This window comes from Prionailurus viverrinus, chromosome A2, assembly GCF_022837055.1.
Source record: "Prionailurus viverrinus isolate Anna chromosome A2, UM_Priviv_1.0, whole genome shotgun sequence".
NCBI lineage: Eukaryota > Metazoa > Chordata > Mammalia > Carnivora > Felidae > Prionailurus > Prionailurus viverrinus.
In genome coordinates, this window is record NC_062562.1 from 22,991,335 (window position 1) to 24,061,506 (window position 1,070,172).

At 40.5% G+C, this 1,070,172-nt stretch overlaps 2 protein-coding genes, 1 long non-coding RNA gene and 1 pseudogene across 8 annotated transcripts; 2 read left to right on the plus strand and 2 right to left on the minus strand.

The window, feature by feature from the left end:
* Positions 1-23,347: 23,347 nt before the first annotated feature.
* WNT5A (Wnt family member 5A) lies at positions 23,348-46,346 on the minus strand. Of its 6 annotated transcripts, XM_047849769.1 has the most exons (6): positions 44,980-46,346; positions 38,861-38,994; positions 37,383-37,633; positions 32,715-33,007; positions 27,893-28,221; positions 23,348-25,723 (listed from the first exon to the last, which is right to left on the minus strand). In XM_047849769.1, the coding sequence occupies exons 1-6, from the start codon at positions 44,983-44,985 to the stop codon at positions 25,654-25,656; spliced, it is 1,083 nt and encodes a 360-aa protein (XP_047705725.1). In that variant the 5' UTR covers positions 44,986-46,346; the 3' UTR covers positions 23,348-25,653. The 6 variants fall into 6 exon arrangements, with proteins under 6 accessions (XP_047705725.1, XP_047705721.1, XP_047705726.1 ...); XM_047849765.1 differs by having other exon boundaries at positions 23,348-28,221; XM_047849770.1 differs by lacking the exon at positions 44,980-46,346 and adding an exon at positions 44,288-44,444 and having other exon boundaries at positions 23,348-28,221.
* A 20,406-nt stretch (positions 46,347-66,752) lies between these two features.
* Positions 66,753-953,914, minus strand: ERC2 (ELKS/RAB6-interacting/CAST family member 2). The gene is made up of 16 exons (XM_047850845.1): positions 953,258-953,914; positions 817,156-817,572; positions 701,708-701,782; positions 678,164-678,319; positions 663,813-663,980; positions 605,508-605,675; positions 555,772-555,909; positions 547,152-547,292; positions 543,883-544,023; positions 529,284-529,477; positions 523,420-523,431; positions 488,613-488,748; positions 429,443-429,603; positions 286,048-286,195; positions 251,674-251,808; positions 66,753-69,742 (listed from the first exon to the last, which is right to left on the minus strand). Exons 1-16 carry the CDS (start codon positions 953,912-953,914, stop codon positions 69,500-69,502), a joined length of 3,090 nt encoding a protein of 1,029 aa, XP_047706801.1. The 3' UTR covers positions 66,753-69,499.
* LOC125161186 (uncharacterized) lies at positions 426,821-427,908 on the plus strand. Its single transcript, XR_007150499.1, has 2 exons — positions 426,821-426,930; positions 427,269-427,908. It is a non-coding gene; the product is annotated as an uncharacterized LOC125161186 (long non-coding RNA).
* LOC125161185 (small ubiquitin-related modifier 1-like) lies at positions 782,808-783,090 on the plus strand (annotated as a pseudogene).
* Positions 953,915-1,070,172: the final 116,258 nt, after the last annotated feature.

Sequence of the window (1,070,172 nt, forward strand, 5' to 3'; positions counted from 1 at the left end):
CTGCATTCTTTCAGGCTGTGAGGACCTCCCCAACTCAGTTTTATAGAAGTGTTTACCAGCTCCCAAGGTCCAGGGCAGATCGAAAGCATTAAATCCCCACCCCCAACTCCACAGCATTCAGTGAAGACATTCCAAGTACCAGTAAAACCTTCAAGTGGTGGTCCTGACAAAATTCAAGGTTCTATTTACTGCCGTGGAAACACCAACTGGCTCAAAATGAGAAGCTGGGGTTCTTGTCTTGCTTCTTCTATCAGCTGGCCATTTGGGTACAGAGTGGCCCTTCTCAGGCACCTCACTCATGTGTAACAGAAAGGAACGTATTCCCTACTTCAGAGACACTTGATGAGCATCTGGACCTGGGGATACAGACATCAGCAGGCAGGTATCTGCCCTCAAGGAGACTAGAGCTTAAGTCGCATCCTTGCTCAAGGTGGCATGGGCACAAAAATCACAGCCATGGACAGCAGTTTGCATGGCACGCTTGGTACTCTCGGTGCTAAGTATTACACGACTGACCTCGTTTCACTCAGCAATCCTATGAAGGAGGCATTCCACCACCCCGTTTTAACAGATGGGAATCTGTGGGCTGGAGAGTGAACGACTTGTTGACCAAGGTCACATACACAGCAAGTAAGAGGTAAAGCCGGGACTCAGTCCCAAGCAGGCAAATTCCGGTGAGCTTGCCCTTTGACACCTGAAAGTCTCCTTGGTCAGGTACAGCTTCCCAGAGGGGGTTCACCTTGGTATTCTGGCGCCTACCCCAGAGGGTAGGATAGGATGAGCATCCCCTCTGGTGGGTGAAGAATTTGCCCATAACAACAGTTAAGCCCTGTAACTGCATCTATAACTCACCGGATCCCTACAATAATCATATCAGGCAGATACTAGTATTGCTTCTGTTACAGGAATGATTGAACTAAGTCACAGAGAGGTCGAGTAACCGATCCCAGGTCCCACAGGTAGTTTGGGGCCCAGGCCAACAGGCTCCAAGCAGTGCAGCCTAAGGTAGTCCAAAAAGATAAACTGACCGACCCACAAGATACAGAACCAGGCTCAGGACCCAGCCTGTGATGTTAACAACACAGCACGCTGGGTTTAGTGCTCAGAGTCAACTGATCTGATGGACACACTGTACCGGAGGGTAAATGCTTTCCCAATCTCCCCAGCTTTTCCTACAGCACCCTTCTCATTCCCACTAAAGTGCCTCTTGCCTCCAGACCTGTGAGCCTCCCTGTCCTTAAGCCTGGTACACACATACCTTCCCCTGTGCCCGGATCACCCCTACTTACCCTGAGACTGAACTGAACCTTTCCTGAACGCTTGACTTTCCACATCTGACTTTCATGCACACATATCAAGCCCAACTCCTTCCCCCATCTCTGCAAGTATCCCAGTAATGTAGGTGGGGATAGGCATATGCTGTCCCCTTCCAGACTGCCAGCTACAAGAGGGAAGAGATAACTCAGCACTCGGCATGTCACAGCACTTCAGTTGTCAGTGACAAGGATTTAAGAGGGAGTTGGAACTTGTCGCTATCCCACTATACCCTAGGCAGGGGATTCATGCAGTCTTCTTTCATCTCCTCTAGGGTACCATGCTCTCCCTCACCACCGGACCTTTGCACATGCTTTGCCTAGGTCTCAAATATTCTCTGATGTCCTCCTTTTTTTATCCAGTCTCCTGTCCCTTATCTTAGGTCAGGTTGACTTGTTTTAAGCTCCCCTAGCCCCATGTACATTTCCTTTCAAGAAGTACTTCCCCAATTGTGATCACTGGACCCCTGGGAGGTCCCCAAGACCCTTTCAGGGAGTCTGTGAGATCAAAGCTATTTTTGTAAATCACTAATCATTAAGAAACACAGTACCACTGAAACTATTATGCTACATGTCAATTATATCTTAATTAGAAAAGCAAATACAAAGCAAATCACAGCAGGTGCTCAATAAATATTCAGAAAATGAGCAAACCAAAGCCCTACTAAAGGGTCCGAGCGTCAAAGTGCGTGCCTGAGACAAAACCCACCATGCCAACGACAGTTCTAAAGGCCACATTTGGGAAGCGGCTGTGGAAGGCCCTTCTGGAGGGAGATAGGAGAGGACAAGGAATACAGGCGGCCCCTCCCCTGGAACAGGGGGCCCAATGGTCAAAATCTTCAGGCACAACACGATGCTATAAATGTGTAACCTCCCACTTGGCTCTGCGTTTTTCCCATCTTTTGCAAATGCATCTGGAACATATTAGAAAGGGGTCAGACTGGTTTGGAAAATGTTTGGGTAACTCTGGACATGGGAGGGGGGGCTGGAACCTGTAGGGAAGAACATGACCCCTAGACAGAGTTTACGGTTATGGCCACAGAGCTGCTAGCCTGCCAGTCCAGGACAAGCGCCCTGGGCCTCCCCGACTCTTGCCCTGCCCTTCTAGAGGCCTCTGGCTCCACCCCCTCAAAGATCCCATTTCCTACTTGCTTTGGTAAGGAGACATCCCTCCACACCCCCTACCACTATCCTTCTCCTCTTGCCTCTCCTGACCCAAACCACAAACTCAACCCAGGCCCTGCTCCATGAATAATAATAGCAATGACAGTAACAGTAACCCACAAATTATTTCCAATCTACTGAGCCCTCGTGTCCCAGGTAAAGAGCTTTACACACATTCTTTCATTTTATCCTTTGAAGAAACTCTCAAATCATATGTATTCCCGTTCCTACTTCACAGATGAACTGAGGGGCAGAAAGGTGACCCAACTCTCCCGTGGTCATAAAGCTTAAAATCAAACCCAGAATTATCCAGCACCAAAGCTTGTTTTGTAACACACACAACATCCACAGCACAGCGAAATTCCAGGAGCATAAGGGAATAGTGTAGAAGCCGATTCCTTTTCTTCCAAATCAAGGAGATGCAGAGCAGCTAAGAGAAGGAGCCGGAAAGCACAGGCGAAGTTCCCATCCTTGGCACCTGCCACCTGTACCAACGAGCTCCTGCCTTAAATTCACTCTCCTCTACCCTCAGCTGTAGCTCCCAAATCAATCTACTGGCCGAATTAAATGCCCAGCACTGTCCTCACGAGCTAGCACAACGTGAGCAGCTACAATGGACTCAGAAACCCCCTTGCTCAGCAATGCCCCGCCCACCTTCACTCCTCAGAAGACAGGATTATTCAGAACAGAGAGAAGTTAATTTTTTTTTTGATTTTCAACATATTTTTATATTAAATATAATTTATTGTCAAATTGGTTTCCATACAACACCCAGCGCTCATCCCAACAGGTGCCTCCTCCATGCCATCACCCACTTTTCCCTCTCCCCTACCCCCCATCAATCCTGTTTGTTCTCAGTATTAAAGTCTCTTGTGGTCTTATGGGAGTCTCTGTAACTCCCTCCCCCCTTCCCCTCCACCATGGTCTTCTGTTGAGTTTCTCAGGATCCACATAAGTGAAAACATATGGTAACTGTCTTTCTCTGCCTGACTTACTTCACTTTAGCCTAATACCCTCCAGTTCCATCCGCATTGCTACAAATGGCCACATTTCATCCTTTCTCGTTGCCAAGTAGTATTCCATTGTATATATAAACCACATCTTCTTGATGCACAGGGGCACTTGCACCCCAATGTTTATAGCAGCACTTTCAACAATAGCCAAATTATGGAAAAAGCCTAAACGTCCATCAACTGACAAATGGATAGAGAAGTTAATTTCCTAAAACACTTCTTTCATTCGCTCGGGCTATCCCTGAGAAATCCAGGGTTAATGTTTAACTCCGGGCTTGCAGTGGAGACCAGCCCCCAGGCTCAGCAGAGCATAGAGGAAGGAGGCCAGCCAGGGCACTTCCCCTGCCCACGGCTCACCGTCAAAGGACCCCACTGCCCTCCAGTTGGTGGCCACCCCTCCAGTGGCAGTTGAAAAGGGAACAGAATGGAAACCTGGGGAAAAGACACAACTGCAATCAACTTCACACAAACCTGTTCCAGGTCCAGAGTTTCACTGTCCCATAGGAGCCACCTGACAAGGCAAATCAAGACTTCCTGCGTGGGATACACTCTGGACTTAGCACAAACGCAAACTGTCTCAACAATGTTCATAATGACTTTGCGTGAAAATGACCAATAGTTTTGATATATTGGGTTAAATATATTATCAGAATTAATTCCATTTCCTTCCTTCTGTTTTTATCAGGCTATTAGTCAATCTTAAATGACACAGGTGGTTGGCATTACATTCTGTTTGACAGCAATGCCCTGGACAGAGGCCCTGGATACAACTGTTCCTGCTGCTTCTTCCTCTCCCTCCCACCATGATGGCTCAGTCACCAGCTGGACCTTCCTCCCCTTTAAGCCTGCCCCTCCCTTGCTTCAGCGCTCCCCAGGGCTCCCCATTACAGGTCACATCAACCCTCAGCCACTCTCCCCAGCCCTCCAGGCAGCCCTGGTGCATTCACTGGCCCTGTGCTGACCTTAGCTAGTGACCCTGGAAGCCATCTCCACCCTCCTTCGTCTCTTCTGCCCTCCTGGCATGCTGTCTGAGCAGGGTAAAGAACAACCCCCTCCTGCCCCCACTCCTCACGGTCTTTTACCTTCAGAAGTTTGCACATAATTACTCCTTCCCCTCCTCTTTAATGAGCTCCTGGCTCCCGGGGTGCAGGAACATGGGCCCAGACTTGCCCTTCTTCTGGGGCTGGTTGCTGCCTGGCCACACCCACCTCACCCTATTGCTAATGCCCAGCAGGTGGGGGCCCCTGGAGCTCAGCCTCTCTCGCCTGAGCTGCACACCTGTCAGGCACTGACACCCAGGTGGGATGACCCTGCTCCCACAGCTTCTCCTCAGGAGCTCCTTTACTGGCGACCATCTCCCCACCTGCCATTCCTTCAAGTGTTCAGGCTCTTACTCTGCCAGGAGCCCTCTCCCCAGGCTTTCAGCTCAGCAACACCCACACTTCCACTCTCAGCAACTCCTAAAGCACCCACCCCTGGAGCAGAAAGAAACCCCCACTGTCTGCCCTCAGATATTCACCAAGCACCCTCACCTATAGCATTTAATCCTTGCTGCTATCCCATGTGACAACAATCATGCCCATTTAATAGACGAGTAAATTGAGGCTTGGAGTGACAATTTGCTCAGGATCAGGCTGAGCCACACTCTGAAGGAAATTGCTCAGGATCAGGCTGAGCCACACTATGAAGACAAGTCAGTCTGTAAACTTCAGCACTCACTAGTGTTGTCAGGAGAGCACAGGTGGACCAAGGTTTGAACCCCAACAGTATCACTTTTCAGGGCTGCAGTTTTATGCAAGCTTCTTAGTCCCTCTCTGCCTCTGTTTCCTCGAGCAGGGATTGCATTTAAAACAATACCTAGATGGGGCACCTGGGTGGCTCAGTCAGTTAAGCATCTGACTCTTTGTTTAGGCTCAGGTCATGATCTCATGGTTTGTGAGTTCGAGCCCCACATAGGGCTCTGTGCTGACAGCGAGGAGCCTGCTTGGGATTCTCTGTCTCCCTCTCTATCTGCCCCTCCCCGACTCATGCTGTCTCTGTCTCTCTCAAAAGCAAAATAAATGAAGTTTAAAAATAAATAAATAAAACAGAACAATGCCTAGAAAAGGGTCAGCGGCAGTGCAAGCAAGGTCAAAGTGACATCCTTGCCGAAAGAGGAGGTGAGCCAAGGAACACAGACTACCCGTAGAAGTGGAAGGAGAAGGAAGGGATTCTCCCCAAGAGCCCCAGAAGGGATGCAACCCTACCACCTTCGACTTGAGCCCATGAGACCCACTGACAGAATTCTGTTCTGCAGAACTGTAAGAGAATACAGTTCGAGTTGTTTTAAAACAGTGCCTACAAGTGCCATGTAGTAAAGGGCTCAATAAGCTTCAGCTGTTGGTCCTAGCGAGCCTCCAGTCTTGTTCTGCACTCGGCTGGGAGCTCCGGGAGTATGTGAGATGTGCCCTGGGCCACTCTTGGCCTCCCTGCCCTAGTCTACAGTGAGGGTCTTGAGGGTACCATGATGATGAGGGTGAGACGGAGGGGGCCAGGGGAACACAGATGTTGTGGACTGAATGTTTGTTCCCTCCATCCTTATGTTGAAACCTTAACCCCCAACGTGATTGGATTAGATGGGAGCATGCAGCTGGGGCCCTCTTGATGGGATTAGTGGGTCTCCAGTTCCCTTCCCTCTCCCCCTCCACCCTGTCAGGTGAGGACACAGTGAGAAGGTGGCCCTCTGCAAGTCAGGAAGAGAGCCCTCACCAGAACCTGACCGTCCGACACCCTGATCTCACACTTCCAGCCTCCAGAATGATGAGAAAATAAACTTCTGTGGTTCAAGCCACCAGTCTCTGGTATTTCACTGTGGCAGCCTGAGCAGGCTGAGACAGGAGGTCAGTCTTGTCTAGAAAAGCCCAGAAAACAAGGAATGAATGGCACAGCCCAACCTTACAGGAATCTCCAGACCTCAGTGCTCCTTGGCACAGAGGCCCTAATAGCTAGCACAGGAAGACAGTCTCCACACCTCACGGACCTTGTAACCAACATAATAATCGAGTTGGAGCAGGCTGTGTGTGAAAAACAAGCCCAGGGGCCCTCATCTAGACACCAACCCGGTGGGACTTCACATCCTGGGGTCCAGACCACACTTTAAAAATCCACCACCACCACACTATTCCTTTTCCTGATTCCAAAAGGAGGAGGGCACACTGAAGAAATGTTTTTAAGAATAAAAAAGAAAATGCATGTCAATCCTACCATCCAGAGAAAACATGCTGTTAATATTTTGTGCATTTCCCTCAGTTTTTTAAAAATATTTTGTAATGTTTTTATTTATTTTTGAGAGAGAGAAAGTGTGAGCGAGGGAGGGGCAGAGAGAGAAGGAGACACAGAATCTGAAGTGGGATCCAGGCTCTGAGCTGTCAGCACAGAGCCCGACGCAGGTCTTGAACCCAGGAACCGTGAGATCATGACCTGTCCTGAAGGTGGACTCTTAACTGACGGAGCCACTTAGGCGCCCCTCCCCCATCTTTTTAGAAATAGAAAGACTTCTAAGATTCTTCCATAGCTGAGCTCAGGCTAGATACTCCTCCATTGCCTGCCTTTCCCCTTCAAGATTCTATCACAACAATTTTTCCCTGTCACTAACGTTTCTTTGTAAACCACATTTTAAGAGTAAAATAACATTTCATCATCTGGTTGTCCCATAATTTAACCATTTCCCTTATTGTTAAACATTAAGGTGGTTTCTAATAGCACACTGCCATAAATAATGCCACGAGGAATGTGATGCTACATAAATTTTTATTCACCTACCTACCCCTGATCATCTCCATATGATGGATTGCTGGATTCAGGATTACTGTGATTGCCTACATGCTGTTTTATGACTCATGACCCTCACAGAGCGGCACAGGTATGACAGCATCTGTCTCACGACATCCTCACCAGCATTGAGTATTATTTCTTTTCAGTATTTTGATAATGTATTATAATATTTGTTTGCATATTTCTTTAAATGTTTATGAGAAAGAATTGGCACAGATTTTGATAATTTGGCTCTGGAAAAAAAAAAACAGGTCAGAGAAATATTCCACTGAATTTGACACCAGCTGAAATTAGACATTTGTTTTCAAGAAATGCAGTATTATTATATTTAAGTCAGCTGAACTTTGTGATTCTAACTTGTGGGCAGCAAAATAAATAATGCAGAGGTTTGAACAGCCTAGCTTTGGGAACAAACACATAAGCAAAAGAGGAGGCAAGTATCAATATTTATTGAGTGGTTCCCAGTAACCTGTTCTTAACATGCAAAGCCATATTAAACCTTAAATTCTGTAAGATAAAGTTATTTCTAGCTCTATGGAGAGGGAGAGACTGAGATCCAGAGAGCATCTGTAAGGGACCCAGATGACTCGAGCAGGAGCTGTGCACTGGGATTCCAGCACAAGTCTGTCTGCCCCAGAGAGCACGTTCTTTCTACTCCCTAACTCAGGCTGCAGTGCAACCAGTGGGTGGAAATAAAGGTGGCCTAGTCTGAAGGTGGGCTCTCGTATAGGATGAAATACCCCATGCCATCTGCTATGTTCCTAGATTCTTCAGCAAACTGTGTCCCATAGACTAGAAGGGAAAACCTCATCCATCAGTCACCTAATTTATCATCTACTGAAAACAGCAATGAATCACAAACAACCTTATACATTTGCACGTGTCGCATTCCTCAAAATGTATATGAAAGTTAAATGTTAAAAAAAAAAGGTTCCACAAAGAAGGAATATGTCTTACCAAGGAATTATATTCACACAGAGCTAAAAACAAAACAAAACCCCGTAGTTTTGGGTTGTTAGTGGCTTATGAAATCTCTGGTTGCTCTAGGACACGGGCGTGATTATTTATAAGACACCAACACATACGAAACACTAGCTCACAGGAAATAAAAATTCATTTCTCTGAAATAATTAGGTACTGCACGTCTGAGTTCGCTCGAGCGTTTCGCAGTTGCACTCAGAGATGGAAAGCTGTGATTCTAGCATCAGGAAGAGGGGCTTGTTGGTAGTTTCCTACGAGGGGCCAGTGCAGACCCCAGTGAAGACCGGAACGGAGTCTGCTGGCACTAATTTAATGCTTTTTACCCACTCTTTTGAAAAGAATTGGTTATCCATCTTTCTCCCCTTGATAAAGTGAGCTTTCTCAAGCTATGTCCCTTTTAAGAGTACCAGTCAGGGAGCTTAGATATATTCCTGGCTGCAAACTGTTAGCTGGGGCAGGGAGACTTTGAAAGCATGTACCTTGTGTTTCAGGCTGGGTCTTGCCTTTTCCTTGTGAACCAGGCCTGTTTGTCTATCTGACTTTTCTCCTTCCTTCCTTCTCTCCTCCCTTCAACTTCTCTACTATAAATTACAAAGAGAAATTCAGCATTTTGGTAGAAAGGTCCAAATCTTCAACACAATATACAAATTCTTCATGAGCCTCCAACTGACCTTCCCAGCTCAGCTGGCCACCATCGATCACCTCATTTGTGGCCATGTAGTCATATGGGCCATCTTTGAGGTTCTCAGAGATGCTATTGTACCACAGGGCTTTTGCATGTGCATTTTCTTGTTCCTGGAATGCTCTCCCTGACTCCACTCCTCTCATCCCTGCCTTTGCCAAGGTACCTCCTACTTACCAAGCCTCAGTTGAGCCTTAAGCTCAATTTCCATTTCTTTGAAGGAAACCTTCTCTTGTTCCCCAGATTGGGTTGAGCTCGATGTTATAAACTCTCAGAGCGGCATGAGTGTGCTGTGTGTCAGTCACCAACTGCACTTCCACATTTGTGTGATGGTTTGATGGTCTGTTTTCCCAATTATCTGGTTAACCCCACAAGACAGAGTCTACACTGGCTCATCCCTGATTCCTCCGTATCTAGCTCTGAGCTTGGCTATGTAAATTTTGCAAGTACAAGGAATGGATAAATAATTGTAACTTTATATTCAGGAAAACCTCCATTCAAGATTGAGGGTCAAAATGAAGACATTTTCAATAAAACAAAAACTGAGGCAATTCTCAGCAACTCACTTAAGGAATTTCTAAAGGCTGTACTTGAGTCAGTGAGGAAAATGAGTTCAGATCACAGAAGGTCTAAGTGACAAGATGTTAGCAAATATGTTAGAAAATACACACACACATTTACTGTGTAAAATAATAACTTTGACGTCTACTTTCGGGTACTAAACAACCAATATACTGGTCAAATAAGAGCATATACATTGGGAGAAAGGCAAGTGGAAATAAAATAATCCAAGAACCTCTTACTTTTTTGAGAAGAGGATGGATGTACTGATTAATATTAGGCTCTACTAAGTATAAATGTTTAGGTATCTAGGGTATCCACATTGAAAAATCAGATGGAAAATAGAGCTTCTAAAACAAAAAGGAGGAAAAATGGAACGAGGAAAAGGAAGCAAAAATCGTCCAAAAGAACAGAAAGGAAGATAAAAGAAACAAAAAGTAGGGCAAACACAAAGTTCAAAACATATCAACGATCAGAAGCAATATAATGAATGAAACTTTCCAGTTAAAAGATCAAGATTTAAAAAGATTAAAACAATTAAAGACGAGGGGTGCCTGGGTGGCTCAGTTGGTTAAACGTCCTACTCTCGATTTCTGCTCAGGTCATGATCTCACTGTTCACGGGTTCAAGCCCCGTGTTGGGTTTGTGTGGACAGTGCAGAGCCTGTTTGGGATTCTCTCTCCTTCTCTCTCTCCTCCTCCCTCACTCTTGCAAGCTGTCCCTTTCTCAAAATAAATCAATAAACTTAAAAAAAGTAAAGACAAAAAAATCCAACTCTGGATATTTAAAAGAAACTCTTATGACCTAAAGACAGAGTAGTTGCATAGAAGCACTGAAAGAGACAAATACCAACCGAAAAAAGACAACAGCAACCATATTGGTGCCCAACCAATAGACATGAGGTGCAAAGCATTGCTAGCTTTAAAGTTACTGTATAATAGTAGAAGCTTCCTTTCAGCCAGAAAGATATCAAGTGAAGAAATGGGTATGAGGCCACCAACTCATTTACATCTTCAAGTCATTAGGAAAACATACTCATAGAAAGGGAGCACCCTGTCAAAACCAAGGGAGAACTCACCCATCGGCTGAGCATGCATCACCTTGCTAGGGACGTGCGAAGGCCCTCTACCACCTGCCTCAAGCAGAGACACCTCCCCAAGCTCAGCATGGCTTTATCTCCCTCCACTGCTGGCCACATAGTCTGACTTCTGCTACCATCTGGCACAGTTCCTCGAGTGCCCCGCTCAATGCCACATAACTTGCTTACATGTCAGTGGTCCCTTGTTCTTCCAGACCCAGGTCAGAAACTCAACAGGACTTAAATGCTCTGTGTCATATAACTCCCCTCTTCCCCAAACCTTACTGCATAAGTCCGAGTTAAATTCTTTCTTCTTTCATTCACTCATCCGACACTTTTGCAGAGGTACCAGGTGCCGGGCACCGTCTGGGGTACACAGGAAAAACTCCTTGAGAGTCCCCAGTCTGACTCAGTAGCTAGCCTGGAAAATCCTGCTCCTGTCACCTCCTGGGGAGGGTGGTACGTGATACCAACTGCGAAACTGTGGGGCAGCGTTCCCTCGGAAACCACAACCCTCCCAGCTTCAAGCGCATGTTACCCCCGCCCCCCGCCCCGCGCCGATATCCTTTGCCACAGTTCACTAGAGGTCATTCCAAACATGTTGCCCATCCTTGCTTCACTTACCCATTTTTATATTTAAAAGTGACGTAAATTATTGCCAAAAATTAATGTTCATCACAGAAAAATTAGAACCTAAAGATTAATACATTTTAAATCCCGATTCTGCCACTTAGAGATAATGACTATGAATTATCTTTCGTGTACTCTATTCACACTGTTTTCACACACACACACACACACACACACACACACACACAAATATTTTTGCCCACTTATTTCCATTTTGAAGGAATATTTTGTCTGAGGGCAAAAAGGGGGTGAAGGGGCGCCTGGGTGGCGCAGTCGGTTAAGCGTCCGACTTCAGCCAGGTCACGATCTCGCGGTCCGTGAGTTCGAGCCCCGCGTCGGGCTCTGGGCTGATGGCTCGGAGCCTGGAGCCTGTTTCCGATTCTGTGTCTCCCTCTCTCTCTCTGCCCCTCCCCCGTTCATGCTCTGTCTCTCTCTGTCCCAAAAATAAATTAAAAACGTTGAAAAAAAAATTAAAAAAAAAAAAAAGGGGGTGAAGCCCCTTGCGGGTCAGCAAGCCAGGCACTTGGAGCCACTGCTCACAAATCACACATCCCCAGGATCGAGTACAAGTTTTCCAGTGACAATTTGCAAAACCAACAGCACACCAAACAGTAAGAGAAATACCTTTAAGTAGTCTCCCCCACAAAAAGAAAATCTAGTCCTTTGTATTAGTTTTCTATAAACCCATGACAGCGAGCCTTACCGCCCGCTAGGCACCACAAGATAAAGCACTGAAAATGCATTGCCCTTGTAGCACGTGTGTCTGTGCTCTCCGAACACCTCATCAAAATTCTCTCCTCTCTTTTTGAAAACTGTGGAAAGAACACTTAACGTGAGATTTGCCCTCTTAACAATTTTTTGAGTGCACGGTGCGGTATTGTTAACTACGGGCACAACGTTGTACAACAGAGCTCTAGAATGTATTCCTCCTGCACGACTGAAACTTTACACTGGTTGAACAGCCCCCCACCTCCCCCTCCCTCCATCCTCTGGCAACCACTCTTCAACTCTTTGTTCCTATGAATCTGACCATTCTGGATACCGCGTGTAAGTAAAATCGCACGGTATCCGTCCTTCTGTGACTGGCTTATTCCACTTAGTATAATACCCTCCATTTTCACCCTTATTTGTCACAAATGGCAAGATTTCCTTTTTTAAAGGCTGAATAATATTCCATTATAGGTATTTGCCACATTTTCCTTATCCATTCTTCTGTGGATGGACACTTAGGTTGTTTCCCTGTCTTGGCTCTTATGAATGAAAGCCGTAAACAGGGGAGTGCAGATATCTCTTGAGATCTCAATTGTGTTAGATACACACCCAGAAATAGGTTTGCTGGATCATACGGCAATTCTAGGAACCCTGCGAGTCAGGCTTGCGTGAGGCAGTCGAACAACGGGCTGACAGGTGGGCCGATCAGATCTTTTGGCTCCAAACCCAGCACCCAATCTGACAGCCAGGTTACTAGCAAGACAGATCTGGAGAGCTGGTTTCCAGCTGGCTTCTCAGTGTCACTTGAGGCACCTAGAAAAATACAGCTTCCCAGGACTCACCCCAAGCATAATGAATCTGATATCCAAGGGCGGACCCTAGAACCTGTTATGAATATCCTAGCTGATGCTGGAGCTCTGTCACATTTGAAAAGCATAGCAGAAAGCAAATTCACAACTCTTTGATCACCCTGATGGCTCAACTCTTTCTTAAGATAGCAGGAGACACCTCAACACCTTCCAACAAGTTTCTGTTGTGGTGTTGGATTCTGCGATTGCACTATTCTAACTGACACAGTCCGGAAGCCTTGGCACTCTTAGCACCTGCCACATTACAGCCCTCCATCCTGCCTTTTGCATCTATGTCTCTATGGCGTATGTACCCACAGGGGCGCATCGACCCATTTGGGCATTATACATACAAGAATAAAGGTCCACAGAACAAGGTGGCTGACCTGTGAGTTACAAACTCTAAATTCTAGGGAAACTGTTCTCTGTAGGGTAATTTGTCTGATTTAAATCAATTCCCTGTTGGCTGCAGGTGCCTGTGCTATAGTGAAAGACTGTGGAGGCCACTCTGTCTCCTGTAGGGCCATCCTGAGCCTCTGGTGGGTACAGGCATGGTTCTGGGCCAGTGCTTCTAGAAGAACTTTCCTCCATAGGGGGAGGGGAAGGGAAGTCCCACAGCTGCACTGTCATCTTGGGTATGTGGCTACTGAGCACTTCAAATGTGGCTAGTGCAACTGAGGAACTGGATAATTTTACTTGAATTAATTTAAACTTAAATAGCCATAGGCAGCTAACAGCTCCTGTATTATTGGGCAGTGAGTGCACATCATGCAAGGCAGGAAACACCAGCTTAGTTTTACAGATTGATATTCAGAGAAGGAAAATGACATGCCTGAGGTCACCGAGTGAGGCAGGGCAAGGATTCAAACCCAAATTCACTCCATGATACGTTAACTGCTTCACACACACACACACACACACACACACACACACACCAGATTCACTCCACGATACGTTAACTGCTTGCCACACACACGATGTGTGTAAAACATTGATAGGGGATCAAATAAAACTGAACATCCCATTTCTGAGATATCAATTCTGTTTTAGTTACAAAGCCAAAACAGAAAGGAAAGCCACGAAGCAGGACACGCACTATCAATTCTGCCTCACCATGTAGACAGCCCGGCCAAGGGACTTGGCTTCCTCCTCCGACAGTCCTGGCTCGAGAGGGGCCTTGTGGTCGAGCGTGTTTTATTGCATGCCCAAAACTCCAAGATAGCTCGGCCTCCGAGAACAAAAGTGATTGCGGGGTGAAGAGGGAAGGGGGCCAAGAGGCTGTCCCCGCATCTCCCAGGGTGGACATAACGTCTGGCCAGTCACATTCGGGCCACCGCACTGATGGGGACAGGGCCCCAGCGCCCTGGGAAGCGTCCCCGGCTGCCTCCTCGGCTCACCGCGTCCCGGGAAAACTCGGTTCTAGCAGTTACGGTCAGCCATTTAAATCGCATTACCCTGTAAGTGGATATACAAATTGTCAGCCCTAATGAAATTTAGGAGGAAGCGGTGGGAGAGGTGAAAACACTCAGAACTGGTTTCTTGGTTTTCGGGCCCCGGATTCAAGTGGTTTACCCTGCTCGCTGAGAACGTGCTTGAAGTGTGGTTTTTCTGCCAGCTCTTGCAGGCTCCCCGGGGAAGGCACGGTCGAGGCTTCTTCCCGCCGCTCACCCTGAGACTGGCCCGTGGCGCGGACCCCGGGGCAGACAGGGCGCTGCTCCGGCAAGACAGGGTCGTTTCTGCGCCCCACCAAAGGCCTGGCGCTCGGAGGCATCCGGGAAATGCGGGATGAAAGAGTCAAAGCAGACAGCCCCCATGCACGGGTGAGTCGCGAAAGTCTGAGAGGCCCTAGGACAGGAAATCCACGGGCGACGCCAGAAATCCCTCCGCAGAGACTGCGGGGGCGGGAGGGTGGGGAGGTGGCCCCCTCTCCCGGTCTTTGCTCGGAAAACTCCGACTCCTGAGACCCCGCGCTGATGGCGCGGCGGATTAACTATCGCGTCATCTGCCACTAAATAATTGATCAGGCTTCTCTCTCTCTCCAGGGCACACGGAAGGGCTTGCGGATTAAGTTAATAATCTAATGGCTTCCGTTTATTGAGTGGTCATCATTGCCTGTCACCGTGCCCTTTGCCCCGTAGCCCTCCTCCCCAAACCACCCCCCCCCCCCCCCCCAGTGGATATGGTTTGCCCCTTTACAGACAAGGAAATGAAAGCTCTAGAGGTCAAGAAACCTGCCTCCGACTGTGCAGGTGTTTCTGATTCCAAAGCTCAGGGTTTTCTTAGCCTCGCGGCACGCCATGCAGGGTGAGGCGCCCACCTGGTCGTGGTGGATGTGTGGGTGTGTGGCGGAGGAGGAAGTGCCAAAGAGATGCTTTCCCTACATCACAGTACGGCTGGGCCCAGCAGCCAAGGCCAGCTTTCATTTGCATTCCCTTTAGTCCCAAATTATCAAGCCTTGAAGTGCTGCTCTCCGTCTTGGTAAAGCATCCACTTCCTGGGACATGCTACTGCTCCGCAGGAACACGAACTCACTCACGTGACCCCAGCCAAAGCACTGTGCACCTGCCAGGGAGTGAGGCCCAGAGGCGGAAAGGAATGTGCCCAAAGTCACACAGCAAAGTGGTGGCTAGGGTGGGACTGGAGCCCAGACCATGAAAAGTCCTGTTGGGACCCTTCATAAAGCTGGGGTCCAGGATGCTCCCAGCCCTGGTTCACGTGCAGAGGGAAACTTTGCCTAACACACACTGGGGCAGTCTGAGAGCACAAGAATGAGAACTTCGAGGTGGCCTCAACTTGAAAACTAGCACAAGTGACTCTGGGTCAGGAATGACATGTTGGGTATCTAGCATTAGGAGCTTTCCATCTTTTTGTGCCCAGCAACCCCGAGACCCTACCGTCTAGTGGATGAAGACAAGGGCTGTATAGTCAGAGGGACCTGGCTCTGCTTCCTACCGGCTCTGTAGTTTAGGAAACATACTTAATCTTCTGAGGCTTCTCTTGCTTCTGTAAAATAGAGACAGTAACTCTTCTTCTTGTCAGATGCTGTGAGATCAGACAAAATAATATAAGTAAAAATACCTTTAAAAAACCATATGTGTGCTTAATAAATGGGAGCAGTTGCTAGTAAATCTGTGCCATGAATTACACAAATCTTATTTCCACTTTGTGGACAAGAAGACCGAGGCGCGGAGGAACCTTAGTGGCTTTTTCAAGGGGGTACAGTTTGCTACCCCCAGGAAGCAAAGTGGGGTACGGGAAGGGTGTGCCTAGGATTCAGGAGTCCGGGCTGGTCTTCCCAGCCTCAGAATCTTGCTCCGTAAAGACGAGGTAAGTCCCCACCCTGATCATGTCATGGGTCTCTCCTCAGACATGGGAACGCATTCTGCAGAGTTTCCCATGGATGGGGGAGGACTCGGCATGTCTGAGCTGAGGCTGAGCCCATCCTCTGTCTCCCCACCCTCCGCTTCCCCAGCCCGAACCTGATCAAGAACCTTCAGGAGCCCCCTCCCAGTGCCTTGAAGGGAGCGCCCTGCAATTTGCTGAATCAGGGAGCTCATGAGTCATGGAAAGCCAGCGATGGAATGCAGGTGGTTTCTCCCCATGCCAGTGAGCACCACGTCTGCCGTCATCATCCCTACCACTGCTTGAGTGCCTTCTTGGGGCCAGGCTCTTTACTTACATGGTTGGCTATTTTGGCCAACACTGTGTAACATCACCATACCTTCATGTTACACATATGAATCCTGACTGAAGCTCAGGGAGGTAAGTAGTGGCTAAAGGGCACGCAGTTAATAAAAGCAAACCTTGAGGCCAGGCTTTCTTAACTCTACCTTCTTTGTCCTCTCCTCTGCACCATGCTGCTGCTGGGTTTCTAGGGCTGAGAGAAGGGTACCTGTCCCACTGCAGGTGCTGTCACAGGAGAGAGGGGAGGTAGACCCACACTCAGACACTCTGGAATCTTGACCCGTGGAAGAGATTGTTTGCAAAGCTGCTGTAGCAACTTCTCCCACCCTGTATGGATCCCCTTTGCAGGGTGACCTTGCCACTGCTCTCATCCAGGGCGGGAGTCTGTTTCTCTACCTCGTTGAATCTGGGCTGTCCTTGGGATGCTCTGACAGATAGAATGAAGCAGAAGTGATGCAGTGTAACTTCTGAATTCAGGCCTCAAGGAGACTAGAAGCTTCTAAGTTTCACCTTCATGGAATGTGGTACCACAATGTGAGGAAGCCCAGGCTGGCCTCCCTGAAGCTAAGAGACCACATCGAGAGAAAAGCCCAGGCAGTAGCCAGTATCAACCGCTGACTTGTGAGTGAGGCCATGTAGGATCATTCAGCCCCTAGCCGACCTGCCAGGCCCCACATAAGAGCAGCAGAACCCCAGCTCACCCAGTCCAAACTGTTGACCCACAAGATCATAAGCAAATACAATCGGTATTGTTTTAAGCCACTAAGTTTTGGTATGATCGCTGTGTGTCATTCAACAATAAACTGATAAAGGGAGTGACTTAATTTCTCCCGGCCTCAGTTTTCTCATCTGTAAAATGGGGATAACGGTCATATCCACATTTGACGAGCTTGTCATGAAGAGTGAACGAACTGAAGCCTGTGAATCAAATCATGCACTGAGTCAAGTCTGCACGGAGTTGGCAGCATCACTGTCGAGGGGTCACGACTGGTGCGTGCAGCTCTCGTTCTGGCATCTGAGGCAAGCGACTTGAGGAGAGCCCTTCGGTGGGCGGGGGGGAGTGGGTATGCAGAGGGCAGCCCTGGGACAAGAGAGCAAGGTCACACAAGTGGAACAAAAGTGGGCAAGCATGTGGCTAGAATCTTCTCAGGTGCAGGGACTTAAGGCCATACCAAGTTGGGCCAGAAGCCAAGGATTGCAGGTTTTGAGCCAAGGCAATGTGACGCCAAAATATCCCCACAATCACGAAATCCTTCAGGGTCCAAGATCTAAGGGGCTGAGGAGGCAGATGTCTCCACAGGGTCATTAAACGTCAGTCGGAACACGCCCCACCCATGCCGGAGACCTTCCCATGGTTTCCCATCCTCCTAAAGAAGATGTGAGCTGCAGAGCACCCCACCCCCACCCCCACCCCCACCACTCCCCTTCCTCTTCACAAGCTGCCGTACCTCTCCATGCATACATAGTTCTTGGATGGACCACATCTTCTCCTACCTCCCGGCCTTTGCACAAGCAGTGCCCTATTTCTTGAATGCTGTTAACCCACCTTTCTCCCACTCAACCTAGATAGCGTCTACTTGTCTTTAAAAAGCCCAGCTAATGGCAAAGATGTGGAGAAACGGGAACCCTCTTGCACTGTTGGTGGGAATGCAAACTGGTGCAGCTGCTCTGGAAAACAGTGTGGAGGTTCCTCAAAAAATTAAAAATAGATCTACCCTATGACCCAGCAACAGCACTGCTAGGAATTTACCCAGGGGATACAGGAGTGCTGATGCATAGGGGCACTTGGACCCCAATGTTTATAGCAGCACTTTCAACAATAGCCAAATTATGGAAAGACCCTAAATGTCCATCAACTGATGAATGGATAAAGAAATTGTGGTTCATATACACAATGGAATACTACGTGGCCATGAGAAAGAATGAAATATGGCTTCTTGTCGCAACGTGGATGGAACTGGAGAGTGTTATGCTAAGTGAAATAAGTCATACAGAGAAAAACAGATACCATATGTGTTCACTCTTATGTGGATCCTGAGAAACTTAAGACCATGGGGGAGGGGAAGAAAAACAAACAAAAAAAAAGAGGTTAGCGAGGGAGGGAGCCAAAACATAAGAGACTCTTAAAAACTGAGAATAAACTGAGGGTTGATGGGGGGTGGGAGGGAGGGGAAAGTGGGTGATGGGCATTGAGGAGGGCACCTGTTGGGGTGAGCACTGGGTGTTGTTTGGAAACCAATTTGACAATAAATTTCATATTTACAAAAAATAAAAAAGTAGAAAATAAAAATAAAAAGCCCAGCTAAAATGTCACTTTCTCTAGGGAGCACCCTTGATATCCAAGTCTGGGATTGGCTCTCTGGGCCCCCTATGGCAGCCCATCCTTCCTTGGTCTCCTATCACTGTGACTGCTGGTTACTCAGGGAGGGCTGGACCACACTTGCTTTGCTCACCGCTGTTAATGCATCGCCTACATCAGTGCCCAGCATACAGTAAGTGTTCATTAAATACCCCTTCCTACTGAGTAAATGATGAGACAACGCACAAGTTGGAAGTGTCCTGAGAGGAAAAAGCAACAGCAAAAGGGAAATCAGAGGCTCCGCAAGGGGAAGAGATTTGCCCCAAATCACACTGGAGCTATGTCAGAAGCAGGAAGAGGCTCCGCCTTTACTGAACGAGGCCTATTTTCTTAGATGGCTGGGAGGGACCCCAGTTGATGGAGGGAGGAGCCCTCTTTGATAATGAATGTGGATGAGTCAGGACATGTCTGAAATTGAGTCCCCCAGGTGAAACTGCTTGCTTCTCTGGGCCAGCGTCCACCTGGGTGGGGGTGGGGGGGGTGGGGGGGTATAGGAAGACTTGCAAGGGATCTTCTGAATCTGTGACTGTTCCACCGAGGGACCCCCACTGTGTCCAGGGACTCAGTGACAGACCTGAGTCCCGACTACAGGAGCATGACAGGTGGACCGAAACCCCAGTAGTGTGCTGGGTAGAATAACTACTTATATCAAACTCCAAAATGTCTGTCACTTGATAGAAGTTTATGATTCATCCCATGACCATCTAAGGAGGGAATTTCTGGTCAGTGCATGGCTTTCCTCCATGTGGGGGGTCAAGGACGCGGATTTCTTTCATGCCATGGCTCCCTCAGCCCCTAGAACTTCAGAGCCCTCTGCTCCCAACTGGTGGAAAGAAAAGAACCCAGGGAGAACTGATACCAGTTTCTCAAAGACTCCGAGCTCCAAAATCGACACATGCCACCTCTGTTCACTGTCCATTGTTCAAAACTAGCCTCTGGGCCATATCTAGTTGCAAAGGGGATTGGGAAATGTAGTCTTTGGTTAGGCAGCCCTCTTGGAGGACCAATTCCACATCGATAAAGGAGGAGCATGAATTTTTGGTGGACATATTGACTCTTGGGTCAGCTTTAAGTTCTCCATACTTTCATTTCTTCATCTATAAAATGAAGGTAACGGCATTATCTCAGAATATTCTTGAAAATCCTACTTAAATGAATGAAAGATAAAGCCCTTAGCAAGTACCAGGTACAGAATAAATGCTTGTCAAATGTTCCTTTCCTACACCACTTTTTAATTATTAGAAATGAAATTTGTCAGGGCGCCTGGGTGGCTCCGTCGGTTAAGCGTCCGACTTCAGCTCAGGTCACGATCTCATGGTCCGTGAGTTCGAGCCCCGCATCAGGCTCTGGGCTGATGGCTCAGAGCCTGGAGCCTGCTTCCCATTCTGTGTCTCCCTCTCTCTCTGACCCTCCCCATTCATGCTCTGTCTCTCTCTGTCTCAAAAATAAATAAACGTTAAAAAAAAAATTTTTTTTTTAAAGAAATGAAATTTGTCCAAATAAACATTTAAAAAGAAGGGGGGGCACGTGGGTGGCTCAGTCGGTTAAGTTTCCGACTTCGGCTCAGGTCACGATCTCACTGCTCGGGAGTTCGAGCCCCACATCGCGGGCTCTGTGCTAACAGCTCAGAGCCTGGAGCCTGCTTCGGATTCTGTGTGTCCCTCTCTCTGCCCCTCACCCACTCACACTCTGTCTCTGTCTCTCAAAAATAAATAAATGCTGAACAAAAAAAGAAATGAGATTTGTCCAAAGGTAATGGTCAGAGGACATCTGGATCCCCTCTTGGCTTCCTTCACCTCCTCTGCTTTTTACACCTTCCTCTTTCCCTCTTTCTGCTCTTTTCTGTTTCCCTTCCTTTCTTCCTCTTCCTCACCTTTGCGGTCTCTCGGTGTCCCTGGACTTCCCTCGTCTCCTGAGCAGATTCTTCCCCTCCTAGTGAACCAGGCTGCAGAAATAGATGAGCTGCCCCTCGGAGCCAGCCTCCACTGGCCAGAGGAACAGATAGATAACAGCTCTCCAGACATGACACAAGGTAGCACGCCCTCCCCTGGGCAGCCACGGACAGCAAGCCAGGCAGCTCTGGATTCAATGGAAGGAGTCCTCGCAGCACCTGCCAGAGACAGGGGCACTCAACCCCAGTGCTTCCCAGCTTGCCCACAGGATAAGCACAGGTGCTAAATGAGCAGAGTCCAAATCTCCGACCAGCTCTGAGTCAGGCAGCAAGTTTCTTTCCTGCTGTTTGGTTTTCACACAGCCAATACGCCAATGAACATCATACATCTCTCAGTGGGCAGAAATCCATCATCTGTCACTTCCCAAACTTGTTTGGTTGTGGCATGCCTTCTGTTGAGCATCTCCTGGGCCTATGAGTGATAGAAACCTCTTTAGAAATTACAGCTCAATATCAAAAATCAAAGGGCAGAGTACACATCTGTTAAGCTCCTGGGGGCAGGCTGGTTAGGAAAATTTAGCTGATAATTTATTGTCTTTGTTTTTGATACTAATCTCCCCTCTTCAGTTGCAACTATTTTTTAGGCTTTAGCGGTGGCTTTTTGCAGGTTATATCATGTAATTTAAGTATCAAACCTAATTGCTCTTGTCCCTGTGTTTCAGGTGAGGACACTAATATCAGAGAGATTCAAGAATATGGGTAGAGCTGAAACCTGAAAATGGATGTGGTTTTAACTCATTAAATATTTAGAGTTCCTGTGATGTGCCAGACATTTCTTTACACCAAGAGATTAATCCTTTTTATTTCTGTTTTAACCTCATTGGCTAACTCATAAATACAGATCTTTTTGGTTTAGACCAATGAGTTTTCATGAGGGTGATTTTACCCATCTCCACGCCCCCTCCATTCCACAACATTCAACAATATCTGGAGACATATTTCGTTGTCACCAATAGGAAGGTGCTATTGGCATCTCATGGAGAGAGGCCTTGGGATGCCACTAATCATCCTATAATGCATAAGACAGTCCCTCACAGCCAAGAATTATCTGACCCCAAATGTCATAATGATAAGGTTGAGAAACTCTGATTTAGAGGGAAAACACTTTTAAAAGCCATCACAAGTGCAAGAACCTACAGGGGTCAGGTAGGTCACATAAATGGCTGGCGAATTGGACATGCCCAACCCCAGCTCAAAGGGGCAGTGGCTGCTCAGATATAGTTGACTGTCGCTGCAGGGGGCCTGTGACATCATGTGTCCAGGTGGCCAGCTCTTCCCATTTTTCAAGCCAGAAATCCTAGTCTGAATATGCAACTACTCATCTTTAAATGGTGGCAACTAATTTGAGCATTTTTTAATGCTTTGCTAGTCAAACAAAGCACATCTGAAAACGTGATGTAGACAGTGGGCCCCAAGTTTGCAACCTCTTCAAACAACAAGGGTGACTTCCTAGCATCGAGCAGACCATGGCTGGGAATATTAAACAGGACTGGCTTCCACATCTTGGGTTTAGTCAGACTTATTCTATCCTTCCTAGCAAATGTTTAGTGAGCACTTGCTATGTACTAGAACCTGCTCTAAGGACCCCAAACATGTTAACTCATTTCATCTTTAGAACAACTCTAAGAGGTAGGTATAATGCTGTCTCTCATTTTTAAGACAAGGGTTCAGGGGCACAGAGAGGTTTAGAACTTTCCCAATGTAACACAGCAAATGTCAGTTCTGGGATTTGAATCCAAACAATCTATGTTCTGAATTGCTAAGCCAAGCTGCCCTATGGAAGCTGCCGCATCTCCATTTTCTACACAGGAACACTGAAAAAGGACTTTTCTAGCTCATTAGCTAACTTAGGCAAGTAACAGTCCCCCCCTTGTACTTAGCCTGTATTCCTCAAGTGCTCAATCCCTCAGTCCCTCCACTGGAAGCTGTGGTTCTCAACTGGGGGTGATTTTGCTCCCCGGGGCACATTCTGCAATGTCTTGGGAGACATTTTTGTTGTCACGAAGGGGGGGGGGGTACCGCTGGCATCTAGTGGTTAGAGGCCAGGGGTGCTGCCAAACCTCAAACACACGGGAGAAACTCCCACAATAAAGAATTATCCAGACCCAAAAGCCAACCTTGCTGAGGCTCAGAAACCCGGTTTTAAACACCTGGCTGGCAGCCGTGCAACATGCAAAAAGCAACCAGCAGAATATTTCGGATGATCCAGTCTGTTTATCTTGAACATTTTCTCTCTCTCCTCAAATCCTTCTCTTTCCTCTCTTGCCCTGTAATTTTATCATAATCCCATGTCACTGTGCTAAATTCCTACACTGAATAATAATCTCCTACTATGACTCTTAATACATTAGCAGCAGCGGAACAGATAAGAAATAAAGATGAACATCAGGCATAAAATACAAAGGAAACACTCAAAATTGGACCAAAGTCTCACACACCTGCCTGAAGTGTAGTTTTCTTTCTTCTGGTTGCCCTAAGCCATCATCGCGCTCTGCACCCCCATCAAACTTTGACGGCCATGAACGCCACCTCCGCTAAACACACACACGACTGCACCAATTTCATAAAATGATTTTAATAGAAAAGTACAAGGTCTGAACAAAAATAAATAATCTTTATCTCATTTCTAGCCCAGCAAATTGTACACTGCATATAAAACTGATCTAGGAGGCAATGTTCCTCATTTCCGTTTGCTTCTGAAATACTGAGACATTAAATCTTTGAAATTCAAACTGATACACTTTTGCTTTAAAAAAAAATCACACCAACCTTTAATCATTCCATATCCATTGTCTCAAGTTGACTAACAAGATGATGTTTCACTAAAATAAAGTATTATCCAAACATTAGGTTGAAGCGTAAAGTTTGTGCGAACAGGTAGACGATCCGCTTCCTAGGTTTTTATTCCTAACATTGCCAAATGTGTCCTATGTTATTAAAAACTCATTTCTTCGTCTTACTTTCAAAACATGGCATCTAGTTTTCCCCATTCCAAAGAGAGAGGAGAGACTAAAAAATACCTTTTTTAAAAAAATAAATATTTTAAAAGTATACTTTACAGAGATAATGCAGTACTCTAGACCAATGCCTTGGTGAGTATTTGCATTACGTATATTCTTCAAGTTGTAAGTACCTTTTCTATCTGTCTCTGTTTCTATAATACACCACTCAGTCTTTGGGGACTGCTTTTGCCAAGGATCTCTTGGACTCAGCCAGTACCAGTTTCTTATTCGGAGTACGTATAGAACGTCATATTTGATAACTCCACCGGCTTGAATAATGTTTTGCAAAAACAAAGTGAAAACTGGTTTTGGCAACATTGTCTGAGAAAAGGGTTTGGGTCGGCTACTAAAACATACACACGGTGTCAGTCCCAGGAGTTCAAGCTTGAAGAACTGAACAGATAAACTGGACCAAAACTTAAAACGGTCTTCCTTCTACTTTAGCCCATAATTACTATTTTGAACATGACTCTGTTTGCCACTGCCTACATACAAATTTTTTGTTAATTTTCCTGTATTGGGAAGATCTTGAATGCACTCCAGGATGAAAAGAAAAAAATATGCTGACAGTCCTAAATGGAGTATATGTTTTTGCAATAAAGAACACTGGTCAATATACAACTGAGGAAAAACTGAAACAGATGTGAGTCCTAGAACCACAAGCGTTTGAATTTGCCCAGAAATGCTATTTTAAACACTCTATATGTTGGTCTACTGTTTTTTTGTGGAATAATGCATTCTTGGCATCCTTAAAAGGTTTCAATACGTTACAAGGTTATCCGGAAAGAAAAAAAAAAAAAAAAGCAAAGGGCTAACGTATCAATCTGTGTGGCACTGGCCAGATTTCCGTGTAAGTTTTCAGAAAGCACAAGAACTCATATTAATTGCACTTAACACAACGAACCTTCAGTTTCCAATGAGTTTCATTCTCTGCAGACTGAGGTTTGCTTTTCGTAGAACTACTTCCAGAGGGGTATAAGAGACCATCCGTCCATGGTAACTTCCAACAGAGAGGTACGACAGATGCAGTGGTAAACACAAATATACTTTTGGACAAAAATACTGGTCATGGATAAAAGCGTGTGCCTTTTCAGTTCTTCTCCTAGATGTTACAACAGCAACACGCTCTAAAACAATTAAGTTACATGCATAATGCTAAAAGAATGTGAGCAATCCTACAACCAGCTTTAAGCCATCTGCTTGATTTCTTTTCTTTTTTTTTTTTTTTTTTTTTTTTTTGAGGAACATATAGAGGAAAAGAGAATTCCCCTTTTGTTCCATTACATATAGAAATCTTTTGAAGCTTCCAAAGTTTGGTTTTGGTAAAAGTCTCCACTCTTCTATTATTCTGACGCGTAGTCACCCTAAACTATCCCTCATGGTTTCTCAAAAAAAAAAAAAAAAAAACCTCCACATGAAGTATCTGAAGGACACTTGAAACCACTTACCAATATACAAGTAACGTTTTATTTTATATTCTATCTTCCATTTGGCATAAGCCTTTCAATGTTTGTTTTTTAAACCAGTGAAATATACAAATCACGCAAGACAGAAATATGTACATTAAAAGTACAGAATAAAGGCCATAGAAGATATACATAATATCTGAATGACAAGTAGAATATTTTACATTAAATAGTTTCTTTTAAAAACTAGGATTGTTAAACTCAACTCTCTTCATAAACATGAATCACTAAAAAGGAACAAAATCTGGTTTAGCAAATAAAAAAAATTACTTCATGGTTTTTGTATAATAAAAACCAAAAAAGTGACATTTTGAACTAATTAGTGCTTTTTAATTTCAAGATCTTTTGCTTGCAATTCACTGCAACTGAGGGGAAGTGAATATCCTTGTGCAATAAATTAAGAGCCACAGGTGGTGGAGGTGATTATGAAGACCACCAAGCCTAGGACGGTTGTAGGAGATGTGTATCTTTCCAAACTTTTAGAACAGCGTTAAGTCTGAGATAAGAACACATTTGATGGCATTTTTAGGAAAAAGGTGTCCTTGCTTTAAAAAAAAAAAAAAATCTCTCTAACTAGCTATGTATGTCGTAAGCTCAGTTTTCCTTGGACTCAAACAGGTACCTCCAGGTCTAACAGGCACCGGTTTTCACTCTGCAAAATGAACCAAGGGAACAGACGCATTGACAAAGCTTCCGAGTTTTGAAACTCTCTTCATTTCCACCTCTATGACAAAGGAGTAATGCCCTTTCTGGAAAGTGTACAGAAATGGAGGTTGGAGAAAGGGGGTGGCACAGGGATGATAAAAGAAGTCTTCAAACCAACATGCATATCAGGTAAGACCTTCCAGATTCCTCAGAAACCAGGCTGCTTCGTGATGCTTAAGATGTGATCACATCAGGGCCACAGCCCAGGCTCAACCCAGAAACCTTTTGGAAAAATCCCAATTGGATTGCAATGAAGGATAACAATGCTCTAGACCGAGAAATAACCCCAGAGTAAACTAGAAATCACTGGCTGCACTGAGATATAATTATATTTATATTTATATATAGATGTGTGTGTGTGTGTATATATATATATGTTATTTACAAAAGACTTTGAGATATGAGGCACCATTAAACCGTATCCCCCCCTTATAAATGCAACTGTTCAAGTACACTAGAACAGTCTTGGGGCACACCTGCAGTATAATAGGAAAAGCTTGAGTGGAAAGTCTCTACACAGGATCACAACAGTGAACGCAGCAGCACCTCTGGGAACTCCATTAGCCATGTTAACGTCATTAAAACATACAAAAACTGGTGCTCCTCCAAATAAAAGTTTTAGGGAAAAAAAAATCCCTAAGTAGTGGACTGTTTCCCAAGTGGAGCTTGTAATACTTCATTTCCTGTCCCACAATCAAAGGGGACCCAGTTGAACTGCTGCCTTTCGCAACGTGGCCAGCATCACATCACAGCAAAGCAAGGAGGAATCAGAGAGGTCCTGGGGTCAAGTAGGAGGACCGATTTCACTCTTTCCCCTCAAACAGGTTTTCTGCTCTGGTGCAACGCTGACCTGCACACCTTGTCGTCTGGGCTGAGGATCTGTGAATGGATTCATTTACTATTTTTCATTAATGTTATTTATTAACCAAGTATCCCTAAGAAAATTACAGTATATTTTTCTTCATATTCAAGCCAACCTCCCACCTCTCTCCAAACAAAAAGTCTAGTACCCAGAACCACATGGGAATCCTTTTCCAATCTGATAACCTAATTCCTGTTAACAGCTTCAAGTCAGTATCTTGATACCTGTGTTTCTCAGGTCTTCAACTACCGGGATTTTCCTCCCTGCTCCCCAAGTTTCAGTAGCTACTAGTGTAAGACCATCTGCAGATAGAATGTTTGAGAAAACAGACACAAATAATGTACCTTCTTCCTTTGAAGGATAGGAGATTCTGGCTGTTACCTCTTAAATTACCATTTTGAAACTGTTTCAGGTTGGCAGTCCCTAGGGAAGGGGGGTGGGGGGGACCTCATTTTTTGTTGGTTTCTCAAGACCTCTCCACCCTCCCAAGAGCATTCACAATTCACTTTGATCACAGAAGCTGGGTCCTGCATAGATCTGTACCACCCCCTTCCAGTTGGATGCTACCTGTTCCATATCTGACCCCTTAGTTGAGAAAAAGAAAACATTTTTCTCTTCTAGATGTGCACACAACTAAGGGTACATGTAATTCCCCCTCATCCTGTACCGTCAAAAGAAGTTTTGTCTTACCTTTTCAAAGATGCACAAAATAAATATTTTTTTCTTGGTTCCCACCCCCCATTATTGCCAAATAATAATTAAAATATTAATAATAAACCACAGAGTTTTTAGATGGGAACAGAAAAAAATGGTTCCGGTTGTAATTCTCAGGGGAAAATAAAACAATATTAAAAAAAAAAAAAACAGAATCACTGTACTTTCTATAAATAAGTGGGTCCTGGGAGCGGGGCAGGGTGACAGGCAGGCGTCGAGCGCCTGCTATTTGCACACGAACTGGTCCACGATCTCCGTGCACTTCTTGCACTTGACGTAGCAGCACCAGTGGAACTTGCAGTGGCAACGCTCCGTCTGCACGGTCTTGAACTGGTCGTAGCCGCGGCCACAGCACATGAGCTCGCAGCCGTCCATGCCCTCGGACGTCTTGTTGCACAGGCGGCCCTGCGTGCCCAGCGAGCCCGTGCTCTCGTTGCGCACGCAGTAGTCGGGGCTGGGGTCGATGTAGACCAGGTCCTGTGTGGTGGGCGAGTTGAAGCGGCTGTTGACCTGCACCAGCTTGCCCCGGCTGTTGAGCCGCATGGCGGCCGCGCTGTCGTACTTCTCCTTCAGGGCGTCGCCCACCTTGCGGAAGTCAGCCAGCTGCAGCCAGCAGGTCTTGAGGCTACAGGAGCCCGACACCCCGTGGCACTTGCAGGCCACATCAGCCAGGTTGTACACCGTCTGTGAGGAGACAGCACAGTCAGTGTATGCACTCCCGGACGAGCCCCGGACAGCCGGTGGACGGGATGTTAGCAAAGCTCCCGTCCACCTTCTACATGGAGCCATGGTCACCGGCTAAACCCGGGCCTGGGCGCTTTCCTCCTCATCCTGCGCCACCAGAAGTCTTGCGCCGCCGTCTTCAAAATAAACATGCTCTTAGCTCCTCATCACCATATTCTCACACATCACTGTAACAAACAGCCAGCTTTGAACTGAGAACAGGGAGAGACCACTCAAGTTGCTTCCTTTTTTTACAGGAAAACATTACAGCAACTACTACATCTTGAACGCTCATCCCAGAGCTTATTTACCATTCCTCGCCCTCATTACCTGGATTAATCCCCACAGCCAGCCTATAAGGGAAGTGCTAGTATCGTGCCCATTTCACAGAGAAGGAAAGTGAGGCCCATACAGTTGAGTTACTTGCCCGGCCACTGGGAGGTAAGGGTGCCAGGATTTCAACTCAGCCAGTTGGGCTCTCAGCTTGTGCTCAGTGACTTGCTCATGGGCAACCCAGCTGGTAAGTAGGAGGGTTGGGAGGGGTCTAGCTCAGGTGGGATCAGGGTTCAAATCTTCATCACTATTATTATTGCTGTGTGCCAGGCACTGTAATAAGAGCCTTTATGCTGTTTATCTCATTTAATCCTCCCAAACAACATTATAACACAGGGCGGGTTAAACGATGGCACAGTGACGCAGAGAGAGAAAGTGGTCTGCACAGGCCACACAGCTAGAATGCGGAGGAACAGGGCCTGGACCTCAGGTTGTCACTCCCGCTTCCGGCACAGCCCCTAACCCTACTCCACAATGCCTAAGCTAAGAGCACCCACGCCAGACCTAGGCAGATGGGAGTTTTGTCCTAACTGTGCCCCTGAATTCAGGCAACTGGATTCACCTCTCAGAGCCTCCTTTTTCTATCTGTAAAGGGGAACTGTAATGGTACCAACCTCAAAACATTGTTGTAAGGATAAAATTAGGACATGCAAGGAAAGTGCTCAGCATACATTCTGATGCAATCAGTAAATCTGGTCTTTCCCAGGGTGATGAGTGCATGGCATGCAGGCGGGTGCCAGTCCTACGCTCTCGCCTGGTCACCTTGGCCTCCGGGCAGCAGCGCCCACTGGCCTGGCCTCGCAGCACTGTGCCCAGTGGTCCGGGAGGTGGCGGGTGCCTATTTCCGGTTCCTACTACCCACAGTTCCTCTGCCAGTCACCCACCCGCCTGCTCCCCACCCCAGAGTCAGAGTGGTGCTGGCAAGCTGCAGAGAACCTGTCAGGAACCTGGAGGCTGGAGTGAGCTAGAAGGCTCCTTCCACCCAGAACAGCTCCCTTCTTCCTATAAAGACTCATAAGGGGCGCTATTTTTGTAAAAGGGGTGGGGTGGGGGGGTAGCAGAATGTACTTCCTTGGCATAAAGGGTTTCAGGCACTCAGCTAATGTGCAGAAGGGTTTTGCAGATGTATTTAACCTTTGCTCCCCTTTGACTAAAATAAAAAGCTAATGCCCCGAGGAGATTCTAGTATGATTTCCTGGCACAGTGTTCACAGATTTCCTCCTCCCTTCCCCCACTGTCCTGGAGAAAAACTGTCTTCCGTATAACCTCATCTGCCAGAATTCAATTTAGCTCACAGCTCAAATTATAAAACTTACAAGAAGAATTCACTCACTATTTAAAAATGTGGATGTTATGGATGTCTGGGTGGCTCAGTCAGTTAAGCTTCCGACTTTGGCTCAGGTCATGATCTCACAGTTTGTGGGTTCAAGCCCCACGTCAGGCTCTCTGCTGACAGCTCAGAGCCTGGAGCCTGCTTCGGATTCTGTGTCTCCCTCTCTCTCTGCCCCTCCCCTGCTCACAGTCTTTCTTGCTCTCCCTCTCTCTCCTTCTCTCTCTCTCTCAAAAATAAACAAACGTTAAAAAATGTAGATGTTAGGGGCGCCTGGGTGGCACAGTCGGTTAAGCGTCCGACTTCAGCCAGGTCACAATCTTGCGGTCCGTGAGTTCGAGCCCCGCGTCAGGCTCTGGGCTGATGGCTCGGAGCCTGGAGCCTGTTTCCGATTCTGTGTCTCCCTCTCTCTCTGCCCTTCCCCCATTCATGCTCTGTCTCTCTCTGTCCCAAAAATAAATAAACGTTGAAAAAAAAAATTGGAAAAAAAAATGTAGATGTTAAATGAAATTCTAATATTAAAGGTGCTTTTTCCAACTCTCCAAAACCCCCTCTCTCTACTTGGAAATTCCTTGACCTTCTCTCCTTGGTTGCTAAGCCCCTGATAATTTCTCTTCATGAGAGAAGTCAAAGAAATCCCCTAAATGGATGAAAGTACCAAATATGGGCACAATGAGGCCCAGAGAGTCAACCACATCTCTGTCCTGAAGGCACTTCTGGTCTGAGGCACCGGGCACACTGTATGCACAGGGTAATGTGATGTGTCCCCTGTGAGGACAGGGGCAAGCTTTATGGGCTCCCACAGAGAGTGGGGCTGACATGCACATTCTGTGGCCTTGGTCGGCTGCAGTGGGGGAGACAGAGTCCACCACAGCAACAGGAGGCTTAAGAAAGGAGAGGCCACAACTGCCCCCGCCCCGCCCCGAGCAATAATCTGACCCCTCAGGGCACCACAGGTAAAAATCTACAGTTTAGTCCTTCCCCAACACCTCCAAATGTATAACATCAATTAAAAAAAAACAAAAAAACAAAAAAAAAACAACTTTTTTTTTAATCTTTTTTTTTTTTTTTCCGAGAGAGACAGAGTATGAGCAGGGGAGAGGCAGAGAGAGAGGGAGACACAGAATCTGAAGCAGGCTCCAGGCTCTGAGCTGTCAGCACAGAGCCCGACGTGGGGCTCGAACCCATGAAAGTTCATGACCCATGAGTTCATGACCTGAGCCGAAGTCGGACACTTAACCAACTGAGCCACCCAGGCTCCCTTAACATCAATTTAAGAAGAAGCTAGGTTAGCTGGAACTATCTAGATCATCTTTGACTTCTCTGCTCTCAGCTTATGTCCAACAATTATGATTTATCAAGCACTTACACTGACGTTAAGCTCAGCCCTTGGATTGAACCACGAGAAACCGTTATTTAATTGGTCAGAGGTAGTCAAGTATTGGTAACTTCATCTGGATCCACCTACTATATGATCCTGGTTAGTCCTCACATAACGCTAAGTGATAGTTTGTGCCATGGCCATCCAACAGATGTAGAAATGTAGAAACTGAGGCTCATACACAGAAAGGAACAGAACTGGAATTTAGCCTATAGCCCTTTACCCTGAGCTGTGACGCAGGCGTTTAATAAAAACACGCCTGGGTTTGTATTGCAATCCATCAATTTTCCTCCATGGCCATGAAGTGGTTCTCTAGGGCCTCAGTTTCCCGAGCTTTAAAAATGAGGGTGTGCGGTTAGAGGGCTCTAAGGCTCCTCCCAGTCTTCTGTATTTTACTCTGTGATTATCTTCCCTTTTCCTCACCCCAAAATACAGAAGAGTGAAATCTCTGACCAGAAAGTTCCTGGCACCTACCTTGGGTTCTGTGAAAAAATAATGGCCCTGGTTTTCAATGCTGCCAAAGTTAAGAAAAGTTTCACCCCTTCATTTTAAAGCAGCCATAAAGTGCCATGTGTTTAACCACAGGAAAAAAGGGTCTTTTTAACTATTGTGGAGAAGCTTCCCACCAGGAGAAGGGAAGAGTGGACCCAGAAGGCTGGTGAGGGCTTGCAAAGCTGGTCTCCCTGGGCACTTCTGAGTGGCTCCCCCTTCTATCCAGAGCCACCCTCGATTGGCCTGATGGTCAGACCTATAAAATTCCACACTGCTAAAAATGCTGTAGTTTTCCTAGAAGAACTCTTAAAACAAAACAAAACCCTCAATCCCTCAGGCCTGCTATCTAAGGACACAAGGGGAGGCAAGCAGAAAGCAAGTAAGGGAAAAGGTAAGTTCTGGAAGCTGAGGTGAGGGCTTTCTCCACTGGGCACCTACTGGGATAAATAGCTCCCTCTCCCAAATTTAAGCCCAACCACAAACATGTTCCAGGGAGGAGGGCGAATGTTATTCACATTTTTACTTCTGAGCTGAGCTGGGCTGGCCAATTGCACCGGGGACTAATTAAAAAAGGCAAAAAAAGCTCTTTCTCAGGCAACTGCAGGAGCACCTTTGCTGGAGGGGGCCCGGGAGGGATGATTCACCTTCAGGAGGCCTTTCTGGGGCGTGCACCCCCCTTCAGAGAGGCCCATGTGTAGGTGGGGCGGGGAGGAAGGGAAGCAGAGAGAGGAGGAGAGAGCTAGACGGGGAGGCAGAGAGAGGGGGAAAGCGACCGGAGACAGAGCCAGAGTCAGACAGGGAAGGAAGTAGACAGACGCAGAGACGGAGGGACAGGTACACACGGAGGGGCGGCACAGGGCAGGACCGAGCTAAGGAGCCGGGGCACCCGAGAAGGGCGCGGGGCGGGGCGGGACTCACCCTGCGGCCGGCCTCGTTGTTGTGCAAGTTCATGAGGATGCGCGCGCTCTCGTACGAGCCCTTGGCGTGGATGCGCTCCCGCTCGCGCGCGTCCACGAACTCCTTGGCGAAGCGGTAGCCGTAGTCGATGTTGTCGCCGCAGCCGCCCCACAGCCAGTCCCGCGGCAGGTCCTTGGGGCGCGCGGCGCGGCTGCAGCCGCACGTGGACAGCTCGCCCTCGCGGCACGCGCGGCTCATGGCGTTCACCACCCCCGCGGCGCTCACCGCGTACGTGAAGGCCGTCTCGCGGCTGCCTGTGGGCGGGACGCGGGGGTCACCGGGCGCCTGCCCGCGGCCCCGCGGGGAGCGCATCGGGAGCCCCCCAGCGGCCCCGGGCGGGGGCAGGGGCGCCCCAGCCCTAGCACCCCTCCGACCCGGCCCAGCCCCCCCCCGCCCCCACCGGCCCCGGGGAAGCCAGGAGAGCCGCCCCGACACGCAGCAGCAGCAAGTGACGCGAGCGGCAGCCCCCTGACGTCTTTGCTCTCACCCTGAAGGGCCCGACAGCGGACTCTTCCGCTGTTGTGGTTTTCCCTACAACTCCTGAAAATCCTGGAGACTGACTTCCCAAAAGGCACACGAAACAAGTCATGGAGGGCGAAGAGAATGTGGGGAGACTTCCTTACACTTAATTTTAACGTTTGGTATCTTCTGAAAATCTCAGGCCCTAGAACGCGAAGGCTGCAGCAGCCACACGCTTGTGGCCCGGCTCCCCTTCCTCCATCATGCAGCCTGGTGCCTGTCTCAGGCCAGGACTTCCCCAGAGGACATTTCTAAACCTGTTCCTACAGTACTGTAGTGAACCGTGCCTCTTCTTAAATCCCAAACCGGGTTAGCCTGGTAACTTCTCCTTCAGGAAGATGGAGGTCTACTTTCACAACAGCCTGCTGTCTCTGATGCTACTTCCGCAACCCCCTTCCCTACCCCATAGCCTCTGCCTCAAAGTGTTGGAATAACAGCAAGAAGAGAAAAAGCACAATCTCAGGGGAGAAGAAACAAAAAAAAAGGTCTTCTCTTTCCCCCTCTTTCTTGTAAAGAATACTTCCCTGTAAGACACTGATAGAGGAGCCCTGCCAGGAGGAAAATGGAGGCAATCACAGACTACCTTAATTTTCACTTGTACATGGAGACATTTCTGTAACAAGAAGCCACTGAAAATAAAAACGTCGTGCTATGAGAAAGGGTTAACACCCTGCCAGCTGAAGCTGGGCCTGAGGGGTATACTAGGGGTGGGGGGGGGGTCATTTCCCTCAACTATAAAATAGGGGTATTGAACTAGGTGCCTAGGTTAAAAAAAAAAAAAAAAAAAAGCCCCTTCTGGCCCTGAAATCCCTGTACATGAATAAGTTGCTCCTACACTTAAAAAGCTTGCTAACCATTTTTTTTTTTTTTTTTTTTGTTTGGGGGGATGCAGCAGCAGAACAGCTGACAACAGGACTCAGCCCCAACCAGTCTGAGGAGGAGGGCTGTACCAATTCCAGGGCCCATGGGCTGCCGTTCTCTTGCACTTCAGCTCTACATTTCAATCCACAGCCATTTGTGATTCCTCCTTCCAGGAATGGTGAAGATTCCCTTTTACCACAGACCTTCCCTCCCACGATTTTAAAATATGAATAACCTGAGGAGTGTGCTGGTGGTTGACAGGAGGATCCAGAAAGTTCCTCAGGGGTGTTACATCTATCTAGCTCAAATCAGAGAGCCAGAGAACATCAGGGGATGGAGTGAAATGAGGTGGGCAGGCGGATTCTAGGGAGTTATTTGAAGATTAACACTGATAGCACAGAAAATATTGTGGCCCTGGATGGGACACTTGTAGAATAAGGCAGCAGCTAGCCAAAGACATAAAAAAAATCCTCTGGAGACAGAAGAAAATAAGACACTGTCCTGTGAGTAGATAGAGCATAAAAGGGCTTTTATACAAAAGACAATAATGCCGCTTTTTTTCATGAGTCTACCTTGAGCATTTCCTTTCTTGCCCTGGAACACAAACTGGTAGAAATCTCCAAGCTAATTGGTCACTGCAGGGAAAACGTCAGTTTGAAAAGTGCTCTTTGGCTAATAGCCTGTGGACACAGTCCTCCTGGATGGAATACTACTGGTTCAGTTAGGCTTCCTGCCCTGTGAAATCTACATCTATTTGGACCCTCAGGCCCCTTCAAAATGGAGCCTTTCTTACATATCTTTTCACAGTGTGGAGACAAAGAAGAGACGGAGACAAAAGCTGGAGGAAAGCGTAGGGTGATGAAAAATGAGAAAGTTTCCAAAATGAAGAGTGGGCCCTTCACGGAGGCAATTGTATACAGAGCCTCCCAGGCAACTGGCACCCTAGAAAAATGAGTTGAAGAGGGATGGAAATGGCAGCCTGAGTTTCTCAGACAAGGGCCCCATCACAGGGTCAGATTCTCATGGACAGGAATTGCTCTTCACATCCCTGGTGTACTGAGTGCTTTGGAGGGGGTGATGCACGCGTGCACACACACACCTTTCAGCATCAAAGTTGTTTTAAATTTTCCCTTAGCTCATTCTCTTCAAACAGACTCATAAATAGAAAAGTGAAAGCCAAGTAAATTTCCCACTATTGGGGTTGGGTCCATGTTCCTCTTCCACAAAAATCTATTCTGTTTTTTCTTCTCTCCATCTCTTTAAATAAATAGAAGAGAAGGCCCCATCAGCCTTTCCACTGCAAACCACCCAGCAGCAGCTTCCTGTGCTGTGGCACCTGGGGGACTTTTGGCAAAGGAGAATGTGTTCTCAGATGCCCAGGACATCAGCTAACTTGACAGTGGTATCTAGCAAGGCTCCCTTGGAGGCTGCCAGGAGGGACCTGGGACCCACTTACTACCAACCCAGATGGGAATACCACACAGCTGAGGACCAGAGAGAGTATCTGCAAGGGACAATTAAATATAAGCCTTTGTGCCAAAGGTTCTGCTTGTTCCCTGAGGAAGCAGGCCCTTTGAATCTTGGACCACATTTTAAATAAATCTTCAGCAGAACTCAAATCCACTTAGCAAATGATAGATTATTCTGAACATTTTGGCCCAAAACAGGCTACATATGAAGACAAGAAGAGATCCTTAAATCAAAGCTGTGTTCGAGGGACTACACAGAGAACCTTTCCAATTGCTGTCTTGCTTCCTGGTTACCATTAAAAATGTATTGATTTTTGCTAACTCATATACCTGTGAAAACATGCCCCCATTATTTTGAGAGGAAGGCAGTTTAGGGGGAAGGCAAAGGTGAGAATAGAAAGCTGACAACTTACCATTCTGATACAGCTAAAAAAAAAAAAAAAAAAAAAAGAGGTTTTGAACTTACTCACAATTTCAAAATGCAGAATGGAATCTCCACCACATCCCCAATTAACTACACAGGGCACCCCATATTCAGGGAAAGCTCCTGTGTTCCTGACGCTGAACTCCTAGATTCAGATCCCAGTATATACATTAGCACTTTTTAATCATTAACAGGAAGGACAAAGCCCTATGAAACTGCAGGCTGAGGCTGCAGACCATTTTCCCATTCAATTAAAGGAATGGCTTCCAGTCCTGTATTATTTTAGTATATGAAGTCGCTTGGCTCAAACATCCACTGACAACTCTTTTTTGTTCTCAATGAATGCACTTTTCAGGGTTTTTAAAAAAGCATTTTATCCACCCGTGACGGATATTAAGCCAACTTTTTTTTTTTTATCTTCAGTCAGTCTAAACAGTTAATTGCTTTGATAAATGGCTTCTTATTTTAGGAATCACTGCAGTCATATTAATTATAAGGGCTTGTTTGCATAAAACTAAATGGACCTAAAATACTCACACTAGAAAACACACATAGGATCACATCTGTCAGATAGCATCCTATGCTATTAAAGCAAACCAGAGGCAAACTGATTTTCTAAATGCTTCGCCTTTAGCCCAATTTTAAGGCCACCTCCTCCCTGCAGGGAATAAGTTCAATGATACATTTAATATACAGAATCTGAATGTGAGCAATACATTTAAGATTTTTTTTAAGTTTCTAGGTTGAGATCTGAAGCATGTGCTTTTACATCAATTGCCAAAATCACAATGTAAATTGGATCACTTCTAATTAAAATTCTTTTTGGTACTAAAAATAAAGCTTTTTAACATATATATCTCTATAGCCTCAGGAAATATCTATATTAGGAAAATTAAAACCTTATTCACTTCCAACATATCCAGCATCTGAAAGAGGACAGTATTTAGTTTGATGCTTGGGCCATTTGAATTGTGGCTTACGAGACTTCTAACAGTTACAAGAGTTTTGAAGTTTAAAAGGATATAAATGACTCAGCTTTCCTCATCCACTTTTGAGAAACCAAAATAAGTGTTCTGCTTCTATTTTAAACAAAATGCTTTTTAGAAAAAATCAAGTGTTCAGAAAACACGGAGGCGTCTTTGATGCTTCCCTTCTGATTTGGTTTAAAAAAAGCCCAAAACTTATAATCAGGTGTGGGGACAGCAATGAAGGCAAGCAGAAATAAAGACAAAACTTCCCCAGCCAGCACCCTGCTGGAAAGATTCCCCTCCTTATCAAGCCGGTCAGTAAACCCTAAAGCCTTTTTCCAGGAGAATAATTGACCTATATTTGAAAATATGTGAAATGGTTTCCTACCTATCTGCATAACCCTGCCAAAAACAGAGGTGTTATCCACGGTACTGCAATTCCACCTTCGATGTCGGAATTGATACTGGCATTCTTTGATGCCTGTCTTCGCGCCTTCTCCGATGTACTGCATGTGGTCCTGATACAAGTGGCACAGTTTCTTCTGTCCTTGAGAAAGTCCTGCCAGTTGGCTGCAGAGAGGCTGTGCTCCTATGATATATACTTCTGACATCTGAACAGGGTTATTCATACCTAGCGACCTAAAAAGGAGGGGGGGGGGGGAGATGTGCATTCAAGATTTACGTGAACTCTCGAGGTAGGCCCCCTGAAAGCATGTCAGCAATACATGGTTTTAAGCACACAGATGCTTTTTCTCTCCTGCTTGTCCTCATGACAAAGTATGAGAAGGGCTTCATAAAACTTCTCTGTTTAAACTGCACTCAGAAAACGGAGGTATTGTAGTCCCCACCCCGCCATCTGGCTCCTCAGCTAGGTTTTCACTCCCTTCCTTGCCCTCCTTGCCATATACCTGAACCAATATTTCCGAAATGCGCTCAGAAAAGGGGGAAATGGCGGTTTTGGGGATGGGCCTCTGACATTAGAGAAAGTGACTCACTTTGCCCCACAAATTGGACCGATCTGCCTTTGCAAATGTATGAATGCCGAAAGTAGACACAATTAGACACGGGGAGGAGATAGAGGTTCCTTCTGACTGATGGAAGGATGCTGAGGCAAATATAGAGACTGGAGAAAATTCACCGTGTTCTGGACATTTTAAAAGGGCTCCTTATGTGATTGTGAAAGACCCAAGACAGGGTATCCAGTGAGTACAAGTCATGTTTGACAGTCAGAAAAACGCTGTTCATTTACAGGGAAAAAATATCCAGAAGGCCGTCAGAAATAATCCCCTGGATATACTGCAGTCGATCTACAAGGCCCCTAACCAGAAAGAAACCCTCATTTAGGGACATTTGACTACTTCAAGTTAACTTCCTTTTGATCAAATTTCCAGCGCAAATACTTCCCCACTTGGAGTTTAGCTGTCTTCCTACAACTCTGCCTGCTTCAGACCCTGAAGGTTAATAACCTCAAGTGACAGAAAATAAAAGCTGGAACTCACTTTTACTACCCAGAGGTGGCAAAAAGTAAATTTTATAGATGGGCTTACAATTATTAGAGAAGTGAATTTTGGTTCCCTTTTATTACGTGATGTACTACAAGCATACATCTGAACAAGGGCCTCATAGAGAAAAGCGAAGATTTATAGGTTCCCATTCCCTATGGAGCTAAAGATAAGCTTGACAATATTAACAAGTTAAAAGAAAATTCTGATTTCCAGATATATAAGGTAAAATATATTATATACATATGCATTAGATAAATGGACTCAAATTCACGATTCAGCTCTGAAAACTGCAGCATCATACAAATGAATCTTTTAAAAAAATTAAAATAAAATAAAGAATATGTACTTAAAAGGAACTTACCACCAAGAATTGGCTTCTATTACAACCTGGGCGAAGGAGAAAAATATGGCCAAAGCCATTAGGAAGAACTTGGAAGACATTGCACTTCCAGCCATCCCCAAAGCAACTCCTGGGCTTAATATTCCAATCGCCTTCTGGAGAGGGAAGAAAGGAGCAGATGTTTATTGCCTCTCAGATAATTTTCAAGCATACAAGTTTAAACAACGGAAGCATCCGGGGTCTCTTAAGTTTACTGTTGATTGACTGCGCTTCTCCTCCGTGAGTTTTTTGATGGCAAGATATAGGCAGTTTCTTTTTCCAAATTAATCCACCCACGCAACCTCACCAGGAAATCTGATTTCGCTGGGATCCTGCGCGCGGGGCACGCCAGCGATTACAAACATGTCTCAATGCTGTTGAGTCAAAGCCCCGGTGCCAAGCGCTGCCTCTTTCCTGCTTGTTCGCTTCCCGCACCCCCTCGCTCCCCTCTAGTCCGCGCTGTGCTGGGTCCTTCCTCGGAAGGAATTCACTCGGGAACCCGCCGCCACCCTCGTCCGCTCCCCAACCTGGGCCGAGCAACAAGTGGAGCCGGAATTAATTCCATGGGCGAGAGCAGCGCGAAGGCGAGTGGAGCGCGCCACCGGCGGCTGCGGAGGAGGCGGGGTGGCCGGCTCAGGGGTGGGGGAGTGGGGGTTGGACGCGGGAGGGAAGGGCAGGGGGTGGGGGGCGAGGCCCCGGGGAGCTGCGTGCGCGAGAGTGCCCAGCTGGGAAATGCAGCTCGGAATTAACAGCGTATGTTTCATAATCAGTTTACAGGCCGCTTTGGGGGAAGCCACTTCCAGAGGGGGAAGGGCAACCGGGGTTTCCTTAGGATACTCTTCAGCCAGACTGGAGTGGGGAGAAGGCGATGGGGGGGGGGCACTAGGGATAACGGGGAGAGAGATCGGCTCTCTCAACCAAGGAAACCGGAAAACAGTGCCCCCTCCCTTGCCTGCGGGCTCCTCCTCGGACTCAGTGTACCCCAGAGAAGGGATAGCACCCCCGAGGAAAGAAGGGGGTCCGGGTCCCACTGTCCTAGGTGAGGATCCCTTCTTGCCTTCCCACAAGTTCTGATTTTTCATTTCACTCTCCCTCCCGCTCCCCTCCCCCTTCTGTCCCCACTCCTGACAGCTGCCACGGAGAAAGAGGAAAGGAAGCCAAGGGCGACTCCAGTTTCCTCCGGTTATGGTCTGGTGTTGTCGGCCACTTCGCCATCGCGCCACAGTGAGCCTGCCCTTAGAACACCCCCACCCCACCTTCCAGCCCAATTCAGACTCGGTTCGGTAAGTCCCGGACGTTGAGGGTGCAGGGCGAGGCCAGAGCCGGTTCGAGTGAGCCCTAGGCGGGGCCAGAGATGCGCCGGCTTCCGCGGCGGCTGAGCCCCTGGATTGCAGGGCACAGAGGGCCCAGACGGTGAAGGTTCCCGTCGTGAAGCATTTCGGGGGCGGGGGGCGGCCTTGAAAGATTTCGCTGCCGTTCCTCCCCACTGGTGACTTCTCCACCTGTAGGCGGCGGCGGCGCGAGACAGTGGCGGGTGCGGGTGGGAGGAGCGGGTTTCCAAAATCCCCTTGTACATTTCTGATTAGGGTAGCTCGCTGCACCGCCCGCAGCCCCCAGGGAGCCCTTTCCTCGGGAAAGGAAAGGTGAGCCGCCTTGGGCAGCAGAAGATCCTGGAACGTGCGCCGTCAAAGGGGCAGAGAGGACCTAGGCGGCCTTAGAAACGCTTAGGGGCCCAGGAGCGTGCCAAGGCTTTTCCCAGCCCGCCGTCCTTTAGACCAGGACAGCTCGGGGCTTCTCCGAGAGGAAATGTTTATGTGGTCCCCAGTGCCCGCTAGCCAGAGCTCTGACCCCTTGGCCCACTTGTTCTCCAAACACCGCAAAGCGAGGGGCGCATCCCGGAGAATAGAAACCTGGGATTTCCCCAGCCTAGGAGAGAGAAGGCTCGGTCTCCCTCCCCACCCCCGCCCGAAGTGTCAAGTTTCTTCTAGGGGAGGGGGTGGGCTGCGAGGTCTGCCTTCGCGCGCGGCCCAGGCTGCAAAATCGACTCTCCCCCCTCGGCGGACAAGGCCGCGCGCGCACACACACACAACACACTCATGCACATTCACACAAACACATGCACAGACACACGCACCGGCGTGCTTCCGAGACACCGGCGGAGAAGACTGCTGGCCGCGCGCACTTTCCGAGCTTCCCGACGGGCGGGGCGCGCGGGGCGGGGCGCGCGGGCAGCGGAGAAATTGATAACAGATTCGGCGGATTACAGCGGATCTCTTTGTTAGAGGCGAAGCCACACAAACCGAACCGACTTTGGGCCGGAAGACCCCGGGGAGAGTCCGCCCGTTCCCAGCTAGGAGTGGGCCATTGGGTCTACGAGACTCGGTCTCCCCAGCTCCATACTGGGAATAGGCCAGCTGTGTCCCAAAGGGGATCGGGCAGGAGAGCCCCGCGAGTCGCGTCTCCACTTAACCCCGCGCGCTTGCCCGGAAACACCTTGGCCTTCCTCCCGCTCCAATCCCCATGCAACCCCCAAAAAAGGCCCCACAAGTTTGAAGCACTGAAAGAACCCACAGCGAAGTAATAAATACATCGACTTTGTAGGGTAAACACCCCTGCCTGTTTACCAAGATATCTGATCCGAAAAGACCGTACGAAACGAGACCTCTCTGGACACTGTCACACCAGGGCTAAAACAAAAGTTCTGCGCAGAGACTGAGTTTACCAAAGAACGGGCTGAATGTTTTCGGACACTTCCAGGGCCCGGCGAAACTCACTAATGTACGGATCCTCAGAATCTGTTCCTAGCGTGTGATGGGGAGGAGGATTTTGGGTGCTTGAGAGGTTCTAGCGCAAGGGAGGGGTGAGGTGGGGGTAGGGCGTTCCTGCGCCCTTGTTTCCAAAGTCAGAGCAGCTCAACGCAGTGGTGCTTACTCGATATCTCCTCCAAAGCCTTAGCATTGGATTGGGGTGTGCCTAAACCTTCTTTATCAACTGGGTGCAGGCTTGGTGGGGGGGGACGGGGGTGAAGAGGGGTGAGAGAGGGGAAACCATCACTCTGGTTAGAAGAGGTTCCTGGGTCACAGAAAGCTTCCCTACCACGCGAAGCACCCAAATCCTCGGCCCCACCGCCCCTAAAGAGAAATTCCGCAAAGGCAGGGAGAAGATTCTCGACCCTTGGCCACTGGAGCTACCTCACTCGGTCTGGGCATGCCCTTCCACTAGGCTTTTTGCGTCCAGAGTGCCCCCCCACCGCCCCAGCCCGCCCAAGTCTGTGAAAATGGAAATGATGAGGGAGACCAGCGAGGAGTCTGAAATGTATGACCTGGGCTCACGGTGGCTAAAAGGATAGGACACTCCAAGAATGCCAGCTCTTGGTGGGAAATAAACTTTGTCTTCCCCACTGTGATCTCTCCTTGAAGGAGAGAAACAGAAAATTGCGGAAGATAAAAGGCATCAACCACAGCATTGGGACGCCCTGCTCCAGGAAATGCAGAAAGAAGCGGAGCGGATAAGGATGAGCAAGCCCAGGCGGACAGGAGATCTGCTTTGGGGGAGCAGGCAAGGAGGGAGCAATCCCTCACTCCCCTAGCCTGGGCGCCGGGTGTCCCAGGCCGCCCCTCGCCGCTGCCAAAGAACGGTGTCTACTGCGCTCCAAGTGTGTGGTGTGTGTAGGGGATGGGGGGTGTAGGGAAGCCAGACAGAGAAGGTGGTGGGAGCTCCTTGCGCCCAAATCAGTGCAAGGATTGCCCAGGCTCAGGACTGAACCGCAGGTCCCATAACAAGGACTCTCCAGAGGCAGAATTGTGGCCAAGCCCGGCTCTGTTCCCTGTCTCCCCACTTCCATCCCCTGGACAAGTCTCTCCAGATTTCAAGACTTTCTCTTTCTCCTCGCACACACGTATCACTTCCACCTTCTCACACAGGTTGTCTAACTCCTAGCACAGGTTCTCAACTCTATCCAGAAGAACATAGTGTCCAGTGGAAGGAGAAAAAACTAAAGATCAGTTCAACCCCTATCCTTCAGAGGCAGTTTGAACTCCACTTTTTAATAGACGAAGAAATTGAGGCCGAGAAAGAGAAAGCAACACTTGTCACCTCCCACTGACGGCACTGGTGAGAGCGCAGAAGCCGGACCCTAGGCCTCCTAGGGCGACGCTCCCGTTCCTTCACCCTGGTGAGGAGGTAAACCCTTCCTCCACACGCCCCAGCCCGGTTTGCTGGATCGGACCTCTGGCCCCTTCCGTACGGCGGCGGCCGCGCATTGCAGCTTGTCCTCTGGGAGTCTCGGAGAGGCCCTACTGGGAAGGGAGAACCTGGTGGTCGGGAAGGACCAACGGAGCCAGAGGTGGGAGGGAGAGGAGAGCGGCTGCCTGCCGGCCCCAAAGAACAGACTCCCAGGTGTCCTACCTCAAGGCAGCCAACAGGGGGCAGTCGGCACCGCACGGCGAGGATGAAAAGGCAGCGGGACAAGCAGAACTCCGCGCGCACGGTGCTAATAACCCCTTGTGCACCGAGGCGCTCCGGTGAGGGAAGGGAAAGAACTAGGGACTCTCGGGCCAGTCCTCCTGGGGAGGGTCCTCCTTTGTGGGGCCGGGCGGGACTAAGGCTAGTAAGCCCAAGACCCGAGAACAACTGACCCTTTACTCCCCCCACACGCAAGGCACGGATCTACACACTCGGGACAGAATTTCCGCGGCCTCTCCATCGCTTGCGCGCACTCAGCATTGCCCCCTCGGAACTCCCCTGGCAGAGGCTTTCTAGAAACGAAATCTCCATTATCAGGCTGGAGCAGCCTGAATATTGGCGGGAGGGCAGGGTCTGTAGGTGTGATCCCAACCCAGCCTCCAACTGACTTCCCAAACATCGAGTTGTCCATTTAAAGACGCAAGAGGAGAAGGCGCCCCGATGCCAAACTGGAATTGTAAAGTAAAACAAGGCCGCGGGGTCTCCAGGTTTCGGGTTCTTTTTAAACTTTTTTTTGGTGGGGGATGGAGGAGGGATTTGTTTGTTTTCGAAAATATCTTCTAATTCCAACCTTATTTTCAAGAAAAGTAAAACAGATCAAGAAAAGTGGAAATAAGGATCGAAGCTTGGAGGACAGGGATAGGAGAAGTTGTTTGCAAAATAGCAAGTTATATTGCAGGAAGAAATGTTAACTTTTCGCAAAAGTGAACTCCCGGTGACCCTCAGAGTGTGTGACTCGGCTTTAACATACAACTGACAATTAAAACAAACAAGAGTTCACAAACTGCCTCCCGCCCGCTCTCCCAACGCGGAGGCCCAAATGTTTCCAAAGGACAGGGCAGATTCCGCGCAGGGGGCCGGGTGCGCTCTCCCAGCGGACGGGATTAGAGCCACCACTGCCAGCACTCCCCGCCCCCATCACCGCGGCAAAGTGCCTGAGCTCACCCAGTGGCGGCTAATAATGCTAATAACGCGACCCAGCTCCCGCGCCGGGGTGCGCGCTGGCCCCCCACCAGGCACTCTTAAAGGCACACGGCCTGCAGCTCTAGGATTCCCTGGCCGCGACGAGGCTGCAACCTGGCCTCCGGCAGCAGAGGACGAGAGAAGAGGGGGCGGTGCACGGCTCTGGGGTGTCGGCTCCTAGTCCTGCTGCCCAGTCTCCCGACCAAGGAATCCTCCTCCCCTTTCCGAGCCCCGGCCACACACCCTCTCCGTGCCCGCGCAGTGGGCGCTCCGTAAATATTTGTTGAATTGAATCATTATCCTGTTACTGAAATATACATAGTAAATTACACTGGTGTTTCTCAAGGCAAAAGGAAAGTCATCTGTGAACCGCTTTTTTCTGTCCTGGCTCATCCTCACTTTTTTCCCCCCCAAAGTCTAAATGGTTTGCAGAACTTTTGGTGGGACAAGAAGTCTCCTGGGAGATAGGCAGTGCGCGAAGGGGTTGGGGCGTGGGCGAAGGGGTAGAGGTCCCTGCCAGCTACGCAGGAGTTCCAGCTTCTAGAGGCAGCAGGAGAAATGGAGGGATAAGGAAGAGGTGGGGGGGGGGGGGGAAGGGGGGTCAGTTAACTTCCAAAAGAAAAAAAGTAAAGAAAAAAAAAGTGGCGAGCGTCGGCAGCGCACAGAACACCTACCTTCATGGCGAGGGGGAGGGGACGCGGCTGCGGGGAGGAAGTCGCCACTAGAGCGAGGGCAGCCGAGGAATCCGAGCGGAGCGGCCGGGTTAAGCCTGGGGGGACGATCCCGCGCAGAGCTTCGGGCTCCTCCTGGGCGCGTCCGGCAGGCGCAGGAAATCACAGGCGAAGCGGTCACTGGCGCCCAAGTCTGGGGGCCCGAGCCGGAGCAGCGCCGAGATGCGCCAGGGAACCGAGGGGGCGCCGAAGCCCGTCGGCCGGTAGCAAAGGCAAAGCCGGGCCGGCGCGCAACAAGGGAGCCGCGGGTCCGGCGAGGGCGTGCAGGCGACTGTTCCGCGGCGAGGCGCTCCCTCTCCAACGTCCATCAGCGACGGCGGTAATTAGGGCTTTCCAACCCCAAATGTGGGCGTGATTGTGCAAAAGACTTTACAACAAATAATAAAAAAAAAAAAAAATTCTTCACAAGAGGGTGAAAAAAAAAATGCCCCCACTACTCAACTCTGGCCCGAGGCGGGGGCGGGGGCGATCCGCGCGCCCAGGTGCCCCCAGTTCATTCACACCACGGATTCTGCAAACTCCTGGCGGCTCACGCCTCCCGATCTCCAGCTCCTCCTCTCCAAGTCTGTGGCCGAAACGTCTGCTTCCAGGCGCTGATCCTGCGGCCGCGAGTGAGTGTGTGGACGTCTGTGTACACACACAGACACACACCCACACACCCCCACCCCCCCACACGCACACACTGAATCTTTGGGGCCACAGAACAATCAGGCGCGCAGGGCTTTTTCTCCAGGAGATGCCGCTGAAAATGCACAAGTCGCCATCGGAGCTACAAGAGTCAGCGCCAACTTTTGTCCTTTCATTTTACGGTTTGGCAAAAAGGGGGCGCAAAATGGGTAAAAGTCGTCCCCCGAAAGTTCTGCGCGCGGTGGGATCGGGGGGCGATGGGCGATTGCCCCAGGGGAGATACTGGCTCCCCCCCCTCCCCACTCCCTTCTTTCTTCGGGTTAATCCCCGTCTTTTCCCCGCCTTTCCCGGGCGAAGGGCGAAGAGGGGCGAGGGCACCGCGGGCGTGGGGCTGGGGAGGGGCGAGGGCCAGGGGCTCCGCGGCGGCTGTTCAGTTCTGGCGGTCCATGGCCGGCGCGGCTGCCCACCTCGTTTGGCGCCGGGGCCCCAGGGGCGGGCGAGCTTGCAAGCGGGCGGCGGGCGGTCGGGGGCACGGCGCGGCGGCGGCGGCGGCGGCGGGAGGAGCTCGCTCGGCGGCGGCCGCACCGAACCGGACTCTGGGCGGCGGAGGCGGCGCCTTGGAGCTTGCAGCAGCCTTCCACGCGATCCTGTGCCCCGCAGACTGACTGACCGCAGGGACCGTGTCCCCCCCGCCCCCCCACCCCCTGGCCCTCCTCGCCAACTGCCTCACGCTCTCTCTCCCTCTCTCCGGACTCCTCTTTCCCCTGCAGTTTTCAGAGGGGGGAAAAAAAAGAATTTTTTTTTTTTTTTTTTTTTTTTTTTTTAAGTTGCAGAACCAAAGGCGGCTGGAAAGAGAGAGGGAAGGGGGGAGAAAAGAAAGAAAAAAAAAAAAAAAACCTCAACTTCGCCTTTGCGCATGCGTGGTGAGACCGGCCTATGACAAACTCCGCAGGATTTTAAAGCCGTACCAAGGCTGGGGTGCAGGGGGGGCGGAATATGCTCCCTGATCGAGCCCCCTTCCCTGGGCTCCCCATCCCCCAGGCATCTGCCGAAAGAGAGAGATTCATTCCGCAGCCGCTGCCTGCCCGCCTCCTGGCCGTCTGCTCTCTTCCAAAGCCTCTGACCCTTGGGAGGCTGAACCCCAACTTCCTGGTCTGGACCCCTTGGCTCGCCTGTCCCAGGCCGCTCCCACTGGGGCTGCAGGGGGCCTGCTGCCCCGGCACAGAACCTCTGGGAGGACCTCCTCCCCATTCTTATCCCTGGGGGAGGGTCCCCTAAGCCCCGGGGCTGGAGACTAGGGTAGACGCACACATCCTGCGTCGCTCCAGTGTAGTAGATTTGGGCACTGGGGTGTTCGATTGGGCCTCTGGCTGAGACCCAGGGCACCCAGACGCTGGGTGTAGTGCTGCCTGGTGAATCTAGGTGGGTGCCCTCAGGTGAGAAGCCGCCGAAGTTCCGCAAAACAGAGTTCCAAGCACTGGAGCTTCTAGACACTTGCAGACACCTGTGGGTGTCCCCCCCACCCCGGACAGGGTTGGTGGATGTGTGCCCCCCACGTCCAGCATGCCAGGAGCGCCACCACCAAACCATGCCTCACAGTGGAGCACAATTCTTATTCTGAGTCCTCCCCATCCTCTAGACACCCGAGGAGGTAGACGATACACCACACACACACACACACACACACACACACACACACACACGGATTCAATTTCTGACAACCAGCAGCATGCACTTGACCTTAAAGCAAAAACTCCATAGCCTGGGTACTTCTGGGTGGTGACTGTTTTGTTTCTTCCATCCCCCACTCCCACCCTTGGCTGACCACCCCAGGTCGCGCTGGGAGAGGGTCCAGAGACGCTGTCCCACCCTTCCTGGTCCCTTCCTGAACCTTACTCCTCTCAGCTGATGGGACTCCTTCCCAGCGCTGGCCTCCTTTTGCTAGGCAGCAGAATGGCAGTATGGGCTTCCCACAAACTGAAAGAGATGCCCTCTCTCCCTCTGGGCTTGCTTTCTTTAGCCAAGGGTGCAGGAAGCCTTGATGAGGGGGAGCCCAAGGTCATCAAAGCTCCTCTTGAGACACCTCCCATTCATCTCCTGGGTCCCCTTTCCCCTCACTTTTAGGCCTTGGCCACATAACAATGACCTATGGGTGGTTTCCAGTTTTCCATCTGTTCTGAGATGTGCCAGTTCCAGGGGAGAGTCTAAACAAGAGGGATCTGTGCCTGGAAAACCTCCCCTGGGCAGCTCCCCTCCCCATTTCCCCCTCTCCCTTCTGGGTTTTAACCAGTAACTGCAGTTTGGGAGTCTCCTGGCCAAAGGAGGCAGGCAACCCGGCCATGCCCAGAGGCACCAGTTCAGGGACCCAGTTCACATGTGGAGGCACTGGGAAGTGGCAGGAAGTGACTTGTTGAAGAAGGAAGCTCTCCTGGGATGCTGAAGCCACTCCATGCCTGAGTGTCCCTGAGTCCACATAGATGAACTTACTGCTACAAGAGAAAGGCTACTAACTTGTTCTACCCCTACAGCCTGTCCAGAAACTCTGGCTATCTAACACAGACCTTTTTCTAAAATTTGCTATATTCTCAATTATCTGGATTATTGCTTTTCTCCAGTTGCCTTTGCTTGTGTAGACACAGCCCTGGTAGTTTTCACTGCCTGCTTTGCTGTCTTTCCTCTAGAGGACAGTAGTGTTAGGCAGTGGTTGAGTGCAGACTCTGAAGTTGCAACCCTCCTAGGCTACTTTCTAGCTGTCAAGTCTCACACAAACTATTTAGCCTTTCAGTGCCTCAAAATCCCCTTAAACACACATATAAACACATAAACAAAACACAGAGAAATATAAGGACCTGTGGCAGGGGTGCAGTGAAAAGGAAATGGATGACCTTGAAAATCAGGGACATGGCAAGAATGGACGGTGAGGGTCATGGAGTACCCCGCATGGGTCACTTACCAGACGCTCCATACCTGCTCTTCAGAAAGCAGAACTGGACCTCATTTGACAAGACCGTTTATAATCTTGATTTATTCCAGTTACAGTGAATGGCCACACTTTTCACTGAAGAAATGGGAACAGCATTGAGTTATTGGGTACTTCCCCAGATTTCACTGGGGCCTTCCGCAAATTAAATAATTATATGCCCCCATTTTATCATTCAAAAAAATTCCAAAATTTTCTGACACACTGATCTGGCCTCAAGACTTCAGATACAGGATTGTGAGTTTCATCTGAAGATACTAATGATGTGTGTGCTGAGACTACACCCCACAAGGGTGCTGGAAGCTCTGTAACAGTATCTTCCATGGCTAGAACGGTGGTGCTCAGAACAGTGCCTGGCACCTAGTAGGTGCCCAAAAATATTTGTTGAATGACCAAACGAATGCATGAATGGATGAAAGTGTTATTTCCAGAGAACGACGTCAAAGGGAACCAACTGGAAATCCATTTTAAGCCTTCAGTCCACAGGGTGCTTCTCTGGAAAACCAGGCTCGGTTCTAAGAGCCAGTCCATTTCTGGGTGTTGGTGGACTTGCCTAGGGGGTGAGCAGACGGTTGAAAGAAGGGAAACCAATGTCTCTCCATCCCCACCTTCAAAGGTTCTTGTTCAATCCACCTCCAATTTGTGGAACTCCCTGTTTCCCCTTGCAAACCCCATGTGCATTTGGGTGTGCGCACTCAGATTGAGTCATCTGCAGGCACAATAGCAAGGCATCACCATGCTCCACTCATTAAAAATGCTTTTGAGTCTGTGGAACAAATAAATCAGTAGTTTTGGCTGCTCTCCCAACAGGGTTATTTCACCAAAACGGAGCGCAAGATAAGGAATTTACGAACGATCGCATCCCCTGTGCTGCCTTCCCCAGAGTGGGAGAAAGCAGCGCCTGGGTTGTCATTCTGGGAAAATCGACCCCCCTTTTATGCCCAGCAAATAATATTTTATGGCCCTGGGTTTATGGTGGTGTTTTAATGATCCACTGTAGAAAGGGGTTTTCTCTCCAGTCACTAGAATTTGTTAAGAAGGGCTGGAGGCCATAAAAGAGGGGTGGGCCCCAGGGACAAACAGACTCCATCTTCTGAAATAAACTAATAAAGCACCCCAAGATGTTTACTCCTTCGCCTCAGAGTCAAGACCAGCCGGGCTGCCTGCGAGGGGCCCACAGATGGAGCACTAAACAGAACAAAGAGGCCGGAAGGGGGTCGGGGCTTCCTCACCACCACATGGCCACAGTCAAAGTAATACCGTCGCATTGTGATGCCACCAGCCCCTGGGCTGCGGAGGACAGGGACCGCCTTGAGGTTGGAGGACAGTTTTGGACACCGGCCTGACTCAAGCTCTCCTTGTACTGTGTTCCCCTCACTGAGAGCCCTCTTTATTTTTATCATCAATGGTGCTTTACAGGAGGGCGGTGGGAGGAGGGGGGGTCTGAATGGATATTTTCGGCTTTTTTTTTTCTTTTAATTTTAAGGGGCATCAGGGCCAAACAAACCTGAGTCTGGATCCCAGCTCTGCCTCTCGCTGAGTGGTCACTTCCCCTTCTGCACCTCAATTTCCTCCCCTGTAGAATGGGATATATTAGAGATGTTCTAACAATTGATGTTCCAAAGGCCCCTGTAGATAGCTGTTGTGATTATTTCAACACTAGGAATGTCTGTCCCGGGGGCCCTGGGTAAAATCTGGAGACAAAAAAGTTGCCTCAGGAGGGGTGGGGGAGGGGTCCCGGAAAAGAGGAGAAATGTGAGAGGCAGTTATAGGATTATCTGCAGTGTCTGCATGATAGAATCCAATAAGTATGAGGCTGATAAGATAATAATGACTAATGAATAATGGTGACAATTGCTGGGGACATTGTTTGAGCTCTTACTATGCACCAGATGCCGCCTGTTTGAGCTCTTTATATTCATTGATGTGTTTTATCCTTATTACTTCATGAGATAAATCCTATTATTATCTGCATGATATGGAGAAAAGGAAAGGTTTAAAGAGGTCACAATTTCTATAAACTCAAGCTGTTTTAGTGTCCAAAGCCCAGGGTATGAACCCTGGCAATCTGACTCTAAATAACAGAGACTTAACGACCACACTTCATCTACCTATAGAGACAAAACTCGTTTTTAAAAGGCGTCTTCCTGGTTCCCCAAGTATGCCCACACTTTCTCCTTGGGCCTCTCCCATATAAAGCTTACTTTCAGTGGAAAGAGTCTCTCCTGAAAGCTTCTGATTCACTCCCATAAGCACTAAACAAGAATACCGGCAGAATCAGCCACACCAACCGGCCTGTGGAAGATTTGTCCTCTCTTCGTTAATCAGCTTACTATGAAGTCCTGACTTTCCGCCCTCATTCTACCACTACCATCAGGAACCACAGCATCCATACTGGGCAATCCGCCTTAAATTCTGACCTCATGTGGAGCAGCATCCCGTGAATTCCCCATTATCTGGAACTAGTTTGGTCTGGTGTTCCTCCTGTGTTATCCCTGAAGCATGGGTGAGGACGTGAGGTCTCTCTCACCAGGGCAGCTCAGAGTATATCATTCCCCTGTTTAAAGTCCTTCAAGGACTCGCCAGTTTATCGGATAAAGTCAAAACCAGTCCCCACCTGCCTGCAAGGCTCATCAGAATGCATCTTCTGCATTTGCTGTTCCCTCTGCCTGAAAAGCTGTTCCTTTGATCTGGGTACTTCACACTATTCAGGTCGCCACCTCAGCATGCATATTAACTTAACGTAGCCCCTGCTCCCCCTGCCGATGATCCTCTGTATGATTTTCTTCTTTCATCCTGACCTGAAATTCTCTGACTTCTTTTGCATGAATGTTTATTTATTTTCTGTCTCCCCTCACTAGAACGTCAGCTCCAGGAGAGCAGGGATCTTGTCTGTCTTGTTCAAACCTATAACCTCTAGTAATTGGCACAGAGAAAGTGCTCAGAATAAATGAATAAATGAATGAATGAATGATCATACCCATAGCCCTCTAACTGCTAAGCAAGAGCTTGAAGCCTGGTAATCTGACTCTAAATAGCAGGGGCTTAACCACCATAATGTATTTGCCTATAAAGAAAGGAAAACTGTTTTTTGAAAGGTGTCTCCCTAGTTCCCTAAATGTGCCCACACTTTTTCCTCTGGCCTCCTCCACACAAGGCTTACCTTAAGTGGAAGGAGTCTGATAAGAGAAATAGTTTTCCTCTGAAGAAAGACAGTATTCTATTACTCTCCCTTCTTGTCATACTGTTTCTTTTGAAAAGTTTTCTCTTAACTGGCATTTTCTCATAAAAGACAGCTGAGATGCTCAATCTTGTTATCCATCCCGTGTTCTATGTGGGCCAGTGGGCATCTAGATACTGGGTTTAGAACGCACATTAACCATTTCTGGGGGGACACAAGTCCATTTAGTAACATAGAAAGAAGTTGACTTTCTCATCTGAGAGATAGGAGAAAATGCTGGAATTTTTATTTTGCCTTATTTTATTTATTTATTGTCCACAATTTTCAATATTGCGTGCCTAAATCTGTGTGTTGGGATTTGGAAATCTGATTTAGTAGTTTCATTATTACTTTTGCTCCCAAACAACGCATTATCCAGCCACACTCCTGGGTATAAGCTCTTCAGCCAAGTTCCTTTCTCTGGAAGAGGAATCTAGAGAAGTATAATATTTTTCAAATTTCTCGGACTTAGACATGCTGTGAAGCTGACTGGCAGAAAAATAAAATCTCATTAGACAGCATCTAGATAATGAGCAGATTTGGTTCTAACTAGAGTCTAATATAGATCAAACCTATCCTTTCTAGATAAGAAGCAATGAAGAGTCTTTCTTTTTTTTTTTTTTTTTTAAGAGTCTTCCTTTCATGACCACCTACTAGGAGGGCACATTTGGATGAGTGTTAAAATAAATTTTTCCCAAAGAAGAAAAGTATATCAGGGCATCTCAAAACTACTTAAGAATATGAAAATCTAGGGGCACCTGTGTAGCTCATTCGGTTAAGGGTTCAACTCCAGCTCAGGTCATGATCTTGTGTTTTGTGAGTTCAAGCCCTGCATCAGGCTCTGTGCTGACATCTCAGAACCTGGACCCTGCTTCAGATTCTGTGTCTTCCTCTCTCTCTCTCTCTCTCTCTCTCTGTTCCTCCCCCACCTGTGCTCTCTCCCTCTCTCTCTCTCTCTGTCTCAAAAATAAATAAAAAGAATATGAACATCTTTGTTAATTTCAGCTATGTAATAATTTTTTATATCAAACTAATGATGGAGAAAAATTTTAAGACATACATAATAGCAAAATATCGAAATAAAACAAGACAAGAGTTTCACCATTTGGTCAATTACTTGGTCTTCCTGACATCAAGCTGTGCACAAACCATCTAGGAAGCTGAGGGCATTTTTTTACTTTTCAAGAATGTTCTGACTGATCATAGCACTTACACATCTTACTGAATTTTAACTGGAGCGACTCTAATATGATTTTTTTTCTTCTGTGCAAATATTCTCAACCTCCTTAAAAGAGACTGCAAATAATTCTAAATAGCCGAATTAAATCCCAAGTCCTTTTAATTTTGTATACTTTGCTGTTATAATCTTCAATGCTTAATAAAGTGACACTGTTATGACTTCCCAAATCTGTCTCAATAAATCAGCGAATTTCAGATAAAAGCTTCTTACTCAGTTTAATCCTTAATTCAGTGATCTATAAGTGTCCATTAAGGTCAAGTGACAATTCATTGACTTTGAAAAACATGAGAAACACTCCCAGGGCATAAAAGATCCCAATGTCGCTGAATGTATTTAAAGTAAGTGGTTTTGACTTAAGCAAAGATTTCTACTTAACCCAGAAGAAAAGCAGTCACTCCTTGGAAATACCACAGAATTCAGGGACATGAAATGAATAATGGCAAAGGATTAAATTTACCTATTCCAGCCTGTACATATATCTACTGAGTATATACAGGAACATGATGGCTCCACTCACGTGTTGCTCATGGACAACCCTGTTCTTCTCAGCTCAGGAGCAAAATCCTCTCAGTCATGTAGATATGTCATAACAGAGATTAGTGGGTACACAAGCACCATCCCTCCCTGGTTCTGCGTGTTCAATTTGAGGATGTTTTCAAACATCTCTTTGCTATTTGAAAACAGCATTCAATCCATAGTGATAGCAGTATCTATTTCAAAATTCAACAACAGAAAATTAAAAAAAAATCATACATTTAGGGTCAGTTTGTCAGGAGTAAATAACAGCTACAGAAAATAAATCAAAGAGCAGTTTAACACATACAGAAAGTAATAGCCATAGGCATGACTGATAAGGTATTCATTCATTCATTCATTCATTCTATTGGTTTCTCATTCAAATGTATGCATGGATTGTCTACTGTGGGTCATCAATTATTCATTCAACAAGCATTTATGGCATACCCATTCATTCATATCAAATTGGTATTGTATGTGCCAGATTATGTTGCTTTGTCCAGTACAGCCAACAGATAATTATTGAGCACTTACTAAGTGCTAGACCTTAACAGGTTCTAGAACAAAGGCTCCAATGAATGGGTGAGATGCAAACCCCCAAAATGTGTTTGTAAACATATCCTGGATGTTATTGCTACTTAGGTGACGTCATTGGGCCTGTGGCTTCTGAGTGTGTTTGGAACAGGGCTTAAAAGGCTTAAGAACCAAGTTCAACATTAGGAATTCTTCTTTGTGCTAGTTGGCCACCCTGGAAGTCCCAAGGGGGTCCAGCAGGAGAGAGGGGTTGATTCTGATCCAGTGGGTCACCCTTTGGAGACACCCCCTGTAGCCATGTCATTGCTGGGGCTCCCAAACATTGTCATCTGATAGGAAGCCTAGCAGAGGCACTTTGGCCTCTGTTTGAAGAGGCTGGTTTGAAACTGGGTGAACTTGTAGCCAAAAGTCTCTTTTCCACACTCTTGACTACCTCACAGAAATGGAATCTGCCCCCACTTCCCTCCTGAAGCAGTCACTCTAGTTTGTGCTGAGCATTTTACAATACCTAATATCATCGGACTTGACCTGAAGAGTAAGGGCTGTTATCCTGATGTCACAGATGGGGAAGTAAGCTTGCAGAGGTGACATCACTTGCCTTGGGATGCATAGCCAGGATTTAAACTCAAGCCCTGATTCCTAAGGGCAAAAGCGGAGGGTAGAGCTAGGAAAAGAAGAGGCAAGAAGGAGGGAGGAAAGCAGAGGAGAGGGATGGAAGGAAAGAAGAGGGGGAAGAGGGAGGTGGGAAGGATGAAAGACGGGGATAGAGAAGGAAATGAGGCAAAAAAGGTGCTGAGACCATTCTCCCAGGAGAGCAGTGAGAAAAGATTGTATCTGCTCTCTCCTCTTTGTCTAGAGAGGATTAGCCTACAGGATATCCCACACCCATGTTTAAATCAAAATTGTAATCAATGCATGTTGCCAGAGACCCGATGAAGTTTTCACAAGGCCAAAATTAGATTGCTTCTTTTTCTGAGCAACCTCATAATGGTACATTCTTCAGTTTGCTTCCAAAGGTCACCGTCCACGGTAGAGAGTTTTTGCTCAGGCCGTGAACCAATGTCTGTATCTTTGAACAGTGTCCCCCAACCAGGGATTTGATTCCCAGGTTGTTCATCTTTCTCTTCCTTTTTTGGTGAACTTTCCCCAATTATCTACTGTGTGCCAGGAATTATGCTAACCATTGGCTATGCAGAAATGAATGAGCCGTGGTCTCTGCCCTCAAGAGCTCACAACGAAGCAGGATATCCAGGCGCATGCAATAATGATGAGGAGTGTAATGCTTATTCACGCTACACAATAAGGTATGTGGGAGACAGAGCAAGGGAAAAAAGCAGGCTCAATACTAAAGAAAGGAGACAAAGGATTATGTCCAGAGATAGGGCATCAGTCTGGCTGTTCAGAGCTTTTGCCTGTCCAGCATTGATTCCTCCTTCCCTGGGTAAGAACACCTAATTCTCCCTTGAAGACTCACCTGTATTCTTCTTCCGGGTCAGATGACTCCACCCTCTTATTCAAGGTGTGGACCTGTGACCCACGCATGGAGTCACATGACTTTTCTCTGATTAGACCAATGAGAGGTGGTGTTGGGATCGTGTCTTGGCGGCAGCGCAGTAGGGGAACCCACCTCCCCCGGAGGTTGCTAACCTGGTTGGCTGTAAGTGTAGTCTCTGGGTGAGGGGTTGGGAAGTACCATGTGACCTAAGTGGCATGGAAAATGAAGACAGCCTAGAAGTAAGCAGAGCCCAGAAATGGAGGAAGAAGTAAGACATTAGCCTGACCGTGTTGGAGCCCTTGGATCCAGCTGTGTCTGAGGTCCACTTTACCCTCCTCACCTATCCTTCATGAAATCAGTTTGAGTTGGGTTTTATCACTTGCAATTCAAAAGGTTCTGACAATACAATACTATTTGGTTGTTTTAGGGAAATTCACATTTAAGCACAAAAGGCAAGGTCAGCTTTACAACTTAAACAGTAAATACCTGTTCCATTCCCTGCTGGGTTTGGATCAGCCCTCCAGAGTCTAAAGGAGATTTGACCTGACACCATCCTCAGGCTCCCTGGAGACAGAGCCCCTTGTCAGCTAAGAAAAACCATGGGGAATCACCATTAACGTATGGGTGGCGTGGAGTACGAGGTGAACCGATATATAAGCCAGGTGGGAATCTTGGGAGCGCTTTGAAGATAAGCCAGTGAGGTCCAAGCCAGGAAGAGAGTACGTGAGGGGCTTTTCTTAGAGACAAAACGCTCTGTGGCTAAGTGATGGATGCTGCAGCCTGTGACCTATACCTACATCTATAGGACATCTGGCTTTGACATACTTGGGACAATGAATGGGAAAATCAGCAACTGTCTTTTAAAGTTGACTCTTGATTTTTCTGGTCTCTCTGATCCTACTTCATTTGGAAACATAAATTAACTGGTTTAAGTAAGCTAAATCCATTGGGGTTTGATTTTGGGTCTTAAAATCCAAATGTGCGGGTGTAGAAAGGAATTTAGATTCCCTATGTTCATTAGGAATAATATTTTAAATACCTACTTTCTCTACGTGGATTCATTAATATATTCCACACAAAAATGCTTTCTGCAAGCCTCCTGTGTACCTGCCACTGTGCTACAGGCAGGACTACTGAGGTGGGCAAAATTTAGATAAAGTTCTAACCCTCAGAGAGCCTATATATCTTCCCTGCGTAAGAGACCATCTTCTAAGTGAATACATTCAGTCAGTCAGTCACTTACTGGTTTCTTCCTTGTACCAGCTTGTATAATTATGCATATTATATATGATGAAAATAAAGGTCAGATAGCAGGGTGTTCCAGAAAAGAGCTATTCTTTGAGGGTGAATTAACTGATGAACAGAGAATACAAAAAGTAGCATGTTAAACTCCTGCTACATTTCTAAACCTCCCCCCCCCCTTTTTTTTACCTTTGTTCAAACTGGAAAATCTATGATTTTCTTCCTCAGTTAATATAGTTGGATAAATCTGGTTAATACAGTCTCCTAAGACTCAGGCATGGTGGTCCAGTGGTTAGAGCTATACTGTCCAGTACAGTGATCACGAGTCGGATGTGACCACTGAACACCTGAAATGTGGCTCATCCAAATTAAGACAGGCTGTAAGTGCAAAATATAAACTGACTTTGAAAGCCTTAGTATGAAAACAGAGAAAGATGGTAAAGTCTTTAATTAATAATCTCTATATTGACTAGGTTGAAATGGTAGTGTTTTTGGATATTTTGGATTAAACACATATTTCTAAGATTAATTTCTCCTACTTCTTTTTCCTTTTTTAAAAAATATGGCTACTAGCAAATTTAAAATTAGGTACATGGCTCACATTATTTTCTGCCAGACATCACTGAGTTAAAACAGGACTCAGGAGTGAGAGTGAAGATTGAAATCTGGCTTCTCTATTTAATAGCTGTGTTCCACTGGATAACCTAGCCTCACTGAGCCTCACTTTCCCCCTCTGTAAAAGGGATCATTAACAGTCCCTACCTTTTTGGGCTGTTGTGGCTATTACATGAGAAAGTCTATTCATAGTGTTAGCACAATGCCTGGCATGTAGTTCCTTTTTAGTAAATGTTGGTTATCCAGTGTTGCCCCTGGAAAGTCAAGAGACTGAGCTAGAGCGGGTAACAACAGAAAAATATGCTATGGGAATTTGCAATAATCTCTGACACAGAGTTGTTTCCTTTTGATTTGCCATTTTCCTAAATCTGAAGTGCTCCCAACATGAGTATACTGTTAATGGATAGCCATGGCCAACCAGTCTCTTGTTTGGGCTAGGTGAGGACTGTATCTTGTCGTCATTCTTTGTGGAATGTTTTGGAAAGTACACGCAGTTACTATTACACATACTATGAATGTAGGTAGTGTTTCCTGAAAGCTGCCCATGTGTCAGACCTTGTGCTAAGCATTTTATCTACAGGTTGGGCACCCAATGGCCCAGAATCACAGGAGGGCCAAGAGATTTGCTTAGGGTCCCCCGGCCAGAAATCGGCAGAGACAGGACTCAACCCAAGTCCGTCTGACCCCAAAAGTCAATCTATGTATTGATTGAAGCAGAAATATTCTGGGTAATTCCCTGTGATCATGAAATCCTAGTGCCTTCCTCAGAGTTCCATGGACTGTTTAGACAGAGGAGGAAATCTGGCTTACCACAGGAGTTCCACATTGTTGCACCAACAAAATAGAATCAGAGATTTTACAGTAATGAAAAGTTCTGCTTTCAAAAGGTGCCCATTCTTTAGTTAGAAGGAAGCAGAGACCCCGTTCGATGCAATCCTTCCCATCTATGGCTCTAAAATACTACCAGCCAGAAACAAAAAGAGTGGCAGAACTTTCTCTCTGGAGAATTTTCCAGGACCTTACAAATATGACCCCATTAATCCACTCAATACCCGGATGAGATAGGTAGCTGCAAGTTATTATTATTCTCGTTTTCGAGATAGAAAACCCGAAGCCAAGAGAGATTAAGCAATTAGTCCAAGGTCAAGTGGTGAGCTAGACCGACCTGGAAATGAAACAATTATCTTCTGAAATTCCACTCAAATACACAAACTGATTGGCTTGTTACCACCATGTGCTGATACCCACTTCGATGCCCTCCACACGAAATGACTGGCTTTTAAATGAGATTTCCGCAGCTGCCTTTGACTGAATTTGTATGGATTGGTTTAATATCACTGTCCAAACTGACAACAGATTTTTTCCAAAATATCGGCTGAAGGAAAATACAGTTCTTTGCTCCAAATGTGGTATCCATTTTACCTAGCTCTGTTACATTTAATCATACCTACACCGTTCTTGGAGCATAAAGGGAGAATTGTTCCACAAAGAAAACCCTGCTTGTGTTTTCTTTTTCTTTAGATATAATCTGTAGCCCATAAAAAGGTTCAGGGGCATCTGCAATTTTTCTGTGATGTTTAGATTGAGAAACGATGAGCATAAATTGTCTCAGAATTGTACAAAACCCAGAATCTAATTGCTCACCTTTGAGCTTACTATCACTCTTCAGTCAAATACCCTTTACTCTTTTCAGCTGCACTCCTTTGACAGTAGGTAAAGTTATGTGAACCGAAGTCATAGGCTGGGAAAAGAGAAGACTTCCAGGCAAGCCAGGAAGAATCTTTGCTTTGAGCTGACAGTTGCAAAGGCATATGCACAGAAAATTGGTCCACTGGAGAAAGTGCTGCTAGTGGTCCCTCTTTGCCAAAGGCTCTGCCCCTCTGAATGTAATTTAAAATCAACTATTCTGTTATCAGTTTTGACTGGCTTGGGGCAACATGAGATATCAATGAAACCGTTGTTGTCAGAAGGAAAATAAGGTTCCGTTTCATTAACTTGGGAGGAGGGCATCTACTCTTTTAGAAATGGCCACGTGCCACGCTCTGAGCTTGTTGTTTAAGAATTCACAGTGGTCACTTTTGGATTTGTTGAATATCAGTTTCTTTGACAAATCAAATGATGCTCTTGGAGAAATTCTTCTTCCATGCCTCCATAATTTCTGGAAGTCCAGGAGACGTGGGACTGGTCATCCTAAGAGATTCCAATTCTGTTCCCTCTCACTGTTCAACTTGCTCAGCCTTTCACGACCCCTTTGGTCCTGTGCTGATGTGGACAGCTCCTTCCAGAAGCACAAACTCAACCTAAGCCTACTTGCTATCTTGCTAATAATGCACAGACATGGGGGGGGGGGGGGAGGGGAGGGGGCGGGGCGCGAAAAGAGTAAGCTTACTCATATTCTTCTTTCCAGAAATCAAGCACTGGGGGAATGCAATGGCAAGGCAATCCTTTCCCTGAAACCCACATCCACCTCCTCATGGACTGAAAACATGACACTCAGAAATGAAAGCATCTTTAACTAGTGTTGGGGGCCCAAGTCCAACATCTCCCAAAGGATTATCTTGAGCATTTCCAAAAGGAGTTATGATGTCTTAGGATTTCCAGAAGTCCTAGTATGTTGCTGTCTTGGGATATTTCCATGGATCCCACTAAACTACCTTGTCTGAAGGGTGTTGAACAGCATAGCATCATTTGCATACAACTGTGCTGTAAAATGATCTAAGAAAGGCACTGCATTACCAAAGGAATGCTAAAAACCAAGGCCATAGATTTTGGCCAGAGGCAAAGGTACTGATTCCCAACCAACCCACGACTAATCCTGAAGCCTTAATTCTTCTTCCAGATGTGAGCAGTACTGGGCAGGGAAAGAGAAATGGTCCTGTCCAGTAGTGCTTTGCTCCGCTGCAAGTCGTCCTTGTTCTGTTTTTCCAACCAGGTGCACATTTCTTATCATATAAGCTGGGCAGATCTTTTCTGTATTTTAAAAACCCAGTGTTTTATTGTCCCAAACCCTCACTCTTGACTTGAGTTCATGTGTTTTGTGGAAGTACAAGTGGTAATTACACAAGTCTTTCCTTCCCTGTCATTGGCAACAGTCACCAGGAAAATTTACAGCCCCCAATATCCAGATCTGGAAACTGGTTATTAAACATGGTCGAAGAAAACCCTGACGTGGCAAAATGGGATCTGAACAAGGGCCAGCCCAGCAGCAATTCTTGTGGGAGAATGGCTGGGAGTCAGCAAGGGACCACTGGTTTTATTTCATTAAATATTTTTATTGTTTATGACAATATTACTACTACTACCAGTTATCATTTCCATTTGTACAGAAACTATTATGTGGCTGGTATTGTGCTAAGTGCCCATTTGATCCTTGTTAAGGGAAAAAAAAAAAAGAACAACCCTCTGGGAATGTACTATAATTTTAGGATGAGGAAATAGGGAGGCTGCAAACTCAAATATGTCCAGGGGCCAAGCAGGTAATGCGCTGGGGTACAGGTGGCCGGGTGTAGCCTCTCAGAGAGAAATGAGGACAACAGAGGTACAAGCCACCACTGCCCTGTCAGAACATTCTAAGACACAGCACTGGCCAGACAAGAAAGATTCAAAGCCTGAATTCATTCCACAGGCATTAATTTTCTAGCTTCTGTAATTTGAATCTGGATTAATGCTTAATGACATTAAACATTTTTAGGATAAACTTTTAAAGTAAGACATAAATACAGACAGAAAAGTACACAAATCCTATCACTTGATGAATTTTCACAAATTGAACATAACCATGTTAACCAACTTTCAGGCCAAGAATCAGAATGTTACCAGCATCCCCAAACCACTTTTTTGTGCCCTTACAGTTGTGAACTCCCAAAGGTTAGCCAATTATCCTGACTCCTAACCCTCTAGATTAATTTTGTCTGTTTCTGAGCTTTATCTGAATGAAGTCACACAGTATGTTTGCTTGTATCTGTCTGCTTTCACCGCATATTACGTGAAATCCATCTGTGTTGTGGCACGTAGGGATAGTTCCTTCCCAATGGCTTTTGTTCTCAAATCTATTACTTGGTATGTTCCCCCGAATACCTTCCAACTATGCAACTAAGGAGGGCGACCTCCTTCTCCGAATACAGGTTCTAAACGTTGAAACAAGCCACTCAAAGACGTAGAGTTATGAAGAGAGTTGTATTGTTAAAATGTTCTTTCCAAACATTTTTCATGTCTTGTCTCATTTCCTGTTCTCACATCCCATGTCGGGTAGCTGAGAGACAATCTCATTAATGAGATTCAGAAGCAGAGGGTGCACACAGTTTCATGATTGCCTGTGAGCCTGGTGACTGAGATTTGGTTGAGATGCCTAGGTTGCCTGTCTCATGCTGAACACACATCTTGATGCTCCCCTCTGGGCCAAAGCTCTATGCAAATTAAACCAGTCTCCAAGGTCATTTTGCTGGGGGTCCTGTTGCTGTGCGCATCTGATGTTTGCCTCCTTTCTTATTTGAAAATTTGCATTCCCCTCGTGACGAACAGCACATGACTCCTCCCCCAGAGACAGGGATTTAGGGCCGAGGGTCTCACTTGCAACCTCAAAAGTGCTCCAGAATGGATGAATATCAAGAAAACAAAACCAAGAAACGGATGGCAAGAAGTTATTTGAGCCCTGGGACAAGCCACATCTGAAACCCACTGCCTTTAAACTGTTTATTGCATGAAGCAATATGCATGTATGTGCATGTATATATTTATTTTTGCTCACGTTATCTCGTGTTAGTTTTGTTTCTTTTATTCTTTTTTTGGCAGGGTGGGGTATGTGCAAAAGAAAAAAAAATCCTAACCGATTCCCTTATTCAAATACTTATATTTCTCCCCTCAAATTCAAACAGTCTGTAATGTCTTTATCCAGTGAGTTGCAGTTATGTAGGCATGGAGGTTTTGTCTTGAATTTATGCAAGGTTTTCTCCTGAGCCCTAAGTGAAGTCACAGTGGTTGGCACAGACAACATCTATTTTTAAACTATAGAAATTCTTGCTTTGCCCTGAGCTTGGGAAAGGGTCTCCTCTACCCACATTGATCATTTCTGCCATTGATGCATAAGTAATCCGAGAGAGGAAGGCGAGGTTAGAGGGGGTAAAAGGATTTTCAAAAAGAAGGAAAATCCAGTCCAAATGGTAAAGCTGTTGTTTCAACAATCTTGGTCCAAAATGCTTTCAGAACTGTTTTCTTCTTTAGCCAGTGTGTCCTCTGCACTGCCAGAAGAATATTCCGAGACAGAGATCTGCACTTTGAAAGTCTATCACAAAGAGGGGGATAAAGAGTAACTACAGTGGAGAAACCTAATAAATACGACCTCAGCCAGGTGATCAAGGTCAACATCAATAGTGAGAAGCCATGTTGATTGTGGGTACCCTTGAGATGCTGTGGTGAGAATAGCATTGAACCTCCATGGTCCTCCTCCTCAAACCCATATCCCTAGTCTGATCATGTGGAAAAAATCCCAGGATAGGGGCAACCCAGAATATATCTGACCCATACTCCCCAAAGCTGTCAAGGTCTTTATCAAAAATAGGGATAGTGTGAGCAAATTACAGCCAAGAGGTGCTTAAGGAGGCCTGACAACTAAATGTAATAAGGTATCTGGATAAGATCCTTGAATAGGAGAATGGCATTAGGTAAAAACTAGGGAAATCTTAATGAAGCATAGACTTTAGTTACTAGAATGAAGTAGGGATATTTAGTTAATAACAACGTATTAGTGTTGGTTCAATTAGTGGCAAATGTACTGTACTGATGTAATATGTTAATAATAGAAGAAACTATGTTTGTGGGAAGGAAGTTTATAGGGGAGCTCACTGTACTATCTGCTCAATTTTTCTGTACATCTAAGACTGTTCTAAAAAATAAAGTGTTAAAATAAACTGTATTCAAAAATTCATCACTGGATTTCTGTTGCTGCAGGAGGGTTTCCTAAAATTCAGAGCTCAAAAGGGTCCTTGAAATGATTAGAGTGATCCTTCTGGACATCTTAAGTAACTGTGAGCCACACTGTTAAATATGCCTTCATTGATTATTTTTCAATCCTTCTGATTCAGTAACAAAGCAAAATTCTTGGTTTGGCCCCAGAAACACTTCTCTAACTTTTGCTGGTCTCCCTTTTTAACAAAGAAGGAGAAAGCCTCAGGCTCAGAACTCTGTTTTCATTATTTTTACTGTTCTTCTAGCTGGTGATGCCTATGAATAGAAAACAATCCTACTTTCTCCTTTATGATAGTGGCATTTTTCCCTTACACTTATTTATTTATTAAAAAAAATTTTTTAATGTTTTTATTTATTTTTGAGCCAGAGAGAGACAGAGCATGTGCAGGGGAGGGGCAGAGAGAGAGGGAGACACAGAATCTGAAGCAGGCTCCAGGCTCCGAGCAGTCAGCACAGAGCCCGACGTGGAGTTCGAACCCACGAACCGTGAGATCATGACCTGAGCTGAAGTCAGACGCTTAACCGACTGAGCCACCCAGGCACCCCCTTTTACACTTATTTAAATAAAAAAGTGAGCCCATTCAATTTTTTTAAATTGCTTAACTAAGACTACATATTGTCTTCAGCTATAGCAAGAGTCAGGAAAGCAGCATTTAAATTACTGAGGTTAAGAGCCAGTGTATTAGGTCTATACCCTTCAGCATGGCACTCAAAGCCCTCTCCCACCTGGGGATTCTGTCCAGTGTCTTGTCACCAGATGTTTCACCCTGCAAACCCCAAACACCTAGGTCAGAGGTGCTGATGCGCAGACACTGGGGACTTAGAAGAAATAGAGAGGCCCATGGATAGCAGGTTTAAATCCAATGTCCTGTCAGAGCTCTCTTTTCATGTGTGGCTTGATTTCCCCTGGATCCATGACCTTGCTGCCTGGCAATCCATTTTCTCATAGTATTGGTCAACTGTGGCATTCTTGAAGCAACCAATTGCTTCAGGTCTCTGTGAGCTGAATGGCCATGTTGGAGCCCAAACTTGCAACGTGGAAGCACTGCAAGGTGGAAACAAATGGGATCCTCATCCCAGCCCCTACATCCCTAGGGCTGACTGAGTATTGAGTTCAAAGCCCAGCTCCACCACATAGAATCCGGGGGACGGTGGGTGAGGTGTGTAATCTCCTCGGGCCTCCCCTTCCTTGTCTGAGGAGAACGAGAATTCCCGCCTCACGAGATTATTGTGAGGCTAAGTTCATGTAAGCGCAGCATTTAGCACAACGCCAGCACCAGATGCATGTCCTGTAAACGTATGCTGGTCATCTCCGCTGGCCTAGAGTTTCCCTCACTACAAAGTGTGGATCACGACAGTGCCTACCTCACGAGACTGTTGTCGGGGACAAACAAGTTCATGTATGTTGGCTTTAGCACCACGGCTTGGTTCCTAGAAAATAATAATGTCCAATGATTTTTTATCTGCATTCAGTTATTAGTATAATTATCATTGTGGATTAGCACTTCTAAGAATTAGAACAGCTCTCCAATTTTTTTGTGAGAGCAGTTCCCAGATACTAGCAATTAGTCGAGGCAGATTCCTAATTTCAAAACCTCGGGTATACCAAAATCCAGTCCATGTGCTTCGCTGGGACTGACGTATGGATGAACTTGCAGATGAGTCCAGCAGTGTGTGGGCTGGTACCTTTCCTAACAAAAGGAGTGGTTTGTGAGTAAAAGAAGCAGGGGCTCCATCTGGCCAGCTGGGTTTACATAATCAGGCTTGAATGCGAGCCGGCTGCCTCAGGAAGTCCTATGAGGTAAGAAATTCTTGTCCAACAGAAGTTCTTTTTCTACAAAAAGGCAACATAATGAGAAGGGCATACTACTGCAGGTTGCCCCCCAATGTGCCGGACTGTGAGAGAATTGCACACACAGTGGCTGTGAGTCCATAAAGCAAATGATATGTCCCCAGTGTCGTCAAGGGCCATCTAGGGGGAAGATTTTATCCCACCCTCTCCTCCCCAGAGAGTCTTCAGGGATATGTATTTCTGTTTCAGGAGCTCTGGGGACAGTCTCGGACTTGCAGTGAACTTACCATATGTGCTCGAATCAGTCACTTCTAACTGGGCCTCAGTTTCTCCATCTGTCAAAAGAGAATATTGGACACATGGCATCTGACATACTTTCCAGCTTTGATAATCAATTACTCTTTGCTTGCAATAACGGGGAAGATGTGGTAGTTCATTTCTTGAAGTACAACTCAAACCTTTAAAGAAACCAGGAGCTGTTCCCCACCACGATCCACAGTTGGGCTGTGAAGGCTGGTGAGCCCTTGCACGGATGATTTTGTGTGTTTTTCTGGATGATTTTGTGTGTGTAACCAAGTGTATCCAGGGCTAGCTATTATTCCTGCCTGCCCGGCTTTCTTGTCCCTCTCTTCTAGAATAAAGCCCATTTTTTCCCTTTGGAACCTGCCCCTCCCACATCAGTGAGGCTGTCAATCACAGGGTCTCACCCTCCCAACTCCCTTGAATAAGGTAATTGGATGCATGATCCAAAAAGGACCAGTGAGTCCCTTTAGGGGGCTGATATGGATGCTTGGAGGGAGAGGGTCCCTCCTCTTAAATCCTAGCATACTCAAAGCTGTTGGGAATTATCTTTACCACCAAGTGAAAAGAACCCAGCAGTGACTGATGTCAACCCCACAGAAAGTACAGAGGAAACAAGGGGGAGAAGCAGAAGGGAGGGAGGGAGAGGAAGAAGTGGGAGGAGAGAAAAGGTGGGAAGGAGGAAAAGAGGGAGGGAGGGGCGCCTGGGTGGCTCAGTCAGTGAAGCATCTGACTTCCTCTCAGGTCATGGTCTCACAACTCATGAGTCTGAGTGCCACATTGGGCTCTGCACTGTCAGCTCAGAGCCTGGATCCTGCTTCAGATTCCGTGTCTCCCTCCCTCCCTGCCCCTCCCCCGCTCATGCTCTGTCTCTGTCTCTCTCTCTCTCTCAAAAATAAATAAACATTAATTTGTTTTTTTGTTTTTTAAGAGGGGAGGCATAGAAGAGAGAGAGAAGCAGGGGGAGATTGAGAGAAAGAGAAAGACAAAGGGACGGGAAAGCGGGAAGCAAGGAAGAAGGGAGACCCCTTCAATGACTTAATTCCTTAATATGAACCTCTGCAACCAGCTATGTGTAAAGGGAAATTTATGCCTTGACGACTTCAGTAAAGGGAGTATACACCTTCCCTTTGTCTTTCCTTTTTCTTCAAGTTGTTAGGTTCCTCAAGTGAAGATCCATGACCCGAAAAAGATTAGAAACCACCACAAAGGAGCATTTATTAGAGATGGAATGAACTCACTTCAGAAAGAAACAAAGTTTATTTGATGAATATAAATAAGGCGATCAGCACAAAGTACTTCTCATACACATGATAACAAATTTATGAACTGTACATACCTTGTATGTTGTTCTACTAGACACGAGGTTACGATGACTGGCTAATACATGCCCACTGGTAGTTTCTGAGGGTTCCTTAGTTTTATTTATTGTTTTCATATCGAAGTCCATAATCACATGGTCAATATTCACAACCCACATGCCACTCACTTGAAGAAAAATTACAAGAAGCACTATCAAACGAGGGTCTCTGGGAATTAGATACACTGACCCCTGGCAGCATTCAAACGCCACTCTACACAAAAACATCTCAGATAGAGCTTATGACAACACGTTGGAGGTCTCATCAGAAACACTGTTTAAAAAGTAAATGGAAACCCACTTTCAAATGAAAGTTGACACGCTGTTAACGTGCATACCGGATACACAAAAATCATTAAATACAAAATTGAGACTGTACATCAAAATCAAATGGGGTATAAGGTACAAGCCTGCTTTTGCACAGAGAGAAGACCAACTTCTCCTAAATGTCAGCCTCAACTTTTTTTTCAACTTCGTTATGATTAGAGGGCTGCCTGCTAACGTTTGCGCAAAGGAAATATCTTCCCGACATCACAGTGTTTGTTGTAAACCCAGAGACTATTTTTAAGATGTGAAAAGGAAATTTTTTTGGTAACCCTCCCCCCAACATCGGAGAATAGTACATGACATGGGAAAAGACGCTATGTTCGATGGGATTCAATTTTTAGGGGACTAAAGAAGATGCCCCCTAATGGTAAGGTTGGTAATACTTTAATCCAACAAAAGTGGGGCAAAAAAATGATCCCCCAAAACAACAGCTGTGACAGAATTGGCACGTACTTAGAAATCACTAACTATACACGGTTGGTTGCTTTTTCTGCTTTGAGGACCCTAATTTCCCTTGTGGATCTCCTACTTCCTACTTCAAGTATTCAGTTGCAGAGTTCAGGTGAGGATCCCGCTGTAGGAGGCAGTGGGGGCCGCCTACCTGAGGACATCCAAATTGTTCACGGGGACGCACTTGCGGCCTGGGTTTGCAGTGCGACCTGATGTCGAAATGTGCTGTATGTGCTTGCAAAGAACTCTGCTCATTTCTCCAATGGAAACCTAAGTCCCTTTGATAGTTAAAGGACAAACTTTTAAAACGTGAATGTATTTGGATTGTTTATGCAACACAAAAGCTTTACATAGTTCGCTATACTTACTGACGACAAGAACAAAGCCAGAAGCGAGAAACCTGCTTGAATATATTACTCCTAATGCACCAAGGATGAACAGTGCAAGTCAGACACAGATTCATGTTCCCCGACAAGTAAGGTGTCTGTCTTTTAAATACCTCTATGGCTCACGGGAGAGGTCCAGAGTTAATTGCACCAACACTTGGAAAAGTAATAATAACGACTGAATGCAATGCAAGACTTCAGGAACACCTGTGTAGAATCCTTTCCACAGCAGCAAAGAAAGACAACTGTATTTATTAAGGCCACTCATGCTTAACTTCACTGTTTATCCTTTTAAGAATGCAGATTTTCATTTCCCACTTGCATACATGTGGAAGGGTTTCTTCCATTGACGAGAAAGTGGATCGATACGAGAGTTGCACATATTTGCCAGACTGGTCATGAGTTTTATGAAGTTATAACAACTTTAGTTATTTTTTAATCTTCAGAGGAAGCAGTAGGAGTTAAATTCTCCTTAGTACCATGTCACTGTATGTAAAAGACCTTAAAATTTGGTCTCTTTCCCTGGCATGTGCTTTAAATAATGACGCTGTACCCACAGACATGTTGTGTAGAGCTATATACAGATACACAGCGTTTGTGATTATTCCTCATTCATCAATGCTTTCATGTTGGATGCTGAAAATGCTTTGGAATCCACGTTGGAGACATTTTTTAAAAAATGAGAAATGACCCTTCAAGCTTACACTGTTTGCACAGCATTTGGATCTTGAAATGTGAATGAGTCCCAGCTTCTTCATGGAGACCTGTATGTACGGGAATGGGAAGAGTCTGAGGCTTGGGCTCATCCCAGCCATGGAGATGTGTGGAACACACGGAATAGAAATATGTAGGTGCCTCAGGCTTTTGCCACTCTCCGGTACAAAACCGGGGCAGATAAAATTACGAAAGATCAATTTAGATGTGCCATGCATTGTCAAAGACACACACCATGTTCTCGTAAGGCGATTTCTTGGCAAGTATTAGTGGTTTAAAAAATTGATTTCATTTCCAACCTGGCCCAGAGGTAACTACTGGTTACACCATCAAAATGCGGTTCTTCAAACAGCGGATTAAAGAAATAGAGGAGGGTAAAGGCTCGCCGTTTTTGGTGTTTTGCTTTCTTTGTCAAACGCTCCATGCATCTTGGTATACAAACACTGCCAACACCACTCACGCACAGGATTTACACTTTTTGATAATCTAACGCATTAGGAATGACCACTTAAGCGGAACCAGCAGAAATACTGGAGGTGAAGCTAGTTGTCCAACAGAAGCAGACTCCACAGCTAAAATCCCATGGAGCTCAAATGTATTCAACGATGTTTAAGTAACATAAATAAAATTTATCAAATAATGACCTTCAGAAGAGATGATCATGTTTTAAATGCCCAAATCCTGACAAAAAGGAGGGTCTGTCATGTTTCTCCTCCTCCTCTTTCTTCCTGTCCAACATATCTGAATCCATGAGGAATGACATGAGATGATGTAGGAAATATCAAGTCGAACAGAACTGTGCGCCATAATGGAAATGAAAGCTCCTCTTCCAGGCCTGATGAGCGTTCCAGGTGGTGATGGCCAGTGACGTGAGCCACGCTGCAGTAGATTATCAGAATGTTGCTGCAGAGCTGCGTTTCCCCTTTAGTCTGCTCTTCTGATAGCTGCAACAAGAAAGCACACAATTTAGCAGGGGAAGCAACTGCCATTGACTCAGGAGAGAATCCTGGCCGGCGTTCCCATACTCACCCCTGCGCTGACCCTCCACCACTCTCTTTGGTTGCGGTTGGTTGGGATGAGGAAGAGGGCGATGAGGAGGAAGCACAGAGGAAGGGCAAAGTGAACATGAAGTTAAATTATGTCCTGGAAACATATCTGAGAGGAGGCCTCTTTCAAAATATGTCACATCCAGGTATAGATGTCTCTTGATAGGCAAAAAGAAACTGAAATTGAAAGGAAATATACCAAAATGTTCCAGTGATGATTTCTATGTGATCAGACCATGTGTTCATTTTTTTTCTCCCCACACTTTTCTATAATGAGTATGGTTCTTAAACTATTTTTAGCTCGACTTTACAGAGACAAGAGAGTTAAAGATGGTCAAGACACCAGAAAACTTAACATTTGCTTACAAACCGTTTAAGAGCAATGATTTAAACACATACTGGCACTGGCAATCCCACTCCTGGGTATGAATGCAGAAGAATGGAAAACAGGGACTCAAACAAATACCTGGATCCAAATGCTCGCCGCAGCATTGTTCACAACAAACAGGGAGAAACAACTCCCAAGTGTCTATCAGCAAATGGATGGATAAGCAAATGTGGTGCATACAGTGGAACAGTAGTACACAGCCCTAAAAAGAAATGAAGTTCTGATTCATGCCACAATATGAATGACATTGGGAGACACCATGGCAGTGAAATAAGTGAATAAGCCAGACACCAAAGGACAAATACTGCATGATTCCACTTATGTGAAATATCTGGAATAGACAAATTCACAGAAGCATAAAATAGACTAGAGGCTTGCCAGGGGCTGGAGGGAAGGGGAGGGGGGAGTTACTGTTTTGTGGGTACAATTAAGCAATCGTTTGGGATAGTGAGAAAATTCTAGAAAGGGACAGTAGTGGTTGTACAACTCCGTGTATGTACTAAATGCCTCTGAATTACATTTAACTTATACATTTACGTTGGTTAAAATGGTACATTTTAGTGTATGTTTTACCAAAATAAAAACATACTTTAAAAAGGACATTGATATCTCATTAAAGAGAGAACAAAACAAAGCTGGCCTTCATCCCAGCATGCAATGGCATGTGTATGTGTGTGTGTGTGTGTGTGTGTGTGTGTGTGAGTGTGTGTACTCGACCCCAAGCATAGATGTAACGGTCATCCGTCTGCATACTTCATGCCCTGGGGAACAGATATGCAGAAGCACCCCAAATGTTCTCACTGCCCCAGTAAGAGGCCCTGGTGTGGAATACAAGTGTAGCCTGGGAAAGTCAGCAAAATGGGTGGGAAGAGAGGACCAGCCCATATGACCCTTCAAATGCTGATTTTCTTCCCTGCTGATGCTCATTATCATTCACATATGGCCTGCGAATGCTTCGGGAGTTTCCGGGCACTTGGTAATAGTGCAGCTATCTGGGGAATATGGTGGGGAGGGGAAAGATCAAACGCACACACGCATACACATACTCACACATGTGTGAGCCGCTTTTTATATACAGCCTGAGCTGTCTGATTTGGTGGCTGATGCACAGAATTTCTCAAGCCACACTGACTAATGAGTGCGCCAAAGATCCCAGTGTCTGCACAGGTAGGCAGTTATTTCCAGCCATCGTTAAACAGTGCAAATGAAATATGTGGCTTGGATGAACTCTGCTAATTCATACTCTGAGGAGTTTGGTGTAACCCTTCTGGTTAAGAAACTTGAATCGGGGCAAAAAAATGACTTTTGCAGAGCCAGAAAGCTAGGGAGTTCCTAGAGGAGATCATATTACTCATTCTGGCACATAAAATCTCTGCAAACTTTGTATGAAAATTGTAAGTCAGAGCACGCTTTCTGCTCCGTGAGCTGTGCATTGCTCTAATTCTTTTGTGCATTAAGCATTTCTTAATCATCCTTTTAAAGGGCTGACCAATATATTAAAAGGCCACATGATTAAAAGGTAAAGAGAAACCCAAAGTAGTACTAAAATGCACCGGTCATATTTTACAGATGGAGAAACGAGTGAAAAATAATTACAGTGAATGTCTGATGTCCTTGATGTTTTTCCAAGATAAAGTAGCAAAGAACAATCATTTATTCAGTTGAGAGAAAGATTTCCAGCTGGGTAGCAGGTCACTAGGCAGATACAGTGCCTCACAACGGCACTGCACGAGATGTGTGTGCTAGATGAGGTGTGCTCTGAGGAAGAGAGAACACTCCGAAAGGGCTGCTGCTCCTTCAACCAGACAATCCATTCACGGGAAGGCCTAAAAGGCTTTGAGAGAAAGACTCAGATGACATTGCCAGCAGTTAGAAATGCAGATGATCCCTTGCTGGGGGGCAAATAAGCCTCTGCTTTAAAAAAAATAAAAAGGAATCTTAGCTTTCAGCAATGAGGCAATCCGGGCAACCACCCACCGTGGGATAATCTCTGGCTAGTCCTGCCTTACCTGGATGGTCACAGCAGGCCCACTCTGTCCCCACGCCTCTTCTCCCGAAGCACCCAACTCAGTGTTCTCATGTGCCTATTCCTTAGCGCTATTTCCATAACGACATCTATTCCATCTTGTGTTTCCTGTGTACAACCTGAATTTACAATCCCATTGCCCTCAGGATGGAGAGGAGACTCTGGCCACGCTGGCCTCTCTCTCTCCAGCCCCACACTTCACGTCCCACCTGTGCTGGGCTTGATTCTGCAATACGAAGCCTTCTTTTCTCCTGTCTCACACACTTGTCTGACCCGCGTTTACATCAGCCCTTGACCTGACCAGTGCCTACTTCCTCTTTGGTCTCAGTTTAGATGTCACTTCCTCCCTAGAAGACTTGCCTGACCCTCCTGAATGTGGGATACAGCGAGGAGTCTCACACATACTTCACTCTCCCCTTCTGGTGATTTGTCTGACTTTTACTATCCATATTGGTAGCCACTACCCACGTGTGGCTATTCACTTGAAATATGGCTGGTCCAAATTGAGATGTGCTGTAAGTGAAAATACACAGCAGATTTTGAAGCTTTAGTATGGATTTATTTTTTATATTGATTTTGAATGAATATAAATTAATATATTGAATTTTAGATTTAGTATGAATTTAGTTTTCTCATTTTATCGTTTCTTTTTCCTCTGAATTTTTACATTTTTCTTTAAATTCCAGCTAGTTCACACACCATGCACTATTAGTTACTATGAATTTAGTTTTTTAATATTGATTTTGTGTTAAAATAATATTTTGGACATATGGGATCAAGTTAATATAGTATTACAGTTAATTTCAGTTTCAGTTGGTTTCTTCTTATTTTTAATGTGGCTACGAGAAAACTGAAAACCATTGGCTGGTATTATGTTTCTACCTGAATAATACTGGTCTAGGCTATAAGATCTATAAGGGCAGGGGCCAGGCCAGTCTTGCTCACCTAGCATCCCCTGAGCCTTGCACAGTTCATGGAACAAACTGATTCACTCCTTCATGCCACAGGTATTAGGGAGCATTCAGAATAGGCAGAACCCACCCCCTCCCCAGCAATATTTCTTGCTCTGATCCTGGAGACCGAGACTGCGAACATCTCACACCACGATTATGCTACCTTACAGATGTAAGGGAGGTCGCTAATCCACTGACTTTAAGTTAATCAAGAGGGTTGACCTGAGCAGACCTAATTTAATCACAGGAACTTTGAATAGCACAGGCTCTTCTCTCGTTAGTAGCAGGAGAGAAAGGGAAATCTGAAACACAAGAGGGATTTGCTGTGCTGAGATGGAGGGAATCATGGGGCAAGGACCCGAGAGCGTCCTGCACAGTCCATGTGCAGACCCGAGCTAACAGCCAGCGAGAAAACTGGGCCCTTAGTCCTACAACCACAAGGAACTGAATTCTGCTAACAACTTGAATGAGCCCAGAGGTGGGTGCTTCCCAAGAGCCTCCAGGTTAAAGTCCAGCCTGGTCAACACCTTGACTTTGGCCTTAGGAGACCCTAAGACAAGGACCCAGTGGTGTGTGACTTGGCTTCTGACCTATAGAAACTGTGACTTAATAAATGAGTGTTGTTTTAGTCACTAAGTTTGTGTTAACTTGTTATGCAGTGATAGCAAACTAATACAGCTCCTCTGTATCAGGCAGTGTGCTTGGTGCTGGGGGTACAGTGGTAAAAAAGACAGGGGCACCTGGGTGGCTCAGTCAGTTAAGCATCTGACTTCATCTCAGGTTATGATCTGGTGGTTCATGAGTTCAAGCCTCACATCGGGCTTTGTGCTGACAGCTCCGAGCCTGGACCTGTTTTAGATTGTGTGTCTCCCTCTCTCTCTCTCTCTGCCCCTCCCCTGCTAGTGCTTTATGGCTCGCGCTCTCTCTCTCTCTCTCTCTCTCTCTCAAAAACAAAAACAAACCACATTAAACAGGACAGACAAAATCTGTACCCTCATGAAACCTGTATTTTTAGGAGCAAGACAGACAAATAGATACACAAATAAGAGAATGAGGATTTTAAAAAATTTGTGCCTCAAAGGAAATGAACAGGCGTCTGTGACAGGCATGTTTAAGATCTGACTATATGACAATCAGAACATATATATTTTTTTTAATATGGAGAGATGTCCACAAATTTCCAGTGTTCAGACCACAATTCTGTATGTGCAGCTCAACCACATTCTTGCTGCAACACACGCATAAACATAAACACCTGCAAATGCATATACCAGAATATCATTAATAGTTATTTCTGGGCAGTGTTTAAAAATTTTCTTCCTTGGAATTTTCCTTGTTCTTGGACTTTTTAAACCAAAGAATGTGTAACTGGTATCACAGAAGAATAGAAGGCTGTTCCCATTGCGAAAAGTCTCGGCTGGGTTCTTGGGGAAGGAACCACCCCTGCGCTTGGTGTGCAGGGGGTAAGGGGTGGCTGTGGGGGTGGGGCGAGCGGGCTGATCACCGCGGTAAGATTCTGCCCCAGGACAAGCGCCCCCAGGGGAGCAGGCTATAAACGTGTGGTGTCTCACAAATATTCCTTCAGACTGTTTTTCTTTGGAATAAAGACACCTGCCCGATTATGACTTTCTTCTCCTGCCCTTTCAGTAGTGATTTGCAGAAACTGGCTGGGAGAAAGGGGTCTTTGGTAAACACGGAGGGGTTAAAGGGGAAACTGTTTAATAACAGTAGTAAAACGCAGGCTATTTTTGACATCTGGGTTAATGTCCATTACGCTCCATGTGCTTTCCAAATGTGTGCTGTGCCCCCAGGTACAAAAACAGACACCCATTCACGTCGGCTTTGGATGCCCCTGACATTGCACATGGTGCCCACAGAACAGCAAGCCCCTGATAGACTAATTAACAACTGCCTAAGAGAAGAGCTGCTCCTTCTGGAGGGGAGGCAGGCATCCTGCAGCATAACTTCACTAAGTGATTCTGCTCACAGGAAAACCCAATAGAGTCGTTTCTGCTAAAAAAAAAAAGAGAGAGAGAGAGAGACAGAGAGAGAAATCTATAACTACATCTGTGTTATTACTTAACATCTTTTAAAACTGGGCGGAATGGGTTTCCCGTTTTCCTCACGAAGATTTATTTATTATTGTTGTGATCAAAGTGGCAACAAATTATGTTAAATCATTTAATTTTCTTGATAGGAGCAACCACCTTGAAGCCATAATTCAAAAATATGAGTGGAGAGCAACATTTTACCTTGTGAGTGGCCTCCTACAGCTCCACAGGGCAATAAAATGTAACACTTGAGAGCCCAAAGGGCTGTGGATGGGGGGTGGGGTGGGCCCAGCAAACCGTCGGCTCAGAATTGCAAACTGCTGTTAGGGAGGTGGAGCTTTCTGGCCAGGGCACCTAGAGAACTCCGGATTTGGATTTCGACTTTGGTTTCTGTGCACTGGGTGCAACTTACCCACACTGTTTTAAATCAAGGAAATCAGATGAATGGCAGCATACACTGCTGTCTCCTTAGGATTTATTTCTGTAGTTATTAGTGTAGTCATTTATTCATAGCTAATGTTCGGTGCTCGCCATCCGCCACGGTGCTCCGTGCTATTGCAGAAATTATCTCAGACAAGCTGGAGAGCACCATGGTTCTAATCGGGTTGATCAGCCCCTGACACAGATGAGGAGACTGAGGCTTCCAGGGACTGAATGCTTTAGGTCAAATTCCCACCTTTCTGGGGCCTGATCTGAACCCACATCTTCTGGCTTCTAGAGCCCATTCTCTTTACTATGATGGCAGAATTTTCTAAATCTTGATCTTTTGTGTTCCACCTTCCCAATTTTTGTAATCTCTTCATAAACACCTGTCACAATTAATATTTTTCTTTAAAAGTATTTTCTAAAAACTTAAATTTTCTTTTTAAGAAAGATTTATTTTTATGTAAGTGCTTGTTTGCCTAACTCTAAAAATTAGGGCCTATGCTCAAAGAAAAAAAAGATTTATTTTAATGCCATAATGGAGCCAGTATTTGTCTAACACACATTATAATAATTGCATAGCTATTAAAATAAAAGTGTCCACGGAACACTAAAGCTATCTTCTTGTGGACATGCAGGGCCCTGCCTGCCCCCAGCCCTGTCTTGGAGATCATTCCCACTTCCCGGCAGTGGCCTTAAGCAAGGAGCACCTGGAGTGGGTCACTGGGCTTGCACATTCCCATACTCAGGCCACGAACCGTCCCCAGCACTGCCTCAGTTGACATTTTAGGCCAGGCTGCTATAGCCCAGCTTTTCTCTTCTCAAGGACAGACAGCAGCAGGAGTGAAAGTCAGAAATCTGCCACTCAGTATCAGTGTCGGGCACTCTGTGTAATTCTTAAAACACTGGTTGAAAAGAAATGTGCTTTTAGTTGTAAGTTTTCTTGAGATAATAGTTTCTTTAGCCTGAGAGACTGTCCAGAGGCCAAAGGCCCTTGCCACTCAACCCCAGGATTTCTTGATTTGATGCTGTGGACACTTGGGGCTGGGTCACTCATTGTTGTGGGGATGCTCACCGTTAATAGGATGCGTAGCAACATCCCTGGCCTCTGCCCACTAGATGCCAGTAGCATCACCCACTCTCCTGGCCATGACAATCAAAAATGTCTCCCAATATTGCCAAATATCATCTAGGGGGCAAATCCCCCTACTTGAGAATCACTGGCCTAATCTGTTGTTTTTGTATTTAAAATTTTTAAAAATGTTTTATTTATTTTGAGAGAGACAGAGACAGAATGCGAGTGGGTTAGGGGCAGAGAGAGAGAGGGAGACACAGAATCTGAAACAGGCTCCAGGCTCTGAGCTGTCAGCACAGAGCCCGACGCGGTGCTCGAACCCACGAACCGTGAGATCATGACCTGAGCTGAAGTCCGACACTCAACTAACTGAGCCACCCAGGCACCCCTGTTGTTTTTGTATTTAAATGGTTGACTGTGCCGTTTTAAATATCATATTTTTGTTAAAGTACGTATTGCATACCTGCATCTACCAAGCTATATAAGGCATGAACAATTTCGCAGAAATAAACATCTATTCTAAGCTGCCATCATATTATTTTGGACACGGCTGCATAGATTTAAAAGTCCTGTGGAAATAGGTACAACCCAAGTAATAAAAATAATGAAAATGTACAACTTCTCTGACATAGAGTAGAAATGCCACAATCCTGAGATAGCAAGACACCTAAGACACTTGCTGAGCTAAGTGAAAAGGTAAAATCTAGTTTAAATTTATAGCATTCTTCCAGTGTCCCTCTAGGAGTTTGGCATTTTGCCAGGGCTCCTTGTTAAAAATTTGTTAAACGTGTTTGGCATTAATGCAAACACAAAGTGGTCATTTGTTACAAATTCTATTGGAATGCATTCATTTAAGGCAATGAAGTAGTTACTAGAGAAGAAAAAAAATGTTCATTAAGTACATTTTAAAACTACAATGATGTATGCAGTGTGTGACTCTGGCGCCCTGGTGGCTGTATAAACCGCTGACAGAATAACCACACATTGTGTTTAGTTTGAAATTGGAATCTTTTAAACATAAGTGATAGAACAAAAACTGGTTTTGTTTGTTGTCAAAACCGATGTTAGTCTTTCTTTTCTGAACTAGTTAGAATAACCAGAAGTTTGGCATGCAATGTCTAACATCTCAAATCAGTGAAACGTATAGGTTAAAATAATGCTTTGGGAATCTTCGGGGGTGCTGAGAGTGACGCTGGAGACAGGGACCGTTTCAACAAACAGAACACCCGTGCCCCGGAGAGAGGGGGAAATGCCCGAGTCGCCCCGGAGAACCCCCACGCAGCGAGGGCCACTACCACCGCTCCTGATGGTTGTCTGAGGTTATTAGGTTACCTGGAGGGGAAAAACCGTCCGCTTTCATCACGGAGACGATGGAATCCTATGAACAAACATCCTAAGCCTTGTGTATAGAACTTCCACCCTGAACTGTTCTCACAAAGGAATTATTGCTGAGTAATGGTGACTCCCTAGCTCCCCGACGAAACGGTTCTGGAGCTCCGCTTTGGGAGACAGAGGGGCCGTTTGTCGTGACATGACGTTTGGGCCCTGTAACATAGCTCCTTGTGGATGTTAGCATAGACCATACCGTCTCACAGTCCCTAAATGCTTGCTAAAGCTGGTCCTGAAGGTGAATAGGAAACTCACACTTCACAGGAGTATTCACACATTATTCACTGCTTTTTCCTTCTCTCTCTCTCAGTCTGACATATTTATTGCCATGGAAGTGTCCATAGAATAGAATCGAATCCCAGTGGTCTGGAGAGTCACAAGCTCAAATCCCCAGGTCCCCCAAATCTCCCTTTAGGTTGGCCTCTTTTGCCATCTGAGTTGGGTATTATCCAGTCTGCCCTTGACATGGATCCAGGGTACCTCGGCCCCAAGTTCTTGAAACATTCCTAGATCAAGCATAAACTTAGACAAAACCTAGCATTCTGCACGCGGCCTAAGAAGTTTGCCTTTCTCTTCACAAGTGCCCCAAAGGACCAAGAACGAGTAAGTCTAAGAGCAGGGAGAAAATACTTCCAGAAGTAACAAGAGTACATGATACAAAAGATAAAGAAACACATTCCAGGTACTATCCCAGAGCACATTTGGTTCTATCCCCTTTGGTGGGCCCTCTTATAGACGAAGAATAGACAAACAGTTGACTCGTCCACATCATTAGGGCCTCTCTGAGGGTCTTGGAAAAAGTCTGTGCACTTGAGGGGGCCCAAAGCTTCAGCCCCATTAGCTTCACGATAAATTCCTCAGCCTGCCATTACAGTTTATTTTTGAGATGGCATTTTCAAATTTAATTGAGGATAAAGTAAAACATGTTTTTGAATCCCTTCCTGACAAGAACTCAGTTTTAGTATGAGCTTGCCACAGCATAGAGCAGCGACAGGGAAACATCTCTCTAGCCTGGTGCTAAGAAAGCAGTCATGTGCACCCTCCTAGAGAGAGGAGCCGGCAAGGTATTTTGCAGAATTTGAAACATGAAGGAACAATTTGATATCTCCAGTCTGCCGACCAAAAGTGGCTCAGATGACAAGTGTTTACAACAGGATCTTCATAGAGCCAATAATGGCAATTAGTCCCCAGAACTGGAAGGCGCCCTTCCCGCCTCACTGAGGTAGAATGCCATTTACTCTTGGGCTGGCGACTAATTAGGGGTCTCTTTTGAAGATCAAGGTTTTGTGATCCCTGCTTCTTAATAACATGGTTTGCCTGTCGGCCACCTGGGTCCAGGCGAGACCTCCCTTTCCCCCCCCCCCAAACAGCAGGCACTGCCTTAGGCCAGGAGCAAGTGTGGGCAGGAAAACACAGATCCAGCCTGTTGAGCGATTTAACCTCTTCACCACCAAGGTCCTGTAGCCCAGTGCTCGACTGGGCTGCTTAGAATTGGAGACAGTGGACTTCATTTTGCAGACAGGGCGGAAAGCCTGAGTGTAATGCGAGGAACCCCCCTTCGTGGTGCACACTCTGTGCAGCATGCTTTCTTGTGCAGGAAGAGAGGCAGGAAGACTCCACTTTTCCAAATGAGTGGCAAATCAAGAGGCCCTTTGCATCTGCTTCAGGCTGGGCTATTTCCAGAACGGATTTTAGAAGTGACTGGAATAAAGAAGGCTGGAGGTCGAGGGGAAGGACGGTCAAGTACACCTTCTGGAGCTCTAATCCCACCGGTCATCAGGCCCAAGAGGCTGAGATGCCTGCATCTACAGAGCTCTTGCGAGGGTCCCCAAGGCCTGGCTACATGACGCTGGGCTGGCTGCTGCGCTCTTTAGTTAGTGCCGGAGAGGCCAAAACAGCAGGAAAAGTAAGCTGCAAAGAATTAAACTTGTAACAACTTGGGCAAAGCACAAACAGCAAGCGAGGCTGGTCCTTGGGCTGTTGACACACTCTGGCCTGGGTCGGCTGTGGTCACTAAACCCATTAGCGTTCCGATGTGGCAACAGCTAATGCAGCAAGTTCAATGTGTTTTTGTTTCATTTCTAAATGCTGGTTGCACGCCGGCAACGATGGCCGCTGAAGGCAGTCAACCCCACTGCCATAAACACAGTCATCATTGTCGGTGATCTGAAATTCATATTTTAAACTATTTATTTTTGGCAGATAGGGGCTGAATGGAGTTTTGCATTTGATTAACTGTGCTTTAATTTCAGCTTGCTTCAAACTTTTCTGTGTTTTCTAAGCAACTGCCAAATCAGAGTTTCCTGCAACAAAAGGTACTAGCCTTCTTGGGGGTGGGGAAGACCACTTTGGTATGTGGAAAGGGAAAAAGGAAATGTAGGAACACAAGCCAGCAACCAGCTGAGTGAAGGCAGGCCTTTTAGAGATATTCAGGGTCTCTGAGCCCTCTGAGCCCTAATCCACACCCACCTGTAAATAGGGGACTAGGAAAAAAGTGACCTCAATTTGGTCTGAGAGTTGAAAGGGATATGGGGTCTTAAATGAGACTCAAAGGCAGATTCAGCTTGCATTTGATATTGTCTTCAAGTTATGCTTATGAAAAGTAAGAGAATCCTTTCTTCCCTTCATTCCTCCATTCCTTCCTTCCTTCCTTCCTTCCTTCCTTCCTTCCTTCCTTCCCTCCTCCCCTCCCTCCCACTCTCCCTCCCACAATTTTTAACACATCTATCAGGAACCAAGCTAAGTCCTGGGGACATGTGGCTGAATGAGACAGACACTGACTTCATGGAAGGCACATCTAGTGAGCATGTCAGACATTACATTCCACAAGTAATTAAAATGAGCATATGATTTACTAATTAAAATTTCAGTAAGTACCAAGGAGGAGAATGATGCCCCCAAATTCACTGAGCACAGACATTTTGCTTTACGCCATCCAGTCCTGACATGCTGAAGGGGTTGCTGTTATTAACCCATTACACTGCTCCAGAAACAGGAGCAGAGACTAAAGTTGCATGCTAAACATCACAGCTAGGGGGGGCCCACAGATAGGTGGGGCCATGGTGTAATCTTGCACACCGGGACATCAAAACCCAACTTGCAGGAGCACATCGGGGCCCTGACCTGCTGTGGCAGGAGGGCTGAAAACGCCTTCCAAGGAAGTAACCTCTCTGGTGGTTACATGCGCTTACTGGAAGGGAATGGCTCCTTCTTCTCCTTCTTCCTCGTCTTCTTTCTCACTGTGCTAATAGAAAAGTAAGTCCATGCATTTCTGTGCATTCCTAGGGTTTTGTCCAGACTCTCTGTCCTTTCAAATAGATTTTCTGTTGGTGCTTTTTGTCTCTCAACAAGGGCTCACCTACAGGCTCCTTCAAAAGCCTCCACTGCAGCGTATCAAGGTCCATACTTCCTCCTTCCCCTCCAAGAGTTTGCTTCCCGGCCTTCCAGCTTCACAGCATTGGGGATGATTAATCACTTTTAAATATGAAAAAAATTAACATGTCTGAAGCATTCTTCTCCACTGTCAAATGTTTTGTTTTAACATAGATCCAGAATGGCTCCCTTTCCCAGTGGTGCCAAAGCAATACATTTTCAGTTGGAAATTCAACTGCAGAAATCCCATCCAGAAGCCCCAAGCCATATATCTTAACATCTTAATTTCATTTAGGAGGAATGCAATGATTGATCATTTATCATTCTGAGATTGAGTGAACTATCTGGGGGATTCCAATCTATTGCTTCTACACAACTGATGGGATATTCACATGTCTTCTGGCTACACGAGGGCTTTGGGGTCCAAGTGGTCTTTGAAGGAGTGGAATGCTAAAAAGATTATTGAGGGAGGGTCTGCCTTTACCGGCAAAGTATAACTCCAAGGCTTTACTTGCTCCAAATTAGAGCCTCCCTCAGTGATGGCCAGGATGTCTGCTGCTGAATTACTCCCTCTCTTCCACCCCCACACAGGGGATCTTGCCTTCCTGACCTTATTATCCTTTGATAGGTAACTTTGAAAGGCCTGGGGAAAACCTTCACATGAAATCCATTGGAATTGGTGGGACTTGACTTCTTATCCATGAGATTTCTATTTAACCTAAGCTGCTTTGTCACAAAGGAATTTTTACTGCAGTATAAACAAAATGGCACCTTCCTGGGACATCTGGGCCAGGCCACTGGCATCATAGCTACCATTCTGGTTTCCACTCAGGATATCATTATAATCTCTTCATGTTGAGTAGAGATGCTTGGTCCACAGGAAAATGGCCAGAACGTTATAGAACGATATTTCTGGAGGGTCTATAGTACCGCTGATCTTGTGCTAGATGTATGGGTGGGAGCAGGCAATGAAAACATGGTCCTTAAGTCCAAATATGTGTTCTATAATGGTGGGTTCCAACTCAGAACCCACTATGAGTTTCACACGGTATAGGTTTTAAGCAACACGTAGAGAACAAGATGCCTCCAAAATTGCAATCCATCTCTGCAAACACACACGTGCAAGGTTTGCTCAGGAAGCCCATTGCTCAATGGACCACCTTCAAAGGAAATGATGATGTCTCCCACAAAGAAGAACAACATAGAAGGAGGAGCTAGAAGGAAGCAGGGGCTATTTCTGAGGAAATCCCAGGTCGGTCACATTTGCACAGCACTTAAAAGGAGACATACTCCCAGGCCTGAATTTACATTTTAAAGTGGCTGTCTGCTCTTACAGGCCCAGGGCTGCAGCCTTCAGTGTTCCTTCCCCTGCAGCTCCTGCTCAGGGATTAAGTGAACTCTGTAATGTCACTGGGGCTGATGGCCTCTGAGGGTGATTGAGAAATAGTTAACCACGGGCCCCTCAGGCAGACCCATTCTCTCATCTGTCATGAGGCTTCTGGCTACCACAAATGTTTCCAACTTAGATGTGGAGGTGCCCTGAGAGGGGATTCCTGTGCTGCTTTTGTTGCTGGTCACTTTGAAGACTGAAGAGGGAAAAAACGCATTCTCATAATTTAGGAACTGGCTGGAAGTTTGCCTATTAAATCCTAAGGTCCTGCCAGGCAGAGGCTGGGTTTAATTCTTCCAAGACAGGCCTGGCAGCCGAGTGAGGGAGGGCTAGGAAATGCCTGGAGGGAGAACTAGGCCAGAGATTAAGGAGCTGGGGCATTAACAAGTGGCCAGCTGATGGATGACACCAGTGGCATCTTTGGAGCCGTTTCCAAAGACCAGTACAGTACATCTCCAAACCACTCCAGCAGTCCCTGTGTGCCCCGGGGGTACGCCAGAGGCCTTGGCTTTGCCGCAGAGAACTGCCTTGGGATCCAGTCCCATGTGATGCCGCAAACCTCTGCAAAGGCACACACAATTCCCAACTGGCAGTGTGGAGAGTCCCATGCACAAGGAGGCACACAGCTGGGTTCCCCTTCAGGGCCTTTGCACACACAGTTCCCTCCTCCTGGAGCACCGACCCATCGCGCCTTGCTGCCTTCTGCTTGTCCTTAAATGTCTGCTGAAATTCCACTTCTTCAGGGGGGACTTCCCTGACTACTGTTTCTGGTCAAATCCCCCCCTGACAAACACGCCCTTAGCACTCCGTCCTCCGCCCCAGCGTGCTCCTGCTCGGAATGACCCTGCATCAGCACTGATGCCAGCATCTGACTGATGTCAGCCTCCTCTGCCTCCACGAGGGCAGGCTGTGTATGTCTTGCTCACTGCTGTATTTTGTATATGCCTGCCACATGGTGGGTGTTCAATAAATATTTAAGTGGATTAAGGGGAGAGGGGAAGCTGTCGATGGTAACAAACATGGATCGAATGCTTCCATGTGCCAGGAATATTCCTAACTGCTTTACAGCAGGGGTTTTCCACTTTGGCACTACTGGCATTTTGGATCAGATGACTCTGTGCTGTGGGGGCCATCCTGTGCTTTGTAGGACGTCTAGCAGCATCCTGGGCCCCCACCCGCTAGATGCCAGTGGCACATGCACCCCTCCCCAAGTCACGACAATCAAAAATGTTTCCAGACTTTCCAGACACCTCCAGGGAGGGCAACCCCACCCTTGGTCCCTGTTGAGAATAACCGATGTACACATACTGACCCACTTAATGTGCATAATCACCCCAGGAACTGGGAACTATTCTTTTCCTCGTGTCACAGTTAAGAAAACTGAGGCCCAGGGTGGCTAAGTGACTCGCCCTTAATCCCATCACTAGCAGGAAGCTAAGCCAGGATTCAGGCGGTTCAGTTTCTCAATGTGAAGAGGTGCTGGAATTAAAACGGGCTGGCTCAAGGCCACCCAGGTAAATAGGTGGCCCGTGTGGGACTGAGACCTGGCCTCTCTCATCTTCACCCAGTGAGCTTCCTGGCCATGACCCTGGGCTGCATTTTCAGACTGTCTCAAACCACGGCCCTTTACTGGAGCTGGGCTGGGTTTCTGGAAGGACTCCGTACAGATCAGAAGTGACTGCACTCTTCTCTTCACTGAAGCTTCCCTTTCCTGAGTCAGTGGCCAGTGATACCCAAGACCCTCTGGAAACAAGGCTGTCAGAAACTAGCCGGGTGAGGTCAAGTGCACTGCACTCTTAGACATGCAGGAGGGCTCAGTGCAATGTTACAGGGAAGCCAAGACTCAGATCCGGATTTGCCTGCATCTCAGCATGGTGGGTCCATAAGGCCCATACTGCAGTTCAGTCAAACTTGGAAGCAATCCAAATTTGGGGACCATCTACCTTTCTGCCCCTGCTCAAGTGACTCTATTTGTGGACCCTTGGTCTGTCATCCAGGGATGGATACGAGGGATGGCACTATTCACCTCAGAGGGTCACCATGAACCAGGGCCTAACAGAAGCTCTACACATGTGAAAGACCTATCACTTCTTCCCCTTTCTGGTTTGGCTGCCCTCAGGCAAATCACTTGACCTCTCTGAGCCTCAGTTCTTTTCATCTACAAGGCGATGATAATAATTCTACCTTCTCCAGGTGGTTGAGAGTATAAAATGAGTTTTCTTATAAAGCCCCCACACTAGTCCCTGACATGTGATAGGTGTCCAATTACCACTACTGCTTCTCACCTCCTCCTCTACACTAACCCATACAGAGTAGAGAGATGGGCATCAGGACCAGCTTGATCCAGAGTTCAAAAGTTCCAGTGTGGGATATTCATGCCTAGGTTATTCATGGGCTGGGCCAGGGCCTGGTCATCTTCATGAAAGGAAGGAGGCGGAACAAAGAGGGAGCATATCGCAAGGGCCCGGAAGGAAAAGCGGTAGAAGGAACCCAGAGCTTTCCTCAAACTACAAATTCCATGCCTCCCACCTGTGGCACCCTGGGCGGCCAGCCTCACTGGCAGCCTTACCCTTTCTCCTTGGGCCCTTCCTGTTGGCACAGCCGGCATGCTTTACAAAGCTTCGGTATGGCTTTTTCCATGACTCCAGCTGTGAGATAAACTTTCAAGGGTATTTCTGTGGCAGGTACAAACCTGGACAGGAAGCCTCAGGAAGAAATCCTAAATTAATTATATGTCAACATTTAAGCCACAAGAAGGAGCAGTTGTCATAAATTTTTGGGAGGTTAGAATCCAATTTTAGTTGTAAATGCGAGCAAGTTCACTGACTCACTTGTGAACTGGTGCCAACAAAATGATATATTTCACATTCTTTCACAGCTTGTTTTGGCTAAACACAATGAAGAAAAGGGGAGTGGATTACAGTTTTTATTCTTCACTGGGCAGATATGGTCAATCATGCAAAAGAACTATATTACACATGTGCCAAAGCAGAAGAAATTAGCTCAGTTTACCCACTTTTTCTGCCGCCTTCCACCCTCACTGAAAAAGGAGGTGAGACTGAAAATTCAAAAGAAGGTCTTAGGCACTATGGTCACCTTTAGTATGGCCCAAGGCTGGACATCCTGACAACGAAGCAAGATTCTCCCAGGAGTCTTGCCCAATTTCTTAAGTCCTGACCGCACCCTGGTATATAATAATGGCTTCTGAAACATCATTTCTCTGAGCACTGGTCACTGGTTGAAGCTGGTGTCAGGCAGTCACTGGGAGAAAAGGCAGAAAAGTCTCTAGTTTTCATGAGATTAAGAAGGTGGGAGCTTCCAGGTGGGCGATGACGTAAAGATTTGGGGAGAGTGGTGTGTCTGGAGAGGGCATGGGAGCACCCAGCCTTTTCCTTATACCTAGCTGTACACATCTCTTCCATCTGGCTGTTTTTGAGTTATTTCCTTTTATCATACCCTGGTCGTCTACTCTGAGAAGCCGAAGGAAGAGGAGGAGGAAGAGGAGGAGGAAGCGGCCGCCAGGCTACTTGTCACTGGTTTTACTTTCTGCTGACTTTCTCATCCATTCGTTCCATCGATTATTCAAGAAGCATTTATTTCTGCTGAGCTAGGACTGGGGATAGGATACAGTGAGGAGTAAGACACAGACACTGATCTTAAAATCTGACAGCCAAGGCAGAGCCACAGGTAAGGAGACAACGGCAATACAACGTGATGTGCGAGCTAACACGGGGGGACAGGAGGGGTGCCAAGGGAGCCCTGGAAGGACCCGTACAGTCTCAAAAAGGGTCCACAGGGAACCCTGTAGGAGATGACTTCCAGGGTGAGACGTGAGAAGTAATAAGTAGGAGGAAGTCAGAGAAAGAGGATAGAAAGGGACTTTCTGATGACAGCAGAAGGATATGTAAAGGCCTAGTATAAAGCCAGACTAAGGTCCACTCAGACTTGCAAAGCACCAAGGACAGCTGAACACAGAACATGAGGGGAGAAGGGGTGGATACAGGGTAGTGAGAAAAGCAGGGCCAACCACACAGGACACTAGGCTACATTGAGGAGATGGGATGCTTCTCTGAGGGCAGTGGGATAAAGGACAAACAGCCCCATGAGTATGGTGTGGGTGCAACTGTGTCCTCTAAAAGGATATGTTCAAGTTGTAACCCCTAGTACCTGTGGCTGTGACCTTATTTAGTAATAGAGTCATTGAAGAAGTAATCAAATTAAGTTGAGGTTATACTGGACTAGGGTGGGCCTTAGTCCAGTGATGGGTGTCTTTAGAAGAAGATGGAAATGTGGACACAGAGACACAGAAAACACACATAGAGAGAAGACCATGTGAGGATGGAGGCAGGGATTGGAAGGATGCATCTACAAATTAAAGAACACCAAAGATCACCAGCAACCACCAGAAGCCAGGAAGAGACAAGGAAGGATCCTCCCCTAGAGCCTTCAAAAAGAGCATGGTCATGCCAACACCTTGATTTTGGACTTCTAGACCCTTTTCTTTTTTAAAAAAATGTTTATTTTTGAGAGAGAGAGAGAGAGAGAGAGAGAGAGAGAGAGCGCGTGCAGATAGAGCATGAGCAGGGCAGGGGTAGAGAGAGAGGGAGACACAGAATCTGAAGCAGGCTCCAGGTTCTGAGTAGTCAGTACAGAGCCTGACACGGGGCTCGAACCCATGAACTGGATGGAGATCATGACCTGAGCCAAAGTCGGATACTTAACCGACTGAACCACCCAGGTACTCCTGGACTTCTAGATTCTTCCACTGTGAGAGAATATGTTTCTGTTGTCTTAAGCCAGCCAATCCATGGCACTTTGTTACAGCAGCTCTAGTAAACTAATGCAGGAATCATGGTGGAGTCTCGCCATACTGCTCCCAATAATACTGAAACCTCACACTGTTTGTGTGCTGAGATGCCAGGGTCTATTTGGGAGAAGGTGATCTAAGATCCAAGAGGCATCTACTCTTGACACTGGCTCCCTTTGACCCCGTTGAGCAAGCAGAGCTTGATGGCCCGTGATGGGCCTCTCCCAAGGGTGGCCATCTGTGAGAGAGTTAGCACCAAAAGTCAATATTTGTCCCCAGGCAATAGTTGTGTTTGCGCTATGAAAGCCCCACCAGGTTTTTTCAGAGATTTCAATCCGTGTGGTCTTTAGGCCATGAAGTAACCTTGTCCTGAGGAAACCCCTGAAGATGAGCCAGGAGGGATGCAAGTCCCAAACAGTGGGCTTTGGCAGGAGTAGCTCAGGAAACATGATGGGACTGGTCCCAGGGCCCAGGGCTTCAGGGGGGCTCTGCGGACAATTTCTGTGCTTGTGCTACTGGCAGGCTGGACTTTCTTTCGTGGCTCAGTCGAGCCTCCCCGGGCCCTCCCTTAGTGCTGATCAGCTGTTCCCAGCTGGAAGCGGTAATGTCATCCGCTTCCCAGGGACACCAGCTGACACAGCTGATGGGACTGTGGGCCTGGCTGGCAGGAGGACACATGTCCCCACACCTCCTGCAGGAGGAGGAGGGGCCTTGCTTCCCTGGTTCTCCCTGGGTAGGGTTGGAGGCTGGGAAGCAGCCACACAGCCACTCAGTGCCTAGTACTGTGCCTGGCACTAGGAGGTTCTTAAATGGATCTGTTAATGGATGAAGAGCATAGGCTTTTTGATCCAACAGAATCTGAGTTCAATCCTGGCCTGGCCCAGGGTCAGCTGTGCAACCGTGAGCAAGGAATTATATTCTGGGCCTCAACGGCCTCATCTGTGAGATGGGGACACTAAAAATACAGAGGTGTGGAGAGGATTAAACGAGATCATGCATTTGAGTGCTCAGTAGAGAGCCTGACAGTAATGAGGGCTCATAAATATTAGCTATCATACTATTTTTCTTCATGGCATCACAGGCCAATGTAACACGAGTGTTGATACTTGCCAGTTTAAGACTTCAGGGAAAAGGTGGGGGGAGAGAAAAGAGGGTAGAAAAGTCTTCATGAGAATTCCCTTTGCAAATTCCTTCTAGTGCTTTGATCACTATTGGCTGTCATGACAGCTCTGTGACATAGGTCAAGAGTTGTCATCTCCACTTCTGATAAAAGAATCTGAAGTTCATGGCAGTTAAGTAACTCAGGCAAAGGCTTTCCAGTGATAAGTGACAGAGCAAGAACTGAGTCCACAAGTTTTCCCACCACATCCTGACAGGGCACAGAGGCACTCTCTCACCCCTGCCTGAATAAATGAGTGAATGAATGAATGAATGAGAGATCCAACTGTAAAATGATCCAAAGGACCTGTGGGGAAATAAGGGCAGAAATGACTAAGATGGAAGCATCAGGAGATCTTTCTGGGCACCACTTCCTGTGTGGATTTGGGCAGTCACCTCTCCTCCTCTGACCTCTGTCCCTAAATCCCTGCCAATTCTCAAACGCTAGGAGGGGTCAGAAGGAGGGATCAGAAGCTACTGACTAGCAGTCATTTAATTTCCCAAGCCTCAGTTTCCCCATACCTCCAATGGAGATGATAGCACCCCCACAGTCTTGTTCTGAGGCTCAGGTGATACATACATGAAAGGGCTCCATAAGCAGCACTGATACTTGAAAGGATGAAGGAAACTACGATGGCAGATTGGAAAAGAGAACCGGAAGGAAATGGCCCAACATAAAAATGCATTAATATTAACCAACAGGTTCCTTCAGAACAACAAGGCAATAAAACAATAATTTTAGAGAAACAAAACCCAGCCGAGGAAAAGTCTGCCAGAGGGAGCGGAAATGAAGGCACAACCAAGTGGCCCTTGGCTTACCTATCTGGAAAACACAAGATGAAAAAGATTCTTTGTAAACCAATATTTGTAAAAGCCCCACTGGGCTTTCTGCCTGCACAGACTGCCTATTATCTTGGCAAGGGATGAAAACAAGTGAATTCTTATTTAAAATGAGCATGAATCAAATTCAGGTTCACGTTATCAGTCTCACGGTGAGCGATCATTTACTGAATACCTACTATGCGCTGGGCACTATGCCAGGAACTGTTGTCTAGAGACTATCTTCAGTAAACAAATGTGTAGCACTCTTACAAAGCAGGCATAATATTCAATCATTCATATATTCACATATCTGCACAAGTTTATTGGTTGAATAGATATTTCTGGAGTGTCCATCATGTGCCAGATACAATACTGTCTGCTTTAAATACAAAGATAAACAGGGTCTAGTACCCTCCTGTAAGATAAGGTTCCTCAACGCCATCACTTTTGACTTTTTGGGCCAATATTTCTTTGTTTGATAATTCTTTGCTGCACGGGCTGTCCTGTGAATTGTAGGGTGTTTAGCAGCATCCCTGGCCTCTACCCACATAGACACCGGTTTAACAGAAACATGTCCAAAATCTGCCAAATTTCCCTTAGTGGGTGGGGAGTAGGATTGTTCCCAGGTTTGAACCATTGCCTTAAAAAAATGATGGAGTGAATCCAGTGATGCTAAGTCCAAGATTGCACTTCTGGTAAGAGAGTTGTATTAAGCAGAAGTCAGAGCTGATCTTTGATGACATGACTTTGTTTCTGCATGTTGAGATCCTGGAGGTGGGGGTTCCCAGGCCAGAGCTGCTGTGATCTTGTCCTGTTTACTATCATTGCATATCTACTCTACCTGTGGATTATTTGGCTTTTCTCTCCCCATTTGCCAAATCATATCAGTCACAGACTTTTAATTCTTGAACATTGGAGGAGACTCTAGGTGATCCACATTCTGAACCCAACACATCCCTGAGCATTGCTACAAACAAAGTCAGTTCTCCAATGAGCCCCTGGATGGCCCTTTGGAGCAAAGTTCACGTTTCGGCTCCTTAAATGGTAACTCAGTGGGGTGTATGGAAAATCTTAGAAGAAAGAGAATTGGGATTATTATATTCCCAAAATATCTTGAGATTTTTAAACTTCAAAGTTGTATTTTAGTTTCAAGAGTAGCCTAACCTTTGCAAAGGTTACTCTGCAAATATATGCAAGATAAAGAATTCCCTGGGAGAATGTCTGCCAGGTCCTAAGCCTACATTCATATCTAATTTATAATCACACTGAAAAAAAAAACGGGTTTCTTTTTCAAGGAGCTCACATTACCTCTTGTTTGGCATGGTGCAGAGGAGTGACAGGTGCAATTTATGTGAATAATCACTGCAATCAGCCACATTTAAGAAGGAACCAGGGACGTACTCTGCAGAGAGAGAAACTGCTGAGTCACATAGTCCACCATTGCTCCCCCAAATGGTGTCAGAACCATTGGTTACAACTGACCAAATTCAAAGGACATGGCAGAAGTAATAGTCCTCTATTGTGATCCAAGTTCCCTGGCCTGGGCAACTGCAGCTCCAGTTCCAACTCTGCCAGTAACTCATCATTTCACATGGAACACTGAGCCTCAGTTGCCTCATCTGTAAAATTACGCCATTGGACTGCATGAGAACAAAGGATTCCTCTTGCTTTATCAGTCAATAATTTTCTTTTCCACAGTAGTTGTAGCCTGTATGCAGCCTGGGAGTTCCTCTGGGGAGGTGCCAAGAGATGACGCCTTTGATAATAATAGCTCCCAGCAAGTATCCCTTGAATGAATGACTCAGTGAATGAGTGTGGGTGTGGTTTTCCTGCAGCTGAAGCCTTGAGCTGTCTCCACTATCATATGTGATCTCAAACCAAGGATAACTTACTCTGGGACATAAGCGATTTACAGGTTTATGAAAGCCATGGTGTAGACCAGGGGTTGGCGAGACAGTAAAGGGATAGAGTCCATACTTTAGGTCTTGTGGATCTTATGGTCTCTGTCACAACTACTTAATTCCACAAGCGTGGCATGAGAGTAGCCATAGACAATCAGTAAATGAATGGGTGTGGCTGTGATCCAATAAAACAAATATAGGTGGCGGGCTGGATTTGGCCGTGGGCTGTAGTTGGCCCCTGATGTGGCCAACCATCTCACATATGTCCACTCTATCTTGATCAGCCTCTGGTACTCTGGGCCTGGAGAGCAGCACGGCCACTTCCTGAAATATCTGCAAGAATAACAGCCCATCTCTCCCTTGGCTCATCTGCCTATAGTCAGAGCCTACAAAAATGTCCTTGCAAGAGCCAAGTTTTCAGCTGAGGAGCAAAGATCTCCCAGATTATTGGCATCAAAGCCACACTGTCTCCCTGCATTAGGCTGGGGCCTCAAGAGCAGGGAAATCAGACGGAAGGGATGGTTGGAAATGGAGCACCCATGCATGGGAACTTGGCTTGTCTTCCCTGGAAAATCAAATCCGAGTGTTAAAAGAGTTACGATGCCCAATTATTGCAGGCAGCAGTTGGAGGAGGAGTGGGCTTTGCTCCCACCAGAACACCTTTCCGGCTCACACATGAGCACAATTTGGATTCTAACAGGACTATGGAGGAATAGTTTGATCGTGAGGTCATCACATGGGGCTCCAGAGCCCAAGTGACCTTTTGAAGTCTGCTCAGGGAACCTCATTATGTTGCATTTTTGAGTGATCCCTTCTCTGATTTTTCCAAGTCCCTTTGCCCCTGCATTCCTTTGATTAGATTTTTGCCTCGATAGAGAGGCACAGGATGAGGGGAGGGAGAGCTATGGAGGGAACCAGGAGGAAAGACCTGATTATTAAGTGAATAATCTACCCTGGGGGCCTTGGCCGGCTACTCTTTGGGCTGGGCTTGCTGGCGAGGATATCTTTAAGGAGCAGTAATTCTCCAGAAGGCAAGACTCCCATCGCTTACCAACACAATTTGGAATGAATTGATGCAACCCTCGAGTGGCAAGCTGGAACTCTTGCCAAAGCAAGCACAAAGTTTCCCGACTTGTAAAGCAGTCATTGGGAGTAGCTTCCAGAGAAAGGAAGCCGATCCCTCCACAGGACAAGCCACCCCTCCTTTGCCCCTTGAACATTAATGTGTTTGCTCAGCCCACTGTCTGCCCCTGATGTGCATTTGTGTCCTTGCTGCCATTTTTCATAGTAATGACTCTCGACTTCCTGCTAGCAGAATGTCAGAGCACAGAGAGGTCCCCAAAGACTCTCAGTTCCCTTTAAAAAGATGATAAAGGGTGGCTTGGTGTATAACCACATGCACAAATCACTGATACTCATGATCTAGTCAGGAAAGGAGGTAATTCTCCCCCTGATTTCAACCTGCTGATGGGAACTCTCAGCCAGGCCCAGGCTCCCAACTCAGTGATGGAAACTGCCTCCCAGGCCCGGCTGCCTTTCTTAGAAAGCTGGGCTTTCCCGGGACCACCACTGGCAATGAGAGGACACGCTCCCCCTCTTCTCCCTCTCTCTCCAGCTTCAGCATATTTGAAGAATTTTAAGCCACAGAGCAAACCTGGGGAGCTTCTCTCACTTGTTTGAATGAGAGGCCTGGAAATTTCACAGTCATTAATCACGGTTGTAAAAAGGTCAGCAAATACAGCCCAGGGAACTCCCCTCCAGGCTTCAGCCTTTCTGTGTGGACACTCCATATCCACTGCTGCTTCATTACAAGACTCCAGGGCCATTCAAGATCTTTGCTTGAGCCACATCATCCCCTCCTTAGGAGTCCAGATAGTTTTCATGGTTTAAAGGTAGTGAGGGCCATTTCAAAGTAACTGTGACTCGAAAAAGCCTCACATGAATGGAAGGACCACAGGGCTAACTTGTGGTCCTGCCTGAACCTGTGTCCTCGTCCCAGTTTCAACACTAGCACATAGGGTGACCTGGATTAAGTGGCTCAACTTTTCAATGCTTTGGTCAGAGCCCCTGCAGCTGCAGAGGTCTCTTCCTCTGACCTAAGGACCAACATGGGATGATTACTTTCCCTTTATCAACACAAACATCACCAGCAATAGGGGCTCCTGTCTTGTGCTTGGCATGGGGAGTACTGGGGCACAAAGCTCGGTCACACTCATCCCTGCCCTCAAACAATCAAGCAAACAAACCTCTCTGTCTAATATGTCAAGTGTATAATCGTGAGGACGATACTTACTGAACATGAGCCAGGTGTCAAGGGTAGTTTCTAAGGCTCATTGTATATATTAACCCAGCAATTCTCCCCAAGTGCCTTTTAAGTACATACTCTTTTCATCCTAGTTTGAGAGATGATAACACCAAGGATCTAACAGGTCAAGACAACTGGTCAGGGTCACACAGGTACTAAGTGAAAGGGACAGGACAAACCCAGCCTGATGGAAGGGCCCTCTCAAGCTACATGCCCACTGCAAGGACATGGCAGTGGTGTGGGGTTCCTTCCTCAGTTCCTCACTGCGCTCCCAGTTAATCAATTCACCTTTTCATTTATTCCAAAACATTTTGTTTTTCAAGTCTATTTATTTATTTTGAGACAGAGAGAGAGCAAGTGGGGCAGAGGCAGAGAGAGAGGAGAGGGGGAGAGAGAATCTCAAGCAGGCTCTGCACTGTCAGCACAGAGCCCGATGCAGGGCTCAATTTCACCAACTGTGGGATCATGACCTGAGCCAAAATCAAGAGCTGGACACTTAACCGACTGAGCCACCCAGGTGTCCCTATTCCAAAATATTTTAATGAGCCTCTTGGAGGAGCCTGACCCAATGCCAGGTGGGGGGATTGTGGCAGCAGCTGAGAAAGACAGGGTCCCTGCTGTCATGGGATCACAGGGGAGCAGGAGAGACCTCCCCCAACCACCTAAAATCTTTCCTTACTGGTGACGACCCTTAGTCCCTAGAACCCTGGGCCACAAGTCACAAAATGCCTTCCCAGCTGACAGAACTCTATAAACTGCAAAGACAGAGTTACTGCTGGGAGGAGTTCAAGGGAAGACCCCCTTTTCTCAAAGTACATTTGTCACCTAAAAGGGCATTTTCTCAGTCAGCAAAAGATGTATCAAGGGACAGAGTGAGGCCTGGCAGGGGCGTCGCAGACAGGAGCAGCCCAGGTGACACTGAAGCTTCCTGGGCACGGAGGCTGAGCACATGGCGGGTTCTCTGTACTTCAGTGATTCTGGAGGCAGAAGCGTGAGGGGTGGGGCAGAGGCAGGAGCACGAGACTGGAGATTATCACCAGGGCTCACGACTCCTCCAAGGTCCCCTCATCTCCATCTCCCTTCTGTGTCCTTAATGATAATGGCAATGTCCATATTCGTCCTATTAGGACCCACTACTTGGCGAGTGCCCTGTGCTGGACATGGGGCTGAGTGCATGATTTGTACTTAGGCATTTCGTCCGCACTGCCCCCCTGTACAGTGGGTGACAATATCCCATCCCACAGTGGGTGACAATATCCCCGTCCCAATGCCTCACTTCCTCCTGTACAGTGGGTGACAATATCCCGTCCCAATGCCGGTCCTACTCACTGTGTGGCCATTATCTCAGACAAGAGGAGACAGAGGCGCCAAAGAGTCCAAGATGGCAAAGAAAGGAAGAGGGGAGGTGAGACAGGGGGGAGTGAGGGGAGAAGACGGAGGCCCAGAGGGAGTTTCTACTCTTTGAGCTGATGTGCAGAGGTCAGGATTACAGCTAACAGAGCATGTGAGCCCCTCCTGGGCCTCTCTCTGCTTCCCCCTGACCCTCACATACCCACACTTCATCACCACAGCCCTGCATTTTCTCTCTTCTGTATTATGAGGCTCCTTACATGATTTCCTAAAGGTTCCCTATCATTCTGACGATGTGGAGAAAACGAAGCCTGGAGAGGTCCCCCAGCAGGTGAGTGATGGCACAATAAGCTGGTTAGGAACACAGCCTCTACAGTGGGAGCTGTGGGGTTTGAAACCCAGCTCTGCCACTTACTGGTGTGGTGGCCTGGGCAAGATTTATCACCTTCCAAGGCCCAGTTCCCTCCCGTGTTAAAGGAAAAGAAGAAGTCCTCACTGGCTGCATGGAAGGATTTGCTGAGAACATGTATTAAAGAACCTGTCATTGGGGCTCCTGGGTGGCTCAGTCAGTTAAGCATCTGACTTTGGCTCAGGTTATGATCTCACAGTTCATAGGTTCAAGCCTGGGATCAGGCTCTGTGCTGACAACTCAGAGCCTGGAGTCTGCTTCAGATTCTGTGTCTTCCTCTCTCTTTGCTCCTCTCCCACTTGTTCTCTCTCTCTCTCTCTGTCTCTCAACAACAAATAAACATTAAAAAAATCTTAAAAAAAAACAACAACAAATCTGTCACTAGGCCTGACACAAAGTAGTAGCTGAATAAACAGTAGCAAGTTTTATTTTTAGTTTCCTTCAAATTCTGACTCTTATTCTTGGACTCAGGCAAGTTAGCACCAATTAATGACACGAGGTTTCCCCAGTCACTTTAGAACCAGGACGCAGACAGAACGGTGTGGTCCCCGTGGCTTTGGAGAGAAAACAGGTAAGTAACACAGTCAGTGGAAGACAAGGGTGGATAGGTGTGGTGCCCCCAAGAATCCAGTGACTGGAGTCTAGCACCTGAAACAGCCTGGGGGCATTTGTGGCCGTACTCACCCCAGGTGCATCCAGACCACAGTATTTCATCGCATGTGACATCAGCGTGTTATTTCAGTGACTCAGAGCTTCATTTCCTGAGTTTCTGAGTGGGGCTGACACACTTTCCCTCTCATCTTGCCTGACTTGGTATTTCACTAGACCCCTCGTCTAAATGACATAGGAAGTATCTCCCGGAATATCCGAAAGCAGGAAACTATTTTACAAAAATAAATGGGTATCTTACACCAGCCTGTGGGATTCTACTACACGACAGCCTTCCAGATTCAAGATGGACAACAGTGTGTGTGTGCTCCTGCAGGCCAGGGAATGCTCTGTTTAGGAAGAAAGTCTGGGAGCAGGGGGAGGATAAAGTGGAAGTCTAACCTAAGCCACAATGGAGCTAAAGACTTACACCGAGGATGTAAGTGTTTGGGGAAACTGAGGACCTGGTGACTGATGTGAGCCAGATGACAGTAGGAAGGGAGGGATTAAAATAGATGCAAGACTCACACACACAAATGGGGCTATTTATACCCACTCTCTGCCTCAGGAGCTGGGAAAGGGGGTGGGATCATCTCCCCCATCCAACATGGACCCTCTTCCATCCCTAGTTACTAAAACAAAACAGTGAACAACTAAGACATAAAAGTGACTAAGGCTCTCCCTTGTGCAAGAGCCTCAGGAATTCCCCCTTTGCTTTCAGGAGAAAGGTTCGTGACCATTCACCCTCTCCTGGCTTCCTTCTTTGTCCCAGATGCTGCCACCCTCCAATGTAGCTCCCTGCCTTCCTGTTACCTCACAAACTCAAACTCATCCTTCAGGTCTCAGGCTAGACAGCAGCTCCTCCTCCAGGAAGCCTTCTCTGAAGCCCTGGTCTGAGTCAGAGGACCCTTGCCCTTGCTCCCAAGGCCTCCATCCCGGCAGGCTCCTTCCTTCCTGGCACTTCCCCCACATATCTGCCTGGTCTTTCCAGCTACACCGCGAGCTGCGTGGGGATGGGGACCCTGTGCCCGAGCACTGTGCCCAACACACAGTATGTGCCCAGTCGATTTTTGTTGATCCACTGGGCCGATCTGATGTTGGGCTTGGAGGAGGGTCTTACCGAATCCAAATTTATCAGTCTCTCGAGTTGAAGTCATAAACTGACATATTGTGAAATGTAAAAATTAAAACTCCAACAGTTTGGCAGTAATGAATCTTAACTTCCTGCCTCCCACGGAGGGGCCACCCTAAACACAGGGGTGTGGACAATGGCTGCACAGGGGGAGGCCCCTACCATCCTATTCAGTCAAGAGCTCCGGCTAGAAGTGGGGGCAGGCCTAGGGTGCTGTCACTGACATGCTGAAGGCCCCCCAGCCCTGCTCCCGATGCCCCAGCTTTGCCCTTCAGGGAGGGACTGTGAAGCCTCAAGCTTTTGTCTTGAAATTAGAGGCATCTAAACCTGTAGCTGAAGAACTGTTGCCACATATAATTATTGACCTGAGACATCAGTCACCTTCAAAAACTCTGCGTTGACAGAGGGCAAAAGAAAAGCGTCTAGAATATCAAAAGGTAAAGGGTCCAGATTAAAAAGGGAGATGCAAGGAGGGCTTTTCCCAAGTTGTAGCCTTTAATTGACTCCAGTCTCTGCCAAGCACCCTGGCCTCCTTTGTCAGCATGCTGAGAGGTGGGGTGGGTTCCCCTGACACCGGGAATGTGCTGCCCCAGTACGGCCAGCAGTCATATTTCCCAGAGGAATCTCCCCTGTGGCTACCAGACTGGGTGCCACAAGCAATCAATGTCTGAAAGGGACAAGTCTGCTGAAAGAACAGTCTCAGAAGCCAGGCTTGGTGCGCAGAGGTGGAGGACGCTTCTGTTCCCCCCACCCCCCTTCAAAGGGATGGACTCCAGAAAACCTCTAGAATATCAAAGGGTGAGATGCCAGGCCTGAGACTTGACAAAGTCTGGCCAAAGGCAGGCAGGCTGGCTGGCGTTTTTAATTCAAAGGTCAGCAGAGCAAAGTTCATAGTCAGCTCATTCCTTTGGGTCCTAGCTTACCAATCTGTGAAGTGGTTCTAGAAAACTTCCTGTGCCTCTGCCCCCAACTCCCAACTGAGAGCAGAGGTACGTTTTTTAATAAAACAAGTCTCCCCTCTTGCCACAAAGGATGCATGTGTCAGCTCTAGCTGAATATGAATGCAGCCGTGCACCGTTTCCGATAAAAAGAAATGCAGGCTGCCTTGGAAAGAAGCTAAAAGACAAACCAGAATAATTCACACAGAAACCTTGAGAAACCAAAGTCCTGCTTATTCTGCATGGAGAACACAGGGAATGGGGACACATATTTCAACAGCTTTTTTTTTTCATGTTTCATTAGCATTTTACTTCTCTGCAAAGAAGTCCAGAAATGAACCAAAGGGCTTTTGCACCACCAAGGAAAGCTGTGCCTACTAGCCGATCAGAACACTGCACACCCCCACCCCCGCCAAACCGCGGACAAACCCCACCACCTTCGATCTGTTTCTCTGGTAGGCGTGTGGGAGGCAGGAAGGAGGAGATGCTCCGTATGACTGGCCTGTCAAATCCTTTGAGTTCATTTAGGATAAAAACTGGTATCAAAAGGAATGTCAAGCAGACAAATCTAAATATTTAAAATCTGTTTAGTGGCTATAGACAGACCATCATCTCTTTCTCTTTGGGTTTCTGTCCTTAGCTTTTTCTTTATCTCTAAATTCCCTACCAACCCGTGGGACTTTGCTGGGTAAAACCCAGCTCTCCTCTGGTTGCCGGGCTGTGCTTTATTAAATGTGGATGAATGTCAATGTCACCCAGCTCATTAATAATTGATTTCCAGCCCTGTCTCTATTTGCAGAGCAGAAGCCACTTACAGAGTCTATTATTCCAACTCTGTGTGTGGGTCACAGGGCCAAAGAGGTTCCAGCAGGGCTAACCTTTGTTGACAGCAATCACCATGGCAACTCCACACATCTCCAGCCTCAACTCAGATGCCCAGGAAGGTGCGGAGTCCTGCCCTGCACTGGGGACCCGGCTGGAGTTTGCTGAGCTCAATGGCTATATGAGCAACTCTGCTGGCAAAATGGGATTTTTCCGTTTTAATTTTTGGTCTTTGTCAGGCAGCATGGAGTTCTTTAACCACCCCTTTTGGAATCCGGCACGGAAAAGGGCATTTTCAAAATTTAAAAAACAAAACCCTGTTTTTCTTTCTGTCTCCTCAGGCAAAAAATAAAGACCAAGTAAATCTCCTCTGGCTGCTTTCAGGTCATTTTAAGTCAATGAAACCTATATAATCCCAGAATAGCTGATTGTTTCTTTTCCACCCAACCAAAGACTGCAAGCTTAGACCAGAAGAATTACTGTTTTGCTTTTAACCACCTATTAATATTTTGTCCTACCAGCCACGCTTCCTCTATCCCTCTCCCCCTTCTTTGAAGATTTCCCCCCACTAAATTAATGTTTAACAATTAAATGAAGCCAACGGAAAGTTTTGAAAGATCCACACAATTACGGATTGGGTGGGCATGCAGAGTCTTTAATTTAAGTGGGAAATGTTTCCCAAATTATGGCCTGAGACCTCACAGCTAATTACATAATTTTCTGCATCTGAAAAAACATAAGCTGAGAAAATGCAAACAGAATCGCACTGATAATGAGAGAGAAAAACCTGGAAGTGGGTCCATCTATTATTTTAGAAAACAGAGCTACTAGGTGTATCAAGGAAGAGTATGTAAAAGAAGCACAAAGTTAGAACTGCACGTGGTTTGGGAGGTCATCTGTCCTGTGTTTGTCAAGTGGAGGCAGGGTGCTCGATTCAACAAGACTGCTGTGGCCAAATGGGTTTGAGAAATAGTGTATGTTTCATCTGTGCTTGGGGATTTTTCTAAGGCACGTTTTCATACCGAAGGCTCTGCTGAGTCCTGAAGTGAAACTACATACTTAATTTTGTTTTGTCCAGAATTGGCCAAATTCATGTGATTTTCTAAAAGAATCCTTACTTAAGTAACGTTTATTGAAGTAAATGAAAGATATTTAAAAAGCCATTTTAAATAAATAATACTGATTTACTACATCCTTTGGGGAATTTTTTTTTTTTTTAATAAATGTTTTATGGTCCCATGACCCTGCGTTTCTCAGAACATACTTTGGGAAATGCTAATCGAATTCCATACCTCATAAACAAAGATATTGAGTCCCAGGAAGAGGAAAGGATTTGCTCAAAATCCCAAAGGCATCTTAGGGGTTTCTCGGAAGAAGAGGACAGTGAGTTACTGCATTCACAGGCTAATGCCCTGTGGATTAAACCTCATGTGTGCCCTACCTGAGAGGGAAGAATATGGCATTGAGACACAGACTGGATGGCCTTCGAGTTCATGATCAGGGTAAGCCCATGCACCTCTCTGTGACATCTTCAAAGAATCATGCTTTTAGGTGAGGACATGGAACGCACTTGGGGAACCACAGTAAAGTGCCTTGGGAAGACCGGGGTACTTCTTCATCAGAGGTGTCCAATGAGCATTCATGTGAATCACTTCACACTTTGCTCTACCGCTCTGGCTGATGATAGCTTGGTATAGTAGGAATGTTCCAGACTGTGAGCTAGGAGACTAGGCTGGTCCTATTTCAGGCTGATCCTTACTACAAAATATGGACACTGAGGTGACTGGGGGTAGAGGTAAGAGGTAGCCTGTCCTCACTTGGGAGAAGAAAATCGAAGATTTCACAAAAGCTTGGTCACTGACTTCATGTTTGAACTCAGGACATGCCTTCTTATCTGAGGTCTTAGAATCCCCTTCTGTAAAAAAAGGGAGGTGAACCCCAGTAGTATCCTGAAGGCCCCTCCCAGCTTTTACATTCTTTATCCTACTCTCCCGGGAGGGAGTGACACTCAAAGCCACATTCACACAATGACTCTATCATGAATAGCCGCTTTTAAAGTCAAAATCCTCTTCTCTGGGAAAGAATCTTCTTTGTTCTTTCAAAGAGCAAGGTCAGTTCAGACCAGCACCCCACAGAACAAATGCTTATGCAAAGCTTGTGCCATTTCTGGGAGGCACCTGGGGTAGGTCCTGTAAGGGCTGACCATTCTCACTCCCCAGGGACTGCAAGATTCTCAGATAACAGTTTCTCTTGTCTGGCTCCCACTCCCTAAGAAGAAAGCAGGAAGTACAGATGTGCAGAAGCCAACAAATATACATATATATATATATATATATATATATATATATATATATGAAGTTATATATATAAGTTTCCTTTGGAAGGGAATTTCAGAAACTCAGAAAGTTAGGCCCTGAGTTTGGGTTCAGCTCAGGTCTTCCTCCTGATCAAAAGTCTCCATTCCTGAAATGCTATCTGAGAGAAAACAACTTCATTCAGGACATCAAGCCGTGAAGTCATCAAGTTTTGAAAAAGATCAACCTCCCAGACCACCATCTGTTAGGCAAGCTATATGCAATGCACACAGTTGCTAATTTTTTTGGCCAGAACTTCAAATTCCATGCTCTTAAAAATTGGGATGACAAACAACTTACTTTTACAAAGACCTTGAGCCAGCCAAAAACAGTCCGGCTCCCCCCTCAGGTCCCAGAAAAACACAGCTTTGACAAGTGGTCTCAGGATGCCAAGTCATGCCAACAGGGTTTGCTGGGGTTTGGACCCTGTATTGTAGCTGACAAGAGCCCTGGTGATAGGGTCCTAGAAGAAAAGTCATTGACTTTCCACTGTAAATAAAAGCTAGGAATGGCCATTCCCATTCTTGACTCTTATCTGGCTTGTGCATCTGATTATCTCTCGTAAGGAAAGTTCACAGGACAGTTTAATGATTTATTGAGAGCAGCTTTCACAATCTTTATGTTGCCTTCTCCAACATAAAAACTGGCCATTTCTCAGCACATAACATCCACAGAATCCAAAAATTATGCAGCGAAGTGTCTACACAAAGTGGGTTATCTAGAAAGGCAGATGAAGACTGTCATTACATTCTAGATAATAGTCCAAACAGGAATGTTTTTGTGCTGGTTAGGTTCAGAGATGTGGAAAATAGTCAAGTCAATGTGCTAGTGTGCTAAGTCAACGTTGTTTGCATCAATTCAGCCCCAAACAAATGAAGTTGGGTGAACAGATTTCACTCAGAATTCAGGATTTCCTCAATTTTCAAGCGACCCTTTATTGAACATTTATTATTTTCCAAGCACTGTGAAAAGCAATGGCACATAATAATACCATCTTCAATCCTCAAAGTAATCCTGCACGATTAATAGTATGAGACCCATTTGTAGATGGGGAAAATTGAGGCAGAAAACCTAACAATTTATCCAAGATCATAGAGTTTGTATATGATGAAGACAGAGTTTGAATTGAAGTTTGCAAAGCTAGGTTTCTTCCCACATATCCTGTAGAAGATGTCAATTCCGGTTCTTCTCAGTACAGCTATAGGGGTGATCACCTTTCCCTTTGCCACCCTAATTCAAAGACAATGTGAGACTGTACCAAAAAGAGAACATTGCCCAAGATGGCAAATAGGTTTCACCTAGAGGGTGAATTGAGATGGGGGGCTCTGGCTGCCTGGAAAGTGGCATTTACTAAGGACCCATGCAAAGAAAGCTGGGAAGTACCACTGATTCCAGCCATGGGAGAGGAGAGGTATGGAATTTGTATTATATATTTTCTGACTCTGAACAGTGAGATACTATCTATCATGGCCAAAATTCACCTCTGTCTCTGTCTCTGTATTTCTTTTTCTGCCCCCACCCCTTGCTTTCTTTCTCTCCTGCTTTGAAAAAGCAACACCCAGTGACTCCATGCCACATGCCACCAAATTTCAGTTCCCGAGGGACTTAGTTTAGCAGTGAAATATCCAAGAACAAAAAAACGAAGATGGCGCACACCTCCTTTTGTGGAAAAATGAAGGGTCCTGAGTGTCCCCCAAATCATTTCCCCTTTTGCCCCTTCTCATTAACAGAACTCTGGGAACCTTCTTCATCCAAATTTTTGTCTGCTTCAAGGTGACCCACAGTGAGCCTAATAGCAGACCAGATAGTTCTTGCCTGACATCAAAAGGAATGCTCAAAGACTTCTCCAATCTTCTAATAGATTGTATTGTGGCTAGTATTTATATTCCTTTGGCCTCTTATTTCCACTCAGAAAAGCATCTGGTCTTCCTACAAAATCATATATCGTTACTCTCAGCTTCCACCCCTTAGGGGAGGAAAACCTCTGTAGAGATGACTCCTGGGCTTTGGTTGCTGGGGTGGTGTCCTAGGTCCCATATCTGCTCAAAGCTTCCACAGCCCCAGTCTTCCTCTGCAAGCTCCAGATCATCCCTTCTCCTGGCCTGCCTTCCTGCGCCTGCTGTGTTTAATCTGTCCTTCCATCCATCCCTGAACTCCACTGGACCTCTTCTCTGGGAGGAATGGAGGAGTAAGGCTGAAAAAACAACAGGGGCTGTTGAGGAGTTGTCTGGGAGGGGAGCGGCAGCGATGGGCTGTCCACGCGTAAGCAGTCAAATATCTGAACTTGGAGGGAGAGCTTCGGGGAGACAGGGCTTCTATCAGCCAGTAATATCAAGGGCCAGAGCTTAGACTAATAGGAAGAAATAAAAAATGGGAATGTTTCGGCTGGACATCAAGAAAAACATCCTGATGAAAAGGGAAGGCTCCCACGTGGGGGATGTTCTCATAAAGATGAGTGAGCGGCCAGGTCACTGCTGTGCTCTTCCAGCTCGGCTCCAGCATGGTTATAAACAAGGCCTTGCTGCCTCCGGTGGGCTGGAGCCTGGCCTCCTTCCAGGTTCCCTTCCCTTGGAGAAGACCACGGAGGTGGGGCATGTAGATGATGCAGCATTCGGTCAACCTCAGTTGTAAGAATCAAGGAGGCACTGAAGTTACATCATCAGAATGTGAGTTTGGGGAAGTAGTTAGCTGGCCCAGAGGACCTGGAAAAGTGTCAGGAAATGGGACAGCTTGAAACTCCTCTCTCCTGCTTGTGTTGTCTCTGTGTGCCATTCCATCCTCCCTGCTGACCTTCTTCCTCTGGTTCCTCACCATTTCTCTGTCCTTGTCACCTCAGTTTGCATGTCCTGGCTGGCCTGGCCTCTCTCACCTTGCCAGCCTTGCAGCCTTACCACTCTCAGCTAACCAATACTCCCTCTCCATGTTCCTCAATTCAGATTCCCAAGGATAAGAACCAGTGACTGGCCCATCTCATCAGTTCCTGAAAGGCCAGGTCACAGGTCACCATCTGGGTGACAAGGGTGGCTGTCACTGGTTCAGATGCCCAGTCTTCATCTGGTCAGTGGCGGCTGGGGCAGGGCTGAGTGGGCAGTGGGGGCCTTCACGTGGCCATCTCTGCAGTAGGACCCAAGGGCTGAGGGAGGTTTCTTTAAAAGTGAGGTGAGGGGCGCCTGGGTGGCGCAGTCGGTTGAGCATCCGACTTCAGCCAGGTCACGATCTCGCGGTCCGTGAGTTCGAGCCCCGTGTCGGGCTCTGGGCTGATGGCTCAGAGCCTGGAGCCTGTTTCCGATTCTGTGTCTCCCTCTCTCTCTGCCCCTCGCCCATTCATGCTCTGTCTCTCTCTGTCCCAAAAATAAATAAACATTGAAAAAAAAATTTTAAAAGTGAGGTGAGTCCTAGACCTGTCTGGGACTTTCCCTCTCCCCTCTGTCAAGCACATAACTCAGTCTTGCAAGCTCCATGTTTCAGCCTCCCCTTTAGAGCTTGACCCCCTCCTGAGCCCCAAGTGTCTCCTGCTTGGGCTGGCAGAGTGCTCAGCAGATGGAAAAAAGACCACCTTCCCATTCACACATATGGCCCAGTGACTGGCTATGAGGTTTATTGGGCCTCAACAAGAGTCTTTTATCAGTGACTGATGTGCCATTTGTTCCCCACCCCCCCTGCCCCATCTACCACATCCACCCCCTCTGCTTCTCGCTGTGAAGAGGCCAATCTCTCCCCACCTACGATATCCCCCACTTCCCCTTCCCCCATATCAACAGAGTGGGGGGAGAGAGGGGCATCCTTCTAGGAATTGTCCCCTAGGAGGGTACTTGCTTTCCTCTCACTTATCAGCTTCATTCAGGAGAAATCTGAATTCCTAAATGTTTGCCAAATGCTGGCTCCTTGCTTGCTACTCCTTGGACTTGTTAAAGAATTCAGCCTGATATGGGGCAGCTTCAAGTCAAGGAGCCACTTCTGAGACCCCTGCCAGGCCCGGGGCGGAGTGGGCTGGAGACGACAATCCAAGAATCACCGCTATTCAACACAAAAATCTATAAACCTCATAGTGTGGTAGACACTGTGCTACGGCTGTCACCTCACCGGCTCCCCACAGCCCTGTGAGATAGGACTCATTACTATCTCCATTCAACAGCTGAAGAAGCATGTTTAACCACTGTGCCCCAGGCCTTGTGACCAGTGCCAGACAGGAGACGACTGGACATCCACTGACCGAGAGACTAGTTTACTAAAGGGATAGCCTTTTGTGGTTGTCACGGTAACGTTACTGCCACTTAGTGGAGAAGAGTCCTTGTTTTTCTCATCTGCTGCGGTTCACCCTCGTCACCCTCAACGGTATTGTTGGTTACCATTTGTACTGCTGTGAGTGCTTCCTCCAAAGGACTTCTTTCCCACTTAGGCACCAAGCCCTGCTGCTTTTATCCTTAGGATGTTGCTGGGAGATGGCGCCTGTTTCCCATCCTCACTGCTGCTGCAGCCACATCTCTCTCCCAGATGCCTGCTCCTGCCAGGGGCTCCCTGCCTTCAGTCCCGGCACCTCCCCGCCCACACCCCAAACTCCAAATGGCAGCCAAAGGGCTCCTTTTAAGAGGCCACTGGGGAGGGACTCGAAGGGTGTCCCACTGAATTTCTGCAGAGCTGTGGAAGGCTCTGGGCCAACGTGTGTGGGATCAGGTGGATGGGTCACAGACTACATGAGGCCTGAGCATCCGAGGAGCAGTTCACCTTCTCAGGGGGACTCCTGGGGACAACCTGCTTCAGTGGCAACTTTCTTCCCCGAGGAACACTCAGTAGCAGCAAATCTCTGCCCTCCAAGAAAGAGTTTCCATATGTGTCACGTGCAGCAGAAGCAGTGCAGAACTAGATGAAGAGAGGGAGTCAGAAGAAGAAGCAACAGGATGGGAGGCAAGCCGGGCCCACACCTGCTGTTCAGAGGCTGGGCCCCTGGGCTGGGGCCCCCCTGCAGGGGCCGGGGGGCGGGGCGGAGACCAGAGTTCTGGGGCGTGGTTCAGAGCGTGGCTGGACAGCCGGGGGGCCCCCACTGTTCCTGGAGGAATTCGAGGGGCAGGGGAGTTAGAGAACCCCATTTAGGGGACCCTGAGTCCCACCACCTGCCTTCAGTGCCTTCTTCAGAGTCTCTTGAGCATTCACTGGCTCCTGGCTCACGCACACAGTGCTCAGTAATTATTTCAGAAGTGAGTAGACAGAAGGAGGGTAGAGCAGGAAGTGAGGACCCAGTGGCCAGGTGCCAGGCAGTGTCACCACCTAAGCAGGAAAGGGGTAGGTTAAGAAAAGCTTCAGATAGGTGTGGGGGGTCCAGACCCCTGGCTCCATTGCTAATTAATAGAATGAAAACAAGGATCACCTGGGAGCCAGGTGCTGTGCAAGGCACTTTATAGTTGTCTCCATTCCAGACACCCTGACCTCACTGCTGTTGCTTCAGGCCAGCCTTATCCCCCCTCAGGGCTTTGTGCTCCTGTGTCCTCCACCAGGAGCACTCTTCCTCATCCCTGTCAAGTTGTTGCTCTAAGTCCGTTCCAGTGAGACCTTCCTTGGTCACCCTATTAACCCGGTTCTTCACCCCACTCTCTACCCCTCTGGGCTGCATTTTCTCCAAGCTATTTATATCATCTTTTTAAAAAAGTTGTTTTTTTTTTTTTTAATTTGAGAGAGGGAGAGAGAGAGTGTGTGTGTGCATGCACGCTCAGCATGGAGCCTGATGTGGGGCTCGATCTCATAACCTGGGGATCATGACCTAATCCAAAACCAAGAGTTGGATGCTCAACTAACTGAGCCACCAGGTTCCTCGATTTACATCATCTTCTGACACATGGCCTCATTTCCTTATTTATTATATTTATTGTCTGTCTCTTCCACTGGAATCCAGGCCCCCATAGGGCAGGGATTTTAGTCTATTTTGTTCACTGTTGTGTCTCTAAGGCCAAGCATGGTGCCTGGCACATGGAAGGTGCTCAATAAAACATTTGCCGAATGACTCTTAACCAACACAATGCTGCTAATCAAAACCAGGTGTCACAGCTCTTCGGTTTCATAGATGAACAAACTGAGGCTTAGTGAATGTGGGGAACTAAGTGCAAGCAGCCAGTAATGGGTGAGGGAGGAAGAGGTGTGTGTGCTTGGGTCTCTCTGATACTGAGAGCGGTTTCCTTCCCACCCAACCACTATCACTTCCAACACAGACGCAAAATAAGGAGTCTTTGCTTGATGATTTCCGAAACTCTCTCTCTCCTGAGGTCTGAAAGTCAGTTTGAGTCCATAACCATCATCTCACAGGAGGTGGAGCCTCAGGGGCTTGGAGCAGTCTCTTTGGAATAAGACTCTGAGTACAGTTTTCCCCCACTCAGCCCTGGGACCTTGGGACACTTCTCAGCATCTCTGAGCCTCTGCTTTCTCAGCTGCAAAATGGGAGCAATGACAGTGCAGATCTGAGGGGAGTCAGCGAGATGGCTGATGTGTTTAAAGGTCTCCCTCGTGCCTGGCACAGCGTGAATGCTAGCTGTTCTCATTGTAGCCATTCCACCGATGCCCAGGACCCTTTCCCCGTTCACCCCAGCCCTCTTCTGTCCAGGTCCCCCACCAGTGAATCTCCTGGCTGGGGAAGCTTGCTGACCGGTGTTATCTTCTAGATCAGCCAGGACCGATGGTTCCGCCTCTGAGAGGCGGGGTAGGGCCCAGCGGGCCATGTTTGCAGCCCAGCAAATGTTCCCGGAGCCTTGTTTTTTGTTCTGTTGCTGGGCCATTTGTTTTTATAGCTTATCGTTTCTGCAGGGGGGCTTTGAAAGGCTGCCATTGCTCCAATGGATGTTTCCGGTTCGCCTCCATCAAGCCACATTTAATGAAAACCAGTTTAAGGTCTTCTTTCTCATAAAATGTCTCATTGTTGCTCCGGCAGCTCCTCTTTGGAAATAATGAAGATGAACGCTCCCTCCGTGGGGTAGCACACAAAACCCTCGGCCGCAGGAGAGCTCTGCTCAGTCCCCAGGAAGTTTCAGAGACTGGAAGAGAAAAACAAGCCAGTGCAGCCTCTGCTAGGGAGGAGGAGAAGCCGAGGCCTGGGAATCCTGAATGCTGCAGATGCAGGAAAAGGAACTTGGGTTCCTCAGTCCCCTCTAAAGAGGTTGTCAACCAAAGAAGTTTTGCTGCAGAAGGAGGTGTTCTAGAAGTCCCTCAACAAAAGCCTGCAGCCCAGAGAAGAGAAAGACTTTTCTGCCAGGGGACCGCCTCCTTCAGGCTGGCCAGGTGTAGGCCAGGGTCAGGGGTGCTTGATGAAGAGCTGATGGGTCTGCAATAGGGGCCGGGGGAGTAGCTCGTGGCCAGTGTCACAGACAACAGGAGGCCTCCTCTGAATACAAAACACACAGATTTTAGATGCTTGTGCTTGACCGCCCAGGCCCTCGGTGGTCATCGGCGGACATCAATGCCCCTGGTCCTCTCCAAATGTGCCACACAGGACAGTCCCTACACAGCAAAGCAATGCTCTCCTCCGAAGATACAGCTGTTTTTCTCCTTTCAGGTTACCTTTGTGGTAATCAATCATTTTGGAACTATTCTACCAATTGATTATTTTGCCGAATGTTGCAGGAGAGAAAAGGGTTAAATACAGCCGACTGATTTGGGTTCTTTGCGCAAGCAACAGGGACTTTTCTCCCCTAAACGTGTCTACATGCTTACTCTTCATTGACGCGTCACTCCATCTGCCACATGTGCTCTCATTGAAGCCCTTTTCCTCTGGGCAGGGCAGGAAGAACAAAGCAGAAATGGCCATGTGGGAGCTTTTCTTGTGGATCTGGCTGACCTGACTCAGCAAGGAGGTGAGGTGGGACCAGGAGTGAGAAGGGCAGCCAATCCTCTCTCGCTGCCAATGCTGGTCCCCAAAAGCTGTGTGTCCTTTGATAGGGTCATCCAGCGTCTCTGGAACTCAGTTCTCCCACTTGTAAACGAGGAGGCTGGCTTTGATTAGGGGTCACAACCTGAGGTGTTTCCTTGGGCACCGGGTGGGCGGCAAGCCCCACAGGAGGAGCGGAGGGCAGGGCAGCAAACTGGGGGAGTCCCTGCACCAACCCTCCACTCCAGCCGGTGTTGTCTTCCAGAAATGGACATCCTTAGCAGCCGGATTCCCCATTCCTCAAGAGAAACTAAAACCCTAGATTTTTATGTGAACCACCAAATTCTTAAACCTTGGCAACAAAATCAGATGCTTAAGGCGGTGTGCATGCAAGTAAAAAAAAAAAAAAATCTATTTGTTGATCCTTAAAGTAACCCCTGGTTTAAAACTCTATGATCCATACTTATTTATGACAGAAAAGTGGAGTGTGTGTAAAACACAGAACTGACTGCCTGCCCAAGACAGGAGCTGGGGTCCTGGATGCAGGGCTTACTCAGGGCACCAAGCACCTCCTGCGTTCCCTCCCTTTATCTACGACTGGGGAGGCAATACCAGTGCAGTGTGAGGATTCAGTGGGGTCTCTTTTGCAAAGGGGTAGACTGAGGGAGGGTAGAGTGCCATGCCCTGGTTATTCTCATCATGTAAAAATTCTTCTCACCACTGGGGACCCTGAGGCCTAAACCTGGAGCTAAGCTGTCTCGCGTCTCGAAGCTGCTCTCCCGAAGCAAATGCCTGAGACGATATGGAAACCAGATGCGGAGCAAACACTGCCTTACCTTTTTTTTCCCCCCTCAGTGCTTTTGTAACTTTTCAAAGTCATTCCATGTTCACGAGCTCTGATATCACTAAACTGACAGCTGCCAGGCAAGGCTATTAAATCAGGTATTCTTATGTTCCAGATGGGGAAACCGAGGCTCATAGAGAAGAATGATGGGACCAAGGTCCCAGAGAATGTAAGTGGCATGAGATGGAGGCCCTGTGGGCTGCTGCCTGCTGGCAATCCTTTCTGGGTGGCCAGCTGCTAGCAAAGCACATACCTTTCTAAATACAAGCTTAATGCATAGGGCCCTGCCCTCAGCCAGCGTTAAGACAGCTGAAGCATCTTGGGAAATATCATTCTCGGTGGCAGTACTAACAAGGGAAGTAGCACTTCAAGTACTAATGAATAGAAGCAGCTGTTTCCAGCCTCTATCACTCCTGCCTGGAGAATGGCTGCAGCTGCCCACTGGGCCCCGTCTGCAGCTTCCCCCCCACCCCCCACTAAACCTTAGAGTCCATGGTCATCTTTTTTTAAGGCAAAGTAGGCTGACCCTCTGAAACACACACACACACACACACACACACACACACACACACACACACACACTATATTAACAGAAACCTTCCCATGGCTTTTTACTGCCCATTATGGTCTGGACCATATGTGGTCCCCATGCACCCGGGCCTCTGCAACCTTCCCTGGCCTCATGGTGCTTCCTCTAAGCAGGCCTTCTTGCAGTAACACTTGCCTCTTCCCTCTCTCTTCAAGGCCAGTGCACTACCTGTTGTCCCTCCTCAGCACAAGCATCACTGCCTCCGGGGTGCCTTCCCTGAAGCTCCCTTTCCAGCTCACATTCCTTTGCTCTCAGGGAATCATGGTTCATTACTTCAAAGTCTTGATCCCTGTTTGCGATTACACATTCAGGAGTGTGATGATCTCATTTAGTTCCATCTCCTCCACTGAAATCTGCTCCAGGGCAGACTCAGCTCTTTGCATTTAACATCCTAACTCCAACACCAGAGGTGGTAAACTCTAAGTATTTGTTCAGTCAGTGCCCACATAGATATGTGAATTAGGTTCTACCCACTATTTCATGTAATTCTCTCTAAACTCCACCAAGTAAATGTTATGAGTATAACAACTCCCTTGTTGTACGTGTGGAGACTGAGAATCTGACACTGTCGGCAACTCAGCCAAGGTCACACAGCCAGTAAGAGATGGAGGTGGGATTCAGCCACAGGTCTGCCTCATTTCCAAACTTCCAAACACACACTAAGAAAATAATATAGTGAACCTCCTTATTAGTAAAGGTTCTCCAGAGAAACAGAACCAACAGGTGTGTGTGTGTGTGTGTGTGTGTGTGTGTGTGTGTGTGTATGATGTGTATGGAATGAGAAAGAGAGGGGGAGAGGGAGAGTGGTTGATTTTAAGGAATTGGCTCACTCAATTCTGGAAGTTTGGTAATTTTAAAATCTGATGGGAGAGGCCAGGAGGCTGGAGATTCAGGAAGGAGTTGCAGTTCAAGTCCAAAGGCACACAGTGTGCTGGCAGAATTCCTTCTTGTTCAGTGGAGGTCAGTCTTGGTTCCATTAAGGCCTTCAACCGATTAGATGAGGCCCACCCACATTATGGAGGGCAAGTTCCTTTACTTGAATTCTCCAGATTTAACTGTTAATCTCATTCAAAAAATACCTTCACAAAAACATCCATTAATAATGTTTGAAAATACCTGGGCACTATGGCCCATCCAAGTTGACACATAAAATTAAGTGTCACCACCTCCATATGCCCATCACTCAGGTTCAACAATGATCAACAAGTTGCTACATTTGCTTTAGCTAACCTTCTTTCTTCTTTTTCTTTCTGTTGGTGAAGTGCTTTTATATTTTTATATGCCAACATACTTTTGAACTCAAGCCTACCCAACCACAATACATGCCCTTAGTTTCCCGTACTTCTAAAAGCAGGCTCCTATCCCCAACTTGGAGGAACGTGGTCTTTCGAAATGCAGACAGGAGGCTTCTAGTGCTCAGGGCCCAGACTCTGCTGCTTGAAAGGGGAAGTGTGATTTGTGGGACAACTTTCACGGTCTCAGTGAGACATTTCCTCTGTGCTCCAGCAAGTCAGCACATAAGGTGACCTTGGCCGGGGGTGGGGGTGGGGCAGGTGGCAAGGCTTGCACCTTCTACTCCAGAAAATCACTCTCCATTTTCCACAGCCATACATTTGTTTTCATTTTCATGTTGTGCCTGCCTGCTCCCCATCTGTTTATTGCTTTCTCCTCCCTCTTCCTCCTCAGCCTCCTCCCCTTCATTCTCCTCCTCTGCCTTTGAGGGGTCTGGACTTTTGCATGCTAGAGAAAGGGACCCATTTAATCTACCATATTTACAAGCTTCGTAAACTAGGTACAGTGAGTGAATCATGGAAAAAATGCATTTTATGTGAAAAAGTTCATTATATGACTTTGTTCTATTAAAATTGCCTCACCCCACCCTGTGCATTTGGAGAAAGAGAGAGAGAGAGAGAGGGAGAAATGGAAGGGCCTCTGAAAATGCCCCCTGTTGGCATATATGTCCCATAATTTCATATCAACATTCATATCATTTCTGCTGTTTAAAAACACTTGGGAGTTTTCCTGTAGGCAGAAGATACAGGGACTCATTTTATGTGGGGTTCTAATAATTTCTCCTTAAAAATTATTTTTTTAATTGTCCAAATGGATTTAGGAACTAGGATTTAAAAACTGACCGAGTGAATTCTTTTCTTGAGTGGTTCAATCATTTGTAATCATTCTTCTACTTTAGCGTCATTTTGTTTGGCTTTTGTAACTTAATAATTTTGTGTTGTTATGATTGTGGGGCTTCCAGGTTTTTCTATTTTTCTTAGGATGATAACAACAGCAAGTTATTAAAATGCACCAAGCACTCTGCTGAACGCCCTAGATTAATAATTTCATTGGATTCTCACAAGAGCCCCATGAGGACACGGACGCTTCACAGCATTAAGTGACTGGTCCCAGGTTACTGCAAGGAAATGACTCAAACCTCACAGCCAAACCTCAGCAACACTTAAAGTCTAATTTTCTAAGTTAAAAAAAAAGAGGCCAGGAGACCAAGACATGCTAATAGCAATATAATTGTCTTTGACAGGTAGGGCTATCAGTGACTTTTAATTTCTTCTTTAAACTTTATTAAAATTTTCAGATTTCCTCTAACGAATCATGGAATAGTGCTTATTTAACTATTCTGTGGGGGAAGTAATGTAATCCTGCCTAGGCTTATCTAAGGAAGACTGAGTGTCTTTTATAAAGTGTTTAAAATACATCTGAGAGTGTCTGCATACAAAATTTGCCTGATTCTTTGTATATTGAGATAGAATGCAGTATCCCAGGGTTCAGAGGACCTGGGCTGTGCCGGCTCATCTGCAGTTATGTGGGTAAGCTCCTTCCTTTCCCCGGCCTTATATGTCTCATTTGTAAAATGGGCCTAGTAGATTGAAATGCTGAAAACTCCTATGACCCCTTTAATTGCTTAGAAGATAATCTAGATGGCCTCTTCGTCACCAAATATTCAAAGACACTGCTTTATAGGAGCTCATGATATCCTTCAAAGGACTCTTGGGGACAGGGGGCATATTCTGTCCCTTTATCATGGCTTTCAAGATGCAGGTGCAGAGAAGGTCCGAAGGGATTAGTAGCCAGACTACAGCCAGCCTCTTAGGGACTATGACAGGAGACACAGGCTTGTTTTCAGAACATACCAAATGGATGACACCCTCTCCTAGGATATGAAGTGTCTCAGGCTGTTATGACCGGCCTTTCCTTTTTCCGCTCTTGAAGGCAGAGCCTTGGAATCAGTATCAATGACAAAACAAAGCCACCTGCAAATTGCATGGTTGTGATTTTTCTCTGCGTTTTCCCAGGGGCTGGGTTTCCACGCATGTGCCCCATGCTACAGGCTACCCTAGTCTTAAACCAAGAGTTAGGGCTGAGACCTGGGGCCTGGCCAGCCTCATCTCTGAGCACCTGGGTTCTCAAGGCAGGCAAACTTCTCTCGGCCCAGGCCTCTAGAGAGGCCACAGCTGCTTTGTCTGTTTTAAGCCTTCAGCTCACACCCGCCCCTAGAAAGGAAGGAAGGGAGCCTTGGGCTACATGGAGGTAAAGCCTAAAGCCAGCCCAGAGCCCTGGGTCCCAGACAGAAACTTCACCGGTGATTCTGAGGATTCCATTCCCCACAACCACATCTAGCCACTGTAGGGAAGTCAGCACCGGGCACTGTGGAAAAAAAAAAAAAATCAAAATGCAGGCACAAATAATAGGAATAATCCTAATAATCTGAGACCTGCTGCCCTTGCTAACAGGATCATAAAGGGCATTTGTTTCTAATTAAACACCAAAACCCTAAACCTTTCAACTCTGCATCCACAACTACTGTAAATGTTTATGAAAAACGGGAAATTCTCGTTTAATTCAAACCATGCCAGAAATGCGTTTTCGTTGTCTCAACTGGTGAAGAAATCCTATCGGCCCCAGCTTGAGCACATCTGAGCTTTAAATTAAGAAAGGCAACAGTCCTAGGAGCACAGCTAAATCCTGGGGAGGACTTGTGTGAAGCAGCAGCATCTCTTCATCACAGCCAGATTTCAGAGAGCAAAAGCCAAAGTGTCTTCCAGAAAGAGAAACGGGTACCAGAGGTGCTAACATTTTGCAGGGGAGGGTCACAGACACAGATTAGGCAGCCCAGAAAAAAATGGTTATAAGCAGAAGTTCTAAAACCAGACAACCTAAGTCAACTTCTTACCACCTGGGTGCCCCTGGGCAAAGCTCTTCACAGATCACTGTGATAATTAAATGAGATGAAGCTCTAGGCAGGGCAGCTAGCAAATCTGGCATGGTCCCTGCCGTCGGGAGGCTGATGGACCAGGCAGAGAAGAGGCATGAATCAGGAACTCATGCCCAGCTCTGGGGTATCTCTGGGCAGTGCTCTGTACCCTTGTCAGTAAATACATTTAGAGTTGCTGAAATCATACCCCTTACTGAGGAAGTGTGTCAGAGAGGAAAGGTTTTAGCAAGAGAGAGCAGCCTTTGCAACAATCCCAACGTGACTGTGCCCCAGGACCCATGGAGCCTCTCGAATGCCTCTCCCCCAGATCCCATGCTGGAGATCACGGCACCCACACGGATAACCCTGAGGGGCTGAAGAAATTCTCAGAACAGGAGGAATCTCTGCCTTCTTAATCAGAGGATGAACGTCCTCCCTTGGAGACAAACATTTCATTTTGGCTGAGTGAGAGCAGGAAAGAAGCCTCAGGGACCCGCTTAACTGCATTTCCTAACGCTTCATCCAGCCTTAAAAACTGGGGGATTTCCTTTGCAGGTCTTTGGGGAGAAGGGTTAGGACCTAAAATCTGGGGCTGAATCATCCTTTCTCTCACTGTGGATATTCTCACTCTGACAATGTCAGCAGTGGCCTTTCAAAAGCAGGGAGGTCCACCCCCACCCCACATTACTGCCCTTTAGGCAGAATACAGGGGGCATGGGGTGTTGCTCCATAGCATCCAGCTACCCTACCTCCAGGAATGTGGCCCAAATTCCCACCTCCTCCACTACTGTCCACAGGGCCCACCCAAGGCTCCACCATAGACCACGTGACTCAACTTGGACAGTCACACCATCATTCCCTGGCCCACATGGTATCAGTCAGATCCAGTGAGTTTTGCTGAATTGTTGGAGGAAAGGCACCTTCTCTTTGCAAATGGACCAGAACCTGGAAGAATGACAGATGGTAGCCCTCACGTTATCAAGTGGAGCCTGAGGCAGTAACCAATCCCCAGAAAAGTACAGGGACTGGGTAGAGAGAAATCAGGTCTTGACCATATGTATCATTTGTTGAGCCCCTGGGTCCCACCATGCTTGAAGGTGGCATCTCAACCTTCCAATTCCACAAGCCAATACATTCTCTCATTTGCTTTTTGAGCTGGGTTGTCTTTCACTCACAACAGAGAGCTGGAAACGAGAAGAGCTGAATATTTGACAGAGAGGATGGCAAAGCCTCTCAGCAGCATCCAGCAAGGACTTCCTGACAGCCCACAGTGTGCCCAGCTCTGTGCTGGGGACGCGACAGGATACGAGAACCACAACACACACAGAGGTCTGGGACGGACAGTCCTTTAGGAGAGATGACACACGCACTTGAGAGATGGTAAGAGTAAAAAGAAAAAAAGTGACAAATGCTGCAAAAGGGGACACAAAATTCTGCTGACACACGAGGAGTGACAGCCTTCTTCAGGCCAAGGGCCAGGGGAAGGTCTGTGGAGGTAGCATTTTAGCACCATTCTGAAGAGAGTTGTGCTGACAAGCAGAGTTTGGGGAGGAATGTGGCAGATGGTGCCCCTGGTAGAGGGGACAGTGTGGGCCAAGTTGTGGGACACATATTTTAGAATGAAGGACAGGGACCAGGGAAAACACTAGGCAGATGGCAGGAAATTCTGTGGGGGTGCGGCCAGGACCTCCCCTCTTCTCAGTGCCCCTCTGGTGTCTTTGCACCACTCTGCATGAAGCTCTGTCATCTCAGGCTGCTGGCAGCCAGTCTGTGTACCAGATCTCAGCCTGCAAGGAACCTAGCTTTGGCTTATTCGGGCCACCTCTGGAGGGAACCCTTTATGTATTGAGTAGTTGCCATGTGAGCTCTGCAATCTCTGAGAGCTAGCCAGTTCACTGTGCACTCCCCAAAGGCTGCTTCCAGCATCAAGCCATGCAACGTGGGCACGAAACCCACTTGGAAGGAGCCTGGGAGGCACACCCTGGTCAATGCCTTGCCTGGTCTGGCCATTGCCAACCTCTTCTCACACCACCATGCCTTTTGCTTTCTGCATTCCCCAGGGCCTCGGCCACAGAGCCTTTGCATGTGCTATGCCCTCTGCCCAGAACACCATCCCTCTACCTAATCAACTCCATTATCCTTTAGATCACGACACAATGGCCACTTCATCATAAAAACACTCCTGGATGTCCAGGGCTCTACTCTTCCTCGTGTAGTAATGGATTAGGGGCCAGCATTCCTGAGTCAAAATGTATGGGTTTGAATTTGGCTTCAGTGCTTCCTAAGTGTGTGACATTTTCATGTGTCTGTTTTCTCATCTGTAATATTGACATAATAAGAGAGAGGCTCAATAATGGCAATAATGTTAGCCATAAAAACACCAAGCACACATAAGTCATTGTCCTATGACTTAAGAGTATCACATCCTTCTGCTTCTCTGCCTTTTCTCAGATGTAATTTAATATATTCATGTGATCCTTTGATTGGCATCTGTGTTTGCCAATTGACCAAAAACCCCATGAGGCATGGGTGATGTCTAGTTTTGCCCATTGTTATATCTCTAGCACTTAGCACATTGCCTGACACATAGTAAGTACTTCATAAATATTTTGGGAATGCGGGTGTGAATAAAAGAAGATAGGCAGGAAAAAGTTAGACCTAAATATTCTCATCATTTGCAGACTCTGATCTCAAGATGTCCATCCAAGTAACTCAGGAGCAAGATCTTGAAGTTGCAAACATCTGTGGTTTCAAAGATGAAGAAAACAGATTCCAGAAGATGCTCCAGCCACTGAATTCCCGTTAGCAATTCATTTCCTCCTTAAAGAAGGATACAAAGCTCAGAGTAAACGTGGCCAGCCAACCAGATGCAACATTCTGTAGTCAGCAAAAGTCTGTCTGATGTGCATCAAATGACTATAATTCCTCTTCTAGCATCCCTAACAGTTCCAGGGAAGTTTCCGCATTTGTGACCTTTGGCCCGGATTTTAAATAATATTATGCTTTGCTCTGAAATGCTATTGTCTGAGAGTTTACATATTTGGGGTATGTTTTTAATATGTGTCTCATACCATATAATGGGCCAAATTCTCCTCTGAGATCCATGCTATATCTCCAAAGTATGGAATACGTTATAGATTGAGGGGTAAACAGCAGTTTCCATGCCAAACTTTTGATCCCTCATTTTCCTGTGGTCCTCCAGAAAGGACGGCGTGGATGCGAATGACCGAAAGAAAGTGGGCTTGGGGTTTGCAGTGGGGACATTAGCAGTTCCCGCTGCAAAATTCCTCCAATTAGTCCTACAGAAAGGTTGAGAGAGGCAGATGTGAGGGCTGAGCATGGATGGGGAATGGAGGGAGGACTGCCAGCGACCAGAGCCGCACCTCTGGATTGAGCAAGGCCTGCAGCTCTATCTGGGCGTGGGTCTCCCTCCTGATGCCCCCCTCCCCTCATCCCACTCGCCTGAGCCAGCCTGGCGGCATTCACGTGACATGTTTCCCAATTGGTCTGAACCACAGAGATGTTTTCCTTCCTGGATTGTTCAGCCTTCTGAAAGTTTTTCTGCATTCCCCTTCTCCAACTCGGAGGTTCTGATTCCATGAAGCATCTTATGGGGTGTAGTTCTGAGCCACAACCCTCCCCTCAAAATGGCTTCTTACAAAGAAGAAAGTGCTAGAGGAATAAGAGATGCACGCATGACGCCCAAAACCCACACCCCTCACTCATACTGGGACTGAAGCCACACTGATAAAATCTGCCCCCCTGCCCCCACCATATCCTAGAAATCTGAACTCCCACCCTTCTGGGGTCTTACCTCATTATCTCATTTTAGGTCTCAATATCTACCTGTTTAGCAACTAAGTTGCTGGAAATCAATGCTAGAAATCAAACTCGCCTCCTCTGATAACACCTGTGTCCTTGAGAGACCCAGCCTGTGAAATGAGGCTCAGTAGAACCCTCTGATGGATGGGGCCTGGGCACTGCGGTGGGCTAGGTTTTCAGGGTACAACCTAGATCCCCGTGAAACTTCACCCAAAGGGGCCTCAGAGGACAACACCCTCAGTCTATCCATCAATGTCCTCCTTGCCCTTGGCCTCTCTCCATTGGAGATGGTGAACAAAGAGAGAACAAGAGAGATTAATTTCTTTTTAATCCTTCCCTTTGAGCAGGGGCCTGACCCTGGGCTTTGGCCTGTTTCAGCTCCATCCCAGGCAAGGCCATATTTCACACCAAATCATTAGTTTCTAGCGGAACAAGGCACCACCCATGGGGTATGGATGGCTTCCTATCTTGCAGGAGCCCACAGAGGCTGCTCAGACATGATCTCATCCATCCCCACCCTCCGGAGCAAGGTGGGGGCAAGGAGCATTATCTTGGCTGTGCTGCTGAAGGAACTTCAGCCCAGAGTTGAGGCGCCTCTCTCCAGTCGTTCAGTCCCAGGGATGCCAAACCAGCCCTCCTTAGCTCCAGCCAAACCCTCAGCAGCCCAGCTCTTCCTGGGCAGCCTGAGGACAGCACGGTGGTGAGAGACTCTGTACCACAGAGCAAGTATAGGTAACTGAATGGGTCTGACTGTGTTCCAATAAAACTTGATTTCCCGAAGCAAGCAGTGTTTGGTCTACAGGGCACAGTTTGCCAACCTCTGTCTTAGTATAAGGCCAGACAAAATTTCCTGCTCAACACATGATCTTAGAATGTCAGATTGGAGCAGGGTTTGTCAACCTCAGAACTACTGACACTTTGGGCTTCATAAATATTCTGGGGGGTGCTGTCCTGTGCACTGTGCAGCAGCATCCCTGGCCTCCAGCCATTAGATGCGAGTTGCACATCCCCTGAAGTCATGACCATCAAAACTGTCTCAAGGCATTGCCAAATATCCTCTGAGCAGGAAAGTGCCGGGTTGGAGACACCTTAAAGAGACCGTGACATTTGTGTCCCTTGGACTGTTGTCCTTGCCCAGGAGTACCAGCCTCAGTTTGCATGCCTGCAGGCAGAGGGATACCTGATGTTCTCACTTGGAACAACCGCTCTACCTGGATTCAGATCACAGGAAGGGGCACCACGGCTCCTGCTTACTGAGCACCTCCTAAGAGCCGCACTCTTGGCTGCGGGCTTTGCATGCATCACTGCAGCAACACTGTGAAGTGGGTACTGCTTTGCCCCCACATTAGAGCAAAGCTAGGTGGGCCCTAGATCACACAGCCAACAAGTTCAGAGGCCAGGACTCAAATCTACAGCCCATCTGCCCTTGCCCTTAGCCCCTGAATCACTCTGATGCTGACGTCAGCTCCGACTTTCAGACACTGGTTGGAGGAGGGCCGGTCCTTTGCACCTCAAGTCTGGCCTGTCTGCCCACAATGGAGACTTGCCTCCCCTGTGTCTGCGCAGGGCAGTGTACAGACAAGACCTAGGCTCCTCCAGGTCCACATTTAGCTGGCTGACTCAGACCCAGTGTCCCATCCTCCTGCAGCCTCATGTTCCTCGTCAGTGAAGTGGGGATGACAATAGTACTGCCATCAAAAGGCCCCTGAAAGGCGGGAAAGATAACACAGAGTAAAGGCTCCGCAAACTGTGAAGTTCTAAAGAAACGCCGGTGTCGTTACTGTGACTGGGGCCAATGGTTCCTTTGCATAGGGTGGCCACTACTTCCGGACTGTCTCTCTCTCGCTTCCTTCTAAGTCTGCAGGTTTCATTTTGGGCTCTGGGCCACAAGTCCTTCTCTGAGGTTCTCTCAGTACCCTTCAGAGCATAGCAATTAGCCAGATCCCAGATCCCCTTGCCCCACTCTCTTCACCCAGAGCACCTCTGCTTTTATCTTTTGTAAATACTGAACCTCAACTTGAGATTCCTTCTGTAAAATGGGCTCAGCTGCTAAACAGAGCTGACCCCCATCACTTGAGGGCTGTGTTCTCTAAGCGTGGTCCTGGAACCAGCACATCAGCAGCAAGCTTCACCTGGTAGATCACCAGATATGCAGATTGTCAGGTCTTATCCCAGACCTACTGTCTCAGAATTGGCATTTTCACCAGGCCCCCCAGAGGAACATATGCCAGGTAAGTCTGAGCAGCCCTGCTTTATGTTCACATTATTGTACCTCCTTGGGAGCCCTTGCACTGGAAAAGGGGCATAGCCTTTACTAAGTCTATCCAAAGTTGCAGTTGGGAAGTCCTTTGGGAATGCAGAGATGTCTGCAAACTGCAACAGGGGGTTGAGTCGACAGTGTATTACTATATGGAGTGAAGATGGCCTTCAGAAGCGAGTCCAGTTTTCCACCCCTTGCATCTGCTCTGACCAGTGGGGGGCATGGTGGAAGTGGTGGTATGGCCCAGCCTCTGCAAAGACTAGCAGCTTCTGACTTGGTCTCCTGGAGCCCTAAACCACCATGTAAGGAACCAGTCTACCCAGAGGGGGACCACACAGGAAAGGCTCTGAGAGTATGTGCAGAAGAGCGGCCCAGCCAAGCCCAACCTACAGCCCCATCCACCAAAGCATGTGACTGAGGCCTTCTTGGACTTCTCAGGCCAGCCTGGCCCCGCCCAGCCCAGCCACCAGCTGAATATTATCAGGTCAGAGGGACCAAACTGCCTAGCTTATTTCTGATAGAATTCCTGACCTACAGAATTGTGAGATATAAGAAAATGATTGTTTAGCCACTAGGTTTTAGTGTAGCCAGCCATACAACAAGCAACAACTGGAGTAACTGCACAGGAAAACGAGGAAAATCTATCATTTTGGTCAAAAGTCTTACCAACACAGGTTAGAAATATGATCAAATGGGAGTCAAATGATCAGAAACCCACTGTTGTGGCAGAATATTTAGGTCACTGTCTTGGCAGACTGTCAGCCCATTAGCCCCTCACCTCCCTCTTCTAAGTGCACCGAATCTTATCTCCCAGCAAGGCTCATGTGCCAAGGGAGGGAGGGTGATCCATGCAAACCTGACAGATTGGCTCATCCACATATCAGTGGCTACAGGCAAATGTGGTTTCATCAGAAGGTTTAGATGATGTCAGCACGCTCCCAGTAGAAAGTTCTCCAAGCTATTGCTTCTTCACTTAAAAAAAAAAAGAGAGATGGGACGCCTGGATGGCTCAGTCAGTTAAGCGTCTGACTCTTGATTTTGGCTCAGGTCATGAACTCACGGTTCATGAGATTGAGCCCCGCATTGGGGCTCCACACTGACAGCATGGAGCCTGCTTGAGATTCTCTCCTCCCCCCTCTCTGAAAAATAAATAAATACACTTAAAAATAAATTAAAAAATTAGAGAAGAACACCTTTGGGCTAGAAATTAGTCACCCTGGGATTTGGAACCATCTCTGTTACGTTGAACCATCTCTGAAAGGTGGTGACAAGCTTTGCAGCCTTGGGTAAAATCCTCTGCATTCCTAGTTTTTAATTTTTCCATATGCCCATTAGAGTTCTGTACAAAGTTTTCACATATAGTTTCTTAGAAGTTCATGGAAGATCCTCAGTGACTCAGTGTATCTATGAGGTTAGAAGGTAAGAGAGAGAAAACTCAGCAACCTGAGCTCTGGGTCCTCCAGCTAAACTTCAACCAAAGGAATTTACTGACATTTAGCAGAATTCTTAATTTCAAAATGAAAGCTAAAAACACTCCTGAACGCCACTAGGTGTTTGTAAGAGACCTTCTAGAATGCTTATTTCTGAATTCTCTTCTCCTAATCTTGAGGGAGAGTGGGTGTGGCAGTCTGTGCATCCATTTCCCCCACTGCTATTTCAGAAAAGTAGGCATGGTGGGTCACTTTTCTTTTTTCCTGCAGGGTATCACCCCCTTTTTTAATAATAGCACCTCAAATTTCCTTTGGGAAATTACCCCTCCTCCACTCTCAGTCTATGCCCCATGAAAGTGGGAGCACATGACCAGACATGCTCAGTTAAGATGCAGAGTCCTCTTGGCCATGAAATATTGTTCAGTAATGTGATGGGCACAGGTCCCAAACCAGTCCAATGAGAGTCCATTGTGGACTTCCACTGAAACTGTCAGAAAAGGGGCCATCTCTTCATGGAGTTGTAGAATGACAAGTGGGATTGACAGCAGCTATCTTGCCACCTTACTGTGAAAGCCAACCTAAGAATGAATCTAAGCCAGAGGAGAGCAGAGCCAAGAGAAGGAGAGAGACAGTACCTTGATGCTATCATATAAGCTTCTGGATCCAGCTGTACCTGAAGTCAATAGGCCCTTGGACCTTCTAGTTATTTAAGCTCCTTCCCCCCTTCGTTTTTAATTAAGCCAATTTGAGTTGGATATTTGTCTCTGAAACAAAGAGTTTCAGCTAACAGAACAAGTGTAAATATAGCTTAATTGAATCTGGAGATGTAACATGAGAAAAATCTAAGTGTTTTGCATACCCAGACTGCAGAGAAAGTAACCTCCCAGTTTACTGGCCTGAGAGCTTGGTGAACACCAAAGAACACCAAGCTTGCCTAGCGCAGTCACCCTCCCCTCCCTTTTTGTATTTCTTTCCAGCTGTACCTTCTTTTACGGAGCTTATATTTCTCCAGCCAAGACATCCAAAATGACATGCTATTTGAAGACATTCCTGTCTATGCTAATACCTGTGTTTAAATTTTTTTGTTGTGGTTTAAAAAAAAATGATCATGATGTGATAGCAAATGAATGTTGGCAAATTACCAACTGACAGGCGTAAAATTTTATGAACATGCACATTCCAAAGGAATGTGGAAATAAGCCATCCACTGTAGTCCAGTTTGGCAGAAATATTACAAAAATAGAAGTTTGGCATATATTGTAATTCATTTAAAGATGCTTAAAAACCCATCCATCAACCTTGCACGGAAGGTCAAAGCAACACATGAATCCCAAATAAACAATAACTGATGTACAAGGAAAAGACCTGAATATCTGCCCCAAATACCAGAGAGAATGCACACATGTGGAAAAGATGGTGGTGAGGTTTGAAAGACTGATCTTCTAAAACCTTCATCAATGTTTAAAAAAATAATAATCGCTTCTTGCAATAAGTAAGGTGTGCTGTTTCCCATGAATGGCTGTCTCAATTTTGCTCCTCAAAGGAGATTTTGCTAATGGACTGATGGCTATGCATCCTTAAGACCTTTCTATTTTTTTACTTCAAGGACCGCGTCTAAAAGGAGAAAAAAGTGCACAATAGATCGCTCGTGCATATCTGGCATCCAGACCCTCTCTACATCATCAGGAACCTGGAGGGGCTGACCTGCTCCTTCCCAATTCTCAAATGGGCTCCTGACTTGGACCTGAGCAAGCAGATTATCCATGGTCACAGTGATTGGTTCAAGGGTGGCAAGTTCCCCATCTGAGTCTCCTATGAGAGAGAGAGAGAGAGAGAGAGAGAGAGAGAGAGAGAGACCATTTTCCTCCAGGATCCTGAGGAGAAAGGACTAGGAGATGTAAAGAAATTGCTACTTTTCCCCCAGTCTTTTGTAGGAGAAGGGAATGAGGCTAACAGGCAGAAAGAAGCAGAGAAGAGAGATAGATGCAACAGGGGTGGGAGAGATAGACACATAGGTAGATATGGATGGATAGGTAGGTAGTAGGTAGACAGATAGATATGGATGGATAGATAGATAGGAAGACAGAGGCAGAGAGATCTGAGATCCAGCTGTGCTTGCAAGCTGAACCACCACCCCTGCCTGGGCTTCTCAGCAATCTCGACCAATAAAACTTCTTTTCTGCTTCAGCCAGTTTGACCGGGGCTCTGCCACTTGGAACTGAACTGATTTTGGCTGATCCAGTTACCCACAATATTTGCAGCACGATCAAGACTATAAGAGAAGTTGGATAAAGGAGAAGGATGACATGGTTATTACTTCAAAGAAGCTCACAGTTTAATTGTGTTCAGTTTGGTAAAGGTTCGCTAAAAATCTATTCTGTTCTAAAGCCTATATGAGGGGCTGAGTGACCTAAGATGATGACTGTGACACAGGCCTCATCCTAACGGATCTCCCTGCTAAGTCAAGCAGTGGCTTTCTTCTTCGTATTTTGGAGATGGGGGATGTGTAGCTATTTGGAACCAGGAAGGCATCATTCTGGACTTGATGAAGGTGGGCAAAATCTAGAGGAAGAAGGAAAGCTTGTAGGATATGGACTTGAAGGTCCTTTTCTAGTGTTTTGGTACAGTGGAAAATTACGAAAGGAAGATGCTTCCCTGATGTCCTCTAAGCCCCCTATTCTAAGGGGCCTATTTTTTTTTCATATTTTAACTACTTGTGAAACTGGGGTGTGGCTTATAAACTGCTTAAGAGCTTGAGATTCAGCTTTCCCAATTATCATGTGGTAGTAATATCTAAGTTGAAGATTCCTGTAACAGAAATATTGCTAGTTGTCTATCATACTTTTTGTTTGCCATTCTTCTTAGTCATAGGATCTCTGACTTTAATTTTTTTTTAATACTTATTTTTAAGAGAGAGAGAGACAGAGAGAGGGACAGAGCACGAGTGGGGGAGGGGCAGAGAGAGAGGGAGACACAGAATCTGAAGCAGGCTCCAGGCTCTGAGCTGTCAGCACAGAGTCTGACGTGGGGCTCGAACTCACGAACTGTGAAATCATGACCTAAGCCAAGGTCAGATGCTTAACCGACTCAGCCACCCAGGTGCCACGATCTCTGACTTTTAAATAAATGCATGGCTACTGGAATGACTATATTTCTAAGCCTCTCTTGCAGTTGTGTGTGACCATTTGCCTAAGTTCTGACCGATGAAATATAAGCAGAAGGGTTACATGCAATTTCTAGGATATGTCCATGAAGTTTGAAAAGGGTCCTTCTTGGATCCTTTTTCATTCTTGCTGCCTAGAATTTAGCCACGAAGGCTGGAGCATCAGCAGCCATTTTGAACTAGAAGGCAGAAACCATGTCCTAGGACAGGGATCAGCAAATGTTTTCCTTTCAGGGTCAGATAGTATTTTTGGCTTTGCAGCCTGTATGTTCTCTGTGGCAGCCACTCAACTCTGGTGGTGCAAAAGCAGGCACAGACAACATGTAAATGAATGAGTATGGCTGTGTTCCAATAGCACTCTATTTGCAAAACCAGGTGGTGGGCTGTGGGCCACAGTTTGCTAGGACAGAAGAGCAGCAAGTTAAGAAAAAACAGGGTTTCTGATGACATCACGGCACCCCTTCCCTGAACATGGACTGCCTCTTCCCAGACATATTTTATATGAGAAAAAAATACATTTCATGGTTTTTTAAAGAATTTGTCATTCTAGGCCAAACTTAATTCCAACTACAATTGTTTATGGAATTAATAAAGGGTGCATGTGAACTACCCAGAATACATATTAAAACAAGTGGATACAGAATAGAATGGGTATTTTATAATAATAATCAGATAGCTGTACTTAAGAAAGCTTTAGCTACCTCCAGGTTGAGGAGCTGGTGGCCAACACATTTGAAGTCGGCAGGGGAGAGGAAAGGAGCCTGCTCCACAGGGAGAGTGTACAGTTTAACCCTTTCTGCCCTCCGCCATGCACCTCTGCTCTGCACGGGGTCAGGGGTTCCACTCTCCACCTGTGACTGGCCTTGTCTTCTACTGTGCTGGTATTCCTTCCCACCCCTGAGATGCTCCCATCAGGACAACAATAAAACACTCAGAAATGAAAACATACTAACCTTTACTGAATATAATAAAAAAGATGTGACGGCCTAGGCCCACGTAAGCCCACTTGGGTTAGAGCGCCCAGGCTTGGCCATAAGTCACCCTCTGGCAACCGAAACCACATGAAGCACAGTGTTGAAAACTTGCTAAATCATTTGTCACTCAAAGGCTTTTAAAATAAAATACTTTCAGAAATAATCATTTGATTTCAGCCTTCAAACTGTGGGCAGCACTGAGCTGGATGTAAATACTTTCTCTTCACAGGCACATTCAATAGCAACTGAAATCAAGGCCAGTCAAAAGTCTTTGCTGTCAAGTTTCAAATCCAAACTTCTCTCAAATTCTGAATTTCTTCTTCCTTATGCCTCAAATGAAATTATTACATACAGTGGGGAGGCAAAGGTCTCTCACCCTGGGGAAAAAAACATCCTGGCTACTGAGTTTTCTAGTTCTGGATTTAAGTAGATTTGACTTTCATGCTATGATATCCATTCATTGAACATCCTACTGTGTGTCAAGGGCCTCTGCTCTATCTGATTGTGTGGGTTCAAATCCTGGCTTCACCACTTATCAACTGTAAGACTTTGGGCAAATGTAGAATCTCTCATCTGCAAATTCATTCATTTGTTATGAAAAAAAGTTTTGAGTACCTACTATGTGCCAGAGACTGTTAGATGTGCAGGAAACAAAGTAGACAAATGCCATGCATGCTTTATGCCTGCTGCAAAGTAATTATTCAATGAATGCTCATTGTTATTATGTTGATCATCATTCATTCATTCATTCATTCATATAAACAATATGTATGTATGGATATTAGACCACATTCCAGGTGCTGGAAATCCAGAAGGAAATGAGAGTCCATCTTCTCTTAGCACTTGTATATATTTGTGGAGAAGGCAGGCAATATGTAAATACACAAAGAAGATTTTTTTCCTATAGTTATAACTGCCATGAAAACAACCAGCTGGGGTTATATGATGGAGAGGAATCAATGATGATGTGGACAGGGGAGGTCAGGGGAAGATTGCCTGAACCACCATATGCATATCTGGGAAAAAGCTTTACAGGCAGGAAGGTGGGCCTATGCAAAGGCCCTGAGGCCAAAAGGGCTTGATATGAGTGAGAAATAGATAGAAGACCAATTAAGCAAGGGAAAAGTGGTTTATACCACTCTGTACTTTATAGTACAGTTGGAGAGGTGGGCAAGTCTCTCATTATTTGGGACTTGGAACTCCTGATAAGTTTTTTGGATTTTATCCAAATGAAACAAAATCCTACTGGAGGGTTTTAAGGGAGAGATTAATCTAATTTTCATTTTAAAACCTGATACTTATGAATGTATAGAGACCAGGGTGGAAGTAGGATGACCGGCTAGGAGGCTGCTGTGGTCCAGCCAGGATGATGGACTGGGTAGTAACTGGTCATGGTAAGAAACGGACATGGCAGGGCCACCATGCTGGGTGCAGGAGGTGAGAGAAAAGGAAGAGGTGACAATGATTCCCAGGTTTTTAAGAAGGTGGACTAGAACTGGAAGGAGGGTGGAAAGACACTGAAAAGATTTCCCACTGGGGATAGAGAGAGCAGTCTGGGGGCCTGCTTCGGGCCTTAGACTCATCACCCATGGATGGAAGATGAAGCCAGAGGGATGGATGAGGTCACCCCAGTGATTAGTGGAGCAACAGACAGCAGCCTGGAAAATTTCCTTCCGGCCTTTTCCCTCACAACTGTTTTATTGCTATCTGGTGAGTTTCACTCCTGGTGATGGCTTCCCTCTTTGGGCCCTTCTAATCTGTTTCCTTTTAGAAGGTGGCTGTGTTCAGTGGTTTTTCATTTCTTTCTCTGGGCTAATTTTATTGCTCATAGCCTTCTCTTCAGCTGCTTTGGCAGGGAGATGCTGTATATTAAAATAGTTATTATTTTATTTTATAGCTTGGTTGAATCTATATTCAGCTCATTATAAGTGTATGGGTCCCACTAGCCAAATACATTTCATAATGGTAAGCTCTTATTGAGAGAGAAATCTTACGTTCTCCTGGTATCTCCCAGAAGGCTACCTCCTAAATTGTGATGAATCATAAGTGGGTCCAAGAAGCCCACAGTTTCAGTCAGTGCTAGTTAAACCATTGTCCTGGTTCAATTTGGCAATGTTTATAAAGCTGGGACCCATGTGATCTAAGCAGAGTGGCAAGGAGGCAGGAGAAGAATTATCTGGCATCTCAAAGTTAACATTTTCCAAACCTAGCTCCTAATCATTATCAATTAATCCCCTTCTGTAATCTTCTCTATTCCGGATGGTGGCACTCCTCTCTTCCAGCTTCTCAGGCTTAAATGTTGGCTATCTTTGACTTCTGTCTTTCACACTCCGCATCCAACCTTTCAGCAAATACTGTCATTCTTCCTTCAAACCCTATCAAAAATCCAACCACTCCCTTTCACCTACACCTAACCACCTTGGTCCAAATCCTCAACATCTCTTTTCTGGATATTTTTTTCCAGCCTTCAGTGCCCTTGCCCCCTCCTGTCTATTCTCAATGGGACAGAGAATTCTCATCAAAATAAAGTCAGATCATGATAAACTAATTTACCCAAAACCTTCCAATGACTTCCCTTCTCACTCACAGCAGAGCTAAGTCTTTACTGGCCTGGGAGGCCTTACATGGTTTCTCCGACTCATCCCCTGCTGCTTTCCCAGTGCTCACCATACTCATGTCAAGTGTCATGAACACATGTCACACACATTCCACCTCAATGCCTTTGCATGTACTGTTCCAACAAGCAGGAATGCCTTTCCCCCAGAGATAAGCAAAGCTCACTACCTTACCTCCTTTAGAACTTCAGTCAAGTATGACATCTTCACTGAGGCCTCCCCAAGCATCCTTATCTAAAATTTCAACCGTCCCAGGGGCGCCTGGGTGGCTCAGTCGGTTGAGCGTCCGACTTCAGCTCAGGTCACGATCTCGCGGTTCGTGAGTTCGAGCCCCGCGTCGGGCTCTGGGCTGAATGCTCAGAGCCTGGAGCCTGCTTCCGATTCTGTGTCTCCCTCTCTCTCTGCCCCTCCCCCATTCATGCTCTGTCTCTCTCTGTCTCAAAAATAAATAAACATTAAAAAATTTTTTTTTTAATTTCAACCATCCCAAAACTTCCATACATAGCCTCTTCTTTTCTTGCTCCATTCTTCTTAACAATACGAATCAGAGGTACTTCTCATCAACAAACAGTTTACGTATTTGCTTTTTTCAAATAATCTCTCTCCCTGAACTAGAATATAAACTTGCTGAGGGCAGGGATTTTTGTTTTGTTCATTGCTATATCTCCAGTATTTCATCTAGTGCCTGGCATACATTATAGATGCTCAATAAACATTTATTGAATTAATTAATTAATTAGAAGACTCTATTTAAAAATTTTTTATTGGATTGTCTTTACCACTACAAAGGGCATTGATCACATATCAGCCAGGATATACCAAGTTGTACAGCAGGAACAAGAAAACTGAGATTTCAGTGGCTTTACACAGCAAAAAGTTTATTCTTTTCTCATGCCAAGTGTCTGCTGTGGGTCAGCAAGGGGTCCTGCTTGCTGTGGTTACTTGGGCTTCATCTCAGCACATGCTCCCACAGTCAGAAAGGCAGGAAGAGAGAACAAGGTAAGGGACACGTGGCTCTAGAAGCTTCTGCCCAGAAGTAACACACATTACCTCTGTTCATATTTCATTATCCAGAGCAAGACACGAGGTCGAGTCTGACTTCAGGAGGAGAGGAGGTAAAATCCTACCTTATGTCCAGACTGAGATTGGTGAAGGGCCCAAATGGCTACCCCAGTCCAGAAGAACACAGTAAACCCCTCTTCATCTGTACATACTTCTCTCCTTCCCTGCAGCCTTCCGAGTTCTTCCTATCCCATCATTTCCTAAAGCCCCTTCAACACAATTCTCCTTTCTTCAAGGAATGCCCCTCTCCAGCCCTACCTCTTCCCTCAACACACATACTTATCATTCGCTGGATTTTGCATCATGGAAGCCAAGGGCCCGGTTCTGCAAAGCTGGCCTCCACGGAGGGTTGGTGGGGGTAACTAGGCTGGCAAAGAGAGAACCTTGTCAGCAGGCTGACTGAAGGGCCAGGCTAGAAAAGCTTATAAGTTATGAAGCTTTGTCCAGTAGCACAGGCACATGGCATCCTGCCCACCAGATAGAGCACAGTGCTGGCTGATTTCCATGTGGCTGAGACCAAGATTTTAGTGATCAGAGGAAGATCCAGCCCTTTGGCATTCTGTTTCTTAAAAAAAAAAAAAAAGTTAGATTTAGACTATTTTTCAAAATGTATGGAATCTGTAATAGCTAACAAGACTATTTGGCTAGCAGTCCCTGACTACTCCTTTTACTAGAGATTTATTATGTCCATAATTTTGTGAATACTTACATCTTCATTCACCATACTAGTAAATTTGTACTGAGTATCTACTATATGTCAGGTACATAGCAAACAAGACAAAGATCCTTGCCCTCGAGGAGGTTAAATTCTATGAGGGGCAACGGTGAGTGAGATAAATGAGTAGATGCCATGGTGTTGGAAGGTGCAAGTGACACAGGACAAGCGGAGGCAGAGCAGAGGAAGGGGGCCCTGGAACGTGGCTGTAGGCTGATCTGTTGTTCCAGGACTTGGCAAACAAAGTCACCGTGCAGGAAGGTGATGTGAGAGTCTGGTAAGCTGTCGGGTCATCTGTAGCCCCGGCAAGCGGAACGGAGAGCTAGTGTCGCAGGGACGCTGTGGGTGGCTCTCATCACCCCCTGGCCTGGGGACCACTGCTTCTTTTTATCCTCTTCTTTTTAGAGTGATGAAAATAGAATGGGTTCTCCATTTTCCTCACCTTTCACTCATCTCTCACTGGGACCATTCCAGGAACTTCTGGGTAATGTGAGGGAGAGGAGCTAAAAGTTGCCTCTGGACCCACTTCAAGGAAATGTCACTGAAACCCCAGAATTCATCCCACTTCAGTGAGCAGGTACCCCTGTCTCCAAGGAGCTGAGCAGGCAGCAACTTTCCAACCTATCTGATTAAACAAATACAAGAGAAGACCACATTTGGCAGCAACAAAGGATTAAAAATCCCTCCATGATTATCTTGGGCCAAATCTAAAGAAGGAATCTGCATTCATCCCGATAACACGTTAAAGTTCAGTGGCTGAAAAATCTGCAGAACAAGTTGGGTCTCGGTGTGGAAGGGGCAGGGAAGGAGCATGCATTCGCTCTGCCAACGAGGAGGAAAAAAATTTTAACGAGGGCAAGATAAGAGCCAGACGTGTGGAAATATTTCTCTTTGAGGATATTCTTTGTACCAATTACTCTTCAAAGATATCACGTTAGCATTTTTGGCACAACTTGACAATTAAATTAGACGAATGGTTTTCAATGTTTTTGCATTTGATGTGCCTGAAACTCTTCTTAATGCTAACATTTTCAGCCCGTCACACACATTCTTAAAACTCTGGCAAGTTGCATAAACACTGATTTCAATTAAGTCGAGAATTTAAAAACATTTCACTATTCATGTCTTTTTTTAAAATGGCATGACAAATAATTAATTGGGCTTGAGCATCACTTTGTGGTGCCCAAAGTTTGGGGATAGAAAGAAACAAGAGCTAATAAATTTCTACTTTTAGACGATGACTTCCAAGATGGCTTCACGACTTGTATTCAGTGACTCTCCTTTCCTCCCACGTATCGATGGTGCCTTGAATGACCCCTTCCGCCTTTCAATTTCATGCTCCCAAATGGTCCTTGTCCTGGTCTGTTGTCACTGTTGGTTGCCCAGGAGAGGAGGAGAATGCTGTGCCGGACATTGGAAAGGAGCAGTAATAACAGTGTGGTCAGAATGTGAACCTCAGCCAGGGGAGAAGCAAATTCCAGTTCTAATATCTAGGGTTATAGTTTCCCACTTGCTGATGTGACAATGTAACTTGACGAGATAATGACTTCCAGGTTGGTTCCAAATGGTCTGGGATTGGAAGGTGAATGTAGATGGAGGGCCAGGTGGAGTTGCAGCAGCCAGATGACGCATACATTGGAAGAGGTGGCTATTCTGCAGGACAGCTCTCCCAGGAGTTCAAAGAGTACTGACGATATTCTCTAGCTCACCACTGACATCCCAGGAGAAGAACAGATGGTTGATGGTCAGACAGGCCCTTGAGACTGGCATGTGATAAGGAAGTTCAAGGAAAACTCTGAAACCTTGGAGCTTCCCGTTTCTTCTCTGCCCTTCCCTTACTTCCGGTCTTTCCTCTCGTACGGGTCATTTTCTTTTCACTTTTGACATGTTCCAATTTTTAACCGGTTTAGAAGATTTTGATCAACATCAGTAATGAGAAGTGATGTTCACGCTCCATACCCATTCTCTGTGCAGAGGGCTCTTTCAGGCCATCAGCGCTACTTACTTATGAAATTTCCCACAGAAATCTACTCGTTTTTTAATCTCTCAACTCATTTGATACCAATCAGTAATCTGATGTCCTCTTCCTTGCTGGATTGAAAATTCTATGAGAACAGGGATCAGGTCAGTTTTGTGCACGATGTACCCCCAAACCCTAGCTGTATCCAACATGTCTTTTTATTCTGATGTTTTACATCAGGGTCCTTACTGACCCTAGGGTGACTGATCACCTGAGGGTCAGCTAGTTCTCAGAAATAATACATGACTTGGTGGCTTTCATATACAAACCAACTACCTTAACTACCCATGTCCCCTAACTACCTCCTTTATGGGGCACTCACAAGACTCTCAACACTCTAGGCTAATATTCTCTGCCCTAATCTACCCAGGGCCAGGTACCTCTACTACCCAGTGACTGCCAAAGTTGCTCAAACTAGCCAATCCTAAGCCTGTTTACCCTGCCTTCTCTTTCTTTTCCAATGGAAACCACAATAAAGGCTCTTGCCCACCTTCCCCTAATCCCCTCTGCCTCCTGACTGACCCTGGTGCATCCCTGTGTGGCCCTGTGTGGCATGGCCTGCCTCCTCTCCCTTGGAACTGTGAGTAGCAAACTATCTTTCCAATGAAAGTTGTCTCCTGATCTCTTGGCCTCACCATACCTGAAAAATAATAAAACCTGTATTTTAAAACCCTAGCATATTACCCAGCAGACAGTAGGTGCTCGACTACTATCTGCAGGAGACTGGCTGACTGAATAAGTAGAGGGGTCTTCCAGCCCTGCCTCGAAACTTAAAAGTCCCCCCAGATTCCCTGTCCATTGTTTCCTTGGGCTTCTTCCTTCTTCATACCAGGCCACCACCTTGGCCAAAATTCAGGTGGTCCCTCCCAAACCCAGGGGGTGCTGTTCTTCCTGCCACCTGCAGGGTTTGTGTGGCCCAGGAAGGCGAGCCTGGTGGCGTTGCTGAAGGGAGAGGGTGTTGGGACATGGAAGGGGCTTTTCTTGGCTGCCTGTCATCATGAGACATTCCAGCCAGCAAGGAGAACAAAGACAACAGCCAGGGAGCCTCGCCTTTTATGGTTCCGTCCTGGCAGCACTTCAGGAACAGCCAGAAAGTAGACTGGGGGCCAGGCAGGCCTTGTCGCCTCACTTATGTGCATCCTGGCTGCGGGTCCTCCAGCTAGAGGAACACTGCTGCAAGGGGCACAACGGTCTGAAAGTGAGAGTGTGGCTATTGAAGGGACACCATTCCTGGCATTAGCTTTCCTCATGCCCATCTCTGGCATCTCCCATAAACATCTGGGCAGGCATCAGAAAGAAATGAAGCACTTCCAGGCTGAAATGACACCAATGACCACTTTTTTTTTTTTTTTTTTTTTTGTCCCCTGGGGATATTTGGAATCTTCTACAAAATAATACATCATGTTTATTGAGCAGTTACTATGTGCCAGGCACCATTCTGGGCACTTTGTGTGTGTGAGGTCACAATAACACTACAGTGGGGTATCACTATCCCCATTTTCACGGGGTTTGACTGGGGTAAAGGGACTTGCCCAAGTTCACATGGTGAGGATAGGGCCAGGTTTAAACTTGAGATACCTAGCTTCAAAATCTTTCCACCACTCCACATGGCCTCCCTCTAACAGCGAAATTCTGTTAAGCATTCAAAAACCTCAGCTGGGTGGCCTTGTAGGGCCTCAGTTTCCCTCTCTCTACTGTAAAGAGGTTGCCCCAGATAATCTCACTAAAAATCTTTTTATGTTTTATTATTTTGACTCAATAAGTGACACTTATTTTTTTAAATTTTTTAAATGTTTATTTATTTTTTAGAGAGAGACAGAATGTGAGTGGGGTAGGAGCAGAGAAAGAGGGAGACACAGAATCCGAAGCAGGCTCCAGGCTCTGAGCCATCAGCACAGAGCCCGATGCGGGGCTTGAACCCACAGACCGTGAGATCATGACCTGAGCCAAAGTCAGACGCTTACCAACTGAGCCACCCAGGTGCCCCAATAAGTGACACTTCTAAGCACTGCAGATTTCCTCTGGGAGCTAAAGAAGCTGCAGGGCATTTGAAGCCACTATCACCAGCTTTGTGACTTTGAGCAAGTGGCTCAACTTCTCTGAGACATAGAGAAGGGAACAAAGTAGTCTTGAAGCAGGTTTGACTCCAAAACCCCAAGCTCTTTTTTGAAGAATTCTCTACCTGTACCACTTCCTTCCTCACCAGTATTCCTGTCTCAAAGTAAATATTTCTGGAATGTGATAGAATTACAGGATCCAACACATAAAAGTGTGGGTAAGGAATGGGCTTTGATGTTAGACAGCCTGAATTTTACCTCCACCACTTACTAGGAAGTATTTAGCTTTCTCTGTGACTCAATTCTCTTATCTGCAAAATGGTCACTGACAATAGTCATTGTTCCATAGATTTCCCTGAGAATCGCCCGAGATGATGTATTTCGCATGGAGCTGGGCGGCAGGAGCACTTAGTAAATGTTAGTCATTAATATGATTGTTGAACTTTATGATTTACTCTCTTCTTTGCATGCCTCCCACATCTGGAATGATGATGTGAAGAGAGCAACAGATGGGAGGGCAATCAGGGCAGCCGGGTCCACAGCAGCCATCTGGTAGCGAGCTGGAAGGCGGCACCAAGAGGCAATGTCACGGCTAGTTGGAGGCAGGCTGTAAAAGGGAAGACTGGGGTAGCTAGAATGACCCATTGGGCTACCCCTTGTGTGATCCCTCACAATTATTACTTCCTCCATTTGCACAGCTAATGTCTGTCAGTCCCTCGGTCCTCTGCTTGCCCAAGTCAGCTGCCTGCACCTTCTTGAGCCCCTGGGTCCCTGCCCCATCTTTACTCTGCGTGCATGCAGTTCAAGCATCCAGGAAGCCTGCCACAGGCCATCAGCCTCGGTAACAGTTGGTTCTGTCCACAAACTATGAATTTCCACAGTCTTAACATGCATAATTTTCCTACCTTTAAGGTTTTCTAAAAGGAGAATACAGTTTACATTTGCATTTACTACTTTTTAGCCCTATGGATAGAGCTCTGGAGAGTAGGTTCTGTTATTCCCATCGGACCAATGAGGAAACAGGTCCATACAGGTGAAATGACTTACCCAAGGCTTGAATGCCAAAGGGCCTTAATTGAAACCCACGCCCAAAGGACTCCCAAACTCTTCCTGTTTTATGTACAACATTTGGTAGTGTTTCTCTCTCAAATCCCCTATGAAATCTTTGATAGGACCTTCTTTGCCAAAGTTGCTTGAGGAAATAGTGCAATAAAACAACATTTTCTCTCCTAAGTCATCTGGCCAATGCATGAACCTAAATAAAAGGATGCAGAGAATAGGCCATCCCATGGGTGACGAGCTTTCTGCTACTAGGTATGTCCAAGAGGAGAATGATGCCCCATGACGGGGGTATCAAGGAAAATTCCTGTGGCTTTGGGTCTGTCACCCACAAGCCCATGACCTGGGGTGAATCACTGTGCCTCTCTGAACCTCCACTGGCTTCATATTCTGTATTATATGAAATGAGGGTAAGAGGCTTATAGAGTTGAGGATTCAAGATGTCTGCTGGGTGACACTCACAAGAGAGCTCAAGTGACGGTGGCCTTGTTACCATGACTGTGATCATCGTGTCTGCTCCCTCAAGCCCCAAAGTCCCATAACTTCTCTTGAGAGAGTCAGAGACAGATGAACTATCACCAGTCCCCATCAGACACAGGTCAGAATGGGCCCTGTGTTTCCACAGACCAGTTCAAAGGCCCTGGCTAGTTCCCTGTGCCACACAAACACCCCCTTCTCCATGATAGAAAAACCACACACCAAAGGAGTGGTAACTTTTGGTTCCCTCTTCTGAGCTATTGGCTCATAAACAGTTGTTAATAAAAGAAAGGGCATTTCGGCATTGCAAAAGTACACTGATTTATTCCTCAAAAATGTGTACACTTAAAATCCTTCAAGGGAGATAGATCTACATCGATATTTAGATATCTAATTTTACAGATGAGGAAACTGAGGCCCAGAGAGGTGAAGGGATGTGCCCAAGGGCGATGATGCAGCAGGACCTGAATCTAGGTCTGCTGGGCTCCAAGTACTTGCCCCTTGGCATTCTGTATGTCACCAACCTGAGGCTTCTTCCTAGCTCTAGAGCAGAAGCAGGAGATGGGCTTTCTCTTTTTAACTCTCAGCCAAGACGACAGGTAGTTAACCAGCTCTGAAGCAGGCCCATCTTGTGGGCCTTCCCACTGGCTGACATCCCTTTCAGTCACCTTATAGCTTCCGCGGATGATCTCTTCCTGGTTTCCTGTCCTACCGAACCATGCTGTAAAAGTACAGCTCCCAAGTGGTGACAAGCACAGTGACACAGCATCATGAGATGCTTGAGGGAGAATCTTCTAGGGGGTGATATCACACCCTCAGGGCCCCCTGGCCTTTTCTGAGCCCTATTTAGAGTCCCTAGACCATGGCTCTGCTCTCTCTGTCCAGAGGAGGGACTTGTCACACTTGGTCCTAGACAGTTCAGGTGATAAAAGATCAAAAGGCAAGCCGAAGCCTGTGGCTTGCCAACAGGCTATTGTCTGCCCTGTCTCCAGAGCCGCCTTCCTTCCAGCCTTGGAGGCCAGCAAGCAGCCCCTCTTGCTTGAGGGTCACCTTCTCTTTCACAACTGATTTAAAAAAAATCCCCTCCTGCTCTTAATTGCACGCTGTGTGTTCAGATTTCCTGAAGTTCATGAACTGCTGTGAAATTTAAGACAAGTCTGCATTCCCACTGCATTGCTACTTTTTAATTCTAAATTCCACCCACCTCCCTAGGAAAAAAAGGAAAAAAAAAAAGCCAAGCTGAGTCAAAGAAAATTTATGCCAGTTGAAAGGAGAAGGCCAGCCCCAAATAATTCTACTAATAAAAGGGCAGTGAGAAACAGGGTAAAAATAATAAGGTTATATCCTCATAAAGTTCCTTTATTTGTGATTCCCAAGGTACTTGGGGAATACTAGCTCATCAGGGCAGGGTCCCAAATGTAGCATCTGCTCCCAGTGGTTGCCTCCATCGCTCCGGGGATTCTATAAACACAGGATTGTAGCACTTGAGAGCCTTCGAGGTGGGTTGGTGGGAAGTGCAGACCAGAGGATTTTATAGCAGGAGAAAGAGGTGCCAAAAACCCTAAAGACTTCCCCATGGTCACCTGATGAGTCAGGCTGAACCCCAAACAGAGCCCAGGCACGGACTGCACTCTAGGCCTTGGAGAAGAACCCACTTTGCGGTGGCCACAGGCCATTAAGAGATGCTTTGTAATAAAAAGACCATGTCCTGGAGCACTTCATGGGGCCTCCACAGTCCTATGAAAGAGGCAGAGCGCCCCTCCCAAGCCACGGAGTGAAAGGAAACGGAGGAGATTGGACAGAACATCAAGCATGAGTTAGGATGAAAACTTCAGAGCAGAGCTTTCCTAGGGCAAGCACTTGCTCAGGCCCCTGTTTGTCTGAGGCATTGGAGACGAAGGGGGACAAAGGAGACAGGGCCCACCTCAGGGAGCTTATCATCATCCAGGGGAAGCTTGTGGGTGAACAGCAGGCTCGAAACAAGTAAGACTGTGGTGAGTGCTGCAGTGGGCAGGAAGGGGGTCTGCCCACATAGGGCCAGCTCCTCTGAGCCGCGTCTCCCCCACCTGACCTCTGCGGTAGCGGTGGACCAGCTGATTTCCTGCAGTTCCTCTCGCACCACACGACCGCCAGAGGGTGAGAACAACACAGTCACTCCCCTGTATCAGAGCCCTCTGCTGGGGCGCCTGCATGGCTCAGTCATTAAGGCTCTGACTCTTGATTTCAGTTCAGGTCATGATCTCGCGATTCATGAGTTCGAGCCCCACATCAGGCTCTGTGCTTACAGCTTGGTAGAGCCTGCTTGAGATTCTCTCTTTCCTCTCTCTGCCCCTCCCTCTCTCTCTCTCTCTTTCATTCTCTGTCTCTCAAAAATAAATAAGTAAACATTAAAAAAAAGAAAAGAAAAGAAAAGCCCTCTGTGGTTGCTCCCAGCATGTATACCAACATCCAAACTCCAGAGTCTGGCCCCTGCCTCTCTTCCAGACCTCTTCTCCTGCCATTTCCTTCCTACTTCATTATTCCAAGAACCCTGACCTGTGGCCTTCATACATGCTTCTCTCTGTACCAGGAAAGTTCTTGCCTCAGCTCTTTCCACAGTCTGCATCCTCTCCATCATTCAGGGGTCTGCTCACCTGTCTCCTCAGAAAGGCCTTCTTCATCTAGCTTCTTCTACAAAGTAGCCCTTGCAAGTCCCTCCCTATCACGTGACCCTGTTTTCTTTCCTTCAAGGCAGTTGTCCCTTTCTGAAATACCCTCCTGTATTTGTTCACTTACACATCACCAATCTCCCTGTATTAGTTAGCTATTTAACAAACTGCCCCAAAACTCAGTGGCTTAAAATAGCAACCATTTATTATTGCTCATGTGTCTACAGGTCAACTGGATAATTCATTCGGTCCTGGCTGGGCTCATCCGTGTGTCTACAGGGGTTTATTAGATAGCTCTGCTGATCTTAGCTGGGCTGTTTCACATGTTTGGGGGTTGGCTGACTGTGACCTAGTATAGGGTGGTCTTGACTGGGACAACTCTGCTCTCCTCTAAATGGCCCCTGATCTACCACCAGGCTAGCATGGGCTTGTTTTCATGTGGCTAGGCAGAGTTCTGAGAGAGAGAGGGAGAGAGAGAGAGAGAGAGAGAGAGAGAGAGAGAAGACACTCACAAGGCCTCTGAAGCCTTAGGCTCAGAACCGGCATATCATCATTTCTACCACACTTTGATGGCTAAAGAAAGTCTCAAGATGAGTCCAGATTCAAGAGGAGGTGCAACAGAATTCCACCTGTGTTTGGGAGGGGCTGCAAAACCACATTGCAGAGGGTACAGATATGTGGGTCCTGAAGAATGGGGACATTCTGGCAGTCGACCTACCATATTCTCCTTCTACAGTGTAAGTTCCACGAGACAAAGGGCCTCAGTGAGCACCTACCATGCACTATGCACAGATTTAACCATCCTCTTACAGCGTATACATAGTTCACAATCTGGGTTTGGTGGGTTCATCGATTTTTTTAAAAAGTGGCACATACCCCCTTATGACACTGGATTCTGGGACAAGGTTGTGTTCTGGGCTAGACAAGTTACAACAGGCGTCTGCTGTATGGAGCTGTTCTACACTGGGAGACATATCTGCCCCATGGGATACCAAAATCCACGTAATAACAGGTCATGTTATAATGAGGTTTCACTGCACATGCTTGCTCTCCATTTAAAAGACAGCAGGCCCTGCCAGCTCTTCCTCCAGCTGCTGGCTTCAGACCTCTCTTTCCAGAAGGATAAGAACTACCTGTCAAAACGCAAAGCTCTAACAATGAAATATACAGCGCATGCTGTGGGAAAGCCCTCGCTTTACTTCCACAGGCCGCAGCTGGTGTGCACGGCTGAAATGATTCATTCCTCCATCCAGCAAAACAAGTCCGTTTACAGGGTCTCCTAAACAGAACACATCCTCAACCTTTCACATGCTCTGCATTCGGCTCATGATTTAACCTCCTTGTCGTTGAAGAGCGGCAGACTCAGCGCTGGAACAGGAGACTTCTTCCTGCATTGCTCTCTGCTCCAAGGCAATATACTGTTACATTTCTAGGAAATCGGAATGTCTCTTAACCCCTGCTTCAAGTACCTACACATTCCATGCTGCGGTGCTACATATAGTATCTCCACAGCAGTGGTCAGGGTTTCAAACAATACAGCCCACAGCCGCAGGGACACTGGAAGAAAAGTCAAAAGGTGATACAGTTTGGAGATGATTGTGCGTTTGAGAGGAGGCAAAAGGACCAAAGCAAGAAAGGTTTTTGCCACAAGTGCCAAGAGTGAATGTAAATGCCACTTGATAGCAAACCTAAGGGCACCTTTCTCTGGGGCAGCTTGAATCCTAGAGGGTTCCATTTGGGGAAGGGGCAGTGCTGCTAGAGGCAAATAAGAAGGCTATCACTGGGCTGAGAACCCAAAGGCAAGAGACCTATTTCAGTCACAGAAAGAGCAACAGCTTTTCAATGTCACGGGAATCTGGAAGAAAAGACGGAGGATGGAGACCAAAAGAGGCTGAATTAATTTCCTTTGGAAATCACTGCTTGGTTCAGGGGTCCTCAGACTGTTACTTATTCCCATGAGAGCCATCATTTCTCCAAATCAAAGGTGTTAGTTGCTTTCATAAGGGCGCTGGCTGGAGCAGAATCCAAGAGCTTGGGGAGTGTGATTTTCTCATTTCTCTGGGCCTGAGCAATGCTTCAGTTCCTGAAGGTAAGCATCTTGACTGACTCTATATAGTTCTGATCCCTGAGATGCTTGTCCGCCTCAAACCTGCCCAGGGCATTACTGGTCCATTGGTTCATTACATACAGATTGAATACCCCTAATATATGCCATGTACTGTTCTAGGCAGAATGAACAAAACAACCCATATGCTTGCCTGCCTGGGGCTTATAAACAAAAACTAGTGAAATACAACAGTATGTCTGATGATGATGAGTACCAGATAAAACAGGGAAGGGGGTGGAGTTTATTTTTAAATTGGGTGGTCAGATGAGGCCTCATTAAGTAGGTGACATCTGAATAAGGACTGGAATGAGGTGGTTGAGTGAGCCATGTGGTCATCTGGGGGAAGAGAATTACAGGCAGAGAGAATAAGCAGTGCAAAGGCCCTGGGGCAGTAGATGCCTGGCTTGTTTGAGAAGTCTCTCTGAGGTCAATGGTGAAAGGGAGGATGGGGATGGGAAAGAGGACACATTGTAGAGGGACCTTGTGAGACACCAATTTAAGGATGTGCTCCTCTAACGAGGAGGCAGGGCTGAGTGATTCCTATCAACCCTCAAAGAAGTCAACTTCAGGATGAACAGTATAGAGGGGAAACAAAGGTACTATCAATCTTTCTCTTTTCAAATACTTGAGCCATCGTTTTCCCACTGCCCCTTCCTTTAAAAAGAAAGGTAAGTGTGTGAGAGAAAACAGAGTCTATAAAAATAGACATGCAATAATATCATTTAGTCCTGCCATGGGGCAAAAAGGTGAGATGTTTAGGGGTCATTCATCAGGGTGAGTTTATAGACTGTGTAACTTTGGTAAGACAGTAATTACACTGAAGGGTTGTTAACCCAGGGAAGTCACCCAGAGGTGGGGCTTTTAGACGTGTAAGCATAAGTCCTGCATGGCAGGAAAGGTGGCAAGGCGTGAACAGAAGGCATTCAATGCTTGTGTCCAGCACTGTTTCCAAGTGAAAGTCAAGGTGACAGCAGACACAGCAGGGTTCCTGGCCAGTGCTCCCTGCATCCTCACTCCACGGGCTTCAGATAGTGCCTGTGGCCCTTCTGAGATGGTATACAACATTTCCTATGTGCTGCATGCTTTTTCCTTGGAAAAGGGTCCAGAGCTTACCAGAAAATTTCATGACCTCCTCCAAAATAAAGAACCACTGACTTTGCATACAGCAATCTCTGTTCTTACTTCTAGGTCAGCAGATGACTCCCTGTGATCAGGGAGAGCATAGCCAACATCTTCATATTACAGGGGTCTTTATTCAGGGTCATGAGATGCACCATTTTAACCCAATACCCAAGAACTTGGATTGCCACATGCATGCTGTCCCCTCCTTTCTCCCAAATCCAACTAGCCCCAAGCATTGTCCAGTCATCCAACTGAACACAAACTCTTATTCACCTCCTGGCTGCACAATGCTGTTCCTGTTGCTTAGAACACTCTTCCATGCTTTTCATATAGCTGTCACACTTCACTCAAGTCTTAGCTAAAACAACATCTCCTGTAGGAGGCAATTAGACTAGGTTATGAACCCTGATAGCATCCTACATGTCCTTTGTCATATCCCATCAGAGTTTATCCTGAGCTCTGATTTCACAGAACCCTTCCCTGCTAGAATGTAAGCTCTGTGAGGGCAGGAAGTTGGACTCTCTCCCTCGGTACAGAACCTTGGATCTAGTAGGCACCCAATAGGTATTTCTAGATGAGTGGATGGATAGGTATGCTGATCAATTACTCTTCTCAGAGAGGCCAGTTCTTCTGGACACCAACCTGCTCCCCTCCCCAACCAGTGGCCAGGCTCCACAGAATGGTCTACTACAATCTACAAAAGGTTGTTCTTACAGACCTGGGTAGTTACACCCAGAAGATGGCTATCAATCTTTTGTGGTAGAATATTGTTTTTAATTTTTTTAGTGGTTTTTTTTTAATTTTTGAAGAGATAGAGAGACAGAATGTCAGCAGGGGAGGTGCAGAGAGAGAGGGAGACATGGAAACCGAAGCAGGCTCCAGGCTCTGAGCTGTCAGCACAGAGCCCGACATGGGGCTCGAACTCACAGACTGCGAGATCATGACCTGAGCCAAAGTCGGACGCTAACTGACTGAGCTACCCAGGTGCCCCGGTAGAATCTTTTTTAAAAAAATGATTGATCTACCTCAAAAACTGAATTTTGCACAGTTGATTGATTCCCATTTCAGGTGAGTTTTTAAGCAAGCCCAAACTACTGGCTGCCTTTGGACCGTATCAGTCTTCACAACTCTATACGGCGGTCCTTCTGTAGGACTGCTAGCCCAGCCTTCCCATGCTGGAAGGAATAAATGCCGAGCATAATCTTGAGAGCATTTGTTAAAACAGACAGGATGACACAGGTGGCCTGAGTCCAAATGTAGACTCTGTTACAAACCAGCTAAGGGCCTTGGAAGAACATCTAGCATCTCTGAGCCTGTTTCCCTGGACTTAATTGACTCAATGTACCTCATGGGGGATAAGATTAGGGGCCTTCAGAAGCAAAGTCCTGAGTTTGAATTCTAACTCAACACCTGCCAGCTGAGTGGTCTTTCACAGGTTACGTAATCTTGTGAGCTTCAGTTTTATCATCTGGCAAGGTGGGACTAATAAAGGTTTATTGCAAAAATATCAACTGAGACTGAATAGAGTAAGTAATAACTAGTTATTGTACCAGTATCATTATTGGGATATCCTCAGAGTTGTTGTTATGCTATGTAGACCAGTACATGATGGTACAGCTATTCTGCAAGCTAAGCCAGAGAGAGAGAACTTGAGTCCTTTCCTTTAGGTTACCCAGTCTTTAGAGTCAAAGCAAAATAACATTCTTACCCACCCAAAACCGTCCTTTAGTCTCTTTGCATTAGTGAGTATGAATCTAGAGAAATCACATGGGAAATGTTAACTCCTGGCTAGTTTCCAATGTGGAAGCACTCATTCATTCATTCATTCATTCACTCACTCAGGGAAGACGACGAGAAGGCACTGGGCGATACCAGCTTCCCTAATAGTTTACCGAGTGCAATTCCAAGTCAGCTACTATCAGACACATGGGCTGGTGGAAACTGGGGGCCATGAGAAATCTGGGCTCTTCTGAGTATCCAAGGGCTCACTGAGCTACTTCTCCCACTGTGGTCCTCAAATGGCAGCAGAGGGCCACGCGGGAGTCCTTGCCAGCAAGTCTGACCATACTTCAGTCTCTACCCCACTTCCCCAACACGGGCACAGGGCTCAGGAGTCCAACTTCCCAAGACTTCCTGGGATAGAATTTCAACTCCTCCACATATGAGTTATGCAACTCTAAGTAAGTCACCCAACTTCCCCAAGCCTTAGTTTTCTTAGAGAATGTAGAGAAAGCGTCTCTTTAACTGTGCCTCGCACAGGGAAAGCACTTAGTAGACAGCCATTATTGGTAGCAGTAATGGGAGCTTCAGAGGCCCCACCATGTAGCCTACCGATAAGAGCTCAAGCTCTGGAACCAGGTGACCTGGGTTTTAAGTTTAGGCCTGCTACCTTGTTGTGTGCCTAGTTGTGGGCCACCCGGGGCAAGGTACACTTAACCTCCCACAGACTCAGCTTCCACATCTGCAAAATGGAACCAATGACAGCACCCACCCCCTGGAGTTCTGATAAGGACTCAGTGAGTTAACAGTAGGAAGCCCTCAGAACCAAGCCTGCTTTATATCGATGCTCTCTAAAGATGGTTAGGATTACTACTAGCCATTCATGCCAGGTGTGGCCTTGGTTCTTGGCTCTACCCCTGCCTCACTGAGACTCAGAGGAAAGGCAATTCCCCTCAATTAGATGAGGGCTTTGAAACCACACATTTCTTTCCTTCCCACTCACTCCATTTAATATGGAGACTTGGAGGCACTGGGTGGACTTTGCATAGGCCAAAGACTACCCTCTCGCTTCCACATGTCATTTAAATGGGCTATTTATGACCTTGCTCTTTACAGCTGTGCATCCCGCTCTGGTGAGGAGAAGCAGCCATGGCCTACATCCCTCTGCTAAGGCTGCCTTTTTCAGGAGACCCCCAAAGCAGAGTGTGTAGAGAAGGATGTACGTGGGAAGGATAACATAAAACAGAGAGGGGCAGTTCTTTACTGAACTAGGAAGATTGGCAGGGGATCTCCACCTGCAAACTGGAATCACCCAGGTAACGTTCAGGCATCCCCACCCAGAGAGGTTGGTGTCCAAATGAATGGCTTGTCTCAAACTGAGCAGAGGCCCTGGTTTTATTGCCAAGTCAGTGGACAACGAGAACCAGACTTGCCTGCAAAATGCCCGGGGTGTTACAAATCCAAATACGGTCTTGTCTTTGCTGTTTAGGGAGCCTGATGTATGTCAGTCCACTTGGCGGGGAGGAGCTCAGGCAGAAACTGGGGCCTTCCGTGCTGACTCCTACTCCTGCTGGGGTGCCTGAGATTTGGTTATTTGAGTTCCCCTGTTTATTCTGAAATTTAAGTGCCGCTGTCTATTCAGCTCAGGTTCTCTGGTTTGTTCTGAAATAAACAGCCACCACTATGGTCTATTTGTGCTGTCAACCAGGCAGCACTTGGCAAGATGAGGTAACAGTTTTAGGACTACATTTCTAAAAGGGGCCTTCATGGGGTCTCCTGTTTCTCCTGTGTTAAGGCTCAGGGTTTTTGCAAAAGAAAACTGTCCTCGGGTATCAAGTGACCCCTTCAATGGCTAGGCTTTACTGCCGCTGACCTGGGGCTTCATTCAGTCAAATGCTCTTCCAGCAAAGCAGCTCGACAGTTGTAACCTCAGGGAGCTGATAGGCCCGTAATCATCCAACCAAAGGTCCTAAATTTTGAAGACAATTCCCGTATACCCCCCTTACTCCTATAACCGCTAGATCTCATTTAAAAAATGAGATCTTTGTCATAGGGTATTGCTTAAGATAATAAGTAAGATTTCCACTTGAATTCTCTTGTTAGAGCTCACTGGGGACTTCACCCTGGAAGATAACAAAACACCAAACCGTATCAGTATGTTTAATTGTTATTCCCAGTCATCCGGGCCAAGGGTAGGGCTACTGAGGGGTCTCTGTGGGTTTGCGGTTTTTCTGACCCCAGTCTTTCCTTTGTGGCCATGTGAACCACCTTCTTGATTATTAAGAACACAGAATGACCTAGAAAAATCCGCAGGTTTCATGGAAATGAAAGATCCACAAACAAACACAGCTGGTTTCAGCTTTGATGCTGATAAACAAAGCAAGGCAGAGCAGAACCGCAGAACGAAAATCAAAAAACCAGACTGAAAACAAGAAAAGAAAATCCTTCTTCTCAGCCTGTAGACGTGGGAGGGAGGCTCAAGGAAGCTTTGGAAAGGGCAGCGTTTGAGAGCAGGGCTTCCCGAAGGGGAGTCTGGGAGCCCCCAGGCTGTGCCTGGTTCACACAGAGGAGCTGGCAGCAGGCCTGACATCCAGGGCACTGGTGCACCCAAGACGACCCTGGGCCAGAGAAAGAACAGTGATTATGGGGGTGGGGGGAGGAGTCGGTAGGGCAAGAACCAAGACAAAACTAAGTGGCAGAGAGGGCTGACACTTCCCAAAAGAGAGCAGATTCAGTGGATGGGACCCTATTCTAAAACAGGAGAATAACATGTTTATAAGAGGAGAAGAGCAGACACCCACAAACTTTCCTCAGATGGAGGAGGATGATGTTGGCATTTAAATGCCCCAAAGAAGCTCTGGAGAGCCAGGGAAAACAATATGTGCAGTGGCTTTTGGACTGGGGGTCTTCCCCTGCATTTTCAACGTTAATTCCAAACCATCGTAGACCAGCATGAAGGTGAATTCCAGCCATGATGCCTGGAGAAACACTATTCATAGGTCCCATGGTACTCTGGGAAAAGATTTATAACTAAAGTGTAAGCTTATGTTACTGCATTTGACCATCACAGCCAAAAAATGCAACTATTATGAAAAGCATCTTACCTGGTGGACATTTCCTCACTCTGCATTCACAAACAGAGTTGGTGACTGAGTCGGTGACCTATTTAGCCATTATTAATTTTTTAAAAAGTGCATTTAAAACTAATACTAGTTCTAACTGTTCTCAAAAAAAGATTGTATATTTTTAATCAAAATTGAAAATTATATTTAAAACATTTATATGCCCACCATCTAGTAGAATAAATAAATCTTAACATTTTGCCATATTCCATTCAAATCATTTCCTTTAATTTAAGCCCCCATCCTTGATTTCCTAGTGTGACTGAAGTAAACACTGAACTGAAGTTGGAGAGTGTTATTTTGGTGCGTGTTTGTTAAATGTTTAATACTGTTGTGCTCTACATATTCATTCACTAATAAATGTAGAATAAATCTCAAGTCTGAATATTTTAAATGTTATCATACCACATTTATCACTATTAAACATGCTTCTTTCAGTCAACATTATGTTTTTGCAATTTATCCATGTCAATGTAATTGGTTCAAGTGCATTGTACTGCTATGATGTATGCTATTGCATAATATACCAGAACGCCTATTGATGAATATTTGGATTGTATCCAGCTTTTTGCCATTACAAAGCTTCAAGGATGCTAACTGCACATGTTCTCTCGTACACAGATTCAAGCAGTTCCCTGGGGTGTATATCTAGAGGTCGAATTGCTATGTCATGGTGAATATCTAACTTAAACTTGACTAGATATTGCCGAGTTGCACTCCAAAGTGGTTGTAAAATCCACACCAGCAGTCAGGGCAACGCACTTTCCCTGTGGTGTAGAGTGTTACTTATCTTGTCTGCTGAGCTGCTGATAATACTGTTCAGTGGTTTCTATTGCCAGGCGTTGGGCTAAGCTATTCACAGATATTATTCCATTAATTGTCCCATGTAATACTAGCACTGACCTTATAAAACAGGTTTTATCAATCCCATTTCACAGATAGGAATCCGGGCCTGGAGAGGGAAACGACTGAGGGTCAACCTGACAGCAAGTGATAGGTTGGTAATAGCAACCAGCTGTGCCTGGCTCCAGAGTTCTTAAAAAGTCAATATCATTGCCTTCAAAACTACAAAAACATCTTTTTTCACTGACCAGACACATGATTTGAAGTCACAGAGAAGGTACCCAAGTGACTAAAAAACTGGTACACATCCCTAGGCTGAACCCAGAGCACCTGACTCCTTACTCACAACCTGAGGCTGGTGCAAATGTCAAGGCTGTTTCCTTGGCCGTTTTCCCCAAGGAATCAGCAGAAGGTTCCAAGCTGGGTGGCGTCAAGGGCAGACATCCTTGCTTCCGGGCCCAGCTGTAATGGTATTCACAGACCCTAGCCCCTCCTTCCAGGAACAGTCCTCCAGCCAGGGCCTCCTCCCCATCAATCAGGGTGCTGTGGAGTGCATCAGTCATGCAAGCCATTTGGAGCATTTTTCCAAGAGAGGGAACAACCTCATAAAGTCTCAGCAATTGAATCTGAACAAATGGATCTTAAAGATGGCTTTCGACTCAGGCCCCAGTAAGCCGACGGAATGTTAAAAAGACACATGAACCTCAGAAGTGAAAGCAGAGAGCACGAGCGAAATCCCCTTGGCCTGATGAATCAATTCCAGAAAAACCCTTTCACCTGGTCCCCATCCATCAGCACCAGACTCAGAAGATGGGAAATGGTGGCTCTCGCTCTTAGCACCTCTGTGTTACAGTTACCCATACTGTACTTTGAGTGTGGTCAAAGAAAACCGATCCTGGGACAGAGATCAGGGAACCCTGACTTGGGAAAAGCGTACAGCAAAAAAGTGGGATTCTCCCTTCCCACATGAGATCCAGGGATGTTGACTTTCTGATCAGATTCCTATGGAGCAGGAGCTGTTCTCTGATGCTTTGGTTTTAGTTCACAGAAAGACACTGCTGGATAATGAGGGTCCCTTGGGTAGTTTCAAGTTCCTCCTGGATGCAGGAGTACTGCCTATTGGCCACACAGCCCTCCCAGAATGTTTTAGGAAGACCATGGTGGACAGGCTAACTGAACCCAGAGGTTGTACCATAACCTGGGGTACTCTGGAGGACCCTTTGGGGGTAACTGGATCCCAACACAGAGGAAGAGCAGTGCAAAAGTTAAGCGAGGGCTTTGGGGTCAGCTGGACCTGAGTTTGAATTCACGTACTACTAGCTATGTGACTTGAGCAAGCAACTTAACCTCTCTGAGACTCAGTTTCCACAGCTTTAAAGGTGGGGGACAGTATCACCAATCTCATCAGGCTATTGGAATGATTAAAAAAAATAATGTGAGGTGACCGGGTGGTTCAGTGGGTTAAGCGTCTGACTTCAGCTCAGGTCATAATCTCATGGTTTGTGAGTTCGAGCCCCATGTCAGGCTCTGTGCTGACAGCTCAGAGCCTGGAGCCTGCTTTGGATTCTCTGTCTCCCTCTCTCTCTGCCCCTCCTCAGCTCTCTCTCTCTCTCTCTCAAAATTTAATAATAAAACATTAAAGAAAAATAATGAGTTCAGAGCACATAGCACAATGCCTGGCACATGGTTAAGCCTCTGCTTGCAATTATGGTGATTGTATATTATACCTAAGATTCTATTTTACAAATTACTTAAAAAAGCACCCTTCTTCAAGATACTTGACTGCCTTCTGATAAAAATACTTCTGCAAATCTACAATGACTATGCAATGAATGGTGCCCCCAGAGTTGTGTAATGGGCAACTTGCGCGACACCATAAGCATTGGCATTGCAAATGATAACTCCTCAATAAACAGTAACTAATACTTTATCAGTAAGAATAAAAATACCATTACCAAAGAACTCCATGAGGAATCTTTCAGATAGCACTGAAGCAGGTTATACATGAGTTCCCAGGCCCCCGGGAAGTGTGCAGAGCTCATGGGTGGAGGATTTGGGAGGGGTAGTGTGTGGAGGGCATTGGAAGGTTGTCAGGCAACAGTCTCAGCAGGAGACAGGCAAGCAGAATTCTCAGGTCAAGCCCAAGAGGCAAGCCTCATCAGTCAGGGGCAAGTTGAAGGTCTGACAGCCAGAAGGTCATCCAGAGCACAGACTACCTCCCGGAACTACACTGGGAGCATATGGGGGCAATAATACATGTGAGAGAAAATGCCCGTGAACTGCACAGAACACAGAAGGAGTTATACTAGCTGCCACTCACCCATCTCCTCTCCTCTCTGGGAGAACGAAGCCCTTGTTCTCCCAACAGCCTTGGGAAGTCTTACATTTTCAGAGGACCTTATAAAAAATCACTTTATTGGCTTGTTCGATTATTTACTAATTACAATTTTAAGGCAATATTTTTTAAAGATGACAATTTCACTCAAAAAACGGGCCAAGGATACAAATGGGCAATTCTCAAGACAAAAATGACCAATGAACAAATGGAAATAAACTAAATCTAAGAGAAAAAATTTAAAACTGAGACGATTTTCCACTCATCAGACTGGGGAAAAGAGGCTGATAATATCCAAAGCTGGTAAGATTATGAGGAAATGGATGCTTTCCTCATGGGTTTATAGGGTCCTGTCAAACATTGTGGAAGCCAATCTGGAAGGCTTTATTAAAATTTAAAGAGGGTATACCCTCTGACTCAGAAGTCACACTTCGAGAAGTTGATTCTGCAGAAATAAAAGCACAGGAAGAGACAGCAGTTTATGCAGTATGTTTGCTGCAGTCTTCTTGGTAGCACCAACCCACCCCCCACTCAAAACAAAACATAACTAGAAACAACCTATTGCCCATCAGAATACAGTTTTTCTTTTTCCTTTCTTGTTTTTTTTAAATTTTTTTTAATGTTTATTTATTTTTGAGACAGAGAGAGACAGAGCATGAATGGGGGAGGGGCAGGGAGAGAGGGAGACACAGAATCGAAAGCAGGCTCCAGGCTCCGAGCCATCAGCCCAGAGCCTGACGCAGGGCTCGAACTCACGAACCGTGAGATCGTGACCTGAGCTGAAGTCGGACGCTCAACCGACTGAGCCACCCAGGCGCCCCTTTCCTTTCTTGTTTTTAAAGTTTATTTATTTTGAGAGAGAAAGCAGAAGGGGCAGAGAGAGAGAGAGAGAGAGAGAGAGAGAGAGAGAATCCCAGGTAGGCTCCGCACTGTTAGCGCAGAGCCCAACACAACCCAGAAACCATGAGATCATGACCCGAGCCAAAACTGAGAGTCAGATGCTTAACCGTCTGAGCCACTCAGGTGCCCCTAACTATGGCTTTTCTATGTTGTGAACAATAGAACAATGTAGTGAACAATGCAAATGGTGCATTAAACACAGAAGATAGATTTATTTATACTGACCTGCGAGGATGCGCTTGATATAGTATTAAACAAACTGCAATGACCCCAAAATGCAAATTGCAGGCCACAATTCTACAAAATTTACATACATATGCATGTATCCATGTAAATAGGAATATGTGTTATAAGCTCAGGGGAAAAAATAGGAAGGACATACACCAAACTGTCAACATCTGGGGGGTGTGATGAAACTGCCAAAAGTAAGTGGATGCAGAACACTGACTTCCTACTTTGCATCGTTAAGCGGTAGCATTGTGGTTGATTTTCACGTGCACATAATTAATTCTGGAGTAGTTGGGAAACATGAACAAGAATGTTTTTTTCATTATCTCACGTATGACCTCACAGTTCCATCTTTGTGGGACCCAGCACTGTGAGTGGGAGGGGGAGTCTCTGGTACAGAAAGCTTAGTAGAGAGTTTGCAGACACCAAGGCTGGAATGGCACCCCAAAGCTGGTTCAAATTAATCAGAATCCAGTTTGCACCCTTTGTTTTCCAGGTGCGGACATGAAGACCCAGAGCGCAAGCAGGGCCTGGAAGACGTTGTTACTCACACAGGCCAGGAGCTATTTACAAAGAGAATGAGCACTCAAAACATAAGCATGTGTGTGGTTCTGTTTGAAAAAGCAACCGACCAAGGCCCAAACCAAACATCCACGACAGGAAATAAGCACAAGTCTTGGGGCCTAGGGGTCTCTCCAACCAAGTTCACTGCCCACCACTGACTTTTTTCTCTTTCCCAGACCCTCTTATCAAGCATCTAATCTCCATTACCTTCATCCTTACCACACCCTGTGAGGCAAGTCTGATTTACCCCACTTTACTAACCAGGAAACTGAGGCTCAGAAAACTCAGTTGCATGAGGTCACACAATGTGCAAGTGGCTGAGGCAGATTTTAAACCCAATCATGTCTGTCTAATGCTCTGACACATAGCTCTTAAAGAAAAACAACTTCCCTGTCTCAAAAGGCTTTTTGTAAGAAACATTTGTGGAAAAGAGCAGTGCCCCCAAAGATGCCAGCCAAAAGTGGGATTTGTGATGGACATCGTTTCAATCATGCCAGGCTGTATGCCAAAGGATAGCTGGTGAGAGTTTCCTGGGCTGTTCCAATGTGCGGGCAGGGCAGGAAGTTGGGATTCTATGTGACCTAGAGAAATGGGAAGGGCTACCAGACCAGATGCAGCCTTCCTGGAGCAAAGAGAACAAAAGCCGCTCTTGCTGACTCAGTAGCTCAGGCCACTGCGGGCATGTCCCCAAGCCCAGGCACAAGCTTTGCTCATTCCATTTTTCTCATCTGTTGAAAAGTACATGATCAGTAAGCTTTTGTTTTGAAAATAAACACCCTCTTGGATTCCACACTCTCTAGGCCAATCCCTTCAGCCTTTATTGATGATTCCATCTCCTCCATCTGCCCTCTCCTTCTGAAGAGATATTTTTCTTTTAGTCTTTTGGGATTTGGCTGACAATTGATTTCTTCATGGTGGTGGAGTCCTGGGGAAAGGTAGAGAAAGATCTTATTTGTGTGTGTGTGATAGGGGGAGGGTAGAAAGAGTGGGTTGAGAAGGAGGCTCTGCTTCTTTATTTAGAACTATTTTCACCTCTCTTTGCCTTTGTGGAACCTTAGCTTCTTTTCTGTAATGACAAAGTGTGTGTGTGTGTGTGTGTGTGTGTGTGTGTGTGTGTACATATATATACACACACATATACATATGTATATATGTATATATATATGTATATGTGTGTATATATATGTACACACACACACACAAATATATATATATATATATATTTAACAGCAAGAATGAAAAATGACCTTGGACCAGATTACTGAAGAGATAGGAGCTAATTTTCTATAAGCCAAACCAATAGATGTCAACATGAAAGTAGTTAAATCTCCGCAATTCTCGAAAGCCTCCACCCAGCTCTGCTGAAAGTATTTTGTTTCACCTGCCTACCAGTAGTAGCTGACATTCTATTATTAGAGAGTCATTCTTGGGGCATTTTGCTTGTTAAAATGCACATCAAAATAACAGCCCCTCATATTTGAACAGGGTGATGGGATGTTTGAAGATCTTTCATATCTTCATCCATTAACCTAGTCAAATAAATTCTATAAGCCCCTACTGTAGGCCAGGTGCTAGATAACATGCTGCTGTTGCAATGGCAGGCAAGAATGACATGACATTCTGTGCTATAGAAGGGCATAATAGCAGGTAAATCAACTAGACCTGGAACCACATGCCATGCCTTTGACTCCTGATTCTGCATTCCTTCCATTTGACTACCTGTCACACTAATTCCTGGATGGAATGAGGCATTACACCTTTGCAATCTTCCTTACCTTGGTGCAAATCAGTCCCTTGGTTCATTTCTATGTGATAATCATCTGGGGGCAGGGCTGGGCATGGGAAGAGGCAAAGGGAGGACCCCACTGTGAGGAGTGGGAGCATCAAGGGCCACCCTTGGGATTCCAGGATGCTTACAGTCCACAGAAGATCCCAGGGACAGAAACCAGGGTGAGAAGAGGATGGTAAGATCCAGAATCACACAACTCCTCCCCTCCATGGGGCTCCTTGGCAAGTTTTTATAATTATCACCGGTTGACTTCTTATTCTACTTCAGACAGTGTTACTTTTTAAACTCTCTCCCCAGAAATTCATGCCTGTAAACATCTCTCACTCTCTTCGAGACCTTACCTTCTTTAAGAGAAAGTCAAGGTCATTCAACAGATATGTCACAGGTTATACTTTTTCTCACCTAGTGATATCCCCTGTCTGCTCACGGGGGATGTGGCAGATGGTTTTATGGACCAGTGAACTCCTGCTCCTACCTCTCCCATTTCCTGCAGGACAAAATACCTGAATCCTCCTGCTTTTACATCTTCATGCTCAGCTTCCTCTGGATCCCTCCTCTTGGGTCTACAAATAGGCCTGATTCTCTCCTACCTAAAAAAAAGTCTTTCCACTGTGCAACGTCCTCTGTGTTTCTTCCATTTCTATGGTCTCCACCTCCTTATCTCTAAGATATTCCTTTACTTTTCTTCTTTCACCATCCCAGTGATTTTGTGTCCAATGCCAACTTCCAGTGTCAAAAGAAATGGTTTTGCCCAGCCTTCCTCATCCTCACCATTTCTCTGATATTAAAACATATGTTCCTTTTCCCTCAACCTGGAACTGTCCCTACTCTCTGCTCCTGTGACACTACACTCATATTCTGTCCCAATCTCACTATAGGCCCTTCATACTCCTGCACCACCTTCTCTGAGTTCCACACTCAGGTATCCAAATGACCACAGAAAGAGAAGTTGGCAAAGAGATGACAGAGAAATGTTCAAGGAGACTGAAAAAGAACTCCAAAATATCCAATGTCACAGAAGCCAAGGAACGAGCTTAGGAAGGAGATGGATACCAACAGGATCAAATCACTCAGAGTAACATTTCTTGTTTTTTTCTAAGACAAATCCAGGTCTGAAAACAGAACTGCATGAACGAACTAGGCTTTTGTGGTTTGCTGTCTATAATAGAATTTTATTAAGAAAGGACCTCCTGGTGACAGAAAGTGCCCACGTAGAAGCTGGGAGAATACGGGTCAAGTAGTAATAGATAATTCTGCCTTTTCACAGATTCTTTCATTATGTGATATCTTCTTTCAGCCTTTCTCAGGGGACTCAGAACATCCAGTTATCACCACCACCACCACCATCACCACCATCATTAACATCCTTACCACTACCACCATCTTTATGACTATTCTCCCCACCACAATTAGTATCATCATTATCAAATGTCACTTAATGGTCCCTTACTATATACACCAAGTTCTGCGCTGAGGACTTCACATATATTCTCTTATTTAAGGATCATATGAATTGTGAAAAGTCAGTTATTGATATTTCAGTTTTATAGATGAGAAATCCAAAGCTCAGAAAGGTTCAGTAATTCATCCATGATTACACAGTTAGCATGTCCTAGGAGGAGAATTTAAATGCTAATCTGCCTGACTCATGCCAGGCTCTCTCTCTTGAAATGTGAGAGAAGATAAACCTGCCAATGTCATATTCAACAAGCTAATGCAGAAGAGGGAGTTCTTTTAAAAAATAAGCAAGAAACTTTGCCATAAGTTGCAAACATGTTGATTCCAGGAAAGTTAACATTCTCAAGCCCTGGTCATATTAAGACAAGACTGTCTTTCAGCACGCACATTTTCCAGCTTGTTAAATGGAGATGACTCTACATTTGTTCCTTGAGTTTGGCATCTTCTGCAAAAAAAAATGTTGAAAATCTAATGCAATGATCAGAAGATAAAAGCTCTCTCCTTTCTTATTTGCTTAGAAGGACCCGGCAGTTTAAAATGTTTTCTCTACTAATATACACAAGAGAGTTTATTAATCTAAAATCAAGATATCTGTTTAAATGTAGAGCAAAGGATTGAGGTCAAAAAGACATAGATATAATTTGCTTATCTTTAACAGGATACATTGAAACTAAATAGTGGTTTAATAGCATCTTTCCAACATTGTGTCTCCTAATGGACTTTGCAGGATTATTTTACATTGAAATTTTTCCTGTCCAATCCCAAAGTTCTTCAAAGACTCTATTCCCATCCCTTACCCTTTTCTGAAATGGCAGGAGAAGGAGAGGGGGAGGTGAAAAAGCCTTCTTGCAAATCCTTTTCCAAAAATCTTTGGCTGAACAAAGACTTTCCCATTTAAGAGCAGGTGACAGTAAGATCTCTCCCATAGGCAGCACATTAAGACTCTCTGCAGAAGTAAACAAATCCGTTATGATGAAAGCCGGACATTCCTCAGGACTGGGATCTAATGAAAATGTCAGTGTTTTATGCAGTTTAAAAACTGACAATTCAACAGTTTTACAGGAGCTATTTAACGTTTATCATCACTTACAAGAGCTCAAATGCAGACAAGGAGAAGGGCAACAGAAGAAACCAAGTGACTCCTTGCTTAGAAGCTGCTATGTTACCCATAACCCATGAGGGTTTTACAGTTTGTCAAGTACCAGAACCCTCAGGCAATACGGCACAGGTCTTGGCAAAGGCAAGCTGGAAATCCACACTCGAAGATATAATCATCACAGTGACCATGCTCTGCACTTTCATTTACACCCTTCCCCATTAAAGACCTGGCCACTGGGGAGTCAGGATACCAGAGAAAGCTGTTAAGCCAATACAATGTAACGCATTAAGAATCTCTGAATGTTTGCCAAATTCTTCTTTAGATACTATCCAAACCACTAAGAGAAGAGAAATAGAATATGTAACTTCAAAACCAGTAGAGGATAAAGTAAAAAGAAATAAAGAAAGCACAGTCAATTCAAATTGGGCAGTAAAGGAGAAAAAAAGGAAGCAAAGAGGAAAAAAAACCCCACCTGTGATAACAGAACAAGAAACAAAATAAGAAGACAAATCTTTAGTCGCAATAAATATAAATAGCTTAAATTCACCCACTGAAAGACAGAGATGCTAGATTTAAAAATAAAAACCAGCTTTATGTTGCTTATAAAATGGACCAGTGATACACAAAAGCTGAAAATAAAAGGATAGGAAAGGCATACACTCACACAAATTAACCAAAATAATGCTGCTATAGCAATATTATCAGACAAAATAAAATTTAAAGATAAAAGCATTAATAGTGATAAATGGAGATACTAATGGTAACAAGAACAACCCATCAGGAAGCTATAATATTAGATAAAGAAATTGAATACAGTTAAGAGCATAGCCTAGAAATAGAGAAAACAAAAACTGACAGAATTACTAACAGAAATGACCAAATCCATAATCATTGTATTTGAATGCTTCTCTCCCAGAAACTGAACAGTTAAACAGCTAAAACATTAATAGGAATATACAAGATTTCAGTTTCATAATTTATAAGCTTCATCTAAGCCATTGAAAAGTCTCCAAAAATCTTAAGAAGTGATATCACATGATTGACATCTGAACTTCTCCATTGAAAAAATATTGACATCTTAGAACATTACACATCAAGGCTATTTCACCCAATTCTTTGCCTAGAAAAATTTTCTCATTTTCCAAGGCTTTTCTTACTGTCACCTCCTCAGAGAAGCCCTCTCTGATTACCTTAGGTGGAGTAGCACCTTCCACCCCCTGTCACTCTATTATATCGCTCTGTTGTATTTTCTTTGTGTAATTAACTGGTGTTGGAGATCACTCTGTTGTTTGTTTACTGGCTTACTATCTCTTCTCATCCCACCCTAGCCCCCAACTAAAATGGAATACATTTTCAATCTCTTGCTTCTGGAATGGAGCCTGATACATAGTAGGCACTCAGTAAACACAGACTGCCCTGGTGGCCTGCAACACTCACAGCCTCTCCTAGAGTACAGATCTCTCCTCTAGAACAGATCGCATTACATTAGGATTATTTGTATGTTTGTCTCAGTAAGAGACAGTGAGCTTGTCATCATATCTGTGTACATAATAGGAGCCAAATAAATGGTCGCTGAATAACCTATCACCTCCCTTGTGTGCCAGAAGAAGTCTGAACCCTTGAGAAGCCATGTGACCTGCTTAGAGCCACATGTTGTTAATGGAAGTGCCTGATTCTTGACTGTGAGCATCACTCTGATCCCCTTCAAGTCACTTCTGTATCACACCCTATCGTGTGTGGAGGCTGCAAATGAGAACAGAGGAGATAACCTGGAAATACCTTTTTCAACAAACTTGGTGTTTCTGTTATTATTATACAGACACTATCCTTTGCCAATTCTATTAAAATGGACTCAAATCACTTCTTATAATAACTGCATGTCTCTACAAGGACTGAATTTTCCAGTTTAACAAGAGATACCTTATTGACTCAAAATCAGCAGTGTTGGCTGTATTATTAGCCCAACAGTTTGTGTGACCTTGGACAAGTCACTTAGTGGGCCTAAGCCTCAGTTTCCATATCTATGAAATGGTCATAATATCAGTACTTAAAATCAGAGGTTATTATGAAGACTAATTAAATTACTCCAACAGAGCACTGAATATATAGTATGTGTCCCAGCATACTTAATAAATGTTGCTAAGCTTTCAGACCCTTGCATAGTCAACTTGATTACTTTGCATTAATTGTTCAAGAGTTTTGCTCAAGAAACTGGCTTTTGATAATCTGCCTTCAGGAGCTCTTTCAGAAATGCGACATTGTTACAGAATGAGTCTTAAGGTTCCTTTGAATCTGACTAAATTCATTTCTTGTTGTCGTTGCTAGTTGTTAGAGCAGAGCTAGAAAACTCCTGGCTGATGCCACATGTATTGGTTGAACGGCCTTTTTACTGAAGATTTCAGGAAGATGAGGCTGCTGGAGGGGTAGCCAAGGTGACAGCATTGATTAACAAAGGGGCATATTGTCTGGCACATTCTTCTCTGACCTAACGCTCCTCCTGGCTCAGAAGGAACTATTCTAGAATGGAAAATTTCCACCATAAACATCTGTTTGCCAGATCTTCTCCAACATTGTAGCCACTGGGAAAAGCCATCAGACATTAAGGATTTTCCTTCAGATTGGGAGCTACTTGACAAAGGGCACAACCGAACTTCAAATTTATCATGGAAGACAGGGGCTGCATAATTTAGATGAGCACTCCTTTTAAAGATAAAAAATGTTGCACAGCCTTCCTCTTCAGTGATTTTATTTCTCTTATTTTTTGATTCAGAAAAACACTTGGCAACAAAAAGCTACTAGGAATTCAGTAAATTTGTAAGTGAATTATTATTTTAGAAGTCACAATAGTATCTATATATGTCAGAAACTGTCACATATATATTTATGAGGCATTCTATTCTGGTCCAGGGTTGACTTGTGTGTGTGTGTGTGTGTGTGTGTGTGTGTGTGTGTGTATGGTTGAGGACTCCCAAGGGGCTTTAGTCCATAGGTACATTGTATTTCACTGATATAAAATGTAGACTTTGTTCCCTTTAAACCAGGGTTTTTAAACATCAGCACTATTGATATTTTGGGCAGGGCAAGTCTTTGTTGTCGAGGCTATTCGGTGCATAGTGGGCCTCTACCCATTAGATGCCAATAGCACTCTCCTCACATACAACCTGAGTTTGTGATCACTAAAAATGTCTCTGGACATTGCCAAATGTCTGCTGGGGGTAGGGATGGGGGCAAAAGTGCCCCCGACTGAAAACCACTGGTTTCAACTTTCCCTACGTTCTAGCTTTCTCTACTGAAATTTGCTCATTGAGGCAAGCTATTCTGTAGAGGAAGAGAACTGAATATGGGGTAGGTAGTTTTTGTGGGAATACTCAATAGTTATGACATTTGGTTAGGTTGATTACCTACCTAATTATTTATTTTGCACCTCCAAGTCAATCTTGCAAGTGGAATGTTGGAGACAAAAAGGACACTGAGCTGGTAGGAAACATGAGTTCGACTCTCACCGCCACCAGGAAACGGCCATATAACCTTTGGTAAATACATCCTTCTCTGGGCCTCAGTTTCCCTATGAGTCGAGAAGCTCATATGGGGCACTGAGGCAGAGGGCCATAGCTAAGATGTAAAATGGAAAGAGAATTCTACCACCTACCACCCCATAAAAATGCAACAAGGGACTCACAGCTGACATTAGAAGCAACTAAGACATGAATCACCATTGCAGAAAATACCGTCAGTGAAACAAAGCCTCAATTTGCAAGGTTACCCCAGAATGGGGAGATGCAACAAGATGAGGGACATGGGCATTAGATAGTGAAGAACCTGAGGCTAACAGATGCTCCAGAAGAGAAGGCTAAAACTAAGAAAAGAAGCAATACATTTATGCAGATGGAAAAGGTACACAGCAAGATAAAAGAGCTTAGTAAACACCAGGAATATAAAGAAAGCAAGTACCAGATATAGGTTAGCAAAATTATTGGCTTGTCTACATAAGGAAAAAACAATCCACAAGCATCTAGTAAGAAAATAGCAGGCTGCCTTTGAGAAGCACACATCGGGCCTGCCTCAGGAACCACCAGACATAGAGAGACCTCCCACGGTTATGCACAAGACAAAGCAGGCATCTGTGTCTACCATGTTCCCCACCCAAGTCCCAGTTTTTGTTGATATACCTAGGATTTCAAACTAAAACATTTTTGTTTTTGGCGTTATAGCCCTTTTGAGAGCCACTTTGGACATGTGTGCTCTGGCTTTGAATCCATGTTTATGACATGGTTTGTGATCCTTAAGTTTTTATTTATTTATTTATTTTTGAGAAAGAGAGAGAGAGAGAGAGAGAGAGAGAGAGAGAGAGAGAGAGAACGAGGGAGCATGTGCATAAGTGGGGGAAGGGCAGAGAGAGGGGGAGACAGAGGATCTGAAGCGGGCTCTGTGCACACAGCAGAGAGCCTGAGGTGGGGCTCAAACTTACGAACCATGAGTTTCGTAATCATGAGCTGAGCCAAAGGCAGAAGCTTAACGGACTGAGCCACCCAGGTGTCCCTGTAATGCTCCAAATTAATTCAGGAAGGGGATAGGGGCTTATAAAGGTGCTGATGAGAGTAAGCACCTGCCGAGAGAGCAGGTGGTCTGTGCATGGGTCATGAGCAGGCCTTCCAAAGCTGCCTGGGTAGACCTGATCCCAGAGCCCCACTTAGCCCGGAGCAAATGAGTCAGAATCCATGAGGTGGGGCCTGGGTGAGTGGCCACTGTGTTCTTATGAGAAGCTCAGGTTGGGTGGTGATCCACTGACATTGACCTGACAAGGTGGTGCCATGTGGCCTCTGGACAGCTTATTGGAGGGGCAGATCTGGGCGTCATCCATGCTGCTGCTCGCAACTATGAGCCCACCACAAGGCCCTCCACTGCATGTCCTCATCGGGGCTGCACACTGTGCTGACAGGGACCAGGAAGGTAATGTGAATGATGGATATGAGCCCACTGGAAGCAAGACATCAGTGACCAGTAAACTTGAAAGGGCAGGCTGGGATGAGAGGGGACCGCTGTAGCAATCTGTGGGAATATGGCCCTGTGTTGCTGGATCATCTGATTCCCCCCCCCCCCCCAGATCCAGAAATCTGGATTATATGTGGTATTTGCAGGTTTGGCGGGGGGGGGGGGGGGGGGGGGACCCTGTGTGGGTCATCCCAACAGCCACCTGAGCAGAATTGGCTTATAGGCTCTGTTTGGGACCCTAGCCCCTAATTTTTCAGGTCTGCAGAAATGGTCCCTTTGTTTCAATCAAAGGAAACCTCTGTCTCCTCAGAAAACAGGCGAGGCTTTTTTCAGCAAGCAGAAACTCAGATGCTCCAAAGAGCTGTCTTTATTAATTTGTTAATTTTTTTAAAAGCCACTCAGACCACCCTGAAGTTTAACTGCCCTCTGTCATTTTGTGCTCCCAGGCTTTGTGCAGACAGTCAGTGAGCTGTGCTTAGGCACTCTACAAGTCAGAGCTCATGCCACGAGTTCCCTCCTATGGGAGAGTTCTGCCTCTCTGAAGAGGAGCAGACGTGCTCAGAGCCTGGTAGTCTGCACTGTCACTCCTAAATGACAGGCGAGGGATGAACAGCTACAGAACTCAGTGGGACCAGAACACAAAGAGATTCAGGAGGCAGAGTTAGTTTTGTCTTTCCTCTGTAATCATCAGTATGGACTGTGGACTGACTGACCATGTGCTGGGCATTGTGTTTCGGCTGCACAGTGAAACAGTAAGACCTCAGTAACTGCTTTTGGGTGGGTGAATGAATAAATGAATGAAACAGATATCACTTTGATTTCACACTCCTCAAATCGAGCTTCAGTATTGCAAGGACATTTCGATTTACAGAACATCTTCTCTCATTTGTCCGCTATTTCTGAGTGCCAGATCTGGGCAAAGTCAGCATGTTAGGCACACGCACATACACACACACATCCCCAAAGAAAACAAAGAACCTGCCCTCAACCTTTGTCCCTGCTTGGACAAATGAGATACGTGTAGTGATGGCTCCAGGTCAAGAAGGCAGCGGGTGAAGACAGCTCCTCATTCCTCAGAGCTGCTGGCCACACCTAAGAAGATTCTCTGAATATGACTGAAATGTCTCCCTAAAAGTCACACAAGAATCTTCCAGGTTATGATGAATGTTCCCTACAGGCAGCTTTGCTCTCAAGGGGGAGACCAACAAAGGCTGCCCCGTAAAGAAGGGATCTCAGAGAAACACTGGAAGCACTGGAGGCCAGGTACTGGCGTCACGCTTAGGCACAGGGGTGGGAGCCCTGTCAGTGCACACTTGGAAATCTGTCTCTGTGGGGGAAGAGCTCCTCGCCCGGGGCTCACTCTGCAGCCAGGCTTTGGGTGTTTTTGCCCATGTGCTTGCTCAGAGATTCTCTGCTGTGGTGGTCTCTGGGGCAGAATCCTAGCTAGTATGGGAGGTGGTATGGTGCCAGCTCCCCAGGGATGCTCGCTCTTAACCGCCCCCCCCCCACCATGCCACCAAGCTAGACACCTGCATGAATACCCACCTGGTTATCCTTTGGCTCTCAGCTTCAAGCTCATGTCCAAAGAGCAGGCCTCCCCAGCTAACCCAAGAGGAAATCTTTTGCTTTGTTCTCTGCTCTCCTGGCTCTCTTAGCCTTCAGAGCACCTTTCACAGTATGAAAATGCACCTTTATTTGACTAGTTATTCGCTAGTATCTCCTGGCCCCCAGGCTGTGGACTCCCAGAGGGCAGGGATAGGCTGTGTCTGTCTTGTTCACAGGTGCGTTCTCAGTCACCCCTGGTAGCCTAGTTTTGTCTTCCAGTAGGATGGGCTTCCTGGTGAGTTGGGGCACTTACGTGGTAGGGAGACTTTCCTCCACTCCCCAGGGAGAACACCACAAGGCCAGGGAAGGCTGTCAGGCTGCCAGGAGCACTTCCCACCTCCCACTCTTCTTTTTTTTTTTTTTTAATTTTTTTTTCAACGTTTATTTATTTTTGGGACAGAGAGAGACAGAGCATGAATGGGGGAGGGGCAGAGAGAGAGGGAGACACAGAATCAGAAGCAGGCTCCAGGCTCTGAGCCATCAGCCCAGAGCCTGACGCAGGGCTCGAACTCACGGACCGCGAGATCGTGACCTGGCTGAAGTCGGACGCTTAACCGACTGCGCCACCCAGGCGCCCCTCCACCTCCCACTCTTCTTGATGGCTCCTTCAAACCTACCTTTCCCTTCTCTACTGAAGAGCTCAAACAAGAGACCTCATAAAAAGCAACTAATTCCCCAAACCAGAGATGCTATGTCTATAATACAGTCTGTTACTGCAAAAGAGCTGTGGGTAGTCAAGACAAAAACAACACCCAAAAACCATCGGTTCCTCACTCTAGGAGTCCCAAATCTTTAACAACTCCTTTGCCTTGAAATCAAGTAAGTTTTTTTAAACAAGTCATATTTAAAATATGTGTTTCCTCTTCTCATTATAAAGAGAATCCTAAGAGACCACTTTTTTTTTTACATTCAATAAAAATCCAAACAGCTGCTTTGTTCCCAAATCACATGGTACATTTAATACAACACCCCAAAGACCACAATTGGCATTCACAGATAACTCTTTACAAAGACAAAACCTAATGAACATGGTCACCATCCTTCCTAAAACTAAAGTGAAGCCAGCAAGAACTATGCATGGGCTCCAGGCATGTTCTGGTGCCATACAGATAATTTCACACTCAGCACCTCATACCCCCAGCCACATTTTTTCAGTTCTCAGTAGCTGACGGAGCACTGTGCCTATGGGACCACGTCTTAGAGACAGAAATCAATACAAATAGATGACCTTAAGACTAAACGGTATTTAATGTTTCCTTAACAATTCAGCAACTCCTTCAGACTTTGCTATGCTACAAGATAAGGCTGCTACTTTAGGTTATCACATGAACGTATTGTCACATAGATACATATAAATATCAATATATGAATATATTAGCCAACAGGAACACTGGTTTCTAAATATTGAATTGTATATAAAAATACTTCAGTGACCAAGCCTATTACTTAACTTTTGCAATTTTCTCTCTTCCTTCCCCTTCCTCTATTGCTGCAGACATCACTCAGCAGGTGTGTTTCAGGATCAGAAAGAAGGCCAGTGTGCTGTGGCAGAACCCCAGGGACACGAGGGAATGGCACCCAGATGAGGCTGGGTAGGTAGGCAGGGGATGTGCATGCCAGGCCTTGTAGGCCCTAGCCAAGCATTTATATTTATTCCAAGCACAAAGGGAACTGCATGGGGGCATTTAGGAAGTGAGTGTATGATGTAATTTACATTTATTATAAAGATCATTCTGCCAAACTGTCTAATGAATTTATGCTTTGTGCCCCAAATTGATTACAAGTTCCTGGCTGACAGGGCTATAGGTATTCTCCTATAAATGCCCTCACCTCACATACTCACAGAAGTTTTAAACCAATACTTCTCAAACTTCTGTGTGCAGCAGAATCACCAGGAAGCCCATTCAAACCCAGCTTGCTGGACCCCACCTGCAGAGTTTCTGATTCAGCAGTTCTGGGTGGGGCCTGAGAATCTGCATTTCTAACAAGTTCCCAGGTGATAGATGCCAGAAAGCAGGTTGCTGGTCCAGTCAGGGTGCTTAGACAGACGGTGCTTAAACCTATTTGTTGAATAAATCAGTCAACGAATGGCCATGAAAACATTTTTCAAACAAAACAACAGAAATAATCAGTGGTTTGAGCCTGACCTCAAATGGCAACCATTTATTCTAATTTGTCTTTTTCTGTTCTTAAGTTATTCCCTGCACCGCGTTATGCAATGATAACCAGAGAACTAAGCCCTGTGTGCAGAAGTATTTTGAAAGGACATAAATCATTGTGATTAGACAAGATGAGACACTTCAGAGACCACGTCACCAAGCTTAATTGCAAATCAAATGTCATTCCAAAAAAAATTTTTTTTTTTTACAAAAGTATGTGATTTATTTGTGTAGGCAGTAATTATCTGCCTCAATCCAGAAAAGGATGTGAGGTAGTGAGGCATCTGAGGCAAAACTGAAAATTAAGCTGAACTTTTCCTTGGAATTCAGGCATAAAGCTCACCATGGCCCATCCCCATCTGATTCAAAGAACACAACATTGCTGAACACACCTACTATAAGAAGAGGTTCTTCCTACTCTCTTTCTTTTTTTTTTTTAAATTTTATACGTTTATTTATTTTTTGATAGAGAGAGACAGAGCACAAGTGGGGGAGGGGCAGAGAGAGGGAGACACAGAATCCAAAGCAGATTCCAGGCTCTGAGCTGTCAGCACAGAGCCCGATGCGGGCTCAACCTCACAAACCATGAGATCATGACCTGAGCCGAAGTCAGATGCTTAACTGACTAAGCCACCCACGTACCCCTTCTCACTCTCTTTCTTGAAGGAACCCCCAAAGATTCCAATTGAGATGCTTATTATGATAAAGCAGAAATGCAACTGAAGAACAAAAACGAGATAGAGACTCAGAACCAAAGGATAGAGAGTATGCTTTAGATTGAGGGAAGCCGGCACAGACCACTGTGCAAGAAGCACCCCTGCGGCTCTGAGGGTTTACTCTTTCCTGCCACATGTGAGCCATGGTTTTCCACATGCAAATGTACATCCACCCAGAAATTGTTATCATGGCCCAACCCACAACAGGCAGTCCAACCTTGGGGGCTTAGGGGTTTAGTAGGAAGCCCTTTTGCCCGAGGCCTATAAAGTCAGAGGTTCACGTTCTGCTTAGGGAAAAAGCTGGTTAGACACACCCCCAGGGCTGTGTAAGGCCATACTTAAACACTGGGAGTGGTCTCAAGGCCAGCTCATTTCTTTGGTAGTTATTCAGGATCTCATGGTCTAAGGTGGAGTTGGGGGAGGATTCAAAACATCAAAAGCCAGAGCATCAAAACAAGAAAGCCTGCTGAAAATCACAGGCCTTGAAAAGCAACTGATAAATATAATAGTCATGGAAATAAGGAACCAATGAATGAACTGTACTCTCTGTCCACATAGCAAGACACAAACAACATGAGACCGATAACAAGAATTTACATCATGTGGATGATGAACCTTGATCTTTGTTCTATGCTGGGGTAATCATGGAATGGTCTGGCTGTGAATTAAATACAAAAACAGCAACCTCTACACTCTAGCAAAAAATAAAGTATGCGTGAGCCCCCAAATCCAAGGTCACTGCACAGGTTTCTCTTTGAAACCCAGCTCCCCATGGTATTTGCAGTTACCCACCTCCAAAAGGGTAAAAGTAAACATTGGACCTGCTCTGGTGTTATACTGCCACCGGATCCTCCCCGCTGTCTCCCTCCTCCTCTTCTTCTTTACAGACAGGTAAAGTTGGATCTCTTGAAGGAACTGGGGGCTCCCACTCTAGGCAAAGGTTGGACAGGTGATCAATGTACAGCATGAGATTTGACTGTGCCTCCGTGCCTCCGACAGAGCTGGATCATCTGGGGCAATGAAAATTATAAGCAACAAGAAAGCGGTATTAACAGCAAGGGTAGGGAAGCCCAGGCAGCACATACCACAATTCCCTAGGACACTCAGCAACCATTCCTTTCTCATTCGGTCATTCTGAACACACTCGTGGAGCATTGTGCCAGGCTCTGGGGATGTAGCAGTGACAAATATAAACAAGCCCTGCCCTCATGGACCTTTTGGGTTGTCAGGACAATGAGACAAGCAATTAAAGGACAGTGGATAAAGGAACCTAGAGGGTGTCATGGAGCATAAAACAAAGGCAGCCAACCCAGACTTGGGGTGAGTGGTCATGGAAGGCTTCCTGGAAGACATGACATTTAACACTGAGCCTAGAGGAGGCATGGAGTTAGCCAGATAAGACTAGGGTGTGGCAGCATGTGCAAGATTCTGAGATGAGAGAGCATGGCTGATCTGAGGGGCTGCTCTCATCACAAGGCGCTCCCCCAAACCCCACAATCCAGTCATGCTTTGGCCTCTTCTGGTGGGATCTCAGGAAAGAACTTAGAAAATAGTTTGTTCTATAAGAAGATAGAAAAAACAAACCAATAATACAGAGTTGAACTGCTCTAGAATAGACCCAGTTGCAGCAATCTGTTTTCTGCACACCAGCATCACAGGTAAGTGAGATACCATACTTACTCAGGATTGTCAAAACTCAACACTGCGCAGAAATCTGGCATCATCAAAGTGAGAGCCCCAAGGCTTCTTCCCTCAGGCTCTCTCACTTTGCCCTTTCCTTTCCTCCAAGTTCCTGGGAAATCACAAAGGGAACATTTTGCTCCTCTTACCCTTGATGTTTTGATGTCAAAAAGGCTATCATAGAAATGATACCTCCTACTTGCCTAATGCAACTAAGGAAAACCAGATAGCTCCTGAAGCCAATCTTGCCACCAGGCTCCACGCAGGAAAACAAAACAAAACAAACAAACAAACAAACAAACAAAAACCCTGTGAAAATCCTAGGAGCTTGAGTGTTGCCCAGGGTTCTAGCTGCATTTGCATTATGAAAGAGACCATTGTAGGGGATGGTTTAAGAAATGGCAACAAGCACATGGCCATTTCACCAAAAACGTACCAAGCCCAGTCCAAAGTAGCTTTCCTTTACATTTTCATATTAGCATACAATTCAAGTCCTGCAAACAACATCCCTGATTGAACACGAAAAGAACAAAACCCTCACTTCTAAAAAGGAGAGCAAGCAGCTATTTTAGAGACAAAGAAAGGATGTCTTTTTAATCTATGACAACACAAATTCGTTTAGATTTTCCCTCCACTAAGTAAGTAAGCAATTAGGTTTTTTCCAATAAAAATATCCCTGTGCATGTGCAAACACCAGAGGCAATCATATAATTACCCTGCCCAATCACATTCAATTGCTGACAGTTGAGTTCCCACTGCTCATTAACTTCAGATCGCAATGAGGTCTTTACGGAAGCCCTTTTCCCGTCTCTTTACAAAGGTTCCTATGATGCCGTGAGCAGCCCTAGCACTACCTCATGCGGGATAATCATCCCAAAATGGCCAGGGCCAAGGCCAGCCTACTCTGACTTCCCTCTGAAAAAATAAAAAGAGAAATTTGAAGAAACACTAGCTTGAACACCCTTGCTTCATTTGGGGATCTTACTTCTAAATATAATAGTAACCTTTCACCCCCACACTTTAAGTGCCATAATTATATAATTAAAACCAATTATGTCATTTAACAGAGAGACTTTTTCAAGATCCACAGCAAGCCAATTACCTCAATCATTGACCTCAGAAGATTTCCCACACTGACCTGCAACAATGAGGATTGGGATAAATTTAGACACTGGCTTCCGAAGGCTGGCATAGACTTGCTGGGTGGGTTGTAGCTGGTCTTCTTCTAGACTCTAGAAGGTGAACTGAATCCATTTGACTCAAACACCACCACCACTACTTGTTTGCACAACCTTTCCAATATCACAAGGTTGATTTTTCACCACCACCCTGATATTAGTATTATTTCCATGTTGTGGATGAGATAAAGGAAGCAAGGAGAGTTATGGAATTATCTCAAGTGATGCAGCTAGTTAATGGCAAAGACAGGTCATTAAAGGCAAGGACCTGAGGCTTCCACCTCTGAATCCAAAGCCTCTTCATAGCAAATAGTGTGTGTGTGTGTGTGTGTGTGTGTGTGTGTGTTTATTCTCCTGGACATCCATTCCTCCTATTTTGATTATCTTACCCAATTTCCCTTTGACACAACAAATCTACCCACATCTGGCTCACATGCATCACACTAGACTCACCCCCAGCTCAGGAGTGTGCTATGACCTTGGCCTCAGACAACTGGCTCCTAGAATTTCCCTAGCCACTTCAATGCTCACGGATGAGCATGTGACCCAGTAAAAGCCAACGAGACATACTGAGGCTTTGCTGAGGATCTTGGGAAAGAGATTCTTCCTATCTGGGCTTGCATATGGGAGGAGGAAGCATCCGGCAGTTGAGCAGCCATCTAGCTACTACCGAAGGAGTGAGGGAGAATGGAGCTAAGAGATGTAGAGAGAGAAACTGGGTCCAAGGAAATATCTCTGGAATCCCTTCAGGTTGAGAATAGTGGCATTTAGAACATGGGGTCGTTCAATGGCACATTAGAGAAAATATGGAGAGTGCCACCACCTACAGCTTGGGTAGGCTTGATTACAAGGATGGAATTAATTGACCGTGGCCCTGAGCAGCAGTTCTGCCTCCTGCTCACAACACAGTTAAATGCCTCCTAGTTTTGAGTTATTTAAAGAACATACCATTTTATGGGCAGGAGGAAGCACTTTAATCTGCAAAATGATTTTTATCACAATCTAAACATCCTTGTAACTTTTTGGTCCTCTGCTTTGGTCTGAGTTGTCTCTCCTTGGAGCTGAGACAGCTGTTGGAGCCGAGAAGACCTGCCTTGACCTTGCACTTTGCCCTGCTCAGTGGTACCCTTGTACTCTCCAATTTCTGGATCTGTGTGGGATGTAAGAACTTAGGACACTTGCATTCATGATAATGGAGAATTTTCTTTCTTTTTTTTCCTTCTCTTTTCCCAGGTCTTGAGGAAAAAGAAAAAAAGAGTGAGAATTCCTTTAATGCAGGATTTTCTACTTTGGCACTGTTGAAATTTGGGGGCAGATAACTCTTTGTTGTTAGGACTGCATTATATGTTATAGGATGTGTAGAAGTGTCCTCTGGCCTCTACCCACTAGATGCCAGTAGCACCTCCCTCCCCAAGTTGGGACAACCAGAAATGTCTCTTGACATTGTCAGACATCTAGGGGTATGGGCAAAGATTACCTCCAGCTGAGAACCACTGCTTTAATATATCATTTGAGGTATTTATTGGATTTTCCTCACAGCATCTTTGAAAACATAATTCCTTGTAGCATTATGATGTCTTCTACTTAAAGTGTAAGGACTCTTTAGAGTCCTAGAACACTCCTAGAACTTTCCAAGAGCCATGTAAACAATCTGCTAGGCAGCACTGACTAAACAAAAAGACCAAAGACAGCAATACCCACTGCTATCAGGGCCATGAAGCCACAGGAGACTCACTGACCCATTAAGGACCAGGGTGGGGTAAACTGTATCAGATAGAAATTATTTTACCTGAAGACAACAAAGAGGAAAAAAACGTGGAGGAGAAAATTAGAAATGAAGAACAAGCATCTATACGATGAGTTCCAACATGAGAATTTGGCTTCTCATTTCCACAGGAAGGAAAATGAAATCTTAAGATTGTTACTGGGTTTCCTGGATTCAGGTTCAACCAAAAAGGTTGAGGAGGCTGGGCTGAAACAGAAATTATCCCTCCAACAATGACCTAACACTCACTCTTCAGAGAAAAAGCCCAAGATGGTGAAGTCTTACTTATTTGGACAAATGTGGGCAAAGCCATTTAAAATAAGAAAAATTGATGGATTCATAGAATTATTTATTTATTTGCTTGTTTATTTATCTATATTTATAATTATTAATTTTTAAGTTTACTTATTTATTTTGAGAGAGAGAGAGAGAGAGAGCACAATCAGGGGAGGGGCAGAGAGGGGGACAGAGAGAATCCCAAGCAGGCTCTGCAAACTGTGAGATCATGACCTGAGCCAAACCAAGAGTCAGGCACTCAACCAACCGAGCCACCCAGGCCTCCCCATAGAATATTTTTTAAAGGAAATGCACTTATTTATGTTCCTTGAAATGCCAGCAGTAACTAAGAATAGACTGGCAGAGGTCCTTCCTTCAGGATTAATTTGAATGAGAAGATAGAACTCATTTAATTAGCATATCAATTGTTAAGCCTCAAAGAAGGGCTTTGAATTGGTTTGTGAGCTAAAGGGTTGTGTCTTCACACAGGCAGCTCTAGCTGAGGCCAGCCCAGGATTCCACCATAATGGGGTTCCAATGAGGTTTTGCTTCAAGGCATAGACTTATGTGTACCTTAAAGTACTGACTTCTGTCAGAACCAGGTTGGTTTATGTGTGATGGCTGGCCTTTGTTGGGGCTTTGTTGGGTGAAAATGTTTGTATTCTAGCAATTTCTCCCACTGGAAGTTTTAATGTCTTGGGAGATAGAGAAGTGTATCAAGGGAGTTCAAGTTATTAGAGCTGTGACACCCCTGCTTCCTCAGTTCACAGGCAGCCTCCCCATCCAGCAATCACCATGTTCCAGCTGCCCCATTCTTCTGGCCCCCCTCATTCTCCAACTGCCCTCACTTCTTTCCTGTACTCAGTGAAATCTGATGGCAAAGGTATGACCACTTCTCAAATGGAGAAAGAGCAAGAATAAAGGAGTCTCCAGGAGCCTTGGCCCTCTTCCCATTGTGCTTTTAGGCTTATTGTTTTTTTGCTTTGATAAAAGTAGAATAAACAATAATAGAAAAATACAAGTATTTGTCTGGAGGTTCTAGCAGAGGTGCACAGAGACTCTTACAAGCTGTATAAAGAACTGTCCTGGGGTGCCTAGGTGTTTTAGTCGGTTAAATGTCCAACTCTTGATTTTGGCTCAGGTCATGATCTCACAGTTTGTGAGTTCAAGCCCTGCAGTTGGTTCCACACTGCTGACAGTGCGGAGCCTGCTTGGGATTCTCTCTCTGCCCCTTCCCCACTTGCTGTCTCTAAATACATAAACAAACAAACAAACAAACAAACAAACTGAAAGAAAGAAAGAAAGAAAGAAAGAAAGAAAGAAAACTGTCCTTTATAGAATTTAATCATTAAATCTGCAGGAACTAGTCCTCAACTCTTGATACATAAAGAATGAATTTCTCAGGGCATACTCTTCCTGTGTATAAGTATACCCAAGTATACTCAAGTATACCCAACACTCTACATATAACCTAAGACAAGTTCTGCCCTCCCCATGTCCTTCTCAGCATGAAGTATGAAGGAGACAGTCTCACTGGGGTGGCAGGTGTCACCCTCAGAGCCAATGACTGAGCAAGACTTCCAAGAGCAGCAAATCCTTGCTTTAGCCAGGGCTGAACCTTACTCCAAAGGTCAAGAAAAGGATCTTAACATTGTGGAGAAAACAGGTTAAGGTAGGAATTGAGCCTCAGTAGATCTAGAAATTTTATGCAAAATTTGGTTTGGGCACTTCCATACTTTATTGAGAGGAGAAGACTTATGGTTTTTATCACATTCTTAAATTAGTCTGACACTCAGAATGAAAAATTAAACAACAGTTGTTATAAAGCCATCCCTTATTTGTTTAAAAAGTTATCTATGGTATAATTTATATAGCATCCAAGTTCATCCATTTTCAGTGTCAAGTTCAATGATTTTGAGTAAATGTATAGAGTTGGGCAACCATCACCACAAACCAGTTTTAGAACATTTCCATCACCTCAGAGAGATCCTGTGCTTGTTTATGGTGAATTTCCCTTAACGTCTATAACAAAAGTTCTGGAGTTGAAAGAAGGCTCTTTGCTTATCTGCAGAGCTAATCCATTTCCCCCATCTCAGGAGCTCTTCTAAAGAGCTAACTAGCATAACTAGGTAGGCTGTATTTTTAAGTGTGAGTTCTCACAACTCTAATCCAGGACCCAAGCGGAATTAAGCAAGTGAATCAATGTTCATATCTGGAAATAAATGTACTTTTCTGGCACACTATAAATAAACATGCACTATTTTATCAACTTGGAACCATCTTGGTTCAAAGATGGCTAAAACCTAGTCCCAGTTAGAATCCAGGCTGAAAATTAAGGCTACAGAAATACCCTAAAGAATTCAGGACCCAACTGCTATTTCACAAGCAAGCCTGGGACCTTTGGCATTCATATGGTTTATTTGCTACATTTGCCAAGGAAGTTTAAGAAAGTGAATGTAATTGTTAATCTTGTAACTCACAATCAGAAATGTGACTAATTATAAGGAAATTATAAGAAAATCATTCTTAATCCTTTTGAGGGTCACAAACCCCTTTGAGAGAATCTGATAGAAGTTATGGGTCTTCTGCCTAGAAGCATATATATATATATATATATATATATACACAGTCACAACATTTTACAATTGGAGGGAGTGGGCAGATTCTGTGATGATGCTCATGGACGTTTCAAAAGTCCATGAATGCCAGAAGAGCATGGGCAAGTTAAAGCCATCCTAAAGTGTTAGTTGTGCTTTGATTTTCTTTTCCTCCCACTTGTGCAAGAAGAGGGAAAGTGGGGTGATAACAAATGATCTGGTTAGGGCAACAAGACATGGCTAGGCTGCGCTCAGACAACAGTGGTGAGAATTGTATCAACTCTCTGAACTCCATCAACTCAAGGTTCATCGTCAGTAAGGTGGACAGATTGGCCTGACAGTTTTCACGTTATGTTCCACAGATCTGACAGGTATCTGAGAAGGCGCTCTTAGATCCTGGAGCACTGTATAAGATCTCGTTATCTTAAGACATATTTTAAAACCACTGGGCTAGGGGCGTCTGGGTGGCTCAGTCAGTTAAACGTCCGACTTCAGCGCAGGTCATGATCTTGAGGTTTGTGAGTTAGAGCTGCGGATTGGGCTCTGTGCTGACAGCTCAGAGCCTGGAGCCTGCTTCGGATTCTGTGTCTCCCTCTCTCTCTCTGTCCCTCCCCTGCTCTCTCTCTCTCTCTCAAAAATATGTAAACATTAAAAAAACAAAAACAAAACAAAACAAAACAAAACACTGGGCTGCATGGTCACCAAAGTGACCAAGGTTCTAAGTCATCTGATTATCTGATTCTAGAATCTATAGAGTAGAGGTCAGGAGACAGTTAAGGAAGATCTGGGAATTGTTTCTCTTTGAATCCCAGGGGAAAAGGCAGTTGGCAGGTTTAGGAGAGAAAGCCATCCTGGCCCTACCACTCCTCAGTTCTGCAACCTGTTTCTCCTCCTTTGTGCTTCTCTCCCTTCCTTCACATGGAAAATTCAGAAACTGCCCAGTTCTCCTTTGGTAAAATAAAAAAAAAACAACAACTTTTTTTCTCAATTACACGAACTTAATTTAATCCATTTTCCTTTGGGTAACGGAGATACCCAACAATCTACTGTATCATTTATAAGGCCACTAACTATAATGGTAGCTCAAATGGAAAAAGGACATGTGTGCCTAGTTCTATGATTTAGAGATAGTATCTTTTCTTGTGCCTCAGAGTACCTACAAAATATTATCACCCCCATTTTTCAGAAGAGAAGACGGAGGGAAAAAAGTCAATTGTGACTTATACAATTCACCAAGCTAGCCAACAATAAAAAAGGATTTCAAGTTCCAACGCCTACACTCGTGGCCACTTTACTATGTTAAAGAAAATTAGATAACCTACGATAACCTATTTAAAAAAAATACAGACTTTACTCGTTTATTTTCTCTCACAAGCACTCTGCCACTTTAAGGAAGCTTACTATCACGCCCAATGATATGAAGCATAAAACTGTTTTGAATGTTTATTTCACCTCTACTGACATCTAGCAAGCAGATTTACCATGTGCATATTTATCATCTCAAAGGGAAATACATTATTTAGTTTTGGGGTTTTATCTTCTCCATCGTCTGTCCCTGAAACAGCACAAGAAATGTGTACACTCTGTTCTTATTTGTTGTCATAAGATACTAGCAGCATGCTGGGAAATAATGTTCCACACTTTGTGTTAAGACTTTTCTTTTTTAAACAGAGCTTGTGTAAATCACAGACAAAGTTGACAAATTTCACGGCTTAGTCATGGCTAGCATATCAGATTTCATGGTTTGACAGAGATTAACAAGAAAATCATATTAGAGTTACAACTATTAGTAGATTCTTAGATATTTGGTAAAGACACTCCAAGCTCTCCAAACTGCACTGCCCCCTGCCCGCCATGGCCACTGCCGTCCCGGGGACCCCAGGACGCAGAGCACCCACGACTCCGGGGATCCTTGAGCACTCCACAGAGTCACCTCCTGGCTACAGCAGGGGTGAGCTGGTGCCTCATGGGCTCCAGGGAAAGGTCTAGCATCATATAATAAAGCAAGGTTTAGCAGTTATGACCCAATAGGGAGAAAAAAACACATGCACTCTACCCTAACATCGCACGCGCTAGAGAGGATTCAATGATCAGAGTTGTTGAAACTAAGATATTTTAGGTAAAAAATTCAGTTTTCACATCTTTATGAGGAGGCAATTCAGCAGAGGCCTTGTTAAAAGTGGTGGCCTGCAAGCAGAGACTTCAAAAAGCCTGCTGCCTGCAGAGCCATTTGGCCCGAGGGCTCTGCATATCCTCTTTCGGGTAAGAGCTTACTAGCTTGTCAACTCTGCATAAAAGACAGCCAATTTGTCAGCCATTTGTTTTAATTCTCTTTCCTAGTCTTCCTAACGATAAACTCCATACACCTTCTGGTCTTCAATATCATGTATCCGACTGGAGGATGGAAATTCACTGGAGCCTCAGTCCGGTTTCCTTCCCAGGCGATCCTCCTGGGTCTTATAGGATGTCCTTAATCAGAACCACATCACTCGGCTAGAGGAAGTCCTTGCACAGACGCTGGCAAGACACTAGGGCAAATTAGTTTCAGAACACGGAAGGTCAGATTGGGAATAAAAGCTGCAGTCATCTATTGTGTTTTCTTTAGTTGAGAAAATTAAGGCAGGGTGCCTGACTCTTAAGAAACAAAGATCTGGATAAGCAGTAGCCACTTAGGGAAGGAGTTCCCTTGACTGCTGACAACAATAGTCACTTGTGGGAATGGAAAGTCCTCAAACATTCCAGGTATTCTGAACATGAGCAAGAATTTTCTCACTTTCTCCACATAAGTTTTTATATGTCAACAGCACCCTAGACTGGTAAAATAACAATAGCTAAGTAAGGTATTACAAGTTTGGCCAAAAAATAATTGCCAACGAGGGGTGTGTATGTGTTTGTGTGTGTACACATCTGTACATATATTACACATATTCTGTGCGTGTTAGAGAAATAAAGCTTACTTTAATAATAATGACAATAATAATAGCCACCATTTATTGTGCTCTTATGTGACAAGCATATGGTAATAGGCACTTTTCATGAATTATTTCATTTACTCTCTCAACAAATTAGCATGGTAGAGATTATCTTTGTCCCTAATTTACAGATTAAGAAAAACAAAAATAGAAACAAAACACTGAGATCAGAAGGGATTCCTGCCACAAGTTTAGTCATAGAGCCCTAAGTTGATCCCATGGGTGCTTGACTCCTGTGTTTTTAACCACCAAGGTGTGCTCAGCCCTGCAAATTCCCCTCACTTCCATGGAGATGAGTGCCCAAGCTGACTCTGAAAACAAAGTACAAATTTCCTGGGAAGCAGGGATGGGGGCCGTATTACTTCACCAGCACACAAGTGTGAGAGTTCTTCTGGAAAGGCTGGGCAGATGGAGGGAGGGGTGCAAGAAGAGGGAGAAGTTGTTGCAGAAATCTAAGACCTACTTCTCCACAATCTTGCCCAGGACCAGCCTGCCTGGGGAGGGGAGGCCCAGAGAACCAGAAGGACCAGGAGGCTTAATGGAAATCTGTCCCTCATCCAATTTCAAACTGGTAGCCTTCCCTCATCATGAATGGGTTTGCCCTGGAGATTTGGGGCAAGAAGCATTTCCAGTGTGCTTCTACCTTAACTAACACCACAGGGGCAGCTAACAATTACAAAAGGAATGAATTTTTTCATCAAACGTCCTTCCATAAAACCATTTCCCAGGAAATGTAACACAGCATGGAGCTAGCCGACTGCAATTTTCCACCAACAATGAGCATCGTGGGGCACAGGTACTATATTTAAACGATTTTCCTCCAGCTTTTTGGCAAGGCTCTCTCTCAAGGAGACTTAGTTGGGCCGAGGTCTCATTCCCCTCCGGCCAGCAGGATTGGAATGTTTAATACGACCCTGTCTCTTCAACACCCATGTGTAAAATGCCAATAAACAAGCCGGCAAAGACCTGCAGGTCTAATTGCCTTTTAACTCCGCCAAGATGATAAACTCCCAGAGCAAGGAAGGAAAGACTCCCAGGGATTTAACAAGTTTATCTGCCTGCCACTTGAACATTTTCTGTCTGCCTACACTTCAGTGAATTCACCAATAAAAGGATAAAAGGGCCCCGAACCTCAGACTCCTCAATGGCCAAGAAGCTCCAGATTCAAAACGTATGCCCAGCAAAAATCAGCCGGTTAACTGAATTTTGTTTTATGTGTCTGTAAGATCTGGAGTAAGGAAAGTGGGACCTCTCGCCCATTTCTAGCACTGGCCATTTCCCTAATTTTATTGATCAAGGCCTCCAAATCTTCACCTGCAGCAAAGAAAACTGTCCTCACAGGGAAACTGGGAAAGAGGACTCTTTCAGAAACTTCGTACATTCAAGTTAAGGGACTGTACCCGCAGGGTAAAAGCCAGCTGAGCATCATCATGTCACTTCTACAAGCATGCTTTTCTTCTCTCCCTCCGTGCCCTGACTTTCAAGTTTAGCATTTTAGCTGTTTTTCTTGGTGTGCGCCCTACCACCCAGAGGTAAAATTCTGAGATCTCTGTACCAATTAGAGTTAAATTGGAAAAGCAAAGTAAAACAAAACCAAAAGACTTGGGTGGGGGGTTGTACAGCAAGGTGGTCCCATTCAAGACATAAAAGTAGGGTGAGGGGCACCTCAGTCAGTGGAGAATGTGACTTGATCTTGGGGTTGTGAGTTTGAGCCCCATGTTGGGTGTAGAGATTACTTAAAAAAAATCTTAAAAAATTAAAAGTAGGGTGAATGGACATTGCCTCTCTAAGAGGTTACATCACAATATGTATCCATGCAGATGTGGACCTTCCCTTTTACGAATTTATTAAAAAAAATTATTGGACACATGCATAAAGGTAAAACCCAAAGTGCTACATCATTCTAATAGGAAACATTTAAAAAGCGCTAAGTGTTCATCGTTAAGGACTAGTTAAATAACACAAAATTCTATCATTAAAATGATGCTGTAGGTATATATCCATTAATGTGGAAACATGTCCGACACACAATGTTAAGTTCAAAAAGCAAGTTATAAAAACATTTACAATATGACTTCTTTCTTCTTTTTTTAAGAGGCTAGATACAGAAAAAAAGACTGGGGAGACACATTATGTCACCAAAGTGTTAGTATTTCTGGACAATGGAATTCTTTTGCAAAGACTTCTGAATTATTTGAAATCTTTCATAATAAAAAGGCATTGCCTTTAAAATCAGTTTTAAAGCACTGAAGCCAAACAATAAAACATCCCACTACCAGCACCACTGGATCAATAGGAAGACAATCACATCTGAAATAACTTACGGAAAGATCCAGCTTTCCCTCCTCAAGGAGATATGAGTAAAGAACATTAAAGGATTTGGTCTTGATTTATCGGCACATATAATTGTTGTTCAAGTGTATTCTCCAACGAGATGAAAATGAATGGCAAACCACAAGTGGGCTCCAACCCCCAGAGGGCCTATTTCCCAGGGGGCCCACGCTTGTCTCGTCAGCGTACAAACACTGAGAGCTCCTCTATTATGCTGACCCGTTCCACTCAATAAAACAAGAGGAGCTCTAGTGTAGGTGCTTGCCAAATGAAAAATCTGAAGCACTATTTTTCTATTAAAATCTCATCCATGTTTTTCCTATTGGAACCTGGAAACTGGACAAATTCTGAAGGAATCCAAAGGAATTTCTTTAGAAAAGAATTCTGTTAACACCAAAAGCTCCCCAAGCACTACACCAAGCAAATGCTAGGTTGCATTATGCTGAAATGTAAAAGCAGGGGTTCAAACCCAAAATGATGTGTCCTTCGCACCAGGCTTTGTGTATATCAGAGCTTATGCGTTTGTACATTTATCCTCGTACGTTTCTGCACCTCCCCTCCTTCATAATTTCATAATCAGTTCCAGATTTCCTATTTCTTCCACATTGTAAAGCATGGAATTTTGGATCTGGAAGATGCAAGGTTTAAAGGTATAGAAGTACAGTGGAAAGTATGATAAAAATAAAACTAAAATTGAAGTTTTGTTTCATACCCACTGAGAAGTAAGGAATTGAGTGTACGTCTCAGGGTCCATTTGACCCCTCAGAAACAGAACATGCACATGTGCAAGAATTTCACGTGCAAAATGGACCCTTTGGTTGGGACCCTTTGGATGGAGGAAGCTCTGGGAAGCAAAAAGGTTTGTCCATGCTATAATACATCAGTGACAGGTAAGACTGCCAAAGCACTGTAATGCCACTCTAGAAATTCAGAACTCTGTCCCTGGCAGCCAAAAGACCAGGTTAATCTAGGATAAACTTCATCTCTGGAGTTCAAAGACAACTGGCCTCTCTGTGGGTTTCAATTGGAGGCTTCTTTGAAGGATCGTTCTCAAATTCATTAAAGAATTTTCACTGACTTCACAGACTTTGGCATTAAATAGATAACTTGAGCTCTTCATTGCCCAGCAAAATGACTGTTCACCTTTGAAGCTCTGCAAATTGGGATTAAGTTGGCTGTTTACCTTTTACCTCAAAGATGACTCCTCCACTCCATTGATCACTGAGTCCAGGGCAATCACCCGGTTGATCAATGATATCAAATTTATCTCTATAATGTGTCTTTTTAAAAACACACATCCTCTCATGGGATGGTTTTGTTATGATTTTTGCTTCACATGTAATAGGGACTGCTTGATATCAGTGCTTTCTCTTCATAGAAAACTTCAGGAAATACATTATGTTTTAAAACCCAAGTTTAATTTTCAACTAACTTGAACGATCTGTGGAATTTTTAGATGCATGCATTCATTTTAGAATTCTGCCTTGAATTTCACCTACTCAAATGCCGTAGAGGCCGAGGCATCTCATCAGATCCTGGTGTGCTCTTTGGTGCTGCATTTACTTGCTTTTCACAATGACTCTGCACATTCCAAAGAGGGCTCAGCATAAACACATACACCAACCAGCCTTCAGCTTACACCCTCTAACTCCACCGTCTGCTTCCTGCACACCCCATAATCTAAAACATCTCTTCTTCGCAGGTATACGGTCTTGGATTTGTCACGGTGAACGCGAGACTTTACAAGGCCAATAAAATGACAGCTGCACAGAGGGGACGGGGTGGCTTTTTACCGACTCTGAAACACCACTGCCTTTAACTCCCAGGGATCAGGAACTTGAAAGCAGTCTGATTCACTTAGCTCTGTGTTTGTCATAAAGTTAAGGCTAATCAGATTTCCCCCAACTTGCAGCCCTATCTTAAATCCACCAAGCTTCTCCTATGCAAACTTAACTGATGGAAGATGTGATTATGCCTTCTCAGGTCATAAATTCTAGATATTTATAACATAACTGTTGTCATTTAGGTCAATTAAGATGCTTTTACTGGCTCAGAGCAACTACCTATGGGGCTTGTCCAATACCCTGACAGTGGTTTATGACCCTTAGGGTGATTTTATCTCATAGGGATATGAAAGATGGCTGCATGTGAAAATGGTCAGGAGGCTCTTGAAGAATTTTCCCCATACTGTGATCATGCCCATTTCCACCCTGTTCCTGGAAGCTCAGACCCCTTCCTTATCCATAAAGACCACTCTCTGACTCTAAAAGTTCCCCTACAGCTGGCTTCTTTGATCACCTTTTCTCTCCCAAAGACCAGAGAGGGAGATAACACCTCCTGAGACACTCTATGATAAAACTCCCAAGTGGTGGGCTGGCCAAACACCCCTCTGGGAAATGCCAGACTTTTCCACATACATAAAATGTCCCTGAAGACTAGTGTGTTTGACTTTTCACATGGGGCCAACTGCTCCCTCACGAAAGGCAGGATAGGGTGGCAACAAAGAAAGAATGGAATATATTTGGGGATTTCATGTAGATAGGTTTCAGCTTCTCCCTCCCCACTGTGAAATATCACTCATCTTCCCTTGGGGCTTCTATTTTCAACAAGGCCTCTGGGTACCCACTATATTTCAGGCACTGTGCTGGGTGATGCGGAGATCAAGAAACTCTGAGGCTGGAGACACCAGTACATTAATAATTATAATACAAAGTGTTAACAGGTCATGCACAGCAAATTCTAGGAAGCAGTGAGAAGTGGCATTTCCACTTTTTTAGGGGAGGGAGATGGTCAGGGAAGGTTCCTTTGGGAAAATAATTCCTTGTCTGAAGCTTAGAAATGTAGGGAGACAGCTAGACCAAATGGGGGAGAAGGAAGAGCCTTACCAGCAAGGAGAGCAGCAGGCAAGACATGGATTTGAGGAGGGCAGAGGATGTGTGAGAACGCCAAGTGGGTCAGCGTTCCAGAGCATCACATGCCCAATGGGCAGTAGTGAGAGCTGAGACTAGGAGGCAAAACCAGGACAGGACACTGTGGGGTTTGTACTAGCATCACATAGGATCACCATTCTTGTTCAAAGGAGACCTGATAAAATGGCTCCCTTTTCCTAAAACCAGCTAGAAGTCGTTGAGTGAGAATAATTTCTTTTTCTTACCCAAATCTATGTTCTCCTTCAGCATCAACAGCTGCCATTGTAACATCCCCCAATCTAACTTGACAAAGTTAACTCTTTGAAACTCTAGTCACACCGCTTTTGGTGGAAACCACTTTGCTTTTGATTACCATTCCAACTTCTGTTTGTAGAATCCAGGGAAAACATCCAACATTCTACCTTGTAAACATATACTAAGTGCTGATTCCATTCAAGGCACTGTCTTGGGGATGAGTCAGAGATGTGGTGGGGGAGGTGTTACCCCAGCATACAGTATGATTTTGAGATACACAGTGACACGCCCTGGATCTTAGAATTTAAAGGTCTTTTATTAACGTGATTTTTTTCTTGCATTTCTGATGATGATAATTTGGTTGGATTTAGAAAAAAAAAAAAAAAAAATCCCCGAAAGCACAACACTTACTAGGCAAAAGGAGAGCACTAAAGTGGAAAACATGTTAGAGCAACAACATTTGCAAATTTGCTGTATGGGAAAATGCAAGCTACCAGCAATTTCCCAAAATTAGCTGCTTAAATGTACTACAGAGATCCAGGGTCAGAAATGACAGTGTCACAAATTTCTCACAACAAAACTGTACTTCATTTTCAAGAGTTTTATGGAAGTTTTTGTTGCTGTTAAAAAGTTAAAATACTCAACGTTGTTTGTTTGTTTATATTCTACCTTGTTCCCAAAAGGATTAAAGCATTTAATGCCAAATAGAAAAGGCTCTTATTACTGGAGAAGGGGAGTGAGGGCTTGAGTTACACCCACCATGCAAAGGTCAGGTTGGCTCCAAGTGGGATTGGAGAGTGCCGATAAAACTCAGAAAACTTTTCTAAAACTTAGCACACAATCTCCAGCTGCTGAGTGACAGGGGAGGGGGGAGGCTGAGAACCCAGTTCTAGAGGGAGTCTGAGAACCATGAGCTGCATAAAATCCCAAACAAAAAGTTCACACTCTGTCATTTGTTCTCTAGGTCTGGAAGTGTATTGACATGTATTTGGCCCATCAGACAGTGTAAGGGGCACAGTGCAGCATGGAGGCCCTGGATTCACTGCCTAGCTTGCAAAATGGTTTTAACACCTGAGCGAGTCACCTAATATCTCAGTCCCTCAGTTTCTTCACCTGAAAATGATGCTACCAGCAGTCTTTACCTCAGAGGACTGTTGTGAAGATTACAAGAATTAATACATGTAAACACTGCCTGGTGCATATTAAGTGGTCAAAACTGTCAGCTACAATTACTATTGTCTAGTCCTCTGTTAAGCACAGCGAGAACAACAGCAATAAAGACCATTGCTTTGCCATAAGGAACTTCTAGTCTAGCTGGAGACAAGAAGGCCGTAGGGGAAATTACAGTGATCAAAAAAAGGGAATCCTGGGGAAAATTGAGTTAGGATATTCTAAGAGCCTCAGGAGGTCAGGAAAAAGAGAGATAATGACATTTTCAAAAATTTTCAGGAGGCTTAAAGGATTATATCTAGGCTGAATCCAATAGGTAGGATTCAGACAGAAAATAGGGCATTTCAGACAATGGCAAACAATACTCAAGAAGACATGGAAAGAAAAATGAACACTATATATTTTTAGAAGAGGAAAAAATATCTCATTATCTGGGAGTGGTGGAAAATTCATAAAAACTTCCCCAGGGGACCCATTTGGGAGGAATATGAGGACTGAGTAGAGGTAGTTGAACCTAATGTGGTTGGAAACAAGAGGAACTGGCAATCTTTCATCATGGGAGGGGCACAGAGAAAGTGTTTCAGGAAGGTGAACCTGGCTGAGGCACTCAGGTTGGACAGGCTAGGAAAGTTCTGAGTCAGGGAGGCCACCAAGAGGCCACGGGAAGGGTGAGGTCCCGTGGCAGAGGACAGATAGGAAGTGGAGCATGATAGAGGCACTCTGGTCAGTGACTAGGCATCTGGACATGAGGTCTAAATGCCCTGGATACAGAATCCCATAGGATGGGTTTGAGGCCCAGCTCTGCCACTCAGCAGCCCTGAGCCCAGGGGACAGACTCTTTGTTAAGTTCAGCTTCCTCCCTTGAAAAATAGAAGCACAAATGCTTACTTCCTAAGGATGAAATGTACTTAGCATGACACCTTGCTCATCCTAAAGTGGTTAAAAAAAAAGTAACCATTTATTTGGTGTTGGTATGATAAAGAAGGAATTAAAAACAAGAGGCAAGAAAACAGAGGTTCTACACCCAGTCCCTAAGCCACTGAAGGAGACACAGCCTTGGTTACTTTCTGGCTTGTTCTTCAGGAGACCTCATTAACATTTAACATCATCCATTTAATGCCTCATAGACAAACAGAAGTGTCAGTATGAATGGAGAGTCATGTACTCTTTAATAATAAAGATACTAATAAAGTATCCCCTCTATTACATACCTAACTCATTTCCACCTCACCATGGAAACCAAGTCTTCCCAAAAACATGAGGCCAAAGGCAAATGGTGATAACTTTATTTCATTTAAAAGAAATGGTTTAAGATGAAAAAAAAAAGGGAGGGGGGGTAAGTACCTTGCACTTTATTTCATAAGAAAAGGGAGAAAAAAAGATGACACATTGTACCAGTGATTACCTGCCCATTTTAAGCCCTGTCAACAGCACAAAGACTTAAAGCAAAGCTAAATCCAGGCACATTATTCCTTTAAGCCCTTGTGATAACTCAAGGGGACTGAAAGGCAGGTCTGTGTTTCTACAGGAGGCTTGTGGTGGGTTCAGAAACTTTTAAAGAAGTGCCCTATTATCTCAGGTAGGTGTGTTCTGAAGAATTTAAACTGAATGTACTTTTGTTTTAGTTCCCAAGAAATGTTCCTCATCCACCTAACTTTCCCAAAGTCCATCTTGCACAATGCAAATTGCAGAGGTAAGCTGTGCTTGACTTAATAAGTCTGGAATGAATAGCTAAGGAAGTGGATAACACAAGGAAATTCTTCATCAGCATGCCTTTTTGACCCTTGCAGAACTGTCCTTGATGGCTCCGAGCATGCAAGCATTTACTTCCATATTGGGCTGTGTGATATTTGTAGACAAAGTTTTGAGAAAAGCCACAAAAATCAAAGGACATCAGGCAAAATGACTTGCTGCTGATCACTGCTGATGGTCAGCTCTGGTGGTCACCAGTGTAAGGACTTTAGACCCTTCAAGAAATCAGCAGGAGGCAGATGATGGAGTAATTTCCCCAAGTCTGCTAAAGATATTCACTGAGGAATGGCCCCTCCAATCCATACACCCTCCTAGAGTATAAAATGCCTGAGCAATTATCCTTTCTTCCATCTTTTACACATGTAACTGACTAATATTATGACACAAATGCACTTTAACTACTCAGCTGGCTTTCTTACTGAATACAGCCAAAGCCAGTGATGACTTTGATTACAGAAGAAAATAAATGGCTTCTCACGGTCCTTTGGATAAAGTGGCATTGGAAAAGTAACTTCTACCAGATGCATGGTACAGAAGAATTGCTCCTGCTGACCAAAGACATAAAACCAAAAGAAAAATACGTTTAGCTACCACAGACGGTCCACAAGCACGCATAACTTATCTGTGCATAAGAGCACAGTTTGTACAGTCTCTTGGACCTGGAGTTCTGTTCAACACATGAGAACCATGTGACCTCTGGGCAAGTAACAACATCTCTGAGTTGCAGTTCCTAGCCTTTAAAAGGAAGTCAATATTGGGGTGTCTGGGTGGCTCAGTCAGTTAAGTGTCCAACTCTTGGTTGGGTCATGATCTCGCGGTTCGTGGGTTTGAGCCCACTGCTGTGCTGACAGTATAGAGATTGCTTGGGATTTTCTCGCTCTCCCTCTCTCTCTGCCCCTCCCCTGCTCACTCACCCATACACACACACACACACACACACACACACACACTCTCTCTCTCTCTTTCTCTCAAAACTAAATAAAATAAACATTAAACAGGAAGTCCATATCTACCTACCTCATAGGACATTATGCATGTCAAATAGACTAATGCATATAAAGCAGTTAGATTATGCCTGACATGTGAGAATTATTCTATAAATATCAGCTATTGCTACTAATATAAAATCAAGAAAAGCACAACCTCTACCCCCACTGGACAGTGTTATTATTCAGGGCTACGAATAGATTCTTTTCAGTGGAGAAACTGTCCTTAAATGAGATAGGAACAAATCATAATTTGGCTTCCTCTCCATAATACTGTTGAGTCAACTGCTTCTCCAGCAATTTCCCTTTTCTCTGGGTCTATTTAACAACCATCATTGGTAGAGCAAATCAGACTGGTCATATAAGTGATTTGATATTGTCATTTTATTTATTTATTTATTTATTTATTTAAAATTCTTAAATGTTTATTTATTGTTGAGAGAGAGAGAGAGAGAGAGAGAGAGAGAAAGAGCGAGAGAGAGAGAATGAGTGGGAGAGGGGCAGAGGGAGAGGAAGAGGGAGACACAGAACCTGAAGCAGGGTCCAGCCTCTGAGCTGTCGGCACAGAGCGCAATGCAGGGCTCAAACTCATGATCTGTGAGATCATGACCTGAGCCGAAGTCAGAGGCTTCATGGACTGAGCCACCCAGGAGCCCTGATATTATCACTTTAATACTTGGAAGCTATAAATGTGCAGACAAGATTAGTGGGAGGATGGGTGATTTAGAGTCTGGAGTAATGGGACCATGGAACTGCCTAGACCCTTAGAAACCTTTTAGTTTAACTGTTTCAGGGTATAGATAGCAAGAAAGTGTCTTGCCTTGAGCCATAGGACGTGGAAGGGACAGAGGAAGGACTAACATTCTCAGTCCAGGACTTTCTGGCCATTTCCACTTTTAATTCAAGACATTAGCTGTTCCGTGGAGTTTTAGTAGAACTTGACTATAAAATTATCTTGACTTGATTTGGTGAGGAGGAAGGAGGTAGTTTAGCTATGGATTCAGTCCCTTCAATGGTTACTAATATATCCAGGCTTGCTTCTATTTTATTTTGAATCAGTTTGGAAATGTTTATTTTCTTCCAGGAAATTTCTTATTGTATCTGGCTTTTCAAATACATCAGCACTAAATTACTAATAATACCTTTTATGATAATAAAAAAAGTCCCTACTCTGAGGTCATGTCCCTATTTTTCTTCCTAATGCAGCATTTTGTATCTTCTTTTCTTTCTCTCTCTTATTTACCCTGGATTAAGGTTAGACTATAGAAGAGATGTTCAACTCAATTTTCTGCCACAATGGAAATCTTCCATTATGTGCTCTGTACAATATGGAAAGATCTGCACTACCCAATACTGTGGCACTAGCCACTAGCTCAGTGTGGTTATTGAGCCCTTGAAACATGACTAGTGTGACTGAGGAAATGATGTAAAACTTTATTTAATTTTAATTAATTTAAATTTAAATAGTCACATGTGGCTAGTGATTACCATATTAGACTCTCTCTTTCTCTCTCTCTCTCTCTCTGTCTCTCTCTCTCTATATATATATGTATAATCTTTTCAAAGATTTAGCTTTTATTTTTGTGGATCATTTCTTCTTATTGTTGTTGATATTTTCTATTTTATTTACGTATGCCTTTGACTTTTTAAAAAATTTCCTTCCTTTTTACTTATGTTTACTCTGACTTTTTTTTTTTTTTTTTTTTTTTTTAGTCTGACTGTCATCAGCCAAGAAACAGACCTATGCAGGGTTCTACTGAGGCCTGAATTCCTTCTTCTTTGGATTCAAGTCCCAGAGGCTTAGTAGGAAAGGTCTGCACAAAGGTGACTGAAGAGAGAAGATGAAAAGCTGAAGGCCTCCCAGATGAAAGCCAAGCCAGAAACCTGGCTGTTAAGAATATTTTCTCTCCTCCAAAAAATGAATTAGTTGAATCCAATGTGACACTCAAAGGAAAATCAAAATGCTTGAAGAGCAGGTTGTGGACTTGAACTCCCATGTAACTGGATTCCTCCTTGGGACTTATAGCTCTGACACATGATACTCTATAGAGAGGGTCCTGTTAGCCTTACTGAAATCTGGACACCATGGGCCTTTTTTATATGGGGAATTTTAAGATAAACGGAGTTGAGAACTAGGAGCTTAGTTACCCAGGGATTTCTGCCATTTGGGACTATGAACTAGGGGCTGAAGCAGCAGGGAAAAAAAAAAAAAGCACATGAACTACTGTGAAGGGACAAAAGGGACTCCCTCCTTTTACCTGGAGGGAGTCAGTCTCCAAGCTTGAAGATGAGAACCATCCTCCAAAAAACAAGAAATAATTACACTTCTAGTGCCCCAGGCCTTGCTGCCAAAATGCAATATATATCGTGAAGCTTGATGCCAGAAGGGATGCCAGGGCCATGAGGTGATGGGGAGGCCGAGTCTCCCAGAGATGGTCAGAAGCCACTGAGTGATGAACTCTGGAAAGCTAGGCTGCTTTTGCTTTGATGCCTGGGGATAGTAGGAAGGGGAGAAGCTTACCCCAAAGGGGCCATAAAATGCCAGAAATAGAGGGAATGAACCTGAAATGCTGAAACTTATGGTGAACTGGAGAGTACTTCGGGTAAAGTTAGCCTATGATTTTGAGTTTTCCTGTTGATTTTACTAGAGTTATTCAAGGTTTCTTATAATATTCATTCCTTCTTGCAACTTTGGGATTGTATTCTAAATTTCGAAAGAATCCCAAATGCTTACATTATGTAATTATATGTAGAGAGCTACAGATTAAGGTATTAGCTGTTCCCTGATAATTTATCTATTAAACAATAGTGCCAGGAACTATGCCAGGGGCTGGGCTCACAAATGGTCAACCATACAGACAAAGGTACTTCTCATGGATGAATGGATATTCTACTGAAGACAGGCAGACACTGTGTGATATATTATCACAAATAATATAATTCACATAGTGGCAGGTGCTCTTGAGAGCACAAAACAGGGGGATGTGACAAGGCGGGCCTGGAGGGGAAAAATACTTTTCCCTGGAGGGAAGAGACTTCCAATGATGTGGCCAGGGAGGGCCTCTTCTGGCTGTAACAGTTAAGTGGAGACCTGCATGATAAAGAGCTAGTCTTACAAAGATGGAGGGGAATGGGTTCCAGACACAGAAGACAACAGGTTCAGAGGTCCTGATGTGGAACTAATCTTGGCGTGTTGGAGAGCAGAAGGAAAATCAGAGTTCCAGGACTGTTGTAAACCAGGGCATGTTGATAAGAAAGGGAGTGAGAGTGGGGCGCCTGGGTGGCTCAGTCGGTTAAGCGTCCAACTTCGGCTCAGGTCACGATCTCACTGTCCATGAGTTCGAGCCCCGCGTCGGGCTCTGTGCTGACAGCTCAGAGCCTGGAGCCTGTTTCAGATTCTGTGTCTCCCTCTCTCTCTGACCCTCCTCCGTTCATGCTCTGTCTCTTCCTGTCTCAAAAATAAATAAAACGTTAAAAAAAACTTAAAAAAAAAAAAAAAGAAAGGGAGTGAGAGAGGCATACAGGGGCCAGACCAGAGGGGCTCTTGAGAGTCAGAGTAAGGACTCTGGACTAATTAAGTGTTCATGAAATATGTGAAGGCACTCTCCTAAAGTATATTGTCAGCTAGGGCAGTTTCTATACATCCATATTGACCCTCAAAGCACAGTAGACCCTAACCTGGGTGAGTTTTCCCCAAAGAAAGGGCAGATTAGATGGGTGCTTTTTGCTCAATGAGTTGGGCAAGAAACCAAGGTCTTCCAAGAGCTCTCCATGTGTCTCTGACCATTAAAGACAGTACTGTAGGGGCTTCACAGAGTTCGGGGGCCTCCTGGTGGGCACACAATCAGCTTGGGTAGGCCCAAACCTGTTGGCAATCATTCCTGCTTCTGTCTCTGAGTTTTACACAAAGATTTTTTTCCCCTTCTGCCACTGGGAAAAGTACATAAAAATAGGTGTGCCACTTGAAAATTAAACAGAGGGTAAATACGCAGAGCAGCTGGGCTGTGATCTAGATAACACCGGAGAATCTAAGAGTGGGAAGTCACGTAACATAAGAATAAGAAAGAAAGAAAGAATCATGGCAGTAATGATCGGTTTGGAAAAAAAAAATAGATGGAAAGAATTTGGAAGGTAACAACTTCCAGATGGTCCTGGTGGTGAAGATAGCTATATATAGAGAAAGAGGGGCTAATTAGTTCCTGGGCCGAGGCCCCAGTTTCTGTTAAGTGAGTGATTGTTTCGTGGTGGTTTAGCTCAATGCTAGGGGACACACACCACATTGCGAGTAAATTAAGTATTTGGGTTTTTTTCCAAGCAGTGGGAATTGCCTAACCTTAATACAATTAATTAAGACTCAATGAACGTTTAATTTAGTTCTGGTGCTTGTACCAGGGACACAATGGGCTCTTTGTTTTGGCCAAGACTCCTAAATATTGGAAAAAGGGAGGCAGGCTGAAAGAGAGCAAGGGTTAGTCAATAGCTTTTCCCCAAATGCTCAGATGCACAAGTTGGTTTCCAAATGTAACAGCCAATTCAACGAAACCCAAGAGATTGCCTTAGAAGGAGGCTGTGGACCTTCCAGGAGAAAAGAAAAAATATTGCCTCACGCCTCTGGGTTGGCATCAAAAGTTACAAGTTAGTCTTTCAAACACCCTCTCTAAAACTCTCACCCTGCCAACTAAATGGACCATCTTTATAGTGCATGCTCAACTAAATTCTCACTTGGTTTCTTCCTACTTTCAAGTCAGGAACCCTTGCGGTGAAAAGAAGGCTTGAGAAAATTTAGGAGTTAGGAAGAATAGTTGGAATGCTGAATACTTCCAGAAGACTGTAACCAAATGGACCACTTTTGGCTGGCTACCAACCATCACCTGACAGGCGGCTAGACAAACATGTGGGGATTTTTATCACTATGAAATCCACACTATTGGCTCCTAAGAGAATTCCACAAAGAACAACAATAATAAAAAGTGCTTCTGTTTACTGTGTATCTACTGTGCATCAGCCCCATGTGTGGTGTTCTACGTAGATTATCTCATTAAACTTTCACAATAACAAGTGGTCAGCATTCTTATCATCCCCTGTGGAACATGTGTAGGAGCTGAAGCTTTGAGATATTAAGTCCTTTGCTCAGGGTCTCATAGCTAGCAAACGAAGGAACTGGGATTGCAACCAAGGATGCTTGACCTTCAAGCCTGTACTAACTCTTGCTCACGCCTGATACTGTGCTGAGTTACTCTCTAGGTGAACTCCCATTGGGTGGATGAGCTAGAGGGATTGCCAAACAGCTGGCTCTCTCTATACACACCAGCAAAGGAAGCCTCAACATTTTAGCCAGAGAGCAAATGCCTGCTGTGTGCCCATTTACACACCAACTTGCAAAGTTGGCAAGTGGTGGGAACTGCTGGTAGAACAATGGCTTCGCATCCCAATCAAATTGGATAGGAGAACTAACTGGTTAGAGAATATAATAAAGGAGGCCCATGGCATGGATCCCTGTGAGGCTCCAGTCATTTTTTTTCTTGAATCTGGTCCTGTTCATTCTTAATCCATTGCTGGAAGGCTGTCAGTCTCTGGGAGACAGGGTGAGATGGAGGTAAGGAGGCAAAGATTATTGGCCCAAATTCCCATCTCTCCATTCTCTTAAGTTTGGTTTCAGTGGAAGCCCAAGGGGTGGCCCAAAGACACCTAGTTTGGCCAAGGATCAATTATCCCTCACCTTCACCTTATCCTATGGGACCTTTAGCAGCCTGAGATGACTACAGTCCTAACCTAGAACTTTAAGACTACTCAGAAAATGTAACTCATCTAAACTACCATTAAATTATAAAATTTAAAGTAGAACATTAAAGATAATTTAGATCAATATTATCTCACTCCCAATTATCATTGACCTACAACCACGATCCTTAATACAATTCCGTGGAAGAAAGGGAGAGAAGAAAAGAAGTTGGTTAGCTAGCTAAGTTTCTAAGAGGTTAAATTACTTATGAAGGGTTACCAGGTAAGTGGCAAAGCCAGGACAAGAACACAAGTATGCAAATAGTATGTGGCCTTCCCATTATATCATCCTGCCACTATTTTTTTCCTGAGTATCCATAAGTTGTCCATTTGTGCATCCATCCAGTTAAGAGAATCCTTATTACTTACTATCTGCTAGGTATCGGTAAGTGCAAACATGAGTAACTCCCCTCTTTTTCGGTCTTTTGTGAGCTCTAAGACAGATAACTGATGTTTAGAACTGTGCCTGGCCTACCATTCAAATATTTGCTAAAGAGATGCATGAAAGCACCCAGATTAACACAATTCATGGCAGACTGTAAGGAGCCACAAATACCCCAACAGTGGGAAGAGTACCTGAGGCAGAAAAGGCATTCCATAATATTTATTGAATGAACAAATGAGTGAATAAGTAAATGAACCAAAATGAGTCCAGCATAATCGGCACTGCTAGGCTTTCAGAACACTAGGTAGTAGTGTCTGTGGAGAGAAATTACTCCCTCACATGACCTTTTCTAAGGGGTCTTGTGTTAGTTCAGGAGCTAAGGTCTCTGGAATCTTACAAGACTCTGAAAGCCTTACATTAGAACCCAGCTCTGCCACCTAATCTCCACATGTCCTTGGACAAGTGTTAGCACTTTATCCTCTCTGATTCTTGCTCTACAGGAGGGCAAAGTAGTAGAACCTGCCTTGTCAGGCTACTGGGAAAATTAGAAGGTATTAAAGTAAAATTCTTAAGAAATACAAGTGATTCCTACCAGGAATTCTTGTCCATTTTCACTACAAGCTTTTCTGCTTTATCCACCCATCCATTTATCTATCTGCATTTCCTATTTACTAGGCATTATCTTAGCACTAGTAAATAGTTAATAGAAACATTAACACACTCAATTCTCCTAATAACCCTACGAGTCAGGCACTATTATCTCTCATTTTACATACAAGAAAAACAAGGAGTCAAGAGGTTACATGACTTGCTAGAGTCACACAGTGAGAAAGTCGCTGAGCTGAGATTCTCATGGAGGCAGCCTGGCCCCAGAGTCTGTGCACTTGGCCACCATGCTATGTTGCTTGCCAACAATGGAAAGAGGCTCACCTGCTGTCTCCTGAAAACATGATGGTCTTTTCACCACGATCCCTGCATGGTTCAAAACTCAGGGACAGTCACTTCCAGGAGACTAGCACCTCACACTTAAAAAAAAAAAAGTGATCATGATATGGGTGTATCAGCTTGGCAAGGCATAGCTCTGAACTCAACTTGGCAGAGGAGTGGTGTAGCTCACTGAACAGCACCAAGACACCAGTCACTGGTACTCACCACCTGGGTCTCCTGCGATGCCACCAGGTTTGACAATATAGTTTCCCCTACACAACACAACTGGGTTGGTGCCGAAAGCACCAGATGTCCAGACAACTCTGGTGGCATTTTGCACTTTGGAAGATTCAGTCACTGCCTCCTGCATTATCTTCCTCCTGCGTTATTTTGTTCTATACACTCGAGGTCTTCATCTTCCTAATCGTATTTATAGCAATAATAATAGTCTTTATTCTGTAGCAGTACAAGCCAGAATTTTCACATTATCTCATTTAACCTTGTAACAACCCCACCATTACGTGTTGCTGTCCACATCTTAAAAATGCTGTTCAGAGTTTCCTTTATTTGCCCATCTGTCCATCTGCCTAGCCCTGTTACATGCCAGGCCTGTGCCAAGCATGGGGGCTATGAAGACCAGCAAAACCAACCTGCTCCTGCTTTCATGGAGGCTATCAGCTAAATCCCACAAATAGCAGTAACATGACAAATAATATGAGGAGTAAGAAAAGGATGCCATGGGGGAGGGGGACACCTCGTGGCTCAGCTGGTTAAGTGTCTGACTCTTGGTTTCAGCTCAGGTCTTGATCTCATGATTTTGTGAGTTTGAGCCCTGCATCGGGCTCTGTGCTGACAGTGTGGAGCCTGTTTGGGATTCTCTGTCTCTCTCTCTCTCTGCCTCTCCCCTTCTCTCTTGCTCTCTCTAAATGAATAAATAAATAAACAAAAAAAAAAGAAAAGAAAAGGATGCCATGGGCTACGAGACCCTAGAGTGAAGGACCTGCCCAGGCTGGGTCCAGGGAAAATTTTCCTGGGGAAGCAGGAGAAGGGCCGGACTTAGAATTAATAGGGCCAAGGGGGTGGGAGTAGGGGTGGTATGGCATGGGATGATCCAGGCAATGGGAAGAGCATGTGCACAGGCTTGGAAATAAAAAGAAGCATGAGACCTTCAGGGGCTGGGTCCTTCCCTGCCTTGGCCATGGTTAACCAGCTGGTCTTCCTGGGAGTACAGTCAGTCTTTCCACAATGCCATTTTGCCTGCCCTTTGTATTGGACACAGCTCCATGACCCTCTCGTGACAATAATTTTACCATTTATGGGTGAGAAATCACATGATGACAAAAAAGGATCAGGAATCCATTAACCCTTTTAAATTATTTTATATTTTATCGACCACACCAAATCTACATATATTTGAAAAAATAGTCAACTATACTATATTATTTACTTATCAGCCCGGTGGACAGCCTGGCACATTTGGGGGTTTTATAAAATAACTCCATGTTACTTGCCTATAGGTTCTGAAAATGTGGAAACTATTGGCTGGCATATGTGTCTTCCTTTACTTGTCTGTGAGTTCCTTACTTCAATGCCTTGCATATAATAGGTGTTTAACTTAACATGTGTTGATGGAGCACATACGTGCATGAATACTCAGTGGTCTCTCATTCATTAATAATATGTATTGAGTGCCTATTATGGGCCAGGCACAGGTCTCAAACCTGGGGCTCTAGCAGTGAAAAAACTGGGGGAAGTGTCTGCCCTTATGGAGCTTACATTCTACTGAGTCCAGGAAGAATGAACACATTTCTCCTTTGATGTTCCTGCAAAGGCAAAACTAAACCTTAAAGGATTTTGTCCTTGATTCTTTTTGAGCAATACAAAGATGATTCAGATGTATATCTCTTCAATCCCCTTTCCTGTCTGGCTACAGGCCTCATTACAAACCATGCCATGCCTGGGAGTCAAGGGTCAGAGATGGGAAAGGCCACGTGTTCTGCTCACCTCCCATGTAGCCTGATAGAGGCTCTATTTGTGCTCCAGGAGCAAGGGACCTGCCACTCCAAAGATGCCCCTTCAGATGTGGTGAGTTTGTCAGCACTTGCCCAATGCAGCTGAGATCTCTGCATTACACCAGCTTGGCACAAAAGGTTTTGGTTCCCTTCTCTTCCCAAGTATGTGGTTTTTATAGGGGATCTGAAGGGGTGGTTAGAAATTCCAGTCATGGGATGCCCCGGACATGAAGACGGTTTATAAGAATCTGCTCATGCTGTAAGGTAACTGTCAAAAGCTGAAGAAATTGATTTTTTTGGAATATTACATTTTACGTATCCATGCATTCTCTCAAGATGTCCAATCCACAAACTGCCTGCAAGCTACTTGGGATGTATGTACACCATACACCATGCTCCGACTATTTATTGGGACCAGCTTGCTCCATTTCTATGATCCTGCCTGTATTCTACCTATTAAATATTGTCAGTCCCGGCTGTAATATAATCCTGGCTGAGATTCACATGCAAGATGTAATCTTGACAAGCCATTTGGAATCTCTTCTAAAAAAACGTAAAAGCCAGCATTCTTCCAGAGGAATGAATCAGTCTGATAAAAGTGTCTACAGGGGAAGCCTAATCAGTTCATATGAGAACTTGTCAGTAGACCCTCTACTTGGACTGTGAGATTAAACCGTCTTCATAAATTGTCATTAGAAGGAAGCAGGGTCCCTTCAGCTAAGATGCTCTTCTCTTATTTCCACCTTGAAACTCTGGTTTGCATTTCTGCAGGGGAGAGACACCAGCAAAAGCCACATCTGGAATGAACACCAAAAAGATAACAAAAATCCCCCTTTTGCTCATGAATATGGTTGCTTTCTAACCTTCTAATGCAGGATGCCAGCTCTCTGCTCTCCCACAGCCGTATGGAGTTCTGAGAGGAAAAACCTGCCTCACTTTATTATTTCTTTATTTCTAAACATCCTTACTTTTGACCTCTTATCCAGTTAATCACCCGCTGATTATTTTAAAGGTATGCTAATATTTAGACAAATCCTCCAAGATGTCTCGGGTTGGAACAGGAAATGCTTTATGTCATTGTAATGTTTATTAACATTAGTGGTGAAATCATATCATTACAAGGGAAAACATTTTCAGATGATTTTTTGATATCATCTAAAGTGATCAGTGTGTGAGATCAGAACAAGGCACAATGAAGAGCCATCTCAAGAGAGGCTCTGCCAAGGAAGTAGCAACTTCATTCACCTATCTCATTAATTTGCAAGAGTTTTTGTCAGAGATTTTTTTTTAAATAAATTATTCTCAATGTTTATATCTTTCTTTGCTTCTCACAGTAATCCATACTAACATGGGAGAACAAGGACAAATGTGATTCCAGTCCTGGTTCTGCCACTTGCTGGCTAAATGACCTTGGTAAAGTCAGCCAGCTTTCCCCAGACTCCATTTCACCATTTGCAAAATGGGATAATAACATCACTGACTCACAACAGCTGTTACAAGTATTGAGCACATTCTCTGGGACACTGTGAACCCAGAACAATGTTTAGAGCACTTTATGGTGGATAATTATTTGTTTGATGAATGAATGAATGGATCAGCCAATGAATCTATTCCTACCTAAACTGTAATATTCTAAGTCAGGGGTTGGCAGATTTTTTCCTTCAAAGGGCCAGAGAAGAAATATTTTAGGTTTTGGAGGCCCTGTAGTCTTTGTCATGACTACCCAGCTCTGTGTTGTGCAGAAACCAGCTATACACAGTAAAGACATGAGTATGGCTGTTTGCCCATAAAACTTTATTTGCAAAGACAGGCAGGGGACTGGATTGGGCCCACAAGCCATAGATTACATTCTAAAAGCCTAGCCCGCTAATGACAAACCAGACTGAGTCTCAAAATAAGTGTTCAGTCATGACTTATAAGCTTAGTGTTAGATCAAATCCTTCAAAGGAAAACTAAGAGGCAGTAAGACAGTCCCTCTCAGCTTCACTGCAACCATTTCCTGCACCCTGTCACACTCTCCCTACCACTGTCAGGACTCATCGTGGTCTCACAGGTATGTTGGGGCCCTTCCACCCAACTGGAGACTCATTCATCCTGTAAACCAGCCTTGTTGCACCCAACTCCTCCTTGGAACCAGGCCTCTGGAGACACCTTGGTAAGCCAAAGGTCCTCCTGGAACCCACTTTTGTATAAAATCTTCAGACATGGAGGAGGAACCTCCTCATCTGTGTCCAAGAAAAGAAATGGAAGTGCTATTCCTTCTATTAGCGCTACTCCTTCCTCCTATTAATCTCAGGAGTATAGAATCATGTTGCAGAAGATGGAAAACCATGGACCTGAGCTGCTAAAAGGCTAGCACTTCTCTCCTGAGTGCCTACTGTGTTCGAGGCACCACCTAGAATGTTCCCCCACCCCCAGTGTACAGAAGGAGAAGCGGAGCTCACAAAGCACAGAGACACAGCCTGGAGCAGAAACTGGCACCTAAGTTGCTCTGACCCAGGTCTGACTGACTCAAAAGACCAAGTTATGAAAAACTACTGTCTGCTCCTGGGCACAAATGGCAGCTGAGTACTCATGGGAGCCAGGCTTTCAAAGTTAGCACAGTTTGCAAGCATTTTACTTAACTGATGTGCTCATTTATTTTATTTTTCTTTTCCATCTCCCCCACTAGATTATAAAATCAAAAGAAACTGATCTGTATATACAGCACAGTCCCTGGCACAACGTAGGTGCTAATTACATACTTGTAGAATTAATTTAAAAAGAAGAATAATGAAGATACTAGATAGTAGTAGTTGTCTGTGGGCTGGGCGTCAGGCTAAGAATTTGACATACATTATCTCAAAGGCTCCTCCAATCCCACACATTAGTGACTATTATTTTCCCCATTTTATTGATTATAAAACTAAGGTTCTGAAAGGTTAACCCTTCTAGGCTAAGGTCAGGAAGCTAACAAATGGCAGAAGCAATAATTGAACCCAATTCTGTTAGGCTTTTAACTCAGATTCTTCTTACTCCGTTCAGTTCCCCCCACACAATGATCGCCCTTGTCCCAACCCAGACAGTGAGTCCGTTGGCTGAGGGCCCTGTTCCTTCCACAACAAAAGTCATCTTTTCTCTTTCTCCCTGACCATGTTTGTTCCTAGTGTCTGGAAATTGCTCTCACCTATAAAATCAGGATAATTTTCCATTGTCAACACACATCCCCACCTCCTCCATGGGGTTTTTGTGGGAAATAACTCCATTTGCAACCGTTAATTAAGTTGTTAAAAGTACAAGTGGCTTTTTCTCCATTTTTACATGGCTTCTCAAATGGTTAATGCTGATTTCTTTCTCGGTGCAAACACAAGGAGCTCATAACTTTTCAATGGATTATGAAAGTTATTCCCCCAGGGGCTCGGCAAGGCAGTCATCACTGGGCATAGCTTTGACATGACGTCAGTGAATTCAGTCCTTCCCGTGCTAATGGTGGTTCTTAATAATATTATTGGAATTATTATTACCTTCAATTAAAAGGTTGGCCATGAATGACTTACTACTTCAGAGAGATTCCCCAAAGAATCACATTAGAGTTCGCCGTCTTTTTGCCAAAGGGCACCATAAGAACAGGAACTGGAGTCCCTGCCCATCCCCCAAGTAAATACATTAATTAATAAATACGCAGCATTCAAATATTTTATGTTTTTGGCTGGTTACCAGGTTTTAAATTGACTTCCTTAAAGGTGGATAGGGCTGGCTAATCACTACCACTTTGTTTTAGAAACTAAAACAAAAAAAAATCAAGAAAACTTGACATTTTTTCCTTCATTTTTACTCACCAAATTACATTAGAACAGTACAGCTACAACCTTCACAAAATGGCCCATCTCTTATCTTGCTGGAGACTGGGCAGCACAGGGGTTTCAAATACAATCTAAGGAATGGTCTCTAGTAAAAGCACTTCTATTACATGTCCCTTGACAATACGTGTGGATTGAGAACACCCTGGAGAAAGGCCTTCAAAGCCAGGTGAACTGCTCATTGGATTCAGGGTCAGTGAGCTGCCTGACTTGGCAAATAAGCTTAAAGCTGGAGGTAGTTCTCAAGGAAAAAGCTGGAACATGTAAGTTCACTCAAAAGGGGGCTTTGACTATGCCCAGAATCTGATGCTCAGACACCATGGAAATATGTTAGCCACCTCTGGGGAGACTAGGTCCAGGTGCTAGGACAGAAACCCTACCTTCCTCCTCAGAAGTGGTGTTAGCATGTACCCAGACCAATTGGACAGAGATGAGATCTCAAGGGTATGAGGATAATTCTGGGGGGGATCCCAGGTGCAGAATTACATGGAGGGATCCTTGAAATCAGGAAATACAGTGAATTCATACCTAGGAGAAGAGGGAAGCTTAGGTGTCCACAAAAGGGAAAGAAAGCATAAACTAGGGCCAGAAAGGAAGAAGATGCTGGGACACAATGTCTGGTCCACAATGGACACACACATATATGCTAAATGAATGAACAAATGAATGAGTGATAGGGAGAGGCCTAACATTCTGCTTGGCCTAAAAGCTCTGTCAACTTAAACCCATGTCAGCGGAGAAAGAATATCCGTGTGTAGCACCTAGGTTAATTTCAATACTTATATTCAAGAATATGCTCCCTTGCTTTTAACCCAACCAAACCAACTTGTGTGAATTTATGGTACTTTTGTTCCTGTGGGTGTATGTGTGTGTGTGTTTAATCTTTGTTTCTAATAAAATTACTTACTTAACCCCCTGGGCTGCTTATGAGTTTATCAAGGGCAGGAAGCAGATGTTTTCACACTTGGACCCAGGGTGAGAGAGAAGAGGCAGTATATCATTCAGATGAGGAGGCAGACCACAGAGGCCTGGAGCCTTGAGGACAGTCACGTCAAACTGAGAGGAAGCAACTTTAGGAGGGCTGCCTGGGAAGTCCTACACTGCCTGATATTAAAAGATGCTACAATTCACAGGTCCTGTGTCTGCATTTTACCTCCCTTGGAGAAGAAATCCATGGCTGTGTTGGAGCAGCTTAGACTTGGCTTTGATTCTTTGTCTGCCTCCTTGGTGACAAACTTGGCCTCCCTGCTTCCTGGAGAGCCTGTTCCTTGTCCATCTGTCTTTGTCAATGAATGAGATTCCAGGTTTTTCAACAATGCTCCCATTCCAGGAATGGCTTTGCAGCCTGATTCTGCCCAAGTTTCTGACTGTTCTTGACACATGTTATTACTTTCTCTGCCATATCTTTCTAGAGATCCTACTTTATCCATACCCCTGGAAGGAGAAACCCCACAGACAGCTTGATTGGCCCTAACTTGCCAGAGTTGACTATACCAAGTGAGGACTCTTGCTTTAGGCAAATATATCTATAAGGATAGCCAGTCACCTGGAGCTTGCAGCCTAGTTCTGAGATTGACTAATGAGCTGCTTCCCCTAGGGATTGAGAAAGAGGGATTCCAAGGGACTGAGTAATTCCATGAAAAGGCTGTGGGGACACGTAGGCTATGGCAAGAGTATAATGAAGGTAGAGGGGACAGAACAGATGAGAAAATAGACAGGTATCCCGATTTTCCATTCTCCAGATCCAGTCTTGTGCTGCTCGGCTACACTTCCTGCCCTTCAACTCTGTGAGAGTCTCCTGCAGGTTTTCAACACGTCCCCTGCAGCAGATGCTCTCTTTACCTGCTCATCATTCAGGACAGATTCTTTCTGTAGCAGTATCTTGGTTTTTTTCTTTTTTCCTTCAAGGAATCACACCTCACCCATTGTAAGACCTTGGGCATGGAACATGACATAGGCCTAACTAAGCCAAAATATCCTATTTCTTACCCACACAGTGATATGTTTGTTCATGGATGGGAACGGGGCAAAAATTGGTGGGATGAGCTTCATCTGGGGATTTTGCTGGAACTATTAAGACAGTGAGGCTTGGGGTGCCTGGGTGGCGCAGTCGGTTGAGCGTCCGACTTCAGCCAGGTCACGATCTCGCGGTCCGTGAGTTCGAGCCCCGCGTCGGGGTCTGGGCTGATGGCTCAGAACCTGGAGCCTGTTTCCGATTCTGTGTCTCCCTCTCTCTCTGCCCCTCCCCCGTTCATGCTCTGTCTCTCTCTGTCCCCAAAAAAATAAATAAACGTTGAAAAAAAAAATTAAAAAAAAAAAAAAAGACAGTGAGGCTTCCATAGATACTTCTGGGATAGCTATATTATTATATAAATATCTAAGGCTGTTAGCAGATGTTTTTTTATCTTATGGTGAATATGTTAGTGGAAGTCTGCTAAAGAATGAAATATCGCTAGAGGAAAGCAAAACCAAGAGATGGTGACAGAGTCCTAATGATTTTGTTTTAATCCCCTGAATCCAGCCATACCTGAAAACATTATATCTTGACTTTTCAGATACAAGGGTCAATATATTCCTATTCTCCTCTTTTAAAAAGTAGTTTGAATTGATACAAGATTACTGACTACTACATATTCCTTTTAGATTCACATAGCCTGGATAGGTCACTATTCTTTGTAGCACAGGAACCTTCCTTCTTAATCCTGTCCCCTTTTTTCTCCTACTACTTACCTTGTCAAGAAAAGCTGTTAAAAATGTATTTTTTCCCAAAGTAACTTCACTTTAAAAGATTTTATCCTTGTGAAGTTAAAATTTTCATTTCTCCTTAAATTTTTGTTAGGTCAACACAGAATTCAAAATTATATGTATATTTGTACAATAAACTATTTTTCAATACGATCAAGGTGTTTTGATTAAAGGAGTGTTATTGGAGAGACATCAGAGAGAGTATTACCAAAGTAAAACTTGAGATTAGCAATTATCATAGAAAATACAACTTTTCTTTTTATAAATAAAAAGCCAACTTAATATTACCTCAAATACTTCCTTGATATTGCTATTTCCTTCATGACTGAGATTTTTCAAAATTGTATTCTGCCTCGAGGTAATCATTATGAGCATCAATTATCATCATGTGAATACAGAAGTCTGGTAAATACAATATTAGTGTTACAGTCTTGGGCAAGTGACTCAAACTCTCTGTGCTTCAGGTTTTTTTTTTACCTGCAAAATGAGGATAACAATAATTCCTACCTCACAGGGTTGTTGCAAAGATTAAACAAGTTGATACACATAAAACACTCAATAGGGTATCTGGCACAGGGTCAACTTTATTGCTATGATTATTTTCTCATTACCTTTCAATGTATTACTGGATGAATGTATCTTTGTAGAAATTGGTGGCTTCCATTTGTAGTAAAATTAGACTTTAGTCAGCATCTAATGTTGAAGAGAAAATATTTAGAGAAAAGTAAGTATTGAATTTTAAATAAAATTGAGACTCCCATCCAAGTCTGGGTGGCTCAGGTCACGATCTGATGGTTTGAGAGTTCGAGCCCTGCATCAGGCTCTGTGCTGACTATGTGGAGCCTGCTTGGGATTCTCTCTCTTTCTCTCTCCCTCTCTCTCTTCCCCTCCCCCACTCATACTTTCTCTCTCTCTCTCAAAATAAATAAACTTTAAATAAAATTGAGACTCTGAATTATAAATGCAAACCAGTTTTCACTATAAACATTAGGTCTCTGGGTTTCAGGATACACAGAGAAAATAATGAGAGGTGAACTCACAAATGTCCTCTAGACTTTTGGATGCTGGAGTGGGCTAATAAGTGACCACAGAGATATAATGATAAGGAGCCTCTGGGGCCAGGATGAAGGGGGGTCAAAGAGATGCCCAAAGTAGGTCAGAGGGAGAGAGAGCAGCAGGAGCCCACATGCAGGCTCAGGTCTGGGCCAGGCAATTTCAGTTGCAGCATCAGTGAGCTGCCAATAGGCTGGTTGATCTTGGCAGGCCACCGAAGTCCCAAGTACCTCTATTTTACCATCTGTAAAAATGAGAGGAATAATAATACCTCCTGTTTCTTCAATTTAAAATGAACATAAAGAGAATGAGTAGCACTTCTAAAGTTAGGAGTTAGAACCTTTAACTGTTCTACAACAAACATGCATTTCTTGTGTGGTAAAGAAAAACAGCTTTGTAAAAGTTACTTATTAAGGAAATAATTAGTGTAGTATATGAACACACAGGGCTGACCTAATATTATAGGAAATGTGAGGGCTTGGACCTTAGAAAATGCTGATGTTTGAAATGCAAGACTAGTCACTTACTATGACCTGGAGCAAGTTACTGAACTTTTCTCAAGGCTCAGTTTGTGTGTGTGTTAAAGTTAGGACAATATCATACTCCATGGGAGGACTGTCAGCAACAAAAAAAGATAAAATATATAAAGTGTTCTGGCACTTAGTAGGTGTGTGTGTGTGTGTGTGTGTGTGTGTGTGTGTGCGCGTGTGTGTGAGAGAGAGAGAGAGAGAGAAATAATACATGACCGGGACATGGGGTGTAGACCAAGGCTATTAAATCTATGACCTAGTATCTGTGATCCATAGTAGGCATCAAGAAGGTAGGTGAATCCCTTGAAATTTATTTTGTGCCTGTGGATTTTCTAGAAAGACAATCCTCAGTTATTATGTTTTCCATCTAAGGGGTCCATGACCTTGTAAAGGTTAAGCATGCCTATACAGATAAAGAGATAGACCAATGTATACTTTGCTCCCATGTTGCCCACTGCCCCTAATCTAATTCTGAGTGCATAAACAGTGGTTATCTAGAGCGAATCTCCCCCATGCAAATATACCAGGTTCTCCTTTATGGAGGAAAACTGGGACCTGGAAGAAACTATCCCTTTGACAGAGACCAAAATTTCATAGTAAATAGTAATAGTGGGGAAGAGATTTGGTACTTTATCTTTTTTTTTTCTTTTCTTTTTTTTTTTTTTTAGAGAGAGAGAGAGAGAGAGAGAGAATGAGAACGAATCTCAGACAGGCTCCATGTTCAGTGCAGAGCCTGATGCAGGGGCTCGGTCTCACGATCTTGGGATCACGATCTTGGGATCACGATCTGAGCCAAAGCCAAGAGTTGGACACTCAACTGACTGAGCCACCCAGGTGCCCTGGCATTTTATCTTTAAAACTGAGGCTAAAATTTTTAGAAATTACTACATATATCTTATTTTTTATAAAATTTAGCTTACAATGCCAACAACTCACTAGTTTGCATAAAGAACAAAAAGTAAAATATGTGGATTTTTATTTGGCCTATTTCTTTTCCTAACCAGGTTGTACGAGTACATGATGTGACATCCTTTATACTTCCATGAGCACAGTTATAAAGAGGGTGGCGTTCACAAACATATTCCAGACTTCTACCATTTTCCCAAGGATCTATTATAAGCCTCTAACATCCAGTCACTCACTGGGAAGCCCCTGGGCTGTGATCATGCTTACTGACTTTTCCTTTTTTAAACTGATAAGAAATTATCTTCATTTGTTAATAAATTTGCTTGTGACACAAACTTGGTTTCCAACATCACTTTCATCAACTTGATAAAATCTTGTGTCTTTTGAGAAATTTGCTTTTCATTTTTCATATGATATATAATCTATTTTCACTGTACTCTTGGATACTGGATAATCCAGAAAAGACAGATGTACAAAGAGCTGACTCTCAACACAGTGGGAGGCCCAGCATTAAATGGGGGAAGATGTCTAAATGAGCCTAATTTGATAAGTGGTCAATTATTTCATGAATGTTTTAATGTCATGGCAACTTTGGCTTTCCTACAATCTTTGAACCACCAGCTTCAGAGAGTAAATTTTTAGATAAAGGGAATTTAAGGAAAACCCCTGGATAGTTAGTAGAAACTGGTACCAAGTTGGTGAAGGGACAAAAAGGCCTTTTCAATGCTTTCTCCCATAAAAGCCATGTTGTGCATAGTGACCGATGAGGGAGAAAGAATACATTTCAGGCAAGTGTATGTTATATAAACCCCTTCAGGATCGGTCGATGAACTCCTGTCTAGTAGAAAATGAGGCCCACATTCCAAACCAATTTCACAAACCCCCCGCCTCCCCGACTTTGTTAATAACAACTCATAGGGGGTTGCCTATTCTGCAATTGTGTTATAGTGAATTTTTGCTTATTGTGTTTCTGGATAATAAGGTGTGCCTGTGTTCTCTTCTCACATATCAGTTTGCAGAAAGTAATTGCCCTGCAATTCTTAACCCACCCCCTTCATGCATTCCTTTCTGCATTGTTCTAGTTCGTTGTGTCTGTGTTGTCACCTGAGAGCTGATCTTCCTTGACTGAATGAAGTCCATTCGAGGAGCACCTTTATCCTTCAAGATGTCTGGTGCAAAGATGGGCTGTTTTGACTGAACTAACAAAACATGTAGAAAACATCTTTTCCCAAAGTACTCTTGTGTTGCTTCCCCAAGAAAAGTCAGTATGTAAAATAAAACTGGTAGTATTCAGACTCATGACTTGGGTGTTTTTTTTTTTTTTGGTGGAGGAGGGAGGAGTGTTACTTTATAAATATAACCCAAAGAATAATTATATTAATATTTGCTCATTTTTTAACCAACATCTTATGAGGTGCGAGACACTGTTAGGCATTTTATAATACATATTCTATTTTAATCCTTATAATAACCCTCCCTGTATGGGTTTTTTTTTTTCTTCTGTAGAATGAAAGTTCCATACAGGCAAGTATTTTTCTCTTTTTGTTTATTGTTGCATCCCTGATGCCTAGAACAGTGCCTGGAATACAGCAGGCACCCAATCAATATTTGTTGAATAATGAATGAATCCCCATTTTCACATAAAGAAACTGAGCCACAAGGAGGCCAATTATAAGCAATTTGCTGAAGGGCATGGAGGTGATAAGGGATAAATGATATTTCAAACAAAATCTAATACCAAAACCTACGGTCTTAAAAGATATGCTCTCTCCTCCATTCAATACATACACATCCACTCTCACAGTCACACCCACAAACACACACTGATACCCACCCGCACTTAGACACACACATGCAGGGGCTGCCCCAGCTTGTCCACTCCCTCAGCAAATCACTGGCCAATTGCTGAAGGGACAAAAACCCAACCTCCCTCATCCCAAGTCTGTCCTCCTCCAACAAAAGTCCTCCGTGGGCTCTTCTGTCCACAGTTCTCACTAGTTTGTGGTGACCTCCTTGCCCAGTTCTCATTCCCTGTGTCACCACCCCCCCCCCCCAAGACTTTTAATTATAACCACCACACAGTCTATACTGTCGGGGAGAGAGCCTGTTTGGCAACAGCTGCGAAAGCTGAACTAAGTTATTTAGGGATTAATCCGCTGCTGAATGTAGTCTTACAAGTATGGCTTTGGGGGAAAAAAAGATAAAAGGAGCTAATGCTGTTCGTATAAATGTGAACTTATATACAACACAGACGCAGGCACACCCACAAGTACGTGGACTAAAAGTTAAAATATGATTATCAAAGGATAAGAAGGACTTACAACTGTAATGTAAAACATTAAGAAATATGTCCCGGCTTTCTGTGTTCTGCAGGGATACAAGTGTGCTCTCAGCCAAGGAGAGGAGGGAAAAAAGAGAGATAGCAAATTGAAATATCTTTAGGTAGACTTAAACATAGCTTCAGAGATTATAATTCAGATCAAGGCTAGAGCTCCATTTCAACATTCCTTGACTGCTAGTAATATAACAAAGGCCTGCAAATTGGGAGGTACATCCGCTTGGGTAGGGATGCTTATCTGATCTCAGCCCATCTTTCTTCATGTTTCAATCCCAGAACAGCTGCCCTCCTCTTGGTGAGAAATTCAGCAATGGCAGCCGAAAACCCAGCAGGCCAAAAAAAGCACAGCTGACTGAGACCCAGTTGAGGCAGCTCCCCCACCCCGGGTGTGTGTGCCCTCTGCTGGGTGGAGTAGATGTGGGCTGCTGCTGGGATATCTCAGGTGGCTGCTGGCAGGAAGCTGCCATGCCCCACAGTAAGGTAGTGCCCACTGGTCCCCCGGTGGGAGGGGGTGGCAGGACAGTGACAGACAACGTGGCCTTAAGAAGATGGTGGCTCAAAAGGGGCTTGGCTGCTTTGCCACATGTCCAGGCAGATCTCCTAAAGCTGGGGGGGGGGGGGTGAGATTGTGTGTGTGGGGTATCTTTTCCTAACGTGCTCATTCATTTACTTGTTCGTTTGTTCATTCACCTTTCATTCACTCAAATATTAACAAAGCAATGCAGTGCATCAGTCATATGCACGGACTTGGAGGACAGACTTGGGTGGGACTTCCAGCCCTCACGTGTACTGGCTGTGAGACTTTGGGGGGAGTTACCTGACCAAACTTCAGTATCCTCACCTGTACAGTAGAAATGATAACAGTGCCCACACCTCATAGGGCTGCTGCTAGAAGGCTATGAGTTAGTTCCAGATAAAGATCTTTACATACTTCCTGGAGCATAGTAAGTGCTCAACAAATAGCAAACATTAGGATGAGGATGGCAGTCATGTCAGAGTCATCAAAGATCTCTTACACAGGCTGCTGCCTCCTACGGCACCTTGCATGGTGTTGACAAGCAGAAAAAGCTTACCTAGTAGTAACAAGATAAAATGTAAAAAGTAAATAAGTCTTTAGGGAAAGTTCCAGAGAAAGCCCCAGAGAGAAAGAGAGACCACTGGACCTAGAGTTTCTCTACCAAAAAAGGATATCACTATCCCACTGCCTAGGTGTAGAGACGTGGCTGCTGCTGTCTGGGCACCTTCTAAGGGGCTGGAGCATATAAAGGGCTCCCAGTAGGTCAAAAGGAGAGAAGCTGTTTCTGCTGTTATGCTCCTTCAGAAGATAGCCTTTGTGGGTCACTGGAGGGAGGCAGAAGAGAGGGGGTGAAAGTGGGGTGGGGAGGGGACACATACTGCCAAGACACTGAACAACTTGTTGCTCTGTGTTGTTGAACAAGGCTGAGCAAGGACATGAATGGAGGCTCCCTTTCATCTCTAATATCTCAGAACTTCAGGCTCATCTGAAAGGCCAGCTCCCTGAGAATGTCCTGAGGAACACAAGTTCTACAAGGTATCCTCCTCAAAAGCATTCCAGGGCCACATACATAAGTACATTTGTGACATGCATCAGACTATACCTCCCTCTTAGAGTCTGAGTGCTCATTAGCATAGTAAAGGCACTGAGAAGTCCTGCAACAATCTGCTTAGCTTAGTTTAGTTCAAAATTATTCAAAATAGTTATTTAATAATACCTATGTCCCAATCCTCTCACTTCATATATAAAGGAGGAGTGCAGGTCTACAGTGAAGAAGAGGCTTTCTCAACGTCAAACCACACAGTCAGAGAAGAGCTAAATCTGATTTCTAGTTCTGGTGAAGAAGTCTTTGCCTTCCTCCTCCTTTCTCCATGGAGCCAGGACACCCCTGGTATGTGCCACTGCTCCTCGAAGTAGGCGGTGACGATGCTGACATTCCTGACAAGCAGAAGTCATTCAAAGTGACTGCCTTATAACACACTGCTAACAACAAATCTTAAAAGCCCACTCTGTAATGTCCGGCAAGGAACAGACTGTAAATCCCAGTTTTTGGAAGACGTGCAGGTGGGTAAGGAAGCAGGGGAAAAGCACAGGATTCAGTATCCCAGGCTGTCCACTGCCACAGCTGGCCACATGCGCTGAGTCACAGAGCCTCAGTTTCATCATTGAGAAACAAAAGGATTATCTCTGAGTTCTATTTGTGATTCCAGAGAAGAAATTCTTGGTAGAATCCAGGTTGACTACATGGTGTTCTGGGGAGCCCCAAATCTACCATTGCAACTCTTACCCCCCTCCCCACCCTTGGTGATTGTTATGCTTCTCTGCCTCCTCACATAGCACAGCATCCCCTGCTCAAAATCCTCCCAAGACTCTCTAGTTGTCCAGGAAGAACACTCAGCCTACTTTCGCTGGTCTGCATACCTACGTACTTACCTGTGTACTTAGCTACTGCCTGCCTCTCCAGTATCATCTCTTACCACCTTCCCTTTCCCACCTGATCACTTCCACCCTGGCTTCCTGCTGCTGGCTCCCTCAGCTCCGGTGTCACATTCCTCCATCAGCCTTTTGGACAGTTTTATCTGAGGCAGCATCCTCACCCTTATGCTTTTAAATTACCTGCTTAATTTCTGACTCCTCCCAAGAGAATGTAAAACCCTTGAAGGCAGAGTATTGTTTGTTTACTGCTCTATACTACTGCTTGTTTAGGCACAAAGACTGGCAAAAAGAAGGTGGTTGGTAAATTTCAGTGAAGTGAAGTGAAGTGAAGTGAAGTGAAGTGAAGTGGAGTGAAGTGAATGAATGGATGGATTCTTTGCCAAGAAAAAGATGGCTTACCCTTTTAAGATGCAGGTGAAATAAAACTGTCTGAATTCTCAGGCAGAACTGAAAAGCTACCTGCTTTGTTTTCCCAAAGCCCTTTTTGCTTGCCTCTCAGAGGACAATGAATGCAACTCTGTCCTCTCTGCTTTCAGGGCACACATCTGCTTTGAGGGCAGGGACCAGTGTGTTGTCCTGTAAGTCCTAGGCCTCCTGCAGGTCCTCCACAGTGCTTAGAGAATTAATGAATTGCTCTTCTAGAACCCAAACATCTCTGTATTCACACAATCAAGGGTTTGCTTCCTCTCCAGGAAAGATAAGCCAGAGGAGTTTTAAAGCCTACGTTTAAAGTGTTTACAACTCCGTGTCCATGTGTGTGTCTCCCAAGAGAAAGATCATCTGGAAGCCACGTGGTCTAGTGGAAGGAGCATTTAGTGGGAGCCTTGCATCTTGGGTTCTACTCTCAGGCCTTGCTTGAGCTGGCCCATTCACCTCCCTGAACCTTTGCTATCTTGTTATTAGAGGGGAAGGGATTGAAAAGCCTGAAATCTGAACACCCTCTTAGTCCTTACTTGCTTTGCCTTTGTGGCTCAGTCCTCCATATTCTCCCTCTAAACAGCCCATACCTGTGATGTGATAAGGGCCATGTCTGATAAGGGTAGCCAAACAAGCATTTTGCTAAGAAAAATGTTATGTTAAAAAAAACACCCCAAGTCATCCATTGTGCTCTAATTGGTGTTTTAATTCAGACTGCATCTGCCATGCACAAGCTTGTCCCAAATGAGGGGACTTACAAATTTGCTAAGGGTTCAGGACTTCCCACAGATTGCAAAAAAGTCAGAATCACAGCAGCTCCAAAGCTCCAAACCCTACTGCATTTCATTCTACCCAGCCCTGCAGATGAGCTTCAAAGCCTGCTTGGTCAGCAAACATTTTTGCTGGCCTGGAAAAGCTCTGCAGTTCTTCCCAGCCATTCCCTACTAGGACTGGGACACCAGAGCAATGAAGAGTGGGGATAAGCCATTTTCCATTCCTGTGAACATTTCAGGGCCTGGAGCCTGCCTTCTTTCAGATTCCATGGACCTTTGCTAATTTGTATGACAGCTTCAATGTAAATAGGACACATCTGCATGGGTTAAAAAAATAGCCACTCATTGTAAAGGGCAGTGCACTGTGTTTATTTATTATCTACAACTGGAAATCAGGTTCTGTTTCTGGTCTAGGACAGCTGATGGTTTGCGACAACCTCCAAGGCATTTTGGAATAGTTTTAGTTGACTATTGACTTTAAAAAGCATTTTATGCTCATTTTATTTTCCATGATTCTTTCTCAACTACCCAGCTGGGAGAAGAAAATGAGCATCTATCAAGGCGGATATTTACAGTATGCATATCTCATGTACCTCATGAGGCATACACACCTGACAGATGTCAGCTGTCTGGTGATGACCACACTCCTCTTCATAGTATTAATAACGCCTATTTGCTGGGCAGGTACTTAGTGCCAAGTAAGGGCTTCATGGACCTTCTCTCCTTTAGTCCTCTCAATCACCTTAGGAAGCACATGTCATCATTTTGCTCAGAAATGAGGAAAGTGAGGCACAGAGAGAATTAAGCACACTAAGACTATAATACTGGAAAGCACTGGGATTGGATTTGAGTCCACAGCCTATGTTCTTAAGCATCTTAGCATCCTGTAGTAGCCTCACACTTAGCTATCAAGCTGGGCTACCAGTTAAGGAATACATAGGAGTCTAAAGTTAAATCTGGGGGGGTGGGTAAAGGAATTTATTTAGAAAAAGGTATAAACTCAGGCTTGAAAAACACTTCTTTAGTTTCAGTTCAGAAGGATGTCTTTAGTTTTACTCAATTATCTCTCCTGAAATTGATTACACTTTATACACATACATCCCATGTATATGTATACATCCAAAATCACTATTTCTATAGTTATTTTTTTATGAATTCCTCTATCATTCACCTAACTTCTATTTAATTCAACAGGTAAGATAATAAAAGATTATGCCTACCAGTAATAATGATGACAGACCAGCAAGTAACATTTTTGGTTATTTATCACAGCCTGAAAATGTAGGAAGAAATATGAGAAGTCATCTTGAAAATTGTAACAAATTATTGTAATCAGTCAAAAGAGCACCATAAAACAATGACAAAGATAATACTGATGTGGAAAGGTGTCCAAACTACATGAAGTGCAAATCAGGGAGTTATATAATAATTTACATAATACAAACTCATTTCTTATGAAAATGTGTGTGTGTGTGCACGTGTGTGTGTGTGTGTGTGTGTGTGTGTGTGTGTGCATGCATAAGTCTATAAGAATCTCTGGAAGGGCACAGAGTCAGTGGATTTAGGGATGTTGATGAGGGAACTTCCACTTTTCACTTCAAGCATTTCTGGTATGTCTAACTTTTTATGAGCATGTATTTTTAATTTAAATAGCAATAAAGATGACATTTAAAAGCACTCCCAGCCAGCTGACACAGGCAGCCCAGGTCACCACTGGTGTGCTCTCCATGGTGGTTCCTGCCATCGAGGCCACATCTGCTCTCCCAGGTCATCTACCTGCTAGCCCCTCTCTGTCTTGGAAAGCCCACACCATCTCAGAATACCAGGGCTGGCGAAATCAGCTAAAATGCCCCGAGCATCTTTCTGTGTGATTCTTCAGCTACTCAGGTCTCCCTCCTTTTCATCCTCTTCCTGGCTACATGTCCTCATGGCCTTACCCTCTGCATGCAGCAAGGGCAAAGTTGCCAGGAACTGCTAGCACCCCAGACAAGGGTGCTGAACTAGTCATCTTGATGAGGAAGGCTTACTCCAAGCCAGCTGGTCAAGAGGACATTAAAGGAATGCACAGATCTCAGCTCCTCCAGTCAAGCAACCTCTAGGCTCGAGTACCCCCTTTGCTCTTGGCCTGTCCAACTGGCCCACCTATGCTAAGCTCTGGTGTGAAAAGCTCCCATGCTTGGTTTTTCAGAAGGTGCGCTGCCCAGCCGATCTGCAGGACACACATCAGGTGCCGGGTGGCAGCAGCTGCCAATCAGACGGCTTTTCTGCGTGAGCCTACTTCCCCCGAGCTTTGAGAAGGCGGTTTCCAATCTGACTTTCATGTTTCAGGGCTGAAGTTTCAAGGACGCATCTGGACAAAATATGCTTTCCATGTAGGCCAATTTATTTATTTATTGCTTATGACATTGTACTTGGCAGCTAAGGAGATATAAAACAATTTGAACCACTCTGCAGAAAACGGTTGCAGAGTTGCCACTGGAGACCCCAGTGGAAGATAATGGAGGAGAATGGAATCTCGCAGATCTTTCTGTAATTGACAGGCAGAGCCTCAGAGGCAAGCGCGGCCAGCGGGCATTCCTGTTAGGAGCTCACTTACATCTCTTTCCAGCCTCAACTCCTGCTTTGGCACAAGCAGGAGACCAGAGGCATGTGTTGGAAGCCTCATCTGACAGGACAAATGAAGCCAGTCTGAGGGCTTTTGCTATTCACCCCTCATCACTGGGGCAGATGGAATGTTTTAAAGGGTCTCTTGAACACTTGCTAATGCAGTGGCTAATGCTGACTGCTTCCTTCGGCCCTTCTCCTGCTGACACTGTCTGTGTCCAACTGCTGATGCTAGTCTGCCCTTGCCTGAGGACATCTACAGCCCCCCCAAGGCCCACCCTACACAGGCTTGTGGCAGGTGAGGAGTGTGAAGGTATTGATGCCCTGGGGGAGCAGCTCTCAGCCAGTGACTAATGGGAGAGAGTATATACATACCCCAGCTCTCTCACCCTCCTTCCCTAGGTAGGTCTCTGAGTTCTGTGTCCTATACTGGCTCCCAGAGGTTCCCCGCGGGATTAAGCTCCTAAGAGTCACCAGTTCCTCATAGTGGTGATTCCCTTTATTGGCTGCCTTCCCATCCCTGTCCCACTCCCCCACTGCCCTATTAATGTTTCCAGGGATCTGTCACTTCCTCTCTCTCTCCACCACTCACTCTGCTTTCTGGGTACCCCAAACATCAACATACCAGCTTGACACTTCTTTTTTCAGTACTGAGACTCATTGGTCTGCTTGGGTCACGTGCCCATCCCTGAACCAATCACTATGGCCCAAGGGATGACTCCCTCGGGGAGTGATGGGAGTCTGGGGGCAGAGGATTCTGATTGGCTGACTTGAGTCATGTGCCCATACCCAACACAGTGTGGGCTGCTGGTATCAGAAGAGGGGGATGTGGGGGAGGGAGATTATGGGCAAACCAAAGCAGTGCTTAGTAGCCATACACTGCAGGCAGTAGCAGGCACTGAATGAATTTCACACAGTTGCTCATGCAAAATCTCTCTCCCCTGTTGCGGTTACAGCAAAAAGAAGAGGATGGAAAGACCATCACCATGTAAGTGGATCTGAGTAACCTGACTTATCAGCCTGAGACAAGGCTTAGCCATGGGGTGGGGGAGAGGGGGGGAAGTCGGTCATAGCAGCCACACAGGTGTTTAACCAAGCAAGTGCTGCTAAGTCCCAAACCCACAGGCTTTTCTCAGGGTCCAGTCCCAGCTGACTGGCAGCCCTGACATGAGAAGTCAAAGCCAAGTGTCAGGACACCTGTCAAGACATCACAGCACCTCAGGGCATATGGGGTGGGAAGTTTATAGCTGCACTGACCCTTCTCCAAACACACAGAGCAACCTGCACCTACCACCTTCAACAGAAAAGCCACTCTTCCCTGCAGAAAACAAGGGCACAGGGAAAAAAGTGAACATTTCAAACTGTGTATCATTTCCTGTTTAGTAAGGGATTGGGACAAAAGCAAACTTTTGTTCTTCGGTCAGCATACTCAAAACAGCCAACAGGAGTCACCTGTTCTGAAAACCCCAAGTTGCCCATCCATAGGGGTGCGCTTGGCTGTCTCAACGCAGCAGAAAGATGTGCTTCCAGGCTGATCCCCTACTCCCCAGGCCTTCCACGAATTACAAATTATAACCCCATCTCACCTCCACAGACACTCTGGCGTGTCAGCCCAGAACGATACTTGGATGACGATTTAGCCAAGTCAGGCCTGGCTGTCATCCTAGACTCCCTCCCGTCCACAACCAAATACTGTTGGCTCTCCCTCCCAGATATCTCTGGAATCCAGCTGCCTCTCTCCATCTCTAATCCTACCCTTCCTTTATACATACCACACTTCTCTAGCTGCCGAACAGTATCCCTGTATCCACTCGCTCTCCTCCATCCATTCTTGACCATTCCATCAGAGGGATCCTTCTAAAGCGTCCACATCTGATTATGTCTCTGCTCAGCTTTTTCTTTCAATGGTTTCCCTTATAATAAAGTTCACACTTGTTAAATAGTAGAAAGTCTTTCTGACTTCAGTCCTTGCTGATATCTTCAGCCTCATCATCCTTTGCCATTCTGACTCTTTGCTGTCTATACTCCAGATATATTTATGAATATATGTGTATGTTTCTAGATTAGATCTATATTATGATATTCCTTTTATTTGGAACATTCCCCTCTACCCCATATTTTCCTGGCTGCCTTCTACCTTTCCTTTAGGCTCCAATTTAGAGGCCACTCTTTCTGGTTTCTAAATCTGGATTTGGCACCTCTTCCATATGTTCTCATGGCATCCGGTACCTCCTCCATCTCAGCATCTTTTGTACTAGCCTGCAATTACTTGCTTATCCATTCTTTCTCCAGCCTGGAAGATTCATGAATATGGAGGTTGCCTTATTGATCACTGTACCCTCAGCTTCCAGTGCAAACTGGCACATGAGAGAAGCTCAGTTCATATGTGTTAAGTGTTTAAATATGTGATGGAACGAACGCGAGGGGTCTTGCATGCTCAGACTTTCCATTAGCTGAATTTGAGGTCACACTTTCTGCACAGACAACTGAGATCAAATCAGCGTACTGCCCCCCACCCTGAGATAAAATGTCAGTTATGCCCCATATTTGTTTCACTTGATACTCCTTTTGGCTCCTGATGTTTATGTTCAAGGTATAAAAATGTCTCCATCACAACTTTCACCTCTAGAATTGAGTGCCTGGTGCAGGGAAGAGAGCACAATCTTTAACACAATCTAGAGCAAGTGGACCTCCAAGGATTTGAAGAGAAATATAAGAGTGTGCACTGTGCTTTGGCTTCAAGAGTCTGGGTGTGGGGGATGGGCAGGAGTTTGTTTCCTTGACCATCCAACTTTGATTTTTTTTTCCTTCTTGCTCAGCATATGATGGTGTAGTATTCCAAGGGCATTAAAACAAGGTCAAGAGGTTTTATGTGACAAAAGGCATTCTTGGATGTGAATGTTTAGCAAGAGTTTAAATATTAGTGATTTTGCCTATGGAAGCATATTAATTGCAGGGGTGGTGGTGGTATACACCACTGTGAAATACAGTGCTCGTGTGTGTACATTTGGGTGTGATGTTCCATAGATAAGGGGTTGAGTCCAGCCCTGTCATTTAGAAGCCGTGTGATTCCTTCCCAGGTACATAACCTCTCTGAGGCCCAGTTATCTCATCTATAAAATTGTATAATAATAAACGCACCAACTCTTGCAGGGCCATTTGTAAAGAACAAGGTAGGGAATGCACGCAGAACACCTCGTACCTATCACATGTAAGCATTTAGAAAATGCAAGCTAATCTTCATATTATAACACTGGACCCTGCCCTGCTTCAGATGTTAGGAAATAAGAAACACCAGCCTGCCCTATGGGTCTGTTTCTGCTATGCCCAACACATAGACATTGGTTCAATCCCTGTATTCATTTTTTATTGTTGTCATGACACATTACTGTATATTTAACAGATTAAAAAATCCACTTATTACCTGTCTGTTCTGGGTCTACCAAGACCAAAATCAAGATGTTGGTAAAGCTGCTGTCTTCTCTAGAGGTCTGGCATTAATCTACTTCCAAGCTCATTCAAATCCTTGGCAGTATTCAGTTCCATGTAGTTGCAGGACTTCCCTTGGTGGCTGTCTGCTAGGAGTCATACTTAGCTTCTAGAGGCCTCCTGTATTCTATGGCTCGTGGCCCATTCCCTCCATCTTCAAAATTTCTCATACCTCTGACCTCTCCTTCTGCCTCACCTCTCCTTTCTCTTTCCTCTTCCACTATATTTCTCTGATTCTTCTGCTTTTCTCTTCTACTTACTTTAAGGTCCTGTGTCATTGCATTGGGTCCACCTGGATGACCCAGGATACATCCCTTATTCAAGATCAGCTGACTAGTTACCTTAGTTCCATCTGCAAAGTGCCTTCACCCAGTGTCTGCATTAGTGTTTTACTGAATAGCCAAGAGTGGGAGTCTTGGGGAGATGTCTATGGATTTTGCTTACCATACCCTGTTAGTTTTACTTTAAAATCTGCTTCAAAATCCAAGTCAACACAGCACACACACTAGGTGTTTAGTTCTGGCTGTTTTGTGAAGTTGTCTCAACTAGGAAGAAAAACATGAGGAAGTTCTTTTCAAAAAGAATAACCGACCTCCTTGCCCAAGAGACTAACTATTCTGTTCAATATGGAGTTTTAAATCCATTTATCAGGGAAACTCCCTTTATTCTTCTCTTTTCCACTTTCTGCCCAATAAAATACATACTATTTTAAGGTATTTAAATATTGTAGCGCTAAGGTTTTTAATCTACAATGCTCAACTCCAGCTTTCAAATGTCAGCCAGCAGTGTCCAAACATAGGAGACTCTTGGGCAATCCGGAATTAATTCAAACAAGACAGCGTGGGCTGAGAAACTTGAGATTCAGGTTGGAATGTATTTGCCAATTGGCAACTGATCCCATTCTCATCAGCTTACTAAACCCATTTGATGTAGAAAATTAAAATTCTGGGTTTCTATTCTGCAGAAATACTTGCAAATATGTCCAAAGACATATACACAAAATTGTTTACCACAGTCTTGTTTGTCATAACAAAAATGGCAAACAATCTAAATACCCACCAAATGTGACTAGTTAAATAAACTTTGGCAGGAGAATTCCATGGAATAATTCTATAGCTATTCGAAAAGAATGAGGTAAATTCATATGTACCTAAATGGAAAGCCTAGCAAGGCATACTTATGTGAAAAATGCAAATCATAGAAGAATCTGTATAATATGATCTAGTTTGTATTAGAAATGAACTTTGTAAATGTACATATATTTTGCAAATTCATACAAAGGGCACATCTGCCAATGGATTAGTGTATGCTGCTTCTGGGGATAAGTGCAGAGTTGGGGGGTAGAGGGAAAGGGGCATTCAGGTTTTAAGCTGCTTACTTCAGTATAGCTTAACTCTTTTACAATGAGAAATGAATCATGAATTAACTGCAGACTAGAAAAATTTGGTGAAATATACCAGGTTAGACTTACCACTGAGGAGTAGGGGCATGTAGGACTTCTACAAATGGGACTTGAGAAATGGTCTTATTTGAAAGTGTTTCAGAAATCAAAGCCTGCCAAAGTGCTAAAACAAATAGTCTCTGAGCATTTCAGCTGGAAATTCCATGCTTATTTTTTGTGTTTTTGTTTAAAAATTTTTTAATGTTTATTCATTTATTTTGAGAGAGAGAGAGAGTGTATGAGCAGGGGAAGGACAGAGAGAGAGACACAGAATCCGAAACAGGCTCCAGGCTCCGAGTTGTCAGCACAGAGCCCAGTGTGGGACTTGAACCCATGAACTGTGAGATCATGAGATCATGACCTGAGCCAAAGTCAGACTCTTGACCCACTGAGCCACCCAGGTGCTCCTGGAAATCCCATGCTTATTAATTGCTACAGTAGAGTAAAGCATAAAACAGGCTGGACAAGAGAAGATAGTTTCTAGATAACGTGGCCTTCCACAGACCTGGCACATAGTAGGAGCTCAATAAATACTTGAAGAATACAACACATGGCACTATTCAATTTGGGGAAGTATGTTACCTGCCTTTGATTAAGTCAAGCTTACTAAAACTGTAGTGGACATATATATCAGATTTAACCTAATCTCAAGAATGGATGGACAGAAGGGAAATGATTCCATTATAGAATATAGGCAAGGAAGATCTGGACTACAGGCAATCCTGATGTACTTTAAAATAAAACAAACCAAGACCCCTTGCAAAACCAGATTCTCACTCTATGCAGCCCCCAAGGATAAAGCTCTCACAACATGCATGCCAGAGTAGTCCGAGAAGAGGAGGAAGTTCTCCATAATTCCTATCCCTCCATCTGTGGAGTTCAGGGGCTGGAATAAATGATTGTTAAACTCCCTCCCAGTACCGACCTTCCTGAAACCTGTAAGTGGCTGCTCTGGTGGCCAAGTAGCTTCAAAGGAGCTGGAATCTGTTCCCTTAGCTTCAAAGGAAGAGAGCCTTGGAGTTGCATGTCAAACGTCGGAGTAAACCTAAGCCTAGCCCTCACTTTCTCTGCAGATCACCTGTCAGGGGCTGAGCTGCAGGAGTCAATGTGGCCCCTTCGTTCTGAAGGGCCAGTTGGGAAGGGAGGCAGAATGTGGTGAAATGTCATGCAGGCCAAGGTCTCAAGCACAAAACTCTGCATTATTTGTAGTTCTTAAAAAGCCTTTTGTTTTTTTTACTTTTACTCTTTTATTCTGTTATAGCCATAACTTCACTTGGAATTTACCAATATTTAAGAAGTGGCTAAGTAAATAAATACATAAAGTGAACATGAGAAACACACTGGCCCCTGGACTCCAAGCCGGGGAATTCCGGGAACCCCATTTCTGGAGATGTAAGCATACTCTTTGCTGCTCTTGGCTTGTTTCTGCCAACAACTGAACAACATTTTGTAGTGTGACTATCCTGCGAGCCATCAACTTGTTTCTAAATTGTACCAGATGCTCATGCTCTAACTCAACTTCATGTTTCCATCAAATTTTTATGTTTTGATGATGTACACCTTTGCCATTCAAAGTGTGGTCCGCACACCAGCAGCATTTACATTGCCTGGGAGTAGAGTTGCCAGATAAAATATAGGAAATTCAAATTTAACTGGGCATCCATCTTTTTTTCCCCTCTCTAAATCTGGCAACCCTACCTGAAAGTCTGTTAGAAATGCAGAATCTCAGGCTCCACCCAGAACTGAGGAATCAGAATCTGCCTTTAATAAGATTCTGGGTGGTTGTAAAATCCAAGAGGAGCTAGTCTACTTGGCTACTGCAATTTTAACCTTTTACTTTTAGGTCCTGCTGCAAGTTCTGATCTCACATCTGCATCAAATGCAGATGAAGAGAGTAATCCTTTAACAAGGTTGGTTTGTGTGTCTCCCTCATTGGACAGTTTTAGAATGTATTCTATTTGCAAATATATGCATTTTTCAACCTGGGCACACAGGGCACCCCACTTTCAACCACTGATCGGCCAGAGCTGGTCCTGCGGGCTGAATCCCATCACTCCAGAGGAGACGCCAGGCTGTGTTAATTGCTTGCTGGGTGGTGGGGAGGAGGGGCGGGGTTACCATCTCCCCTTTGATCAGGAGGGAGAAGTAATGGTTTTACTTACATCCTGCTTTGTCTCTGCACAAGCTGAAAGCCTGAGGATCCATTTCAGGCTCTCTCTTTCTTCCTAGTATTCTGTTACTGCCTACATACCGCGGCCCAGGGCTTCAGGGGGGGAAACCAAACGCTCTTTGTGGTACACCCACATGACAGGCTTCAAAATGGAAACAATATTTAAGTTAAACCTGGAAGATCAAGTTTGCTGAAATCTTGCAACACAGGGAGCTTTTGAAAACTTCAGCAGCAGGTCTGTGTTTGATGGGGAGAGGCGAGCAGGGATGGAGAAGTAAGGCCCTGTTAACAGACGATGAATACACACAGAAATCAACATTTCCCTTTATTCCTGATAAATAGTGAGGATGATAACAATGCACCTAGACAGAACCCCTAGAATTTCAAGGTGTCTTGACAGCTACTCTCTTCTTCAGTCTGTGGAATAAATTTTTTAGGGAAGGGGTGAAGGTAGTCATCATTAGCCCCACAGGACAGAGAAGATGCAACCAAGTAAACAAGTTTTAAAAGTAAAACGAAACAAAACAAAACAGACACTTTCTGACTCCTAAAATAGTTCTTTATCCTGTTCTTAGAGGTTCATTTTTGGTCTCCCCAAACTACTCAGACTTCAATAATCCCTCCTGGGAGTTCAGAGCTACAAGAAACCTTAAAAAGATTCACAGAATCCTTGTATGGGTTGAATCACATGCCTTCAAAATTTGTATGTTTAAGCCTTCCCCTCCCCCCATAACTCAGAATGTGACTGTATTGGAAAATAGGGTCATTGCAGATAGAAGTGGTTAAGATGAGGACTTATTGGAACCCAAATTCAACATGGTTGGCATCCTTATAAAAAGGAGAATATTGGGCATAGACATACCCACTCAGGGAGACAGCTCTGTAAAGATCAAGGTGGAGGCCAGGTGATGCATCTCTAAGCCAAGGAATGCCACAGATTTCCAGCAAACGAACATAAGCTGAGGGAGAGTCATGGAAGAGATTCTGTGTCACAGCCCTCAGAAGGGACCAACCCTGCTGACCCCTTGACTTCTAGCTTCCAGAACTGTGGAACAATCAATTTCTGTTGTTTAAGCCACCCAGCTTGGGGTACTTTTTTACAGTAGCCCTGACAAACTAATATAAATCCTAAGTTGGAAAGTGCCACCTTGGCACTCATGCTGATGCCATGCACTGGGCAGAGGCTTCACGTGCATCATCTCAAAGCCTCCTCACATCAAATCTGGGAGGTAGGGACAAGCACTGAGGAAGCTGAGTCTCACAGAGGCTGAGCTCCTCAATCGAGATGACACAGCTAGCACATGGCCATGTTGGATCAACACTTGGGCAGTCTGAGTCCAGATCCTTAACCACTAAACATCACAACCTTAAGTGCAGTGGCCAGGAAAACTGATTCACATCTAATAAGCCCTTTCAGTATGCATGACAGGCACTTTTAGGAACTCCTAACACACCATGAGGTAGAAATGAACATCGCCTATGTTTTGTAGAAAAAGAAGTGGAAACTATGAGGTTAAATGACTGGCCCAAGGTCACATAGCTCATCGGTGGTGGAGCTGAGGTTTGAACCAAGTCTCTGAACTTATTAGCAAGAGCCAAAAGAGCTCAGATTTGTGTGTTCCTTTCGACACCAACATCTTCGCCCTCTCATGTCACCATGCGGATGCCATCACCCTGTCTTTCCATGCACCACGCACATCCTGTCATTCCCTTTTTCTATATCTTAATACACGCACACATGGGCATTTTCAGAGAGTTAATTTCCCTTCCCTCCCTCCACATGAAAGCTCTGCTTCCTCCAAGTAGTGCAGAAGGTGGCTTCATGGCTGTCAAGTCTATGAAATTGCTTTAGCCTATGTTTAAACTCTGATAGAGTTTAAACTCTGTTAGAGTGCATCTGGATGTAGAGCAGTGGTTCTCAGCCAAGGGCAATTTTGCCCCCACTGTGGGAACATCTGCAGTCTCTGGAGTCCTTTTTGGTTGTCACAGCAGGAGCACAGGGATGCTACTGGTACCTGGCAAGTAGAGACCAGGGATTCTGCTAAACATCCTACCTTGCACAGTTACACAACAAAGCAGTATCCAGCACCAAATGTTAATACTGCTGAGGGTGAGAATTCCTGCATAGAGTGTGTCCTCCAGAGACAAACTGCCCATGTGCAAATTCCAGCTCCACTGCTTATTCGTTCTGCAACCTGGGGAAATTTTCTTAACTTTCTAGGGTCTGGTGTTCTTATCTTCAAAATGAGACTAATAATAATAATACCCACATTCTGGGTTTGTTTAGGGAGAGGTAGGGTGCAATGAGTTAGTACATGACAATGTGTTAAGTCAAGTACCTGGCACGCTGTAAGTACTCTGGATAGTCACCCTTATTATTTCCAAAGCTGGAATTTGGGTGTCTGACCACGGGGCTTCAGTAGCTGCTGCTCAAATGTACTATTCTATAATTTTAGCTGAGGTGGGCAGTGCTGGATTTATGAATGTGTGACTCGGGCACTTACCATATGCACAAATGAAAGGGCAAGCTGCGGTATAGAAGGAAGCTCCCTTGTTGCAAAAGTAAAATCAGGCAGAATAAATTATTTAGGGCATCCTCTCTGAAACCTTCAAAAGTATTCAGAAATTCCCTTTGGAATCTTCTCAAAGGTCTCCATTTATCTATGCAACTAGCATTTACATTACTTTGACAAGACGCCAGACACTACATGGTTTAATGGATTTAATCCTCAAAACAACTTCATGAGATGGGCCCTGCCTTCTCTTGTTCTTTTTAAACAAAACCACCTCTAAAGTATCAGAACCCAAGATCAATCACTGCCTCATTAAGTTTTCATTCAATATTATTGCTTTTCCTCTTACATTACGGCTATTATCTCCTGGTTGTCTCCCAACCTTCTCTGTAAGGATAGGAATTTTAGCAACATGACATAGGCTTTTGTGAGTTAGTTTGGGCACCTACCACCCTGTTTAACATACACAGTAAAGGTTTTCCCTATCTGAAAGTTTCCTGCGAAACCTTTTCTAAACCAAAATGGTGTAAGGTAAAGAAGCAATTAACATTAATTTATACAGCAACTATTTTAGCCTTCCCAGACCCCCAAAATAACCTCTCTTAAGTTTTTCTGATACCTTAGGACACATGTTGCTAACAGATGCACAAAATAAATCAAGACAAAGCACAGGTGCTCACAGATCCAAGTCAAAGCGATGGCAGCCTGATGCTGGGGAGCTGAGTGTGGTTCCCAGAGAAGGGGCTGGGTGGGCAGCTCTCACTGCAAGGGATGTGTGCTGCCTCTATACAGGCTTGCTGCAAAACAAATGCTGAATGCTATTTTTGCTTTTCCTGCAAAAGCGAAAATACTTTTTACATTTCTTTTGCTTAGTGAAAACAGGTGGCAATGTAGGTCTTTTGCAAAAGCAAAGTGGTGAAATGCAAACTTTTGAAAAGTGGGGGATATTTGTATATATTATATATATAATTATTTGATTTCCCAACCATGAGTCAGATGTCCTGCAAACTTTTGGAACTTAACTCACCTGGGAAGAGACTTCAGTATGTGGTTTAAAGAGCTGGGTCTGAAGAGCCCCTTGCAATACGGTGGCTGGTGTGGTGGTGAATGACAGAGTAATGGGTTTCCAGCCTGGGCTCTCTACCTTCTAGCTGTGTGACCTCGGGGGTTTTTGTAAAGTGGGGCAACCTAAGATCTACATGTTGGGGTGGAAGCCTAAGTAGAGTTGCATGTGGACAAAAGAGACATTCAATAATGGCTGCTCTCCACCTCTGACCAAATTTGCCATCATCATGACTTGGATTCCATGGCTTATTTACCCCTTGCTCTACAAGATCAGTTAAATGACTATGACCCCACATTTCAAAGTTATTGTATCACTGTCCTATTTCCTTTAATTCCTTTATGTGTTACCCCTTTCCGCCTCCAGCCCTGGTGTTCAGGCCATATCACACAGCCTTCTATGTCCAGCAACTGAATTGTATACGGTTATCTATTTCTACATGGAATTGGTGGCAATAGAGACCATGCAATGGGGAGCTGCCCGGTGCTAAACTTGCAGAGTCCTTGAATTCTTCTCATAAGCTACCACTGACAGATAATTGAGAACATAGTTTACTTGGGTAAAATCACTCAGGAAGAACAGGAACCTCATTTGTGTAGTTTCTGTTATATTACACACAATAGGTACTTGATAAATATTTGTTGAACTCATTGCTGAACAGGTGAGCATTAGTTAAGTGCTACATAATGTGGTGTGTGGCGTTTTTCCTCCCAGTATCTTCTCTCATTTCTTTTCAAATAATCTGAATAATTTGTAGGCAGGAGCACGAGAGCTTAGTTGTTAATCTCATCAACAAAGAACCTTCCAAAGAGGAGACATTCCTTTGGCCTGGGTTGTTGGCATTTCAGATGTAATTACATTTTTCACCCTAAAATTTCCCAACAAGATTAAGAGTCACACACAAAGTCTCCTTAACCCTCTGCTCAGAAGTGTGCACAAGGAGCTCTGCCCACTTTTCACGGGATTTCTGAAAGATGCCAGCTGCTGGCAACCATGAAACACGAAACACAAAGGACTCCTAATCTTCTGGAACATACCCTACTTGCACAATTCTTGCAAGCCTCTCTAAGAACACTCCAAAGTCTGCAAGTATGTACTTGCTTTTCTGCAGGCAAAGAAGATGCAACATTGCCTTTCTCAACAAGCTGTTTCCAGTATTTCCTTTATCTATTCTGGATCAGCCAAGATAAGACAGTGCAAATATCTAGGGAAAAAGGCAATTTTAGCATTTTCTTTTTAATTTCCCTTGCTTTATGGCCTCTTTTGGAAAGTCTCCTGACTTCCCATCGTGGTGATATTTCTTGCAAAGGCTGAAAAGTTTTTTTTTTTAAATTTTTTTTTTTTTCAACATTTTTAATTTATTTTTGGGACAGAGAGAGGCAGAGCATGAACGGGGGAGGGGCAGAGAGAGAGGGAGACACAGGATCGGAAACAGGCTCCAGGCTCTGAGCCATCAGCCCAGAGCCTGACGCGGGGCTCGAACTCACGGACCGCGAGATCGTGACCTGGCTGAAGTCGGACGCTTAACCGACTGCGCCACCCAGGCGCCCCAGGCTGAAAAGTTTTAATGTATCCTCTTCATGTATCTAATTCCAATTGGCTGTTCATTCTGCTAGTTTACTGAGACTGTGTATCGAAGGCTTTTGAATTTGCGGGTGCATATTTTTGTTGTTGCTGCTGAGACCATTTGCTTGACCCTAGGAAAGTTATGTCCAACCGTTCCAGCAAAGGGCTTTTGGTCTGAAGCATGAAGATCCCCAGAGACACTGGTTCTGTTTGCTCCTCTGGTATTGCATACAGATGCACAGCAGTCAGACTGCTGCCCAGCACCCAATGTGATTCAGGATACAACCAATGAGTAAACATTTAAATCTTTATAACACAGCACATACTTGATAAATAATTACAGAAATACTGACGCTGCAACACTGTAAGGGGTGATCAGCGAAGAAGACATCAGAGGAGGTGGCAGTGGGGAAACATTACGGTTATGGAAGAGGGGCTGGTATTTACTGAATGCTTATTATGTACCAGCACTGGGCTAGCGTTTTATACCACTGTCTCATTTGATCTTCATGAGAACTGCACAAGGGAGGAAAGTAAAACTGTAATTTCACCATTTTCCAGATGAGGACTCTGAGGCTCAGAGAGATTAAATAATGTGCCCCAGGCCACACAGCTGTTTAGGGGTAGAGCTCTGCCCCTGTTCCATGAACTCCTGTATGTGCTGGATGAACCCTGAACTCACGAAAAGGGGAAGAAAAAGAGGAGAAAGATGAGGTGAAAGAAGGTGAGACCAGAAGAAAGGGAAGAAGTGGCCAGTGAAGAAAAATCCTGAGGTGGAGAGGGGGAAAATGATGGAGCCCTTGCTGGCTGTATCACGATTCTCAGAAAGCAGGCCCACTTTCCCTTTCTCATGAGAGGGGCTGGGTGGGAGCTTGAGGACTGGAGCGGAGATTTGAAAGGGTCTGGAAAGGCCTGAAATGAAGAAACCTATTTAATTCTCTTTACTCCACAGTTTTGCTCACACTTATTTGAACATAAAGTGTTATTATTATAATTTTTAAAAATAGTGTCTGTTAACATCCACTACCATCAATGCTCTAAGGAAATCCTTATGGAATTACTACTACCAGGGAAGGAGCAGGTGACCAGGAGTCAACTTTCTTCCTTTGTAAAAGGGGCATAGTGCTACCTGCCTGCCACCCTCATAGAGCTGATGGGGAATCTGATGAAAATCAGGAGAGATGTTGGGGATTTCCTCTAAACTAGTAAGGGAGCTGTGTGAGTGAGAGGTGGGAAAAGAACTTGGAAGATGTTTCCAAGGATGGGCAGACCAGGCACAAAGCTGCCTGGCTACAGGTCTCTCCTTAGCCACTCTTGCCCTCAGTGTTTACTGGGAAAGTGACTGGCCCTGGGGGGAGATGGAGAGAGCCCATTTTTCCCTGGCCCTGGCCCACAGGGAGAGCCTCCTGGTTACACAAAGCTCCTGGAAAGCCTCTGTGGGTGGGAGTCCTGAGCCTCAGACCAGGTGTTCACATTCTTCCAGGAAGCATGGAAACGACTTAACAGTCTGGCCTCTGCAAAATGTTAATGAATTCATAATTTTTTAAGAAGAATAACATGGAGAAAATTCATCAGGCGCTTCTCAGCCCTGCACCCTCACACACTGTCAACCTCCTTATCTGACATACTGGATTTCACTGAGTCCTGAGCCTGTTGTATAAGAACGGACAAAGATTGCTCTTTGGCTCTAGAACACTTCCTCATTCTCCCTCTCTCCTTTCCACATTCCAAGAGTGGGGAGGACAACTCTTTTCTGTCACCAATCATAGTGAAGGACCTGTGAGGCTGAATTCAGATCAGCTGGTGGAGGTGCGGTTACTAAAGCAAGCTGTAACCTCTCAGACCAAAACAGGCACGCTCCATTTCCTAGTGTGTCTTTATCTTTGGACAAAGGAGAGCAAAGGATTTCCTCTAACGTGATTTCATCGTGCTCCCAAGCTATTGCCCAGGCACCAGCAGATGCAAGTCCAGAAAGTTAATTAAAGCATAAAGTAACCCACAACAGCAGCAAAAAGACCAACATGCAGAGCCTGGGCACAACCCAGTGCCATGAGGCGGTGGGGAGACTCTCTTTTTCATCATGGAGGGGTTTTGATTTTCTTTGTTGTTGAGGGATTTGTATAGAAACTACTCTCAAATAATGCAGTTACATCAGAGATCAAGGTGTGCTGAAAGAAGAATGGATGCTGGAGGATCAGCAAGGTCACATGCTGACTCAGGGTGGCCACAGGCATCCGGGCTCCTGGGCTGACACCTTAGTGCTGAACAATGAAGCCTCACACACTGCCAAGAACAAATGCACCGGGCAGCATTCATTACTCTCACACCCTCCCCAGAGCTGCTGTGTGCCTTCCCCTCCCCGCAGGGGCTGTCCCAACTGCCCGGTGCAGAGAAGAAATCAAACTTGTAGACAGATGTCAATTTGTCAATATGGAAAGATGGTCATGTGACACTGAGTAAATAACAACAGTAGTCTTAGCTGCCTTTAAAGGCCCAAGGCAGCACCTAAAAGTGATGGAACAAGTACTCAAACTGGTCTGTGTGACTCTAGAGCCAAGGTACTTACCAACCACTTAGGACCAAAGGCTATGCAAAATTGGGAGTTATCCCCATCAAGTATAGGCTTACATGATCATATCTGTAAAGGAAAAGGTACCTAAAAATGGTACTTTCTCTGAATGAGGACTTTAAGAACTTCTTTTTTCCTGATTCTTCATTAAACTTTCTGAGTTTTCTATTATAAACATAAAAACTAAAAATGAGGAAAATGGCTTTAAGAAGCTCAGGTTTTCTGGTAAAAATGATCTTTGTGATTTTTTTATTTCAGAGCCTCATTCTATGTTTCCCTCTGAAGGATGAAAGTACAATGTATTTAGCCATTTGGGCATTTGCCTTTTTATTCTGGGTCTAGCAGGTTTCTCTGAGAAATGATCTTTCAAACTGATTATAACAACCTCTCTTCTACATCTTTCTGAGAGCTCTGTTTGCCCCATTCTGCATATACAGTGACTAAGGAACTAAGGAAATGCTTAGGGACAGGCAGAATCCTGACTACCATTTCAGACATGACCGGAGGGACCTGACTTGTTTGGGCACACAGTGGCCAGGCTGACCCCCAGGCTGTGGAAAGCTCATGAAGGCTGAAAGAAATGGCAGAGCTCCTCCTTCTGCAGATTCAGCATCTCAGTGATTTTTGTCACCATGGGAACAGCCCTGTGAGCTAGCTGGCAAGTGTGGCCTGGTGTTTGAGAGTACTGGATCTGTATGGGACAGATAGGGGCAGCTTAAATCAGGGCCAGGCAAGATGGAAGTTCTCAGTTGTTGTATGCTGTGATTCTGAGCATTTGCATTACATTTGCTAGAAAATAAGGCTAGAGGGAATGGACATTACCATCACAAAGTGTCTGATGGACACATTCACGGGGAAGGTGCCTTTTGTCCACCCAGGTAAAATGGGTTTCATGAGATCATCTGGTAAGCAAGTGGGTCAACATTTCTCCTGCAGGCAGCATGCTACTCTGGGGAAGGTATATAGGGAAAAGGCCTGAGGACAGAGTTAAGTCCCACCTGGGTGTGGCCAACAGCCTCCAGCCAATGGATGGCTCAATGGCCAGCTGGAAGGAATATAGACACTCTGGTTCATATATCTAATGGTGGTCATGAATATGCACCCTTGGTTTGGATGTTATCATCTCAGTTTTCCATTTTGTTGGGGCTATGGATATGGTTGAAAAGGGATGGGGCTTGGGTCCCTCACCCTGAACTACCAAGAAAATTCTGGTCCAGCTTGTTAACATTGCCTACCAACTGGATGGCTCCCCAAAGTAGGCCTCTGAGAAGTGTCTACTCTGGGTCCCCAAGTCTAGGAATGAGATGTATCAGTCTTCTCAAGTCCACATTTAATATTCCAAGAGAAATCCCTTATGCTTTGTCTGAAAATGCCATTCTGGCCATGTGTTTGAATGCTGACTCTTACTGGGAATTCTGGATCTACATCCAACATTAAATGGTGCCTTGACCTCATTTAGTTATTGTATTCTTGAAAAACTTCTTCCATATTCTTGGTAACATAGATGCTTCTCTGGAAAAGAGTGTATACAACATTATGATGTCCCAAGTGTAAGACACAACTTATGGGCAGGGTTGTCACCAACAGTGATGTATGTCTCTCTGGCACCTGCTGATTTCTGGACAGTGCTAACTGCCATTGGCACTTCTCTCCCTGCTCTCACCCATGGCTAGATTTCCTGATGTCCACTCAGTTTATTATTTTTCTTTTATCCTTCAGTTTTCCATAGTCCTCCCACCCATCGATATCTGTGTTTCAGATTAATTTTCACCAGATGTGAGCGTCTGGACTCTCCAAGATTTGTTACTTTCCCTCCATGTTCCTAACCTTCTTTGGGCCATTTGTGTGATTTCTCTGACCTCGCTAGTGTTTCCAACACCTCCCAAATTAGTGTCATCTGCAACTTTCCCTCACATGCTCTTCTCTCCCTTTTACAGATCATTAATAAAGAGGTTAAACAAGAGCAGACCAGCACTGTACTCTAGAGCAAATGACAAAGGGGTGGGAGAGGCTGGAACACTCCCTGTGTGCCAGCCCTGGCACAGGAAGGATGTAGTGTAATGCAACAACACTGCACCAGACACCTCTTGCTTCTGGCCCACAGTCATTTATCACCACTGTTTGTTTATGATTTCTCAGCCAGATTTCAGGTCCTGAGAGTGTGGTCATATCCAAGCCAACATGCATTGCTTTGCCAGGTAACCTCACAAGTTCCAGAAAAACCCACAAGAACTTATTTACTGCTCTCAATTCTACTTAAAAGCTTCTACCCCAGCCCCCAAGTCCATCATGCTTGAGAGCAGAAAGAGGTGGACTGAGACATAATTACCCTCTTTTTTCTCTTCCAAGTCATCAGCTCATAGTCGTTTGTCAAATATTTGTTGACTTTTTATGTTATACACTCGACTTTTCTTTGAGCTGAGGAAGAAACCTTCCTCTAGAAATATGAACTAATCTAGAGTCTCCAGCAATCAAAACTCCCTTTGCTTATACCTGGGTGTCATTAAAATCAAAGGTAATGTAAGAGTATTTTTTAGGGTAAACATGCTTTAAGACCTGCTAGAAAATGTGCAGCTGGCTTGTGTAGCTATGATCACAGGAATAGATTTCCCCTTTTGGTTTTCCTTTATTCTGTGTTTTCTCTTATCCCCCAAATCCACCCATCCCACAGTACCAACTACTTTCTTCAGTCAGCTTATAGAGTCTGCTCTTCCAAGCCTATTAGTAATAATAATAGTGATATTCTGATGAGGATTGTGCTCTCACCGTGCACCAGACATGGTCAGGTGTCTTACTTGCCTCATGTCAGGTAATACTAACCACAGCCTATGAGGTGTGCACAAACTTCCCCAAATGAGGAAATGGAGGGACGCAGAGAGAAGGACGCTTATCCAAGACCGCTCAGCCAAAGAGTGCTGGAAGAAGGACCCAAACCCAGTACCATCTAAATTCAGAGACCCCATTATGAGCCACCCCAACACATTGCCACCCAATCTCTCATAGATGAGTGGTTCTGCTTTCCTGGGTTACTGACCCCATGAGTATCTGTGGAGGATCACAGATGCTCTCCTTGGAAGATGTGCACATACCCAAAACCAAGTCTGTTAGCCATGTCAAGGGACTTGCAGATCCTTGGGGATTCATAAATATCAGCTTAAGAATCTGTATACTGATCTAAATTCCTCCAGGGTAGGTACTGTATTTTGTTCACTGCCTCAACACCAGTACTGAGATGAAGAAGTATTTTTTTATTGAATTATTGATTGCAAGAACTTCGGGCAAGACGTACAAGCTGTAGCTCTGAACAGCAGCTTTACAAGATATCTTCCAGACTAGCAGAGGAGGAGGGGGAGGATGAAGAGGAGGAAGATGAGGAGAAGGGGAGGAGAGGGAGAAGGAGAAGGAGAAGCAGAAAAAGAAAGTGGGGGAAGAGATAAGGCAAAAACATCACACTTTGCCCAGGAATGAATTCTGCACTGAAAGTAAGCAGAGCCTTTATCATGGTCGTTCTGAAACATCTCAAAACTACTTCTGGTTACATCTTATCTGAACTCCTGAAAACAAGTTATAGAAAGTTTCTTCTACTAGAAATAATACACTCAGAATGTTAAGATGGGAAACCTGTCCTCACGAGCAGGCAAAATCTCGCAAATGTACCTCAGCTAACAGAATTCTTGATGCCTGAGGATCTCAGGGGGGACTACAATCACCAGTGGCATTTCCTCCTATCTGTAGGTTCTTTTTATCCTTCTGCAACTTCAGGAGCTTGATTTTCTGTAGACCACTATGCCTCAAATGTCTCCCTATTATATGACTGCTGAGTTTTCTTTGCAATCTTTGATATTCAAGTTCTTCCTTTTTTTGAGAGTCAGAGGAGCTACAAACTCTTGAGGGTGGACTTCAGCTATTCTTTAAACTTGACAGTCTGCGTGTCACTGCAATGGGAGGCCAAAGATCCCCATGCTGATATGTAGGCAAATAGAAAAGAGGGAGGTCAAAAGTCTGCTTTTCCTCTGGCCTATCTGACTGGATGCCTAGGGAAAACAGAACAGAACAGGACTCCTACTCAGCCCCCCAACCTTCAACAATGGCCTGCCCCAGCTTTGACGCCCAAGGTAGAAATTTGGAGGTGTTCTCAATTTAGTTTTTTGTCTTACCTGTCTATCAAAGTCCTGCTGGCTTCCCTTCCTAGTCTCATCTCCAATTTATCCACTTGTCCCTGCTGGGTATCATCTCTTCCACTGCTCCCCTGGGTCAGCACCATCAAGTTCTCTCACAAATGATGGAAGAACCCCTACTTCTGCTCTTCCTGCCATGATAGTTCATCCTCTACACCACAGTCAGGCTTGTTCTACAGCATAAATTGAATCATGCCATGTTCCTGCTTAAGATCCTCTAATTTTCTTCTCATGTTTTCATTTTTCTTAGGCTAAAACCCAAACTCTCTACATTGGCCTAAAAAGGGTTTACCTTATCTGGCCCTTTCCCACTTCTTCATATTCATCTCATTGTCTTAATTTTCTATCCTGGGTTACGGTCTTCAAGCTCCTTCAGTCCATAAAACCCTTTCTCACCCTCTGCCATTTGCATGCCTGCCTAGGACCACCTCCTAAACACACACCTTGGCACGGATGCCGCTGACTCTCCTCCTTTCAAGGCTTTGCATAAAACTCACTTCCTTGGAGACATGCTTGCTGAAATCCTTTCTGAAGTAGATTAACCAAGTAGCTTCCTAGTGTTAATTTCAATATCTTCCTGGTTTCCATCAAAGCAACAATCAAATGTATAAAGTTTCCATTCACATGTAATTCTTTGTGGTCTGTTTCCCTCAACTATATTGAAAGATCCACGGAGTAGCAGGCATATTTACTTTACTTATCATTGTTTTCTTAGCATATAACCAAGAATTTAACCATTTGATGAAAGAATGGATGACTATATGAAAATGACTGAATGGATAAATAAATGAAATAAAATGGCACAAGGAGGAGATGCATCTGATATCCAGCTATAGGAGACAGAGGTTGGTATCCCTGTACAAGAGGTATAAGGAAACCTCTACTTTGCAGAGAAAATGGAACATCAGTTATGAAAACTGAAAACCCAAGGCTCTTTCCACGACTTCTTTTCCAGCTACTGGATTTCTCTTGCCCCAGTACAAGCACAAACCTAGTGTTTAGACCTTTTGTACCAAGAGAAAACAAGAAGGATATAAACTTTCCAGCCATAATAAAATATCTCCTTCCTCATTCTTCCTGATAGGAGCCATGACAGGGAGTTCCACTGGCCTCTGAGCACTGCTTCTACGTGTAAAAAAACCCTGTCTTTGTGTCTAAGTGCTCTATGATTCACACTTGCACTCTGTATTCATACTTGCACTGTAACAGTGTCCATCTGCTGGTGGCACAGAACTACACTTCTTCATTTTGAACAGGATGCACCTACCAGCATCATGGCCCTTTGCCAAAACTTGTTAATGCCCACATCTGTATTTTTATGAATCAGGTCCTAAAAATTTACATATGTTTTCAATCTAAAAAGACTTCTTCCTTTCTCAGTGGTCTAAGAAATAAATGTGATCTTGTGTTCTATGTCTGCTCAATTATGAGAGTTCATAGTAAAAGCTCAAACATTCAAATGTCAAGGCAGGTGTGGCACTAGATCTCATAAGGTGCCTAGATTTGGTCCCTTGTTGCCCCACCTCATTGAATGTTTATGAAACAAAGGGCCTCTTGGAGGTCCAAGGAAAGTACTTCCATTCAGTAGAAATGAAGAGTTATTTGCTGACATAAATGATTGCCACATCAAGTGGATTTTCCTGAAGGAAAGTAACGAAGAATTAAGCAGCTGCTTTTTCTGTCTTGCAAAGCAAGATAGAAAATGCAGTAAGGGCTCCAGGAGCACATTTTTCACAATCAAAAGTAGGGGGCGAGAGGATAGTGATTGAACACACATTACAGGGATGCCCATGAGGGCAACAACTTGCTGGAAATGTGACCTATGGAGTCTCTGCAAGAAAACCACAAAATAAGGCAAGCCAAAGGTAAATTTTAGGCATAAGAAAAGTAGGAGTGGGGAGGAGCCAGCAGGGAGGGTAGAGAGAAGTTGGAGGCAGAATATAGGAATATATTTTGGATCCAAGCTGCACCAGTTACATAATTTGTACAACCCAGTGCAAAATAAAAAATGATTAAGAACGACAGTGACAGCAGAGCGTTAAAGCAAGAGTGGAGTCCTAAGGTTGGGGTTCTGTGGACTATATAGGTCACATGCTGATAAAGCTGGGCTGGAGGATGAGGTTTATAGGGGGAAAGCCTGACTCTAGGCACTGTCGAAACCCTTTAGAAAAGAAACTTTCTCCAGTTCACTTTGCTCTCAGAAAACACCACCCTTGAATGATCACAGTGAGACAAATAAATCATGCCTGGGCTAGTGTCTGGAAGTGGCAAAAAAAGGAGGAGCTGTCAGGGCTGTTATGTTAATTCCAATTTGTTGTAATATTTGGAGCGACTTTTCCCAAATTATGATTCATTTCAGCACCAAACACCAGATCCAAGTCAGAAACTTCTGATGCTATTCTGAGCATATTACTGATGGCTAGTAAAATGACTTCTTGTAATATTTCTTTTATAAGGGCCATAAATCAAAATATTCAAAACAGTTAATTTTTAATGTGCCACTATTATCCATCTTTAGTTATAAATTTAATGTCTCCTTAGGCCTCACAGATTGTAATATGACTCAAAACATGCAACGGCTGTTCGAAAATGGAAGGCTCCCCCAGTATCTCATTATTTAAATCCTTAAGATATGGTTTTAAAAGCCTGAGGATATCTGAGCAAACTTGTTTAAAGGAGTCATAAAGAAAGATAAGTAGTTTTCCTCAGAAGTCTATAAAATTTATTATAACATATTAAAGTAGGATTATATATTGACTAATTTTCAGAAGACATTTGTTTTCTGGGGTACATGGTGCTTGGGAAATTCATGAAAGAATAAAGGGGGTAGGGGCTTAACACTGTTGTCTCCATTTGCCTTGAGCAAAGCAAGGTTTTCTATGAGCCTTGGCCCCAGTTCCACCCTGAGGATGACAACTTGGGTCCTATTTTAGGGGATGGCAGGGTGGATGTCATGAATCTTGTGAAAGAGCAATAAAATCTTTACTATTCAGGAGGAGACACAAATACAGCCCAGCACCCCAGCACTTATGATGGTGGAAGAAAGAGCTTCATGGAAGAGCCCCAAGTAGGAGTTACTCTTTCTTCTCAAGGCCACCCCAAACTCATAGAACCTTCCTTTGCCTACCTGTTCCATGCATGCTGTGGGCAGGTTTCACACGTTTGCTTTTTAACCTTGTAAAACCTTTATTCCTTATTTAATGTTATTGTAGGTCAGTTGACACATGCATTAACTTTCTGCATAAGTAAATGTGATGTTTCCCTTAAAGTTTTTCCTACATAGGGAGAGAGTCTTTAAGATAGGACCTTAGGAATTTTTCTGGTTTCCCCACCTCTTCACACTGACAAGCTTCCCTCTGGAAACACTCTGTATCTGGAAGAGTTAATTCCAGTGCTGTTTTCCCCTTTACCCAGGAAAGCAGGAAGAGGAGAGATAGATAGTCTGATGTGACCAAGAAACAGATTCTACTGGCAGCAAATGGATCCAGGAGGTGTTACATCTTTACTATGCAGAAAGATGTTGTATTTGAAAATCTGCCACCGTGTATTCCCACACAGCACCAGAGAGAGCCATCTGAATCACCGGTGGGGCCTGCAACAGGTTTAACTAAGCAGTGAAACACACCAACAAAACTGTCACTTATGGGCAAAACATAAACAATACCAGTTATTGTTTTAAAATTTGCCTGAAGCACCACTACCATGTAATATGAAGGCAAGACTTGGGAAAGGGCATATCTGCTAAGTTATCCCCCCAAACTGCCTCTCTAATCACAGACATTTGTGACATTTCACATTTGTCCCAGAAAAAGAACCACGTATTGAGTTCTTTTTGACCATACAAAATCACCATGGCACACAACTGACCACATTCCTTGTTCTGAACAAAATGTCATATACAGTATCATCAGTTCAACAGCATATTCTATGGAACCATAGGTATTCAACTCTGGGGAGTTAATGACTTGTTAAACAACCTGCAGTATCCTGCAGAGGTGTGATTCGTGGCAGCAAGGTTCTAGGATTCAATGTTCCATTTATAACCATGTGGCAATTACATGTGCCACTGTTCACTTATAATGCAGATAATACAGAAATAAAAGGTAGGTTGTTAATGGCTAAAAATCATCCTTTAAAAGAGCAGACCCTCTGAAAAAAATGCAATGTGCAAAATTTATAATTTACAAGTTCCATAGAAGCACAATTGTAAAAAAAAAAAAAAAGCAACAGATATAAGGCCACTAACCTGCCAATACTGAGATTTCTATTCTAATTCATTTAAAGAGATACAGTTACCCATTCACCATCACTATGCCTTGATCCTTGTGTTTTCTTCAAAACTGCCATAGAAGAGATAGTACAATCCATCAAATGGGCTTCTTAGAGATGACAGTTTCAGCTCCATGAAGGTATACAGTTTTATTTTCCTTGCCAAACATGTGACAGAACCAGGACATGAGAGTCACAACACCACACTGGTATATCTGGTAAAAGCAAGCAGTTGGCTGAAAACCGCTACTGGAGAATAGTGACAATTTCTGAGTCCACAATCATGCCTTAAAAAGTGTGTCTAAATCCTAGCAAGGGCATAGTTTATGTCTTAAATAACACAGAAACATTTGAATCGTGCTCAACCCGGCCCCAACACGGCAGAGCAATAATGTGGTTGTGGGGAGGGGTAGTAGGAAGGAGGGGTCTCTTGGGGGTGGTCACAGAACACAGAAGCAGGGCACAGTCACAAACATCAGCAAACACAATTGAACACACATACAATACAACACCAGAATGCAATTTTTAAAAGAAAAATGATATAAAAGATGGTTTCTCACCCCTCAAAACAAAACTGGAACTTTGGTTTACAGGCCCGGCTATGCCCATATGCCCTCCTCGTCATCCTGTGGCCGGCCCGGGTAGGGAGGTGCACGGAGAGGAGGGGAGCACCGGAATGAAAGAAGAGAAGGTTAGTTACACCGTGATGCACTGGAAAGGCACACTGATCTTCACTTTGTTTTTTAATCTTAAAGAGTGAGGAAAAAAAAATCTATAGTAACAAGTTCCACATCACTGACTTGTCAAATACATAACTCAGTTTTGTATCTATGGCAACCCCCACACAAAACATTCCACCCACCCAGCTCTGACTCTGTGTCAAGATTGGATTAGAAGATTAAAATTAGTCTACATTAGCAGATGATTATATTTTTGGAAAGCATGCAATCTGAATTGCATATGCCTAAGGAGTAGATTAAACCTTTTAAGTAAGCAGAGAAGTAATTACAGTAATCAAATACCCTTAATTTCTCTTAAGCTTAGAGTATCAATAAAGGCTGAAGAAGAATTAAAAAAAAAAAAACTCCATCTCCTTGGGTGGAACAAACTTTTTTAGCATGCAATAATTCACGTTGGTTATTTCACAAAGGCTCAAACATGCTGTGATCTTCTTGATTTGTCAGGTTCTGTTTGCTCTCAGCATAAAAGAGGATGTACACGCCATGGAATGATTATACATTTGCATGGAATGATTATACATTTGCAATCAAATAAGTTTCAAAGAGAAGAGAGTAAACTTTCAATTCAGTAGAATGCTTGTAGAAAGAGAGTTTTGTTTAATTTAAGAATTGTGCTCAACTATGGATAAACTGAAACTTATTTGGTCTGAATTCTTGTTGTTGAAAATGTTTCCAGAATGGCTCTGGCCACTTTCCTCACTTAGTGAAGTGGCCAATAGGCAGAAAAATTGAATCTTTGGAGACAGAGGTAAATCTACCATTCCAAGGTATGTTTTGAACAAGAATTCTCACTTTTTACTGCAGGACTGAAACAAAGTGTAGAAGACTGAGTGGTTCATATCTTGGTCTCACACATAATTTGGGAGCTGTGTCCTTTAATAAATCCCCAATGAAATCAGGTTTTGCCATGATTTGCTTCTTTGTTTTTGAAAACTAGGAACAGGAAAAAAAATAACTTGGATCATTTTCTCACCATTTGGACTCTTATTGCATAAGTTGTTGTAATATTTGTTTGAATCATATAAAAATGCCAATATTTCACCATTTTTGACCTAAAAAAAACAGCAATATAGTTCAGTCTAATCTTGCCAACAGGCTAAGGTGATTTTCATCAACTCAAACATTCAGATCTGTGGCCTTTGAAGTGAGTTTTCATATAATTTGTTTTCTTTGTATTTCTATGTATTTTATTTTATGCATTTAAAAATATTCTGAGAAGAGGGCCAGGGTTTACCAGATTCCCAAGGGGATCTATGTCCCATAAAGGGTTAACAATCCCTGACTGATTTGAGTCTATCAAGTGATTTGCACAGAGTCTGAATTGGACAACTCAGTGTGAACTTGCACTGACAGTTTAGATAGGGATATTCTGGCAAAAAAAAGTAAGGTACAACTGATCATTATAGCTGGGTCTTCTCTTGTAAAATTTATCTGTGCTTATTAATCACTACACAATCTAGCAATTGCTCCTGGCAATAAACTTCTCTTTTCCCTACATAACTTGAGAAATACTATTTTTATATTCATTAAACTTCCTCCCGGTTCCGGTAGAAAAGCAAAGTTGATGTCCCTTTTTATGCTAATGAAGAAGGAAAGTCAAGTCAAGGGACCCCCAGGCATCCACAAATGGGTTTCAAGGGGTCTAGCCACTCCTTGAAATTCAAAGAAGAATGTTGTGGGTATGTGTGTAAGTATATTTCTCTGGATGGAAGCCCTAGCATTCATTATAACATTTTTGAGCCCCAAAGTCACTGCCATAGGGAAACTCTAGGCACAGAGCGATGCTATGATTTGTCAGTCACAAAACAAAATAGGAGGTTTCCCTAAAACGCAGCCCACAGCCCCTGTTGACCGCTTAGTCTAAATGACTGTAAAATCACTTTCCTTGCAGGGAAGTTTATTTCATTTTGCATTTAAAACCCCAAACATGTATACATTTAGTTTGTTTCAAATCCATTCATGGAGGGTTTTACATTTTAAAGAAGAAAGAAAAAAGGAAAGCCACTGCCACCAAAATCTACCACTATTTTCTTAACAGTGAAATGTGGTCTAATGCAAATCACTTTTAGCAAATTAAATATATTAAAAAGTGGTAATTAATTATGATTGAAACAGACAGGAGTTGTAGGTTGAAAATATACACTGCCAATATCACTACTGTGCCTCGTCCACCATAGGAATAAAAAGGAGCTCCCAGATGTCCAGGGTTATTAAAAACCAGATGTTGAGATCGACGTCTTGTATGCTGGTGAATAAAGTAAAGAAATATGACAGTCCAATATAAACTTTGCTAACATTTAACATGGCAGAAATGTGGATAAATTCCTTTAGTGAACTCAGAATATTATGCATTTTTTTCAGGTTTTTTTGTTTTTAAAGTTGAAAGTTTTTAACTGAAAATAGAAGGGGAGGTGGTGGCCATTTCTGGTCTCTCTAATCTTCAAAGCTTAAACATGAATTGACCCTAATCACCAAGTGATCTGGGTCAGAGTGAGTGTCCGCTCGGGGAATAAAAAACAAAAATGCAGGAGCTAATCAGAGGGGGAGCTCCAAGTATTTCCAAACGTTCACAGCTGTCTGACTCCTGCACTGCCTACATCTTTGTATGCAAATATTAATTTGTTCAGCAACCTTACTGCACAGAAATGTAAATTTGGGAGCCAAAAAATAAGAAACAGATAAATGTCACTTGAACCCTAACTTCATGCCAAGTTATTTAGAAATTCTTGGGACTTTCAAAATGCATCTATCAGGTCTGGGACAGTCTGTTTCCTTGTTTCTCTGTTTCCAAATCTACTTCGCATTGGCTTTTCTGGATGTCGCCTGGTGTTTGCTCCCTCGCGTGTCCTTCTTGAGTGATTGCTATGCCAGGAGCTGCCAAAATATCTGGATGGGAAGAAAGCCTCTATTCCATCAGTCCTCTGTGTACTTTTTTCCACAGCATCTGGGGATGGGAATATCCAAGGTGGGCTACAGACCAGAGCACAGTGACCATAAAACACAGCAAATTTGGAAGAGCTGGGAGGCTTAGCTATCAAATAACCTCAGGATGAATCTATAGCTCCAGAGATTATATGGGGTCTTGATGGAAATCCTGCAGTACCAGATGCTGGGCCCTAATGGGATTCTCTAAATACTAAGATAAAACAAAATTCCTCACTGGATGGGCCGCTCACAGGGCTATGTTGATGACAAGATCTAAGGACAAAGGAACGAGCCATCATTGACAAGACAGGTGACTTCCTTTTGCTGGGGGTGGGGAGGCATTTGTTAGCCCCAACAAAGAAGCTCTGGGAAGGAACTCTATAATATGACATGATAAATGGCCCAGTGTAAACTTTTAGTTGGTCTCTATTTTCAAGTATTGGCTACAACCAGCAGGCAAGCCCTAGCTTATCACTGAATAGTTTTTCAAAAACACCTGCAATTAGAATTAACAGTTAGCTTTTTTTCTTGAAATTGGAGGACTAGGTCCCTAAAGGGGACCTTACTGTCACACCTGTCCTAACTGAAAATGAGAGTAAAATTATGGAAACATCACTTTTAAATCAGCCCACTGCCTCTGTGAGAATTCATCTAGCTGTCTCTGCCAGAAAGTTCACCTTGGCTCTCTTGAGGGAAGGGATGCAAACAGATTGTCCTGATTCTAACAGGGTCTGGTGTATACAGTCACCAGACCTATCCCTACCCTACTTCAGTACATGCCTTCTCTGAACTTTCTGGAAACATCAAGCCCAAGGATTCTGCAAACTTTGGCTGCACAAGTCCTGGAAGCAGGACTAGAGTATGGGATTTATGATGTGCCCTGTGTCTGGGTTCAACCAAAGCAACTCTTCTTGGCATTTCCAACTATGGGCTTGGCCAGAGCCAGGGAAGACAAACACATGTGTAAAGGAAACCTATGGGTATGAATCTGGAAAACAGGGACACCTAGCCTTGTCAGAGCACTAGTAAGTTTACTCTCAGGGTCAAGTCCATATCTTCTCTCTGGAGACCTTCCATCCATGCCTCTCACCTTCCCTGCCTATGGATGGATGTCTCTATTCAGGTGATGAGGTCAGGAATGCCTGTAAACTCTTACATGATCTGTATTTGTTATAGCCTGTATCTGTTACCTTTGCAGACCCCAAAGAAGAAGACAGTCCTATCTAGGTTCAGATACCTTCTTTGTGCCCTGTTACAATATAAATGTTAGCTTATTTCCGACCTGGACTAGAAATGAGCCCGCAGGTATTAGCACCTGTGCAAGGTTTGAGCAAGGCCGCTTTCTGTGTTTCTTCACTGAGTCTCCCCACAGCCCCATGACACAGGCTTGGGGAGGCTTCGTGCAGATATGGAAAGGAAGTCTCAGGAAAAAAGATCAGGTAGCTCACCACAGGACACCTGGCTAGGAGCTGTGGTGCCAGGGTCAAATTCCAGTCTGTCTGACTACAAAGGTATACCCTTCTGACATGTGAACTCTGAAGCCACAGAAAGAAGAGCTCATGTTGACTCCAAAGCCATTTGTTGGTTCTGCTTTTCTCAGCTCTGAAGTACTTTGGACTTTGTACTGCCCTCTTTGCGAGCTATTGAAGGTCCTGGTTGGAGTGGGATGACACAACTTAGATATGGTCTCTCTGGTTCTTCAAAGAAAGAGAACCTCACATGCACACAGTACCTGTCCCTTAAATGGGCTTATATCAGCAGCACCCCAACAAATTTCAAGGTCCCTAAGGGGAAAAGGAGAGCCTTCACTCACTTCATATGGCCTCACAATGTCTCAGATGTGGGAATTTAACAAATTATTTCCAAATGAGTAAGTATATAGGATCAGTTTCTTTCTTTTCTGAATGACTCAACTCCTCTGAGACAGAAGGCTGCCTAGATTCCAGAGTTCCTTAGAGTTGCCAAGATTGTGTTTACTTGTTTCTCCTAAGAATGGCTCCTTCCTCCTTTGCACTACACCAGCCACTTTCCTGGTTTATTCTTCCAACCCCAGTTGGTGAAAGCTGACTGTCACTGGCTGAGCAGGAACTTGACAGGAGAGGTTAGTACTTTAAAAGACACACCAGGGTATTCCTCAAGGGAGAGGCAGAGACTAGAAGCCTGTGCTGTCTGGGGTGGTTCTTCTCAGCAAGTTCAACTCACAGGGATACCCTGAGGAGGGCAACCATCTGAGTCCTTTGCTAAGTCATCAAAAAACATTACAGAATTTGGCGAGGGGCAGTGGTTGGCTTTCTCCTTCACTTCTAAAGAAGTATCTTCAGGCATTTTCTTGATTTGGCGGGGGAGGGGGGAGGCTTCATTGTGGGGCAACCTGAAGAAACTAGTTTTCTATTTCCTTCAAGCAAAAGTAATTCTGACAAATCAGTCTTTTGTACATGGCACCAGATCTCTCAGCTGAAAGATGCAAGATACCCAGCTGTAGATGGAAATACTGGAAGGCTCTACGTTGGCCAACAATATTGTTTCAGAGCCCAAAGTCAACATCTGTTAAAAGCTGAGCCACTGCCAGATAGTCATAAAAAAGGGGTGAGGGTGGAGACAGGCTTTATATTTGCTCCCTCATCCATCAGTCATTAACACTTGGCTTTGTTAAATACAGTGAAAACTGTGTTTTTAACACGATTCTGGTTCTGCTATTTTCTGGCTAGTGGGCAACAAAATCCCCTAGTTTCTTGACTCGTCATTTCTTCAGCTGCCTCAAAAAGAAAATGGGATCATATCCTGACCCTGACACTTCACAGGGTGCCGACTGAATTAAATTGGAGAATGTAAATTAAACCACTCTGTAGATGTTACAAATATATACGAATATAACTAGGCACACCATCCCTGTTGTTAGCATCTGATAAGTTTACTACTGTTGCAACAAATTATTTGACATTGCATTAAGGCCAAAGGCCAAAGGGTAGGTGTGAAAAGGACCTGATAGTGTATAAAACCATCCGTACACATTTTAGCATCTCAGGGGGTGTTCACAGCTGGAGGCTAATCAGATCATTCATTCATATAGGGATGCTGAAACAATTTTTAAAGTGCCATTGCTGTATAAGTAAGGTAGTTTTCAGAATGTGTGTGTGTGCCCTATAAGTTAAAAAGATGTTTCCAATTCTCCTTCCTCTGCTGTTCCCTTATCTTCAGGGTGCTGCAAGTGCCTGGTGTGTGTAAGTCAAACGTGATCCTTATGACATCAGTTCAAGAAAAAAAGAGAAGCAATGGTGTTTAGCAACAGAAAATGGATTTCCCGGCTTCCAGACATTTCAAGGTTGGCCACCTCCTTTCAATGGGGGAGCCTAAGGGCTGCCTCTTAGACAAATGTGACTGGATTAAAGCAGCAAGTTGAAAAGGAATCAACCCTCCAATGTTGCCAAGATGAGTTACATCTACAAGCTGGGGAGTGCAGGCTGTGTCTGAAAACCCCTGTTGACTCAAAGGATACTGCAACAAATCTTTTAATGAAACCCTAATACTGCAAACAAGATTTAAAACTAAGAGGAATCAGTAAAAGGGGGGATGAAAACTTTACCCCAAATAGAGTAAGACTGAAATCTTCCACAGGCTCAAATCTTCTGTAAGGAAAAATCCTTTTCTAACAGGAGGATCCTGCCGCATTAAGCAGCTCTGCCTTTTTCCCAGGCGTGAAGACGCTGTCTGGCAAGGTTTACCAAATCGTGCCCTCATGTGCTTACATGTCAGGAATTAACATCACACCCAGATTAAAGAGCATTGGTGACAACCTGCTCATCTGCAAAGCTAGCTTCCCAGGGGCTGTCACCCTGCCTCCCTTGCTCTCCTGTGGCTTGTGATGGTTGGGTGAGCTCACAACTGCTGGAGGAGGAAGGAGCCGTTAAATGCTCTCCCAGCAATGGTGCAGAGGTTTGTCCTCATGTCCCTTTTTACCTGTGGCCTCACAGAGACCCTGGCAGGGTCATTCTAGAGCTTCTGCTCTTAAAAACAAGCAAACACATAAGCCACCACCTTTATGTCCCAATGGTGAGAAACCACACATTCCTCCTGACTTGTGTTTCAGTAGCTTTGGGGGTTTTTCATTGTCTTTGAGGGATAAAGAAAAAAGTGACATCTGAGCCATCTTTCTATTTCATCTACTTGAAAAAACCTGTTGGGTTTTAAACAGCATCTTCCAATCCACTGGTGATAAAAGGAGTACCAGCAAAGAGGCAAATAATCACAAGAAAAAAAAGAATTTGTGAAAAAAAATATGTGTGGTGGTGGATGCTGACTAAACTTACTGTGCTAATCACTTCACAATACATACCTATATCAAATCATTATGTTATACGCCCCAAACAAATATAATGTTAAATGTGTTATACCTCAGTTTTTAATTTCTAAAAAGAAAAGAGACAAGTGGCTCACAAAATTTATTTCAAAATGCATCCCAGGGTATCTTTGGCTCTGTGATGGGACCAGCCCAAGAGTGGGAATGGCTGAAATCTCTGAACCCTTCTCCCAACCAATAAACATCAGCCCAACAAGAGTCTTCTTCATAGGGTTTTGAATTTGAAGGCTTCATCCCTAGATGAAACCAAAACCCAACACTTTGTCCAAGAAGTGGGCCATGAAATTAGGTCTGCAAAGTAAAAAACCTGATTGTTTCTTATCCAGACTGGCTTCAGGTATACTAACTTGAATGGGAAACCAATAATAAAAACCTAAGATATGTAACTTTTCTTATTAGGTTACTGTCAAGGGGAACTCAAAATTTCTACTTTTCTCCATTGTTCTGTAACTATACTTTAGTAAGCTCTGATACATGGTAGTTAATTTTTCTTCTATGTAGGAAACATGAAAACCTATTTACACACACGTATATATGTATATATAATGTAGATTCAAACATGTACTCAGGGGAAGTTAGGGAGAGAAATTTCTAGTTAAACATGATCTTGAGAAATTCTTCCATATGTGGAAAAGTCCTTAGTTCGTCTGACATATAGCGATACATACATATATACACACAGGACACTATGTATACATTTATCCCACATTCATTTAACCTCAAAACATAAAATAAATTCTTTTTTCCTCCCTAAGCAAAAGCTAGGAATAACAACTCTATATACAGAATCCATCTTCGGAGGGCAACAGAGTAAGTTAAACCCCTTGTCTGTTTGTTAGAATTCAAAGGGCTGCACTTTGGCTAATCTGTTGGTGAAAGTACAAGGCAAAAGCAGGGGCATCAATCACAAACCCCATCCACCATTTCCCAGAGAGGGGCTGTGGGCAAGGGGGGAATCCAAGGGCCTTGCATTGGCTTTCTGAGAAGTAATAGGGCCTGGGGAGGGGCTGCCGTGACAGCTTCATTCTCCTGGTGGACAATGAGACTCCACCAACTCCTTATTGACCAAACATGAAATGCAGGCCTCTGGGACGAGGAGGCACTGGAGGAAGGGGAGAGCAGAGGGCTTTTACCACACATGTCTGGGGCTAAGAAATACCTGGGATTTAGAAATGTTGTCACTGGCCTCTGGCCACTACCCTCAATGAGGACCTAACTGTAGGGATGGTTAGCAATTCCTACATGAAGGCTCTGCAGGACACTGACTAATTCTATCTGAGAGCAGGTACCCAAGGCTCAGGTGTGTGCAGCATGGACAGAGGTGGGAGGACAGGAGGGCAAGAATGCTATTTTTATTTTGAGCTAACTCTACCTTACGGCTTTTTTGTCTGTAAGAAGAGGGGAGAGGGGAGATGTTTGGAGACAAGAAATCTCAAAATCAAGGTAGCAAGGGTTATAGCCTCTGTGAAGCAGAGTACAGGTGCAGTCAACATGGGTGGGACCACTAAGATCATTTCATTACATCCTAAAATATAATCTGTATATCTGTCCCATATATACAGCTTGAAAAGAAGGCCACATCTAGTTCTGGGTTCTTTAGTGACCAAGTTATTTGATAGCTTATGAGACAAGTGTCTCAAGTAAAATTCTATGAGAATTTTCAGCAGAAAATTGAAGTGGACATTCAGTGTTCTGAATTGTGTCCAGTCCTACGAACTCAAGTCTTGGCTGAGAGCTAACATGTACCAGGACCACACAGTATCCAGGGGCAACAGAGAAAGAACCACAGTTCACTATTTACATTTGCAGACAAATTTTGGAAATTGCTAAGTGGAGTGAGCAATATTTAGGATTAAGGCAACCAATTTTCAGGGAAGAGATTAACAGAGTGGACACCCTAAAGTTAAGGATGCAAAATGGAAAAACCAGCTTCTGCCACAGTAAGATCACTATCTTAAAGTGTGCCCAGAGTCCTGGCAGATCTGGTAGCAGCCCCTGGCCCACTGAAGCATCCTATGTTTTGCTCTGGAAACCAGAGCCTTGCCCCTGCCTTGCCCCAGGTCCTTGCATGTGCAGAGATCCATAAGTGAGTAAGCAAGGGAATGTGGGTCCTGGCAGTGCCCTGCTAAGGGCCCTCTGTAACCCAGAACAATTCCCCTCCCTCTCTGTACCATGCTCTCCACTGCTTGAGGGTCTCACTGTGGTAATTCCGTGGCAGCGGGAGAGTTGTAGAAAGCTAGGGTAATTCCCTGGCACAGGGACAGCAAGAATAAAGAGTAAAGGGGAACAGGTGAAAGGGGAGGAAATGAAAAGATAAAGGCACATAACAGAAGAATGGAAATAAAGACAATGGGGGCTGGGGGGAATGGAAACAGAGCTGATGAAATGACATTTTATTTCAAGTTTGGAAATTAAATTTAAAAAGGATAAAATTTACCGTAATTCAGTGGGAAAAAGGAACAAGAGCACATTTGTACTCTAGAAAAAGCTGATGTTATAGGCATGCAACCGTATTTAATATACGTGGTTGCATAAATACACCCATACTGACAGCCAAAGAGGTTTGCCACCAATGTACAGCAGTCAGAGACTCAGGACCTCATTGTAGGCCTGCTGATTGTCAGGTGTGTGACTCTAAATAATTAACAACATCCCTGAGCTCCAGCTTCTTTACATGTACAATGGGGATACTTTCATCTACACTTCCCATTTTCCAAAGGTACCAAGGGAATAATTCCTTCAACAGACATTTATTGAGTGCCTACTATGGGCCAGGCAGGTGTGAATATGCTTTGCAATACATAACAAAGAGTATGAATGGAACGTGCAATTCAACCACATTTTTCCATAATAATTTAAGAAGTATTATGTTTCCATGCTCTTGAACTCTGTAGCTTTCCTTTTAGAAGTAGGATTTCCATAAGTAAAATGTGAAATTTAAATTTTAAATTGGTCTTCAAAGTAGTCAAAAGTCCTTGAGCTTCCCAACTCCTGTGTGTGAGGGAGAGAGAAGAAAGGCAAGTTCTGGGCTTGGAAAGTGGCCATATATTCTGAGGTTTCCAGACCAGAAATGTTTAAGATTTTACTGTTTAGGCTCCTACAAATGAGAATCAGAGTGAGACTCTTTAACAAATGGAAGCATATTTTGCACACACAAAAAAATAGTGTGATCTAGGCCCTTAAAGATCCAATGCCCAACCTAAGAGCCAGGCACAGGAATGTGAGTTCTGGATGCCAAAGGGCAGCCTGAACAAGGCCTGGCATTTTGAGGTGGCTGGAGTGCGGAGTTCACTCTGATGATTTTCTGCATACCTGGAAGCCACTAGAAGGAGATTAATAAAATACGATTTTTTTGTAGGACAATAAAAATCATACGATGTTTAGAAAAGTAGTAAAAAGACTTGACATAATTGACATGGCAAAGAAAGACAGTACTTATAGAAAATAACAGATACCGATGACAGGTACATAGGGCATTTAGGAGAAGTTGAGTTTCCACTTAGATTTTCTGAAATCAGTCTTGGTAACCCCACTAAAAATAAACTCACAAATGTGGTTCCAGTCTGTCCCATTTATTCTTTGGTCCGTGTTGTTTCTCAAAGCTTATCAGTAGCTTATTGTACCCCCTTGTGCCCACTTCTTGGTTTGAAAAACTTCCTAAGGCATTATTACTGAAAAGTGTCTGAATGATCTACTTGGATATTTTCAGTGGCTATGGCCATCATGGGGACAGGCCACCAGTTACCACCTACTCCTTTCTTGGGTAGGGGTCTAGGCTATTTATTGCACTGGTACACCCTACTGACTTATATGATCTCCAAATTGTCCCTTCCCCTCATAACACTCATTTTCAATTCGTGAAGGGCTGTGTATTTATGATTATCCTTGTTTTCCTGGATCCTGACCCTTATAATGATTCCTTTAGTTCAGATCTACTGGGTTATTGGTGGGATAACTCATTCTCAGACATTATAGTCTTTATAAAGGTATCCCAAGAAATGAATGAAAGAGGCACTCTCATTTTCTGGTATGCAGAGCAAAGCAGAAATTGCCTCAAAACTCCACCTTCTGATGAAAAACCCTGCTGGAAACTGGATCACTTATGTTTTAAACCGGGTAGTCTGTTTCTTCACCTGATACTCTGAGAACAGTATTTTTCAGAGCACAGATGTTACTAGAAAAGAAAAGAAAAAAAATTCTATGATCAAATAAGTCTGGGAAATGCTGGATTAAATAAAATTGGAGAGCTTTCTTTCTTATATGACTTTGTAGATCCTTTGATCTGCTAATTGCACCAAGACTCTCTAAAATTGAGTTATAATATGCAGCATTTTCCCAAAATTCTTTGCTCACTGAATCTTTGTTTCAAGACTTTCCTCCTGGGACTAATGTTCCAAAGGTTACTTTGGGAAATGCTCGTCTAGACTTATAACCCTTGGATTCAGTTTCTCCTGAGGAGAAAGCAAAATCATTGTGAAGGAGAAAGGAATGGGGAAGAAATGGAAAAAGAATCTAATTCTGCAAGTACCGAGCAATACTTAAATTGAATTTCCTAAGGAAAAATGAATTTCTCTGGAAAAGTAGCAAAGTGACTGGTTTTCTTATATTTCTCTATTTTCATGTGTTTTGATCTTTTTATAAAGCTCAAGAGACAATGGCAACATTTTGTAGCCTCTCTTACAGAAGACACTGTTGGTCAATTCTCAGGCCACAGGAAACTCATGGCTGGAATATTCGCAGGAACAGAATCAGGAATTGCTTGGAAGAGACCTCTCCCCTTTAAGCCGGTTCAGTTAACATGGGTACATTATGGACATTTAGTTTAAATTTTATCCAAATCAATCATTGTTCAGACTCTTACACTGCCACTTTCTCCCGAGATATACCTCCACTCCACACATATTAGTATATATGTTTGCACAATTTTGAATAGAGTTTGTAATCATCTAGGAAAGACTTCCAAGCCTTCAGATGACTGTTACATTGTGGAACTTAGTTTACAACAACCCATATTTTGGTATATAAGCGCTTGGTGATTATAGCTGAAAGCATGGTTGTCCTAGACCTGGGACTCCTAGTCAAAAAGATCACCAGCCCAGAGGATGTTGCCATCTCCATCCTTGGAGTCAACCTACTCATGCCAGGTCTTCTTAGTCAACTCTCTTTTCTAATTGAAAGAGTGTATCAAGGAAGCCTTATACTTTTGCTGACTCCAATTGAAAACCACAAAGTTATCCTTCTGGTCAAGGGTGTCACTTTCAAGGTGAACTTCACTGAAGAGTTAATTCCTAAGTCATGGGCCCTTAGTTAAATCATAACTACCTTTTAAATGGCAGGTTCTGATTGATATGATCCAGAAAAAAACTGAAAGAGACATCTGATAACCTAGATTTTTGTCTTCAGACTAGACAGCAAACTCCCTGAAGGCAGGGGTTCTGTCTTGTCCCTCATGTTCTTTCCCAAAGCCAGTGTAGAGGCTGGCATGGAATATGTGTTCCAAGTATTAGCTGAGCAAGCAAATAATCAGAAGCAGGGCCCAACCTAGTCAGTCCACTACCTCCACCCCCCAGTGAGGGCTTGGGTTTCTCATTTGTAGAAGAGGTTATCTGCTTCTATGTCCATGGGTCACTTAGAGTGGTCACTGAGATGAAGGATGTGAGAGTGGAAGACCATCACCATCTTCCTAACAGTAGCGATGACAAAGCTCCTGATGACACATCTTAGCCAGACACACCTTGAGGGATGCTAACTCTTCTGGAAAGGGCATTGCCCCAGAGCAATGACTTCTGCCCTATGACAACCTCTACTGTTTGTTGGTGGACAAACATAACAGGGTCAACCAAGCTAGTGAGACCTCTATTTTGCAATTAAAGATCTCTGGAAAAACAGCAGGAGACTGGCTTTTGTGAGAAATATCATTCACAAAGGCGATAAATTTGATCTGGTATCTGGTTTCTAGCAGGACATATTAGCATACGTGTCTCTGTGATGAAACAAGCCTGTTTGTTACCTCAGCAGGTCTTTGTGTGACTCACTCCCCTAATTTGGCTCCAAATCCTTCTTTCTGCCTTATGGTGCTCTCTTTTCCTCTCTCTGGGGGAAAGCCCAGGGTGGCCTTCTAGCACCAATGAAACCTCACACTTACCCCTTCTGGGAGCAGGTCAAGGAGCAAAGGGCAGTATGGAAAAAGGCAGGGACCAAGAATAAGAATGAAGATGTTTAATTAGTAGGATGTCAGGTATACTAGGTTGGGTGACTGGTGGTAGGGATGGCAAGGGATGAGAATTGAAAAAAATAAAGCTAAATCAAAGCAAAACCACAGGCATACAAGATAATGACATGAAATTTATCTCTCTCTGTATACTTTGCTGATTGCCCAATTAAGAACTATTTTTGAGAGCTAATAACAGGAACTGGTGCCTTTCTGCACTTGGCTTCAGAAATCTAGATGTCCTATAAGAACATCTGCAGTGTTGAGGACTCTGAGGGCAAATGCTTCTGGGTAAAAGGGTAGGGCCAAGCTGGGCTGGGGGCAGAGGGCCTCCTGGTTGGAGCTACTTTGCTGCACAGCTCCAGGGAGCTCTTCTTATGTAGCATGCCATATAAATGGCTCCGCCGGAGTTGTACTCCTGGTAAAACATCTTGGAGACTTAGCAATCTTAACTTCTCCTTTGGGATGCTAGTGACATGAGATGAAAAGGAAACAGAGCCGTCCGGAAAAAAAAAAAGTTGTAGAGGCATAATAAGCACCTCCTCCTCCAACACTCTTCACACAGGTAATTCCAATAAGCCTCCCCCTTCACATATCCAGAAACATGTAACAAAGGCATTCATACTTATCCAGATGATTCTATTCCATTACCTATGGCCCCATCGCTCTTGAAATTTATTGTGTAAGTTATACTAGGATTACACACACAAGAAGCTCAGAGTACCATAAAGGAGAAAATACTATTAATATTGATTATATAACCTGCTAGTTTGCATTTAATTTCATAATGTCCATGAAATTCACCTTCAGGAGTTTTAATCCTAAACACTGTAAATAGTTTTTATATTTGCTGGGTGAATGCAAATATCATGGAAGACCACAGGAGATTTTTGTTTTTGTCAATCCTTCTTTTAACTTGCTTTGCTTAGTCAAGGGAGAAGATAGGGTCCAAATCAAATAAACCAGACCCTTTGACTTCACCAGCTAAAATGCAAGCAAAACTGATTTCTCTTCATGTTGTTTTACCCCACAGTTAATTTGTATCACTAAGGAATTTTCTAGGAAAGTACTCAGCAAACTCAAGGCTTCTCTGGTTGCCAAGCTCATGGAAACGAAGTGCTTTCTCTTAAAACTCTGAAAGAGACATTCCAAAGTAACCCACCATTAGATACTGAGCCAGCAATAGACTTCATATCTATGAAAATAGAAAGGAGGGGAGGAAAGAAAATGCATAACATAAACAAGAACAGACAAAACCTTAAAGAGGAAGGAGAAAGGAAAACATTTAGACTCCTTGAGTGATGGAAATAAATACCAAAGCTATTAGTTTCAGTTCAAAGGACATATCACTTTATGCTGTTTATTATTTCTTGAGGATTATTTATTTTATCTTAAAATATCCAAAGGGTAAAAGGGGTCCTGGAGGTAAGCGGCAGTGAAACTGACCTGGTCGGGAGAGGGCCTGTGATTGGAATGTTGTGGCCTCCCAGGAGATCGGTGGTGGTGGTGGTGGTGGTGGTGGTGGTAATGGTGGTGGTCCTCATCATAGTTGTCTGCCATCAGCTTCATTCTGTTCTGGGTCTGCACAGAACAAAAACCAGAGAAGATTCCATCAGGAGCTGGAAGACCAGCCAAAAAGACACAGGGCAAAATTACAGCACCTATAGGGCTCCTTTTGTTCCTGATCCAGAAGTTTTCATTTTTAGTCAAATTGAAACTTAATAAAGAATGCACCATGCCATTTGGTAAAAGAGCTTGGACCTACATTAGATCTAAGTGCACTTCCCCCTATGTGATTTAAAAGGGGGAAAAAAGCAGATATATACCTGAAGGTGCTTTGTTTTACATTATCAAGCCATCAGACAGGTCCAGAGTAAGCTTACAATCACAAACTGCCAACAATCACATCCTACATCCTAGAGCAAGCGAGAGAAGGAAGCCCTGGATGAAAAGATGGGAAAGGGCTGGGCAAAGACACAGAACTACAGACATGTGATGGTCTTACAAGACAAGGCAGAGGAATCCACTCAAAAGCTGCCAAATGCAAAAATAGTGATGGAGATGCTATGATGGCTTCTAGGGAAAGCTCTCTATGGACAATTTAATTGATAGTGCTTTTTGGGGAAATTGAGCAAAAGGAGCAAAGTTGAGGTAGAAGAGCTGACCACTGCAATTTATGCCCCACTATGTTTGTCACATGAGGCACCCAGGTGTCATGGTTTCAATTCCCAGGATATACAATTGTACCGTTTTATTATGTAGGGCAAGAAACAGACCAGCAATGAATTGACCTAACAGGGTCATAGAACCTAGAAAAATGCCTAAAGACCATGGAAAAAGGCAGATAAAAATATCCAGCCCAGAAAGCCAGGAAATGTAGAGACTACACGTGTGTATTTGGAGATAATGACTGTCTGTATTCAAGCCCCACTCTATGTCTTTGCTGGTTATGTGGTCTTTTGAGAGTTAACTATTTGTAAGCTTCAATTTCCTCAACTATAAATTGGAGTAATGGTGTCTCCCTCCATGAGGTCACTGTGAGGAGCAAGGGATACAATGGGCTTCAAGTGTCAGTTCGTGGTCCATAATAGGCTTACAGTAAAAAATCAAATGCCATTATTACTAATATTTTTGCCATTGTTGACAGTAAGAAACCTCTCCTTCTTATACATGGTATGTCCTCAGCCTGTGGTACCTCCCCCAGCCACCTTCCCTCACCTCTTCCTTCTGTGTCTGGCTAATTCACAATTTTTTCTCTAGGAGCCTTTTCCTGACCCCATCCCTGATGCCAGGACATGTGCGTCTCCTGCTTATCATCACTCTGTAACCTCAGATCTTCCTGTCCAGCTGTCAGTAGACTTGAGGCTGTTTCTTTCCCCTGTCTCTCCCCAGAATCTAGCACCGGGCCTAGTAGATGTAAATACACTGTGCTGCAACGAGGGACTGAAAGAAAGAAGAGCCAGGATTTTGAGGGATGCTGCCATCCTAGAGGTGACTGCACACTTGTTTTTAGCCAGGGAAGGTCACTGAGAGTTGAGGACATCTCAGGAGTTGCCATAACAATCCCACTGGTGGCTTGAGATGATAGCGAAACATCAGCACTTCAGGAGAGCTGGAAATCAAAGGCAGAGCCTCCAAGTGGCTGGAATTTTATTAGGTAATATAAATAATAGTTTGATAACAATTCTGGACCTAACATAGTGTATTCTTGTAGCATGTTTCATGTACAATCTAACTAATCCTCAAAACTTTCCTGGGAGGAATTATTACTATCCTCACTTGCAGCTAGAAAATCAAGACAGAGATTTCAGCCCCCAGAGTCTCATTTTTACATAGAACATAGAGATTTCCTGGGTCTTCCAATTCTCAATATCTAGCCTTTGCTCTTTGCCATGCTACTAGCAGAAAAGACAAATAGCTAATCAAACAGAAACAGCTTTCCCATAGATGCTTTGGTTCTGTTAAGTTTTGGAAACACTTCATATCCCAGTTCTATCTGCCAGTGGATATCTCATGATTTACTCACCCCATTTTGAAAAATGTGTATGATATCTGAAAGTCCTCACAGTGGGTGTAACAAAATGCATGTGTATGGTTAAAAACAATAAAAACAGAGGGAAAAGTCCACCTAACAATTAAATAAAAAATCCCAGGCAATCTTTGGCAGCTGATAGCAATTTCACCCTTCTCCTGTCCACTTAAAGTGTCAGAAGACCCAATGGGCAAGTTACAGCTTGTGAGAAAGAGCAGGTCAGTGGAGCTGTTGCCGACCAAGTACTGAGAATCCCCTCATTCGGCCTGCCCTCCTACAAGTGATTCTCAAATACAATGTTCACGCCTGAAATTCACTCCAATATTGTTAGGAACCTGTACTTTTGAACTCATGAACTAATAAATCTGAAATTGTTTCTTCTAACAGAATTCTGAGAGCCTGAAGGGAGCTGTAAGACCTGCCACGGTCAAGAAGGAAGGGGCTCACCCAAGAATGAGCGATGAAGCCTAAATGAACAAATAATAACTCTGCTATTGTAAACATCATAATGTCCTTATCCTTTGGGGAAGCTCCTGTGATTTTATGAGATTATTTTCTTACTAGCAACAAGCCTAAAGTTTCTTACCTTTGAACTGTATCCCATAAAAGAATGTACAAGCTAAACAAGATGCTATATGCAGTCCTAAATGTGTCTGCTGAAATGAGGTGTTGGAGAATAGGCATGTCATGGGATAAAGACTGTAAATGAATGATGTCATCTTTCCAATTTGGTGCTGAAATATAAATAAACCATGTTGTTCATGTGAATACCAGATCTGGGGGAAATGTACACAGAGCAATTGTGAGCGGAAGAGGCTTCTTTTGATTAGTCTGGAATGGAAGAGAAGAGTGTGAACCCCAGAGATGAATAATGAGAATTTGGCTTGATACTCTAGACCATTTTTATTTATCTTGCTTGTAACATATCCCCTAAACTGTGACCGATTTCTTACAGGCTGGATGCTGGTTTTCCCGTCTATAAAAAAAGTTTGACCAATACTCACTTAATTGTCAAACTGAAAATGGATCTCTTTTATTATTTTTTTATGTTCATTTATTTATTTTTGAGAGAGACAGAGACAGTGTGAATGGGGGAGGGGCAGAGAGAGAGGGAGAGAGAGAATCCCAAGTAGGCTCCATGCTGCCAGCACAGAGCCCAATGTGGGGCTCAAACTCATGAAACTGTGAGATTGTGACCTGAGCCCAAACCAAGAGTCGGATGCTTAACTCCCTGAGCCACCCAGGCGCCCCTCTTTTGATTTTTTTTTAAAAATCTATATTACCTATCCTCATCTCCACCCAATTATATTGGCTTCCTAACATACCAAGAATGGTCTAGAAGGGTGAAAAGACATGAATAAATCTCCCTTGAAGATCGATGGAAGAAAAACTATAGAAAATTGTAACAAAGATAGCATGTGTTCAAAGAACTCTAGACACGCTTACCAGGTGACTCCATGTGCAATGGTTCATATCCCTGCAGTCGACAGATACACAAGGTGCCCACCACAAAGCCTTAAATAGCAGTTCTTCTGGGCAGTCATAACTGGAATCTCAGGAAAATCAATACAGTTAGAGAGAGGGAGAGCCTTCCACAGCACCGCACTTGGGAACTCGTGGACTCATTTAGCAATGCACTGAGGCCCATTTTTATTTCCTTTTCAGTGTCTACCAAACTGCTGACCTGACACGTTTGCCTTTGGCTAACTGTGTTATATTCATTTTACTATATTATGTCATGACTGCTGAGACAGATCTAATCAGATTTTATTTTCCACTTCCTCTTTCTTCCAGGCGCCACCTTATTTCTCTAGGGCGAAAGACTCCTCTAACAGCTCTCCCGCTGCACTCTTGCCTCCCACTGAACACAATCCATAGCTGGAGTGACATCAGAACCCTGTTAGTCCCTGGCTTCAAGCTCCTCAGAGACTCCCCACTGCCCTCAGGAAAAGAGCCCCAGCTCCTCCACAGCTTACAAAGCTCTTGGGCGGTAACTGCTTGCTGTTCATTTCCAACCTCACCTCTTGGGCTCCGTATCCCCAGCCCTGGGATGTGCCATTCACAGTTCCAGTCATGCTCTTCATTCTCCCTCCCTTCACCTGAGTTATACCCGTTAATTCTTCTGGCCTTAGCTTTAACACCATCACCTCCAGGAACGCCTCCCCCGAGCCTGCCACAGAAGGGATTCGGTTCTCTTCCACTGCCTTCCCCGGATCGTGTAGCCACCTCCAAGCTCCTTTCCATTATAGCACTTATCCCAATGAATGGTAAATAATCATGTGCCATCTTGGCTTTCTCCACCACTAGGTTAAAATTCTCTTGAGGAAAGCACTACATCTGAATCCTTGTACTTACCACCTGGCACAGAGTTTGGTGCATATGTAGTAAATAAATGTGTGTCAGATAAATGTATGGATGTATGAAGGAATGAATAAAATGGGTGTAGACGATTCTGGAACAGATGAAAGGGAAAAGTGTACACTTAGCTTCTACGATGAGCCAGCTGAGTATATAAATCTTCATGTGATAGTTTAACTCTTCCTATTGTGTATTTGTTTTTGGTTGCTGTTCTTGGGAATGGGAGCACAAGTTAGTATAGTTTTGGAGCTGTTGGAAAAGCTGAATTGGTTTTCTTCAAGATATATTCCATTCTTTAGTAAAATGGACCCAGTGAAATACTCCGTGTCCCTGGTTAACTTACCTCATTAAGAATAAAGGATTGGGGGTGTTATGGGATTCATTTCCTTACTATCCCCTAGCCTTTAGAAGAGAAGGAGTCTTTAGAATACTTTTGTTAGTACCAAAAGTCAACCATGGAAAACTGAAACTTTATCCATTAACTAAAATCCCTGATGAACACCATCTGTGAAAAGGTGCCATATACTCCATCTCTTTGACATTTCTGAAGAGTTTATCCAAGGAGCTCTTGAAACAAAATGAAAATCCTTGATTGACTAGTAATAGACTCAATAGCTTAATGGCAATATGTAGCTATAAAAGTGTAATATTAAAACTGCCTTTAAAAATATTTTAGCAAGGTGGCAATAATGAACTATGCTTTGATCAGTCATCTGGATCAAGTTAACAATAAAACCTTCATGAATATGGTTTAAATAAGAAAAAAAATATAATAAGATTTGTTGCTATGGGATATGGAGATAATACCATACAATAGCAATTACATTTTCTTCTATCAGGTTTTGTTTTCTCCCTCTTTCCTGCCAGGGAAATCTGAAATAGTCCAGAACTCTTCTACTGGTCTTGTTTCTGCCAAATCAGAGCAAGGTCAACAGTTCTTGTCTCAGAGCAAAAGATGGAGAAACCAGACAACAACTGGACAGTGAGGAGGCAAGGGATTTCCTGTACATCCATCAGGCCCACATGGCAATGAATCATAATTGAGTGGCGTCTGGGTTCCAATGGTTGGGTCACTCTTGGAGGACAAAATGAAGCAGCAGGATGAAGAAGCTATTAGGGGAGTGTGCCGCATCAGGGAACTTTATGGGATTAAGTAAGAATCAATGATGGAAAGGCTTCCACTGTGGACATTGCACAGAAATTCATTCAACACTTACCAAAATTCTGTAACCATAAAGAACAATGATGTGGCAGGCTAAATGTTTGGTTAGTATACTTGCGTTGACTCCTTGCTTTTGAGATACCTATTCTTATGGGCCTTCTTTTACAGTTGAGAAACCCAAACCCATCATTGCTCAGCTCCACTCACTGGAGGAACAGGACTGAAACCCAGGTTTCTGACTCGCAGGTCCTATTGTAGTGAGGTGAAGGGTAGGTCCCAGGCCAGAGACTGGGGACAGACAAAGCAAAAATAAATAAGACATGAGGAATTAGAGGACTATGTCACAATATGGGAAGGAAAAAAAGAGGGAAGGGATTGGTTTACACAAATGCCCAAAGACTGGAAAAATCCCCTCCAGCTGAGGGCAGGGGCATCAAATAAGGCCCCATGGGTCAGATGCCCTTGAACTAAGACTTGAAAGTTGGCAGGGACATGAGTATGAAGAAGAGCAGGCTGGGGAGATTCCATGGTAAACTCACCTTGAGAGGAAAAACAGATCAATAGGGGGACTGGAATCCAAAATATGAGGGGTGTGTGTGTGTGTGTGTGTGTGTGTGTGTGTTGCTTTCTTCATTCCCATATTGGATGTGGGGAGAGTAGGAAACATTTGAGATGATAATTAACTATCTTATTTCTCAAAAGACCTTATGAACATGGGACATTTGGGAAGGTATTTAAGACAGAGCAATCGTCATATGCTCACACATGTCAAACCATGGCATCTCTGAGAAAATGAGCCAGGCTCTGGACATCTATGTATTTACAACTGTCTATACATCTACTGCTACAACATCAGTCCTGCTTTGAAAACTGGTCTCATATCCTCCAATTCATTCAGCTGATCAGTCCTTTCTGAATTCCCACTGTGTTAGAAGCCCTCCCTCAGTCTTTATTTATAAATGGAAAATTAGTAAGTCACCATGGAGAGTTTAGAAGCTATTTTTGCTACCTATTCATTAAATGCCGTTATTTTATCTTATTTTTAATTATTATAGAGAATGTTATATCCTCTTGTCTACCCTGGAAGTCACTTGCAGCTTGAATGGACCTGCAGTCCTGGATGTGCTGCTATCTTCCCATCTCAAATCCATGTACCTCTCTGCCCGAAGTCTTCCTCTAGCCACAGATGCAGTTTGGCCAGGGAACAGGGCAGGCCAAAGTGTGGGGAGTTCACGTCCTTAGAACAATGCTCGATCTATGAGGGAGGGAAGGAGGGAGGTGATGGATAAATAACCAATGTCCCAGTCCTTATGTGGGACCATCCTATGGTGTGTTTCAGAATCTCTCAAAAGATCCTAGCAGACTATAGCCCTGGCTGATTTTAGCAGGTAAGCACACATTAATTCACCTTTATTGGCATTTTCACATTCTGTTTCACTTCTCAATTTTCTCATCATGCTTCTTGGGATCACCTCCCAAATAAACTACCTGCACCAAATCTTTGTCTCTGGGTATGTTTTTGTGAGAACCCCAGCAAATGATTAACAAGCCTATGTCTAACTTTTGCACAGGACTAACATTCCTGTGACTACCAGGCCTTTCCATGGACAGCTCTTGAGATTTCTTATCACCTGGGAACATAGATCTCTCATCTTTTCTAGGGGAGTAACATAGGCCTGGCACTAGTTCTGTTTCTGCCAAATATTTAATATGAGACTTAGGCTGAATTACTTTTCTATGAGCCTCAGTTCCTGTATCTATAAAATGGGCAAGAGAAGAAAGAATGTCTTTAGCATGAACCAAACTCCACATAGATAAGATGCTGGTCTATTGTTCTTATTCCTTGTTGTACATTTTGCACAGTTTTTCCTTCTTTTTTCCTTCTAAAATCAAGGGAGAGAAATTATTCTGGTAGACTACTTCCTGCTGCCACCTTAGGAAACTGAAGAGTTCCCAGAAAGGTTGTAGACAACGACTGAAGGGAAAGCATGCTTGCCTCTGTTCTATTACCAGCCAGTGCAGCCCATGGGGGGAGAATTATCTACGGAGAAAGAGTTCTATGTGCTCTGCCAGTAATGGGGAGGTTAGGATTCTTCACAATGGCAGAAAAAAGGCCAGCATTATGAGATGGAAGTCACCTATAAATATCAGTGATGACAACCAATGCTTCCCCAGGCCTGTTGTGTGCCAAGCATAGCAACTTTGCTGTTGTCATCTAATTTAGTCCATTACACCAACAGCGATGTAGGTTGAAGGTGAGGGGCATATTGAGGATCTTTTTTTTTTTTTTTGAGAGAGAGAGAGAGAGAGAGAGAGAGAGAGAGAGAGAATGAGCGAATGAGCGGGGGAGAGGGGCAGAGGGAGAATCAAGCAGGCTCCACACGTGGCGTGGAGCCCAATGCCAGGCTTGATCCTATGACCATGAGATCGTGACCAGAGTCAAAGTCAAGAGTCAGAAGCTTAACGGAATGTGAGCCACTCAGGCACCCCTCAAAAACTTTAATAGCTGCTATAACAGGGGCAGAAACCAAAAGAACCAAGAGTGACTCAAATGCAAATGACCTTGTTGTCAGTCCTGGTAGAGGCTGTTAGCATCCCCACTTTACAGATGAAGAAACTGAGGTTTAGGAAGACTAGGAAGTTTACCCAAGATCACACAACTGGTAGATTTGGAACTCTAATTCCAGAGCCTTCTATGTAACCACTGTACCCTACTGCTCAGATCCATAAGGACTGACACCTGCATTAAAAAAAAAAAAAAAAAGATTGATCTGGGAATGGGCTCCAACTCTCTGCACAATGACTCTAGAGCTGAGAAGAGAAGCAGTTCACTTTATTGATTTTAATGTTCTCTGAAAACAATGAGACTCAGACATACTCTAAAATCTTGATTGAGTCTCAAAGGAGTCCATGTTACTGACTGACCCTAATATAAATTCAAAAGTCATTACCCACAATCCATACTAACTTTTAATGCTTCAACCAAGATGGTTTTGCAGCTAGGCTAGGATATTAGCAACTGCAGACAACCAAGGAATTTCTAACATCCTGAGCACTGTTGGAGGTGGTGGGGTCCGGGGGGTGGGCGGGAGGGAAAAACTCTAGAAGTTTCTACCACAAAGTTACTTAGTTAAGCACAGGTCTGTTTAATTAAGTAGTGGGAAGCACATGCTATACTTAGCTTTTAAACACTTGTAAAGTCCTCTTCATTCATTTATCTTACTTGTCACTGACAAGCTCTTCAAGGACTGTAACAGTATGCAGAGCATGAAGAGCCTGGGTAAACAACACATACTTTATGTGGAGTCTAAACTATTTCAACTCAGAGAGTCAATAGAGGGTCTCTGGAAAAAAAAACAAAAAAACAAAAAAACAAAAAAATAGGCTGTCCTTCTAACTAAGGATGCATTCTCTGCATGGTCTATTATGAGTTTCTTCAGAAAGTGAGTTTCAAAAATCAAATCCCAATTTTTTAGCTAAAAAGAAAAAAGGGGGGTGGAAAGAAAGGAAGGAAGGGAGGAAGGAAGGAAGGATGAAGGAAAAGAAACAGAAGACAGATGAAAAAGGAAAAGAAAAAAGGAAGAAAGAAACAGAGGAGGCTATTTGCAGGCACTGGGATTCAGACTCTGTAATTGTGTTGACAGGGAGGTTAAGGTCTTCATTCAATTCACACAGTCAACAAATATTTATTATCACTGGCCTAGGCAGAACTGGCATTACCACATCATCTCATCAACCCACCCCAGTGTCTAGCCTAACATAATTAGCCAATAGATTGTAAAATGCCAGTGAGTAACAATTCCAAGGAGAACTTGAAGGACTTGAGTAGCCCAGCACACCTCAGGAAGGGACAGAGAGTCTTACAAGACGAGGGCTAAGAAGACCAGTGTCCACACACCTGGAGATATACAAGAATATTCACAGGGAGTAAATGGACTTTGTAATAGTTATGGATTTACTTAAAAATGCATTTGAATGCAACAAGCACATCAAACACAGAATTCATACAAATTATATCAGAAGACATGGAAAACGTAGTGAAGGTGGTTCTCAAAATGACTGAAGCTTGAGACACCCTCATCAAGAGGAAAGAGCAGTTGGGAATGGATTCGGTTGCGGACAGCAGAGTCTGGAATCTGGAGTAGCTTGGGGAGAACGAATGCATCCCCAGGAACTGTCAGAGGACAGAAGGACATTCTCCAGGGGCTTTTGACCTCAACGCAGAACTGGGAGCAAATGAAATCTGGGCCTGCTCCCAGTTCTGAAGCTGAGTGGAAGGGCATCAACCCAAGACCTCCTCTGCACCTTAGTCCCTTCAAAACAAGACAAATGACAACAAAAGGGGGAAAGAGGGAGGGTGTGAGCAACACAAAACATGTGATGGGGCTGTTGGCCATTCTACACACAGAGAGAAGCCCAGGGAGGGGTGGGGAGGCAAGAGCAGAGGTTTGGCAGGGCGCAGGGGCCTGGCAGTAGAGAGCAGGAGGAAGACAGTGAAAGACAGCTTAGGCCCTGGACAGAGAACAAAACCCCCTCTCCCCAGCTGCTCTCACACTTGGGTAAAACAATTGGAGAAAATGTAAACACACTCATTAGTAGTTTTCCAATCAGTTGGAAAACAAATGAGAAGAAAGAAATGGCAGCGGAGTGTCCCAAATACCAAAATTATGAAACATTCCCTCTGGCGTTTATCTCCTCATTGGGCTGTTTGCTGTTTGGATTTCAGTGCCCTTACTAGCTTTATATGGGCTACTCCTAACTTAGGCTAGCTAGCACCAATTTACTTCCACATGGTAAAAAGAGTGTGAGTCACATGTTCCACTCTGGGTAGGTCTCAGTGGACAACTACCCCCCCCAGGGACGCACAGACACGACAGGCACATCATTCGTTGGCACTCACGTGCTTCTTGAGCTGATATTCCCCCAGCACACAAAAATGAAAACTCATCCATAACCACCACCTCTTCTCCTGTGAAAACTTAACACCAAAGAACAGACAAAGTGGAACTCCTGGGTTTCTGAGTCTGACAGAAATACAATTTCCAGAAAGGATGAAATGACATTCTGATTTCATCTGGAGATGCCCAGGGTGTTGAATCATGTTCCCCACTCCCCCCGTCACCACCCCCACTGCCCCCAACATTATATTAAATTCATCAAATGGATGTATTTTGAAAACATTTTTTTTCTTAGTCACTTGTTTAGGGTAGAATCCAAAATGCTGATTTTTCTATCATCCTGAAGTGTTAATAGTGTAAGTAGTAAATAACCAGATGTACTTAAACTTGAATCTAAACAGAAGCAGGCATTAAAGTACAGAATGAACATTTCTTCACAGCACTAGGAAAAGGTGGGTAACTGGACAGTTGAGGTAATCTCTCTCTTTTTTTAAATGTTTATTTCTTTATTTTGATAGTGAGAGAGATAGAGATTGAGTATGGGAGGGGCAGAGAGAGAGGGAGATAGAGAATCCCAAGCAGGTTCCATGTTGTCAGCACAGAGCCCAACACTGGGCTTGAACTCATGAACCCTGAGATCATGACCTGAGCTGAAATCAAGAGTCAGTCACTTAACTGACTGAGCCACTCAGGCACTCTGAGGTGATCTCTTCTAAGACTCTTGAGAATTTCAGGAACAATCTCAAAATCTCTCTTCTACAAATGAGGGCTTACCAGAATAATCCAGATTCACGGCAATGTTAGTGGTTGGCCACACCTTAAATCAATGAATCCAAGTTTACTTTTTTTTTTTTTTTTTTTTTATTTTTGGGACAGAGAGAGACAGAGCATGAACGGGGTAGGGGCAGAGAGAGAGGGAGACACAGAATCGGAAACAGGCTCCAGGCTCTGAGGCGTCAGCCCAGAGCCCGACGCGGGGCTCGAACTCACGGACCGCGAGATCGTGACCTGGCTGAAGTCGGACACTTAACCGACCGTGCCACCCAGGCGCCCCCAAGTTTACTATTTTACTGAAAGACAGACTAAGTCTCCAAAAGGTTGAAGTTAATCACAAACCCAGGAGAAAGCCCTAGAATACTTGACTGTTGGCCCCAGGCCCTTCCTGTGCCCCTGGCTGCTTTCCCATTTGATTTGCATGTGTAGACAAGTCCACCATGCCCATGACCAGTAACACCACAGACCACCTTATGTCTTTGTTTTGCATTCCAAAGTACTATGGTATTAATTTCCATTCTTGCAGTCTGAACAGCATCAAACACCTAATCATTTTGGTCTCAATGCCTACAGATAGGTTAAGGAATTTTCCATTTTCTTTGAGATATGAGTCTTAGTTCCCTAGCAGAACTACTGATTTAGCTTTATAATTTCTTCTTTTTTATAGCATCTATTAGTTTTTTATTACATAAAGCATACATGCTAGCTGTGAAAAATTAAATAATACAAAAGACTTTATGAAAAGAAAAGTAATATTCCCTCTCTGACTACCTGAATATCTATTCCCACTGTTAAGGTTTTTTTGTGTTTTACCAGACAATTTTTATGCATAATGCAAACACAGACACTTGTACATACTCCTCTAGAAATAAAATGCCCAATATGTCTTGACCAGCCTTACATATCAAGATCATATAGAGTGATATCATTCCTAATGGTTACACATTATTCCATTCCGTGCATGTACTTTTATTTACCAATCTTCTGTTGATGTACTAAAATAGTGGGCAGAACTCTTTATTTTGTTCAAAGCTCTATCCCAAGCACCTAAAACATTACCTGGCACACAGTGAATGTTTGTTGAATGAATAAATGAATGAATGAGTAAATGAATGAGGGACATTTGGGTCATTTCCAGTTTTTCATTATTCCAAAAATATTTAAAGAATACTTTTCCACAGGGATAGTTTTATCTGTCCTCATGTGCTTGTTCTCATCAAGGATGGGTGCTGAAACAGCTTATAAAAGCTGTTTCTATAACGTGCTAGGAAAAGAGATTTAGGAGAGACCCCTAGAATAGAGTATACACATTTTAAACCTTGAAAGATATCACTAAATTTCCCTTTAGAAATGTTGGCCAACTTCCAGTCTGTGCCCTTTTCCCCAGACTGTGCCAACACAGAGTCTCTTCAAATTCTAATCTTTAAAAATCCAATACGTGAAAAACTGTATCACATTCATATTTCCTTCAATATAATTTGAGGCTGAGCATCTTTTCAAACATTTATTGGCTGTTTCTATTTCACTATCTGTGAGCCTCCTTTTGCCCACTTTGGGGGAGGGATCGGGGGACTTTTCTCTTACTGGTTGTAACAATAATTGCATATTTTAAAAAAATTAGCAAGAGCTCCTTTCAGAAAGACAAGAACCTAAGTAAAAGTGGGAAGAAAGCAAGTACCAGCAGACTATGTGTGGAAAGGGAAATGTCCACAGACAGGCTAGATTTGAGGATGCTGGGGTATCTGTGATTATTGGAGCACATCAGCATCTGGAATGTTCACTTGAGCAGGAGAGAAAGGGGGAAGTATTAGCCAGTGGTGTGCTGGGATGCAAACAGAGCTGGCCCCCTTCCTTCTATGCCACAGCCCAGCAAGGAGGCGGCGGTTATAGGTGGAACATTAGCAGGAGACTAGTGTGAGCAGTTCATATGGTGTTTCACTTCTCTGCAAAAGGCTTGTGGGTTTCTTCAAAATCTGGGCCATCCATCCATGGGAGAGTACTGGGCATGTAAATGCCACTCATCATGCATGTGTTAGTGGGAAGAATCTAATGCAACTTTCTTCCCCAAACAGGAATTCCCTGTATAGCAGTCCTGGTGGATACATTACCTAGCGATGGGAAACTCGATACCTTATGAGACGATATATTAAATGGCTTAAAGTGTCTTCCCTCCCCCAATTCCTGAAATATTTTGAGCTTTTTGGCTGCAGTTTCAGTCCACTTGTCCTAATTCTGGTTTTTGGGAGGGGGCCCAGGTTTTTAGACATTTCTATGCAGTTATGCCTGCTATCTCTAGCTTACCTAGCCTAACCATTCTTTGTATTCTCTACTGATCATTTTCTCCTTGTCTCCTCTATGTACCCCATCACACATGGGGTCATTGCAGTGTGTCAGGACTCCTCTAAGAGAATAATTCCCTGAACAGAGTCTGAATAATCCAAGTCTTCACATGTGTCCTTAACCTGCATTAAATACTATTTAAAAATAATTAATACACTCTTATGTTGCCTTGATCTCTTAACATCTGCTGGGCAATGATGACTCATATTAAAATTAGCAATTGATTAAACTCATATCCTTGATGGCCAGTTTCCCCTCCATTTATATACTCACACATACGGCTGCGCGCGTGTGCGCGCGTGCACACACACACACACACACACACACACACGAGATGCGCAGCATGTGCATGCCAGAATTTAAAATTTTTTTTTCAACGTTTATTTATTTTTGGGACAGAGAGAGACAGAGCATGAACGGGGGAGGAGCAGAGAGAGAGGGAGACACAGAATCTGAAACAGGCTCCAGGCTCTGAGCCATCAGCCCAGAGCCTGACGCGGGGCTCGAACTCCCGGACCGCGAGATCGTGACCTGGCTGAAGTCGGACGCTTAACCGACTGCGCCACCCAGGCGCCCCAAGAATTTTAATTCTAAGCATAAACTTCATTCTTTTCCTTACTGAATATTTGCTTTGACTTATCCTAACTAAATTTGGGTCTGTCATTCCATCCTGGTGAGATATTTCTCAATTCTAATTATGTCTTCCATTGTTTTAGGTAACCTTCCCAGCTTTGAGCCATCACATTTTCGAAAGTGTGTTTTCAAAGATCATATAATTGGGTCCATGTACATGCTGGAAGGACAGAGTCCAGCACTTCTGGCAATCTCTCTGTAGAGGTGACAGGATCCCCTAACCAACCTGCCTAGGGTGGAGTTGTTCAAACAGTAAGTTCATCCAAATGGACCACTATTTAGTCCTTATTTCTGCATCTGGTCAAAAAAAAAAAAAAAAAAAAAAAAAAAAAAAGGAGAGAAAGGAAAAAGGAAAAAAGAATACAAACTAATACAAATGCCTAGCTGAAATCCTGGTACCTTGTGTCTATGGCATTCCCTCAACCTACCTTTATATTGATCTTATCAAAAAACAAAGTGAGCTTAGCACTTCTTTTTTTTTTGTTTGTTTGTTTTTAGTACTTCTTAATCTTAGCAAACAAATAAAGAATCTTAGCAATTGCTGATTTTATTCCAGGTTTAACAAACCATAGATTGAATGCTTGTTCTGGAATCTGGGTGTGGATCAATTTCAAACTTACAGCACTTCATAAACACATATGCCTCTTAGGCATTTAGAAGTTAAATTCTGGAGGTGGGTAAAATTTAGAAAATCCTAAGAAAAAGGGAAGTTAGTTTCCCTGTTCTTTAGGTGCTTTTATCCACTGCTGGCAGGTAAACTAGAAAAAACTTTCTCAAGGGCTATTTGATACTATGTATTAAAATTCAAAATATGCATGCCCTGGGGTAAAAGAGTCTCCTCTTGAAAAGAAAGTTAGACAGGTACACAGGGATGAAAAGGATAAAAGGATATTCACTGGGATGTTGATCACGGTAGCAATTAATGAGAAGTAAATAAAATGTTCATCTATCAGGATTTTGCTTAACAGATTGTTGAATAACCATTGTCATATAATGGAATCCTCAGAAACCATTCAAGAGTAATAGATATTTATATTCATCAGAAGGAAAAATATCACAACATATAGTTGAATGGAAGGAGAAACAGATGGTAGAACAACATGTTCATATAAAATAAAATATAAATATCTATATTTAAACACTTTTGCAGGTTTATATATGTATTTGTGTATATGGATACATACATACATACATACATACATACATACATATGTGAAAAAGGCCCAGAAAGATGAACACTAAATATTGATGGTTATTGCCAAGTGCTTGGATTTCAGGGAGTTTACTTACTCCTTTATTCCTTTCTAAATTATTTGAATATTCAATAAATTATAGGAAATAAGAAATGAAACAATAAAAATGATTTCTCTCCTCCATATATTAAAATGCTGAGATATAAATTGTTTCTTCAATTAGAAGGAAATAGGGTCAAAATCATTTTAGCTCAGGGGAATGGACTCCTGAGACTGAGGCTGTCTCAGTCCCTTGCAGTCTTCTGTTTCTGTGCACTTCGATAGTGCAGGGTTGAATGGAGCCCTGACTTCTTGGCCACAGATCTCTTCCTTTCAGCCTGATCCTTTCAGATGCTAGCAAACTAACACGGCAACTTGCTTCACAAGAGGCATTTAACAAACCTGGCCCCTTTTAAATACTGACGAATTGGGGCGCCTGGGTGGCGCAGTTGGTTAAGCGTCCGACTTCAGCCAGGTCACGATCTCGCGGTCCGTGAGTTCGAGCCCCGCGTCGGGCTCTGGGCTGATGGCTCAGAGCCTGGAGCCTGTTTCCGATTCTGTGTCTCCCTCTCTCTCCGCCCCTCCCCCATTCATGCTCTATCTCTCTCTGTCCCAAAAATAAATAAACGTTGAAAAAAAAAATAAATACTGACGAATGCATGTACTTCACAACTGCATTGAGAGGCATGGCTGGGGCTGTGTAGCACAGCTGGTTGGAAGAGGGAAATCTCCCAAGTCCCTGTCAGGCTCTGAACCAGTGCACCACTGCCAAACTCGAGTCCTCCCCCAAGAGCCCCGGAGCCCTCAGCTGGATCAAGTCACTGTCCATTTGAGTTCTGCCTCATGGGCCAAAGATTGGGTGTATCTCTTTGCTGGGTCTTTTCAAACTGGGAGAGTTAATAGTACAGTTCCAAGTTCAGGAAATTTCTTGTAATAATATGGCATTGCAGTAATGTATAGGCTAAAGTCATGCAAAAAATATTTGTCTCATTCCCACACTCTAAAACTTGGTAATTATATAGAAGCTTGGACATTAAGGACCCAGACATAAAGGAGTGGGTTAAAAAGCATAATTATGGCTCAGAAACAGCATGAGCCTGGGGACATTTCAGGCCAGGTCCTACTCCACAAAACAAAACAAAAAACCCAGCACCCAAAATCAAATGGTGGGCCCTCTCTCTCTTTCCCATTTTGGGAAATAACCCATTAACAAAATAATGTACCATAATGATTATTTAGAAACAGACATGAGATGGAAACTGGCAGCAAAATGAAGTCTTTAGTTCTGGGATTTGAAGGTTAATGGCCCAAGGATCTCTCAGGTCCTGAAGCTTTATAGGACATTATTTGAAATTTGTGCTACAGAGGGAAAGACTTCAAGTTTCCATGTCTCATAGGCTGTATAATTGAAAGAAGCTGTTATTTTATACTTGGTATGGTATTGGGGGGGACATTAATAAAAGACCCAAGTCATTACTGGCAAACTATTCTTAAGTATGCAGAAAACAAGAATATGCCCTGGGAGGTACCCAAGCTTCATCAAACCCAAGGTTAGCACTCATAGGCAGAAATGACCCAGCAACCTAATCTCAGAAGCCATTCTATCATTAATCAAAATGCTGGTTCCAAACTTGTTTCGTGTCGACAGTTTTCATATCATAATCTCCCTTAAGAATACACAATAGCTCCCTATTGTCTTATGTATCACATAGAAACAGTTCAGTCGCTGGACAAGGCCAACCATTCCCTTTATTCCTCAACAATCCACCTCCTCCCTGCTGTATCCACAGAAACTCTCCCCACAGATGGTCTCCAAAACCATGTACACACAGATTCATCTCTATCCTGGCCACTACTCTGAGATTAGGTTGCTGGGTCATTTCTGCCTGTGAGTGCTTACCTTGGGCCAGGAATGACCTCTTCTTACAAAGCCAGGTCCTACAGCCTCCATCATAGCTAGACCTCAAATGTAACCCATTAAAACAATTTCCATAACTGGAAGTGTCCTGGAGAGTAAAGAAAACTAGAAGTGAAGTCAGAAGGCATTGTCAAGAGGTCAAAGTTAAGTCACTTAAGAGCTGTTTAACTACCAGAAAATTATTCAACCTCTCTGATTTTGTGCAAAAGGCATGAGGAGGCTACTGGATACCAAAGGAGATTCTCTGAGCTCAGTCTGTGGCTTCTGATTCCTTTTTATAGCCCAGGAATATCTGAAACAAGGATCAGATCTTCTATGGGCTCAATAAACTCTGTTGAGCAACTATCTCTCTTACCCATTATCATTGTGTGCCTGTGCTGACCAGCTTATCTCCACTCCCACACTCATTCCTGCTACATGGTCCCATCCCAGCCTCCAGGTACACCTCTTCTGGTGACAACTACAGCCAAAAACCATCCCGAATCTTGCCATTTATTTTATGTTTACAGTGCTTGAATCTGCAAGGCTGTCTATATAGAGAGAGTAAGCATTTGGATACCAAAAGATTCCCTCCTTGGGGGGTTGCTGACCTCCTTCATTAGATCAAATGCTGATCTGTCAATCACATCCATAAGCTTTTAGCGGCCTTTCCCTGAGTTTCTAAGGTGGTGTAGTTTGTAAGGCTGGTGGTAGAGTTGGTATTTGGTGAAGGTGGGCAAGAAGCTCACCACATACAAACAGTTTAGGATCTGCTGCTACAGTTAATATAACTATTTGAAACATTAAGACACACATAAATTGTTTTTGAGCATTTTGCCATGAGATAGCCAAAAACATTACAGAGAAGCAGAAGTTAAAATAATAATCTGTATTGTCTTTATAATTTTTTCATTTTCTTTCCCCTTCTAATTTGTGATCTTCCTTCTTTATCTCTGAGTCTATAAGGCACAGCATTAAGCATTTTGGGAGTTCCAAGCTGGGAATCACTGCATACTTGGAAAGTCCAATATTTACTATTTCTTCTCAATATGCCACTGCTGAAGAATAATCAGGAAAGGATTCTTTCTCCCTCCTTTTTAAAATTTCTTGCTTCCTACGAGATGCCTCCCCGAAGTCCTGGGAAGGCTACATGCCCATAAAGATCATGGTATCAGTGAGTATGAAAACCAGCATACACATATATCAACTCTGTCCCTGAATAAGTGTGTGGTTTTTATTTGGTTTGTTCCAGAAGCTCTTTCTTTGATTTGCATTTCAGCAGTGTGCAAGATCTGAGAAACATGCTAACCTCCTGGCAAACTATCAGGAGAAAATTGCTTTAACTGGAGAATGAGGCCTCTTCTTTCCCAGAACTTTCTTTGCATTCTCTGAGTTTGAGAACAAAACGTAATACTTAAAAAACAAACAAACAAACAAAGGAATCAACAAACAAACAACAGAGGTTAGACCCAAGACTTTATCCCAGATGGTTGAAAGTAAGGAGAATAATTGCCTACAAATCAATCAACAGATTGAGCAGAGGGGGGAAAAGATGCTGTGCTGTTTCCTTGATCCCTATCTGGATTCCCAGAGTTCCACGGAACATTCCAAAAGTAATTTGGCTTTTGTGCACAGTACACAGGGAGTAATGTTTTTCAACAGAATTTCATAAGGAGATGGGGGGATAATTTTGGGTCTTGCTCTCAGCAGAAGCTGAAAACTGGGTGTGGCTAAAAGACAACATCAGGCTTTTTTATGTGACCCCTCTTTTGAAAAACCACCCCAGAGATGAAAAATCACCTGCCCTCACCTCACTGAGAATTCACGTGGATTTGCCCAAGAGAATTTCTGCTCATAAAAATCTGCAAAACAGATCTGTTAAAACAAACCTGTAATTATGAACAGAACAAGAATTTCACTTAAATAATTTTGCAGCTTTAATACCAACTGATTCAATAACCCCAAACCTGATCGGACTAGTCAAACTTGACAAGATTCAAGTCTCCTAAAGGTGGTTACCGAGCATGCATGACTGACCACCAAACTATGTGAGATACTGAAAAAAAAGAATAAAGAACAAGACAATGACTTCCAACCCAAGCAATGTAAAATACTCAACAATGGTTTTCCACATAAAACTGTTTGGCAGCAAACAGGGAGAGCCTATTGGCAAGTCTGTTTTTTGGACCAGATTCCAGAAATGGAAATTAAGTGACAGGATGTGCCCAAGGTCATGCATACGTGGGTGACCTGATAAAGGAATGTGGAATGCCTGAACTCCAGCCAATGTTAGCCCCTTCCACTTTGGAGGAAGAAGGACCAACAGTGAGAGGATGGTCTGTAAATTCTGTGGCTGTACCTGCGTCCTCACAGACTCTTTCCATGCTCAGCGGAGTTATCATTAAACTAAAGCATCACACATCACTCTAAAATTTTCCTCAGAGAGAAATTATAGCTTTATACTTCCTCAATTCTCTTGGTCTTGGTCAGAACATTAATATTTGTTGGACAGCATGTTTTTAAGTGGGAAGATATTTTAAAAATCAAATATTCTGGTTTGTTTCAAAGAATATGTTCTCAGCTAAAGTCTGATGCTTTCTTCCTGTGGGGGTGAGCCACAGTTGGCCACGATTCACCAAAGTTTCCACCAGCTAACAATAAAAAATTATGTCCCATTCTAAAGAAACAAAAGAAAAATTACAGTAAAGTTGTGCATTTCCTCTCCAGTCCCCGAAGACAATCTGAAGAACTGGCTCAACATGCCAAATTAAGCCATGAGAATTTATCCATATCTAATAAGGATTAGCAAATGCTACAACACTGAACATGGCCTTGACATAATTTATATTCCAACTTCTACGGCACTGGGTTCAGCGTGCTCTCATTCCAGCCCTGACATAGGAGGATCTGTTGAGCAGTCCTGTGATGTCCTCTGAGAATCCCAATCATGTGCACGACAGCAGGAGGGCTCTTGTCGTGACAAAAGAAAGTTTCTTTATACAGAAACAGTACCCTCAGAACCAGAACATGGTAACTAAGCTTAAATAACTAACTACCTAGGAGAGATGCAGGCATTTCTCCCCTTGAATCCAAGATAATCATTCTGGAAGCAGAAAACCTGGTGATGGACCCCGTTTTGCCTCTTTCCAATGCTGGGTGTCCACCTGCAACTTGGAAAATTTTGGAAACAGTTCTAAGTTACATATTTGGAGTGTGGAAGATTAAGACTCCTGAACTTTGAGCTAGCCAGCTCCGATTGGGTCTGCTCCATTCCATTTCTCATCCATACTTGCCAAAAGCACAAAGAGGCAACTGGGACATTTGCTCATAGTATCTGCTATTAAGATAAATCAGCAACACTTAAGTGTCTTTTGTTCATAAAAAATAATCCCCTGGAGATCGTTCTTCCCATTCCAAAATATCAGCTTTTTGTTTCTCTGCCTCACCAAGGATTGCATCACTAGAAAGCTCAAGGACACAGAGGCTCTCCTTGAAGCCCAGTCTCATGTCAAGAAGCCTCAGAAGGCCTTGGACAAGCAAGTCTGGGGCTGAGAGGTCTGGGCACTCCCTTCCTTGGAAGGAACATGTCTGAACCCATACCAAACTGGGTTCTTTCAAGGCAACGTCTGCACCTTCTGCATTACTTCGTTTTCTTCAAGGGTGAATCAGGGTCTGCCTCCTAAAAATACAGAAGGCAGGGACTATTTACAAACATTGTTACTCAAGTTCTTTTATCTTTGGTCAGGGGAACAAGTCATACGGGGTGTGGTTTGTGTCAATGGATTGTCACCAGAGACAATGCGGGACCATCATTCCTCAGCATTACCCTATGGAGAAGAATAATATAGCCCTGTCTTTGCTTCTCAGAATTGAGATCAACATTCTTCACATTTGTGCAGCCCCTCAGGGATTTTTAAGACCTTTCCCCAAAGAAGATGCTTCATGGTAATGCTTCTTTGTGAGTTAGGTAGGAAATAAAATACCCATTTCTACAGGAAAATAAGTTGATCTGCTCACCATCATACAAGTAATAAATAGAGATGAGTCAGGATTACACAAGCCAAATGAGCAAACTGCAGAGCCTTCCTTCTTCCTTGTCTTTGAAATCTAGAATCCTCATATGCCCTGGTGGGAAAGATGGCAACAAAGATGGAAAACAAAGGGGCTGAGAGTGCTACCCCTACCGACAGATTCACTGAGGACATTCTTGACTTGAGCACCCACCAGCCCTGTGGTGACTTGGCTTCTCCATATGCAAAATAGGGATAATGATGTTTTTGTGAGGGCTGTAATAAAACAAAAAGTGCAACACTGTGCCTAGAATATCATTTGTTCAAGAGATGATAGCTGGGTTCACATACTACTGAACAATGCATCTCTCCTACTCAACTGTAGCCTCCGAGAAAGCAAATAATTGCCATTGTCATTTGCCTCAAAGTCCTTGGTGTAGATCAAGTACTCAATATACTGTATGTGAGAATGTACTGAAATTGTCTCTGACTACCAAAAATGCAAGGAATGTAGAGTTCTGTTAGTTTATTCCCTTCATCTTGCAGATGGAGAAACTATGCCTGTAAGAGAAAAGCAAAATAAGTTGCCCCAAGTTTGTGAGTGTGTTAGGGTCAGAGCTAGGTGAGTACTCTGATCCCCACATCCATTCTCAGATCTTGCACCTTCTACTACCTGCTGAGGTGTCTTTTGTGTCTTGTGTTTAAATACTTTCTAGATGGCTGCTTGCTGTCAGATATCTCAGAGAGCACTGGCGCCCCAAATCCAAGAAAACTGATAACAGAAACTTCCTGGCCTTGTGACCTACACACCTGCTTTCTACCTGAGCATCCAAAGAGGCATTGGCACATCCAAGGCAGCCCATAGTAGGAAGTGGTTGGCTTCTGAGCTGTGTTCGTAATTCTAGGTGTGCTGGGCCATAAGAGAGAGGAAATAAACCAGCCTCAAGATGACCAGTTAATCAGAGGTTTCTGGGGCATAAGAACTACCCTGGATTACAACCTTCTGAGCTGTCATTCTTGTTCAGCCGATTTTCATTGTTCCCTAAAATGACAGCCTTTCGGTCCAATCTGAATTTATTAACCTCTTTGCACAATTCCATTTCCAGACTGTATCAAAGATCACCTGAACACAGATTTGCTGGCTATGTCTAACAGGCATTTCCCGATGACCGTATCAGGGCAAAGATAAGAGAGTGGGGTTTTGGTTGTTGTGTATGTATTTTTAAAAAATAATCTCATCTAAACATTGGTGTTGTGGGGTTCTGGCTCCCCCACCTTGTCAACTCAGCAACTGCACTTCAGGCTCCAACCTGAGAAGAATAGATTCCAACTCTCCTGGCTGTAGTCTGTCCCCTCTGGGGACTCCCTCCCTCCACGTGACTCCACATGACTCACCTCCACCCCCCACCTCCTTGCACATACTTGTTCAACAGGACCCTTTCACATGTCCTGAGAACACCCTATTCAAAGTCACCCTCCACACACCTCATAGAACACCATCTTTATTTTCCCCCCACACCATTGATTGTTATTTAACATGGCATATATGTGATGTCTTTATTTTGTTTCTTGTTTGTGTCCTCTGCTAGAATACAAGCTCTCTAGGGGTAGGGAGTTTTGTGCTTTGCTCATTATGGTGTCCCCAGTGTCCAGAACAGTGTCTGGCACATAGTATGTGCTCAGTAAGATTTGCTGAATGAATTGCCTACTTCTTCCCATACCTACTCCCCTAAGAAGTTTTAAAAATCTCCCTCTGCCTCTCCCTCTCTGTATACTGGCCACTTGCACTACTCAGAGTAATATTCTGCTCCGAATCTATGATTGGCATGTCATCAGAGTGTGGATTTGACAAACTTAACACAAATAACTGACAGTTTTGTAAAAACTTAGAAATGTTTGGATTTTGTAGGAGACAGCTATTTCTTAATTCTTTAAAATCCTTCAAACAACTATAACTACTATTTCAACTTTTGGGCACTAATCTTAAGACAAATAACAGAAAAAAAAAGATTTATATACTGAGATGTTCATCAAGTATGATTATAAAAGTGAAAAACTAGAAACAAATTGAAAACCCAACAAGAGAATAATAAAATTAAGTATGGCAATGATGGAAATCATACAACCAAGATATATGTTTTTGAAGGCTTTTAAGGACATGGGAAAATGTACAACATTAAATGTTTATAAGGCTAAAAAAACTTTATTATGTAGTATGTCATGTCTTCGTTCAAATATGTATGTAGACAATGGAATGTTGGAAACCATAAATCTTAATGACAGTTATTTCTGAATGGCTGGATTATGGGTGATTTTAGATTCTTATTTACATTTTTCTAAGTTTCTATAAAGAGCATATATCATTTTTATGATAAAACATTTATTTATATGCTTCCAACTATGGAAAAGTATCATTTAGATAATAAGGGTGGTTACAAAATCAAATCCTTATTACTTTTTAATACTGTGCATTATTATGGGTTAAGATTTTTAAAAATAGTACACATGAGAGATCCTGGAAGTTTTAACTCTGTCTTTAGTAGCATGTTGCAGAGAATGAAAAAAAAGTGGCATCTTCCCAAAAAGAATATGCAGTTAAGTAAGAGAAAAGATAAACTACTGGAAATGTTAAATGTTGCATTTGATAATGGTCTTTCTGCAATCATGAGAGTGGAGGGTGAAAATTCCCTTTCCTGTTAAAGTGTTATTTGAAAAAGCCTAAAAGAGGAAATTCTGAAGCCAGAAAAGGGCAAACACAGTATGCACACCAATACTGTTTATGACAAAACCAGTGTGATTTAAACATAGTTATGTAAGGGGCAATGTGAACAAAAAGGGAGCAGGAAAAAGGACTTTTCTTTCATTTTGAAATTCAGCATCAGGAAGACACAAGGGCAGGAAGTCAGATCTTTTTTCAATTCATGTGAAATGATAAGGTGAAGACAGCCTGGAAGGACTTTTAATTATACGATGAGAGGAAGGAAAGGAGGGAGAGAAAAGAGACCAGGAGAAACCTGTTTTATACGTGAAATGATGAAGAAGAAAATGGAAAACAGAAGGGAAAAAGGCTTCCAAGCAGATATCTTGAGAATGAAACACAAAGGCTGCAAGAAGCAAGTGCCAACATCTCACATAGGAAAGCAGAAAATGCGGCACACCTGATCAAGGCTGTAGCAACCCCTCCCCCTGGCAGTGGGTGAAGGGGGCCGCCTGGTGATGCAGGAAGAGATAAGTCACCCTCCCCAGCCTGCACATGTGACCTCAGGTCAGCACAGGAGCCGGCTGGGACCAGAGGGAGGAGCTAGGAGTGGTGCTCAGGGTCACAGGATAAAGCCTTCTTTTTATGCAACTTGTTAGCCCCTTCGCTGGGGTGTGTGTGTGGGGGGGCTATGGCCTAATGAGTTATGGCAGCAACTTGGGGACGTGTGCTGAGAAGAGAATGGAAGAGCTGTGGAATGAGGCTCCTTCCTCAGTTGTGGCATCTTCACCCGGTTGCTGGACCTTGATTTCCTTATCTCTAAAATGGGATTACTAACACCCAGTTTTCAGAGTTGTGAAGATCAATGGAGATAATATATTTAAAATCCCCAGCCCAGTGCCAGGTATATAGCAAGAGTTCAAAAACCGTTAGTTTCTCCCACTCTAAAAGGTGAATAGAAAAACTGTCATGAAGAGCAAGAATGATGCACACATTATAGCCACACTTAAAGTTCTCTTGAAGCAATGTCAGTCTAAGATCCTCCCCACCAATCTACCCAGTGCAACAGCTGGATCCAGGCTTTCCCAAAATACAATGGTTTCCTGGTGGCCGACATCTTGGGAACTTCCCCTGTATATACTCTGTGCTTTGGTGGTGGATCTGAAATGTTCTTGGAGGCAGTAATGAACAGGTTAAAATTGGGGGGATTTCAAACATGTCTAATCCAATAAGAGGCTTGGTAAAACATGCGTTATCACTTAAAGAATAAATGTTTAAAAATAGAGCACAGATGTGAAATTTGAATAAAAAAAAGGAGACAGCGCGTGAGAGATCTTCTTGGCATTTGTATGCTATTCTCTGTTTCGGTCACCTTCAGCTAAGCCTGTTATTCTAATATGCTCTGCCAACTGCTAGATACTGCAGGGGGTGCTTGAAATTACTGAAGCAAAGTTGGAAAATCACTCAGAAACTTAAAAGTCAGACCCATCCCTCCCTTTATGTATTTCTAAAAGCAGGGAACACACTGATGAAGTTGGTCTTTTCAAGTTTTTCTACTTAAAAAGGTATGTTAAGAAAGTAAAGATCAAGCTTTTCTAACACTAGCAATTTTTACACTAAAATCCTTAAATACTTCAGAGAAAGTATCATGGATAGGTATCAGTCACAAAAAAAGAGAGGCTATGGACTGCCAATCATAAAATAGGAATTTCTACTTCTGTAGGAAGCATTCCCTACCTCTCCAGCAAGCAGATTTTTGAATGTCTGTAACACATCTGCACCAAAAAAATAGGAATTTTCCCTGTTATCTGTTTCTTAAGCTAACATCTGCCTAGTGGTACAGAAGATAAAAAACCAAGGCTCAAGGGCAAACAGAGTCTCTCCTGTAGGGGAACTAAAGTGGTTTTTATACTATGGCTTTATTCAAATGAAAGACTCAGAAAGTAGACCATCAGAGTCCACTTGAAGCTCTGGTAAAAAGCCCTCCTAAAAGAGATTTGAGAAACTCGTGGAATCGCTGAGAAAATCTTTTCCTCCACAATCTGAGTGGTAGTGTGTGTTGCAAGTGGCCAACTGAATGGATTCCCTGAGTACTGGAGCTGAAGCATAAGCTATTTAGATTAGGGAATGTCCAGGCTAAGAGAGCAGACTAGTGTCCTGACCAACTACTTGGTACTAAGAGGAAGCTTTTCAGTAACACTGAAAGGTTTTACCTCCTTGAGAATGCCCTGTCCTTGGCCTATCAAAGAGGGATCTGGGTATTTCTTTTTTAAAAGGGGGTTCTCTAGAACATACTGTAAAGATACTTTGCATTGAAATCAATTATAAATAGAGATGTGCCTAGACTCTACCAGTGGGACATGAACAGCTTAACCCAAAGTGAGTCTGCAGTGAAAACCAATGCATTTGCATTTCAGCAATTTGATCTGGGGCAAGTCTGTGATGCATTACAATGCTGGGATCAAATCAAGCTTTTCTGGAGCTCATCCAACCAAAACACAGGGCTATGGGAACCCTACTGCATACAGTTCCTCCACTGCTGTTTAATTGTGCTCACCTTCTGAACCATAAAGTATAATTAAAAGTCATCTACATACAATGCAATGGAAGTGTAAATATGAAGTAAAACCATGTACGGCCTCAAGCAGAGAAGGAAAGAAACGCCTGACCAACCATCTCACTCAGGTGCTTCCCACTGTTCCTGACAGGATGGTTCTGTCTCTGCCAACATCCAATTTTGACTAGGATTCCATCCTTACAACCAGCTTTCCTGAACACTTTCCAGGGCAACCTCTGCCTTCTCCCATTCTTGGCCACACCTATTTGGCTAATTCTTAGAGATGAGTCTTACCAACTTTTGAACAACACACAGGAGGGGGAAAAACTGCCTAAACAGATACACTGTGCAGACTTAGCGTTGCCTTCAGAATGTTGACCTGGACTAGTCTCTCCTGGTCCTAAAGTCTCCCTGCTCCCAAATGCCCAGTATGTTTTGGTAGCCAAAAGCAGTGCCCAGAACTGGTAGGAAAGCGAAACGAAAACAAAGCACAATTTATCTCTGATCACAGAAGTATTCTAACCAGTTCTGAGAAATAAGCTGGTTCTAATTTTAGCTAAACAATAGTGTCTGGCCCTCATTTTAAGAAGGCATTTTCATCAAGGATGTGCATATCACTACTTCAGCACACAGGGGAGCATTTGGGAATAAGGCTTAGGGGGTAAGATTTAGTTTTAAGCTTTCTTCAAAAACCCCTTAGCAGCAAAAAAAATCCAATGATTTCAGAATTAATTATTTTGATGTCAGTCTTTTTTTCAAGGGTGGAGAAAAAGAATTAGGGAGAGAATTGATCCAAAACACAAAAGAAAGAAAAATTATTATTTTTAATAATATTTTTAGAACTAGTCTCCCCACGGAAAGAACAAAAAGCCCAAAACCAAAAAAACCAAAAAACTTAACTCATTCCCAATCGAGACTTTCTCCCAAAACTGCAAAAATCTGGAAGCCACATTTTTAAAAAAAGAGGTATAGTAAAAGCGTCAGAGGTGTGTGCTTATGAAGAAATGCAATTGGGAAGAATACAAAAGTTAGATAGACCTATATCTACTACCAAGCTATGATTAATCCTTTATCTTTTTTAATGCCAACAGAAAGTTAATTTGTACTGCTGTCTTAGCTTTATACCTTACTCAGCCTAGAACCAACCCAAATGTCAACACCTGAAGAGCGTCATAAAGATTCTTTTGTTGTTAAGCATAGGTGGAATTTCTGGACTCATTTCATATCACCTTTTCTGGCTCTCTTGACAGATGTTTAACAGGAGTTTAGATATTTCTAGGCAAACTGATTTATGACACTCAGAAATTCTCGGGGATGAAGTAGAGGCGCTCCCTTCATAACAACAAGTCACCTTTACCACATTTGGAAGCTCAGTGACAAGAAGAACCCCCAAATTTAGAAGAGATTTGAACTAAAATACAGTGAAAAGGAAGATTCAGAGGAAAGGGTCAAAATGGCCACCATTGCAAATAATTCAAGTATGGGAAAAGGCATCTCTACAAAGCACACTGCAACATGGCAGGAAAAAAAACATGACACCATTCTGTGGTCATCATGGCAAACAAGTCTCATCTCTTTTTTTTTTAACGTTCATTTATTTTTGAGACAGAGAGAGACAGAGCATGAACAGGGGAGGGTCAGAGACAGAGGGAGACATAGAATCTGAAACAGGTTCCAGGCTCTGAGCTGTCAGCACAGAGCCCGACGCGGGGCTCGAATTCACGGACCGGAAGATCATGACCTGAGCCGAAGTCGGACGCTTAACCGACTGAGCCAACCAGGCGCCCCAAGACTCATCTCTTCTACCAGCTCCTATACTTGGTGGCAGCCTGGAATACTGCGGTGAGAAGAATCATAGGCTAAGTTTTGTCTAAAGTCATGATTGACCAATAATGTCTCTTTTTTTTAAATAAGCTGCCCTGGCAATTCACTCACTCACTCATTTACTTATACCTTCAACAAATATTTGCTGAATGCCCACTATGTCCTAGCAATTGGGCTAGGCCTGGAGATAAATGGTCAGCAAAAAAGGTCACAGGATCACATTCTCAGTGCTCATAACTAGCAGGGTAGATAGTTACTATTCAAATAATCACAAAAACACAAATTCATAAACTAGCAGGATAGATAGTTACTATTCAAATAATCACAAAAATAAATACAAAGTTGCATCTGCTACAGTGCAATTAAGTGATGTCTACATTCTACAGGATTGTCAAACTGGAGATTTGATACAATTGAGAAAATCCCAGGTTTCCCTGATCTTGGATTGAGAGTGAATGGGTGAATGTGCATTAACTAGGTGAGGAAAAGACGGAAATGTATTCCAGGCAGAGGGGATTGCATTGCATGTACAAGGCCCATTGGTTTGAATTTGTCTTTATACCAGCAGTAAAGGAAGCCAGGGAAGACGTTTCAGCAGTAAGGGCTGGAGAGTGATGAGTGTATCATGAGATTTATCTTTAGAAAAGATCATATTTTTGCCCACTGAGGTTTGAGAATCTCTGCCCTGGCCTGGAGGCTGGCTGCACTTTTCCTAGGCACAGCCATCTAAGCCATTACTGAACACCTGCCTGCCTCCTCACAGAAAAGAGAGTGTAAGATTTGGACTCCAGCGGTATTATCGTGGAGACTGCCCGAAAGTCAGGGAGAGTATTTTGTCAAAGGATCCTCTTCCTACTCAAAAATCTCACCAGCCATGACAAACAAATTCTGGCATTAGTTCTTCACGGCTTTAATGGAAGTGGCAATGATTTTTAAAAATGCAGGCTAAGCCCTGGGACTCCTTAGAAGCTGAAGGCAGAGATCTGGAGAGTGGGCTCAGGAGGGCAGACTGAGACAGGTCATGCTGAGTGGTCTGAGAGCCCTCCCTGCTCTGGAGTTGCATGACTAATGTATTTTGTTTGGTAACTGCAGAGAACTTCTGCTTCAGAATGTACCACTCTTAGCAGATCCTGCAGAGTTCTACACATCCTATCCTCACTCAGTCACTGTGCTGACAGCTCACCTCTTCATCTCCTTGTCTGCTCCACTCCAGCCACACTGGCTTCCCTGTTCTTTCCCAAACACACCAGCATGTTCCTGCCTTAGAGCTGTGTGCAGGCTGTTCCCTCCACCAAAACACTCTTCCCCTAGATGTGTAAAAGCGCACTCTCTCACCTCCTTCAAGTCTTTGCTCAAATGTCTTCTTCTCATTGAGGCCCATCTGTCTACCCTATTTTACATTGTCACCTTGTCCTCAATCCTTCCCTGACACTCCTGTTCTCCTTATACTGGTCTACATTTTTCTTTTTTTACCATATGATTTACTTATTTATTACATTCATAGTTTATTGCTTTTCTCCCACCTGCCCCCCACTCCAACATTAAAACATATGCCCCACGAGGAAGGGGGTCTTTATTTTGGTCACTGACATATTCCAAAAGTGCCTAGCATTCTAACACAGGGAAGGTACTCAATGAATATTGTTGAGTTGAATTCCAACATAGCATGTGGCCTCTCCATAAGCTGAGGCATTGGAACTCGATTCCTCGGACAATATCTGTGAGGTGTGGGAGCTAATCCATGGCTTTAGAGATGCAGTATTGAGCCTAGCTAAGAGCAAAGTGTCAGCACTGCTATGTCTTAGGAGCCCAACCCTGCACTACCAGGTATGTGTGATATGCATAGGTATGGTAGTTGAGTCATGTGGTCTCTCGGAGCCTTGATTTGATCAACTCAAAAATAAGAATGATGCTCTTCTCACTGGGGCAGATAAAATTTCTGTTGTGGATGAATACCCAGCACCCGTCTGAGAGCCTGGCACATAGCAGATATGCAATATGTTGGTTGGTGGATTATGAGGAAAAAGTGAGATAATGTTTGTAAACTTATATTTACATAAAGCACTTGATAGAGCCTGGCATGTGTCATCCATTCATTCACAAAACAAATATTTATTGAGTGGGTACTATGTGCTTGGCAAAGTGCAATAACTGTGGGGATTGTTAAATGAACTACTGATGTTCAGTCACTGGGAATGTCATGGGCAGTAGAGAAACCTTCTGCATGAGATGAGCTGAGCAGAAGGCAGCCTGAAGGGGTGGCATCTCTCATGAGCCAGTCTGCCTCAGTATCCTCACAGAACATCAGGCAGATGAACCAAAGGCCTTCCCCTCCCGTTGGCCCAGGCATCTGAAAGAGCTCTGCCCTCCCAAGTCACTCATGCAGGTGATGACAGCTGAGGTCTGAGACTCACTCTCCCAGGGGTACCCTGTCTGATTGACTCTATGTGGACTGCATACACTAACCAAGCAAATTTAATAAGCAGTGTGAGCCTCTTTGGTGCACACTGGGAGTTGAGGTCTACTGTTCCTGACATGTCTCCCCACTGCTCCCAAGTGCTTGGGCTTCAAGGGAGGGATACCAAGAAGGCCTAAGTGCTAATGTCTACAGCTCTTTCTCCTACAGTTCAAGAGTGTCTCAACCAGTTATGACTCCCAGGCTTGTGAAAAATATCAACAATGAAATCAAAATCAAGCTACCTTTGAGGATGGTAGTGATAAAATCAATTAATAGTAGCAGTAGTAATAGAAGCTCACACATATACAGTACCTATTATGTGCCAAGCATATGCAGAGCTCTTTATATACCTTATACTCACAATACTTTGAATTAGGTTATTAGCCCAGTTTACAGACAAGGAAACTGAGGCTCATAAAGGTTTAGTATTTTTCCCATGATCACACAGCTAACAAGTACTCAGACAAGAGTCATCCCAAGCAGTCCAACTCTAGATGGTACTAACAATTCAGTTACTGGTTGTATGGTAAAGGGTCTTTTCAAGCATCATGGAATGTGCAGCTGTAAAGCCTGGGCAAGGCACCAAACCTCTCTGGACTTTTGGTTCCTTCTCCTATAAGAGTATCAGTGCTTCAGTTTCATTGGGAGCTGATGAGTCAGTGTATGCAAAGCCTTTACAGCCATGCCTGGCATGTGGGGAGAACTCAGAAGTATTAGGAAGTATTGGTATGATCAAATAGCCTAAGCCTAAGAGCTCTAGGCAGAACCCACTCCTTATGAATAGCCAGAGAACATTCTTAAATGGATACTTTGGCATCTACTTCAAGCTTACAAAGATAAGGGGACCTCACAGGTTCTAGAATACCCTCCCGCTTGTCACTCTGAATTCCTTTCTGAGCCTCAATCTGGTGGGGCATGTGTAGACTCAGGTGGACTATCTCAGATCCAAGCCCTATTGCTTACAAGCTTTGTGCTTTAGGCTGGTTATTCCACACTCTGAGTCTCAGCTACACTCCCTGGAAAAGGGAGGCAATCCTGCCACCCACACCACAGGGCTGCTGTGAGGACAGTGGGACAAAGCCCCTGAGGGACACTGGATATGCACCCTGGCACAGAGCAAACACTCAATACAAAGGGGGTGCTTTTCCAAGCCAATGAATCATTATCCTTAGGATCATATCATTTACAACAAGGGTACATCAATTCACGTGCTTTTTTTTTCTCTGTTGCCTGTAGGGTGTGGGGAAGGATTTCAAATCTAAATCATCAAGGATCCCATCCTTCTCCTTCTGCCTCTTTTTCCACAATAGCCCTTCAGACCCTGCCTTAGTTCAGGCTGGAGCCTAACTCTGCATGGCTGGGGTTTCCCAAATGTGCCCCATGATACCCAAAACCAAGCCCGTCGTGAATAATGAAGGCTTTGTGCAGTTTCCCAGGAGCAAATTGAAGGGCTACACTCAATCCTTCCTGGAATCCAGGAGTGCATTTTCATGATGCTGAGAAAAAAATAGCCTTAAAAAATTCCTTATTGGAAAAATAGAGGGGGGTTTGAGGAGCAAGGTATCTAGGAGACAGAAAGGAAAATATAATCCACTATGCCTGACAGCGAGGCCTCTGGCTGGCTCCACTGGGTAGCCAGAAGAGCTGGCCCCATCGGGTAGCCACCAAATCTGGAACCTTTGACAAATACATAATAAATTAAATCACTTTACAAATCAAGATATAATGCTATCATCTATGGTCTCAGACTTTTTGGCCACCAAGTACTAGCAATCATAAAAAGAGATAAAGGGCAAGGTAGGATGTAGCTGTTATGTACCCCCACCCCCCCCATGGTGGGGTCGAGTGTCTCCTTAGCTGCTGACTGACCTGAGACCTTTGGATCATGTATGCATCGTAGCTGGACCCGTGGTACTTGGCCGTAATATCTGGGCTGTAGCCAGCATCACAAGTGCATGGTATATTCGAGCTCAGGGGCTGTTTCCTAGGTCTATATACCTGTGGGAGAAAGCTACAATGGTTAGGTGCAGGAGGGGAGGGAGCAGGGCTCACAGGGAAGGAGTTAGGAGAAAGCAAAGAAGGGGGCTTGTCTTGACTTTCTGTGGCCAGGTGGGTGGAAAACCCAGTGTAGAAGATGCACAGCTCCAAACAAAGAGGTCAGATGTAAGCGGTTCCCGACCCCCGGGGCCAGCACTAGCAAGGCATGCTGCTCTATGGAATGACCCCAATGTCTGGCAGTGACTGGGTGCCTCTGCAGGAGAGGGCACCCAGGCATGGCGGTGGTCTCTCTCCCTCAGCAAGGCAGCCCTATGAGAAATGGACTCTGTTTCACGGCCAAAGGATGCCTTTTCCTTCCAAGAGTTGGCCCCGTTGCGAGAGGAAGGGTCTTATTTCTTTGGGCTTCCCTTCCAGTCACCTTGCACACTGGCCCAGAACACCCTAGCAGGCAGAGAGCCAGCCCTCGGGGCTGAAATTGATGTGGACACACTCCATGTGGTACCATGTGGCATTTACAGAGCTTCAGAGCCACATGTGGCCCAAGCTAAGATGTGACAGCCACCTTGTGAGACCACAGACCACTGAGCCATAATATCTGCTGAATTGGTTTTATAATGAAGTTAGAGTCCAAGTGAATATCTTTAACCACTGCTTCCAAAAGTTCCTAAATTATATATGGAGAAGAACTAATGTCTGAAGATTTCAGGAATTATTTCGCAGTACACTTCAAGTGCAATTATGTCTATTTAAGCCACTCACAGAAAACCCTCCAAAAAGAAAAGAACTTTGTGCACAAGACTTTCTCCCTCCTTCCTTTTCCCTCAGAAGAAATACAGTGGCCTAGAGAGGAGGAATAAATGGATAATTGAGTAAATAGGTGATAAAAAAGGATGTTAACTAAATAATGGCTGGGGAGGTCTCCAAGCATAGTCTGGCGGTGCTAGGGGCTGGGGAATATTCCTTAGCTAAAAGGTCCTGAAAGAACTAGCTGAAGAACCAAAGTTGGAAGTATGGAGAGAAAGAAATCTAAAGAACTGGATGAGGAGAGTTATTGATGGGGCCCAGAAAGTAAGCAAGACAGAAGGTAACATTTCCAATGGGAAAGAAGGTGCCCAGAATTTAATTAGTAGTTTCTACGATTTAGTGAGAAGTCATACAAAGTCCACTGGAAGGAAGAGACCTGAGAGTTATATCTGGGAAGATGATGCTAATACAAAAGAAAGGAAAACAGCACTGGCTGCAAACCACACAAGCCCAGGCACATGCACATAAACACAGAAAAGCAGTAAAATGATGTTCTAGCAACAACTCGGGCCAATTCATTCCTACCTGGTTTTAGCTGCTTGAGCCTGCAGGATGGACATGGGAGAATGAAGAGTAGCTAAACCCAGAGAAAGCACGCAAGGCCCCAAACCCAGCAAGACACACCTTTTGTGCAGGAGGCCCCACCTGCTGCTTTAACTGATGCACGAGTCGATCTTTTTCCCGCTTGAGAGCCATGACTTCTTCCTGTGTCTTTTTCTTTTTGGAAGCAGACAATTCCAGCAAGGCAATATTTGCATCTTTTTCACTGATTGCTGCAAGCAGTGCTTCTTGTCTGGTAAAATAAAGATTATTGTGATCATTTTTATGAAATGTAAAAAAAAAACCTTGTCATTTATAGTTGAAATGAACCATAGAGCACTGTCTTAATAGGAAGGAATTAAAGACAAAGTAACTCTTTGATTCTCAGAATGGACAAAGTAATTTGGGTCAGAATCCCTGAGACCCATGCATTGCTTCCTCTGAAGGAGCCATCTTTCACTGGCTTCATAGACAAAGCTGCAAATTAGAAATGGAGGGAGTCAATCTGAACACTCACTTCTAGGGTACTTTAATGGATGCAGCCATTCATCCATCCACCCACCCATCCATCCATCTACCCATCTGCCAAGTAAAGTTCTAGGTACTCCAAGACAATCCAACAAAACTGGGCAGCAATTTAAAAATCAATATATTTTTTTCATGCAAGATTTTCTTTTGAAGGCAGGCAGACATATTTAGTAGGGTATCCTTTCCATTTTCAATGTAATTAATGATGCTTTCATGCCATTCCACCAAAAACCATTCCCTCCTCAGTCTTCCTTACCTAGTAATTACACCACCATCTACTGAGTAACCCAAGCTCCAAACCTAGAAGTCATCCTTGATTTCTTCCCTCTCTTCTCCACTCAGAGATGATCCATCAACAACTTCAGTAGGTTTTACTCCACGAGACATTCCTTATCTAAACTGATCTACTGCTACCAAACCACTCCCAACCACTAGCATCTACTCCTGCAGCCCACTAGTCTCCGAGGAACAAAGACCACTGGTCTATGTGGAACAAAGACGGGTCATCTTTAAAAACATTATAAATATGGATTCCACCATTATGTTGCTTGCAAAATCCACTAGACTTGAAATCAGACCCTTTACCGATGCCTGTGACTCATTACACCAACTGGCCCTAACCACCTCTCTGAGGTCATCTTGTGCCCCTTCTCCTTCTGCATTCATTAGGCTCCAGCTCATTTTGTGCCTGAACTCTTTCTTGTCCTTGAAAATGTTATATTTGTCCTCACCTCATAAGCTTTGCCTTTGCCATACCCTCTGACAGGAATGCCCTCACCTCACACAGGTCCTTACCCTTCAGGTCTCAAATGATATGTATTTTCCTCAGAAAAGCTCTCGCCAGCCACTTTCCCTAGCAATGTCTCCCTACCTTTCACTTTGTGCCCAAGCCACTGGTCTGTCACATTACACTTTTTCTTCCTATAACTCTCGGTTATTTAAAAGGATCTTAGAGGGATGCCTGGGTGGTTCAGTCAGTTAAGTGTCTGACTCTTGATTTCAGCTCAGGTCATGATCTCAGGGTTGAGGGACTGTGCCATCTTAGGCTCCATGCAATCTCCATGATGGGATTCTCTCTCTCCCTCTCTCTCTGCCCCTCCCCATTCCCCTCTTAAATAAATAGACAGACAGATAGATAGATAGATAGATAGGTCTTAGATATCTATTATTTGTTATCCAGACTTGACAGTCCATGATATTGGAACCTCATCTATCTTGTGCACTCTGGCTTCTAGAAGAGTACTGAGTACATAGTAAGTGCCTAAAATATTTGTTCAAGAAATAAGTAATTTTACTTTGTACTTTAAAAAATGTTTGAAGATACCATTGTACAAATAATCCTTTCATTTTTTAAAAAATTATAATGCTTTGGGGCGCCTGGGTGGCGCAGTCGGTTGAGCATCCGACTTCAGCCAGGTCACGATCTCGCGGTCCGTGAGTTCGAGCCCCGCGTCAGGCTCTGGGCTGATGGCTCAGAGCCTGGAGCCTGTTTCCGATTCTGTGTCTCCCTCTCTCTCTGCCCCTCCCCCGTTCATGCTCTGTCTCTCTCTGTCCCCCCAAAAATAAATAAACGTTGAAAGAAAAATTATAATGCTTTGACTCCTTAATCTTTGATCATTCTTTACTCAGAGGAGTATTACAGTTGCCTCCTTCCATCTTACAGTTCAATTTTCTGGCAACATCTGTCACAAATTTCAACATGGAGTTTTGGGGGACTATTTCTGACTAGAAAATGGCTCTTTTGGTGTCTTTCATTTAGTCCTTCTTTCCACTGAGGAAGTCTTGTCCCAATCTCCATCACTCCTGCCACATTCTAGATACCCTATAAGACCCCACAGCCCCGGGAAAGCCTCTGTATTGGGTATTTTCTTTGTACACAAGTCCCAGGACTAAAACCTGGTCATGATCCTATTTTGTCTTTTTTTAATTCCCATCACCAGACCAGGCCCTCTCCAGATGTTTGAATAAGATGGTCATTATTTGGATCTCAGAGTTTCCTCCTTTTCACTGCAGGGATTTGTATGGACTTTTCTGGGCCCCACTAATGGCAGGGAGTAGGAGCTTCTGTTGGAGGCTCAGTCAGACATATGAGCAGCAGAAATGTCAGGGAATATGTCCACTTTCCAGAAGAAAGCCAGGGCAGCCTGGACTATCAACAGCAGCATTCAAATCCAGCTTCACACAGCCTGTCTCCTTCTGGATAACATCTTGAGACAGTAGACATGCTTGCCGTTCACAGCTAGTGCATATTTGTACATAAAGTCAAGCCAAAGAGGCTGCACAGCCTTCAAATCAGGGAAAGCCCATTTGCTACCAACTCCAACTTAACTACCACACACCCAAGGTAACTGCAATATTTTACCCCACTCTGCCCCAAATTGAAATGTCCATGTGAGGCTTTTTTAATCTAAACAACCTAAGAAATCATTAGTAAGAAAATTGAAGATTGATAGTAAATTATGCTGCATATCTACATTTTTTATAGCTATATGCTGCATTTAAAATGCTGATTTAAAAAAAATGTGAAAATGTCTGTTTGGAGGCAATTCTCCATGTGTCTCATATTTCTGCACATTTTACAAGCAAAGGCACTACCTTTTCTCACAATTTTTCCAGAATGTTTGTATAGTGAATACCCTTAGAAGACAGAGGTAATTTCTCCCTTAGGATCAAAGGGAAGACATGCTTACTGCCCTTGTCTAACAGTGTGTCCTTCCAGAGCAAAGGGCAGGCATGTTAACTGCCATTATAAAAGATTCAGATTCCATAAGCACAGGGTTGTTGTCTTGTAATGCAACCCACTGCATGTACAGCTTTTCATCTGGCCCATCTGCCTTGCCTCCCTGGGACTTGAGGATAGGAGAATTGACATAAATACCCTGATACTGCTCTCTGCACCTTGAGCAATGAAATCTTTTGTTTCTGACCTCAAAGTCTCTGGTCATCTACCATAATCCATGAAACTGAGAGCCAGGCTAACATGCCAGTAGGGAAAAATCTCAAAATCCCTACAGTTCTTGATGTTCATATGTATATGCAAGAAAATCCCCCAAACATAAAAATAGGAAGGACAGACACCAAAATGCTAATAGTCATTATCTCTCATGGTTGTGAAATGGATAAGCTGGTTTTTGCTTTTTTTTCTGCTTAAATCTTCCTGCATTCTGTCTCTCTCACAAAATATCATAAGAGTAAACATTAAGAAATTGCAAATAAAACTTTTCAGTCACTAAATAAACTGCAGGTACATGCTTCAAATACTTGGCATATGTGAAATTTGTTCATTCTCCCATCAAGGTGTTTATGTTCCCTCTGTCCCTCTTATTCTTCATGCATAGGTAAGTGCACGTACACATACTTTAACGTACACACATCTGGTACAGTCTACATCATCTCCCACTTGGACAGTTGTAATCATTGTCAAAGTAGGCTCCCTGTGTTCACTTTTATGCTCCTCTGTCCTATAGTCCCTTTTAATCCATTTTCCTCTTTCAGGTCAATATTCAGAATTACACAGCTTTAAAAACTGTTAAAAAGTCATCATCAATCTAAAGAATGACCCTCCTAAACTCCTTTTGCCCCATAATTCTATAATTTAGGCTTTTCCAAACCTAACACTTATTTCTTTGCTTGTAATATCATTGAAAGTCCCAATGAATTATTTTCTAATTATCTGTCAATCCGAAAACCGTCGATCACAAAACATGTATCAATTCCTAATTCTCTACAGATGATACTACTAAACATAGCCCCAAATACTATTATTATTATACTCAAAATACATTTAAAATCATCTTTATAAAAGTACATTTAAAACCACTACTAATCAACATAATTAATATTCATAGAAAATAACCCATTTTGTTCTTTGTAATATTTTCCTTAATTTTTTTATTTTGTTTTGTTTGCTTTTGGCTAACAAATCTGTTTTATGAATACTGGTATTATACAATCATAGAACTCTGTTATTAGTGTAACAAGGACACACAGACTCATTTATTTTGTTTTTAAAGTTTATTTATTTATTTTGAGAGAGAGGGAGTGTGTGTGTGTGTGTGTGTGTGTGTGTGTGTGTGTGTGTGCATGTGCGTGAGTGGAGGACGGGCAGAGGGAGAATCCCAAGCAGGCTCTGCACTGCTCTGGGCTCAAACTCAGGAGCCGTGAGATCATGAACTGAGTTGAAATCAAGTCAGATGCTTAACCAACTGAGGCACCCTGGCACCCAGGCACCCTTAGAAACCCTCATTTAAATATTATCCATAACTATGATAATTTCTCTTAAAATAACCTGATTGAAACCTACATTAAATAATTCCAGTCTATTTAAACCAAATAGTAATTGGTAGAAAAGTATATAAAGCTAGAAAAATATGAATACTTCACACTTCAGGATATTTGGAGAGATGTTCTAACTCTGTTAAGGCTGTATCTGGCCATTACCTATTTGTACAGGGATGCCAGGCAAACCAAACTCTTGTAGGCTGACACAACCATTCCATTTGTGTGTGTGTGTGTGTGTGTGTTTAATTTTTTAATGTTTATTTATTATTGAGAGAAAGAGCACGAGCAGGGAAGGGGCAGAGAGAGGGGGAGACACAGAATCTGAAGCAGGTTCCAGGCTCTGAACTGTCAGCACAGAGCCTGATGTGGGGCTCGAACTCACAGACCGTGAGATCATGACCTGAACCGAAGTTGGACCCTCAACAAACTGAGCCACCCAGGCGCCCCCATTTGTATTTTTTTTTAAGCAATAAGATTTATAAAATGAGTTTTAAATAATTCTTTATAAAGCTGATACATTTCAACTAGTAATTTAAATTGCTGTTAGCTAATTCTGCACAGTTATGGATCTTTATTATTCCTGCATTAGAAGTCAGGGGCTTTTTGAGGGTAAGGGATACTGAACATACACCTTTTTAAAGATGAAGTTCATTTGCCAGCCCTGTATCAGAGTCTACACTTTTTGCAATTCCCATAAGGAAATTTGCTAATACATCTACTTAAAGCACCTTATGACAAATACTTTACTGAAAATAATGGCAAACATTGTAATAAATCAGGAAGCTTAAATGTTGCCCCCCCTTTTTTTCCAATAGGGAATTTGGATTCAGCCTTTCAAAGTCTGGGAAAACTGAAATATTTGCAGTTTTAATGCCTCTTTTACATCTACATCTTTTAAAAAGTGTTTAAACATAAAGGGTATATCCATGACAAGACATTTGGATATAAACTGGAAACACAAAGAAAACTTATTATTTCCTCCATCAAGTGAATCACATTCTAGATTCAAGACCAGATTTACATTGCTTCAGAAATTGTTACAGTCCCATCAGCCTGAGGAAAGTTTCTATAAGTCTAAAATCACCTTCAGCACTTAAACTGTCCTTTCTGTTCACAGAAACATGAAAAGAACATATTTCCTCATCTTTAGATAGTTAGTGGGGTTAAGTGTATGCCAAAGGCTTGCAATGTTATCTTTAGAACACTGAAATGCTTCAGTATACAATTACTAAGGTGATCTGTCTATGCCCTAAGATGTAGCTTAAAATATGAAAAGGAAGCCCAAATAAGCTAGAAAGGAAGATAAGATAATGCAAAGAGAAATAAATCTATAAGAGTCTGCTGAATGCCAAACTAAGAAAGGGGACTATAGACAGCATTTTATCAAAGTGCAGCCTAAACAAACGTCAAAGGGAATAATTTCTTTAACAAATATGGGCAACAATGAAGTAAAAAAGTGGGGGGGGCGGAATTCTGTGCCCTCACACACATTTAGTCAGGGTTAACAATGGATAAAAATATGTGCAAGAACACATTTAATAACCCTATGCTGTCATTCAGTTTGTAGGAGGTAGTCAAGATACAGCTAATAAAACACCAAAAAAAATGGTTTTAGCCACCCTGAAAAAAAAGAAAAAAACCTCAATGGAATAAAACAAAAGAGGACCGAAGGGTGTCTCCCACCAAGATAAATGCCTTCTTTTGAGTGTTGCCTGTGGCTAACCTTCTCAAAGAGAGCTGCAGAATCCTCTGATGGTAATACATCACTACATCACTTATCACAGTCAATTTAAAAGGGAGCTTTATAAACATTTCTATTTCACTCCCTGTTGCTGTCGCTCGATTAATGATGACTTGAGCTCTGAGAGAGGGTCCAGAATTAATTTTAGGAATTGTAAATGAGGCAGTCCAATTAGGAACTGTTATAAATTGGATGGGGGAAAAGCATTAACACATTTTTTTTCTTGAGGGCTCTTGTTTTAGTTAGCCGGCCCATCTTTAGGAACACATTCAATTACAAAAGCAGATGCTTAAAAAACACATTCCATTAAGAAATGTTTGGATAATGACATGTAGGGGAGAACCTACATTATGTATGGTGCTCAGCCCGCAGTCATGTTCTAATCATACTGTGGGAAAAAAAATTCCGCTCAATCAACTTTTCCCAGTTAATTACTGTTTTCTTTCCCTTATGACCCTGAATCTTCAACCGTAAGTTCAGTAGGAGGTGACTTAAGACAGACGGTGACGAAAGATCCTGTTCAAAACAGCCTCTCTCTAACCCCTAGGGTGAGGATGGGTGGAGGTTTGCTGTGATCAACCCTGGGGATAGATGCTCCTTTGCCTAAATTTTAAAAGCAGGATTTTTAAAAAAGCATCTTGAGAAAGAAAAGTCTTGTGATATCAATTAATATCAACACTACCCACCAGCAGAATGATGGATTGTGTACACAGAAGGGCCCACGCAGAAAGCAAAGCTGCTCACACAAGGTGGGGCCCACAGGGTGAGATATATTTGAACAACCACAAGTTCCGGCAAGGACAAAGAACAGACCAGATTTGTAAAGGCCACGCTTTGGCAGCCCAGACTTCTTAATGCGGTTTACTTTCTGTTGCCCACCTAAAACTGACCTCAAGAAATAGTTTACTCCAATTATGGAGAATTTTGTCTTTGAAACCTAATAGCACATGACTGGAATTTCCTAACGCAGGGGCCATGAAGTCTTATGGAAGCTCTTTGCTCCATGCAGCAGCTTCTATCCCCCTACTCACTCAGGACGTGACCTAGGTAGGGACCTGGCCCATCCTTGGATTCCTCCAAGTGCAGCTAGGCCAGGAAGCTCTGAAGTGGCAACACAGAGTGCTTCAGGACACTAAGATGGCAAATGCTGGTACCACTTGGCATCCTGCTACAAATAGGTATCTGGGAGTCTGAGGCCAACTTTTCTGATATAGACAAGGTCCAAGGGCAGAGTAGGATCAGTGCCAGGAAGAGCTACTACCCTCATCTTAAACTGCTCTCTCCATTCCCATCCCTTGAGAGAAGTGATAAAAAGGCAATGAGGGATGGGAGAAGCCCCTCTTGGAGTCCTGGTAGAAGACATGGGTGTGATACATTACGGAGTACTGTGTCACACACACACACACCCACACACACACCAGAGATATGAAAATACTTATTTTGATTACCGTAGCCTATTATGATTTCTTGGAACTTACCTACACAAATAAAATATCACTCACATCATTAAGATTTGATTATGGTACTTGAGTAAGGTACTTGATTTAGTACCTGAGCTTTGGAATCAAATATATCTGGGTTTGAATCTCAGCAATATCTGTTGTTTCTGCGACCCTGGGAAAGTTACTTAATGACTCTGAAAGTTAGATGTCTTCACAATTGAACTAAGAAGGATGATAGTAACTCTCTCTTTAATCTTTGTGAGAGTTAAATGTGATAATGAATGTAAAGATTCTGTTCAGTGCTTGACGTGACCATACAAATGTTAGCCAATTATTTATTATTACACAACATAGATCCCACCAAATGTAAAGATTCAAGTTTTTCATTATTTTCTATCAGGCTCCCCTTTATACTAAACATTCTACACATGCCAGTGGGTTTCTAATTTTCAAGACTGACTCTGAAATTGGTTTCTGTTAGGTTGCACATTTGAATTTTATGAAATGGGGTATGTTTTGCAAACAAATTAGTGATTTATTGATTGATTTAAATTTTGGTTATTTAACATACAGTGCAATATTCATTTCAGGAGAATTCAATGATTCATCACTTACATTCAACACCCAGTGCTCATCACTCATCTAGAGTCCATCTCCCACCCACCTCCCTCCATCAACCCTCAGTTTGTTCTCTATCATTGAGTCTCTTGTGGTTTGTTTCCCTCTCTCCTCTTCCCTCTGCTTCCCATATGTTCCTTTGTTTCATTTCTTAAATTCCACATATGAGTGAAATCATATGGTATTTGTCTTTCTCTGATTGACTGATTTCACTTAATAGCCTAATACATTCTAGCTCCATCCATACCATTTCAAATGGCCAAGACTTCATTCTTTTTGATGGTTGAGTAATATTCCATATATATATATATATATATATATATATATGCGCACACACACATATATAAAACGTGTATACACATGCACACCAAACACATCTTTATCCATTCATCAGTCAATGGACATTTGGTTCCCTCTATAGTTTGGCTATTGTTGGTAATGCTGCTATAAACAGTGGGGTTCATGTACCCCTTTGAATCTGTATTTTTGTGTCCTTTGGGCAAATACCTAATAGTGTAATTGCTTGATCGTAGGGTAGTTCTATTTTTACATTCTTGAGGAATATCCAGAATGTTCTCCAGAATGGCTGCACCAGTTTGCATTCCCACCAACAGTGCAAGAGGATTCCCTTCTCTCTGCATCCTTGCCAACACCTGTTGTTTCTTATGTTGTTGATTTCAACCATTCTGAGAAGTGTGAGGTGGTATCTCATTGTGATTTTGATTTGTATTTCCCTGATGATGAGTGATGTGGAGCATCTTTTCATGTGTGTGTTAGCCATCTGGATATCTTCTTTGGAAAAGTGTCTATTCATGTCTTCTGTTCATTTCTTAACTGGGTTGTTTGTTTTTTGTGCGTTGAGTTTGGCAAGTTCGTTATAGATTTTAGATACTAACCCTTTATCTGATATATCATTTGCAAATATCTTCTCCCATTCCACAGACTGTCTTTTAGTTTCAATGATTGTTTCCTTTACCGTGCAGAAGCTTTTTATCTTGATGAAGTCCCAATAGTTCATGTTTGCTTTTGTTTTCCTTGCCTTTGGTGATGTGTCTAATAAGAAGTTCACAAATAAATTTAAAGGAGAAAATAAAGCTTGAGTATTAACACAGTTCGTTCATCATAGAGGAGTTGCATCCTAGGCCAGCCAGGTCTGACTTGCAATAACTGTTCAATATCATTCCATCCAAACTGATAGGAAAGGCTGCACAAAAGTGGGCAAGATATGATTTCATGCTGCATGAAAAATGGAAATGTGTTTTGAAAGGTGACCTTTTAAAAGTCAAGGTCAAGTGCAAAATCTAACCAAAGTCAAACAACTTCAAACAAAAATTCTTCCATTAAAAAAAAAAACTTAAAGAAATGGTAAATTTTGAAGGCAGAGAGTGCAAGTGAAATGAAGAGCCTCTGACCCTTCAGCAGGCACACCAGGCACACACACTAGCACACCGGGCGTTAATGTATAATTCTCATTCATTCTCATTATTCTCATTCAGTGATGAGAAGGCTTCTCTCTTGACCACTTAACTCTGCCAATGTAGCTTTCAATGTGAAATACACCCAATCAGACTCCCTGGAGGTATTATTGGTGACTGATAATAAGAAAACTAAATACATCTAGACTTCACTGTGGGCCAGAGCTTTGCCCAGCAGCCACCTAAACTAAACCTACTGTCCATGGATGATTAGTTACTGTCAAGACACCTGCCTTATCATGTTAACTTTTTGGTTGGAAATGAATAATTTCCAGAAAATAAGTCACTGATCTTATATCTATATATCTATATAGATATCTATATATCTATATAGATATCTATATATCTATATAGATAATATATAGATAATATATATAATATATAGATAATGTATAATATACATATAACATATATAATATTTATAACATATATATAATATATATTATATATACCTCCTAAGGTAATATATTTTAATTTTCCCTCTACTGTATATTTAAGGCTGCTAAGATTTGCTAGTAAGTCTTTGCACAGAGCAGCAAATTGCCCTCCTACATCTTGAACTAAATATTTCCCTTCTTAATTTGAAATTTTTGTGTTAAATCAAACCTCCCTTTATTTATGCTTACATGGAATAGAATATTCCCATAGGCTAAATTATAATGAAAAACAAAACAGATCGTCATGTCATTGCTGTAAGAGGAATATGAACAGAAGGGGGCACATTCCAGAATTTTGTTAATGCAACATTTGAAGAAAATTGAATTAGGTTCTATAAAGCAGAACTTTGTAGAAAGAAATAAAAAAAAATTAAGTTGGGTGGAAGCAGCTCCATTGTGAAAGTTACTATTCACAGGAAGGAAAAAGGCAGTGCTGCTTCTACACTGGGGGAAGGGAACAGAGTGGTGTGTCTGTATGTGCCGTGGGTAACTGTAGCGGCCAGCAAAAAGCAGGTTTCCAGAAGGGGCAGGAAGCCATGATATCTGATATGGAGGAGAAGTAAACAGATTCCCATCAACTTGAGCTGTTCTCCCTTGCTGTGCCTGCCACAGAAACTGCACAGCAATTTGGGACAACCGATAGGAGTCCTCCTTTGGTAAGCTGATGGCTTTTAAAGAGATTTCAAAGATGTAATTCCTCAAGTAAATCTCTTTGAGAAGTCTGGATTTTAGGTCTGCCATCTCGTGGCCACTGCAATAAATACTGCCTTCTTCCATTTTTTCCCAAAGTAATTACATCTCTACCATCTACATTCTAAAAGAGTACCACAGAGGGTGGTTATTAACAAAATAAACATTAGCCACAGAAGCGCTCCATGATGCATAAGGAGCCACAGGGCATTTCACATTCTGATCCTCCTTCTGCACACATTTTTCTTGAGGGAAGCCTAGATTGAAATTATCATTTATCAAATTATCAAATAAACATTCAGTATAGGATTGGCCCTGCTGAGAACTTTGTTAATAGGTGACAGGCATATTTTATGTGTTTTTTTCTTTTAAGAGAAAATTTCAGGGCACCTGGGTGGCTCAGTCATTTAAGCAACCAACTCTTTTTTTTTTTTTTTCAACATTTATTTATTTTTGGGACAGAGAGAGACAGAGCATGAACGGGGGAGGGGCAGAGAGAGAGGGAGACACAGAATCGGAAACAGGCTCCAGGCTCTGAGCCATCAGCCTAGAGCCTGACGCGGGGCTCGAACTCACGGGCCGCGAGATCGTGACCTGGCTGAAGTCGGACGCTTAACCGACTGCGCCACCCAGGCGCCCCAAGCAACCAACTCTTGATTTCAGCTTGGGTTATGATCTCACAGTTCACCCACATCGGGCTCTGTGCTAACACTGCAGAGCCTGCTGGGGGTTCTCACTCTCTCCTCTCTCTCTGCCCGTCCCCTGCTCATGCTCTTTCTCTGTCTCAAAATAAATAAATAAACTTTAAAAAAGAGAGAGAAAACTTCATGGACACATAGTTGCTTTCAAACAAATGAAAGTCTCAGCATTTCTGTACCTGTCATACATGAATTTGCTTTGAGAAGATACAGAATGAAATAGATTGTAAATCCAAAGGGGATTCATACCTGAAACCGAGGATGGTATGTTTTTTCTGGAAAAAACTTAAAGTCTAAATGACAGAGATTAGAAATACACACTTCAACACCGTGAAGAAAAAAAGTGAGACCAGATTTATAGCAGTTATATGTTGGTAAGAAATTGCTAAAATGCTGCCATGAAAACACACTGAGTCTGTCTAAGGCACACTCACTAACCACTTGTTGCAGGTATCAATGGGAGACAGAGCAAACAATGTGGCTATTCTCCGCAAGGTCTCACTGATGAATGATAAGCTCTAAACTAAAAAGAGATGCAAAAGCATATTCCACAGCCACAAATTAATTTCAGAGCCCAAACTACAGGAGTATAAAACTATGCATACACATACATACACCTAAAGTATTGCATTGCTAAGCAACTAATTTAAAAGACATACACAATGAGGTGCTACAAAGATCAGCCAGTGAACCCAGAAATAACGAGAAGTTACATCTGTTAGTTACCCGAAATTTCTGAATTCATGAATATAATATATGGGACACTACCAGCATGCTGCTTCTCAGAGGTGGAGGGAACGTGAAACCAGACAGCGGATGCAGAATGAAAGAGTCTGGTAAACTACCTGAAAGCACTCCACATCTGGAAAGAATCGTGGGGGAACCAGCCCAAGACACAATGGTATAGAAAGCAGTCTCAGATTTACAGTATGGGTGGCCTTGTGGCTCATGGAAGTGAAATTTCCAGTTCGGGAGGAGCGATCGCTTAGAAGCAGGAGTATTTCTGATGTGAAATTAGGATGTCCACTCCCAAGAAACTTGAGTGGACATGTTCCCCTGGGGTGGCTGTTTACTGACCACACAAGTAAGAATAAACCAACCAGATGATCAGAGTCCAGTTCTTCAATTCTTTGAACACATATCAACTGAGTGCCCACTGCATACCAGGTATCAGGGAGGAAAGGACAAAGAAGACAGCCACAACTCTTGCTTCTATGGAATTAACCATACGGTAGACCCCAAAGACTCTCCATCTACATAGTCATGATGGGCTGACCCTGAATGGTGCCACAAACCACAGAGAAATACTGTTCTATTTCTGTCAGTAACAAATACCAGATCATCAACAAATACCAGGCAAAGAAGAGATCCGTGAATCCTGCTTACCAACTCAAAGTCTGGGCATAAGAATTCACATGGCAAGGGGTGCCTGGGTGGCTCAGTCAGTTAAGCGTCTGACTTTAGCTGAGGTCATGATCTCTCTCGTTCATAAGTTCAAGCCCTCTGTTGGGCTCTGTGCCGACAGCTCAGGGCCTGGGGCCTGTTTCATCTGTGTCTCCCTCTCTCTCTGCCCCTCCCCCACTCACGCTCATTTTTCTCTCTCTCAAAAATAAATAAAAACATTAAAAAAAGAGAATTCACATGGCATGCTCACCCACATGCATCAAATACTGGGATAATTGACTTAGAAGCTCTCTCCCATCCTGTTCTCTTCCTTCTGAATGTCCAGTGTGATGCAGCTGCAATCCAGAAGCTCAAAATAAACAAATAAACAGAAACCCAACACCTCATATTCACAGCCATCAGGCTGAATGATATGAAGTGAATTTTTTTTTGTGAGTCAGAAACAGTCAAATATCAATGATTTTGTGTAGTTCAACCTAACAATCTTCTTCTATAATAAGCAGCTTTATTAGTTCTTCATCTGCTTGTTTATAATACACCTCCATAGATAATTTTAATTCTTTATCACTTTCTAACCTGAAAGACTTAAAAGATTGAGGCTATTTCCTCTCCACAATATCAAACTATTAATCTTACATGCACCCAAAACTAACTACCAGAAACAACCCAGCCTAAAGGAGAGAGCCTGCTACACAAATCAGAGCAAGAGGAGGGGAACTAGAAGCCCAGAAAGGTGACAAATCCCAGTCCCTTACTGGGTGCCCCTAGACCTGGGAAACAACTTAGTGAGAATCTTCCCGGTGACCAGATCCCAACCTGACACTGATTACCATTCACTGAGATACTGGCCTGGTGACTGATTGCTTTGAGATCATCTATCTCCCAAGACAGCCTTGAGGCTGCCCTGTGCCCCTGAGCTGCAGTGGAGTACCTTCCTTTAGATTTGAACTTCAAGTCATAGGACATAAGGCAGGAGTCAAAGAAGAATGTGGCTACAGAACGCTAAATTCCCATTAATAAGAGGACCAATAAAGGAGCATCCTTGAGGATGGTGATACAGTCATGTGTGGTGGCATGAAAGGACTGTCTAATGTCAATCCAATGTCAATCCATGTCTTAATCTTTACACATATGTGAAGAGAACTTACTGTGGACAAGTACTGTGCTAGACGCTATGCAGAAACAATAAGGGGTATGGCTTGCAAACTGTTCTGGTAAGGAAAACAAATGTATATGAAAAATTAAATCACAAAAGACAAATAATAGTCAATTAATGCCTCCATTGTTAAGACGGAGGATTAACAATTATTAACAGTTACTACTTTGTTTGCTATGTGCATATGTGAGGTGTGAGTAAAGCATGTAGTTTCATTTAGTCCTCTCCAATTATCCTCTGAAAAGAAAGTTATTATTATTCTTATTATTAAGTTGAATAAACTGAGTCTGAAATTTAAGCACATTGCCCAAAGTCACATAGCTTTTAAATGGGGAAACTAGAATTTGAATCCAAGTCTGTGTGATGTGGTCATTTCATTAAAATGCTTGATTGTGGGATGGAACGAACATCCCTTTGGTCTGGGATGATAGTGGTAGGTTTCACAGAATGCAGAGGTGGTTGTGTGGTGTGAAGGAAGGCTGTACTGGAGGGCTATGGAAGGAAAAAAGGGGATTTCAGATGGGAATAAGCATCTGAGGAAAAACTAAGAGGATTCTTTTAAAATTATACCTATCTTGTGTATTTAGGAGTACCTATTTCCAACTGTATAACTTCCAGGGATGTTAGAGTACCACCAAGGAAAAAAAACATAACCCGATTAAGTGATTCCTAAGTAACAAACCAAAGCCTGGCACTTGTTTGTGCTGAAGTTCTCATACATTCACACACACACTCATTTGCACATGCATGTATAAGCGCATATACGCTCACTCATGCACCCATGCACATAGGTGAGGACATGGGCAAATATTGTGGGGATAAGATTACCAACACCAATGCCAGGCAATGGCAGCCTTTTATTCTGAAATTAGGTAATGTCCTTCCTCATTTGTGGTGTTAAAATGCCCTTTTATCAAATGATGGTGATAGAGTTAATATTTAAATAGCCGTATTTAATTTAATAGCTTAAATAGGTAATCAAGCTTTATGCTGTTTTCAAAAATATTTTTTCACATTATTGGTCCATGACACTCAAAATCTAGAAAGCATTCATTTGATTGCTGAATATTATAATTAGGGTATGTTTGAAGAACATCTGGCCATTCCCTTTTACCCTGCATAGATGAGGGCTTGTCATTCCTTTTGAAAAGTACTTGACCTTTCACTAAATATTACTGAGGTTTCCAAGCAGGGTGCCTTAGAAAGTCATGTTGAACCCCAATTGTTCTTACTAAGTGCACGCTTTGTTTGATATCTGTTATAGACATTGTATCCTTAGGATACACATAGAGAGTAATCTTTTATTTCACAAGTAGACCCTGCCATGCATGAGGTCCAGGTCCTTCTCAGGCCCTCAGTTAGCAGAAGAGGAAAGAAAAGCTAGGTTGATCAACATCAACCCTTAGGAATCTAAAGGGGGCCAGAGGGACTAGTATGACATATGAGATACCCCCTCTCCTTTCATTAGATTTTTAATGCAATATATGTATACGTATGGAGCCTGGGAAGGTTTAGGAACATGGTAGTTATTCCTCCAACTATTGGCTAAAGTGAATACAGATGAGGCTTGCTCCCCAGGGACCCAAAGATTTGAATTAGGACCTAAGGATGGAAGTCACAGGTAGGTAAAGCTGATGTCAATTCAATGACAGAAAGACCTCTGGCTAAGTCACAGCTATCAAACAATAGCACAAGATGCCTCATTCCCATCTGTGAAAGTATCTGTGCAGACAACAGAGGACCATGTCAAGCAATTCCCAGAGAAAGAATTCTAACAAAAGATGAGTGGTATGACTAAATGTGTGTTTTGGTTAGGTTTCTTTGGATTCCAAGCTACAGAAACTGATTCCAGCTAACTTAGCAAAGGGAGGGAGTATTTAGAAGGACACTTGGATAGGTCAAGGAAAAAAAAAGAGCTAACAAGTGAGTCTTAGGAAGGTCAATGAGAAAGAGCTGCAGTATCCTCATAGCAGGAAATTCCAAATCCATCTTAGAAGACATACCATTTATAGAATAACTCTGCTACAACCTCAGACTTCATGGAAAAAGAATATTTGACCTTCCTAGAAAGAAAATAGATTAGCCCAATGCAGTCAATCAGCTACAGCTCGGGCGGGGGGCGGGGGGGGGGTCCCTATCACTGGGAACCAACCCTAAACAAACGTATTCACATCAGAAGAAAAAGGGATAGCTAGGGTTTGAGGGCCATTCTCATTGGCAATTACTTCAATAATCTTACAGCCTAAAGGGTCTATTTCAGTGGTGTGTTGGAACTGGCTGCCACTGGCTAGTGAGAGTCAGTTATGTGCATCTCTGTCCAAATTTATGGTCAGTCAGTACCCTGGCCATGGCAGGAGCATTTACATTATGGAAACTGGCAAATACTAGCAATCAGGGCTCTTCCCCCTCCCCTGTTGACCTGGTTTACCAGCACACCATTGGCCTATTTCAAGATTATTGAACAGTCTTGCCAAGACTGGTATCCACCCCAGAGAACATGTTACAGATCCCACAATAGAGAATATCTAGCTAACACTGCCCAGCATTTTTTCTGCACCAAACACTAGACTACAGCATTACTAGCTAGTATAATGCTATAATTCTACAGCACTATAACACCATACTATACGCTACACTATTCTAACTCCTTTCTATATATTAAGTCATTCAATCTGCACAGCCATCTAATGAAGCAGGTGCTATTATGTCCCCATTTACAGATAAGGAAATAGAGACAGAGGAGTGAAATCACTTGCTGGAGTTCACATGGCTAATTAATGGCAAAGTGGAGTTCTGAACCCAGTAAGGCTATAATTTAATAAGTCTCAAAATAAAAATAGACAACGTGGTCGAACTGTTGTTTAAGTAATGATACCACTGACACAGAAAAAAAACAGACAACCCAATCACTTTGAACCCAGTGAGAGCTTGGTTGAATTCCAATAAAAGGATCTCACTTTAGTCACAAAGCCGCTGTCAGTGAGAGCAACCCAGGACAGCTCACAACTAGTGCTTGGATGTTCATCCCTTTCAATTGTTGGAATGCCTGTGGACTAAAGCCAAATCTAGGGCTGCTACAAGTCGAGAGATTCAGAGTGTATAGTGCCAGAATTCCCTAAGTGAGTGGCGGCAGCGTTTCAGGACTCAGTGGTCAGTGAACCACCATGATGCTGCAAGCACCATGAGAAAGGGGAGATAGGTCTGAACCTTCAACCCACCTCCCCCGCTGGTACTATTGGGTAAATAGAAAGGAGGGGACTCATAGAAAGACAGTCACCTGATTTTAGATGTGTGCCTTGGACAAGTCACTTGACATCTTAGCTGTGGGGCCTGTAAAATGAAAATAATGTTACCTACTTCCACAGTCACTGAGAGCTTCAAATGAGATGACCCACAGGAAAGCACCTCATAAACTGCAAAATCTTATGAAAATAGTGAGCATTACTATGGGCAGTATCCCTACTCACACAGCTGTGGTCCCTGAAGCCCAAACAGCGATGGGTACAGCTTGATTCATCCCAAACAATATCTGTGATGGACTCATTCTGAACTGGCACTGCTTCTATCAGTTGAACCAAACTTCTTTAGCTAGCATAACATCCTCAGTTCAAATGGCTGGTGGGAGTTTCACCTGGGACAAATAATGTTAAGTCCACGAAAGGAAAGTTACTATCTGGAGGAAATACAGTTTTTCTTTCCCAATGATTCCTTGAGAGAAGTGACCATAATCCATTGGCAGGAAAGACAAGGACTCTTTCTAAACAGAATTGGAAAATTATCACTTTTTTAAATCCACTGAAGATTCGATGAATAGTTGTTGAATGGATGAATGGGATTCCAAGGATCTGGATTCAAATCCTAGTTCTACACCACTAGCACCTGTGTGATTTGGGGGAAATTACCTCTGTAAATTTCGGTTTCTTTATTCATAAGATGAGGATAATAATACTCACTTTCGTGGGGTACTATAGGAGATAAAACATGTAAACCATTGAGCACATCAAATAAGAATAAGCAGCTATTACTATTATAAATGCAAACTAGTTATTATTGCCATTTTTATTCATTTAATTAATTTACTATTATTATTTAGCTACAAGATAAACATGTTCAAATCTCCAATTATCAAGGGAGGAATATGAGTATTCCCAGCTGCTAGGGACCAGAAAAGAAAACTGTATTTTTTTAAAAAGGAATGTTGAGTAACGATATTCTGTTTTCTGTGTTTGTATCCAGAGATTTAGTACATTCCTAGTGTTTACCATGGTATCATAATTCCACTTGCACACATGTGAGCAACTGTAAACTGGAGAGTAGAAATGAATTTTTCTAGTAAGTGCAAAAAGAAAAACTGAATTAATAAAATTGACAGTGTATCCAAGACAACATTTCCACTCTGGATTCTGGCTTCCTTTTTTAAATCAGTTAGCAGAACTCTTTTGAATATCCAAACCCAGTATTTCAATGGATCTTCAGAGCCAAAAAGCTTTCTACAAAGGATTAAAGAAGTAGCAAAGTGTTATTAAGAATATAAATTTAATTCACTTGGAGGAAAAAAAAAACACAACAACTGGGTGCCTGTGACAGTTGCTCGTTCTTACACAGAGAATTGTAAAACTCCACAAAATTATAAGGGGAAAAATATCAGTGAACTGCTATAATCAAATAAATGAAAGACTCATCAATTTATTTATAGTTTCTCTTTGAACTGCAAATAGACACAGGTGCCAAATGTCTTTCTTTGTTCTGTTAAATGAGTCTGAAATTCTGAGGCTTTTCTACCCTGAACAACTCAACATGAGCCATGACAATTCTTTGCTCAAATTGAATTTAGTTTCTAGCTTAAAAAATATATAAGGTATCTTATACGAGTTGCATAATATAGCAAATTAACTGTATTGTATTCCTAACTGATACCTGTTCTTTAAGTCATGCCTTAGTTTAAAAAGGGGAGAGTAGGGGAGACACAGCAATTGTCCTGTTTGGAAGACAAAAAAAAAAAATCTATCTCCATTTTAAGACTTTTAAAAATTAATTACAAATAAAACGCTTGCAGTTCTAATGACTGGCTATTAATCTTTATTTTTTTTTTCCAACTTAACCGTTTCCTCAAAGATCCATCTGCACTTCATTTATTTATTTCCACATAAAGACAGCTTATAATTCGCTTATCCCAAATTTGAAATACTGGTTTGTCTGTAAATATGGAAGCCTAGAAGCCCCGGTAATTGGTGCTTTTAGCTGCCCACTTAATCTTGCTTAAATTACCAGCATTCACAATGAGGAATGACCAAGAGGCACAGGTTGAATAACCCATCAGGATGGCAAATGCAGGGTATGAGGTTAATAAAGATTATTGTCAGGAATCTGAACATTATTCCAAATCACAGTAACCAATGACTCACAAATTAAGAGCACTTGCTAACTAGAAGCAAGGTGACGGCCAAGTGGGGTAGTTAAGGCATTATTGCTTCTGTAAACGCTAAACTCAAGTATAAAGTAGACATGTAATCTTCAACTCCCCGAACACCCCAATTTGGCCACTAAAGATGCTGTTTTACATTTCCAAACATTTTCCCCTGTCACTACTTTTTATACTTCAGTTCTCAGGTTGTAAGTATTTGTTACTTGCAAAGCAGCCCCCTTTGAACACTGAATCATGGGAGGCATTTGTAACTAACTGCCAATGCTGCCTGCCAAACAAAAACTCCCTGCTGGTGACATGACCACCTAGTGACCTCTAAAAATGTTGTAACAATGTGAAAAATAGCTCCCTCTTGTAGGAAACAGCAATTTTTTAAATTAAACGTACATTGAACGTTCGCTTATATACAGATAAATGGTGTTCAGAGTCACCTTCTCTGTTTCCAATTTCAATCTTTTGAAACCTAGCCCAAACCTAAATAAATAAACGTTGATACTAAGAAGAAACTAAGAGCTCAAGAGCCTTGTGATTTTGCAAACAGCTTTTTTCCATTTTCGAAAATCTAAACTCTGGGCCAGACACAGAACAGGTAATGAAAAGGAACAGGCTTGGCAGTCCCTCTGTGGTTCTAAGCTGAAAAATACGTCAGGCAGAAATAAGTGGCTATAATTTGGCAGGCTTAATGTCTTTAAAAGTTTGCAGCTTGCTAGAGAAAAAAAATTTTTTTAAAACAGTTATAACATTTACAAATTGAAACACAATCACTAAGCTAAAAAGCCACCTTGACATAATTTCATTATCCCTAGACTTTTAAGCGTACTTTTATCATCTTCAAGTACTTTTGCACCTACATAATAGGAGGTACATACATAATAGTAGGTGTACATCATAGTAGGCACTGATAACTATTAAAACTGGGGGTACCAGGAGGCTTTTTGATGCTAACATGATCTTAGATGACTAATATTAGTGAACTTGGTTTATGCTGCTTGACATCTAAATATTCAAGGCTAGTCTCACTTTAAAAGGTGCAATGAAGCTTCCCCTACATGCCCAATGGGACACAAGAAATGGGAAATTGGACTTGACAGTAAGTATTTTTGATGCTGTGGATCACTGTTTTTCTGGTTAGATTATCTTCCTAAAATTTCAAAATTAAAAGTCTCAAAGCACCAGAGGTATGACATGTCAAAAGCTGTTTCACTTTCATGTGTCTGTTGTTCATCCTGACATCTCCTTCTGATGAATTATTTCCAAACACTGGCCCAAGCCATGAAAAATCAAATCACTTGAAAACAGAGTGGCAATAGCAACTGTTTGTTTTCAACCCATTAAAATGCCTAGAAGATCACTCCTTTTAGAAAGGGTAGTCAGTCCTTGCCTCTTTGAGTCTCTCACCTACCACAGCACTTCCCCCACCAAGGCAAAGAAAAGCACTTCAGTTTTCCTCCCACAAAGAGGGAGAAAGCAAAAGTAGCTACTTTTAACTCTGATTTAAAAAATAGTAAGATACAAAGAAAGAAAAAAAAAATGCATACCCAAATCAATGTTAAAATATGCATCCATCTTTTCAACCTTTTTAAAATAAAACCCACTTTCTTAATACACAAACACACCAAATTCAGTATGCTTTTGGTAAAAGTGCTCCACGTTGAACTAAAAACTACGCTGCTTGAAATTAAAGAGAATCCCGGCTATCAGAAAGGAACATCAAATGGTACCAGTGGATAGCCTGGTGAATTACTGCCATTTCCAGCTGAGCAGAGCTTCCCCTTACTCTGGGACACCTTTCCCAGCTTTAATGAGCAATTCTGTAACAGGTAAGTTCTGGAAGACTGACCTTCTACAAAAGAACACTATGATGTAACTGAGCATAAAGTAAATTTGGATTTTTAAAGAAATTCAAGGGGTATCAGAGGGCCTGCCTTCTAGACTGACCTCTATCTCATGCTTTGTGGTGAGGAAGTTCATAGTGGCACCATAATTTGACCAGTGTTATATCCAAATTCATACGATAATTATAACTATGTATATAAAATCATTATAATAAAGTTATATTTGGTAGATCTACATGAAATTTCTAGTGTGTAGGTAGGTTCAATCCACAAAAATGACAATATAAGGTTCAATCTAATAATACAGTGCCTTACTTTCTGCATATACGAAATGAGTCTAATAATAATATTCTCACAGGATTGATGTGAGAAATCAGGAAATGCCACCTACAAAGGGCTTAAGAGAATGCCTGACACATGGTAAGCATTCAATAAATGCGTGTAGTAGGAGGAAGAGGAATTATAAACCTGTAAATATTGTTCATTTTGAATACTCCAATAGTTTAGGCAATTGATACTTACATAAACATTGGCTATTTATCAAATAACTTACAATTTAAGAAATGTAATCACAATTTTTAGTTAATATTAACTAAGTGTTCTCAGTCTCATATTTTTAAAAAGTCAGTTTTATTTTAGGCTTAGTTAATATACCTCTTGTAAAAGGCCATTCTATCAAATCAAGATAAATGTTATATCAACATACACACATTTATGTCTTTGAGTTCTTATATTTTGTATTCAAATAACAACAGGGACATTCTTATCACCTGGAGAGAATTACATTTGATCACTAGAGGTAGAGTGGCTAAAATATTAACTCTTTTCCAATCCTGTGGCGATCCAATATTTCCTAGCAATTCCCTGAGCTGTGCCAGGTGACTCTAGTAATTCACTGTTCTCCCACCACCACCCCCAAAAAACACGGGTTGTTCTAAGTTCATGAAGAAGTGATAGCCCCATGTATATTGTTTTATCTAAAAATCCTCCATTTGAAAAAGCCATATCATACTCAAGTATCCACTTCTGAAAGATTAAGGAACTTTTCCCAATCTATAGCCAAGGTAGTCTCGGATTTCTAAAATGTGTTAAACCAAATCAAGTGAAATGGGTTCCGCAATTCCAAATTACCCACACCACAGCCACACTGCTCACCCCCAAGAAGGTCACAGAAACCTCTGCCTGCTCCCTTTGTGTGCTTTTCCTAGAACTCCATCACCCTTGGACCCACTTCTTTGACTTTGGTATTGTGAATGGTGAGGGGTGGACTAATGAGGGGTGGACTCCTGCCATCCTTCAAAGCCTCCTCACCCCACACCAGTGGCCCTAGATTCCCTTTAGGAATGTTTGGACTTTTAAGATCTCTATCCCTATTTTACAACTTTCTGAGGTAGGTTTCCTTGTCTGTTAGGACACTGCTAGCCTGCACACTGAGACCTGGCATTCAGACAAGGTGGGTCATGTCTGTAGCCAAAAGAAATCCAGCCATTTAATCTAAGAAATTGTGGATATTGGATCTTTTCACTTGTCTTATTATACATTAAAAGCCAAACCAACTCAAACTATATAACATTTTCCAAGAACGTTCAGTGGGTTTATGTCAATGAAGGTGAATGGATCAAATATATTCTTCAGTGAGGTTCCTACCAACAAATAAGGCTTAAGCATATTAAAAGTGTCCATTTTGGAAATTCAAAGCACTTGGACTGCCAAGGTGAGGGCTAACCACCAAATCCCACCAGATAAGGTGGTGTTTCCTTTTTGTTTTTAGATTACAGACTCTAATTCTTAATATTTTTAGTTCTTTGCAGTAAAATTTCAATTTGGGATAAAATTTTACTCCCTAACAATTAAGGCAAACCTCAAAAGCAACTCCTCTTTTACAATGTTTCAGGCTCCCCCAGTTTACCTATCTATGGAATTCCCCCTTTTTTGCCAATCCAAAAGAGCATGAATTAAAACAAATTAGGAGCAGAATTCTAAAGGAAACAGTCCCCGAATTGGTGCATTGTTGTGCCATTTCTTCTTGAAATTTTGAAAATTACAATCATATTACAATTTTTAGAAACAGCTCCCTAAATTTTTCATGAATAAAGATAATGACTACTTCACAGTTCACTTAAATCACTCAGGTCTTACTCTATCTTCTCAACATTTGCACAGGAAGAAGGGTTCTCTATTGTCTCCTCCCCCTCACTGGGAGACAGACCAGCTGGGACATTTTAAGTCTCTTTCATTAAAAAAAGAAGGTTAAGGTCAAAATAAGTATGATAAACATGGTAGTTTCTATTCTCAATACTCAAGGACGGAAGACTAAACAACAAAAAAATGTAACATTAAAATTCACTACATGTATGATGAAGATTGTTTTTTCTTTCCTTGCAACATAATCATGGAGGAGAAAAAAGGGTTTTGGAAAACAGCAGATTTTACCTTTAGTAAATCTAGTCTTTTAAGACTCTACTAGTTAATTTTACAGCTGCACATTCCTTTAATTTATATGTTTCCAATTATCTGCATGACTGACACTTTCAAGTTTTACAGTTGATTTTGAAGAGCAGTGCACTTAAACTTACATGAAGAATATTTTTACACAAAAGAAAAAGAGTAACAAAATTATGCTTTACTTTAATGGCTTCATCTTTCTGCATTAGAAGTTTGAGCACTTTGGTTAAAAAAGAAGTTAATTCCAGCACTGTGACTTTTCATAATACATACCTTGTTATTGGGTTTAACCTTTTTACCTACTGAGCGTCAGGCCCCCTCCCTGACATGAGCCCCCTACCAAACAGTAGTCCAGTGTCAAGGTTATCACATGAAAACAGACTGTAGGTTCCAGTCTCATTCTTCTCTAATGGCTGAAAAAAGCAAATTCACAGCCCCAATGGAATAGCATGTTGACATCTGAGAGCCTGCAGTATCATAGGTAAATTATGTGCCTCCCACTGTCCAAAGTCAAGGACCAGATTGGATTCTTCAGAAACACATTCTGAAGCTATTTTATCTTCCAATCACCTTCTTCCTTAAAGGTAATAGTCTACTGTCTGTAATGTAAGCAACTATCTCAATGTGGTTGTAAAAAATTGATTGGGGGCACTTTGAAGACCCCAACCTAGTGTTTTTAATAATAGTTACATGGATCAGCTCTTTGATATTTGCTGCACATAAGGACTGAAATATTATTTTACTATGGCTCAGAAACACTTGAAATAGACTGAGTAGCAAAACTTAGTTATTAAATCTAGTTGCTGCTCAATACATTATTAAAGTATTTTCATATATACAGTGGGGAGAAAAATAAATGAACTAGGATATACAATTAAGACATCCTTATTAAATACTCATTCATATAGAACCTGGCTTCCCACAGGGTGTCTCTACTGGTCTGCCCAAAGGTGGTTCAGTGCATGAGAATGTGCCATGTAAAAACAACTCTTAGATAAAATAGTCCAGAAAGAACACTACAATTATTTGACACATACAGTAAGCATATGGAGTCATTTAACTGAGGAATGAAATACAGCAAACAGTAGTGGTTCAGGGGTGTCTTGACTTGTTTCTGGAATAGGAAAGCCTGAAAGGTGTGATATAAACCTAGGAAATAAACAATGATGAGCCACAAACCTCCCTCCAAAAAGAGTAGATAGGCCCAGGGTAGATCAGGACATGCCAAAGAGGGACATGCCATGTGCTCATTGTGTGATCCAGAACCTCTGCCCATGTTCATGTAGACGCTTTTAAGAATTAGATGAGATAATGCACCGAAATTGATAATGTAAATCAAAGAGGCTGTTGCCACATTTATTACTGTTGTTATTCTTATTCCAGCTATTTCTATCATCATTATTATTACAACAGCTCAGATGTCAGCAAACTTTTTCTGTAAGGCGCCAGATAGTAAAGATTTTAGGCTTTATAGGCAGGCTTGCCTGATTTAGCAAATAAAAACACAAGAGTTCAGTTAAATTTGAATTTGAGATAAACAGTGGATACTTTTATTTTTTTAGTATAAGTATATCACAAGAGATATTTGGGACATGCATCTCAGGGAAGGGGGTCAGTGGAAGAATTAACTATCTCCCAGGGATGCTGATGAGATTTTAAAAAGTTTACATTAGTAGTAGGTGTCCATTTTACCTAGGTGGAGTATGGCTCAACTTAAGGAAGGGGCATCTAGCATTTATGGAATGCTGCCCATCTATCAAATTCTCCAACAGGGGGGAGAATGGCCATTTTGACAGAGACTGTGAAGAGAATTCCTGCTCTGGATAGGAGTTTGTACTCATGATGAAGATATGTGGGGTGTATCTGGCATTAAATACACCCAGATTCAGAGACAGAGTCTGCCTCCCATTAATTGGGTGACCCTGGGTTCCAGATCTGCCCTCTTTAAAGGAGGATGGCTTAGGGTGACCTGGGTGGTTCAGTCATTTAAGTGTCCAACTTTGGCTCAGGTCATGATTTCATGGTTCATGGGTTTGAGCCCTGCATCAGGCTCTGTGCTGACAGCTTTGGATTTTACTGCTTTGGATTCTGTCTCCCTCTCTCTCTCTCTCTCTCACACACACACACACACACAAATAAATAAATAAACATTAAAAATTTTTTTTTAAATAAAGGAGGATGGTTTTACTGCCCTTGCATGGTTGTTGTGAAATTTAGAGAGGACAAATATCTAGTAGCAAGCATAACTGTCCTGGACATAGAAGATATTCAGCAAATACTATAAATAAAGATCTTCTGACTATAAGTTAGACATTTTCAAACATACAGAAAAGGAGAAGAGAAACACCCACAAGCCCATTGCCAAGACTTAATAGATATGCCATATTTTTCATCTTTTATTTTTAAAATATTTTGAAGTTGGACAACAACACATTTCATCCGTAAATAGGTCAGTATGTGTTTCTAAAATGTAAGAACTTTCTCCTATATTCCTAATAAAGAATACTATTATCAATATTTAAAGCCTCCCTCTTTAAAAAATAAAATGTTGGATTTTCAGGGCATCTGGCTGAAAGCATGTGATTCTGGATCTTGGGACTGTGAGTTCAAGCCCCACATTAGGTATAAAGATTACTTAAAAAATAAAATCTTTAAAAAAATGTTGGATTCTCATGATACAGCTTTGTGAACACTATTTTAGTATATTCACTAACTCATACATGCAGACCTACCTCTTCCAATCTTGTGGAAGTCCCCAAAACAAATTCTCAAAACTACTTTCTCCATTTCCCTTATCCTATGTAGTTAGAATAAGGTTTTACAATTCTTACACTTGAACCCTATAATGTTCTCCAAACTTAGAAAAAGTATTTTCCTCTCAAAGACAACAGTTCTAAGTGAAATTAAGTCTTGGCAAAAGCCATGCAGATCATGAAGCACATCTGTAATTACTAGCCCCATTTATAAACAATTTCTTTTCCTTTTCAGGTAACTTTTGCTTCCAGGTGAGCACAGACTGCTCCCTCCTTCTTGCCTCAGCCACCCCTTGGAAGAGAACTGACTTTTGCAACATGTGCTGTGGCACTTGTACCACATTTACTTGTTAATGGATTCTTGTCTCCTGAACTGTGGACACCAGGCCTGTATTCATCACAGTCTCCAATACCTGGCCCAGAGCCTGGCAGATACTAAACCCACAATAAGTGCTGGTTGAATATGTATGTATGTATACATGTATGTATGCATATATGTATTTATGAGAGAAAGAGAGAGAGAGCATGAATGGGGGAGAGGCAGAGAGAGAGAGAGAGAGAGAGAGAGAGAGCGAGTGAGCGAGCAGATCTTGGGATTCTCTATCAGTGCAGAGCCCCAACATGGGGCTTAAACTCACAAAACATGAGATCATGATCTGAGCGGAAATCAAGAGTCAGACACTTAACTGACTGAACCACCCAGGTGCCCCAGAGTTGGCTGAATATTTACATAAGTGAATGAGATACCTTAGGGCTCTGGTCATGCTGTTATTTTGCTCATCAAACTTTGCCTTCCTAGACAATCACTGAATGATACAGCTTCAGTGTGATACAGTCACTGAATGAATCCCCACTTTTACTACCCACGTATCTCCCTAGGATTCATCTATAGACTAACACCCAATAAAATCTAGAAACCTAAGAATAGAGGCATAGGGCCTCCCTTTCCCTGTATCTTAAATGAGAGGAGTACTCCTCCTCTGTTTGTAGCTGTATATGACTATGAACAACGGAATACACGCCAGCCAGGCCCATTTTTGGTGGGGCTTTTCTTCTTTTTGGCAACACATTGGGTTAGAATTGGCTGCCAAATTCTACAGCCCTTCAACTCTGTGCCAAACTGTCAATTTCAAGAATTACCCATTAGAACAATTTCTAGGAGATGGGTTTTAATCCAACTCAAGATAGCTTCTTAGAAGTTGTCAGCATACTACTGGTTCTTCCAATGGTCATAAAAGTAAGTCATAATCAAGTCTCACATGATCTATTTCTTTTTCTTTTCTTTTTTTTTTTTTTTGACTGAATTAAGCTGAAATTCCTAAGATAGGGAATTCAGACCAGGGCACATATGTGACTATAGTATTCTCATAAATCAAATTATGCAAAAAACATGCAATTACTCACATTACCTGTTTAAAAAAAAGACTTTTTTTTTTCTCTCTCAAGACACAAGAACAATGTAAAATCTAGTTTTCTTGGCAGATTAAGTTGCCCATCCATCTCCAGCCATTGGTACTTGTTCAAACTAGTGTAATGGTTCTGCAAAGGCTGATCCTAAAGGTCCCCAAATTCATATTTAATCTAGAGATAAATGCAGCAATCAATCTTTCCCAGGGTCTAAGAGAGCTATTGTATTCTACTCGATGACGTAGCATGTGCAACTATTGTTATGGCTTTCTGCCCTAATGACTCAAAATGAACATTTTTAGACAATCTAAACTGGCAGAGGCATCCTCAACAGAGGGAACGTGCATTAGAGAGTGGGTTGTTACTTAAGGTTTTTTCCCAGAGGTTTAGGGAGTAGCTGTCACTGGAGCTATTACCTCATGCAGATAGTGTATTAATACAAAACAGCGCAAAGACACTTTAAAGAGGAGGCAGCAGACTCGAGGAAAAGCCTGAGGAAATCTTGTCCATGTCTGCAGAGCGGCTATTCTTCACCTGTTCAGGTGAGTTTGGTTTTAGTGTATTTTGCTTAATAAAATGATTAAATGACCCCACCGTCTCTTAGTTTTCATTAATCTCAGAAAAAAAAACATTTTTTTTGTGACAGAATGAGTCTGAAGGTGATATAGTGTGGTCCTTGGATGAGCTGGCTCCAGGCTGGACTCCAGATCTGGGGAGGAATCTGCTAAAGGGCTCAGACCCGCCCCCTTGGAGGTGCCCAGGCTCTGTCTGCATCCCAGAGCAGAGGGAACTGAAGGAATCTACTTCTACTGCCCAGGCAGAAGAAAGTCCAGTCCACCCACATTCATGCTAAATCCCAACAATTCACCAAGATCACTGCTGTCACCAGGGGCTGGCAACAGGAAATCTGGGGATGTGGAGCCTTATCCATGGGCATCTCCTCTATTTAAGATTAGAACATGCCTCCTGGTTCTCTCCACAGGGAAGGAAAACAAAGACCCAAACAGAATAAAAGAGGAATGGACTTGTGAGTGTTTAGGTGGATGATTTTAATTGAATCAAACAACAGTATGAGAGCTCTCCCTGTCTAGCCTTGGAAATGACCGAAGGAGGTCAGGCAAGGTTGGTATTTCAAGTGGATGTGGAGAAAACCAGACTACAGCTTGTCCCAGGAACAATAAGGGGGATAGGAGATGAGTGGAGCCTGGGAGAGAGGCTGAGATTCCACAAAAGAAGGTACTTAGAAGGCAGTGTTCACCATCCAGCCCTACCCCTTATGTCTGGCACAGCTCGGGAGGAGTTGATGACCCTCTTGGAGATCCCAGGCATGCTAGGATTTGGTTATGTAAAGAACTCTAGGACTATAGCCCAGAACTCACCTTCTCTGAAAGTCCAACATCTAGGGAGAGGAAGGGCTGTCCAAAAGCACTCTACATTTCTCCTTTGCCATCACACCTCCACTTCCTGGAACAGAGCTGAGGGTGGGTCACCTGCCTAATCCTCCACATCATAGCCCAGGTCACCTCCCCCTCTTATCATGTTTGTCCTGTCACCTATCCTTCCCAGGACATTCAGGCAGCAAATATTTGTTTATTGTGTGCCAGGCCCTGGACTGGGCATCAAGGATAAAATGGTGAGCAAAACTAGGCAAGAGTCCTGCTGTATTCATGGAGTTATGACTTAATGCGTGGAGGGGGTCAATAATAAGTGAGGAAGTACTAATTAAACAGTCATACAGATAAAATGTAAACTTTGGAGCTCTACTGGCATAATCAATTAGCATGCAGTACTATAAAATGTAAATTGTCCAAGGGCTTCAGATTTTTTGCCAGGGGTGCCAACTTCCAAGTCACTAGCACCTTCTTCTATTGCTAACATATCTGCCAACTCCAAAGTGGCTGGTTCCAGGGGCTGTCAAAGACTCCAGAGACTTTAGTCAGGCAGCCTATTCAATTTTCACTGGCTGTCCTGACTGTGGGCTCTTTGCCTTCAGACACATGTGTGAGGGAAGTAAAACAGAAAACTCCCTGTGTGACAGATGCCCAGCACTACTCAAAGTCACTTCTTGCCTCTCAGGCCCAGATTCACTCATGATGCTTTAAATTGCAAGAGACAAGGTGGTCCTTCATGTATTAGACCTCTAAGGGGACTGCCTAATCAGGTATGCCCAGATACATGAAGACTCAGCTGAAACCAGGAATGGCAAATAGGAATGGTAAATAGACCTGCTCTGATCTATGGGTGATTCCCCCCAGGAACACTAAATTGAAGAGGGTTTTGAGGCTGAGCAAGAAATGATTGTCTTGAGTGATTACTGATGTCTGTGACAGACATAAAAATGAAATGTCCTCCCTATGACAACCAGGCTATGAACACCTCTAATATTCATTTGACAAATATTTGAATGCCTGCTAAATACCCACTGTAGAACGATGGGAAGAAGGCTAATTCACAAATCAGAACACCAATTCTGGAACAAAGCATCATCTAGTACCCCTAAGCCAGACTGTTGATGCTATTCATATATTCATTCATTCATTCATTCATTCATTTATTCATTCAACAATTCATTAATAATAACCAACTCTGTAATAGGACACAAGGGTGAACTTGAAGGACTAGGTTCTGCTGTCCTGAAATTCAAAGTCTACAGTAGAGAAGAATAATAAATAAGTAAACACATAAATATAATTTCAGATAAAGACAACCTAAAAAAGTAAAGTGATAGTTACAGGGAAGGGGGTGGTCTTTAGTCAGGCTCTCCTTTGTGAAGAAGACATGTGAATTGAAAAATTGAGGAACTGAAGAATGAGGAGATGGGATCACCCATGGGCAGATTGGAGGAAAGAGCTTATGCAGCAGAGGGTAGGTACAATAAGTGTAAAAGCTACAAGGCAGGAATGAGCTTAGAAAAATCAAATCGGTGAGGCTGGAATTTAGAAGTGAGAGGGAGATGGATACCAGATGGATTTGGGGAAGTAGGCAGTGGGCAGAGACAGGCTGCACATTCTAGTGAGGGGTTTGGACTTCATTTTTTTTTTTTAACATTTATTTATGTTTGGGAGTAGGGGAGGGGCAGAGGGGGGAGGGTGGGTGGGGAGCGGTGGCAGTCAGAGGATCCAAAGCAGGCTCCAGAGCAGACAACAGAGAGTCATATTTGGGCCTAAATTCGAGAACCCTGACATAATGACCTGAGCCAAAGCTGGGTTCTCAACTGACTGAGCCACTCAGGTGGCCCAACTTACTGTATTTTTATGTGTTAACACTAATTACAGAAATGCAGTGATATGCATATGAAGATGCAGTGCAGGAAACAGACACGACCTAACTTGTGCCCTAAGACCACCCTTGTGGCTGCTGTGTAGATGGATTGCAGGGTTGGAGTCAAAGCTGGACCATGGTTTCCTCATCTTTAAAATGGAGGTGTGGGATGTCATGGTGTCCAAGGTCCCTTTGGCTCTGAAACACTAACATCTGTGATGCACTGGGCTGAGCTCCAGGGCCACAGTGAGCCTGTCTGCCTTGTTCACTGTTATCCTCCTTGGAACTCTGACCAGGGCCACACACACACACACACACACACACACACACACACAGATCAGTAAATATATCCTGAATGAATATCTGCTTTTCACACACATAAGGCCTGTCCTTTTGCCATTTAAGACCTTGGAGGTTATCATCATTACTGACAAGATCAAGTCATTCAGCATTTATTCAGGGATATGTTGGGGGCTGAGTCAGCCCAGCCTGGGTAGGAGCTCTGGGACACATGAGGCTATTCTCTAGTAGTTTACAGGCAGGGCCCCTTTTCCTTCTCTGCTGATCCTATTCCCAAGCACATCTTAGGGGCAAAACAACAGAGTCTCTGGTGTGGGCAGAGGGTGAAGTACATACAAGGGAGCAAAAGGAACAAAGGTCCACAGGTGGAATTACAGGGTATTGTTAGACAATGTTGTATAGTCCAGCCTTCAACTCTCAGAGGATAAAAAATTACAAATATATTTGGTTGGATAATATAAAATTATCACTTTTCATATTGAAAAACAGTTGAATATCAGCAATTTCATTCAGTTCAACCTAATATATAGAAGCCAAATTATGGAAGGCTTGAGTGCCATGTTTAGGGATTGGGTATTCATCCCACAAGCCACAAGGAGTTATACTTGTTTCTAAGGAAATATATATACATTTGCATCTGGATTTTAGAAGGTAACTGGCAACAGTTGAACAAAGCCCTGGAAAGGCAAGTGAATGGAAGGACGAGGATCAGGCAGAAGGTTCTTGTGGTCGATTATTTTGCCATTCCCCATTCTTTGCTCCCTACTTCCCTGTAAGAGCAGCCAACATCCCTTCCCACTGCCTGGTGATCTACAGGGTCTTCCTGTAGAAAGAATGTACTCTCTTCCTCACCATTGTCAGGGGTCCATTTGGCCAAAAGATGCAAAAGAAAGTGAGACATGCCAGTTCTAAGCAAAAACACCAAGACCATTGTGTACTTCCCCCCTTTGCCATGAGAATGTTATGTCCTGAAAAGCGGCTGCTACTTCATCCTGGATCTTCAAGTGACAATGACATGAAGAGATCAGGCCCCACTGGCTCACGACTAGTTTATAACCACTGAGCTGTGGGGCTCATTTGTTATATAGCAAAACTGATATAGTTTGCAAATGATATACAGCTTAGAAACTGGCACCCTTCAAGTCACTTTTTTAAACGTTTATTTATTTGAGAGAGACAGAGAGAGAGAGAGAGAGAGAGAGCGCACACACGCAAAGTGGGGGAGGGGCAGAGAGAGAGAGGGAGACACAGAATGTGAAGCAGGATCCAGGCTCTGAACTGTCAGCACAGAACCTGATGAGGGACTCAAATCCAAGAGCCAGGAGATCATGGCCTGAGCCAAAGTCGGGAGCTTAACTGACTGAGCCAATCATGCACCCTAAGCCACTTCTGACCCACAAAAACATTTTGTTTGACTTTCATGGAATTAAAAAAAAAGGTTTTTTATATTAGTTGCCTTTATATAAATATCCCAAAGTTGGGCCTTCTTTAAGACCAGGTGGAATTAGTAATCCTGAGATCGTATTCCTACATGACAGAAATCATGCGGAAATGAGCCCCTTTCAAGGGGCAGGTGGTCTCTAGTCCTATTTCCTAGTGTCTCTCTGGTTCTGAATCTCCTAGTTCATTGCCAGTTATCACGACTGATAAACTGTTGTTTTTCTTATAACCAGCCCAATATGGATTACTAAGATTACAAATTGTCTTGATTACTTGCCTTAAAGATAAAATGAAGAATGACATCTGCAACACTCAACCTGCTACGTACCTTCCATGCATTATCCTCATCAAGTTTTTATGTCAACCCTACTATGACTGCACAGATGAGGAAACTGAGGTTTGGAAGGCTAACAGCTGCTCAGGCTAGACAACTAGTAAAAAGTGAGGCTACGACTTAAACTCAGGTCTATCTGAAGAAGAAAAAAATTAGAACACACACACACACACACACACACACACACACACACACACACACCAAAACAGAACATTACATGGTTCTTTCTAGAGTCTGGTATTTTTCTCCTCTTACCAACCTTTCTTACAATTTATATATGGCTTTGTGTCCTCAATAATTTCACTTGCTGTGATACCATTATCTTGAGCTTTCCCATTGCATGGAGTGGCTGAAGAAATGGCTTCCCTCTGGGGTGGTTAGGAGCAAATTCTAAGCAATAGATTAACTGAGATGATTTACTTATCAGCTCCTGCCACAGAGTCACATTTTAGACGCCAGTCTGCTAGTGTTGCTGAACACCAAACCTTTCTCTCCAGGCCTCTGTCCTCACCCCCATCTGGATGTTGAGGCACAGACCCTCCTAGGTTAGCTGTTTATACAGGTGCAGAGAATATGCCACCTAATTAAATTCAGCTTCCAGTTAAACACTGTTCTCTCTCAGGGCTCTCTAGAGGCAGCGATGTCTCTCATTCCCATTGAGCTGAGCTGAGATTGTTAACCTGCACATGTGATGAGACTGTGCCCTCTGCAATTCCCGCTCTGTCCCACCACATGCCTTCAGAGGCAGGTTCTCCACTTGCTCTTGGAATCCCCCTTTGAGCAGACCACCCCATATATCAGTAGTTACTGGTTTTCTCAGAAGTCCTAACCAAGCCTAGTCTTTTGCTCTTACCTACTGGTGAGCCTCACAAATAACCACTCCCTTTGCACAAGGTGAAATCCATCAGCAACCCAAGAACAACTCAGAAAGGCTCTGGGCTCCAAGGCCTCACATCTGTGGGCTTCTCCAGCTGTCACAGAGGTTGTTGTGTGAAGTAGATGGGAAAACGCATGCTCAAAGATTAGAATGGTGCTCACAGTAAGTGCTCAATACCTATTCTTAGAATTATCATTTATTTTTATTACTGAAAAGGCTATTTAAAGCTATTTTCTTCCCTCTTCCTCCCCTACACATTTTCATTTATCAGAACTGAGCCCATCATACTGGAATTGTAAAACCTGCTGAGATGGAGAAAGTCCCTGGAGTTTTAATACAGCCATCCTCATTTCAGTTCAGCAACTCCATTCTTCCCACTGCTCAGACCCAAAACCTCAGTGTCAACTTTAACACCCCCGCACTCTCATGCCTTACATCTGATCCTTCAGCATTTCTGCTTGGCTCTCCCTTCAAAACAGATACAGAAGTGGACCACCACACTACCACCTACTGCCACCACCTGATCTGGCTCTCCATCATCTCTTGCCTGGATCACTGTGGTGGCCTCCTAGTTGGTCCTTCTGTTTTTGCTCTTGCCCCTGCAGTCTGCTCAACAGAGAATCCTGTTGAAATGTCACATTGGAGCAAGTCATTCCTCTGCTCAAAAAACTTCCCAAAAGGCTCCCCATTTTACTGAGTCAAGCCAAAGGCATCCTAATGGCACCAGCCCTACATGACCTGGTTCCTAATTACTTTTCTAACAACATTTCTACTCATCCTTCCCCCACATACTTGATTCCTACCACACAGGCCTTTGAACTTGTATTCTTTCTGCCCAGAATGTTATCCCCAGATATGCATTTGGCTGGCTCCCTTACTCCCTTCAACTTTTGTTCAAATCTCACCTTCTCTGTGAGGGATTTCCTTAATGAAAAATCCCTAACCTCAACATTTCCTATTCCCTTTCTTACTTTAATTTTTTTCTCCTTGGCACTCATCACCATCAAAATACTGTATGCTAAACTGAACCTTATGGAATTGCCAATTTTTAAACTTTTTGACCTAAAAAATGGCAATGTCATGTGGACCAATCTAATATTTATCATACTTATCATGTTGATTGTTTTTGTCCTTCTCTAGAAAACCAGCTCCACAAGAAGAGAGATGTTGGTTTTGTTTACTGCATTCCCAGCATCTAGAACAGTGTTTGGCACAAAATAGTGTTAGGTCCCCAGTTAATAGTCATTCATTGAATAATGAATGTGGCTCAGTGCTTCAGTTTCAGTTAAAAATGAAAAACAAACAAACAACAAACCCCAAAACCAAAAACAAACAAACAAACAAAAAACAACTGCTGACAGGTGTTCCTGGGAAAGGCAATTTTGGTTAAAGTATTCTGGGCTTTTTGAAAATGCAGTGGAAAAAGCTTTAAGTGTATTTTCCGGTTCACTAAACACCCGGGATATATTGAAAGGAACAGAGATTACAGAGGGAAAAGAGGCTGCCTCTGTATATATACTTATCCAATTTGAGATTCTTGTCATTTTATTCTCCTATCCACCAAATTTGGGCTGCTACCCCTGCCTGATGCCCAAAGGATTCTAACCAGAAGCCCCATAATCATAATCTTTTTAAAAAAACATCCTTCTGGTTGCCCTGCTTAAGTTCAAAGCAGTAATTAACCCCACAGCCTTTTGAGACATGGGACATCCTCATGTAACACACTTTTAATATGATACATTTAATCTCGAACCAGGCTGGATGAAAGATGTCCTTACTTTAGGGAAAGAGGAGACAATGGGGCATAACCGCAACCCCAGTGTTCCAGTAGTCCAAGAACCACCTAAGCAGGGTTGGGAAGAAAGCCCATGGGATCTCATGCAGGGAGGCATTATGTCAACATTGGTTCTTCCAGCAAGTTAAGATGAATTCCACAGCCCAAGCTCAGGGCTGGATATGCATTTAGACACTGGGTAAGTGAATTCCCTGAGCTGCGGCCTGGAGCAGGATGACAAGACACTCAGGGACTCCCTGACTCCGTGGTCTGTTGCTAATTTTATGCGGCTGCGGTATCCCCTTTCCTGGGCTCTCCTGTTCCCATGTCTCACTCCCTAGATCCTCTGATGGTTTCCTCCAGGTGGGCTTCAAAGGTGGTGATGTAGCTCCTCATTCTGCAGGTCTGGCTTTCCAAGACCAGGCCTTTGGAGGTGGACATCTCCCCCAGACCCTCTGCCTTGAGCCTAGGTGGCTGTCACCAGGTAGACAGCATAGTCTGACCCAGCCAGGGGTAACATAATACATTTTTCCAGTCAATTTGCTTTATTTTCCGTTTAAGAAGAAAGACCTTCATCAAAATAGCCATTAATATTAACTAATTACTAATATTTGTTTTAACATGGTTAAGAGAATGGCATGTTTTACAAGTTTTAGAGACATAAAACCCAAGCCCAATTTGGTTCTTGCCTCATTAAATTTTAAATTGTCATAGGTCACTGCTTCCACCAACACTAATTCTAATTCCCTGGTCTAACTAGAGAACAAATTTGAATTCAGTGGACATTTTAGGAGAGTCAGCACCCTGTGGGGGTCTTTACAAAGTTGAGGCAGAAGTCTTACATGCCTTGAAAATCCCCAGATAGTTCCTCCTGGCTTGAGCCTCATTATTCAGCTTTCAGTCTACAAAACTGCAAGGGAAAGACCTTTTCTGTCCTTAGTTTACTATTTTTTCCTTCCTCCCTCCTTCCCCTCCTCCCTCCTTTCCTTTCAATGATGATAAGACTGTAAGAGAGAATGAGAGAGAAGATAATATAAATAAGTGGGAAAGCATGAGACAGAGAGAAGATGAGAATGCCCTCCCCAAGCTCGACCAGAAAAATCTGATCAGAAAAATACTTTCCCCTCCTGACCTTCCAATATTCAGAGAAGCACACAATTAGTTATGAGCCCAAACTAACTTTTCTCTGCCAATCTCTGCTAGTTTCCAGATAATTTGCTTTGTTCTGTGTAAGGTAGGAGCAACCCCAGTTGGATCCTAATTTGCATAAATCCACCTGCCTTTCAATTTTAAAAGAAAGAAAGACACTAGAAAGGAAACAAGGATTAGGATGGCAGGCTGGTCCCCAGAGTGGCCTTGCTGAGGTAAGACCAAGTCTTGTTCTACCCTGAGACTGTGCAAGAGGGTTCCCTGGCCTGGGCCCCTGCTCCGAGGGCCTGTATATCAAAACACCCATATATAATTTTTTTTTCTTTCCTGGCTCTTAAGAAAGTTGTTGCTGATAGTTTACTAACTGACCAAGTGAACTGGAATTACCAAAAAAGGACACACAAGCCAAGCTGGGTTGCCATTTGTCCTCTTGTCCTAGGCCCTGGAAATGTCAGAAGCAGGCCTGTTTCACTCCATGGAGAGAGGATAAGAGTGGAAATTGAGGAGAGGTTATCATCCAGAAGTCTAAGGTATAATTCTTCAGGCACAAAATGTGACTGAAGGTGGAGACAGAAGGCAGATGGCTCCTCAGGGATGGAGCAAGGAACGGGCCGAGTGGATCTGCTAGGACTAAAGAGGCAATCTGATGGAACAAGCCTTCACTAGGAACATCAACTGAGGATTCTTGAAACCAGAGGCGCCTAAGAGCAGAGGGAGAAGTCCTACACAAAGATATGGCATGAGTCTCTGATGTGCATTCTTGACGGACAAAAGGAGCCAGTTGCTGTGGGCCAGCTAGACATGGGTTTGAGTACTGGCTCCAGAGCATTCTAGAGATTATAACCTGGAGCTGGTGACCTCAGACATTTGACCCTGACCTCTCTACGCCTTGAGTTCCTGGTTGTAAACCTATCCCACAGAGTTGGTGGGAGAAGAAAATGAGAATGCACATGCAGGGAAATAGCACGGTACTTGACATGTAGCAAATATACACAAATATTAGGCTTAGCACTACGGTTAGAATTAGCATTAGTACTAGGTTTAGTATTGGTATTGATAGTAGTTTTTTCTGCTTAATGGGATTCCATTTGGCTAGTGGGTCGTAAAGAAACACGGTGGACATCTCTAACTCCTCAGTCCCATCTTTTCCAGAACTCTCTTGCAAAGACTTACTTCTTGCTTAAAGGATCCAGTGTCTCCCTCCGCTTTTACCCAAGGATGTTTAAAACACATTAAAAATTAATTTTAATTTTCAAATTAATTAATTTGCCTGGCCCTTCCAGGCAGAAGCACTTGGCACCTTATGGTTCACACTCGGTAACATGTTCCAGTGCCAGGGACATGGGGCTTCAGTGTGGCATCTGAAGGCCCATACATCACTAGGTTCTGGGGCAAGGCCCTGTTGGCAAGCAAAACTGGACCCACCTACAGCAGGAAATAGCTGCAGCTTTGTTACAGTGAAAATAACATTTCCCATGGTGTTCTACAGACATGGCTGAAGATGGGTGTCCTTAACCCACACCCAAGGACACACTCTCCAGGCTATCTCTGGATGCAAGTCCAGCAACAAAAGCAAGCATACTGACACCCCCCAGAATGGCAGAAGGGGAAGTGAGGCTTGGTGTCTAATTTGAACTTATTTATGGTAGACCTCCAGCTCCACTGGAAATGTTGCTTATTACCCAGAAAGCCATATTTGTGCAAGTTAATTTACAACTTGAAGACATAATGTTATGGAGTAATCTAGACTTTGATTTATGGTAAATTTCCTACTGGCATGAATTTTTATACACCGGGCTTTAGCTGATCCCCCTAACCGACAAATAATGCTCAGCAATTATACACTATCAGGCAAACATGTTGTAACATACACTTTTACCCTTAATCCTGTATATAAATTTTACTTTTTACACTTGTGTGGTTCTCTTCCACATGTGAATTTCAGAATACTGTGCCTATTTAGTGTACTGTTTATCATGGTGAAATTTGACATAATTGACTATTTCCTATATGAGGCAATTTTTAAAAAATCAGCTTTGTGCGGTTTCTTTATTTATGTTTTTTTTAAAGAAACAAAAACTTTCAGTGCATAGGAAATTTCCCTGATGATGTTTCACATCTGATTAGGTAAGATTATTAATGTTTACTGATGGTCAATATGATCACTTTTCAATGTAATAAATCCAAATACCCATGGGAAAAAATACATATTTAAAACTTTTCAAGGAGGGATTTTGTTACACTAGAATGAATCTATGTGTGTATATGCATATGCTTATGCATAATGAAATAAATATGTGTGAACATGTATGTATGTACATATACGTAAGATTAGGCAAGTGCAGGTGTTCCTTAAATCCCAAGAGGGCTACTGATGGTAATAACTGTGAAGAAAATCAAGTCCTTGGGAAACAGTGTTTGGGTAAGTCCTTAGACTCCACTTGGGCATGTTTACTCCCCATTCAGAGTGGTGCAGTGAGGAAAAGGAAAAAAAGAGGATGAAGAGAAGGCTGAGGAGGGAATATTTGTGCAGTGCCTACTGTGTTTCATGTACCTTGTTGAGTATTATGCCCACTTATTTTCTCAACTTTGTTTTCAAAATATTGGCATTCAAAACACTTTTCAAATGATATGAAATCTGGACACTATAAAGTAAAAGACTGAGATTCATATAATTATAAAAGTTTTGTGTAGCAGAAAACAGACAACTGTAACAACCCAAAACAAACAACAGCAAAAGATGTCACATTAGCAAAGGTGTATGATAAGTGACAATTAGATATGTACATTTCAGATAAAGAATATGCATCCACAATATGACACATTAATTTTAAAAAGGTCCAATAGCCCAGGAGAAATATGGACAAAGGCTATGAATAGGCATATCACTGAAGAGGGACATGCAAATTTCTAATTGATCAAAGGGTGTTCACATACACCAAACTTAGGAAAATAAAAATTAAGAAAACAGAAGACCTCCTTCTTGGAAAGTGTAGTCAAGGAAAAAAGGCAGAGAAAGAATTCAAGCAACTAATTACAAAATGAATAAAGGCAAGAGAATATAACAGATACAGAAGAGATTGGAATAAGAACAATGGATATATAGGTGAATGAAGTGGATAATACTCTAGAACAATAAAAATAGTAAAATTCACTGGGAAAAGGGAAGATAATCTAAATGAACTAATGCTTCCCAAGTCATGAAATAAATGGAAAATATTGCCAAATAAGGATCTCCAAATATGGCACTAGGTTTGGGTCACTTAATACTATTATCATACTTTCAAGAATAGACCAGTATTTTATTTTTTTGGCTGTTTAAATAGTTCTGGAAGTATAGACTGCCTCACAATTTAATTTTCGAAGCTGCCATAGTTTGGATACATTAAAAAAAACAAAGTACAGGCCACTTCCACTTATGACTTTGACATAAAAACTGTACATTGTAATACTGACAAAGAAAACCCAGAGGCACATTAAAAGAATAATATAAACATGACCAACTAGTGTTTATTCAAGAAAAGTAGAGATGGTTTAATATTAGAGGAGTTTTAAAATATAGTTCATAACATTAGTTAAGTCAAGAGAGATATATGTAATCATCCAAATTAATGCTTCTTAATCAGTGGTATAAGTCAGAATCATTGGTCTGATTTCTATCATGGCAAATGATCCTGCAATATATCTGGAACAAGTCCTGTTTTTGTTTTTTTTTTTTTAAGTGTTCTTTGGGAATTCTTATATATCCTTTGAGAACCACTGATTTAGAAAAATATGTAAGAGGCATTTGATAACAATTGAACAATTTTTGATATAAAATCATAGGAAATTAAAATAAGTCCCTTTAATAAGGATGATCTCATCTGAATAGTAAACATAATAATGGTAAACTACTAGCAGCATTCCCGTAAAAATCAGGTATAAGACAAGGATATTTACCAAGGTTACTAGTATTTAATATTGCTCCAGATATTCTAAATAAGCAATAAGACAAGAAAAATATATTAAAACATAGCTATTGTAAAAGAGAAGCCCAATTGTGATTATTTATAGATTATGCAGTTATCTATTCAGAAAGTGCAAGAGTCAACCAAAACCTACCTGAAGTAATAAAATAAATCAGAAAAGTGGCAAGCTAAAAAAATTCATGAAGCTCTCCTATAACTTGCACGGCCAGTTCAAAAAGACAACGGGAAAATGTTCCACTCATAATAGCCAATATGTATATCCAACACCAATAAATAAAAAAATCAATTATGAGTTCCAGTATGAAAAATATCAAAATAGAGAAAACTTGCATCTTAGCATTAAATTTACACAATAAGTGAACAGGAAAAACATAACAAAATATAAAAGAGTATCTCAAACATAATAACTACTATATACTGAAAGTATAAAATGGGCCAGTTATTGCATGGAGATAAGTGTTTTACATGCATTATTTCATTTCCTACTATAACAATTGGGAAATGCCTAGTTGGGATATGCCTATTATCGTACCCAGTTTGTTCAAGGGTGCAAATCTAGTAGGTGTCAAATCCTGGACTCAAATCCAGCCAAATCTGCCTTGCTCCTGACCACAAGTCTATGAGAATGTCTCCCCGCCCACCCCCTCCCCCTAGAATGGGAGCATCTTGTTCTACAGTCCTGTGTTGTGTGTCAGTAAATGATATGCCAAAAAGAGCTCATGAGAGTCAAAATGTTTCCATGTCACTATTTACTAAGACTTCCTAAGTGGAGAAAAGCAACAAGAGGTTTTGAAAGAAACCACTGGTAAAGTCCAGGGCCTCAGCTTGTGGTATGTCACCCAAATACATTTGGACACTCTGTCGTGGCTGTTGTTTTGGGCTCTCACCCAAGACTTTGTGTGAGACCTTGGACAAGCAAGTTTGCCTTTGCTGAGCTGAGTACTCTGTCAATATTCAAAACAATGCTGAGGCAGCCACAGTACAGGCCAGGAAGGGATGTCCAGGGCCATGACATTTTGCAGAGGACATCCCATATTCATCACTGTGTTTCAAGTTCAGACCTGCCCTTGAAACCTCTTCCAGAGTCTCCAATTTGAGACTGAAAGCAACACTTGAACTGTTGGCAGGAGAAGCACCAGGAAGGGAATGAGACCCCACATTCCTAAAACCACAGGCCTTCCCTGCCAGCCCTGCTCTCCAGGGTAGATACTTAGAAAACATTCCCAGACTTCTCTATATGATCCTAATGAAGGCCTGGGGGAGGAACTACTTGTTGTCTGTAAATTTTTAAGTTTATATAATACATTCATTTAATTTTTAAATTTAATTAATTTTTTAAAAACTTTTTTGTCATGCCTTAGTTCCTTGCTCCTTTCTTTCTCTCAGAATATCTCAGGAATGAAATGGCATAAAAGAGGTATACGAAGGATTAATGACCATATTGGAAAAGCAGCCTGTAGGTACCATTTTAAAATTCCCTGTAAAATGGGAATAGCGGAGTGTAAGGAGACGGGACCTGAGAGGACATCTCCCTCTCCTCTTCCCTCAGGTCCCATGCCGATGTCCCTGGACTATCAGAGAAAGCATCTCATATTAGTTCCCACTATGTACTCTGAGACACCCTTTAGTAATTTTAAGCCTATCTCACATCTCAACTGGAATTTTCTTCCTTCTCACCTCTTCCGGAGAAACAGCCCACTGAGGAAGGTCTGCATGTGTCAAGCAGACATTCTTGCGGATATCAGAGATCACAGGGGTCTTACTGAAGAGGTAATGACAGCATTTTCCTGGGTTCCTTGGGTTGTTTGGTCCCACTGGTTTTTCCACCTATCCTCATCTCCCCACACCCTTACCTCTCTCTCCTGTGTCCTTTTGTATTTTAGCAAAAGACACCATCATTGGCCATGTAATCATAACAGATATTCTTGACTTTTTTTTTTAACTTTATTTTTTATTTTTTAAAATTTACATCTGTTTCTTTCCCAGTAGGTTCACTCCATTTATTCATCTTGCATCAGTACTCTTCTCTCCATTTCCATAGGAAGACTACTACCATGTCACATGTCACAACCCCAACAAACTCCTTACTTACTATCCCATTTTTATCCATTTATTCAAAAAATATTAAGTTCCTACTATTCTAGGTGCTGGAACACAGTGGTAAAAAACAAACAAACAAACAAAAACAAGCAAATAAAAAAACATGTGGGAAAATGGGATGAGAAGCAAAGAGTACTGCATTCTTATCACAAGTATCAAGAAGCCTCCTGATTAAATGGCAAAAAGGCTCTTCTGCTCCCACCCCCTCCAAGCACCTCCCGCACTCCATAGGGCAGCCAGACCATCTTTTCAAGATGCAAATCAGATCAAATCACTGTTCTACTCAGAAACATCTATTGACACTCTAAATAACTTTCATCACCCTGCATCGTTTGTCACTGTAATCAACAGGCATCAAAAGAGTATTTGACAAATAAACAGTTTTACCATCACAGTGAATATTTACTCTATGCTCATTGCATGCTTCATACTTCATCTGGTATTAGGATTGGAAATACTGAAGTAAGCTACAAGGCACACTTTTTAACTCCAGGACTTATGATCCAACCATTGAAGCAACTATTTATTAAGCACCTACTATTTAGCAGGAGTTCAATGGCAAAATACAAGTGAGGCTCCATTTCACTGTTAAATTTTGTCCTCTCAGCTAGTCCAAAAACTCCCTTATAGGCTTGTAATCTTTTCACAGTTATTCTTATACTGTCTTGTACACAGTGGGTACTCAGTAAATGTAGTGAATAGACTAATGTTGTGTATGTTGATTTGACAGGATGTTTGCTGCCAAGCAGGCAAAAATGTCACAAATTTATATCATTATGACAATATCAACCACAATAAGCACTACCATTTACTGAGCACTAGAATAACCGCTTTCTTCATTTAATGAAGCACTATACCCTACGAGGTAGAGGCTGCTATAATACCCATTTTATAAAGCAGTAAAGAGAGGTTCAGCAGATAGTAAATGGTAGAGTCAGAATTCATACCAAGACTTCAAAGCCAGAAAGAGCTGGTGTGGCCAGCCACAGCAGAGGCTGCAAAATGGAATACTTTCCTCTAGTTGTACCCCGACATGTCCCACACAGGGAAGGCCACACTCTTCACCTACATCATCAAATAATTCTTTCCCAATAGTACCTGGAGGGATGCAGGGACTACTCTCAAAGCACAAAATGAAGGAATTCTGTTTTTACAAATACTTGCACTTAATACGGAGGAAATATATATATACATAGCCAGGAGTACAGGTTCTTCAGGATGACTGCACGAGCTCAGATGCCAACTTGGCCACTGCCTGGCCATGTTATCAGTCTGAGCCTCAGTTTCGCCATTCACCAAAGGAGCAAATATTTTATAGTACTAATAAGTGCCTTAGCATGGCGCTGGGTTACTTGTTATTTTTAAAGCTATTTTGTAAACCAATTTTATTTTTCTTAATCCCACAGCCCACCTATAACTGTTAGATTTTCTAGTGCTGAAACTGATTTGATCTCAAGTAATGAGAAATGTGGAATTTACCTTTTGAAATATTTTGCTCTTGGCCCCAGAATGACTGCCCTACAGAAAAGCTTTTCTGCTGATGCCATTTAAAAATATCATTAATGGGGCGCCTGGGTGGCGCAGTCGGTTGAGCGTCCGACTTCAGCCAGGTCACGATCTCGCGGTCCGTGAGTTCGAGCCCCGCGTCAGGCTCTGGGCTGATGGCTCAGAGCCTGGAGCCTGTTTCCGATTTTGTGTCTCCCTCTCTCTCTGCCCCTCCCCCGTTCATGCTCTGTCTCTTTCTGTCCCAAAAATAAATAAACGTTGAAAAATAAAATAAAATAAAATAAAAATATCATTATTACCTGCAAGCTAAATTAGGAGGTAGAATGATGGTGTGCCCTTGATGCACATATCCCTTAGCATTACCAGGTTTAGAGATTGCCTGTCCTTGAGAATATGGGAAAAACAGCCATCCATCTTGGGTGACAAAGCATTATATCTTACCTTTATAGATGATAACATGTAGATCACCAAACACACATTCCCAAGGCAGGGTCCCAACACTGAAAGCCACAGGTAGCCATTAAAAAGATAGGACAGTAACTAAGAAACCAGGGTTGGCTGTCAAAGATCCAAAATGACATGGACTTTCATGACATGTCTCTATCTTTTACCATCAACCACTATAAGTTACCACATTTCATGTTCTTAAATAAAAAGATTTTTAAAAATTAATTTCATGTGGTTAAGATATTATCTTAAACTGGGATGATTTCACTCTAGAGGACAAAAGTACTTGTTATAGTAGACACAGTTCATTTTGAACAGGCAAATATAGACTAGGGCTTTTTAGGAGTTCTCATAGGTTATGTAAAAGATGGAAAATCCCATGTCCTCTGAGATCATGTGGCTTTTCTGGTTTAGAGAAGTCTGGTTTGTCTTCCCTGTCTTTGTAATTTTCTATCTCCACAGAGGAATGGAATGAAAGTTGAGAGGGAACTGTGACTCATTTTACAGAAGATTTAAAATTTACAGATAGGCCATAGACATTCATCGTTTTCCATCTATTCTGAAAAAACAGTTTGGAAGAAAGTTTTTATAGGGCTTGTCAAGTTTCTTCATATTGGTTACCAATTTATGGAACTGTGTAAAAAAGGCTTCCTGGCAAGGTCCTAAGGCCCAAACCAGTCATATCAACAACAGGACTCTGTGAGACTTTGAAATACTTCATAGGAACTTATAAAATAAATTGTGCCTGTAGGTGAAAAAGCCTCCCATGGTCTGTTCATTGTTTCAAGTCCCTCTCCTAACAAAGATGACTTGGAGGGCTTTCTTCACCCTTTTTATGTTTTAACATCTACAGTTCCTTTTTCCTCCCACGTTTTTCTAGGTTCTGTGGATTCAATTCAAATAATGTAGGTCTATACAAATCACAGTAACATAGGTGAACTCTTCCTTGACTTTCAAATTGTGCTTCAATCACCAACCACAGGAAGCCAACTGCGAAATATCCTGTTGTCTCTTGGTATTTGTAAGGAGTTAGTCCTTTACATGTGGCTGAAAATTTCTGCCAAAACTAGAGTTTGCACAAGTACCAACAAAAGAAAGTGTTGCTCATTTAGGCCTTCATTAAATATTACCTAGCACTTTATATACGTGGATAATTCTGGATAAGAAGGATATTTAAAGGAATAACCAAAGATTCTATGAAAGAAAGCATCGCAAGAGAGACAACCATAGTACAAAGCTGTCGAGGGGTTGAGAAAGAGTAAAGGTTACTCCCAGCTTCAGGAAAGACTTCTTGGAAAGGGTGTCATTTGAGCTAGGCCCTGAAGGAATGGTAGGGTTGTTATACAGGGAATGAAAAAAGCATTTGACCCAAACAGAATGATTAAAACTACCTGGAGGTGAGATCACTTAGGGTACACATGGAGAACCGGAAATAAGTCTTGATCAAAAGACTTTCTTAACATTCCTGCTTAGCCTTTCAGTGTTTAGATGACAGAAAGGGGCTTCACAAATTAACCAGCACCATCTCCTGCCTTCTCACCAAAGCTCACTTCAAATTACTCTAAAAAAAAGAGACGCTATTAAACTTATGAAGTTTCAAGGTTTCTGCCACAACTTTTTCAGTTTCTTCTTTTAGCTAGCCTCTGTCCCACTGCTGTAATTTTGAGCCTGTTTCTTCTTCCTGTCTCCCTGGGCTATAGCTGCTTCCTGTGGTCTTCACATCAACTGTCTTCTCTTCCCAACCCCTAATGCCCTGCATTCCTCAACCTCAACTCTTCCCTTCCCCGTGGATCTCACGTGGCATTGCAGTGTGCTCTGTCTTGTGACAATGAACAAGAGTGAGAAATGTCTCCCGAGCCCTGTGGAGTCCAAATCTTCTCCTTAATGCTGCCTAGAAGTGCCCCTGACTTTCAGCCATGCCTCCACTTGGGGTTGGTTCTCTTCACCGGGGATACACAAAGCCAGCTCTGCACCACCTTCTGCTCACAGACTGTTTTTCTCCGCCTCACTGACTTCAGTCTGATTGTTTCTGATCGCTTCTTTAACATATCAAGGACACAAGGAATTCTAATCCTTTCCTCCAAGGTGCCAGCTACTTCTGAGTGGGTTGCTTTCCAACTCAGTGGTTACAGGGACTTTGAAATCAGCCATGTGTTTATTGCACAAAGACTTAGATCTTGAAATGTGCATTTATCCTTTCACTTAGTTTCTTAATTCATAAACTGACTACCACTTATGGATCCTGCCTATACATCTGTTTTAGATGTGGGAATTTTTTAAAATTCCTTCATCACTGAGTTAACTCTCCATCGTAGTATGTCACACTTAGCCTGCAATATGCCAACATTCAGTGGAACAATTATCTTTTCTTTTGCAAATCTGATCGAAAATGAGCCAAGTCCTGCTCTTCTGTGCAATGTGAGTGAATGGTGGTGAGGTGGAGGGTAGGGAGTTCTTTTGAGAAAGCTAAAGCCTGGTTTAACCATATTTTTTTGAGGAGATTACAGCCCTCTACACATTGAATCTAATCCCCTGAAAATTATTCAAATGCTTTCTTGGTGCCAAGGTCCATGCCCATTAGTTCATTCTAGAAGGATAAGAGTCTGATCTCTGACTCTCCGTGCTAGAGTCATGCCTCACAATTAATTCCACGTGTGTGACTGTGACTATGGATGTATGCATGAGACTTTCTTGTTGCCACTGCTGATTATATATAATCATCTATAACTGTGTGACATTTACTATGAGCCAGGCACTGTGCCAACTATTTTACATGTCTCATTTAGCCTTCCCAATAAGCCTGTTATATGGTAAGTACTATTATTATCCCCATTTTATGAATGAATAAACTGAGTTTTGGAAAGGTATAAGTAGTATGAACCAAAATGTGTCTACTCCAAAGTTTGGTTTCTTGATCAATACCTGCATTGCTGTTCCGGAGTCCTAGGGAATGTTGGCTTCAGGTTTTGGCTATGGCTGGAACAGAGGGTGAGTTGAATAAGCCCTACCAAGGACAATGGTAGCATTTCCCTTAAGACGGTAAATAATGAAAAATGCCCTTGGGCTGTATCCAAAAGGAAAGACCTATTCAGTTAATGCTCCAGTCCTTGGAAAGATCACTCCCAGGAGAGAATATGATGCTTTGAGTCCCTGTCCTAGAATACATATATATGCAACATAAACTGTAGTATGGGACAGAACCTGGTTTTAACACTAGTTCCCCTAATTACTATCACATCTTGGGCAAGACACTTAGTGTCCTTGAGCATCAGTTTTCTCACCTGTAAAATGGGGATAAGAATATTATATGTCTATTGATACCTAGTTGGGTTGCCATGAGAAATATGTTAGATAATTTAGCCCAGTGCCTGATTGCTAAAAAATGACTTCTATTTTTATTGTTGTTAGGCATGCTCAGTCACCTCCATTCAGATATAGGGCTTGACTTGGCATCTTTATTAATTTTATATGGCAGTGTATTTCACTATTTTTATGTATTATACCTTATATAGATCTTTTAGTTACTAATATTGCATTTTATGTTAAGTGAGAAATAGGAACAAGGAAGGTAAGCAACATTTATTTCTCCAGCAAATCTACCAAGACCTAAAACAGACAGATCTCCATTAATCAATCATAAGAGCTCACTATAGAAAATTTACCATACCACATCTGACAATACTACCCCTACAGGCTCAAAAATGTATTGAGCTTGGGGCGCCTGGGTGGCGCAGTCGGTTAAGTGTCCGACTTCAGCCAGGTCACGATCTCGCAGTCCGTGAGTTCGAGCCCCGCGTCAGGCTCTGGGCTGATGGCTCAGAGCCTGGAGCCTGTTTCCGATTCTGTGTCTCCCTCTCTCTCTGCCCCTCCCCCGTTCATGCTCTGTCTCTCTCTGTCCCAAAAATAAATAAACATTGAAAAAAAAATTAAAAAAAAATGTATTGAGCTCAAATATTCAAGAAGTAACCACACCTCAAGCCCAAAGAAGTCTCCTGAAACACAGAGGCTTTCTAATTCTTAGGACCTTTTAGTATCTAAAAGCAGAAAGCCGTGCTTAGGAGACATGACAGATTTTTCATGTAGACCCAGCCCCTAGTCACCAGTATTATTAACTAAGAAGCCAAGAATACATCTATTTTTTCAATCATTTAATTATAAAATACATTACAAGATTTTCAATTGTTTCATTACAAAATCATTACAAAATAATGCAGTGCTTCCAGAAACTTATATATTAGACTTACCAGAAAAAAGGAGAGGAGAGGGCTCTTAACTAATCCCTCATACACCGAATTAAACCCATTCACCTCAAATATTGTTTAGGCCATGTCTTCCTATCTCTCTTCTCTCATCTGAAAGCCAAGAAGAATGTGGTGGGGGTTGGGCCAGTTTCACTTGGGGTGAAGGGCTATGGGTCTGCCTGTTAAGAGATGGTCTAGAATCTACCCTGACAATCTCTGAGTTCCTTAAACACTGGGCAGCAGGAGCCACTCTCAAAGAGTATCTTAAGTCCTGGCTATGTGCTTGGAAAGAGTCCATGAAATCTCCTTTGTTTCTGCCAAGCATGATCATAGCTACAAAGGAAGGAAAAAGGAGGAAATGTAAAACACACAAACAAAAGTGACACAAAAAGTATCTTGATCCTTTAATCCTGTGGATTCTAGTATCAGAGGTTACTTTCCTTAATAACCTAATCAATTTTCAATTCCTTCCTTATGAATTCTCATCTGGATAGGCTGAGTCCATCATGTAATTAGGATGATATAGAGACAGGAGCAATGGCCTAGGAGAAGGGTCCGTCTGGGCCTTCTGCAGCTGGGTAGTTGGTCAGAGGCCTTGAACATATTCTACCTCTTCCTAGATGTAAAGACATAGGCTGGAGCATATGGCCATTATGGTTAGTTTTCTTCAGTTCTGAGGCTTAAAGTTTCCATTTTCATTTTTGTTTCATTTTTAAATCAGTATATTTATTGGAGAATTACATGCATACAGCAAATTTCATACATTACAAGTGTATCGCTCCATGCATTTCACAAAGTTATCATAGACTAGGCAACCAGCAGCCATCTCCAGAAATAGAACATAACCGGCCTTGTGTACTCTTTCAGTCACCTCTCCCCACCAAGAGTCATAATTGTAAGTTCTAACACCATAAATGAGTTTTAGTCATTTGGACTTTATGGGATCATACATTCTTTTCTTCTTTGTGCCTGGGTTCTTTCACTCAACATATTGGTGAGATTCATTTTTGGTGTGAAGATTACAATAGCTCATTGTTACTGCTCTAGAGTATTCCACTGCGCTAATATACTATTAATCTAAGGTTTAATATTTGTGGCTACTACTAGATGTCCCAAATTTTGACCTATAGCTCCTGACCTACTGTGATTGCCCTGCAAAAGAAGCAAAAAAGCGGAAGAACATGCCTGAACTGTCTGAGACAGTCTTGGTTGACTACATCTTGGGGCCATGGATGCTGTGCTCTAAGTCCTCAGAGGCCTTCTGCCCAGAGAAGTTGAAAGCAAAGTGCTAACAGTATCAAACTTCTTTAAGCAACATCTTTTTGTTCTTGTTACTGTTCTATGAGATTGATATAGATAAGACCGGAGACTCCTTAGGAGTTTCAGGCAAAAAAGACAACATTGATACATTGAGAGAATATAGACACAGACAGGAAACCAAATACACAACCTAATTTAAAGAAAACACATTCAGCATAAATGAAAGAAAATAATTCAAGTTCATGAAGAAGGATAAAGGCATTTTGTGGGGTTATGCCAGGTAAGATTGCTATTGTTTATTGCTATTGTCTAAACAATTAGTCTGGGAAAAGCTCACAAGGAATACTCAAAGAGAAAGGCACAGGGTTGCTGTAATCTGGGGCTAATAAACTGAATAGAGTTTAAAAACAATTTAGCCATGTTTCTGTAAAATGAAATAAAAACCTTCCTACTGCAGCAAATGATCGAACACAGAGGTAATGAGCCTACTGGTGCTGCAGAAAGGCAAGAGAAGTTCCAGAGCCATCATCTACATTGCTTGACAAGACCAGGAGACCTTTTGACATCAACATGATTTGATTTGGCAGCTAACGTTGACACTCTTGGGACATGTCAGTCTGAAGACTGGCTGTTCTATTGGCCAGATTTAAGGTAGTGACTTAGCCTCACAAACCTGGATTACTGCAACACACTCTTAATTGGGCTTCTAGTCTCCAGCTGTGACTTCTTCCCCACATTTTCTGAACTGAAGCCTGCAGGATCTTACCCAAATGCAAACCTGATCATGATAGGCCTCCATTTTAGATCCTTCCATGATTCCCTATTGCCCACAGGATAAAGTCCAAATTCTCCATTGTGGTCTTCAGTGCTCCTGGAGTGGACCTCTGCTTTACCTTGCTTGCTCTCTGTCATTATACTCCAGCTATATGAAATGTCTTGTTGTTCCCTCGGCCTAGAAGGCTTCCCCCTAGCCTTCACCCAGCTAATCCTGCCTGTCTCATAGGCCTCAGGGAACTGCTTGTTTCTCTGCAAAGGCTTCTTGGTGGCCTCTTAATGGCCCTGTAGCATCTCACAACACACTGATTACACACTGCTGCCCTGTTCCCTGTTACTGCAGCAGCCCTGGCCAGTTCCTCACCCTCATCCCCTTGGCACTCATGAGTACAGAATTTGCCGACAGATTCCTACTGTGTACACCCCTAACTCCACCTGAGGGCTTCTTGGTTTGCAACGCACATACAGGCCAGGAGCACTGGCAGTTACTGCTCTAGGGAGCATCCCTCAACTTAGGGTGGAATGAAGATGGAGACTGAAGAGTCCAGCTTTCTTCCCCTACAAATAAGCTACTTGCATTCAAATCCTTGTCTGTAGGTCTGCTTCTGGGGAAACTCAGACTGAGACACTGGCCCATCTCCCAGTCTGACTGTGAGCTCAGGGAAGTTAGCAACTGAGGTCTCTCATTCATCAGCGGGCATCATCAGTGCCTACCACATGCCTGGCACAGAGTAGATATTTACTGAATAAAGGGGGTGTGACATGCAGTGAACACTTATTTCATTGTTGATTTTCTATTTAAAGCAATATGGAGCCTAGCAAAAGCAAAGGCTCTTGAGTCAAAAGTCCTGGGTTCATTAAAAAAAAAACAATCCTCCACTTCTGACTGGTGTAAACTTGGGCAGGTTGGGAGCTGGGGATAAGACTCCTGAGCCTCAGTATCCCAGTCTGCCCAGTAGGGGTCTTTATGAGTCTTAAGGAGGAGAGCGGTTTAAAACTGGGGAGTTACACAAATGTAAATTGTCCTTATTTTAAGTGATCATGTAATTCTCTGTGCCTAAATAGAGGGAAGGAGATTTTATCCCAGATACCACAAGCACTTGTGGCAGGAAGAGGAAGTTGATGAAAACAGGGGCTGGGTAAACAGTTAAATCCATTTTGAGTTTTGAGATTGAGAGGCTGACATCTCTGTTCTGATGGAAATAAGGGAGTAAAATAGGCTTTTAAAAGTCTAGAAATAATTGCTGAAGGTAAGTAGACATAAAAGATATGTCTGCATCTATGTTTCTGATATATATATATATATATATATGACAGTAGACTTCTAGTAAACCATATTAAATATGAAAAATCTCAGTATGTTTTTTACTTTGTTTTTCTCCTTTAACAGCTTCAAAACTCCCAAATACACACACAAACATGCTGAGAAATATATTTTTTCAGATCAAGCTAAAATCAAATTTAATCTCAGGGCACCTGGGTGGCTCAGTGGGTTAAGTGTCTAACTCTTGATTTCAGCTCAGGTCATGATCTCATGGGACTGAGTGTATGGGACTGAGCCCCAGCATGGAGCCTGCTTGGGAGTCTCTCTCCCTCTCTCTTTGCCCCTCCCCTGCTCATTCTCTCTCTCTCTCTCTCAAAATAAATAAATAAACTTTAAAATAAAATAAAACCAAGTTCCATCCTACTATCTTCATAACACTGCTTTTATTTTTTGAGACATGGAAAATCCTGTATTAAACCACCAGACCACAATTTTGAATATAAAACTTAATAAAAGAATAAGAATGAAAAAATTAGAATATGGTCTAAAACAGTGAAATTTTTAGTTGTAGTTAATACTGAACATCAATATGGAACTAACTGAACATCTCTTTTGACATCTTTTTCAATTTAAGGACCAGCTTTAAAAAGAGCCACAATTGATAAATAAGAGAAACCTAAATTCATTTTCTTTCCACCATTTAACTTTTTTGTGTTCTAAACAGATGGAAAAACTCTGATCCATTGTCATATTGATTAGCAGTATATAAAAGTGAAAAGCAGTCACAAATTTTTACCCCAGAGTTCTCAAGGTTTGTGCTTCCAGAGCTGGGCTTTCTCTCCAGACCCTCACCCACGACTGTGTATCTTATGTATCCGTGCACATGGAGGACATAAAATACATGTCAAACAAAATAAAGCAAGTTATTAAGTACAACAAAACCCTAAATCTTGGTGGAAGTCAACAGATAAACAGACTATAACAGTAGAATAGTCTAAATACACAATGTATAATTCATGGCTAACCCAAGACTGCACTTGTGCAATATTTCACCGGGCTCCTCTTGCAGACTTTGAGGTTAAGACTGGGTAAATTGTACTGCCTTTGCTAACTCAGCAAAACTCAGGACAATCAAAAAGGAAAACCCCATCTTTTCCAATAAGGGGAGCAGGAAAGAAGGCTGAGAGTAGAGAGAGTATTGAATAGCTCTTAAAGGCAGACATTAAAAATTCACTGCGTACTAAGTTACCCACTATCTTGCTAATAGATAATTTTGTTGTTGACAAATGTTTGTGTCTTCTTTAGACCATAATGATGCTAAAACGAAGAGAGTTGACCAACCTCCTTTCCCGCACTCCATCACCCACCCTTGTGCTCAATTCACAGTAGGCAGCTGATAAACATTTGTTAAAGGAACTGCTTTTTGATTTCCATTTATTGTCCACTGGTGCAGCAATGAAATGCACACATGAATATACAATGCCCAGTAACAGCAGTAATAGAAACCCGAATACAATTAAATATCTTTATGCAAATTGGAATCCTAGACAATTTCTCACATTTATCTTTTACAAAAATATAGGATGGGCTAACAAATGAGTGCACATGACTTTCCCAAAGCTGAGAAGGCAAAACCAAGTCCTTGGTAGCTGTCCAATGGCTACAAATGAGGCTCTGTGCTGCTAAGGCCCACCACATCTTCCAGAGACTAGAAAGCTGAATGGGTTATGGGATACATCATAGAGTGAAGTGCCATTTTTGGCAATTAAGAAGTGAGATAAGACAAATGTCATGTTATCACCAGTACAAGTTCATGTGCTTACTAATACATGGGAGGACCATGCCTAGTGGTGCTAAAAGTCTGAGCTTTGGGCAGTAAATGAATCTGTCCATATAATAATAGAATTTGAAAGAATGTCATGAAAACAGAAAGGTAAGAACTACTGGTTTAGCCTTTCTAAGCTAATGAATTCAGCTAATCAGTTACATCTTCTTTTGAGTGTGTTATAGTTGATTGTTTGCCAACCAAAAACCCAGGTGAACTTTTCAATGACAGAATGTCTGTGACTTATGATGTTTACATGACATTTTTGCCTATAAGTTAGCAGAGAAGATACTGGGTTTATTAAGTTTTTACCTAGTCCCATGGAGAAGGTTTTTTCTACAGTTTTAAATGTTTAAAGGAGTGGTAGGAGACCCCAAAAATGTGTTTTTTGCTTGTTTTTTTCTTTTAAAAATGTATTTATTTTGGGGAGAGCTCAAGCGAGGGAATGGTTGAGAGAGGGGGTCAGAGGATACAAAGCAGGCTCTGTGCTAGCAGGCTGACAGCAGTGAGCCTGATGTGGGGCTTGAATTCACAAACTGAGAGATCATGACCTGAGCTATTGTCTGGCACTCAACCAACTGAGCCAGCCAGGTGCCGCCCCCCCAAAATGTGTTTTGATTATCACACAAGCCATGTTAGTGTGACATACTGAGTGTATAAATATAATAATAAAATAATATATATTTTTAAGTTTATTTATTTTGAGAGGGAGAATGCACGCACATGAGCGGGGGAGGGGTAGAGAGAGAAAGGGAGAGTGAGAGTCCCAAGCAGGCTCCACACTGTCAGCGAGGAATCCTACATGGGGTTGAACTTATGAACCCTGAGATCATAACCGGAGCCAAAATCTAGAGTCGGACACTTAACCGACTAAGCCACCCAGATGCCCCCAAAATAATATTGTTAATAAAAAAATAGAATTAAAAACAAATAGAAAAGCCTTGATGAAGCAGAAATAATTTATACTGAATATGCTAAAAGCGCTATCACTATCTTTCCTATGAATTACTATAGAATTTAGGGCCTCTGTCTACACTTGACCAAATTATTGAAAATCTTATTACATCATTAATGAATAAAGAGAGAGGTAGACCAACAGAAAAACTTGAGTGCTGACTTGGAACTTTCAATATATTTGGAGGATGGTGGTAAATGGAAATTTTTTTAATGTGTGATATACCCAAGTAAAAATACCCAGGCACATGCCTAGATATAGAAATGGGGCCAGATCTCTGCAACAGAGGCAAACAAATTAGAATTTCTTCTGGACCTTTAAAATATGCATTGAAAGCAAAACCATGCACCTTTCACAATATGGAAATAAAAACCAGTACTGTCACAAAATGTGCCTTCTCTAAGCTGCACTTAATGTTATGGCACCAGCTTTTTTTTTTTTTAATTGGGGGTCGTTGCAGGAGACAGCTCTATGAAAACCACATCTGCATTTATTTGCTGGAAAGGGCTGTTGAGGACATTATCCATTATGTGGTTCAATATTCCTATAGAAAATCACACACAAGAAACTTTTTAATATCTGGTGCCAGGAAAATCTCTATCTCCAGGAACTCGTCTGTTTCCTCCTTTCTAATAACAAAAATGGTACAATTTATCCTGTTTCCCTTTTTGCCCTGGCTGCCAGGGAGTTCAGGGCCAAACTTGATGATCAATCATAGTAATTATAATGGACTTTGTGGTTAGCAGAGTTACTTCCTCCAGGTTTTCAAGGCTTTTATTTTCATTTTTTATTTTTATTAATCGTGTGTGTGTGTGTGTGTGTGTGTGTGTGTATGCACATGTTCATGCACACACACTTGCGACCTGGACTTTATTATAACTTCAATTCTTTTTTGGAAAATGATGGATTATGTTTATTGCATAAAAGCAAGATCCAGAAAGATGTAAAAATATGCTTTTTTTCTTGGTACAAATACTTTTCATACACATGTGTGTGAGCATAAGTATCTTGTCTTTCTCTTTGGGAACAACTACTTCTATACAAGTTAAGTGCTTGTCAGTATTATACCCAGACAAGTTTTACTCTGTTTATGGATTATTTCTTTGACAAAATAATATATCTTTATTTATAGCTGATGCCTTTCAGAAAAATTAACACCATAATTCTACAAAACTTTGTTAAGCTCACAGTTATCATGAAGTCCTTAAAGTTGGCTCTGATGGCTTGGCTGAACTCACACAATCACTGCAGAGAATTCATTTACATTACATTTACCAAATGTTTGAAATGGACCATCATGTCATTTTCACTTCTCTTCAATGTTTTCTTTTTTCTTAAGTAATACATATGAAATTAATGGTTGATTTGTTTCAAATGGTCTATTTTCCTGCCCTGAGCCTAGTCTATTAGCTAGCTTACATTTAAACATATTTTAGTGTTACAGATTTTCCACTGACTAATAAGCAAAACACAGCTTTTCAAAATCCTAAGAGAAGTACATTAACTTTCTTTCAAATTGTTGTTTAAAAACAATGTCCCGCATTGAATTCTCAAGCTTGGGACAAACCGGAAAGATCCCATGAGTTTTTAAACCATATTCATTTCCCTGAGCACGGGGGCTCTGCCTCCTGGATGGTACAATGCATTCAGTCCTCCTGTCAGTTAGAATTTAGGAAGTCATTTCTCTTTAATAGTTGCCAGACCTCCTGGATAAGCTGGGGCACTTCGCTTTGCCCTGAATCTCCATTGAGACTGGAACCTTCCTACTTACTTTCTCCTTTACCACCATAAGAACACTGGGATCCCGCTGGCATAAAACTGTTTTGACCCCTGAATCATAAAGCTATACCTTAACAGTGGGATTGTTTGCAATTAAGTAACTGATCCTTTTCCTATTTAACTTGAAAACGTTCATTTGATACTAACACCATGCTTCTGTAACCCCACTTCTCCACCCCTACCTCTCAATCCCTTGACAGGTCTCCAAGAATAGCTGGGTGGCTTTGTTCTTTAACTCTGCACATAACCAAAAAAACCAAGAGGCCACAGAGAGCCTGGATATCAGCACAGGGCCTGGAATCAGACAGACCGACCTCATATTAAATCTGGGGTCTGCCACTTACTAGTTACATGACTTAAAGTTATTTAATTCTGTGGGACCTAAGCCCCTTCATCTGTAAAAGGTGACTACTAATAACAGTACCACACTTATAAAGCTACTTCATTCATTCAGGAAATCATTACCTAGAGTACCTACTGTTTGCCAGGAACTGTGCCAACCACTAGGTACACAGAATACACATGGATCCTACCTTCAGGGAAATTTCTTTCAATCTACTTGGGCAGTTACATACTAAACCAACAAATGAAAATACAGTATATAGTTATAAATTTTGATAAATGCTCTAAAGGAAATGACAGAACTCTTTGGAGAGTACCAATGAGAAGTGGGGGAAAATGTCTTTGTACGGGGAAATCTTAAGCAGGAAGCATTTAGGTTATGATCTGAAGCCTACAGTGAAGGAAGCAGAAAGGGCCTTCCAGGAAGAGGAACAGCATATGCAAAACTTGGCTTTTTTGAGAAAGAAAGTGGACCACTGTGTCTTCAGGAGACTGTGTAAGGAGGGAAAACCCACACAACAAGATTGGTGCATACCAATGGAGATTTAATATGCAAAAATAAAAAACAAAAACGTAATCCAGAGTTTAGAACAGATCAGATATCAGCAAACTACAGCTCATTGGCCTACTGCCTGTTTCTGTAATAAAAGTTTTATTGGCACATGGCCACATTCATTTGTTTATGTATTGTCTATGGCTGCTTTCACACTACAACAACAGAGCTAAGTGGCTGCAACAGACCTGAAAGTCTAAAATATTTACTATCTGGCCCTTTAAGAAAACGGGTGCCAATTCTGAAATAGAGTAACTTCCAATAAATGTTTAAGTAAACAACAACAAAGTAAGCCAATACTGTATGATTCCAACTATGACATTCTGGAAAAGGCAGACTATGAAGAGAGTTAAAATATCAGTGGTTGCCTGGGGTTGTGGAGAGGTAGGAATAAATAGGCAAAGCACAGAGAATATTCAGGGCAGTGTAACTACTCTCTGGGATACTACAATGATGGACACATGTCATTATAAATTTGTCCAAACCCAAACTGTGTACAACACCAAGAATGAATCCTAATGTAAAATATGGACTCTGGGTGACAACGATGTGTTAATGCAAGTTTATCAATTGTAACAAATGTACCACTCTGGTGGGGGATGTTGATAGGAGGGGAGGCTATGCATGTGTGAGGGCAGGGGATATATGGAAATTCTCTGTACTGTTCACTCAATTTTGTTGTGAAGCTAGGACTGCTTTAAAAAAATAAAGTCTTTTTTTTTTAAAGTAATATGATCTTTAGCAGCAGATCATATTTCAGGCCCCAAATCTGTTTTTTCTTGGATTCCACATAAAATATAGCAACTTAAACTGGAGTTTTCCTTGAATTTCAAGATTTCTGTGCTCTTAAGATGTGAATAAATGTAATTTTTTAACTTAAAACAACATTAAACCATCTTTCATATGCATGGGAATCAGGAAGTAATGGGATTTAACTTGAAAAATCTTTGAGAGATAGGTTAAATTAGAAATTCTGGGAAATTTAGAATGTAGAATATTGTAAGATGGAAAAACAAAATATTTAAAGATTATTTCTATTAATAGTGTGTGCACATTGAGCATATTAAATAAGAAACTTCTGCTTCCAGCATCATGGCTGACTAGATGCTATGAAGCCCTCTTTCAAAACATAATTTTTATTGCATTGTTGGTCTCTTGGGAACTAAGGAAAACCTCTAAAGGACTAAAATAAACAAACAAAACTCCAGAACTGAGCTGAAACCAGAATACTGTGCTGAAAGCCCACATAAATAGCAGGGGTTGCTCTGAGAGCAAATACCAAGGTCATTTACAGAACTGAGAGACTAAGAAGTCAGTGGCAAGTTAGAAGAGCTTAACCTGGAAGCTCTGACTAAACCAGGATTTTTGAAAGAACTAAGTGGTCGTAGATCGGCAGCAGCCCTTCTTGCTTCCAGAAGAAACAAAAATAAATCCCTTCTGGTGAAAAGAATCCCTCTTTTATTTTATTTTTTTTATGTTTGCTTATTTGTTTATTTGAAGAGACAGAGAGTGTGAACAGGGGAGGAGCAGAGACAGAGGGAGAGAGAGAAACCCAAGCAGGGCCCGTGCTGTTGGTGCAGAACTAGGATGCAGGGTTCAAACTCACGAACAGTGAGATCATGACCTGAGTTAAATCAAGAGTCAGAAGCTTAACCGACAGCCACCCAGGTGCCCTAAGAATCCCTATTTTAGTCACTCAGGGCTCCCACTAAGATTTGCCAATATAAATCCTCAAAGATTATCAACCACATAAGGAAACCAATTACCAGTGAGAGAAAGACACTATACTAAACAAGAATATGTATATATTAGTGTGTGTGTATATATATATATACACACACACACATATATATATGTGTATATACATATATATACACATACACATATATATATATACCCAATGGCTTCAGATATTTGAAATATTAACTATAGAATGTAAAATAGCTAGTTATGAAATCTTAAAGAAATAAGTAAGAGAATTAAATAAAATAAGCATCCAACAAGAAACTATCAAAAGTAACTAGAAAGATCTAAAAAAATCCAAATTAAATTTGGGAGAACAATATATATGTATATAAATATAAATATAAATATAAATATAAATATAAATATAATATATATATATATATATAATGGTTAATCTAAAACACTCAATGAATGTGTTAGGCACAGGTTAGAGACAGTTGAGGAGAGAGCATGTGAATTAGAAGATATCAATAGAGAGGTTACCCAGTATGCAGCTGAGAGATTAGGAGAAGGAAAATGAGAATGGGATGTTAAATGATATGGAGGACAAAAAGGGGATATCTAACACACATGAACTGGAGTCCCATGAAGAGAGACTAGAGATGCGGAGGGAAGGAGATATTTAAAGAAATAATGGCTGAGAATTACAGAGTTGGTGAAAGATAGGAACTTACATATATAGGAAGCAGAATACATAAAATAAAATTCATAGCTATACATCATAACAAGACTAATAACAATCAGAGGAAAGCTAGTCACTTACAATTAGCTGGAAAGCAGACTTTTCCACAGTAATAATGGAAGCCTTTAGTTACAATAACAGGTTGCTAAGAGAAAACAACTATCAATTAAAATTGGTTAATTCAGTGATGAGGGTGAAATAAAGATATTTCCCGAGAAACAAAAATTGAAAAGAGCTTATCACCAATAGATCTATACTAAAAGAACTTGTAAAAGCATAAAAGATTATAAGCTGAGATGGAAAGTTTATAATGTAAAAAGAAATGGTGAACAAAGAATACTATTTTTTAAAAATAATTTTACATACAGGTTTGTTTAGATTTGCTAATATGTTTATTTTTTAAACAGAATCTAATTCATTGATCCAAAAAAAAGGCATAATTAAAGTACTGGACAAAAACATGTAAATAACAGGGGGATGAACAGAGCACATTTTATCATCTTTATATTGTCTGGGAGAGGGAAGTCATTGGCCAGGCTGGCAGAAATACGGGCCATGCACAGGTCAGTCGCATAGTCTTCTTCTCATTAAGAGAAGATCTAAGTAACTACCTGATCTAATTACCACCACAACTAAGTACAAAATCTGCCCACAGCAAAGGCCAATACTGAGCCCTGGGTGAACTAACTGGCTACCTACAGACGGAATGATGACATTAGACTTCTCTGACTCTGAAGTCTAATGTCACTGCCTTGACTTCAAAAGGATAGGAACTTTCTGCTTATGGATTTCCCTTTTTTTCAGCACTTCTGTCAGGACCGTGATTTTTAGACATACAAAGTGCCTTATACATCTCATGATAGGCTGCGCAACATCACCCCCAACCATGGGACACATTTTATAGCAAAGGAAGTACATTGGTGGGCCCATCACCTAAAAATGCTGGTTTAGCATCCAAAGAGAGACAATACCCAAAGAGGTTGGGATATTGTCCTTTGGGAATGCAGTATATGTCTTAAATCATAGGCCAATATATGATATCATCGCCCACATAGTAAGAATATGTGGATCAGAAAACAGAGGAGGTGGTGGACTGGCCCTTCCCATTAAAACACCTAATACCTTACTGAGAGAACATTTGTTTTCACCAAAAAACATTATTATGGTGCGATGAATTAGAAACTGAGATTGTTTCCTGGGGTGCCTGGGTGGCTCAGCTGGTTAAATGTCCAACTTCAGCTCAGGTCATGATTTCACAGTTTTTGAGTTTGAGCCCTACATCAGGCTCTGCGCTGGAGGCACAGAGCCTGCCTGGGATTCATTCATTCATTCATTCTTTCTCTCTCTCTCTCTCTCTCTCTGCTACTCCCCCACTCGTGCACTCTCTCTCTCCCTCTGAAAATAAACAAACAAACAAACAAACTTAAAAACTAATTATGAAGTTCCATCCTATGTTGAAATATCGAGTCTATAAACACACAAACAAAACCTTCAGAAATTTTCAAATGCACCACTTGGAATAATCAAGGTAGTAGTTGAGAAAATCAGTGAGTGTAGGGTGAGTTTTTTTTTGAAGGACCACAAAAAGAAACTATGAAGAAGATTAAACTACCCCATTGTCACTTTCAAAGTCTCACAAAGCCACTGCCAATTTATTTTCACAAATGTTCTCTGCATCACGGCCTACAAGAGTCTATACCAGCTTCAGTGTTCTGGTTTCTACTCCTGGATATACAATGTGGCTGGCTGTTGACTAATCATCACGATAATTTCAAAGGATGAAAAGTTTGTTCATATGGAATGTAGGTATTCTTGACCTCTGAACTCCATTGTTCTGACGCCAGGAAAAAATATGAGAGCTCCGGCAGTATTAAACAAATCTGATAAGGTCATGTCTGCCTTCAAAGAAAGATCAGCAGCCAACTGCACAATTGTCTGCAATTTCCAGAATATTCTTCCCTCTAGGCCTCAACTGTTGATAATTAACTGCCTATATTCTAGGCTAAATTTATTGCATTTTCTACTGTAATTTTAGTAAAATTAAATAATTGTAATTGTAAAATTTTTAAATGACATTGAGAAAATAAAATTATTTTTCCCCTTACAACCTTTCTATTCCACCACTAAAACATAAATAAGATGAAAATGTATGTACCACATTACAAGAGCTTATGGGAAGAATGTTAATGAAGGACACTAAGAAAACCTTATGCCAGACTTCTAAAACATAATAATAAATATGGGAAACTCAAGTTTCCAATGCAAATCTTCAAATCAAAAGTATTTTCAACAGATGAATGTTCAGTATGAGATTCTGACAATGTTTTCTGTAAGATCCACATTTCTATTTCAAGTAGAGATAAAAGAGTATTTTGTACCTGGTCTACTGTCAACTTATGTTAATTTAACCGCCAATATTTTAAAATTCACAATGAAATTGCATAAGAATCAATTTATAAATATTTATCTATAAAGTTAACAACTGTGAACTGCAGCGCTGTGTCAAACTGTAAACATAGTCATGGAACACTGGTTCATTCTGAGAACAGATGTTGGGCCATCTCTATAATGGGGTTGATTACAGATGGTACAGTAATAATTTAGTTTATTTCTTTCTAGTGACTTTTTAAACACACAGGTAAACCCAAGGAAAGCCAAACATGCACCTGAGCCCCTACTTTTTATTTCTGCCACAATGGCAGACATTATTAAATGATCCTGGAACTTCTTCAGCATTCAGATCAGCATTGGTATACTTCTCATCACAGCACTCTGGTAGTCACTGTTAAGTGACTGGAACTAGTACAAGATCAAACTATTTTTTTCTGTGTTTAACTCTTATGTGCTGCAGTGGTTCTAAACACTATGTAGCATATTTTCAAATATTAGAAAGTCTGGTAGCACTCTCAAGGATTAAGAGATTGAAAATAATTATAAATAAGTTTCAACAACAATAATACTCTAGTCTGTCACTGCCTCACGGTGTCTAGTAAAGTAGCCCCAATTATCAGTTATTCATTTTATATCCAGGTGACCCTTTGAGGGTAACCATTTACAGTTGTGGTTCTACTCCTATAGTAAAGCTCTCTTATGTCCATTCGACATGCCATGTTCCTTTAGGCCCTCCTGGTACTCTGCTTAAGAGAACAGATTCTGCTATCAAGACAATGGGGTGTGACACTGTTGGTTTGCCTTTTTAAAAAAATTTTTTTTAATGTTTATTTATTTTTGAGACAGAGAGACACAGAGCATGAACAGGGGAGGGGCAGAGAGAGAGGGAGACACAGAATCTGAAACGGGCTCCAGGCTCTGAGCTGTCAGCACAGAGCCCGACGCGGGGCTCGAATTCGCGGACCGTGAGATCATGACCTGAGCTGAAGTCGGACGCTTAACCGACTGAGCCACCCAGGCGCCCCTGGTTTGCCTTTAGAAAGAACACTTTGGCCAATGAGTCCTTGCTCACCCAATCCCAGAGACAGAGATAACAGTTAAGAATCTACTGGATTTGCTAGGTGAAGACAATTAGGTCTACCTGTTTTATTTGCCTTATCTCCTTCAATTCTCTCAGCATCCTGTGAGAGATATGAGGCTCAGAGATGTTAGCTCCTTACCCCATGACCTGTTGTGAAGAAGTAACAGAGACACAACTCCAGGGAGGAGATATGGCTGACTTCAAAGCCACTGCTCTTAGCCTCTCTGCCAGTCTGCCCTGTGGTGACTAACCAAATCCAGTCACCTTCAGCAGCAGGATTGGATCTAAAAAATCAACAGCAACAACCAGCAAAATGAAATACCACCATCGTTCTTTCTACTACTTTAGTCAGAGTCTATTTTAATGAGGACAGGCAATCTACTTCCTGTTTGGACCAGAGGTCTAAAAGCACCAGTTCCTTCTGCTTCCTTCAGGAGGGCTTTCCATTTGAAATGTGATCATTTCTTAGACATAAAGTGGATGATAGAGGTTTACAAATGTCAGAAGCCATAGACAACACAATGTGAATTAGTATCAGGATTGTGTACATTTTAGCCCCCCACTTTCACATAGAAACAATATTTTCACTGTCACTTTACAGGTGAAACAATTAAGGAAAGAAGAGAGGGACATTACTAATGTTAATTTAGCACCTAGATATCAATGCTCATGTGACATACATGAGCTCTTTTAATCTTCACAATAGGCACCAAGTATATATTGTTAGTTCCCTCTGGTTAATTTTTATTACCATGTCACCTACTATATGTTTTATGTATTTAATTTATTTTCTGTGTCCTGCCTACCCCATTAGACCCTCCATTCCAAAAGGGATTCACATCTTGGTCTGTTTCATTTATTGCCATATCCCTACTAGTGCGTGGCACATGGTAGATGCGCAATAACCATTGACTAAATAACGGAATAGAGGCTCAACAAGGTTCAAAAACTTGCCTGAGGCATGCATTTTGGAACTAAGCCTTCTGTCATCTGTACCCAATTGCTACTTAATACCCCAACTCTGGGCCCAGGGTTACTTGAATAATTGAAGACTCCTACCAGGTGGGGCAACACCTTAAGGGTATCACTTGGCAGTGCTTTGTGAGTAATGGCACCCTTTGACCCTTTGAATACTCACCCTTTGTGAGTAATGACTCCTTTGAGTAAAGGAGTGTCTTGCTATTATTGCTTCTTCACAATTAACAAAAAAATGAAAGAAGTTGAGTTCTGAAACAATAGCCATATCCCCAGATTTAGGAAACAAACACTAAAACAAATGGTGTTGATGGAATTATACCAGCAATAGAAGTTGCCCACAATTCCTCTGTGGTATTTCACCTCCTAGCCTTCAGCTCCTGGCTGGTTCAGATGGCTGCAATTCAACTCAATGAACACTGACTGAGGGCTACCCAGTGTCATCTGCAGTTGGTAACTGGGGAAGATGACTCCCTGTCTTTAAGTAACTCACAGTCTACTATGAAGAGAAAGACAGTAAAACACCTAGGTTTTATACGAAGCATCATGATGTGATAAAAACAGCATACAGTAGGAGTGCAGAGAAAGGAAAGGCTGGTTATCTGAAGGCTGCATCAAGGAAGACTTAAGGGAGGATGAGGCATGTGACCTGGGCTAAAATGAGGGTCACTACTCAAGGAAGGAAGAATCCCAAAGTCACTACCAAGGTGAAGCAGGGGAACTACAGATTCCTGGAGTTCTGGGTGGAGGAAGGTGTTAATGACATCTAGTGGGTAGAGACCAGGAATGCTACTAAGCATCCTACAATGCCCTCCATGTCCCAAAGGGATTATCCACTCCAAAATGCCAATAGTGGTAAGTTTGAGAAAGCCTGACTTAGAGTATGAGCTTTGAAGGCAAACAAACCTGCATTGGTGTTCCACCTCTAACCCTAAGTAGCCAAGTGACAAATGACAGATGGTTACTTAGTAGTCAAGAGGCAAATGACATATCCCCACTGTGCTTAACTGTATTCATCTGTTAAATGGAAAATGCTGGCAGCACCTACCTCACAATGGTCACTCCTTCACTCAGCAGATATGTCTAAAGGGTCTCCTATGTGCCAGGCACTATGCTAGGTCCCAGGATACTGCAGTGGGTAAAATGAATGTAATCTCCATCTTCATGGAGTTAATCATGGGAATCAGGCATATAAGGGAGCAATAATAATAAAGATGTAGGGATGCTACTGCAGTGATGTGTTAGAGGGTAAAGAAGCTCCAATAAGGAAGATCTACCCTAGACGAGAGGGAACAAAGAAGCCTTCTGGGAAGAAATAGCATGGATGCTTAACTGACTGAGCCACCCCGGTGCCCCAGCCTAAATTTTTAAATCAATTTTTATGACCAAATCACACACTCTTACAAAACTTGAAGTTAATAAAACTGTCAAAATTTTGACTGAATTCTTAACTTCACTCAGTTTTCTACAGAAAAATGGTATGAATAAAGAAGATATTTACATGTATTCCTGTCAAATAATGACAGCTATGTCCCTCAATGCAGCTTTTTTTTTCTATTGAATTCTGTGGCTTTTGGAAATAAGATGAGGGAAGAGGGGAGCTGCTAGTTGTCTGAATTAAGATTCTAAAGGGTCATCATGTGCAAAATTCAGTTTTCTGTTCTCAATTTCCCTATATCTTTACATAGATGCTCCTCTGTTTTCCAAAGCATCTTAATAGCACATGCTAAATGTACAGAAAGATAAACATTCCAACACAGCTCTACATGGCAGGGCCCCCCACCCAGGCTGCTATTCATCATGGAGTTGTAAGTCTTGGGAGCACTTATTCTCGTCTTCCTCAGAGTGGCACAGATACTCAAGAAGTCAGGGAGACATTGGCCCCCAAATTCAATAAACCATCACTTCTTTGACAAGTTAGGACATGAAAATGTTTAGAACATGACTGCTGGGCTGTTGATTTTCACTTAAGCCATGTATTTTACAGTACCTAGTGCAAATACGTACAAAAATTAAATTCACCACCCTGGTATTCAAAAGGATATCATTGGCTATGAAGTTCTAGGATCACAATCCAGTATTTGGAGCTCATACCAGGACCATTTGTCTATCCACACAGCCAAAGTATAAAGTCCCCAGTGAGCTCTCTTACAAGTCAGTTGGCATCCATGCTTCAAATCACAGAGGTTTTGTGGTAAGGAGTTAGCTGGAACAACTGCTGGCCCCATTTTTGATCCCTCAAACTGCAGGGGAAATGCATGTACAAACCTTTTCAACACATTTTCAGATACACCAAATATGTTACAATCAAGGTTATCTCAGGTAGAAGAAAACAGTTCTGCTAATTCTTAAGCCTAGTGTCAAAGGGACTGGGAAGGTTTCCACAGAAAGAGCAAAGATTTCACACTGAATAATCCATGATGACAAGATTTTAAGGAGATAAATCCTTCTACTCACAAAGTATATGTAACTCACTTGCATGTCTGCAAATCATCAGGCAACTACTGTACATTTTAAAAATCTGTCTTGATAGTCTTCTGTTCACGCATGCATTTTCATATTCTGGCATGTGCAAACATTTTCACTCCTTTTTTTTGGCTATACACACAACTCATACCCTACAGAAAAACTGAGAAGATATAGGTAAGAAAAATAAAAGTAGAAAATTGATCTCATCAATTAAAAATAATTAACTTTTAGACACTGGTAAATATTCCTCCAAATATCTATTTTTCTCTTATGCACTCATTTTTCCCTCCCCTCTCCTCTATACCACAACACACAGACATAAACATCTTAAAATCATGAACACTATACATATTAACCTGACTTTTTTCAGTTAGTGATATATGTAGATAATGAAAGTAAATGCATATATGTATTATCCCTATTAACAGCTATTATTGATTTCCACTATGAGTAAGTGTAAACATACGTTTGTGTGCAAATACACCATTGTAGGCATACCTTAGAGATACTGTGGGTTCAGTTCCAGACCACCTCCATAAAGCAAATATCACAATAAAGCGAGTCAAATGTGCATATAAAATTTATGTTTACATTATATATAGTTTATTAAGTGTGTGCAATAGTAGCATGTCTAAAAAATGTACATACCTTAATTTAAAAATATTTTATTGCTAAAAAATGCTAACCATCATCTGAGCTTTCAGCAAGTTGTTCACTGATCAGGGCTGTGGCTGCTGAAGGTTAAGGGAGGCTGTGACAATTTCTTTAAATAGTGAAGACAACAGTGAAGTTTGCTGCATTGAGTGACTCTTGCTTTCATAAATGATTTCTCTGTAGCATGTGATGCTGTTTGATAGTATTTTACCCACAGTAGAACTTCTTTCAAAATTGGAGTCAATCTTTTCAAATCCTGCTGCTGCTTTATCAACTAAGTTTATGTAATATTACGAATCCATTGTTGTTATTTCAAAAATCATCACAGCATCTTCACCTGGAATAGATTCCAGCTCAAGAAATCACTTTCTTCGTTCATCCCTAAGTAGCAACTCCTCATCCATTCAAGTTTTATAAGACTACAGCAATTCAGTCCTATCTTCAGCCTCCACTTCTAATTCTAGTTTTCTTGTTGTTGCTACCACATCTGCAGTGACTTCCTCCACTGAAGTTGAACCCCTTAAAGTCCTCCATGAGAGTTGGAATCAACTCCTTCCAAAGTTCTCATGATATTTTGACCTTTCCCCATGAATCATGAATGCTCTTAATGGCCTCTATAATGGTGAATCCTTTCCAGAGGTTTTCAACTTACTTTATCTGAATCCATCAGAAGAATCACTGTCTATGGCAGCTCTAACCTTATAAAATGTATTTCTTAAATAATAAGACTTGAAAGTCAAATTTTCTCCCTGATTCATGGGTTGAAGAATGGATGTTGTGTTAGCCAGTATGAAAGAAACATTAGTCTCATTGTACATCTCCATCAGAGCTCTTGGATGCCCAGGTGCATTGTCAGTGAACAGTAATATTTTGAAAGGAACATTTTTTTCTAAACAGTATGTCTCAACAGTAGGCTTAAACTACTCAATAACCATGCTGAAATAGCTTTGCTGTCATCCAGGCTTTGTCGTTCCATTTATACAGCATTGGCAGAGTACATTTATTATAATTCTTAAGGTAAATGAGCACTGGCTTCATCTTAAAATCATCAGCTGCACTAGCCTCTAACAAGTGAGTCAACCTCTTTGATGCTTTGAAGCTAGGTATTGATTTCTCTCTAGCTATGAAAGTTCTAGATGGCATCTTCTTCCCATATAAGGCTATTTTGTCTACATTGAAGATCTATTGTTTAGTGTAGGCACCTTCATGAATTATCTTAGCTAGGCCTTCTGGAGAATTTGCTGTAGCTTCTACATCAGCAGTTGCTTCTTCACCTTGCACTTTTATGTTATATATATGGCTCCTTTCCTTAAATTTCATGAACCAACGTCTGCTAGCTTTAAACTTCTGCAGCTTCCCTGCCTCTCTCAGGCTTTATAGAACTGAAGAGAGTTACAGCCTTACTCTGGGTTAGGCTTTGGCTAGAGGGGATGTTGTGGCTGATTTGATCTTCTACCCAGACCACTCAAACTTTCTCCCTATCAGCAACAGAGCTATTCCACTCTCTAATCATTAGTGTGTTCACTGGAGTAGCACTTTTAATTTCCTTTAAGAACTTTTCCTCTGCATCCACGGCATGGCTAACTGGCCCAAAAGGCCTAGCATTTGGCCTATCTCAGTTTTTAACATGCCCTTCTTGCTAAGCCTACTCATTTCTAGCTTTTGATTTAAAGTGAGCAGCATGCAAGTCTTCCTTTCATTTAAACACTCAGAGGCTGTTGTAGGCTTATTAACTGGCCTAACTTAAATATTCTTGTGTCTCAGGGAATAGGGAAGTCCCGGGAAAGGGATACAGGGGAATGAATGGCCAGTCAGTAGAGCTGTCAGAACACACAATATTATCAATTAAGTTCACCATCTTATATGGGTGTGCTTCCTGGCACCCCAAAACAATTCCAATAGTAATATCTGATTACAGATCACCATAACAAGTACAATAATGATAACAAGTTTGAAATATTGCAAGAATGACCATGAAAATGTGACACAGAGACATAAATGAGCAAATGCTGTTGGAAAAATGGCACCATAGACTTGCTGGACACGGGGCTGCCACAAACCTTCAATGTGTAAAAACTGCAGTATCTGTGAAGTGCAATACAATAAAATGCAATAAAACAAAATGTGCCTGTATTGAATGTGCCCCACTGTTGGACAAATGGGATGACTCTTTTCCTTTTCTCACTTTCATAAACGATTCTTTAATAAATATGGGCATCCATGTACCTAGATCTCGACATATTGTTTCCACAGGCTAAATTCCATAGGCTGAATTCCTAAAAGAATGGTCACAGTTGTTTCCATAGGCTAAATTCCTAAAAGAATAGTCACACCAAAGAAAAGAAATATTTTAAGGCTTAAGAAGCTTATAATTCCTGCACTAGGATGAGTATTGTTGAGAGCTGTTTAACAGAACTCTGTGACCTGGAAATGTCCCACAGCAGTACTATCTGCACCGTAGCCACTAGCCACTTGCAGGATGTTAAGTAGCATTTCTCTGCCCACTACATATAAGTGGCATCACTCCATCCCTCTGATGTAACAATCTAAAATGTCTCCAGACATTGCTAAAGGGCCCTTGTTGGGCAAAATCATTCCCAGTTAAGAACCGCTCATATAGGTACAAAGTCATTTGACTCAACGTTGTCATAGATTGTTCTCCAAAAGGGCTACACCCATTAAAACTCACACCAGCAGCACAAGAGATGTCATACTAGAGATGTATATATCTTCATACGCCAACTCTCACCTTTCCAATTTTGACCAGTCTAATGAATATAAAGTAATATCTCACTGTTGTTTTAGTTTGTTTTTCCCTAAATAGTTGCAAGTTTGAGCATCTCTAACTAGACCTGATCACTTGTATTTCTTCTTCTGAGAAGTGCCTATTCACAACTTTTATTTTTTTCTATTGAGTTATCTATTGTTTGGTGACCTGCTAATATTCTCTATACATTCTAGATATTAATTCCTAATCAGTTTTTGACATTATAAATATCTTCTTTCAACCCATCATCTAGTTTTAAACTGTGTTTATCATATACTTCCTGGGATAAAAATCCTAGATTGTGATGGAATAAAGTGATTTTATTTTTTCATGCCATGTTTTGTGCTTTTGGGATTTTTATTAAGAAGACTTTCCTTAGGGGTGCCTGGGTGGCTCAGTTGAGCATCTGAATCTTGATTTGGGCTCAGGTCATGATCTCATAGTTCGTGAGACTGAGCTCCACATCGAACTCTGCTGACAGTGCAGAGCCTGCTTGGAATTCTCTCTCTCTCTCTCTCTCTCTCTCTCTCTGTCTTTGCCTCCACATGGGCTTTTTCAAAATAATAAATAAACATTAAAAAAAAGAAGACTCTCCTTATTCTTAGGTCTCAAAACGATTGTTACAAATTATCTTCTGTTAAGCTTTAATGTTTTGCCCTTCTCATTTGGCATTTTAATCCAGGTGATACACTTTTACATGTGGGGCCAAGTAAGGATCCAGTTTTGCTTTTTCCATATAGTGATCCTATTTAGTTTACAACTATTACAAAGTGGCTGACTATCGTCTCTTCACCACTTTGGGTATCACCTTCATTATATATCAAGTTCCCAAATATCCACAAATTCCTTTACCTTTCTGAACTGTTTTCTTTATCCATAAAATGGGAATGAAATTCATCCCTCCTGGAATTGTTGTATTAAAAGGGATGCAAAAAAATGTAAAACATGGGGTCCAGAGCACAGCACAAAGGATGCACTCTAGACAAGGCAGTGCTTGTGATCATCTCTGGTTGGAACCCTTGCCTTAGGAGCTCACCATTTATTTTACCTCATGAAATTAACATAAGAAACAAAGACAAGGGTGGGATGGTGTTCTGTGCCCTCTATGTGCAGAGAGACTCCAGGAGAGACTCATGAGGCTGGAGTGATCAGAGGGGGCAACTGTGGGCCACTGGATAAGACCGAGAGATGGCTCACTTATTGTCATGACATCTGGCTAAACAGAGGAAGAGATGTTCAACCTCAAAACAGGAATATGGAATTCGAGACCCCAAGAAGATACCATTTCACATTATTCCACCTGAAAAATTAAGAAGTTGTACATATCAAACGTTGGCAACTATTTGGATCTCCATGGGATCTCATACATGCCTGGGGGGGAGTATAAACTGGTGTAGTGACTTCTGAAAGCAACTGAGAATTTGTCACATACCCTATGATCCAGTGATCACATTCCTAAGCATATAACCAAGAGAAATTATTGTATGTGAGTAGGTTTACTTAAGCCCTGCTTGTAGGGAGAAGAAAAACTGGAAGTAGTACTAAGTACCATTGACAGGAAAATGGAAAAATAAACTGTAGAGTGCTCACACAGTGGAATATAATGCAGCAGCAAAATTAATAACTATGGATACTATGGATAGTTTTGAGTAATATCGTATTGGCTGGGAAAAATCAAGTCCCAGAAGATCACACACAGTATGCTATCTTTTTTATAATGTTAAGAAAATAAAACCAAATTACAGTTTAAATATTCATACATATGTGATTGACTAAAGTATGGTGATGGTGAACACAAAATCTAGGGTTATGGGCATATATTAGAGAAAGGCTATGGGCTAGGAATGGGGAAACCCATACAGACATACAGTTATAATTCATGATCTGATGATTCCTGGTGTATTAAGTCCATATACGTATACATGTGTGTGCATGTATGTGTATGCATATGTCTTGCATGTTGCACGTACCAATGATGGTAGTATGTCATGAATCAAGAATCCTGGTTAAAGCAATTTTATAATCTGAAATCCATTAAAATACATATGAATGAATGTCAGGCACTATGTTAAACACCTTACGCTTTCTCATTTAAATTCTCACAACAGTCAAACAAGGTAAGTACATTTTTATCCCCATTTTACAGATTAGGCAATTGAGGCTCAGACAAAACATGTACCTTGCCAACATTCTATGGGAAGTGAGTGTCAGGATTTACACCAAGGCAATTGGACTCCAGAGCCACGATTTTCTAAACTGCTATGCCACAGCCTTCTCAGACTCTTTATTGGTTACCTGCACTATCCAATATTGTTCTTACTAGCCACATATGGCTATCTGAATTGAAATTAAAGGAAATTTTCAATTCCATTTCATGTTGCACTTGTCATATTTCAAGTGCTCAACAGCCACACAGAGCTAGTGGCCAGCCTCCTGGAGAGTGAGATGGGGAACGCATCATCACAGAAAGTTCCATTGGACAGCCCTGGCTTAGATGGTTGCAGACCCAGGAACATAGCTCAAGTTGACTTATCTCTGGTTCAGTCCTTTTCCCACTACTCCACACTTCTTCCCAAACGCAGCTTTCTGATGTTGACACCCCTTACAGAATCTCAACAGCTCAGGAAGGTTCTTAGATATCCACCCTGCGCTGAGCTAAAAGGGCACCAGGGGATCTGGGACTGCCTGATGAGGTGGCCAGCTTTTAAAACTAGCCTTGCGCTCTACACTGACCATTTTTCTGAAAAAATGAGAAACTAAAACTTATGAAACACAGAAATGTTCAGCATGTGTAAATAGTTACATAAGAGAAAATAAAAACTTGTTACAACACCTTCAAAGAGCTGGCCTTATTATAAACACCAAATTTTTATCATTCCTTCAAAATTATTTCTCCTATTAAATGCAAGTTCTTCCATCAAAGCCACATTTGCTCGTTTAGTCAACCGCTCTCCTAGCCCTGGGCAACATACGCTTTTCCATTTCTTCTCATGTAACCCTCTTGGCTACTGTGAATGCTACAAAACCCACTTCAAAGCATGTGAGAGGCGGGAACAGGATCTACAAGGCCAAGAAGAAAAGCTTCCAGGGATGGGATAAGATATGAATTTTGTAGAGCTAGATGAAATCATTTATGAATATCTTTGCAAATGCATCAGCACAGGCAAACTGCAGAAGAAACGGAATGAAAAACAAAAATAAAAGTATGTCTTTGGCATTCCAAATGCCCTTCCCAGATACCTGATTATTTGAGTGCCTTAAAATTCATGAAGATACAAGTTACAAAAATGCCCTTTGGTTATTAGATATGAATCATCAAATCTTCAAGATCACTTCTCCTTCTGATTCTCCTGACAATCCAGCAAGGGGCACAAGGCTGCATGTTCATCTCGCAGGTAAGAAAAACACAATTAGGTTTGCAAATTGGCAGAGATACAGGATCAAACAAAGATTTCTTGCTGCCAATTCTGATGAGTTTTTGCTATACTCAAGCTGCATTTTACTTTATTTTTATTTTTTATTTTTATTTTTTATTTTTGCATTTTGAAATGTCAATCAGATTCTCTTCTCTTTCAGTTTAAGCCCACCATGGCCAGGCTTAAGTAAACAAAGCCTTTGAAATCCATAGCTAGGGCATGAAATAACTACAAAAATATAAGAACTGGCTGATGTGGTCAACCTTTCTATGAAAGGAGTTACATAGCAGATGACAAATTGTAAGATATACGTGGGCTGGTACATGTGGGCTACTTATTTATAGGCTTACATCAAAGTTGGGTGGATATATGGCCCTACTCCCCTTTCCCTGTGTCCCACGTGAGAACATTTTTCCTGGCCCTCTCCTCTCTACCAAACACACAAGCGTACAGCCCATGCTAAGACTGTATGGGATCAGTGGACCCCATGCAATGACAGCAAGTCATCTAACACAGGCGTGGTGTCTGTCAAGAGGTCTGCTCTGCCCTGTGCACCTCTATCTGCTTCAATCCTTCTAATCCGAGAGGTCTACGTTCTGCAGGTGTCACTTTATCCAGAAGCCTCCCTTAGCTCCTCAGCACTACTGACCCTTTCCATAGCAGCTTCCCACTCTCACTGGGAAGGTTCATTCTGTTCTAAACCCCTGTTTAGTCTGTCTTTGACACTAAGACTATGAGCTCCCGGTTGGCAGGTTCTTCAAGTGCTGGATCTGGGTTTAACACAGAGTAGCCACCAGTAATGTTTGCTGAACAACTACTCACTGAAGTAATGTTTGTTTGTCCATGTCATGGATACACGAACAAATGATCTAACAAGTAGTTCCAGCTTTAATCAGGGTTCCAATATGGCAGGGATGTCCTTGTAGGTATTTGCTTAAGACACTTGCTCTCTTAGTGGGTGTGACAGGCAGACTTTTTGGTTCCCTGGTATCAGATCATGAATATGTTCATGATCCGGCATAAAAACTTTACAGGTGTAATTAAGTTGACTTGACTCTAAAAGAGGCAGATTATCCTGGATTATCACAGTGGGCCCAATGTAGTAATTTGAGCCCTTAAAAGCAGAAAAAGAATTCAGAAGAGGAAATCAGAAAGATTCAAAACATAAGAGTTTGACCTGCCATTGTTGGCTTGAAGATGGGGGGAGCTATATGAAAAGCATGAGAAGGAAGTTAATTCTGCCAAAACCCCAGGAGCTTGGCAGAGGAGTCTGAACCCCAGATAAGAACTGCAGCTGCAACTGATATCTTTTTTTTTAATGTTTAGTTTTGAAAGAGATAGAGAGAGAGGGACAGAGTGTGAGCAGGGCAGGAGCAAAGAGAGAGGGAGACACAGAATCAGAAGCAGGCTCCAGGCTCCGAACTCTCAGCACAGACCCCAATGTGGGGCTCGAAGTCACAAAGTGCAAGATAATGACCTGAGCCAAATGTGGATGCTTAATTTACTAAGCCACCCAGGCACCCCAACAGATATTTTGATGTTAGCCTGGTGAGACCCTGGGCAGAGAATCCTACTGTGCTGTGCCAGAATTCTAACATGTAAAAACTGTGAGATAATAAAGGTGTGATGTTTTAAGCTGCTACATTTGTGGTCATTTGTTATGGCAACAATAGAAAACTAACACAGGGGCTTTCTCTAGAAGCAGAAGACCCTCAGACAGAATTTGACTTCAAGGTTTTTTTTTTCTTTTTAAGTTTCCTTATTTTGAAAGAGAGAGCATGAGGAGGGGAAGGGCAGAGAGAGAGGTAGAGAGAGTGAGAATCCCATGCATGCTTGCAGAGCCCCAGATAGGGCTCAAACTCATGAACTGTGAGATCATGACCTGAGCCAAAACTAACATTCAGACACTCAACCAACTGAGCCACCCAGGTGCCCCTGACTCCAAGTTTTTAGCTAGGGAGATAATCACTAAAGAGTGGTGTATTGGAAAGCCAATACAATCCAGTTACCACTGGGGGAACAGGGGCTCAGTCCTTCTGGGGACCTCTAGGAAACCTACAGAATCAGCTTTAGTTACCCTCTCCGAGGGTAGGTAACCAGAGCCCTGATCCACCTGCTCTCACCTGCCATTGGTGAGACCTGTTCTCAGGGGCATTAATTCTCTAGCACCTCTGGACTTTCTATAGTTCCTTCCGCCTTGCAGTCTCTACTCTAAAAGAGGAAAGCGAGGCACCTGGGTGGCTCAGTCAGTTGGGCATCTAACTTCGGCTCAGGTCATGATCTCGCAGTCCATGAGTTTGAGCCCCGTTTCAGGCTCTGTGCTGACAGCTCAGAGCCTGGAGCCTGCTTTGGATTCTGTGTCTCCCTCTCTCTCTGCCCCTCCCCTGGTCATGCTCTGTCTCTCTCTCTGCCTCAAAAATAAATAAGAACATAAAAAAAATTAATTTTAAAGGAGGAAAGCAATTCTGATAAATGAACTTCTAGAAAAGCAGTACAAGCTGGGGTTGCTATGCACTTAAAGGAGGACTTACAGAAAATGGGAGATATTTAACCTTCTCAACAGTAAATCTCAAAAGAAGAAATTTTAGTATTATACCTATAGGAGAGGCTTTCTCAGCCTCCTTACTACAACTCCCTACTATGTCCACTGGCAAGGCTTATCTGTCCTGAATCCTTCTGCCAAGTGAGCACTTACCAATGACACAGCTTTATGAACACAGATGTGAGCCCTATCAGTACTGTGCTCTGTGTGGCCTCTCTCCATACCATTGTGCACATCTTTAACCACTTTGGACTTCCCAAATGAAAGCCACATTATAAATACAGGCATTGTTCTCATTCCCTAGTAATAATGGTAAGACGTCCAAAAACAAAGACTGAAATCTAGTGCTTGGGGACAGTCTGAGGACGCAAGAGACCCAGGGAGGAACTGGTTTTTCAGCAGAGGCATAATTACCTCTCTGTCAGATACAATCTCACTCCCCACATGATTTCCATTATTTCAAGACAATTTAAATCCCACCTTTCCTCAGACAAAAGGTTGCGATTGCAAAACAAGGAGCTTCTTACAGCAAGAATGAGTGGTATTGTTCTACAGAACACATTGTATCAGAAAATAGTACCTGAAGCAAGCAGAGCTGGCCAGGTGGGAATTCCTTATACAAACTGTGAAAGGGACTTGAAAACATTTGCTGGTGTGCAGTGTATGTGGTACGGCGGAGACACTTGCTTCTTGCATGTGGCAGGGCTCTAGAATATCACAGTGGAGCTAAAGTTCAGGCATCACTTAACACTGGATGCTTCAAGTCCCACTTCTCAAAGACAAGGTTTGTATGACACGAGGGGTCCAGTACACTGGTGCCCAGTACATTGGTACTGTTTTTTGTTTTCTAGGCCCTGAGCTAGGCATCATTTATGTAATATTCACAACCATATTCTGCTATTATTACTACCCCCATTTTATAGATGAGGAAAGTGAGGCTCTGAAAGGTTAGCTCATTTACCTGAACTAAAGTCACAAAAAGCTAAGATCTGAACCCCAGGTCTGACCTGCTACTTTGGTCCCTGCTTCAAACATCTCCCAACTTTCTGTGTTTCACACAGTGCCAGGCGCCAAATGGCTGAGTGTTTCAGCAGCCTCTTGGATAAGCTGCCTCCTGCCAACCCTGGCTGGTGCCACAGCATCCACAACTGTACCCTTTTGGAAGCTCACCCAATGAATGGGCAGCCTGCAGCTTATCAAACTCAGTCTCAATTCTTTTACTCAAGAAAGCACTTCAGTTTGCAAATAAGTAACATTTATGTTGTTATGAGAATAACTTTGAATCCATTCTCATATATTAAGAAAAAGTCAACTACTCCCAAACCTTGGTTGAGGCAATGTTGTGTAGTGGTTAAGTCCTTGGGCACTGAAGCTGAGAGAACTTTGAGTTCACCTACTTGATTCCACCAATTACAGCTAAGCGATATGTGGAGCAAAGCAATTAAGTTCTCTGAATCTCAGTTTTCCCATCTGTCTAGTAGGCTATTGTATACTATCTGCTCATGGGAATACTGTGAGGATCAAATAAAATCCTACACATAAAGAGCTTTACATTATGCCTGGGACATAACAAGCTGTCAATAAATGTTCATCTCACTGTCATTGTTATCACACTATTTTCCAGTTCTTTGTTATTACTGGCAAACCTCTGATTTGGACACAGCAACTCCAGCTAAGTCACAAGAACTGCCTTCCAGTTCTCTCACTGGATAAAGGCCCAGACTTGGCCTCTCCTTGTTGACCTTGTTGACCTTTAAGTCAGCCATCTGACTGCTTGTCACTGCCTCTTTCACAGGGCACCACACTTCTGGGGGATCATAAGTAGGATTGAAGGTCTGCATGATGGACTGTTAAGTGGAATTCCTCTTCTCTGTTGGCAAACCTGCCAAGGCCCTTCCCGAGGTGCCTGGGAAGAGACCAAACCCCGAATGTTCCAATTCATTACAGTGACATTCATGAAACATATTCTGTACCCCAAGTTCCACACTCAGAGTTCGAACCTCACAGTCCAATCAACCTGGTCCCTGCCCTAGAGGAAAGCATGGTGACATGCCTTTCATTTTGGAAGCATAGAGCAGGGCCCTTAAAGAGCAAACAGACCCTAAAAACTCATATTTAAAAAGCAGAACTATCAACTGTTATGCCTAGATGAATGCTTTCAACATAAGTTTGTTCCTGGATCAAATAGTGACAATCATCCAATGTCATTACACTGGTAAGATTTCTATGAAACACACAGTACAACAGCACAATAATCTTTCTTCTCCCAAAGAAAAAGAGGAGCACAGAAGCTGATCTTTGGCTCCAATGGACCCAGGCTTAAACTCTGGCTGGCTTATTGCTAGCCAGGCCACTCAGCAGGTGAGCTAACCACACAGGCCACATTCTCATCATCTGTAAGATGATGATATCAAGACTACCAAACTCAGAGGGTTGCTGTGTGTATAAAGCGCAACAAGGCCGCTAAAGCACTTAGCAATGCACCTGGTGTTCAAAAAGTATTAGAAATGTTTCTTCTTATTAAAGTTCTTCAAAACTCACCGTGTAGATTCACTGGCAAAAAGTCAGCAAAGAAATTACCAATGGATTTAGAAAAGGAACAACAGGCTTATACTTCCTAATGAAAAGAATTTCACAGTAAATGCACATATGCAAGTCCCTAAATGTCCCTGTGTCCACTTGGGCTCATGGGAAGAGATGGATTTTTGCAGAGACCAGGGTATATACTTCAAGGTCGGTGCTGGTGCCAGCCCATGTGGGTCACCCCATGGAAATTCAGTTTTCTGCATTAGCCTTTAATGGTCCTCCTCTGCTGGGCATTTTGGGCTATGGTTTGAAGTAAATGCACTCAAATAAACATCTTTTGGTGCCAGAACTGCCATGGGCACATACCTTTCTTTCGATGGTCCTGGGAAGTGGTTTGTTAAACTATTGTTCTCGATTAAAAACTCATGTGTTTGTTCAGTCCAATATGGGTCGCCGCTTTGAGTGAAAGATCCCCTTGACATGGCAAAACCTCTACTTGTGACAAGCTGGTGCCAAGTATGTCTTAACCAGACGCAGGCCCGGGTTTGATTAGCAGCCACCGAATTCCATGTAAAATCAGATAATGATGGTTTTTCCCCTCTCTGCTGAGCAAATATCCTCAGCTTTTAATCAAGTCTATATATGAAAAACCTCTATATTAATAGCTCCATGAAGTACAATGGTTTTAAACCTATGGTTCATCTCAACTTTCCTGACCTCTGACTGTTTAATCTGAAAAGGACCTGAGCAATACAACTAAAAATAAAGGGACTACAATATTTATTTTGGCAGATACCATAGAGATACAAAGGAAGGACATGTGGTGAGTGGAAATTCTCTACCACACACGGCGGGAAGAGAAAGAAAAGGCTCTGGAGCCTATTTTGTTTTCCCACTTGTGGGATAGCATCTATTGGATAATGATGATATTAAGACTGCAAAGACACGTGCCGCTTTGGAACGCTGCACCAGACTCTGTGGCTGTGCATGGAAACCTCCTTCTCTGCCCCTTTGGATGTTCAAAGGGTCCAACTGCAAACCTGGGAAACATGAGCCTTTTCAGAGAGACTGGAGTCTCAGCTTGGGCTTCTTTTCCCTTCTTATGGGCACAATTTGGGTGTCTGCAGTTAATTATTTGCAGGTGCATTTCTGCTGCATGCAATGGAGTCCCCAGTTAGGCTCTTGCAGGTGTAATTAGCAATTTCCACCTCACTTTGAGGGGGCAAGTGGATAATTGTGCCCACGAGGTGGTCACAGTTCCTGTCCAGGTTGAGTAGAATGCTCCACTGCAGACCACTGTCTGGGTATCTGGCTCTTTGAGACACAATGCTGGGCATTTAGGAATAAGTGTCAGGTGTGCATCTGGAGTTTAGAAGTGAGGCCCCACATAGAGGGTTGGCTTCGGGGTTCTCTGAGACAAAAAGGATAAAAGCTCCGGGCTGAGGACATTGAGCAATTCCATAAAATTCCACAGAAGTGGACCAGAGTTACAGAATTAACCTTTCGTAGATCAAGAAGATCAACTCCGTGAGAAAAACAAGTCTCTATTAACTTTGCAACAAGCTTTATACTTAAAGAATTTTCATATAAATCATCTTGTGTGAGCTCACATACTTAAAACTTAAAGTTATAATATTCAAAATTTTAATAATAATAGTACTGAGTGCTTACTGGGCCAGCTGTTATCCTAAGTGTGTGTGTGTGTGTGTGTGTGAATGTTTGTATATGTATTCAATCAATGCTCTTGAAACACCACTTTAAAGAATTATTATACCCATTTTAAAGAATATAAACTGAGGCACAGGGAGATAAAGTAACATGCCCAGGGTGACAAGACTAGTAAGGAGTGGAACCAGATCTCAAAGCCAGGCAGGCTGGTTACAGGGCACTACCTAGCTTGCTACTCAAGATGAGAACACTTTCAAATGAGAAGATGGAAACAGGTAGTTAAGAATTTGCTCTGCAAGACACTACTAGATCATTCATTTGTGCATCCATTTATTCATCCATTTAACAATTCAAGGAATATTCATTGAGTGCTGTGGTCCAGCACAAATGTCAGGTAACTGTTTTATAACCTACAATTTTCCCTAGCTGCTTGATTAATGTGGGGGAAATTAAAAGAGAGAATGAACAAGAGAGAAGGAAGGAAAGAGAGTGAGCAAAGGAGAGAGGTAGGGAGTGAGACATGGAAGGAGAGCAAGAGTTAGTATGAAGAAAAAGGAGAAAGACAAGCCTTGAAAATTAGTTTGCCTTCTGAAAACAAATCCCTTTATGAGAAATGGGGAGAAGCCATATCAACCAACCACTGGGATTATACTAAAGAATGTTGTGTCCCCATTTGCGTATTTCTTACTTTAACAATAAGAGCAGGCATTCTATGGGACTGTCAAAAACTAGTCCCCACGTTGAAATCTGAAAACCAAACAGACCCTGGCTCCCTGACCTCTGTGGCCTATGAAAGGGGTAATTCTGAGTGGTTGCATTCTGGGAAACTCAACCAATACATGTCAAGGAGCTTGAAGAATCTCTGGATTCAGTGATGAAGCCAAGACTGCTGAGCCACATTCCACTGACCCATTCTGTATTGTTGGGTCTGAACCAACTGTATTCTGACCAACTGTATTCTGTCATCTTATTGAAGCACATTAAAAAAATTTTTTGTAATGTTTATCTATTTTTGAGAGAGAAAGAGAGAGACAGAGACAGAGCATGAGCAGGGGAGGGGCAGAGACAGACAGAGACACAGAATCCAAAGCAGGCTCCAGGCTCCGAGCAGTCAGCACAAAACCTGACACGGGGCTCGAACTTATGAGCCATGAGATCATAACCTGAGCCGAAGTCAGATGCTTAACTGACTGAGCCACCCAGGCACCCCTTGAAGCACATTTTAATAAAAACATAATTACATATTAACCTATTGTTGGGATGAGTGTCTCAGACTGAAACAGAAGATTAGCAGTAATGTTTCCAAAAGGATGAACAAAACTTGGGAGAGCACCAGAACGAAAAGAAACCAAACCATTGTTTCTTGATGAGGTTGATGGTCATCTGTAATGACCACTCAATGGTCACTGAGAGGTGACTCAGTGTGCATGCTAACTTTTTCTCAGGGACCATCATTCAATCCTCATGACAAGCCTATGATTTGCTATAAATCTATGAACATAGTAATAAGCTAATACATATTGAGAGCTTCCATGTGTCCCACACCATGCAAAGTTCCATTAAGAGATTATCTGATGATGGAGAATATCTCACAATAATTCTTTGAAGTAAATTCCATAGGCTGAGGCTTAGGAAAGTCCAGCACTTGCCCAAGACCACACAGCTAGCAAATGGCAGAACAGAGGGAATATGTACACTTGGATGCTTTCACACTCTGCTGCCAGCATGCACATGGAGGTGGTTTGAAATGGATCTTTCCTTTGATGTTTCTTAGGACTTCACTTAAAACTTCAAATATATTTTCTTTTCTGAGACAGTGTTAAGGACACTTCCACTATATAAAAGTCTGCCTTGCTTTACTGATTTCATTAAATAGCTAGGCATTTATTCTATTGGCTTAATGTAAAGCCATGCAAGAATACATGTTGGCTGTCCTTTCTAAAATGCCCTGAGATTTGAACTTGGCATAGGGCAGTCACTTAGGAAAATTTGAATATGGTATGATGATAGTCATCCAAAATAATGTCTTTTAAGGTCCTTATTTATTCCACAAAGAATTTAAAATAAAGTAACATGTGGGCCCCATTCCTGAAATTCAGACTGTTACAAGATAATCTCCAAGTCACTCCATTAGAGTTAAAACTTGTTACATCTCTTTAGTTAAATTGCTCTGCTTTACCATGGATTGCATGGCAATGAAAGTAATATCTGAGTGCCCCTATCAGTGAGTTTAATTGTTTCCTCATCCTCATCACTGGCTCTTACCACCAGTCAGACAGTTCTTGACTCACAGGAATTATTAACAGCCGTTACAGTACCCCAGATTTTCCATGGCAAGCCCCTTCCTCCCTCCCTTCTTGCACCAATCAAATATGGCTTTGCCAGTATCATCTTTACTAAACTGATGAGGTCAAGCACTGTGCACTTCCTCTCATTTCCATTTTAAAAGATGTAAAGAAGTCACTTGGCCTCTTTGTGCTGAGTTAGTAGACCAAAACTGGGTCCATTTTAATGAGACATCTCATTATAATTGAGATGGCCTTCATGAGAAAGCTGGCCATCAGCAGTCACCCATCTGAGTGATTTGAAGTGAGAGAGTTCGCACACTGCTCCAGGACCTTAAATTTCCATCATTAAAGCTGGACTACATGTGATACTTTTTGGAAATGCCAATATCCTCACAGAGGAAGCACTGGCTGACTTTGTAATGGACAGCTCTTGTCTTTGCTGGCCCAGTACCCTTCACACTGGCAAATGGCCTTATCATGCCCTGTTGTCTTCATAACATCTCAAACATGGATCCTACTTCTCCCTGCCTCATGCTGGGCATTTTACCCATCCTGTGTCATTCATAGTGCATGCCCCACCCCCTCACTGGCACAACAAATGGTTGGTTCAGAGGTATGTCTAAAACCCAAGAAGTGCCCAGTAAGAGGTAATGCAAATTTGGGACTACTGCTACCCACTGCATGGAGAAAACCCATCCCTAACAGGAGACAAGAAAGCTACTATACAGGGGGAAGACAGACTATAGGAGGAAAAGGGCCTTGATGACTGTGCTGGAGTACTGTGTCTCTCCAGCTTCTCTCAGGTATGAGGACCAATTAATTCCCTTTCTGACTTAAACTACTTTGCATTGAGCTTCTGTCAGCTGTAGTGTACTAACTAGTGGAATGTTTCATAAGTAATTTGGAACTGATTTTATTTAAAGTTAAAAAGGACCTAAGAGAATGAGAATAACAGGCAAACATTGACAGAGAAGGCACATGGTCTAAATGATGCCTTCTACAGGAAGTTGGATAGATTCAGGTCTTAGGGATCAGCAACAGGTTCATAGGCATGCAGCAGGAAGAATTTTTGGAGAGTAGTACAGAAAAGAAGAGCAGTATATGGAACAAAAAGTAAAATATTTTGGTACAATCACTTTGGAAAATTGTTTTGCACTATGTACTAAAGCTGTAAGTATGTATATCTATGACTTTTACTTCCAAGAGAAATATACATATATACTCACAAAGGAAACATACTACAAATACCAGCATTGTTTGTAATTGTCTCAAATTGGAAACTGTCTAAATGCCTATCAAGAAAAGAATGGACACATGAAATATGATCTAGTCATGCAATGAAATACTACACAACAAGAACGCATTAATTAATAGACTGGATACGCACAACATGGATGAATCCCATAACATAATGTTGAGTTAAAGAGATGGACACAAAGAAGTACATATTGTATGATCTCATTTATATAAAGTTTAGCAGGCAAAACTAATCTATGAGGCTCAAAGTCTGGATAGAACTTGGAGTGTAATGATTGGAAAGGTATAAGAGGCTGCTGCTGATGCGGTGCTGGTCTTGTATTTCATTAACTGGTTGCTGGTTTCACAGGTAAGTTGAGTTTGCTTAAAATTCGTCAAGCTATACCCCTAGAATTCATGTTCTTTTTCTTAAATTAAAAATTGGAAAAACTCTCCTCACTTAATAATGTTGAAGCTAACAGACTTGCTATTGAAACAAACAATCCTTCCATTTTGGGCTCTGGACCATGTAAATGGTTGCTACTCTTAGTGTTCCTGGTTCCATCTGTCTTGCTTTCTTCTTTCCAGTCTTTCCTCCTTCCAACAATAATGTATGGTAGGTTCAGGCCCATGAGACAGAAGCTGTCCCTGATTCTGCAGATATTTCCTACCTTTGCCTTTGCTGGTACCCATCTACTCACCTCCCACCAAAGGAAGAGCTTTGATAGGGTTGGACAAGGATGCTGATGATTTGGTCTAGCAGAATTGAGAAGCTTTCTCTAGATTCACAGATGAGTGGTCCAAATGCAAAAGAAGAGGCAAAATGTGTCACAGACAGTACTTACTAAACTCACTTGATCTTCCTGGCATGTAGCTGGGTTGTATTCTCCAGACTCCACTGCACTTAGGGAGCCATATGACTGACTTCTAGTTAATGAAGTGTGAATGAAAATAATGTCATGCCAACCTTTAAACTCCTACTTGTATTAGTTTGCTAGGTCTGCCATAACAAAATGCCACAGACTGTGTGGCTTAAACAACAGAAATTTATTTTCTCAGTTAAGGAAACTGTAAGTCTAAGATCAAGATGTTGGCAGGTTTGGTTTCTCCTAAGGCCTCTCTTCTTGGCACATTCTTGCTGTGCCTTCACATGGTCTTTTCTCTTTGCACACACATCCTTAATGTCTTTCTGTATATCCAAATTTTCTCTTTTTATAAAGGCACCAGTCATATTGGGTTATGGCCAACCCAAGGTCCTTGTTTAACTTAATAATCTTTTTAAAGGTTCTATTTCCAAATATGGCCATATCCTGAGGTCCTGGGGGTTAGAACTTCAACATATGAATTGGGAGCAGGGAACACAATTCAGCCCATAACACTTTTCATGATTCTCCAGGCTCTCTCCCCTTCCACCATTTGGCTTAGCATCCAAGTGATGTTAGAAGTCATAAGTTGAAGATGGCCAACCTTCATCATCCTGCGTCCCAGAATGATTATATGGGAGCAGAGACCCTTGTTAACTTGGACACTCCTTGGGCTGTTTACAGGAGCAAAAATAAAATTCTGTATGAGTAAGAAACAAACTCCTATATGTTTGAGCATTTATCTATTTGGGGATCTATATGTTATTAAAGCATTAGCTGGCTCCAAACAACATAAAGGGCAATGCATTTTTTGACATTTTGCCAAAAATCAGTCTGGGTGGAATGATTATTTAAAATAAATAATCATTTATATTATTCTGAGAGCTCCCACAATACTTTTATCATTTCTATTATTATTACATGGTTTGCATCAGTGCTTCTTAAAGTGTTGTAAAGGTATGGAATCCTGAGCCACAACCCACACCTGCTAATCAAAATTTCAGTGCATGTGGGAGACTCACATTTTTTAATAAGCCTATATGTCACTCAAATGCATGCTAAAATGTAAGAAGTATTGGTTTACCTGGTGGGCCCCTTTCTAATTTTTAAATGAACATTGAATGGGTATACCAAAGCTGTTCTTGACTAAATGTGGTTAGCTATTGAGATAAGTTTTGAGATTTTTCTCCAAGGAATTATCAAACATGCTAATTCAATTTTATTTTCTGTTTTAGGTAAAACAAATAATTCTCTCTTTCCTTTAATCATCACTATTTTATGGTGATTTATCACTGGCTTGAGGTCTCTGCCAAAACCACCATTTGTTTATTATTAGGACTTATCTTAGTAACTTTCAATTGAAATTACATTTATAGTTGACAACTTCACCCAGAGAGTTCTTCCTTGTGTCCTCATTTCAAGCTGTGAGGAGGGCTGCTTAGCTCTTAATGTCACAAATTCAAGTCCATGCCAAGTCATAGGAGTAATCCTGAAAACTACTCCTACTTATCTATGTGGGTCTTGGGTTGGCATTTCTTAAAGTCTGACAATGATTCCTCACAGAATTTTAATAGTTATTAACAAATAAAATGGTTCCAAGGTCAAAATTATTGGGAAATACAATGTAAAATTTGTCACATTTCTTTATGTAATGATTATATTCTGAACCTCTAAACCTCCAAGAGTAGGATATAATCTACAAATTTTCCCAGACTTAATTTGCCACAAAGTGTTTATGTATATGTGTGTATGTATTTGTATAACAACTTAAAAATATCATTATTCTTCAGAAAACAACATTTAACTAAAAAATACTTAATAATTATTATTTGAGATCACATAATACTGGGGTTTTTCTGACTAACATAGTTACTTCTGAATTTTTTTTTTATATTAGGACTGGTATATATGTATAATGTTTCTGTTAGTCCTGTGGTAATTTAGTCCTGTGATAACTTATCAAAAGATATTTTAAAGAGAAGAGCTCTTCTCTGGAAAACTAGTATTTTATCTATGGTGACATTACAAAGTCCCAAAGTTAATTTAAAATTACAGAAACTGAAAAACTGCCATATTTGTTGGTATCATTAACTATTTGGTTTAGTGTTTTTGTTGGAAGGGCCCTCAGTAACTACCTGGTGTGAATGGCAAACACTGGGCATATGTGTCTTCCTTTTGCCCTCCTGTGCCATGGCAGGCATCAATTATCCATCAGGGACTATTCTAGTGCACTTAGCTAGTATGGACCTCAAAATGACAGTAAACGCAGTGCTCCATGAAGCCACCACAAAATAATCAGAATTAGGGCTCCAGCTGACCTCCACATAAGTAGTTACAGTTGTCAAGAGTCTATCAGAGTCTAGGCAGAATAATTTGAAGCCAAACTATCTGACTTTGGCAAATCAGATAACTTCTCTAAGCCTCAATTCCCTCACCTGAAGAAAGGGAATATTAACAGTATGTATATTATAGTTATTATAAGGTTAAATAAGAGAATCCATATAATGCACATAGCACAAAGTGTGACACTGATCATTGTTCAATAATCATTTTCAATTCGTTATTTGCTCTATTAGATATACCCTTCCTCCCTATTACACAAAGAGCTGAAACTGAGGCCCAGAAAGTTTCATAAACTATGTTGCATTAACAAGTCCATGATTCCTGATTTATGTTTCAGTTTTCTCTGTCCTTTGTTCATTCTGTAGAAAGTCTTTATTAAACTTATATATCTATAAGCAATGTATGTATTTTTTTACTTTATCACTAACCACTTGGATAGTTCCAAAAAGATTTAAAATAGCTTTCAAATAGAAGGGCTGGTAAGGCATATTCTGGACTGGGAAGGGTTCCAACTCTTCTGCCCGATTTTCCTTGGCGCCAATGGCTATCATGGAAGAGCTGGTTGTAGTGAGAGGTCACAGAGCAAAGCACAGCCTGTTTCATTTTAACAACAGCCTCACTTTACTTGTTACTGACAATGCCCTCCTTTACATTAGCTATGACCCCAGATGACTACCTTAACAAAAAGAAGTAACACGGTCTAATTGTTCTGGACTCCTCTGCAACAATTCCTCTTGAGTAAGGAGCATTCCTGGCCCTATTCCAGTATTTTATTCATTCCCTTCATGTGGAAAAAAAAAGATAAATAGTCACATGGTCATAATTAACCCCCACCTTGCTTCTTGAAATGCTATATTTAATTATTCATAAATGCCATTGCAAATGTGGGTAAAGATAGTGACTGAATAATCACTATACAAATTTAATCAGTCAATCTGTCATGGAAAAATCTTGGGGATAATGTAAATCAAGTTGTTGTTTTAATATAGCCATTCCCATATAATGAGAAGAGATCTCTGAAGTACAATACTACCTCTCCCATGGTACATGGGTCCCTATGAATTGTACATCTTTTCCATCCCTCACACCGACAAAGCTTGGGCTTAAACTTGTGAGAAATGCTAGGAATCAATGGGAGCTGTATGGCTCATGGATCAAGAATAAGAACTTGTGCCAGTAGAAAGTTCGAGAATTCATGATAAATGCAGAGCTCCTCATGAGAGACTGTCATTCGTGATGTTTACAAACCTGTTCCACTCAGAAGCAACGGTGGAAGCCATACGACATTGCCTGTGTTCAGTACATCCATTGCTGTGGACAAACCGATTAAAACCAGCTGGAAAGTTGTCAGCCATTTTAAACATTCAGCTTAGATCACAGTTGTGCTACCAACTGTGACTGTTTAGAAAAATCACTTAAGCAATAAGAGTCAGGAAAGAATAAATTCTCAACTTAACTTTTAATTTTTTTTTTTTTTTTCAACGTTTATTTATTTTTGGGACAGAGAGAGACAGAGCATGAACGGGGGAGGGGCAGAGAGAGAGGGAGACACAGAATCGGAAACAGGCTCCAGGCTCTGAGCCATCAAGCCCAGAGCCCGACGCGGGGCTCGAACTCACGGACCGCGAGATCGTGACCTGGCTGAAGTCGGACGCTTAACCGACTGCGCCACCCAGGCGCCCCTCAACTTAACTTTTAAAGAGCAAGGGGAATACTTCATAATGGTGGGCAACACTTAACCCATTAAATAATTCCCAGCGACTTCATTGCTGGCCAAGATGAAATAGCCCACTACAGCCTATCTCTCTCACTAATTACAACTAAACACTCTAACAAAATATAAAAGCAACTACCTGAGGACCCTGAAAGTGATATGTCAGTAGCAACCCATACTACTAGAACTCTGAAAGAAATCTTGTCTTTCTGGCCATAGAAATGGGGAAAGAGGTCTCTAAGATCCAAGGAGTATAGGGAAATCTCCATTTACCTTCCCTTCTTTCTCTTCCAGTTTTGTCTCAAGGTGGATCATATTGCAGAGACGCGCTGTAACAGCTGGAACAGTGGGTGTCCAAAGAGAAATCCCATCTTTCTAATCTCCTAATCAGAAGAATGAGAAGAAGGGCCCTGCAAGCTGGAGGGAAAATGTGGAGGGAAACTTGGAGAGGAAAAAGTTGAAGAAGAAAATTCCATATATCTGTGTATTTACCTGTAAAACGACCAGGCTTATCCTTAAGCTGTGCACATGAAGGACAGACCTAAAGGCTTTGAAAACTGAACTGACATTGGAAGCATCACTCACAGAAGGTGAAACGGAACTTGCAGTGTGAACCTAACTAGAATGACTGCCTGCTAAGCAAAAAACAAGACAAACAAACAAAAAAACCAAAAACCAAAAAAATCAAAAAACCCAAAAAAACAACCAAGCAACCAAGCAAATAAAACCCCCCAATATTCTCCAGAGGATTTTAGCAGGACCCAGAGTCTAAACTTCATAATATTCAAAATGTTCAGGATACTTGACACACAGAAAATAGGAAAATGTGACCAATTTGCAAAGAAAAAGCTAACCAATAGATGTCAACTTCAATATGACCCAGATTATTGAGACAAAAACCTTAAAGCAACTATTACAACTATGCTCCATAAAATAAATGTTAATACACTTAAAATAGGTGGAAAAATAAAAATTCTCAGCAGAGATAGAAATATAAAAATAAGATATCTGAAATTAAAAATCATGGATGTTTCAATGGCAGAATGGAAATGACCAAGGAAAGAGTCAGGAAACTTAAAGGTAAATCAATAAACATCATCTGATCCAAAGAAAAGGAAAGAAAAAGTTTAACAAAATATAAACAAAGCCTCATGGACCTGTGGAACAATACAGAAATGCTTAATATTTGTGCCACTGGAGTCCCCAAAAAAGAAAAAGAGTTTAATGGTGAAAAAAGATTTGCTCCCCCCCAAAATTGCTGAAACTTCTTAAACATTGTAAAATATACAAATTTACAATTTATCAACACGATAAACTTCAGGAAAACCAATGGCAGCTACATCAAAATCAAACTGCTAAAAACCAAAGACTGAAAAAAAGAAAAACAGTCTCAAAAAGCACTAGAGAAAACTGGCATGTTACTTAGAGGTGAACAATTAATGGAATGATTGTACATGTCTCCTCAGGAATCATGGAGACCAGAAGAGAGTCAAACATGTCCTTTAAAGTCCTGACAGGAAAAACTTGTCAGTCTAGAATACTACAGCTATATCTATAGCTATAGAATATATTCTATATATATTCTATACATTCTATATATTCTTCAGGAATGAAGAGGAAGGCATTCTATGATAAAGACAAATGCAGAGAATTAACATCAGACCTTCTCTAAAATATTCATTAAATAATAATAAAAAAAATAGGTGCTCAGGAAGAGGTTTAATAAAACCAGAAGGAAACCCAGAAATGCAGACTAAAAGGAAGTTCAACAGCAATGAGAAGTAACTGAAAAATACAATAGATGTTTTCTCTTCTTTGGGCCTTTAAAATATGTATCACTGTCAAATGCAAAAATAATGCTGTCTGGAGTTTTCAATGTATGTATGTAACACATCTCACAAATATAACCTGTAAATGGAAAGTTGTAAAAGGAAATAGTTGTAAGGTTTCTCCACTATACTTGATATGGTAAAATAATAACTCAAAGTAGATTGTGAAAGGTTAGGTATATATATTGTACCCTCTAGAGCAATAATTCAAAAATTAAAGAGATATAGTAAAAAAGCCAATAGGTAAATTAAACTTAAATATTAAAATATATCAGGGGTGCCTGGGTGGCTCAGTTGGTCAAGTATCCAACTTCAGCTCAGGTCATGATCTCACACTCTGTGAGTTCAAGCCCTTCATTGGGCTCTGTGCTGACAGCTCAGAGCCTGGAGCCCGCTTCAGATTCTGTGTCTCCCCCTCTCTCTGCCCCTCCCCCACTCATGCTCTGTCTCTCTCTGTCTCAAAAATAAATAAAGACATTTAAAAATATCAAATAATCTAAAAGAAGGCCTAATGGAGAAGCAGAAAAACAAAAATAAGGCAAATAGGAAATACATAATGGTAAACTTAAATCTAATTGCATCAATAATTATAATTAAGTAAATAATTCAAACATTAATTAAAATACAGAAACTTTTATTATGGATTAAAAATCAAGATCCTACTATATACTATCTATAAGAAACTCAACTTAAATACACAGATATACATATATTAAAAGTAATAAGAATGAGAAAGACATATCATGCAACAACTGAAACAAACTGCAATGGCTGCATTAATATCAGAAAAATTCAATTTCCAGACAAAGAATATTACCAAGAATAACAAAAATTCCTGGCAATAAAAGGTCATTATATAATAATAAGAGGTTAAAACAAAATTAAACATTTGAGTACTTAATAACAGAACTTCGAGATATATCAAGCAAAAACTGACGGAGCTGAAGGTGAACGAATCATTCTACCTGGACTTCAACATTCTTCTCAGAGTAATCAATGGAATAGACAGAAAATCAATAATGGTATATGAGATCTGTGTAATATTATTAACCAAAAAAATTCGGCTTACGTGACATTTAAAGAACACCTCACTCAATAACAGTAGACTACACATTCTTATCAAGTCCAAATCAAACATTCGCCCAAATAGATCATATTCTATAGTACAATAAATCTTAAGAAATTTAAAAGAATAAAGATAATGAAAAGCACTTTTTAAAGCATAATAGAGTGAAACTGGATATCTATAACAGAAAGCTATCTGGGAAAGTCATCAATATTTGAAAATTAAATAACATACCTCTATATAACCTATGGGTTAAAGAGAGAGTCACAAAGGATATTAGAAAATATTTTGAATTGAAAGAAAATGAAAATAAAACAAAAACATATAGAATGCAGATGATGCAATGATTAGAGAGAACTTTATGATAATATATGCTTTATTAGACAAAAAGGTGAAAAAATTTCAAACCAATGAAATTAAAGCCAGAAAAAATGCAAAAAGAAATCAATGAAACAAAAAAATATATTCTTTAAAAGATCACTAAAGTAGATAAGCCTCCAGGCATACTGACTAAGAAAAAAAAAAAGAAACTAGACAGAAGTTACCTATATCAGGGAAAAAAACAGACCATCACTATGAATCCTAAAACATTAATAGGGAGTATTAAACTACAATTTTATGTCCAAAAATCTGAAAATATTGATAAAATGAACCAATATCTTGAAAGAAACAGACTACTAAAGCTCACTCAAAAAAGAAATTAATAATCTAAGTGATCTCTTAAATATATCTTGCCAGTCATGAAGGTAGCTTAAAATAGCAACAAAACTATAAACCCACAGATCGAAAAAGTGTGCCAAACACACACACAAAGTACAAAGAACGTGAAGAAAACTAAAGCAAGGCATATCATAATCAAACTACCTGAACCTAATGATAATGAGGTATCTTAAAAATAGCCAGAAGAAAACAAAGACACATTATACACAGAAAACAAAAATAAAGATGACAGAAGATTTTTGTCTCAGAAACAATGCAAGTTAGAACATAGTGGAGCAACATCATTACAGGACTAATGAAAAAAAAATCAGTCAACCTACAATTCTACATCTAGAAAAGGTACCTTTAAAAACAAAGGTGAAATAAAGACTTCTTCATATAAACAAAAGATTAAAGAATTCATCAGACTTGATCTACCCAAAAAGTTACAGTCTATAAGAACAAGGAATATTATATCCGATGAATATTTTAACTTACAAAAAGGAATTAAGAGCATCAAAAATGTTAACTACATGAGCAAATAGAAAGAGCTTTTTTCTTATTATTAAATCTCTCTAAAAGATAATCTACCATTTGATGGGATGCCTGGGTGGCTCAGTTGGTTAAGTGTCTGACTTCTGTTCAGGTCATGATCTCATGGTCCGCGAGTTCAAACCCCACATAGGGCTCTGCTTTGGATTCTGTGTCTCCCTGTCTCTGCCTCTCCCCAACTCGATTCTATTTGTCTCTCAAAAATAAATAAACATTAAAAAAATTTTTTAAAAAGATAATCTACTATTTGAAGCAAACATAATAAAAAATGTATTATAGGGTTTTTAAATTTATTCTGTAATGTTTGAGAGAGAGAGAATGTGCACACAACTGGGGGAGGGCAGAGAGGGAGGAGACAGAGGATCCAAAATGGGCTGGCTCTGCACTGGCAGCAGAGAGCCTGACAGGGGCTGAAATTCACAAACCACAAGTTCGTGACCTGAGCCAAAGCTAGACGCCTAATGACTGAGCCACCCAGGTGTCCTGTATTGTGGGGTTTATTGCAAAAATAGAAATAAAATGTATATAGCAAAAGCACAAAAACTAGGAGGAAAAAATGGAAATATTTTAATGCTGTAAAATTCTTATACTGTACATGAAATGGTATAATATCATTTGAAGGTAGATTGTGATAAGTTAAAGATATATATTATAAATTCTAAAAGACCACCACCAAAAATAACAAAATAAAGAGTTATAGTGAATAAGCTAACAAAGAAGATAAAAGTGAATCAATTAAAAATCCTAAATCCAAAAGAAGGCAGAAAAGAGGGATTAAAGAAATGATGGGGCAAACAGAAAACAAATAGCAAGATACATTTAAACTAAACATAACAAATAATCACATTAAATGTATTTGGTCTAAATACCACCAACTAAAAGGAAGTGATTTTCATATTGGATGAAAATCCTAGTCCCAAATATATGTTGCCTACAAGTAACCCACTGTAAGTATAAAGACACAAATAGAAAGGAAGTAAAAAGTTGGGAAAACATATATGGTGTTAATACTAATCAAAAGAAAATCAGAGTGGTTATGTTAATTCTAAAGTTGATTCCAGAACAAAAAATATTAGCAGGAATGGTGAGAGTCATTCCATAATAATAAAGTGGTCATTTAACAAAGAGGATATAACAATCCTAAATGCTTATGCTCCTATTAGCAGAATTTAAAAGTAAATAAAGGAAAAAATGAACAGATCTGCAAGAAGAAACTGGCAAATTCACAATTAGAATTGGGGATTTCAATACCCTTCTCAATAATTGATAGAACCAAGTAGACAGAAAATCTCTAAGGACACAGAGACTTGAACAACACTAACCACCAACTTAACCTAAATGACATTTTTAGAGTACTCCCACCAATAATTACAGAAAATATGCTCTTTTCAAGAGCATGTGAAACATTTACTAAGATACCACATAATCTGGGACATAAAATAAGTCTTGATAAATCTAAAGGATTGAATTACTATAAATTATGTTCTCTGATTACAACTGAAAATCAATAGAAATCAATAACATAAAGATATCTTTAAAAATCCCCAAGTGTATGGAAACTAAATAAGGCACTTAAATAATCCAGGGGTGAAAGATGAAATTAAAAGGAAAATTAGAAAGCATTTGAATGAAAACTAAAATACAACAAATCAAATTCAGATTCAGCTAAAGTTGTAGTTAGAGGGAAATTTATATAAATTCTACACCTAAAACTAATATTAACTAACTGAAATTTAAATAAAAACTTGGAATGAAAAAAAGACAATTTATAGCACTAAATGCCTACATTAAAAATTAAAAAGGTCTCAAACGAATGATTTAAGTTTGTACCTTACAAAACTACAAAAAGAAAAAATTAAACCCAAAGTAATTTAAGAAAGGGAAATAACAAAGATCAGAGTGAGTATCAATGGAATACTAAACACAAACACACTACAGAAAAATTAATTCTTTAAGAGGGTCTATAAAATTGATAAATCTCTCACCAGATTAATTAGAAAAAAATATAGAGAGAGAAAAACAAATTATCATCTATCATCATGGTAGAAATGATATCACTATATGTTGCACTGATGTCAAAGGGAAGGAAAATATTATAAACAACATAATGACAAAAATTTTGACAACACAGATGAAAATGAACAAATTCACTTATTCATGAAGCAACAGACAACCCTATGCAACCTGTAAGAACTGAATATGTAGTTAAACATCTTCCTACAATAAATGCTCTAGGCCCAAATGGTTTCCCTGGAGAATTCTACCAAATACCCAAGAAAAAATATGACCACTGCACACAAACTCTTCAAGAAAATTGAATTTAAGTCACTAATTCCCAACTCATTCAATGAGGTTAGAAATACTCTACAATCAAAACGAAACAAAACAATTCCAAAAAAATCTATAGACCAATATCCTTCAAGGACATAAATACAAAAGTTATTTTAAAAATTTCAGAAATTAAATTCAACAATACATAAAAAGGTAAATACATCATAGTCAAGTGAGGTTTATCCAAGGAATAAAGAGGTTTTATTTTCTTAGAATTTTAAATTAACCCAAACAGAATTTTATCAATATTTTTAACCATATTAACAGACTTAAAAAAGAAAAATGATATGATCAGTGTCCAGGATCAAAAAGAAGACAAAAATGTCTGTTTTTACTTTAGGCTTTAGTTAGTGCAATAAGGGAAGAAAAAGAAAATTTAAAACATCTAGATTTAAGGAAAGAAATAGAATTACCTTTTTTCATAGATGACATGATCATTTCCATAGAAAATCCTAGAGAATGTTAAAAAAAAACAAAAAAACAACTAGGGGCACGTGGGTGACTCAGTTAGTTAAGTGGCTGACTTCAGTTCAGGTCATGATCTCATGGTTTGTGAGTTTGAGCCCTACATCATGCTCTGTGATGACAGCTCAAAGCCTGGAGCCTGTTTCTGATACTGTGTCTCCCTCTCTCTCTGTCCCTTCCTGCTTGCACTTTGTCTCTCTCTCTCTCAAAAATAAACATTAAAAAATTTAAAAAACCTAATATAACTAATAGTAATAGTGAGTTTAGCAAGTTTTTACAGACAAGAACAATGTATAAAATATATAATAAATTATATTTCTATACCCTAGCAATGTACAATCATAAATTAAAATTAAACTTATACAACAAAATAACAAATTTGAAATACTTAGGAATAAATCTAGCAAAGAAATGTGCAAGATTTTCCACTGAAAACTACAAAATATTGCTAAGAAACACTGAAAACCTTAATAGATGGAGAGATATACTCTGTTTATGGATCAGAAGGCTCCATATTGTGACGATGTCAATTTTCCCCATATTAATCTAGAGATTCAGCCCAATCTCAACCAAATTCAAGCAGATACATTTGTAAAAAATGACAAGTTGGTTCTTTTTAAAATTTTTAAAAAATGTTTATTTATTTATTTTGAAAGAGAGAGAGCAAGCAGTAGAGGGAAGGAGAGAAAGGGAGAGACAGAATCCCAAGCAGGTTCCACACTCAGCATGGAGCCCAACAGGATGCTTGATCTTGCAACCATGAGATCATGACCCAAGTTGATATCAAGAGTCGGAAGCTTAACTGACTGAGCCACCAAGACACCCCAAAATTGACAAGTTGGTTCTAAACTTCACATGGACCTAGAATAGCCAAACAATTTTGAAAAAGAAAAACAAAGATGGAAAACTTACCCTATTGGATTTCAACACTTTATTATAAAGTTATAGTAAGTGAGACAGTGTAATACTGGCATTGACATAGATACATAGATCAATAGGACAGAATAGAGTATAGAATCCAAAAACAGGTCTACACATTTATAGTTAGTTGATATTGAACAAGTGAAAAGACAACTCAGTGGAAAAAGATAGTACTTTCAACAAATGATTCTGGAACAATTTGGTATACCTATACAAAAAGCATAAACAAAACCAAAAACAAAACCCAACTTTGATTCAAACCTCACACCATATTCAAAATTAACTCCAAATGGCTAATAGACCTAAATGTGAAACCTTAAACTATAAAATGTCTAGGAGAAAAATATGTGTGCCCTTAAGTTAGGTTAAGATTTCTTAGCCATACCACAATTAATACAAGAAAAAACATTTGCTATATTAGATTTCTTAAAAAGTAAGAACATGTGCTCTTCAAAAGATATTAAGAGAATAAGAAGACAATCGTCACACTGGAAGAAAATATTTATAAATCACATATATAATAAACCAGCCAAATGTAGAATATATAAAGAACTCTCAAAACTCAAAAATAAGAAAACAAACAACCCAGGGGTGCCTGGGTGGTTCAGTCAGTTAAGCGTCCAACATTGGCTCAGGTCATGATCTCGTGGTTCATGAGTTTGAGCCCTGCATGGGGCTCTGTGCTGACAGCTCAGAACCTGGAGCCTGCTTCAGATTCTGTGTCTCCCTCTCTCTCTGCCCCTCCCCTGCCCATGCTCTGTCTCTCTCTGTCTCAAAAAACAAAACAAAACAAAACAAAACAAAACAAAAAACAAAACCACAAAATTAAAAGAAAAGAAAAGAAAAGAAAAGAAAAGAAAAGAAAAGAAAAGAAAAGAAAAGAAACAACCCAACACAAGATGGAAAAAAAAAATCTAAACAAAGACTTTACCAAAGAATCTACACAGGTGGCAAATATGCACATGGAAAAATGCTCAACTTCACTAGTCATTAAGTAAAGGCAAATTAAAGTCATAATGAGATACCACTACATACTAATTAGAATGGCTAAATTAAAAAGACTGACCATATCAAGTGTTGGTGAAGATTTGAAGGAACTGAAATTCTCATATGCTGATGGTGGGAAAGCAAAATGGTACAAACACTTTGGAAAACAGCTGGCAATTTCTCAAAACGTCAGATATACACTGCCATATGTATGACCTAGCCATTTATCTTAGGTATTAACACAAGAGAAAAAGAAATATTTCTGAATGCAAAGACTTAAACAGGAATGAACACAGTCTCTTTATAATAGCCCCAAACTGGAAACAACCCAAATATCCAACAATAGGTGAATGGATAAATAATATACCAAGATAACTGGCATACTAGTCAGCAGTAACAAGCAATGACCTATTGTTTTATATAACATGGATGAGTGAGAAGAAGCAAGTCAAGAAAGATTCCATTCATATGAAATTCTAGAAATTGCAGACAAATCTATAGCAAGACAAAGTAGATCAGTGCTTGACTAGAGTGTGGGGTAGAGGGATTATAGAGAGAAAGGAGGAATGGATTACAAAGAGGCATGAAGAAATTTGGGGAAGTAATGGATATGCATAATACCTTGACTTAGTGGAATATGCATCCATATTCCAAAAGTTATCAAGTTTTATACATTAAGTGCAGCTTATTGTATGTCAGTCATACCTAAATAAAGCTGTTTAAACTTTAATAAATTCCTAAATTAAAAAAAATTTGTGGGGCACTTGGGTGGCTCAGTCAGTTGAGTGTATGACTCTTTATCTCAGCTCAGGTCATGATCATACAGTTTGTGGGATTGAGCCCTGCATTTGGCTCTGCACTGACAGCATGGAGCCTGCTTGGGATTTTGTCTCTCTCTCTCTTTCTTCCCCTCCTCCACTTCTGCACATGCGCTCTCTCTCAAAATAAACTTAAAAAAAAATCTGGCAATGACCAAAACAACATAGCAGCTACCTCTTACTAATCATTTACTATGTTCCAAGTGCCACATTAAAATGCTTTTCATGTATTATATTACTTCTTTTGAAAACTCTAAGGCAGTTACTATTTTTTTAATTTAAATTCAGTCTGATCTCGGAAGCTAAGCGGGGCGCCTGGGTGGCGCAGTCGGTTGAGCGTCCGACTTCAGCCAGGTCACGATCTCGCGGTCCGGGAGTTCGAGCCCCGCGTCAGGCTCTGGGCTGATGGCTCAGAGCCTGGAGCCTATTTCCGATTCTGTGTCTCCCTCTCTCTCTGCCCCTCCCCCATTCATGCTCTGTCTCTCTCTGTCCCAAAAATAAATAAACGTTAAATTCAAATTAGTTAGCATATAGTGTAGTATTAGTCTCAGGAAGAGAATTTGTGATTCATCACTTACATCTAACATCCAGTGCTCATCCCAACAAGTACTCCAAGGCTGGTACTATTAAAGGGAGTCTGAGACACAGAGAGGTTACATCATATTCCTAAAGTCACAAAATTAGAAAGAGGTAGAGCTGGGATTTGTTCTAGAGTCAATGATCTTAGTGACAATACCATCAGGAAACAGACTCAGAGAAGGTCACATAGACCTGGGCTCCATTCTAGATCTGTTTGCCTTCAGAGCTTGAACTCTTCACAGCTTCATCATAGTGCATCCCTTGTTGGAAATATCCTGCCAGAGACATAATAATCATTCTAGACTGACCAAACCTATGCTAACTAAATGTGTACTTTCTGGCCTCCCTAGTCAGCACAGATGGAATCTGTGTTCAACCTCCCTCTGTTCACATAACCAAAAACTGTTGCATAAATTAATGAAGTGAGTTAACTCAAGACTACTAGCAAAATTTCCTCATGTTAAAAAATGGAGGCAATAGAAGCTCAGAAGGAGATGAATAAATTTGCATAAAGCCACCCAACAGATGAGTAGTGGTGAAATTGGAAGTCAAACTCAGGTTAGCTAACTCTAGAGCTGGAAGACTTCTGACTCTCCGAATGAGATGCTCAAAATCTGTCTGCCAGAAAATTACACCCTCTAAGGTGACCACAAGTGGCTCAGAGGTGTTGAAGGGCTGCAGATGAGCTGGGACAAGCTTACAAAAGAATGTGGGTGTCCTGTTTCAGGGATACAAAATAAATGCTCAGCAATCCTGATCTCTGAAGACAATGCATTCCAAGCTGCCAGCCCTCTTGAAGAGTGGAGGGGCTCTGCTATTCAGCTGTCCAGCACCCCTGCTATCTCAAGGTTAACTAATTATTTTTCCTTTATAATTCAGTGGAGACTGATAACTATTATTTCCTTGTCTAACACATACTTACATGTGTTCTGGTTATATATAGGTTGCTAGGAATTGGGATGGGCTTTTTTTTTTAAGCTCAACTTTACCAGGGTATTTACATTCAGGATTCTAGAACCATCCCAATTACTTCAGAAAAATTAACACGTATAGTGGGTAAAACAAAACAGCAACAACAAAAAAGTCTGTTTTCCCAAATTAAGATTTGAGAAATAACATGTAGGATCACAGGTTTTCTGACCTTATTAACAAGGAACTACCATGGGTCAAAAGTGAGTTGAAAAGATTTAAGAGATGAGTTCTATGCAAGAAGGAAAACAAGCAAGAAAGACAAGAGGTAAGAGAGATGAAGAAGTCAGAGTCCATGAATAAAAATATCTGATATACTTATAAAATCTCCAAACCCACAAAGGGCTGCAGTTGTTCTTCAATATCTATTCTCCCCTCCTATAGTTATGGAATTTTAGCTGGCCTGTAGCCTTCAGCTCAGAGAGTACATTTTCCAGGCTCCCTACAAACTGGATGCGGCCACATGACTAAGTTTTGGCCAAGGAGATGAGTGCCATACTGATAAATGCAGCATCCACACTGTACCCTTAAAGGAAAGGGATATGTTCTTGCCCTGTCTCCTGTACCCTCTTCTGGTGGGTAGGGCACACACTGGATAGAGGGAGCTGGAGCAGCCAGCCACGTGAACCACAAAATGAAAAGTGTTATGTGCTGAGGATGGCAGTAAGATAAAAGCAATAAGAGCGAAGAAGCCTGGCTCTCTTTCACTGTCAAACCACCAAGGCAGTCCTAGGTGACCTACACAGACTTTGATTCAAGGAAGAAGTAAACGTCTATCTTATTTGAGCCACTGGATTTTAGGATCTCTTTGTTATAGCAGCCTAATCTGAAACCTAACTAACACATTAGGTCATACAAGATTGATAATTAGGACAAAGATATCAAATTATATTGATTGAAAGGAGGATTTTATTTCATTGCAATGAACTTTTCTAGAAACACCTCCTCCAACTGCCACATGGTGTAAATTCATGAAGAGATCAAAAGTGTAATTTATTGCCACAGACTTGAAATCTAGAAAATGTAGTCAAGTTTGGCTGGCTCAAATATGGCTTGCCGCTTCTTTCTGATGCCTTAGAATATTATGCTTTAAATGTGGAATGTTTGGGAGAAGGACTTCTAATTTTGAAAAGCACAAGTTTCTTTATTCCCTTAATCACACTTCTAAATATGCGGACCCAATACTTCACGCCAGACCTGTAGGTTCCTTCCTTAGCTAAGGATTCTAGTTGTTACCTTAAAATCGCACTGGATCATATTAGTTCTTTCCTCCCAATTTCCTTTTCTTAAAGCTTGAAGCCTCATCATATCACAATGAAGTATTGTAAAAATATAGGATAACAAATGTTTTCCTCTGGGCTTGGTAAATTGGAATGGGGCAAGGATTGTACATTTACACTCAATTTACTTCAGACCATATTACCTATAGAATAACTTGTGACTTCTCAGATAAAAGCTAATAAAGGAAACCATGCCAAAGTAAATGAACATTTTTCAATTCCTTTCATAAACCAAATACAGATATATTCCCCCAGAAATATAAAAATGCACAGCACCATAGTCCACCTTCATGCAAAACATGGTACATACTCTCTTCCATCACTTTGGAATATACCTCCTACCATAATTTCTACTCCTGGGAATATAAGCAAAAGAAATGTGTGCAGATGTTCACCAAAACACAAGTCACACTGTTCCCAATAGTCCCCAAGTGGAAACAGCATAGGACATTTGGGACATTTCCATTTGGGGACTATTGTGAAAAGTGTGAATGAAAAGCAGAATGGATAAAAACATTTTATACTCAAGCAAGGGAATATTCAAAGGGAATGAGAATTGGTTACAAGTATACAAAACTATATGGGTGAATCTCATAAATAAAATGTTGCACACAAAAAAGGAAAAGAATGCATACTTCATGACTTCATTAACATATAATTCAAAACCAGGCAAAATTAATCTAGTGTTAGAAATCAGAATAGTCACCTTTGAGAGAAATAATGACTGGGAGGGAATGGAAGATTTCTGGAGTACCCAAGATATGCTAGTTTTTTATCTGGGTGCTAGTTTACATGGGTGTGTTTACTTTGTGAAAACTTACCAAGCAGAAGTCATACGATTTGTGCACTTTCAGGCATGTATGTTATATATCAATTTTAAGAAGATTTAAAAAAAAATACATGAATCCAAAATATCAGTTATAACACCAAAAGCAAAGTTAAAAGATTATTGCAACCTTCCATCTAAAACATTTTTGAGGCTGGGGCGCCTGGGTGGCTCAGTTGGTTAAACATCTGACTTTGGCTCAGGTCATGATCTTGCGGTTCATGAATTCAAGTCCCACATCAGGCTCTGAGCGTCAGCACAGATTCTGTGTGGCCTGCTTCACATTCTGTGTCTCCCTCTCTCTACGCTCCTTCCCCCACTCACACTCTGTCTCTCTAAAAAATAAATAAACATTAAAAGAAACTTTTTAAAAACAGTTTTAAGACTAAAGAATATGATGGAGATATATATATATAGAGAGAGAAACAATTCACATCAGAGGACAGTGAGAAACATTACAGAGAATAGGCAAAAATGGAGAAGTAGGAAGGATGGCCTTTTAGCAAAATCTGATAACAACATTTGGGTCTAATGTTGACAATATAAAACTTAATACCAATTGTTTTACCTACAAGTAACAATTTTTACTCTTATACCATTTGAATTATTTAAATTCCATTTTTTTGCAATGGATATTAAAAGAAGGTGATATCATTATGTTTTTATTCAGATTATCCATGGATATCCAAAGTCTATTGAGCCTATCAATGCCCAGCACACTCGATTCAAGAGGTTCCTTGTGTGTCAAGGGATGAAGGTAACTCAGTTCACAGGAGCCCATTTAATTTCTCAATACAGTAGCCACCTGTACTAAAGGTTGTGTAAATAGAGCAAGCAGCTGGTGAAGTTCAGGCTGCCTCTTTGGTGTTAAATAGAAATGAGCCTGGCATAGAAATGACCCATCTTTTCTGTGTGTCTCTCCCCTCCCCTCTTCTTTGCCTCGTCGAGGCCCCATCTCCATCACGAGGCTCTCACCTGGATCATCCCTCCAGCCTCCTAACTTGCACCTGTGTTTCTGTAACTGTGACTCTGATTCATCTTTATACCACAGAGGCCCCTCCTATTGTGCTGTTAAAAGTATCCCACATTTCCCTCTGGCCCCAAAATTGCACTTCCAGCCTCACTTCTCCTATGCTCAACCCTTTTCATCCTGAGCCTTCAATAATTCTCTACACTCACCACCATCCTCTACACTTACCACCTAGGTTTATATTTCTATGACATGGGTCATACTGTCCACTAAGAAGCAAATGCTCCTACCCTTTCTCTGATTATGGAAATTCTATTTCAAAATTCAGATCAAATTGGATCTCCTTTATGATACTCTTGCTCATCCCCCAGTTTGGGAAGCCAAACCAACCAAAAGAGATTGCCTTTTTTCATTAATATTCACTCTTCTAAGTGTGCCCAGGTCTTTTTTACTACAATGTGGAGCTTTTGTGAGTGGATTCATTTTTTTTTTTTTTTTGCTTATCTTTTTATTCCCTGAAGCACCTAGCACAGAGTTTTCCACATCTTAGGCACTTAGAAAAGAAGTTAAAAAAAAAAAAAAGCTATGAGCACCTGCTGTGTGCCAGGATCATTGCTGGGTGAGTATGAGTGGTAGGAGCAATCACTCCCATTTTCTGGGTGGCCAAAACTGAGGCCAAGAGGTTAAGTAACTTTCCAGAGACCATGCAGTAATGACAGATCTGAGGTGGGAGCTCTGGACTGCCATCTGACTCAAGGTTCAGTTCCTATATAAATGTATATGGACCTGGACCAGTCTGAACATGCAGGAAGCACTGGCTCCTAAAATCCAGTTTTCCAAATAAGAATGTAGTCAATGTATTCTCAGGTTATAAAACTTTCAGTTTGCTTTAGGCTAGCTTAAGCATCCACCCCATGGGTCTGTGGTCTCTCAGTTGCTGTCCCCCTGGGAATACATCGTCTTTACACATTTTTTATTTTTGTCCCAGAGCTCACTTTGCCTAGATTCAACTTCTTGCCTTCTCTCAAATTCTGATGAAATAAGAGTTGGTATATAAACCAGAAAGGTGCGTTGTCCTTTCTACTGTCAATCATTCTATTTCTATCTCAGTGATGATCTGGGTCTCTCCTCTTTATGTTGTGCATTCTGGTTATTTCAAATTTAACCATTCTGAGAGCCAATAGCTGAGAAAGAAAAGGAGCCCAGTGACCAGTCACTCACCACCATCAGAGATAATAGTGCCTCTCGGCAGCCTGAGATTCTGGCTGCCTTTATCGAAGTGTCAACAAACACCAGGACTGTCCAGATAACCAACGACTTACTCTTCATCTTGAAGACAATGGCAGTAATAATACCAACAACCAACTGTATTTGTTTCCTAGGGCTGCCATAACAAATTACTTTTGTGGTGGCTTACAACAATAGAAATTTATTCTCTCCCAGTTCAGGAGGCCAGAAGTCTGAAATCAAGACATCAGCAGGATGGATTCTTGTGGAGACTCTGAGAAAGAATCCATTTCGTTCCTTATCTCCCATTTTTTTGTGACGGCTAGAAGTCTTTTGACATTTCTTGTAGATGCATCACTCCAATTTCTGCCTCCATCTTCACATGATCTTCTACCCAGTGCCTCTTCTCCTTTTCTAAGAGCACCAGTCATTGGATTAAGGGTCCACCCTGACTCAGAATGGTCTCATCTTGGGACATTTACCTTAACTACACCTGCAAAAACTCTTATCCCAAATAAAGTCATATTCTGAGGTTTCAAGGAGATATACCATTCAGGGGCCACTATTCAAGCCATATGCCAACACTGGTTGAAAGTTTACTGCCTGCCAGGAACCGTTGTTCTAAATAATGTGTATTAAGTCATTTTGTCTTCACAATAACTAGAGGAGGTAACCACTCCCCTATTTTATATGTGAGAAAGGTAAAGACATAGAGGTCTAGTAATTGTCCCAAGATCCCACAGGTGGTAAAAGGTAGAATTAGTATTTCAATTCAGGCAATTTGGCTCAGAAATCCATTCTTCACACCAGAGTCAACTGCCTCAGATGCATTTACCACATTCATAGTGCCCTAATAAACAGATGGGACCACTTCTAGAGTTGCATTGTTAATTTAAGAGCTCCACACATAACAGTGCTGGGAAATTCATAATGTATATGCTATTGCAGCTTACTTCCAACCATGACAGCACTAAGTGATCACAGAATACTTTCCTATGGAGCCTGAAGATAGTCTCAAGTGTTCCAAACATTTCTTGGCAGTCAGTTTGAGGGGGCATACAAGATGAAACCTCTTTGTCATCCTGGTTCCAGGATCTTTCATTTTACAAATAAAAAAAAATGAAGAGCACAGAATGATGAGGGATTTGGTCTCCTCTGTCTCTTCCTGGAAGGCAAGCCCCTATCCTGTCTTCTAACCTGCCTTCCCTTAGGACTTGTATCTGCCTTCCAACACTGACAGTGCAAAACTGGATCAGATCAAACAGCATAGAGAGCCAGACGGAAGCCCAGGCTCAAAATCCAGATCCCACCAGACTTTGTTTGAAATTCAAAGACTGCAGGGGCTGCCAGCACATTCTTGGAAAAGCTCTGGCCTTAGGAAGAAACCTTGCTTCAACCTCTAAGAAAAAATACTAGATAATGATTTTTTTAAGCCAACAATGAGGGCTGGGGTGGGGATGAAAATGTACGTGGTAACAGGACAGCAGGTGTACTATACTGGAAAAGCCTCCATACGGCTTCCCCAGAGCCCAGCCTTCATCCTCAGAATTCTCAGTCTTTACATGGACTTTGCTACAGATAATGGCATTTGCTACAACTCTTCACAATCAATTCCTTTTCAGTTGTCTTTATTTAAACACACACACACACACACACACACACACACACACACACACACAACAGAGGAAGTGCACTGGGAAAAGACACATGTTCCAAGGAAATAAAATTTTCCTAGATTGTGTGCACAACTTACAAACTTGAGGATCACCAGGGTTCTATAGTTTGCTTCACACCATCATTATGCAAGGCATACTAATAATTGGACTCCAGAGCTTTGGTTTTAGATACTTATTCCCCACCTCTCTTGTCTAGAAATTTATAAATAGCTTGATTATATTATCTTTTTGCTTTTCCTGCCCACCTAATATTAAAATTTTCTAGATAAATCATCTGCTCTCATTGAAGTGGACCACACTAAAACTTCATTAAAAATTAATCCATTGGATTACACAGGTATCATACTGATATTGGTGGTAAGAATATGACCTTATAATAAGAGGACATGATGGCAGAAAAAGCCTATGGCCTCAGACTCTTTGCAGAGAATGTAGTATGCAGAGAATGTAGTACCTCCATTGGCAGTTAGCTTCAGGCTTAACCTACTCATGTATTACTCATTTATTAAAAACCTACTACTTTATTAAGCAATGTTTAGTCTTCCCTTAAATATAGCTGTGTAGCAAAATGTGCTTTATAAGTACGAATTATAATGTACTTTATCAGTAATTTACAAATAAAGAAAAGTCACTTGCTAAAAATTATCCATTTTACTCATGTCAAAGACATGCGTGTTTCATTATAATACCATGGTGTCATTTTACAGGTAAGAAAAATAAGGCACAAACTGATCATCAGAACTGTTAAATGTCACACAGCCATTTAGCAACAGAACAGGGACAAGAATAGGTCTCCTAGCTCCAGTTCTGTGCCTTACTACCTCTGTATAGCCATCCAACCTCACTGTAAGATAATCTGCACAGAAATGCAAAAGTTCCTAAAAGAACTCATAGTGGCATTAATGAAGTTACAAGTATATAGAAGCTTTTGAATTCTCTACTTTTTATGACTGAAATCTTTCATGAAGTCAGAAATTCAGTCTGCATTTGTTTATATTGAACCCTCAATATTTAATGTTTTACTGAATTAGTAAGAGATGACAGCATAGATATTAATTTCAAAACTACCCAATAAAAATCTGTCCTGCATTTTCCTCCAGATTTTTCTTCCCTGTAAGTTACTGACAAATTTATGAACCCCTGACAGGATCTCTTAAACTGGGCACTATTGATATTTGGGCCTCATAATTCTTTGTTGTGGGAGCTGTCTTGGCCATTCCAGGATGTTTCTTAGCATCCTGGCCTCTTCCCTGTAGATGCCAGTACCGTGCCCTCTTGTCCCCAAAGTTATGACAACCAAAAATAGTATCTCTAGTTACTGTCAAATGTTCCTGGAGGGCCCAATAGTCCCTGGATGAGAACAACTGATCTTTGGTGACAGCATACTCCCATGTCATTCATGAAACACAAAGTGTAATGAATCAACTGAAGGTATATTAAAAGATACACATAGAAAGTACTCAGAAAATATAAACTGATTTGATATCATCTAATCTGCTTATATCAAACATTATCACCATCAAATATATTATACTAAGTGAAATAAGCCCATTACAAAAGGACAAAATATTGCCTGATTCTACTCATAGGAGGAATCTAGAGTAGTCATATTCATAGAGACAGAAAATAGAACGGTGGTTTCCAGGGGCTGGGGTGGAGCAAAGGAAATTGGAGTTATTATTTAATGGTTACAGAGATTCAGCTTGGAAAGACAAAGGGCTTCTGAAAGTGGATGGTGGAGATGGCTGTACAACAATGTAACTTTACTTAATGCCATAGAACTGTACACTTAAAAATGGTTAAAATGGCAAATTTTATGTTATGTATATTCTACTACAATATTTTAAAAAATGGTTAAAATTCTTTTAAAAAAGTCATCACAAGGCCTAAATTCCACAAAACAAAAGCAGCTAGATATGCTTTGAAATCCCATATAAAAAAACCTGTTTTTTGTTATTATTGTTTTGTTTCTTCTTATTCGGGGGGGGGGGGGGGTGGGAGGGAGGGACGGGTGGAGGGTTGTTTGTTTGGGAAACAAACTCCACACCTAAGGACTCTGAAGACTAAGAAGATCTCCCTTTTAATTCCTGGCCAGAAGCAACAGCAGCAAGCAGGGCTTCAGTGCCTGCTGCAGAGCAGTGCACATGCATGCACCAGGGCACAGGCCCTCGGGGAGGCCCCCTGATTTAAGAGCCTCCTCTGTGTGAAACACAGCAAGTCCAGATCCCCTCAGGACTCACCCTGTGGGCCACGTCAGCCCAGAGCCCTTCCAATTGCCAGGATGCTCTTGACAAAAGACGGTCTGGTACCGAGCGGCAAGGCCATTATTTTCATTTAAACCATACATGTCATGTCCTGTTTGTGAGAAACACGTTAAACAACTCAGAAACACATTCACAATGGGCTCTGAAGTGGGATTCACATTCCTATGGGCTGGCGTACTGTAAACTGCAGGGGGAAGCTAGTGGGGTGGTGGGATGGTTCATCCACCCTTGTTTTAACAGAGGGCCCCTCCCCAAAGCTCAGCTGACAGTGGGGACCTTCTCTTGTTTGATGTGGGTCTCACAGTTTTCTTCAAGTGCCCAAAGTATAAACAGCCAGGTTATCCATGGGAGTCCAGAACCTTGAATTCCTTTAAGAGTCTCTCTTGCCAATTTTTATTTTCTTAAAAAAAAAAAAAAGAATAAGAACTCAGTCTAAAAAATATTCCAGAGGAAGATGATTGCCCTATTTCCACCTAGATTGTGACAGCAGATGATCCATATATCATGACTCATGACTGAAGACATTTTGGAGATGTAAACCATCCCCAATAAACTCAAAATCTGTTCTCCTGACCTACTCCATCACAAGAGCATCTCGGACAGAAAAATGCTCACCTGTAACACATAAGATGAGAAATTCCTCATTCGCTGATGAAAGAAAGAACTAATAAACATGGAGAAAATAATCCAGTCAAGCACAATTTCAGCTTACCTTGCTGTTCACCCAGTCGCCAAACATATAATCTTCATATGCAAACCTCCAAGAAAAGTACATTCTAATATATTAAAATTAGAACCCAAATCTAGGCCTTTAGCCAAGTCAAATAATAAACAGTGTGATAACTATGTCTGCTTTCATGTCATGACATTTCTTTAGGGGGAAAGATTTATCATTTAAAATACACATCCCATCCTGTGGAAGTTTTTTAAAAATTGAACTATTTCCTCTAAATGCTTAAAGGTAGATGAACTATAAAGAAAAATTGAATCAGACAGAATCAAAGTCCTATAGAATCCATGAAGAATATTTTAAAAGGAATCATATAGTTAATTAGAACAAAGGTACAGCTAGCAGAACTCCTAAAAGCCAAAATAATAACTTCCAAGATTCATCAGAGATGTGAAGGCAAATGCTAGAATGTCTTATTTCCCTTGTCCAGGACTGACAGTTTTCTTGTTAAAGTATACAAAAGTTTTGCAGCAATTTCAATTTTACTTTGGTTTTGTGTAAAAAGATGTCCCTGGCCTCTTAAATGCAACTAGTAAATAATAATGGACTTGGCCACCACTCACCCCCCACTCCCCCACCACCCACCCCCACTCCCCCACCACCACAAGGGCTGCAACATCCTGTTCTTTCCTCTTTGGCATGTCTGTCAAAAGAGAGATGGACATCACGCCTCTGAGAAAGATGAAGATCGTGCTCTTCTTGGCACTACTAAAAAAGAACTTTATCTTTGCCTTTATTACAAATGCAAAAGGATGTCTCTCATAGGCAGAACTGATTCTTCTGATATTAGCAATCAGCATCAAAACTGAACTTGGGTTTGTGGTTGGTTAAGACATCCCAGGATTTTGTGTGTGTGTGTGTGTGTCTTTGGATGTCAGCCTGGAAGAAGGCTTGGTTGAGTCTACCAACACAGCCGTGGTATTCAGTAACAGCTCCTTTGTTTGAGTGGTCCTCTCGGCCATATCCCACCCAAATAATGGCTTGAAAGAGAGAAAGACCAAAGAACTAACTCTGTGGCTCAGGAAGAATTTTGGGGCTCATCTAACACAGAACACCATTCATTCTTTATCAGCTAATTCATTTAATTGGCACTATGCTATGTACTGAAGATACAGCAAAGAATAAGTAAGATAAAGTCCAGGTTCTCCCAGAGCTTACATTCTAAAGTAGGGACATTCCAAAGTGGACAATGAATAAATAAACAAAATACATGTAGACAGACATATATATGTATATTTATACATTACACACCACTACCACTATACACATGTGTATGTGGGTGGGTGTGTATAGAAAGTGGTGAGTGTTACAAAGAAAAATATCTATACCTTAGAGAAATGAAAACATATATCCACATAAAAACTGTACACAAATATTCATAGCAGCATTATTCATAACAGCCAGGAGTGGAAATAACCCAAATGTCCATCAACTGATGAATGGATAAACAAAATGTGGTGCATTATGCAGCAGAATATTATTTGGCAATAAAAAGAAATGAAGTACTGATATATGTTACAATATAGATGAACCTTGAAAACACCATGCTACATGAAAGAAGTCAAACACAAAAGGCCACAGAGTGTATGATTTCATTTATATGGCATACCAAGAATAGGCAAATCTATACAGACAGAAAGTAGATTAGTGGTTGCCAGAGGCTGGGGAAAAAAGGTAATAGAGAGTGACTGTTTAATGGGCATGGGGTTTTGGGGGTGGTAAAAATGTTCTGGAATTAGATAGTGGTGATATTTAAACAACATTGTGAATATACTGAAAATCACTGCATTGGATGCTTTACTTGGTTAAAATGTTAAATTTTGTGTTATGTGAATTTTATTTAAAGTTTTAAAATATTATTAAAAAGTAGGAATAATAGAGCAGGCTAAGAGTACAGAGAGTGACAGAAAGGTGCTATTTGTGCTATCAGAAAAGTCTTCTCAGTTAACACTGAGGCAGAACTTTAAATGTAATGATGTTACGTGCCAAAAAGATATCTGGGGCTTTGTTCTCTGCTGTTCCTCTTTCTCTCTCTCCCTTCTTTTACAACAAAATTTTTCATTTTAACCACTTTTCATTATAATATTGTGTAACCGTCACCACCATCTATTTCCAAAACTTTTTCATTATCTCAAGCTATTCTTCTTTTAAGGCTACAGTTAGGTCATTAATACAGAAAAACAAAACAAAACAAAACAAAACAAAACAAAACAAAACAAAATAAGAAAAACTGCTTTACAAGGGAAAAGGTAAGCCAGGAGTATACTTACATCACTGTTTTGTTTCTCTCCTGTTCAATAAAGGATTAATGATGACAACAGCAATAATTGTGTTGAGAGAAAATGATGGGGAAGTCAGGGAAAAAGGGATGTCTGGCGAGATCAGCCTTTTGGTGGGAAGGTTCTTCCCTCATCATGAAACATTTGATTTTCAAATATTTGTTGACTCATGCAGAGAGCGTGGACTCTCATGTCTGAAATAAACAGACACCGCCCCATATCCATGTGCTTTACAGAATGAATGGCCATCCAACAAAATCCAGGTCTAAGAAATCCCAACTTCTCTCTGAAGAGTATGTAACTTCAAAAAATATAACAGAACTATTTTTCCATATCTTGGCATCAAAATGTAATAACTCACAGAAAGAGCAGTGCTTTTTTCACTTAAGCTAATTTGTAATATATGTATGTACACACACATGCATGCACACACACATAACAACTAAACCTCTACTTTAAAAAGGAAATATGTCACTTTAAAAGACAAAGAAATGTAAAGATGACTAAAATTTTATTAGTTGAACAAATAAGAGTTGGTTCCTATTAAACACAGCATTCTCAGCTTTATTTTCTCATAATGTCATTCTTATTCTGGTCTATTATCCAGTTTATATATTATGTGTCTTTGGTACATGTAAGAAGGAATTTAAATTTACAATGCTGGCAAGAGAAATGGATTTATACACTCTAAAATATAAGCTCTTATTCAACATACTTAAACATACTTACAACACTACTGGTAGTAAGCTGCCACGAGGCAAATGTGTGACCTGAACAACTCTCTGAGAAAAAATATTGAAAGGAGGCTCCAGTGCTTATCGTAAAAGCACACTGATGCTCACAATGAACCTGAAGACCAGCATCTCAGCCCTGCTGAAAAGCACCCCAGCTCCAGTAAGTAGGTGTGTCCTATTTGAAAGTACTCAGATTCACAAAGTGAGAAGGAACTTTTTCATTCAAAACACAAATCTCCACATTGTGCAACAAGACAAAAGTAGTCTGCAATACAGCCAGGTAGAAAATGCCAAAAATATACTTCCTGGGTGTTCTCCTTTAAACCAGTAACATCATAGAGCTGCCAGGACAGGCAGAGTTTAGGCCAGCCTCTCTACCACTCTGTGCTTCAGAGCTTAGGGGCTGGATCCTGATTTCCTGGCATGGACCTATAGTAGCAATCCATCCACTCGCTGAGGTCCCAAACCATCAGCTTTCCCACTGCCCTTCCATTCCCTCTGCCCAGCCCCAGCTCCCCTCTTGGCTTCAGCACTGCATTTCTGGCTTTGCAAAGAACTAGCCTGCCCCTCTTGCAGTGCCAAGGCCCTCTCAATGCCTTACCATGTCGCACCAGCAGCAACTCTATTAGTTTGACATGGCCACGCACTTCTTCCAGCAAGCCCTTAAACATTGACCACTCTCCAACAGCCTTGGGCTCCTCACACACCCTCTCTTCCCACTGTCCCTATTTCAAATGGAGAGGGGTACACTTCCTGGGCTGCTGGAGGGAGGCTGCAGGACTTCTCAGCTGTGGGCTCACTGTGCTTAGCTCCATGCAGTCACTTTACCCACGAAATAATTTTTTCTTTTTTCCCTCTTCTTCTTCTTCCCTTCCACCCTCACCCCCCTCCCACCCTTGGAGTAACTCGAGACTGTTTTAGAACACCTTCATTCCTGCAGAGCTTCAAACAGCAGTGCGGCAAGGTCTAGAAGTGTAGGGGCTGCTAAAGCCGTCTTCACTGTTGTCCGTGCCACTGGGGCAAGGGTGTAGAATGACCTTAAGTCTCAGGCTCCCTACCACGCCAGGCTGCTCCTAATGAATAACAAATGGGCCTTCCCCAATGCGTTTGCCCAGGACAAGCTGCCATTACAAGCCCTTTTGTTTTTTTAGTGTTGTGGTAATGTATCATCTTGCTTGGCTGGATGTCATCTTTGAGAAGGTCACTGCAGGTATGTGTGCCCTTCCCCTGGACTCCCCTCCCACCCACTCGCACCCCCATCACCACCCCTGCTATAAAGGAAAGTCTGACAAAAGTGGACAAAGCACTCAACACCTTTGTTTGGACCTGGGGAACCAGAAAATCCAGGACTCCGCTCACGGTCCTGCTTATCAGCTATAAATGCTCCCCATTTTGTAAGAGAAGGTCTGTAAAAGATGGTAGACCTTCAGCACAGTTAGAAGACAAGTCACAGGGACTATAGGGGAAAGCACTGTGCTTTGGAAACTGACTTGGAGACAGAGGAGGGGGGATGCCCTTTACCCTGAAACTAAAAAATCAGATCTCGATTCACAGAGCAGGAAAGGTTCTTTTCCAAGCCTCCTACTATTCATCTTCATTTCACAGATATTTAGAGCATGTATTATGTTGCTATGGACAATTAGCCTTTTATCCAATTTTACTTGAGAGTTTAACTCTCCCACCCGAAGGTTTTAATTATACCCTCAGCCCCATACTTAGGCCTCGGTTTCTGCAGCTGGAAATCTGCCCCAGTGATGTTATAACCTTGTTAATGTAACAAAAGAGGAGTTTACTTAAAACTGGACTGACTATGGACTTAAGCCAAATTTACTTGAAAGAGGAAAGAGTCTGTCAAAAATCCTATAGTAAACACGGCAAAGCAGCTCTTTCATAGCCTTCCCTTAATTCATAGCGACAAGCAATTTACATGTAAGTGGATTCATATGCTCTACCAAGAGGCCTCCTCTCCAAGCAGGGGTGGTGTGCTCTCTCCACACCCCCCCCCCACCTCCCCTTTTTCTTTTCTTTCCTCCCTTTTAGTTTTTTTTTTCTTTCTTTCTTGGTATGTGGAGTAGGCCGTTCTCCTTAGTGGAACAGCATAAATCCACAATGTTTTAATCGCCCCAAAGCACAATTAGAGCCCTCTAAACATTTACCAGACCAGTCGCTCTGAATAAAGGCAGTCGAAATTTCCAAAAGCCACTCTTAGACCTGACTGTTGTCCTGTCAAATACACACTTTATATTCTGTTGAAGCCTGCTTATAAAGAGCGAAAAACTCTCTTGCTAACGAGGTAAGAGTTGTAAGCTTTAAAGTGGGAGTTGTTGGTCACATACCAGAGCCCACGTTTTTCTCTTGTTGCCAAAATCCTTCAGGGCTTCTTACCTTCTACTGTTAATTAGATTACCTTTTTTAGTCCACACACTAACAGAAAACATACATTAGACTAAACAAGATATGACAACAAGGAAGGGCTGAAGGGAGAGCCTTCTGAGAAAACATTAAAGAAAAACATCACTCTTAATATCACTGTATAAAGAAAAAAAGAGACTGCAGGTAATTTCAGCCTGCAAGGGGTGGGGGAGGGATCCTTAACATTTTAGAAGCAAAGACCAAAAAATTAATTCCCCCCAAGTAGAACGCCAGGAAGGGGTTTACTTCAGTTACATTATTTTCAACTATGCTCTTTGACAAAATCCATCCATGGCAAACAACTGGCTAGCACTCAAGTTTCTTTCATGCACATTGAAAGTTTAATTAGTTCTAACTAGATCAAAAGTTGTTTTTCCCCCCTTTGGCATGTATCTGTATCATTTCTGTGCTATTTGGAAGCTGCTAGACATCAAAGGCAGATCCATCATTCTTGGGGAACCTCTATTCCTTGGAGGTGATTCTGATGCACCCCTCCTTCCATGCTACCGGATCTCATGGCAGCCAGGGACCATGCTCTGGCAGGGTCTGGTTGCACCCCAAGACATGCACACAGCTCCTTCTCACTCCTCCTGAACAGCACCCAGCACCAAATGGTCTAACTGTTCCTAAGAATGCCTCTAGACAACCCCAAACAAACCATTACTATGTGGGATCACAGCAAATCCCCCCAAAGAGAGAATTCATGAAAAATTCTATGATTTAGAGTCCAGAACTTAGCATCACTTAGGCTATTAACAGCCCATGTTATGGGGACCTATTTCAAGTACTCCAAAGTTATCCTAAATTTTTTTTCCTTTCTTTTATTCTTGCTATTCATTCTAAGGTCTTTAGTTTTAAACTGGGTTAGCAAATTAACAGGCAAACCAATTACCCACTGAGAGCTTTCTACAAGAGCTTAGAGGTTATAAAGACATAGAAAGAAGCAAGGGTTAGCATCCCAGCCCTCCTCCACATTAGCTTCATACTTTAGGCAAGTTTCCTTATCCTCTTTGAGCCTCCTTGGTTTCCTTCTCTGTAACCTGGGAAGAATATCTTTATCAGGTTGTTACAAGGAACAAGTAAGATGTAAAGCCCTGAGCCCTGAACCTGTGGTCTATAAGCTTAAAGGTCTATGCTTAAAGGACACGCTTGGTAAGTGTTAGACACTGCTTTCATCAAAGTAATCATTATTTGTCAAAGATACAGTTGTAGTGTTGCTTGGTATGGTCTTTTAACTACAAAGGTGAGGTTATCTCAAGATGTTTTTTTTTGAATGTTTACTTATTTATTTTGAGAGAGAGTGAGAGCATAAGCAGGGAAAGGGTGGAGAGAAGAAGAGAGAGAAAATCCCAAGCAGGCTTTGCTCTGTCAGCACAGAGCCTGACTAGGGGCTCGATCTTACAAATCATGAGATCACGACCTGAGCCGAAACCGAGAGTCAGATGCTTAACTGACTGAGCCACCCAGAATGCCCCAAGATCCATTTTTTAAATTTATACTATGTGCCAAGACCTGCATTAGGAGCTATTTACACAGACTATATATCTTCTTTTGTCAGAATGGCAAGGTCTATGGGTTCCATAGACCCCATAGAGTCTTGCCTACTCAGAGACCCTGGCATATGGGAGAAACCATGTGGCCACTTCAAGCCAATGACACAGGCAAAGCTCCTTGGAAGGTGACATCCCTTCCTACAGGTGAAGTTGTTTAGCATGTACCCTTCCTTCTGATTGAATACAGATATGATGGCTGGAGCTGCAGCAGCAATTTTGAAACATGAAGGCAAAAGCTGGCCATGCCAGAGGATAAGACAGGATGGCAATAGTAAAATACCCTATACTTTCTGGGCTACATACCTCCACACTTACCTTATGTGAAAAAACAAATTAGTCAATTTGGGTGTTTTCTGTTGGGGAAGGCAAGTACATCCCTAGCTGATATCTACCTTGATTTCTCTATGGCTTAGATGATGCAGCTACGGAGAAAAGAGGATTTCTGGACACCAACACATTTGCCTGGGCCTAGTTAAGGAAGAATTAGATGGGAACCTGAGATGCAGAATGTCTGATGCCCAAACTTGTCACACTTCCCTCTCTAGCAGCCCCACCACATGCTGTAAGATCACACAGCACAATTACTAAATCATAGTTTTATCACTGTCTGTGATATTTTGGCTTCCCTTGGGTTCCAAAATATTATGTTTAAAAATCTCCACACTTGCCGTTGGTTGTGTTCCAAAAAGAAAAGACATTACTGGCGAGCATGTGCCTTCCTAAGAAGCACTGACGAGAGTACATCTTGAAGTGAGCACATTAATGGGTGTCCTTTAAACCCTCCACTTCCCATTTTCCCATTAGAGCCTCCTTAATTTAGCACCCCAGGATTCTACTTAAATTACCTTCTTAGTCAGGATTAGGGGAGCAAAAGGAGACCACAGGGCGCTGACCCTGACAGTTCAAATTGTCAGCGCCAGGAGACTGACACACTTTTCTCCCCACTAATCCCACACTGCATGGCATGGTCTCAATTTTGGAGAAATCCGAATGCTTATACACTTAGCCAATCCCCAAGTGATTCAGATAAACTTAGTACCAAATAAGTGAGGCATTTATGTATCTCGAATATCTCTACTTGCTCAATGCCAGGGCCTCAATATTTTGATAAAGTGATGACAGGAAGAACACAGAGAACAAAAAGTTAAAGAAAAGAAAATAAGTACATGGAAAAACGATGAGCCTCTAGAATTTATTCTGTATATTTGAGAGGAAATGTATGTCCATAAGGCAATTTTCAAAATGTACATTTTAGAGGCCAGATTGGTTTTCCTTTCTTTTTTTGAGCAAACTGAAGCAGATTTGGGTTCAGAATATTCAAGGGCAATTTCTAAAAGCCACTTGGAATTACCTTCTTCATGAATCTGCCAAAAAAAAGTGCACTGACAAGAACTTTCTGTCTGTAGCACACTGTCAAACAGAAATATAATACAAGCCAAATTTTCTAATAGCCACATTACAAATGTAAGAAAAAATTAGTGAAATTGATATTAATATTTTTATTTAACCCAATATATCCAAAATATTATTACTGGAACATATAATCAATATAAAATTCATTACTGAGATAATTTATATTCTTTTTTTCATACTAAGTTTTTGAAATCAGGCATGTATTTTATACTCGTAGCACACTTCAATTTGGACCAGCCACATTTCAAATGCTCAACAGCCACATAAGGTTCATGGCTCATGTACTGGACAACCCTGATCTATAGTACCTATCATGTACACACACACACACACACACACACACACACACACACACACACACTATAAATGGCACAAAGGCTTTCATAAGAGCAGAATAACATGTATATTTTTTTACCCCTTATGCCCATCTCATATATTTAGTGAAGGAAGGGAGGGGATATAAATCAGCATAGGCATAGTATAGCTTAATCCAGATGAAATGTATTATTTTATATATATAATATTATGTTAACAATATTATAACATAATAATATAATAATATAATAATATATAATAATATAAGCACCATACAGCACCCTGTGCTTATCCCAACAGGTGCCCTCCTCAATGCCCATCACCCACTTTCCCCTCTCCCTCACCCCCCATCAACCCTCAGTTTGTTCTCAGTAGTTAAGAGTCTCTTATGGTTTGCCTCCTTCCCTATCTGTAACTTTTTCCCCCTCCCCCCTCCCTGGTCTTCTGTTAAGTTTCTCAGGATCTACATATGAGTGAAAACGTATGGTATCTGTCTTTCTCTGCCTGACTTATTTCACTTAGCATAACACTCTCCAGTTCTATCCACATTGCTGCAAATGGCCAGATTTCGTTCTTTCTCATTGCCAAGTAGTATTCCATTGTATACACAAACCACATCTTCTTTATCCATTCGTCAGTTGATGGACATTTAGGCTCTTTCCATAATTTGGCTATATTTCCATAAAGTGCTGATATAAACATTGGGGTACAAGTGCCCCTATGCATCAGCACTCCTGTATCCCTTGGGTAAATTCCTAGCAGTGCTATTGCTGGGTCATAGGGTAGATCTATTTTTAATTTTTTGAGGAAACTCCACACTGTTTTCCAGAGTGGCTGCACCAGTTTGCATACCCACCAACAGTGCAAGAGGGTTCCCATTTCTCCACATCCTCTCCAGTATCTATAGTCTCTTGATTTGTTCATTTTAGCCACTCTGATGGGCATGAGGTGGCATCTGAGTGTGGTTTTGATTTGTATTTCCCTGATGAGGAGTGACGTTAAGCAAAGGAAACAATCAACAAAACTAAAAGGCAACTGACAGAATGGGAAAAGATATTTGCAAATGACATATCGGATAAAGGGCTAGGATCCAAAATCTATAAAGAAGTCACCAAATTCCACACCCAAAAAACAAATAATCCAGTGAAGAAATGGGCAGAGGACATGAACAGACACTTTTCTAAAGAAGATATCCAGATGGCCAACAGGCATATGAAAAGATGCTCAACGTCAATCCAGATGAAATTTCTGAATTTTTGAACTACAAAAATGGCAATTTCATATGGTTCAGCTTAATATTTTAACCCAAAGTTCTCATGAGATGGTTTATGGTGAGATTTGAAACTTAGGCTCACAGTAGGCCTCCAATAAAATCACTGTCTTAAGTGGTTGCTGATTGCAAAAGTATGGACCAATTATATTTCAGGTCCAAGTGCAGCAATTCATTAATTGCTAAAGTGTTTGCTTCCTCTTTTCTAAGCCATAACACAGTTTCTACAAACCTGACTGAAAGATAATACTTGATCAAAAAGTAAGGCACTGGATGTTCCTGGTCACCATGTGCAGCTCAAGGCCTATGACTGCAGACTCCTGGAAGCACATCACTTAGATGCCTCAAAGCTCCTCACATTCAATCTTTGCAAAACCATAACCTCTGAAACTTCCATCACCACCAACATCAACATCATTATTACCATGATCATCACCATCATTGTCTTTACCATTGCTGTCTCCACCACCATGACCATCAGCATCATTGTTGTCATCAACACCACTGTCATCATCACCCATCATCATTACCAACAGCATTATGATCATCATCACATACCTTCTGTATAGTAAGTCCTTCCTTAGTTCCTTTACCCACTTCCCTAAGACATTTTCACTTCTTCATCCATTGAACTCCTATTGAATCTTTAAGACCTAGTTTAAAATCATCCCTCAAAGTTCTCCCCACCTCACAGGCCAAATGAATTGCTCTCTCACCTCAGCAAAACCACTGAAAACGTCCTTTGTACATGTCTAGGTTATAACATAATGACCCAATTATGCAATCTTCCCTCCCTACTTTTAGCTCCTTGCACTGGGTCAGGTACCAATTCTAGGATTCAGAATAACTATAAATTGGTTGAATGCAAATGAATAGATTTCAAGTGTGTACACTGGGTAGTACATTTAAAAAATGATTTTGAGGCTGTGATCTAATATTTCCAATCATTTTATATATATTTTGCCTTCAAACAGATTGTAAATAAATATGGACGTGGGCCATAACTTGTGTATCTTTGTTTCACAGCACTATGTAGAGTACCCCCCCCCCCCACTTTTAATAGCTTTATTGAAATATAATTCACATATACAATTCACCCATTTAAAGTATAAAATTACATGGGTTTCTGTATATTCATCTGTGAAACTATCATCCACATCAAATTTTAGAAAATTTTCATTACCTCCAACAGAACCCTATACCATTATTAGTCACCCTTCATCCCCTCCCCTGAACCCTGGGCAGCCATAAATCTAATTTCTGCCTCTGTATATTCACCTATTTGTACATACACTGTATCTTACAATATGTGGTCTTTTGTGATTGGCTTCTTTTACTAGCATGATGTTTCCAAGGTTCTTCCATGTTGTAGCATCTATCAGTAGTTTATTTTCTGTTTATTGTCAAATATCATCCCATGTATGGATATACCTCATTTTGGGTATCCATTAATCATCAATTCACCCATTTGTTTCCACTTTTTGGATATTATTCATTAACGCAGCTGTGTATATTCATATACAATTTTTTGCATAAGAGGTATGTTTTTATTTCTTTTGGGTATGTACCTAGGAGTGGAATTGCTATGTCATTTGGGAACTGTGTGTTTAACATTTTGAGGAATTACCAAATTGTTTTCCAAAGTGGCTACACCACTTTACAATGCCACTGGCAATGTGTGAGGGTTCCAGTTTCTCCACATCATCAATACTTGTTATTGTCTTTTTCATTATAGCTATCCTAGTGAGTGTGAAGGGAAACCTCATTGTGGTCTGATTTACATTTCCCTAGGATTACTGATGTTGAGTATCTTTTCATGTACTTATTGGCCACTTGTATATCTTCTTTGGAGATATATCTATTCAAATTCCTTGCCCTTTTTTAAGTTGGTTACTTGAATTTTTATTAGGTTGTAAGAGTTCTTTACATATTCTGGATACAAGTCCCTAATCAGATATGATAGAAAATATTTTCTCCCTTTTTATGGATTGTATTTTCTTGATGATATCCTTTGAAGCACAGAAGTTTTTCATTTTGATGAAGTCCAATTTATTCTTGTTTTAGTTGCTTGTGCTTTTGATATCATATCTAAAAAGGCTTTGTCTAACACAAGGTCACAAAGATTTATACCTATGTTTTATGATAGGAGTGTTACCATTTTAACTCTTACATTTGGATCTGTAATCCATTTTGAGTTAATTTTTGTATATGGTATGAAAGAGCCTTTGACATAGCTTGTAAGTTTTGGAAATGAATTGTCCACACATTCTTTATGGACCTCATACACATATTACTGATAGCTCCTCTTCAGTGGCAATGATACTCAAGTATTTTTCTTCATAAGCATTTTACAGAGACCTGGCATTCAAGATGTTCTGTGAATTTTATACAGGGAGAATCTAAGAAAGCTAAAAATATTGTTCATCATTGAGACACTAATGATGTTGGTAAAATTCCTCAAATTTTGATTTCCTATTGTCCTGTGATATTTTCCTTTCATGATCTTGAATAATTTCCATATTCTGAATACTGAATATTCAATAGAGGTCTATTGTTTCTTGGTTTTTAGTGTTGTTTCTTCTCCTTCCTTATCTCCTCTCTCAAACCCTGAGTTCCTCCCTTCCTCCCCTCTTTCTTTTCTCCTTCCTCCTTTCCTTTCCTTTCTCCTTCCCTTCCCTTCCCTTTCCTTCCTCCCTTCTTCTCTCCCCCTTCTTCCTTTTCTTCTTTCCTCCCTGCCCCCTATTCAAGTTTCTTCTTCCTTTCTTTCCTAAGTTCCTTCCTTCCTAACTACCATCTCCCTTATTACCTCTTAATTTCCTCTCTTAATTCTCCTCCTAACTGAAGTGTAAGCTCACTGAAAACATCCTTTGTAGGTCTTGGTTGTCTAAACAACCCTTTAGCAGTCACACTGCCCCCCACCAACCTCAGAACAGGGACTGGCATTAAGTGTTTTAGGGCTTAATTTGAATAGTCAAATCCTATCCATGAGTTCCAAACCGAACTATAAGGATTCCCTTCTTTACAGTGTACAAGCACCGTTCCATCCATATTCAATTTTGAAAAAAAAAAAAGCAACCACATTTATTTTATCATAACTGAACAACAAGCATTACTCCATGTAAATGAAAAAAACATCAAGAGAAAAAATAATAACTGTGTAATCAAGACTATGTAAAATGCATGCATGGGAAAACAGACTAGGAAAAAAAGAATTCAAAATGACAAGTCCTTTTCTTGGGTAAATGCTTTCTTCTTTCTGCTAGTCAGCATTTGCTATAATATACACATTTAATTTCCATTTTTTAAAAAAGAGGTCTCTTTTGAAATAAATATTTATTCTTGATTTTTCAGACACGAAAGGGATGTAACATCATTGCTATGAGTCATTTGAAAATGTTATACAAGAGAAAGCATTTTTATAATTACAAAGTCCTATACAAATATGACTTACTACTCTTTTTTATGAATATACTTTATTGTCAAATTGGCTACTATTATGTTGAATAATAACAATTAATCAACACCATCCAACTCATTAAACTATTAAAATATCTAGCACTCATAGAATTTCTGATCATTTAGCACAGATACTTTTCTATATTCATTTGGCCCTGCCTCCTTCCTGCCTTACTGATCATGTGTGCAATTCCACATATTAAAGATTAATTTAATGGCTCCTTAACCTTTAAGTAAAGTAACCTTTACACCTGTAGGACTTATCAGGGAGGGTATGAGTTGTGTGTGGGGGCTATGCACACATACATGTGCACTGTCAAGCCCTGCATCTCCAACTGGAAGGCTTTGCTCCTGCAGGTGGGGCAAGTTGGCTATAATATAACCTGTGCCTAAGATGCAGGAACATCTGCTGGATTTCTGTAATCAGTTTGTTGGCTGGATTTAAGAACCCTGGAGCCTGTAGTTGATCTGTTCTGCCCTGGGTGCCACCGAGGCCCAAGGGAATGATGCTAAGAGAGTTTCAGGAGACAAGGGCATAATTCAGTCAGCTTACAAAAAAAAGAAAAAAAGCAGTCCTTGGCAACAGAAGCCTTCCCTCCTTCCCTCCCAGATGATTTTGGAGAGCCCTTGTTCTGTGTACTTTGACGTCAGAGGCCAAGGCTTTCCTGGTCTTCCACTGGCTTCTGCTCAATAAAAACACCATCCCATTCCATCATTTTGATCATCATTATTTCCTCAGTTAATAAAACTTAAAGAAAGCATGTTTTCAGAGATAGCTGCTAAGGGGTAGAGGCCCATTTTGGCTGAGGTCAGCCTTGGCAGAAGTCAACTCTTTTTTTGCCCTAAGATTTTATGTTCTCTTGGTAAAATCATATTGTTTGAAAAATTAAAATAATAAAACATTAGCTGTGCAATGGAAAGTGGCTCAAATTTGCTGCCACAGATTTTTATGTATACACTTTTAGTTGCATTAAAAGCTAAACTCCAAGCTGGAGTTTTAAATATTGTCCAAGCTCAATATCTCCTTGAAAAATTCCAGACCAGTTTTGGGAGCTTCTTTCATTGTGTATCTTATTTTTAAAAATCCTTTCTTATTTTAAATATGTAAGTTGCTGCTAATACCATCATGAAGGAAAGATAATGCTGAAGATTTCATATCTAGTCACAGCTGACCCATGTGAATTTAAACCACATAACAACACATTGTGGACACAGCATCTCTAATGGTAGCTTGGAAAAAATGACTTGGGTTAATAGCCAACGTGTAATAGCCACATGTCAAGAAGAAGGAGAAAATGGAGGGAAAGGGGCACTATAGACCTGCATGGAATGAAACTGCTTGTTTTGAGGCAAGGATAAGGTTAGGAGTCCAAGGATGTTGTGGTAGAAGATTAGCTATTATCACATCCTTGTGGGGGTGGTATTTTTGAACCCCTTCCCCCATAAACACGCGCACTTTCAGCAGAATCTCCCAGAGATGTTTTGGGCTTTTAGCAGGACCCAATCTGTTCAACTATTGTTATTTTTATTGGCCATTTGAATATGGTATTTGATTTTGAGTCCCATATGAGACACTCTTCCTCTCCCCCTTATGTATCTCTTAGGTCTCACTTGAACTGTTCCTCCCTCCTAGAAGCCAAATTCCCATGCTTCCTTCCAATCTGGATTAGATGTCCCAATATCCCAGGGCCTTCCCTATCAGAGCACTTACTCCTTCTTTTCATCTTCCTCATTAGTATATGAGCTCTCCTAGACAGGGACCTTGTCACCAGGGCTAGAGTCAGTGCTCAACCCATAGATAATGTCCAGTGACTAACTGTGGAGGGCACAAGTAAGGAACACACAGAATATCCAAAGGAGATGGGTTAGAATAGTGAGGGTCCTCTAAACCTGTCACAAAAAGCAGAAAAGAAAGAACTGGGTACTTTCAGATGGAGATGAAAAGATTCTGCAGGGTGAAGGGGACTAGAGAGAAGACAGGGCAGGAGAATAGCTTTAAATACTCAAAGATTATACAGATGGATTAAATGCCTACATGGCCTCAAAAAGCAAAATGTAAAAGAACCAAAGAACAAGAGGATAAAATGATACAGAAAGTTATTATAGTAGAACAAAAGGCAAACATTTTACTACAGAGTTCTCTGAAAAGAGAATGAGTTTCCCAGAACACTCATGTAGATTAAGACTTACTAAGTAGCATAACTGTTTTATACGTATTAACTCATTTAATCATCAGAGAAACATCACAAGGAAGGCAATGTCAACTATACATTTGGTCAAGGTCATAGTGCAAGCAGCGTACATATAGGGCCAAGATTCAAACCCAGTCATCTGACCCTTCAAAGTCCAGATGCTCGGCCCTTGTGCTAATGCATTCATCATCACCATTGATCCCAGGAAGAGCCTAAAGGACCCCTTCCCAGAGAGGCTACAGAGGAGTTAGGGAGCACCACCATATGAGATAACAGGCTAGATGATATGAAACAGTTTGTTTCCATAACAACACTTAATTGTCACCACTTGGTCTTGCTTGGCTCCAAGCCAACCAAAATGTAATGGCCATAAAGTCTGTTCTCGTGTGGGACCCTAGCTTTCACATTTCCCCACCCTTTTGGGACACCTTTTCTCCCTACCTTCTACTGTGGCCAGTACCAGAATGCTGCCAAGACCTTGGCCCAGATGTTATGACTTCTTGAGTCATTCCCCTCTGGAGCCACCAGATTTGAATGCCAAGCCCAAGACAAAACTCTGGCTCAACCCAGTGTCGTCACATGGTTACCTAGTTGAGGAAGAGAAGGACACAGAGGATATTTGGATATGGAAGCCATCCCACTGCTCCCTCAATCACCAATATTGGATATGTAATAGATATTCAAGTAATCAAAACATCAAGACTAAGCTGGGGGGACTAGGTCTGAGTCATGACTAGATGAGCATCTAGCACAGTGGGAAGTCCCTAGTTATTGGTCAAGAAATGATGGTTGTATAACCGTTGATGCTTGAACAACACAGAGGCTAAGGCACTAACTACCTGCACAGTTGAAAAATCCATGTATAACTTCTGACTCCCCAAAAAGTTATCTACTATTAGCCCACTGTTGACTGGAAGCCTTTCTGACAACATAAACAGTCAATTAACACATATTTCCTGTTTTATGCATTATATGCTATATTCTCACAATAAAATAAGCTAGAGAAAAGGTTATTTTAAAAATGAGAAAATACATTTATAGTGCTTTACTGTATTTATATAAAAAAAAGTGCATGCAATTCAAACCCACATTATTCAAGGGTCAACTATAATTAACAAACAAATACTCTAGAATAACCCTGCAGAGATTAAATTTTTGTCCCAATGATATAGGGGTTTCTGGGAGCAAGCAGATATGATCATTAGCAAAAACAGTGCAAGAAGCTGAGTGGTTATCTTCAGGTCTTGCCAGAGATTCAGGAGTTTAATCTCATTACAGAGAAAATTTTAATTTTCTTAATTTTAATTTTATTCTCTGTAGAAGCTTAATTTTAATTTTATTCTCTGTAGAAAAGCTGCTATTAATCAAGACCCAAGAACCCTTAGGTGTAATAGATGCGACTAATCACCAGTTCATGTTCACACTTTAAAATTTATTGTTTATTTCCTCAAAATCCTGGAGAGTTACCTTTCAGTAAAGAAGCTGAAAAGAGACACAACCAAGAAAAGAATTTCCCTTCCAGTTATGTGTAGAAATGTCAATATGTGCTAAGAGATAACAAATACTCTATCCACTATGTCGTTATGTCAGTCCTGGGAACACTAAGACTTAAGCAAAAGTCAGGGAGAACAGAGATGAAAATTGATTAAGGAATGTGTCAAGTGACGTAAATCCTTCTATTTCCCTGTATAATACCACTAAGTTGTCCATTTTGCTGTTTTATAGCAACATTAAAACAAATTAAAATCTAAGCTTCTCACATTTGGATCCAGGGAGTTTCAACTTTATGGGGAAAGGCCTCCATTAGAATTCTCCTCCACCTTAAAGTGTTTGTAATTTGGTGTCAAAATGTTTATCTGAAAAAAAAAGAATGTTTATACTGAAATATTTATATCATATAAATGATATAATGTCTGGGATTTGCTTCAAAATAACCCATGGATAGGTGTGTGGAACTGCTAGATAGAAAGGAAAAAGGACTGTCAACGAGGTGAATAATTGCTGAAGTTGGGTAAAGGGTATATGGGGTTCATTTTACTTTTGTATATAATTGATCTTAAAAAAATTTTAATAGTATTTTATCCAAGTGAATTGGGCCACCAATTTGGAAATACATGATTCTCATAGGAGTATTCCTCTCTGTTCCATGGAGGTGGCACCTCCTTTTGAAAGAAGGGAGACTATCACTCATCATACCAAACTTACAGTCATATCTCACTTGAGTGCTTGTTCAAATATCTGCATGGATCCCACATTAAAGGCAGGGTTCTCAAGATAACTTATCTAAAAAATATGACTTAGTCGGGTATTTTCAACTGACCAAAATTGTTTTTAAAACTTTTTTAAGTTTATTTATTTATTTTTGAGAGAGAGAGAGAGAGAGAGCGAGCACAAGCGAGCACAAGTGGGAGAGGGGCAGAGAGAGAGAGGGAGACACAGAATCCAAAGTAGGCTCCAGGCTCTGTGCTGACACCAGAGAACCAGATGTGGGGCTTGAACTCACAAACTGTGAGATCATGACCTGAGCCAAAGTTGAACACTTAAACGACTGAGCCACCCAGGTGCCCCTGACCAAAATTCTTTAAAATGCTCTTCTCTGAATATAGGCACTTGATAAATTCACCTTTCCAAATGAGAAGCTTATCTGACTTCACTATATTCTTCCCTGAAAGACTTTTTAAGTAAATGAAAGTCTGCATAGGAAATCTTTGGAGGAGGTTAGAAAGTAGTTGCTCTAGAACATAAGATGCAGGCAATAATACCCACACATGAGAGGAGATTACAGAGAGATCATGTTAAAATCAGTTCCACAGAACTTAAGAGCCTATGTCCCTGAAGAAAAGAAAATGGCTCTGAATGGTGACCCAAGTTTCTAGTCTACCCACTAAAGACTGTTAGATGAATAACATTATCGAATGTGGAAAGGACTCCTTTCTAAGCTTTCTGAATCTACCTGGTCTGTGGCCACCTGCTTCCAGGTGAGAGAAGGCCTACATGCTGGACATGGACCAGTGTTACAATGCTACTGGTGCCACTACCACATTAGCTCAAGGTCCGTGGTATTCCAGGAAGGAGCAGAGCTCCTGGTCCGAGGTGAGAAATTATCAATGTAATGCAGGCTAGGTCTAGACCAGGTCTTCTCAATCAGGGCTGGTTTTACCTTCTAAGGAACTTTTGGCAATATCTGGAGACATTTTTAATTGACAACTGGAGGGGGGGATTGCTCCCGGCATCTAGTAGTCAAAGGCCAGGGATTTTACTAAAGAGAACAGTCCCCACAAGAAAGAATCATCCATTCCAATGTCAGTTGAGGACCCTCGGGCTAAAGCAGTAGTTACTACGATAACCCCCTCACAGGCCCCATGCATGGAGGGATGAAAGTGCCAGGGGAGCAGAACACAGAGCTGGCAGGAAGAAGGGAAAGACAGGGGCACCCATCTCCGCTACTCCCAGAGCCAATCTAACCCTAAATATGTAAATTCAGCATTCTGTGGGTCTGTTGAAATCTTTTACTTCTCTTCTGTGGCTCCACTGCCAAAATCCTAAGACAAGCTCTCTTCCCCTGAAAGACTGCACCAGCTTCCTAACTAGTATGCCCACACCCAAATCTATCTGTGCAAAAGCCAGAGGCAGTAGGGTGGAACACAGAGACCAGTATGGTGTGGTGGTCAAGCATGTGCCCAGACTACCTGATAATTCTGAGAGGTTCAAATCTCACCTTTGTTATGTGACCTTGGTCTAGTTACTTAACCCCTCCCTATCTCTGTTTCTTCACATGTAAAATGGAGAAGGTAAATGTAAAATCTTAGAGGGTCATTGTGAAGATGAAATAAGTTGACGTTTACAAAGCTTTTTTAAAAGTTTCTGGCACATGGTAAGTACACTGTAATTGCTTTTTTATTATTTTCAAATCCTAATCCCATCATGCTGCTCCCCTTCAATGGATTCCTGTTCTTCCACAGGATAAATATTGACAATCAGACCAAGGACCTCAAGGTCCTGGGTGGTCTGGCCTCTGACACCCTTCCAGCCTTAACCAATCCTGCTACCCCACTTTGTCTGTGTGTTCCAGCTACACAGGCCTCCTATGAGCTAATGGAAGGCATGTTGTCCCTTCTGTCACAGGGCCTTTGCAGGGGCAGTCCCTTCCTCTTGGAATGTGTTCCCTCACCTGACCCTACTTAGCAGCCCCACCTCTTCACCTGATGAACTCCCACTCACCCAGCACATCATGGCTCACAAACACATCATCAGGGGACTCTTCTACTTTCAGGATACTCTCATTACTCCACAAACCTTTCCTTTGGTGCACATTTATCCTAGCAATCATTCTGCACTCAGATTTCTAATCCTGGGATTGGATATCAAATTATTCATTCATTCTCTCAATAAATAACTCTGACTTCCCTGAATGATCTGTTTTACAAATGAGTGAATAAGTCAATGACTGAATAAATTCCGGAGTCAATAAGGAGTGTTTAGCTTATACTTGAGGCTAGAGTGTTACCTGTGCAGCAGTTGCTGCTCAAAGCTGGATGCCTTTAGCTTTATGGAAACCCCAAAGGCTATGAGCTTGGTAGGCTGAAAGGTGGCTACCTGTGGCCTGGAGTACAGACTTGTACTCTGGCCAGGAAGCCCTAGAATGCTCTCTTTCCTCCTATCTCCAGAAGCTCTTTTTCCTCAGTCAAGCCAACATCCCCAAGCCTGAAGAACAGGGGAAGAATTGTTTTCCCTTGTGTGTGACAGGAGCAGGAGACTGTTTTCACTACTCCTAAGGCTGAGGCTGACTCTGGGAACATCAGCCCCACATCTTTCTGGGGTCAGGGCAGCAGCAGTCATTCATGTTGAAGGGTCATTTGGAAGCCAAGTGTTTTTAGAAAAACCACAGAATGGCAGTTTTGTTTCAGTGTTTTGACTTAAGCATCAAGCAATCTGCTTCTTTTTCCAAAATTACTTAATATGGGAAATGTAAACATTTTCTAACAGCGCTTTCTCAAATCATCCTAACAAATCTTGCACATGTGAACATGGCACCGTAGGCTTCCCTACTGTACCAGTCTGGGTCTGGCTGGAGATAGAATTCACCACAGATGGGTCCAATGAGAAGACTTCAATGAAAGGATGATGGAGGAGACATGGACAGGGTGAATAAAACAAACGAGATACGGAGAGGCACCCAGAAAAGCAATAGTGAGCAGCCATTTCAGTACCTTGGGCTGAGGAGCAAAAGGAAACAAGAGTTAATCCCAGTGCCAGCAGGAGGCATGGATAGGGCGCTGCTGAGAGGGAGCCGTAGTCATGGAGAGAAGTTGCTACCTCCAGAGGCATGGCCACAAAGCAGCACGGGAACGGGAGGCAACTCTCTAGCTTTTTTCTCCTCCTACCCTTCCATTTCCTACAGTGCTTCCTGTTGGCCTTGAACCCAACCAGGAGTCAGCCAGCAAAGGAGCCCTGGATATACACCCCACGGAGGGCAGCTTCCCAGGGCACAGCCTCCCCTCCCAAAGAATGGCACTGGTGAGGGCAGGGGAAGGGAGAGGGTAGCACCGGGGTGGCTCAGTCAGTTAAGCATCTGACTTCGGCTGAGGTCATGATTTCACAGTTTGTGGGTTCGAGTCCCACGTGGGGCTCTGCGTGCTGACAGCTCAGAACCTGGAGCCTGCTTAGGATTCTGTCTCCTTCTCTCTCTGCCTCTCCCCCACTTTGCACTCTCTCTCGCTGTGTCTCAAGAAGAAATAAATGTTTAAAAAAAAAACCTTAAAAAAGAAAAACAAAGAACGGCAGGGGGTAGGAAAGAGCAGAGAGTAACCACTGGGCCTACCCAATCCCATGTTGCCTTAGGATAAAGCCTTAGCTGGGAAGTCTTAGAAATGTATCGAAAGGAAAGTTTTCCAAGAAAACTTCCAGAGAAAGAGCCAGAGGAGAAAGAAGCTCCAAGCTCAGGGCTGATGAAGTGAACACACAAACACCAATTTCAAAACAGAACAGAAAGACAGCAATTTAACTTTTATCATAACTGCATGCTGGCACTAGCTGCATGCACTCTGCAAATCTCTTCAAGTAAGCAAAGTGTAGGGTATGAGTAATAACAGATTCTCAAACTTGGCCACAGACTCCTGCAGGTTCGAATTAAGATCCCAGGGATATTGGCTTAACCCAAAGATCAAGTCAAACACTGCATTTCAATTTTCACAATCCGTTGGTTCCCAAATTCCGTGACTGGAAAACAAAAGACCTTGGACATACTTGATTGGCGGCTTGGCTTCAGGCTATAGTTCTCAATTGTTTTGCTGCTGGTGAACTGAGTGGTCTCCTCTCAACATCTCATTATCCAGGCAAGATTGCCAGAGCCAGGCCCTTCTCTCCCTCAAACATGTGTACATGCATGTATGTATACATACACACACACACACACACACACACACACACACACACACACTCCTTCCCAGGTGCTTGGTCTGCCTCCTGCCCAACAGTCAAAATTAGAGTCTAGCAAGACAAACATTATGCTGAGAAAATCCAGAAAATATTTTGAACCCCAGTTTTTTGTAGGGCACCAGAACAGGGGTAGGAAAGAGAGGGGAAAGGAAGAAGAAGAGAGAGGATGGTGGTAAGAAGTAAAGGAAAGAAGGAAGAGAGAAAGGAAAAGAAAGAGGAGGCTGAGTGGAAGAAAAGGCAGGAGTAGCCAAGGAAAAGGGAAAGGAGGAAGAGGCAGTGAGCAGGAGGCAAAGTAAAACTTTCATCAGCATGCATTCATTCCTTCAACAAACTTTTATTAAATGTTTTCCAGGGCTCTAGAACATTCAAAACCTTGCCCTATAGCCCTATACATATTCACTGAGAATATGCCTTGCCCTATAGCCCTATACATATTCACTGAGTTGGAGCCTCTGTGATATCCTCTTCCAGTGAGGATAAGTATCTTGATATTTACCTGTTCACCCTCTATATCTTCAGGGTTGAGGCTTCTCCCGATCATATCTGGAGTATATTTTACCTATGCAAAGAAGATAGTCCAGGAAGGCAGAAAACCTTCTAAGTTGGGATTTGTCCCAAGTCCTGCCCTTTGAAATTCTGGCAGGAGGCTGGCATCTGGGCAACAGTCTGGTTTCCATTGATGCCTCCAGCCTCTGCTCTGGTATATGTTCTTATACCTTAGCAGTGTCCTCATTTTTCTTCTATCCTTTTTCTTTAAACAAACATTGAAAGAAGTGGTTCCTAGGAAAGACCTAGGTACCCAGAGGGATGTAGTGAAGGAAGGAAAAAATGGAAGGGAGAAACAAAGGTGGAGAGAGAGAGGCATCAATTTATAGAGCTGGCTAGAGGACTATTCCATTGAGAACTATCCAAATTCATACCCTTAATTTATTTTTTATTTTTTTATTATTAATATTTTAATAAATTGGGCTGTATCAAAATTAAAATTTGAATGTATCAAAATCTTTTTTTTAATATGAAATTTATTGTCAAATTGGTTTCCATACACAATGGAATACTACGTGGCAATGAGAAAGAATGAAATATGGCCTTTTGTAGCAACGTGGATGGAACTGGAGGGTCTTATGCTAAGTGAAATAAGTCATACCCTTAATTATAGTTGGGCAAACTGAGGACCAGAAAGACCCACAGATTAAAGGATGATGAAATAACAGAGCTAGAGAGGATCACATGGTCTGTTGACCAGTAGACATGGACGGATCAGGTCTTTTGTATCTTAGTGAGGATTTATATTTTATAGGGACCACAGTCTCCTGGGAATTCAGATCTGAGACCTATGCCAATTCCACTCCATTCCTCCACGGTGAGCTTGTCTCTAGTCCCAAGAAAGCAAGTCAAAGTCATTTACACAAAATAGGAAACCCCCAGTCCACCAAAACTTTTGGGCCAAGATCATGATCCTGAATGGGGAAAACATATCCTACATGAGTCCCCTTTGAAAATAAGTCAAATTAAATCAGAGAGAGACCCTACAAAGCTTTTCTCTCTTCCCAAACTTAAACACTAGTTTTTAAAGAGGGAGGCTAGTTATGGGTTTCTTAATGTCCACTACTGGAGTTTGGAGTTGGATCATTCTTTAACGTTGGAGAGGCTGTCCTGTGCACTCTAGGATGTTTAGAGCATCCCTGGTCTCTACTCACTAGATGCCAGGAACAACTCCCTCTAGTTGTGACAACCAAAAATGTCTCCAGACTTTGCCAAACAAAGAGAGCAACATCAACCCTGTAGTGAAACCCACTGTTTAAAGAATCACAAACGATTAATGTGTTCATCTGAGTCCAAAACCCTGTTCACAGTTGGAGAGACTGGGTCAGGCTGCCTCAGCTCACTCAGCTGTAAGTGGCAGATTCAGGCTGTGAACTCAAGTCCCAAGAGCCCTGCTCACTGGACCAGAGAATTCTTGTTTCAGGACTTGAGTATGACCTTGGGTGTAGTGTCTGGCCCCTGGTTTCTCTTTGTGTGACGCAGCTGCCCCACCCATTGCCTCCTGAGGCTAACCCTGGAAGCATTCCCCATCCCCCCAACCGGCAGCATTAGATGAAGCATTAGATCACTTAAAAAAATTCCTCCAACAGGATGTTGCTCTTGGATTGGGAGAAGGACCACAACTGTCCCCTTTGACTTGCCGTGCTTTATGAGGTTGGAAGGCCTGTACATTTCTCTTTCCCCATCTTAATGGTTGACCTTCCCAAGCCCCCATGGAGCTCCTGTGAGGTTGGAGACAACATGAAGTATAGTGGCTGGAATTATTTAAGCTCCACAATTCACAAGCATTTAGATTATTTAACTGCTCATTATGATTATTTAAGCTGAAAGATTATACTGCTTTAGCTCAGAAAATGTTTGTATTTCCATTAAAAACCACCAGGCCAAGGGCCCTTTTGACTGACATTTTGCACTATTAAAACTATACGTACAGTGTATATTTTTGGAGACAGACAGTATGTCCCTTATTTTGTTTTAAGATAAGGAAGCTGACTTCAAAGTCCTCTTCTAAGTAGCTCTCTCCTAGCCCCCTCCCTCCCAGCATCACCCTAACCTGCTGTCCTTACTCCCTAGAGAGGCAAGTTGGAAGAAGCACCTATCTGCCCACTGCCTTCTACTATTTAATCAAAACTAGTCCTGCCATTCCCACACTTAAAATTCTCACAATGACATCTGAGTTCTTCATTCAGAGACAGTGTGCTCAATGGTTACGATCACGGACTATACTATTAAACAGATTTACCTTTGAGTTGCAGGCATCTGGGCCTCAGTTTCTGCATCTACATAGGGATAATAATGCTCCCCAGCTCACAGGAGGTCGCAGAAATGTGGCCCTGCCTGACATGTAATAAACACTTAATAAAAGTTCACTGGTAATAGTAATTTCATCACCCAAAGTCTTGACTGCACTGAATAATATATATGCCTGGGACAGTTTAATTCTCTGAAGGCATGTGAATCAGAGATAGTACATTCCTCAAGGCAGGGAGAGTGAAGGGCTCTTGATTCTACCTGACATGCAATGGAACCAGGGATTCTTTCCCTATAATGCTTTGTGAAACATGCTTCTGTGTGGCTAGTACATTTTACATCTAAAGAGTATTATGAAAGGGACACCTGGGTGGCTCAGTTGGTTGAGCACCCGACTTCGGCTCAGGTCATGATCTCACAGCTCATGAGTTCTAGCCCTGCGTTGGGCTCTGTGCTGACAGGTCAGAGCCTGGAGCCTGCTTCGGATTCTGTGTCTTCCCCTCTCTCTGCCTCTCCCCTGCTCACACTCTATCTCTCTCTCTCTCAAAACAAATAAACATTAAATAAAAAATTATTAAAGCGTATTACAAAAAATAACACAGTGTACAAAAATCTAGAAAAATTCTATTGTGGCCCTATTAGAGAAGGCTGTGTCCTAAACCAAGCAGTCATTTTTTGGCTTTTGGCAAGTTTCTACATTTAAACAAAGCTCCTCAAGGGAAGAACAAAGAAGATTTTGGCATCTCCTAAATATTACTCATGTTTCAGGTCATTTATTTAATGAAGTTATGGATAGAATTCCCATTGGAAGGGCTGTGATCACCCTGCTGCCCCCTCCCTGGAGATGGAAATTCCTTTCATAACACCCAGAACAGGTATTTTTTGCTCCCACAGGAATTTCAGACATACCTTGGGAGCTACCTCAAAAGGCTGCAGAGTTCCTACCACTGCAAAGTTCTACAAAGCACTGAAGGAAGGTTTTCCACCTCTTAAATTCTACACCCCAGCTCCAGCACAATCATCTGAGGCAACATAAATCAAGCCTACTTCTTTTATTATATGTCACCTCTTTAATAGCTGAAGGAAGCATCTGCTTCTTGGCCTTCTCTAGACCTAACACCCTTCACTCATCAACTGTCCCAGCTATGACAAGATTTGTCAGGTATTCCTGAACTGGTTACTCATATGTCTCCCCCATAGTTTACCACCATTGGTACCCAGAAATAAACTCATAATACTAGACATGCATCCATATGACTAAATGTCTGCTAGACAATTTCTTTTAATGTTTTTTGGGGTTGTTTTTGTTTTTTTTTATTTTTTATTTTTGAGACAGAGAGAGACAAAGCATGAGCAGGGGAGGGGGCAGAGAGAGAGGGAGACACAGAATCTGAAGCAAGCTCCAGGCTCCAAGCTGTCAGCACAGAGCCCGATGCAGGGCTCGAAACCACAGACTGTGAGATCATGACCTGAGCTGAAGTCAGACACTTGACCGACTGAGCCACCCAGGCGCCCCTCTGTTAGACAATTTCTAAAGGTGTAATTGCAACACTGTTTGTATATGCTTAGTGAGATAACATACAAATTGACATATTTTTTTCATACTTTATTTTGGCAAAGACTGCTAATTGCTGCCAATTTATTTCCTTCCTCCATTGGTACTAGCTTCCCTGAATGTTAACTGGACATAGAACCACCCAGCTGAAGGCTTCATTTTCTGGCTTGCCTTGTAGCGAAGTGTGACCATGTGATTTCAGCGCTGGCCACCTGACTGCTGCCTCTGCACTAGTTCTTGCACCTACTTAGAATGTACACACTGGAGGGATTTGTGTCCTCTGTTCACTTAGAACAGTGCTTAGATCGCTGCCTAAGGCACAGGAGAGTCCTTGTACATAGTGGATGCTTACTGAATAAACTGGTAATGACTGAGGTGTTCAATGGATAGTATGTGCGCCTTAAAGGGTAGGGGGGTTCGTTTCTCCTTTCTGCTAACTGGAATGTGGATGGGGTGGTTGGAGCTGGGATAAAAATCTTGCATCCGGGTGGAAGCCATACGCTGAGAATGGCAAAGCATCAAGATGGAAGGAGTGGAGGTCCCCAGAGACTACACAGCTACTTGTATGAGCTTCTGGAATGTGAGATTTTCTGTTCCTTGCATTTAAAGTTAATTAGACCATTCTACTATTCTAAAGTTATTGTCTTTGTAGTTAAGTTTTACTACCCTCTATAAGCTTTGTGTACAGCAGGTCTTTTCTCTTCCACTAAAGACTCTAAGCCACCAACTTCAGGGTTACAAGAGAAACAGAAATCATGAGTGATAAGCCATTATGCATTTATGTGACTGCCTGCAGCTCAAACCACAATCAATGTTGGATGACATTTCCATGGATGACAATCATGACATTTATTTCCCCTCTGTGTCTACCACCTGTCCTCAATCATTGCAGGTAACCTAGAAAGCTATGACAAGCTTCATTGGTGTTCTGCCTGGCTCAATTTACTTTTCAAACTGAGCAGGTGGTAAATACAAACAACCAGACAAACTGGGACATTCTACAACATGTTACCATAGTATTTAATATTTTTTAAAGGGGACATGTCAAAGTTTTTCTAAACAAACTACTGGATAGAGAAAAGATGGCATTGTAGCCAAAACAAAAAAAAAAACATTGTTGACAGCATAAGGCTAACTGGAATCTGAAGATAGGATCAATGTATACAAACTATGTGTTTAACTAACATATTAATATGCAACATAACATTATACACACACATACATATATACATACACACATACATATATGACCTTTACTGCTTAAAAATCACTTTCTCATAAATGTATAATTTCATTCAATCCCCCTAACATCTCTGTAAGATATTGTAACTGAGTTTATCAATTTTAAGTAACGGATGCCTTCAAAACTCCTCTCCCAGGCTTCATTTATCCTGTCCAAATTGCCAGGCACTTAGGATTCCTCCCTAAAGAAATGTGATTTGTCTTTTCTCATGCTGACATGAAGTAAAGAATAAATTGATTTTTATCATTTTCTGCACCCTGCCTCTCCTTTGAAGGGTACTTACCTAATGAGTGGCTCTCTCAAAAGGGATCCCAGATCAAAGAGGCCAACAGGATAATGCCTTGGAATAAGCTGCTGCCTTACCTCACAGTAAATTTCCTAAAATAGCTCAATGTATACCAAGGCTTTCGGGGCTATCTAGAGAAGATATCTAAAATGCAACAATACCCAGTAAATTAAGATGGATCTTACAATATCATCAGATGAGTTTAAAATGTAGAAGTTTCCCTAAAATCTTTTCATGACATAAGCACCAGAAATCACCACAGGAAGTCTAAAATACACACTTCAAATCATGCAACTATTAACCAGCTCTCAAAACCCTTATTCATTCAGAATTTAACATTAAATGCAACATATCAGTCAGCCTGCCTGTCTACCTATTAAATTACAATGCTAGTTGGAATAGCCTGAGCAAGCACACACAGATAGATTTTATGTACGTATCTCATGGCCTTCAATTCCTTTTAGCTACAGATATCAAATTCACCTGTCACAAATTAAATAATTGAGCTTTGGTTACTGAAATGTAAGCTTATTAACCAGCATTAATAAAACCAAACATATAGAATGATGTTCTTAATATTATTTTAATAAAATTCCTTTTAAATAGGAGTAAACTGAACAAAGATGAAACATTAGGAAATGTTTTAGCAAGAGGTTTTAGATATTTTTTAAGTAAAAGAATAATCTTACACACAAGGGAAAGGGAATATTGTGTTCTTCTATTAAGATACAGTGTTGGGGACTGTTAGTTCCTTCCAGTATGGGAATAATGACTGGCAGTTAGAATAGTAACCAATAAAAAGCAAACTAAATGGGGAAGTGTTGGAGGTGGGGGGAAAGAATCGTACATGAAATACAGTCAAAGGCTCTCCTCTGACCTTGGTTCCTAAAAGGGTTCTCAGGCTACAGGAAGGTACACTGCATTTTCTATGTCCATCTTTACCCCAAAGAGCTATGAGGGTCCTTACCTTTGGAAATAGCTTTCTAAGGATATCCCAAATTTCTTACAGAAGAAACTACTTTATTCATGTATTTATTCATTTATTTGCTTATTTATGAGTTTGTTCATCTCCTTCATTCATTTCACTAAAATGTAAGCTTCATCAGGTAAAACATTTTTCTGTTTGTTCACCTAGAATAGTACCTGCCACATAGTAGGTGCTCAACGAATATTTATGAATTTTTGAGCTAATTCATCCTTTCATCCTCAAAAGTTGATGAAATGCCTACCACATGACAGGTTCTAGATATCCAATATGAAAAAGAAATTCCACTATAAATAAAATAAAACCAACTGATGAGAATCTTCAAATTAGAGGAATCAAGCAATGTTTTCTCATTCTAAATTTTGGTCTGAATTTAAACTAGGAAGATAATCCCCTGCCCTGCCCAAGAAGAATGGGAGGGAAAAAATGTAGACCAGTATGGCACATGTCCCAAAATTATATAACACAAAACAAAACCCTGTTTAAAAATGAAACAGCTGGGTGTAGCTATCAAAAGGTAGGGATCTTTGCAATGATAGAACAGTTCTATATATTGACTGTGACAGTGACTACACAAATTTATATCCATGTTGAAATTGCATATAACTAGATACACACACACACGAGTGCATGTAAAACCAGAGAAATCTTAATAAAGTTGGTAAATTGTATTTCCTGGTGTGATGTTGTGCTATAATTATGCAAGATGTTACCACTGAGGAAAATGATTTCTTATAACAGCATACGAATCTACAATTACTTAAAAATAGGTTAACAAAACAAAAGAGCAGAATACTTATCAAAACATTCTTTATGGGGTTCCTGGGTGGCTCAGTTGGTTGAGCATCAGACTTTGGTTCAGGTCATGATCTCGCAGCTCATGAGTTCAAGCCCCACATCGGGCTCTGTGCTGACAGCTCAGAGCCTGGAGCCTGCTTCGGACTCTGTGTCTCCCTGTCTTTCTGACCCTCCCCCACTTGCACTCTGTCTCTCAAAAATGAATAAACATTAAAAAAATTAAAAACAAAACAAAACGTTCTTTATATTGACAAAACATTGGAACCAAGGTAAATGTCCAATAAAGAAGTGAACTTATGTGACAATATATTAAGTAATTAAAAATAATACAATTCTATGTGACACAGAGGCTGTTCACCACTCAGTAAGCAAAAGAAGCAGGATTTACAAAATATGAGATTACAATTGAATTCTGTTAAAAAGTAAAGATACACCAAATGCCACAGCATCTGTCTCCACATGGTAGGATCATGGGTGATTTTGTTTTTTTATTTTGTCTTCATATTTCTTTATTTTTCTTTTCTAAAATGAATCCTACTACCAGAAGAAATATCTAAAATGCTGTCTCTGCTATGTATGGGGCTTAGGTGAATTCTGTGTAGCTCTGAACAAAAACCAAACCAAGTGGGAAGATTCCATGGAAAGCCATTTCAGTTCCATATAAGAACCAGTGAGGTACCTACATGTGCTCATGGCTTCCAATGAAAATGGTGTTCACCAGGGACTGGTGAATGCCCTATTAGTGATTATGTGGACAGGAGTCTGGTTTATGCACACTGGGAGGTTGGACCCAGCTGCTTTCCAATTTTAAAACTCTGTGCCATTTGATTTTACAACGAATTTAACAGACACCACCTTTCATTTCAAAAGCCCCTTTTATGTTTCAAAGCACTTTCACATATGCTGGTTTATATTCCTTTCAGTACTTTTAAAAAAAAAAAAAACCTGTCTGCACAACAATTCTATAGAGTAGGCAAAGCAGTTATTATCACCTCTATGTTACTGAAGACAAAACTGAGGTAACCAGAGAGTGATCTCACAATGTTATGGATGAGCTAATAGAGCTCATCTCCTTTCTCTTGACTCACAGCCCTACCTCTCTGTCCTCTAACACCACATAGCCTCTCTCTTCCCAACCAGGGTTTGGAAATGGTTATACTTCACCTAAAGTTGTTTACATGATGCCTGCCAGTTGAAAGAAAACCAACAATGCTTGACACAGAGTGACAGTGAGTACTGATAGGGATATACCCAACTTTTTGTTTCCACTAACTTACATTGACTCAGTTAATGTCAAGTAACCAACATGTCACCTCAGCTTAAAAAGTCAAGATTGGTCAAACCAGTTGGTTGCCTTGAATAGCCCAGGAGGCTTATGAATCTAGTTGGGGTTGTTGGTCAATATAACTACCCGGTACCTGTGTCCCCACAGTCCCGGGACAGAGCCCATAAGTGGGGCTTCTGGGCCAGTTAAATAGTGAATAGGGTCCATATTGGACTTAATGAAGCAGGGCTTTGTTACTTTTACCAAAGGAATTAACAGAGGAATTCTGTATTTATTTTGCAGTGGCAGAAGATTAAGCACTTGAGCAATAATGTGGCAATTCACCAAAAGAGGTCTTAGTTAGGTGCTATCTGAAATCATGAAATTAAGTGGGAAAACATACACATGGAAAAGGTTTATATGTTTAAGAAAAATAAATCCAAATTTTAGATAAATGATACTCTTCACAAAGTATACTAAACAAATGACATATTTTCATTGGCTGATAGCGTCATTTATACACATATATCATTTTCCATGTGCCAAGCCCTCCTGAGTGCCTCTCCTCTCAACCACTCCATGAAAGTCATTATGGGAGGAAACAGAAGGGTCAGCAATGTTAAGGTCATTTCCCCTAAACCATACAGCCGCCAAGTGGAAGCTACAGGATTCCAACCTAGGTCTGATGATTGCCAAACCAAGATGCTTCACCATTATTTGTTCTCTGGAAACATTGAAAGTATAAGTCCTTTTTATAAACAGGAAGTAATGGAAGTCTCCTTCAAAAGGCATAATAAATCACTCCAGGAGATACAGAGTTAATCTGAGAATAGCTGGAGAACAATGAGAGAATCTAGGCTGAACTTTACACATCACAACATACAAGGAGGCAGAAAGTGGGACTGGTGAATGGAAAAGAATAAAGGCTGATGGTATCAATGTACTGTTATTGTTAATAAATTATTGATCAAGCCAGTAATGTCACAGATGTTTAAAATACTTTTCTTCTTAGCTATGTAAAATCCACTTTTCACCTTTAATCTATTCACTCATTCAATAAACAATTACTGAGCATTTACCATATGCTAGGAACTGTTCTAGGCAGTATGATAACCACAGTGACTCAAACTGATGAAAGTTCCAGGCTTGGTGGAATTCACATAAGCTCCATGAGAAAATAAGATAGTAGAAAGGGAACCTGAGGTAGAAGATTTTGGTTTTAATCCTGGCCAGATGGCCTTAAGCAAATTACTTGAAATCTCGCTAAATATCAGTTCCCTTACTTCTAAACTGAGGATAATAATATCTATTTTTATTACATATTACTTTATTAGAAAAAGGCGAGTTTATACAGGAAAAAAACTACTTATTCTTTGGTCTTGGAGAAACTGAGGTAGTTGACAAGGAATAAAAGTTTTGTCCTCATTATTAAATCCTTCAAAATATTTCATTCCATATTTTCCATGATCTAAGCTTTCTGTGTTTAATGTTAACCATGTGTAAGACTTGTGGGGTCAGGATAAGGTCATGCTTCTATACCTAGCCACCAATTTCAAAGTCTATGTTACAGGCTTAAGATGCCATAATTATGTATGTTTCCCTTACTGTGGAAGGAAGTTAAATTTAAATTATATCTTAGTGATCATTTCATCTTAACCTATAGAGAGATGCTGCTTCTTGCCTACTTCTTTAGGAACAGATCCAGAGCAAGTGATTATTTCTAAAACCTTTGAGTAATTTTCTTTCCTCTGTTCTTCCATGGTGATATTATTTCATTGTAAGAATGAAATAAGAGCTAGGTAGAGATGGGTGTGTCATAGGCCCACAGGAAGGATCACTGCCCAGCAGGAGGCCACACTTTATTGATTAAATCAAAGAAAGATTGGTTCCAGTCTCCCCCTACCCCTTACCTACCCTACCCTCGGGTGAGGAGGAGGAAGTAGCAGGGGGATTTCCAAGTGTGTTTTTATCAGCCCAGCAAATCAGAGTCCTTGCTTTCTAAACAAAGAGGTGCCAACCTTGAGACTCTATGAAAGCCAACACAAGCTATGCATTGTACACATGTGAAAAGAATATAATTAGCAAAGTTATAGTCACAATTAGGAAATACCTCCTCAGAAAGGTTTCCAATTAACTTTGAGCAGCACTCAAATTACTATTGTGCTTAACGAGGACTCTGTCTCTTAGCCAGCTCAAACCTTTGAGACAAATCTAAGAATAACAGTGCAGTCCACAAAACACAGACACACAAAATTTAATGCTGGACTTTTTTTGAATAACAAATATGAAGAATGTGCAAATTGGGACATGGAAGCTATATTGAAAGAATAAGAAGCATGGTTACAGAAATGAATAGTCAAGTGTTGGCTAAATTATTCTTTCTTCAAGCTCTCTCTTCGTCTTCTCTAGCCTTCCCTTCCCCATCCCGAAAGAAAAGTTAGGAAAGAGAAAGTAGGAAAACAAAAATGGGTACTCACTTCATCTCCAGGATCTCCTCCAGTTGTTTTCTCCTTTCTATTCGGAGGTTAGCCAAATGGGCTTCTTTTTCAGCCAGGGACTGCTGTGTGGAGGCTAGGCGTGCCTTGGTGGCATCTAGTTCCTGTCTGGTCTTCTCCAATGCATTCATCAGTTCCTCTATCTGAAAGGCACAGGGAACATGGTGCATTATTTCTCCTTCATTGAAGCACAAGGCCTTCTTTGCAAGTCTGTATTCTGACAACACACACAAAGGAATCATAGCCATTCTTGAACAGGTACTGTAACTTAGAGCCCATTCTTTCTTTGTCACTGGTTGAAAATAAATGTTTCAAACACAAGAAATATGCAAATTTCTCCAAGGTCCTCTTTCAATTGGATTGTCCAATAACCTTTATAGAAACTATTTAATATATTTATTAGAAGTAGAAGGTAACTGGCTTGACCCATTTTCAACCTGTGTTTGGCAAAAGTCTCAGATACTGCCTCACAGTTGGCGGAAGGCAACACTCAAAATGCATTTGCCCAGCACAATATACTTTTGTGTGTAGGCCCCAGAGTATTCTGACAGGAAGTTAATCTATGTGTTTCAGATTCATTCATGTTTTAACCTATCAAAACCTTGTTTGGCAAAAGCGATTTGATGTCCAAGGGGCCTCAGGAGTCCCCTCTCACCTCACATCCCTGCCTCACTTTCAGGAAGCAAGGTTTGGCCAAAGGTAAACAGAATTCCAGCCACAAAAGGTTCAAGTTTGATTTGCCCCTGAAGTTTGAGAGGGTTCTAAACTTGAAATAAATGACATGTAACTTTTATAGGGTGCTAATACACCATAGAAATAAGCCAGACTATCAAATATCCAGGATTTTTAGCCAGGTCCCAAAAAATTGGACCAGGGAGCCCCAAGGCAAGGCTTTATCCTCCCCAAACCATTGGGGGCTTTTAAAAGCCAACACACAACAAAAAGGGCTGGTGTTTATGGTTCTGCACCAGAGACTTCCGTGGAGCAAGCCAGTGAAATGCCATCCCTTGCACAGATGCATGCCGCATCCACCCTGCTGATTTAAAACCATGGTTCCAGGAAGTTTCTAGATTCCAGAGTTGATGTTTGGGTTTCTAAGCCACCCTCCTTCCAGCTGAACTTGGCAGAATGGGATCATCCATCACTAAAGTCAACAGAAAGCCCTTCAAAATGTGTCAATGACATGTTAAGTTCCAATTCATAAAGACTTTCTACACAATTTCTTCAGTTTTACATGGAATTTACTCAGAATGAGCATTATAGTTCACATCCAAGGTAAATCACATGCTTTTAAGATTCAGAAAACCCTCCATTTTCCCTGATAAAAAGAGGAATTTGATAACCATAGAATGTAAATCAAAGCCAAAACCAAAAAGAGTTTAAAAAGCAAGGAATATGAAGATTAACCATGAAAGTCCCAGAACTACACCTGCTTAATTGTAGAATAAATAGTATTATTATTTAACTTTAGAAACATACAAAATTTAAAAAGCAATCATAATTTGTTTCTCATATAAATTTATAGAATATTATAAATATGACTAGCAGCCCTTCTATCAAGAAGTGCTTGGTGAGACTGAAGCAGGTTTTTTTCCTCCTTTCCCTCCGCCCCCATTTTTGATAGCAGTGTAAAAAAATATTTTCTTCAAACCAACTCTTCCCTTGGGTTCTCTGAAGCTCTCTTTTAGATTGGAAACCTACTTCCCACGTTTCTTTTGTAAATTCTTCATCTTCCTGTAGTCTATAATTGGATCCTTCCTCTTATTATTCATTACTAGAGACATTTTCTTCACCCATGTGGATTCTTAGGAGGAGAATTGAGGTCTGTCTCCACAGCTCTCACCTATATGAAGATACCTTTCCAAACTTTATCTTTTACTCACTTGACCTCTTTTACATATACCTAACCACCTGTTGATCACTTTGATTTGAATGTCCTAACATCACTTTAGATTCATTATGATCAAAAGCCAACTCATGACCCATGCACACCTGCCTAAACCAAATCCTTATTACCTACTCCTGCCCTCCCAACCTGCCACCCACTAACACACCCACAAGTCCAATACCCTAACCTTTTCTCAGTCTCTCATGTTTAAGACCTCAGAACTACATTTGTTTCTTTCTTCTCTTTCTTCATTTATTTTCCATTTATTATCAAGTCTTAATAGCTCTATTTTGGAAACACTTCTGGGATCTATCATTTCCTTTTATCATTACTTTTGATGCCACAAACTCAGGCCTCTTCCCCTCCCACATTTCTGGAGGGGTTGAAAATAATTGCGTGAGTGTGTGTGTTTGTGTGTGTGTGTGTGTGTGTGTGTGCATGTGTGTCTGTTCCTAGCCTTTGTCTCTACCCCTACCCTAAATAAAGACATGGCTTTGCTTGATCAGCTTCTCCCCCATCATAGTATATCTCTCAGTGAGGTCCATTGCTGGATTTTAGGATGTAGAATTAGCTAATGGGTAGCAAAGTAAACTTGAGAAACTGAGCACAAAGGTACAGGACTTTGAAGCACAGGCTACGGTGCTCTATGTAATAAAAAGTGGGAGAAAGAAGTCAGAGGGGAAAGAAGAAGAATGATCCTTGAGACTTGGGACAGAGAGAAGTTTATTTTAAGGGCAAAATAAGGAAATTGCAAAGAAGAGAAAAAGGGAAGGAGGAAAAAGTCACTATGGGTTATTCCTGGGGCCCCTTCGATGTTTTCCAAAGACACACATTGAAGAATTAGACTACCCTTTTGATTTTTTTCAGCTGTTTTGACTGTGTGTGTTTGAATGTGTCTTTTAACTGGATCCCTTAGGTCTGAGATTCAAAGATGTCCCACAGGACTCACTGTCACAACTTATGCCTACTGCCAAAACAATATGCCTAAACCACCAATATTTTGTCAAAAATATCACTGGCCCGGCTCCAACATCTCAAGGAGCTCCCAATTACCCACAGTAGTGGCCTTCAAATTGTGTTCCCTAGAGCCCCAGGGTTTCCCAAGGGCACCTGTGGCCTGATAACAGATCAATGGCATGGGAAGAGGAGTGTGAATTAGCAGGGATCTTTGTCCACCATCCCACATTCACAGGGAGTCGTTCTACTTGTATTTGTTTTATATATAGAATTCCACTCAGGATTTAATTTCAAATTTTTTAAAAAAGTTTAACATATTTTAGGGGCGCCTGGGTGGCGCAGTCGGTTGAGCGTCCGACTTCAGCCAGGTCACGATCTCACGGTCCGTGAGTTCGAGCCCCGCGTCGGGCTCTGGGCTGATGGCTCAGAGCCTGGAGCCTGTTTCTGATTCTGTGTCTCCCTCTCTCTCTGCCCCTCCCCTGTTCATGCTCTGTCTCTCTCTGTCCCAAAAATAAAAAATAAAAAAAAAAAAGTTTAACATATTTTAAAATACTGAGAATGATTAAAAGCATGATTATGAAGCAGACTGTACTAAACATACTGTTTTACCATATATGAGTCATAAAACTTTGGGAAAGGGTCTGAGTTTTCTCATCTGTAACAAAATTATTTCTCATAAGAGCTACTACAAGTATTAAGTGAAGCAATGAATGTAAAGTTCTTAGTGCAGACACTGGCAATGGCAAATATGAAACCAGTACATTCTTAAAAGAAGAGGTAGTAATGTTAATGAAACAGAATTCAGGAAATAGCTTACCACTCACTATCTGAATTATAAAAGTTCAGTGGGCCTCAGGTCCCTCAATTGTGATATAAGGGTAATAACAGACCTTAGCTCACAGGACTTTTATAAAGATTCAATGGGTTAACATTTGTGATACCCTACGAACAATGCCTAGTACTTGGTGTCATAGAAATGTCAGCTCTTATTAATACAGTGCCTAGTAAGGATTCAACCCATTTTATGTTTAGTTATTACTGAGTTCAAATTTTTTCTTCCTGTCACCTACCCTCAACCGCATACACACACACACACACACACACACACACACACACACACACAGATGCACACGCACACATGCACACCCCTGGACTGCCCTATGTTGACCCGCTCCAGTTACTGAAATCTTCCATCTTTTAAGTTCTGTCACTTCACAGGATACAGCAATTAAAAACTGGAGCTCTGAAAAGCACATACCTGGTTAAAGCTTTGGTTTCACAATAGGATCTCTACAACCTGAGGCCAATCTTAACTCAGTGCTTCCTAAACTTTGTTGCACATTAGAATCCTTTGGAAAGATGTGAAAAATCCTGATGCCATGGTTGCATTAAATCCCAGTGTTTGAGGATGGGAGTCAGGCTTTATATTTTATTAAAGTTGCGGATGATTTCAAAGTAATTCCAAAGTGCAGCCGAGTCTAGATACCCTGGATATTACTGACGTCTCTCTAAATCTGCAGGTCCTCCCCTATAAAGTGGGAAGGAGATGGAAACTACTGCACGGGATTGGCAAGAGCATAAAGCATCCAGCCCTCTGTGTTGGACACCCTGGAAATGTCCAGTACATGACAGTTACCATTGTCCCTAGTCCAACCCAAGTACCAAATACCAGTTCTTACTGTCGACACTTGACTTTATGCCACCTAATCAAATACCACTTCACATTTCTGCACAACTTTTCATGTGTATGCTTAATTGCTACCACTGGATCATAATCCCCTGGAGGGCAAAGACCACATCTCTGTCTTCTTTGGAAGTGCCTTCAGCGTCTGACACAACACTAGCATCCATACTCAATAAATACCTACAGAATGGGAGGAAGGGGAATGCAAAGGCATAATTCTGAAACGCCCTCCTTTGACTCACTTAGTGCAATGATGGATGAAGTGTAAGTCCGAACCTGATACTTTCCTACCCCATAAATCAGTGGTCCCCTTGCCATCATCCTCACCAAACACCCTTCAAGGTCTTGCTCTCTGCTGCCTCAAGCACCTTCTCTTTGCTATGGAGATGAGAGGGCTCAGTTACCCAGATCTTGAATGCAAGGGGGTCCCACATTCACTGTAACCCCGGCAGCCACTAAGAGCACCCAGAAACCTGAGTTTCTGGGCACAATAAAAGTGTCCCAAGCTTTGACCTGGGGTACAAGCAAGCCAGGGTTTTGTCCTGCTCTGTAGTCCACATGCTCTGCCCTGGGACCTGGAAGATGTATACTCCCTCCTTCCTTCCACCACCTCACTGGATGTCTCCTATGTGCCAGGCACTCTGCTGGACACTTGTGACAGGCTCCCCCTCAGAAGCGGTCTGGTTTGGCAGGCAGGCTTAAATGAAAAAACTATTTAATCACAATTGTGATTTTAAAAAAAAGCTATTAAAGAAAAGTACTGAGTGATAAGCAAGAGTAAAACAAGAGCCAATCCTGCCCTAGGCCTCATGGTCTGCCTCCCTAAATCAGTCGAGTGGGAGTGGCTTGTTGAAGAGGAAGGAAAAAATGAATGCTGGTTGCCCAGGCTGTGGGGCCTTGTGGTCCTCTTCATTAGGGAATTATTACTTGGAGAATTACAGTGTTTATGAATCAATAACCGCTTTTGAGAATTCCAGCAGGAAAACAACACATTTGTCTCGACTTAACACAGCGTTTGCTTCTTTTAGAAGTACATCTATTGGTAATTCACCAGACCATAATATTTGCTGGGGGAAACATTTTTTTTAGAAAGCTGTTTAATTCCTAAAATGCCACCTTCGATGAAAACAGAATTCACAGCAACCTCAGAAGTCTTTTGCAAGTCTCAAGATGTTCCAGTTTAAAACAATTTCCTAAAAAGTCCCGAAATACGTCAAGACCAAAATTCTGATCCTATACCTAGAAAGCTAGGATTACATTTTAAAATATATCAGCTTGGTGTTACAAATCTAGAAAATAATAATTAAAGGCTTCTTCAAGCTAGATGTCTACTAGGCCACAGGGGCACACCAATTTAAAAAAACTTATATAGTTGTGTGTCATTTCTGATTTTATTAGTCATTCCATGTGGCAGATTATAAAATTGTTGAATTACCAGGACTATTCAATTGTATTCAAATAATTCATAACTCTGTACACTTTAAGAATAATGAAGCCACGGGGCACCTGGCTGGCTCAGTTGGTTAAGTGTCCAACTTCAGCTCAAGTCATGATTTCATGGTTCACAAGTTCGAGCTCCGCGTCAGATTCTGTGCTGACAGCTCGGAGCCTGGAACCCTCATTGGATTCTGTGTCTCCCTCTCTCTCTGCTCCTCCCCTGCTCACACCCTCTCTCTCTCTCCCTCTCTCTTTCTCTTTCTCTCTCTTCCTCAAAAATAAATAAACAGTTAAAAATAAAAGAATAATGAAGCCGTCAAATGAATTTCTAGAGTCCAGTGCTTACACCCAGCTCTGGAGAAACTGTCGGAACTTTTAAAGTGAACAGTGGAGTCTTAAAACAATAAAATAAAAAACCTGTTTAAGACCTTAAATCATTAACATGTGTCGACTTAGACTTACACATACATTTGTGTTGTTTAACTAAATATTTGAAAACCAGCTTTTCTCTCAGTTATCTGCCAAGAGCCCCACTCTGGGTTCTGTGTGTCTCTTTCTGACACGTGGCAACATCTCGTGCTTTTCATGAGGCCTGCTTGGCAAGAGCTGATCTTCAAATATTTTGATAAAACAATTTTTTTTCTTAAATCGTAAGTCAGTATTGAGTTAGTGTCTATTTTGTGTTAATGATTTGTAATTTTTAAAGTTTTTAAACCATGTTTTAAAAATACACAGGCTCTTCGGCCTTAGACTTCACCATCCATCCTGGCTTTCTGTCTTCACTCATCCTGAGTGCAAGAAGATGGTAGTTCTCAGTTTGCACCAGAACACAGAGCCAATGAAATCCCCATACCCCAGGTTATAGCCAAATTGGAATGTGAATTGGTCCTGTGGGAATAGCCAGGACCTAGCCCAGCTCTCCTCTGGGCACAGAGGTCACCCTGATAAACCTGAAACCTCTCTCCTCAACAGCAAGAACATCTCAGACAGTGATGTTGTGAGCAAAGGAGCTGTTAAAACGAGGCTCCTAATCTTATTTTTCCAATTACTCTTATCTGACATTTCTATCTCCACCTCCTTCCCACCTCCCCACTGCTGCCTTAGAGTGACACCTTTTGGAAATGGTTGAAACTGAAAATGCTCAGACTGCTGTCTGCCTGGACCTGGCCACCCTCAAGATTGTGTTTGGGATTTGTTTCCTCCTTGCTGAAGTTAAAGCATCTAGGAGGTTTGCTTAAATGTGACACCTCTGATCCTTCAGCAGCAAACAAACACCCACATCAAATGAGTGTGTTTGGGTTCAAGCTCTTTGGTTTTGACTGCATTTTAAATTCTCCCTTTTCCCTTTTCTCTTCCCGGGCTTATTAACAAAACTTCACACCATAACAAGAAGATGGGTAGAGAAGAAATGTGTACAATGCATACATCTGACTTAGATTCTGTTAAATCAAACAGTGTTAGAATACAAATGAAGAAAACTTTCTCTACAATGTCCTGAGAATTCTTCATTCCAGATTGGACTAGGCTCAGTGGAACCTCCTTGATAAAAAGACTGTGTAGATGAGTTTCTGTTTATTTTTTGGTGTAGTACTTCTTGAACAATTGGGAAGCATTCTTTACTTTACGTGTGCACAGTTCTGCAGCATGGCAAAGAGCTGGTCTTTTCCTTAACAGTCCCAGACATTCTTGGAAGCAGTATAGCTAATGGTTAAGACTATGAACCTTGAAGCAAGAAGGCTTAGGTCCCAATCAGGATCCAGCCATGTGCTAGCTGTATGACTTTGTAAGAGATACTTGACCTCTGTTTACATCAGTTTCCTTCTCTGTAAAATGTGGATAATAATTGTACCTCCTGGGCTCCTTGCAAAGAATACCTGAGTTGTAATAGTTACATAGTGGGCACATAGCAAGCATGCAGTAACCTGTAATCAGTATCAATAGTGATGTTAGTTTATTCAGCCTAGTAGAGGAGAAGTAAGCAAGGAAAAAAGTGAATTTCCATCTTATTACATTTTCAGAGATACACGGTATTTTTCATCTTCAATGGAATGGTGAAAATTTTTACTACGAAATCTATAACAAACAAATTAATCACCCTCAAAATATGTGTTATTCATATTTTAGTCTAACTTAGCTGAATTCCAAACACAACCATGAAGGAACTCATGAAGATATTAGAGAAGTGTTATCCAACTGAACTTACTATGATGGTGAGGTTCTAATCTGCACTGTCCAATACACATGTCACTACATGTGGCAATAGAGCACGGGAAATATTACTGGTGCAACTTAAGAAATGAATTTTTATGGCAGTTTAATCTTAATTAAAATTTAATAGTCAATTCTAATGGCTACTGTAATGAAAAGAGCCAGTATTTAGAAATTATTTCAATCTTTGTGGAAAGTTTACCTTTTTTAAATATCTGATAAAAACTTTTAAATTCCTTTAAATTCACTATAATTCATGAATTACCATTTGATCCAGTGTTTCCACCTTAGGAATTTATTCTAAGTATATCCTAAGGGATGTTCCCAGAGGAAATTATTGTGAGGATACAATAAACATGTTCATCATAGTGTTGTTTATAAAAATCAGAAAAATTGTGTATGTATATGTATAGACACATATATAAATACAAATGCATACATATAAATATACCTTGCAAATAAATGAGTTAAATAAATTCGAGTGTGTGTGTGTGTGTGTGTGTGTGTGTGTGTGTGTGTTACAAAGAAACTGGAGAGTAAATTAGAGGCATCCAATTGTTGAGATGTTGGACAGATATTAAACACTGTAAATGTAAAGGAAAGAGGGTCACGAATTCCTAAGTGAGAAAAGCAAGTTAGTAAATAGAAAATACAATACAATCCAAACCATATGTGGGGTTTTAAATGCATATTCACAGAAAACAAAAAGACTAGAACGAAGCACATCAAAATATTAATGATGGGTTTGTTTCTAGGCACAGACATTTCAGGTAATCTATTATATTCTTCTTTGTATTTTTGTTGCAAATATGAATTATTAATGTAAAAAGAATACTGTTTTGAAAATTGCAACCAAGGAAGTTCTGCAGAAAGTACTACTGTTCCCACTGAACAATTGGTTGCTGGTAAACCAGTCTCCAAAGGAGATTTATAAAGCAGAAGTCTAGAGCAGGGCGGGGCCCTCTGGTGGCAGTTACAGTGGCAGCTACCCTCAGCCAAAATAATCTTAACTCAGGCCACATTTCCGGGCATGGCTGCTTTGCCCCTTGACAGTCACTTAGATTTATGCTGATTATAATCCCGGTTCACCAGGGAGTGTTTGAGTGTTGGTGACTCCGGAGCTGTCAACAGTCATTCCTACCACCTCACCCTACCCCACAATGTGCTTGAATGTTGTTCATTTCATTACTGTTCCTTAAGAAAGTTCCTATGGGTTTTGGAAGTCCAGTATGGTTGTTTTTTCATTTGTTTTGTTTTGTGTTGTGTTTGTGCAGCATTTTATAATTCTGTTATTATTATTTTGTTTCTGCATCACTCAAAATTAGTTGTCAGGCCCTAAAAAGCCAGAACCATTTGTTCATGCCACTAAGCCACCTCTATTAGCAAGGTCTATTCATTGCTATTCAACAAATCAGGGCAATGTTCTCAAACAGACCTACTTTCTTGTGATGCAAGGAACAATTCTGAGGCATTTCCAAGGAGGAAGAATGAAAGAAGGGGGCCTCTTTCACTCTGAATTCTCCTACTGGCTTGGCTTTGCAGGAGATCCTTGTCAATGATGACATATTTCAATCACCCAAATCAAGCCTGACTCCAACCCCTTTCCTGGTACCCACAGGCCCCTTGCATCACAGTTCCATCAACCTTGAGAAATAGGTAGTGGCCTCTCTGTATGTCACCTTGGTCCTCGATCATATGGAGTCCAATGCATCCTTGATCCTCCCACTGGACCCAGCATCTGCTCAAACACACAGTATAGGGTCAATAAATAATTGTGGGAGGAATGCCAAGAGAGAGAAAAGAAGAGAAGAAACTATACTGTGGAAAAGTAATCATTACGTCTGATTTAAATAATATGGTTTCCTAAAACCCATTTGATCCTGACATACTTCCAAAGGAGCAGATCATTCAACTGATGAGTAACTCAAGTTCAGAAAAGATACGGGATTTACCTGAGAATTGTAGATGTCTTACTCTTTCCCAGAATGTGAGTCTGACTGTTGAGTACAAATATAGTAAGACAATTGTTAGATGGGGCTATATTGAGATGATGTGGGCCATGAGACCCTCAACAGTTAAACACAAACAAACAAACAAACAAACAAATAAACAAACAAAGACCTTGGCTCATTCTCCTCTGTGTCCTCAGGCCTGAACACAGCATCTAGCATACAGCCAGAAGCCAAAGATATATGGATGAACATAATTTAGTGAATAGACCTGGGTCTCATTTGAGTCACTGGAGTAGAATATTCACTATACTGCTTTGATTCCAGTGCTGTTCCAAAATATCTTACTTGACTTTAGTTATTAATTTTCCATTACTATGTAACAAATTGCCACCAACTTGACAGCTGACAGTTCCATAGGTCAGAAGTCCAGGCAGGAAGCATGGTGTGGCTGGTTTCTCCACTCAGGGCCTCACAAGGTTGAAATTGAGATACAGCAGGCTACCTTCTCATCCAGAGCTCAGGGGGACCCTCTTCCAAGTTTATGCAGTTGAAGCAGAATTCAGTTCCCTGCAGTTGTAGGTGTGAAGTTCCCTTCTCCTTAGCACTCCTAGCTCCTAGAGACCATTTTCATTCCTTGTCACATGGCCCACTCAAATTTTTAAATCCAGCAATAAAAAAAATCACGCTTGCATCAAATTTTCCTCATGCCTTGACTCTTTTTCTTCAGAAATTGCCCACTCCCTTTTAAGGGCTCACTAATTAGATCAGGCCCACCAAGAATAATCTCCCTTTCTTAAAGGCAAGTATGTCATATAACATACCTAATCACTGTAAAAATATAAAATTGCATTTCAAAATATATGTGCCAAATACAGGGGAACTTCTTTAACATGATAAAGAACATTTACCAAAAATAATCTACAGCTACCATCATACTTAATGGTAAAAGACTGAATGCTTTCCTCTAAGATCAAAAGCAAGGAAAGGATATCTGCTCTTACCCTTCTTTTTTTTTCATTTCTTTAATGCTTATTTTATTTTTGAGAGAGAAAAAGACAGAGCATGAGCAGGGAAGGGGTAGAGGGAGAGGGAGACACAGAATCTGAAGCAAGCTCCAGGCTCTGAGCTGTCAGCACAGAGCCCAACGTGGGGCTCAAACTCATGAACCACGAGATCATGACCTGAGCCAAAGTCTGACGCTGAACTGACTAAGCTACACAGGTGCCCCTGCTCTTACCTATCTTATTCAACAGAATATCTGGAGTTCTAGCCACTGCACTAAAGCAAGAAAAATAAATGAAAAGCATAATAATTAGAAAGAAAATAACAAAACTATCACTACTTGCTAATGAAATGTCTATGCAGAAAATCCTGAGAAAATTCCTAGAACTAACAAATGTGTTCAGCAAGGTTGCAGAATACAAGATCAACACACAAAAATTATATATATATATATATACATGTGTGTGTGTATATATATATATATATATATGTATATATAGTAAATATGTGGAAACCAAAATTAAAAAGCAAATACCATTTATAATCATTCCAAAAAATGAAATATTTAAGTATTAACTTAAAACATGTATAGGATGTATATGCTGGAAATTACAAAATTCTGATTAAAGAAATCAAAGAGAATTTAAATAAAGAGAGCAATATGGAGCGTTCACAGATTAGAAGACTAAACATAGTAAGTATGTCAACCTTTCCAAGATTGATATGCATGTTTAATGTAGTTCCTATCAAAATCTCAGCAAGTTTAGGGGTGCCAGGTTGGCTCAGTTGGCTAGGCATCTGACTTCAGCTCAGGTCATGATCTCATGGTTCATGAGTTCAAGCCCCGCATCAGGCTCTCTTCTGTCAGCACAGAGCCTACTTCAGATAATCTGTCTCCCTCTCTCCCTGCCCCTCCCCCCCTCAAAAATAAATAAACATTAAAAACATTTTTTTTTAATCTCAGCAAGTTTTTTTTTTTTTAGACATAGATAAGCTTACTCTAAAATTGATATGGAAAGGCACAGGATCCAGAAAGCTAAAACAATACTGGCAAAGAAGAATAAAGTGGAAAAAATCACTCTACCTGATATTAAGGCTACTGTATAGTTACAGTTACCAAGACCAGTAATATTGGCAGAGGGACAGACACATAGGTCAGTATACGAAATAGAACACAGAAACAGACATACATGAAAATGTTCCAGTGATGTTTGGCAGAGGAGCAAAAGCAATTCAGTGGAGTAAAAGATAGATAGCCTTTTCAATAAGTCGTGCTAGAATATTTGGACATCCACAAATGAACAGCAAAAAGATATTGCACTAAACTATAGTCAAGAAGTCTCAAAACTTAACAGTAAAATCTCTAATACAATTCCAAAATAGACGAAGACATGAACAGATTATGTTGCTGAAAAGAACATGCAGATGGCAAGTAGGCACACACAAAACGTTCTATATCACTAGCCATTCGAGAATTGTAAATTACGACCACAATGAAATATTGCCACACACCTATCTGAACGGCTAAAATTAAAAGTAGTGACAATATCAAATGCTGGTGAGGATCCCGAGAAACTGGATCCCTCATACAATGCTGGCAGGAATGTAAAGTGGTGCAACGACTTTGGAAAACAATTTGGCAGTTTCTTATAAAATTTAGCATGCAACTACCATATGGTCCAGCAATGGTAGTCTAATTATTTACGTCAGAGAAATAAAAACTTGCGTTCACACAAAAACCTGTGTTGAACGTTGATAGGAGCTGTATTACTGATAGCCAAAAACTGAAAACAACCAGGGTTTCCTTTAACTGGTGAATAGTAAAACAGATTGTGGCATATCTATACTGTGGAATACTACTCAGCAATGGCAAGAAGCAAAGTATTGATACAACCAACAATTTGGAGGATTCACCAGTAAATTATGAAATTGAAAAAACCAATCCCTGAAGGCCGCATCCTATGTAATTCCACTTACATGATGTTCTTGAAATGACAAAATTATACAAATGGAGAACAGATTAATGCTTGCCAGGGATAAGGGCTGAGAAAGGAGAAGAAGTTGAATGCAGTTATAAAAGGGCAGTGTGAGGGATCCTTATGGCAGTGGAAGTGTTCTGTAATCGGACTGCATCAGTGCCAATACCCTGGTTGTGATATTGTACTGTAGTTGTACAACATGTTACCACTGGGGGAAACTGGGTAAAGGTTACACAGGATTCCTCTCTATTAATTTCTGAAAACTGTTTATGAATCTACCATTATGTAAAAATTAAAGGTTAAAACAATTTTAAGTGTATGTCATATATATTAGGCGCCCACTTCAGCTGGGAAAAGGACAGTGAGAGCAAATACTGGGGGAGACGGGAAAGGCTCACATAAGGTGAGGCCATTCCCATTATCCTGAGGAAGAATCCTCTCCAAAATGTCATAACTATGAGGATGTCAGCAGAGAATGCTCATGTTGTAAATGCTTTCCAGTCGCAATGTCAACCACATACGCAGGCAAAACCATCAGCATTCCAATCAATGGGTTGATACCTACTGAATTAGGATGTGAAAGTGATTTCCTTAAGAGTCAAGTGATTACAATATCATAATTGTGGTCCCCTTTTTATAAAACCAACCCCCCCACACACACACAATTTTAAAATGCTATGTTCAATAATAGCTATCAGTGCATCATAGGCTAACCCATAAAGGCCACTGGAAGGTATGGTTTCCTTATAATTATAATCCAGGTAAGTAAAAAAAAAATCATAGTAAAGCTTCATTATCCTCAAAGTAAATACATCCTCCAGACTTCTGGCTTGGTTAGCTCCTCAGTGGGAGGAAAGCAAAAACCAGACATAAAGTGCCAGAATGAAATCTTCCGCTTCAATTTCTTCTTTATTTAAAACATTTTATAGGGCTTTATGTTGACCCTGTGGCTTCAGGAGAAGGAAATCCTCCGAAATGTGTCCCTGGGGCACAGCATCCCCCACAGCGACTTGGCTCCCTTCTTTCAGAGCGATTACTGCTGCATGGAAAAAAACAATTCTTAATTGGTTAACTTTGGGAAAACTGCTTCATAAAGAGAAGACTTGGAACAAAGACGCCCACCCAAACAGTCAGCTCTCTCCACATACAGAGAGTGACTGGGGATGAGTTTGAGAGATGCCACATAAATGAGGCTGACAGACAGAACAGAACTGCACTTTCAAGCTTGATGGAGGGTTTATCCACTTTCCTTCCATCTCTAAGTGGAATTAGGTATCCACGGGATCACAACAGCAGATCTGCTAAACTCTGCCTCTCTTCCAATCCCAGCAGTCATCAGTGTGCTGCTCAACATCCTCCCTGCTCTCCAGGGACTGAGACTTTCCTTTCTGGCCATCTATCTGAACTAATGAGAGTGGGGTTATGACACTGGGCTCCCAGGACCAGTTACTCTGCTTCTCACCTGGCTCTGCACCGGAGATTGTCCCTCAGTCCCTGTTAGGGGCTGTGTATTGGTCCCAAGGGAGCCCAGTGGACAGTGGGTGGATGGCAAGGGTCAAATCCAGCCTACTCCTATAAAAACAACTGAAGTACACATCCTGCCGAGCATAATTTTCATGCTTAAAAGCAGCAACTTTTGTTTTTCTCAATTACCCTAACACACTGGGAGCATTCACTGTTAATCCGAGCAGAGAGAAAAACTACTCACATCTTAACGTGTGACACTTTGTTCTTCAAAACTTCACAGTTGTGATGGAAAGTGCTCTGTTGACAGGACAATTTATACTCATATTAAATCCCAGGTTTTACCAAGTACTTGTAGATATCTATGTTTTCCCCACAAAATGTTTTCTACAATTTATGCCTTTGAACTCTAGTTTCAAAATAAGTGATCCTTTCTCCAAGTAGCTCTTTTCAGATAAAAAAAAAATCACCATTTTCATTACTAATATGAGATCACAGTCTAGTCCCATATAAAGTGATTAAACATAACCCTGGTATTAAATAGTCTCAAGACAAATGTAAGTGAAAACATTGGATTCCTTGCTTGACCACCAAATGCTCACTCAAGGGTCTGAATGCCTCTGCTGGGATGTTTTCTTTCTTTTATGATTTCTCAAATATGTAAATTACCTTGTTTAAAAATAATTCTCCTCTCCTTTCTTTAAGAATTAATACTGTTATAACTATCTATAAGGAGATCATGACATCTGGACTTCAGGAGAGAAACATTCTTGGTATTTAAAATATCTAACAACTATACATATATGGAAATGAATACCCCATTTTGATGGGTCACACTCAGTAACCTTAGAGGCGCCTCTATCTGGGCAATAGTTCCTTTTGGACGAAACACAATTAGGCTGTGTAATGTGCTGAATCCCTTCAGATAAACCGTGTGCACACAGCCGAGCCACTCTCGTGCTGGCTTTAAGGCTGGGGCTGTCAGGCCCACTTCTCTGGTTAATGTCAGTAGCACTATGTATAAAAGGTGACTCCAGTGTGTACAAATGTTGATCTTTAGAGAAGTCATGCCTAGACTCACACACACATCCACTCTTTCGTCCACTAGGTCAACGGCAGGAACAGAGGGCGACCCCAAAAGGAGCTTGCCAAGAGCAGAGTCTTACTTGTCAGGTTACATTGCCCCCAGGGACTTCCCTGCCTGAGATTAATCCATAATCCTGTTTCGTGTTTAAAAAAATTTCAGGTTCTAAAAGCCTTGCCTATGAGACAGTTTCAGAGGCGACAGGGAAATGTTCTAATACACAGTAACAAATTAAGTGCCAATGCAAGTAAGCACAGAAAAGAAAGGGACTGTGTGGAGTAGGTGCCGCAAAATGTTTGCCCTTGTCCAAAATCATTTCTTTACAGTTCCAGAATAGACACTAAAAACATATTTGAATGGCTGGAGTACCTGTAGGTCTAAAGAAAAAAAAAAAAGACACACAGCTATTCAGCTTGCTGCGCAAGTTAAGTGAAATAAAGATGCCCCCTGATGGAAAACACAGCCGAGGTTCTGAAGAAACATAATATTCGCTGATGTGACTTCCAAACTAAATTTCATCTGAATACCAAACAGTAAGAAAGCTCTCATCTCAGCTCTGAACAATCCTATTTTTATTACATCAAAACTGTTTATTCCCTTGCCAACCTCATTCTACCCCTTTTTACTACAAAGTTAATGTCCAGAAAGCGTCCTTTTACAACTCTAGCAGACCTGACCAAAAAAAAGCAGGAATTCCCAATGCTGTAGAAACCATCATGAACATGTTCTCATCTGGATGATTCAAAAAAGTGTAACTCACTCCACTCTATGGCAAAGAAAGAGAACATCTTGGAGAAAACAGTTCTGAACGAGATGGCCATGGGAACTCCTTGACACTCGGGAGCACTGAGGTATGGACAGAGACACCTGGCCTGGTGGCATCTTCTACTTTGATTCAGAGAGAAGGAAAAGCAGGACAGCTAATAATACAAGTTCCCATTCTGATTCGTGGCTCAGTCTTTGCTTAGAGCCATTCCTGCTAAGATTTAACTTCCAACCTTTGGCAACCAGGCTGACCTCTTCAAAGGCAAAGGTGAGCATGGAAAGAGCATTTTCCACGCAGATGCATCCTCTCTAGTGTAAGAAAAGCAGCTCCAGTTTCCAAAGGTGAGAACAAAGGACACAACAAATCACCAACCATGTTGCTCATGGTTTGGAGCTGCATGTGTTGTAAGGTGTGCATGTGCATGTGTGTGTGCACATGTGCACAGAGAGCATCCCTCCTGTTCCCTCCCATCAATGCCCCCAATGCATATTCCCACCCTCAGTGATAGCTGAGGATGAATTACCATTTCTATTTTTTGTACTACAGGTGGAGAGAGCCCAAACCCTACAATTGAGCAGACTAAGGAATTTTTACACCTACAAGCACTGACTTCCAAAATCAAAATATAGTTTTCAAAGAGGCAATATGGTTTCTATTACCTTGCAGATAAAACCCCCAACTCCTTCTCCTGACTGACAAGGGTCCTGTTTTATCCAGCCATTCCCTGAACCCTCAACAACATCCCGTGCCACTGTGACCTTCCCTGGCCCTTGTAGAATCTGGTCTTTCTCCTCTACCATGCCTTGTTACTCTCCTACCCTTTCCAAACCCTTCAAACAACAAGCATCTTCTCACCTATCAGGTCTCAACAAAAATGTCACCACCTCCAAAAGGCCCCTCTGAATCCCCTTAAAGTAGCTGTCTGCCTCCCACCTGTCCCTGGTATTCCTCTCAGCTCCACGTTTGTTTCCTTCATAGCATGTATTACAATAAATTACTCCACTTAACAATTCCTTTGCACGTACCTTCCCATTTCCCTCACTAGGCTCTTTGCTTCACGTCTCACTTAGCCAATTATCTGTAATTCCCAACTGGGGTTTGGCATGTGGCTGGCACTTAATAAATACTTAACTCATAACCAGAATTAGTAAAAACAGTAACACCTGATATTCACACCAGTGGTTCTCAAGGGGGTCCCCTAACCAGCAGCAGCAGCTTCGTCTGGGAATTTGTGAGAATGCACATTCACAGCATCCTTTCCCGTGCCCCTGTCTCTACCTACTGAATCAGAAATTCTAATGGTATAGCCCAGCAATCTGTGTACTCTTCAGACAGATTCTGAGACATGTTCAAGTTTAAGAACTACTGGTTCTTAAACAATATTGCCCACTTTCCAAAGAGTCTTTAAGCATAGATGTCATTGATCTGCCTCTATTTGAGAAAAGAAAGAATTAGCACATTGTCACAGGGGATATATCTTTGTAAGCAAACAATGACTGTGATCATTCAGCTCAGAAAAGACCCTGAATTGATAAATGTTTGGGGGAAAGTCAGTGAAAGAAAACCAATGCACATTCAGGATATCCTCGCTCATTTCTGTTCATGCAGGCAGAGTGATCAGGCTTTATGTCAAGATGCTGCAGGCAAACTACTGGTTGGCATTCCTGCCTTATCCATGGGGATGGTCCAGAAAGGAGCCCAGATGGCTTGCCTACCCAACCCCACTTTGATGGTAAGGTTCTTAACACAGACCTTGGTTTGTCAGTCATCTTTGCACCCAGGCCTTGACCTAATACTTAACACAGAGTAATCACTCAGAAAGAGTCTACAGAAGAATCAGTGGCTGAAATAGGTGCCATGGCATCTGTGCAGCTGGGGAGAAGCAAACAAGGGGGCTTTGCTTATGGAATTTATTAATGGGCTAATTGCCTTTATAGGAAACAAGTGATTCAAAAACATGAGAGAGTTTGTAATAGGTGAAGAAAAAGTACAGAACTGAGAGTCAACAAGGATCCATGTTCAAATCCTGTCCACTTGAGGCTATATGTCTTTGGTCAAGATACCTGACCTCACTGAGCCTCCCATTCCTCAAGTGGACATGGGGATCATACATCCTGCCATACAGGGCAGTTGTGGGGATTAAATGAGGTTGCAGGGTAAATGTCCAGCACAGCATCAGGCATGTAGTGAGTACTCAAAACACTGTCATGATCTGTAATATCATTATCACATACTTGTTTAACTGGGGAAAATGAATCAGAGTTATGTCCTCCTGATGTAGTATGCATTCTGAAAGCCTTTAATGTAGGGCGGTTAGGGAATTATATTCCTGTCTATCCCATAGCTTTCAGCGTGTTGAGAGAGATCCATCAGTATAAAATAGGAGGAAACACAGGCACTGAGGTTGGGTAGTTGATGGCTTTAATCCTTTCTCTGCCACTTACCAGCTGTGTGACCTTGCATAAGCCACTTACACTCTCTGGGCTTCTGCCTTTGTAGATTGGAGATAATAATACACTTCACACAGGTCGTACTGAGGCCTGGAGATTAAAATGTCCATGAAACACTCAGCCCTGTGCCCTGCCCCTTAGTAAGCACTTGATAGATGATAAGTATTATTCACTAAAACTAACAATAAGCAGGACAGAATTCCATCTATGCTATAGAAGAGGCATGAGCAGAGTGTTAGAGCATAAACAAGGAGAAGATACATTTGGAAAAGTGAGACAAGGGCAGGGGAAGCTTCTCGGAAGCGATAGTATTTAAACAATGTCTTAAAACAGGAGTCACAAACCCAAACACTGGCAGGGCAAAGCACTTATTAACAAGAATTGATGCTGGCCAGGCAGGGAAAATGCTCCTTAACTGCCACTAATTTCCACAGGCAAAAACACGGGTTCTCTCATTGAAAGAGAAAAAAGTATCTGAGCTTTTCTTGGGAAATCTGATATTTTTAAAATACTATCTCAATTAAAAAGAAAAAAAACCCCACAAACTTACCTGAATTCACAAAACACATCTACTGTTGACATCTGGCCACTGGCTACCAGTTTTCACCTTCTATTTTAAAGGATGGGTAGAGTTTTGTCAAGCAGGGATAGTGGTGAGATCATCCTAGCAAGAAAACAGTCTGGGCTGAAGCAGGGGAAAGGTAGAGGTGGAAAGGCCAGGAAGCTTTCAGAAATCAGAATACTGAACCAGGAGACTGAAAGGGAGAGGATGGGGAACAGAAATGTCAGGAAGCAAGAAGCATGTGGAGAAGGCTTTCAGGGAGAGGTATGGGCTGGATTGACAGGGTAGGTCTGAGAATATGGACGTGGAAAAGGAAGGACTTTGAAATGAAGAACAGAAACCCTACCAGGCCACTCTCTTCCCTTCTTTGGGCCTTAGTTTTCCCTTTTGTAAGGTGAGCTCCTGAATTAGAGGAGTTAAGTAGCCTTCCAGCCCTTTCTGCACCACTCAGGTGCCACTGCAAATTCCCCACCTGGGGAACACTATATGCAGCTTCTGTGATGTAGGTTATGGGGGATGTGACTCTAGCTCCCCATTAGGAGAAAAAGGATTAAAGGTCTGCCCAAGCACCACCTTTAATAGCCATAGAAGACAAGCTGTCCTGAGCAATGCAGGGGAACCAAAGTCCTTAAGAATAGACACAATCTCTGCATAAAGCAGTAGCTCAAATAATGAGACAGGCACCTTCACTGAATGCCTGCTTTGGGCCAGATGCCAGTCTATTTACTGAACAAAATTATCTCATTGAATGAAGACAGGTCCACTACTATTCCCATGGTATAGGCCTAGAATTGTTAAATAGGCCTAAGGTCACATAGCTGGAAATCACAGGACCAGCAGTCAGGCCAGGGAGTCAGTCTGATCCAGTACCTTAATCCCAGCCCCTCTGTCAAACTGCCTCCCTTTTAGCATCTTTAAAATTTTCACTTTGTTCCTGTGTTCCTTCGCAGTGGTGCCAAAATTATGTGGCAGGATAACCCAAACGGGAATGTTCCTTAGCTATGGGTACATCGAGAAAGGCTTAGGACTAGGATTCCCTCTCCTGCTCCAGGGAGGGTGGTCCAGGGTTGGAGTCCTGGCCAGTTCTATACTCCTGGATAGAGTATAGGAGTATACTCTACATACTCCTATACTACATACTTCTATACTCTGTGAGGTGTATGTAATCACACAGAGGTGATTTAAGAGGCTGTTTCCAAAAAAGTGGATTTTTGGTCTGAGGAGTCAAATTGTCAGAATGAGTTTGAATGCATGGGTACTTAAGAGATGTGGATTCTTCCTTGGGTGACCACAGAGGTGCTGGATTTCACAGATGGCAAGGACCTGCATCACACCCCAAGCAGCTCCCCAGAGTGGGGGGACCAGAAGCACAGGACCAAATGCTAAGGGCAAGGGTTCAGGCGGCCATGGGAAGGAGTTTATTAGTGACTACATTTGGCATGGACCCCGACCATCCCAGAGGTAGCCATCTGAACTAAAGACCAGAGCCTTGCCTCAAGCACTCTGGGTGAATAAGCTTCAGGGCTATTATTAGAATCCTGAGGAAGAGAGCGAGTCCCCTATAATGGCTGAGATTTTGTTTTCTGCTAAGCATGGCTAATGGGAAGAGGGCTGTGATCTAACAATTAATTTGAGTTAGAAAAATAAAATATTATGTTTTGCACCCAAAGATTGTAAGGTTAATTTGGCCAATTATAATTATTTACAGGGAAAAATATTTACATTGAGAAGTCTTCATGTTTGATGATTTTGCCCATCTGATTATGGAAAGCCTTTTCTCTCTCTTATGTACATATACACTATGTATTTTTATAGTTTTCTCTTCAAATACTCTATTTTTAGGTTGACTCAACAGCTACTCCAAAAGATAAATATAAAACTCTATTTCAAAAAAAAATAATGTATGTGTCTATGTGTAGACACATAAATTATTTGTGTCTATCTCCACTTAAAATGAGAGATAAACCAAATATTCTAAGATTTTTCCTAAGCTCTAATATTAATACTCAATAACAAATTAACTAAAAAGTATTAATACCAATCAATAATTACATGACATTTACCCTGTGTCATGCATTGATCTAAGGTGTATGTGAATAGCTGTTTACAATCCCATTTATTTCTCATGACATTATTTTGAGCTATCATTCCCATTTTACAGATGGAGAAACTGAGGCACAAAGGGGTTAAGTAATTTTCCTTCAGTCATACAGCTAGCAAGTGGCAGGGCTGAGATTTGAACTCAGGCTGTCAGGCTCCAGAGTCTATGATGACCATTACAGCACTTTGCTTCCTAGTGTCTGTTATAAGAATTGAAGGTAGAACATTTAGCATGTTTCAAGCTCTCTATAAATCCACTCATTAATTCAACAAAATGTATTATGGTACTATGCCAGGTATGAGGGATTCAGTCCCTGCACTCATGGTATTCACGGTCTAGCAAGGAACTTGCTCTTAATTTTCTCCTTCCCTCCATCTCACCCTCCCTCCTTCTCTCAATTCCCAAGGAAATTACCCACATCAACAGACTTCATTTCACAACTTCATCCAAAAACTCATATGCACATACCCCAGTGATGTAGCTGAGTCTAACACACAACTTAAGGGGTCTAAAAGAAAGCTAAATTTGTAAAATTTACAAAGCAAATCACAAATAATGATCTCATAACCCAAAGATAGCAGGACATGGTCCAATTAGAAATAAACCCAAATTGCTGAGACATGGAAGCATGGAAATATAGAAGGCTTGAAAGATAACATTTGCTACTATTAAGAGATTTCTTTTGCATTCATAGTTCCTGAGCTGAGTTTGGTTTACAAACATCCTGGGGTTGGAGGCCTGTCTAAATGCAATATTCTCATAAGAGCATTGACTTCATCACAAGGCAGGCCCTGCTGATGGCAGCCTAAGACTGGAATGTGCAGATAATTATCTTTAAGGCTACTCAACGGCTGTATGTCTCCTATAATATCACCTTTAAGATCAAGCCAAGACATTCCAGTCTGAATCAAGGTTTATTTATAAAAGGATTTAACACTTTTAGATCCCATATTGCTTGGAGGACCACCAATTTCCATTCCCAAATATCCAATTTCTTTAATTTCACAGAGCATGAATGAGATTTCAGGTTACCATATGTGGAGGGAAAAATTTAAGACACTAAAATTCCTTTGCTTCAATGAGGTGAGTTTCTTTGCTAACGCCTCCACAAAATAAAATCACCACTAGGGACTGAAAGTAGAAAATACCATAAGTCATAATGCCACATTCATGTAGATACAACCAAATTTTCAGGTAATTCTAGCTGAATGGTCTTCCTTGTTCCCCTCAAACTTGAAAGGTCAAAGGAGCAATTTGACTGTGGGTACTCTATATCAGCCACAGAGGAGAGAAAGAATGGTCCTTCTACCAACAAGTACACAAGATTTAAAGAGATGCAAAGATACCTAAAGAAAGCAAATGGACCCCCATAAATTGGAGGGATCTGCTGGAGGGAACCAGTTAATCTAGAAGATTATATAATGTCCTTTATTGGTGGTGTTAGGGACTGACCAGGTATCCTTTTTGGAGAACTAGCATAAACTGGCTTAAACTGGACCAGGGTTGGCATAGTGTGTGGTGTATAGTCAAAAGTGATAGACACTTTTGTGGGGACAAGAGAGACAGGCAACCTCAGGGGAGGTTATATGCCAGAGCCCAATATTTCAGCCCTGAAAAGTTATTTGATAATTGCACATGGTACAAAGAAAGACGATGACCATGAAGGCTACCAACACACATAAAAATCAATGTATTTTTTTATAGGAAACATAGTATTAGTCATTTGTTGATATTAAATAATTTTAGTCATTTCATGACAAAAAATATAACTCAGGGATTAAGCAAGAAAGAAGTGAAAAACACTTAAGTTGAAGAATGATCAAATATCTTATCTTTATTATCACTTATAGGTATTAATAATTCTCTATTAATTAATAATATTAAAATCACCTGTTAATAAATACCTACCAATGGGTATTAATATGTATGCATGTGTGAGTATACATTTATTTTCATATGAGAATGGAACCCTCCTGATGGTCATATCTATCTTTCTCAATTAATTAAAGAGACATTCTGGTTTTCTAAAACAAAATTATATACACATGTATACATATTCATACACACAATAAGAGAAGACCATTTAGAAAAATACATTAGGGAATTAAAAGTAGTTTCCCTTGGTTATGAATCATGGCATTTTTTTTCTATTTATTATCCAAACCCAAAATAGCTTTATCAATACTTTGATCTCAATTATCAAATAATACATGATTATTATGTATTTTTAATTATGAAATATGGGAAAGTATGAGAGAGAAAGAAAAGCAAAATAAACACACACACACACACACACACACACACACACACACACACACAACTCCAGGACCCAGAGAACCACTGACCATTTTTATGGCCTTCTAAACTTCTTTCCATCTATGCCCATGGCTTTCACTAAAATCAATCATACTACACATACTGTTTTGTGGCCTTCCTTTTAAGTTAAAAAAATACCATTGACGTTTTCCTACCAGTAAATATTGATCCAGTTCATTCTCTAGTGGCCACAGTGTAATCTGTCATAATCCCCTCCCAATGGGCCTTGAGGTTGTTTCCAAGTTTTCAAATTATATAAATAACTGTACAGAAATGATCTCTGAACATTTTCTCTGCTCATGATCCAACTATTACTTAAGATAAGTTCCTGGAAGGCCACTTGCTAGGTCAAAGAGCTTGCATATCTTTAAGGTTTAGAATACACACCAACAAATTGGCCTCCTGAAAGACTATACAAATCAGCATGAGGATCATATTTTATTTTCCTTTTTGTTTCTCTGTATTTTCTGCTGATATTTTCTGTAACTTATACTTTGCTTTAAAATAGTTACAAACAGAGAGGGAAGGAGGCAAACCATAAGAGGATCTTAAACACAGAGAACAAACTGAGGGTTTATGGGGTGGGGGAAGAGGGGAAAATGGGTGATGGGCATTGAGGAGGGCACCTGGGTGTTGTATGTAAGCGATGAATCATGGGAACCTACCTCCAAAACCATGAGCACACTGTATACACTGTATGTTAGCCAACTTGACAATAAATTATATTTAAAAAATAAAGTATCAAAAAAGAAAAAAAAATGCTTGTACAAAAGGAAAATGAGTAATTTATAAAAAAATAAATAAAAGGAAAAGAAAGGGATCAACTGGAAGATGACTTTTTCCAATACAGAACTCTGATCCATGGGATAGGTGTTGTCTAGAAAGAAGGTGGGGGCACAGGACTCTAACTTGATGCTACTGTCCACTAAACTCACCCAACTCACTCCCCTTGCTCACATCTATAATACTATCTTCCCACACAATTTCCCCCACAACACATCTACCTGGGGGGGGGGGGGAAGGAAGTGATAATCAAGACTAAGTATCCAGTCCTTTTAAATGGTCCTAGTCATCACTTCACGAATAAAAGGTCATCCTAAGTTTTCAAAACCAAGACAAAGATTCAAAAGAATCCTCCTTAGGTGAGTCAAGACTTTCCAATTCCTTTCCTTCATCCTGAGACCAATAAAACAATCTTGCCTTTTCCTGTTACCACAATTGTTTGTTTGTTTCTTTTTAAGAAGACACAGGCCATTGAACCTGGTGGCTGGGAAGCAAGGAAACTGAACACTCATCCTAGCAAAGTCTCCAAAAGTCATACATTTAAAAAACACATTCTGTTAATATTTTGTCATGAAGTTTGTTAACTGTATGATAGGGAGAAGATGCAGCATGAGAAAAAATCTTGAGATACCTGCAGAAATTAGTCCACAACTGAGAGTCCCTTTTATGGACTAGCTTCTTACTAACCAGAGCCTTGGGCTTCCAAACTCTCTCTGTTCCAAGTCTCATCTAGGGAGAAAGGGAGGCAGAGATTGGATCTCTTCTCTTTGAATACTAAATTATTCTTAACACTCTTTATTGGCTAAGAATAGAATGGAAGATCAGAGAACTCAGAGGCCAGGAATATCTGTTTGCTTCAGAGGTCATCTTTAACACCTGAGAACACCACCAGCTTTTCTCTTTAGAGTAGAAACTACCTTTACCAATACCTTTTTTCTAATGGTACATGCACCAATCTCTTGCCACTTCTAGAAAGCCATCATCCTATAGCTCTTCCCCTCAAACACAATGTCTGAGAAGATCATTAATTCCCCTCATGCAAGTGAGTTGTTGACTAAGCTTTACCTCAGGCCAGAGGAAATTATTTGTTCATTGATTGAAGCATTTGCCAACCAGGAGACGTACAAACATGCCAATGTAGACTCACAAAAGAAGCAGCTACAAGTTAAGTTGATTTTGAGGACTCTATTCAAGTTTATCTCACAAAACTAGATATCCACCATGGGAACGAGAAAGGAAAGGAACCAGATTCCATGCTTCCTTCCTGGATGTGCTTCTTTCTAAGTCCTAGTGGAACCCGCAGTCTTCTATTTGGGTACATGATTCATTTTTAGAAATACAGGTAAGATAGAACCAAAGATTGAAAATAGCTAATGACACCTTGTTTTTCAAATCGAGTCTTTTATGAAGCATACACAGTTATGCCATATTTCACACATGCTTTCACCTTCAGAGTGTCCCTGATTAAGTCTCAGGATGGGCATTTTTAAGATATTAGTAATTTCCATATTTGTCTTAACTATATTAAGTATATAAACCCCATGTTCTTAACCATTTTTAGTATTTAGTACTTTTAGTACTACTTGTATAAATTTATAACATGTCTTGGTTTTATGAGATAAATTGCTAAATTCAAACATTTTACGCCTTTTATTAAATTATGCCACTTGACATCTGTAATTTTGATTGCAAGTTGAATTAGTTTGGATTAATGAGAGACACACAATATTTGAGCTAAGAGGAATGTGAATAAGATTCCACTTATTCTTACTTATGTCAATATACCTAGTTACAGATAATGTCTTACCTATTTTCTAACTGGTTAAGGGGGTAGAAACAAGATAACCACCCTCATTAGAAATATGTGTATGCAGAAAGATAATAGGCTCTAATGAAGTTATTGGGAAAACTGATTTTTAATTTGTTGGGCCTGTCCAGAGGTTGGTGTTTGCTTCCTTATTCATTGCTGCATTGGAGAAAGTTAAGAATGCTAGATAAATAAGTTCCTAAAAAATTAGGAGTTACAGATTATTTCAAAAGTTATCTATTTAAAAAACTCATGACATTTTTAGATTATAAGACAAAAACAAAATATCACTAAAATTCTTCATGTCTTCTAAATAGGACACACATATCCATAGTATTTGCATAAGAATATCCCAACCCACTCACAGCCACTGACCCAGAGCATGAATTCCACCTTAAGGTCAAGCCAGGCAATTCTGAAAGAAGTGCTAAATCCTCTAACCACTGCAAACCCATTCAACTCGCTGTGGCAACAGCGCGGTGAGTATTTCGGTCCCAGTGGCCTAGAAGAATGAGTGTACTTCATAAAGCACCCAATTTATTCCCATAAAATGCTTGGCATGCCAGTTGACTTTGGGCTCATTTTACACAAAAATCTAGGTTTTTGGAAAGATTTACTCTAGGGTTTCCAAATGTTTATTGCCTCGCTGACAGATTTTTAGACTGGTACTTGTAACAGGTGATTTTTCACACCACTAGGAATCCACAATGTGATTCCAGAACACTGGGCAAAAACCATCTCTAAGATGCTAGTTGATATCAAATCACATGAATTCTAGAATATATGAAAGCAGAAAAATACTTCTTAAGTTAATAATCATGTGAGATAGCACGGCATCATCAAAAGTTACACCCTTTATAAAGTCCATGCCTCTAGTATTTTCTCTGTTCCTCAGATATATACCAATCATGTTCCCACCTCGATGACCTTGCACTTACTTGCTGCTCCTGATGCCTGGAGTCAACTCATTCCAGTGCTTTACAAGATTTTCTTCTGCTCATACTTCAGCTTCAGAAGTAGCCCACTACCTCTCCACACCACACTGTATATAATATTGCCTGGTAATTTCCTTAATAGCAAATATTATAATCTCCAATTGTCTTGTTCATTTTTTAAATGTATTTCTGATTAGTGAGGGCAGGGCCTTTTCTTCCTTATTCACAGTCACTTCCCTAGTACCTGGAACAATATCTAGGACAGTAGGGACTCAATAAATGTATGCTAAATAAATAAGTAAAAAGTTTAACACAAAGTACTAAGATTTTTCACTGAACTATAGTGCAAAGCCATAGGTTTGACTTGTATTACATTCTAAGTTCTCCATCATTGTAAAAACAAGATATAGTCCAGAGGAGAGGTATCTTAATCAGGTTCATGGTCTGCAGAATGGAGGTTATCATATTAATTTACTTATTCCCCAAGTTCTATCATGAAGATAGATTTCAATGCTTTAAAAATAGTTTACTTTTCAAATACATTTTCTTCTATTGTTAATTGGTAGTATGCCCTTATGCACACTCTGTGAAGATTTTTGAAAGGTAAAAAATGACGTGTGGAAAAAAGCGTGCAATGAATGTTCACAGCAACATTACTCATAACAGCCAAAACATTACTAAAAATGTGAAAACAACCCAACTGTCATCAACTAATGAATGTAATCAACTAATGAATAATTAAAAGATGGTATATCCAAATATCCATACAATGAAATATTCTTCATTTATTTTTATGAAGGTACATACTGACATATGCTATAACATGGATGAACCTTGAAAACACTGTCCTAAGTAGAAGAGGCCAGACACAAAAGGCCACATAGTATATAAATCCATTTATATCAAATGTCCAAAATAGGCAAACCCATTGATACAGAAAGCAGATTAGTGGCTACCAAAGATTGGGGATTGAGGGGTGAAAATGTGGAGTAACTATTTAAAGGGTCCAGGATTTCCTTCTGGGGTGATAAAAATGTTCAAAATTGATTGCAATAATGGTTGCACAACTCTGGGAAATACTAAAAATCACTGAATGGTACACTTTGAATGGGTTTGTTGGACAGAATGTGAATCATATCTCAATAAAGCTGTCATTCATATTCATATCAATATCCATACCTGTATCCATACCCATATCCATAGATCTGGCATGTAGATACCAATCATATCTTTGGAGATGAAGCTGGATGATTAACTCTCATCTAGACCTAAAGTCTACAAATAAAGATACTACCTGCTTATCTTGGGATGCACTGTTTAAGGAAATGTCAACTTCTCTAACAGATAAACTCTTATATCTCAATGGCTTATTATAAATGTATTTTTAGCTCAAATAGATTCCAGTGAACAGGGGGAAGGGCAGGGGATAATGTTTACTGTATAATAACTTCACCATCCTTTAGTCTGGGCCTCACAGTTCCAGTGGATCTTCTGTCCCTAGCCAGTAGACAGGGACAAGAAGGTAAATTACACTTTGGTAAAGTAACTTATATGCCAAGTCTGAAAATAACAACAATCACTTCCATTGCCCCAAACTCAGCAATATGGCCATCCCTGACTACAATGGAATGTGGGAAATGGAACTTATCTTGGTGTCCAGGAGGAAAAGGATTCAGGTTTTCTTGAAAATTACATAGCAGGATTTACTACTTAAAGAGAGGACAGAATTAGGAAAAGCCTATGAGCATCTATTTTGTTACACACACTATTTCTCTAAAGATATTCCCTCTTAACAAGTAGTTAATACCAATTAGAGAATAAATTGGTAAAACTACTTTAGAAAGTGACCTGGCAATCAATATATAGTAAAGTCAAAGATGTGTGGAACCTATAATCCAATGTGTAGATTAGAGAGACCTGGCTACAATATTTTGCAACTTCTCTTATCCTGTGAATCTGGGATGGCTTTGCGACTTGCTTTGACCAACAGAATAAGGTGGAAATGATACTGAGTGCATTCAAAAGCCTATGACTTAAAAAGCCTTGCAGCTCCTGCTTGGAATGATGTTTCAAGAATGCCATGTTGTGAGGAAGCTCACCTACCCTACTGGATGATAAGAAGCCAAATGAAGGAGATCTGAGGTACCCTAGTCCATAGACAGTCCCAATGGCCAGACATATAAGTGAGGCCATGCTGGACTATTCAGCCATTTCAGCCATCATCTGATTGCAATGAATTAAGGAAAACTAACAGAACCACCATGTCTACTCTTAGAATTGTGTAAATCATTATTTTAAGCCAGTAAATTTGGGTGTTTTGTGATACAATATATAACTGATATAGCCAGGAATTTCACTGCTGAATATATACCATAGATAAACTCTCAGACTTCTACCCAAAGAGAAATGCTGAAAAATGTCCACACGGCACTGTTTTTAAAAGGAAAAAATATGGGAAAAAATAATATGTCAACCATAAAAATATGGGTATTTAATATATGATTTAGATAGCCAATGGAATGCTATACAGCAGTGAAAATAAAATAGAGCTACCACTATTAACTTGAAATAAACTTCAAAAACATACTATTAAGAAAAGAAAGTAAATTACCCAATGATACACATTTATTCAATCATCCAATGTTTATAGAACACTATGTAGGCTACTAGGATAAAGCAGTTATGAAAACAGACCAAAAAAAGAGAACAACAAAAGGAAACAAATGAATAAAAGTCCCTGTCGTCAGTGAACCTGCATTCCACTGGAGGGATACAGACAATAAAAAAGAAAATAAGTCAAATGTTTAGTAACCTAGATGGCAAAAAGTACTAAAGAGAATAATGAAGAAGGGAAAAGAGATGAAAGATTGAGGGAGAATGCAGTTTTAGATGGGGTGGCCCATGAAGACACTAAGGCAGTCTTTTAAATAAAAACGTAAGGGAAATAGTAAACTAGCCATGTGTGGATGTTAGGGGAAGGGCAATCTAGGCAAAAGGGAACTGCAAGTGCAAAGGCTGTGACATGGAAGTACAACTGGTGTGTGCAAGGAATAGGGAGGCCAATGCATAATTGGCTTAATAGTAAAGAGGAAAGTATGAAGCCATTTATGTTGCATTTTAAGAATGCACAAAATTATAGTACTTATTATTCATGAACTTATAAATATCTAGTAAAATTATTAAAAAAACAGTCTATTTTGGTTATGAATACATACATATGTCAAATAAGTATAAAAATAAGCCTGGACGGATACACATTGATTTCAGGATAGAATTCCCATTGAGGAAAATGAGGTAAATGTGACCAAGATGGGGTATAATATTTTATCTCTTTAAAAATTGTCCAGCAGAGGTGCCTGGGTGGCTCAGTAGGTTAAGGATCCAACTCTTGATTTTGGCTCAGGTCATAGTCTCATGGTTCACGAGTTTGAGCCCCTCACTGGGGTCTACGCTAACAGTGTAGAGCCTGCTTGGAAATCTTTCAATGCTTCTCCCCTGCTCTCTCCCTCTAACTAACTAACTAAACAAGCAAACAAACAAACCTAAAAAAAAATGTCAAGCAAATATGGCAAATTTTATTTATTTACTTATTTATTAAGTAAAATTTATTTAGTGTGAGTGTTGGGTAATGGGTTTTAATTACAATACTCTTTGAATTTTCTAGTATGTTTTAAATATTTCATAACTTGTTTTAAAAAGGAAGTAAATAAGCATTTAATCAATAATTAGCAACTGCTTAAAGGGGAAACATAGTTGGATACACGCACACGCGTGCACACACACACACACACACACACACACACATACACACACACACACACAAGTGAGAAGTATATTTGCAAATAGTCCAAAAAGTCAACAGGCATGTGGGTATGGGCTGCACTAAAAAGGACACTATCTCTACCTGGAGGTAATAGCCACTACGTTTCTCACATAATATTATGTAGGATTTAATCCATACATAGTGATTGTGGTTCTATTTTCATAATGGCAAATACCAACATGGGTTCTGCTTTAATCCTTTAGTACCTCTCTCTCTCTGTTTCTAATATAATTTCAAAGAGCAGGTGCTTGTAGAAAACTGGACAGGAAGGAGAGGGTTAATAATGATGATGATAATGACAATAATAGCATTGACATTTATTGAGTGCTCAGTACCTGCCAGTCCCTCTCACAGTCCCATCCTGTGTATCAGGATATGTAATCTTCCGAACAGTTATCTGAGGTAGGCATTGTTAGTACTTTCATTTGGCCACTGAACAACAGTGGTGCAGAGAGGTGACTGACTTGCCCAAGGTCACAGAGCTGGGAAGTGATGAATCCAGTCTTCAAACATTGCAGTCTGTCTGATGGCAGAGGCTGAACTTTAACCACTAAGTTCTGCTGGTAATGCAGAAACCTCTGAGCACACCCTAAAACTGCTCCCACAATTAGCCACTTGTATACTACAGTTAAAACCAACTGTGAATAGGTTTGTGTGCCATGGGTAATAAATTATTAACTGTATGGTTCATATTTGCTTCCATTGATGGGATTATAGGCTTCAGTTGATCAATGTGAACCTTGAATACCCAACAACATGAATTTGAAATCTTGCTGACTCTTGTAAATAAAATTGAACCCAAAGTAGTTGTGACCCTTTAAACTCTTATAAACACTGTCATCCTTAAGATGGTGTTTAGAGAAGTTGGAGGCAGAGTCCAACTCAGCTCTGATAAATGCCACCTGATTTTCACTGAAAACCATATTCTTTTCCCTAGAGGTTATGTTAACACATGTATCAGTCCTATCAAGTCATAGAAGCAAAGTTTAGAGATTGCCTCTCAACTGGCAATTCTCAACATGGCAGGCCAAAATTCTCTTATTGCAAACTGAATGATAAAAAAACACTATTCACTGGGGTATCTGGCTGGCTCAGTCAGGTAAGTGTCCCACTCTTGATTTTGGCTCAGGTGAGATCAAGCCCCACATCAGGCTCTGCACTGGGCATGGAAACTGCTTAAGAGTCTCTCCCTCTCCCTCTCTTTAAAATAAATAAATAAATAAATAAGTAAGTAAGTAAGTAAGTAAGTAAGTAAGTAAGTAAGTAAGAGAGGGAGACATGCTAAGTCCAAATGAATATAATACAAAGGCATCTAAGATCACAAAAATCAAGACTGAAAAATGTAAATAATTACATTTTACCTTGAGTCACAAAAATGGAAAAGAATTAGCATACCACTTTTCTAGTGGCTTCGTTTAATAATAGGGGATTAAGTATTTATGCACCTCATATATTGAGGAGACTATTCCCGATAAATGGAAACAACTGGAAAATCATGTGTACTAGGAATTATGTGTCATAGGGAATATCAATAGTATTTGGTGGGACATCAAAGACAAAAATTCACTGTTGGCTAATCACTTTTTCAGAAAATCTTTATTATTAAAATACTTACTATTTTTCCTCATTTAAGCAGAGCTTTGTTAAGTAAGATCAGAAACACATCTCTCTTCACCTCCTTGCTAAATTCTAGTAATTGTATAGTACCAATCCAAAGGCATTGTCTCATCCTATACATTAGCTCACATAAGCCTTTCCAAACATACCTCCTGAAGCAATGTAGTTTTCAAATTAAATAAATGGACTAAGATTTTCTGTGAACTGTCCCAGAATGTTTCTGATCCATATAGTTCCAATCAGTAACTCCAAGTACATTAAAGCTTTATTTAAATCATTTCTATTACTGGAGGCAAAGTAAATTCAATGCTCCAAGAGTGATGTTTCTAACAAAACCAACTCAAACTCTGCTTCCCTAAAATATAGTCAACAGGGAGAAAAACACCATAAACATAGTAATTATGGTAAGATAAATGAAAGGCTCCACACTGAAAAAAAATTGTCCTAAAAATGTCACTTGTGGGTTTTGAGGCTTTGGAGCCTTGAAAGAGACTTATTTTAAATAGAAGTTGAGAGGAAGCAACACACTTTGGATCTCTCTCTGTCCCCTCTCCCCTTTCTCTCACTCTTAGCAAGGAGAGAAGATTAAAAAAAAAATCAACCAGCTCTTCTCCACCACTACCACCCACACTGCCCCATTCTTTCTCTGTTTTCTTTTCTACAGTGGCATCAAAGCATCACCATTTTACTTAGAGTTTCTTTCCCCTCAGGTTTCCCTGGCTTGTAATTACAATCACAGGGAGCTCCTCCAGGGCTGTCTTTGAGACCTGTCAGTCCTCACACAGGGAATTCCTGGCTGAAATTGACTCTGTCCCCTGCTTTTTAAAGAAACCAGCAGTGTGAACTAAGTAAAAAGATTCAATTTGAATAAACATTTCTCCAAATAAGATATGCAATAGAAACATGAAAAGATGATCAACATCACTAGCCTTAGGGAAATGCAAATCAATACCACAATGTGATGGCACTGCCCACAGACTGAAACTGTTCATGAAAATGTGGGGAAACCAGAGCCCTTGTGCATTATTGGTGGCAATGTCCAGTGGTATGGCCACTGTGGAAAAGCGTGCCAGTTCCTTAAAAAATGGATTCTTGAGGGGCGCCTGGGTGGCGCAGTCGGTTAAGCGTCCGACTTCAACCAGGTCACGATCTCGAGGTCTGTGAGTTCGAGCCCCGCGTCGGGCTCTGGGCTGATGGCTCGGAGCCTGGAGCCTGTTTCCGATTCTGTGTCTCCCTCTCTCTCTGCCCCTCCCCCGTTCATGCTCTGTCTCTCTCTGTCCCAAAAATAAATAAACGTTGAAAAAAAAAAAATTTAAAAAAAAAAAATGGATTCTTGAATTAGCATACAACCCAGAAATTCCACTTCTGGGTATATGCCCAAAAGAATCAAAAGCAGAGACTAAAACAGTGTTCATGACAGCATTATTCACAACAACCAAAAAGGTAGAAACAAACCTATGTCCATCAACCACCAGATATACAAAATGTGCTTAGATATGCAATGGAATATTATTAATCCTTAAAAAGGAAGGAAATTCTGACACATAATACAACATGGATGAACCCCAAAGACATTATGCTAAATGAAATAAGCCAGACACAAAAAAGACAAATATTTTATGATTCTGCTCATATACATTTTGCTACATACTTAAAGTAGTCAAAAGCATAGAGTAAGACAGTAGAATGGTGGTTGCCAGTGGCTGGGGGAAGAGGAAAATGAGGAGTTACTGTTTAATGGATGCAGAATTTCAGTTCAGGAGATAAAAAAGTTCTGGAGCTGGATGGTTGCACATTAAAGTGAATGTACTTAAAGTCATAAAACTGTACATTTAAAAATGGTTAAAATGGGAAATTTTATGTTATATTTTACCACAATAAAAGAAAATTGACTCAGAGGATATAATTATAAACACAGAATGGTTTTCAGTCAACTATTACTTTTACAAATCAACGAGAGCTGCCATTTTTGCAATTCCATACTAGGCTATAAATTTGACGGTTATGGATTACAGAGGCTCTCCTTTTAGTGCCCATCAGATCAGAGGCTATACTGTGGTGTATTAAACCACAGTCAGTCATGCCTTCACAGTCTCTACTGCTTTAGGAAGAAAGCACTAGCTTAAGACAAATGAATCACCTTCTCCCCATGCATACATCCTGACAGACATCACTAAGCAATCACAGCACTGCTTTGTGCTAAGGACCCTGAAATTTCACAACCCTTACTAACAAAGGGTTTGGACAGCTACCAATTAATCAGAACTTCCTGTCAAAATGAAATCTAATTGCCATAGTGGTTTAGGTGGCAATTCAGTTATTTTTACCCAAACTAAAATTCAACATATTCAAAACCAGTTACTACTATTAAGCTAAGGACATCGAATAACAATGTAGGAGGACAGGTTTGCCCCAGTCTCTGTCCATGTCTTTTCACTGTCCTGGATTCTGAAACATATAGGGCTAGGGTATAAGAAAAGCAACCCAATACAAGCAAACTTCTTTTATAAAGGGACAGATAGCAAATAGTTCAGTTTGTTGGCCATGCAGTCTCTATTGCAACTACTCAACTCTGCCCTATAAAAGCAATTATGGGCAGTACATAAGTAAATGGGCATGACTGTGTTCCAATAAAACTATTTACAAAAACAGGTAGCAGGTGGGATTTTGTCTGTGGGCCATAGTTTGCCAACCAGTGTTCTAGATATTTCATCTTCAGCCCAGATCTCATTAAGGGCCTCTTTCCCTTTCCTTTTATCTACCTTCAGGAATACCATTTCTATCCAGATTTGAGCACTCCCTACAAACAGCTGAACGGACAACTGGCACAGAAAGTACAGCAGGAAGTAGAAAGGGGCAGAGAGAGAGAATACAAGAGGGGTGCTCTTGGGTGGGTAGGTGGGGTGTATGTAGAATTGAGAACTAAAAGTCAAGAACTAAGGCTCTTCTCCCAGAGGGAGGCTGAGGGGTAGATCAGTAGAAGACAGAAGCCACTCCCCAGTTTCCACCCATTTACAAAAGCTGGGTGTATTGGAATATGGAATTCAAGCCCATTCAAAGTGAACCCTGTCTGGATGTGCTCTTGAATTCCGTGTGTGAGCTTGACATGATTAGGGTCCAGTATGGTTATGGGCTCTACTATCTTGCTAAGGGTCATACAAAAAGTGATATCCTTAGATTTCTCTGGAAACTGGCGCAAAGCAGACTCAAAGCTACCACAAGGTTATTTCATCCATTGCCACTTCCAACAAAATCTGCTCAAAAATAATCATATACAGCAGGATGAGTACGGACCAGGTTAGAGCCAGGGTAGCTCAGTCCTGGGCCAGTCATTGCAGTTCACTGATCTTGAACAAGTCAGTGTCCAAGTCAGTGATCTTGGCAAGGTCTGTTTCTTATATTTAGAGCGGGAATCTAAATTCTGGTTTCATATAAGGATAAGCAAAAATATACATTCTAGATGATCTGCTTTCAGATTAAAAGATAACATCTAATAAAGGGAAGAAAATCCTTATCCCAGCAAGTATTTGATGGTCTGTCTTTAATACAAGGTGGGACTGAAAGAGATAAAGATACTTGGTGGGAACACACAGGAATGTAGAGGAAGAGACAGACAGAGAGAAAAATTGTGACTTGAGAATGGAATTATGGAAGCACAAAGATCAAACACCTAAGCCAGTCTGCAGGAACAACATATGGCTTCTTGGAGATGTGAGAATAAGCAGGAGGTAGTTGTGGAAGATAAGTGGGAGTAGGGGCATTCTAAACATGATGAGCCACAGGGACCAAGGGAAAGAGAAAAAGCAGATTAAGTGTGTATGGGGAGTGGATCTCTTCATTGCTACCAGACTCGAAAACTCTATTCAGGTTCTGATGCAAAATGAGGCTGAGAGTTAGGCTGGGGCAAGACAAAGGATGTCCCAACAAAAACCATAGAGGGTATCCTGCAATATGACAAAGATGCTGAAGGTATTAGGTAGGGCAGTGATGAGGAAAAGTAGAGAATTAATCAGAACAGAGTAAGGCTGGAGGCAAAGGGGCCAGTCAAGAAGCCATTGCATAAGCCTCACAGATCAGAACAAAGGTGGGTAATAGGAGGGATGGAGGGGAGAGTAGATTCAAGAAATATTTACAGGATAACACAACAGGACCTGGTGAGCAATTAGATGTAAGGGTAGGGGGATACAAGGAACAGGGAAGAAACCTGAGAGACAGGATGACTCTCAGATTTCTGGCCAGGACAGTTAGGCAGATGGCCACAATGTAACCCCATGAGGACAGACCACACCACACCCCTATATGATCTTTCCAACTACAGACAGATTTACTCTCCCAGAAAACAGTCTGTAAAAAGTTCCCAAGGGGGGAAAAAAAAGATGTAAGGATAAAACCAAGTTTGGAAATATCCTGGTAATAAGTACTGGAAATTATAATTATACATGTATAAATAAAAGGCCACTAGAGGTGAAGGGCTAAAAGATGCTACCATTAAATCAGGTTTCACTGTACACAGTAGTATTTCTACAATGTTTCTTCAATGTTATGCCTGAAAAATACACAAAGCTATAAAATGTGTATCACATGTGTGTCTGTGTTTTACAGTCATACCATGCCTCAGACGAACACTTTCTGTCCTGCAGTATTTCATTACACAGAGTATGTGTAAACAGTGGAGAAAACTTTAGTAAGTACATATTTCAAATTACTCATCCAGAAAAAAAGATTTGAGTAGGTGGGCATCCATTTACTATTTAGGTTTATAAATTATTATTATTCTTGTGACTTTAAAAATATTTTCAAGTTATCTTAAATAGTGTACACATCATTAAACAGGTGTCCAATTATTACAGAAAAATGACATGGAATTGCTGGACACTTAAGGCGCCACAAGTCTCAGGTAACTAAATCCAAAAAGGCATGTAGGGTGAGAAAAAAACAAAAATGAGCAGTGAAAGGTCCAGAGGCTTAGCAAAATCTGCTCCCTGAGGGTATTTCAAGAACTACAAGCTGTATCTAAATTCAAACAGAGAACCAGGATTCTGGCTTCTACACTCCCACTGTTCCCCTAATGAAACATTAAAAATTTTTTTTTTTAATGTTTATTTATTTTTTGAGAGACAGAGTGATAGCGGGGGAGGGGCAGAGAGAGAGGGAGACACAGAATCTCAAGCAGGCTCCAGGCTCTGAGCTGTCAGCAAAGAGCCTGACGTGGGGCTCAAACTCACAAACCACAAGATCGTACTGAGCTGAAGGAGGTCACTTAACTGGGATTGAGCCACCCTGGCGCCCTGGAACATTTTATAAAAAATGGGAACAAAGGTACTGCAAACTGGAGGACACACAAGGACACATCATTTATCAGGGACTGAGATAAATTACTCTCACCACAGACTTCTGATCTTCCAGTTCCATACTGTGGACACAAGCAAGAATAGGGTTTGAATCCTGACTCTATCACCAGCTAACCACACTGCCTTGAATAAGAGATCCCCCTTTACTCGCTTACCTTCCATCTCTATATGTGAAACATGAAGAGGGTAGACAAGATCACCAGGGACTTTTCTAGCCAAATCCTCCAGCTGGGCAGCCCATTGTAAGTCCTCCCTCATGCCTCTCCTCCACAGCACTCAACAAGTTTATCATTAATTTCCTGTTCAGTGTCTGTCTTCATGCCTAGAAGACAACTCTATGAGGATGGGAGTCTTATAATCTTGCTGATTCCAATGTTCAGTGCAGTGGCTGGCACTCAGGAGAAGCTCAATAAATAGTTTCAAGTAACTGACTCCAGGGAGCTCCTCCACCCTCTTTTTAAAAAAATGTGTATGTAGTTAGTCAATAGAAATGGCAGAGTTAAAATCGAGATCCTACAACACACCCCCAGGGAATGGAGGGCAACTCAGTTCCCAGTTGGATCCCTGTCCATCCTCTCTTTGCTGTGAGATGATCTGGGGACTTGCCTTATCATAAGCTTTCCCAGCTGGTTCCTCTCTCACCAGGCCCTCAAGGGCCATGCGCTTAAACTATTCCCCAGATCTTCCTGGTTCTTCTAAAAGGAAACAAAAACCCCATTTATGTTTGGGGTCTCAGAGTCTACATTGATAACTATAAAGAGGTTGAGCATGACTTTTAAAAATGGCATATAATAGTGAAGTTAGAAAGGTAAGTACTAACTGGAAGTAACTTCTCAGAACTAGGCCTTGTCTCCCCCAACTCCTCTCCCTTCTTAAAGATCCTTAGGTAACGACTGAACTCAGGGAGTTCTGCCATCCCTTTGTTTCTGTAGTAGAGAGTCAACCTCTGATTCTCTTTCCATCTCCTTGTCCAGGGTCACTCTTCCTTGGCCAGCAGAGGGAGGCTCCCACTCTCATCTTCCTTTCATTATTCCTATCCACTGATTGTTGATCTCCCTCCGGTGAGCCTCAGGCTCTGGGCAAATGACTGTGGTTCTTTCAAAGGAGGAACTCCAGACTAGTATAAACAAACAACTCATCCTAAAACTCCCAGCTCAGAGCTACCATTCTGCTGTGCACAATCTCCAAGGCAAGACCTCTTCACCTGACAGAAGGCTTTCTTCTGGGAAGGGGCTCTTCCACTCTCTCGCATGCACCTCCACTCTCTCCCCAATTTCTCCTAGAATTTTCCTCTGTCACCAACCCTGGTTGAGTTCCAAGTTATGCCTACTATATTTTGTTGACTTTGGGTCTTCCTAACATGGCTTTTATTTCATTCCAGTTCCTCCAAAGCGGAACTTTCAAATCTTGTTTTCAAACAGACAAAACAGTGGAAAAATCTAATATACAGTATGTAGGCATATACAACTGGGTAAGAAAAAAATATAAAGGAAAGTAAGACAATGATTACCACAGAAATCAAGACAGTGGTTATTTTGGGGGAAATAAATGAGTTCATTTGAGCAGTATCACTTGGAGGGCTTCTGGGATAACTAGAAAGTTCTAGGTCCTTTCATGAGTGGTAGATTCAAAGGTGTTATAAATTCATTAGCTGTACATACATGTGTTTTTAGCTGTATTCTGTATTTGTATTACACTTAATGAAAATTTTTCTTTCTTTTTTAAGTTCTCACCTCTTTGACCCTACAAACTAAGGATCAATTGGATTTCTATAAATAGAGAAACATGTAAGTCTCTTCCCATGTTTCTGCAAGTTCTCATCACTGCAATAAATGTTTCCAGTCCAACTTCCATTTGCTTGTCTCCATTCACTAATCAAAGCAGATCTGTTTGAAGACAGAGAGTACGTCTAAAGAAAGCTAGGGCCTGAGAAAACCTTGAATGATGAACAACCTGGGGGATAAGAGGCCTGAGTAGTTCCTAGAAATATAATGCTCCTTTCCTTTTATGTCTGTTAAAGTATTTTTAAGAGTTACTATGTGCAGAGAAGAGCTTTAAAGCAGATGGAGGCAATAATGATGTTGTTATTATGACATCTATTGTTACTAGAATGTTGCTATTGTGCCTAGCATTAAGTATTTAATGAACTTCATCAGATTTAATCTTTACAACAACCCTAGGAGATATATACTATTTTTTTTTTTTATAATTCTAAATGTTGTGTCATGCTTTTCCTCTGAAGAGGTAACCCATGCTCACCTTTGGACCTGTACACATGTTATTACACATATTATTTCCTCTACCTACAATGTTCTTTCCCTCAACATTTTGCCTGACTGGCTACTATTCCTGCTTCAGGTCTTAGCTTAAATGCCATATACTCCTCATTCCACAATTAGCTTTCTTTCACTTTCTGGTACCTCTTAAAATATATTCCCAACACATTCAGCACTCAGAAAAGCAACTGTCCAGTTCCTGCTCATAACTGTGGCAAAATCTTCCAAAAGTGATAGATCACCCTGATGACTGAGCCGTCCTGGAATTATTTTCAATAAATACCCAGCTGGAATAAAGCAATCTATCTTGAGATGCACATACATTTTGACAAGGAACCATGAAAAAGCAAGTAATTAATACATGGGCTTGGCCAGGAAAAAATGCTCTTGTTAATTACTAGGACGAATAAAGAAATAACGATGCCAAATCACAAGTGCCAACCTTCAGGCCAGGAAGGGAAACAACTTGCCCTCTATGCAAAGATAAAGCCAAAGAAAAGAATCTTAATTTCTAAGCAAAACAGCTATACATGGATATTGGTCAGGTCAGGTTTTAATTGCAAACTTTAAGCAACAATAAAGGATGGCAAACGAAATGCTTTAGGTATGAGAAGAAAGAGTAATAATAGCTACATGCACTTAGTCTGGTGAGGAAGCATATAGAACATTTCTAAAATTTATTTCATAGTTAAAATTTATGTTTAGCTTGGTTTTGTGGCTGCCTCTGCAGCCTGTATGTGCAAGGCATTATAAATACTATTCAGGGGTCCTGCCTCCCTCCCACACCCCATAACATCAATCAAATTAACCAAGTAGCCATCAAAGTACTTTTGGAGTATGCTCTGTGGTCCAAACCAACTGCAGGTAAACCACTTGGCCACAGGAGCCATGCCATTTCCTCCTTAGTCTCCTCGCTCCCATGGCCTCCAGTCTGGAGACAGTGTCCAGCCTCTCGATTTACGGGAACCCCTCGTCCACCGCATGGGTATGCAAGGCCATATTTAGCTCAACCTACCCATAGTTCACTTCACCCAACCAGGTGAAGCCAGACACCAAGTGAGCACAAAGAAGAAAAGGCTTTCTGTCTCAAGTATCTGTCTGTGTGAAGTTAGTGGCTTTTTAAAGGCTACCACTTTGGTGCCTGCGTGTCAAATTCTTTGGGTGTTTAATTTAGAGGTGGAAAATATAGTCATCTAACTCCAGCAAGCAGAATTAAGGAGGCTATGATGTTTCAAGTAAAAAATAAAACAATTTGGGAATGGATATACATATGTGTGTATATACATCTATAGACATGCATATATACCACATGTGCACGTGTGCTCAAACAATGAGGATATGACTTACTGCCAAACATTAAGAAAAGTTTTAAAAATTTACAATGCTTGGAAAAAGTATATGAAGACATAAATCTTAGATTTTTCTCCCAATCAGTGCCAAACTACCAGAACAGGCATGCAAATCTTTAATACAGTATAACCCAAGGAATTGAGAGTTTAACAGAAAACCTAAAATTAACAACGGCCTCAACAATCGTATCAGAAAATGACTTTGTCAATGCTAACCACAGTATTGGTGATGATGGCAAAAGTAATTGTGTCTGTCATTTGCTGAGCACATGCCATGCACAAAGAACTGTGGTAATGACCTTACATTGAGATGTCACTGGTTCATGCAAATATGTGAGATAGTCAGTCTTCTTATTCCCTTTTTAAGAGAAGAAAACTGAGGCACAGCAAGATTAAGAAATCCCAATACCACACAGCCACAAAGTGGAAGGAGGGGCAATAGATTACAGACCTGTGTAACTACAGATAAAAGAATGAAAAGTGATGGCCATTGATATGTAGCCTCCACTGTGAAAGGGGAATTGGGAAAGGAACAAAAACCAAATCTAGAATAAGAAAGAAAATCAGGAAGAACTCAGGGAATTTTCTAGATAATTTAGGCCTCCAAGGAGTCAGTGGCATCCACAATGTCAACATAATGATGGCAACATAAATTTTTTGTTTAGTGGTAAATGATTTGAATCTTTCATTGTATAGAAGCAGAATTGTATAGAAGCAGCCATATGAAAAGTTGGAAACTCACTCAGTATGATTCATATGATGCCTAGAAAGTAGATTGCTTCATTTCAAAATTTAAATATGGGGTGTGAGGAAAAAAAGATAAGTTGACAAAATATGCCATCTCCATGTACATCATCCTTATTCTAAGCAGTCACCTTGGAGGTTATTATTTATTCCAAAGAGCCAGGCTTTTCTCCAAGACAATTTGGGAAACTAGCCTTTGGAACCATTTCCAAAGTCTGGCACATTTTTTTGTGACAAAGTATCTTGCCAGCAGCATAACTTAATAGTCACATGTCTTTGAGAACCAAGTGTGGGGAATAAGGCTGCTGATCACAATAAGAAACTCTGGTTTTAGGAAAGAAACTTGTGTTGTGATTACAAAAGAGTAAGGTCTCTTGTGCAGCTTGTAAAATGGCCAGGAGTGTTGCAGAACGCTTTTGAGTAACAGCCGTTGGGCAGGGAAGCGTATGCGAGCTCCACTGGGTGGTGGCTGAGAAGGGAAACATGCATTTGGAAATGACAGTGTCAAAACAAGACTACTGAAGATGGCGGCAATGATGTAGCCATCACACTCACACTGACTCAGTGCCCCCTACATGGTGCCTGGCACACAGCAGGTACCCACGGCACAGTTATAAATGACTCTAGGACAGTTAAACAATAAACAAACTCATTCTTAATGAAAAATTCTCCACTCTTACAACAGTTAATCAGATCAAAGACCTGAACATTCATAACAGAATTGCTTTGCTGCAGAATTAAGATAGGAGGAAAAACCTGCTCAAAGGGGCCTGTTGCTTATTTTGCCACCTTTCTCCAGATGTTTGCAGTCTGCAGACTGTGTTTCCTAAACGTGTGCATAGAGAGTGCCTGCCACACAAGGCTGTTGCTCAGAGGCCAGGGTGGAATGAGGTTCTCTCACTATGCTGCTGGCCCTGCTCTCAAGGAAGGTCACTCCAAGCAGCTTCCAACGGGGACGGTGCCTCCTGTAGCTGAAGTGAGGAAGGAAAAATAACCAGGGCAGCTCTCTAAAGATGCACATCTTTAAGTGTGAACAAGAATGCCTCTTAAAGGAAAACCCTGTTCAAACAAACCTCATGACAAGGTCTAGTGGGTACATCTTCTATTGTCTGATTATTCAGCGATTTACTTATCCCACAGTTATTAATAATAAGTTATCATTATCTTATTACTTACTATCAATGAAACAGCAGCAGTAAGACATAAGCCCTCACTTCCAAGGAGGCCTCCATAGAATCTCAGTTGGAACACACTTCCCCTGTTCTCTCCAAGCCCCCCACCAGGCACTGCTGGCCAGGGGGAGGCAATCCTCTTTCCTCCAGGACAGAGCTCCCCAGTCCTTCTCTCTCTGTGAAGTCAGCAGCTCCCAATCCACAGAAATGCTATGGGAGCTCATTTTCCTTTCTGCTCACTTATCATAATTCACTCATTCAGTTAGTCAGAAATATTTATTAGATGCCTACCAAGGGCCAATCCTGTTCTAGATACATTAGAGAATCTGACATTCTGGGAAGGGAGATGGACAAAGTCCCATGTGCTCATGGAAAGACAGCTAGGAGACAAGTATACAAATAACTATATTATATTTAGGCTAAGCTATGCATGATGAGGAAAGATAAAGTCAGGTTGGGACATAAAGAATTACAAGAACAATTAATTAGAAAGAACATTCAGAGAAGGCTCTCTGAGGGGATTACATGTGAGCAGAGACCTGCATGAAGTAAAGGAATAAGTTACACATGCATCTGAAGAAAGAGCATTCTAGTCAAGGGCAAAGCAAGTTCCAAGATCCAAGGGCAGGCAGGCTTGGAGACTGGTGTGCTGGTGCACTCAGTGAAGGGGACAATGGGAGGAAAGGAGTCTCAAAGAAAACCTGGACCAATTGCACAGGGTGCTGCAGGCTATGGTGAGGTCTCTGGGGCTCCCTAACAAGTGTAAACATGGAACAACAACATGACATCAACAGCCTCATCAGCATCCTTGTGGCACTGGCCAACGTGTACTCTGTGCTGAGTGCTGGTTTCCTAAGTGACCACAGCACTAGGAGGTGGGTACTACCATCACCTAAGATCCAGAAACTTTTCTCACATCACACAGGTAGCAAGTGGCAACATCAGGAATCAACCCAGGAATCCATTCTCTTAACCAGTGTGGTAAAAGCACACCATAGAAAAAGCAATTATAGCTCTACATGATAAAGAGAAAAAAATATTTACATGTATCCAAAAATTATCAAACAAACCCTGCTAATGTTATGTGAATGGGTGTCTGTGGCTTTTTGTAAGACTCCACTGAGTTGTTCATATATGTGTTTCCAAAGTACTGGGGTCAAAGTGCTCAGAGGCGAAGGCAACTAGACTGGGAAGTCTGTACCAGGTGATGGAAAAGCCCCTCCAGAGGGTCATTGGCTCTCGGGTAAAGAATGTTTGTGGATAGTTCGGGTGAGATTCTGCCATTAAATATAACAGTGACAAAAAGTAATCCGTGATTTAAGATGTAACCAAATAAACAAAATAAGCATCATAAGTAGACATCTTGACTATTTTATCTATACCCCCTATAAATTTATATAGTCAAACGTGAACATTTTTTATGAAATTTAGAAATACTAGATGGCTATATAATCAGGGTGGCTTATATTTGGGTGTATACAATGATATTTCCTGACTCATAAATAACAGAAGGTAGTGCTCATCAGAACCAGGGAAAGGGTCCATCCCTCAGCCTGAAAACATTTTCAGGGAAGCCCAACAAAGCTACAGGAGGTGGCTTGGGTGCAAAAACTCAGGCTGCTTTTGCATACAGTGTTCATCTTCTGAACTTGTACTGCTATCTACTCCAACCTATTTTTAAAAATCTCTTTGGGCTATTATTTCCCCATCTCGTAGTATGTCTTATGTTTATGTCTTTATGGTTTTGTCTGTCCATTAGACAGAATGAGAGAGAAGAACCTGGTCTCAGAAACCAAGGAGGTTAGTACAGAGCCTGACACAAGTGACTGTGGAATGAAAGACTATATAAATACAACTTCGATTTCATAAGCTTTAAAATATAGAGATATGTATGACCTTATTTTTATGTGGGGAAAAAACAAGTCTGAAGAATTTAAAATGTTACAAAACCAATTACAGCTGAAAAGAGGGTCCTCCTTTGGCTGTAATGTACCTCCCAGACTACCTAGTCCCCAAAGACGTACTGCTAACTATCACCCTGTCTCAAACATTGGACTCCAGTGCACACGTGGCAATTCCTGTGAAGTGAAACTTTATCCAGTCGACCAAGACATAGTCTAGGATGGCCTTAAACCCCCATTTAGAGTAAAGGACAAAATAACCTGAAAGGTGACTAAAAGGGTAAGGCCTTTATTAAGCCAGGTTAAGAGAGGTGTAGTTCATTCAGAAATTATAAGCTCATTTATGATCAGACTCAGGCATCCAGGAGACATACATACATTCAAGGTTATATTGTTTAACTGTTAACGTGTTCAAATTTGCAGTTTTCTAATTTCTCATAAAGTTCCTTTCACAGCCAAATAAGTACAACCAAAATAAAAACAAGCCTGCTAGTAACAACACAGGGATGCTCTGTGCTTCATTTTCAACCCGTACAATTGATTTTGGCAGCATAGCAGGAACCTAAAGCGCTACAGTCCACATACCAAAGAACGGCTTTAGTGGGAAGAGGGCAAAACTATGTCCAAATGAGAACTGACAACAAATACGTAAAATAATTCAATTGTATACGGTAAGGTTGGAATAATTTCCACTTATTCCTCCAAAACATTCTTCATCTAATTTGGGAAGTCAGTGTAGATCCCAATGTCAAGAAGTGATAGGGAATATCACTGTGCTTGTCGTAAACATCAGCTTTTTAAATGAGGTGCAATTTTTAAAAAGTATATCAGAGGTAGAATTCTCTTGGCCAATCATTCTAACAAAACTGCTTTTTAATCAAGTGTCAGGCACAAAGACACTGCAAGATGCCCAGGTGAATTCTTATTCATCAAAGATAATTTTGTGCTTAATACAGTGTCACTGCAGAGTTTTTTCAATCTCAAACTATAATCAAAGAGCTAATTGTATATCTCAGTTATCAGCACTGTGAATTGTCTAGAACAGCATTTACCCAAGTTCCATAAAATACTAACTCTTTGCAATGTAAACAGATGTTCCAGGAAAAGAAAAATTCTTTTCATTAAATGACTTGGAGAAATTTTGGATTAAAGAACATTAAACAGGTCTCTTGATTACAGAACATCCAGAGTCTTGACTATGCTAATATGCATAGTGGTTCTCCAAGCACAGGATAGAGTATGTATTGTTTTCCAAAAACATTTGACAAATGGAATCCTTTCTTCTAATGATATCTCATAGAATTTCACTTTGATAAACATGCTTTGGGAAATGTGAACCTAGATCAGATCAACCCGGTTTTTGTCAAATTAGTCTCTTTCCATTTTCCCACAGTTCATTATGACCCACATACTTGAGGGAGAAAATAGCCGCTATGACATAGTGGCTTATTAAAATAATAGTCTACTTCACCAACAATTACATTTAAAAGCCACATAGATCCTGCTCTTGAGAAAGAAGTCTGAAACCCAGGTGGCTCAATTCTGAGGAGTTCCTGCATTGTGTATCTTGTGTCCAGACTGTCACAGTTCTAATCTTTATCTTATACTAAAAAAGTAGCAATCGGTGGATGTGTTATTGTAACCAACTACTCTGAAGAAAGAAAACATTATGTTTTAGTGCACACAACAAAGTTTTCTCAAAATGGCAGATGTGGCACTTCAGATAGAGAAGAGAAAGAGTTTAGAATAAATGATATTTAAAGCCAAATAATATATATGCACCACAGCTGGTACTGAAGGAGACCAATGGATTCCCAACTGGAAGACATCCTTGCTACTGACATGGATGCTCTATGTGGGCAGCAGCATCCCCAGTTGTCCATGAGCTGCCCTCTTGGATGGCACCTTTAATTATCACATGAATGCACCCTTAAGTTAGTCTCAGGATGCCAGGATTTTGGAGTTGAAAGGGGACTTACCTTTCAATACAAGCCTCTCATTTTGTAGATGAGAAAACAGGCTCAGAGAGGAAAAAAAAAATTACTTGCCCAAGATTACATGGTTAATTAGTGACTGAGCCTAGACTAGAACCCACATCCCCAACTGCCTTGGTACTCTCTTTCCTTACCCACTCAACTCCTTGTAGCCCAGAGCAGACCTGTGGTTCAGATAGCCTTCTAGAAGCTTCTGTTCTGACTTGTCCAGCTGCAGACATACCCTCATGGCTACCTCCTTCCAACGGTTTTTCATTCCAGAGCAAGAAGCAGCCAAGGAACACATGATCTGGTTCACTTACAGAAGCTGCTGCAAATCAGATGCCCAGGGAAGGACATCTTTATTCAGGAAAAAGATCTTGAGATATTCAAAGGTAAAGAATCTTGTCTTACCAACTGTTAAACTGCAACAAGTAGCACAGTACCTGGCACACAAAAGTCCTCAAAAAGCATCAGTGGGGCTGCTTGCAGAACTCAGGGCAGAGCGTTGCATGCCCTGAAGAAGCATCCCAGTCTCTCCCATTATTTAAAAAAAGAAAAGAAAAGAAAAGAAAAAAATTATCCACTATTCCACAAAATTCACATGATGCCTCCTTACCCAAGTTTATGCTATCTAATTCTTCCATTTTTGGAGTAGCTTGACCATCATCTTCACTGGTGCCACAGTTACTGGGACCAGTAAGCATATAAAGAAACAGTCTGTACAGGAGAGAGGGGTGCACCCACTCATGACTGAGACCTGAGAAAGAATGCCAGTTCCTTCTCTTTTTAACGTCACCAAGTCCCAATCTTCTCAACTGTACAATGGTTCCAAAGATGGTAGCTACCTGGGAAGCTTCTTGAGAAGATTAAACAAGTCAACAGGTATACAGAGCAACTTGGCCAACTAGGATTAGTTTTTAACTAGGTTTGGTCTTTTGTATTGAAAAGAAGTGTGAAGCTGGGTAGGCAAGAGTCCTGAGACCAACTGTGTGTGTCTTCCATGGGCGTCAAAGAGGAGAATACCACATACACATCACATACTCACTGTCGATGAAGTGGTGTCCTGCCCAGATTCCTCTTCAGGACTAAGGCATTCCTTCCTTAGTTGTAAGGGATGTGCCTTCCAAGGTTATGCCCTTCCCAGAGGTTGCTGGGATCCACTTACTTATTGACGAGGGGTAACAAAGGCCCAGCCCTCTCATCTGAATTGGGGTCAACTCCCTCAAAATGGCCACCCCACCTCCATGGGGTGCTGATGGGAAATACTGAGCATCCCTTGCAACTACATTCCAGTTCAACTTCTCCAGTGCCCAGTCCTGCTTCTCTCTCTTCCTGAGATCCCCCTGTCCCAATAAACCTCCTGAATGTTAATCTCACTCTCAGTTTTGCAGGGAACTAAACCAAAGACATTATCATTAGGATAATTCATTGCTCAATAAAAAGTAGTGGCTAATATTCTTATTGTTGAAATGTTTAAGCAATCCACGCTTCTTTTCTATGACAAGAGACTTCCTGAGTCTCTTTACAGGTGACATCCCTTTATGGTTGAGGAATGTGGCAAAGGTATAAATAACTTAAACAGATCTTTATTTACCATCTAAAAAGTCCTAAGTTATATAGTCTGTTCTCACAATTTTCTTCACCAAGGACTTGGCACTTCTTTAGGTATTCCAATTTTAAAGACATAAAAAAGAGTCACAGAAGATGATAGAATACTCGGTTTATAAACTTTGCATAACGCAGGGGTGCCTGGGTGGCTTAGTTGGTTAAGCATCTGACTTCAGCTCAAGTCATGATCTCATGGTTCGTGGGTTTGAGCCTCATGTTGGGCTCTGTATGCTGATAGCTCAGAGCCTGGAGCCTGCTTCAGATTCTGTGTCTCCCACTCTCCCACTCTCTCTCTTCCCCTCCCTCAGTCACACTCTGTCTCTCTCTCTCTCTCTCTCTCTCTCTAAAAAATTAATAAACATTAAAAAAAAATAAACTTTGCACAAAGCTTAGTGTACTCTGAGGAATCATTTTATGTCATCTTAAATGGCCAATCTAATATCCAGTGCTGAGAGAGCACAAGCCCAAGTTTGGGGCTTACAGTAATGATTCAAATCCTACTGAAGGCAGACATATAGCTTCAGTGGGCTACACAAATGCCACCAGACATGGATGCACAAGGCCTGAGATTTGGTCTCCCCTCTACCAATAACTCCAGCTGGAATCTTGGGCAGGTCATGTGCCTTTGCTGGGCCTGACATCCCTCAGCAGCAAAGCAAGGGGCTTGTATTAAATAAAGTGTAAGGTCCTTGCTAGTAAGAAAAACTTATAATTTCTAAACATTGCAGGGGCTTTCCAGGCAACATAAATAAGTAAGATGTAGAGGGAAAGTGTAATACCAGAGAATAAATTAAAAGTGTCATAAATTCAAATTACCAACTTCCCAAATGTGTATTACAGGAGAGACTATTAAGTGACTAGGAACAGATTTTATAGTTGTATTTTCCTTTTGCAAGATTTCCATCTAAATCATTGCCCATGTCATTGATTGTCATTTCCTTAATCTGGAGTGTTGGAATATACAGTTTAGCAATGTTCTGGACAAAGCCATAAGTCAAAGTTAACATTTTAAAAAATTAACCATGCCCAGGTCTCTGCCTTGCATAGCAACATGCTGAAATACCAGCATCTATTAAAAAGAGGTTATTGATGTTGGGGTGACATGCACTGTGATTTGCAGGTGCTCCCCTGACTAACCTCTGGTAGTCATATCTCAGGGTAAAGCTGCCATAATTACCCTGACCAGGAAGAGTTGGTTTAACTGTACTGGTTTTTTTTTTTTTTTTTTTTTTTTGATGCATGTTGAACATGACTGTCCTTTAGGGATTTCTGGGTCCCTAGTGTGTGTGAGTTATCATGTGAATTCTACCTCTGAGAAAATAAGGTGTGCTGTCAGCATTATTTTCTTCTTTCAATCCCCTTGCCTTCAAAGTGTGGGTTCTTCAGTAATTCCTTCATTCTCTCTACTTTGAAAATTATACTGCACCTGCTACAGATGCTCCCAAGTACACACCCTAAAGGTTTCTTTTCTCAGTGACTTTTTTTTTTTTTAATATTTTTTTTTCAACGTTTTTATTTATTTTTGGGACAGAGAGAGACAGAGCATGAACGGGGGAGGGGCAGAGAGAGAGGGAGACACAGAATCAGAAACAGGCTCCAGGCTCCGAGCCATCAGCCCAGAGCCTGACGCGGGGCTCGAACTCACGGACCGCGAGATCGTGACCTGGCTGAAGTCGGACGTTTAACCGACTGCGCCACCCAGGTGCCCCTCTCAGTGACTTTTAATGCACTTTTGGTTCAGAAACTTTTGCCTGGGGAATCAATTTCTTCAGTTTCCAAAAGCTGAGGTTGTCTGACCTTCACAGGAAAAACTTTTTTTTTAATTTTTTTCATGTTTATTTTTGAGAGAGAGAGAGAGAGAGCATGAGCAGGGGAGGGGCTGAGAGAGAGGGAGACACAGAATCTGAAGCAGACTCCAGGCTCTGAGCTGTTTGCACAGAGCCCAATGTGGGGGCTCAAACTCACAAACCGTGAGATCATGACCTGAACCGAAGTCGTACACTCAACCAACTGAGCCATTCAGGCGCCCCTCACAGGAAAAACTCTTAAGCATCAGTACTTCCTCAAAGCTTTGACTTTAAGGATACCTACAATTGCAGATGAGTCAGTGAACAACTGCCTGAGGCTCAGTTTCCCCATCTATAAAATGAAAACATACAAACTTGCCCCCAGCCAATCCCAAAATCAATGGGAAGATCCAGCATGAAGATTACCCCCATGGAAGCACTTTGAGAAGCACCCAGAGCTCTGGCTGGGATTTGTTGTTATTGCTGTTGACTAAACTGATTATCTGCAGTGATTTTAATAAACATATAAAAATGGTGTCTCCAGTTTATGGTCCAAGCCTCACCTCAAAGTAAGCCCAGAGGTCAGAGTTAAAGGTAAATAGAAGAAAGGCAGATTCTACAAAGCAAGCCCCCCTCTCTCCTTAGACCTGAAGTACATCTATGAAAGCTTCTAATTCTCACTGGGGAGCACAGGGGAGGATGCATGCTGCCTTTCCCTTAACAATTTACATTTCAGGGACCAAAAAGAGAAAATGGAATAATATCTAAAAAATAGTTGAATCCTTCTTAGGAGCCTCCTTCAAAATGAGTAAGAGATTACCATATTATTCCATCAAGTTTCCTTTCTCCATCTCCCATTTCCTCAAGCTTTGTCATCCCAGGGCATTCAGGACTCTATTTCCATAATAATAATGATTTAATTTGACAAATATGTTGCATTTCATTCTGTAGGATCTTCAGCCTTTGACAAACATTCACTTTGCTGAAGACTGTCTAAGAGCCACTAATGGAGTGAAACCTGAAAACCCTTCAGAAAAGAATAATGAACCCCACTCTGTCTCCAGGGGGTAATTTAGTAGGTAGATTAGGCTACCTACTAGGTTGATTAAGGGTAAACCTCTCTTTTCCATAGAAATATATTGTGTTCGTACAGAGGGGCTGTATGAAGTGGAAGATTAGGTCACAAATCCTCAGGAAAAAGCAAAATATGTTTCTCAGAAGAAACATGCAAGTTACTGCACATTTGGAAAAACGAACAATACTTTATTGGGAGGAAAGAAGAAAAACTCCATATACAAGTTTTATTTACATGATTTCACCGGGCTTCTTGGAACATTTCTAACAAATGGTTAGTTCTCAAATACATTGCACAGGATGCCTCATCACCTCTGACAGTCTATGAGTTACTACAAAGAGTAACGACTCAACTCAAGGCTACCAGAAACTAATTTTCAAATAAGATTTTCTGAGACTGCCTATAGGGATCTGTTGTAACAAAAGTCATTTTTAGCTCATGGGGGATTATAGTGTGAAAGAAAAACAAATGTCAAAATAAATCCCCAAGGAAAGAAAGCACTTCTGTAATAAACCTCAGTCCTACCCTCCAACATTCTGTGCCTTCCGCAGACTCAAAAATACTTGAGTATTTCTTGTTGTCTGAAACCATGAACAGAGTCTGGAAATGTTGGACGTGGCTCGGTCCACATTTCAACAATGTGATGGAATTTATTCACAACTTAATGGAACATCCCAATCTCTACACATCAAGATTGAAAATCCCAAGGCAAACAAAACACCTTGCATTGAGTGTTAAAAGAAATCATATTAAATTCTAATGCAATTTTGAACAAATGTGGATTTTTCTTTTAAACCTGTGTTTGGAGAACTTTTCGCATCTTTCCATATGTTGAACAAGATGGCTGAAATGGAGCCTCCCTAAATCACTCTACACTGTGCCTACTGAACAGCCATGAAAAACCAGGAACTGAATAAACGTGTTTTGACAATGATGGATCTCTTAACTCCACTGGTCAGGTTTCTTCTAATGGCAGTACTTAGAAGTGTACCATAACACAGGAACATAGATCACAGTTAGAGTAACAATTTTAAGCTTAGGGAATTGAAAGAGAAATGAACTTAACTCAGTGACTTGGAGAGATGAACATACAGATATGAGGCTTAAAAAATTGCTGCTTAAAACATATGTGTCCCTCTGCAAAGAAACAACTTACTAATGCTTGGGAACTTCATAATGAACTATATGTTTTGCTGAAAGCTATGCATTTTTTGAGGTTTATGTTGTTTGTTACACTTCCTCTGTTAGCTGTTACACTTCCTCTAACTCTAATTGGAGAAGCAAAGTAAAGGAAGTCCCCTTGGAAAAAAGACATGGATGTAGAGGCTCACACAAATTGAAAAATAAAATTGTCTTTCTAGCTTTTTTTTTTTTTTAGAACTCTACTAAAAGGACAAGGATAAATGGGAACATTTCATTTGCTTTTTAAACTCATCACACTTGGGTTTAACCACTGGCAGAGAAGAAACTTTACAGTTCCCTGGGAACCTATAATTTGGAAACGGAAGCACACAAGAACAGACTTTAGTTTTCAGGCAATAAATTGAAGAGAATTCTGCAGACATACAACAGAAAAAGAGCATAAAATATTGGCTTGTGCATTTCTTAGAATGTTAGTTCATTAACTCGATAACTGCACAGGGAAAATTGCAGCCAAAATCTACAAAGATGTCCAATGGGATTTCAAATTGGCATATTTACTCAGCAAGAAATAGCTAGAGGCTGGGGGTATGGGGTGGGAATGCATCCCATTCTGGTAATGACGATTTAGTGTGAATCTCCGGAAAGACACCTTGTTGAAAAATCTCCATGCAATCTCTAAGGGGACACACAGAAGCCCAAAGCCCCAAGGCCAGACATAAATATCATCCTCTACAATCTGTGTCCTGGGGAACAGTTCTACAGAATTGTACAAAAAAAAAATCATGATCTTACATTCACCTTTAACACACAATTCAACATAAATTTGAAAAATGTTTTAATTTTCCTCCTTATTGCCCAATATGTTGTTTAATGTTTTATTGGAAACTTTCGTTTATTGCTGTATGCTCTATATCTGTATTACTCATCAGTATAAAATAGTTGCAAAGGATCTGTTGGACGATACTCCCAATGGTCACTGTCTTCTATGGTTAAAAGCTCATTATCAGTCTCTCTGGGAGAAAGCTCTAGTAACCGAACCCTACATAGATCAGGTACTGTGCAAGGCCCTTTCATAAAGTGTATCTTATTTAACCAACCCAGGGAGGTAGAGACTGTAATTCCCACTTATGGATGAAAAAAAGTGAGAGTCAGAGAGGTTCCCAGCCTTACTCCTAAGCTAATAGTAATAAGGGTCGGTATTTGAAAACTGGACAGTTCAGCTTCATGGCTCCTTATCTCTCCCTTCCTGCTCTCCTTGCCAAATTCTCCAAAACATGATTTAAGAAGTTAAATCAAGAACACTCTCTATTCCTATAGATTGTGGGTATTTTCTCCAAGGGGCAATAATTCAAGGTATTCAAGGTATTTTCAGACAAAAAAGGAAAAGGACTCAGGACAAATGCACTAAATTGTCTTCTGTCCTTAATGTTATCAAGCTGGGCTAGCTAGGGTGTTGGTCTCTTCACTTGTATCATGAGAAGCCAGTGGGATCAGAATGCAGGGCTGTGCAACAGAGACAACCAGTGGTCAATTCCATTGCACGTGTGCTTCAGAGAACCCACAGTGCTTTTTAAAAGTGAACTAAACCCATAGATTCCACATAAAAATTTCTATTTTATGGCAATCATAGGGTCTCTCAACCCTAGACCTACCTTTGTGGCAGCATTCAGCCAAAGCTTAGTTGTCTCAATTCCTGTTGATGAGCCATGGGCTCTTGAGTTCTTCACAGTCCCTACCACTCTCTATCATATACATATACTAGGATGTAATTTTCATTATGTCTATGTCATTGTTTTTTCTTATGTAGGGAAATATTTCTACAAATCCTATCTCTTTTGACAGATTGAACAATTGGTCTCAAGCCCTTACCCTTCCTTGTATCTGCCCCTGTAAAATGTTCTCTTCACGGGGAGAATGCTTCCCCAATCCTTGCTTATTTGCTCAGCCATGTGCCTTGTTTTGGCCAGTGGGGTGGGGTGAAAAAATGTCAGTTTAAGTCTAGGCTTTATGAAACCTTATATGTTTTTGCTTACTCTCTGTGCCTCTGCTACTATCATCAGAAGAGTTTCTCCTAAGTCACTCACACCCCTTCAGCCTGAGTCTCAGAATAAAAACATGTGGAAAGGAACTGCTCCAGCCACCCACAGACCTGCAGTGAGAAAAAGGCATGCCCACCCAAGTCTACTCTGGAGAAGCTGAGCCACTTAGCCTGAAAAATCTGTGAGAATAACTATTGATGCTTTAAAGTCACGGGGTTTTGGGATGATTTGCTACACAGCATTATTATGGCAGTTGCTAACTGATACATCTCCACCAAAAAGGAAAATTAAAAGGCTGAAAGAATGAGACACAATAATTTTTTCTTACATGCAAACCTGTTTCTTATTTATGCTAATAACCTAGACCCTGAAGGCATCTGAGTATGCAACTCCTGCCATAAAACTATAAACCTAAGAACTAAAGAAGGTTGGGTTTGTGAAATGTTTCTTAGCATGACTGTATATCTAGATTGGACTAAAACGGCCCAGTTTTTGCCTGTTGCTATTATGTCCTGGTTTGAATATATTCAACTTTGTCTCCAATTTTAATAACAGGCTGAATCTCTTCAATCTCTCCTTTGGAATCTGATCCAACAGCTATTATTGTTGCAGAAAACACTCTACCTGATATTTCTCTGGATATGATACCTATTTGGTTGGCTGATTCAAGAAGTTAGCACGTCCAACCATTACAAAAAAACTAGTGTAGAAAAAATCAAATTTAGTAGGTGTCAATCCCATAACTACCAACCAATCCACCACCCATGTAACCAACCAAACAAGATCCTAGTTGACACTTATCAAAAGGATTAAGAAGCTAACTCATAAACAGGAAATACTTAAAACAACAGTAACATTAAAAAATCAAATGTCCCAAGAAAGGAAAGTTCTGTCCTCAAAAGGCAGTAATTATTTCATCTGAGTATATCTGCTTAACAATCCAAGAAAGTGGGAGTTTCACTCTCTATTAACCTTAATCAGAGACATTTTCATCAAAATTAATCGTGATTACTTTTTATTGCATTTCAAATGCTATCCTTTATTTGGGGTGGTCAGGAATGCAACTAAGTAATTCCAGACCATGCTATCTTTTATGAATAGGTCTATGAGGTAGTTATCAAGGCCCCTTATAAAAATATTGCTATGCAAAAGTTCATGAGTCAAAACAAGACATTAATTTCCATAACTAGATGTGTCCTTAGAAAAGAAACGACTATAAATAGAAATGACAGCAACTTTGATGCTCAACACGTAACAGAGTAGAACTGTATAAATACCCACATATATCATAGACAATTTCACAAAATGTTCCTTTTACCTTTTCTTCATTCTCATAATAACAGTTAATCATTAACACTTACTATGAGCATAGATTGTGCCAAGTACAATTCTAAATTCTCTATATGCATTGACTCTAATCCTCAGAGCAACTCAGGAGTAGATGTAATTGTGATTAGTCCCATTTTACAGATGAGGAGACTGAAGCCAAGGGAGAGTAAGTCATCTGCCCAAGCACATTCAGCTAGTAAATTCTGAAGCTTGGAATAAATCCTGGGTATTCAAGCTCCAAAATCAGTTAAAGAAAGATAGTAATATTTACATCACTGAAAACGACACTCAATTCGTCTGCTATGTTCTGTGCCCTGACTGTACCTTGCTCTACTCAGACTCTATACCTTTGCTGATGGTTCTCTTGCCTGGAGTGCTGTCCCTACTGCTGCATCCCTCCCATGTCAGACTCATTCAGCTCTAATCCCAACCGCTCCAGGAAGACTCTCCACCACTCAACAGTTTTCTTGTCGTCCTCTTACAACTCTTCTCCAGAACTCTCACCATCTAAAGATGGTCAGATTAAGTTTGAGTCCTGGTTCTGCCACTTACTAGCCAAGTAATCTTGGGCAAGTTATGTAACCTCTCAGCCTCCTTCTTCTCAAACATCAAATGGGGTAACAGGTAAACCACCATGTAGATGGTTGTAGTGCACTCTACAGTTTTACTGTCCAGCATAACTTCTACCAACACACTCCTTTCTTTTTTGTGGGAAGTCACCTATTCCCACTCTCAGCCCATATGACTTGGGTGTGGCTAACCCCTATCCTCTAAGCTCCAGGTGGTCACATCCTGGCCTTGTCAATATATGCATTCTTTCATTCTTTGAACTTTTGCTAGAACCACTAAGAAATAACTTTTCTCCTCCCCCAAGGTGACTGCGCTCACAATGGAGGCTGGCTGCTGATGGCCATGGTTGGCATCACTGTGGACAACTTTCCTAAGAATCAAAGCAACAAAGAGCAACTATGAGTAGGGTAGAGATGGATTCCTAATGCCACTGTTGGAATATCTGAATGAAGTCAGGCCTGAAGTCCACCCTTCAGTTAACTGTCCTTTTCAGTTAACTGATGCCCTTTTTTGCTTAGTTAAGACTGAGTTGTGTTCCTGTCACTTGCAACTAAGAGTCCCAACTAACCCAGTTCATATAAGAATTAAATAGGTGCTATAAAGTACACAGCACAGTACCTAGTATACTGAAAAATTCTATAAATGATAGCTACTACTGTTATGGTTCCTCTACATTAGTTTCTTGAAAGCAGGGAGACCCGGAGTCAGGTATACCTCCACTCTTTTACTAGCATGTCGCTTGATAACTTTTCTGAGATTCCAATTTTACCATATGTAAAATCACTAACACTGTGGTGAAGAAAAAATGAGACTGTATGCCTGGCAATAAAATGTTCTACAAATTTTGGTTCTCATCATCTCAGTCTATAGGCTCCAATTTAATATCTCATATGACTGGGGGGGAAACTAAGGTCCAAAATCCTGGGACAAGAATGGAGGAAGTTGTGGATTCAAATAAGCTAATGGTCCATGTGAAGTGGTCCCACGCCTGAACAAAGGACCTGATGTTACTACTGTGCAAACCAAATCAGGTATCCAAACAAAGGGGCTTGACTGAAACCATTAAGGCAGCTCTAGGATACAGAGGAAAAAGAAACTAATATTGACTAAGTAATCTCCATGTGCCATGCTCTGTGCAAGACATTTCCTTGTATTTCCTACCCTAGAATAATTACTTATTTCTCTTTTGGTCAATTAAAAAGATGAACTGTGAGTACATATTGAAACTATCTAACTTCTTCTATCTCCAAGGAGGAAACCTGATATATAACTACAGAAAGACACTAATTAATAAGCAAAATGTAACATGAACTCTGGCCAAGTTGAACTTAAACTACTCTGTTTAAAGCACATTGGAATAAATAAAGGAACTTCAAAGCAAATGCCCTGTTTTAGCCTGAATGTTTTATTGAGCACATGGGGAGAGCTCCTTTGCCAAAAATAGGGATGGTTAATGAGGAAAAATTGGTGTTTTCAGTCAGCCAGTTGGTTTCTCAGATAGGGCTGTCCGTTCAGAGATAACTATATTCCACAGAGAAGACAGAATAATGATCTGCCTCAGGGCCTCAGAGTTTTGAACAAAACAAAACCAGTTTTGTAAACTATCTGAAAGCATCCTTTTTCAAATACCTTCTGTGATAACACGCATACATTACCCTTCTACAAATGCCAAAGCCACTTAAATACAATTCTAAAAGGAGGACGCTTCTATGTTTTAAGCTTCTTGCCAACTTTATAAATGCGGCCCTTACTTTTTAAGGTGAGGTATTAGGAACCAAGAGACTCTGTGCAGTATTAGATTTTATAGCATAATCAGCTCTTCTTGGGCACCATTCTGAAAATGATACTCCATAATTGTAAAGACATATTGGGTTCTCTGGGAGTACACAGTTAGTGCTGGACTCAGAGCTAAGGCAAGGCCCCCATTTCTGTGCATGTTTTTCCACAGCAAAGGATGCATGTCAGAGGAAGTCAATCTCCAATTATTTAGGTATAAAGAGGAGGAGCCTGAGCTCACCTGCAAGTGCTGTGAGTTATCAGCCATGCTATCTTCTCGCCTGCGGACTTCTTCCAGTAACTGGGCATTCTTCTTCTTTTCCAACTGTTGGTTGTGCTTGAGGTTGGCCACCTTTTTATTCTGATCCTTCATGTGCCTGAGAAAAGTCAGCAGAGTGTGGTTAAATTCAACCACTGGATGATCATATGTTATCACATGAGTACTAAGGATAGAATATATTGACATGGATTCGGGAAAAGGTAGAACTTCAGATTATTCCGAAATTCATTTAAGCACAAGTACTTATTGATCACCCACTTAATGCCAAGTGCCAGGATGGCACTGGGGCTGCTGTAGTGAATGAGGTATGTATAGTCTTCACCCAACTCACGGAGCTTTAAGTCTAGTGGGAGAGGCAGACCAGTACCAAGGAGACACAACTTAGGTTTCCTAAGCAGGGGGGTGGAGGGGGGTGATAAATCACATGCTGTGAGATGATGACGTGCATTGCATGTGTGGACAGGCATTGAGTGGGGGGATGACTTTAGGCACTGTGGCCAGGAAACCTCCCTAAGGTGGCAAAATATTGGGTAAGACTCCAAGGAGCCAGCCAAGAAGTCACCAGTAGAGATGCTCCCCAAATGCAGGGAACAGCAAGTGCAATTCCCAAGGCAAGAAAGGACCAACTACTTCTAAGGACTGGAAGGCTGCAGTGAGGCTAGCCCAGGGCAAGGGTCTGGAAGAGGGGTAGAACCTAGGACTGCAAAGGTAGGCAGGACTCAGGGAATAAAGGGCCCCTGGTCTATGACGGAGAATTTATTTTCTTCTAAGTGGTTGCTCTTCTAATTATTATTATTCTTTTGGATCATGTTCCTATTCTGAGATCATAATCCATTACTTTGATTTTAAAATAACAATTACAAGGTTCCAATCAAATACATTGTCATCACTTAGCTCAAACAGAATAACAATTTGGGTAATCATCATGTTAAGTAAAGCCCTGGTGTTCGGATTAAAAGTTCTTAATGAATCTACAGGATGTCAAAGTGCAAAACCATAAAGTAAGCAAGTGAGTAAAAGACTACAGACAAAGGATGGGTTAAAAAAAGTGGGGGGAGGAGTTATAGGCTTAATGTGGACTATTTCACCAGCAGCGTTTAGCAAAACATTCCACAGATTTAGGCAACCATGTCCACGGCACCTGGTATAAATCTAATCCCACACGTGAGGAGGCAGGAGGGCAGTACAGAGGGCTCAGGAGCACTGATTCCAAAAGAGGAGGGTTGCAGAGCAGAATCTTTTGGGATCATTCCTGACCCCAATTTCTCCTCCCCAGTATTGCTAAGTCAGCTGCTGTCAATGAGCCTGACTCCCAGAGCAAGCAAGAGAGAATCACTGCTCTGATGGAAATGTGCACAAGATGAGAATAGATGATACACAGCAAACATGTCAAATTGAAATAATTACTAATCAAATGGAAGACACTCTCAATAAGAAACTTTTATTTCTAGTCCGCATAAAATTATATACTCGGCTACTCCCTTCCACTCCAAGAAAATGAAATTCAAGAGAAGTGTTTATTAAGCTGAATGATCTTCTATCAGGAATTCCTACTAATGAAAATATTCTGAACACTGGTCTTTAAGAATATTTACAGTACCAGCTGAAGCAGTGATTTTAGTATTCCTAGTGACACTTATTAAGAGGATTATGGTGAGAGAGAACAGCCATCTACTTGGTCAACACTGGGATTAGATAATTTTTCTCTGATATTTCCTTATTTGTATCCTATACAAATAGGTAAGGTACACATCTGAAACTACCAACTCAAGTCTACACGCTAATCTTCTTTTAGGAAATTATCTTTTGGTTACTATAAAGATGTTGAAAGCAACCTCTTGCTTCCTAATTGAACAAGGATATAGTATTTCAAAACTCATACCAATCTGGGGCAAGCAACTTTCCAGTTCAGGAAATAAGGTCAGTGCCCAGTAACAGGATGTGATAGGTCAGTGTTATTAGAGAGATTGTTTAAGTAGAGGACATTTTTATAAAGAAATACTTTTTATATCTTTAAAGCACACATTTAACTAGAACCAACTGCTAAATGTTTTTTACCCCAAGTACCACTGATAAAGAAAATAGACTATTATCATGAACATCATTTGCATAACGAACTCCCACAAAGTTTTCAGGGCAGTGTGAACATAGACCTTACTTTCAGGAATATTTCATTTTTTTTTTCAATCCAAAAATAAAAAACAAACAAACTTCCAAATCCATGCATCCCTTAAAGCTTTCCTTTTTTTTCTAAATTTTTAAGTTTTTATTTATTTTTGAGAGAGAGACAGAGCAGGAGTAAGGGAGGGCAGAGAGAAAGAGACACACAGAATTCAAAGTAGGCTTCAGGCTCTGAGCTATCCGCATAGACCCTGATGTGGAGTTTGAACTCATGAACCATGAGATCATGACCTGAGTCAAAGTTGGACACCTAACCAACTGAGCCACTCAGGCACCCCTAAAGCTTTCCTGAAATACAAATAAGTGGCTAAGAAAAATGGAAGACTGAAGTCTGGAAATTCAAATGTCTGACTTGGGACATGAATGATTGGAAAAGAAAAGCTTGGTTGTGAATGGCACTACTCTGAATTTGGCTATTTGGATGCATGCACAGCAAGGTGATGAAAATTGTCATCTTATCTTTGTAGACATGAGCATCAATAGATATGTATAAAGTACACACACTCCCTTGAAGAAGTGCTATGGTTTTCAAATATATTTCTAGCAGCAGAACTCTTTCTTCTAATAAAAGTTTACTTAAAAGCCAAAAAGGAAAAGAAGGATTGCTCTGGTCGAGGTGGGAAAGAGATTAAGAGTGAGCAGAACCTCACCTACTAGACAGTCACTCTCTCAAGTATCCCTCAGAGAAGCCAAGGTTACCTGAAAGAACAGGTTGAAACAGCAATTTATGGGGTAGGAGGAGAGGGAGAGAATTCATGAAATTTAAATATATGAGATCCCCCAATAAAGACAAAATACCCCCACAGAAGCTCACTAGACACTTGCTGAAGCTCACTAGACACTTGCTGATTTTTGCTAGTAATAACTTCAGCATCTCCAAGAATAAAATCTGTAGGTGACTTATCAGTCCTGCATCTCCTCCCATCTGCAGAAGTAAACCCACATGCATAGATAAATAGGGCTAAACTCCATACAGCTCTCAATTGTACTAAACTAAGGAAGTTAGAACTCCTGGGGTGCAGAATGCAAAGCCCTCTAGCAATACTGTCTGAGAAGAAAGTGTCATTGATACCCACTTCCCAAATTCTCACCCACGAGGCAAATCAGATTCTAAGCCTCTGACAGAGACTGACCTGCTCCATGTTCAGAAATAAAGTTTCCTAGGGATAAGCTTTTTTTTCTCCAGGGAAACACCATTAAAAATATATCCAAGATGCAAATTTTTAAAAAAGCAGTTATGGGGGCACCTGGGTGGCTCAGTCAGTTAAGCGTCCGACTTCAGGTCAGGTCGTGATCTCACGGTTTGTGGGTTTGAGCTCCACGTCGGGCTCTGTGCTGACAGATTTTGTGCCTGCTTCGGATTCGGTGTCTCCTTCTCTCTCTGCCCCTCCCCTGCTCATGGTGTGTCTGTCTCTCTCTCTCTCTCTCAAAAAAAATAATAAACATTAAATAAAAAATTTTTAAAGCAGTTATGGGGGAGGGGTTAGGTTGGTTGGAGAGTACAGTGGTAGGGTCTGTTTAAATTGACTAGTGTCATTAAGCAAGTCATGTCACATCATTAAGGAATTTGGATTAAATAAAAAAATTCCAATAGGTATCAAGACCAACAATGGTTACTATATTAAGAATGAATATCATAGAGGACAGAATCCTGCTATTTTTCACTAGAACAGTGGATCAAATTAAAATTAAAATTAAAATTAGAAAGTGTTCCCTAACTTATTGGTGAGAAAGTGTCAGGCTTTATGGCCTCTAGACTCACATAGCTGGGAGGCAGCGTGGAGCAAGAGGTGCATATGCTACTCTAAGTCCATATGTATATTGTGTATAAAAGAGAAAAACCAAAACTTCTTTTTTTTTAATCTCAGCAGAAACAAGATGCTGGTTTTTTTGTTGTTGTTTTGTTTTTACCTACCTTCTCTCAAACATCTTAAAAGATTGATAATATCCATTGTTGGAGAGGATACCAGAATCTAGCTCTCTCATATGATGTCAGGAGGAGTGTAACTTACAAAAATTGGTTATAAAATTATAAACTAATTTGGCAGTATCCACCAAAGTGTCCATACCTTTTTCCCAAGAAAACCCAATTCAGGAAAGTAGCCTACAAAAATGTCTGCACATATGCATGAATATTTATGCACAAAATTTTCATTACAAAATTTGACATTACACTGTCAAAGTAAAAATTTGAAAACTGCCAAATACCCATCAGAAGGAAATTGGCTGAAGAAATCCAGCACATTCATACTCTGGAACTCCAAGCTAGCTAAGAAGATTAAGGCAAAACTGAAGTATGGACACAGAAAAACCTTTAAGACATACTGTTAATCAAAAAAGAAAGCAGGTAGCAGAATAATACATATAGTCTGATCTTATTTATGTTAAAATATAAAGGCTTATTTGAATGTTTATTTACACATATCCATGGAAATGGAAACTGCTACAAACCCTACACCAGTCTGTAAACATTGTACCACTGAGGAACAGAATGGATCAGGGAAGAAGGGGGAGCTCCCATGTGTCACTGTGTGTGTGTGTGTGTGTGTGTGTGTGTGTAAGTGAGGTATAAATACATATAAGAAAATGCACAGATATTAAGTATAAAAATCGATGATTTTTGACCAATCAAAATATAGAGCATTGCCATCACCCAGCCTCATGTCCCTGACCCCTGAGAGGAAGTAGTCACTATCCCAGATTTCATCTGCATGGATTTGTTTTGTGTGTTCTTGAACTCATATACATGGAATCATATAGTACATGCCCTTTTGTGTCTGACTTCTCTGACTCAGCATAAGGTTTTTGAGGCTTATTCATATTGTGCCTAAATTCCATCTTATAGCTGAAATCAAGTGGTATTCCATTATATGAAAATACTACAATTTGATTAGCTATTCCCTTGTTAAATGGATACTTGGGCTATTTCCAATTTTTTGCTGTTGAGAATAAGGTTGCAATGAACATTCTTGTACCAATTTTTTGTGGACATATCGTTTCATTTCTCTTGGTTAAATAACTACATGTAGGTATAACTGGGAGTGTAAAATGGTGTAACCTCTATGGAAGACAATTCTGGGATATAAGAATCTTCCAGGAGCCACTGAAGGGCAGGAGCTAGTAGCATAAACTCTGGAGCTAGGTTGCCTGGGTTCTCATCAGAAGTCCACCACTCTAGCTGTGTGAGTATGAGCAAGTTTCTTAACCTCTCTGTACTTCAGCTTCTTCATATATAAAATGGAAATAATTGTAGCTAACTCATAGGGTTACTGTGAAGAGCTAATAGGTTAGTACAGGTAAAATGCTTACAACAGATTCCAGCATGTTTCCTCTGCTTCATTCTTAGCTCATAATATAAATGTGATCATGTCTTGTGTAATGTGATGAATACATATCTAGTGTCTTACTTCCCACATTGGAATAGCAACTATTTAAAATGCCTCAAACAGTGGACTTTGGAATGCATTATCAAACCCTCTGTGTCATTCATTTAGCTTTCAGTGTGCTTTACTTAATAATAAGATGAGAAAGGGGCGCCTGGGTGGCCCAGTCGGTTAAGCGTCCGACTTCAGCCAGGTCACGATCTCGCGGTCCATGAGTTCGAGCCCCGCGTCGGGCTCTGGGCTGATGGCTCAGAGCCTGGAGCCTGTTTCCGATTCTGTGTCTCCCTCTCTCTCTGCCCCTCCCCCGTTCATGCTCTGTCTCTCTCTGTCCCAAAAATAAATAAACGTTGAAAAAAAATTAAAAAAAAAAATAAGATGAGATGCATTCCTGGAAGGCTAACCTAATGGAAGCATTGCAGAAAGGTCACGACAAGCATGGGTAAGTGAGCTGGGATCCTGAAGTGACTGCACAAGTAGATGGCCACACACACAATGGAAGCTAACAAGTATTGAATGCAGAATTTCTGATAATAATGGCTTTTACTGTAACCACTGAGATGATTCCACTTTTTTAAAGCTTGCAAATACCATTCAGTATTTCGGCATAGCTATACATTTTAGAAAGCTACATAACTATTCCAAAGATATTCTTATAGCACATACAGATGTGCTAAGTGTCATGAGCATGATAGTCCTTCCTGAAAGACAAAGTATCTGGCCAGCTGTGGCTACTTGAATCCAGCTCTCCTCCCAGCAAAGAGCAGCAAGTAGGGCCAAAGTCTTAGGACTTAGCTCCAATATGACTTAACTCCCCCTCTTCTAGAGCCCATATGCACTCTCCCCTCCCTCCACTGTTGACTTCCCCACCCACACTGGGAAAACCTACAAAGCAGGTCACACAGCAGGAGCTGGTCACCGTCAGCAAGAGAAGGATTTGTTTTTCTTGTAGATATTTCACTCTGGAGAAGTTCCGAAGGGCTGACTTCCTTCAACTGTTCTCCCTTATTCTGGCCCCGAAGAACCTCCTCCCTTCAGATATCAGTAGAGCACCACCCTAAGAATGGATGCAACTCAGTGGCTGAGTACCTACACTAAAGAGAGCAGATAGTAGGGGACTCTTATGGAAGACCCCAAGAAGAAAGCCAGGTGCTCTCTGATACCCCTTGTCCTCCTCCAGATGCATTTGGTAGGACTGGCATGTACCCACAGGACACTCAAAGGGAAAAGGCTGGCCTGTTTTTCATACTACTCAGGACTCAATGTTTAATCCTGGGGCATCTAAGAACAAGACACTGTTGCTGGTGAGCAAATCATACACAGTTACAAGGGTCACATGACCAAAAAGCCTGGCTCCCATTTACTATTCATCAAACAAATGTCTTGCTGCTTAGCTTCTCATGTAGGTGTCATGACCCAGAGAGCACAGACTGGTCATGTAGGTCTGAGAATGGTAGCCCTGGAGTGATTGTTTTTCTCCCTGTCAAGTGATAAATGTGTTGTGATGTTCTACATTACTCTCACTGTAGACTGGACTATATGCTCAGGCTTCTCAGCCCATATGGTCCAAATTGGCATCACCAGGAGAAGCCAAAGCAAGGTTGACAGACCCGCAAGCATCCCCTACTGCAGGACACCATAGCTCCACCTATCCCATGGTGCTTTGGTGCCCTGCAGGAATGCAGACAGGGAAACCCAGAGTATGCAGACCCTTTGCCTCCATCACTCCTGTTACCACAACACCTCAAGTCACCATTATTTCCTGCCTAGACCATGATGCTCTTCTCTCCTCACTGGTCTCCCTGTTTCTGCTCTTGTGCCCCCTTTAAGCCATTCTCCAGCCAGCAGCGAGAGTGAGTGTTTCAGAACAAGTCAGATGATGTCCTTGCTGATGTACAATCCTCCAACAGTTTCCCATTTCCCAGAGAATAGAAACACACATCTGTGGAACCGACCAGCCTCATCCCACATGATTTTCACCTTTACTCACGGAATCCAAAAGCCAGTCTTCTTTCAGTCCCTCTCACCATGGGGCACAGACATGTGCTGGTCTCTCTGTCTGGGGCTCCCCCACCTTTTCCTCTTACAGACATCACTCCTCCTCTGTGGCTGACTTTGATCCTTCAGATCTCAACTTCAATGTCTTCAGAGTCTTCACAGGGGCCTTTTCTGGGCATCAAATCCAACAATATCCCCTCCCTTCACCAAAACTGCTACAATCACACTCCATGCCCTTCCTCTAGTGCACCCCCCACAACTTGTAATGATACGTTTATTTGCATTTTTCACTGATTACTGACTGTTGCACCACCAGGCAGGCATTACTGTCAGAACAGGGCCAAATCTTGGGGTATTCACAACACTGAAGGAATAACTTCTAACCTCATCCTCTCTGGCCCAGGCTACCCTCACTTCCAAGTTGGGCAATGATGCCAGCTCCAATTGGTCCATCTAAATCATTCTCTATAGGAGAGGGGAAAGAGTATCTGATACACAAACAGAATCACATTTCTCTGCTGCTTAAAACTTCTCATTGGATTTCCACTACCTGTGGAAAAGGTCATGCTTCTTCCCATGACTCCTACCAGGTCTATCTTCTGCCTCTCCAAGTCTTATCTCAACCTACTCCCTCTACTCAGCCACACTGGCCTTACATTTGCACCCTCAATACACAGAGTTGTAGGATCCTCAGGACCCCTGCACAGCACTTTCCTCTTCTAGAAAGTTCTTCACCTCATTCCCATCTCAGCCCTTATATCACAGGTAATTCATATGTATCCCTATTAGGAGGTCTTCTGGGAAGCCTTGGTCAGTCTTCCCATATTACAAATTCCCAAATTATGCTGTGCTTGCTTTGCTAAGAACTCAACACATTTCTGATCCTTTAATGTCTTCCTTGTTCTGCTATAAGCACCCTCTTTACAATGATCACAACCATCTTATTCTCTTCTTAAAGAATCCAGCACAATGCCCACTCTGCTGTCACCAACAGAGTTATTCTGGATTGAATTTAATTCTAAAACCTGCTCCTGTTCATTCAAAGGATGAAACAGGTCCTTTGTGTTGGCTAGGTGTTTTATGTGAACCCATAAAATTATTTAGGAATGTGTATCTAGGGATTTATATGAATTAAGGTTGCCCTCATATTTGTTTCCAGAAAGGCATTTTCTATAAAGAAGAATTCAATTTCATGTAATGAATATCAGCTTATTGTCAGTGAGATGGTATCTAGTCAAAGTGAAAAGAAATCAGACTGGACAGCTGATGAATACAACTGGGCATTACTACCTGCCACCAGCACAACAACAACACAGGTTCTCATTCCTATAAATGTATTTTTTTGAAATTAAACCCAAGATCTAAAAATACGTGCCCAAAAGAAATGACCCAGTACAGTATCTCTTTCCTAATTTAATTCATAAGCAATAGATGGCTTTTAAAAGTCTACATGGTTCACAGCAATCTGATGGCCTTTTTTTCATTAATGCTGCTGAGAAAAGCTTTCTGAAGTCTAAAAATAGGGATTAGCAAACTTTTTTCTATCAAGGACTAGGCTAGTAAATATCTTAGGCTTGGGGAACCATACAGCATCTGTAGAAAGTAACCAACTTTGCTTCAACTTTGTCCTTGTACTATGAAAGCAGCCACAGATAACATACACAAAAATGGGCATGGCTGTGTTCCAATAAAACTTTATTTACATGAACAGGTGGCAGGGCTAGACTTGGCCCATGGGCTACAGTTTGCTGAACCCTGGTCTAGACATGTTCTAATACTCCTATGTAGTAATGATAAGCACAGGCAGCACATGCGCACATCATTGGAGGTGCTCTAAGCATCTTACACTTATTAGCTCACTTAATACTCACAACAACCCTATTAGGCAGGTCCCTTGATTATTTCTACTACTGATGAGGAAACTCCCCAAAGTTGTAGTGCGAATGAGTGCAGAGGCAGGATTCTGGGTCAGTCTAGCTCCAGAGGCCACCTCCATCCCCTCAATCTCTGTACTGTGCCACACAACTGTGGAGAATGTTGCCGAGTTCCTTCATACCACTCTCACTTTCTCTTCTCCCAGGCCGCCCCCAAAAGGTCTAAAGAATAACAACGGAAATTCTCAGAATACAATCTCTGTTCTGTAGTCCAGCCACTTTAAGGCACACCACTCCTAACTTTATAGGATGCCCTGAGCTGCAACTCAGTTGGCTATTAGAGAACTAGATACACATGAGGTAATTACCCAAGAATATTGGCTCTCCACCAGGGGAGCCTTGGAATGGAAGGTGGGAGCTTAACAGCTTCAAACTTCATGGTGGCAGCAACAGTTACTGAAATGAAGACCCAGCTCCGAAGCAGAACACAAAACCAACAAGGACGCCATGCAATTTCCCTATTAATTTCCGTTCTCTGAACCCGTTAACCTCAATGTGACCACTTTTTGAACAAATTATTTGGTTTTATGGATGAATCTACAATAAGAAATGTTTAGTGTATTTCATATCCTGGTACTTCACTGCATCATAATGAGTTTGGCTCTTCCTGTACAGACAGATTTAATCAGAGACAAAGAGTTTAGAGATGATAAAATAAGTGAAGATAAAAGTAGACACTCAACAAAAAGGGGAACTAAGAAGAAACCAAAAGAAATGTGCCCCATTTCTCAAGAACAATAACAGATAACAGGTAACAGATCTTAGGACAGAACTTTTGGAAACATGGGGGCAAACTCAAGTTAGGGCTAAGACATAAGGTTAAAACTCCTCTCCAGTTCCCAACTCATATCTTCTTGCACATCATTTACTTCTCAAATAAAAAAAAAATCTAAACACTTTAAAAATAAAACATTCCTATAATTGCCACAATTCCAGGGAGTATTGTATTCTTCTAAAAGCCTACAACTCCACTGTTAGACACAGCCACATTAGGGCCAATTTGGTAGGGTGTCAGTTGTATTTACAGTTTGGGGTAATATAAAAACATATGGAAACTGTGAAAATTGACCCCCGGGGGGCTAATGTTGGAGGAAACCAACATTCCACAGTCTGGCCAGAGGTTGGGGGCGATTTGCCCAGACAATATACAGCCAAAGCAACCTATGAGCACAGGGGCACTTCATGTATGCAAGACCTATTTTTATTGCATCCAATCTGGAATTGGTCTGCAGCAGCCCAGACATAAAACAAAGCAGAGGTATAAGAAGATAAAAATCTTATATGCTGATTTTCCAAATTAAAGTACAGAAATAACGTGTCAGAGTTTATATTATTTCCTACCAGAAATCAATGTTAAAATATTGCCATATAATAAAAACACCCTCTGTTTTTGGATGTCATATTAAGTGCTTAAGAACTATAAAAATATAACCTCAGTTAAACAAAACAACATCCTTACATGGAGAGTATTTTTATCCCCATTTCACAGATGAAGAACCTGAGGTTTAGGCTAACATCATATATCATACAGTTAATAAGTAGAAACCCAGAATTGGAAGGATCATTTCTATGATGCCAAAGCTCCTGATCTTATCTATTATGCTACATGAGAATAATAAAATATTATTGTACATTATTATGAGATCTTTGCCACTAAAGTAAATGGAGCATTCTAGCCAGACCCAGACATTCCTTTTTGAGAGTTACAATCTTTTTTTCTCTAAGAGGGAGGCAAAGCACTAATCTCAATAAGTAAGTTACACTCTCTTTAGGATCTGGTCCAAGGTATGGCTTATCAGACCATCCCAAAGATAATCCAGACTAACACTGAGTCAGTTTTCCATTGCTGTGCAGCAACTTAACACAAACTTAGCAGCCTAAAACAACACTTATTTATTATCTCACAGCTTCAGTGAGTCAGAAGTCCAGGCACAGCTTGGTTGGTCCCTCTGATTCCAGCCTTACCAGGCTGAAATCAAGATGTTAGCCAGACTGCATTTCTTATCTGTTGGCTTTACTGGAGAAAAATGTGCTTCTAGGCTCATTTGGGTTGTTGGAAAAATCCCTTTTTCTTGCAGCTGAATGAATGAAGTTCCTAGTTATTACTGGCTGTTGGCTGGAATTGGAGACAGCCCTCAGGTTCTAGAAGCTGCTCGTAGCTCCTTGACATGTAGCCCTCTCCATGGGCAGTTCACAGTATGGCTGTTTGATTCTTCAAGGCCAGCAGACAAATCTCTCTCCAGTCTCCTAAGATGGAGTCCTATACAAGGTGAAGTAATCACGGGAGTGCCATCCACCACCTTTGCCTTATAACATACCTTGTCCAAGGGACTGGCACTCACCACCTTTGCCACATTCTATTGGTTAGATTCAAGTAACAAGTCCTGCCCATGAGGGGGATTATACAAGTGGGTGAAAACCAGGGAACAGAATAAAAACAAACTTAACTTTAATTACTTAAAACTTTCTAAACCTTTATTTTATTTTGTTTGTGCTAATCTTTCAAAGTACTTCACAATCTTTTTATTGTCCATTTCAAACTATTTAGCTCAGTATCTATCTAACAGACTTCATTTTTCCATTTCTCAAACTTCTTCCAAACCATATTCACCAGTGCAACCTAAGGCATTTGGAAGGCATAACTTATGGCCAATGAGGGGTTATGGAAATTTATGCATCCTTTTACTTTCCCAAGTATTTATCCCCATGACAACACACTGCAAAAATAAATGCCTGTTCTTTCCACTCTTTTTCTCATAACTCAAATCTCTTCTAACTTAGTCTAATGACAATGAGTAAAACAGAATCACTGGTGGGTGGCGGATGAAATGAAAATCAGTGAAGGATAACAAAGTGGCAGAATTATCGGCAAAGGGGGCATAAGCCACTTCCCCCCAATTACATGAGAAGGCAGAACAAACCACTTCCCCACACAATTGCCTCAGCACAATTAACCACTTCCAAAATCCATCACTGTGATGCCACCTGTTTCAATTCCACTCAATGATGTTGTTCTAACTCAGTGGTTTACAACAGTGTTCTGGCAGCACTAGCTCTGGGGGAATGTCACTAATTTTTAGAAAAACAAAAACAAACAAACAAAAAAGGGTTAGGACCAAGTAAGTCTTGAGGACTTAAATGTAAAAAAGAAATGTGAGCAGGTTTCTTACACCGCAGAACTTTCCAGAGCCTTTACTATTGTGAAGTGCACTGTGAATCTCTAAAAAGGAACATGACAAGATATGTTTATTAATTTGACCCAAACCCTTTTCCTGTCCAAGGATCATCCCACTGAATTATTGCTCTGATGTATAAAGTCCAAGGAATAATAGTGTTGCGAGTTTCTCAAGTTTTAGTTATTAGTGTATCATCTCAGTGATTTTTGCTATAACATGTACTACTTGTGCTACTTAATATTTTTCTTTAAATATTTTTACTTTACATACCTTTTAGGCTTAGATTCTTTCTAAGCAAGAATTAATGAAATCATATGTTTATATTTGATCTGCAAGTTATGGATGTTCTATACAAAGAGGCATAATTAATAACATACATAAGTGCTCATCTGTACCACATAAAAGCATCCTAATTTTTAAACACATAACTGACAATAACAAAGATTCTCAGGTACCACCAAAGTCATGACTAGAAATGATAGAGACAGCATTTAAGAATGAGGAGGAACAAGAGCTAAATCCCCCTCTTCCTTGTATGGCCGATGAGATTACTGCTCAGAGCAGTTCAGTGACTTATGTGCGCACATGCACACGCGCGCGCGCGCACACACACACATACAAACACACACACTCAGGTAGTATGTCTAAAGCCCTCAGCATACTGAGGGAAGTGAGAGGTGAGTCAGTCCCCAAGTTTCATCATTAGAGCTTCCATTAAGATGTCTCCTTTTGTGCAGTACTAGTGAAAGTCACCCTTTCTGCTGCAGTTCAGCAACTTCATTATTCCTAGGGAGGTACAGAACACTGATCTTCAGTTTCTCCTTAAGAAATTTCAGCCCTGACAGAACTGATGATTTTGCTCGGAAGCAGAATAGTGCCCTTCCTTTGCTTTTCACCAGTGGGTCATCCAAGCTGAATCAGGATGGCCTGGATCAGTCCTTGATTTCAAGCTAGCAACAGGTCTAGAGTAACAGTGGGACAAAGTGAGCTTAAGAGCCATGACTTGAAGCCTGATTGCATGAGTTTAAATCTCTGATCAACCATTTCTTCACTGAAGGACCTAGGATGGGTGAATTCATTTTTTTATATCAGTTTCCTTATCTGTAAAACAGGATATGAACAATAAAATAATACTTACTCAAAGGAGAAATATATGAGATAATATGAGTACCAGTATATACTAAGGGATCTATAAATGCCACCATAGAGCAGTTTTAATGATAAGGACAAGAGTAATGATACTAGTGGCTTCTGTTCTCCATGCTTCCAGGCTGGCTTGCCTTTACTCAGTGACACCTGGAAAAAGCTGTTGGAAAGAAGGTTACCAATGCCCTCAACCCCAGGACCCAAGACTCACAAAGTGCCATAAAGGTGGCACCTATCTGAGGTGCTGGGTTATCTCAGTTCCACAATTAAAAGCTCAAACTTTAGGAGGCAGCATGACAGGCAGATTGAAGGGTTCTGGAGGTCATATGTGGGTCACGTGTCTGCCTCTGCCTCTACTGGTTGTGTGGCCTCCAATCTGGGTTCTGATCTAAGTGGCGCTGAAAACAATAAAGACATAAAGATGTGGCATCCCTTGTCTCCCTGGGTTTGTAGAGCAGGACTTAGCTCTGCTATGTAAGTTATGACAACTCCCAGCCACCTCTCAATCATAAAATATATTTGGGCAGCTCTTACTCCACCTATTCTTCTTGTGAATCAGTGCATTCCTGTTCTCTCAATTGCCTATGGAAAGGTCTTCTACTTGATGACATTTACTCAAACCAAAACAGTCAGAGAGTACCAAGAGCCAGCCTAGACCTCTGCTCATTTCAGGAAGATTCTGAAAAATACAGTGAAGCTCTCAGGCTTCCTCCAGAGACTATCTGTAGACGCCTGAACCCTCTCATGCTTTCCTCTTCCTGACCCAGCCTACTTCCTCAAAGGACCCAGTCTTCCACACTGGACTCATGGTAGGATCTTTACCTGGAGGGAGGCAGGAAAACCCTAAGCATCCACAGGAGTTTTCTCATGCCCTTTCTACTTTCCACCTGGATGGCAAGACTTCTGGAATTCCCAAGGGCAGGGTGCCCCAACTTTGAGGAATTGTGGTCACATCTAAAATCCACACAGCAGCCACCAGGACTCAGGTTCATCAGCATGCATGCTAAAGAAAGGTAGCATTTTATCGGCATTTCTCTGGACAGGACAATGTATATGTTTATTACTCAGGACCACTCTATGATGTAGGTATTACCATCCCCATTATAAACTAGAAACATGAGGATGAGCAAGCAAGCAACTTGCTTGGAGGGCTCCTGCAATTAGAAGGAGGCAGAGCTGGGTTCCATCCCAACCTGTTAGACTCTACAACTCAGGTCAGTTTCCTAACCTGTCATTGTTCTTGGATTTAACTCACTTGCTAACACTTGCTAACCAGGATAATCCTCCCACAAAGATAAGAACAAAAAACAAAAAACTGCACCATTATCTGGCTATAAGATTTTTTTTGCCCAAAGCTATGCTACCACCATTCTTCATCAGCAGTTCCAAGCATCTTTTCTTCTTCTTACCACAGAAAACTCAGCAAAAGCTCTATTTCTCACACCAGGAGATACACACACACACAAACATACACACATATACACATACATACACACACACATATATTTAGTTCACACACATACTTCTTAAACTTACTACACATAAAAACTTACATATACCTATGTATACTTATATTTCTTTCACACACCACACCTAAGTGATGACTGTGAGGGCATCTCTCCTTTAGGCAAAGGCTCTATCCATTGTATAAAATAAGGAGACTAAAAACCATCTGAGACTCTGTGAAGACAGACAGACAGACAGAAGGAAGCCTGCTCTCACACTCCTCATGCAGCATTCAAGGAAATCATTTACCCAGTGAATAGCTGAGGCTTGGAGAATTATTGAAGTTGTATACAATTCCTACAGGATAATGATTTGACTGTATTAAATGTAGCTGTCATGTAATTTAGAAATAAGAAATAATCTAAACTCACATTGTATAGACTAATTTTCCTACACCACTAAGTGATAACTCATATTAAAAATTTTCGTTTCTATGAGAAAAACATCAATATTAATTATATAAATAATAAAAATATTTAAAATTTAAGATGAAGCAGAAGAAAAGGAATTCATTTAAAACTGTAAGTGTTCTGTTCTATTAACGTCTCAACCTCATATTTTCACTTTATGCAATGTTTCCTATTACTAGTGAGTTCATTTGCTAGTTTAAATACTAAATTATTTCTGGTTTTATTTTATAAAATGAGAATTATTTTTCATCCAAAGAAGAAATTGGAAACAAGAGAGATTTTCCCCTTTCCCAACTGAAGAAACTGAAAACCCCTATAAATTTAACATATCCAAGTTCAGCCCATGAGGAAAGCAACATTCTATTAGAAAATAACGTGTCAAATTCTTACTGCATGTTTGTACCACTTAACTCAAGTCCTATGTTGCTTGTATTTTTAATTAATTGATTTTCTTTCCATTTGTTCTTTCTTTTCTCTTTTAAAAAATACCACATTTTAATTTGGATCTTCTAAAAAACCAGGCTATCCGTTTATGTCTTGGAATATAGAAGGGAAATAAAGAACTCTAGCTTTTCTAGATGTTGGGATTTAATTTTTACATTGTTGTTTTGTGGAAATCGATTAAAGGCTAAGTCCTGGCAACACATGAACACATGATGGTTAAAAAAAAAAATCACAAGTTTCTCACTGACTGAGCGGTTGGGAATGGAATATTTTATGATACAGATTTACAAATCTCTATGAACTGGAAGCATTTCCTGGGCAATTAATCAAGGGGAACTTTTATGTAAAAACACATCTCGATTGAGTTATTCACAAACGATCCCACAAGCTGCAATGACTAATTGTAAGTCTCAGACCTGGGCAGTTTGCTGAAATGCTTTTCTTCAGGCCATTAAAAATACCATGACAACATACAAATTCGACAAGAAGAATAAACTAACTATGGAAAGTTACAATTACAGAAAGGAATTATTCAAAGTATGTGACCCCATGCACAAAAATGATGCACGTTTATTTGATACTGCAGACTCTCCTCTATTTTTTCCCTTTGATAGGTCTGTTGTAATTCTCCCTAACATTAATGAGAGATATGTGCTAAAAATGAATAGCTGCTAACTCTAGCCATCTGTGCATTCCTGGTACAAATAAAATTGAATGTCATCACTACCCTATTGGATTTCTCGGTAATGCTCTTTGCTGATAAGAACTTTGAAAAAATACCAATGGCTTTTTTTTTCTTTTTCTTACTCATACAAAGCATGCCCATTCCCCTTGCTACATAAAGGAGTCTATTCTACTCTGAATCCAGGCAGCCACTAAGAGGTGGGGTGAGATAAATCCCTGCTTATCAAGATAACTGTTTCCCCACTCGGTATAAATGGAGACAAAGTATAGCCAGACTCGAATGATTAAAATGGCCAAATTCTTAGCAGGTTAACTCATTACTTTTCATCCTTCTCTTGCCAGCCCTGAAAGCTAAGTAGCTGTCTTAACAGCCTGCAGCAATCACTTCCAAACAACTCTCTTGCCCTACAGCTACGCTAAAACGGAGTTAATTCATTTTCCCTTTATGAATTACTGGCTGTCAAGAATTTGAGAAAGGTCCCAGGCTTTAATGGAGACCTCTGAAAAGAGAGACCATGTGCTGGAGAACCCAAGAAGGTATGCTGGGGAGCCAGAAAAGCTGGAAGATTGGAAAGGCACTGGTTAGGAATTGGGATACATATATATGCATGTATATATAATACACACACACACACACACACACACACACACACACACACACAATTTATCAGAAGAGAGGTTCATGGGACTATCTCCAAATATAGCGAAGCATCTCTTCACTGAGAACTGGGAAAATACAGCAAGTACCATAAGCCAAGTAGTTACAGCTTCACTTCCCTGAGCAGCCAGCCAGTCAATCCTCAGCAAGCCAAACTTTGTTAAGGGCCCCTTCATCCACCCTTCTGAGAGGTGTGTGTTAAGTCCTGCTTCAGAAAACCCAAGGGTCTAATGATCAGGTGGATCACTTCTTCCTCTCAAGCTGCACAGAAGGCCTTGGTGATTGGGATCCTCTCATAGATTTGATCATTAGATCTAGTTTTATATGACATATGATGACAGAACTGTTAAGAATATTTATTAGCTTGGCTAACAACTAAAGAAAAAAACGGTAATCACAGCTCTCTGGAGAGGCTTTTTAAATTTCATTTTATGGCACTATAAAATGAGGCCATACCCTGAACATTTAAAGGGGCAAATTATTTGGTTGGAAGTGGCTCAAATTTTGAAGTTCAGTCATATCGATAGACAAAAGCTAAGAGAATATTCAAGGTAAAGTCCATTTCTAAGGTAGCTAAGATATAACGAAAAGAGGGTAAGTATCCATTTGATACAAGTGACCACCTGTGTGTTTACAGTGTGTATGTTTGGCATCAAGATTATACTTTGAAAAAGTTCTTCATATTTAGCAAACTGTTCCTAATTCTAAAAACAAGCAATGCCAATGTAAAATTGTTAACCAGTAATTTATTCCTTAACAACATATTATAATAGTACAAATTCATGTGCTTTTCCTGAAAGCATAATTTTGTTAAATCTATCATCCTTCCAACTTACTAAAAAATGTTGACTATTATGTACTAGCAGAATTTTTTGAATAGAACATAGAAAATGCAAGTGTAAGATTACTAGTATGTAAGAGAATATAAGAAATCATGTACCTAATAAAGTCTAGCATCCAAAAAATATAAATAACTCTTACAACTCAGCAATAATAAGACTAATAACATAATTAAAATGGGCAAAGACTCTGAACAGACATTTCTCCATGAAAGATACACAAATGGCCAATAAGCACATGAAAATATGTTCACATCACTAGTCATTAGGTTAATGCAAAGCAAAACCACAGTGAGATACCACTTCATACTTCTAGGATGACTATGATCCAAAGATAGGCAGTAACACATGTTGGTGAGAATGTGGAGAAACTGGGACTATCACACGGTACTGATGGAAATGTAAAATAGCACAGCCACTGTGAAAAACAATTGGGCAGTTCCTCAAGAACTTGAACAGAATCATCATATGACACAGAAATTCCACTCCAAGGTACATACCCAAGAGAATGAAAACAGATTTTTAAACAACAACTTGCAAATGAATGTTCATATCAGCATTGTTCAAACTAGCTAAAAAGTACAAACAACCCAAAAGTTAATCAACAAATAAATATATAAACAAAATGTTATATTCATATAACGGAATATTATTAAGCAGTAAAAAGGAAGGAAATACCCATGCTACAACATGAATGAATCCAAACATATTAAGCTAAGTGAAAGAATACAATCACAAAAGACCACATATTACATGATCTCACTTATATGAAATGTCCCAAATATGCAAATCCATAGAGACAGAGAGTAGACTAGGGGCTGGAGGGGGGGGGGGGGGGATGATTGGAGAAATGAGTGACTGCTAATGGTTTCTCTCTGGTGATTAAAATTTAATTCTGGAATTAGTGGTGATGATTGCACAACCTTGTGAATACACCAACAACCATTAAATTATACGCTATAAAAAGGAATTTTACTATATATGAATTATACCTTAATTAAAAAATTATACATGCTAGTGATTAAAAAAATAGTACAAGAGTTTATAAAAAGAAAGCCTATATTCTTCCCCACCTCTGCAATAACCACTCCCACTGTTAAGCATATTTTGTCAATCTTTCCAGAGATCTTCTTTGGCAGATTGGACAAATAGATACACATATCCCTTTAAAAATAAAATAGATAATGCTTTACATTTTACAGTATTTCTTGGACATCTTCCTATATGAGGAACATATAGACTGGTGTGTGGGTAAAGGAGATGGAGAGAGATGGCAGAGCTGAAAGAAGGGATTTCAAGCAGTAGCTTGAAATCCCACCCTCTGGAGGAGCAATGGCCTTTTTCTTAAATTTTCAAATGTTTACTGAACAACTCTTTCTGGATATCCTACATATATCTCAATATACTCAAAACTAAGACTCTTTTTCATGTTTATTTATTCATTTTGAGAGAGAGAGAAAGAGGGTGGGGAAGGGCAGAGAGAGAGAATCCCAAGCAGGCTCCTCATTGTCAGCGCAGAGCCCCACGTGGGTCTCAGATTCAACAACCAAAAGATCAACCTGAGCGTCTGACTTTGGCTCAGGTCATGATCTCATGGTTCCTGGTTCCAAGCCCTGCGTCAAGCTCTGTGCTGACAGTGCAGAGCCTGGAGCCTGCTTTGGATTCTGTCTCCCTCTCTCTCTGCCCCTCCCCCACTCACTCTCTGTCTCTCCCTCTCTGTGTCAAAAATAAACATAAAAAAAATAAAAAACAAAACAAAACTAATACTCTTAACTATGGAGAACTGATAATTACCAGAGTGGGGGTGGATGGGAGAATGGGTTACATAGGTGATGGGGATTAAGAAGTGCACTTGTGAGGAGCACTACATGATGCATGGAATCACTATATTGCACCCTTGAAACTAATATAAAACTGTATGTTAACTAACCAGAATTAAAATAAAAACTTTAAAAAACCTAATTATCCCCTGTCCCTCTCCAAAGTGAAAAATCACCCTACTTCTTTTGCAGTTTCTTCTCCATCAAGGTCATCCAAGATAGGGAGTCAAGAAGGAGTAAGTGCTCCTTCCTCACACAATCTGCCGTTTTAATTTAATTTAAAATGTCTACCATAATAGTTACCTTCTCACTATTACTGCTGCCATCTTACCTCATGCCTTGTTGTCTTTGTCCAGATACTGAAATAGTTCCTATCTGGCTTCTCTGCTGCCAAATTATCTATCTGTCCTTTCATCCATCTTTCCATCCATTCATCCATCTAATCATCCAACAAATATTTATGGAGCAATAACCATGTGTTAGCAACTGAAGACACAAAGATGAAGAGGAAATTGTCTCCACCATTAGTTCAAAGTTTAGTGGAAGGGAGAAACATGCGGTTAGAAAATAACATGCTTTTTACAACATGAAGTACTGTCAGACACAAGATGGAACTACTGACTTTGAGAGGATCAGAGGAAGACATGTGAATTGACACTTCAAGGACAAGTAAGAGTTTTGTGGGAAAAGAGGAGGAAAGGCATGTTTAAGCAATGGGAAGAGCATGCTAGAATGTAGAGACATAGGATAGGAAAGACCTAGCAAGTGTAGGATATGAGAAAAAATTCAGTGACACAAAGAGTAGAAAATAAGGAGGTGGAGGCGCTTTTTATTTATTTAGGGCTTTGAGATAAGACTTGAAGGCAACCTGGGGTCCAGAGTGTGAAGGATTCCATAAGCCAGGCACAGAGTTTCCTATGCTGCCCAGTGTGTGAGGAGGAGGCAACAAGGGCTTCTGGGCACAGGCGCTGCCTCACCTGCCTCACCTCCAGATTTCATCTGGAGCAGACGATGGGGGCAGGCTAGGACTCTCTGGAGGCTACTGCAATAGACCAAATGACGAATGGGGATAACAGCCATTAGAATGGGAAAAGGCACTGAGAGAGATGAAATTTGAGGGGATTAGACCGAGTGAGGGATGAACCAAGGTTTCTATCTTAGAAACACAGGTGGATGTTGTACCAGTTCCAAGACTCAATGCCAAGTATATGAAGTAGTGGGAACATGAGTGAAGGAAAGGGTGAAGAGTCCAATTTTGGTTGTACTGGAAATATGAGACAGAAACCCTTCTAAAACACCATTTCGTTCCTCACTGCCTTCATGACAAAAACAAATTTTTTAAATTGTTTTTATTATAGCATGCAAGAGCACCCAGGTGCGTTTGCATCCATGTCTCTTGCTTTTGAGAAAACCTGGGTTCAGATACATAGTGATGTTGAGAAGGGTAGCAATAACCTCACTAAGCTTCAGTTTACTCATCTGCCCATTGCAAATTAATACTCCCTGTATTACAGGGTTGTTGGGGACTAGAAAGAATATTTCACACCAGTGTCTTCTTCACAGAGCCTGGCCCATGGGAAGTGCTTAATGAACATCAGCAAAGTTTTCTAAGGAAGGCATTTAGAATTATCTTTCCTCCAAATTATGTTAAAAATGTAGGGTCTTTTGGAGTGCCTGGGTGGCTCAGTCAGTTAAGCATCTGGCTTCAGCTCAGGTCATGATCTCGCAGTTCATGGCTTCGAACCCTGCGTCAGGCTCCATGCTGACAGCTCAGAGACTGGAGCTTCCTTCAGATTCTGTGTCTCCCTCTCTCTCTGTCCCTCCCCCACTCACACTCTGTCTCTCTCTCAAAAATAAGCGCGCGCGCGCGCGCACACACACACACACACACACACACACACACATATAGAGAGAGTGTGTCTTCAGAAAGGTCTTGTGTGCTTTTAAACTTTACAAAATTGCTTATTGATAAAAACAATTTACAAATAACACTTAAAATGTTGAGCAGTTGAGGAGAGTTATGTTAGTCATTCTACCCAAAGCATCTTCATTTTAAAGGACTGAACAAAAGCAAAATGTTTATGAGAGATGAGAAGGTAAACTCAACAAAGTGACAAACAATGAACAGAAAAGAAACCCCGCTCTCCCCAACAGCTATGAGAACTGAGAAGCTAACACAGATCCTCTTTATCAGGCACACAGATGAAGTTATTAAAGCTTAAAAGTTTAAAAATAAAACAAAAAAACCCACCCATATCTGCAGGAGGAAAACACTACATTTTGGTGGCCTGATACCTACCTCTGGACCTAACCATAATGATTAGGGAGAAATGGTTCCAGTATGATGACTGCCTGGACAAGGGCACGAGTGCATAGGTCTGAACTCTCAGCCTTTTTTTATGTGCTGCCAACCCTCCTCCATGCCTCAGATAAGATCAAGGCAGATACAGACATTGTGCTACAGAAAAGACCATCTCTCTATCAGGGAGTTGTATTGTTTGTGCTGGTTTTTTTTTCTTTTTTTCCAAAAGTAAAATCATCATTTATCATTAAAAAAAAAGGCTTTCATTTCTTTTCAGCTTTTATGCTGCTGGGATTCTTTGACCACACTGTGTGGGGCCATGAAGAACTGTCCCAAGAATGATTCCTGGAAGAAGCAGAAAACCCCTCCTGGAAATACATCTTTTCTCTTGGCCGCCTCCCCAGTATTCCCGCACCGGGAACTGTCTTAAGCAGGCAGGAGGATGGATGGCCTGAGGTCTTCCCCCAGCTCTGCTGTCCATGTTTCTTGAAGCCCATTTGAAGCTGATGACTGTCTCTGGCCTACAAAGGGGCTGGGGCCTCCGCGGAGGCCCGCTCACCAAGCCTACTCAAACTCACTTCAGAAAGAGAACTCCACATCCCTGTTCAAGAGAGGGTGAAGACGCAGACCAGCAGCTCAAAAAAAGGCTACTACATCTGCCAACACAAACAGCTTCTCAACTTCCATTACAAGAGGTTTTCATCAATGGTTGGAATCCTTTGTTATAGAAATAGTTTTCCGCCCCAAAAGAAGCACATTAAAGAGTAGTCCCTACAGTATCGGGAGTTCTTGAGCCAAACCAATTTATCCTAGCTCAAAACTTCTCATTGTGGAATAGAATGCAGTGGTTGATTCTGGGTTCTGTAGTCAGAACAGCTGAGTTTGAATCCTGACTCCACTAATTAATAGCTGTGTGACAATGGGCAAGTTACTTAACTTCTCTGAGCCTGGCTGTCCTCATCTCAAATGGGACCAATAATAGTACTGTCTTGGAGTTACTATAAAGAAAATGTGTGATCAACTCTAAAGAATATAACATCATGCATAGGACCAAGTAAGTACTCAATTGAGTCTTTTGTTTTCTCTGCTACAATAACAACTACAGACTGCTTGAGCAAACTATTTGCCACCACACCTTTATGTTCTTCCTGCTATTAGAGTATGTAGGTTTTATTTGTTTTCTTGTCTTGCTGGCTCTTGTTAATTTGTTAGTTTCTTCTAAAAACTAAAGGATCAATATACAGGCTGCTAATTTTTGTGTTTTGTCTGTTTGCGTATTTTATTAATTATCCTTGCATCTCTTAAGCCTGTTCCTCCCTTTTCACCTCTAGGGCTACCACCTTATTTCGGTACCTCTGTTCCTTCTAGCTTGGGCTACTGCCTAGCCCTCCAGCACTAAGATTCTATATTCCTTCTGGAGGACACTCCTGCCTGCTATTCCCAGACTCAAAAAGTTCAAAATCTTGAGCTAAGTACTCAAGGCTTTCCCTGTCCTGGCAAATCTTTACTGCTTACTCTTCCCCCCATTCCAGAGCTTAAGCTACAGAGTCCCCTGCCCTCTCTCCTGAACATTGTACTGTCTCAGCCCTGTTGCCTTTACTCATGCTCCTCACCTAATTCTACATCTGATAAAATTCTTTCCATTTTTCTGGTCCAGTGCAAATACCATCACATTCATAGAAGCTTCCCTGACCCCTCTATCCTCTGAATGCCCATGACATTCTTATTGAATTTGGCATACTCTGCCACGGGGAATGCCTCTTTGTCCAATTCTAGATTTTAATTCCTATCTGCCTACTAGACAGAGCTGCCTAGCTATCCAAAAGTATCTAAAACACAGGCTGGACAAAACCTCTCTGTTCTTAGCTCCTGCCATATTTCCACACCTGTTCCTACATCCTGCAATGTTAGGCAGGAATCTCAATCATGTAGGCAGGTCTCACTAAACCCAGGGAAAGCTGAGAAATTAGGCTTCCCAAGAAGAAAAAAAGAGAGATTCCTGCTGGGTCTTACAGAGAAGGGTATTGGGAAAGCCATCTTGGGTCCAAGGAGACTCTAAACACAGGGCTGTTTTATTGCCCCAAATAGCAATAGCTATCTAATCTTCCACCACCCCATTGTCTTGGTTCCCCTCTATGTAAGCTTCAAAGGCTCACATTCCACCTGTATGTCTTTCTGTAGCATCTAATTATGCATAAATTCTATCCCCTCATAACTTCAGCTCTTTATAATTCACACTATTAATTCATTATACAAATATTTATTAAGTGTCTATTTTACAGGCACTGGGGTGGATAAGACAGGTTCTTTCCAGATAAAAGTTCCACTCTGGACTAGAGGATAGATGTTGAACAAGAATTAAGTCTGTGCTTCATGTTCTAGTGGGAAGTTACACGAATTTATAAGAGACCTGGGCTTGGCTAGCTCCAGTGAAAGGCAAACAGAGGAAGTGACATTTAAACTTCACCTGACCTAGAAAAAAGTAGTTATATCCATACTTCATACCTTACAGTAAGATGAATTCCAGATGGTTCAAAGACTAAATGCAGAAATTCAAACCATAAAAATAACCCCCCTAAAAAACAGGACAATTGTTCTTATGACACAAAATTCAGAAGATATAACAGAAAACACTGAATATTTGACTACATAAAAATAATTTGTAATAATTTCTGTATAACAGAAACCACCATTAACACAAAAGAAAAAGCAAATTGGCAAGAGGAGCATTTTAAAGTCAAATCAGGGGCGCCTGGATGGCTCAGTCGGTTGAGTGTCCCACTTTGGCTCAGGTCATGATCTTGCAGTTTGTGAGTTTGAGCCCCGTGTCAGGCTCTGTCCTGACAGCTCAGAGCCTGGAGCCTGCTTCAGATTCTGAGGCTCCCTCTCTCTGCCCCTTCCCCGCTCATGCTCTGTCTCTCTCTGTCTCTCAAAAATGAATAAACGTTAAACAAAAATTTGAAGTCAAATCAGACAAATGGGTAATTTTTCTAATATATAAAGAGCTTCTAAAAATAAATTTAAAAAAGAATATGACAAATTATAAACCTATTTAAAGATACCCATCTTCACCTGTAATAAGATAAAAGCAAATGAAAACTACATTTAAATGCCATTGTTCTCTTTCCATAGTGACAAAAATAAAAAGCATGAAAATCACATTGCATTGACAGAGTTAATGAGAAATAGGCTCTCTTTTATATTGCTGATTGGACTATAAATGGTCTAGTCTCTATAGAAGGCAACTAGAAAAATTAGAAATATATTGTCCTAGCAATTCCAAACCTAGGAATTTATCCTACAGACATATTCATATACATATGAAATTAAGCCTATTCAAAGTTATTAATTATAGGAGTCTATATGAGGGGAGGGGGAAATTGAAACAATCTAAAAATCCTCAGGAGGAGACTGGTACAAAAAAACAGTACGCAAAGGTTAAAAGGAATGGAAGCTTTCATGTATGGATATGGAAGAATCTCAGACATTTCATTTTTAAAAAAAGAAAGTCAAGGAACAAAACAGTCTGTATTCCATTATACCACTCGCATAAGTATCATTCTATAACTCCTATCAATTTGCTTCCATCTTTCTAGATGCTGCTTCTAGGAATAGTTCAAGTTACACCAAAGTGCCTGGTACAAAGCATACTTACAAGTACTATTTGATGAAAGTAAGTCAATGAATATAGGAAACAAATGGATGAAGGAACACGCAGGGATACTTGGCCTCTAAATTCAATGTTAGGTCCTTTTATGCACAGATACAGAAAACCAATGGCTGAATCTTAGCTATTTTGTTCCAGAAAAGTCTAAAATACATCCTTATGTAAGACAAAGATTGCTTTTAAATGGACATAAGATGAATTTTCTAGGTTTACTTACTCACATCCCTCAGGAAAAAAAAAACATTCAGTAGGGCAAGGTTGTTTTCCACGTTAAGCCTTTTATTCTAGCAACTGAATTTTCTATAACTAGGAAAGCCAAGGAGGCTGCCTGGTCAGATTGCCTCCCACCTCTCTCTTGCGTGAACTCCCTCCTCCCACCTGCTATTCTTGTCATGAAAATCTTCATCACAACCATCACCACTTAATGAACATCTGCTGTGTGCCAGGCTGTGCTCCATGCCCAGCGTGCATTCTGACCACAAGCTCCTGAGGGATAAGTGTAATACACTGTCTCCATTTTACACACACAAGGATAGGCTTAAAGACCTGTGGATGTGTGTCCGACATGCCACAGCAATGAGGATGCTATTTCTTAAGATGGAGTTTGATTTTCTACATGTAACATTCTGACAATAGGTAGCAGTTTGAATAACCTGAATTACAAGTGAAATACTAATATAAAGTAGTAGGTCTGGGATAGATGATACACATGAAATCCAAGATCAGTGCTTCTTTATCTGTTCAGGAATCCCTAAAAAGCCCCTGCTTTGCATGTTTAGGTGGCAGAGAGCACCCACACTCACCAGAGTGATAGGACACCTATGTGCCAATTGCCCAGTGAGTGTTTCTCACCAAGGCCCACTCATCACAGGTTATCAGAAGATTCTCCAGCTATTCATTATTATAACCAACTCATTTTCTCCACGGTAATTATCTGTGAGCAACATATCATGCTGTCCTTGGAACCATCAAACTGACATATGATTAAATAGCAGAGGGCTCTGAAGTTAAATTTAAAACCACTCTCTTACACTTCAACTCACACATCACATCGAGATCTGTCCAGCCATGGGAATATTCCAGTTGACCAACACCAAAGGCCATCAAGAGACTATTCCATTACTTCATGTTCGCATCCAGGAAAGGTAATGGTTATGTTCTCAAAACCTTCTAGAGAGATTTTCCAAGACCTGAAGTAAAATTTTGCAAGGCAATTCTCTGTTTGAAGCTCTGCTCCTGCCACACATTAAAATGTCTCAAGAGTTGCTTATGTTCACACCACGTGTCTTCACAATTACATGTGGGATCTCACAAGAAATAGCATAATTTGTCCACACATGGTGAGGATCACACACTTTTCAACTTTCACTGAAAAAATTATTGCAAAGCATAAATCATTGTACACTCAGTTATGTTTATACCAATAAGAATAATGCTTATATTAACAACGTTACCAACTAGAAAAAAAAAACTGGAAGAGAAGGTCACTGGGCAAGCTAAGAGTTAAAACATAAGTCTCACTGCTCTTGGACTGAAAAAAAAGCAACAGGAGAGTCTTCAAGAGGAAATTTATTTCCATTCCCTGACTCGCTCTGTAATTTCTAGAATTAAAGTTTTTCTATAAAAATAATTCTACACAGTTCACTTTATTTTTGCAGGAGCTGTGAATTAGAAAAAAACAACAACTTTTTCCCATCCTCAATAAAATAGTTGCACCCAAAGCAAAATCAGCCAATTTCTGTCTTCCTATTCTGCTTTTCATATTTATTTACCTTGACATTATACTTAATCTTCAACTGTATAGTATTCATTAAATTTAGGGTAAAATTAAAAAGAGCAGCAAATATTAAAATTATAAGAATTCCTTACAAAGAAACTTCCAAAACCCTTGTTAGGTATATTAACAACAAGGTATTTTGTTCAGAGAAACATACACAGTACCCACTCATTTTTAAATAGGTTCCTCCAAAACGTAGGCTTCACAAAAATGTGAAATTATGCAGTGTGAAAATTCCAAGTACCTTTACCCAATACAGAAGAGAGTCCCAGTCACTAGTTGGATAGGTTTCCCTACAACGTGAGCTGGTATTGTGGGTAATGAAGTGATAGAATTCACATTTCATAAGAAAAGCCATATAAAGGAAATAGATATTATTTTTCTAGAAAGTGATTTATAATAATACTGAGAAACTATTTTTTTAAAAAATTCCTTCCCCTTCTCAACATTTACAGAAAAGGCTAACATATCTTGAGAAGATTTACTATTTGCTGATATTCATCCATATGGTAGTACCAACCAAAAGCCAGGAGTATGGACAGAATGGGTGGGGAAGGGGGGGCGAAGGTTTTGAAAAACCACAAAGGAATGGTTAACCCGACCAACTTGGCATCTCTTCTCCTGGGGCCAAAATTTACCAGGCCTACCCAGGACTATCCCTTGATTTTGCTGTTGTTGTCATTGTTTTAACAGATCTGCAAGTGCAAAATGGTTTTACTCATCTCCAAGGACCTCAGAAACACACTGTACCACAAAGCATTTCAACTACAATGCAAATTGTGTTCCTTCAATCTTCTTCACATTCTAGAGAATACAGATAGAGAGCCAGAGCAGCCACTCAAGCAAAAGTTGAAAAGTAAAAATAATATAGAGCATAAAGCCCTAGCTCTACAAATTGGAGCTGGCTCAGCAAAACATTAGCCATGGCAAGTCCTATCAAGGCCAGGTTGGAAAGGTGCAAGAACCAACCCCTGCCTACACCTCAAAAGTTCAAAAACATTTCCAAATATAGAACCCATTTTATGTTTGCAGGAGCTGTAAATCAGGGAAAACAACTTTTTCCATCCCCAATAAAATATTTGCACCCAAAGCAAAATCAACTGATTTCTGGCTTTCTACCAGTTCTGCTTGGGCATAAAATTTTCTGACACTTCACCAGAAATGTCAGCATTAGTATAAGGCAGCTAAAAGAGGGAAATAATTTTCTGACCTGTGGATAACCCCTTCAACCCCAACAGGAAAAGGAATTTAAAAAAACACCTGAAACCCAGTTTTTCCAGTTATTAGTATAAATGGGACAAACTATTTTTCTTAGTAGCCAAATCCTTCCTTATAGGAAGTGCTGGTCTTTGAATTCAGTGAGGGAAGGGGTCATGTCTGTTTTACTGCTAAATTCCCATACCTCACTGACTCAATGCAGAAGGATTTCAATGAACAGTCAAGAAAAGAGGGGAAGGAGAGGGAGGGAAAGAGAAAGAAGAGGAAAGGAAAAGAAAGGAAGATGGAAGGAGGGAACAAAAGACAGAAAGGGATAAGAAGGGGAGCAGGGAGACAAGAAAGGAAGAAGGGAGAGATGAAGGAGTAGAGGAGGGAAAGAGAAAGGGAGAGAGGGAGGGAGAAAAAGATAAATTTAGAAGGAGATGTTTCCTCTTCTCCCTTTATCTGTGTCTTTACTTTTCTTGAACTTTCAAGCAACCAGCTTGATAGAAAACTAATCATAACTTTTCTGAGGGCTTCCTGTCTGAAGCAGTCAACACAGTCGACTCCACCTCCAGGAAGAGCCCACCAGCAACTCTCCATAGGGACCCAGTAGAGGGCATGAGGGGTGAGAGGGAGCGAAGGAAGTTACTGTCTTCAACAGTCATTTATTCAACACACAGGAGTGTGATTGCCACTTCCAGTGTGTGCTACAACACCATGTGGAGCTGGAGATCCAGCCGGTGCTCAAGGAAGCCGCCATCTACTAGGAGACACAGTGCCTAATCCAAGGTAGGATATAACACAGGCCAGGAGAAAGGGTCAGATAAAGCTCAGGAGGTCAAGGCAGGGAGAAACTGCTTCTGCTTCAGGGGCTCAGGGAAGGTTGGACAGGTGATACCTGATAGGGCCATGAAGAGGCAGGATTTTTACAGAAGAAACCAGCCCAAGGAGGGGGAAGAGGTGGAGGGGGAGGGAGGTAAGAATCACAGAGTGAAGAGAGAGGCTGTCTGCACAGCCAACAGGACAGTATTTCCCCAAGGTGTTTCATGTGGTCTATTCTATGAACCCCATATTTGGGAAACTGTGGATCCTACTCAATTGCACGGGAGTCCCTACTGCAGGTCTTCTCAATGATTTTAATGCAATTGAAGAAGTGGCAAAAGATTCCATTTGTAAATCAGAAAGGACCGGCTTTGGGGTGAAAAACCCCAATTTCTTCACTTACTAGCTTGTATTAACTTGAGAAAAATATTTAACTTTTATGAACTCCAGTTTCCTCTTCTCTAACATGAAAGAACAGACAGTCCCAACCTCATACAGTTGCTATAAGTAAACACTACAAAAAAAGTTATTAATTCAGTGCTGGCACTTAATGTCCAATATTGTTACTGCTGCTGTTACTTCTACTTCTGTTATTTCTATTATTATTAATATCAATGTGCATAACGAATATAAAAATGAATATAATATACATCATCATTTCTAACTTTTTTTTTTTAATGTTTATAGAGACACAGAGCACAAGAGGTGGAGGGGCAGAGAGACAAGGAGTCACAGAATCCGCAGCAGGCTCCAGGCTCTGAGTTGTCAGCACAGAGCCCGACGTGGGGCTTGAACTCACGGACTGTGAGATCATGACCTGGTCTGAAGTCGGATGCTTAACTGACTGAGCCACCCAGGCGCCCCGACACATCATCATTTCTTAAGCGATTTGGTCAGTTTTTCATCAGCTATCTTTTTTTACATTTATTTTGAAAGAGAGAGAGAGAAAGAGAGAGCATGAGCAGGGGAGGGGCAGAAAGGGAGAGAGACAATCCCAAGCAGGCTCCATATCCAGCATGGAGCCTGACGCAGGGCCCAATTTCATGACCACAAGATGATGACCTGAGCCCATATCAAGAGTCAGACATTCAGCCAATCGAGTTACCCAGGCGTCCCTTCATCAGCTGCTTTTTAGAAATGCCAGGCCAGCATATAGTGCCAGGCCTAGCACACAGTAGGTGCTCACTAGGTATCTGTGGAGAGAATGAGGTAAGAACTAGTGAAGAACAAACTGCAGGACAGCAGGGGATGCTCTAGGCAAGTTGTTTTTCATTATTTCTTTGGGCAACAGACCTCTGAGGTCCGGGAGCAATGACTTCATCCTTTGCTAGAAGAATGAGAGATTGAGAGTGCAGTACTGAGCTCTGGGGAAACATCACAAAGAGTTTATTTTGGTAGAAGTGTTTGAAGTGACTCTGTAACAATGAGCTCACGCCTGCTGCCAGGCGCCAGCCATCAGCTGGAGCCTGCTTGCCAGGGAGATGCACACAGCCTGTCACCAACAGTACCCCCACAGGATATGTGCAGGGGGATCCCAGGAGACCCACTCAAAACACAGCTCCTTCCTCTCCAAGAAGGGATACTGAGGCACAAGCAAGGAAGCAGCTGACCCAAGATCCAAAGCAAACTGGAGGCTGGGAGAGCCCAGGAAAGCTCTGAGTCTTCTGGTTTTACTTGGTTGACTCTCTGGCAGGATTTAGAAGTGAATCCCAAAGGATATTGTTTCTTTTTTTTGGTCAGTTGCTGCATACATTTATCTAGATAATGTCATCTGTCATAAGTCACACACTAATCTCACAAATAGTTCCTAGAAATGAGCAAACTTCAACATAAACTCTCCCCCAGAGTGCAATGCAGAGATCCTGTTAAATCTCTCCAGCTTCCCACTGGTTTGTGTGTAAAGAGATTCTTGACAGAAGTGGGAGTTTTCTGGAGTGAGAATCTGACCAGTTTGGAATATGACATTTGCACTTTACCAAACCAGATACTTATTATCTGTCCACCTGAATTCAAGCAGGACAGTCTGTATAGAGTTTGAAAAGGAAGTGAGGCCATTTTAAATAGTAGTTGGAGGGGAAGATTTCCCATGGTGTCCAGAGCAAAGAAAAAGAGACCCAACAGTGAGTCAAGTTTTCAAACTTCAGATTGGGAGGTAGGAAGGTGCAGGGCAGACTACAGACTTCTATGGTAAGAAAGACCACACATTAAAAAAAAAATGTGAGGGGCGCCTGGGTGGCTTGGTCGGTTAAGCGTCCGACTTCGGCTCAGGTCATGATCTCACGGTCCCTGAGTTCGAGCCCCGCGTCGGGCTCTGTGCTGACAGCTCAGAGCCTGGAGCCTGTTTCAGATTCTGTGTCTCCCTCTCTCTCTGCCCCTCCCCTGTTCATGCTCTGTCTCTCTCTGCCTCAATAAATAAATAAAAAACGTTAAAAAAAATGTGATATGTATATACACACATATGTGTATGCATACATACACAAATATATGTATCTCAATTATAAGTCATATAAAGAAAGTACGCTAGCCAGAGGTCCTGTATTCAATTCAATTGTTACATTTCATTTTTTTCCCTTAACTATTTTTTTTCCTTTTTCAAGCTTTTACTAAATTCCACTTAGTTAAAATAGTGTAATATTAGTTTCAGGTGTAAAATTTAGTGATTCACACTTATATACACTACCCAGTGCTCATTACAGCAAGTGCCCTCCTTAATACCCATCACCCATTTAACCCATCCCTCACCCATTTTCCCTCCAGAATTGTTACATTTCATTTTATTTTAACTGGTAAACTTGGAGTGGTTGGGGAAGGGGGGAGCACAGTTAACTCTGGAAACTTGTCAAAACTCAAGAAAGCTTCCAAGACCTATAGACATTTTTGTTTCCAGGAAAGCAGGGCTGCCCAATTTCTCTTACACTAAAAATATAACAAGAGACTGTTTACAATGATTGCACATTTTCTCCATTGTGTGCTTATGGGGCAAGAGGTTAAATGATATTGAAATGATCTGAATCTTGATTTGCCCATATAGTTCACACAACAGACCTGGCCTGAACATTTTACCAAAACCAATCAACACACTGAGCCCCCTGTAGATAGACCCCTGTCACCCACAACCTCTCCCAGCCCTAATCCTGCATCTTGTCTTCTGAGAGTCAGAGTTCATGTTCATTCACCATGAATGAGGAAAAAACTAAGTACTACACCATACAGTTCCCGACATATAAGACATAGTAGAATGTCTGTGGACAACATCTGAAGACCCTGGCAGGGAACATGAGGTGTGAGAGAAAAAGGGGTTCCTGGTCTCAAGGGCTTCAATATCAACAGGTGCAGATTAGGAGCAGCAGAGCGAAGGCAAAAGGAAAAAGAAAACAAAAAACATACGCAAGGACGAAGGCTAAAAGCTTCATTAAAAGAGCGGATCCAAAACTTGGAGGAAAGGTTTGGATGCCATGTGGCCAAGCTCCTCCTCTCTTTCATTATTAGGTCTCTCTCTGCATATAGGGGCACCAGAAAGTTAATGAACTGTCATTAGCTTTTGGATGAGAGCACTTCTGTAGGACCATGCTTTTAACCTCTGTTTAGATCTCTCGTGAACTCTTGAGAATGGGCTTTGTTCATTGTGTTGAAGTTCAAGGCAGTTCCTGTGGGACACCCAGTGTGGTATGTGGGAATAGCAGAGATGTGGTTTCATTTTCAAGGTCTATGAGCCACATGGATTGGGAGCAGACAGTGGGACAAAACTGGTGTGTAGGCAGGAGGCCTCATTTTGAAATCACTTGCTGTTAGCATAAATGTATTGGTCTGGTGGCTTAGGTGATAAGCAGTGGACAGAATAAATAGGTGCAGACACTAAATAAAGAGAAGAAAATAGTATCGCTTGCCTCTCAAAAGAACAACCACATTGGCTATCAATTTGAGTCTTTTTCTTCCAAGTTTTGGTAGTTCAAAACATACAGCAAGTACCTTTTGGTAAATTCATTGACTGAAGAAATCAATAGATGTTACTGCATATTATTGTAAAGAAAAGCCTTGCTTGACTTAAAGGAGAACAAATTACTGACTTGGACCCCTATCTTAGAGGAATCAAATCTGGGATGTGTTTCTAAAGCAAAACATTCATTTTGCTTCTTAATATTGGGGTGTACATAGTCAACATGGAATCGAGTTTTATATTTGGTTCCATATGCTATGCCCTAGGTAATTAAAGTATGTCTTATGGCTAATAAAAATGAAGTAAAAAAGTCAAAAACCAAAACAATGACAGGAAATAACATGTGTGTACAATATGTTACCAACACACTGATAATTTTCAAAAGTGACTTTTAAAAAAGTATCATAAATCTTTCAAAACATAGTGATTTATTAAGCAAAAAGTCTGAGTGGTTTGCACTATTAAATTCAGCTTTTGAGTTGCTGTGTCACAGGCAAATCTTTTGTTCTCCTAGGTTAAATTTAGCATCCTGCATTTTGTTTTTTCCACTGCAACATGTTTTATCATCATGCAATCAATTTTCTGAGCTGCTCAGGAGAAACACACTAGGGAGTTTTCACTCTGATTTCTCTTACTGATTGTATAATCCAGAAATCAAATTGTATCAAATAATCCTACAGTGATTTATTTCCATCTTCTTCTTTGCCCTTTCCCACCTATACAGCTTTCTCATAAAAATAAACCATCCCTAGGCATGGGATGAAATGGGAAAAAAAATGTGGTGGCCAGAGGAAAACCATTTCAGAAATGTGTTTGTTAAACAAGTGCAAGCAATAAATTGAGCTTGGGGGGGAAAGGCAGTTAGAAGAAAAACTCAAAGTACTGACCTGAGAGTCAAGCTGATTGGAGCAAGGGTGAAAGCAGCAATTTGGAGGATAAGCAGAAAGGAAAAGGGATAGCAAAAGAGAATAAAAGGAAGGAAATGCATTAGTTTTAAACATACAGCCAACAGATGTTATATTAGCAGGTTTTATAACCAAATGAAGGACAATAAAGCAACTTTTATCTGATATTACCTCAAAAAGCCCTGGGCACACACTGTAAGCTATTCTATTAAATATTATACATAAGAAACCAGTACCTGCTCTCATATGCATAATCACTGTAAGCACTGATGTGAACCAGAGGTGTACTCCAGCAACCCCAAGAGCTGGAATTTGCCCTTTTCTGGTGGTTTATTCATTGGGAAAGTTCCTATCTATGTGCATATAAAATTCTTTTATTTTATAAACTTAAATGGAGGTTACTAAGGTATTAGAGCTGGTGGTAAGGACTGATGTCAGAAAAGATTTGATTTGAACCAGTAACCATCTTATAAGATATTCTTCCTTCCTCCTTGAAAGACAAAAGGGGCTGGGCAATTTGGCTTTCTGTTCAAAGATTTCCATTTTCGATGCTCACAAAGCACGGCACCTAGCAATGATCAAAGACACTGCAAGAAGGGCTTCAGGTGAGGTGTTGTCCTCCTATCAGCCTCCCAAAAAAGGACAGAGCAACTTCCAAAGCTGAGAGTAATTTTTTTCAGTTGTGAAAATGACGATCATACTTCATCACTGAAAATATCCAGATGCGTGATAACTTATTTGTACAAAAATATTTAATATGCCCTTCTAATAAGTCAAAACAATAAAGTCCCAGATCAAGCAAAAATTAAAAGAAAAAAAAAGTCATGATCTTCTTCAGGCTACTACAGGAGCATATAGTGGACATTCATTTTGTTAACCTATATAATGCTCTCTGTAAAAAACAAAGTGGATATACAAACAGGTTACCAGCTATCTATCAATGGGACTCCCACCATTCCATACTATTAAGAAGTAATTTTAAGCATTTCACAGAGAAAGGAAAAATAAATCATCTGGAGAAAGCTTAAATAAGAACATTTCAAATGAAAACAATGTTGACCATGATGATAAAACTCAAAAAGAAAATTCAAGATTAAACACATGGTGAAAGCATTGATTCAATAATCCCTCATATTTGAAATCCCTTTGCAGAGTGTTTCATGATCATGAACACACAACTGATCAAAAATAAGTTAGATCAGGCCATGATCAGAGTGGGGACACTGGCCCCAGCTGTTCCTTCAAATCCTTCTTGATCAGAGAGGTATATCAAACTATGATCCATAGCCAAGCTTTAGAGAATCCTAAATTGAAACAGTAAGCAAACATTTAAGATTAGTTGCCTTTTCCAAGGGTTCCTAGTTTTCATCAAATTCCCAAAGGCATCCATAATATACATTACCTTTTCCCAAGGGTTGCTAGGGATGGTGCAAAACCATCAGCCACTTGTTTCATTGAAAGGTCTTTAAACACTTTAACAAACATAAATAGAAATCTCTCAGAAAGAAGAGTTTATATCAAAACAAACAGAACTAGTATCAGGTTTCTCTGACATATCATGAGACTTCTAGAACACAGTATCATCATTTTTTTTTTTTTAAGTAAAGCTTCAGTCTACATTTTGTAAAACCTGTTAGGAAAGGCATCAGAGAAATTATGTCAACACATTATTGAACAAATTCAGAAGGAAAAATCATAGTCTGTTTCTCAACCTTAGATAAGGTGCTTTTAGGCATCTGAAATGATTTCTCAAATGTCTGAATGTCTGATGACATTATGTCTTGATCCAGTTAATTAAGTGCTACCTCTTTTCTATTCCAATGTTATTATGTCTTAGGAGTAGAACACTGAAGGACCCACTCTCCTCTCCACAGTGGGGAGGGATGCGATTGAGGGCTTGATTTGGGAATTCCCTGTCTTCTAGACATATACCAACAACCCCCCTTAACATATTTAAGATAATTACATGAAAGGTTACCTGACCAATTCCTTCCCATGGGTGAGATGTCAGAAATCCAGTAGCAGCTGGACTTGTTTGACAAGAGCTCTATTAACCTCTCTCTTTTCCCTAAGGCAGAATTAATTCTGAAACTCTAAATTAAACTCAGAGCCCTTGATGGGCACTGACACAGAAAGACCACATATTTCACTTCCTCTAATGTTTAATTGCCTATCTGATCATATAGCATACGTGGTATCTAGCACTGGTGATCAGATAAAGACTTCGACCTGATTTGGACCAACCCTCAGAGATATGCTCAAAGTCCTTCACCCATGGGTGTCAAACTTCCCCAGAGTCCCCTGCTGTCCAAGGCAGAAGCTCCCTGCTGAGCCATCAGCATCAAGTGCAAGACTTTATAAGAAAGACTGCACATGGGGATCACACTGTCCAATATGCATTTTGAAAAGCAAAATTTTCAATGGCTGATGAAAACCATCATTCATGTAGAATTTAAGAGGTAAATGCATCCATGTAAGGGCCAGGCAGATGCTATTTTGAATATATACATTGTGGAGAAAATAAAAAATGGGAAGATTATCAGAGTAGAAAACAAACAAGAATTGCCCTCTAAGAGAGAAGTAGGCCAGTGTCCGTGTCATTTGAGTTATATTATTACTAACCCTGAACCTTTTGTTGCACATGACTGAAGTTCTGGAATATTTTAACACTTGCTGCCTTTAAAAAGAAGTCTTTTCACTCTGGTAGGTCACATTACAGACCAGAGACCACAAATTTATTTCAAGTTCAATTTTTTGGTTTTCAAAATCACAAACTTAATTGCAAACACTCCTCCATGACTCCAAAATGGAGATATATGTCACATTGCTAAGAAATCTTTAGTTCCCAACATTATGAGGTAGGAATTTTGTAGTTTAAGCCAGAAAATGGAGACACTGCCCAATTTCAAAAGGGCTGCCTGACAAACGAGGAAGATGTTTTGGTCAGAATACACATGTAGCTCAGCAGATAACACTTCAGAAAGGCAGGCCAAGGCTGAGCTCTCCTTTTCCCAAGAAACTTTCCCTCTTGCTCTCTACCCCCACCTCCTTTGGGGCCTGGGTTGGGGCTGGAGCTCAGACATTTCCCAGACTATGTTCTGCTGCTGGACCCAAGATACAGGCAGGCAGAGAACTGGGACAGACTCAAGTCCCACCACACGTTTAATGAATTACAGTGCTTGGGAGGCATCAGCTTTAAGGAAAGGCAAAGATAGAGATAAAGAAAATGTGCAGAAAGTACATAAAGATAAATGCCTATAAAATCACTGTTGTTTTAATGCATTCCATATTGAGGATATTAAAATGTGAATATTTTTGATGATTTAATGGCACTAGTGTCCAGCTAAGACCTGTTTGTCCAACTAAGACTATGCTATTTTTATGCAAATATTTATAGTAGCTGATCCTCATTTTTCAGTTACAGTTCTAGGGAGCTGGGTTAGTACAGAAAAATGCCTTCAAAATGTGGAGCCCATCACTTGCTTCCATGAAAGCTAATAAAGATGAGACAGATCTCCTGTGGCCCAGCAGCGATGCCTCTCTGCCAGTTATGTGACTAGTGCTACTGGACTAATTTCTTCCTTCTAGCTCCCTGGTAGATTGGATTGTTCTCAGTCACTCACCTGTCAGACCTGGGTTCAAATTTCAACTTTCATTCTTATAAACTCTGAAATTTTAGAAAGTTACTTAATCTGTATAAGTCATAGTTTTCTCATCTATAAAATGAAGATAATGATACTTTCTGTGTTGTAAGATTAAATGGTATAAAGTATTGCAGGTCAAGTGCCTAGGAAAGTGCCTGATATACATTATGAGCATAAAATATACATATTATTATTATTATTATTATTATTATTATTATTATTATCTAGGGGATAGATAATATTATAAACATTATCTAGGGAATAGATAATATTACACCTTTCAAAGACTCACAGATTCTCAGAATAATAAGACTAGGAGTCAGGAAACATACATTACAGTTTTGCCTTTTTCTGACCACAGGACCAATCTCCAGAAGGTAATTCAACCTTACAGGGTTTCAGTTTCCTCACCAATAAAAGAGATGTGATCATAACTTCCCTGTGACTTTACATTAGCTTTTTAAGGAAAATTTTGGTCCTAATGTATAATTCCAAGGTAGCCATGTAGATACATCTAAAATTAACAGTGATGGGGTGCCTGGGTGGCTCAGTCAGTTAAGCATCTGACTTTGGCTCAGGCCATGATCTTGCAGCTCATGAGTTCAAGCCCCACATAGGGCTCTGTGCTGACAGCTCAGAGCCTGAAACCTGCTTTGGATTCTGTGTCTCCCCCTCTCTCTGCCCCTCCCCTGCTCGCTCGCTCGCTCTCTCTCTGTCAAAAATAAATAAACATTTTTAAAAAATTAATTAATAATAAATTAAATTAAATTAAATTAAATTAAATTAAATTAAATTAAAAAGTGTTTTTAGGAACCAATAGACTGAGAGAACATTCCCATATCTTAAAATTAAAATTAAGCCCTTAAGGATTTTAATTTGTATGCTTAGTCAGGAAAAGAAATTCTTGATTTAATCGCTAAAATTGGTCACACTATATAAAATTCTGATTATCATCGAACTAATACTAAGATTTTAAATGAAATACTAATTGACTTGGAATCTGAATACATTAAATTCTATGTTTGAAAACGTTGAAAATTTGAGAATTAACCTATCCATTTAATACATGGCCACTTAACCTTGAGTATTTACTTGTTTTAGCATTCAACTATTCTAATAATAGAACTGTTGCACCAGGACCTGGCACCTGAAAAGTATGATATATTTTAAGAGATTGTTAGAGGTTCATTTCTAACAAGATTTAAGGTGCACAGCTGGCACGAAGCAAAGGCAAAATTTGAACCCAGGTCTTTTTGTCAGTACAGCCCGTGAGCTTTCCACAAGGCCATAGGGAGCTATTCTGCACGTCTTGACGTCCTTTCAGGCCTCACAAGTGTCTTGATCAGAGCTGGCAAACATTCACTGATTTATTTAAAATTTGTTGATCTCTTCCATATGGACTGAATCTAGGAAAGACAAATTCTGCCTTATTGCTGAACCAGTAAGAAATCCTCAGAGGTAATGGAGTTACGTAAGATTATTCAGAAATTCTTTCCTTATATAAAATATAGGAAAAAGCACTGATAGAAAGCTTATTTTTAGAGTCTATCCTATACCTAAATACAATATGGATATGATTTATCTGAAAATCTAAATGTTCTGGAATCCTGATACAACCGTCTTTGTTTTTAGACAGAATCTGCTATCAGGTAGACCTGCCTTAGATCCTATTAAACCATGTTTATTTAACAAATGCTATAAGGTCCTCTCACAAGATACATCCCAAGATGAGTGTGTTGTGGTGTGCCAAAAGACATCCAAAGGATGCAAGCTCCTTTCCCTTTCTCCTATCTTGAATGAATTTCCAAATATATTCTTCCATATTCTTTGCCTGAAACAAACCTAAACCACAAATGCTTGTCTTTTATGGGAAAACAGCAACAACAACCACTACTAAGGTTTCAAGTAGTCATAGACTCAATTTTTCACACACTTTGCTGTCCCAAATGTGAAATCAGGGACATCACTCAAGAAACTTGGCCATTTCTTTCTTAAACACTTAAGAAGTACATAAGTGCTCAAAAGATAAGCCAGTTGGTTTCTTGAATGTTCTAGAGAAACACATCATCCCTAATAGGCCCCATTCTTTGTTTCCAACTTGAAATAGGAATGCACATTCCAAATCCCCCACCACCTGCAATGGGCAACTTAAGCCCATGTTCACTCATTGCTGACAATTCATAACATGACTGCAGAACTTACCTCTCAAGTTCTGCAATTTTCTTGTCCTTGTCATTCTTTTCATTCTCCACCTCCTTGAGGATCTCCAGCAACCGGTCGACTTCCGCTTGGGCCTTGCCACACTCATCACGGTAGTAAGATGCCTCTTTATCAAGTTGTTTTATCCGGTCTGCAAACTCAGGGTTCATCCTGGAGTCATCTTCAATATTATGAGCCTTCAACATTATATTTTTAAAGAATGTAGTTAAGACAACAATTTAGAACAATAGGTAGTGCAGTCACCAATGGCCCAGAAATTATCTTTGGAGAAAAAATAATAACCATCAAGAATTATGGGTATACTGTCAGTTAAAAGGCAAAATGGAAAATCCTACATTTCAGCTTCCTTGGAACAATGCTGATTTTAAATTATATTACAATTTCACAGGGAAGTTTCTTTTATTGTTAATATTTTGTTGCATTAAATGTTACCACTTTTGGGGTATTTTTCCCCCACCAAAAAATGGGGGATGGTTGGGAATAGAGACTGTGACATCTTTATTCCTGATGCTTTGGCAAGCAGAACGAAGACAATTCGACTCCTCATAGTTAAGGAGGAGATTCATACCAACAGCTTCCTTTTCCAGTAGAGAAACTGAGATAAAGCAATATTAAATTATTTTTCCAAGAACCAGCAAGGGTATATGTAAAGTCCGGTAACATGTAAGAGACTGGTTGACTATTCATTGAACACTTCATCCCACTGAGAGATTTCAGCAGAAGATGTAGGTTGAAAGACAGACTTGCAAGTGAGGAAGGGCTTTCCAGCTAACAGTCATACCCATAAATTCTTGTTCTCTTGATGAAATTTAACCTTAACCAGGAGGAGGATGAGCTAATTCATGAACAAGCACACAGACAAGAATCTGCAAACACATGCATGGGTGGGTGGCAGCTTCACACACAAGAACATACACAGGCAACAACACAGCAACAACACTGCAGAATAATTTGCAGCCAAAGTATTTGTGGTTTTGTGTGTCTGAAAGTGTGTTACGGCTTTTTTTTTTCCCAAAATAAACTTTTGGCTGAAATATTCTCAGACAGATGGAAAGAACACTGCACTGCAATGTTTTGCCTACCCCTTGTTTCCCATTATTCCTAATTGACTTCTTCAAAGAGTAGGCAGGGAAAGAACAAGTAGTTTAACAAAAGTGCACATTCAACAGAGAAAGTTCTGAGAAGTCATATATGTATGTATCTCCAAAATCCATGTGTGAAATAATACAATGTTAACAATTTATTAGGACTTAAGTTGTTCTGCTGTCTTGCTATGTAGAACAGATGCTCATTGTGTTTTTATAACTTTTTTTTTTTTAATTTCAGGGAAAAAACAAGGCAAGCAAGCTATAGCTACTGTGGGGTTAAATGAATCATGCATGGTTAGAAAAATTAACACTAATACTGCTATTACAAGGTTGACAGTTTTTTGCAATGATTTAGTTGAAATAAATTAAAAAATTAGTATAAAAAGAAATTTCTTATTTATGACAAAATCATTTTTAGAATAATATTCTTGCATGTAACATATTATTTAAGCATGAGGATAGGAAAAAATAATTTGCTTTCATGTTCTTTAATCTAAGATTTCCTTACTCAACACATAAACTCAACTATGCAAAAGAACTTGGAAAAATTTATCAGTTCAACATACTACTATCAGGTACTGGTTTATTCCCTTTTACCAACGCTTCTCAGAAAACATTTATTTTTGTTTACTTAGTATATGCATTAGGTTTTATTCTAATAGATTACTGAGCTTTTTCAGTATAATTTAAATAATCTGAAAGAGAATCCTGAGCTAATATGCCTTTAGAAGTTTATTCACCTAACAATTTTATTTTAAATTGAAGTAATGAATATTTAAATTTGTTAATCTCCACTTTTAAAATACACTCTATTTTAGTAGACACTCTATTTTAAAAGAAAATAACTGTTCCATAAAATAGAGTAGACACTCTATTTTAAAAGAAAATAACTGTTCCATATACCTACTTCTATTTGTGATAACAATCAACTCATTTCTCTTGTATCAGAAAAGCACTTAAAATATAAAATTTTAAAAACTGCTAAGAAAAAGAAAACAAAATATTCATGTTAATTCTCTTCCACTTTTATGCTATGTTACCATTATTTTATGGCAGCTAGAAAGCTTCTCATGACATTTTTCTCAAACTACCCAACCAATAATATTAAGATCTTTAAAAAAGGACTCATGAACTGAGTAATAAGAAGCTAGAACATAAGAAATTTAAATAGGTTTTGATTGTGTGTTTCTGATTTAGGATTCCCTCTTGACTCTAATTTAAAGATTCGCAAAGAGGTAGCAGTTCAGTTAGCCACTGTGCTTTATTTTGGTTGTTTTTATTCTTCTGATTATTATTATCATTACTTTTAATAAATGGGTACAGGATTACTAGTTGCAAGACCTAGATTCTAAATTTAGCCCTGTGTCTTATGACTACTATGGACAAAGGGGTTAGCCTCTCCAAGGACAGCAAAAACTACCAAATAACAAACATAGGGAAGGTATTATTCATTTGTATTCTTATTATGAGTATTACTTTATGATATGCATCCCATTGGTACGGCTTGTTATACAGCTAAGTTCATGGGTTTATTTAGTTTTTCTTCCAGATACTACATACACCTTAGAGAAGCCTCCTGCTAGGCTTACAGAAAAAGCAGTCTGCTGGTGGATGGGTATCTGAACACATTCCTTCTTTTAGCTCTGTGAAGAGAAGATAATCTAAGGCCAGCTTTCGACACCAGGTGAAATTAGGTAGGTTGGTATTCTTTTCAACCCAACAAATGAATACTGTTAAAGGATTCATGGGATGTTTCGAAGTACAGAAAGCCTAGCAAAAGACACACCTCAATCTAGACCACTGTTGGCCTCAAGTGATACTAAAATTAGATCATGTTATTAAAAGAGATCATAGTCAAGTTTACAGTTAGCCTGGTATCTGTTAGATAATACTTATGGGTGCCAGTAATTCTTCTTTTTAAAAGGAATGGGCAACTGCAAGAATACCTTTGAGTTAAATACATCTCCGTATCAATGATACGTGCCAGGATTTTTGGAAGGGTAATTAAATAAAGGTGTAAATAGATACCCTATAAAAAATTTTTGTAAGTCAATAGAAAGCATTAAGAAAGAGTTGTATAGAGATGGGCAAGTAACAATTGCTTCTGGGTCATCATTAGTGTCCATGAAAAGATTCAAGGGATGAGTTTCACATGACTGACAGCTGGTAAGCCCCCTATCCAACCTGAGTAGTGGAGGCAAAAGTCTCCACAGAATTCATAAAAGATATTGTAGGTAGCCACCTCCATTCGGCTTGAATCATAACTTTTCAGAGGATGGGCTAAAATTGTTAACCAGCATTACATGAGTGTGTTATATTGTGATCTATGGACTTGAGGGTTATACTACATATACTAAAGAAACACAGGAGGAGATTGAGCTTATAAAGCTATGCTTCTATCCAAGTTATAAGGCCAGAGCCTCCTCTAAAAATGAAGTGAAGGAAGCACTTTATTTACATTTAGCAATACTCTTGCCTTTTCAAATTATAACATGGGTTCTTTAACCTAGAATGGCTGGTTACTTCAGACACTGAAGACAAAAATAATAAATATATTTGAGTAATGATTATCTGAACAAATTCCTAGCATGGCATTCTGGCCCATTCAAGGTTTAAAGTAAAAATACACAGTAATTCTTTCTCCTTATGGATGCATTGATTTCAAATTAGTGCCCCCTAAAGGTCAAGAAGTGATTGCCCATTGCATTCTACTAAGGCACATCAACTTTGTCCCCTATCTGTATTAGTGGGGAATCTAGCTCTTGAAAATACAGATTGGTGGGGATTTAATGGTTTTAGAAGTTACTTATTATCATAGATATAGGTAAGAATATCATCGCTTTCAAAGATATTCACCAGTCATTAAAACCAAAAAAATATCAATAAGCATTCTTTTTTTAATGTAGAGATTTAATTTTGCTGATTAAAACCAGTTGGTTTAAAGGCAAATCTAGATATCTGGTTCTGCCTCAAAATATTTCTGGTAACTTTGACAGCAACTCTCAAGCATCTCAGAAACACAGAAATTGGGGAAAGAATATTTCAGAAATGTCTGTATTACGTATTAGATCAGTAAGTTTTGAGGATCCCCCAATTATGTTTCCTTTATTTCCACATGTAAGGAAATTTCCCCACAAGTGGGAAAAATCAAAACAAACTTGGGAGCTTCAATGATGTGGGCAAGCCTTGGAATTTTGATGTAAAATGACTTTGAAAGCCTGATTCAAGCACAAGAGAGAAATCTGGTCATGACTTAGGACAAGTAGTACATAACAATACCTAGTGGCTATTTTAATTATAGAATTTAGAACTATTTTAGGAAATAAGGCAAAGTTTCAAGTTAATGTTATTTATATTTAAATTAAAGAGCAAAAAGTGGCTTAAGGCAAACCGGAGAGTGATATCATCAATATGAAAAATCGCAAGTTTATTACTACTTCTCTTATAAAGGTTAGACATTGATTATATTCAGTAAAACTCCAGTTCATCATTCTAAGTGCTTAAAAGGAAAACATTAACTTTGGCCCAGAAACCTGCTATGAAAATTGGGCAGGGAATATTCAATTATAATATTATATAGCATTCTCTCTTTGAAATAGGGCCTAACAATTTAAAAAAAATTATTTCTTTCAAAATAAACAAATGATCAGTCGTGATCGTAAAGTATAAGCAGAACACTAACTAATGAGTCTGATAGTTTTTCTTCCCTGATGCTTATGAGTTTTAGCAATAATTTGCTAAATTTATGCACAGTGAAAATATGATTCCTGATTGCAGCACTTTGGGGGTTTGGTGTCTGTTAACAGCACTTTAAAATTTCTTTCCTATCTGAACAGCAGAACAGGGTATATAAACTACTTTAAACATTACATTTGATTTCAATATTCTAAAAAAAGTTCCATTCTTCACATCTTTATGAACAAAATATTACGTTTTTAAAAAAAAATTTTTTAAGTTTATTTTTGAGAGAGAGAGACAGAGTGTGAGGGGCAGAGAAGAAGTGAGACAGAATCTGAAACAGGCTCTAGACTCTGAGCTGTCAGCATAGAGCCTGACATGGAGCTTGAACTCACAGACCCTGAGATCATGACCTAAGCCGAAGTTGGTCACTTAACCAACTGAGCCTCCCAGGTGCCCATTTTTTTAAAATATCACTTTTTTTTTAAATTGTTTTTCAACGTTTTTATTTCATTTTTGGGACAGAGAGAGACAGAGCATGAACGGGGGAGGGGCAGAGAGAGAGGGAGACACAGAATTGGAAGCAGGCTCCAGGCTCCGAGCCATCAGCCCAGAGCCTGACGCGGGGCTCGAACTCACGGACCGTGAGATCGTGACCTGGCTGAAGTCGGACGCTTAACCGACTGCGCCACCCAGGAGCCCCAAAAATATCACTTTTTAAAATAAAGTTTGTATGATTAAAGAACTAGAACATATTATAAAATTTACATTTTCTTTAAATCCAATTAATACAAAATATAAAAGCTGAGCCTCAATACTTTATTAAAAATCTAACAATGATATGTCTTTGAATCTTATACTACTTATTTCTAAAGGAAATTCTTCTTTTATAATTCTAGCTAAGTACATCTGAAATACTCACATTTTTCATTTTATAACAACTATTCTAAAATCTAACATTTTTCACAGATGGAACACATAAGCTGTTTATAAATAAATAAATGTTCAAAATAATTTTTCTTATGTCACACATATACAAATAAAAAGAATCATCTGTATGCTTAACACTTTTTAAGACCATTCAAACAAAAATACAATTATAATGTAATCCCTTCTAACTATGAAATGTCCTAAAATTAGCAAAATAGAGAACTGAAGTTCTCTGGATGTTCTTAAATAAAACATGTGACCTCAAATCTTCAGTGTTATTGCACATATTACTTGAGTTCTTTAGACACTGAAAGCCTAGAGCAAGTATGAGGTGTTTGTGTGGGTCCATGTGTTAGTACATGCTGTGTGCATGCCATGAATTGTCTCTTAAATAGTTGTAGTTTTCCACTGTGTTGGGGGACTAGTCTATGAGTGAATCAAATAATTTTCATAAATAGGCAAAAAAATTGCAAAAATAAACCACTGTACCTAAAAGTGACTGTGAAAGCATTTATAATTCAGTCCACCATGTTCTTGGGATTGCACAGTCCTATAAATCAAGAAGACCTAACTGAACATTAACAAGATTTTTTTCTCTCTCTAGACTGGAAAAATGCTTGGTCTTTTTCTTGTAAACCAGTGCATAAAATGTGAGCCCTGCAAAAGATGCGTTTGCAGAAGAGACAGGATTTCAGTGGATAGTGACCAGGCAAGGGGAAAAATTCACAGGTGTGGAGGTACATCAGAGGGGTCTCAAGTGGGCCCTGGCCAGTCACAAAGTTGCCCCCAGGGCCTCCAAATCAGTCATTTGCCTTGCAGCAACAAGGATATTGTACAATGCACTAAGCTGAGGACCCAGAAGCTCTAAAGTTTTATTAAAAATTTATGAGATCTCTGGATACCATCTCTGGGCATAATAACTACTAGAGTTACAGCAAAGAAGGTATTTGAGACTGATGAAAAAAAAAAACATATTATTTGCTGGAGTTAAGAACTAAGGGAAGAAAAAGAATTCAACTGAAGATAGCCTGCACAGTGTTTACAATGACAAGACAAAACTCCTCCAGGAGTAGAGACTGATAGTTAAGCTGCAGAAAGGTTATTATTATAATAATAAGGATACAAAGATAAAATTTTAGATTCCTACGAAATGGCATTACAGCATCACTTAGTATTACATGGGTGACTAAAGTAAAAGTTAAAGAGTTTCAAAAGTAGGTTTACTTCTACTCTAGGAGAAAATGTTCCCAGGAAGACTTTAAAGCTAAATCTTTATTTATTCTGATTTAGTTTAGATTAATGGGCATAGAAGTGACTATAAGATGATCTTATTTAACAAAAATAATTAAGTTATAATTCACCAAAATGTATAGGGAGGCCTGATTCAAAATAAACATACAATAATAAAAGAAATTTCCTAGGTATCAATAACTGGTTAGAAAATAAAAGGAATAATACAGCATTCCCCCAAAATTCGCCTAACATAAATTTTTAGTAACTTAACAATTATATATATAGTACTGCTTAGGATCTTTAAAAGAAACTATCACAAGCCTATAATAGAAAAATGTCAAACCTTTACTGTAAAAGATCTCTGAAATAAGCAAAAGTTGTATCAAGTTCATGAACTGGAAGAAATAATATTGGAAAGATATCATTCTAAAATTATTTTATAGGTTGAGTATAATTCAAATAAAAATTAACAAATTAGTTGACAAGGGTGATCCTGAAATTTACTTGGAATAATAGAAAATTAAAGGTTAATAATACTAAAACAAACCAAAATGAAAAGTAGAAACAAACTAGGGTGGAATTTATTTCACTAGATATTTTGAAAATATTATAAAGCAACAATAATTAAAATTCTGACTCAACAAGCAACAGACATTGATAAAACCAAATGGAAGCTCAGAAACTAAGACATTCATCCAAATAAGACATACAATGAACAGTATCAAGATCAGTGGATAAAGAATTATTTGATAAATGGTACTGGGATAATTAGATAATCATTCAAATCATTTAAAAAATATATACGTGAAAACTTCACCTTTCAAAATGAATCAAAATAAACTAAAGGGGTTAAATTGATATGAAAGGTAACATTAAAAAAATTTTAAATGTAGGTGTCTATTCTTGAAATCCAATAATGACTTCTAAGCATAAAGGAAATGAGAAAATCATACAGGGAAACACAAGCCAAGAAACCTAAAAATAGTTTTACTTATTTAAAAAATACTTCAATGAAATTTTATCACAAATCTGGCAAAGATTCTACATAAAGCAAAGAATGACTCATACAAACCAATGAATGAAATGATAAGCTCAAAAACAAGTGCTTATGTGACTTAAAGAAACAATTAAGAGAAGAAAAATACCAACAGCTAATAAAGTTATTAAAAACCTCAACCACTCTAGTAATAAAAGAAAATAAAGTTAAAATAAGAAAAAAAATTCCATCTACACATTTGTCCAAGTTATGTAAAATAGCAGTTTTCCATGTTGGTTGGGTGTGGCAGAAAGGCTGCCTTCATTGTGTTGGAAGTGTCAATGCTAGAATTTCTCTAAAATGCATCTTAGCAAGAACTATCGGGACCTTTCAAAAGTCATTTACCAGGAACTTATTCCATGAAAAACAGAAATGTCTGGAAATTAATATGGAAAGATGTTTTTCAGAGCATTATACAATGGCAAAAAAAAAAAGGAGGAAAGGGATGAGCAACATTTGGGGAATGAGTAAATACAGTAAAATGTCACATAATCCCTAAGACAGTGTTTTGGAATAACAGTTACTAGAGAAAATGCTGATGAAATGTTATAAAAACAGGATCTACAACTCAATAAACACTGACACAATTTGGTGAAAAGAAATAAGAGTATTAAATAAGAATAAAAGAGAAGAAAGGAGACAGAAGAAAGTAAAAAAGGAAGTAGGGGGAAGAAGGGAGAAAGGAAAGAAAGAAGACAAAGGGAGAAAGGAAAGGACAAGAATAACAAAAAGATGTCTGGGTAGGGAACCACACAGATGTTCCTAGTGATTATCTTTGTGTTGTAAGACATCCTGTTATTTTTATTTTCTCCAATAATTCTATACTTTTGTAAATTCTCCACTGTGACCATATGTTATTTTTATAACCAGGAAAACATGATTATTTTTTAAAAGACTCTTAAGGATAGAAAATCTATCATGCTGTATCCCTATCAGTTCCAAAAAGAACTGGACCCTGAGAATATCTGCAGACAGGGAGAGTTAAAATAATGAGAGGTTGGCTATACGTCCAGGATGCCAAACCAATGGGTTAGCTTCATTAATTTGAGGAGTAAAGTTTGTTTTTGCTTCCTGGAGACCCACCACTGTGGTTAATATGAAGGCAAAGTCCAATAAATGCCATATTGTCAAAATTTCTGGAAATGATCTAAAGGTTAACAGAGGTATTTCTTTGGTCCTACCTATCCTGACAGGGATGCTGAAATCCTATTGTGGTCCTGATAAATCTTTGCTGCTACAGGAAAAAATGTCCTGCACACGCCCAAAATGTGACATACTTTGGTTTTCTTCCTGTCTTTAGTAAATGTGAAACAATTTCAGTGGGATTACTTTACATCTTTTAAAAATGATCTAATGAAAATACTTAGTTTTCCCAGGGTCAATTTTCAAGCTTAAAGATATTCCAAACTTTGTCCTTCTTCACCTACCCATTGTTTTGAGCCTGCTTACTAACATTCCCATTCAAATGTTAAGGGAAAGGAAATCTGGAGTATTTTTCCTGGTCTACTAAAAATCGTATTTGGGGAAAGAGGTTAATAAAGATACACCAACTGAAATTAAGAAATTGTTTGCGAAAACAAAATTTGTTTTAAAGTTTGGAGAGTGGAGGTTGAATCTAATTAAATACACCCAAGCATCTTGTATATCATGCTGGATGTAACCTGGAATAGCAGCTTAACAAAAGTTGTTGGCTGAATTGTTTCTTTTATCTATGCTATTCTTCCCATGATGTGAATTCATAAATAGGAGGTAATTAGAATGCATTATAGCACAGATCACATCTACCAACTGACAAATTCTGGTCACCTTTAGGTAATATTTCACCCAGTAAGCCAGTTGAGTTGACAAAACAAAAAGGTCTTTCTTCTTTAATAAGTTAAAGAAAACAAATAAACTGCTTCATATAAATGCACACCTGTCATTAGGATTAAAAAAATCAGTGGTGGCATCTGGGCTAGCCATTTTACATACATTTTTACTAGTTACCTGTTTTGTGTACCATTAAGCTATAATCAGAATTGTTACTATCTGTTATTAGGAGGCTATATTTTAGTTTGTCCTCGGCCAAATGACATGTTTTTAACTGTTACAAAACCCACAATAATGTTCATCATTTACCAATTTCAAAGAGCATAGCCCTATTTTTAAATCTAAACCTATTTTAACTTCTATCATTTGTATATAATTTACATCGAGCTGCTTGCTACTTTATGAAATGCTATCCCATTTCACATAGGTAACTCTGAGTTAGAAGGATCTAGGAAAGAATTCCCTGAGCCCAGATCTGCAGCTGACCTCAGCTTTTCTATAAAGTTTAGAAGGATGTGATAGCAGAGCTGGCAATATTTTCTTGAGTTCTTAATTTTTAAATTTCACATTCAAAAGAAATGGCAGTGGCCTTTGCACAGATCATTTCTTTTGACAAAACAGAAATGGGAAGAGACTCATAACTATTTTTAAAACCTCCCCAGTATGGTACACCGTGACATGTGATCAATGGATCCTCATGCTTTGATATGTTACAGCGGGAACTTTCAGACATGACTTACTGGGTTGTACATCTGATTGAACAACTGCTCAGCTTGCTACATTGCAAAGTTGGGGAGGCATTGAAGCACAGACAGGGAAAGAAGGAAAGATCCAGAAAAACAGCATTAGCTCAACAAATCCAGTGCATTTGCACAGACAAACTGGTCGTTAAAAAAGAAGAAATTTCAGTTTCTAAACATTCCACGGTGAAAGTGAGAGGCTCTAGGGAAATAAAAATGTTGACTTTGGCTCCTAAAAAAGAATAGCTGGAATAAGAAATTTAAGGTTTGTGTTACTTTCCCTTTCTCAAGTTAAATAACCCATGAAATAAAGAAAGCTGTCCACTTTTGATGATACATGAAGTGCTGGCCTCTAGCAATGAATCAGAAGAAGTACTTTTGGCCAAGCCTGCAATTTATTACCTGAACTTCAAAGATGGTAATAATAAAAGATTAATTAAATCTTATCATTGAATTTATAGCTCTTTTTTTTTATATTAACACAAGCCTGAAGTTTCTATTCAGTCTAACTTTAGGAAAATATAGATCAGCAAACAGCAGGTTAGCAATAGCAAATATCAGTAAGCAAGACATTACAGGATTAACAGTAAATGGGAGAAGAAAAAATTAAGTCACCAGGAAGAATAAAGGGAACCAAAATACAGTATTATCCATTTCCCATTACCAACTTGTACTGTTAGTTCATAATTAACAAAAAATATAATTTTTAGTGACTATCCTATTATGTTCCAAGTGCTTCAGAATTTGTAATGCTCTCCAGTCTTTTTTGTGTAGAAGATTTAAATTTTGGTGGATTTAAATGTACTGAATATTATTTTAAATATCACTCCCTGGTTCTATTTCTTAAATACCTGCATCATTAACCTGGGGCTCAACGTCAAGGTGTAGAAGATGAAATATTGTAAGAAATTTCACTTTGCTTTACGCTGAGACATGTATGTGCCTTTAAAGAGCCTGAATTTTTTATTTGTTCAACTTTGATGAAGTAAATGATAATCTTGCCCTGGTTAAAAAAACACCCACTCTCCTCAAAGATGATATTAATTGGAAAATTACCAAATACCACAAATTATAATGTTTTGAATCATTCTTAATTGATTTCTAGACATACAAGGTAAACTTACTTCTACATATTGAACACCATATATTCTTGAAAGACAAAACTACCCACTTGTCACTAATCAGGTTCTTCTCAACCCCTGGGTGTCTATTTAAGATTAATGAACACACTAATTTGTAAAGCATGCTCATAACTAGTTGTTGTATGTTATGTGGTTAATACCATCTTATCAGCCTCACAAATATCAGTAAAACTTTCCTCACACATGAATATCTGATGTGTGAATATCTGTTTTTAAGAGGTGAGATGCAGTGTGTAAGGACTAATTCCTTTTCTGCCTATAACCATTTTTCATCATGAAGGATTTGGAGACTTAAATTAACAGTACAGTAAAGGATTAAAAGTAACTATGCATGTGAATGTTCTCCATAAACTTTTATGTAAAAACTCACCTTACCAATGTCAAGAATTGTTCATAAGACCAAAATAAATTTAAATCACAATTTGGATGCCACTGTAATTGGCAGACAAGGTTTCTGTTCAGCTAAACACATCTACAACGTTGTGTACATTTTATGGCAAAAATACCTGGACGCTCACAAATCTTGAGCAAAATTCTATTGGGAATTCATGGTTTATTTATGACATAATAAAACTATTATGTTTTCAGCTTTCATTTAGTAACCCTTTATATTTTATTCACAAGTCACATACCCTTTTATTTAAAAGGAGGCCCAGACACTCCTTAAGCTTTTATAGCTGCTTATTTTTCCATGAGTAAATGATGTGTTTATATGTATATTCACATACTGTTGGCTTATATTTTCAAATATTTCATGTAGATCTCAATTCTTTTTAAGGTGATGGGCACTTGAGGTTTTTATGGAACTATTTATTAGCAGAAATTAAAGACTACTAGGAAAAGTATTTTAAACTTTTGAATTTAGTTAATGCTAGAGAGCCAAGAATAACAAAATAGCATCTGCAGGTTAGGTATGAAAATATTTAAATTATAATTACTTTATTTAATCTCACTGTACTATGCATTTAGGAGATAGTATAAGCAAACATTATTTATACACTTAGAAATAAGTTATCTTTTCATAAATTAAATAGGTCCTTTACAGCAAGACAACCATATTTGTTACTTTAATCCTGGTGATGTGACAGAAGGTTAAAATATTGTCAGGAATAATGCTAAAATGTTTATAGAATTTGCTATATGAACTTCAGCACACCATGTCTACCTGAGAGTTTAAGAAAACCACATGCTGTGAGTGATACTTTGGGCAAATCAGAGCTACCTTGAAGGAAACTAAATTGAAATGCTTAGATAGATGTTCTCTTATTAAACTAGTCAAGTCACATACAAGGAAACTGTATCATTATGTGAACCTCTTCCTTTTTAATTACTGGAGAGTTTTAAATTCCACAGGTGATTTACACTAAAAGGGAGCATGTCGAGTATGTATCTGCAGAATTAATATGTGCAGTGGCCTCATCTCCATAAGGGCTACAAAGAGTTCATGAGGTGTGTTTCATGGCCAGAACCTAATTGAGGTCCTCCTTCTTCAAGACTCAGCACAATGCAACTGAGGTAAGCTAATGCAAAGCAACTTAATGAAGTTCTCTCTCAGTATCTTAAAGCCTGCCTTGTGATCACAAAACTGTTCATTAAATTAAAAGTACCTTTCATGGGCTCATTTCTTGATATGTACATGTATAACATATTACAGCACACATTCATTATATGTGTCAAGAATGTATTATCATACACCCAATGCATAAATAGACAACTCAATTGCTACTTAAGCACACTCAAATGGGCAAATTAAATTCTTATATTTATTGTTCAAGATGGCTGCTTAACTAGATACTACTTGAAAAAAAGTGAGATGCTGAGTGGATTGGAAAGCAGATTATGCAATACAGAGATCTTCTTGCTGTTTTGTTATAGAGGGATTTGATCTCCATATTTATCTTTAGAAAGGAGACTTTACTAGTGTGAAATTTCTCAGGACAATTTCCTAAAATTCCATGGTAAACTGAACATTTCAGTTATGTATTGTATCGTACAAAATAGTATATTCAATTTTTATATATTCAGAATAATTTCTCCACAGATATATGATGCTTTAGCATCCTTATCATCCACATCATATATTTTCATAACTTTATCAAATAAATCCCCATTCCAGTGTGCTATACATTATATATAATCAAACGTTATTATATGCTTTGATTATTTAGATTCTTATCACCTCTTTTGAATAAGTGTATAAGCTGTCAAAGGGAAACAAAATGCTTAAACTCATAAAGTTATGAGTTTTATGTGGACAATGAGTGCAGACGTACCAAACAACACAGGGAAAAAGTCAAAGGAACAATGCATGACTGGAAATGTACTCCACAAAAATGTCCAGTTCAGAGAAAACATGTTAATGCTACAATGTAAAGATGCTGTTTTCTTTTCCAAAGTCTTCTACATTCAACAAGCTTTCTAAGACATTAAGGTCATTTTTGGTTAAGTATAAAGAGTCATCCCACAGATAGTCTAGAGATTTTGACTATTTGGGCAGACTTTTAGAAATTTATATTGTCAGGTAAACTTTTACAAAGTTCTAATACAATAATTGGCCTACTTCTGAAAGTAGTAAAAGTTTATCAATATAAATGGGGCCCCTGGATTCTTTGATTTGTTACAAACATTTCCATTTATCTTTTTTAAAGTTGAGATTTCCCCAGTGAGTAACAGCTTGTTTTTATAATATTTTTTTACTTCCATTACTATTTTCATCTATTTTTCAAGTTTTTTTCAGACAGGAAACCTAAGATATTTTTTTTTAGGTTCACTAACCAATTTGATGCGGACTTCTTAAGCTAAGAGTGCCTAATTCTCTTATCAGCAGACAGCAAAAGATAAGGGGTTTGTTTCTTTGCAAAATATCTCTTCCTTTTCCATTTTATATATTCATAATGAGCATTTATTTTCTTGGACTTCACTTACCTTTTTTAACTGTGCTTCCAATTTGCTACATTCTTCTTTCTTTTGTTCAATGGCTATTTCCAGAGATTTTAATTTGGAGTCCCTTTTCAGTCCTGCTGAGGCTAATGAAGATGCATGTTCCTTGAGGTCAATTAAACTAGACTGAAAGGAAAGAACACTAGTGAGTAAAACACTACAATTTCTACTAGTCTTCAATTTGAATACATTGATTCTATGCATAGCAATAAAGTGTGCATTAGACAGAAAGGGTAAATATAGTCTTACTAAGGTAACAATAGCTGGCTCTGGCCAGGAAATTAAAATTGGCCAGCTTACAGAACTGAGCAGGATCTAACTGCAATAGAATCAAATGTGACCAAATGGTGTGGTCAGTAAATGCATGTTTCACATCTCAAAGTCATGCTAATGATGTAAGTCCCAAGGTGGTCTTTACATGTCATGGCAAAACAGACACCCTGAACCTTCCATTTACATTTATTGCTGTCAAATCGTGCAGACGCTAAGACAAATATGAAAGAAAATACTGATTTTAATGCCTTTCCCTCCCAAAGGACAAATCAAATATAAAAGAAGCATCCTGTTTTTATCAAATTCCATTTCTTTAACAGAAAAATAACCAATGGTTTTTAAAATATCTTCTGTAGAATCACAGATAAAATTATTTTAAAATTTAGAGCAGACTTTATGTCCCAAGCCTTTAAAAATCCAAATTCAACAGATATAATGAAACCCCAACTCAGACATGGCTTTACCTAAGTTGTTCCACTCATCAGTCATGCCCAGAAACCAAGAGCTCTCCTAGACAGTCTGAATTCTAAAAAGTAAGGAAGTAAATACTTGCATATATCATGGAACATAATTCTGCTGAGCTACAAAGGCATATCTATCACCAAACATGAAACACAGTTAGCAAAATCTAACTATGTGACTAAAATATTTAGGTTTTACCCAAAATCAGGCCTTGTGTGTTTCCATTTTGGCCATTTGCAGCACCTAGAAAGACACTAAGCACACAGGGGCCATTTAGTAAATGATGTTACCTAAAATTTGTGTCAGAGCTGCTTCCTGGACCTTGGAATAACCTCGTTAATAAAGACACCACCTCCATCACTCAGCAAACAACCTAACTCCTAACAACCCTCTGAAGGACAGGTTAGCCACTCTCATTTTTCGGTCAAGAAACTGAGGCTCACATGAACTGAGCACCTTCTCTGAGGTTTGTGCTCTATTAAAGGAAGATACAGGTCCCAAACCCAGAATTCTGACTCCAATTTCAATGCTCTTCATCATACCACTCCCACAGAAATAATAAAGGACTTTGCAAGCCAGGCATTTTGCCATGGTGAAGGTGATTATCACCTTAACTAAATTGTAAGCTGACAACAATTATATGTTGTTTTTCTTTATACACTTTAAATTTCCAGGTCTGATAGCTTTATGTATCAACTTGGCTAGGCTATAGTCCCCAGTTATTCAATCAAACACTAATCTAGGTGTTGCTTTGGAGGTACTTTATAGATGGGAGTACCACCTACCATCAGTTGACTTTAAGTAAAGGATATTATTTTCCAAATCTGGGTGAGCCTGATCCTACCAGTTGTAAGGCCTTAAGAGCAGGACTGAGATTTCCCTGAGAAGGAAGAAATCCACCTGTGGACTGTTGTGCCAATTCCTGTCTGGAGTGTTTCCAGCCTGCCCTTTCTGATGGCCTGCCCTATGAATTTCAGACTTGCCCCCATAACTATATAAGCCAATTTCTTGCAATAAATTTCTTAATGTGGTTAAATTTCTTAATGCAGTTCTGTTTTTCTGGTGGAACCTTGACTGACACACCTATCTCAGTGGCAGGCACATTACTATACAGGAACAATAAATGTTTGCTGAAATGCCTGTCTGAAATCATATAATGTAGGCATTGTTTACAAAATTATTTTCATTTAAAGCTATGCTCCACCATGTCATCAAGAGCTCTTTATACAAACAAACACACACACACACACACACACACACACACACACACACACACATTGACTTCAAGGTGCAAACCCATTAATAACACTTATAATCAGTTATTCAAATTGCAAATGAGGTCAAATCTTCTGTGCCTTCTGACACATACCAACTACATTCATTACAGATCCCCCAAGTTAGATTTAGCACTGAAATAGTAGGAATAGTAGGATTTATACTCTTTATTTTTGTATCAAAGAAATAATATCCTCTGTAAAATAAAACAAAAACAAAAACAACCTAGTGTGCTTATTTTAGGGAAAATGAATTTTGTTTCTATTACTTATCAATTCTTCCCCTCTTGGATTACTCATTGAGACAGTACTTTCATTTGTATAGAATTATCAAAACCCAAGGGATGAGGTAACAATGTGGGGCTGAAAAATGGACAAGTAGGCAGTGATATAGTACAAAAAGGTGAAAGGATCTGTAACAGCCAAAAGGAGATGGACATTTCCTGTGGACAAAAATAAGTATGGAGGGGCCAATTGTGGACAATGGCACATATCTCAGAGTTTTGGAGACTGGAAAAAATACCATGCATTACTGCTCCTCAAACTTTTCCATCAAAGTATCCCTAAGTAAACTAAAAGAGTTACAAGTATCCCTCCAAGCATGGGGAAGATAGCCCAAAGCATCCTCTCCATAACCCCCAAGCAAGAAATTTCTTTAAAGTATATTGTTTTACTTTAAAAATGTGGCTACAATTTTTATTCTGTATCCATGTTTCTCTAGCATGAAAATATTGTTTTAAGTCATTTACCATAATGTAAAATTGATATTCCAGAAGAGTAGCCACATTTAACCTACATTTGTGTCCAGCATGGTACCGTATCTCTAACCTGGAAGTATTGAGTGATCCTTTTGGGAAGCACAGATGAATGTAGAGTACCCAACACAAAGATTAGTATATAACAGGCCCTCAATAAAGTGGATATGTTGTTATTATTATTGATATTGTTGTTACCCCAAGCAAAAGATCCTGGGACATTGAAAAAATATAAAATTAGCCACACAAATGTGGTTAAGACAACAAGAAACCTTTCAAGGAGCTACATTGTACACAGAGCAGAGAAGAGAAGCATAGGGCATCCTGCTGAAGGGAATTACAGTAAATATTTTCCTTTGAATTCAGGCAGTTTTGCAAAGGAAACTATGTCCCCAAAGTCTTCACACAGCCCCTCAAACAAACTCTTTAGTCTCTTGAGGCTCCCATGAATGGGACTATCAGCATAGTTCATTTGTTTTTCCAGACTTACCTCTTTTTCAGTCAGTTCAGCTTGTAAAGCATTGACCTTCTCTTTCAGGTCTTTGTTCTCTTTTCGGAAAGATTCTATTTCTTCCAATCTTTCTCGATCATCTCTCTCCCGCTGTTCTTTCAAACGCTCAATTATTCTCTCCTTTGAGACAAGTGTTAAAAAAGAGGAAGTGAGAAACCATCAGTGTGTGTGTGCTAAGGCATGCTACAAAAGGAAATGGGAGGCAATAAATGTAAGAAATGCTCTATATGAATCAACACATGCAAGATAGTCTAAATTGGGTTTGTTATGCACATATAACAGCATTTGGGAAAGACAATCAATATGGCTTTTGGCTTACTAATAAAATTTAGCATCACAGAGTTGCAAGGGACTTTAATGTTCAAGCTCTGAGGCTGTTTTGGTTCATGGCAGTACTTGGAAAATTCTAAAAGCAGTTCCAGAAGATGGAGGTTTAGGCACCATGACTCTAGACTTACTAAAGCCTTCAAAGGACAAGTGGAAGAAGTGAAACTAACTTCTTGGTTCAACCCTCTTTGCTTGGCTTTTCCATTTGATATCAAAAAAACTTCCTTGGTTTCTGAAGACTCTTCTCTGGCTAGAAAGGGGATCTGAGTGGAGCAAGATCTAGGCCCTCTAGGGGTCTGAACTCATGCTGAGAACCAGAGACAAAATAAAGAATGAGCTCACTGTTGTATAAGTGATTTTATAATGTGCCTGGAAATGTTCATTTTCCTCCACATTTTTTCAATGTCTTCTTGGCAATCAGTAGAGACTCCCAAAATATTGCTTGAATTTGACAAAGCTCAAACAGCAGCTTTCCCTTACTGAAAGCTTACTACATGCTAGGCACTGTGAAGTGCCCTTCTCCATCTAGGCATCATCACAACTGTGGGGTCTGAACCCCCCGTGCTACTAGTAACAGTGTAGTAGTGAGAAACCCAGACCAAGGACCAGCTAATTCATCCAAGGTGACCCAGCACATAAACAGAAGGCACACCCTGGCATTCAGGGCTCTCTGAGTCTTAGCCATGTCCATAAGACCACAATGCCACAAACATATGCATAGTGTCATTTAAGAAGATCTGAGCACCTTGCTGCTCTTGACTTATATACTGAAAACACTACTCTGGTAGACATGTTTTCCAAAAATTTGGAAACTTACCAATATCAGAACAAGAACCTTATTCTTTTTAAGTAAAATTCCATTTGGGCAAGATTGAGTTAGATTTCTGAAATTTGTTTCAAATTATCCAACACATATCTGAACTTTCTTTTGGATGGCAATTCTTTTTTTTTTTTTAATTTAAATTCAAGTTAGATAATATACAGTATAGTCTTGGCTTCAGGGGTAGAACCCAGTGATTCATCTCTTAATATGACACCCAATGTTCATCCCTAAAAGTGCCCTCCTTAATGCCTCCATCACCCATTTAACCCATCCCCCACTCCCCCTCCAGCAACCCTCAGTTTGTCCTCTGTATTTAAGAGTCTCTTATGGTTTGCCTCCCTCTCTGTTTTTATCTTATTTTTCCTTCCCTTCCCTATGTTCATCTGTTGAGTTTCTCAAATTCCACATACAAGTGAAATCATATGATATCTGTCTTTCTCTGACTTATTTCTCTTAGCATGATACACTCTAGTTCCAACCACGTTGTTGCAAATGACAAAATTGCATTCTTTTCATTGCCAACTAGTATTCCATTGTGTGTGTGTGTGTGTGTGTGTGTGCGCGCGCAACACACACACACACGCATACACACACCACAACTTCTTTATCCATTCATCAGTCAATGGACATTAGAGGTCTTTCCACACTTTGGCTATTGTTGATAGAGCTGTTATCATTGGGGTGCATGTGCCCCTTCAAATCAGCATTTTTGTATCGTTTAGATAAACTCTTAATAGTGCAATTGCTGGGTCATAGGGTAGTTATATTTTTTTATTTTTTGAGGAACCTCCATACTGTTTTCCAGAGTGGTTGCACCAGTTTGCATTCCTGCCAACAGTGCAAAAGTGTTCACCCTATTTCCACATCCTTGCCAACATCTGTCGTTTCTTGAGTTGTTGATTTTAGCCATTTTGACAGGTGTAAGGTGGTATCTCATTGTGGTTTTGATTTCTATTTCCCATTTGAAAATGAATGGTGTTGAGCATCTTTTCATGTGTCTGCCACCCATCTGCATGTCTTCTTTGGAAAAGCACCTATTGATGTCTTCTGCCCACTTATTCACTGGATTATTTGTTTTTGAGGTGTTGAGTTGGTAGTTGTTTATAGATTTTTGGATACTAACCCTTTATCTGATATGTCACTTGCAAATATCTTCTCCCATTCCATCGGGTGCCTTTTAGTTTTGTTGATTGTTTCCGTTGCTGTGCAGAAGCTTTTTTTCTTGAGGAGATCCCAATAGTTCATTTTTGCTTTTATTTACCTTGCTTCCAGAGACATGTTAAGTAAGAAGTTGCTGCGGCCAAGGTCAAAGAGGTTACTGCCTATTTTCTCCTGCAGGATTTTGATGACTTCGTGTCTCACATTTAGGTATTTCATCCATTTTGAGTTTATTGTTGTGTATGGTATAAGAAAGTGTCTAGGCTCATTCCTCTGCATGTCGCTGTCCAGTTTTCCCAGTGCCATTTGCTTAAGAGACTATCTTGTTTCCATTGGATACTCTTTCCTGCTTTGTCAAAGATTAGTTGGCCATATGTTTGTGGGTCCATTTCTGGGTTCTCTATTCTATTCCATTGATCTGTGTGTCTGCTTTTGTGCCAGCACCATACCATCTTGATAATTACAGTTTTGTAATACAGCTTAAAGTCTGGAATTGTGATGCCTTCAGCTGTGGTTTTCTTTTTCAACATTACTTTGGCTATTTGGGGTCTTTTGAGGTTCAATACAAATTTTAGGCTTGTTTGTTCTAGCTATGTGAAGAATGCTGGTGTTACTTTGATAGAGATTGCATTGAATGTATAGATTGCTTTGGGTAGTATGGACATTTTAACATTATTTGTTCTTTCAATCCATGAGCATGGAATGCTTTTCCATTTGTTTGTGTCTTCTTCAATTTCTTTCATAAGCTTTCTATAGTTTTCAGTGTACAGAACATTTACCTCTTTGGTTAGGTTTATTCCTAGGTATTTTATGGTTTTTGGTGCAATTTTAAATGGAATCAATTCCTTGGTATCACTTTCTGCTGATTCATTATTGTGTATAGGAATGCAATGGATTTCTGTACATTGACTTTATTTCCTGCAACTTTGCAGAATTCATGGATCAACTCTAGCAGTTTTTTGGTGAAGTCTTTCAGGTTTCCCATGTAGAGTATCATGTCATCTGTGAAGAGTTAAAGTTTGACTTCTTTCTTGCCAATTTGAATGCCTTTTATTTCATTTTGTTGTCTGACTGCTAAGGCTAGGATGTCCAGTACTATGTTGAATGATGGTAGTGAGACTGGACATCCCTGTCATGTTCCTGATCTTAGGGAGAAAGCTCTAAATTTTTCCCCATCAAGGATGATATTAGCTGTGGGCCTTTCGTATATGGCCTTTATGAAGTTGAGGAATATTTCTTCTATGCTTACTTTCTTGAAGATTTTTATCAAGAAAGGAAATTGAATCAGTTATCAAAAATCTCCCAACAAATAAGAGTCTTGGGCCAGATGGCTTGCCAGGGGAATTCTACCAGCCATTTAAAGCAGAGTTAATATCTATGCTTCTCAAACTGTTCAAAAAAAATAGAAATGGAACAGAAACTTCCAAACTCATTCCATGAAGCTAGCATTACCTTGATTCCAAAACCAGACAAAGACCCCACTAAAAAGGAAAATTGCGGGCCATTATCCCCGATGAACCTGGATGCAAAAATTCTCAACAAGATACTACTAAATCGAATTCAACAGTACATTAGAAGAATTATTCACCATGATCACCAGGACTCATTCCTGGGCAGCAGGGCTGGTTCAATATTCATAAATCAATCAATGTGATATGCCACATTAATAAAAGAAAGGATAAGAACCATATGATCCTTTCAATAGATGTAGAAAAAGCATTTGACAAAATACAGCATCCTTTCTGGATAGTGATCCTTAAAAAATACTGGTGCAACAGCTACTTTTAAGGATCCTGATATTATCTTTTATATGCTTATGAGTACATAGTACAAGACAAGGCCTGATACATAAGACAATGTAAAACAGTATGTGGTGCAGAGGGAAGTTAGTTTGAACACTTAGCCTGTGATTTAAGGTCCCCCAGGGAAGCAACTGTTCTACCCCAATGACAATAATTTATGTACTTAATGCTTTCAAGGAAAAAAAGAAGTATCATTATTGTTTTTCAATTAGTTAAAAACACTTTAAAATGAAGTATATTATTACAACAGTGGGGGTGGAAACAGAACAAATCAGTCTACTAATTGCCTACATTTGTTTCTTCTTGATTCCAGTTATAGTCCTATTTCACTCTGTCTGTGACACTGGTGAGTGGATAATTATGGATCTACAAAAGACACTGGCCTCAGTGCACAGGAAGTCTCTTAAGGGCTTTTAAAAATTTCGGCAACTGAGCCCTTACTGCCTTATGCCTACACTTACTGCAAAAGCATCACAAATGGTCACCCAGCTACCAGGCCCTCTCCATCCCATCATTTCCACCATATGGGATGTTGGAGTGACATTTTTTTAAAGTCCCAAACTGACTATGTCACTTCACTATTTGGAAGCCTTCACAGGAATCACTCCTGCCGGATTATATGGCGTTTATTCCCACTCGGCACCCTTCATGTGGTTTTACTGCATGTCCGTTCCTCCCAGCCCAGCTTTCCAAAGAAGGCACTCAACTCCTGTGAGTCTTTTAACCCATGGCTGGGCAAACTGTCTGGCATGCTGGAGGCACGAATAAGAAGTCAAATTAGGGATCATCTTAGCTTCAAAGGAAGGGAAATAAAATTAAGTATACGTGTTAACATCCAGAAGGTGTCAGAGTCATTTGGTAAGTAGGTTGATTCACTCTAACCACTTTTACTATTGACTGGGCATTGATGACAAAAAAAATCAGCAAGCACTATAATGTTTTTAAGTGTTATTGATGATTCAATACTACGAAATATTTCTCCGTCAATCACAAAACTAATTTAACTGTCAGCCACGCAGGGCCAGATGTCAAAAACATGTGTTAAAAGGCCCTAATATGCCATGATCTACTTGATTAACAACTAACTTGCAGAAATTCCAACAATGTGTTCTTGTTTTAGTCTTATTTGCATTGGCAAGTGTTCCTTGTGCACTCATCTGGCTCTGCACGAATCTAATCTATTTGTGCTTTATCACTGAGCGGGAACTGAATTGCAGTGGCCTCTGGCTCTGTTATCTGCCTTTCTCAACTGCTTATCTGCTATATGGCTACAGCAAACTTGGCGAGACCAGCTTTATAAATACTGTGGGTTCCGTCTCTTGAGCTTCTGTGTGTCAGTCCTAGAACTATGTCATACTCAATCTTAACTTGCTAAATGGCATTATTTTTTTGCACTGTGAATATGTATATAAGTTCCTGGAAACTAAAAGGAATAACACACTTCCCAGAATGTCACAACCCAAGTGGAATGGTGAATAGTGCCTAATAGGTTCTATTTATCAGCCAAATGACAGCAAATAATTAGATGCTCTATGAGTCCAAAAGTTTTAATTAATCATTTTATTTTTTGTACCATCTTGTTCCAGGGGGTCTGTTCAATTAAATGTGGATAAAACTGAATGAACCTTGTGAGGGAAGGGCCAATAAAGGTGATTGTGATGTTGTCAAAAGCACAATTATCAGGTTTGAATTTCAGTCCCATTCCATCACCCATGAGCTGAGTGGCCCTGGGATAGTCCAGGGGAGACAACAAAGTCCCAACCAAGGGCCAACTTAGATTAGAAGTGGTTTCTTGGAGTACTGGGTTCAGAAGTTAGCATAGGCCATGCCATGGTCTGTCCATGACATAGCCCCAGGACCCAGAAATGGGGAATGGTGCTGCACCTGTCCAAAATTTTCATCTCTGGGCAAGTCATTTCACCTCATTGAGCCAATTTCCCATCTTTAAAATGGAAGAGGATGGGTTTGGTATTTCTTAAGGTGTGGTGACCTGACCACTTTCATCAGAATCACTGGGCATGCTTGTAAAAATCATAGGTTCCTTGGCCCCAGAGCAAAGCAACTGAATCAGAATCACTAGGAAATGGGACCCAGGAAACTGTTATTTGAAGAAGCTCCCAATTGGATGTCATAGGTAAGTGATGAATCACTGGGTTCTACTCCTGAAGCCAAGACTGCATGGTATGTTAACTGACTTGAGAATTAAAAAAGAAGAAGAAGAAGAAGAAGAAGAAGAAGAAGAAGAGGAAGAAGAAGAAGAAGAACCCTAGACGATAAGAATATTTGGATACAAAAGTTCGATACCCACTGGGATAAATACTTGAAAGGAATCTACTATTCTTCGACCCATGACAGAGAACCTTGACAGTTCCTATCCAATGTTTTTATCTGTGCTTATCAAATACACTAATATCCTGATTTTAGCACCTTTTAAAAATTCCCTCCATATAAATTGATCTGTGTTTGCTTGTATTCTTCAATACTGTGAAAATCTACAAGTCAGATGCAAATAAGGTTTGAAAACTAAGAGCTCACAGGCCAAAGCTGGCCCACATCATATTTGACTTGAGCATCATAATACTTTAATGTATTATATGAACTTGAATGATCTGAGGCAAGTCAAAGACTCCGCAGCTTGCCACAGTTGCCAGCAATTCTTACTGTCTCACACCAAACCCTCTTCCCTCATTTTTGTTCCCTATCTCGCCCTTCAAGGTATCTAACTACTCAACTCCTCATGTATTGCCCAAATCAGATTTCATGTACTTCAGATTCTGGATCAGCAGACTGATTAATTATTATCAAGGTAGTTCCACAGACAATGGAACTTAGAGGTCAGCAAATTTTGAAAATAAGGCACTAAGAGAAGAGGCTTGCCCCACGGGAGGCAATAACTCTCAAGTGGTGGCATGGGTTTGGGGGGGGGTCAGACTCCCACAGACCTCAGCCTTCCTTGCAGTCATCCCCTTCTTCTCAAAGGAGGTGCTTAGATAAAAAGAGTAGTTTCAGATTTGGAAATTGTTTGGGGATTTAAACTAGAATAAATCTAATCTTAATAGGGCCAGTGGAAAAAATGATAAAATCCTGCCAAGAATCCACGATATGAAAAAATTATATGGTATATGTTTATGTAAAGTTACAGAAAGAAATTGAGAGGTAGTAATGGACTGACATCCTATTACTCAAAACTGCAAACAGAATACATAATCATTAATAGTTTTAAGACCAATTCACTCATTCAAATGTTTTACAAACAAAATTACTACAGAGTTTTGGTAATAAATTCTTGAAAATATTAAAAAGAATATTTTCCCTGAAAAATCATCTTATTTATTCTTGTAAGTTTTCAAATTAAATCTGTATAATTTAATATTATAAATGTGACAATGTTATAATTTCTATCTAGCCATAAAAAGAATTAGATCATCTTTTTAGCTTCTCTATTTTTTTATATACTGCAGAGGCTCTCAGACTAGAGTGTACATCACAATGATTCAAGGAACTTCCTAAAATACAGAATCCCAAGCCCTTTCAAGGTTCTGATTTAGTAAGTATAGATGGAACCTAATAATTTAGATTTTCAACAGGCAACTCCTGGTGATTCTGAAGCAGAAGTCAAAGAAGGCTTCTTTAAAATACATGGCTTAAAAAACCTGTGGCCATTTAAACTAATGCCTCCCATTACACAAATCTGAGGTACTGAGAAAGGCAGTTACCTGCCAAGGTCATCCAGTAAGTTAGTGGCAGGGCTGAGACTGGTTCCTAGGTCTCCTTCCACTTGACCTTATTACATCAGTTTATAGACTATGATAATGCGGAATATAGAAGACAGGCAGTCTAGCTCTCAAAGTCCACATCCCTGACTACTGTGCAATACAGCTTCTCAGGAAGCTGAACTCCCATAAGGAGATGAATTAAATCTCCAGGAAGTAAAGAACATTCTAGGCTAGGTAATTGGGTATGAAAAGGGTCTGAGGCAGGAGGGAACATAGTGGACTTGAACATTTAGAAGGCCAGCATAGCTAGAATACAAAGAATGAGGAAAGAGAGATGGGGATGAGGCTGGAAAAGAAGGAAGGAAGGGAAGAAGGAAGGGAGGGAGGATACAAGGGAGAAAAGGAAAGAGGAAAGAAGGATGGGAAGGAGAGAAGAGTAAGGCAGGCAGAGAGGTAGATGACCAGGTATGAGCCAGATCAGATGAAGCGATGGACTATATAGGCCAGGTTAAGGATTTCATTTTTTACCATCCTAAGAAAAGTAACAAGCTAGTGAAGGTTTTCAAGCTGGGCCAAATGTGATGTAATCAGGTTTGCATTTCAAGGATCTCCTGGCTTATTTAATGTGCCAAGTCTACTGAGGAGGGATAACATGGCAGTGGGAGGTCCAGCTGGGACTGGGGGTAGTGAGAGCACATTGAGAAAGGCAGGCACATTTAAATACATTTAGATCACTTCCTCCCAACCACCCCCATTATTCAGCCCAAGCTCACCTTTTCTGACAAAGCCTCTTCTAGTGTTGCTAGCGCAGTATCCGTGTTACTAGAATCTGTCTGCAAGGACTTTACTCTGTCTTTCAGATTGGTTAGTTGCTTGTCTTTATCCCTAAGCTGTTCTTGCAAGTTTTCAATCTGAAAATAAAAATTAACCATATTTAATGCATATTTTATTACATATCCAAGGACAACATTCCTGAAGTGGACCTGTTTTAAAAAATAGACCAAGGTTGGGGCGCCTGGGTGGCGCAGTCGGTTAAGCGTCCGACTTCAGCCAGGTCACGATCTCGCGGTCCGTGAGTTCGAGCCCCGCGTCAGGCTCTGGGCTGATGGCTCAGAGCCTGGAGCCTGTTTCCGATTCTGTGTCTCCCTCTCTCTCCTCCCCTCCCCCGTTCATGCTCTGTCTCTCTCTGTCCCAAAAATAAATAAAAAACGTTGAAAAGAAAAAAAAAATTAAAAAAAAAATAGACCAAGGTTATTGACACTGTCATCATTACAAGGTTACACTGACTTAGAATCAAGGCCATCTTGATGAGTCCTTCATTCTTCCATAATTCAACTTTGTATTCAAATGGCAATACAGATAAGCAGACTACTTCTATGTATACAGATGCAAGGCCTTCAGATATGTAAGCACTATTATTCCTATCCCTCCCACCAGACCTTTAAGTCTGAAGTCCATAACCTAATCTTCGTACAGTGTATCAGGGAATACATATGCAGGATTTTTTCATTCAATGAAAAGACTAGTATTGGGTGTCCATTCTGCATTAAGCACCAGAATAATATAAGGCAGGACCTATGTTGTCGTCATTCACTCACTCCTGTATTCAGTATTAAACTTTGTGATATGCTAAACGTTGTCAAGTGGCTGTTTCAAAGTAACCACATGAAAAGCCAACCAGGTTATCATCAGTAGACCGTTAATGGGAAGAACTTGTGATATAAATCAAATGTAACAAGTACTACACACTCTATTTGGCAACTAAATCATGTGCTGGCAACCAACCAGCCACTTTTATCCACTATCTGCAGCCTGAAATAAACACGCTAAATGGCTGATTATAACGCCTGCCCATGAGCAACAGCAAGGACCTTTCCTGGGCATTGCATACATTATCATTCATGTTTTTATTCTCTGCTTTCAAACCATGTATTTCTTATCTAAGGATTAAAAAAAAACACTGTACAAACAATTTATTCATATTAAGGGTTTTAAAGTGACAAGTAAAGCAGTACAACTCTAAGATAAGTCCATTCAAAATATTTGTACTCTGCACCCAGGCTTTCGCACGAAATCATTCCAAATGCATGTTTAACAGTGTGTGACTTAAACAAATTTTTGGATTATTTGATTCACTCAGCATAAATCTGGAATAAGATACAAATAATGACAGAAGTTGCAGCAACAAGGAGGAGGAGAAGAGGGTGACAGTGGGAGTGGCCGTGGTAGTAGCATCAAAATATCTCTGAATGCAAAAACATTGACCTTGCTGACGCTCAACTGGCAGGACACAGGACTTGGCTAATTTTTCCAATGGCTACAATCTATTTGAATGAACAGAAATGGACTTTTACCCCTCCCTCCCTCTCTCCCTTCCTTCCTTCCTTCATCTTCCCTCTCTCCCTACTTCTTTCCTTTTTTTTCCCCACCAATATATCTTTTCAATAAGACATGTTTTCTGCCTTGAGACAGACATCCTGGAAACTCAAGTTATAGGTCAAATAATTAGTCTCTCTTTCATCAAAATGCAATGTATTCCTGCCCACTGTGAGAATTCACTGTCCTTCCATGGAAAACACAGGAACTCAAAGGCATAATCATCTGCAGTCAAAACAAAGGTTTCCTCCATTCCAGACAAGTGTTCATGTGATTACACAATTCCATAAATAAATATATGGGTGAACAAGAATATGGATAGTTACATGTCAGGATGATACTCGTTATGTAAAAGAAGCTAACAGCTGAGAAGACTGGCTCTATGAGGAGACTGTGTGTTATTATTTTGAGTATGCCCATACCCACAGATACATCTGTGTACATGAAAATGTGTAAATCCATGGTGGTCCTAAACAAACTAATTAGGCACCCCCTGTCACTCTGGGAGACAGTGCCCTGGACAGGACAGAGGACACCTTCCCTCAGGGCATCAGCCCTGGGGCAGTGGTAGGCACTGATTTCAAGGGACTTTGGGTACTGGAAATTGAGGCTGTAAGCCTGTGAGAGACTCCCTGGGGTCTCCCCAAATCACTGAGAGGACTGAAGAGGATTAGGGCTGGGGTCCTACCAGTATGCAGGTAATATAATAGCACTTGGTATTTTATGGTTTTTGATAATAGCCATCCTAATGGGTAAAAGATGGTGTCTCATTGTAGTTTTGATTTTCATTTCCCTAATGACTAATAATGTTGAGTGATCTTTCCATGTGCTTACTGGCCATCTGTATATCTTCTTGGGAGAAATGCCTATTCAAACGCTTTTGCCCATTTTTGAATCACGTTTGATTTTTGTTGTCGAGTTTTAGGTATTCTCTGTATATTCTGCATATAAATCCCTTAACACATATAATTTACAAATGTTCCCTCCAATTCTGTGGGTTGCCTTTTCACTCTGCTGATAATTCTTTTGATGCATAAATCTCCCCCTTAGTACTGCTTTCTCTACATTCCATATGTTTTGGTACATTGCACTTTTGATTTCATTTGTCTTTAAGAATTTTTTCACTTCTTTTGTGATTTGTTTTGATTCATTCGTTGTTTTTTTTAATATGAAATTTATTGTCAAATTGGTTTCCATACAACACCCAGTGCTCATCCCAACAGGTGCCCTCCTCAATGCCCATCACCCACCCCCTCTCCTTCCCACCCCCCATCAACCCTCAGTTTATTCTCAGTTTTTAAGAGTCTCTTATGGTTTGGCTCTCTCCCTCTCTTTTTTTTTTCCCTTCAATTCATTCATTGTTAACGAGTGTATTGTTTGGGGCACCTGGGTGGCTTAGTTGGTTGAGCGTCCAACTCTTGATTTTGGCTCAGGTCATGATCCCAGGGTCGTGGAATCAAGCCCTGTGTCGGCCTCCACACTGAGCGTGAAGGCTGCTTAAGCTTTTCTCTCTCTCTCTCTCTCTCTCTCTCCCTCTGCCCCTCTCCCTTGCTCACATTGTCTAAATAAATAAATAAATAAATAAATAAATAAATAAATAAATAATAAATGTTGTTTAATTTCTATAACTTAGCAAATCTTCCAGTTTTTCTGTTACTGATTTCTAACTTCATCCTCTTGTGGTTGGAGAAAATAGTCTGTATGACATGTATCTTTTGAAAATATATTGAGACTCAATCTGGGGATGAATATGGGGAATGCCCCATGTGCACTTGAGAAAATTACACATGCTGTCATTGTTGGGTACAGTATTCTGAATATGTCTGTTAGATCTTGTTGATTTATTGTGTTAAGCCCTCTATTTCCCTACATATCTTCTCTCTGGTTGTTTTATTATTAAGAGTGGGGTAATGGTGTCCCCAACGATTATTGCAAAACTGTCTTTTTCCTCCTTCAGGTCTGTCACCTTTTGCTTCACATATTTTGATGGCCTGTCATTAGGTTCATACATGCCTATATATGTCATATCTTCTGATAGTATTGAAACTTTAATTAATTTATAATGCCTTTGTCTCTTGTAAACTTTTCTCTTTCCATTACTACTTGCAAAGGACATATTTCTCCTTGCTTTCACTTTCAATCTATTTGTGTCTTTGGATCTAAAGTGAGTCTTTCATAGATAGCATATAGTTGTATCATGTTGAGGGTGGGCTGTTTTTATGATTGTTTGATCTTAATCCATTCTGCCAATCTCTGTCTCTCAATTAGAGACTTTAATCCATTTAAAGTAATTATTGAAAAGGGGGAATTTATATCTGTCATTTTGTTATTTGTTTCTTGCATACCTGATAATGTTTTTTGTTCATTTCCTGCAGTGCTGTCTTCTTTTGTACTTAGTTGACTTCTTTGTACTGAAATTATTGAATTGTATTATCGTTTTGTGTGTGTGCGTGTGTGTGTGTTCTACACCTATTTTCTTTGTGACTACCATGGGTATTACATGTAACATCCAAAATTTATAACACTTAACACTTTGAATTTATACTAGTTTAGTTTCAATAACATACAAAAACTCGACTCTTTTACAGCTCCATCTCCACCCCTTTTGGTTGCTGATGTCACAAAATTATATCTTTATACATGGTGTACTCACAAATATAAACTAATGATTCTTTTTAATGCATTAGTCTCTCACATTACATAGAAAATTAAACATAAAGTTACAAACCAAAGTTACAATGATACTAGCTTTTAGACTAATAGTTTCTTAAAATATATTAGTCTCAGGGGCGCCTGGGTGGCTCAGTAGGTTGAGCGTCGGACTTTGGCTCAGGTCATGATCTCACAGTTCATGAGTGCAAGCCCCACATCAGGCTCGCAGCTATCAGCCCAGAGTTGGCTTCAGATCCTCGGTCCTCCTCTCTCTGCCCCTCCCCTATTTGCCCTCTCTCAGAAACAAATAAAACATTTAAAATAATAATAATAAAATAAATCGTTCTCTTAGATCATGTAGAAAACAGAAAGTGGAGTTACAAACCGTTGTTACAATAATAGTAGCTTTTATATTTGCCCATGTATTTGCCTTTATTGAAATATTTCTTACATGGCTTTGAGTTACCATCTAGTGTCCTTTCATTTCACCCTGCATGACTCTCTTGAGCACTTCTTGTAAGTCAGTTCCAGTGGTAACAAACTTCTAAGCTTTTGTTTATTTGGGAGTATCTTAATTTTTCCCTCACTCTTGAAGAACAGTTTTGCTGAATATATGATTCTTGGTTAACAGTTTTTTTTATCATTTAATTATATCAACCCACTGTCTTCTGGCCTCCAAAGTTTCTGATCAGACAACTGCTTATAAACTTATTTAGGATCCCTTGCAAATGACAAGTCACTTCTCTCTTGATGCTTTCAAGTAAGTATATCTTTGTCTCTGGATTTCAAAAGTTTGGTTATAATGTGTCTTGGTGTGGGTCCCTTTGCATTCATTTTTCTGAGAGTTTATTGAGCTTCCCGGATGTTCATATTCATGTCTTAAATCAAATTTGCAAAGTATCAGCCATTATTTCTTCAAAAATTTCCTTTGCCCCTTTATCTCTCTCCTTTCTGGGACTCCCCTAATGTGTGTGTTGGTCCACTTGATGATGTCCCAGAGGCCCCTCAGATTCTGCTTAATTTTCTTCAATATTTTTTTTGTTTCAAGTTCATTGGTTCTTCTGCCTACTCAAAGCTGCCTTTGAATCCTTCTAGTGAATTTTTCATTTCAGTTATTATACTTTTTCATCTCCAGAATTTCCTTTTGGGTTCCTCTGAGGTTTTCTATCTTTTCATTGATATTTCCATTTTGTTCATACATTGTTTTCTCTATTTCCCCCACATCTCCCATTAGTTCTTTTAGAGTGTTGTTTTAAGATCTTTGTCTAGAGGCGCCTGGGTGGCTCAGTTGGTTAAGTGTCCGACTTTGGCTCAGGTCATGATCTCACGGCTTGTGAGTTCAAGCCCCATGTCGGGCTCTGTGCTGATAGCTCAGAGCCTGGAGCCTGCTTCATGTTCTGTGTCTCCCTCTCTCTCTCTGCCCCTCCCCTGCTCATGCTGTCTCTCTCTGTCTCTCAAAAATAAACATTAAAAAAATTTTTTAATCTTTGTCTAGTAGATCTGCCGTCAAGTCTTCTCAGGATCAGTTTCTGTTCATTTTTTCCCCTTTGAATAGATCGTACTTTCCCGCTTTCTGCATGCCTTGTGATTTTTGCTGTTGTTGAAAACTAGATGTTTGAAACTCACAGTGTGGTACTCTGGAAATCAGCTTCTCTCCATATCCCAGGGTTTGCTGTTTTTGTTATTGTTGTCGTTTACTGTTTCTTATTTTGTGTTTGTTGCTGTCATTGTTGCTGTTGTTGTTGGCTATTTCTGTGCCAAAGATCAGTCTGAGATATAAATATAAGGTCTTCTTAGGTCTTTTCTGAGCCTGTGTCTTTTCATGGGTATGTGTCCTCACTTTCTAATTTTCCTTATATATGAGCTTGTTCATGAATGTCCTAGTCCTCAATGTATGGCTCTCAAAAGAGAAAATGGAGAGGGAAAAAGACTGCCAGCCTAAGTCTCCTGAAAGTCACTTCAGCAGAAGGGGAGGGGCTTGCACCAATGTGGGGAGGTGTAACAACAATGGCTGCTGACTCTGACTGCATCTCTGATCAGAAGCAACAATCAATGATCAGAACACAGTTCCTTGATATTTGGAAGGCAGGTTTCTTTTTATTCACCCTGGCTCCTGCAAGCTGTGTGTAGGTTGCTCTAGGCACACATGTTTAGCTGCCTGCCACTTGGCTGAAGGGTGGGAAATGGTTAGCTTCTACTGTGTTAAGAGCTAACATTGACCCAAATTAACTGCATTTTACCATCTAAGCCTTCCCTGGAAGTTGTAAGCCTTTAATGGACTACAGACTTCCAAAATAGTTACATTAGACAGGTTCTGCCGGTTCAATTGTTGTCTAGATGGAGAGACAAATTCCTGGTGCGTTCTACTCCTCCGTCTTCCCAAAATCCTTCTCCAGAAATACCCTTTACATAACACCAAAGAAAAGGCAACACTGGTTGCTAAAACAGGATCCACTACACAATGGATTTAAATACAAAGATTTAAATCAACCCATTGTATGGGTTTCTATTGCTACACAAAATATTACCACAAACTTTGCAGGTTAAAACAATATGAATGTATTGTCCCACAATCTATACACCAGAAGTCCAAATGTGGTGTAATTGGTTTCTCTGCCTAAGGTCTCAGAAAGTAGATATCAAAAGGTCGATCAGGATGAGTTCTCATCTGGAACTTGGGGTCCTCTTTCAAGACCATTCAGATTGTTGGCATTATTCAGTTCACTGCTAGCTATTAGTTAGAAGTTGTTCTTAGCAACAAGAACCTGCCTCAGGTCTTCGCTATATGCCCCTCTCCATCTTCAAAACTAGCAACAGAGCACTTTTGCACGTCAAATCCCCTCCTCCATGCTTTGAATTTTTCTGACTTTTCTGTCTCTGACCTCCAGACTCAAATTTATAATGCTCAAGTGATTGGTTCAAGCCCACCTAGATAATCTCCCTTTTGGTTAACTCAAGGTCAATTGAATAGCAATCTTAATTACATCTGCAAATTCCCTTTTGCATAAAATGTAATCTAAACATTGACATAACACCTGGGGAGCCCATGTCATGAGGGCCATCCTAGAATTCTGCCTACTATCCCTATATATTTCATTTGGAATAAAAACAGAGAAGCGTTTTAAAAGAGTCCTTAAACAAAGAATTCTAAAAGAGAAATTTATCCAAATCTGAAGAATTAATTATAATGGGATGTGTGACATTTTAACATGGCATTTCTGATGCAGTCATTTTTATATGGCCTAAAATTAAAATAAAAATAAACTTTCAGCTTATAAAAAGGTTAGGTAGTGTATGCCCCAGACCTCTTCACTATAAACCAGGCACTGTCCTAAATACTTGCTTTTATTTTTTTAACATTTTATAATGAGATAATTGAGATTTCCATGCAGTTGTAAGAAATTATATTAAGAGATACCTTTTACACTTTTTACCCAGTTTCCTCTAATAGTAAAATCTAGCATAACTATAGTACAATATCACAAGCTGGAAATTGATGTTCATACAATCCACTGATCTTATTCAGGTATCACCATTTTTACATGCACTCATTGGTGTGTATGTGTGTCTGTATTTAGTCCTATGCAACTGTATCACATACGTAGATTCATGTGACCACCTCTAAGGTCAGGATACAGAACAATTCTATCCCCCAAAAGATCCCTTGTATTGTCCTTTTATAATTGCTCCCACCTATCTTCTGTCTCTGCCCCCCATCTCTAACCCCTGGCAACCATGAATTTGTCCTCCATTTCTATAACTTTGTCATTTCACAAATGTTACATAAACACAGGAACACAGTACATAACATAACCTTTGTCAGTGTTTTTTTTTTTTTCATTCAGTATGATTCTCTGGAAAGTCATCCAAGTTGTTATGTCTATCAATAATTTGTTCTCTTTTATTATTAAGTAGTGGCCCATGGTATGGATATACCAGCCTGTTTAACCATTTACCTGTTAAAGGACACTTGGGTTGTTTCTGGTTTGGGGCTATTATAAATAGGAGACTATGAATATTCACATATAAGTTTTTTCTATGAACATAAGTTTTCATTTCTCTGATATAAATGCCACCAGAGTGAAATTTCTGGGTCATGGGACTTGTGATTTTAACTTTGTAAGAAACTGCCAAACTGTTTTCCAAAGTGGCTGTACCATTTTACATTCCCACAAGCAATGTAGGAAACATCTAATTTTTCTACATTCCCACCAACACTTTTGCTGTTGTCATGACTTATTATTTTAGTAATTCCAACAGATGTATAGTGACATCTCATTGTAGTTTTTTTTTTAACATTTATTTATTTTTGAGACAGAGAGAAACAGATCATGAACAAGGGAGGGTCAGAGAGAGAGGGAGACACAGAATCTGAAACAGGCTCCAGGCTCTGAGCTGTCAGCACAGAGACCGAGGCGGGGCTCAAACTCACAGACCGCGAGATCATGACCTGAGCCGAAGTTGGACGTCTAACAGACTGAGCCGCCCAGGCGCCTCTCTCATTGTAGTTTTATTTTGCAGTTCCCCTTGTGGTTAATGACATTGAACACCTCTTCATGTGCATATTTGCCATCTGTACATCCTCTTCAGTAAATATCTGGTCATGTCTTTTGGCTGTTTTCTAATTGGCTTGATTTTGGTTTTGATTTACTGGTGACTTTTCAAAGTTCTTTGGAGAGTATTCCAGATACCAATCCCTTGTAAGATATATGGCTTACAATTATTTTCTCCCAGTCTGTCGCTTATCTTTTCATCCTCTTAACAGGTGTTTCACAGAGCAGAAGGTCCAATTTATAGATCATACTTTTAATGTCAATTCTATGAACTCATTACTTAGCCCTACATTCTGATGATTTTATCCTATAGTTTTTCTAACAAATTTATAGTTTCATGTTTTACATTTTACTTTGAGTTAATTTTTGTATAAGGTGTGAGTTTTAAGTCAATGTTCATTTTTGTTGCCTACAGATGTCCAGTTAATACAACACCATTTGTTCAAAAGCTATTTTTCCTCCATTGAAATGTCTTTGCACCATTGTAAAATATTAATTAGGCATATTTGTGTGGATATATAGCTGGATGCTCTATTCTGTTCCATTGATCTGTCACTCCAATAATAGGAGATTGTCTTGATTACAGTAGCTGTAGAGGGTTAATATCACCTTTTTTTAAAAGAATGTTTTAGCTAATCTAGGGCTTGTGCCTTTCCATAAAAAAAATTATAATAAGCCTGTATATGTCAATAAAAACCCTTGGGATTTTGAAAGGAATTTCATTAAACCTATAGCTCAATTTGGGGAAAATTGACACTGTTAATATGCTGAGTTTTTCACACTATGAATACAATACATATCTCAATTTGCTTAGATCCTCTTTGATTTTTTCATCAACATTTTGTATATTTCAGCATACAGATCCTGTACTTGTTTTGGTAAATTTATTTATAAGTATTTCATTTTCTTTGGAGTTATTACAACTTAAATTCTATTTTTAATTTTACTTTCCACATATTCATTTTAGTATATAGAAATGTAACTAATTTTTGTCTGTTGATCTTGTATCCTGAGATTTTACTGAACTCACTTATTAGTTCTAGGAGCTTTTTTTTTTTTTCTTTTTAAAGATACTTTGGGATTTTCTATGTAGACAATCATGTCATTTGGAAAAAAGGGATGGTTTTATTTTTTAATTTTTTCTCTTATCACAGTGGTGAGCACTTCAGAGTACTGTGTTATATAGCAGTAGTAAGAGTAAACATCCTTGCTTTTTACCTGAATTTAGGGGAAATATATTTAATCTTAGTAGTGAAAGATAGATGTTAGCTGTAGGTTTTTTTGTATATGTTCTTTACCTAGCTGAGATGGTTGCCCTCTATTCCTAACTTGCTTAGAGTTTTTAATCATAAATGAGTGCTGTATTTTTAAAAATGCTTTTTCTATGTTAAGTAATATGATCACATTTTTTTTCTTCTTTACTCTGTTCATATGGTAGGTAACAATGATTTTTTTTCAATGATTGATTTTTAAATGTTGAACCAGCCTTGCATTCCTGAAGTAAATCTCACTTAGTCATGATACATTATTCTTTTTATACATTTTTGTATTTGATTTTCTAATATTTTGTTGAGGGTCTTTTATTTAAGTTCATGAGAGACAGTAGTCTGTGACTTTGGTTTAGGGAGTTGGGTGTTTTTTTTTTTTTTATTGTATTTTTCTGTTTTGGGTACCAAGGTAAGATTAGTCTCATAAAATTTTTTGAAAACTGTTCTCTCTTCCCTTTTCAGAAATAAATTGAGTATAATTGGTATTAATTCTTTATTTGGTAAAAATCTCCACGTGAAGCTATCTGGGCCTGGAAATTTCTCTTATAGGAACTTTTAAATTAAAAATTCAATTTATCTCATGGTTATAAGATTATTCAGGTTATTTATTTCATTTTTTTTAAGTTTTGATAGTTTGTGGTTTTTGAGGAATGGGACCTTTTCCGCTAAGATGTCAAATTTAGGAGTAGAAAGTTGTCTATAATATTCCTCTATCAACTTTTTAATGGCAACAGAATCTGTAATGATATCTCTTGCTTCATTTCTGATATTGGTAATTTTCATCTTCTTTTATCTTTGTCAGTGTTGCTGGAGGTTTACCAATTTTACTGATTTTTTTCAAATAAGCAGCTTTTATTGATTTTCTCTGTTATTTCCATGTTTTACATTTTATTGATTTTTGTTCTACTATTATTCCTTCCTTATACTTGGCTTTGGTTTATTTTGTTCTTATTTTTCTGGTTTGTTGAGGTAGAAATTTTGATTATTCATTTGTAACATTTCCTCTTTTCTAATGCAACCATTTAATACTATAAATTTCCCTTTTAGCACTGCTTTAGCTACATCCCACAAATTTTGGTACGTTGTATTTTCATTTTCATTCAGCTATATGTATATTTGTACCTTATGACTTCATCTTTGAGGCGTGAATTATTATTTACTTAGCATCTTTGTTTTTTTAAGATTTTTATTTTTTTAAGTAATCTCTAAACGCAATGTAGGGCTCGAACTCACAACCCTTAGATCAGGAGTCTCCTGCTCTATGGGCTGAGTAAGCCAGGCACCCCTACTTAGCATCTTTGAACCACTGATTACTTGTAGATTCTCATGTCCCTCTATTATTGATTTCTAGTTTGACTCTATTATGGTCATACAACACATTATATGAATCCAATTCTTTTAAATATGTTCAGGTTTGTTTTACAACTCTGAATATGATCTATCTTAATGAATGCTACATGCACACTTGAAAAGAATGTATAGTTTGCAGTTGTTGGGTAGAGTGTTTTATAAATGTCATCTAGCTCTTGTTAGTTGATAGAGCTATTCAGTTCATTTAATTTGCTAATTTTCTGTACTTAATTCTATCTACTGCTGATAGTGAAGTGTGGGAGTCCCCAACTATAATTGTGAATTTGTCTATTTCCCTTTTTAGTTCTATCAGTTTTTATTTCATATATTTGTTTGCTGCATACACATTGAGGATCACTATGTCTTCTTGGTGGGTTACTTCTTTTATTATATAATGTCTCCCATTGTTCCCAGTAATTTTCTTTGCTCTTACATCTACTTAATCTGATATTAACATAGTCATTTCTTTTTTTAAAAATTAATGTTAATATGATATACCTTTATCTCTTCTTTTCAACCTACAATGTCATTGTGTTTGAAGTAAATTTCTTATAGACAGCATATAATTGTGTCATGGGTTTTTTTTTTTTAGTTTGTTTGGAGGGGTGTTGTTTGTTTGTTTGTTTGTTTGTTTTTGGCTCTACTTGGATAATCTCTTTTAACTGGTATATTCTGACCACTGACATAAAGTAACTATTGCTATGTTAGGGCTTAAGTCTGCTATTTTATTATTTGTTTTCTGATCATTTCCCCCATTTTCATTCCTCCATTTCTTTCCTTCCTTCCTGAGGGTTACTGCAAATATTTTTAGGATTCCATCTTCACTTATTTATACTATTTTTGAGTATACAGTTTTATATATTTTCTTAACAACTGCTGTATGTGGTACAATTTACATATGAAACATGTCATAACCTACTGATATAAATGTTTTGTCACTTCAAGTGAAGTACTAAAATTGCACTTATTTAAGGTTCTTTTATTTTCCTCACTTTTTAAATATAATTGTCTCATTATATCCTCTACATACAGTGAGCACAACAGATATCGCTATAATTTTTGCTTCAACTGTCAAATTTTTTTAAATTATAAGGATGAAGATAGTTTACTATGTTTATCCACATTTTTTCCATTTCACTCTTCTTTCTTCTTTTCTGAAGTTCAAATCCTGCTGTTATCATTTCCTTTCTGTTTAGAGAGAGCTTCTTTTAGCTACTGTTCAACGGTAGATAAGCTAGGGACAAATACTCTTGGTTTTCCTTTTTTCAAAATGCCTTTATTTCCCTCTTTATTCCTGAAGGATAGTTTCACCAGTTAGAGAATTTATGGCTGGCAGGGTTATTTTTGTTTTGTTTTGTTTTGTTTTGTTTTTTCTGTATTTGAAAAACATGCCGATTTTGTCTGGACTCCATGGTTTCAGATAAGAAATCCACTATCATTCGAGTTGGTATCCATCCCTCTATAAATGCTGAGTACTTTCTCTCTGGGTGCTCTAAGATCTTTTTTCCTTTTCTTACTTTTTAGAGGCTTAATTGTGACGTGTCAGCATGGATTTCTTTGGGCTTATCCCATTTGGGGTTCACTCATCTTTTTAAATATGTAGATTTATATCTTTTGCCAAATTTGGGAAGTTTACAGCTATTACTTCTTCAAATATTTATTCAGTCCCATATTCCTTCTCATCTCTTTCTGGGTCTCTGATGAAATCTTAGATCTTTTGTTATTAAATCACAGGTCTCTAGGGTCTGTTCATTTATTTTCCAGTCTAGTTTTCCTCTGTTGTTCAGATTAAGTTGTACTGATCTGTCCTCAAGTTCACAGACTCTATCTTTGGTCATTTCCACTCTACTAAGGAATCCTTCCAGTAAGGCTTTCTATTTTTGTAATTGCTTGTTCAATCTATTTTATAATTGCTTTATATTTTTTGTCATAAAATTCCAATACTTGATTCACCTTAGTGTTGTTATTAGTTGTCTTCTCTCATTCAAATTGTGACTTTTTTGGTTCTTGGTATGAGATGAGTAATAATCTATTTTATCCTGAACATTTGAGTATGTGTTAGAAGATTTGTTTTGTTTTGTTTTGCTTTCCTATTTATATTATATCTTAGCAAGCAGTCACCTTGTTTCAGTCTTCATCCTTCCTTATTTTAATCTACTTTCTGTTGGCAGTTCAGGGTTGCAGGGCTCTCCACATCCCAGGCAAGGAGATATGAAGAGCAAGAAGAAACCCCAGGAAACTCATCCTGGTGTTCTTCAATTCGTGAGGCCCCTGGCCAGTCCTTCTTCTTTCCTACATTTCAGAGTCCTTTCATGATTGTCTGTTGCATTATTTCCAGATAATATAAATAAGATGTATTTAGAGAGAAGGAGAAGGGAAATGTGAGTTTATATTATCTTGTCCCAGAGCTGGAAGCCACCAAACACTGTTTAGAAATGGATTGTTGAATTTGCTCTTCAAAACCCCATCATGGATCAAAAATGAAAAAAAGCAAATAAACTTGTTAAGGTGACCCAGACAACTAATGATGAAGGGGCAGTTAACACTCAAACTGTCCAACTCAGGCCCCAGCTCTGTGTCAGCCTCCCCATGGCTACCCCAGGAGCCTTTAGATTAGTAACTCTCAGCCCCCTTCCTGCACTAGGACCCCTTGGGATCTATTCCCACCACAGGATGGAGGGAAGGGAGCCAGAATTTGGCTCCAAACCTGACTCCTCTATTTGAGATTCACTCCCAAGTGGCCTGAAACTACATAGCAAGTAAATTTAAAAAAACTCGAGCCAAAATGCCAAACACAAAGTGAAGAAAGGGATTTGCATGATAACACTAACAGCTACATTTCTTATCATGGAGCTCACACACAGTAGGCCCTCAGTAAATAATTCTGAACTATAACCAAAATGTACCAATCCTTGAAATACTGGATGAAGCTTGGCTCAAATTACCTCCCACTGGAGTGTTCCTGAGAACAACCATATCATGACACCCTGTGGAATATTTGAGATACTGCACTCTGCAAGTTCTAGCAAAGTCCAAATTCAAAGGGGCAGAGGGAAAGCAGGAAAGAAAACAGCTCCCCAAAGTGCATAATCAATATTTAAAGGTCTAGAATGCTTTTTTTTTTTTACCATCATCAGTCTGACCCCAAAGGATAAGCACTCTAAAAGACAAGTGCCTGCTTCCCATGCTTGGTGCTTATCTGAATTCCAGAGCATTTATATGATTTCCTTTCCTTTAAAACTAATTTTAAAATGTGATCCAAACCCTAACCAAGACAGCATGTTCCCAAATAGTATGGAATTTTGTGTCATTTTTCCTTTAGACATAAAATGAATAGGCAGCAAATTTAAAACATCCCAAATTGTTCTAAAACGGAACATCCTGAAAATGTCCAATGATAAAATGAAAGGCAAGATCCAAGGATTGTCTAGAAATTCTCATGATGTAAAAATATTAATAAGTGATTATTACAGACAAGATCTTCATGGTTTGCTAACCATGGCTAAATCTATTGAGAGGACGGCAGGGTGGTTAAGAGGTCTAGAGCCACCTAAACAGAAAAAACTCCTAATACTCTGCAAATTCATTTCTGCTGAATGTCATAATAGAAAGAAGATTTTACTTTTGTTTAAAAAAAAAAAACCTGAAAACCTGTCAAATTTAGAATGCAAAACATTCCAATTTTTAAAATTGTGTACTCCCCAAAATAAAATAAAAAGCAAACTATAAACAATGTAATCATTATATGCAGAAATACATTTGCATACACATTGAACAGGAAATAATTAAGACCTTTTTTTATGATACTAATTTATCTGAAAGTCATAGTCATATATATTTTTTTGATTCAAGTTCAAACTATGTGTATAATTTTCATATTCATGGACTTTTTAATTTATTCAAATAGTAACTGACATCAGAAAAATTGGTCCGCCCCTTGGAATACACAAAACACTAATAGAAACTGGAATTAAAAATGAAATAATGGGACAGAGAGAAAAAAACATTTTATAAAATCTTTAAAGTCTCATGAAAACCATACATAGGTGATTCTGATTTTGAGAAAGATATAACAAATCTTCTGTAGGTTTTCATTTATGCATTTTCTTTTAATACTTACAGATTCATTTTCCACTCTCTGTTCTGAAACTAAATTTTAGTTAGCAAGATACTACCTGCCTTTCATGCTTGTGTTGTTGCTACTTAATTCCTAGGCTGCTATTCAACTGCAACTGACTTTATATTTTAGGTGTATCATCTAATCTTTGGCTATTTAAATAATGAATATTTTAGTAATTAAAAATTGTCATTAAGATCACTAAAAAAAAAAAAAAATCATTAAACTCTTTGGGATAAAAGTCTTTTCCTGTCCACACACTGTCAATAAACAAAGTACTAATCTTGTCACTTTTTTGGCCACTGTCTCAGGAATGCTTCTTAAGTACTCAAAGGATTAAATTAAATCTCACCTGCAGACAGGCTTTTGAAATCAGTGGAAAACCTAGTTCTCAAAGGAAAATTACTTTCATCATCTTGAGTTAAAACTAATGATTGTGTCCTCTGGAATTTGCAAGAAAATATCAGCATCAAAGAAAACAATTTACTTCATGAGAGTTTGTTCTTCAAGACTCTGTCTAAAATAATTATTGAAGAGAGAATTCATTTTAGGAAATATTTTTTCAAGGTCATTCTAAAAGAGTCATAAAATTGTGTCACCTAAATTATCTCAAGTTGATGTCTTTTCACAATTATGACTGTCTTGCTGGGGTTTTAGGAAGTTTTTTTTTTAAGAATTATTTTATTTATAGTCCTTGTTTTGAGTTCCAAATTTGGCTTATGGTCTTTTGTTTTTTTAAGGGATTATATAATTTTATGAGCTAAATATTTGAAACCTGCATGCAGGGAATAAAAAGAAAAGATTTATTTAAGTTTACAAATTAAATAATAGAAGAAACTGAATCTGAGATTAAAAATATGCATGCACTTGGGAAAAAATGACAGCACTCTCTACCTAGTAACTTGAGAAACTATTTTCCAACTTAAAGTATTCTAAGCTCTTTCATTTAATTTAAGAAATACTTAATAGGATAAAATACTCACATTGCAGAAAATTTCTTCCTAAGAAGAGGTAGCGTTTCAAAATGTTCCCCACCATGTTGTTATAAGAGTCACTGGTGGGGGGGGGGGGGGGGGGGCAGGATTAGGACACAGTTCATTTTTGGACTGTTGCATCTACTTCCTAAATAAACAAATGCTGGCTCTTTCTCTCCAAATCAAATGCAAACCCAGAGGAAGGACAAGGAGATGAACCACTAGACTGAAAAATAGAAACATTATGTCAAAGCACCCTACATCATTATTTGCAGACAATTTATTTTGTTATTGCTTAGTATCCTTCATGCTAAATGTTCTGTCCCCTATAGCAAATGTTCCATTTCAAAAACATAGTAACATGTGCTGGAAAGAGAAACCACCAAAGCAATAGTTCTGGTGGCTAGAGAATATATTTATGGTAGATTAGAAAAATGAACATTAATCTAAAGCTCAGTATGTATGAATCATACTATCGATATAATTTGTAAAATATCCTAACAGTATATCACAATTATTTTTTAGTTGGAATAAAAGCTTTGTGAAACAGAGATTAACGTGCTGTCTCTAAAATGGGTCTATGTTACATACAAGCACTAAAGGCAAGATTTGTAAATTCACTTTTTATTCTCTTCTTAGAAACAGCACAAAGTATAAACAAATAACATTTCTTCAATTAGGTACATGAGCATGACCTGTTGGACGATCATTCTGTAACTGAGTGTTTTTTCCTTTGATTTTTACAATTGATTCTTTAAAAAATGTGCTTTATCTGTACATGGCAAGAGCTGCCCCACCCTAAACCTTCCAGAGATCAGTCTTAAATGGCCCCGGCAGAACCTCTTAGATAGGTCTTGCCTTCCCCCCTATCCCCTCCACTTTAGGTGTATCTCTTTAGGGACATAATCTCACATGTCATTCTAACTATAGTCACAGTATCCTGTTTGAGCTTCACAAACATTATACAGTAATTCTGAGCATCTTTAACATTTATCTCAAATATGTGGGGAGCTAATCCTGAAAGGATCTCTGGAAATGAAGAGTTTTCATGAAGCTAAGACAAAATCCCTTCTCAAGAATTTTTTTGTGACATAATAAGTTATGTTCTTCCCTGGACCAAAGGGATGGGTGGACAAAAAGCCCACCAGAATGTAATTCAGCAACCTGTGAGAGATACCAGCATCCTAATGATTTGCACAATAAATACAGTCAACGGTCCAAAAGGGATCAACCATTCCTATCACTCATTATGTTGTAATGAATCTTTCTCATATCTGCAAAAATGCACTCAACTGTTAAAATATAAAAATTATCCAAAATAGTGTGGCTTCCGACTTGGCCACATAAAAGAATCAGCTGAGTAGCTGAGAATGCAGATTCCTGGGCTCCAGGACCAGAGGTGCTGACTCATTAGGTGCAGAGGGAGGTTGGGTCCACATATTTAGGTCCACATATTTAACAAGGACTGCAGGTCACTTTGATCAAATAGTCCATGGACCAGAGTTTTAAGAAATACTGGCAATGAAACATTTTTACATCAAGCTGAGTAGAGAAATTAATTTCTCCCTCAATCATCATCTTCTTCGTCATCAAAAAAAATCTGGAAATATTTTCCCTTAGTTTCTCATAACTGAAGTTATTTTTCATAAGTCTGAGAATTTAAAAAGCACCCCCAGAACATGGATCAAGGTAGAGGCTGGGGCGGGAGGGAGGGACCACTTTCCTTGTACCTTCCTTCTCACGAATAGCTTATATGTATGTCAGTGGTGTTTGCATTTGGCAGCATCATCTTCTATGAGAAAGCAATGGCCTAGAAAGATCCAATCTCCCTATAAGTCTCTCTAAATGGGAAGTCACCAGTTACTTATGACAAAACTTATCCATTGCCTATCTTCACTTGGAACACATAAGAAGTTGAAGATAAGACAAAGAGGCTGAAGATATAAGAAGCACCCATAAAAATAACAGGACGTGGTAAATGCTAATGGACAGAGTACAGCATAAAAGAAACAGATTCTGTATATTCTCTTCCTCTCAAGTTGCTGGTAAAATAACTTCATGAGATCTTAAATGTGTCAGGAGAAAAGAAGCACAAAAAGATTATGCCTGTGATTTAAACCCTGGGGCTGGAGAGATGAGCTGAAATGGTTAAGCAAGGCTTTCATTTTTTTCTTTTCTAAGTTTAACTTTGTTCATTCCTTCCAGCAGTAACCATCTGCATTTGAGAGGTCTGATTCCAGCACATGGAGAATTTACAAAATAAAATAATGACGCAGGCCCCAGATTCACTCAGCTAATGGAAAGAAGTCCATCTTCTGCAAAGTGTCAAAAATTCAATGTCATCTGCTAGCCTGACACTAAAGAAAATGCAAACCCGCTTCTTTTCCCAATTAGATTCAGGGTTCCTTAAACCTTCCTGGGAGGCTAGTCTTGTTCTGAAATCATATATTTTGAAGAAGCAGTCTGTTTTTGTTTATGCACTTTTGTTTCCTATTAAGATCTAGAATGTGTTTTGTGCTTTTATTGTCCAAGGCAGCTTCCCCTTGTGTAATTTCTGAATCTCACAGATCGATGTTTCAAGATGGCCATCGACAACTTCTATCCTTTGTTAATGAACTCTTCTGGTCCCTTAATACCATTGGAAGCTTTCCTTAATCATAGAACACGTCTGGGGTAAGTGATTCACATTCAGATGTATCCAAAGGTACCACACAGCAGATCACTGCAAAATCCCCAGGAAAAGTATATTAAGATGCAAGGAGCTGCTGCAAGGAAGCAAGGGATCTTTCCAGAGGAAAATGGATCAGAGTTCACGAGTCAGATACTTTACCAGTAATTAGTAAATTAGTGTAGCATGAACCAACTGTGAAACCAAATGCAGCACGTAAAACACATAGCATCTTTAAATAAGCCCTTAGAATAAAATCAAGAGGAAAACTGGGAAATATTTGAAGTGTTACACCCTGGGAAAGGTACATGGAATTGCTGGTAGGTCCATTCCAAGGTGGCTTACATACTTACAAGTGCTTTTTTAAGAAGAAGATAGCTGTAACTTCTAAAAACTAAAAGCAATTTGCCCTCATGCTTAAATTTCCACAGGCTCTCCCCTAAGGCTTACTCTTTTCCATGATTCAGTAATTGCTGGCAAGAGGGGCCACTTGCACCTCAAAATAAGGGGCAAGTGGCTAATTATTTCTGTACAGGCCCATCTGCAGACTCAATCAGTTGCAGATGTAGAATTGTACCCAAAAAAAAGCAGCAGCTTCTATACCATAGGGCCCTAGATGGAGCAGAACTCCGAGACAGGCAACACAGTAACCCAGTGATTCATAGGGTGCTTCTCTACTTAGTCCCCCAAATGGGCTGCCTTGGTGATCTTCCTTAGGACAAACGAACAAGAACAGTCAAAACAATAGGATTAAGTATATGTCGGTGACATTCTGATGAGCAAGTCAAACCAACTCTCGATACTTATCTTGATGTAAGTATGAAGGCTTAGATTGCTTCAGTGTTTTGCTAGCTCTGCCTCAGTCTTCTTTTCACTCCAGAAGGAAAGAACAAGAAGGAAACACTATGCAGAGGGAGGCCTCCCATGCCAGGTGCTGTGTTTGTTGATTGAACCTTCATGATGACCCTATGATTTGGTAACAATGATCCCTATTTCACAGACAAGAAAAACTATCACATTTCTACTAGATGGAAAAGTAGGACTTGAACCTAGATGTGTCAGATTCTAAACACTGTCCTTTTTTTTTAACCATAGTCATATAGCTACTACTTTAATATTTATTGTTTTAATATTTAATGTAGATTGGACACAGCAGCTCAAGAAGAGCTCTTCTGTAATCATTTATTCCTGACTGGTCTGACTACATACTATTAACACTTCCCTTTGCCCACCTCCCACAGGTACAGTCCCAGGAAAGATCTAACAGTTACAAGACAATGCACAGTAAATTGTTCACTAATAAGAAGATCAAGGCATCTTTTTTCCTGATATGTCTATGTATATACATATAAATACATACACACATATATCATATACATATATATACTTTTTAAATTTATATTTTTATATGTTTTAGTTTATCCAGTATTAAGCTAATATTTGTATGCCAGATACCCTTACAGACCTGGCAAAGAAGCCAAACAAGCTCCTAGCCCCCACAAGGGTTTATGTACATAAAAGGAGGAAGTCAATACACCAGTCAACAAATGCTCATAAAACACAGTAACTTCAGACAGAAGTACAAAGTATATGAAAAAACTAAATCAGATCAGGAAACAGAAAATGGTGGCAGTTAGAACAGTGTTATGTCAGATGTGGTGCTTAAGAACACTTCTTGGAGGCAGTGACATCTGAGCAGAGACATGAATGCTATGAAGAACCAAATGGGGAGAACTACAGTACAAAGGCCCTGAGGTCAGAAAAAGACAGGGGAGTTCAGGAACAGCAAGAAGGCTTCACAAAGCAACAGACAGCATCATACTGCCTGGTAATAAAGCTTTTTACCTCCAAAGAGATTAAAATATGATTAAAATCTCTATAAAAGCTGAGGCAGTCACCCATTCTTTTGTTATTTACTTATTCACCCACTGATTTGACAGAGAATTAACAGAGAATTATTGGGTGTCTACTACAGGAGGGATGCCTAGTTAGATGGTTTACAGAGGTATGTTCCCTAGCATGAGACTCCCAACCTAGGGGTCAATTCACCAATAGCACATCAGAACAGACTCCACAGAGAGAGAAGAGAAGAAAAACCTCATGCCTGAAGACCCAAACAGAACCTTCCCCCAAATTCAGAGAGTACCAAGGTGAACTCAGTATTAGATTGGGCAATCCTCCAGGGTCAAGCTGATTAAGTGATATTCAGTCTTATATACTCTGGTTGGGATACAGGAACATACCCTTGAACCTCAGAGAAGCTGGGGTTCTATTTCTAGGGGCACTACAAGGTTTCTACCAATGTTGAATGAGTGGAGGAAGTATATGCAGTCATAAGACCTTGTGTAATACAGAAAACTGGAGAGTTTCCCTACACTCTGGAGTCATATCACATATGGCAGGATAGAAAGGCCCAGAGAAGCTGGAATTCCCCCAGTTAGCTGAGCATTCCAAGCCTCAGTGTTCTACTTTCTACAGCTAGAATGATAATCATGTTTCCCCAAACATCTTCATTTACTCAACAGATACTAGCTGAGTGCTAGGTACCCACTAGATATGGACAAAGCAATGAACAACACAGCTCCTGTCTTCAAGGATCTTATAAGGGAGAAGACCCAGAAATAAACAGGGAATTACAAAGGAGTGTGATGTTATGAGTAAGTACAGAGCCAGCATGGCACTTAGGAAGAGTCCTGCTCATTCTATGGGTCAAGGAAAATGTCCTCTGAGGAGGAGAAAGTGTGCAGAAAGAGGCAAGAGAGAGCAACGTTTTGTTCTAGGATCTGGAAGTAGCTCCAAATGGCTACAGGAGAGAGTGAAGGGGGCAAAAGTGGGACAGAGGAGGCCCAAATTACAAGGGATTGTGAGAATACTAAGGACCATTATCCTGAGGGTAACGGGAGCCTTTAAAGTTTGGAGCATGGGAACAGCATGACTCGACTTGTGTCTGATGAAGATGATGCTGGCTGCTATGGGTGAATGTAGAGGAGAGCAGGGTGAAAGCAGCAAGGGCAGGCAGCTCCCACAGCCATGCAAGCAAGATGACTGATGGGGCACCCATATGACAGCAACTGGACAACTTCAACAGGTGAATGGGCAGACAACTGCAGTTCATCCACACAATGGAATACTACTTGGCTATAAAAAGTGATGAACTACTGGTGCCCACAACTGCACAAATGAACCTCAAACGTCAAGTGAAAGAAGCCATGCCCAAAGAATAGAGAAGTATGATTCTACTTACATGAGACTGTGAAAAACGCAAAATTACAAGGACAAAACAACAGATCAATGGGTTGCAGGGGCTAAGGCTCACTTGCAAACGGGCACCAGGGACTTTCACAGGATGATGAAACTGTTGTATATCTTAATTACAGTGGTGGTCACATGACTATACGCATTTTTTAAAATTATTTTTAAGACTTTATTTTTTTAAGAGTAGATTTAGGTTCAGAGAAAAATTGAAGGGAAGGTACAGAGATTTCCCATATATACCCTGCACTCAAGCATGCACAGCTTCCCCATCATCAATATCACTCACCATACATGTGTTACAACCGATGAATCTACACTAACACATCATTATCACCCAAAAATCCATAGTCAACTCTTAGTGTTGTACATTCTATGGGTTTGGACAAATATATAATGATGTATATCTACCAGTATAGTATCACAGTGTATTTTCACTGCCCTAAAAATCCTCTGTGTTCTGCCTATTCATCCCTCTCTCCACCCCAACCCTGGCAACCACTGGTTCTTTATCTGTCTCCATATTTTTGCTCTAGGCATTTTTTAAAATGCATGGTTGTACACCACCTATGTATGCCCAAGAGGACAATTTTACCATATATAAATCACATAATATATTTTTAAATGACTAGACTGGTAAAAAGTGATTACATATCTAAAGGTTTGAACCACTAAAACTCGAATAAGAGGCAGAGCCCATGGCCTCCATGAGATGTTTCTGCATAACACCCTCAGTCTGAAACACTCTCCAATTGGGTTTGGGATCTCCAGGGGATGAGGATAGAAGAAGCCTGCTGGTTGATTGTTGAGGTTCCTTTGTCTCAGATTCACATGCAAAAAGAGGTGGGAAAGTGTTAGGATCAAGTGTGAAAACATGTATGCCTATAAGACCCTACCATGACTACCACCAACTGGCCCTGCCTAACTCCCCAGCCTCCTTTCAACCCTGCCTCACTGAAGCTCTTGAACTGATAAGCTCCCTCACCTCCACACTCTCTATCTTGGCAAACAGTTTGTCTTTTTTCCCCTTCCCCTGAAATGGCACAGGTTTCCCTGAGACCTTCCCATCCCTGCAAGGGAGTGAGCCCCTTCCCCCACCCAGCTTCTACTCTTCTGCTCTCTGCACCTGTACTTTTTCATGACACTCCCTGCAACTACAGTCAGGTCATTAAGTCCCTAATTACAGCCTGACTCTTATTTACTGTCATTTTCCACCGAGGATCCCTGGGGTCAGGGACCCTATCTTTCTCATCTCCTCCTATGTCCCTAGTCTCTAGTACAGAATAGGCCTCAATACATGTGTTAAATAAATTTCAATAAATTGCTCATTAAAAATATAAGATATTTTGGAACATCTTCTTGATTCTTCTAAATGAGTAGTTAATAGGGAAAGCAGGTGAGAAACTTATATAAGGCCTCTTTCCCCTCATTTCCCCTCATTTACAGAGAAAAGAAAGCCTCTTTCCTCTCATTTCCCCAATGCATGCAGCTGAAGTACTCAAGATAAGATACATGCAGGCAGGACCTATTTACTGTTCAGAATGAGGCACTTTCCTAGGCTGTAGGCTTCATGGGAACTTTGCTCTGCTTGCTCTGAAATGAATGCAATTCATGATTCGTAGATTCAATAAGAGGCCCAGGAATAATTTTCCAATGCCCTGTTGGAACTCAGATAAGTGCTAGAATGAAAACATTTACCAGCAGATTAAGATGGTTTCAACAATTCCATTATAAACCCCTATTTTCAGGGACTTGCATGATAAGCCAGAAACTTAATTCTAAGCTGAAACTTACCATATAATGATGGACTGTCTTCACAGATATTTTTTTAAATAAACGGAGAAAGAGAGAGAGTCCACCCTTTGGCCACTTATAAGTTACTGGATTGCCATAAAAAGAAAAACTGAAAAGCAGTTTCCGTGTTTCTTTAAAACATTCTTATAGAGAGGAAAAGTCTTTGTTTTCAACATTAATCTTGAGGACCAGTCATTAGAGATGAGACCACTGCACAAACATGGGAAATGTTTTTTATGGGAAAGTTGACTCAGGCAAAAAAGGGTGTCGACTTCCATCACCACAGTGCACTGGGCAGCCATTTGAAAAAACAGGACAAATTTAACCTGGTCACATTTATTTGTCAGACTTAGTGTCCCAAGATGTAGGAAACAGCAACTACTGCTGTTCTCTAGACACAATAAATTGAGCATAAACTATGCTCTCTAAGGTCTCTAAAGGCCCCAGAGAGAAAACCAGACTTTGAGAAATGTGGGCAGTACATGCACTGTCCATTTTGCTTAAAAGAAAGTATAAATAACAGCCACACAATTCTAGCAATGTGCCCTTAGCCCAGACTGTAAAATCCCAGCATGTCTCCAATGAAGTTCAGAGGCACCACTATTATGGGTGCCCTATGGATAGTTTAACAATCACTACAAACTTGTTCACTCTGTACAAAGCTACAGATTGCTTTCAGCCAGAAAAAGAAAAGGAGCTTGAAACGATGTGGCCATGTGGATTCTGTTCTCAATCCACTATAGACATTAAATTAGAGACATTAAATAAAGAGCCAGTATTATGGAAAAAGGCAGTACAGTAAAGTGCAGGGTCAGCAAACTCTGGCCCGCAGGCCAGTTTCCAGCCCACCACCTGTTTTTGTAAACAAAATTTACTGAAACCCAGCCATGTCCATTTGTGTACATAATGTCTATACCTGCTTTACTGCTTTGTTACAAATAGCAGAATTGAGGAGTTGCAATAGAGACCATCTGGCCCTTTAAAAATACTTGATGACTCCTGATGAAGTGGATAAGAGATTAGAACTCTGCATGACCTTAGGCAGTTAACTAATCTCTTTGAGCCTTGGGTTCATCAACTCTACAACGGGATAAAAATTATAATACCTATCCCATAGGGTAATTATGGTAGCTACAGAAGTTAATGCATTTATAGAAAGCTAGGAGGGAAATGGGATTTTAAGAGCTGGCACCTGAATTTCACTTGGGGATAAAACTGACCTTGCTTAGGGAATTAGGAAATATTACACAGTCCTTTTCATACAGGAAAGACAAGGGGTTGGAGGTGTGGTCTGTAGGGAGGCAGAGGAGCACACAATGACCTGAACTCAGCTATACTCAAGTGAGCTGGGGTGAAAGTGTAAAGGAAGATAAGGTGGGCCAGGGAGAGAAATAGGCAGGAGACAGGGCAAGCTGCTGAAATAAGGAGACAAAGGTAACCAGTCAAAAACTCCACAGGATGAGGCAACACAAACTTCGCAAAGAATCAGGAAGCCTGGTGCTCCATTTTCTCAAGTATGGCCTAATGTGACCTACTCTCCCACCTTAAAGTTTCAGGAAGGGCTGCTCACCCACCACACACCTTGTGTGAGTGGTAAAAGTAGAAATTAAGCCAGGGGCAGAGTGGGGAATGGAAGAGGTGCTGTGTTCAATGATGGAGTACACAGAACAACAAGACCTACTAGGGGAAGGAGGTATAGGCCAGTTCAGCAGTGTAACAAGGGTGGAAACTCACAACTGAAGGGTATCCTGAGAACAGGAGGCTGTGAGGGACAGTGAGGGACAGCCCCCTTTAGGGGGATGGGCTTCTTACTGGATGTGGAATTGGACAAGTAAGCTATATTTACTCATCTCAAAGGACAGGGTGACCTTGGATGGTTCCTGAGTTACACACATTAGGAACTTAGCACGGAAGCTGCCACATAAAACACTTCCTGATCTTTCATATGTTCTTGCCAATATAATTACTGTCGTTGGTACTATTTACTGGGAGTCAGAAAACGTGATTCCCATTGCTTTTCTAACTCATGATCTCAAACTATTTAACTACTTCTAGGCCTCAGCTTCCTTGTCTAGAAAATTAGGCATAATAGCCACCCTGATGACCCCACAGGGTTACTGAAGAGCTCAAGCGGCACACGTGCCCCATGAACACTGTAAAAACCCATCCCAGTGTAATGTGGCATCATTAAGAAATAGTTGACTTTTTGGCAAAACATTAACCAATCTAACCCCTTAAAACCAAAACTTCAAAGATCCTGAAGCAGTTTACATTTTCTCCCCTCTTAATTCTAGGCAATAAAACTGGTGACTACCTCAGAGCTGCATTAGGAGATAGGAAGAGGTAGACAGGCCAACTGCAGCTCATGGTCCTTCTTTTCCAATAGGCTGAGACCATTCATTTGAAAGTGTGCCTTTAAACCATCTTGAACTTTCTTTCATGTTCCTACTTGAACTTGTATCAATTGTATGGCAATCATTATATCCACTTGGTTTTTAGCATTAAGGTCACACTCCTTTGGGAAACAGATGAGAATAAGATAAAGTCATCTTTACATAAAGATGTGTACAATATCTGCATCCTGACCCAGGGCTGTAGGGCTATTTCTTTAGGGAATGTCAAGTAGTGCTTCAAGAAAAATAGCAGGACTATGCCCACACATGGCCCAAAGTGATGACCCTGCTTTGAATTGAAATACATTGCTGAACAGGGGAAAGTGACTTCAAGGGTTTGAAAAGAAAAATTCAAGAAAAACTCATTTCAAACCACTGCAGCCAACTCTATTTTGAGATAACAAATGAGTGAAGCCCTGACATGGATCACAGTGGGTGAACAATAATATTGAATAAATGACTGAATAAATGCCATTCATATATCCATTATCTCATTTCACACTCATCACAATCCAATGGGGGAAGAAAGTGTTTTATCAAGGACAAAACTGAGGCTTAAAACAGTAAAATAACTGGACCAAGTCCACACAGCTAGTAAGTAAGTCACTGGTTCAAGATACCATTTATCGATAAAAACACAGCCCAGTTGGGGCGCCTGGGTGGCTCAGTTGGTTAAGCGGCCAACTTTAGCTCAGGTCATGAGCTTGCAGTTCACAAGTTCAAGCTCTGCATCAGGCTCTGTGCTGAGAGTACAGAGTCTGGAGCCTGCTTGAGATTCTGTGTCTCCCTCTCTCTCTGCCCCTCCCCTATTCTCTCTAGCTCTCTCAAAAATAAACATTAAAACATTAAAACAAACAAAACACAGTCCGGCTCCTTTGGAACAATGGTTAAAATCAAGTGATTCTGCCAATACAATACCCAGCAAGCAAGCAGGAAAACATGGGTGCAATAACATAATAAAAGGCCTGTTTTCAAGATGCTCCCATTTTTATTAAGTCATTCAAAATTGCCCTCATGCTTAGCATATATACTTCTACAGTGAAAAGCAGTTAAGATCTGACGTGAGCCAAATGCTGGTCTTCAGAGGTTCACAGCCCTCGTGGCAGTGTGATGTAATCCAATACTCCAACGCAGTGGCTCCGAAAGACAATGCTAGTGTTGAGTTACAAAATTCGTTACCTCGAGCGGGTGAGACACAAGCCCTCTGTGTATAAGCTATCAAAGCCCCACTGAACAAACTGAAATGCCGAACACAGCAACCTGGGCCCCTTTAACTCAACATCTGCTCAACAGTTTGCCTCTCCACCAGCCAGCAAAGGTAATGTGATATGGCCTGCCTGCTATAAAGCCTGGGTAGGCTGACAGAACAACCCGAGCTGGTGCACTGTAGACGGGATGGCAGTGTTCTTTGATGGGAAGGGCAGACATGGGGAGAAAAGGCATGGGTTGCCTTCAAGTTTCAGAGATTTTTCTCTCCCAGCAGAATAGCATATGAAGCCAGTCATTGCCCTCCCTTCCAAGGAGCAATATCACTTTTTTTCAGACAATAAAATTCATGGAAAGTGAAATGGTTTGATTATCTTTAGCACCAGTAAATTTTATCGTAATCCATGGCCAAATATATTTATGTCTGGCTCTGATATACAACCTTAGCTTCTATTGTTCACAGGAAATTTGACTTAAAAGACATTAGTCATCAAGTCTGCCCCAAAGAGCTCAAGCAGTACTCTTCCTACTAGAATGTCCTGCACAAGAAGCGAGATGGACAGACTGCAGAGGTAATGGAGGCTGACTTCCAAATCTCCCACTCTCCAGGGGCCCATCAGCCCCATCATTAGAACACGACTCAGCTGTAGAGTCTTCTTACTTTTACAGTGAATTCATTCCATCTCCACCTCCTGGCCCAACCTGCTCTGAGTCTCTTTTCTCTCTACTTGCACTTATCCCTGTGTTGAGAGTTGCCATGTTGTGGTTGGTACTATCTGTCCATATTTCGACAACAATGACAAACAGGGATGGATCCAGATTTTGTGGGGGCTGAATTGACTGGGAGTAGGGGAGGCTCTTTTTAAAAACATACAGAAACATCTTAATTTTCTAAAATTAACAAAACATATAAAAATGAGAACATACTTCCAGGGCTTTGGAAGAGACTTGCAAAAGGAAGAGGGCATGAACTTGAATCATTAGTAATAATGCATGCCTACTGAGCAATGTCCAGAAAACCCTCAGATCATCCTGCCTTGTCAGGCCAAGACAATGTCATGTCTGTGACAATCTATTTGTCATGTGACAATCTTTCCTTCACCTGGAGTCAAACTCTTTTGAAAAACCTGTCTGTAAAGGACACAAGGTTTGGTCTGATCCATTCCTAAGAGATAATTTATATCTGTTCCCATAAGGCGAGGAAAGGATGACATGAAACACCATTAGGTCTCTACAGCTTTCTCAATGTCGTAAAGGAACGCTTGCTATGAATTTGTGATGTTTCTCTTGGGAAACAGGAGAAACCTACTTCTTCATGCCTCAAACAAGAAAAGAAGAATTACAACTCAGTGGCCCCAATGTCAACTATCTCAGATAGAAGAGAAAGATGCAAATCAACAGCACTGACCAGGTCATGTCCTTGAAGCTGACCTGGAATAAATCTGTGCACTTGGGCTACATCAGCACATAAAACATAAAACATAAAAATCCCTGCCACTGTGGAGCTTAGATTCCAGCGAAGGGATAAATGACAATAAACACAATAATAATTAAATGATAAGAGTATATCGATAGGTAAATTATTATGGGTAAAAAAGAATAAGTGGAACAAAGTAAGAAGGATAAAGACTTCTGGGATAGGGGCAAGCCGGCTGCACTGTTGTATAAGGGAGTTGGGCAGCCTCATCAAGGTGACAATACAGGAAACACTTGGAGCTGGTGAGGAAGCCTCCCTTCTAATCCATAAAGTACCTAACACTCAGTAAAGGAGCTGCTTAATAAGTATTAGCTGCTATTATAAAATAATATTTATAAGATGATAACAACGACAAAACCTTCTTGCTCTTACTCCCAGGGGGTCTGATAAAGCCACAGAAGTAAACAAAATTAAAAATGTATTGCTTTTCTTTGCATTACGCTCACACTAAACTCCTCTCTAAATAATTGATTTCTAGTTATCAGATATCCTCAAAGTGAGGGTAAAATCAACATCATTTTCAGAGAAATTCTTATAAAACAGATCATCAATTCAGGTTACAATTTCTGTATTAAGATACCCTGGACTTGATAATTAGCTGCCCTTCAGTTATAATTCCCAATACCAAGACATACTCTATAAAGTGGTGACTATCCGGAGACCTATCCTGAACCCACCCCTCTCCTTCATACCCTAGGAGACACATACCCTTGAAAGGCAGATGTACAGACATATTACAGGTGTCCACAATTATTGTTACCTATGGACTTTCAAGGACTGGCTCTTGGGAAAGTTGTGAAGTTGGAAAAACTTTACCTCCTGATTCACAACTTTGCTATTGCTCACCATACCACCCCCCAGGTATCTGGTATCCAGCATGTCCCTAACAACTCTGCCAACCCTAATCACCTCTCTGTAGTAGCAAAGCCACTCAGTCCTCTGACTTAACGTGATGGTCAACTTTATGTGTCAATTTGGCAAGGTCACAATGTCCAGATATTGGGTCAAACAGTATTCTAGATGTTTCTGTGAGAGTGTTTTGGATGAAATTTATATGTCAGTCAGTGGTCTTTGGCAAAAGCAGATTGCTCTCATAATGTGGGTGTACCTCACCCAATCAGCTGAAGGAAGGCCTGAATTGAACAAAATGCTAATCTCCCCCAAGCAAGAGAAGATTCTCCAGCAGACTGCTTTCAGATTTTATCTGCGACATCAGCTCTTCCTAGTTCAACAGCAGATTGCCCCGCACTCAAACTGAAATTCCTCCCTGAGGTTCTAGACTTCCACCTCTTCCATGAGATTTTGGACTTGTCGAGCCTCCAGTCACATGAGGTGATTCCTTAAAATCTGTCTCTCTCTCTTTCTCTCTGTCTCTGTCTCTCTCATGTGTGTGTGTGTGTGTGTGTGTGTGTGTGTGTGTGTGTAAACACACACATCCTATTGGTTCTGTTTCTCTGAAGAATCCCAACTAATATTCTTGGTCTTTCCTTCCCCACACAGACATTTGGGTCCGGGGCTTTCCTACCCTGATCTGGAGAAAATAGTTTCCTAAATAATAGAAAACTATTGTTTAGATCATACCCTTTAACATTATCTGATACTAGTCTTTCACTGTCTTTGAGCGATTTTGCAACATGGTAAATTATAGATAACTCACAGCAATAAAAATAATTCTTGTTTATCATCATACAATTCTGACCTGAGCAGTTGAAGTTTTTTGACTCACCTCCATATTTGGGGAAAACCAGTTTTATCACCATTTGCAAATCCATTTCAGTATTTCTGATCTACAAATATTTCTGCTCTCCAGGTTCTCTCTCCAGTTCTAATATCTGACTGGTTCCTTCATCAATTAATGAGTTAAATAAAATCTTTAACACATGTTCATGTTATACCTGTAGTAGAGTCATAATATTACCATTTTTTAAAATTACCTTTAAATAGGTTTTGTCTCTTCTGCTACACCAGGAATGTCTTAAGTACATTTAGAATGTTTGCTGAATGAATGAACAACTGGATAAATGAACTAATAACTGAACATATGTTTTCTCCATGAGCACATAGTGATACTATATACATACATAGTAATTAAGAGAAAATCAGATGACCTCAGTTCATAACCTATTGCTGCCACTTACTAGCTGCATCACCCATTGTAATTCTCTATACCTTACTTTTCCCATTTGCATAATGGAGACAAAAAAAATGATTTCAATAGGATTAAAATAAATAATCCATAAACAAGGCTTAGCACTATGCATGGCAGCTCTATAAGTATTCAATAAATTGTACCTATTATCAACATTTTTAAACAGGTTGACCATTTGGACAATTATACACAGTCTGTCTTTCTTCTAGCACTCCCCAGAGTGCCCAGATCCAACAGGTGCTTCATAAAGGCTAATGACATTGGTGGTGACCACAACAGCACCAAAGCCTTCTGGCCTGCCAACCTTAATAAAGTGTGTTATCCATTCTTCCAGACCACTGCTGGAGATGTTACAGCCTGACCTTCTATTGATCCCAACATCGTCCCAATGGACCTTGGTCCATTGTAATTTATTACAACAGCCAAATTGAATCCACATGACAGTACTCAGAGCCAATTCTCATTGAGGTTCTCCCCATCCCCTGCCCCCACCCCCACAGCCCCCAAAGATTTGTGGAGACACTGAATTAGATGATTTACTCAATTCCAGATATTATAGCTATTGAATTCCTTTCTTTAATCTTGCACGTCCACCTAGAAAACGATAAAGATGGCCTGGCATGATTTTTTCCATACTCTCGTAAATTTATTATTAATGTGGAGTCAGTAACCTTTACTTGCCTGCTCAATTCTTCCCAGCCATGGTCTTTATCTTGAGGAATTCAAGTTGCTTGTTGCTACTGACATCTCCTATATTCCTCAAGCCTTTAGTCTCAGTTAGAAAGAGGCAAGTCCAGGAAGATAGCTCTCTGGCTGCAGGTATTACTATACATAAATAACAACAGGACTAAGCAGATTCTACATGCAAGTTTGCCAAAAGATGTCTGAGCAAATTAGCACCTCCCATGCAATGTAAGGCAATTTTAATGCCTAAAATTGACGTTCTTGATTTTTCCTTCAATGCAACAGAGGGATGGTGTCTAAGGCCCTTTCCCTGTCACAGCTCTTCACTTTCGTAAGCATTTTGGACATTATTTTCTACCTTCTTCTTCTCTCCCTGAGTTAGACTAATCCATTTTGACACTCCAATTGGGAGACTTATCTAACCAAAATAGTTTGTCAACTACCATAACACTTAGCACATTCTCTGCTTAGTTTCCATTTCCTCGAATGTAGACACTCAATAGGAGGGAAGGTACTTTAAAAGATGAATTATTCAAAGAAAAAAAACATTCAGCTTGATGTTCTAAGTGAAGGTCTGGTGGTACCGATGTGAAAACATAACTAAACCACACAGAAATGCACAACAAATGTTTGGACTATAAACGGAAATGAAATATCAAACCAAAGGAACCAATTATAGTTCCTCAAGAGTTTAGAGTATAAAATGGCAAATAACATATATTTCGTTATGACAATTGCCATGTTTACCATAGATTTAAGTTAAAGTTATTGTAAATGGAGCAAATATATACATTACTTCGGATGCTTAACTACGTTCTGTTCTGTCAACTGTTATGAAAACTTTTTTAAAGAAAGGTTTAAAATAAGACAAAGGAAAATGTGCTGATATGTACATGGGTATAAACATGCAATACTGTGACCAAGTTAAATTAGTGAATAAATGTTTCATGTTATTTATAGAAGGTTATTCTTTCATATTATAAACCATAAATCTAAATTTTCCTTATGGTTAAATATTTATTTTTTTCATTGCATTATGTAATAAAAATGGATAAATATTCTATTATAGACTTAAGAGATTCCATTTTTTTAAGTTTTTTACTTAAATTCCTGTTAGTTAATGTACAGTGTCATATTAGCTTCAGGTGTACAATACAGTGATTCAACCCTTCCATACATAACCTGGTGCTCATTACAAGTGCCTTCCTTAATCCCTATCACCTATTTAAAAGAGATTCCATTTTTAAAAATCTAATTGCACTTTTTTAAGAAATAAAAAGCTATTTTGCTATTTCTATTTGTTTATTTATTTATCTTACTTGAGAGAGAGAGCATGAACTGGTGAGAGGAGCAGAAAGAGAGGGGAGAGGGAGATAGGGGGAGAGAGGAAGAGGCGGGGGGAGAGAGGGAGAGAGGGAGAGAGGGAGAGAGGGAGAGAGAGAGAGAGAGAGAGAGAGAGAGAGAATATGAATGAATCCCAAGCATTCATTCATTCAAGCCCCTGATGTGGGGCTGGATTCCATGACCCAGGGATCATGCATGACCTGAGCTGAAATTAAGAGTCAAACACTCAACTTACTGAGCCACCCAGGTGTCCCTATTTCATTATTTCGTTTAAAGAAAGATATATAATATGGTACTTACATGTAAACTATTTAAAATAAAGTAGTACTGTGCTTTTATTTTTTTTTTTTAATGTTTATTTTTGGGAGAGAGAGAGAGCACGTGTAAGTGAGCAGGGGAGGGGCAGAGAGGGAGAATTCAAAGCAGGCTCCAGGCTCTGAGCTGTCAGCACAGAGCCTGACACGGGGCTTGAACCCATGAACCATGAGATCATGACCTGAGCCGAAGTCAGACGCTTAACCGAATGAGCCACCCAGGTGCCCCAGTACTGTGCCTTTATAAATAAAAGATAAACAGGATAAATAACAAACGATAAATGCATTATTTTAATGTTTTTTTTTAATTGAGAAAGAGAGACAGCTTGAGTGGGGGGAGGAGGAGAGGGAGAGGGAGAGCGAGAACCCCAAGCAGGCTCTGTGCTGACAGCACAGAGCCTGGTGCAGGACTCAATCTCACATACTGTGAGATCATGACCTCACCGAAATCAAGAGTCGAACACTCAACGAACTGAGTCACCCAGGCGCCCCAAAAAGCACTCTTTCTAACTCAGGCTTGAGAGCAAACCATACACCTCTGCACATTTCAGAACCTAGTGTGAGCTTTCTGTGGGGATCTGGTGCTCACTAACCTCATGAGGAATTGGCCAATTACCATGTTATCTGCTCCGGGGATGAAAGTGACATCTATGACACCTGCTGGCCACTCTCTAAACCAGTGCTTATGATAAATGCTAGAAAATGGTGGTAGATTTACACAAACTCACCCCTATTACAAAATAAAAATAATGATAGAAGATCCTTTCTTCTAATTCTAAACACAAAACAGTATTGGTTTTCCTTCTAAAAATAATTTAATGTCATCCTTTCAACACAACATATCACACCACACAAACATGCACACACAAACTCCACACACCTCTCCCTGCCCTTCAGGGGCTTTTCCTCAAGTCTTTCACCAGAAGATTTACCCTATCTGATTTCCAATATAACTTTGCTAGTTTAATATCAAGGCTCTGGGTTCTGCGCTTAACTCTGACTTAAGCTCACCTGGGATAATGCATGTGATTTCTGGCTCTCAGAAACCTCACCTTCTCAACTAAAGCCAAGTTGGACTAGGCTGTCTCTCAAGTCTTCCTTGGCACTAACATCTTGCACTGTTGCAACTCTGGCTTCAGGACGACCTCAGGGATAAGTGACCCAGGTGGCTATAATACAGAATGTTTCATAAATAATAGGAGTTATCTTTAAAAGTATTATCTTTAGAATGAACAATTGATAAAAGCTATAACATGGATGAATTTCAAATGCATTATGCTAAGTGAAAGAAGCCAGATGTGACATACTATATACGTATATAATTATATACTGTATAATTCCATTTCTATGACATTCTGGAAAAGGTCAAAACTATGGGAAGAAGGGTTGACTGCAGAGGGGGCAGCACAACGGAGGTCTCTGAGATGAATGACCTGTCCTTTATCATGATTGTGAAGGTAGTTATACAACTCTGCACTTTTGTCAAAACCCATAGAAATGTACAACACAAAGAGTGAGTTTTACTGCATGCAAATTTAAAAATCAATTTTAAATGATCTTTATGAAGTAATTCCACTTTCTTTCCAAGTTCTTTGAAAGAGTTGATGGATCTAGCATTTACATTCAAATTTTTAGATGAAATAATTTTGTTGTGCACCAACAGTGTTGGGCACTTGGTTCACTGAACAAAGACCACTCGAACACCTAGTATGTTGAAAAGAATTGAGACAGAAAGTGAGATGTGAGCTTATCCTCATTCTAAAGATAGGGAAAATGAGGCAGAGAAAATGTAAGTAACTTTGCTTAAGTTTAAAAAGCCCATAAGCTAAGATTCAAAGCCAGGCCTGTCACAGTCCATGTTCTTAACAAATTAATTCTATTGATGCATGCATGTATATGTACATGTATATGTGTATGTATAAACTTTTAAAAATGAAAATAGAGTCATACTGTGGTGGTAAGGGTATGAGAAAACAGGCATCTTCTGATCATTTTCTGTATATACATATCAGAAGCTGTTTATCTCAATCAACAAAATAACTTAAATATCTTTCTGTTATCATTGAATATTCTTCTATAAAAATTTTCTATTGGCAAAATTTCCACATAGAAATATATCACCATTTATTTAGCCACTCCTCTACTTTATAATATTTTCACTGATCAGAAAAAAAACACAACAAAACTAAAGAACCATGTGATGAATAAGGCTGTGGTTACATCTACGCCTACATCCTTAATTTTTCCTTAGGATGAATTCCCAGGTGAAGAATCAGTAAATGGCAGCTTTGGTCAACTGCCCCACATTTGTCTGTCCCCAGCTACCTCACATTTTATACCTGCTTCTATCTCTTTCAAAGAATATTCCCCTGTAAGCTCCAATTAAAAGTTGGTAACATGGAATGGCAAAGGATCCTTGCCTCTATTTTCACCTTTCCACCTGGCCACCCTTGTCTATGCCTCCAGCTACTCACAAGTTCACAAACATTCATAATGTGGAGAAAGCCTTGGTTTATATGTATGCTACCCTTCATATATTTTTGTAAGTCAGAGCATCATATGCAACCTAAAAAAATGTAACTTCATATTTTAATACTACAGAAAGAAATATCTCCACCCAAGTCAATAAGTACTATTCATTTGAGTATAGCCTGTTTGCTTAACTTTGCCCCATTCAAACTTTACTCACAAGAACGGTTAGCAGAATGCAGTAGAACTTGGGAAGACCTCACCCTTGGGAACAAATGACTTACTTCCCATTGCACCAAGAGGAATGTCTGAGGCAAATAAATAAAGCCCTGAAAAGAAGTATACCTTGTTCAACCCTATCAAATAATTTGGAATATATTTTTTAAAAATTTCAGTTGCCATGAAGGTTGTTGTATGATAGAATTGCTTCCAAGCTATATTCATTTTTGATCTACACCAGAGCTCATCAAACTATATAGCTCATGGGACAAATCTGGTGTACAGCCTGTTTTTGTAAATAAAGTTTTATTGCAACACAACCTTCCTATTTGTTTATTTGCTCTGAATCTCACCAGAACTTTGGACAGATTTGTTATTTAATCTATTTTCAATTTTATTCTACATTTCAATTTTCCAGCTAACCCTTATTAATAAGCACCTACCACAGGCCAAGCACTGTGCTTGCTACTAGGACTAAAAACATAAGTAATACCCAGTTACTTCCTTTGCTGAACCCAGGGTTTAATAAGGAAAAAGACACAAAAATATTAATTATACAATCTGAAATAGTATAATATGAAAACTAATAATGGCTCACTCATATATTTTGAAATAATGCAAATCCCATTAAAATTATAACATTTCATCAAAACTCCCATAGTTTCTAAGCTAAGTAGCCAAAGTCATTGGAAACTGCTTTTATTACAGTTACCACCATACCACTTTAGTGGGCCAACACTCCTTGTCAGTATCCTGTGAACTCTACTACTATTTACTTACTTCTGGATTTCTGTAGCAGGTTTGTTACTACTGACAGTTATTTTAATATGTACTTGTATTGGGTTTTCTCTTGCTGTGTAACAAAAGACTGCCAATTTAGTGGCTTGAAACAACTTCCACTTAACAGTTCTATGGGTCAAAAGTCCAGAAGTCCAGCACTGTCTGGCTGGGGTTTCTGTTCAGGAAATCACAAGAAAGAAATCAGGGTATAAGCCAGAATGAGTATTTCCCCGGAGGCTCTACAGAAATATCCACTTCCAAGCTTACTCTTGTTATTGGCAAAATTTAGCTCTTGTGGTCTCAGGATTGAGGTCCTTGCTTCCTTGGTGGATGTTAGCAGGAACCACTCACAGCCCAGGGGCTGCCCCAATTCCTGGCCACATAGCCCCCTCCATCTTCAAGTCAACAGTACAGAACTACTCACATAGTAAGTCCTCCTCATATTTTGAATCTCAGACATTCCTGTTTCTGACTTTAGGACTCAGATTTTATTTATTTTTATTTTTATTTTATTTTATTTTTTATGATCATGGAGTACTTTATTGTTTTCCATAGTATAAGGCACTTGTTTTGTAATGTGTTTTTTTTCTTTTAAAGAAAAGCAATCATAAGTGAATGCATTGGTAATTATCTATTATCAGAGTGAGACACACTCATCTACAAAATTATTTTCTAACTTCTTCTGAACAAACCGCCATTTTAAAGGGCTCATGTGACTAGGTCAAACCCACTCAAAAATCTTTCTTAAAGTCAACTATGCCATATGACATCATATAATAATGGGTTAAATCTATCATATTCACAGTTCTCGGCATTATTCAGAAAATGGACACTAGGGAGGTAGGAAATCTTGGGGGCCATCTTAGAATTCTACCTACCATAACACTCTTGTTAGAATTGTAAATTACTTTTATAAACTATAATTATATCATCCAAGAGCTGATTATGTGTTGGTGTTATTGCTAGTCTCAAAATCAGCAATCTAAAAAGGAGGTATGACACTTTCTTACACCATACACAAAAATAAACTCAAAATGGATGAAAGACCTCAATGTAAGACAGGAAGCCATCAAAATCCTTGAGGAGAAAGCAGGCAAAAACCTCTTTGATCTTGCCCGCAGCAACTTCTTACTAACATGTCTCAGGAAGCAAGGGAAACAAAAGCAAAAATGAACTACTGGGACCTCATCGAAATAAAACACTTCTGCACAGCGAAGGAAACAATCAACAAAACTAAAAGGCAACCAACAAAATGGGAGAAGATATTTGCAAATGACATATCAGATAAAGGGTTAGTATCCAAAATCTACAAAGAACCTATCAAACTCAACACCCAAATAACAAATAATCCAGTGAAGAAATGGGCAAAAGACATGAATAGACACGTCTCCAAAGAAGACATCCAGATGGCCAACCGACACATGAAAAAATGCTCAACATCACTCATCATCAGGGAAATACAAATCAAAACCACAATGAGATACCACCTCACACCTGTCAGAATGGCTAACATTAACAACTCAGGCAACAACAGATGTTGGCGAGGATGCGGAGAAAGAGGATCTCTTTTGCATTGTTGGTGGGAATGAAAGCTGGTACAGCCACTCTGGAAAACAGTATGGAGGTTCCTCAAAAAACTAAAAATAGAACTACCATATGACCCAGCAATTGCACTACTAGGCATTTATCCAAGGGATACAGGTATGCTGTTTTGAAGGGACACATGCACCCCTATGTTTATAGCAGTACTATCAACAATAGCCAAAGTATGGAAAGAGCCCAAATGTCCATCGATGGATGAATGGATAAAGAAGGTGTGGTATATATATACAATGGAGTATTACTTGGCAATCAAAAAGAATGAAATCTTGCCATTTGCAACTACGTGGATGGAACTGGAGGGTATTATGCTAAGTGAAACTAGTCAGTCAGAGAAAGGCAAAAATCATATGACTTCACTCATATGAGGACTTTAAGAGACAAAACAGATGAACATAAGGGAAGGGAAACAAAAATAATATAAAAACAGGAAAGGGGACAAAACAGAAGAGACTCTTAAATATGGAGAACAAACTGAGGGTTGCTGGAGGGGTTGTGGGAGGGGAGATGTGCTAAATGGGTAAGGGGCATTAAGGAGTCTACTCCTGAAATCATTGCTTCACTATATGCTAACTAATTTGGATGTAAATTTTAAAAAATAAAAAATAAAGTTACAAAAAAAAAGAAAAAGGAGGTATGACAAAAGGACAAAATGTTCTGATGAAGGCCCCAAAGTGCTATACACTATGCCATTAATTTAGAATTCAGCTTCTGTGAAAATAGTCTTTTTAAACCAGTTACTTCTTTTAGTTTGCAAAAGGTGTAGTATAACCAGGTAAGGATAAAGGAACAACATGGCAATGAGACTACAGTATCAGAAAAGTATTAAGGTGCCCATTACCCGCAATGACTGTGGCATTATATGCCCCAAGAACACATCATCCCTAATTTGCAGTTATTCTTATGGGAAACTTAGATACATACTACAAAAGTTGTGAATTATGAACTTCTCTGCACAATACACCACGATAAATGCTAATACAGATATGTGCAAACTCTTCATAACAAAGCAGAATTCATTGCCAAACACAGGATAAGTAAAAAAGACAGACAGAAGACATTCCTTCCCACATAAATAAGGTTGATTTAAATCAAATGGCCTGGGGAGTATGTGGGAAGAAGGACAGAATCATCTCCAGACTGAAATATGTAAAAGCTCAACCACCTCTAATCCCATATCACAAAACAACAACAGCTGGCAGCTGAGATTGACAGATGTGTCAAGATGCCTGTATCCATTAGGGTAGCAGCCACTGTCAGGATACTCTAAGCATTTTTATCTTAAATCTTCAAGGGATTTTACAGGTAATTATAAACAAACCTTTAAAAATCCATCATGCTGAAATTGAGTACCGAAAATAAGATCTTAACCCAGAAGCAAATATTTATTTAAAAGAGAATTTGCCTCCTCTGGCTCAGGCTCAGCTTTCTTGTTGAATAAGAATCAGTTCTCAGCATGATCTGGCCCTGAACTGCATTTTGAAATAACACAGATAATCACTCCTGCCACTTGCAAGTCACAAGGGATTGGAAGAGAACATTTATAATATAGAAGTCAAAATGACTCTCAAACCTTAATTATAAAATATATTTAATTGCTAGAAGACACAGAGAATAGAAAAACTTCTAACTGTGAAATCTGTTTCCTAATGGGGCAGGGGAGTGTGGTCCATCTATATTAAATTACTTTTACTTCTTATTCCACCAAATGCACTGTGCTGCCTCTTCCAGCCAAATCTTTGCAATGGTATTCTCACTGCTTTGACTGGACAACACCTCCTAATCCCTCAGCTCTTGATTTAGTCATCAACTTTTCCAGTGGCCATCTCTACTCTCAATAGGTGAGGAGCCCCTTCTCTGTGCACCATGCACCTGGCTGGCATTGCACACAGCACTTACTGCCCTGTAATTGAATCTTTAGTGTTGTTTTGTTTTTTCTGTGAGTGTGAGCTCATAGAAAGCAGAAATTGTCTTCAATAGCCTGTGTATCCCCCAGTGCCTGCAGAGCATCCAGATCATTACAATCCTGAACGTGTTTTGTTGGATGACTGGATGGTACAACGAAAAGGAAGGCAAACTGGGCAGAATACAGTGATGGCGCCCAAGGCCTCAGATGTCACAGGGGAATGGAAAGAAGAAAAAGGAAAAGTGTCACCAGAGCACAGGCCCTGTCACTAATTAGCTCTGTGACTCTAAACAAGTCACTTTTTCTCTCAGGACTTCTCAGTCCTGAGTGGAAAGAATGAAAAGACCTGACCAGAAGGGCCCATCAAGTATCTTCCAGGTTTTCTGTTCTCTCATATCTGTCTTTAGGATTGTCCACACTTCATCAGCATACCTACTTTTACATATCTTTTAAAGTCCGATCACATAGGGTTGTGTCCAATAGAGCCAGGGAGTAGAAAGATGCAGCTAATTGAAGACCGTAACTATAGCTCCTGAATGCATGCATGAATGAATGAGCAGGCTTCTTGAAATCTCTTTAGAAGGTGAACTTTTTAGTTCTTTTGACAACAAAATATCATTTTATGAATATCATCTCTAAGAGAATGGCAACTTCAAATTTCTTTTTTATTTTTTTATTTTTTTATTTTTTTATTTTTTTTTAATGTTTACTTATTTTTGAGACAGAGAGAGACAGAGCATGAGCAGGGGAGGGTCAGAGAGAGAGGGAGACACAGAATCTGAAACGGGCTCCAGGCTCTGAGCTGTCAGCACAGAGCCCGACGCGGGGTCGAACTCACGGACCGTGAGATCATGACCTGAGCTGAAGTCGGCCGCTTAACCGACTGAGCCACCCAGGTGCCCCAACTTCAAATTTCTTAATAATACACATGAAAATGGAGGCTGGTGAATTTACTGCTTCATAAAGAAGCTTAGATTTACCAAAGAAGCCACATCTCTACTCAAGGGATGCAAAGTGACCTTCAAAATATCACTTCATTCTTGCAATGGGATCAATTGGTTAAAATCGCCAAGATGATTTTTGCCTAGGTCATCACTAACATTGGGCAAATAATTCCAGCCAAAAATAGGAGCTACACATGCTTGGTGATTATTTGTCCTGTATGATTTCATTAGTACCAGAAACTTTGGCATCAATTTCAAGCCACGATAAAGATACAAAATATTAACTGATGCCAGAACAAAGATGTTCTGCTTAGGCCGAACAACGTGCAAACACCAATAACCATACAAACAGAATACACAGAGAGAATTTGCTATATGATGTAGTGGGTTGGGATTTTCTTATATTTTTTAGACTGAAGAAGGCACTTATTGAAAAAAACCTGGCAAGTCACAAACACTATTCTAGACAGTACATTTTAGTTACAAATATTTAAGCAACATATTATTTAAAACTATATTCAGTCCACAATCAATATTTTCACGTCCCAAATAACTAGATAAAATATATGAAAAATATATTAAATGTGAATACAGAAATTAGATTTTCAGCCCCAAAGGGTACTAAAATCAAGTGCATTTTTTTTTTCAAAAAAAAAAAAGCCTTAAAGGTCACTTTTCTAAATGACTAGAATGCTGGCATTTAGCCAAAGAAATTTAAACTGGGTGATACCTGCTGGAATATCCATCCCTGTTGGTGTGAATGGTGGATTTGGATGATCCATTCATCAGTCTAAGATGCTTTATTTCTATTATATATTCCCTATATTACAGCTAACTAGTGCCTCCCTCTAAATTAGTTGATATGATCAGTGTAGTCAAAAGTTTCGATAATTCTAAATAATTTTAATATTTCAAGAGTGATATATATATATATACACACACACATATATATATATATATACACTCCTTAAAAAAAGTTTTTTAATGTTTACTTATTATTGAGAGACAGAGAGACACAGAGCATGAGCAGGGGAGGGGTAGAGAGAGGGGGAGACACAGAATCCGAAGCAGGCTCCAGGCTCTGAGTTGTCAGCACAGAGAGCGACACAGGGCTTGAACTCACAAACTGCAAGATCATGACCTGAGCTGAAGTGGGTGGCCCAACCAACTGAGCCACCCAGGCACCCCAAGAGTGATGTGTGTGTGTGTGTGTGTGTGTGTGTGTGTGTGGATACACACACACACACACACACACACACACACACACTCTATAAAGTATGGATTCTTACACATCAAAAATATAAAAGAGAAAATAATAGTAATAGTTCAAACATCATATGCACATACACAAGATGTTCATCTCTGTAAACTTCTTATAATGATGCTAGAGAAAAAGTGTAGCTAAAAATGTTAATCACATCAGCTGAGACAATATTCAGAGATAATGGAGAGAACAACATTATACAAAGTAAAAATCATTTTAAGGAATACTATCTCAAGAGAAAGCCAAGACAAGTCGGATAGGCCCTGCATGGGAAGAAGAGGAATCCTATAGACCAGGGCTTGGTCTGGATCATCATTTGCTTTGGAGGGTGGGAAGCATCTCCTGTGCATTGCAGGATGTTTAGCAGCACCCCTGGACACTACCCACAAGATGCTTGTAGCAATCCCCCTGCTGTGACAACCAAAACTATCCCCAGACATTGCCAAATGTTCCCGGAGTGGGAGGGTTGTAAAGTGTCTCCTTGTCGAGAACACTGCCTCAGATTCACAGCCACCCTGGTTGCCGCTCCAATCTTTGGACGCCAGCCCAGTTCCTGGCTTCAGATGCAGAGTGAGCCTGCCTACACCGAGGTCAGACCTTAAAGTGAGCATCTCACAGCAAGGTGGAGCAGCTTCCCAGACCATGTCCTCTCGGACCAGGTGAGAAGTCTCCCAAATCACAAATACATTGGAACTCATCCAGGCAAGTTGCTTAGATGCCTCAGATCTTATTTTGAGATCTTGGTTCTGTAAGCCAACTACCAAAACAAAGTGAAATTACTATGATAGCAAGCGTGGTGCAATCCTTTGAAAATGAAGCAGTAAAACAATCCAGTGGCTTAGAATGGTACATGAAGAATCTCATGGGGGAAAAGTAAAACAAAAGTAAACTGAAGATTATCACAATCATTTTTCTAAATATAGCTTAACATACATATTAACATACATTTTTAACTAGAACTGATGTTGTATTTTATTAACTTAATTGGTTTCCTATTTTTTATCACATTAGTTACCTCATCTCTGTTGGTTGATAATGTATAAATACAGGCATCCTTTTGTATCAACCTCAGGTAATTTGCTCATAGTAGAGATTAGCTCTTAAAGTTAATGACCCCACTTGCCCCATGAGTGAGGCAGGATCACAAAACAGAAAAATATAAGAATAGTGGGGTGTTTAAGAATAGCTCCATCAGTTTCCTACTGGGTAGAGTCTGGACAAGTTACTCAAGTCACACAAGTTTAAACCAGTCTCCTCTTTTAAAAATATGGATTGTGGTAGCACATATCTGCCATTAGGTTTGTCATAAGGACCCATAACCTAAGGATGCAAAGCCCTTAGCACAATGTCTGGTGTATAGTAAGGGCTCAATGAATAGTAAATAATCCTTTTGTTATAAAAAATTATCATTTGCATGGTCATAATTAAAAATAACCATGAACAGGGGCGCCTGGGTGGCGCAGTCGGTTAAGCGTCCGACTTCAGCCAGGTCACGATCTCGCGGTCCGTGAGTTCGAGCCCCGCATCAGGCTCTGGGCTGATGGCTCAGAGCCTGGAGCCTGTTCCGATTCTGTGTCTCCCTCTCTCTCTGCCCCTTCCCCGTTCATGCTCTGTCTCTCTCTGTCCCAAAAATAAATAAACGTTGAAAAAAAAAATAACCATGAATGATCAATAATTCCATCTTATCACTCTATAGAATACCATGCCTCTAACAATCCAGTAAGTTAGAAGTGAGAACTAGAGGAGGAAGCATTAGTCTCTTTGCAGAGCAAGACAGTATACTTGATAAATGTCACATATTCTTTTTATTAAAAAGGAAAATGAAGCAAGAGTAGTTAAGTGCCCTTACTCAAGCCTTAATCCATTTTTACCTTGTCAGGGTAATGGAACCAAGGCTTGAGGTGTTAGATGTGGGTAGAGCAGAAGTAATTTCCTCATCCGTTTTATTACCCATGGGGTGGTTCCATCTTGCAGCCTACAGAGAACATTCTGTCCTGGGAACAATAAGTGAGTCTAACATTTCACTGGGGCAAAAGACTCCTAATAGCTAACATATTCTTGGGCCAGGAGTGGATCTCAAAATGATTTCTCTTCTCCCAAGTTCTCATTCATTCAGAATTTGCTGATATAATTTATTCACCCAATGCATATTGATTGAGGACCATCACCTGCCAAGAATTCTGCAAAAAGCTAGAAGTATCTTGATGATCACGGTTGGGGCACTCAAGGAGATTAGCCATGGGAGGGAAGCCAACACTCACTAAAGGGATGCAGAATTTCAAACTGAGCCAAGAAATGGTTCTTTAAAAGTATAAAACCTCTCCCAGCCTGCAATGTCAGCAAAGACTTCCCAGTGTAAGTGACACAAGAACTGAGTGGAAATCTCAGGTGTAAAGCTTGGAACCACATTTCCCAGATTCCTTTTAGGGCAGGTTTGGTTAGATCCTACCAATGAGAGGCACCTGTGTGAAATTTGGAGCTCTGCCCCAGGACTTTAAATCTCAACCAACAGTGTGATGTAAGGGAAGAGGGAGGAAGGTGAGAGGGCAGCCATCAGCAGAGAAGACACCTGAACAGACACTCCTGGTTATGAGATCACGGCACTCGCTCTTTTCTCTTAGTCTTCTACAGCTGTCCTGACTCTTGATCATTTCTAATCTTGTTCTACCAGCCAGACATTGGGGCTCTGGATATCCTTGCCATAAACTAACTCCCTTTTGCTCAAGGTAGCAGAATTAGCTTCTGCTGTTTGCATTCATCAAGCAGTTTGTTTCTGGTAATATGCCATGTTGCTCTCCACTGTACTTACATTTAGGATTATGCATGTCTATCTCCCCAACCAGACTATCAGCTTCCTGAGGACTAGAGAATATGTTATATCCCTTTGAGCCTCCAGGACCTAAAGTAGTGACTTACTGACACATAGGAAACACTCAGTAAATGCAAAAATAATATGATTTTGCACGTGTTCAAAAAACAGGAGCCTTGCCAATAATAATATAAAAGTGCAACTGGATGTTTAAACACCAGGAAAAAGATCAATTGAGTCAAAAAGTTCTCCATACTTTACATCAACTTTACACCAACATGGAAATCTCCATGTTCTATAATCATCTTCTCAGGTAATTGTTTTTTATTTTTTATTTTTAATAAACTTCATGAAGAAACCCAGTATGCTAATAACCATAGTCCTGTAGGGTCTTTACCTCTGAACTTACCATCATTCAGAATTTTCACCACCACACTTCCAAATTGGTAGAATAAAGCTGCTGAAGTGGGCAGGTCCATAGATGCCACCCCTAGAAGCCAATTCCACTCACACCTCCCTGTCCTTTCCAACCCACAGGGCAATCCATGAAGCCCAGTAGGTAGCTAGTGAACCTGGCTTCCAGAGAAATCACCATCTGTTTTTCTACCCCTAATAAATAAAGTGCCTCTGCTCTATAAAGTGGGATTGAGCCCTGGAATAAAATGGAGATAGAACTTTTGTCCAATTTAATGACTTTTTAAAAATTTCTTGGGTAGTAGGTTTATGTTGCATGAGCTACATAACAGTCTGAATTTGATCTGGGTCAAATAATGCTACCATGTCCTAAAATCCTGGACATTATACACTTTCCAAATGTACAATGTCATCAAGGTTTTATGACATTTCCTACAAAAACTCAATAGTCAGGTAGCACTTCATCAGTTGAAGTCTGAATTCAGGTATGAGAACAGAATGTTAAGTCTGCAGCTTGAAAACTATACTGCTCCTCTGACTTCAGCATCACAGCCATAAGGGGATGCTCCACTGAACAATTTTCATACATGCACATTTTTGTCCCCCTACTAAAAGAACTCCGTATCTGGGAATTATGGAGTGGAGGCAAACTGCAATAGAACCAAAATCTATACTTGATGACTGCTGTGTTCCTACAAAAGCTTGCTCAGAGATATTCTGTCACCTGGGGTTCTCTGTTTCGTCAACTTCACTTCCTTCCTCAAGTAACAAAATGATTAGGGCATCGTGTCCATGCCTGCTGTCCAGACATGTGACCTGTTCACATGGCTTATGGAGGACACGAGATTTCTGAGACTCAGACCTCTGAAGGCAAGGCTGACAGATACGAGGTGCAAGCCTAGCTTCGCCAGGTTAAACATGGCTATGAAAGGAGCATACCCATTTCCATTGGCATCAAAACACAGTGCTGGTTGCCAAAGAGTCTATAAGAAAGAAATATTAAGTAATACTACGTGTCTGACATTGACATAAGTTTATTATTTCTTCCATGCCAACACACCCTAATCCAAAGCTTATGCTGTTCCAATCCAGACCTGCCCTAAAACAGCCAATTAGGCTGAATGTGGTCAAAACTCTGAGTCTTCAGTCCCAAAGACAATGTTTCATTGGCCCATTAGCTTCTGTATTATTTCCACATTTTGACTAGATTTCTGAATTGTGTGTATTACTTCTTTGGGGATTATCTGTCCTTTACATTGCGGGTATATAGAATTCCTGCCCCTTCACTATGTTGCCAGTGGTGTTATTTCCTCCCCAAATGTGTTGGTAAACACTCAGTGAAAAAAAATGTAAAACTGAAGAACCTCTCCCAATACACATGAAATACTTCCTAATCCATTATCTACATGGTTTAAATAAGTGGGATTATGATCACGTTGCCCAAAGAAGTCATAATATACAATTGGCTTTGCTCAAGAACTTCCAAACCAGTTCCAAACCTTTGAGTCTGGCTTATGGAGCAAAGTATAAAATTTCGCAAACTGTGCCCGTCAGCACATGTCTTTTGTCACTTATGCATTGAAAGTACCTTCCCAAAATCTTCATTCATAACATTAGTGCCATTTATTCCTCAAGAATAAGAGCACTTAGTCTCAACTCCTGGTAAAACAAGGAATTGTGATGCTCTTCCTTGATTGACAGCTGGTGTCATCATCATAAAACTTGAGGTCCATACGCTAATTCTTTTAATTTGCACTAACCATTGTATTCTACTTTTCCAAAGACAAAAAAACAAAAAACAAAACAAACAAACAAAAACAACCTTGCACCTATCTGGGTTGCCTACCTACCATAAGCTTCAGTGTCCTTCAGTTTCCTGGGTTAATAACTATACCTGCCTCAAAGGATTACGATCAAGAGTAAGTAAAGAGTGCACATAACGAGCATAGCAAAATATCCAGCATACAGTGTTCAAAATAAGTTCTATAAATGTTAGCTTTCATCATCATTCACTCCTGGGAATTTTAAAAAGTTTTCTTTTGAATCCTTAGTACCTACTCTAAGAACTGCCACTCTGTCTCTCTGTTAGTCCCATCTGCCCTCAATGGCCTCATTGATTCAAGGGTCCTTGGTCATGTCTTCCAAGATCTCTTCTAAACATCTGTGTCAATTAGTTGGCACTGCAAAGAGGAGATCAAAACACCTGGGCCTTGTCTGTAAAGATTCTGACAGAAATGAATTAATAATATAATCCATCAGATGACCAATACCTTGAGAGTGAGGATGGAAGCCACAGGGGATAGGGGTGGCTTCATGGGCATGTGACTTGTGTAACTGCACAGGTCCCCACACTCTGAAGGGCCCCAGACTTGGTTTTATGCTCATTCAGAAATTCTCTTTGAACAATTTTCATTCTGCACAAATTATGTAGGTGGCTGCAACTGGAGATTTTTTTTATCAGAATGGTATAAATTGTTTTATGTTTTAAAAGAACTACTCCAGCTTCTGTGTTAAGAAGAGCCTATAGGAAAGGTAAGGGTGAAAGCAGGAAAATCAGCTAGGATGCTGTTGATATAAACAAGGTGAGAGATGATAGTGGCAAATGACACCAGGAGGAGGGGCCAGTTAGAGTCCATTTGTCTGCAGCTGCAGCTGCAGTAGGGGTGTCCGGCAATATGCCTGTCTGCAGCAGTGTCCCAGCCAGCTGGCTTGTGCTGCCCACTGTCAGTTCCTGCCCAGTTTCCACGCTGGCTGCCTATTAATCTGACAGCCCTATGCCTTTCCAATATATTTTATTTTCTTAAAAGATCAGGTAGTCGTTTTCTCTTCTTGCCTGTTCTTTTCCAGGGGATGGTAGGGGACCCTATGTTCCCCAAACTGTACATAGTAACAAATGGGATTTTTTTTTAAAAATCAGGGTACATTCCCCAAATCTGGATCCCTACATGGAGAAAATGAGCTGCTGACAGTAAAACAGGAAAGAAGGGCCCTAGCTAGATCAAGCATCTTCTGTGTTAGCCCACTGTAGTCAGAACTTATTATATGTTCTCTGACAGATTGCAATTAAGTAATAGGTGTAAACATTACTCCCCCCACCAAATCCGTATGGGTTCAGTACGGTAAGAGCTACTAAAATTTATATAAATAAAAAATGCATCTAAAATACCTTCAAGACCCACAGAATACATTGTTCAACTCTTGGTAAGGAAAAAGAAAAAATTAACTTTTCAGACATTTTATTATTTTAGACATATATCTAAATTTGTACAATTATCCATATTTAAGCTGGAAACTATAAAAAGAATCATCTCTATTTATTTTTCAGGCAAACAGAAAATTCATCAGTCCATGCTAAGAATGGCATGACACAACCACCAGTAAGTTAAGTACCAGCATATTAAAAGTATATACTTCCTAACCTAAAACTCTAAAAAAAATAATTTCTTCTTTTCCATGTACTCAAAAATTTCTCTGAAATGACAAAACATGGATGATACCAATTCCCAGCCTGAATGGCTTATGTCAACTACTTACCTTCTTCTGAAGAACATTGATTTTTCTTTCCTTCACTTCTAACATATCTTTCATGTCTCGAATCTCTCCAGCCAGTGTCCCTTTCTCTTCTGTGAGGTCCTGCAGCTGTTTTGTTTTTTTATTGAGAAAAGACTCTTTCTCTTCCAGGCGTAATCTCAGTGCATCTACCTGAAGTCAGGAAAAAGAAAGAAGATTGTGGTTTTACACAGTGGTCATCAGTAACCATTAGGCCTGGGGAGGGAACAGGGCAGCAGTGCATCTTCTCAGCACAGCATGGTCAAACCATTGCTCATGGGCACCTCAATGCCATGCATTTTAACAGCCTGTATCCACCTCAAAGTCCTGTCATATGTGAATCTGAACTGTGACACTTTTTTTAATATAAGGTTTATATAAAATAAGGCATTATGAAATAGTAGTATGTCTCCCTGCTGTGAAACCATTAGCTAGAAAACAAAGCACATCACTATTCCATTGCACAGGGAAGGCACAACACTGCTTGTGCTCTGCAACATCCTCCAGGAATATGGAGAACATGATGAGCCATGCCACAGACGTCTGGAAAAAGACAAACATGTAGAGAAACACTCCTGAAGGAGAAAAATACAAGCTGCCAAGAGGAAGGAAATGCTACTGGAGGAAGGAAATGCTGTGGAGATGACCACTCTCCAGTGTTATGAAAGACTGCTTTCCAAATATGTAAGAAAAAAAAAAGGCATACAAAAAATACCTATTTCTACCTTAGCTCAAAAATTAGATTATTACAATTCCTGCTTTTCAAATGTCAGTAATAGACATAAGGAAACATAAACATTATTTTTAAACTTAACATTCCAATGACCATATGCAAAAAAGGTTCACATGGATAATGTGAGGTTTTGGGGTGATGGAAAAATTTAATCCTCACCCTCCATACCAGGCATTTGATAGACAGTAGTTACATCAAAAATCAAGTAGTGATGCAAGCACGTTATTTAGAGATATCAAAATAACCAGGCAAAAGGAGTTGAAAACAGGTTGTCTTGGGGAAGGAAAAATGGGGTAGGGGTCTGCTGTATCTGTTCACAAATCTTGTTGAGTAGTTTTTTATACTATACTACCAGCAAGTAAAATTTGGATGAAAAAAAACACAAAAATTAAGGGAAAATGAGGTGAGAATATCATAATAAGCCAAAATAAATAGTTTTGTAAATACTGTCAAGACAGAGAATCAAAAGGCAACTTGGAACACTGGAAAGAGGACACTTTGGTTTTAGGTTGGATTCTGCTTCTATCTAGCTATGAGAATCAGGACAAATAACTCTCACTCTCCCCTCCCCACCGAGCCCTCCAGCCTCAGTTTCCCCATCCATAAAACAAAGAGGTTGGAACCCCCTAAGTATCTGACATTTTATGATTTTAAAGGCAAGAATCAGTCTTAGGTAGATCAGGGAAGAAATGATGATATTAGAGATTTTAAAAAGTTATCAGAGTAGAATCTCCTTTTCTTACCCCTTTCCAAAACAGAAGCACCAAAGCTGTGTTTTTAAAGGTCAAAGGTGATGAGAGGTTGGTGAGTAGAGAGTTTCTCCAGTTTCTATCCCAGGGAGGTGGATGAAGCAGGGAGGTCTCCACAAGGGAAGGGGTGAAACAGTGCTTATAAAGCCCTGTTGGCAGAATGACCCTGACCACATTATGAGACAGGATGGACATTCTGTGACTGCACAGGGCAAAAACAGCAGATTCCTTAAATATTTGATAGTTGTGCTTCTTCTTACCTAGGGGCCATGGATATCTAGCAGCTGGGATGTGAGAGGGATACTCATGTCCTAGGGATCTTCCTTTGACTAAAAGAAAATTCATGCCAGTTGCACTAAAGCTTCAGCATCCCAGATTCTCAAGATTGTTTAAACATCCCAGATTGTTTAAAGTCATCTCTTAATTCCCTTGCCTTTGGAGATGTGTCAAGTAAGAAATTGCTGAGGCTGAGGTCAGAGAGGTTTTTTCCTGCTTTCTCCTCTAGGGTTTTGATGGTTTCCTGTTTCACATTCAGGTCCTTTATCCATTTTGAGTTTATTTTTGTGTATGGTGTAAGAAAGGGGAGGGTTGGTGATGGGTACTTAGGAGGGCACCTGTTGGGATGAGCACTGGGTGTTGTATGGAAACCAATTTGATAATACATTTCAAATTAAGAAAATAAAATATAAAGTCATCTCCATCTATCAACCCAAAATAACATCAATAGTTCTCTTTGGGTTTTCATCCTATCTGGAAAAAAAATGTGATTTTTACTTTATACATAAAAGATGGCATATGGTAGGTTCTTTGGAAATTGGCAGGACATGTTGAGCACTCCAGATTATAGTAGTGGCTATAAGGGGTTACATTCCATTGAAAAGATTTCCCACAGGCTGACTAGGATTCAGTGTGAATTTGAGAAGAAACTGTGGTCCTATGAGCCCTACATTCTAGCTATCAAACATGGATGGTCTGTATCTGGACTAGAGGAAATGTCTAACATTCAAAACTTTGACGTAAATAAATTACAATTTGGGAGGTAGTAACAGATGCTGGAAAGAGTTTAGAAAAAGAGACTCTGCACTGATGAATAATATGCTTAAAATTTACTGTGCCTTCCCACATGTGTGATCTATCAGTGCCCTGCCTCATCTTCCTGAACCTAGAAGAGACAAAACTCTGGCTGTAAGAATATCTCTCCTCCAAGAATAAAATAGAGAGCAAGGATGGCCATGGTCAGCACACTGCTCGCAAACATCCAAATTCTACATGGCAGGAGGGAGCCTGTGCCAGCTAAGGTCTTCTGTTGGGAAGTTTATTTTCCATACACCCAAATGCATTTATTTAGCTTCAAAGGAATTTGAATCACGACCTTCAATCACTCCAGTCTATCCTCATAGCTTTGCAGTCTCCTGGAATCAAGAAACAAGGTTTAAGAGTCTTTTTTTAAAACAAAACTTTGACCTGAACTGTATCCAATTCTCAACCAACATTAGCCCAGTTTGCAGTAAGCAAGTATGACATCATTTCTAAAATCAAATTTTAACTTCCAGATGGTACAAAACCACAAGCAGGCACAAAGGCCTCCTGATGCACAGAAGTTTAAATACAGGGACGATCAGGCAAGAAAGAATACAGTCTATCAAAAATTAGACTATGTACTTCCAAACTGGGTCCCCTTCACAAATATTCTGATTTCACTCAACAGTGTACATCATTTATAAAGGAATCAGAAAAGCCTTGAAGGTTAGATTATATTCCAACATCAGGTAGAGACATAAAAGTTAAAATGTTTGGGAATATGAAATACCTTTCTCTGCCTCTTCACTCAACACCAAATAATTTTCAGGGCCTTAACTCTCTCTCTTAAACTTTGGCAGTTGACTCAATAATAAAACTTGGCAAAGCAAAGAGCACCATCATTTCCCAGAAAAACAAAAGAAAATTAGAACTGTATGATACAGTCAATGCACAAAGACCCATAGGTTGAATTTCCAATTTTTACATATGACTTAACCGCATGGGAACTAGTCACCTAATGTTAAAACTAGGACAATCTTTTCATTTTAGGAGAATTACTCATTTCCTTCTGATCCAGTTGTATGAATATTTGTCTGTGTGTGTGTGTGTGTGTGTGTGTGTGTGTGTGTGTGTGTGTGTTTGTGTGTGTATGTTAAGAGCATGTAACATATGAAAATTTAACCTTTTATCTGGCAATATAAAGCATGAAACATTTGTTATCACTTCAGTTCCAGTTAATAACTTGAAAGAAAAGGACCATGGCAATAAAATTGGCAAAAATTGCCAAAATCGGAGTTAAATATTATTAATCTTGATGTCAGCACCCAGGAATTATAACCAGTTCCAATGGTGAGGTATGTTTCTATACATAAGCCTCCCGACCTTTCTGCTGTATTTTACATAGGTTTCAGAAACAGTTTCAATGTTGTGACAAAACACTAAGTGCTACTTGATGTGCCATAAATAATTTTTTAAAATCAAACGGTTCATTTCAATCTTAAAATGACTACAGCAACACTTGAGAAAATAAAAAAAAAAAAGAAAGAAAACCCTTGAGAGAGAAAAAGGGTCCACTTGAAAATTTTCACAGATTAAATACTACTTACTTGACAACACTTCAGGAATTGAATAAACATGCTATCACAAAGAAAAACTTTAAAAGAAAATGAAACTGGAACACTCACAAAACTCCCAATACGGTTTTATTTCACATTCAAAACTTCGTTTGTTTTTCCTGATAGTAGACTTGGATTAAGGGTATATTTGAATTTGATTCAACTTGCAATCATTCAAATGGGGGACAGTTTCAAAGTTGCAAGTATGCATAATGTACACAGCCTCCGAAGACACAAACACTAAAAATAACCTAAAGCTTGCTGTGGTAGTAAGTACTAGTTCTCACTCACAATCCAATTCTCCTGTCCTTCCTGAATACAGGGAAGGTCTCCCTTCCCAGCCCCTTGCAGGAATATGGGTCTGTGTGTTTTATTCATGAAATGTAAACAGGAGTGACATATGTCAGTTTCCATCCATGCCACCCCCACACTCTTTCCCTTCCTCAGAGATCTTGAAGGCTACATTTTCCAGATAGTGGAGTTACAAGATGGCAACCCCCCCATAAATCAGTATTCTCAGTTGACCACAAGAAGCAGGGTCACTCCCCATGTTCTGCTGCTCCAATTCTCGACCCTCAACATGGGTTGGACTTACAATATGATGTGTCGAACCACTCTGAAATTATTATAACTTCAACTGGTTTTGCTAGGGAATGGGCACCTTAAAACTAGAAAGGTTTGCTGGTCTTAGAGATTGCTATAAACCTAAAAGAAAAAGGACCAAAATTCTTCCCTCTACTCCTTCTATGTGTTGGACCTCAAAATCTCCTTTCCCCTATTCTCTCACCCCAAATCCAGAGAAGGGGAAAAAATGATGGAGAGCCAAGGACAGAGCTAAATGGAGCAAGTAGCAGAACCCTGGGGAGTGGACACTGAGGTCAAAGGTCAAGATCTTGGGAGCAGAAAGAAACAATGAAGAGGAAGAGCCCCCTTAAGCCCAGTGCCTTGAACTTCCATCTGTACAGACAAATGGCCCAAGTGGACAACTGTTTTGCAAAAGTCTCTGCACTGCAAATATATATGTTCAAGTAACTTACGGTAATGGCCATGGACTTACCCACAGGCCTTCCAAATGTCAGGAACACAACAAAGGTGTTAGAAGCAAAATGAGGATAATAACAATACCTCCTTCATCAAGTTATTTGAGGATTAAATTAAATAACATGTAATGCACTTAGCACAATGCCTGGCACCTAGAAACACTCAATAAATCTTTGCTATTGTTATTATATTTTACTATTCTGCTTTCTACAATTTCCAACCCAGTGATTTATATACTGTAGGAATGCAATAAAGGTTGCTAATCAGCAGCCCTAGGAAAAGTAGAGACTCAGCAAATAAGATTCTGTGCTCCAGCATGTACCAGGGTGTTACACTGTCTGTCATTTACTTTAAAATATTCCAGCATACACTGTACAATATGTGTATATGTGGAGGGGTCTATGGCTGGGTGGGTGGAGGGGTGTATTTCCCAACTGGGAATGAATTCTCCAGGGGTAGTTAATTAGCCTATGAAAGACTTTAATTAAAAGCTGACATGCCAGAGTCAGCTACCAAAAGTGCCGAGATATTCTTTATATTTGATGAACACCTGAAATTTGGTCAATTAACATAATTGATGTGAGGAGTGATTTTCCCTTGGAGATGTGAGTGGTGTTTGAGATGTGTGGATTGGTTAGAAATGCTGCCCAAGTACTCCTACTCTTCCAGGAACAAAATTTAAGATGGTGTGTCCAATGGAGAAATGATGTAAGTCATATCTGTAACTTTAAACTTTCTAGTAGCCATGTAAAAACAAGGAAAAATAAACAGATAAAATTACTTTTAATAATATGTTTAATTTGACCCACTATATCCAAAACATTATTTAAACTGTAATCAATACGAAAGACATTAATGAGGTATTATACATTCTTTTTTTTTTCTTTAAAATCCAACATCTATTTTACCCTTTCAGCATATCTCAATTAGGACTAGCCACATTTCAGGTGCTCAATAGCCACATACAGTTCATAGCCACCATATTGGACAGTGCAGGACTATGAATCTAGTAAGCCCAAAAGTTTCAACCCTTAGATTTCAATCTCTGTTGCATATAAATGCTTCAGGGAGGATTCTGGCCCAACAGCAAGCAAGGCTGGCTGAGCTCTGCCCAGAAAATATCATCACATTGACCTAGCTAGTATAAACCCCTTTTGGCCTCAAAAGGACAGAGAGCTAGAACTTGAAGGAGCACTCTCAGAAGCTGTGATGTACTACCAGAAGGCAAAGTCATGGGGTAGGAATCCTATAGCCTTCCTTTCTCTAACCATCAGAGGTTATTGATCTTTACCAAAGAGAACCACATAATGGTCAATGACCTAACTGGCTTGGTGATTCTATTGGCATAGTTTTTTGCAGTTTTGTTAAAAAGAATTCAGAATAATCATTTCTTTTTAAAAAATCTTTCACACTAATCCCTAATTATAGCAAAAGCCGCCTTTAAGAAAAAAAAAATGTCCTTCAGCAGCCACACTATCAAACACCAGCAATATAGATGAGGGTGTGTCCATCTCTTCTCCTATGCTTGGTCAGGTTATGCCCTTCTACTCTTGGATTTCCACAGCTATTTTTATTTCAGATTTCTTCTTTCTATAGGAGCTTTTTAAAAATCTACACTAACTAGAATTACTTATTCATTCATTTAACAAATATAGAGAAGTGATTTTTTGTCAGGCACTGTTCTATGTTAGAGATACAACCTTTTAACAAGACCATCAGGTCTGTGGCTTATTGAACCACATATTTGTGAAGTTGGGGGTAAGGTAGAGCAAACAAGTTATTACATCAATATAATTAGTAAACACAATTTTTAGGGTAAGTGGAAAGTAGTACAAATATAAAATCTAAAAGCTTATGTAAAATCTTTATAAAAAACTGGAATAACAAAAGGCTATTTTGTGGGTATTTGTGTTTATTGGTGAAAATGTTTATATGTGTATTTGTATGTATACAAAATAATAAAATTAATGATTTAATAAATATCAGCTATTATAAATCAAACCTGGGCAGGCAGTTTGGTATTCAGTAAAATGGTTTATTTAACCAATAGCTATGCTTTACTGTGCAATCTTGGAACACCGAATGGTCTTCACTGATCTTTAAATAAGTTGTGCTTTATACCTGTTCCACTACTTTCAAGATAATTTTGGATTTTAATAAATCTGGGTCTTTAAAAAAAAGCCTTGTGATACTAATAAGTTATGAACAGATGAGGTATTTTCTCTTTTAAAAACTTATTTTCCAGCTTTGTCCATTAAAAAGGTTTAGAAAAAGTGACTGCCTCCATAGCAATAAGCACTCACCCAAAATGCCTAGACTGTGGTCTCTAAAAACTATATCTCACTAAAAGAAATCAGTTTCATTGTAGAAATGATTAATTTTATATCTGTGGCAAGGAACATACAAAGTGAATATAGAATAGTTTATTGAATCAGAAAGCAAGAAAATTACTACAGATTAAATAGTCTTTTTATTGGCCAAGGATGGGACAATTGGATGATTGGTCGTATAAACAAACATCAGGGGGCAGGAGCAGAGTCTGGGGCTAGGTAGGGAGCTACACTAGTCAACCAATCAACCAGAGAGATAATAGCTGCCACAACGAGGATGGAGACGTAATGGAGAGGAAGACTGTGGCTGTGCTTGAGACATATTTTGAGATACAATCAAGAGGCAACTGGCAGAACTGAGGGTTTGCATGTAGAGGGATGAAAGGAAGGAAAGAATCCAAAATAACTCCTGGGCTACTGGCTGGAGCAACTCTTTAAATAATGCAATTACTGCATCTGCAGGGAAAGACTGGGAAGTCTCAGATTTGGGGGGCAGGAAATCAAGAGGCTGGGATTAGGTTCTACATAGTTTGAGATGCAAGGAAACATCTAAAGGTAAATGACTATATAACTTGGAAGACTCTGAGACAATAGAACATGACTTGTAGTCTAACGTACATATAGATGAGCGGTCCTGTACTTATGTCAACATTCCTCCGGAAAACACGTACTGTACATTTACAGATTAACTCCTACTTAGATGCAGCTGAGACCAAGTTAATAAACACTTACAAAGAGATGACATCTATATAGTTGAAAACCAAGGGAAAACCCTTTCCTAAAAAGATCTCTGGGTGGCTTTTTTTTCTGAGTTTTATTTATAAGGTCTCTCTTCTCCACACAGTCATGAGTATCAAGAGACTTGATCATTTCTATTATGCCCGTAAGTTCTTCAAGGCGACTAGCTAATGTCAATGATGTACTATTCTCCTATTGATCACTGCAGTCAGTAGATTAATACTCCCTGGGGGGAAAAAGGGGGTGGGGGGAGGCCTATATGATCCACTTCTGTGGGCTGGCTTTCCTTTAGCAACCAAAAGCTTATACATTTGACCAAGGAAAAAACCTAGATTGTATTTTAAGATATTTAGATAGCACAAAATGAAACAATAATGGTTGTATTATAAAGTGCTTCATATTTTAAACTATACCTTTCTCTTAAATTATAAGTATGTTCCCTTATACAATTTCAACTCAAAAAATAAAATTCAGGGATATTTAGTATTGCATAACCACATGCTGTGCTTATAAAAGTTAAGTTACAATCACCAGCTTGTTAATAACACAGTTGAGATTTTCAGGTTGTAAAGATGCATTTTGTCTTACCTACCTGTCAAAAAATTATACCCAAGACCTACATGCCACCTACTTGAAGAAAACAATGCTCAGTTAAGAGTGCTTCATATCACCTACATGGAAGAATTCATATCATATGTGGGTTAATAATCCAGCCAACTTTATAAAGCCTGTTTTCATACTTAAGTTTTTGGCTACTTCTTACACTAAAATTAGGTGGTTTTAAGTGACTAGTCCAAAGTTCAAAATTTAATGTTCAGTTCAGTTCCAGCAAATTTCTGAAAACACATGGGAATTGTAACTCATGTGTTAATACTTAAAGTTTTTGTTAATAAAACTTCCAACACTAACCTTACCTCATTGAACTTACCTCACTGGTTTTTATGCTCACTATAAAACTATAGCTGTCATAATATTTTTGAATTACTACAAAAGGAAGTAAGCCATTCCAAAGTCAATGTTATTTTGCAACATGATGATAGTTATAAATTCAAAATACTTAAAACCAATTTGCAAACCTATCAATCTTAGTAACTCCTAACATTTAAAAACCCCATCTTCAAAACATTTATTATTATCAAAAAAACAAGTTTAAGAAAATACCATGTATCATTCATATTGCATTTTCCCTTCAAGTGAGCACATTATATTTAAACATGAAGATGCATTTTAACATAAAATTTTAAAATATTGGTTCTATTTAGATATGCCATGAACTTTCTAAACTATCACTGAAGCCCAAAGAACTTAAATCACTAATAATTTAGTACCAAGATTTAAGCAATAATTTTTGTGATCTCAATTCAGTGTTTTTCAGTAAATCAAACTAAGTAATTTCCATCTGGATATGTTTAACATGTTTGTCAATAACTGACAAATTAAGAACTGTAGTCATTTTATTTAAAAGAGAATTAAATCCACATTTTAAAGTTTAAAGACTCAGACTCCAGGAGGATGGGCACTAGTGTTCAAGGATCCATGAATTTGCTACAAGAATTGTTTTATGTTGTCTTTTCTTTTCAATGATTATCTCAAAAGCTAAAATGAACTTATTCTGAATCATGTAAATAACTCCTTATACCCAAGAATTGTTAAGAGATTTCACTATCTGCCTTTGTGTTTACATTTAAGATTCCTCTGGGGTGAAGTGGAGAAAGCACAGAAGGGCTTCTTACTGCTCTTATATATTCCCTTCAAATCTTCACCATCAGACATCAAAGTGACCATGCAAACAAGAAGTTCATCAGAATTACAGAAACAACAATTGGCGAGGAAAGCAGGATATCACACAGTACACCACTATGCAGACCTCCTGAACTAGCATCTGAGTTATAGCAGTTGGCACCATATCTATATCAAGTATCAATTAATGTCCAGCAAACAATCCTTCTCTAGATAAAGTTAATAAATATCATTAGTTTAAATTTTATAGGCTTTGGCATCATATTTCCATTTAGTGTGTAATTTTGATTTGGCATCATAGTTCTGTAAGAGTTATAAGCATGCCTAGTCTTACCTTTGTGCCTAATTAAGTAGCATAAGTAACAATTATTACATTAAGAAATACTGAAAGTCTACAACATTCTTTTCATTTTTTTCTTTCAAAAGGAATTTCTTCCCAAATGTGAGACACACTGCTCTAAGTAAACAGTACTTGTTCTTTGAGATCCTCCTGGGTGTTGTGAAAATATTAAGTGGAGGGAGTAGTGGAAGTGTGTTCCAAGATCAAGCCAAATGGGGAAATGTAGCTAAGTTCTCCTGATTTTAGGCAGACATTAGCATACTAAAGTTCTGACATCCCATAACAAAGATCTTATACCTAACTCACCTTTTCCTACATCAATTTAGCCACAGAACCCATGTTTTTCTAAAACACATAATAATATCCTTCAGAAATGTTTTGGAAAAGGCACCTGGATTACTCAGTTGGTTGATTGTCTGACTTCAGCTCAGGTCATGATCTCATGGTTTGTGGGTTTGAGCCCCACATCCAGCTCTGTGCTGACAGCTTGAAGCCTGGAGCCTGCTTTAAATTCTGTGTCTCCCTCTCTCTCTCTGCCCTGCCCCCCTCACACATACACACACACACACACACACACACACACACACATACTCTCTCTCTCTCTCTCTCTCTCTCTCTCTCAAAAATAATAAACAAGCATTAAAAAAAAACAAATGTTTGTTCTTGAGTATGTTTCAGGCATCAAATTTTAAGGCATGGCATGGATATGAGGTGAAATGCAGACACACCACTGGATTAGATTCAGAAGGCACTGGTTCAGGGTCAACTAAATATTTTCAAGATGTGCTCTGTGACTCATACTGTTAGGTGATGCACCATAGTGTCTTATGCACTCCTCAGGGCTACCTGTGAGAGAGGTATTGTTTATAAGTAAAAACACTGAAGCTTTGAGGGCTTATAAGGCTAACTCAGTAGACTGCATTAAAGTCCCATCTTCTGGTTCAAGATCCACTCCACTAGTCTGCCTCCAGGTTCATTTGTGGCTCTGCGGGCACCTGGAGATGGGGCCTTTGGGGAGGTCACTTGCTTCTCAGAGACTCAGCTACCTCCTCTAGTACAATTTTGCTCGATAGCCTCTAAGGTCATCACCTACCTCAACTTTCATGATGTCTGAAAGCGAGTGATCCAGATATTAAAACATATTTATTAAAAAAAAGTTTTTAATGTTTATTTATTTTTGATAGAAGGAGAGCACAAGTGGGGGAGGGAAGACAGAGAGGGAGACATAGAATCCAACGTAGGCTCCAGGCTCTGAGCTGTCTGCACAGAGCCCAACGCAGGGCTTGAACTCATAAACCATGAGGATCATGACCTAAGCTGAAGTCAGATGCCTAACCAACTGAGCCACCCAGGCGCCTCTAAAACATATTTTAAAACTTGGGTAACTAAAAGAGTTTGGTATTGATGCAGAAAGAAAAGGAGGAAGTCACGTACTTATGGACTTACAAAATAGAGTCACATACTTATGGAAATTTAGTATATGATAAATGCAAGATTTAGATTCAATAGAGAAAATATGGATTATTTAATTAATGACTGAAAACTAATTATCCATTTACAAAAATAATAAAGGTAAAGCCTTACCTATCTCCTTATGACAAAAATAAATTCCTAATAAAGAATTATATGTAAAAAAAATTAAACCATGAAAATTCTACCAAAAAATATGGGGCTCTTCTTATTTCTGAAATACAGTAGTCCCCTCTGATATGCAGGGATATGTTCCAAGAAACCCAATGGATGCCTGAAACCATGGATAGTACCAAATTTTATATATACTATGTTTTTTCCCATCTCTCTCTCTCTCTCTCTCTCTCTCTCTCTCTATATATATATATATATATATATATGGGAAAAACATAGTATATATAAATATATATATATGGGAAAAGCATAGTATATATAAATATATGGGTATATATACATACATCATACCTACATACACATACATACCTATGATAAAGTTTAATTTATAAATTAGGCACAGTAAGAGATCAACAACTAATAATAAAATATAACAATTATAATATATAATAACACTTATGTCAATGTGGTCTTTCTCCTTCTCTCTCAAAATACCTTTTTCTATTATAATCACCCCCTCAGCTTATGATGACATGAGTTGATAAAATGCCTACATGGTAAGATGAAGTGAGGTGAATGATGCAGGCATTGTGACACAGCACTAAGCTACTATAGACTTTCTGATGTTGTATCAGAGGAGGATCATCTGCTTCCAAACAGCGGTTGACCCTAAGTAACTGAAACCATGAAAGCAAAACTGCAAATAAGCAGAGGGGTGGAGATGAGTATCTATAGAAGCACTTTCTAAGCAAGAGAAAAAGTTTGAATACCATAAAAGATAGACAAATAAGATTAAATACAAATTAAAATGTCTTCATGAAAAAAGGCAAAAGGCAAACTGTAGAAGATATCTGCAAAAGCCAAATGTAAAATGCAACATGGGTTCCAGTAGGTGTAATATGTTTCCTTGGGAATAACAGAAGCAATGTGTGCTTGTGTGTGCACAGAATATTTCTGAAAGAACACATGAGCAAATAAGTAAGAGTTTATTAAATGCCTACTACATGCTAAATTATAGAAGTGATAAAAACAAGGATTAAATTAAGATTAGTCAATTCTACTTGTAAGCTAACTATAGCATCCCACTGACTGCTATGGGGACCTCAGAATAAGGTGAGTCCAATCAGGTCCAGAGCTCCCAAAAAATCAACTGATCATTTGCCTTTCAAACTGACCTCTTATCATGGCAGAAATGCTGCAGTTAGAGGAACAGGCAAGGACAGTCTTTCCTGGAAGAATTATATATGGTGGTACATATTATAATTGCTATGACTATCTGTGTGTGTGTGTATACATACATACATACATATATATATGTATGTATACACATGTATATATGTATATGTATGTATGTATACATATACATATGTATATATGTGTGTGTGTGTGTGTATATATATATATACACACACACACATATATACATATATACACATATATATATATATACACATTGTTGGAGGGCAAGTTAAATAGTTACACACTGAGGCTCTTAAACTAGACTCCTCAAATTCAAATCTTAACCTTCCACTTATTCACCATAACTTAGAGAAAGACACAATCCCCCAAAACTTAAGTTTCCCAGTCCATAAAGTGAGGATAATAATAGTACTGTTCTTTTTAAATTTTTTCTTAATGTTGATTTATTTTTGAGAGAGAGAGTGCAAGGGGAGAAGGGCAGAGAGAGAGGAGACACAGAATCTGAAGCAGGATCCAGGCTCCGAGCTGTTGGCACAGAGCCTGATGCGGGGCTCGAACCCATCAGCTATGAGATCATGACCTGAGCCAATGTCACATGCTTAACTGACTGAGCCCCCCAGATGCCTGGATAATAGTGCTGTTCTATAAGGTTTCACTGAACCATGACCTACAGGGTCATGCACTAAGAAATAAATGGAGACAATCAATGAAGAGTAGCTGCTGTTTAACAGTGAATGGTAATAATTTATGATTACTAATAATCCATATATGATTAATAAATTTAGTCACTGGAGTGCTGTATGCTAATATTCTAGCATCTATCATTAAAAGTTAATCATACTGACAAGAACTATGGGAACATTAGTTAACACACCTATGTAGTTTCATGTGACCATCTAGCACTTTGGGACAGGTAGAGATGCTACCCTCCATTTTATAAGGCTTAAAGCCACACAGCTTGCAATGGCAAACCTGAGACTTGAGCCCACCCATGTCTATCAGACTCCAAAGGGCCTGCTCTGAAACTCATGCTCAGAATGAGGAAAGCTGTAAATATGTGAACAGTATGAATGGCAACCATGGGAATGAAGAGGAATATAGCATGAAGCCAAAAAAAAAAAACAAAAGAAAAAAAGGTCATTGGTAAAATTATAGTATGTATTTTATCCTTTCTGATATATTGGTATTGGTAGGTATTGTTTATAGTTGAAAACACTGAGGCCTGAGGGGTCTCCAGGCTAACATGGTAGAACTACAATTTATAGATATATTTGTTATATACTTATATACTTTATATAATATATGCTTATATAAAGTATGTTTATGTATCATATATTATATTATATATAGTATGTAATTATATATTAATTATATATAATATACCTTTACATGTAAATAATGATATAATATAAAATTAAAATATATTATTTTGGGTGCCTGGGTGGCTTCAACAGCGAAGCAACCGACTCTTGATTTTGGCTCAGGTCATGATCTCACAGTTGGTGGGATCAAGCCCCACATTGGGCTCTGCGCCACCGATAGCATAGAGCCTGCCTGGTATTCTCTCTTTCCTCTCTCTCTGCACCTCTCCCCATGTACTTGGCTCTCTCTGTGTCAAAAATTAGTAAATAACTATTTAAAATAAAATAAAATAAAATAAAATAACATAAAATAACATAAAATAACATAAAATAACATAAAATAACAAAAAATAAAATAACAAAAAATAAAATAAAATAAAATAAAATATATTATTTGCTGCCATATATTATATGCCATATAGGATATAATATATGGCAGCAAATAATAGTTCTATTCTCCATCCAGGTCTAAAATGCCCTGAACATTGCAGCATGTCCCAGAGAGATGGCATTCACTGACAGACAACTGTGGTAACAAAGGAACTGGCTGATGACATTTCCCCCCTACACCCCTCAGCATAAGCACAGGTCCATCTGCAGAAACCAGCGTAGTGTAGATGCACATCACCTAATTTGCTTACGCTAAGCCCCACATCCCATGCTCCAGTGGAACTGCACCTCCTAGTCATGCTTGCCTCAGTCCCAACACAATAGGTTCCCTCCCCTAGAAGACCAGCCCAAATGCCTGCTCACACAGCATCTCCTTATAGGGGAGTTTTGTGGAGCCTCAGTTCTGGTGGTGTCAACAGGTCTCAATTCACAAGAAGACCAGAGTACACCTACTTAAAACATGCCATATCCAGCAAGGGACCTAACTAACACTGCTCACAAAAAGCAAAGAGAGACTCTGCAGATGAATGACCTGAAGGATAAAGCGGCCAGGGCAAAACAGCAGAGCACATGCAGCACACACTGGAGACACTTCCAGAAGTGCCAGACCCTGGAGAACCACACAACAGGGCACTACAGGACCTCTTCATGAGGCCATTACCCTCAGGAACAGGAGATGTAGCTGACTTTCCTAACACATAGAAATAGACATAAAGACTTAAAGTGAGAAGACACAGAAATTTATCCTGAATGAAAGAACAGGACAAGACCATGGCCAGAGATCTAAGCAAAACATATATAAATAACCTGATTATAGAAAATTTAAAGTAATGATCATAAGGATACTTACTGGACTTGAGAAAAGAATATTAGATATGAGAGACCCTTAACAAAGAGATAATGAATAACAGAGCAGAGATAATGGGCTAAATAAAAGAAATAAGAAACATACCTAAAGGAATGAATAGCAAGAAAGAAGAAGCAGAGGAACGAATTAGTGACCTAGAATACAGAGTAATGTGAAGTACTCAAGCTGAACAAAAGAGAAAAATATAATGATGCAAAATGAGAATAGACGTAGGGAACTCAGTGATTCCATGAAAGATAATATATTCATATTATAGGAGTCCCAGAAGAAGAAAAGAGAGAGAAGGGAACACAAAATTTATTTGAAGAAATAACAGCTGAAAATTCTCCCAATCCGGGGAAGGAAACAGATATCCAGATCCAAGAGACACAGAGAACTCCCATCAAAATTAACAAAAGCAGACCCACACCAAGACATATTGTAATTAAATTGGCAAAATATAGTGATAAAGAAAAACTTTTAAAGCAGCAAGACAAAAGAAGACAGTAACTTACTAAGGAAAACCCAAAAAGCTAGAGGATTTTTCAGCAGAAACTTTCTAAGCCAGAAAGGAGTAGCATGATACTTCCAAAGTGCTGAATGGGAAAAATCTGCAGCCAAGAATACTCTATCCAGCAAGGCTATCATTCAAAGCAGAAGGAGAGATAAAGGTTTCTCTGACAAAGAAAAACTAAAGGAGTTCATGACCACTACACCAGCCCTGCAAGAAATATTAAAGGGGACTTTTTGAGTGTAAAGAAGAGACCAAAAGTAACAGTATAAAGGTAGGAAACACAAAAGCAGTAAAAATGAATATTTGTTCAAAAAATAAGTCAAGGAACCCATAAAATGAAAGGATGTAAAATATAAAAACATTTCCCTAAAACATGGGAAGAAGAGGAGCAAACAATGGATTCAAACCTAAACAACATCAACTAAATGTAGACTATTATATGCAGAAGAGGTTATATACAAACCTAATTGTAACCATATATCAAAACCCACTAAGAAATATGCAAAAAATAAAGAGAAAGAAATTCAAATACATCAATAAAGAAAATCAGCAAACCATGAAAGAGAGAAATGAGAGAAAGAATCAGAGAAAATCTTCAGAAACAGCCACAAAACAAGTAACAAAATGGCAATAAATACATATCCATCAATAATTACTTTGAAAGTAAACAGACTAAATGCTCCAGTCAAAAGACATAAGGTGAAAGAATGGATACAAAACAAGACCCATCTATATGCTGCCTAAAAGGGATTCATATTAGACCTCAATATGCCTTAGATTAAAAGTAAGGGATGCAGGAACATCTACCATGCAAATGAATGTCAAAAGAAAGCTGGAGTAGCAACACTTCTATCAGACAAAATAAACTTTAAAACAAAGATTGTAACAAAAGAAAAAGAAGGCTACATATAATAAAAAAGGGAACAATCTAACAAGAAGGTATAACAATTGTAAATATTTATACACCTAATAAATAAGCACCCAGATACATAAACAGATAAAACAAATGCAAAGTAATAAATAGATAATAATACACTAATAGTAGGGGGTTTTAATACCCCATTTACATCAATGGACAGATCATCTAACTAAAAAATATTAACAAGGAAACAATGGTTTTGAATGATACACTGGAACAGATGGATTTACCATATATATTCAGAATATTCCATCCTAAAACAGCAGAATACACATTCTTTTCAAGTGTACATAGAACATTCTCCAAAACAGATCACATATTAGCCCACAAAACAAGCCTCAACAAATTCCAGAAGATCAAAGTCATACCATGTAGGTTTTCAGACCACAGTGCTATCAAACTAGAAGTCAACCACAAGAAAAAACCTGGAAAGACCACAAATACATGGAGGTTAAAAACATGCTACTAAACAATGAATGGGCCAACTGGAAAATCAAAGAAGAAATTAAAAAGTATATGAAAACAAATGAAAATGAAAACACAATGGTCCAAAACCTTTGGGATAGAGCAAAAGTGGTTCTAAGAAGGAAGTTTATAGCAATACAGACCTACTTCAAGAAGCATGAAAATTTTCAAAAACAAAAACTTAACCTTACACCTAAAGGAGTTAGAAAAAGAACAACAGACAAACCTAAAACCAGAGAAGGAAGGAAATAATAAATACTATAACAGAAACAAAAGATATAGAAACTAAAAAAGCAATAGAGCTGGTTGTTTGAAAAAAAAATCAATAAAACTGGTAAACCTCTACCCACACTTATCAAGAAAAAAAAAATAGAAAGGACTCAAATAAATAAAGTCACAAATGAAAGAGGAGAAATAATAAATAAAATAAAATAATAATAAATATTATAAATAAATAAATAAAATAAAATCACAAATGAAAGAGGAGAAATAATAACCAACAGCACAGAAATATAATTATAAGAGAATATTATGAAAAACTATATGGTAACAAATTGGACAACCTAGAAGACATGAATAAATTCCTAGAAACATACAAACTACCAAAACTTAGGATGATATAGAAAATTTGAAACAAAACAAAACGAAACGAAACAAAACTGATAACCAGTAAAGAAATTTAATCAGTAATCAAATAATTCCCAAAAAACAGAAGTCCAGGATCAGATGGCTTCACTGGCAAATTCTAATAAACATTTCAAGAAGAGTTAATACCGACTTTTCTCAAATTATTCCTATATATATAGATATAGATATAGATATAGATATTATCCTTTATAATACTAATAATAGTATATAATAATAGCATATAACATAATAATTATATAATATATATAATATATAACATTATATATATTATATATTTATTATATTATATATTATATATAATAATTATAATATAATATAATTCCTCTATAATACTGTTCTGTACTACAGGACAGTATCTCTGATGAACATAGATTAAAAAATCCTCAACATATACTTGCAAACAGAATTCAATAATATATTTAAGAAATAATTCACAATCAAGTGGAATTTAATCGTGGGTTGCAAGGGTGGTTCAAACATGATACATCACATCAATAAAAGAAAGAATAAGAACCACATAATCATTTCAATAGCCACAGAAAGAGCATTTGACAAAATACAATATTCACTCATGATAAAAACCCTCATCAAAGTAGGTTTAGAGGGAACAGACCTCAATAATAAAGGCCATACATGAAAAACCCACAGCTAACATTATTCTTTTTTTTTATGATTATTTATTTTGAGAGAGAGAGAGAGAGAGAGAAAGAGAGAAGGAGTGGGGAGAGGGGCAGAGAGAAATGGAGAAAGAGAGAATCCCAAGCAGGCTCCATGCTGTCAGCACAGAGCCCAATGAGGGGCTTTATCTCACAACTGTGAGATCATGACCTGAGCTGAAATTAAGAGTTGGACGCTTAACCAACTGAGCTACCCATAGCATCATCCTTAATGGAGAAAAACTGAGAGCTTTTCCCTTAAGATGAGTAATAAAATAAGGATGTCTACTCATACCACTTTTATTCAACATAGTACTAGAAGTCCTAGCCACAGCAGTTAAACAACAAAAAGAAACAAAAAGAATCCAAATCAGTAAGGAAGAAGTAAAACTTTCACTATTTGCAGGTAACATTACTATGTATAGAAAACCTGGAAGATTCCACCAAAAAACTGCTAGAGCTGATAAACGAATTCAGTACAATCGCAGGAAACAAAATCAATGTATACAAATATGTTGCATTTCTATACACCACTAATGAAGGAGCAGAAAGAGAAATTAATAAAACAATCCCATTTACAATTACACCAAAAATAATAAGATACCTAGGAATAAACCTAACCAAAGAGGTGAAGGACCTGGACTCTGAACACTATAAAATACCGATGGAAGAAATTGAAGATGAGACAAAAAAAATGGAAAGACATTCCACGTTCATGGATCAGAAGAGCAACTATTGTTAAAATGTCAATACTACCCAAAGCAGTCTATACATTTAATGCAAACCCTATACCAACAGCATGTTTCACAGAATTAGAATAAATAATCCTAAAATTTGTATGAAACCACAAAAGATCCTGAATAGCCAAAGTAATCTTAAAAAAGAAAAGCAAAGCTGGAGGATTCATAATTCTCAACTTCAAGTTATGTTACAAAGCTGTAGCAATCAAAATTGTGGTACTGGCACAAAAATAGACACATAGATCAATAGAACAGAATGGAAAATCCAGAAATAAACCCACAACTATATGCTCAATTAATCTTCAACAAAGCAGGAATGACTATTCAATGGGAAAAGAAAAGTCTCTTCAACAAATGGTACTGGAAAACTGGACAGCAATATGCAAAGAACCTGGACCACTTCATACACCATTCACAAAAATAAATTCAAACTAAAGACCTAAATGTGAGAACTGAAACCATAAAAATCCTAAAGACAGCACAGGCAGTAACCTCTTTGACACTGGCCATAGCAAACTTCTTTCTAGATATGTCTCCTGAGGCAGGGGAAACAAAAGCAGAACTAAACTATTGGGACTATATCAAAATAAAAAGTTTCTGCATAGCAAAGGAAACAATCAACAAAACTAAAGGGCAGTCTACAGAATGGGAGAAGATATTTGCAAATGACATATCCAATATGGTGTTAGCATCCAAAATATATAAAAAACTTACACAACTCAATACCAAAAAAACAAACAATCCAATTAAAAATGGGCAGAAGGCATGAACAGACATTTCTCCAAAGACATCCAGATGGCCAACAGATGCATAAAAAGATGCTCAACACTGCTCATCATCAGGGAAATGCAAACCAAAACTACAATGAGATATCACCTCTCACCTGTCAGAATGCCTAACCAACAAGAAATTAATCAAGAAGAAAAGAACAGGGGCACCTGGGTGGCTCAGTCGGTTAAGCAACTGACTTCGACTCAGGTCATGATCTCACGGTTCGTGGTTTCAAGCCCCATGTCAGGCTCTGTGCTGACAGCTCTGAGCCTGGAGCCTGTCTCGGATTCTGTGTGTGTGTCTCTCTTTCTGTTCCTCCCCTGCTTGCTCTCTGTCTCTCAAAAATAAATAAACGTTTAAAAAATTTTTTGAAAGAAGAAGAAGAAGAAGAAGAAGAAGAAGAAGAAGAAGAAGAAGAAGAAGAAAGAACAGATGCTTACAAAGATGTGGAGAAAAAAGAACACTTGTGCAATGTTGGTGGAAATGCGAACTGGTGCAGCCACTGTGGAAAACTGTATGGAGGTTCCTCAAAAAGTTAAAAATAGATCTACCATATGATCTAAAAATTGTACTACTGGGTATTTACCCAAAGGATACAAAACCACAGAGTTGAAGAAGTACATGCACCCCAATTTTTATAGCAGCATTATCAACAATAGCCAACTATGGAGAGAGTTAAAATGCCCATTGACTGATAAATGGATAAAGATGTGGTGTATGTGTGTGTGTGTGTGTGTGTGTGTATGTATATATATATATATATATATATATACATACACACACACACAGTGGAATGTTATTCAGCCATAAAAAGAATGAAATCTTGCCATTTGCAATGACATGGATGGAGCTAGAGAGTATTATGCTAAGTAAAATACATCAGTCAGAGAAAGACAAATACCACATGATTTCACTCATGTGGATTTTAAGGGAAAAAAAGAACAAATGGAAAAAGAGAGAGAGAGAGACAAATTAAGAAACATACTCTTGGGGTGCCTGGGTGGCGCAGTCGGTTAAGCGTCCGACTTCAGCCAGGTCACGATCTCGCACTCCGTGAGTTCGAGCCCCGCGTCAGGCTCTGGGCTGATGGCTCGGAGCCTGGAGCCTGTTTCCGATTCTGTGTCTCCCTCTCTCTCTGCCCCTCCCCCGTTCATGCTCTGTCTCTCTCTGTCCCAAAAATAAATAAAAAACGTTGAAAAAAAAATTAAAGAAACATACTCTTAATTATAGAGAACTGATGGTTAGCAGAGAGGAAGCAGGTGGGGGAATGAGTTAAATAGGTGATGGGGATTAAGGTGATAAGCACCGGGTGATGTATGATATTGTTGAATCACTATATTGTACACCTGAAACTAATATAACACTGTATTACTATTAATTAACCGGAATTAAAAATAAATATAAAATAAAATAAAAAATAAATAAATAAAATAAAATGCCCTGAACAAAATGTCATCAATAAGAAAATCCTGCAAAATGCCTACAGATATATACTATTTATATAGTCTCATGTTGTACTGTTTCAACTTCAGCCAAATATTTACTCCTGATATAGTTTTCACAGATTTGCTTTTCAAAATAATGAAAACAGTTCTATACTAAGATATTTAGAAACATCTTTACACAAATAACTGAAGGAAAGGAAGATTCACTACTATAGTCCCATTGTAACACACCCCACTAAGGTATGTACTGAATTTAGGAACACATTTACACTTTTAAGCCAAGTTGAAGCCTCACATCATTGACTTTCAAAAAGAGCATAAATGATTCTGAAATGGGTGGTAACACCAAATCCTGTGCAAATTTACTTTGGCCAGAGCAAGCAATTGTTTCTCTGTTGGGACTTGTTATAGACTCTTCCAATTTGTAAGCATTTTGTTACTAAGGAACATGGAGTTGGAAATAAACACAACTCCAGGAGTAAAGAAGATAATCCATCATTATATAAACCATTTAAGCCAGAAACAAGGAAATACCATGACGTTTAAAATAGTCAAGTCATGCTAAATATGTTCTTTGCTCATTTTTTTCCTTAAAGACAAACAAAGAACCATCCCTTCTGGGTTCACCACCATTGCTGCTAAAAATATTTACCATGATCACAGCATTACTATGGCGGGGAACAAATTTTGGTGTGGAAAATCCATTGCATCCTACAAATTTTCTGTGAGTGTGCATGCACATGTGAGTATGTGTTGTACGCATGTAAATCAATTTACCATGTGAGTCCACAATATTCTAGTGTACTATTGTTGCAGCAGTGGTTTCTTTGTTTAGAGTCCTACAATTTTAACACACAATCACAAATGACCTGCTCAAAGAGTAAAAATTGGTGATTGGAAGTTCCCACCATTTTCATATCTGTAAAATAAGGAGGCTGAACTCACTGATCCAGTTCTAACAATGACATTCTGTAATTTTATGATTCTATTTTGTTAGTTCATATTCTACAATACTGGAACTCCTTAAACCACCCACAAACTAAGGGACTGTTGTTTCTGAGCAGACTGATATCCTACAAGCAAACCAGGTCACTAGGCATTTACCTATTCGAACAGTAAGCATTTTAAGTGCAGCCTAAGGGGGGAATACAGACAGCACTTTGCATCACATTTAATCTTGCAAACAAAGTGTCTTGGATAGAAAATAGCTAAAAATCATAGCCCTACCTTTCACAATCACCAATTTTACAGCGAGGGGGGGAAATATGCTGACAGCATCCTATCTAGCTGAAACATAAGTAATTCCCAGAAATGAGAACAGTAATCTAAAAGGAAGTACTGTCTGAGCCAGAGGGGAAAAAATATGTCTAGAAACTACAACCTTCTGATGATGAAGAAACCAAATGCACCAAGCAAGCTTGCCATTCTACTGCATCTCAAACACAAGCAAGTTCACACAAAAGACAAGATGAGTAAGGATGTTGCCAGGACAAATATATTGCCAGACTCCTTTACATCCATATCCAGGCAGAATTTGAGTCTTTTAGAAGCTGTCATCATTAACCAGAGCGGTCCCAATTTCTTCTGTAGATTAGGAAGTAGAATACAGAGGAGGGCACTTCTTCCCTCTAAGTTTCTTGACACCAGGCATTTTGGATCCTGTGGGGATCCTGAGGGGAAGCACCAGAAGCGTGCACAAATACCCCCACCCTATCCCCGAAGCATTCCCTAGAAGAAATAACATGTTTCATTGGATAAGATAATATGCTTGTATCCTATATCCATTAAGCTTGAACTCCTTGGTCTCTTATGGAACTCTTTCAACAAGACAGTCCATGGCTCCTAGAAAGTCTGCTGTGTTCAGGGTGCCCAGATGGCTCAGTTGGTTAAGCATCCAACTCTTGATTTTGGCTTAGGTCATGATCTCACAATTCGTGAGACTGAGCCCCATGTCAGGCTCCATGCTGTCAGTTTGGGATTCTCTCTCTCCCTCTCTTTATGCCCCAACTCCCACTCCCCTGCACGAACATGCTCTCTCTTTCTCTTACTCTCTCAAAATAAATAAACATTTTAAAAAAAGAAAGTCTGTTCTGTTCATCATCTCAGGGTTCTGTTTGTTTGCCTCATGTGCCCATTCCAGTAGACTGGAAGTAGCTTTATAGAGGCTGGTTTTAAGGAGGATCCTAAGGCCACACCCAGACTTGGTAAGAAGATTGCCAGAATGAAGACATGAAGTGTTGTTAAGCACACAAGTTTGGGGAACAATGGTATGCCTATCTGAGCTCTTTGAATCCAGAACACTCAACCCTGATAATCTTCACCCTTATATGCATGGATGGTCCCCTGTTCTTGGAGTAGGCTTTTCTCACACAACCTCTGATCTTGAAAAATCTACTTCATATTTGTAGTGAGTTGAATGGTGGCCCCCCTCAAAATATGTCCATGTTACAGAAATTGTAAATGTGACTTTATCTGGATCAAAGAAAAGTCTTTCTAAGATGTAATTAAAGATCTAGAGATGAGATCATCCTGGATTATCTGGATGGTCCTTAAGTCCAATGATAAAGATCCTTATCAGAGACACATGGAGCAGAGACATAGACAGAAGAGACGAAGGCCACACAAAGACGGAGGCACGGGTTGCAGGTAGGCAGCCCAAGTCAAGGAATGCCTGGAGCCACCAGAAGCTAGAATAGACAAAGGAAGATTTTCCCCTACAGCCTCTGGAGGGACTGCACCTTTGCCAACCCCTTGATTTCGGATAACTGGTTTCTAGACCTGTCAGACAATTTTGTTGTTGTTTTAAGCCACCAAGGTTGTGGTAATTTATTATGGCATCCCCAGAAAACTGATACAGCATCCTCTTTCATTCACCCACTCACTACCAACAATCAGTGTTCATTATTTGTCATGGGAATCCAAAGATAAATAGCACCCTTGCTCTCCAGAGCCCTATGTTCTAGAGGGAGTGGCATGTAAACCAACCACTATGAGAGACAAGTACAGAACTCTCCCAAACAAGTACCGAACATGTTCTCAGAGGATGTAATATCTGAGCTGAGCCTGGGAGAATAAGTTCACAGGGAGAAGGGGGTGCACAGGATGTCCATGGGGTGGGCCAGTAGGACACAGAGGAAGCCACCAGAGCCATGAAGTGAGATGCCAGATCCTAAAGCTGTGTACACCACGCTAACGAGCTTGACATTGTTTTCCTGTAGGAAAGACAGGAAATCTATAGAAAATGCCTTTCCTGATCATGTAAAACATATATGAAGGCTTCTCTTCCTACCTTGGTCATACTCAAGAATGAAAAGTTCACACTCATTCCCAATATAAACATAGCCTTTGTGTCCCTGATCCTGGAGTGCCATTCCACCTTGCTAGTGATGTTTGCAGGAAGTCTTCTTCCCCTCAAAACTCTTTGCTCTGTGTAATCTTACCATTCCCAAAAGAATTTCCAGAGCAAACCAATTCTACACGTACTCCTGTTGGGGAAAAAAGGACTGGCAGGCGGATAGGGGAGAATGTTCCACCATAAAATAAATTTGGGAAATGCTTTTCCAAGAATTTACAAAATACTCCAAGAAGTCCACTTAAACTTTGACTAATCAGCATCATCCAAGCTTACTTAACTCTAACACTCTCTTTCTTATTACATTCTGTTAATATCCAAGGGAACATACTATGGAAAAAGCTGCACTAGAATAATGTTATTTTTCAAATAGAAGTTTAATATTACATTCTATATTCAGCAGGTTCTCAGTATACAGTGTTAGTTCAGTTGATAGTCTAAATGTTTTCCCCTTTCCTACCCAGAACTCAACACCTTTATCAGAAAACATGGGCCTGAACATAATGTCCTCTGGACCACTCAGCAAGCATGCACTAAGCACCCACATCCAGAACATAGTGGTCAGCCCTGGAAACATAGCATGGAGAAGATGGTGTCTGTGCCCTCAGAAGTTTTACGTGGCCACCCATCATGCAATATGATTTAATTCTACACCTGACAAAATGATCACACAATAAAAGTGGGTTAGAAGTAACCCCATTGGAAAGAGATTTTTCATCCTGACTGCTAATAATTCTAAGTATTGTTTGCACAAAGGGGGAAAAATAGCCTATACAATTTATCATTTTCGAACGTCGAATCTTGTCATACTCCTAAGAATCCCCACAAGCTTGGGGAAAAAGAGGGCATTTTCTAAAATATCTCCTTTCAGAAGACTAGGGCTGGGGTTTACTTGTATGCCATTTCTCTATAACCTCTGTCATCATTGGTTACTTTCATTAACGTTATTAGGTTGAAATATATTTATGCTTGCACCATGGTACAACAAAAGCTGTTAAAATAATCTCTTGGTTATTTCATGACTACACGTGCCATAAAAATTATAAGGAAAGGAAACAACCAACAAAACTAAAAGGCAACCAACGGAATGGGAAAAGATATTGGCAAATGACATATCAGACAAAAGGCTAGTATCCAAAATCTATAAAGAGCCCAACAAACTCCACACCCGAAAAACAAACAACCCAGTGAAGAAATGGGCAGAAAACATGAATAGACACTTCTCTAAAGAAGACATCCGGATGGCCAACAGGCACATGAAAAGATGTTCAACGTCGCTCCTTATCAGGGAAATACAAATCAAAACCACACTCAGATACCACCTCACGCCAGTCAGAGTGGCCAAAATGAACAAATCAGGAGACTATAGATGCTGGAGAGGATGTGGAGAAACAGGAACCCTCTTGCACTGTTGGTGGGAATGCAAATTGGTGCAGCCGCTCTGGAAAGCAGTGTGGAGGTTCCTCAGAAAATTAAAAATAGACCTACCCTATGACCCAGCAATAGCGCTGCTAGGAATTTACCCAAGGGATAAAGGAGTACTGATGCATGGGGCACTTGTACCCCAATGTTTATAGCAGCACTCTCAACAATAGCCAAATTATGGAAAGAGCCTAAATGTCCATCAACTGATGAATGGATAAAGAAATTGTGGTTTATATACACAATGGAATACTACGTGGCAATTAGAAAGAATGAAATATGGCCTTTTGTAGCAACGTGGATGGAACTGGAGAGTGTGATGCTAAGTGAAATAAGCCATACAGAGAAAGACAGATACCATATGGTTTCACCCTTATGTGGATCCTGAGAAACTTAACAGAAACCCATGGGGGAGGGGAAGGAAAAAAAAAAAAAGAGGTTAGAGTGGGAGAGAGCCAAAGCATAAGAGACTCTTAAAAACTGAGAACAAACTGAGGGTTGATGGGGGGTGGGAGGGAGGGGAGGGTAGGTGATGGGTATTGAGGAGGGCACCTTTTGGGATGAGCACTGGGTGTTGTATGGAAACCAATTTGACAATAAATTTCATATATTGGAAAAAAATGGTTTAAAAAAATAAATAAAGGGAGAGAGAAGGGAAAAAAAAAAGAAAAAAAAAAAAACTATACAACTTGCCATGCTTCCTCCCCTGGAGGCACAGTCTCCATACCTGTTCGAAATGTACTACAGATTGAGCTCTGTGAGGGTATAGGCTTCCATTTATCCACCCTTGTATTTAGGCATCACACTCGGCATAGCAACTGGCACGTAATCAACGTATTTTTATTAAATGAATGTTATCACCCTAAAAGAAACAGAAGAAAGCAGAAAGGAACCCATCTAGCCTTGTCACATAGAGAATGCTGGACGCAGGTTCTGGTAACTCTGTGAGCAGACTCTGAGTAGTACTTCTGTGGCTACATATTTACATTGCTTTACTCTTTAGCCCATCTCTGAGATCCCCTAATGGCTATAAATGTGATACTGGAAATGAAACACAGAAGAGAAAAGAAGGATAGCAGAAAGATCTAAAGTAAGAAAATTCTGAGAATGGAGTCCAGTCTAAAGAGCACCCCTGCTGACTGAGCTTGCTAACCTGCAAGCCCGTTATGGCAGGTGGTCTGCTAAACTAAAATAGCAACGGCTGATTCCTCTATTAGATGAACAAAAAGAGAGACCATGGAATTTACTGCTTAGAAAAGCTTTTTTAAGATTTCCTGAAAACCTTTTTACAGCATTAAAATTAAAATTAAAAACTCTATTAACATATAAGTCCAAAACATGAAAAGATATTCAACATCTAACATGAAAAAAAGCAAGTTACAAAATATAGATTGTTTTTTTGCTTTAAAAATGTATTATAGAAAATATGGAGGAAGATAATCTGAACTGTTCATACTGTTCAAGAGTCAGGAGTTAGAATTATGGGGAAGTTTACTCTTTCCACACATTACAGGGTGGATGCACTTTGTACATTATATAGTTCTATAATATTAGAATTTTCTTTCATAATTCATATGTATTATCTCAGATGTGATCAGAAAAAATAAGAAATGCAAAAATAAAAGGAAACTGAAAAAAAAATTATAAGGAAGATGGAATTACAAGGAAAGGAGCGTAAAAACTCATTCTCTTACCTCTGACAATAGTCCTCAACACAGAAATTTTGGAGTACATCAAATTAAAGGGGAAAAAAAATTCTTCTGTTTTTCTCTTCTCAGTACAGTTCTGAACGCAAAGTTATTTTCCAGACAAAGATGAATGGAATTCTGCTCTATCTAATCTCTATAAAAGTTGTGAAAATAAACATCTATTTCATTGGATAGGATGATGCCTGCTCTGAAAAGTAGCCATTTTCTGACACGTTCAGAGATGAATAGGCAGGCCCTGCACTCTTCAAGCTGTCGGCATTTGGGCCGCATGCCCTCACCTCCATAATCCTTTTCACACCTTGCATACCTTAAACAGATCCTGCAAGAGTGCTTTCTGTCACCAATGAAGATAAGAGCAGTTACAAGTTGGACAATAACAACAATATTGCAAACAGAAAAAGAGAGAAACTGTTATCCTTCAAAGAAATCATGTTACTCATATACACACCTTCACTACTCCTATAAGTTTCTGAGGGGCTACATTCTAATCCCTTTTTTTAAAAACAACGTTGTGATAATAACAAAACCTACTAATATTTATTCAATGCCTTAAGTACAACATGCCAGCCTAAAGGTGTGATGATGAGGTAGAGTATCATTCTTCCTGTTTTCAAAGAAAGGAAGTGAGCTTCAGTAAAGGGAAGGACTCGGCCCATGACCCCACATCCACTCAAAGTCAGAACTGAGGCTCATCTGTCCCTCAGAATAGCCTTAAACACTAGGAGACCTGGAGTACATAATGACAAACAAACAGGCTCCAAGAACTCAGTTTTTCTGCCTCCCAAATCAGGGCCCGGAGAAGTCATTATAGTTTTAGTGTCCCAGTAATGTAGGACAGGAAGTCATTCATTAGAGAAGAAAATACACTAGGTTGGAAATACTCTACCCAGCAGGAGGAAATTGGGTTGCTCTAAGCCACAGAGGAGAGAAGCAAGATGTTTGTGTTCAGACCTGCTGAGCTAAGGGAAGTAGGCTGTACATGCCTCGGCCAAATAGCATCACATCTTCCCCTCATCCTCTGCAAACTCTATTGGTATTGGAAGCATAAAAATGGTTTTTGATTGGGCTTCTTTTCAGAGTAAAGTTTAAATCTAGTAAAATTAGGCACGTTCAATAACAACTGTTAACCAGATCCTTGTCACCTGGATGTTCTTACACTCATATTTTATTCAAACGTTCACTGGCTAACCTTTCCCTCCCTTAACTTCACTTATACAGCACACTAAACACTGGAACTGCAAATTAAATGCCAAAGAGGACAGGCCAGTGACACTCAAGATTAACTGGTTGGGTGGGGACTGGGGAGCACAGTCACTGCTGTGGGGCAGCCAGCCACTGCCAGCCCCCAAGGTTGTCAAGAGGACATGATGGCACTGCTGAGAGCTTCACCCTACTCAAGAGAAACTAGAAATCTACATTATTATGTGACATGTTATGATTTTTTCATTTCTAGCCACTTTTTTTTAATTTCCCAAAGGAAAAACAAAACAAAAAAAAGACACTGGGTGAGCCCAGTAAACTAAATCTGGGTTGGATTCACCTTGCGGGTTTCCAGCTTGTAAAACTTCTGCTAAACACAACAGTTAAAGAATGAGGAGTAAGTTAAGATCATTTCATTAAAAAGAACAGAAGAGGGGCGCCTGGGTGGCTTGGTCGGTTAAGCATCCAACTTCGACTCAGGTCATGATCTCACGGTTCGTGAGTTGAGCCCCGCGGCGGGCTCTGTGCTGACAGCTCGGAGCCCGGAGCCTGTTTCGGATTCTGTGTCTCCCTCTCTCTCTGCCCCTCCCCTGTTCATGCTCTGTTTCTCTCTGTCTCAAAAATAAATAAATGTTAAAAAAAAATTAAAAAAAAGAACAGAAGAGACAGCTTAACAGAGTTATATTTTCCAAAGAAAAGGTTTACTTTGAATTTACAATAAGACAAAGAAGAAATATATAATTTTAAATTCTTTATATTGATATTTTAATATTCTAAATTTCTAAAAGTTTCAGGGAAGAAGTTGTTGAATTTCTTCCAATGAATCTGTTGATACTGTTAAGTAGTTGGGTTTGTTTTGTTGTTTTTCTTATTGTCACTTTTACTTTAACTGAACGCTTGTCAAAAAAATCTATGCATTATTCACCAAATTAGTACACTAAACATTATTTTCAAACATTAATTTTACAACTTTTTTTGTCAATATTGACCAGGTCCATGCTTTATGTTGAGCTTTAAAGAAACAAACAATGGTGAATGAGATACTCCTACCTTTTTCACTGGGCTGATAACCTAGCAAGAAATACAATTAAATAGCAATCCAAATAGTTTGGCCACCTCCTATGATAAGGAAACTAGACAGTACTATGGGACCACCTAAGTTACTCTAGGATGAATTAGGGAGAGCTGCCTGGAGGAGGATATTAAAGCTCAGAGTGAAGGCACAAAGGTCAGTGAAAGGAAGGGAATCATCTGAGATGGAAAAGACTTCGAATCTAAAGGCAGGAAACAGTGTTACTGGTTGGGAAACCCCAAAAGAGCTGATGTGCCTGCAGAGTTAAATAACAGGGATGAGTGGAGAGCAGTAGAGAGAGGAGAAAGGTGAACTGAGCCATGCTGTGGATTTGGGGTCTTACCCTGATGGCAATGAAAAATGGCATAAGGAGACAATGCCCTTGAGAAGGAGCACTCAGCAAAGATATAGTGGTGCCAAAGTATCAACATGTGCACAGATGCACCCTTCCTTCTTCTAAGTGGATGACTTTTCACTTGCTGGGTCAGTTCTCAGGCTCCCTCTTATACAAAATTCAAACAATGGACTAAGCTAATGGCTCTCAACCAGGACAATTTTGCCTCCCAGGGAACATTTGATAATGTCTGGAGACATTTTGGGGTGCAAGGGCATGTGACTGATATCTAGTAGGTGGAATTGTCCAGCCCCAAATGTCAATAGTCCAAGGCTGAGAAACTCTGAAATCAGCTACAAAAAAACATTTTTAAGTCAATCCATATATTTTTTAAAAGGGGCACAAGGGGACAGGATGAGAGATTCCAAAAAGCTGCAGGACTCTGATATCAAAAGAAGTGTGCAGGGATTTGAGAAGCTACAGAATAGGTGAGTGTGAAATAAGGAACCTGAGATAAATAAAAAATGGCTGATTTTTCAGATGTATGAATTAATGACTGAACAATAGATGAATGAATGAACTAGATATCTGAAAGAGTCACAAGAAGAGAGGATTAAGACCACATTTGTAACTATGACTCCGATATGACAGTAGAACCCATGTCAACATCTTAGTTGTTTGTTCCAGGAAATCTCTGCCCTGAAAGGCTATACACCAATAAATAAATTGACTATTAGCTTCAGGAAATTCCCACTGGTCAATTTATTGGGACAATAATCTATTTATCTGGTCAAACCATTTACTTATCAACCACAGTTATTTATCATGATTCTCTTCAAGACACATTGCTGCATTGACTAACTCTAAATTATTATATGACTCTTCTGAGAAATAAACAAGCAAAAATAGTTCTAAAATAAACTGGGGGAGAAAATCAGGTAATCATATCAAGTATCATTCTGAAAAAGCCTGGATTAAGGAGAACAGTCTCCCTTCCTAAAACATAAAAATAGTGTAGCCTGAGGCAAGATATAGCAGTAATCATCAGGCTGACAGGAGAGAGAACTTCAGAACAGAGCCAATTATATATAGGAAATGTGGTGAGACTGAATCAAAAACAATGAAGAAAGACCACTAAGTAAATTGCATTAGGATAAATTAGTCAAATAAAAATATTTAATTTAGACTTATACTTTGCAAGATATGCTAAAATAGACTCTAGATAGATTCTACCAAGCAAGTTTCTTCAAATAAAGGCAAACTGGCTAAATAATTACTCTCTATGCACCTAATGGAGTACAATGCAGTAGTGAAAAGCATGAGGTCAACTATCTCTTTGGGGTAGAATGAGTCCTTGGGCATACTGCTAACTGAAGTTCCTGTAGGTATACAACTACTGACATAGGACACTTCAAACTTCGATGTTTTCAAAAAACATTTTTTAATGTTTACTTATTTTTGAAAGAGAGAAGGGCGGGAGGGGCAGAGAGAGAGAGTGCGACACAGCATCTGAAGCAGACTCCAAGCTCTGAGCTATCAGCACAGAGCCTGATGCAGGACTGGAACCCAAGAACCCTGAGATCATGACCTGAGCCGAAGTCAGACGCTTAACCGACTGAGCCACCCAGGCACCCCTAAACTTCAATGTTTAAATTATTTTGACCTTATACATGTATCCTGCTTTCAATCAATTTAGATATGCACATAAAATGCCATAAAAGTGGTTACATTCTTTGATCCAGCAATCCAAATACTCAAAGACATTCACACTGAAATATTGTCTTTATCAGTGAAAATTTTTAACAACAACCGCAATGACTAAAAGTGGGAGTATGGCTGGGGAAATCACAGCAATGTGATTAAGAATAAAAACCAGAAGACATCATCACACAGACACACTTTTAATGACATTATATTAAAAAAAAAAACAAAGGCCTAAATTTTAGGTATATTATAAAAGCAGCTATGTCAAATGTAATGTGAACACTGCATAACAAAGATGAAAAGGGAATATGGGAACAATTTTTAAAATTCTGTCATAATATTAAAACTGTGATTGATTTAAACATTAATAATAGCATTACAGCATATTAATAAGACATTAAAAGTGGGAGGAAGAAGGATTTCTGGAAAGTAGCCTGTAGGCAGTATTGAAACACGTAAGTATTTTTCAAACTTTTACCCAGAATGATGTGACACATCAAATACAGGCTTATTTGATTCTACAAAGCTAAATGAATAATCAGAGATTTATCCAGAATGAAGAGCAGTGGGAAAAGCCTTTGAACTCACATCTGCCAAAGTTACCTGTGGAGTCCAGGACATACACCTGCTCTTGTTAGGATCCCCACCTGTTCCTATGGAATAGCCATGCCTCTTTGGATTGTTGAAGGGATCACTACCCACCCGATGCTTTCACAGTGGGGTTGGTAGGGGTGGGAAGCCCACAGCCTGACAATCACTCAAGGACTCCAGTGCCGTCTCCAATTGAAGGCCCGTGGTCTCTACATCCCTATTACAGACCCAGGAGCATAACACATCACATCTTCAAATTACAAGAAAAATCAGCCAAGTAAGGTAGGCATGTGACATTCTCCCCCACAGAACTTATAAAATGTCCAACAAAGAAATGTAGGTGCTGCATTTGAAAAATATTTTTACAATAAAATTTGTTTCTCCATCATGAAGTACAACCCAGAGCCTACCCTAAAGGAAGATGCCCCTGAGAGTCCTCTCTTTGACCAGTCACCTTTGAACATGTCCTTGAGGCTCTGCCCTTAAGAACTGGAGTCCTGTGTTTCAGTCCTAGTGTCTGAAGGAGATTCTCTATCAACCAAGACCAGTTTTGACAAAAGTGAGAAAACAAGCAACCAGCCCATTTTCTCCCTCCCCCCCCCCCCAATAACTGCAAGAGTGTACTTTCTTCTGGTTTTGGTATTGATAATGTCCAAAAGCACCAAAGGGGAAAATCTGCCAAATAAGGGGGAATCAGAAAAACAGCAGCGGGTCAGGAAGAGAACCAGAGCATCTCTCAGAGCAGACCCCTCCCAGCAGCACCCACACAAGAAGACTTAGTAAGTCAGCCATACCCATCATTAAGCCACCTAAGCCAAGAAGAAAACAAAGATGATGGTCTAAAATCCATTCATAGGATTTCAAGACAAAGATGGTTTTACCTAACTTTACAACAGCCAGTTTCCACTGAACCATATCACAGCTCCACAAGAAAGGCCAAATGGCTCATTACAAGAAAAGTTCCAACGACTGTTACTTAATGTTTAGCAGCGGTTGCTTGGCTTGGCCACTGCAACAAATATTGCTGAACTGTTTAACTTACGAGAGACATTCAAAAGCTAAAAAGCCCAAATTCTAAATATGTAATTCATAAAACAGCATATTTTCTTTAATTCATTTTCTCAAAGTTTACAATATCTGTACTAATTCTCTGTAACTAGATATGTTCTGGATACATTCTCAGAGAATCTGTGCAGAATAAAAATTTGAAACATCTTAAAACTAACTAAAAACATCTTTCCAGTATGCTGCAAGGCAAATGCTTTTTAGATGTTTTGCATTTTTATGCTAAACAGTGCAGCTGCAATTGATAAAAAGCAATCAAGCTAATTTAAGTCAATCAACTCCAGGAGGTTCTCATCACTTGGATAAAAATGCTCTCTCACTCCTTAGAAAATAAATAAAGATTTAACAGAATGAATGCATTTTCTCGACCCTGTTTTCTTGCCATTCCAAAGGCAGCATATAACCAAGAAATCATGTTAAGCAATATCTGTCACTAGTTTAAAGCATAATGCAAACTTTAAAGTCATGTTTAATTAAGCAATCCTAAGCAATAGCATATTAGCAGAGAGTAACAAGCCTTGAGGGATAGAATTTCTCTCTCTCTCTCTCTCTCTCTCTCTCTCTCTCTCTCTCTCTCTCACACACACACACACACACACACACACAGACACAGACACACACACACACTGGAAGGCACAAAATTGCTGTTAGAGAAGCTATCAATTCCTCTGTAGTCTCTAAGGAGAATATCACATTAAACCATTTAGTTCTGGCTGGTTGTCATTATTAAAAGATGATCCTGGAGTTTTAAAATCACAATTTAAAATATGTAAGTTCAGGGATAAACTGGAAAGCAGAGTTCATGCATTTAACTAACTTCATATATTATGAGAAAACCAGTAGGGGTGGTTGCAAAGTATTTTACCATGATAAAGATAATACATGTTTAAGATTCAGGACGCAAAGGGGAGGAGAGAGTCTAAATTTCTCATTTCCACTAGAGGTTCAACACCACACTCCTCTGACTACAAAATTCTAAGATGCATGCAAGCATGGCCCAACACATAAACCCTATAAAGACCTATCATCAGAGATATTAGCTACCTGGGCAGGAAAAATAGACCAATGCCATATAATCTTTCAGGCAAGTGGTACCCAAAAGACAACATGAAAAATCTGGATAAGCTTCTCTGCCTCTCATGGTATGAAACCCTGGAAAGTTACTGAGCAACTCCAAATGTGTGTTTCTCCATCTTACAGATGGGGGGTGTTAATATCTGTTTTGAGAATTAAATGGCTTGACAGGGCCCAACATACAAGCTCTAGTTCACAAGACAGACATCAGCTGCTGTACCAAAGCCTCATGTGAACACGAGTTTTCTTTCTTAGTTTTTTGAATATAAGAATAGGGATGCATTAAGGAAAAGGCAATGATAAAGAACTGAAATTGAAAACATTATTCTGAAAAACTTCTATGAAATTAATCACGTAAGTAATACTGAAAACATGAATCAGGTGATTTTTATGGTGCTTCAGAGCGTATCTTCTGACCATGAACATGCCTATGCCTGGTGTTGAGGACAGAAGATGCTTTCCTGGAGCAGCTCTCTGCAATGGAATGCCCACATCCTGAAACCACACACTTTTTAGTGGGGTGTGTGTGTGTGTGTGTGTGTGTGTGTGTGTGTGTGTGTGTGTGTGTGTCCTCTGTAGGAATATCAGAATTTCTTTAAACTCCTGAAGGACACAATTTTCTTGCATTGTCAAGGACATAAGTATATTAATTATACCTTTTCACTTTCTGTATTCTGATGTTTTGACACTTGTGGCCTTGCTGACCCCAAAACTGCCTCTCCCAGGGCCAGCCAATTCCTAAAGAGAGTAAAAGACTCAAGCTTTCATGTGCCTTTCATGTGCAAACTAACGAATTCAGAGCCCACACCCCCACCCACCTCCTCCATCAGGCTTTTACACTCTGTGCCACTGTTCCCCTGCTCCAATCACCCCAAGCAAGATACCCCTAGGCCCCAGACACCTCTGAAATTATTCAAACTAGCAATCCTAAATGAGCTTACTCTACCACATTCATTCTCTCCATGAAAACCACAATTAAGCCTCTTTTTCATGTTTTCCCCTCATTCCTTCTATCTCCTGACAGACTGGTGCTTCCCTGTGAGGCACCCATGGCCTGGCATGGCCCCTTCTCTTTCTTGGGAACTGTAACAAACTATCCAGTTGCAATTGTCTCCTGATTTGTTGGCCTCACCAAACTAAATAAAAATTAAATCTACATTGTGAAACAATAAAAAAGCCATGCTTCACTCTTTAACCGTCACCTAAGCATGTATGGCTCAGAAGCCTGGCTTCAGGAACATTTATGGTTGCAGTGGGTGGGGTGCAGGGGAGTGATACTGTTTTCTGCCATGGAAATGCAAGTAGTAAGGGCAATTGTATCTCTGGTATTGAATTTGGAAAAGGCAAATTTATCCTGCTGCATGTGATGTCAAGGCATTAATGTCTTGAGAGCAGAATAGCAAACTTTTGTATCTTCTTTCAGGAAAAAGGAGATCACTTTGCAGTCTCTAGGAATGGCAGGCATCCACAGAAGGAACAGTTGCATATTCATTGGGACGACACCACATACTCGGAGTCATCTGTTCCAGAAATATTTCATTTAATATTCATAAAGTCAGACTCTCCACATTTTTCCATTTGCCCTCCCCTTTCCAGCCACACAACACCATGAAGATTTCCCTGAACACACCTTTTTTCTTGTCCCTTTATCTTTGCTCACACTGTTCCCTTGGCCTAGAATGCCGTTCCCTCTCCTAGCCATTTTTGCCCACCAGGATTCTTTTATCCTGCAAGTTTTAGTTTGCCTCCATGATGGAGACTTCCCAAATGCCCCTTAGTCTGGAGGAATTGATTCTTCCCCTCCTCTCTGACATCTCTTTCCTGTTGCCTTCACACCCACTTCAGCCCTCCCGAGAGAGTGACCTTGGGCCAGTCTCAGTTTCTGCATCCGTAAATCAGGATAAGAAGAGAACCCCTTTGCAGAGGGGTATAAGGGTATGAAAATGGCATGAAGCCTGACACAATATAAAGTGCTAGTAAGCTGTTCAAAAAGAAGGAAGATGAAGAGAAATGATAGCTGCAGTTCAGTAAGTACATAGGAAAAACCACACTAAATGAGTGCTTGCTCTGTGCAAGGGGTTCATCCAAGTGTATGCTGCATTATCATTTCAACGTCCAGTGAGCAATCCAAATGCTCAGTACAGGCTGGAGGAAGGAGAGGTCACCATGGCAATGAGAACAAGCTTCTTGGACACAAGGGTTTCGAGGTGAGCAGATTTCAGACAGTGGGAAGCAAAAAGCAAGACTACCTTGAGCAGAGGAAATACAACAACAAAAAAAGCTGTCCCAGGGACAGGGAATGGGTCAGCCCACAGGAGTGACTGAAGCAGTCCTTTTACCCACTCTATCTTGATTACTCATGGGATGACAGATGACACAGTGATGGAGAGTTATGTTCAAGGGCTTTGGTGTTACATGGGCTGGAATTAGAATCCCAGTTCTGCCACTTCAGAATGTGGGGCCCAGAGTAAGTAACTCACCTCTCTAGAGCTCAGCTTCCTGTTCTGTAAAACGTGATGGTTTTGTAGGGACCTACAACTTATGTGAGCACCATGTTTGGGCATGGAGTAAATGCTCAGTCAACTGTAGTGTTTGTTACTAATATAAGCAGGGTTTATACAATTAGGATACTTCTATTTAAGAGAACTATTGTAAGGGTTAAAGGAGATGATAAACAAAGCTCCCAGACAGTGCCTAAAACATCATAGGTGAGCAATAAATGCAAAGTATTATTGTCAGTGGTGGCAGTAATAATACTGATATAACATGCACCAGGCTCAGCATTAACAGCAGGGGTTTCTGAGAACAAAAAGAAAGAAGACAGTATTAAGAACAACAATAAATAGCAGCATATTACATGCCAGGCACCAGGCTAGGTCTTTTCCATGCACTAATTTGTTCCTTTATACAGCCGCATGTATAGGTAGTATAATTTCCAGTTTTCCATTGAGGAAGCTCCTACCAATACTCTTAAGCAGGATTTGGCAAATCTTGGGTAAACGGCCAGGTAGTAAATATTTTTGGCTTTGGAGGCTATATAGTCTCTTTTCCAGCTAATCAATTCTACCACTGTAATGTAAAAGCAGCCCAAGACAATATATGAATGAGCCAGTATGGGTGTGTTCCAATAAAAATTTATTTACAAAATCTGAAACTAATGTAACATATGTGTGTGTGTAACTGTACTTCAGTAAAAATTAGGAAAAAAAAAAAACAACGCTGGCAGTAGTAAGATCTGGCCTGTGGGTTATGGTCTGTTGACCTCTGCTTTAAGCCATTGAGATTTTTGAGGTTGTTATGACAGCATAACCTAGACCATACTATCTGATAAAACCACTACTACACTTGACAAAGGGAATCCTGCTGGAAAGTGGTAAAGAAGTAATGGCACTTCTGTGTTCCTCTAAAAGAACATTTGTTAAAACAGAAACATGGAAAACTGACTTGGGTTCAGATTGTTATTTAATCTGGTTGAATCATATCAGTGTGATTTCAGTGCCTTATAGAGAGGGCACATCCCGGACCTTTGGCCAGAAATGCTATTCCATCCCCTTCTCACCTGATTTATTCCAACTCATCTTTCAGATATAAGATCAAGCCTCTCTTTCTCCAGGAAGGCCAAACTAGAACCAGATTAGATTTTGGCAGAGCACTTAAGTTCTTTTTCTCATTATAAGCATATTACTGAAATTATTTGATTAATATCTTTCTCTTCTACTGGATAGTGAGCTACAGGAAGGCCAGAGCTCTATCTGGTTTTGTCCACTGTGGCATCCCTAACCCAGTGTCTGGGATGTAATTGATACTCAATAAATATTTGTTGTGTCATAAAGCAATTAAGACAGATCATTAGTAGACACTTTTTATTGGTGACTCACAGAGCTGCAATGAACAATCCAAGGCAACAAAATTATTATGTGATTGAGCTATAATTCAACCCAGATTCAGCTGATACTCAAGCCTTGATCTTAAGCAGAACACCCTACTGCCTCCCAGGAATCTTGAGATAACATAAGTGGGAAATAAAAGTACCAAAGAAAAGATCACCTTGGCCAAAAGGTAGGAAAGTATGGGGAGTTCAGTGACTACTTCCAAAATAAGAAAGTTCAAAATTTTTTTTTGTTTTACTAAGAGATTCCAAGTGATAGCTAACAGATGTCTTATGTTTGCCCACACACAACTGCAAAATAATTTTTTAATTAGTTGCCAGCATTAAAAAAGGAGAGATTACACCCAAAAGTATGGATTTCCTGCTTCTCTTAAAGGCAGAGATCTGGCATCTCTGGACCCCTAATTCCTGAGGCCAAGAATCAACTTTAGACTGAGCCTCTGCTCTCCAGTTATAGCAGGCTCCACTCAGATGGCTTCTCCGAAATACAAAACCTACCTGGGCCCTGCTACATTGATATGGGAACACCTGGGTTATATGGAGACTTGGTAGTGAGGATTTAGAGGAGGAGGGCTACAAGCTGAGTAGAAAGATAGGAGAAAGTGATTATTTAGTTCCCTTTGGGAAGGATATCAAAAGGCAAGAAGGAAGGAATGGAAAGAAGGAGAGGGGCAAGCAGAAAGGGAAAGAGAGATATTGTAGTGGTGAAATTAGAAGCCAAAATAGAAATACTAAGGAGGTGGGAAGTTTTCACCTTAGTGATAGTATTATAAATGTCTAAACACAGGACAGGGGCAGGAAGAGAAATCAGCTCCTGGAGCACACGGCAGTGAAGGAGGGTGCACCCACAGTGCTTCCGATTAGAATGATCAGATTCAGTACCATATGATACAAGGGGTTCTGAATACCTAAGAGAGTTATCCAGATGCAAAATACTAGAAACTATCTCACTCAAACCTTCCACATCTTGGAGCTATGTTTAAGAGCAGTGGTCAATAAACTGCTCTATAAGAAGATGTGCACCATTTTGCTTACCAGTCCCTGTGACAACCTTGGGAGTTAACTTAAGACTTCAGGACATGAAGGTCTATTTCACAGCCAAGGTTGGCCAGTGAATTTAACAATCATGATACTTTATATACCATAAGGAAGGAGAATTGTTTCAGTTCTGGATAGTAAAAGGGCTGATAAATCCAAAAAAGGGAAAAAAAAAATATGACCCTAGAATCACAGTTTGAAAGAGCAGTGAAAACAGGTCAGCAGTGAAAACAGCAGGTCAGCCCTAGGTTAAAATCCTACACTACCACTTTATAGTGGTATGTCTTTGGGATATTTACTTTATTTCTCTCAGACTCAGTATTCTCATCTGTAAAATGGGGACAGCACCATCTGTTGTGTAAAACTGCTATAACAATATACTAACACTAGGTTTATAAAGTCTGTAGCACATACAGGTTGCTCCTTCCCAGCCCTCCCAACCCCCAGAAACAGGCATAGTAAGGTCAACCATTTGCATTGTCTTACTGTCTTTACTTTTGAGAGTACTAGCAAAATATATAAGAACAACTAGACCACTACTGTCTTTCAGAAAGTACAATGTCTTTCTCTAAAATAAAAGTGTATTACTTCAAAGAAATCATGGCTTCCGTGAACCTATCTACAGAAAGCATACAAATTATGACTACCCTAAAGACTTAAGTTGCTTTATGTTTTTAGATTAATTTTCAAAAACATGAATGCTCCAGCTTTTAAAGATCAAACATCCAGGCAGGCAGTGTAGTTAAATATTTTTCCTTCTTAAGAAATAGTTATTACTTCTTAAGGCTGAACTTTGAAGATACTGTTTATCCTTTGCATGTTTAATTAAAGCTCTTAAATTTAATTCAGGTATTCTCATTAAACCTGTTTCTTTAGAAGATTATTTTAGCAAAGTTAATATTTTCTTTTACTAGGTGTTAATATAAACAGGGTAGTTTACTTCAAGTTTTCCTTGAGGAGACTGCAACATTCAAGGCTCACCCTGCCACCACCTGCCCCACCCCCCGTTCTAATTCCTCCCTGCAGCAACAGAAAACGAGGAAAATTGCTGCCACATGTGCCTGACTTGCAATCCACACAAGCCCCATGGATTCTGCCTGCAAATGAGCCTAACCCCAGGGCTGAGATGCATTGCACAGCTACTAAATGGCAAAGGACTTCACTGAGATTACTTTGGCTTTGCCCAAATGTGAAAGGTCACATAGTATCACAGCCCAGCTCTCAAAAATAAGTCTGTAATAGCAGAAACGTTGGAAACAATTTTACTGATCATTTACAAAAGAATGATTGACTAAAACATGATAAATGGAATACTGGGCAGCCGTGGACAGTGAGACAGGTCTGTGCACTGATATAGAAGAAACTTAAGAAACAGTAAATAAAAAAAGACAGTGATTGCTTTTCATGTCTAATATGATCTCATTTATGTTTGGAAAATCCCCACAATTATATATATATATATATATATATATATATATATATATGGTAACTATGTATTTGGAAGTATACACCCTTAAAATGATAAGGGTGGTTACTCTTGGGGAGGGGACACACTTTCAAGTGTTCAGAAAGATAGAAGAGGAATTTATTTTATGTTTTTATTGCTTATTTTACATTTTTAATTGACAAAAATTTATTTTTGTATTACTTTAAAACTTAGAAATAAATAAAAATCCACTTGTAATAGAAAAATGTGTCCTCCCACGTAAAGAGGTCTAAGTTGTCCTGTTTTGACTCATGAGGTTGGATGAGTAGACAACTCAGTTTTTCCAGGTACAAAGGGCTCATGGGTGGCAAAAGGAGGGCCAGAAAACTTTGGGCAACAGTACCGCTAGCTCTTGGGGGGAAGGGAAATTCCTTTCCTGATATCCAAGGAGATGGGGTGGCTCAGGTGCCATGCCAAAACACCCACTGCTCTTGTAATTCAATCTCTTGGCCACTGCTTCTTCTACTGTTACCAACACCCTCCTTTTCTCTCCACCTGATGTCTTCTGTTTGCTGCCTCATAGCTTCTGCTAAGTACTTTCTCTTTAGCTCTCTCTCAATTTTTCTAACACTGTACATAGTGGTTTTGTGTCTTTATACCTTGAGTTCAAACACCCCAAGATAGCACAAAGTATATTTAATGAACTCATCTATCATTCCATATACCTCTCCAATCCCATTTAATCTTTGGAACAGATCTCTGGAATTCAAGGAGACAAGTGACTTACCCATCTAGTTAGTCCAATCTAAAATCTTAGAATCTGTCCTTAATTCCTCTCTCGCTTTACTTCTGCCTCTATATCCAATTCCTCCACATCCTGACAACTATCTTTCCAAAATCATCAGCAAAACCATCCTCTTTTCTCCACCTCCACACCATCACTGGATCCAGGCCACCATCATTCCTTACCAGGATGCCTGCCTGTGGCCTCTTAGGCCATTCTCACACAGCAGCCAGAATGGTCTTTTACGAATGAAAATCAGACCACCTACCACCTTGCTTAAATCCTGCCAGTGGCTTCCCGTTGCACTGTGAACCCAATCTTATTTCCTTGCTGTGGCCAACAAGACTCTCCTTGGCCTGGCCTCTGCCATCTCTCCAAGTTTACTTTCTCCTACTCTACACTCAAGCACCCTACTTGGGCCTCACTGGTTTCTCTTTGTTCTGTGTATACAAAGCTCACTCCTTCCTGAGAGCCTGGGCACTTGTGCCTCCCTCTACCTGGGACCACTTTCTCATCTAGCATACTTACTGTTAAATGGTCCTTTTCATATATGTTTCTTTTCTCCACCACCATCCCCCAAATTTACACTTGACTATAAGCTCCATGCAAGCAGGGATTTTTGCCTGTTAGGCTCACTGCTCTATCCCTAGTACTTAGGGTAATGTCAACTTTATAGAAGACGTCAACGAATACGTGTTGAATGAATAAAGGAATAAATAATTGAGCAAATTGTCAGGTGGTACAGAGCTAGGAAGACACAGACATAGGACCCTAAAGCAGTCTTGTTTCTGACCCCAGAACTGATTAAATCAACCTTTATGCTATACATATAGCTCATTTACCCATCCCATCCCTATTTTTCACCTCTACACACACACACACACACACACACACACACACACACACACACACGGGAAGCAGGGCACACCAGGCACAAAGAATTACTCACTGTTCCTTGTATAGGCCACACTTTTACCCTCTATACTATTTCTTCTGCTTCAAATAGCACCCCTCCCCCCCTTTCCATCACAGATAACACTGTTCCTCCATCAGGGTCCACCTGAAAGTCCACTCCCCACCTGTCTTTACTCCCTCCCCCCACAGGCATGTTAATCCCTGGTGTTTCATAGCTCTCTGTTTCTGCCTTTATTATTGAACATATTCTCATAATGTTATCTTTGGTTCTGAGTCTCCAAATAGGGAGACGGTAAGGACAAGGGGATGTCATCTAACCTACCCTGAGGTTTCTCAGTCAATATGTATTACAGATAATTCTTAAAATCCATTCTAAGTATGATCACTTTGTATACATAAAAGTTTTATAAAATAAAAAAGGCTATCAAAAGTACCAGGTAGTAACAACCTCATAAGACTGATATGAGGATGATCTGACATCATAAATGGGTTTGCCACCTGGTAAATGTTTAATAAATATGATATACTTCTACTGTTTCAGTTAGTAATATATAAGACTTCTTGTTAGCAAAATGTGCCAAATTGCACTAATGCCATTAGTAACCTCATTCTACTGATTTTTTCCATTGCAAGCACCTAAGGGAAAAGCACTTTAATTATGTTTATCATCAGTATAAAGCATTAGGTGGCCAATAAAAATAAGAACTATATGCTTTAGAAATGTTGCTAACTCGAATTAAAATTTTCAGCTTATAGATAGTGCAATGCCCAGCATAAGACTTTGTGTAATAATTTCTAAAAGACTGGCATTATAACCAAGTACTACAAAAATGAAAATATATGCAAAGCTACATTCACCTTCCCACAATAGTCACTCAATACAATATCTTCCTGGGCTCAGAAACACTCCCAAACCTTGCCAAGATTCTTTGATAAAACCCATACTTCCAGTAGCTAACAGAGGGAATTGAACAAAACTGGATTTTGCAGAAGCAGGAAAAAATATGTCAGGATGACTCCATCCTCAAGAAACTCACTGTCAAGTGAGAGAGCAATTCTGGAGACTCAATGGCAAGCACTGTGCTGAGAGGGAGCAGAGAAAGCAATCAAGGAAACATCATCTGGGGATTACGAGCATAAATAGATATCTGCCAGGACCTAAAGATATGTGGAGAAATGAAGATGTGAAATTTGTCCAAATGCAAAGAAAAAAAAAAAAAGGAAATGAGCCTGCCATAACTTAATCTATACAAGTTCTATAACTGAACAAAAGAAATACTTTCAAAGTGCCTATGTCTTAATTCTCTCTCAAATATTACATAAATTAATGAGCATTCTTTTCCTTTTTATGTTCTCAAATCCACTCTACAATATATTAAGATATCTTGATAACGATCTTAGCTCTATTGTATTGCACCCAACATATGGTATCACTTTGAAACTCACTTTCTAGAGAAAGACTAGAGAAAGCTGGTTTAGTTCTTCTAGAGTGGGATTTAGATAAAGTCAATTTACAAAACACACACCCCTGCCCTCTAACAATTCACTCCATAGTAAATGTGCTTCTCCTTTTGTAGTACTCGAAGCTTCAAAATTGGCACAAAGACAGGATACAATTAATAAGGTTTTACGATTTGTATTTCATTTTTTATATACTTTCCTTCCCTAAAATATATAAGATAAATATTGAGAATTCCTTGAGCTAGACTTATGTTTTACTAATAAGAAAACACCCAGATTGTCAAATGAATAGAAGAATCCAAGCAGGCAAAATAAAGTCTTCTAAACTTCTAGGCTGAGTGTGAAATAGAAATTAGATCCTCTGATCACTGATAGCCACCAATGTGGGTGAAAGAAATGATGTCAAGCAAAAACCATGTGGCCCTGGACTGTGCCTGGCAAGCCAAACCATTTCTAGGGAAGTTCTCGAGGACAGACCCCGCCTAAATGGAGTGAGTCATTAGCAGGTCCCTGACATCAGCCAGCTGCAAAGTCTTACAGCAACTGGCTAGATTGAAAAAAGATTTCCAAAGCTTCAACATAAAAAGCTCAACTGATTCAGTTTCCCTATCAGATTTCCCAATGCTTTCTTCTAGGTCTCTCTCTTACATCTAAATTTCCTCCTCATAAAAACAAAGACTTAGAAAAGGTAGAAAAAGTTAAAATAAGACTTTTTCCTTCTAAAAAGTGTACTTTAGTTGATTCAGTAAAAGGTCTGAAATCATCTTCAGGGTCACCATCAAGTTTAGAATACTTGTAGCAGAAAAAGGATCTGTATAAATAAGGACATAATTTCCCAGGTTAAGTAGGTGGGAGACATCTTGTGGCATATCCATGTCACTGAGAATGAAATTCAAAGAGCCTACGCAGGTCACTGCTCATTTATTTTTACTTTGTTTTCAATGTTTTCTTACATAAATTTCAAACATATACAAAAATACAGAAAACAACACAATGAACCTCAATGTACCCAATCCTCACTTTAACAAGTACCCACTCATGGCTACTCCTGTTTCTCCTATGAACCCAAACACAGCCCCTTCTCACCCCCTAATTATTTAAAATTGAATTCCAGATATTATATCATTTCATCTGTAAATGTTTTAGTATGGATTTTTTTAAAGATAAGAACTCTATATTAAATTTTAATAATTCCATCATCACACCTTAGAAGAATTTACCAGTGATTCTTTACTATCATCAGTTCAAACTTCAAATTTCCCCAGTGGCTCACAGTTTTACCATTTTGCTTATTTGAATCAAGATTCGAACAAGGTTCATACATTATGATTGGCTGATATGTCTCTTAAGTTTTTTTGATCTACAGTTTCCCTCTCTACCTCTTTCTCTTTTTCACTGAAAACTTTTGTTGTTGTTTTAAAATAAGAACAAAAACAGAGTCATCTATCCTACAAGGGTTTTGCATGATGGGGAACTTGCTCCTGCATCCCTTGGAGCTGTTTGCCAAGTTTCTTTCTGTCCTATTGCCAGTAAAATTCAGGCTTGATTTCTCTGACAAGACCGCTAATTGCAGTAGAGTGTACTTGGATCAGGAGGCATGTACTATTTGATGTGACATGCATTAAAACTCAATCCTCAGCTCCATTAATTAAATCATCAGAGGTTGCAAAATAAATATATATTTGCATCCCCTTAATCTCTTAGGTCAACAATAACATACCTTATACACTTTTGTACCACCTTCTTTTTTTTCCATTTAACAATATATTCTAGAGGTCACTCGATTATCAGTATATAGGGATATTCTTCATCATTTACACAGCTACAAGTAATCCATTTTGTGGATCACAATGATTTATTCAATCAATCCCTTCCTGGTAGAGATCTTGGTGGCTTCCAGACTTTTGCTATAACAGATAGTGTTGCAATGAACAGTTTCTGATATTTTATATTTCTGCCAGTGTATCTTTGGGATCTAGGGACTGTAGGAAGAATTGGGATTGCAGTCAAAGGTAAGCATGTGTAATTTGTTAGATGTTGCCAAATTCCCCTCTGAAAGGGGATATACCATTTTGCATTCCATCAGCAATGTTACTAAAGAGCTAGTTACTCCCACAGCCTTACCAACAAATAGAGTACATTTCAAGTCTTTGGAATTTTTGCCAATTATTTTTCAATGTAGAGTTAATATGCATCTCTCTTATCCTGTGTCAGGTTGAGCATCATACATTAGGCACTTTACATTCATTTTCCCATGTACTATGTATATATCAGGCCCATTATTCTCTAGGGTTGTTGGTTTTTCAGTTCTCTGTTTTTAAAAACCTTATTTTATTAGGGATCTGAACCCTTTATTTGTATAGCTTCCAAGTATGTGGTCCAAGTTGTTATCTGTCTTTTACCCTGCCTGGGATACTTTTTGCCATGCAAAAATTCTTTATTTCATGTCATCAAATGTATCAATCTTCTACATTATGGTTACCAGATCTTGATTCATAGTTAGGAAGGTTTTACCCATACATAAGTTATAGAGAGCAGTCAATCTGTATTTTCTCCTACTACTAACATCAAAGCATTGCCTGTGACTGGATACTTTCATCGCTACCATGATGCTACATCTCATCTAATTCTCTCGCTACAACTCCAGTGATACAGGAGAATAACAATAGATCCAAAAAACACTTTTGGAGTAAGGCACTGCTCTCAGAGCTCATATACCCCAGTGGGAAAAAAAAAAAAGCAAAAGGTCCTTTCCTTCAAGAAGTTTATACTGTGATGAACTTGTCCTTCTATATAAATATTAGGCTAATAAAGGGATAAATACTTAAGTGCAGCACAGTAATGAAAACCCCAGCTAAGCCACAATGTTCCTGAGGAATAACTTTTGTGTCCTACACAACCCATATGAAGAGATTTTATCTGAGAATATGACCCTTGAAAACTTAAGGATTTGTAAATGAAAATGAAAAAAGCTCTAAGCATTAAAACAATTTCTCCTTTTGGTTAGGTACTTTCATAGACTTACTCAGAGGCCCTGTTGTATGCCCAAGGTTTTTATGGGATTGTTGTGTCAAGCAACCAACAATTCTCTAGATTGAATTTTTCATGAACCAACCCTAGTGAATGCTCAAAGACAAAAAGAACTACAAATAATACTCTGGTTTCTCTTCAGATCGTATAAATCTTTCGCCTTTTACTAAAGAACTACAAATAATTTTAATTTGTTTTCAATAATCATATTATAGGTAATAATGTTGGCAACACTATTTACTTCTGTATTCCTGGCACATCGCATCATGCCTAACACACAGGAGTAACTTTATAAATAACCTACTAAAGATCCAACAAAGAAGGTTACCAAAATGATGTTGTACACCTAATTTTCATATCTTAGTGCTCTGTCCCTTTCTCTTTTACACACACACACACACACACACACACACACACAAAACACATGCATTCATAGCAAGGTGCAAATGATTACATTTCCCCAAATTAACTCTTTAAAATTCATGTATATTTTTCCACAAACGTACACTTTGATTTTGGATGGAAGGGAGGTTGAAGAGTTGACAAACCCTAAGCTCTAGATTTCTGGCAGTTCCAAGCAGTTTTCCAAGTCATGCCTTTCCCTTCTCCCTGTACTGCCCTCAGAAGAGCTGTCAAAGATGGTCATCACTAGGGAGAGAGCTGACACCCAGCTTTACTGGCACTAGGCAAAGGAGTCACATTCAGTAAATGAGGAGTTACATCTTCTCTTTTCCTTCATCTTTGGCTAGATCTTAATGGCAGAACTTATGATCCGTCCAGTTTCAAATTAACAATTGCCAAGTAGTATTTTAGATACCAAACATCATTCTGTTATAATCATAAGGATTTAAGAAATCACTACATTTGAAAATAAAATTAAAAATAATTGCAAGAAAATAAATTTCATACATTTAAGGACAGAAATGCTTGCAATAAAAACAAACTTCTAGGGTTAAAGTGATTCTCATCTATACAACTTTTTACCTCACGTATTTTCTCCCTCTCTCCTTTTTAATAAAACAGAAGGGGGAAAGTATATGTCTGTGTGGAATAAATATCTGTATTTAATTTTAAAAAGGAATAAAGTTCATATGAAAATGAGTAAAATATTCTTGCAGAAGCCCTGCAATTTAACTTCACTCTTTACATTTTGGTTTGATATGTAAATATACACATAAAGAAACCCAACCACCACAAATGTTAGCCTTTTTCCAGAGGAATGGAGGTAAGTGCTACAAACGCGGGTCCGGTGTCAGGAGAACATAATCATAATGTAAACTGGTTATTTCTAAATGGTGCCCCCAAAAGGAAAAAAATGAATGGAAGTACTTAATAAATTCTGTTTTCCATAAAATTCATACCAAAAAAGAGTGAGAGAGAGAGACAGAGAGGGAGAGAAAGAATGTGAGCTTGGAGGTCAGTGAGAGTTTTGTTGAATTTCCCTCCTCCTAAATTCTGTCATCTCCTTTTTAAAGCAGCAAGTCAGGTTCCCACAGACATGACAGAAATACATTCTTTTTTGCTGCAAAACCATTTACCATTAAGTAACACTTACCAGAGGACATGTATTTTCCCACAGAAGATTGGTTAATTGGATAGTGTCACTTCCAGTTGCAGCTTAATATAGTATAGACAATGACTTTTCAAACAAAAGTGTAACCAAAGTATTAACAATCTATTTCTTTTGTTTCAAAGAATATAAAGGGCTCTGACTCCATCTCTCAACATTCTGAAACAACAGACACAGATTAGGAAGGAATCTAATGTAGAAATTAAAATGATTCTGTTATCTTAATTACATGTTTAGCCACACAGAAATAACATCCCGATGAACTCAAAAACAAGAGCCAAATTCTTTTGTTTCACCAGAAAAATAAGTTGCTCACAATAAGTTGACAAAGTAAGGATTGGAAAGTTTTTGATTAAAAAGGAATTTTTGTTGGAACACTTATAATGAGATTTGAGCTGCAGTAACAATATAAAATTGAAAGCAGAATTACATACAAAATGAGTACTGTAAAATATCATTATTTTAGTACAATGGAAAATAAGGTGTTTGTGGTTTTACTCTATAAATTCTGTGTTGTCTGCTCATATGTATTCCTTCTTGGCCGTCCTCTGAACAGCCATTCTGATTTCAGAGCCTCCTGCACCGACATTCATTTGTGGTAGGGGGAACCCACACAATCAACATCTTCTAAGCTCTACATTTTCCCTCCATTTTATTGGCTTTTCAGGACTGATTCAAGCCCACGCATCTCATTGGTGTTCAGTTACAGGGCAGACAGTGAATTTTCCTAATCCATTTAGTGTGCTGACAGAGCCATGTTCACAATTTATAGAATTTCCTTTTAGACATCTACCTATTTCACAGTTCATTAAGACTCAAACCGAACACCTGTATTTATGAAGTCAAAAGCAATTTTATACTAACAAGGTGTTAAATAAGGCATTCTCTGAAAGCCTGAACAACAGTAACAACAACAGAAGCAATAGACTCTTGACCTATGGAATGAAATCATGTCTATAGCTACCTGCATCATCCTTTAATAGGGCAGAAATTGGCGTGGAACTGCAGCCAACAATCTTAACATATTTTAATTCCTCCACCACAAGTCTCTCATGTTTTACCCTAAGAAAGCAAGAGTATGGGACTACCTTGCACATTTCACCTAGATATCTAAAATCTGCCAAATAGTCAAAAATCTTAGGAAGTAAAATGTGGCCCCATTAAACAATGTCTTCACTAGATACAGGGACATTTTCAGCATTCTGGGGCCCACAAAGACTGACCCTGGCTCATTTTTATGTAACCCCAAAGTTTTCACATCATTAGTAAAGAGAGATTCAAAACAAAGCCTACAGACATTAGGGGAGAAAGTGTGTAGTTTGGCACTACCATCATAAATACCCTCAAAACGAAAAGGGAAGAAAATAAAATGCACGTAGCAGAGGTGGTGACCCCTATAATGACTGTGGTTCCCAACAGCTTTTTTTCTACCGGTAATAAACCATTCTGCAGACCTCCCAATTGTGGCCACCATGATAGTTACCGCTTTGCAAGTTTATGTCTTTTTCTTGCAGTTAGGAGTGTTATCAATAAAAATTTCAAATGATGCCTTTCCCAGTCAAATTAAAACATTTTAAAATGTGGAGCCAACAACAGGATTAGAATGGAAAAATACAAATGATACCAGGATTTTATTCTGTATATTTTTTTTCACCAAATCCCTTAATTTATTAATTTTAAAGATATTCCTTGCAAGTCTTGAAAGTGAGACAATGCACCCTCACACAGCACTGGGGTAATTTGACTGTCTTAAAAGTTGGTTTTGTCATATGCTACTAACTTCTTAAAAAAACACTTCACTTTTAAATGCCATGACGATGATGTTCATTAAACAAAAGTCTACCTCAAAAAAGTCATTTCAAATATCCTTTGAAGCTTGGACTGAAGTGATTGAAAAGGACTTCATTGCTTGCCAGTCAACCATGGCAGGAGGGCAGAAGGAAAGTTGAAATTACTGGTTAAAAGTAAAGGAGCACTGCTTATAAATTCCACCTTATATATTGTGGCAAATATTATTTCCACCCACTTAAAAAAAAACTCTTTTGCTTAAAATGTGTGAATTCAGAAGGATCAGTTCCTCAAGTAACTGGAATCATTTGCAAAGCCCTGTTTGAATGCATTTATCTCACAGTCCCTGGAGACCACAAAGCATTCCCAACTCCTAGTCACAGTTAACCTGTATACACAAGAGTCTGAGACTCATCATGAAGTGGGGCAGAGGGCCCACCTCAATGCAGAAAACCAAGAAACAAGGAGTCATGCTTGTTATGTTCTTTTCTCCATGTATGAGCAACATATTCATTGTCAAAAGCTTGATTTTTATGATCCACCTTGAAAACTGACAGCCCAAGTTTGCTTTCTGGCTGTGTTATCAAACTGAAACATCTTTGGCTGAAAAAATGCCACCACTGGTTCAGAAAACACTTCCTGATCCTCCAGTAGCACCTTGCTGAGGAAACAATCTCCCTGAAGAAATGATCAGCTCCACTTCTGTTAAAATGCATTTAATTTTTTACCTTGCAAATGTACAACATGTGTATCATAGACAATTTAAAGATCACCTGAGTCTCCAACACAAGGAGAAAACACAGGAAGATACCATTGTCCATTCTTTTATTTTTTTAAACAAAGTAAGCATGCATAAGTATATGTATATACACATAATCATAAACATCTTTAAAGATATAAAAAGTAAATACTATACAATAAATTCTTAGTATACTAGGATTCCAGACTTCATGAAAATGGTCCCCTCTCCACATACTGGGAAATATCCTCCATTATTATGGCCATAATGTAACTGTTATTATAGCCACAGTGATACTGTGAGGATTTAAGTCACAGAGTTATTCATTCTTAATGCTTCATAGCCAATACAGGGTTCTACCTAGTAAGCACTGAACAGGAGTGAACTCACCTGTTAAGACATGATTCGAAAACTTACATGAACTTTGCCATGAAGATTAAATGAGACACTGTAGGTCAGCTCCTTGACATAAAAAAAAGCACTCAATCCACAGGGGCCCTTCTAGAAAGCACTAAATTTCTGTATAAGAGCTCAGGGTTTGCAGTCCAAGACCCTGTCTCTCACTATTGTGTGACGTTAAGCAAGTTACACATCCTCTCTGAAGCTCTATTTCCTCATCTTAAAAATGAGGTCAATAATAACAACCTCACAAGTTGTAAGTCAAGTTTAAAATAAGTACCACATGGGAGGAACATCTGGGTGGCTCAGTTGGTTGAGCATCTGACTCTTAATTTCAGCTCGGGTCATGATCTAGGGACTCTTAAGTTCAAGCCCTGCATCGGGCTCCACACTGACTGTGCTGAGCCTACTTAGGATTCTTTTTCCCTCTCTCTGCCCCTTTCCCATGTTCCCTCTCTCTCTCCCTCTCTCAAAGTAAATAAACAAACTTTAAAAAAATAAAAATAAATAAAGTATCACATGGGGAACATTTAGCTATAGTTCCTGAAACTCAATCTAGTAGCCACAAGACACTCAACAGCCATTTGAGCAATGAAATTAAAGAAGTCCAACACCAAAGGTCATGAGATTATGGGTCCCACCTTGTCCAACACCTTGCACATGATGGATGCTCTATAAAATATTATCAAATGATGCTTCATTTAGGCAAGTCGAGGGAAGCATCTGTCTAAAGTACAGCAGACTGAAGCACTTCTAAGTAGATGCAGTAACTCATGAAATAATCAATCCAGCAGTGTTTGTAACCCCATAAATACCATTCCCTTTCTCAAGGAAAGTCAATTTGCTTGAGTGTGGAATCATAGAGGACCAGCTTTAATCAAAACATAAAACCTTAACATTATCCAATAATCACCTTAGCAACATTAGCCTTCAATTATATGAGATATAAATGGACCTTTCATACAGCTTACATACTTTAATCTTCAAAGATACTGAACATTTATTTCTGTTTGTCTTCTTTCCTTCCTTTATTTATATGCTTTTAAACAGTAGAAGGAAGATGAAGTCCAATTAAGATTTTGTGTGGAATTATCATCAACCAGTGACAATGAAATCACTGAGTATTTATGGTAGTATAAATCAGTTCTCTATCATATATCCATATACCAAACAAAGTGTTGGCTGGATAAAAGCAAGAACCATATCCAGTCATTCAAAACTTATGTGTTGAATGAAAAAATGCACAGAATCTATAGGACAGGGAGAGATCTTTAATGTGAAATTCTTGGAAATGCTTCAGGGCATCTGTAAACTGCCTAAAATTATATACATGATTGCATGTGAATATAAACGTATATGTGCCAAGGTAAATTTTTCTGATGAGAGAGCCTATAGATTGCATGAAGTTCTCTTCTATACTGATTACATTAAAAAAAACAAACACAAAAATGTTATAGACTCTTCTATGGAGCTGCCATTAACCTAATCTGGATATATTGCCCCTTCCCTTGCCTTTGTGAATGCAAAATCCCTACATACCTGTTAATAGGTTCTGAAGTGTCTACTTTTAAACAAGTAGAACTCTTCCCTGACCTATTTGGAACAGAAATGAGTACAAAAGCAAGCATAATATGCCACTGTCATATAACACATCTTCCAGAAAACATGCAAAAGAGTTGCCAGGCCTGGCAGTTTGGAAATCATGCCGGGCTGGGGAAAAGTGTTACCTGCCAGAAAACAGAAGGAAGTCTCTTAATTTGGGGATAGAACAAAATAGATGGCACTTTCATAGTACCTTCATTTCTCTGTATCACTCTAAGACATAAAAAAGTGACCAAATTAAAATATAAAAGTTGTGGCTTGGTAAATGCAACCACAAATTCAAAAGAGACCCACTGAGGCAGAACACAGAGAACCCATGATTAACGAAGTGAGATGGGAGGCACCTGGGTGGCTCAGTTGGTTAAGCATCCGACTTCAGTTCAGGTCATGATCTCCTGGTTCATGGGTTCGAGCCCCGCGTTGGGCTCTGTGCTGATGGCTCAGAGCCTAGAGCCTGCTTCAGATTCTGTGTCCCCTTCTCTCTAGACCCCTTCCCCACTCATACTCTGTCTCTGTCCTTCTCTCAAAAATAAACATTAAAAAAAAAAAAAGAAGTGAGGTAGGGTATTCCCCAAACATCCCTGACTTACAATAGTAATAATAATAACAGTAATGATGGTAATCAACACAATTTATAGCTAGAACCCTTTACTAGAGTCAAAGCACTTTTCACATAGATGCATCATGCTGGCACAGTGACTGCCATTTCATAAATCAAGGCATAGAGGCTCAGACAAGTTATTAAATGGGGGGGGGGTGCGAAGGCATGTCCACACATCTCCTGCTTCTAAATGCTCTGTTCTTCACACACTTTACTTCAGATCATAGAATAATAGCTAGGCCTTTCTTCTCCTTAACTTATGAATATGTTGGTAAGTATCACTGAAATACAGAAAAATAAGGTGCTAAAAAAGCCCATTCACTATTATCTCTACTGCCATGGAATTAATATGTTGGCAGATGGAGGTAAGTTGGTACATAGAAAACATCAAGGGAAGTAGCAAAACAAGAAACTTGGCTTTGGGGTCCTTTGAAGCCGGTTTAAAAAGGTAAAATGTTATATTACAAGCTATGTGGTATATATCTGTGTGCGTGTAATTATTATTCCATTGATTTATTGCACACATGTCAAAGAGCGTCTGGGCATTTATACAAGTTAAAACAAACCAACCCAGGAGCCAAGCCACATAGCCGCAAACCGAGACAACTTGCCTCCCACCCTTCATTCTACTACCTCCTAAACACAAATCCCCTGGTAGCAAAAGCCCTCCTTGCAAAGATGAACCTTTAAGCCAGTGGCATCTGTCCTTTATATCATATTCTAAGAGTAGCCAACTGGCTAGTTGATGGCACAGATTTTCCAGATAAACCAGCAAGGCTCTTCCCATTCTAGAGACAGCCCTCTTCTGTTTTGGCAAGAGCTTTTAGGAATGACCCAGGAATCTAATTGGAAGGAACAATCACATGTAACCTCCTCCAAGAATAAGCACCATATCTCTCATATGAGTGTAAACTCAGGTCTTTCACTGTAGGGTGTAATGAAACAGAACATATCTCATTCACTGAGTACTTGCCCACTAACTCACCACCAGTTAGGTAGGGAGACTTATTTCTGTCTGTTTCTCCAAGAAGCAGGAAAATCACTTTAATGTACTTTACCCTGTTGGCAAAAATCCTTTGCTTATGATCCAACAATTAGAGCTAATTTCAACCTAAATTGCTTCCCCTTAGAGATGGACATCATTAGATAACTTTCTCCATTTCCATTTACAAAGATTTTAAAGGAAGAAAAAAGGCAAAAGAAATTTCCTTGGATGTTTCAGCTGATAAAATCATTAATCTCACACACCCAACTTCAAAGCAGGAAACCAGAAAATCTTCTTTCTCTGCACTTGAGAATAATTTTTTCTACTTCAAAGCACCATCTCTTTATTGGGTCATTTTAATTATTGAGCATGGGACAGAAGCTATCCTAATGTCACCACTGTCTTTTTCATGAAAAATGTATAGGTCTAATTTGGACTATATTAATTTGAGAGGAGTAAAATACTGAGGAGAGTATAAGAAAAGGGAAAGAGGCCAGAGGATATGGCACTCATCTGTGCAAGGTAGTGAGAGGGAGGTAGTGAGCCTTTCTGAGCTGACTTTTCTTTCTTTCCTGCTGAAAAGGAACCATCAAGAAACCTGACTCCCTGTTTGAGTAATACCACAGCAGACTGCCTTGCTTCTCAAATTTCCTTCTACCTAATACACAGCAACAGAATTACACTAACTTTATTAGTAATGCTGGTATTTCCCCAACCCAACACAACTGTGTGTTGTGAATAACCACTGTGAAAACAAAACTGGACCCCCGTTCTACAACAGGGGTCAGCAAACAATCTGGCCCTGTTCAGAGTACAACTGCTAGAGAGAGGACCAGCCAGGCATTCCAACTCCCACTCAACCCTCTTCCTACAAAATCACAATGCCAGGGCTTGGGAAACTTTTCCTGTACAGGGCCAGAGAGTAAATATTTTCAGTTTTAAGGGCCAGATGGTCTCTGTCGCTATTAAATCGTTCTGTTAATGCACAAAAGCAGCTAAAGACAACACATAGATGACAGGGTGCAGCTATGTTCTAATAAAACTTTATTTACAAAGACAGGTATAAGGCAAGATTTGTCCCACAAGCCATAGTTTTTAACCCCTATTTATACAAGTGCTAGATAGCAGAAATGTTCTATAGCTGTGCTTTCTCATTCACTAGTCAGTAGTCACATGTGACTATTAAATACTTGAAGTATGGCTAGTGTGCTATGGCTAGCTAATGTGCTAAGAAACTACATTTTAAATCTTACTGAATCTCAATTAAATTTGAATGGCCACATGTGACTAGTGGCTACAGTATTAGCACAGTTCTAGATACTATTCACTGCAGCCTCCTCAAACGAGATACAAGCTGTCTTCCAATTTATGGCATAGTTCAAATGTTTGCCTTGCAAAATAAAGTATCCATGCTTTCAAATTCACAATAAAACTACATAAAACTGAAAATGATTTTCTTAAATGTGAGATATCTACATCACTGAGGCCAAAATGATCATTTTGGTTTGCAGCAATCAAACAACTGCCTATTAGCCAATGTCAAGTGCATAGGGGCTGAGTCAGGTCCATGCCAAGGCCTATCCAATCTGGAAGTTGTTTCCTTTCACCTCTGGACACTCTGCTGCACCCTGACTGAGGCCACAGGCCTACTCCATGGCCATATTATTTCTAAGGAAAATCTAAACCTCCCCACAGACCCAAAAGCATATATGTACAAAAACACAGCTTAAAGAGTTCAAGAGAGAACATGTAACTCAATTAGATTGCCTTCTCCTACAGTAATCCACTTAACATACTGCCTCAACAGAAAACATCAGGGAGATTCATCGCATTCTTTGCTATTGCCCACATGCAATAATTTATTTTCTGGCAACTGTTTTATTTACATAGTAACTAGCTTGTGTTTTGCCTATCTTAGCAGGCCCAAAGATATAATCCAATGAGGAGAAGCAAGGAAATAGGACAGTAACTTATATTAGGCTTTCTTCTAAGTTTGAATAAGAAATAACAAACCAGCACTTCTTTCCAATTAGCAATAAGTGCACCTCGGAAAAACCTCATTGGCTTAGATACTGTCACTGCACAAAACTTAAACCAACATTTCTTTCAAGAAACTCATACAAAAATCGGCTTTCTTCAATGAGTAAAAGAATCTTGAAAAGTAAAGATACCCTTTAGGAAGTAACAAACCCCTGGAATCATGGGTGCCAGGACGGGGAACCTATACAGACACACAGTAAGTAAGGCAGATGACATTCTGACTTTTTTATGATTTTTCATAAAACCATTCTAGATCCAATGATTTATTTGTGGTTCCCAAATCCAAAAAAAACTCTGAAAAAAATGAAAAAAAAAATTCCAGAGTGAAGCAAACTCTTTTGGTGGCACAATCAGACATGAACTGATAGTATGCTACTTACACAGTCTTAATTTATCTTACTTTAGTATGCGGAATTTTTTCTCTGCAGATATAGTCATGTGTTTGTTTACAAGGTGTTACTATATCCCCACTGGGAGTTTTATGCAATCTAGGATACATGCAATGGGTCTTACCTTTCTAAAATCCCCAGAATATCTGACATCCAAAACAAATCTGGCCTCAAAGGTTTGGATCTTCTAAAGAAAGCTGTCCAGGTAGGACGTTTTCTATCAACTCAACGTCTGGTGCCTGGCATCATGAAACAGTGCCTTACCTCAGTCTGAAGGATGGCAGCCCTCTGTTCTTTGGCAGTAAGCGACTCTTTAAGCACTTCAATGTGTTGCTTGCAATCTGAATTTTGATTGCTAAGAGTTTCAAGCTTTGTTTGTAAGGCAAGAAGTTCTGACTCCTTCTTTGAAAGCTCCTGCTTCAGCTGATCAATCTGTGAAACAGCAACAAAATCGCAAGAAATTAGAAGCCACAGTTCCTATTCTTTGCATTTGAGAACTACCAATGTCTCTTAATTTTCAATAGTCAGTGATCATTACTCCAACAAGGCAAGCCATGAGTTTGCCTAAAAATGGCCTTGGGGGGGGGCACCTTGGTGGTTCAGTCGGTTTAGCGTCCACCTTTAGCTCAGGTCATGATCTCACGGTTCATGAGTTTGAGCCCCACATCAGGCTCACTGCTGTCAGAGCAGAGCCCACTTGGGATCCTCTGTCCCCTTCTGTCTGCCCCTCCCTGGCATGAGCTTTCTCAAAAATAAATAAACATTAAAAAAAAAACCAAAAAGATGGCTTTGGAAGTTCTTACAGGTCTAGAGAGGCTCTGTAAAGATGGCGGAGAGTACAGAAAATAGAAAGGTAAGGTCAGCAGACTGTCTTCTACCATCAACCCCACTCAGAACAAAGCTTCACAGTGGAATGGCGGCTTCCTGAACAGACTTACCCATGAAATCACATATACTATTCACCATTATCCTCAGAAGGGTCAACAGATTGCTAATGAAGGTAATTAACCCAAGACATACCCTGGTCCTTCTCTGCCATTCCACAGTGGAAATGATCATTCAAGGGCATCGTTTGACAAAAAAGAATTCTTACCCCCCTCCAAAAAAGTAAGCATTAAAGATTTTTTGTTTATATTAAATACTGACAAGATACAAAATAACATAAAATGATGTAAAGTATAAGGAAAAATAATACAAGAAACATCCGTCATTCAATTCAGCAAAAAGATCATTAGAATTACCTGTGTCCCAACCCATTTCTATCTCCTTCAGAAATAATTATCACCCTCAATTTTGTGTTTGTCATTTTCTTGCTTACCTTTTTACCATATATTTTTTTGCATTTCAACTTTATTTGTTCTGTGTATTTCTTTTTAGTACTTTGCTTTTTTCTACTCAATCTTACGTCCTGAAGATTAAATCATGTTATTGTACATGAAATTTGTTCATTTTCACTGAATTCCACTGTAAGACTTCACCACAATTCATTTGCCCATTCTGCTATTAATAGACATTTTGGTTTGTTTCCAGGTTTTTTTGTTAAAACAAAAAGTGCTATTCTGAACATTCTTATATATATTACCTGGTATATGTAGCAAAAATAATCTAGGAGTTAAATTGCTGGGCTACATAGTATGCACATCCTTAACTTCACTGGGGAACACCAAAATGTTTACCAAAGCTGTTATATTCACTTTCAGGGTCCCAAGCAGTGTGTAAGTGTGCCAGTCATGCCACATCTTCGCCGATGTCTCATGTCACCAGACATTTACATTTGTGCCAGCCTGACAGAGTTGTGGTAAATGATCTCCAAAGATGACTGTCACTTGTCCACACACGCTGCTCCTCACAACTACAGGTAGAGTCTGTTTACCCTACTCTTGAACCTGGGCTAAACTGTGGCTTACTTCAACAGCTAGATGCAGCCAAAGTGTCAGCATGCCTGTTCTGGACCTTGTCTATAGGAGGACGGGCAGCTGGAAGCTGGCCACCATGTTAGAAGTCTAACTGCCCCCCTGACCACCAAGCTGTGAAGAAGCCCATACCAGACACATGGACCGGCCAGGCAGAAAGACAGAGAGGCCTGGTAGAAATTGTGGCTCCTTCATCTTGTTCTTGGTCTTAAAGGGAAGAATTTCAATGTTTCATCATTAAGTTTGATGTTTGTTTTAGCTTTTTATAGGCGCTCTTAAGTTTCAGAAAGTTCCCTTTTATTACAACTTTGCCAAGAGTTGTTTTTTTTTAATCATTAAGGAATGTTTAATATTAATAAACATTTTATTCTGCATCTCATGATTTATCACACTTTTCACCTTTAATATGTTATTGTAATGAATTACACTAATGGATTTTTAAAATACTCAGCTCTCTTTGCACAACTATGAATAACTCCACTTAGTCATAATGTACTGTATTTTTTATATGTTACTGGATTCAGCTTGCTATTTTGTCAGGATCTTTCATCTATGTTTATGGATAAGACTGGTTTGTAATTTTCCCATTTTGTGCTGTCCTTGTCAGGTTTTAGTACCAATTTAGAGTGCTCCTTTTTTTTAATGTGTTCTGAAATGTTTTGTGTAAAATTAAAATCTTCCCATTAGTGTTATTAGAAATCAACAGTAAAATCAGCTAAAGCTGGCATTTTCTTTCTCCAAAGACCATTACTTACTTCATCCATCATTAGTGGTTAAAGGAATATTCATGTTTCTAATTATTTGAATCAATTCTGATAACTTTTTTCTCCTAAGAATTTTTCATTTTATCTAAATACTCACCTTTACCTAGCAGGAAATTTTCATAAAACCACTTATCTTTTGATATCTATGGCATCTATGACTGTCTTCTTTATCCTAATACTCTTCAGTTTTACTCTCTTTTTCTTGATGAGTCTCAGCAGAGGCATGTCATGTTAAATAATCTCTTCAAAGAGTCAATTTTGGCTGTGTTGGTCGTCTAACATTCTTATTGTCTTTTTTTTTTTAATTTTTTTAACATTTTATTTTATTTTTGAGACAGAGAGAGAGCATGAACAGGGGAGGGTGAGAGAGAGAGGGAGACACAGAATGTGAAACAGGCTCCAGGCTCTGAGCTGTCAGCACAGGGTCCGATGCGGGGCTCGAACTCACGGACTGCGAGATCATGACCTGAGCCGAAGTCGGACGCTTAACCGACTGAGCCACCCAGGCGCCCCAAGTTTGATACATAATATTGATATTGTTGCTCAGTCCTAAATATTTTCTGATCTCCATATATATTATTCTTCAACTCACAAATAATTATGCTTCTTACTCAACAAATACATGGACGTTTCCTAGTTATCTTTGTGTTTTTTCTTGCTTGCTTTGCTTTGTGAATAGAGAACAAGGTCTCTAATACACTAATCATTTGAAATTAGTGTATCTTGCTTTATGACAGAGTATGCGGTCTTTTATCATAAATGTATTTTGTGCACTGTGTGCTAGAAAACAATATGTATCCAAAATTGTTGAGTGCAAGTCTATAATCATTGGCTCAAAAATGGTTTCTTTGCCTTAAAGTCTGTAACACCTTTGTCACAGTTAATATTTGGCTAATGTATCTTTTTTCATTTTCAATGTATCATTAACTTTATGTTGTAGATGTCTCTTGCAAATAGCATATATCCATATTCTTTTATCCTCTCTGATAAAATTAAATGGAGCATTTATTACCATTACAGACATACGTGACTTATTTCAACCACCTACCTTGTGCTTTCTAAACATATTGCCATTTCTATTTCTCTTCGTTCTTGCCTTTTGAAAGATTTTTTTATCCTATTTTTTTTGCCTCTACTCATTTAAGACTTATACCTTTATTTATATTTATTTTATTTCATTTATTTCTAACCTTTAAGTTATTACCCTAGAAATTATAGCTTGCTTACATTTTTAACTTACCTAAGTCTAAAGTCAATCTATGCTTATTTTCTTTCAGAAAAATATAAGGATCTTGAGACACTTTCAGTTCAGCCACCATCCCCTTGACATACATGTTATTGCTGTCATGTATTTTAGTTCTTTCCTGTTTTGTTTTTAACTCATCATTACTTTTTTTAAAAAAAAATTTTTATGTTTATTTATTTTTGAGAGAGAGAAGCAGCATGCAAGCAGGGGAGGGGCAGAGAGAGAGGGAGACACCGAATCTAAAGCAGGCTTCAGGCTCTGAGCTATCAGCACAGAGCCTGACACGGGCTAGAGCCACAAACCACAAGATCATGACCTGAGCCAAAGTCGGATGCTTAACCGACCGAGCCACCCAGACGCCCGTCATCATTACTTTCTTTACAGTCCATGTTTATTTAGATTTACCACATTTGTCACTATGTTTGTTCAATATTATTCCTTCATATCAGATGTTCTGTTAGAAATCTCCTTATACCTGAAACTAATCATTTAAATTCCTTTTAGTGGGATTTTTTTGGTGGCAAACTCAATTTTTTTGTCTAAAAATACCACATCATTCTTTTTTTAATATTGTTGCTGAGCATTAAAAGTAATTTTCTAGGTTAAGTGATATTTTTTTCTCTCAGCCATCTTCTGGCTAACATAAACTTTTAAGAAGTCAAGCTATCACTCCAAATTCAGTCCTTTACAGGTAATGGGACTTTTTCCATTAGCTGCTTTTTAAAATAGCTTTATTGAAATATAATTTATATGCCATACAATTCAACCACTTAAGTCACAGAGTTGATGGTTTTTAGTATATTCACAGAATTGTGCAATCATCATCATAATCAAACTTTAGTGCATTTTCTTCATTCCAAAAAGAAACCTCGTAACAATTAGAAGTCACTCTCCATATTCCCCACTCTCTACCCCCAGCCCTAAGCAACTAGTAATATACTTTCTGTTTCTACGAATTAGCCTATCCTGGGAATTTTACATAAATGGAATCTTGTAATATATGTATTTTGTGACTGTCTTCTCTCACATAGCATGACATTTCAAGGTTCATTCATATTGTAGTATGTACCTGTACTTCATTCTTTTTTATTGTTGAGTAATACTACACTGAATGAATATGCCACATTTTGTCTATCCATTCACCAGTTGAGGGACACTCACATTGTTTCCATGTTCTGGCTACTATGGATAATGCTTCTAAGAACATTCATATGCAAGTCTGTGTGGACATATGTTTTTATTTCTCTTGTGTACATATATATAGGTGTGGAACTTCTAGGCCATATGATAACTGTATGTTTAGCATTCTGAGGAACTTCTAAACTGTTTTCCAAAATGACTGCACCATTTCACATCCCCACTACCAATATATGAAGGTTCTAATTTCTTCATACTCTCACCAAAACTTGTTAGTCTATCTTTTTACTTATAGCCATTCCAGTGGGTATGAAGTAATATGCCATCGTGGTTTTGATTTCTCTAATGACTAATGATATTAAGCATCTTTTCATATACTTATTAGCCATTCATATATCTACTTTGGACAAATGTTCTAACTGCTTTTTAATTTTTTTAATGTTTATTTAATTTTGAGAGAGAGACAGACAATGTAAGTGGGGAAGGGGAGAGAGAGAAACAAGGAGACACAGAATCCAAAGCAGGCTCCAGGCTCCAAGCTGTCAGCACAGAGCTCAACGTGGGGCTCAAGCTCATGAACTGCAAGATTATGACCTGAGCCGATGTCAGACGCTCAACCGACTGAGCCACCCAGGCATCCCTCTAACGGCTTTTTAAAACATTTTCTTTGCCTCTGAGATTTTATGTAAATGGGCAGATTTCTTTTCCTCTTTGGGGTACTCAAAGAGTCATGAATTTATGGACTTGTATCTATCATTAGTTTTGGAAAATTCTCAGCTTTCCACTCTTCAAATATGGCTTCTGTGTAGTGATTTTATCCCTATTCCATCTCTCTTTTCCTCTAGAACTCTGATTAGACAGATGCCAAACCTGTTTATTCTGTCTTCTATGTATCTTAATTTATCTTTAATGTATTTCATCTTTTTATCTTTTATTTACTTTATACCACTCTGTTTTCTAGCTCATTAAATGTCTTTTCTGCTATGATCATTCCGCAGTTGAACCGATTTATTAAACTTTCAAATTTCCATTTTTATATTTTCCTATTTCTAGACATTCTTTGGTTCTCTTTATTTTTTTATTTTTTTAAAATTTACATCCAAGTTAATTAGCATACAGTGCAACAATGATTTCAGTAGATTCCAGTGATTCATCCCCTATGTATAACACCCAACGTTCCTCCCAACAAGTGTCTTCCTTAATGCCCCTTACCCATTTAGCCCACCCCTCCACCCACAACCCCTCCAACAATCCTCAGTTTGTTCTCCGTATTTAAGAGTCTCTTAGGTTTTGTCCCCCTCCTTGTTTTTTATTATTTTTACTTCCCTTCCCTTATGTTCATCTTTTTGTATCTTAAAGTCCTCATATGAGTGAAGTCATATGATATTTGTCTTTCTCCAATTTCACTCTAGTTCCACCTACGTAGTTGCAAATGGCAAGATTTAACTGTTTCTGATTGCCGAGTAATACTCCATTGTGTGTGTGTACACACACACACACACACACACACACACACACACACACCATATCTCCTTTATCCACTCATCTGTCGATGGACATTTGGGCTCTTTCCACAGTTTGGCTATTGTCAATAGTGCTCCTATAAACACTGGGGTGCATGTGCCCGTTCAAAAGAGCACACCTGTATCCCTTGTATAAATACCTAGTAGTGCAATTGCTGGGTCATAGGGTAGTTCTATTTTTAATTTTTTGAGGAACCTCCATACTGTTTTCCAGAGTGGCTGCACCAGTTTGCATTCCCACCAGCAGTGCAAAAGAGACCTCCTTTCTTCACATCCTTGCCAACATCTGTTGTTGCCTGAGTTGTTAACACTCCAGTTCTGACTGGAGTGAGGTGGTATCTCATTGTGGTTTTAATTTGTATTTCCCTGATGATGACTGATGTTGATGATGACTGATTTTCATGTGTCTGTTAGCCATCTGGATGTCTTCTTTGGAAAAGTGTCTATTCATGTCTTTTGCCCATTTCTTCACTGAATTATTTGGTTTTTGGGGTGTTGAGTTTGTTAACTCCTTTATAAATTTGTGCTTGGTATCTTTATAGTTTCTTTCCCCTTATTCATATTTTTAATCACCTCTGTTATTTGTTTAAACATATTAAACATGCTTCTTTCATAGTGTTTGTCTTAAAACTCCCACTTCTGAAGTCCTTGCCTTCTGATTATACTGTTTGTTCTTTCTACCAGCTATCAATTATGGTAGCTTTTTTTGTTTGTTTTCAAACTTTGTGATTTTTAAAAGATTTTTACTGTGTGCTCGTTTCTTGGACTCTTATCTGGAGAAAAACTTTGAGGTCTAAGCTGAACATGTGGGCCTTCAGAGCATTTGTCTCTGCCGATACCTGGGGCACTATCAACCAAGGACCCTTTAAACTCCGTTCTCTACTTGAAGTTTTTGGATCACCTCACATTGTATGTTGGTGCAAGGGCTATCTGTGGTTATGGATTCTTAAAACTAGTTTTTTTTACCTTTCACTTTGCTCAAAGTTTTAAAATAGATTATTTTCCCTGGATTCTCCTAGTTTAGGTGGAAGAAACATACGGTGGGGAGGTTTTTAGTTTACCCTTGTACTAAGAGTGTGGCTGTCTGGGATCCCAGTTTAATGTGGTAGCGGAATTCCTACTTGGCTTTTCCTCTTGAACAGACCCAGGCTTCTGTCTTTTTTCTTCAGTGCCCCATGACTGTGGAAATTAATGCTCAAGTTCACATATCTAGCAAATGCCAACAAGAAGATAGAACCAGTGCTCTATTATCACTCCAGCCCTCTGCTCTGGCTTAGTTTTGACCCTTGAGATTCTTCCTAACTTTACAGTTCATAAGTACATTTTTAAATTTATCTTTTGAAAATATATTTCATCCAGCACTTTTTGTTCTTTTCAGCAATTAAAACTTGCGTAAACAAGAACCAAGCTACTGACAATAACTGTTAAGAATGAATGGAGTGGGGGTACACAAAGAAATAAGACCCTTACCTTTGTAATTGTTCAGGCTGTGCAATTCACTAGAAAGGTTGAGATGGAGTTTCATTTGCAGGATGAAATCAGACTAGATCAGCAGACAAATAGGTTTCATCTTGCTTTCCAAATTTAAAGATTTAGTAGTGACTGGCAGTCATGAGAAGGATTCTGACTATGCTTAAAGATTCACTGACAGGGACTTGTGATTGATTATCAATTTGCTCTGAGTATGTGTGAACAGATGGTGTCACTGACCAGATATATACAGTACATGAAACACAGTTTTTTCTTTATAATTTAATGAATCCTGAGTCTGTTATCATTTTTACCTGCAATAAAAGTAAGTTCCATTTCTCTCGTGCACGCTGTCTCCCATATAATAAGAGCTGAGTATAAATAAAAAGAGGGAAAATCTAAACTAGGATTAACTAAAATTATAAAAGAAATTAAATATGTTGTGATCAGCAAGATCAGCATTCTTTTCTCTTTTTTTAATGTTTATTTATTTATTTTTAAGAGAAAGCACAAGCAGGGAAGGGGGAAGGGGGGGAAGAGAGAGAGACAGAATTTGAAGTAGGCTCCAGGCTCTGAGCTGTCAGCAGAGAGCCTGACACGGGGCTTGAACCCACAAACTGTGAGATCATGACCCGAGCCAAAATTGGACGCTTAACTGACTGGGCCACCCAGGTGCCCCAATATCAGCATACTTCCCATGAGGTATGTTCTAAATCACAGGCAGTTGCAGCTGATAGCACAGTATCTAGTTGATTCCACATATTAAACTGATTCATCTTAAAATAAAACTAAAAAACACTTTGAACTTTAAATACCTAAGCAAAGATGATGTTTATAGTATTAAAAAATGATTTGGGCTAACTTCTACAAGTATCAGAGTAGAAATCTAGTGTAGGAATGGGGTACTGAGAGAGAAATTTAAATGAAATTAACTTGATCAACAGAATGGCATTTAATAGGAAGGAAGAACATGACAGGTTCTACATACACCTACTTTATTCAATAAAAATAGATTGATAATGACAAAACTATTTCAGTCTATAAATATTAAATAGACATTTGCTTTAAACAGCTTTCAGACTATCACTGCCATGAGGTAAATTTTAAATAAATATTTTATGCAGACAATAACAGAAGAGGGCTTTTCTAAGGGGAATATAGTTACAGGGTAGAAAATCATATTCTTCCATAAAAAATATGCCTTGTGCTTCTTTTATAGCCATAAACTCAATAAAAATGGAAAGTGATGCAATCAAACATACATGGGAACTGAGGCTGGGGAAGATCTGTCTCTGTGATGGCAAGAAGAAAAGCCAATCGGAATTACATCACATGCTTTATATGAAGTCCATGTGGACATCAGGAACACTTCATCTCGTCTGAAAGTTCTTCCACCACTTACGTCTGTGACACAACCAACACCCTGAAAACATTCCCTTGCCAAGGAAAACAGCTTCTTTTTCACTGCAGATACAGCTCTCATGTCTAGAAAGTGATATGCTTATTATCATGCCGTTTGGGTTATGAGGTTTGTAATCCTTCGGAGGTTAATAAGAAAATGTGTTACAAATTCAGAATAAAAGAAGAGATCTAAGACAGCAGAGTGGTGTCTTTGGCAAACTCTGAAAACAGAGGGAGTGACTAATACAGAAGTACTGAGATCAGTAGATGAAAAATGTAAAAATGTGTTACACTGGAAACAAAGCCTTGAATAGAACAGGGGATACCATCATTCTTTCCCTGCCAGAAAAACAATTATTTACATGGTACATTCCATTCTTAAAGGTTTAACAGTGCTCCTGAAGGTAACTCATGCTTTCCATTGCCTCTAGATTCTGTTCTCACAGTCTGAGTCCTCTAAGTTTTGGCGCTAAGAGTAGAAATTGGAGTTTCTAGAAACTGGAGGCCCAGGAGGCCTCCCGAGTCTCAGTTCTCAGGGAAAACAGGCATATGCCAAAGGCCTTGCAAGATGCAGGGATTTCCATCCTGGCCAACTATGTCTGATATCCATGCCTTTGCACAAGTTGAGATTCTAAACTCTATTTTACATTTTTGCAATTCACCTTCTACCTTTGCAAACATGTTGTGTCATTTTTTTTTTTTACGATATCATATTTATAAAAGCAATTAGGGTCTTCAATGCTACTTAACTTAATCACAAAGTTTTCAAGAGGCTCTACCAGTCCCAGTCATCTGTTCAGGATCAAATGGAGGTAAAATGCAGTAAAGCTTTACTTATTTTAATAATTAATGCAAGCAGCACTCCTTTATATACCACAACATTGTCTTCATATCAGATTTTCACTGAAACATTTAAAATTATCTATTCTAACATACTTTTATATTTAAAAATAAGTTTATATACAAGAATTATTATTAGCTGCCTTTATTACCTACTTAGAGCAAATAATTACATATTGAGATTGAGACTGATTTGAGGTCATGCCCTGTTGATGAAAAGCAATCAAATGTTGAGTCAATTTTATCACCAATGGGTCATAAAAACAATTTTCAGCTAAAATGTCCCCCCTAAAAACCAAATAGAACATAAATATGTGTTTATCCAATTTTAGGATTTTTTTTCATAATCAGGTTGAATTTTTGTATCTTATTTTTTTTTAATTTTTTAAAAGGTTTATTTATATTTGAGAGAGAGAGAGAGAGAGAGAGAGAGAGAGAGAGAGAGAACGTAAGCAGGGGAGGGGCAGAGAGAGACAGAGACAGAGTCTGAAGCAGGCTCCAGGCTCTTCAGCTGTCAGCACAGAGCCTGATGCCAGGCTGGAACCCATGAACCATGAGATCATAACCTAAGCTGAGGTCGGACGCTTAACTGACAGAGCCACTCAGGTGCCCATTATTTTTTTATTTAAAAGTATCAAACTTCCAAATAATCATAATAGAACTCATTTTAGATTTCTTTTAAAAAAATACTCAGATTGAAGAGCACTTCCAAGCCCGCTGCCTTTGCAAACAGTAATCACTCCTAAGGAGCCTCTCCAAAACAGCAGGTAAGAAGAAGTTCCCTGGGGTACTTTTAAAAAGCTTTCTAGGTGCGCCTGAGTGGCTCAGTCATTTGAGCATCCAACTTCGGCTCAGGTCATGATCTCACTGGCTCATGAGTTCGAGCCCTGCATCGGGCACTGTGCTGACATCTCAGAGCTTGGAGCCTGCTTTGGATTCTGTGTCTCCCTCTCTCTCTGCCCCTTCCCGCTTGTGCTCTGTCTCTCAAAAATAAATAAACATTACAAAAAAAATTTTTTTTAATCCAAAGTAAAAAGCTTTCTATATATTCACTGCAAACAGCAAGAAGACATAACAATATTTAGCTGCAATTTCAGATTTGGTTCCCAGAGTTCCACTCCCCTCCTTATGCAGCATTTCATAAGAATTTCTGAAATGTTCTACCTAGACTCTGAGTCTTTGTAAACCATTAAAACAACGGTTTCTAAAGTTAACTATCCCTGCCTCAAATCCAGCATTTTTTGCTAGTTGGGATCCAAAGTCACTTTCTGATTTCCATTTCTATCACTGCCTCACTAAACCCAATGAGTTTCAAAACTACATTTCCGTTTCCGAAGTAAGTTTCAGAGCCTCTAGGTGTTTGCAATTTAAATCTAACATTTTTCCCCTTTTGGAAAATCTGCCATTTCACATAGACATGAGTTCTTCCCACTTCCTCCTCTGTGTGGAGTTGGGGTAGGATGGTATTTTTACTTATCCTTCTACGTTTGCTCAGTCACTGATTTCAGTTTGCATTCTTCACCAGACCTGTCATTGCTGTTTTGACAATCTGGTTATTTAGACAAAAAAACAAAACAAACAAACAAACAAACAACACTAACTAAGCCTAAATAACTTTCATTACTCCAGCCAGAAGTGAACTCTCCTCCCACCCAATCTTTGGGGTAGTTTTTCCAGTACATTTCTTACTTTCCCAACTAAGTGGTCAGTATTGGCTTTGAAGTGAGTAATATTTTGAATATGCACTACTTTTAGAGCCCCTCAGTAGCTAGCTCAGTGCCATGTGCTAAAACAAGGTTTAGTAAGTCTTTGAGGAACACAGAGATCCAAAATCCATCACTGAAAGTTGTATCCATGCAACTCTGCATAAATGAAAGAGTTCAAGAGACTTTAACGTTGACATTAAACAATTGTTCTATCAATGTGCATACATAATCATTGCAAGAATTAACTCTTCAGATATCTGTGATGATGTTGACAAGCAACATATTCATATAAATTCTGTAGAAAAGTTATCCCAATAGGCCACAATGGACCATAAACTATGCTAGTCATCCAATTTTAAAGGGTATCAATCCATGCCTCTAAAATATAACAAGTTCCATGACAAATGATTTACCCAACTGGAATCAGTTCACACAGACTCTGGGATCCCACAGAACACAAAACACAAAGCACTCAGGACTAAATTCTTAGCAATTTAGTAATTATAAATACTTCCTCAATAATAATGGGCATAATTATTAATTACCTTTTTGAGCCAGGCATTTTAATTACATTATTTCATTTAAACCTCTAAGTCTCCCTCTTAAGGATTATGGTATTGCCCCATTTTATACAAGAAGAAAGTGTTTGCATGACATAACTCACTCCTCAAGGCCATTCAACTAGAAAAGGCAGGCTAGAGATCTGCCAGAGTCCACTATAGGTGTCAGCCTGCACTCTTTCCCCCTTACTCCATTTCTCTACTCAAACATCCTTCTGACCTAACCACTTTTCGAAGAACTCTAAAAAGTAATCAGACATTAAAAGTTAAAACCAACTCAAGGACTGATAGTCTCTCAGACACCTGTGGGCTAATAAGGTAAAGAGTTGCTTGCTGAAAACCATATGCATATATGGTTATTCACCTGGACAAATTTCATGGCATTTTTAGTTGTAGAAGTGGCTTGAACTATCTTCCACTGCTGAATGACAGGATGGGACGAAAGGTTTAAGTCAAAACAGTAATTTTCCCAGACATTATGAGTTCACTCGTATCTTCATAGTTTCATTGCAAGAGTGAATGGTCATCATTTAGTCAATAGGCTACCCTACCACTATGCTTGCTGCACCCTAGCTCAACTCTCTGAGAGGGAAGGACTGCAAAAAGAAACTAGAAGGGAGGGTTGAACAGGGAAGCCCATTCTGCATTTTGTGGAACTCCTTGAAAGGAAAAGGTTACATTCAAACCCACTAGACACTCTCCTCAGATCTCCCTCAATTCCTTGATCCAAAGTTTTAAACATAATCTCAATGTCAACTTATAAGTGGAAAGTTGGCAGAAGTAAGGAAAATTTTTGTTTTTTCCCTGGAGAAACGCACATACATACACACAGAGACATATGTGGTGAAGTAGATGCTGGATATTACTATTTCCTCTCTATAATTTGCAAATTCTCTGCAATAAATATGCATGTATTTCACAATGATAAAAATCATACTATCATTTAAACTTTTTTTTCTCTCCACTTCCACTGCTTCCTCACAGAAGTCTGCATGACTCTTAACTCTGCTGCATTTTATAAGGCAACAAACAAAAATAAAACTTAGAACAATCAATAACAGGGGTGCTTAAGAACACATGGTAAAAAAAAGAATTTTTAAAAATTGGTGTGGTTATTATTTCCAGAAGCAAAATGATTTAAATTCAGGGATAAATAAAAGCATCTCAAACTCTCAAAAGGTCTATTTGGGGCAATTCATAAATTAATAATTATGCATAGGTAAAAGTAATAGCTGTTCGGTTCATTTGCAGCCCAAAGTTTAATTTTGAAAAATAACAAACCAAATTCCTTAAAACTGGGAATACCAATATAAATCAATGGAATGGGTTACTATAATTATACTTTATAAATATTCTATAGCAACAGATATCAACAATATAGTAACACTATCAACAACAATGACCATCATTTACTGAATGCTTTCTAGAGATCAATCAAGGGACTAAGTGCTTTAAATGCATAATCTCTTGGAATTGTGAAAGCAATCAATGATGCAGGTCTCTGCTTTTTTCCATTCCTATTTCATGGATGAAGAAACTGAGGCTTAAAGAAGCTGAATAATTTAAGCGAATTTAAGCATTAGGATGCAAAATCAGTTCTGCCTTAAACACTATGCTAAAACCAAAATGTCTTTATACCATTGAAGTGAGTTAAATTGGCTTCCAAGATCAACACCTTCTGAGACAGTCACCTTCTTAGGGATGGGTCAAAATTTGGCAATGACAGAAACTTTGCAAAAATAGCAAACTTATGAAAACTTGGGAAATTCGGAAGACAGGGGACTATTCAAAATAAATGTTAATTCCCAAGACATCAAAGTTACTCATTAGAAAATCTTGAACACCTTAATTAGTAGAAATCTGAACGAAAATGTTCCCCGATTTCCTTTTGGAATCTACACTTCTGAACCAACAATCTTCTGCCTTCTTCATTATTGTCCACGTATTTCATGATATCACATAAAACCAGTTATGTGGGTATTTGGGGAAGTATGTATGTAAGTCTAACTTTCCAGTCACATTAAGAGTATAAAAGTTTGTAACATTGGGCCATACCTTGGTTTTCATGAACTTGGAGTGACTTTTGTAAACCTCTATTTGTTTGATCTCTTCTTCACGGTCCTCAGTGTTCAGCACACCATTGGCTTTTAGCATCTGGATCTCATCCTCCAGATCCCTTATGTTTCGCTCTAATGAAGCAATTTTTGTGTCCTGTTGTTAAAAGAGAGAGACAGAGTGAGAGAAAGAGAGAGAAAATTGTTTTTTCAGTATTATCAAAACAGAATTTTAGAAAGTAATTTTGGGAGTAATACATTATCTATGGTATAGACATAGCCCTGAAATCAGAACAATTTATGTTTTTCACTTCTGAGGATTGTTTGTGAGATTATTCTTTTAGCTCCCAATAAAGATCATATGTCAATACAATATGGAGAGTTGCCTAGATAGGTTTGTCTAATATCTGGGAATCAGATTACCAAAGCAACAAGGATAAAAGCAATCTAACGTGTTAATACACACACACACACACACACACACACACACACACACACACACACTATTTAAGTGGACTAATTTGTAATTTCAGATATAGTTTACCAACATATAATTTCTAGTCTACTTGTAAACATAAAAATGGTTTGTTCATGCATTCATTCTATAGCTGGATTTATAAGGCATGATTGGAATTGACTCTGACAGAGAAGAAAATTAAAATCTACTAATGAGAAGGATTCTCATCTAGAATACAGACATCAGTGCAATTAAATAACTAAATCCTGATATACTAAATATTGAAAATTTATAGCAACCAAAATATCACAATGTCATGATTTATTTGGCAAGCAGCTCCCTGAGTGACAAAAACATTGCTACCTTGAAGGTCATCTCTAACCTACTGACTTTCGGAGTTAAAAAACTAGAAATATTATACTCAAATGTGGGATTGAGAAAAAAAACCTAATCATAGGTAATTTTTTAAGGAAATGACAGACCCTATACACAAGATAGAGCATAGTAAGAAATGAGGCGTTAGAAAGAGAAGAGAGAGCTCTTAAAGGGGAAAAACCCTTCCCCAACCTCAGGTATTAATCTCCAATCAGTTTTGGGAAGGAATCATGTTGAAAGTTTGACTGTAGGTTTCCTATCTACCTGCTCTTTTATTGTACAGATCCAAGGAGCTGCTATTACATTTGTATTTGAATGTTAATGAAAAACAAACTACGATCTAATTTTTTTTATCAATTCATTTTCAAGAATCTAAAAGACTAAAGAGTTCCAAAAATAAAGACAATGAGTGGCCTATTCTATTTATAACGAACTCATATGAAAAACTTTGCAACAAATACATCTGTCCTGATTTTGTGGCTATTTTCTACCTTAATTTCCTCTATTGTATGGCCTATGGCATGTCTCATGGAGCAATATAATAATCATTACATTGTCATCATCATTAAATAGAGGAAAATGAGGAGAAACAAATACTTATTGAGTCCCACTGTGTGCAAACATCCAAGTGCTCTAAGTGCCGAAGACATTTTTATCAATTCTCAGAAAAACCCCAAGAAGATGAAATAAAAAGATTCTGAAATTTGCAAGATTATTATGGAATGTTATATCCTATAGCATTTCGTTCTCCTTTTGAAAATAATATTGTTATTTTTTCCAGTTATAAAAGTAATACACCTTAAATTCCTAGAAAATGAAGAAAATCCCCTCTAATCTTACCATCAAGAGATAACCATCACTAATGTTTTATGTACTGCTGCCAGGATTTTTCTATTTTTAGATGCAATTTCCAGAAATCTTGTATGCTGCCAGTTTGAGTGAAATGAGTGTCAAGGACTAAATGTCTACGTGCCTCCAAAATTCCTATGTTGAAGCTCTAACCCCTAATGTGCTGGAGATGTGATGGTATTTGGAGATGAGGCCTTTGGGAGGTGATCAGTGTTACACAAGGTCATGAGGATGAAGCCCTTGTCAGAAGAGACACTAAAGAGCTTGTTCTCTCTCTCTCTCTCTGCCCTGTGAGGGCACAGCAAGAAGGTGGCCATCTGTGAGCCAGGAAGAGACCCCTCACCAGAACTGAACCTTGTTGGCATCCTGATCTGGGACATCCAGCCTCCAGAACTGGGAGAAAATACATTTCTGTTTTTCAAGTCCCCCAGAAGTGGTATTTTCTCATAGCAGCCCAAGGTGATGATGTAGGGAGGCATCTTTAGTGACTCTTTTGAGTTCTGAGCTATGAGAACTCTGCAGATAAAAAGAGAAGCAATAATAACAAGGCTACCAGGGGCACCTGGATGGCTCAGTCAGTTGAGCATTCAACTTCAGCTCAGGTCATGATCTCACAGTTTGTGAATTCAAGCCCCACATCAGGTGCACTGCTGTCAGCACAGAGTCCACTTCGGATCCTCTGTCCCTGCCTCCTCTCTGCCCCTTCCCCGCTCACACTCCTTCTCTCTCACTCTCAATCTCTCTCTCTCTCTGTCTCTCAAAAATAAATAAATGTAAAAAAAAAAAGGCTGTGGATACTTTCAATAACAGCCAAATTATGGAAAGAGCCTAAATGTCTATCAACTGATGTATGGATAAAGAAGATGTGGTTTATATATACAATGGAATATTACTTGGCAATGAGAAAGAATGAAATCCTGCCATTTGTAGCAACGTGGATGGAAGTGGAGGGTTTTATGCTAAGTGAAATAAATCAGAGTAACACAGATATCATATGTTGTCACTCATATGTGGAACTTGAGAGACTTAACAAAAGACCATGGTCAGGGGGGAAATAGTTACAAACAGAGAGGGAAGGTGGCAAACTATAAGAGACTGTTAAATACAGAGAACAAACTGAGGGTTGATGGGGGTTGCAGGGGAGAGGGGAAAATGGGTGATGGGCATTGAGGAGGGCACTTATTGGGATGAGCCCAATAAGTGTATGTAAGTGATGTATGTAAGTGATGTAAGTGATGAATCACAGGAATCTACCCAAAAAGCAAGAGCACACTGTAAACACTGTATGCTAGCCACTTAATAATAAATTATATTTTTAAATGATAATAAATAAATAATAAATAAAGGGTCTACTGGAAAAAAATAATTAAAAAAGTAAAAAAGGAAATACTTATTGAACACATTGTATAGGCAAAGTACTATTCTGGGATATATTTATATATAAAAATATATAAAAGTACATAAAACATTATATATGCATACAAATCAGATATATGAAAATAATTTGGATTTTATGCATATGTAAATACATATTTATATAAAAATAAATAATTTGGATAATAAAAAATAAAAATTAAAAATTAAAAAAGGCTGCAGAGAAAGAACTTCTAAGTGTTCATAAGAGCCTTCTAAACAAATGGGAGCCATTTTAAATCAAAATTTTTTTCTGACTATAAAATTAAAATATGCTCATTATAGAAAACTTGAAAAGCTATATAGATAATTATGACTGTACACAATCCTATCACCCAGATATACCCACTATTAACACTTTTATTTATACCCATGAAAGCCTTAGGATTATATTATTACTTTAAGATATATAAAAAGATAGATATCAATTAAAACCCTAATCAATATGACAGAGATTTTCTTTTTTATTTTTTTTAAATTTTTTTTCAACATTTTTTATTTATTTTTGGGACAGAGAGAGACAGAGCAAGAACGGGGGAGGGGCAGAGAGAGAGGGAGACACAGAATCGGAAACAGGCTCCAGGCTCTGAGCCATCAGCCCAGAGCCTGACGCAGGGCTCGAACTCACGGACCGCGAGATCGGGACCTGGCTGAAGTCGGACGCTTAACCGACTGCGCCACCCAGGCGCCCCTGAGATTTTCTTTTTTAAATACAATCTTTCAGCATCTATAAATATCTAAGTACAATCTTTACAAGAGTTTAACTGTAAGTTAAGTGTGAAAAAAAAATCAATGCTTTGCTAACCCAAAATCTTCCGGGATTTCAGACCCAAGTCTGAAGTGAGCATATTTATATGTATGTATGTACATATGTATACACAAATATACATGTATAAAGACATATGTGCAATACACTTTGTGGTCCTCATGTCTTACACCTTAATGTTTTCATACACTTAGATTTTCAGGTGTCAATCACATAGGTATGGGGAGAAGAAATCTTCACCTTTCCCATTGGTCAAATCCTGGGGCTTTAGTTAGCAATGACCACAACTACCAACTTCTAACTGGGTTGGAAGGAGCTTTTCACTGCACTTTAAAAAATTGCATACTGCTAAAGAAAGATCAGAACAGGGTTAAGATAGAAAGTTTTGTGACATGAAAAAAATTATCTTGACCTATATGCATCTGAAGTAAATTTTCACTAAATAGTAAAACACATAAGAGGAGGTGGGTAGGGCAATGGGGTAAATTGGTGATAGGCATTAAGGAAGGCACTTGTTGGCATGAGCACTGGGTATTATATGTAAGTGATGAACCACTGGATTCAAGTCCTGAAACCAATACTACACTGTATATTAACTAACTTGGATCTAAGTAAATAAATTTTATAAATCTATTATATTTTATAAATCTATTATAAATAGAATATTTTTAACTTTTACAAATTTTCTTTTTTTTAACGTTTATTTATTTTTGAGACAGAGAGAGACAGAGCATGAATGAGGGAGGGTCAGAGAGAGAGGGAGACACAGAATCTGAAACAGGCTCCAGGCTCTGAGCTGTCAGCACAGAGCCCAACGCGGGGCTTGAACTCACGGATCGCGAGATCATGACCTGAGCCAAAGTCAGACGCCTAACCGACTGAGCCACCCAGGCAACCCTACAAATTTTCTTAAATTAATCACCTTTCTTTTTCCTTACAAATGTTTTTCCTTAAGCTGCAGGTGTCCCAAAATACTAAAAAAAAAAAAAAAAAAAAAGTGGGGGGTGTTGTGGAAGTCATTTAGTCATTTTAATAACAATCTATTTTTTTTCTGTTCTTATTTAGGTTTCTATTCTTTAAGAAGCCAAGTTTAAGGTCAACAGAATTCATACCTGAAATCTTGAGCACAGGGTAAAGGAGATAGGAGAGTATCATTAAGATCTAGAGAAGGGAAAAGATACAAAATACATAGATATATAAGATGGTGTATATTGACTGTGCCCAAGAAAATATTGAAAATGCTAGGCAGATAAAGACATGAGGAAATAGAAGTACGAAAAACAAACAATGTCTGTCATGGTCACAGCTTCTCAGCTGCCTCTGAGGAATTTGGGAAGAAGAAATTTTATCTTTTTCTTTTTTTTCAAATCTCTAAAACTAAGACAACTTACTATAAACATATATATTTAGGAACTACAGAAGGCAATTACCTCACAGGTCCTACTATGGCTCAATGTGATACATGGGTGTTGTCCTGCAAAACTGATACTAACTGTACATCCCAAGAACTCTAAGCACTAATCTACAGTAGAGAGGGGGAAAACCTAACATGAAGACATAGTGCTGAAAAGTGCAGTTTCAGAAGGAAGAGCAAAATTTACTCCCTATCACCAGTTTCCTTTATCTGAACATCTTTACAGGTTATTTATCACCAAATTTTAAACAATTTATGTAGTGACTTTCAAGTATTCATTTTGATTATGTTTCACAAATAAGCAAACTATCAAACTCGATTAATTGTGGACCTTCCTTGGAGATGGGGAAAGTGAAATACTACATAGAAAATCTTTTCCTGAAACCACAGAACACAAAAAAGCTCTGTGATAAGGGGATTTCAGGGTCAAATAAGTTTGAGAAATGCTTATTGGGGATCCCCTGTGCTGATCAGCATTAATGGCTCTGGAAGTCCTACAGCAAAGTATTCTATTTAATTTGATTTTTCTCAGTACTAATCCTCTAGAAGTCAATTATTGAAAAAAATATATGATTTTAATGACCACATTAAGCTCAGAGTTATATACTAAAGTGAAGAGTCAAAACAATGATTTGGATTCTTCATGGGAAAATTTGCTATGATTATTCCCCATTTAAAATAATTATGTGCTTAAATATCCAGATCACCTTTTGGCTTCTGTCACTCAGAAGTGGTTTACTGAGTGCCTGCTCTGAGCCCAGAGCACTGAAAGAACACAGACTCCCATAGTCTTAGAACCTACCACTTCATGTCATAGGTGACATTTTTTCAATAGTCTTGAGGTAAGACAACCATGAAACTGTTTTGCTTTTACATCATATTTTCATTAAGAACTGTAAGGCGGGGGGGGGAGTTTCAGGAGGGAAAAAACAGCTTAAATGTGTTTGTTTCATTCCCTATTAGTTAGAAAAAATTATCTGAATTGAATATCTCTTTCAAATCATTTCTTTCCACACATTCATAAAATAATACTTGTAAAAATTTTATACGTATATTTGCAGATCATAACTCCTACTTAAAGATCCATACTTAAGACTATCTTACATCTATCATTCAAAAGATATAAAAGAGGTATCTGATGGGCAACTAACACATAAACGACTGGAATTGAACCCCTAGCATCCATCAACCCAACAGGCCTATGTGCTGATTCTTACACCAGCCATAAATATTAGCACGAGCTCATGGGTGATGGAGTACAGCAATGAGAATGGATGGGAAGATTGAAATAAGTTTATCTCTGCTTTATCTGTTTTCTTTTTTTTACTAATCTCTGAATATTTCTAGGACATGTCTGCTACAGTTGATAGTAAACTGAGACATGCACAGTTTTCTCATTCATTCTAGAAATATGTACTGAGCATCTACTGGGTACCAGTCACATTGCCAGGTATATGAGATACTAATTAAATCTTAACAAGATTCATGGGGACCCTTCTCTAACATGGAGTATAATCTAGATCACTATTACTCAAAGTGTGGCCCACAGACCATCAGCACTGACATCACCTGAGAGAGTTTTAGAAATACAGAATCTCAAGTCCCAACCCAGACCTACTGAATCTGAATCTGCATTTTCACAAGGTTCTCAGGTGACTTGGGTGTTTTAAATGACTACAAATGTCCAGCATACACAAGGGACAAGACTTGTGTCCAATGTGGAAGAGACCAAGACAACTTTATAAGCTAACATTTAGAAAAATATTAACCTACTCTCAAGAGCTATCCAACTTGGCCTAAGTATACACCAACCCTGGGAGTAAACTTTCTGGAGCATCTTTGCCAGTCCAGAAGCCTTTATTATCCTTTTGTATTTGTCAAACAGTATGTTCCCCTTAAACAGCAAGAAAAAGATTTCAAGTCCTCTCCAGGAACAGTGAACACTGAAATGATGAGTGGGCAGAACATAAAAAAAGCAATATCATTTAGTCACAAAAAGTAATAATTATGTTATTGCTAAGTGTCACAATGTGCCTTCCTCACAAATACAGTAAGAATTACTGGTTTTATTTTAATATGAGGCCAAGAAAGAAAATACAGACAGTTTTTATGGAGCATGGAACTCACTGTGATCACATATCGGTCTGCAGACATTGATCAACAAACTTAGGGCCAATTTGGTTTAAGGAAGAAGATGTGATCTAATGTTCAGGAAGTGTCCCAACCTAATTATATTATACTTTATTTAGAATAAAATTCTAGACTATTATTACTGGATGCCACAGAGGCTCCTGAAGGCTTAACTTATAAAACTCATCTAGTTGTAGTTGCAAACTTAACTGAACAGCCCTTGGTCTTAGGCTGAGGAACGCCCTGACTTTGGAAGCATTTACTGTGTGGGATTAGCCACAGTTTTGTGAGCCCAAGTCAAGCACTCCAGAAAGAAGTCAACTTCGGCCTACAGCATGTTAAAGGAAAAACTAAAAACAAAAAAAAACAGTAACTTACCTTCTTGAGCCTTATCAAACTGTAAAAAGATAGTGACCTAGATGAGAAGATGACAGGGGACATGCTGTTTTTTGTGATAGTATTGTTTTTTGTGTTTGTCTGCTTGTTCAGATGGTACCTAATTCTTTATAGCAAAATGTACAAGCACAGAATCAAGTCAAGTTCCAAGTAATTAGGGTGCTACAATGTTTCTTTCCATGGCCTCATTTGCCTACTTCTGACTCATTCTTCATGAAGCCCATGTCCCTGGAATGCATCCTTTCTGTTGTTCTGTCTCTGTGCACATTGCTAATGACCCATGGGCAGAAGATGTGTATCCAGTGTTTCTTTCTGGACACAATGCAACCACTGAGGTTTTGGTCTGCATGTATGAATTTGTTGATGTTGTTGTTGTTATGAGACTCAAGTCTGAAAAAAAAAAGAGCTGAAAATAAAACAATCCTCCTGGGGGCATCTGGGTGGCACAGTTGGTTAAGCATTGAGATCCAGCCCCAGCACTGGGCTCTGCATTGACAGCATGGAGCCTGCTTGGGATGCTCTCTCTCTCCCTCTCTTTCTGCCCCTCTCCCCCTCAAGTGTGTGCTCGCTCTCTCTCTCTCTCTTTCTCTCTCTCTCTCAAAATAAATAAACATTAAAAAAATCCTCCTGACCCTTAAAGAGTCACAAACCTGGATGTAAATCCTGATTTTTATGCCTTCAGTCAAGATACTGAGCCTCTTTGAAATAAGACCATGCTCAAGAGCATGTCATGAAAATTCCAAGTGATCTATAATGCATGCAAAGTACCTATCATGGAACCTTCCCCATGAGAGTAAAAGTTTGTCATCATTATCATAAGCCAATAACAGTACAGTAAGTCCCCACCCATTCCCCAGTTTTGTGAGATACACATGTAGAAGACAGTAGCTTCCGCTTTTAGTCCACCCCATTTAACTTTGTGAGCATATTTCTAACCTTACTAATCCCGTAACACAAGGCTGTTATAAGAATTACATGAGTGACAACATGTATATCTCCCAGAATTAAAGCTAACACACTGTAGGTGCTCTACAAAGATTACCTTCTTCCCATTTTTAGCTGTAGCATTTATCAATTACTTTTTAATTGTCTACTCAGCTTCTTTTCCTTTCAGGAACTACATCTCCCCAACTCCCTGTGGTTTTAGTGGGGTTTTCATGTGTGACCCTGCTCAGTGGCAAGTACCATGGATTCTCTGGATGCTGATTCACCTGGGGTAAACTCATTATGCCATCAAGGACAATCAGAGTTCTTTTAGGGAACTGACATAACTTCAGGGGTCTCTCCTTTTCTGAGTTTATGTTTCTCCTTTTCTGAGATTATGAATGATAAGGAAAATATCGGCCTGTGGCTGGTTATAGCCTTCTTTGATACCATGATTAAGAATCTGCCTAAATGACTGGCCCTTATAACATCATTTGAACAGCTAGATAGAGCTATATCTTAACCATCCAATCCCCAGAATTCCAAAATACAATAGCAGGGTTTCAGCCACTTGCAACTAGAAGAGTATAACACAAAAGTTATAGCATGAAAGAGAATACCAAAATACAGTTAGATATAATATTCTACAAATCTACAGAGAGAGGTCAGAAATGGGTAAGACCACCATAGCAGAGTCAACAAATCTCCAGAAAATCCCCTAATATAGGGTCTGGAGATGGATAAGAGTAAGATTATCATAGAGAGGATGAAATTCTTTCTGGCCAAAAATAATAACACATGCAAAGTAAAGAGTACTCAGCATGGTGTCCAGCACATAATATTTAATTAATATAAATTGAAAGAACAAAATAACAAGTATGAATTATGTATGAAGGAGGAATAAGAAGACAGGACTAATTAAGAAGTACAGATCACAAAAAAAAAAAAGAAGTACAGATAATTTTTTTCTGCAGAGGAGTTAGAAAAGAAAAGAAGGACGGGCTTAATGATAAGCACTCTTGAGAATCAAGCAAGGAGTTTGCACTTGGGTCTGATTGGGAGTCATTTATAAGCTGGTAAAAAGACAGCAACAAGACAGCCTTTGGGAAGTTAATAATAAAACTATAAGACAAATGGGAGTTGAGACAGTAGACATGACAGATCATCAGCCTAGTGGTGAAAGAATTCTTAGACAGGGTTAAGAATTGAGGAAGGGGCGCCTGGGTGGCGCAGTCGGTTAAGCGTCCGACTTCAGCCAGGTCACGATCTCGCGGTCTGTGAGTTCGAGCCCCGCGTCGGGCTCTGGGCTGATGGCTCGGAGCCTGGAGCCTGCTTCTGATTCTGTGTCTCCCTCTCTCTCTGCCCCTTCCCCATTCATGCTCTGTCTCTCTCTGTCCCAAAAATAAATAAACGTTGAAAAAAAAAAAAAAACCTTTAGAAAAGAATTGAGGAAACAGAAAACAGTACAGGAATCACCAAAAAGAAGTGTAAAATTGATGGAAGTCATAGAAAAGTCACAGAAAATAAGAGAGTTAGGTGTCAAGAAAGAAAGAGTCAAAAAAGTTTTGAGGAGACTTTAAATCCCATAGAATCATGGTGATTGCTATGTCACTGAACAACCAGTATAGCATAGGAGGAGAACCAACCAGAACAGACACCACCTAGAACAATGGAAGCAGGTCTGGGGAAGTTTCTGAAAGGCCAGGGGTTAACTTTTTAGTTGCTGGAGTGGGGGAGGGTACTCTGGGGATTTGAGATAACCACAGAAGTATTTCAATTTTAACCACTATAGTTGCACCTGTGCCTCTTGGCTATCGGCCCTTCAAAGAAAGTTGCTTCAATTAATACTGATAGCTTTCTACATTCCCAATGCATGGAAGAGAGCATTGGTTAATCCAAAATCATTTCCATGTGCCTATGACATACACTAATGTAGAGGCTCCCCAGTGCCAATCTGTGGACTAGGTGCATCAGATTCATCTAGGGAGTGAATAAAAACTATCAATGACTTGGTGTCACCCAAGGACATTCCCTTTCAGGATGGAGGTGACACAAAACTCTGTATTTATTTGTAAGCTCCTCATGTGGGGAACAAAGCCATATCAAAAGATTTCTTTTTTAGACCTATGTTTTCTACCCCATTTATGTTGAAGATATATGTATATTTGCATTATCTGAATTTATAGAAAAGAATAATATAGAACAGAAGCAAAGTTTCTCTATTCCAGCATTAAAAATGCAGTTAATAACAACAACAGCTAATGTGTATGGATTACTAAGGCAAACACTGTGCTAGAAAATCTCATTTAATCTTCCCTATAACCTCATGAATTAAGTATTATTTTATCCACTTTATAGGTTGGAAGACCTACAGAAGGTAAATAACTTGCCTAAGATTTTCCCTTTGTTGAAATAACTTTCTAGGCCCAAGATGGCTCTACTTCTGCTTGGGTTTGCTTGTCGGCAAACCAATACTTAGATAACTTTCATGTCCCTGTAAATGCTCCCCTTGACCAGAAATGTAGTATATCTAGTCAGCCAATCCCCAAATGACAAGCCAATTCTGAGTTCTAATTTCCTTGTTCCTTCTCAACTCAAACAAGTTTGACTACGTGACCCCAGGCAATCATCTCTTTTTTTAAATTTTGTTCTTTCTTGTTCTTAATTCTTTATCCTATAAAACTTTCCTGACTTCCACACCATTTTCCAGTACTCCAAATGGACACTGCTTCAAAAAGTCCTAGATAAAATTTGTTTGTATCACCTAAATTGTCTTCTTCAATCATTTTAAAAACACCTTTAATAAACTGGAATGGTTCCCTCCACATATAAAAGAGAAGAAGCCACACAGTGAGACCTCACTGTCCCCAGGAAAATCTCAGGAAAACTAACCTCAGAGAAGGTTTGCCACCTAGAAGCTGGGCTATTTTGATCCTTTCTTCCACACAGTAAGATTAGCCTTCAAAGATCACGGGGCAAGGTCAAAAGAAAACAGTGAAAAGATTTGGGAGAGAAGACAGGGAGGAAGAAATTTCAGAAAGTGCTTCCAGATGACAGGGTAGCCCCTCGGTGTGTGCAGCCCAACCCTCCCTAAGCCTGGATCAAAGTCATCTTCCACATACATATAAATACAAAGAGTTTGAATTCCCAGAGATCCAGTGAAATACTGCTTTGTAAAACAGTGATTGCATTTCAAGGAGTATTGAAAAGATGGACATCTGAAACCTCTATTCTCTTCCAATGCTCTTTAGGAAAAGATTGGGTGAGAAAGCTCTCTTCACTGGCCTCTAGCAACATGTATTTGCTCTTCCCATTCCTTTTAAACCATCCCTGCAATGCCTTCAACAGCCCTGGTTGAAGTCTTAGGATCTCAAAACATACCACAAATCCTTCTATGTTCAACCAGTTTATCTCATGGAAAAAGCAACAGGCGGCAGAGGAATTCAGGCCACCCCAAGTTACCAGCACGGCCTGATGGATGTGGAAACTAGACCATGCCTTAGGGATGAGGCATGTGACAGCCGGTACACTGTCATTACTGAAACCTGAAAGGGGAAGTTCACATGAGGCCTGTGGTTGACTTTTCAACCCTGCTGGCTGAGGTGCACGCCAATAAGGAAATCGCAATCCCTAAATAAACAATAGGCTGGGAACCTGAGCACCAACAAGGGAGAGAGTACAGGGGTTACTGGCCTGGGCAGGGCTGGCCAAGATGGAACAAACAAAGCAAAGATTTAAATTCTGCAAGAATGTCATGTCAATTCAGACTCTCCAGGCAGGCCCTTTGAGACTCCAAATTGCCAGTCACCAAGCCTCAAAACTTGGTAGAATTTTTAAAGTCAGGACTCTTGGTCCAATCTCTACATTGCCAAATGAGAATAATAAGAGCCAGAAAAGACAAGTGACTTGCCAAAGGCCCAAAAGCCAGAAAGCCAGGTCCCTAGGTCATTTATTACACCACAGGCCTACTGAGAGTTGCTATTTTTTTCCTCCACTGGTTTCTCCTCTCAAAGATGCTTTTAAAGTCTTTCCACACACCAGCTGTGTGTGTATTCTGAGCTAAAATTCTGCCTGAAGTAATCTTGTTAAATTTCTTGTCTGTCCTTATTCAAATGTACCACCTCTTTTTTATAGGTAAAACACAATTTTCAGTCTAAAAGGGAAGGGATAGAGAAGCAAAGAATTCTTTGAGCACTTATTATATACCAGGATTTTCCCACACCTTCATTCATTTTTAACATTCTCCACAACCCTATGCAGGCTGGTATCAAGGTTCCATTTTACAGATGGGAAAGCTGGAGCCCAGAGAAACAGTAAGCAGGAGAGCCAGATTATCAATTTCCATAAATAATCTAAGCTTTTCCTCTTTGGAATCTTCTCAGTTCAACAAAAGAAAACCAGGATAGAATAAATTGTGCAGCTTTAAGCTTTTTAAAAATGAACTTACCATTGTTTTTCCTAAATAATAATTCCTAATCATTCCTATGTAATGAATACAAATTATTGCAAACATAAAAATTTAGAGGGGGGGGGGAAGAGGAAAACATCCTTTACAATCACCTCATCCAGAATTAGTGTCAACATTTTGACATTTTTTTCCTCAAGCTTTTACTCTACATTACATTGAGAATATATCTTCTTTATATAGTAAGAATATTAAGTCACCAACTACTATAAACCTTAGAAATACATCTTATAGGTTACTGTATAGTTCTGTTTATATTTTTAATTTTTAAGTAATCAAAGTTATTGATCCTTTCCTTTGAAATATCTTTATTTTTGAATAATAGTTTTATTGATATACACATGTGCCATAAAATTTACCCCCTTTAAAGTATGCAATCCAGTGCACACTTTATTCCACAGTATTTTTACCACTAAAAGCCCTGTACCCACTGGCAGTCATTCCTTTTTCTCCTCTCCCCCATCTCCTAACAGCAACTAGTCTACTTACTATATCTATAGATATACCTATATTAGACATTTCATATAAATGGAATCACATAATAAGTGGCTTTTTGCACCAGCTTCTTTCATTTAGCATTATATTTTCAAGGTTCACCCAGGTTACAGCATGTATCAGTATTTCATTTCTTTTCATGGACAAATAATATTCCAACTCTATGTGTTTACCAAAATTTGTTTACTCGCATAGGATAATGGATACTTGGATTCCTTTTTAGAATTTTGGTTATTATTAATAATGGCATATGAGCACCGGTGTACAGTCCAGGTTTTTACATATGTTTTCAGTTTGGTCGGGTGTACCCCAAGGAGGACTACTGAGTCACACAGCAACTACATTTAACACTTTAAGGAACTGCCAAATTGTTTTCCAAAATGGACTGAACCATTTTACACTCCCACCATCAATACATGAGAGTATGATTTTTCCACATCCTCCCCAACACTTGTTACTATCTGTCTTTTTTTTTTTTTTTTAGCCATACTAATGGGGAATCAGTTGAATCTAATGGAGGGTTTGATTTGCATTTCCTGTTGGAACATCTTTTTGTGTCCTTATTGCCCACTTGTATGTGTTCACTGGAAAAACGTCTATTCAAATCCTTTGCTCAATTTTTAAAAGATTATTTGTCTTTTTATCGGTGACTTTTTCTTCCTTTTATTTTTTTTAAGTTTATTTATTTGTTTTGAGAGAGAAAGAGAGAGAGAGAGAGACAGTGCACACATGCGTGTGAACAGGAGAGGAGCAGAGAGAGGGGGAGAGAGAGAATCCTAAGCAGGCTCTGAGCTTATAGAGCAGAACTTGACTCCGGAGCCAGATCCCACTACAATGAGAAAATGACCTGAGCTGAAACCAAGAGTCAGAGGCTTAACCAACTGAGCCACCCAGGTGCCCCTTCTTCCTTTATTTTTAAATGAACTTTGAATTAAAGTGTATTACACATAAGTAGCCAAATCATAATTTTCACATGATGAATTATGCCAAAGTAAACACACCTGGGCACATGCAAACCAGATCATGGAATAGAATACTCCTTGTACTCTAGAAACTTCCTTCATGCCCCCTCCCAGTCTCCAAACCCCATCACTCCACTATCCACTATCCAGGTATCTAACACTATTCATTATTTCTATTTTTGGAACACATGCATATAAACAGAATTACATTGTATGTGTTCTTTTGTGTCTGGCTTCTTTCAACACTGTTTTGGGGGTATTGAATTATGCTGTTATATGAAGCAATAGCTTGCTACTTCTCATCGCCATATAACATTTCATTGCATGAATATTTCACTATTTATCCACTCCATTGTTGATAGCTATTTCACTTGTTCAAGTTTTTTGTTATTCCACATCTAATTATGTTTTGAATCTTCTGTTTACGTTGAGTCTTATACTACCATTGTTAGACCTGCTCCTAGATATTTTGGGTTTTTTAATACCATCATAAATAATATTGTTTTCAAATTTTCCTTGTGTAAATGTTTGTCATTGGCATGTAGAAATATGATTCATTTTTAAATACTGACTAGCTACCTCGCTAAGTTCATTTACTAATCTAATTGTTTATATATGAATTCATTGAGATTTCTTACACACACAATTATGGTGCCTGTGAATAAAAGTAGTTTTATTTCTTCCTTTATAATTCTTATACTTAGGATGTCCATAACATTATGGAATAGAAGTGACAGTAACAGGCATTTTGTCTTATTTTTTATATCATAAGGAAAGCTTTCAACATTTTATCATTAGATATGATGTTGATCATAGTTTTCTAACAGCTATTTCTTATTAAATTAAGAAAATCCTCTCCTTCTAACCTGAGTTTGATAAAAAACAACTTTTTTTTATATGGATGGATGTTGCATTTATCAAATGATGTCTCTGCATTTATTGAAATTACATTTATTTTTCTCCTTTATCCTATTAATGTAGTAAATAACATTAAATGGGGCACCTGTGTGGCTCAGTTGGTTACGTGTCTAACTCTTGATTTCAGCTCAGGTCATGATCTCACAGAGGGATCTCCCTTGCGAGATCAAGCCCCATGACAGGCTCTGCACTGACAGTGTGGAGCCTGCTTGGGATTCTCTCTTTCTCTTTTTTTTTTTTCTCTCTCCCTCTCAAAATAAATAAACATTCAAGAAAATTAAATAACATTGACTGATATCCAAATATTTGTCCAACCTTGCATTCTTGGAATAAGCACAACTTGGTCAGGTCCTTTAACTGTCACTATGTTCAGTTCAGTAGGATATTTTAAATCCACGTTTACGAAAGAGACTGCTTGCAATTTTATGTAGTGACTTTGTTGGGTACTGATATCAAGGTTACAGTGGCCTCATAAAATAAGATAGGAAATGTTCCCTCTTCTTCTAGTCTCTGGAATAGTTTCTGTATGACTAATATAATTTTTTCTTCAAATCTCAAATGTTTAGTAACATTCACTGAAGAAGCCATCTGGGCTTGAAGATTTTTATGTTTGGTTTGGTTTTTGGATTTGGGCATTGCTTTGCGTGTGTGTGTGTGTGTGTGTGTGTGTGTGTGTGTGGTAAGATTTTAGATATAGAATCATTTTTCCTTAATGTACAGGACTACTCAGATATTCTATTTCTTCTCAGGCAGTTTTGACAAGTTGTGTTTTTACAAAAACTTACCTAAAATTTCTATTTGATTATCATAATGTTGTTAATAAAATCCTCTCATATTTTTAATGTCAATAAGATTAATGGTGATGCCCCCTTTCAATCATGATATTGGCTATTTTCCTCAATGAGTCTAACAAGGATTTGTTATTTTTGTTCCTCTCTTCAAAGAATCAGTGTTGGCTTTGGTGTTCCCCTCCAGTATATGTTTGGTTTCTATTTCATTCATTTCAGCTTTTTTTTATTATTTCTTTTCTCCCACTTTCTTATGGTTTTATTTGACCTTCTATTGTTTTTTTAAACTGAAAGTCTTTCAACCAAACTGAATGACTTGCTCTCCCCCACATACTTCTTATATTTTCCAGTCTCCTTGCCTTTACTCATACAGTCCCCATTGTTTATAAACCATACCCTTCCCCTTTTTAAAATCATGCCAACTTTTCAAGGCTCTCCTCAAATTCTACCTCCTCCAGGAATCATTCCCTGCCCCTCTCTCATTTGATATCCTTTGAGCCCCTGCAGCACATTTTGCCATTCTTAGGTCACTATTTAGATCCTATCTCATATACTTCCTTCCATTAGCCTCTTAAAAACTGAGTGTTCCCGGCACCTGCCTGCCTCAGTCAGTGGAATGGGCAAGTCTTGATCTTAGAGTTGTGAATTCAAGCCCTACGTTGCAAGCAGAGATTACTTTAAAAAAATAAATTTAAGGAGCACCTGGGTGGCTCAGTCGGTTGTGTCTGACTTCAGTTCAGGTCATGATCTCTAGGTTTGTGAGTTCAAGCCCCGCATCCAGCTCTGCACTGACAGCCTAGAGCCTGCTTCGGATTCTCTATCTCTCTCTCTGCCCCTCCCCTGCTCACTTGCTCACTGTCTCTCTCTCTCTCTCTCTCTCTCTCTCTCTCTCTCTCTCTCTCATAAATAAATAAATAAACAAATAAATAGGCATTTAAAAATAAATAAATAAATTGGGGGTGCCTAGGTGGTTCAGTCAGTTGAGCACCCAACTTCAGCTGGGGTCATGATCTCACAGTTTGTGGGTTCGAGCCACACATTGGGCACTGTACTTACAGCTCAGAGCCTGGAGTCTGTTTCAGATTCTGTGTGTGCCTCTCTCTGCCCCTCCCCTGCTTATGCGCTGACTCTTTCTCTGTCTCTCTCAAAAATAAACATTTAAAAATAAAAATAAATTTTAAAATATTTTTAATGAATGTTCAATTTTTTTTGAAAGGTCCACCATGGTGCTGTGCACAAAATAGCTACTCAGTAAACACAGGTGTCTGTGATTCAACTTCAGGAGTTAAATTCACACAAATGAAACCTGTTCATAGCAGGAATTATTGACTGGCAACTCAAATATTCAAACACATCATAAGAAGAGTTTGAGCAAAAAAAAGAAAGAAGACTCATCATTTTTTTTAAGTCTTCCTTGCTTCCAAATAACAACTATATATCATCCAGAGCTAACATTTAACTTGACATTTTGCTTTTTCTGGCTATCACTTAAAACCCACATTTTTTTCCCTTATTTAAGGAAAATAGTTAAATGGGACAAAGTTTTTTTTTAAGTTGAAAGATGAGAAGATGAAGAAATTTCTCAAGAAAAAAAAATAAGCTAAAGGATCATTTCTGGTATCGTAAATGGATAGCACAAATCAAAAACACAGGGCTTTGCAAGTTTGAATGAGTTATGCTCCAACTGTTATAAAGACTTCAGGGCAAGACTTAAAACTCAAGGGGGAAAACAGGGCATATGTTGGCTGTAGGGTACATATTTGGAGCCCTATTTGGAGGGCTGAAAAAAGTGATGACTCTTGCTTGGTAGCACAAAGCACAACATCACACCTACCCAAAAATATCAGAGACCTCTTCAGCTCCCATGAGCTGCCTCAACCTGTTCTATGATACAAACTCCAGTGCATAATTTCCAAAGTAAGTTTTGAGAGAAAAACCAGGTGAACCTATGGGCTCTCTTCAGCAAAAGCAGAATGAAGGAGTAGAAAGATTGAAACTCTGGAGGAAAAATCTACATTCAGATTTCAGTTACCAGCTGCCTAGATGTAGGACCTTAGCAGGTTGCTTATCCTTCCTAAAGCACAACTTTCTCATCTGTGAAATGGGGCTAATTATGCCTACTCACAGGTTATTATATGTCAGGTGCCCTACACCACGTGTGTTCAGTGGTGTTCAGGCTGTGGGTTGTCACCAGTGGTGCAAAGTGGTATTTTTGTTCTTATTCTTTTTAACAGCCACAGAGTGGGGCAAAGTTTTAAAGTTTAAAAGCCACCATAATGGCTGGCTAGAAAAACTGGGCTTGAAACAAATTTCCTATGAACAACTCATCTTGGGAGAAGAACTCATTCTAAGTAGAGTGCAGTGTTTAGACTCAAACAGGTAAGAGTTCAAAAGACAGAAGAAATAAACCTAAGGAGCTTAGAGCCAAAGAAAACGTTTCGGCCACGCAGTGATGTTCCTGACTAGATCCCAGGACTCAAATGAAGTTCATACTGGGAACTGGGATGCATTCAATGGCCTAGGTTTGAATTTGAAATCTCTCCTTTCCTAGCTGTGTGACCTTTGGAAAAGTTGCCACTGTAGCTCTTACATTCTCCATGTTCCAGTGCATCCCTTCCATGCCTCACAGAACTGAATTGGCAGAATTTGACCAAATACCAGTGTATCTTTTAAAAGAAATTTAATGCAACTGCAGATCAGCTTCACCCCATGCGGAAGAACAGCAGTCATCTGCCTAAGCACAAAGACAAGTCTTGGTCTTTAGTTTAAATACCAAAAGATCAACCTCACACTGGAGTTTAGCACCTGAATGCAAAGTCATAATCTTTGATCAACAGTACAACTACAAATCAGCAATTTGGTCAAGTTCAAGGTTGAATTGCTCACTATTCATCTCCCATAGAGAAGCCTGATGAGGACAAATATTACTGAAGAAGAACCATTTATGACATACAAGTACCTGGCTGGTCATGTGACTGGAAAGCTATATACCCACAATCCTCACTTCAGTTACCACAGAAATACTGTCATCCAGTGATATTATGCCCCTAGCTTCTTAATCCACTTTAGATAACAAGTTCACGAGATCAAATACATTTTCTGCAACTGTTACTAAATCCCTTAATGTCACTCATTTAGATCCCATCTGATAAATTCGGCCAAAGTTAGTGCAAGTATAACGTTTGTTTTTCTTGATGAATGAATGCCATTTAATTTATTAAGCAAATGAGAACTAAAAGGTTTTATGTATTATCCTTTTAGCCTCGGTGGTTAAGTTTAGAGTGAAGTTTATGTTCCATCTCAGTAATTATCATTATTCTGGGATTGGTTTCTTTTTTTTTTTTTTTTTTTTTTTTTGCATTTTCTTAAAATACAACTTTCTCCCTACCCTTTTCTTTTGTGATTGTTAGAGCTGCTATAGCCATCTTGCTCAGACAGGCAGACTGGGACTGTCTGAAAATGAATTTACATGAAGGAAGCCAAACTACAAAATGGAATGAGAAAAACTAGAATCCATTAACATCTTTTGAGTCCCTGGATCAAGCTATGCCTGAAGAAATACCTTGTTTTTCTCCAGTTGAGTGAGCCACTAAACTTCCTTTTGGTTTTAGCCATTTTGAATTAGATTTTCATTCACTTGGAAGTTCTAGCTAACAAAGAAAACAATTTTAAGATTATCTGACAAGTACTCTCATTACTATAATTCATTTTCTTAAAAATAAACTGGGTACAGTTTTATGAATGAACGTTAAGAAAGTGAAATTTTTGGACATCATCTTTATGTCATATCAAATTTATAATAAAAGCAGGTTAAAACATTCTTTCAAAGGATCAACAGCACAGGGAAAAAAGGAGGGAAAAAGCTTTCCACTACCATTTTTATTGACAGTTCTCCTTAAGAGCAGAGAAGAGAGGCTTAGTAAAGAATCTTTAGACACAAAAGTAAGAAAAGGAGGAGAACAGCACCATCTAGAAGAAAACTAATTTCTCTGAGAAACACACACAGTGTTCTAGTGCAAACCTGAAACATACCTGCCAGAGCAAATCGGGATCAAAGTTAAAACTTGGAGCTCCCTGCAAGAAGATAAATCACAAATAACTTCATTCATTTTGTTTCCTTTCATTTCCATTCAGGTGACTTTTTCCCCCTGGCTCAATTGGTTACAGGAGACGTGATGGCTGCAAGAGAATTACTCCCTCGGGCGCCTGGGTGGCGCAGTCGGTTAAGCGTCCGACTTCAGCCAGGTCACGATCTCGCGGTCCGTGAGTTCGAGCCCCATGTCAGGCTCTGGGCTGATGGCTCGGAGCCTGGAGCCTGTTTCCGATTCTGTGTCTCCCTCTCTCTCTGCCCCTCCCCTGTTCATGCTCTGTCTCGCTCTGTCTCTCTCTGTCCCAAAAATAAAAAACGTTGAAAAAAAAGTTAAAAAAAAAAAAGAGAATTACTCCCTCTTTGATGCTGGCAGATTGCCCTCCTCAATACTTCTCCACAGAGACACATTTTCACAATTGTACAAGTCCAGAGGGGCACGTACAGATCTCCTAGAACTACCAGACCCTACTTCTAAAACTGCTTGAATTAGGGCAAGGTTTCACAAATTTTAAGTTGATGCAAAGTGTATGTGTGGAAAAAATGAGGGGTCAGAAGTTCACCCTCAGTTTCTCTAAGAAGCAAGGGACTAGTAGAGGTAATTTATTAGCCCTTAATTCATGTCATCTCCCTGAAACTACAGGTCAAATTTTCTCTAGGAAAGTTCCTTTTAACCTTAGATTTTGAGAAGGCACTAGATGACACCAGTATTTACCCAAAGGTGTTTAAGTTCAAACACAATGGCGTCTCGAGTTCCACCCACCTGGTTTAAGGGTCAGTTATATTTGATAGTCAACCCTAAGGCTTGTAAAATATGGGTTTCTAATATTCCCTCCAATTTCACAGGGATGTAATATAGAAAATCAGATGAGATCACAGCCTCTGTCACAAGATACACACATGGCTGAAAAGATGACCCTCTACCATCTGCCTCCATAACTCAATTTATGTATGGTAAGTATAGATGCTAATGGGACCCAGACTTCTCCACTGACAAAACAGAAGGCAGTGCTTGGTAAATTAATACACATCCAAAACAACAACAACAACAACAACAACAACAGAAAACGCCTGGCTCAATTCCCTGACAAGTGTATTGATCATCATTTGTCCTAAAAATGTGTTTTATAAGCAAGCATCATGGGCATCCATAAAAGAAAAACTCCACACTCAATTTACTGATAATATATGAATGTGGATTTGCCCTAAAAATCATGTTTTTATGGCTTCCCGTATAGATAGCATAAATGGGTGTATTTATTTACTATTTTATTGTTTTCAAATAAAACATATGATACGAGAAATAGTAGAAATTAAACAGATTTTCTACTTCTAAAAGTCACCAAAAAGTATTAATTGTCTGAATAGAGACCTTTACAAAGATAATGCCCAATGCACTGGGAGAGATGTCATTCCTGATTTTTCTAAAGATTCCTGGAATTCACTCTTTTTAAAAAGAAAAGATACTTTGGAAATACATTCTATACACATCCTCTTTTCCATTAGTAACTGTGCCAGAGACCAGAATGGCAGGCATGCAGGTGGGTGGAAGAAACATTGAGTGACTCTTTACAAAAAAATAAAATAAAATATTTTCTCTTTTTTCTTTTCTTTAAAGAGAGAGAGAGAGAGAGAGAGAGAGAGAGAGAGAGAAAGAAAAAGCCCTAACCAAATTTCAGGTTTGGTTCCAATGTAAAGTGAGGAAGAAATCTGAGTTATGAAACACTCCCCCACAAGTGTAGAATAAGTTTCTTTTCAAAACAAGTTCAAATTACATAAATTCAAACTGAATTGATGAGCCAAGATTAGCAAGTATTGTTCATTCTTATTGGCATTTGGTCCCTTTGATGATATTTTTCAAACCAATTTGCTGCAAATGCATTATGAGTGCCTTGACTCATGTAACCCCACTCGGGGGACATACAGTTTTAAAGCAAATGTTCTACATTATTTCCACAAAAATTCACTTGAAGACATTGTCATTGACAGAAAGAAAGAAAGAAAGAAAGAAAGAAAGAAAGAAAGAAAGAAAGAAAGAAAACAAAAAGAAAACACCTTAAAAAAAATCCTAAGTCAGAACTGTACATGCCAAAAATTCAATAGCTGGTGTTAATTTCTTTTTCTCCAGGACTTAGGGATTTTTTGGCAGACAATTCAAAATCATACACTATAAAAGACAGAAAAATCATTATCCTATCAGCAAGTTTCGGAATTCTCTTGTAGGCTAATGGTGACCAGCAAACTCTCAAGTGTTAAATTCAAGTATGGAATTATCAGATTGTAAACATCACTGTTATGTTTTTCTTCATGAAACAATTTAAATCAAGAATTATTTACTCTTAAGATAAACACTATTTGCTTCCCTCTGGCAAACACTGAAAGTAAAAAACCTTTATTTACATTTCTAGATACTGACAAAGCAATGGGTTTCATTTAGATCTGTTTCTTAATCATACATCATGGCTTAGCCATCATCATTTATTTCATTATTCTTTAAATGCCCTAAATCCATCCAGGAGGATCTATAATTCTTTTAAATAGCATATCTCTATGCTTCCACAGCTATGTTATGAGTACTTAATAAGTTATTATTACTTCCAGACTTGGTTAGGAGAAAATACTGGAGTCCTGGGAAAGTACTATTCTTTGAAAAGTACATTTTCCTGATAGCACAGTTTTAATTATTTAATTCATTGAATGTAAGTCAACTTCTTTGCCAAACCTTAGTTTCTTAAGATATCTTTTCATTGTAATGTGAATGAAAAGGGGGAAAAAAATTATTCTAGCTTTAGAAATTTCCTTTTAAAGCACACACAAAACCTCCCCTAGGGTTGAAAGCATTGGCCATGCTCTGGAAATGAACCCACCCCTCCTTTCAGCCAAGGGATACTTGAGTCCTTTATTCTTTTGCCCAGAAAAGGCATCCTAATTAAAGGGCCAATAAATTAAATGTACCCAAGAAAGCAAAAAGATCCAGAAGAAAAGCACCCGCCAGGGTGCCTAGAGAAAAACACAAGGTTCATTTCAAGTGTTTATGTTAGGCACCATCAAGTTAGAACAAACTCCGGAGGCACAGCTGTTTTTGACAAATGTGAACAGCTCCTACCTTCATTTCAATGACAGTCTGGAGAGCCTTCGTCTTGGCTGGCTCCGGCTGAAGTTGGCTTCTTCGGTGCAATTCCTGTGGAGGAACACGATAGAAATAAGCCTGACGGTTCATCCTTCCGTTACACCATGACCTTTACACAGGTACCACACAGCCCACCGGGTGCAGGTTTGCTGTGCACAGACATAAACAAGCCACAGGTGCCTCTTCCCCCACCCTCTTTAGCATCACTCCTGCCTGGAGCCTGCGTTCCAGTGAAAACCTCCTGGCACATGCGCTATTTCTGAAACTTCCATCAATAATTAATGTCAACTGTGACAAAGCCAGCAAGTAATCATAGTCCAAATACTGTTCAACACTGGGGCTGTTGCCCAGCCATCAAATCATAATTTACTGAATTACATTTCTCTGTGCTCCCAATACAAACACAGCATGGAAACGGAGGAAAGAAAATGACTAACGTGGTTGCAAATCCACTGCACGCATGGCATTTTGCTACTGAGGTAGGTTTGAAATGAGCAATTTAAAACCTTTTCAGTACAACTGTGTTACTTTTTGGAGTGAACTGATGTGATGAAACCCTGTGAATATCTTGCTTCCTAATTTACAGTTTCGGTCCTTATTCAAAATCACATCTGTGTGTGATATGTTTATACACTCATGATGCCAAGAAATTAAAATTGGCATTAATAGCAACAGTGTTAGAGAGGATACAAAAATGGTTAAAGCCAGATGCAGACCCAAGAACTTCTGGAATATGACAAATATAACTTCAGGTAAAAAGCAAGCAACATAACCACAATTTTAAACTTGAAGGCTCACTTTTTTTATGCCTCTTCTCCAAAGAACAGTTCTGTAAAGACTTTGAAAGTTGCCTTGGCAGAAGAAGACATAAAGATAAGATTTGTTCAGTTTATACTTTGATTTTCTTAGTAATAATTATAAACAGTTTTATGAAAGCAGCCAATGAGAGGAAAAAACAACAGTGCTCACGCATGTCCATGCCACTGATACTAGTCACCTATGGAGTAATTTCATAAGATTTATTTGCTTCCAGAAAAATCATTTAAATTCAACATGAAGTAGTTCTAGGCCTTCACATTCCACTGGGCCACAGACATTAAAAATGAAAAGCAAACAAACAAAAAACTACCTTGGCTTTAGGGAAGAGAACTAACATGATTTCTAGCTTTTCCAAGGAAAGGTATTAAAATGAAATCTCATTCCACCACTACCGTCTACTATCATCACCATCTCATAAAGACAGAACATATTAATGTAAGTATTGCCAGAAAAACAGAATTCCACAATAAAAGATAATCCTTCCCAGGATAATAAAACAAGCAATCTTTGCCCATATCCCATTATATTGTTCTTATTTGCCAGTGGCCCAAGAAGACTTGGTCATGGAACACGGTGCACATGTCTAGGAACCAGCCTTGGAAAATCACCACTACAGCTCTGGAATACAGCATATTTTCTTCCCAAAGTCATCACTGGCACACACCAGCAAACTTGTGCAAAACTACTTCTCAACCTCCAATTTGAGAAGAATTTGAATTAGTGCTTCCTAATTATTCAAAATGGTCTCACAAAGACATTTTTTCCCTAACATATCCTTGGAAGATACAGAGTCAAGTATTACCAAACCCATCTTATGAATAGAGACAGAAAGAAAGCCTGTGTCCTTTTGGAGGCCCTGTTCTAAAATAACCCAGCAATACTGGTCATTTTTAGGCTGCATGGTAATGGCAGAAATTTTCTGAAGGAATGACCTTAAAAGCAACTTCCCTTCTGTGTCTCCCTCTCTCTCTGCCCCTTCCTACTCACTCTCTTTTCTTTCCTTTCTTTCTTTCTTTCTTTCTTTCTTTCTTTCTTTTTCTTTTTCTTTCTTTCCTTCCTTCTTTCTCTTTCTTTCTCTCTCTCTCAAAAACAATTTTAAAAACATTTTTAAAAAATTAAATAAATAAAAATAAAAGGGACGCCTGGCTGACTCAGTCAGTTGAGCATCCAACTTCAGCTCACGTCATAATCTCACAGTTCATGAGTTCCAGCCCTGCATCAGGCTCTGTGCTGACAGGTCAGAGCCTGGAGCCTGCTTCGGATTCTGTGTCTCCCTCTCTCTCTGCTTCTCCCTCTCTCCCTCCCTCTCTCTCTCTCTCAAAAATAAACCTAAAAAAAACCAAAAAATTATACTATACTTATATTATATTATATTATATTATATTATATTATATTATATTACATTTTAAAAAGCAGCTTTCCTTTATTACCTACAATGTCCCTGGCACTACTTCTCTCTTTTTTTTTTTATTTTTTATTTTTTAAAATTTACATCCAAATTAGTTAGCATATACTGCAACAATGATTTCAGGAGTAGATTCCTTAGTGTCCCTTACCCATTTAGCCCATCCCCCTCCCACACCCCTCCAGTAACTCTCATTTTGTTCTCCATATTTATGAGTCTCTTCTGTTTTGTTCCCCTGTTTTTATATATTATTTTTGTTTCCCTTCCCTTATGTTCATCTGTTTTGTCTCTTAAAGTCCTCATATGAGTGAAGTCATATGACTTTTGTCTTTCTCTGACTAATTTCACTTAGCATAATACCCTCCAGTTCCATCCACATAGTTGCAAATGGCAAGAGTTCATTCTTTTTGATTGCCGAGTAATACTCCATTGTATATACATACCACACCTTCTTTATCCATTCATCCATCGATGGACATTTGGGCTCTTTCTATACGTTGGCTATTGTTGATAGTGCTGCTATAAACATTGGGGTGCATGTGTCCCTTCGAAACAGCACACCTGTATCCCTTGGATAAATGCCTAACTACTTCTCTTTTTCAAGCCTCAATATCATGCTATGGAGAATCAAACTTCTGTGTGGTGAGTCCAGTTGGCTACTGGTAAATATTTATTTAACAACCAGCACCCACCATGGCCAACTTCAAATTACCTAAGTGGTGTCACTGAATGCAAAGTTGGGAAGAGAGGCACAATAGTACCCTATTGTACAGTATTTATACCATATGGACCAACTACATGTAATAACATCAAAAATACTGTTATCTGTGTTCATTTTACAGATAACAGTAAAATGTAACAAAAAAATAGGAAATTATGAGTTTTAATACAATGTTTCTTTTTTAACTTTTTTTAATGTTTGAGGTTTGTTTTTTGGGTTTTTTTTGTTTTTTTTGTTTTTTTTTTTGTTTTTAGAGAGAGACAGAGCATGAGCAGGGAAGGGGCAGAGACAGAGGGAGACATAGAATCTGAAGCAGGTTCCAGGCTCTGAACTATCAGCACAGAGGCCAATGCAGGGCTCAAACCTGTGAACCATGAGATCATGGCCTGAGTTGAAGTCAGACACAAGTGACTGAGCCACCCAGGTGTCAGTTTATATATTTAATTTGTAACATCAGCTGTTAGAACAAGTTTCCAATTTTGACCCATGGACCAGTCCAATCCAGTTCCAGCATACCACTGGGTGAATCACATAAGGAATTCAACCTCCAAAGAAAGCTTCTTTAGCCCTCAATGTTACTTCCAAGATTTTTGGGAGTGCACGCTGGACTAATAAAATTTCACAGATGAAAAAATGGACAGTAAGTCACTTGTCAGAGTTCCTCCATAGTAAGGGGTAGAAGAAAAACACTTCACATGTCACTAATCCTGATCCATATGTATCAAAAGCATCTTAATGAGGGGCGCCTTGGGGCGCCTGGGTGGCGCAGTCGGTTAAGCGTCCGACTTCAGCCAGGTCACGATCTCGCGGTCCGTGAGTTCGAGCCCTGCATCAGGCTCTGGGCTGATGGCTCGGAGCCTGGAGCCTGTTTCCGATTCTGTGTTCTCCCTCTCTCTCTGCCCCTCCCCCGTTCATGCTCTGTCTCTCTCTGTCCCCCAAAAAATAAATAAATGTTGAAAAAAAAAAAATGAGGGGCGCCTGGGTGGCTCAGTCAGTTGAGTGTCCGACTTCAGCTCAGGTCATGATCTCACGGCTCATGAGTTCGGGCCTCAGGTCGGGCTCTGTGCTGACAGCTCAGAGCCTGGAGTCTGCTTCTGGTTCTGTGTCCCTCTCTTGCTCTGCCCTTCCCTCATTCATGCTCTGTCTCTCTTTCTCTCAAGAATAAATAAAACATTTAAAAAAATTTTTTTAAAGCATCGTAATGAAAAAGTCTGAGAAACGAATTCATGGTAATTTCATACCATAACCAAACCAAATTCCAGAATAAAAATCATAAGATAATTTGAGGAGAGAAGTTTGCATAAAATAAGCAAAAATAATTAAGACGCAACTAAGTAACACAAATAGAAAATAAAAACCATAGAGTAAAGGTATGTGTTGTAATTTCTGCCAAGCACAAAAACATTTTTTTGAGCAAACATGCAATAACAAAGCTAAACTTGTAGCAATAGTTTTGCAAAAATGGAAAGAGTTTTCTTTGCTATAATTATACAATTTCCATTATAATGTAAACCAGCTCAAAATCAAGACTAGGTCCTTACGCTCTGTGTCATCACTCCTTAAAATGTAAAACGAAACAAAATCTCCAGTTACCTGAAAATTGCATTTTTCCTATCTTAACTACACTGTATTTCAATCAATCCTGACTTCAAGTTTCTGAGGATCACCTTAATTCCTAAGGTGTCAGGTAAGTGAAGATTGTAATCCACATGCAGACATCATGGATGGTCTGAAAGTTCCATCTCAGACACTTCATCCACCTCTGAGACTGAGCATCCTTAAAACACTCACTCTGTGACAGAGAGTAGCAACTGCCCAACCAAGAAGATTTGTGCTCCTCTTCATTAAAGTAGAGTGTTTCTAGTAAGCACCACCACCACTGCCCATGTATCAATGATGATGGTGCCAAATTACTTATTTCTGGCCAGTGGGACATGGGCAGAAATTAGGAACTCAACTTCCATAAATACTTTTTACCCTGTCCTCAATTCTCCCTCTTTTCCTGTCTCCTGGCTAGAAGTAAAGTACTCCAAGACCCAAGACGCTGGTAGAACCCCAAGAGAAAAGGAGAATGAGTTCCTGAAATGCCATATAAAAAGGTCACTGGACACCAACATGGGATGGTGGTGTGTGTGAAAAATAAACCTCTGTTAAGTTAGCCTCTGTGCTTTCAGGCTCTCTCTGTAAAGATCCCAGCCCTCTCTGCCTTTACTGCAATGGCTACAAGGAAAAATAATACCTAATTAGCCCTGTGTTGTTTGTTGCTTTTGAATCACAAAAGTGATTTTAATGTGTGAGAGCTTACCAAGTTTTTCTAAACTGACAGTAAGATGTGTCGGTTGGTGGGTGCTTCAACTATGCCTAACTATCTGAAAGATGCACCCATTATGGATTAATCTTAACTAAAGAATTCCCCTAGAAGCATCTGATGTAGATATGAGGTAGTACAAGATTTAACTTACTCTGGTAGTTTTTAAACGACAGTATTAATCAAGTACAGTGGACTTATACTTTTCTGGGTCACTGATCTCTGTAAGAATTAGATGGAAGGTATAGATTCTCTTTACAAATGAGTACAAAAGCACATACAAACAAAACGGTGGGCACCATTTCAGCTGCTTCACAGGACCTGGTCCAGTACCTGGGGGTTCATCTTTGAACCAGACTACAGGCTAAAAAACACTTACTGAGAGGAAAGGGCACTGTACAGAGAGTGGAGAGTCAGGAGCCCACAGTCCCAGCCTGAGGCCTTGGGCACACCTCTTCCCTACTCTGAGCTACAGAATAAGAAGCTGTATCACTAGGTTTCTGAGAACATCCAGATTTTTAATAGGCAGCTGACTCTGAAATGCTGATCTCTGGCTGGAATTTCTAGTCACACCAATTCTCAGTTCTAAAAACATAATAAAAATAAAAGAAAACTGGCAGCATCAAAAACTTTAATATCTTACTGTGACACAGAAACCCAGGTTATATATTTTCCCATAATTTCATTACTCACTTGGCCATAGCTAGTCTAAAACTGCCAGCTCCTCCAGGTGACCAATATGGAAACATACCAAGAACTCAAAATTTTAAACATGAAATCTCAAGTAGTTCATTGGGATGACATTTCTTGGCAGTTAATGAGAATCTAGAGTCTAGTGAGTTAATGTGGATGGACACTAGCTTCCAAAATGAAACTGGAAGAATAATGTTCGCACACACCATCTACTTTCTTAAGTAGGAAAAAAAAAACACCTCAAATCTTGACTTTCTATCCACTATTTTTATCTGACCTCTCTCCCTTACTGTCCTAGTAATCTACTGCTATGGAACAAACCACTCCAAATTTAGTGGTGCCAGACTAGCACCATTTGATTATGTTCATGAATTCTAGATCATGAACTTCTAAAGGGTAGACTAGGGAAAGCTTGTTTCTAAAGCATGATGTCAGGGGCTAGAACAGCTGGGACTGGAGGATCCAATTCCAAGATGTATATGGTATATTGGTTGGAAGAAGACTTGAAAGCTGGGTTTAGCTAGAATTGCCACCTATATATGGTGACACCTGTATATGGCATCTCCACGTGGCTTAGACTTCCTCATAGCATGGCAGCATCAGGGTATCAACCTCTTACTTTCAGGTGTAAAGATGCCAAGAGCAAGTGTTCCAGCAAATAAGCCAAGGACTGCATGGCCCTTTATTACCTAACCTTGGAAGTCCCATAGCATCACCTCTGCCATGCTCTGTTGGTTGAAGCAGTTGCAAGCCTGCTCAATTCTAGGGAAAAGTGCCAAAGAATCTCAGGCCATATTTTTAAGTTATCACTCTTGAGGGATAAAACCAACTGAAGAAGCTGACAGGAAAGTAACACTATAATCTCAAACACCTACTTACATCAGTCTTAAGATATGCCAGATTTATATATTCAAATAGTAACTTGATGCAGGGCATATAGGAAATACAGCAGTGAGCCAAGCAGATAGATACCCCAGCCCTTATGGGTTTTTAATTTCAAATTCCAACAAGAGAGAGGCATAATAATTTTAAAAGGAGACCAAACCAGTTTGTAAGTGCTTTAAAGGAAAATAAGTCAGAAAGATGGAACAGGACACACTATGTGAGGGGATCAATTGTAATTTTAAATAGGGTGATCAGAAAACTTCATGCAAAGGTGACATTTGAGCAAAAATCTATAAGATGTGGGAGAACCAGTCGTACAGATGTTCCAAGCAGAGAGAATAGCAAACATTTAAGTACCTGGCTAGCGCTGGATAAGGGATGGGAAAGTAGTAGGTCAGAGATATGCAGGGGTGCAGGATGATGAGAAGGTGAGTTCTACATCTGGAGTCATTGTCTGGACACTGGTTTTACTCTGAGAAAAATGGGAAGCCACTGGAAGGTTCTGAGCAAAGACAAACCACAATATAAAGTACATCCTTAAATTACTCTGCCTGCTGGACTGCAGTATAATTTGGGGTTGAGGAAGGAGGTAAGGGAAGAACCATAAGGACTAGTAATAAGCAACGGGAAAACCCTAGCAAAGGATGATAGAGCCTGGGACCAGGGTGACAGAATGGAGGCAAAGAGAAAGAACTGAGTTTAGACATGTTTTGAAGGTGAAGTTGACTTGACTTCCTGATAGATTGCCTGGAGACTCCAGAAAGAGAAAAGTAAAGGATGGCTTCATGACTTGTATTCTGGACAACAGGAAGAATGCAGCTGGAATACCAAGATAGGGAAGATTGGAGAGGAGAAGTGGGAGTTATGGGAACCAAGAGTTTAGTTTTGCGTGTGTTACATTTGTGACACTATAAGACATTCAAGTGGAGAACTCAGTGGGCAGATGGACATATGAGCTGGATTTGAGGGGAGAAGAGCTACAAATAAAAAATTAGGATCATCCAATAGATAGTACCTAAATCTGGGAGCCTAGGTGAGATCAACTGGGGACTGTGCATAGAAAGAAGAGGAGAGGAAAGAAGACTGAGCCCAGGGGTGACCCAAATTAAGGGGTCTGAGAAGTGAGGAGGAAGCAGCATATGAAATTGAGAAGGAATCCCAGTGAGGTATGAAGAGAACCAGTAGTATAACATCCCAGAAATCAAGTGAAGAAAGGAGTCCAGGATGCAAAATTGATATTCTTATCACTGCTGCTGAGAAGTCAATGGGAGGAGGCCAGAAGATGGACCACAGGACTGAGCAGCACTCAGGTCATTAGTAACAGTGACTGGAGCAGTTTTGGTGGACAGTGTGAGTCAAGTTTGACTGGAATGTGCTGTGGGAGAATAGAAGGAGGAAAGAGTCTCAGGCTACTATATTTGCAAAGGGTACTATTTAACTCATCATTTCTTTCATCAAAACTTTGATTTAGGTGTATATACCCATGTTCATAGAAGCATTATTACAACAGCCAAAATGTGGAAGCATCCATCAACAGATGGATGGATAAACACAATGTGGTACATAATTACAATGGGATATTACTTAGCCTTAAAAAGGGACAAGATTCTAACACATACTACAATATGGATGAACCTTAAGGGTATTACATTTAGTGAAACACAGCAGTCACAAAAAGACAAATACTGAATGATCTCACTTACATGAGGTATCCAGAGTAGCCAAACTTACAGAAACAGAAAGTAGAATGCTGACTGCCAGGGACTGAAGGTAGGGAAATAATGGAGCTGTTGTTTAATGGGTACAGAGCAAGAGATTGCTTGCACAATGATGTGAACATACTTAATACTACTGAACTGTATGCTTAAAAGTGGTTAAGATGATAACGTTTATGTTCTGTGTATTTAACCACAATTTAAAATTTTTTCAAACCATAAACATAACAGAACTTGTTGGAGTCCCACAGCCCTCCCTATCTCCATTCTTCTGGAGAGAAACCATTATCTAAAAGTTGGTGTATTTCTCATGCATGTTTTTGTGCTTTTAGAAAATATGTATGTCCTTGTAAATAGTATAAATTTAACAACAGAGTGCATTCTTTTTTAATTTACATAAATGCCAGCTGTCCACCTTGCACAAAGCTTTTGCATTTTGGTTTTTACCTCAACAATACTTATGTTTTCAAAATTTATCTGTGTAAATAAGTGTTTCCCACTCTTTTTATTCACTACAAACAATGTTGCAATAAACACAGTACATGAAACACAGTACATGAAAAAAAAACAAATCTGTTTTAGGTATCTTTACATTTTTAACTGCATAACAGTTCTTTTCTTTCTGAAACATTCAGTTTCTTCTGCTTGGAATAATCCTCTACCCTTTTTGTTCTCTTTTTGTGTACAGGGATCAGCAAACCACAGCCCACAGGCCAAATCCAGCCCACCATCTGTTTTGGTAAATAAAGTTTTATTGAAACACTGTTATTTCCATTAATTTACATATTGTCTGATTTTCATGCTACAGTGACAGAGTTCAGTAGTTATAGCAGAGACCATATGACCTTGCAAAGCTGGAAATATTTACTATCTGGCCTTTTACAGAAAAAAAAAAAATATCTGTCAATCCTGGTCCAGGACATTTTCAACACTCATCCTAGCCATCTCAGAAAAAAAAAAAAAAAAAAAATTCCTCATGTGGTAGTTTCAAATGTCTACAAATTCTTTGACATTCCCTTTATAGGGTGGAGCCTAAATATCTTCCCCTTGACTCTGGACTGAGCTAAGTAACTCAGTCTAACAAACAGAATATAGTAGAAGTGACATTTGTGACTTTTGAGGCTTGGTCATAAAAGACAAGGCTTCCTTCTTGCTCACAATCTTGGATCACCTGCTCTGGGAGAATCCAGCTGCCACATCATGAAAATACCTCAAGCTACCCTATGGAGAGGCCCATGCACTATGAAACTGAGGCCTCCTGCCAACAGCCATGTGAATCAGCCTTAGCAGAAGTGGATCATCCAGCCCCAGTGAAGCCTTCAGATGCCTGAGCCCTGCCCAACAGCTTGACTGCAACCTCATGAGAAGCTCTGGACCAGAACCATCCAGCTAAGCAACTCCCATATTCCTGACCCACAGAATCTGTGAGATAATAAGTGTTCATTGTTTCACACACTGAGTATTTGTCACAAAGCCATCGATTACAAATACATCACAGAAAGGCCATTAGTGGACCCTTCAGACTAGTCTACATCCTGCATCCTCAGATACACGCTCATAGCATTGTGTACCTTTCCTTTATATCACTGAAAATGGCTGCGATTTGACACTAACTTATAAAATTAGTGGATTCATGTCTGTGTTCACCATTGGGTGGTAAACTCCATAAGCACAGGGACTTTACTTTGTATGTCCGTTATATTCCCAGTAACTAACATAGTGCCTGCAAAAAGTAAGTGCTCAATAAATACTGACTGACTGAAAGAGTATAAATGACATTGCACTTATATGCCTAGAAGTTCTATAATACTTTGGACCAAAAGGAATCTGATGTGAAGGATGGTAATAGCTAATAGTTACTTATATATTACTATGTGCTAAGCACCCTTCTAAACACTTTACAAATATTAACTTGTTTAATCATCATAATAACCTCCATAGGCAGATACAGTTATTATCATCATGTTTCACTCAAAGACATGGAATCATAAAGGAGTCAGTAACCTGCACAATCTACTGAATTGCACTCCTGGAACTTGTCCTGAGAAGTCTGGGTCCAGGGCCTCTGCTCCTAACCACTGTGCTATACTGCCCATGTTTCACCACATGGTTTTGATTTGATATTTGAAGCTGACACCTATATCTCCATTGGCTTCTTTCATTATAGTCATCTCCCTATTTCTCCTTCAATTCCATCTTCCATTTTTCACTCCTTTCTTGAGGACTTGAAAATTTAAAGAGATTCATCTCAATAGCAGTTGTATGGTACTGATATCCCATATTAGATATTAAAACGTAAATGATAAGCATGGTTAGGCATGCAGAAATAGAGGGAAAAAATAATTACTTTCAAATATTAACATCCTTCTCAACTTTTGATAAATCAAGGTTATTTAAGAAATAACCTAAAATATTTAAATGATATAATGATATAATTAGTAAGATTAAACTGAGAGATAATTACAGTGAACTTTGGATCTTACAGACCTCTATTTCAAGATTCCATGGAATATTTAAACAGATTGAGCATGTATCAGACCACCAAAAAAAAACTTTAATCAGATTCCAAAGGCAGAAGTGATACAGGCCACATTCTTTGTCCATACACAATAAAACAAATTAATACCAAAAGTTAAAAATGAAACCTCACTATTCAAATGCTTATTTTATTTATTATTTTGAGAGAGAGAGTATGCGTTTGCAGGGGAGGAGCAGAGAGACAGGGAGAGAATCCCAAGCAGGCTCCACACTGTCAGTGAGAAGTCCAACACAGGGCTCAATCCCACCAACAGTGAGATCATGACCTGAACCGAAACAGAGCTGGACGCTTAACTAACTGAGCCACCCGGGTGCCTCAAAACCTTACTATCTGGAAGGTAAAGCTCAGAAAAAGTCTTAAAATTCACCCTATACAGTAAAACAGACCTAGTCGTCTCTACCTAGCAGGTGTGTGATGATGGGTAAGTTCCTGAATTTTCTATACTCAGGATGGTGAAGTTGAAATGAGATAAGCATGTGAAGTATTCACCTGGGCTGGCACACAGGACGTTAGCAGTAACTGAAACTTATCCTTGTTATTGTTATCCTTATTATTATTATCATTATCCTGAATGATTATTAGTATTCCTGAAAGTACATCAGACAATGCAGCCTGGCAGAATGCATTCCCTACCCACTTGTTCTGCAGTCTGACACTGGCTACTATTAGAGCATTGCCACTAGGTCTGCCTGAATAATTCAATTCAAGAAATACTTGCTGAAGGCCCACTACGTGCCCAGGAAACACACAGAGAATCCCTGCCTTCGTGAAGCTTGCATTCTAGTGCAGGCAATCTCAATGGAAGTGAAACCATGCCGACAGGGCTCAAGGTACAGTGAGTGGCCCAGTGTTAGAGTGGAGGAAGTGATGAATACAGTGGTAGGAGATGAGACCCAAGGGGTAAGGGCTGGGGAGGAGACAGACTGTGTAAGGCCATGTAGGCCCTCATTAAAATCCTGGTCTTAAACAGAAGCCTTCAGATCCTAGAGAGATGGGAAAACAGTTTCCATGGAAATACACAAATGTAATATAAACTTATTGTTAAATTTTTTCAGTCTTCACAAAAAATAAACATTTGGGAATCTAAGATCATACACCATGAATCTGTACACACATACATTTCCCTTAGTCTGTTTTAATATATAACCTATTCCTTTTTCTAAACTTGCATTAAAGACTCTTTGGCAGATTTATCATGGTCCTTTCGAGGTTATGATCCTGGGAACCATAGAAATTAATAGAATAAGATGCCAGGATCCAAATATTTGGCCAATGGCATTAGCAATGTCCTAGGAATAACAATAAAGATTAGTTATTTAATTCAATAGCTACTGAGAATCTAATACATGCTAGACAATGCATAGATAACAAAGATAAATGAAATATCATGCCAGGTCTCAAGGAACTGGGTTTTCTGGTGGTAGAGGGAGTGCATAGCTAGAATACAAGACTGCAATAATAACAGCAGCCACCAATTACAGAATGTTTACCATATGCCAAGCCCCATACTTCCCATCTAGCCCCTGACTGGATCTGCATAGCATCCTTATAGGTAGGAGTTACCACCCCCTTGGGAACGCTGCAAACACTCAGACTCAGAGAGGTAAGTAGTATTCCTAAGATTACAGTGCTAGTATGACTTGAGAGTGTAACCACCCTGTCTGACACCTAAACTCACACCCTTAATTACCAATATAACACTTGGTTTATACTGCTATTTGTGGTTGCTTCATGCTCTACAGACATCTAAGATTTTAACAGGTATGCAAATCTGACTTCTGGTCTATTTCTCAGTTCCCTGGGAGGACTCCACCAGTTCTGAACAATATGTTATGGGGGAGAATGCGAGGCAAGCATCCAGGCCTGTTGAGGGAAGGACTGCGGAAAGCTTCACTGAGGAGTACATGTGGGTGGTCCAAAGTCTTTCTTTCTAAGCACTCATTATTTTGTCCACTATGTCTTATACAGTACAATGTTACGTGCTGTCAGCAGCATCCTGCTCATTCACCCCAGCCTACACATCTGATCTCATCTGCTCTGGGAAGCTAAGCAAGCTTGGGCCTGGTCAGTACTTGGATAGAAGAGCACCTGAGAAAACTGGATGCTATAGGCTTTTAGTGTGGAGCCAAGAACCACAAGGATTATTCACGGGTCTTGAAACCTAATGGAGTTTTCCCAGCTGGATTTTGAAACTGCATTGGTCTAGTGACTCCATTTTACTTTCCATTTCTCCCATCTGAACTGGAATGTCTATAACTGTTACCTCTGCCTGTCCCATCATTGTCTGTTGGGAGCAGATAAACTGTTTCTTTAGTGTCACAGGTCCACTGACGGCAAGGAATTGTGCCTCAGGAGTTGGATTTAGCAGATTACACCCAGAGCGTCATCCATACACAATGTAGATAATTCAGATGATTGACTTTTGAACTGATAAGATTCAGATGAGATATGGGGCTTTGGGATAAGAGCTTTGTAGACCTTGGGTTGGGAGAATGCATTTTTTATTTGGGAAGGATGTGCATCTCTGGGGGACAGGTGGTAGAGTGGAGCCAGCAGAATAATGCCCCCTACCAAAGACATCTACTCCTATTTTCTGTGAATATATATTTCTGTGAATATGTTACACGGCATGGAAAAAGGGACTTTGCAGATACAATTAGGGTTATAGATGTTAAAATAGGAAAGTTATCCTGGATAATTTGGGTGGGTACAATTTAATTACTTGAGCCCTTTCAAAGCTCAGAAAGTTCCTATGACTGGAGGCAGAAGAGAGATGCAGCAGATGAGGAAGTCAGAGAGATCCTAAGTACAAGAAGAATTCAATATGCCACTGTCGGTTCTGAGACATAGGGGACATGCGCAAGGACCAGAGGAGGTCTCTAGGGAATAAAGATGGTCCTCCATTGATAGTCAACAAGGAAATAGGGACTTCAATCTTACAAATACAAGGCACTAAATTTGGCCAACAACCTGAATGAGCTTGGAAGCAGATTGATCTCAAAAGCCTCTAGAAAGGAGCTAAGTCCTAACAACAGCTTGGTTTTGGCCTCATGAGACTCAAAGCAAAGGATCCAACTGAGCCATGCTGTACCAGGACTGCTGATCTGTGAGTTAATAAATTTGCATTGTTTTAAGCTGTTAAATGTGGAGTAGTTTGCTATGGCAGCAATAGAAATCTAACATAAGGTAGTTAATCTTTCACTAACCTTTTGACTCCCCTGTTAGACAGCTCTCCCTACACTGAGGTATCATATATGCCCCTGAAGCTTATATATACAGACATCCATTCTATTCATCCAAGAACTAAAGAACAAATCACAGTCCCCTGCATGATGACAGCTTCCTGGTCCAAAATCCTTCTTACTAAAAAGTCCTATTCTATCTGCTCTTTCTTACAAAGCATGGCATCAGGTGCTCTGAGCAGTACCCAGGCCACTTACCTTAGTCTACTTGTATGTCTTAGGTCATATTCCTGAGAGGCAGAACCTGAGACAGGGACTTTTATGCAAGTAATTTATTAAGGGAGAGCTCACAGGGGAACCCATATGAGAAGAAAATAAATCATACAGAGAAGAAAAGGAAGTTAAGCAAGGGTGTTGTTGTATAGAAAATTTAGCCTGAGCCTGAGCCTGCTGGGAGCTCTAGGGACTAAATTGTGCTGTAGGATCTGTCCCACTGGAGACAAGGAGGCTGGCCCTCATAACCCTGCTCTAGGAAGTCACTGCCTGTGGGCTGCCTGGGCACTTCTGAGCAGGAGGAAGTTTGGCGACTCTAGTCACCCAAAGGCACACCTCCCAATAAAGATCACAAGTGTGAGTTGTTGGCCACAGCACCCGTATCTATCCATAGGAAGATGGATACACCTGCCCAGTTGCCCACAGGGGCCACCCAACCATCGTTCCATGTTCCTGGATCTTTACACATTTTTCCTCATGTCCCTTTCTCTGTCGAGTACTTGGAAAAGGCATGGGAGAGAGAGAGGCTGGCTGCTTCACACCTCCAGCTAGAGGGCCCATTTTAGAGATGCCAGCAGGGGGTGGCATATGAATCAACAGTGTGTTCCCTGCACACCCCCACGGTCCAGATGGCTACACATCACAGGAGCAGAGGGCGGCTCCTACGCAGACAACTTCCCTGGCTGAAGACACATGCCACAGTTTAGCCCATGAAGGAACATGCTGTGGTAGTCATGGTGACATTTTCACCAAAAAAAAAAGGGGGGGGGGGGCTCAGTCTTCTTTTTGCTGCAAATTTGCATTTCAAAGACCCATCTGTAGTAAAACCTTATAGTGTAAAATACAGAGGGTTCATAGAATTGGAAAGCCCCAAAGGAACTAGCTGGCATAGCTTCTCACTCACAACGTGAATTCCTTCCTTTCCCTGATGTGGGTCACTGAGCTGAAGCTTGGACAATTTCAGATCTAGGCAGTCAGATCCAAAAAGCAATTCTGACAGTTGAGAAGTTCTCTCCTTGAGAGCTTGTTTGGAGGTTCTAGCAGGGGAGCGCAGCTACTCGTATACCCTTGACCGAAGAATGGTCCTCCTCTATCGGGGAAGGTCGTCCTCTTCGACCGAGCGCGCAGCTAGAGAAGTTCTCTCCTTCCGTATGCTAAATCAAAATCTGCTCCTTCTAACTCTCCTCCATTTGGTCCGGTTCTTCACTACACAGAATTTAATAATAACACTCATGCTGGCCATCCACAGAGGCTTTGCCATGTCTCAAACATTGTGCTAAGTATTTAACATGAAATATCTCATCTAACCCCCCACACTTGGGAGGCAAGCACTAATCTTATCCCCATTTATCAGGAGAAGGCCTAAGCCTCAGAGTAGATAATGAAGCAGCCCAAGACCACACCACTAAGAAGCAAAGCTGAGATTTGGATCCTTAGCTGTCATTCTCCAAAAGGTCAGCCAAACTTTTGACTTGCAGCCTCCAGAGAACAAATCCACCTCTTTTTCATAAGATGGCACTCCAAGTATTAGAAGCCTCTGTCTCCTACAGACTTTCCTTTCTACCTGAAATATGTCCAGGTCCTTTAATCATTCTCAGTAGAACATAAGAGCCAAAATAAGAACCATCTTGGTGACCCTTCTCTGAAAAAGTTCCAGGTTCCAATCTCTTTTCTAAAATGTGGTGCCAAGAATTGGCCATTCTACATGCAGTCTGACAATTACATCCATCCTTACACATGTTAGTAAACAGCTAAAAAGTGGGGCAGCCATTTTGGCAGCTATAAGCTAACACTCTCCTGCATCAAATGAAGATGCTCCCGAACCAGAAATGGTGTGACCATAAATGTGTGGGACAAAGAAGAGGTCTCACATGAATAATCTGGGACCAGTCCCCCAGAGAACTGCCTTATACATAGGTGGTCCTTGCAAACATCTGGCTTTTAGGCAACATAGATGGAGCCTTTTACACCATCACCCATTCACTGAATTGGAGGTTTAAGGTTTCAAATGGTAAACAAAACCTGTTGGTGCTGTTTGCAAGCCAACCCTAAACCTGCTTAAAATCCTTACCATCTAATCTTTGCAGCAGATTGTGTGCAACTCTGGAATGTTCTTATGAATTTTACCTTATTATTTTACTAAAATTAATGGAAAACTGAAGCAAAAGGACTGACATAAGTGACAACAAGCACAAGTCAAAGGACTAAGACAGGTAGCACCACACATTTCACAGCTCAAAATGGCTCATCTTTACCATGAATTGACACTTTAGCCAGGCAACTCCCTTTTGAGTATGAGGCTGAGTAATAAAACTATTAATGCTGTCAGAAAGAGATCCCTAAAGATTGTGCCTAAAAAAATGAAAAATAAGATTTTAAAATTCTTTTTAAATCTCTGGGATCAGTGGTCCCTTCCGCCTGTAAAACATGTAGTGCAATCTCATTTGCAAGTAGCTTCTAGCTTTACTACATACCAGCTGTAAAACCTTGGACAAGGTGCTAGATCTCTCTGTGACTCATGGTCCCATCTGTAAATGGGGACAATAGCTGCACCCACCCCATTTGTTATCAGGATATGAAATGAGTTAAAAGGTATAAAGCCAGTATGCAATGGTGCCTAGAGAGTACCTGGAACATAGTTCAATTACTGTTGGCTATTTAATATTTATTTAATAGTGTGAGTCAAGTTAAAAGCTACTATCTTCCTGACTATCTGGAGTTAAGAGGGCATTAAGACAAGCCAATGCAGGAAGGGCAGTGAGATGGGAAAGGGTCATGCACCCTAGGAGGAGGCAGGAATGGTCACAAAAAGAATATGCCCCTAGGATAGCAAATGGTCCCATTGTAAAAGTGTAATACAAGAGAGGTAGTCTAGGCAGAAGGGCAATGATGAGTCACATGTGGAGTTCAGACATAGACAGAGCTGGTCAATGGGAGGCCTTGGCAGAGACCTCATAGGGCAAGCTGGCAGCAGGAAGAAGCCCTGACAAGCTCTAGTCCTCAGGAGGTCCAGGGGGAAAAAAAAACAGGTCTCAGTCTAGAAGCAGGAGGAATGGGATCCCAAGCCAGGTACTAAATATGCAGGAGCTACATTACAAACTATCTATAAGAAGGCTCTGAATCCCCGTCTAGCCCCCCAGTGCCCAGGGCACCCTCCAGCACATGACTAAAACAAGAGCATCTACCATCCATTGCCAAGTGTTTTCTCTGTGCCTGAGCCAGTTTAGGTCCTCTTCACGGCCTCTCTCATACAACCCTCCCAATAGCTCCCCGAGAGAGCCCAGCATGGTGAAATGAATAGCCTAAGTGGTCAGATGAGGAAGGGATGATGGACAGACAGCTGACAACATGGTCTCAAAACAAACGCAAAAGGCATTTCTTAGAAAAAAAGCATCATATCGCCCACCAATCTTATCCTCCACCATATCTCACATTCCTCCATCCACACCCCCCCCAACACAGTCCCCAGATTGCCCCTACTATTCTATTCCCTTCATTCACTGCAATATCTCAAAAGCCCAGTTCAAATCCCATCTACTGGAAAAGGCTACACACACACACCCTTATTAATTCTTCCCTCTCACCCTCCACTTTGCTTTTATTTCCTGTAGAATGCTGACAATAGTAGCCAACATTTTGGAGTAGTCTCAGATACTGTGCTAAATCTGTCCATGTTCTATGTCCTCCAATCTTCACAAGTATTTCCATTTTGCAGGTCAGAAAACTGAGGAGCCAAGTAGCATAAGAGAACACAGTTGTGATTCAATCCCTAGCCTGTGCTCTTAGTCATTAGTACCCAGTTCTTTTCAATATTCTTCATGCATATACATGTGTATGTCTTCCATGGAGCGGGATGGAGGGTAGAATAGAATGTGGCATCCCAATCCCTAACATAACTTCACAGTGTGCACCCACTGCTGCCACTCACTACCGTCTGCTAAATTTAGTTGACTTACGTAAATTCTATCTACATTTAAAATGAGGCTAATATTTGTAACAGGGCCTGGCACATGGTAAGATGAAATAATATGCATAAACAAACAAACAAAATGACTCCATGAGAGATACTATACATAATCACACTTATATTCTCAATGTTGTTCCAGGATAGATTTAAGGCAACATTTAATCCTTATACTAATGCTCTGAGGGGTGCATTTTTATCCCCATTTAACAACTAAAAAACTCAGGATCAGAGAATTTGTGAAACTTTACTCAAGTCACACGGCTGGTAAGCAGCTGAGACCATTTGAATCCAGGCCTCCCTGAATACAGACATCATGCTTTTCTGTCAGATGGGGATCAGGCTTGGGACAGGAGTGGGAATCACTTCAAGGTGAACGTGATACTGCATTACCTCAATCAGATGAATTTCCTTCAATGAAAGGGACAATGGGGTCTTAATTTGGGATGGAGCTGAGCCCGAAGAAGGTGACCTACAGGCCTCAGAAATGGTTCACTGGGGAGTTGGGAGAGCTTTAGAAACTGAGATACAGGCAGACCCTAAACCTAGACTCCAAAAAATACACTCATTTGATACTGGGTGTCAGATAGTTTCCCATAGTTCTCCTCACTAATCTGTACAGCCAACGCCAGCAGCTAACTCCCAACAGAAGGGGCCCAAGCAGCAGGGACATCCATTGAGCAGCCTCTGCCCATAAAACTATCTCATTTTGATTCATATTTGTGTATATTATTTAATTACTTTAAAAGCTAGTATATAATTTACAATACTAATAAATGATAGTTGGCAGCCTATATTAATAATGTTAAGGAAGAAAATTTACTAATATAGAAAAATGTTCACAATAAATTAAATGAAAGAGTTGTTTACAAAACAGTACATACATTCTATTCTATTGATCTGAGTGTCTGTTCTTGTGCCAGTACCATACTGTCTTGATTACAGCTTTGTAGTATAGCTTGAAGTCCAGGATTGTGATGCCTCCTGCTTTGGTTTGCATTTTCAAGATTGCTTTGGCTATTCGGGGTCTTTATTGGTTCCATACAAATTTTAGGATTATTTGTTCTAGCTCTGTGAAGAATGCTCATGTTACTTTGATAGGGATTGCATTGAATATGTAGATTGCTTTGGGTGGTATTGACATTTTAACAATATTTGTTCTTCCTATCCAGGAGCATGGAATCTTTTTCCTTTTCTTTGTGTCTTCTTCAATTTCTTTCATAAGCTTTCTATAGTTTTCAGTGTATAGATTTTTCACCTCTTTGGTAAGATTTATTCCTAGGTATTTTATGGTTTTTGGTGCAACTGTAAATGGGATCGATTCCTTGATTTCTCTTTCTGTCACTTCATTGTTGGTGTATAGGAATGCAACCGATTTCTGTGCATTGATTTTATATCCTGCAACTTTGCTGAATTCATGAATCAGTTCTAGCAGTTTTTTGGAGGAATCTTTTGGGTTTTCCATATAGAGTATCATGTCATCTGCGAAGAGTGAAAGTTTGACCTCCTCCTGGCCGATTTGGATGCCTTTTATTTCTTTGTGTTGTCTGATTGCAGAGGCTAAGACTTCCAATACTATGTTGAATAACAGTGGCGAAAGTGGACGTCCCTGTCTTGTTCCTGACCTTAGGGGGAAAGCTCTCAGTTTTTCCCCATTGAGGATGATATTTGCATTGGGTCATTCATATATGGCTTTTATGATCTCGAGGTATGATCCTTCTATCCCTACTTTCTTAGGGTTTTTATCAAGAAAGCCTTGCTGTATTTTGTCAAATGCTTTCTCTGCATCTATTCAGAGGATCATATGGTTTTTGTCCTTTCTTTTATTGATGTGATGAATCACGTTAATTGTTTTGTGGATATTGAACCAGCCCTGCATCCCAGGTATAAATCCCACTTGGTCGTGGTGAATAATTTTTTTGATGTATTGTTGGATCTGGTTGGCTAATATCTTGTTGAGGATTTTTGCATCCATGTTCATCAAGGAAATTAGTCTATAGTTCTCCTTTTTAGTGGGGTCTCTGGTTTTGGAATCAAGGTAATGCTGGCTTCATAGAAAGAGTTTGGAAGTTTTCCTTCCATTTCTATTTTTTGGAACAGTTTCAAGAGAATAGGTGTTAACTCTTCCTTAAATGTTTGGTAGAATTCCCCTGGAAAGCCATCTGGTCCTGGACTCTTGTTTTTTGGCAGATTTTTGATTACTAATTTGATTTCCTTACTGGTTATGGGTCTGTTCAAATTTTCTATTTCTTCCTGTTTCAGTTTTGGTAGCGTATATGTTTCTAGGAATTTGTCCATTTCTTCCAGACTGCCCATTTTATTGGCATATAATTGCTTATAATATTCTCTTATTATTGTTTTTATTTCTGTTGTGTTGGTTGTGATCTCTCCTCTTTCATTCTTGATTTTACTTATTTGGGTCCTTTCCTTTTTCTTCTTGATCAAACTGGCTAGTGGTTTATCAATTTTGTTAATTCTTTCAAAGAACCGGCTTCTGGTTTAATCTGTTCTACTGTTTTTTTGGTTTCGATAGCATTAATTTCTGCTCTAATCTTTATTATTTCCTGTCTTCTGCTGGTTTGGGGTTTTATTTGCTGTTCTTTTTCCAGCTCCTTAAGGCTTAAGGTTAGGTTGCGTATCTGAGATCTTGCTTCCTTCTTTAGGAAGGCCTGGATTGCTATATACTTTCCTCTTATGACCGCCTTTGCTGCGTCCCAGTGGTTTGGGGTCGTGGTGCTATCATTTTCATTGACTTCCATATACTTTTTAATTTCCTCTTTAACTACTTGGTTAGCCCATTCATTCCTTAGTAGGATGTTCTTCAGTCTCCAAGTATTTGTTACCTTTCCAAATTTTTTCTTGTGGTTGATTTCAAGTTTCATAGCGTTGTGGTCTGAAAATATGCATGGTATGATCTCGATCTTTTTGTACTTACTTAGGGCTGATTTGTGTCCCAGTATATGGTCTATTCTGGAGAACATTCCATGTGCACTGGAGAAGAATGTATATTCTGCTGCTTTAGGATGAAATGTTCTGAATATGTCTGTTAAATCCATCTGGTCCAATGTGTCATTCAAAGCAATCTACATATTCAATGAAATCCCTATCAAAGTAACACCAGCATTCTTCACAGAGCTAGAACAAATAATCCTAAAATTTGTATGGAACCAGAAAAGACCGTGAATAGCCAAAGCAATCTTGAAAAAGAAAACCAAAGCAGGATGCATCACAATCCCAGACTTCAAGCTATACTACAGAGCTATAATCATCAAGACAGTATGGTACTGGCACAAGAACAGACACTCAGATCAATGGAACAGAATAGAGAACCCATAAATGGACCCACAAACGTATGGCCAACTAATCTTTGACAAAGCAGGAAAGAATATCCAATGGAATAAAGACAGTCTCTTCAGCAAGTGGTGCTGGGAAAACTGGACAGCGACATGCAGAAGAATGAACCTGGACCACTTTCTTACACCATACACAAAAATAAACTCAAAATGGATGAAAGATCTCAATGTAAGACAGGAAGCCATCAAAATCCTCGAGGAGAAAGCAGGCAAAAACCTCTTTGATCTTGCTTGCAGCAACTTCTTACTCAACACGTCTCCAGAGGCAAGGGAAACAAAAGCAAAAATGAACTACTGGGACCTCACCAAAATAAAAAGCTTCTGCACAGGAAAGGAAACAATCAGCAAAACTAAAAGGCAACTGACAGAATGGGAAAAGATATTTGCAAATGACATATCAGATAAAGGGTTAGTATCCAAACTCTACAAAGAACTTATCAAACTCAACACCCAAAAAACAAATAATCCAGTGAAGAAATGGGCAAGAGACATGAATAGACACGTCTCCAAAGAAGACATCCAGATGGCCAACCGACACATGAAAAAATGCTCAATATCACTCATTATCAGGGAAATACAAATCAAAACCACAATGAGATACCACCTTACACCTGTCAGAATGGCTAACATTAACAACTCAGGCAACAACAGATGTTGGCAAGGATGCAGAGAAATGATCTCTTTTGCATTGTTGGTGGAAATGCAAGCGGGTGTAGCCACTCTGGAAAACAGTATGGAGATTCCCCAAAAAACTAAAAATAGTACTACCGTATGACCCAGCAATTGCACTACTAGGCATTTATCCAAGGGATACAGGTGTGCTGTTTCAAAGGGACACATGCACCCCCATGTTTATAGCAGTACTATCAACAACAGCCAAAGTACGGAGACAGCCCAAATGTCCATCGATGGATGAATGGATAAAGAAGATGTGGTGTACACACACACACACACACACACACACACACACACACACAATCAAAAAGAATGAAATCTTGCCATTTGTAACCACGTGGATGGAACTGGAGGGTATTGTGCTAAGTGAAATTAGAGAAAGAAAAAATCATATGACTTCACTCATGAGGACTTTGAGAGACAAAACAGATGAACATAAGGGAAGGGAAACAAAAATAATATAAAAACAGGGAGGGAGACAAAACATAAAAAACTCTTAAATATAGAGAACAAACTGAGGGTTGCTGGAGGGGTTGTGGGAGGGGGGATGGGCTAAATGGGTAAGGGCATTAAGGAATCTACTCCTGAAATCATTGTTTCACTATATGGTAACTAATTTGGATGTAAATTTTAAAAAATAAAAAATTAAGTTAAAAAAAAACAGTACATACATTTGTGAATCTACACTTTCAAAGTTGCCTAAGATTTTATACATACTTATCTTCATTTTTTAATTTTTATTTAAATTTTAGTTAGTTAACATACAGTACAATATTGGTTTCAGGAAGAGAATTCAGTGATTCATCACTTACATACAACACCCAGTGCTCATCACAACAACTGCCTTCTTTAATACCCATCACCCATCTAGCCCCTCCCCTGCCCAGCTCCCTCCATCAAACTTCAGTTTGTTCTCTATCATTAAAAGTCTCTTGTGGTTTGTTTCCCTCTCTTCTTCTCTCCCCCACTTCCCATATGTTCATCTTTTTTGTTTCTTAAATTCCACATATGAGTGAAATCACATGTATGTGTCTTTCTCTGATTGACTTATTTTGTTTAGCATAATTCACTCTAGCTCCATCCCCATCATTATATATGGCAAGATTTCATTCTTTTTGATGACTGAGTAATATTGCATAGTATATAGATAACACATCTTCTTTATCCATTCATCAGTCGATGGACATCTGGGCTCTCTCCATAGTCTGGCTATTGTTGATAGTGCTGCTATAAACCGTGGGGTGCATGTACCCCTTCAAATCTGTATTCTTGTATCCTTTGAGTAAATACCTAGTAGAGCCAATTCGGGGATCCTAGGGTAGTTCTATTTTTAGTTTTTTGAGGAACCTCCATACTGTTCTCCAGAGTGGCTGCATCAGTTGCATTCCCACCAACAGTGCAAGAGGGCTCCCCTTTCTTCACATCCTCACCAACACCTATTGTTTGCTGTGTTGTTAATTTTTGCCATTCTGAAAGGTGTGAGGTGGTATCTCATCGTGGTTTTCATTTGTATTTCCCTGATGATGAATGATGTTGGGCATTTTTTCATGTGTCTGTAAGCCATCTGGATGTTTTCTTTGGAAAAGTATCTATTCATGTCTTCCACCCATTTCTTAATTGGGTTGTTTGTTTTTTGGGCGTAGAGTTTGATAAGTTCTTTATATATTTTGGATGCTAACCATTTATCAGTTTTGTCATTTGCAAATATATTCCCCCATTCCATAGGTTGCCTTTTAGTTTTGTTGGTTGTTTCCTTCACCATGCAAAAGGTTTTTATCCTGATGAGGTCCCAATAATTCATGTTTGCTTTTGTTTCCCTTGCCTCCAGCAACGTGTCTAGTAAGAAGCTGCTATAACCAAGATCAAAGAGGTTGTTGCTTATGTTCTCCTCTAGCATTTTGATGGTTTTCTATTTCACATTTAGGTCTTTCAACCACTTGGAATTTATTTTTGTGTATGGTATTAAAAAAATGGTCCAGTTTCATTCTTCTTCATGTTGCTGTCCGGTTTTCCCAACATCATTTGTTAAAGATTCTTTTCTGATTAATTGACCATATAGTTGTGGGTTCATTTCTGGGTTTTCTATTCTGTTCTATTGATCTATGTGTCTGTTTTTGTGCCAGTACCATACTGTCTTGGTGAGTGAAGCTTTGTAATATAGCTTGAAATCTGGAATTATGATACCTCCAGTTTTGTTTTGTTTTGTTTTTTTCAGAAATGCTTTGGCTATTCAAGGTCTTTTGTGGTTCCATACAAGTTTCAGGATACTTTGCTCTAGCTCTGTAAAAAATGCTGGTGGTATTTTGATAGGGATTTCTTAAATGTGTAGATTATTGTGGGTAGTATAGATATTTTAACAATGTTTGTTCTTCTAATCCATGAGCATGGAATGCTTTTCCATTTCTTTGTGTCTTTTTAATCTCTTTCATAAGTATTCTTATGTTATGAACAAAGCAAATTTTTTACCGCTTTAGTTAGGTTTACTCTTTAGTATCTTGTTTTTGGTATAGCTGCAAATGGAATCAACCTTTCGATTGCTTTTTCTGCTGCTTTGTCATTGGTGTAAAGAGATGCAACAGATTTCTGCACATTGATTTTATATCCTGCAAGTTTGCTAAATTCACATATCAGTTCTAGCAATTTTTGGGTGGAGTCTTTCAGGTTTTCTACATAGAGTATCATGTCATCTGCAAATAGTGAAAGTTTCACTTCCTCCTTGCCAATTTGGATGCCTTTTATTTCTTTTTGTTGTCAGATTGCTGAGGCTAGACCTCCAGTACTGTTAACTGGTATTGGTGAGAATGGACATCCTTATCTTCTTCCTGACCATAGGGGAACAGCTCTCAGTTTTTCCCCATTGAGGATGACATTAGCTGTCGGTCTTTCATATATGGCCTTTATGATGTCAAGGTATGTTCCATCTACCCCTATTTTGCTGAGGGTTTTTATCAAGAATGGACGCTATATTGTGTCAAATCCTTTTTCTGCACCTATTGACAAGGTCATATGGTTCTTATCCTTTTATTATTTTTATGTTTATTTATTGTGAGGGGGGAAATTAGGGAAGGGGAAGAGAGAGACAGAGAGAGACTGAGAGACAGAGAATGCCAAGCAGACTCCATGCTGTCAGCACTGAGCCCAACACAGGGCTCCATCTCGCGAAGCATGAGATCATTACCTGAGCCAAAATCAAGAGTCAGATGCTTAACTGACTGAGCAACCCAGGTGCCCCTTGTTTTTTCTTTTACTAATGTGGTGTATCACTTAATTGATTTGCAAATATGGAACCAATTCTATAGCCCAGGAATAAATACAACTTGATCATGGCGAGTAATACTTTTAATGTACTGCTGAATTCACTTTTCTAGTATTTTGAGAATTGTTACATTCATATTCATCAAGCACATTGGCCTGTAATTCTCCTTTTTAGTAGGGCCTTTTCTGGTTTTAGAATCAAGGTAATGCTGGCCTTCATAGGAGTTTGGAAGTTTTCCTTCCATTCCTATTTTTTGGAACTCCTAATTTCTGAAGAATAGGTATTAACTCTTCTTTAAGTAACTGGTAGAATTCCCCTGGGAAGCCACGTGGCCCAGAACTTTTGTTTGTTGTGAGAATTTTGATTACTGATTCAATTTCTTTGCTGATTATGGGTCTGTCCAAATTTCCTATTTCTTCCTGTTTCAATTTTGGTAGTCTGTAAGTTCTAGGAATTTGTCCATTTCTTCCAGATTGCCCAGTTTGTTGGCATATAATTTTTCATCAGTATTTTGTTATAATTGTTTGTATTTCTGTGGTGTTGGCTGTGATCTCTCCTCCTTCATTCATGATTTTCTATATGGGTCCTTTCTCTTTTATTTTTGATAAGTCTGGCTAAGGGTTATCAATTTGATTAATTCTTTCAAAGAATCAGCTCTTAGTTTCATTGATCTGTCCTACTGGGGTTTTTTGTTTCTATATTATTTATTTCTGCTCTAATCTTTATTATTTCCCTTCTTCTGGTGGCTTTAGGCAGATTTGCTGTTCCTTTTCTAGCTCCTTTAGGTGTAAGGTTAGGTTGTGTATTTGAGACTTTTCTTGCTTCTTGAGGTAGACCCTTATTGCAATATACTTCCCTCTTAGGACTGCTTTTGCTGCATCCCAAAGGTTTTGGACAATGGTGTTTTCATTTTCATTTGCCTCCATGTATTTTTTCCTTCTTCTTTAATTTCCTGGTTAACCCATTCATTCTTTAGTAGGATATTCTTTAGCCTACATGTATTTGAGGGTTTTCCAAATTTTTTCTTGTGGTTGACTTCAAGTTTCATAGCATTGTGGTCTGAAAATATGCCATACATACTTACCTTTAAACTGCCAATGTATGAGCTCATTTTAATTGCAACAAAAACTCAGTGAAGCACTATTATTATCCCCATTTTGTAGCTTAGGAAACTGAGGCTCAGAGAGGTTAAGTCACTTGCCCAGAGTCCCAAAACCTTGTGATAACACAGTCAGAATTTGAATCTAGGAGCCAAAATCCAGAGGCTAAACTTAGGGCTCAGAGGGACAGCATTAGCAAAGTCATGGCAGTAAAATAGCTAGGTTAAGATAATTCCACACCTATGGTCTTATTTGATCTTCATATTTGCTGTGAATCAGGCAGGGCTACCACTTTTGTCCCCATTATATAGATGAATAAACTGAATCCAGGAGCTTAATTACCTTGGGAAGATCACCAAAAAAGGTAGTCATCAGGTCTGCTCAAATTACTAATTGCTTAGTATCTACATCTTCTACCTGGCTGATAAGATTCCAAATGTAAGTGAAGTATCTGTCATGGTCACTACAATATTCTAGCACACAGCAAGTACCCAGAAAACAATAGGCACCCAATAAAGATTTGTTGGAAGAGTGAAAGAATGAAGTTCAGAAAATAGCGTATAGTAGGTTAGATGGTGCCTAACTTTTCCCCAAGAAAAGTTATATCTGCTTAAAACCTACAAATATTACCTCATATGGGGAAATCTTCCTTGCAGATGTAATTAAGTTAAAGATCTTGAGGTGAGATCATCCTGGATTACCTGGATGGGTCCTAAATCCAATGAAAAGTGTCCTCATAAGAGAAAGACAGAGGGAAATTTGAGACAGAAGGGGGAAGACACAGACACACAGCAGAGAACGTAATATAAAGATGCAGGCAGAGATTGGGGGGTGGGGGGAGTGTGATCACAAGCCAAGGAACACCTGAAGCCACCAGAAGCTGGAAGAAGCAAGAAACAAATTCTCCCCTAAGGCCTCTGGAGGGAGCATGGTCCTGCTGACACCCTGGTTTCAGACTTCTGCTCTCCAGAACTGTCAGCGGATACATCTTTGTCATTTTAAGCCACCTGGTTTGTGGTAATTTGTTACAGCAGCCCTAGAAAACTAATATACAGCACTACCAACAGCAATGCAAGTGTAATACACTTAACAATTTATAGCACCTTCATAGACATTACTTCACCTGGTCTTCACAATAGCTGCAGGGAAATGCAAGGTTGTTTGACCCAGGTCTCAGATCAGCACAATGAACAGCAAGTAGTTGGAATTACCCTGGCATAGGGAAAAATGTAGGAGGTCAGTGAAGGTAAAAGGGTGACCAATTATCACAAGCCTTAAATGCCAGACTGAGTAGCTCAAGCTTAGTTTATGGGTTTCAGGAATTGCAAGATCAGAAATATGCTCAGTGACAATCAGTCAGCAATCTGGAGCCTGAGGAGTTCAAGTAAGCCAGACCATCAGGAACTATTTCAATAACGGAGGAAATGGGGGCCTGTGGGGATGGAGATTGAGTGTGGAGAGGAGAGGGATGGTCAGGCCACATTGACATATCCAGAAAAGTAACAACAGCTGCTGTTTACTGAACCCCTACTCTAAGCCAGGCCCCATGCCAACTGCTGACAGACATTACTATATTTCTAATGCTTGCAAGGTAATGGGCATCACTCTCATTTTACAATGAGAATCTGGAGATTCAGGAGCTTGCCTGAGGTTACCCAGCTTGGAGCAGAGAATGGAGGCCTTGAATTACATCTGACTTGGGCACCCACATGTCCCACTACAAGTTGTGGCTATACAGACAATGGTTGGTAAGCAGCTCCCAATGGAGGGGGAATAGGTTACAAAAATGCTGATCATAAGAGCCACCAACAAAACTAGTGGGTGGTTTCTCTTTTTTTTTTTTTTTTTTCAAATAATGCTTAGAAAAAAATGACTTTACCTATAATCCCACTATGAAAGATAACTGCTATCAACAGTCTGGCATAAACATGTTTTCTAGAGTTTTTCTACTTGAATGTGTGTACATGTGTATACGTAGGGGTGTGTGTGTGTGTGTGTGTGTGTGTGTGTGTGTGTGTGTATGGGCATGTATGTGTTCTCTTTATTAAAACAGGACAATACTTGGGGCGCCTGGGTGGCGCAGTCGGTTAAGCGTCTGACTTCAGCCAGGTGACGATCTCGCGGTCCGTGAGTTCGAGCCCCGCGTCAGGCTCTGGGCTGATGGCTCGGAGCCTGGAGCCTGTCTCCGATTCTGTGTCTCCCTCTCTCTCTGCCCCTCCCCCGTTCATGCTCTGTCTCTCTCTGTCCCAAAAATAAATAAATATTGAAAAAAAATTAAAAAAAAAAAACAGGACAATACTATATATGCTGTGGAAAAGTCTACTGTATGCACTTGACATAAAATCTGAATAACCCAGTCTTTTATATAAACTTGACCAGCAGGGCAATGATGAGTAAAGGCAGCCAGGAGAAGCAGTAAGAGTGGTCCATCATGGGTAGGAGAATTTATTTGGTATTGTTTAGAAACATAAAAGCACTGTGAATAAAAGCACACTGATTTTTAATCTGCTTATTATTGTTTCTAAATCCTCCACAGACAATCCACTCTGCTATCACCTGTGCCTGGAAGGGGCAGCATCTACTGCCCCACGCTCTTTGGCAAGATGCTGCACTAGGGAAGATGGTGTCTTGGCAGGGGGTGGAGGTTCTCAGAAACAGGGATGGCTCATTGGTTTTGCCACAAATTGAAAGGCACACACACTGTGCTCTTGTTAGACAAGTAAGAAAACTGTCCCCACTCCCTCCTCATGGAGATCTTCAGAAAACATGTAAGGCAATACCCACCATATCCTTTATGATCTTGGGAGGAAAAGTGTCAGGCAAAGTCAATTAAAGATATTAAAAATACAGCCCATCTTCAATAGAGTCCTGGCAACTCATCCAGTCAGGCAGTTCTCCTCTACATTCACTGCTGAATAACAGGACAGATGACTTTCTTTCTTTTCCTTCTTTTGTCTTTCCTTTTCTTTTTTTTTTTTTAATGTATCAAAGACCAAAACTTCTTGAGATGAGTTATTGAGAAGATATAAGGGAAACAGAATAAACTGCTCTAAAAACAATCAAGCTGTCTGCACAGATACAATTGGAGTTTAGTTTCTAAAAACTATAATGGTATAATTTTCCTGTTGGCCATAATAAATAATAACTGAACTGGCAAATCCATTCCTCATAAACACTTTCATCATCTTTGGCTTGACGAGGCCTAGCTACTGATAAAAGTTTATTCAAGATAGTAAATCATGAGCCATATGTTAGAAATTACCCCATGCCCCTATAAATGAGACGGTACCCCCCTTTGTCTTTTCCAAAACAGTGGAAGGGATTTTTGGCAGCCAGACACACATTAGAATCCCTAGGAATAACACTGCTAATCCCCAACACAACATTTTTAAGCCTTCAGAGTCATAAGTCACAATAGTATTTTTACAGTGTCTGGAGAGATCATGTTTATAAAAACAGATTCAAAACAACAACAAAAAAAAGGTAACTGGAAACTGAGCTCCAGCCATCTCAGGTGTGAGGAAAACTCTTGATGTGGGCAGTGTCTTTGCCTGGAAACACAGACATCATCATGAGAAATAGCAAAATGCTATTATGATGGACAACCCGGGCTCTGCAGCCCAGTGGCCTGGATTCAAATCCTGACTCCATTAGTTGCTAGCTGTTATGACCCAGAGCAAGTAACTTAACCTCTCTGTATCTCAGCTTTGGTATCTGTGCAATGGGAATGGTAATAGTACTTGCTTCACACAGTTATGAGAATTAAATGTAATAATACAAAGGCTTCCAATATTTTTCTGAAATATAGTTTAGAATAGGCCTCCTACCATAGCAAAAAATTTTCAGTGATAACTAGAGTCAAGGTTTTTACAGTCCATGCCTAAAAGTGGACTATTCACTTTTGCTCATATTGGCCAGAACTTAGTCATATGGCCATACATGTAAGGCATCTGCAAGATGTAGTCCAGTTGTGTGCCCATGAAGAACAAGGGAATGGGGTACTGGTGACAACGGCAGTCCATAAAACATGGATTTCACAGAAATGAAAGTTTCATGAAACAATTCCTCTGCTTACTAAACATGAGAAACTAATATTTCTATTCCACTCCACTCAATTCTAATCTTTTTCATTTAAAACATGTTGGTCATGACCAAATCAGGTGTTTGTCACAATCCACTAATATCTTGCTCAGTAAGTGCTAGTTGTTGTTATTAGCAATGGTGGTGGCAGCGGGCACAAGGACAAACTAGATGCTTTTGAATTTTTCAGAAAATTCTTGGTATTTGATTCCACAAGACTTTACAATGATGACATGCATTCTGACTTCAGGTATTAAGAGTCTGAAACGTGCATCTAGAAACACTGATCAATTCCTAGAGCCCAGGCTGCTTTTGGAACACATAACTAATTATAATCATACACTATAGAAACTAATATTAATAAGCACGCACACACACCCACACACACATGTGCACAGAGAAATGAAAAATGACCACTAAAAAAGAGACGAGAGAATACATAAAGAAGGAGCCCTGACAAGAAAAAGAGAGATTAATCCTCTCTGAATGCACAAAAGCAAGCACAGAGCCCAGGTACTGCTCTAGCAATGAGTGCACAAGTGATAGGCCAGGTTTTGTTCTTCATATCATAGCCCTATAAAGTCTTCACAAATTGTGCAATATTTGTACAAGAACATGTGTACAATATTCTTCCCTGGCCTTTGTGATGTGCTAAGGGATCTGAACTTCCCCTCTATACTCATGAAAGGCTATTTAAGAATTCAACGTATGACATAATACATAATCAGATATGTATTTCAGATGAATACCTAGGGATATACTAGGGCTGGCCTGATGTGAAGCAGGGAGATGGTGAGAAGGTTGCCACAGAGAAGACAGTGGTCTGAAATAAGGCAGAGATGGTAGGTAGAGAAAGAAGGGCCCTGAGTCAGAGGATTCACAGAGGCTTAAACTGGTAGACTACTGTGACTGACTTATAGATAAGAAAAATCTCCAGGGAGGAAGTGCAGTCTTCTGACTTGGACAACTGAGTAGATAAACTGCTATTTGGTGAGATGAGGAACACAGAAAGAGAAACAGGGACTTTGATGAATTCAATTTTATACAAGTTATGTTTGAGGTACCTGAGGCTCAGTCAAAGATGCCCAGTCAGCATCAGAAATGTGGGCTAGAAGTGAAATAAGAGTGCTATGGAGACGTAGATTTGGGAATTAGAAGCAAATGAATGATGGTTAAACTCAGGGGGTCACTGTGGAATTGGATCTAACTACAAAGACACCACAGGCCAACCCCCCACCCCCAGCCCTCAGTGCCACAAACCCAATGCACAACAGAAAGTGGCAGTTGGGATGAGGAATGGGAAGGAGCTTGAGTGCTTACTAAACAGAACAGGCAATAGCATAACACCCAACTGACCTTGGACTATGGCTTGGTTTCTTTATTCATTCACCAGGTGTTTATTGAGCCTCTAATATATAAGAGGCACTGTGTCAGAGACTGAAGAAACCATGGTAAACAAGAGAGACTTGGCACCTACCCATGGTCTAGTGGGCAAGGAAGCCAAAAACAAGGAAGCAAATAAAAAATCAATACAGAATACCATGAAGAAAACACAGTACTGAAACAGAGAATATCAGGGAAGGGGAAGGACCTACTCAGATTATAAGATCAGAGAAGCCTTCTTTTAATAGGTAGCATTTAAATAGAGACCTCAAGAGATTCCTGGGTGGCTCAGTCAGTTAAGCATCCAACTTTGGCTCAGGTCATGATCTCGTGGTTTGTGAGTTCAAGCCCCACATGGTTTGTGAGTTCAAGCCCCACATCAGGCTCTGTGCTGACAGCTCAAAGCCTGGATTCTGCCTCAGATTCTGTGTCTCCTTCTCTCTCTGCCCCTTCCCCTCCCACATTCTGTTTCTTTCTCTCTCTCTCTCTCTCTCTCTCTCTCTCTCTCTCTCTCTCCCTCCCTCCCTCAAATAAATAAACATTTAAAAATTTAAAAAAAAATAGAGACCTCAAGAATGAGAAAGAACCCAATGGGGAGAAGGGAAGAGGGAATTGGGCTTTAGACAAGGACAAAGGAAAGATGCTGGATGTTTGAAAAACTGACCAGTGTTATGAAGCTTAGAAAACAAAGGAGCATGGTGAGTAAGGGTTAGATCATAGGAAGGAGTTTGGATTTCACTCTAAAGGTAATGGAGAGCTATCAAAGGTGTCTTAGCAGGAGAATAACATGATAAGACACATACTTTTTGGCTTCCATGTAGAAAATGGATGAAGGAGGAATTGTGGACTCAGGGGCACCAGACAAGAAGTGAACACCAATGGTGGTCTAGACCAGGGGGTTAGTCAGGGATATGAGGAGGAGTCAAATGCCTTTGAAATATAATTGGAGGGATAATCATCAGGACTTAGTTATAAATAGGATAGAGTGGGTGGGTGGAACAATCAAAGATGATTCCAAAGTTTCCAGCTTGAGCAGCAGAGTGGATTTTAGTATTTATCTCTCAAGGTTATTGTGAGGGATGAAGAAATAACATGTGTGCATCACTCAGCACCAAGGCCAGCACATTAGGTGAGCGGCTGTAAACAGGTGTCTTCCTCATCAATATTACTCTTCCCACATGATAGATCTACACCTAAAATCAGGTTTCAGGATTGGTTTGTCTTCATTTTCTACTCTCCTCCACCACACAGAACTCTGGACTGTTCCGTTAACTTCTTTCCCATGCATTCTGCTTACTCAAACCCTCATCAGGAGGGAAAAAAAATTGAAAAATACTTAGCATATTTTTGCTAACAAAAATATCTTTCTTCCCAGCTTAACTTTCCTCCCAACTCTAACAAGTGAGTCACATTAGTCAGTTCCTCCCACCAGGGCCACCCTCATCTAGCCGAGAATAAAAAACCATTCCTATTCTCATGTCTAAAACTCCAAGTGGCTCTTGGCCAAAGATGTGAATCTAGAAATCCCCCAAGCAAAATTCATATCCCAGAGCCTAGCAATTATTTCCAATAATACAGCTCACATTAATACCATTTGTCTTTTAGTAACTGAGTTAACTTTCTGCTGCTTAGGCCAGGATTCATAAGATAATATCCTTCAGATAGAAAAGAGGGGTTGCATTGGGGCGCCTGGGTGGCTCAGTTGGTTAAGCGTCCGATTTCGGCTCAGGTCATAATCTCACGGTTCGTGAGTTCGGGCCCCGCATCGGGCTCTGTGCTGACAGCTCAGGGCCTGGAGTCTGCTTCTGACTCTGTGTCTCCCTCCTCTCAGCTCCTCCCCTGCTCACACTCTGTCTCTCTCTCAAAGATAAATAAAGATTAAAAAAAGAAAAGAGGGCTGCAAAGATCTCAAGCATTACACACAAGAAGGAAGCAGTCAGTGGTGTGCAGGAACCAGCTTCTTACCAGCTTAGGAGAGCTGATTGTGCATTTCTTCCCAACTCTGAGTTCAAAGACATCATATTGGTAGCTTGAAATCAGCCACAGTGAGAGTAATTACCCCCACAGACCTCTGCAAATGATACAAATCAGGAGTTTCCGTCCCTTTTAAGAGCCAGCTGTTAAATATTTACCAGCACACCACTGGAAGCAGCTTTTATTTTTAAGGTGCCATTTAATAGGCACTTGCTGTGTACCTGGCACTGTGGTAGGCACCTTACTCTTGTTACCTCACTTAGCTCGGCAACCCCCAGACAGGACACTGAACTTGTCAGAGCTTCTGTCACTCATCTTGCTGCCTCCTTCCTCCTGGCCTAAATTGTCCTCAGTCCTTCTGCCTAGTTTTCCCTTCTCACCTCACCCCACCTTCACTACCATCTCCCTAACATCTGTCTCAGCAATCCTTATGAAACCTTGGATCCCTCAGGAATTAAATTCAGCAAGCCATCTACCATGTACAAAGCAAATGGAACTGTTACTCCTTCTGTATCCCTTCGGTGTCATGCACAAACCTGTCATGGAAGTTTATATTTTGGAAGTTCATCATTATTTATTATTTGAACTATATGAAAATGCTCATATTCATTTTTTTTTACTTATAAAACATGAAATGGAGTCATTTTGGAGTCAGTCTGCTGCTCTTGGGAGAACTACATACAAATCAAAACTTTATTCCAGAAGTATGAGAAATCAGCATGCTCCAAGCCCTTTTTCCTTAATTTTCTTTTCCTTTTTAAGGAACTGGGAGTAGAATCAATAAAACAGGACAATTCATTAAAAAAAACAAGCCTAGCAAAGTATCCATTCCCAACTCCATAATCCTCTGTCTATACATACACATCCCAGCCACCAGGGGAGGATTGATGAAAGCCATTTGCTTCAGTGGGTACAACAGGCTATACCCTCAGCAGAAGCCCAGAGTGTTAAGTGACTTCTCTAAAACAAAACAAAACAAAAATACTAAGACAATATCTAACCATCAGATACATACATTTTGCTATCAGCAAAGAATAAAAGGTTAAGAATACGCTCTGATTCACAATAAATTAGTTCTTGTGGAATGATTTCTTCTTCACAACACTAAGAACATAATGCCTTAATATGTTTCTAGAGAATTCCTCCTTGCTTCTGGAAGTCTGTTCTCTGAACCGCATTCAGAAAGGATGCTTTATTAACATGCTTGGCTACACAAGATGCAAATGTTACCATTAACTGAGAGTCAAATTACAAAAACATAACTTCTTCCAATGTCTGGATCAAAACAGTCATCAGAACATTGGTTTGGCCATCTTTGTATTCCACCATTAGGCAGGATACCACAGGCCATATGAGAGGAGCATAAGATTTTAGCCTGCTGGCAATATCCAAAGTCTGCAGTCACTTTCCCTGACAACTACTTATAGCCAAAAATTTTCTCAGGTGAAAATTCCATTTAGGTTTTGAAACCTCAAGTTACCTTACCCATGAATTGCAGTGCCTTTTAGGGAGATATAAAATGACTGATACTGGGGGTGAAAACGGGTTTCCCTTAATTATCCAAAAAACACTATACACTCTTATAAATAACTGTAAAGGTAAATTATAATTACAAAATCTGAGTATAATGATTTTGTATCTGTATAAAGCCTCTGGAAATATCCTAATTGAGGAACCCATATGTAACTGCAATGCAATCTAGAATGAAAAACAGTTGGCAACTGTAATAGAGAATTTTGAGTGTCCCCAAACTCAAGCTCCTAAAAGGCTACCAAGCCTATGCTACTAATTGGTTAAGAAATATAAAATGCATTATTCAACCACTGACATTGAAATCACACATGTTTTAGGTCTAAAATATCTTAGGCCTTCAAGCTAAGAAAGCATTTGGGCAAAAGACAAGCTGGCATTGCATTTGGGCTCCTATTTCCCAAACGACATTGTAGAAGTTTCTTTGTACAACTGAAACCTAACCCTCTTTGGGAAAACATTTCTGCCCATTACCAGCTTATCAGAGACAATCAAGAATGGGATCACCCAGTATCTCCTTCTTGACTTGATTAAACTATTATTAAATGCCTGAGAGAAGGAGAGTGGCCTAACAACCTCTGACCTTAAGTAACCTTCTGGCCACTTTTGTATTTCTTGACCTCTAGCTTAAAAGTGATGAAGTTTTGGGGTGATGGGGGATTCGTGGGGTATGGTGCTGACAGCCAAGAAAGAATTCTTGAAGACGTCTTTGGTGCAAACAGGTGATTTCATTAAAGCATGGGGACAGGACCCATGGCAGGAAGAGCTGCACTGGGGTTGTAGGGGGTAACCATTTTATGGAGTTGGAAGAGATAAAGTTTCCAAAGAGACTTTCACATACTAAAGACTCACTGGAGGCCTAGCTATGGTCAACCTAAGGTTGCTTTTCCCTCTAGCAAAGCAGTAACATTAAGACAATATGGAGCTTCTGGACTTCGCCTATTGTTGGGATTGCCTTTTTCTGGTAAACTGGTGGAGACTCTTATCAGTTTGACCATTTGTTTTTTGTCCTTTCCTGTTTTGGAGTAGCTTGGAGTGTCCAAGGAATATCATACATGTCCCTCCTGGTTGGAAGCGGGGTGCTAGTTAGTGCTTTGCCCCTCAGCCTGCCCCACACTCTCATCAAAGGGTACAATTAAGTCCTATTCATCCTAATGAGGACAAAAGAGAGAATTATTTCTTATTTGAAGAAAACCCAATTATCAAGTCATGGTATACTCTTTAATTATACATAATTTTACAGCAATTTCTTTAAAATCTGCATCAAGCCTTTTTTTCAATGACTTAATAAGTACCAACTGAAAATGTTTCAGATATGATGAAAAGGCACATTCCCCTATCTGTACTGTTTCTACAACAGATCAGGAATGAGCACCCCCTGAATCATCTCAATTACTTTGTGACTATTCTCCAAGAAAAGAAGCATATTAAAAACAGAAGATACAAAAGACAAACTGAAACCTTGGGAATAGAAATTATAGTATTTATTTAGAGTGAGCTTGGTAAGAACTAAGTAAATGCCCTCTCATGATAAGCTCATAGACTAACCTAAAGAACAACCCTGTTAGGTTACATTTTTATTGTCTTGGAGAAACATTCACAATACAACAATTAATCAGATTGTTCTACGTTCCATGAAGGCAGTGGTGGTCTATCACAATTGCTTACACCAGTGTGCCCCATCTCCCAAAAAGGGGCCTGGCACAGAGTCAGCATTCAGAAGATATCTATATATTGGATGCATGATTTCATTTTACTTTTGCTTTGCTAAGTATACTTAAAGTCCCGTTTTTATTAACAGACATGCAAATATTTGTAATTAGATCCTCTGAAGTTTTTAAAGTGGCATATACACTTAATCAAATGTATATTTAGAAAGTATTGAAAAATCTCCCAATCACATGAAAAAAAGGCAAAATACGGCCCCCAACAGAGCCACTTATACTCAGCAAGACAGGTTTTTTTTTGAAGAATGGGGTATGTGTGCATGTGCTTATGCATGCATGTGTGCACATGTGTGTGTATATGTGTGTCTGTGTGTCTCATTATAAAGCCAGTAAACTGGACTGAGATTGTCTTTGATTTCTGTTTCTTCAAAAGTATTTTCACATAAAGTCTTTTAACACTCCATAAAACTCTGCCCTCTCTTAACAAAACTGCTTGTCTCATATAGAATCCCCATTTCTTTGAACAATAGCAACCAAAAAAGACCCAATCCTTACTATCTGCCACCCAGGCATCAACATCTCCTCCATCGAAGAAATTATCAGGGAATATGGTAACCAGGTTCCATCTGCCCTCAGCTTTTATTTTTCAGCCTGCAGACAACTAAATACTTGATTAAAGTAAGCAGGAGCCTTTGTTCCATAGCTGTGTATGACAATACTTATGATTGCTATGGAAATATTCCTCATTAAACTCATCTCCAAATTGTTGTCCCCATGTTCAGGGTGCTGTCTTAGAAAAGGGGAGTATCTTTTCACAATGTGAGTCACTGGAGTACATTGTATTCTGAGCAGGACCCCAATTACCCAGCATCTGATTAATGTCTGTCCAAACTCTTGCCCAGTAACAAGACCCTCTGTAACTCTGCTAACCACCTAACAACCCACATCATTAGGGCCCATTATCTTTTATAATGTTGATTCTTGGTATCCAAGGGCTGTGGTTCAGACGGACTATTTAAAGGCATTAAAATAACAACAGCCTTGCCAGCTGTGGGCATGGCCACCGAAACTACCATCAGGTCACAAGGCCAGATGTAACAGATGCCAGGAACAAGACTAAGGCAGACGGAGCACACACTTAAGAAAACAGATCCACTTGTATTCCCAAAGGAGAGCAAATCCCATGGGTATTGAGAATCAATAGCTAGCAATATAGATGATGGTACCCCCAACTTCTCTAACTAGCTCTAGTTGACCTCTTAAATTTTATCTCCTTTCTTGTCAAATTTCATCTTGAACAAGGCTTAACATTTGCAAATCTTGGAAAATTTTATCTCTTTTTTTCCAGCCATAAGAGTCAACTCTACAAAAATCACATATGGAGTTCCTTATGCAACTGCCACTGGCTACTGTTCTTTCTATAAGCTCATTATGGAATAGGTATCATTGTTGAGCCCTCTCTACTTAATAGGCATTTTGAAGGATTGTTCTTGTATTATTTAATCTTAAACAATAATTTCTGTTTCACAAATGGGGAATGAGGTCAAAGAATGCTAATAACTTTCTCAAAGTCACCTGGCCAAAAGAAGGGCCAGGGTTTGAACACAGGTCTCTCTCACACTAAAATTCGGGTTCTTAACCATGACACTACACTTAGAATTCATACTAGGCAATCTCAACCGATATTTCCAATTTTCCAAGGATGAAGACACATTTCCAATGACATAATGTTTCATAAGTTAACATGTAATGAAAAGGTTAGCATAGAGTCTAGCATATACTAAATACCCAAGAAATGTTAGGTGTTTTATTACCATTAACATTGTTATGAAGGACCTCAGGATAATAACTACTTGTTGGATTCACTGATGATGATGCTAATGAACAAATTAATTTCATATCCATTATAACAGCATCTACATTAATTTGAAAAAATAATGTACTGATATATATAAAAGATATGATTTGCTAAGTATAAAAGATCCTTGTAGCATACGTATATGCAGACCTTGTAACACACACACACACACACACACACACACACGCACGTATGCAAACATGCCAGATTCAGAACACTTCTTGAGATCCCAAAAACTTTTCTGAGCAGTATTCCAGAATCCTCTGGCAATCCTCTTCCTTCCATTAATTAACAGTCTATTAATAGTATCCTATACCTCCAAAGACACACCAAATGAATGTTTACATCATGCATTAATTATCTTTACTTAATTTCACCACTTTTAACAGATGTGAATTCTTGCCTAGGCTAGGTTTAAATAGATGCAACTCAGCTAGATAAGTCAGCCTATGCCTGAAATATACTAATTTCTACCTTATACCAATAATAATGCAGTTAAATAATCAGAAGAACTGGATGGAGATAAGCAAAATGAAGGGCAGCTTCAAGGAGGGAAGGAAAGCATTTAGAATATGAGAAATAGGACACAAGAGAACTCTCATCAGTTGCTATTCACACTGTTATAAAAACCCCAAGATGTTTGCTGCAGGCATCTGTACGACAATAAAATGCCTATTTCATAGGGATTCAAGACTAGAAATTATTTTTAATAACTTTTCCCCTGATTATAAAAGTAAGACATGGTATTTTTGAAAACAAGAAAAATACAGAATAGTTTAGGAAAAAAAGTAATCACTATGACCATACCCACACATAACTATTGACATTTTTATGTACTTCTAACCATCCTCTTACCTATTTATTTTTCAAACTATAGACCTATTTACATTTGTGGTTTTTCATAAAATAAAACTGAAATCATAGGATCTAATAAGCTTATATCCTGCCTTTTTCATTTAGCAGTATGTCCTAAGATATTTTCCACTAACTATTCTTCAAAAATATTATATGCAATAGCATTAGACTATTCCATCTCGGGGCGCCTGGGTGGCATAGTCGGTTAAGCGTCCTACTTCAGCCAGGTCACAATCTCGCGGTCTGTGAGTTCAAGCCCCGCGTCGGGCTCTGGGCTGATGGCTCAGAGCCTGGAGCCTGTTTCCGATTCTGTGTCTCCCTCTCTCTCTGCCCCTCCCCCGTTCATGCCCTGTCTCTCTCTGTCCCAAAAATAAATAAACATTGGAAAAAAAATTTTTGTTTTTAATTAAAAAAAAAAAAAAGAATATTCCATCTCATAGGCCTAAAGGATCTTAAAGATCATAATTACCTTTTATTTATGTTTAGAGATTTGATTATAGGGTTAGAAGAAGGTAAATCTTCTCAAGGGAAAAAATGTTTTAAAAATGATTTTTATGTTGTTCAGTTACTTGGTAAACAGCAAACAAAAGGACACATCCCAACTGGGGTACCACAAGATTAGGGACATTGCTGTCTTAGCCACATCATGATTTCTTCAGGGCCTACAGAAGTACCTGGCACAATAAATATTTATTTAAAGAGAGGAAAAAGGAGCATCTGGGTGGCTCAGTCACTTGAGTGTCCAACTCTTGGTTTTGGCTCAGGTAATGATCTCAGGGTTCATGAGATTGAGCCCTGTGTCCGGCTCCATGTGGATGGTGCAGAGCCTGTTTGGGATTCTCTCTCTCTCTCTCTCTCTCCCTCCCTCCCTCTCCCTCTCCCTCTCCCTCTCCCTCTCCCTCTCTCTTTCTGCCCCTCCTCCACTCTTGCTTTCTTTCTTTCTCACAATAAATAAAGAAAGAAAAGAGAAAGAAACAAAGAAAGAAACAAAGAAAGAAACAAAGAAAGAAACAAAAAAAACAGAAAGAAACAAAGAAAGAGAAAGGGAGGGAAAAAAGCTGGTGGCTAGGCATTAGCCTCTAGAGATTACACTCACAGAGTCACACACTTGGGGTTTCTAGAAAACTCAGTTCTTCAATCACTGTGAGCCTCTGCTAGATTAAGTGAAGCTCAAGAAGAGCTTGCACACATAATTATGTTTTACTGTTTCATAGATGGCATTTTTACTAAGTGTAAACTGCTTCCATTTTGCAGGATGCAAACTAGCTGGCAACATAGCAAAGTCAACTGTGGTAATTTGACCCCCAAAATGCATCAGGGTTTATCAGATCCAGACAATGTGGAATAAACTGACGCATCTTCAGGCAGATTTTCCAATCAATCTCTTCTAGGATGTTAACTTGGGCAGGATAAAATTTCCATGATTCAGCCTATCAAATCATAAAGCTGTCAGAGGGACTGCCACAAATGGATCATTAATTGTTGCCAGGAATACTAAGTTCATTCTTTCTGCCTGAAAAGATGGCAATCCCAAAAATCATAGATTCTGAACAAATATTTGAAAGTAAGATTTCTGCCCACAACTTAAAGTTAATTCTAGCAAGTTCTTCTTCACTCAACAGGTCAGGAATTCAGGACACCTGTTCATTTTACCTGTACTTGCTTCAAACTGTAGTTTTAAAGTACTGATTTCCTATATTTTATCATTTCACAGATGTAATGGCAAACACAGTGCTAAAATGTTATAAATCCCAATGTTGAGAACAGCTAACAAGAAGAAGCAAAACGTGAGGAATGGGGAAATTTGTGCTATTATTCACCCTTAAAATCTTTCTTGTCCTTAGACTTAGAACTGACAACCATTCAGAAGTTGACTCAGTGGCAAAGGGCATTTCAGTGCCTCATTAGAAATAGGCAAATGGTAGAGTCTAAGCTCTCTAGCAGGAAAGAAAGTATGGGGTTGAAGAACATATAACCCTGCAAGTGGTATGGAGTGGGGACTGCCCTACAGTTAAGGGGCACATCCATTAGTCCATTAGATAAAGCAAAGAAATGGAATGTTGAAAAGAATATTGGGGCCTCTCCACAAAAACTGAAGTTACAACAACTTCCCCCTGAAGTTGCCAGGGGAAGCAGGGGCTAGAAAGCAGCAGGCTTGGAAATTATAGGATGACCACGGCCACAGTTGCCTTAGGAACTCAGGCTCAGGAAACAAGGTGCCTGGTGATGGAGTTGGGCCCAAGTCCACTTTCATCCTCCAGCCAGTTTCCACAGAACAGCCATGGGGGCAATTTAATCACTCGCCCCCTTCCACTTAAACGTTTCAAAGTCTTCCCACTGCCCAATGGATCAAGTGCAAGCAACTTAAGGCAACATTTGAGGCCTTTTGCTGTCCTGCTCAGACCCTTCTCAAACCACCCGCCTTCCTTCTATCTCTCTTTATAGGAGAGAACTTGACTGATTTCAGCTTCTGGAAAACATCACTCATGCTCCTCCCTATCTCAAATCTTCACCCCTGTGCTGCCTCCTTCCCATGCACTTCACCCCTTCTCTACCTTGTCTACTTCTAGTCTCTGTTCAGTCACCAAGATGCCTGGTTTAGCCTCCCGGACTAGGCTGTGGTGTGCTATACGGTGCACGTCTCCTTGGTTTCACTCTTCATTCTCAAGTTTCCTTTGAGGTGCTTTTTAGACTGTCCCATGAAGACATAGACAACTTATGTCCATTCATTACTCTATTTCCAATTCCTAGCAGCATGTACAGTACATAATCAGTGTTCAGAAAATATTCATTTAAAAAGTAGACAAATAAGCTATGTTGTTGCTCTTTCAAAGGAACTCAAAAGGTAGACCGCTGAGTCTTGCTTGGTAAGGGCAGCCCCCAAACCCTTCACAGGTAGAAATAAAATGAGGGTCTACCTGGGGGCCCAGGTCCACCTTGGCTATTGACTCTTACCATAATTAATGGTATCATCCTCTTCATTTTCAACCTATATATAAGCAGCCATTCCAGGCATCAGAGAATTCTCAAGTGAGCTGACCATGAAAAATACAATTGAAATTTCTATGAAATCATGCACTAAGTCTCTTCAGACAGAGGAGCACTGTTACGTGGAGTTGAGGGGGAGCATATTTCCCTTCCTACTTCATTCCTGATAACATACTACAGCATAAAAACATGCTTTAGACACAAATCCCAAGCAGAAACTTTAAGAGTAGTTTTAGGATCACAGACATTTCCCCAATATCATCAGTAGGACATATGTAAACATGTATTGTAGCAAATTAAGTTGAAAGTAAAGTTCCTGATCTTATTTCTTTCTCCTAATTAACTGACAAGAGTTTTCTTTTGTGCAAGAATGAACTACCTGGGGGCTGATAAATCAGACATATTAGAAGAGAACTTGGCAAGGGATTCTAGTCAGTTGCCATGGAGATATGCATTTGTGGTGTTTCCCTTACTAAAAGTTATTATCTATGGGAAAAATAATTTGTTGAACCTATCTAATTGAAAAGAAGGGAACACGCCCAAAATGTCACATTTTAATATTTATGACTCAAAATCTGTTTTGAAGCCCAGAGAATGCATATATAATAGGGTTAAACTGTTTTTACATAATTTAATTATTGTCTGATGGCATATTCTTAAAGGAATTCATATAGGTGTACTTTGTACTAAACATTACATTTCATCCTCTAAAATGAATCATGCATCCACTTTGTAGGTGTGGGCTTTTACTCTGTGCTTAAGTTACACTATCAGGCATTCCTTAGGAAATTCCACAACTGAAGACTCAAAATTGAATTAAGCTAAGGCCAGAAATCTCCATTAAATGAAGAAATCTTGGATAAACCTCTGTGCCTTTTAGGAAATGCTATTTTTTTATTTAAATTTTAGGTAACATAGAGTGTAATATTGGTTTCAGGAGTAGAATTCAGTGATTCATCACCTACATACAACACCCAGTACTCATCACAACAAGTGCCCTCCTTAGTACCCATCACCCATCTAAGCTTATCCTCCACTCACCTCCCTCCATCAAGATACAGTTTTTTCTCTATCATTAAGAGTCTCTAGTGGGGCTACCTGGGTGGCTCAGTCCATTAAGCGTCCAACTCTTGATTTCAGCTCAGGTTATGATCTCATGGTTCATGAGATCGAGCCCCGCACTGGGCTCTGCACTGACAGTGCAGAGCCTGCTTGGGATTCTTTCTCTCCTTCTCTCTATGCCCTTCCCTTGGTTGTGCTTGCTCTCTCAAAAATAAAAAATAAACATTAAAAAAAGAGCCTCTTGTGGTTTGTTTCCCTCTCTTTTTCTCCCTTCCCATGTGTTCATCTGTTTTGTTTCTTAAATACCACATGAGTGAAATCATATGGTATTTGTCTTTCTATGATTGACTTATTTTGCTTAGCATAATAATTCTATCTCCATCCATGTCGTTGCAAATGGCAAGATTTCATTCATTTTGATGGCTGAGTAATATTCCAGCGTGTGTGTGTGTGTACACACATACATACCACACCTTCTTTATCCATTCATCAGTTGATGGGTGATGGGCATTTGGGCTCTCTCCGTAGTTTGGCTATTGTTGATAATGCTGCTATAAACATTGTGGTACATGTACTTCTTCAACCTGTATTTTTGTATCCTTTCAGTAAATACCTAAGAGTGCCATTGCTAGATCATAGGGTAGTTCTATTTTTAGTTTCTTGAGGAATCTCCACACTGCTTTCCAGAGTAGCTGCACAGTAGATGCTATTTTTTTATGTCTCATCTTTCATATTTGCATATTTGTATAAACTATAACATTAACATTAACACTATTTGACCAACTGAAGTCACTCCTGATATTCAATTAACATTTAGAAGATACCCTGAATCCATATTTAAGCATCTCTAATACAATAAGAACTTTATATATTGATGCTTTAATCTTCACAAAAACCCTACAAATTAGAGGGTCCTAGCTCTATTTTATAGAAGTTGAAACCAAGAACCAAAAGCTTAACCCATCCATTCCCAACAGGGGTGATATCTCCACCAAGGGGCAAAATTCTGTTCTTAGGTAGTTATAAAAGCTTAGATATAACAATGGGTTGGTGGCCTTCGAAAGCCCAAACCTACCCCATAAAATCTTATTCTTTAGTATTTACGTTCTCTCACTAGGGAGAATTTAAATTTAATTTTTCTTCTTAGGTGAGGCTATAAGGAAAAGAAAAAGATGGGAAAACACTGGCATAGCCTCTAGTAAGGAATGGAGCCATTCATTAAGTGATATTTAGGAAATGTCTATGGGCTAGGCACTGTGCAAGGGCTAAGATAACAGTGGTAAACAAAGCAGACACAGACCCAAGTTTACCAAAGCTTATAGCCCCAAGGTGGATACGAATGTAAACCAACTAACCATACAAGTAAAGATACCATTCAAAACCATGAAGAGTATTCTGATAGAAAAAGGGTTCTGGGAACATGACTGAAAGACCAGAAACTGCCTCTTTTCAGAAGTGACTTTAGGCTGAGACCTAAAAGGCAAGAAAACCCAAGTGAGGCAAAAAACAGTAAGAAAGAGTGCTAGGCTTGCAGAACCAGCCAGAACAACCACAATGCCTTGAAAATAAGGGAGGTAAGAGAGTCTGTGCTCCCTGATTTGAGCTTAGGGGTCAAAGAGTCTGGGCTCCAGGTTCAAACCACAGCTTTACTGCTGGTAATATTAGGTAATTTATTTCATCTTTTTTGTGCCTCCCTTTTGGTGATTGAAAAATAAGGATAACATTGCCTACACATTATGAGATTTAAAAAGGAAATTGTGGAACGTGCCTAGCACATGGTAAGAGCATAAAAAATTGGTTGTCTCTTACAATTATTTATTATTACTATTATAAATAGAATAATATAACAAACAAAAGCATACTCCTCTGGATGGCACAAAGAACAAAACTTGGTCTTCCTTCAAGTTGCAGGTATTAGTAAATGGCTATGTATGTACCCCCTACAATACCTTAAATTGTGATTACAAAACTTTCTGCAGGTAAGATTAGCTGCAGACACACACAGGGACTTTCTAATCATAGTCCTTTTCATAATCTGGCACTACCCTCAGGTTTTACTACATCATGCTACTCTGCATTTCTCAATATGTTTTCCAACATAGTAATCCAATGAAATGCTCAATGAAAAACAGGTTGTATGGACAAATGGTATTGGAAACACTGTCTACAATGGAGGTCACCTGTGGTTTCGGTTGTAAGCCAGAAATTAGCTGATTGAAGTGAAAATGTAGTGAAAGATTATGTGGCAGCTCATAGGAGTCCTGTGAGGGATGGAAAGCCAGGTTGAGATGCCTCACAGCTACCCAGCACCCAAAGCACCACCATACATCTAGCATGGCTGTCCCAACCACCATCACATACTACTACACATTGCCACTGGTTCCCTGGCAATTGTCCCTAGAGTCTGTACACTTCAGGCTTTACCACTGCCATAGAAAGTATCTGTCCCAGTTTCTGTTCAAATTCCAGCGTTAATTCATCTGATTGGCCAAGTCACTTGCTGGTACATGTATTTATAAATTAAGTATTCATAATATTTTAATATTATGTTGGCTGAGCGACCTGTTGGAAGTCACACACATAAATATCTCTTAGAGATAAACCATGAGGTAAGGAACTTCAAAGTCCATAATTTAATTTGGCAATTTGGCAGCTGTTACTAAGATTCTCTTTTTTTGTCTGCTTCTTGTCAGGCTAACATTAGGTACTGACTAAGCATTAGCAAGTGTCAATAACAAAGAAGCCACCCACTCCTGCAAAACTGAAAAGTGAATTCAAACAATGTTATTCTCCTGGCTTTGGTTATAGAAGTCAAAGGATATTATTTCAGAGCCTACAAAAGTTACCAACTCATCACAAAAACGATGGTTACTCTTGTTTATTGAGACGTACTATATAGCATGCTCTGTACAATATTAAGTGCCTTACATGGAGTTCTACTCAGCTGCTTTGCAACCTGCTACAGAAGAAAAAACAAGGGCCATTCATCAGGTTATGAACTTTCCCAAAGCCACACTACATTCCAAGGCACACTATCTACCCCCATGGAAATATCCTGTCATTTTTGCACAAAATTTAAGAAGCATTTCAAAATTCCTGAAACAATCTACACAACAGTTCAATGAACAGCTCTGGAATGTTCTAATTAAAAAAAAGTGAGGACACAAAGTTAGGATGAATCAGAGAGTAAGCTTAGATAATCCACTCACTGGTACAAGGAGAGGCACCATTTTACTTTTACTTTGTCATTTACTGTCAACAGCATATTAAAATGTTTTAGTAACCAAAGACAATGTTACTAACAACCCATGGTGGGACTGGAGAGGCTAAAAATTATTGAGGGTGCCAAACGCAAATAAAAATTCTCTACGCTGAGAATTGCAGATAATACAGAAGGCATCCTGGTTTATTGGAAGGGTATATCAGGTAATGGTCACAGATTATATCCTGTTTCGTATTTGTGAGAAGTGTGCACAATGCATAGTTTAAACCCAAAGACCTGAGTTCTCTTAACCATAGCCATACTACGTTCTTCTTAGTTTTCTATACAAATAATTTCTCTCCTTTTCCCCGACTTTTTGCAGATGATGCCATTCTGCAGGAAACACCATGGACATAAACTACCACCACCATCTTTCTCCATCATCCTTTGGCCAACTGCATTTCCTCTCTCAGCTTTTACTTGCAACATCACTTGCTTTGGAAGGCATTGCCTGACCATTTAAAATAAATTTAGGTGTCCTTACGTAACTCTCCTCATATACTCTGTCCTTCGCATTTCTGAATCAATACCACATTTTTAACTATTTATTCAGTTTTGGGCTCCCCCTAGAATCAAAGGTCAGAGGACAGGCACCGTGTTGATCTTCTTCAGCAATGAACTCTCTATGCCTCACCTATAATTAATGATCAACATATATTGAGTAGATGGATGGATGGATGGATGGATGGATGGATGGATAGCTGCTATAGTTAGATGCAAAATATATCAGAGTCACATTGTTTCTGTGGTTCAAATAACCAAGCAAAAACCAAAAAAAAAAAGCCCTCTGATGTGTCAAATGGAAAAAAGGAGACCTAAAACCAGACTGCTCCCTAACTGAGTTCCAGGCAATGCCTAAATCTTTCTTCCATCTTGGGAATGACTAGTTCCCAGAACAAGTTGGCGTCTGATTGAGGCCATCATACCTCTCCTCTCCCTCATATTTTCCCAATGAGCAGCCATCTCCCAGTTGGGTGCCTTTTGCCATGCCAGGAATGAAGACACACAGTGCACCACCACAGACTGAGCTGAGAGAGAGGAATTTAACTGGTTCCCTCCCAAACACAAGGCAGCCGTCCATATCTGTTGACAAATGGGGCTCTGTGGAATCTGGACTGTCCTCACCTCTTCACATTTCATCTTTCAAAGGAATCTTTGTCCCTAAAATGAACATTTTGGAAACCAGAAATAGAGCATCCAAGTAGGTCAGGATGAATGATCCCATTTGAGGAGATTCCTTTGCTGGGAGGGCAAAGCTTGTCAGCGTTGTGGTGGGACCCCTGTTAACCACTGTCCCCATTTCACACCACACTGACTTAATTATGTCTCTTAGATGGAAAAACATTTTCCCCAAAACCAAGATGGCACACAAATATGCTAGGAAATGGCATCCATATTTGTCAAATACAGAAGGGACAAATTAATAGAGGGACAACAAACCCAAAGGCTATCAAAGAAAAATAGCTGAAAAAATGACAACCAGTAGTTGATTTGGCAGCATAACCACACTATTTCTGCTGACACTTTAGTCCTGCAAATTACGTAAAACTCCCTTGTTTTGTTCAATCCACTGCTTCTTGGCACCTGCACCTTAGCTACTAAAGCTCTCTTTGGCATCTCCCTGTAGTAATAATCATGTCCCAGCCCCAGGGGTCAACTTGATCCAAGTCCTTATTCCTTGAGTGACTGTTCCTATGTTAAAGTTTATTTACAGGGTTTCTTCTCCACCAAATAACTTTTTTAAAAAATTCTATAAAATGTCATCTCTGAAGACTAAAAGCTGCCAAATATACATGTTAATTCACCCACATATTTCTGTATTCTATTTTTAGATAACTTTATGTCAGTAATATTTTAAAAAGATATCCATAGCAACTTAGAATAAGAAGAATGGAAAGTGATACACAGATTTAAAGTTTTCATATGTTCACTACATGTCACTTAGATTTACCAAGTCATACATACATATATATCCAAAGGGTTAAATATAATCATATTTTTAGATTCAGATCAGCAAACATGCTCAGGTTTAGCATAGCCAACACTGGCCAGAGTGTGGTTAAACAGGCCCTCTCAAATCCTGCTGGTGAATGTCTAAATAGGCGTAACTCTTTTATAAGGTAATGTGGCAAAATTTTAATTGACTTGCCCACCAATCCCACTGCTGGGAATTTACCCAATGGATTTATTTACAGGAGGACCTTGGTGTTTATGCAAAAGGACATCTAAGGTAGCACTATTTATGAGCAAAAAAAATTCTTAAACACCTAAATATCCAATCCAGAATAACAAGGAAACAAGAAAGATTTTAAAAAATCTTTTTTAAATTTTTTAAATTTAAAAAATCATAAATTCTTAGAGCTACATCTTGAGTAGGAGTGAGGGGTTTTTCATGGCAATGGGGATAGGGATGGTGGGGCAAGAGAAACACAGATCAGGTGAGGAGTACATTTGTTTATTATTATTATAAGGCAGTATTCCTGCAGTCTATTTATGCTTCTTCATGGTACTTGAGAATTTTAACTATAGAATTTTGAACTACTTTGAAATTCTTATTGTGTTTCCTAGACAGAGATACTATGCAAAGACTGGCCCACATGGGTCCAGGCTCTTTAAAAAAAATAGATACACACATACACACACAAACAAGGTTTTAATATGCACATATACCCAAGATTATAAACTCTTAATCCACAGACACACATGTATTCTACATACAATGTGGGAAACCCTCAAACATTCTCTATGGGAGGCCCAGAGATCCTAATAAAAATAAGAAGAATTTGTGCATTTGGTATGAACCAGGCACATGCTAAGGGCTTTACATGGCCACCAACACAATGGCCAGCAGGCTACCCAGAGAATTAACTCAACACATATTTCTTATCATCAACTCTTTTCATGGCCTCTGGTGGGAAGTCATATGCTCCCTCTCCTTTCACTCTTCCCTAGTCTATCTCTTGTTCATCCCATTAATCTCTCCTCTGGCAACCTCTCTCTCATGAACACCAGATCTTTTCACATTCTTCCATCCTCACTTCTGCCTTCCACCCTCCATCCAGATTCTTTAGTATAATGTCTCTCATAAGGGGCGCCCAGGTGGTGCAATCAGTTAAGCATCCAACTCTTGATTTCGGCTCAGGTCATGACCTTATGGTTCAGGGGTTCAAGCCGTGTGTTGGGCTCCACGCTGACAGCTTGGGGCCTCCTGGGGATTTTCTCTCTTCCTCTATCTTCTTACCTCTCTCTCTCTCTCTCTCAAAAATAAAAAATACACATATTTTTAAAAAAGACTCTCATAAGATTCAACCCCTCTTTTTGCACAACCCCTCTTTTTTCCCATTTGTTAGCTGCTCCAGGAGGAAGCCTAAAACTGTGAGCATTCTACTAAGGGGGAAAAAGTATTGTCTGACATCCAGATCTGGTCTGGCACTCACAGCTGGGCCATGTTAACCTCCTGTTAGACATAAATGACCTCACAGAACACCAACATCACACAAGCTTACTCTGAGACCATGATAAAATGAGACAAAACGATACCACATCATAATTTCACCTAAGCACAGATAATAATAAGGTTACTATGCCACCAACAAAACACCAATACCTTCTCTTGGCTAAAATGAGTGACTGCTGCTTATTTACCAATGACAATATTATCTTTGCTCTAGCCTGCCTCCCTATAAATAATATTTATTGAGCTACTCAATCACAGAATTGTACTCACTTTCTCATGGCATCTAATGTAGACCAAAACTCCCTTTCCTAAATCACCCAACCCAAACCCAAATCCTATAATAAGTTTTTCTCTAACATTCTCTTATTGACACACAAAGTTTACCCACGGTGCCTGTTCTCCCTTGCTGCAATGAGTAATAAATCCAGTTATGTTCAACAAGTATGTTCCTGGAGGCCACTGGTTGGATGGCACTGACATCAAAGGAAACCAAGTTCTATGTTCTGAAAGGAAATAAGATACCACCCTATTGATGCTTCCACCCCATCAACCACTGGGCAGACAGGCCCTGGCCCTGTCTCACAGAACCGTAACTCACAGGGCCAGAACTTCACCTCCTCAGATCCAGCCATCTGCCTCCCCAAGCACCAGCGTTTATGGAAAGTTGAAAGCTATGCCTTGTGACGGGTATTGAAGAGGGCATCTTTTCGGATGAACACTGGGTGTTGTATGGAAGCCGATTTGACAATAAATTTCATATATTAAAAAAAAAAAGAAAGAAAGTTATGCCTCATACAATTACATCAAATTTCTGTTTATTGAACTACTATTGCAACTGAGATGCTTTCTACTCTCTTTCAGTGAAAATATATCAATATTTCAGCTACATTAATAATTAGCAGTTAAAGGGCCTAAGATCCTAATCAAGAGACAGAATTTATAATTTTCTCCTACAAAAGATTTCATAATCTGTATCTCACTTATGATTGTTCCCATGAGCAATTAAGTCCCACAAGGTAAGTTAGAGAAAATACTTCCATTCAAGAAGACTGTTTCTGTTTTGTTTTGTTTTGTTTTCAATTAATCCTCTGTAAGATCCCTGTGAGCTTGTTTTGTTTACCTCATTTCCCCAGCACCTAGCACCATGCTTAAACCATAATAGAAGTTCAAAATATTTACTAACATTTTGTAGTTATATAAAATTAAAAATACATGGGAAATGTTATTAAAGAAGAAAAAAAGAAAAGACAGGCAAGAGATGTGGAAAGGTGGAAGTCTGCAGCGATGAGAAGATAGCCTGAGGCACCATAAGAATGTGAAAAGGGTCTCCATCCCACTTCCAGGCTACTCTCCCAGATGGTGGTCAGGGAGGAAGAGCCTACAAGCACTCCCACCTCAAGGTCCTGGGCTCACAGCTCTCTTCTCCATCCCAATTCCTCACATCATTTCTGACAACTTCCACCTTCTTGTGGACTCATCCAAATACCCTGGCCTCTTGTTCTTGTCCAAAAATCTTTCCATTTGTTCGATGGCAACATACCCATGATTACAAGATCTTGTCAGCACCAAAAATTGCTCCCTTTAAAAATCTTTATGCTAGGGGTGCCTGGGTGGCTCAGTCAGTTGAGCATCCGACTTCAGCTCAAGTCATGATCTCACAGCTCATGGGTTCAAGCCCCGCAACAGGCTATGTGCTGACAGCTCGGGGCCTGGAGCCTGCTTCTACTTCTGTGTCTCCCTCTCTCTCTGCCCCTAACCCACTTGTATTCTGTCTCTGTCTCTCTCAAAAATAAATAAACATTAAAAAAAATTTTTTTAAATCTTTATGCTAATATCCTGCCCTTTAACCTCACCTTCCGCCCTCCATCTTCCTTGCTCAACTGCTTCCACCCCATCCTGATCTCTAATTCTTGGGTCTCACCACTCTGTCATCAGCCCTCCCTGGTCATTTCTCCCACTTCCCCGACTTAGATTCCAAATCAATCAAATCGCTCCTTTGCAAACCCCTCACATCCTTTGTTCTTCCCATCCCACTAAATCCAGCCCCATTCTTAATTTTACACACACACACACACACACACACACACACACACACACACGTGTGTTCTACTACCAGATAAGTTTCATAAGCCAATGAGCTCAGATGATTGGTGAAGAAGGGAATGAATCCAGTATCATAGGTAAGTTGTACTGGTTCATAAGCAAATTTTCTGAGACAATGGGAAGAATACAGGAGTCAATTTACAACTTCCAGCAGAAAAGAAACAGCTCTCTACTTGACTGAAGCCTTCTCAGATCTATTTTTTAAAAATTAAAAAAAAAACCCTCCTGCATCTGGGCTGCCTCCCCAGAGTCACACCCAAGCCCTACCTGGCTCTCTGGGTATAGCAAGTGGTACTTTTTCCTATGCATTCTAAGGCCCACCAACTCAGCTCTATTTCCACTGCGTAACTCAGCACCACAAAACCAGCCTTTCCACCCTAGTGTGTTATATATTTTTATTATTTCCTGAGACACTAACAATACCAAAAGTTGGTGAGGAGGTGGCTCAGTTGGAACACTCATACGATACTGGTGCGAGTATAAACTGATACGACCACTTTGGAAAACTGTTTGGCAGTACTACCAAACTACCTTATGGCCAAACAATTCTACCCAAGAGAAATGAGAAAGATGTCCACCCAAAGATATATACAAGGATTCATAGCAGTTTACTTATAATTAACAAAAGTTGAAAACAACCAAAATGTCATCAACAACAGACTGGGTAAACAAGTATATTCACCCAATGGAACATTACACAACAATAAAACACAACAAACTACTGGTAAGTACAACAATATGGAAGAACTTTACAGACATGATAAGAAAAGAAGCCAAATGCAAGAGTACATACAATTTAAGTCCACTTATGTGAGCTTTAAGGACTGACAGAATAGGGGTTACCTCAAGGGCACATAACTGACAGGGAGCAGCACAAAGGGTCTTCTGGAAGCAGAAAATATACCTTGATTTGAGTGGAGATTATATGAGCGTAAACAATTTTCTTTTTTATTGTGGTAAAATACACATAATATCAATTTATCCTCTTAACCATTTTAAGTGTACAGTTCAATGGCATTAAGTACATACACATTATTGTGCCACCATCACCACACCACCACCACCCATCTCCAGAAGTTTTTTATCATCCCAAATTGAAATTCCAACTCATTAAACAAAAATTCCCATACCTCCACACCATCAGCCCATGGCACTCACCCTTCTACTTTCTGTCTCTGTGAATTAGACTATTCTAATTAGATTCTAAGTCGAATCACATGGTATTTGTCTTTTTGTAACTGGGTTATATCATTAAGCATAGTGTCTTCAAGGTCCATCCATGTTGTAGTGTGTATTAGTTGTTCCTTATATTTTAAGGCTGAATAATATCCACTGTATACATATTCAACATTTGTTTATCCATTCATCTGTCAGCAGACATTTGTGGTATTTCCACCTTTGTCTGTGAATGATGTGAATAATGTTGCTATGAACATGATATACAAATATCTGTTTGAGTTCCTGCTTTCAATTCTTTTAGGGTACAAACATTTTTAAAAATCCATCAAACTACACGTTTAAGACGTGTACACTTTACTGATTTGTGCACCATACATTAATAAAAGCGTAAAAGGACCTAAACAGCAACAAAAAGACAACCCCTAAAACAGCCTCCAGTGAGACTTTGATGTCTGCTTAGGCTGTCTATGTTTTCTTGGGGCAGGGAAAAGAGGACACCAATTACTGGTTTTGTTAGTGCTTGGGTTACAAATGTGCATAGGTATTGAACAGTCCATATCAATCCAATTTTTCCCATAAGCCGCAATACGTTTAATATTTATTTTTACAAGACGCAATTTTCAAAACTATACGTATTTGTTATATCACTTAATAATATGTGTCACATATTTATTTAGCATGTATTTACCAAGTGCCTACCATGTGCCAAGCATTGTTTCTGTTTATTGAGGATATAGCAGTGAACAAAACAAATCCAAAAAAAGTCCCTGCATTTCAAGAGTTCACGTAATAATATACAGATAGGGTTTTTTTAATGGGACAGTTGGTGGAGATACTTATTATTGATATAACACCAGTTCCCCCACTGTACTATAAATTCCATGAGGTCAAGGTCCATCCTCTGTCCAGCCCCAATCACAGTGTAAAATACAAAGAAGGCACTTCCACCATTCTTAAAAACTTAGAAGTCACAAGCTTCAGATTTTATGAATAAAGAAAGGTAGTTTCAGAGAAATGACAATAGCCTCCCAAGTGATATTGTTAGTATCAAACTTAATAGAATTTGGGTCTCCTGGTTCTCCTCTAGAAACATGTCCAATACAAATAATAAAAACTAAAGCTACTTGAGTATGAAACTTAGGTACTAAGTCTGAAGTGGTTTATCTTTGTCAGAGAATCATCTAAGAAGAAAAACCAAAAACTATAGTAACAAGCTAGAACATTCAAGGAAGATGAGGCAGTCCTTGCCAATTTCCCCAGAATGTTCCTAGTCTTATTATAATGTTTATTAATAACTTAAGCAGAACACATGATATTGAGACATCTCTAATGATAAATAGAAAATGAGAATAAGCATCATTTTAAATACTTATCATCATACTGTTGAGTCTTACATTTGTTAAATAAAATAATTTATCATATCCACCATTTGAAAGGGTGATACAGACAATTTCAAAGCCAGTAGTGTTGAATACAGCAAGACAGCATCCATAAATCACCACACTAAAGTGGTTTAAAATTATCCAAATTATTACAAAGTAATAGGGTATGTTCCCTTAGGATCCTTGAATTCAAAGTCATTAAGGCAGGAAAAAGAAAAGACTTCATAAATTATGTATGCCAAAATGAAAAAAGTCAGAAAATATTAACTTCTTTATACAACTAAAATAATTAATATTAGTGATTTTTAAGCATTTTATTGTTAAAGTAGGAAAAGAAAAGTTAACTAAAGATTATGTCATAAAATTTAAATAGTACCAAAGGCATTCAAATGTCTTTTGCCTCTTCTCCTAGAACCTACAAGGCATGTACTATCTCTTACATAAATTATTACAATAGTTTTTAGGCATATTTTACCCAAGTGATGAGAACAAGATTCAAATTAAGATAACAATAGGGGCATCTGGGTGGCTCAGTCAGTTAAGTATCCAACTCTTTTTTTTTTTAACATGAAATTTATTGTCAAATTGGTTTCCATACAACACCCAGTGCTCACCCCAACAGGTGCCCTCCTCAATGCCCATCACCCACTTTCCCCTTCCTCCCACCCCCCATCAACCCTCAGTTTATTCTCAGTTTTTAAGAGTCTCTTATGGTTTGGCTCCCTCCCTCTCTGTAACTTAATTTTTTTCCCTTTCCCCTCCCCCATGGTCTTCTGTTAAGTTTCTCAGGATCCACATATGAGTGAAAACATATGGTATCTGTCTTTCTCTGCCTGACTTATTTCACTTAGCATAACACTCTCCAGTTCCATCCACATTGCTACAAAAGGCCATATTTCATTCTTTCTCATTGCCATGTAGTATTCCATTGTGTATATAAACCACAATTTCTTTATCCATTCATCAGTGGATGGACATTTAGGCTCTTTCCATAATTTGGCTATTGTTGAAAGCGCTGCTATAAACATTGGGGTACAAGTGCCCCTATGCATCAGCACTCCTGTATCCCTTGGGTAAATTCCTAGCAGTGCTACTGCTGGGTCATAGGGTAGGTCTATTTTCAATTTTTTGAGGAACCTCCACACTGTTTTCTAGAGTGGCTGCACCAGTTTGCATTCCCACCAACAGTGCAAGAGGGTTCCCATTTCTCCATATCCTCTCCAGCATCTATAGTCTTCTTGATTTATTCATTTTAGCCACTCTGACCGGCGTGAGGTGGTATCTGAGTGTGGTTTTGATTTGTATTTCCCTGATGAGGAGTGACATTGAGCATCTTTTCATGTGCCTGTTGGCCATCTGGATGTCTTCTTTAGAGAAGTGTCTATTCATGTCTTCTGCCCATTTCTTCACTGGGTTATTTGTTTTTCGGGTGTGGAGTTTGGTAAGCTCTTTATAGATTTTGGATACTAGCCCTCTGTCCGATATGTCATTTGCAAATATCTTTTCCCATTCCGTTGGTTGCCTTTTAGTTTTGTTGATTGTTTCCTTTGCAGTGCAGAAGGTTTTTATCTTCATGAGGTCCCAATCGTTCATTTTTGCTTTTAATTCCCTTGCCTTTGGAGATGTGTCAAGTAAGAAGTTGCTGCGGCTGAGGTCAGAGAGGTTTTTTTCCTGCTTTCTCCTCTAGGGTTTTGATGGTTTCCTGTCTCACATTCAGGTCCTTTATCCATTTTGTGTTTATTTTTGTGAATGGTGTAAGAAAGTGGTCTAGTTTCATTCTTCTGCATGTTGCTGCCCAGCTCTCCCAGCACCATTTGTTAAAGAGACTGTCTTTTTTCCACTGGATATTCTTCCCTGCTTTGTCAAAGATTAGTTGGCCATACTTTTGTGGGTCTAATACTGGGGTTTCTATTCTATTCCATTGGTCTACGTGTCTGTTTTTGTGTCAATACCATGCTGTCTTGATGATTACAGCTTTGCAGTAGAGGCTAAAGTCTGGGATTGTAAAAGCATCCAACTCTTGATTTCAGCTTAGGTCACAATCTCACAGTTCATGAGATCCAGCCCAGCATCAGGCTCTGCACTAACAGTGAGGAGCCTGCTTGGGACTCTCTTTCTCCCTCTCTTTATGCCTCCCTCCTCTCTCTTATTCTCAAAAATAAATAAATAAACTTTAAAAAAAACTAAGATAACAACATATGTCGGGTTTGCCCTTTCAAACCACCGAGACACATGTTTTGTTTATCTTCTTTAATCCTCACAACAACCTTAAGAGGTAGGAATTATTACTACTCCCATTTTACAGATGTAGAAACTGAAACTTAGGCATCCTTAAGTTACTTGGAATTCAAATCAGGACAGTCTGATTTCAGGGCACACACCATTAAGCATCTTCTATATACATATACTCTGAATTCAAATTAAGCTCTCTAAAGCATGGTACACCACTAACTTGAATGACTCTCTCTATATTAAAAAAAAAATTATCTTGGGGCGCCTGGGTGGCTCAGTCGGTTAAGCGTCCGACTTCGGCTCAGGTCATGATCTCGCGGTCCGTGGGTTCAAGCCACACATCGGGCTCTGTGCTGACAGCTCAGAGCCTGGAGCCTGTTTCAGATTCTGTGTCTCCCTCTCTCTCTGACCCTCCTCCTGTTCATGCTCTGTCTCTCTCTGTCTCAAAAATAAATAAATGTTAAAAAAAATTTTTTAAACAAAAAATTATCTTATTGAGTCTTCAAAGCCCTTCCTGCCCTGTCCCCATACCTATCTTTTAAGACCCTTCTCTCACACTTCAATCATTGAACTGAACAATCTTTCTTTAACATACAATAGACTTTTCAAGACCTTCACCTGTGTGCACACTGTTCTCTTAGGAATGCCCCACCAATTCATCTGACCTAGTCAAAAACCACATGATAGTCTATGACAAAAGTGTACACAATGCATTATCAATTAAAGAGGTTGAGCTTGAGGCAATTATGCAGGGGTTACAGTTATGACACATTTATCTGCATTAGACATATTTCTCTTTTTTGAGCCACAGAGAACAAGGTCAGGCCTGACAGGCTGAATTTTAGCAGTCAATCACTACCATTAGCTGTTCTCTTCAAGAACAGTATTATTCAAATTGTCAACAGTGACCTCAGCAACAGATATATGGCCTCATTACTGTACATCAGACCATTTCCCTCAAAGAACGCTTAAATAAGAAAGGGAAATCATCCTAAATTATCTCTCCACTCTAAAAATACCCTTTGGCTGTACGAAATAAGCATTACACAATTTACCCTAGAAAAAAACTTCTTTACAGAATATAAGAGTTAGATACATTCCATAATTATAAACCAAGACAACCAAATTAAGAAACAAAAATTCTCTCTGACTTAGATACATGAGATTAAAAAGACTAGTCTTGGGATCATTTTCCAAACCAAGCAGGATCTCTCTCAGAGGGTTTTCTCCTAACAATCAAGAATTTCTCTCCTTTTATCTTTCAGGAAACATCCTCCCATGCTCCAATGACCTCCATTCCAGAGAAGCCATGTGCAATTGCCAGCTCTATCGATCCCTGGGATTTCACCCTTGTGTAAAAAGTCACAATCCCAATGGGGCACAAGCAGAGATAAACTGTTCAATCATTGTATATTCTTTTCTCCTTTGTCACAGATTAATTGACCATACACATGTAGGTTAATTTCTGGACTCTCTTTTCTATTTCATTGATATATATGTCTATTTTTGTGCCAGTACCATACTGTTTTGATTACTACAGCTTTGTAGTATGTCTTGAAACCTGAGATTGTGATACTTCCAGCTCTGTTTTTCTTTCTCAGGACTGCTTGGTCTCTTTGAAGTCTTTTGTGGCTCCATACAAATTTTACTATTAGTTGGTCTAATTCTGTGAAAAAAAATGCTGTTAGTATTTTGATAGGGATTGCACTGAATGTGTAGATTGTTTTGGTAGTATAGACATTTTAACAATATTAATTCTTCCAATCCATAAGCATGGAATATCTTTCCATTTGTTTGTGTCATCTTTGACTTTTTTCATCAGTGTTTTATAGTTTTTACAGTACAGGTCTTTCACCTCCTTGCCTAATTTATTCCTCGGTGTTTTATTCTTTTTGGTGGAATAGTAAACAGAATTGTTTTCTTAATTTCTCTTTCTTCTACTTTGTTATTGGTGTATAGAAACACTACAGATTTCTAGGTACCAATTTTGTATTCTATAACTTTACTGAATTCATTTATTACTTCTAGTATTTTTTTGATGGAGTCTTTAAGTATAGCCAACGATAGTGTCATAGCATTTTATAATAACAGATGGTAACTACATTTGTGGGGAGCACTGCATAATGTTTAGAGATGTTGAATCACTATGTTGTACACCTGAAACTAACGTAATATTGTATGTCATCTACACTCAAATAAAACATTTTTTAAAGTATTCAGTCAGCAACCCAAAGAGAAACTGAAAGTAAAATGGCCAGGACCCTGACTCAGCCTTGCTATCCTTTATCACACATTGCAAGGAGGGCTCCTACCCATCAGTAGTGAGCAGTGCCTGCAACCAACATTTACAATGGACATGGGGGACAGATACTTGTGAAATCAGAATGGTGAGGAGTAAAATTTACCTGGCAGAATAAAACTGAGATTCGTTGATGAGATTGCAAAGAAAAGAAAGGAAGAAACATGCTGCCTGACAATGAGAGAAGGTACTCCAAAGACACACCAAAATGGGGTAATTCCTCATGGTTGTGAACATTGCTTCTCTGAATTGCAGTGTTTACAGGCCTTACTTTGGTAATAGTCTTCAGTTTGAAACCCGGTTTACCAGCTCTGTGGCCTTGGGAAACTTACTTACTGTCCTTGACCTTCAATTCTCTCATCTAGAACATAAAAATAGCACCTCTTCCAAGGATCTGGGGATTGAAAGAACACTTAGAAATGCAGACAGCACGGTGCCTGCCACAGAGCAAATGCCAACAAATTATAGCTGCTGCTGCTGCTGCTATTATCGTTTGATTTTGATTATCTGAAGGCATTAAAACAAAGACTTGTCTGTTAAAGAACAGTTAACATTTAAAAAACTGTGCTGCCAACACAACATTTTGTGATGAAAGAAATGTTCTATAGTTGGGCTGTCCAATGTGGTAGTTACTAGCCACATGTGGCTATTGACCACTTGAAATACGGCCAGTCCAATGGAGGAACTGGATTTTTAATTTTACCTAACTTTAATTAATTTAAATGTAAACAGCTACATGTGGCCAGTGGCTACTATATTGGATAGCATGTGTTTAGGATAACTAAAATACCACTCTGAAGAGACAATGACCTAGCCCTCTGGCTCTAAAATCCCAGCTCATAGACCAGTACCAATCTGCTATCAAATTTTCACTCATCTACAGCAAAACAAACCAGAAAAGTTCAAGTCTATGAATTTTTCATAAAGCTAAATCCATTCCATCTAAAGAACCATTGCTCCTTTTGAAACTGATTATTCAATCTAAAATTTTTATGAAATTTAGTCATTCATTCAAAAAATGTCTATTATAAGTCCTCTCTATATGTCAGACATTATTCTGGAGATAAGAGAGTTAAAAAAAAATTATCCTGCTTCATGAAGCTTATATTCTAGAGAAGGGAGAAAGATAATAAACACACACATATGTACATACATACATACACATAAGCGCACACACACACACACACACACATCTACAAAGAAAAAGATAATAGAAAGTAGGGCAGGGGGAGAAAAAGGGTCAGGGAAGCCCTTTCACATACTGTGCCATTTGAGCAAATATCTGAAGGAGGTGATGGAGCTAGCCATGGACTGAAGAAAGAGCACTCTATGTATAAGACAAAGCAAGGACAAAGACCAGGAAGCAAAAACAAATCTGACATGACCAAGAGAGAATTCAGTGTGGCTGAAGCAGGTAGGTAAGTTATAGAAGATATGGTTAGAGGGGTGCCTGAGTGTCCAACTCTTGATTTTAGCTCAGGCCATGATCTCACAGTTTGTGATATCCAGCCTCTCACTGGACTCTGCACTGACAGCATGGCGCTTACTTGGGATTCTCTTTCTCCCTCTCTCTGTCTGTCTCTCTCTCTCTGTCCTTCTCAAAATAAATAAACTTAAAAAAAAAAAAAGATAGAGTTAGAGCATTTATCAGAACCAGTTCACAGGGCACCTGGGTGGCTTAGTTGGTTGAGCATCTGACTTCGGCTCAGTTCATGATCTCGTGGTTCGTGGGTTCGAGCCCTGCGTCAGGTTCTGTGCTGATAGCTCAGAGCATGGAGCCTGCTACAGATTCTGTGTCCCCCTCTTTCTCTGCCCCTCCCCTGTTCATGCTGTCTCTCTGTGTCTCTCAATAAATAAACATTAAAAAAAAATTTTTTTAACAGTTCACATAGGGTCTAGTAGGCCACTGTGAGGACTTCAGCTTTTTATCTTTTAGATAAAATTTTAATTTTGGAATAATTTTAGATTTGCAGAATAGTTATAAAAATAGTTCAGAAACTAATCTCTCAGCAGTTTCCCCAAATGTTAAACATCTTACACAACTGTGGTATACTTGTCAAAACTTGTAGCATCCATACAGTAGTATTCATTAAATTCTAGACTTTCCTCATAATCACCAGTTTTCCTACTGATATCTTTTTTCCATTCCAAGATCCCTTCCAGGATCCCACATTGCATGTAGACATGAGTTTTTAGTCTCTTCCACTCTGTGACAGTTTCTCAGTCCTTCCTTGCTCCTCATGCCCTTGCACTTTTAAAGAATACTGATCAGGTATTTCGTAGATTGTCCCTCATAATGGATTTCTCTGATATTTTCCTCATGTTTAGCTTAGGGTTATGAGTTTGGGGAAGAATACCACAGAGGTGGGGTGTCCTTGTCATCACATCCTATCAGATGACAATATGATATCCACATGATTTATTACCAGTGAAGGACTCTGGCTTTTATTCTGAATGATATGGGAGCCATGGGAGAGTTCTGAGCAGAGGAGGGACATGTCCTCACTTTTAAAAGGATCATTCTGCAGCTGTGTGGAGAACAGGCTGTAGGAGGCAAGAAGCACGGACACCAATCAGGAGGCTATTAAATTAGATTCAGGCGAAAGACAATCACAGTGGTTTAGGTGAGGAGAGTGGCAAATGAGGTGGTAAGAAGGGGATGCATCCCACATATATGCTGAAAGTAGAACCAACAAGATTTGCTCACGAACTGGATGTGAGAGAAAGTGAGGCCAAAAGATAAAGGCAAAATTTCTGTCCTGCACCTTAGATGGTAAATACTGAAAGAAGATCGAGGGAATGGAGGGAATTAAGAATCTAGGTTGGATTCATTGCATTTATAATGCCTATTAGGCATATAAGCAGAAAGGTAGAGAAGTGATTGAACATATGATTCTAGAATTCAAAGGTGAGGTTGAGGTCAAAGATATAAATTTTAAAATCATCAATAAAAAGATGGTATATAAAGCCACAAACTGGATGAGATCACCCAGGGATGGAGTTCTGAGAAAAGAGAAAAAATCTGAGGTTGAAAATGATAAAGGTAGCTGATGATAGCTGTGATTTTTTTTTTCTCAATTTCCTAAACTGGAAAAGTTAAAAGCTGGCAACCCTACGGCCATCATCAAAGGTTTGGTGGTATACATATAAGTAAATATATATGTGTTTCCTTGTTTTAATGTATCTAGTTTTTTACTCTAAAGTTCTGAGAATCTAAGTCTAAATAACATCTCCAGCTCCCTTTGCTATCCTTAGTAGTTTTTCAAAGGTTTTTCTGGAAAGCAGCCTTTTCTTGGACTGGAAGTTTATACTCTGGAGAGGAGGGAGGAGGGATGATTTTAAGGAGTTCAAAAGCATGGATTCTCTGACAGCAAAGAGGTCCACAGAGCAGTAATTATGTTTTGCTGTCTCATGGCCCAGTGACACTGGTGAGGCAGTACATGTGGTGGTTCAGAGCAGAGACTTCAGAAGGAGTGTGGGTGTGCCTCAGCTCAGCCACTTGTTAGCTACAAAACCCTGAATGAGTGGCTCCCCTCCCTAAGCCTCTGCTTGCTTCTCAACACAACGTATTCTTCTTCTAATTCACTGAAGCCCTATGCATGGTGCCATGTCCAAGATTCTTGGCCAGCTGCAATTTTAGTGCAATGCTGTCCAACATAGAACAAAACTAAATCATCCTACAAGCAAATCTCTTTCAATTAGGGAAGGAGGTGTGAGAGAACTAATTAATGTCACAAGCAACCACTTACAATAATCTGTTCAAATGCCTACATCTCTACCAGCTGCCTTCCTAATAAAGAATAAAATCTTCCTTTCAGATATAGCATTGAGATTTGCAATTGCCAGATTCAATAAAAATAAATAAAAGAACAAATTCCCATGATGATGACCCTCTTAGAGGAAGCTCAGAAAAGGAGCTAAAGAGAAAACCAAGGTTTATTCCAGGTCTTATGTTTCAAGTACATACAGGAGGCAGGGCAATTTCAAAGATTTCCCCCCCCCATATCTTCTTAAGCAGTGGCTATCAAGCTTTAGTGTAAATCAGAATCACATGGAGAACTTGTTAAACCATACACTGCTGAGCCCTACCTCAGAGTTTCTGATTCAGTAGGTCTGGAGTGGGTCCTGAAACTTTGGGTTTCTAACAAATTCCCAAGTGATGCTGACGCTGCTTGTCTGAGGACCACACTTTGACAACCATTGCCCTAAAGACCGCCTGTTATGTCAAAGCCATCGCTGAGAAGATTTGTGTGTGCACTAATCTCTTTTATTTACTTCCAGCAGGGTAATGATTGATAGCCAATGGTGCCTGTAAGATTTTAGCATATGATTTGCAAATCCAGCCCTAGATATTTACTGTGTGAATCATTTTCCAACCATCCAGAACTTCCAGGAATTTATGGACACCAAACCACACACTTCTGAAAGCCTTCCCTAAAAGGAAAGCTTAAGAGAAGCCCAGAGGATGTGAAGTAAAGACATTCAAAAATAAATTCAACAATTACTTCACAGAAGCACTATCAAATTTTGACATAACCAAAGGCCATATGACATATACTAGAAATTGACCACACAGCAAAATCTAAGCAATTCAGAAAAGAGTAAGATGGCCCAGCCAAACTGTGGACATTTTTAAAAAAATAAATCTTGGTACTTCTTTTAAAAACTATACCACAATTAAGGACTAACAGGAAAAAGGAAGAAACTTCAGTTTAAATTGCTCCACATTATAAAATACAAATACAAATTCATAATTATGTCACCTACTCAAAAAAACTTACATTCATAATTCAAGGAATTAAATATTTATTGAAAGTATACTCTGGGCAAGGCACAACTGGAATGAAATATATCCCTCCTTGACTCAGGGATGTCCATGGTATGAGCTGATACATGTCATAGTAGAAAAACAAACACTGTACTGAACACAGAGGGAAAACAGCATTACAATGGGGAAATTCGTTCTGAGATGGACCTGTAAAAATGGAAGGGCATCCCAGGTTAGAGAATAGTAAACACCAAGTTCTAGAAGCAGAAATAGCTCAAGGAATATTGGGAAAAGTCTGTAAAATGTGTCAAAATTGGAAAATGCCCTTGGGATTATAGTGAACGGTGAGCCTATTAAAGTAGGTGAGGGACATGACCGTGTGAGACCCCCAAAGGTAGCCTGTAAGAATTTGGCCTTTGCATAATATTTAACCAAGCAGTAAATGAATAAAACTTTATCCTATAAAGGAACCAGAACATCGCTGTCAGAATGCAAAATGTAAACATAAATATAGTAATACCAGATATCAAGTATGAAAACTTTCTTCCTGAGGTTCACACAAAATGGTAGAACAGGTAGCAACAGAAATTACATGTTTGTTGGCAAATATTCTTACTCCTTCCCCATAATCAGGTACTAGGCAGGAGTCGGGGAAGGATCTCTAGGTGAGGCTGTATGGGCTGCCTATGGGAAATCACTGCCACAAACCAGCAAACTGCTCAACATTCTCCAATATCAGTAGGAAAGGCAATGAAAACTTAAAACATAGGCTTAAGAAATCACAGCTTCAACCCAGACAAACCAGGATGTCGAGTTCCATGGCATATACCTTTGTTGCCACTTGTGTGGCCTGATTGCATATAGCATGTCTTCAGAGGTGAGACCCATGGATTCTGTGGCAATAGGATGAAGGAAATAGGTGAGGTGGAAACAAGCTTGTTTACAGAGGCCAATGTATGAAACAACTGAACCTGTTTGAAATTATTTATATATAAGGTTTAATCTAGTATCAAATAAACATAAAGGGCCAAGGAAAAAATAAAGTATATTCTAATGAGGTTCTCAAGGAGTCATCTTCATGGCTGCCACACGGTCCAGGCTACCATGCTCTTGCTCACCTTAAGCCTACAATAACCTCCTAGTGCCCAGTTTGCTTGGGTCAGCCCTAGTTAATGTTGTCCCAGCAAGTATTGACAACACTTCCTCTCAAGTAATAGTAATACTTGCCATGGAGCAGTCACAGAAGTCACAAAATGGCCACAAACAAATAAAATCTGACCAAGAATTTTAGATAGTTGCCAACATTTTTTTAAATAAGGAAATTTCACAATAAAATTTTCTCTTATGAATAGGATTTTCTCTTATGCTTCTTAAAAATTAGTTAGAACTGAGCAACAATGGTCCTTTTTTGATAAGGTACATGGTTTCTGGTTTTCCACAGTCCTCAGTATTCCTTTCTGTATCTTTGACACTGAGCCCAAATTCAACTCACTGATCATATTTATGCTGCTCATTTTTCTATAGACCTGCCTGTGCTAGTCTATTATAGTAGCCACTAGCCACATGTAATTATTTAAATTTTCATTTTAATTAACTAAAAACTAAATAAAAACTAAAAGTCCAGGTCTTTAGTTGCACTAGCCACTGTACTCAAAAGCTACATGTGGCTAGTAGCTACCATAATAAACCAGAATAAATCATCACAGAAGATTCTACTATCAACAGTCCATTTCATCCTTGGCTCCTATAGGCATACCAATTTGCAGGCCCTGCTACAGGATGATATGAAATTATTTAAAGAGGAGAACCACATAGGATCTAAGAATTCAAAGTAGGCTCCCCAGTGGAAGTGACCACAAAGCTGGGATCTGACAAATGTGCCAACATTAGTTGACTGAAGGTAGTTGAAGGAAAAGGGATCTAGGCATAGAGAACAATATATAAGGAAACGTAAGGTGGGAATTTATCCTTACAGAAATCTTTCCTGAGACATTTCATGTCTCCTTACTAAAAAATACCCTTGATTAGCACACATCTAAGCAATGGAGGGCCACATATAAATTTGGAGCTTCAGATAATATTGCCGTATTTTTTTCTCCCAAGTAACACTTGAGAAACCATCTCCACTTGAAGAGAACATGCCCAGAAAATCAAATTTTCTTCCTTTCCATTTCAGGATGATAGTTTCCAATCCTGAAACTATCAAGGCCATAAATGTGAAGGCCATCTGCTGAGCAGCCGTTTCCAGGGGAACAGCAAATGCTCTTTGCACTCTAATGCTTTTCTGCTCTAAAGGACAGTGACTTCTCTGTAGAGGAAGGCATCCTCAGTTTTTCTTAGAATTTGCATCTTGCATTTTGTAAGAATATGCATTATGAAAATGATATGCTTTGGGAGTTTTTTCAGACCTCACACTGCTGAAAGCCAAGCTTTTGCCAACAGCTTCTCAAGTGCTGGAGTCTATTTATTATTTGAGGCATTACCCTTGGTGGTAAGAAGCATATTGCTCTTTCCACTGAGGGAGACTTTGCCTTTCTGATTCCATGCAACCAACCTCTTCTAAATAATAACTACTTCCAAAGTTTCATTAGTTCTTTTGGGAATAAGGAAAAAAACAGATGACTAAGCACTGTCCTGAAAAGCTCACAGCCCAACAGTAAAGCCAGATATGTAAACAAGCATAATTCCTCCAATCAATGCAAAAATAGACATATGTTACAGGTGTTAAATGAACAACCAACACACATGTCAGTAAAAACATGAACGCAAGTCACCATATGAAACCTACAGAGGAACCATCTCACTGCCCTCTCACTCCAGGTGCAGTTATCTGAGGCAAAAACAAACCCAACTTATCACTCCCCAGCCTAACCCCTTCTGCCCACTCACCTCTCCCAGATCCTTGAGACCAACAGGACTTAAGATTTTACTCCCCTCAACAGACTCCCAAACTCACAAAATACCTGCCTGTGCCTAATGCTACATTTCATACTTCATTAACCTGGTATTTTTCCAGCGTCAGTGGGGATCTCCATCACCCCACCAGATGACGGCATCACCCTTCCTGGACTCCACATGTGTTTATTGCAAGAAGAAATATAAAATCCTCCACACTCAAGCCCTTCCAGTTGGCCTGTCTAATACTTGCTTGTACTTTCATCTTTACTGTGAAGCAACCTTGTTAAAAAATTTATTTTTCAGGTGCCACCATGGATAAAACAGCCTTTTGATCAAGGAGAAAGCATACGTGAAATTGAGAAAGGACACGTTTTCCTTTTTCTGGGAAGGTTTTGGGGATGTCAGTCACTGTAAAAATCTTTTCTTGGGAATGCCGTCCACATCTGCAAACTGTTCCTGTAAAGTCTATGCAGAAATCCATTTCAGTATATAGCTCTGCTCCATGATAAGCAATCTTCCCTGGAAAATGCCAACCACGGCCTCCTCAGCTGAAATATAAAGTCATATTGCTTTTTTTTCTTCTATGACAGGACAGAAGGAAGTGATTCACACACCTGAATTCTCTGAAACGGAAGATTTCTCACAGGAGAGTGTTTTGATAGCCTTTCTTTCTTTCGAAGTCATGATGTATATGTGAGTTTTTAAGGGTTCCTTATCCAACAGAGAAAGAAAAATTGAGATGGGATAATGATAATGTGAATAATACATTATTGAAATTATTTCTGTCTTTCCATTTTTTTCCCTTTTTGTACTTTATCAGAACCAAGCACGATTGTAAGTCATAAAGTAGATAGAACAAATCTGTAGTTTCTGAAGAAGATCATAATGCCTGCACCACTAGTTAGCTGTGTAATGTCCAGGCCCTTTGACCTTTCTTAGACCTTTCTTAGACCTAGGCCAGAGGGGCCCCTTTCTTGGGCCACAAACTGTAGAGGGCTCCACACAGAACAAACTCCAAAATGCAGTTTCTTTTCTTTCCAATCTTATAAGGAAGTTTTGTTTGTTTTTTATTTGGTAACTGCCCAAGCCTATAGGAGAGACTCCTTAACTGAACTTGGCCCCCAGGCCAGAGGATACTGAGTTGATGGACCATGAGAGGATGAACCACAGCCTCTGCCCTTGGAAACCAAAGACAAGATGTCTCCCAGATAACTCTGTTCCCTTCCTTCCCCTTGCCCAAGAGAGGCATCCCTAGAAGGCCTGATTCAGACAAGTAAGGCCTGGAGGCAGACAAGTAAGGCCTGGAGGCAGAAACACACCTCCCTGGAGAGTTTGAATAGGTTATCCTCATTTGGGGCTCAGTGGGTTCAGGGGTCTTGGACCTAAGTCCACTCTCACCCTGTCCTGCTCTTGCAGATCCATGGGAAGGCCCTGGAGAGACTGAGGCCCCTGTTACCTGTAGGCACTAGGCCACAGTCATCAGGACAGGAGGCAGGCATAGCTTGAGTAGACCTTTTGCATATTTAGATATTTGGTCTGTGGCTCTCCATTAGTACTTGCCCTGGCCCCTCAAATGGTAGAGGCAGCCTAACTCTGGTTTCTGTCTAAAAATAAGAGGACTCAACTAAATTGCTCTGCAGTTTGGGCCTGCTCTAAAAAGTCATTATATTTTTCACTTAAGTACCTTAAAGGTAAAGCGGGATAAAAAATGCAATTCAAGATGTCAGAAGAAAAATAATAAAATTTATTTTTCCAGAGTTATTTCAAGAAGAAATCTTTGAATGAATTGTAGCTTCTGGCTTACCCTTTCCTACCTCTCAGGTTGCACACCCTATAATAAGAATGTCATTAAGTAAAACTACAGTTTGAAATGCCTTGGAATACACACACACACACACACACACACACAATACCACAAATACCACACTGTAAAATTCTCCATGTGGTATAAGAATCACAGTTTATCTCTCTCTAATGACCAATTGTCAATTAATATTTAACCACCTTTTTGCACTGAAAACCTTTTCTAAAATACACAAGAAGAAAAAACTATGTAGAGATTACTTCAAGACTTAGCAATCAAACAAAAACTTTAAAGAAGACAAATAAACAAAAGCCATGCCTAAAGGAGCCAAAGACTACAAACACTGAAGAGTATTTACTATTATTACTGAGGAGGATTAACTTAGGAATACTTAGAGATGTCGGTAGTGAAATACTAATCTGAATTTTAATTTTTACTGATTTTTTTACACTAATTACAAAGACAGATGTGCTTACTATGAACACTGCCTAAACTAAAAGCACAGTATAAGAAACAGCTTTCCTGTTCTGATAGGGGGCATAAATAATGTTTCTATGTTATGTCGTGTTCCCGTATATCACGAAACTGGTTGAAATGTATCTCTGGCTACCGTAAATCATAAATACAGTTAAGCGGAACCTCCTCTTCAAATGTAGAAAACAAGCACATAGCAGTAAAATCCAGAGTTACACATGATTTGAGTGTGAGTTTCTTCATAGTCCATTTTAATTGATTTACACAGACAGGAAAGAGGGGGAACATTAAACCTTTTACAAACCTTCCCAAGCTCTCCTAATTAGGCCAGTCCTGCATAAAGAACTTCGTAGTTTTAAAGAATCCAAGAGCAATGAAGTAAAAATGAGATAAATTGGGGAAAACACATATATATTGCAACACCTGTTCTCAAATTCTGTGCTTCTAATAAAAGGAATGTTATAGGTAATAGACACAGTGGGCTATGACCAGGTTACTCACTAGACCACAGAATGGTATTTCTGAAATTGTTGTTCATATTTTACCTTTATGAAGGAAAAATTATCAAAGTCAAAATTATCAAAGAGCACAGGAAAAGCTGTGCTTTGACATAAGAAGTTTATTTAACAGAACATTAAATGAGACATGTAAAGTAACCAATCTCTTTTAGGAATTAAAGTATTAGTTTAAAAAAAAAGCATTTCCAATCTTAACTTAAAATGTTCTTAGAATCTTTGTGTCTAACAGGTTGCTGAGTAGATGTAAAAGTAAAAATCAAAATATCTAAAACAAGTGGCCCTGCTTTAGAAAACACTGAAGGCAGTGCTAAAACAGCTACCATATTTCTTCTGAATCTAACCCCCAACAGTTGTAAGGTATATCTTAATTTATATCCTCAGAGAAAGGAAAATCATATAATAACACCATCAACTGGGAGATACATCCCAATTTCAGAGATGCTAAAATGTGTAAAACAAGTCATTGAAATATGGAAAACACATCCAACTCTTAAACTTAAAAAAGTCAGAATGAACATTTCTATATAATGACCACTTAGCAGATATTTATAAAACACATGAAAAAAATGAGTAACTTCACAAACAACTTTCTTGATAGGAAAGTGAAATGAAGAACAGTTCTAAACATGTGATCACAGAGACAGACAATCCTTCATCAAGCCTCCCCTGTCCACTACTCTGGCCCAGCCTTCTCGCTCCCCTCAGTTCCTACAATGTTAACAGTAAAAAGCACACACTTTAACAATTAGTTTTATATGCATACACATACCCACCTACATACACATTTACCCAAACTCTAGAGCAGGAGTCAGCAAACTGTGACACACAGGCTAAACCAGTTTTGCTAATAAAGTTTTATTTGAACACAGTCATGTTCACTTATTTATGTACTGTCTACGGGTGCTACAACAACACTACAATGGCAGAATTGAGTAACTGCAAAAGACTGAATGGCCTGCAAAGCCTATAATCTTTATCAAATGGCCCTTTAAGAAAAAGTTTGCTTAGCCATGCACTACTACGGCATAAGGCACCAGAGGACAGGGGCTATATTATAAACTGGTCTTACTCTCCCAGTGCCTCTGGCACCAAGTGAAACGCAATTAACGTATGCTTAGTGGCAGTGATTTTAGAAATCTAAGAGCAGCATACCTCTAAATTGAGCTGAAAGGTCTTCTAAAGGCTAATTTCCATTTCTAGAGGAAGCTCTTTGCCCTCCACTTTACCCTTTTTTTTTTTTTACAAGTTAAGATCTAGTCTATAAATCAGTCCCATAGTAGCTATATGACTGATAGAGTAACTCCATTTATCTCCCTGATTAAGTTCATTAAACAGACACTTCGAGGACCATCAATTGCCTTTCACATAAAAATACTTGACAAAGTGGCACTAACCACCTAACAGTAATTCAAGGCATCAATCATTTCCCAGACATCTGTTGAGCATGCTCTCCATGCTACTCTAGATAAGGAGTCACCAAATAGAATTAGACACAGGCCCTGCCCTCAGGGAGCTAAAAGTCTATGGCAACTTCATCTCCTTAGACTTATTTCAAAGTAAACATGTAGTAAATAGCATGATAGCAAAGAGAACCTCAGGGTGATGACCATGGGAAGACCCACTGAGCTATTCAATCAGGACTTGGGTACTTTGTACAAAAACCCTGTAGCAGATAGAAGAATGTACAGTCATGGCTTCTTACCTGGAGCTGTATACAATACAGGGGACAAGGGCTTTGCTTTGACCAGATCCAACACAAGGCAAATGGAGAAGAACACAGTCCTTTGGGTCTCTCAAGAGGGAGAGGTTAATTCTGATAGAACTGGGGTTGAAAAAGAAATAAGAGAAGATCTTGTGAAGAAGATTTTTTAGTAAATTTTAAAGGAGAAGATAATATTTCCATAAGAAAATCTTTTGTGATAAGGGAGGAATAAAGGCACAAAGATCAGGAGGCACAATACCTAATATATCTGTGTTTGGTCCACAAAGAGAGCCATTATTATGTATTAATCAAATTTATTGAGTGCCTATTCTGTGCTAAGTGATATATCTGAGAGCAAAACAAGTTCTCTTTAGAAGCAAAAACAATTCTAAAGGTGATTTCATATTATCATCACTGGGTTTAAGGAGAGCAGAGTGTAGGGTGAAAAATATGGTGGGAGACAAAGCCCAACAGATAGTTTGGAGACCACTGTGAAGAACCTGGGGATGCCAGGTCAAAGAGGTAGGATTCTATTTTTATAAATATAATATTTTTAAATCTTTATATAATAAGTTAAATAAATGTATATTTATTTAAGTTCATTGTAAGTTCTATATATGTTCTAGGGCACTAGAGATCATTCTAACAATAAAACTAGTCTTCAAAACCAATTGTATTCATAGCAAAGTACACAGTAGAATGTGAGTTCAACTCACAAGAAGAATGCCACTACTCATTCTTGTTTGAATTTGATCATTTTGAGATATACAGAAGGGACCCAGTATATGTGAGCACACAACCAATGTACTGCTGGCTATGAATTAGAGGTTATTTCCAAATTATCTTAATTTAATACTCTACATAATCTGCCAGCCATATATTCATGTGTGTGTGCTCATGTGTGTTAATGAACACATTACCTTTAGTTTTATTTTAAAAGTAAAACAGTTCCACCATTACCTGCATGCTTCTTTATAAGACAGCTCCAGAAGTGGCAGAAAGAACAAGCCTTTTAGCAGCTTAATCCCTAAATAGCATCCTCATGGCTTTTTCAAGCTTATTTCACCACTGTGTTATGTCCTATTTCCTGAAAGCAAACTTCCCTTACCTTTCCTGAGTGACCTTTCTTCCCTGGTCATCACAGTAAGTCTATTCCCCAGATTCTTAAATGAGATTATTTATCTTCATGAATTGCCTTCCTTTAATATACCAGGGTAATTTAATATTTCAACTTTTTTTGGCTAATATAAATCATTTACTTGTGCTTATTAGGCTCTATATTAGGGTTTCCCAACCTTGACACTATTGACGCTGGAGGTCAAATAATTCTGTGTTGTGGGGGGACTGCCCTGTGTATTGCAGAATGTTTAGCAGCATCCTTGGCCTCTACCCACTAGATGCCAGTAAAGCACACACATGCACACGCGCGCACACACACACACTGTGATAACCAAAACTGTCTCCAGTCATTGCCAAATGTCTCCTGGGAGGCAGAATCATCCCCTGTTAATAACCACTGCTCTAAATAATTTATTATTTTCATTTTATATTAACACTAAGAGGTAATATGTATGCAGGTTTACAATTTACCATCCACTACACCAATCATGTTTATAAGTTAACTCACTCAATCTTCACAATACCCCATTTTAAAGATAAGGAAATACTCAGAGAAGATAAGTGGCTTGTCTGGGACCACACTATTATTGAGTGGTAGAACTTTTTATTGAACCTGAGTCCACTGACATCAGACCCTTAGCTCTAAACTACTGCACTGTTTTGCCTTTCTAGAAATTCATAAAATTGACAGGAGTAGACTGGGTACAGTCTCTCTCCATCTTCCGTCTTTTGTGACCCAGAGCCATCCAGGAACCATCACACATTTAAGGATATATCATTTGCACAGCAGGAGCTCTTGCATCTTCCCAGGAATAAAATTCAGTGACACCTGGTATGGCTCGGACATAGACCAATCTCATGCACGTGGATCATAAACAACCCATATAAGTATGACCAGCTATCTGATATCTACAGGATGAATGTGAGCTCTACATTTTCCTCAACTGAAGTTTTATTTTCCCCAAGCAGGCACTACTTTGGTCAAAAGTATGCACTCATAGAGCACGTACAAAGTGCAGAGCACTAAAACATAGGCATAAGTACTTTTTAAAAAATTAGAGATGAGATCCTTGCTTTAAGAAATTTGAAACCTCATGGTTGAGGCAAAACACCCAGCTACAAAGTGACATTATGGCACATCACACAGCAAAAACTAATTTCAACTAAAGGTGAGAAAATCTCAAGTTGACTATATCAAAAGTAAGAATGACAGACTATTTTCTTAAAAACATTTTTTAAAGCAAGTAATCAATCAGGTTAATAAAATGTAGTAGATGAAGAGTACTTAGGAAATTTACTTAACAGATATTAAAATGACTTGAAATTCACCTATCAATTTGTTTATAATGAATACAGTTTTTGATTACACATGAAAGCGGCTTGTGCTCTTTAATAGGATAAACATTTCCTTTATGCTCCACTATCATCTATTAATTCACTTAGCAAATCCTTTGCAAAGACAAACTTTTGCTCAGCCCATACAAACGGTACAAATTTTAAATAAATGGGTTATGGATCAATTAAACTTTTACATGAGAAATAATTGACCTCACAACTATTAAAGCTGATCACAAATAAAGGGGGGGGGGTTCTCTGCAAAATCATCTGGGCCTCATTTCCAGTGATTTTGATTTAATTGATCTGAGTGGACTTGCATGTCTGCATTTTTAAGTTCGTTGGCTTGTTCTAATAAGCCCCAGGGCTGAGAACAACTAACTGGATTAAAGGAATGTCAGTGCAAAGAGGGAATCAGAAAACACTAGGCACAATGCGTGCAGACTGTAGGCTCTTGCACCCCATGTCTATCAGCCCTTATACCAGCTCCTACTGGTATACTTTGTCTCTGATCTTTGGCTTCTTCATCTGTAAAATAAAGATGTTCAGTGGAGTAAATGAGAAAACTCGTGTAAAGAGCTTAGCATGCTGCCTGAAAGTGCTCGGTACATTTTAGAAACTACTGCAGGCTTTCCAGAAGAGTTGACTTTTGAGTTGAGTCTTAGTCTTAATGATAAAAATAAACTTACATGCCTCTAAGAATGCACTCGTTCCTGCCAATTAATTTCTTTAAAAAGAGATTCACAGAATTCAATGCTATACTGGGTAGCCTCTCATTTATAATTAGCATGCAAGTTAAAGATCAAACTTCGTATTTGCCCTTCAGGCATCCAGAATCCAACTGACGTGTTGCTCTTTGCCACTTGAATCTTTGAGGTCCCTGATCTACTTATGACATCCCTCCCATCCATCACAACAATTACAAAAATATTTGTACCACCTCCAACTGCTAAGACAAAGATATATTCTCATCTACATGCTCCCTTGCAATAACTAACCTGCAAACACAATAAAATAAGTTCCAGGCATGGCTGAATTTTTTACAGTATTAGTTATAAACCCTAAAATAATTTATAATGGAAATTATGAGATGTCCTTCACTATGGAGGATATTGGTCCTAGGCTCAACGACAGAACATGTGTTCACGGGAGCACACAACTGTATGTACGCAATACACATACACAGAAAAGAGTTCTGTTCACTTAACTCAAATTTATTCAGAACAGTTTTATGTTATTTATTTTCATGAGTTTTAGACAAGATCTTTTTTAGCACATTACAGAGGCCTGGAGGGGCTTTCTGCATAAAAGACAAAGCCAAGCACTGTTAATGCAAAGTATAGTAACTCAGTGTTTTGAGAAACATGGCCAAACATATTTGAATATGAAGCCATCAGGCCAAGAAATCTTGGTGTCTAGAGCTGAGAACAAACTTGGCAGTTGAATTCTCATTATCAGGAGATTTCTTGCTACCTTGTAGCCACTTGGCCCAGCCTGTCTCAACCTTACAAAGATCCCTATGCACATTCCACAAAATATTTGGACAAGAATATTTCATATCTTTCATGTGTTAGTAAAACATAAGATGTGAAAAAATGCCATAGAAAGAGCATCTATCCCCCATTTTCATCTGAAAATGCCATAGAAAGAACATCTATCCCCTTCAGGTTGCTATGAAGATTAAATGAGCTAATACATGTAACATGCTTGGCACAGTGCCTGGAGCAATAAGCACTCAATACATACTGACTAGGTTATCATTATGTGTTTTAACTGACATTTCCATTATAAACCACACTCACAAAATCTGCATCAAATTTCTCACACAAATGCTCTAACAAAATAAGAGTGCAACACACAAACTATGCTAAAAATCCAAGGCCCAAAGATAACTTCAAAACTAGGGCCTGTGCCATGCTGAATGTTGTAGAGGAAAAAGCTAAGAGAAAACACAAAGCATGAAGCGAGAGATGGTAGCAAATCTGATAGTAATGCTAAGAAAATCACAATTCAGACAACTTACCTTTAGGAAGTAAAAGAATTTTAATGTCCTCAGGGTGCTATTTGGGGTTCAGAAAGAATCTTTCACTGGAATAAGACCTAAGAGGACTTACAAAGAGTCCACCTTCAAAAGGTTGCGTTGAAAGAGAGAGATGAGACTCCAGTCACAGAATTTGGCTTGTCACCTCCACCCCAAATATACACACATATTTCAGGTAATTCAGGAAGCCGTTCAGGAAGCCTCCTCATTATACTTTTAAAAGCTCCCTTTCCATCATTAAAAAGGCACACATTTCTAATAGGTAAACATCCTTCAGTTGAACAAACTTGAAGCATGACTATTCCTAAGTAAAGTTGCCTTCATTTTCCAAAACTCCTGGGCACACTTAAACCAACGTGTGAAATTCCATGAACTCCAGGGAAGGAGTGGGGGGGGGGGGGGGGGGGGGGGGATGCTAATGTGCTTAAGCTTACAACAGTGAGACCCAGTGAAAGACAGACTGACTAACCCACAGACCAGCAAAATCTTAATGCCTAATAGCAAATTATTCTTAATAAAGAACCAATCAAAAATTTATTAGAACATGAAGGAGACTTTAAGAGACCACTTACCACAGCCTGCCTAGAGAGTCAGACCTTCTGACGATGAAATGCCACCTAAACACAATAATATTTCAGTGATCTCTAACAAAATATACACATGTGTTACAGCTGAAGACACTTTTTTTTTAACCCATCATAGAAACTAAAGAAAGTTCCCAACTGCCACTAGATTCCCTGGCAGCCTCACAGATCAACATTTCAAGTTGATCAGTAAAACAATGCAAATGTTCAACTAAACTTTGTCTGGCTAAAGTCTGATTTAAAATGTGAAAAATAAGACATATCAGTATTGTTCAAATCATATTTTTTTACAAAGTTATTTGCTCCAGTGAGAAAAAAATCATATTTCAGTCTCGGTTGTTATTTATCCCTACGGTTGACACACTGTTTTATTTTAAATAACTTGTAAAATGTTACCATAATGGCTTTAACATCAATTTCATATCTGATCTGCACTCTCCTGGTACACAGGGAAAACTATGTCCAAAAAGGTCTAAAGAGAAACAAGTCAAAAATAAAAAGTAAATCTCATTCAAGGGTGCCATCTAGTGGGAAAATCAGGTGGCTGTCATGTTGCTAAGCAACCTTTGGATGGCATGTTTAAAATCCCAGAATCTTGGAGCTTGGAAAAAAACTTAGTTCAGTGTTTCCCAAAATATGTTCCTTGTTAACAGGATTCTGTCATCAAATACATTTAAGTAATTCTGGGTGAAACACTGGACAGTATGTCTTTACTACAGAATATCTCACAACCTAGAATATGCTCACTCACATACACTGGGAATCTCCAAAGAGGGATATGGCATTTCTCACATATATTTGATCAGGGAAACTCTTTACTTGTGGATGCCTCTGAACTCCTCACAGAACACTGGAATTTCTCAAAACAATGTTTAGGAAATGCTGATCTAATCCAACTCCTGCCTCCACAGTTTACACATGAGGTTTCCAGCTATTTAAGTGACTTGTTCTGGTTCCCAGTATTGCCTATAGTCTGGCAAGCCTACAGGTCTGTCTTTGTAACCTGAGGGGTGAGCAGAAGTAACCTAAAGGAGGTGGGCTACAGGATACTTTCCTCTGCCCTTCTACTCTAGCATTAAAACTCTATTGTGGAAGGTCTGAAAGTTTCATTTTAAGCACCTACCAGTCTGGAATGATACCCTATTGCACTTAGACAATATTATACATTGACTTAAAAACCTAAAAGAATGTTCTCCTTTCACGTTCTGATGGTTATTATTTTTTAAATCAGGCTTTGGATTGATCTTAATGTTATATATCAACATGGGTGGTAGTTCATTTCTATAAATTTTATTATTTTTAAAGATATATTTTTGCAGAAACAATTTAAGAGTGTGTAAAAGTTATGTCTCATGTCTCCCATATATGTCTCATTTGAATGTAAGCCTGAAGGACATTCATAATACCTAGTAGTGATAGTGGGGATTGAAAGAATTATAGGCTAAAAAAAATAAGCTCAAAGAAAGGCAGGCCTTACAAACCTCCCATCCCCCAAATATAGCAAATATTATATAGGATAATAGCAACAGAATTACAAAAGCATCTTCCAAGGCTTTTTGCTACAAATTATCCTGAAATAACTAAAATATATTTTCATTTGTAAATAAATTTAAAATTTCAACAACAGGGGCGCCTGGGTGGCTCAGTTGGTTAAGCATCCAACTTCTGCTCAGGTCATGATCTTGCAGTTCATGGGTTCAAGCCCTGTGTCAGGCTCTGTGCTGACAGCTCAGAGCCTGGAGCCTGCTTTGGATTCTGTGTCTCCCTCTCTCTCTGCCCCTCCCCTGCTCATTCTCATTCTCTCTCTCTCTCTCTCTCTCTCTCTCTCTCTCTCTCTCTCTCTCAAAAATAAATAAAGATTTCTAAAAAAAATTTTTTTATTCAACAACAAAAAATAATTATGGGTGCTGTGTTTATGGGCATCCCAAGGAACCTATGAAGTGTCAGCCTCATGGCTTCTTTCTGAGTACTCTGTTCACCAGTTTCAGTGTTTGTCACGGCTGTACCTTACAAGCTGGTTATTCTAAGAAGGAATTATGTGTTCACAAGCTCTAACTCCACAGCCTATTCCCTTCCCTCAAGACTGAAATAATGGGATAATAATAACTTGAATGAAGATTAATCGTAAGTAATAAAGTACCTTGTTTGGTACTTTTTAAATCATTTTGGTGGTTATATAACATCATTGCTAGTTTTATATTTGGAAACTATTAAGTTTTATCTTATTTAAAAGTTTTCTCTTATTTAAAAAAAACTTTTTATTTTAAAAAAGGGGAAATTGCTCTCAATTTATGCCAACCTTTGGGGATAAAACTTCTTTTTCTGCACTAAAAATTATCTCTAAAGGATAGATTCCAGAGGTATCCAGGTATTTGATTACAGACTCATTTACGTTGACAAACTTTTCCCCCAATGTGGTTGTCCTAATAATTTATACCAAATATGAGACTCAGATCCCTCAGTTATAAGTGGGAGGCGTGAGAGATTAAGCATAGGTGTGCAGACCACTCTCAGTATAGTCCAGGTCAAACATGCACAGCATTTGGAAGGTTCAAGAAATGCTCACTTGTTTGCACACACACTCAGACTTTAATGTAAAGAACCTCCCCCCATACATGAAAGCCAAATTCTAAAGAGTCCCAAAACTCCAAAACCATAAGTTTTCAAAAGGACTTGTACTTCCAGAAGGTGAAAAAAAAGCTCTCAATTAGGACCCCAACCTCAAAGTGCTAACCAGAAATATAACACCTATACACAGAACTGGTATTTTAATCAGATTAACAGAAAGCCACATGCAAAGTGGAAATAAACAAAAGTACTGTCGGGCTGGACAGGTTGGGAGAGGCCTGGTACCCAAACTTGAAATTGGCACTACTTTGCACTAGAGAACTAGCTATAATTTCTTTACATCTGCCCTGGAAGGCTGTCCACTTTTATTCTGCTCATGGATTACAGCAACATGATGAGATGTTGTAAAGCAACTCTAAGAGGCATGAACTGATATGAAATACTTTCTTGGCCCTTGACATACTCCCCCCATACTATACTCAGCCCAAGAGTTAACTTTCCTCAGGAGTCTCTAAACCACAAAACATTTTTTTTTTCACTTCTAAAACTCTTTTGCTTTCCATGTATTTTCTGACAGGACCCACGAGTATTTCCAAAGGTTTAGCTATAAATTAGAATGCATAGCACATCAGGGACAACTAATTCACCTAGAGGAGGATCCAGCTCTGATTAATTTTTCTTTCCTTACCTTGCTCACAACAGGATTCCCAACCTACCAACTAGCCTACTGACACTGCCACACAATTGAGCCATCATTCATTCATTCAAATATTTATTGTGCTCTTATTATGTGTCAGGTCCCATGCCAGGTTCTGATAATTCAAAAGTGGACGTTGAATCAATAACTTCAGCATCATTCATTGACCAGTTGTGTGACCGTGGCCAAGTAAGCTAATTACTCTGAGCCACGGTTTCCTTAACTGTAAAATGTGGGATAATAATGGTACCTTGCAGAGCCGCGGTATTGTGCGGTGGGGAAGAGGGATGGATTTGTAAACCCTGGAGCGAGGTTCTGCCTACCTGAGGGCGCTACTGTACGGAGACCCTGGATGAAGCCACCATCATCATGTCTGACCAGGAGCCAAAACCTTCAACTGAGGACTTGTGGGATAAGAAGGTAGGAGAACACATTAAACTGAAAGTCATTGGACAGGATAGCAGTGAGATTCAGTTCAAAGTGAAAATGACAACACACCTCAATAAACTCAAAACATCACACTGCCAAAGACAAGAGTGTTCCAATGAATTCACTCAGGTTTCTCTTTGAAGATCAGAGAAGTGCTGATAATTACACTCCAAAAGAAATTGGAATGGAGGAAGATGTGATTGAAGTTTATCAGGAACAATGATCAATGATTTATATATTCTTTTTTTTTTCTTTACCCTCAATCCTTTTCTATTTTTAAAATTAGTTCTTTTGTAACGTGGTGTTCAAAATGAAATTGAAAACTGGCACCCCATCTCTTTAAAACATCTGCTAATTTGAATTCTAGTGCCCATTATTCATTACCACCTGTTTTCATTGTGCTGATTTTTGGTGATCAAACCTCAGCCCCCTTCATACAGCCCTCTCCTTTTTAAAAATTACATGCATGCATAGAGGGCCCACTTTTCCCAGGCTGTGCTTTTTCAGTCTTATGATAAATAAGATTGACCAATGCGAGTGTTCACAACGACTTTCCAGTTGGCCCTGAAGTTCTAACTTGTGATTGCTTCACTCCTGGACTATGATTTTCAGTGGGAGATGAAAGTTTTTCGGAGAAGTGAACTATGGAAAAATGACCTTTCCTTAACTTGAAGCTACTTTTAAAATTTGAGGGTCTGGACCAAAAGAAGAGAAATACCATGCTGGCATCAAGATGACAGAGATGGCGAGGGTAATGACTAACTCAAAGATAGTTTCACTGAAAAGAAAGTGTTTTAAGATACAAGAAAAGTCTTATTAGAAGATCTCAGAGGGGTGCCTGGGTGGCTCAGTTGGTTAAGTGTCTGACTTCGACTTGGGTCATGATCTCACAGTTCATGAGTTTAAGCTCCGCACTGGGCTCTGTGCTGACAGCTCAGAGCCTGGAGCCTGCTTCGGATTCTGTGTCTCCCTCTTTCTCTGCCCCTCCTCTACTCCGCTCAAAAATAAATAAAACATTTTTTTAAAAAAAATTTTTTTTCAACGTTTATTTATTTTTGGGACAGAGAGAGACAGAGCATGAACGGGGGAGGGGCAGAGAGAGAGGGAGACACAGAATCGGAAACAGGCTCCAGGCTCTGAGCCATCAGCCCAGAGCCCGATGCGGGGCTCGAACTCACGGACTGCGAGATCGTGACCTGGCTGAAGTCGGACGCTTAACCGACTGCGCCACCCAGGCGCCCCAAAAAAAAAAATTTTTTTAAAGAAGATCTCAGAAATATTCTAATTTTCATTAACAATTAATAAAGTTATTCATGCAGAAGTGTATTCAACAGAACACTACTCTTTTTTATTTTATTTGTACTTTTTGACCGGGGATATGTGTTTTAAATGGACATTGTCTGTACCAGCCTCATTAAAATAAATAAAACATTTGTAAAAAATAATAATGGTACCCTGCCTCATAATATTAAACAATTATACATGCCTCCCAAATTAAGTGAAATAATATACGTGAACATGGTTTCAAACCATTCATATTCAAACTATAGCTTAGTCACTAATGTGAAAAAATTAGCATAATTAATTTAGCTGATTCTGGTTAAAAATTATCAGCAATTAAGAGAAATGTGCAAAATATAACTTTATATTTGATGTACCAAAAAATGTTATATCTCTATATCTTAATTTCATTGTAGCCTCCAAATTCCTAATTCTAACCCCCTGATAAAGAACAAAGGTACAACAACATAACCTTGGCAATTAGAAGTAACTCAGTCACCACTACTTAAACATCAGTCTTTTGAGATTCTCTTCTTTCCCCACCTTCTCATCTAACCCTAAATTCCTAAATGGTAAAGCATCCCCTGGGGCATATTTGCCATCTACAGGTAGTGTCTGAGTAACTGGTGCCACCTGGATTTGGGTGTTGACCTCTGAGGTCAACTACTGCTGACTGCAGCACCCACCATGGACTTCAACAAGATCCACGCACTCTGAGTCTTTCTTGGCCCTGCCCCATGACTCCCCAGTCTTCCAACCCTCTCAGCATCTACCACAGCTTCCTGTGACAGCTAAGAGCCTCACTGCTTCTTTTTCCATACCACATTGGAGCTTGGGTCTTATATGGCTGTCTTCAGCCATTGCCACTTCTCCACTCACAAGGCCAGTTGAATATGCATCACCTAGTCTCCCCAGCCTGCTCTGGGAAACACGCTAAGTTCCCCCACTGCTTTAGATTCCTCCTGAATTATATTCAGAGATTTCTGGATCTAAAGAGACCATATCTACTTCTCCTTTCCCTGACATGAAATGGGGCTGGGTGCAGGGGAGCTCTTCTCAGACACTCACTCACTTTCCAACTCCAATCACATCCCCCTGGAAAAACATTGGGCAAATATGCTTAAGTACTTACTAGCTGCATGACCTTGAGAAGTACTTAATTAATGGTTACCCTATCTGTAAAATATGGATAATAATAGCCATCTCACAGGGACACTGTGAGGATTAAATGAGATAATGTATGTAAACCTCTGGGATGAAGCAAGTGCTACCCAATCCCCATCACCCTTTCTAGATTTTCCCTTCTAGATGACCTCTGGTCACTGCATCCATATGTATAAATTGTGTTTGTTCCAACAATAAATTCCACCCTCCTGATCTAACACCCTGCAAATTCATTTGCAAACATATGCCCCAAGTCTCTGCCCATATAAATTGGCAAGACTTTGCAATCCTTTTGGCATATCATATACCGTAATGCATCATAGTTTAAAATCTTCATCAGGCATGGCAAGCTTGATAACCATCTGCAGTTTATATGGCTTAACCTAAACTAAACCAAATGGCCTTATCCTTATTGCCCAATCCCAAGGCTCCATTTCTCACCCTGAGTAACTCTTGCAATTCACATTTAGATTTTCCCCTAAGTTACAAAAATAGAAACGCTTGAGGAAATTAGCTATGTTAAAGGCCATTTTCCATGGCATCAGGTTCAAGGCCAGATTAATGTGTTGATGCTTTAAGAATTAGAACCAAAGTCCAGGATTTGGCACATTTTATTTTCAGCCATTGCCTTGTGAGTATGAACTTCACCCCTTCATCAACTCTAGTCACAGAGCAGTCTTTTAAAATTTGACTGCAGCACAGAAAGAAGTTCAGCATCTCTGCCTGTAAAAAGGGAAATCAGCCTGCCAGAGACTGAAAAGCAATTTCCAACAAGTCAGTAATTACAGAGGTCCACCTCAGCAGCCAAATTCCTGTCAAGGATTTTTTTTTTTTCTACATTGGAGACATTATGTCAAGCCAAGGCAATCACTTTGTTCACAATAAGATAATTAGACAATCTGAGAGAGACCCTCTCTCTGTTCTGAACGCCTTCCTGTGCTTTGAGATCAGTAGCTTTGATAGCATTTTTGAAGCAAGACAATCCTTTCTTTATTCATATCGCTTCTTACACAGAAGCCCAACAGAGTCAAACTACTCTGGATGAAATAGGACTAGGGGCCCAGATGGCTTGCCCTGCTAGGTATCACCCTTGGCTGATTCGGCCTGTCTCACTGGGTTCTAGGACCCCTCAGTGCCACTTTAAAAGTCACTGCCTCAGATGACCTAAACCAGGGATCAGCAAACTTCTTCTGTAAAGAGCCAGATAACACACATTTTCTGCTTTGCAGGCCATAAATGGTCTCTTGTTGCAATTATTCAACTCTGCCATTGTAGCGTAAAAGTGGCCAGAGACAATATGTAAACAAATCAGCATGCCAGTCCTCTGATAAAACTTTATCTAAAAAACCAAGTGACAAGCTAGATTTGGCCCATGGGCTGTAGTTTACCAACCATAAACTAAACTAGAGACCTATATTTTTATTGCCTCTTGATTCAATGTGATATTCAAGATAGAAAAGTGGAATATATCACAGAAATCACCAGAAACTCTACCTTGTACAACTTGAACTTTGATTTATTTTCATTTTACGTACAATATTTACCAAAGTTGTTAAAACACAAAAATTCTGTCTCTTTCATTTGCCAAGTAGCTGTTTAGGACCTTAAACCTATATTTTACTCTATAAATCATGATCATCTCAAATGTGATCTTTCATACACAGTGAATTTTAATTCCTGTAAGACATTCGCTCTAATTCCTCCTCCCCAAAAAGATGTAGATCATTGAAGTATCATATAAAATTAGGTTTTACCCTTCCACTCATATGTATAAATAGCTGATATTATAAAAAAACAAGGCAAAATCCAAAGAGTTTTCTTTTTTTTTAAGTTTATTTATTTATTCTGAGAAGAAACAGAGTGAGGAGGCACAGAGAGAAAGGGAGAGAGAGAATCCCAAGCAGGCTCCGCACTGTCAGTGCAAAGCCCGACACAAGGCTCCATCTCCCAAAGCCATGAGATCATGACCTGAATCGAAATCAAGAGTCAGATGCTCAACCGACTGACTGAGCCACTCAGGCACCCCAAGAGTTTTCTTGTAAATAAGCATTATACCAGAGTGGCTGAGGATGTAAAAGTATAAGGAGAAAAAGTGGGTTTAGACTAATTTTTGATATAATATCTCAGATACGGCTTAGGAAATTAATATTTATATATGTATTTATATTGTATATTTATTATATATGATACCATAGTGAACACCATTCTGACAACAACCAAGCGGAACTCCTGCCCTAAGCATCATGGCAAGGGAGGCCCTGGAGCTATATTTGTTCCACAAGGTCATTCCTAGCAAATCAGGCCTGCCTAGAGCAAGGGTGAAAACTGACCCAAGCTGGGCTCTCTCCCAGGTTCCAGCTGGATCTATGAAAGGTAAATTCAAGAGCTTAGGGCTGGCTGAGGTGACCACATGGAGCAAGATGCAGCATAGGTAATGCCCGTAGTCAGAAGAACTGAAACATCCTGGCAATCCTAGGGTTCCCCTCTCCAGCTCTTCCTCAGGACTACTGTATTCCAGCACTTGGATTCCACAAGCTGTCCTTTCAGTAATGCCTCCTTTTCTAATAGTGCTAGCTAGGGTTTTTTGCAACTACAGTGTTAATTTCCACATATGCTGCCTGCTCCAATTCTCATTGCACCTTCCTAGCCACACCTCTCAGAATGCTCCAAAGAGAAAGCAAATTTGCTCCATCAGTCTGCTTGGTCTGCAACTGGGGAAAGCAAGCTCTATGAGAATGTTGTGGGGGACCTTCAGGAAACCACTCCTCTCCAGTAAGTCTTGGGACTCGCTGCCACTGCCAAACACTTTCTTATGGGAAGCAGATGAGAATAACAGACTTTCCATAAAAGTTTAGTGAAAAGCTTACCAAATAAGGTCAAAGAAGATTGAATGAGATGTCATCAAGGGACCTTAATTTCTGCACCAAGTGAAACAAAAAACATGAGGACATAGTCCCTGTGCCCCACTCCCAGAATGGCAACTCACAATGGCCCCCAGAGACGTGATTGCAAGCTCAAATAACCCCCCTTCCACTTGTCCTGTAGCTGCGTAAGTCAAGCCAGTTCCAGGACCAAGCACTGCTCACAAAGTTGAAACATCCTTCCTCCAAGCAAATCGAAGATGGCCAACCCAGAATTTGGCTCTGGCAATCAGACTCCAGAGCCTGCATTATAAACCACTATGCTCTACCTCTACCCCCTCTGGCCTCTCCACCTCCCTCCATCCCCTGTCCAGTCTATTCCATACCCTACTCCAGATCAATCCTCCTTAGGTACAACTTTATGACTACCCCTTCCTTGCTCAAATCCAGCAGTAGCATCCTATTCACAAGCCAACTGCAGAATGCCAATCTGATTATGGCTCACCCCTTCATAAGATCTTTTAGTGATTCTCTACCATTCTAGAATAAAGTCTTGACTGCTCACCATAGTTTACCATATTTCACAAACTCACTCTCCAATGGTCCTCTTCAGTCCCATGAAAACTTCTCTCCCTCTGTTATAGATATTCTAGACCAGCATGGGGAGGTTAACTCAGTCCCTTGATTGCAATAGCCACATTTCAAGTGCTCAAAGTAACATCTAACTATGGCTACCACATTGGACAGCACAGCTCTAGACTTTCCTTGTTTCCAATGCTATGGACTCAGCTCCCTGTTGCCTCCAGACTTGACTAAACTATGCTATTTGCCTCCAATTCATTCCCACCCTTCCTTCCCCACCCCCTCCTTGAATTTCTTTTGATCCTTCAAGTCTCAGCTTATACTCCACTGATCCAGAGAGGCCTTCTTTGCCTCCTCTAAGTTAAGAAACTCTGTTAAACACTCCCTGCCTTTTTTAGTAAATGAAATGATTTAACTATGTGCAACCTGTTGTTTTCCATAAGAATCAACAATGTCTATATTATGAACAGTTGTATCTACAGTGCCTGGTAGGCAGTCAGTAAAGACTACGGAAGCCTCACCTACCTCTCAACCCAAACTGTCTCTGATCCTCTGTGCCTTTGCTACGTCCTGGCCAAATTACACAACTCACTGCCTTCTGAACTTTCCCTGTGTGTTCCTACCCTTGAGCTTTTGCTTGACTTGCTACCCCATCCCATTTCATCTCCTGACATCTGTCCCCTTTCAAATGCCACTTCCTATAGGGGTTCCTAACACTTAATGGAAATTGATCATTCTTTGCAGGTTTTGTAGACCATGTTTGGTATTACTACTCTTCAAGTCCCTACTGTAAGACTAAAAATGCTGTGGCCACATCATCCCACCACCCAGCACAGTATCTGGCACACATCTTGCACTCAGTGAAAGCAAGGTGGTGGGCAACCAATGAATCTCAGACAGAACTACCAACAGTGACAATCTGTTGAGGTGGGATGATCAAGGAGGATGATGGCAGGATAGGAACTTCAAAAGAAAATTACCTGAATAACAACAGATTAAAGAGGCTGCTGGGAAATGTGAAGAAGCTCTCTAATTTACTTTTGGGAAAATGACTTTTTTTTTAATGGTAGCATGAAGGTCAAACACTGACTGACAGACATTGCATCATGCTAGCTGTCAATCTGATCAGAAAAATTTCATACTAAATCAAAATTGATATTTGGATTTCATTCTTTGTTCTAAATATTTCTTAATACATGGCACATACATTTTGTCAAATGTGAGATACAAAATTTCATTTAACTAATTCCATTTGTAAGATCAAAGTCCAAACTAAACTTACTAACTTTACTCATTATTTATACAAATTTTGGTCCTAATTGGATCCCAATATGAACATCTTCGTGTAAGAGGGACCTCCTGCATAAAAGTACAGTTTTAACTAATTCCCTGTAAGAAGTTAACATTCCACAGACTGTCACGTCTTCTTTGGTCTTACATTTGTGCTACAGAAGTTTTAACCCTACATGTCTTCACAGCCACAAGCTAATCCCCCTAAAACAGAATTAATCTTATTACTACCCACACAGAGACTAACTAGAAAAGGCATTTGCAGAACAAAACAAACAAAAATCACAGTAGCAAAAAGAAAAATACAACACTAGCCCATTTCCATTCATCTTATGGTCTTTCAGGTAGAAGAACCTTTAACTTTTCACTCTTAGGCTCCGTGTAAATTACAAGACAGTACCAAATTCAAAGTGATTTTTATTTTTAGACTGTCAATCCAATCAGCTTTTGATTTTCTCACTGACTCAGAAATACAAGAGATTTCTAACATATATATTTATTCTAGCCCCCTACATAATCACAGAAAGTAAAAACTTGAGAAATTTTCAGTAGGCCAGAATAATATAGAATTGTTAGTTTGTAATGTAAAAACTAAAACAGCTTTAAATTTATATTAACCCTAACTGGTATAAATGACTTAACTTTCTTACTTATCCAAAGCAATTCTAATTTCAAGCAAATAAGACCAAAGCAGACAGGCTGGCAATTTGATAAAATGTACACTCACAGTCTAATAAAACAGACTAAGAAAAACATATTGCTTTAAAAGTTCTAATTTTCACCACCTTCTCCCAGACCCTCACACACTATCCACAGCTGACTTTTTCAAGGTATTAAGAAATACGAATTTTAATCTGCTATGAGGCTTCTCACAGGAGATGAGAATGGAATGATACCATTCCTATTTTTTATTTTTAATTTTTTTAATGTTTATTTATTTTTGAGAGAGAGACACAGAGACAGAGAGAGCTGGGGAGGAAGGAGCAGAGAGAGAAGGAGACAACAGAATCCAAAGCAGGATCCAGGCTCTGAGCTGTCAGCACAGAGCCTGACACGGGGCTTGAACTCATGCTGTGAGATCATGACCTGAGCCGAAGTCAGACGCCCAATGAACTGAGCCACCCAGGTGACCCCCATTCCTATTTTTTAGTTACACCCAGCTTGGCTGAGGATAAAGATGTAAATAGGAGGTGAAGTTACTAAAGATAAAAAAAAATTCAGGATCTGTCATTAGCAAGAAAACAAGGGGGATTTCATAAATACTAGTACTTTGGCTCACATTATAAACATGCAAGATCCAAACAGCATGAATAAAACTCTGTTACATGTCCAGATGAAAGAAAGGATATCAGAAAAGAATTCAGAGTTCCCAGCACTATCTTGACTAAAAAAGAAGTGAAGTCAAGTTAACATTCTAAGGCAGAAGATCCTTCCTGGTTCTCAACTCAAATTCTCCACAAGCTTTATTTCACCAGTGTCAAACACACTTACAACACATTTACATCACAATTATCTAGAAGTCCTATCTTAGATCATTCAAGTTCAACACATTAAGACACACTCAACTTAATCATAGATCAGTCTGTTTAAACCCTACCTACTCTGCACACTTCTAACAAGCTTGGCATTCTAATTCCCAGTCTCCAGCAAACTAACAATAAAAAGATGAAATGTGAAACACGTGCTAGAGACACCAACATTGTTAACAGGGATAGATGTCCTCTAGCAGCATAGGAAGAACCAGAAAAAAAACACCAAAAATATACATGCAAAGGAGATAATCTGAGACCACTTAGGAGAGAGGCAAATAACCCTATATTCCCAAGACCACCCCAAGGCACCTACCCCCTCACAAGAAAGAGTAATAATAGACACTGCTAATCTTGACCCTGAGCTATGAATAAAAGGTTCCAATCTGCTGGGGACACTCTGTGTAAGAAAGTCAGGAAGTATTCCAATAGCTGTAATCTATAAAGACTTCCCTCAGAGTGGTTAATCATTTTTGAAAGTGTTGACACATAAAGGGCGAGGCTATGGTCACTTGGGGAGCTGTCTTATAAGGAAAGCTCCCTTCTCCCACACCATCAGTTAATGAAGCACTGCATACATATACTCCACATAGGAAAGCAGTTCCAAGGACAGCATTCCAAAGTCAGCTATAACAACAAACAACAGATGTCCTAAAGAGGCACAGATATTTCCTCCCCACACCCAAACTGTTTAAAAAGGGGGGAAAAAAAATAAACCAAAAAAAAAAAGTGTGACCAGATAGGTAAACTATCAATGAGCTAAAAAAATTTCAAGTTTCCAATGAAGGCAAAAGAGCACCGAAAAAAAAAAAAAAAAAAAAAAGACAAATCATTCTCATTTTTTACAAAAAAAGGCACCAGATAAATTTCCCTCTGTACAACTGCCAGGCCCACAGGCAGCTCTTCAACACAAAGATGATGAAACCAGAAAGATTTCCATAAGGGAGCAGATACTTCCAAGTAGCAAATTTCTAATTTTTTCTTTTTTTTTTTTTAAGTTTATATATGTATTTTGAGAGACACGGAGACAGAGTGAGTTGGGGGTGGGGCAGAGAGAGAGAGGGAGAGAGAGAATTCCAAGCAGGTTCTGTGCTGCCAGTGCAGGGACGAATGTGGGGCCCAAACTCACAAAACCACAAGATCATGACCTGAGCCAAAACCAAGAGTCAGACATTTAACCCACTGAGCCACCCAAGTGCCCCACAAGTTTCCATTTTTAAATAAGCATATTTATTGTTATTTTCTCCAGTTACAATAATGTGAATAGTTGTTAAATACTAAATTCTAGCTTCTAAACTCCTATAATTGAGGCAACACAGCCTCCAATCAGGGTAAGATAGGGTAAGGGTATGTACCCTCCACCCCCAGCCCCCAGCACCAAATTACTAAAATCCATCAACTTAGGGCAAAACAGGACTGAGACATCTGGCTGAAATGAGACCACTGTGGCCAGACCTGAAGGGGAATAAGTGTGTTTCCCACCATCATGGCAGGCTACGTACTTATGTATTTATTTGTAACTTCTACTTCACATGTTTTTAGAAAGACTCTGAGGATCCTGGCCAATGAGCTGCCTAAAAAAACAGTCCTGCAATTTCTTTACACATTTTCTTTACATCCTGAAAAAGTGTAATGGAAAAACCACACTCTCATCCAAACCATCCGGAATACACATAACGATAGCAAAGATGATGAAGTAATCCAATGGTTCCCACCTGATCCTTACCTTGTCCCTAACATGGCATACAGGAGTAGGGTGACCAACTCCGCCTGATTGTCCAGCACTTTTCCGGTTTATAAACTGGAATCCCACATCCTGGAACCTCCTCACTCCTAGGCGCCTGGAATAGTCAGTCATCCTACACAAAAACAGTGACATTCACACATCCCCATGGCGGTATCCAGAGATGTGGTTACATACAACCCCTTGTCTTTTTAGCTCAGGGAAATATAAATATGAGTGGGAATCTTGTCAGTCAGACTTGGATTCAAATTCCATTCCCTCCACTTCCCAGCACTGTGAACTTAACCTCTCTAAGCCCTAGTTGCTACACTTATAAAGATAACAACACAACCTCCTTTAGAGAACTAGGGGTCCAAACTTTCTATTATATAAGCTATCTAATATTGCATCTCATATTTATATCATTTTATTTTATAATATAACCACATAATTTAATTTTAACACATTATTTGCAAATTTCATTACCCTAACTACTAAGAACAAATCATTTCCCCCACAGCTCACAACTTAGGCTCACAGTTGAGAGCTCTAGCATTAATAACCATAAGAATGACATCAACACCAAAATATCCAGTGCGATCCTTCTTTGCAATCCAGTCAAAATGACCAATTTTGGCACATCTGGACCCAAAAAGAAAAATAACCCAGGAGTTTACCACTTGTACAAAAAAGTAGGTTTTCTTCTACCTGGTTCCCTGTCAGTAACTGCATTCTCTCTTTTCTGCCCTGCCCATCTAGAAGAGCTCTCTGTTATCTGCATCAACAATACTACTGCATCTAAAAAGATCAAGTTGAAAATAGCCAAGTTATGGAAGCACTTAAGTGTTCATCCATAGATGAATGGATAAAGAAGAGGTGAAATACAGTTACACCTATATATATATATATATATATATATATATAATATTAATGATATATATATATAATATTAATGATATACAGTTACACACACATACATATATATACACATTTATATATAATGGAATAGATATTTTTATGGCTGGGTAATACTCCACCATATATGTTATATATGTTATATATATGAATACATATATGTGTGTATACATATATATACATATAATGTAACATATATATAGAACATATAATGGAATATTACTCAGCCATAAAAAAGAATAAGATCTTGCCATTTGGGACAACCTAGAGGGTACAATGCTAAAATAAGTTAGTCAGAAAAAGACAAATACCATATTATTTGTGGAATTTACTTGTGGAATTTACTTACTTGTGGAATTTACGAAACAAAACAAACAAATTTAAAGAAGGAGAGATTAAAAAAAACAGACTCTTACATACAGAGAACAAACTGGCAGTCTCCAGAGGGAAGGCAGGTAGGGGGAATGGGTGAAATAGGTGAAAGGGATTAAGAGCACACTTACCTTTTTTTTTTTAGTTTTTTTTTAACGTTTACTTATTTTTGAGACAGAGAGAGACAGAGTATGAACGGGGGAGGGGCAGAGAGAGAGGGAGACACAGAATCGGAAGCAGGCTCCAGGCTCTGAGCTGTCAGCACAGAGCCCAACGCAGGGCTCGAACTCACGGACCGTGAGATCATGACCTGAGCCGAAGTCAGACGCTTAACCGACTGAGCCACCCAAGGCGCCCCAAGAGCACACTTATCTTGATGAGCACTGAGTAATGTATAGAATTGTTGAATCATTATATTGTACACCTAAAACTAATATAATACTTGAATAACTAAATAATAAAGAGGCCAAGTTAAACAGACACGTTTCCTCTCAGTGACTATTCAAATGTAATTCCATGTACAACAGCAGACTATCTCTAGAAAGAAATGGAGATGAAAGTGGAATAACAACAAGAACATGTGTAAAATGTGTCACATGCCCCAAGGCATGACAGCAGATAAGCCAATAATGCCCACATGGCCAATGCTAAGTTATGTGTATAGTCCTCAAGTCCAAAAAACAAAGTCCTGAAGAAAAACATATACTATAGTGTAGTATAGCCTCATGTACAAAAGGAGTATCCCTGTCCCCCTTTCTCTAGCACAACTACCATGTCACTCACCTGCTTCATTTCTTAAATTATTTATCCTTCACATGGAAAGGATAGCAACATACACACACAGGCATTAGTGATAGCTTCAAGATGAAAGGTATATTCAAGGACCTCTTTTATGGAGGATTCTATTTTCATATGCATGAAATGTGCAAATTAAACAAACTATACTTTTCTTATGGCTCTCGGCCACATTATGACTTCTGGGATAATGATTTGTATTACTCTGCCCACCAGAGTAGAAGCTTCCAAAGAAATGTGTGATGGCAGGGCTGCCACTAGCTTATATGGCACCTTTGTGCAAATTATAAAAGGAACTCTCTTCCTCAAAACACTTTACTTCTGACTCTTCTGACTGCCAGAAAATTGTTACAATATGATTTTGTTGGAACAAGGGGCTGTGTTGCCATATTCTGACACACTGCAGTAATATATATGTAAGTATATGATGTCCATGATATACATGGCAGCCCCAGAGTTGTGCAGTGCTCTATCTACACAACTATACGTTGGTTCTGGGCAATGTCTCTTCATCTTCATTGAATCACAACACTTCAGATAAACTACTTGTGATTTGCCTAAAAACTGTCCTGACAAGTCGGATTTACATACCGCTTGTGTGGGTGCGTGATTGCATGCATGCATGTATGTATCCATAGTATATATTATTTTTTAATAAACTTTGCAAAAAAATAAATAAAGAGGAAGAAAGAAAGAAAGAAAGAAAGAAAGAAAGAAAGAAAGAAAGAAAGAAAGAAAGGAAGAAAAGAGAGAGAACGGTCTGCCAGGTTAGATTACTGGCCCAAAGCCATGAGAACAGCTATTCTTGATATATCAGGATAAGAAATTTTTAAACACATGCTTTTATACCAAGGCAATGTCATAGTGAGAGAAAGAGGAAAAGAGGAAAATTTGGAGTTCCAGAGCAATCAATTTATTCCCAAGGCAAAAGTATTTATTCTTACCCTACATGATCAAAAATTTTACTAATGGTCATAAAAATAATTGTCCCATTTCAAAAAACACTTGATATAGTACAGGAATAAAGTTTACTATGTGAACTTCTTCTTCCTTAAATAGTTATGTTTAGCTGCCATCAACTTCACCTTTCCCACCTTCAGACTCTGGCCTCTAAATGAGACCATTAAGAGTTCGCAAGGCCCAGGATAATGGGTTTTCCAGAAACGAGATCCCAGTTTCCCAAGCAATGGGAAGGCCAGACCACAAGAGCCACAGCTTAAAGAAAGTAAATAATTCAAAAATAAAAGTCTGTAAACAGGCAGGTTTTTTATGACCTGCTCTACTTGCAGAGCACTGACTCAGACATATCGCTTTTCCTCATCCTCTTATATCATCACTACAAGTAACAGTGAGTGCAGCAAGGCCAAGAAAAACAGCTTTATAAAGAGAGGGAAGGAAGCCAGCCCAGTGAGATTCTAATAATGGCCAGGTGCCCTTTTCCTGGGTTCTCTCACTTTACTCTCACAACATAGATTTTCTTAGTCCCATTTTACAAAGGAGCAAGCTGAGTCTGAGAGAGGCTGAACAACTTGCCTAACGTCACACAGTTAGTAACAGTAAGCCATGTCTGGCTCCACAGCTCTTGCCTTTCTGCTATACCACACTGCTCTGAGCAGAGCTTCAGGTCAGCACTTACCAAACCTTCATATGCTCACAGGTCTCCTGCAGATCTTGTTATTAAGCAGATTCTGATTCCAGATGCCTGGGGTGGAGGCTGAGATGCTGCATTTCTAATTGTGGTTAGACAATTATAACTAAAAGTATTGGACCACACTTTGAGTATCAAGGCTTCTGAACAGTGGTTCTCAACTGGAGACAATTTTGTACCCTCCCCACCCCCCCACCAGGGGACATCTGGCAATGTCTGAGGACATTTTTGATAGTTACAACTGGGGGAATATGATTCTACTGAATTTTGTAGGTGGAGGTCAGTGATGTTGCTAAACATTCTACGATATACAGGATGCACCCTACACCACCACCAAAGAATTATCCATCCCAGAATGTCAACACAGTTGAGGAATTCTGCTTCAGAGGTCCCAAGTTCATTTAATCTTTTTCCAAAGCTGTTGTAGTTTTGCAAACCTGCACTGGGGTCAAAGGTAGCTCTAGTATTTCTTAACTTCTCCTTAAAGTCTGGTAGAAAAGTTGATGCCACGCAAGTGATGACTACAATATGATGAAGTTTAATTTCGTCACAAATATTCCACCATCGTACTGAAGAAAATCAAATCAGCTGATTACAAAGAAGCATTTCACAAACTGCCTAGAGTTTCTGTAAGGTCCTTGTTTCTTAGCACTGGAGTTCACAATTGAAAAAGCAAAAGATAAGATTATTTTTAGATGCAAATTTTATAATTTCCTGTTCTGGCAGTTCAAACATTTACCCTGATGGATCACACAAAACCATCTCTTACTATCCAGCATTAGTTATTGCTCCCCACCACCAATAGTGCTGTGATATTGTAGTGCTTTGTTCCCAGCATCCACTCAATTCCCAAAATTCAGTAAAGAAACCAGTCATTCATCTACATCTTTAATATTTATGGCATAGAAACACTAGTTCAATTTAGTATTTTTCCTGAAGTAACCATACTTTATTGTCTTCAAATGTCATTTTGCTTGAATATAGCATATACATTAGAAAGACGAGCACTGGGTGTTGTATGGAAACCAATTTGACGATAAATTTCATATTTTTAATTAATTAATTTATTTATTTATTTATGGTCAACACTACAAAAAAAAAGAAAAGAAAAGAAAAGAAAAGAGAAAAGGAAAGAAAGAAAGAAAGAAAGAAAGAAAGAAAGAAAGAAAGAAAGACTGTACATTTGCATACAACTAGGGGTGGTGTAAATTAAGGTTTGGTTAAAATCATATAGCTTTTTCAGGGAGGTGGGATCTATGTGTGTCACATCTTATGGGTTGTTATCATATACCAAGGACAGTGCTAGATCCTATGAATGGTCTTTGCCTGGATATTCGCAGTCAAGTAAATGGATATTTAATAATACCTATAAGAAATAAGCATAGGCAGTCTAAGGTGAGAGAGAGTGAAAGTGAGGGCTTCTGAGAAGGTAATGCCTGGGCTGAATAATGCAGGACAAATATAGGTTGGTCAGGTAAAGATGGAGAAGGAAGAGTACCCCCAGACAATAGGGGAGCTGCATAAACATAAGCACAGAGCCCGGAAGCCAGTTACTGAGCAAAGCCAGAACTTGAGGTGACTGGAGCAGAGCAGAGAGAAAGAGCAAGAAACGAGACTGGACAAGCAGGAAAGAGCCTTGCGAGCCAGGCTCCAGAGTGTGTACTTGGTCTGCCTGGCAATGGAAGGTATGGAAAGGATAGACATGCATTTTTCAAAGATGATTATGATAGCAGCATAAAGAAGGAACCACAAGAGGCATAAAGCTGGGAGAGCAGTTAAGAGGATCGAGCCAAAGGTAAGAGCAATGGAAATGAAAAGCCACAAGATCTAAAAATTTGCAGGAGAGAACAAGATTTAGTGATACAGTGGATGTAGGGGATGTGGTAGGCTGAAAAATGGCCCCCCAAAGATGGCCACATCCTAATCCCCAAAACCTGTGTATATGTTACCTTACATGGCAAGGACTCTGCAAATACATTACGTTAAAGATCTTGAGATGAGAAGATTATCCCAGATTATCTGGATGGGCTCAATGGAAGCACAGGGGTCCACCTAAGAGGGAGGTGAAAGGGTCAGCCAGAGGGAAGGAAATGTAACAACAGAAGCAGAGGTCATAGAAAGAGAGATTTAAGGATATAGGAAGGGGCCACGAGCCAAGGATTGCAGCTGGCCTCTAAAGGTTTTGAAAGGCAAGGAAATGAATTCTCCCCTAGAGCCTCCAGAAGGGACACAGGCCTGCCAACACACTGATTTTAGCACAGTGAAACTGATTTCAGACTTCTGACCCCCAGAATTATATGAGGATATGCTGTAAACCAATAAGTTCATGGTAATATGTTACAGCAGCAATAGGAAACTAATACAGGAGTGATGGAGAAAGAGAAACTGATGATGACTCCCAGTTATCTGGCTTGGGTTGGGAGCTAAACAGTGGTGACAGTCATCGAGACAGAGACACAGGAGGAAGAACAAGAAGTTCCATTCTGGACAGGCTAAGATATCTCCGCAACCCACAAGTTGCTCACTAGAAACTTACATATATGGCCCTAATGCTCAGGAGACATGTCCACACTGGGGATAGAATTTTCTACAAACTGGGTACTCAGTATGTGTTTAATTAGGTCCACTGAATTTTCATCTTCTTTTAATAAAAAGGTTAGCTGCAGGAATATTACCACTACTATTATAATGAGATAAAATATGCTATGAGGAGTAATTATTTCTATAGGCAAGGATGGGATAGTGGAAGAACTCTATTCACATTCTAACTCTAACATGCAAAAGTCACACCTGCTCTGTGTCTCAGTGTCCTCATCTATAAACAGAGGATAAATCTTAACTGAGATTAAATGTATAATGAGTGACTGGCACTTAGGTGAGTGCCAAGCACAAAGCAAGTACTCAGTAAAGGGTAGCCATTATAAGCTCTATTTGTTCACAATTCATTAAAAATATTTTGATGAATGATAAGAATTTTTATGTCATCTTGACATGATATTATACATGGAAAATCCAATAGACTCCACCAAAAGTCTGCTAGAACTGATACACGAATTCAGCAAAGTTGCAGGATACAAAATCAATGTACAGAAATCAGTTGCATTCTTATACACTAATAATGAAGCAACAGAAAGACAAAGAAACTGATCCCATTCACAACTGCACCAAGAAGCATAAAATACCTAGGAATAAATCTCACCAAAGATGTACAAGATCTGTATGCTGAAAACTATAGAAAGCTTATGAAGGAAATTGAAGAAGATATAAAGAAATGGAAAAACATTCCATGCTCATGGGTTGGAAGAATAAATATTGTTAAAATGTCAATACTACCCAAAGCTATCTACACATTCAATGCAATCCTAATCAAAATTGCACCAGCATTCTTCTCGAAGCTAGAACAAGCAATCCTAAAATTCATATGGAACCACAAAAGGCCCCAAATAGCCAAAGTAATTTTGAAGAAGAAGACCAAAGCAGGAGGCATCACAATCCCAGACTTTAGCCTCTGCTACAAAGCTGTAATCAACAAGACAGCATGGTATTGGCATAAAAACAGACACATAGACCAATGGAATAGAATAGAAACCCCAGAACTAGACCCACAAAAGTATGGCCAACTAATCTTTGACAAAGCAGGAAAGAATATCCAGTGGAAAAAAGACAGTCTCTTTAGCAAATGGTGCTGGGAGAACTGAACAGCAACATGCAGAAGGTTGAAACTAGACCACTTTCTCACACCATTCACAAAAATTAACTCAAAATGGATAAAGGACTTGAATGTGAGACAGGAAACCATCAAAACACTAGAGAAGAAAGCAGGAAAAGACCTCTCTGACCTCAGCCGCAGCCATTTCTTACTTGACACATCCCCAAAGGCAAGGGAATTAAAAGCAAAAATGAACTACTGGGACCTCATGAAGATAAAAAGCTTCTGCACAGCAAAGGAAACAATCAACAAAACTAAAAGGCAGCCAACGGAATGGGAAAAGATATTTGCAAATGACATATCGGACAGAGGGCTAGTATCCAAAATCTATAAAAAGCTCACCAAACTCCACACCCAAAAAACAAATAATCCAGTGAAGAAATGGGCAGAAAATATGAATAGAAACTTCTCTAAAGAAGACATCCATATGGCCAACAGGCACATGAAAAGATGCTCAACATCGCTCTTCATCAGGGAAATACAAATCAAAACCACACTCAGATATCACTTCACGCCAGTCAGAGTGGCCAAAATGAACAAATCAGGAGACTATAGATGCTGGAGAGGATGTGGAGAAACAGGAACCCTCTTGCACTGCCGGTAGGAATGCAAACTGGTGCAGCCACTCTGGAAAACAGTGTGGAGGTTCCTCAAAAAATTAAAAATAGACCTACCCTATGACCCAGCAGTAGCACTGCTAGGAATTTACCCAAGGGATACAGGAGTGCTGATGCATAGGGGCACTTGTACCCCAATGTTTATAGCAGCACTTTCAACAATAGCCAAATTGTGGAAAAAGCCTAAATCTCCATCAACTGATGAATGGATAAAGAAATTGTGGTTTATATACACAATGGAGTACTACGTGGCAATGAGAAAGAATGAAATATGGCCCTTTGTAGCAACGTGGATGGAACTGGAGAGTGTTATGCTAAGTGAAATAAGCCATACAGAGAAAGACAGATACCATATGTTTTCACTCTTATGTGGATCCTGAGAAACTTAACAGAAAGCCATGGGGAAGGGGAAGGAAAAAAAGAGGTTAGAGTAGGAGAGAGAGCCAAAGCATAAGAGACTCTTAAAAACTGAGAACAAACTGAGGGTTGATAGGGGGTGGGAGGGAGGGAAGGGTAGGTGATGGGCATTGAAGAGGGCATCTTTTGGGATGAGCACTGGGTGTTGTATGGAAACTAATTTGACAATAAATTTCATATAATAAAAAAAAAAGAACTTTTATGTCATCTCAAAGGTTGTAACAACTTCTAATTATCTCATGTTTTCTTTCCCCAGTCATCTTCTATATACATCAAACACTTTGGTCATCTATTTAAGATGTGTAAGATGATCTCTCCTCACAAGAGGCAGATATGTATCAATAATGATAAACCAGCAGTCAGCACCTACTGTGTGACAGGTGCTGGTGATATTAAAGATTAATAAGAGGGGCGCCTGGGTGGCACAGTCAGCTAAGCGTCCGACTTCAGCCAGGTCACGATCTCGCAGTCCGTGAGTTCGAGCCCCGCGTCAGGCTCTGGGCTGATGGCTCAGAGCCTGGAGCCTGTTTCCGATTCTGTGTCTCCCTCTCTCTCTGCCCCTCCCCCGTTCACGCTCTGTCTCTCTCTGTCCCAAAAATAAATAAACGTTGCAAAAAAAAATAAATTAAAAAAAAGATTAATAAGATATGATTCCTGCACTCAAGAAATGCACAGTCTTGAGATATAGATAGGTGGATAAACATATAGATATAAAGATAGTAAAGTAACATTTAACGAGCACCTACAATGTGCCAGCCCTTACATGTATTCATGTATTACATATAATTCATCTATTACATGCATTACATTTAAGTTTATTCAAACCCTGTGAACTAGGTATTTACAACACAATATAATCCAGTCTATAACATTCTGAAGCAATAAAAAAGTGAGCCCAGGATGGTGCAGAGAAGGTCACTTTCAAGTTTGCACAGCTCAGTACAAACACCTGTGCCCCAACAAGTGACCTATAAAATGCCACCAAATGAGGTTTGATTCTGAAAAGAGAAGTCAATGGTTTGTAAAGGGAGCATGGACTTGCTTTACAAGGAGACCAACTGATGTGACCATAACTCTTGTTCATCCCCTCCTCACCTTTCTTCAAAGAAACATAAATGACATTTGTTGAGCCAAGTCTCATGCAAAGTGCTTTGTATAGGTCATTTCATTTAAGACCAAAGAAGAATAAACTTGCACAGGTGGATGGAAGGGTTTACAGGAAGCACGGAAAATTGCTGGCTAAAATTATATTGGGCCAGAAGTCTCCTATAAATTTCACTAGCATTCTTAGGTCTCTTACAAAAGCCCAGAACTTCTACTTGGAACACAACACGAGAGACAATTAACCCCATAAAACAATGCATATGAAAATGCAAAGGGAAGGAAATGATTGAGGTTAAAATAAAAGAGAAGGAAACCAACTTAATAAGAGAAAGAATAAGATTTTAAATGAAATCATAATGTGAGCCACATCAGAAACCTAAATAGAAAAGGAAAGTGTCAAAGAAAACAAATCACAGAGACAGAGAGGAGCCGGGTGGGAAGAAATGACTAGAAATTATTTTGACTTTTCTACAGAACAGTAGGTACAATGGTTCTCATTTCTGAGGTCACATCCCTCCTGAGGCCTTAGGCAAGCTACTTAGCTTCCCTGATGAAGTAATGGGACAATGTCAGCACCTACACCTCACAGGGTTGCTCTGAGGAGTAACTGAGTACAGGACTGAGCTTCGTGCCTGCACCAGACAGCCTTCTATTTTTTACCAGTGGCAGCAACAACACTGATGATTTATGCTATTAGCAGCACCCTGCCAGGGCCTCCCAAGATGACACTCCATCAACCTTTCTCTCTGTGTGCGACAGCCCTCGGACAGACCATGCTACACAGATTTCTCAAGAGGGTACTGTGATTTCAGGAAGTATGGTCATTTTAGACCATTCTCCTGAAGTCCCCTCACATTTGTGTCTGTGAGGCAACCAAGCAAGAAGGCAGCATGCAAAGATAACGACAGCCTACAAAGAGGGGAAAACATAATGAGTTCTTCCAAGAGATTTCAAGCCTTCTGGAGAATCATGTGTCATCACGTGTCAGAAGTCCCTGCTCAGCATAAGCATCCTCAAATCTCCACTAAACTCCGGTTATCCCTCTCCCTGTAACAATTGCTCAAGAGGCAGCCTAAGAATATCCATTGAGGTTAGCACCTGGCAGGTTTTTAAGGAGTCTCAAGCTTCCAGTGTGGAATTGGCAAAGATCCAGTCATGTGCAACATTTTGTCTTTTAAAGCAACTAAAGCTTGAGTCCTTAAAACCATCTAAATCTTGACATGCATCATAAAAGTACTGCAACAGAGACTCTTGGCAGGAACACCACTGGGTATCATGAAGCTATGGTGGAGTACCTACATTAAGTGTTATTTCTGCTGTCTAAGGCACAGTCAGGTTTTGCCTCTTCTTTGCTGTATGAACTCTGACAGAAGGACGAAGATCTCCATTGCCCTTTCAAAGAAAATCACCTTGCAATGCATTCCTATTTGGATGTGGATGGAAAAAAAGCAATGCTTTAAAGATCATTTGTCTAAACCAGGATTAATTTCCAGCATGCTAAAAAGTGCTCACAGGTGGTGAGGGAGCTCTTCATTCCAGGTTCAAGTGATTAAATCTAAAGAGGTTTTCTTTTTAGCAACTATTTAGAAAAATATGTTTAAGTCTGGCCAAGAAATATAAAAAGAAAGTGGCACTAATAAACCCAAAAGAAGCTAAGGTTAGAGAAGCAGCTGATCTCCACAAATAGGTTTCTGAGTGGGGGAGATACTGAGTGTTGATAAAGCATTTTCTTTGTGTATGATCACTGGCCCCAATATGCAGCACTTGAAGAACAGAGAAACTCTGCCACTCATCCGTGGAATTCTCTGCAAGAAGAGACCTTTCCTCCATTAATAACTTTTAAAAACATGCACTAATTCATGCTGGCAGTCCAAATCCTCCCATGAAACCTCATTAAGTGAATTTTAAACATATATGAGTTCAAACATATATGCGGATATGTTGAGTTCAAACATACATGTGGGATAAAGAGAAAAAACTCAAGTCTAGAGAAAATTGGGGAAGGGGGAAGGAGAGCAAACAAAATCCTATAGTCTAGACTTAAAGTTTTAGAATCAGGAAAAAAGGGCTAAACTAGAGGACTTGGTCAAGTGGGTCAAAAAATAAAGGTTTCAACTGCATAAAAAGCTAAATATGAGTTCAGACTTTTTAGTGCAATATACATAAATACTTGCTGCTATTTTAATATTTGCCTTTACTTGAGCTTTAGTAGGACTCTGCCTGAGGCAAGATTTTTTTAATAGTAATAATAAAAATACTTAATAGTACTTAGAGCAAAGCATGTGTGGTCATGATGTTTTAAAGGGGAGAAAGAAAGGTAATTCTGAACATCTGTGCTACATTTCCACACGATAAAACTACCACACTCCAAAATTATTCTGAAGTTTGATGGAGCTGGGGAAGGGGTGGATAACAGCTCATGTAGAGAAATGTTTATTGAAAAAACAGAAAGGGAGACTCAGAGGCCATCTGGGGGAAAGCAGGGACAACAACCTTTACAGTAAAATAGAACTGCTGATTAACAGTGAGAGTCCAGTAGTCAAAAAGGGAAGTTATGTGTCTTCTCAGATCCATAATTATTAACTCCATAAATACCAGAGAATCAAACATCTTTTATTTTCACAAAGTCCCGACCTTCCCACATGGTATCTTAGATCAAAACACCACCCCAAACCCTCCCTTAAATTTATTCTCTAGGACTTGCCTAATTTCCAACCCCACCTTTCCTGAGAGGGAAGGAGTGAGGGAAGGGGAGTCAGAAGTAGTTTCTTTCTCAATCTCTCTCTCTCTTCCTCTTTCTTTCTCTCTTCCTCTGTCTCACACACACACACACACACACACACACACACACACACACACACACACACACTCTTCTGTTTCTTTTCAGACTCCAGCCCACGTCTCCCCTCAGCACATCTGTTTCCTAGTTCAATCCCCTACAGGCAGTCTTTGGGTCAAGAATTATCATGACTGAGCTGCCCTTCCTCAGTAAAACAGAGTTTCAAGCAGGTGGGGCTGACAATTACTGTATTTGCCACAGCCACAGGCCAACCACCAGAAGGATGTGTCAATCATGCTACACCAATAGTTCACAGTCTGTGTGATTTTGCCCCCTGGGAGATATTTTTTCAATGTCTGGAGACATTTTTGGTTGTCACAACTGGGGAAAGGGGAAAGGTACTTTTTGCACCTAGTGATTAGAGGCCCAGGATACTGCTACTAAACATCGTACAATGCACAGGACAGCCCCACAACAAAGATTTATCCTGCCCCAAATGCCAATAGTGCTGAGATTGAGAAACCCTGGGCCACACCAAGGAAGCAAAATTTCAAAAATAGGTGGGGTCTTTTCCCAAAATTAACTATGTTCATACAGCTGACAACTCAGCCCACACGTTACCAAAACAGATCTGACTGCCTTAGAGGCTGAAGGAAGGACAGGTGGTAAGGGGATTTCTTGGTTGTTATCCTGACCAGGCCCTGGCTTTACCTAATTAAGAATACTTTCCACAGGAAAACCTAGCAAATCTATGGCATACCAACAATTACTACATGTAAGTATCTTTTAACATGACTTATTTATACACAGACAGTTTCTTTTTCAGGCCAGTTCCTTCAAAGAAGCCACAGATTTACTAAAGTATTGTGTAGGCCTAAAAACTGTCAGTAAGCACAGGCATTGGGGGGTGGGGGGAAGGAGGAGGAGTTGGAAGCTCTGTTTTAATTAGGTCAGTAATTCCTGGTTCTTTTGGAGTTTGAATGGCAATCTCCATTTCTCTGGCACTTTATAGGTTAGTGAATTCTTCCCACACAGTCCCTTTTTAACCCACAGGTTACCTCCCCAACACCCACTACTCTGGGAAGAGCTGCAGACTTTTGTGATAACTGGCAATACCCAAGGTGAGATGAAAAACACCAGCCTAATAATTGGAAAGGTATAAATACAGGCAGAACTGACAGGAAAAAATATTGTCTCTCATTAAAAAAAAAACCTCAAAAGCTATACAAAAATAGTGAGATTTGATATTCGAAATATAACAAATTGTACATATGCTTTTTACCAAACATCTTGATTCAAAAACTATTTACTTATCATCTAATTCAGGAGGCACCACACTTTTTCTTAAAAAATTTTTTAATGTTTATTTTTGAGAGGGAGAGAGAGAGAGACATACAGAGTGTGAGCAGGGGCAGGGGAGGGGCAGAGAGAGAGGGAGAAACACAGAACTCAAAGTGGGCTCAGGCTCCGTGCTGTCAGCATAGAGCCCAACATGGGGCTTGAACTCACGAACTGTGAGATCATGACCTGAGCTGAAGTAGGACGCTTAACCGACTGAGCCACCCAGGTGCCCCATGCACCACACTTTTTCTTAAAGGGACAAGTATTAAATATTTTAGGCTTTGAGGGCCAGGAGGTAAAATCAAAAGTTTTCTTTTTAGCAACTATTTAGATATTATACACACACACACACACACACACACACACACACACATATGTATTTAGGATATTATATATTTATATAAATATCTGAAATATAACCATTTAAAAATGTAAAAACTATTCTTAGTTCCCAGACAATAAAAAAACAGATGGTGAGCCATGTTTCCCCACAAGCTATAGTATGCCCACTCTTGATCTGATTGAGTAGTAAGTCTTTATATTTATTCTAAAGGCTCACTCATCTTTATTTCCTTTTTCTAAAAACCACTCATATATTATATATTTCCTTTATTAAGGAGGATTTGATTCATTCTTTATGTAAGTTACAATTGCTGTAACTATAAGCCAATCGTAGGGATTACCCAGCAAGCACTCACATTGCCTTATTTAACACTTTACCCAAAACATTTAAGACATTCTTCAACCTATGTGCCAAATTGGAAATACAAATAGTTTCCTCTTTCACATCTAAGCCAGAGTGGGTGGGAAAGTAGATTTTGCTCTATCAAATTTTAGCCACTTAGAAGAGCACTTATTAGGAAGTTATAAATACAGTTTTAATGTCTCACAACTGACATAGAGAGAAACCCAAAATACCCTACAAAAACTAGATATAAAGTAAAGTCAATTTGGGGAGGCCAAGCATTTCTTTTAGGCAATGAAATAATGACAGAGTTAAAACACTGAAAAGGAAGGCTAACTTTGAACAGATAAAATGGAGAAGGACAGCTCTAAGCACCTACTGTTCTCCTTATTCTCTATTCACAAAAATTCATCTATTCCCTAGGAATTCATGGAGGGCCTAGATGTGCAGTACTGTTCTTCATATTTTAAGATAGTACTTTAACTTTTATGAGCCACAAGTGGACTAAGGAGATCCAGTTCGGACGCTGCACTCTGCATGGCACTATTTAACCTTTCCACTGCCCAGTGACCTCACAGATTTACAGTCCTGGATTCAACAAGTCCTGATAAGATGTAGCAAGAAAAAAAAAAATCAGAGCTTTTGCATTATTTTTCTCCTTTTTGGCATTTATGGAGAAAATATCCCTGAGCAAGAAGTCAGAAGACTAGAATTCTAGTCTCTGGTCTACCCAGGAATTATCCCTGGCATCATCAAAGAGTGGGTAGGAACAGGTGCCTGGAAACAGCAGGCCTAAATTTGAATCCCAAATCCATCACTACTTGCTCTAAGAAGCTAAACCAGACACCACCCATTTGGGCCTCAGCCTCCTCATCTGAGAGGCAGGAAACCACTACCCACCTCAGAGTATTGCTGGGAGCATTAAGTGGCACTCCTTGGAAATTGATGAGCACAGGCTGATGCTCATGAGTGTCCAGAAAATATTACTTGTCATCACTTCTTAATTTCTCTGAGCCTCAGTTTCCTCACAGGATTACCAGGAGTTTCATAGGAAAGCATTAAAATGGAGTGTGTTCTTTGAGCCCTGATTGGGGTGAGCTTGAGCCCTGCTTCACATGAGCCCTGCTTCTCTCTCTCTCTCTCTCTCTCTCTCTCTCTCTCTGCCGCTCGTGGTATTCTCTCTCTCTCCTGCTCTCTCTGCCCTTCACTCACTTGTGCCCCCTCTCTCTCAAAAAAATGAAATGAGATGAAATGAAATAAGACAAAACAAAACAAAGCAAACTAAAATAAAATAAAACAAAACAAAACAAAACAAAACAAAACAAAACAGGAGTGTGCTGTATAAACTACGAAGCCTCCTTCCTATGCAAGGTACTAGCTGATGTTCCATCCAAGACAGGTAGGACCTTGGTAGAGTTGAGTTGTCTCATCTTCCCATTGCCACAGCTTGTGACATACTGAAGTATGAGTACTTTCTCACCACTGAGTTTTCATTTGTGGTGCCTGGTTTCACCAAATGATGACAATAATAAATTAGGTCAGTTGCCAAAATAATATTTTTCAAAAAGCCATCACACCCAAGGTAGAGCAAGAGGACAGGGCAATGAGAACAGTAATGAGAGTCTCTCCTAGCATAACTACGTGACATTCTCCCCCATCCCTGTCACCTCCCCTCACCTCCCTCTACCCTACCACTTTCTTTTCTCAGCAGGTTCCAAAATGCCTTGTGCCTAATGGCTCCCTAGGGCTCCACCAGTCTCTGTTACTGTAAAAAGCAATCAATGGTACTCATTAAAATCAATATGGGGTAAAATCTGAACCATTTCAAATTAGCATGCAGTGTTCAAACTAAAGGATGTATTAGAATTTAAAGATAAGACAAATGATGCTAAACAGAAACAGGAACAGGTACATTCTCTTTGTCATTAGAAATTTGTGGGTAAAAGTTATGAAATACTGCTTTTGGAAATGTTGTTCATAAGAATCCAGACCGAGTGCTTTCCTGTAAACTTGTTTCATTGGCATTCATCATGTACAGAGAGCTTGGAGAAAATGGAATTCAGTGAGAACAAAGAGAATCTGTATCAAGTTGGTATCAGTCAATGAAATTTCCATGTAATCTCAAAAGATATATTCAAAATTAAATGCTTAGAAAAGAAGCATGAAAGAAAAGTATGCAGTTCCTAAGGTCACCTCTTAAACAACAGTAGGACTAAATGACATGGCAGGCTTTGGAACGATCACAGAGACTGGGGCTTGGTAGCCACAAATGATCAAGTTTGTGTGAAAATAACAGCAACAACAAACATGTGACCAATAGTCAGAAAATGTCTTGTCCACTTAGGCAGAACTTCACAATCATTTCCTCAGCCACATTCTCAACCTTGGTTGGATAGCTCCAGCAGGATCTCATCAAACTCAACACATTCAAGTCTTTCTTCAACCCTAGTGCCTCTTGCAGACCACTCCCATTTACTCACTATCCCCCCATCTGCCTGCACCCAGGCCCACAAAGGCTGCCTGCTCCTCACAGCTCTCAGCACTGGATTCCCAAGTTGTCAAGGTCCTGCCTGCAAGCAGAGATGACCTTTCCCTTCAGCTTCTGGGGCTACCGCCCAGATTCAGACTCTTGGTGACCTGAACAACCATGGTATTCTTCTAACTAGTCTCCATGCCTCCTCCTCCCCAATCCAGTATCAATTAGCACTAACAATCTTTTCTGATCATGCCATTCTCCGGGAAAAACTCCTTCAAAGGCTGCCCAGAGCCTACCGAGTAAAAGCCAATCCCCTGTGTCACACATTCAGGGCCCTCAGCAACCTGACCTCAAACCACCTATTCAGCCTTATTTCTTTTCCTTCCTGATAGGTGGAGTTTCAACTGTTCCAGACTCATGGCACCCCCAAACCCACCACAGTTCCTGCCTCTGAGGCCTGGCTCAGCCATCTCTTTTCCAATCATATTTCTCCACCACCCCTGTGTGTTGAAATTCTTCCTGCCTTTGAAGACCAGCTCTGTATTGGATGAAGCCAGTCATCAGCCTCCTGCCTCTAAGCTGCACTGCGTGTAAGTGCCATCCAATGTCCTCTTAGTACACCACCCTGAGAAATAGTAGCATGTGATGGTGACAGGTATAGACTCTGGAGCCAGACATCCAAGGTTCTGATCTTGGCTCTAGCATTTGCTTTGTGTGACTGGAAATAATTACTTACTTCTTTGTGCCCAGTCTCTTTATCTGTGTGATGGGAATGATGAAAACAGTATTTATGTAGTACAGAACCTATCACAAATTAAGCCTCAGTAAGTGTGAGCTGGTTCTCTTACTGCCCACCTGAATCCTTGAACAAGACCACAAACTTGGCTAAGGTGCCCCCACAGCATATGGATGTTCGGCAAGCATTCTATGACATCCAACACAGTTTCAAAAAAAACGAAAAGAAAACTTCCAGTTAGGGTTACACTCAAGTTCCTGCTCCATGCTAAACACAGAGCAATGATAGAGAAAACATAAAAGAGCATGGCACTACAATCATTATGAACCACCCCTCCAATACTGGCAAAATAAATCACAGAGAAATTCTCTAGTTGTTTTTTAATTATTTTTTCATTCTTTCAAACATTTACTGAGCACCTGCAGGCAATATTTGAGGCCTGGGAATATGGATAAGATGTAGTAATCAGGTAAGAAACTCACTTTATTAAAAAAGAGAGCAATTGTTAGATTCTATAATATATATATATGAAATAACTCTTGCAAGAGAAAGTATGTAAAATGTTTACATGGCCAATGGTGTTTAGGAATATTTTCTGTGATAAGCTTTGTTGGTAGAAATAGAACATGTTAAATCTGTAGAATCAGAATTAGAAATGCCTGCATCGGCAAAATCATGGTTCAGCCAGCAGAACTAGAGACAAGTTTATGTTACAAAAAGACCATGTGGTTTTTAGATAAGGGTGACTACGATGGAGTTTAAAAGTTTGAGCAAAGATCATATAGTGGAGGTTTGAGCCATCAGTAAAAGGACTTCCTAGGTCCTGAGCTCAAGAACTTCTAGGTCACAGACTTTGCCTTGGTGGATCTCCCACTGGCTCGGAGACAACCTGGATAAATAAATGAAGAAAGCAAGAATTCATGTTGCCCTGCCCTCCTCCTCCCTGCCCCAATGACAGCATGGTGGGAAGCCCAGGCCCAGTCTCCTGAGGGCTTTATTGGTCCTGGGTTGGTAGTAATTGTGGCACCCAATGACTTGAGTGCTCTTCAGCTCTTGCTACCAAAGATGGGCAAGTAGCCCAAAGTGATTAAGCATAGGGAATCAACAGACATGTCAGCACAACATATGTCCATTCCCTTCAAAAACCTACAGTGCAATGAATGCAGAGACTCCTGACCCTTCGAAGGACCAGCGAGAAAATATTAAGGGGAGTGAATATAGGGGGATTTGGTATATAAAACCACTTTTTCTTTAACTAAATCAATAGGATTTTGGGTACTTGATTACCAAAATCTTTACAAGGAACAATATGTTCTCTGCAGAAAAAGCTAAAGAACAAGGTAAACTATTACCACATCAAATAATGTCTTATCAAATCAACCTGTATCCAAAGTATCACACAACACTAGTGAGTAATGCTGTGTTTCAGCCAACACTTCAGCTCACATTAGCACATCAGTTGTAGTTCTTGGGCAATAGTTTTGGTATTCCAAATAAGTTGAGATCATAATCTTTTTGTTGTTGTTTCCTGCCAGGCGAAGAAGTGGTTTCGCCCTCAGCCTTTTCCAGACCACCGAAAGATAACAAGACACTAAAGCAACCTGACCCTCCCCATGTGCAACTCCTGCCAACTCAAAATCTCCTCAAACAATAGCCTAAACAAAACCAATATTCCAGGAGATGAGGTTTATATGAGATCCAACACCTCTGCCTGAGAATGAGTCATAAAACCACTAGCACTCTATTCCCCAGCATTACGCCATCTAGCCCCAACTGGGTTGAACCACTCAAAATGAAAAAGAAATCAGGAACACACTGAACTTAAAACCTCAAGTACACTTTAAATCCTGTTTTAAATTCATTTAAATTAACAGAGATCAGGCTACTTCTTTATTCAAGCTGGGCTATTCTTACCGCTTTAATTCCAAAAGTAGTCAGCCACATTTTTCCACTAAAAAGTAAAAAAATACCCTGACAGAAGAACATTCTAAAACTCAGTAGAAAATATGGAAACAGCTTACAATAAACTTTGCCTTCTAGAATAACTAATGGAGGAAATTACCCAGTTATTTGGCCATGGGAAACAACTAATTGTATATTTTTACGTATTTTGCAGGTCACAAATTAAAAGCACACTTTTTATTTTCTAGCATAGCATTTTTCCAAAGTGTTTAAAAAGAACACCAGTGCAGCAAGACAAAAGCAAATTAAATGGGCTTGAGGAACTTCCCCTTCCTGGGAATGACTGACACACACTTGCATATTAAGGAGTCTGAGGAGTCCTACAGTAAACTCTGTGGAATCCAGCATTTTCCCAAATTCATTTGGCCCTGCAGCCCTTTTTCTCTCATAGGACTTTATCAACATCCTACAAAATGGCTGTTCTGCAGAGCACATTTTGGGAAAGATTCCTCTAGAAAAGGGATCAATGAAATGGTTTTAGAGCTGAAAGTCTGGAGTCGGCCAGGTTCAAATAACAGCTTCACCACTTATTAGCTGTGGGACACTGGGCAAGCTTCTAAGTGCCACCCGTCCCTCAGCTCCTCCAGGTAAAATGGGCAAAATAATAGAACCTACCTCCTAGGCATGGGTCTTTTCACATGACTGGAAGAATCTTCTGAGAGCTTCACATGGCCTGTTCCTTTTTGTCATGCAAGTCTCAGTTCACAATATCACCCCCTGCAAGAGGCCTTCCCTGATCACGCAATAATCAAGTTGGCCCCACCCAGGTCACTAGTTCTTCATCCTCTTGTTTTCTTCATGATGCTTCTCTGTTTATTTTTTTTTTTAACGTTTATTTATTTTTGAGACAGAGAGAGACAGAGCATCAACGGGGGAGGGTCACAGAGAGAGGGAGACACAGAATCTGAAACAGGCTCCAGGCTCTGAGCTGTCAGCACAGAGCCCGACACGGGGCTCGAACCCACGGACTGTGAGATCATGACCTGAGCCGAAGTCGGACGCTTAACCGACCGAGCCACCCAGGCGCCCCGATGCTTCTCTGTTTAACTGTTAAATTACATTTCACCCCGACAGAATACAAGCACAATGAAGTCAAACTTTATTAGTTACTACTGCTTTATCCCCAAACAGATCCTCATTAAATGCTCACTGAATGGATGGATAAATGAATGAATGAGGTGGTTGTGAGAGTTAAATAGGAATCAATGTAAAGCATTCTTCAAAGCGACTTGACACATAAGCATCTATCCATATGCTGATATGAAAACTTTCAATGAATGATGACTGGTTGAGGAACTCATAATTCTTGCACTATTTAACTTGCCTCTTCATGATGTATTGTGGGAAAACATTTCCTGGCATTTATTCAGAGATGTGGTGAATGGGCTTTACGGATGGGGTGACAGAGGTGTAGGCCCTGGGGGTAGCATTTGCTGATTTCTGTGGTGTAAATACTCCCACCAAGACTAATTTCAAGTTATCAATGGTTTAAAAGCAGGCTCACAAAATTCCTGAAAATGTAGCAAATGGCTTTCTGAAGCCAGAATAATCCTTCTCTTGGGGAAGGTCCTTTCAGAGCTCCAAATCTTGTTTGTTAAGTTTAAAATGAGATTTTTTTTATATAGAGACATCTTTTCTACATGCTCCCTTCTTGGTAAGCAAAGAAAAAGGCAATCCACTGACTTTTATCTGATACTTAAGGAAACTAGCTGGATGTGTTGGGCTACATTTTCTGTACCACTCTCTGTGGGCTCTTTGACTGATGTTTAAGACTTTGAACATGACCTATTTCCATGCCAGACCACTGGGAGGACAAGCTAATCTCATAAAACACAAATTGAACTGTGTTTAGATTCATTTAAATGGAGGCATCCACACAGTAGCAAGGCACCATCTACTTAGTGCTACCAATGAGCAGAATTCAATAACAGAAAGGGAATGACTCTACCCTGACCACAAGACCCCAACATGGAGTCAAGGTCAATGCTGCAGATAGAGGTTTCTCTGGCATCACTGCCCTGCTGTACATGCAACATGACCCCTTGGTACCCAAAATAAAGCAGCAGCTTTTTTTTTTCAACTATGGTGATCTCCTAGCTATAGTTCTAAGATAACAAAACCAAAATTTCAAAATCCAGTCATTCTATGTGCAAGGGATTACATGCCAGCAGTTATTGCTCCTCTTCTGTGGAGTAAGGCAGGAAGAGATTAGTTTCTGCTCCACTGTATTAGCTATTTATTGCTGTGTAACAAATTATCCCCAAATTCAGCAGCTTAAAACAACACACATTTATTATATCACAGTTTCTGGGGATCAGGGATCCAGGCATAGCTTAGCTGGGTCCTTTGCTTCATAGTCTTTCACAAAGCTGCAGTCAAGGTGTCAGCCCAGGGCCTGTCATCTTATCTGAAAGTTGCACTGGGAAAAGATCCACTTCCAACCTCACAAAATAGTTGTTGTCAATTTTCAGTTCTTTGTGGCTGTTTGAGTGAGGGTCTCAGTTCCTCACTGCATGTTGACTAGAGGCTACTCTCAGTCCCTCACCACATGGGCGTCTCTCCATAGCAGCTTGCTTCATCAAAGCAGCAAGGTGAGAGCACAAAAAAGTTGGCTAACAAGATGGAAATAAGTCTTATGTAATCTAATCATAGAAGTCACATTGGCATCCTATTTCTTTCACCATATTCTATTGTTTAGTCACTAGGTTCAGCCTATACTCAAGGATGTGGATTTACACAAATGCATGAATTCCAAGAGGTACAAATCATTGGGGGCCATCTTAGAAGTTTGCCCATGACATTCATTCTTCCCATTCCATTATGGATGGGAAGACCCAGGCCCAACAAAACATCTCTTTAAGCATCTCAATACAAAACCAAGTCATGTGGTTTCCCAAGCATGTTGCTAATGTCTCATGAAAATAAAACAAGGGAGAATAGGTAAGGGGGACATTAAGTCTGAAGACACAAAAGTCTGCTCAAATGTTTTAAACAAATATACTCTACATCAGAGAAAACTCCCAGGAGTATCTGCATTAGCAAGCCCCATCATGGATGCCATGTATTCTGAACAACCAAACAAGTAACTCACGAGAACTGCCCATCCAGGGTGCCTGGGTGGCTCAGTTGGTTGAGCATCCAACTTCAGCTCAGGTCATGATTTCACAGCTCATGAGCTCAAGCCCTGCATTGGGCTCTGTGCTAACAGCTCAGAGCCTGGAGCCTGCTTCAGATTCTCTCTCTCTCTCTCTCTCTCTCTCTCTCTCTCTCTCTCTCTGCCTCTTCCCTGCTCATTTGCATGCATGCACGCACGCTCTCTCTCTCTCTCTCTCTCTCTCCCCCAAAAATAAATAAACATTAAAAAATAAAATAAAATAAAAAACAAGAACTGCTCATCCAAAAAGGTATATGATGCCAAAAATCTAGTTTGGCCTGAATGTAAATATCTTTTGGAATTTTTATTTATTGCTATAGCATATTTTTAAATATACTTAATGCCATGTTATTGCTTCCTATTTTCTGTGAGATCTGTGTCTCCCATAGCATTTTGCCTACACGGTACTTTTGAGATCCATATCCACCATAGTGGCAAGAAACCGTTATAAAAATTTCAAGCCTTGGCTATCACCCACATTTTGTATAAGCTCTATCCAACTACATATCCTCAGATATCTGTGCATCCCAACATTCAAGAGTGGTGGCAGGCCAGAGAGGCTGCCTCTGAAGGACTTCAAATGATTTTAATCCACTAAGTATAAAATGCATACTCAGAAAACCTGGAACAGTTTGTCTTAGACAAAAGAAAATGCAGACAAAGATGGTCTTAAACCTAAGTGTTCAAAACTGGTCTGCACATTTTACCATTCTTCCTGGAAAGATCCATATGCTTTACTTTCTACAAATGTTACCCCAATTCAGCTATGAAAATATGTAAGTTCATTGTTTTGCTAATCACCTATTTCTTTTCCTCCTTTAGAGAGATGATATTTGATAACCATCTAAACCCTGAAACTATGGCCATCTGTGGGAAAGTAGTTGTAAGCCACCTTAGAATTGGCATGTGCTGCACATACTTGGATCCCGAATACGTGTCGAGTAACAATGGAACATATGTATGGTGAGCAGAGAGAAGAACTAATGCAAAATTCTAGTTTAAAGGTGATAAGCAGATAGGAAGACTATAAAACAGACGCCAGGAAATTTTGTTAAGGCTGCAGATATCTTCCAACCTGTGAAAATAACCTGGTAACATGTTTTCACTTGTAAAATATGGCTTTGAGGAAATAGAGTAAATATCCTTACCTCTCTAAGATGTATGTTTTCCTTTTCTTTCTGATCTAAAATCACTTCCAAGTGGCTGACTTGAGACTCAGCCTCTGCCATCCGCCGTGTCCGCTCATTGTCATCCTCAAGACTTTTAGAAGGCAAACCTTTACTTTGCAACATCTCGAGAAGCTTTTTAATAGACTCGTCTCGGGCGTTGAGGGTCTGTTTCTGTGTTTCAATTCTCAATTCCATTTCCTCCAAGGTCTTCCTTAAAAGGAACAGCTCCTTAGCTTGTCTGTCATGCTCAGCTTGGAGCCGCCGGAAGTTCTCTTCAGTCAGCTCAATGGTGAAGTGTTCGGCTCCACGGTTGCCACTCTCTTGCTGCAGGAGGTGATTGAGGTCTCTCTGGGTTCGAAGCTCATCCTGAAGGGCTTGGATTGTCAACTGCAGGTGCTGTGATAGAAAGATGGAGCAGGAGAGGAGAAAGAAGGGGACAAAGTCAATGGAAATGCCAAGTGCTTTTTGCTGCTACCACACTATGAAGATGGAATGTTAATCACGAGGTCCAGAGGGCCAGCCGTGAAGTCCTCCAGGGTGACTTCAGAAGCATGGTACAGCACATGGAGAGGGGGAAATTAATTCAATGATGCTTTCTGAATGTCTTAGGAGAAGAGAAATGTACACATACACAGAAACAGTATATTAGTGTCAGTCACAGGGAAATTATACATCTAAAGAGATTGAACTGAGTAAGTGGAAAGGGTTAGAAGGGAAAGTCTCACAAACACACCTTCTTTATGCCCGCAATGCTCCAGACTCAGTATTCCCTGTTTCCTAAGGTGTTCTTTATTCTACTATCCATTATTTTCCATCAGAAATGCATTTCCATTTAAAAAATGAAAATAATAGCATCCACTACAAGTAGACACAAACGAGGACTTTATTTTTTACAAATAAAGCTGTGAACAGGTTTAGTAAACAGGATTACTGCATCTGCAAGCAAAAGGGAACAAATGCAGACAGGGACAGACACAAACACACAAGGAGGTGAGGCTGTGCAGAGCAAAACAAACAAGCTGCAAACAGTGGACCAACCTTGGTTCTTCGGGCATCCAGTAACTGAACAGCATGGGAAATGGAAAACAAAAATGAAGCAAAAAATCAACACAAAGAAAAGTTCAGTGCAAGCAAAGGATATTTAACAGAAAGAATCAACATAAAGTACCTTCACGGAGAAAAAAAAGAAAAAAATAAAAACAACTGCTAATCACAGCAAAGACCCATAATCTACACAAAATCTATAGCACTGCTGTTTGATAAATGTGATCAAAAGAAAGAAAAAAAGAAGAAGAAGTTAGGTCAATTCCAACTTTTGTTTTCCTAAGTCTCTCTGACCTAGGAACCCAAAGTCTTTGGTATATTACCAGGGACGAAAGCAAAACATTCCACAAGTACCCACATATTATTCCAGGTCACTATTTTAACCAAAATCAGAGTGAAAACACCAGAGAAACAAAATAGTTACTGGTTATGAGAAAATAAACAGTTGCTTGACAACAGTTGGTAAATTCTGCAACACCTTCCCAATAGAGCCAACCCCCAGGCTGGTCAGAATAGGCAGCCATAAGCCTGAAGGCATTTTTGTCCTAGGAACAAACCAGGATGCTTCCAAAACAGCAGTTCCTCATTCAATCACCAAATACACACTCCTACCTGTAGACCAGATACAAAGTTAGGGGAGGGAAAAAAAAATGAGCACAAAATGAAAAAGTGGGCAGAGGACCTGAATAAACATTTTTCTAAAGAAGACATACAGATGGTCAACAGGCACATGAAAAGATGCTCAATATCACTAATCATCAGGAAAATGCAAATTAAGACCACAATGAAATATCACTTCACATCAGTCAGAGTGGTTATTATCAAAAAGTAAAGAAATAACAAGTGTTGGCAAGGTCATGGAAAAAAAAGGGAACCCTAAGCACTATTGGTGGGAATGTAAATTGGTGCAACCACTGTGGAAAACAGTACAGAGATTTATCAAAAAGTTAAAAACAAAAATAGAACTGCCATCTGATCCAGTGATTCCACTACTGAATATTTACCCAAAGAAAACGAAAATACTAATTCAAAAGATATATGCAACCTTATGTTTACTGCAGCATTACTTATAATAGCCAAATATTGAAGTAACCTAAGTGTCCATCGATAAACAGATAAAGAAAATATGTGTGTGTGTATACATACACACTCAACCATACAGAAGAATGAGACCTTGTAATTTGTGACAACATGGATGGACATAAAGGGTATTATGCTAAGTAAAATGAGTCAGAGAAAAACAAAACCATATGATTTGACTTATACACAGAATCTAAAAAATAAAACAATGAACAAACAGAAACAGTCTCATAAATACAAAGAACAAACTGGTGGTTGACAAGGGAAGGAGTATAGGGGTGATAGGTGAAATAGGTGAGGGGATTAAGAAGTACAAACTTCTAATTATAAAATAAGTCACAGAGATGAAAGTACAGCACTGAGAAAATAGTATTGTAATAACATTGCATGGTGACAGATGAGAAAATAAAAAAAAAAGAAACCCTATACTTTTAAGCCAGCCATTTCCCTTCCTCCTTCCTATCCCCAGGCCCTGGAAACCTCTAGTTTACTTTTTGTCTCTATGTATTTACCTAGTCTGGATATTCATATCCATGGAAGTATGCAATACGTTGCTTTTTCATGTAGCATGCTTTCAAGGCTCATCCATGTTGTAGCACGTATCCATACTTAATTCATTTTACAGGTGAATATTATTCCATTATAGAACCATACCACATTGCATTATCCATTCATCAGTTGATTCATATACAAATATCCATAGTAGCCAAAAAGTAGAAACAATTTATATGTCAATCACCTGATGAATGAATAAATAAAATGCAGTATATCCACACAATGGAGTATTATTTAGTCATACAAATCAATGAAGTACTGATACACATTGTATCACTATAGCATAGATAAACCTTAAAAACATTATGCCATGTGAAAGAAGCCAGTCACAAGAAACCACATGTAGTAGGACTCCATTGATATGAAATATCCAGAATAAGCAAATCTGCAGACAGAAAATAAATTGGTGACTGACAAGGTGGCTAGAGTAGGGGGAATGGAGGGTGACTACTACAGGGTATGGGATTTCTTTTGGGGGTGATGAAAATTCCTGGAAGTAGATAGTGGTGTTGATTGTACAACTTTGTGAATATACTAAAAACCAATGAATTTTACATGTTAGAGGTGGGAATTGTATGCTACGTAAATTGTATCTCAATAAATCTGCCACAAAGAAACATGAGGTGAGATTATAAGGTAATATAACCTCCCTCCACCAGCTCCCCATCCCAAAATCACATCAAAACAAAGTCCACGGGAGTATTGACAGCCTTCGGCCCAGTAATGTGACTGCTGCCAAACCTCTTCGGAACAGACAGTGCAACTGTCAAGTCATTTAAATATTCTTGATGATGGCAAATATTTTCTTTGATGAAGTATAATTAACATATAGTATCCCATCAGTTGCAGGTGTATGTAATAGTTATTTCATATTTTTGTACATTACAAAAATGATCCCATAAGTCTAGTTACCATCTGTCACCATACAAAGTTATTACAATATTATTGACTATATTCCCTATGCTGTACATTGTATCCCTGTGACTCATTTATTTTATAACTAGAAGTTTGTACTTCTTTTTTTTTAATTTTTTTTAAATTTTTTTTTCAACGTTTATTTATTTTTGGGACAGAGAGAGACAGAGCATGAATGGGAGAGGGGCAGAGAGAGAGAGGGAGACACAGAATCGGAAACAGGCTCCAGGCTCTGAGCCATCAGCCCAGAGCCTGACGCGGGGCTCGAACTCGCAGACCGCGAGATCATGACCTGGCTGAAGTCGGACGCTTAACCGACTGCGCCACCCAGGCGCCCCGAAGTTTGTACTTCTTAATCCTCTGCACCTACTTTACCTGCTTCCACCAACACTGATCCACTCTGGTAGCCAAGAATCTGTTTCCTGTATCTAAGAGTCTGTTTCTGTTTTGTTTGTTCATTTGTCTCGTTTTTCAGATTCCACATATAAGTGAAATCATAAAATATTTGGCTTTGTCTGACTTATTTCATTCAGCATAATACCCTCTAGATCCACCCATGTTGTCACAAATGGCAAGATCTCATTCTTTTTTTATGGCTGAGTAATATTTCATTGGGAGATATACACACACACACACACACACACACACACACACATACATACACACACACCTTATCCATTCATCTATTATGGACACTTAGGTTGCTTCCAATATCTTGGCTATTGTAAATAATTCTGCCATAAACATAGGAGTGCATATATCTCTTCTAATCGGTGTTTTTGTTTTCTTCAGATAAATACCCATAAGCAGAATTACTGGATCATATGGTAGTTCATAGTTCTCTTTAATTTTTTGAGGAGCCTCCATACTATTTTCCATAGTGGTTGCACCAATTTACATCCCACCAACAGAGTAGAAGGGTTCCCTTTTCTCGATATCCTCAACAACACTTGTTATTTTGTGTCTTTTTGATAATAGCCAGTCTAATTGGTGTGAGGTGATATTTCAGTGTGGTTTTGATTTGCATTTCTCTGATGATTAGTGATGTTAAGCATCTTTTCCTGTGCCTGTTTACTTTCTGTATGTCTTCTTTAGAAAAATGTTTATTCATGTCCTCTGCCTATTTTTTAATCAGATTGTTTTTTCTACTAAGTTATAGAAGTTATTTATATATACTGATATTAACCCCCTATCGGATATATGATTTGCAAGTATCTTCTCCCATTCCGTAGGTCGCCTTTTCATTTTGTTGATGGTCTCCTTTGCTGTGCAAAAGCTTTTTACTGTGATGTAATCCCATTTATCTTAGCTTTTACTGCCCTTGCCTGAGGAGACATATCCAGAAAAATACTGCTAAGACTGATGTCAAAGAACTTATCGCCTATGTTTTCTTCTAAGAGTTTTATGATTTCAGGCCTTACATTCAAGTCTTTAATCCATTTTGAATTTATTTTTTACACGGTCTAAGATAGTGGTCCAGTTTCATTCTTTTGCATGTAGCTGTCCAGTTTTCCCAATACCATTTATTGAACAGTCTGTCTTTTTCCCATTTTATATTCTTGCCTCCTTTGTCATAGATTAGTTGACTATATATGTATGGGTTTATTTCTTGATTCTATTCTATTTCATTAATCTGTGTGTCTGTTTCCATGTCAGTACCATATTGTTTTGATTACTATAGCTTTGCAGTATAGCTTGAAATCAGTGAGTGTCATACCTCCAGCTTTGTTCTTTATCAGGATTGTTTTGACTATTTGGGATCTTTTGTGGTTTCACACAAATTTTAGGATTCTTTGTTGTAGCTCTGTGAAAAATGACATTAATATTGTGATGGGGATTGCACAGAATCTGTAGATTGCTTTGAGTATGGACATTTTAACAATATTAATTTAGCAATATTAATTCTTCCAACCCATGAGCATGGTATATCTTTCCATTTGCTGGTGCCACCTGAAATATCTTTCATTGATGTCTTAAATTTTCAGAGTACAGAACTTTCACCCCCTTGCTTAAACTTATTTGTAAGTATTTTATTCTTTTTGATACAATTATAAATGGAATTGTTCTCTGAATTTCTCTTTCTGATAGTTTATTATTAGTGTATAGAAAAGCAACTGATTTCTGTATGCTAGTTTTGTATCCTGCAACTTTACTGAATTCATTTATTAGTTCTAGTAGTTTTGTTTTGTTTTGTTTTTTGGTGGAGTCTTCAGAGTTTTCTATATATAATGCCATGTCATCTGCAAATAGTGAAACAGTTTTATTTCCTCCTTACCAATTTGGATGCCTTTTAATTTTTTTCTTACCTAATTACTGGGGCTAGGAGTTCTAATAACATGTTGAATAAAAGCAGCAAGAATGGACATACTTATATAAGTCCTGACAATTGTTTTATTTCTCTTTTGCAGTGAAAGTACCTGACATAAGCTTTGATTACCAAGGTATCCACTTCAAAGAGGCATCCACTTCAATGATGGCTATCTCAAATAAAGGCATTGCCAACCACACAACTAGATAAAAAGCCATAGGCCTCCTCCAACTGAGGCTCCTTTGTTTTAGAGATCTTGATTGATTTCAGTAACTGAACATTTGAGCTACTTGTTTTTTCTCTTCCAACACTTTAAATCTCCCCTCTTAGGTTTTAAATTCACCAATAAAGAATGAGCCCACAAAACCCTAGGTACCCTCCTCCCTTGACCCCAATAAAAGGAGAACCTCAGGCCCATGTACTCTCTACCCATGAGCTCACTGTATGCCCCCAGTGGTGCTGTTCAATTTCCAGGTCTTTTAAGTAATATGCCTTCAAAGTTTCTTGCTGATTATTGCTCAAGGGCATCTTGCAATCACAGTAAGAACCACAAGGCCAATACAACCACAGTACTAGTTATTGATAGACTGAGACCAGCACAAAACAGATTTATGAGATGATCTAAGTTTTTGGAAACAAACATGATGAATTGGGATGATGAGACTGGAAATCATCTTTTCTGAGAGTGACCAAAACTAAGATTGGTTTTCTTATGTGGTTCATAGACTAGCCAGAAAGGAATTCCAAGGAAAAATTGCCAAAATGCTTTGAGTGGAGACAGCCACATTGGAAGACAACTCTGTAAGGGGTCTACCCCTTTGGATGGGCAAGTTGCCCATCATCCTGATCCTTTGTTTCCACACCTGCAAAATGGGGATAAACGTAATGCTTAATTTACAGAGTTCCTGTGAGGAATAACTAAGGTAATGCATCAAGTGCCAAGTTTGAGAGCAAAGGAAGGGAAGAAGTTTGATAGAAAGGAAGAAAAGAAGGTAAGAAAGTAGAAGAGAAGAATGGGAGGGAGGGAGAGAGGGAGGAAAAAAGGAGACAGAAATGGAGGGAAAATTGGTTTATTTATCCATTCAACAAACATTTACCTGGTATCTCCCTTATACTCAAGAAAGGAAGAAGGAAGGAAGGAAGGAAGGAATGGAGGAAGGGAAAATGGAAGGGAGGGGAGGGGGAAAACAAATGGTCCATGCTCATAGTCCATGCAGACAAGTAAACCCATAGTAGCTCCACTATGTTATGAGGTTATGACAGAAGTCATAGCCAGGTGGCTAGAAATTCAGAGAGGATGTAACGCAGGCTAGAGACATGTGAGAAAATACTCCAAACAAAGAGCCACCACTGAGCTGGATCTTGAAGAACAATTGAGAGTCAGCCCCATGAAGAAATATGGAAAGAGAAGAGAAAGTATAAAAGCCCAGAGGCAAAGACACACCAGACCTATTAAGGAATAGTAATAGCAAAAATCTGGATAGCAATTACAACATGCCACATAGTCCTAAGCTTTTTTTAACCCTCACAACCACCCTGTGAAGTAGCCATTATTTTAGATCTCCATTAAAGGGATGAGGAAATGGAGATGCAAAGTGGTTAAGTAACTTGCTCCAGGTCATCCTCCTAGGTGATGTTCATCAAGGCTATCTGACACCAACTCCCTTACTCAAACCACTATACCATGTAGCCTCTGAATTGGCACAAATGCTTCAGGATGCTGGATGGATAAATGAATGAATGAATGAATGAATGAATGAATGAATAAATAAATAAATAAATAAATAAAATAATGTAGGGTGGAGGCAAGAGTTGTGAGAGCAGACAGGCAGGCAATTAATGACAGTTTACAGCAAATCTTCAAATTTACTTCTTTTTTTTTTGTTTTTTTTTGGTTTAATTTTTTTTTTAACGTTTATTTATTTTTTTTTTTTTAAATTTTTTTTTCAACGTTTTTTATTTAGTTTTGGGACAGAGAGAGACAGAGCATGAACGGGGGAGGGGAAGAGAGAGAGGGAGACACAGAATCGGAAACAGGCTCCAGGCTCTGAGCCATCAGCCCAGAGCCTGACGCGGGGCTCGAACTCACGGACCGCGAGATCGTGACCTGGCTGAAGTCAGACGCTTAACCGACTGCGCCACCCAGGCGCCCTAACGTTTATTTATTTTTGAGACAGGGAGAGGCAGAGCATGAACGGGGTAGGGTCACAGAGAGAGGGAGACACAGAGTCTGAAACAGGCTCCAGGCTCTGAGCTGTCAGCACAGAGCCTGACGCGGGGCTCGAACTCACGGAGTGTGAGATCATGACCTGAGCCAAAGTCGGACGCTTAACCGACTGAGCCACCCAGGCGCCCCGCAAATCTTCAAATTTAAAGTTAGCCATCGTAACCAGGCTGTTCCTCATTCAGAGGTTATCATGATAGATGCTTTCAGGTGCATATTTATTAATAGGAAAATTTTTTTTTCCAGGTAGCCTCTTTCTTAATTAAATGACTTCAGCATGATCACACAATCTGATAATCAACCAAATTTAGTGTTCAAAACTTTCTCAAATCCATGTCATTTAATTTTCTTTCTCTTTAAAAAAATTTTTTTAATGTTTATTTTATTTTTCAGAGAGAGAGAGAGAGAGAAAGTGTGAGCAGGGGAGGGGCAGAGAGAGAAGGAGACAGAGAATCTGAAGCAGGCTCCAGGCTCCCAACTGTCAGCACAAAGCCTGACATGGGGCTCAAACCCACCAACTGTGATATCATGACCTGAGCCAAAGTGGGACACTTAACTGACTGAGCCACCCAGGCACCCCGTCATTCTCTTTTAAAATATTTAAAATTAAGCAGAATTCTCCTTGTTCCTAAAAAGGAATTCTTGAACAAAAGGCATGTACCTTACAGAGTCTTGATCATCTTTCTGCATTCATATACTGGAGAATGGGAAGGGGAGCTGAAGCAACTTCTCTCTCTGTCTCTATCCTCCCTCACTGTTCTACTTTTAAGAAATTCAAATCAATCAAGCTTCAAAATTCATTTGCCAGATAGTCATTTCTAGCTAGATATTTAACATAGGCAATTTGTATTTTAAAATACAAAGACAGCACTTTTAATAATCCACTAAAAAGAATATCCTGTGTCTCAGTTTCCTCATTTGTAAAAGGGGAAGAGTAATGGGTACCTGGGTGGTTCAGTCGGTTAAGCATCCAACTTTTGATCTCAGTTCAGGTCGTGATCTCATGGTATGTGGGATCAAGCCCCATGTTGGGCTCTGTGCTGATAACACAGAGCCTGCTTGAAATTCTCTCTCTCCCTCTCTCTCTCTCTCTCTACCTCTCTCTTTCTCTCTCTCTCTCTAATATAAATAAATAAACATTTTTAAAAGGGGGGAAGAGTAATAATTCCTAATACACAGGGTTATTGTGAAAATTAAGAGTTAATACATATAAAGCTGTAGAAAGTACCAAGTACAGAGTAATCACATCAGTCAGGATAGGCTAGGATATGCTGCCCTCACACCAGCAACAAAAACCCATATTCTGAAAGACACAATCTACTTGACACACTGATGACAAGGAATCAGAACTCTTATAGTTCAAAGAGACCTTAAAGATTAGCCTGTTAACCTCATTTTACAAACGAAAAAATCATATCACGCAGGTTAAAGGGCAGGCCCAAAAGAACAATCACATTGCCAAAGCCAGAATCTGTTTCTGGGAGCATGGAAGCTTGGTTTCTGGAATCCTGAACTCCATCATGGTATGTATTCTAGTAATGCTAAGAGCAGAACAAAAGGGGGTGGCTCTCTAACAGCTTAGGAAATAGTAGTCATGTCTTGAACAGGGCGGATGAGAGATAACCTAAATCATTTCACTTACTCCCTGGGCCCCATCCAATAGTTAAATAGCATGGGACATCCAAGGACAATTTACTGAGACCTCCTTTCTAAGTCTTCAGAATTGGACTGTGAGCTAATTAAAATTAGCTATTAGAGGACAAGCTCTAGAAAAACTAGCTCTAGAAGATCAGACACAGTACAAGCGAAATCTCTGGCAAAGCCAAAGCCACCTTCTCTAAGGGCCAAAAGGTAAGAAAAACAAAGCACAGTTTTTAATTCTGCCCTTCCAGATTATTCAATTCCTTCAGACTGAATAACCTCCCCCTTCTCAACCATGAAAGCACATTTCTTTTAAGGCAATTGCCCAAACCCTACTGGATCAATAATCAAGAGCATTCATTTCAGCTTGATACCTTTATCAGGTACCTACCTACAAACCAGCAATCTGTAAGGTTGTATTCTAGGGCCTTCTCTTTGAAATCTGCCAGTTATCTTTGTGCTTTCAACTTCCCACAGCCTCAACCACTCTTCTGTGGCTTCCATTCCACTGCATATCTGGAGAGGGAAGCCCTTCCAATGTCTACCTTCATTAGGATGAAACATCACCAGGTGATCTGACCTCATGCCTGGGTCCTAGTCAAACTGCTGTCAACTGAGAACTTATGGCACAAGTGGAACAGGTGACAAAACCGCTAATTCCCTTTAAGAACAAAAATGAGTCTGTGACTAGATGGGCATTCAGAAAGCTGTTTACTCCCTACCCTAATTCTGGGATCATTCTCCAGTTGTTTTCAAAGTATCAAAGCTCAAAAGGCAAACTCCCTTCTCCATAGCCTGCCAGTGAGGACACCACTAAGAGAAGCAAAGCAGGTATCACAATGGCATCCAGGCTACTCTTTACAGTCACTCGGCTAAGAGTGCAAATAGAATGCATTATGTTTATCCTGATATCCTGATACCTTCAACCCAGTTTTTTTTAACCTTCCCCCCCCCCCCCCCCCCCCCCCCCGCCAAACTTAATTGCATACTTTGAAATCTGCCCTGGAGGTGCCTGGGTGGCTCAGTCGGTTGAGCGTCCCATTTCAGCTCAGGTCATGGTCTCACGGTTCATGAGTTACAGCCCCACATCAGGTTCTCTGCTGTCAGCACAGAGCCCACTTCGGATCCTCTGTCTCCCTCGCTCTCTCTGCCCCTCCCTGGCTCATGTTCTCCCTCCCTCTCTCTCTCTTTCTCTCTCTCTCTCCCCCCACCTCTCAAAAATAAAAAAATAGACATTAAAAAAAAAAAGAAAAAAGAAATCTTCCCTGGATAGTAAAGACTAGCCCCATTTCCAGTCCACAAAAGGGAAAAAAAAGGTTAAAATCATTTGTCTGTCCTTTAAACATAGGTAAACAGACTGCGAGTGTAATAAGATTAGCCTGTTCAATTGATTCCAAGTCTCAGACAATAAAAGAGGTCATAACAACTTCTGTTTCTGGCATTACACCAGGCTATGTTTTCTGATAAGCCCTCCCACTACACAACAGCTAAATAAAACCAAATATATCTTTTAAAGCATTGCTGTGCTTACAAGAAAGTAAGGAAAATCTCTAAGAAAGAGAAAGATTAAGAGAAAGAAAGTGAGCTTTTCAGGGGCAGGTTCTGGGCCAAATTTGTATTATACTCCCAAATCTAGCACATAATAGGTATTCAATAAATAATGAAATATGGGCAGAAAGATGAGAGGAGCAGAAGGGAAATTGTCTCACCAGATGGTCGGCACAGCGGAACACTGTGAGAGAGAATAGGTTTCCATTCCTCTTTGCTTTACTGTACTTAGACTAGGGGTGGGAGAGTGTGGGGCCAGTAGGGAGGGAGAGGGTATCCTCGACCTCAGATTACTCTGTCCTGTTCTCTCCTCCAAAACTCAAAATGCCTCACGTCCACCAACTCACTCATCTGACAAGACTGCTCTGATGCTGCCAGCACTATGTCCACTTCACAAGAGGATAAATTGGACTGGCTTAAGGGATTTGACTGCAATCACATTGTTAGCAGATATGGGCCAGTGTCTAAAACTGAGGTTTCCTCCAGCCAATTCTAAAGTTGCCCTGCTATAAAAAATATAGAGAACTTCATTTTGTACAACTCTTATAAGCTCTTATAAGTCACCTAATCTTGGGGGGAAAAAGTGAACAATAAAAATATAAGAAACTAAGCCGTACTTGAGTTTATATGGAAAAGGGGGGAAAAGATACTTTGCCTTAGCCAACATTCAGGAGAATAACTTCCAATAGCTACTGGAGTCAGAATTTAATCCATATTTCAGCATGTCTAAAATACAAAAAGGTAAATAGAATGAAAAAATAATTATATATGTATGATGTGCATGGAACACACAATTATTTAAATAAGGACTAGCCAGATGTTTAGAATCTACTCTGTCTTATCCCCAAACATGGAAAATATGAGTTCCTGGCAAATTTGAAAAAATTCGTGACCTTAAGCTCTTTTCCACACTATGGGGAAAAAACAAAACAAAACAAAATGATAAAGCTTTGTGCTATAAAGCAGTTTAGGGTTTCATTGCTATGAAAACCGTCTCTGAGCTATATAAAAATATGAATTGGCCTATACCCAAAAGTCTTGAACTTTTTTTTAATAAATCCATACTCCTTCTCAAGCAAGGGCTTAACATAACTTTCAAAGAAAACAGAATCTCTTTGCAGACAACTTGGCCTGCTCTGCTTCTCCTGTGACTTTATTTTCCTATTTATCATTTTTGAGTTTGTCTCTAATCAAATTTTAAGGGCAGGTTGTCTGATCCCCTTTTCCATAATCCCATGTGCAGGATGTACAGCCCTCCTCGTGGCTCCAACCCTTCCACGGACCACGTCATGTATGTGAAAAGACAAACAGCAGACGCTGGCTAAAAACATGCGGCCCCAGTGTGCTATGGAAGAGCTGCTCTGCTGAGAAAGGATTAAAAAAACTAATATTTAGACATATGGTCCTAGGCTTTCTCTTTTAGGGAAGAACAAGCACACATAACTAATAAAGAATATTGATAGGTGATTTTTAAAAGCACCAAAGCACCATGATCCTGGGATCCTCAGATACACTGTCACTGATAACTGCAGAACCCACTTTGGTTGATAACATGTGACATTTTGCCAAGATTCATAACACTAAGAACAATATACATGGAAAAGCCCTCTTGGCAGCTGCTTTTGTAAGCAAGTTCTGGTTCTCATTACAGACCAATACTGTAAAATGGCATAGTACTGGAATATTGTGCTGAGCTGAGAGTTAAGGACTTAAGTTCTAATTCTGGCTTTGCTGCTAACAAATTATATCATGTGGGGAAAATCACTAATCTTGTCTAGGATTCCAAGAACAGTGATGATGAACTGGGTTTTGAATCCTGGATCTACCTATTATAACCTATGCTGCCTTGGACAAATCACTTACGTACTTTGAGCATTGAATTATTCATCCATAAAAAAGAAACAATAATTGTACCTAAGGTACAAGGTTCACACAAAGACCACATGAGATGTTCATCACATAAGTGAACAGGTTCCCATAAAGCATAAAGCACCGGGCCTGGCACATAATGGACCCAGTAAATGTTCACTGTTACTGGTTGACACAGTGGTGGTGGCTAGAGGCCTGGAATTAAAATTTCTCTCCTTCCTCCTCCCATTTGAGCAGGTAAAAGACATAAGCATAATGAACATACATTTTTGATCATTGAATAAATGCAACAGTGGGAAACAAAATGCTAAGCACTTTGGCATTTTTTAAATAAGGGAAACAGGAAACAGTTGTTTTAAGACCAACTTAAAGATGGCTAAAATTGATTTCCCATTAACTGGTCTATAAATAACTCTATAAGGGGCTCTCAGGAATAGCAACATGAACATGGCTGTTTTGAAAGTCAGGGTTTTTTCCCCTACTAGTCCCCCGTAATACATAAGCAACTAAAAGAGAGTAGCATCTCCTGATGTTGACACCGCTCAACCTGTTACAGGTGTGTGTGTGTGTGTGTGTATGTATGAATGAATAAATAAAAACAAAAAAACCCAAGTTTAAGAAATATTGATACTTTTTAAATGTGTTTAGAGAAGCAACCCAAATCATGTACTCGTGGAAACAATGGTTAAAACTGGAGCTTTTCTAGGAGCCTGGGTGGCTCAGTCGGCTGAGCATGGGACTTTGGCTCAGGTCATGATCTCTTAGTTCGTGGGTTCAAGCTCTGTGTCAGTCTCTGTGCTGACAGTTCAGATTCTGTGTCTCCTTCACTCTCTGCCCCTCCCCCACTCATGTTCTGTCTCTCTCTCAAAAATAAACATTTAAAAAAATGTTTTCAATTAAAAAAATTGGAGGTTTTCTATTATTAATAGCCACATGCAGTTAGAGGACAGCTCTTTGATTTTAATTGCTTAGCAAATCTTTAGTGTAAATGACATTTTAAAATATTTATTGCAATTCCCTCCCCTGTCACCTCCTCTTCACCCCGCGACATGTTTATTTAACAAAATTGCTAACCATCTAAATATTTTAAAACAAGTAAGAGGTTTTATCTAAATTATTGTCATTCAAATAGCTGTGTGGCATGCACTGAACTTCCCTACTCTGAGCCACATGGGTCCCTCAGCCAAACTATAGTCCTTGCTATCAAAGTTTTCATGAGGAGAGAATTTTCCTAAGTACTTTACCCTCCTGCTTCTCTCACTCCTTGTGCCACTGCTGGTAAGGGGGATAACTGACCTCCACACGACTCAGAATGTGGTCCTAGGAACAGCAGAGCAGCATCCTGTAAGAAAGGTGGAACTTCATGTCCCACCTCAGACCTGCAATATCAGAATCTGCATTCTTACATTTAAGACTGCCTTTACATGCCTTTAAGACTGCCAGGTAATCTGAAGGCACATAAAGGTTTGAGAAGCATGTCTCCAGACTTCAAAACAGAAAAGTTTCACCCTTACTACTGCTTTAAGTAACGATTGTTTGGTAATAAAAAGGTGGGGAAGGAAAACATCATGAAAAGAATACTGTGGTATAGTCCAGTCCTAAGAAGTATACTGAAAACTTAGTTTGTGTGATTCATTAAACCTAAATAAACTATGAGTAGTGCCCCTTAGTATCAGATACTACTAGATAGAGCAGACAAATTGGGCATTCATTCACTCATTCAACCATTACTGAGCTATGTGCTATTTGACAGACATAAGTGTCCTCTCCAAGTCTAAAAAGAAATCTTGCCAGGTTAAATATAAATAAATAAATATTAAATGTGTAACATATTTTATTATATATATAAAATATATCATTATATTATAAATAATATATATTGCTATATATACTGCTTATTTTTGAGACATAATATCTGAATTTTAATTCTGTACTGCATTTGTTGTTACCATTACTTAAAAGAATCTAAGGGAAGCTTTAAAGAGTCATCTGAAATGACAGTACCAAGCTTTACAATCAACTGTTGTATTCATTTTTAGTTTTAAATAGCATTTCCGCATGCATGTCTGTGCTCTTGGTGGAATTTTAAGTGACTGGGAATACCATGAGGAGTCTTAGATGAATCTTCTTTTTCACATTATAACTTGACCAATATAGGGAACTTGCACAGTATAGAAAAGATGTGAATATACTGGTTCCTAAGTAGTTTAATCACTCAAATTCTCTTGTTTCCCCATTTTATCAAAGCACTAGAATCACAGCTGTGCTGACAGCTCAGGGCCTGGAGCCTGGTTCAGATTCTGATTCAGATCCCTCTCTCTCTGCCCCTCCCCTGCTCATATGCTCTGTCTCACTCTCTCTCTCTCTCTCAAAAAATAAACATTAAAAAAAAAAATTGAGTTGACAGTGAAAGTCCTAAATATTTGATTGAGAATAATACCTCCAATTGAAAACTCTCTCTTTGATGTCTGAGGCCTTGGGTTGATCTCCAACATGATCACTCAGTAGCTATGGGATGGATCTGACCACACACTAGCTACAGGGTTCCACAGCCTCTAGCGGGCTGTATGACATTAACAGGTTACTTCTGTTTTCTAGGTCTCAGTTTCCAGCTCTTTTAAAAGCTGCTAAAAATACAAACATCTCACAAAACCATGATAAGGTTAAACAGATAATGCATATCAGATACTTAGCAAGTCCCACTTCAGCCCACAGGAAGCCATCATCTTTAAAAGCCTCTGTTATGAATATACAAACCCAGATTGCAAACCCTCCCAAAACGCAATGGAAAGAAATGAGAGTAGGGGAAAAAATGTGAAATTATGTTTGCCTATATCATATACAAATAAATCCTTTAATCCAGAAGAACTTTCTGGCTTGGCCACCTTGGATGCTAACCTTTTAATAGCAAATAAAATACTTTGAAAGAACCACCCTAGATTTTCTACAAGCTGGTATATGCATTTTAAAGACACAGCAAATACTGAACAACAGAATCACTGAACATTGGTGATGAAAGGGATCAGAAAGATAATCATCTTTGCTTCTTTTTAAAGGAGGATAACCTGAGGCCCAAAGAGGGGGACCTCTTGTCACCAAAAGCCACAGCAGAGATGGCAGCACTGCTAGTTATAAAGCCCAGACCCCAAACTCTCAGCACACTGCTGTGTCCCAGTCTTTGTCTTCTAGCCCCACGCACCAGTTTTATTTGGTCACTGAACTGCAAAAGGATCCAGTTACCACATAATTAGTGTCAGGGTATGTGCAACAGCTGCCACAAGCCAGATTTCTACACTGGAGTCAAACATCTTTGGCCCAGAGGCATCTCTTCCACCACACACTACCGATGGTACAGCTGCTGTAACCACAGTCCATACCCAGCAGCTCCAAGACTTCAAGAGTTGGAACAAATGATTAATTCCAAGAAGGATGAAGTAACTTTTCTCTCTGAAAGGACTTCTTAAAGAATACCTTTAGGGAATTTTGAAAGATATAGCATTCTTCCACCTGAGAGCTTAAAGACTTTGAAAAGGTTTGAGAGGAATTTTTCCCCAAAAAGTATATGAGATAAATGTCAAGAATGAAGGGGGCCACTCAGGAACCTGGAAAAGATAATGATAAGTCACAGGAGATCCATGCTATCATTGAGGAAGCCAAAGCAAAAACCAGACAGAAGGAACAGTTCACAGGAAGAATATGTTATATGGCTGAGAAATAAGATCCCTTGATACCAATCCTGAATAATATCAATTTGAGGTTATTTTTATTTTATCTGGATAATTTTTTTACATATTATTAAGAGTTTTCCTTAGCAAAGACTCAGAAACCCACATATGCATTCATAAACGTATAGATACATTTCATATGCTTTAAGATTCCTTCTCAAATCTTTAAACCAGTGAAAGAGAGTACAGTTTTCTCCAAAAGAACAGTAAAAAGTATTCTTAAACAAGGACTGCAAAGTGCCCTTTTCATCCCTGGATATTTATTTTGTTTTATAATTCATTTGAGACTTTTAAAGTCAGGAAGGGATAAAAAAAAATGGCTTTCAAATTTGATTCTGGAACAGAGCTAACCTATCAAGTCCAACAGGGATATAAAGAAAGTATCTAACAGCGCAGACACTGCCGGTGCCCAGAACAAAAGCATTATTGAATGGAAGAAGAATTTAAATTGAAGCAAGTCCTAATGTAATACCTTAGTAACTCTAGGTCCTACTGCCATTTTTCCCAATAAGATGAACTATTGGTCCTGGTTTACATAAATTTCAACATACCAGGGCCATCAGCAAGCTACAGGGAGGCCAATGGCCCTCTTGAGTCCATGCATCTGTAACACCATTTAAAACATGATTGTTCCTCTCACCATCATTTGCCTCCTTAACTGTGGACCCTACAAAACCAATGGAGGGAGGGACCGTGAAATGGGTGGAGTCTTTTGCTGTATCTTTGAAGGTTTTCTTTCTTTGGTTTAAAAACCCAAAGGGAAATAGAGTGGAAAGAATTACAGCCTTCATGGTTTTATAAAGGAGGAAAAAATAAACTTAGGATGAGCTTACAGTTTACAGTCTGTAAAGAGCCTCCTCCCTCATTTATTAATCCTTTAAATAACCTTTCCAATCACCTTTTAAAGGGGAAAAGAAAACTCTGTCATTATAGGAGTTGCTGAAATCCAGTATGGGAGACTAGTTAAGAGCTGAGTCCTGTATCAAGCAAGAACTGGTTCTACCACTGCTTGTCTATACTGTTTAATCCCTGGCAAATTATTTTCCCTCAATTTCTTCCACTGTAAAATGAGGATGATACAAATGTAGTTATGAGTAAGTTTACATATAGGAATATATAAAAATATATTTATAAACAGACACATAGCTTATTATAGTCTATGGATTCAATAAACAACTTCTCTTAATGTTATAATTAGTGTTAATAGTGAAAAACACCATTAGGCTGGCAAATATCTTTAAAGGTTATTTAGCAACATATTCAATAAACTCTAGGCCAGATAACATTTATTCACTTCCTAAGAAAGAAGGCTTTTTCCTTTTTTTGAAAGATTTTTTAAGGATATGACACAATCTCCCACCAACCCCCTATCAGACAACCATTATGTTACAAAGAATTCTTCTTTCATTTGAGGCCAGAGAGTCTGAATTCATTTTTGCTACAACCACTCCCAGGCAATATTCGCTCACCTCATTGTATGTGCTAAGCACTATGTATGATAAGCCATTGAGGATAAAAGGACAGAGAAAGCATGAGACATAGTCCTTGGTCCTGAGACACTCTTAGTCAAGAAAAAGTGACAGGGGTGTCTGGGTGGCCCAGTTGGTTAAGCATCGGACTTTGCTCAGGTCATGATCTCACGGTTCGTGAATTCGAGCCATGCGTCAGGCTCTGTGCTGACAGCTCAAAGCCTGGAGCCTGCTTCAGATTCTGTGTCTCCCTCTCTCTGTACCTCCCCTGTTCATACTCTGTCTCTCTCTCTCAAAAATAAATAAACATTTAAAAAATAATAATAAAAAGAGAAAAAGTGACAAATGGGAAGATCAATAATCACAACAGAAAGGAATGAGAGCATAAGGAAGGGTGTACAATGTGCTAAGGGCAGTGCAGAAGAGGAAGGCATCAATCTGGTCTGTGCACAGGCAACAACTCCACAGAGGATGTGAACTTTGAGTGGGACTTAGAATACAGAAGAATTTCCTAAAGGCAAAAAAGCGAAGGTATTCCAGGCAGGATAAAGGGCTTGGTTAAAGGTGTCAAAGCATGAAAAAAATCAAGGAAAAGAATATGGAGCTTGAGAGCCAAATATAAGATCAAGAGTGGCAGGAGGCAGTACAAAGGTGGTAATGCTCATCAGTAAAGGACCCAAATGCCATATGAAGAATGCAGACATCATAAAGCAGAGAGTGATGTAAATGGAGTGCTTTGTACTGCATATTGTAAACTGGGCTTATGAATATATTCTGAGAGGTCTTTGTGTTTTATAAAATTTGAAATTTGTTTAATTTTAATGATAATTTAAAAATAAAATTACCTGGAAATTAAGATACAACTTTTCTTTGCACTAATAATTTATATTTCATTCATTCATTTATTCATTCACTCAAAAATATCTGTTGAATATCTACTATATGCCAGGCACAATCCTAAGCATTGGGGATATAACAATGAGCAAAGAGAGAGAGTACATGACCTCGTGGAACTTAGAATCTCGTAAGGAGAGACAATCCATAAACAAAAGTATAGCATATCAAGAAACAGTGCTACACAGATTAATAAAATATAAACATGGTAAGAAGGTGTTAATTTTATACAGGGTAGATCAATAGTCAGTCATCCTTCCTCATTAAAATGACATTTCAGCAAAGACCTGAAGGCGTAAGATATTTGGAAGATTTTTTTCAGAGAATAAGATTTTGTTTCCCCACACTTGTCACAAATATTCTTAAAGGTCTATAAGAATTACTTTTAATTTTTTTTATTTTTTTACATTTATTTATTTTTGAGAGACAGAGCACAAGCAGGGGAGGGGCAGAGAGAGAAGGAGACACAGAATCAGAAGCAGACTCCAGGCTCTGCGCTGTCAGCACAGGGCCTGACGTGGGGCTGAAACTCACAAACCGTGATATCATGACCTGAGCTGAAGTCAGACACTCAACAGACTGAGCCACCCAGGCACCCCTACAAGAATTATTTTTAATTTTTACTTTAAAAAGAGTACACATACTCAAATTTAGGAGAAAAATAGGGAGAAAGTATTTCAGAACTGGAAGGTAGGTAGCATGAAATGATGGGCAATTAAAAAAATGGGAAAGGTATTGGAATAATCCAAGGGAAATTGGATGGTGAGGGCCCAGAGTGTAACCTTTACCCAGCTTCTAGCAATATGACAGAGCAGATAACTACAAACACCTGGAAAAGCTAGAGAAAATATACAATCAAGAGAAAATACAACAATATCACTTTGTATGCATAGACAAGCATGCATGAAAGTAAGAGAGATACTCAAGGGCCAAAAACAAAGAGGAAAACTAAAAATCAGATAAGTGAGAAGAGCTGAGGGTTTGGCTATCAAGAGACTAGAAAGGGGTAAAGGGAGGTAGCTTGGGTTAACAGCCTTGGAAGTGGGTCAGAATAGGCTCTAAGCAAGTTACAGCTGAGACCTTTCCATAAAACCAGATCAGTGAAATGGTGGACACAAAACCTGAACTCTGGGCTCAGGATAAGATACAACTAGTTTCTCCAAGGGTCTACTTTCATGTAAATTTGGGATTCATTTTACATTGCCTAAAGATCTGAGAACATCCAAGTAGAGAAATAAAATTACATATGAAAATGATCCCAAGGTGATACTTGGCAAAAACAAACACAAAAGTGCTCTCAAGGACCAGTCTCTAGACCCAGACCACACAGAACGCCAGAAGTCAAATGATATTCAAAAAGAGAACGCCTAAAATATTTCTAAAACTCATTAAAGATTAAGAGGGGCAAAATGGATAAGTATAATTAAACTCATGCTTAAGCACAGCAAAGTAAAACTACAAAATGCTAAACACAAAGAGAAGATTTTAAAAGCATCCAGAGACAAGGAACAGATTAACTACAAAAGAACAATGTACAATGACAATGGACTTCCCAAGGGAGCAACAATATTATTTCAACAATAGCTTGAAAATGCTAAAAGAAAATAACTCTCAACCTTAGAATTTTACTCCCAGTTAATCTGCCATTCAAAAATGAGGATGAAATAAAGATTATCTCCAGACAATAACAGAGTTTACCACTAACATAAGCCACCTGAAATAACAGTGTGTTTATACTGGCTCATAAGAGCCAAATTTTCAGGAATTTTGAGTCACTTAACAACATATTGGTAACCAGCACGCTATAAATAACCTTAAAGATATTTCTAGAATATGTACTTCAAGAAAAAAAGAAAAATGAATATAGAAGGAAGATGGTAAGAATGAAGGAAAGGTAAGTAAATATGGTAAGTGTTTTAATTCTAAATAAGCATTTACTATATAAGACAATAATAATAAGACAACTTGGAGAATCAGGAGTTTATCAGTCAGGTGATCGCCTTATGCTACAGTAACAATACCAAAATCTCTATGGCTGAAAACAATAAATATTTACTTCCACTCATGCTAAATATCTTGCAGGAGCTAGCTGGGGACTCTACACAGTGTAGCCCCTAAAGGATCTAACCTCAAAACCTTCTTCAACAATTGCCGCACACAAGTCACATAATGAACTACACACTGGCTCTTTAAGCTTCCTGTTTCTCACATTTCACAGGCCAATGCCAGTCACATGGTCACGCCTAATTTCAAAGGAAAGAGGAAAGTATAAAACTATCATACCCCCAGAGGGATATAAAAATAAAAACACATAAGATGAGAAGCAAATGGTTAGTGTTTTGTTTTGTTTTTAGAAAACAGAAGATAAAAACAGTTATCTTTAGACAAATTCAAGTGGATATGTTAAAATTTTAAGAGGAACAGCTAAAAGAATAAAGAATACAGTTAAACTTTCAAATCTACAGGAAAGGAGAATAAAGAAAATACAAACAATCAAAAAAGAGGAAAAAAGCCTAGAAAATGCAGGGTAAGTAGGAACCCCCCCCAAAAAAAAACAGTAGAAATTAATCCAAACATATCAGTAATTACAATAAATGTAAATGAAATAAACTTACCACCTAAAAGGACAGAAATCATCTGTTTGTATTCTTTTTAAAGCTGCTGTATCTACACTTAAGAAATATACCTAAAATAAGGGTATAGAAAAGTTTAAAGTAAAAAGATGGACTTAGAGCACAGGCATGAAATCATACAAGTATCAAAGTCACCTGATCCCAGGTATAACCTCACGCAAGTCAATTAACCCCCTCGAGGAGTGGCAGTTTCCTCATCTACAAAATGAGATTCACAACGTTAAATCTGTTCCACATGTGAACAATGTTATACAACATTCGTAGCACTTCACAATGTTATTTGGTTTAGATGCACTGTGTATAAAGTGCTTCATACAGGGCTTGGTTCACAGCAGCAGCTTAACAAACGATAGCTATCATCTTATAATTACCTACCTACCCACACAACAGGATAGAATGTTTATAAACAGGGCTTCAATCACTCCTCCAATCCCTTTCCACATGCCCCTTTGCAACATGACTTTGCCACTACTCCTATCAAGAAGTCCAGTTTGTATCTCCAACCTTTAAGTCTGGGCTAGTGTTGGGTTTGTTTTGACTACTAGAATTCAGAGGTGATATCTGTGAGTTCCAAGCCCAGGTAGGCCTCAAGACACCTTGCCACTTCTACTTTTATCATCCTGAGACTTCTACTTCCAGCCAAGATGGAGTTACAGAGACATAATAACCTCCTTTCCTGAAACAGCTAACAAATTGGACAATATGTATGAAACAATGGTTTCAAGGACAGTGATCCTGAGAGATGAAAATCAAATATGGTGAGCACTAAACTGCACAGCCTACTACCTGGCAATAGTGTCCAGGCTGCAACACAGAGAGAATCCCAGGCAAAGATGTATGGTCTGCCTGATTTGAGGAGATGAAGCTGGTCATCTGAAAGGAGAAAGTCAACTAGAGTTCATGGGCAGAGAGCTTCAGAGGGTCCCCATTAAGTACTCAGCTATTAATCTTCACGTGTGTGAAGAAACTGCCTAAGGCCAGGGAAAGAACCACCCAAAAGGATAGAGGAATCCATACTTGGAGCTACACTTTAGCCCTCTTGATATGAAGAAGCTCAAGCTACCCTATTTGAGGATAACACACCATGAGAACAAAGACCCAGCAAAAACGCAACACCAACCACTCTGTGGTTGCCTACCATGTCACCAAACAGCCTCTATCAAATCAACAGATGACTGCAGCCTCATGAATAACCCTAGAAGAGATCAGCAGAAGAACAACCCAGCTGAACCCAGTCAAGGCCAGACAAAACTAATGACCTTCAGAATCACAAGCAAATAAAAAGAGTTGCATTAAGTCACCAAGTTTTGAGCTGATTTATTATGCTGCAATAGAAAGCTGACACAAAAGATGTCTCAAACAATATTGTATATATAGAAAATGAGCAATAAATATTCAGTAAATGGCCCATCCCTGCCACCCATCAGCAAAAACCAATACCTAAGGGCAGTCAGCCCCAATGCAGCAGTCATAGCCTTCTTTACTTGCAGGAAGTTAGAACAATTGTGGAAACATGTTTTGAATCAGAGAATCCTGAAATATCAGAACTCAAATGTCACATCCACTGTGAAACATTCTCAAGATTCTGCTGAGGGAAATACCACTTCTTGTTTCCATGGACATTGAGGATAGCCCTGCTGTGGCACCTGCATCAGTGTATTGTGTAGGTCTCCTATCTCAGCAGCAGCTGGTCTCAGGCACAGCTAAGCAGTTCACCTCTTTCTCACTTGCAGTGAGTCACTCAGCCCATACTGGATGCAGCATGCTGGGCTATTTTAATTCTGGAGAAAGAGGTCAGAACACAGAGACAGGATTAAAGGATGACTAAGGAAGTAGCTCTATGGTAGTGATGACAAAGGGAGCAGGCTTAAGTTTATCATAAGCCCCTCCCATGCATGACTCACCCTACCCTGGTGAGGAGAAAAGCCAAGCACAGTCTCAAGAGTCAACAGCCTGAACACAGTTCAAAACTCTGATGAGCCTTCATGCATCTCCAGTCAAACTGCTTCAAAATGGCATCTGTCTGCTGCTCTCGATCATAGAGGAAACTGACAAGCCAGGAGGTCAAGTTGATCTGCAAAGCCCAGATGAGTCACAGACACCAGATGTAACTGAATCTGTCAGAAATCACCCCCTGGCCTCTGGTTTACTCTGAGACCTCAATTCCCATTGCTCTCACTTTCACCCCCTAGGCTCCAGTCACCCCAGCCTCCTTAGTGCTCCTCAAGTATACCAAGGTGCATCCCTGCCTAGGAGCTGTTGCCTTCACTCTTCCCTCTGCCAGCAATGATCTTCTGCCAGATTTTTGAATGGTTTCCTCCTTCACTTTATGTAGTCCTCTGATCAAATGCCACTTCCTTAGAGAGGTCATCCTGGGCCACTCCACCTCAATGAGGTCCCTACAAACACACTGCCGTTCTCTATTGCCTTACCCTGCTTTTTTTTTACCCTCATAGCACATAGCATCACCAGACATTATCTACCTATCTATCTGCCTATCTATCTACATTATCTACCTATCTACCTATATATATATATCTACATATATGTGTGTGTATGTATGCGTGTGTGTATATATATATATATATACACAATATATATATGTAGGTATATATGTATATGTATATATATATGTGTGTGTATGTATATATATATATATATATATATATATATATATATATTTCAAGTGTGCTTATCTTCTAACTACAATGTAAGCTCCAGTAGGGCAGGAATTTTGCTATTTTGGCTCAGGTCATGATCTCGCAGTTTGTGGGTTCAAGCCCCACATCTGGCTCTGTGATGACAGCTAAGAGCCTAGAGCCTGCTTCAGATTCTATGTCTCCTTCTCTCTCTGCCCCTCCCCCACTCATGCTCTGTTGCTGTCTCAAAAATAAACATAAAAAAAATTTTTTTTAAACTGTACACTCAGTGCTGACAATGCCACACACCTAGTAGGTGGTCAATAGGCAGGTGTAGGTGGAATCTAAGTGATCAGCAGGACGCGCGGTGAGCCCAGCGTCCTCCTAGGCCGCCATCTTCCCCTCCTCTCTAGTAGGTGGTCAATAAACATTTGTTCAGTGAATTAATTTTCTAACTCTAAGATGTCTTCTATGCATTGTAAATGTGTTGCCAAGAGTGCTCTATGTGACTGGTTCATGAAAATTATTTCCTCGTTAGACTGAAATCTCTATAAAGGCAGATGCTATATTGTCTTAGTTACTTACAGACTGTATGTAAAAATAATAATTAACATTTACAAAGTGCTTACTCTATACTGACCCTATACTAAGCTGTTCATATGTACTTTCTCATGTCTTCTTCAAAACAACTTTATAAAGTGAATACAAGTATCATTCCTTTTTTACAGATGAGGAAAGTAAGCCTCAGAGAGAAGTCACTCAAGGTCAAGCCAAGATTTGAGTCTGACTCTGGAACCTGGGCTCTTAACCCCAATGCTACATTGTCAAGTAGGAAATGCAATGAATGAATGAGTGGATTATGAACTAGAGATGTCTATCACAACTTGCACTGATCGCAGCCTACTCCAAGCCACTCTGTTCATAACCAAGCTCCATGTCATAAGGTCCTGCTCCTGGCTCCTACCATTCCACAAGCTAAGTAGACCAAGAGATGGGTGTCTCACTCATGGCCTGGCTGGGCTGTCAGATGTCTCTGCCTGAAAATTAGAACTGGAAACTGAGAACCTGAGCCAGTCAGTAGCGGAATTCCTCAGGAGGACAGGGGAACTTGGCAAACCAAAGCCCCAGGAAAGTCTAAGTTCTGAGGAAGCAAAATGGACATGGAGAAGGCTGAGGTGAAGAGAGAGTGAAGAGAGAACAGAGTAGGAAAGCCACAGAAATGCCCTAAGAGAGAAGCTGACTTAGATCCCAATAGTGCTTCAGTTTCATTTCCAGTGAACCCCCAGCTTTTTTTCTTGAAGTAGCTTGAACAATCTTAACCTACATAAGCAACCATATTGCAACAGACTGATCAGACCAAAACAAAGTTTAGGATGAGAAATTCTTGTCCAACAGGACCCTCTCTGGAACTGTTATCCAGAACCACTTTGAATTACTAACTAATCCTAGATATACAGGAGTGAGTGCTGAGATCTAGATTTCAGGGTTTTCTCTCTCTACCACTGATGATCTTCCCCAGTTCCCAACTTCTGCTGCCCCTGACTATTTCCTCAACAGAGCTGGTGGGCTCCAAATGATTCTTTTCCCTTTCTTTATTCCCAGACCTCTCATTCCCAGGAAGCAGCAGGCTAAAGGCTGCATTGCTCACAGTTAGGTGAGCCCCACCACTCCTCTACTCCTCTGATCTCTGTGAATTCTTCTCACTCTTGATTTCTTTTCTCAAGGATCCCACAATCTCTCTCAGAAAGATCTCTGTCAGATCTCTCTCAGAAAGCAATCTGGCTTTCTCAAGATCCTCAGTCCGTCAAACTAGGTAGGGCTACATATGCCTGGATTCCACTTACATTAATTCAGAGCTCAAGTTCTTTCCCACAAATCTTCCATTACACTTGGGAGGCCAAGGAGCATACAAAGGGGATGCTGCTGCCCAACTGGCTCCTGGCACCTGCTGAGCACTTTCAACTCAGTCCCAGTCAAAGTATCTCCTTAGAAGGCCACTGAAAGATAATGTACCCGTATTTACACACCACTTCTCTAAGCACCCATTCTTGGTGATATCCATGCACTACATATCTCCCTCCTGATTTCCTCAAGGGAATCACAGAAACCCTAACTATAAGGATCCTAATTCAATCCTTCCAGCTTGCATATGATAAAACAAGTCACAATGCAAAGAGGAATCTCAGACCCAAATGAGTAAAGCATGAGTAAGGAGAATTCCTTTGCAGGATCTACCCTCCTCAAAGCACAACTGGTTAAGTTCAGAAAACACTAACTGAAAAGAACTCTGAACAGTGTTATACAGGAAGCACTGACCAAACAAAGATAATAAGGTCTAATCTTATTCTTCAAGGTATTTGTAACTCAGTGGGAGAGAGATTGACCCACATATGTACATGATAAGGTAGACATTTGCACATGCTCTACCTGAGGCAGAAATAAAGTGCTACAGTAACCTAAATCAGGAGTGTCAAAGAAAAAAACCATGATCATGAAGGCCTCCATGGAGAAGATGGAATTTTATTTAATCCTTGAAGGCCTTCCTAATGTTCCAGTCTTAGCTAGAATGCTCTGTCCTCATAGAGCCTTCCACAATATCACAGGCTTGGTTTGTGCTTTGGCTATACAACCCCACAGCTTCCTGAACTGTCTTCCACTTTCATAACTGACTCATTATCTTCCATATTTTTCTCACAAGATGCACATTCCATGAAATCAGGTATCTCATCCTCAGTATCTACCAGAGTGTTTTTCATACTACAGGTACTCATTAAAGAAATATGTGTGAGTATCTGTGTGTGTGTGTGTGTGTGTGTGTGTGTGTGTGTGTGTGTGTGTATTAAATGAAACTGAGCTGGAAATTAGTAGTATATCCTACACCCACACTAAAGAAGGAGAAGGTACAAATGGGAATTTTCAGAATAGTCTATGTAAAGGCACAGAAGTGAGAAAGGAGTGGAAAAAAGAAGAGGAAAAGGGAAGGGTAACACCATAATAGCATCAACTAACATTCATCAAATCCTCTAGCAAGGCCTTCACCTGAATTACTCTATTTAATTCTTCCAACCACTGAAAGAGGGAGGTAATATCAGTGTTCCCATTTCACTGGCAAGGAAACTGGAGTAGAAAGAGGTCAAATAATCACCTAGGGTCACATGCTGAAGACTAAGACCCAGACTGAAACCCAGCAAGTCTGATCTCAGAAGCTGAACTCTTCATCACCACCTGACACTGAATTTGGAAAAGAATAAATAGATTTTGTGAGAAGAGAGAGAAAGAAGCCTAGATTTGGTGTTTGGAAAAGTACAGGAACATCTTCTCTGAGAGCTGCTTCTTCAAGGATGCAGCCCCAGCTACCAGTATTCTAAAAGTAATTCAAGAAAGTGGAAGAGCAGACAGCAATGGACAAGTCCATGGACACTGAAGTTTAGATATGTTCCAATTTCCTCCCTCTGTGCCCCACACTCCCCACCCTTGGTTACCTTCTTTTATTCTCCAGTAAGAGGACACTTATAGATCCTGAAAATAATTAAAAGCAAATAGTTTTGCAGATTACAACAGGGGAAGTAGACTTCTGATATTTAAAAGATTTTGTTATAATCAGATTAAGTATAAATTGTTTCAGAGGAAAGTTAAGAATTTATCTTTTACTCATTTAACCTAACTTTAGAGCATAAATCAGAAGCAAATTGGCTATACCAAATGTCCAACAATTAAAATCATTCAGCACAGTGATACTTTAAGAAATAGTTTAAAAGACCTGCCAAAGCAATGACTGTTTAAATAACTGATATTTTAAAGTAAGCCAATGAGGGCATCTTGATGACTGAGTCAGTTAAGCATCAAACTCTTGGTTTTGGCTCAGGTCATGATCTCATGATTCATGGGTGTGAGCCCCTTGTGGGGTTCTGTGCTGACAGCATGGAGCCTTCTTGGGATTCTCTCTCCCTCTCTCTTTGCCCTTCCCTCTCTCTCTCTCAAAATTAATTAAAAAATAAAAAATAAAGCAAGCCAATAGCTTCTATGACTTTCTAGCTTTTGGTAAACTTTGAAGATCCACCATATTTTGTAGTGGAAACTATTAGGTTTTCTGTTTACTAAAATATCCACCATTTTACTACCTGGCTTCCTCCAAAAGGGCCTAAGACAAGTGACTTAGTCTTTTTATCCACTCCCTTTGTCTTTCTGAACTACACACTTGTGATAGAAGGATCTGGCTATAACCACAAATTGGGTATACTTTTGCTGCCAGCTATTATCAGCTATTATTCATTCTAAATAAGTTCTTTAAACAGTTGCTAATCCTCTTCCCATGTCCAATCTATAGACTGATGGGAACAAAACAAGAAAAATACTACTATTTTATATCTTAATTTTTTTTAAGTTATAAAAAAAAAACTCCAGAGAGGCAGTCTTGGTGAGCCGATACACATTCAAGTGTTTTACCTTCAGGAGCTCTACCAGGGACTCACTGTGAAGACAGGAGAAATATCCCCTGGTTCTTCCCACAGAGGGATGGGGAAGGCAGTTACTTTGAAATATTCCCAGAGCATTCTGTTCTTTTTTAACAAGGTCTACCTTCAGAGGAAACTATTTTGGGACACCTAGGGTGGTGCAATCAGTTAAGCATCTGACTCTTAATCTTGGCTCAGGTCATGATCTCACAGTTTGTGGGTTCGAGCCCTGCATCAAGCTCCAAGCTAATGGTGCGGTGCATGCTTGGGATTCTGTCTCCCCTTCTCTCTGCCCCTTCCCTGCTTGTGCGCTCTCTTGCTTTCTCTCAAAATAAATAAATAAACTTAAAAAAAAATCCAAAGGAAGAGCACTTGGATCGCTCAGTCTGTTGGCGTCCAACTTCAGCTCAGGTCACGATCTTGCATTTTGTGTGTTCGAGCCCCGCGTCGGGCTCTGTGCTGACAGGCTGACAGCCTGTTTCAGATTCAGTGTCCTCCTCTCTCTCTGCCCCTCCCCTGCTCACACTCTGTCTCTGCCTCTCTCAAAAATAAACAAACATTTAAAAAAAAATTCAAAGGAAACTATTTTACCAGAACCTAAGTGACTGAGGGAAGGGAAACACCCAACTCCAGCTCTCCTCAGGCTTCTTGTCTCTCCTAAGGGGGAAAAGCAAAACAAAACTGAGAAGCACTAGTGAAGGTGACAGCCCAGGGGCACAGGCTCACTCACAGACTGAGATCTAATTACAGGATTATTAAACATTAGACAAATTCTGGTTAAGTGCTAAATATAGTCCTAAGTTTCCCAAGTACTTTCACATATATTTTCTCACTTCATCCAACCTATGGGACAGGCAAGGAATAGGACATTGTCCCATTTTATGAATAAGAAACTAAAGGCTCAAAGGATGCAAAACATTGGTGGAGTCAGATTATAAACCCAGCTATTCATTCATTCAGCCCAAATCAGTTTTCACTAAACCACATCTTCCATGTTGCTTATAGATGAGAAAGGTTCACTAAGTTTATTGGATCAAAACTTGGTTACAGTCCCCAACTTACAATACTAATTAATACCGTTTACTGAGCCCTTACTTTAGGACACTTTAGGCCCTTACTTTAGGCACTGGGATAAGCCCCTCCTGTGCATTATCTCATTGGGTGCTCACCAATGCTTTCTTTATCAGACATGTACCATTTGGTCCATTTTCTGGAAAGAGATTCAGGATCTACAGGCCAAGTCACTTGCCTAAGGTTGCACATCAAACAAGAAATGAGTCATTTGGAGGAATTCATGTGTTCATTTCTCACTTGTCACTTGTGCTTCATTCTAATCATGGCAGGAGACAAAGATTCTCACTGGACCAAATTTTAGTTAGACTTCTCTGAGCCCTCTTTTCGACCAGACCTCAACTTGGTCTCTCTTCTGCCCTTGCCAAACCTGCAGAGCCCAGTTTTAACAAGAATCTTGTCCATTCAAGAGCAAATCCCCAACCCTAGATATCTGATGATGTTCCTCATCCTGGACCTTTCATGCCTTATCCTTGACCTGCCTTTTCCCAAGAATCCTGTTAGGTCAGTTTAGCAAGAATCCCCCTATCCCTGATGTGTTTCCTTAGTAATTTTCCATTCACTAAGCCTCTCATTCTACTCATTGGCTGTAATTCACAGCTGCCTTTGCTGTAATAGGAGATGAACCGACCTCTTTCTTCTATTCTAGTGCCTCTGTTGCAGTAATACTGAATAAAGTCTTCCTTACTATTTCAACAAATATCAATATTTTTTTTCTTAAACACAGGAATAATATTCCAACAAATTAATAGCTTTTGGGCTCAGGAGCTTCTAGAACTAAGTTTCTACCACCCATAAGGCTCTGAGGTTTGTACATACTAGGATGTTCAAACATATTTTAAACCAGTATTTGATCTGTTGGGGGGTGAGGAGAAGAAGTGCAAGAGAACATAAAAGCACCAAGAACCTAAACATGGGAGGTAGTAGCTGCTGAATGCATATGGAATCAATTATACTTCAGTAGCCATCCCACTGCCTTCCCCAATCCAGCCAGTGTTTTGTGGACATGTGGCTTTGAGACACATCACCTCCTCACTCTCCCCCATAACCAAAGCTTGCCTTCTGGACCCAAAAAGCCATGAGAATGGAGAGGAAGAGTCTTCACATCTCGATTTTCAGAGTCAGGCACCCCACTCCCAGTCACTATTGGTCAAAGCTCAGATTATGAAAGGCCTGATTTCATGCTGAAGATTCACAGAGGAGCTCACTCTCATATGCCTCCACCCTGAAGAGCTTTCAGGGCTCAGGAACCAGAGCAGGGAGGATGTGAATCCAACAGCCACCTATAAGAATCCTTCTGAGGGGCGCCTGGGTGGCGCAGTCGGTTAAGCGTCCGACTTCAGCCAGGTCACGATCTCGCGGCCCGTGAGTTCGAGCCCCACGTCAGGCTCTGGGCTGATGGCTCAGAGCCTGGAGCCTGTTTCCGATTCTGTGTCTCCCTCTCTCTCTGCCCCTCCCCCGTTCATGCTCTGTCTCTCTCTGTCCCAAAAATAAATAAAAACGTTGAAAAAAAAAAATTAAAAAAAAAAAAAAAAAAAGAATCCTTCTGATACAGAGGACTGATTCCAAGGGAGGAAGGGGGGGGGTGGGGAGAGAGAGAGAGAGAGAGAGAGAGAGAGAGAGAGAGATAGGTAGATAGATTGCACACACATGCACCCATGTATGCATACATACACATTAATGCATGGAGTTGCTTTTGCTCTTTGAGCAAAGGTGTTTAAGGTGGTATTAGGAAGTACTGTCAAAGCATCCAAGCTTCTATAACCCTGTCATCATCATAACAATAATAATCGTAACCAAAATAACACCAGCTACCAGTTATTGAACACCTACTGATGCCATCAATGTATTAGTAACTGGAATCACTGTGTTTACCCCTAACGTTCCTGTGAGTTGGCTAGATTTCCCTACGAAGAAATGGAGATTTATAGAGGTGAAGTAATGTGTACAAGCACCCAGCAGATGCAGGATTTCTACCCCGATCTGTCTGATTCCAAGCCATTGTTCCTTCCACTTCATCCATAATTTCACACCAGGAGCCATTTTCACCAAATAAATGGGTGGGGACACAATACCCAGTATCTCAGAATCAAATCCTGTCCTGGACCAATTAGTTTCACATGGCAACATACTACCACAGAGTAGATGCTCAATAAATACCTGTTGAGTAAAAGAGTATGTTGTTTCTTAAACCATACTTCCAGTTTATTGAGGGCTATAACTTTCACTTTGGGGTCCTTCTCATCAGACTTCACTGCTTTTGTTGGTCAACGATGGGATCTATTGTATCCTTTTGTTACAGACTGAATGTTTGTGACTCCTCAAAATTCACATGTTGAAATTTAACCCTCAATGTGATGGCATTAGGAGGGAGTGGCTTTACTAAGTGATTAGGTCATGATGGGAGAGCACTCATGAATGGGATTAGTATCCTTATAAAAAAGACCCCAGAGAGCTTTTTTGCCCTTTCTCTCTGCCATGGGAGGATGAAACAAGAAAACAGCCGTCTGCAACCTGGAAGAGGGTCCTCAATACACCCTGACCATGCTCACACCCTGATCTCCAGCTTCCAGAACTGAGAAATAAATTTTTGTTGTTTATAAGCCACCTAGTCTGTGGTATTATTATAGCAGCCTCAACTGATTGTGACACCCTTTGATCCCCTAAGCTGCACTTCTAGGAATCAGACCCAAGAGGATAAACAAGAGGCTCTTTTATTTTGAGAGACAGAGACAAAGAAGAAGAAGCAAAAGGAAAAGGAGGAAAAGTAAAGAAAAAAAGATGTGGACACTGCACTTTCCATTTACTTGGCTTTAACAGTAAAAATAGAGCATTTTTGAATCAAGAAATAAATCGTTTGGAGGAATTCCTGCATTTATTTCTCACTTAAAAATTAACACCTTCAGTTCATGCTGCCAGAGCCTTTTCCAATATCCAACACGTGGTCACAGTTGGTTCACACATAGTATCCCCTCATAGATAGGATAAAATCAGTTAACTGGACACATGCGCTAATAATTGTTAGAGACAGGCCATTACACTCATAGGCTCTCTCTCCTCTACAGCTGGTAAGAACGTAACCTGAAACAACCTCTTGAAGGGCAGAGTGGCCATCTGGTTTCAGAGACTGAAATGCGTGTCTTTCCTTTGATCTCCTGAGTCTACTCCTAGGAATGAAATGCAAGGAAATCATCTGAAAGGCAGACAAGAATTTAGGTGCCAGCACATTCTTTGCATTTCTCATGCTAACAAAATTTAGCAAACAACTTCAATGTGAAGAATAGTTAAATAAACTGTGGTTCAGCCATTTGGTGGACTATGAAGCACAGAATAATAAAAATCCTATCTCTAACATATATTTCATGGTAAGGGAAAATGTTCATAATAAAACACTAAATAAAAAGCCCGATTCAAAACTGTATATAAACAGTATTGCCAATTTGTCTAAAAAAAATAGACAAACTATTTTATCTTTACATATGTGCATATAAAAGACTGCAAGGACATATATGCTCCAAAATACTAAGCAGCTAACCAAGATGTTATCCCTGACTACTAGAATTATTTTTCACTTTCTTCTTTATACTTTATCTTTTCCAAATGAACATACATTCTTTTCATCAGAAGAAGAAAAGGAACTTTCTGAATGAATAAATTTTTAAATCTATGTTCACTTCAGGAAATTGATTTGTAATATCTATAATAGTCAAATCACCCCCAGAGAAGTGACAATTCATTAAAACACAACAAAACAGAAAATTCTAAAGAATAACATGACACACATTCCAAAACAGAACTCCAGTCACTACCAAGAGGCTTTTCCTTATATTTAACCCATTCCCTCCCACTATAATCTATGCCATTTAAGTCATTATTAGTCTTTGAATCCCTGGGTGGGTAGCATAGTGCCTGACACAGAGGAATCACCCAAATGTTTATTTAATTTCAACAGCAACCACTAGTCAAGTAAGGAAACCATGGTTTCATTATTCCCTTAGATGTTCTTGTCCTCCTTCTTTAAGCAATGGTGCCCCTTTGTTCTGGCTAATTTATGCTGCCTCCTCCTAGCTCTGATGGGGCTATCAGTCATTCACAGTCCCCTGACCAGACACAGGGACTGTTCAGGGAGAGGGGATATGGGCCAAGCAAGGTAAAAGTCCAGAAAGAGATATGGGGATATACAAGGAGAGAAGTACTACCTCCCAAAGTGCCACAAATGCCAAAGTGTGAGCAATTGCCTTCTAAAGCATCTGGGGGCCATCTTTTCCAGCCATACGAAGGAAGCCATGTCTGCAGGAGAACAAAAGGAGGCCAACCGGCAAAGGGAAGGAGGGCTATGAATGAAGAGAGACAAGGCTAGGGCTGCAGAATGATGCCAAAGGCCAAAAGGAGCTGAGACCAATCATAGCACAGACAGGGAGAATTCTAGAAGCCTAGAGACCCCAGTTCAGCACTGAGGGCCCCATTTCTGCAATTTAGCCTCAATTCTGGCTTTCCCAGCTACGGTAAGACAATAAATTCCCATTTTTCATAGGCTGATTTGGTTTGGGTGACAACCATGTCCTGACTTCTTTGTATCTGTAACAACCATAAACATGTAATATTAAGTTTGAATCCTTAAGAAATATTGCATAAGGAAAAAAACACTGCTTTGTTTCTAAAGATTAGGGAAAGGCCATGCCTGAAAAACTTATTTGTTAAAATAGCTGAAAACATCTGAAAAGTTGCCAAGCTAATTCACACTGATTATAAAGTTGATGATAAAAATCTCTCATAAAAAATTTAAAATTTTTAACTTTAAAAATTTTTTAAGGCAAAGCTTATAGGATTGGAACATAAAAATCTATATATTTACAGATGGAAGGCATTTATACTAGCACATTAGTTTAAAATGTGACTTCTAGGGGCGCCTGGGTGGCTCAATTGACTAAGCATACGACTTCGGCTCAGGTCATGATCTCACAGTCCGTGAGTTCGAGCTCTGTGTCAAGCAGAGCCATCAGCACAGAGCCTGTAGCCTGCTTCAGATTCTGTGTCTCCCTCTCTCTGACCCTCCCCTGTTCATGGTCTGTCTCAAAAATAAATAAACATTAAAAAAACTTTTAATGTGACTTCTAAAAGGCTGGTAGATTCTCTATTCAATTAGGTAATCTAAAAAGACTAGTTAACATGCTCACAATTAAAGAATGAACTGAAAGCTCATTTCATCTCAGGGTCCCATCTTCTCTCAAGTTAGCATACAAAGGCCCACATGGGACACACAGATGTTAGCTGCAATTCTTCCATGATTTCTCCTCAAAGAGGTCATGATTTTCAAAGTACATAACTAAAAGGATTGTTTTAAATCAACTGAGAGGGGCGCCTGGGTGGCGCAGTCGGTTAAGTGTCCAACTTCAGCCAGGTCACGATCTCGCGGTCTGGGAGTTCGAGCCCCGCGTCGGGCTCTGGGCTGATGGCTCAGAGCCTGGAGCCTGTTTCCGATTCTGTGTCTCCCTCTCTCTCTGCCCCTCGCCCATTCATGCTCTGTCTCTCTCTGTCCCCAAAAAAATAAATAAACGTTGAAAAAAAAATTAAATAAAAAAAAAGTAACCATTAAAATAAATAAATAAATCAACTGAGAAAGTTGTCATTTAAAAAAAAAAAGCAGGGGGATATTCTGATAGGTAGAAGCTCCAGTGTGCACTGTATGTAGATTCGAACATTCTGCCTAAGCATTATTAATGACCCATAAACCATAAGATGAAACACAATACCATGAGCAGGACACCTTAAGCTAATGGAGTCTTGTAAATTAGAAGGCAATGCCTGAAAGAAAGTAGATTGAGAACTAAAAATACGTATTAAAAATTCAGATCAGTTGGGCACCAGACCAAAAAAGCCATCTAAATAATAATTAGAAGGTGAGTTCATTTAAGTTAGGGCTTACTTGAAAACTATACCTTGGGACAGAAAAACAACTTTGTCTTTGCTACTCTGCTGTGAGCCATCCTTCCATTCATTCATTCTTTCATTCACTGAATGAACAAACACTTTTGTATGCAGTTGTGCACCAAGCATGGGAGACATGGGGTAAACAGCATGGGTGGGCCTTGGCTCTCATGCAGCTTATAGTCTACAAAAGAAAGCAAAACAGTTCACACGTAATTATAATGGCATCAGGTTCTTTTTTTTTTTTTTTTATGTTTATTTACTTTTGAGAGAAAATAGAGAGAGAGACAGAGGCGTGAGCAGGGGAGGGACAGAGAGGGAAACACAGAATCCAAAGCAGGCTCCAGGCTCTGAGCTGTCAGCACAGAGCCTGACGCGGGGCTCGAACCCACAGACCACGAGATCATGACCTGAGCTGAAGTCAGACGCTCACCCGACTGAGCAACCCAGGCGCCCCAAGCATCAAGTAGTTTTTAAAAACAATAATAGAAGTATCTATCTTAGCTCATAGGCAGTTCAAGCAAGTAAGTATACTGAAGCTGGGTTCTTAAGGGAGAGAAATGTTAATTAGGTGAGGCAGGGTGAGGGAAGAGCATCTCAGATAAAAGGAACACCAAGTGAAAAATATCAGAGGAGAGGAATAGGGAGTATTAAAGGTACTTAGAGAAGTCTAGGAAAGAAAGACAACATAGTGCAGTGAGTAAGAGTATGGACTCTGGAGCCAGTGGACATGAGTTTGAATCCCAGCTCTGCCTGACATTTACTAGCTGTGTGAGCCTGAGCAAGTAACTTAACCTCTCTGTCCTTCCTATTTAAAACAGGAGTAATAATTCCTATACAATAGGATTATTATAACAGTGCCTGGCACATGAAAAAGTGCTGAGTATTGTGGTTGGAACAATGACAAAAGGGGAGAGTAGCATGAGATTGAGGAAGGGTAGATGGGGCCAAATCACACAAGGACTTGGTGAGAAGAAACATAAGCAGACTAGGTCTTTTTAAAGATCCACTGGCTGTAATAAGGATGACTGATGGGGGTGTGGTGATGAATGCAGACATACCAGCAGGCCAGTAAAAAAGCTTCTGTGGTGTGTGGCTTAAAAGGAAAAAAAGGTCAATGTAAACAGTGCTGAGGCTTTGAATAATGTTTAAACAACACCATTACTCTACATGTCTAAGATTTCAATTTTATCACTAATAACAAAACTTAATAGAAAAGGCAAATACTGACCCATCGATCATTTATTACTCTAATTCCTGTTAAAAAAAACTCAACTGATATTTTATAACCTCAGAATATTAATATGGGCCTAGGAGGTATGGTCAAGGCATAGTCTTATGACACTTCAAAAAAAAAAAAAAAACTAATTTGAATGGACCAGTACTTGAGGCAAAGTCTCAGGACCAGGCAGGCCCAGCTCAACCTGGCCCTAATGGTACATAAACCAAAGGAGACTTAATAAATGCCTCAAACTCCCAGCTACCTCATTTTCTTCCACGTTTTTTCCTTCTGGAAAATAGGCTCTTCCTTTAAAGGAATGACTGCCAACAGGCTTGATCCACATCTGCAGACCAGGAAAGCACAGAGTGCCAAACCACAGTTCCCACATTCTCACTACCAGGTAAATGCCAGCCTTTCAGCACAAAGATAAGAGCTCAGGTTTAGGAATCAAGGAGCTCAGACACACGTTTAAGTCCTGGCTCTACCATACACTTTTATGTGACCCTAAATAAGTTGCTTAACCTCTCTCTAATCCTCAGGGTCCTCATCTGCAAAATGGAGAAAGCAATTTCACCTATCTCCAAGGGCTGTTGTGAGGACATCTTAATATACTATTTATAAAAGCACTTAGCATAGAGTCTCATACAGAGTAAGCACTTACTAAATGGAACTTATGATTATTATCTGTCTGTGGTTCCTGCGATGCCACCAAAATTGGGGTTTAGAAGAGGTAAAGAAAGAAAACACTGCTGGTAAATTAGTCACCTGTTTTGGAAAAGTAGCATATAAGCTAATGGTGAAGACACACCTAACCCCATGCCCCAGTCTTCCACCCTAGGGGAGCACCCAACTGAAGTGCATCCCAGGTACACCAAGAGACAAAAACAAGAAAGCTCACAGGAGGATCATTCATAACAGCCCAAAGCTAGAAACAACTCAAATGTCCATCAATAGTAAAATGGAAAAATAAATGATGAAATGATGGTATATTTATATAATAGAATACCACGTGGTGCCAAAAATGAAGAAATTATGATTATACTCCAAAACAAGATGACTCTCTCAAATCCAATGCTGAATGAAAGAAGCCAGACACAAAAGAATAAGTAAGACTAGGCAGTATAGTTTTGTATAAAGTTCAAAAACAGGCAAATTAACTCTATTGTTTAAGGATGTATATGTAGGTGGTAAAAGAGTAAAGAAAAGAAGGAAATTACCATGAAGTAAGAGTAATGGTTTGTTTTGGGGAGTCGTGGGGGAGGGTGGGCTGTGATTGGGAAGGAGAACATAGGGCTTCTAAGGTTCTGTTTCTTGATCTGGATGATCATTATGTGAGTGTTACATTGATTCATTAAGCTCTATGTTTAAGTTTTATACAATTCTTACATGTTTTCGATATTGTAAAATAGCTGAAAAACTAATCTGCCTGCCCCACCTAATCCATGCCCTCTTCCCAGGAGTGTCAGAGGACTGGAGAATGTGGTTTATGCAGCTAGCTCTGACTTTCTGAACCCTGTCTGCTTGAGACAAAATCCTAGTGGGGGCTGACAGGCAGGGAGGATGCAAGAGAGGTGAACAGGTGAACCCACCACCTAGGACTGTCTTGACAGAACTGTCTACCCTTTCCAGCCCAGTCTCAAGGGATACTCCCAGGGTCAGCTCCTGTCCTGTATCATGTCACTTCTGAGACATTAAATGAAGAAAACTGAATGAAAGGCTTATAATCAGCACAAGCAAGGAATGAGGGACACAAGGAGAAATGCCACATGAACTATTCATTCAACATATACAAAGTACCAGGCCACAGTCATTGTCCCAGGAATAGGCATATGACTCAAGCAGAGCCAAACTGCTTCTCTAAAATTCATATAGACATATTGGGGGAAAGAAGCACCTTTTTCCCTGAGGCTGCCAAGCCTCAAGGAAATGAGTTTGGAATAAGTTTGGAGCTTCTGGCAGCCACTTTCTCCAACTCTGTGGGGAAGCCATGTCTGCAAGTAAAAAAATAAGGCTGAAAAAAGAGAAGGAGGGCTGAGATCTGGAGAGAGAGAAGGCAAAGTCCTGAGAATGAGGCTTCATGCCAAAAGGAGCAGAGGCCAGCAAAAGCCTAGAGGGTTTGGAAGCCTTGAGTCCCCAGTTCCACCACTGGTGCTCTGATTTCTGCAAAATAAGCTCCATTCTGCCCTTCCCAGCTATGGTGAGAAAACATGGGTCAGCTTTTGTGATCAATTCTAATAATACAGAAGTAAGTAATATATGCTTCCTCTAAGGATGTCACAATTTAACTAGGAAAATAGTTGTCAAACAGCACTATGATAGTCATATGGAGGTGGAGCATCTTAACCAGACTGGACAAGAGGGAAGGGTCAGGGGAGGATTTTGGAGGAATGACCTGTTGGCTGAACCCTACATAATGCTTTGGATTCATCAGGGAAAAGAGAGGAGAAAAGGTGGTCAAGGCAATGGGAAAGGGGCGGGGGGATGCAACTTGAGCAAAGGTGGGGAGTAAGAAAAGGAATTTGGGGGGATGCTAAGAGTACTCCAGTATTCCTGGAGTGAAGTGAGGTTGGCAGGAGAAGCCAGAAAGGTGGGTCATAAAAGAGCTTAGAGCCACATAAAGGAGTCTGGACTTGGTCATGAAGGGTCACAAAGGGAGCCTCTGAAAAGCTTCAATCAAGGTAAAACAGAGTCCAAATTTCCTTTGGAAAGAGCAAGATGTCTCCTAAGGACACTGACAGCAGGAAGATATCCCACCTTTCTCCCCACCTTCCTTCTTCCCTCCCCCTCTCCCTCTCTCCTCCCCAGTGGCCTGAATGTCTAAAATTCCCATCAGCCTAAACACATTCATTTCTTGCAACTGTCACCCTATTATGTAAGCAATAGGGACAGCATCAGTTAATGACAAGAGCAGCAGACCAGCTGTTCAGAGAGCTTGGTTCTAATCCTGCCCCACAACTCCTAGGCCCTGTGAGCTAGAGCAAGCCACCCATGCCTTTGGCCCCATCTTCTCCAGGGCAAAATGAGGAGTAATGAGATCATGTATACACACTTCACACAGCTCTTGTGAGAAGTGTGTTAAAGTGGGTCAAAAATCACATGCCCAGCATCTTTGAATCTGCCAAAGAACTTTAGTAAAAGTAGCATCCTGACGCAGAATAGCATTACATGGCACACTTTGTTTTCTTATTAGTGAAAATTATACTAATCCTATCATTTGGTAAATATGTACAAACATGGAATCTAAATTTTATTTAAGTAAATTAACAAAGACTTCTCAGACCTATAAATGTCCAATATTATATCTGCAGTAATCTGTTTTGACTTTATTATTTTCTCTCTAAAAGACAGCATTAAATACTACCACTGAGAAAATTTACATTGATAGATACCTAATACTTAGCTGAAATGGAAAAAAAGAAAAGAAAAGAAAAGATGTTAAAATATGCTTAAAGAACAAGCCTTAATAAAAGAATACAGATAACCAGACAAAGTTCTCCACAGGTAATAAAGCACTGGTACCTCAGCAGGGTATCAAAATCCCTCAGGAAAAACCAAACGTTTCCTGAAATTAGGTAGCAATTTTGCCTCTAAGATGAAACTGCACAAACCTAGTGGTATAATCATTGAGACTTTGGGTTTTTTTAATCTAACTAATTTCCAGAGCATATTTTTCAAGCATTATTAATTGCCTAGGGGCAAGTTTTCTTTTAATGGCATGCACAATAGTCTGACAATTGCCCACAAGGTGGCACCAAATTCATGTCCAGAAGACAACCAAGGGAATTTTTTTTTTTAATTGTAAAGCAGATGTTCAAATACAACAGTTCCTTTATAGCTTATGCTCAAACAATGAGCCAGATTTATAGGTATTAGCTTCCCGTTATTCCTACATGATACAAAAGTTAAAAGTATTGTTGCCTGTAAGAAAAATTTTTAAGTAGACAGACCTTTTCTCAAGATAGACCTGTTCTACTTCTGTGCAGTTTTCACCAGAATAAAAAGTATGTAAGTCCAAAAATAAATGTCCGACTTATCAGTGGGGAAAAATCCTGAAGCTAATTTAATACACGGAATGATACCCAGAAGTTGATCATTCTTCCCTTTGTTTTACATTTTATTTGACTGAGCTTAGAAGAGCCAGCGTAAATCTTTAAAGAGCTGAATGTTATTTAAGAATTGAAACAGATTTGCAATTAATACTTAATGTAACAGGTCATGGTTATTTTAAAAAGATGAGATTATTGGAGACCTTCTCCTTTCTACCCACTCCATCCTCTTCCATTTTACAAAGGCTATTCTAAGGTGAACTGGTCCAGGCTTGCATGAGCTCTGGGAACCCATAATGAAAGTCTTTCTGGGAAGAGACACAATGCATCACTATTGCGTTAAGGGATATTTCTGCCAATTAAAAACACAGCGCTCTGGGCCTAAACCCCTGGGAGCCAAGCCTTCCATTTTGAAAAAGCAGAGGTTGTGCACAATGATAGATAAACCTCAAAGGGCCCAGCTTCCTGTTAGCATGAGAAGAGAAAGCTAACCTGTTAGGATAAGTTTATTTGTTCCCATTTGCAACATCCACCACAGGTAAGAGTGCTTATTTATGAAGGGCTTGTGTCATGAGGTCATCTACCTTTTAGAAGAAAAAGCTGAAAGAAAATAACAAGGTAGATGAATTCCATTGTAAGACCACCTAGCTACCTATCACCAAATACCATCCCACTAGGGCATGCCTAAGAAGGTTCTCTAATCCTATTAGCAATCCTGAATCATTTGTTTAGCCCCAGAACATTGCTGCACCAAGGAAACATCCTTAATTGCAACCCTTTGGCTTCTAATTATTTGTGATCCCTGAAATCACAAGGTAAACTTCCTGGTCACTTATTTCTATTTCCTAAGCAAGACATCACACACCCATAGACCACATACACACAAGTGGTTTGAGATCTCAGGCACAAGGCCTTCTGGGTGGCTTGTGAAGGTGCTTTCTATAGCTCATGTTGCCCACTTAGGCCGACATTCCCAAAGGCTGGCTGAAGAGGCAGAGAGGCAAAGGGGAACAAGGGTATGGTGGCATTAACAATGATCATAGTGCTGCTCATTTGTCACTGCATTCTAAAAACCTACAGTCTCCACCCTGCTGCCCTGCCTCTCCCTTCACATGAGGAACACAGAACTCCAGCTTCTCAGAGATGCAACTCTCTTCCAAACAGTCAGAGCTCAACCTGGCAGACATTTTAGCTCAAATGTTCCAGACTGCTTTAAAAATGCTGCACAAAGACTTTCTTGCCCTGATTTTTAAGCCAACAATACTACTATTGACATCACAAAATTTAGAAGAGATTCACACAATAAAATACTATAACCATAAAAGCATGTACCGCTTCTCTTAATTCACTAAGCAATGCAAGAACTGTAAGACTTTAACAGGGAAGTCGCATAATGAAGCTTCAATGTTGGAATCCATAATAATAATAATAAATATTCCTAGTGATTCAGCTTTTGATTGAAATAGGTAGGAAATTACCATTAATTACACATTTTCCATGTACCAGCTACTGTGCTAATAAGGATGTGTCAATTTCCATTTAAAAATGATTTCATAACTGCAAACTTCCAAAGGACTCATGGCAAATCCTTGAGTGTTCCCCTCTGTTGCATTCAACACACATTAACCATGAGGCTGCATCATGCACCATGAGGGACATGGAGATGAAGCATTCTGGTCTCTGCTCTCAGAGGACTCACACTCCAGTAGGGGAGGATAATTACCACAAGGCACCTGCGAGGTATGTGTCAGGTACTGCTAAGGAGGGAGTGATTATTCATCCATGTATCTAGACTTCATCTTTATTAGAACAATCCTTAATTGAAGAAAGAGGGATAAAATGGGAGTGCAAAATTGAATAGACTGGAGTAGAGAGAGAAGTCATTAAGAATCTAAAGAAATGATCATCTATGGGATGAGGAAATGACCTCTGAGGATCCTTTTAGCTCACAGAGGTAAAATAAATTCTCCAAGGAAGGGGGAGTTCACTCTGATGAAGTTTAAGCCCCTTGGCCTATCTCTGCCTGATCTTCCCTTTGCCCCCACTCAGGCCCTGGGGTTGCCCACTTCCCTTCCTTTTGAACTTTACCAAAGCTAAGCACTTGCCAGGCCATACAGGCTTTCTTGCCTTCATGCCACATGCTCCTTCTCCACCAGGTTTATCCCGATCTGTCCTTAAGGTACCATCTCCTTTGGGCAGCCTTCCAAGATCACACACACACATACACACACACCACAGCCAACATTTCCTCACTAGACTACACAAGTCATGAGAGCAGGGACTTTGTCCTACTAATCACTTTGTCTCTAATGCCTGCCACATAATCAGTACATAATAATTGTTCAAATTACAGAATTTTAATGTTTAGATAATTTTCTCTCCCAAAAGACTGTAAGCTCATACAGGACCAAAAGTGTCTGACTTCCTAAAAGTGACTTACTAAAAGAAATGTTCACTGAATAAATAAACAGCAAACATTAGGCCACAAAAAAGAGTTGTCTAAATTGTTGTTCCTTATTGTAAAGTTGGGTTTTTTAATCATAAATTTCCTTCCCTCACAAAGTCTTATCGTCATTAGCTTTACAAATTCTGTTTGTATTCAAAAGCCACAATATCATGCCAGACTGAAGAATGCAATAACAACAAAGAAAGGATTACTTATTTCAATAATCCTATCTGTTGAAATTTAACATTTTTTTTTCCCCCTGAGAATACACTGCATTATCCCTGGCTCCTAACCCAGCTATGCCTGTGTTACTAGGACTTATCAGAGCAAACAGGCAGAGAGAGGCAGATGGGTATTTCAAATACCACATAAAATAAAATATCCTTTCACATTTGTAAAATAAATATAATTTCATTGCTCATATATCCTGGATAAAGTGGCAAGACAAACAGCAAAGAAAACAAATGTAAGAAAAGGACGCAAGGCCTCTCAGAATGCTTAATAACCTAGGTTGAACTCACCATTTGAGCCTTCAAGCCCTGGAACACAACCAGGCCTCCACTGCCCAGGGAAGAGGCCTTCCTTCCTGCTCCTCCTCTTCTCTTCCACCCTCCCTGATTAGTACACTGAGGGAGCCTGACAGCAACACCCCTTCATATGGTCTGTTGAGCACAAAGCTCACAATTACTGTAACCAATAACCAAGTGCCCTAATGTCTGCCTCCAAGAAATGCCTGCACCATCACTCAGAATGAAGAGCCCAAAACTGCTCCGTACCCCGCCCCCTTCGCACCAAAATCTCAAGAAGTAACAAAGAAAAGAGAACCATTCTTTAATAATAAAAGGTGGGCCCTGACACCAAAATATGGTGTATTTACTTTGAAAATGAGGTTGAGTTGTTCTCTCAGTAGCTTTTTTGTAATAAAGCCACCCCACCACACCATTAACCCGAAGCAACTAAGAAATCAGAATTGGAGCATTTTCACTAATGGCACATCCGTTGATTCCATCATGTCCTGGTGACAGCGGATCTTTCACTCAACAATGATTGACTGCCTACTATGTGCCAAAGGTCATTACCCTGTAACTTCTATTCATCTGTTAGATAATATTTCAGGGACAGAGCCCTGTATTCCCAGTTCTAATCACAGTAACTGTCACTCAAGAAGTGATGTACAACAAACCTTTGTTGGATGTACTGATGAAACCCTTGTGGGTTGTGTTAATGAAAAGCAAACATACCAGTTCCCAATGTGCATGTTCATTCTCATCAAGGCCACTTATAGCACCAAGCCACGTTTTGAGGATCCAGTTTACATTCTCTGAAAACAATTAAATCTGAATACAGGTGTGCCTTTAATGCACTTTGTTCAATCATTCATTCAGCAGCATTTATTGAACATCTACTTTATGTCAATCCCTGAAGACATGAACACTAAGAAAGAAAGACACAGCCCAGCTCTCATGGAGTTTACAATCTAGTTTTCACTAAGCCAAATGGTACCCAAAGAAGTTGCAGGGGCTGTGAAGGTATAACACAGGTGCGCTGGTTCCACTGAGGCAGGGAAATGAAAACAACTAGTCTATGGAAACTATCATTTGTAGGGTAAAAGAGAAAATGACACTGGGGTAGTGTAGAGGTGAGGCAAGGTTGTCTAAAAGTAATGAGACATTTACACAAAGAAGAAGACTGCACAATCACACTTGGGAACACTATGAGATAGTTGAACACACGCAGGACAGTCATCTGTAAGCATATATCATGGAACATAGAGGGTTTATTAGGTGTATGAGGCCCTGAATGGCTTCTGAGAATCTGAGAATTCTGCAACACTCACTTCCCACCCTGCCTATTGCCTATGCCAAGCCAAGAGGAAGAAGAAAGTCATCTCACACAGCTCTCAAAGCCTCATTCTATTATTTGGAGACCTGCCCCTCTGTGGCCTGACCCCACAGAGGCCAAAATCACCCAAAGGGACATCATCCCGGAGAAGGAATCACTGAGCCATAGGATATGATTTTTTTTAGGGTTTTGATACATTCTGTCCATTTCATTTTGGCTTCTTATATTACTAAAAATCTCTATAAAACAGAATTCAGTAAAACACTTGGAATAAAAAAAATTACTATGTATATTAAAAGAGCTGCCCTTTCTGAATTTGCTAACATATTTTTAGAGACTAAACTGTGGTCTCCATGGTTGTGTCACTCATTTTTAAACTCCTACCTGTTAACTGGAACATTTTAAAAACTGATCTTGGCCAATTACATGTGATTATCAAAATAATATCCCTCATCCTTTTATAAGACAATGACAATAAAAAATAACTTTTCACTGACACTGACTGAAAAGTACTTTAATGACCTAAGCCTTGGCTAAAATACAAGGTCTTTGATGTGATGCATACTATCCTCCCCTCAAAAAGAATAACAATCATAATATTAGTAAATTTTGTTATTGAACTTAAATTGTTCGCTTTTTGTATTTCTTTTTATTTGAGTACAGGTGATGCACAATGCTACATTAGTTTCAGGTGTACAACACAGTGATTCAACAAGTTTGTACATTATGTTATGTTCATCACAAGGGTAGCTACTATCTATCCCCATACATCACTATTACAATATCATTGACTATATTCCTTATGTTGTGCCTTTTATTCCCATGATTTACTCATTCCATACCTGCATCATCTCCCACTACCCTTCACCCATTTTTCCCAACCCGCATCCCTTATGGCAACCATCAATTTGTTCTCTGTATTTATAGGTTTGAGTCTACTTTTTGTGTATTCATGTTATTTTTAGATTCCACATATAAGTGAAATCATATGTCATTTGTCTTTCTTGGTCTGACTTATTTCACTTAGCATAATACTCAGTAGTTGTCTCTCTGTTGTTTCAAATGGCACGATCTCATCATTTTGATGGCTGTATAGTATTCCATTGTGTGTACATGCATATGTGTGTGTATACAACACATCTTCTTTATCCTCTGTCTATTGATGGACTCTTAGGTTGCTTCCATATCTTGGCTATTGTAGATAATGCTGCAATAAACATAGGGGTGCATATATCTTTTCAAATTAGTGTTTTCATTTTCTTTAGGTGAATACCCATTAGAATTATTGAATCATCTGGTATTTCTATTTGTAGTTTTTTTTTTTTAATTTTTTTAATGTTTGTTTCCTCTTTGAGAGAGAGGGGGAGAGACAGACAGACAGAGAGAGAGAGAATGAGCAGGGGAGGGGCATAGAGAGGGAGACACAGAATGTGAAGCAGGCTCCAGGCTCTGAGCTGTCAGCACAGAGCCCAATGCGGGACTTGAACTCACAAACCGCGAGACCATGACCTGAGCCGAAGTCCGACGCTTAACCGACTGAGCCACCCAGGCGCCCTCTATTTTTAACTTTTTGAAGAACATCCATACTGTTTCCACAGTGGCTGTACCAATTTATAGTCCCACCAACAGTATATAAGCGTTCTTTTTCTCCAAATTCTCACCAACACTTGTTATTTTTTGTCTTTTTTATTTTTTATTTCAGCCATTCTAACAGGTATAAGGTGATATTGTGGTTTTGATTTGTATTTCCCTGATTATTAGTGATGTTGAACATCTTTTCATGTATCGGTTGACCTACTGTATGTCTTTTTTGGAAAATGTCTACTCAGGCCCTCTGCCCATTTTTTAATCAAATTGTTTGGGGTTTTTTGGTGTTGAATTGTATAATGTATGTGTGTCTTATCTTTATAAAAACATTTATTCCTTATTTTGAAGTAACAGTCAATGATTCATTCAATGATTACAATCACCTACATGCTAGACATTCTGCTAATTACTTGGGCCAAAAAGCAAAAAAAGAATTCAGAAACTGCCCTCCAGAAGATGACATCTAGTAAGAGATTCAGGCATGCAAGCAATTGTATCTAATATGTATAAAGAAGTTTGTACAAGGAACAAAAAGAACATTAAAAAAGGAACATCTAGGTACATTTGGGAAATTTAGAAATGACTTCATAGAGGAGGTAACTTTTGAGGTAAAACTTGAGAGACTGACGGGCAGGAAGAAACAGAGGGACTAGGCAGAGGACACTAAAGGTAGTTTAGTAAGGACAGCACACACAGAGACATATTGGGAGCTAGGCAAATCATGGAGAGGCTTGCCCACCATACTGAGGAGTTTGACTTGCTCTCAGGTATAGAATAAAACTAATTCATGAGAAATGAAGGGACAACATCCAATATAGGATTCCTATAGGAGATGGGGGGTACACTGGGAGAAGATAATAAAAAGAGCAAGTAGCTAAAAAAAATAGTAGTCCAGGAGAGAGGACACACATTCCGAAATAAGGCAATAGTGGTGGGAATCAAATAAGATGTATAATACACGTGGAATTAAGGAAATAGAAGCTAAGGGATCTGATAATAGGCTGGATATTAAAAGCAAGAGAAGATAGAAAAGAAAAGGATAAATCTCAGGTTTCTGGCAAGCAAACTTACAGTTGTACCATCCTATGACAAAAAATAAATGAATAAAGAGTGGCAGACATGGAGAGGAAGATAGTAAGTTGTGACTGGACATGTATTGGTTGACCTAGATTAGGATAAACTATGGTAACAGCTAATCCCCAAATCTCAGTGATTTAAACAACAAAGACTGAATTCTCACTCATGCTATGTATCTACACGCCTTCTCCTTTGGGTCCCAGACTGATGGGAGGCCCTACCATCTAAAACACTGCTGCAAAAGCAGGAGAAGGGAGTGCTAAAGATTCACACCCTAACAATTACATTTTGACCCAGAAGTATCACACGTCACTTCTGCTCACAATATTGGCCAAAAATAGACATAAGATTGTGTCTAACTTCACGGAGGCAAAGAGGTTGCAATCTTTTTAGAAACAGCTCTAAGTGCTGAGTGGTTGGCAGATGGACTTAATAGATATATTCAGAACATTCCATCATAAAACAGCAGAATACACATTCTTTCCAAGTGCACATGGAACATTCTCCAGAACAGATCACATATTAGGTTACAAAACAGAACTCAACAAATACAAAAAAGATTGAAATCATACCATACACCTTTTCTGACCACAATGCTATGAAACTAGACGTCAGCCACAAAGAAAAATTAGGAAATACCACAAATAAATGGAGGGTAAACAACATGCTACTAAACAGTGAATGGGTCAACCAGGAAATCAAGGAAAAAAATTAAAAATACATGGAAATAAATGAATATGAAAACACAACAGTCCAAAACCTTTGGACTACAGCAAAAACAGTCCTAGAGGGAAGTCCCAACCTAGAGGGAAGTTTCTAGGAATATAAGTCTACCTCAAGAAGCAAGAAAAATCTCAAATAAACAACCTATCCTTATACCTAAAGGAGCCAGAAAAAGAACAACAAACATAGCCTAAAGGCAGCAGAAGTAAGGAAATAATAAAGACCAGAACAGAAATAAATGATATAGAAAACTAAAAAACAATAGAAAGATCAATGAAACCAAGAGGTGGTTCTTTGAAAAAATTAATAAAATTGATAAACCTCTAGCCAGACTTATCAAAATAAAAGTGACCCAAGTAAATAAAATTACAAATACAAGAGAAGAAATAACAACAAACACCACATAAATACAAACACTTATAATAGACTTATTGTGAAAAACCCTAAGCCAACAAATTGGACAACCTGGCACAAATGGATAAATTCATAGAAACATAGGACCTACCAAAATTGAAACAGGAAGAAATAGAAAACTCGAACAGACTAATAACCAGCAAAGAAATTGAATCAGGAATCAAAAAACTCCCAATAAACAAAAGTCCAGGACCAGATGACTTCACAGGTGAATTCTACCAAACATTTAAATTCTACCAAACACATCTATTCTTCTCAAACTACTCCAAAAAAATATAAAAGGGAGGAAAAAATTCCAAGTTAATTCTATGAAACCAGCATTACCCTGATAATAAAACCAGATAAAGACTCCACCAAGGGGCGCCTGGGTGGCTCAGTCAGTTGGGCGTCCAACTTCAGCTCAGGTCATGATCTCGTGGTCTGTGAGTTTGAGCCCCACATCGGGCTCTGTGCTGATAGCTCAGAGCCTGGAGCCTGTTTCAGATTCTGTGTCTCCCTCTCTCTCTGACCTTCCCCTGTTCATGCTCTGTCTCTCTCTGTCTTAAAAATGAATAAACGTTAAAAAAAAAATTTAACAAAAAAAAAAAAAAGACTCCACCAAAAAACAGAACTACAGGCGAATATCCTTGGTGAACATGGATGCAAAAATTCTCAATAAAATACTAGCAAAACATTTAAAAAATAATTCACAATGCTCAAGTGGGATTTATTACTGAGTTTCAAGGGTGGTTTAATATTTGGAAATCAATCAATGGGATATACTACACTGATAAAAGAAAGGATAACAACCATATGATCATTTCAATAGATGCAGAAAAAGCACTTGACAAAGTACAGCATCCGTTCATGATAAAACCCTCAACAAGGTAGGTTTAGAGGGAACATACCTCAAAATCATAAAGGTCATTTTTGCAAAACCTACAATTGATGTCATCTTCAATGGGGAAAAACTGAAAGCCTTTCCTCTACAGTCAGAATCAAGACAGAGAAGTCTACTCTCACCACTGTTATTTAACATAGTACTGGAAGTCTTAGCCACAGCAATCAGACAACAAAAAGAAATAAAAAGCATCCAAACTGGCAAAGAAGTAAAAAACTTTCACTCTTTGCAGATGACATGCTATATAGAAAACCCTAAAGACTCCACCAAAAAAATGCTAGAACTGCTAAACAAATTCAGTAAAGTCACAGAATACAAAATCAACATACAGAAATCAGCTTCATTTCTATACACTAATGATGAAGCAGCAGAAAGAGAAATTAAGCAATCAATCCCATTTATAATTGCATCAAAAATAATAAGATACCTAGGAATAAATTTAACCAAAGAGGTGAAAGAACTGTACCTGAAAACTATAAAACACTGAAGGAAGAAATTGAAGATGACACAAAGAAATGGAAAGACATTCCATGCTCATAGACTAGAAGAACAAATATTTTTAAAATATCAATACTACCCAACACAACCTACATATTTAAGGCAATTCCTATCAAAATGCCAACAGTATTTTTCACAGAGCTAGAACAAACAATCCTGAATAGCCAAGGCAACCTTGAAAAAGAAAAGCAAAGCTGCAAGTATCACAATTCCAGAGTTAAAGTTATATCACAAGCTGTAGTGATCAAAACAGTATGTTACTGGCCAAAAATAAACACATAGATCAATGGAACAGAATGGAAAACCCAGAAATGAACCCACAACTATATGGTCACTTAATCTTCAACAAAGCAGGAAAGAATATCCAATGGGAAAAAGACAGTCTCTTCAACAAATGGTATTAGGAAAACTGGACAGCAACATGCAGAAGAATGAAACTAGACCACTTTCTTACACTACACACAAAAATAAATTCAAAATGGATTAAAGACCAAAATGTGAGACCTTAAACTATAAAAATCTTGGAAGAGAACACAGATAGTAACCTCTTTGACAGTGGCTGTAGCAACTTCTTTCTAGATATGTCTCCTGAGGCAAGGGAAACAAAAGCAAAAATAAACTATTGGGACTTCGTGAAAATAAAAAGCTTCTGCACAGCAGAAGAAACAACCAACAAAACTAAAAGGCAATCTATGGAATGGGAGAAGATATTTGCCAATGTCGTATCTGATAAAAGGTTAGTACCCAAAATATATAAAGAACTTACAAAACTCAATGCCCAAAAAATGAATAATCCAATTAAAAAATGGGCAGAAGACATGAACAGACATTTTTCCAAAGAAGACATCCAGATGGCAGACACGTGAAAAGATGCTCAACATCACTCATCATCAGAGAAATACAAATCAAAACTACTACCTCACACCCATCAAAATGGCTAATACCAACAACACAAGAAACAACAGGTGTTGGCAAGGATATGGACAAAAGGGAACCCTCTTGCACTATCAGTGGGAATGCAAACTGGTACACCCAATGTGGGAAACATTATGGAGTTTCCTCAAAAACATAAAAATAGAACTACCTACAATCCAGCAATTGCACTACTCGGTATTTATCCAAAGAATACAAAAATATTAATAAAGGGATAAATGCACCCTGTGTTTATAGCAGCATTATCTACACACACACACACGCACACACACTCACATACACACACACACACACACACACACACACACACACACACAAATGGAATATTACTCAGCCATCAAAAAGAAAGAAATCTTGCCATTTACAATGACATGGATGGAGCTAGAGTATATTATGCTAAGCAAAATAAGTCAGCCAGAGAAAGACAAATACCAAATGATTTCACTCATATGTGGAATTTAAGAAACAAAACAAATGAGCAAAGGGGGAAAAAAGAGAGATCAAACCAAGAAATCAACTCCTAACTATAGAGAACAAACAGAGGGAAGTTGGTTGGGGGAGATGGGTGAAATAGGTGATGGGGATTAAGGAGGGCTCTTGTTGCAATGTGCACCAGGTGCTGTATGAAAGTGGTGAATCACACTATATTACACACCTGAAACTAATATTACACTGTATGTTAACTAATTAGAATTTAAATTAATACTTTTATAAATAAATAAAAATGGTCAGAAGTAATGTCCATGACTGACATGTTAAGTCTGAAGTACCTGCAGAACAATCAAAGCATGCCATCTGGACAGCCAAAGAAGACCATCTTGTGTGCAGGCTCGAGTTTAGAAACATATCAGGGTCAGAGATAAAGAATGAGGAGCTAGGGGCGCCTGGGTGGCGCAGTCGGTTAAGCGTCCGACTTCGGCTCAGGTCACAATCTCGCACTCTGTGAGTTCAAGCCCCGCGTCGGGCTCTGGGCTGACGGCTCAGAGCCTGGAGCCTGCTTCCGATTCTGTGTCTCCCTCTCTCTCTGCTCCTCCCCCGTTCATGTTCTGTCTCTCTCTGTCTCAAAAATAAATAAACGTTAAAAAAAATTTTTTTTTCTTTAAAAAGAATGAGGAGCTATATGGATAAATGTGAAAATTCTAGTCCTAATCTATGAGAAAATGTATCTCAGAGGTTATAACTAATTTGTCCAGTCACAGAGAAATACAAATATGGTGACGCCTGGCCTCCAAGAGTCTGATTCCAAACTCAACATTCTTTCTGCTCCACCCCAAATGCTTCTAGTGAAATGCTGCATTTGGATACATTCTGTCCAAACAGCTATTATCTTCTCAAGAAAGATGGCATTATCTTGACTTTATCAGTAAGTCAAAAAATTGTCCATTCTGTGAGAAAGTCAAGGTAAATTTTGGTGTTACTCATTCCACATTTGGACAATGCCTTTATTTTTTCAAATAAAGATCTATCCTGTGCGTATGGTTTTCACAGTGTGAAAATTACTTGTCTAAACTTATGTGTCATAGTCCTCTGTTTTTAAGTCAGAACTAATGAAAAACTGAAATTTATACTAGAGGAGTGTGCAAACTTTTCTGGTAAGCAAATGGACATGACTGTCCATCCCCATAAAATTGAATTTATTAAAACAGACAGTCACACCTAGCCCATGGGCTATAGTTTACCAACCCCTTCACCAAAGGGCAAAATCAATTAATAATAATACTATTTTGGGGTACATTATAAAAAGATCAGTAATTAAATGCCAAGTTGGAAACCAGTGTTGTGCAAGATGAAAATCTGGAGATCACAAGAACAACCAAACTCTCCTAAATTACACTTCTGAAACTGGAACTGGGGTTTTGTGTGGTGCTTGTGAAGGCCTCCAAGTCCAGTCTCAAAGTTCTATACTGGCTGAAGGGACACTGAGCCTGTAATTACGTCACTGTTTCTCAGCTCCATACCCATTCTACCATACCATCTCTGTGATGCTAGGGTTGGGGTTCTGTGAAACACCTTCCTACTTTGCCAGCTGCTGCCTGTTTGGCTGTGCCCACAGGGGTGCTAGACCAAAGCCATGAGACAGGAGGAGAGGTGGAGCCTGGTCCTTCCTGTCTGCTTCCTATTGGCTTCCAGCTCCTATGGGTGTGGCTCAGCTATGTTCCCTCACTCTAACATAGGTACTTCCTTCCTGTGGCAGCTGCTGAATCCAGTTTATGGATGTTTCTGTAACCAACCTCATTGTGCCCTCTCAAAGACCACAGTCTCAGTCTACTACCTCCACAGGTCCAGGCCCCAGCCCCAGCCTGCTGCCCCTCACCAGAGCTCAAAGACTCCAACACCAACCAAGTAGCACCACCTCTCAGAGTTCTGGGTACCAGGCCCTCAGGTTCCCTCCTCCTTTGCTCAAAGGCCTCAGCACCAGCCTATCATTTTGGAGATGTGAGTTCAGCCCCACAGAGTCCCTCCTCCAAGCTTCTAAATCTTTATAATCCCAACCCCAGTAGTGGCAAGTGTCTCCTATGGTTGCTACTTCCATGATACCGTAATGTTCTCTTGTTGCCTTTTCTTTTTAATTTTTTTTAACGTTTATTTATTTTTGAGACAGAGAGAGACAGAGCATGAACGGGGGAGGGTCAGAGAGAGGGAGACACAGAATCTGAAACAGGCTCCAGGCTCTGGGCTATCAGCACAGAGACCAACGCGGGGCTCGAACTCACAGACCGCGAGATCATGACCTGAGCCGAAGTCGGCCACTTAACCGACTGAGCCACCCAGGCGCCCCTCTTGTTGCCTTTTCAGTTCTTCAGTATCAAGTTGATAACCTTCAATATTAAATTCTCTTGGTGAAAATAACTGGTGTGGTTTCCATCTCCTGACTCAAACTAGACTGACAGTAACAAAATCCAGCAATTTCAAAATAACTCAAATCCACATTTGTGTGTCTTGAGCACTATGAAGTAGACACATGATTCTGAACTTTACTTAAAATCCCACCTGCTACTCTCAAAGACTACAGCTGTTCCCAGGCCTGATTCCTCAAGAGTCTCCCCTTCCCCTGAAATTCCTTCTACCCTTTGTTTCTCCTCTGGTCTCTTATCTTCCTCCTCAACTCCTTTCTTCCTAATTCTCCATCACAAAACCCCAAGGACCAGTCCACCAAAAAGGATGAGCCACAGTGGCGAAACAGACAGAGTCTAGGGTCCAGGGCCCTCGGGTTTTTTTCCTCATGATGGAGGTTAGAAACTGAAATGTCCACCCCAGACTGAAATGGGAAGGCAGGATACACAGGAGAGGTGCCTGCCAAGGCATAAGAACTCCTAGACTACAGTGCCATCATTATGAAAGTATAGTATTGCAACCACAGTCAGCCTCAGAGTCAGAAAAATAGGGAGTTGTGGGACTGCAAGGTGTGTGCCCTGACTACATGTCAGAGCTTCAATTTTTCAAAGGAGGTAGAAAAAAATCAAGATTCTTATGTGAAATCTCTAAGTTTCTATACATTGGCTCAGTTTTCTTTCATACTCTGTGCAGGCTAACTAAAACTTTCCCAATCCCACCTATTTGCCCTGTTTGCTACCACTATCCTATGTTGGCACTAAATCCATTCAATATAATACTCTGGTTTCTCTTCAGATCGCATAAATCTTTCGCCTTTTACTAAATCCATTCAATATATTCCATTTTCTGTACAAAGATGTGATGATTAAAACCGTTTATTTTTTAATAGTTACCTACAGAGCTCTGAGCCATAACAGCAAACCAAAAATAGGATTCTTTTCCCTGCCACTTTTCCAAGTTACCATGAAAATGAAAGAAGGCAAGAAACAATTGAGTAACAGAAGACACTACTTGATGTAAACCCTCAGAAAATCTGGGATTCAATTCTAAAAAATTAAAGGAGAAAATAGCTCTCTAAAGTTAAGCTTTTAAAGTTTATTTTAGAAGAAGATAACAGTGCTACATTAGTTTTTAAGTAATATTTACAGAACAGTTTGTTCTAGAGTTCTAAATGACACAAATAGAGTAGGCCTGGTGTACACATACCAAGATGGTGACAATGAAATTAGGGCTTGATCTGGTGGTAAATTACCCTCTGCTCATCTCACCAACACCTAAGGCTCCAAAATGGAGAAGGCGTCATTTGAGTAAGTCGACCACTTGGATACACATAAGGGCACACACCCACTTACCTCCCAACACCACCTCCCCCATGTACAATTACCCAATCTACAAAAGAAAGACACACTGGCTCTATAATTACCAGATGTGAACTAAAAACTCATGCCCTTTTAAAAGCTTAGCTACATTTCCCAGTCACACTCTATCAGCCTCAAAGCAAACTCCAAAGCAGTATGGTGCCTGCTGCCTGAAATGTCTAACAGCAAATCACCACATGAAATCCATCACCTGGGGACAAAGCAATGTCAGTAATGCTAGAGCTTGGGGGAGGGGGGAGGAGAATGGGTTAATTTCTTGTTTCTTATTCCAACATGTCCCTGTTGTGTTACTGCTACAGAAGGAACAAAATACAATTTCTCACAGCCAACTTACTTTGCTTCACCTCCACAGGTGCTTATTGTCAACTACAGTGAAAACTAACCTATCTAAACCCCACAACCTCATATCCAAAAGCCATAAAGGAATCATAAAAGGCCTCGGCAGAGTTTGTATGGTTGGCACAAAGGCCATTCCCTAAAGGCTCCTTGGAGACCTATTGTATCTTCAGCCCGTTAACTTTTACTAGATGCAAAATTCTAACTAGTCTGTTTGATTTCAAAGTTCACAAATCAGACTCAGGATATTTCAGTATGAAGACAAATCAAAGGCACTTGGGAAACAAAAGGACATATATATTGTGAGATGCCAGAACACAAGGCAGAGACACCAAATGCAAAAAAGAAAGGGAGATGTATTAAAGAAATGAAGAGGACTGCATCAGCCCGTTGCTCAAAGCAGGTCTTAAAAAACAGTGCCACTTGCTGAAAAGCTGGAAGAGACTGTGAAAAAGGGGAGGACACAAACAGGCAGTACTCTGGGATCAAAAGGAAGGAACCAATTTGAAGTAGCCCAGAAGCACATAAATATCATTAGTCTCATGGCTGTCAGAGTAGCATCTGATGTTTGTTGTGGACTCAGGCATGCAGGCTCAATGCCAAGTACTTCACCTGCTTTTTCTTACTCAATCCTCTCAGCGACACTGTGAGGTAGGTATTATGTCCATTTTACAGATGAAGCTACAGTGGCCTAGAAAGTTCAAGCCCAAGGTCACCTCACTAGGAAAGGGCATAACTGAACTGAATTCCAGGTCTGCCTACTTCCAAAGCCTGCCCTGGGGAGGAGAAGAGGCAAGAAAAGGAGAGAAAAGAAAAAGAATGATGCTATTCAATGATGCCCCTACCTCTCTGCACTCTGTAGCCACCACAGCTCTGTGAGGGCCGAGACCACATCTCTCCAGCACAGCATCTGGTACATGGTCTGTGCTCTTTGTAGCTAATGAGTGAGTGCATGATTGTTTCCATTGGACAATCCTATAACATAGGTTTGATATCCCCCATTTAATTGTTAAAGAAACAGAGCAATTCTTTAAAGCATTCATTCTAAAAGAGAAGAAAAACCTTTTCTGGTGAAAGATAAAACCAGGGGTTGACAGGCCAAATGACTGCCCGTGTAAAAACAACTGACAGAATACTGGGATGGAAAATAAAACAGAACTACTAGTGGATGGAAAATAACAGACGTCTTTTACTATTCCTTTTTCTTTAATATTTGAGATAACATAACTTGCAGTAATATCAGCAAAGGAAATAGCTCTCTTTGTGACAGAATTTCATTTATAGACCATACCCCTAAAAAGTTTACTCATGACAATGCTCCAAGACATGATCACTTGAAAGAAAGAAAAAGAGACAGAGAAAGACAAAGAAAAGAAAACTAACAACTCAGAAAACTAAGCAGCTCATCACGTGTTTTCTTCCAAATTCTGCAGAATCACACTTGAAGTGACAGATGTGAAGAGGAAGAAGGTTCACACCCAGAAAAGCAGGATAACTATTTTGGGAAGGTTAGAGGAGGTGGCAGGGTGCCTAGAGAACTAGTGCACAGATGTAGCTCTGGCATGTGTATTCATTCATTCATGCATGCATGCATGCATGCATGCATGCAACATTTACCAAGCCCCTACTATGAGCCTGGCTCATCAACAGAAGCTGGAGATACTCTGAGGAACCAGACATAGTCCCTATCCTTAAGAAGCTAACTATCTTCTAGAAATTTTCAGGCTAGTAATAAATCAATTAATATGACCAATGATGAAGTATGTCCCAGGGATTCTAGGAACTCAGACTAGAGGACTCAGAAGGATTCAGGAGGAAGAGCTGAGGAAGTTTTCTCAAAGGTGACATATGAGTCTTTTTTTTTTTAATCTTTATTTTTTGAGAGAGACAGAGTGCGAGTGGGGGAGGAACAGAGAGAGGGAGACACAGAATCCAAAGCAGGCTTCAGGCTCCTAGCTGTCAGCACAGACCCTGATGCAGGGCTCGAACTCACAAACTGTGAGATCATGACCTGAGCTGAAGTCGACGCTTAACCGACTGAGCCACCCAGGCGCCCCGACATATGAGTCTTAAAGTGGGGAATGGCCAAGGAAAGAGGTGGAAGGAAGGTTGGAGAGGTTATCAGGGATAGAGCTTTGTCTGCCATTGCAAGAGCTTTATATTCTATCCTGAGGGAAATGGAAAGCTGGAATTCAGTGTTCCATTATCAGGAGGATTACATGTCTAGATTGGCATTAAAAAATAAAAATCTGGAGGCAATGTGGGTAACACATTGGAAAGACATGTATACCGGAGGCAAGGAGGTAAGACAAGAGACTACTGCAATTGTTCAAGCTACAGATACTAAAACCTAAACTTGTGTAGAGATGGGAGAATGAGAAAGAGGGAACGGAGTCAAGAGACACTTGGGGGAGATGATCAGTTGGAATTTGGGACCAATTTGGGTAGGGGTTATGAAGAGGATAAAAAGAATCAAGGTTGGCTTCAGTGTGTAGTTTGGTTGTGCTGGTTTGGGGATGCTAGAAAAATTCCCTAAGAAAAGGACAGAGGATAAGATTGGGGGAAGGTAGCAAGTTCAGACTTGGACATGTTGAGTTTAAAGGGTCTTTGGTGAGAATTCCTAGTCATCTGTGTCTACATCACACTCATTGTGTTAGTTATCTATTGTTACATATCAATATTAGCACAAATTTAGCAGCTTCAAGCAACACATATTTATCTCATAGTTTCTGCAAGTCAGGAGTCCAGATATGACTAAACTGGGTCTTTTTTATTTTTTTATTGTGTTTGAGTGAGACAGAGACAGAGAGGCAGAGCGAGAGAGAGACAGAAAGAGACAGAGAATCCCAACCAGGCTCCACACTCAGCACAGAGGCTGATACAGGGCTCAATCCCACGACTCTGGGATCATGACCTGAGCCAAAATCAAAAGTCAGACACTCAACCAACTGAGCCACCCAGGTGCCCTAAACTGGGTGGCCAAGACTGCAATCAATGTGTCAGCTATGGCTGGGTGCTCCTCTGAAGCTCAGCTGGGGAAGACTCCATTTCTTAATTCATATGTCTATTGTCAGCATTCAGTTCATTGTAGGCTATGAGACTGAGGGCCTCAGTTTCTTACTGGCACTTCCTGCTACATAGCCTTTCCATAGGCAACTGATAACATAACAGTGTTCTTGAAAGCTAGCAAGGATAAACATCTCCTTGCAATACAGGCATTACAATCTTATGCAACATAATCACATATACCCAATCACATATACATCATCACCTTTGCAGTATTTTATTGGTTAGAAGCAAGTCATAGATCCCCCACCTTATTCAGAGGATCACACAAAGGCATGGATCAAGGAAGTGGGGATCATGAGGGACGCCTTACAGTCTATCCACCACACTCATTTTCATTTGGTCTCCAAAAGTTGGAAACTCTTGGACCCATGTTCTTACCTCCTATTGCCCCATGGCCTAAGTGACTAGATACTAAATGGTATGCAAATATAGTTCCATAACCCTTCTATCCCTCTAAATTCAATCCCTTTCATGAAAGCTTCCCAAAGAGGCTACCCCCTCCCCCCTCCCATGCTGGTCTTCTAGCACCTAAAATCTAAACTAATGGTTTCCAGATTTTGAGGGTCAGAAAACTGCATTATCTCCCAAAATAAATAATAGCTACCACTTCCTAAATGCTTACTCATTCTACTGGAAATCATATATGTAATATCTCATTTAATCCTCACAATGATACAGAGTTAAGTGCAAATATCATTCCTTTTTCACATGGGAAAGTTGAGACACAGAGAGGCTACGACACTTAGTCCAAGTCAGATAGCTAATTAAGTGGTGGGTAGTGAGCAGTCTGACTGCAGAGCCCACACTCAAAGCCAGACCAGGCACTTAAACATCACCAGTTGCATTTTTAGGATCTTCTGAATGAAAAAATACAAAATAGCCAAAAGCTACTTTGAGTTCAGGAACAGTTTTACATACATTTGTAATTTTTTCCCACAACAGAATCTACAAATATTTGCAGAAGACAGTACATACATGTGCAAACATTTTCTCTCCACAGATGATGTGGATTGGCAACCATTTGCAGAGCCTCACAGTCCTCCCCATATGGCTCCTCAGCTGGACATCAGTGGTCCATCTCATGTTGCCTTGGTACTTGGATTATAATCTGCATCAGCTGTTCTCAACCAGGGGTGATTTTGCCTTGCAAGGAGCATTTGGAAATGTCTGGAGACATTTTTGATTGTCATGACTAGAGAGAGGGTACTGCTGGCATATTGTTGGTAAAGGCCAGGGATGCTGCTAAATCTCTTACAGGGCACAGGGCACCCCGCCCCCCAACAACAAGGAATTATCCAGCCCAAAGTCTCTATAGTGTCAAGTTTGAGATATCCTAATGTGTATCGATATAAAATTCTCTAATTTTTTTTTATATGTATTTGTCCTAACTCTCCAAGATAAACCTACATGCCATCAGAGCAGGGACTTCATGAGTTCCTCTCACTCTACCTTTCCCAACCTATGCCTAAGATCCAAACATGGTTAATGTCCAATAAATGCTTTTTGAATCTAAATCTATTTCAAAGGCATAGTAGGCTTTATTTCTATAAAAGTTATTTATTCAACAATTAACATATTCCCTCCAAATTAAGAGCTTCTACTCTGAATTTGCTGAAGGCTAATTTACTTCTGGAACTAACACAGCCCTACCCAGAGCAGCCTCCAGCACCTATACAGTTGAATTAGCAAACAAATCTTTGGTTTAGAAAAATCAGATAAATCAAACAATACGTGAGACTGAGACAGAGAGACCCAGAAGCATCATCAAATGCCAAGGACTAGAAGGTGTTTATTTCCATACACAAACACTCACCCCTTAAACATATGAAAGGCAAGGACATACAAATGGACTAGGTTCCAAAAATGATCCTTTTTTTTAAAATCACAAATCACTGTGAGGGAAGAGAACATTTTTGTTCTATAGTACGTCCGATGTATTTGCTGAATGATGAAAGAGTCCTCATGGCTTGTTAGCACAAGTAGGAGTTGTGTATATGTAATCCTAGGAAGAAGGAGTTATTACTCTATTTTTCAACATATAGAAATCTAAATCTGTAGTCCAGTCAAGTGACCATCCCAGTGAATTTTCTACCAAGTAGGGAAATGCCATACCTTATATCTCCATGCCTCTGTGACCCAATCTCAGGGTACAATCAGGTTCCTCTTTCACATTCAGATAAACAAAATAACAAGTCCACTGAATCCCAAATAGCCTAAAACCTTTGGGACCACGCCCACACTGCTAAGAAGGCTCCAAAATGCTGTCTGCTCTAGCACTATACTTTCCATGGGGAGCTGATGAATCAAACTGGACAGGACAATGCAGTCTCTGATTACAGGAGTGTCTTGATTACACCCAATTAGTGAGGCTGTACACAGAAGCCCAGTGAATCAGACAGCCTTGCAACCCAGCAGTCAGCAAGGCCTTTAAACCAAAGCCATTAGCTCCCGCTGTTTCCCACCTCTCAAAGAATCAAATCCATGCTGGTTGTGAAAGACAATGGCTGCTTTGTACAATCAGCCACAGGTTATTTTTAATGGGGGCATGAGAGATTCAAAGCAGTAGGGAACCCCAAAATCACTAATAATCACATTTGAAATTCTCTGAAGGTTGTTCTTTGAAAGAACAGATCTAACTTCTCAAATATAATTTTCCTAAACTAATTTGAACATTACCCTTAAAGCTCCCTGAGCACATAATAAACAGCATCAGAAAACAGCAATATGGGGTGCCTGGGTGGCTCAGTCGGTTAAGCATCCGACTTGGGTTCAGGTCATGATCTAGTGGTTCATGGGTTCAAGCCATGTCAGGCTCTGTGCTGACAACTCAGAGCCTGGGGCATGCTTCAGATTCTATGCCTCCCTCTCTCTCTGCCCCTCCCCACCCATGTGTATGCGCGCATGTGCGCGCATGCTCTTTCTCTCAAAAATAAACATTAAAAAAAAAATTTTTTTTTAAAAGAAAACAGCAAATACAGGTATGTACCAAGGCCTGAAGTAAAGTTGCCCGGGGGTAAAGTTCATCTGAGCATTAGCGTGATTCTATGGGGGTGGGTGAGCTTATATGGGTGGGCCAAGCCCTTGGCTAAGATCTGGTCTGGAGTGTAAGTAGGCATCTATCGGCATCTATCTATATCCCTCCATCCATTCTTTCATCCAATCACATCTGACTCCTCAGCCCAGACCTCAAGATCTACCAAGATCTACCTCTCTCTTTATTCATTCCACCTACACTGTCTAAGCATGTACTCTTACGTGAGGGACCTTTATTATGACTTTCCCTTTCTTTCCTGGTGTCTGCTTACCCAGATTCTTTCTATACATTCTCCACAACCCAGCAGCCTAAATCAAGCTTCACCTCCCCTAAGAAGCCAACTTTGACCAATTCTAGCTAACATAGTCTCACATTATTCTCTGAATACTGGGTATCAGGGCAGTTATTTGTTGAGCTCTTATAATGTTCCACATACCATGCCCAAATCTTTATATAACTGACCTGATTTAATTTTCCTATGCCAGGTATATACTTCTTGCCCCACTTTACCTATGAGAGAACTGAAGTTAGGAGAGGAAAAGTAAATTGCCCCAGATCACACAGCTAGTAAATGGTGAAACTGGAACTCATACCCATGTCTTTTTTAGGCACTAAATCAGGTCTCAGAAAACTTCTGTAAATGGCCAGACAGTAAATATTTTAGGCTTTACAGGCCACACATTCTCTGTCTCAACCTCTCAACTCGACCTGCAATTATAGTGTGAAAGCAACCATTTAAAAATGGAAAAAAAAAAAAAACACATGGGGCGCTTGGGTGGATCAGTTGGTTAAGCATCTGACTCCTGATTTCAGCTCAGGTCATGATCTCACAGTTTGTAAGATCAAGCCCCACATAGGACTCTGTGCTGACAGTGTAGAGCCTGCTTGGGATTCTCTCTCTGCCCCTCCCCACCTTCTCTCTCTCAAAATAAATAAGTAAACATTTTTATTAAAAACAAAATGAGGGGCACCTGGGTGGCTCGGTCAGTTAAGTGTCCAACTTCAGCTCAGGTCATGATCTCATGGTTTGTGAGTTGTAGCCCTGCATTGAGCTCTGCACTGTCAGTGCAGAGCCAGCTTCGGATCCTCTGTCTCCCCTGCTCTCTGTCCCTCCCCCACTCACACACACTCTCTCTCAAAAAAAAAAAAAAAAATATTTTGATAAAATAAAATTTAAAAAAATTCTTAGCTTTCTGCCCCTCCCTTCCTCACACACACACTCTCTCAAAAATAAACATTTTTTAAATAAAATAAAATAAAATAAAATAAAATAAAATAAAATATTCTTAGCTTTCTGCCCCTCCCCTGCTCACACACACACACTCTCTCTCAAAAATAAACAAACATTTAAAAAAAATAAATTTAAAAAAAACATTCTCAGCTCATCAGCAGTTTTGAAAACAGGTAGCCCACAGGCCTGTATGAAACATCCCCTTAAAACACAGTCAATGGGCTACTGGACCTTGGCAATATCCCTCCCCCGACTGTGCACAGTCTAGACTTACCCACAGTAATAGCTACCTACACCAGGAGCTTGGTAGAAGCCAGACTCTATGTTTCCGGAAGACCTCACAACAATCTTCCCACAAAGCAGAGGCCAGTACTATTCCCATTTGAGTGGATGTGCTTTGAGAACTGAAGGAACTTCTTAAGGTTACCTTGCTGATTACCTCAGCTGGTAGGCTGAGACTTAAATCCAGGCAGTCTGACTCCAGAGCTGCATTTTCCAACTCACAAGCTGTATATGATCAGTAACTAAAGCTGAAACCAACACCTCTTCAGTGTGAGCACCCAGGATGGAGTCCTGGTATCTTGGCTGCTCTGCCACCATGTGTGTCCACAGGAGATATTTATGTAGCCACTGCAGCTTCAAGCCTGATGATGCAGGTCTCATAGAGAGTGCTGCCTCTCACTGCTTTGAACAAGCAGAAAACATTTCAGGTAACTAAAAGATCAAGGGTCATTTCAAAAGGCCTGATTTCATATTTTACTGTTAAACTTTTATGAACCATTATATTTAGCAAAATGAATGATCCAAGGGATCCAATACATCATGTCCCATAATGTAATTTTTTATTATAAATAAATATTGCAAGAACCAAGGAAATCATTTCCCAGAGTCCTTTCATATACAGTCCCCACTCTAGGTGTGCCTCATTGTATTCTGAGGCACCAATCTGCCCTATTAAACCATATCTTCATATGACATTCCCTCCTCCATAAGACTTCTTCTGCCCTAATTCTACAAATATTGGATAAAGACAAGTCCCATGCTGCCTGAGCAGAGAAAAGGGGAAAATGGGCCCTGATTACAAAGGAATAAATTCTTTTTCTCCCATGGGCTGATATGTCACCCACTGAAGAGAACATGAATTTTGGAGTCAAAAAGCTACTTTACTGTTGTTGGAGTGATCTTGAACTTCACTAATCCTCAAGTTCGCCATCTGGAACATGAGAACAAAAATGACTATGGTGACAGTTCTTGATTAAATGAAACAATATTTCTAAAGCAACCAGCCCAAATACTAGTCCTCCCCCTCCACTTTCCTCTTATATGAGGAATTTTTTTACACCACATGAAACAGAATAGCCGCCACAGTGTCTGTTGTTTTGCTTCACATACATGTTCTTTTAAACTTCCAACTAGTTATTAGCATAAGGTAAAAAAGGCACTGTGACACATTTAAATTGGAATTATCTAAAGTGGTAGTCTTCCTAGGTTTGTTTTTGGTCCACAACCAAGTATATGAAATAGTTAATAGATCAAAAGCATACTTCAATCTAGTTTACATACTCAGTGCAGGTAATATAATACAGCTATTACCTAATTGGACAGACGTAGCTCAGTTTCCAAAAGGCAATCACATCCAAAACTGGGCAGTAGATGCTCACTCAGGCTGATGGCCTGGGCCATGGGAACTAAAGTCAGGCTTCTTGGGTCTTATCTGAACTCTGACACTTAGTAAGTGTGGATGTGGGCAAGCCACTAGCCTCTCAGAGACTTGTTATCCTCCTGATCTACAATATGGGATGATGGTGCCCACTCCATGAGCTTGTTATAACTGCGAAAGGAGATAATCTATATAAGTACATATTAAATCCATGTAAATCCATATTCAATGTAATTAGATATGCTGCCTCACTCCTTGTAAATGTTCAATACCTATAGGCTATGATATTCCTGTTATTACTAATGTTAGCGTGTTATCATTGAGGAAATTCTAAAGAATGTGCGGCTCTGAAAGGAGAACTCGAAGGGAAGGCTGAAAGGTAAAATTACTGAGAAAGGTGGACAGCCTAACGTGACACCTTGATATGGGGTTAACTCAGTTGGCAGAAATTCATTTCAACATGTGTACACGTGTCCATGAATTGGCAGAGATGTGTATATGTGCAAATTCTGGCATATTTCCTAAAACTCCACCACATGATCATCGTGCCTCGTGTATCTAACCAGACTGGGGAGTCTATCACAGAACAACTGTCAAGTTAAATTTAGATCATCACTGTCCAAATGAAGGCAGTTTCTCAATTTCCTTTTTTCTTTCTCCACTTCTCATCACCCTCCCACAAACGAACCTGCTTCCCCATGCCAAGAATATACAGCTCAGAAATGAGATCAGAAAAAAAAGTAAAATGGAAAAGAAAGACCTAGGAGAATAAGGATGTAAGAGAAAGTATCAAAGAGCAGCACCGTTTGATTATTCACACAATAAACACCAGGAGCTGCCCTGCACCAGATACTTTTAGCATCTGCTTAGTATTGTTGTCATTAATCTGATAATCAACATGCAAAGTACCTATTCTTATTCCCCTTTCACAAATCAGGAAGCCAAGGCTTTTACAAATGAAGTGACCTGCCCAAGCCCACAGAGCTGTAAGTGGTTGAGTCAAGATTTGGACCCTACCCTCACTGGTAACAAAACTCTTCCTAAGAGCCCTTGCCACTTCTCCAAGCTCTGTAACAGAGGGGCAAACTAAGAAACTAAGATTGTCTCTTATCCTCAAGGAGCAAATAGTCTAATGGGAAGGAAAGACCAAAGCAAGTAATGATGATACAATGTAAAAACATGTTTTCTAGGACTAAAAACAATGTGTTATAGAAGCTCCAAGGAGGAGAGGACTTAGTCCAGGAGTGAAGAGCTGAGTATTAAAGGATGAGTAAGAATTTGCCAGCCAGAAAAGTAGGAAAAAGGCATCCAAGCTTGGGGTAATCATGCAAACAGAACCACAGACATAGGAAAGATTCTTGCATGTTAGAGATAGTAAGATGGGAGGTGTATGACTGACCTTTGAGGGAAGTGGGAGCAACCTACAAAGGAAAACTAGGGGCTGACAGTAAGGCCTTACCAGCCATGCTAGAGAGTGTGGAGTGGATTCTGTAGACTAGTTGCAGGCATAAAGAGACCAGCAAGGCAACTGGTGCACCAGAACAGAGTAAAGAGGATGAAGAAGGACAGTGGGGTGAATTTAAGGCACACTCACAGGGTGGAGACAAGGGATGTAAGGACATCAAAGGCTGACATGAAATATGGAAGAAAGATGCCTTCTCACAGGAGGTCTAACCAGACAACATCCCACAAGAGAAATAAGAGCAGTATAGGATCCTTGATATTTGGAACACAGAATTGAAAACAAAACAAGCCAATAGTATATTTGATTTAGACCATTAAGGAAAAGAGAAAGTTTCAAAAGTGAAAGTGATAGAGATTAGCACAAGGTCTCCAACAGAGATTAACAGAAACCAAAATGTAAAAGGTAAGACTCAATATTCTATGTGTTAATAGAAACTTAACTAAATGGCATAAGAAATTGAAAGGGACCAAAAAATAAAAACAAACACAATTAGTTTGTTTGGAAGTGGTATCACTGGACCACAGGATACTCAGAGGATATCAAGAAGTGATCTGGTACCATCAGTTAGAGCAACCATGGTCAACCAACACAACCCAAATAGTAAAGATGGTATATATTGCTATAGGGACAAGGGTCATGCACACAAGGGTCAGTTTTCTGTATTTTCCTCATAAACCATAAATCATATACAGATGGGGAGCATGGGTCCCAGGGTACAACCCAGAAAACAGTAAGACCTAAAACGACAGCACAACTTCCTTATTATCCTCAATATTGCTCTCGTGATGCTGGCTGCAAGTCAGGACTCATACTCAGAAATTAAAGGTTAAAAAAAAAAACAACTCCACTTCAATTATACAGACCACTTCTGTAAAAAGGAAAGTGATAAATTTCTATTGATGCAGAGAACTTTAAAGTCCAGCCAATCCTCTGTCAGGGGGATTCAGGAGAGTTCCCAATAAAAACAAGATAAAGATTGAACACTGTATCTCTTGCCAAATGGAAGGAAGGACACTGGTCAATCAAAACCAGAGTAAACACAGGAAGAAAGATACACAAGCTACCAGGGAAAAGGAGTGATTTTAAGTATTAGAGCTGCCAGGTTCCTCAGAGACCATATTTCCCAAACTTCTGCTTTATTGATCAGAAAAGCAAAGACCAAAATATGGAAGATACTCACAGCCTCATATAGCACATTGGAGTGGCGGGGTGGGAGGAAGAAGCGGCGGGGCGGGAGGGGGTGGGGGGGGGAGATGGAAATCAGGGCTTCTTACATTTTCCATTCTAAGATACTGCTTTTGCTAGGGACCAGAACCCAAGTCCTCAGGTAAATAATAAGCCCCTCCCACACTGGTAGACTCAAACCCCTCTTCAGGAAAGAAAGACCATAAACCAGTCACACTCTAGTTTGGGACCACTCTAAATAACTGATTTTGGTGATGGATAGATGGCTCTTACAGTTCCATTCTCGCCTGCTCCTGTTGTGTGTCTCCAGAGTGCCTTGAATTAATTATTTTTTCTAGTATGAAAATTCAGGAACAGTGACATACAAGCCTATTCAGAAGGGACAATTAGTTATTTACGGCTGCAAGGAGGTTGACAGTGGGCATCCACTGTCATCCATCTGATGACAGATGCCATCCTCTTCCCATGAGAATGCTTGTCCCATTGGAACAGAGGGATCCTGCTCTGGAAGCTCCATCTGACTGCTGGGAGGCTTCTTCTTTCTTACAGTATAAGCTTTCTTGGGTTTTCGAGCCTGGGCTTTCTAGATGTCTCAAAAATCTGCCTAGCTACTGGCAGACACACCTAATAAAGGATGTTGTCTCCTCACAGCCTGGTCTCCTTTGGGAGAAGTAAACAAGATAGTTGTAATTGGCTTTTAGGACAGCTACATATAGAAACAAACAGTAGTCAGTCTATATGGCAGTATAATGCATATCATTTCTTCATGATACTTTTATGATACAGAAAAAATAAGAATTGAATCTGTGGGTGAGGATAACATTAAGGAGTAGAGAACAGAGCAGAATAGAAAAGACTATGAGAAATAGATTTTTAAAAAAAGAAATAGATTAAATGTGTAATCAGACTTTAGGAATATACTCCTAATGAACAAAAATGGCCATAATTTTTTTAAAAAGAGATTCACTGAATTTGTTTGAATAAGCCATCCACAGAATGAAAAATAAACACATAATATTTCAACCTCAGAATTTAATCCCTTGTTTTCAAATGAGAGAGCAGTAAAGCAGGCTCCTTATCCAAAGTAGCTTAAAACCCAAGTTGGTACAAGCAAGGTGTACATGACTGAATTAATGAAAAAGAGAATTTATATAGTGAGAGGCAAAAGTCATCAGGCAGTGACACTGCAATATCATGTGTTTCTTCCAGTCAAAAAAAATCCCCTTAAAATCCGCCTTAAAAAAAGGTGCAACTACAAAGTGGCTTTTGCTTCATTTTAAATAGAAAGGCGTTTCATCTATCACTAAAATTTTAAAAATCAAACTGGGAAAAACTACAAATTAGTCTTCCAACCTTTAGCCAATATTTCTCAAAATAAAGTCCAGGAACATCTGCATAACAATCAACCAGGACAAGGTTTAAAATGCAGACTCCCATCCTCATTCCACTGAGGAAGAACTCTAAGGTGAAGCCAGGGAATCTGCATTATTATAAACACCATGGGCAAGTCTGTTTACTCAAGTTTGAGCCTAAGGCTTCCAAAATCACCAAGTCTCAGGCCTCTTCCATACACCTGTGCCAGAGTGCTCCTTCTGAAACAGAAATCTCATCATGTCATTCCCCTGCTTAAAAATTAAAAAAAAAAAAAAAAATGCCATTCCCTCATTGCCAACAGGAGAAAATCCAAACTCTATAGTGTGGCCTATAAAACTCAGTCCACCGCTCTTCCCAAATGGAAGGAAGGACACTGGTCAATCAAAACCAGAGTAAACACAGGAAGAAATGTACCAGGTCTGACCAGGTACATTTTCACAATGTGGTGTTAAGTTAAAAAGTAAGCTACAAAGCAATATGTAGATATGACACATGCACAATATGGATGAAATTTGAAAATAGTATCCTAAGTGAATAAGCTAGACACAAAAGGACAAATTGTATGATTCCACTTACATGAAATATCTAGCACATGCAGATTCATAGAGAGAGAAAGTAGATTGGAGATTAGGGGAGGCTGGAGAGACGGGAAGTGAGCAACTATTGCTTAATGATTACAGAGTTTCTGTTTGGGATAATGAGAAAGTTTGAGAAATAGTGGCAATGGATGCACAAAAATGTGAATATAATTAATGCCATTGAATTGTATACTTAAGAAAGGTTAAAGTAAGAAATTTTATGCTAAATGTATTTTACCACATTTTTTAAAATTAATAATGTAACATGCCCAAACCCACTGAATTATACACTTTAAATGGATAAATTGTATTGCATGTAAGTTATATCTCAATACAACTGTTAAAAAGATGTACAACATGTACATAAACTACTACTGTGAGAGAGGGATCATATATTCCTAACTAGTAACAGGAATTCTGGATGGCAAGATACAGGACATCCTAGGTTCTTATCTGAGATTTTCTACATTCTCTCAATGTTTCATAATGAGCTTGTGTCATACTGCTTTTACAGCCAGAAAAGGGAGAATAATTGTCGTTTTAAAAACACTAAAACTTCGGGGCGCCTGGGTGGCTCAGTCGGTTGGGCGGCCAACTTCGGCTCAGGTCATGATCTCGCGGTCTGTGAGTTCGAGCCCCGCATCGGGCTCTGTGCTGACAGCTCAGAGCCTGGAGCCTGTTCCAGATTCTGTGTCTCCCTCTCTCTGACCCTCCCCCATTCATGCTCTGTCTCTCGCTGTCTCAAAAATAAAAATTAAAACGTTAAAAAAATTTAAAAAAAAACACTAAAACTTCAAACAAGATAAAAATAAGACATAAGCAGTGATATTCTCCTGTTGGGTGACCTGGCAAAGGGAGTCCCTAAGCACCTAATGCTGCCTGCATTCTCCTTTGCTGAGTGAGCCCCTGACCACTTCGATGTGTCTGTTTATGATGTGTTTTGGTGGTCAATACAGCTTAATAATGCAGCCACGGACTGCAGGAAGATTGCAAGGAAGACTTTCAGGTTCCACCACTCAATGGGCCCCTCTTGTTTCCTCATCTGAGCGATGGGAGTAATAATGTTATCAAGAGAATAAATGAGATAATTTACATGAAATGCTTAAAACCACATCTGACACCAAGTACTTTGACCTAAGTGTTTAGTCAACTATTGGCTGTTATTATTTGTATTGCTGCTGTTGCTCTACTACACTCATGTGAGTAGTTATCAATCCCCTACTAAGCAGGGAATAGCACACTGTGATCCAAGGGCCCAATCCAACCCACCACATGTTTCTGTATGGCCCATAAGCCAAGAACAGTTTTTACATATTTAAATAATTTTTAAAAATCAAAAGAAGGCTGAAATTTCATGACGTGAAAATTATATAAAATTTAAATTCCAATGTGCATAAGTAAAATTTTACTAGAACACAGGCTCTCCTCTACATTTATATATTCTCTATATCTGCTTTCATAGTATTGCAACAAAGACTGCTGGCATGAAAAGCCTAAAATATTCACTATCTCAGCCTTTACAGAAAATGTTTGCTGACCCCCAGATGTGGTACCCAACGAGGTCCCTTGTGCCTTGCTGCACCCAGCTTGCCAACTCTGTCAGTATGATGAATCATCACTGGGTCTGAACACCACTCTGTTTGCATTGAGTTCTTGACCATTTATTCTCCATTTGGTAGTACCCAGACTTTGTTATTGGTTCCCATTTGTTTGGAGGAATCAGGCCATTCCATTTTTTTTAATCTATTTTATATTGTGCCATCTAAAAGTATTGTTTGTCACAAAAGGAATCACAGTGTAGAACACCAGGCAATAGGCCATATAAGCCTGTTGTTTGAGCCAGTCTCACAGACTGATTTTGTGGTTCTCACCAGGCCAGTGTCCATTTAGACAAGCTTTTCTGTGAGTCATCAATAAAACCAGAGAAGACTCTCCTTCCGTCTCCATTTTTTGTCCTGAGAGTTTGGTTTTAATACAGAAAGACCACTCTCTCTAGTCTTCCTGCTAGGGAGATACACATTACCAGGTCTGCAATGGAAGGCAGCCACGGACAGGTTGAGGGTCCAAGACATTAAGTACACAAGCCAAACTGCTGCCAGTCCTCATGGGGTCATCAAAATCTAATTCCTCTCCTCCTGCAGGAAAAAAACCCTGCTTCTTATATGAACTTTCATTACATTCCTAATTCTTGCACCTCTCTTGCCTCACTTCATCCATGCCACCTTCAATGGACAACCTAGAAAACATTTATTAAACAAAATTGTTTATTTGAGAAGTGCCAAAGGGAAAAAGGAGGAAGAGGAATAGGACTTTTCAGGCCTAATGAGTAGCATTTTTGTTAATGAGTTCGCACAGAAGAAAATAAAATACAGAGTGATCACTAACTTGAACAACACTTCACAGTTACAAAGAGCAAAGGGAAATTATGGTTGTTGGGCAGTTAATACACATCAGGTGCTACAGTGCACGCATGTTACCTTATATAATCTTTTTAAAAGAGCTGGGAGTTAGGAATTAGAATTCTCCGTTTATAGAATGTAAAAACTAAAACCTCCTCCCAGATTACAAGCGCCATATTGATTGGGTTTATTAAGAACCTCCTACATTTGAAGCCCTTGTTAGTGTGTGCGTGTGTACTGTACATGAATGCATGTGCATGTGTGTGGGTGCACTTTTGCTTACATGTGAATGTGAAAGAGACTAGAGAGAAAAATATACATAACTTCTTTGAGCTCTAACATTACAGACTTATTCCTCCTTCTCAGGCCTCATCTCAGTAAGGGCAAGAGGTTCCAGCTGACCTTTTCCCCTCTTACCCCAAGGTCTACTAATTACCAAGTACTCCTACTCGCTTGGCCTCTGACACCCTCCATGAACCTCTGACCCCACTGGCCCATCTAATTTTATCTCCTGGGGCCCTAAGCATCACCACCAGGGAAAGCTTCCTGTCCCACCCAGTCCACCCTATAGGATTGAACATCCATGGGATCCCACGTCACTAGAAATCATCCTATCATGGCAGCATTTGTTATTGGCAAATAGAGGACTCCAAACAAAATTCTGACTCAAAAACTGTCTCATTAAAAGATTATTTAGCTGAAGCTAATGAAAAATTTAACAATCTTAAGCTCATTTCCCTAGTAGACTCATTTCCCTAGTAAATTCTACCTCCATCTTCCAGTTGCCAACTCTTCCTCTTCCCCCTCATCCTTCTGCTTTCTCCATCTGCACCTTTGCATACTCCTCCTCTTCCCCTTATCCAAACCTTCCACCTTTTCCCAATGACTCACCTAAGACCCCAAGATGCCAGTTGTGTCTAAAGATCCATTCCATCCATGAGTTTGGTATTTAGGCAACTACAGAATTTAAACCTTGGACCCAAGCTGATTGAGAGCCATAATTAAGGGTTTTCCTAAATCCAGACAAGAGCAGAAGCTATTCACAGAAGAATCTGGAATTCTTTTGAGTGCATATGACCCAGGGTTATCAGGTTTTTTTCAACTTGTACACATGTTGGTTGGAATCTAAATTCTGAGTAGCAAAAGCTAATTGGACTGTCCCAGAAAAAGACCTATAGGATCTCTCTTTCCACCATAAACCTGAGGATAAAAAAACAAAATAAAATGAAAGGCCTGAAAAGTAGGGCAAAATCTTCTAAAAGCCATACCCACAATGTTTCCAATAAAAATAGATTGGACTGCAGTTCAATCATGCTGAAGATGAAAAAAGATGAAACTACAGATTTTCAAAATAGCCTAAAAACTAACTGTTGACAACATTCAAGAGTTAAAGAAGGTGCTAATCTAATAGTGGCTCTTTTCATCTTGGCCAAAGGTACTCCCACTAACCCTTTATGGCAATGTGGCCCACTTCCTCAGGGACACATTATTCTCCTGTGAATGAATAACAGAAAGGGCCATATGTTTAGGGATTTTACTTTGAATACTAGATTCTGACCTGCTGCTTGCAGACATGGCAAAATGTTGCCAGGGACTCATGTACTACACCCAACCCTACCTCCAAGAGTTGAAGGCCTCCTTCCTACAACATCTTTCTAAACAGCCTCTCCACGATCTTCAATCTGAAGATTTATCAATTAGAAGAAACACCAGAGAAAAACCTCTCTTTAACCTTGTTGGAGGAGACATTATTTGGAACTGCTAACAACAAATACAGCAATGAAACTCCAAGGAGTCAGTCCCTGGGCTTATATTTCACAACTAGATACACAGAATTCCACAGAACTAGAATGCCACTCAAACATGGTGACCTCAAATTGAGGATTCTCTGTGACCCTCTAGAAGCAGCCAATTTTCAGAAGTAGATAGCTGACCCAAGACCTCTAGAACAAACTAATGACCTCAGATAGAAGCCAGCTTCCACTCAAGGCCACCTCCAGAATTCTATCTAATTGCTGTTTTTTAATCTGACTCCTTGCAGTCATTTTTCTTTCTCTATAGACCCCTGATTGCTGTCCATCCTTGATAGCACTTTTTTTTCTCTCCTCTTTCCTATTGTAATTGTTAGGTAAGAAAATATTCATTCCTAGATCACCCCAAACACTAGACACTGCCTCATGTTCCTGATTGCTGATATGCCATTCATCACTGGATACCCATGACACAGTCCTCTGGACAATTCTAGTGTCATCAAATGAGAACATTGGGAGTTATAGTCAATGGCATTTCCACTTACATCTATGTGGCCAAATGACCTTAAACAAACCAATATGTGATTTTGCTAGTGAGTCTCTCTCCCCGAAAAAAAAAAAAGAATTACCACCATCTGTTGTTCCGAATCCTAGACAATTTCACATTTGAATTCAACAAATTTCCTAGAGTAATGGTTCAAATACTTGCCACCTGAAGGAGACTCTTGGAGATTCAATATCTAAGCCAGCTAATGTGATGCTTTGGTTCTGATCTCATATTACAAACAACTCCTTTTGTCCAGGATCTCCACAACCACCTACTACTCCTTTTGCAGCCAAAATGCCTGATCCTGTTTGCCTCAGGCTAATACCTCATGCACTTTAGGAATAATATTCCAAGACCTGTCCATGCACAGAGACTCTAATTCTATATATCACCAAGGCTGGACATGAGCTCCAAAATGAGGCCACCCTTGATTATTCAGGCATTCTACCTGGGGAAATGAATGACTCACTCTTTATGCAAACAATCAGAGCAGTTCTCCCAATAATGGGAATCTTACAAATAGAAACATCTGTAAGAAATTAATGACTAACTCTGGCAGACATTATTAATAATACTACTTCTACCCCAGATGAATACAGATCAGTCTCAACTCATTGGCACAAGCAGTGATGAAACTGCATTGCTCTATATTTCTTTTTGGCTAAGTGATGGTGGTGTCTGTGCCATTGCCAATGCTGCCTGCTATACCTGGATCAGCAAAACAGGAAAGGTAAAATAGGCTAAACATTGCCTTAAGGAAATAGTTACTTGCCTTTCTAACATAGATCCTCATGGTCTATGGAATTTGTTCTTTTAGACTGGGTGTAGAAATTGTGGTGTTCCTGGTTCTGAAGCAACTTATAGGGACTATTAAGTGTTCTCACTGCTGCCATAGTGGTCAAATGACTGCTCTGATAATACAACAAAAAGTCCAAGAAGATCTTGCAATACAATCGTCTATGGAGACAACTGGACCATCTCTGACAGAGGAAGGTCTGAATCTCTAGCCTTTCCTGAATTGGTCAACCAGTCACACGCAAAACAAAGAGAGGACTGAAAGACTGAATATACGAATGGATGTGAATGGCCATGAGAACAGAATTCTGACTAAAAATTCTGCTGCAATCAGCCTGCAACAATTAGGCTTCGGTCAATGACTGCCAGCCAGCTCCCTTATTTTTTGTCCTGGCTTCTAACTCAGGACCAAGCAAAGGAAACCAAATATTCTCCCCAAAACAAATCACATAAGATACCCTGCTTCTAGTTAGCCTGTCTGCAGTTTCCCCATGCCAACAATCTCCAACCAAACCATATATAACTTAAGTCGCCCCTTTTTCACTGTTGAGATTTCCCATTCCACCAACTGCCTAAGAGTCTTTGTCAAATGCAAGGGATGGTGACTCCATTCCTTGTTATAGCCAGCTCTAAATACATAACCTCTGTTTGCTCTCTTTTAGGTGATCTTCATTTATTTCCACACAAACATGACGCCTACCACCACCACACACAACACACACAGCAGGACCATGTGCAAGACATTAGAAATCCCAGCAGCCATAAAGGAGGGTCACTCTTCAGTGAGGTACCATACTGTTCCTCTACCCTACCCACCAGTAGGTAGCTCAAGTCCAGTTGCAACCAACTACAAATATGCCCTTCCCCTTGCTTCCTTGGATAATCTGACATCCTATCACTGTACCCAGACTCTGCTCAGAGATGGAGCTTCCTGACCATCCATATACCATGTGGTTGTGGGTTACCAATGTACTGAGAAGTCATTGATTCTCACACAACCACCCCAACCAGGCATTTCCAGACATGGATAACATTAGCCTCTCACTCTAAAGTGACACAGAAATGTTACAATTTTCTGTGTATGTCACAGCCTGAGAAAGCTGGAAAAGCACTAAGAAGTTTCCATGCCACACAGTCCTTGGATCTTTTGTACTGTGTGCTAGTTTTTGCCCTGGGAAGGAATCTGTATGGGCATATGGGGCTTTGACAAGATGCCCAAAATGAGAGAAACATTAACAGGATGCTTTTGATGGCCAAGAGAGTCACTCCCCAAGGAAATAAGCTGAAGAGTTGTGTGACTAGGAGGTATTCTGTGCTTTCAAATTCTGAGAAATATAAAAGCTACAAACTGCAATGTGGTTCCAAACAGGTGGGACCCCTAATATTCTCACATTCCCACTGATGGCAAAGCATCTAAATTATATTGATTAATATTAGCAATATTAAATAATATTAAGATTAATCATATCATAACAATATATTGAACACTTAATAAACTTTCATGATATTCCATTCACTATTACCAAGTATTCACACGTTTCTTCTGAATCTCTCAACAGCTTGATGATGCAGGGTCTATGAGTGAACTCACTGTACAGATGGGGAAACTGAAGCTAATAAAATCAGAGCAAGGTCACAGAGCAGAAGAGAAACTAGAACCCAGCTATAATCAGTTAGACTTCATATCCTGAGCTATCAACTCTAATTTAAAAGGCTTTATATAACCCATACTTGACTGACCACACATTAGCAACTTAGGAATGATAGTTTAATACGAAGAAAAACAAAGGTATACAAGGGAGAGAAGATTCAACATTACTCAGCATCTAAAAATTAATATATAAAATCAAATTTATATCAAATCAGCTATTACTAATTATGTCAATTCTGGTTAGATACTTGTGTTGCACTCTGACAAATACAGAATATAAATTCCTTTCAGTGTTTCAATTTCCTGTGGTTTTAAAATTGACTTTATGTCAGCAATTGTCTCCCAAATTATTTGAGATGGTAGCAACTAAAGTAATTTCATATATTGTAATAGTCTGTTTTATGCACCAGGTCAGAATTTCATCCTCATTTTTCAGCCTAATATTAAGGGAAATTTAACTAATATATTTTAATCATAAAGATCCCATAAACTTACATGGAAGCCAAGCTAATATCAACAACAAAAAAAATCTATATATCATACTAAACATGTGTGCTATTTCAGAAGAAGTAGATTCAATAACATGATATTTTTACAGAGAGTCCATTTCTATAAACTAAAAAGAGGAGGGAATTTGAAACTCATTTAGTCTATTCAACCTCAGGATGTGTTACTTCCTAAATCTGAATATGGTGTATGACTAATCTGGGACATCACCACACCATGAAAGCATACTTAAGACTCAACCAGGGATTAGTTGCAGAGCTTTTTGGCTTCCCCATCTCACCACCTCCACCCATCCCAACTTTATGCTAGAAATAGACAGCAGCATATTGGTCTAAACCCCAGGTCAGTAAACTTTCCTGTAAAGGGCCAGACAGTAAATATTTTAGTCAATGCCAACAAATATTCTCTGTCACAGCTATTCAACTCTGCCACTGTAGCACAAAAGCAGCCCGAGAGAATGATGTGTGGGACCCAAGGAATTTAACAAAAATCCCCTACCCCTGGACAAGCAGAGCAAGACTAACTCCATTTTGTGCTACACCCACCATCTCATGTATAACCCCCACATGACCTACTTATTGCTTAAGACACTCCCCCACCCTAGTCAAGGTGCTGAGCACACCCTTACTGGAAACTGGCTCATATAGGAATGCAGAACCCCTAACTGCCAAAGAATGTAAACCCCGCCTTTTGCCCTCCAAACTTGTGTGCCAATTCTGACCAGAGTGATAGGCTAGTTCAAACAGTTACTATAGGGTAAATTGTAATTCAATTGGCCACCTACGTGTGGACTGACATGATTATGCAACTTTCTGTGTGTGTTACAATCTCATTGGCCACTGGCCCCTATAAAACTGCTCCGCCTCTTAACCTAGGGGTCCAGCTCTGCTGTGTCGGGTACACTTGGGCCCAAGCTCGAGCTTGCAAATAAACCCTCGTGCGTTTGCATCGGTATCGGCTCCTTGGTGGTCTCTCAGATTCGAAATCAGGGGCATTACAGATGAAATAAATGAATGTAGCTATTATATAAACTTTATTTTTATTTTTAATGAATTTATTTTTAAATTTTATTTATTTGTTTTTAATTTATTTTATAAACTTTATTTCTGGGTATGGGCATTAGTATTTCATGTAATTTTTGTGTGAAGTACTGTCCTTTGGATTTTTTTCAACTATTTAAAAATAAAAATCCATTCTTGCTCATGAGCTTTATGAAAACAGGAAGTGGAAGTGACTTGGCCCTCGGGTCCTAGTTTGCTGACTCCTGATCTAAAGCAGAATTGTCCAGTTATGTTTTGCTTTGTTTTATAATCACATCCTCAATCAAGTTCACACCTTGTGTCTCCACCTCCGTGCAGAGATCATCTAGTATCTGTTTTCAAACAATAAATACTGCTAGTACTTATTAAGTGCTTACTGTATGCTCAGACATATATGAAGTGCTTTGAGCGTATCATTTCATTCATTCCTCTCCCTAATGTTAAACGTGGGTTCTATCATTATTTTCATTTTACAGATGAGAAAACTGAGAGAGAAGTAACTTACCCAAGGTCATGAGACTAGAGCTAAGCAGACTAACTCCACAGTCCTCACTATTAGTACCCCACTTTTAGATGTCTTCCTAAAAGGGCTTCTATGGGGCAGAAGGCAGGAGAGAAAAGTAAGAGTCAACCAGGAAGCTTTTAACATGAAGAGTAACAAAGAGGAAACATCAACAGATCACAGGTCACAGCCACCAACACACTAAGAAAAGCTCCTATTTCTAAATTTCTTTCAAAAATGACTAGTTCTGTCATCTCTTTCATTTAACAGTGAACTCTGTCAGTTTCAATGTAGCAGTATTTATCAATGAGTGTGAGTATGAAGAACTAGGGTCTGCAAAAATCTGTCCAGAAAGGCCACCCTCATATTTTAGCTTTTTTCAAATGGATGACACCAGCCTTCCCTACATGTTCTTCCTTGGTACTTGCATCAAAGGAGGGACCCAGCATGCTTCCAAGGTTACCAGGTCATATCTGCCCACAAACAAAGGGAGATTTACATTGTAATTGTTCACCAAAATCTTTCCCTCTGGGAAAGAAATCCCACATTTCTCTTCTTGGAATGACAAAGCCAAGACCCTGGAGGCTGGGCTAGGTGTGGGAGAGGGGCAGGAAAGGGAGAATGGAAGCAAGAGGAAGTGAACTCTAGGGCCAAAGGAGCTCCTAAAACATCAGGTCTGAGAGAGCAGAAAGAGACACAAGAATTAGGTCTAAAGTCAAAGGTGTTCATGTGGGGTCAGGCAAACAGGGTGGGTCCAGGAAACTGAGCACAAGAAAGAAGCTGACACTGGTGAAAAGAGAAGGAAAAGTTTTTATTGAACCTGTGGCCTCTTCCACTCCTTTGTACTGAGCACCACTTTGTGCCACAAACCTAAGCCTTGGGGATGTAGCCGTGGACAACACAGACATGGTCTCCGCCCTCACTGGTTTAGAGGCAATTGATGGAAGGCAATCCACTAATGAAAATAAAGGTAGAGGAGCTGACCATGTGGAAATACTGAGTCCTATGTGAATACCAATTGGAAGAGAACCATTAAGGATGCTGCATCTTTAAATGCCTTAAAAAGGCAGTTTTTTTTAACATTTTATTTAATTTTTTGAGAGCCAGAGTGCAAGCAGGGGAGGAGCAGAGAGAGAGGCACAGGATCCAAAGCAGGCTCCAGGCTCTGAGCTGTCAGCACAGAGCCCAATGCAGGACTCGAACTCGTGAATGCAAGATCATGACCTGAGCCGAATGCTCAACCGACTATCTTATAATTGAATGTGCATCTTACACTTGCCCAACCAACTGAGCCACCCAGGCACACCCAGGCAGTTTCTTAAAATGGTTTCCAATGATCCCCATCTCCTGATACACATGCCCTTCAGGGTGGGCCTGACCTACCAACTTGCTTCAATTGAACAAAATATTGCAAAAAAGATGGGATGTCACTTCTGAGATTAGGTTATTAAACACTGTGACTACTGCCTTGCTTACACCCTTTCTCCTTCTTGCTCTCTCTTGCACATTTACTCTGAGAAAAGCCAGCTTCCCATATATGAGCTGCCCTATGGAAAGGTCCAAATGGCAAGGAACTGAGGACAGCCACCAACAACAGCCCATGAGGAACTGGGGCTTTCAGTCCAACAGGCTACAAGGAACTAAATTCTGCAACAACCTCATAGATGAGATTGGAAGCAGATCCTCCCCCCATCTGTCCAGATGAGACTGTAGCTCCAGCTGCACACTGATTACAACATAACAGAGACCCTGAGTCAGGGGATCCAAGTAAGCTGCTCCCAAATTCCTGACCTACAGAAACTATGAGATAATAAGCATCACTGCTGAAAGCACTAAGTTTTGGAGATATTTGTTACACAGCAACAAATAAACTAATACAGATACCACAACTGGTTGCCCAGAAAATACCACTAAACTTTTCAAATTTCTCGTTTCCCACAAAAAAAAATTATTTTTTAAAATATTTATTTATTTTTGAGAGAGCAAGTACAAACATGGGAGGGGCACAGACAGTGGGGGAGAGAGGATCTGAAACAGGCCCTGCACTGACAGCACAGAGCGCAACATGGGGCTTGACCCCACAAACCACGAGATCATGACCTGAGCCAAAGTCAGATGCTTAATCGACTGAGCCACCAAAATGCCCCAAAAGAAACTTTTCATAGGGTATTATTCACTGCCAAAGTCCAGAAGCTCTAATATGGTAACACTGACATTACAATTGGAAATCATCCCTCCCAATAGGTTGGACTGAACTGGTTCCAACTATTCCACAGAGAATCTCACTTGTTACCAGAGAAGAAATGTGAATGAAGAAAGTCCCTCTTTAGCCAATTGGCTGAGTGTAAGAATTGGGGTAGAGAGATTCTAGTAGAACCAGAACGGCATAAAATTATAGTAAACAAAGAAGTCAAAATAAATAGGAGGAGACTGTTTCTAAAATATAATTTGGGAGGCAACAGGTAACTAGCTTCCCCTACATTTCTTTTTCTCAAGTGTAAGATGCACATTCGATTATAAGATAGTATTTCAGCGCTCCCACGGCACCCTCTATCTCCCAGCATCAAATCCCTTAAGATTCTGAACTGCAACTGAACTGTTTACTATTTTCTCCCATTAGAGTGGAGGGCCAGTGTCAGTCTCAATCGCCACTGTATCCTCAGTGTCTAGTACAATGCCTGCCACATAGTAAGAATTTAATATATTTTTACCAAATAAGTAAAACATGATCTCATTTCTATAATAAGAAATATGCACAGAAGATGAGAAAGAAATACATCAAAACATAAGAAGTCATGACCACAAATGGAAGTCAGCTCCATTTTTTATTTTCTTTGATAAACTTGTCTGCATTTTCCAGAATGGTTTTAATGCAAAAAGAGCTACCAGAAACCACTGTAAAACAGACTTTTGGACCCCATGACATTCACTTTTACAATTTTATCATCTTGACATTGCTGCCATAACTTTCCAAGTTTAAAGACTTATTTATGATAGATTGTCATCTTGCTTGTCAATTTTTCAACCTGACAACTGAATTCTTAAATGCCATGTGGAAAAAATATAAGAGATCAACACCTGCAGAGCAATAAATATAATTAATCATTTCATACTTTAGGCCCCAAAACAGGTATCAAATGGGAGAAAATATTATATTACAAATAACCACATGAGAATCTGTGGATTGTGCAGTACATTAATTCCACCAGTCTCTGAGATGTTTTGTAGCATCTAACCTACAAGATGATTACCCCCAAATGTAGTCAATTAAGTAGAAAGAGATTTAGCACATATGTATGTAAACTTCATATGTTTATCATGAATCACTGGACTAAGTCACAAAAATAGCAGAAAACAGGAACCTTCCCAGAGTTCAATACCTTCCATTTTGGAAACAAAAGGCAGCCATGTGAAACTACTCTCCAGATGCACTTTAGGTTTATACAGATAGAAAACACTTCTTCCATATAATTCCAAGTTCCAAAGAGAGCTCAAAATCATCCACATTTCTCCAGTTTACAACTTAACCAGATAAACAAGATGAATTGGGCTCAGAGGCAGGCACCCATTCCTGCCTCATCATGACTATACTGATGGTGTGCCAGTAAAAGTTATGTGACATCTCCACTGCAATAGGGGCATTCTGATTCTGGCAGATGCACCTCCATTCAAAAAGTCTTGCCCCTTAGGTTAGCTCTGCACGGTCTAATGGAAATATAAAGCAAACTACATATGTAATTTTATATTTTCTAGTAGCCACATTTTATTATTTTTCTTCTTCAAATTTTTATTTAAATTCTAGTTAACATACAGTGTAATATTGGTTTCAGGTGTAGAATTTAGGGATGCATCACTTACATTCAACACCCAGTGCTCATCATAACAAGTGCCCTCCTTAATATCCATCACCCCTCTAGCCCATTCCCAACTCACCTCCCTCCATCAATCCTCAGTTTCTTCTCTATCGTTAAGAGTCTCTTATTGTTTGCTTCCCTCTTTTTTCCCCCTTACCATATGTTCATCTGTTTTGTTTCTTAAATTCCACATATGAAATCGTATGGTATTTGTGTGTCTCTCCCTGACTTATTTGGCTTAGCATAACAGACTCTAGCTCTATCCATATTGTTGAAAAAGGCAAGATTTCATTCTTTTTGATGGCTGAGTAATATTCCATGGTGTGTGTGTGTGTGTGTGTGTGTGTGTGTGTGTGTGTCTGTGTGTGTGTCTGTGTGTGTGTCTGTGTGTGTATCTTCTTCATCCATTCATTAGTAGGTGGACATTTGGGCTCTTTCCATAGTTTGACTATTATTGATAAAGCTACTATAAACCTTAGGGTGTATGAACTCCTTGGAATCTGTTTTTGCATCCTTTGAGTAAATACTTAGTAGTACAATTGCTTGGTTGTAGGGTAGTTCTATTTTTAATGTTTTGAGGAACCTCCATCTGGTAGCCACATTTTAAAAATGTAAACACAGGGGCGCCTGGGTGGCTCAGTCGGTTAAGCGGCCGACTTTGGCTCAGGTCATGATCTCGCGGTCCGTGAGTTCGAGCCCCACGTCAGGCTCTGTGCTGACAGCTCAGAGCCTGGAGCCTGTTTCGGATTCTGTGTCTGCCTCTCTCTGACCCTCCCCTGTTCATGCTCTGTCTCTCCCTGTCTCAAAAATAAATAAAACGTTAAAAAAAATTTTTAATAAATAAAATAAAATAAAATAAAATAAAATAAAATAAAATAAAATAAAATAAAATAAAAATGTAAACACAAAGAGGCAAAATTAATGTTAATATTTTTTATTTAACCCAATATATAAAAAGTATCATTTCAACATGCAATCAACATTAAAAGTTGGCTTTACAATCCTTGTTTGTACTCAGTCTTTTAACCCCATGTGTATGTCACACTTAAAGCACATCTCAATTTGGACGGCCCACATTCGAAATGCTCAATCACCACATGTGGCTCACGGCTACCATATTGGATAGTACGGGGTTAGTGCATTTCTCCTACCTTACTAATCAGTAGAGACTTTTTTGTGTTATCACTTACCATATGTCATCTATCATGAATTTAAACTAAAGCCCAACCACACAGAGATGCAAAAGCAAAATAACCTGGTGCAGCCTCTATTCACTCATGAAATAACATAAATAGTGAGCACTATCTTCATGCCAGGCGTGAAGCGAAGCACTTTACATAGCTCATTTCATTTAATGCTCACAACAACCAAATAACGTGCAATGTAATACCCATTTTACATATAAGAAAACTGGAACACAGAAAATTAATAATCTGCCTAAGGCATTCTTCTAGCAGGTGGTAGTGCTTGGATTTCAACCCAAACAGGCTGACTCTAGAACAGGCTGACTCTAATTCATCATACTTACTCAACAATAAAGAGTAAAGAAAAAACAGGAGATAAATGGCTAAGAAATCTTACTCTAATGTGAGTGTGCAGATCAGAAAAGATTCAGGGAAATATTTGAAAAGGCTGGGACAGAAATGGAGGCTTAAGGTACAAGGATAAATTCATCTACAAGGTATGGAAAGGAGAGAGCAAGAAACATGTTCAAGGGGAAAAACAAATTGGCAATGAACTGAAAATTTTTATGTCAGCAACTGATGATGAGGAGGAGGAGGAGGAGGAGGAGGAGGAGGAGAATGATCATTATGTTATAATTTTAATAAGAACTAACATTCTTGGAGCCTTTGCTCTGGACCATGCACTGTGCTAAAGACTGAGTTTCTCAATCCCAGTACTACTGACATCTTCAGTGTCTCATTGCTGAGAAGCTCTCCTTCTGCTACAACCACCTTAGCTTCCCCTTCCATCTTGTGCTCCTTGAGCTGTATTTCTACCCATGTTTTCATGGTTAATTACCTTTCTGGTTGGCATGGTATGAATGAACAAACATTTAAAACCCAAATACCTCCTTATGGAGAACGTATCCTCATGTTCTTAATACAAAAGCCTAACCAACAGCAATTAAAAGCCACAAAATCACCTTTAATATAAAATGAGATGTGCCTATAAATGTAAACTTCACAAATGGATCTAAAGAGAAGTTGTAAATTTGTTCTTGAAATATTAAACACATGGGAAATAGAAGCTATATTAAACACATGGGAAATAGAAGCTAATTGTTTTGTCCTATTTTAGTATGTGAAAATTACTTATAATCTGCCTGTTAAACAATTCAAAATTATTTTAAATGATAACTGAATATCAAACTAGGCCAATTTACACCTACAATCCCTCTGAAACCACCTAAAAACTGGGACAACAGCAGAAGAAAAGAAAAACATTTCTATGTGTGCCATTTCTTTCTGTTTCTTAACCATCAGTCCCCAAGGCTAAAAGAGGGAAAATCAGAAAAGTTTAACTACACACAACCAATTAATAAGATAGCACTTTCCAAGCTTTGCAAGTTTTGCATTATTTGATTTGACTAGGCCAGGGAAAATCCTAAGACTCACACGTAAAACAAGGCATTATTCCAATGTTGCTCACAGGGAATTTCAGGTTTTTTAAGGAAAAATATGAGAATTTTTTTCTAACCACTTCATCATTAGTAATTCTAAAGAACTATATGGTTTTTTTTTTAATTTTTTTTTCAACGTTTATTTATTTTTTGGGGGGACAGAGAGAGACAGAGCATGAACGGGGGAGGGGCAGAGAGAGAGGGAGACACAGAATCGGAAACAGGCTCCAGGCTCTGGGCCATCAGCCCAGAGCCTGACGCGGGGCTCGAACTCACGGACCGCGAGATCGTGACCTGGCTGAAGTCGGACGCTTAACCGACTGCACCACCCAGGCGCCCCGAACTATATGTTTTTTAATGACTTTACCCCATCTCAAAGAAGGAAAGAGCATTAGAATTCATATTTATTTAGTTTTTCATCAAAAATTATTTAAAAAGTTGTCTATGCTATGGTGTCCAAATAGAATCAAGCTTTTTCCACCAGTTTCCCAAAAGAGCTCTTAGCAATTTGAAGTCCTCGTGATCTTAATAAGTCAATAGTCAATTTTCAGTTATCACATTACCTGATCTTTCTGAAGCATTTGAAACAATTGATTATGCCTGGCCTTGTGAAATCCTTTTTTTCACTTGACTTCAAGGATACCATACTCCTTATTTCATTCCACCTCAACTACTTGACCTGTTAATGTTGCAGTATCTGAGGGCTTAGTTCTTGGCCATTCTTTCTTCTCTGTTTATACTATATAGTTTATATAACACTCATGCTCTTGGTGATCTGATCCAAACTTCTGCTATCAGTTCCAAATTTATATCTTTAGCCTGACTGTCTCTCCCTTGAATTCCTAATGTATACAGCCTAATCATCTCCACTTAGATGCCTAACAGACATCCCAAGTTTCACATGGCCAAAACCAAATACCTTAGAACCATTCTCAATATAATATATATAAATGGAGGGGAGGACGTGGGAGATACACACCCATAGAATATCATTCGGCCCCCCAAAAAGAATGAAATCTTGCCATTTGTGACAATACGAATGAGCCTAGAGAGTACTGGGCAATGAATAAGTCAGAGAAAGACAAATACCATATGATTTCACTTATATGTGGAATCTAAAAAGCAAGCAAAAAAATGAACACACAATAGAAAACAGACTCATAAATATAGAGAACAAATTTGTGGTTGCCAGGGCAAAGAGATTAGGGGAATTGGCGAAATAGGTGAAGGGGATTAAGAGGTACAAGCTTCCAACTATAAAATAAATAAGTCATGAGGATAAAAATTATATCATAAGGAATATAGTTAATAGTATTATAATAACTTTGTATGGTGACAGATGGTAACTACACTTATGATGAACATTTTGTAATGTATATAATTGTTAAATCATTATGTTGAAATTAATATATGACAACTACACTTCTATTAAAAATAAATTTTAAAAAGAGAGGGCAAAAAGAGAAAATGGAAAGGGTTGTTTATTATGAATAAATGAAAGACCCAACTACATCTTAAGAGTGAACATAACTCCAGAAAAATTAAGAAATCTTCTAGAAATTATTAGGAAAACAGTCAAACAAAGCTTGTATCTACACTGTGAAGCCCCAGACTGCTTGGTAGAAGAATGACCAAAGGTAGAAAATCAAGAGAGACCCCAAATTCAATAACAGAAAAAAATAATGTTGTCAACTACAGAATATTCTAGATGAAATTAAATATCAAGGATTAAGTCAGAATGAAACACCTCAAGCATCCCAGATTCCTCTGACTGTTGCTCCTGGTACAATGCTTACAGAGAGCAGCTCTGATTATACTTTTTCTTAGTTTATTTTGATAGAACCAGATCATGGAATTACCCTCAGAATTTCCCAACCCTGGAGACCCTCCAAACCTTCTGGAGAGATTTTGGAAATACAGGCTCCATTCTAGACACTAAATCAGAATCTCTACAGTTGGGTGTTGCTACCTGTTTTTTATTATTTTTTAAATTTCCCCCAGGTGATTCTTATGACAAGTGTGTCTTGGAAACTGTTGGTCCAGACCCCACGCCTCTACTGGTTTTCCATGCTAGAGAGATACCATTAGTAATTGGCTCTGGCAGTGAATAGGGCACCACTGTCACAGGGAGACAGCTACTGCTATTAAACATGAATTCTAGACCACACAGAAACATGGAGAAGTGCATACAATATAATGCCAATTCTAAAGCCAACACCAAATACAAACACTTTGTGTAATTTAAGATTGTGGCCAGGTAAAATAATGGATACAACATAAGCTCTTTCATCCAACATGAATAGTATATGAAGGTGATTACAACAGACCCTGAAACCTTCTGTTGACAGCAAGGAGTTGCCTAGAACCACCTGTGAGAAAGATTCAGGTGGTTTTCAAGTGTCCTCCTGTCACAGATATCCCTTAGATGAAAAGAAGACCTGGCACTGACATTCTCCCTCACTATACCGTCTCTATTTCAACTCAACAGCAACAGAAATCCAACTGCAGTGATCACAACCAAGAGGTCTTTGTTTTACTTTACAAAATAAGAAGTCTGGAGGTAGGTGGTTGCTGGCATCAGTTGTGCCATTGAATGATGCCATCCAAAACCCCTATTCTTTCAGTCTTTCTTCATTCTTATCTCCATATTTGTATCACCAAAGCAAAATGGCCACTTCAGCTCCAGCATCATGTCCATGTCAAACCAAAAGGAAGTGGAAAAGGGGAAGATATCAGCTTTCCCAAAAGCTCCCTCCAGTAATTTTCCTCTTATGTGTCAGTAAGTAGTCCATGGGTAACATGATCACTCCTAACTACAAGGGATGCTAGGAAATAAAGATTTTATCAGAGGAAGTAGGATTATCCTGACCAGTGTATATCAACTTCTGGGCTTGGATATTGGCGATCCAAACAAAATCAGTTTCTATTACCAAGAAAGATGAGTAACAGTTGTTGAGTAGAAATAGTCTCTACCACAACTTTCTTGCCTTAGTTTAGAAATAAATATGACAACAACAAAAGAACTGACATGCTTTGCTTTAATTTAATCCCATAATTTCTAAAGAACTATGACAGGCCAACCATTACGCCAGTCACATCAGGGGCTAAACTGGGATCGGACAATGGCTCCGTCTGGAACTTAACCCAACTGGGATTTACAGTCAAGCCAAGGAGATAAGGCTTGACTACAGTCAACCAGAATTGAGGCATGTTAAGATGCATAAATACGTACTATTAAAAAATATACCAGAAATGTGCTATAGTGAAATAGCATCAAAAGTCAGTAAAATATACGAATTTAATACTTACATTAAAATTTTAAAGTGGGTCCAAATTTCAGCTAAATTATAAATACAATATAGACATTAAGAAATGTCAAATCAACTTTAAAAATGCAAAATCTTGGGGCACCCAGGTGGCTCAGTCAGCTAAGCATCTGACTCTTAATTTCGGCTCAGGTCATGATCTCACAGTTTGTAAGATGGAGCCCTACATCGGGCACCATGCTGACAGCATGGATCCTGCTTGGGATTCTCTCTGACTCTCCCTCTGCCTCTTCCTGCATGCTCTCTCTCTTCTCTTTTAAAATAAGTAAATAAGTGAACTTTTAAAAAATGTAAAAGTGCTATGAATTGAAATAATTCATAATCACTGTGAAAGATTTAACAGTTGTTATTATGACTATACAGCCCTATACACACACACACACACACACACACACACACACACACATGAAATCTCTGCTATGAAATTCAACAATTCTGACCTTCATCTAACTTTGCCTAACCCTCAAGAATTCTCATCACATTGTACATGTTCCTGGTTTCTCTTTAACCCGCATAATGCAAAGTGATTTTTTAAATCTTCTAAAATGAACATGCCAATAAAGTGGGCAGTGTACCATACTAAAGATTATTTCCCTGGTGTCCCTCCCATGTTTGACTATTCATAGTCTCTGCCATGTTGTGTCTATAAAACCTGAGATTAGGTCAGGGAGGTGCAGGATAATATACTTTCACCATGACAACACCATCGCCTCTGCTAATGCATCCAAGCCTTCAAAAATAATGAGATTTTAAAACCTCTCTAGTTGGGCCTTCTCACTGCCTGAACATAGGAGAGGCTAATCAAATTCCATTTCAAAGAAAAATATCATTGCCTTTCTGTCACCTCTTTCTTTTCCAAGAGTGTCCTCTCAAGAAGTGTATGACCCAGCCATCAATGCTAAAGAGACATGATTGATTGGGTAAGGGGCAGAGAGGTATCATGTTCCTGTCTCTAACTTTCTTTATCAAGAAAAGCTGTCTGCTTGTAACTAGAATAATTTGGTATGTACAGAAAACTGGAATTTGCAGATGAATACTGTATCTTCTCATACATTTGTAGACAGACATGATCCTCACAGATGATTCCTGTTTTCATCTCCCATTCTTATTCTTCCCCATGATCACTCCTTTCCTTTGAGTAAAACTTTTCCAATGTCATATATACATACCCAATTCCCAACTCATCATTTTCATAATGAATAGTTACGGAGCACTTATTGTGTGCTAAGGACTATGCTCAGCCCTAAGCATACAATGGTACCCAAAAGTATCCACAGACCCATCCCTCATGGAGCTTAAAGTTTAGACTTTCCATGGCTATTTCAAATGTCACCTCCTCCAGGAGGCCTTCCATGGTTCCTTTCCTTATTCTACACACCTACATCTGTACTACTTTGTATGGCAACTGCATACACATCACATATCCCCTTTCATCCAGAAGCTTAGGCCCTTATTCATTTTTGAACCCCAATAGCACCTCACCTGATACCTTGCTTATAGGCAGACCCCCATCCCCAAATTATAAACTGAATAAAAAACACAAGGGGAAAAAAAACGTGGCAAGCTTCAAAATCAGGACTAACTACATTTCCAGAGTCTAGAGAGAAATTACAGGTAGGAAGATGCATTTATGAAAATTATGGGGCAACAGAACATTCATAGTATTAGGAGACAAAGAGTACAAAAATTATGGTGCACATATTATAGTACTCTTCTTGTAAGGATGAAGAAGGAATAGCTCACTTTCTGGTCTGACCACACTCTACCTGGGAAAACAAAAAATATAAGCCAGTTAAGCAATAGCTGTTTGGTATTAAATACTGATCACAAGGGGAAACTACTACAATTGGGGGATGGAAATATATCAAGGAGTTGAGTTAACAAATGCAGAAGAAACTGTGCCAGTCATCCAGACTCTGAGGTGAGAGTCGTAGTTCACTGAGAAAGAGAGCAAACAAAATGCAGAAAAAAAAGCAGGTCTCACTGTGGAATGATCTGTATTAATTCTACCATAAGAGTAAGGCACACAGAAGGAACCTGACTAAGCAATGTTCTTGATCTCTAGACCTACATACATAATATTCAGTTACTCGGAAAGGGGCACCCTAGCTCATGCCAATGGCATGACAATGATAAAAGCCACCTTCAAATGAAATGAAACCATCTCACCTACAATGGCAGATGAGGTCAACACATGGTCTTATTAGTGCCACCTTAGGAGTTGTGCTACAGAAAGAATGATGTCCCAAAAAGAAAAACTAGACATTAGGTTGAACCTCTCTTGAACCTCTCAAGAGAGCTGGCCTATTGCTTCTCCAGCTGACTTTGGTTGGAGTCAGCAGAGATAATAAATCATACCATTGTCTATTCCCATTATCTCACTCTGTCTACCCTTTAATTCAGTGCTTGGGAGAAAACCCCAGAAATCAAGAAGCCTAAACTGAGAACCCATAAATGTCAGATGTCATTCTCTGGGTAAAGAAAGGTTCAACATATTCAAGAAACCTGCAGGAATCTGTTGTCTCTTGATGTAGGAGGGCTAGACCCATCCAGATGGGAGGCCAAGAACAAGAAGTTAACAACAACTAACCGCAGCTCTAAAAATCCAACTTCACAAAGGCTGCTAAATTTTGTGGTTGAATCTACAGGTGACTCTGAAAGGGAGCCTAAAATAGGGCTGAAATTTTAACAATGAAAATGATCTTAGTTAAAAATTCCTTCTTCCATTCGAAACAAGTGAGTCAATAAATAAATGTCCATGTTTAACTCAGGAATGGAATAAAGTGTTCTTACAATAAAAAAAATAATCCTTTTCTCAAAACCTCTCTCAACAGGATAAAATGCCCTGATTAGTAACTCTGTTAATTAGCTTTTCCATCAGCTTTTCCATCAAGTGTATTTTACCCTCTACAAAAGATCTATCACTCAACCTCTTAGAAATCCTCCTGCTGAGTTTCAGGGAAAAAGATTACAACCAACTCAACACTGGGTTTCCAATATCGTTCTTATTCATACAACAAAAATAGAATTTCATGACTTTCTTCTCATAGCTTGCTTTTCAAACTAAACTGACCCTATGTGATTAAGTAATGAGAATGTTATAAGCTACATTAACAATGAAAAGCAACAAAAAACAGTGAATGGTAGTGACTCGCTGCCTACAGCACTGGGTTTAGAAAGATTCTAAAGCAAAAACTAGGTTTAGTGTAGCAGGAAAGTCTCATGATTGATTAGTAATTTCTGCCATTGAAATGGAGAGAAGTATCTTTGTCATCGGGGCAATCTATATACATACTAGTTGGAAACAAGAGGAAAGAATTGAGAAACATTTTCAATAGCAAGAAGATTACTAAATTGTTCTATTTTTAAGATTCTGCTAGTTCACATGCAGCATAAGAGTTCAATGACCTGGCCTGATGAAAGGGGGAGATTGTGATGCCACCAAATGTAATCTATTGCTTTGGGTCTAGATCACATCCAGGATTAATAGGAAGCACTATTCACAAAGACCCCTCCCCAGTTGGAGGAGACTACTCATTTTGCTGTACTCGAACAGCCTAAAAGAGCTGTGGGCAAAGGGCTACGAAGAAAAAAGAACTGAACTTGGAGCACCTGCTCCAATTTCTAAATTTGACTCAGAATATGTCAGACTGACCCTTGAGCCTTAGTTTTGTCATCATTAAACGGTGATAATGGTTCTAGCACTCATCTCATTTCTTGTGGAAGTTAAAATGAGAACCAAAATGAAGCATTCTGACCATAGCATACCTTGAACACCTTTTGATCTCACATCTAAAAGACACTCCAAAAATAAATGCTAAATTAGGTTCCCAAATACCAACATTGCAAATTATTCTCCACTGAAAGATAACCATGAGGCACAAGAGGTTGAGTCTCCCACCCCCCTCCCCGCCATCCCCTGGATTGAAGTCACAGTGTCACTCCACCTAAGTTGCCTAGTCACAGCTTGCAATGTGCACCATTAACCACACCCCCCTCATCAGTGAGGGGATAAGAACAAAATAATGTCAATAATTAACTTCTGTCTAGAACTTTAGAGTTTATCAATAATTGACCACAAAAAGACCCTCATATCCAGTAGTGGTATTACCATCATTCCCATTTTTAGAATAGGAAGCCTAAGAAAGAGAAAGATTAAAGGAATAGGAAGTGGGGGACAGGGAGAGGGTTGTAACCTTGATTCCAAATGTCATGCCCTGTCTATTGTTTAAAGTAACAATCATCAACTCTAGTAAGTAGATAAATTGTGACAGCTGAATGATGACCCCATATTCTCTGTTATCACTTAAGAAGAGATCAAAGAAAATGAGCTTCAATTATAGAGGTAGAAACTGAGGTTTCATATATGGTAGAGTGTACTGGTAAAGCAATCATTCACAGGAATGGGTTACTAATGAGAACATCTCTCCAGGGGGTAGAAAAACATGCCTGTAATTAGATACTTTGTTTATTTGCCAAATGAAAATAGGCCTATAGATTTTAGAAAAGAATACTAATAATAAACTTTGGCCCCTGGACATCATATTATCCCAAATCATATCTGATGGAAGATTATTTTTTCCATTCCATGAACGCTATTCAGTTTGAAGCCAAATCAAGCATTTACCATGCATCTACTGTATACAAAGTATAGTAAGCAGCTGACATGCTGTGCAATGTATTCAAGTAAATATATTATAACCCCTTAGTGAAAATATTAGCAAAGATGCTATCCTCTGCTAGATAAAAGTGAAGAAGCTCTTCAAAGAAATTCACAATTTTAAAGAAATGGTTTTAAAGAAATGTTTCAAACATCAAAAATATCAAGATGCAAGCAGATTCCTCCAAGCAAAAGTGTGTATGTGTGTATATATGAATGCCCATGTAACATTTAATGCCACCACCCAGTTTTATTTCCTTTGTATTTTATGACCATAAGCTGTGGAAATATCTCACTTACATCTTTGGCTCTCCATCTTGAACCAAGTTAACTTCATGGAATGTTAATTTCATTGTGATATTTGCTACCAACAAAAGCATCCTCTATCTACCTATTGGGTCTTATAATAGGACAATTTAAGAAAGAAGTTGTAGGCATGCACACAGTGACTCAAAACTCACTGATTCTACAGGGAGATGAAAAATATTTACATGGACTCCCTTACTGAGATGCATTTTGCCCAAAGGTACTCATACTAACTTCTGTCTATCCTCCTTCTTTGACCATTATATTAGAATTCACAAAAGTATAATATAGTCCTCTCTCAGAGCAAACTAACAGGATGGGGCAGAGTTAACTAGCTTTCCATGGAGGTAAAAAGGAGGAAAAAATCCTGAATATGTATTTTAAAATGTCACTTGGACATGAGACTTTTATACAAATTTCAATAGTAAATGGCTTCCAATAAAGAGAATGTTAGTTATAATCACAGAATGTCAGTGAACAAAGACCTCATATTTGTAACCCTCTCCTTACTAGCCACTCACTGTGGCTGGCGAAGTCCAAACAAGCTGCCTTGGCCAAGGAAGTCCTACTACTTGGCAACTACCAAGCTCCCAAATCTCACCTGAAACTGCCCTCCTTTTAGCTCTTTCTTCTCCAAAATTTCCTTCCAGTTCCTCCCACTCACCACTTCCTCAAGGTCTCCACACCTGCTATTCCCTTTACCTGGAATATCCTGTACTTCTACCTTTCCCCAGTCACCCTTTATATTACAGCTAAAAAATCACTCCCTCAGAGAATCTTTCTCTGTGTCTTACACAGAGGATTCCGTTATGGCCCACACTTATACCCTCTTTCCATACCACTTAACCATGTTGCAATTCATTACCTGTATAGCTATTTAGGAATTATCATGCTACACTATAAGTTCTTGAAACCAAGAATTAAGTCTGTCTTTTTCACTCCTGTATCCCTAATAGTTCAGACAGTTTCTGGCACATGGCTTTATAAATTCATAGAATAAATGAAAGAATGAACTGAATTGAATAATTAGAAAGTTCTCCAACCAAGAACCTTTTTCTTCTGTATAGACAGGTAATAGGCATTGCATGATAAAACGAATGCACCAAAATGCTAACAATCTATGATTCTAGAAAAAAAATACATATGGATATCCTCCTTTGTACTTCTCTTGCAAATTTTCTTTTGTTTGATACTGCATCAAAATAAAAAGCTATCCCCCCTCCCCCCCCAAAAAGAACCTTTTTTCTCCTTTATTATTTTCCCAAATCAAACACGGGCTAGTTGACTGAAAGCCAGGATCAGCAAACCACAAGCTACACTACTAGAAACCTCAGGAAAGACCATGAAAGAGTCATAGCACAATGTTTAGTGAGCTATCAGTCAAAAGTTTCTTTTTCAGGATATGAAACATTCTAAAATTGATAGTAGTGATGTTTTCTCATCTCTCTGAATATACTAAAAATTACTGAATTGTACACTTTAAGTGGGTGAATTGTATAGTATGTAAATTATACCTCATTAAAGCTGTTATTTAAAAAAATTTCAGACTTTAAGCTATAAAAACCAAAGTTCCAGGGTCTTTATTTCAAACCTACATTCTTTTTTTTTCTTTTCAAATTTGTATTTAAATTCTAGTTAGTTAACAGACAGTGCAATATTGGTTTCAGGAGAATTCAGTGATTCATCACTTACATACAGCACCCAATGCTCATCATAACAAATGCTCTCCTTAATGCAGATCACCCATCTAGCCCATCCCCCACCCTCGTCCCTCCATCAACCCTCAGTTGTTCTCTATTGTTAAGAGCCTCCTAGGGTTTGCTTCCTTCTTTTTTTCTTTTTGTCCCCCTTCCCATATATCCATCTCTTTTGTTTCTTAAATTTCTTAAATTTGTTTCATAAAATCCACATGTGTCGATTTATGATTCCACAAATCATATGGTCTTTCTCTGCCTGACTTATTTGGTTTAGTATAATGCACTCTAGCTCCATCCATGTCATTGCAAATGGCAAGACTTAATTCTTTTCGATGACTGAGCAATATTCCATGATACTTAAGTAGATAGATAGATAGATAGATAGATAGATCTCCACATCTTCTTTATCCATTCATCAACTGATGGACATTTGTGCTCTTTCCGTAGTTTGGCTATTGTTGATAGTGCTGCTATAAACATCGGAGTGCATGTACCCTTTCAACTCTGTATTTTTGTAAACTTTGGGTAAATACTAATAGTACAATTGCTGGATCATAGGGTAGTTCTATTTTTAACTTTTTGAGGAACCTCCATACTGTTTACCAGAGTGACTATACCAGTTTGCATTCTCACCAACAGTGTAAGAGGGTTCCCCTTTCTTCACATCCCACCAACCCCTGTTGTTGTTTTTGGATTCAGTCTTCAATTATTAAAAGGGAAACTGAAGTTTTTGTGGCTTAAAAACGATCCAGTTGGAGACTGCTGTATTTTGAATGGGAATTTCAGGAAAGAACACTTTCACCAGTAGGTTCAGATCTCTTTCCATCCCTTTCACAGAATGGACAGTTCACTAAAGAGAAACTCCAAATAAGTGCTAAACTAATCTACTTAAGAATTTTTTAAATGTAAATTAAAAACAAAATTTAACTTTTTTGCTTATAATACAGATAAAAGGCTCAGGTTTAGAAAATGTGTAGTTAAAAAGGAATTCATGAGGGGTGTCTGGGTGACTCAGTCGGTTGAGCATCTGACTTCGGCTCAGGTCACAATCTCATGGTTTGTGAGTTCAAGCCCCGCGTCGGGCTCTGTGTTGACAGGTCAGAGCCTGGAGCCTGCTTCAGATTCTGTGTCCCCCTCTCTCTCCACCCCACCCTGCTTGTGCTCTCTGTCTTTCAAAAATAAATTTTAAAAATATACATTTTTTTTAAAAAAAAGGAATTCATGGGATGCCTGGGTGGCTCAGTCAAACATCTGACTTATTAATTTTTTTTTAATGTTTATTTATTTTTGAAGGAGAGAGACAGAGCATGAGCAGGGGAGGGGCAGAGAGAGAGGGAGACACAGAATCTGAACCAGGCTCCAGGCTCTGGGCTCTGGGCTGTCAGCACAGAGCCCAATGCAGGGCAAGAACTCACAAGCTGTGAGATCATGACCTCAGCCGAAGTTGAACGCCCAACCAACTGAGCCACCCAGGTGCCCCAAGCATCTGACACTTGATTTCAGCTTAGGTCATGATCTCATGGTGGTGAGATTAAGCCCCACACTGGGCTCTGCACTGGGTGTGGAGTCTGCTCAGGATTCTCTCTCTCCCTCTCCCTTTGTCCCTCCCCTGCTCACACTCTCTAAAAAAAATTAATAAATAAAAAGGAATTCATACTCACTGTTGGTGGAAGTAGAAATATGCACAACCATCTTGAGTACAATTTGGCACTAGCTTTTAAGATTATACATGTTCAGGAGAGCCTACAGGGTTCAGTCATTTAAGCATCCAACTTTTGATTTCAGCTCAGGTCATGATCTCATGGTTCATGAGTTTGAGCAACACCTTGGGCTCTATGCAGACAGTGCAGACCCTGCTTGGATTCTCACTCTTCCCCTCCATTTGTCCCTCTCCCCGCTCTTTCTCTCTCCCTCAAAATAAATAAACATTAAAAAATAATAATAATCTGGGTGGCACAGTCAGTTAAGCATCCAACTCTTGATTTTGGCTCTGGGATGGAGCCCCACATATTGGGCTCCCAGGCTCCTCACTATCAGCTTGGGATTCTCTCTCTCTCTCCCTCTCTGCCCCTCCCCTGTTCGTACTCATGAGTGCCTGCTCTCTCTCTCAAAATAAATAAGCAAACTTTCAAAAAATAAAAAAATAATGGTACTTATCTAAGACTGATAGGATTTCATTTTCTATGTTAAATATTTCTCTCCACTTAGAATTGTTTTACAATTCAAGACTGAATTGTATTACTCTTGCAAGCAGAAAAAAAGAAAATTGTTTTGTTTTGTTTTAATTTTCCCTCTCCTTTGTTAGGCTCTCTGGAGAATGGGGGTGGGGTGGCAGGGGGAACTGCAAGAGACAGAAATTGCAACTGTCTCCACTTTCTACCTTCCACTGCAAAAGTCACTCCCCTCCCCTTTTCTTATCTCCCACAGCCCTTCCTTTCCAGACTCTGAAATTTAACCACTTTCTACCTCAAACCTACTGAATGGATCGATCAATTCTAATGCCTTTACCCTCTTGTTGGAGCACAAGCTCCTATAAAACAAAGGACTCAATTCAGTTTATCTCTAGGTCCTCCACAGCATAAAGGACAATGCCTATACAGTGTTCTGGAGAACTTCAGCAAGCATATCAGAACTTTTAAAGAACAGTTTTTATTGTTAAAGTTTTCTTAATGGCTTGGGTTTTAAAAATTCAAACAGTACAAAAGAATAAAAATGTCTTCCTCTCATTCTGGAGTCTCAGTTCCCCAGTACCTGTCAATGCCTACTAAATATCTTGTCTATTCTTTCAGAGACAGTCTACATATATATTGTATATGCATTCCTATAGCCCCTTTTCTTTACACAAATGGTAACACACGCTCTGTTCTATAGCTTGTTTTTTTTTCTTAAATAATTATGCAAATGTTTCATATTGGTACATACATATCTGATCAATACCTTATTAATCTTGTTAAATGCATCCCAATATCATATCTTATAGTTGTACCACAACTAATTTAGCCAGTCTCTCCCTCACATATTTAGTGTGTATATTATTTAGGATAAAGTCTAGCTTTACTCAAGATAACAGTGTCTTAAACAGAATAAAATTATCTTTCTTTATTACCAAAAGGTGTGTAAGTCAGTATGACAGGGCTGTTCTGGTACTCTACAATATCAGGCACCCGTGTCTCTCCCTCCTTATTATTCCACAAGGAATGGCCTCATTCCAGGTTCACCACATAGCTCCAACTCCAGCTACTATGTCCATACTCCAGTCAACAACAAGAAGGAAAAGAAAGGAGAAAGGCATGCCCTCCCTTTAAGTGCACTTTCCAGAAACTGTACACTTTTACACTATTGTAAACCGTACACTATTACACTTACAACTTAGTGACATGGTCACACTCTGTTCCAAGGGCTAAGAAATGCAGTCTTTACTCAAGGCAGCCATGTGCCCATCCTAAACTAAGAATTCTTTTATGGGAATTCACAGAAGAGTCTCTGCCACAGGTTTCTTCCAATCTTTTGCATGTCAAACAAAACAGCAAAGAACATCCTACATATCTGCCTTTGAACACTTATATGAGAGTATCTTTGCAGAAATTATGATAAGAATAATATGGGAGGTTTTAGAGACCCTGTTCCAATTCTCTCATTTTACAGATGAGGATTAAGACTCAAAGAAGTGAAGTAACTTGCCAAAAATCACATAACTATCTCCCAGCAGAGTAGGGTTGCCAGATAAAATATAGGACACACAATAAAACTTTAATTTCAGATAAATAAGCAATTTTTACTATAAGTATGTCACATGTAATATTTGAGACATACTTACACTGAAAAATTATCCTTCTGAAATTCAAATTTAACTGCACATCCTATATTTTTATTTGCTAATTCTAGCAACTCTACAGCAGAGCTTTAGAATTTAAATCTCTTGACTTTCATCCCATTTTTCTTATGTACAACATGCACATGTCAAATGGACACTTAGTTAATAATGAAGTAAAGAACACCAATAATCTACAAAGAATATAACTTTCCACCAAAGATTAGCTTTTATAAAGGTTCAGACATGCTATCCATGCCATATGCTTAAGTGAGTTTTTCTATGTCATAAATACATGGGTAACAAACCAACTGTTCCATGGAGGTTACAGTAAATCCATCCATCAGCGCCAACCTGCTCTTGTTCAAAATAAAATTAGGCTTAAATTTAATGCAGATTTCCAGAGGCTGAAAGTAGGCAATTCTTGTCAGAGTTCTGGTTTATTATACATGCAGAGAAGAACACAAGGATGGAATACAGACATGCTACAGCATTTAGAACTCCTTTGAAATTCAGTAGTCACTTCACAATAGTAACAATGTCTGGGAATGGGGAACCAAGCTGAAAATTTCAACTATGCCAGTAGTTCTCTATATATGGTTTCATTCTCTATATATGGTTTAAAATTTTTAAACCTAACAAATTAAGACCTCTTCATATCCCCTCTTCCTGATTACAAAAAAACAGCTCTGCAAAGTTTTCATGTCACAAGATTTTACAGGCACACACATTTTATAACAAAGAAATCAAGAACTGTAGCTCTAAGCATGTTTTTCACGCTAAGTTATGTACATTAGTTCCCTAAAAGAGAAACACCTGAAAACTCAACTTTCCAAACTTTACCAAACTGGGTTAAAAAAAAAAAAAAAAAAAAAGAACCTGATTGTTATCCAGTCTCTAAATTCAGCTACCAATTTCCAAAAAACACAAAGGACAGAGCAACATTTTAAACTCTGCAGGGATGCAATCAACAAAATCCAGGCCACAGTTAACTCTACAGAACAAACAACTTGGTCTCCTCAATGTCTAAATAACAAATGGGAAAAAAAGTAAATGAGACTTAAAAAGCATTATCCAACTACAATGTGTGATCCTTATTTAAACCCTGATTCAAACTGTTCTAAAAAACAAAAACTATGGCACCAATGAGAAGATTAAAAATTTGAATGCTGCCTGAATATTTTGTAGTATTAAAAAAGTACTGTTACTTTTTCAGTGCATGTGACAATAGTATTATATTTAGAACTTGTCTGAAGATCCTTCTCTTTTAGAGATAAAGACTAAAATATTTATGGATGAACTGATAGAATGTCTATGCTCTGCTTTAAACCAATAGAAGGTTAGGAAGTAGGTAGTTGAGGATAAGGCAGGAGTGGCCAGTTGATGGATTGGGAAAAGGTTATAAGTATACACAGGGAGTCATTACACTACTTTCTGTTTATATTTCTGCATGTTTGAGATTCTCCACAATTTTTTAAAAATTTCTAGTACATGCCAAAAAAATTAAACTAAAACCTGAGGATAGCTGCAAATATCTGAAATATGATAATATTCCATTAGAAAAAATGATTTAAACAATCCCATTATTTCATATCCTATGGTGAATAATGCATTGATTCAGATAAAACCCTTTGTCTTGAATATCTTCATGAAGGGTCTGGATCACTCGTTATGAATTAAATGAAGAAAAATACAAGTTAAGGTAATTTCAAACACATTTAAATTTCCTACAAGTCAACAAAATCAAGACCTGTCTCCTAAAAAAGCAATTATTTTCCATCATAAAACTATAAACAAAGCCCTAACAAATTATTTTTCTAACAGTTGTTTTTACTATGTTCAATACTCTGTGTTCCAGCTTTTAGTCTGATATATAATTGGAACATCAACCCAATATCAAAAGAGAAAGATAATTTAGTCTGATTTTAATAGAAGCTAAGAAACTGAAGCTCCGTTTTAAAAAAAAAAAAAAAAGTTTGCTACTAATAAACCTCAACACCTGTACCGTGAAATAATTTTTATCAGCCTAATCAGCAATAATCTTGCAAAAAAAAAAAAAAAGCTGCCCTATTCTTGCATTCTCCTTTAGTTTGTTTTCTCTGCAGCCATTAACTGAAAAGAGGAAAGAAAGCAAGTCCCAAGGTTGTACAACCTAAACAATGCCTGGGGGAAACAGCCTGTGAATTCTTCTAGCTCCCTTAAACTTTTATATCCCAAAAGCTTAAATAATTTTAAATTAGGCCAGTGCCAACCTGGAGGCATTAAACACACAGTGGTTTTTTTGCAAACAAAGCATCAATTTCAGCCTAGGCATCTTGTAAAATGAGTAGGCAGCTCAGGAATTACTCTCACTTTACACGTGAAGAAACTATGACTCTGAATTAACAGATTTATCAAATGAGAAGAGTCAAGGAACAGTTGACTTGAACTTACATCCTCTGACAACTAATCCTAATATTTGCCCATTCCCCCTGAATGTAAATACATGGTCATATGTACAATTTTTTTTCAACATAAATTACTATTCTATAAACTGATCAACATTTTTTCTATCACTAAAATCCTTCCATTTTTCAAGGTGCACCTTAATATGCAAACAGCTACAGAATATTCCATGGCAGAAATGTACCATAATTTATTTACCCAATCCTTTAAATTGGACGTTAAGTTCTTTGCCAAAATAAACAAGGCTATAATGCATGTCCAAATATGTAGATCTATGTGAATCTGGCCCATTATTTCTCCAGGATAAATTCTTAGAAGTAGAATAGCTGATGGGCAAAGGGTATGCCCATTTAAAATATGGAATAACAACAAATTGCTCCCAGAAGGGATGGAGCAATTTAGAGCCCCACTAACAGCGACTAGGGTCCATTTCACCACTCTGCCCACTATTGTGCATTAGCTTTCCCTTTAAACTTTGGCAATATGATAGTTGAAAATAATCTCATTATTTTAACCTGCATATATCTTTTATCAAAGATAGTAAGGTTACTATCTTTCCCTAAATCTTTTCCCCCCTGGGAATTGCCTGTCCATGTTTTTCACTAATTTCTCTACTCCATTGTTAATCTTGTTATTACTAACTAATAAAAACTCTGTATATATTAAAGCACGGTTCCTCCCCCTCAGCATTACTGACATTTTGGGCTGGATAATTCTTTGTTGTGGGGGACTGCCCTGTTCTGCAGGATGCTTAGCGCATCCCTGGCCTCTACCCACTAAATGCCAGAAACATTCCCTCCAGTTGTGACAACCAAAAATGTCTCCAAGCATTGCCACATGTCCTGTGGAGAGCAAAATAGTCCCTGGCTGAGAACTACAGTGTTAAGTTGATTAACCCTCTGTTCCAATTACATGCTACAGCCTCTTGGATACTAATACCCCCCATTCTCCATTCAATAGGAGTGTCCTTTCTTCAATATTGTTTAAAGATTTTTTTACAGACTTGATTATTGTACTAATTTTCTCTCAATACTGAATCGCTACAGTTGTTCCAAAACCCATACAACTAAAATGAAGTCTAAATCCCTTTAACTTCCAAGTATTGATTTCAGTTATACCATCTAGAATGCACTGTTCAATACAGTAGCTGCTAACCATAAGGGACTACATTTAAATTTAAATTAAGTGAAATTAAATAATATTTAAAATTCGGTTCCTCAATCACACTAGCCACATTTCAAGTGTTCAGCAGCCACATGTGGCAGGTGGTTGCCATATTGGGCAGCACAGGTATTGAACATTCCCATCATCGCAGAGTGTTCCACTGTACGGAACTGCTCTAGAATCTTTCCACTCAAAGTGTGGTTCAAACACCAGCAGCACTGGTACCATCCAAATGCTTGTGAGAAATACAGAATCTTGGGCCCCACCCCAGACCTACTATACATCGGGATCTTCATCTTAACAAGATCCCCAGGTGATTTACGTGCACTCAGAAGTTTGAGAAGCATTGCACTGGGTGACTGAAACTTCTGAGGTCTGTTATCAAATGTGCCATCATTCCACAAGTCCTTACTTCTCTAGACTAAAACATCCTCAGCTTTTCATCATATGACCTAGTTTCCAAATCTCCACTGATCCAGCTCTTCACTTCCCTCTATCATCTTCCAGTCTATAAAGACAGAAGGTGAGGCTGTGCTTCAGGAGAGGTCTGAAATTGAGACCATCACTTTCTTTGAGCTGAATATCACATTTCTTTCAATGTAGCCTCAGTTTGCATTAGATTTGTCCTTATTTAGTAATTTCTCATCAGCCAGATCACACTAGAGGCACGTAATAAATTTGTGATTCCTTGGGCCTTCTTCATGGAACTGCAGTGAAGTCACACATTCCATAAACTTTTGCAGATACTTGCTTAAACTGATGTTCAGAAATGTACAATTATCTATATTAAATTTAATCTTGTTGGCTTCTGTCTTTTGGCTTCATCTACCAAATCCCTAATGTGTCCCAATTCTTTCACCCAATTTTGAAAACTTGACGAGCATGCCTACTTATTCTTCCAAACATTCAAAAATGTTAAACAGGAGGAAATCCAGAATAGTGACCTAGAGTTCCACAGAATCTTCTTCCCCCCTGCCTATATGAATCTACTGAGACTCTTAGATATATTTCTAACCCAGTTATTAATCTGCCTAACTGTACTGATACTTGAAATCACTAATTCCAAAATGTGTTGTTTCAGAAACCAATAGAATTTTTCCAGCAAAAAAACCCAAAATTATGAGATTAGATTTCTATTGTTTTAAAGATTGAAGACCAGCTAATTTTTTCCAAATCCTCTCTCACTACCAATACTTTATGACAAAAGCAAGACACTCTCTTTTATATCCAGTCCCCAAATCAGGTCAACCAAAATGACAGCCTTTTCATTAAGATATATTCATCTACATCAAAACAAATAAACAAAAGTAATCTTTACCAACACTTAACCTGTATCTGTGACAGGATCAACTCTCATTGTACAAAAGTGGTCTACCCACAGAACATTTTATTACTGACATCAATGACTCAGTTGTCTTTAAGTCTTATAATGTTCTCCTCCTTATTTTTACAAGTATATTCCACATAAATACATGATGTACCCAGTGAAGAAAAACACTAGACATATGACAACACCTGTGAGATGGCCTCTTATTCTCAAATAAGTTAAAATTATTTTGATTTTTCCACTAAACTAATTCCAGAGTTTAAAATTTTTTACACTGCCTTTTATCCTTTTCTCATTTTGCTATATCTTTTCTGTGTCATCCCTAGAAATTTCCTATTCATGCTGCCTTCATCATACATATTAATTGAACATATGCACTAGGAAACTAATACATCAAGTGACTCTTACGAGGGAGGTGACTTCTGATTCAAAGATATGCAATATCTCCTCCTTGAAGGGCTAATAATCAGATGGGAAAAAAAGACTTGGACAGAAATAACTGTGATAGAAAGCGATATACAGAGCATACTATATAAGTAATACAATCAACAAACTATATAAAAAATTCAGAGGAGGAACCACTCAATTTCTAGCCAGGATAATTAGAAAGAGAAAAAAACTTCTCAGAGGGAACAGAATTTGTAATTGTTTGAAAGACTGATAGGATTTCAACATGTAGGTGCACATATCTGGAGACTAGTCCTGGCCAACCAAGCAAAGACGCAGAACAAGGGAGGTGCAAATACAGATGCATCTACTTTGGCCAAAGTAATAGATGCATGGTGGGAAATGAGACAGAAAAGGCCAGAGCACAAGTGGTGGACACATTTGATATTAGGAAAGAATGAATTGATCTTGACTGGGGAAGTGGCCCTGAGCAAAGTCACTGTCCCTACAAAATCTAAGTGTGTCTATTATCAGGGTTGACTGAAGGGGAAGTATCAATGATTATTTATTCATAATATACAGCATAAGGTACAGCAACTTCCATGTCACTGAATATTCTTCAGTTTTTAAATGTCTGGATGGTATTTAGTAATATAATATTTTACTTTGGATATTTAGGCTAGCTCCCATGTTTTGTTAATACTTAAAATAGAACAATCGTAATGAACATATTTTTACTTTGTGTGCATATAATTCCTAGAAGAGGAATTACTGGTGAAAGAAAAAGAATATTCTCGAGACTCTGTGGGGTGCCTGGGTGGCTCAGTCTGTTAGTGTCCAGCTCTTGATTTCGGTCCAGGTAATGATCTCACAATTCCCTGAGATCAAGCCCAAGTCTGTGCTAACAGTGCAGAGCCTGCTTCGGATCTTCTCTCTCCCAATCTCTCTGCCCCTCCCCCATTCATGTGCACATGAGTGCACTCTCTCTCTACCTCAAAAAAAATAAACTTTTTTTAAAAAGAATATTTTTAGAGAAGTGTCTATTCATGTTTTCTGCCCATTTCTTCACTGGGTTATTTGTTTTTCGGGTGTGGAGTTTGGTGAGTTTTTTATAGATTTTGGATACTAGCCCTTTGTCTGACATGTCATTTGCAAATCTCTTTTCCCATCCTGTTGGTTGCCTTTTAGTTTTGTTGATCGTTTCCTTTGCAGTGCAGAAGGTTTTTATCTTCATGAGGTCCCAATAGTTCATTTTTGCTTTGAAGTCCCTTGCCTTTGGAGATGTGTCAAGTAAATTGCTGCGGCTGAGGTCAGAGAGGTTTTTTCCTGCTTTCTCCTCTAGGGTTTTGATGGTTTCCTGTCTCACATTCAGGTCCGTTATCCATTTTGAGTTTATTTTTGTGAATGGTGTAAGAAAGTGGTCTAGTTTCATTCTTCTACACATTGCTGTCCAGTTCTCCCAGCACCATTTGTTAAAGAGACTTTTTTCCATTGGATATTCTTTTCTGCTTTGTCAAAGATTAGTTGGCCATACTTTTGCGTGTCCAATTCTGGAGTCTCTATTCTATTCCATTGGTCTATGTGTCTGGTTTTGTGCCAATACCATACTGTCTTGATGATTACAGCTTTACAGTAGAGGCTGAAGTCTGGGATTGTGATGCCTCCCACTTTGGTCTTCTTCTTCAATATTACTTTGACTATTCGGGGTCTTTTGTGGTTCCATACAAATTTTAGGATTGCTTGTTCTAGCTTGAGAAGAATGCTGGTGCAATTTTGATTGGGATTGCATTGAATGTGTAGATTGTTTTGAAATTTTAACAATATTTATTCTTCCAATCCATGAGCATGGAATGTTTTTCCATTTCTTTATATCTTCTTCAATTTCCTTCATAAGCTTTCTATAGCTTTCAGCATACAGATCTTTTACATCTTTGGTTAGGTTTATTTCTAGGTATTTTATGATTCTTGGTGCAATCGTGAATGGGATCAGTTTCTTTATTTGTCTTTCTGTCGCTTCATTATTAGTGTATAAGAATGCAACTGATGGCCAATAGGCACATGAAAAGATGCTCAACATCACTCCTCATCAGGGAAATACAAATCAAAACCACACTCAGATACCACCTCACGCCAGTCAGAGTAGCTAAAATGAACAAATCAGGAGACTGTAGATGCTGGAGAGGATGTGGAGAAACAGGAACCCTCTTGCACTGCCGGTAGGAATGCAAACTGGTACAGCCGCTCTGGAAAAGTGTGGAGGTTCCTCAAAAAATTAAAAATAGATCTACCCTATGACCCAGCAATAGCACTGCCAGGAATTTACCCAAGGGATACAGGAGTGCTGATGCATAGGGGCACATGTACCCCAATGTTTACAGCAGCACTTTCAACAACAGCCAAATTATGGAAAGAGCTTAAATGTCCATCAACTGATGAATGGATAAAGAAATTGTGGTTTATATACACAGAGGAATACTATGTGGCAATGAGAAAGAATGAAATATGGCCTTTTGTAGCAATGTGGATGGAACTGGAGAGTGTTGTGCTAAGTGAAATAAGTCATACAAAGACAGATACCATGTGTTTTCACTCTTATGTGGATCCTGAGACACTTAACGGAAGACCATGGGGGAGGGGAAGGAGGAAAAAAAAAAGTTGGAGAGGGAGGGAACCAAACCATGGGAGACTTGAAAACTAAGAACAGACTGATGGTTGATGGGGGTGAGAGGGAGGAGAGGGTGGGTGATGGGTATTGAGGAGGGCACCTGTTGGGATGAGCACTGGGTGTTGTATGGAAACCAATTTGACAATAAATTTCATATTTTAAAAAAGGAGTATTTTTAAGACTTTCAATATACATTTACCAATTTCATATCACAAAACAGGTTCCCATTTAAACGTCCAACATTGGTATGTGTGTTTGTTCATTATATGTGACTATATCTATCTCACCAAAATAATGTAGGCTTCTGGATATCCTACCCCCTTCCTCAGCGGTGTCAGGAAGCAGACCAGAGAGGAGAGGGTCTACTGCCCGAGGGAGGTGCAAGGTACAGTTGATTTTTATCTCTCTGTATGACTGGGACTCCTCATACCCCAGGACTTCACACCCAGGCTAACTTCACAGGTGTGACCTGTGGAGCCTCCTAGGGCCCCAGACTTAGAAAAGCGCCAAGTTGGTTTAATGTCTATTGTCCAAAAATTTTTTAACAAGGGCCCTACATTTTCTTTTTGCAGTGAGTCCCCAAAATTAGCCAGTCTTGCTCATACCCCATAGTGCCTAAGAGGATGTGTTGCACATAAGAGACATTAAAAACTTCCCCCAAATAGCACAATATTATTGTGTTTATAGGAAAGGGGGAGGAGAAAAATCAAACTAAATCTACATCAATTGTATCTTTTTTTTTTTTCCAAAAAAGTCATTATCAAATTACCTTTTAATTTCATTAGTTACACAGTTCAGGGAAACAATGAAGTCAAATCAAAGTCACTGAGATTCAGAGGGGTCATGACAAGAAAAAAGTAAACAAAGTTTTAAAAAACCTAGAGAGATAATAATTCAGAAAAACATTAAATTCAAAGTCAATGAGAATTTGGCTTTTGCTATGACTATATCATCTTCCTAGTAGGTTCTTGAACTAAATAAATGTGATTTCTGCTTGGAAATTTTCCTGGAGGCCATCTGGAAAATTAAGACAGACAGGATAAGTGTCTTTTTATTATTCTGAGCCACATAAAACATTTGGTCTCAGGAGCCGATAAAAACTATTCCAGAGGAACCCAGACCACTAATCTTGCTACCCTCAACAACTTTCATCAACCCTCGAAATTTAATAGACCATTAGTATCCCTAGTGTGAACACTGCCCTTTTCCCAAGTTTTATTTAAAGCTTAGACGATCAAAAAGTATTTGAATTCTGCAGATGGATTCATAGGGGGGAGGCCCCAGACATCATCAGGCCAGAACCATTTTCACGTTTAAGTTCAAGTCCATATCCTTCTCACGTCCTAACTCCCATCCCAACTCCCATCCCGACATTCTCCAGAGCATGTTCTTAAATCTGGTCTTGGATCAACTGCTTCTGAACTACATTCTTAAGAATGCTGATTTCTGGGCCCTATACTGGACCTTCTGAATCAACATATCTGAGGACAGAGCGCAGAAATTGATTCTTTTCACCAATGTTGGGTGAGTCTATGTGCAAACCAGAACTTCTCCCGCTACTCCCTTCACTGTACACACATATCACCTGGAGATGTTGTTAAAATGCAGGTTCTGATCCACTCGGTCTGGGTAGGGGGTTGAGAGTCTGCATTTCTAACAAGCCGAGAGCATTAGTTCCCACTCCAGCTGCACATTTGAGTGTGCAGCCCAATTCTGATTCCCAACTGAGCCTCAGTTTCCCTGTCTACAAAATGAGAATAGTACCCACATGAGATATCATTCATCACTAATCATCTTCCAAACACCCTGCTCTCCCATCAGGCTGTCCCTTCACTTTGGAGTCTTTGCATGCACAATTCCTTCACTACCACCTACCTCCTCATTCTTGGCCTCATTAAACCCTTCTCTCTGTCTTCACATTGCAGCTCCAATGTCCTCTCCACAGGGAAGACTTCCTGACCGGCCCCAGCGTGAATCCAAATGAGGTCCCTGCATTTATACTGTTCATAACACCCTGAGCACCCTTCAGAGCATCACATATTTTATAATGATGTATTTTTGTGCAAATGAAGGAATAATGCCCACCTCACCCCACTAGCCTTGGCGGGCCACAGATCCCAGTCCTCCACTCACCACTATAACCTCAACAGTTACACTCACTTCCCACTAACAAATGCTAACGTGGGTTGATCTACCTGACTCTGTGCCAGCCTCCGTTCTCAATATTTTACCGAGGTTCAATTAATTTCATCTTCACACAATCCTATGAGATAGGTATAATTATTATCCCTGTTTTATGGATGAAAAAGTGAAGCACAGAGACTAAGATGCATGCCAAAGGAGTCACAGCTGGAGGCCCCTAGTGGAGGAAGCAGGACTTGAACCCAAGTAATTTAGGTTAAGAAAGGGAAACAGGAACAATGAGGGACTACAGAAGCGTTCCTATTCTTTCTTTCTTCCTTCCTTCCGCCTTCTTTTATGCTTTCTTTCTTTTTCCTTTCTTTCCTTTCTCTTTCTTTTCTTTCTTTTCCTTTCTTTCCTTCCTTTTTTCCTTTTCTTTCTGCCTCTCTCTGTGTGTGTCTCTCTCTCACCTCTCTCCCTCTCCCTCTCCCTCTCTCTCTCTCTCTCACACGCTTCGTAATGGTCACAAAGCCAGAGCAGCCACAGCTCAGTTATTATATTTGCATGGTAGACACATTAGTTCATCCTCGTCCGTTGAAAACAAATGTGTCGCCCAGTGCCTGCTCCAATGGAGGCATTTTAGAAATATGTGAGTAATAGACTCGACTGATCTATTACCAGACAGATAACGGGGATAAGGAAACAAGGAAACTGGTTCAATGCACAACAGAACCGAACGGGGTGGCGAGGCAGGGCCTGCACGCTCCTTCAGACACCTTCAGGAAGGTGGGCCTCCCTGCGGGGGTGTGCCGGTGAGGCTGGAACCTGGAGGGGAAGGAAACCAGCTTTTCCGCAAGACGACCGGGCAAGGCCGGAAAAAGCAATGCAGGCTGAGGTCGTGCCGGCAAAGGCCCCAAAGCACGGCTCTGCGGCCACACCCGAGAAGCCACAGCGTTGCTGGGGCGGCCGTCGCTGAGGGAGTGAAGGAACAAGAACACGATAAAGTGGGCGAGCTAGCTGAGGCCACATCTTACCTCCAGATTCACGACCTTGTCCACCCATGTGACCACCAATCCAGTCACCAAAATCTCTACCAGCGGGTTCACCTACCCTTCTCAGCGTTCTGGTTCCAGTCAGCTGAGAGCAGGCGCCCTAGCCGGCAAGCTTTGCCTCCAGGACCCACCCGCTTTCGCTCATTGGTCCAGAGGTTAGCACGTGACCCCGGCACACTCAATCCGGGCCACCAGCCTCGTGCTAGCCTTTACTCAACCAGCGGGGCGTGGTATCGAGAGGCGCCCATCAGATTCTGGCGGGAGCTTAACCCCGGAGAATGAAAATACCGAACCAGTTAGAGGTGAGAAGAGTAGGCAGGGGGCGGGAAGTAATTGTGGAGAAGATATGTTAATAACAGAACTCAAGTAAAGATTTAAAACTCCTCTACTCCTCTGCCCCTAGTGTGGCCATATATTCAGAACCCCAAGCCCTTGGTTCTTATCATCAGATTTCTGGAAGATTCTAACCCTCTTAATACCATTTGGGTAGTAATATTATGTATAGAACACTTGCTCTGTGCTTTGAGTTAAGGGCTTTTCATGTTGTCTCACGTAGTCTTCGCTAGTATGTATTGAAGCAAGAATCACTATCCCTGTGTTTATACCCCAAGAGGCATCTCTAAGAGTTACTCACCCGGAGTCATAAAGCTGTAAGGGGTAGACCTGCCACTCCAACAAATGTCTGTACTATTAACCACTATGATTAATTGATTCTTATTTTCTTAAAACAGAGACTCATTACTCGAGTTGGTCTGAGTGAGGCTCTGTTCCTTATAGATGGAACAGAATATCCTTTTCAAGTGTCTAAGTATCTATCAGTGCCTGTAATTATAGAGTGATGGCTTTTTAAAAAAATTATATGTAAAGCTGTATCCAAAATGTCAAATTTCAGGATATATAGAGGGCAAACTGATTTTAATTTATGTCCATGTGATACAGAATATAAATTTGGTAAATGAACTTTGGTGAAGATATAAAGATGGGTAATAAAACATGCACTCATTAAATGTACCATGTAATGTGATACATAAATAGTAAGTCATATGAATCAATTAACAAAATTACTTCATAGACAGCTCTTCCCATAACACTTTATTTGACAGTAATAATGACTAATATTTACTGGGCACTTACTATGTGCCAAGCTTCATGCTAAGCACTCTATGTATATTATCTCATTTAAACCTCACTATTGGGAAAATGGTAAAATAACCCTAGTTACAGCTATGAAAATGGAAACCCAAAGCGAGACCAACTAGCTGATTTTGATTTTAGAGGCAAATTTTTAATGCAGGTATATCTGCCTACCAAAGCCTTGTCTTAACCACTTCAAGCATCTCAAGTAGAGCACCTATCATATACTGTGTTGTGATGGTTTATTTGAAGGTCTGTCCTCCACTATGAATCTACCTTTTAAGAGTTTATGGCTCTCCTATTCACCTCTGTCTCCTCCTTGCCTAAGATAGAATAAGAATACAATATTAATACAAAGCAATTAGCTCATCTATTTCTAAAATAAAACAGGCCAATAATCACTCCTGCTGACTCTAGGCTATTGGGTGAATTTTGCAAGGCAATGAATTATCACAGAAAAAAAATCAGGATTCAGAAAACTAAACTTCATTTTAGATGCAAAATTCGCACTGCGTCAGTCCCCACACAGGAGACTGCTAAATTCTTTAGCTTCATATTAATAGATTGATCTGTGACAACTCTGTGCCACTCAGAGAAAAGGGAAAAAACTGAGCATCTCAAAATCTCTCATAAAAATTATCTGTAAATAACAAGAAAGATGTTGAAATATTAACGCCTCCTCCACGAGCACATCAAAATGCTCCCTCAGCCACCTTCCATCTGCTTGCCCGCCTCTTCCAACGTGAGCCCCAGGCTCGCTCCATTTTCAGCTTATTTGATGTCTAAAAAGATTAAGCCAAAAATTGTTTCAGCACGCTGGAAAGTATAATCCTCACATTTCAGACACATTTGGACATCCTAATTTAAAATATGGTGGAAAAATAGCATACTTGTGGGTTGTTCCTTGCCATATTTTAAATGCATTCCTATAAAATTTATTTCTCTAACAAAATCATAGGCATAAACTTAACTTCTAAATGGAAGTAACAACAGCAACAGCAACAATAATAGCAGCTCATGTTAACATAACATTGTTCTAAGCACTTTATGGTCATCTACTTAACAATCCTATAATGTTGCTATTACTAGCTCCATTTTACAGAGTAGAAAACTGAGGCCCAGGGGGCATTCAGTGATTTGTTCAAGGTCACAGGGCTGATGGTAGCAGAGCCATTTCTTGAAACCAGGCATCTGGACTCCACATACTAGGTTCTTTTTTTTTTTTTTTTAATGTTTATTTGTTTCTGAGACAGAGCATGAGTGGGGGAGGGGCAGAGAGAGAGGGAGACACAGAATCAGAAGCAGGCTCCAAGCTCTGAGCTGTCAGCACAGAGCCAGACGCGGGGCTCAAACTCACAAACCATGAGATCATGACCTGAGCCGAATTCGGTCGCTCAACCGACTGAGCCACCCACGCACCCCTCCACATACTAGGTTCTTACACACTGCACCAATCTGCCCAGGAGGTTTTACCCACTACCTAGCTTTAATTATTTCTCTTCCAATAGCTGTTGTCATTGTCATATTACAGCAGAAAAAAGCTGGATTGTGAGTGTAGTGGGTTGAATAGTGGCCTCAAAAAATATATGTCTAATTCCTTACCCCCTGAATCTGTGAATGTGAACTTATTTGGAACAAGAGTCTCTGCAAATGTAATTAAAGTTATAGATCTTGAGATGAGATCTTCCTGGATTTAGGGAAAGCCCTAAATCCAAAGACAAGTGTCCTAATAAGAGGTAAAGAGAGGGAGATTTGAGACACAGAGACACAGGGAAGAAGGTGATGTGAAGACAGAGAGATTGAAGTGATGTGTCTACAAGCCAAGGAATGCCAACAGTTACTGACAGCCAACAGAAGCTAAGAGAAAGGTATGTGATGTATTCTCCCTCAGAGCCTCCAGAAGGAACTAACTCTGCATACACCTTGATTTCAGACTTCTGGCCTCTACAGCTGTGAGGAGAATAAATTTCTGCTGTGAAATTGAGCCACCAAGTTAATGGTAATTTATTATGAAAGCCCCAGGAAACTAATACAGTGAGTCATGGGCCCAAAAACCCTGAACAGAAATCACATCCTCACTTTACAGATCAGGAAACTGAGGTTCAGAATGAGGAATTCTTTAGCATGCTCTCAATCACACAACAGGTTTATGGAAGGGCCAAGCCAGGCTCTAGGCTACATGCTGGTCTCCCAATTCCTGGGCTGGCCCCCTCTTCTTAACCCACTTCTATGAGAGACAGAATTAAACATGCACTTTAGAACCTGGCCACCTATATTGGTGTCCTTGTTCTGCCATTTGCTAGTTGTGTACTCCTGTTTTCTCATCTGCAAAATGGGAACCGAAATGACAACTACCTCACAGTGTTATTTGGGGAAGCAAGTGAATGAATATATATAAGTAGTATGCATTAGCTCTCAATAAATGTTAGTTATCATGATTATTTTATTCCAATATCTATTTAGCTGTTGTTAAGGGGCAAATTATAAAATCAGGAATATGGCAATGCCTAGAAAAAAACCTGATAGACACATTAGCATGGCTTATCTTTATGTGTGGAAATTTGTGACAAACCTTATTTCCCAATTTCTTATGAGGATGTTGAACCTCAAAAGGTAATATCCATCATCCTTGACTTATATCTCTTTGACAGTCTTCACTGGCCCCACTCCCAAAAAGGAATGCCAATATGATTGGACAGGACATTGACTGAAATGTGTGTGCTAGCAAAAGGAACACTGTCATGCCCAACATTTTCTTTTCCAACTGTGCAGGCCCAACAGAGCAAGTAGCCCCACGCCTCCCATCTACTTCCTGCTCTCCCATGGTGACCACTCCTGAAAACACTGCTTTCTTAGGCAGTTCTGCCTAAGTTTCTAACCCAAGTTTCTAACTATGAGGACCAGTAAAGCAGGCAGGGACAGGGCCCTGCCCACTTTTACTCTTTCTTTTCTGGGTATCCATGTGGTAAGCACAGCAGAACCTCCTCCTCTTGCTAACCTTGATTTCCCCCTGAGCATGGTGGCTACATGGAGTCAACATGCAGAAGGCAAGACCATCTGCGGGTCTGATGGCAAAGGAATACTAAGCTATCTCACCTAGTCAAAAAATCCCTGCATGAAGGGATACTGTGCCTATCCTCAGGGATTAATATAGCCATTGCGTTTCCCTTTTGACTGCTGGTCTTTAGGCGTATATCCCTTTTGGTCAGACCCTGGAGAGGGGCAGAAAGAGCAGTAGCATTCAGACACTAAACCCTATCCAAACTCCTAACCTTATATTACCTTCTGATGGAAAATGTCTCCAATAAGCTAAATTTTTACAAAGAATAATGCGCATTATAAAGTGTCCTCCAATGTACTGAACTTCCTATTAGTCATCTGAATGATAATGCACACTTGAAGAATACCAAGAAAATGAAATACTTGGGGAAATTAAAGCCATTTCTCCCCCAAACCAAATAACCATCAATTTTGTATAATGGTTATCCTGTCCTAATTATAGCACCAGGTCTACACACACACACACACGCACACACAAGCACACACAAGCACACATGAATACACACTACACCCCTTACGATATCTATCCCAATATAAAATCCAAGCCAGCTGCTAGAATTAAGCTAAGTACTATTGGAATCAACAGTGTCCTTAGGAAACATAGGGCTGGGATGCTGATTTCATCACAATTCTATCTGCCTGTACTTTCTCCAGGAAGTTCAAGAACCATGAGCAGCTGTAGAAATCCAAGTCATCAGAAAAACAAACAAAGGCAGCTCCTCTCCTACAAAGCAAATTCCCTAAAAGGGCCTCAGCATCTGCCTTCTTAGCATAAAGGGTCAGACCTTAGTCTATGGTGAATTTGTAGTACTTCTCTCTTCCTTTTTGTTCCATTCATTTGGGAAACCTGATCCCTTTTACTCCAGGCCAGGCACCAGACCTCCACCATTGCCCATAATCATGTCGGTTGACTTTGACTTACAAGAATTAACCAGTGCCTGATATACCTTACCCATTTCTCCTTCCTTATATATCAAAATGAGGCCCTTTCCTATTTCCAAGTCTGAGTGGGTGGCTCTTAAACTCCTAGAGGTCAAGAGAATTAAGATGACACAACCACCTCTCTCACGGGTAGGGTCAGGATTTTCATCCAAGACTCTGAGGCCAAAGATGCTCATATCTTATTAAAACCTTGAATTTGAAGATATTCTCCATTTCACCTTCAAACTAAGAATATATATCTGTAAACCAAGGAATGTTCTAAAGGAATCTGAAGAGACAACATCCCAGGTAAGGCAAGCAATACCTGTTTAGCTTTAGCTCACTGGGTTCAAGGCTACCAGACCTTCAGGGCAGCTATTATTCAGGGATATTATTTTAATAAGTGGATGGATGGATGGATGGATGGATGGACAGCCATATATTTATTAAGGAACTAAAGAAAGCAAAACATAATTCTCAAGTTTACAACATACCTTTTTTGAAAAACGGACATACACACCCACACAAAACTGAGACACAAATTTAATCCATAACTATCATTTTCCTTCCTACAATAACTTTATTTGCAATTGAATTTGGATCTGATATCCAAAATTCTGTTTATGCCAAAGCATCTTCCACTATGAAAACCATAACTAAGGAAGCATTGTAGCTTTAATCCACAGGTAAAACCTCTTATTGGATTATTTAAGAACAACCTCTTTACTCCTCTGCACTCTTGGGAACACAGGGTATATTTCTGCAGCGTTTCTATCAGGATGGTAATTAGTGTAGCTAAGAATGCCATCAACAGCAAAAGTAAAATTAGCCTTTACTTGTAAAATGTCTCCTGGGAAAAGCTGGTGGCTCCTGTCTCCACCAAGCAGAGTATTGGGCTTGCTGTGTCATCCCACAACAAGCAAATTGCCCCACCAGCAGCACCTGAATAAACCCCCCACACACCAAAGTGACCACCAACACATCTATCTTTGTGTGTTTCAACCACACCTGCCTCATCCTAGCCACATGCCCCCCATCAAATTGCACATATGACTCTTTTGCCCCGGGGCACTCAATTTTCCTGAAAATTTAGCTTATATCTGTGGCATGTTTTAGTCAACATGAGCCTTTGAGACCATTTTATTCAGCACAGTAATACAATAGGGAAAATTGGGGCTCAAGGAGAGGAGGTGATTTGGCCGACATCACATCCTATTTGGCCGACATCACATCCTATTTGGCATCAAAGTGAAATCTAAGTTAGTTCCTAGTCCAAAGCTTTCTCTTTTCATTACACCAAGCAATCTCCTTAGGTTTAATCTTCTTTTATTCCACACCTACTGTCTCTTTATCTGGACCTTTCCTGAACACCTCCTCTCTGGATTCGAGGAAAACCTCACCACCTGCCCACAGCTGATCTCATCTTCACCCTCCCCTTTCAGACTTTGTTTCACCAATAACCCTCCCTCTACAGGCCCATTCCCTGCATAGTAAGAATATGGTCAAGTATGTCACATATTGGTGAGAGGATCTTCCCCAAACTCTGTATCTCCTCCAGTTACCACTTTTCAAAGCCAAGCTCCTTGCAGGAAGAATATAATCATCAACATTACCACTTCTACCCCACTGCAGCCCAATATCCACTGTTACCACCTCCATGATGTTCCAGCAGAGGCTACAAGATGGCCAATTCCACCAGATCCACATCCCCACTTAGCATCACCACTTGGATAAATGAGTCTTTGCAACCAAACTTGATCAAAGAACCAAACTCCTAATCTCCCTACATCCTAAACCTGTTTTGCCCTCAGTCTTCCCCAATGGCTTAAGCCCAAAATTTTTGATGCCTTTTCCCCCACAGGGATAGAAGTTCCATACAGGAAGGAATTTTTGTCTATTACTATACCCTCAGCACCTAGCCCAACACATGGTAGAAGTTCCATATTTGTTGACCCATTTCAGCCATTCAGTCATCATCTTGCTTTACCCTCTTGGGGGACACCAGTGACATCTCCAGTGGAAACTGAGTAAACACATCTAAGGCCAATGGAGAGATTTGGGTTAGAGAACTTTATTTGAGAGACCACTCCTTTGGCACAAACTGTTAAAGTGTCATCATAAGAGTTTTAGTTGGCCAAAGATTATGCAGCAGATGGATTCAGTAAACAAAGATTAGCAAACCAGGCCAAAGTTTACAAAAATCAATCAATCAAACACCTCCTTTGAGTCCTCAGGTTTTTAGCTGGTTGGATTAATGTGTGAAGCTATGTAGACTTGGAAACCATGTGACCTTTTGTGGGCAACTTGAGAGTTTGCCTTTCCTGAGGTCTCAGACAACAGCATTTACTGGGAAGTCATCCTCATCTTTTTTCTCTATTACTCCCTATAGTGATACAAAAATTTACAGTTTCCATCTCATACCGCAGAAAATATTCAATTCAGCCTACTAGAAAAATGTAATGTGATTCTTACTTTTTTTTTTAAAGCATGATAAAGGTCTGGCTATGGCCCAAAATTTTCCAGAGCAGCCATCTGCAAAACAACATGAACTGGCTTGGATTCAGCTAAAGGGGTCAATACCTTGGTCATGAAAACTCTCCTAGCCACCCCTAAGAACAACAGCACAACAACAGCAAAAAAACTGTTCCCAAAATTGTAATATGGTATCTCCTTGGCATATAACAATACTTACACATCCAACAATGATATTTTGAAGATGGCATCTCTCTCTCTCCCTCTCTTTCTTTCTCCCTCTCTCTGTTTCTCTTTCTCTCTCTTCTCTCCCCCCCACCCCGTCTGTCACACACACACACACACACACACACACACACACACACACACACAAACACACACACACACACACACACACACACACACACACACACATTAATAATAGAAAAGGGATGTCAAAGAATTAAGCCAAGGAAAATCAAGCTGTTCTCAACTCAACAAACCCAGAGCTTTCGCTGGATTCATAAGCACCTTTCCCTTTTAACCTTCAGCATATTGACAGAGGGGCTCTTAAAGTCATCCTTCTGCTGTACCATGGCAGTCCCAGAGGAGTTCACAGGGCCAGGAACACATAGGAAAAATCATAGAAGCAAAATACAGTTTGTCCCAACATATGCCTCCATATATATTAACCACCATACTAACATCTCTTAATTCAGAAAAATAAAAAAAGGTGATCTCCAAGTGTCAATTTCTCTTTCTACTCTTTAGATGTAAGTGTAATACTTGTACCACTACTTTTGCCCTACCTTCATACCTGTGCTTTATGAAATAAATCTCCAGCCATCTAATTTATTTTGGCCATTCCCTCCATTGAGAACTTCAAAACACCACCACCAACCCCTGCTCCCACCTACCATCTTGAATAGTTGTCCATCCTCAGGAATTATCTCTAACACCACCTCTATATAAAGTCTTCCTTCATCTCTTCCTTCTCTGGACTCCTAAATCAAATTATATCTTTTAATGGCATGGACAAATTTCTTCCCTTTTTTTATAATTCTCTTTTATGGGTTTTTTTTTATTTTTTTTTTCAACGTTTATTTATTTTTGGGACAGAGAGAGACAGAGCATGACCGGGGGAGGGGCAGAGAGAGAGGGAGACACAGAATCAGAAACAGGCTCCAGGCTCTGAGCCATCAGCCCAGAGCCTGACGCGGGGCTCGAACTCACGGACCGCGAGATCGTGACCTGGCTGAAGTCGGACGCTTAACCGACTGCGCCACCCAGGCGCCCCTCTTTTATGGGTTTTTAGGAGTACAGCATTTTCTCTGCTAGACTAGGTTCTCAAGGCAGGAGCTGGGACCTACTCATTTTTGTAACCATAAAACTTCTAAACAGAGAGCCCTGAATATTCATGGCCCTATCAAGATGCATTGGGCTATTAGTAATAAAGCCTCAACTCAAATTGGCTTATACAAATTGCAGAATAATCAGAGATGGGGCAATCTTCAGTATGGCTCTACCATACCATTTCTCTGCCACTCTTTTAGCACTTTACTCCCCCATGTGATGCCTTTGTCCTCATGTTTCCCTCATGATTATCTTCATCATCTATTACTTTGATATTTACTCAGGTTAGCATGGTGCTAAATATTTTTACATGAACTCCCTCATTTAATCCAATTAAACTTAAATCCTATTAAATTTATTCCACTAGCAGTAAATGTACCCCTAAAGCAGGTATTGTCATTACACCTACTTTACAGGTGAGGAAACAATTTCAAAGAGAGAAGTTGCCTGAAGTTCCACAGCTGGAAACAGAACCTCAGCAATCCACCTCCAAAGCTGATGCTCTCAACCACTGTCAAGGATAGTCAAGCAAGACCTGAAAAGGCAGGCCACACTAGGGCCACATTACCAGTCTGCTCACAGAAACTCTGAATGGACAGCATATCAGATACAAAGGGTAAAACCAGGGCTGCCAGATTACAATATAAGCATCGTTTAGGAATGTCATTCCACAGCCTACAGTAAGGAAACACGTAATAGGTGTTAAGAGGGTGCTCAAAACTGGTACCAAGTTGAGATTTTCTCACTGAAGTTCATTAGAAGTACTGGATAAGATCTGGAAAGGCAATGACTTTCTCATTGGAAAGCCCAGTGGCTTGGGCTTCCAAGTTGTATAATGCAGACTCCATGCCTGTCCTAAGATCACCTTGTGTACACAGGGATGGCCACTCTATACCATAGTCAGGGCTGACTGACTGAAGACCAACTTTGGAGTTAGTCTGCCTGGGCTCAACTCCAGCTCTGCCACTTGCTAACTGTAACCTTGAACAAGTGATCTCTCCTCTAGCCATACCTTACTCGCATATGAAATAGTGATATTATTAATAGTACCTACTTCACAGGGTTATCATGAGGATTAAATGAGATACCATATGTGAGCCCATCAGCACAATGTTTGAAATATCACTATCTCATTTAGGGTATACGTAGGAAGTGCTTTACGAGCTATACTGATCATTTTTATTCTTATCAAGGGAACATATTGTAGTCAGGTGGGTGTTCTAGATGGGAAAGTGATTCACAGACTCACATGCTTGCCTGAGAAAGGCAAAGCCCAAACTTTCTCTAACTCCCCCTCCTGAACCCCTTCAAGAAACCTTATACTATCTGGCTGTTGGGAGGATGCTGAGCCCACTCTCCTGGACCCTGGGTAGGCTTCCACAGAAGAGAGAGAAGTCCTATCAAGGGTTCTTCTCAGAAAAGTAAGTAAATTGAGAGAGAAGAATTCTTCCCTAGCCCAAATTTCATGTTCAAGTTCCAAGGTAGGGTAAACTGCCCATCAAAAACAAGGTACATGACTGCTATCTATGTTCCTTAGTTACTATCTACATGGAAAAAAAATAGGTCTCTAATGATTTTTACAAAATAGTAAATGTGTCTTACACTTTAGAGTCTTCTTCAGCTGGTAGCCTGTTACTGGGAACACAGTATGTGCCCAATTACCCTTACTTAGTAACTTCCCAAAATCTTTTGTTCCTTGCACTATCACAAATGCCTACAGCATAATTTGGTTTGCAGTGTTCTATTTTATTTGCAATCACAAAAAAGTGAAATAGAATTATCTGTGGTGAAGTGGGAATTTCGGCATCCCAAGACAAACGTCATGAACCAAACAAAAATCCTTATTGAAAATATTTAAACATATACTTAAGTATGACACCCAACATCATGCAAATTCTTCCGGGATAACTTATTCCTGAGGGTGGACTAAAATCTATCACCTTTAGGATATTGTATTTGAATATGTTTAGTAATGGGTGCTGTCCATCTATCAGTTTCCACTGTACCAATGTACACACCTTTAACTATCACCAAAATCCTAGCACATGTCCCCTACTTCTCAGTAAAAATTGAAGAGCAGTGAGCTGAAGACATGTCTTACATTACCTAAAGCTCATTCATTTCATTAACTGCCAGGAACTACCTACTCCCAATACATGTGCAATATGTAATATTAAATGGAAATATCCAGACAGAGGTTTTACCTAAATATCCTCAGATACCCTTGGAGTTTAGAGCAGAGATAAGGAAGTGAAATGTTGTGCACAATTCAGGTTATGCACATTTTTCTAGGGAAAATGTAAAAGTTTTCATTGGCTTCTAAAAGAGGATATGGCTCCCCAAAGTTAAAAACCACAAACAGAAGTTTAAAAAATTTGAGAAAGCAAACTTTATTATTTGCCACACTTCTAAATTTGAGCAATTTCTAAATGTGGTCATCATGTGCACTGTCCAACTTTCCATCTCATATATTTACTTATTCCTCTGGTTCCAGGATTCTTTGGGAACTTTTATATTACTTTACACGGATATTTCAGAAAGCTCATCCAAGGGACGAATTTTAATTTTTTTCAATTCCTTTTTAGATAATATATGCTCAGGAGACAAAACTTTTTAGAACTCAAGCTAACTGCTATAACTTAAAATAGAAGATGCCAGATTATAAAATGCCTAGTTCTAAAAGTTTGTAACTGGCAACATAATCTCATCCACTTTGGAGACCTAATTTTCCAAAGAGACTAAGGAAGCTTACAAAAAGTGGAGAATTTTTTAAAGTTCCATAGAGGATGCAACCTGACATTATATAAAGAAACCACACGGATCCACTAAGATAAGACAGCATGAATTGATCCTCATGTCAGTTAATACCACTTCTGGAATTTCTTCAGTGAGCATAATCAGAGGTAGGGATTGACAACATGGGTGAGAAGGCCCAGAGACCCCAAAAGGCTACTGAATCTGCTGTTGAAATAGCTGTCTATAGACAGATGATAATAGTTAACTTTCTTTGGTCATGGTCTTCTTAAAAACTGAAATATGGCAATCTCTCATTTATGTGTTCCACAAATGTATTTCCCAGCAAGGGCAGTCCTTTCCTCCTTATCACCTTACCCATATGTTTCCTTGTTAGAGAATCTACCCCTCATGCCCTGGTTTCAGCAGTCTTTTCATAGCTCTGTTGAGAGCCTGGATCTCATGACTCCCTTAGCCACGGCTAATTGGACCTATCACAAACTCTGGATTCAAGCTGGGCCAATCAGATTTTTGGTTCTCTGAATTTGAAATTGAAACCAACCAACTCTAGGCAGTCTCTATGAAGCACTTGAATGGAGAAGATGCTTTCCTTGAGTGGCCACTTTTTCAGAAGCAGCATATAAAAACATATCAAGAGAGAAAATAAGAGAAACGTGAGACAGAAATAGTGAAACTGACTTTGTCCTTATTCCTGATTATTTTCCAACTAACTTGATTCTAGCCCCCAGGACACCTGGCTGCCCCTACATACACATAGGGTTGGAAAAGAACTCTTATATGTTCCTAGTAAATCCCTTTCTTTTTCCCTTCAACATGTTTGAATGGGTTTCTGCTACTTGCAAATACATTTTCCCTTAAGTTAAGTGGTGACTAAATCAATTAGTAAATAAGTGAACTGGATTCTCAAAAAGGACAAAGAGGTTTCATAGGGGAAAGTTGTTGGGAGAGGTGGAAATGAGGAATGCTGGGACCCAAGAGGATAAGATCTGACTTTGAGACACAAGATTTGGAACAAGTCAAAAGACAAATCCTAAATAGGTGTGGCTATCCCAATGAGGCCAGAAACCAACTGAAAAGGACACTGAGAGCTCCAGCTGAAGGACTCCTGCACCAGAAAGCTCTCCATGTACCTTGAAGTTCCTGTAGATAGAGGCAAGTTTGGGAAGAATTCTAGCTAAATTTATGAGACCATCCTCATTGGAGTACGGATAATCCATAATAAAGAACTTCCCCATTCCTGAAGCTCTGCTCTTATAGATCCAGTCAATTTGTCAAAGCCATAACCACCTGAATGGATCTGCCAGATCTTTAATGAACATCGTAAGAGATAATCTCTCTCATTCTTCTGCCACCTGCAGTTTTAATTTTCCAGCCAGTTCTTGGGAATTGCCTCCTCCCATCCTTCTCAGTGGGTTTCCAAGATAGTTTTCCTTTGGCATCCTCCTCTGCTAATGTACTTGACAAGAATGCATTTGCTCGTTCCTGCTTGCCTTCTCTCCTCTGTTGCTCTTGACAACATGCTCCCTTGCTCATTCTGGCTTTCTGTCCTTTCTATATAACTCCTTGACAGCATCCTTAAGATACTGTCAAGCAGCACATTTCTACTTCCACTGTACATTAGGACTTCCATTTCCACACTAAATTCCCTGGTTTTCAACAAATCTGTTGTTTTCCCCTTTAAGACAATAGAAAGAACACACCTTTGAAGCTAAGCATACCTGAGATTCAAATTCCAGCTCTACCTAATGGTGAGACCTCAGGCCACTTAATCTCCGTGTCTTGTTTTACATCTATAAAAATGAGGGTGCCATGTGTTTTGCAGGGCTGTTGAGCTCACACACATGGAAAGCAACTAGTAAATTCCTAGTACAAAGAAGGAGCTCAAAAATACTCCCTTTCCTTTTCAAAATCAATGTCAGACATAGTCAAAAAAAACACCATAAAAATCCACTAAAGGTGTAAAGAAATGATGGTTTAAAAAATAGATTTCATTTTTTTTTAAAGGGTTGTCTCTTTCCTTAAAAGATTAATCTCTATCCAGGCGCCTGGGTGGTTCTGTCAGTTGAGTGTCTGACTCTTGATTTCAGCTCAGGTTATGATCTCACAGCTTTATGGGTTTGAGCCACATGTTGGGCTCTGTGCTGGCCATGCAGAACCTGCTTGGGATTCTCTCTCTCTGCCTCTTTCTCTCTACCCCTCCCCCACTTGCACTGTCTCTGTCTCTCTCAAAATAAATAAATAAACTTAAAAAAAAAGATGAATCTCTATTTACCAAATGTCTACCTATAAAAGAATCAAGGTATTTGAAGATTCATGGTTACTAATCCAGGTCAAGATTAAAAAAAAAAAAAGAAGAAGACATAATTCACAATTAATTCTTTCCCGCAAAATGATGGAAGTGATGAATCAACTTTTACCTTTTATATGAATATTTTTACATAAATACATAAATTTTGGTCATCACAAAGTGAAAGAATTGCATATAGGCAAAGTATTTAGAAAATGAAGATATAGGGGTGCCTGGGTGGCTCAGTTGATTAAGCGTCCAACTTCAGCTCTGGTCATGATCTCACAGTTCATGGGTTCCAGCCCCATGTTGGGCTCTGTGCTGACAGCTCAGAGCCTGGAGACTGCTTTGGATTCTGTGTCTCCTTCTCTCTCTGCCCCTCCCCTGCTCGTGCTCTGTTGCATGCTGTCTTGCTCTCTCTGTCTCTCAAAAATAAATGTTAAAAAATAAATAAATAAAATGAAGATATAGTAATCATCCAATTAACTCAGGGTTTCTCATCATTGTAGCTATTGACATTGTTGGCCAGATAATATAGGGGGCAGTTCTATGTACTTTGAGCTGTTTAGCAGCACCCCTGGCTTCTACCCACTGAATGTCACCCCACCCAGTAGTGACAGCCAAAAATGTCTTCAGACATTGCCAAATGTCCCTTAGGAGGCAATTTGCCCTCACTTGAGAACAAATAAGTTAACTTGATCAATGTATATAGCCAAACCAGATAGTACAAACCAAGCTACGGGATTGTAAGACAGGAAGTATCTGTACTTTTTCTCTCCAGAATGTTCCCACTAAAAAACAAAATGGCTGCACATCACTTCCAAGATACAATCAAATGCTGGCTTCACGGAGAAACAGAGGAGAAATTGCACGTGCCAGAATTCTGTTTGTCAAGCTGCCCTAGCTCTTGGCTGCATGCCCACACCCTGCCTAAAACCTACTTCCCAAACTTTTGAAAATGCTTTCCACAGCTTTCAGAACCTGACCTTTAGAGCAGCTTTATCTATGTGTGTGTGTGAAATAGATTTACAATTTTCTATATTCCTGCAAAGCCAAAACCACTTATTGAGTCCAAATGCCAACTGGGGGTGGTGGGAATTTGCACACAGATGTCAGTGGATGCCAAAACAACAACACAAGAGCTCCACCTGCAACTAATTATAGAAACTGAAATTGCACTCTGGCCAGAAGAGGCTAGGTTCAGAACCCACCCCATCTGCTTTGGCCGATAAAATCACTCTGTTACTTTTCTCCTGTCAACATATACTTGCTTCTTAAAATCCTCTGAGGATGTCTTCTATAGGGAATTTTATTAGGCAGTGTTTTGGGGGTAACCACTCCCTCTGCCTTTCCCCACTTGGAGCTTGGTTTCAAAAAGTGCCTTTGGCACAAGTGAGATTATAATAATCTATTTGTTGAAATATTCCAAAACGTTTTCTTTAGTTCCTTGTGTGTTGTTGCTATCCCATTGCCAAAATAAAGTGATCCAGAGAGAAAATGGAAGATGGAAGTCATTTAGCTCTCCCAAGGTCCAGCATACAGGAATGTTTATATTCCTTCCCCCATTAGCCAAGTCTTTCATAAAATAAAACCTGGGAATAAAAATCTGTAGGACTACTAATGCAGTGCACATGGCTGATCTTAGGGCTGACTGCAAGAGATTACTGAGGAAAAAACCAGCTGACATCTGTGACAAAGATGTGTGTGTAGTTCACTTCAAATCATTCTCCTACATTCTAGCAAACAAAGAAATCAACTGTTGGCTCTGTGCCATCTCATCTATCTTCAGAACCAAAGGAAGTTTTCACCTACCCATGAAAGCCATTTAAAATTGTGGTTTCAGTCTAAGTAGGTCATTGCCTAAATCTGGACCAAAGGGTTTTCCACCTTGTTGGAAAGGTAGACAAAAGCTACAGTTCTCTGAGGAGCTGAGGAAGACTATTTCAAGATGAGGAAGGTTGACTTTTTGTTGTTGTTGTCCTTCTAAAATTCAGCATTCCAAGTTATACTGTGGTGCTAAACTGGTTTATATTACTCAGTTCTAAATCTGTTCGCCTTTGTCACATTGGGGAAGGCATACATAAACACTCATAATTTAAATCAGAGTTCAAATGAAAAAAAAAGTTATATACCTAATTGGTATTTGATTGACCTAATCTCCCAGGTCTCTTAATATGACTATAAACCCTTAAAATATTTGAAGAAAGAGGGTAACTAAGGACAGCTCAAGTCAGTGCAGTGAACATCTGTTTTTGTCCTAGAGCATCCCTTTGCCCTTCATCTCAGTCTTTTTAAAGAACTGCCCCTCAGGGCGCCTGGGTGGCTCAGTTGGTTAAGAATCCTACTTTTGATCTCTTGATCTCAGCTCAGGTCTTGATCTAAGGGCTCCTGGGTGGCTCAGTCGGTTAAGAATCCTACCCTTGATCTCTTGATCTCAGCTCAAGCCCCTCATCAGGCTCCACACTGGGCATAAAGCCTACTTAAAAAAAAAAAAAAAAAAAACCCTGCCCCCTCCCTAAAGTCTAATAGACTCACCTGTCATAGTAAACCTTTCTCACATACCTGCCCCTTGCCCTAGCAATTCACACTCACCAAGTACTAGAGACAGGATATGACCAAGGCAGGACCAAAAATCCTTCTATAAATTTTCCAAATGGGAAGTGAAGACAGGGATCTCTTAACCATTCAGTTATGACCTGGGGGTACTGGCAGCCAAGACCACCCACCACATGAAAGACAAAAATGAGGCTTACACACAGACAGAGGCAGAGATCAAGAACCAGAGATGAAACAATGAGGAGAGACAAAATCCTACTACAGTGTGAGGCACTGGATCCAGTCAACCCCAAGCTCAACATGTGAGCCTTTCTGCAATTTCATTATAAGAACTAATAGATCCCCCTGTTTTGCATACACAGGCTTTGAGATTTGTGTCACTACTTTGGAGTATTGCCCAATACAATTAGTAAGTAGGTTTCTTCAATCTAATGTGTAAGGTCCTTTAAGGTCTCATTTCAGCCCACTGAAATACACATATTTTTATGGTTATCATGACTGATAATTATTATGAATAATAGTTCTCAACTAATAACTTACTATTTTATTAGGAAGGTATTGAGCTGCAAGTAATAGAATATCCAACCAACAGTGATTTAAACTACGAGGGGCTAACTCTGGAAAACAGTTTGGAAGTTCCTCAAAAATTAAAAATAGATATACCCTATGACCCAGAAATAGCACTGCTAGGAGTTTACCCAAGGGATACAGGAGTGCTGATGCATAGCAGCACTTTCAACAATAGCCAAATTATGGAAAGAGCCTAAATGTCCATCAACTGATGAATGGATAAAGAAATTGTGGTTTATGTACACAATGGAATACTACTTGGCAATGAGAAAGAATGAAATATGGCCGTTTGTAGCAATGTGGATGGAACTGGAGAGTGTTATGCTAAGTGAAATAAGTCATACAGAGAAACACAGATACCATATGTTTTCATCTATGTGGATCCTGAGAAACTTAACAGGAGACCATGGGGGAAGGGAAGGGGGAAAAAAAGGTTAGGGAGGGAGGGAGACAAATCATAAGAGACTCTTAAAAACTGAGAATAAACTGAGGGTTGATGGGGGTGGGAGGGAAGGGAAAGTGGGTGATGGGCAGTGAAGAGTGCACCTGTTGGGATAAGCACTGAGTGTTGTATGGAAACCAATTTGACAATAAATTTCATATTAAAAAAAAAAAACTAAAAGGGGCTATTTTCTCACATGACTAGAGGTCTGGAGGCCAACCATTGTAGGTACTGTTGCAAGTGCTCAGAGATGGGAGGACATATGTTTCTGTGTTTGGCTTGGCCTTTCTCTCATGGTTATTATACGGCTGATACAGCTCCAGGCAACATATCAACACTCAAGACAGGAAGAAGTGGGAAAAAGCATCACTGGTGACATATATTTACTCTTTTTATCAGGAAAACAAAAGCTTTCCCAGAACCTCTCAGATACCCACTTGGGTTTCATTGCCCAGTTACATGAGACAGAAAGGGAGGGGCCTGACACTCGGCCATTAAATAGGCATCATTATGGGGCGCCTGGATGGCTCAGTCGGTTGAGCATCCGACTTCGGCTCAGGTCATGATCTCATGGTCCCTGAGTTCGAGCCCCACGGCGGGCTCCGTGCTGACAGCTCGGAGCCCGGAGCCTGTTTCAGATTCTGTGTCTCCCTCTCTCTCTGACCCTCCCCTGCTCATGCTCTGTCTCTTTCTGTCTCAAAAATAAATAAACCTTAAAAAATAAATAAATAAATAAATAAATAAATAAATAAATAAATAGGCATCATTAGGACACTCTGGAAGGCCCAGCCACTGAAGGAGACTTTGACCACACTGAAAGTGCTCATCTACCTTCATAAGTCTCAAACTTTAATATATTGCTTCCAGAGCTACTCCTGATGCAGACATTCTTAAAGTGTGGCCTTTAGTTCTAGGAATATTTATAGTTTATGACAAATAGGATTATTTAAAATATATAAGCAATATATATAATAATAACATATATGTTAACATATATAACAGAATAACAGATACATACATATATATACACACACATATACATATAAATGTGATTTGGAAGGAAGTACAATCCCCTGGCCCCAATGACTTTGGGCCTGACCATGTAAGATGCTTTAGGCAACAGAATGTTAGTAGACTTGATATGCACATAGGTTTGAAATGTGTTTATGTGATTTGGTTAGAGACTTGGCATCTGTGATCCACTGTAAGATGAATTCCTGAATAGCTTCTGTTCCAAGGAGAATGTGGATGCATGTAGAACATATTTGAACTGAACTTTCGTCCTAGAGCCTGATGCCCTGAGTCTAGCCCTGTTCAACTAAGTTGCAACCAACCTGCAGATATGTGAGGGAGAGGTAAATGTTTTTTTAAGACAGTAGGTTTTGGAATGGCTTGTTACACAGCATTACTGAAGCAATAGCTGCTTAATACATAGATGCTTGGTTTAAGATAAAGTTTCGTGGACTTTGTGGGATTAAGCAAACTTAATAATTTTTTTTTAACTGTAGGAGTTAGAGCATTTCATTTCACATGGGGATATATTGTATTAGTTTGCTAGGGCTGCCATAATAAAGTAGAACAAACTGGGTGGCTTACACAACAGAAATTTATTGTCTCACAGTTCTGGAGGCTAGAAGTTCAAGATCAAGGTGTCACCAGGGTTACTTCCTTCTGAGGACTGTGGGTGAAGAATCCAGGCCTCTTTCCTTGGCTTGTAGATGGCCATCTTCTCCCTGTCTCTTCATATGATCTTCCCTTGGTGCGTGTTTATGTCTGTGTCCAAATTTCCCCCCCCAGTTTTTTTTAATGTTTCTTTATTTTGAGACGGAGGGGGTGGGAGAGAGCACGAATGGAGGAGGGGCAGAGAGAGAGGGAGAGAGAGAATCTACTGTCAGTGCAGAGCCCAACATAGGGCTTGATCTCACGAATTGTGGGATCATGACCTGAGCTGAAATCAAGAGTCAGATGCTTAACCAACTGAGCCACCCAGGTGCCCCACATATTTCCCCTTTTGGTAAGGACATTAGACAAATTCGGTTAGGGCCCCCTCAAATGACCTCATTTTAACTTGATTACCTCTGTAAAGACCCTATCCCCAAATAAAAACACATTATGAGTTACAGGGGATTAAGATTCCAATGTATCTCTTTGAGGAGAACATAATTCAATCCATAACGTAAGTATTATTAATTTCCAGGATAGAAGTATCTAGTATATCATGTCTCAAGTTTATTTGACCAGAAAATCCCATCTGCCAAGTGTCATTTCCCTGGATACACTTTGGAAAACTGGCTTTGAGGGATTGATGGATCTCAGACTTAGAGTAGCAGAAGGAATGGAGCCTGAAAGAAGGCACAGGGAAAAGACAGGTCTGAATAGTGAATATATTTAAGTCCCATCCACAAATTGGACAGTTCTGGACACTCCAAGGCTGAGCCCTTAATCCCACAAACACCCAGTACTGAAGGTGACTGCAGCTGCATTTAACTGTTAGTGGATACCCCCTCACAATGCAGCTGCCTCGCCACCTTCCCAATAGGAGATAGAATTAATTCTATCACCCACTTCCTAGTGGTACAACCCTTCATATCTGTACATTCCCAATGAAATGAGCATTTTAGAACAGAGTTTAATGACCCTGTTGAAATGGCCCTACAGTTATACAAACAAAACAAAATGATAAAAGAAACACGGAAATGTGATCCATCTCGACCTTTTCAAGTTACAGGCTCAAAATGAGAACCAATAAATCATATGCTGAAACTAGCTCAAAAACTCATCAAAAACCCATATTAATATTGATTTAGAGTAGATTATTTCCTATTGTGTTAAGCTAGAAATAGAAATCATCACATAACCATTGCTTAAAAGCCATAAAACTCCCCAGGCAGGTTTACTTACACTTCTTAGGTTACATTTCCCAATGACCTTGTCCCACTTCTGCATTCACAAGATGGGTAAATATTAGATCTAGTACAATCTCCCAGCGTGTGATGCTATTTATATTCATGCAGATCCTTGGCCAGCCATGTGCAAGTTAGGAAAATGTCTCAAAATTGCTTAATATACATCTAATTTGGAAAAAGTAATCTATTAAAAATATAAAGTTAATTATTGCAAAAAAAATCCAGGAATATGAAAAGTCAATAATGTAATATGCATCAAACTGCAAAACATAAGTCCTTATGAAATTTCTGAAAATTTCTCCTCTACCATGTGTTCCCTCTGTGATCTCTATCACACAGGTAAATAGAAAGGAGCTGTAAAGACGATCATATAACCTTTTAGAGAAAATTAGGCTACTTTACTTTCTAATAGTTGCATTCTCCTGCCCCCAACATCCACACCCAACCCCATAGGAATTATAAATAACAAGGGGGCTGCCTCAAGTGGCAGCCAAACATCCACTCCAAATCTTTTCTTCTCACCTCTCCCCCAAATCATTCTACAGGTTTGACATTGAGTTCACACCATTCCAAAGATTAGCTGTCTGTAATACTCTACCACCCTCTTCTTCCATTCAAGACAGCACATCATGAAGTAAAAAGTAAAGAGTAACTGTGCATCCATGCACTCCAGTTTATACAAACATGCCAATGATGCCAACTGCCAATACTGTAACTCTTCATGGTCCCAAATATATTTCTAGTCATGCAGCTCTGTGTGGCTGAGAAGCAGGGCCGGGGAGAGAACCTGGGGGATAGGAGTGGGGAGGGAGTCTGAGATGAAATATCCATCCAGGAACCTGAGTAGCTACTCTTTGCACATAAGAGATTTGGTCACAGCCACCTACCCATTGTCTCCAAGTTTCCAACAGTCGTGTGCTTCCTATAACACAGGGAGAATGCTCAACATCCTCCCTTTGATCTGCAGTTAGGTTCAGCTCCCTTGGACAGAACCACTAGAACTTCCAAATATACTGCAAAAGAATTCATGAGTGGGAGCCCTCTTCAACAATGCACATAAGGGTGAAAGGTTTGCATTAGTGAGCATTAAATTCACAGAACCATGAATTTCATATACAAGAGCACTCTGAGCTTCCTGACCTCCACCCTATGATGGATCTGCTTCCCATTTGTATTTACATAGTATAGTTCAAATGGTTTTAGATCACCCAAATTTAGGTTAGTGAAATTCTAATTATCCAGATACCCTCTGGTAGAACCACATTTGTAGATGTAGTCCGTGGTTGTTGTGCATAAGAAACCACAATCAAATGTTCCATATCTCCTTTACATTCTTTTCTTCCATACAGAAAAAGTTTCCATGATTTTTTCCTCTAAAGGGAAATTATAGTCAGTTATGGTAAATGGCAGAAACTCTAAACAGCACAAAAAACACTTCTGGGAAAAAGAAATAAATTCCTAATTAAGAATAAAAATCCCAATTAAACTAAATCACATTCTTAATCATTTTATCAGAGTTAGTCTTTTTTTTTTTTTCATCTAACACATATGATGATAAGATTATACTCACAGCTCAGTGATCCTCTAAGGAGTTAGTGAACATAAAGTCTTAGCCGTTGGCATAAACTATACCAAAGCCTTAAAGCCCAGCTCTCTCATTTACTAGCTGTGTGCATTTGGGCAAGCTGCTTATTCTTCTTACATTTATTTTTCATCTGTAAAATGAGAAAAAGTCTAGCACCTACCTCAGGTGACTGACACAAACACTAAATAAGATAATGTACACAAAGTTCTAAGAACAATGCCTGGCACATAGTAAACCCCAACAGATGTCTATCGGTAGCAGTAGCAGTAATAATAGAAACAGCAGCAACAGCAGGAATCTGGATTGTTCCCCTAACTTTATTTCATCTAACTCCACTTTTTGACAAACATAAAAACCTCACTGGTAGAAGTTTCTAGTGTTCCTTCATATCTGACTCTCCTTCCTGGAAAGAGGAGAGGACTATACCTCCTGACCCCTTGCAATCATGTCACTTCCAGTCCAAGGAATTGTGAAGCCAATGTGCCATCTCCAGGCACTCCCTTCCTCTGGTGTAGTAACTCTTAAAGCCATGTGCCAAGGTGCAGAAAGCCGGGATCCTGAGTCACTGCCTGGAGGAGGGCTGCCCTGGAGACTCACTTGACCTACTTCACACTTTAGGTGAATAAGGAAGGAATCTTGATGTGTTAAGCCACTCAGATTTGAGGTTTGTTGATTACCACCCTATCCTGACCAATAGGTACTCCAATACCTCTAAAAGGGATCCTGACATAATTCCCAGAGGAGAAAGAGAGGTGCTTCAATTGTTAAAAAATAACTTGCTTTAGGATACAGGAGCACTGATGCATAGGGCCACTTGTACCCCAATGTTCATAGCAGCACTCTCAACAATAGCCAAATTATGGAAAGAGCCTAAATGTCCATCAACTGATGAATGGATAAAGAAATTGTGGTTTATATACACAATGGAATATTACGTGGCAATGAGAAAAAATGAAATATGGCCTTTTGTAGCAACGTGGATGGAACTGGAGAGTGTGATGCTAAGTGAAATAAGCCATACAGAGAAAGACAGATACCATATGGTTTCACTCTTATGTGGATCCTGAGAAACTTAACAGGAACCCATGGGGGAGGGGAAGGAAAAAAAAAAAAAGAGGTTAGAATGGGAGAGAGCCAAAGCATAAGAGACTGTTAAAAACTGAGAACAAACTAAGGGTTGATGGGGGGTGGGAGGGAGGAGAGGGTGGGTGATGGGTATTGAGGAGGGCACCTTTTGGGATGAGCACTGGGTGTTGTATGGAAACCAATTTGTCAATAAATTTCAGAAAAAAAAAAAATAAAAAAATAAAAAATAAAAAAAAATAAATAACTTGCTTTTTGTCAATATTTAGATTCTTTACTTTGTAATACTACCTCATATTGCAAGCAAATTGACTTTTCAAACTCTCCATGCTTCTTCCTCCTTTTATATTTTTAACCTAAAAAAGAAAATAATTACATTTTACTTCTATTTAATACACAGGTTAATACTGGGGCTCTTACTGGATCATATGTCACATGGTCATATGGCACCCATAGTACCAAACATAGCCTGTGATCATAGTAGTTTCCAGAACTAGGAAGGGGTACTGGGAGCACCCTCAAGTGTTCAATTGTTTCTGGCTTAAGGCAACATGGGACAGTTAAGTAGAACTATGGATATTTTCTACTTTAAACTAAAACTAACCCTTATGAAATAGAAAAGGGGTTTAAAATGTTTTTACAAACCAAAAAGGTTTTGTGCATCATTAAAATGTACCTCAATATATTATTTATTTTATGTTGTCACTTCCATATTTACATCTGTATGAATGTCAGAATAGACACATAATATATTGGCATAATAGCACATCATAAATATACATGTATAAGTTGGGGGTCTCTGCTCAAAAAAATGTAATGATAGGAGCATAGGATAAAAGTAACTTTGAAACTGACAGTTTAAAGAATGGCCTTCACACTTTTTGTCGCTATTTGCATCATTCCTAAACTGCTGTAACCATTTTCCAAAGCAACTAAAAAAGAAGAAAACCAATACAGAACTAGGGAAATTCACATAGCAGTAACAGGTTCATAAGGACATCATGAACCAGCAAAGTCAGAAGAAAAAAAAAATAAAAGCAGAAATGATAGTGAGGAGCATAGATTTGATTTAGGGTTGAAGAACAAAACTTTCTGTTCCAACTAAAAATCACGTTTCCACATCTGAAAACCAGCAAAGGCTCTGTCAGATAGTTAAAAGGATAAGGTGATTGCTTTCTACACATAGAAGCAGGATGAAGAAGAGCAGATTCTCACACAGATCAGAAATGCTTCTAAAGATACTTGGACTCCAAAGTGTGGTATCCAGGGAAACAGGAGGGCCAGCAGATAACCCCAAGAAAGGCAGAGAGCTTTGTTAGGCCAACATCCAAACCAATTATTGAAGAATCACTAGTTCAGCCAAGTTAGAATTATCTCAAATTTCTACAGAAAGTTAAATGATATCTGGGAATTTTTCAGCCAAATGGCACAGAGCTCTCTATTCCCCATCTCATAGCACTTACCTCACTATCAGTAAGAGGTGAAGCTGGGATTTAAACCCAGGCATATCAGACTCCAAAACCCTTATGAAAACGGCAGCAGATAAATGAACCTCACAGAATAGGTAGGATTTGGAAATGGAGACTGGCTGGCACTGAAAGGGGAGAGGCAAGGAGAGGAGGCCCTGAGAAGGCCATTAGTGAAAGGGAACAGAAAAAGCTAAGGAATAGAGGTGGAAAACCCTGAGTGTGTGCAGGAATTACCAAGTATAGTGCAGGTAGCATAGGAAATGTGCAGGGAAGAGGTATGAGATAAGGCTGGGAAGGCTGGCTCTGGCCTTTCAGCTGATGATGCTGTCAGCTCAGCCAAAGAGGCAGACTTCACTCTGAAGGCAATAAGCAATAATTGAGAGCTTTAAAGCAGAGAAATGGCATATAATGCAAGTAGGCCCTGGGAAAACTAATCTTGCTATGACATGGAAGATAGATTAAAGAAGAATAAGAAGGTGCCTTGCACATAATACATGTGCATTTAATATGAATGGATAAAGGAAAGACCAGGTTAAAACTTATTGTGTTTCTCCAAGATGATACCAAACCCATTCTATCCAGTGCTATTTAATGTTTGGTTTGCTATTTAGAGAATAAATTCCCCTCATTCTAGAAAGAAATAAAGCTGCTGTGGCTTCAAAAATAAGTCAATTGATCAGTCAAGTGTGGCTCTCTAAATGTTGCTGTTACAGTGTCTACTCTGGCAAAAATTAACATTTTCTTCTTCTATGCAGAGGGAAGTACATCTGAGCTGCTGTTGTTACTGCTGAAAAAGAAAAACAAATTAACCAAGTACAAAAGTTAGGCAATGAAGAATGGTTCCTCCCCTTCAGCAACAGGGTGAAAAAGTTATTGGAAAATAAGATAATAAGCCATAATTTCATATTTCTTATGCCCTTTTGTGGTCTCCAAGTCAAACACGTACTAAGCCATAGCTTTCTTGATGAGGCCAAACTTCCTTCTGCACAGGTCATGGTGCCATCTGCAAAGCATCAATTACTCAATGAGAAGCCAAGGCTGAAAAACCCTGAGATGAGTCATAACCTACCTGATTTTCTTCATGGGAAACCCTCATCTGCTCCTTGAGGACAGACATTCGGGCTGCCTCTTCTTTCCTCAAGACTCTCTCCTTCTTGAGCTCAGGGCTCCAGAAGGTCTTGATACTGTTCATGGAAGATCCCAACTTGCTGTCCTTGATGTCTAGCTCTTTCCGGAGGAGGTCATTCTCTCTCTGAAGTTCTTTGAGCTGGGCTTGAAGGTCTAACATTGTGCTATCCCTTACCTGCCTCAACATGGAGGGGACCTGGTGGTGGTGATGATGAGACGAGCTTGTCAGACCACCATGTTGATCCGTGTATGAAAGAACATCTGTGTGGGAAAGTCCAGCAGAAGCAATATTGGGACTACTCCCCATGGCTGTGACTCGGCCTCCATATACAGCTCTATTTGTGGCCCTTCCCAGAGTCATGGTGCCCTTTGGGTAAGTTGTCGAAGCCACCCCCTCATGATCACTCAAATACATGGGTCCAGACGTAGCATAAGCTGCATTAAGGGACTGGATATTCTCCATGGACAGTGTCTTGCCTGTTCCTCCACCTCCCCCACTGCTTGTTCTTCTGTGGCCCAAACGAGGAGACCTTGGCAAACGAGGAGATCTGGAAGGGCTACCTTCCAGATTGGTGATTGTTCTTGCACTTCCATACATTTTTCTTCTATTATGAGGTGCTACTGAAGAGAAGGAATGCTATACTAAGTTGGGAGGTAAGCCAGTATTTCCACTATTGGCCTGAATTTTCACTGCATATTTTTCACCATCTGTACCAGAAAATGACTCCAAATAGAGACCTGAAAAATGAGAAAAAAGATAATCAAAAACAAACTGTATTATATTTTTAAAAATACATTTATAGATCAATGATGATAATGATAGATACATGAACATCAGAGAGTCACACCCATGTTCATTTTTTGAATGACCCCAAACTTTACTTACAACATGCAAACATTTTGTATATTTCCCCCACCCTACCCCCAAGCAAGGTCAAAAGTCCTCACAGCAAAAAGGAAACTTGTTTTTTCTTAGGAAAATGAAGCTTTGCATTTTGGTTTGTGCTAAGTGACAGTTGGGACGTCCAGAAAATTCACCATAGAATTCCTCCTCATAGAGAACTTGGCTATAAAATACTCCATCCTAGGGGTGTGACCCCCCCCCATACACAAGTGGCTTGACAGTAACTCTGAGAAGCTTTTGCTTCCTAGGATATCAAATAACAGTCAAGCAGGTTGTTACCTCTCCATTCTGTACTCATTCCAGACATCACTAATCCATCACTGTCCTCATTTCCACTAAGATTGGAATTCTTCTCAACATAATATTCTAGATGGTTTACCACCAATCAACTAGCATCGACTCAGGAGTTTGAACCTATTGACCATTTTGAAGCTAGAAGAAAAAGAGGTGGCTCAAAAAAACAAATAATCCAGTGAAGAAATGGGCAAAAGACATGAATACACACTTCTCCAAGGAAGACATCCAGATGGCCAACCGACACATGAAAAAATGCTCAACGTCACTCATCATCAGGGAAATACAAATCAAAACCACAATGAGATACCACCTTACACCTGTTAGAATGGCTAACATTAACAACTCAGGCAACAACAGATGTTGGCGAGGGATGCGGAGAAAGAGGATCTCTTTTGCATTGTTGGTGGGAATGCAAGCTGGTGCAGCCACTCTGGAAAACAGTATGGAGGTTCCTCAAAAAACTAAAAATAGAACTACCCTACGACCCAGCAATTGCACTACTAGGCATTTATCCACGGGATACAGGTGTGCTGTTTCAAAGGGACACATGCACCCCATGTTTATAGCAGCATTATCAACAACAGCCAAAGTATGGAAAGAGCCCAAATGTCCATCGATGGATGAATGGATAAAGAAGATGTGGTGTATATATATATATGCACACACACACACACAATGGAGTATTTACACACACACACACACACACACACACACACACACACACACACACACAATGGAGTATTACTTGGCAATCAAAAAGAATGAAATCTTGCCATTTGCAACTATGTGGATGGAACTGGAGGGTATTATGCTAAGTGAAATCAGTCAAAGACAAAAAATCATATGACTTCACTCATATGAGGACTTGAAGAGACAAAACAGATGAACACAAGGGAAGGGAAACAAAAATGATATAAAAACAGGGAGGAGGACAAAACAGAAGAGACTCATAAATATGGAGAACAAGTTGAGGGTTGCTGGAGGGGTTGTGGGAGCAGGGATGGGCTAAATGGGTAAGGGGCATTAAGGAATCTACTCCTGAAATCATTGTTTCACTATATGCTGACAAATTTGGATGTAAATTTTTAAAAATAAAAAATAAAATTAAAAAAAATTAAAATTAAAATTTTTTTTTTAAAAAGAGGTGGCTCAACCATCAAGACTCATATATATCTAGCCAGATCCCTAAATGCTATTACCAGAGAAAATGGCAATCCTGGCTTTTTCTCCTTTCACATACATCTTTCAGGCTGGTGTTTTGGGACTGCTTTTCCATTTTGGTTGACCTAAATATTCACTCCACACTACCCCACACCTGTACAGAAATGGTACAAGAACAGTACACCGTGTTAGATTTCCTGGTCCCTTACCCCCTAGAGAAAAATAGTAGAAGTTCCCTGTCATGGTTACTCAAGCACTTTGGTACACAATTTTACGTAACTGGGCTACAGGGTTGTGATTATTCCCTCAGTGTTAGGACCCAAATGGCCTTAATGGGGTGTATCATGGCTTCCTGCTCTTCTTCTTAGGATATGTGTAAAGTACTTTATTTTTCTTCAGCGTTTTAGACACTAAGACCACAGATTTTGGAAAGGGGCAAACCAAGGTTCAGATCTCCACTCTAACATTGGCTAGCTGAATGACCTTAGGTTAGGGATGGGCATGTGACCCACATTGGTCCAAAAAGATTTATGCCATACTTTAGCTGGAACAATTGGAAAAGATAAGCTCTTTTTCAGCTAGAATTGTCTTGCTTTGATGTGGCGCTTCTTAGTACTACCATGTGGAAATGGCTTCCCCGGGAGAGAAACTAATGCAAAGGAAAGCAAACCAAACTTTAGATAGTTTGAAATCAAACCAAGTGACATCACTTGATACCCTGGATCTAGCAGTCACTGAAGGTACATCTGCCCCAGGCCAGTTTAGTTACACATGTCAGGTAGAGTGACTGCATTAAAGGCCCCAATTCTTTACCCCTTCCTGAATCTATGCCCTTGGCATGCCCTCCCATCTGACTCTGAGTTCATTCATATGATTTGCTTTGGCCCATAATGTGATAGCAAATGCAAAGGAAGCAGAGGCCTGAAGTAGCATTTGTGTATTTACTCTTTTGCTCATTTTCCTCTGTAGTACTAATTAGAATATTCCCAGTGTAGGGGCGCCTGGGTGGCTCAGTCGGCGTTTGACTTTGGCTCAGGTCATTATGTCATGGGTTTGTGAGTTCAAGCCCCATGCCCTGTGCTGACAGCTCAGAGCCTGGGGCCTGCTTCAGATTCTGTCTCCCTCTCTCTGCCCCTCTCCTGCTTGAACTCTGTGTGTGTCTCTCTCTCCCTCTCAAAAGTAAATAAACATTTAAGAAAAAAAAAAAAAGAATATGCCCAGTGTAGCCTGATGGAAGATGAGAAATATAAAATAGAGCCACAGTGTCCTAGCCAATAGCCAACCAAACCCAAGACATTTGAGCAAGCCCAGCCAAGATCAGCAGAGCTGCCTAGCCAACCACCAGCTGACCACAGATGCATGAGCAAGTCCAATGAGCTCCATACACTCATGGACTAAAAAAATACTTCTTAGCATGTCATGATGTTTCGCAGTTGGATGTTCTGCAGGACTTCTGGAGCAACAGACAATGGATACATTCACTCATAAGTTTCTTTTTTCATTCCATTCTAGTTGGGGTATCTTATACCCTAAAGAGTCCTCATATATAGTATGAAAAATATTTTCCATAAAAGTACCTCCTTTCCCTAAAAAGTCCCTAAAAATAATTAAGCTCCTGTTTAAAAAGAATTAAAAATAAATATGTTTATGTTGCTCAGGACTTTATTTTGTTTTACTTGAAAAAATACACAAATCATTTTGGGGGTGCCTGGGTGGCTCAGTCAGTTAAGCGGTTGACTTCCACTCAGGTCATGATCTCACGGTTCACAGGTTCAAGGCCTGCACCCGGCTGTCTCCATGCTGACAGCTCAGAGCCTGGATCCTGCTTCAGCTTCTGTGTGTGTGTGTGTGTCTCTCTCTCTGTCTGCCTCTCCCCTCACTTGCTCTCTCTCTCTCTCTCTCTCTCTCTCTCTCTCTCTCTCTCAAAAATAAATAAACATTAAAAAAAATCATTTTGTATCTAAGATTTTTTTCATGATAATGTGTTCTGTAGGAAAGGTAAATCAACAGTTCCAACAATAGTAGTTACATATATGATGAGAGAGACAGACAGTAGAATAATGTGACCGTAATATGAATAGTTAATGAGATGGAAAGATGTTCATGACAGAGTAGTCAGAGCAAGGGTGTTGGAGCAGACTACAAAACATGTTTATGGTTTAACCACATTGTAAAACACACATACATACACACTAACCTACAGAGAAGACTGGAACAACACACATCAAAATGTTAACAGGGGTGTCTGGATGGCTCAATCAGTTAAGCGTCTGACTCTTGATTTCAGCTTAGGTCTTAATCTTACAGTTTGTGAGATCAAGCCTCAAGTGCTGTCAGCACAGAGCATGCATGGGATTCTCTCTCTCCCTCCCCCTCTGCCCACCCCCTCTCAAAATAAATAAGCATTCAAAAAAATGTTAACAGTGGTAGAATTCTAAGTGGTTTTCATTTTCTTCCTTTTATTTGCATGTGTTAAATTTTCTATAATAAACATCTTTTCTACTGTCTTTTTAGTCTCTATTTCATTTATTTCTGCTCTGATCTTTGTTATTTTCTTCCTTCTACTAACTTAGGGCTTAGTTTATTCTTTCTCTAGTTCCTTAAGGTATAAAGTTAGGTTGTTTATGTGAGATCTTCCTTTTTTTCTTAATGTAGGTGTTCATCACTGTGAACTTAAGAAAATATTTTTTTCCCTTCTAAAAATTCCAACAGTTAAATGAACGTGTTATTTTTGCTATGCTTAGAATCTAGGAATCTAGGTCCTAGCTGAGCCACCACTTACAGAGTTGTCTTCCTAGAAGTGATAAAATCTAACTTGCTCTTTCCCTGTCTTCTCCTCTTGTATCCAGAGGCAGACATTTCTGAGGTCTCTAGCTAGGGTGGAGGTCCCAATCCAAATTCAATAAAATTTATACCCACACAGATTTCATCTGTGGTGATTTTATCAGCCCAGCTGGCCCAGGCTTTGGAGAACTGAATAAAGAACAAAAAGTAGATCTGATCATTTAGAAACGTACATACACATAACACACATATAACATATGATATACAGAGATATAGTAACTTGTTTGAAACAATGTTTCTTTATTTAAAGAGCAATACATGTTGACAATGGCTCCAAGTTTCCTTGGGTTCTCTTTTTTTTTTTTTTTTTGGCTTAGTATCAGGTTTATGTAGTGTCATGGTATGGGTTGAGAAGCTTTCCATTTTTCACATTTTCTGGAACAGTTAGCATAACAGACTGCTCTGTCCCTGAAATGTTTGGCAGAACACACCCATAAAACTGAATTGGCTTGGTTGTTGATTACCTTTTTATTGTTTACTAGGTTTAGTGATCTATTCAGGTATGTTACCTATTTTGTACCAATGATCATTAAAATGTTTCTTAAGAAACAGTCCATTCCATACAGATTTTTCAGCCTTAGTGATATTGCTTTGTGTAACTTTTCCTTAAATATGTTTAAATCTCCTCCAGTTATGTCCTCATCTCATTCCTAATGTCATTTATTTTTTTCTGTTTCTCTTGATGACCATATGACAAATGTAGGTCTACTTTTTTAGTGTTTTAAAGATACAGTTTTGTTTTGTCAATATATTCTACTACATACTCTCTTCCATTTTATCAGTATCTCTTTATCCTTGATAATAATTTCTTTCTTTGTGTTTACTTTGCCTTTTTGCATCAAATGTTCATTTATCTTCAATAATATTTTCTGATGAATGCATGTAAGATTACGCATTGGCTGCATATTCCAGGATTTTATGTATAGAAAGAACCCTTGTCATTTGTAAATAGCTTGTTATTTTTCTTTTTATTTTTTTCTATCCCAGGGATTATTCAGAAAGATATACTTAAATGTCAAAGTGGTTAGAAGTTCTTGGCTAATTGGTTCTAATTTTGGTTAGTCATTCTAATTTTTGGCATTGGGATCATAGAATAGAACATATATGTTTCTAATATTTGAAATTTGTCAAAGACTTTCTAACTGGCCAATAAATGATCAGTTTTCTTAATTGAAATAAAGCAACTAATAGATGATTGTAGAAAAACTTTAAAATAAAGATATGCATACAGAAGAAAATGAAAACACTCCCAATCCTGGCACTGATAGGCCCTATCTGTTGATGTTGTTGGTTCCAATTCTTTTCAGTGTGTGTGTGTGTGTGTGTGTGTGTGTGTGTGTGTGTGTAATTTTAGACAAAAGTAATTATTATAGTATGTATAAATTCTTGTACTCTCCTTTTTGTCAATGTTTATCTCAATGTCATCTCCTTCTTTCCACTTAACATTAATACCCAAATATCTTAATAAAACATGATTTTTAATGTGCACCATATGTCTCCAAGAGGGCCACCAATTCCTCCGCTTCCTGTATACCTTTGTCTTACCTTCCACAAAGAAGTGGATTCTATTTTCCTTCTATCTTGATCTAGACTGGCCTTGTGACCTTGTGACTGCTTGGCTAGTAGATGCTTCAGAAGTGACACTATTCCAGCTCTGAGCCTAGCTCTAAAGAGGCCTACTAGCCTCTGCTTTTGCTCCCTTAAAAAACAGAGATCTAAGGTCTGAGCTACCTTACTGGAAAGAGAAGTAACACAGAAAGACCCAGAAGATTAGACACCACGTGAAGAGAGGCTACAATAAGGAGAACCAAAGTATCCCTGCTAACAGCCAGCATTAAGACACCTTAGAGACAAGGCATCTTAGACCTTCCAGCCCAGCTGCCATCAGAAATTAAGTACATGAGTGACAATTAACACTATGTGTAACAGAAGGACCACTCAATCAACCCAAAGAGTGATAGGAAATAATGAATTATTGTTTAAAGCCTCCAAAGCTTGGGGCAGGGGGGTGGTTGTTATACAGCAAAAGAATTGAAACAGTGACTTAATGTTCATTGAATGGTTATCTAATCAACTATTCAACCAATCACCTATATGGGGACACTTAGGTAATTTCTTTTTAAAATGGAAATACCATAGGGGCACCTGGGTGGCTCAGTTGGTTAAGCATCCAACTCTTGATTTTGGCTCAGGTCATGATCTCATGGTTGTGAGGTAAGCCATACTGGGCGTGGAGCCTACTTAAGATTCTCTCTCTCCCTCTCCCTCTTCCTCTGCCCCTCTGCAACTCATGCTCTCACTTTCTCTCTCAAAAAACAAAAACCAAAAAAAATTAAAACTGGAAATATCATAATTAATATTCTGATTGATAAAACATTGTATACATCTCTTACCATTTCCCTAGGATAAAGTTCTGGAAGTAGAATTATAAGATTTAATACCCAGTATCAAAATTCCACCCAGAAATGTTGAAGTAATTTACACTCCCACCCTTACCTTTGGCTACTTCACCTCCACAGCCTCTACTCTTTACTCTCAATATATCCTGGAAGCCACCATCTTCTCTCAAGGCTACCAAAAATCCTTGAATTATCCAACTCAGGATCATAGTTCTACATATTCGGTAAATACATGTTAAGAAGTATTTAAGTACCAATAGTGTGCTACACCAGTCCTGCTTTATGCCACTGCTTTCTTGACAGTTTGGCAAATGTTCAGGTAAACAAGGCTAACGGGGGTTTTGATTTTATACCAAGATGTGTCAGAGACTTTAGAACACTAATGTTTATTGTGACTCTTCCAATAGTGAGTATATAATGTAGCTTTTCCCAAGTTTATTTGACAAGAAAACCTCTTTTCCCTTCAGAAGTCCTGGAAATGTTTCACTGAACATTTTGATTTATTCATATAACAAATAATTTTTAAGCATCAGCTTAATTCCCAGTGTTTAATACTGAGACACAGCTTCTGTCTATGGAAATTTTATCCTCTAGAATAGACTTTCTTAGAATTTTCTTCATCTCAGATCTAACCTGGTTTGAGGAGCAGACAGCTATAGGCAGTAGGCACTGCTTTAAGGGCAAGGACATGAAAGTGACCCAAAAGAATCAGAACTGACCTCTCAAAGGGAAATACAGAAGATCAAAATAATAACTGGTTGGAGTTATGACCCTATTAGAGCAAGAAACAAATACAATTCTGTATTTATTTTTCAAACACTCAATAGAAAAGCCAAAACGTCAAAAGGAATACAGGTCCATCATCATCAGTCTGTGTGTCTATTAAGTGAGGAAACAGGTGGATGTTGCCTACTCCAAGATCACACCAGAAAAGAGGCATTATATACAATTCCACAGAACTTACTAAATCAAATAGGAACTTCAGAGTCCATCAAAACGGTAACAGAATAATTTCTTCATCAGTATACATCTGCTTCTTAACAATAAATTATAAATAGTCACCTAGGCCCAACACTGTATTTGGGAATTAGTCTCTTTCCCCAGATTTACAAAGAGCAGGATGGTTTCCTGGAACAATTTTACCCTTATAGCTAGCTAGCACATAACATGATGTTCATATCACAGATGAGGTAGGCCCAATTGACAAGGTAAGCCAAGGCAAGTCTCATGGCTGTCATGTCCTCCTAAGCCTCGTGATTCCTACTTATTCTACTGAGTCACTCACAACCCCCTCCCCCATCCCCAGCTGTGTTTAAATCACCTGAAATATGTTTAGGTACTTGTTTTGACACTTGGGCTTTTTTGGGTTGTATTTTCCTAATTACGTCTATCCTAATTTTTTTTTTTTTTTGGTTTTTTAAAATGAATCCCTGAGAAAGAGCAAAGAGATCAACTTTATTCAGCAATCAATAATGCTCTATTTTCCATGACTGACTGCACGAAAACCATCTCTAAGCTTTTCCACCCACCTATAAATGCATTATAAGAAATAAGGCCAAAGTTAAGCTCTTACTGTTTTAAATACTATTATGAAGCCAAGATAGGCTAAATCATTGAGCTTTCTTGTAAACTCCTAAAAACACCTGCTTTCTTATATAGTTGTGATATACCATCCTAAGAAGGATAAATTATTAATTAGATTAAACTGAGCATAGAAACAGACAAATGTTGCTGACTATAACACCAAAGAAATTAATTGCATGACACTTTTCACTTCAAAAGCACTTCATGAATAAAATTCCAAGTTCAAGGGTAAGCTCCATTTAAGGTTCACACACAAAATCAAATCAAAGATGCTGTTACAAACCTATAAGAATACTTTCTCTAATTGCATATGGATTCATAAATAAAGTATATACTCATCCACTCATTCTTTAAAAGGTTTATGGACTCTTGAACTGTAAGCTCAGGGCAGGGAAAGGTAGAGAGTCTTGATTTCTGTCTACCTCAAGTGTCTCAGACTGGAATGGTCTATTTTAAGACGAAAGCACTTCCTGCTATCTGCTCTAAATTAGGTTAAGTTTATTTCCACAAATCTCAGCCTCAGCCCATCACCTGAGCCCTGCTGACAGACCGTGTGAGCTGAGATCATCAGTATCTCCCAAGATTTAGCCCAAATTAAAATATCCTTTTTTTTTCTTCTCAGCATCCCAAACTTTTAAAAAATTTTGTGTCACAGGACTACAGTTAATTCTGAAATCCTTCTAGAAGAAGACAGAATGTAGAACAAATCTCAAGCAAGAAGCAGCTGCCCAGGAGCCAGATGCTGCCCGCAAGTGTGTTATATATGGCTAGCACAGTGTTCTTTAGAATTGTGGTCTAGTTACAAACATAGAGATATAGACATTTCACATTAAAATACAGATTTCAGCTTCTCCTAAAACTCTGAAAATCTGACAATGTCAAAATCATTTCCCTATGTGACAACAACTGGCTAGAGCCAACCAGCAGCCACCCCTTCAAGAGAGAGCATGCCCCCTTTAGTATGCCACAGTCCCCTCCATTCCCTATTACTTTACATTCAGTCTGATTCCCTCTTTTCATGCTTGTCCCTACAGGCATTTGAATTTTACCACTCTTACTCATATATCTTTAAAAAGAATTCATTCTCCTTCACCATCCAGTTAAAGTCCATTATCAAATCCTACCAATTCTGCCTCCAAAATCAATCACGATCTGCTCCTTTATTTCCACTTCTACCATCACCACCCTATTGCACTGACATGACTTGCTTCAGCTCTCCCATACCATCCCAAAGCATCTCTCCTTTTCAAATCCTCCCCCTTCTGCCTTACAAATTGTACTCCAAAGTATACTTCTGATCACAAAAGATCTTCCCCGACCCACTTAAAACCTTTCAAAGCATCCCAGTGCTCTTTGCACAAAGACCGAAATCCTTTCTGTGGCCTGAGGCCCTATACAATTTTGCTGCTGCCAACAGTTCCAGCCTCCTCTCTTGCCATTCTCTTCACTGACCCTGTCTGAGTCTTCCTTTCTGATGCTCAGTAGTATCAAGTCCCTTCCTGACTCAGAGCTTCAACTGTGCTATTCTATCTGCAGGGCTCTTTCCCAGTCATTACTTAGATCACAACATCTAATAGCATACCCTCTACATGGTCCATCCCATCCAAGTCAGATCTCTTGGCTGTGTTCTCTTAAAGCATAATGTTCTTTTCTCTTGGTATGAAACACCCAAATCAAGACTGCATCTCCTCAGACCCTTGGTTTGCAAAATGGGACAGCATAAAGGAGAGTAATCACTATGCACAAAGGATTCTGGAGCCTTCAGGGCAGAAAGTCATGGGCACTCCAGTCACAAAGCCCAGGATTCAAAAAAAATTTTTTTTCAACGTTTATTTATTTTTGGGACAGAGAGAGACAGAGCATGAACGGGCGAGGGGCAGAGAGAGAGGGAGACACAGAATCGGAAACAGGCTCCAGGCTCCGGGCCATCAGCCCAGAGCCCGACGCGGGGCTCGAACTCACGGACCGCGAGATTGTGACCTGGCTGAAGCCGGACACTTAACCGACTGCGCCACCCAGGTGCCCCTGCAAAGCCCAGGATTCAGAGTAAGTGAGCTCTGTGGGAGGAGACAAACATGGTTACAAACAATACTACAGCTGCCAAAAACAAAATAATTACTTCAAGATAAGAGGGTATCCAGGCTAGTGATTGGGACTCAAAACAAGTACCCAAAAGCCATGGAGAAACCTGTATGGACAAGCATGTGAGTGAGGTGGGAGACCATTCCATGCTGTTTGGAGCCTGTGCAGTGGGGCACAAATGCTATGCACAAGGATATGACTCATAAGGAAGCCCATGGGTTCCAGGAAGGGTTATACACAATCAGACACTGAGACAAGGGTTTGGGTACAGGTGGTTCATTTAGAAGGCAATCCCAGGAAGCACTCAGGAGGGAATTTAGCGCAAAGACATGGAAGTGAAGGAAGTCAATATAGAGTACATCTTCAAGGAGAGTTCTGCTAGGAAACTGGGTTCAGTCCTGCTGAAGGAGCTCTGAAACACAGTGAAGAACCTGCCTCAGAATTATACCTCCATAAGGGTAAGGTACCCATTCATGATTTGCAGATATTTGCTCCCCTGGTACATCCAGCCTGCACTACACAGAGGCCACGAGAAAACCCTCATGTTCCAAATATAGGCCATGAGTGCTGAGATGTGGCTGAAACACCAGTGGCATATGCTGCACCATGCATGACACACCAGTGGCTGAGCCGGCCACTGGGAAACTGGATTGGCCTTCCCTTACAGGACCATATAGTGGGGACCATAGCATCTTTCTGAGGAAGACCGGTCTCAATAGCAACACCTTGTGGCACAAAGATGCAATCATATGGCAGAGTAGTTGGATAGAAGCCATCTCTGGGCTTGGGGGTGGGATTTATATCCATAACCCCCTTATTTTGGGGCAGTGTAATTCTGGGGTCAGGGGTCAGGGAAGGAGACAGGGAGAGTGGAGAGAGGTGGGGGAGCCCTGGAGAAAAGACCTGGAACTACCAGCTAAGCTGGCAGGTGGGTTCCAGCATTTTTGGTTTAATTTGGACAAATGAAACTTGGAGCAAGGTTTTTGAACAATCCACATATGACCCAAAAGCCTTCCTCACTTTATAATTCCATATTAGGGGCACCTGGGTGGCTCCATTGGTTAAGCATCTGACTTAGGTCATGATCTTGCATTTCATGAGTTCAAGACCCGCATAGGGCTTTGTGCTGACAGCTCAGAGCCTGGAGCCTGATTCAGATTCTGTGTCTCCCTCTCTCTCTACCCCTCCCCTGCTCACACTCTGTCTCTCTTTCTCTCTCAAAAATAAACATTAAAAAAAACTTTATTAAAAAAATAATAATTCCATATTAATTTGTGTGATTACTTATTGGATCATCTCTTGTCTCCTACTTTAAACCCTTATACTGTACCCCAAGGTTTAACATTTGTCCTATCTGGGGCCCAGAGCAGGACTACAAATAGAGGCCAAACACCATATATCCATACATTTTACAGTTATAAATCAAGCTAACAAACTGGTAAATAAAATGTATTCTATCTTCCTATCTTGACAAATATAAAAATGTGAAAGGTAGGCAGCCTGGATGGCTCAGTCGGTTAAGCGTCCAACTTCGACTCAGGTCATGATCTCACTGTTTGTGAGTTTGAGCCCTGCATTGCGCTCTGCACTGACAGCTCCAAGCCTGCTTCAGATTCCCTGCTGTCTCCCTCTCCCTCTCTGCCCCTTCCCTGCACGTATGCATGCACTTTCTCTCATTCTCTCTCTCTCTCTCTCTCAAAAATAAACATAAAAAAAAAATGTGGAAAGTTTGAATGTTAAACTAAGAATTCTTGGATTCTTCAAAGTTCTGGCCAAAACATAGTACCAAGAGGCCGTCCTGCCCCTAGTCAACATCCCTCTCTCCCCATCCCTAGCTCAGTCACAGCCCAGGGGGTCTCACACACTTGAACTCTGCAGCCTGAACACTAGGCTAGCTCTGTCTAGATCAGAGGCTGACAAACGTTTTCTATAAAAAACCAGACAGTAAATATTTTAGATTTTGTGGGCCATTCGGTCTTTGTCACAACTACTCAACTCTGCATTTCAGCACAAAGCAGCCGTAGACACTCTGTAACCAGATGAGCATGGCTGTGTTCCAATAAAACTTTATTTATAGAAACAAGCATCAGCTGGATGCAGCCCACATTAGCCGGATGCAGTGGTCTGCTGACACCTGGTCTATACTTTTACAAATAGGTGCCCCTCAGCAACTTCAGACCTAAGGGTATATACACTAGGAGCATGATTTTTCCTTAGAAAGGCAGACCTGGCAAAAAAGCCCAAACAGACCCTGAAAGTCCACTCAGGGTCATTTAGGAAGGGAGGTCCCAGGCCCGTGGCTACCCAGAGTGGACCCTGGAATGCCAGCAGACTCCTCCCCCACGGGGAAGATGCAGTCAGACGAGGGCCAGAGCCTGCCTTCTAGCACCTGAGGTGCAGGGGCTCTTCCTGATCAGACCCAAGGGCACACAGAAGATACGAAAAACAGTTTTGAACATTTGAAAGAATATATTTAAGATTATGATATTTTCATCAATCATTGAAATCACTTCCATGACAGTTAATGCAACAATTTTGTAATTGTAACCAGGAAGATGAGACAATGTTTTTTACAAAGGAAAGAAAGGATCTGGCTGGAGACACATCTTTAATTTCTTAGTGTGTAGCCTGAAGCAAATTACTTGACTTCTCCGATCCTCACTCTTCTCAGCTGTAAAAGACTTTTCATAGTGTTTTGGGAAAGCTTAAATAAGATAAGAAAAGAAAAGTAATTAGCACAACACCCAGCACACGGCTAATGGTCAAAGAAAGCTAACTGGGGTAAGCTCCAGGCTACCAGAACAAGACACACCGGGTTAGAAATTCCAAGTTGTCTTAAGTCCTCCCAGTCCACGGAGCTTGCCTTGTCAGACACTCCTGAGTCAAACTCAGCCTGCTATTGAAAACTGTTCAAGACAGCAACCATTTTTTAAAACTGGAAAGAAAAAATGGCCATTTTCCCATCCTCCTCAGGCTACAATATTACACATCTGTAGGTATTGAAAGTCCCAATAATAAACCATTTCATTTTTAAATTCCACAATGACATGAATTGGGGAAAAAAAGTCGAGCTTGATATAGCAGAGATTTTAAAAGATGCTTTCCCATCATTCTCCAAGAAGCACTCTGCAACTCAAACACATTCATCCACACATCACTACTCTCTCTTTTAGTTTCCTCAAACTCGCTTTATAATGACTGTTTTCCATGTACAGATTTAGCATGATTACATGTTCAGCTGCCTTGGCTCTATTTTATGGTAAGGTGCTTAAGTGAAGAGGCTGACTATGTTCCATACAACAAGGTAAGGACTCTGTAGATCCACGTATTAGCTAACTGCATTCTCCAGTAACCATTTCCGCAGTTTTAATGTCAAACTCTTATCAATTTATTCTAAAGATTAAGTTTAAAACCTGAAACACCCAAAAACTTTTGTTAAAGGAAGAGACCACTGGGGCGCCTGGATGGCTCAGTCGGTTAAGCGTCTGACTTTGGCTCAGGTCATGATCTCACAGTTTGTGAGTTCGAGCCCCGCACTGGGCTCTGTGCTGATAGCTTAGAGCCTGGAACCTGCTTTGAATTCTGTGTCTCCCTCTCTCTCTCTCTGCTCCTCCCCCACTCATGCTCTCTCTCTCTTCTTCAAAAATAAATTTAAAAAAAATTTTTTAAATTAAAAAAAAAAAGGAATAGACCACTAACTAGTATACAAGTTAGACACACAAGTTAAAAATACAGCAAAATCTCAAACAATAAACAGTAAATACAGAAATCTGAGATGCTAAGTCAAAAATAAAAAGATAATTATGATTAATATAATAAACTGACTATAACAACATTATTCAGTGCCTCAGAAAGTTTCATAAATGTAACAAATTAAGCTGGTTGCACTGAAGAGATAAAAGGTTTTTAGATTCATTTTTAAAACATCTGTGCATTTTCTTTAATCTTCAAATGTAAAATGTCAATTGCCAAAGCTTTGGCTATAGTGTACTTACAAAAAAGAATATTTGGGAATTATTGGGTCTTACACTAAAAATTCCTCAGTCTGTCAACTAACAGATGTTTCAGAGAAAGTGGTAAAAAGGTAAAAGAATAAGAACTCTACCCCTATGCCCTTAAAAATTCAATCACACAAAATTTTTCTACATTTAAAATCAACATGAAGGATTATGTCTAATAGGCTTTTGCTAGAAAAGAATATGCACATAATCATGTACACAAGGAAAAATTTTAGCAAATTTTCAAGCTATTCCAAAAAAGAAGGGGAAAAAAGGACCACCATCAATAGCAAGAGATGGGAAACGGCTTAAATATGCACATTTGAGAGATAAGCATTTATCTATGTATTCTGCAAAGAAAAGAAAGAATAAATGCTACATCTTAACTCCAGGGTCTCTCAAAAATATGACTGATGACCATGGAGGAGTCACATGAGCCTTTAGCAAGAGCCAAGTTTAAGGTGCTGAATGGTACTCAGAAACCCCTCTAAGGGTGCCTGGCTGGCTCAGCAGGTGGAGCACGTGACTCTTAATCTTGGGGTTTTGAGTTCAAGTTCCACCTTAGGTATAGAGATTAAAAAGAAAATCTTTAAAAAAAAGAAAAAGAAAAAGAAACCCCTCTAAAAACTGAAATTATGACTTTAATGAAAGTTAATAACTGTACTAAGTTATCAAGAAAGTTAATGAAAGTTAATAACTGTACTAAGTCATCAAGAAACTTAGTTAAAACTCTTAGTGCATGGATAAGGATAAGCTTACCCAAAATATAAATATATTAAAAGGAAAATTACAGCATTTCAACAATATTTCTAGAAAACAAATCTGTAATATGGTTTCTGGCCTTCCAGAGACCCAAAGCCCTCCATATCAAAAGGGAGCCACAGCCCCTTTATTCGAGTTTACATGAGCAATATCTCTAATTATTGTGCAAGGCTGCCAGCTGTTATGAATATTGCAAATAGATGAGAACCTTTCTAGGAGTATAGGGTGTGGTCTTAGATGGAGAGAGTCCTATGAAAGAAAGGCAGAGTAGTACTAGAGAGAGAAAATCCAGTTTTGTAACCTGAGCAAGAACCAAGGAGGGGGCAGATCCATAGCTATGTCTAGGGAATTTACAAATCTCGTGAGAACTTAGGGTTGTTTTTATTTCAATACTCTGAAAACAAATAATGTAAGGATATCCTTGATGATCACAGCAGCCATGACCATTGTGTCTGAGCAATATGTCCTGCCTTCAGGAATCAACTTAAGTCAATGAAAAAGGGAAAAAGATGGACTTGGGAATCTAAATGATGTGTTCTCACTCAGTGAAAGGTAAGGGAGGTCCAGTTCCTCAGCATGAATCAAAGTTTCACAGAAGTTGAATACTGTAAATATGGTGGGAGAATTGAGTCACCATCCACCATACAGCAGGTTAGACCAGTAGACTGCCAAAGAACCCACCCAGAATAGTCAGTATCATATTTGTTACAAGTAGCAATTTAGCTAATGTGCTTAAATAAATATAGTTCAATTGAATTAGTAATAAGGAAGTGTACTTAATTTCTTTTTTTTAAGTTTATTTTTACTAATTTCTACACCCAGCATGGGGCTCAAACCCACAACCCAAGATGGAGAGTTGCATGTTCCTCCAACTGAGCACAGCCAGGCACCCTGAAGTGTACTTAATTTCTAAATTGATTTAGGTTTTATAAAGGTGCAAGGGCTAAAAACAAAACAAAACCAAAAAAAAAAAAAAAAACCCAAAACAAACAAAAAATACACAAAAACTCCCCTACAATTAAAAGTATCATTACAATAATGATTTAAGTCAACTCTGGGGTTCTACAAATTATTTACTTTAACTTTTTTTATGTTTATTTATTTTGAGAGAGACAGAGACAGTGTGAACAGGAGAAGAGTAGAAAGAGAGGGAGAGAGAGAGAGAGTCCCAGGCAGACTCTGTACTGTTAGTGCAGAGCCCAACATGGGGCTTGAACTCACAAAACAGTGAGATCATGACCTGAGCCGAAACTAAGAGTCAGACGTTTAACTCACTGAGCCACCCAGGAGCCCCAAATTATTTATTTTAAAAGGTATCTCATCCAACTTTGAGAAACTCTGGTTAAGTCCTGAATCCCACATTTATTATCTGTTTAACCTTAAGCAAGTTCACAAAACTTTCTGAGCCTCAGTAAATAACAATGGCCTCAGAAGTAACAATGGCTACTTCACAAAACTAAGGTCAGTCCTAATGAAATCAGAGCACATGCAAGTACTCAGTACAGTGCCTGGGGCTTAGTAAATACCCAGTACAACAACACTCACCATCATCAATATTAACTACAAACACATTGTATTGTTTTCTTAAAGGATGATCATCTTGTTGTTAATAATTAGTTTTTGCCCTCTATTAATTTCACATATGACTAGGAAAAGCATTCAAATTCTGAGCCTTATATTCCCTTCAATCTCTATGATCAGTTCTTGAAAGAAAGTAAATTGATTGAATTATTAGAAATAATAATACTACCTATGTAGGTGGTTTAACATGTATCCCAGGAAGAGAACTAGACCCTTAAGCACAATCTTTCTTATGTATAAAAGAGGAATAACAATATTAAACATTTGCAATGGCTTTACAAAGATTGGCTGATTGAAAAAGTTGCTAAGCAATTTACACGAGGGTAAATTTTTCACTAGTGCAGCAAATTGCATCATTTGTTCAAAATATTCACTGTCCCTCTCTAGTCAGCTCATTCCTATATTCTCCTTCCCATAAAAAAAGAATCCTTTCTGCCTCTCTGACATCAGGTTTGGCCATGTGACTTGTTTTGACGAATGCAATGCAAGTTGAAGTAACACATGCCATATCCAAACAAAAGGTGTAGGAGCCATCTTATGAGTAATCCATTCGTTTTTTCTTCTGTAAGTGAGACCGGCTCATCCAAGAAAAGGACCATTCCCTTCAGCCTGACAACCAGAATAAAGACAAGGTAGGGCAGCATTACAGACAACCCCTGGGAGAGAAATAAACCACTGAGATTTGGAGGTTGTTACCTCAACATAACCTAGCAATATCTGACAAATACATGCAGATCCCACAAATGGAGGACTAAAACAAAATTTTAACATTTAGGTTAAAATATAGAGGAGCATTTTCTCACTGATTCATCTCCCTCACTTCTTTCCTCCTTTTGCCATAATACCAGTCTGGTAATGTTATTCTTTCAGGGATAAAATGTCTCATCTTAGGTCTCTAAATGCAAATCACTTGTAAGTGATGTCTTTTGAGGCACAGATACACATAACTAACCATTTTAACTGCGCCCAAATGTATTCTCTTTATCATTCCTGGGCACTGATTTCTTTCCTAACAAATAGCTGCTCCAAATGCTTGGACATCAAGAGGAAGGCAATCATTGGAGAGGCCTGAAGGGGGATAAACCCTACTGAGATAATATAGTTATGCAAACAGCTCAAGTGAAGGGCAGGAAACATCAATGGGTGTAGGCTAGAACTCACCACATCAATGGTTATCACGTGTGTGAGTGCCTGCCCTGGAGCACAATCCCATGAAGAGCCCAGTCTTGCCTGGCCCAAGCATGCCTCACCACAGGATGTCAAAGAAAGGGGCCCCATGCACCTGCTATCTGTGATTCCATCTTACAATGAATGGCTCTGTGCATTCCAGATTGCACCAAGTGATGCCACTGTCTTTCCGTGAGCCTTGTACAAGACAGATGATTCAACCCTGATAGATCCTTAAAGGCAATAGCCATGTCTCATTCATCTTTGTATCCCAGTACTATTACACTTGTAATTAAAGGCCGCTTAGTGCAGAGCAGTTAAAAGCATGGGCTTTGAGTCAAGAGTTCAAGATTCAAATACCAGCTTCTCCACTTACTTGTGTTAACAACCTTATGAATAGATGCTGTTAAGTACCCTTCTACTGTCCCTCTGACTTGAACATTTTAAACTTTTTTAGCATTTATTTATTTTTGAGAGAGAGAAAGAGAGAGAGAGAGAGAGAGAGAGAGCACGAGTGGGGGAGGGGCAGAGAGAGAGAGAGAGAGAGAGAGAGAGAGAGAGAGAGACACAGAATCCGAAGCAGGCTCCAGGCTCTGAGCTGTCAGCACAGAGCCCGAGATGGGGCCCGAACCTACAAACCGTGAGATCATAACCTGAGCTGAAGTCAGGCGCTCAACTGACTGAGCCACCCAGACGCCCTCTGACTTGAACATTTTAGAGCAAAGCACTTTACACCACCAATATCAGCATCCCTGCTGAAGACTTCTTTTGAACCCTGGAAAACTACTCTGCTCTTGTAGGGTGCAAGATACAAGTTCGAGGAAAGTAACCACCTTCAAAAACAACTGGTTGAGATGTTTATATGTCTGTGCTCACCAAAGCATTATTCACAATATCCAAAAGGTAGAAACAAACCAAATGTCCATTGACAGATGAATGGATAAACAAAATGTGGTATGTAAATACAATGGAATATTATTCATCCTTAAAAAGTAATGAAATTCTCATTCATGCTACATCAAGGATAAGCCTTGAAAATACAACACTAAGTGAATTAAGCCAGATACAAAGGGACAAATATTATATGATTCCACTCACATGAGGTACCTAGGATAGTCAAATTCAAAGAGACAGAAAGTAGAATAATGGTTGCCAAGAGACTGGGGGCAGGAGGGAATGGGAAGTCAATGTTTAGTGGGTATAGAGTTTCCTTTTGGGTTGATGCAAAAATTCCGAAGACGGATGGTGGTAATGGTTTCACAACATCGTGCATGTACTTAAAACCACAAAGTTGTACATTTAAAAATGGTTGAAATGGTAAATGTGTGCTACATATATTTTACCACAATAAAAAAATAAGAATAATAAAAATATATTTTAAAAAAGAAAAGAAAAAAAACTGACAGAAGCTGGTGGTTGGTTACACATCCCTGCTCGCTTAACCCTCATGTGAGATCATCCTAAGGGAGGGGTTTTACCCCATTTTCAGAGTCTCCTTGTGAGATTAAACTCCAGTCACCACTGGAGTAACTTCCTGAATAACGTCCCATCTGTTGTCTGCCTTCTCTTCCCTACCTCATACCCTGGTTCACCTACTGGTGATAGCAAATAATTACCTTCACAAGAATACTTGTCTCAGGGTTTGCCACTGAAGGCAAGTGTCTTAACTTCTCTAAACACTTACTTCCTCATCATGAGAAATAATACTTGGATCATGGACTTACTGTAAAAATTAAATGAGATTATTCTTAAACATGCTTAGCAAAATGCCTGCCACATAGTAGTTACTTATTAGCTTCGTGAACTTCTAGCCCAATAGTCACCTGCCTTTTAAACTAAGTCTCTCAGTTTCAGGAAGAGATTAAAAATCAAAGAGCTATCGTTTTCCATCTTCCACCCAATTAACACCTCCCATGATTTATCATTTGCCATTTAGCCACAAGAGGCATGAAAAGGAACTAGAATTTTGCATCCAATTCAAGCCTTTGCTTAGAAGTGGGGTAAGCCCACAAAGGAAGTTAGATAAACTCCCAGATATAACAGATTTTCCAAGACAGACAGATCACCACCATACCCTCCTGACCTGGAGAATTAGGGAGCTATGGGGATAACAATACACAAACCTTAACTCTACCCTTTCTCTTTGCCTCCAAATGTACCATCTTAGCATCATTAAGGCTTATGATGAAGACTAAGATGCATTGAGTCTTTTCTGCTCTCTAGTGCACCAAATGAAACCATAGCATCAAGAAAATCCATTGAAGTGTATCCTTTGCTAAGTACCATTTTATTTGCTTTGGTTTCTCTTTACTTGCTTGCCAAAATACACAGAGAATTTTGTTAGCACAGTGATCAACTGTGCCAATTAGCAAACCAGAGGAATAGGTTACTGACTCTGGTGGACTCTCATAAATAAAACTGATGAGAAATTCAGGGCACCTGGGTGGCTCAGTCGGTTAAACATCTGACTCTTGCTTTCAGCTCTGGTCATGATCTCAGGGTCGTGAAATCAAGCCCCATGTCATTGGGCTCCACACTGGGCATGGAGCCTGCTTAAGATTCTCTCTCTCCTTCTCCCTCTGCCCCTTCCCTGCTCTCTCTCTCTCTCTCAAATAAATAAATAAATAAATGTTAAAAAAAAAAAGACTGATGAGAAATTCAATTTCTATACCCTACTTTTGTAGAAAATGGCTTTCTGAATATGTGCTTTTTTAAAAGCTGAACAAAAATTGACTACACTTACATGTTAAAAAGGGAAGCTCTGTTACCAAAACAAATAAATAATAAAATCCCAAATTATATCTTGTCCTTTATCATAATCCCCCAAAGCTTTTTTCTAACACCTCATATGTCCATAGCCTTCAATTTTGTTCTTATCTCTCACAATTATATACAGGTGGCCAACCTAAGTACAAAGCATCTGACTGAAGGTAAACACCATCCATACTGGGCATGTCTAATGGTTTCCATCTTTGCCTCAATTACATTAAGTTTATAAGGCTCATACTTCTCCTACATCACTGCCTATATTTCCACTTACTTTTTATAAAATAATGACAAGATTCCAGAAATATTCAAATAATCACACAAACTCTGCTATACAAATATGGTAAGTGCTGCTGAAATAAAACTACTTCTTGAGAGTTAAGATCATGATTATAATAGCTCAAAACACTGGTTCATAAGTTGAAGCACAGAAGTCAAGATTAATGTTATGAAAGGAACTTTAGCAATGTTACCATCTAAAGTACAAAGTGGTGTAAGTCATACGAAAGTAAAGTCATAGGCAACTGATATGCATAGGGCATTGAATGTGGTTCCAGCATATAACTCTCAGTTTTGTACATTTCAGGGAGTACACCATTTCCGTTCGTGAACTTTCTTACACCACTTTCAGAAGCTGTATACTATGAATTTCCTTTTAGCCTAACCAAGTCAGTTTAATGCCAACTGTAAACATGTTCAAAGATTTTAAAACAAGAGCCATACTCTCTGTGCTCTACTCAAAACTCACTGAAAAGAACTTGGTCCCTGATGACATTTGGAGAGATTCTCAAAGCCAACAAGCAGTGTGGAGTCCCATTATAGAACAGGAGCATCTTCACCTGGAAAGTGGTCTTTTAAAGGTATTAAAACTGCATAAATTGTGTTTGGTCAATGGAATCATAATGGGCAGTGCTAGGATTCCCAAGACCATATTCACAATCTTTCTATTGCTTTCCAGGTCATTCTACTACTTGCTCATGCCAATTTCAAACCCTATACTCCCACAAACACCAAAAGCAGGTAGTTATTGCCATGAAAGTAGAATGAAAGAATAAAGAGAATCCAGCATCTTTGGTTGTGTCAGAGATAAAACCCCTTGATGGTTAAGTTCAAACCTCATCTCCTTAATGGATCACAGGGTCTTCATGCCTTCACTCTGTCTGGCCTCTTTCATCATCTAGCATCCCCAGCTAAGCTAATCTCCAGCTCCACAGGTCTACTTTCACCTCCCCAAATCCCAAATCTCCTATTCTCTTGCTCATCTTTGGACCTAGACTGTTCCTTCTACCATCAAAACGAAGGACACCCCAGCTAACTCCACTTAGTGCTCCACCTCACCCTAGGTGTCACCTTCTTCAAGAAGCCCTCTTCAGCCTTCATCCATGAATCTCCTAAGCCCTCCGTGACACCCTGGGTGCTCCCCCATAATAGTTCCCATTACAATAGCCTGCTTATTTGTCTAGTGCCTCACTAAAGGCTACAATCCCAGAGCCCCTAAATATCACTTGCTCTGTTTACAGTTGCATTCCCTGTGCCCAGGAGAGGGCTGGCAAGAAGCAAGCACACGCACATTTGTTGAATATATAATATAAGCACTTAACTCTTTGCTAATAAAGTCCATCATGAAAGTACACTAGCCATTCTTGTTTTCCAGGATAAAATAGCTAATAAAATGACAATTACTGGGGCACCAGGGTGGCTCAGTTGGTTGAGCGTCCAACTCTGGCTCAGGTCATGATCTCACGGGTTGTGGGTTCAAGCCCTACATCGGGCACTTTGCCGTTAGCGTGGAGCCCACTTTGGATCCTCCGTCTCCCTCTCTCTATGCCCCTCCCCCTTCTCAAAAATAAACATTTAAAAAATGCCAATTACAGGGCACCTGGGTGGCGCAGTCGGTTAAGCGTCCGACTTCAGCCAGGTCACCATCTCGCGGTCCGGGAGTTCAAGCCCCGCGTCAGGCTCTGGGCTGATGGCTCAGAGCCTGGAGCCAGTTTCCGATTCTGTGTCTCCCTCTCTCTCTGCCCCTCCCCCGTTCATGCTCTGTCTCTCTCTGTCCCAAAAATAAATAAACGTTGAAAAAAAAAATTTTTTTTAAATGCCAATTACTTAATTCTTTGCATGAAAAAAACTATTGTAAAAAAATATCATTTTAGATCTGGAAAGAGACCAGATGATTTTGACACATACCAAGAGATCCCCAAATAAGGAAAAAAGTAGTGGCAAAGCCAAAAATGGAACTCAGGTTGTTTGACCCACAGGTCAGTACTCACATCTATATATCCAAAAGGATCTGCTCTGAAGTTATTCTAAGCAAGTATTCATGTTACTGAATTCAAGGTGGCCTGTCAGAGTATTTGAAGCCTGTGTACAAAAAGATAGTTTTGTCTTGGACTTAACAGAAAAGGTAAAGAATTTCCCTTGTGTACCCCTGCTAACTGTTCCATGCTTACAAGCCTAATGAACAGCAGCCACTGAAACTCAGCTGCCTTTGTATCCACCCAGCTCAAACAAGATCTATTTTCAACACGCTCCTAAGAATGCCAAACACATTCACAACCAAACCTCCTGCTTCCCGCACCCCACCCCCACCCTGCCATGGGGAACTTCCAGGAACAAGAGGTTAAAGGGCCAAAATGCAAAACAAAGAAGGGGTAGGAGGGAACTTTACCCAGAAAGAACACACACACACACACACACACACACACACACACACACACACACACATCACAGGAAAGAAAGAAGATACATCAAAAGCCCTCCTCTGAGAGCCAAACGTGAAAGAGTCAACAACATTGCTCCCAGGATCCTGCCCTTTGAACCACAATCTTGCTCCTCCAAGGTGATGACAGTTAACTTGGCGCTGGCTGAAAGGAAGGCAGCATGGTTAAACTGCCTTCAACTAGGCATAAGAAAGCCATCCTGGTAGGAGTTTGGCAGCCACCAGTTCACCAAGAAAATAACCAGAGAACATCGCACCAATCCAACCACACATCTTGCAGAGCAGCTCAAACCTCCACCTTCAGAACAGAGTTCACCAACAGGGCAACTCCAAAACCCTGTACCCACTTCAGTCACCTTGGACCCACAGAGGATGAACTTCCCACCTCGACCACACCCACCTTGTTTTAGAGAAACTTGCTACATAAGACCTAGTAACTACAATGCATAACTAGGTTTAGTTTTTCATATAAAACCCTGCCCTTTCTTATTATAATTAGCCACGCTGCTTTAGTGGAAAGCCTCTGACAGTCTGTATAAGGATCCGAGAGTATTCCTACAGAACAGTCACATTGCTCAATTCCCATTCAAGCTCTCGTCTTCTAAGTCACTAAGAAGTTGCCTTGAATTAATAGTTTGCTCTTAATACATTTACAGGGAATGCACTTTGCTGCCTGCAATTCATTCATACTCTGAAATCATGTAATGACAACTACCTTTAGGGGTGGAAAGCTGCAAGGCAGGGAAGGAAAAAAAATGGAACAGGAACACTAACAGACCTGGCATGCACACACATGCACACGTGCAAACACACTGCACACATATAAGAGAATCAAGTGAGCAAAATGTAGAATCTAAAGAACAAACCATGGCAAAGTACAGCTGCTTGTATAAGGCATCTATGATCACTGTCACTGGCCTTTCATCCACAGGTGTACCCCAGAGATGCCCTCCGACCCAACCCACACTTTTCATCCACTGGGGCCACAATCTCACTATTAACTTCCAAGAAAAAGTAATCACTTAGTTCCTTCCTGAAAGTGCTGGCTGCCTTTCTTTCACTTCTCTTCATTCTCTTTTTAATTTTGTTGAGTGCCCACTAGGTGCCAGCAACTAGAGATTTCCTGGAACTTCAAAGCAATAAATCTGAAAGATGGAAGTGGAAAAGGAATGCCCAAAAGTTAAAAGCACAACCTGAGGCACAACCCTGGGAAACAGAGCCAGCCAAGGACTAAGGCAATCTGACAACGGCAGAAGCTGAACTGGCCCAAGAGAGGGGTGACCATTTATATGAGCAATTAAGTCAGTGTGGTTGTAGCCTTGACCTTCCCCAGCTGAGGCACAGTGAATAGCAAATCACAAAGAGGACTCAGCCCGAGCAGTGAAAGAAAGCCAGCCTGGCTCTTCCTGGTGCCTTTGCACTGACACTGGGTTCAGGGTTGTTTCTGCTGTAATCAAGGGGCCATATACTACTACTACGATGGCAAGCAATAATTTAGGAACCTTGAGGGTCAGGCAGATGCAGGTTCAGTTTCTAGATCTGCCACAGCATTAACTTTGAGCAAATCCTTCTGTTCATTTATTCCATCAACAGATATTTATTTGAGCATCTACTATGTGTTAAAGACTCTTTTAGACACTGGGGATACAGCAAAAGGCAAAAGCTCTTCCCTTCATAGAGCTTAGCAAATTCTTTGAGCCTCAGTTTCCTCATCTACAAAATGGGAATAATATACCTACTATTATAGGTAGTTTGAAATGAGGAATATAAAGCACCTAGCACATAATAAATGTTTGGTGAATGGTATCCTTCACAGAACAGAGCTAACTTAGCTACAACTCCCAACTAGAGTGTGAGCTCCAGATGAAGAACTATCTCTGGTTTACCTCTATACCCCCCAGTACCTATCACATAGTAGGTGCTCAATGAGTATTTCACAAATCAATGAATGATTATTCAATCAATAGTAGCCATTATTATGGTAACTTATAATCATTATTCTTTCCCAAGCCACTGAGGTTCTATTACCTAAAAAAGCAACAGGGAAGGGGGCACCTGGGTGGCTCAGTCACCTGAGCCTCCAACTCTTGATTTCAGCTCAGGTAATGATCCCGGGGTCCTGGGATCGAGCCCCACGTCAGGCTCTGCACTGAGCATGAAGCCTGATTAAGATTCTTTTTCTTTCTCCCTCTGCCCCTCTCCCTTGTTCACTCTCTAGCTTTCTCTCACTCTAAAAAAAGTTAAAAAATAAAAAAAATAACAAGGCATTAAGTTAAAGCCTTTTTTAAATAAAAGTAAGGTGCACTACACAATATATCTTCAGACTTCTTTTTACATAAAATAGAATGTTACTAAACGTAAGTATTCCAATTCAAGAAATCTATTAGTACGGAGACTTGCATAGGCAGCTGACGCAGATGTCTGCCCACTGCTTTCCTAACCATAAAGTAAGGACAAGTTGGCCAGGTTTCAGGTTGATCCATAAGACACTTAAAAAGTACAGTTAAATGATGGGGTGCCTGGCTGGCTCAGTCGGTAGAGCATGTGACTCCTGATCTTAGGGTCCAGGTTCGAGCCCTACATTATGTGTAGAGATTACATTAAAATAAAATCTTGTATAAAAGAAAATACTTGATAGCAGCACTCTCAACAATAGCCAAATTATGGAAAGAGCCTAAGTGTCCATCAAGTGTTCATCATTATCCTGATGAATGGATAAAGAAATTGTGGTTTATATACACAATGGAGTACTACATGGCAATGAGAAAGAACAAAATATGGCCCTTTGTAGCAATGTGGATGGAACTGGAGAGTGTGATGCTAAGTGAAATAAACCATACAGAGAAAGACAGATACCATATGCTTTCACTCTTACGTGGATCCTGAGAAACTTAACAGGAACCCATGGGGGAGGGGAAGGAAAAAAAAAAAAAGAGAGGTTAGAGTGGGAGAGAGCCAAAGCATAAGAGACTCTTAAAAACTGAGAACAAACTGAGGGCTGATGGGGGGTGGGAGGGAGGGGAGGGTGGATGATGGGTATTGAAGAGGGCATCTTTTGGGATGAACACTGGGTGTTGCATGGAAACCAATTTGACAATAAATTTCATATATTTAAAAAAAATACTTGAAGTTTGGCACACGTACTAAAAGATAATCTATCAGAAAGGTTATGCTTTAAAAAGAGTGCCACATCAACAAACAATCACAAAACCTCAATGGCTTAAAACAACAAAGGTTTATTTCTTGGTCTCATTATATGTCCAATGCCAGTTGCTCATTTAGTGACTAAGGGACTCAGGCAGATGAAGACTCCATCTCAACACATGCTTCCATAACTATCACAGCAGAAAGCAAGCACTGTTCGGTCTCACGCTGGAAAGTAAATATTCTAGCATAGAAGTGACACTAGTCACTTCCAACATACACCTGGAAGGAGAGAAAAGTAGCTAGGGTGAACATAAACAATCTCTACCAAAGGTGATACTAAGACCAACAAGCTGTGGAATAACAAAAGGATTTGTTAAAGAGAATGCTCCAATAAAACAACTAGACAGCTCTAAGGTTCTCAAATCCTAGACCTCAGAGGGTGTTTTTTAGAGCAGTGGCCTAAACATGAAGACATCTCAAACAACACAAACCTGGACTCTGAATTTTGAGAGCAACTCTGATTTTTTTCTATAACTATACTGAGGGTCCAGATAAGCTTTTATTTAGGAAACACAAAAAAAGTTTCTACAGCTGAAAAATATTAGAAAAACCACTAATGTAAACCAAATCCTTTGTTTTACAGATTAAAAAAGTAGAGGGGGGGAGGGGGGAAGGAGGCCCAGGAAGTTAAAGTGACCCCACCACACCCCCAGGAAAGCTCCAGAATGTTTACCAGATGTAGAAATAAGTCCATTGATAGATTTGTTGTACGGCTGCACCACCCTCTGGCCTTACCCTTCATCTTTGCTCTCTTTAACTGGCACAATAGAGCCAGACCCACACCAAAATCATGTCACACAATAAATGGTATGGACGGTAAGTAGTCCCCACCCTACTGCACTAAATAATGATTCACATCCCATTAGCAATGCTCTACATTACTCATTCCTTATTTGCTGGCAAATGTGAAGCCATTAGTAGAAGTTAATACTAACCTCAGGACACTTTCATTTTGTTCTCAGAAGACTACAGGTTAACAGCCAACTAGGATGTGTATTCACTCAATTTCATTCTTTTCTCATGTGCCCAGCTTTGCTTCATGCCCAGTTTTCCTCCACCTTTCATTCACACTAAAGCACTGGGTGCCACATACTTAGGCCTCAATGGTCTTCTAACCCCCAATCTTTCTTTTTCAAATCATCTTATACTATCTAGCCCATGAAATAAACTCAAACTTTTCAACCTGGAATGCAGTTGCCTCAATTTTATTCCAACATACTCTTCCAACATTATCTCTGTTGTAGTACTGATCCTGCCAGGCCAAAGGCAAGATGATGGGCCTAGAAGTCAAAATAACATAATAATAAATCCTAGATCTGCAAGTTCCTTAATCTGAGTGTCAATGTTCTCACCCTTAAAACAGTATGATGGCATGTACTTTGAGAGCGTCTTGAGAGTGTGTAACAGTGAGGATTGTGTTTGACTACAAGCAACAAATAGTGGCTTGCAAGTAAGGAGGTAATTTGTTTCATGCAATAAGAAGTATGGGAGAAGTCAGTCTAGGCTGGTACTATGGCTCAATGACATCATTGAGATCAAGATCCTTCCAGGTTCCATTTTTTTTTTTTTTAATTTTTTTTTCAACGTTTATTTATTTTTGGGACAGAGAGAGACAGAGCATGAACGGGGGAGGAGCAGAGAGAGAGGGAGACACAGAATCGGAAACAGGCTCCAGGCTCTGAGCCATCAGCCCAGAGCCCGACGCGGGGCTCGAACTCACGGACCGCGAGATCGTCACCTGGCTGAAGTCGGACGCTTAACCGACCGCGCCACCCAGGCGCCCCTCCAGGTTCCATTTTTAAGGAACTGTCATTAAAATGGAACCATGGAACCATTAAAAATGGTTCTGCCATTTTTAATATCTTTGTTGCGGTAGTTGGCTGCTGCCCTTTCAGGCACTGCACCTATGTTCCCAGGAGCAAGAAGCAGAAAGGGGCCAAAGCTGTTGCGGTATACTAGCCACATGTGTCCTCCTCACTAAGCTTTTAGGAAAGCCCTCATCCAACAACATCCACTTACATCATTATAAGACCTGAGTCTCATGGCCACTCTAGGCTGTAAAAGAGTCTTGGGGAGTGAGATGGGCATATTTTTCCATCTCAAACAAAATTGAGGTTCTTTTAGTTAGAAAGGAGAGAATGAATATTGGATAGGCAATCAGTAATGTCCATCATAGTATTAAATTATACATTTTAGGTAAAGTGCTAAGCACAGTAGTTAACAGCTCAATAAAGGTAGAGCTGTAATTACTACCATTATAATTACTGTTGTTATTATTACTCACCTATCTTACCCTCTGATCAAATGGAATAACTCATTATATCTAGATGTTCTCCTTACACATCTACTATATACTTATCTATATGCTCTATATGTATTTCCAACACTATCTCTACTTCAAGGTCCAGGAAAATGCCATTTCATCCAAGAAGTCTTTCCTGACACCTACCCCTAATAATAAGTTCTATGGTGGCGGAACCCACATCTGACAAAAACTCCTATGTTCATTATTCCATTGAGCCTCGTCTCTTGGAACACAGTAGGCTCTAATAAACAGTGCCTTGATAGTTTAAGTAATTCATGTACATTTCATACTCACATTTATAGTCAATCCTCTAGAATCAAACATGGTATATTACATGTATAACATGGTAAAAGTTAAACGTTAGGTTTGTATGTCATAAAGCTAGTTGTGGGACAGAGAGGATGCAGATTGTATTCCCTAAGAATAAGAAGAAAAACATTATAAAATTCTCTAACACACATTACTTTTTATAAGCTGTGGGAGTTCAGATTACAGTTCATCAAATATTCCCTCCTCTACTATGGGCAGAGTCTACTTTTACCCATGGATGTTGATCTTCACCATGTGACATGCTATGTCCAAAAAGGTCATTAGTGAAAATGACATTTGCTTGTGCAGTTTGACTTGGCTATCAAATCCAGTTACCTGCCACAAGAGGGGCATGCCTGAAGTAGCTGCGATCCCTTCTGCTTGGGCCCAAGAACACATGGGGAGCAGACCAGAACCCAACACGTAGCCCACAGGACAGCCATCCCAAGAGCCCAGCCTAGATCAGCCAAATCACAGTCAACTTAAAAATTCAGGAGTGTGAGAATTAATACCTGTTGCTGTAAGTCAAAAAGTTTTGACACAGAGCAAAAGTTGCCTAATATAACTTCTATCAATTGATGTATTTTAGCATTTCTTACATGTTGATTCACTTTGTTCCTTTTCTTCACATAAGAAAGAACAGTGTGAAGCATATCTGTCTTTGGTACATCCAATGATGTCTGTCTTTGGATCAACTGTTTTAGATTTATGAGACCTAAATTCCCATTAATATCAGTGCTTTTTCATTTTCCATTTGTTTATTTTTCTAAAAGAAAGTCACAACAAAGTATCAAGCAATAATATAATCCTTGCTGAAACTAAACTGTTGACTGGCAAGTAGGTCTCCCATATAACAGCCAAAATGTTAACTTCTTATCTGATAAAAGGCGTTTAAGGGTGTCTGTAATAAAACAAACAAAAATGTAGATTATACAAAGTCAATATCACCAAAGTCAAAGACTGTCTGTTGAGGTGAATTTATGGATTCCATTCATTTAAACTCATATTTGAGGATATCTGTTTTGGCAAACCATGACCATTGAGTTTCACCAATGGGAAGATGCTGATAAGGCTTAAGTATTGTGGCCTTTCCAACAAAATAAAATAAGGAGGCCAAACTATTTTAACAGAATAATTTTAAATACAATTATATTTACTCACTAATGAAAATGAGTCTCTTTGTAAGTGAAAGAGAAAATAAAATTTCAATCCCTTAGCAAATGGGGGAAAAAAAGCCAACTGAATAAGATCATGTATTCAACCAATACCTATTCAAAACTCCAACTGGAAGTTTAAGGCATCAATAAAAATAGAAGAGTGTGGGTTTTGTTTTGTTTTATCTTCTTTTAAATAATCATCATTACATTTGGAACCAATTTCCACTCAGCTAAAGTTGACCTACCAGAAATATATAATACACGAAGTTACTAAATTTGCCTATTGGTAAGAAGTGACAGCCTTCAGAGTGGCAAGACACATAGGACAGTGCAAAGGTCATTAACATCGCAATGGACTCTTAACAGAACAGGCCCTATGTATGCTGGGAGAGTCCATACTTCAGAACAGACACATAGACAGCACAACCCAAATTCGAATTCAAGGCCATAGCCAAGGTCACAGGCTCTGGGTCAGAGAAACCTGTGCTGAAGAGATCACTCTTACACTAAACTGTGACACGATACAAAACTCCTTTTAGCTTCCTTATCTATAATTTGGGGATAATAATAACACCTACCTCATAGGATCTCTGAAAGTTTTTAAAAACATAATGTATGTAAAATACTCCACAAAGTGCTAGCATATGCAATAGCAATAATAGTAATAGTAATAATACTACCCTCACAAACCTGGCTCCTACATGATAACCACCCTAATCAGTATACTCTGACTCACCATCTGTTCACAAAACACTGAATGCACAGCTTTATAGTCACCTCCAGATACAGCTTCTATAAGGTAACAGCTCTCTGATCAGTAACTTTTCTAGTGAATTCAGGAAAAGGGCACTGAAAAAAATAAGGCTTTCACTAATAGAGAATTGAGACCACACTCCCTGCACCCATGAACATCTTGCTGGTGAAACCATGCTTCCATCACCATCCACACATCACCCTCCCAAACTGTGCAAGGCTTTTATTAAAGCACAGAGGCAGACAGACAAGATGGCTCACCTTAGGAGCAAACTCACCTTAAAAGCAAACTCTTCTACCCTCCAGAAATGATCTGGCTTGACCCCACTGCCACCTCCAAACTGACAGCCAAACTGTAAGTGAAGAAGGCAAGCCCTCACTTCCAGAAGTTGAGTTACACTGTCAAAAACTAACGGAATCCCTTCAATCCGTGGTTATCCTAACAAGGCATGCTTGTCTGCTTCAAAAATATCTTACAAATCCATTAATAGAGCCAAGAACCAAGTACTATATACCGAAAAACTATGTGACTTTACAAGGACAAGAGTGACCATAGGAGACAAAGTGCCACACCCTTTTTCCAGATAGCTCAACAGTAAATGGTGTCACTTATAAAGAAGTCTGCAATTCTAGAGAAATAGGTGGGCAATTCTAACCCCCCAATACTCCCCCCCCCCCAACACCACTGCATTATTTTTTACACAGATCCATTTCATCTTTTTGAAGCCAATGGCCTGAGCATCCCCAACTACCACAACTAGTGAGGGGAGGAAGGGGCAGAGAAGAAACAAACACAAGTCAAGTATACTTGCTTCTGAGCCCATTTTCGAAGAGTTTTCCTCCCGCTTGTCTGCCTCTCACAGCTGGAGCCTCATACCTGGTGGAAACCAATGGTTAAGTAAAACCACTGATTCAAAAAGCCAACCAGGAAACTAACCATGACAAGTGGGAGCTGCCCTCCTCTCCCGAGCGTTGATTGGCTCTTGAGGTTTTACCGGTCCCCGTTCTGCCCACATAAGTGGCAGGTGTGACTGTCAATCACAGAGGGACCTGACAATTCACCACTCTGGGAGTAAATTGCCTTTCATCCAGCAAAGGCAGGTAGCCGCCTAAAATCGATCCGCTCATAACAGAGCAGACCCTCCCTCTCTGGAAAGGAGAACAGAGACCCTTAAGTACAAAATAAATAAGCCCGGGTCGATCCGAGAGTTTATGAGCGCTGTTTTATTAACCCGCACCAAAGCAGTCCTTAATCTTCACTGTCCTAAGATGATCTTTCAAACGCTCGGACGAAATTAAAAAAAAAAAAAAAAAAAGAAGGAGAAAGAAAAAAATAAGGCACAACCTTCTAAGTACCCTTGTCTTGTATAATTCGGAGACGGGGAGGGGAGGAAAGGAATGCCGTTCAGTTTAATTTCACAGCGTATTCGTTTTCATACACCACCACCCTCTACCCCTCCCCAGTAAAGCCGGCTTCATTTTCCCTGACACGGGTTTTTTTTGTTTTTTTTTTTTTAACACGCTCCCCTCGGAGCCCACCAAGGCAGTCAGGCACCCCACCCCCCTGGGCTGGGGCTCCACCTTTCTCCACTTTGTTCTGCTTGGGGTTCCCCCAGACCCTTGCCCCTGCGTACACCCCACCCCTCGAGGCAAGGGGGGGAAAGCCAGGCGAAAGAGGGGAGCTGGAGAAAAGAAAGGCGATGGCAGTGAGGGTGGCTGCCGGAGAGGGACTGCAGGAGGTGGCCCGAGCCGCCGGGGCGAGCGAGCGGCGCCCGCGCGCCAGTGCAAGCCGTGCACTTGTTCCAATCCGGGGGTTTCTACATCAAGGCAAATCCGCCCTTAGGCCGCCCCATCCTTTCCCCCGCCCCAGAAAGCCCCGGGGGAGGCGGATGGTTCACCCCTCGGCTCCCCGTGATAACGCATTGCAGCTCCCCACTAGTGAGGGGGACCCGGCACGAGGGATGCCCGGCATGGGCGCCCCGAGGGAGCCGGGTGCCCAGCGGCCCCGGCCCCGGCGTCGACGTCTCACCTTTCCGATGCTCGCCCCGGGGCCGTCCCACATGGATTTTTACAACCTCACGTCGCCCTGGCCCCGGGCGGCCGGGAGGAGCTGGAGCCGGCGCCGGAGCCGGAGCCCGAGCGAGCAGGAGCGGGAGGAGGTGGAGGAGGAGCGGGGCGAGGAGGGAGGGCACGGCTCCGAGAGCCGGGGCCGGGCGCTGGGCCGGGCGGGGCTGACGGCCGAGGGGGCGGCACCCGCCGCAGTCCCGAGACGCGCGCTCGCGCAGCGCTGCCAGGGCTGCGCTCCGCCGGGCCCCCCGCCCGGCCGCTCCGCGCGCTCGCCGGCTCGCCGCGGCCCTGACTCACATTCCCAGCATTCCCGAGGAGCCGCTGGGGGGGCCGGGGCTGGGACGCGGGCGCCTCCGCGGGGGGCAGCAGAGAGCGCCTGGCCCTGGGTGGCTGGGGTCTTCGAAGCGCCTCCTTCCTGGAGGCCGTCTTGACGCACGTGGCCCTTATTCTCCTCTCCCCGACGCCCCTTCCCGGGTACCCCCCTCCAAAAGCAGCCAGGCACTCCTGGGACTAGTCGAGTGACTTTGGCGACAGGGGCAGGGATGGCACTTGGTAGAGGAGATGCAAACTGTCTTTTAAGTTAAGCTTTAGAGGGGAGGGGAGGTTGAGGTTCCCATGCCCTGGCACCCTATTAACTTAATCTTCTTTAGGAGGGTGAAGGGACTTCATAAGATTTTTACTTTCTTGTTCTCCTAAGGAGAACAGCGAATGGAAGATGAAAAAGGGAGCAAGGAAAAAAAAAATCATCACCATCATCATCATCATCATCATCATCATCATCATCGCCATTCATTGAGTGCCTTCTCTGTGCCCTGCAATGTGCGTGCATCATCCCGTTTAAGGTAGAAAGATGGCGTCTGAGTTCATTCACACACACATGTATACACCTCAAGATAATTTGCAGCAGGAGTTTGGACACGTTTTTCATTGGAAAAAGCTTCCAGCCAACAAGTCTGGAGCCCCAGCCACTACCATTTTGTATTAGGGAGGGGACTCCAAACCTCACTGGAAGCTCCAGATTTGGTCTCTCACTGAGTAGTCAATTTGCAAGACTGGAGCAGTGATTTCCTTTTGTCCTGATGAGTCTGCTGCCAGCAATTTCAGTGGCCAGATCTAAATGTTTCCTGCTGGGAAGCTTGGGCAAATGAAGCTAAATCCAGCCATGAGATGTCTGGATAAGCAGAGGTGTGGAATCAGCATAATGACTATGGATGACTCCTTCCTTCCTCCCATGATGGGAATTCAAATATTAAATGGAGGAAGTAGACTCTACCCAAATGCCCTGTTCCTTAAGCCTTCCTTTTACACTTGTGGTGTTTATAGTTTTTCACAGACTCATATTCCCTGAGACCTCTTCGCCCTTACCTTCTTCTTTCTCTCAGTCACAAGAAATCTGCACTTATTCGATTGACCCAGGTGCTCCAATGTAAAACCAAACTATATCTGTTGTGTTTAGTTTCCCATGTACATCCTTGACAGCCTCTGCCAAAAAGGCATGATAGATAGATGATAGATAGATAGATAGATAGATAGACCTTGTTGAGAGTCCTTTGAGAAATCCTAAAATCTTTTACCTTTTGAAATGTGACCAATATTTCTTGACTACCTCCTATGTGCACCACTCACATTTTTCCACTACTCTCACAAAAACTCTGTAAGATGTTTCTGTCTTTCAGAAAACTCAGGTAACATACCCAGCTGAGACTATATTTAAATCTATACCTAAAATTCACTATTCTCATCCACCCAGTCTCTTTTCCTTTGATCCATGGTTCTAAACAGGAATCATTGGACTTCATAGGGACAACTTCTTGTTTATATGCCTATGTACATTTTTCCCCCAGAGAGAAGATCTATGGTTCTCAACAGATTTCTTTCACATTGGGTCCTTGAGAAAGTTAAGAATAATCACTTTAAATAGAAAACAACTTTATGTAGTAAAACAAGGACTGGAAGTTTTAGGGATCGTAAGTTGTCTTTATCCTCTCTGGGGCTTAGTTTTCTCATCTGAAAAATTAAAACCTGACCTAAAGGATGTTTTTTGAAAAAAAAAAAAATGTTTACTTATTTTGAATGAGAGAGAGCATGAGTTGGGAGGGGCAGAGAGGGAGGAGAGAGAGAATCCCAAGCAGGCTCTGCACTGTCAGGGCAGAGCCCAGCATGGGCCTGGAACTCACAAACCATGAGATCATGACTCGAGCCAAAATCAAGACTAGATGCTTAACTGGCTGAGCCACCAAGTTGCCCCTGGACTAAAGGATCTTAAGGTACAGTACAGCAAGAGAGGCAAGAAAACAGGCCATTACAATACCACTTATGAAGGGACAAAGCTCTGGGTGCTGTAGGAGCATATAAGAAGGACAGCCAATCTTTTCCCTGGAGTTCAGGGAACGGCTTCCCAAGGAAATGTCATCAAATTTCCACCCTTCCTGTCCCACCCTGTGCTCAGCCCAGAGCAGCAGCCTGCATACTCTGTGAATCCAACTGTAGGAGATCAAATCTTTGGAGAACACCTGCCCCTGGGTGGGCTGTCATAAGCTCTCTCCAGAATATTTGAAACTGGGCCATTGGAATGAGTCAGCCAGTGGGTACTGAACGGTGAGCTTGTAGCCCAAATAACTAGGGCACGAAAACCATGATGCCGAAGTCACTGAGAAATGAGCTCTAAGACCTTTGCTGGTCTGCAGAAAGGAGAATAGCTATGTAGACAGAAACTCAGATTCCTAAAGATCTAAAATATTTGAGTATCCGACTTCTTACTTGATAACCCCAATGTGGGTATCTAACTGGCTTCTCAACTTGGTTTGTTCTACACAGGACTCTGGGTTTTTATGTTCCAAATCTCTTCTCTCCCAAAGTCGTGGATCAGATTAATGACACTACCCTTTATCCAGTTGCTCAGGTCCAAACCTAGAAGCATCTCTGATTCCCCCTTTTGCTTATACCACACATCTTCTCCATCAACCAGTTTTGTCAGCTCTGCCCAGTGCCATGTTAGATCCTGAAGCAAAAAGAAAACTGTATCCTCCTATATATATTTTTTGAACCAAGTAGAAAAAAGTAATAAAATCTCTCCAATGGAAAAACACCACTATATCTATAGCCTCATGTTCCCCAATATGTTCATTCACCACTGCCAATCCTCATAATCCTGCCCAATAGATAGACATCGTGGCCAAGTGGCCCAGGAACTAAGCACTGGTTAGAAACAACTGTTCTTGTTGCACAATGATATAGGGTCATAATACACAACAACAACAACAACAACATCTCTCTTTTATACATAGAGAAGTTGCAGGACTGAGATTCAAACCCATGTGTTGGTTCCCAAACTGGCCCCCCTTTGTGGAAAGCAAGGAGAGGCCAAAGAAAGAGGCAGACCAGTCCAGTTTGGTAGGTGGCAGGTTTAATAAGCAAGGGACCTTACATACAAGGCTTGTCTCCAGTGATTGCAAGATGAGTAAATCTCTGCACCTGCCCATTAGAATCTTAAAAGTTTATGTAAAGGCCTTAACTGCATTCAGTCATGTATACTGTCCAAATGCTTTCAACACCTTATTCTCTCAAGGCTAAAGCCTTGAAATGGCTCCCACTGTGGGAACAGTGGGAAGAGTGTACATTCTAAGGACTGGGAAGCAGATAAGGAGCCTCAAATAACCCAGGTCCAACTTATGGGTCAAATGGTGATCATATCCTCTCAATTACTTCTTCCAACATGAGGCAGTTTGGCTCTAGAATCAACAAGACAAAATCAAATGGACTTAGTGAGTGATTGGATATGGGACAAGAGGGAGGATATAAGAATGCTCCCAGGAGTCTGGTTTGGGCAACTGGATAATGTGCCATTCACTAAGACTGGAAATAAAGGTGGGGGTGGGTGATACAGGTTTATGAAAATTTACGAATAATTTATGGGTTCAGCTGGAGCTTTCTAAATTTGTGGTGCCAAGGACCTCATGGTGGAAATATCCGGAAGGTGACTATCTCAGTGTGCTTTGAAGCCAGATGAGAGAAATATGAAGACTGTGCTTGGAAGTCATTACATTTGGTAATTAGAGTCATAGGCATGGCTGAGTAACCCAGTACAGTCATTAGCCATGGGAAGAATTTAGTTAGATGAGAAGCAAAATCCCTAAACAACTCACAATTATTTGTTTTTAGGCATGCGGTTATTTGTACATGTCTCTCAACAGGATAAGTTTAATTCAAGAGAAACATCATTGGGCTGCCATAAAAGAAAAAAGGTCCAATGAACTGAGTCACTAGCACCAACACCACCACAGTTAAGTGGATCAGAAATAATCATCTGACGCTTAGGAAGCCAACCTATTGGTTTAGCTAAACCAATCTAAGCCAATTCTCTTTGCCATGAATGTTTTAAGACTTTGTAGGCCTAAGCATCATAGCAAGCATATCAAAATCCAGCACCATCAAAATGTTTTTTTCCAGGTGGAAATTTTTGAAGGTTTTTTTAGCTTTCCTTTTAAAATTATTTGGCTAATTCATTATATTCACTTGTGGCCATGATTTGTCCATAATCATAGAGCATACTCAAGAATTATTGTGAGATGAGAATGAAATCTAACCTACAATTATTTTCAAATGGAATGAAATGTTTGTAAATATGAAAAACCATAAAGTTATATTTTGTAGACATTCATAATTAAACATTTATTAATTCCCCATTTAGAGTTTCCTATGAATCTGTAATCTCAAGGTATGCAAGTCTTTCAGGGGCTTGCAAAAATGTTGGTTAGTGTTCATATAATGTACAATTACATCAATTGCTTTAGTTCCTTGGTTTCTCATAACTTTCCATTTCCACAATTCTGGCCACTCATAAAGTCTGGGGACCCTTGATGTCCTTGGGTTCCATGAGAGGCCCCTGTGTCCCTCCAATGCATGCGTACCTTTCTTTTTTCTGCCTCAGGTAGCGTGAGCAAGTTTCTTTTCCTTGCAGCCACAATCACTCCCTGATTGGAAAAGCCATCTTCTTCATGCTTAAACAAACAATGCCCTTCATTCCAGTTCACTAGAATCCAAAGGCTGAACTTGCCTAGCTACCAGATTTCCCAAAGAAAACAAACCTGGGGGAAACCTCATAAGTAGATACTCTTATAGTTATTGGGTATTACTTACTCTGCTTCTGGAAAATGTGGCAGATGGCCATGCCAAACCCTGAGCCTGGCCTGTGTCTGTTTCTTTATGGCATTTTCCATGATGTACTGCCCATCCCTTAGACCTCCCCTTCTTTCTGCATTCCCTGGTATGGCTATTTAAAGGTAGTTCATTAGCACATTTTAAATTATGCTAAAAGCTGTAAAATTAAAAGGACTTTTTACCATGCCCATTTTTCAAGAATAACTTCAAGGTGGAAAGTCCTCTTGGAAACCCCTAAGAAGAGAATTAACTACAGATACAAGGTTTAAAAACTTCAAAATACTGCAGGCTCACATATTCTTTTGGCTTCACTCAAACCCTTACTCCTTTAGACTATTGCTTTTTGCTACCAAAGCAGTTACATTCAAACACGACCAAGTTCTCTTTCTAAAAAGCTAGCAGCATTATGGAGAGTTAAGCTATTCTAGAAACCCCTGAAAAGTTCTTACCTTGAATCCTATCCACATTTCCCCCCATGCAGATGCTGAAAAGACCCAGCAAAACTTTAAGGGAGCTAATAATGAGATTCATTACATGAGAGAAAAATCATTTTTAAAATGGGGATGAGGGTGTTGAAACATGAAAGATATATGAAATATCAATAACATAGCAAAGCCAATATTTTTTCTCTTTTCCTCCATAGTGGCAAAAGTTCAGCATTTAATAGTTATGTGTCTTCAGACACGTTACTTACTTAGAGATTCAGTCTCCTTATTCATAAAATGGGAGTAGTTCGCAGTTTCTTCTGAATATGGCTATGATAAGGATAAAATAAAACCATCCAGGAAAAATCCTTAGAAGACTCAAGGAATGGTGGCTTCTCTGCCCATAATGCTGATCGCATTAGGGAAAAGAGTAAAACTTACATTGTTAGGAGTTTTAAACAAATCTGTGAAACTCTACACTAAATGGTCAAGACTTAAACAAGGCAAGTGAGATACTAGCTTGGGGTGCAAAATTTAAGGAGGCACCAAAATCTCAGCACTCAAGGTAAATCAAAAATAATATAATATTTTTGAAAAACAAATCAGCAAACTACAGCCCATGGGCTGACTGCCTGTTTTTGTAAATAAAGTTTTATTGGAACTTTTAGGAACAACAACAACAACAACAAATTTTTAAGGAAACAAAGAGAAAAAGAGGCTGGAGCTTCAATTATAGAGATTTTACACCCTGGTGTTCCAAAAAGAATTTCTTACACGAGGACTTTTAACTAACAACCAACTTCCTGATGTGGTTCCAGCACATCATTCCTGTGCTGTGAGAATGTCTGTGTTCATCTATTATCTTTACAGCCTGGATGGATCTCTTTGGGAAGGAGAAAAAAACACCTCCCCTAAAGGTGGGTTTTTGTGGAGAGAAAGGGTAACCAGACACCTAGAAATGTTTCTTGGGACCAAAGTGGACTTGTTTACCCAACTTTACCAAGGACCCAAGGTCTACAAAATAAGAGCTTTAGGCTACATATTTGAAAAGTCACTGAGAAAAATGTCTGAATAAACACTCTGAGAATTCCATAAACATAAGTTGTTTTTTAGTAATAGGAAAATCGTTAATGTAATATGAAGAGTGGAATCTGCAGTTAAACTGCAAAGATATAAGTGATGGGCCCATTAATCAACCTGCCTCAGGGCAGGGGCTGATGCTAGATAAAGGTAGAACAGGGCCTGAACCCAGAAAACAGGAGAAGGTGCTAGTTTTTCTTCCAACCATTAGGTATATATCCTACCACCTACAAAAATGGCTCAGGTTACTGAATGTTCTATCGCCAAGCAATTCTTACAGACAGTAAAAAGCTTCATAACTTATGTTGCCAGAATTCATCCATTTCTTGAAACAGGCTTTGGATCAGCTCTGAGAAACAGAGTTCTTTTCCAAACAAAAGCTTTAACTACACAATTAAATGAAAGGGAACTAATTTGCTTGGAGGAGAATAATAAAAGAAAACAAGCTATTTTGAATGATGAAAATATGTACCAAATTGGCAACAGCTTCAGATGATACTCCTGGGTTTGATTAATGAGATATATTATCAAGTGAACAAACAAAAAGCATACTGGTTTAGAACGTTTTCTGCTTAACTTTGTAATGAAAATCCTAAAAAATAAAAAAATTAGCTTACAAAAGAAAGAGAAGTACATTGTAAAATAAAATTCAAACATTCCAGGAAAAGTGAAAATCTACCCTCAGAGACAACCAACCACTTTTAACAGTGTATATTCCCTTGAATTTTTTAAATGTATATTTTAACAAAAATTTGGCCCAATTATGTTTTATTTTTCTTTCAGTATCTTTTATCTTCTCCTTTTAGCTTTAGACCTTGTCTTTCTGTCTTCAGGGGGTTTTACATCACCTTTCCCCACTAGCCATAATGATTGCTCCAAGGGCTAGACACATGATCACAGCCAGGCCAGGCAGACTCCTTCCCTGGGGTTTTTCAACTGGCAAAAAGGAGCTTGATGAAGGCAATTACAGAGTTAGTGGCATCCATGCCTCCACTCTTATAGAAAATCTGCAAACATGTAGAAGCAGAGATAAGAGGCAGAGAGTCTTGGCTCTGAGAACATTCAGGTCCCTGATTCCACTGCCGAGGACCCCAAAGTTCCCATCATGCCCAAAGCTCTTCTATGCAACATTGTCTTCAACTCTCTGAGGTACTCCAGAGAGTTCTTACCACTCCTTCTAGTTCTTATGACTATGCTAGACCCATAGTAAGTTCTGTTTCTCACTGAAGCTATTTCTGCCACTTGCAACCCAAGGAGTCCGAGTATACATACACTTCTGCAATTTGATTTTGTTCAGCTGAAACTGTGTACATCACGGAAAAGTTCATGTCAGTGCATATTGTCCTTTTCTCTTCTAATGTCTGAATCATTGTCCATTGAATGGATGAATGTTTTTGACCTTCTTCTAGAGCCAGAAACACAAGACATTTTTAAAAGTGATAAACACAAGATTCTCAACATTACTAATATCAGGAAAGTGCAAATCAAAACCACAATGAGATATTTCCTCACACTAGTCAGAATGTCTAATACCAAAAAGATAAGAAATAACAAATTTTGGCAAGAATGTGGAGAAAAGGGAGCCCTCATGCACTGTTGGTGAAAATGTAAATTGGTACAGCCACTATGAAAAATAGTATGGAAGTTCCTCAAAAAACTAAAAATGGAAGGAAATATCATACAACCTACTAATTCCTCTTCTGGGTATTTACCCAAAGAAAAAAATAATCAATTCAAAAAGATATATGCACCCCTTTGTTTATTGCAGCATTATTTATTTACAACAGACAAAATATGGGAGCACCTTAAGTGTCCATCAATAGATGAATGGATAAAGAAGATGTAATACACACACACACACACACACACACACACACACACACACACACAGAGGAATATTAGTCAGCTGTAAAGAAGAATGAAATCTTGCCCATCGTGACAACTTGGATGGATCTAGAGACTCTTAGGTATGCTAAGTGAAATAAGTGAGACAGAAAAAGACAAATACTGTATGATTCCACTTATATGTGGAATCTAAAAGACAACAGAAATAGATTCACAAATACCAAAAATAAACTGGTGGTTGCAAGGGGGAAGGAGATAGGCAAAGTAGGTAAAGGGGATAAAAAGATACAAACTTCCAGTTATAAAATAAATAAGTCACAGAAATGAAAACTATAGCATAGGGAATGTAGTCAATAATGTAATAACTTTGCATGGTGGCAGGCAGTGATTACACATGGTGAGCATTGCATCATGGACATAATTGTCAAATTGCTGTGTTATACACCTGAAACCAATATAATATTGTATGTCAACTATTTCAATAAAAATAAGAATGAAAAAATAAATCAAAAATAAATAAATAAAAGTAAAATTTAAAAATAAGGTACTCAAGAAATAAAATTAGGGGGAGTAGAAGGACGGATGAAACAAAAGTGACACAATGTCAATCAATGTTGGAGCTAAGTTCATTTTCGCTATTTTCTCTACTTAAGTGTATGCTGGAAATTTGCAAAATGAAAAATTAAAAAGAGAGAGAAAGAAGAAAACAAGAAAGAAAGAGAGAGAGGTAAATCTTGCTGGGAAGTTGATGGTTGTTATGTAAATGAGAAACCAGCACTGAAGAAGTGTGAGTAACACCCATTCCCCAACCAGCCATACAGTACTCATCATACCTGCCCAAAGGAGAGTCCCCTTCGGGATTTATGATCATCTCTGCCACGCGACTAAGGATTATGCCTTTTGCATGTCAGGTGTCTCCACCACACCTCGTAGTAAACTCAAACTCATCCATCCATTCAGAGGGGTTTTAAAACTCTGTCAGAACTTAGCCAGTGACTTGAGAGGAGGCTATGTTTGCCTTATTTGTTGAGGCCCACAACCATAAGTACCGTTACTATTGAGTTTGAATTTGCCTAAAGATCTAACACCCAGTGTTTCCACCATGCAGTTTCCCAGGCATGGAGCAAGTGTAATAGAGCTGAACTTGGGTCTTATGGTCACAGAATAATGAGGTCAAGTCCCAGTCCCTCCATTTATGAGCTGTGTGGTCCTAGGTTATTTACATAATCCATCTAAGCCTATTTCTTCATTAGAAAAAAAAAGGGGAGGGGGGAGGAGGTGATTAATAGTACTTGCCCTGTAGACAATTTGAAAGAATTAAATAAGAAACTGCATGGGGGCACCTGGGTGGCTCAGTCAGTAGGCGTCTGACTTCAGCTCAGGTCATGATCTCATGGTCCGTGAGTTTGAGCCCCGCATTGGGCTCTGTGCTGACAGCTCAGACCCTGGAGTCTGCTTCAGATTCTGTCTCTCTCTCTCTCTCTCTCTCTCTCTCTCTCTCAAAAATAAAGAAATATTTTTAAAAATTAAAAAAAATAGAAATTGCATGGAAAGTTTCTATGACTGTGCTAAGCTCATAGTAAATGCTCAGTAAATGGGAAGTAACATCATCTTCTTCATGATGTACAGTGAATTCCATTGTTGGGGCTGTATGCGGTTTCCACTTTCTGAGTTTCTCAACTGCCAGTGTGACTTTCAAAAACTGTTCTTTCTAAACTTTCAGAACACACATAAAAAGCTGGGTGCCAGCCAGAACACATTTGGAAGCAAAACAGTCCTAAAAATAAGAAAGGGATGCATGACTTTTTGTAATGTTGGGTTTCTCTTTAAAAGAAAAATTACACTGTGAGTAAAGATCAAAATTCATTCTTTCTGTGACCTTGTTCAAAAACAGAGTTTATTGGAACATGATGCATGTCAGATGTTGTTTAGAGTGGCATATGCCCTTCTCAGGGCATTTCAAACATACGCTGCATGCCTTCATTTCTCTCTAGCGGGTATTTCAGGGCTGAAGAAGGAAGAATGGTCCTGCATTGGAATACAACATCCACAGTGCTCACATCCACTGTGGAATACAACATCCACAGTGCCTTCCCTGGAGTATGTTCTGCAAAATAAAAACAGGTACAAGAAGAATAATTTCCTAGAGCCATAAGAAAAACAGTTTGTGAAATAAAACTCAAGGGCCTTTCACATATTGGTTTTAAGTCACCTCAGGAATTCAGACTAATATTCATAGAAAATCTACCATGGGAAAAAGTGCAACCTGATTTTGGATCCAATTTAGTGCCTCTCCAAAAATGGGCTCATTTTTGCCTGTTCCTCTGCTTAACACCTTCCTCTCTCACCAGTTCACCCAATTAATGTCTATTCAACTTTCAGTCTCAACTCACATGGCATCTTCTTCAGAAGCTCTCCCTGAGCCATCTGTTAGGTGCCCATGCTACCAAATCTCATTGACCCCTGCAATTCTATTTCATGGTCCTTATCATGACTATAATGGAATAACTGCTTGATTCACAGACCCAGTACTGTCTACCCAGTGACATCCAGCACCTATATTCCCAAGCTCCATCAGGAATAGGACCATATCTATGACATTGACATCGATGTCAGGCCTAGTATAAGTGATATAATAAAACTGTTGAAATTTGAGAATAAAATCTTTTATTCCATGAATTTATACTATTTGGAAACTCAAAGAGTAGCCAATTTGCTAAGAAGACTTCCTTAAGAGGGCCAGAAGACTGCCTTTATTCCATGTAACCAAAACCTCCCCCCCCCCCACACACACCTATAGCTATTTGATGTCATGTGATCTACATTCTATGAAATTAATTGGTTATCAGTTTCAGGAAAGAAAGTGATAATTATAACAATTAACACTAATTGGATGTGTAACTGGTTAGATCCAAAAAGGAACTGACAGAAGCTCAGATAAGATGAAGCCATACCTTCCCTCCCTACTCAGGCATTCTTGAAAGAGGGTTCCAGAAAAAGGCCAAAGTGTTAAAGGGTTGCTAATGATACTGCTTACCTTCTCAAAGCACCTACAACATTAGGTTTTAGCACAATATTGAAAGGAAGACAATTCTGAGACAGCTTCCCCTTCTCAGAGCCTACCCTCTGCTTGAATCCTCCCTGTGAGACCAGACTCACTTAGACCACAAAGTGGTCCATTCCATTATTGAATGGTTCAAAGGGTTAGGTAATTTCTTCCTACATTAAGACCAAAGTGTGTCTGACTCTAATTCCACTAATCAGAACCAGAATAAATGGATGTGTCAATAAACTAATATTTACTAATTTGGAAAATGAGGCTTACTGCTGTATTTTAAAATATAATAAACCACTAAGTTTCTTCATGATGTGTGTGAATTATGAGCAAATATGTATATGTGTGAGTGTGCGTTATATGTTGCAGGTATATATGTATAAATATAATTGTATTTTGTCACATCAACATAAGTAGTAGTGAGTTTATAAGATTCTGGAGGGTGACTCCACTATAGTTATTTTTATAGCTCTTTTGTTAATTCTCAAAACTATTAAAAATCAAAATGCGTAAATAAATTAAACTTAATTATGGACTAAACCCATAGATCTGCCTCATTTTTAATATAAGACAAGAGGTGGAAAAGTCAAATGTTTCCTCTGTTTTGCCAAAGCCCAAAACCTTTCTTTTTTGGGCAAGGAAATACTTACACCATAAGGAGTAATTCTTTAATTGCTTCTAATTAGAATAAATGGCCAATACGTGCTGGGTCTCAGGGAACATGACTAACACTTGCCTCACCTTGCAATTACTGCAGATGTAATGTGGGTGAGGGTGTGAAAATGGGGGGCATCGCCTCAACACCACCTCCTCCTCTATCCTTGTAGCTGAAATCAGGCACCCACTAATATCAGAGTCTCGAGACTCTTTCCAACAAGTGTTGTAAAATATTAGGGAAGCTCAGATACTGAGTCATTCTTCAAATAGATTTTGGGAAGAAATAGCTTGGTTGTTAGCAGTCTATGGCTTTGGAGAGCAAGAGACTCCCTAAGTTTCACCCAGGCTCTTCCTCAAACTCAGCCTTGACCAGCTTACTTAACCTCTCAGTAGGATGGGGATAACACCTCATATGGTTGTTATGAGGATTCCCTGAGCTAATTCATAGAAAGCTCTTAGTACAGTGCCTGGCATAAACACTCAAAAGTCTTAGCTACACAGACATACAGGACCAGTCCTACACAGTGATTTAATTACCAACAGTGGGGCACCTATATGTTCTAGAAGCCCCCCACCAGACAAATCTGATGTGTATCCAGGATTGAGAGCCTCTAGACCAGTTTTGACCAAAATATTGACCAAGACTGGGTGAGGGGTACCTGCTATACATGACTGAGCTCTAATGGCAAGTCAATTACATGCCTCAAAAGAAGGAATGATACATTTTTCCTAAAGAACTTCTGGGTTTGCGTGAGGGTTTGGAGGCATTTGGTGGGGGACGGGGATGTTGAGAAGAAGAGGAAGGTCACACTAGTCTTGGACAAAGACTGAGATGGATGAGGACAACTTAGAATCTGTTTTAGATACTGGTGATGGCCTCCACCCACTGCCCAAGGAAGTCGTATCTGAGTTCTGTGGCAAGGAAGCCTCTAAGACAGAAATGATGGAACCACTTCCATTGTGTAAGGTTCTGTAAGACCAGGGGGCTGAAGCAAAGCTGATTCAAGGTCTAGGTGGCAAGGGACAAAACTCACACTAATAATGTTACAACAGCCACCCTCAATACACATATTCATGCCAAGCATTTTGCATGTGTCAGTAGCACTAGCTGATATCCATTGAGTGCTTACTACTTATTATGCATTAGTCTAAGGACTTTACAAGCTTAATTTCATTTAACCTTCGGAGCAACACTCTGAAACATCTACCATTCCAGCTGCACTATAAAAGAAAAGGGAAGCTCAAAGAGGTGAGGTGACTTGCCCAAGTTCACACAGCTAGTGTGGTCAGGCTCCAACTGGGTCGTGTGCCTCCCAAGTCTAAGCTCCTGACCAACCACTAGACAACTAAGACTCTCACCATCTAACACATTTGGGACAACTCCAGAATGTCCATCCCAGCCTTCAAATAAGCAATTCCTTCTTCAGAAGATGCTCCCCACAGTCAGAGGATATAAATTTGTACCAGCCTCCTTGGAGTAGGCTGTAGCTAGGTGTTCCAATCTAAATTGTCCAAGTAGCTCTGGCCATTCAGTCCACTTTGAAGAAAAGCAGCTGGCAATCTGTCAAAGCAAACACTGCAAAACATTTAAAAGACAGGGGGTGGGGAACAGATGTAGTCTCGAGTGGGAAGGAAGGTTAAAGAACACATTTCTTCCATGAGACTGGATTCTAAAACATAAAATGACAAATGAACCTCAGCTTCTGGGCAATGGAAACTTCAAATCCATTGATTTGAGAAAGTACATAATTAAGAGTAGACCTTCACAGCACCTTCACCTCAAGGGGACGAAACAGTTCCATGTCAGAAGTAAACCAGAGAGGACAATGAGATTTCTGCCTTGAAGACTTGCCTTTTGACCTTAGGTAAGTAATTGTACCACAGGGAGTTCATTAGAAGAAGCAGAAAACAGGATGGCTGACCCTCTCACATTGGCAGTTCACAGAAGAAGACCCAAAGATAAACAAATAAGGCTTTATTCTGTCACTGTGTTTCATTATGGGGTCAGGCTGTTTCCTGTTGCAGAACATACCCTCTGTGGCATTTATAAACTCACTAGAAGCTGACACTAATGACTGCTGGTAACACATTTTAGCTTTCCACTTGTTTGATTTATCGTCCTACTAACAACACTTTGAGGAACAGAATGCTGATTTTATCCCCACTGATAAATAAGGAAACTGAGGCATGGGGCTTGCCAAGTTTTACATGGCTGAGACTAGCATTATGACTTCTGACCTCTCCAATAACTTCAAAGCCAATTGTGTTTATACAGAGATTGACTTAGAGCCTCTGTCTTGAACACTGTTTGACAGTAGGTATAATACGAGCCTTAAATAAATGTAGATGCATAGGAAAGCTATGGAGTTTGGGATGTGGAAGATTAAACACAGGGAGATACTAGAGCTGAACTCAAAGGACTCCCCTAATAATAATAGAATAGCCCCCACTCAGTAAACACTTGCTTTACATAAATATGTTTCCTCTCTTAGCACTCACCACAATCCTAGGAGGTGGAATGTAGTATTCCCCATTTGCAAAATGAAGGACCATGTCCCACAAAGTAATTCTCCCCATATCTTGGCATTTCTCATGCCAAAGCCACCCAAACTTTGCTCACCCAAACACCATGCTGCCTCCTATAACTAAGGGACTGGGTGAAGGAAAGACATTTTTTTTTTAATTTTTTTTTAATGTTTATTTTTTGAGAGAGAGAGATAGAGCGCAAGCAGGGGAGGGTCAGAGAGAGAGGGAGACACAGAATCTGAAGCAGGCTCCAGGTTCTGAGCTGTCAGCACAGAGCCTGATGTGGGGCTCGAACCCACAAACCGTGAGATCATGACCTGAGCCGAAGTCTGGCGCTTAGCCGACTGAGCCACCCAGGCGCCCCAGGAAAGACATTTCTTAAAAGTAATTCAGTGGTTTAGATCTTAAAAGTACATTATCCTATGATTTTGCATGCCAAAAAGAAAATAAGGCAAGTGTTTCTAAGGAACATTTAAATTATTTCTATGCTTCCCATTGCTATATATAGCATGGTGGAGTGGTTAAGCAGTCTGGCTGGCTTTGAAGCAGGAGAACTTTTTTAAGCCTCAGTTTCTTCATTAGTAAAATGGGGATAGTGTACCACCTCATAGCATTGCTGTGAGAATTCAGTGACATACAGCATCTGGCATAGCTGTCATTACATAGTGGGCACTCAACGAGAGACTGCTGTTGACACATCATAGTAACATAACAACATTGCCAATAATAAATTGGATATAATTAACTGCAATAAGCAAAATATCCTTATTTTGGACAACTTTCTATCTTCTTTCTTGGTAATAATTATTTCTCATTGATGGGTATTTTGTTGGTGTTTATTCCTAGAAACTTAGATTTGTGACTTTGTTTGGTGGGGAGAATTCTGGAATCATTATAGAGTGATGGTTGCTTCTGCTTGGAAAACAGAAAGCCAGAACAGCACCAACAGCAGGGTGGAAAGATATAATTTATTAGTTCTTCTCCTATTACAAAACTAGCAAAGCAGATTTACCAGATGAGGACCATGCAGGAGATGCCAGGTTTTAAGAAAATAATATTGGAGCATCCACCAACTAGCATCCAAGTATGCATGGGGGATGGCCTTTCTTGTTAAAGGTGAGGAACAACAGTAATGGCAGTGCCAGGAGCATCACAAGTGTCTAAGTACCCTCACTATGTGGGAAGAAACAGCAGCAACTCCAGCTGGCTGGTTCCCCGCCGAGGCTCAATGCCATTGGAAATGTCCTGAATCCCCAGGAAGAAGCCAGACAGAAAAACTCTGCAATGTTTTGTCAATGTTAACTTCTCTGTAGCCATATACCTTGCTGGGCTTGAGATCCCATCTTCATGACCTCAAGCAAGTTCTTGACCTCTCTGAGCCTTTATTTCCTCATCTGCAAATTGGTTATAACAACAGAAAACCCAGATTTAGTTTAGAAACAATGCAACTTTGAAAATAACATTGCAATAGGTTCTACCAACAAACTAATCGACACAATGTCACACATTGTGACTTAAACCCAAAATGTCTTTTATAGCTGGATCAGTTGTAGAATTCTTTTTCAATAGATAATTTTCATTGTAATACTTTTTTGACAGTTTATACACTCTGCTTCTAATTTATAGCAGTGTTTTTTCCCAAGAGTCAAAGTCCATTCCATGGAATGCTAGTCCCATTAGATGCTCCTGGAAGAGGAGCTAGACACCATAAACCTTTCTCAGAGATTCCCATTACAAATTAGCAAATAAAAGGTTCTGAGCAAGTGAAGTCCTGCAGTATAGAAACCTATCTGTATTTAATTCAGTGCTTCCTAGTTATTGGTCCATTGAATCCTTTTATCCTTTAACACTCATAAATCCCAGAAGCTACTGTTCCAGGGAACATACTTTGGGACAATTGTTCTCAAATTGTTATACTCCTCAGAATCACCTGTAGAGCTTGATAAGACACAGATCTCTCAGTCATCCCCCCAGAATTTCTGGCCCAGTAGGTCTAGGGTGGGGTCCAAGAATTTGCATTTCTAACAAGTTTCTAAGTGATACCAACGCTGCTGATTCAGGAACCATATTTTGAGAACCACTACTTTGAGATTTGTAGAATTCATTTCAGTCATAACTCTGGGCTGTCAAAATCCATGGCAGTCATAGAATGTTAGATCTCAGATGGAACTTGCATTCACTTATCCAACCAATATTAATTAGGCACCAACTATTTGTAAGGCACTAGAGTTGGCAGTTGGAATGAGTGGAAAAACAATGGCATGTTATCCATTCTCTCAGAACTCACAGTATAGTAGAAAAAAATAGATAGAAATAAACATGATTGTAAATTGTGATAAGAAGAACAATGAAGGAGGACATAATGGGGAGAGATTAGCATGGGTATTTAGGTTAGGTTGCTCAGATAAATCAAATATGGCCACAAAGTCATTGTAGCTCTTCCCAACAAAAGGCATAATCTATCTTCCTTTCCTTTGAATCTGGCTGTCCTTGTGACCTACTCTGGCCCACAGAATGTGGCAGAAGAGGTGATATGCATGTTCCAGAGCCTAGGCATCCAGAAGCCCTCAGCTTCCATTCTTACCCTCTTGCAACCCTGAAACCACCATACCATGAAAAAGCCAGAATGAAAGACCATGTGGATAAGGTAAGGCCCGCTGCCCCAGCTGAGCCCGGCCCCAAGTCAACCTGTGAGCCCCAAGAGTGAGCCCAGGAAATACCAGCAGAAGAATCATTCAGCCAATCCACAGAATCATGAGAAATGATAAATATACGTCATCTTAAGCCACTAAGTTTTAAGGTGCTTTGGTATGTAGCAGTAGAAGCAATTGAGGATCTTGCAAGAACTCCGTGAGTTGGTCATTTAGGCTGAAGAAAAAGTAGGAGTTGGGGAGACAAAGCTCAGAGTAGAGACAGCATTCCAGACTGAGGATGATAGTCCTAGGGCAGGATGGGCAGCTCTCAGCTTCTCCAATAGCTTAAGGAAGGCATCTATAGGAGGGGATAAATTGAAAGAGGTAATAGATGCTGTGATAAGTCATCCAGATACTCTTTCTGCTTCAAGACTGAAGCACTCAATCCCCTGGCTTCTCCTGGCAATGATGACTGATGGTACTCATCTGATCCCTCTCTGGGAATCCACTTTGGCTGAAAAGAGGAGCCTAGCCTAAGATCATGGCCCTCCTTGGGGCAGCTTGCACCCAGTGGCAAGTCTACACGTGTTTGGGAGAGTGGGGGGCAGGTGTCAGTATAAAGTCCCTGTTCCTTACTGTAGCAAGTGGGATACCTCCAGGACTTCCTGTGAAATCAGCTGAGGCCTATGTTGTGACTGCATCACAGTTCAACTTCTCCCCCAGCCTGTCCCTGCTTTCCTCACCTCCCCTCTGTGTCGATTCCATGTGTGCCCCCAATAAAATTCCTGCAGGCAAATCTCCATCTCCGAATCTGCTTCCTTGGAAACCCAGGCCACAGCTGGGAAAGGCATTTGGGGGGACAATTTCAGTAGCACAAGTGAAAGAAGAGAGCTTCAACTAGCATAGCGGCTTTGGGAATAGAGATAAGCAGACCAATGTGAAATATGTGGTCATTTGAAAGATAGGGTCATAGAAAGCAAGACAGGATCACTAGCAGTGCCGTGGCTATCCATATTAGAGCCTAGGCAGAAGGAAAAACCAGTAATACTGATCCTGTCTTTATTTAAATATGGGTATTTTGTTAATCATGGGTATTTTACATGAATTTTGATTTTTAATAATATTATTTATTTTTGTTGCTGAGTTTTTTTGGCATCCCCTTAACTTTTACACCTCCCTCACACACACTTGTCTTGGCCCTGAAAGTGTGTGCTGTCCTAAGACACTAAGTTTTGGAATAATTTGTTACACAGCAATAGTTAACTGTATAGCAACTATACTATTTACTTGATCTCTTAAAGCCTCAGTTTCTTAATCTGTGAAACAGGGATAATATCATATTTCACCAAGTTATTCTGAAAGTTAAATGAAGGGCACCTGGGTGGCTCAGTGGGTTGAGAGTCTGACTCTTGGTTTTGCCTCAGGTCATGACCTCACAGTTCATAGGTCCAAGCCCCACATCGGTTTCTCTGCTGACAGCATGGAGCCTGCTTGGGATTCTCTCTCTTTCTCTCCCTGCCCCTCCCCAGCTCATTCTTTCTCTGTCTCAAAATAAATAAATAAACTTAATAAAAAAGAAAGTTACATGAAATATTTCAGGCAAAGCCTTTAGCATGACTGTCACATAGCATTTCAATGTGTACACAATAATCATCAACAGAATCTTAAGAGTTAGATCCTGATTTTAAGACCCTAGAGTAATATTGATCTTTTTTTTTAGAACACTGATGAGAATTTCCTGTTCTGTTTCTTAAATAAGTTTTCTAGTTTTCTCTATTTACTTTTTTAAAAGCAATCTTTATGAGCATAATTCTAGAAGTTTAAAAATGAGGGGTGAAGTCTGAGTTGCCTCAGAGCAACTGGTAGTGCTTGCTGTTCCAAATGGAAACAAAGCATCATGAGGTACTGTCTTAATTACTTGTTAGCACTTATTGAATACTCATGAAGTGTTAGGGCACTGGAGCAAGCATATCACATACATTCCATCACTTAATCCTCCAGGGCTACCTACAAAGCAAGCATTCCCCAGTCCCCAAAGTTATTCCCCATTTTACAGATAAGTAAACTAAGGGAGACATAGAGAAGGTAAGCCATTTGCCCAAGGGCACAGCTAGAAGGCATTCACCCCCAGCACTAGGGCTCCTAAGGGCTCCACAGTTTGTGTGCAATTTGCAAGTGGAAGTACTTCTCTCCCTTCCATCTGTGCCCTTGCTTGGGCAAATCGCCTTTCCGCTGCCCACTGCAAAAATCATATCAGGTTATGCTCACCCAAAATAATATGGGTGTTTCATCCCTTAGGAGTTAGCCCTTTCAAGGATTTCTCTATTCATAATAAGAATTGTAGGCTGTTGCTGAGTCAGCATGTTGAGTCTTACTGGTATCCCCACTTCTGTATGAATAACAGCATGTGCTGAGTAAGAGGTTTGGAGTTCCTTTAATTCCCTTCCTGTGGCTTTTGCCTCAAGAATTGGCTCGCTCTGCTGCTGGGGCCTGATATGCCAGCACAACACAGCAGACTTCTTGGGTTGCAGGACTCTAATTTTTTCAGTACCTTATGGTCTCTTTTGCCCTTGAACTACAGATATCGACTTTTCCCTTTAATGCACATTACCTCGAGAAATTCAAGGCCAAAGAAAAACATGCCACAAGGCCTGCCTCTGTAGGAATTAGAATCAAGTAGGAAATGGGAGAGATTGTAAGATTGTATATAGGCCACATTTGTTCCCACAAGTCCAGATTGCCTGAGCATCGCCGGAACAACTCCCTGCACAGCTGGAGGGCTTATCTTGAAGAGACACAATACACTCAGAAACATCTGGATTTTTTACTTTTTTGAAAAAAAATCTGAAGTCTGATGTCCAGAATACACAGTATTACATTTTTATCCTTTATATTTATTAAAATAAAACATCTTTTGGGAGGAAGGATCATTGTATCAATGCAGGTGATTATGTATTTGCTAAGTGCATATTAGTTTGCTAAACACCTATCATTTATCTGTTGTTCCAAAGTTTCCAGGAGTTTAAAATCAGATCCAACTGAAAATGGATGCCCCTCTAAAGAAGGCATAAATATCTTGGGGCGCCTGGGTGGCACAGTCGGTTAAGCGTCCGACTTCAGCCAGGTCACGATCTCGCAGTCCGTGAGTTCGAGCCCCGTGTCGGGCTCTGGGCTGATGGCTCAGAGCCTGGAGCCTGTTTCCGATTCTGTGTCTCCCTCTCTCTCTGCCCCTCCCTCGTTCATGCTCTGTCTCTCTCTGTCCCAAAAATAAATAAACGTTGAAAAAAAAAATAAAAAAAAAAAAAGAAGGCATAAATATCTTAATCCAAGAAAACAAAACCCTTGACCTTCTGAGTTATAGAAATCCTAGAAACTGGTAGAAGCTTATGTACTACACTATCTGCATAAAAAGGGGAAAAGGAATTATTTATTTATGCACATTGAGGGTCAATTTGGCTTGATCAGTTCATCCCACATTGTCAAGAATGTTTGTCAAGCACTCTTCCTGAAAGGTCTCTGCCAGCTGGAGATTTCTCTAACCTAATATTCATAGAATCTTATACTTGGACAGGCTTTTTGAGGTTGTCTCATCAAACACTTTCCTAGTGCAGAGCTTCCCCCCTGACATTCCTGACAAATGGTCTACAGATGCAGGTATACTTCCAGCACCATCTCCCCTAGCAAGCATCCCTGACCTCCATAAGAACTCATTCTTGTTCCCACTGAGTCTCTGGAACACGTTCTACATCACAAATGTTATCATTATAATGACCACCATAAGACCTGAAACTTATTGAACACATACTATGCACCAGACAGTATAGCATGTAATGTGATACAATAACCCTGCATAATAGACATAATCACCCCCATATTTCACATAGGAAGTGGGGTAAACTTGCCCTCTAGTAATGTGTTCAAGGTCACAAAGCCAGAAAGTGACAGAGATATGTCAAGTATGAGGGGTTTTGAGCATGTACCCCCACTTTCCCCTCCATGTCAACCCTCTTACATAATAGTTAACAGGTGATACTGGAATTATTCTGTACTCATCTGTTCCCTCTTCATTGACTATAAACTTTTTGAAGACCAATATGGTGTCACTTTTCTTCCAATCTCCAGTCCCTACCACTGGGCCCAGCACATAGTAGGGACTCAATAAGCATTACGTATTGAGTAAGCCACTTCCCTGTAACTCTGTTTCTCCAAAGCCTCAAACCCTGATTCTAGATCACTTCCTTTATTCCACTCAAGTCACACTGATAGGGACTAATAATCAGGAAGCAAAATACATTATTTTAATGTAGATTAAAATTATTCAATCCAGTTATATTGATGAGAGCTCAAACTTGAAAGAGGTTCTGTATGCAGAAAAGTGTGATTATGTGGACATGTGTATTTAAAGCTGTTTTGCTTTTTATATTTGTTGGTAGAAATAGAATGCATTAAGTCAGTGAAAGTGGGTGAATGTGAGAATTCAGCCCAGCCAAGGAAGAGACATGATAAAGAAGAGGCGTGGGGTGCCTGGGTGGCTCAGTTGGTTAAGCGTCTGACTTTGGCTCAGGTCATGATCTCATGGTTTGTGGGTTTAAGCCCTGCGTCAGGCTCTATGCTGATAGCTCAGAGCTTGGAGACTACTTTGGATTCTGTGCTTCCCTCTCTCTCTCTGCCCCTCCCCCACTTGCGCATGCACGCGCGTACGTGCTCTCTCTCTCTCTCTCAAAAACAGATAAACATTAAAGAAGAGCCTATATTTTTTTAATAACCTTGGGATTGCAGAAGAGGGAGAGGCACAGATAAGGAGTTTCGGAGCAATCCAAGCAGAAGGTGGAATCTGAGGTCATATGGAAAAGATTTGGGACTGGGAATAAAAGGTGGGGAAATGAGACCAACAGCTCGAGAACTTGTAGGCACATCTCATGTATTCTTGATATTATCATCCCTGCATGAAAATCCATTCATGTGACTGTGAAGCAACAAATCTTCCTTTTATGGGTTGCAAACTACTGAGACAATGCATTGCCTTAATTGCTGTCCTCTTTCTTGCCTGCTCCAAAGATGCTAAATAGGAAGAGGATTAACATTCACCCCAAAAGGAGGCTACTCCTGTTTCATCATGGAAAGGCTCTTTGTCTCTTCTACCTTGTGGCACCTAGAGAAGGTAGGATACTCCCTTCCACTATACCTCCAACACTATCTCTGTCTCTGTCTCTATTTCTACCTGCATCTATCTCTCTAGCCCTTTACTTGTTCTAGTACCTGTTCCTTAAATTCTTTCCTCATTAATTTCTGTTTGTCAATACCTTATTGATCTTTCATAGCACTTCTTTACTGGGAAGACTTTACTAACTGCACTAGCTCATACTGACTGTTACAGACTGAGTTTTGTTCCCCAAAATTCCAATGTTGAAGCCCTTACCTCCAATGTGACTGTGTTTAGAGATAGAGCATTTAAAGAGGTAATTGAGGCTAAATGAAGTCATAAGGATGGAGTCCTAATCCGATAGGACTAGTGTCCTTGTAAGAAGAGGAAAAGACACTAGGAGTGCAACACACAGAAAAAAAGCTATGTGAGGACACAGAGAAGGTGGTCTTTGGCAAGCCAAGAAGAGAGACCTCAGGAGAACCCTGCCAACACCTTGATCTTGGACTTCCAGCCTGCAGAAAGGTGAGAAAATAAATTTATGGGGGCGCCTGGGTGGCGCAGTCGGTTAGGCGTCCGACTTCAGCCAGGTCACGATCTCGCGGTCCGGGAGTTCGAGCCCCGCGTCAGGCTCTGGGCTGATGGCTCAGAGCCTGGAGCCTGTTTCCAATTCTGTGTCTCCCTCTCTCTCTGCCCCTCCCCCGTTCATGCTCTGTCTCTCTCTGTCCCAAAAATAAAAATAAACGTTGAAAAAAAAAAAAAAATTTAAAAAAAAAAAAAAAAAAAAAAAAAAAAAAAAAAAAAGAAAATAAATTTATGTTGTTTAATCCACCCAGTCTTCAGTATTTTGTCATGGCAGCCTGAGCAGCCTAAGACACTTCCCTCTGGAGATTTTTGGTCTTCTATGTAGCCTGCCTCTTTGGTAGTTTACACTGGCTTGTCTTCAGTCTTTATATCAGATTTAAGTTTATTCTATTTACTGCTCCCTTGTTCTCACATTACTTCATCAAAATGTGTCTTATCTCCCAAAGCACATTATCAACTCATAGGGGAAAAAAATCAGGTTATGTAAGTATCTTTTATTCTAAAAGGCCTAGAGAGAAGATATAGACTCTGGACATTCAACAAATCTAACTTGCTTAAATAAGTGGTCATTAAAACACTTCCCTTAGTTACCAGCTATGTAACCTGGGATAAATTTACCCTCAGTTTTCACAGCTGTAAACGGGCAATACATTTTATTTTTTAAATATTATTTTTCTGAGATTGCAATGGGGATTAAATGAGATAAAATTGTTTGGCACATGGTAAGTGTTTCATTAAAAGAGAACTATTATCATTATTATTTTCTTCTGAAACCACATCTGGGAAAAGGAAAATGGTCTAATCCAGAAGACACAAAGTCACTGCAGATTCAGTTCTCTCCAGTGGATGAAGAACTATATTCCTCTTGCCTTTCACTTTTTCTTGTTTTGAAATGAGCCAGAGAGAATTTTACTGGTTGAAAGAGAAAAATAATGGAACCCAGGTTCCCTTTTCTTTCCACTGGCACTCCAAAATGGAATGCTTTTTGCCTCAGTAATGTTTTCTAGTCCCATTAGTTGTTATGTTTCAGTTTAAATAGCAATTTGACATGGCCAGAGCATCAACTACAATATGCTCTATTTACAGAATACATAAAATGTCAGGATGAAGAAATGTTAAAAGGTAAACTTACCAGTCCCTAGATGTAAAGGTTCTGGTTTTTGCTTTAACTTTCTAGTAATTCCAATGTCCTAAACATGATTCTGAACAGATTGTACAGAAAGACAGCTTAAATGTATTAAGATCTTATTAGAAAATTTCTAATTTCCCACATGCAGATGGGGGTGTAATCTGTTATAGAATATCAGCCTTTGTGATGATTCACTCCCCCAACCCCACTGACACAAGTCAGAAGAATTATCCTACAATTGTACAATTTGCAAAATTGATAAATCTGGGGACTTAGATTGTCTTTTATGAAGGATCTGTTGCAATACTCACCTTTAATTTACAATCTTTACAGAAGATTCCTTCTATGGCTGGCCCAGGAATCTTTCCAAAACTAAACAGACATCCCACTCTCCACTTCCTCACTGCCACTTCCAAAGTCAAGAGTTTAATCAATACTAATTGAACTTGGCATAAGGCAATTTACAAATTATTCTTATAAGTTGGCATGGACCCAAGCCTTGTTTTTCCAGAACTTGGATTCAATAGAGTAGCACCTGAAACCTCACAGCCAAGAAGCCTTGGTGAGTGGCTTGTACAGCCTTAGCTGTTTTTTACCATAACCCTTGCAGAACGGACATGTGAGCTGATCTATTGAGCTGCCAAGGGACTTTTGTGATTTGATTTTTGGTGAGGAATTTTTAGTGTAATATCCATCTCCCTTTAAAACAGATTTCTGATAAAGTTTCTTGCTGGGGACCAAAAGGGGGAAAGAAAGACTAAAGAGAATCAAGTTTCCTAGGGCATTAAATACCAAACTTAAAATAATAAAATTTTAAAAAGATACAGACACAAGGAATGGTAATATATTCCACTTCGATATTTTGGTTTAAATAATTCCTTTTTATCTTTTTTAAAAGTATACAATGACACATGCTTGTTGTATGTATAAATAACAATATAAATATGTATCAAACAAGAGAAGAGTCCCTCACCTTTCCCCTGGTATCCCAGTCTCTGAACAAAACCTACCATTAATATTTTAGGGTATGGCCTTCTAGATTCTTCTACCCATACATATTCAGATTTCTTTACCTAAATAAATTGTATTATGTAGACCATTCTCTACTCTTGGTTTTTTAATCCAACAAAATGTTATGGTTCTCTTTCCTTGACTATTCATATAAATCAACCTTAGTATCTGTGTACTAATTGCTGAACCATAATTTCACCTGTCTCCTGACAATAACATTTAGGTTGGTTCCAACTTTTTACCATAAGAAACAATGTTATAATGTCTGCATGATTGCAGTATGAAGATACTGCATACTTATTAATATTTCTCTAGGTTAAATACTTAATGTGGAATTACTGGGCCCCCCAAAATACTCATTGATATTTTGATAGGTTCTGCCAAACTGCTCTCTAAAGGGCTGCAACAATTTAAATATTTTACTTTTAAGTAATCTCTACACCCAATGTGGGGCTCAACTCACAACCCCAAGATCAAGAGTCACATGCTCTACCAACTGAACCAGTCAGACTCCCCAAGGGCTGCAAAAATTTAAACTCTCAGGAGCAGTATACATCCTTCACCAACTTTGAACACTGTAGACAGTTTTCATTTTTACTAAATTCTTATTTCCACATTTGTGTCCTTACAATGCAGGGCCTGGCTATCATTTACAAACTGTGTGACAAAAGAGTTTAAAGTTTGGGCTCTTTAAGTTATTTAAAGACAACAAAATCTTAAAAGCAAACCAAAACACTTATCTTCTTTTCCTAGTCCATATCTTCTCCCAACTATTTGAGAACTAGGCAGAAATTCTTAGTCTCTTTTTCTAGGTGAAGCTTCCACTCCAAGTTTCTGGACTGCCAACCTCAACAGGATTTCTGATGGCAAAGGGTCCTCTCTTCTTGAGTGAGGAGCATATTGAAATACAATCACTTACCTACCCTTCCCTGACATGCTAGAGCTAATTCATGCTGGAATAACAGAGAGGACTAAAGAATTTAGTGCAATCCCATACTCTAGCCTAACTCCCAACACCTACTGACTCTCCTTCACAGAACTTGGTTAGTGGAGGCTTCAAGAGGCTTTCTAAATGTGGCAGTGTCACTCCAGTGAGCTACCCGTCCTATCCACTTCAGCACCTGGACAGCTCTCTCGGCACCACCTCTAGAGGGAGATCACGGTAAGCAGTTTGTTGAGCCCTCTAGTGGCAGCTTTAGTTGTTGCACAACTGTTTTTTAATTACACAGGTGACACACGAAGGCATTACTGTTATGCAGTAAGACCGAAGCATCTTAAGAATATAGAGAGTAAATATGAAAATGTCTATTACTCTCCCCACTCTCTCCCTTCTCAGAGATAAGCACTGATAATACATAACACACACATATACTTACCCACATCTTTTGTGTGTGTGTGAACTGATTCAGTCTAGACCCATTTGCTTTTATTTTCAGCAAAAAGAATTCCTAGGAGATTTTTTTTTTTTATCTGAGAACACATGTCTCCTCACATTCAAGGAAGACAGTATGAAGGAGTGGTTGAAAGTGTGTGTGCTGGCGACAGACTGGTCATGAACCCTAACTCTGCCACTTCCTAATTGTCTGATGTTGGCCAACTCTTTTAACTTCTTTGTACCTCAGTTCACTCATCTGTAGAGCAGGGATAATAAAAATTCATATCCTAGCAGCGCCTGGGTGATTCAGTTGGTTAAGCGTCTGACTTCAGCTCAGGTTATGATCTCATGGTTCGTGAGTTCAATCCCGCGTTGGGCTCTGTGCTGACAGCTCAGAGCCTGGAGCCTGCTTCAGATTGTGTCTCCCTTTCTCTCTGCCTCTCTCCCTGCTTGCACTCTGTCTCTCTCTCTCAAAAATAAATAAACATTTATGGGGCGCCTGGGTGGCGCAGTCGGTTAAGCGTCCGACTTCAGCCAGGTCACGATCTCGCGGTCCGTGAGTTCGAGCCCCACGTCAGGCTCTGGGCTGATGGCTCAGAGCCTGGAGCCTGTTTCCGATTCTGTGTCTCCTTCTCTCTCTGCCCCTCCCCCGTTCATGCTCTGTCTCTCTCTGTCCCAAAAATAAATAAACGTTGAAAAAAAATTAAAAAATAAATAAATAAACATTTTTAAAAATTTTTAAAAATTCATATCTTAGAGGGATTTTAGGGGAGAGAAATGATAACATGTAGGTAAGAATTTAATAACTCTTAGCTACCATTATTATTACTACTACTATTAATTTCATATTAACTGTAACATAGAATTCCATAGTATGGTTGTATCATAAATTATGTAATGGTCCTTTAACCAAAGGATATTTCTGTTGTTTTCTAGTTTTCCTCTATTGTAAGTGATGCTGTAATAAACACTGTAGTATGTATGTGTCTTTATGCTTACATGTACATGATTCTTTAAGATCTATTCCCAGCATGAGAGTGAAAACTTTTCAGTTAACTTCCAAAGTCTCTGAGAGTCTACATCATTGATTGATTTGCACAGTGTTTCTGACAAAGAGAGAAACTGAGAAACAATTTCCCCTAGAGAGATGGTGTCAGTGTAGGCATAACAGCTGTGAAGAAAAACACTGCAGGGGCAGTGCATAGAAGGGACTGAGGATCATAGGTGGGGTTACTCTACTTTAGATGGAGTGGTTAACAAAGACTTCTCTGTATGAATGAAATTAGCAAAGGGACCTGAATGAGGTAAAACAACAACAACAAAAACCGCTAAACATAGCAAATGGTTTATAAATATGTGGGACCAGGAAACAGTCCTGACTTTCTGGTCCTTTCTTTGCCTCCTCCAATGAAAGCAAACCTTGTATCCACCCCTCTACTCCTCCTACCTATCTATACATTGTCTTTTATTTATCTTGGAGTTCTTCCCCATCCATCTTCCCCTAACTTGAACATAATCATTTAGCTGACAGGACTTAATTTCTTATGTTTCAGAGTCCCCCAGCTTCTACCCAGATCAGGATCCTGCATTGTGCATTCTGTGGGCACTCTAATGTTAACTGGCTGGGATGAGGCTGCTGTTAAAATTAATCCCTAAGGTTGCTATGCAACACAGCCCTTGGCCACTGGAACACACTCTACTCAGTGACATGAGAACATGAAAGGGGAAGCATTCAAATGTGTATTCTATGGGTGTCAATATTCTGAACAAAATGAGTCCTTCACTAAGACCTTGGGCTTTAGTCAAAGGAAAGTTATTTTTTGCTGGAGCAGTTTATTAGATGTGGGAGTTCATGTTTTTTGGTATGGGCCTAAAGGCATCCAAGGATTTATAGAACTTATTTTGCTCTAATGTATTTTGTTCTGGGTTTCAATTGTACCAATTAGGATGCTTTTGGCTGCAAGAAAGGGAAACCAAATTTCAGCTTGCTTAAAATAAAGAAACTATATAACTTCATTAAATAAGTCCAGAGGTGGCTGACCCCAGGATGATTTATTCAGAAGTTAAACAGCGTTGTCAACAATCAAGATTCTTTCTGTTTTTCTGCTTTCCTATCCTTAGCAAAACTCCTCAGCCTCCTCAGGCTGGCTTCTCTTAGTCCTGACATGGCCATGCTGTTCCAGGCACCATTGCAGCTATGACAAAAAAGGGGACTGTGCCTTACAGTGTGTCTCGAGACCTAGGAAAATTCAGAAACCCTATGGACTTTTCACTTATTATTGGCTAGAACTGAGTCACAAATGCACGTCTAAATCAACAACTGACAATAGAATGGGCTTACCAGTCCCATTCAGCACCCTTCAGGTGTTGCTGGCATCCAGTGGCATGGACATAGGTTGGGCCCATTTCTCACAGGAAAGTAGACATTTAAACCAAGTCAAGGTTCTATTGGAAAAGAAGGGGATGAAGATTGCTGGAGTTTGGGTACTATGTTAGTTTGTGAAAGCTGCTATAACAAAATACCACTGTCTGGGCAACTTAAAAACAACACAAATTTATTTTCTCACAATTCTGGAAGCTGGAAGTCCAAGATCAAGTGTCGACATAATCAGTTTCTTCTGAAGCCTCTCTCCTTGGCTTGTAGATGGCCATCTGTTGTCTTTCTATGTCATCATATGCTGTTCCCTCTGAACATGTCTGTGTCCAGATTTTCTCTTCTTTTTCTTAATTTTTTTAATGTTTATTTATTTTTGAGAGAGAGAGAGAGAGAGAGAGAGAGAGAACAAGTGGGAGAAGGGCAGAGAGAGAGAGGGAGACACAGAATCTGAAGCAGGCTCCAGGCTCTGAGCTGTCAGCACAGTGCTCAAACCCACAAACCATGAGATCATGACCTGAGTTGAAGTCAGATGCTTACTAACTGAGCCACCCAGGTGTTCCCACCTCCAGATTTCTACTTCTTATGAGGATACCAGTCATATTAGATTAGGGCCCCCCCCAATGGCCTAATTTTAATTTAATCATCTGTGTACAGACTCAGTCTCCAAATGCAATCACATTCTGAGGTCCTGGGGGTTAGGACTTCAACATATGAATTTTGGGTGGGACACAATTCAGCCCATAACAGCTACCAACAATGACTGCCACTAGTTATTTGCAGAGTATACAGAGAACCAAAAATAAGGAAATCCAAATCACTCATGATCTCACTATCCCCAGGGACCCACTCTATATTTTCTTACAATGATGCACATACCATAGAGATATGTTCTTTTTACTGAAATGGCATCTGTGCCTACTGTTTGCAGTCTGCTTTTTGGCCTTACCATATCTTGAACATCTCTCCATGTCTACTCTAGTTTTAACAGCTGCAGCGCATTCCACCATATGGATCTTATATTGTTGGGTACTTGAGAAGTTTCCACTTTTTATTAGAATAAACACTGCAGTGAACATCTTTATAGGTAGATCATGTTGCATTCCTATCATTTCTTTAAGATCAGTTTCTAAGATGTGGAATTTCTCACTTAATCTCTCCTGAAATGTTAACTCAAGAAGCCCTGGGCCTTTCAGTTGTCACGTCACCACAGTCACTGTCATTTTAGAGTTGAGAGACAGCCCAGGAAAGCGGAAAAGGGGGTTGCTCCTCTGATCCACAGGATTCTTTTAGCACCCAGAGAATGAGTGATCTACCATTAAGTCTTCCACTCCATGATTTGCTTTATAATCAGTTGGAGGAAACATGACAAAAATGTATGTTTTAGGGGCCAGGAAGCAAAGGATTTCACATTCATGGGACTTCACACCCAGACCAGTCATAAAACCCTCCCCCAACAGTTTTGAGTGATAATTACAAATGTCTCAGAACTATCTTCTATCTACCACTGAGAAGTGAAACTGAAAAGTGCAGAGTGAGTGGGTTACTTTCTCATCATGCTTTTGTAAATTGGTTTCTAAGTCTAAAAAGAAAATGAGATATATGCAATATGCCCATGGAAGGTATTGCATGCTGAGGATGTGATGTGAGCAACAGAGTGGGGTTGAAGGCATACCAGGCAGGGATCATCTAAGTCCCTGGCTTTGGCACTGTGGTTCCATGAACAGGTTTGCTCATGTGTCACTGCAAACCACACCAACTATACTTATTTCCCACAACAGTGAAAGTAATACTTGATGTAAGAGGTTTTCTGGAAGGTTAAGACTCTACATCCCAATCAAGCTTATTTTCAAGCATTGAAAATCACCATAGAATAACGTTGTAAAATTACCAAGTCTCTTCCTAATAATTCCTATTTGAACTTTTTGATTGGTTCTTAAAGTAATTTTTGTAATAGGACTTTTACCTTCACATAATCAAATGAGCCTTCCATTTAAAACTATCTACCACAGCCAAAATAATGAAAACTGGACTGTAAGCTCCATGCGGTCAGAGCCATTTCTTTTCTCTTTCTTTCTTTCTTTCTTTTTTCTTTCTTTCTTTCTTCTTTTTCACTACCTGTAGCATAATTGGTGCTTGATAAATACTGTGGAGAGAAAAAAATAATGGTTGGATGGCTAACATTTGTTGCACACTTGCCATGTGCCAGAAACAGTGCTAAGACTGGTATATATATATATATATATATATATATATATATATATATTGTCATAGAAATTCCATAAAGAAGGTGATATTATTCCTCCATTTTACAGATCAAGAAACTGAAGCTTAAAGAAGTTTTACATTTTTTCCATTCAAAATGCTATTACGCAGAAGAGTTGGGATTACAATCACGTCTGAATTTTAAACCTGTGCTCTTAACTATGACACTAAGGAGAAGAAATTCAAACTACTAGCAACATCCAGCACCTTAACAGAAGATGATCCCAAAGACAAACCATGGAACTGAATCTTTTGAATGCCATGATTTTCATCTGTATTTCAAAGAGCCCTATGAAATGAGTAATCCTCATTGATCATTTGGGCAATCCATCATCTCAGCTGTTGCAACACAACAGCAACCAACTGGTGGTATATATTTATTTTTGAAAGTAATCAAGATGATAAGCCTAGTGTTTCTGAAATTCATTTGGAAGGAATGAAAGGTCAAGGAAGCAAGTTATGTAGACAAGGCTGTAAGTATATTAGCGATGTAGTTACTGGTACATGTGTATAGCAGCAGTTTTCTCCACACAGTCAGTCATATCTATTGGGCATCTACAAAGGATCTGTTGTTGACAAGACAGAGGAGAAGTTTAACCCATAATCCCCTTCTTTGAAGAAGTTCATTCTGTTTGGACAGTTAAGACAAACACAGAAAACAATTGAAAAGTCAAAAAACAGCATACATACTCAAGACGCCATGTGGGGTCCAAAAAATGTAATTTAATCCTTTCGATCACCTGTAAGGGAGGGATTGTTGTCCCCAATATGCTAATGAGGAGACAGGACATAGGCTAAACTAGTCACCCAAGTCACACAGCTTGTATGTAGGAATGTGAGAGCTGTCCCCACATTCACCTGATTCTGAAGGTCATCCACTGAACCACCAGATTTCACTGCCTCCATAGAAAGACACCGCTAGTGGTCAAAATCATCAGGAAACATTAAGAAAGAAACGGGACTTGAGCCTGACCTTTAAGGACAAACAGGAGTTGGACAGTCAGACAGAAACAGATAAGATACCATAAGATGCCAAAAAGTATGCACAAAAGCCCAGAAGTGAGAATTAGCCTAACATGGAGGGCAGGGGAACAGGGAGGTAGGTCTACCTGACTGATGGGAAGAAGTGAGAAATGGGAAGTAAGGGCAGATTACCAGAAGTCTTGAATTCAGGTGGGGGCAGGAGAGGGTGAGGGAAGAGTTTATGTTGTGATAGGCAGATGAGAAGCCATTTGAGCATGGAAACAATATCAAAAGTCCTTGGTTCTTAACCAGGATGACTTTGCCCTCCAAGGGAGATGTGGCAATGTCCAGAGATATTTTTGGTTGTCACAAGTGGGGAAGGTGCTACTGGCATCTAGTAGGTAGAGGACAGGGATGCTGCTAAACATAATACAATGCAAAAAACCTAACCCCTAACCTAATCCTAACCATCCCCCTCCCAGACAAAGGATTATCCACCCAAAATGTCTGTTGTGCCAAAGTTGAGAAACCCCGGTTTAGGCAGATAGTGTGGCAATAGCTGTCAAGATGCAACAGAGGGAAGAAGATGGAAGCAAAGAGCCCAGGGAAGCCACTCATTCAGGGAGACAGAAGTGAGACCATTTTTAGCAGGGTGGAGGCAGGATGAACAGGAAATGGCAAACCCTCTAAGTAGTAGGCAAATCCTCCAAGAAAAGAAGGATGCAATTTGTAATTCCTCTTACAGGTAGTTTTCCACAAAATGTGGGAAAACTAAGTTTAAGACTTTTTTTCTTTTGAATCATCTAAGGGCATCTTATTTTATGATAAAAAAAACTTGTAAATGACATACAACTGCAAGAAAATTGCCAACATGAGGGTATAGGGCACAGAGCTTTAACAGTAGCAGTAACATTTTCATTCTTTTTTTAAAGCAAACGCTGAAGCAAATTTGACAAAATGTTAACATCTGTTAAATTTGGATGGTGGATACATGAATATCTGTTATATTATTTTCTGTACCTTATGTATACTTGAAAAATTTCAAGATTAACAAAAAACAGGATAGAGGAAGCAAGAAAAAAGTCTTGGCCTGGTAGCTGATAATTGTCATTAGAATTTGCTTTGGTATTTATCAATATCATTTTAAGTTTATTTATTTATTTTGAGAGAGAGAGCACGAGCACAAATATGGGAGGGGCAGAGAGAGAGAAGGAAAGAGAGAGAATTCCAAGCAGACGCCACACTATCAGCACAGAGCCCAATGCAGGGCTCAAACTCACAAACCGTGAGATCATGACCTGAGCTAAAATCAAGAGTAGGTTGCTTAACCGACTGAGTCACCCAAGCACCCGAATGTCATTTTGTTTAATGTTTATTATTTTTTTTTTTTAGAGACAGAGTGTGAGAGAGGGAGGAATGGAGAGAGAGGGAGACAGAAGATCAGAAGCAGGCTCAGGGCTCACCTCAGAGTCCCACCCAGGACCCAAACCTACTAACCACGAGATCATGACCTGAGCCAAAGTTGGAAACTCAGTCGATTGAGCAACCCAGACACCCTCCCAATGTCATTTTTTAATTACAGAAGTTATATGTGAATATGTGCACATCGTCAAAAAACTGTCCAACAATAAATAAAATAAAATAAAAACCAGACATTTCTTTTTCCTTCTTCAATGCTTTTCTTTTCTCCTTAGCTAACCACTGCTAAATGTTACTGTGTATGTATATATCTAGACCTTTTTCTATGCATTTATAGAAAGAAAGGGAGAGAGGTTGAGAGGCAGGGATGAAGAGGGATATGTGGCTTCTAGATATATAGATTTGTCGATCTTTCCTATCCATCTGTCTTATGTGGGACCACATCGCTCTTATAACATGCTTTTCTTACTAACACATCCAATAGGGCTGCTTTTCCATGTCAATTCATAAAGATCTGTCTCTTTCTTTTTATCTCATCATAATATTTCATAGTATGGATATATCATAATTTGTTTACTAAGATTGCTATGTATTTAGGTTGACTTCAGTGTTTTTCTATGTCAAACAACGCTGGAACATATAACTTCATGCTCATTTGTAAGGATTTCTACAGAGAAGATTCCTAAAAATGGAACTTCTGGATCAAACAGTAAGCATATTTCTTCTTTTTTTTTTAATGTTTATTTATTTTTGACAGAGACAGAGTGTGTGTGAGAGAGAGAGAGAGAGAGAGAAAGCATGAGCCAGGGAGGGGCAGAGAGAGAGGGAGACACAGAATGGGAAGCAGTCTCCAGGCTGTCAGCACAGAGCCCGACCCGGGGCTCGAACTCACAGACCGGGAGATCATGACCTGAGCTGAAGTCCGACACTCAAATGACTGAGCCACCCAGGCGCCCCGTAAGCACATTTCTAATTGTGATATAGAGCGAGACCACTCCCCCCCAAACAGTGTATGAGCAATCCACTTCCCCAAACCCTCACTGATGCTATATGCAATCAACCTTTAAAAGTTTTGCCATATTTATCAAAACTGCATGTAGGAATCTACTCCACAGACATGTTCATACATAGGTGAGGTGATGAATGTCCATTGCAATGTTGATGGGAAAATGCTGAAAAATATTTCCACCAGTAGGAAACCTTTAAATAGACTGTGGTTTATCTGCACAATGAAATTCTATACACCTTTTTAAAAAAATAATGACTGGGGCGCCTGGGTGGCACAGTCGGTTAAGCGTCCGACTTCAGCCAGGTCACGATCTCACGGTCCGTGAGTTCGAGCCCCACGTCAGGCTCTGGGCTGATGGCTCAGAGCCTAGAGCCTGTTTCTGATTCTGTGTCTCCCTCTCTCTCTCTCTGCCCCACCCCCGTTCATGCTCTGTCTCTCTCTGTCCCAAAAATAAATAAACGTTGAAAAAAAAAATTAAAAAAAAATAATAAAAAAATAATGACTCTCTCTAGGGACTCATAGAAGAAGCTCTTGAAAGGTAGAGGAACAGAGCAATGTGCAGAGCAGCTCAGACAGTGGCTGAACATCTGTACATAAAGTGGTGGCAGTAGACACACATATTTTCCCATATGCACACCAAGTATCTCTGGAGAATTACACAGGATGCTGATGACATTGGTTGCACTGGGGGAAAAAACACTAGATGTCTGTGAGAAAGAGCAGGAAAGGGAACTTTCACTGTACATTTTTACACCCTTTTTCATTTTTTATCTTTGAACTCTGTACTACCCACCAAAATAATTTATTCAGTTTAAATTAAAATATTAAAAATTTGCCAAATGATCAATGAAAAGTACGCTTGTTGCTGCCTTACAGTGCAGTTTCCTAACTGCTAGTGAAATCGAGCTTATCTATGTCTTTATTCACCATCCATACCAACTTTCCTGTGAACTTCCTGCTTGTAACCCTGTCACATTTTGCTGTTGACTTGCTTTCCCGCCAATTGGTTTGTAGTTCTTCGTATATCGAGGACTTTTTTTTTTTTTTACAGTTTTATTGAGGTATATTTTACATACTATAAAATTCACCAGTTGTGAGTATCTAATTCAATGATTTTAAGCAAATTTATAAAGTTGTACAACCATTATCATATATCAAGGATATTAATCCATTGTTACAGAGCTCTTTGATGCTTCTTGATTATATAATCCTTTGCAAATGTAAGTAGAAGAAATGTTTTCTCCCAATCTGATGTTTATCTTTTAGTTTAGACTCTGATATGGATATTTTAAAATGTATCTAGTTAAATTTGAAGATAGAAAGAGAAAAAGAGACAAAACAAGGAGAAAATACCAGTCATGCTGGGTCTCAAGAAGAAAAAAAAGGCTTCATTATCCAAGCAGACCATACATGCAAAGGTATATGTGACTTAACCAGTTCATGAATATTTAAAGTATACATATACATATAAAGTATACATATAAAGTATAAAGTATACATATATATATAAATATATAAATATATTTATAAATATATAAATATATAAATATAAATATATATATATATAAAATAATACCTGAAGCTATCTGTGAAAAAGGAGCTTTTCAATCAGAAGGACAACACCCCCTCTCCACCACCACCTCCAATGCAAGATCCACCTGGGAAGGATGGATGTTTTCTGCTCAATGACAGCTCTGAGTCTCCTGCCAACTGCATCAACCTCAGAATTTTAAAATGACTGAGGCTAACATTACTGACCTTTTTAGTATAAAGTCCATAGTGAGCACTTCACAATTAGTGTCTCACTTAATTCTCACAGCATCAGCGACATGATACTCGTGTTGTTGTGGATTTACAGATGGTGAACCCAAGACCCAAAAAGTGGAGTAGCTTCCCCAAGGTCACACAGCTGGGAGGTTGTGAGGATTTGCACCCAGGTCTGTTAGCCTTTAGAGTTGAACTTTGAAGGTTACTGTATCCCAAGACAGAAATGCTATTAAATAGCTCTGTGAAAAGGTAAATCTCTCACTCATATGTGGATCTTGAGAAACTTAACAGAAGACCATGGGGGAAGGGAAGGGAGAAAAATAGTTACAGAGAGGGAGGGAGGCAAACCATGAGACTTTTAAATACAGAGAATAAACTGAGGGTGGTTGGAGGGGGTTGAGGGAGAGGGGAAAATGGGTGATGGGCATCGAGGAGGGCACTTGTTGGGATGAGTACTGGGTGTTTTATATAAGTGATGAATCACGGGAATCTACCCCCCAAAACCAAGAGCACACTTTACACACTGTATGTTAGCCAATTTGACAATAAATTATATTTTTAAAAAAAGAAAGAAAAAAAAGAAAAGAAAACTTAAATCTCTTATGTCTAGATAATTTCTTTTCTTAGATGTACATGCACATCATTTGTCAGCAATCAGTGGTGTGTGTGTGTGTGTGTGTGTCTTCTTTTTTACTTTCTCCATAATAAATATTTTTAGATTGTCTAAATAACTCAAAATGTGACTGTCCTATTCTGCCTTTTAGATCTTCCTCTATCCAAATGGATTTTTTTAAGCAGCTTTTGCTTTTGGGCCCAGCTGGAATTTTTTTTATATTTTAAAATCATGGGCAAATGACAAGTTTTGCCTGCTGCCCGCCTTTCTCTCCCTGTAGAGTCAGAGCAGGTATTTAGACTGCTTTCCTACGGGTGAGCAAATACAGATAAAATTTCTTTGTTGACATACCATTTTGGTAATGATAATTTCCTACCTGAATTTTTATCTTTGAAATTCTGAAGGGAACTAGAAAACAGTTCCATTTAATAAACAATGTTTGCATAGTCCTCCTTGCTAAGACTCCACTGGAGGTAAGTCTAAGCCTAAATCGGATTTTAAAAGTAACTTCCACTTAAAAAGATCTCTTTCTAAGAGCACCCAAAATTATAAGAGTCACATGAAAGGGTGACCATCTCTCCCTGCAAGACACCATCTCTCCCTGAAACCAGAGTTTGCCTATTTTCTAAGTTATGCATCCATTCTGGATAATTTCTTGTGATCTGTGTACTCTATTACCATGGCAGTTAAAGAGGTGGTAAAGTTGATTTGAGCTGGGCAGTGCAAGCAGCAATAGGCAACTTATATCTAGTCTAGAGGATAAAAACGAGTAGATTCAGATTCACTGGTAATTTATCTTAAATCCAGATTGCCTTCTTACATAGGGGTTGCCAGATAAAATGCATGCCAGCTACTGCATGGCAGTTATGTTGCTTTATTTAAGTATTCATACAGCAATCAATAGCTGACACACTCATTGATCTTTTAGAACAGAAGCTTTCCCAAAAGCATGCTTGAAACATAAACACTACCAAACTAGTTGAAAGGATAATTTTCCAAAACCTCAGCAATTTACATTTCTGTGGCAAAAATGACTATTGTTTGAGTTGCCAAGCCCTTTTTATATCTGTTATCAACTATAGAGCAGGTATTGTTATCCATATCTTAGAGATGAGAACACATCTCCTCACGTAGAGAGGCTGCATCGCCCAAAGGCACACAGCTGATCACTAGCTGCTGAACTGTAGCTATTTGGCACCATTCCTGGGCTATTTTTATCCCCACCAGGCTTATTAACCCTTTTCCCAGGTTCAGCAGATTCATCAGTGACCTCCTAGACTTCACAAACTTTGTGTTCATTTAGGTCTTCATCTTTCTAGCAAGGAACCAGACTCCTTCAATAATTTCATTTCAGGCCATTTGCCATCAAGCTAAAAAATAACTCTCCTTCAAGATGGAACTGTGCTGATGTGTCTACTAATCGCTGCCGCCCTGGTTTGCAGATCTTGGCTGCATTCGATGTATAGTTGCAGAAGAGGTACTTCAGAACTTGCATTATAGTTTTTTAGAACAGAAATGGAAATTATGCGGGACATGTGCTGTCCCCCACCTCTACCAGCCAAGGAAGAAATTAATAATCTATCATGTGTGGTAGCCTTCCCTAGAGGGTCCAGGGTTGGCCTCAGAATCCTTCTCATTCTGGCACTTCAGGCAAATCAATCAATTAAAATCAGCAAGTAAGATGAAATCCATTTGCCATCTATTTGCCATCACCAATATAAGAAAACCTCCTGTGAGCTTACAAGATGCAGAAATCTTTCTTAATTAGTAAAATGTCTGAGATACCAGAAATTATCCCAAAATGATAACTTCCAAGTATATGTATCTGGAATTCAAATTGTCTTATGTAAATCAAAATGTAACCTATAATCAACAAGAATTTGTAATTAAACCAGAGCACTGGCCAAAAAGGCATTGATGGCAACTTTAAATATAATCATAGAAGCACCTGGTACTACTTCCCAAAAAAACTGAGGTCTCTGGGCACCCAAATTCCTTGTCTGCTTTTATTGGGACAATAAGGGTTGGGCCCTTAGTATATCAATTGTAATTTCCAATCAACTAATCAAAGGAGCTGTAAAAATCATCTGACTAGGAATCCAAGGAAATTTAATTTTCTCTTCTCTTGCTCAAAGAACCTTTTTTTTTTTTTTATATTAACTCATTTATATAACAATTACTTATTGAGTGTCACCTTTGCAGCCAGTGCTTGGTGCTGGGAATGCCAATAAGACCATGGCAGCAGGGATCTTTATCCTCCCATAGTTGTGCTCCCTGAGGCAGCAGCCCCACCTGTGGGCAGTTCAGTTGGGTGGGTGAAGGGAGGAGGCCCACAAGCCTCTAATCTTGCTTGTTACAGATGCTGCTCTGAATAGCCCCCAAAGCCTCCTGATACCTCTTTTGGAACCACATGGAGCATTTAACAACCAACCTGATATACCTCAAAAGAAACACACACACACACACACACACACACACACACACGTATGCACGCACAATCCTTAAGCACAAGCATGATCTTTCAAGTTTTGGGAAAAGCTGCTTTGTTTCATGGAGAGCTCCAATATAATTTCTTGAAAGAATTATTCACTATAAATTGAGGGTTACAGATCCATATCCAAATTTTGGGAGAACCTGTCCTCTCCCCACTGTCTCCATTTTATTTTAAAGAAAAAGAAATGAAATTGGGAGAAGTGGGCATATATATTAAAGGTAGGAAGAAGTTAGAGAAATAAATACTCTGTATTCATTCCCAAATATAAAATGTGAATTCTCCTTTTGAACTCTCCAATGTGCTTTGGCATAATTTTATAACTTGGGTATTTGAAATAGTTGAATATTCAAGCTATAAATCTTCTTCTAAATTAACATAACACTAGAATGTGATCCTTACTAGAGTGCAAACTCCACACAGGTAGGGATTGTTCCCTTCCCCAGCACCCAGTACAGCACCTGGCACAGAGCAGGTACTTGATAAATAATTAAGGAATGAATAAATGAGTAAGCAGACAGCTGATTAAGAGACTAGTGAATTATAATTACTGGATTCTATTTTCTATATTTATCGTTTCCATTTTGCCTTTATATCTTTTTTTTAAGTTTTAATTTAAATTCCAGTTAGTTAACATGCGGTGTGATATTAGTTTTAGGTGTACAGTATATCTGATTTTAAATTGCATTGCACCAGTGCTAGCTACAACACACTGTGTGGGCATTACTGAGCTTAGAAAATTTTCTTCTTGACATATTCTAGTGCTTTGATCTGGAAAACAAAACAAAACAAAACAAAGCACCTTATGTGCAGCTTTGGAGGATGCCATAACCTTGAAAATAAATTTTAATATATTGGTTTCACATTTCAGGTCTACAATAAATAAAAGACTGAGTTCAGAAGATGTAGTCTAATCTAGGAGAATATGATGGAACAGTATATTTTGACCAAACCCTGGACACTAGCCCTAAAGGCAAATGGATTCTGGTCACTTCTCTCCCAACACATTGACCCTCAGAGCAAAGAGCTGCTGAGGAGGGGATTATACCAAACTCTCCTGGGAAGAAAGGGCCCATAAGGATATGCAGTGTTGTTGCTTGATGACCAATCATGCTCTGTCAGGTAAAAGCACCTTGATTTTCCTTTGAATATGCAGAACCCATTGAGAGCAATCTTGGTAGACTGTCAATCACAGCCCCACCAAGGCCAGATATGGTCACATGACTCAAGCAAGACCAATCAGATGATCTCTTTACATGAACTGAAAAACACAAAGACAGAAAAAATTTGAAGTGTAATAGCTCCAGCAGCACCCCCTCACCTTCACTAGTTCCTGATCCTTAGATTCCAGTACCTGTCTAGATTCCTATTTTTCAAGCTATCTGATATCTTTCCATGAAATCTTGGTTTGTTTTTGTTTTGTGTTTTGCTTAGATTGGGCAGAATCAGTTGTTTTGTTGCTTATAACCAGAAAAATTCTGCTCAGGCTGGAATTAAGCTCCTTACCCCTTTGAGTTCAAAATTATTGAAATTTATCTGGTAGCTTGGGGTTAAAATAAGGGATAGTTAGACCTAGGGGCCCAATGGCCCAAAAAGAATTAGAATGGGGAAGTATGTAACTTATAGAGAAGAAACTTTCTTGTATGATAAGGGTGGACAGTTCAGAGCTGACATGGCCATACTCTGAACCAAATGGTAAAAGATGGTGAACCCAGATATTAAGGTTCTTCTCATTGCAGACTTCTTACACCATGCAAACGCTAAGACTTCCACTTTTCTTTTATTAAAAAAATTTTTTTTTTATGTTTGTTTTTGAGAGAGAGAGAGAGAGAGAGCATGAGTGGGGGAGGAGCAGAGAGTGAGGGAGACACAGAATCCAAAGCAGGCTCCAGGCTCTGAGCTGTCAGCACAGAGCCCGATGCGGGGCTCAAACCCACGAACTGTGAGCTCATGACCTGAGCTGAAGCCAGACGCTTAACTGACTGAGCCACCCAGGTGCCCCTAAGACCTCCACTTTTAAGGGCTACCTCTATGAGATGAAAGAGACACCAGAAACTATGTCCACTCACTGGGTCCTGTATATGTGTCCTTTGCACTGAGTACATGCTGGCTCAGTGGCACAACAAAGGGGACAATCTTAAACCAAGTCTAAGTCATCCTTTTCTCTAAGATCCAAGTTATGTCTACTTTTTACAGCCTGGTCCGGATTAAGGATGGCCCTGATCAAGGCAACAGAAATGGGAAGATGGGACAATGAGGCCCCAAGGATGAAATATGAAAATGTGTGCTGACCTCTGGACCAGGCATCAGGTGGAAGGAAACCTTCAATGTAGGTACAAGAGGCAGCCCAAACCAGAAGGTGGCCCATGCATCCATCTTTCCTAGCGGTTGACTGGTAATAGAAGAGAATTCAGAGAGCTATAACCTTAGGACCCATCAGTCCAGCAAAGAGCAGTACTGCCTAAATGTAACTCAGAGAAAAGTCATGTCCTCCCTCAAGGAGCTTTTGAGGCCTCTGTTGGGGTGTGCAGAGCACAACAGGGTCAGCAGGTCAGCAGGTCAGCTCAAGCCATCCCTCTTCCAACTGCAGATAGATATACCAAGTCTTGGTTTTGGCTGCACAAGTAAGACATGTTCATAAAGAACAGATATATGTGACCACTCAGACATATCTTTTCCAACTGCAAATGTTTCATTGGGAGATGATGGCAGGTTTCTGGTTCTGAAAGGAGCGGCACATTCTGGATCAAGCAGCATCCTGTGAAGTGGCTTGGGAGTCCTCAAGCCTCTGACAGACACCCAAATTCCACACATGAGGTGAGAGTCCTTAGAACCAACCCTAGAGATCTTGGAGCTAGTGGAAGAAATCCTGCACAGGAAAGAGAATAACAGAAGATGTGAGGGGAAGACAACCAATTTGTTTGGTGAACTGCTGAATTTGCAGGGTTTACAGGATATAGAAGCAGGGATACCCACTTGGAATTGCTTAACAGGTTGGAATTCCTGAGAAATGTCAGAGCTGAAAGCATGGATCCAATGAGGAATAGAAGCCATGGAAATGGATGAGGTGCCGGGCAAAGAGTGCATCAGAACAAAGCAAAAATTAAGGAAAACTGGGAATTCCAAAATTCCAAAAAGCTGGGTGATCAGAAGAAAAGAGTCCCATGAAGGAGACAGAAAAAGAATGGTCCAGGATCAGGATTTCTCAACCTCAGCATGATTGACATTTGAGCCCCAGTAATTCCTTGTCACAGGAAGCTGTCTTGTGCATTTGTTTAACATCCATTGCCTCTACCCATGAGATGCCAGGAGCACCCTCTGCCCCTTGTGACAAACAAAAATATCTCCAAACATTCCTAAATGTCCCCTGTAGGGAAAGACGATCCCTGAATGAAAACCACTGGTCAAAGATATAGGAGGAAAATTAGAAGCAAATTATGTCCCAGAAGCCAAAGTAATTCACAAAGATAAATGCCTCAAAGATATTGAGTAAAATGAGGACTGAAGGGGCCAGTATTTGGCCACTAGAAAGTCATCGGTGAACTAAAAGAGAACAGTTTTGGGGCGCCTGGGTGGCTCAGTCGGTTAAGCGTCCGACTTCGGCTCAGGTCATGATCTCGCGGTCCGTGAGTTCGAGCCCCTCGTCGGGCTCTGGGCTGATGGCTCAGAGCCTGGAGCCTGCTTCCGATTCTGTGTCTCCCTCTCTCTCTGCCCCTTCCCCGTTCATGCTCTGTCTCTCTCTGTCTCAAAAATAAAATAAAAAACATTAAAAAAAATTTTTTTAATAAAAAAAATTAAAAAAAAATAAAAGAGAGCAGTTTCAATGGAACAACTGAGGACAGACACCAGTCTAGCTGAATGTCCATATATGAAATACATAGTAAAAGAAATGCAAGAGTTGAAGGGTGTTTGTTGAACTAGGTGACCCTTTTAAGGTTCCTTCCAACCCTGAAATTGTGTGGTTCCAGATGACCTCCAAGGAAGATCTTCTGAGATCCCTCAAGCCCTGATCTGCTGGTGGCTGTCTTGTTTACATATAAAACCAGCCATGCCTCTGCTTGCCCTACTCATGTCACATGAAATAAAAATCCAAAGAAGCATCAATGACTATGTGGTTTGGCCCCAGTGCATGTTGAAAACGAAAATATGTTTGTTTGTTTTTTATATCATTGCATAACCAGAAGTTAAGCAATAAAAATTTGCCAGGCAGTTACAGTTTAGAGAGAGGCTGAATTGATAAGTGAATCTGAAGGTGTCAGGTTTAAGGTTGGTCTGAGAAGAAAGGAGTGGGGTTGAGGTTACCCAGAGCCTGCTAGAAGAATTTGTGTATCATCCAACCACTCCAGATTTCATCCCAGGTTTGGCTCAGATGAGGAGAGTCCTGTCCACAGATCAGACCAGTGGGGGCTAACATGTCCTGAGAGTGCCATGGGACACCTGCATGGTGATAGCTTACACAAATGCCAGCACTCTTCTCCAGTGTTTGAACAATCAGACTAACTTCTAAGTGAGGAAAAAAGAAATTGAAAGCAAAGATCATGTTTTCCAACTAAATCAGGTATTCCAACTAGATAATTATCCAGCTAAAGGAGAGAGGTTGTTTTTTACTTGTTTATTTGTTTTAAAGCTGAACTGAGAAATGAGAAACAAAAGTTTTAGTCCTAGTTTAATTACTACCAAAAGGCCACTTCCCTTCTCTGCACTCAGTTTCCACACGTGTAAAATAGGGAGTTTAAACTGGATGCTAAATAAGATGCCTTCTGCTTCTCTAATGGAGAAGAGGGTTCATGGCATGTGTTTCCACTGTGGAGGTTCCTTTAACACTTAGAGTCATAGTATGGCTTGTTTAATTAGATGTCCTCCCACCAGACTGTCAGTGCTTGCAGAGAAGGTGCCAAGCCTCTCTTGTATACCCCTGAGTCCCTACCTACCTTGCAGTGCTTGGTAAATATCTATTGAAGGAATTAATATGAAATGCCAGCTCCAAATGCCTCTAAGAGGCAGCTCTAGGAAAAGGTGATTTGGTATAAATCTTTAAAAAGTGTTCCAAGGAGAGCCTGGGTGGCTCAGTACGTTAAAACGTCCAACTCATGATTTCAGCTCAGGTCATGATCTCAAAGTTTGTGAGATCTAGCCCCACATTGGGCTCTGCACTGAGAGCAGAGTATCTCTCTCCCGGTCTCTCTGCCCCTCCCCCACTTTCTCTCTCTCTCTCTCAAAATAAATGAATCAACATTTAAAAAATAAAAAACAAATAAATAAAAAATGAGCCAAGATCAGAACCTCTCCCTTCACTTTGCTTCTTCAAATGTGTTTTTTTTAATGCTTATTTATTTTTAAGAGAGCATGCAAGTGGGAGAGGTGCACAGAGAGAGGGGGACAGAAGATCTGAAGCAGGCTCCATGATGACAGCAGAGAACTCACAAACCACGAGATCATAACCTGAGCCAAAGTCGGATGCTCAACTGATGGAGTCACCCAGGTGTCCCATTTTTTCAAGTGTTTATAAAAGTCCAGTAATGGTATGTAATAAGTGGCAACATCCTAAAATATTTCCCATCCCTCTGACATGGATACCACTACCAGCTTGTCATATAACTTCTAGATAAACTAAATTTTTGGAAACTGTATTCCAAGTCAGCTATTTTGAAAGGGAAAAAAAAAAAATCCAATGCTACTAATCCTGTGTTTGTGTCTCTGCCCTGCCCTTAGGAGGTTAATTTGCCTTGGGACACTGAGAGGATAAACAAGCAGACTGTGTAGTCAGAAGAACAAAAAACAAAATATCTTGAGATAAAATATTTTGTTTGTAAATTTCCCTGCAGGACAGATCACTAAGACTGAGATTTCTAGACACTGAGAACTTCTGTAAGTTCCCAGAGCCAGCCTGGGACGCTGTTCAGCCTGCCTTAAAATTTCCCTGGTTCAAGTTAGCTGGAGAATAATTATCCAGAAGGTGTAGAAAAGAAAAAAGAGGAAGAAAGCAGAGAAAAAAAATCAAAGCCAACCAAACATTAGGGTTTATTGCAAAGCCAAAGGAACAAGTGGACCCTGCATCCTGGAAGGTACCCCATTCTCTCTCAAGTCTGGCCCTTCCCTTGGCCTGGAAACCAGAATGATAAATGAAAGGGGTAAACATTCAAACAGGAAAAATATTGCCTAGGGAGAATTAACAAGAAGTGAGGACTAATGAGTCACAGCTGCCCAAGAAGAAAGTCTAACCTTAAATAAACTCAGGCTCTGTCATCCTACAGAACTGGGTTTAAATTCCATATTTGCCACTAGCTGGCTCTAGACAAGTTCCTCAAACTCCCCCGAACCTCTGCTTACTCACCTATGGAATAGAGATTGTAAGTGTCCATGTCCATGGAATTATTAAGTGGATTGAATGAGATAAGTCATATAAAGCACTTAGGCCAGGACGCAGTGCATAGCAAATGCCCAATAAATGTTACCTATTATTTTACTATAATTTTGATTCCTACGTCAAATTAGGTGACTGAGAGATACTACTGACAGACTCAGAGAAGAAGGAAGGGAGAACTGTGGTAGCGGATAAGAAAATGATCCAAATATTGTGGAGATTTGGTCTTAGATGTTACATGGTTTTGCTAGGAAGTTCATTAAAAGTAGTTTTCATGGAATGATGTCAGCAAAATGGCAGAGTAGGCAGCTCCAAATGCCAGTCCCTCCGTGAAAACACCAAAAACTAAGCAGAAACTCTCAGAACCAACTTTGTCAGAACCCTGAAAAAACATAGGTTTCCAGCAATCAAGCAAACATTGAATCAAGAAAAAGGCAATTTAAAAATAGTTGGAAAGCCTTGCGTTGTTTTTATTTGCTCTTGTTCCATTCCTTTTCTGGCTCATTGTGGATTCTGAAAATGGAAGCTCATGTTCTCGGTGTGGGACCCAAGTACTTGGTTCTGGAGGAAGCAAAGCAAATCTTACTAGCAAATTATTCTGTTTGTTTCATCTTTCTTTTCCTTCTCTTTCTTTCTTTCTTTCTTTCTTTCTTTCTTTTCCTCTTTCCTTCCTGTTCAAGGAAATCTCTGTCAAAACACTACGTAAACAGAGACTTTGGTCAGCAGATACAACAAGTAATACTATCTTTGTAAAATACTTTGGAAAAGTCAGTAAACAGATGATGGCAGCTTCAACAATCGAGAGCCTGGGGAAGAGGGATAATCTGATTTCTAGAGTTACCATATTATAATATTCAAATGTTCAGCTTTCAACAAAAAAATCACAAGGCATACAAAAAACAAAACAGGGAAGTATTGTCCATGCAAAGGAAAAAATAAATACATTCACAGAAACCATCCCTGGAGAAGCAGAGGTATTAGACTTAGTACACAAAAACTCCAAATCAACTAAACTTAATAGACACACACAGGACACTCCAACAATGTCAGGATATACATTCTTCTCATTGTTTTGGAACATTCTCTAGAATAAATCATGTGTTACCCCACAAAACAAGACTCAATAAATTTAAGATAAAAATCATAGAAAGTATCTTTTCTGACTTCAATGGAATGAAGATAGAAATCAAAACAGAATGAAAACTAAAAACTCACAAATATGTAGAAATAAAACAGCATACTCTTAAATAACCAATGGATCAAAGATGAAATAAAAATGGAAATTATAAAATATTTGAAACAAACAAAAATGAAAACACAAAATACTTATGGAATCTAGTCAAGGCAGTCATCAGAAGGATATTTATGGCAACAGATGACTCTATTAAAAGAGAAGAGTGGCACCTGGGTGGCTCAGTTGGTTAAGTGTCTGTCTTCGGCTCAGATCACGATCTCATGGTTCGTGGGTTCGAGCCCCACATTGCACTCTCTGCTGTTGGTGCGGAGCCCGCTTCAGATCCTGTCTCTCCCTGTCTGCCCCTCCCCCACTCACTCTCACAAAAAGTAAATAAATTTATAAATAAATAAATAAATAAGAGGAAAGATGTCAACTCAATAATCTGAATTTACACGTTAGGAAATCAGAAAAAGAAAAAAATTAAGCCTAAAGCAAGCAGAAAAGAGGAAATAATAAAGATTAGAGAAGAAAGAAATGAAATAGAGAATTAAAAAAATAGAATCAACAAAACCAGAAGTTGGTTCTTTGAAAAGATCCACAAAACTTACAAACCTTAGCTAGATGGACAGAGACAAAGCTACTGAGCTACAGGAAACAAAGGATTATGAGACTATTCTGAACAATTATACATCAACAGACTAAATAACCTAGATGAAATGGACAAATACCTAGAAACACACAAGAAGAAATAGAAAACCTCAACAGACCTATAACATGTAAAGAGATTGAATGAATAATCAAAAACCTCCCTACCAAAAAAGAAAAATTTCAGGACCAGATGCCTTCTTGGGTGAATTCTACAATAAAACATTTAAAGAAGAATTAATATCAATCCTTCTCAAACTCTTTAAAAAGTTAGAAGATGGGGCACCTGGGTGGCGCAGTCGGTTAAGCGTCCGACTTCAGCCAGGTCATGATCTCGCGGTCCGTGAGTTCAAGCCCCGCGTCGGGCTCTGGGCTGATGGCTCAGAGCCTGGAGCCTGTTTCTGATTCTGTGTCTCCCTCTCTCTCTGCCCCTCCCCCGTTCATGCTCTGTCTCTCTCTGTCCCAAAAATAAATAAACGTTGAAAAAAAAAAAAAAATTAAAAAAAATAAATAAATAAATAAATAAAAAATAAAAAAAAAAATAAAAAGTTAGAAGAGTAAGAGACACCCCAAATCATTCCCTGAGGCCAGCATTACTCTGACACCAAAGCCAAATAAAGGAATCACAAGAACAGAAAGTTACAGGACAATATTCTTTTTGAATAAAGATTGCAAACCAAATCCAACAGCAAATTAAAAGGGTTATAACCCTATAACCAAGTGGAATTTATCCTAGGAATGCAAAAGTGGTTAAACATAAGAAAATAAGTCAATATAGTACATCACATTAAAAGAATGAAGGAGGGGCGCCTGGGTGGCTCAGTCGGTTGGGCATCGGACTTTGGCTCAGGTCATGATCTCGCGGTCTGTGAGTTCGAGCCCCGCGTCGGGCTCTGTGCTGATAACTCAGAGCCTGGAGCCTGTTTCGGATTCTGTGTCTCCCTCTCTCTATGACCCTCCCCCGTTCATGCTCTGTGTCAGTCTCAAAAATAAATAAACGTTAAAAAAAGAGAGCGAGAGAATGAAAGAAAAAAAATACATGATCATCTCAACACAGAAAAGAGAAAAATCATCTGACAAAATCTAACACTCTTGCATGATAAAAACACTCAGAGGTCCAACTCTTGATTTCAGCTCAGGTCATGATCTCAGGGTTGTGGGATTGAGCCCTCCATTGGGCTCTGTGCTGAGCATGGAGACTGCTTAAGATTCTCTTTCTTGCTCTCTCTGCCCCTCTCCCTCACTTGGACTCTTTCTCTCTCTAAAATATAAATAAATAAATAAATAAATAAATAAATAAATAATATATTTTAATTTAATTTATTTTTTTAATATCCAAGTTAGTTAGCATATAGTGCAACAATGATTTCAGGAGTAAATTCCTTAATGTCCCTTACCCATTTAGTGCATCCCCCCTCCCATAACCCCTCCGTAACCCTCTGTTTGTTCTCCATATTTGGTCTTATGATATTTGTCTTTCTCTGACTAATTTTGCTTAGCATAATACCCTTTATTTCCATCAATGTATTTGCAAATGGCAAGATTTCATTCTTTCTGATTGCTGAGTAATACTCCATTGTATATATATACCACAACTTCTTTATCCATTTATCCATCTATGGACATTTAGGCTCTTTCCATATTTTGGCTCTTGTCGATAGTGCTGTCATAAACATTGCGGTGCATGTGCCCCTTCGAAACAGCATACCTGTATCTCTTGGATAAATACCTAGGAGTGCAATTGCTGGGTTATAGGGTAGTTCCATTTTTAATTTTTTGAGGAAACTCCATACTGTTTTCCAGAGTGGTTGCACCAGTTTGCATTCCCACCAACAGTGCAAAAGAGATCCTCTTTCCCCACATCCTTGCCAACATCTGTTGTTGCCTGAGTTGTTAAAGTTAGACATTCTGATAGGTGTGAGGCGGTATCTCATTGTGGTTTTGATTTGTATTTCCCTGATGATGAGTGATGTTGAGCACTTTTTCATGTGTTGGTTGGCCATCTGGATGTCTTCTTTGGAGAAGTTCCTATTCATGTCTTTTGCCCATTACTTCACTGGATTATTTGTTTTTGGGTGTTGAGTTTGATAAGTTCTTTATAGATTTGGGGTACTAACCCTTTATCTGAAATGTCATTTGCAAAGATCTTCTCCCATTCCGTCAGTTGCCTTTTAGTTTTGCTGATCATTTCCTTCGCTGTGCAGAGGCTTTTTATTTAAAAACAATTTTTTTTAATGTTTTATTTATTTTTGAGACAGAGAGAAACAGAGCATGAGCAGGGGAGGGGCAGAGAGAGAGGGAGACACAGAATCCGAAGCAGGCTCCAGGCTCTGAGCTGTCAGCACAGAGCCCGATGCGGGGCTCGAACTCACAGACCATGAGATCATGACCTGAGCCAAAGTCGGATGCTCAACCAACTGAGCCACCCAGGCACCCCGAGGCTTTTTATTTTGATGAGGTCCCAATAGTTCATTTTTGTAAAATACATATATTTTTAAAACACCCCAGAAAACTAGGAATACAAGGGAAATTCCTTAACATGATAAAGGAATTATATGAAAAAACAGCAGCTAACACCATACTCAATGATGAGAGACCAAAAGCTTTCCCCCTAAAATCAGTAACAAGACAATGATGCCAGTTTCAACCACTGCCTTTCAACATTGTACTAGAAGTTCTAGCCAGAGCAATTATACAAGAAAAAGAAATAAAAGACATTGAAATTGAAAAGAACAAGTAAAATTATCTATTCACAAATGACATGATTCTGTATATAGAAAATCCCAAGAATCCACCAAAAACTGCTTAAGCTAATAATGACTCTATTAATAATTCAGCAAAATTATATAGGACAAGATCAACAGGCAAGAGTCAGTTGTGTTTCTATATACCAGCAAAGAAACTGAAAAGGAAATTAAAAAAAATCATTACATTACAATAGCATCTAAAAGAATAAAATAGTTAAGAATAATTTTAGTCAGGAAGTGAAAGACTTGCATATCAAAACTACAAAACATGGCTGAAAGAAATTAAAGAAAACCCAAAGAAATGGAAACACATCCCATGTACATAGACTGGAAGACAATATCATTGAGAAGTTAATAACCCAAAGCAATCTACAATTGCAACACATTCCCCATCAAAATTTGGACAGCCATTTTTGTAGAAATGGAAAGACCTATCCTCTAACTCATACAGATTTGCAAGGGGCTCTGAACAGCCAAAACAATCTTGAGAAATTAAAAAAAAAAAATTGGAGGATTCACATTTCCCAATTTCAAAATTTACTACAAAGCTGCAGTAATCAAAAACAGTGTGATCCTATCATAAAGATAGACATATAGACCAATGGAATACAAATGAGAGTCCAGAAATCCAATTGATTTTTGACAAGGGTGCTAAGTCCATTTAATGGGGAAGGAAGGGTTTCTGATAAATGGTGCCAGGACAACTGCCTTTCTACCTGCATAAGAATGAAGTTGGACCTCTACCTCACCCTATACAGAAAAATGAATCAAAAATGATTCAAAATGAATCAACAACCTAAGTATAAGGAATACATCCATAAAATTCTTGGAAAAAAATAGAGCAGTAAATAATTATGACCTTGAATTTAGCAATGGATTCTTAGCTAGGACACTAAAAGCACAAAGAAGAAAAGAAAAAATAGATAACTTGAACATCATCAAAATTAAAAACTTTTGTGCTCCAAAGGTTATTTTAAAAGTGAGAAGACAGGGCACCTGAGTGGCTCAGTAGGTTGATCATCCACCTCTTGATTTTGGCTTAGGTCATGATCTCACAGTGGGATCCAGCCTCACATCAGGCTCTCTGCTGAGCATGAAGCCTGCTTGAGATTCTCTTCCTCTCCCTCTGTCCCTCTGCCCCTCTCTCCTGTTCACGCTCTTTCTCTCTCTAAAATTAAAAAAAAAAGTGAGAAGACAACCTACAGAATGGGATAAAATACTTGCAAACCATATATTTGATAAGGGTTTAATATCCAGAATATATTTTTTAAAAAACTCTTGCAGGGGCGCCTGGGTGGCGCAGTCGGTTAAGCGTCCGACTTCAGCCAGGTCACGATCTCGCGGTCCGGGAGATCGAGCCCCGCGTCAGGCTCTGGGCTGATGGCTCAGAGCCTGGAGCCAGTTTCCGATTCTGTGTCTCCCTCTCTCTCTGCCCCTCCCCCGTTCATGCTCTGTCTCTCTCTGTCCCAAAAATAAATAAACGTTGAAAAAAAAATTAAAAAAAAAAAAAAAAACTCTTGCAAAAACAAATACATGAACAATCCAATTTAAAAATGGGCAGGGGCACCTGGATGGCTTAGTCTGTTAAGCATCTGACTCTTGATTTTGGCTCAGGTCATGATTTTGTAGTTCATGGGATTTAGCCCTGCATCAGGCTCTGCACTGATGGCAAGGAGCCTTCTTGGGATTCTCTCTTACCCTCTGTTTCTGTACCTCCCTTGTGTGCATGCTCACTCTTTCTCAAAATAAATAAATAAACATTAAAAAAATAATAATAAATAAAAATAAAAATAGGCAAAAGATTGGATAGACATTTCTCCAAAGAAGACCTACAAATGACCAACAAGCATATGAAAAGATGATTAACATCAGAAGTCATTAAGTAAATGCAAATCAAAACCACAAAGAGATAGCTCTTTACACCCACTGGAATGGCTGTAATTTGTTTTTAAAAGGAAAAATAACAAAAGCTATAATTTTTTTAATGGTTGTAGAGGATATGGAGAAATTGGAATATTCATACATTGCTAATGTAAATGTAAAATAGTGCAGCCATTGTAAAACAGTTTGACAGTTCCTTAAATAGTTAAACATAGAATTATCGTATGACCCAGCAATCCCACTCCTAGGTATACACGTGAAAGAACTGAAAACAGTTATTCAAACAGGTACATACACCTACAGGTTCACAGCAGCACTATTCACGGTAGCCATAAGGTAAAACTAGTCCAAATGTTTATCAATAAATAAATGAATAAACCAAATGTGGTATATATGTATGATGGAATATTATTCAGCCATAAAAAGGAATCCAGTACTGGCATATCCTATAACATGAAAGGACCTCGAAAACGTTATGCTAAGTGAAAGAAGTCAGACACAGAAAGACAAAATGATTCTATTATGTGAAATATTCAGAATGGATAAATTCTTAGAGATAGAACACAGACTGGATGGTGCTAGAAGCTGGGGGGAAGACAGCAATGAGGAGAAATTCTTTAGTGGTTAAAGGGTTTTACTACGGAGTGACAGAAATGTTTTTCAACTATGTAGAAGCAGAGGTTGCACAACATTGTGACTATAATTAATGCATTGAATTGTTTACTTTAAACTAGTTAATTTTGTATTATGTGAATTTCACCTCAATAAACTTTTTTTAAAGATAGCACCTAAACTATATTTTTCCTGCAAATGTGCTCTTTCAAAAAAAAAAAACCACTGTATTAAACACTTATTTGAATACAAAAATTAATTCCAAATTAAATAATTCCTTCTGGAGAAAGGCCCAGAAAAAGAATATAGAGCTGTTTATAGCTTATTGTTAACTTGCAAATGCTGCTGAATCCTTGCCATGCTTTTGCATAATGTGGTTCAGTCAAATGTTGGGTAATGAGCAGTTCATTTGGAGCCATTTTTGCAAAATATAGGATGCTATTCATGAAATGATTCTTTGAGTATTTATAGTGAAATGCCAATCTTTGTTTTTTAGTTCATGGGAAGACTCCTTTTTGAAAGCCCTAATTTGTGACTTGAGTAACTGAAGGAGCCTGAGAATGCTTCTCATTGATAACTGATCCTTTCTCCTCCTCAGATCCAGTGTTTGTAGGCCAATGTCATAGTTTGCTAGGGCTGTTGTAACAGAATACCACACACTGGGTGGCTTATTTTAACAACAGAAGTTAATTTCCTCACAAGTCTGGAGGCTAGAAATCCAAGATCAAGGTGTTGGCAAGTTCGGTTTCTCCTCAGGCCTCTCCCCTTGGCTTGCAGATGGTGTCTTCCCGCTATGCCCTCACGTGGTCTTTTTTCTCTGTGCATGCACGTCCCTGGTGTGCCTCTGTGTGTCCAAATTTCCTCTTCTTATAAGGATACCAGTCACATTGGATTAGGGCCCAGCCTCACAGCCTCATTTTAACTTATTCACCTCTTTAAAAGCCCTATTTCCAAATAGAGTCACATTCTAAAGTACCAGGGTTTAGGGCCTCAGCATATAAATTTAGGGGGGGACACAGTTCAGCCCATAACAGGCAGAATCTAAATTGACCCAACAAATTACAAATGTTTCAGATAATAGCGCCATATTAAAGTAGATTCAATCTCACCACCAGCAAAGACGGGCAGTTTCATGTTTTTCTCCTTTTGCTTCTGTAGCCAAGAGAAAAAAAAAAATTCTAAATAGCATAAAGATATTTTTGCTTTCCAAGGGTCTAACTTTTTCCTTTTCCTAGGCAAGAAAAGTTCTCAAATGAAGTAATCTCTCTCTTTTTTTAATGTTTATTTATTTCTGAGAGAGAGAGAGAGAGACAGAGACAGAGCATGAGTGGGGGAGGGGCAGACAGAGAGGGAAACACAGAATCCAAAGCAGGCTCCAGGCTCTGAGCTGTCTGCACAGAGCCTGACATGGGACTGGAACTCACGAACCAGGAGATCTTGACCTGAGCCACAGTCAGATGCTCAACTGACTGAGCCACCCAGGCCCCTCAATGAAGTAATCTTAATCAACTTCTAGATAATTGAAATACCCTAAGTACTTGGTGCTTTAATATTCCCATTGGGAAATACATGACTATTCTTAGCCTGATTCCCCATTTGTTAAAACAAGAATGATGCCTGTCTTGCCTATATCACTAGATAGTATTGCAAAGACATAGAAATAATATTTAACAAACAGTAGTTTTAATCTACGAAATGTAACATTAATACAAAGGAAAAGTAGGGGCACCTGGATGGCTCAGTCAGTTGTGTCCGACTTTGGCTCAAGTCATGATCTCACGGTTTGTGGGTTCAAGCCCTGCGTCGGGCTCTGTGCTGACAGCTCAGAGACTGGAGCCTGCTTCAGATTGTGTCTCCATCTCTCTCTCTGCTCCTCCCCTGATCATGCTCTGTCTCTCTGTCTCTCAAAAATAAATGTTAAAAAAAAAAAACACAAAGTGAAAATATTAATAATGACATTCAGTGCAAGAAAAGGAGAGTGATGAAATTAAGAAATTTGTGATAGGGACACCTGGGTGGCTCAGTCAGTAAGGCGTCTAACTCTGACCTCAGATCTCACAGTTTATGAGATCGAGCCCCATGTCAGGCTCTGTGCTGGCAGTGTGGAGCCTACTTGGGACTCTCTCTCTCCCTCTCTCTCTGCCCTTCTCCCATGCACACATGCACTCTCTCCCTCTCTCAAAATAAAACCACATTTAATAAAAAGAAATTTGTGACAAAACTTCTCAATTCATTTTTATGCAGCTTTACTTTTTTGGCTAAGATTTATTTCACGAATTATTGAATGAGCTTAGAAGGAGTAATGAAATGTATGTATATGCCATTAAGCAAGCTGCTCTTTCCATTAACTAAGAAAAGAATCTGAAGGTGGGGATTTAGGAAGGAAAGAAACTCAGCCAGATTCTAATTTCGTTTCCTTTCTATGTATGCTTTTTCTTTCTTTCTTTTTTTTTTTTTTTTGACATAAATTTGTTTGAACTCAATCAGCACTCCTTTTGTGAAGGAAATGTATGAAATGAAGGGGGTTTGAGAACTGGGCCAGTGTCTATGGCAACACAACATTTTAAGGAATGGCAGTGCACATCAATCTTCCCTATCTGATGGCAAAAGAGAAGAGCTAGATGTATGTCTGGAGAAAGGTGGCAATCAGCTTCAATTTGTCTTGTGTAAATAGGGATTCTCTTAATTTCAATGGAAGTTCAAAGCTTTTCATTTTTGTCTTTCCTGCCTACATCAATGCTCACCAAGGAAGCATTACACCTAGAGAAAATTCTCACAATTTGTAATTGCTTTATCTTTTCTCTCTTGTTAGTTACATGTTGTGAATACTGTAGGAAGGTCTGGTTGTTAACACTAATTATTTAAACCCTGATTTATTATTTAGCTTTGCAAATGTCAGTTTCCATATGTTTCTCTTTCCACACTTAACTTTGAAGATTATAGATAAGATAAAGATACATATATCAAAATTTTTAGTTACTAAATAATTCCAGGGGTGCCTGGTTGGCTCAGTTGGTTAAGCATCCAACTCTTGATTTCAGCTCAGGTTGTGATCTCACAGTCGTGAGATTGAACCCCATGTTAGGCTCAGCAATGGGTGTGGAGCCTGCCTTAGATTCCCTCTCCCTCTCTCTCTGCCCTTCCCCTGCTCTCAATGCACTCACTCTCTCTCAAAAATAAAATAAAATAAAATAAAATAAAATAAAATAAAATAAAATATTCCAATCTTACACAAACTCTCCAGAGCATAAAAGAAAATGACCCAGGTCATTTTATAAACTTAATATAACCTTGATATCAAAACAAAATAAGGAACATTCAGGAAAAGGAAGTTCCAGGCCAATTATATTCACTTATGCATCAAAATAAGAATCCTAAAAAAAAGATTGGTAAACTAAACTATATACTACCATAATGAGCAAGTTTGATTTACCCAAGAAATCTAAGATTGGTCTAACCTTAGAATAATTTGTTAGTGTACTTAATGACATTTATAGATTAAAGAAGAAAAAAAATCATATAATTAACTCAGTAGTTTCAGAAAAAATGTTTGATAAAATTTAATGCATCCTTTCAAAATAAAAGTGAGCTTCTTTAACCTGTAAAAGGATGACTACAGAATATCTACAACAAATATCCTTCACAATGGCAAGACCTTGACCATTCTTTTTTTTTTTTTTTTTGAAAGAGAGAGAGCTCGAGAGAGCTCACGCGCATGAGTGGGGCAGGGGCAGAAAGAGAGGGAGACACAGAATCCAAAGCAGGCTCCAGGCTCTGACTTGTCAGCTCCATGTGGGGTTGGAACTCACCAATTGTGAGATCATGACCTAAGCCAAAGTTGGACAGTCAACTGACTGAGCCACCCAGGCATCCCCTTTTATTTTTAATGTTTATTTATTTTGAGACACACACACACACACACACACACACACGGGGAAAGGAAGAGAGAGAGAATCTCAAACAGGCTCTGTGTGCTATCAGCAGAGCCCCATGCAGGGCTCGACCCCACAAACCGTGAGATCATGACCTGAGCTGAAATCAAGAGTCAGACATTTAACTGACTGAGCCACGCAGAAGTCCCAAGATCTTGAGCATTCTTATTAAAACAAAAGTAAGTCAAGCCCACCCTCTAGTATCACCTCTATTTAGCATTACACCAGAGATCCTAACCAGATGAGTAAGAGATGGAAAAGAAATAAAAGTATTGAAATTAGATAGTAAAAAACAAAACAAAACAAATTGGGGGCAGTTGGGTACCTCAATCAGTTAAGTGTCTGACTTCAGCTCAGGTCATGATCTCATGGTTCATGCATTCGAGACTCACATCAGTCTCTGTGCTGACAGCTTGGAGCCTGGAACCTGCTTCAGATTCTGTGTCTCCCTCTCTTTCTGCCCCTCCCCTGCACACACTCTGTCTCTCTCTCAAAAATAAATAAACATTTTTGGGGCGCCTGGGTGGCGCAGTCGGTTAAGCGTCCGACTTCAGCCAGGTCACGATCTCGCGGTCCGTGAGTTTGAGCCCCGCGTCGGGCTCTGGGCTGATGGCTCAGAGCCTGGAGCCTGTTTCCGATTCTGTGTCTCCCCCTCTCTCTGCCCCTCCCCCGTTCATGCTCTGTCTCTCTCTGTCCCAAAAATAAATAAACGTTAAAAAAAAAAATTTTTTTTAAAAATAAACATTTTTAAAAAATAAAAAAATAAAATAAATAAAAATAAGTTGTATTTATTTGAAAATGATATAATTGTTTAAAAGAATCTACAAATTCCTGAAATTTGTAAAGTTATGAGATGTAACTTGTAAGATTAATAAACAGATATGAGTAACAAAGATTCAATATTGTTTTCAAAAAGATACTCTTTACAGACACAAACACAACTATAAAGATACCATTTGCAAAGCCAAAACTGAGATAATTTTAATTTAATCTAGCAAATATGCTTAAAACTTCTATGAAGAAAATGGTAACATTTTTTGAAAGACATTTAAAAGTAACTCAGATGAAGAGGTATGCCTGTTTGTGGACAGGAAGCCTCTATATCAAAAAGATTTCAGTTCTCCCTTACCTGACCTATAGATTCAGTGCAATTCCTGTCAAGGAACTTGACAGGCTAATATTAAAATATATATGGAAGGCAAAAGACCTCCCAAGATTAAAATCAAAGTGGGAAGATCTGCCATGCTGGAAATCAAGATTTATTTTAAAGCTTTAGTAATTTAGACATGAAGCATTAAGGTAAGGAAATATACTGGTGAGGAGAAGGGAAAAAACAAATCGGCCCAACACACTATGTAACGTTGACGTATGAGAGAAGTGGCATTGTAGAACAATGGAGGAAGCACTCCAAATTCATCCCACACACAAAAATCAGTTACTGGTGGATGAGATTTTAATGTAAGAAACACAACTTTTAGGGCAGGGAGAGATGAATAGGTAGAACACAGAGGATTTTTAAAGCAGTGGAAGACCTCTGTATGTCATAATGGTGGTTATATATCATTTTACATTTGTCTGAATGCACAGAATATACAACACCAAGAGTGAACCCTAATGTAAACTATGGACTTTGGGCGATTGTAATGTGTTGGTGTGGCTTCTTTAATTGTAGCAAATGTACCAGTCTGGTGGGGGAGACTGATAGAGGGGAGGCTATGTATGTGTGAGGACAAGGCGTATGTGGGAAATCTCTGTACCTTCCTCTCAGTTTTGCTGTAAACTTAAAATTGCTCTTAAAAATTGTCTTTAAATCAAAACACACGTACAATATAGGAACTTCCTTAACAGAGAAAATTTCCTTAAGAGACAACATATGCAAATAATAAAGGAAAATATTTACATATTTTACTACATGAAGATTAAGAATTTCTGTTAATAAAATTGGTACAGCCACTATGGAGAACAGTATGGAGTTTCGTCAAAAAACTAAAAATAGAACTACCCTAGGATCCAGCAATTGCATTACTAGGTATTTACCCAAAAGATTAAAAAAACACAAATTTGAAGGGGTACATGTACCCCAATGTTTATAGCAGCATTATCAACAGCCAAACTATGGAGAGAACCCAAATATTCATTGACTGCTGAATGGCTAAAGAAGATGTGGTACACACATTCACACGCACATGCGCGCGCGCGCGCACACACACACACACACACACTGAAATATCACTCAGCCATCAGAAAGAACAAAATCTTGCCATTTGCAAGGACATGGAGGGAGTGAGAATGAATCATACTAAGTGAAATAAGTCAATCAGAGAAAGACAAATACCATATGATTTCACTCAAATGTGGAATTTAAGAAATGAAACAAATGAACATATGGGAAGGTGGGGGAAGAGGAGAGAGGGAAACAAACCACAAGAGATTCAATGATACAGAACAAACTGAGGGTTGATGGAGGGAAGTGGGTGGGAGATGGACTCTAGATGGGTGATAGGCACTAAGGAGGGCACTTGTGATGAGCACTGGGTGTTGAATATAAGTGATGAATCACTGAATTCTCCTGAAACAAATATTGCACTGTATGTTAAATAACTAAAATTTAAATTAAAAAATAAGAAAGAAAGAAAAAATTTCTGTTAACAATACACCATAAAGGGAAAAGATAGTTCACAAACTGAGAGCAAAAATGTGCAGTGCATGTAAGCCACCAAGGATTAGTATTCAGAGTACCTGTAAGAATATGTGAATAAGAAACAGACAACCCAATATAAAGAGGAAAATGCATAATCTAACATAGAAAGGAGCAAAATATAAGTGAATTTTCACGGAAGAGGATATACAAATACTAAAAATATAAAGAGATAAAAAACCTCATCAATAATCAGGAAAATGCTAACTAAAACAAACAAGGTACCATTATATATCTTTCAGATTGGCAAAAATGAACACATCTGAAATACCAAAAGTTGATGAGGATTGGGAACAAGAGAAATGCCTGTGCAATGCTGGTAGGAGTAAAATAGGAAACAATTTAAAAAACAGTTTGGTCCTCTCTGATAAAGTTGAGTCTGTACGACCAGAAATAGGTACAGAATTATTATAGCACCATTGCTTATGAGCAAAAAATAAAAACTAACAGACAAAAAGATCATGTAAGCAATCTAACTGTTCATTAATAGGTAAATGGATTTTTTTGTGTGTGTGATATGTTCAAATAAGTAAGTTTTATACAGCAGTGGAAGGAGTTCAAGAACAAATCAAAAACTACAGAATACACTGCTAGGAATATTTTATTAGTTCGCTAGGGCTGCCATAACAAAGTAACATAAAACAACAGAAATTTATTTTCTCACAATTCTGTAGCCTAGAAGCCCAAGACGAATGTCTGAGCAAAACTGGTTTCTTCTGAAGTCAGTCTCATTGGCTTGCAGATGGCTGTCTTCTCCCTGTGTCTCACATGGTCTTTCCTCTGTACATACATATGTGTCCAAATTTCCTCTTCTTATAGGGACTCTAGTCATACTGGCTTAAAGTCCACTCTAATTATCTCATTTTAACTTTATTATCTCTTTGAAGACTCTATCTCCAAATAGTAATATTCTTTTTTTTTAAATCCTTTTGTTTTTTAGTAGGCTGTGTGCCCAATGTGAGGCTTGAACTCACAACCCCCAGATCAAGAATCACATGCTCTACCCAATGAGGCAGCCAGTTGCCCCCAAATAGTCATATTCTAAAGTACTGGAGGTTAGGACTTCAAAATATGGATTTGGGGGGAACAGAATTCAGCCCATAACAGATATCTACATTTAAGTAAAGCTACAATGAAAAGCAAAAAAATAAAATAGATAGCTAAAATTTATCTTTTTGGTCTTCTTGGTGGCTGGGAGAGGGATGAGCTCAGGAAGGAGCACACCAGAGACTCCAATGGTCTTTGTGAAGATATGCTTCTTATGTGAATACCCTGATGTTCACTGATTGTATCCATTATGTATGTCCTCTGTGTGCTTGAAATTTTCAAAAAATAAGCTTCTTTTAAAAAAGAAAAATAGAACACACATATGTCAGAAAAAGAAAAATAGAACATACATATGTCAGAATGGTTTTGGTTGCATGCAACAGAAATCCAACCAGATTGGCTCAAGTGCAAGGGGAAATTATTGGCTTAAGATCTGAGAATAATAGAAGTCAAGATTGCTTAAACATGGATGGATCCTACCTAGGACATGAATGTTGTCATCAGATTCCTTGCTTGTTCACTCTCTCCTCTCATGCATGTTTCCTTCCATCCATAGACAAAGAAGTCCAAGAAGTTCCTTTGGTTTTGAACACAAAATGTGTTCTGTTCCTCTGAAGATTCTTCATTGTCAAATTATCATTCCTTTTAAAATTATTTAGACTACTTTAAAATGTAATAGTAAATTAGCGTCCTAGATAAATGTTTATACCTTACCAATGCTTTAAAAAATCTATAAACAGAGAACATTTTGACAAGGGAGCATAAGGGAAGCTGAGGACAAAGCACAAGACCACCCCCCACCCCCCATCTCCAGGTGAGATATGTGTGATATTCTTCAGGTCCTGGCTACCCAAGAATAAAAGAAAGGACAGAAAACAAATGGTTAAACTGATTAGAGTCCAGTTTACAAATATCTTGATAAATTACAAAAAAAAAAAAAGGCAATCTTATCAATAGCCTAATCTCTAGGCACTCCCTACTATCTTAACTCTCTCTAAATAAATAAAAAAAACTTAAAAAAAAAAGATGTGAATAAAGCATCAAGATACATAGAATTGCATTATATCTCCTTCTTTGCAACTCTTGAGGATATAGTATTTTGTATACTGGTACCAGAAGGAAGAAAATATTAAAAATCAATTACAATACATTCAGAATTTATACATGGTATGTACCAAGGACTACATTTATTGAGTACCTACTATGTGCTATTAACTACATGTTGAACCACATTATATGCAATTTCTCCCACATTTTTCTCTGGCTGAACTAAATTTAACCAGGTCAAAAGCTTCTCTATGGAGGCAAAAAATAGATCAGTGGTTGCCTGGGGGTGGTGGAGGGAGTGTGGATGAAATCTCATTTGTTTTTGAAATTGGATTTTTAAGATTGATTGGCTTGCCTAATCAACAACAAACATTTTTCAGTCCATTTACATATAATTACAGTTGACACTTGAACAACTAGGTTTAAACTGCGTGGGTCCACTTCTATGTGCATTTTTCCCCAATAAACATGGCTTAGTACTGTAAGTATATTTTCTCTTCCTTATGATTTTCTTTCTTTCTTTTTTGATGTTTATTTATTTCTGAGAGAGAGAGAGACACAGTGCAAGCAGGCAGACACAGAGGTAGACACAGAATCCAAAGCAGGCTCCAGGCTCTGAGCTGTCAGCACAAAGCCCAACACAGGGCTCTAACTCGCGAACCGTGAGATCATGACCTGAGCAGATGCCCAACCGATTGTGCCACCCAGGGCCCCCTCTTCCTTATGATTTTCTTAATAACATTTTCTTTTCTCTAGCTTACTTCCTTTTAAAAATACAGTATACAATACACATGACATGTAAAATATGTGTTAATTGACTGCTTATGTTATCTGTAAGGCTTCTAGTCAACAGTAGGCTATTCTATTAGTAGTTAAGTTTGAGGGAGTCAGAATTTATATGTGGATTTCCAACTGTGCAGAGGATTGGTGTCCCTAATCCCTGTGTTCTTCAAGAGTCAACTGTACTCTTTCAGGTTACCGTTGTTTCAAGAAATGCATATAAGTCTTAGAGGGAACATTTTGGAATGATGGTGGTTGGTGCAGTTTTGGAGTAGTGGTGGGGGTCCAGAGCCAAGCCAATGGCCAAAAAAGAATTCTTGAGACATCATTGGTGCAAAAAAGGGGATTTTGTTAAGATATGGGCACAGGACCTATGGGCAGAAAGCTGCACTGGGGTTGTGAGGATTGACTGACAATATACCTGGGAGTTAGGGTGGGTAAAAGAAAAAGGGAGTTTTCCAAAAGGACTTCCACATGATATTGTGGAATAGCTAGATACTAGAGACCCAGCTATTGTCAAGCTAAGGTTGTTTTTCCCTCTAGCAAAGCATTAAGACAGCAGGGATTTTCTGGAGAAATGTTATACTCTGCATGCCTCAAGTATTTGTCAGTGGGTTGCAGGTTATAAGGAAATTTAATTTTATCTACATTTTCTTCTTGCCTTTGTTCCCCACCTCACTATGGAGGGGAGGGTGATGTTAACACTCCAGGAAATTTATTCTATAGGTTTCTGGAGGTTAGGCTATTGATAAAATTGCCTTTTTCTTGTAATTTACTGAGATATTTGTAAACCAGTGGAGACTCAAGTCCTGCATGACTGTGGTCTCTATCAATTAACCATTTGTTTTTCCCTTTTCTTTGTTCTTGGGCAGCCAGGAGTGCCCTGGGGGTGGGGGGTGGTGCAGGATGTTAGTTCCTGTTTTGCCCTCAGCTTGCCTTTGGCTCCCTCATCAGTGGTGATGAATGACTTCTCAAAAGGTTTTCCCCAAATCCAGTGAATTGAAAAACAAGGCCCAATGTGATCATGAAACTTTGTACTAATGGTAAAAATGCTTATGTATATCAACTATTATGTAAAATAAGTATTTGTGTCACCAGCCAGACCCCAAGACCTGGCCTTTACTGCCGAAACGCATGTGTGCTCACTAACCTTTGTCTTACATTTTTCCCTAAGCTCTTCTGTCCTGCTTACGTCTAGACTCAGGCCAATGAAACCCAGAAGACCCCCTGACAAGACCTCCTGCAGGCCCAGGCCACCCACATCGTTTGAGCCAAACCTGACTTGCACCTGCGCAGATGGAACATGGCATGACCTCTGGAATGACCTACGATTACCTTTACCTCATTGTAATACTAAAATCTCTTCCCAAGAAGGAGACTTAGCCTCATTTACATAACACACAATTATGTATGGGCATGTTTCCTTAAGGAGCATGCGTGACTTTAAGCCTGTCTCTACGGAGGATGATAAGGCTTGCCTATCTAAATATTCATCCTAACCCTAAACAAAAGGAATCCATTCACCATCTCTCTGGGGGAATCATGGCTTTGGAAGCCATTCTCTTGATCTCCTTACTTGATGCAAATAAGTTTTCTTTGTGAGATAACTCAACCCGGTGTAATTTCTGACTCACCAAGGAGTGAACTCATATTGGTTTGGTTACATTTGTGTATGAGAAATGTTTCTCAAAAACAATTACAAAATTTGATTTGAGTTTTCATGACTATTTTATCTTATAGTTAATAAAGTATTGCCAGAATGTTTAAAGCTCAAGCGATAATTATGTCTATGATCAACATTTAATTCTATTTAGTAGACAAATTTTAAGGTGTCATATTTAATTAATGATTACACACACAACTATGAAAACATCTTATCTTGGCTCTTGCGGTTTCTGCACATTTTATGTAATTGTTCTCCACAGAGAATAGTCCACTTAAAGTAAAATTCTTGAACTTGATTTAAATTGTTTTTTCTTTATTGTGAGTTATATAAAATAACTCTTATACAATACAAAGTTACATCTTGATAAAATTGGACTTAATTTTCACTGCAAAGTTTGTATTCAACCTTCAGATATGTATCAGTCAAAATATACAAAAAATGTAATCTTTTGTGTCCTCAAAAAAGTAGGTGACCTCACTAAACCCACATTTAAATACTTCCTTTATTAATTGAAGTATACTGATATCACAAATAGGAGCAGGTAGAGTCATCTATAAAACTACTTATGTCAAACTTGCTAGATGATAAAAGCAAAGAAGCCCCATATTCAAGAGCTGCTGTTACTAGGGTATATCACAGGCTCTCTCCAGCCACAGACCTTTTGCACACACTGTTTGCATGTTTGCCAGACTCTTTGTTCATCCCTCATATCTCAGTTCTGGCGTCTCTTCCTGTAGGAAATCTATTCGCAGGCCCAAAGTCAGACCAGACTCCCTTGTTTTATGCTCTCCAGTCTCCAAGAGCCATTCATTTCCTTCAGAGCATTTCCTTGGTTTGCAATTGCATAATCATTAAGTTAAATGTTGAATTAATGCCGATCTCCCACAGTTCTACCCACCAGGGGAGCAGCGTCCTTGTCTCATTTTGCTCCTTATTGATTGTATCTCTTTTTACTAACAAGTGCCTGGCACAGAGCAACCACATAAAGTATTCTTTGAAGGAGGAAAGAAAGAAAAGAAAAACAGCACACTAGATTATTTTCCTGGAGCCATCCTTCGGGTCCAGCCAATCTCACTGAAGGAGGGAATAGGGGTGATGGAAGTCACACATTCAGAAAGCAATTTGATTGTGACCATGTGCCTTGAGGCAAGCCAATCAGACCTGTTCTCTCCCAGGAATTTAAATATTGAGGGGATTATACTGGTCAAATGCCTGAGGTCCTACGAAGACAAGCTGTCAGCTTTTGTTCCATTGGGCCCTGTCTGAGCCTTTGGGTCTTTGGGCCTTTGGGCCTTTCAGTCTGAGACAGGGTTCTTCAACTTGCCTTTAAATCCTGTGAGCTACTCCCAAATTGTTTATTTTTATTTAAATTAGCCAGAGTTCCTTTCTTTTGCTCATAGCCAAAGAACCCAAACGGTTATATTTTCCTACCTCCTTTACCCTAACCAGATGTAAAGACTTCTGTATTACAGCACTTCTCAAGGCTAGGGATTGATGCTTTCCGTTTTAAAATTATAGCTAAAGGAATACGTTTCATTTAACCTGCACACATGCTCAAACACAATGGTTGCTTGGACCCATTGTTTTGAACTGACCCAGGCCACACCCTTTTCCAGTCATCCCTCTAGTGCATTTCTAGCACAACTTCTGTGAAACCCCCTTCATTTCCAAGCTGTGATGTGTGGCTTCTTTTACATCCAGATAACCCTTCTCAAAATTCAAACAGCTTTTTAAACCCCACGTCCCTAAAACATAAAACTTCAGTTCCATAAACACCCTCATTTCTCTGGAGCTTACCTACCTCCACCCCATCCTTCCTCCTTCCCTCCTGTCTCTTCGAGTGAGAGACTCCTTCCTCATCAAGGCAATCTGCCACCTCTGCCCTCCTGTCTGTCTCTTATGGTCCCATCCTCTCAACAGTCACAGCTCATTTAATGAGCCAGGCACAGTTCCAAGCACTTTGCCTGTGTTACCTCCTTAAGTCTTGACAAAGCCTTATAAGGTAGGGAGTACTATTGCAGATCCGGGAAATAAGGCTCAGAGAAGTTAATAACTCTAAGTTCAGTGTACAACGTTTGGCCCACACAATTCAGCTCCTGGACATGTATGTGTTCTGAAACACATGCTTTTCTATGCTATTCTGTCTCAGTGTTTTTCAAATTTCTCAATACCTGCACCCCCTCCCCAAAATATAAGTTTTTCTGGGTGCTGCATCTTCCTATGGCCTTCTTCTCTTCACTTTCCAGTCTGCACCAAAGCCACTGTAGTCTAGCTTCTGCCCTTTTGATCCCACTAAATCTACTACAATTCTCATCACAAAGGTGCTCTCCCACACACAGAGTACCTTATAACTATTGAATTCATCCAGCCATTCACCAATCGGTTTTGAGCACCCATTCTGTTTCAGAAACTGCAGAATATGCACTGGCTGAACAAAACAGATAAGATCCCTTCCATCATGTACATGAGACCATCAGGGACCCCGTACCTGCCAGGTCCAGGGACCACTTTGGCCACTTCTCAATTTTTCTCCTATTTGATGTCCACAGCACTGGTCATGCCAACCATTTCCTCCTTGAAATTTCAGGTTTTGGCTTCCATGAAGCCTCATATACCTGCTTTCCCTCTTCTTCCAGGACCACACTTTCTCACTTTGATAAGTTCCTCTTCTTTACTATCAATCCCTTTAACGATGGAGTTGCTCAGAGTTCTACCACGGAGCACTTCAATAAGCCCAAAACTCAATCTTCCTTTCTCCCTTTTATATCTTTCCTTCCTTATTCCTTGTTCTCATTAATAGCAAGATGTCACATCCAATCTCCCTCTCCTTTTATGCTCCCACACTCTTATCCACTGGTCAGGAAATTCTGATAGTATTTGTCATCTTTAGAAGTTCAATCTGAGGGGGAGGCCTGGGTGGCTCAGTCAGTTAAGTGTATGACTTCGGCTCAGGTCATGACCTCACAGTTTGTGGGTTCGAGCCCCGCATCAGGCTCTGTGCTGAATGCTTGCTAGGAGTCTGCTTCAGACTCTGTCTCCTTCTCTCTCTGCCCCTCCTCCACTCGCACTCTGTCTCACTCTGTCTCCCAAAAATAAATAAATGTAAAAAAAATAAATTAAAAAAATAAAGAAGCTCAATCTGAGGGGCCTGGCTGGCTTAGGGGGTGGTGTGGGTGACTCTTGATCTCAGGGTTGTGAGTTCAAGCCTCATGTTGAGTGTAGAGATTACTTAAAAATAAAACCTTAAGAAAGTAAGTAAACAAATAAAATAAATATTTTATTTTTAGGTAATCTCCTCATTCAAAGCGGGGCTTGAACTCACAACCCTGAGATCAAGAGTCCCATGTTCCACCATGAGGCAGCTTGGTGCCCCTCAAATAAGATCTTTTTAAAAAAATTTTTAAAAAATGTTTATTTTTGAGGGGGGGGGCAAACTGCAAGCAGGGGGAGGGGCAGAGAGGGAGGAAGACAAAGATTAGGAAGCAGGCTTCAGGCTCTGAGCTGTCAGCACAGAGCCCGACGTGGGGCTCGAACCCACAAACTGTGAAATCATGACCTGAGCCGAAGTTGGTTGCTCAACTGACTGAGCCACCCAGGCGCCCCTCAAGTAAAATCTTAAAAAAAAGTTCAATTTGAATCTTTTTTATATCTTCTGTATTTATACTTAGCTTTTTAGATATATACAATATAGTTATAACAATAGTTTTCATGTTTTCTCTCTACTAATTCTAACACCTATGTGGGTTCCTAGTCAGTTTCAATTAACTGATTACTATTCTTATTATGGACCATGTTTTCCTACTTCTTGTATGTGGTAATCTTTTTTTTTTTTTTTAGTATGTATGTATGTATGTATGTATTTTTTTTTCTTCTTTTTTAAAAAAAAATTTTTTTTTTTAATGTTTATTTTTGAGACAGGGAGAGACAGAGCATGAACAGGGGAGGGTCAGAGAGAGAGGGAGACACAGAATCTGAAACAGGCTCCAGGCTCTGAGCTGTCAGCCCAGAGCCCAACGCGGGGCTCAAACTCACAGACCGCGAGATCATGACCTGAGCCGAAGTCGGACGCTTAACTGACTGAGCCACCCAGGCACCCCAGTATGTATGTATTTTGAGAGAGAGAAAGAGAGAGAATTCTAAGCAGGCTCTGCATGGTCAGCATGGAGCCCAATGCAGGGCTTAATCTCACGAACTGTGAGATCATGATCTGAGCCATGATGAAGAGTCAGAAGCTTAACTGACTGACCCATCCAAGTGCCCCATGTGGTAATTTTTGATTGGACACCAGACATTGTAAATGTTACCTTGCCGAGTACTGAATATTTTTATAATCTGATAAATCTTCTTGACCTTTGTTCCAGGAGGCAGTCGATTAACTTGGGAATAGTTTGATCCTTTCTAGTTTTTATGATTTGTTAGGCAGGTCCAGAGTGGTGCTAGGAATAATTATTCCTCAATACTGAAAAACAAAACAAAACAAACCTTCCTGATTGATCTACCCAATGCCACGAGTTATTGGTTTTTCCAGTCTGGGAATGGTTACTACTCCTGGCTCTACATGAGTGGCAGGCACTATACTTTCTAATCCTTTTGAATGTTTTTTTCCCTGGCCTCATACACATGCTGGTTAGTACTCTGCTGAATACAGGGAGGGGATCTCTACAAATCTACAGTCTCTCCCTCTCTGTTTGCTTTCTCCTCTCTGGTGTTCTATTCTATGAACTCAGCTGTCCTGATCTCCCCAGACTCTTAAGTCTGTCTCTTTGATCAGGGAGACTGCTGGAGCCCACCTGTTTTCCCCTCTCTGTACTGCAGTCTAGAAACTCTCTCAAGGCAGTAAGTTGGGGCAATCAATCACAGGGCTCATCTCAATTGTTTTCTGTTTCACAGGGATCTCTGTCCTTTGAGGCCTGTTATCCAGTGTGTTTGAAAATCACATGTGTGTGTGTGTGTGTGTGTGTGTGTGTGTGTTATTTCAGGAAGGAGGGTAAATCTAGGCCTGTTACTCCGTACTGATCAGAAAAGGAAATCTTGCAATGAAATCTTAACAGATCACCTTGTCTCAAACTTTTGTAATCTGTTCTCAATTCACCAGAGTCTTATTTTTTCCTAAATCCTAAATATCCTAAATATCAATCTCTTATTATTGCCTGCTTAAAGATCTTTTATGGCACTCTCATTTTTAGAATAAAATTTGAGCTGCTTAGTGTGGCATATTTCATGACTTCATGATGAGGCCCCTTCCCATTCTTCCACCTTCATTCCTCACCATTCCCCCACATGTGCTGTTGGCTCCAGCCATTTCAAGACATTTATAGTTGTCCTCCCCATCCCACCCACCAACACTTACCAGCACCTACTTCTCTTTGAACACACTGTTTCTTCTGCCTGGAATATTCTTTCTCCTCTTCCATCTGGACAACTCCTCTTTAACCTAGACTACCCTATAAACTTTCCCTAGACCTTCCCATCTCCACCAGGTAGAATCACTCCCCTGCCTTTTCATATCACTATGAACTAAATCTTGTATGTGCCCCCTTTACTGCATTTATCACATGGCATTGTATATATTTGCTTATTTGTCTGTTCCCAGTAATATCTAGTACCTCCCATGAGGATAAAGAATGTATTTCCTTCATTAGGTGGCTAGTGTTAAATTCATCCAACCATGGGGCGCCTAGGTGACTCATTCAGTTAAGGGTCCAGCTTTGGCTCAGGTCATAATCTCATGGTTTGTGGGATCGAGTCTCATGTCAGGCTCTGTGCTGACAATATGGAGCCTGCTTGGGATTCTCTCTCTCTCCCTCTTTCTTTGCCCCTCTCCCCTCCTCAAAATAAATAAATAAAACTTAAAAAAAAATTCATCCAACCAATAAACATTTCCTGAGCTTTTCACCATATGCCAGGCACTGTTCTATGTCCTAGAGATACAACATTGAGCAAGACAGAGTCTTTGCTCTTATGGAGTTTACATAGGGGTGAAAGAGGTAGCCAATAAACATATAAAGCATAGCACATTTAGAAAACAGAAAAAGAGAACCCAGTTAGAAGGCTGCTCCAGCCATCCAGAGAACAGAGATGATTTTAACTTGGAAGAGAGTGAGGGAAGGGAGGAGAAAGGAGCGAGAACTTGATCCACTTGAGACACATTTCTCAGATAGTCAGTAGAGTTTGTAGATGGATTTCTTGTGGGTGAGAAGGGAAAGGGAGAAATTAAGAATGACTTTTATGTGGTAAGTGCCTAATAAATTTGTGTATAAATAAGTTCCTTGATAATTGAAAACTAGTTTTAAAAAGACGAACCTGGGGGCGCTTGGGTGGCTCAGTTGGTTGCGCGACCGACTTCGGCTCAGGTCATGATCTCACAGTTTGTGAGTTTGAGCCCCATGTCGGGCTCTGTGCTGACAGCTCAGAGTCTGGAGCCTATTTCAGATTCTGTGTCTCCCCCTCTCTCTACTCACCCACACTGCTCATGCTCTGTGTCTCTCTGTCTCTCAATAATAAATAAACGTTAAAAAAAACTTAAAAAAAAAGATGAACCTGTAGAATTGATTCAGAATCCAAGTGGCCAATTTCACTGGGAAAACTTGCCTTGTACTGGCTAGTTACCATGGAATAGTAACATTGAACAAAATGGATGAAGGTGGTCAAAAAGTATAGACTTCTAGGTGTAAGATAGATAAGTCTTGGGATGTAACATACAGCATGGTGATTATAGTTAATAGTACTATATTGTATATTTGAAAGATGCTAAAAGAGTACATCTTAAAAATTCTCATCACAAGAAAAAATTATAACTATGTGTGGTTATAAGTTAACTACACTTATTGTGATTATTTTGCAATATATACACACATAAAAAATCATTACGTTGTACACTTGCAACTAGTATTGTGCTGTACATCAATTATACCTTAATGATAATTTAAAAAAATTAACATTGAGGTTAGACTTCAGAGTTACTTTGCACTTACTTACTGTCTGAACTTACTCAAGTTAAATAACCTTTCTAGGCCTCAGTTTTATTATCTGTATTATGGAAATAATATCTGTAGTTGAGGATTTTGTTTAAAGAATAAATTGAGAAAACCAATAAATTGAGACAAATGCTTTTAAAGTTCTTAGTACTATGCCTAATATATAGTAGGTATTCAATAAAAGGGAGTTTATTTCAATGTATCGTCAGTGAAACAACTAATAAATTAGTTCTTTTGTTGTTCTGTGTTCAAGAAGAATATCATGATTAAAATTTTTGTAAACATTCAGTGATTCTCGGTAGAAATAAAATTAGGTAATTCTTTTTTTCCTTTTTTTTTAATGTTTATTTTTGAAAGAGAGAGAGAGAGCAGGGGATGGGCAGAGAGAGAGAGACACACACAGAATCTGAAGGAGGCTCCAGGCTCCAAGCCATCAGCACAAATTTCCATGTGGGGCTGGAACCCATGAACCGTGTGACCATGACCTGAGCCAAAGTGAAGTGCTTAACCAATTGAGCTGCCCAGGTACCCCAGAGTTAATTAATTCTTGCTGTGATGTATTTTGTGTTCTGGAAAAATTAATGAAGGTTTCAAAAATATATACAAAATAGGGGCACCTGGGTGATTCAGTCGCGTAAGTGTCTGACTTTGGGTCAGGTCATGATCTGGTGGTTCATGAGTTGGAGTCCTGTGTCGGGCTCTGTGCTGACAGCTCAGAGCCTGGAGGGAGCCTGCTTCGCATTCTGTGTCTCCCTCTCTCTCTGCCCCTCCCCCACTTGTGTTCTGTCTCTCAAAAATAAATAAAACACACACACAAAATTTTAATGTCCCCCTTTAAAATATATACACAAAATAAAATACAAAATTAAACCACTACAAAAATCTCTCCAACAGAATGAAAAATCTACAATGACTTAATACTTTCAAGTACCTTTTTAAAGTGTCCCATTTCCAAATATTTCTAATACTGAGAGGAAAGCCGGTTGGTACATCTCCTAGCTGAGGCAGGCAGTTCTCAGTAGTCCTGAGCCTTTCTTGGGAAAGGGTGGGTGGACCCTGAAGAGAAGAAGCCTGTGTCCCCAGCAGGGAAGGAGTAAACAAGGTCTGTTGCTAATTTCTTTAGAAATTAGGAGTAAATGAGATGAACACTGGTGAGCAAAATGAAAGACAAGTGGGGTTTCAGAATGGGAGAGAGAATGAGGAGGGAAGAAAACTATCAGGGCCAAATGAAGGGCAGCATATTGGAGACATCTCTCGAAAGGCTGGGGAGGAAAGACATCAGGAGTTGGTGTTTTTACACATTCTGTAGAAGGGAAGAGAGAGAGAATATATGTAAGGGGATAACAGTGAGAGTGAAGACTGGCAATCCTCAAGAGCTGTCATCTGTGGTAATACTGTGAGCATATTATCACATAACTCTAAAGGCTAAAATCTATTATTGTCTCCATTTTACAGAGAAGGAAACTGAGACCAATTAACTGGGGCCAATTAACTTCCTCCTTATCGTGCAGGTGGTTAGCAGCAACGCAGAGATTTGAATCCGGTTCTGTTTAACCAGAGCCTATTCTTTCCTGCATCTTCCGGTACTGCCCCTGTAGTTCTTACTAATGGGTGGAAAGCTGTAGATTCAATAGAATCTGGGAAACCAAGGTGGGGTGGGGGGGGGGCAACTGTCGGGGAGGGGGACTGTGAGGGAGGGTGGAGCAGAGGGAGGCAAAGAAAACGTACTGGCAAAATCTCCTATCTGCAGCTCTTAAATAAAAATCGATTTAATTTAACTCTCTTTGTGTTTGATTTTTTTTTTTTTTGAGTCTTGCAAAAAATGTAATCTTATACAATGGTAACGGTACATGAAGATTCTTAACTAATTTTATGTAAGGGGGTTTATTTGCCAAAGTCAAAGTCAAACTTGAAGTGCTGACCAGTTCAGATAATCACTCAAATCTTGTGAGAATGAGAGTTGCTCAATGTCTCTTTGGAGGCGATGATTCCTATTTCTGAGTAAGAATTAGCTTTCACTTTATTAATGAAGTATTTTTTAATGAGTTGAATATAATTAGAAAATGCGTCTCTAAATCTCCAGGGAGTCATGACTTTCTACAATTTTATATTTTCTATGTTAACCATTTGAAACCACAAGTTTTCAGCTAAAGTTAAGTTTCATCTATGAACGAAAACGTGTCATCACTACATAGGAAACTGGACCCACACTGCCATCTGCTGTGTCAAGATTAGGTGAAAAATCACCCACATAAACTGGACTTGAAGAATGCAAAATATACATATGGAGAGCCTATATTGTGGAAAATGAGCACAAGGGAAAATAAATGCTTGCAATTATATGTTTCAAATTGTATTGGAAGTGTGGAGAGGAATTGTGTGTGTGTGTTGAATTGGACATGAAAAAAACAATAGAGAATAGTATGACAAAACTTAAGTCCCCACCACCTATATTTAAATAAATAAATAAATAAATAAATAAATAAATGCCTGTTTGTCTCCCTGGTCCCATTCTCCACCACTCCTACACCCATGCCAAAGAAATCACTCTTTAATGTCATGCTTATCACTGGAAAGTTTTTAATAAGCAAATGCATACATCTTATAGGTAAATATGTTCACCTTTTTACTTTTGTGTGCTTTATCTAGGTTTTCCAGTGAAGAAGTCTCTATGGTAGTAACATTTCATCCTGGGAAGCTAGCTAGCAGAAAGAGCTCTGTTCCGCTACACCTGTCCCGAAGAGTATTTCTCCCCAATTTAAGACTCACAGCTGCCCAAGTAACTTCTCCCTGGTTGTCACTAACACTCCAATCACGGTGCCTCCCTTGCTGCGGTGTGTCTAAAATGCTATTTGTCCCATTACAGGTTCATGTGGGAAGATGTGCATTCTAGGTAGGGGAGAGCTAAAGAAAAGACATAGAAATGAGAGAGAATACAAAGGGTATGTGGAGAAGAATAAATAGATTGTCACAGCTGGAGCACTAGGAGGAAGGGGAAATACAGAGGACATGTCCTACCACCGGCACACTGAGTACCGAGGGCAGAGAAACCCATTGTGTCATTCACAGAATGAAGGAAAACATGAACAAGAGTCAAATGGGGGAAAGAATGGCACAATTAGCATGACCTCTGCTGCATTTGAATTGATTCTGAATAGCCTGAGAACTGTGGCAGCCAGCAATTGGGGACTTTGTAGCTAAGGAGAGAAGTAGAGTCTGGCAATTTCAGAGCCACCTGTACAGAGGTAAGATCGTAAATGTGAGTGGGGGATGAGCAGTCAGAAGAAGGGCTTAGGAGGAGAGTTGTAGAAAATACAACGGGAGGAGTCAGTACTGAGATGCCACAGTACCCCACTCTGCGAATGATAAAAATACCCCATCCCAATTGTCCCAGCACTGACTCCTCTGTTGCTGGCTATAACCAAATCCTTTCTTTTGGTTTTATCTCACATGTGTCCTTTTCTTCTAATGCACCTGAATAGAGGCAATCCCAGGAGGAAAGACATGGAGCCTGAGATGTTGCACTATCTACAAGCCTTTCCCCACCTCCTTCAATAATTTAATGTAAGAATAAACTGGCTTAGATGAATATCAGGCCAACCGGAAGGAAAAGAGAAGCCACCACTAGAGAGGAGCCTGCAGAGTCTAGGTTATAGGGAGAAGAAAGCCATCTCTCGCCCTCTTTTTCTTTTAAGAGTTTATTTTGAGGTAATCTCCATACCCAACATGGGGATCAAACTCACCACCCTGAGATAAAGAGTCACATGATCTGCTGACTGTATCCCCAGGCGCCCTGAAAGCCACCTCTTTAGATGCTATTGCTAAAGAGGGATCTTAGGCATATTTCTGGCAGGCCAAGTCTTACTGAATCAGGTGGTGGTTTATGTTTTTATGTTTGCATGTGTGTAGTGAAACATGTGTAGGAGGGAACAAATAAGGAAAGCTAGGAACCCTAAGCATTCATAGATCCAAAGCAAATTCTACAATTTGTTTATCACAACAGTGATCGGCTCTCAGTCAGATTTGGGGGCCTCAACTCTTTTTGGTTGTTATACTAGAAAGAAGGTGTGCTTTACAGAATAAGCATATGTACTAGTTTTATTACCACTTTAACAAATTACCACACACCAAGTGGCTTAAAACAGCACAGACTTACTAACTGTAAGGTCAGAAGTCTGATATAGGCCTCACTGGGCTAAAATCAAGATGTTGGTAAGCCTGCATTCCTTCTGGAGGCTGTAGGGAGGAATCCATTTCCTTGCCTTTTCCAGCTTCTAGAGGGTACCTGCATTCCTTGGCTCATGGTTTCCTTCCTCCATCCTCAAAGCCAACAACATAGCATCTCTTTGACCCTGTTTCCATTGTCACATCTCTTTCTCTGACCCTCTTCTGACTCCCTTTTCCATGTTTAAGGACCTTTGTGATAACTTTAGATCCACTCAGATTATCTAGGATAATCTCCCTATTTGAAGGTGAGCTGAGTAGCAAACTGAATTCTATCTGCAACCTTAATTCCCCTGTGTCATGTTAGGTTGCTTATTCAGTTTCTGGGGACATTCTAGGAACGTCAGGGACCTTTTTGGGGTGAGGAGTGAGGGACGCATCATTCTGGCTACCACAATGTACTTTCATGTATGTGACCTGTCATAAATACGATTACTTGATGGCACAGTTCATTTCCACAAAGGTTTCACCTTTTACTTCTGTGTGCTTTATTAAGATTGACCAGTGAAGAAGTCTCTGCTAGCAACTCATCTTGGGGAGTTAGTAGAGAAATTGCGATTCCTTTTTTTTTTTTTTTTTTTTGAGGGAAAGAGAGAGTGAGCAGGGGAGAGGAGCAGAGAGAGAGAGAATCTCAAGCAGGCGCCACACTCAGCATGTACTCCAATGTGGGGCTTGGTCCTATGACCCTAGGATCATGACCTGAGCCAAAATCAAGAGTCGGACACTCAACAGACTGAGCCACTCAGGTGTCCTGAGATCTGTATTCTTATACACTTGTTACAAAAGAGATTTTTCCCCAAATTTACAACTCAGAGCTGCCCAGCTAACCTCTCTTTGTTGCTGCTACATCTTATACCTACTCTAGTGTACCTCTTTCTTTGGTATGTCTAAGAAAATATATAAATTATGAGCCTCTGTTACCCTACTATGGATTCATGGGTAGCACTTTCCCATTTTACAGGATGTCTTTTCTAGCAGGAAGTCATTGGTTTGTGGCCATTTTAATTTATCTTCTTTCCAACCAATATTTATTTAGAAGGTACCATGTGTCAGGCTTTGGGAGGAAATGATGAAGAAGGGAGCATGTCCATGGTCTCACACAGAACACTCTAGTGGAATGCAGGGATGGTCACACAGGGTAACAAATGCTATTTGGGGAGGAGTGGAGAATGCACCCTGGAGAAGTGGGAAGAGGAGAGAAGGCAGTAAGAGGAGCCTCCCAGGAGGATGTGACATCTCAGCGAAGACCTACAGGACAAGTTACTCAGTGAAGTTACTCAGTGAAGTGCCATGAGGAAAAGCACTCCAGCAAGAAGAAATAGTTCTAGGAGGGCAGGGATTTTTGTCGATTTGGGTTACTCTTTTATCCTTTATGCTAAAACAATTCTTGGGATACAATAGGCACCCAATAAAATCTGTGGTGCAAAGGATTATGTAAAATGGGAGGCAGGAAAAGTGGCTACATTAGAGGAAGTGGAACATTAGTGTTGGGAGGCTCGGGGCTCAAGGGGCAGTGGTGAGGGGGAAACTTAGATCAAGATGGGGCTGATAAACACGCTACGTCCTTCAGACTTTGTAGCAAGGGCAACAGAGTTTTCAAATTATTGCCAGATTTTAAGCAGAACAGTGACTTAAACAGACTCCCATTAAAAAAAAAAATTTTTTTTAATGTTTATTCTTGAGAGAGAGAAACAGAGACAGAGTGTGAGTGGGGGAGGGTCAGAGACAGAGGGAGACAGAATCTGAAGCAGACTCCAGGCTCTGAGCTCTCAGCACAGAGACTGACGTGGGGCTCGAACTCACAAACTATGAGATCATGACCTGAGCCAAAGTTGGACGCCTAACCGACTGAGCCACCCAGGCGACCCAAACAGACTCCCATTTTAGAAATCATTCTGGCCACAAAATAGAGACTGGTTAGGAGGTTGTTGGAATAGTCCGGGGGAGAGATTCCCCGGGAGTTGGGGGGGGGGCTCTAAATAGGGTGGACCGATGGGCATGGAGAGAGATGATGACAATTTAGAATCCACTTAGGAACTGAAAGGAACTTTAGACAGCTCATCTAATCTTTTATATGAAGAACCTGAGGTCAGAGAGGGTTGACTTATTCCTACAGTGGTTTTCTTTCTCTTCTTCCTCTGCTCTTTCAGTATTTCTTAAGATGCTTCTCAGAATTGTGCAATTAAGACCTTCATGCCTTCACACCTGAACAATTTACTTCATTTAATTTTGCTTTTGTCTAACGTATTGGTCCTTTGGTTTGTATCATCTGCTCCTGGAGACAGAGAAGACAGCTAATTAACCGGCTCTGTAGAGCAGCACTCACAAATGAATCACAAAAACTGCCTAATGGTGGTGATGTGTAGGGAGGAAAGTGGATTCCACAAATGGGGGATGCTGGAAAATCTTCCCAAATGTGTATTTCTGAAAAGCTTTGGAACAGTTTCAAACAAAACTACAGAAATCAGTCCAGAATGCAACTTTCCAAGGTAGGATTTTAATTATTTTGTATCATATACAAATGGTTCTGCTGAAGTCCTTCTGGAAACAAACCATGAATCCTTAGGCATTGATGGTGAAAAGGGGTTCTAGGTAGTCCTGATAGGGACAGACCTCACAACTTCACAGTTCTAAGGCCACTGGTTTTTATCTATCCCAATGCCCCTGTACCCACTGCAGATGCTTGATATACATGATATATTGTATTTATATCACATTGTGATATAAATTAAGACCGAATGGTGCACTGCCACACCCTGTCTGTCAGAAATGTTTAAGTATATCTGATGGGTTGGTAGGGTAGAAGTGCCAGGAGTGAATTTAACAGAGCCTCCTAGGGGCGCCTGGGTGGCTCAGTCGGTTGAGCATCCGACTTTGGCCCAGGTCATGATCTCACAGTTCGTGAGTTCGAGCCCCGTGTCGGGCTCTGTGCTGACAGCTTGGAGCCTGGAGCGTGCTTCGGATTCTGTGTCTCCCCCTCTCTCTGCCCCTCCCCCGCTCGTGCTCACACTCTGTCTCTGTCAAAAATAAAGAAATTTAAAAAAAATTAAAAAAAAAAAGAAATAGCCACAGTTTAAAACAAAACAAAACAAAACAAAACAAAAAAAAAAACAGAGCCTCCTATGGGACCCAATGGAAGAAAGATCTCAGTAGTGGGGCCTCCCCTTGCAAACTCCATAAAAACTGAGTAAATGTATTAAAAATCATTAGTCAGTACAGAAATGCAGCTTGAAACCAAAATGAGATACCATTTTACATCCACTAGAGTGGCTAAAATTAAAAGCTGACAATACCAGGGGAGCCTGGATGGCTTAGTCATTTAAGTGTCCGACCTTGGTTCAGGTCATGATCTTGTGGTTTGTGGGTTCAATCCCCATGTCGGGCTCTGTGCTGACAACTCAGAGCCCAGGGCCTGCTTTGGATTCTGTGTCTCCCTCTCTTTCTGCTCCTCTCCCAGCCCCCTCAAAAGTAAACATTAAAAAAATTAAAGAATAAATAAATAAATAAATAAATAAATAAATAAAGTTGATAATACCAAATGTTGGTGAAGGTATGAAAGCTATTAGAACCCTCATCCTCATACATTGGGGGTGTGTAATGGCACAACCTCTTCAGAAAACAGTCTGGTAGTTTCTAACAAAAATTTTAAAACATCTGTCCTCAGACCCAGCAATGAGTCTCCTTCCAAGTATTTGCCCACGAGGAATGAAAATACATGTGTACAAACAGACTTGCACAAGAGTATATAGAGCGGCTTTTTTTTCATAATACCCCCAAACTAGAAGTGATCCAAATATTCTCAGATTGTCATACATTCCTACAATGTATGAACTCAGCAACAAAACAAGAACAAATTCCTATACTCACATAACATGATGAATTCACAAATGTTGTGCTAAGTAAAAGAGATCAGACTCAAAACCCACACCTTGTGTGCTTCCATTTATGTGACATTCTAGAAAAGACTAAACTAAATCTATGGTGATAGAAATCAGAACAGTGATTGCCTACAAAAAGGGGTAGGGATTGATGGAAAGGGTACAAGAGAACTTTTGGGGGTCACAGAAATATTCTGTATCTTGATTGAAGTGGTGGTTAAATGAGTACATATATTTACCAAAAAAGTCTCTGAATTATACCCTAAGATCTGTGCATTTTACCATATATAAAATTTTTTAAAAATTTAAATTCAGTGATTCATCACTTACATATAACATCCAGTGCTCATCCCAACAAGTGTCCTCCTTAATGCCTCTTGCCCATTTAGCCCTTCCCCCACCCAACACCCGGCCAGCAACCCTCCATTTGTTCTCTGTATTTAAGAGTCTCTTATGGTTTGTCTCCCTCTCTGTTTTTATATTATTTTTGCTTCCCTTCCCTTATGTTCATCTGTTTTGAATCTTAAATTCCACATAGTGAAATCATATGATATTTGTCTTTCTCTGACTTATTTTGCTTAGCATTTTACCCTCTAGTTCCATCCATGTTGTTGCAAATGGCAAAATTTCATTCTTTTTGATCACCGAGTAATATTCCATTGTAGATATATACCACATCTTTATCCATTCATCAGTCGATGGACTTTTGGGCTCTTTCCATACTTTAGCCATTGTTGATAGTGCTGCTATAAACATTGGGGTGCATGTGCCCCTTCGAATCAGCGCTCCTATATCCTTTGGATAAAAACCTAGTAGTGCAATTGCTGGGTCATGGGGTATTCTATTTTTAAGTCTTAGAGGAGCCTCTATACTGTTTTCCAGAGTGGCTGCACCAGTTTGTGTTCCCACCAGCAGTGCAAAAGGGTTCTTCTTTTTCTGCATCCTCGCCAACATCTGTTGTTGCCCGAGTTAATGTTAGCCATTCTGATTGGTGTGAGGTAATATCTCCTTGTGGTTTTGATTTGTATTTCCTTGATGATGAGTTATGTTCAGCATCTTTTCATGTGTCTGTTAGCCATCTAGATGCCTTCTTTGGAATAGTGTCTATTCATGTCTTTTGCCCATTTCTTCACTGGATTATCTGTTTTTTGGGTGTTGAGTTTGATAAGTTCTTTATAGATTTTGGGTACTAACCCTTTATTTGATATCTCATTTGCAAATATTGCCCATTCCATTGGTTGCCTTTTTCTCCTCTAGGATTTTGATGGCTTCCTGTCTTATGTTTAGGTCTTTCACTCATTTTGAGTTTATTTTTGTGTATGGTGTTAAGTGGTCCAGGTTCATTCTTCTGCATGTTGCTATCCAGTTTTACCAACACCATTTGCTGAAGACACTGTCATTTTTCCATTGGAAATTCTTTTCCGCTTTGTGAAAGATTAGTTGGCCATACATTTGTCAGTCCATTTCTGGGTCCTCTATTCTGTTCCATTGCTCTGTTTTTGTGCCAGTCCCATACTGTCTTGATGATTACAGCTTTGTAACACAGCTTGAAGTGTGGAATTGTGATGCCTCCAGCTTTGGTTTTCTTTTCAGAATTGTTTTGGCTATTCGGGGTCTTTTCTGGTCCCATACAAATTTTAGGATTGTTTGTTCTAGCTCTGTGAAGAACGCTGATGTTATTTTGATAGGGATTGCAGTATATGTAATTTTCTTTTTAAATCAGTTTTTTTATTTTTTTAATCTTTTTTTTTTCAACGTTTATTTATTTTTTGGGGGACAGAGAGAGACAGAGCATGAACAGGGGAGGGGCAGAGAGAGAGGGAGACACAGAATCGGAAACAGGCTCCAGGCTCCGAGCCATCAGCCCAGAGCCTGACGCGGGGCTCAAACTCACAGACTGCGAGATCGTGACCTGGCTGAAGTCGGACGCTTAACCGACTGCGCCACACAGGCGCCCCTTAAATCAGTTTTTAAGGGCACCTGGGTGGCTCAGTTGGTTAAGTATCTGACTCTTTTTTTTTTTAAATGTTTATTTATGTTTAAGAGAAAGAGAGACAGCACAAGCCTGGGAGGGACACAGAGAGAGAGAGGGAGACATAGAACCCAGAGCAGGATCCAGGCTCTGAGCTGTCAGCACAGAGCCCGATACAGGGCTCGAACCCATGAACTGTGAGACCATGACCTGAGCTGAAGTCGGATGCTTAAACTGACTCAGCCACCCAGGCACCCCAAGTGTCTGACTCTTGATATCATGACCTCATAATTCATGGGATCAAATCCCGTATCAGGCTCTGAGTTGAGAGTGTGGAGCCTGCTTGTGATTCTCCTTCCCTCTCTCTGCCCATTCTCTGCTCATGCTCACTGGCTCTCTCAAAACAAATAAATAAATGTTTTTTTAAAAATCAGTTTTTATTAAGAATATAAACTGGTCACATAAATAAAATATTTCAAGGAGAGGGTTATTAAATAAATTCTAAAATGGACAGAAACATGTAAAAACACCTGAAATATGTAGTCTTCTCAAGCAGAATATGCTATCCATGTATCCATTAATACATCCAATATCCATGGCTGTATTAATTGGTATTCAACGTCCATTAGATCATGGAATGAACCTCAGTATTATGATGTAGTTCTTTGTTGAAAGACTGTTCTATTGGTATTAAATTCATGGTATTAGTGAAAGCCTTGGTAAGTATCAAAAAGATAATTCAGTTATCAATTTATTAACTCAGTTTTTTTTCAATATATGAAATTTATTGTCAAATTGGTTTCCATACAACACCCAGTGCTCATCCCAAAAGGTGTCCTCCTCAATACCCATCACCCACCCCCCCCCCCTCCCACCCCCCATCAACCCTCAGTTTGTTCTCAGTTTTTAAGAGTCTCTTATGTTTTGGCTCTCTCCCACTCTAACCTCTTTTTTTTTTTTTTTTTCCTTCCCTTCCCCCATGGGTTTCTGTTAAGTTTCTTAGGATCCACATAAGAGTGAAACCATATGGTATCTTTCTCTGTATGGCTTATTTCACTTAGCATCACACTCTCGAGTTCCATCCACATTGCTACAAAGGGCCATATTTCATTCTTTCTCATTGCCATGTAGTATTCCATTGTGTATATAAACCACAATTTCTTTATCCATTCATCAGTTGATGGACATTTAGGCTGTTTCCATAATTTGACTATTGTTAGAAGTGCTGCTATAAACATTGGGGTACAAGTGCCCCTATACATCAGTTCTCCTGTATCCCTTGGGTAAATTCCTAGCAGTGCTATTGCTGGGTCATAGGGTAGGTCTATTTTTAATTTTCTGAGGAAACTCCACACTGATTAACTCAGCTTTAAATTAATCTTCTATGTAAAATGGATCTGGGCCCTTTAAATATTTTTCCTTTGTACCTGACAGGATGTTAAGCTTTTTTTTTTTTTTTCTCACGAGTGGGGGAGGGGCAGAGAGAGGGGGGTACACAGTATTCGAAGCAGCTTCCAGGCTCTGAGCTGTCAGCACAGAGCCTGGCATGGGGCTCAAATGAAGAACCACGAGATCATGACCTTAGTCAAAGTTGGATGCTCAACCAACTGAGTCACCCAGGT

Bases quoted from the DNA above. Each gene is read 5' to 3' on its own strand.
- WNT5A (XM_047849765.1), bottom strand. The intron at 37,634-38,860 runs GTAAGTTCCTTT...CCTCCTTTTTAG, and splicing joins ATAGAAGCCAATTCTTGGTG to GTCGCTAGGTATGAATAACC. The intron at 28,222-32,714 runs GTGAGTCCCGCC...GTCTCCTCACAG, and splicing joins ACAACGAGGCCGGCCGCAGG to ACGGTGTACAACCTGGCTGA.
- ERC2 (XM_047850845.1), bottom strand. From the start codon at position 953,914: ATGTATGGAAGTGCAAGAACAATCACCAATCTGGAAGGTAGCCCTTCC. The intron at 678,320-701,707 runs GTAGGAGCTGTT...TTTTAACAACAG, and splicing joins AGACTGTCATTGAAATGAAG to GACACAAAAATTGCTTCATT. The intron at 663,981-678,163 runs GTATGGCCCAAT...GCTGTTTCACAG, and splicing joins CCAAGTTCATGAAAACCAAG to ATTGATCAGCTGAAGCAGGA.